This window comes from Tamandua tetradactyla, chromosome 13 (assembly GCF_023851605.1).
Source record: "Tamandua tetradactyla isolate mTamTet1 chromosome 13, mTamTet1.pri, whole genome shotgun sequence".
NCBI lineage: Eukaryota > Metazoa > Chordata > Mammalia > Pilosa > Myrmecophagidae > Tamandua > Tamandua tetradactyla.
Window position 1 is genome coordinate 46,908,039 of NC_135339.1, and position 1,076,708 is coordinate 47,984,746.

The 1,076,708-nt window shown below is 37.9% G+C and overlaps 4 protein-coding genes, 1 long non-coding RNA gene, 2 other non-coding genes and 10 pseudogenes across 31 annotated transcripts; 13 read left to right on the forward strand and 4 right to left on the reverse strand.

Annotated features, from left to right (window-relative positions):
• Positions 1-10,787: 10,787 nt before the first annotated feature.
• On the reverse strand, positions 10,788-495,864 carry SGMS1 (sphingomyelin synthase 1). Of its 20 annotated transcripts, XM_077125312.1 has the most exons (12): positions 495,619-495,864; positions 427,035-427,130; positions 420,454-420,581; positions 312,486-312,577; positions 259,750-259,792; positions 234,443-234,486; positions 178,142-178,221; positions 82,345-83,197; positions 46,187-46,304; positions 18,097-18,250; positions 13,177-13,343; positions 10,788-12,572 (listed from the first exon to the last, which is right to left on the reverse strand). In XM_077125312.1, the coding sequence occupies exons 8-12, from the start codon at positions 82,983-82,985 to the stop codon at positions 12,393-12,395; spliced, it is 1,260 nt and encodes a 419-aa protein (XP_076981427.1). In that variant the 5' UTR covers positions 82,986-83,197; positions 178,142-178,221; positions 234,443-234,486; positions 259,750-259,792; positions 312,486-312,577; positions 420,454-420,581; positions 427,035-427,130; positions 495,619-495,864; the 3' UTR covers positions 10,788-12,392. The 20 variants fall into 20 exon arrangements, with proteins under 20 accessions (XP_076981427.1, XP_076981426.1, XP_076981424.1 ...); XM_077125311.1 differs by lacking the exon at positions 420,454-420,581 and having other exon boundaries at positions 495,683-495,864; XM_077125309.1 differs by lacking the exon at positions 420,454-420,581.
• Positions 100,824-101,438, forward strand: LOC143653927 (general transcription factor IIF subunit 2 pseudogene; annotated as a pseudogene).
• On the forward strand, positions 337,265-337,953 carry LOC143653386 (translation initiation factor IF-3, mitochondrial pseudogene; annotated as a pseudogene).
• On the forward strand, positions 341,372-342,597 carry LOC143653928 (glycosaminoglycan xylosylkinase pseudogene; annotated as a pseudogene).
• On the forward strand, positions 370,389-372,162 carry LOC143653929 (F-box only protein 28 pseudogene; annotated as a pseudogene).
• Positions 495,865-500,505: 4,641 nt separating the features above from the next.
• LOC143653387 (SWI/SNF-related matrix-associated actin-dependent regulator of chromatin subfamily A member 5 pseudogene) lies at positions 500,506-502,137 on the forward strand (annotated as a pseudogene).
• Positions 502,138-566,075: 63,938 nt separating this feature from the next.
• LOC143653388 (putative E3 ubiquitin-protein ligase TRIML2 pseudogene) lies at positions 566,076-568,076 on the forward strand (annotated as a pseudogene).
• An 813-nt stretch (positions 568,077-568,889) lies between these two features.
• On the forward strand, positions 568,890-570,930 carry LOC143653389 (heterogeneous nuclear ribonucleoprotein A3 pseudogene; annotated as a pseudogene).
• A 22,973-nt stretch (positions 570,931-593,903) lies between these two features.
• Positions 593,904-594,022, forward strand: LOC143654619 (5S ribosomal RNA). The gene has a single exon (XR_013161826.1). It is a non-coding gene; the product is annotated as a 5S ribosomal RNA (ribosomal RNA).
• A 15,809-nt stretch (positions 594,023-609,831) lies between these two features.
• LOC143653125 (uncharacterized) lies at positions 609,832-630,265 on the reverse strand. The gene is made up of 3 exons (XR_013161113.1): positions 630,116-630,265; positions 629,434-629,962; positions 609,832-610,213 (listed from the first exon to the last, which is right to left on the reverse strand). It is a non-coding gene; the product is annotated as an uncharacterized LOC143653125 (long non-coding RNA).
• Positions 630,266-630,317: 52 nt separating this feature from the next.
• On the forward strand, positions 630,318-694,034 carry MINPP1 (multiple inositol-polyphosphate phosphatase 1). The gene is made up of 5 exons (XM_077125331.1): positions 630,318-630,966; positions 633,874-634,071; positions 640,988-641,085; positions 650,403-650,536; positions 692,145-694,034. Exons 1-5 carry the CDS (start codon positions 630,330-630,332, stop codon positions 692,539-692,541), a joined length of 1,464 nt encoding a protein of 487 aa, XP_076981446.1. The 5' UTR covers positions 630,318-630,329; the 3' UTR covers positions 692,542-694,034.
• Positions 694,035-746,668: 52,634 nt separating this feature from the next.
• LOC143653391 (Golgi-resident adenosine 3',5'-bisphosphate 3'-phosphatase pseudogene) lies at positions 746,669-748,308 on the forward strand (annotated as a pseudogene).
• A 7,524-nt stretch (positions 748,309-755,832) lies between these two features.
• LOC143653392 (integral membrane protein 2B pseudogene) lies at positions 755,833-756,695 on the reverse strand (annotated as a pseudogene).
• Positions 756,696-794,659: 37,964 nt separating this feature from the next.
• Positions 794,660-921,525, forward strand: PAPSS2 (3'-phosphoadenosine 5'-phosphosulfate synthase 2). Of its 2 annotated transcripts, XM_077125329.1 has the most exons (13): positions 794,660-794,910; positions 863,670-863,787; positions 866,246-866,481; positions 867,294-867,432; positions 868,003-868,121; positions 868,235-868,348; positions 869,829-869,940; positions 899,764-899,778; positions 902,337-902,542; positions 916,244-916,379; positions 917,546-917,814; positions 918,876-919,105; positions 919,719-921,525. In XM_077125329.1, exons 1-13 carry the CDS (start codon positions 794,884-794,886, stop codon positions 919,858-919,860), a joined length of 1,863 nt encoding a protein of 620 aa, XP_076981444.1. In that variant the 5' UTR covers positions 794,660-794,883; the 3' UTR covers positions 919,861-921,525. The 2 variants fall into 2 exon arrangements, with proteins under 2 accessions (XP_076981444.1, XP_076981445.1); XM_077125330.1 differs by lacking the exon at positions 899,764-899,778.
• Positions 841,032-841,138, forward strand: LOC143654634 (U6 spliceosomal RNA). Its single transcript, XR_013161840.1, has one exon. It is a non-coding gene; the product is annotated as a U6 spliceosomal RNA (small nuclear RNA).
• Positions 869,953-881,450, forward strand: LOC143653938 (RNA-binding motif protein, X chromosome-like; annotated as a pseudogene).
• Positions 921,526-931,180: 9,655 nt separating the features above from the next.
• ATAD1 (ATPase family AAA domain containing 1) lies at positions 931,181-1,020,353 on the reverse strand. Of its 5 annotated transcripts, none has more exons than XM_077125335.1 (11): positions 1,020,228-1,020,298; positions 1,004,398-1,004,438; positions 1,002,056-1,002,230; positions 985,716-985,814; positions 983,801-983,921; positions 963,234-963,434; positions 951,786-951,892; positions 943,517-943,606; positions 941,285-941,335; positions 933,271-933,404; positions 931,181-931,422 (listed from the first exon to the last, which is right to left on the reverse strand). In XM_077125335.1, the coding sequence occupies exons 2-11, from the start codon at positions 1,004,412-1,004,414 to the stop codon at positions 931,302-931,304; spliced, it is 1,116 nt and encodes a 371-aa protein (XP_076981450.1). In that variant the 5' UTR covers positions 1,004,415-1,004,438; positions 1,020,228-1,020,298; the 3' UTR covers positions 931,181-931,301. The 5 variants fall into 5 exon arrangements, with proteins under 5 accessions (XP_076981450.1, XP_076981448.1, XP_076981449.1 ...); XM_077125333.1 differs by lacking the exon at positions 1,004,398-1,004,438 and adding an exon at positions 1,019,087-1,019,198 and having other exon boundaries at positions 1,020,228-1,020,273; XM_077125334.1 differs by lacking the exons at positions 1,004,398-1,004,438; positions 1,020,228-1,020,298 and adding exons at positions 1,019,087-1,019,198; positions 1,019,778-1,019,796.
• Between the last annotated feature and the right edge of the window lie 56,355 nt (positions 1,020,354-1,076,708).

Genomic DNA, 1,076,708 nt, shown 5'->3' on the forward strand with positions numbered 1-1,076,708 from the left:
TTGACACAGAGATAAAGTTAAGTAATTTGCCCAAGTACCTGGGGTGGGGACTTGCCGCAGGCACGCATGTCTGATTCTCCCCTCCTTTGAGGGCATGTGGGAAGGGTATGCTTTCTAGTCCCCTGGAAGTTACTGGTGAATGGGCCATGAGTGGCAGTGACACGTGCAACTTCTGGGTTGAAGTATTTAATGCTAAGGCACTTAGGGGCGGGGGGAGGGGAATGTCAGCATTCCATAGTCTCTCTTCCTCCGTTGTGGTGACCCTGAGAACCACGTGTCCCAATTGACAAGTCGTAAGATCTATGTGTCAGCATTTTGAAGAACCTACCTAGGAGAGTCACCAGATCACGAGTGAGCTTTGTGTAAACAAAAAATAAGCATTTGCATGTTAAGCCAGTGAGACTTGGAAGGTTTACTTGTTGCAGCAGCAGAGCCTCCTCCATTCATTCTAACATAGTCCACAAAGTCAGTTAGAGAACATGACACTTTAACTCTTTAAATGATGTCTTCTTTTAAAATCTCTGTTTAATAAACACCTCAAAGCAACTGGCTCTGTTTTTGCATTTCAAAAGTTTTTAAAACCTTTTCAATTCAAGATCAAAATTATTCAATCTCAACTCAAAGACAATTAAAAATGGGAGGTAGATATAAAAGTCAATAGGTCACAGAAGCTCATACAATAAAGCCTGTTCGTCTTACTTAGGCTCATTTGGATCTTAGTCACTTTTAATTCACACTCAATTCTAACAACTGTACTTTCTTTTTTTTGTACCTTAGAAAATTAGACTAATCCAGTTTCCTAGAAACAGGTACACGTGTAGCAAATGTGACAGTTGAAACAGACTGAAGTGGAAAGAACTCAGCCCAGGACATTAATCAGTGGTCAGAGTGACAAACTGAATCATTTTTAATAAACTCTAAGACAAGAGAAGAATGTACATATTCAAAAACGTTTTCCTCAAATACATTTTTTTTTAAGATTCAGGTTTAAAACAAAGTAATTCATGTTTTTAAAGATACCAATATATAAAGACAGAGCCAGAGAGACAAAGAAATAATAAACTAATCCATTTCAAAATGTTACTGTGTTTCTACAGGGGTGGTGTTCTAGTTTGCTAGCTGCCAGAATGCAGTATACCAGAAACGAAACAGCTTTTAAAAAGGGGAATTTACTAAGTTACTAGTTTACAGTCCCAAGGCCGAGAAAATGTCCCAATTACAACAGTCTATACAAATGTCCAATCAAAGGCATCGAGGGAAAGATACCTTGGTTCAAGAAGGACGATGAAGTTCAGGGTTTCTCTCTCAAGTGGGAATGCACATGGCGAACACAGTCAGAGTTTCTCTCTCATGTGGAAAGGCACGTGGTGAACATGGTCAGGGTTCCTCTCTCATCTGGAAGGGCACATGGAGAACACAGCATCATCTGCTAGCTTCTTTTCCTGGCTTCCTATTTCATGAAGCTCCCCGGGAGACATTTGCCTTCTTCATCACCAAAGGTCACTGGCTGGTGGACTCTGCTTCTCGTGGCTGTGTTGTTCTGCTCTACTCTCTCTGAATCTCTTCCATTCTCCAAAATGTTTCCTCTTTCATAGGACTCCAGAAACTTATCAAGACCCACCCAAATGATGGTCAAGAAAACAGCTTAACAACCACTCTTGATTAAATCTCCAGGGAGATGATCTAATTATAGTTTCAAACATACAGTATTGAGTAGGGATTATTCTACTTTTATGAAATGGGATTTTGATTAAAATATGGCTTTTCTAGGGTCCATACATCCTTTTAAACCAGCACAGGTGGGTTTGAGGGATTGTTTTTTTCTGATTCTTAATTTAACCATATTTAAAATTTTTCTGCAATGATTCTGTATTACTTTTGTGATACAAAGGTAATTTCTTTTAAGCATTAATTCATGTATATGAGGAATTCAGACAGGGTAAATACTTTAATTCCCCAACTAGGCTGAAAAAGGAGGCTTCAATTCTACTAGTCTATCTTTACGCATCAGCAAATGAAGAATAACCACTCCCCCAAACAGTGTTTCTGTTTCTTTTCTTAAATAGATGAAGAGCCCTGAGCTCACCTCAGACACCATCTTGGTTGAGCTCACAAATGAGAGATCTGAAGACTCTTAAAAGTAATGACACATCATCAATTTAGCTGGGACGAATGGAAAAAAAAAAACAGGTTCTATCTGCTCATTCACTTCGTTAATCAGAGAACAGGCTGAACAGCCTTTTCACACCCAGATGGCCTGAACCTTGGCTACACCAAGACCTAAGAGATAAAGATTCTTCTGAATTGGGTAATATACTGGTGTTTGCATAGGGGAATTGATGACTGGTTCCATGGAACTGTGACCAGCTGCTGCCTCAGAAATGAATCCAAAGTTGAGCATATGGGTGAAAACTAGTGTTTTTGTTTTTTTTTCATTTCAATGTATCAGATAGCTCCTGGTTGCTATACACAAAACACTTAACTACTGGTTTGGCCTGAGCGATGATCAACCAGAACAGATGCCAGAGTAAATGGCATAGACCTGTACCGATGCATTCCTGCTCCACATCAATCAGCCTTGATGAGTTCCCTTTTAAAATCTGGAATTAACATTGGCTTTGGACTTTCATTCTCTGAAGACCCAATCACTGAATTATAAACTTATAAACAGAATGAGTAGACATCAAAAAGCATGAGAGAAAAAATCCTCAATTTTACCTTACATTGCTGAAAAATTACCTCAGTCCATCATAAGGGAGACAGGCCCCAAGGAGATACCTGTAAATATTTTAAGCATTTGTAAAAGTGTCTCATGCAGTTGTGGGGATGCATGAGTTCAAATTCTGTAGGCTGACAACTCCAATGCACATTTTTAGTGAATTCTCCAGGATAAGCTGGCTGGCTGAGGAAGAGATGAAAATTCTCTCTTCTGACTGCTGAAGTCATTACTTCTTTCAAAGTGTTCAACTGATTGGATTAAACATCTCACACTGCTGAAGACATTCTACTTAGTTGATTGTAGATGTGATCAGACATACATACAATCAATTTACTGATGATTTAAGTCCTTGAAACATCCACATAGTAAAGGTTAGGCCAGTGTTTGCTTGACCAGACAACTGGGCCCCTTCACTGGCCAAGTTGACACATGAACCTCACCATCACAAGCACCACTGAAGGAAAAAATATCAGAACTCCAGCTGGTTCTGGTGAGGTGACCTCCAGCCAAACCACCATTCTTGCAATAACAAAACTGAACTCTGGGACAAAAGAAAACATCTTTTTCTACTTTACCAGGTTACAAGCCGAATTATCCTGGAGAACCCTTTGGAGGGAGAGGAAACACACCTATCTGTAGAGGAGAAAAATCAGATGTCTAACATCTTGCCCAGGCAAAATGTGGGAGTTCTCTTGTGGGTTCTGTATTATTTTCACAACTGTCTTGTTAGTTTAAAATTATTTCAAAATAAAAAGTTTAAAGTGGTCAAAAGAAAAAAAATTTTCCCAGGAAATGGGAGGCTGCCTTCATCACACACATATTTAAGACAGAGGCAAATAAGTGGGCACATCTAACAGCAGATGCTAAGCGTGGAGTGCTTCTCTGCAGGCAATGATGGGAGTGAAAGGCGCAGGTGTCCGTGAGTAGACAGCACTGTTATGATGTGAATTCCCAATGGGTGCTGAGGGGACAAAGGGGATCAATGCAGACCATCATGAGCCAGAGGCCCTGTGTCCCATCTAATGAGGACAGCCAACATTCATTCGTGCTGTGCAGAAATTTGGCCTAGTGTTGACGATCTTCCCATTTCTAAGGAAAAGTCAGTAAGCCAGGTATTTACTTCAAATTTCCTTATTTCCAAATGTTGCCAAATACTTTTGAAATAAAAAGATTTGGTGTATGTGCGTGTTTACACATTCTTCAGGTCAATTCAGTGCAGGACAAACTTAGTGTGTGGGGGCCATTAGTTGCAACCTCTGATTTAATCCATTCCTTCTTTCACTCAAAAATATTTACTGAGCATCTACAGAGTGCCAGGCAGACACTGTGATATCCCAAAGGGAAAAAAATTCATAAGACAAAATTCCTACTCTCAAAAAGCTTGCTACCTTTCCAGGGATAAATACAGCCCTGGATTTATGGAATCAACAATTCCATCCTGACCAAAGGGGGAAAAGAAGTGTAACTGATAAAGTATCAGTGGCAGAGAGAGTTCAAATAGAGTCGAGAGGTTACTCTGCAGGTTGTTCTTCTGCAAGCTTCAGTCAGACTTTGGTACCTATCATAACCTGCCAAACCCCAACCAGAACCATTCCAGCCAATCCTAAAGAACACCTAGGGCAATTTATAAGATTCCACAAGGGTTTCATGCACTGGAATAACTTTCCAGAAACCTACAACCTCCAAATGGGTCCCTGGTGCAGGTAAGTCCTGAAATCTGGCCCAGGCTCTCCAGAACATCAGATAGTTCCATCTTCCTACCCCATATTACCCTTCCACTATCAAAAATTTAGAATGGTCATAGCCCAAACACCCCTAAAGAGAGAAATGGAAAGACCAAAGGTGATGGTGGAGTTATACAGAGAAGATACGATTTAACAAATGAATATGAATGCTGAATCATCAAATCGATATCCTTTAGTCTCCAGTATTTAGTAGAGCAGCTAGAAGTAAAAACCTAAAATTGTGGAATTGTAACCCATGTCAAACTCTGAAATATGTTCTACAACTAATTGTGGTGCTGTAGTTTGAAATTTAAGGCTTTTTTGTATACATGCTATTTGTCACAAAAAAAGAAGGAAAAAAGTTGATTGTGATGATAGAAAAGTATTTAAGCCTTCTAACTTCCTATATTCTGGAGCAGCTAGAAGGAAAAATCTGAGAGGATCATATGGTAGCCCATGACAAACTCTGCGATCTGTCCTGTAACTACTTGTTAAAGAGTGCTTTGAGAACTATTGCCTTTTTATTTCTTTGCTTTGCATATTTATTATATTATACAATAAAAAAAGTTTAAAAAAAAAAAAGCTTGCCATCTTTGTTCTAAGGACCTATTCTACCCTTGATTTTCAGAAATGTTTCATGATGGTCCTGGCAGGGCTGCATCAGGCTGTGAGCTCCCCAGGGCTGCTGCCAGGTGGGTTCCTCTCCACCTTTGGTACCCAGCACCTGGTGGACCTGGCCCAGAGCTTGTGCCAGGAGGGCAGGGCTTGATGTAAACGGTAAGAGTTTGGACTCTGGAATTGTACAGTTTAAGTTTCACTTTCTAGCTGTGTGAATTTGAGAAAGTAACTCCACCTCTCTGAGGTCACATGTGTACACAGCTGGGCATAAAGTTCTCACCAAATAATTGATATTAATGGTATTATAGTAGCAGTAGAAACATTTTTCAAATGAATGCATTGTAATGGGTGGGCCAATTTCTTCTGTAAAGAACCAGACTGTAAACAGCTTTGCAGGTCATACAGTCACCATTGCAACTACTCAACTCTGTTGTTGTGTAAAATAGCTGTTAAATGATACATAAATACATAAATGAGTGAGTGTGTGGCTGTGTTCCAATAAAACCTTATTTATGGACACTGAAAAAAAAAAGCATGCCATCTAAAATGAGATAGAGACAATGGTCACTTAATTATAATAGCACTACGAGTACCTCTGGCCATAAGGAGGGAACCCTAACCCAGAAGGGGATCAGAAATGGCTTTGCCAAGGAAGTCATGTTCAAGTTAAGATCTGAAAAGACTGCTGAGCTAGTATATTAGTTAGCTTTGGCTATAAACAAAGCACCCCAAATCTCAATAGCTTAAAATAACAAGGTATTAAGACTTAAGATTCTGTTGGTTGGCAATTTTGTCTGTACCTAGTGGATAGTTCTGCTGCTCTGGGATTTGCTAGCGCATCAGTAGAGAACTGCTGGGTAGGATAGGGGTTGGCTGCCAGCTGGTAGTCTAGGATGGTCTCAGCTGGGACAGCTTGTCTCTGATCCACATGGCCTCTCATTCTCAGTAGGATAGCCTGGGCTTGTTCATATGGGCAAGCTTCCAAGAAAAGAAGCCGACACATGCAAACCTTTCTGAGTCCTGGATTGAAAGCTGCAATATTATAATTTCTGCTCCATTCTATTGACCAAAGCAAGTTACTGGGCCAGCGCAGATCAAGGAGAGGGGAAATGGTCTCCACCTCTTGATGGGAAGAGCTGCAAAGTCACATGCAGAAGGTAGGACACAGGGAGGGGTGAAAACTTGTGCCATTTTGGCAGTTTCCTCCACCTGATAAGAAAGTATGGCATGTGCAATGTCCTGAAGGTAAGAGAGAGAAAATGGAGTTTAGTAAACTCTAAGTTTGTTTGGTATGTCAGAAACAGAGCAGGCAAAGAGCGTACTAGGGAAAAGCATGACAAGAGAGGTCAGAAGAGGTCAGATCATGAAGGGCCTGTTATGTATGCAGCTCAGGGAAAGAGTAAGATTTTTTTTTAAAGGTCTCTCCATGCTGATCATCTATATGGAATATAAGGTGAAAAATAAAAACAATGCACGATTGAACCTAAGGATCTTATATAAAAAGCTATAGAGGCTCGGAAAATAGAGATGTCATATCTAGTTTGAAAAACAGGGAAGCTTCATTAAGGAGCTAGAATTCAACCTGAATGTTGAAGGACAGAAGAGACTTTGACAAGCAAGAGATCTGAAAGGACCTAGTCAAGTTACAGGAGTCGGAAAGACCAAAATACATAGACCGGAAGTGTGGTTTGACTGAGGGGGAGCAACAGTTCTCAATTTGAGTCTGTCTTAACCTCCCAGAAGATGAGACTAGACACTCTGCCATATTCACACCATGATCACACTGCAGCTAAGAGAGAACATAGCCTTATGTACACTTGCCAGGTTACCTCTTCTCACCCTGTTGGTCCATTGTGACACTGAGTTCGAGAACCACTAGCACAGGCTTTGGTAGAGGAACAATAAAAGATGCATCTATGAAGATAAATTACAGGACAAGTCTAGAAGTTCCCAAATGCCAAGCTAAGGAATTTAAACTTTGTGACGGTAGCAAAAAGAGTCCCTAAGTGGTTTTGAGTGAGATAATAAAATAGAATTGCATTTTACAAATATTCTTTTGGCAGTCGTGGGATAAAATGGAGAAGGGGGAGGCTAAGAAAAGACGCTTTTTCCATTTCCCCTGTCCATGGCAGGCATCCCAAATTGATCAAGGTATTTTTTCCTGAGAAGTCCACATAGATCCTCCACATTCTTTCCAATACAGTGCGCCAACGGTAGTGAAAGACGCTGAGCTGGAAAACAGATTAAAACCTAATGGCTACCTTGGACTGAACGGAGCAAACTATTTAAGAGGTGAGACACTATTAACATGGGAATCAGAGCCAAGGCAGCATGTGGAGGGACCAGTGGAAATGGAAAGGAGAGAATATATTCAAGTGTTGGTGAAGTGTGTCAGTAGAACTTGAAGTGTGTCAGTGAAGGAGCGGGAGAAATAAAATATCACCCCAATTTCTTGAGGCTGAGAGAGAATCATGGTGTCAGGAACCAAAAAACAAGAACTTGGGAAAACAAACAGATCATGAAGCGAAGAAGAAAATGGATTAAGTAGGGACCTTTTTTGCAGACACCAGGCCTAAAAGCATTAGAATGATGGGTAAAGCTAGCAGTTGTAACCACATGCACAAAAACAAGGATCCTATGACTATAACATTTCTCCTAGGATTCTTAGCAACAGTAAAAGAATGAGTATGGAAGAGAAGCTGATTTCTTACTCCTGCTGTGGCTGATTCCAAGCTACTGAAATGATGCCCCTGAAAGTGGAGTTGAGAAGATCTGGGGGAAATTCATTTTGATAAGTCAACACAAACTGACTGCAATACACCATTTAAAAAAGTCCTCTCCATGCTGATTATCTACATGGGGAACACACCATTGTCACTGCAAAGACCATCTCCAACTTTTCTGCAGAAATCTGAGATGAATTACTCAGGCTGAATGGCAAGATGTCTAAATGTCACAACTTGGTGTCATAGCCAAAAGCATCCCTTGCTTCAGGGAGCCCAGGGGTCAGAGTCCCCTTTCTCTAGAGTGACCCCTGACATTCAAATTCAACATGGGGTGGTTTTTGACCTCTCTCCTGTTTCATAGTCTTGATCCTGGGGATGAATGAATAACTGGCAGCCTCAAAATGTCTATTACCATTTTTTAAGGGAACACACTCACTCTACCCTAATGCAAATAGAACTCCTGCTGGCTGCCCCAATGAATGACCAGGACTGGATGGTCCCCATTAGCTCAGTTCCCTCCTAACCTCTACCCTTGCAGCAATGTATTGTATTTGCAAAAAATAAAAAATAAATAAATAACAATACAAGATTTCTTTTTTCTCACCTACTGATGACTGGAGCTTTTCTTTTAGCAGAAGAACTAGGTACTTCTTTCTCTAAGAGGGAAATGAAGAGACAGACAAAGGTCTCACTGCAGTAAGATTTTGGAAAGGGGCCAATTCCATACAGATTGCCCTTCCTGCTTTAACCAATGAGGCACGTTTTCAAGGTATCACGTCACACCGCATCCATCTCCCTTAGCAGAGGTGATAGGGTTGGAGGTATTTCTCTCATCGTCCTCCTTCTGAGATCTACATCACAAGATAGTGGAGCGATGCAAAGAAGTGTGATGGTGCTGTGTAAACCGCAGAGTGATCAAAGAGCATTAATTATTAGAACAGTGCTCCCTCAGGCAGAATTAACAGCTTAACCCACTTCTTCCTATTAAACATTATATAATCTCCTGTTCTAGTCTATTACGGCACTCACTATTTAATGAACATGTGTCTCTCCACTGGACGATTTGGTGTTAGAATCACATTCATTTCTTCTCTGTATCCTCAGCACCATCCTAGAGCATTCCAATTTTATATAATGAGCCAACTGAGGCAAAAGGAAGATCAAAGAGCTAATATGTTGCAGAGATGGAATTTGAATTCACATCATTTAACTCCAACAGTCACACGCCCTGACACATGATTCTTGGTCAAAAGATGTAAATAAATTAATAAAAAAGCCTCCTCTTCTTTAACCCTTGCCTTGGAAATCCTTGTTCAGCCACTACACACCCTATCTTCAAGTCATGAGACACTACCAAGTATATCAAAGAAATCAGCCAACTGGTTCATATAGAAAGCATCATGGAGGCTGAACAATGGCAATTATAAGACCCTAAAGTTGTAGGGGAAAGTAGGACACAGGAGGGACAAAACAAGGAGACTCTGGGGTCAGCCTAAAGACAGACACATTCCTTTCAGACAAGACTCACCTTCTTCGAGCATCATATACACCTATGGCCTTTTTGCTTAAAACCCCCTAAAAGAATTTTCTTTTTAATATTATATACTCCCTTGTACATTTTTAAAATATCTAAAATTTGTGTGTTTAAATAGTTGCAAAAGAGATGTCATCTAACATTCTATATATTATATACATATTTTAGGTATTTTTTGGTCAAAATTTTGAACTGCAGACTCAGCTTATTACATTTATGGGAAATAGCCACTATTGACTCAAATTAGCCAAACCAACCCCCTCATCAAATCAAAGAGTTGAATCAGGAAATGCCTGGCTTCATTTTTCATTTCTGGTAAACATAAACATTCACACATAAGTCCTGTTCCCACGATAACCTTCTCACTCCTTAATTGTAATTCTGAGACAATCAGACAAGGCACAGACCTTTGCTGTGGGCTTGAAACCTAGACAAAATGAGGTGGGGCCAGATTCTGTTTGCTTTGCTCCTACTGGGCTCTCCTTCAAAAGCAATGCGTTCTGAAATAGTCTGGAATCCTGTGATGCCCAAGAAGCTTTTATACACCTTGGAACAATGTCCAAAGTAAGATTCCAGATGAGTGAGAAATCTGCCTTTATTTTTTAAAGTGGCAGAACTTAGATGAACTTACAATTTTTTGTTTTTGTTTTTAAGAAGTTGAAATGGAAATGTCCATGTGTAACTGGGACGGTTTCAGGCAACTTCAGCCCTTTAGTATGGCCAATTTTTCATTTATTCAACTTACTTTCACTTTTAATAGACAACACCAGGTCAGCACTCAAATTAGTAAAAGATGTAGCAGCTAAATACAAATCTATCCTAGAATTTTTTTTATCGAAAGATGTAATAATTAAATAAAACCTTTCCTAGAACTTTTTATCTATTTGCCTTAAGGAGCAATCGCATTATCTTCCCTGGCACACAAGTTCAAAGTCCTACCCAGGAAAGTCTTACTAGTTTTCTATTTCTAGCCTCTCAAACACATCCTTGAAAAAAGACAGGCCTCCACTGTTAACCCCTTCCTTTCTTTCTCTACCATATCAGAAGTAACCACCACTACTTTTTTCTTTTCAGAGTTATTTTATATTACTGCTCATAATCAAAGTACTATTAATCTATTTCTCCATTCAGACTTACTTTTCCTTTCCATCTAAACTGGAAATGCTACATTGCTTCGCATTATAGAAAAAAATTAAATCAATGACTTGGTTGAAAATATACTCAGAGAATTCAAAGTTATCGGTAAATAGTGGTCTATTCTTTGAATTTAACTTATCTTTAAGTTATTCTTTTTGAATATTAAAAAATTCACTCAATCTGTGGAGATAATTGAAGACTATAATACATTTTAAGGAATCTCTATGAAAAATAAATATGATTATTAAAGGCCCTGTGGCTAACATACAAACTCACAAAGAATTCATTTTCTATTACTACTTTTGTGAATAATGTGAACACATTAAAAATAAGCCAATTTTATTTTAAGTATCAGTTTTTATTAATAAGTGCATTTTGATTAATTTATGATCTAGATAAGCTGTAAGATATCAGTTTACTCTCCAGAATAATAACTTTACAAAGATTTAAAACAAACAAAATTTTAAAAGCCTTTTTATTTCCTTCACCATTATTGTTTTACAATACAAATATCACTTTGTGAATACATACACACACACACAAAAAAACCTATGGAAGATAACTCTGCTGCATGTAAAATACAGAATGGAGATATATAAGTCTTCATCCTTAAAAAACTATTTTGTTCTCCATGTTGGCAATTATAGAATGAATACTTCCCCAAATATATATATATGGTAGGAATAAAACTTGGAATTACATGCAGTTTCTGCACGAATATATTTTAAAGAAATAGATCTCTTTTTTGTTGTTCACCAACAAAATTGTCATGAAAGTAAGGATAACTAAATTCTTATAGCTTTCAAGTTAAGTGATCATTTCAAAACTCTCTTTTAAAAAAAAGGGTATTCATGGCTGTTTTCATTGTATAGTTAAAATCGAACTACCAAATAGATGATAAAATAATTTAAGTGCTACACGTCATTGCCATCTGCTCACAATATGTGAACAAGGTGTGGCCCTCTAATTTGCTTCCCCATTTCCTTAATTTATAGCAATTTAAAAAACCATAAGCAGTCTTCTGATTTAATTATTTAATTTAACTATAAATGCAAATTTTAGTAGTGTATACATACATTTGCATTTTCATGGAATACTTACTTTAGTTTAAATAAAAAAATTTAAGATTGCCTACTGACCATACAATCAAGACAAGAAAGGCACTAGAAACATAGACAAATTTCTCTCCCAAGAAGCATTTTTAATGTTAACTCTCTTCTTTTTTCACATGTAAAAATCTTTAAATTTGGTTTTCATAACATTATTTTGAAAAATAAAGTTAGGAAATACTTAGAAAACCACTGTATAACAGAATCTTTTTTTTTTTTTTTTGCACTTTTTGATACACTGTAGCTGCTGATTTTACAAAACCCCAAGTTACCAAACCTTTCTGTCTCTGTCATTTTAATTTGCATATTGGTGCAACAGGTAAAAAGACTTCAGAATCAAACCTCATTCAGGAACTTAGAAACCTTCATAGAGACATTTGCTATAAAATGGCTTACAGCCCAATCTTTGGGGCAAGAGGTATGAAAGTATGTTTTCCCAAGAAAATAATATGCTTTATTTCCAGATGTTCCTGGAAAGACCAGAACTTATAAAAGCTTACATTTATGCTGTTGCATCACATACAAAGGAACATGGTGGTCATGGGTTATGTAAACCCCAAACCTATGAAGAGGAAATGTGTACAGTGCATGATGGGTTCAATTTTCTTTATTGTCGTCCAACGTAGGTCCTTTGGAGAGAAAAAAAGATCACAGTGCTGACCAGGTAACTCAATAGGTTAAGTCAAGGTAACTGTTAAAAGATAATAGGATTAGGGAGGTGTTTTTGTTTTTGTTTTCTTAAATTATTATTTTTTTTTATGGCATCTTCTCTTATGGAGTTCTTAGCACTTTGGGCAGTTCATTTCCCCCTACTTTTTACAGCTGTTATGTGTCGTTCACCAACCGGCTGTATTTAACTTGTCTACCAAGGTGGACTACTGGCCAGGGGAGGGGCCAATGATAAGATCGAGGTACAATTCCTTGGACATTCTTTTCAAAGTACTGAAATGGCCTGTACCACCATACCCTGGCCAGGAGGTTCATCTGGGAAGCTTCTTTTAGCACCTAGAAAACAAAGAAAGGAAAAACATATCAGGGGGAACAATGAATTCTTCCAGCTGCAAAAGCAGTATACATGCTTTTGTATAATGACCCTAAACCAAACCATTTCCATCCAGTTATTCCACTTTCACTCTCACACCACCAATCCATAATCTTTCCACTTGCGCAAACTAGGTCACACCCTAGGAGAAAAATATTCCCAATTTTGGGAGGACAAGGACAACTTGTGGCTCACTCATCTCCTGCCTATAAATAAACACCCCAATTAGCTTTATAGTTACTTTTCTACACTGAAAATGCAAAGACTTAATTAAATGTTGAGGTGCAGAGGGTAAGGAGAACACAGGAATGCAAAACAGAAAAATTTTTCATGGATGAGTGTCAAAGGAGGCAATTTTCAGTTTTATGATATATTAGCACATTGCTTTTTCGCTTTAATTTTGAAGATGATCAAAGACACAAAAAAACAACATAATCTTAGTTGATTACTCCTTAAGAAAAATAAACCTAAGACATCTGTGGATCCTATATACCTCCATCTCCCACCCAAGCGAGCAATACCAAGTAAGGAACAATACAAGCTAAATCAAATGGGGGGAACACTCACTTGCTGATTGGCCATGGTGTGATACCACCAGAAGAGTCTTGTGGTGATATAATACGCCACCACCACGTCTACAGTGTAGTGTTCATGTGCTAAGAGAATACAGAAGATTCCAACTACGCTGAGAAGCCAGCAAATCCAGTGGTACCACCAGAGCCGCCGAGGGGAATCTGAAAAGAGAAGAAACTTGCAGTAATCCCATCATTCAAGTACGACTAAGGGTACCCAACCATGACTCTAATACTACCGCTGAATCCAATTACTTTGGGTCTTTCCTTCTGAAAACAGATCTCTTGGGTCAGCAAATCTAATGGCTTATGGGCTTTAGCTTATCTGCAGCTAAGGTTAAAATATAAACAGCCATTTATAAAGTGATTGTCCTAGTAGTAGTCATTCATATTTGGCTATTATTTGATACATATAATCATAAACACAGTTTAAAAGATGAGTCTAATCTTATAAGGATAGGCTAATACACTGTGCTCCATTAAAAGAACAGAAAGAACAGCTATCCATGAACATCTGAGTTACCTGTAGATAGTTTGGGTTTAATAGTGTATATAAAAATAGTCAATGCCTATTAGTGTACAGGGCCTTAACATGGACTAAGCAATTATAATTGAGACAGCAGTATTATGTGCTTTCAAGCTCTGCAACCATATACTAATCAAGAGTCTTTTGAAATTTGTATTTTTCAAACATAAATAAAAGGGACTCTAGAAGTTTGGGAATTTTAGTTAAGTACATCCTTAAAGGCAGAGCAGCACCAGAAAAATGCTTGTCTGTACGCCCATTTTGGGAGGTCACCTGAATCTCTACCAGTGCAGGGCTTCCTACCTTACAATCTCAATGGATGGGATTCAGAAGATCGAAAATTGTAGGCAAAACTGTTGTCTCAATATGATTTACCCTTTCCATACTATGAGAGATTCAGACTTTTATCGAATTTTCAAGAGGTCGAAGAATCATTAATAAATTCTGACCCTACTCCAGAAACTAGAATCAATGAAGAAAACATGCAGAGGCTGCCTTTGTGTGGGAGATCTTTTCTGCGTGCGGAAGACAAACAATAAACAATAAATATAATATACAAGAAATACATTATACACTATCTTAGAAGGTGTTATGGTCTATGGAAAAAGAAAAAAGTTGAGCAGGATGGGGGGATCAGAAGTGCAAGAGGGGCTGAGGAGCAGTTTGCAATTTTAAACTGGGATGGTCAGGGTAAGACTTTAGTGCATGTCTAGGGCTCCATATTCATTTCCAGGAATATTTGTATTTGATATCTTAAAAATGCAACATTGAAAAGAGACTTCTGGGTAAGATGGCAGAGAAGAGAGCTCCAGGATTCAGTTCTCCCACCAAAACGACTATTAACAGGCAGGGCCTGTCTGAAACAATCATTCTGATCGTCTGGAGGCCAGAAGAACACTGTACAGCATCCAGGGAAGAGTAAGGAGGAAGATACAGATAAATCACTGTGAAGAGCTATAAACTGTTCTCTCCCTGTGGCTGCAATGGCTACTGGTGCCCATTCACCGTGTCGTGGCAGGCCACAATGGGGTTCAATCCCTGGCTAGTTGCTGGTGAAAGAAAGGGATGTAAAAATCCTCTCCCCCAAGAACAGGGGTAGGCATAGCCCATGGCTGATCACAGCTTTTCAACAGTGAATTTGGATCACTGGGTCCTGGATTTGAGGTCAGCTATTGTACCACCCTACAAAGATGGTAGCAACTATCATTTCAATCTTCCTTGGATAGGGGCAGAGGTGGTCTCATCCCTACAAAGGTGGTAGCAGACATTGTTTCAACCTTTCTTAGATAGGGGCAGAGGTGGTAGAGATTTAAAGACACTGCTTCCTCAATTCTACAATAGGCAGTTACAGGAAGGGCTGCATTTTTGGGGCAGGCCAGGAAAGCTCAGCTCTGGGAGCCACTGGAGAAGCTATTGGCACCCTTCCTAATCTCCTCCCCAGGGTACTCTGAAGCTAGACTATGTTCCCTTTGTGGGTCCACAGCCCTGTTTTGGCTGAGAAAAACTGACTTGAAAGTCTACTCCAGGATGATCCACATCCCATAATTTTTCCTTGAGGCAAAGGTAGCATGAGACAATGAAGGAGAGTAAAAAACTACAGAGGTGGACAGTCTGGGACAAAGGCCTGCCAGTGTCAAATATGTAGGAGAGGGTGGTCTGTTTCCTGGGAAACAGAGGAGACAAAAAGTCTCCTGTAAGCAAGGAAACTCCAAAACAACTGCAGACACAGGCCCTAAAAGACAGGGAAAACCCTGCATACTGCATTTACCTTGGGAAGACCTTGATGGGAGAGCTGAAGCTCAAGAAAATCTCTGTCTTATCACCAGCTGGTTACAAAACCAAGAGACAGACATTCCAGGGAGTAAATCTCAGAGTTAACATCTTTAAACATTAAAATGTACAACATGCAATAAAAGAGTAGAAAATAAACCAAGAAGCAGGATATGATGGCCCAACTAAGATAGAGGATAACAATATAGAAAACACCAATAAAGCTGAGGATGTGGACATACTGAACACAGCCTTTAAAAAAACAAGCATTCTTTAAAATGCTCAAGAAGAAGAAGGAAAGTACGGAGAAAGAATGAAAGAACATTAGAAACAATGAATGAACAATGAGAGTCTAAGTAAAGAGGGAGAAGTTTTAAAAAGGAACTAAACAGAACTCCTGGAGTTGATATCTATAATAAGTGAAATGAAAAATGCCCAGGAGAGTTACAAGAGCAAACTGGAGCTGGCAGAATAATCAGTCAACCTGAAGATAAGACACTTGAAATGAGTCAGGCTGAGGAGCAGTGCAAAAAAAAAAAAAAAAAGTATTAAAAACAAAAATACCCAAGACAGCTATGGGACACCATCAAACACATCAACATACACATTATAGGAGTCTCAGAAAGAGAAGAAAGGGGCAGAAGGAATAGTCAAAGAAATAATGTCAGAAAACTTCCTAAAATTAGCAGAAGGCATGAATATGCATACCAACGAAGCTTAGGGAACACCAAACAAGGTAAACATGAAGAAAAACACATCCTGTCATATACTGAACAAATTGCTGATTGCAAAGGACAAGGAGAGAGTTCTCAAAGCTGCAAGAAAAAAGCAATGTATTATGTACAAGGAAGGCACTTAACAATTAAGTGCCAATTTCCTATTAAAAACCATGGAGGCAAGAAGGTAAAGAGTTACATCTAGTAAAAACAAGGGTTATACCATGTCTCAATGATTCTAAATGGACGGTGCTGGAATTTACCATATTTGGTCACATACTAAGTACAAGCAGAACAGCAGTTATTTTCTCTTCTCTCTCAGTGCCTTCACTTGCATCTTCTCTTCTGCTCTTTTGCAATAATCTTCCTTGTTTCCCTCTACATCTCCCCATTTCCAGTGCCACCCATTGTGTATTTCAGGCCCTTACTCTTTCTTTCTAGATTACCATGGCAGTTGGTCTCCTAACTTCTTTTGTGGTCTCCAGTCTTGCCTCTCTCTACTCTATCCTGCAAGCAGCTGCAAGGGTGATTTTTTTCACTCTAAAGGACAAATAAAATGACATTGCTCACTAGTTACAAACTCTCAAAATGGCACCTCATGTCTGTCAGATGGGAGTTCAGACTCCCTCTCTTGGCTTAGGCATCCTCTATGATCTGGTTTTTACCTACCTACATGTCCAGTCTCATCTCTCATTATTATCCCACTCTGAGCTCCCACCTACTGAAAGTCCTCAAGGTGCCATGTGCTCTCACGACACCTCCAGACTTGCAGTGTGTGTCACTACTTGTGCAGATCAGCCTGGGCTGACTTACTGCTTCTCAGGGAAACTGCCTGTGCCACACTCACTGAAACCACCATATCCAACAATGAAATACTGGGGACAACTGAATCTTATAAGTAGGAAACTGAGTAATTAATCTGTGGTTCATTTATAGTACTGAAATAAATAATGACAGCAATTGAAATGAATGGACTGAAGACCCACTTCAAAATCATAATTTGAGAGAAAAAACTGGCAAAAGAATACATATAGTATGATAGCATTTATCTAAGTTTTCAAAACTATAAAACAATGCTGCATATTATTTATGGATACACAGTATAAAAATTTTAAATGTATGGACATGATACAGGAAAATAGGAGGAGGAGGGATGAAATCTATATTATTAACATTGTATTTCCTTTTCTTTTTTTTACATGAACAGGTACCAGCAATCGAACCCAGGGTCTCTGGCATGGCAGGCGAGAATTCTGCCACTGAGCCACCATTGCACTGCCCTGTATTTCCTTTTTAAAAAGAGTTAACTAAAGTAAATACAGAAATGCTAATATATATTAAAACTGAGCAATGCACAGGGCTATCTGGAATATTTTTGTTTGTTTGTTTATTGTATTTCATAATAAAGTATTTTGAGCAAATTTTTAAAGGAAATTTCCCATTCAATGTCTGCCTTACCCTCGAGGGCAGGCACACCATCTGACCCACCACTGTATCCTTGGCATGTAGCACAGTACTGGACACTTGAAAAAAATGGCTGGAATGAACACATGATCTACCACTGTCCTATCAGCCTAGTCCTAGATTTTAAAATTCTTAATGAGATTTCCTTCTAAGGTCCTTCCAGCAACGTCTAACAGGCACATAATAGAAGGTGCATGCTCAGCTCAAAACTGCCTCCACCCAAAAAGGACAGCTGACATTCCAGGAATCAAGATACCCTCTAAGAGTATTTCCTGGGAACCTGATGCACTGGAGGGGTGAGACTAGGCACTGCCTCCTGAAGCCTCCGATCACTTCAGCAGACTTTCCAGAAAATATGATTTACCAGGAGGATCAGAGTGCAGAAAAATGGCAGGTGAAGAAATTTTAATAGAAGGCTTGCTTTATGTTTTAGACTTACACTCTTTGATAAACAAGTAGGTGAGTGTTAGCATGACCGTGTGGCCACTGTACAGATAGTCCCCACACATGTGGTGAGAGCCGGTAATAGACAGGCCACCTCCAGCAATGAGCTTCATTATTCTCCGCAGCTGGGCTTCCCAGTCTCCAAAAAGCTGGAAGGAAAAGAGAAAATAAGATTCATGACTATGTGTTAGGATTACTACTTATATCCAGAAATAAAATTTGTATTAAGATACATAAAATCTCTGCCATGAAGTTTTCCCACTCAATATTTAGCCTCCCATGGGCAGCCCTTGAAAAGAGCATGCCTTAAAGATGAAGCTTGTAGCTTTAGAACTTTCCTCACACGTTAGCACTTTAATAGCACATTTTAACAGACATTTTGATGTTTACCCAATGTTTTTATTACAATGAAAGAGAAAAAAAGTAGATTGATTTACAATACCTTTATATGGAAGAGAAATTTAAATCTCTTGTCTAGGAAAAATTTTTACCATCATGGGTCTAACATACAACTGTTTACTGGATTTGCTAAGGCAGCTGGACAATGGGGCAGCAAATATGTGATATCTGTGTGTGTGTGATTATATGTGATTCTTTGGGACCAAACTGAAAAAAGGGACTGGGTAGAATATACCTCCAATTATCTGAAATTATATGGGTAGAACTGGATGTTTCTCCTTTTGAATAAGAATGAAAATAAAATCTATAAACAAATCTACCTGTCTCTAACATAAGTCTGGGCTGGACACTGGAGTTATAAAGAACTCGAACAACTCATTTATTGCAACTTCTATTTTCTCTGTCAAATAAAATATGTGAATTGTCTATATTTTATATCTGGCAGCATTCTTTTAAATTCTGGCTGACTAATCCAATCACCATGATTCCTTTTCAACATTTAACTGATAATATTCCAGCTTTGGGAAACATAAATTTCATTGCAATTTCCCTTTAAAAGTTTTATCAAGACTTCTAGTTAAAGATGGCAGAGGAGACACATTTCCAAATTCAAAGTGATTCACTGAATGCCCAGCACAACAGAAGAAAACAGACCTATACAGCAAAACTCAGCAAAATGGAATTTCAGAAACTAAGAAGGGGGATCTAAGAAGAGGCTCTAACATTTCCAGCAATCAAAAGTAAACATCTTCGTACACATATCAAGAATCAAACTTTTCAAAAGTAATACTGGAAGTTAGAAGGCTTTGGAACAATGCCTTCAAAATTCTGAGGTAAAATGGCTTCCAACCTAGAATTCTATACTAAGCCATATTAATAACTAAGTACGAAGGCAAACTAAGGTTATTTCCATACATATATGGCTTAAAATCTTTATCACCTATGTACTCTTTCTCAGGAGATTAAAGAGGATATGTTCTATAAAAAGGGAATAGATGCAGAGAGAAAAGGAAGTAAGACTTGCTCAAACGTCAACGAAGTCTAGAAAGCAACCAGCCCAAATTGGATGGTCAAAGCTCTGGAGAGATGACATCAAGAAAAAGACTAGTAGAACACACTCAATGCATCTGATTGCATTGAAAGAGAACTACAACTTGGGAGTGAATAAATACAGAGAAAACTAATAAAGCAAAAAGCAAGGCAATTATTGACTCTACAAGAAATAAAATATTGTGCTGAAAAGTTAAAGTAATTATAGGAAACTGCAAGACTTAGCTGTGAATAGCATTCACCCAAATTTAATAATGTAAGCACTGAACTATTGAGCTTAACAAAGGCAGGGAAACATACTGAGAAGATGGGGTATAAGAACATGGGTAATGGGACTGATGGGGGCAGGGGGTGGGATGCGGGAGGAAAAGGCAGAGTAGGACACCAGTAAGCTGGCGGAAGCGGTGGTACTGATGGCAATAGGGGGGACACTAAATACTCGCCTTCCACAGTAGGTAGACAATAACAGAGAAAGCCTATATTAAAAGTTATGAAGCAAAAATTTTGTTTTATGATTAAGAACATAAAGGTCAACACATATAAAATATCTATAAGAAGAGTTACAGATAAGGAGGTAAATACCAGGAAATTGAGTTGAAAGGGAGTAAAAAGGGGGGATTAGAGTGGGATTAGGATCAGATAACTACTATTACTCATAATAAATTCTGCAGAACCATTTAATTTTTTAAATTGCATGCATGTATAAACATGATAGAATAAAAAAGTTTAAATTAAAAGCTTGGTCCACTTCTGTCATAACAAAGAACAATGTGGAAAAAAATTATGGCAAAAATGCTTTGGGTATCTCTTCACTTTACATTATTTCAAGCAGTCTTTCCCAGATTTCCTCTGTGCTCTGAAAACTAAAAATCGCATTCTCAAGGCAGCATCACCCCATAATTTGTCTTCCTATTTCATCAGGAAAATATATGTAGAGACATTTACGTGGTGTGGGTGGAGTGGGGTTAAGAAATAAACAGGGCACTTAGGCCAATCACATGTAGTGAGGAAAAACAGCATAAAGTTAATGCTGCGTTTCTTGTAAGTGCTCTTAACCCCCCTAAACTTTCTTTTAAAATATCTTTGCAAGGTTTTCAAACTTCTGCAAGAGAAGGCCTCTTTAAGCTTGGTGGAAACAGAAAAGAGGATGGCAGGTTACAATTAGGTAAAACATTTAAATACATTTAAAAAACAAAAGTAAAAAATGACAAACTGGCAAAAACAAAACAAAACATAAAAAAGCAATCCTGCAGCATAAACAAGTTAACACCTTTAACTTGTTATATATTTGTTTATATCAAATACAAAGCACATATAAACCAAGTAAAATAACCAATTTGGGAAACAAAACTTATAAAGGGTCAAAAAAAATCTGGATTGTGGGAAGATTAGGAAGATTAGGGCAGAGTAGGAAGCTGCAGGAATCAGTCCCTCCACCAGAACAACTATTAAACAGGCAGGAACTGTCTGAACCAACTATTTTAAAACTTCAAAGCCCAGTAGAGCACTATAGAGCATCCAGGGAAGAATGGGAGAAAGGAACTGATAAATTAAGGTAAATAACAGTAAACTGCTCTCTCTAAATAGCAGTTACCATCATCCAGGCCCCACCTTTGTGGCAGGCAGCTGTGAGACCTGGCTGCTGGTACGGCTTAATGGTGCCAGAAAGGGACATGAAGGTCCACATTTCCAAGATCTGGGAGTAGGCATGTGCTGATCAATGATCATGGCTTTTGATTAATTACTTCAGATTGCTGGGAGCCCATCTCCAAAGGTGGCCACTGTTCCACAATTTGCTCTGGAAAAGGTGGTGGAGGAAACTTAAAGATGGTACACTTCCTTAGACCTGCAGAGGACAGTTAAAGGGCTGTATTTGCTCAACAGGTCAAGAAAGCAAACTTTGGAGAGCCATGGAAGATCACGACACCCCTCCTCCCTAATGCCCTCTTCAGCCATTTAGGAACCCACCAGTATTTCCTTTATGGGTCCTTGGCCTTGATCCAGACAGGAAAGAATGACTTTGGAAGCCCCTTTGGAGTATCCCCTCTCCCCATCAGAATGTGTCTTTCACGCAAAAGCAGCTCGAGACAAAGAAAGCAATGTAAGATATAACTGAGGCAGACAGCCTACGGCAAAAGCTTACTTGCTTTAAGTCCACCAGTGGAACACATGGAAGAGGGAGAAGGTCTGTCACCTAGGAAGTAGAGAGGGCACTCAAACTTCTTTATGTGTGTAAAGAGGAACTCTTAAGCCAGTAGCAAGCACAAGTCCAGGACAAGACACAGGTCCAGAAAAGACAGAGAGGATCCTGTACTTTGCATTTGCCTTGAGCAGACCTTGATAGGAGGGCTGATGATCAAGAAAATCACTGTCATATCCACCAGCGGGTTGCAAACTCAAGAAAAAGACATCTCAAGGAGTAAGTCCAAGAACTAACATTTTAAAATATTAAAGTGTACAGTGTGCAACAAAAGATTACAAGACAAATACTCAAATAGGAAATATGGCCAATCCAAAGAAAGAGGATAAAAATTCTGAAAACATCAACAAAGAGGACCAGACTTTGGATATACTAGACAAAAAACTTAAAAAAAAATCTTCAAAATGCTCAAGGAGATGAAGGAAAATGCAGAGAAAAAAATAAAGGATATCAGAAAAGCAATGAAAATAATATGAGAATCTCAATAAAGAGATAGAAAATTTTTAAATGGACCAAACAGACCTCTGGAGTTGGAGACCTTAATAATGGAAATGAAAAATTCCCAGGATGGTTTCACAACAGATTGGAACTGGCAGAAGAAAGAAAGAGTGAACTTAAAGATAAGACACTTGAAATGAGTTAGGCTGAAGACCAGCAAGAAAAAAAATCATAAAAAGCAAAAATAGTCTAAGACAGCCATGGAACACCACCAACCTTAACAATATATGCATTATGATGTACCAAAGGAAAAGAAAGAGAGAAAGGGGCAGAAGGAATATTCAAAGAAATAATGATAGAAACATTCCAAAACTTAACCAAAGACATGAATGTGCACATCCAAGAAGCTCAGAGAATACAAAATAGGATAAACTTGAAGAAAAATATCCTGTGTGATGGTTAGGTTCTTGTGTCAACTTGACCAGGTGATGGTCTTCAATTACCTGGTCAGGCAAGCACTGGCCTGTTACTGCAAGGATATTTAATGGCTGGTTGGATAAGGCTGATTTATTAAATCATCAGTCAGTTGATTGCATCTGTTACTGATTACATCTACAATCAACTAAGGGCATATTTTCCACAATGAGAGAATCCAATCAAATTGGATTTGATCCAATCAGTTGTAGACTTTAAGGAAGAAGAGAATTTTCACTACTTCTTTACTTAGTGAACCTCTCTTGTGGAGTTTTGTCAAGACCCTTCATCGGAGTTGCCAGCCTCACAGCCTGCCCTATGGCATCCTCACGGTTGCATGAGACACTTCTATAAATCTCATATTTACAGATATCTGTTATTGATTGTTTCTCTAGAAAGCTCTGACCAATACACCCTGTAACATACTGATCAAACTGTCAAATCCAAAGGACAAGGAGAGAGTTCTGAAAGATGCGAGCAAAGTCTTATGTATAAGAGTCCCAACTAAGTGACAATTCCTTATCAGAAATCACAGAGGCAAGAAGGCAGTGAGTTAAAATATTATAAGTGCTGAAAGAAAACAATTTCTAACCAAGAATTTTACATCTGGTGAGATTTTCCTTCAAAAATGAGGGAGAGATAAAGACATCCTTAGATAAACAACAGGTAAGGGAGTTCATCACCACTAGCTAGCCCTGCAAGCAATACTAAAGTGAGTTCTTCAGACTGAAAGGAAAGAACAAATAGTAGGTTCAAGTGGTATAAGGAAATAAAGATTTTCAGTAAAGGTAACTATTTGGGGAACTATAAATGCCAGTATTATTGTATTGCATTTTTTGGTATGTAACTCTTCTTATTTCCTAGAGATGCTAAAATGCAAATGCATAAAAAGTAATGATGAAGTTATAGTTTTGGACACTGTACAAAGATATAACTTGTAACAATTACAAAAAAAGTTGGGGGGACAGGGAAGTACAGGAACAGTGTATGTGTATACTATTGAAGTCAAGTTGGTGTCAAACAAAATATTATTGCTATATATTTAGGATATTAAATTTTAACTCTATGGTAACCAGAATGAAAAATATATCCAGATAAAAATGAGAAGGGACTCAATATAATACAATATGCAAAAACCAAACCAATGTGAAAGTAAGCATTAATGGAAAACTGACAGGAAAAAAAAAAGGTATACAACTTACAAAGATTAGCAAAATGGCAGAAGAAAGTTCCGAATTATCAGTAGTGGCTTTAAATGTAAATGGATTAAACTCTGTGGTCAAAAGGCAGAGGTTGTCATGATGGATAAAAAAGCATGACTCAACTGTATGCTGTCTGCAGGAGACTCACCTCTCAAAGATAAAAGAAAGTGAAAGGATGGACAAGAAAATAAGTAGTAGCAAATTAAGAGAAGTACCAGACAATATAGACTTTATTTAAGTTAAAAAAATTTATGAGGGAGAGAGACAGTCATTATATATGTCATTATATATTGATATAGGGGTCAATTCCAGAAGAAGACAAAACAATTACAAATATATACCCCAAAGTAGATAAAGCAAATACTGACAGATTTAAAGGGAGGAATTAAAAGTTCCTATATTAAAGGTAGGAGACTTTAATAAACTACTTTTAATAATGGATAGAACATCTAGAAAGATGATCAAAAGGGAAATTCATGACTTGAATGTTACTCTAAACCAACCAGATATTCTGTGTGTGTGTGTGTGTGTGTGTGTGTGTGTGTGTGTGTGTATAAAACACTTCACTCAACATTCTCCAGAATAGACTGCGTAGGATCACAAAACAAGTCTCATAAATTAAAAATATTGAAATCATACAATGCATATTCTCTGACCAGAATGAAATGAAGCTAGACATCAGTAACAGAGGGAGAAACTGAAAATTCACAAATTTGTGGAAATTAAACAACATACTCTTAAATAATCAATGAGTTAAAGAATACATCAGAAGTGAAATTAAGAAATACCCTGAGGCGAATGAAAAAAAAAATACAACATTCCAAAACTTATGGTATACAGCAAAAGCAGTGCTGAGAGGGAAATTTATAGCTCTAAATGTTTACATTAAAAAAGAAGAAAAACTTTGAATTTTTAAGTTAGAGACTTAACCTAAAAACTGGAAGAATCAGCAAAAGAAGAGCAAACTAAATTCAAAGTGAGCAGAAGAAAAGAAATAACAAAGATCAGAGTGGTGATAAATGACATAGTGAATTAAAAAACAATAGAGTCGACCAAAAAAAAGTTGGTTCTTTGAAAAAATCAAGTAACAAACCTTTAGCTAGATGACAAAGAAAAAAAAAGGACATAACTAAAATCAGAAATGGAAAAAGGGAACTTTACTACCAACCCCAAGGAAATAAAAAGTACTATAAGAGGATATTATGAAAAACTGTATGCCAATCAATTAGATAACCTAGATGAAATGGATAAATTCCTAGGAACACACAAACTATCTATACTGATTTAAGAAGAAATAGAAGACCTTAATAGTTCAGCAATGAATAAAGAGAATTTATCAGTAATCTAAAATCTCCCAACAAAATGTTAGGACTAGATGGCTTCACAGATGAATTTTACCAAACAGTCCAAGAAAAATTAACAGCAATGCTGCTCAAACCATTTTAAAAAATTTAAGACGGAACTAATCTAACTCATTTTATGAGGCCAAAACCACCATGATACAGACAAAGATACTACAAGAAAACTATAGACCAATTTCTCTTATGAACACAGATGCAAAAAATCCTTAACAAAATACTAGCAAACCAAACCCAATGCACATCAAAAGAATTATAGACAGTGATCAAGTGAGATTCATCCCAGGTATGGAAGGGTGGTTCAACATAAGAAAAGCAATGAATGTAATATACTGCATTATCAGAATGAAGGGGGAAAAAAGGAAATTCAATTTACAAAGAAAAGGTGCTTGACAAAATCCTGCACTCTTTTTATTGATAAAACACTTAGAAAACTAGAATAGAAGGAAACACCTTCAGCATGATAAAAGACACATATGAAAAGTATATAGCTAACATATTTAATGGTAAAAGATTGAAAGATTTCCCTCTAAGATTAGGACAAATACAAGGATGCCCACAGTTACTACTGTTATTCAACAGTGTACTGGAAGTTCTTGTCAGAGCAATTAGGAAAGAAAAAGAAATAAAAGGTATCCAAACTGGAAAGGAAGAAGTAAAACGTTCCTTATTTGCAGACGATGTGATCCTATACACAGATAAACGTTAAAAATTCTATAACAAAGCTCCTAGAGCTAATAAATGAATTCAGCAAAGTGACTAGGAATAAGATAACCCCCCCAAAGTCAGTAGTATTTTTATACACTAGTAATGAACAATCTGAAGAAATTCCACTCGTAATAGTAACTAAATGAATCAAATATCCAAGAATAAATGTAACCAAGGATGTAAAGGACTTGCACATAGAACACAGCAAAATATTCCTAAATTAAATCACAGAAGACCTAAATAAATGGAAGGACATTCCACATTGTTGATTGGAAGGCTAAATATTGTTACAATGTCAATTCTTCCCAAGTGATTGACAGATTCAATGCAGACCCAATAAAAATTCTAAAAACCTTCTTTGCAGAATGGAAAAGCCAATCATCAAATTTATATGGAACAGCCCCAAATAATCAAAGCCATCATAAAAAAAGAACGAATTTGAAGTACTCACACATCATGATATTAAAACATATTAAAAAGGTACAGTAAGCAAAACAGTATGGGGTGGTGTGATGGTGGCTTAGCAGAATTCTTGCCTGTCATGCCGGAGACACGGGTTCAATTCCCAGTGCCTGTCCATGCAAAAAAACAAAACAAAAAACAGTTATGATACTGGCACAAGAACAAACATACAGACTGATGGAATTGAATTGAGAGCCCAGAAATTAACCCTCGCATCTATAGCCAATTAATTTTTGGCAAGGGTGCCATACCCATTCAATGGGAAAAGAACAGTCTCTTCATCAAATATGGTGGGAAAACTGGATCTCCATTTGCAAAAGAAGGAAAATGGACTCTTACCTCACACCATGTAAAAAAACAACTCAAAATAGATCAAAGGCCTCAATATAAGAAGCTAGAACTATCAAGTCCTAGAAGAAACCCTAGGAAAGCATTTTCAGGGACTTGTATTAGCAATGGTCTCTTAGATTTTATACTCAAAACACAAACAACAATAATAATAAATGGTAAATGCTGATTCATAAAAATTAAAAACTTCTGTGCATCAAGGACTTTATTCTGAAAGTAAAATAACCTACAAAATGGCAATGATCTCCTCAAAAATGCTCATTTAAAAGGAGAGAATGAGGTGAAGGCAGAGGCACTGCTGAGTAGGGAAGAGGAAGCCTTTGGAACACTTACTGGGTTAAAATCAGGGGTTTTCTACTAATTAGCTGTGAGGCCCTTCCCAGGCAGCTGAACAAGTCTAAGCCTCCATTTCTTCATCCATTCAATTGGAAAAGAATAGTCTCTTCATCAAATATGGTGGGAAAACTGGATCTCCATTTGCAAAAGAATTTGGGGAAGCTATATTTATTACTATTGAAAAAAATTATCTGGGAAAATAATCATCAATATTTAATTAGCAAGTGAACCAGTCATATCTTTTGACTCTGTTATATTGCTTCTAAGAGACTATCTCAAAGAAATTATCTTAAATATGAAGAAAAGCTTTAGGTAGAAATATTCAACCTCACCATTATTTATAAAACCAACAAACTAGAAAACATCGTCCTGGGAACTATAAAGTAACTATTCCCTTGCTATTTAAAGCCTCGTCCATGGACAATATGGGCACACCAGGACTCTGCTGTAAATAAACGCTCAAGTCCTGGGACTAGAATATTGAACCAGAAATTGAGGTGATCAAAAGCACACTAAACGTTGAGAAGAACTGAACTAGGCTAAAACCACATAAAAAAAAAAATAATAATAACTTTACAATGACTATGTAGTAACTTTATATCATAAACATTTTCCTTTATTAAAGAAAACCCCAAGATATTGGTATAATTATAATTTTTAAAAAGACTATGCACAGAAAAAGTCTAGAATATAACACACCAAACGTTAACAGGGTTTGCATGGAAATTGATAGGATAGAGACTCGAAAAATAGAAACTAGGAATTGATAGAGACTAGAAAGTCTCTATCCCATAGGAACTCCCCACTTTCTGATCCCTGGACTAGAGAAGGATTCTCTTGGGAGTTCTTTCTGTGCACACCCAGACTGCAGTTCAGGGATTTGGTTTGCCTTTGAATCTAAGCCAGGAGATAGGGGAAAAAAAGCAAAAGCATAAAAGAACAAAATGAAAACAGGACACTTGCTCTGGATCATTCATACTTTGTGTCTGCATATCTTTCCCTGGGCTGCCCGCTACCAATTACTTTCAGAGACCTTAAATAGCTGTGCCATTCATTCTGTCTGGTGTTTTGAATTGCATTCAGTAAAAAAAAGGATGGAGTGTGTTTACTCCATTGTAACTGGAACCAGGAGCCCCCATCAGTAGGCTCCTGAATGTTCATTTGTGAAAGCAGAGATATTCCTGGGGACAGTCAAATACAAACCTCCTCAGTGCACACTACAAAGCTATGACAAGAAAGTCTCATATCTATACTTTTACATGAATTATGGTTTCCCAAGTCACAGAAAGTCAATTTTCAGTAAAAATAAAGCAATTTTCCTCAACTTCTAATGAATGGCCAAGAAATTAAGTAAACCAGTCAAATGACTTAGACGAAATAATCCATAGAAATAAACTAAAAGCAAAAGGCGGAAAAGGCTTCTGGAATGAGACAGACCACTTCAGTCCATTTAGAACAAGTGAGCCTGAGGTCATTAAGAAAACAGGCTTTACTCAAGCTGAATAACACAAGGCCCTGATGATGGTCTGGCTTCACCATTCAGTCTGCAGATGGCCTAGAGCATTGGTCTCTTCTTCTAACCACATTTTGAAGGGCAGTGAGATTCATTGTGTCGCAGCCTCTTACTAGTAGGTGGAGAAAATGGAACTAAAACCCATTAAATAATCCTGCCTAATTCACTGGCATTAGTACAACTGTGAGGAAGGGCTGAAAGTGAGTGCTAAAAAGAGGTAATTCTACTTAAAATAATCCTTGCCCCTTAGTAGTAATGCTTTATCTACAGCAGTCTTGAAAAGTCAACAAGGCAGGTCCTATCATCAGTTCTGGGTCCCTTGACTGCCCAGTGTTTGAGCTGGGTTTGGAACCCAAATCCTCTAACTCATATACTATGGTACTATTTCCAAAACTATGTGCTAACTGTACTGCCACCCCTCACAAGTCTGGATTAACCAGGAACTGGATATATACAAAGCAGCTTTTCTTTGAGCAGTCAAGGTACCTTACAGAGGTAATATCATACTAACATTCCATTCCAAAAAACAAGGGTCTCTCAAATATTCATTCATTCAAGTAATCTACTGACTACCACCAAGGCAAATACCGTTCGTGTTGCTCCTAAAAAAAGTCTTTCTCTAGTCTAGTTTGCTAGCTGCCGGAATGCAATATACTAGAAACAGAATGGCTTTTAAAAAGGAGAATTTAATAAGTTGCTGGTTTACAGTTCTAAGGCCAAGAAAATGTCTCAATTAAAACGAGTCTATAGAAATGTCCAATCAAAGGCATCCAGAGAAAGATACCTTGGTTCAAGAAGGCTGATGAAATTCAGGGTTTCTCTCTCAAGTGAAAAGGCACGTGGCGAACACAGTCACAGTTTCTCTCTCAGCTGGAAGGGCACATGGCGAACATGGTGTCATCTGCTAGCTTTCTCTCCTGGCTTCTGGTTTCATGAAGCTCCCCGGGAGGCATTTTCCTTTTTCATCTCCAAATCTCTTTCTCTCTCCAAAATGTTTCCTCTTTTGTAGGACTTCAGAAACTTATCAAGACCCACCCAAATGGGTGGAGACATGTCATCACCTAATCCAGCTTAACCACTCTTGATTAAATTACACCATCCAGGGAGATGATCTGATTACTGTTTCAAACATACAGTAATGAATAGGGATTATTTTACCTTTATGAAATGGGATTTTGATTAAAACATGGCTTTTCTATGGGATATACATTCTTTCAAACCAGCGCATCCTCCAAAACAGAAAATTCACTGTTGTCTATGAAATACCAAGTATGTTACTCTTAAATATCCAGACCAAAGATCAGACTTGCTAACTCAATCAAGCAGCTGGGAGTAGAAGGAGGATCAGTGGAATCATCAATCCATGCTTTGAACAACCTGAAACTGAGAAATACATGCCACACATTGCAATCTCCCTCAGCATCAACTATCAACTCCCCAAATGACTAAGGCCCCAAATAGCAAACCTATGCTACTTGCCAAATTTCAACTGGCATTTACTACCTCTCCTAACCAAAGACAGACACTTAAGAATTAATATGGGTTATGAAAGCCCTTTAGCATGACCTTGCAAGCTCCTACAGGATGTCAGTTGTCTGTAAGTAAGATGAATGTTTTAGATTTCATAGCAACAGTGAGCTGCTCATAACTGTCCCTTATAATTTTCATGTACCTTTTTTACTGTTACCAAGTTGGGCAGTAAAAAAAAAAGAGTGGTAGGATGGTTTTGCACACAAAAAGAATAGCTTTTGCTTGTATAGAGATTCTAACCTTTCAACAGAGTTGCTCTAACAGTTACCTCATTGCATCCTCACAATCCTATCAGATGGTTAGACTAGATGAAGACATGAACAGAGAAGCAATTGAGTAGTTCCATGAGGTCACCCACAGTAACTCAGCTGGGATCAGAACCTAAATGTGTTACTCTCCCTGCCAAACAATTTTGCCTTTGGCTCTCTGAAAAGAACTTGCTATTGTTACCACTTCTCCATATGACAAAGGCTGGACAATGTCATTCCCCTACTTTTTGGCCATAACTAAATTTAATCATGTGTGTGTGTGTGCCACTTAAATACATAATTGAATGCCAAGACAATATTTATTAGTTATTCACTAAAGAGCTATTTTTCATAAGTCGATTTTCCATTTAAATCAAACTTCCCTATCTCTATAAAGTCTCTTTTAATGGAAATCTTTCCCAAATTGCGTATTTTCTGCCTTTCTGAACAAGGTTCTATGAATTTGATCTTAACTTTACCTGCTTATTATTGGCTATGTTGGAGTGATGCACCAAAAGTCTCCAAGTTCATTTTTATAGGAGCATTAATAAAACCCTTAAATCCCAGTGATCATATTTAAATATCTAGGTAGTCCTGACCAAGCCATTTCACTCGCCCTAGCCTCAGGTCTCTCATCTGTAAAATGACAACAATCCCTGCCCACTAAAATGAGATTATATTTGTAAGCATGACTGCTAAAACATAAAGTGCCCTATATGTGTTAAAGCAGAAGGCAGAATTACTATTACTGAATTAGGTTGACCTTTTTTTTTTGGTGGTGGTGGTGGTAGTGAGGTTCAGCCAACCACTAGAATTTGGATAATTCCCCTTAAATGCTCAGCCCTTAATGAAGCTCATCTGTGATCACTGACAGTCACTTGAGAGACTTATCTTGAATTCTCAAATGATCTCATGATAGCAAGTAAAGACATTTCACTAAAAGTACCTCTTCTTAGAACTTATATATACAGCTTGTTAAGATTTTCCCCTTACTAAGCTCTGAAGGATTTGGCTGTTTGTACTTCTCCATTCTCAAACGTACTTGTCAAACCTTATACCAGGTGGAATTTCTTTTTTGTGGGGGACGGGGGACAGGGGACAAGGGAGGGTTTCTTATTAACTATCACCTATAAAATTTTAAACCTTAACCAGCTTTCCTCTCCCCTCAGGAAAAATGTTAAAAATTTTTTTCAAGGCCTCCTTTTGTGCAGATTTACAAAAGCTTCACACACACCCCAATTTATATTTTGAAAAATGCTGTATCTAAAGAATAGTACAATGAACACTAGTAGACCCTTCACTTAGGCTTATTCATTGTCAATATTTGGCCACTTTTTTCCTCCTTTTTCACATGTTTTTCCTGAACTATTTGAAGATAGGTTGGATACATTAAGACTCTTCATCCCTAATTACAAAACCAAAGACATTTTCCTCCATGATCACAGTACCATTTTCACACTCATGAAATTTATCATTCACACAATACTATCGCATCTAATATAGAATCCATAGTCAGACTTCCTAATAGTGTATTATTATCCTTCATAGTTTCCCCCCAATCTAGGATACAATAAAAAATACACACACAGCTTAGTTGTCATGCCCTTAATTTTCTTTAGCCTAGACCATTACTCAATCTTTTTTACCCCTTCTCTTTCATGAAAATGACATTTCTGAATAGTCTAAACTAGTTTCTTTCAGACTGTCCCTCAATTTGGTTTTATCTGATTGTTTCCTTATGTTTAAATTCAGGTTAGATATTTTTGGCAGGCATATTACAAAGATGATATGGTGTCCTTTTTTGTTCTTCATATCAAGAAGTATCTGATATCAGTATTACCCATTCTGGTTTGATCATTTGGTTATGGGTGTGTCTACCAGATTTCTCCACTGAATAAATACTTCTGCCCCTTATAATTAATAAGTATATTTTGAAATTCTGGTTCCCAATCTTTCACCCAATAGCTCTGGCATCTGTTGGTGATTTAAGAAAATTACTTGATACAGAACAATGATTCTCTATTTCTAATATTGCTTTTACATGTATTAGTTGGTCTCTTCTCTAAAGAGCTCTCCCTACCCCCACATTTATTTTTAAAAAACCTGTTTTCTTAACAGTGTGGTATAATTGATTACTGTCATTATGTATCATGATTGTCTCAAATGTGGCCAACGGGAGCCCCTCTAGCAGGGAAACATGGCTTTTGAATGGAACCCACCGGCGTGTAGTATTTGGGTAGTCCTAGAACCCTTCCTCTGAATCAAAGTCCCATTGTCCGTCTGCCTGTATTCTAGCACAATGGATATATCTGATAGCAAGTTAAATGCTTCATGTATGCTTATATGGTGTTACTACTGAGGCCATTTGGAATTCCTTAGTGAATGCTCTCTGATTCTGGCGACCTCTTCACACCAGATGGCTGTTGACATTAGAAAATCTTAGTCATCCTCCTGATGTCTCTTAAACATGGCCTTCTTTACCCTGATTTATGGTATCCATAACTCAGATGACCATGCAAAAGCATCCTGATAGAAAAGAGACTTGACCAAACCTCTTGCCTCTGCCACTTACTACCTATAAAATATTAGGCAGGTCACTTACTTCTGAACCAATTACAATTTCCTCCTACTCACTGCTGTGAAGATTAAATTAAAACAACAGATTTAAAATAGCACCTGGCACATAAGTTGGTGCCACTATACATTTACCTCCCTCTCCCCCAAACAGTCTACTTTCTATTTCTCTGGAAAGATATCTAAAAGACAAGTGTGATCATATTATACTCTCTGTTAAAACCTTTCCTGGCTTTCTACGGCTCAAAGAGTTAGGATACTCCTTAGATGGGTGACAAGGCCCTTTAACACCTACCCCAGCCTGCCTTGTGCTGGAATAGTGATAAATTTTGAAGATTCTCTAGAAATGTTTCTAGAAATAGAAACATTTCTATTCTCTAGAAATGTTTATTCAGAAAATAAGCAACCTGCTTGTTTATCAAAAGAAGTCACATCTACAATCTGCTTGCCTCATAATTTGGGAGTGTGGATCTTCCCTTCAGTAAGAAAGTGTTAGAATTATATAATCATGTAAAAATGCATATATCTAATGTTAAATATAAGGAGAAATGATAAGAATTATGTCAGAAAAAAAATCCATAAAGAATGGACTAATAAATATACTAAAACAGTAAGAGTAGATAAGACTATAAATGATTTTTTTTATATGCTATATGGTGGGGTCATATTTCACTGTTTTTTCCATGTGAGTATCCCATTATTGCAACACCATTCGTTGAAATTTTCGTTTGTTTTTCTTTGTTTTTTTGCTTGTTTATTTGTTTTTTGGGGAGTGCATGGACCGGGAATCGAAACCAGGTCTCCTGCATGGCAGGTGAGAATTCTACCACTGAACTACCCTTGCTTATAAATCATTTTTAAAAATTCCGTTTTGTATTTTTTTCAATGTATCTATAACAATATGAAGTTTCTTTAAAATGGAAAAAGTTTTCTTTTAAAGAGAGGGAGGAAAGAATGATTTAATGTGTTGCTACTTTTATTTTTTACATCTCTGAAGAAGAAAGGGAACAACAGTAGAGAGAGAAAAAGGGAAGTGCAAAAGAGAGTTGGGGTGGGAAAGTTTATCGGAAATTATATACAAGAAATAGAAAAAAAGGAAAACAAACAAAAAGGAAAATTAAATTGGCAAGAAACTGGGAAGAGAAAGCAAAAAATTAGGTAAAAATCAAGCACTGAGAATTTTAAAGTTCCACACAATTCAACAGGATGACAATGAAGTTATTTTGGCAATGGAACACAATATATAATCTGAAATACTGAAAAGATTAACAGGCTGATCAGAATAATAAAATTTCTCAGGATGAAAGGCAGCTTGGAACACTCTAGATACTACCTGAGGGTAAGAAAGAACTAAAGAAGGTTATAATCCCTAAAGAGCAATGAATCTCTTGCCATGGAAAATGAGCTCCTCCTTGAAAAAGGGACTCTTACTACATCACAGATCAGCATTGATGGAAAAGAGGTGCTTTGATCTTCCTAATCTGTGCACTGCATTAAAGCTGACAATAGCAGAGAATGAAATGAAGACCTTTTTGTGGTTACATTTGTACCTTAAAATTCCCACTGAGCAATCACCCTCAATGCACCCAAATGTAATTCTTATCCATGGCTATACTCGCTTGTGTTGGGGTTGGTGGGGATGGTTGTAAAAATACATGTTGTATTAGTTAGGGTTCTCTAGAGAAAAAGAATCAACACGAAATATCCGTAAATATAAAATTTATAAAAGCATCTCACGTAACTCTGGGAATGTAGAGTCCAAAACCCGAAGGGCAGGCTGTGAAGCTGATGACTGTGATGGAGGGTCTGGATGAACTCTACAGGAGAGGCTTGCTGGCCGAAGCAGGAAGAGAGCCTGTCTCTTCTGAATCCTTCTTAAAAGGCTTCCAATGATTAGATTAAGCATCACTCATTGCAGAAGACACTCCCCTTGGCTGATTACAAATGGAATCAGCTGTGGATGCAGCCAACGTGATCATGATTTAATTCTATGAATGCCCTAATAGCAACAGAGAGGTCAGTACTCGCCCAACCAGACAAACAGGTATTACCACCTGGCCAAGTTGATACATGAACCTGAACATGACAGTCCACTCCTTGTCAACTTGGCAGCTATACATATCACCTTAAACCACACCTAATTTCTAAATAGAAAACAATAAAAGACACATTTTTTCCCCTCACCTAACAATACTCAACTGTCTTGCATATAACCAGAAATACATTAAATCTCCCCAGAATAGGGTGCAAGTTCTTGGGTAAAATTTATTCTTAAACTTGATATCTTACAACTTAAATAGTATAACATGAACAAAACAGCAGTACAGTCCTCATTTCTATAGCTGATCACGTGGCTGTAGTTCATATTTATCACCACCTTCTTCCACTACTCATTTCATGTTCCCTTTACCCTCAGCAAGCACTTCAGCTGGCCATGCTTCTTTGCCTGATGGGGTGACCCAAATCTTAATTCCTGAAGTTTCAAAGCCATTGGTAGTCCTGCCTGGATTGGGTTGTTGTAGTTTTCCATTGGTAGTCCTGCCTGGATTGGATTGTTGCAGTTTTCCATTGATTTTAATCACAGGGCATGGTAGTACTAAAAGAGGCACTAGGGGATCCCCTATATTCCAGGATAACTCTTCTTTACTTCCACTGTGTAGTTGTAGTCCTATTTCCTCCTGAAAGTCATGGTCGATCACCCCAGCCAGTAATGTAATCCCCTTCTTATCTTGTTGATCCAGGGGCATGAGTTGCCCAAAGTGACCAGGTGGCAGTCTTAGATTCCAGTTCAATGAAATCATTGGTGTTTCTCCTGGTTCCCCCTTTTGGAATTAAAACCTGTATACCAGCAAAGCTCAAGGTTGCAGGGACAGGAAGCAAAAGTTTTCCTAGTAGATCACCAGGTATAATAGTAAGTGGTGCAACTCCCATTTCCACTGCTTGGTTCCTGGACCCATGGATCCTAGCTATGGGAGAAACAACACCATACAGTGGACACTGATACAGAGCATACACAGCTTCCTGGAGAACATTACCCTAGCCCTTCAAGGTATTGCCACCTAGTTGGCACCGTAACTGAGTTTTCAAAAGGCCATTCCACCATTCTATCAATCCAGCTGCTTATAGATGACGGGGAACATGGTAAGACCAGAGAATTCCAAAAGCATGTGCCCATTCCCAATTTCATTTGCTGGGAAGAGTGTCCCTTGATCAGAAGCAATGCTGTATGGAATACCATGACGATGGATAAGGCATTCTGTAAGTCCATGGGTGGTAGTTTTGGCAGAAGCATTATATGCAGGGAAAGCAAGCCCATATCCAGAGTATGTGTCTATTCCAGTTAGAACAAATCGCTGCCCCTTCCATAAAGGGAGTGGTCCATTGTAATCAACCCGCCACCATGTAGCTGGCTGGTCACTTCAAGCAATGGTGCCATATCGGGGGCTGAGTGTGGGCCTCTGCTACTGGCAGATTAGGCACTCAGCAGTGGCTGTAGCCAGGTCAGCCTTGGTGAGTGGGGGTCCATGTTGCTGAGCCCATGCATAATCTCCATCCCTACCACCATGACCACTTTGTTAGTGAGCCCATTGGGCCAGACAGGAGTTGCTGGGGAAAGAGGGTGACTGGTATCCACAGAACGGGTCATCTTATCCACTTGATTATTAAAACCTCCCTCTACTGAAGTCACCCTCTGGTGCGCATTCACATGGGACACAAATATTTTCATGTTTTTTGCCCACTCAGAGAGGTTTATCCACAAATGTCTTCCCCAGATTTCTCTGTCACTGATTTTCTAGTTATGGTCTTTCCAAGTCCATGACCATCCAGCTAAACCATTAACCACAGCCCATGAATCAGTATACAAACACACCTCTGGCCAGTTCTCCTTCCAAGCAAATGAACAACCAAATCCACTATAATAAGTTCTGCCCACTGGGAGGATTTCCCCTCACCACTGTCCTTCAAGGACACCCCAGAAAGGGGTTGTGGTGCTGCAGTTTTCCACATTTGGGTGGTACCTGCATATCATGCGGAGCCATCTGTAAACCAGGCCAGAGTTTTCTCTTCCTCAGTCAATTCACTGTAAGGAACTCCCCTAGCGGCCATGGCTTTAGTCTGGGAAAGAGAAGGGAATGTGGCAGAAGTGGAGAACATGGGCAGTTGGGCCACTTCCTCAAGAAACTTACTTGTGCCTTCAGGACCTGCTCTGGCCCTATCTCGTATATATCATTTCCATTGTATGATGGAGTGCTGCTGTGTACACCCCACTTTATGGCTTGGTGGGTCAGACAAAACCTAGCTCAAGAAAGGTAACTCATGTCTCATGGTAATTTGGTGGCCCATGGTTAATTCTTTAGTAGCAGGCCAGAAGCTGTTCCTCAAAAGGAGAGTAGTTATCTGAGGAGACGGTAAGGCTATGCTCCAAAATCGTAAGGGTCTATGTTGATTCTCCTATAGGGGTTTGCCAAAGGCTCCAAACAGCATCTCTATTTGCCACTGACACTTCCAGCACCACTGGATCTGTAGGATCATATGGTCCAAGTGGCAGAGCAGCTTGTACAGCAGCCTGGACCTGTCGCAGACCCTTCTCTCTTGTTCAGGTCCCCATTCAAAATTAGCAGCTTTTCTGGTCACTCGATAAATCGGCCAGAGTAGCACACCCAAATGAGGACTATGTCGCCAAAATCCAAAACGACCAACTAGGCATTGTGCCTCTCTTCTGGTAATAGGAGAGCCCAGATGCAGCAACTTATCCTTCACCTTAGAAGGGATATCTCGACATGCCCCACACCACTGGACACCTAGAAATTTCACTTAGGTGGAAGGCCCCTGTATTTTTGTTGGATTTATCTCCCATCCTCTGACACACAAATGCCTTACCAATAAGTCTACAGTAGTTGCTACTTCTTGCTCACTAGGTCCAATCAACAGTGTATCATCAATATAATGGACCAGTGTGACGTCTTGTGGGAGGGAGAAATGATCAAGGTCCCTGAAGACAAGATTATGACATAGGGTTGGAGAGTTGCTATACCCCTGAGGTAGAACACTGAAAGTATATTGCTGATCTTGCCAGCTGAAAGCAAACTGTTTCTGGTGGTCCTGACTAATAGCTATTGAGAAAAAAGCATTTACCAGATCAATAGCTGCATACCAGGTACCAGGGGATGTATTGATTTGCTCAAGCAATGACATCACATCCAGAACAGCAGCTGCAATTGGAGTTACCATCTGGTTGAGCTTACAATAATCCACTGTCATTCTCCAAGACCCATATGTTTTCTGCACAGGCCAAATAGGAAAGCTGAATGGGGATGTGGTGGGAATCACCACCCCTGCACACTTCAAGTCCTTAAGAGTGGCAGCAATCTCTGTAATCCCTCCAGGAATCTGGTATTGCTTCTGATTTACTATTTTGCTAGGTAGGGGCAGTTCTAGTGGCTTCCACTTAGCCTTTCCCACCATGACAGCCCTCACTCCCCAAGTTAGCCAATGTGGGCATTCTGCCAGTTGCTCAGTATGTCTATTCCCACTATGCATTCTGGACTGGGGAAATAACAACAGAATGGGTCCAGGGGCCCACTGGACCCACTGTGAGATAGACCTGAGCTAAAACTCCATTGATCAGCTGACCTCCATAAGCCCCTACTCTCAGTGGTGGACCAGAGTGATGTTTTGGGTCCTCTGGAATTAATGTCACTTCTGAACCAGTGTCTAATAATCCCCCAAATATCTGATCATTTCCTTTTCCTCAATGCACAGTTACCCTGGTAAAAGGCTGTCAGTCTCCTTGGGGAAAGCTTTGAGGAAGATTAACAGTATAAATTTGTGGCAGTGTAACAGGGTTCTACCCCAAAGGGACCTGGCTTTCCCTTCATTTAAGGGGCTCTGGGTCTATAGACAGTCAAGTCTGGAAATTGATTGAGGGGCCGTGACTCAGTTTTTGTAATTTAAGTTAGACTTCTGTTTACTTGACTTAGAACTCTTTCATTTATACAGCTCAAACAAGAATTTAGAGGACTACCCATCTATTGTACTTCTAGGTACCCCATGATTTACTAGCCATTGCCACAAATCTCTGCAAGTCAGATTATTTTGACTCCTGCTTTGAGTTTGCTGTCTATTACAATAGTCATGTCCACCCCATCTTTGTGATCAAGCACTGCCACCTGGCTTCTGCCAACTCAGGATCTGGTCATCCCTATTGTGGTTAAAGATTCCAGTTCAGTGAAAGAAGTTTCCACAGATAATATCTGACTTACAGAGCAGTGCAACTACACAGAGCTCTTCAGGGATGATGGTGCTAGTTTCATAAATTCTTTTCTCACTGTTCTGGTAAAAGGTGCATCCTCCAGACATTCCTGGGGTCTAAGAGCAGGCTTTGCATGATAAACCCACTCTAACATTCCAATCTCTCTAAGTCTCTGGATCCCCTCATCTACACTATTATACCAGGGCAGTTCTGGCATTTCAACCTCAGGTAATGACGGCCACCTTTTGATCCATGTTTCAGCCAACCAACCAAACAAACTGTCAATGCCTTTTCTAACCCCTTATAACATAGAATGCAGAATCTCTGCTTAATGGGCCCATATCAATAAATTCAGCCTGATCCAGCCTTATACTCCTCTCACCATCATCCCATATCGTTAAAATCCATTGCCACACATAATCCCCTGATTTCTGCCAATATAAATTGGAAAACCCACACAGTTCTTTTGGAGTATAATGTACCTCCTCATGTGTGATACTCTGTATCTCACCTTTAGGGGCCTGTTGGGACCTTTAGTCTAGAAGAAATGCGGGGTTGGTGGGGGTGTCTCATGAAAAGAATTCGAAGTATCTTCCAAGCCATTTGCTTCAGGGCATTCATTTGCAGTTTCATCTGGTGAAACAGGATTAATCACTCTAGGGCTAATCTCTTCAGGTGGAGGTTGGGTGGCCAACTTCTCAAGGTGGGCTGGAGGTGGGGTGACTATGTTCTCAGGGCAGACTATTACAGGATTATCTAGAGATAATAAGCATAATAAAACCCTAAGCATGACCTAGGGTTTCAACCTCAACACCAACATCATTATTTATCCATATGTCACCATCCCATCTTTCAGGGTTCCACTCCTTTCCAATCAATGTTCTCACTTTAATGGCAGACACCATGCAAGACTGAGATTTCAGTTACATTGTAAAATTGCTACCTTAACAATAAGAGTCTGATTTTCAGAGATCTCAAGCCTATGGTTACACGAAATAAGGCTTTCCTTCAGGACACTCATAGAAGTGTTTGCACTGTCAGATGGCATGTAAGCTTCTCATTTGAAGCCTTAAGGCCATCCCTTTCAGTCATTAATGTATACAGTGTATCTAACAACAACCAGTCAACATCTCTATACCTCCTAGTCCCACAAAACTCCACAAAGGTGTCAAAAACATTATCCCCCAGACCCTGGCTTCATACAAGTGAAGCATTAGAAGAACTGAATGGTGATATTTTGACTATCTCTTTTGCCAACTCACCCCATGAACTGGCAGTATCATTCTGACTACAGGAATCAGAGTCCTTAGTGCCTCTGAGTCCAGTCAGAATAGAAAACCAACCATAAAAATCCATTTTTAAGATTCTGTTTTTTAAGAACCACTCCTGGTACCAAGTTGTATTAGTTAGGGTTCTCTAGAGAAAAAGAACCAACATGAAATATCTGTAAATATAAAATTCATAAAAGCATCTCACATAACTGTGGGAATGTAGAGTCCAAAATCCGTACGGGAGGCTGTGAAGCTGACAACTCTGATGGAGGGTCTGGATAAACTCCACAAGAGAGGCTTGCTGGCTGAAGCAGGAAGACAGCCTGTCTCTTCTGAATCCTTCTTAAAAGGCTTCCAGTAATTAGATTAAGCATCACTCATTGCAGAAGACACCCCCTTGACTGATTACAAATGTAATCAGCTGTGGATGTAGCTGACATGATCATAACTTAATTCTATGAAATGTCTTCATAGCAACAGACAGGCCAGCACTTGCCCAACCAGACAAACAGGTACTACCACCTGGCCAAGTTGACACATGAACCTGACCATGACACATGTTTTCAAATTCAAGAGAACCATTTCACTTAAAATCCCATCAGATTAATGCATTAGCGAGCTGAATTCCCTTGCTATCGCTTAATCTCTTTTCAAAGGTTTTCAAATCCAAGGTAACTATAGGGACCACAAACCAGAACCAAACATGCCTCTCACTTTAATGCTTTAGTCACAATTAGATTAACTCATCTGATTATTAAAATGAGAGCTGAAAACAGTATAAGCTATTTCTGTTCATTAATCCCAGGTGTCTGTATACCTATGATAGGAACAATGTTTTTGACACCTTTATGGAGTTTTGTGGGACTAGGAGGTATAGAGATGTTGACTGGTTGTTGTTAGATATACTGTATACATTAATGACTGAAAGCGATGGCCTTAAGGCTTCGATTTGTTGTTGCTCTTCAGGAGTTTGCTAACTCAGTTAGAAAACTTTCTTATAGGAAACTTAGAGCAACAAAAAACTCTCAGATGTTTTGGCATTTTTCTTTTTTTATCAAATTACAAGCAATTGTAACAAGATACTACAAGGTTGTTGAAACACCTGCTTTGGAGAAAAGCTGTGATGAGATTAACAGGGACTAATCAAGATGCCAAAAATGTGGAAGCCTCCAGTGTAAACCCTGTACACATAAAGACTGGGATATAGGACATATGCTTCCACAGAAATTCCTAATCTAGGATGTGAACACACTTATTCCCCTTTCAACATTTTCCAATGACTCATCACTGTTGAAAAGCAGCATTTGATAGGCCTACTTTTCCTCCTCACCTCATCTTTTCATATATGACCATTTCTCCAAGCTGTTACATACTGTGAAGATGAATGCAACAATGAATCAAATGAAATTCAAATGAATCAACAATAGGACCAATTTTCATAGTTACTTCTGCATATCCTCTGGAATCTTTTTCTTAGAAGTCAAGCATTTTGAGAATTAGCATTAAGGGATGCAGTAAGTATATTAATTATGGAGTTTAAAGTGATGGTAGAACCAAGTTTAAGCTCACATGACTGTGTTAAATGGAAAGTCATATTCTAAAGCTCACCTCTCTTATAGTTTAGCGATGACTGAGTAACTGTAACAGTATCTAGCAAACAACAGGCAATAGCCTTAAATGGAGTATGAAATTAGAGAATATTCAATTCTGGATGTATTGTACTTAAATGTCCTAATTCTGGGCCTTTTGATCCATACCCATGCTTTAACCACAGTCTGGAATTTGATGATGAATAACAAAAACTTATTTTTTAGTTCTGATTTCTTCCAACTTCAGACCTATATTGCTATCTGCCCTGGACACAACCAGTTAGATATCTCACAGGGATCTCAAACCTGTGTGTTTAATCTGAAGTCATTAACTCCCATTTTCCCCTACCTTGTAGGTATCTCAGTAGTAGGACCCAGTTTGTCTTTGAAATCCCCCCTTCTATCCTCATGCTTTATGTTAAGTCTATTACCAAATAAGAACAAATAAAATGAATAAAATAAAATAAAAAATAAATAAATCTATTACCAAGTTGTATTGATTCAGCCTCGTTCATTTTACTCAACTCTGTCTCCACCTTTCTATTCCTAGGGTCACTGGCTTAGCCTGAGGCCCCTGTTGCAGCATTTTACAATTTATTATATTAGGTAGAAGTATAGCCTAGGTGATTTTAAGGTGCTCTTCCACAAAGGCAGGGACTATATCTCCCTTGCTCATCTGTCATGCTCTTAGCACTAACACACAAGAGGTGCTTAATGCATACCTATTGAATAAATGGATGAGTAAATGAACTCACTAGATGAATGCATCTAGGGGTTGAAGCATGATGATGATACCAACTTCTCTTCTTATTTCTGTATGGCACTTTACATTGACAGAACCCAATATATACTGTTCCTTTTCACTCCTAAAATCCCTTAAGGCAGGTACAAAGCTTTATTTTGCCAGTAAAAAAATTAAGGCTCTGAAAAGTTATGTGACCTGCTCAGTGCAACTGCCACACAGCTACTAAGTGTTTGCTGAAAACAGTCTTAATTTGACCTTCATGTCTTTCTACTGTTGGACAGGATTGTATTTTTACATGGGTAAACTGTTCCTTATCTATGTAACAGTTCAAGGAGAGGTTGGCAAAGACATGGTGGTGATGTTGTGTAGATAGCAAAAGAACTTTGGAATGGGTGACTCAATATTGTTCCTTTCAGTTTTAAGCCAAGACTTATGATTAACTCAGGCCTGAATATAACTCTAAAGTAGGCAAAACTAGTATACTTCTCCCTAGTGCCACCCCTTTCTCCCATCTGACAATGTTTCCTAGTGCTGCAGTAGACCCTTAAATGACTGTTGATGTTCTTAAGCTTGATCTGCCATCCAAGGGCAGCACTTAGTTTTCAAGGCCCTTTTCTGACTCTTCTCTCTAGCATCAGGAATTTTTCTGTTCTACAAGTGTAAAAGAGAAAGCTGAAACTAATTTTAATCAAGTCTCCAAAGCCAACTTTCTTTTTAGGAAATCTGGAGGAGAGAGGAAAAAATTGACACCACAAAGAAGCAAACAGACAAATCCAGTAAGTGGGTTATTCTACAGGACTGATCTGATTTTTACAAGAAGTCACTGGCAGGAGAAAAAACAAAGGGAGAAAGGACTGTTCTAGACTTAAAGAGACTTAAGAGAAAGAACAACCTATGTAATGCCAAAATCTTGTCTAGATTCTAATTTAAACAAACCAATTGTCAAAAGACATTTTAAAGAGAATCAGGACATTCCATGGGCTGGTAATTGCTGATATTGAAGAATTACTGCTAATCGTGTTGGACACCTAAGAGCATTATGGTTATGCAATAAAGTATCCATTATTTTTAGAAACACACTAAACTATATTGCAAAATCCAAGACAATTGCTTGGATTCATTTTTTTAATTCAAAATTAGGAAAAAAATAAAGGAAAAGAAAAAAGGGATAAATGAAACAAATGTAGCAAATCTTGATATTTACTGAATATGGATGCTGGATATATAGTTTTTTATGTTACTTTCTCTATTCTGGGACAGGTTGAGGTTTTTCAGAATAAGAAATTATTCTGAATCATTTCCTCCCAGAACCCTGTTTTAAAAAAAGTAATTAGATTTAATGAGTTTTAACTAATCAGTCAAATTCTTAAGGTGTGTAACAGTTCACCATCACCCCCTCTACCTACCTTGTAATAATTTATTTTCTAAAGATTCCAATTTCCAGAAGATCAGGACAGAATGATGGACCCAGTGGGCATTTTTGGCAACATAGTAAATAAGTGATACACTTGAGCTTGATTTTTGTGCAGTGTCTGCAGTTACCAAGAAACACACAAGCTGTTCTTAGCTACAGTGTCTCTGTGCTGATGACTCAAGCTGACTCTAAATAACAATGGCTCACCAAGCTTAAGCTTGCTTGGAACTGGGTGGGGTGGCAGAGGCCCTCAAGAGGCAACACGTTAGAACTAGAGCAGGGAGAAAGGCTATATAGTATAGCTCCTCAATGGCAGATCCATCCGCAACTTGCACTTGACTAGAACCCATATTTAGGTAAATTTAGGTAAAGTGGCATGGCATTTCCCCTAGGTAGAAATGTTTCCCCAATTTACAGACATTTTAAAGAAATTGAACTAAATGTGGGTGAATGTCTTAAATTGTCAGCCTGCTACTGAGAGTATGAAGGAAAGTTCTTCTTCTTAGGAGACAGTAAATTACCACATGGTAGAGCAGCTGCTTGTCAAGCCAGACTTCCAGAAATAGAATCACATCTCACTGGATCCTCAATGATAACAAGATGTTTCCCATAACCCAGGAGCTGCAGGTCAATACAATACTATATTTGAGAGCTGTTTATAGAGGACAAAGAAGACGTGAGCCTGGTCTCTTAGGAAGAGCTAAAGAAAGACAAAATCAAGGTACAGGGAGCTAGGACTGCTGATAGATAAGAGTGGAACACTGGAAACATTTATTCTTAGTGACAGCTTCTCTAGACTTAAGGAAATGGTTTACAACAAAAACAGAAAAAGTAAAGTAAAAAACTAGCTACTTCTGTATGCAGATGTATAAATCTATGAAAGAAGAGGGACTACAGTAAGCAAGCAATCTAAAGGCATCCCAAATCTCAAATGGTAAAGACATATGGGGCACTTCTCTAACACAAGCGCAATGCACAGACTGTAATGAGCATCTACCCAACAGCAAATTAGGTGTTTTCAAAATGGGAGATGTGTGTAAGGGTACCTTATACACATTTATAATTATTTTAATGAAATGATTCCAAACATGTCATATTCCATATTTTCTTCCATCTAAATCAAGGCAAGAAACTGGCCTCTTAGAATTCTTATTGTATTAAAGAGTCTGAACATAGGTAAATATCTTTAAAATTAAACATTCTGATTACATCACAAAGTTCTGATGATCTCCCTAGTTAAATGCTTCCAAGGTAAAGTTAGAGGGTAAGGTGTGTTAGGTGAATCTGATGGGAAACTAGAGATAATAAGAGAAGAATAAAAAGTGTATTTTTAAGAAAGGCTTATTTATTTATTATAAATTATTAATAAATAAATATAAATAAATTATTAATTTACTTTAAAAAAATTAAATAAATAGCTAGCTAGCTAGATAGATAGATAGATAGAAAGGCTTCTATACTACCAGAGAAGATCAATAAGGCAATATGTCTAGAGACTACTAATCTTATTTGGGTGGGTGGGTGATTGCAAGGGACTAGGAATGGTGTCTCGCTCTGCTGTTATGAATTTCTACTACAGGGATTAACAGAAAAAAGGGAAAAAGAAAATAATATATAATTTGAAACTGAGCTTTCCCTCTAAAAGAGGGAAAATGCCTATAAGAGCTTCTGGATCTGTGTCAAGGGAACAAGTGACATTTTAAAAGTCTGGCAGAAAGCCAAAGAACTATATCCACACGGAAAACTTAACTGCTTCTAACACACTAACTAGTGTGTTATTTCCCCATCTGGGAAGCACTGGCAGGGCTTGAAAATTCTGAGAAGGCTGGAACCACCTGGCCATATTGTTTTTGTTAAAGGTGGAAGGACTTGACAACATTCTAAAGAAAATTTCACCTTTGGCCTTAGTCAAAGGACCCCTGGGCATGACAAGAGACAACCAAAAAGGGAAATTATAGTGAGGAATGGTTTACCTTCGGAGAACAGTTGAAATGCATACTGGGTACTGGGAGTGTAGTTACATACATTGTGATACACCGATACAGGTACAGCGTGCCAACTATGCAGAAAAATCTTCTGCTAATAATAGACCTAGAAAAATGGAAAAACAGGGAAGATTCTCAGTCAAGAAATCATGCAGGTTCATTTTACTCAAGTTTTCAGTGATCCAACAAAACAAATCCAAAAAATTTGTTTGCAACAAGAAAAACTATGGCTAACAGCAGATTATGATGATTTCAAAAATAATTTTTTTAAAATATATATTAGCTGTCCCAAAGAGTTTAAAATGCTCTACATTTTTATTAGTTAAGCTTCTTGAGGACTTAAACATGGGCTGACATTCAACTGCAGTACAACTGAGGTACAAGTGAGGCCTTAAACATGGACTGACATTTAACTGGGGTTCAAGTGCTCTGAGTGAGCATTTTGAAGGAAAAAAATAGAAGTTCTAAATATATTTTCTATCCCAAAAGGAAAGTTATTCATGATATCTTCATGAGAACTCAAAAGTTTTCTATCATTTAAGGAGTCAAAAACATTAAACAATTTTATTCAGACATCCAGAAAAAATCTGGAAACTGATTGTCTCAGCTGATCTCTAAAGCAGTATGAGGGGAAGAATCCAGCCTCCTACCTTCCCACTAGCTTCTTTTGCTTACTATGTGGCCTCAGGGAAGGCTATTAACTTGCCTGAGCCTCAGTTTTCTATTTTGTTGAATAGGGTTAAGAAGATTAGAAATATTATATGGAAGATCCCTGCAATATAATAGCCACAAGTGGTAGCTATCAAGTAGATGAATAACAAAATAAAAAAAATTAGCAATACAAACCTTTTTTCATTTCAAGCTTATTAGTGGTTCTAAGGGAATTGATAAATCCTGAGAACATGCATATTAAGTCTAATAACTTCCCCTACTATCAAATTCCATGTCTGTTTGTACATCTTAATTAAAGTAACATTAAGTGTATCTTTGGACAAGAATTTTCCCTCCCTTACCTTTCTACTACTATTCTGCCACAGGCCAGAAGCATAGGCCCTGTGTGGCTCATCTTCAACCTTAGGGAGTTCAAGTCTTCCTTGGCCTGGGGCCATGTGAATTAAATAAACAAGGAGAATTAATTAACAATGGGCAGGCTCTCTCTTAGAATATTTAACATTTAATCACTCCATGAGTATAGCGTATTTCTATTTTTATGCAGGATGGGCATTCTTACTTAAATGAGATAGACAGAGGAGAATTAATTTCATTTGCATTTTCCATTTTAACAAGAAGAAGGTAATGACATGTATAATTAAAAATTAATTTTAAAAACAACCTACACACTTATGATAGCATGTCATTCATTCACAACCGCACAGTCCATGGAAGTTACTGAGGTTGTCCAGGTAAAATCTGGATGTTTGTCTCATCTGTATTTCAGATATTGGTCAGAATTGCTTTCTATAGAGATTGTCTTTGCTTATTTTCTCTTAATGAAACTGTGCGTGCCACCTCCAAAGACAAGAATCTATTTAGCATAAAGTTGATATGAAAAGGTATGTGCCTCTAAGATGCAAGTATAATGAAAAGCAGAATATAGTAAAACATAAGGAGGAACAAACAATCCTAGAGAATATAAATCTATGTCTTTAACAAAATATTCAAAAGAAACATCAAACTCAAATTGGCATTGTAAGATATAATGGTCAAAAAAAAAAAAGATATAATGGTCACTGGCAAATTCACTTGAACTATTTAAGAAATACCTAGGGCAGGAAACTGTCTAATCTAGATCTGTTAAATTCTTTAGAGAGTAAGAAATAGAATGACTATTATCACTCAACTACAGTAACAACTACTAACAAAGTTGCTTGCTTTGCCTAATTGTATAATGGTACCGAAAAGATGTATACATAGGTGTGGTGCATCCACACACACACACCAAAAACTATATTTGCATATGTCAAACTCCAATTCATGTAAGGAACAATGAATGAGTGTTAAATGATCTGAGAATGAGGTGTATGAAGAAATGATAAAGGCTGAGAAAAGATAAATAATTTATTTAAAATATTTTAAAAGCAACAAACATGATTCAGTCCCATTTTATTTGACTTGAAATGAGAAATTCAAATGACTTTCCAATGTGAATTTGTCAAAGTTAACAAGGTGACAAGTTGGAAGGGAATGCTTTTAAGAATTTTCTGATCTTTGGCATTTACTTAATCTTTTTGATATTCAGCTAAGAATTTCTTCAGCGTATAATGCTAAACAAGGATCTCCTACTACAAACTGAAAAAAAACAGGGTATATAATTGTTTCAAAGACTTGTGTATGTATTTCTGGGCATTATGTAACCAAACCATTTACACATTCAGAGTTCTTATTTATTAAAGGCTTAAGAGCTCAAGATGTTTTTCTTTTTTTTACATGGGCAGGCACCGGGAATCGAACCCAGGTCCTCTGGCATGGCAGGCAAGCATCCTTACCTACTGAGCCACCGTGGCCCGCCCAAGATGTTTTTAAAATAAAAGATTTAAAGTAATTTAAAAATGTAGCAAAGCTAGGAAAAAAACAAGAAATATCACTGGTGAATAAATGAATGTTAAGAATAGGATGCATAATACAATTCTTGAAATCACATTGGTTTTCTTCTCACATGGGATACCTCTTTCCCTTCATATTTGAAAGAAACCTATTTCTCATCTGTTCACATTTTCAATCACCATTACCTCACAGAGACTTGTATTTGTCATGGTTATCTACTCTTCTCTCAAGTTTTTGAGTACTAGACTCATTAATTATAAGAAAGAAAGAAAAAAGTACTATAAATTTGATATGGAAATATGAATAAATGTGTTACTATTTTATAGAAAATTATTAAGATCTCCTAGAAAAGCATGGTATGCCTAGTACAGGTATAATAATCTTTACTTATAAAAGAAAAAATGCTCAGAATCTGATTACACACCACCAAAATTAGCCTTAAAACATCAGTGCTAAAATGTTTTTTTGATATTTGGTACAATAGTCTAAAATTCTAAAGGCAAAATGGTGAAAGAAAAAAATTAATATATCTGAAAGTTCTTTTGCTACCCCAAACTAACTAATCTACTTTCTAATCTACAGTTGTACAAACATGCACAACTTTTTTAGTGTTCACAACTGAACTCCTAGCTCTTTAGAATCGCTCTTGGCTTTTACAAATAAACAGGACCTGAAATACAGGAGTTGGATTAAGCAACAAGTCAAAGAATGAAAGGTAATAAACAAGTAGGAGACCACACATGACCGTAACATAGTTAGGGAGGTCCCAAATCTTTGGAATGTAATCATCAAGGTAAACATGTGAGTCAGTTATTTCAGTATGTGAAATATGGACAATACACTGCTGTGCCACATCTTTATTTATATGCTAGTACTTCCTTCAACAATATCACTATGTGATTGTGACCAGCTTACTTAATTTCCTTGTATATTAACTTCCTTGTCCACAAATCAAAGGGTTAGAAATAAATGGAGGGGTGACATCATAAACATAGCAATGTAAGACAGCTACTGAAAACCTCTACCCAGAGATTCAGTGAAAAAAGGACAAATCTCACTTGTTCAGAAGTATGGAGGAAGGTAAAGCCTGGAGAAGGATCCCATAAATACTGAATCAAAGAAAGAGAAAAACATCAGGTAGGAAACATCTGCCCATTTTGGCTGATCCTCTCCCTTCCCCTTCACTCGGTCACATGCAGCTCAGGAAGTGCCCAGAAGCAGTGGCCAGGATCCCATCCACCTTTCACTGAGGACACAGACTATAAAACTTCTCATAGCAGGGAGACAAAACCCCTCCTTTATTCTGACACAGAGACCCAAGCCCACAGGAACCCATGGCAAGACTCAAGCAACAGTGGGGGTGGGTGGGTGGGGATGGAATACAAAAGGACAGCAAGGAAGAACTTCCAAATGGAGAATTAGGGAGGGACTGCAGGATCTTCCCCCAAAACAAGCAAGAAGCCAAGCAGAAGCTGCCTGAATCAGGTGTTTAGGGACGTGGTTGACAGGGGGGTACATTTCAAGACCCAGGTTAGTGAGGGACAAAGAGTCTGAAAAAATGTGGACAGGAAGTTTAACCCTGGTGCCCATCCTCCACCCTTGAGGGAAACAGCAGTGGGTAGCCTAATCGTTGCCTGGGGGATGGCTGGAGATTGGGGTGGCTCGGGGAATTCTTCTTCCCAAATACAGAAGGGGACACAGCCCCATACTGTGTAAGATTTTTAATGGTGAAGTAAGGAAACAGGAACCCCACAGTTTCAGACCTGCCTGGTCAGACACTGCTGGGCTCCAGAATGTAAACAGCTTCTGAGGATGATTAAGTCACCAAACAGTGCTATCTGGTGGGCAGGCTGGACAGTGCACAGAAAACAACAGAGCACTTCAGAGCCTCTCCAGACCCTATCCCAGGCCCCATCAGAGTTGGTCTACACCCCATGCATGGGTACCTAGCCCTGTTTTGATTAAGAAATACTAACAACCCAACTGCTAAAGCAATGCCCTTACAGAAAACCAGACAACAACTAAATACTAGACAAAAGAGAGAAACAGAGCTTCAGAATAGACTTATCAAGATAATGAGATGACCAGATAATAGCAAAGTCATAAGGCACACTAAAACACAGGACATGGCCCAGTCAAAGGAACAAACCAAAAAATCAAAGGAGATACAGAATCAATTAATCAAAGATGTTCAGGTTAATCTCCTGAATCAATTAAAAGAATGAAGGAAAATAGGTCTAAAGAGATAAACAACATTAAGAAGACATCAGAAGAACAAAAAGAAGAACTTGAAAGAATAAACAAAAATAAGAGACATTACAGAAATAAAGACACTGCATTGAAATTAAAAATATACTAGAGACAGACAATAGCAAATTTAAAGAAGTATGAGAAAGGATCAGCAAGTGAGAAGACAAGCAACCAAATGTGAAGAGACAAGAGAACAGATGGAGGAAAAAAACGGTAAAATTTGAGCAGGGTCTCAACATAAAGCACAAGAATATATGTCTCATGGGTGTCCCAGAAGAAGAAAAAAAAGGCGAAAAGGCCAGGAACACTATTTGAAGAAATAATGGCTGAAAATTTCCCAAACCTTATAAAAGACAACTGCAAATCCAAGAAGTCAAACACACTACAAACAGAATAAATTTGAAAGACCCACTCCAAGATACATACTAATCACACTGTTAAATGCCAAAGAGGAGAAAATTCTGAAAGCAGCAAGAAAAAGTGATTTACCATATACAAGGGAAGCCAATTAAGACTCAGTGCTGATTTCTCATCAGACATCAAGAAGGTGAGAAGACAATAGTACAATATACTTAAGAAACTAAAAGGGAAAAATTGCCAACCAAGAATTCTCTATCCAGCAATGCTATGTTTCAAAAATGAGGGAGAGTTGTAAAAATTCACAGATGAACATATGTTGAAAGAGTTCGTTAATAAGAGACCAGTCCTAAGAAAACTGCTAAAGGAAGCTCTTCCTTTTTCTTTTTCTTTTTTTTTCTGACTGAAGAAAAAAGAAGAGAGAGGCCTGAAGGAGGGTACAGAATTGAAGAGTATTAATAAGGGTAACTAAAAGGATAAAGAGAAAAAATTAGATCTGACAAATAAAAACCAGAGGAAAAGATGGTTGAAATAAGTACTGTCTTTTCAGTAATAACTTTGAATGCAAATGATTTAATCTCCCTAACCAAAAGACAGAATGGAAGAAGAAATATGGTCCATATACATGCTCTTCATAAGAGAGTCATTTTATACCCAAAGATACATATAGATTGAAAGGGAAAGGATGCAAAAAGATACTCCATGCAAGCAGTAACAAAACAAAAAGCTGGGGTACCTATACTAATATCTGACCAAAATTGATTTTATATGCAAAAGCTATATGAGATAAAGAAAAACAAAATATGTTGATAAAAGGAGTAATTCACAAAGAAGAAATAACAATCATAAATATTTATGCACCTAATCAAGGTGCCCCAAACTACATGAGGAAAACACTGGCAAAATGAAAGAGAGTAATAGACAACTCTACCATAATAGTGGGAGATGTCAACACACCACTCTCCCCATTAGACAGAACATCTAAACAGGATCAATAAGGAAACAGAGAACTTAAATAATATGATAAATGAACTAGACCTAACAAACATATACAGACTATCCCACCTCAAAACAGCAAGATATACATTCTTCTCAAGTGCTCTATGGAATGTTCTCCAGAATAGATCATATGCTAGGGGACAAACAGATTAACAAATTTAAAAAGACTGAAATTATGAAAAACACTTTCTCTGATAATAACGGAATGAAGCTGAAAATCAATAACAAATGGAGAACAGGGAAATACAGAAATACATGGAGGTTAAACATGCTCTTAAATAATCAGTGGGTCAAAGAAGAGATTGCTAGAGAAATCAGTAAATATCTTGACACTAACGAAAACAAGAGCACAATGTATTGCAACTTACAGGATACAACGAAGGAAGTGCTAAGAGGGAAATTTATAGCCCTGAATGACTACACTAAAAAGAAAGAGTCAAAACCAGCAAACATACTATGCAACTGGAGAAAGATAGCAAGCTAATTCCAAAGCAAGCAGAAAGAAAGAAATAACAGGAGGGGGCCAAGATGGCAGCTTGGTAAAGTACGCACGTTTTAGTTCTAAAACTAAAGAGTAACTACTAAATAACCAGAAACAATACAGAGCAGCTCCCGGAGCCACAACAGAGACCGAACACGCAGCGTGGCCCAGTCTGGACCAGCTGGACCGGCTGCGAGTCTCCGCGGTGGTGAGTTTCCCGAGCCGCGTGCACTTTCCCAAGCCGCGGCGGCCGGCGGCCGGTGCCCCTCCCTCACGGGCGGCTTCCCGGACCAGCTGCGAGGCTCCGGAACAGCGAGTTCCCCAAGCCGCAGCGGCCGGTGCCCCTCCCCAATAGGCGACTTCCTGGACCGGCTGCGAGTCTCCGGACCGGCTGTGAGTTTCGGAACAGCAAGTCCCCCAAGCTGCAGCAGCTGGCGCCCCTCCCCCACAGGCGGCTTCCTGGACCGGCTGCGAGTCTCCGGACCGGCTGCGAGTCTCTGAGCAGTGAGCTCCCCAAGCCGAGGTGGCCGGCGCCCCTCCCTCATGGGCGGCTTCCCGGAGGGAAAGGAGGGACTTTCCAACAGTACAGGGACTGAGTCCGACTGAACACCAATAGTGGCATTAATGAACAAATTCTGACTACTGAAAATAGGCCCCCAGCTCAGGCGAAACTGATCAGGGCGGAAGTTGCCTATTGGGCTGGCTGGAAGGGAGGAAAGGGGATGAAACAGAGCCTTCTGCGGCTGTTTCTACAGAAGCTTGGTTGCCTCTGGACTCAGCGCTGGGATTACACAGGCTGCAACTGCCCCAAACGCAGAAACAGCCTACTTTCAGGGCTGTCTCCCATCTGAACCTTCCCCATGGGAGGGGTGAAATGCAACTCAGGTGGAATCCCTCTCTCAAGGAATTCAGATCCCAGGGTTTCACAATTTGAAGCCATTAAAACCAGCCTACAACCTTTCCTCTGTCTCCACCACGCCCCCAGCAAGGAGAGCCTTCCAAAGTTAAAGGAGCCACAACATATTTTGCTGGTGGGACCCGCAGACAGACAAGAGCCACATACTGGGCAGGATAAGAAAAACAGAGCCCAAAGACTTCACAGGAAAGTCTTTCAACCTACTGGGTCTCACACTCAGGGAAAACTGACGCAGGTGATCCCTTCCCCCCGAAAGGAGGCCAGCTTACTCTGGGAAAACCCGGCTGGAGTCTGTAATACCTATGTAGACCGTCCTAAGGGTAGGGAGGGAAAAGGCACCTTACAAGCAGGATAAGAAACAAGAAAATAAGAACTGAAAATTTACCCTCTGTTAAACAAAACTTAAGCTAGAAGCCCAGAAAAAGCTGAACTGAAGGTCAATGAACAGACAGACAACAAACTCATCTAGCAAGAAAACCCTAGGTAAGATAAGTGATAGCAATCTCCAGAATAAACTAATTAAGGTAATTAAATGTCCAGACGCCAGCAAAAAATAACAAATCACACCAGGAAAATTGAAGATACGGCCCAGTCAAAGGAACAAACCAATAGTTCAAATGAGATACAGGAGCTGAGACAACTAATTCTGAATATACGAACAGAAATGGAAAACCTCTTCAAAAACCAAATCAATACATTGAGGGAGGACATGAAGAAGGCAAGGGATGAACAAAAAGAAGAAATGGAAAGTCTGAAAAAACAAATCACAGAACTTATGGGAATGAAAGATACAGTAGAAGAGATGAAAAAAAAAAACAATGGAAACCTACAATGGTAGATTTCAACAGACAGGTTAAAATTAGTGAACTGGAGGATGGAACATCTGAAATCCAAAAAGAAACAGAAACTATAGGGAAAAGAATGGAAAAATTTGAGCAGGGGCTCAGGGAATTGAATGATAATATGAAGCGCACAAATATACGCATTGTGGGTGTCCCAGAAGGAGAAGCGAAGGGAAAAGGAGGAGAAAAACTAATGGAAGAAATTATCACTGAAAATTTCCCAACTCTTATGAAAGACTAAAATTACAGATCCAAGAAGTGCAGGGCACCGCAAAGAGAATAGATCCAAATAGGCGTTCTCCAAGACACTTACTAGTTAGAATGTCAGAGGTCAAAGAGAAAGAGAGGATCTTGAAAGCAGCAAGAGAAAAACAATCCATCACATACAAGGGAAACCCAATAAGACTATGTGTAGATTTCTCAGCAGAAACCATGGAAGTTAGAAGACAGTGGGATGATATATTTAAATTACTAAAAGAGAAAAACTGCCAACCAAGAATTCTATATCCAGCAAAATTGTCCTTCAAAAATGAGGGAGAAATTAAAACATTTTTAGACAAAAAGTCACTGAGAGAATTTGTGACCAAGAGACCAGCTCTGCAAGAAATACTAAAGGAAGCACTAGAGACAGATACGAAAAGACAGAAGAGAGAGGTGTGGAGAAGAGTGTAGAAAGAAGGAAAATTAGATATGACATACAAAATACAAAAGGCAAAATGGTAGAGGAAAGTATTACCCAAACAGTAATAACACTAAATGTTAATGGACTGAATTCCCCAATCAAAAGACATAGAATGGCAGAATGGATTAAAAAACAGGATCTTTCTATATGCTGTCTACAGGAAACACATCTTAGACCCAAAGATAAACATAGGTTGAAAGCGAAAGGTTGGGAAAAGATATTTCATGCAAATAACAACCAGCAAAGAGCAGGAGTAGCTATACTAATATCCAACAAATTAGACTTTAAATGTAAAACAGTTAAAAGAGACAAAGAAGGATACTATCTACTAATAAAAGGAACAATTCAACAAGAAGACATAACAATCATAAATATTTATGCACTGAACCAGAATGCCCCAAAATACATGAGGAATACACTGCAAACACTGAAAAGGGAAATAGACACATCTACCATAATAGTTGGCGACTTCAGTTCGCCACTCTCATCAATGGACAAACATCTAGACAGAGGATCAATAAAGAAACAGAGAATTTGAATACTACAATAAATGAGCTAGACGTAACAGACATTTATAGGACATTACACCCCACAACAGCAGGATACACCTTTTTCTCAAGTGCTCATGGATCATTCTCAAAGATAGACCATATGCTGGGTCACAAAGCAAGTCTCAACAAATTTAAAAAGATTGAAATCATACACAACACTTTCTCGGATCATAAAGGAATGAAGTTGGAAATCAATAATAGGCGGAGTGCCAGAAAATTCACAAATACGTGGAGGCTCAACAACACACTCTTAAACAACCAGTGGGTCAAGGAAGAAATTACAAGAGAAATTAGTAAATATCTCGAGGTGAATGAAAATGAAAACACAACACATCAAAACCTAAGGAACGCAGCAAAGGCAGTGCTAAGAGGGAAATTTATTGCCCTAAACGCCTATATCAAAAAAAGAAGAGGGCGGGCCGCGGTGGCTCAGCGGGCAAAGTGCTTGCCTGCTATGCCGGAGGACCTCGGTTCGATTCCCGGCCCCAGCCCATGTAACAAAAACGGAGAAACAGAATACAATAAAACAAGAAAATGTTTAAAAATGTTTCCCTTGGGCGGGCCGCGGTGGCTCAGCGGGCAAAGTGCTTGCCTGCTATGCCGGAGGACCTCGGTTCGATTCCCGGCCCCAGCCCATGTAACAAAAACGGAGAAACAGAATACAATAAAACAAGAAAATGTTTAAAAATGTTTCCCTTTCTTCCTTCCTTCCTTCCTTCTATCCTTCCTTCCTTCTCTCTGTCTTTATAAAAAAAAAAAAAAAAAAAAAAAAAAAAAAAAAAAAAAAAAAATGTTTCCCTTTCTTCCTTCCTTCCTTCCTTCTATCCTTCCTTCCTTCAAAACAAAAAAAAAAAACAAAAAAAAAAAACAAAAAAAAAAAAGAAGAAAGGGCAAAAATTCGGGAATTAACTGTCCACTTGGAAGAACTGGAGAAAGAACAGCGAACTAACCCCAAAGCAATCAAAAGGAAAGAAATAACAAAGATTAGAGCAGAAATAAATGAAATTGAGAACATGAAAACAATAGAGAAAATCAATAAGACCAGAAGTTGGTTCTATGAGAAAATCAACAAGATTGAGGGGCCCTAAGCAAGACTGACAAAAAGAAGAAGAGAGAGGATGCAAATAAATAAGATCAGAAATGGAAGAGGAGACATAACCACTGACCTCACAGAAATAAAGGAGGTAATAACAGGATACTATGAACAACTTTACGCTAATAAATACAACAATATAGATGAAATGGACAAGTTCCTAGAAACGCATGAACAACCAACTTTGACTCAAGAAGAAATAGATGACCTCAACAAACCAACCACAAGTAAAGAAATTGAATCAGTCATTCAAAAGCTTCCCAAAAAGAAAAGTCCAGGACCAGACGGCTTCACATGTGAATTCTACCAAACATTCCAGAAAGAATTAGTACCAACTCTGCTCAAACTCTTCAAAAAAATTGAAGTGGAGGGAAAGCTACCTAATTCATTCTATGAAGCCAACTTCACCCTCATACCAAAACCAGGCAAAGATATTACAAAAAAAGAAAACTACAGACCAATCTCTCTAATGAATATAGATGCAAAAATCCTCAACAAAATTCTAGCAAATCAAATCCAGCAACACATTAAAAGAATTATACATCATGACCAAGTAGGATTCATCCCAGGTATGCAAGGATGGTTCAACATAAGAAAATCAATTAATGTAATACACCATATCAACAAATCAAAGCAGAAAAATCACATGATCATCTCAATTGATGCAGAGAAGGCATTTGACAAGATTCAACATCCTTTCCTGTTGAAAACACTTCAAAGGATAGGAATACAAGGGAACTTCCTTAAAATAATAGAGGGAATATATGAAAAACCCACAGCTAATACCATCCTCAATGGGGAAAAATTGAAAACTTTCCCCCTAAGATCAGAAACAAGACAAGGATGTTCACTATCACCACTGTTATTCAACATTGTGTTGGAAGTTCTAGCCAGAGCAATTAGACAAGAAAAAGAAATACAAGGCATCAAAATTGGAAAGGAAGAAGTAAAACTATCACTGTTTGCAGATGATATGATACTATATGTCGAAAACCCTGAAAAATCCACAGCAAAACTACTAGAGCTAATAAATGAGTAAAGCAAAGTAGCAGGTTACAAGATCAACATTCAAAAATCTGTAGTGTTTCTATACACTAGCAATGAACTATATACAAGCTGAGGGGGAAATCAAGAAACGAATTCCATTTACAATTGCAACTAAAAGAATAAAATACTTAGGAATAAATCTAACTAAAGAGACAAAAGACCTATACAAAGAAAACTACAAGAAACTGTTAAAAGAAATCACAGAAGACCTAAATAGATGGAAGGGTATACCGTGTTCATGGATTGGAAGACTAAATATAGTTAAGATGTCAATCCTACCTAAATTGATTTACAGATTCAACGCAATACCAATCAAAATCCCAACATCTTATTTTTCAGAAATAGAAAAACCAATAAGCAAATTTATCTGGAAGGGCAGGGTGCCCCGAACTGCTAAAAGTATCTTGAGGAAAAAAAACGAAGCTGGAGGTCTCACGCTGCCGGACTTTAAGGCATATTATGAAGCCAAAACAGCATGGGACTGGCATAAAGATAGATATATCGACCAATGGAATTGAATAGAGTGCTCAGATATAGACCCTCTTACCTATGGACATTTGATTTTTGATAAGGCAGTCAAGCCAACTCACCTGGGACAGAACAGTCTCTTCAATAAATGGTGCCTAGAGAACTGGATATCCATATGCAAAAGAATGAAAGAGGACCCGTATCTCACACCCTATACAAAAGTTAACTCAAAATGGATCAAAGATCTAAACATTAGGTCTAAGACCATAAAACAGTTAGAGGAAAATGTAGGGAGATATCTTATGAATCTTATAACTGGAGGCGGTTTTATGGACCTTACACCTAAAGCAAGAGCACTGAATAAATAAATAAATAAATGGGAGCTCCTCAAAATTAAACACTTCTGTGCATCAAAGAACTTCATCAAGAAAGTAAAAAGACAGCCTACACAATGGGAGACAATATTTGGAAACGACATATCAGATAAAGGTCTAGTATCCAGAATTTATAAAGAGATTGTTCAGTTCAACAACAAAAAGACAGCCAATCCAATTACAAAATGGGAAAAAGACTTGAACAGACACTTCTCAGAAGAGGAAATACAAATGGCCAAAAGGCACATGAAGAGATGCTCAATGTCCCTGGGCATTAGAGAAATGCAAATCAAAACCACAATGAGATATCATCTCACACCCACCAGAATGGCCATTATCACCAAAACAGAAAATGACAAGTGCTGGAGAGGATGTAGCGAAAGAGGCACACTTATCCACTGTTGGTGGGAATGTCAAATGGTGCAACCACTGGGGAAGGCAGTTTGGCGGTTCCTCCAAAAGCTGAATATAGAATTGCCATATGACCCACCAATACCATTGCTAGGTATCTACTCAGAGGACTTAAGGGCAAAGACACAAATGGACATTTGCACACCAATGTTTATAGCAGCATTATTTACAATTGCAAAGAGATGGAAACAGCCAAAATGTCCATCAACAGACGAGTGGCTAAACAAACTGTGGTATATACATATGATGAAATATTATGCAGCTCTAAGACAGAATAAACTTATGAAGCATGTAATAACATGGATGGACCTAGAGAACATTATGCTGAGTGAGACTAGCCAAAAACTAAAGGAAAAATACTGTATGGTCTCACTGATATGAACCGACATTAGTGAATAAACTTGGAATATGTCATTGGTAACAGAGACCATCAGGAGATAGAAATAGTGTAAGATAATGGGTAATTGGAGCTGAAGGGATACAGACTGTGCAACAGGACTGGGTACAAAAACTCAGAAATGGACAGCACAATACTACCTAATTGTAATGTAATTATGGTAAAACATTGAATGAAGCTGCATGTGAGGTATAGTTTTTTTTTCTCTATTATCAGTTTATTTCTTTTTCTGTTGTCTTTTTATTTCTTTTTCTAAATCGATGCAAATGTACTAAGAAATGAATATGCAACTATGTGATATTAAGAATTACTGATTGTATACGTAGAATGGAATGATTTCTAAATGTTTGTTAGTTAATTTTTTTTAGTTAATTAGAAAAAAAAGAAAGAAATAACAAAGATTAGAGCAGAAGTAATGAAATGGAGAATAAAAGGAATAATAAGAAACCAATAAACCCAAGTGTTGGTTCTTTGAGAAGATCAATAAAATCAACAAACCCTTAGCAAGACTGACAAAGACAAAAAGAAGATGCAAGCAAATAAAATCAGAAACAAGAGGCAGGACATTACCACAGACTCTGAAGAAATAAAAAAAAAGATCACAAGAGATTATTATGAACAAATGTATGCCATCAAGCCAGACAAGTTAGATGAATTGGACAATGTCTTAGAAACAAATGAACAACACACACTAACTTGAGAAGAAATAGAAGACTTCAACGAAACAATCACAAGTAAAGAATTCAATCAGTCACCAAAAACCTACCAACAAAGAAAAGGCCAGAGCCAAACAGATTCACAGGCAAGTTTGTCCAAGCATTCAAAGAAGAATTAATACTATTCCTGCTCAAACTCTTCAAAAAACTTGAAGAAGAAGAAACACTACCTAATTCATTCAATGAAGTCAACATCACTCTAATACCAAAGCTGGATAGAGATACTAGAAAAAGTCACATCAATCTCTCTAATGAATATAGATGCAAAAATTCTCAACAAAATACTTGCAAATAGAATCCAAACACAAATTAAAAGAATTATACAACATGACCAAGTGGATTTTATACCAAGCATGAAAAGGCAGTTCAACATAAGAGACTCAATTAATGGAATACACCACATTAAAAATCAAAAGGAAAAAACTACTTGATCATCTCAATTGACACAGAAAAGGCATGTGACAAAATCCAGCAGTGAAAACACTTCAAAAGGTAGGAATCAAAGGAAATTTCCTCAACATGATAGGATTGTTCTAGTTTGCTAGCTGTCAGAATGTGATATACCAGAAACAGAATGGCTTTTAAAAAGGGGAATTCAATAAGTTGTCAGTTTACAGTCCCAAGGCTGAGAAAATGTCCCAATTAAAACAAGTCTATAGAAATGCCCAATCTAAGGTATCCAGGGAAAGATACCTAGGTTCAAGAAGGCCAATAATGTTCAGGATTTCTCTTTTAGCTGGAATAGCATATGGTGAAGTCTGCTAGCTTTCTCTTAGGCTTCCTGTTTCATGAAGCTCCCTGGGAGGCATTTTCCTTCATTTCCAAAAGTCACTGGCTGGTGGACTCTCTGCTTTGTAGGTCTCCGGTGTTCTCTGCTCTCTCAGAATCTCCTCATTCTTCTGTCGTTCTCAAAAGGAACTCTCTCCATCATGATTCCGCAGCCTTCTAAAGCTTTCTCCAAGATACTTCTTTTATAGGATTCCAGTAAACTAATTAAGATCCACCTGGAATGGGTGGAAACGCGTCTCCACCTACAAGCTTAATACCCATACTTGATTAAGTCACATCTCCATAGAGATAATCTAATTGAAGTTTCCAACATACAGTACAGAATAGGGATTAGAAGAAATAGCTGCCTATACAAAATGGGATCAAGATTAAAGCATGGCTTTTCTAGGGTACATAAATCTTTTTAAACCAGCACATTTCTCCCTTTGGACCTTAAAAAAGACATGTTTTTTCCATATACAAAATGCTTTCATTCCACAACAATATCAGAGAATCTTAAAGCATTTCAGTAACAATACAAATACAATTCAAAGTTAAAGTTAGTACAAAGTCAGTTACAGGCATGGTCTGTCCTAAAGCAAAGTTCTTCTCTGGTTATGGACCTACAAAACTCAGAACAAGTTATTTACTGCCAACATAGAAAGGAAGAACAGTCATAGGATAAATACACCCATTTCCATAGGGAGGAATTGGAAGGAACACAGGAGTCACAAGACCCAAGCAGTTTTGAAAATGTGTAGGGCAAACTCCTTGGATTTCAAAGTCTGAAAGTCATTTATCTTTGGGGCTTCAGAAAGTGACAATCCTACCCTTTCCAAAGGCCTATGCAGAGGTCTGCCTCTCTTTGAATGCAATCTTGGGGGACACTGGGAGACTATCTTTTTCTCAGCTTCATCCTCCCCAAGGATTGGGGTTGCAGACCTGGGGTCTCTGCCATTTCTGGGGCACACGCTCAACCCCTCCAGCCTGTGGCAGCCAGGCTCTCCCCAAAGCCCAAGGAATGTGCCCCATCCTCTCCAAGGCCTGAGGTGGCATGACTCTACCACTGCAGTAAGTCTACAGAAATGTCCAATCTAAGGCATCCAGGCAAAGATATCTAGGTTCAAGAAGGTCAATGATGTTCAGGGTTTCTCTCTTGACTGGAAGGGCACATGGCGAAGTCTGCTAGCTTTCTCTTTCAGCTTCATGTTTCATGAAGCTCCCCAGGAGGTGTTTTCCTTCTTTATTTCCAAAAGTCGCTGGCTGGTGTACTCTCTGCTTCATGGTTCTGTGGCGCTCTCTGCTCTCTCAGAATCTCAAACCTTTTCCAAAAATGCTTCCTCTTTTAAAGAATTTCAGTAATCAAGAGCCACCTGGATTAAGTAGAGACAGTCTCCATCTAATCAAGTTTAATACTCCCACTTGATTGAGTCATTTCCACGGAGATAATCTAAAGTTTCCAATATATAGTACTGAATATGGATTAGAAGACATGGCTGTCTTTGCAAAATGGGATTAGGATCAAAATATGGCTTTTCTAGGGTACATAAATCCTTTCAAACCAGCACAGGAATGTATGAAGAACTCAACAGCTACCATCATATTCAAGGTAAGAAACTGAAGGCTTTCTCTCTAAAATCGGGAGCAAGATAAAGATGCCCACTGTCACCACAGTTATTCAAACCTGTGTTAGATGTTCTAGCTAGAGCAATTAAGTAAGAAAAGAAATTAAAAAATATAAATTGGAAAGGAAGAAGTAAATCTGCCACTATTGGTAGATGACATGATCCTATATTTAGAAAATTCTGAAAAAACGACAAGAAAGATACTTGAGCTAATAAGTTTCAGCAAAGTTGCGGAATACAAGATCAACACACAAAAATCAATGTTGTTTCTACACACTAGTAATGAGCTATCCGAGGAGGTAATCAAGAAAAAACTCCATTTACAGTAGCAACTAAAGAATATTCAGTAATAAATCTAACCAAGGATGTAAAGGACTTGTACACAGAAAACTACAAAACAGTGCCAAAAGAAGTCAAAGGAGACACATAAACGGAAAGACATTCTTTGCACATGGACTAGAAGGCTAAATGCCATTAAGATATCAATTCTACCCAAATTGATCTACAGATTCAATGAAATACCAATAAAAATTCTAAGGGCCTACTTTGCAGAAATGGAAATGCTGATTATTAATTTTATTTGGAAGCATAAGGGGTCTCAAATAGCCAAAAATATCTTGAAAAAGAAGAATGAAATAGGATATATCATGCTTCCTGACTTTAAAGCATACTGTAAAGCCACAGTGGTCAAAACAGCATAGTACTGGCATAAAGACAGACAGACTGATAAACTGAGAGTTCAGAAACAGACCTCAAGATTATGGTCAAATGTTTTTTTTCTCATTTTATTTTTTGTGTGGGCAGACACTGGGAATCAAACCTAGCTCTCTGGCATGGCAGGCGATAGTCAACTGATTTTTGACATAGCTCTCAAGTCCATTCAACTGGGACAGAACAGCCTCTTCAACAAATGGTGTTAGGAGACCTGGATATCCACACCCAAAAGAATGAAAGAGAACCCCTATCAAAAATTAACTCAAAATGGATCAAAGATATAAATATAAGAATCAGAACCATAAAACTCCTAGAAGAAAATGTAGGGAAACGACTACAAGATCTAACAATCAGTGGTTGCTTGCTATACTTTACACCCAAAGCACAAGCAATGAAAGAAAAAAACACACAAATGGGAATGCTTCAAAATTGAATACTTCAGTTCTTCAAAGGATTTCTCAAAAGAGTGAAAAGGCAATCAACTCAAAGGGAGAAAATATTTGGAAATCTATCTGATATCTAAAATATAGAAGAAATCCTAAAACTCAATAATATAAAGATAAACAACCCAATAAGAAAATAGGCAAAGGGCATGAATAGACATTTCTCCAAAGAGGAGATACACGTGGTTAAGAGGTTCCAGGAAAGACGTTCAGTTTCATTAGTTATTAGGGAAATGCAAATTGAAACCACAATGAGGTATCATCTCACACCTACTAGAATGGCTACTATTCAACAAACAGGCAACTACAAGTCTTGGAGAGGACGTAAAGAAATTGCAACACTTGAATTCACTGTGCTGGGAATGTAAAATGGTATAGCTGCTATGGAAGACAATTTGGTGGGTAGTCAGAAAGCTAAGTATAGAGTTATGTTAGGGTCTGGCAATCCCGCTACTCGGGATATACCTGGAAGATCTGAAAGCAGGGATGTGAAAAGAGTTTTGCACACCAATGGTCATAGTGAAATTATTCATAATTGCCAAAAGATGGAAACAAACCAAGTGTCCATCAACAAATGAATGAATAAGCAAAATGTAGTGTATACATATGATGCAATATTATTTAGCAGTAAGGAATGAAGTCCTGAAGCATGAAACATGGATGAATCTTGAGGACATTATATTAAGCGAAATAAATGAGACACAAAACTACAAATATTTTATGATCTCACTGCTATGACCTAATTATAATATGTAAACTCATAAACAAAATATAGAATATAGGTTAGTGGGATATAGCATGAGGCTAAAGAATGGGAAGCGTTTGCTTAGTATGTGCAGAATGTTTAACAAGGGTGAAAACCATTATGAAATGCACAGAGGTGATGGTAACACGTTATTGTGAGAATAATTAACAGAGCTAAGTGGCGTGTGAATGTGGTAGAAGGGGGAAGTTAGAGGCATGTATGTCATCAGAAGGAAAGCTGGAGGTTAAATCATGGTAATGTATATAGCACAGTGAATCTTGTGGTGACATTCATAACATTCCTTTGTTGATATTTTCATTTACTCTAATAACAGCAAAACAAGTGTGTGTCTGTAGGTGCATATACAGTCCTTTTCGCTTTCCTTCCTTTCTGCTTTCCTTCCCTTCATCAAAACTTACCCACCTTGAATCATATGCTCAGGGACTTGTTCAGTCACAACTAGCAGTACTGAACAATTAAAGTTTACTCTTGGGCTACTGCAGTCCCTTAAAAGTAGCAAACTCTAATTTTAACAGGGGTTTCTAAAAACTTACTGTACTCACCTGTACTGGCTAATGTTTACTGAATTCTAACCATAACACCTGGCATTATGCCACACTCAAAATATTTGCTATTGTTATTATTATTACTTGTTCAGTTACATGAGAACACTTGCACTAGGCATTATTCTAGCATTCAGAATATAACAATAAATAAAAGAGAAAAGAAGTCTCCTCATGGTTCATATATTTTAATGGAGGCGGAAGATAATAAACAAAATAAGTAAAACACAGATTTTGTTAATTAGTTCTAAAGGGTAGAATTAACCAAGGAGGAAAGATAAAAAGTATCACTGGGAGAGGGTAGTTGCAACTGGAGATAAAGGGCTCCCAGAGAGGCGTGAGCCATGAGAAGAGGCTGGTGCTGAGGTCCAAGGCACTAGTGTTTATTGAGCAAATGATGAGGCCAGAGAGCTGGAGTGGAGGGAATGAGGATGAGGTCTGGGTTCTGCAAGACCTTCTTGGTTACTGTGAGGACTTTGACTGTAACGTTATATGAAATGGAAAGCTACTAGGAGGTTTGGAGAAGAGTGACTTATGCTGACCTCAGATCACTCTGCCAAATAGAAAAATGGCTGAAGGGAAGCCAAAAAGAGAAATAGAAAGACGAGTAAGGTGGCTCCTACATAACCCAGATAAGATATGACAATGGTTAGACCTGTGACAGCAATGGATATGGTGAGAACTGTTTGGACTTACAGAAAGACCAGACATGAGTGAAAGAATGCCAAGAATGAAATCAAGTCTGGCCTGAGCACTAGAAAGGACAGTGTTGCCATTTACTAACATGGAGGGGGAATGGGGCATGGGGGAAGGATAGTGTGCCAGTTTGAAAAGGTTTATGTAACCTAGAAAAACCATGTTTTAATCCTAATTCTATTTTGTAAAGACAGCTGTTTTTTCTAATCCCTATTTGGTATCGTATGCTTGAAACTTTAATTAGGTCATCTCCCTGGAGATGTGACTCAATCAAGAGTGGTTGTTAACCTAGATTAGGTAGAGACATGTCTCCACCCATTCTAGGTGGATCTTGTATGGTTTACTGGAATCCTATAAAAGAGGAAACAATTTGAAGAAAGCAGGAGATTCTGAGAGAGTAGAATGACATAGCCACAAGAAGTAGAGAGTCCACCAGCCAGCAACCTTTGGAGATGGAGAAGGAAAATGCCTCCCGAGGAGCTTCATGAAACAGGAAGCCAGGAGAGAAAGCTAGCAGATTACACCGTGTTTGCCATGTGCCTTTACAGATGAGAGAGAAACCCTGACCATGTTCACCATGTGCCTTCTCACTTGAGAGAGAAACCCCAAACTTCATCGGCCTTCTTGAATCAAGGTATCATTCCCTGGATGCCTTAGATTGGACATTTCTATAGACTTGCTTTAATTGGGATATTTTCTCAGCCTTAGAACTGTAAACTAGCAACTCATTAAATTCCCCTTTTTAAAAGCCGTTCCGTTTCTGGTACTGCATTCCGGCAGCTAGCAAACTAGAATAGATGGGGTACGGTTGGGAATAAGAAGGATGCCAAGTACTCTGTCAAATGCCTTGTATGTATAATCGCATCTAATCCTCACAACAGCATTGAGACAGGAACTATTATTATTATTTCTGCTTTTTTATGTGAGGACACAACTGCTACTCACTAAATCAAGGATGATTTACAGTGTTAAGACAGACACCATCACTGTGCTCATGACCAACTGTCATGCTATCAACAGGCTGATGGGGGACAGCTGTGGTAACTTCAAATCAGATCGTGACTAACTGGACATTCATGATGGCTTGTTAAGAGAGGAGACAATCCCTGGGCGAGCTATAAAATAGAAGGCAAAGGATACCATTTAACAATACATATACCCACACTTCCATTATAAATAGATTATACATATATGAACATGCACAGAAAAATATCAGAAGGTATATGAACTCAAATATTATCATTATTTATTTCTCAGATAATTTTTTCCTTTTTGTTTATTGTCTCCTAATTTACCTACAAGCAAGATGCATTTCTTAGAAAGTCTTCAGTGTTAAAAATAAGTAAAAATTGATCCATGAAAACTGTAATTTATTATACCTATTTATTTTCATATTCTCTCCCTTTTACCCTAACTCAGTTAAAAAAACCTCTTTTAATGTTCATGACAACTTTAAAGGCAAATAAGAAATGACAGAACTTAAGGAGATAAACAGGGCGTATCCAGTTTCCCAACAATTCCTAGGGCTTAGGTCCATATTTAGGTCTTAAGATCTAAAATGATAAAGATCAGAAAAGATGAAAGCAAATAAGGCCACTCCAGCTAAAGCAAGAAAGAGAAGTACAATGCAGTCTGGGATGGAATCACCTAATCCTTAGAGTGAATCCTTCCCACTCCAAGTACTGTCCTCAGTAAATAGAAGGGAAGAGAGGAGGTGAAGTATAGGCCTGCAGAAAGCTGGGATGTCCAAATTATCGGGGAAGTTAAGAGGACAGAGAAGGTTCCCAGGAAAGGAAAGAAAATAGCTCCAGCCCAGGCTCTGCAAACCATGGACAGCAGTTCAGAATCAAAGGGAAGAGAGAAAACTAGCTAGAAACAGAAAGGAAAAGAACAAGGTTGGGTACTCCTGGCCTGTGGTCTTCTGTGGAGAACCAGGACTGAAGTTGGTAGGAGAGGGGAGATTTCCCAGAGTGGGTATTGCTACAGCTGGTGAGAAGGACCTACACCTAGGAGGTTAGGAGACAGGAGTCAGATAGGGCAGGGTTAAGTACATCTTCTAAAATCTATGGTGGAACAGCAAAATGTGACAGAGATCATGATTCGCAGGTCATCCTGAGCCAATGCCCATGTCTTCAGACAGTATAACATATAAACGTTATTATCAAAAACTGATCTGTTTGTATTCTGTCTGTTTTATGCATATGGAATGTACACTACTATGTCTATCAAGAAAATACATTTTCAGGGGACTGTTGCCTGTTATATGAGGAAATTTCTAGGCTGGATTTTTAATGACAAGCCTTTGATCATGCTACTCTGTTGTGGGATCTTGAATAAATCAATAGCTTTTCTGAGTCTCAGTTGTCTTCACTTAGAGAGGAAACTAAAACCACCTAATTTAAAGGTTGATTGAGAAAATCAAAGAACACGATACATGTTAAAAAAATTCTTGTTACTCAAATATCAGTTGTTTTGGAAACTGCCACTTGACAATAGTGAAAATGATTTTTGACAACATACATGAAAAGGAATGGACTTAAACAGACTTCAAGTATTCATACAACAGACATGTGTAGAAAGAGAAGAGAGGAGGAAGAGACAATCCCTGAGCCTTTAACTCACTTTACTGCTTGAGAGGACTATGACTGCTTATCAGCCCATTAAGTAATAGGAAAGATGTCCCAAAAAACAGCTAAAGGGAATTTTTGTCTTTATGAGTTCCACTTAGATGGAGTCTGGACAATATGCTTTCAAAAACTGAGATTTACTATAAGAACAAACAAAAATTCCCCAGAACATAACCTCTATGCAACTTTGCTTTGCTCATTCTGCATCGCTAGAACAGTCTTTAATAATTCTTGGTAAACTGCTAAATATAAATACTTCTAAAGTTCCATTAGACACTGCCCTTGCAGTCCACAGTACAAGGCCAATTTACAATAAAGTGAAATAACCTTAAGGTTTTTCTAGAACTTAGAAATTAAACTCAATTAATGGAAACCGAGAGACCTGCCTTGTTTTAAATGTTCTCTATATTCAGTGATTTTAAGAACTTTAATCACAACCAAACATAATAAAAACAATGGGAAAAATGGCGACAATGTCTGTAGTCATAAACTACCTTGGAGCTTAAAAGAAGAAATAGATTAAGCACTTTGATCCAATCAACTTAATGTGAAAAGGAGTGCTGATGAAATTAAAACAGGGTGAAATGAAAGATAAGTTAATGGAGAGTCTAGTCTGTTGAGTAAAGCACATCAGAAACAATTGAATTGGCATCTGTAGCAGTGGCCTATCAACACTGGGATTATGTCCTTGGAAATTAGATTCCAGTCACAGAAGAAAGGTAAAAGCTACAGATAAACTTCCCTTATGCTGGCAGATATTCACCCAACAAAGAAGGCCCTGAAGCCATAGCATTTATCCAAGGCTAAATACAAAAGTTTCCAAGCTGATCTCTGAACATAAAATATACAATGTTCCCAAAACAGCTAAAGTCTATCTTGGTACTTTCAGAAGTATAATTCCAGAAAAGCCACATCGGAATATTCTATCTGTTCCTTCCTGTGGGATCAACAAAGCCTCTAGAAATAGTTCTGAATACAGATATCATAACTGGTCTTAAACAGTATCTGACAACACCATTTCCCTTTTCTAGTTCCTTATCTTTTGGCACAGGATCAGTGTTCAAAGAATTCACAGTGGCCATTTTCATTCTGCCAGTCTATGTAACTTTATGTAACCGCTTTGTTAGCATGTCCACTACCACCACCAAAGCAACTGTATCCCTCAGGTCTCTTGGCCCCACTTCACATCCCAACCATCCAATGATTCCCCTAGTTCACCAAATGACCACCCAACTGACTATTACTTCTTTTAAAACTCTGACTTAGAAGAAGCCATGGTTGAAAAAACATGTAAGGATATACACACAACTTAATTTTGTTCAGAAATAAAATACATTCAAGCGAAGGTTCAAGAGCCCCCAAGTCAGTGAATTCTCTCATTAAATTCCATATAAAGATCAAATATTCACAGAAAGAACCCCAAACCTTGAATAAGATAGTACTGCAACAGTGGCCAATCCTGTGGCCACAGAAAACAAACAGCTCTAAGTCTAATAGGAGCCATGGCTTCTTACCACTTCTTACCACCCCAGCACAAAATTTATTCACTGAAAAAATATCAAATGAATCAAAAATCACAATTTCCCCCATATTGACTACTGGAATAACATCCTCACTGGTCCTCCTGCTTTATTCTCCATACTGCAGCCAGGGTGATTCTTTAAAAAGACAAATCTGTTTGTATCATTCTACTCTAATGCTTACTTACCATCACAACTGGCATAAAACTAACTTTATAGTCCGTGATGCGCCACCTGATCCTCTGTCCACCTCTGCCTTCATATGTCATTGCACTAACCCAGCTCCCTCCAGCCACACAGGCCCTTTGCTGTTCCTTAAGAATGTCTCAAGGTTTCTGTACTTGCTGTATCTCCTGTCTGGATTATTGTTTCCCCAAGCTCCTACATAGTGTTCTTCTTGGCTTACGTCTCTCCTCAAATGTCATCTCATTAGAGGCCTTTTCTAATCACTCTTCACACCATCCCAACACTCTCTTTCTTTCTTTTTAGAAGTTTTTATTGGCCACCTATTCCCCAAAGGGCACTGTGCATCTGCTGCCTCAATGCCTCAGAATTTTGGTGTTGCTGATTTCAGATACCACTTTGCAGTCCATGATTGTGTAAGGTTGTGGTCTTGTGGATAGCTTGCATAGTTACTACTGTCCAGGGTGTCACTGAGACCGAAGTCCTCCCAGTCTTCTAGCAGGCAGCAAGCAGTTGGTGGCCATCTCAGCATCTAACTTGACCTTGATGTTCAGCAAAGCCTCGTACTCTTGGGCCTGGGGCTGTGCCAGTTCTGACTCCAGGTGCAGCAGGACCCCGTTGAGCTGTTCCATCTGCAGGGCATGGCAGTCTTCCCCTTCCCACAGGCTGTTCTCTAAACTGGCCTGTGGATTACTCATGGAATCCAGGTTGATTTCCAAAGACTGGACAGTACGTCTCAGCTCTGTGACTATCATCTCAGCAGCCGCTATCTCAGAGGACTGAGAGGTGACCACTGTGGTGTTCCCTTCGATCTGCTGAGACCAGTACTTGTTCAGCTTCTCTCGGTTCTTCAGAGCCAACTCGTCATACTGGGTCTGGATGTCTGCCATGATCTTGCTGAGATCCTGAGACTTGGGGGCATCCATCTCCATGGTCAGTTCAGAGCTGGCAATCTGGGATTGTCGGCACTTTACTCCCTCCTTATGGTTCTTCATAAAGAGCAGCTCCTCCTTAAGAGTCTCAATCTCTATCTCCAGCTGCAGCTGAATGATGCTGGTATCATCAATGACTTTTTGGAGTCGATGGATATCACTCTCCACAGACTAGCACATGGCCAGCTCAGCCTTGTACTCAACTCTGAAGTCATCAGCAGCCAGTCAGGCATTATCAATTCGCAGAAGGATGCAGGCATTGTCCATGGAATTTTCAAAGATCTAAGACCTCAGTTCCTCAATGGTCTTTTGGTAGTAGCCCCAGTCTCTAACCTGGGGTCTCCTCTTCTCTAGATGTCCCTGAATTTTGCCCTCCAGTCTCTGATTCCCAGTCTCTAGGTTCTTCACCCTGTCCAGGTAGGAGGCTAGGTGATCGTTCAGGACCTGCATGGCCTCCTTCTTGCCCTGGATGCCTTCCATTCCCACCAGACCCCCAGCCAACCCATTGGCTAGGCCTCTGGACTCCCAGCCGTCCATGGAACTAGAGAAGCAAGACACAGAGTTTCAGGAGAATGAGCTGCTGGCACCTGCATTGACATCAGCTGGACCAGTTGGCTGGGCAACTGGAAGGAGCTCAGAGATCAGTTGTTGGTGGAGAAGGTGGTGGAGCAGGTGGTGAAGCTCATGTCTGAGGAGGAGGGCAAGAGGCCAGGACTCAGGATATGGCTGCCCTCTCTATCTCATTACACTATTTTCCTTCACTGCCCTTATTTCTACTTACTATCTTTTTAAGTCTTTTTTTTTAATCAGAGAAGCTGTAGGTTTAAAAAAAATAATGTAGAAAATAGAGTTCCTAGACAGCCTCCCTTAAAAACCCAATTTTGCCTATTATTAACATCTTATATTAGTGTGGGAATTTTGTTACAATTAATGAAACAATATTATTATAATTATACTATTAACTGTAGTCCATAATTCATATCAGTGTTCACTATTTGAGTTGTACAGTCCTATGTTGTTGGTTTAAATTTTTTTTTCTTTTTGTTTGGGTGCATGGTCTGGGAATTGAACCCAGGTCTCCTGCATGGAAGGTGGGCATTCTAACCACTTAACTACTCGTGCACCTAGTTTTAAATTTTTATTCCTTCTTTTACTGTAATACACACACAATCTAAAATTTCAAATATATAATTCAGTAGTGTTCATTATATTCACATTGTGCTACCATCACTACCATCCATTACCAAAACTTTCATCACTCAAACAGAACCTCTGTATCAATTAAGCATTAACTCTCCATTCCCTACCCCTACCCTCACCCCTAGTTTCTGACTCAGTGAATTTGCTTCTTCTAATTATGGCATTTCAGTGAGATCACAGTATTTGTTCTTTTGTGTCTGAGCTTATTTCACTTAACCTGATGTTTTCCAGGTTCATCCTTTGTATGGCTGAATGATATTTCACTGTATCTATATATATATATATATATATATATATATATATATATACCACATTTTGTTTATCCATTCATCTGTGGGTGAACACTTGGGTTGCTTCCATCTTTTAGCTATTGTGAATAATGCTGCTATGAACATTGGTGTGTAAATATTTGTTTAAGTCCCTACATTCAACTCTTCAGGGTACATACCAAGAAGTGGCATTGTCAGGTCATAGGAACCATCAAACTGTTTTACACAGTGGCTATACTACTTTACATTCCCACAATGAATGACTGTTCCAATTTTGCCACATCCTAACACTTGTTATTTTCCATTTATAAAATAGTAGACAATCTAGCAGGTGTGAAATAATATCTCACTGTAGTTTTGATTTGCATTTCTCTAATGGCTAATGATTTTGAGTATCTTTTCATGTGCTTTTTGGCCATTTGTATATCTTCTTTGGAGAAATACCTATTCTAGTTAATTTCCCCATTTTAAAATTGGGTTGCTTACTTTCCTGTGGATTGTAGGTTTCTTTTATATTCTGGATATTAAACCCTTATCAGATATGTGGTATCCAAATATTTTATTCCATTCTGTAAGTGGAATCTTTTTACTTTCATGACGAAGTCCATGATGTACGTGTTTAATTTTGATGATGTCCCATTTATCTACTGTTTTCCTTTGTTGCCCATGTTTTTTGTGTAAAGTCCTAGAAACCATTGCTTAACATGAGGTCCTGAAGATGCTTCTGTACATTTTCTTTCAGGAGTTTTAAAGTTTTGGTTCTTATGTTTAGATCTTCGATCCATTTTGAATTGATATTTGTATATAATATGAGGTAGGAGTCCACCTTCATTCTTTTACATAAGGATATCCAGTTTTCTCAGCACCATTGTGAAGAGATTATTGTTTCCCAATTGAGTAGACAAGGTGTCCTTGTCAAAAGTCTACCGGCCAACTCTCTTTCCTGGCTTATATGCTCTGGGAAGAGCCAGCTGCCAAGATGTAATGACACTCAAGCTACCTTAAGGGGAGGTCCATGTGATGAGGAATTGAGCCCCCTTGCCAATAGCCATATGAGGAAACTGAGGCAAATGAAGGTGAAATGGCATGCCAAAGGTCACACAACAGACATGTGAAGGGGATAAAGATGTTTTCTCCCCCATTTAACAGAGGAGGAAACCGAGGTATAGAAAGGCAAACCATATGGTTGACTCTGAGCTCCTGGAGGGTAGGGCTGGCATTTTACTTGTCTCTGAATGCCCAGTGCCCAGCACAAGCCTGGCATATAGTTTATTCAGCACAAAATAATCCCTTGCTACAATTTTACTGAGGTGTCTAACTAGGTCCCTGACCAAATCGGTCTCTAAACTGGACTTCAGTTGCTGACCCAGCCCCAGCCTAGGCTTTCTTGTTGGTACCAGAGGGCACAGTGCTTCATCTGTAGAAGTCTCTGTTAGATTTCCTTTGAGGGAGTCTGTGGCCTGCCATTCTCAGGACAGCTGCAGCACACAGTGGCAGGCACGACTTCAGGGTGCAAGTGTAGATAATTACAGAGATACTGGATACCCTATTGGGAAGCTACCTGTAGAAATGTCTACAGGCATCCTATTCCTTCATGCAGTCTCATAACTTCAGAGACTGCCTGGCCTTCGTGACCTGATGGTGGGCACAGTCTTATCTGACAACTTGGGATGCTTTGGCATGTGGACATTCTCTTGGCCACCATCACCATCATTCATCAATGGCAATCTGATTCTTCTTGGGTTTCAACAACTCCAGCAGTGACTGTGTCCCAGGCTGGGGCTGAAAAGCTTTAAATTTTGACAAAATCCAATTTACCCATTTTTTCTTTTGTTGCTTGTGCTTCTGGTATAAAGAATACAATGCCTAACGCAAGGGCCTGAAGATTTTTCTGTTTTCTTCAAGGAATTTTATAGGTTAAGTTCTTATATTGAGGTCTTTGATCCATTGTGAGTTAATTTTTGTACATGGTATTCTTTTGCAGGTGAATATGTAGTTTTCCCAGCACCATTTGTTGAAGAGACTATTCTTTGCCCAGCGACTGAATTTGACATCCTCATCAAAAATTCAATTAGCCATTTCTCCAAGTGTTCGGCCTTAGTGATATGGGGCTTCAAAATATTAATCTTATGGAGAGTAGCCTTCAAAAAAATGGGTGTGTCTGATGTGGCCTCTCTTTCAAAGCCAACCCTGCAAGTAAACTCACTGCTCTCGCCATTATGTGGATTATAACTCCCAGGGATATAAATCTCCCTGGCTACATGAGACAAGATTCCTGGGGATAAGCCTGGACCCAACATCAGGGGATTGAGAAAGTTTCTTGACCAGAAGAGGGAAGAGAATGAAACAAAATAAACTGGCTGAAAGATTTTAAGTAGAGTCAAGAGGTCATTCTGGAGGTTATTCTTACGCCTTATGTAAATATCCTTTTTTCAGGTTTTAGTATATTAGAATACTTAGAAGGAAATTCCTGAAACTGTTAAGCTGTAATCCAGTAGCCTTGATACTTAAATATTATTGTATAATTATATACCATTTTCAGTGTGCCCATGCATTTGTGAAAACCTTGTGGGTGACACTCCCTTTATCTAGTGTATGGACAGATGAATAAAAATAAGCACAAAAATGAATTATTGAGGGGGGATAAAGGGTATAGGGTGTTTTGGTCTTCCTTTTTATTTTCATTTTTTATTCTTATTTTTATTTTTTTGGAGTAATAAAAATATTCAAAAATTGACTGTGGTGATGAATGTACAACTATATGATGATACTGTGAACCACTGATTGTACACTTTGGATGATTATAGGGTATATGAACATATCTCAATACAATTGCATTAAAAGAGGAATGGATATAAATAAGTACTTTGGATTTAAATCTCAAAAGTAATATGCCACAGTAGTAATGGGTTTGGTTCAAGTCCTGGAGATTAAAAAAGAAAACTCTCTTTAATATATAAATGAATTTCTTAAAGATGTGTTGGCAGTATTGTATTACCAACAGATTATTAGGGACAGTGTGAATGGCTGAGTATAAGCCGTTTTGTTTAAGTATGAAGGTTGCACAGGCATTGATAAGCACCAGTGCAGGGACTCACTGCATAATTCTGTTCACAGATGAGGGACCCACGGAGCAATCACCCAGGAGCCTTTTCTGTTGTAGTTTAAAACAGCCTTGAGAGGTTTATGGCAATATCACAGTTAATGAGCTTTCATTTTAAATTGTGGACATTTTTTAATGGTAAGATTTGTACTGATTCAATAAACTTATCATTCAAAAACTAATACTCAAAATATAGTTATATAATTAATTTAAGAAATCAATTGCCCATAGATGTGGGGGTTGATTTCTGAACTCCTAATTCAATTGATCTATGTCTATCCTTGTGAATACTTCATTTCTCTTAATGGCTGAGTAATACTACATTATGTGGATATAAGATTTTATTAATTTTTAAAATTAAAAAGAAAAAGCCACTGGCTATAGATGCGAGGATTTATTTTTTGAACACTAAATTTCATTCTAACCAGTTTATATGCCCATCTTTGTGCCATTACCACATGTTCTGATTACCAAGGCTTTGTAATAAGTTTTAAGATCAGGAGTCTTCCAACTTCATTCTTTTTTAAGGTGGCTTTGGCTATTTGGGGCCTATAACCTCTCCATGTATATATGATAAGTGGTCTTTGCATTTCTGTGAAGGTTGCTGAAATTTTTACTGGGTTTGTGTTGGATCCGTATATCATTGGGTAGAACTGACATCTTAACAATATTTAGTGTTCTAATCCATGAACATGGAATGTTCTTCCATTTATTTGTCTTCTCTGATTTCTTTTAGCAATGTTTTGTAGTCTTCTGTGTACAAGCCTGTTCTAGTTTACTAGCTGCTGGAATGCAACACACCAGAGGCAGATTGGCTTTCAATAAAAGAGGATTTATTTAGTTAATGTATAGTTCTTCAGAGAAAGTCAGCTAACTTTCAACTGAGGTTCTTTCTTACATGGGAAGGCACAGGGTGATCTCTGCCGGCCTTCTCTCCAGGCCTCTAGGTTCCAACAACTTTCCCCAGGGTGATTCCTTTCTGCATCTTCAAAGGCCTGGGCTGAGCTGCTCTGGCTATGCTACATTGCACTCTCTCATTTAAGCACCAGCAGATTAAATCAAACATCATTCAATGCAGCAGGCATGCCTCGTAGTCAACTGCAGATGTAATCAGCAACAAAGGAGGTTCACATGCCATTGGCTCAGTCCACAGCAATAGAACTAGGAACCTAACTACCACAAAGTCCTTTACATCCTTGGTTAGATTTATTCCCAGATATATGATTCCATTAGTTTCTCTTATAAATGAATTTTTTTCCTTGAACTCTTCTTTAGATTGTTCATTACTACTATATAAAAACACTACTGATTTTTGGGTGTTGATCTTATTCCCAGTCACTTTGCTGAATGCATTTATTAGCTGTAGTGGCTTTGTTGTGGATTTTCTGTATCCACAGGAAAATCATGTCATCTGCAAAGAGGAAGAGTTGTACTTCTTCCTTTCCAATATGGATATCTTTTCTTTCTTTTTTTGCCTAATTGCTCTGCCTAGAACTTCTAGTACAATGTTGAATAACAGCAATGACACAGGACATCCCTGTCTTGTTCCTAACCTTACACGGAAAGCTTTCAGTCTTTCACTATTAAGTATGATGTCAGCTGAGGGTTTTTCATATATGCCCTTTATCATGTTGACGGTGTGCCCTTCCATTCCTAGGGTTCAAAGTGCTTTTATCAAGAAGTGCTGGATTTTTAAAAATGTCTTCTCTGCATCAGTTGAGATGATCATGTAGTTTTCATTCCTATGCTCTGTTAATATAGTGTATTACATTAATTGATTTTCTTATGTTGAACCCCACATGCATACCTAGGATAACTCCCATTTGATAACAGTGAATAAATATTTTGATGTGCTGCTGGATTCAGTTTTATGGTATTTTGTTCTGCATTTATATCCATAAGAGAAATTGTGCTGGACTTTTCTTGTGGTATCTTCATCTGGTTTTGGTATTAGGGTAATACCAAATTATTATTTTGATAATAATAGGAATTAGGAAGGAAGTAGGGGCTATTACCTTTTCAATTTTTTGGAAGAGTTCAAGCAGGACTGATGTCAATTATCTTTGAATATTTGGTAGAATTCACCTGCGAAACCACTGGTCCTGGGCACTCCTTTTCTGGGAGGTTTTGATTCCTGATTCAATGTCTTTACTTTTTAATGATCTGTTAAGATCTTCTATTTCTTCTTGAGTCAGTATAATTAATGTGCTTCTAGGAATTTGTCCATTTGATCTAGGTTATCTAATTTGCTGGTGTACAGTTGTTCATAGTAGGCTCTTATAATCCTCTGTATTTCTGTGGAGTTGGTGGTAATATCTACCCTTTCATTTCTTAATTTAGTTATCTGCACCCCTTCCCCCTTTTGGTCATTCTAGTTAAAGGTTTGTTGGTTTTAATGATCTTTTCAAAGGATCAACTTTTGGTATCATTGATTCTATTATTTTTTTATTCTTGATTTCACTTATTTCCACATTAATTAAAGTCTCCTACTATTAATTTAGAACCATTTATTTCTCCCTTCAAATCCGTCAATATTTGCTTCATATATTTTGGGGCTCTGCTGTTAGGTCTATATTTATTTATAATTGTCACATTTTCCTATAGAATAGACCCATTTATCAGTATGGTGACCTTCTTGGGCCCTTCCAACAGCTTGCCACTTGCAATTATATCTTCCTGTATTTACTTCCTGCCTGATCCATACAAAAACTCAGTAAGAACATCAGGGTCATCAGCTCATTGCAGCATCTTCAAGGTCTAGAAGAGTATTTGCACATAGCTCAATGAATATGAACTGAATGAATTTTAAATGAGCACTTTCTGAATGATAGGCACTGTACCAGGCTCTAGGATAAAATCATGACTAATGAATAGGATCTAGTCTTTTCTCCTGAGAAACTTAAAATCTAGCAGTGAAGAAGACATAAACACAATTAATGGAATGGAATGTATTATGAACTGGATGTGTTTGGGAGAAGCTGTGTGTAGAGTAGCTAGAGATGAAGCAGGACAAACTGGGGCCAGGCTACAAAGGACCTTATACTTCGTTCTAAGGAGTTGGCCCTTCATCTTAGCACCTGCTAGGCAGCACTAAATAGCAACGGAAAGAGCAGACAGATCTGAAATCTGTACTGACAGAATTGACAGAATTTAATGACTATTTGGAGAAAAGGAACTGAAGAGCTCTCCTAGATTTCTAGGAAATGTCACTGGTTGAGTAAGAAGGAAGCTGGGGAAAAAAAGATAATAAATCTGGCTTTAGAAAAGGTGAGCTTGAGATACCTATGATTACCTTACTAAGTTATCATGATTTCTCAGGTGATGAGAAAACCCTTAAAACAGAAATTTTACCATCCTGCTCCCTGGCCTTCTCCTAACGCCCTAACAGAGCTGAGCCACACATATCTCCCACAGGTGCCACCATGTTAGCCATGCATGAAAATTCCATAGAGTCTTCAGGCTTTATCAAATCTTTAAATTTAACATATTCTTTATCATGCTTTCTTAAAACAAGGGATACCTGTTTTGCAGTGAAGTCTGATACAAATGCAGAGATTTCCCAGGATTTTTTCCTAGTCAGTGGCTTGAAACTCCAATTCTAAATGGGGAGATAACATTGTTTACAATTTTAAAAACAAAAAAATTCTCATGGATAGGCATTACTGTTGCTTTCCACTCTCAATGTCATGGAAGTCCCATGTGAATGGTATGTAGGGATGTAAATATAAACATATACACATACAGACACAAGGGGGAAATGTTAAAAATGAAAGGAGATAAAAAAATTTAAATACAAAAAGCAACCTATGTTTAAGAGTTAAGGACAACTGTATACAACATAAGTATAGAACCAAGTGCCACAATGTCACAAACTCAGCAATAAGTCTTCCAGCAGTTCAAACACCTGGCTGAAGTGTATGTTGTTGGGGAGAGTCGGTCAAATTCCAGTAACCTAATTTCTCAGTTAATAAATCATCCTCTATAGTTTCAGCCAAATTCTTTCTAAAAAGTAGAAGATATAGAAGCAAGAAAGAATAGGCTGATTTTTTAAAGGTTCCCAGGACTATTAAAACCAACGTAAAATGCCCTCTTGGGAATTACAGGTCCAATAGGCTTACCTCAAAGGAGTTGTACAAAACGTGCTCTAAGTGGCAAAATTTCTTGTGGAGGTTGGGAAGAAGCGTCAAGACTCAGGAGGGTCAACCCAAATAGAGGAAGAGGTTAACTCTTTATTAATTGGAGTATTTTATAACCAGAAGGATCCATTTATCTACAAATAAAACTTCCATATTACAAAGGCCAACTAATTAGAAATAAGTGGTCTTTCCAGCATTATAAAGCATTTTAATCTTCTCTGTAAGAACCAGAAAAAGGCAGTTCCAACAATACCCACTGCTCAATGTGTCAATTTTTATCTTTCTATCTCTTACAAGTCAAGTCTGCCACAGGCACTGAGGAGAGGTAATGAGGAAGGAGATGGCAAACCCAGGCGTCCCTGGTAGAATACAGGGATGCTTAGGATAACCATGACAATGGTCTTTTTCTAGCTCCCACATCCCTATCTTGCTGAAGTGCAACACAGTTGAATGTATTCTGGTCACAAACACTCTGAAGCTAATAAAATTCAAATTATAATTGGCCTAGTCAATGATGTCAGAATCAAAACATAGTTGCCTACAATAATAAAAATTATCTCGACTCAAAGGCTTTTATTTTATCCATGAAAAAAACAAGGCTCCTGAGATTTAAGAATTTACCCAAATCATCCACCATGTTAGGGCATGGCTAGGGCTGGAACCCAAGCTGCCTGCATCCCAGCACTGGGTTAATTTTGCCTGAGGCACAAATCAATGGGTATATTATTGCTCAACAATGTAAATATATAAATGACTATTGTACTGGCAATAACTACCAATGAAACACGATATTAGAGAGCCTAAGGGGAAACAGAAGAGAAAATTCCCTACTGATAAAAATATAAGAGTAATACACTTCCCAGAAATTAGTCCTATGATTAGGCTATTTTCTTTTATTTATAAGAATAATGTTATCTATAAAGTCACAGTTCTCTGAAAGATTTGGACTCACATATGTACAACTTACAGTTATATTCCAGAGCAGTAAGGATTGCGTGTATAAATTTTGACGAAAACCAGTAAAGAAAGTCACATAAACAAAAAAACAAACATCAGGAAAAACCCAGGAAACATAATTTGAGTTGATCTACACATTGTAAAGGAAAGTACTGGCACCTTTTCCAAGAGAATTTTATGGAAAAAAGTTTGTTTGGGACCATTTAAAAACTCAAAAGCAGCACTGAGATTTGACAGCTGAGAGAATGTTTTTAATAAATTCTCAGCCCAATATTTCTAAAGTCTATTCCTACCTTATTAACTTCTTAAGACTAAAAGAAACAACAAAAGTCTTCCATGAAATCAAATGCAGTTCAGACCATCCTTTCTATTTTAAATTTAGTTTAAACTTGAGGACTGGCAAGCCAGCTCCAAAATAAATCCCAGACACTTAACTTCCTTTTCAAAAGTTAAGATAGTTCTTTCCTGGCAAAGGGTCAGGAAATGGTTTTAATTTCCATTTGCAGATTCATAATATATATATATATATATATATATATATATAAAAGGCCTTGTAAAATACCAGGAAAAGACTCATTTCTCTTAGAGAATGTTTACCATAAACTCAGACTGCATTTTGTTTTGATTTAAGATGATTTACTTAATATTCAATCACACTATGGGTCATGAAACACAGTCCACCAGACAGAAACTTAATTCCTTAAAAAACCAATTTCCAACTCCTATGTGTGAAAGCCATAAAGATGTTCTGCTGATGGGAAAATTAGACATCAAATGACTAGGGCTTAATGTAGGTGCTTAGTTTGCTAAAGGGAACCCAGGCAAAAAGTCTGTCTTAAGGATCTGTGTTGAGTTTAGAGCTTGGGACATTAAGCCACTTTGGGAGCACCTGAAACTAAAAAGAAGTGCCCCATTTAAAGTTTCAAGAAACCTGAATGGAGTAGCCACACATTGCTTTAAAGTACAATGGCAGTTTAGAAAGTGAAAATCCATACAGATTAATACATATTTCACCTACCTGAAGGAAGTCACACCCTGAGGATATCTTTTCTCCAATTCCCAACCTACTAAAGAATATCTGTTCTGAACTCTATACTTGATACATTTTAAATTACATCTTGCTAAGATTTCAGATGTCTGACTCTTGCGGGAAAAATCTATACAGGCATTCGCGGTACTTTAGGACAACTGTTAACTCTATTTGATGGCTAAATAACATGGAGAATTTGGGTGATTCAAAAGCCTGTATTCTGTGAATGTGTCTGAGAGTCTTCTTTCCTGTTCAGTGAAAAGAGAAGAACATCACCTCTTAAGAACCTTATTCATCATTCTGTACTAATCTTGTGCCAAGCAGACAACAAACAGCATTTTCTTAAAGCTGCCAGAGCTTTAGTTAGTCTAACAGGATGTGTTTTTTTTTTAAGGAAATAATATGCTTCAATTCCCACTGCTTGACAAATGTAATTTTCAAATAAAAATCAGATGTCTATAGCACAAATCCCCAATGGTTCAATCTGAAAGTTTTGGCTTTACTTACTTGTATTTTAAGAACAGCCACTGAATTAACCAGAGTCCTACAAGGATCATGCCGTTAATTTCACAAATAGAAAAGGCCCACTGCACCCGGTTAAAATGGTCAAAAAACGTGTCCAGTAGTGGAGGCTGCACCTCCTTAGGAGGTACTCGTTCGTGGATGACTGAGATCATCACTGTGGTGAGAACAAAACAAGAAAGTGCATACAGAAAGGCCAGAAAAGTCTTGCTCCACTCCATGGGGTACTGGGAGCGCTCTGGTTCTGGCATGGGGATCTTTATCATTTCCTTTCTATACCCATTTGGCATCCCGTTGGGTTTGATGTTGGTGTTGAAGCTGTTATTAGTGGCGTGGACATTTGTGCCAATGTTGAGGTGCCCGTTGGCATGGCCGTTCTTGTGTGCTTCCATGTGGTGCTCCATTTTCAGGGTCTCTATCATGTCCAAGAGCCGCTGTCCGTTGTCAGAGGAGACTCGGCACAAAGGGGGCTTTTTGAAATCCTCTTCAGTTAGGCTGATCAAGTCTTGGCCTGTAAAATGCTCCAAAGACTCACAGTATTCTGGCATAGCATTCTCCAACAGCCAGTCTGCCACCTTCTTGGGTGACCAGTACACCACTTCCTTCATTGTATTGGCAGACAACATGCAGACCCCAGCTTGCTCTCAGGAGGTCATCAATCAATATTCCTACAGGGAAGGACACCGTCCTTCCTTGGCTCATTCATCCTGTCAGCCTTGTGAGCAGACACTTATTTGGCAAGATGGTTAGGGTAGTTTTTAAACACTTCATATAGCTGTGCAGGGTTCCTGAGTGCCTGTGCATTAATTCACCTCATTTTTGAAGAAGATTCTTCACTCTGTGGAGACAAGAGAAAATATCAGGATGTTGGGATATCTAAATCAGCAAAATGATTTAGAATGCAAAATCAACGTGCAGACGGAAATGGGAAATCAATTATGAGTAAACTCCATAGATTTCAAACACATTATCTTAAGGGACTCCCTTGTTAGTCTTCCATAGAAGAGCTTAAAATTGGATCTGAAAATTTACAGGGTCAAAGGGGAAATGTTTACAGACTCCCAATGGCTATTTTTTCCAAGAAATAATTCTAAAGCTCTTTGGACACTGCTCAATAACTATCAGTGATTCTCTCTGCACTTATATGCTTCCCAAAATAACCAGAAAAAATATGGCAAATTTGCTTAATTCCATCCAGTAAATAAATGCTTAAAAATGTACATAACAACACATAGCAACTTAATAGACATCACAGAAGAGAACAATAATTTCAAATATGCTATAGTCAATTAAGGAAAAAAATTCCATTCAAAACAGCAACTAAAAAAATCAAGTATCTAAAAATGAACTTAACTAGGGATGTAAAGGATTTGTACACAGAGAACTATATAACATTGCTAGAAGAAATCAAAGATGATCTAAATAGGTGAAAAGACATTCCCTACTCATGGATAGGAGGGTTAAATGTAGTTAAGACGTTAATTCTACCCAAATTGATCTACAGATTCACCCAAATTGATCTACAGATTCAACACAGTACCAATCAAAATTCCAACAACCTACTTTGAAGACTTGCAAAAGCTAGTTACCAAATTCATCTGGAAAGGAAAAAGATCCCGAATAGCTAATAGCTAACAGCATTTTAGCAAATAGCTAAAAGCATCCTAAAAAAGAAGAATGAAATGGAAAGATTAACACTGCCTGATTTTAAAACTTATTATAAAGCAACAGTGGTCAAAACAGCATGGCACTGACACAAAGACAAGAGTACTGACCAGAGGAATCAAATACAGAGTGCAGAAATAGACCACCAAATGGTGGTCAACTGATCTTCAACAAGACCCCTAAGTTCACTGAGCTGGGACAAAACAGTCCTTTCAATAAATAATCATGGGAGAACTGGATATCAGTAGCCACAAGAATGAAAGAGGACCCTTACCTTATACCCTGTACAAAAATTAACTCAAATTAGATCAAACACCTAAATATAATAAATAGTACATAAAGCTTCTAGAAGAAAATGTAGGGAAACATCAAGTCCTAATAATAGGAGATAGCTTCTTAAACTTTATACCTAAAGCACAAGCAACAAAAGAAAAAATAGATAAATGGGAACTCCTCAAAACCAAATGTTTTTGTGCCTCAAAAGGCTTTGCTAAAAAAGTGAAGAGGCAGCCAACTTGAGAGAAAATATTTGGAAATCACACATTGGATAAAGGTTCTGTATATCTGTATACATAAAGAATTCATATAACTCAACAACCAAAGAACAATCCAATTATAAAATGGACTAAAGATACAAATAGAAGTTTTTCTGAAGAGTAAGCACAGATGGTTAAAAAGCATATGAATAGATGCTCATTCTTATTAGCTATAAGGAAAATGCAGGATCAAGACTACAATGAGATATAACCTCACCTATAAGAATGGTTGCTATTAAACAAACAGGAAACTACAAATGTCGGGGAGGATGTAGAGAAACTGGGACACATGCACTGCTGGTGGGAAAGTATAATCGTACAGGGCTATGGAAGACAGTCTGGAGGTTCCTCAGAAAACTAAATTATCAAGTGTCCTATGACCTGACTTGGCAATATCACTACTTGGTATATACCCAGAAGAGTTGAAAGCAGTGACACAAACAGAGATTTGTACACCAATGTTCATAGCAACGTTATTCACAATTCACAATCGCCAAAAGATGGAAACAATCCAAGTGCCTATTAACAGAAGAGTGGATTAACAAAATGTGGTATATACATATGCTGGATTATGCAGCAGTATATTCCAGATGGATGAGCCCTGAGGACATAATGCTGAGTGAAATAAGCCAGACACAAAAGGATAGGTACCATTTTTATGACCATGGTAAAGGTAAAATCAGAGGCTTATAATACAGAATATAGGGGACCTAGAGACACATGGAACCTAGAGATGAGTGAATGCTTATCTAATATTACCTTATTAACTGTAAGGTAACAGTGGTGAAGGCAGTTCACTAGTGGGTCTATAAGTAATATTACCATATTGAAGGTGAATATGATTGAAAGCAGTTATACAGACTCATGTGCCTCACCAATTAGCACTAGAAATATAAAGTTCTTACATGAATGACTGCAAAGGTATGAATCTTATACAAAGATTGTATGATTTGGGGGTATGGAAGAAAATTGCCATTGCATGCTACGGGCTATGTTTAACAGGAAAACATCAACAGTACTGCAGCAATACCGGGTGTATGTAATGGGGGGTAGGACAAGAGTTAGGGGAGGTCTGGATTTTTATTTGGTGAAGGTATATTTATTGGTTATCTTTCTCTGGGGAACAATGAAATTATCTAAAATTGACAGTGTTAATGGATTGTTGACTTTGGACTTTATACATGAGGCCCAGTAGATGAAGGTAGCTGAAAGACACACTGACTGAAAAGTAGATTGGTGAATGAAAGTGTATACATATGATCAAACATGGTGCTGCTACAAAAAGGAAGAAGTTGTGAGGCATGCAACGATGTGAATGAACCTGTGGGACATTTGGTGAGGCAAAATAAGCCAGAAACAAAAGGGCAAATATTATACAATCTCATTTAGAAAATACTTATAAGAAAACCTGGGCCTAGATTGTAAACTCTTATAGCAGTTACATTGAGAGCAGAGCAGTAATTGTTATTTCTGGATTTCTGAGAAGCTGTTTTATATATATGTAATCTGGTATTCAGAGATAAGAATGAAGCCAATTAGGCTGGGATTAAGGTAACTCAGGATACAGGGGTAAGGAAGACATTGTATGTATTTTGGAACTTCACCTACACTTTGAGACCTAAGGAAGAAGGTTTATTTTGTCCAGAACCTAAATTTTCTATAGCACATAGTCTAACTCAACCTGTCTGGACAGATCATTTAAACAATCCAAACACAGGGAGTTCAGAATAAGAATGAGAGCCTTTAATCCTGTAGAGCTTAATGTAATGCCTGGGTACACCCCAGAGAATATTAAGCAGATAACTAAGAAGCATTGGCAAAGTTCCTTGAAGGATAGGAGAAAAAATAGGGAACTATTAAACTTTACCACCAGGGAAACCCAGGATAGTATGTCAAACATTAGGGACACTCAAATCAATAGGCTAAGCCTTTGATCTTGAGGCTAAAACCTATCTTGATCTTGAAGTAAAAACTTTTAATTGTGGAATTATAACCCATACCAAACTCTGAAATCTGTTCTACAACTAATTGTTACAATGTACTTTGAAATTAATTGATTTTTTGTATATATTAATTTTTCACAAAAAAAAAGAGAGAAGGAGGATTATAACAGAGAAGACAGGAAGAAATGAGCATGACTGTTGAATCATTATATTGACATTTCTTTTGGTCTCCAATGTCTTGGAGCAGTTAGAAGAAAAAATGAAAAATCGTCAAACTGTAACCTACACCAAACTTTAAAATCTGTGCTATAACTTCTTATTAAAAATGTACTTGGAAATTTATTGCTTTGTTGTATAAATGTTATATTTCACAATTTAAAAAAAGTTGAAAAAAATCATATGGTACAACAATTTTTACAGTTTCCACAAAAATCAGTGAATACTCCTTCCAAATGTGCTTGGGGCCCCAAATATACAAGAGCTCTAAATGCAGCTGCCTGGGTTGCAGCTCAGGTAGAGTGAAAAGCCAAGGTCCTATCTACTATGTTGGCCTTTCTTTTCCTAGGTGGTTCCATGTAACTCCACGTTAGAAAAACTAATGATCTGATAGAACTAATTTTATGAACAAGGAAACCGAGGTCCAGAAAAATGAAGGAACTTGCCTATGGTTAAAGTGGCAGCTCACATAAACAAGTTAAAGTTAAGTTTCTGAGTATATGGTCTAGTTCAGAGTATTTATTTATTAAAATACTTAACTAGTTGTGTGATAATACCAAAATGCACATCACACTGTATCTGTGTATTTATAAGGGAGATTCAAAAGCTGGATTCAAAATATTATAATTTAAAAATTTATCTATGTAAAAATAAAAATATGCACATTATGATATATATAAATGTCATATCTATTAATCATACCTATGGTTAAGGAATATAACATTGCATAAAATAATTGGAGAGGAATAGATGCAATATTAACTGAAGTCATACTCATTGATGGGCTTTAGAGTACTTTCTACTTTCCCCCCACCTACTTTTTTTCAGTAAACATATATTACTTTTATAATAATCATTTAAAATAAAAAACAAGCAAAGTTAAAAATAAAAGACCTAACACTATAAAAAAGCATCACTTTAATAAAGAATGGCCTTTGGCATAAAACAAACCATGGTTTGACTCTAAGCATCTCCCATGCATAGCCTTTTATACGAGCTTCAGCTTATTCATCTGTAAAATGGGGTTACTTCACAGCATTTATGAAACTTGATGACACATAACCTAGCTCTAAAATTGCATTTTTCAAAGGGTACCCAACCCACCTTTTTTTTTCTTCCTCAAACTTTCATATATCCAACAGCCACTGTCCAACCGATCTCACTATGAGAAAACCTTGTCTACTAGAGGAATAACCTTTTTTCTTCAGTGATGAATGTTGTGTTAACTGAAAAAAAAAATCCTGCAGAGATTTGGAAGTTTGGAGCGCTAGAAATTACTGGTAACAGTCTTCTCTTAAGCATATTTAGTAGATTAATAATCTAATAAATGAACAAAGTTTAAAAAAAAAAGGATTCTGTGGCCAAATAAATCTAGGAACTGCATATTGTAATCTCTCCTAAGACAACTGTACATATTTTCATGCTAACTTCTCCAGTAAGGCAATTATTGTTCCAGTTCTTTAGCAAGAAAATGATTTATAAAGATTTCTCAAATTGATGTGCCCATAACTCCTATTAACTTCGCATGGAACATAAATGGGAACTACTGACTTAAAAGAGCAACAGTCCCACATCTGGTAGCTGGCACAAACAAGACTTAAACTCAGGCTTCTTGTTTCAAAATCTAAACTTGTCTCTACTGGATCCAAAAATCTGACACTGGAATGAGGTTGGGATTTAGGTCCATTCCCAACTTGCAAATTCAAAAATCAACCAATCAAATGGCAGTAAAATTTAAAAGATACTCATATGCCAGACCTTGGGCATTTCCTCTTCTGACTGTCCACAGTGCTGTGCACCTACCACATCCAGTAGTGGTTGTGTCTGTTTAGACTCCCAGAGGAGCCTATGACCTATTTCGGAAGCTATGACGACCCTAGGGATCTATGTATCTCACATTCCTCGTGTTCAGGTGCTCAATATCTGGTCAGTAGCTCAAAAAATGTCCTTTAGACCTAACAAGATGTAGACAGCTTAACGGAAAACAAACCTACTGCAAATACCCTTGATACTGAAAACCACTTTAAAAACAATTTGGATGGTTGAGAAGAATCAAGGTGGGCATTCTCCAGAAAGAAAAATAAAAACCTAGGTAGCCTCTGGCTGCTTAAAAATCACTGGAGAGGAATTTCAATTGCTACTGGCAATGCCCAGAGAAACATGAGAAGATACACCTGCCAAATGTGAGCTCTGTCACAAGGTCCTGCAGTAAAAAGGATTTCCTGGCATCCTACCCCAGGCTTCTTCTCAAATACTCTTTAGCATAGTTAGGATACGAGCCAAGGGAATCCCCAACATGTTAAAGCAGCTGTAAGAACACTAATGAAAAATTCTTGGTGGAATGTCCAGGACCAGAAGAACTGAACAAAGATAGGGGCTTCTCACATAAGTTCTCCATTTTGCTCCTTGTCTAGAGTAGGAGATCAGCTGCAGTGACCCACACTGCTTGCCAGAAGGGGAAATCACCTCAGAACATAGAGACCAGACCCAGGCCAAGGCAGTATTTCACTTCTCCCTGATGGGAAGAACACTCAGATAATATCTTCTTTTGAGAGATACTATTCTTTAAAGTATGAAAAAAATCAATAGGTAGAAGATGATTTAATATAGGGCCTTCAAATATCAATGTGTCTTTCTGAAGGTACCTAACATCTACTCTTCCCATTATTTAGGAGAGAAACATACTTTTTTTTCAAATTTAAAAAAACTATCCCCACTGTGCTGGTCTGAATCTGTGGTGGATCCCAGAAAAGCCACATTCCTTAATCCTCATTCAATACTGCTGGCTAGGAGCTTTTTGATTATTCCCATGGAGATGTGATCCACCCAACTGTGGGTGGTAACTTTTGATTAGATGACATCCATGGAGTTGTAACTCTACCCACTCCAGGTGGGTCTTGATTAGTTTACTGGACTTCTTTAAAAGAGGAAACATTTTGTAGAGAGCCTACAAAAATGAGAGATCTGCAAGGGAGCCATAAGAACCATGAGAGCCCACGCAGCCAGAGACCTTTGGAGATGAAGAAGGAAACCACCCCTAGGGGAGCTTCATGAAACAAAAAACCTGGAGAGAAAGCTAGCAGATGTTGTCATACTCGCCATGTTCCTTTCCAGTTGAGAGAAGTCCTAAACTGCAACAACCTTTCTTGAGTGAAGGTAACCTCTTGTTGGTGCCTTAATTTGGACATTTTTAGAGACTTGCTTTAATTGGGACATTTTCCCAGTCTTAGAACTGTAAACTTGCAATTCAATAAATTCCCCCTTTTTAAAAGCTATTCCATTTCTGGTATATCACATTGTGGCAGCTAGCAAACTAGAACAACCACCCTGCATATTCTCACAGGCATTTTTTTGCAGATATTTAGCATTTATCTGTGCTGTTGCAGAACAAAGAGCAGTAGAGAGCATGATTATGACATGGAACTGTCTGGCTTCAAATTTCTGTTCTGCATTAAGCCTTGGTTTCTTTATCTCTTATAGCGAGATCAAATAACCAAGTCTTTCTTTCTCTACTTCTCTAACTTGCCCTCATTCTTCCCCTCTCACATTCTGCCCAGCCTCCTTTCTATTCCATTGCCTTTATTTCTTCTGTTTGAGAGGCTTTTCAAACAGCCCATTCTTTGTTAGCCTTCAGGCCTCACAGAAAGGCCTTCTCTGATAGCCTACAAGCAAGCCCAACTCAGCAATTTCTACATAGCACTCAATGGTGGGAATCTGCCTGCAAGGCCTGACCAGGACATGAATCTTGAAGCTGCATTTGCAACCTTAAGGACATGCTGTTTGCTGACAATTTGGATGGTGGGAGGGTTGATACAAATCATGGGTGATGGTGCTAACACTCCCATCACCACTCCTTGATGCCCACACTGCCCATCCTACCCAGTTGTTTTCCATCATATTACCCTGCACATTTTGATAGCCTTTATCACTCCTGAAATTATCTCTTATATTAGTTTACTTAATACTATTGTTTGTTCTCTCATATTACATAACTCGAGAGAGCAGGGATCTTGCTTATCTTGTTCTTCACTCACTGTTCACTCAGCAGCTCTCCACTATGGGAGCCACTAGCTAACTGTAGCACACCTACAAGGTGGCTAGTCCAAATTGAGATGTGCTGTAAGTGTAAAATATACACTAGATTTTGAAGACATTATGAAAAAAGTAATGTAAATTTTCTAATCAATAATTTTTATAAAGATTATATGTTGAAAATATTTTGATTATACTGACAAAATATATTCTTAAAATTATTTTCATTTATTTCTTTTCAAACTGTTAAATGGGACTGGACTGTTAGAAAATTTAAAACTATATATATGGCTAACTTCATATTTTTGTTGAACAAGACAAACCTAGATCATTTTCTGGTTCACTGTAAGTACAATAAACACTACTTGTCATCATTGCTGCCACTGCTGTTATCCAAATAGGAGACTGGCTTTTATTCCAAATATTTTCTCATTTAAATAAAAGTTAAGTAGAATCTTTACATTTGAGGGATTTTATTTGGGGGATAAGAGGAGAAAAACAGTAGAATTAAATATATGTTTGTACATGCATTCATTCTGGCATTGCAAGCATCTAAGTATCCAAATGAAGGAATGCTAATCTTGCAAAGGCAAGTCATTAGACAATTTCTGGTAGCTAGATAATCTCTTAGGAGATAGCAAGACAGAATAATGGCTTCCATTAATTAACTAGGATTAATTTTCCTTAAGTTAGTCACTGCATTTCCCCAACCTGGAATTCTCCCCCTTCTCCTCTTCAGCAAATCTACATTCTGCCCTTTAGTCTTTAAGGACCTTCTTGTGAAGTCTCTTCTGGCTGTTTTATAACCCTTTTTTTTTTTTTTTTTTACTTCCCTTGAATTCCCTAACATAAATTTAATGAAATTTAATTTAAATTGCTGTGTGTACAGTGTAATGGAAAGATGGAAAGAACACTGGTTGTGTAGGTCAGGGAGCGCGTTTGAGACCCAACTCAGCTATTTAATTTTTTGACAAAGTCCTTTAGGCTCTCCAAGCCTTGGTTTCCTCTGGAAATTAGGGATAACAAATATGTTACCCACCTGTACATAGGCTGCTACTTCTCTGAAGAAACAATTGCGTAAAAGGAATGAAAGCTTTAAAAATTATCCCCAAATAGTACATCTTGATCTTTTTTTTTTTTTTTTTTGTTATTGTCTTTTTTTATTTTTGCCATCCTACTGAATATTAAGTGGAATCTCATGGTTTTGATTTGCATTCCCTGGGACTATTGATGTCAAAGATCAATCTAGGTGCTTATTGGCCAGGTGTCCTTTTTTTTTGGGGGGGGGGATTCTATTCAAATTGCCCATTTTTTAATTTTCTGTCCTCTTATTACGGAGTTGTAAGAATTCTTACATATTTAAATATGTCTCTTATCAGATATATGATTTGCAAATATTTTCCTCCATTCTCTGAGTTGTCTTCACTTTTTTTTTAATAGTAGTTTCAAAACTACTGTCGTTTTTTTTTTAATTTTTTTATTAATCAAAAAAAAGAAAAGAAATTAACACAGCATTTAGAAATCATTCCATTCTACACATGCACTCAGTAATTCTTAGTATCATCACATAGATGTATGATCATCATTTCTTAGTACATTTGCATCGATTTAGGAAAAGAACTAGCAAAACAGCAGAAAAAGATATAGAATGTTAATATAGAGAAGAGAATTAAAATAATAATACTAATAAAAATATATATATATATAAAGGAAAAAGAAAAAAACAAAAACAAAAGATACAAACACACAAACAAACAAACAAAAAACCATATTTCAGGTGCAGCTTCATTCAGTGTTCCAACCTAGTTACATTACACTTAGGTATTATTGTGCTGTCCATTTTTGAGTTTTTGTATCTAGTCCTGTTGCACAGTCTGTATCCCTTCAGCTCCAATTACCCATTATCTTACCCTGTTTCTAACTCCTGCTGGTCTCTGTTACCAATGATATATTCCAAGCTGATTCTCGAATGTCGGTTCACATCAGTGGGACCATACAGTATTTGTCCTTTAGTTTTGGGCTAGACTCACTAAGCATAATGTTCTCTAGGTCCATCCATGTTATTACGTGCTTCATAAGTTTAGTCTGTCTTAAAGCTGCATAATATTCCATCGTAGGTATATGCCACAGTTTGTTTAGCCATTCTTCTGTTGATGGACATTTTGGCTGTTTCCATCTCTTTGCAGTTGTAGATAATGCTGCTATAAACACTGGTGTGCAAATGTCCGTCTGTGTCTTTGCCCTTAAGTCCTTTGAGTAGATACCTAGCAGTGGTATTGCTGGGTCGTAATCCATTCTGCCATTCTATGTCTTTTGATTGGGAAATTCAGTCCATTAACTTTTAGTGTTATTACTGTTTGGATAATATTTTCCTCTACCATTTTGGCTTTTGTATTATATATATCATATCTGATTTTCCTTCATTCTACGCTTTACTCCATACCTCTCTCTTCTGTCTTTTCGTATCTGACTCTAGTGCTCCCTTTAGTATTTCTTGCAGAGCTGGTCTCTTGGTCACAAATTCTCTCAGTGACTTTTTGTCTATAAATGTTTTAATTTCTCCTTCATTTTTGAAGGACAATTTTGCTGGATATAGGAGTCTTGGTTGGCAGTTTTTCTCTTTTAGTAATTTAAATATATCATCCCACTGTCTTCTAGCTTCCATGGTTTCTGCTGAGAAATCTACACATAGTCTTATTGGGTTTCCCTTGTATGTGACAGATTGTTTTTCTCTTGCTGCTTTCAAGATCCTCTCTTTCTCTTTGACCTCTGACATTCTAACTAGTAAATGTCTTGGAGAACGCCTATTTGGGTCTATTCTCTTTGGGGTGCGCTGCACTTCTTGGATCTGTAAATTTAGGTCTTTCATAAGAGTTGGGAAATTTTCAGTGATAATTTCTTCCATTAGTTTTTCTCCTCCTTTTCCTTTCTCTTCTCCTTCTGGGACACCCACAACACGTATATTTGTGCGCTTCATATTGTCATTCAGTTCCCTGATCCCCTGCTCAAGTTTTTCCATTCTTTTCCCTATAGTTTCTGTTTCTTTTTGGAATTCAGATGTTCCATCCTCCAGTTCACTAATTGTAGCTTCTGTCTCTTTTGATCTACCATTGTAGGTATCCATTGTTTTTTCCATTTTTTCTTCTTTGTCCTTCACTCCCATAAGTTCTGTGATTTGTTTTTTCAGATTTTCTATTTCTTCTTTTTGTTCAGCCCATGTCTTCTTCATGTCCTCCCTCAATTTATTGATTTGGTTTTTGAAGAGTTTTTCCATTTCTGTTCGTATATTCAGCATTAGTTGTCTCAGCTCCTGTATCTCATTTGAACTATTGGCTTGTTCCTTTGACTGGCCATATCTTCAATTTTCCGAGCGTCATCCATTATTTTCTGCTGGTGTCTGGGCATTTGATCAGATTTCCCTGGGTGTGGGACCCAGCTGGTTGAAAGGTTTTTCTGTGAAATCTCTGGGCTCTGTTTTTCTTTTCCTGCCCAGTAGGTGGCGCTCGTGGCGCTCGTCTGTCTGTGGGGCAGTCGGCCCGGGAAACCGCACGTGGAGGCGGGGATCGCTGGCCGCCGCAGCTTGGGGGAGTGCCGGTCCAAATTGCCCAGCTGGCCCCAGACGCCAAGCGTGACGGGAGGGCCCCGCTATCCAACGTTCCCAGTCAGACTGGGGAGCCACGTGTGTGGAGGGGACCCCAGTCGCCAGCTGCCCCAGCCGGGAAAACGCGCGCCCCTCGGGTATCTCACCGCAGTGGATTCTCCCTGCCCGTTCAGCCGTTCCAGAATGGGGTACGCTGTCTTTTTGGTCTCTGTCGTGACTCCGGGAGCTGTTTCGCATTGTTTCTGTTTCTTTAGTTGCTTTTCTGAAGGAGGAACTAAGACCCGCGCGTCTTACTAAGCCGCCATCTTCTCCGGAAGTCCCCTGTCTTCACTTTTTTGATGATATCCTTGGTTCAAGAAGGCCGATGAAGTTCAGGGTCTCTCTCAAGTGAGAAGGCAGATGGAGAACACAGTCAGGCTTCTCTCTCAGCTGGAAGGGCACACAGTGGCCACGGTGTCATCTGCTAGCTTTCTCTCCTGGCTTCCTATTTCATGAAGCTCCCAGGGAGGTGTTTTCCTTCTTCATCTCCAAAGGTCACTGGCTGGTAGACTCTCTGCTTCATGGTGCTGCAACATTCTCTACACTCTCTACATCTTGATCTTTTGATAACATCCTACATCCTTTCAACACCCAACAGTGCCCACAGTCACATTTCATAAATATTTACTGAAACTGTCACAACTGAACGGTATTGTAAAAGCCTAATCATTCCGACACAAATGAGCAAAGACAACCTTCTAAATTTCAAGAGAAAATAAACCATTTTTCAAGTAAGTCTGAAGCTTGAAAAATAAAAGCATACATGCTTTTTTCCTGCAGCTGATATTGAAGTTGTGCAAAAGCAAAAGGAAAAAAGTCCACTTTTATGTAAGTGAAAGCTACTTGTACTTTAAAGGTCACTACTAAATGGTGGAGATTTAGTCAGAGACCCCAGATCCCATGTGTAATGTGTAGAAGGAGAGATGTGAAAATCACTTTCCCCTGGACTCACACTCTTGATTTAGAATCTCTTGTGGCATTTTTTTAAAAGAAAAGGCAAAGTATTTTCAAAGTATTTTCTATACCCAGGAGGCTGTATATACGTTGGTTTGGACTCAGAAAACAATAAAAATCACAACTATCAACTAGAAAGCCACCTCAAATCCATTATGGATCCATTACTGAGAGAATGTTAGGAAATAGTGTGTAGTCCAAATCATTATACTTATTCTTAAAACTAGGGAGAAAACTAAAGGGTAAAATCTCTACATTAACTTTTTATCCCAGAATACCACAGAATTTTGGAGATGGAAGAGTTCAATCCATAATTTTTAGAGATAAGAAAAACTAAAGTCCATTGAGATTGTGGTTTATCTATAATCTCACAAATAGGGAAGAGTTGGCCCTGGGGCTACACTAAAACCCAAGAGGATTTTCAGCGCTCTTCCCTCAATGGCCTCACAGATTCGAACATAAATAAAAAATAGTGTTAGAAGGTCTTAAAAAAAAAAAAGTATGGGTCCTATAGGATAAAGAGCAGGAAAACAACATGTTCACTATAGCTTCTAAACCCAGCAGGATTTTGTATCTGGCCTCAATTAAGTAAAAAACAAATCTGCTAAATTCAATTTGGCTCCAAGTTTTAAAATAGTTATGAGGCTTTATCAAAGCCAGATCTTTAAAAACAGAAAATTAAAGTAATAATTCTGGCAATGGAAAAATACATTAAACAAACAAAAGATTATAAAATCATTGATGAATATCTGTTTATCTTTACTCAAAAAGAATCAGCTGGTATTGTCTAGAAATAAGACAGTGTTGACTTAACAAAACCTACCATATAAATTACACACTGACCACAAGTTTTCAAGAACTAAAATACCATAAAATGCACAATACTAATATCCATGGAGCAACTGCTCAGAATTGCGCGATAGCATTAACTTGTCCTCGAACTCCAATAGTTCCGTTTCCTGTAGTGGAATAACTGATTTCACTTGCTCATTCCATTTGTTAAGGGATTTATATGTATCTGACTGTGCTTTGGAAAGCATAAAGCAATATTCAAAAACATAAAAATTTTTTATAACATGATTTATTCTTTCTTTGAAGATTCTACAGAATTTTTAAATGAGTGCCACAAAATTAAGAAATGAATTTTAAGATATTTTTAAGGCATGATGGGCCCAAGTTGAATAAACACAGCTGGGATGCCACTGAAGAACCCACAGGGAGGTTTCAGATGTTTTTAAATGCTGATAATGATAAATGAAAGGAGGAAGTAGTGCCTGCATAATTAGTTTTACAGACATATACAGAACTGAACTCTCTGCTTCCGGCATCAAAGATCTCTAAAAACAAACTTAAAAGTACAATAGGGTGTACACATGATTTTATTTACTCTTATATAATCAAACAAAATCTGGTGGGTGCACAACATTTAGTTCAGATTTTATAAGAGAAAATATAGGTGATAAGAGAAAATAATTTTTCTTGAGGCATATTCTATGTTTTTAAACATAGAGTCTGCAATGTAAAATCAAATATAGATTACTCCTTATATCAGCTTTCTTTAAAAATATAAATAGGTTTGTAGGCTTCTCTAAATAACTAGGGCCTTTGCCCTATGTATATAGTTAGGTTTCCAAGTTCTTCAAATTCCCAACACACAATGGTCCTGGGATGTGTGTTGATATACACATCACTAACAAAGATAAAGCTGAAATCAGAATGGAAAGGCATAATGAAATTCTGGTCTGAGATACTTTCCATCATTCCAGAAAGAAAATCAAGAAGCCATCAGAATTACAACTGTCTCATCATCCATATTTTCCTCACTATTCATTACCTAGTTGTGCTGGTTTGAAATGATGCATGTACCCTAGAAAAGACATGTTTTAATCCTAATCCCATTTTGTAAAGGTAGCCGTTTCTTCTAATCCCTATTCAGTATCGAACGTTTGAAACTGTAATTAAATCATCTCCCTGGAGATGTGATTTAAGCAAGAGTGGTTGTTAAACTGGATTAGGTGACATGTCTCCACCCATTTGGGTGGGTCTTGATTAGTTTCTGGAGTCCTATAAAAGAGGAAACATTTTGGAGAAAGAGAGATTCAGAGAGAGCAGAACAGAATGACATAGTTAAGAGAAGCAGAGTCCACCAGCCAGTGACCTTTGGAGATGAAGAAGGAAAATGCCTCCTGGGGAGCTTCATGAAACAGGAAGCCAGGAGAAGAAGCTAGTAGATGACGCCGTGTTTGCCATGTGCCCTTCCAGATGAGAGAGGAACTCTGTGTTCACCATGTGCCTTTCCAGGTGAGAGAGAAACTCTGTGTTTGCCATGTGCCCTTCCTCTTGAGAGAGAAACCATGAACTTCATCGGCCTTCTTGAACCAAGGTATGTTTCCCTGGATGGATTAGATTGGACATTTCTATAGACTTGTTGTAATTGGGACATTTTCTCGGCCTCAGAACTGTAAACTAGAAACTTAATAAATTGCCCTTTTTAAAAGCCATTCTGTTTCTGGTATATTGCATTCCAGCAGCTAGCAAACTGGAATACCAATCTACTACAAAACACAAAAAGTCAGATGAAAACTCTTTGCCTTATTTTCTTTACAGTAAGAAAAAATTTGCATTGTTCTAATGACAACTAATCACTATAGCCTTCCAATGGAGGTTCATTCTTAGAACCTAATTACCCAAAACTCTGAAGATAATCTACTCCTTCCCATCTGATTAACTGCCTATGTCTGAAATCTGCAGACCTATTTTAATATTTGCCTAATTAATCTGTAGCACTTATACAGTGATTCACTCTAGTGGCACTCAAGAATGTTAGGAAATCACTGGTGTTTCCAAATTCCAATCATATCAAGCTGATGTAAACTGATGATTTCATCTGCCCCCAAAAGCCTGAGAAAGGCTAACACAGGCTCTCTAGTTATATCTCACACCACTCCATTCCCTTCCTTTCTTATCATTCTTCATCTTTCTTAATGATAGCCGAAACTCTTCCTCATTTATTGCTTGTTTGACTAGAATAAAAAGATTGTATGCACTTCTGTATCTATCATAAAAGTAAATCAGGGCTGTAGGGAAAAAAAAAGTCAAATGTCTCAGGAAAAGGATAAGTCCATACTTGTTTTTAAGAAATTTCAATACTGTATTCTAAGGCATATCGACAGTACCTGGCTTACATTAACTGTCTCAGTTTACTCATCCACGAAGTCAAACTAACTCTGCATTCCTGCAGAGCTGCAGTATTAGAGAGTGAGCACAGAATTTAGTTGGTACATAATAACAGCAGCTTTTTAAAGTATCCATGGGAACAAAGTCCAGGTCCTTCCCCTTTTCCCTTTATTCCACAAAAACCAATAACGGTCACCCAATAAACTGGGGACATGGAAGTGGGTTTGGCAACTGAAGACTGGGGATGGTGTTAAAGCCAGCATCAAGAGATGACAGAGGTTACTGTGCCCCACCATTCCGTAGTCCTTCCTCATACCTGCCTTTCCTTTTCATCCCTCCAGAATAAGAAGACATAAATAAAAAGGCTGCCCAAGAAAGCCATTCTATAGGGGAGGTCTCTTTCTCAGACTTCTTCAGGGCTAGGCATGGAAAACCAAGGAAGGAACAAGCTGGATTACAGAGAATAGGGATTGGTGAGGACTGTGGCAAACATGAGAGGATAAGCTACATGCAACACAATTCAAATTAAAACACTTTTAACAGCAAAAGTAAAAAAGCATGCAAAAAGAATCTGCTTCATGGGATTGCCACTCTGTAGCTTCACTCGCTCTCTCATACACTGTATCCAATTGGTTACCTAGTCCTGGAGACTCTACCTTGAAGACTCTCAACCAGATGACATGTACCACCACTTTATCCCTGCTTTTTTCATACCCATTTATTTTTGCTTTAGTTTCTGCCTCAAGTCTGGATCAATTTTAACCCACCTCTATACTGCTGTCAAACAGCTCTTTCTAGTATATAGTGTGACCTACTCACCTGAGGCTTAAAACTCTGGATGGCTATCCTACAAAACAGCCTATTTCTTTACCTTCTACCCTTCCCCTACTGGGACTAGGCCTGTATTATAACCATGCTCACTTGTTAAGTAGTTTCCCTCACAAATCATTCACTGCACATCTCACAAGTTATTCGTTCTGCCTAGAATACCCGTGCTGGTTTGAAAGATGTATGGATGCTAGGAAAGCATGTTTTAATCAAAATCCCATTTCATAAAGGGAGAATAATTCCCATTCAATACTATATGTTTGAAACCGTAATCAGATCATCTCCCTGGATGATGTGATTTAGTCAAGAGTGGTTGTTATGCTGGATTAGGTGATGATATGTCTTTACCCATTTGGGTGGGTCTTGATAAGTTTCTGAAGTCCTATAAAAGAGGAAACATTTTAGAGAATGAAAGAGATTTGGAGAGAGCAGAGATGCTGTAGCACCATGAAGCAGAGTCTACCAGCCAGCAACCTTTGGAGATGAAGAAGGAAAATGCCTCCCGGGGAGCTTCATGAAACAAGAAGCCAGGAGAAGAAGCTAGCAGATGATGACGTATTTGCCATGTGCCCTTCCAGATGAGAGAGAAACTCTGTGTTCACCATGTGCCCTTCCTCTTGAGAGGAAAACCCTGAACTTCATCAGCCTACTTGAACCAAGGTATCTTCTCCTGAATGCCTTTGATTAGACATTTCTATAGACTTGTTGTAATTGGGACATTTTCTCGGCCTCAGAATTGTAAACTAGAAACTTATTAAATTCTCCTTTTTAAAAGCCATTCCATTTCTGGTGTATTGCATTCCAACAGCTAGCAAACTAGAACAATGCCCTTCCCACTATATGCCTTCTTTCTTTTAGGGTTACTACCTTCAGACAGTTCCATCTCATTTGCCTTAGAATTTCTAGATTCTAACACAACAGTACACAATTAATTGATGTTTGCTGAACATGTAAATTAAAGAGAACATAAAGTAGATGGCTTCTGTTTTCACGACATAATGGGCTGAGTTAATGTGCAATTCCTTGTACATCAAAAACATTAAAAAATGCTACATAAAATATAACTGCTGAGGGGTGCAAGGGTAGTTCAGTGGTAGAATTCTCGTCTGCCATGTGAGAGACCCAGATTCAATTCTCAGCCCATGCACATCCCAAAACAAATGAAGAACAAGCAAACAAACAAACAAAAAACCAAACAAACAAAAATTCAACAAACGATACTGCAAGCAGGGGATACTCACATGGAAAAAGAATGAAATGTGACCCTGGCCATATAGCTTACTGTATATATATATATATATATATATATATGTAACTGCTGAAATTTTAGTGCCATAATCAGTCTCAAAATAAAGAAAGGGCCCAGCAGGTGAGTGACTCTGGCTTCTCACACTCTCCCTCCTGTGGCAGCTTGTCATTTGCTGCAGCCACTTGCCTCTGCAGCTTTCTAGCATTTCCACAGGTGACTGACCTATGGTAGAATACAGTAAATTCGACCTGACTGGTACATCAAATAAAGCATGGAAGTGTGGCTGGTCAAGGTTCCTAACTACTTGTCATAGCAATGGGTTAAAGCCCTCAGAAGAGGGCAAGTTGGAAACTGCAGATTGCCAAAAATCAAGGAAGGACCGAGTTGTCATTTACTCTGAATGAAGAACTTGCAAATACTCATGATATTGGAAGAAAATGAGCTTCAGTCAGTGCTCCTAGAGAACATCCATCATCTTGCAAAGTGCTGGGGGACAGATGTTAATAGTATTTACTGAGAGCCTATCAGATAAGCTTTCATTGGAAGGGATAACACTGCAAAAAGCTGTAACAACAAATTATGAACCTGTTGCTAATCATCAGGACAATGCTGAATATGAAAGAAAAAGAAAGAAGATGGAAAGCAAGCTAATAAATGACATGTTTTAGACATGCTTTTCTCAGTTTTTGAGAAATGCCAATAGTATAATCTTAGGAACTTGATCGACATCACAAAACAACCTGTGATGTACGAGAAGGAAATCTTAAGGGACCCACAAAAACACATGGGAGCTGAAGCCAGAGTATAGACACCATCAAGGAGAAGAAAAGAGTGACTAAGAAGACTCTATGCCAGCACACTAATGAAACAACTAATGGGGGATGTCCTAACACAGTAATAAGCAAACTGCATTGGTACTTGAATACTTGAGCACCATCTGTTAATAGGGGAAAAGTGGTACTTTATTTTCTTATGCTACTTTTTTTAAACCAATAATTCTTATAAAGTTTCTTATGTGATTTTTGAGGAGAAAGAACATATTTATTTATAGACTTACCTTGTATTCAACCAGATTATTCATGAAGGAGGTAGGGATGAGTGATTAAAGAGGGGTTTTCTTTTTAACTTCTAAAATGCAAAATTAGGAAATATTTTCTAAATGAGGACACTCCATCCTTGCTGTATTTCTGAGAAGCTGAGGTAAGACAGATCCAAAGTGAAAAATATAGCAAGAAAATAGCCAACTACAGAAACATTTAAAAGGAATAAACAGCCAAAGTTCCTCATTCTGAACTGTCAAAGAATATGTCTCATTTTTTAAAACAGGTAATCACATATCATGCTCAAACATACATTAATAAAAGGAGAGCAAAAGTTTGTACTATGAGCACTGTTTTCCTTAGCTTATTTTTATCTTAGTGATATTGATATGAGGAATGGAAAAAATTATGGTCAACTAGGGGGGTAATTTTACCTGCTTTTCAAGTAATTAAAAAGTAAATACCTCTCTATAGTTATGCCTAAGAGTTACTTTTGGAGAACCTCTTTTGTTCTTTTGTTGATCAGATGTGGCCTCACTCTCTCTAAGACCAATGCTGCAAGTAAAATAACTGCCCTTCCCCCTACAAGGGACATGATATCCAGGGGGGACAGTCTCCCTGGAGGAATGGGGATGACTCCCAGGGATGAGTCCAGCCCTGATACCATGGGATCAAGAATTCCATCCTGACCAAAAGGGGGAAAGGAAGTATAACTAATAAAGTATCAGTGGTTGAGAGAGTTCAAATAGGGTTGAGAGGCTACTCTGGAGGTCACTCTTATGTAAGCTTCAGTTAGACACTGCTATCTATCAGAACTTGCCAAACCTCAACGAAAACCATTCCTGCCAATCCTAAAGAGCACCTAGGGCAATATTAAGATCCTACAAAGGATCCATGCACTAGGGTAACTTTCTAGAAAACTACAACCTCCAGATGAGTCTCTAGACCAGGTAAATCCTGAAACCTAGAGGGCCTAATCTCTCCAGTACATCAGCTAGTTCCAAATCCCTACCCCATATTACTGACAGCCCCTTTCAACATGAAAAAGTTAGAATGGCCATAGCCCAAATACCCCTAAAGAGCGGGATAGAAAGATCAAAGGTGATGGTGGAGTTATACAGAGAAGGCAGAGTTCAACATATGAATGATTGCTGAATCAAATTGATATTTTCTTTTAGTCTCTAGTATCTTAGAGCAGCTAGAAGTAAAAACCTAAAATTGTAGAACTGTAACCCATACTAAATTCTGAAATCTGTTCTAAAACTAATTGTTGTGCTGTGCTTTGAAATTCATTGCTTTTTTGTATATATATATTTTTCACAAAAAAAGAAAAAAGTTGATTGTGATGATAAAAAAAAATGCTTTTTTTTTTTTTTTTATCATCTTTCAATGTTCTGAAATAGTTAGAAGGAAAAATCTGAGAGGATGGTATGGTCCTGTAACTATTTGTTGAAGAGTGCTCTGAAAATTACGGATTGTTCCTTTCTTTGCTTTGTATATGTTTTATTATGCAGTTTAAAAAGTTAAAAAAAAAAAGAAAAAGAAAATACCTCCCTAGAATTCAAGTGGTATCTCCCCAACCAAATTTATAAACTTCAAAGACTGACTATGCACCCAGAATTCTGCTGCACACTCAGCAGGCATACACTGACCAGGATATGATAAATTAAAGTCGGGATGTACATCTGCAGGAGGAAGTGGGAGTAAGGCCAATATTTCAGACAGAAAATGTTAATGTCTTAAGTCATTTCTGTGGGGGTGAAAATGTTTCTCTTTCTTTTAAATTAATTTAAAAATAAATCAATCCATGCATACAGTTTAAATTTTCTCTAGCACAAATACTATATCAGGCAGTCCAAAATCATACCCACAATCAAGAACACCAAAAAAAAAAAGAGAAGCTTTCACAAACTTAATACAGTGAAAGGTGTTTTTTTTAACATGTTCATTCTGTAAGCTACTTCAAGTTGCTTACAATCAAAAAGTAGTAATGCCAAAGATTTAAGAAATGCTATATAATCAAAACAAAGCAAGGAAATATCTGTGTATTAATATAAGCATTTCTTCTTTACCATTTCATATTAGCAACAGAACACTAGAACTCTGAAGTTGAGTACCATTGCACTAAGAAAAATTTCACCCTTACATTCTCAGTAAAATAAAATTCTGGCTAAAGGGGCTGGTCCCAATCCCTACCCTACTTCAAACTGGTTACTGTATCTCATTTTGGGGCAGGAACCAAACATACCCTCTTTGCTTTTCAATTCTTGCTGACTTGAACAAATGGATAGTGTAAGCTACAGAAATCTATATAGATTAAGAATTCTGGATATCTGTCAAGTGCTTCGATCACATATATCTTCCTCCCCAAACTTGTTTTTTTTTTTTTTGACATATGCTACTACCCTGAAACAGGCCTGTGTCTCCTTTACCCATACCTTTTCTTCCTGTGGTGACAATTTCTGCCAGATTGAATTCAGTGACTGCTCATACTTTCCAGTACAAAGCTGTTCTCATTTGAAATTGTGTTCTGGTATTTCTGAAAATCTGCTTTCTTCAGCTTATTTTAGTTACCATTTACCTCATCATACTTGACTGCACCTGCCTGGGTCTCTTTAAACGTACAACGTCTATTCAGCAGAGCAGTAAAACTAGGCAGTAGTCAAGTGCCATTACTTATGAATTTTTTGAAATTGCCTAAAATATGACGGTTGGTCATGGACAAGATTCCCCTATTTACGTTTCCTTGGTTGCTCAAGCAGATATCATGCAATGGGCTGGCTTAAACAGTGATGAAACATCAAGGGGATGCGTCTTCCCTGAAGACTGTGGCATTCTGGGGCTGGCTGTTAGTGATCCTCGGTCCTTAGCTTGCACATAGCAAGGAACATGGCAGCAACACCTGGTCTCTCCCTCCTCTTCTGGGTTCCACTGATATTCAGCTTCTGGCTGCTCCCTCCATGGCTTTGTCTGAATCTCATTCCTCTTATAAAGGACTCCAGTAATAGAATTAAGACCTGGCCTGATTGAGGCAGGCCACACCTTAACTGAGATTACCTCATCAAAAGGTTCTACTTATAATGGGTTCACACCCACAGGAATGGATCAGCTTGAAGAACATGTTTTTCTGGGGTACATACAGTTCCAATCCACCACACCCTTTTCCCACCCAATTAATTTATCCTTTTGTTCAGGACTCTCCTGCTGGGATAAACAGGATTTTGACAGCCAGAGAGCAGGAAATGGATATCCGAATCCCTTATAACCACTGCGCAACTAAGACAGGAAAGCTGATAGGGGAGCTTCTAATATCTCTAATAAGATGTCACATCATAAGAGAACAGGAAGGTCACATTTAATGGATGAGATGTTTAAATTTGACTTGTATATAGACTTAGGGGATGTTTTAATTGATAAAATATAATAAGATTCTGTTCTTTGGGCCTTTAAAAGATTTGAAATTATAAGTTGCCACAGTAATATATACAGCGATATATCTTTTTTTTTTTCAGCGATATATCTTTTAAAAAGAAATCAAATTCTCCTTATGTGCCATGATCAGTTCTTATGGATTGTAGGAGTTAAAAGGTTGATGTTTAACCTAAAGCTTGCAGACACAAGTCTATGAGGAAATGCAGACTTGAACTTTCAGGATCTGGAACATCAATAGAAGCTGAGATGTGCAGATAAAGCACAATGAGGTGTGGAAGAGACTTGCTTAAGGGAAATTAACATCCTAGCCTTAGAAGTATTTACTTCCTGGAACTTGTTTTTGCATTGTATAGCTTTGGCATGCAAACAACCTTTATCACCTTTCTTTCTAGTATATAATTTTGTACTTGGCTGAAAATAAACTTGTCTGAAGACTGATGTCTCCGGATCCCCTGATTCCTTTCTCTCTCTCGTTTTTACTTCAACATTCCTTGGGGTCATAGCTGCAGCCAACAGATGGCGACCACAAAGGGACTGTAAGAAGGGACTACTTTGCTTTCGTGTTAAAGTATCCAAGGAAAATGAGTGTCTCCGGATGCTGTGGATTCGCAACAAGAACACACCTAGGTCATTGTTGTAAGTCTTTTAAAGTTTAAGGTAATTTTAAATTTCCTTATAGCATCAGGGTAATGGGAAATCATAGCGGGCGAATGGAGGAGTATATTTGTTGTTGAAAACATTGTTAGAAACTACAGGAGTCTCAATGAAGACTTCAGAGTCACTAGAGCTCTTTTCTTTAGTACGGAAGCATTGTTATAGGTTTCAGCATTAAGGCTGTAATGTTTTAAATCTTAAGTAATGGAAATTGGTTATGAAGTCTTTGCAGTGAGCATAACAAATCAGGGAAGATATTTCTGTTTCTATTTGGGCATTGTGTTCAGTCAGGCAATGAAACCACCTAGCACCCACTTTCTCTTAAACTCTGTGTGGTGTTTTTTCTCAATCTCCCACTGCCCCTTCTGACTCTGTTTGGACAGTTGCTTGAGCTGGACTCAGCAATTGGTGCCCAGACAGGGATCGGATAGGGGAACTCTCAAAGCATAAAGTGAGGAGACACTCCAGGGACTCCACTACAAATACTACAAAGAGCTATTAAGAGCTACAAAAGGGTAAGGAGCAAATTGGAGATATTTTCAGCTAGGTGTAAAACATGGGGTATTCAAGTTCAGCAGAAAGGAATCTCTATAAATCTATACTGTCCACTAGAGGCACAAAATTTTCTCAGTCTCAATTAGAAACTTTTCTTTGTCATGTACAGGATTATTGCCCATGGTTTTCAGAAGAAAATACAGTTAATCCTCAAATTTGGGCAAAAGTAGGAGAACAATTAAGAAATAGATATGAGACACTTAATCTTAAACATACTCCAGTATGCGCTTTTTCTCAGCTATCCAAATATATAATTGAGCCCACTGCTGACGTAACACTCCAACCCATACCTTTAACTTGGAAAACAAATGAGCCTTTGTGGGTTGAGCAGTGACCCTTATCTATAGAAAAGTTAGAGGCTCTAACTCAGTTAGTTCAAGAACAGTTTAAAGTGGGTCATATAAAAGAATCTCATAGTCCCTGGAATTCTCCAGTATTTATTATAAAAAAGAAACCAGGAAAATGGAGAATGGTAATTGATTTGATAAAAGTTAATGCTATAATTCAACCCATGGAGTCATTGCAACCTGGTTTGCCTACACCAGTTATAAATTCCTAAACAGAAAATATCCAATAGGAACAATGCAGAACAAAAGTCAATACTCATTAATGGTTCCTATGGAATTATAACAGATTGGTCACTTAAGGGGTTTGCAATTCAGGACTGTAGTTCTGACTTAAAGTGTTCTCTTTGTTAAGTTACCTTGGTTTAATCTAAGTAATTATTCTACTGAAATTTATACCAATGCTACAGATAAAATCTTATGACTCAGAATGGGAATGGCAGCCCCATCTCCTTTTGTTAACTTAGATTCTCGACAAACAGCAATTTGGAAACTGGCCATGAGTTTAGCTCCTATTCATATTTGAAAAAGAAATATATTTTAAGAACTTTAAAACTGAAAATTCTTGTTAAAAACTATATATTGATGCTTTGAATATGCATTAACTGAAGTATTTTAAGTATTTAACATCTAACATTTAATTTTGATGGTAATTATATGTGGTAAAATATTTGTTTAAAATAATGACTTAAGGATAAAAAATATAAAAGACCTATTTTTATTAATAGGAAAAAAAAGAGAATAGTTTTATCCTAAAATGAGATGAATAATTGTTACAAAATGAGGAAAATGTAGAACAAAGCCTAAACTAATGTAATAGTTGCCGAGGGTTTATAAAAATGGAAATTATGGTCAAAATCAAGAAAGATTTAATTAGTCTAAAATGATAACGTTTTCTTGGACTCAGCCTGTTCTAATGAAAAGATATAAGAATTTTTTTCTAAATAATCAGTGTAAAAAGTAAAAAATCTGTGTTTTATCAAAATAACTTATGTTAACTTTTATCATGTTATCTTTATAAAAAATACTGATTTCCTTCTGGGTATCATTATACTGGCAAAAAAACTGTTTTCGTGCCCCAAACCAGGTGGCTTAATCTATTAATCTAAATAATATTGCTGTAATTGAATCTATTACTGGCTAAATAATATTCAAATCATATAAATACCTAAATTCCTTCAAGCTAAAATATTTTAATGCTCTGTCCAGTGTTTATATAAACTACATACGTATAAACTAAATTTATTCCAAAAATAACCATGGCTTATTTTGGGAGCAGATCAGATTTGAGGGCTAAATGCAAAGGAAAAATATACTTGTGGAGTCTGTTCTATTCACCTGTTGTTGCCATTGCATGCAACTGATGTTGCTATCACATAAACTTGGTAAGAAACAGTTCAAATGTGCACTCTAGCTGAGAGGACTGGCTATCCTCCTGGAAGGTGTACTTTAATAAAGAAATCTAAGTCCCAGGAAGCTCCTAGCCAGTTCCCAGAGGACCCAACTGGGCCTGGTCATGTAAGCAAATTAGAATTTGACCACTATTGTAGGAAAATATCATAAAAACTGCATGCAATAAATTTAAAATTAGCAAAAACGCACAATCAATTAAAAAGAATCTTCATCCCTGCATTCCTTTTCAATCAATCCAATGAATTCATTTTACAAAATCTGGTCATTTACTATGGGTACATGTCACTATTGACACTTTATATTACAAAACCTGTTTGATATTTTACAAGGAGACTTCAATTTATTAAGCGAAAGACAATTAACAGCCGTGGCTGAACAAGAGTTACAATTAATTGAACAATGCATTCAGGAAGGACAGCTTGCTCAAATAGATCTAGAAAAGCCTGTTGATTTTATTATTTTCTTTACCTTGCAATCTCCCACAGGCCTATTTTGCCAAAACAATGTTTTAAAATGGATTTTTTTAACCAAACAATCAACAAAAACGTTTAAATACATATTTGCAAAAAATTATTTCTTTTATAGTCAAAGGTCACCAAAGATATTATCAATTAAGAGGTCACAATCCTAATCGCATAGTGTGTGAAATCTATTTATCTTCAATACCTCTTGACAAATAGCGTTAAGTGATTTTAAAGGACAAATTAATAATTATTTGTTATGTCAAAACTTTTTACAATTTTTAAAAAAGAACGCAATGGATTTTGCCTAAAATAGTTCGGGCTTCCCCACTAGCTATTACTGTCTTTACTGATGATAATATTAATGGGCAGGCTGCATATGTCACCCCAGCGGAAAACAAGTTAGAAAACACCTTATACCTCAGCCCAGTGCACTGAATTAGCAGCTGTAATTCAAGTACTGCAAAATTTTCCACAATCTCTTAATATTGTTTCTGATTCGGAATAAGTCTGCCAAACAGTTACTCACATTGAGACAGCTTCTTTGTTTAAAGGAAATGAATTGCCCTGAATGTTTTTACATTTACAAACATTAGTCAGAAGTTGAATTACTCCCCTTTTTATCATGCATATAAGAGCTCATACTAATCTTCTGAGTTCTTAGTCATTACAAAATCAGCAAGCAGATACTCTTGTGGGGGTAATTCAAGATCCCATGACATTTCGCAAATTGACTCATATTAATAGCAAAGGGCAGTGAAAGAAATTTCTGTCTCTATCTAAACAGCAAGCTCAGGGCATTATTAGGACTTGTCCAACAAATGGACGTTTAAATGCACTCCCATTTGCATCAGGGGTTAATCCTCGAGGACAAAAAGCAAATGAATTATGGCAAATGGATGTTACTCATACTTCACATTTTGGTAAAAAACAATATGCACATGTTATCATAGACACCTTTTCTCATTTCATCTGGGCTACCGCACAATCTGGAAAACACTTCTGCCATGTTCGATCACATTTACTTAATGCTTTTGCTGTTATGGGATGCCCTCAATCTATTAAAATGGACAATGGTCCTGCTTATACAGGAAAGTAGTTTCATAAATTTTATTCTACTTTTCATATTACTCATATCACGGAAATTCCACATAATCCCCCTGGGCAAGGAATTACTGAACGAGCAAACCAGACACTAAAGTCTAGGCTAATAAAACAAAAAGGGGGAGATGATGATCAGGAGGATAATGTTATGAAAATAAGTACACCTAAAGATCAATTAGCAAAAGCACTGTTTACTTTAAATTTTTTAAAAACATTGATGATAATTCATCATAGACTACTGCAGAACAACATTTTAGTAATTTGGAAAAGAAAAATGATACAACCCAATCAGAACTACAGCTGCAGCCAATCTACTGGAAAGATGTTAAAGATGAGTTATGGAAATCTGCCATGATAAAGGTGTGGGGTAGGGGATTTGCTCTTGTCATTGCAGATGACGGAACCTCGGTTTGGATTCCCTCGAACAGAATAAAACCCAGACATGTCAACCCGGACGAAAATAACTAAACGGGTAATGTATATTATAGGACATATAACTTTAATTGCTGAAGGACAGGGACATAATTATACTTATTGGGCTTATATTCCTTACCCACCTTTGCTGCAAGCCCTAACATGGGCAGATCCAACTTTACCAAAATAAGAATACAAGTTTAGGATTCCCAGGTCCAGCAGATTCAAGACCTCCAAAACTACTTAAAGAAGAAGAAAAATGGTATCAAATTTAACTGTTCTATTTTTAGGAAGACCCATATGCATAACTCTATGGAAACAAATGATACTTGCCTGTTAGATGGGAAAGAAAGTTGGAATGGATGGCAGTTATGTCATATGGATTGAGCAGTTATCATAATTAATGATTCCTATGGAATTGTAAGAGATGCAGCCCCTGTGGGGTCTCCCATCTCTAACCTGAAGATAACTGAGACTATATGGACAGGCAAGCTAAATCAGAGTTTAATACATGGAGGATGATTTGTGCCAAATTCATGGGATGATAAATATAACATTAGTCAAAGAAATTGACAGAAAATTTTCCTAGGACTGGGACCAATTTATATAGCGAATTCTAGTAACTATAACTTCTCTTTAAATAGCAGCCATAAACACTATATGTAAATATGTACTAAAAATCCATATGTATTTGTTAAATGTCATATGCATATAAGAAATTGTTAGGTCGGGGGAACTGGGAAGGGCACTGCAACTGGAGCCGCAGAGGTTGTGTCACCCCTCCCAATCTGACTCCCGGAACTAATGAACTGCCCCTTCCGGAATTCATCTGACCCCCATCCTTAAAAGCTGCCCAAGCCGAAGCCTGTGCACGCACTCACCTCCCTCCATCTTGGGTTTGGTGAGCTCTGGCTGGGAGCGCAGAAATACCCCCCCAACACACACTTTAAATTTCCTGGTCTACCTTTCTTCTTTCTCATCCTTTTGCCTCCCAAACCTTTCATCTGGTGCCGAAACCCAGGAGTATGGAATACCTCAACTCTCCTAATAGCTTCCCATCATAAACCAGTTCTCATCTGACTAAAAGATCCGTCCTCATTCCCGTCTAGGCCACAATTTCCTATCTCCACAACCCATTGGAAAGGACTCCAACCCATCATTAACCGGCTCAAGGGAAAGGGACTCCTCATACCCACTAACTCGCCTTATAACACCCCCATCTTGCCTGTCAAGAAACCTGACAGTTCTTACCATTTAGTCTAAGACCTCCGACTAACTAATGAGAGTGTCATCCCCATCCACCCAGTAGTTCCCAATCCATATACTCTTCTCTCACATATTCCTCCTCACGCTACTCATTATTCTGTCCTGGACCTTAAAGACGCCTTCTTCACGATCCCTCTAGACCCTGCCTATGCCCTCATTAATACTACTCTTACCCAGGTATCTGTCGACATTTCACGAGCTGAGCAGAATCTCTCCAGTCACCTCGCCCAAACCTCTGCGTCACCAGTCTCTCTTACATGGTTCCAAATCCTCCGACAAACCTTACATTTCCTCAACCAAACACAAATACTCCCTAAAGTAACCCACTGTTTCCTCTGTGCATCATTAAATAGGCCATTATTGGCAGCTGTCCCTATAAATCTAACCCAAATACACAATCATAGCCCTGATTCCTGCCATACCACTCTAAAGAACATCCCCCTGTGGGAACCAGAGCCTGATAACCTTCCCTACCCCCTTAAAACCTGCTACCTCACACACACAACTGCAAATCAGACACAACTTCATAACAGATGCCAAACTAACGTCACTATCTACAACACAACCCATGCCACCAAAGGACAATATTTCTGGTGTAGTGGAATCCTTACTGAGTGCCTTAACTCCATTGCCCAGGGACCATGCTTTCTGGTAACTATTGTTCCTCAATTAACCCTCTATGGGGAGTCCAAACTAACTTGGCTACTACCCTCTCCTCGCTCCAAAAGGGCTGCATTTCTTCCCATCCTGGTAGGCATCAGCCTAACTGCCTCAGTTGCAGCCTCAGCCACAGCAGGAGGGGCACTGGGACACAATATTCTAACCTCTCAGAACTTTGAGATTCAACTACCGGTAGCCCTGGAATCAATATCAGAATCCCTCTCCTTTCTACAACGTCAACTTACCTCACTATCCCAGGTAACTCTTCAAAATCGATGGGCCTTAGACCTGCTAACAGCTGAGAAAGGAGGAACATGCATATTTCTTCAAGAAGAATGCTGCTATTATGTCAACGAGTCAGGTCTGGTGGAACAAAATATTCAAACCTTGAACAAACTAAAAGAGGACCTCTACCACAGAAAACAAGGAACCAACCCTGCCTTAGACTGGTTTTCTTCCCTCCGGCAACATGGCTCCTCCCGCTACTAGGACTAGTTATCCTAATCTGTCTCTTTTTTCTCCTAGCTCCCTGTCTCCTCAACTTCTTTCAGGGACACATGAAGGAACTGTCACGGGTAGCAGTCAGCCAAATGCTCCTGCTTCATTACCATTGCCTACCCTCCTTACCAGATTCCTATAGCTAACCTCCTCCCTCTCCTGACCATGACAACCCCAGCCTATCACCCCATGTCACCCCAGTACAGCAGGAAATAGCCAGAAGAATTTTGATGCCCTATTATCACAAAAAGGCTGGAATGTTAGGTCAGGGGAATGGGGAAGGGCACTGCAACTGGAGGTGCAGAGGCTGTGTCGCCCCTCCCAACATGGCTTCCGGAACTAATGAACCGCCCCTTCTGGACATCACCTGACCTCCATCCTTAAAAGCTGCCCAAGCCAAAGCCCATGTGCGCACTCACCTCCCTCCATCTTGGGTTTGATGAGCTCTGCCCGGGAGTGCAGAAATAACTCCCACACACACTTTAAATTTCCTGGTCTACCTTTCTTCTTTCTCACCCTTTCGCCTCCTGAATCTTTCAGAAATCAAACTTTTAATTGTGAAAATTGTTCTCTATTCACTTGTCTCCAAGTATTTTTATTGCAGGAAAATGAGACAATTGTAGCAGCAAGGACAAGAGGTATGCTGCCGGTGCAGATGTCAAGATCCTGGCAATCCTTTCCAGAAACACAAGTTCTGATCCATTTGGCAAAATAATATCTGAAAAGGACTAAGAAACTAATTGGACTCATTATTGCAGTTGTTACTGAAATCATTGGAATTATCACAGTGGTTGTGGTTGCTGGAACTGCACTGCATCAAACTATACAGATGCAGTATTATGTTAAAGGATGGTATAAAAACACCAGTGAACTGTGGCATAGTCTATCTTATATTGATGAGCAAATTAATATAGACTAAATGATATAGAGACAGCATTGGTTCATATTGGAGATCAAATGTATAATTTAAATTTCTTACGAAGTTTGAAATGTGACTGGAATAAGAGCAATTTTTGTATTACCCCTTTCTGAAATAGAATGGGAAAGATAAAAAAGGCATCCTTTGGGGCTTTCAGATAGTTTAAGTCTTGATATCTTAGAATTACAAAAAAGGGTGTTAGAAATATCTCAGAATAATTTACATATAGCCTACAGAAATGATATTATACAATCACTCAAGAGCTAAAAAATCTTAATCCTATTTATTGGTGGAAATCTTCTCATTTTCTGATAACACTGGGAATAGGAATTTTACTTTTTATACTACTTCTTTTCCTCTTAAGTGTCCTGAAGCACCGTCATGTCATATCTTCTAATCATAAACAAACACAAGCTTTCAACGCAATGTTTGTAAAAGCTTTGAACTCCTCCCCTAAATAAGCTATTGCACTTGGCTGGTAGTCAATGACGGGTAAGAACCTTACTTCAGAGAATAAGGGCAACCTAAGACAGACATAGTCACCACAGCTTTACAAAAAAGGGGGAAATGTAGGAGTTAAAAGGTTGATGTTTAACCTAAAGCTTGCAGACACAAGTCTATGAGGAAGTGCAGACTTGAGCTTTCAGGATTTGGAACATCGATAGAAGCTGAGATTTGCAGATAAAGCACTATGAGGTGTGGAAGAGACTTGCTTAAGGGAAATTAACATCCTAGCCTGTTTTAGTTTGCTAGTTGCCGGAATGCAACACACCAGAGACGGATTGGATTTTAATAAAAGGGGATTTATTTTGTTGGTTCTTCAGAGGAAAGGCAGCTAACTTTCCACTGAGGTTCTTTCTTACATGGAAGGCACAGGATGGTCTCTGCTGGTCTTCTCTCCAGGCCCCTGGGTTCCAACAACTTTCCCCGGGGTGACTTCTTTCTGCATCTCCAAAGGCCTGGGCTGAGCTGCAAGTGCTGAGATGAGGAATGCCGAGCTGCTTAGACTGTGCTACATTGCGTTCTCTCATTTAAGCACCAGCCAGTTAAGTCAAACGTCACTCATTGCAGCAGACACGCCTCCTACCTGACTGCCGATGTAATTAGCAACAGATGAGGTTCACGTACCATTGGCTTATGTCCACAGCAACAAAACTAGGTATGCTCACCTGGCCAAGTTGACAACTGAATCTAACTAACACATAGCCTTAGAAGTATTTGCTTCCTGGAACTTATTTTTGCATTGTATAACTCTGGCATGCAAACAACCTTTATCACCTTTCTTTCTAGTATATAATTTTGTACTTGGCTGAAAATAAACTCGTCTGAAGACTGATGTCTCCGGATCCCCTGATTCCTTTCTCTCTCTCGTTTTACTTTAACATTCCTTAGGGTCATAGCTGTGGCCAACAATGGATTTCAACAGAAAATGTTGCAATTGCTTCTAATGATCTCTAAATACATTTCTTTTGAAGCTTATTTTTATTGTTGTTAGTAGATATCAGTAAAATAATAGTAAATACTTACAGAGCCCTTAGAAAAATTATAAAATAAAGAGAGCTTCCCACGTATCAAAGAGAAACCTCAAAGCCAGCGTGGAGAAGATAAAACTGTAACCCAGCAGGATGCCAGACTTCGACCCTAGTGGCTAGATTTTTAAAATCCAAGTGGGAAGGTCAAAAAAGGAAGAGAAATCAGCAAAGTATATAAAAGTATAAAGGCAGTGTTATGGTTTAGAGGCTTTATGGATCCTAGAAAATTATGTTCTTAAAATTAATCCACTCTATGGGTGTAGACACACTGTAAGTAAGAAACTTTCGGTAAGGAGGATCTTAGGTTAAGATGTGACCCACCTCATGCAGGGTAGGTCTTAATATTCTTACTGGAGTCCTTTATAAGAGGATGAATTCAGGGAAAGCCACAGAAGGTAGAAGGAAACCACAGAGGCCAGAAGCTGGAAGCAAGAAACCCAGAAGAAGGTATTGTCCTGATGATGCCTAGATTTGGACATTTTCACAGCCTCAAAACTGTAAGCTTGTTAACTAATAAATTTACCCACTGTTAAAAGTCAACTCATTTCTGCTATACTGCATTTCAGTATCTTTAGCAAACTAAAACAGGAAGATGAAAGATTTTCTCAAGCCAAGAAAGACTCAAGCAATCCAGTACCCATGTAATCTTTTTTATTTTTATTTTTGGCAGGAGGCAGTTTGAGGATTGGAGTTGGTGGGGAGAGTATGCCCAACATTGGTAACAGATTGATAGCAGGTTGAAAAAAGAAAAGGTAGTATCTCAACACAAAATAAAAATTAAAATATCTGAAATAACATTTTACATTCCATTAAGGATTAGAAATACCCATGATTTTAGTAAACAAAGCTTTCCCATTTTAGTGAGAAAATCTATCAATACTTATAAAACCTACACTTACAAAATTAACTTAACCCACTGAGGTAAGAGAAAATCTTAATTTAAGGAGCATGACTCTGGGGACTAACACCGTGCTTCAAAAATAAGCAGTAATTCACAGGCTAATAGGAGAAATCAAGTTCAAGTCTACCCCTCCAAATTTTTAAAACTTGCTTTGATAGCTAGAAGAGTTCAAACTAAATTCAGACTAGAGAACCAAAGGGTAAATTCTAAATTGATAGCACTGAAATGTGAACTCTTTAGGCAGTGCTTGCCATGGAAGGCACTGTCCATGTTCCTGCCATGCTACTTTTCTTCTCTCATATAATGGCTTCCCTTATCTTCTTCCCTGGTTTGTGCTCCTGGTCTCCTGTGGGTAAAGAGAATCAATGATTTCAAAGAAAGCCAGGGTAGGTTTCTTCTACCTTTATCTCTCCACACCCCCAAAAAACACATTTAACTTTTTTTTTTTTCTGACAGCAACTATGCCAGTTTTGAAAAAGGAGTATCATTTTCTCTCCAGTCACCATGGAATATGACTTCTTGGTTCTTAAATTGGATCTGGCAATTTTCCAGACTTCCTGGATCCACCTCCGCTGAGTTTCTAATTCAATCGACTAGCACCAAAAACTAATAGCACCAAAGATCGGCTGTTTAGAAAGATGATACTTGTCCATTATATGTAGTGGAGTACAGGCTGTAAAGATTACAGCTATAGCTTTCGACAAAAGTAAAGTATCATCAGGGGCAGCATGAAGTCTATAAAATTACATACTCATGCCAGCATAAGATGAGTCCAAGTTAAGTAATGGATGATAAGAACTAGAACTTTGTTTTCTAAACCTTCAACTGATGCTCTTTCCACTCTACCCCTGTGACTCTCATGTGTTTCTAGTGACTCCATAACTAGCAATGTGGCCATTTCCACTGTTTCTCAGGCAAAACATACCGCATAACTGAGCTATCCTGGAATTTCACCTAAAGAAGACTAAGTCAGGATGCAGGACTCCAAAGACAAAAGTCTACAAATTAAAGAACACCATTTACCAGAAGAAAACACGCTGCTACTATTATTGTACATATTTATTCTTACTTTATACACAATTTCATAAGCTTTACTCTCGGGCTTCCAGAACTATAGCTTAATGCAACAAAATTAGAATCCTGCAACTAATCTAAGACAACACTTGAATGATAAATTATAAAAACTTATGTAAGTTGCAAATTTAGTTAACAAAAGGCATAATAAAACAATAAAAATTAGATCCAAGATCTGAACAAGCACAGATAAGGCCATTTTGCATTAGATCAAATAAATTCTTTACCTTTAAAAATCCTTGAACATATTATCACTTATACTGAAATAACTGAAGTTCAAAATGAGTCATATATAAAATATTCTCTCAAATTTATATTTATTTATGAAGTCCCTAACATTAACATATGAAACCAAGGTTATATAAACCACAAACTTAAATAAATATTCATAAAAAGATTACAAAGTACTCCATAAATAAAATTACAGTACAAATGACAACACAGGATAAAATATTTTTTAATCTAGTGCAAATACGAGGAGTCTTTAAAAACCGGTAAGAATAAGACTAAATAAAGATAACAAACAGGCCAATCTCACACTCAAACACACACACACACACACACACACACACACACACACACACCCCAAACAAACCAACAAATGTGGGGTGTTGGTGTGGAGGGAGGGGTTCAATCTCACTAATTTTTAAAAAAGAAGAAAAATGGAAAGTGAAATATTTTTCAGTTATCAAGTAGGCAATAGTTAAAAAGAATTATAATTTAGAAGAACCAGTGTCACCAAGGGTCCAAGTCAGGTCAATTCTACCTTGTATTATGACTTCATCTACTTCTCTTCATTTTTATTGCAACCATCATGTAAATTAAGCCCCCCAACACACCTGATATGAATTAATGCCACAGCCTCCTCAATGACGCTCCTGCTCTTGTCATCTGTGCTGGTTTGAAAGGATGTATGTCCCCTAGAAAAGCCATGTTTTAATCTAAATTCCATTTTGTAAAGGCAGAATAATTCCTATTCTCAATACTGTATGTTTGAAACTGTAACCAGATCATCTCCCTAGATGATGTGATTTAATCAAGAGTGGTGGTTAAACTGGATTAGGTGACGACATGTCTCCACCCATTTGGGTGGGTCTTGAGAAGTTTCTGGAGTCCTATAAAAGAGGAACCATTCAGGAGAATGAAAGAGATTCAGGGAGAGCAGAGAATGCTGCAGCACCACAAAGCCGAGTCCACAAGCCAGCGACCTTTGGAGATGAAGAAGGAAAATGCCTCCCGGGTGTTAGGTTGGGAGAACAGGAAAGGTCACCATGACTCAAGCTGTGTGAAATGTGCCGCCCCTTCCGGATGCAGGCAGATGCAGTTCCCGGAACAAGGAGCTGAACCGTTGAGATAGGACCCTTGCCAAACATCACCTGACCCCCTTGCTTAAAAACCGCCTGTGCCAAGACCCAGGCGCGGACTCACCACCCCATACCGTGGGTTCTGTGAGCTCCGCCCAGGAGCACAGGAATAAAACTCCTTCACTCTAAGGTTTTTTGTCTGCCTTCTCTCTCTTTCGCCTCCAAAACCTTTCACCAGGGAGCTTCATGAAACAGGAAGCCAGGAGAGAAAGCTAGCACATGATGCCTTGCTTGCCTTCTGCCCTTCCAGCTAAGAGAGAAACTCTGACTGCATTCGCCATGCGCCCTTCCACTTGAGAGAGAAACCCTGAACTTCATCGGCCTTCTTGAACCAAGGTATCTTCCCTAGATGCCTTTGATTGGACATTTCTATAGACTCATTTTAATTGAGACATTTTCTTGGCCTCAGAACTGTAAACTAGCAACTTATTAAATTCCCCTTTTTAAAAGCCATTCAGTTTCTGGTATATTGCATTCTGGCAGCTAGCAAATTGGAACACCATCCCATCTAACTCCCCACGCCCCATTCTCCAAAAGCAATAAGACTACTTAAAGTGTATGGCTCCCATCCTTGAAACCTATAATGGCTTACTACTGCTCTTAGAACAAAATTCCATATTTGTTACATGGCATACAAGACCAGTAATGCCTTTCCGCCTTCAAGTATAACCACTCCCCTCTATACTTCAATTACCCTAGTCTACTTTTAGTTTCTAACTACCTTGGTATCTTTGTACATGCTGTTACCTCTATCTGGAAGATTCTCAGTCTGTTCTGTATGACTGGCTTCCACTCAATTTTCAGGCCTTCACTCCTATGTTATCTCTTCAAACGAGCCATCTGATTATCTTTTCATCTTATTTATGTTACTTGTTGAGTGTCTTTCTGCTCCCCTAGAATGGAAACTGGATGAAGGTGGATCCCTTATCTTTTTCATTATTACTATCCCCAGGAACTAACATTGTGCTCAAAACATAGTAGACACTCAACATGGATAAATAAAGCAACAGTAGAGGAAGAAAGTAGTTGACTCTTTGATTCTAAGAACACAGGTCTTAATTTAGCTCCAGATTCTTTACAGTATAAGAGTGACCAGATTATCCTCTTAAAACTCATTTTCCCCATCTATTAAAAAACAAAACAAACTATAGAACTATTTAGAGATTCCATCAAAAGAAAATAATTTAAAAAATATCTTAAAAAGAAATAGACCTGTGATTTTCAGATGAGATAACATACTTCCTTTAATCAATACTATGTCCTCCTTTTAAACTAGCTTTACAAAGAAAGGTAAACAACATAGAGCCCCATTAGCCTCTAGAAGAACCTGATTTCTTAAACATATAAAAGTAATCAGACATCCAATTTTTATACCTAAGGAGAAGGTTCAGAGAAGTACCCCAATTTTTACTCTTAGCTATAAGCAAAGAATAAAATTCAGAGTCACTATGATATAAATACTAAAGTAGTCAAACAAAATTTATAATTTTCTACTCAAACGATGATGAATTAAAAGAAAAATACTGTAATTTTTATCCTTTTTTAAAAAAAGTTGTATATATAGCCACTTTTCGTCTAAAATCAAGCTCTTGGTCTTTTCAAAGTAGACATACTCCTGAGGAGGATTTTTGCAAATCAGATTTTAAAGGGTGTCACAGTGGGAAGTACAACTTAAATGCAGGATCTTACAGATGTTTCCAGAAGCTTCTGAAGGAATGCTGGTCTCTAGATCCTTTAGAGATTAGTCATTCATTAATCTGCTGAAGCAACTGAGTCACTGGTTGGAATAATCAGAGTCTAAAGGTAACCTGAGCAGCACCCTAGTTATTCATTACCTAATAGGCCCCGACTACTAAAATATAACTGCAGGCATCATTGTCTGTGCTGGTTTGAGGCTATTATATACCCCAGAAAAGCCACGTTCTTCTGGTCCAGTCTTTTGGATGCAGACCTGTGATGGGTGGGGCCTTTTGATTGGGTTGTTTCCATGAAGATGTGACCCACCTAATTATGGGCAGGACCTCCTCTTCCATGGAGATGTGACCCTGCCCATTCAAGGTGGGTCTTAGTTTGCTGGATTCCTTTAAAAGGAGAACATTTTGGAGAAAGCTCAGACACAGACACTTGCAGATGCTGAGAGAGCCCTTTGAAACCAGAAACCTGGAGAGGACAGCAGATGTTGCCATATGTCTTACCATGTGACAGAGAAATCCTGGTCTTGATCAGCCTTTTCTAAGTGAAGGTATCCTCTGCTGATACCTTAATTTGGACATTTTCATGGCCTCAGAATTCTAACTTGTAACTTAACAAAAGCCCTTGTAAAAGCCAATCCATTTCTGGTATATTGCATTCCAGCAGCATTAGCAAACTGAGACACTGTTCTATGCTGTCTTTTTACCCAGATCATGCAATACTCACCCTTTCAAAATACTGTATGCATTAGCACCTAAACCATTTGATAAACTGTCAGCCTCACATACACTGTATTATCATAATGAGAAAAGGGGGCATGACTCACTTAAAAGCTTTTCAAAATCTTGTCAAAAGATCTAATGGCGTAAACTGTGAAATCAAACAATTTAATCTACAAATGTCATGGGTTATTTCAGTATAAAAGAAAGAAGGAGACAAGGAAAAATGAATTGAATTTGTAAGAACAAAATATCAGTCATGAAGATCAAATCTGGAAAAATAACTAAAAACAGCAATTATATACTACATCTGGGGTAAAAGAATCTCTCAATAAGGGGTGGGGAGGTGGAGTCACTTGTAAAATTTAGAACCTAAAGATGCCAAATGATGGCTTACAAGTTATTTCTGGAAACTCTACATTCTTACCAAAAAATAACAGTGACTTGATCAAGTCCCATTCCTATGATAGAGAAATTGTACTGTACACATAATAAAAAATTCTCATGACATAAAATAAGTTCTCTTTTTATAGAGCTAACTATATATTATAGCGAGAAACCTACTCATTAAAGGAACTTGACAGCGAGCATTCAGAAGACTATCAAAGCATTCTGGCAAGGCTACAGCCACATCAATTTCACTAGACACAGCTCGAATTTATCTTCTATTTATAATCTAATATGCTTCTTTCTTTGGTATAAACAGAGCCAGCACTAAAGAGCAAAAGACCTAAAATTATACTGTTTACAAAAGCCAGTTCACAGAATTAAAATAAAACCAAACACATTAAGTATCTATCATGCACAGGCATTTTCCTGGGTATTCTGCAGGATCCAGTGAAGCATATACCGTGGCTCCTGCCTAATGAATTAACATATACAAAATGAAAACCCTGTTCTTCTTTTCCAAACCTACTTCTCCTGTATATCTTCTCCAGCTCAGTAAGTCTCAATTCCACCCAGCCACTTACTTTGGCCAGGACTCCCGGCCCTCTTGCATGCATGCTATCTCTCTCTCCTTCCCCCTCTCTCTCTCCATTCAATCCATTTGAGCCATTGCCATCAGCTGTACTTTCTAAATATATCCAGAAACGAATCACCTCAACACTCCTATAGTTTGCTATAGCTGCCAGAATGTAATACAACAGAAATGGACTGGCTTTTATAAAAGGATTTACTTAGTTAAAAATTTACAGTTTCTCACAGTAAAGGCAGCTGGCTTTCTTCTGGCTTTCTCTGTCACATGTGAAGGCACACAGCAACATCAGTTGGCCTTCCCTCCCGGCTTCTTGGTTCAAAGCTTTCCCCAGGGTGATTCCTTTCTGCATCTCCAAACGTCTGCATCTGTGTCAGCTCTGAGCTGAGTTGTTCTGGGTTCTGGTGTGCTCTCTTTTGACTCCTTCTTTTAAGCCTCTAGCTAATAAACTTAAATGTCACTCATTGTGGAAAGCACCCCACCTTAGCCAACCACAGATGTAATCAGCCATAGATGAATTTCACATTCTGATGATTTAAGTCCCCAGCAATACAACATCAGGGCACTATCACCCAGCCAACCTGACACCTGAACCTAACTACTGCAATTCCCCTCCTACCTGCTGTTCCTGCTTCCACCTTTGCCCCTTTATGATAACTCCCATGCTTAAAACCCTCTGCTCCTGATCTCACTCCAAGTGAAAATCAAAACTTTTACTTACTAGGTCCCATGTGGTCTGACCTCCATCACCCTGTGACCTTGTCTTCTTCCCTTCTTCTATTCTCACTTATGCAGCCATGCTCTTTCCTTACTTGCCCATTTCTGCTGTAAGCACACTGGTCCTCTTACTGTTCCTCAAATATGCCATATATGATCCTACCTCAGGGTCTTTGCAAATGAGGTCCCCACTTCTGGAACATTCTTTTCCAGAGATCTACAGAGCCTACTCTCTTGCCTCCTTCAAGTGTTGTTCATATATCCTTTATGTCAACAGAGCCTTCCTTGACCATGCTAAGATCTCAATCCTTTCTCTTTACCATTCCATACACTCTTTTCCTGATTTATTTTTCTCCACAGCTTGTATCCCCCACCATGTTTCATACTATATATTATATTTCTTTTACAAGTTTAATCTTTGTGGTCTGAAATGCATAAAGAAACCTAACCCAGGATCGAGGACTGGAATAACAGAACACGTAACGTAAGGAAAGGGTATAAGATCTAGCTTATGGTCATGAGTATTAAAAAAGCATGACTAAAACCCCATGATGATGATAGAGCCAAGATGCTTCAGGACTCTGTCCCCCACTGAAGCTTTGAACAGCCAGCAAGAACTGTCAGAAACATCTTTCTTAAAGTTTCAGAAATTAGTTAAAGAATTGCAGGAAAAGGGTGAGTACCAGATCAAGACAAAGGCCACTTAAAAGCAGTAGGATCTCCTGGTTCCCTGGCTGGCTCCTCCTCCCAGTGTGGATACCTGGTGTCAATTCCAGAGGGAGCAGAACAACCCTAATGAACACACCGGGAACATGTATGTCTGGCCTGATTTGTCTGGTGGTGCCTAAGGGACCTGCCATCTAGAACTTGCCTTGGTGTAGAAGACAACTCACAGAGCACTCCTATGGAACACTGGGAGAGCAGTTAAATCATGCTGCTGGGGAAGGGGATTGCTGACTATAGGATATAAAATGCAGTGCCTGGAACCATGAGGAATCTGTTTCCTAGGGTAGAAAGGACATTTCTATCCTAAATAGGGGAATTCCTAGGGCTACATGCACATGCCCAAGAGAAAACACATGGACAGAAAGGATCAGGACAGCCCCTATCTTGGCCTGGAGCTATTCTCCAAATTCACCGTATGGATAAGCCCTCAAGTAGATTACCCCCACAAGTCAATATGTAAAGACTTGGAAAGTGTTTCGTTTTATTCTTCCTTCCTTGTTTTTTTCTTTTCTTTTCATTAGCTGTAGGCATTGAAGGAACGCTCTGGCAATAACACTAGCTGGATACAAGCATAAGGAATAGACATCACAGAGTCTAAAATGCTAGTGATACACAAAGAAACAGAAAGTGACAGTCCAAGCAAAGAGGAAAATTAAATTATCAATGAGAAGGACCAGATCTGGCCCATTCCAGACAAAGACTTTTAAAGAATGATCCCAAATATGTTCAAAGAAATAAAGGAAAACATGGACAAAGAAATAAATCAGGAAAATGATAGATCAACACAAAGAATATTAATAAAGAGATGGAAAGTATCAAAAGGAACCAAACAGAGCTGAAGACCATTATAATAGAAATTTAAAACTCTCTAGAGGGGTTCATCATGCAGACTGGAGATGGAAGAAGAAAAAAAATCAGAGAACTTGAAGATAAGACCATTTAAATCATTCAGCCTGAGGAGCAGAAAGAAGAAAGAATGAAGAACAGGGCCTGAAGAACCTGTAGGATACCATCAAGCATACCAATATAAACAATGTGGGAGACCCTGAAGAAGAGAGAAAGGGCAGAGAGAATACTCAAATAAATGGCTGACAACTTCCCAAATTTAATGAGACATGAATTTACATATCTGAGATACTCAATGAACTCCAAACAGGATAAACATAAGTAGACCCAAGTCACAGCATATTATAATCACATGCCAAAGCTAAAGAGAGAATTCTGAAAACTGCAGGAGAGAGGCAACATGTCACATATAAAGGAGTTTCAAAAAAGATTAAGTTGCCAGGGATGGGGGACAGGGGCAAGGGGGAGTTAATGCAAAATGGGTGTAGGGCTTCTGTTTGGGGGAGAGTTTTAGTAATAGAAGGTGGTGAAGGTATTGCAATATCATGAATATGATCAATTCCATTGAATGGCATGCTTAGAAGTGATTCAGATAGAAATGTTTATGTTGTATATAGGTTCCCCCAAACACACACAAAAAAAACCCATAAAGATAATGACAATTAAATTCAATACATGCACCTGGATGGGATCTAAAAAGGGATAAAAGGTTCAAAGAGACATTATTGGAATATATTTAAAAATTGGAATATAGACTATAAACTTCATATCAATATTAAATTTCTTGAACTTAATAATTGCAGTTAAGGTGGTTATATAAGTGAATAACCTTGTTTTTAAGAAATGAACATGGCAGTATTAAGTGTTCAAGGCGTATGATATATACACTTACACTCAAGTGTTCAGAAAACGAACTGATAGAATGACACGACAAATGTGGCAAAATTCAGACCTGGGTATCTGCATATGGGGTATGTTGGACTTTTCTGTATGGGATTTGTATTATCTTTGTAACTGTCCTGTAAGTTTTTATAAGTATTTCAAAATAAAAAGTTAAAAAAGAATGAAAGCTGGGTTAGGAGGCTGAGTGACCAAGCAGGAAGAGGAAGTAAGGAAGTGGGATTGAGCAAGTACCTGGAATTTAAAGGGAGAGCAGATCTGGAGGCTGCCCTGGGAGGATGGTGCAGATGACTATAATTGGAGGACTATAACTGGAGGGTACTGGGAGAAGAGATAGAGAGGAGGACCAAGGTAGAGACTGCTGAACTACAGCACGTTAAGAGATAAAATGATTTAAGGGCATGACAGTGCTTGTCAGACTAGGAAGTTATGAAGCACTGAACACAAAGAGAGGTTGATGGTTGAGGATAGTAGAAGGCATCAAAGATGATATAGAGAAGAAATCTCTAAGAGTTATGTGCTGCCTTATAGCAATCACAGCCCATGATGGATGGTTTATCAGCTAGAGTGGATATCAAATGACAAGAGAAGGTGGGAGGGCTATAATTTGAATGGTTGGCCAAAGCACAAACTTTGAGAAGGAAGCCCCTGCTACGGAGGTGAGGGTAAAGCCACCATGGGAGAAATGAGCTGGGGACAAGCTGTCTTCCAGAGCGGGCTGCATTTTTCTCAAGTCCAAGTAAAGACAGAGATAAATTAGTACAGGATGAAAAAAAAAAGCTTGCCTTGACAGTAGCAGCTGAAGTTGCACACTTAAATGAGACAGGGAAAGAAGATGGCAGAAGGTAGGCACTAGCTTGCCCAGGTCAAATAATTTGATCACAATGAGGAATTACATAAATCTCAAAATAGCAAAGAATATAAGAGTTAAATAAAGACTTATGGTCCATATGACTATAACACAGAGGGGGCCATTCAGAAATTTGGAGGACCTGACCACCCACCAATTCTTTGACATTGATCATTAACATTTTCTTAGTCTTATTTAAGGTATTATGAAAATGGAGTTTCAAGATATGCCCTTCTAGCCAAGAGACACTCCCTTCAAAGAATACTGTCCAGAAGCCCCTCTTATATAGCAATTCTGTAGTTGTATTAAGTAAACTGAAAGAGTTGCAGAACACTTGAAAATTCGACAGTATCAAACATTGGGTTTAGTGTGATTAGTGCCATTTTTTGGCATTAAAAAATATTGAATGAAAAAAGTTATAAAATAGCATGTAGAATACAATAAATATTTTGTTTTTTAAAGACAAATTTATATTGTGGGAAAAATACTGAAAGGATTAAATTAAATCAGACCAGTTATTTCCAGGCACTTGAAATAAGAGTGAACTTCTTTTTTACCTTTCATTTTCTTTTCCTTCTTTTGAAATCGTGGGTGATTTCCACTATCTGGGTGTTTAATATACTTCTCCCTTTGTTCTACAATGAACATGTACTAGGTTTATAAACATTAATTTTAATATATTCCATCATAAGGACTTTAACAAGTAAGGAATATCAAGTGGTATAAAGTATAAGTGTATAAAGCAAATTCAGCACTACTGAAGGGACTCTCGATTAGGAGAATGCCAAGTCACACACACATTTACATGAGGCTTTAGCATGAACAGGGGCTAGATGCAAATTGTAGCCAGTTCCACTCAAAGTGGGCAGAGAACAGAACTGTGAAAGAGTGACCTATGTGCGTATTGCTGCTGCTCAGAAAAATTCAGTATCCCTACACTCCACCTGGAGTGTTTTTCCCAGTCCACCATGTAAACAAAGGTCTCTCACATCTGAGTCTTCTTACTCAGTCTGTGAATGCTCTGCTTTTTCAGTGATGGGAGCCATGCAGGGAATTCTGAGTAGGAAATGCATATCTAAGTATAAGTCAGAGCAGTTGCATATAACTTAGACATAGGAAAACAGAGACTTATATATAAATTTATTTTTAAGGGGGCAAGCTTAGCATATTAGAGCTAATAGAAACTATGCGTCAAAGAACAGATTTGGCTTTTAAAGAGCTGTGACAATTTTAATTTCTCTCCATAATCATCACCATTGGAGCTGTGAATAAAGCCTATATAGGACCTTATACCTAATAAGTCTAAAGTACTCTACAATATTTCTTTGAAAAGACTCTAAAGGTGACTTTGCACTCTTTTAATATCAAACCTAATCTCATTCTTCAAGAGTAGTTCATATAAAAAAAATAGTTCACATGCAAACCACTGTGATAATATAATGCCTTCAAAAATAAAAAGATATCAATAAACTGAATTTTGTGATTATCCTCACATTCTCCCTGTGGCATGCAAAAAAAATGCCCCCTCCCCAAGATATTCACACTTAAGCCCACTCTACCCCAGAACCTGTGACTGCGTTACTCTATATGGCAAAAGGGACTTGCAGATATGATTAAGGTTAAAACATTGAGAGGGGGATATTATTCTGGATTATTTGGGTGGGCCCTATCTAATCACAGAAGTTCTAGAAAGTGGAAGAGAATGGCAGAAAAGTAAGTCAGAGAAATATGACTTGAGAAGGATTAATATGCAGCTGTGGCTTTGAAGAGGGAGGAAGGAGCCACAAGTTAAAGAATACTGGCAACTTCTAGAAGGTGGGGATGACACAACAGCCAGCAAGAAAAGAGAGACCTCACTTCTACAACCACAAGGAACTGAATTTTGCAAACAACTCAAATGAGCAGAAAATAGATTCTCCCACAGTGTCTCTAGAAATAAGCATAGCCTGCCAACACCTTGATTTTTGTTTGGTGGGAACCATACTAAACTTCTGGCTTACAGAACTGTAAGGTAATACATTCGTGATAAGTTGCTACGTTTGTGGTAATTTGTTATGGCAGAAATAGAAAAATAAACTTCCTTTAGTACTGCCCCCCATTTTCTTCCCCTAAACTATGTCACAGTGACAATACCAGAATGAAAATTCCCTGCAGTCAAGGAGATTTCATTTTTAGAAATACACAATCCACTGACAATTCACCTTCTTTATCTAAGCCCCACTGTCATTCTCAAGCCCCTATCTCTTCATGATCTTAGCTAAAATGAAGCAGAGTAAGGTTTTAGGCTGACGAAGACTTTCCTGACTACAAAGTTTAGTTGCATAGTGTAATAGTTAGCTAAGAAAAATTATATATTTCTTTAAATAGGAAATCTTCAAGAAAAATGGAAATCAGCTATTAAATGACAAGTTTTGGTGCCAAAGTAAACAGATGAAACTTATCCTGAAATAAATGTGGATGCAATTAAGGGGCAAAAGCACCATGGAAACTTTCCCAAACAGGGCAGCTTGTCAGCTCTCAAATTATTTTCACACCTGGGCCAGGTACAAGTTCCCTATTGTGGTTGAGGGGCTGGGGCACTGTCATAGGGGAATAAGGCCTAATTTGAATTTCTCTAGACCTTAAAAGTTATTATTCAATGCAACTATGTGATGATATCGTGAATTACTGATCATATATGGAGAGCAGAATGATCAAAAGTTAACAATGTGTGCGTTCATTTGGTGTTTTTTGGTATTAAAAAAATAAAACTGTTTTTGAAATTAAAAAAAAAAAAGTTATTATTCATCCTTCTGGGTAACAAATGTTTCAGTGTTTTGTGCCAAAGCCCCACTGGTTCAGCCTCTGGAATGAATAAGAGAGCGTTCCTTGGAAGATTAGGACACGTTGTGTTTGCTGATGGAAGATGTTCTTGTCACATCTTCTGATCCTTAGATGTATACTTTTGAGACCACAACCCCCTCCTTACTGGCACCCTGTACTTCACTGTATTGCCCTGAAAATATTACTTATCCTTTTACCAAGGTATCCAACTACCAGTTCTTTCAATGATTTCAATTATTTTGCTTCTACATTTTAAAGCCAGTCTATCTTCTTATAGTCTTAAATCTGCATTTATGCATTTCACTTTTTACATTTTACTGTATTTATTCATTATAGTTTTTACACCAACCTCTTTCCTGTAAAAGTCTTTCACATTTGTTAATGAAGACATCTTCCCCTCCTTCTTTTACTGACTTCACATTTCTTTTTTGTTAGGACAAAAAAAGCACCTAACAGTTCTTTTTAAATTAAGGACACACCAGAGACAGATGGGAGAAAGGAAGGAAATAGAAACTGAATAGACTACAATTCACTCAAGCTTTATTTAAATTTTAGGACCTATGCCTAAAATTTTTAAATTTAGCTATTTCTATCAAGTATCTAGCCTGAAAAATGTACATTATTCAGCACAAACACAGATCATAAACACAGAGACTGAGACAAAAGAAGTTCTCTGGAAGTCAGAATAATCTAGTCGTAGAATGAGTTTCTTCATTCACAGCAAACCATGAGGTATGATTTTAAATGTTTTAGGAACCTCAAAGGAGTATTCACACACTAATTAGAAACTTTTAATCAGAAGTACTGTATACTTACATGAAGACATATAGAGAGAAAACTTTCAGTGGACTAATATAGAATAGGCTCTAAATAAATATTTGTTGACTGAATGAATGGTATTAATCATTAATAGCATCTAGCAAATTTGAGCATTTCCCCTTAATACCTTAGCTCCCACTAATAGCTATTATCCATCATTAAGGAAACTGTGTCTAAGAAAATGACAGCATAATGCTTTAAACTTAAACCGGCATTGTTCCAGAACAGTGAGGAAGGATTTTTGTTTCTAAAGCCCATTGTTGTATTGAGTACCTATTACTAAAGCACTATGACAATGAGTAGTTCATAATCTAGATAAGGACAAGAAAGAAAATATGCTAAGGCAGGGCACATGGAATACAATGTGCCCACAGCATGGAAGAATGCTAAGATTCAATAAAGGCAAAAATATTTGACAGTTAAAACTGTCAAAACCTTTATGTAGGGCAACGTGACACTGTTTCTCAAAATCTACAACATATTTTATGTTCCAGAAATTTAAGTCTAGGGATTTCACCTATAGAAATATTAATGAGTCAAGATATGTGCTCAAAAATATTTACTGCAGTCCTGTTTATATAGCAGAATTTCCAAAAGCTGGAATGAGATATATCTATATATAGAATGAGATATATCTATATACACCAACATGTATGGAATTCAGACATGTTTTTCAATATTTTCATTCTAAAGTGTATATATACATATATATACACACACACACACACATTTGTGAATATATACATTTAAATGCATATATGTGCACAGGCATATATCTATAAGCACAGAAAAACCTAGAAGCACATACACAAAAGAGACAATAGGGGACAGGGATACAGAATTGGAAAAGGTAACAGAATTTCATTTGTTCACACATGATTTGTATACAATAATTATGTATCATTCTGTGAGTTTTAAAAAAATAAAGATCAGAAATAGAAGAAGAAGAATAGGAAAAAGAAAAGAAGGGTGAAGAAGAGAAGAATTAACTAAGAATTCTTTCGTCTAAAATGACATACATCCTTTTAAATATTAGTGGCCATTGGGAACAGCTGCCAAAGTCAGGTGGTCATAGGAGTTCACCTTTTCCTACAGATATACCACTCCTATCCCTCTATGGGAATACACATTGCTTGGGACATGCCCCAACTCTGCATCCTCACTCTGACAGGTCCCTATGCCAACCTCATCAATTGCTTCCCACCTCATTACACTGTCAGACTGTCAGGTCTGGCTGATGGCTGATGGTAGTTCCAGCAAGAGCATGGGGAAGAGAAGGAAGAAGGAAAGTAACTCTACAGAGGCGCTTCCTCCTCCCCTCCTTCAACAATCCTCAAACCCAACCCAACAACTCAACAATTCCTGAGGCGTGCTTAAATTACAAAATGCCTAGTAGACTCACTAAGCCTGAGCATTCCTCAGAAAGACCCAAAAACTTTATTTCTTTGTATACAACCATGGCCTACCACGGTCACTAAAATGAACCTTTCTCTTCTATCCAGGATCTGAATCCAAAAGAGACAGGCTTCTCAAATGTACACTTTTTATCCTCTCTTTCTGATGTTGCTAGCAGAAACATCACTAAAAAACTTGCTAAATGTATGTGGTTGTCTGAGAAGGAGCATGTGAAAGAAGCTGAAACTGTCTTCTCATCCATCCAAGGCTAGGGAAAGAAGCATTGCTGGTTACATGCCATGGGTGGAACAACATGCCAGTGGATAGGGACTGGGTTAGCCAGTGTAGGGGTACCTCAGAAGAACATGATCATAGAGTTGGGGCTACTTAGATCTGCAACATGTCTGGGGATCCAAACTCAAAAGAAGCATGAACTTCCTCAATTTCTCTCTTCAAGTTCCTTGGGCCTTTCAGAGTCCCAAGAATCAAAAGAAAATCTGGGCGGGCCGCGGTGGCTCAGCGGGCAAAGTGCTTGCCTGCTATGCCGGAGGACCTCGGTTCGATTCCCAGCCCCAGCCCATGTAACAAAAACGGAGAAACAGAATACAATAAAAACAAGAAAATGTTTAAAAAAAATGTTTCCCTTTCTTCCTTCCTTCCTTCCTTCTCTCTGTCTTTCCTTTAAAAAAAAAAAAAAAAAAAAAAAAAAGAATCAAAAGAAAATCTAAAAGAAATCAAAGAATATCTAAATAGGTGGAAAGATATTCCCTGTTCATGGATAGGAAGGCTAAATATAGTTAAAATGTCAATTCTACCCAAACTGATCTACAGATTCAACACAGTACCAATCAAAATTCCAACAACCGACTTAGAAGACTTGGAAAAGCTAGTTACCAAATTCATCTGGAAGGGAAAGATACCCCAAATAGCTGAAAGCATAAAGTGGGAGGATTAACACTCCCTGACTTAAATAGTAGTCAAAAGAGCATAATACTGATACAATGATAGCAGCACTGACCAAGGGAATAGACTCTAGAGTACAGAAACAGATCACCAAATCTATGGTCAATGGATTTTTGAGAAGGCCCCCAAATCCTCTGAACTGGAACAAAACAGTGTTTTCAATAAATGGGCATGGGAGAACTGGACATCAATAGCCAAAAGAACAAAACAGGATCCCTATCTTACACCCTATAAAAAAATTAACTCAAAGTGAATCAAACACCTAAATATAAGAACGAGCACCATAAACTTTGTAGAAGAAACAATAGGGAAACATCTTCAAGACCTAGTAATAGGAGGTAGCTTCCTAAACTTTACACCCAAAGCACAAGCAACAAAAGAAAAAATAGTTAAATGGGAATGCCTCAAAATCAAATGCTTCTGTACTTCAAAAGACTTTTTCAAAAAGGTGAAGAGGCAGCCAACTCAATGGGAGAAAATATTTGGAAATTACATATTGGACAAAGATTTGATATCCTGTATACACAAAGAAATTAACACAACTCAAAAACAAAAGAACAAACAACCCAATTCAAAATGGGCTAAAGAAATGAATAGGCATCTTTCTGAAAATCAAATACAGATGGCTCAAAAGTACATCAAGAGAGCTGATTTTCATTTGCTACAAGGGAAATATAGATCAAGACTACAATGAGATATCACCCCACAGCTATAAGAATGGCTGCTATTAAACAAATAGGAAACTATAAATGTTGGAGAGGATGTGGAGAAACTGGGACACTTACACACTGCTGGTGGGAATATATAATGGTGCAGCCACTATGGAAGACTGTTTGGCAGTTCCTTAGGAAACTAAATATCAAGTTGCCCTATGACCTAGCAATAGCATTACTTGGTAAAAACCCAGAAGAGCTGAAAGCAATGATACAGACAGACATTTGCACACCGATGGTCACAGTAGCATTATTCACAATCACCAAATGATGGAAACAAACCAAATGCCCATCAACAGACGAGTGGATCAACAAAATGTGGTATATACATAAGATGGAACATTACGCAGCAGTTAAGATGAAATGATGTCCTGAAGCACATGACAAGATGGATGAGCCTTGAGGACATAATGCTGAGTGAAATTAGCCAGACACAAAAGGATAGATACTGTACGATTCCACTTTTATGGCCAGCATAAAGGTATAAGCAGAGGCTTATAATACAGGATATAGGGGACTTAAAGATACATAGAAGTTAGAAATGGCTGAAAGGTTAACTAATGAGGTTGAACTCCTATGTAAGGGAATAGATAGAAATGAAGGTGGTTCTCTAGTGGATCTGTAAGTAATATTAACATATTGTAGATGAACAAGATTGAAAGGGGTTGTATAGACCTACGTGTCTCACTGATTAACACTTGAACTATAAATTAGTTCTTGTAAGAACTACTTCAAAGGTATGACAGGTGTACAAAGAGTGTTTAAGTCCAGGGTACGGGGGGAAACCGTTATTGCATGCTATGGGCTATATTTAAAAGGAAAACATCAGCACTACCCCAGCAACAGCAGAGGTAAATAATGTGAGGAGGGACAAGAGTTAAGAGGAGGTTTAGATTCCCTATTTGGCGAGGGTGTGTTTATTGGTTTTGGGAACCAAATTCTCTTGGGAACAATGAAATAATCTAAAATTGAGAGTGTTGATGGGCTGGACTTTGGGTACTATAGATGATCCCCGATAAATGCAGGTGGCTGAAGGATATATTGACTCAGAAGTAGATTGGTGAACAATGGTGTATACTTATGAAGGAATGCTGTGCTACTATAAAAAAGAATGAAGTCCTGAGGCAAGCAACAATGTGAATTAACATGTGGGACATTTGGTGAGGACAAAATAAGTCAGAAACAAAAGAGCAATTGGTATGTTCTCCTTTAGAAAATGCTTACAAGAAAACAGTGGCCTAGATAGTAAGCTTTTATAGCAGACACATTCAGTCTGGAGTGATAATTATTTCTGGATTTCGAGAGGTTGATACATATATGTAAAACCTGACATTTAGAGATAAGAGATAAGAATGAAGTCAATCAGATTGGGGTTAAAGTAATTCGGAACAGGAGGATAAGGAAGACAATGCCTATATTTTAGAACCACACATACTCTTTGAGACCAAAGGAAGAAAGGTTTATTTGGTTTGAAACAAAATTTTCTGTAGCACATAATCTAACCCAATCTAATGTATAGCTCATTTGAACAACTGAAACACAGGGAGCCCAGAATAAGGAGTCCTTTAATCCTGTATAGATTAATGTAATGCCTGGATACATCCTAGAGTATATTAAGCAGATAATCAAAAAATATTGGCAAAATCCCCTGCAGGATGGGAGAAAAATATGAAACTATTAAATTTTACCATCAGGGAATACCCTGATACTGTGTCAAACTTTAGAAACACCCACATCAATAGGCCATGCCCTTGATCTTGAGGCTTACTCTTGTTAAAGTTTATGTAGCTAGTGGAAAAGCTTAGCCTTCCTACAGGTATCCCTAAGAGTTACTTCTGGAGGACCTCTTTTGTTGCTCGGATATGGCCTCACTCTCTCTAAGCCCAACTCTACAAGTGAAATTATTGCCCTCCCTGCTATGCGGGATATAAGATCCAGGGGTGAAAGTCTCCCTGGCGGCATGGGAGATGACTCCCAGGGATAAATCCAGCCCTGGAACCATGGGTTCAACAATTCCATTCTGACCAAAAGGGGGAAAAGTGTAACTAATAAAGTATCAGTGGCAGAGAGAGGTCAAATAGAGTCGAGAGGCTACTCTGGAGGTTGATCTTACGCGAGCTTCAGTTAGACCTTGCTACCTATCATAACCTGCCAAACTCCAACGAGGACCATTCCAGCCAATCCTAAAGAACACCTAGGGCAATATATAAGATTCCATAAGGGTTCTATATACTAGTGTAACTGTCCAGAAACCTACAACCTCCAGATGGGTCCCTGGACCAGATAAGTCCTGAAACCTAGAGGGCCCAGCCTCTCCAGAACATCAGTTAATTCCATCTCTCTATCCTGTATTAGTGACAGACCCTTCCAACATGAAAAAGTTAGAATGGCCATAGCCCAAATACCCTTAAAGAGAGGGATGGAAAGATCAAAGTTGATGGTAGAGTTTTAAGAGAAGATAAGATTTAACAAATGAGTATGAATGCTGTATAATTAAATTGATATTCCTTTTAGTCTCCAGTATCTTAGAACAGCTAGAAGTAAAAACTTAAAATTGTGGTATATGTGCTATTTTTCACAAAAAAGAAAGTCGATTGTGATGATAAAAAAAAAAATTTATTCCTTCTAGCCTCCTATATTCTGGAGCAACTAGAAGCCCACGACAAACTCTGAGATCTGTCCTGTAACTACTTGTTGAAGAGTGCTCTGAAAACTATTGATTTTTTATTTTTTTGCTTTGTATATATCTTATATTATACAATAAAAAAGTTATTAAAAAAAAAAACACAGCAAATGAACTTTGAGAAGAACTACTGTGTAAAAGTGTGGCCCTACTTAGGACCACAAAATAGCCTTTTTAAATTAAAAAAAAAAAAGTGAGTGAAAGAAGCGATAGGACAGTAGGGGGAAAAACCTTTTGTGAATTTCTGCTATTATCTTTTCAATTTATTTTATATCAAACTCCTTTTTGACCCTAGAGGCCCATTTTTGTTTCTGATCTTAAAGGCTTTTCAAAGCCAGTGGTACCCAGCAAATGAGCTGAGAATGAGAGAAGCCTCAGTGAGTTCAGGCAGGATCGGTCTGTGGCAGTGCAGATTATAGGGGAGCATGTCTGCTTTAGCAGTGCCTCCTCTCCTACCTCCTGCCTTTCAAGGGTTTAAGTACATTGTGGGAGGAAAACTGGATGGTTCAGGAAAGAAACTGTAACCACTCAGCTGGCTAAAACCTGTGTTGTAAGATTTGGAAAAGAAGAAAGTGGTAATTTGAGCAATTCCCACTTTAGCAGCAGGTGTCCTAGCTATAAAACTCAATGTAAAAGGTAGTTTTTTTCCCTTCTCCTTTTTAAAAATTTCTTTTATCACTGAGATTAAAACTATTAAATAAAATTAGGTTAGATTATATGTGGATATCTTTTATATTAAGTAATTTTTATGTTGTGGTAACCTTAGGACTTAAGAACTGAAGTACATTTAATTCACTTCTGACCTATAACTTCCTATGACATCAATCAATATAAAGGTAAAAACATTCACGTGTATAGTAACAGGGAATTAATCAAATGAATCAGTATCCTTATTTGCAATTCCACACAATTATAAATTCTTTTTAGAAAAATGCTGAAGGGTATGGAAAATGGGAAGGATATGGGAAAATGCATATGCTATTCTACATTGCTAATTTAAAGCAAGCTTTGTGCAATATACGCATGACATGATCATGTTTCTAAGTCTACACACCAAGCTGTTAACTCCTGTATTAGTTGTGACTTAATTCTCTATCTTGTTATAGTTCAAATATTATTATAATGAATTTCTTATGTTTTCAATAAAAGGTTATAAAAATATAGAGTTGTTTTAAAGATGGATGCCCTTGTCCAACACACACACTCTTCCATCCCATCCCTACCCCACACCTTATCTTCTGCATTAACACAGAAAAGACCCAGGATGCTGACACTAAATTTAGTAGACAGAACTAAGTTACCATTCTTCTCAAAAACAGTCCCCGGTATATTTCTGGTCTGATGAAACTAAACTTCCTAGGCCTATCACACTGTGCTTCATTTTATAAGCTTCCAGTTTTCTCAAACTGCCACAGGAATGATATAAACAGCAACACAGTATGCTAACTGATGCAATGTCTTGGTAAATATAACTTGTAGGCAAGCACATAAAAGTCAACCCCCAAATCGAGGGAATTCCTTTGATCTTACATGTCCTAGGGACCACTGTGTTCAGTTCATCTTCCTAGGGCAAGGTATTCATTACCCAAATGTTCGTGGACTCCTGACCTTTGCCACTTGCGTCATATAATTCTATCTCTATGTGGGTACAGCAAAAGGAGGGAAACAACTGCCACGTAAGCCAATCCTCTGGGCTGAAAGGGTAACTTAATGACTTATCATTCAGACGTCTGTTCTCACTGACCTTGTAAGGGAAGTCTGTTTTCTTAAAAACTGGTTAGTTCTTCTCTTATGGATAACGTGAATTTTGATTGTTTCCATTTGGTTTTGGCCAACAGAAATCACAGAAGTTTGCCAAATGAGTACGTCAAATATACGACTACACTGAACCAAAAATTCAGTATTGGGACCTAAAATTCTTGCTCATCCTAAAATGAAATGTTCATCAGCAGCCATAAGAATTCCTTCTTCAGGAAAGAACAGTCAGGGCAATGACATAATGATGACTTCCCCTGACATTTCAAATACATTCTATACAGTATTTTATATCACATTACTGGGCAGAATTCACTCAGTCTTCAAGATTCACACCCATTTGGAAATTCTGCTTGCCATTCAGTTATCCTTGTCAGTGTTATGGGTTTTCCAGAGGTACACCAAACGCTGGTGTCAGGTACTGTGAAATAGAGATCAAAATAAATCTGAGATGACATGAAATAAAAGCCAACAGCAAAAGCTTCAAGTTTTATTATAGCTGTCTTTGTCTTTTGCTTTAAGCCATATCCAACAATTTCAGGGGCAGAAAAACAACTCAAGTTTGACTCAACTTTCAGGTTGATTCTAAGTTGAGTTTGCCTGGTTCATTCAACACCAAATTATTAGCAACTAAAAATTGGTAAGAGTCTTTTCTACCTAACCAGAAAGTAAAACCACTGAAGTTAGGGGCTACTTCTCCAGGAAGCCAACAATGAATCAAATTAATAAATTGCCATACTATTTATACACAGAACAATTTTGTTATTGGCACAGACCCCTTTTAGCTTTTATATAATAGAAGGGCTTAGTTCAGAATCTCTCTAGTACTACCAGAGTGAATTGGAAGTTTTGTCTCATATCTTAATAACAAACGTGAAATTCAGACAGGTCTCTTTATTCAGGGATATTAAGCCCTATATCCATTCCCTGCTCTCTCTAGCCATCCAGTTTCTTCTTTGTGATTAGATAAAAACAAAAAACAAACAAACAAAAAAAACACTTTCATAAGTTATTGGCATGATTAGAATATTCAGTGTTTAGAATTATAGATGCAATCATATTAAAAAATCAAGTTAAACAAATTGGTGAGGTCTCCAGACAGTCTATAATAACTACTTCATTTAAACCATTAAGAAGCAGGTATAACAGTTTACCATAATTGAAGTTCTCTCAGTTTCTAGTTAACCCTCAGACTCGACTGATCGATCACTCCCTCACTAAAAGCATACCAAGGCATGTAGTGGCTAAGCAACTACTCATTGCCATTAACATGAGCTGATGAGCCTGGCAACTCTGCACTCCTGCTGACTGATAAACAAAACCACACTCAGTTGCATTTATTTCTAAACTTGCTTATGTACATTTCTGTTATTATATAACTTAATTAAATATGAAGTAATGTATGAAATTTGATTTGGAAAAGAAAGTGAGCTGTAGTTTCCTTACAACTGAATTGAATGCTTTAGAAAGACTTCATAAAGCTAAGTAGCTAAAAATAAAAAGGACTCCTGCAAAATTAGATATGGTTCAGAAAACTGCAATATTCTAAGGGAAAAAAGTACATAAAATCTAGAAAGATTCAGTATCGAACTGCTTTGAAAGCTGTTAATATCCTGGTGGTTACTACTGTAAAGAAATAAAGACTGGGCGTTGTTGATGGTGCATTATGATGAACAAGGAACAGAAATTAAAGGAACCACATTCATATAACATACTGGATACTACATAAAAAACGGACAAATTCTGAACATTTCTATTTCTAAGTTTAATAAAATGTTTATGGTGTGTATAATTTTTTTCTTTTCTTGCGACTGTAATCATCCTACTATGGTTCCCAATTGTACTAGAGTTAAGAGGGCTTCCTCAGAACAAGGTCAAGGTCTGAACTCTCCTACTGTAATTCCTTCCTTTCCTTGATTAGGAACTTAAAAAAAAAATGAAAGGAGGGAAGTTTGCCTTGAGGAAACTCTCACCCTCACCCTCACCTCTTTTCAGTGGCTATCCCCTCAGAAACCTCACAGTAGGGCTTTCAGTTAAGCTCTGCTGCTGGCCCAAAATACTACTACTTCTCTTTTGCTTTACCATTTACAGTGCCACTATCTTAAGTCTAGGGTTTTTTCGGCAGAGTTGAACAAAACAAGGCAATTCACTTTATAAGGTAAACTTTCTCTTTCCTAGGATGTCTGCATTTCAGAAGATCAATGTTCACCCATCTGCAGCGGTAGCAATTCAAAAGCATACAAAAGGAAGGAGAAAAAAAAAATCAGACCTATGGAGGGGGAGATATTTGGAACCAGGGTAGCAAGGAATAGGTTCGTCTTAAGGCAAATGAGTTACAAAGTAAAAAGAACTTGATTTTTAACTTTTGTGACTCTGGGAAAGTAATCACCTTTCCAAGTCAGGTTCCGTGTCTATTAAAATGTGGATATGATCACCTACCTTACAGGATTAAATAAGACAAAGTGTTGAACAGCACCTAGCATACTCCAGGCACACAGAAGGTGCTCAATAAATCATTGCTGCTTTTAGGAGTCTAACTTCTCACATTCAGCCCCACCTCACCCCCAAAATGGCATTATTATTCACAATACTTCCTTTCCCTGATTTCTGACCCAATAGCTGGGTCCCAAAAACAGCAACTTCAGGGGCGCTAGTCTGAAGAAAGGTGTGTGGGTAAAAGGCAGCATTACTTGCTCCACTACTCAGCATACTCTTGGAGGTTTTGAAAGTACTGGATGTTCAAAATGTGAACATCCATTGGTTGATTTGTATTATGAAATGTACTCAAAATAAAAGTTTCTCTTTTGAGTTCAATACTCCCAACCCACTCTCTTCAAATGAATCATCACCTAAGATCACTGAAGGGGTTGCTAGATTTAGAGATACAAGTTGTACACTCTTTGCAAACAGCAGTCCTTGAGATGGCTTTCTCTATACCTAGATGGAGAGTTCACTCTGTAGGCACTGGGCAGGATACATGGTCACAGCCAGAATCTGTTCATAAAATCACTCTCCAGTTCAAGAGAAGTATCTTGAATCATGAATCATGCACATCCACAATAAAATGAGATGAAGATGCCAAACAGCAATGGAACAAGAAGGCTGGTGGGCCTGATCAGATTCTTAAAAAGAAAAACAGCCATGACATTTAAAGAGAACTGAGGGAAACAGCTTTTTCACTATTTACCATATACACATTTGATCACAGCTTACTCACCTTCCAGGAAAGAGAAAACTAAGTTATAAAAGTTCTGAGAACAAAGTACCCTGGTTTATTTAGATGTCAATATTTCTTTGCTTCTGTGCATATGAGGTTTTTTCCCCCCTGGATAAACATCTGTTGTCACATACTGCTTTGATTTCCCCCTTTAGAAGACAAACAACTTGAGGAAGCCACCTCCTTCCCATTTGCCAAAAGGATACAATGCAACAACTGTTACCTAAGCAACCAGTTAGATTTTGAAGGTATTCAGCCTAAATCTGTTCTTTTATCTAACAAAAAGGTTTTTTTCCATCCCCAGGTGCTAATTACCGATTCACAAAGAAGCTACTAACAACAAATGAGTCAGGGGGCCTATGAAGCACCGACAGTGATGGGATCTGCCTCAAGAAGGAGTGGCATCAAGAAGGAGAATTCTGAGGCTAAGCCATCTCACTTATTTTCACCATGTGACTTGCAAATACCTTTGCTTACTAGATGCATTTCTAAGACTAGAAATCTCTCTCTTTGAAGAAATATTTTCATTCCTGAACTGTGTGCTCTGGCCCACTAACAAACATTTTAGGATATAGCTAATATGATTCTGCATATTTTTCCTTTCATTAATAAGAGACAGGCATGGGTTATTTGTCTAATCTGAGCTTTTTAAAAATAGAGGTTTTTGCAAAATAGAAATTATTCACTTGAAATTTCAACTAAAAATAAAAGGGTATCTACTTGAAATGAAAACGCCCAAATGTGTAACATATTAAAACAATCAGACTGTGCGCAGTGCTACAACTGCAGGAAGTATGAGATGATTTCAAAATTTGATTAAACATATTATTAATTACTAAATTATGAAATAATGAAATTTTCCTAAATCTTTAAAATTATCAACTTCAAATTCAAAGTGGTTTATAAGTCTTCTTTAAAAAAACCTTTTTTAAAATCTTATTTTAACACTTAAGAGAGTGGTTTAGTCCAAATGAGTTTCATTGCTTTTCTAAGCAACTCCCTTCACTTATTACCAAAACAAGTTTGAGAAATCATGATTAAAAACTTTTACTTCTCAGGAGGCAAGGTTCTGGTAAGGTTCTGCTATGCTTTGGTAGCATGTCTCCTCCAATGCACATACAGTTCTCAACCAAACGCTCCAATTACTATCAAGCTACCTCACGAAATTAACTACTGCTAAAAATCGTTCAATAGTTCCACTTTTGATAGGGTAGGTATTAATTGCCAAGGAAGCCTCACAGTCACAGGCATAGACTGCCTCTGTGCAATAGAAGGCTAAAGAAAAAACGTATTTTTATTCAGGACAGTACTAAGCCCTAATATAATGAACAATTCTACCCAGGAGTTTTAAATGGGCCCAGTTACTCAAAAGAATAGAAAAGAAATATTAGCCAAGGATATTACATTCTTAAAGCTGAAATGTCCAAGAAAGCAAATTTATAGAGGCAGAAGGTTGATTAGTGGTAGGCTGGGGCTTAGTTGTAAAAGGGCTTGAAGAATCTTACTGGAGTACTGGCTGCAAAACTTGATAAAAGTTATTAAAAATCACTGAGTTATATCTCTTAAAAACATAGGTTTCATGGTACATAAATCATACCTCAATAAAGTGGTGATTTGTTTGTTTGTTTTTTAATACCAAGTGAGAAGGTGAGCATTTGTACTGGGACTGGAATATATACTAAGGAAGTAAGTGAGGGTGTACTCAAATTCTCAGTTTTGAGACTGTTGATCTTAATAACTTCTAATAGTCTGAATTTCAAATGAGGGAATTAGCTAAACTACAGTACTTTCATACATAAAATATATGCAGCTATTGAAAACAATTTAGGGGAAATGAGAAAACAATATAAATGTCTATCAATGAAAGTAGCACAGGGAGAGAAATTATGGTACAGCCATCCTATGAAAGTGGTACAGTACATGCTAAGTATTCAATGTAAATGTATTATATTATATATAATGACATGTACAGAAATATCCAAGATAAAATGAGTGACAACAAGTGCTTAGCAGAGCAAAATAGATTAAGACAGGAAAAATAAGTACGGAGTATCTGTGAATGTACTTATGTACGTGCATGTATCTGGAAAAAAAAAAACAATCTGGTGGAAAAAACACCAAATTGTTGACAATGCTTAGTTCTGGGGTTAGAAATGAGGAAAGAAGGACAGGATTTTCTGCCAAAGTTCAAGGAAGGAATGTGTACATTTATACACCAAGGTCACTAGACAGATGGAATTATACATTTTTTTTTTTTAACTGTCTAAAAATTCTTATGAGAGAGGAAGGTTAGTACAGTGTCCAAGAGATTCTGGAGCCAGACAGCCTATCTTAAAATCCTGGCTCTTTTGTTTACTTGCTATGAGACCATGAGCAAATTATTCAACTGCTCTGTGCTGCGCATTCTGTAATCCTCTATAAGTGACAGATATTAACAGCATCTACACTGCAAATTGTGAGGGTTCATTAAGTATACTATACATACAAAACACAACATAAATACTCTGCATTAGTTCTCATCAGCACATAGACCTATATTTTATTAATAAGAAGAAAAAAAAAGGAAAGAAGCTTCTTTGTATGGGAAAAGTGTAATGAGATTAAAAACAGAAGCACAGAATTATTTGTTCCTTTACCACAAATATGTTCAATATCCATATGTGAAGAGGGTGCGTCAAGCACTAATTAAACTCTTTACAGTTGTAGGATCTTGTCTTGTGATCAGTACTGATGTAATCAACCTCCAAACAGGCCAGCAGCAGGCCAGAGGGTGCCTGAAAACTCCCAAAGGCCATGGCTTAATATGCTGTGATCAACTCATAATCCTGCTGCCCAGGCAACTGTGCTGCCTCATGCTGGTGATAATTAGTGTGTTGTGACCAGACAAATGGAAGAGGGCTCCTAGAACAAAACAAAAACAAAAATGCTGCAATATAAACCTAATAATTGACCTCAAAGGACCTGTGGCCTCATCTTGGGACATACAATATAAACCAGGGTCACTTATGTTGATACTTGAGCCAGCAATGGACAAAATCATTAATCATCACATTCTAATAACAGATAAAATTCTCTGCTCTAAACCGGTGAGCTCTAAACCAATCCCCTTCCAGTCCTTATATTCTAAGAGGTACTTTAAACTTGAGTAGTCCTGAAATGATTCTCCAACAGTTAACCTCTTAATCTGCACAATACTCTTATTAAAACTCTTTCTTAAAGGAAAAACATTTGTTGAGTGTTTATCATGTACCAAATTCATCTATTTTTCTCTAAGTTCTTTCAATTAGGTATTTTAATCTCCATTTTTATAAATTAAGAAAACTGGGGGTTCAGAGAAAGTATAATTCTTACAGAACTGAAAATCAAATGTAGATATATTTGTTTCCAAAGACTGCTATGCCACTGCAAATCCCTCCAACTTCATTCTCAGGCATCACATTCTTATTTTAACTGTAAAACTTTCTTCCAAAAGCTGGAACAAAAATATCTAACCAAAAATATCCTACAAAAGCTCCTAAAATTTTTTAAAAATATATATTTTTTACATTTGCCAGAAAATTGACATTAAAATTTTATTTTTCATGTGTTTGTTTCTCCAAGGCCAACTGGTTTTAACAAAGCACCAAGATCTCACCCACAGATCCATTCTCATTCAGGTTAACAAATCACACAAACTCCTGCTTTCAGAAACTAATTTTTCAAAATATAATCCATTGCCTCATTCATTTATACTCCTGTATAAAGTGCCAAAAGGCAAATTCACAAATGCATTTCTGTCAGCCTTATTTTTATTTATAAGCTAAAGCTAAAGATGCAAGGAGGATCAGAGAGGTACAAAAGAAATCATTTGTAAGCTTTCCTTCAAACAACAGAATTAGATGTTTTTAAACATCTCCATTTTCTTTTCATTTCAATCTAAAGTTTAAGAAAGAAAATCGTCATTACCACATTACAATAAATTTCTTTGGTCAAAAGACTTAATTAATGGCATTATCTATGAATTATTTCATAGTTTGCATGAAAACAGGTGCTGCAATAAGCATCATAATCATTCAAAGCAACAATGGCTGGTTCTCTAATGTTCTGGCTCACAATTATTTTTGCATAAAATGCCACTGAACAGTAACAAATGTCAAAATTTAGCATTACCTTTCTCTAAAATAAGTCTATTTCTGGTGCCTGCCCATACAAAAAAAAAAAAAAATAAGAAAAATAAATAAATAAATCCACTTTCCTATTGTAGACTTTTAGTTTCAGTAAACTCAAATTAATGTAATTAGTGGCAGCCCTAAAACTACAAAGAGTAAAACAAGCCATTAGACTTCTCATCACAGGTCAAATGGCATGACAAAGTGGACACAATTGTACCAGAAATTAAGATTAATTTTCAGGGAGCAACACTATATGTCAGACCAAGAAAATATTATACTACAATATTGCCACTTATCATTAAAACGGTTTCCACATGTATGAATAAAGTATGTAAACATAGACCATTTGAATTGTCAGAACATCCTTAAAGTTTTCTGTGGAGACATTTAATTAAAATACAAGATAAACCAACCATTCTCCTGGGATTCAAGTCTCATCTTAGTTTATATAGTGTATAACAAGCTGCTTACTCAATTTTTGTTAAGAGAATCATTAAATTTTCAAAGGGAGTTTGTTCTCTGAAGAAATCTGGAAATAAGTTCTTGACTTATTCATAATTTTAAAAGCAGATTTTTAAAAATGAGATATACAATTTTAACAATATTCTGCTCACAAGAGAACAGACATGATTATCTCTTACTGGCCAGTCTAGACAAATAATTAGACAAATAATAATTTGAAGACAGAGAGAGGAGGTTCAACCACATAACACTTGGCACCAAAACATTGTTTCCATGTTCAGTGTTCTATAAAACATCATGAGACTTACTTTTTTAACTCAGAAATCACTGCACCTATCTAAAAATTAATTATGTAAGTCTTCTAAAGATAGGAAACATTCTGGATCTAAGAGGTAGATGTCAGGCATGTAAACATCTAGTTGAATAGAACATCTCAAAATGAATCTGTACTTGAGCTATCTATTTCTGCTCATTCTCCCTCCAGCAATTCCTTGCCTCCATTCATTTCATTCATTCAACATACACTGTTCTTTGTGAATGAAGCATTATTGTTCATGCCCAGGATACAGATATGAGTGATACCCACTGACCACTCGCTAGCAGGAATGATCTTATAGGGTGACTAAATCTTAATATTTTTGATTAGGCTAATCATAAGCTCACTTGTTCTTAAGAGGCCCAGTAAACTGGGCAAATAGGGGAAGGAAATCGATGCCTATTATTCTTTAAGAACAGTCTTGGTGTAAATAAGATAGTATGGGGTATATAGGGACATTACAAACACTAGGAATAAAGGGGATAACCTTTGATCCCACTAAAACTACTCAACCTTAAAAGCATCAAAAATTCGGCCAACTCCTCTTTCCACTTTCCTTCATTTTTTTGGTAACTTTTTTTTTTATTGTAGAATATAACATATATACCAAAAAAAAAGCAATAGAATTCAAAGTACATTGTAACAAGTAGTTACAGAACAGATTTCAGAGTTTGGTATGGATTACTTTCACAATTTTAGATTTTTCCTTGTAGGTGCTCCAAGATACTGGAGACTAAAAGAAGTATCATAATGATTCAGCAGTCATACTCATTTTTTAAATCCTATAGTCTCTGTTAAACCTCTTCTCTTCTCCTTTGATCCTTCTCCCAATCTTTAGGGATATTTGGGCTATGCCCATAACTTTTTCATGTTGAAAAGGGGTATCAACAATATAGGATGGAGGATGGAACTAGTTGATGCTCTTGGAGAGGCTAGCCCCTTTGGGTTTCAGAACATATCTGACCTAAGAATCACCTGGAGGTTATAGGTTTCTAGAAAGTAAACTTAGTGTATGAATCTTTTGTACAATCTCAGATAGAGCCTTAGGTATTCTTTAAGGTTAACAGGAATGATATTGGCTGGGGTTTGTCAAACCACAGGAATTAGCAATATCCATGTGAAACTTGCCTCAGAGTAGCCTCCAGAATAGCTTCTCGACTCTATTTGAATTCTCTTAGCCACTGATACCTTATTTGGTTACATTTCTTTCCCCTATTTTGGTCAGGAAGGCATTATCAATTCCACGATGCCACAGCCAAGTTAATCTTTGGGAGTCATGTTTCATGTTGCAGGGAAACTTTCACCCCTGAAAGTCATATCCCAGGTAGGGGGCAGGGTAATGCTTTTCCTTGTAGAGTTGAGCTTAGAGAAGAGAGGCCACATCTGAGCAACAAAAGAAGTTCTCTGGAAGTAACTCAGGCATAATTATAGGAAGACTTAGATTCTCCACTACAGAGATAAATTTTAGAAGAGCAAGTCTCAAGGTCAAGGGCTTATTATAGGTATGCCTAAGTGTTACTTCTAAGGACCTTTTTTGTTGCTCAGATGTGGCCTCACTCCAAGCCCAAGTGTGCAAGTGAAATCATTGCCCTCCCCCCATGTGGACATGACATCAAGGGGTGAAATCCTCCTTATCTCATTCCCAATATTAGGGGGAATGTTTTCATAAAGTATGATGCTGGCTATGGGTTATTCATATATGTCCTTTATGATACTGAGGATTTCCTTTAATGCCTACCGTTTGACGTGTTTTTATCATAAAAAGATGCTCAATTTTGTTGAGGGCTTTTTCAGCATCAATTGAAATGATTATGTAATATTTCCCCTCTGATTCGTTAATGTGCTGTATTATATTAATTGACATTCTCAAGTTGGACCATGCTTGCATTCCTGGTATATGTGTCACTGGTTCAATTTCCTAACATTTTGTTTAGAATTTTTACGTCTATGTTTATTAGGGAAACTGGTCTATAGTTTTCCTTTCTTGTAGCATCTTTATCCAGTTTTAGTTTTAGAGCAATGTCAGCTTCAAAAAATTATTTAGGGAGTGTTCCGTTTCCCTCACAGTTTTTGGAATGGTTTGACAGAATTAGTGTTAGTTCTACTTGGAATGTTTAGTAAAATTTCCTTTGAAGTCATGTGGTCCTGGGCTTTTCTTTGTAAGTAGATTTTTGATGACTGATTGAATCTCTTTACTTGGGACTGGTTTGCTGAGATCTTCTATTTCCTCTTGAGTCAGGGTACGTTGTTCAAATGTTTTCAGGAATTTGTCCATTTTCTCTAAGTTGTTTAGTTTGTAGGCATATAGTTGTTCATGATATTTTCTTTATTTTTAAAAGATTGCTTGTTATTTTTAACAGAGTCCATGGTAATGACCCCCAAATCATTTGTGATTTAGTTTATTTTCATCCTCTCTCTTTCTCTTTGTCAGTGTAACTAGAGGTCCATCAGTTTTGCTGATTTTCTCAAAGAACCAACTTTTAGTTTTTATTGATTCTATTGTTCTTTTGTTTTCCAACTCATTTATTTATGCTTTAATCTTTGTTACTTCTCTTCTTCTATTTGATTTGGGACAAGTCTGCTGTTCTTTTTCAAGTGTCTCTAGGCAAGCAGTTAAGTCCTCAATTTGTGCTCATTCTTCCTTTTTTAATAGAGGCATCTAGGGCAATAAATTTCCTAGACAGCACAGACTTTGCCACATCCCATAAGTTCTTAGATGTTGTAATCTCATTTTGACCCATTCCCAGATATTTGCCAATTTCTCTTGCAATTTCTTCTTTGACCCACTGATTGTTTAACAGTGTATATTTAACTTCTATATATTTGGGAAAGTTCTGGTTGGTGGTATATTGATTTCCAGCTTCATTCTGCTGTGGTCAGAGAAAGTGCTTTGAATAATTTCAATCTTTTTAAACTTATAAAGACCTGTTTTGTGCCCCAGCATGTGATCTAACCTGGACAATGCTCCATGAACACTAGAGAAAAATGTATATCCTGTTGTTTTGGGTGTAACAATCTATATATGTCTGTTAGAACTAATTCATTTATCCCATGGTTTAAGTTCTCTAATTCTTTGTTGATCATCTCTCTGGTTGTTCTATATAGAGAGTGGTGTACTGAAGTCTCCCATTATTATTGTTGAAACATCTATTGTTCCGTTCAGTTTTTCCAATGTTTGCCCCATGTACTCTGGAACTTCTTGACTGGGAGCATAAATATTTATGATTGTTATTTCTTATTGGTGAATTGTTCCTTTTATTAATATTTAGTGTCCTTCTTTGTCTCTTATGGTATCTTTATATCAAAATCTATTTTTCTTACATCAGTATAGCTTTCTATGCTAACAGAAAGCTTTATGTTGGTTAGAATGTGCATGGAACATCTTTTTCCATACTTCAACTTTCAATCTATTGTTTCCTTGTATCTAAGATGAGTCTCTTATAAGCATTATATAGACAGATCATATTTTTTAATCCACTCTGCCAATTCGTAGCTTTTAATTGGTGAGTTTAGTCCATTAACATTCAAAGTTACTGCTGTAAAGGTAGTTTTTTAATGTACCATCTTATCCTTTGTTTTTTATTTGTCAGATCTATATATTCTTTTCTCCCTCTCTCTGTTATCAAGTTATCCTTACTGATATTCTTAAATTCTGGGCCCTCCTCCAGACCTCCCTGTCTTGTGGTTTTGTTTTGTTTTTAAGCCAATTTTTTTTTAGGGCAGGTCTTTTGCAGACAAATTCTCTCAGCCTTTGTTTGTGAAAATTTTAAACTCTAGCTCACTTTTGAAGGACAACTTAGCTGGATAAAGAATTCTTGGCTGGAAGTTTTTCTCTTTCAGGATTTTAAATATATCATCACCGTGTTATTACCTCCATGGTGCCTGTTTAGCAATCTGAACTTAGTCTTATGTAGATTGCTTTGTATGTGGTGAATCACATTTTTCATGGTGATTCCAGGATTTTGTGCTTCAACATTTGACAGTCACATTAGTATTATCTTGTAGTAGGGCTATTTAAGATTTAGTTTAGTTGGAGTTTTCTCAGCATTTTTGATACGCGTATTTTAATGCCTTTTATAATGGTTGGGAAGTTGTCTCCATTAACTCTTTAACTGATATTCCTAGCCCTTAACTCTTCGCTTCTCCTTCTGGGACACCAACAATCCTTATATTTGTATACTTCGTGTCGTCCATCATTTCCCTGGGATTCAACTCCACTTTTTCAATCTTTCTTGTCATTTTTCTTTTGGTGCTTAAATTCAATTGTCCTCCTGTCCTTTACTTTGCTTATTCTTTCTTCTCCCTCTTCAAATCTGCTGTTGTGTGTCTCTGGTATATTTTTCATTTGGTGTACAATCTCTTTCAACTCTGTGCAATCGCTATTATACTATTTATTCTTTCAAATTCTTCTTTATGTTCTTATAGTGTTGTCTCTTTTTTTTTTTTTTTTTAGGTTTTCCATATCTTTATTATTTTATTCTTATTTATATGCATTTTTAAACAACCTAAATTCATTATCTTACATTTCCTAATGTCAGAAGTGTGACCAGGGTATGACAGGGCTAAAATCAAGGAAGACAGGGCTCTGTTCCCCTCTGAAGGTTATAGGGGAGAATCCACTGCTTCCCCTCTTACAGTTTTTTGAGCCCACTTATGTTTCTTCGGTCATGTCTCCTTCCTCCACCTTCAAAATAAGTAACTTAGGATCTCTCTCTCCTTTTCTTCCATAGTCATTTGTCCTCTCATCAACTTGTTTTTTTACTGCCTTCTTCTGTTTTTTTATTATTTTTATTTTATTTTTAAGTAGTTTTATGGAGATATCTTCACATACATACATTTCATCCAAAGAATACAATCAGTGGCTCACAATATAATCACAGTTGTGCACTCATCACCATAATCATTTTTAGAACATTTTACAATACTCCAGAAAAAGAAATATAAAGAAAAAACTCATACATCACATACCCCTTATCCCTTTAACTGACCACTAGTATTGCAATCTATCCAATTTTTTTAACCCTTTAAATCACCTATTATTTATTTAGTAGTTTTCCTTATTTGTTTAACTCATCTGTCCACACCCTGGATAAAGGATGCATGAGCCACAAGGTTTTCACAATCACAGAGTCACACTGTAAACTTCATACAGTTTTAAGAATCAATGCTACTAGAACACAGCTCAACCATTTTAGGTACTTCCCTCCAGCCATTCCAATATGCCATAAATTAAAAAGGGATATCTATATAACACATAAGAATAACCTCCAGGATAATCTTTCTACTCTGTTTGAAATCTCTCAGTCACTGAAACTTTATTTTGTCTCATTTCTCTCTTCTCCCCTTTGGCCAAGAAGGCTTTCTCAAAGCAATGAAGCTGAGTCCCAGCTCATTGTCAGGAGTCCTGTCCCACATTGCCAGGGAGATTTATACCCCTACGAGTCATGTCCCAGTAGAGGGTAGGGCATTGAGTTCACCTGCAGTGTTGGCTTAGAGACAGAGGCCACACCTGAGCAACAAAAGAGGTTCACTGGGGGTGTCACTAAGGCATAATTTTAAGTAGGATTAGCCTCTTCTTTACAAGAATAAGTTTCATAGCAGCAAGCCCCAAGATCAAGGGCTTGGCCTACTGAACTGGTTGTCCACACTGCTTGCTAGAATATCAGAAATTCCTTAGATGAGGAAGTTTAGGGGACTTTGCAAATACTGTTTTGTTCTCAGACAAATTACTATGGGATATATTGGGGTATCACACTTACCTATACAAACCAGTAAGATCTCACACCCTATTTAAGATTCCATGTAATTATGTGCCTTAAATAAACTGACCACACAAGTTAAATTAGATAATGTGCTACCCAAGATAAATATTTTACACCAAATAAACATCACTTTCTTTGGTCTCACACAAAAGTTGAAGTTTTAAAATACAGACCATATAATCTTTATCCTGTACTGATTTACCTTAGTCCTATCCAAATTAGGTTCATTCAAATCTCTAGTTGAAGTCGGATCACTTTTTCAATGTCTTTAACACTTCCTAAATGGGCTAATACTGACATTCATAGCGTTAGAGCACTAACTCTGAGTCTCAGGTGTCACATAAATACCCAAAGTTTCAGAGAACAATCAAGTTAAACACACTATCTCAGAATTCAGAAGGAGCATTGCCATATGATCCAACAGTCCCATTACTAGGTATATATTCAGAGAAACTGAAGTCAAGGACACTAACAGACATTTGCACATCAATATTTATAGCATTTTTTATGATTGCCAAGAGACGAAAATATGGAGGAACCTGAGAAAGAACAGCAAACTAACCCCAAAGCAAACAGAAGAAAAGAAATAAAAAAGATTAAAGTAGAATTAATTGGATGGAAGAACAAAAGAACAATAGAGAGACTCAATAAAGACAAAATGGTTCTTCAAGAAAATCAATAAAATCGAGGGGCTACTAGCAAGTCTGACAAAGAAAAAAAGAGAGGATACAAATAAACAAAATCAGAAATGATAAGGGGTGTCTTACCACAGACCCTGAAGAAATAAAAGAAATCATAAGAGGATCATATAGGAACAGCTATATGCCAACAAACTAGACAACTTAGATGAAATGGACAAATTCCTGAAAACCACAAACAAGCTACACTGACTCAAGAAGAAACAGAAGGTCTAAAAATATCAATCACAAGTAAAGAGATTCAAACAGTCATCAAAAATCCTCCTACAAAAAAAAATCCCAGGGCCAGATGGCTTCACAGGGCAATTTTATCCAACCTTCCAAGAAGAACCAACACCAATCTTGCTCAAACTTTTCCAATAAATTGAGGAAAAAGGAACACTAGCTAACTCATTTCATGAAGCTCACATCACTTTAATGCCAAAAATCAGGTAAGGAATCTATAAGAAAGGAAAACTACAGACCAATCTCCCTAATGAACACAGACGCCAAAATCTTCAACAAAATATCAGCAAACCAAATTCAACAGTACATTAAAAGAATTACACACCACAACCAAGTGGGATTTATACCAGGTATGTCAGTTTGAAAGGATTTATGTACCCTAGAAAAGCCATGTTTTAATTCTAATCCAATTTGGTGGGAGCAACCATTTCTTGCAAACAGTATTCAGTACTGTACGTGGAAACTTTATTAGATTATCTCCATGGAAATGTGACTCACCCAATTGTAAGTGAGTATCTAGGTCAGTATCTAGGAATGAAGTTAACTAGGGATATAAAGGACTTGTACACAGAGAACTACATAACATTGCTAAAATAAATCAAAGAAGATCTAAATAGGTGGAAAGACATTCCCACCTCATGGACAGGAAGGTTAAATGTAGTTAAGATGTCAATTCTACCAAACTGATCTACGAATTCAATGCAGTAGCAGTCGAAATCGCAACAGTCTACTTTGAAGATTCGGAAAAGCTAGTTAACAAATTCATCTGGAAGCGAAAGAGACCCCGAATAGCTAAAAGCATTCTAAAAAAGAAGAAGAACAACAACAAAAGTAGAAGGATTAACCCTCCCCATTTTAAAACTTATCATAAAAGCCACAGTGGTCAAAACAGTGTGGTACGGGAACAAAGACAGAAGTATTGACTAATGTAACTGAATCAACAGCACAGAAACAGACCACTAAATCTATGGTCAACTGATCTTCAACAAGGCCCTTAAATCCACTGACCTTGGACAAAATAGTTTTTTCAATAAATGGGCATGGGAGAACTGTATATCAATAGCCAGAAGAATGAAAAAGGAGCCTTACCCTACATTCTATACAAAAATTAACTCAAATTGGATCAAACACCTAAATACAAGAAATAGTATCATAAAGCTCCTGGAAGAAAATATAGGGAAACATCTTCAAAACCTAGTAATAGGAGGGAGCTTCCTAAATTTTACACTCAAAGCACAAGCAACAAAAGAAAAAAATAGGTAAATGGGAACTCCTCAAAATCAAATGCTTCTGTGCCTCAAAAAACTTTGTAATAAAGGTGAAGAGGCAACCAACTCAATGGGAGAAAATATTTGGAAATCACACATCATATAAAAGTTTGATATCCTATATACATAATGAAATCACACAACTCAACAACAAAAGAATAAGCAATCCAATTATAAAATGGACTAAAGATATGAGTAAACATTTTTTCTGAAGAGCAAACACAGATGGCTAAAAGCACATGAAGAGATGCTCATTCTCATTAGCTAGAAGGGAAATGCAGATCAAGACTACAATGAGATACCACCCCACACCTATAAGAATGGCTATTTTTAAAGTGTTCTGAGAAATCATCATAGTGATGAATATACAACCATGTGATGATGTTGTGAGCCATTGATTGTACACCAAATATGGAATGTTCGTATCTTAAGAATGTTTATGTTCATATGTTGTTTTGTTCTGTCAATAAAAATATATATATTTAAAAAAATGGCTGCTTTTAAACAAACAGGAAACTACAAATGTGGCAAAGAGGTGGAGAAATCGGGACACTTATGCACTGCTGGTGGGAATGTATAATGGTACAGTTGCTATGGAAGACAGTTTGGCAGTTTCCCAGAAAACTAAATATTGACTTGCCTTATGACCTGGCAATACCACTATTCGGAATATAACCAGAAGAGCTGAAAGCAGTGACACAAACAGATTTGCACACCCATGTTTACAGCAGCACTATTCACAAACATGAAAAGACAGACACAATCCAAGTACCTATCAACGAATGAATGGATTAACAAAATGTGGTACATACATACAATGGGATATTATGCAGCAGTAAGACGAAATAATGTCCTGAGCCACATGACAAAATGGATGAGCCTTGAGAACATAATACTGAGTGAAATGAGCCAGACACATAAGGATAGATACTGTATGATTCCACTTTTATGACCATGGTATAGGTAGAATCAGAGGCTTACAATACAGAATATAGGGGACCTAGAGATACACAGAAACTTGAGATGGGTGAACAGCTGCTGATGAGACTGAATTTAATTGTAAGGAGGTAGATAGATGTGAAGGTGGCTCACTAGCGAGTCTATAAGTAATATTACCATATTGAAGGTGAACATGACTGAAAGGGGTTCTATAGACTCCCACCAATTAACACTACAAATAAAAATAAGTTCTTGCATGAACTACCACAAACGTATGACTCTTGTACAAAGAATGTATAATTTTGAAGACTAGGAAGAAAAACATTATTACATGTTATGGGCTATATTTAACAGGAAAACATTAACAGTACCACAGCAATATCAGGTGTACATAATGGGGAAAGGGACAAGAGATGTGGGAGATCTGAACTTTCTATTTGGTGCGGGTATGTTTATTGGCTATATTTCTCTTGGAAACAATGAAATTAACTAAAATTTAGAGTGTTGATAGACTGTTGACTTTGGACATTACACATGAAGCCCAGTAGATGGAGGTGGCTGAAAGATGCCCTGACTGAGGGTGAGCCATGGTGGCTCAGCAGGCAGAGTTCTTGCCTGCCATGCTGGAGACCTGGGTTCGATTCCCAGTCCCTGCCCATGTGAAAAAAAAAAAGATGCACTGATTGAGAAGAAGATTAGCAAACAATGGTGTAAACATATGATCGAACACAGTGCTGCTACAAAAAGGAATGAAGCTGTGAGGCATGCAATGATGTGAATGAACATGTGGGATACTCGGTTGGGCAAAACAAGCCAGAAACAAAAGTGCAAATATTATATGATCCCATTTAGAAAATACTTATAAGAAAACTTGGGCCTAGAATGTAAGCTCTTATAGTAGTCACATTTAGTCTGAAGTGGTAATTGTTATTTCTGGATTTTGAGGGGTTGTTTTATATATATATATAAAAACCTGATATTTAAAGACAAGAATGAAGCAGATCTGGTTGGGATTAAGGTAATTCAGAATATAGGGGTAGGGAAGACATTGTCTGTACTTTAGAACATCACCTACTTTTTGAGACTGAAGGAACAAAGTTTTATTATGTTCAGAACCTAAATGTTCTGTAGCACATAATCTAATTCATCCTGTCTGAACAGATCATTTAAGTAATGCAAACACAGGAAGCCCAGAATAAGAATGACGGCCTTTAATCCTGTATAGGTTAATGTAATGCCTGGATACATACCAGAGCATATTAAGTCGATAATCAAAAATTGGCAAAGTATTATGTGATGATATTGCAAATTACTGATTATATATGTAGAACGGAATGATCAAAAGTTAGAATGTTTGTATTTGTTTGGTATTTTTTTGGGATTAAAAAAAATTTTTTTTTAATTAAAAAATAAAAGTATTGGCAAAGTCCCTTGAGGGATGGGAGAAAAATTACATAACTATTAAACTTTACCACTGGGGAAACCCTGGATATTGTGCCAAACATTAGGGTCATCCAAACTGATTGGCCAAGCCCTTAATCTTGAGGCTCTTGTAAAGTTTATGTAAACAGCAGAGAAGCTTAGTCTACCTATAGATATGCCTAAGAGTCGTGTCTGGAGGACATCTTTTGTTGCTCAGATGTGGCCTCTTTCTCTCTAAGCCCAACTCTGCAAGTGAAACCATTGTCCTCCCTCCTACGTGAGACACGACACTGAGGGATAAAAGTCTCCCTGGCGGCATGGGAAATGACTACCAGAGATCAGCCTAGCCCTGGCACTGTGGCATCGACAATGACATCCTGACAAAAAGGGGGAAAAGAAGTGCAACAAATAAGGTGGCTCAGAGAGTTTAAATAGAGTTGAGAGGCTACACTGGAGGTCACTCTTACACAAGCTTCAATTAGACATTGCTACCTACCATAACTTGCCAAATCCCACCCAAACCATTCGTGCCAATCCTAAAGAATACACCAGGCAGTATATAAGATTCTACAAAGGTTCCCATGCACGAGGGTAACTTTCCAGAAACCTACAACCTCCAGATGGGTCCCTGGACCAGATAAGTCCTGAAATGCAGAGGGACCAGCCTTTCCAGAACATCAAGTAGTCCTATCCCCCTATCCCATATTATCGACAGCCCCTTTTAACATGAAAAAGTTAGAATGGACTTAGCCCAAATATCCCTAAAGAGTGGGAGAAAGATCAAAGGTGATGGTGGAGATACACAGAGAAGATTGGGTTTAACAAATGAGTATTGAGAGCTGAATCATTATGCTTATATTTCTTTTAGCCTTTAGTACCTTAGAGCAGCAAGAAATAAAAATCTGAAGTTGTGGAACTGTAATCCTACCAAATTCTGAAATCTATTCTACAACCAACTGTTGCTATATACTTTGAAATTTATTGCTTTCATGTATATATGTTACTTAAAGAGAAAGAGGAGTACAACAGAAAAGATAGGATTTAACAAATGAGTAAGACTGCTGAACCACTATATTAATATTTCTGTTGGTCTTCAGTGTCTTGGAGCAGCTATAAGTAAGAATAAAAAATCGTGGAATTATAACCCATATCAAACTTTAAAATCTGTCCTGTAACTACTTGCTAAAATGTACATGGTAATTATATATATATATTTTACAATTTAAAAAAGTTAAAAAAAAAAAGAGGAAATATTGAGAGAAAAAAATTAGTGATCTAAGCCTGACAGTATACTAGCTGATTTATCTTCTATTTCAGTTGCCAGTGAATCAAGAGTGACTTTTCTTTCCAATCTTTCACTTTTCCCTCATTCTGGCCAAAGAGGTAAATCCCAGGAATTCCAAGAAGCTAGCACTCTTAAGAACTGGGTTAACTCTACACGTTTATTAGGACCCTACTGAACTCTCCCAAAAGATTCCTACCTGGATTCCCATATTCAGGTCATTTTGTCTCCCATTTACCCCTCTTGCATCTGATATTGCATTCTATCACCTTCCACACCCACTAAGGGAACTAACTGGCTCTCATCTTCATAATTTGATTGCCACAAATCACATGCACAACTGTAATGTTTTTAAAACATGAAAATAGAGCTTTCTATTAAAAAAAAATCTTCTGAACAATGCATTTCAGTGGATTTTGAACCAATTTGTTAAAAACATAGAAATGCATCCAATGTAGCATAGTCCCTGATCCGAGGGAAATTACAGTCATCTCAGGAGAGAAACACATTTACTGCAATTTGCTAAGTGATTTATTATATAATGTGTCAATGAAAACACAAGTCCAGAAACACTCCCACATTCCTTAAGGAAGAGGAAGCATTAGGTAAAGGTTCAAGGAAAAGATGCATTTAAGTTGAGACTTAAACCTTAAAAGATGAGTTAGGAATTCACTTATATACAAGAAGTGCTCAGCTCAAGAGATATCAACTGGGTCAGTCCTGAGCCTGTTTGCTCTCACCTATCCTTTGCCCTTTCCTGTTGCCGTGCTCTGTATTATCACAAGGAATTGACCCTGCTATATTCAACCAACGGAAGTCACTGGCAGAAGACTGGAGAGCACAAGGAATGGAGAAAGCCCCGCATCTCTGCTGACATCCCTGGGTCTCCTTTGTGGTTTCAGCTCCTATCTGCCCCTGAGCTCCGATACCAGTCTCTACCATTTGTTCATCCAGACTGGGATGGTAATGACTTCCTGGTTAATATTTAGATTTTTTCAATGTGCCCTATTTGGCTTCCTGCTATACCATATCACCACAGATCTAACTTCACTAAATTCCCTCAGTTGTAAATACAAGTGGCTTCCTTTTCCCTGCTTAGTCCCTGACTTATCAAATATAATAAAATGGCAGCAGATACATATGCTGAATATTCACTTGGCTCGTCTTGAAAGCTGTCAATGTCCTGCTAGGATCCAAAGTTTAGACTTGAGGAAACACAGTTTTCAATAATATACTTTCTTGTGGTCTAAAAGAGCCAAAGTCAAATGCCAGAAATGCTTTTTTGATTTATATATAAATTCCTTGAAAACAGACTGAATGTCTTAATATCCATTTTCTTTAAATCTGAAAATTTTCCCTCAATTTTACCTATATATGGAAAAATTCACTCAAAAATAAAGAGCTTTCGTATTTAGTTAGTGTCTAGCACAGCACTGTTCAGCAGAACTTTCGATGATGATGGCAGTACTCTGGATCAGCTCTGACCATTCCAAATGTGACTAGTACAATGAAGAAAATGAACTTTTTATTTTAATAAATTTAAATACCCACTAGAGGCTAGTGGCTACGGTATTAGATAGCAAAGATATAGCACATGGTCATCTCTTTTATGTGGCAAGAACTTCTGTTGTTTTTGTGGCGGCTGTGGGTCAAGGGGATGCGTGGGTATAAAGAAAAGCAATGTAGAACTGTTACACCTTTTATTCATTCTGTTCACAATTGTAAAACGTTGTTAACAATCTTCAGTCTACCTCCCCATCCTACTAACCTACTCACATGGACAAATAATTTATGCAATTTATTCCAATAACTTGGTTAATAAAATTCTCAGAGAAAGGGGACTGGAGGAAATTTGGGCAGTTGAGAAGGAGAGATATACAGTGAGGGCCCAGACACAGGAGGAGAAGCTCTGCTTGGAAAGAGGTGATGTTAGATTTCTTACTTTGTGTTTCCTACTCTTCAATAATCCTCTGATTCCCTAATGAACTCTCCCAGCCCATTTTTCATACTGTCTCCAAGAGGATTCCCCTAATGTATTACTGGGACAACATAGTTTTAAGATAATCTACTTCTATCTATCCTAGCACTGAAGAAACTATGCAAGAGAACTTTGTTCTGTACTGGTGACAACTAGTTTCTGGGCTTGTAATATTTAATCTCACATCTATGACCTTTACACAGACATAGCCAAAGTAAACACTAAGTTTCTAGATTCTTCTGGGAATTTTGCTCCAATAGAAGTAAATGCTAAGAATTTAAGGAGATGACTCTTCCAGCCACTACACTGACATTTAGCAAAAATTGTTCAACAGTACAAAACACTTATCATGAGTAGGTAACTTTAGGAAACTGTTTCAGTACATCAGTGGGAATATAGAAATATTAAAAAGATAGTCTTAAATGAGTAGAGTTCAAGTACTACAACTTCTGAAACCCAAACACCCAAAACACTATAGCCTATAATGGTGAGATATTAGTACACTTCATAAGTCTAAACAAAATCTTAGTAACCCAAAACCACACTAAATACTTCTATGAAATTTTGGCTATGAACTAATTTACCTGAGACTTCTGTAGTTGTTTGGTAATTTGTGCAATTGAAACGAGAATTATAAGATAAGCAAAATAGCAATTAGTTTACCTTGTAATTGTACCCACAACAATGTACTCTAGTTTGCTTTACCTGTGTTTATGTAAGTTAGAACAGAAAACATTTCCTGTGTGATTAAGTACTCAGGGACAACTCATTTTTCTTCTCAACATTTTCTAAATGGCCAAAAATATATATACTAGCATTATGATGGACATCAGTTCTTATGCTGCAACTCAAAGAGAAAAGGGCACTTGCAGTGATCATAAGCAATGCTCGGGAAGCCAGCTGGTCCTTGCAATACAACATCATCTTGGTGGATTTGCCACAGCCTAAGGCTGGCCCTTCATCTTGCAAACTCATAAATATTATGATCTGCCACTCAGGAAAGGAATCATGTTAACCAAGATCACAGTGATATAAAAGAAAAAAGGCAAAACTAATACATTATTTTGAGAAATAGAAACCATTGTGTAGACTGGATGCCAGTGCCTGCTGGTCTGTGTGTCTCTCAAAAGCATAACTACTTAAGGAGTCCAAATGTGAATCAGAAGAATGCATAACAGGCAAGGAACAAAAATAGGTTTTACAGCTTCCTGTGTGGCCTGACAGTGTACATTGTGAGAGAGTTAAGGCAGGCTTGGCAGTGTTCAGTGATCAGCACAAGACCATGCTTTAAGCCAGGTTGGAATCCAGACAGTCTGATTTCAAAGGTTGACAGACAGCCCCACCATAGGGATAAGACATATTCAGAGACACGTCAATCCTACACTGGGGTCAGGTTACCTTCTCTCAAAGACAGTACAAAAGACCTAAAGCCTCTCAAATTTGGTCCCCCAGCTTTCTTGAAATTTTGCTTCTCGAAATTCCCTTTCACTCCAAAACGTGAATACTTTTATCAAGCTGCAATTTTATCCTAGAAGCCACTTAGTCTCTTTTGTCCATCTTTGCTCTAATACATTCGTTATAGGCTCGTTTTATAGTTTCTCTTGAAGTTTAACCTTTTAACCAAGTTGGGGAAGGGATCTGCCTGTTGACCCCACATGTATAGCACATATACCACACTTATACTAGGAGCAATTCCACAGTGAAATGAAAGCTTTGGGAATGTTGGGGAAATGAAGGTGGGGGTCTCAAATAAAAACAAAACAAAATAAAAAACATACATCTCCATCAACACCCTATATTTAAATAATTAAAACAATGAATTAAACTCCAAGCTTAAACATTTTTTAAAAATACAAAGTAACGGCCCTATAACAGGGTAATGGGGCATTGTGCTGATTTGAAAGGAAGTATGCCCCCTAAGAAAAGCCATGTTTTGATATAAATCCCATTTCTAAAAGGTAGAATAATCCTTATTCAATACTGTATATTTGAAACTGTAATGAGATCATCTCCCTGGTTGATGTGATTTAGTTAAGAATGGTTGTTAAACTGGATTAGGGGATGACATGTCTCCACCCATTTGAGTGGGTCTTGATTAGTTTCTGAAGTCCTATAAAAGGAGAATGAGAGATTCAGAGAGAGCAGAGAATGCTGCAGCACCACGAAGCAGAGAGTCCACCAGCCAGCGACCTTTGGAGATGAAGAAGGAAAACGCCTCCCGGGGAGCTTCATGAAACAGGAAGCCAGGAGACAAAGCTAGCAGATGACACCGTATTCACCATGTGCCCTTCCAGCCAAGAGAGAAGCCCTGACTGTGTTCGCCATGTGCCATCTCACTTGAGAGAGAGAGCCTGAACTTCATCGGCCTTCTTGAACCAAGGTATCTTTCCCTGGATGCCTTTGATTGGACATTTCTATAGACTTGTTTTAATTGGGACATTTTCTCAGCCTTAGAACTGTAAACTTGCAACTTATTAAATTCCCCTTGTTAAAAGCCATTCCGTTTCTGGTATATTGCATTCCAGCAGCTAGCAAACTAGAACAGTCATATTGTTTCACTGAACCTTGACTTTCAAATGCCTTTGTTCCTTCTATGTATAGAATGTGTTTGGACCTTTGGGTGAGACCCTAGTTTCAAAATGAAGGGAAATCTATCTTTAAGTTTGTTGACTCAGCACAAGTCTAGAATTTTGGATTTTGGTGCCCAATATGCAGAATTTCACCCAAGTTGAGATCCAAGAGCCTTGAAAATATGTAATCAGCCTTAATAAACTTATAGCAGCTCATGGAATTTTCTAGTCTTATCCATATCTAAGATAACAAAGAGATAGAGATAGGGATGTATCTAAAGTAGAGATCGTCTATCAGACAGCAAGAATTGTGGTACTGGCACCATATAAAACTATATTTGCATATTATCTTTTTAATTTGTTATTCATCTGTCTTTTGACTTGGTTTGAATATCAAACTCTTCTCATCTGACCCCATAGAGGTATGAAGTTTTCTGCAACCAGTTCAGGATTCTCCATTAGAATTACTTACTTTCTTGCCAGTACTGCTTACCCAGCCACTAGGGGCAGCCTGAGACTATGAGTGTCTGGAATATTACCTTCTATTCTTGCGCAATCAGGAGAGTTAAGCAAGCTTGAAAGTTAGCTTAATGAAGGCCTCTAAGCACTAACAGGGCTTAGTTTGTGTTATAAATTTCTCAGAAGTGTATTTTAAAAATTTTTTCTTGATAAAACAACATACAAGCACATATATTCTTAACATAGAAACATTCCATACACGGGACAATCAATGGCTCACAATATCATCACATAGTTGTATATTCATCACTATGATCTTTTTTAGAACATTTGTATCATGCCAGAAAAATAAAAAGAAAAAAGAAAAATCTCATACACACCATACCCCTTACCCCTCCCTCTCACTGACCACTAGTATTTCCATCTATCCAATACAAATTTTTTTTTAAATTTTAACATTCGTTCCTCCATTATTTATTTATTTTTAATTCATATGTTCTACTCATCTGTCTATACCGCAGATAAAAGGAGCATCACACACAAGATTTTTGCAATCACACTGTCACACTGTGAAAGCTATATCATTTATACAATCATCTTCAAGAAACATGGCTACTGGAACATAACTCTACATTTTCAGGCAGTTTCCTCCAGCCTCTCTGTTATGCCTTAACTAAAAAGGTGATATCTATTTAATGCGTAAGAATAACCTCTAGGATAACCTCTTGACTCTGTTTGGAATCTCTCAGCCATTGATACTTTATTTTGTCTCATTTCTCTCTTTCCCCTTTTGGTTGAGAAGGTTTTCTCAATTCCTTGGTGCTGAGTCGCAGCTCATTCTAGGATTTCTGTCCCAGGTTGCCAGGAAGGTTCACATTCCTGGAAGTCATGTCCCACACAGAGAGGGGGAGGGGAGTGAGGTTGCTTGTTGTGTTGGCTGAGAGAGAGAGGACACATCTGAACAACAAAAGCGGGGTGGGGTGGGGTGGGGGTGACTCTTAGGCCTAATTTTAAGTAGGCTTAGCCTATTCTTTGCAGGGTTAAGTTTCATATGAACAAACCCCAAGATTGGGGGCTCAGCCTATTGCTTTGGTTGTCCCCACTGCTAGTGAGAATATCTGGAATTCTCCACCTGGGGAAGCTGAATTTTCCCCCTTTCTCACCACTTTCCCAAGGGGACTCTGCAAATACTTTTTTATTCAATGTTCAAATCCTTCTGGGATTTATTAAGGCACCACTGGACAAACCTACAAAATCTCATGCCTTACTCAAGGTTCCATGTACTTACAGTGTTCAATTAAGCTGTTCACATAAGTTATAACCAGAAATGCACTAGTCAAAATATAAATTTTGTACCAAATAAACATTTTTTGCTTTAGTCTCACACATAAATTAAAGCATAAACATACTCTTAATGCTACTTAGTGATATTGCTGAAGCAAAGATTTGTATTCCAATTGCACAAACAGTAACACAAATAGTAAACAGGTAAGCCAAGGTTTCTCAACCTCAGTACTATTGACATTTGGGACAGGATTACTCTTTGTCATGGGGGCTATTATCCTATGCATTTAGGATCTACAGCAGCATCCCTGCCTCTACCTACTAAATGCCAGTTAACACACCCCTCAACCCCAGTTGTGACCATCAAAAATGTGCACAGGCATTGCTAAATGTCTCCTGGGGGGTTAAACAGCACCTACTGTGAACCACTTAATTAAGCTAGTTGCCCGAGAACACACACATATGTGGTTAAAGATTATACTATTACCGGGAAAATGGCCTCCTAAATCCTCGTTAAATGGAGATTCCTCTTATAGTAACTTACAGCTCCTCAAAAGACAGCACTTGTTAGACTGGATGACATAAAGAACACTCAGAAGGTGACCAGTTTCATTTCACCATATTGATAATAATAATGAAGTCCTCTCAGCTTTCATTAAGGTAAACATCCTCAGTGTCTTCAACCACTGTTCCAGTAAGTTTCTAGACACTCTTCCAAACCTGATTACCCCATTCTGGATATGTGCTTTAAACACAAACCCAGTAATATGCCCAACACTGCCTCAAGCAGTGGCAGAGGCAGTGGCAGTTGTCCTAGAACTAAAAGCAATAGCAACAACAAAAAACTAACAGCATAAAACTTACAAAATGTCAGCCTCTGTATTAGGCACTTCACATGGATTAACCAATTTAATCCTTCAACACCTTCAACAGTCCTATGAATTTAGGCATTATTCTTACTTACATTTTAGAACGAAGAAACTGAAGCACAAAGAGCTCAAATAACTTGCCAAAGGTCTGGCTCCAGGGTCTCTGCTCTTAACCTCCATCTGCTGTGCTTCAAAGAACTGTGAGATATCACCTTTTTAATTCTAAATACCCTACAGGACTAATGGGAAAGCCTTATCCCCACCCCCACTCCCACCCCCAAATGTATCAGATGTCCTTGTCAAGGCTCACTGCTGGTACCCCGGCTCAAGTCTGACAACAGTCTACTAATGATCCGTCTTTAGGTACAAGAGGATACAAACCCACTTGTCCATATTGCTGTCCAAGTCGCATTTTTCCATCTTGAGTAGATGAACATACATATGCACTTTGTTAAATGTTTTGCTAAAGAAGACATGTCATACTACGTAAACATCCTCACATACCTGTTCAATAATCCTATCAAAAAAGAAAATGCCAATTGGAGATTAGTGATCTTTGGCAAACAAATGGCAGTTATTTATTATCATCACTTTTTTACTAAGTAATCCCCCCACCTTTTCGATTTACAATTCTGCTAGATGCCAACATAAGTTCTGAATCTTAAGTTTTCAGAATTTACATTTCCCCTTTTATGAAAATCAAATCTTCGGCACTCTTCTGTTTCTCCCAAACCAAGTGGTTTTATGATGACACTGGCATGTTCTTTCAGCATGAAAAGTGTCATCATAAAGTGATACTATTAATAACTTCATAATTCATAATCCTGGTTTTATTCATTTTGCAATTTTCCCATCAATGTCCTTTGCGACACAGTAGAACTCAAGAACTCAAGCCACTTAAAGCAGTTAGAATTTAGAGTGGTTTAAAGTAGACAGGGAGAACATCCTGGTTTTGCCCAGGAAGGTAGGCAAGGTGTTCCATGCCAAATAGTAGGGGTAATGAAATAGTGTGAGCAGTACCCTGTTCTGGAATAAAAGCTGTAATTCATGGTTTCTAACAAGTTGGCATTGTTCTCTTTTATGATAACATCCCAATAGATGATTCAGCCAATGGGATCTCTCAAAACTGGCTGCTCCTGGAGAGACACACAGAATTTCCCACCTCCAGCTAATAAGAAATATTTTAGCATTCACAGAATATGTCTTTCCTGACCTCACCATTCTTACACTAACCAAACTGCTAACATGAATTTTAAGACATTTCACATAGCATAAAATATTGCAGGTGTACACTCACACACAAAGGATTCAATTGTTGGAAATCCATGGATCCAGCTGGTTGGTTTTCCAATTAGAGAAAGTGTGAAGTTCACTTTCTAAGGAACAGGAAGACTATACATGACCTGAATTAAAAGGGCTTCAGAAAAAAGGAACAGAAAGTCACCAAAGTTTGGTGACTAGGAGGCATTTTCATGTATTATCAGGCTCATCCACAGTAGAGTTTGCTCAGTTAATATTTGAAGACCACAAGCTTCAAGAGTAAATACATCATTCCTTAAACTTTTATAGTTTAACACTGGGGCAATAAGAGACTTTTAAATCACTTTCAAGTCTGCTTTGAACCAAGAACTTCCTCTGGATCATTTCACACAGAAAAATCAATACTATTTTAGGAGCAATTGGAGCCACATGGGAAAAATAAAACAAACGCTAACTTCTAGTGTAAACTAAATTAACTAGCTGTGAAATTTTGAGCAAGTAAGGTAGCTCTGCTTATACTATTTCTTCAATTATAAAACAGAGTTGATAATTCTTCCCCCTCTTATCATTATTGTGAAAACTAAATGAAGTAATGCATGTAAAACATCTCAGTGCCTGGTAAAAGAAAGCCCTAAAATGTTAGGCTTTGTTACAACTATTAGATGAAACTCTCATAAAAATCCAAATTTAATTATCCCTTTAGGTTTTAGGCATCTCGAGAGTTTTAAGAGAGTATTTTTCCACTCTCACTACCTGAAGGGGCTATTCTAACCACTTAGGTGACTTAAGGTTATTTTTCCCAGTATCACTGAATGTTTCTCAAAAAAAAAAAAAAAAGGGGATACAAAGGTGTTACCTTTTACACAGAAGCAAATTAAACTCAAAGCAGCTGAGCTTAACAATTTAGTCCAGCTTGAAAACAGAAGCTCAAAAGATAACTAATTAAAATTCCTTCCAAATTAATTTACTTATTCCATTTAGAAGTGAATTCTTTCTAGAGGAAATCCCTTCATACACTCCAAATGCAAAGAAATCTACTCTCTTTTTATTTCTTTATTAACTCTATATGTTCAAAATGGCAGAAATGTAATGATACTATTAATAACTTCATAATTCATAATCCTGGTTTTATTCGTTTTGCAATTTTCCTATCAATGTCCTTTGTGACACAGTAGTAATCACGAGTTTCTGCTTTTCCTGTCCCCTGCCTCCCCACCCTCTTGCTATGTGCACCATACTAACTTCTATGCTGGTGTTGACTAATTTCTTACATAGAAGAGATTTCTCAAGAACTTCACTGAGTTTATTTCTACATAAATTTAGGGTTAAGAGTAGAATAGTAATTATTTGTAGCATTCAGGGAAAAGAACTTAAATCTGATTTCCATTTTGGCACAACTTAATAGCAAACATAAAGCAGAGAAATTGGGGGAGGGGGCAGGGGAGGAAAAGGCAAGTATCATGCATTCTCCCCCCTATATTTATTTCTACAAGTTCCACAACAGCAATTACCTGACCACATTAAATAGAAGGCAGGGCTATGGAGTAAACATATTTACTCCAAAACACGGAAGCACATGCTTTCTTTTGGCATTGAGCAGAGATCTCACTTACCATCTCCAAATCAACCCAAGGAAAGGGTTCTCTGAAGGATGGTTCCCGAAAGCTTGGTAACCAAACTGTAAATATAATCCCACTCCCTCAAAAACTTACACTAGGAAAGTCTGATAATACCAAACTGAAACCACTCCCTGATCCTTGATTCTCAAACCACAGCAGTTAGCGTCACACACTGAAGAGCATTTGTTGATCCAGTCTATTTACAACCAGACCCACCGTTTCAGTAACTGCACTGAGTTTACTCGGTTGTCTTGACTATTGCTGGTCATTAAAGCAGGATCCATTAAAAACGACGATTCTCTTTACTTCGCCGTAGGAAATGGAATTGCTGCTATATTGTGTTTTCTAGAAGGCAACAAGGTATGGTTGTTTCTTTCCTATTTCGATCAGGTCCCACCCTCTGTGAGTGCTACAACTTCTCCCCCAGATACAGTTTTAATCATCCAAGCAAGATCAACACTCACGGCCTCTCCTTCCTGGAGGCAAAAAAGTTCCTGGACACCACGGTCTGTGCGCGGCCCCAGCGCGCTCCGCTCCAGCGGCATGTTGCCTGTCCAAGCGCCCCAAAGGCAAACGCGATAAGCGGCGGTCCCTGGCCAGCCGGGTCGACTTGCTGAAACGGCGGCGCTGGAGAGCCCGGCGAACCGGGCGGCCAGCGGCGCGTGGAATATCTCCCGGGGGACAGCTGGGAGCAGAGACGCTGGAGTCCAACCCCAAAGCCTCCAGCAGAGAGGTCGGCGGGTGTGGCCAGGCAGCAGAGGTTTTTTGGAATGCAGGGTGTGGTCCTCTTCCAGGGCAAAAAAGAAATGAGTCAGCCCGTTCAATCTTAACCAATAAGCATGTGCTCTGTCGTTTAAGGCGGAACTTTCCTTTCTTGATTTATATCAGACTTAGACGCCTTTTACAGTCTTTTTTTTTTTTTAAAGCCTTTTATAACTTCAGTGCAACTTCTGTAAAACGGTAGGTTGCCTTTTTCAAACTTAAGAAATAAAGGTTAATCTTGTTATGATAAATAGGTACTTGTGATTATACGTTAATTTTCATTATAAGCTTAGTAAGATCTTCAGGGAGAGAGGGTTCCTGGCTGTAAAGTATAAGATGTGGCATCAAAGCAGATCCCGATCTGACCTCTGACACTATTATCTTGAGGAAGTTAATTAGCTCCAATAAGGGGAATAAATGCCCACCTAATAGAGTCTGCCAGCCAAATTACATGTAATACATACAAAGCATGTAGCACACTGCTTGACACAGAGTAGGCACTTAAAAAATGCTAAGTCTTGTCTCTCTGTCCTGAATTGGAATCCCCCAAATTGTAGACAAAGTGGTAAATTATTTTTTTATTATTCTTTTCTATGTTAAAGCATTCAAATTATTTTAGAGCTGAAAGAGTTCTTTAGTATTGCCTGGTCTAAGTCTCTTATTTAAGTGGTGAAAAAACTTGGAGGTTTTGGTTTAGGATTCTTGGATTTGACATCTTATTTATACCATAGAAATTTTATTAATATAAAAAAGTTTAAAATTGGAATGATTTAGTGTAAGCTATAATTAAACCAACCTTTAAAAAAAGTGAGAGTGATTTTGGAAAATCTATTATCCATTCTATCTGGATGATCTGCCCTAAACACCATTTTGGAATAAAAATATTTAAAAGGAACTTTTGGGAATTGACAAATTACTGGAGACTATAGAACTGCTAGGTCCTGTGGCTTGCCCTGTTAAAAAGCAAGTTGAGTGTTAGTGAGGGCAGAGAGTTTCTACAGGGGAAGAAGTTTAAAAAAAAAAAAAAGTTATAAATTAACTTTCTTGGCTTCTGAAAAGATCTGTGTTTATCTTCCTCATGTATTTTCAGATCCAGGCATTCATTGCCCAAGATTTCTCTGAAATAGTCAATGATAAAATCTAAAGTGAAATCAACAGCTCTCTGAAAAAAAAAGTTGTCTTTTTCTCCAAAGCAGCATCCAGTACTACACCAGGAATGAAGAGATTCTTATCCTACTAATCCCAGCTCTACCAATAAGTGAACTGGTGTGTGGGTCTAGATTAACTGCTTCATCTCTCTGATTATCTCTTACAGGTCTTCATGTTGGAATACCAATTTATGTCAAAAAGGGCAGGAGTAGGATGGGCCTATAACTCAACATTTATTCTCAGCACCAGGTACTCAAGGCATGAAGTTGGGCCCATCTCCTAGTCAATAAGGCTGATAAAACTCTGTTGACCCTTGTATACTTCATAAAAGAACTTTATTCTCCTAGACATTTGAATTAAGCTAAGTGAGCCCCTTTCCTCTTTCTTGACAATTTACTATCAACAGGTGTGATGCAGGCTTACTAGATTCTTTCACATCCATACCTATTTTCCATTCTTGGTTGAAGCACGTACCCCTCATGCCCAAGATCACTAAGGATGAGTACCTCCTGCCTGCTGTTTCAACTGCCAGGCCCATCCTTCAAGGCCTTTTACATAATAAATGTCAAAGTTCAGCATGCCATCATATTGTAAACTCAATCGATTAAATCACTGTTATAATAGAGATTAAATGGAAAACATTTCACTTTACAGGCAACTTTGAGCAAATATTCATGCAAATTAATACATATTTTTAAGTGCACTGATTTTCCATTTGCAGAACTACTACAACCAATTATACTGGGCAAATGGATAATACCTTGGCTGTCTCACCAAGGTGTGCAACTCTTTTCTATGAGAAGACTACATTAAATCTATATGTATATGGGCAACTCAATAAAGGCTTGCATAGGAGAATCACCAGAAGTAGAATTTTCTTTTATTATCAGCATTCTAATCTAATGTGGTAGACTGAAAAAAAATATATGTTTTTTTAAATTTTTTAATTTTTTTAAAGTACCAATAAACACCGAACAAAGGCAAACATTCTTATTTTGATCATTCCGTTCTACATATATAATCAGTAATTCACAATATCATCACATAGTTGCATATTCATCTTCTATATATATGTTCTTAACCCATTCTTGTGGGTGTGAAGCAATATAAATAAGACTTTTTGAAGACGTTATTTTTAGTTAAGGTGTAGTCAACTGAATCGGGTTAGGCTTTAATCGGATAACTGGATATCTTTATATGCAGAATGAAATAAATAGATAAATATACATACACACACACACACACACATACATATATATATGCACCAGCCATGGAAGAAGCCAGAAGTCAATGGAACCAGAAGGTGAAAAGATAAGACATCACCATGCACAATGCCATGTGACAGAAAAGCCAAAGACCAAGTATTTCCAGCACCCTCACCTCTATTTTGGACCTCTTCTAGGCTCAAAACCATGAACCAATAAATTCCTATTGTTTAAAAGTTACAAATACCCATTGTATGGTGTCTGCTTTAGCAGCTGGGAAATTAAGTTAATTTCAAATTCCAGATCTTGAAATAGTTAAGTTTAAAACATTGAATTGGACCTTATAACACTTTAATCTGATAAATATAGCTGTGTATATATAGCAGACATATATAAATACATTGAGAAACATTGGGGGGGCAGCACACATAAGAGATAGATAATTTAGTTTGTTTCTACTGTCTAGGATCTAGTCAAGCTTAAAGTTCACAGAGCAGGTCCTCTGTTTAGGGAAAAGGAGGGCTTCATTAATATGTTTAGGCATAATCATAACTCAAAGCTCTTAAAAGATGTTTCCAATAATCCTTATGCTTCATTCAAGAGGGAACCTATTACCAATGTGGTCAGGGCATCCTAACAATAGGAAAAGGATAACTGTTTCTAGGATGCCTTTGTGGCCTAAAATTAAAATGCCAAGTACAAGTATACTCATTATACAGTTACCAAAAAAAAAAGTGTAATAGCCCACGAGCTCAATTCTAACGGTGTTAAGAGTCTTTCAAAAGTTGGCCTCCACCTCTCCCAATGAAAAAGTTCTCTGCCAAATAACCAAACTGGCTTCCTCTTACTACCTCCACCTCCAGAACCACACCAGGCCCTCTGTCTGATGACCTTCCCTCAAGCTTTTTAACTACTTACCCCTTCCAAACACCTTTCTCCTATACTCTATTCATTAGCCAAGCCTTAGGGATCATGCCCCTCTTCCAAATGCCCACAGACCTTACTCTTACATTATTTCATAAAACAACTTACAATGCCTTAAGTGTCTTCCTTCTTTTTGAGGTCTATTACCTTGCTCTCTCACTTTATGACAAAAATTCCTCTGAGGCAGAGATTGTGTTTCAGCAGCCCCCCAGAGGCCTAGCAGATCTGAATAAATAGTCATTGTTGTTGATACAATGATGTTTAAATTATATAACCACCACAAAGGAGAAAAGAAAGCTTCCTTTTGACTGCTGACACATCAAGAATAAACAAATATTATAGCTGTTCAAACCAGTTGGCAAGCAGAACCCAAGTGGGAAAAGCATTTCTTTGCTCTTTACATATTTCAACAATACAGAATGCCACCAAGAAAGTATATCTAATACTTACTAAAGGGAAGAGGAGTTTATAAAAGAGTGCCATTACATAAAATCTCAGTTCCCCAAACATTAACCTACTGAAAAGAACAGAAGCAACATGTCATTTTATCCTCCCTTTCAAGGAAGGAATACATATGTACATATATTGAACTATTTTGTCCAAGTACCAATTCTTTCTTAAATATAAACATCTCTCAATGTACATGTTACATCCACAAAGAAAGACTTACCTGGTTTACCTACAAGTGCTCCTAACCATAAATGTAGCAAAGGACAGTTCTTCAAGGCAACTCATAACTACTATAAACACCATAGGTAAACATTTATTTATATGATTTAAAATGAAAAGTTATATGACATTTGCATTAAAGCAAGTTTCTGTCAAGATTCATTACCCTCACCCAGACATACAAACACAATAACCACACACACACAGTCATTAGTATCCTTTGAATAGTGTTATTATGTTTCTGCTTTTGTGAGAGACAAGAATAAACACAACCATTGTTCTCAGAAATCTAATAATAAATCAGCTGTCCCACTATACAGTGAAATATATTATTATAATTGCCCATGACAAAGACACTTACTTCCTAATAAATATTCCCAGTGTAAACAACAAAATGAATTGGTGCTCGGCGGGCCGCGGTGGCTCAGCGGGCAAGAGTGCTTGCCTGCCATGCCGGAGGACCCCGGTTCGATTCCCGGCCCCAGCCCATGTAAAAAACAAACAAACAAACAAAATATAATAAAACAAGAAAATGTTTAAAGATGTTTCCCTTTCTTCCTCCCTTCCTTCCTTCCATCCTTCTCTGTCTTTCCTTCCCTTCCTCCCTCTCTCTTAAAAAAAAAAAAAAAAAAAAAAAAATGAATTGGTGCTTTTTAGCTTGCAGGAAAAGAAATGGTATTTGAAGCAGCATAGGCAAAGCAAGGTGGGAGATACTGCCTCTAACCCAGCAACAACAGAAAGACCAACTCAGAAGGAATTTCATCAGGACAAAATTGCCATTTCTTGTCTTTGGTCTCCCTTCCTCAAGTCTGCTCCTTCTACTTAACTCCCAGCTCTGCCACTAAGAAGGACTACTCCACTTCCCATGGTTGCAATTGTTAAAATTCTCAAGAAAGACTCACACTGGTCCTGCCTGGAATCGTACACCTACCCTAGTGGCCAGGGTACCATGACTGGCCTATACTAGAACCACCTAGTTAGCTTGGTAGAAAGATCAGTAAGTTCTCCAGAAAAAGGGAGCCCTGCTTCCCAGAAGGGGAAAAAGGGTACATTTGTCTGCCCAGAAAACATCACCACCTATTAAAAACTTATATTTTGTTTCTAATGCAACAGCTTATCCAACAGTCCTCAACATGGTAATAAATTACATTCTAAAAATTAACTTCTATAGTCTCAAGTAAATAGCACTTGAAATATATTTCATAGAGACAAAATGTTACCAATACAAGTTGGCTTCTCTGGCTAGCATTGAAAACCTATTTATCACATGATTTATCTGAAGTATAATAATATTTCTAATAACATTATTTATATTTATAACATTATTTCTATAGGAAAATGTATTTGAAATCCCAACTAAAAAAAGAAACTCATGTTCAATTTAATTCAAATATTTACTGAGTATCTTGTAATGATAGTGACTTTCATTTCGCAGACATTATCTTAACACTTCTAATACACCAAAGCAAGTCAGGCGCTGTGTTAGTTAGATTCAGTTGTCAACTTGGCCAGGTGAGCATACCTAATCTTGTTGCTGCGGACATAAGCCAACGGTACGTGAACCTCATCTGTTGCCAATTACATCTGCAGTCGGCTAGGAGGCGTGTCTGCTGCAATGAGTGACGTTTGACTTAATTGGCTGGTGCTTAAATGAGAGATTGCAACGTAGCACAGCCTAGCAGCTTGGCATTCCTCATCTCAGCACTTTTGCAGCTCAGCCCGGGCCCTTGGAGATGGAGAAAGAAATCACCCCGGGGAAAGTTGTTGGAACCCAGGGGCCTGGAGAGAAGACCAACAGAGACCATCCTGTGCCTTCCACGTAAGAAAGAACCTCAGTGGAAAGTTAGCTGCCTTTCCTCTGAAGAACCAACAAAATAAATTCCCTTTTATTAAAAGCCAATCCATCTCTGGTGTGTTGCATTCCGGCAGCTAGCAAACTAGAACAGGCACTAACAACTCCACTGATCCCATGAAGAACGTGGGAGTCAAGATGATGATAGGCCCAGGGTCAACTGTTGAGAAAAGTAAAGTCAGCTTTGAAACCATGCATGTTTAGCCCCAGGGATGGAACTATTATATCTAATACCCAGGTGTATCTACAAATGAGGAGAATGATCACTAATAAATGAGACTGTAGATATCCACATTTCTCTGTAGAGTACAGAAGGGATTAGTGGGCAGTCACAGTCAGCCAGACTTTAACTTGCTAGGTCATCTTTAGAGACGTTACTTCTCTACAGCTGAAAAGAAGAAACTATTTCTCTGAGTAAGCCTTAAATGATATTGATGTTTGTATGACTATGAAGATCATCTGTAAGGGTTTACAAATAGTATCTTCAGAAAAAAAAATTTTTCCCTGTTGAAAAAAGAGGGCACTACCTATATTATTAGTTTAAGGTGTCGGAGAAGAAAAACATAAAAAAATCCAATTGACACTAATGTAACAGTTCAATATAAAGGCAATGGATGAATGTAGCAGTGCTAACAGTTAACAGTGTTTCACACCTTTAAATACTTTTATTGGTTTTGCAATATTTGACACATACAAGAGAATATATTTAACCTATTTAACTAAGGAAACATAATATTAAAATCAACACCCATGAACCCACCATTCAACCTAAAAATAGACCATTACCAATAAGCTTAGTCAGCTCTCTTGAGTGCTACTTCTCCTGTCTCACTGAGAATGATACCCATTTCTTCTCATGCATCTAAAAAAAAAAGCTGAAAAGCCACTGGTCCAGGATGTGATATGAAAAATAAATTAACTTCATGCCTTTTGGAATCAAAGCGGAGAGGCAATCAGAAAAACTGGAGAGAAAATAATTGAATTCAATCATGAAGAAAGGTAACAGCTAAATTGTACATCATTTTAACAAAGAAACTATAAGGAAGACAGACTTATAAGAGCTTTTGGTTTCATTCCATGGTCCAAAGCCAGGACTAGTAATTGGAAATGTGACAGTAAGTTAGATCTCCTTGAGACCTGACAGAACACTAGACATGTGACCTGAAACTATGAGAAGTCAACTCCAAATTATTTCAAATTGAGATAAGCAAATATAAAGTCCGGACAAACTGGTTCTCTCATGCCAGAGGCTTAAGCAAACACTTAAAGACATCTAAAAAGTAAAAGAACCTCCCCAACTACAACAATGAACATACATCACAGAAAAGAGAACCAGTAACTTGAGGGGGGAAAAAAGAATGAAATTAAAGAAAACTAATGTATTAAGGGCTTAATTTTGTTGTAATAGTGTGTTAAGCAATTTATGGTAATTGTGGTAGTATGAAGCTGTTTGTACTCCAGAAAAGCTCATGTTATTTTAATCCATTCCTGTGGGTGGAGATCTACTGTGGGTAGGACCCTTTGATTAGGTTATTTCAGTTGAGATGTGATCACCTCATTTAAGGAGTACTTTATAAGAGGATAAAGAATACACAGAAAACAAACAGAAACAGTTAAAGAAACTAAGAGACCCAGAAAAGCTGAGAGACAAGGACACACACAGAAGCTTAGAAAGGAAGCCGTTAAAGCCAGAAGTGGAAGGCAATGTAATCCAGGAGAGAAGGACCAGCAGACATTGCCATGTGTACACAATGTCCATGTGACAAAGGAACTGAGGATCATTAGTAGCTGGTCTTCGGGGAAAAGATATGTATTGTTAATGCCTTAATTTGGACATTTTTCCCAGCCTTAGAACTGTAAAATTGTAGGCTAATAAATCCCCACTGTAAAAGCCAACCCACTGCTGGTATACTGCATTTCATCAGTTTTAGCAAACCAAAACAGAATAAAAAATTTTTTGAGATATTTATTTGTGAAATTAAAGAGCTTACTTCACAATTCAAGAGTTATGTATGTCTGATTCTGCTACCAGGGAAAGCACATACACGTCAAGCAACTAGCGAGCGAATCAGGACAAGCTACAAATTGAGAATATGGGAATCTAAAATGCAGCACAAATAAAATAAGTCAGTATATATGTGACAAGGAAGAGAGGGAAAAGAGAAGATATGACTAATTAAGGGAAAACAATAACACACAGAGCATTTTAAGGGCAGCATACAAAAAAGTTGGTATACCTCAATGAACACAGTTTACCAATTACCAAAGTGGTATTCTTCTTTACTGACCAATATGATTTGCCTTTTTATTTTTTTTAAACAGCTACTTGGATCCACAGCATCTGGCCAGACTCCACATTCTAGGATTCCTGAAACTGGGTGTAAGGTTTGGATTGTTTACTTTAAATCTTCAGAAATCCTGACCTTTACCCAGTACATGTTATATAGATATCTGAGGAAAGATAAAGGCTCATCTTCAGTCCCCCAAAGATCTTATTTATATGCCGTGTTTGAATTGATTACTTCTGATGATTTCTGCTAATTATTACTTCCATGTTTGCTTCTGAAGTTACCAAAGACAAACTTACTCAACTTAAGTCACTTGTCAATATTTTGTAATCAGAAGAAAGTGTCTAAGATTTCTAATCATGACTTCCGATTGAAATGGACAAGAATTATTTTTGCAATAAACCACATCCATCTCTGACTCAATAAGAACCATATTTTACCTTGTTTTTTCCAGAGGAAATAACAGAAATAACTGTTTTTAAATTATGTAAGCCTGATTCTGCTACCAGGGAACTGACAGAAACAAATGCTTTGAAATATTCAATGCATTTTGTAAGGTTCAATAAAGAAATGCTTTGAGAAGTAGGTCAATGAGATTTTATAATAAAAACAATCACAACAATCTTAGCTATTACTTAGCATTTTAGGCTTCAATTATTCCCTTTAAACGGCAAGTTAGAAAATTGAAGAAGCTGTTTCTAGAAGAAACATTGCGATATCTGATTCAATTTCCTTTCTTTCTTCCATTTTACTCTTTAAAATTTTAATCAAGCCAGTATGGATTTTAAATTGACCAGATTTTTTTCTCCCCTGGAGGCAATTCACTTTCATTAACACTTCATTTTATAAGCAAAAGCAAATCCACGTGAACTGTTCATTTAGAAGAAATCTAAGTAACTTGCCCCTGCAGTGTGACTAGCTGAAGGAACTCAAAGTAGATGGAACACAGGGAGGGGAGAAAAGGAAGTTCCCTAGGGAGTGAACAGCCCCCTATCTCTAAGCATATCACTAAATAAAATCAGAGAAGGCAAACAGTAGGCAAAGAATGGCAGGGATCAGTTACAAAGCTGAGTTAACAAGTCCTAAATTTCTGTCACAATCTTAAATAACTAGGTATAAATTCTATAGTGATCTCAGCACTTAGCTTGAATTCCACAAGTTATATAAGCATTAGAACATGGATTACCAAGTACTGATTCAAAATCAAACCTTCCGTTTATTAAGCAAACCAAATGCTTACCACCAGGGCTGAGGCAGCTAACTGAGAAACTGTGGTTTAGAAAGGTGTCCTCAGCAGGAAACTGGCAATCAGTGGTAGGCTGGAGCCAAACTCATAACTGCTCACTAGAGCTGATTATTAGATTGTTAAATTCTCAGAAGTTTTACAAGTTAGTTGTCAAACACAATTATCATTAAAAATTAAATTATTAAATAAACTTACAATTAAAATAAATTATGTAAAAAACAAAGGTAATAAATACTGAAAACTCATGATTTCCTAATTCTTGTTGCAATTTTCTAGGCTTTTGATATAATTATTTACATCTATTATATTTGTATGGTAAAAAACTATATAATGGGATGCCAGAGACCTGGGTTCAATTCCTGGTGCCTGCCCATATTAAAAAAAAAACAAAAAAACTAGATAATGGGGTATTACTGCATGTCATCCCAACTTTGTGCTCAGTAGCATTTCATTGGTAGCTTGAAATTGGCCATGGTGGGTGTTTTTACACCACAGAAATCTGCAAACTTTACACCCTCTCCTCCTATCAGGGCCACACTGTTAATACTGGATTGCCCCTCACTACCTACAGTGTGAACCTGCCCCCTACTCCCCATTCCCCACTGCTTGACAGAAGCTTAAGGATTTCAAGCTGGCCAATTCCTGAAGTCAAAATAAAGGCTTGTAATTATAAATCATAACACAAACATAAAGAGATTAACTACATTAATTGTGCCCTTACTATGTACCAGTTACAGCACTTATACTATCCACATAGTTTTTCATTTCATGAAAGCTATCATCTCCAATATACAGATGAGTCAACTGAGAAGGTCAGTAATTACTAAAAAGCACAGAACAAAAGTCAGGCCTAGGACTGCCTGACTCAAAAATATGTAATCTTTCCACTCAGCTACCCTATATACTAACATTATCTTTATCATAATGAAACCACAATCAACCACATATAACTGTTGGATGAGGGAACATTAATGGCCTGTAAAGTAATAAAAATGACATATGAAGTAGAATATGGAAAAAGTATAGACAATTCTATTTTGCTAATATTCACCAAGTTTATTCATATTCATCTATAAAATATACTTACCAAAGTATTCCACTGAAAAATGAGGCGTAAAAAACCACTGGGACCAAGAATATCTGTACTTGAGAAGGGCTACTCCAAGTTTAATTTAAAAGTAGGCCTTATGTGAGGGCTCCTCTTTTAATTCCTTAAATACTTCTCCTTTAAAGAACAAACTGATGTCTCCTATTTAAAATGATACACTTGCCCAAGAAAGATGCAAAAACAAAAAAGTCTCAAATGTGAACACCAATTTTCTGAAGTGTTTGGATATTTATTAAAAAAATTTTTTTCTCTCTTTTTGAACTATTTGAATGGTTTCGCTGTGGTTGCTTAAAGAAAATTTACCCAGCAGTAAACAAAAGTCCAAAAGTGTTAACAAAAAAAATACTTACTGTTTATTTTTTAAAATTCTTATCATCTTGACTTCCTATAAGATACCACCTTCTCCCATGTTCCAGTAAATTCCCTTCACCTGTCATGAGGAAAAATAAAACAGTTAGTTATCTTTTCCAGTGTGTTAGATTTTTCCTTTCTTCACATACCAAACACAAAAACAAAAAGGAAGAAGAGAACAATAACACAGATCACCCCAGAAAAATAATTTGTAATCTGAAGTATATCCACCATTGGGGAATGTGGTGGAAAATGCCCTTAAAATGCCCACTCATATTTTCAGGAAGAGATTTTTACTCTATTTCCTAGAAGACCACAGCATTAGTGAAATCTACTTTCCCTCTGTATTGCTCCCCACAACCCCCTTCTTACTTCTCAAAAGTGACTGACTGATTTACCTGGTAGGACTGGAGGAAATACTCTTAGGGCTGGTCACTGCACAGGACTAGGCAACAAGCACCTCCCTCCAGTTATCTTATACCTGGAACCAGATCATTTCCACTCAATATGCAGAACAATGGATGCTGCTTCTGGGAGAGCCACCTTCTCCCCAGATGTTACTGTATGAATAAAAATTAGGGTTGCTAGGGTTGAATCCATGTTTTAATTTCAGATAAAGAGGGAAGTTGACACTTCTGAGTTCTCTGATCCTGCTTTATCAGTAATTAAGCTACTATCTATGCTGATTCCTATTTGATCTTTGCTCTATGTTTCAGTTTGGCTAAAGCTGCCAGAATACAAAATACCAGAAATGCATTGGCTTTTATAAAGGGGACTTATTAAGTTACAAGTTACAACTGTAAGGCCTTGAAAATGTCCAAATTAAAGCATCACAAGAGGAAAACTTCACTCAAGAAAGGCTGATCACATCTGGGGAAGGCACGATAATGCCTGTTGTCCTTCTCTCCTAGCTTCTGGTTCAAAGGGGTCTCTCAGCTCCTGTTTTCAGTAGCAGTCTCTCTAGCTTCTTCTGGGTTTCATATCTTAGTTTAGCATCTCCAAGCATCTGCATCTGATTTCATCTCTCTGCTCTCTATGTTGGCTCAGAGCGCTTTCTCTCTCTGAGAGCTCTTTTAAGGTCTCCAGTAAACTAATTAAGACCCACCTTGAACAGGCGGGGTCTCAGCTCTCTGGAAACAACCTAATCAAAAGGTCCGATGTACAACAGGTAAGCCCCACAAGACTGGATTAAAAGAACATGCTTAGGACCCACCATCAAGAGATCGAGAAAGCCTTCTTGACTAAAAGGGGGGAGAGAGAAATGAGACAAAATAATGTTTCAGTGCTGAGAGATTTCAAACAGAGTCGAGAGTTATCCTTGAGGTTATTCTTATGCATTATATAGATATCCCTTTTTAGTTTATGGTGCACAGGAACGGCTACAGGGAAATACCTAAAACTACTGAGCTGTGTTCCAGTAGCCTAGATTCTTGAAGACGATTGTATAAAGATATAACATTTACAATGTGACCACGTGATTGTGAAAACCTTGTGTCTGTGCACTTTATATCCAAGGTATGGACAAATGAGTAAAAAATATGGATAATAAATAAATAAATAAATAAATAAGGGGACAAAGGGTAAAATAAATTGTGTAGATGGAAACACTAGTAGTCAATGAGAGGAGGGGTATGGTACATGGTATGTATGAGCTTTTCTTTTTTCCTTTTTATTTCTTTTTCTCAAGTGATACAAATGTTCTAAAAAAAATAATCATGGTAATGGATTCACAACAATGTGATGATACTGTGAGCCACTGATTTTATACCATGTATAGAATGCATGTTTGTGAAGATTTCTCAATAAAAAAAGAGCATGGCTTTTCTGGAGTACATAAGAGCTTCAAACCAGCACACTCCATTTCTCAAATTGCCTCAAACACGCTGCTACTACTAAGTAGAATGCAACTACTGCTCATTTTATGTTATTCAAAGAATTACAAGTAACAGAGCAATGGCAGTGTCATGAAAACAAAAGCAATTAACTCAGCTGATACACTTGAAGAAAACAATCCGGATGGAGACATCCTGGCTGTGATTGTTAAAAGTCCAGGGCTTCTAAATCACAAGTCACATTTGATGTTAAGATTTAGCCTGGTTAAAAAGAATACACTCCCACATCGATGTTGATAGCAGTATTATCCACAATTGCCAAAAGATGGAAGCAACCCAAGTGTCCACAACAGATGAACAGATAAAAAGAATGTGATATATATATAATGGACTATTATTCAGCTATAAAAAAGAATGAAGTTCTGATACATAGACAATATGGATGAACCATGAAGACATCATATCGAACGAAATAAGCCAAGCATGAAAGGACAACATTGTATCATCTCACTTACCAGAAATAATATATATAAATTCAGAGTCAGAAACTAGATTATTGGTTACCAGGGGCCTGACGGGGTAGGAATGGGGACTTAATGTTTCAATGCTTCAGAGTATCTATTTGGGCTGATGAAAAAGTTCAGAGTGTATGGTAACACAACATTGTGAATATGATTTACACCACTGAATTGTATATGTGAACTGGGAATTTTAGGTTGTATATATGTTACCAGTATAAATTTTTTTTAAATCATAGAACTGTGAAAAACAAGAAAACACTCCCTTTCAAATGTACACTCTGTTCTCTAGGACCATGCCAAAACTGCTCTCCCAAGATAGTGGCAAGCACAAAAAACCACAGCTATTCAAGAGCTAAGGAGGACAATACTTGCATTAAGGTGGAAAAGCAGATCGTGCACACATTAAGACATGAGTGTTTTGGATTCTTCGCCTCTTTTCTCTCAAGAAGTTGGTACACTGTGAGGGGATTGGGCTTCCCTATTGGAGACAGTCATTAATGTGCTTGTAGTCAGTCACACTGATTTCCCAGATCTGCCAAGTAAGATCTTAGGCATGTTGTTTAATTTCTCTGAGCCTCAGTTTCCTCATTTATAGAATTAGAGTAATATCAGCACCTACACCTAAATCTTAGGTGGGTTCAAAGAGATAATGCCTGAAAAAGTTTATAAAGCTTATGACACTCAGGAAGTGTTTATTAAATGTTGTTCCCATTGGAGGAAGTACATATCCTCATCCTTAGAAGGACAAAGCAAGTGTCAGGGGGGAGTAAAAAAAATTTTTTTTTAAGTAGTAGTAGTAATATCTTGATAAGCTCAAATATGGACCAGACCACTTCACAAGAAGACCAGAAAACAGGTTTAGATAACGTTTCACTTAGCAATAATGGACAAATGACCATACCTGTGCCTGTATCTCTCTTGGGTGCAAAGTAAGGGTGGCAGCAGCCATTTGCTTGTTGGCAGTGGAAAGATCAGAAATGTTAATGTATGTCACATAACAAACATAGAAACAAAACTGAATTTCAAAGTTTGTAGTTCAGGAGGCCAACATGAAAATCTACCAAATCATTCAGTCTAATGCTATAATTTCTGTAGCTATATAATAATCAAGAATATATCATGCATATTAACAGAACTCCTGGGTCACAGACTCCTAACTATTCCTCCAAATCTATTCTTTCTCTCTCTTCCTTTTGGTAACGGAACTCCAGAGTTTTAGCTTGATACATGTCCATCCAGGTACAGACTACATTCTCAGCCTTCTTTACAGCAATATGTGGCCATAAAACAAAGTTTCAATTAATAACATCACATAGCTTGAAAGGAAAGCTAGTTGTGTCCACATTCTTCCTCTAGCTTTCATGAGTTAGAACATGGATATGGTATTGAAAAGCCAGCTTTAACCACAGAGATAAGAGCAACAAAATAGAAGGGCAACAAAACAGAAGGCATCTGGATCCCTGAATGAATTTGAGGAGCAGAGCTACCTACCCATGATGGAAAGCCATCCTACTCCAAAATATTACATGAGAGAGAACTAAACTTTAGTCTTCTATAAGCCTCTGTATTTTGAGTCTCTTTGTTATAGCCACTTAGTCCATGCCATAATTACTTTAACTGCTACTACAATTTGCATAAAAGAAATTGATCACTGCATCATTTTCCATATTTAAACAAATGTTAAAATCTTAGTGATCATCAGAATTACTGCAGTTTGGGGAGATACATTTTTGGGCAGATAGGCCATTTGATCTCCTGCTTCATGACTAGCTCTCTCTCTTTGAAACTCGTGTTTCAGGCATTGGTCAATTGAATGTATTGGGCAGAGAATCTACTGCTCTTTTTCAGTGACAGCTGCAGGTTTTTCTCTCCAGCCCAGACCTCTCTCCTGAGTTCTATATCGGTCTGTAATGGCCTCTTAGAAACCTCTAGGTGTCTGCTCCAAGTCCCCTCAAGCACAATGTTTCCAAAATAAAATGCCATTAAAAAAAAAAGAAAAAAAAAACTTAGCATTTTTTAAAGGCAGTAACTACATGAACATGGCCAGAAGATTTGCCTCTCTAGGCTGTCTAAAATCCACCTTTTGTTAGAATTAGAAAATCACCATTTTGTCAACTCCAATGAATAATCTTTCTAGTTTTATCATCAACAGTGCTAACAAAACAAAAGAAAAATCAGATATCATATGCCTTTTAGTGGAAGAAACTACAACCACCTCTTTGGTGGTCATATCACAGAATGATCATATGTTAAGAATGTTTGTGTTTGTTCGTTGTTATATTTTAAAAAATTTTTTTTTAAAAAAAGTAAAAATGTGTGTGTACATATATACACAATAAAAGAATCAAGAAAAAGAAAAAACTCAAATTTAATCAAACCCCTAGATTAAGCTACCCACTTACTAAGAAATATATAGAAAAATGAACATAAAAAAACCACAGGAATGTGAGGCGCAAACTACTTCTTCAATAAATCATTCACTGCAAGGGGGCAAAATCATGGATGGGTAACCAGTACATTAAAAAAATACCAACGGATATAGTAACCAATCACAATGTTGTGAATCTTGTTTGACTCCCTATCTAAACTGGAAAAGACAGATAAAAAACCAAAACTATGATATTCATGAGACAACTGAAAATTTGAACACTGATTGGATCATAAAGAACATTAAAGAATTAGTGTTATTAGGTATGATAATAGCACAGTGAGGTTTAAAAAAGATCCTAAAGGATCTATAAAAATAGAAATAGGACTTAGCATTTTTAAAAATTCTTGCACCAACAGAAATAGTACTGCTTTATATTCCTTTCCCAAGGTGGGCAGCTTTTCACCTAAACAGCATAAAGCATTTAGCTTACAGAACAGAAAACTGAACTGTATGACACACAAATGTCTCTGGGTGAGCTCTCATTCACTGGAAGAAAACAGGTTTTAAGACCTTCAGCTTCTACAACACCTCCCCCGCAGCAAAAATAAAAGTATCACTCTGAAGATGAACAGTCAGCTTGAGCTAGCTGACAGTATTCACACATAGTCAATGAGTTGGTATATAGTTAAAACTCCTATTTAGAATCATGACAACACAAAAACCTTATTAATGTACTATTTCCCTGTAACTGATCTCTTTTTAATATTGTCCATTTGAAGGAGTTGTGGTTGACAAGGTAGAGCAGAAACACTGCAGAATGATGGTTACCAGACAACTTTATGTAGGCACTACAAGGGCAATATCTCAGACTAGTGGTTCTCTAAAAATATCTGTGTGAAACTCCAGAAACTCTGATTTAATTGCCCTGTGACAAGGGACAGATATGATTTTTTTAATGTAAACTGTTTGATAAATAGCATACAGGAAAAATATAAAAATTACTACAGTTACATGAATTTACACAAAGTGAAAAATTTCACCTTCAAATCAAACAGAACATTACCAGTACTTCAGAAACCTCTCTCAAGTCTCCTACCAGGCTAGCCACATCCTCTCCCCAATAATAAGTTTTGCCTTTTAAAAAACCTTTATGTAACTGAAATCATACAATACGTACTTATGTCTGGCATGTAGCAGTACTACATTAGGTTTTAGATTTGCAGTTTTCTAAACATTTTTTCTGTTGACTAATGAAACACAACAACTTTTCAGAAATGCATTGGATCTCTTATTTTATGCAACAACTTTTCAAGTCTTTTTCCCACTTCTCTATTGAGTTGTCTTTTCTTATTAATTTGTAGGAGTTCTTTCTTTATTCTGATTACATGTCCTTTGCCCATTTATGCATTTTATATACATATTCTCTCACTCTGTGTTTGTCTTTTTATCCCTCTTTATGGTATATTTTGACAACAGAAGTTCTTAATTTTAAAGAGTTCAATTTATTAATCTTTAATGTTATGACTTGGGCCTTAGTTCTATTTAATAAATCTTTGCTTACTCCAAGATAATGGATATATTTTCCAATACCGTCTTCTAGAAGATAACAATCAACACTCTATCTGTCAACAACAAATTTTCAACAATCCATTTGGGATTGGTTTTTTGTATGATTCATTTTTTTTCAAGTGATCTCCAATTTTACTGGAAGAAAAGAAAGAGCATCCTTTCTCCAAAGATCTTCATTATTGCATTTGCCATAAATTGAGTTAGGCATCATTTCGAAAAAAAGAGAAAGAGAAAGGAATATGTAGCTAGGAATTAGACCCACTGTCCCAAACTATCTCTTTAATCATAACTTAACATGATTCTTAGCAATCATCTATCAACAACTGCCTATAAGCAGATTTTTCAGATGCTTCTTTCTTTAGAGTTCTGAAATTGTTACTGTTTCAGTTTGCTAAAGGTTCCAGAATGCAATATAGGTCGGCTTTTACAATGGGGATTTATTAGTTTACAAATTTACAGTTCTAAGGCCATGAAAATGTCCCAAGTAAGGCATCAACAGGATGATACTTTCTCTGAAGAAAGACCATTGGCATCTGGGGTTCCTCTGTCAGATAGCAAGGCACACGGCTGGTATCTGTTGGTCCTCTGGTCCCAGGCTCCATTGCTTTTAGCTCATGGTTTCAGTGGCTCCTTCAGCTTCTGTGGGTTCTTGCTTCTCCAGGGATACCTCTTTCTCAGCTCTCTCAGCTTTTCCTGCCTGTTATACTCCCACATAAAGAACCCCAGTAAAGGATTAGGACCCACCTTGAATGGGCTGGGTCACATCTCAATTGAAACAACCTAATCAAAAGGTCTCACTCACAACAGGTTTGCCCCACAGGGACAAATTAAAACTGCATGACTTTTTCTGGGGTACACAGGCTTCAAACCAGCACAATTACTATTATCAGTAATATCCACAATTTCAAGAGCTAAGACTATGCCAAACTTTTGTGCTATGTTGCTTCATTTTCTATTGAATATTCACAACAACTCTTTAATGTTAGCACCATTATTTTCTACTTTCCGGAGATGAGGATTAAGAATCAGGAAATTCAAGTAACTTGCCTCAGACCATTTTAGTTAACAGGTGTCAGAGCTAAATGTTTTTGAAGTTCAAGACTATGTTTAAACAACTCAAATAGTAGGTGCATTTTCAAAACTAAAAAAGGCATTTGGCACTCAAATAGATACAGTGACGCTCCACATCATGGAGCAGGGCCAGCAATGCTGATGGCTCATCCTTCATGGCTTCTAACATACAGCAGGCAAAGCTGACCATACAGATGAAAGAAACAATTCACATAAGCCATAGAAAATGTATATGTCACTGTAACTACTTCAGAATTCTTGGAGCTATGGCAACCCTTACATAGTACTGTCACGCAGAAGTTTCTAGAATGAATTATTATGACCAATTTGCCCAAAACCACAAAGTCGAGTATATTTCATCATCTACGAAGCAAGGGATTAGCATTTATTGAGCCCTTTCCATGTACCAGACACCACGGAAGACTTTTTCTATACATTATCTACTTAATTCTCATTATAATGCCATGAAGTAGGTATTATAATCTCCTCCTTAAAATAAGAAAATTAAAGTTTAGAGAAGCTAAAGAACTTATTCAAGAATACATGGCTACTGAAGGGCAAAGTCGAGATTCTAACCCAGGTATGTTTCTACTACCAGGCTGCTTTGGACACTTCAAAGTTATTAGGGCCAGTCTCTATTGCTGAGTTCCTCCTCAGAAAGCATATATATATTATGGAGGAAAAAAGTCTCTTCTGAAGCTAGTTAATGGTGATGAAGAAGATGATGATAATACTAACAAATGTTAATTATTTTAACAACATATCACTTAAATGCCAAAAACCACTTTAAGAACTATACACTTCCTCATTTAGTTCTCCCCCAAACCCTTGGTGGGTAGGATCAATATGATATAGTTGAAGAAACTGTGGAAGAGAAAGGTTGAATAATTTGCACAAGATTATTCTGCTAGTAAACGACAAAGCTGGGATTCAAGGCCAGGCAGCCTGGCTTCAGTTCTTGTTCATAAGCACTACATTACACTCTCTCCTCAGAGAACAGTGAGAAGCAACATCCTGAAGACGACTGAAGAAGAAAGGAAAATGCAAAACAGCAGTTAGTGGGGCCAAAGAATAAGAGCACCAAAACCACTAATGATTCTAAACTACAACTTATCAATAGTCACAGCAAGAAATCCTAAAAGGATGGCACAGGGAAGTGAATCAGTTTTGGGATTCAGTGTTTGCTTAAAGAGAATAGTGACCATAAGACATAAGCTCAGAAGACCTCACTTGGGCCAAAATGCCAGCAGTTCAGGCAGAGCTCCTGACAGCACGAAAGTTACTTATTATGGCAGAATTTCCTGTTACTTTTTCACTGCCATTTCTACAACTGAAAAGTGGAGGAAAAGCTAACCAGGGTTACTGAATTCACAGCAAGTCAGAAGAAAGGAAGGAAAGCAGAGGAGGAATAAGAAACATACTTCTAGGTAAGGAGGAGAATGTGCAGATAAGCGGGTAAGAACAGAGAGAAGCCATATTCCTGGTTAGGCGTCAGGTGAGAGTGTCTTTAAAGCGGCTCCTTTGATCCCCATCATTTATTATCTATGCCTTCTGTAGACTCCTTCCCGAGTGGTCAGGGCCTGTGACTTCTCACCAAAAGAATATGGTAAAGATGATGGCATATACATGACTATATAACATAAAATTGTAATGCCATTAGGCTACAAGTTTTTTCCCCCTTGCTGGCTTTGAAAAAGCAAGCTGCCACATTGTGAGCTACCTATACAGAGAGGGCCAGGTAAATGGGCCTCTGGCTGATATCCAGAAACTGAGGGCCTCAGTACAAGAGTCTGCAAGATATTGAATTCTGCCAACAACCTCATGAGCTTGGGAGCAAATCCTTCCCATTCAAGCCTCAGATAAGACAGCAGCTCCAGTCAACACTTTGATTGCTGTCTTGCAAATACCCAACTAAGTCACACCTAAATTCTGACTCATAGAAATTGTAAGAAAATATATGTATATTAGCTATGCTGCTAAGTCTCTGATAACATTATTATGTAACTACAGAAGCCTAATACAGAAGAGAAGAGAGGTATGTGTTCCTGATGCCACCATGTGTCCTTCTGGGAGTGGAGGAGGAAGGAAGAGATAAGCCTAGGGAGAGTGACCCTGCTTTTACGTATTTATCCACCCTGCTAGTCAACTATCTCTAACTCAGACTCTCATTTTTATCCTCTACCATACTGGTCCTCTCATCCTATTGTCACTGTAGGACAGAATGGAACATATTTACCAAGGAAATAACAATCTTATAAATAGTAAGTAAGTCGGTACACAAAGGCTACTTTGCATGCATAAGACCAATTAGACCAATAAAGCAGTAAGAGGCTATTGGCCATAATATGAGCTATACTATGACCCTACCTACTGTAAAATAATTTTAACAAAACTATTTCAAATTTTATATATTAGACTTAGAGTGCTTTATTAAAACACATGTACTGAGAGACAAGTTGGAGATGTTCTGTATTAGTGGTCTAAAAACTGAATAAAAATTAAGGATGTCCAAAGTTTGGTCGAAATTTGCTAATAAATGCTTTTTAAAAATCAAATACACATATATATTTGGTTTCTAAATACATATATATTAGTCTTTGGAGCAAGCATCTATAGCTTCTACAAATTAATTCAAGTAACAAAGATTTTCAACCAGAATATACAGCTAAGACTACCTCACCTAACCAGAGACTTCTTATTACAACAGACTGTCACGCTGGTGAAAAAAATTCTAAAGTCACATATTTTGGAAGTTGGAAAAAAACTCACTAATCTTCTAGTTGTAGCCTCTCAGGTGACAGAGATGACGCACAGACCCAAAAACTTTAACTGACCTGTTCAAGGTCACTCAGTAGCACCTCCTATTTCCCAGGCTTCTTTATACTTAGGTTTATCAAACTTCAGCTACAATGCCAGAACTAGAGGAATCAGTGGTATCAACTAGTCTATGGTGGGAAAAAAATAGGAGCTAACTTTTTACACACTATGAAGTTCCTATTTCTAAAAATAAGCTCTGTGGCAAGAGAAAAAAATAAGACTGAATAAAACATTCATATTAAATTGTTCCAACTATTTTCAAAAGCAATGCACAGTATTTTCTAAGTAAACTGAGAAGCTCCTAAAATAGGCTGTCTTTTCTTTAAATGATCTTTTTGTTTGTTTTTAATGAATATTAAGTAGGGAAAAAGTCAAAAGAGGGCTGGCAGAGACACTTGCACAAGAGTGTCTATTCCATTGTTTTCATTGAATCATTCAATAGATATTTTAGTGGCACCCACTATGGCAAAGGATTGTAGTACACGCTGTAAATAAGGAGTCTGTCTGGATAGAAGCAAATGAAGCTTACTAATGTTATTGGCAGAAACAAGTGACCAATGCAGAGAGAGAAGTTTCCAGGATGTATTTTTCATAGACTATTAAGCATAAAGACCAGGACTCTCTTTGCTCCTAAAATCTCCCATATTTAGAATAAATAGCAACTCATTTGTCTGTGAAATAACAGTGTCCTTAAGGCAGCAGTGGGAGTTATCAAAACAGGAGTTAAAACACCTCCAGGTCTTATCCCTCCAAAAAACCCAGGAAAGGTTAACAATCCCAGCAGCCTAGCAGCAACATAAAAAAAAAAATTTTAAGGAAAAGTGATCTTTCCATTCAACATCCTCCTTCTTAATCTTTTTCTCAGGGCCAAGAATAAAAATATGCTTAAAAACAAACCAAAAGAAATAAAAGCTAATAACTCCACTGCAGCCAGCAGGTTTTTCTTCTCAACATGAACTTAAACCTCTACAAGCATTACAGTCACTAGGTCATTATTTAAAACTTCCATGTTTCAAATGCATCTAATCCCTTAGACATAATATTACTAAATAATAATAATGCTACTAAGAGTAAAAATAGCCCAAACTGTTTACCATATGCAAGTTACGGTTCTAAAAGTTTCACATGTACTAATTCATTTAATCGTGACTATAGCCCTGAGGCATGTTACTATTATTATCCCAGTTTTACAAATGAGAAAGCTGAGGCAGTTATTAATTCATTGCATCCACCATTCAACAAACTGTTACTGGAAATTTCTTTTCTCTCTGGCCTCATTTTTCCATTTGGAGAACCTTCAATAGCTTAACAGTCCAGACTTCTTCTCCACCTTCTCTCTAGCATAAGAGGAGTAAATTAAGGGAATAATGAGTTTGGGAGAAAGGCCCAATGTGGCCTTTCACTCTCAGTTCCACCAGGTATATACCTAGCAGTGGGGTTTCAGGATCATATGGCAACCTAGGCCCTAGCCTCTTGTGGAACCACACACAGCCCTCCAGAGAGTCAGCTTCCCTACCAACAGTCAGTAGATACATTTCTTTCTTTACTTCTCCAGCATTTGTTTCTCTCTCTGTTCATTTTTAAACGTTTTATTCATATATCATACAACCCAACCTAAGTAAAAAATCAATGGTTTCTGGTATAATCACATAGCCATGCCTCACCACTATAATCTATATGAAGATATTTCCTTTTCTTCTGCAAAGAATCCATTACCCATCCCCTATGTGCCCCGTTTGCTGACATTTAGTATTGGCATAAGACCTTTATTACATTCAGTGGAAGCATATTACAATGTTACTGTTGATAATAAACACTAGCTTGCACTGATTGTATTTTTTCCTGTATACCATCCCATTTTCAACACCTTGCAATGTTGATATTCATTTGTTTTCCCTCATGCAAAAACATTCTTATATTTGTACATTTAATCACCATCATTGTCCACTCTAGGCATTCCTAAGTTATAAGCCCTCAGTCTTTATCTTTCCTTTTGGTGTTACATGCGCCCCCAGCCCTTCTCCCTCAATATTTCCATTCCCTTCTTCCTGAATAATCACATTCAGCTTCTATTCAGTGTACATATATTATTTCAGCATGGTCTTTTGATGAGGAGGATAAAAGGGTGCACGTGTTCACCGTTAGTTTATCCAACATTACGTACATTCAAATAACCAATTTGCATGATATTTTGTTGGTTATAATTTGCAAAACTGTTTAGCTCTGTCTTACCACATATTTTACATGAGTGATTATTGGAAAAATCATCCCAATGTTCCAAAAGTAACTAAAATAAAAATAGTTATAAACAGAGGCAACTGAATGACTCTTGGCTTTCATCTCTGATAGTTCCTCTGCCTGTTTTTTTCCATCCCATTTTCCTACCTTCATTTAGGTGTCAACTTTAAACATGTTTCCTTTGGGAAGATATTTTCAAACATCTCAGATAAGGCCAAGACATCCGGCATACACTTCCATGACAATGAACTTCATTACTCTCAGTATATCTACAATTCCCTGTTCAACACCTATTTTCTTGCTTGTGTATTAACTCCCAGAAAGCTGCCTTGTTCAATGAATAGGTACACAGATGGTTGAGAAACTGATGAAACAGAAGGTTTTGGCATTTTGAAATGACACTCTCATTGAGTGACTAAATACACAGCTGGTGAAGATCAGTGAAACATGATTTCTCAGAGCAATTTTGGGGCTTTTCTTCCTACACCACACAGACACCCCAAGAAAGGTGACAAAAGAAAGCTATCTCCAGGTGTCTATAATCAAATTGCCTCTAAATTTAAACAGAATAAAACAGGCCAGCCATTCTGAGCTGTGTTAAAATAGAGGCTACATGGGAGATTCACCCATGCTATAGCTTAAAAAAAGTAAATATGGTTTCAGGTAATGAAAAAATTTTCATTATCTTAGGCCCTCAAGTATTCCAAGATACCCTAACAAATATCTGTACAATTTCTTTTCTTAAGAAACCTGTATTTCTAATTTTACTCTAAGGACATGATAAAAGTATGCAGTATTTAAATAAATTACACATAGTATATATGAACACACATTTACACACATATAGAACTAGTTAAAATAGGGGAAAAAAGGTTATAAAATACATACCCTATAATCCATTTCTATAAATTTAAACAGAAAATGACTAATAGGATATATGCCCCCAAGGTCATTGTACCAGGTAGAGGAATTAGGAGTAATTTAATTTTCTTCCTTTTTCATTTATCAGTAATTTATTTTGAACAGTGATCACATATTATTAGTGCTGACTAGGCAATATTTCAAAGCTGTTTAAAAGAAACATACCTAGGGAAAATGTGAAACAGGATAATGCTGTTATTATTTAATATAGCTTTGCAGACAGATTTTTTTAAGTTTCTGACCTCCTTGATTGCTCACCCATTCCCACCTGCATCTTAGTAATGATCCACCTTACCATGGTGAGCAGCAGCAGACGACAGCAAGATAGTACCAATGCAGTGGGTGTTCATTTCAGTTTCTAATTGCATTCTTACTTTTCCTGGAGCATGATATATTTTAAGTTGCCCTAATTACTCTGTAGTTCTTGGCTCTGAGAAATGTGCTAACTTACCTAGCCAATTTTAGCAATGAAAAAGCATTAAGGGATGATAAGAAATTTCAAAAGTGTAGTTTTCTTTCTTAAAGTTTATTCATAAAGGTCAGAAATTGGCAGACAGATCTTAGGAATGATGAAGTAGTTACTTGAATTTTTTCCCCATTTTTTACAGTGGCATCTTTAAATACATATTCTAAATATGTTTGTGGTAGTTAGATTCAGGTGTCAACTTGGATAGGTGAAGGTGCTTAGTTCTATTGCTGTGGACATGAGCCAATGGCATGTGAACCTCATCTGTTGCTGATTACACCTGCGGTCGGCTAGGAAGTGTGCCTGCTGCAATGAACCAGGTTTGATTTAATTGGCTCTGGTGCTTAAATGACAGACTCAACGTAGCACAGCCCAAGCAGCTCAGCATCCCTCATCTCAGCACTCACAGCTCAGCCCAGGCCTTTGGAGAGGCAGAAAGAAATCACCCCAGGGAGAGTTGTTGGAACCCAGAGGCCTGGAGAGAAGGCCAGCAGAGATCACCCTGTGCCTTCCCATGTAAGAGAGAATCTCAGTTGAAAGTTAGCTGCCTTTCCTCTGAAGAACTAATGAAATAAATCCCCTTTTATTAAAAGCCAGTTCATCTCTGGTGTGTTGCATTCTAGCAGCTAGCAAACTAGAACAATGTTTAATTTCAATTCAAGTGGTTATCTAGCATAAGCCTCTGCCTAAATTAGAGAGATCACCAAATTCCCCATCTTAGACTATACTTTAATATTTTACATTTTTAAAATAAACACTAATTATTTCATAAGTATTGCCCTGCATTTAAAAATTCTCTATTGACCAGTAACAAGTTTCATCTACTATTCACGACTTGAAGATATTATGAAACTCCAAATGGAAATGAGGTTCAAAACCTCTTTACAAATTACTGAAATAAACCACTTAAATTATTTAAGAGATCCAGCTTTGTGATGGAAGAATTGCACTCCATGTCAACAAAATACAAAAGTCAACTTTCTAAAGGCACTGGAAAGCACCCAAAAGGAGGCAGAAAGTAGATAGTCGGCAGCCCTCAAAAGAAGTTACACTCAATAATAATCTACAATTACACAGTTTATCCCATGATGGCATAACTAAGACTGTGCCACAGCAGATAACTCAAGCAGTAAACCAGAGTTTTATAGGTCTGAGGAGAGCAAAGATGGTCCTACGGGGTAGCTGAAAATTGAGGAAGAAAATCCCAAAAAAGAGGATGTCATGAAGTATGAAGCCCGCAAAGATGCATGTAACTTCCTCTACTCTTTTGTTAAATTCAAAACTATCCATTTGTTGGACAAACTTCAAGGATCACAGGGAGAAAATAACAGGTAAATGGTTGAAAAAGCTAACAGATTTGAATAGCTGTTCACCTTCTGGGAACAACGTTTAAAGCTCAAGACCTGTGTGCTGGTTTGAAAGGAAGTATGCCCCCTAAGAAAAGCCATGTTTTGATATAAATCCCATTTCATAAAGGTAGAATAATCCCTATTTGGTACTGTATATTTGAAACTGTAATGAGATCATCTCCCTGGTTGATGTGTTTAGTTAAGAATGGTTGTTAAACTGGATTAGGTGATGACATGTCTCCACCCATTTGGGTGGGTCTTGATTAGTTTCTGAAGTCCTATAAAAGAGGAAACATTTTGGAGAATGAGACTCAGAGAGAGCAGAGAATGCTGCAGCACCACGAAGCAGAGAGTCCACCAGCCAGCAACCTTTGGAGATGAAAAAGGAAAACGCCTCCTGGGGAGCTTCATGAAACCGGAAGCCAGGAGAGAAAGCCAGCAGATGACGCTATATTCGCCATGTGCCCTTCCAGCCGAGAGAGAAGCCCTGACTGTGTTTGCCATATGCCTTCTCACTTGAGAGAGAAACCCTGAACTTCATCGGCCTTCTTGAACCAAGGTATCTTTCCCTGGACATGCCTTTGATTGGACATTTCTATAGACTTGTTGTGATTGGGACATTTCCTTGGCCTTAGAACTGTAAACTAGGGACTCATTAAATTCCCCTTATTAAAAGCCATTCTGTTTCTGGTATATTGCATTCCAGCAGCTAGCAAACTAGAACAACCTGCAATGTCAAAGGAGCTTGGTAAGTAAAGGCCTAAGACTTTTCTTTGAAATCACAGAAGCACCATAGCTTAAGGAATAATAACCACTTACTATCACTCGGGAGTATTTCCTAGGAGTATGAGCAAAATGAAAATAGACATGCCCTAGTAAAGCAGAAAAATGAGCCTGGATAATATTAATATGATTCACCATTAATTCAAACCTTGCTGGAGCAACACTCAAATCTCTTAAGAGGAATGTAACAAAATCCCCAGTTTTTACCACGTAGCATCCATAATAGCCAGTATACAATTAAAATTAATAACTATGTGAGTAAACTGGAAAGCTGAACTCCAAAGTTGAGATAAATGACAGACCTACCAATAAGCCAGAAGATGGAATTTGAAGACAGAGACTTTAAAACAGCAATAGTAAGTATATTGAAGACTCTACAGAGAACAATTAATATAATGGTTAAAGAAGTGAAGAAATTTCAGAAAGGAAATACGAACTGGAAAAAAGAACTAAATGAAAATTTGAGAACTGAAATAATAAACACTGGATTAGACTAATAGTAGATTGGTTTAAGTTTCATCACATAGTTGTGCATTCATCACCACAGGCAATTTTAGAACATTTTCATTAGTCTAAAAACAGAAAGGAAAATAAAAAAGAAAACTCAAATTCCCCCATCCATTATATACCTTCATTTTTATTGACCTCTATTTTTGGTGTGGTGTATTTGTTACTGTCGATGAAAGAATTTTAAGATATTACTATTAACCATAGTCCATAGTTAGGAAGTTACATTTTATCCCATATACTACTCCATTATTAATTCCTTCTACTAGTGCCATACATTTTTCTAGCTCATGAAAGAACTTATCTTTATTTGAACAGTTAATCAGTCATTGTCCACCACAAGAAATCACTATGTTATACACATTCCCATGTTTTAAACTCCAGCATTCCATCTGGACAAATGATATGTGTTTTATGACCCAACTTGTGGTCTATCATGGAGAATGACCCATGTGCACTTAAGAAAAAAGTATATCCTGCTGTTTTGGGGTGCAATATTGAGACATAATAAATCTGAACTTCCCTTTTCCATCACATTCAGTAAAGTGCTACTGTCACCTCTATCCATTTCCAAACACTTAAGCTTGACTGACTTAAAAATTCTGCACATATCAAGAAACTGCTCATCATTCTTTAGCCTCATTCTAGATGGTAAACTACATTCTAGATTTTGTGTCTATGAGTGTACATATTACAGTCAGTTCATATCACTGAGATCATACAGTACATATCCTTTAGTGTCTGACTTATTTCACATAGCATAATGTTTCCAAGGTTATCCATGTTGTTTCTTCTTACTGCTTTATCATATTCCATATGTATATATCACATTTTGTTTACCCATTTATCAGTTATTGGACATTTGAGTTATTTCCATTTTTGGAAATTGTGAATAATGCCGCTAAAAATATCAGTGTGCAAGTGGTTGCTGATGTCCCTGCTTTCAGATCTTCTGGGTATGTACAGAATAGTGGGACTGCGAGATTGTAAGGAAATTCTATACTTAGCTTTCAGAGAAACGGCCAAACCAAGGTCTTCCATAGCGGCTGTACCATTATGCATTCTCACCAGCAGTGAATAAGTGTTTCAATTTCTCCACATCCTCTCCAACACTTGTAGTTTCCTTTTTTGTTTTATAAGGCCATTCTAGTAGGTGTGAGCTGATATCTCATTGTGGATTTGATTTGCATTTCCCTAATAGCTACTGAAGCTGTTTGGGTTTGCTAGCTCCTAGAATGCCATATGTCAGAAATGGGATGGCTTTTAAAAACTGTAATTTATTAAATTGCAAATTTACAGTTCTAAGGCCATGAAAGTGTCCAAACTAAGGCATCCAGGGAAAGATACCCTGAATCAAGAAAGGCTGATGGGTACAGTACACCTCTGTCAGATGGAAAGGCACATGACAGTGTCTGCTAAGTTTCTCTCCTTGCTTCTCATTTCATAAGGATTACCCAGGGGATGTTCTCCTTCTGCATCTCTAAAGATCTCTGGCTCTGTGGGCTCTCTCAGTTCTGTTGGCTCTACAGCTTTTTCTAAAATGGTTCCCTCTTAAAGGGCTCCAGTAAGCAACCCACCTTGAATAAAGGAGACACATCGCCATGGAAACCAACTAATCAAAAGTTACCACCCACAATTGGGTGGGTCATATCTCCATGGAAACAATAAAAAATATCCCACCCAGCAAAATACTGAATGAGCATTAAAGGACGTGGCTTTTCTGGGGTACATAATAGCTTCAAACAGGCATAGAAACTGAACATCTTTTCATGTGCTTTTTAGTCATTTATATTTCTTCTTTGGGGAAATGTCTATTCCTGTCTTTTGCTTGTTTTCTAATTGGGCTATTTGTCTTTTTATTGTTGAGATGTAGGATTTCTTTATAAATTCTGGAAATCAAACCCTTCTAAGATAGATACGTGGTTTCCAAATATTTTCTCCCATTGAGTGGGCTGCCTTTTCTTCTTTTTGACAAAGTCGTTTGAAGCACAGAAGTATTCAATTTTGAGGAAGTTATCTATTTTTTCATTCATTGCTTGTGCTCTGGGTGTAAAGTCTAAGAAACTACTACCTATCACTAGATCTAAAAGATGTTTCCCTACATTTTCTTTTAGGAGTTTCATGGTAATGGTTCTTATAATTGGGTATTTGATCCATTTTGAATTAACTTTTGTAAAGGGTATGAGAGATGGTCCTCTTTCATTCTTTTGAATATGGTTATCCAATTCCTTCAACACCATTCATTGAAGAGACTAACCTGTTCCAGTTGAATGCACCTGGGAGCCTTATCAAAAATCAATTGACCAGAAATCTGAGGGTCTGTTTCTAAATGCTCAATTTGATTTCATTGATCAGCATGTCATTTTTATGCCACTACTGTGCTGTTTTGACCATTGTGGCTTTACAGTATCCTTTAAAGTCAGGAAGTGTGAATCCTCTCACTCCACTCTTCTTTTTCAAGATGTTTAGGCTATTCAAGCTCCTTAACCTTCCAAATAAATACGAAAATTAGCTTTTCAAGTTTGGGAAAGGAGGCTATTGGAATTTTCAATGGTATTGCACTGAATCTGTAGATCAATTTGGGTAAAATTTACATCTTAACAACATTTAGCCTTCCGATTCAGGAATAAGGAAAGTCTTTCATTTATTTAGGTCTTTGATTTCTTTTAGCAATGCTTTGTAGTTTTCTGTGTACAGGTCCTTTATGTCCTTGGGTAAGTTTATTCCTAGATGTTTGATTCTGTTTCTAATGTAAATGGATTTTTTTTTCTTGATTACCTCCTTGGAGAACTCACTAAAAATGCATAGAAATGTGACTGATTCTTGTTTATTGATCTTATATCACATCACTTTGCTGAACTCATTTACCAGCTATAGTAGCTTCGTCATAGTTTTTTTGGACTTTCTACATGTAAGATCATGTCTGCAAATAGTGACAGTTTTACTTCTTTCTTTTCAATTAGGATGCCTTTTTTCCCCCTTATCTAATTGCTCTAGCTAGAACTTTCAGTACAATGTTGAATAACAGTGGTAACAATGGGCATTAGAAGGAAGGCTTTCAGTCTCTCATATCTCATCAGTATGATGTTAGCTGTGGGTTTTTCTTATATGCCCTTCATTATGTTGAGGAAGTTTCCTTCAAATCTTACCTTTGGAAATGTTCTTTTCAAGAAAGGATAATGAAATCTGTCAAATGTTTTTTCTGTATCAATCAAGATGATCATGTGGTGTTTCCCTTTTGATTTGTTCATGTGGTGTATTACATTAATTGATTTTCATGTGTTCAACCACCGTTGCACACTTAGAATAAAATCCACTTGTTCATGGCATATAATTCTTTTAATTTGCTTTTGGATTCGATGTGCATATCTTCCTAAAGATTTTTGCATCTATATTCATTAAAGAGATTGGTCTGTAGTTTTGTTTTCTTGAAGTACCTTTATTAGGCTTAGTTCTTAGGGTGATGTTGGCTTAATAGAATGAGTTGGGCAGGGATCCCTCTTTCTCAATTTTTTGGAAAAGTTTGAGCAGGATTGGTATTGCTTCTTCTTGGAATGCTTGGGTAATACTCACTTGTGAAACTATCTTGTCCATGGCTTTTCTTTGTTGGGAGGTTTTTGATGATTGATTCAATCTCTTTACTTGTGATTGCTTTGTTGAGGAGTTCTATTTCTTTTCATGTCAGTGTAAGTTGTTTGCGTGTTTCTGGGAAATTGTCTATTTCATCTAAGTTGTCTAGCTTGTTGATATAAAGTTGTTCATAATAACCTCATATAATCTTTTTTTATTTCTTTGGGTCCATATTAATGAACCCCCTCTCATTTCTGATTTTATTTATTTGCATCTTCTCTCTTTTGTCTTTGTCAGTCTAGCTAAAACTTTGTTGAGTTTATTGATTTTTCTCAAAGAACCAACTTTTGGTTTTATTGATTTCTCTCTATTGTTTTTATTCTCCAATTCATTAAATTCTTTTTCCATCCTTTCACTTTCAAACTATTTGTATCTTTGTGCCGTAAATGTCTCATAAGCAGCATATAGATGGAGCATATATATTTTTTAATCCATTCTGCCAATCTGTACCTTTTCATTGGGGAGTTTAATTCATTAACATTCAAAGTTATTACTGTATAGGCAATACTTACTTCAACTATATTATCGTTTAGCTTTTATATGTCAGATCTATTTTCTTCTCTTTTTATCTTTTTTGTTACTCTTACTAATACTGTCCATCTCTTTACCCTCACCATAGGCCTTTCTCCTTTTTTCCTTTCAGGCTGCAGAAGTTCCTTTAATATTTTTTCAGGGCAGAACTCTTGAATAAGTCTCTGTTTCTTTTAAAACTCTCCTTCACTTATAAAAGACAGTTTTTCCAGGTAAAGAATTGTTGGCTGGCAGTTTTTCTTCTCAGTACCTGAAATATATCATACCACTGCCTTCTTGCCTATGGTTTCTGATGAGAAATTGGAAATTAGTCTTATTGAAGTTCTCTTGTTTGTGAGAAATTGCTTTTCTCATTCTGCTTTCAGTATAGTCTCTCTCTTTTTTTTTTTATATATATTTTTTAATTTTTATAATATAATTTTTTTTGTTCTCATCTTTTTTATTCTCAGTATTTAGGTTGCTTTTGCTGGGGAGACACAAGCAAATAACTGTGCCAGTGAATGGGTATTTTCAATCTCCAATGCCAATTTCTTACAATTTTCAGCAGTCAATTTTTCCACAGTATCTTTCTCATCAACCTTTAGCACAAACTCATATTCTGCCCCTCCTAATCCAGGTGTGCTTCCAGAAGTTCCTTGGATTTATGCTCCAGGCAACAAGAACTGATTCAGCCAGGACATTGGAAATAGTCTTCTCTCTACTTAGGGTTCTTTTCTAGCAAACATGTCTTTTTAAAAAAAAGGTCTCAAGCAGACAGTTGCAACATTTTTAAAGCTGCTTTTTCTTGATTCAGCACCCACACAGTTACTACAGCCCTTTAACTCTTTTCCAGAGTCTTGAGGATGGTGGATCTGTTATACGGTGGTGACTCTATCTCTAGTAATGCTTTCTGCTCCAAAGCCTTTTTCCCCCTCAGACGTCTCTGGGAGCAAAGTCCTTAGGGAAGTAGCACATGTCCACCCTTAATGCCACAGGTGACAGCTTCAAACTATAGTAGTCCAAACCACTACAGCAAAAATGGAAAGAACTGTCATGCAAGAGACCCGGGTTCGATTCCTGGAGCTTGGCACTATAATAGGGCTTAAGGGTTTTTCTGTCCTTTATCTGCCTTTTGGTAAAATTTCATTGCTCAGGGAAACTTTTCTTCCAATAGTACATCATTTACATCATTTTAATTTAAAGTATTTTCCTCCTCTTCTGTTTCCTGTTTATTTCTCTTCTTTTTAAAAACACAATAGGAGGTCATTTTCTATTTCCCACCCTCCCCCAGAAGAGTCCTGGGGCAGAATGTGGACTGGCAGGGAGAGAGAGAGAGAGAGAGAGATGTGGACGAGGACACTCTGCTAGTGCCACGGGTTACGGGGTTTAAGGAGAAGCCCTTCAAGGCCACAGAGGATGACAGGAAGGGGGAGAGTGGGGGGTGTAGGAGGCTGCCCCTGAAAGCTGGGCACAGGGGTAGCTCGAGTGATTGGGTTTACAGACAGTAGTTCTCATCTGGAACCCTAATCTGGTACTATTTATTTGACAACAGAAAGGGCGAGAAAGAGAAATTAAGGATTAGGGCCAAATGGTTCCAGCTTTTCTGTGAACTCTTTCTTCTCTAAAATCAACACAAAACCTTATTTGAAGTTCAGGGTCAAATGTTTTTGAATCTCCAGCTGTTGAGAAACTGATTGCTGGAATTGAGGCTTGGAAACGGAGTTGGAGGTGTATTGATTTGTTTATTTATGTTTGTCTTTTAAATGCCTTCCAACTGATGTCAGTTCAGAGAAGAGACGCCCCGTACTTGCTCCATCGGTAATAATGCAGATATCTGGAGGGTGGGGGTCTTTATAAATAGTAACTTCCTTCCAGCTCTCCCCGGGGCGGGAAGGGAGGCCGGGCCCTCACGCGGGGTCCGCGACTGTCTCTCCCCAAAGGAGTGGGTCACCAGGGCCCGGAGACCGCGAGGCCAAGGCAGGGCGCACGGCGCGGGTGCCAGCAGGACCCGGGCGGGGAGAGCGCTGAGGGTGCAGGAGGGGGCGCTGCGGGGAAGAGAGGAGGGCCCAGAGAAGAGGAGCACGCAAGAGGGACAAGAGGAAGGAGAGCAGAGGAAGGCGAGGGGAGGGGGAGAGAAAAGGGGACGACGGCTCTGACTCCATCCGCATTCCCTGCAAAAAAGCAGCTGCACTGCTGTTTCCCAGCCAGTGAAAATGATGACAAATTAGATGGATAGGAAGTGGCAGAGGAAAACATTCTCTTGAAAAGGATGTTGGGTGGGGGGTAGCGGATGGGGGGGGGAGAGAGAGGGAGGGAGCAGTATAGTCTCTTTACCTTTGGCATTTGACATTCTGATTAGTAGGCATTTCAGAGAAGGACTATTAGGATTTATTCCATTTTGAGTATGTTGCCCTTCTTGGACATGTATGTCTGTCTTTCATAAGAGCTGGAAAATTTTTGCCCTTTATTTCCTCAAGTATTCTAATGTTTTCCCCTTCTCTTTTCCTCCCAGGACACTCATGCACTCATGATGCATACATTTGTGCTCTTCATGCCATCAATCAAATCCCTGAGACCCTGGCTCAATTTTTTACATTCTTTATCTGTTTTTTTATATGTAAGATTTTTTTTTTTTTTTTTGTCATGGGAAGGCACCAGAAATCAAACCTGGGTCTCTGGCACAGTAGGTGGGAATTCTGCCACTGAGCCACCATCACACCGCCCTGCCTATAAGATTTTGATTGTCCTATCTTCTAGTTCACTGATTCTTCTGTCTGTTCCAGTCTGCTCTTGTACACCTTTAGTGTACTTCTATTGTGCCTTTCATTCCCATGAGTTCTGTTATCTTTCTTTTCATATTTATAAACTGTTCTTAAGGTTCACTCAGTGTCTTAATATACTTAAACCCTTTAGTCATATTTTCCTTCATGTCCTGGAAAACTGACTTAGGAGATTTCTTTGAATATCTCTTAATTAGTTGCTCCAAACTTTTGGTCTCTTCCAAAGTTTTAATTTGTTCTTTTGACTGGGCCATATGTTCTTGTTTCTGAGTATGCTGTGTAATTTTTTCCCCTTGACATGCTTTATTTTATTTAAATGGTATTGTTTTTAGTTACTTTATAAATTTTGAAGGCAATATTAAATGGTATTTTGAAAGAGGAGATTTATGTATCATAAGACCCTACTTCTAAAGTATGCTTATTTCTCCATGTTTGTGTTTATTCTTGCCATGAATATATATATTATAACTAAGGTAATAGTTAAGGAACATAATTTTATGTTCTAAATGTTTGAGTTAAACTTCAAAGTTATTTTCTTATTGATTCAACTCTTTGGGTTTAGAGCTGCATAAAAACAAAACTTGAATGTGGCCAACAAATTAGATTTTAGCAACAATATTTGTTTCTTACATAAACACAAGTGCTGTGCTGTTGAATTAATCTCACTTCATGTTATTTCTTATAAAATTCAGCATTCAGCATACCCATGCTACTTAATACTTCTACATTGTTATACTATGTAATTTCAATAGTAAGTGTTATTCAAATTCTTTACTTTTTTGCTGGATTATGTGCTAAAGGGTTCTTATAAAGTATTTCATTTTCCCCTATGAATTTTCTGATGTGAAATCCAGCTGAAAATTTTCCTAAATTGACTTTAGGAATGTTGTTTTATCAGAATACAAATATTAATGCTAAAGAATGAGTGATCACTGAAGATATGCTCTCATTTCTGACACCAATAAAAGTTTTATACAGTGTGAATTCCCACTTGCCTTACAAGTGTTGCTGTATGAATAAATGATTATGCATGATTTTTCATACAAAATCTAACAGGAATTATCTGAACTCCCTCATGGGCCTTCACTCTCTGGTAAAGAATTTTCTCTCCACCAGATGGAACAGTGGATGAAAACTCTTGTATTTCATTACACATATATGATGACTGAGTTCTCTCATGCTGTATATCATCAGACCATCTTCCTAAAGATGACAGTGACGCAGATTCTCTCCAGTATGAACTGGCTTAGATTGATGAAGTAGTCAGGTTAACTAAAGGCTCTACCAGATTAATTCCAAACTGTTTTCTACAGTGTGTGAGTTCCTAATATGTTTAAAGGTCAACTCAATGGCTGAAATCTCTACTATATTTAAGATAATTATAGTATGAGCTGTCTCATGTAATGTAATGCCTGAACACTGACTGAAGCCTTTCACACATATATATCATTCACAGGTGTTTGTCTCCAGTTTGAGTTCCCTCATGTTGTCTAAGTTTACAAGAATAAACTACAGTGTACCCACATGGACGATATTCTTACAGTATCTCTACATGATGAGTCTGCTTATATTTTCTAAATGGGCAAAGACGTCCACATACATGACCTTCATAATGTTTCTGTTCAGTGAGAATCCTCTCATGTTGTCTCAGCTCAGAAACAGTGAGTGAAGGCTTTCCCACATAGATGACATTCACAAAGTTTCTCTCCAATGTGAGTTCTCTGAAGGCATCTAAGACTAGAATAATGGGTGAATCTTCCCACATAAATGCCATTCATAGGGTTTCGCTTCTTTATGAGTTCTCTCATGTAGATTAAGGTTAGAAATTCTATTGAAGACATTTCCACATAGATGACATTCATACAGTTTATCTCCAGTGTGAGTACCCATGTTGTTTCAGGGCCGAACACTTAGTGAAGGCTTTCCCACACAGATGATATTCAAAAGTTTCTTTCCTGTATGACTTCCAATGTAATGCATAAGGTCAGAGCTTTGAATAAATTACTTACCAATTAGATGACATTCACATGACTTACTCTGAGTACAAATTTGCTTGTGTTGCTTAAAAGATGACTGTTCACTGAGAGTTTACCAAACAGATTGCAGAACTAGGGTTTCTTTCTCTTGTGAGTTAACATATTTTGAGTTACTTTGGAACTGTGAGTGGAATCATCTGGCAGGTCACCACATGTAATGCCATTCTTCTGAGTATGAGAATTCTGCATCAATGACATGACGATATATGGGTACTTACTAGAGATACGCTGCATGCATAACATTTCTTATTTCTTAAAAGCACTTTCCCTACCTGAATTGTGGGATTGGAAAAACCCAATTCCTTCTCTCTCATACTCCTTGTTCCAACTAGGAAACTATATCTGCTTTGCAGATCAGTGGTTGCCCTGTCAGTAACTCAGCTGACAACTGACTTCCTTAACATTTTCACTCAAAACCAGATAGGCACTAGATGAAAAAAGGTGAACATAGCCAGAGTACTCCCAGAGGAATGGGCCTCTCCTCCATGAGTCCAATGGGAATGAAGTGTTTATCCTTCCTGCAGAGGCAGCATCTGGTTAGGGAATGAATCTGCACAATTTTTTTTTTTTGGTACAATTTTTTGCAGACGTTTAAGCATCTGATTATCTTGAAAAGTTTACTCCGAAGGTTAACATCTCTCTTTTGCCTAGGGTTTTATTGTTGATGGGCTTTGTGTTAAGGCTCTTCTTTCACGCTTGTTTCAATTTATTATAGACCTTTCAAATTGTTCTTGTTTAACTGAACAGATTTTGCCAGCTCTTCATCTGATTCTTGCACCAGGTATGCAGTACAATTCTTAAGATTGCACTGGTTGTAAAATTATTTTCCCCTCAGGGTAATTTCCTTTCCTCTGTTCACTCTCTGGGAGTCTTGATCTGTTCTGTTTGTTTCTGTTTCAACTCTATTGTTTTTGTTGCTGTTTTGAAACACTCCTTTGCTTGCCTCTAGCTGCTTTGGCCTGGAGGGCAAATTCTGGGAGGAGATTCACTCTTGAAAGGTTTCCAAGGTCGGTATTTCCCAGCCAAAACAAGGCCAGGGACCCAAGAACAGGGTGCAAACCAAAGCAAAGAACACTAGGGAGAGAGTCAAGAAACATGCCAAAAAGCCCTTTGTGATGGCTCTCCAAAGCTGTGGTATACTTGCCTACACAGCAAAAGACCTTCAACAAATTCTTTCCCACAGCCCTAAGAAGGTATTGTGTCTAAACCTCCACTGGCTCTGCCCTGGAAGTTTGCTAAACTTAGCAAAAGATGTGAATGTGTATCTCCAAGAAGCTCAGAGAACACCAAACAGGATAAACATGAACAAAAAATAACCTGTCATATACTGATCACACTATCAAGTTCAAAGGACAAGAAGAAAGTTCTGAAAGCTGAAATAGAAATGGGAGTCCCAATTAGATTTATATGATTTCTCAACAGAAACCATGAAGGTAAGTTTTCAGGGGGTTGAATTACTTAAAAACGCTGAGAATAAACAACTGCTATATAAGAACTGTATATATCCAGCGAGACTCTCATTCAAAAATGAGGGAGATCAAGAGACTGGGCTCATTGAGATATCTCTCTTCAGTGTGGAGAAAGACAATGCAAAAAAAAAAAAAAGCATTAATGAAAAAAAATTCTAGGGAAAAACAAGACTACAAAATCAGGCAGATTTGCCATTTCTCTTCAGGATAAAACTAGGTGCTCATTGAACTTACTTCAATCACAAAAGCATCATACAGAGTCAACAAATTATTAGTCATTATTTTGACTGTCATTTCTCAGTGGCTCCTAAAACTTCAGCCTCAGTTTTTCCTCTCTATGGAAAATAAAGATACCATTAAAGAGATTCCTGTTGTCATTGCTGGCTTCACTAGAAAGAATGGGGCCCTTTACAAACATTACCTAATCTGAGCCTCAAAATAATCCTGTATGACATTTTTATCCCCATTTTACAGCTGAGGCATAAAGGGATGAAACAGCTTAGCTGAAGCCACACAGCTTCACCATAGGGAAACTAGGATTTAACCCAGCTCTCTCAGGCTCGCCAAGAAAAAGGATTTTAAAAATTATGTACAGACCAGAAGCTGGCAATCAAATCACTCTTTTTTTTTAATTAATTTTTAAATTAAAAAAAATATTATAAGAAGAAACACAAATATTCTTAACATATGATCATTCCATTCTACATATATAATCAGTAATTCACAATATCATCACATAGTTGCATATTCATCATCATGATCATTTCCCAGAACATTTGCATTGGTTCAGAAAAAGAAATAAAAAACCACAGAAAAATAAAATGAAAACAGAAAAAAAAAATTACACATACCATACCCCTTACCCCTCGCATTCATTGATCACTAGCATTTCAAACTAAAGTTATTTTAACATTTGTTCCCCTATTATTTATTTTTATTCCATATGTTTTACTCATCTGCTGACAAGGTAGATAAAAGGAACAACAGACACAAGGTTTACACAATCACACAGTCACATTGTGAAAGCTATGTCATTATACAATCATCTTTAAGAAACATGGCTACTGGAATGCAGCTCTACATTTTCACGCAATTCCCTCCAGCCTCTCCATTATATCTTGGATAACAAGGTGATATCTACTTAATGTGTAAGCATAACCTCTAGGATAACCTCTCGACTCTGTCTGGAATCTCTCAGCCATTGACACTTTGTCTCATTTCATTCTTCCTGCTTTTGGTTGAGAAGGTTTTCTCAATCCCTTGATGTTGGGTCTCAGCTCATTCTAGAGTTTTTCTCAATCCCTTGATGCTGAGTCTCAGCTCATTCTAGGATTTCTGTCCCACGTTGCCAGGAAGGTCCACACCCCTGGGAGTCATGTCCCATGTAGACAGGGGGAGGGTGGTGAGTTTGCTTGCTGTGTTGGCTGGAGAGAGAGGCCACATCTGAGCAACAAAAGAGGTTCTCTTGGGGGTGACTCTTAGGCCTAATTTTAAGTAGGCTTTACCTATTCTTTGTGGGGTTAAGTTTCATATGAACAAACCCCAAGACTGGGGGCTCAGCCTATAGCTTTGGTTGTCCACACTGCTTGTGAGAATATCAAGAATTCGACTTGGGGAGGTTGAATTTTCCCCCGTTCTCACCATTCCCTGAAGGGGACTTTGCAAATACTTTTCCACTCATCAAATCACTCTGGGATTCATCGGGGCATCACTCTGGACAAACCAACAAAATCTCATGTCCTACCCAAGGTTCCATGTACTTATGTTGTCCAACCAATTATCTACATAAGTTATATTAGGAAATGCACTAGTCAAAATACAAATTTTATACAAAATAAACATTTTTTGCTTTAGTCTCACATATAACTTGAAGTTTTAAAATATTAATTACCATCTATTTTCAGCACCCTGCAGTAATGACAATCCTTTGTTCTTCCTCATACAAAAACATTTTTTAAATTTGTACATTTAGTCACTATCATTATATACTCTAGGCAATCCCAGATTATACCATCTCAATCTTTATTGTCTATCTTTCTCTGTGATTTCATTTATGCTCCCAACCTTCCTCCCTCTATCATTCTCACATTCAGCTTCATTCAGTATTTTAACATAACTGTATTACAGTTAGGTAGTATTGTGCTATTTCTGAGTGTTTATATTCAGTCCTGTTACACAATCTGTATCCCTTCAGCTCCAATTACCCAATATCTTACCCTATTTCTATCTCCTGATGGTCTCTGTTACCAACAAAATATTCCAAGTTTATTCACTAAAGTCAGTTCATATCAGTGAGACCATACAGTATTTGTCCTTTTGTTTTTGGCTAATCTCACTCAAAATAATGTCCTTAAGGTCCATCCATGTTGTTACATACTTCATAACTTTATTCTGTCTTACAGTTGCACAATATTCCATCGTATGTATATGTCACAGTTTGTTTAGCCATTCGTCTGTTGATGGACTTTTTGGCTGCTTCCATCTCTTGGTAATTGTAAATAATGCTGCTATAAACATTAGTGTGCAAATATCCATTTGTGTCCTTGCTCTCATGTCCTTTGAGTAGAGACAGCATACAGATGGGTCCTGTTTTTTAATCCATTCTCCCAGTCTATGTCTTTTGATAGGGGAGTTTAATCCATTAACATTTAGTGTTATTACTGCATGGGTAGTACTTTCTTCTACCATTTTGCCCTTTGGATTTTATATGTCATATCTAATTTTCCTTCTTTTTACTTTTACTCACAGTCTTCCTTTCTACACTCTTCTCCACACCTCTCTCTTCTGTCTTTTCCTATCTGTCTCTGGTGCTCCCTTTAGTATTTTTTGCAGAGCTGGTCTCTTGGTCACAAATTCTCTCAGTGATTTTTTTTGTCTGAAAATGTTTTAATTTCGCCCTCATTTTTGAAGTACAATTTTGCTGGATATAGAATTCTTGGTTGGGAGTTTTTCTCTTTTAATAATTTAAATATATCATCCCACTCTCTTCTCACCTCAATGGTTTCTGCTGAGAAATCTACGCATAGACTTATTGGGCTTCCCTTGTATGTGATGGATTGCTTTTCTCTTGCTGCTTTCAAGAGTCTCTCTTTCTCTTTGACCTCTGACATTCTGATTAGTAAATGTCTTGGAGTATGTCTATTTGGATCTATTCTCTTTGGGGTACGCTGCACTTCTTAGATTTGTAATTTTAAGTCTTTCATAAGAATTAGGGAATTTTCAGGGATAATTTCCTCCATTAGTTTTTCTCCTCCTTTTCCCCTTCTCTTCTCCTTCTGGGATACCCACAACACATATATTCGTGTGCTTCATATTGTCCTTCAATTCCCTGAGTCCCCGCTCATATTTTTCCATTTATTTCCCTATATTTTCTTTTTCTTGTCAGATTTCAGATGTTCCATCCACCAGTTCACTAATCCTATGCTTTGCCTCTTGAAATCTACCATTGTAGGTTTCCTTTTTTTTTTCATCTCTTCTACCATGCCTTTCATTCCCATAAGTTCTGCGAATTGTTTTTTCAGACTTTTGATTTCTTTTTGTTTATTCCTTGCCTTCTTTATATCCTCCTTCAATTCACTGATTTGGTTTTTGATGAGGTTTTCCATGTATGTTCATATATTCTGAATTAATTGTTTCAGCTCCTGTATGTCATTTGAATTGTTGGTTTATTCCCTTGACTGGGCCATGTCTTCAATTTTCCTAGTGTGATTTGTTATTTTTTGCTGGGTCTAGGCATTTAATTACTTTAATTAGTTTATTCTGGAAATTGCTTTCACTTCTTTTACCTATCTGTCTATCTGTTCTTTGACATTCAGTTCAGCTTTTTCTGGACCTCTAGCTTTGGTTTTGTTTAACAGAGGAGAATTTCTCAGTTCTTATTTTCTTGTTTCTTGCCCTGCTTGTATGGTGTCTTTTCCCCCCACTCTTAGGAGGGTCTACTTAGGTATTATAGACTCCAACCAGATTTTCCCAGACCAAACTGGCCTCCTATCAGAAGGAAAGAGTCACCTGCCATCGGTTTTCCCTGAGGATGAGACCTAGCAGGTTGAAAGACCTTCCTGTGAAGTCTCTGGGCTCTGTTTTTCTTATCCTGCCCAGTATGTGGTGGCTGTCTGCCTGCAGGTCCCACCAGCATAAGATGATGAAGTACCATTAACTTTGGCAGACTCTCCTTGCTGGGGACATGGTGGAGATAGAGGAGGGGTTGTAGGCTGGTTTTAATGGGTTCAAATTACCAAGCCCTGGTGTCTGAATTCCTTGAGGGAGGGATTCCATCTGAGCTGGGCCTTACCCCTGCCCTGGGGAAGGCATAGGCTCCAGACAAGCCCACAAACGAGATTATTTCTGCTTATGCCTGGGGCAGTTGCAGCCTGAGAAGCCCTGCCACTGTATCCAAAGGCAGTTAAGCCTTTGTAGAAACACAGCCACAAAAACCTGTTTCCTTTTTCCATCAGCCCTGCCCCCTTGGCTCTGGGGCAAAAATGAGTGACCTCCGCTTTGACCAGGTTCACCTGAGCTAAGGGCCTATTTTTAGTAGTCAGAATTTGTTAATTAATTCGACAATTGGCGTTTGGTTCGGCTCAGCCCCTGCTGCTGATAAAATCTCTTTCCCTCCCCCTCTGGGAAGCAGCCTGTGGGGGAAGGGCGCCAGCCACCATGGCTTGGGGAACTCATGGTTCTGGGGAGGCTCACAGCTGGTCCAGCTGGTCCAGACTAGGGTACACTGTGTGTCCAGTCACTGACGTGGTCCCAGGAGCTGCTCTGTACTGGTTTTGGTTATTTAGTAGTTGTTCTGGAGGACGAACTAAACAGACACCTTGCTAAGACGCCATCTTGGCCCGGAAGTCCCAAATCACTCTTGATCGAAAGAGCATAAGACTGGTATCAGACTTCTGATCTGCGATGCTTTATACCAGAAGATAACAGATAGTGAATTTAAAAGACTCAAAGGGAAGAAAATATGAACCAACAATTCCATATTCAGCCAAACTGACCTGCAAGGATAAAATCTACAGACAAATTGTCATGAACATCTAAGAATTCAGGGAATAATTTTCTATGAGCCCTTTCTGAGGAATCTACTAGAAAACAAGTACCAACTCACCAAAATGATGGGTTACACATTGACATAAGGGCCAATGGTGAGCATAAAACTAAATAGAGATACAATAAATGTATTAAATTTAACAGTCCTTTCTCATCCAAGATAGATCAAGTGGAAAAAAAATCAGTAAGGATATGACAGACCTATATAACATAATTAATAAAAAAGATGGTTTAGTGTGTGTGTATGTTTAACTCCAAATCTTGATAATAAAAAAGACACCTTCTATACAAGTGGATATAGAGCACTGAAGATGACTGACCATATCGTCTCAATTCATTCTAATGAAAAGAAATAACACAAAGCATTCTCTGACTTCAATGTTACAAAAGAAAAACTCACAACAATCGAAAGAGATCATGTACCAGTAAACTTTTTTAAAATGTAAATTTGGGGGTGAAAGTGGATATAGAGAGCAAAATTTTAGATATTATAAACACAAATTTTACACAATTAGATATTTACATTAATTAAAAAACTACATTAAGACCAACTAAAAAATCCTGAAAACAAACAACAAAGTAAAACAATAAAGCAGGAGGAAAGGATAAATAAAGATAAAAGCAGAAAGTACCAGCAATTCCATTATTGGTATTTACCGTAGAGTAGTGAAAGACTCTTGTCCTCAAAAAGAGTCGTCTGGAAATAAATAAATAAATAATGGAGGCAGGATAAGGAGTAAAAAAAAAAGTGGGTAAAGTGACATATTAGTGGTCAATGAGAAGGAGGGTAAGGGGTATGGGATGTATGAATTCTTTTTTCTTCTTTTTATTTCTTTTTCTGGAGTGATGCAAATTTTCTAAAATTGATCATGGTGATGAATATACATCTATGTGATGATATTGTGAGCCACTGATTGTATATTTTGGATGAACTGCATATGTGTGAAGATATCTCAATTAAAATATTTTTAAAAGACTTGGTAGCTTATGACAGAAAAAGCACTGGAAGGTCGTGTTATCATTATCAGTTCACACAAGACAGAGCTACAGTTCAAAAGAACAATGGAAGTTTCCTTGAGTCACACACAGATTTGGGATGACGACTCCAAATCTGACCTCTGGACTTTGAAGTATAAGAATACCCCGGGACTTCCGGAGAAGATGATGGCTTAGTAAGACGCGCGGATATTAGTTCCTCGTCCAAAACAGCTACTAGGGGAGTAGAAACGATACAGAACAGCTCCCGGAGCCACGCCAGAGATAAAAAAGACAGCGTACCCCATCCTGGAACGGCTGACTGGCGGGGAGAACCCACTCTGGTGAGATCGCCGAGGCGCGCGGGCTTCCCTGGGTCGGGGTAGCAAGCGGCGGGAGTCCATCCCTACCTGCTTCCCAGGCCAGCTGGGAGAAGTGGACAGGCGGTCCCCTCAAGCCGCAGCGGCTGGCGACCCCCCCACGCGCGGCCCCCCGGACCAACTGGGAGAATTGGATCGGAGATCCCCAGGCCGCGGAGAATGGTGACCGGGGTCCCTTCAAGACACGTGACTTCCCGGTCTGGCTGGGAATGGTGCACTCTCCCGGGCCGTGGCGTCTGGCGCCCTCCGGCCAGGCTTTGCGCCCTGGGACAACTAGGAGATTCGGAGGGCGCTCTCCCGGGCTGCGGTGGCCGGCAACCCTCCCCGCGTTCGAATCCCCGGGCCGGCTGGCACTCTTCCAAGCCACTTCAGCTGGCGGACCTCCCCCACGGCGAGAGTTTTCCAAAGTTAAAGGACCCACAGCACCTTTTACTGGTGGGACCCGCAGACAAACGTGTGCCACGAGTGCCACCTACTGGGCAGGATAAGAAAAACAGAACTAAGAGAGTTCACAGAAAAATCTTTCAACCTGTTGGGTCCAACACCCAGGGAAATCTGACTAAATGCCCAGATGCCAGCAGAAGATAACGGATCACGCTCAGAAAATTGAAAATATGGCCCAGTCAAAGGAGCAAACCAATAGTTCAAATGAGATACAGGAGCTGAGACAACTAATGCTAAATATACAAACAGAAATGGAAAACCTCTTCCAAAATGAAATCGATAAATTGAGGGAGGACATGAAGAAGACATGGACTGAACAAAAAGAAGAAATAGAAAAACTGAAAAACAAATCACAGAACTTATGGAAGTGAAGGATAAAGTAGAAAAGATGGAAAAAACAATGGATACATACAATGACAGATTTAAAGAGACAGAAGATAGAATTAGTGATTTGGAGGATGAAACATCTGAAGTCCAAAAAGAAACAGAAACTATCCAGAAAAGAATGGAAAAATTTGAACATGGGATCAGGGAACTGAAGGACAATATGAACCGCACAAATATACGTGTTGTGGGTGTCCCAGAAGGAGAAGAGAAGGGAAAAGGAGGAGAAAAACTAATGGAAGAAATTATCACTGAAAATTTCCCAACTCTTATGAAAGACCTAAAATTAGAGATCCAAGAAGTGCAGTGCACCCCAAAGAGAATAGACCCAAATAGGCATTCTCCAAGACACTTACTAGTTAGAATGTCAGAGGTCAAAGAGAAAGAGAGGATCTTGAAAGCAGCAAGAGAAAAACAATCCATCACATACAAGGGAAACCCAATAAGACTATGTGTAGATTTCTCAGCAGAAACCATGGAAGCTAGAAGACAGTGGGATGATATATTTAAATTACTAAAAGAGAAAAACTGCCAACCAAAAATTCTATATCCAGCAAAATTGTCCTTCAAAAATGAGGGAGAAATTAAAACATTCTCAGACAAAAAGTCACTGAGAGAATTTGTGACCAAGAGATCAGCTCTGCAAGAAATACTAAAGGGAGCACTAGAGTCAGATACGAAAAGACAGAAGAGAGAGGTATGGAGAAGAGTGTAGAAAGAAGGAAAATCAGAGATGATATATATAATACAAAAGGCAAAATGGTAGAGGAAAATATTATCCAAACAGTAATAACACTAAATGTTAATGGACTGAATTCCCCAATCAAAAGATATAGACTGGCAGAATGGATTAAAAAACAGGATCCTTCGATATGCTGTCTACAGGAAACACATCTTAGACCCAAAGATAAACATAGGTTGAAAGTGAAAGGTTGGGAAAAGATATTTCATGCAAATAACAACCAGAAAAGAGAAGGAGTGGCTATACTAATATCCAACAAATTAGACTTCAAATGTAAAACAGTTAAAAGAGATAAAGAAGGACACTATATACCAATAAAAGGAACAATTAAACAAGAAGACATAACAATCATAAATATTTATGCACCGAACCAGAATGCCCCAAAATACGTGAGGAATACACTGCAAACACTGAAAAAGGAAATAGACACATATACCATAATAGTTGGAGACTTCAGTTCCCCACTCTCATCAATGGACAGAACATCTAGACAGAGGATCAATAAAGAAATAGAGAATCTGAATATTACTATAAATGAGCTAGACTTAACAGACATTTATAGGACATTACATCCCACAACAGCAGAATACACCTTTTTCTCAAGTGCTCATGGATCATTCTCAAAGATAGACCATATGCTGGGTCACAAAGCAAGTCTTAACAAATTTAAAAAGATTGAAATCATACACAACACTTTCTCGGATCATAAAGGAATGAAGTTGGAAATCAATAATAGGCAGAGTGCCAGAAAATTCACAAATACGTGGAGGCTCAACAATGCACTCTTAAACAACGAGAGGGTCAAAGAAGAAATTGCAAGAGAAATTAGTAAATATCTCGAGGCGAATGAAACTGAAAACACAACATATCAAAACTTATGGGATGCAGCAAAGGCAGTGCTAAGAGGGAAATTTATTGCCCTAAATGCCTATATCAGAAAAGAAGAAAAGGCAAAAATGCAGGAATTAACTGTCCACTTGGAAGAACTGGAGAAAGAACAGCAAACTAATCTCAAAGCAAGCAAAAGGAAAGAAATAACAAAGATTAGAGCAGAAATAAATGAAATTGAGAACATGAAAACAATAGAGAAAATCAATAAGACCAGAAGTTGGTTCTATGAGAAAATCAATAAGATTGATTGGCCCTCATCAAGATTGACAAAAACAATAAGAGAGAGGATGCAAATAAATAAGATCAGAAATGGAAGAGGAGACATAACTACTGACCTCACAGAAATAAAGGAGGTAATAACAGGATACTATGAACAACTTTATGCTAATCAATACAACAATTTAGATGAAATGGATGGGTTCCTGGAAAGACATGAACAACCAACTTTGACTCAAGAAGAAATAGATGACCTCAACAAACCAATCACAAGTAAAGAAATTGAATTAATCATTCAAAAACTTCCTAAAAAGAAAAGTCCAGGACCAGAGGGCTTCACATGTGAATTCTATCAAACGTTCCAGAAAGAATTAGTACCAATTCTCCTCAAACTCTTCAAAAAAATCGAAGTGGAGGGAAAACTGCCTAATTCATTCTATGAAGCCAACATCACCCTCATACCAAAACCAGGCAAAGATATTACAAAAAAAGAAAACTACAGACCAATCTCTCTAATGAATATAGATGCAAACATCCTCAATAAAATTCTAGCAAATCGTATCCAACAACACATTAAAAGAATTATACATCATGACCAAGTAGGATTCATCCCAGGTATGCAAGGATGGTTCAACATAAGAAAATCAATTAATGTAATACACCATATCAACAAATCAAAGCAGAAAAATCACATGATCATCTCAATTGATGCAGAGAAGGCATTTGACAAGATTCAACATCCTTTCCTGTTGAAAACACTTCAAAAGATAGGAATACAAGGGAACTTCCTTAAAAGGATAGAGGGAATATATGAAAAACCCACAGCTAATATCATCCTCAATGGGGAAAAATTGAAAACTTTCCCCCTAAGATCAGGAACAAGACAAGGATGTCCACTATCACCACTATTATTCAACATTGTGTTGGAGGTTCCAGCCAGAGCAATTAGACAAGAAAAAGAAATACAAGGCATCAAAATTGGAAAGGAAGAAGTAAAACTATCACTGTTTGCAGACGATATGATACTATACGTCGAAAACCCGGAAAAATCCACAACAAAACTACTAGAGCTAATAAATGAGTACAGCAAAGTAGCAGGTTACAAGATCAACATTCAAAAATCCGTAGCATTTCTATACACTAATAATGAACAAGCTGAGGGGGAAATCAAGAAACGAATCCCATTTACAATTGCAACTAAAAGAATAAAATACCGAGGAATAAATTTAACTAAAGAGACAAAAAACCTATATAAAGAAAACTACAAAAAACTGCTAAAAGAAATCACAGAAGACCTAAATAGATGGAAGGGCATACCGTGTTCATGGATTGGAAGACTAAGTATAGTTAAGATGTCAATCCTACCTAAATTGATTTACAGATTCAATGCAATACCAATCAAAATCCCAACAACTTATTTTTCAGAAATAGAAAAACCAATAAGCAAATTTATCTGGAAGGGCAGGGTGCCCCGAATTGATAAAAACATCTTGAGGAAAAAAAACGAAACTGGAGGTCTCATGCTGCCTGACTTTAAGGCATATTATGAAGCCACAGTGGTCAAAACAGCATGGTATTGGCATAAAGATAGATATATCGACCAATGGAATAGAATAGAGTGCTCAGATATAGACCCTCTCATCTATGGACATTTGATCTTTGATAAGGCAGTCAAGCCAACTCACCTGGGACAGAACAGTCTCTTCAATAAATGGTGCCTAGAGAACTGGATATCCATATGTTAAAGAATGAAAGAAGTCCCGTACCTCACACCCTATACAAAAGTTAACTCAAAATGGATCAAAGATCTAAACATTAGGTCTAAGACCATAAAACAGTTAGAGGAAAATGTAGGGAGATATCTTATGGATCTTACAATTGGAGGCGGTTTTATGGACCTTACACCTAAAGCAAGAGCACTGAAGAAGGAAATAAATAAATGGGAGCTCCTCAAAATTAAACACTTTTGTGCATCAAAGAACTTCATCAAGAAAGTAGAAAGACAGCCTACACAATGGGAATCAATATTTGGAAACGACATATCAGATAAAGGTCTAGTATCCAGAATTTATAATGAGATTGTTCAACTCAACAAGAAAAAGACAGCCAACCCAATTACAAAATGGGAAAAAGACTTGAATAGACACCTCTCAGAGGAGGAAATACAAATGGCCAAAAGGCACATGAAGAGATGCTCAATGTCCCTGGCCATTAGAGAAATGCAAATCAAAACCACAATGAGATATCATCTCACACCCACCAGAATGACCATTATCAACAAAACAGAAAATGACAAGTGCTGGAGAGGATGTGGTGAAAGAGGCACACTTATCCACTGTTGGTGGAATGTCAAATGGTGCAACCACTGTGGAAGGCAGTTTGGCGGTTCCTCAAAAAGCTGAATATAGAATTGCCATACGACCCAGCAATACCATTGCTGGGAATCTACTCAAAGGAATTAAGGGCAAAAACTCAACGGACATTTGCACACCAATGTTTATAGCAGCATTATTTACAATTGCAAAGAGATGGAAACAGCCAAAATGTCCATCAACAGACGAGTGGCTAAACAAACTGTGGTATATACATACGATGGAATATTATGCAGCTTTAAGGCAGGATAAACTTATGAAGCATGTAATAACATGGATGCACCTAGAGAACATTATGCTGAGTGAGTCTAGCCAAAAACTAAAAGACAAATACTGTATGGTCCCAATGATGTGAATCGACACTCGAGAATAAACTTGGAATATGTCATTGGTAACAGAGTACAGCAGGAGTACAGCAGGGAAAAAGACTTGAATAGACACCTCTCAGAAGAGGAAATACCAATGGCCAAAAGGCACATGAAGTGATGCTCAATGTCCCTGGCCATTAGAGAAATGCAAATCAAAACCACAATGAGATATCATCTCACACCCACGAGAATGACCATTATCAACAAAACAGAAAATGACAAGTGCTGGAGAGGATGCGGAGAAAGAGGCACACTTATCCACTGTTGGTGGGAATGTCAAATGGTGCAACCACTGTGGAAGGCAGTTGGCGGTTCCTCAAAAAGCTGAATATAGAGTTGCCATACGACCCAGCAATACCATTGCTGGGTATCTACTCAAAGGATTTAAGGGCAAAGACACAAACGGACATTTGCACACCAATGTTTATAGCAGCGTTATTTACAATTGCAAAGAGATGGAAACAGCCAAAATGTCCATCAACAGACGAGTGGCTAAACAAACTGTGGTATATACATACGACGGAATATTATGCAGCTTTAAGACAGAATAAACTTATGAAGCATGTAATAACATGGATGGACCTAGAGAACATTATGCTGAGTGAGTCTAGCCAAAAACTGAAGGACAAATACTGTATGGTCCCACTGATGTGAACCGACATTCGAGAATAAACTTGGAATATGTCATTGGTAACAGTCCAGCAGGAGTTAGAAACAGGGTAAGATAATGGGTAATTGGAGCTGAAGGGATACAGACTGTGCAACAGGACTAGATACAAAAACTCAAAAATGGACAGCATAATAATACCTAATTGTAAAGTAATCATGTTAAAACACTGAATGAAGCTGCATCTGAAAAACAAAAACAAACAAAAACAAAGAATGTCCCAAATAATTCGTGGGATTAATATTTATATATATTTTTAAAATCTCCCAGGGTGAACGGGTAGTTCAGTGGTTAGAATGCCCATCTTACTGAATAGTACTTTAGGGAAATACTATCCCTTGTTGACGAGAATTCTTGCTAGTGCCCATGAAGGGGATGATAAAATTAGGGAATCAACATTTTGCAACTCAACTGCAGTGATCGCCAATGGATAATAAAATCATTGGGAAGAAGGTTCTTGGGGGTCTGGATAATTCTCAGGTACCAAATTATCGGGCCACAGATCACTTGCTACTCAGAGGGAAGATGCAGCTATTCCACGGAGGGCAAACCCACCTGAAACCACTGATCAATCTTAGCATCTTTAAATGTGAACATCAAACAGCATGCTTCCCAATGTGATGTAATATGAAGTACACATCACCCAAGAAGTACTCTTGCTCAAACTGTTGAAACTAAATGTAATCCAGCATTTGGATCAGTTTCCAAAATGTAAGGCGTACAAGGATGAACAGCAACCAGTGAATTGTCAAGTCGAGGAAGCAATCAGAGAAATCCAAACTGGGTGGCACTCTACCAGAAAACAGTCAGTGTTCTTCAGAAGTTCACAAGAAGGGGCCATTTTTCTAAAATAAAAGCAACTTAAGAAATGTAAAAAAATATATATACATATTTTTTAAAAATGAGGGAGATAGTAAGACATTCCCAGATACACAAAAGCTGAGGAAATTTATTACAACTAGACCTTCCCTACAAGCAATGTTAAAGGAAGTTCTTCACAGTGAAAGGGAAGGATACTAGACAGTTGGTCCAAAACGTCATTAAAAAAAAAAGACCGTAGTAGAAATTCAAAGAATCTAGTACTGGATGACAAGGAGAATGAAATTCAGAAAGAGAGAGAGAGAAAGTTTTGAGAATAAGCCAGAAGTCAATGGAACCTGGAATAGAAAGCAGATAATATCACCATGAGAGAGAAAAGTCAAGGAAAGACTCAAGATCTCCACCAGTAAGCTCCAGAACGCCACAGTTCCCAGGAAGAAAGTATCGCCTTGCTGACACCTTGATTTTGGACTTCTTCTGGCCTCAAAACCATGAGCCAATAAATTAACATTGTCTAAAGCCACCCCCCCAGCAGTATTTTTTTCATAATTAATTGTGGTTTGCTATACTAACACATTGTACAAAATTAAAACCTCCAAACACAGCTACTCAAAGTAATAATAAACATTCCTAAGTCCTCCAAATATTCATTTAAGAATTTCTAATCATGATACAGTCTTATGTAACCATGCAGCTGACAAATTATGCTATTAATCCAATTGGCATGCCTACCGTGTTTCTGGTTCCTTTCATGGCAAACATTTAAAACACACGAGCAATTTTCAGACATAAAATATGTATCTGTATCAGGCAACTATTATATTTACTCTGATCATCATAACTTGAAGACTCCATTCGACCAATTTAAATCAACATCAATTTCATTTTATATTTGCTTAGCACCATAATACATTCTAAGAAAAATTATTCACTAGTTTAAATCACACCAAATGCATTGCTGTTTTCAGGGAATTGTGGCTCTAATGTAGCCATGCAGACAGGGATGAGGCAGGAAGGGCTATGTGCATTAAATCAATAATACATATAGCAGGTCCACTCTGGAAAGTTCATAACATAGAATCTCAAAAAAATAAAATTAAAGTTCACAACAGAGTGATTTGTTTAGTGAGTGGCATATGTACATGTTACATGTCTGTGCTTATTTCTATCACATAGTGATGCTTGTCACTATCTCACTACATCCCGCTACTGAGTGTTCAAAGAACACAGAGCCAGCTGAATCTTCAAATTGTTAAACTGATTTTGCAAATCAGCAGGCTGTACATTTAAATTGCAACAATAAGAGTATCTTCAGGAGACTGGTATTATTTTTGTGTCACTGGCATATTTTAATAAATGAGCTATTTTCACTTACAAATAATTTCTTTTAATTTAGAATCAAATGAAATAATAACATTGGAGAAAAAGACCAAGGTACATCAGAGCATCTCTCAGGACCATCAGATGGGTACACAGCAGACATTACATTATAATTTTAATATCCTCTTAGAATGGGGAATTACTTAAGAATCAAATCCTACTCAGAAAGGTGAACTTATATGACTATATAATACAGTAAAGCATTAGACAGATTATTAATATCATATGATTATATGATATAGTGAAAGAATAGACTGAATTAATCAATCAACAAATCAATGAACAAATATTAATTTCATTTCAATAAATCATGTCTCATGTAGATTATGTTCAAAAGCATCAAAGTCTCAATCACTTAAGAAAGCATTTTACAAGAAATTATTTTCCACATCACTCATGACCTAAACCAACTGTGCACCACAGACCTTCAGATAAAAAGGAGACTGGATAGTAGCCAAGTTTTTAATAATTTTTCCAATTCTGTCCTAAATATCTTCCACCTCATCCACTAGAAACAAAGTAACAAATATAGGTCTTCATTTCTGCAATTAACACACTAAATACCTTAAACTACTCTTGCAATGAAAATAACTAAGGAAGAAGAATAACATATAACATCTTTATCAAAAAACAGCAGTGAGGTGACAATAAAATAAGAAACTAAGAGACCAAAACAAAGTAAAAGTGAGAATCCTGGGAGATAGGAAAGCACAGAAACCAGAACCCTGGTCATCTTGTGATCCATTATAATAATTACATGGAAGGAAAGAGAGGACCGTCCAAGATGGTGAGTTTAACAGATTCTTGAATAAAATTGAAACTTCACAGACCTATACTCTACCTGATGTAGAAATAAACCTGCTGCACCAAAAGAGAAGTTCCTGGAACCCTTCAGAGGGTAGAAAATCTCCCTTGAGAATTCAAACCAATCTAATCAACATGGTCTTGTGGTAAAATTCATACAATGTGGTTCAAAATTTTTTTTAATGAGGCACAAAATTTAATTTAAAGTTTGCACAAATTTGCAACTGGCAAAAGCAAATATAAACACTTTCTGGAGGTAATCTATCATTTATCTAGGTCTAAAGGAATGAGTACGGATAAATATTCCAAAGAACATGAGAACTGGTGAGCCAAAAAAATTCAAAGAAACTTTCAAGAATGCAAAACAGAAAGACAAAGTTATCAAAGATACAAAAGAGAGACGTGGAACAGGAAGAGAACAGTCTAAACTAAGTCTTTGTTGAATTTAAGAAAAAAATTGTAGAAAATTAATGACAGAACTTCCCCAATATCAATCTTTAAGAAGTAGGAAACCCAGAGAATCCAAAGAAAGGAAAGAAAGTCACTTGACAGACAGCTTGAGTTCAAGACTGCATGCACTTTCTCGGTCCCCGACGACAAACTGGGGATGCCTGCTTTGCTGTCCCATAGGATCGAGGATCTGGGTTGTCAGTTTCACTTAATTTTGTCCTGGGTCTGGGGCTTACCCCAGCCTCAGAGTAATGTTCAGGGAATACATTCCGCCTGCTTTAGCACGGCACCTAAGCCAGGCAATCATGGGAAACAATGAATCACTTCAGTGGCTCTAAAACTGCTCTTCCCCCGGAGTCTACTACTCTTGAATGTTTACTACATAATCTAAAAAACACCAAATCAAAAGGGGAAATAAAACCACAGAAACTCATTTTGCTTTGCAGTTCAATTTGGCCACAATATTCTTCAGAACAACAAAAAATGCTAACTGGAAAATGACACTTTTGATTGGCAAATTCTCATAACTTGAAAACTGTATGTGGTCTGATGGTAAATAGTCTGAAATTCCCTATGCCTTAGCCTTCTGGGCCCTTAAATCTCACCCTTCTGTGTGTCACTCTGCTGTGTCAAACCAAATACTCCTTCTCCACAAAAAAGCCTTCTAAGCTTTCTATTAGCACCCCCCCCAAAGGCTATTATCCACCTCAACAAATCTCTTTAATGCTGAGGAGTCTCTCATAAAAAAACTTCTAAGCCTTCGGCCCCTCCAAGCCTTCGGCCCCTCCCCCTATGGAGGCTTCCTAGAATCACTTCTTCTTCAATCCTGCTAGCCATTCTCCCATCAAGCCTAACAAATTATTGGTCAATTGTTAAGCTAATGCAATAAATGTTTTATGTCTGATTGTTAATTAATATATTTGGTGTGTTCTATGCAAGATTTAAAGCCCTGGCCTAAATTTGTCTGTTAACTAGACTCCTAAAAAGTAATAATCCAACAATTAATTAATATTTAATACGGTTAAGTAGACATGTTTTAATGCTAGCTGGTGTGTTACCTGATTATAGTAGAAATTAATGTCTGTTTTAAGCAGTTAATTCCTATTTATTAGCTAGTGTGTTCAGTCTAATTATTAATTGGTATGCTCCTACATTTATATTAATCAAATGTTCATAACTTGTTACTAATTATAAAAATTCTTTTAAAAGAAAAACTTTAGCCTATGTTAAAAATTAGAAAAATTTGGTTATATGTCATAAAAGGTTTTATTTCTGTAACATAATCTGGCCTCATTATAATTAAAAATAAAAATACTATTATTATAGTTAAAATTAAAAATATAACAGTTAAAAGCATTCTGCAAAAAGTAAAAATGGAATAATACATTCAATCCTCTGTTTCTCTTTAAAATATTTATGTGTTCCTGTTTTTCTTTTAAAGTAATAAATTTCCTGTTTATGACTGTATATGTTTTCAATATAGTCTCATACCTCTGGATAATAAAAACAAATTAATAAAAAAACTTTAATATTAAATAATATACTGATACAAGACAAAAATTTAGTTTTCCCTCTGTTAAAGTAACAAAGTTTTCTTGAACTGTTAGCCTGTTTTAATAAAAAGTTATAAAAGTTTTTTCTAAATAATCAATGCAAAAAGAAAAGAGTCTGTGTTTTATCAAAATAACTTCTTTTACTTCATATTAACTTTATCATGTCCTTGGCTGTGTTAAAAAATTAAATCATCTCCCTGTTTAAAAAGGTTAACTTTTATCTCAGCTTTAATTAAAATAAAGAAACAAGTATTATTTCAAACCTAATAACTTTTAACATTTGCTTTCTCAGAGTCTAACTCTAAAAGATATCCTTTTATGCCAAATAATTGCACAATGTTTGTTCTTTAATGTTATAAAAATAAAATGCTAAAAATAAAGTTCATTTAATATGTTTTAAGTTGTATAAAAACATTTTTTTAAATGTTATAAAAATTAAAATATTTTCTAACCTTCTGTCAGTAATCAGTCTCTTTACATAATATTAAACAACAGTATAATAGTTTAACCAAATCTTCTCAGTTTTACTTACAAAAATAAAATAACAAAACAGCATCAAAAACACCATCTGGCCCAGTAAATCAATAATTTCCTCCTCAAAAAACAAAACTTTAAAATAGTCATAATAAAAGAGCAGTAGTCAACTAGCAAAATTAAAGGCAGTGTCAAACCCTAGTGCATAAAAAAGATATAAATGTCATTTACTTACTGATTCATAAGCAGTGGACAATAAATTTACTACTTAAATTTCTGGTTATGTTCCAAACCCAAACATAAAAATTTCTTCGTTCTCCCATTATTATAATATCTCTATCTCTTCTCCCTTTCAGAATATTCATTTTTTTTCATGAGTATTCTTATTGGAAAAAATATGCAGGTTCAAAAACTTCCGAAATTTATTATCAAATTTATTTCTAATTATGTATACTCCAAATAAATAAAAAACTATAAATAAAATAAATATAAAAAGTAATATCCATTAAATCAATTTTATTTGTTATAATCACTGCTAACTACAAATGGGTACCCTAAATGGGTACACAAAATAATAAAAAGTTAGGGAAAGTAAATTTTGTTTGTTATAATCACTGTTAATCAGAAGCTTTAAATAATTATAAAAAGTTGTAAAAAAAGGAATTTATGGAAGTAAATCCTGTCTGCATTAAAATAATTGTAAAAAGTTGTAAAGAAAAAAGAAGGGTTTATAAAAGTGAATTCTGTCTATTAGAGTAAGTGCTAATCAAAATTTAATAAGTCTGTTTATCATATATTTCAAAAACAAGAAAGCTTTTGTGTCAGGCTAAATATTAATATAAAATTAAAGTTAAGTTTTCTCTGTGTTCTATTAACATAAATTGTTAGTATGCTCTTAAATGTAAAATATTTTAAAAAACAATTTTTCTTACTCATCCAAGTACTGTGTCTAAAATGTTTTACATCAGAATAATATCCTTATTAATGTTTACATTGGCATTATCCTTTATTTCAAAAGACATGTCTTCTCATTGTTAGGGGAAAAACTGTTACAAATAATTTGTTGTTTCACCGTGTATAAGTAAGGTGCTAAAATAACCTATTGCATAAAAAATGTTTTAGGAAGTATTACAATGGTTAAAAGTCATTTTCTATCTTGTTAATAATTAAATTTAAATAAATAAAATATTCATAAATTTAAACATTGCATAAATTCCTAAAAATTTAACAATATTTTCACTGTTGATATTATATCCTAATACTAATCTATGTGATAACAAGCAACAATATACTGTTGTTAGTCATAGTTTTAATTATTCTAAAAAGGCTCCAAAAAAAAAAAAGCAGCCAAATTGTCAGTTGCACTGCTCTCCTCTAATACATCTAGTGGAACAGAGCAGGGCCTCTTCTGTAATTTGTTAACATGAAACAGTTGTCTAGTAATTTGTTTCTAAAAATAACTTCATTAAAAAATGTTAACAAAGGTTAAAGCTTATATTATAAACTTTATCTTTAAATTCTAAGGTGCTTTATTCTTTATATAGCCTAACAGCTCCCTGAAACATTAAATGTCTATATAACACTTAAAACTCAAATCTAGTTCTCCAGGTCTAAAAATTAACATGGGTCCACACAGCAATGTTTAAAAAACTAAAAAAAAAAAAAAAAAAACTTAAAAAGAAAATATCAAACTTCAATTAAAAATGCAATAAGACTGATCTGGTTAAAACCAAGGTAAATCAATATACAAGGCAAAAATAATATTGCCTATATTTTAAAGCTTTAACTTTTGTATAAGATTTTTTAAAAATGTTTATTTTATCCCGAATTTACACTATCTAATTTAATCTAATAAATTAAATAACCTAATTCAGCCTTATTTAATATAAAACCTGGAATAAGGAATAAAATATTAATGTTTTATACAAGTTAATACTTTAGACTCTGCATTTCATAATACTTAGGGCAAAAAATAAAAAGTGTCAGCAAAATCCCTTAAAAACTGGGAAAAATAAAATTATTAGGAATGCCCCAGGTAGCCAAGGCCTCAATTTTAAGGCTTGCCCTTACAAAACCTATTTCTATAATAATAAACTAAACCTACTTAAAATTAATGCCAAAGAGTCATCTCCAGAAAATCTCTGTTGTTGTTCAAATATAGTCTCTCTCTAAGCCAAACTCGGTGCTTTCTTCCAACATGGAACATAACTTCTAGGAGTATAAACCTGGCACTAGCAGCAGGAAACATAGTGGGCCCTGGCTTTGCAGAACATAACTGGCCCTAACCCAGTAAAACATAAACTCCAAGGATGAAACTAGCCCTATCACTATGGATAAACTAAACCAAAATAAAGTTTCAATGGCTAAAAAATTTCAAATCAAGTCGAGAGATTATTCTAGAAGTTACTCTTATGCAAGCTTCAGCCAAATATTACAAACTGCCACAATATGGTAAACCCGAACCAACAGTTTTCCTAGGAATCTTTAAAAATATCCTATATTCTATAAAACTTTACTATTAAATTTATTTTTCAGAAACTTAAAACCTCCAAATTGTTCCAATGCCAAAGAAGCTCTAAAGCCTGAAGACGCTAAACTCTCCAAGAATAACAACTAGTTTCATCATTCATCCCTTTACCTTTCTGTCAAATTTTCTTTCATTCTAACCTTGTATCTAATACTCCTTTTATCTACGATGTTGACAAATGAGTAAAAAAATATGGATTAAAAATAAATAAATAATATGGGGAACAAATGTGAAAATAAATTGAGTAGATTAAAATACTAGTGAACAATGAAAAGGAGTGGTAAAAAAAGTATATGGGGAACAAAGGTTAAAACATATTGTATAGATGGAAATACTAGTGGTCAATGAGAGGGACCGGTAAAGGGTACAGTATGTATGAGTCTTTTCTTTTTTTTTTTTTTAATCTCTTTTTCTGGAGTGATGCAAATGTTCTTTTAAAAAATGATCATGGTGATGAATATCAACTATGTGATGATATTGTGAGCCACTGATTGTACAGCATGCACAGAACATGTGTATGTTAAGAATGTTCATGTTTGTATGTTGTTTTGGTTAGATAATAAAAAATAAATTTAAAAAATTTTTTTCATTCTTCTCCACTTCTTTAGGAGCTATACTGCTCCCCCCTCACTAAACCCTTAATTATCCTCCTATTGATTTTCCTCCTAGCCCCCTACCTCTTACAATGTCTGCCTACATTTATTCACAGGTCAATAGCTGATGTGACGAATCAGCAGGATTCTGAAAACCTACTTCTGCTACAGCTCCTGTCGCAGCAAAAACATTGCTATCAACCCATTCCAACAGAGGATGCTCAGAAAACCCAACTACGCCCTGCTTGGCTCAAAGCATTCCCCCCCCCCCGCCCCCAACTAAGCCTTTTTGTCTGCAGGAAGTAATCAACAAAAGAACACAACACCCCTACTCCTTCAAAATTGCTTTGAGCTAAGCTAAGGCACTAACCCAAACCCAATACTAACTTCATTCAATTTTATTAAAAAAGCAAAAAAAAAAAAAGGAATGTTAGGTCTCAGAATAGGTTCCCCTCAACCCCTAGGTTTCTTTGGCAGGTCCAGTAATCCAGATATGAATGAACTATCCATACTGGCTAGTGCTGTACCCTGCAGATGGCTAGTGAAGACCTCCCACACAACTAGAAACACGGTCATAATCTATTTCTGCTGCTAACACCCTTCCCAGACAGTGCTTCACTCTGCCTGATACCTGCACATCAAAGAAGAATAGTGAGCCCATGCCTCAATAATTTATCACTCCCTAAGTCAACAAGCCTCTTTGTTACTTCAGCCTTGTTGGCACAATTTTTCCTTTAAAAGGCAGTCCCCTCTAAGTGAGGGGCTGAGGCCACTTTTCTAAATCCCACAGCCCTCTGGGTCGGTGGCTTCCCTCTGCTTCTACCCCAATAAATCTTTTTCTGTACTTTAACTTGCTGTCTCATGTAAAATCCTTAACGACTCTGTGCCTAACATACCCTATCACATTTTTCACCTGAATGGATTCTGAAATTTCTTTTCATATGCTATGGGCCAGAAATTAATTATCTTTTTAATTCCATTTGACATCTATTTAAGAAACTACATTATCTCAATTTCAGCCACTGAAAGCTGGCTCCTTGAGAAACATCTTATTTTTTTAATTCCTTAGTTCCTATAAAAAAACAGCACAATTTTGACAGGAACTTGGGGGAAGAAGTCTCCACTCAGAATCATTTAATGAGAGATTGTGAATATAAAAACATGCAGTGCAAGAAGTAAATAGCCAACAAGATACATATCATACATTTTAGACTCAATCTAAAATAAAGCCACTTATAACCAAGACACTCTGTCACCACATTTTATTTACATATCATACATTTTAGACTCAATCTAAAATAAAGCCACTTATAACCAAGACACTCTGTCACCACATTTTATTTTTTTATAGCCCTCACCCATGTCTGAAATGTTCTTATTGTCGACCTCTTCACCACTTGCCTTCCTGAACCACCCTGCCCTATTTTCATTAGACTGTAAGTTCCATGAGAGAAGGGAACTTTGCCCACTGTTCTAGTTTGCTAGCTGTTGGAATGCAAAATACCAGAGACAGATTGGTTTTTAATAAAAGGGGATTTATTCCATTCTTCAGAGGAAAGGCAGCTAACTTTCAACTGAGATTCTTTCTTTTGTCGGAAGGCACAGAGTGATCTCTGCTGGCCTTCTCTCCAGGCCTCTGGGTTCCAACAACTTTCCCCAGGGTGATTTCTTTCTGCATCTCCAAAGGCCTGGGCTGAGCTGCGAGTGCTGAGATGAGGTATGCTGAGCTGCTTGGGCTGTGCTACACTGAGCTCTCTCATTTAAGCACTAGCCAATTAAATCAAACACCATTCATTGCAGCAGGCACACCTCCTAGCCGACTGCAGATGTAATGAGCAACAGATGAGGTTCACGTACCATTGGTTCATGTCCACAGCAACAGAACTAGGCACCTTCACCTGGCCAAGATGACAACTGAATCTAACTACCACACTCACTTAGGTTGCAGCATTGCACAATTCCAGGAGCACCATTCATCCATATTGTGCTCAATATGAATGACACACAACAGTCATGCAGCACAGAAAGTGCAGCCTTATATTGTGGCAGGGGACAGACCAGGAGCTGTGACAGCAGCATCCTGGCTCAGGCCCTACTAGATTCCACGGTGTCCTATTATATTTGTGAATTGGGCATAATGTACTCCTTTCGCTGTGGTGAAGGCAAGAATGCTCTCTCCAATTTTCACCTCAAGACTAATTTCTCCATTGTATAACTTACAATGTTATTCACATAAAGGTCTTCATATATTGATGCTCCTGCATCAATAGTTCTTTAAATAAGTTAGTATCTTTAACTGTTTATTAAGGATTTTGAGCTCCTACTGCAAATTAGCCATCACAAATCTTTAGGTTGTTTCTAGGTCTTTGCAAAATACATGACAAGATCTCTGTCAAAAAAAATCATGTCTTACCTCTCCTATATGATCCTCCTTGACTCCACATTGAAGGGAATTGAGTAATGGTATAAATGATGTCACAGACACAACAGGACAATATTAGAAATATAAAAGTCCACTCCTATCTCCCATAATGGCCTCATCAGTAATTAAAAAAAAATAGGATGTAATAATAAAAATACCATAACCTATGTTAGAAAGTGGATTTAATGATGTCTCACATTCCTAATATACTCTCTACGAAAATAACTGTTGCAAATATTTAATTTTAATATGCTAATGATTAAATATTAAGTATAATTAAATTGTAAGTATAATTATAAAAGGGATAGGCTGACCCAAAACAGGGAAAAGGAGCAAGTAAAAAACTAAAACTGGAAAAGAAGGTGTTCTAGTTTGGAAGCTGCCAGAATGTGAAATAACAGAACTGGAACCACATTTATAAAGGGGAATTTAATAAGTTATAGTTTACAGTTCTAAGGAAGTGAAAGTGCCCAAATTAAGGCACCAACAAGAGGTTACCTTCACTCAAGAAAGGCAGATGGGTCAAGAACAGCTCTGTCAGCTGGGCAGTCACGTAGCTGGCATCTGCTGGTCCCCTGCTCCTGGGCTCCACTGCTTTCAGCCTCTGTTCCTGTGGGGGTTCCTCACTTTACTTCTCCAGGGCTGGCTTTCATCTTTTGGTTCCGTAGGCTCTGTCCAGGTTCTGGCTTGCTTAATATCTCATAGATGCTGGGGCTCTAAGCATCTCCAAACATCTATGTCTCTGTTTTCCACATGTCGGCTTCTGTGCCAGCTCTGCTCTGAAGTTTCTATCGGCTCTCTGTCACCTCTGAGGCTTCTGTAGTTTCTGTCAGTTCTGACTCTCTCCAAATGTTTTCTCTTTTAAAGGATTCCAGTAAACTAAACAAAACCCACCTGGAATAGGTGGAGTTATATCTCCATCTTGTCAAAGGTTACATGCACAATGGGGCATGACCCAATTATCTCCATCTCCGTGGAGATAATCTAATCAAAATATTCCAACTGACAGTATTGATTCAGGATTAAAAGAAATGGCTGCCCCCACAAGATTGAAGAAGGATTAAACGTGGCTGTTCTAGGTACATAATACTTTCAAACTGGCACAGGGAGGTTAAAATGACATAAAAATTAGGACTTTTTCAAACCCTGCTTCAGGAGGCAACACTATATGCTTGGAGGGGCAAACGGTTTGAGGTAGACAGAACTGTGGCTCAATCCCATTTCTGCCTCTTACTCTTTTAACAGTGGACGAGGCACTTAATCCCTTGGAACCTGAGTTTTCTCATGCAGAGAATGGAACTTGTTTAATGCTTTCATGAGTGTGTGAAGATAAGAAACATGCAAAGATAAAAAATACTTGGCACAGGGTACATTTGTAGATTTTCCACACTGGAAGAAGGGGGAAAAAACCTAATTTAGCAAGGTGATATATAATATGACAGGATTTATACCATAAAAATTATGAAGGATCAATCTATTAAGTTAGACATCCAGTGAAGGGCAGAAGATATGTAATAATGGGTGACTCTAACCTTGATGATGATGATGTTGTTGAGGAGATAAAAATTAAAGGCTATGAACAAGAAATGAAGTAAGCACTTAACACCATAACTTGGGACACTGGTCATCAAGATATATGACTAACAGGGCAATCTCATGCAGCCATCACCTGATCAGATAGGCTTTGATGACATTCAGGATAAGATAAAGCCAATAAATAAGCTGGCTTGGAGGAGCACATTTGCTGAGCTCTTACACTGACTGCCCCACTCCCAGTAAAGATGGCCATGACGTCTCTGGCTAGATATCTGTTATTGCTTTCATATGAGGAAAGTCTAATGTTGCCTTATCATCTTCATTGTCTTTCAGGCAATAGTAAAGACTTTTGAGAAGTTTAGTCAAAGCTGCTCAAGATAAAGAGAGACAACTTACATAATAGTCAAGTTTAGAGAATAACAGTTCTAACACATTTGTGCATCCCAAAGTACTCAATGATGTGCCTAGAATAAAGCAGCAAGCAATTCATGCTAATCACTTTGAAATGGTATCATAAAATTTTAAAGCTAAAAGAGATCTTATAGATCTAGTTCAGTTTACTCTAAATGAAATCATTTATTAAAACCTTATCTTGGAAACAAAAAACTTACAAAGGCTCTTTCCTACCTCTCACTCTCATCTTTTTTTAATTGAAAACTAAAAGTCTGTAACACTTTGTCACATAGAGATATTTCTCCTTATAGATATTTAGCTGCTATTTTTAATTACCAATTAATAGTGGATTCTCACAAATTAAGTATAGCAATTTCAAAAAGAAAACAAGAGGTAACTACTAAGTTGCCCCCTTTACAAGTTAGTCTTATAAAAAGTGGTAATCTCTCTGAAGCTAAAACATGCCTTCATAAATAATAGCTTTACAGCTACATGTGTAAATGGTGTGTGAGTAACCAAGAAACTAGAGATAATATTTTGTACCTATCAAAGACGGTGGCTCCTCATTCACAGTAATTAGTATTACATGTGAAAGAATGTGGAATGTAATGGAAGCCAGAAAGGAAGAATTTTACTTTGATTGTGTTTAAGATAACCACAACATTCTCTCTTTTTTTCTATATAGTACTCTATAAGAAGCAGATTCTCAACCCTTCTTAGTATTATATAGCCCTACCTCACTGAGTATCTGATGACAGCTAAGCCTATTCCATCTGTCCACCCCTGTAAATTTCAGGAGGACCATGAACTCCTTGAAGCCCATACCTGGAATCCAGAATAAAAACCTTGGGGCATCCAATGTATCAATCTGGGTAGCTGATATCTTGAGTCTGTTAACAGGCTTAATTCTATAAAGAAACAATTCTTGGAACAAAAGAAAGCAACACTTTGAAAGTTTCTGAAGACTTAATAATGCCAGGCAATTTCCCATTTAATCATTCTTTTTCCCTATCTATCCCATCCTATCTATAAGAAAAAATACTATACCTACAAATCAGATACATTCACAAAGAAAGCAGCTGTCACAAACTAAAGAGATCCAGGACTCTCTTGCTACTACATTAGCTTATAAGCATTCAATAAAATCTTCCACAGTAAAAGATACTGACATAAAACAACATCATCTCTAATGATACCAACAAACAGTGTATACACACAAATAAGAAGCTGAGGATTTCCCACTCACTCCCGTACCCCTCAAATTTATACCTCAGGAAATAGGGTGACACCTTATAACCAAGATCTTACCATATCTCATACTATAGATGCACACTCACTTGATTTTGAATAATGAAATGTTTGTGAAAGTACAGCTAGCTTTGAATGTGACAGAAACTGGTTAACAAAAGGAGGCAAAGAAATAGATTACATAATTATTTTTGCAGGTAGGACCTAATGATAGTAAATATGAGATATCATTTTTAAAAAGCTTTTAAAGATCATTTTGTAAAGTAATATGGATTTGTAGTTTATCAATGGCAAAATGAATAGGACTATTTATCTCTGCTTCCCTCCAAATCCCCACTAAAATTACAGTAAAGGCTGGAAATATACAAATCTGCAAGAACCAAAAGGAAAAGATTAGGACAAGAGACAACAATGGTATTTTAGAAGCTGAAACAGAGATGGCTTCTAAGCAGAGCAGCCTGGAACCTCATGGATGAAGAAACAAACAAGAAGCCAACTGACTAATTCAGAAAGGCTCAGGAACTGAAGTGTCTGGTTCCTCCAAAGGAGGAGTTTAGGAGGTATGGCTGAAAAGAGGGGGACTATGTGAAAATCAGTATTAAAAGCAGTTAGAGCCCCAGAACACTTCTCCAATCTTCAGAGTCAAACCATCCCTCCACCAATATCAGGCAGCCATTCACCCTCTAGAGAAAATGATACAGCAAAATATTCAGACAAAGAGACAGCCAGGTAAAGCTGAAACAGAGGCACTGAATTCTATGATTTTATAAGCTTGGATGGTGGGGCCTCTGGCTCTCTTCCTTCATCTGGCTCCCACAAATCCTCAAAGGTTTATGCCCTTCAGAATGGCGAACAAAGGATTCCTTTTTGGCAAAAGTGAAGGGCCCCAGGGTGGGCCACGGTGGCTCAGCAGGCAAGAATGCTTGCCTGCCATGCCAGAGGGCCCAGGTTCAATTCCTGGTGCCTGCCCATGTAAAAAAAAAAAAAAAAAAAGTGAAGGGCCCCAGAATAAAAAGGTCTGTAGACTCTGACCTCTGACCCCTGAAATGGCAAGTTTCTCTCTACCCTAAGACCCTACAGTATAGTGTACCAAGTAAATTCCCAGTCCCCATTTTATTGCCTCACTATTAAATATGAACAGATAGCTAAAGCCTCACTATTCACTCGAGAAATGCCTCAAACATTAAAATCTGGGGGCAAAGCAATCAAACAAGAAACACAACAAATGAACATAGAGGAAAAAGAAAAATGCAAGAAGCAAATATAAAAAGCAAAATAATCCAATTAATATTCTCAAAGGAAAAGAGAAGATATTGTATCCATGAAACTACAGGATCCTATTTTTAAAAAGTAAATATTCAGAAACCCACTAAAAATTTCAAAATTCCAACCATGCTAGCAGAAATTACAAGTTCAATAGATATTTAGAAAACCCGGAAAAAAAGAGGCAAAAAAAGAGAGAAAATGAATAGACATAAGAAACTTAGAGAATCAAAGAAGTAGCTCCAACTAACAGACTTACAGAAAGGAAGGACAGAGAGGAAAGTGCCAAAGAAACAGTACAAGAAATTTCCCAAATTGAAGGGCAAGACTTTCCAAACTGAAAGAACCATAAGCACCATTAAGGCATATGAAAAATGTCCCAATAGGAAAATTCAGAATTCTAGGGATAAAGGAAAGATAGATACAGTTTCCGGAGATAAAAAAATTCACACACAACCGAGAAGTCATCTCAACAGAAGTATTATAGAGAGAGCTCAGTCACCACCAAAATACAACCATAAAAAAGTAAACATTAAATATTTGTTTAATTACAGAATGCTTCATTGTTTAACAATGCTGCATTGAGAAAACAGAGACAGGAAGAGTAGGTGTGTACTGACATTAAAGGATTGTGTGTTAGAGCTAAATTCATAACTTCACAGTAGGAAATCAATATATAAATTTATAATTTTAAAAGAAATCAATAAACAGCACTTAAAGAATATTGCGTATAGATTAAAAATATGTAGAAACATCAACACCAGAAAACACAACTAAAAGAGCTGAGAAGGGCTATCTTTGGGTAAAGGAGCATTAGAATAGCTGTTATAGTACTATCTGAATTATTAAACAGTGTATATGGAATTGCCTTGATATAGATATATATATGATAAAGACAGATACATAGAGAGATACATAAATAGATATGGATGGATGGATGGATGGATGGATATAGACAGATAAAAGTATATTTGACAAAGCAATTCTACAAATTGTTGCACAGTGAAGATTGCCAATGTTCATCTGTAGAAAGAATGAAAATTCCAACTGTGCTAACATTACGCCAATGACTACTTGTGGCTTAGAATAAAATTTTTAGTTATAACATCATACATGAATTCCAACAGTGCTGTATCACAACAACTAAAATGAAAACATGTTCTGGAAAATGGTATTGGGTACTCCAAACTGTGATCTTAATAATGAAGTCACTGATGTCAAATATGTATGTAAATAGTAGGAAGAAAATTGTTCTAGGGATAGAAAAAAAGTGCTAACTATAATATTCTGTCCTATATTAATATATGACTTTAAAATATACATATATAACTACATTACTTAAATTGCATGAATATGTATTGACTATCACATCTATATCTCTAAAATTTTCCTAATATATTCAAGTTAGCCACTATAATTGTTTGTTTAGATCACCTCATTGGGAAAGCATATACAGTACATAAGGAAATTAAAATCCATTTACCTGAATCATGTCGTTATGTTTCCTTTAGCAGTCTTCTTTTCAATCTAGGAGAAAACAAATAATGTGCATTACTCATGTACTCAACTGCTTAAAAAAAAAAAAAAAGCTAAACTAAAATCCAAGTCAACTATTATCTACTTCTTGTTATCTATTCATTGAAAAAAAAGTTCTTTCCCACTTCCCAGAACAATTTCTGGCTGTCGTGGTGTTCAGAATAAGCTTCTCAAAGCCAAGCACAAGCCCACATGTAAAACTAATGCCAATAAAAAAAATCACATACCACAGTGCATCTAATGGTGTAACATTACCATTAGTTTTAAAATCATGTACTTTTAAGAACTGTCTCCTCTCTATTCAGTTAACTATATACAGAAAGAGAAACAAGAATGCACAGTTTTCAAACCTTAAGAATTACAACTCTGGGGCAAAAAGGGGTTGCACTTTCAACAATTTGAAACTCAACAATTTGTTTTAAATTTTCATTTTTACCAAAATGGAAACAATAGCAAGTAAGTGGAACATCTACAGACCATATCATATGTGTACGCTCAAAGAGCCCATAAATAAATCTTAAACCCACAATACAATGAAGACTTAGAAATGCTTTCTCATTTAACTCGATCAAAGATCTACTCAACTAAAAATGAAATATGGCCCTTGAAGATATATATGTGAATAGATATAAAATAGATAAGTGAACTAGGATGCCTGTAGAAAGGGAAAAAAATTACCATTTTTAAAATTAATAAGCTTTTTAATGTCTTACATACACACAGAAAAGCACAAAAATCTTGAGTAGCTTGATAAATTTCAAAAAGTGAACAATGTGTAACCACTCTCCCCAAAGATCACCACAGGACTTCTAATACCCAAAAGTCATGTCCTTACTTCTAATACCCTGTATTAGTTATGCCTGTTGGGGAAGGTATTACACAGGGTTTTGTCTGTGAGTCTAAGAATCCCTGTATTTGGATCAAAATAAAATGCTTTAGGGAAAGAGAAGCAAGTAGATGCTAACTCCAAAGTGATATTATTCCAGAAAGATGTTAACATATCTGAGGAAGCTGTTAGGGTTTTAAACCCAAACAAACTGGTTTTGTGCCAGTTTGAATCTGTGGTAGACCCCAGAAAAGCCATGTCCTTTTATCCTCATTCAATATTGCTGGCTGGGAGCTTTTTGACTGTTCCCACAGAGATGTGACCCACCCAATTGTGGGTGGTAACTTTTGATTAGATGGTTTCCATGGAGATGTGTCTCCACCCATTCAAGGTGGGGTTGTTTGCTGGAGCCGGTAAAGAGGGAACCATTTTGGAAAAAGGAGCAGAATCACGAGAACCACAAGAGCCCACACAGCCAGAGAGCTTTGGAGATGAACAATGAAAATGCCCCTGGGAGACCTTCATGAAACAAGAAGCCTGGAGAAAAAAAAGCTAGCAGATGCCACCATGTTCACCATGTGCCTTTCCAGTTGAGAGTGAAACCCTGAATGTCACTGGCCTTTCTTAAGTGAAGATAACCTCTTGTTGGTGCCTTAATTTTTATGGGCTTGCTTTAATTGAGACATTCTCTCAGCCTTAGAACTGTAAACTAGCAACTTATTAAATTCCCCTTTTTAAAAGCCATTCGGTTTCTGGTATATTGCATTCTGGCAGCTAGCAGACTAGAATAGGATGACTGATTGGTTATTCAAGGTCAACCTGCAAGTTCTCCAAAATCTGTAGGAAAGAAAAGAAGTTTTATGATATAAGTAAAACAGCCTTTCTGTTACCAAGAACGAACAGACTGGTGGGGGTGAGTGAGGAAGCAGCAAAGGGAAGAGGAGAGGGGGCAGTTAGAGTTAGACCTCCTTTGTTTAGCTATAAAAACACCAGTTAAAAAACAAACAAACGAACAAAAAGATAACCAAACTAGTTCGAGCTAGGAGCAAGACTAAGTTACTTCTATATCATCTCATTTGATCTTCTGATTCCTATGAAGTCTGTTTTACTCCCACTAGTCTAGAGATAAGAATACCGAGTCTAAAAGCAGCTAAGTATGGTCCCCAAAGTTAAACAACCAGTAGGTGAAGTAAAGCTGTTCCTCTGTACAATTCCTCCTGTCTTCAGGGCTAGAGACACCATAAACAAAAAGTGTTGTCATAAATAAAACCATGTAAAGTTAACAGAATATGTTGTACTGAACCCACCAATGAATCCTTTAAATGAAAAGAATGGGAACCAAGTTACTCAGAGTCCACAAAGTCTTCTGAATTACTAAAAAGTCGAATTTTTTTTTCCTGTAAGGTAGGCTAACTTACCTTTCTTCTCAGGGAGAAGATCGTATGAAATAGGTGTGAATAACAGAAAGAGAAAAGTAACAGCACAAGATCAATTTAATTATATATTTCTATTAGTTTCATTTTATTAGAATTGAAAAAAAAACACTGAAAATTTTCTTATTCTTATAAATGGAGAAGTTTCCAAAGAAATTCTAATGCTTCAAGTGATTTAATTTTCTGAGATTTTAATTTGGTTTATCACACTGTATACTTTTCCACTTCAATAGGAAAAATCAGAAGAATGCAATGTTCCTAAAGCCACAGATGCAGAGAGGCAAGTTACCACCAGAGAATTATTGAGGAACCCATGTTAATGTCATAGTCAAATAACATGCCATACCTGCATGAACATTTAGATTCTATCATAAGTATTTTCAAAAAGCAGAGACCAAAATGGGAACACAGTTCAAAATAGAAAGTTTCTATTCTGTTACTTGAAAGGGAAAGAAAAGAAATTATCTATTTGCAAAGTACCAAAAGAGATGTAACTCGAAAGGTCTTACTGTATTCTCACAAATGAATACAAAATATCTCATGACAACAACTACATGATTGTCAAGCACTATGACAGGTCTTTACATTTAATCCTTACATTAATCCCACAAGAATCCTGCAAGGGCATAAGGGGTTAGAATCCTCAATTTCTGAGGTGCAGACACTGGGCTCAGAGAGGTTAGGTAACTTGCCCAAGGATGAATATGAGAGATGCACAATAATTCAGGCTTAATGATGAACCCAGTTGAATCTGCTTTTCAATCCCAAATCATTTAGTGATCTTTTTAACTTTCTCTGGTTTCAAATTGCTGTTGTCTTGAGTAAAGGATATTGACACTCCCTCCTTCGGTGAATCGGGGGAAGCATCTTGTTAAAGAGTGGCTAAAACATAGGAAACAAAATAGGATGGATGGACCCTTCTTATAGATTAAATCCCAGCTAAAGTCGCTGAGAGCAACCTGGTGATCATCTTTACATGGGATCTGGCACAGAAACACACAGGAAAAGCCGCAGACCTGATTTTGCAGTGGAACACAAGCTATGAAGATGCAATGCAAGAAAAGTTCTTTCTGGGACTATATGAGAATAAGCAGATTATGCATACAGTACGTGGTAAAGCATATAGGAAAAAAATTACCCAAATTAAACTTTTAAAAGCATGGCTCTAAAGTTTTAATTAGGACCAAATAAAGAGATTCAAGATTCTTTATAGACATCAGCCTAATGACGACCAGAAGAAGGGGGGATAGCTAGGATGAAAGACTAGGGGTTGCAGAATACATTACCCTTCCCCTGTACACAAGAATTCTGATATGCAGTGCCAGCAAAGGTTAAAAGAAATGTTCAGAATTTAGTCTGAAAAAAACAAGGATGAAGGCAGAAAAGATTAAAGTTCACAAAATTATTCAAGTCATGGCAAACTCCCACTTTACAAGTTTGCATTTATAGGGACAATCCTTTTAGAAGCTTAGTACTTCCTCCTAGATGACATGAGGCAGCAATTTCATTTTAGGGGCCAACCTAACTGATCAGTAGGCCGAGCTGCCCAGAGGGCAACATGGGGAGACAGTACTGAAATCAACTACTATTTTCTGCCACAGACACATGACACAGAAATTGCAGTAGGAATGTTTCACATTTGGTATCTCTGTCTCAAACCCAGTTAATTATAATCTAGTTGTGGTTTGCAGGGGAAGATGGTAGACAATAAGACATGAATAACACAAAGGGAACATTAACAGCACAGGATCAATTTAGTTATACTTTTCTATTAGAGTTACATATTACTAGAATAGTAAAAAGAAAAAAAAAACACTGAAAACTTTCTCATTCCTATAAATGGTTTGTTATAAAAATTAGAACTTGGTTCAAAGAGAATATAAACTCCAAAATACAAAGTTGGTTAATTTCTCCTTCTAATGCCTAACTTGATAAACACGGTTTAATTGAAACTTTTCTTTTTTCCCTCTACTTCAGGAAGAACCTTTACTATATCTTACAGTGATACTTTGGTTAAAATGCCCAGGCATCACCTCTAGCTTTTGATAACTCAAAGTTGCAGTCTACTGCTGTCATCACCCAGAGGCTTCTTCCTACCGGCAGCTGGTACCCCTTACCCTCTCTTGACCAGAGGAAATGACTTTTCACTTAACTCACAGAATACTTTAATCTGTCTTTCATGGACTGCCTTCCTCACAGATTAAAAGAATAACACAAAGCGTAAACCGAATGGGTTCTCCTAGCCCTTTACCAACCTTGCTTCAATTTACAGCCAAGCATGATAATTTTGGGAAAGTTACAGAGCTTTTTCCTCTGAGCTGCTTGACTAAGGTACAAAAGAAAACACAAAACACAACAGACTATCTCTATTAACTACGCTGGGAGTTTAACAACTTTCTTACTTGCCTCTCAAAAGACATTTCCTTTTCCCTTCTTGTAATGATTAGGTTCTGGTGTCAACGTAACCAAATGATTATGTCCAGTTGTCTGGTCAGGCAAGCACTGGCCTGACAGCTGCTGCAAGAATATTTTCCGGCTAGTTGATTAAATCATCAGTTGATTCCATCAGTGATTACATATGCAATCAACTAAGGCAAGTCTTCCATGCTGTGTTGATTCAATCAGTCGAAGACTTTTAAGGAATCAGAGAATTTTTTTCACTGCTTCTTCAGTCAGCGAGTCTTTCCTGTGGAGTTTATCCAGCCCGTTCATCAGAGCCACCAACGTAAAAGCCTACTCAACAAATTTTGGACTCTTCCATTCCCACAACTGCACAAGACACCTTTATAAATCTCTTATTTACAGATCTCTCCTGTTGGTTCTTTTTCCCTAGAGAACCCTAAGAAACTTCTCCTCTATAAAATATAATTGAATAGAGTTTAGAAGAAGAGAATCACCTAGGAGAAAGGGACAGACTTACAAATTGCAGTCTATCAAAATGTGAGAGGACTTAATGAGTGGGAGGGAAGCATGAGATGGTTAAAAAAAATTCATAGAACTATACCCCCACACACTTATTCCAATAGATAATGAAGATTGAAAGAATGAAGCCAACTGTGGTCTAGGAAACATTGAGATAAATTCGAAGTAAAACTGCAAAAAGCCTGGAAGTGGATCCCTAAAAACCTGAGTTTTATCTCAAAGCAAACAACCACTTCTATCCTTACAGTGAACAAGTGCCTTTCCTTAAGTTGAAGGAAAAGAAAGAGTACTTCAACCCTTCATTCAGCAAAGATTTATTGAGTGTCTAGAAGATAGGATTGTATAGAGATGAAACAGTGGCTTGACTGAAGGAGCTCACAGTTTATCAAGGAGAAAAATGCATAAGTCGTCATTTATATTTCTGGGTAAGGAGCAATATCACAAAGGTAAATAGCAAATCAACAGAAACAACCACTTCCCTGTTAGGGGCCGGGTACTTAAACATTTTATATATCTGATATTAATCCATGCAAAAAACCTGTAAGACTGGCAAATGTCTTCCTACTTTTACTGGGAGGGAACTGGAGTATATGGCACACAAAAAAAGGTCATTCAAACAATAATATCATTATTTATTAAATTTTCAGATTAAACTCCCCTATAAAAATACAAACATAATCACATGATTTTTACCTTTTGCATGTTTCAATAAGTTTCCAAGATTCCTAGAGCTTCTTACTGAGAAATCCAAAACTTGAAGAAATAATTTTTTAACATGGCAGTTCCTATTATCAGAGGCCACATTAACAGTGTTGTTTCAGTACATTAAATGCAGCCAGAATTCAATATACCAGAAATGGAATGGCTTTCCAAAAGGGAATTTATTACAAGTTTACAGTTCTAAGGTCATAAAAATGTTCAAACCAAGGCATCCAGAGAAAGATACCTTGACTCAAGAAAGGCCTATGTCTGTCGCTTAGGAAGGCATATGGCTGGCTTCTGCTGGTCCCTGTTCCCACTTCCAGTGCTTCCAGCTTCTGATGCCAGTGGTTTCCTCTCTAAGCATCTGTGGGCCTTCATTTAGCTTCTCAGGACACAACTTCAAGTTCTGGCTTGCTTAGCATTCCATGGGAAGGCGCATGCATGGCGATGTCTGCTGGGCATTGCATCTCCAGACATCCCTGTATAGGCATTTGCTCCTCTGTCAGCACTCCAAGCATCTCCCAATGTCTACATCTCTGTCAGCTCTGAAGCAACTGTGTCTTCTCCAAAATGCCTCCTCTTTTAAAGGACTTCAGTAAACTAATAAGACCCACATTGATTGGATAGAGTCACATCTCCATCTAATCAAACTTTGACTGGATTGTTTCCATGGAGATGTAACACATGACAACTGGGTGTGTCATATCTCCATGGAAACAATCCAGTCAAAGTTTCCAACCCACAATATTGAATCAGGATTAAAACAAACACAACTGTCCCCATAAGACTGGATCAAGAAAAAGGACATAGCTGTTCTGGGACACATAAGAGCTTCAAACCAGCACAAATGCAGGTTTATTGGGGATGTTTTATGGCTGTTGCTAAACTTTCCTCATATGTTATTTAAATCACAGCTTCTTATGGGCAAGAGCCATGCTATATCTTATAAACCTCACAGTACTGTTAAATAAAATAAAATGGCAACCTGCATTGGGCATTATCAGGAAAGACCCCTTTCTGAGAAAGGATTTTCCAAAAGGCAAAAATAAGTGATCTGCAAGGGCTTTCCAAGAAAAGAGAATGGTGGGATACACCTTACAGTATTGCAGATAAGCCCACCTAGTGATAAACCACTCTGTCCAGGAGAGATAGCTTGTCAAATCACACAAACCATACCAACCAATGTGTATCTGCTTCCACTCTGTAAGACTTCCCTATGTGTAACAGAAACTTAACAGAACATTTCCTCCAATCAGAACATTTCCTCACGTGCTTCTGTGTTCACCCAATATAAGCAACCCCTTCCACTCACTCACTGGAGCTCCTCTTCTACTTTCGGAACGGGATGCTGCCCAATTCATGAGTTACTCAATAATGTTCTTCTTTTAACAATACTAAGGGCAGACCCTGGAAAATACTCAGTTAAAACCTATCACGTTTCTCTGTTACCAATTTTTCAAACAAGGCTTCTCAGTTTAGAAGTCAAAACCCACCCCTATTCTCCACACTTAATCATTATTTTCAAGACTGAATTTCTACCCACTCTCAAAAGATTTATTCATTGCTGGGTCTCTGATCCTACTATTTCCAATAATGCCCGTTCCCTACCCTGCCCCACCATGCTAATCCATGCCCATTACCCTGCTTAAAAAAATAAACAATGGAAATACATTTGCATTTCCATCAAGAAACCCTAAAGGAAGTTGCCAGTTAGATGCTGAGGTGAAAGGTCAAGAGGGACATTTAGGATCAGGGCAGCCATTCATTGGCCAAGGCTGTCAAACAGAATGAGCCCTTTCTCTTTGACAAGGGACAATTCCTAACCCAAGAGACAGTTTCTAATCCAAGAGACAGTTCCTAACACAAGATTCTTAGAAGATCTATATCCAAATTATGGCTGCTCTCATTCCCTCTATCTTTTCTTGAATGAGACTGACTTGGTGTTTGAAATTTTTTTAATATGTCAAAACATAGAGCCCATGATATCAATTTTAGTTAAATTCAAATGCAAAGACCTACTATCACTGTTGAGTCAGAAAAAAACCATTTTCCTTTAGAAACAGCTCATATGCATTAGTAATAAATCTGAAGTCAAGTTTTTAAAGAAATAGAGTATTAATAGTTTCAATTTCTTCCCTTTGGACTTCAGGTTTCTCACCTGTAAAATGAGGCCATTTTATGGGAGAAAAGCTCTTGAGAGTTCCTCTCTAGTTGTTATAAGCATGCTATCTATCATCAGTGTAGGCATCCCTGAAGGATATGAACATCTCCCTTTCAGACCAAAGAAGACTCTATTTTTTGGAAAACCATTCGGGCAGTGGTAGAAAACAGTTTCTACTACCTGGGCTGCTATACGATAAATCTTCAGCCTATCAAATTAACAATTAGAAGTAAAAGATTTTCCTATAAAAATTCCTAAAGTGAGCTGGTTCCCAGGCTTTCCCATTTTGGTTATATGTACATAGAATATTATAATTTTTCATACTGTTTTCTTTTTATTTACTTTTATTGATATATATTATTTACTAACATACCATGTAATCATCACAAGTGTACAATGGTTCACAATATCCTAATAGAGTTGTGAGTTTATCATCACAATCAATTTTTTTTCTTTTTTTTGTGAATAAAGCAATAAATTTCAAAGCACAGTGCAACAATTAGTTGTAGAACAGATTTCAGAGTTTGGTATGTGTTACAGTTCCACAATTTTAGGTTTTTACTTCTAAGTACTCTACGATACTGGAGACTAAAAGAAATATCAATATAATGATTCAGCACTCATACTCATTTGTTAAACCCTACCTTCACTGTATAACACCAACATCACCTTTGATCTTTCTCATATTGTTTATAATTATTCTACTTTTTATTAAAAATATACTATAATGCGTAATGTCCTGTCACTCAAAAATCAGTGCAATCTTACAATAAATCTGGCTAACAAACTTGAAAGAAGCTAAGAAGCAAAGGATGACTGGATTAGTAACTGGAGGAATACTCTGCTTTAGGCAAGGCCCATGGTAACAAAATAAGACATAAAAAATCCAGGTGCTTGCTTTAAATATTCTAGTAAATCAGGTTTTAGCACAAATTAGAAGAGCATTCATCTCAGTCTAAAACTGTAAGCATTCAAAGAATGAAACTGCTCAAAAAGTATTTTTAAGTGATGTCAGGAAAAATTATCCAAGACTTAGATATGGGGGAAAAAAAGATTGCTAGGTGTCTTTCCTGTGGAGTCCTAGACATTGTCTTACAGGCCCCTCTGGGGATTATCTGAGCCTACAGGGCTGTGCTTTGACTGACGTTTTATTTCACAGCTCTTTAAAATCGACAGTAATTCCAAACAGTTCTCATCCCAGCAATGTAAATAAAATCTGTCCTCTACAGATAAAATTGATTTCTGCTTGGAAGAAAAGATAACTCTAAGTGTTATATTTTATTGTCCTATGGATATTAACCAGTTTTCCATACATTAATGAATTAATTTCATCATTTATGTTTCTGTCAGTTTCTCAAATTCTCCTTTAATTTCTTCATTAATGAGTTGAATAAAAAAAATCACTGACATGTTCACTTTATGTTTGCAGGAGAAATGTTTCAACTTTGTGAAAATTATTCTTTTACAGTGATGACCAATATAAAAGTCATTCCATTATAACACCAGGAAGTGAATTTGTTATGGTTGACAGCAAGTGGTAATTGTGTAGCCCACCACAGAATTCAGAGCAATGCAGATAATTTTTAAATGGAAATGACATCATAGTAATTTCACCACTAAAGCAAATTACATTCTCAGTCTTTTATGTATATCAGTGGGTAATAACTTTATATTAGTTTGTTAAGGTGCTGGAATACAATATATCAGAAATGGAATGGCTTTTATAAAGGTAACTTAATAAGTTATCATTCTAAGGTCAAGAAAATGTCCAAATAAAGGCACCATCAAGAGATTACCTTCACACAAAAAAGGCTGATGTCATCTAGAATACCTCTGTCAGCTGGGAAGGAATGTGGTTGGAATCTACTGGTCCCTTGCTCCTGGGCTCCATTGCTTTCAGCCTCTGTTTCCTGTGGGGGTTCCTTACTTGGCTTCTGGGAGCCTTCACTTAGCTCTTCCAGGACACAACTCAGGTTCTAGCTTGCTTAGCATCTCATGGGAAGGCACATGGTGATGTCTGATGGGCCCTGTATCTCCAAACGTCTGGTCTCATGTTAGCTCTGTCAGCCCTGAAGCAACTGTTCTCCAAGCATCTGCATCTCAGGTGTACCAGTCTGAATCTACTGTGTACCCTAGAAAAGCCATGTCCTTTAATCCTCACTCAATATTGCTGTGTGGACTCCTTTTGATCATTTCCATGGAGTTATGACCCACCCAATTGTGGGTGATAACTTTTGATTAGATGGTTTCCATGAAGATGTGTCACCATCCATTTGAGGTGGGGTAGATTACTGGAGCCCTTTTAAGAGGCTCAGTTTAGAAAAAGCTACAAAGCCATGGGAGCAACCAGAACCAACAGAATCGACACAGACAGAGACCTTTGAAGAATAAGAGGGAAAATGCCCCTGGTGGAGCTTCATGAAACAAGAAGCAAGGAGAGAAAGCCAGCAGAATAAGCCATGTGCCCTCCCAGATGAGAGAGAAACCCCAAACTTCATCGACCTTTATTGAATGAAAGAAACCTCTTGTTAGTGCCTTAATTTGCACATTTTCATGGTGTTCTAGTTTGCTAGCTGCCGGAATGCAATATACCAGAAACAGAATGGCTTTTAAAAAGGGGAATTTAGGGCGGGCCGCGGTGGCTCAGCGGGCAAAGTGCTTGCCTGCTATGCCGGAGGACCTCGGTTCGATTCCCGGCCCCAGCCCATGTAACAAAAAACGGAAAAACAAAATACAATAAAACAAGAAAATGTTTAAAGATGTTTCCCTTTCTTCCATCCTTCCTTCCTTCTATCTGTCTATGTTTCCCTTTCTTCCTTCCTTCCTTCCTTCTCTCTGTCTTTCCTTTAAAAAAAAAAAAAAAAAAAAAAAAAAAGGGGAATTTATTATTTTGCTAGTTTGCAGTTCTAAGGCCGAGAAAATGTCCATAGAAGTCTATAGAAATGTCCAATCAAAGACATCCAGGGAAAGATGCCTTGGTTCAAGAAGGCTGATGAAGTTCAGGGTTTCTCTCTCAAGTGGAAGGGCACATGGCAAACACAGCATCATCTGCTAGCTTCTTCTCCTGGCTTTCTGTTTCATGAAGCTCCCTGGGAGCATTTTCCTTCTTCATCTCCAAAGGTCACTGGCTGGTGGGCTGTGCTTCTTGTGGCTGTGTCATTCTTCTCTGGGTCTCTCCGAATCTCTCATTCTCCAAAACGTTTCCTCTTTTATAGGACTTCAGAAACTAATCAAGACCCACCCAAATGGGTGAAGACATGTTGTCACCTAATCCAGCTTAACAACCACTCTTGATTAAATCACATCTCCAGGGAGATGATCTGATTATAGTTTCAAACATAGTATTGAATAGGGATTATTCTACCTTTACGAAATAGGATTTAGATTAAAATATGGCTTTTCTAGGGGACATACATCCTTTCAAACCAGCACATATGGTCTTAGAACATGTAAACTTGCAACTTATTAATTTCCCTTTTTAAAAGCTGTTCTGTTTCTGGTATACAGCATTTCTCAGCCTGCAAATTAAAACATGAGGTTTCTCAAAAATGTTTCCCCTTTCAATGGACTCTAGTTAACTAATCAAGACCCATCTCGAATGGGCAGGGTAACATCTCCATCTAATCAAAAGGCCATACCCACAACTGGGCATGTCACATCTCTGTGGAGATAATCTAATCAAAAGAGTTTCCACTCCACAGTGCTGAATTCAGGATAAAAGAAACTGTCCCCACAAGACTGGATCAGAATTAAAACAAGGCTTTTCTGGGGTACATAAAGTTTTCAAACCAGCATAAAGTTTTCAAACCAGCACAAACTTGTAACTGACAAGTTAAGATTTAACGGATAATAATGGTTGCTGAATCATTACATACATTTTTTTCTTTCTAAATTATAGGAAAAGTTAATACCTAAAATTGCTGAAAGTGAACTAGTCTCACGCTTATTTATACCTACCACTGTAATGGTTATTCTAGCCTAGTCTTACCCTTGTTTCTATTTACTATTATAATGGTTATTTTACCCTGATCTCACCCTTGTCTATACTCACTACTGTAATGGCTACTCTAGTCTAGTCTTGGCCCTGTGTATGTTTACTATTGTAATAGTAACAACTCCATCTTTCCTTCTTTGAGTCTGTAAAAACCTTGGACTTCCTAATCCAAGGAGACAGATTTTGGGCCGATAGACTGTCTGCTCTCCTGCTTCACACCTAGCAATGCACTTTTTCTCTCTTTGAAACATGAGTGTCTCAGGAATTGGTCATCGGAGAACACTGGGCAAAAGAATCAACTGCCCTTGTCTGGTAACAATTTGGAAACTCTGAAGGAATCAAAAGGTCCTAAGAAGCAAGGATGCCTTCTATCAGAGGTTCTGGGGCCCTGGTAGGACAGGTAAGCGTGGAAACTGAACCTTTTGTGGCTGTTACACGTTCTTTAGGCTAGAGGTTTGGCAACTGGGTTTTCTCTGTTCTGCTGACACTCTATACCCTTTTGGTATGTTAAGAAGTTTAAAAAAGAGAGAAACCATTTCTACTTCCATGTCTGGACATTTGACTGGGTGAAGCAGGTCATCAAGGTAGAAGTGGATAAGAAGTTAGTTAGGAGGTTCAAGACCCTAGACCTGAGCATCTAGGTCTAGCTTCCAGGATGACTCCCCTTTCTCTGACCTCTGCACCTTCTGTTTTCTTGATACCATTCTGTAGAGGGTTTGAGGCCCTGACAAGTAGTTATCCGAACAGGGTTTAAAACCCTGCTGAGTTTATCTACTGAGTATACTCCTAGAATATAAGTAATCCAACCACTAATTGGTATTTAATGAAATTAAGTAGAACTGTTCAGGTGTTAGCCTGTGTGTTATCTACTTATGTGTTTGTTAATTGGGGTGTGGTTTAATGCCTGTTTAATTGTTAGTTGGTGTATTCAGTCTAGTCATTAATTGATATGCTAGTTAAATATAGGTAAGTATAAGTGTCTGCTTAAATTTGTGAGTTGGTATGTTCCTGCAATTGTATTTCTTAAATGTTCCTTATTGGTTACTGATTATGAAAATCCTTTAAAAAGGGAACCTTTGGGCTGTATTGAAAATTGAAAAGATTTTAGTTACAAGTCTATAATAAAAAGCTTATTTCTGTAACATAATCTGGCCTCAGTATGATTTAGAATCAGGAGAGAAATAGAACAGCCTGAGAATGACTCTGTGGAAGGATACTATTACAGTTAAAAAGTTGAAAATATTACAGTTAAAATTTTTCTGCAAAAGGGCAGAAATGGGATGAGATGATGTATATTCAGTTATGTATTTGTCCCTCTCAAAAGTATTTCTGTGTTGCTGTGTAACTAACTTTTTATTTATACCCATCTGCCTGTTCAATGTATATTCTGCTACCTACAGGTGGTAATAACAAATTACCAAAAAAAATTCTTAAAGAGGTCTATTTGAATTGCTTGAAGATAAATAGGTACTTTTATATAAAAATTAGTACCCCTGGAGTCCCAAAAGGAAAAAGGGAAGAAAACCATGTGGGCAATAACATTCAAAAGCCTTAGTTTTGTAATTACTATAAACAAACCTGGACATTAGAAAAAAAAATGTGGAATTTCTCTGTTAGCTGAAAGCTTCTGGATGGGTTACCTCTGGAAAAGGCAAGGACCTTTTCCAATTGTCCAGGTCACAGCTTTATTTGAAATAGATCTAAAAGTGGGAAATAATTAAGAAGGGTATAGGAACTCTGAAACCCTAGGGCCCATCAACTACAACTCTAAAATCTAGACTTCATTCTTTCTGTGCAACCTATCCATGTCCCCAGGGCCTAAGCACCTAAATCAGTCATGAGAGGAGGGCTGGGTGCAGAAAGATGGGGGAGGTGTGGTTTAGAATTCTTTTTATGGGGCCTGGGGATTAGAAGTGGTAGGAATAAAAGAAATGCTACAGAATAGGCCATATTTGTCAAAAATTATTTTTTTCCAGTAATACCTTTGCAGTAGTAACCATAGTAATCAGATTATTATTAAAATATGAATACGGGGCTGCAAGAGTAGTTCAGTGGTAGAATTCTTACCTGCCATGTGAGAGACCTGGGATCAATTCCCAGCCCATGCACTTCCCCCCACCCCCTACAAAAAAAATCAACAAATGGTGCTGCAATAACGGGACAGTCACATGCAAAAAGAATGAAATGTGACCCCTGCCATACAGCATACAAAAAAAATAAATAAGTAAGAATAGCCTTAGGATAGTAATAACAGAATAAAATCCAATAACCAAATTTCAGTAAGTAAACTGAAAGGTCTCTGAGAGATATGGAAAAGTTTTCCCAGATTTAGGCTTGGAACAAATAAAACAAATACAGTACATTTTCATTTCCTAGAACTTGAAGTTAATGTACTTTTAATTTTAGGATATTATGAAAACAAAACAAAAAAATTTTTAAACTTCAATGGAAGGAATTTTATTATAAATTTTTGAATTGAAGAAATGAGATTTCATTCTACTTAGGTATGTTCTCCCTAAATGTATAAAAGCTTACTAATAAAATAAATTAGTATTATAAGAACATTCTCAAAATTCCTCTTAAAAATAGCCTAGACAGTTAGGTTACATGAACTGAGCAATGCACCTGGTAATGATGACATTTATATAAAATACAATAAAATAAGAATATGCTGATGTCCTATTTAAGAAATTAGCTAAGTTTAGAAAGAAATATAAATGAAACTTTTTAGTAACTTTGATTACCTAGATTTCAAAGAAGTATATAAAAGAATCTGAATTTGTAGTAGCTTTTGTTAATGTCAATCAGTATATTTTTGCTAGTAAAATACTGTGATGAATAAGACCTAATTCTTAGCTTAAAAAGTTTACATTCTTGTTAGAATATACTAGTATCAGGGCATAGTATAAGACAGTAATAATAAAGGAATAAAAATGCTGGAAGAATTTAAAAAGCAGACAGATAAAGAATAACCTAAGAAAACCTCACAAAAGAGTTGACACTTGTAAGATCTTTAAATAAGAAAGTAGCATTTGATACCTGGAGAACATGCTTATTCTAGTTAAGTTTAGCAATCTATTGTTTATACTTAGTTCCCAGGATATTAACTAAGACCTTCTCAGTTCTGATTACAGGAATAAAACAACAGAAAAGATTTAAGAACACCCTATGACTCAGTGAATCAGTGAATTCCTCCTCAAAAGACAAATAGTTCCTCCTCAAAAGACAAAGAGTCATAAAGATCCTGCATGCAAGAACTTGCACATCAATATCTAAAACTAATCACTGCCACTAGAACAAGACATGCTTGAGATTGCCTCAATCCATAACAGGATTGAGAAATTACTCATGCCCTCCTCAGGAAGATCCAATACCATCAGTGGTCTGGCAAGAAAGAATCATGTGGACATTACTTAGTTTATTACCCCTTACCACTTCCCTTTACCTATAATACCCTAACTCACATTCCCATCCTTGTACTGGTTTTCAGAAGTGTGCTGGTTTGAAAGGATTATGTGCTCTAGAGAAGCCACATTTTAAATCTGATTCATCTTGTGGAGGCAGCCATTTCTTTTAACCCCTATTCAGCATGGTAGGTCATAAACTTGATTAGATTATCTCTATGGAGATGTGATGCACCCAATTGTGGGTATTAATCTTTGATGAGAGGGAGATGTGACTCTACCCTTCCCAGGTGGGTCTTGATTAGTTTACTGGACTCTTTTAAAAGAGGAAACATTTTGGAAAAAGCTTCAGAGCCACAAGAACCATGAGAGACCATGCAGCTAGAGACCTTTGGAGACAAAGAAGAAAAATGCCCCTGTGGTTCTTCATGGAAACAAGAAGTCTGGAGAGAAAGTTAGCAGACATCACCATGTTCACCACATTCCTTTCCAGTTGAGAAAAACCCTGAATGTCATCAGCCTTCTTGAACCAAGGTATCTTTTCCTGGATGCCTTAGATTGGACACTTCTATAGCCTTGCTTTAATAGGACATTTTCATGGCTATAGAACTGCAAACTTGCAACTTAATAAATTTCTCTTTTTAAAAGCCATTCTGTTTCTGATATATCGCATTCTAGCAGCTTGCAAACTAGAACAGGAAGATACCTCCAGTTCCTTGAAAAGTGCACTTGCAATAAATCACCATAACCTGGGAGACATGTTTCTTCTTTGCAGGACTGGGTCAGGCAGGCCCTTCTGTAGAAGAACCACACTTGCGGTAACACATTTGAATGAATTGAGCTCTGAACTACTTTTTTTTTGAAGCTGTAACCTAATTTTGTAAACTAATATATTCACAGTATTATTTAGCAATTGGGAATAATGTTGAGAAAACTTTGAGGTTTTTTTTCTGGATATATATCCCTTAAATATCTAAGAGCTGATTATATTCAAACTTGGGACTTTCTGATCTTTGAATATTGTACCAGATTGGACTGAGAGATTTTAGGTATATTGTAAAGTACTCATTTGCATGGTGTGAGTATAAAGTATATAGATACCTGACTGTGATCCAAACCCAAGCATAAATTCCTTCTTTCTTCCTTTATTTTGCAGTATCTCTGTCTCTTTTCCCCTTCATAAACACTATTATTGGAAGGAAGTATGCATGTTCAAAAAGCCTTTTAAATTTGTTATCAAATTATTTCTGATTATGTGCAGTCTGGATAAATAAAAACTATAAAAGGTGGATGGACATGGAAAGCTGTAAAAGATTTAGGAAAGTGAATTTTTTTTATTATAGTCATTGTTGACTATAAGCCCTGAATGAATATGGAAAGTTGTATAAAATTTATAAAAGTGAATTCTGTCTGTCATAGTCAATGCTGACCGAAAATTTAATAGGTTTGTTTAGCATATATTAAAAAAAAAAGCTTCTGTGTTCAACTGGGGATTCATATAAACCTAAAGTTTACTTTTCTCCCCATAAAAATAATAATTATTATTTTAACTATTTAACTATAAATAATAATTGTTATTCTGCTCTTAATGCAAAGTTTTAAAAAGTTTTTATTCATCATCTGAGTCGTCCATCTAGAAAACAAAGATTTTACATCAGAATAATATCCTTGTTAATGTTTACGTGGCTTTATCAGCCTTTATTTCAGAAAACAAGTCTTTTCACTTTTAAAGAAAAAACTGTTACAAAGGATTTTACCTTGTAAAAGTAAACTGCTAAAATAGTTAAACATATTGCACAGAAGGTGTTTAGGAAGTATCACAGTGGTAAAAGGGGATTTTTCTAACCTGTGGCTAGCTAAATTTGTATGGGTAAAATGTTATTCATATATTGATTGTATAAAATTCCTAAAGATTTCACAATGTTCTCACTGTCTATGGTATAACCTGATACTACTAATCTGTATGATCTTAAACAATGGTATAATGTTGCTAGATATGGTTTTAGTTATTCTTAGAAAAAAAGCTACAGATCTTGGAAACAGTCATATTTACTTGTCAGTCACCCTGCTTTGCTCTAATGCTTCTCTAAAAGTATATGTGGTTAGCTATAGGTCAGAGCTGCATCTCCAAGAAGGAGAAACTTTAAAAGAGAGGAAGGACAAATATATAAATTATATTTTATCTGCTAACTAGCATAACTGGTAAATGTGTAAAGGTGAAACAGAACAAAAGCTCTACTATGGTTTCTCAATATAAGGCAAATGTCAAATGTTTTTATTTCTGAAAGTAGCTTCATTTAAAAATGCCTATATACAAAATTAGGGCTTAGGTTGGAAGCTCTTACAGCAGTCACATTTACTCTTGAGCTTAAACTGTTATACCTAAATTCTGAAATGCTTTGATCTTTGTATAACCTGGTAGTTTAACTTTACATGTCTCTGTGACACCTGAGACTGGAGCTTGTTAGTTCTCTAGCTCTATAAAAGTCAGCATTACTCCATACAGCCACTGTTAAAAAACTGTACAAGAGATTAGATTCCAACTGGAGATGTGAATGAAACTGATCTGGTTAAAATAAAAGTAAATAAAAATCCAAGACAAAAGATAATATTGTTTGTATTTTAAAACTTTAGCGTGTGAGACCAAAAGATGTTTATTTCGTCCAAAATTTAAATTTTCTGTAGCACTATCTAAGTGAACTTGTTTGATCAGTTTATTTAAACAATCTAATTCAGCTTTGACACAGAATCTAAAATAAGGAATAAAATCTTAATATTCTGTACAACTTAATATTATATACTCTGATGCATTTCAGAGTATTCTGGGCAGAAAGTGAGAAAGTATTTGCAAAGTCCTTTGGGGGACTAGAAAAAAGGTAAAACTATTAAACTTCCCCACCTGGGAAATTTCTGATGTTCTCTTAAGCAATAGGGGCTCCCAATTTAATGGGCCAGGGCCTCAGTCTCCAGGCATATCCTTAATATCTATAATGGCAAAGCTGGGCCTATTTATATCTAAGGCCTAAGAGTCATACCCATAGAACCTCTTTTGTTAGTCATATGTAGTCTGTCTCTTTCTCTCTCTCTAAACCAAACTCTGACTTCCTCCTTATAAGGGCATGACTTCCAAGGGTTTAAGTCTCCCTTGCAACAGGGGACATGACTTTCAGGGATAAGTCTGGCCCTGACAACAGGGGATATGACTCCCAGGGATGAGCCTGACCCTGATATCATGGATTAGTTGACCAAAAGGGGGAAAAGAAATACGATTTCAATGGCTAAGAAATTTCAAATTGAGTCAAGAGGTCATTATGGAGGCTACTCTTATGCACATTTCAGCCAAACACTGCTAACTGCCAGAGTATGGCAAGCCTCAACCAACATTACTCTTAGAAATCCTAAAAGATATCCTGGGGTCTGTAAAAATTTTACTTATTAAGTTTGTTTTTCAGAGACTTAGAGTCTCCAGATTGTTATAAGGCCAAAAAGGCTCTAAGACTCAGAAATACTGGACTCTCCAAGACCAACAACCAGTTTTTTCTCTCTGCCCCATAATGACCATGTCCCTTTTTAGCCATGAAGAAGGTGGAAGAGTTGTCACCAGATATCCTTCAAGAGTGAAAGATAATTATCAAATAAGAGGGAGGAGTTGTAACCAAGAAATTAAAATGTAAAGTATAACTATGGTTGCTGAATCATTATAAGATGTTTTCTCTTGCTATAGTATAGAAAAAGTTAACACTTGAAATTATTGAAACTGAACTAGCCTCACCCATATTTATACTTACTATTGTAATGGCTATTCTAGCCTAGTCTCAGCCATGTATATACTCACTATAGTAATGGTAGCAACTCCATTTCTCCTTGTTCGAATTCAGAAAAACTTTGAATCTCTTAAACTTGAGGAGACAGATTTTGGGCTAAAAGCCCATCTGTTCTGCTGCTTCATACCTAGCAATAAACTTTGCTCTCTTTGAAACCCCGGTGTCTCAGGAATTATCACCGGAGGGCATCATGCAAACGAATCTACCACCTTTGTCCAGTAATAAACTGATGGAAATATTTGAGTTGCATTGATGTATGTATTATGCATCAATTTCTTAATGGCTATGATGTAAATACATTCAAAATAAATGTATATAGAAGATGATGTGTATATAAACATGGCTAACAATACAGTCAAATCCATGCAATGAAGATAGCTGAAACAGATAATCCAAAAGGTGAGGCAACATCATTCATTAAGGAGGAAGAAAAGCTTGATTCAAATACGATGTGTCTGTCCTTCTCTAAACTAAAGAATTACACATCTAAATTAGCAAAGCAAAGCACATATTTGTAGGCAAAAAAGTTTTTTAAGCTTCCAACCCTCTAAATTCCCCAAAACAGGGAGTTAGAATTCTCTACCCATTTCTTCATATGTTTCTTTAAAGGAAAAACTACAAACATGAAGAAAACAGGGTCAAATGATTTCACTTTACATAAACAGAGAGGCTAACTATAACATTCACAGTTCTAAATACTATAGGGAAAACCATCAACTGAAAATCAACAGAAGAGTATCTTGGTATAAGTAAACCTGATGCATGAAAACACATGGGCACAAAAGATTTACACAGCATAAATCACCAAGATTCTTTCAAGTAACAAGTTTCCCACTACAACTTAAAATAGAAATTTATATAATTTACAAAAATGTGATGTAAAACACAACTTCTCAAGTCTACAACAATCTATACAGGAAACTATTTAAAACATTTTACACGTACATGTAAAACTGCCCCTATTGAAACCACATCCTTAGGTTTGAGGAACTCAGGGTTTTAAGTTGCTCCCAATTCTTTCACCAGACCTGTCCTCTTCCTCTTCAATATCCATTCTTTCCTTTTCAGGGTCCATCTACTTTTACCCCCAGTCCCTGGATATCGGTTGCATTCCTTTTAAATCCTTTCTTTGGCTGCAATTTATCTTTGTCCCTTTGCTCCAGAGTTTTTCAGAGGCTTGAATATGCTAATACGCACTGTGGATCTACAAGAAGGGGCTGCAGTCCTGTATCACTTCTTGCTTCTCGGGACTCCAAGGACTACATTGTTCTAGTGAAAATGATTTACACAGCTTGACTCTTGCAGTCCCTTCACTGGGTGTATTCTTCAGCCAAAAAAAAAAAAAAAGATTGTGTGTGTGTGTGTGTGTGTGTGTGTGTATGTGTATCCATCTAGTTCAGCCTTGTGCAGAGACAGAGGGCCTTGATGAGCAAGTGCAATATGAGGATGAAAAAACTGCCCAAGAATTGTTCTTCCACTCATTTACTGCCCTATGTCTTAAAGTTTGCATCATTAAAATAATAACAACAGTGGCATAGAAAAAGAATGGAGATGTGCCCCTTAGGAGGCCTGGGTTAAAATGCAAATCTTCAAATGGCTCAGTAATGGAACAGCACAGTAGGAGACTAACAGTCCAGATAACAGAAAAGTGATTTTTTGTACTGAATATTTTATGTTTAGTAGCAAAAACTTTTCTGAAATTATATTGTACTTTTTTCCCCTGTTGGCAAAAGTAATCAATGTTCTTTCCAGAATATTTAGAAATAAGAATGCACAAAGACAAGACAAATTATCAAAACAAATTATCAATAAACTTAGCCCTCAGTCAGAAACACTTGCCATTTTGAAATATTCCTTTCTAGTCCTTTCTCTGTATAACACAAGGGCAGGGATCCTTTTTACACTCATAGGTGTCTCTTAAGTACCAAGAACAGTGCCCGGTATATAATTGGTGCTAAATGCTTATGTTCTCTGTATACTTTTTCCATGCTTTGTATACTTTAATACATTATATATATAATTATAATGTTTTATGTTATAAATTTAGGATTATACATTATAATATTGTTCATACCACAGTGTATCAGGGACATTTTTCCAGACTAGTAAACTATTAAATATTCTTCTACACATCTGCCTCTGGCCTCTTCCTTACTTCCACTTTTTTTTTGAGAAATTCCTGAGTCACTGTTTTGTGGCGCACTGAGGTTCTCCCATACACATTTTTTTTTTGTTCCTTAATGGCTAATGTTGTTGAACATCCTTTTGTATGCTTTATGGCCATCTGTATATGTTGGATTGTCTATTCAAGTCTTTTGCCCGTTTTTTAATTGGGTTGTTTGTATTTTCATTGTTGAGTTGTAGGATTTCCTTGTATATTCTTTTCATTTATTTATTTATGAAACAACCACATACAAACACAAACATTCTTACTATATGATCATTCCATTCTTGTTATATAATCAACTCAAAATATCATCACATAGTTGTATATTCACTATCATGATCATTTCTTAGAATATTTGCATCAATTCAGGAAAAGAAATAAAAAGAAAACAGAAAAATATTCATACATACCATACCCCTTACCCCTCCCTTTCATTAATCCAGCATTTCAATCTACTAAATTTATTTTAACATTTGTTCCCCCTATTATTTATTTATTTTTAATCCATATGTTTTACTCATCTGTCGATAAGGTAGATAAAAGGAGCATCAGACACAAGGTTTTCACAGTCACACAGTCACTTTGTGAAAGCTATATCATTATACAATCTTCACGAAACATGGCTACTGGAACACAGCTCTACATTTTTCAGGCAGTTCCCTTCACCTCTCAATTACACCTTAACTAAAAAGGTGGTATCTATTTAATGCGTAAGGATAACCTCCAAGATAAGGTCTCGATTCTGTTTGGAATCTCTTAGCCATTGACACTTTATTTCATCTCATTTCATTCTTCCTCCTTTTGGTTGAGAAGGTTTTCTCAATCTCTTGATGCTGAGTCCCTGGTCATTCTAGGATTTCTGTCCCACCTTGCCAAGAAAGGTCCAACCCCTTGGGAGTCATGTCCCCAGGGGGAGGGCAGTGAGCTTACTTGTTGTGTTGGCTGAGACAGAGAGGCTACATCTGGGCAACAGAAGAGGTTCTCTTGGAGGTTACTATTAGGCCTAATTTTAAGTAGGCTTAGCCTATCCTTTGCAGGGTTAAGTTTCATATGAACAAACCCCAAGATTGGAGGCTCAGCCTATTGCTTTGGTTGTCCCCACTGCTTATGAGAATATCAAGAATTCTCACTTGGGGAAGACGAATTTTCCCGCTTTCTCACCATTCTCCCAAGGGGATTTTGCAAATACTTTTTTATTTGTATTTGATTTATTCATTCAAATCACTCTGGGATTTATAGGGGCATCATTCTGGACAAACCTACAAAATCTCATGCCCTACTCAAGGTTCCAAGTACTATGATGTTCAATTAAGCTGTCCATGTAAGTTATATTAGGAAATGCACTAGTCAAAATATAAATTTTGTACCAAATAAACAGTTCTTGCTTTAGTCTCCCATATAAGTTAAAGTTTTAAAATATTAATTACCATTTATTCTCCTGTACACACTTTTAATAATAAATTTTTTACAAGAGTTATCCAGGTTCATCATAAAATGTTGGAACACATACTCACGTTTTACAAAATTGAGGGCATACATACATACTTTTTTTTTTTTTTTCGGCATGGGCAGGCTCCAGGAATTGAACCCGGGTCTCCAGCACAGCAGGTGAGAATTCTGCCACTGAGACACTATTGCACCACCCAACATATATATTATTTTGTAACCTTTTTTCACTTAGCATTATGACCTGAATATTTCCAATCTCCTTAAATACAATTCTGGGGAAATTTCCTGCTTTTATAAATAAGTCTCCAGAATACAACTTCACATGGTCTTCATGAGACAAGGGCATTGTTAAGAACATAAATTTTTATAATACGCATGCTACAGCTATTGGTGTAAATGATAATAGACACAAAGTCAGGATGAAGGACCGACCACAGGAGATGTCCTGAATATGGTCTAAAGTTGTTTTGTTATAAGAAATTCTCCATTATCTGGCTTTTTAATTAGTAGCCACTCCCTCGTGAAAATAAAAGAAACATAAAATAGCTAACAATTAGTCTAAGAGTCTGCAAAGTGAGTTATTAATCCTAACAGAATTTTCCTAAATAATGTTTCTCTCCATATAATAAAAATAAGAAGCAGAAGAAAAAGAATTATTTTCCTGTTATTTTGACCTGGTTGATTTCAAAGCATCTCTCCACTACTTCTGAATCATTACTGAAAGGTCTGTGTCAACATCTTCAATGAACTCTTTCTTACAGTCAATTAGAAATGCCTATCCCTCAACACCTCCAAATTTATATAAGCCTATTCGGTGTCGGTTTACTCCAAACACCTGTACATTTCCTCCCATCATTCATCAGAAATCATTTCTGCATTGGTCATAGTGGCTTACTTATGATGCAAATTCCAGGCCCAAGCAACTCCATGAGATTAAAGATTCTGTTTTAAAAGGTATAATAATCTGGTGACCTTCCCTACATGAGTCAACTTTTTCATTAAACCTATTTTTAAATGACTTTTTCACATTCTGTAGGTATACTATCAAACAAATGAGGTTAACTCTGTCAGGAAAAGAGAGGGTAAGTTTACCAGAGGTATCCTCTAACCCTGTTCTTATAGAGTAAACCCTACAGTTGTCTAGTTAACCAAAGTGAATGTAGGCAAGTCATCTTATAAAATTATCTTCCATTGAAGAATCAGAAAAGGCATATAGAAAGAAACACTGCTTTAAACAACATGTAAAACCTATACCTGATTCATCCCTAGAACCTATAACCATGACTTTCACTTTCGGCATTCAACAAATTTTCTGTACAAGTGGATGCTATTAAACAATAATATTTTTTATTCACCAAAAACTCTTTTCCTCCATGGAAATTTTCAGGCTTAATATCTATGAAATTATTCAACCTCCTTCTTATTCAACTTAAATTCTGGGTATGCCTGATTCACAAATGTTTGCTAGGTTAAAAGTGACAAGTCTCACAATAAACATGCAGTTTTGTCAGCATTACAAAACTGCTTACGGGAAAAGACCACGTTCAGAAATAACTTTCCAAACTAGCCACAAACTTGTTCTGCATTTCCTTGCTGTGCTGTTTCAGCTCAATTACATCAACTCTCCAAACGTCTCCCTTTAGAAGGTCAAAATCACTCATTATAAAATAAATGTGGCTCAAATACAACTCAAAGGCATCTGCCTGTAGCAAACTGGTAATGGGAAAAAATGGCCCCAGCTATTTCTTCCCATTTATCTCACAGTTCAGAGATAAATTTTTGATTTTGAGAAGGTCTTTTCTGCCATCTCTGGGACTTTCAGTTTTGCTTTTTTTTTTGATCTACAAAACAGGGAGTTGGGTAAGATGCTATCTCTCACCTGTGAGTCTGTGTTAAAATGATTTACATTTAGAATTATTCCAAACTATGAACAAGAGTCAAGTTTGATTACTGTTGATGAAAAAACTGTCAATAGGCAATATAGTATAATGGTAAGAGACAAGCTTTGGAATTAAGAAATATAGAAGGCATTAGAAATATGTGGGGGCATTTTTGGTTGGCACTGGCATTTAGTAGGTGAGTCCAGTGATGATAAAAGTCCTAAACTGCAGGGAAAAAGCCAACACAGAAGGAATTGTCATGCTTTAAATGATACCTGTGAGCGTACTGAAGACTCTGGACTTGGGAGTACAGGGTTTCTCATTTATTGTGTGACCTTTGATGGCCCATGGTTAAGCCATTTAATTCTGAGCCTAATTTCCTCAAAGGTAAATAATATTACCATCTGAATGGGTTCTTCTGGGGACTACTGTATAATGTGGAACAGGCTTGGGGCAGACTGCCTGTGTTCAAATCCTGGCTTGACCACTTACCAACGATGGGCTCTTGTGTGCTTAACCTCTTCAGTCTGCTCATCTGAAAAAAATGAAGAATAAAAAGCTGTTGTGGGGATTTGATGAGCAGGGGCTCAATGCACACTAAATATTGCCATGATTAATGCAGAGCCAATTATTAATAGGTGTCAATGGTTGCTGCTACATCATGGCCACTCAAGACCATATTATGCAACCATTCAGACACTTCAACCATTTCAGCTCACCCCTGATAAGAACAATTAGTAAAAGGGAGTACAGACTATGCATTAGTGATATTAATTAACTTAGCAAATTGTTTTCAAAACAAATCTGAAAACGGATGTTTAATTTTAAAAAGCATACCAACAGAACTAACTGATAGAGCACAGTATACATAGAAGTCTTCAGATTCCACAGGATAAGTAATAGTCTAGAAGATCAAATGGCAAAGCCCAAGTTCCAATCTTCAGGTTAAAAGCTGAAACATCTAATCCAATAAATAAATTAAAATATCCAGCCTGACTACCAATATCTTTAAAAACCTTCACACGTTCCTCTAAGATTTAACTGTGGAAAGATAATGAAAAATAATAAACAACATTGGCAGAAATGCATTGAAATTAATAATAAGTTTAATGCACAACACCAGCTACGTTAACACGCACAAAGCTGGGAGAGAAACGCCTTATGAACTACTAACACACGAGCAACACAGTTCTTTGGTTATAACAAATTGTAGATCCTCAGAAGCTAAAGAGTTTCCACTAACAGACACTCAGCATATTCCCATATTCAAATATCTCAAGGTTTCTTGATCAAGGAAAGGAATGGCTTCATGCTCAACATGATTTTGAAGCAGGATAAAATAGGTCAACTGCAGGTCCCTGGTTTCCTATTCAGCTCTCAAGAGAGTTAATGAACAACTAAAAGCCCCTAGTTTCTTATCTAGCTCCAAAGGAATTAATGCAAAACTGCAAACTTCATGAAACAAAAATTTCCCCTAAAGCCACGAAACCTCCCAAACCATTTAAACCTCTTCAAACCATAAGAACTTGTAAAATCATCCGCCCAAAGCAAACTGTTAGTTAATAACAGAAAGCCTGGAGTTGTAAAAATTGTTAAGTATCTGCCCAAAGACAAATTTTGGGTAGGTAATGGGCTGGCCACAAGCATCAAGAGTTACCTCTTCCTGAAACAATGCTAGTGCTATAAGCACCTGGTTAATAAAAACCATGTAAGTCCCTGGTGTTCAGTGGTTACTATGGAAACCTGCTGCCAGTAAAACCTTCCTATAAAACAAGCTAACCCACCCCACTCAGTGCATACTTCTTCCCTAGGCACACCCACATTATTCCTTTAACATAAACTCTCTCTCTCCAATAAAGTTTACTACTTATTGCTACTGGTCCTCTCATCTCTAAATTCCATTAGCATCGAGACTACTGAACCTGGAATAGGGTTCAGTTGGCATTATTGCCAGCCAGGCACTAGCTACAGTTTGCTTGTATTTCTTAAGTCGTAATGGTATGCTGGGAGCTCAGAATCAAGACTGTGCTGTATCTGTCAAGGGGGGTGGGGTTAATAAATAGTTGCTGATCTAATGATTACATTGTACCTACCTGAAATGAAATTTGGTTCAAATACTCTAATTTTAGGAGAAAACATTTAAGTAGAATGCAATATATTTGATCAGTACTTTTTCACAGTTGCAGGCAGGACAGAAACCTGTTGAGCTCAATTCTAAAGATAATTGGTCATTCATGCAATACATATTCAAAAGCTACCTTCAGGAAACCCAAGAGCAAGCTGCCCAAGATTCAAAATTCCAGCTCTTTCATATGCCATCTCACTCAGTGCCTTAAAAAAAAAAAACTCCCACTTTTTTTTTTCAACAGTAGGAACTCAGAATAATTTCTCTGAGTGAACCTCACATTTCAATTTCCTTAGCTAAATTTTTCATTGACTCAGAGCATCAAGCACTGCAGAAAATAGCCAGAATATAAACCTTAAATTCTTTAGAGTAAAAAATTCTATATTTGGCAGTCTTTTGCTTACAATAGTTGTACTTCCTTTAGCCTAACTTCAAGAACACAGTGCACCTATATATGCAATTTAAGTTGCAATGCTATTTCCTGAGTGATTACTTTGCATCTCTGAACTTAATCTAGATATTACTGAACTGGAAGATCTATAAAATAACTTAGATCAATCTGCTTGCATGGGTATAAAAATTTTAGGCAAACTAATATATTCCTTTACTGCCTTCACTCAGGCTTTTTTCCCCCCAGAGGAAATTTTGTTTTTTTTATAATCCTAGAATAAGATAGATTGTTCTAAGAGACAAAATCCAGAAGCTATAAAGGAAACAAAGAAACCGGTAGGTTTAATTTTGCATGAAAAATATATAAACAAGGTCAAAAGACAAATAATAAAGTGAAAAAATATTTGCAAAAATATAATAGTCCAAATACTAATTTCCTTAACATATAGAGATCCCTTACAAATCAAAATAATCAAAATATTAAAATGGGCAAAGGACCTGTAAACAAGTGGTTTACAGGGAAAACGATATATAAAAGGTTTTTAAACATCTGAAAAGATACTCAATTACACTCAAGTTTTTTAAAAGTTATGAATCACAAAGAAACACGCATGTTTCATTATCAGATTGGCAAAGACCTCTGCTAACAGCTGCCCTTGTGTGGGACTGGTTGCTACATTGCTAGTAGGAATTTAACCTTATAACCTTTAAGGGGAGCAATTTTGCAATACTATTTTTTTTTCAGACACTGCCAGTTGAATGTTCTTTTTTCTTTTTAATTGAGAAATATTCACACACATACATTCTATCAATCAGTGGCTCACAATATTATCACATAGGTGTGCATTCATCACGATGATAATTTTTTAGAACATCTGCATCACTCCAGAAAAAAAAAGAAAAAGCCCATACATACCATATATCTAACCCATCCCTCGCATTGCCCACTAATGTTTCCATCTACACAATTTATTTTACCCTTTATCCCCCCATTACTCATTTTTTTAGTTCATATTTTATACTCATCTGTCCATACCCTGGATAAAAGAAACATCAGACACAAGGCTGTCACAATTACACAGCCACACTATAAAGGCTTTATCTTTATACAATTGTCTTCAAGAATCTAGGCTATTGGAACAGCTCAACAATTTCAAGTGCTTCTCACTATCCACTCCAATACATCATAAACTAAAAACATATCTATATAATGCATAAGAATAACCTTCAGCATAATCTCTCAACTCTGAAATCTCTCAGCCACTGGAATGTTATTTTGTCTCATTTTATTCTTCCCCCTTTTGGTCAAGAAAGCTTTCTCAATCTCTTGATGTCAGATCCGGGCTTATCCCAGGCTTTCCGTCCCATGTTGCCAGGGAGATTTACATCCTGGAAGTCACGTTCCAAGTAGAAGGGAAAGCAGTCAGCACATTTTCTGAGTTGGCCACATCTGAGCAACAAAAGAAGTTCTCTATGGGTGACGCTTAGGGGTAATATTTTTAATTTTTTAATTTTTTTTGTTGTAAAATTTAACATATATATGGAAACTAATTTTTAAAAAGTATTTTTATTGATAAAACAACGTACAAACACAAACATTCTTAACATACAAATATTCCCCATACATGGTGTACAATCAATGCCTCACAATGTCATCATAAAGTTGTGTATTCAATACCACAATCATTTTTTAGAACATTTGTATCACTCCAGAAAAAGAAATAAAAAGAAAAAAGAAAAAATTCATGCCCCTTACCCCTCCCTCTCACTGACCACTAGTATTCCTATCTACCTAATTTATTTTAACCTTTGTTCCCCCATTATTTATTCTTTTATTCATATTTTTACTCATCTGTCCATACCCTAGAAAAAGGGAGCATCAGACACAAGGTTTTCACAATCACACAGTCATGCCTTAAAAGCTATATTATTACAGAATCATCTTCAAGAAACAAGGGTACTGGAACACAGCTCTACAGTTCCAGCTGCTTCCCTTTAGTCACTCAAATAAACCAAAAAGGGATATCTGTACAATGTGAAAGAATAACCTACAGGACAATCTCTAAGGCCTAATTTTTTATTTAATTAAAAAAATATATAACAACAAATGCAAACATTCTTAACTTATGATCATTCCATTCTACATCTATAATCAGTAATTCACAATATCATCACATAGTTGCATATTTATCATCATGATCATTTCTTAGAACATTTGCATCAATTCAGAAAAAGAAATAAAAAGACAACAGAAAAAAATTCATACATACCATACCCCTTACCCCTCCCTTTCATTGATCACTAGCATTTCAATATAAATTTATTTTAACATTTGTTCCCCCTATTATTTATTTTTATTCCATATGTTCTACTCATCTGTTGACAAGGTAGATAAAAGGAGCATCAGACACAAGGTTTTCACAATCACACAGTCACATTGTGAAAGCTATATCATTATACAATCATCATTAAGAAACATGGCTACTGGAACACAGCTCTACATTTTCAGGCAGTTCCCTCCAGCCTCTCCATTACATCTTGAATAACAAAGTGATATCTATTTAAATGCGTAAGAATAACCTCCAGGATGTCTCGACTCTGTTTGGAATCTCAGTCACTGACACTTTATTTTGTCTTATTTCACTCTTCCCCCTTTTGGTCGAGAAGGTTTTCTCAATCCCTTGATGCTGAGTCTCAGCTCATTCTAGGATTTCTGTCCCATGTTGCCAAGAAGGTCCACACCCCTGGGAGTCATGTCTCATGTAGACAGAGGGAGGGCAGTGAGTTTGCTTGTTGTGTGGCTGGAGAGAGCAGCCACATCTGAGCAATAAAAGAGGTTCTCTTGGGGGTGACTCTTAGGACTAATTTTTTTTTTAATGCGTAAATTTTTTTTTTATTGGGGTTATGGGATTTATTTATTTATATTAATTTTTTTAATTAAAAAATATATAAAACAAAAACATTCTCAACTTATGACCGTTCCATTCTACATACATAATCAGTAATTCACAGTATCATCACATAGTTGCATATTCATCATCACGATCATTTCTTAAAACCTTTGCATCAATTCAGAAAAAGAAATAAAAAGACAACAGAAAAAACTGCATACATACCATGCCCCTTATCCCTCCCTTTCATTGGTCACTAGCATTTCAATCTAAGTTTATGTTAATATTTGTTCTCCTTATTATTTATTTTTATTCCATATGTTCTAATTGTCTGTTGACAAGGTAGATGAAAGGAGCATCAGACACAAGGTTTTCACAATCACACAATCACATTATGAAAGCTATATCATTATACAATCATCTTCAAGAAACATGGCTACTGGAACACAGCTCCACATTTTCAGGCAGTTCTTAGGACTAATTTTAAGTAGGTTTCACCTGTCCTCTGTGGGGCTAACTTTCATATGAACAAACCCCAAGATTGGGGGCTCAGCTCACTGCTTTGGTTGTCCACACTGCTTGTGAGAATATCAAGAATTCAATTTGGGGAAGTTGAAATTTCCCCCTTTCTCATCATTCCCCAAAGGGGACTTTGCAAATACTTTTTTATTCACTGTTCAAATCACTCTGGGATTTATCGGGGCATCACTCTGGACAAACCAACAAAATCTCATGCCCTACTCAAGGTTCCATGTACTTATGGTGCTCAATTAAGCTGTCTACATAAGTTATATTAGGAAATGCACTAGTCAAAATATAAATTTTGTACCGAATAAACACTTTTTGCTTTAGTAACACACATAAGATAAAATTTCAAAATATTAACTACTATCTATCTTCAACATCCTGCAGTAATGACATTCCTATGTTCTTCCTTATGCAAAACATTTTTTAAATTTGTACATTCAGTCACTATCATTATACACTCTAGGCATTCCTAGACTATACCATCTCAGTCTTTATTGTCTATCTTTCCTTCTGATTTCATTTGTTCCCCCAGGCCTCCTCCCTCTATCATTCTCACATTCAGCTTCACTCAGTGTTTTAACATAATTGTATTACAGTTAGGTAGTATTGTGCTATCCATTTCTGAGTTCTTACAATCAGTCCTGTTGCACAATCCCTTCAGCTCCAATTACCCAATATCTTACCCTATTTCTATCTTCTGATGGTTACTTTCACCAGTGAAATTCTCCAAGTTTACTCACTAATCTCAGTTCATATCAGTGAGACAATACAGTATCTGTCCTTTTGTTTCTGGCTAATCTCACTCAGCATAATGTCCTTAAGGACCATTCATGTTGTTACATACTTCATAACTTTATTCTGTTTTACAGCTGCATACTATCCCATCGTATGTTTATACCACAGTTTGTTTAGCCACTCGTCTGCTGATGGACATTTTGGCTGTTTCTATCTCTTGGCAATTGTAAATAATGCTGCTATAAACATCGGTGTACAAATGTCCACTTGTGTCCTTCCCTCATGTCCTCTGAGTAGATACCTAACAATGGTATTGCCGGGTCATATGGCAATTCTATCTTTAGCTTCCTGAGGAACTGCCATACTGCCTTTCACAGCGGTTGTACCATCTGACATTCCCAACAACAATGGATAAGTGTGCCTCTTTCTCCATATCCTCTCCAGCACTTGTCGTTTTCTGTTTCAGTGATTAATGGCCATTCTGGTGGGTGTGAGATGATATCTCATTGTGGTTTTGATTTGAATTTCCCTAATACCCAGGGACGTTGAGCATCTTTTCATGTGCCTTTTGGCCATTTGTATTTCCTCTTCTGAGAAGTGTCACATCTTTTGCCCATTTTGTAATTGGGTTGTCTTTTTGTTGTTGAGTTGAATAATCTCTTTTATATTCTGTATACTAGACCTTTATCTGATATATTGTTTCCAAATATTGTCTCCCATTGCGTAGGCTGTCTTTTTACTTTCTTGACAAAGTCCTTTGATGCACAAAAGTGTTTAATTTTGAGGAGTTCCCATTTCTTTCTTTCTTTCTTCAAAGCTCGTGTTTTGGGTGTAAGGTCTAGAAAACTGCCTCCTAGTATAAGATTTATAAGATATCTCCCTACATTTTCTTCTAACAGTTTTATGGTCTTAGATCTAATATTTAGGTCTTTGATCCATTTTGAGTTAATTTTTGTATAGGTTGTGAGATATGGATCCTCTTTCATTCTTTTGCATATGGATATCCAGTTCTCTAGACACCATTTATCGAAGAGACTGCTCTGTCCCAGGTGAGTTGGCTTGACTGCCTTATCAAAGATCAATTGTCCTGGGCGGGCCGCGGTGGCTCAGCGGGCAAAGTGCTTGCCTGCTATGCCGGAGGACCTCGGTTCGATTCCCGGCCCCAGCCCATGTAACAAAAATGGAGAAACAGAATACAATAAAACAAGAAAATGTTTAAAAATGTTTCCCTTTCTTCCTTCCTTCTATCCTTCCTTCCTTCTCTCTGTCTAAAAAAAAAAAAAAAAAAAAAAAAAGATCAATTGTCCATAGATGAGAAGGTCTATATCTGAACACTCTTTCAATTCCATCAGTCAGTATATCTATCTTTATGCCAGTACCATGCTGTTTGACCACTGTAGCTTCATAATACGCCTTAAAAGCAGGTAGTGTGAGACCTCCGACTTCATTGTTTTTTGTCAGGATACTTTTAGCTATTCGGGGCACACTGCCCTTCCAGATAAATTTGGTTATTGGTTTTTCTATTTCTGAAGAGTAAGTTTTGGGGATTTTAATTGGTATTGCATTGAATCTGTAAATCAATTTAGGTAGAACTGACATCTTCCAATCCATGAACATGGTAGGCCCTTCCATTTATTTAGGTTTTCCGTGATTTCTTTTAACAAGTTCTTGCGGTTTTCTTTGTATATGTCTTTTGTCTCTTTAGTGAAATTTATTCCTAAATATTTTATTCTTTTGATTGCAATTGTAAATGGAATTTTTCTCTTGATTTCCCCTCATATTGTTCATTACTAGTGTATAGAAACCCTACAGATATTTGAGTAACCTTGTAACCTGCCACTTTGCTGTACTCACTTATTAGCTCTAGTAGTTTTGCTGTGGATTTTTGGGGGTTTTTGACATATTGTATCATATCATCTGCAAATAGTGAGAGCCTTACTTCTTCCTAAGGCCTAATTTTAAGTAGGCTTAATCTATCCATTGAAGGAATAAGTTTCATAGGGGCGAACCCCGAGATTGAGGCCTCACCCTATTGATTTGGTTGTCCCCAATGATTACAAGAATATAAAAAATTTTCCAAATGGGAAAGCTGAATATTTCCTCCTTTCTCCCCAGTCCCCCAAGGGGACTTGGCAAATGAATAGCAAAAAGTTAGATATACTGACCAATGGAATCGAATAGAGTGCTCAGTATAGACCCTCTTATATATAGACAATTGATCTTTCATAAAGTGGTAAAGCCAACCCACCTGGGACAGGCAGCCTCTTCAATATTTTCAAAGGCCTGCAATACTGACAATCAATTGTTCCTCCTCATGCAAAAAATTTTTTTAATTTGTACATTTAATCACCATCATTGCACATTCTAGGCATTCCTAAATTATACTGTCTCAGTCTTTATTCTCTATCTTTCCTTCTGGCTTTATACATGCTCCCAGCCCTTCTCCCTCTATCATACTCACATTCAACTTCATTCAGTGTACTTATATTATTGTGCTACAAACAGGTAGTATTGTGCTATCCATTTCTGAATTTTTACAATCAGTCCTGTTGCACTGTGTTCTTTTTTTTTAAACTTTTTATATTATAAAATATAACATATATACAAAGCAAAGAAAGAAAAAAGCAATAATTTTTCATCACATAGTTGCATATTTATCATCATGATCATTTCTTAGAACATTTGCATCAATTCATAAAAAGAAAACCAAAAAAAATCATACATACCATACCCCTTATCCTTTCCTTTCATTTATCACTAGTATTTCAATCTACTAAATTTATTTTAACATGTGTCCCCCTAGAATTTATTTATTTTTAATCCACATGTTTTACTCATCTGTCCATAAGGTAGATAAAAGAAGCCTCAGACACAAGGTTTTCACAATCATAGTCACATTGTGAAAGCTGTATCATTATACGATCATCTTTAAGAAACATGGCTACTAGAACACAGCTCTACATTTTCAGGTAGTTCTGTCCAGCCTCTCTGTTACACCTTAACTAAAATGGTGATATCTATTTAACGGGCAAGAATGAACTCTAGTAGCTATGGTATGGATTTGGCAGGATTTTTGACATATACTATCATATCATCTGCAAACAGTAAGAGTTTTACTTCTTCCTTTCCAATCTGGATGACTTTTATTTCTTTTTCTTGCCTAATTCTCTGGCTAGAAATTACAGCACAATGTTGAATATTAATGGTGACAGTGGACATTCTTGTCTTGTTCCTGATCTGAGAGGGAAAGCTTTCAGTCTTTCCCCATTGAGGATTGTCCTAGTTTGCTAGCTGCCGGAATGCACTATAGCAGAAACAGAATGGCTTTTAAAAAGGGGAATTTAATAAGTTGGTAGTTTACAGTTCTAAGGCTGAGAAAATTTCCTAATTAAAGCAAGTCTATAGAAATGTCCAATCTAAGGCATCCAGGGAAAGATACCTTGGTTCAAGTAGGCTGATAAAGTTCAGAGTTTCTCTCTGATCTGGAAAGGCACATGGTGAACATGGTCAGGGTTTCTCTCTCATCTGGAAGGGCACACGGCGAACATGGTGTCATCTGCTAGCTTCTTCTCTTGGCTTCCTGTTTCATGAAGCTCCCTGGGAGGCATTTTCCTTCTTTAAATCCAAAGGCCACTGTCTTTTGGGCTCTCAAGGCTATGTCATTCTTCTCTGGCTCTCTCTGAATCACTCTCATTCTCCAAAATGTTTCCTCTTTTATAGGACTCCAGAAATTTATCAAGACCCACCCAACAGGCAGACACGTCGTCACCTAATCCAGCTTAACAACCACACTTAATTAAATCACACTTCCAGGGAGATGATCTGATTATACTTTCAAACATACAGTATTGAATAGGGATTATTCTGCCTTTACAAAATGGGATTTTGATTAAAACACGGCTTTTCTCAGGGACATACATCCTTTCAAACCAGCACAAGGATGTTGTTAGTTGTGGATTTTTCATATATTCCCTTTATCATATTGAGGAAGTCCCCTTCTATTCTTATACTTTGCTGTGTTTTCATCAAGAAAGGATGTTGAATTTTGTTAAATGCCTTTTTTTTTTTTTTGATGATCATGTAATTTTTCTGCTCTGATTTGTTGATATGGTGTATTACCTTAATTGAGTTTCTTATGTTGAACCATCTTTGTATACCTGGAATAAATCCCACTTGGTCATGGTGTGTAATTCTTTTAACGTTCTGCTGGATTCGATTTGCAAGAATTTTGTTGAGAATTTTTGCATCTATATTCATTAGAGAGATTGGTCTGTAATTTTCTTTCCTTATAGCATCTTTGTCTGGCTTTGGTATGAGGGTAATGTTGGCTTCATTGAATGAGTTAGGTAGCTTTCCCTCCTCTTCAATTTTTTGAAGAGTTTGAGCAGGAGTGGTACTAATTCTTTCTTGAATGCTTGGTAGAATTCACATGTGAAGTCCTGGACTTTTTGGGGGGGAGCTTCTTTATGACTGATTGAATCTCTACTTGTGATTGGTTTATTGAGGTTGTCTATTTCTTCTTGAGTCTCTGTTAGTTGTCCATGTCTTTCTAGAAAGTTGTCCATTTAATCTATGTTGTCTAGCTTATTAGCATACAGTTGCTCATGGTATCCTCTCCTTTTCTTCTTTATTTCTGTGGGGTCAGTGGTTACATCTCCTCTTTCATTTCTGATTGTTATTTATTTTCATTCTCTCTCTTTTCTTTTTGTCAACCTAGCCAGGGGTCCATCAATTTTACTGATTTTCTCAAAGAACCAATTTCTGATTTTGTTGATTTTCTCAACTGTTTTTATGTTCTCAATTTCATTTATTTCTGCTCTAATCTTCGTTATTTCTTTCCTTTGGCTTGCGTTAGCATTAGCTTGCCGTTCTTTCTCTAGTTCTACCACGTGAACATTAATTCTTCGATTTTTGCTCTTTTTTCTTTTATAATCTAGGCATTTAAGGCAATAAATTTCCCTCTTACCAGTGCCTTTGCTGCATCCCATCAATTTTGATATGTTGTATTTTCCTTGAAATATTTACTGATTTCCCTTGTAATTTCTTCCTTGACCCATGGTTGTTTAAGAGTGTGTCGTTTAGCCTCCATACATTTGCAAATTTTATGGCCCTCTGCCTGTTATCGATTTCTAATTTCATTCCATTAATATCTGAGCAAGTGCTTTGTATGATTTTATTTCTTTTTAATTTATAGAGACTTGTTTTGGTCTATCCTTGAGAAGGATACATGAGCACTTTAGAAAAAAATGTGGGATGGAATGCTCTGTAAATGTGTTTTAAGTCTAGTTCATTTATTGTATTATTCAAAGTCACCGCTTCTTTATTGATCCTCTGTCTAGATGCTGTCTAGATATTCTATCCATTCCTGAGAGTGGGGAATTGAAGTTTCCAATTATTATGATAGGGGTGTCTATTTCTCCCTTTAGTGTTGTCAGTGTTTGCCTCATGTATTTTGGAGTACTCTGGCTCAGCACATAAAAACTTATGACTATTATGTCTTCTTGTTGAATTGTTCCTTTTATTAATAAATAGTGTCCTTCATTGTCTCTCTGAATTATTTTACATTTGAAGTCTAATTTGTCAGATATTAGTATAGCTACTCCTGCTCTTTTCTGATTGTTGTCTGCATGAAATATCTTTTCCCAACTTTTCACTTTCAACCTATTTTTGTCCTTGGGTCTAAAATGACTCTCCAGTAGACAGCATATAGATGAGTCCTGTTTTTTAATCCATTCTACCAATCTATGTCTTTTGACTGGGGAGTTTAATCCATTAACATTTATTGTTATTATTGTAAAGGCAGTCCTTTCTTCTACCATTTTGCCCTTTGGATTTTCTACGTCATATCTAGTTTTTTTCTCTCTTTCTTCCTTACTTTGTCTTCATTTCTACACTCTTCTCCAGACCTCTCTCTCCTGCCTTTCCCTATCTGCCATAGTGTTCCCTTTAGTATTTCTTGCAGAATCAGTCTCTTGGTCACAAATTCTCACAGTGATTGTCTATCTGAAAATGTTTTAATCTCCCCCTCATTTTTTGAAGGACAATTTTGCTGGATATTCAAGTCTTCACTGGCAGTTTTTCTCTTTTAGAATCTTAAATATATCACACCACTGTCTTCTTGCTCCATGGTTTCTGCTGAGAAATCCACACATAGTCTTATTGAGCTTCCCTTGTATGTGATGGATTGCTTTTTTCTTGGTGCTTTGAAAATTATGTCTTTGTCTTTGACATCTGACAGTCTGATTACTAAGTGTATTGGAGTATGTCTATTTGGATGTATTCTGTTTGGGATATAATGCATTTCTTGGATGTGTAATTTTATGTCTTTCATAAGAGACAGGAAATTTTCAGTGATTCTTTCCTCTATTTCCTTTGTCTTCTCCTTCTGGACACCTACAACATGTATGTTCATGTGCTTCAGGAGGTATTGCCTGAGAGGCAATACTTTTTAAAAACATTTACTTGTTTACTTTGACTTATGAGTTTATCCTACAGATAAACTCAGACATGTTAAATAACTAATATAATGATATATCTGTCTATATTGTTTATTAAAGCTTGAAGGTCTAAACAGGGGAGTGGTTAAATAAATTCTAGTCATTCCATACATTGTAATTGTGCAGGTATTAAAATGAATGGGATTTCTATGTGCTGATATGAAATCAACTCCAAGAAGTACTATAAAATAAAAAGAGCAAAGTATGGAATAGTATGCATAATACACACAGAATATGTTTACATCTGCATAGAACACTTCTGGAAAAATACACAAGAAAATTAAAACTAATTATCTTTGGGGAGGGCTAGGAAAACTGGATAAAAGGGGGACTTTTCATTTTCTATATTAGTCTGTTTCTTTTTTAAAAAAATCATGTTCACATATTTCTATTTTTAATTTAGGAAAAAAACTAAGTCTTTTTTAAGCAAAAGAGCAGATGGTCTCTACCTTTCAGTTTGCCTTTAGTACTAAATCCAAAGTATTAAACAATGAAGCATGCAAGGCAGGCAGATGGTTTTAAAACATAGAAGAAAATTATAATCCTTGCTTCTCTGTAAAACTGCTAACCCCCTTTCTGAAATTTGAGTAGATGAGGCATGCCTACAGGAAATAGGCCTACCAACCATTTAAACATCTGTTTTTGTATTGTGGTATAATTCTTTAATGGTTCTAAATCCCTTGCTCTTTACTGTCAAGCAGGTTGTAGTGCCAAGCACACTGTCTGGCATAAAGTAAACATCACAAAATTCACTGTGCTGGTTGACAGCTGTTCTCTATCCCCCAGTCAAATGCCTAGGGGGCTGGCTGACATCCATATCAAAGTGCAGTTTACTTATGAAACAGAATCTTGTTATATAGTCTGCAACACCTCTATACTATATCCATTACCCCAGCAATACCAACATCGACCCCACCAAATACCATGCAGAAAACCAAATGAAAAGTCTGGGAGCAAACACATTAGCAAATGCCTCCACAAGTCAATCCCTGAATGAAACCCAGACTAACCCACGTGATAATGGACAGCAGCTGTCATTCATACCAAAAAGAAAAAGATCTGGCCAGCACTGTCACAGACACCAGTTTAAAGGTAATCAAGTACCTCAACCTTTCTATTCCCACATTCATGGTGATCACAATGCTTTGGAAGAATAAAAAACATTTCTCTCTACAAGGATCAAGGCCTGACTACCATCCCAGATCTATTCAGCACTAGCTATATGACCTCAGGCAAATGGCAGGCCTCTCTATACCTGAATTTCCTCATCTGCAAAATGGTGCTGTTAATGTCACCCGTTCACAGTTCACAGAGCTGCAGTGAGAACAGGCATGTAAAGCTTTTGGCAGGTAGAAAGCTCTGCAGGCATGTCAGCCATTATCATTACTATCAGGTTTCGCATGAACCTGCAAGGGTCTTCTATTTGGTGTTTCTAATATCTACTCTAGGTTCTCCCTACTCCTCCTACCTCCAGTAGTCAAAGTCATCTTAAAAAGGGAGGGAGGGGAGAAATCATACTTACCTTTACCCTGGCCCACACATAACGTTAACAGCTCCCCACTGTCCTTAAATGAAGTCCAGAATCCTCAGTGCAAAATGAGATACCCAAGTTTCACTTTAATCATAATTAATTAGGGGAACTATGGCTCTGTCCATACCTCTCCCCACAAAACTATGATAAAGCCCTCTGCCAGATGTTCCCAATCCTCTCTTGTTGTACTCTTCATATTTACAAAAAAAGAAATTATTTCATAAGGACTATTCTTCACTTAAGTGTGAGCTCCATTCACCACTACACTGCTAGTACCCTGCACAGTAGAAATTCAAATGGCTGTTTACTAACAAGAAGTATCTGGCCCAGGATCTCTTTTCAAGTTTACAATCCATACAACCCATTGCAGTATTATAGCTGGAAGACTGTACAACCCAGCCTCATTTTCGTATCAGGTTAAGCTCTTCCATCTGGAGTTGAGGGAACTGGTGAGATTATGTAAAATAAACTAGAGTGTGGTGGAGATTAAATTCTACACACTCCATGTGTCAATTTAGACCAATGATTCATCCACCTACCATCTAACATTGTACTTAACTGAAACACACCACTCCTGATTACAGGTTTCACTTTGGAAACATATGTTTACCCATTTGAATGAGACACCTGGATTATTTCTGAATTTTGCTTTTTCTCTCAGGCTGAGAAAGCTGTTGCTAAAATCGTTCAGTTATGCTGATATCATTCTCCAGGGAATTCAATTTCTAAGAAAATCCCCTTCATTCTGAATTGAACATAATGAAGAAAATGCCTACCTTAGCAAGATGACAGTTAGGAAAATAAAATTAAAGGTTTCAATGATTTCTCCTACTACCCTTGCTTTTCCAATGAATGCTACTTGGGTGAATCAGAACAACTTAATTGGCCAAATAGGTGACCAGGAGAAAAAGAAATCCCTTTTAGTCTTCAGAGAAAAGATTTCAATCAATACTTCGATCACTCCCCCCCCACCTTTTTTTTTTAAACTGATTAATGGAATTAACTTCTTGTCCCTTCTATGCAATTGGCTAAGAATGTTTGCACACCTGACTCTCAGGATATTTACTGACTGAGAGGCGATTTTAACTAAGCCTCAAAAAGCTGTGGACATAGATTATACTGTATTCAAATCTTGGAATGACCATTCTTGAGGTTGGTTAAGGAAACTTCTCTAAGTCTCAGTTTCCTCATTTGTGAAATGGAAGTGAATACCCATTTCTTAAAGTTAGGAAAACTAAACTATAAAATTGTATAAGGGACACAGCATCGTGTTTGCACCTAATAAGGACAAAAAGAATGACAGATGAGGAGGAGGAGGAATGTTCCATGATTACAGGAAATACTACTGAAAAATAAGTTACAAAAAAGATCACCTATTTAGCATTTTATATACACCTATCCTTTCTTCAGCTAGTCAGATAATCTTTCTGTACTATGTGATTTATACATATACTCCCAAGCCTCAAGGTTGTCACTGTAGCCAAGGTAGCATTTTCTTATACATAAATTTGTAAAAACAAATATTCTTTTCCATAGTAGGCATGATGTCCGAAGCTAGGTAGTGGTAGTAAAGCAATAAATTATACCTTTTCTCACAGTATGGACAAGTGGTAACAAGAACTTGTCATATATTTTAAATTATATTTAACATACTTGTAGCAAAAAGGTAGAGCCCATTATGAAACAAGACTGTTTTTCTCTCTTCTCTTGGTTAATTCATTGCAGAGTTAGTGCCAAACGGCTATCTTTTAAGTGTATAACTTAGGATAAATTCATATACTGTATTTAAAAATAAACAAGCTTGATCTGTTGAAGGCTGTCTAGGTATCTTTCAGTTTTACTTTGAATCTTAACGTGACTTATTTTTAAATTCACAGACCCTGTAGGAAAAACTTTAAAAATCATTTAATTTCCCACCAAGTAACTACTGTTAATTCTGTTTCTATAGATTCATTAATAAATTACAGTAAAATACAAAATACTTAGGATCTTGGCCCAGGTATGGTCCAAGTAGTTAGCTCCAGCAGTTGTAAAAGAAGATGAATACGTAATTCACATTTAAGCAATTCAAATAAATGGAAATGGATTTTTAAATAAAAGCTAAATCAAAAGGGAACTAATTCATCATCAAAATATTTCAAGACCCTTTACATGTGTGAGTATCAGGCATTTTTCTAACCACTTTACATGTATTAACACTTCTAAACTCTAAGGAGAGATTCTGATTCAGGTTCCGTTAATATTGAAATGCATTTTACATTACTCAAAATTTTGACATTTTATTTTATATATTCCACTGAGAAATATTCATGTAAAATAATACTCCAAAATTTTAATAATGTTACTGTCTTCAGGCTTCTATACAGTCTTCACCTTTCCATTTTTGCTCATATAAGCACATACTTATATCTTTCTCCTACCTACCCAAAGAATCAGCTCAAAACACTGGGATGTCCTGGTGATGGCATTAGTTCAGGTTTAATCAGGAAACCATTCATACTTCAATCATTTACTTTCAAATGCTTTAAAATTATATTCTACCTTGAATAATTAAAGTATGTGGGTATGGTAACTTTAATATCTTCTTCTGATGATTCAAGATTTAATGAAGGATTTCAAATGATTTCTCAAAAAAACCTCTTGAACCAAGCCTAGAAAGGCTCAGGGTCACGTTATAAATGTCTGTCTAATCACTGGGTTTCAGTGATCACTAGGGCCAAGAAGAAGGAACGAGGCAGAAATGACACTGATGATAAAACATACCCTGGTAGTTTTTCTATAGAACTAATTCCTGAAATTAGCTTCACAACTCTGAAAAACAAAAATAAAAAAGCTGTATCTTCATCCCAAAATTGCATGTTTTGATTACTCAGCATTTCTCTAATCCTACCCGCTGGGAGTCTTCACGGTAATTTGACCACCAGAAAAAGACCAACAAGAATATCAACACTAACAAATTGGAAAGCCTGACAGTTACTTTCTTTACTTCTTTCCCCTTTGACCTCTGAATCCCACCCATCAGAGACACCACAGGGATACCCTTGGGGGGCCCTATCACTCTCTCTCAATCTCTTCCTCTCTCTTCAATTGTTTGAATGTCTTTTATAGCCATTTTCTTTACCTGGCACAGGATCACAAACTACATTTAGCTATTTAGCTATCCTGTTTCTTTGGTCTCCTTTGAACTAGAATTCTTCATCAGCTGTTGTCTTTCATGCCATTTATATTATTAGAGAATAGTAGCTAGGGGTTTTAGAGAATGTTCTTCAGTTTGGGATTCTATGGTGTTTCTGCACAATTAAACTTAGACGATGCATTTTGGCTGTGTTACAACAGGAATGTAACATCCCAGATGCATGTGATATTGACTGCTCTTTATTGGTGACAATTTTTATATTTAAGGTGTTATCCAAAGTCCCCACTGTAGTTACTATTTTTCCCTTTTGTAATCATTTATTATATTTATGGGGAAAACAATGGCAAACTTTGACTTCTGAAAGTGATGGATTCATGTGATTCATTAATAACTTCCTCCCCCTTTGACCTCTGAATCCCACCCACCAGAGTCACCAGAGGGATACTCTTGGGCACCTATTACTTGTCGGGTAGTATAGTGGCACTAGAGATCCTGCAGTAAACAAAACAGACTAAATCTCTGCCTTGTGGGAGTTTAAATTCTAATGGAAAAAGGCAGACAATAAACAAGTAAATAAATAACACAAATACTTTGTGCTTCTGGTGACAAATGCTTCCAAGAAAATAAAGCATGGACTAGGGACAGAGAAGGCTGAGGGAGGAGCAATTTGAACAACCACTGTTGTGGGTTTTAGTCCACTATCCAATTTGCTAAAGCATGAAGTATGTCTTGCCACTTCCAAACCCAAAGAGTAATAAGTTTAAATTCTGGTAACATCTAGGATCCCCAGGTAGTGGCACCGGCCTTCCTTCAGATTCATCTCTTGTCTTTCTCTCAGAGATTTATGTTCTGGCAATACCATCTGATATTTTCTCCCAGATGTACCAAGCTATGGCCCTCAAATTCATGTGGCACTCACCCTACCCTTCCTTTGTCCATTCAAAGCACCTCACTGGGATGCTTTTTCAGTGCTGAAGGAGGGGAAAGGGAATAAAGAATCCACAAACTATCATTCTCACAACAAATGAAAAAAGGGTCCCAAATTATCTGCAAATTAAAAAACCAACTATAATCAATATACAAGTTATTCAATATTTCATATTATATACTAAAGTATTTTGTTACATTTTTATTGCCTAGATAGAGCACTTGGTGAAACATGTTTGATTTTTCCCCCTTTGGGAAATTAAGATTAATTAATTAGCCTTTGGGTTAATTAGGGAAATTAACTTGCAGAAATAATTCTATATGATTCACACATCAACTAGGAAAAATTAGCAGGCATTTCTTGAGCTAAAATAGCTTGTAAATAAACATCATGAATCTGGATAAAATGTGAACACCCACAAGCAAGTAGTACAAAATTCTACCTACACAAACCTACTGAGTCATACTTTGATTCAACTAGTAATCTCTGAATCCTTACAAGGTGTTCTGTCCTGTGGCTGGTTACAAAAAAACACCAAAGAGGAGTCCCACACTTTTAAAACAGTTAGGAAATGTGGTGAGATGTTAAAATGCATGGTAATCATTTCTAAAAACCTACAAAAAGTTCTTATGACTACTACTTTTAGATAATTAGACATAATTACATAAACAACTATAATTTTAAGTACGAGTTAAAATTGTGCATCTTCATTGTTACTTTTGGTGTGTGTATCTATGTTTCTTTAGAGGGCAGTACAGTTAGGTTTGTTTGTTTATCTCTTCCTTTGAGGATAGATATTGTGTCTTCATTATATTTACAATTTAGAAGTACCTGATGTAGTCCTCGTCTCCTGCCTGGACTTGTAAAGCACTGCCCTGTCAACAGGCTCTGAGCCCCTGGCTGTTTTTCCACAAACTCTGCTCTCCCAAAACCCTCTCACCTGACAAGGTTTTGTAATCTGCAGCTATGATTGATCAAAACTACTTACCTGGATAATCAATCACCTCTCTGCCTGTAAAAAAGATGACTCATGAATTTCCACCTCTAACTTTTCCTCACACAAAGATGATTTACAGATAAGGAAAAATACATAATAATAAGGCAGAACAGTAAGAGACAAAGCTGCAGGTCTAGGCTCGTCCCACAGAAGGCTCCCAGCACACAATCCCCACTGAAAGCCCATTTCCTTGTATATGTCAAGATGAGAGTAGAGAGCAGATTCATGAGTACATTCACACCACCACTCCCCCCACCCCCCTTTTCTAATCTGGAAAGTTTACAGAAATGTGTCAGCCCACATTTCACAGCATTTTCCTGATGAGTTGTTTTAAAGTCTTGAAAACTTTAGGATCCCACTATTTAAAATTGCACAGATATTAAATTTTGTTACATAAGAAAACTAGAAGGAAAAAAGAAGAAATATCTTCCCTTTTCTGATTCCAATCTCCGATTCCTAACTTTAAATGTATTTACAAGGATGTCCCCAAAGATCCACTGATTTTTTTTTAAAGGCAGTAAAAACATGTAACTTTACAAACATACATTAACTTTCCAATTTTAAAAAAGAGCTCCAAAAAAGTAGATTCATTTGACACTGGTTAGAAAATGAGCTAATCGCTCAAATAAGGTTCTCGGCATAAATCCATTTCTACCATGATAATGCAAACAGAAAGAAAGATATAGTTAAGCCCAATCTGAAAAGTGAAGTAAACATCAATAAGAAATGACCAAAAAGAAAAATGGTACCTGGAGAAAATTCTTAAAATCTCCACAGAATCATGTGAGAGAACAATTGCTACCACCCCTGCCTGGGGTGACAGTAACACTTTATTGAAAAAAAGACATTCATATTCCAAAAAGAGGTATGAACTCCATTTGTAAAGTCTACAGAATACTGTGCCCCCTTAAAAGTTTTACATGTTCTTCCTTCTTTGTCTCTGAAGGGGAAATGATTAGTTACTGACTGGGCCACAAAGGGAAAATAAACTTGCAGGCTGTGTAAAAACAACGAAATGCTATTTTCCCAGAGCAGTTTATTAAGAATGCACTGTCCTGCCTGCACCCGAGTGAGGCATTCCTTCCTGGTTTCCAGCTCTCAGAGAAGGAAAAACAGCGCTGCAGGGTTAGCCTTCAGATGAACAATGTCTGGGGGTCCCTACTTTCACACTCACTGTCACTCTAATGCGAGGGTGTGACTGAGGGTTGTCCGTGCATATATTTAACATAGCAGGTTACCCAGATGGGATAGATTGTGAAAAAAGAAGAAAGCCAAGCCTGTCAAGTAGGTTTATTACACTAACAATAAGCTTGTTTGTGGCCACACATCCCTTTTCTGTTCCTGGGAACCCAGAACCAAATTATACCTGCTTTGATAAGAGAGAAGAGTCTCAATAAAATAGCTTACATCAACAATGACCTGTTTAAAAATTGGGACACAATCTGACGAGTACAAACACACATCTGGAATCTACCAAGCAGAATTTGTGAAACCAGGACCAGCTCACAAAATCTAGGGTGTGTCTACCCATGCGTAAAGATTCCCAGGCCCCTCCCCTGAAGATCTGATTCAGCAAATATGGTGGTGATTGAGAATCTATGTCTTTAACAAGTAGTCTGAGAAATTCCTAAACTCAGGCAAGTGTGAGGAATATTGGGTTGTGGCAATTTATAATCTGTAACATTTAATAATCTTTAAAAAAGTTCCACCTTTAAATCCCATTTAGTAATAGCATCAACTAGTCAGCCTATAAAATAGTGACAATAAGTATTTGTCTTCTCCTGACTCCCCAAATAATAATACAATTTTGAAAATATCCATTAGGAGGTCAAATAATGAACACAAGTTTTCATAGCTAGTAAGAAGGGAACTCAAATTTAAATCAGACTCTAACAGCCAAACTTATAACCATTTTATAGATTGTCACCTGCACAAACATGGATCCTCATCACTTTTTAAAAGTTCATTTATTCCTCAAAGTCAGAAAGATTTAGAAAGATATTTCCGAATTATTCCTTTCTTTCAAATTACTGGCTTTGCAGAGACCCAGGCATTCAGCAATATCCCTAACAAAAAGTTTTTATACAATGCTGCCCTGAAATTTCTCCTTTTGAGGAAGTTCTCACGCTAGCCTCCATACCTTCCCCCAAAAGGAAAAAAGATGCAATAAAAAAGTCAATGGTCTTCCCACACACAAAAAAAGATAATTAGCTTAAAGGAATTACAATATGTTATAATTTAGCCCAAAACTCTGGAAAATACACCAAATGGAAGGCTATATTTCTATACTGATTTGTTAAAAACAAAAAAAGTGGGCAGGCCACGGTGGCTCAGCAGGTAAGAATGCTTGCCTGCCAAGCCCGAGGACCCGGGTTCGATTTCCGGTGCCTGCCCATGTAAAAAAAAAAAAAAAAAAAAGATGTGATATTCAAACATTTTACTAGATGCTGCCTCCTATCTTGACAGTGGAAGAGCGAGAAGGATATTAGTCTTTTCTATTCAGCCTACCTAAAGGAGAAAAAAAAAAGATTTGATATGTGAAATGAAAAGCAGCCTTATGCCCCAGCCCCACCCCTGGTCCAAGGTTAATTAAAAAGTCACTCAAGTTTCAAATGGACACAAAACAATATAATCAAAATCAAACTCATAACTAATTCAACATATATTTACTAAAGACTCATTATGCCAGACTCTGTTCTAGGTGCTTGGACACAGCAGGTAATAAAATACACAAAACCCCTGACCTCAAGGAGCTTATATTCTCCTAAGAGGATATATCACATAAACAAAAAGGAAAATAAGCAAATAATTTCTTAGGTGGTAGCTGGTGCTACAGAGTTTTTAAAAAAAAAAAAAGTGGGAGGGGAGGAGCAGATAAAACTGAAGTGGTCAGGAAGGGTCTCCCTAATAAGGTACCATCTGAGCACAGGCCTGAAGGAAGCAGCACACCGCACATTATCTGTGCAAACAGCTAGGGTCAAGGCTGAACTCAACCCACCCTTACCCAAATGAGAATCATCCAAAATCTTCTATCTCCACAGATGGTGCATCCCCTCTCCCAGTTGCTCAGGACTGAAACTGTGGCTAGGATCTTTCTTTCCCTCACCACATCTCCCTCCTCCATCTAATCACTCAATCAGTCCAGTCGACTGGACCTCCTAAATATTCATTGCCATTACCCACTTGAGAAACTTATCCCAGACTTAGACAACTTGGCTTCAGAAGCCTCCAAAGTGGGATCCCCATACCATATACCTTACCATCTACTTTCCATTAACAAGCAAGAATAATCATTTTAAAACGCATATGTAGGGTGGGTCAAGGTAGCTCAGTGGCAGAGTTCTTGCCTGCCATGCCAGAGACCCAGGTTCAATTCCTGGTGCCTGCCCATGCAAAAAAAAAAAAAGTAAAACACATATGTAATCACATCATGGTTTTTCTCTAAACAGCTCAGTGCTCTCCACTGCTTTTCAGAATAAAATCTAGATCCTCAATCTAGGCCTTGCAGCTACCTTGACCTTCTTTCAGGTTCTCTAAGGAGCCTAGCTCTCCTACCTCAGGGCCTTTGTCCATATATGTTCCTTCTGCCCAGAATGCCTTCCCTATATCCCTTGCCCTGGCCTGCTCTCCCTTTCATTCTTCAGACCCCAAGGGAAAATTCATTTCCCCAGGGGTGACTTCACTGATCTCTCCATTATATTCAGATCCTTTGTTGAAGACTGTATATATCCTAGCATTAATTACAACTATAATTAAGTTGTTATTTTAATTAAATGTTTCCCTTCAATAAACTTATCTCCACCAGAGTAACGACCATTTTGGTTATACTCACTTTTGCATCTCTGGTGCCTTAAAAATAGCTGGTCACTAAATACTTGGGAACAAATTAAGCCTTCCTCCTTCTCACATTTCTCTGTGTTCTCTCTCAAGAAGACTATATAGTTGCTTTTTTCCACTGCATCGTCTTATGCCACATGGATTTTCTTTCTAATAAGCAAATGCTAGGGCGATGAAAAAGCCATACAGAAAGAATTAAATGTTTTACTTCCAGAAGTCCTAAATTGAAGTATTTTGACCATGTTTGTTTTCAGTTTCATTTCATGTTACAGAATTGCATTCTAAAAAGAAATCCAATAAAGCAAAGCTACCTACTTCTAAAATTAGACAAATCAGTCACAGATACCCTCCTAGGAGCAAATGAGTGACATGAGGGAATGGGATGCTCCAGGGGAAAGGGTTTCCTGATTGTTCACAGTTAACAGTATTTAAAAAAACATTAAAAAGAAGCCACTTACTCTGTGACAGGAAATAAAAGGTCAGTAATGCCAGATTCTCATAAACCCCAAGCTTATACGAATAGTAGCCACTTAGCTGTCTCCTTACTGTGTGTCAGGGATTCTGCTAAGTGCTTTACACAATCAACTCATTTAATTGAACTGAACTTTTGACACCACACCATGATCCAGGTGACTTGATTCCCACCTGAGGCTTGGGGAGGAGAAGTTACTTGCTTTGGCTCATAGCGATAGTGACACAACCCAGGCCTCAGAAACAGGTTAGCTGACTCCAGAACCTCTACAAATCATACGGATTAGGACCCAGTGTATGAGTCCCGTGTATACTGGTACTCAAAGTGAGAGTTCCAAGTAAGGACCACTCAGCTGCTCTAGTTCAAGCTCCCCAGATTACAAACTCAGAGAAGGGAAGTAACTGGAACAAGCTCGCACAGCCAGATGGTAGCTAAATCCAGCTAACAGCTCTATTCCTGTCAGGTAATCTTTCTGCTTACTTGCACCACCCCTGTAGAAGTTCCCATGATACACAGCTCTCTGAAAACCCTTTGGAGTAAATGTCTCAAGTCAAGCTTTTCTAAGAAAGCCCTGCAGTGTTATAAAAATCCTAAAGTATCCCTTAGAGTTGAGTGAAAGTGAAACAGACGCACTCTCCTTTCTTGCAGCTGCCACTGGTCCAAATTCAAACAAGTCCCTTGTCTCCATGCTCCCATGCAGCCCTTCTGCAAGACAGAAGCCCAGGAACATGGAATCCCTGGGCTCCAGCAAGAAGGAACCAAGCTAAAAGGGCTAAAAAGCAGGCGGCTCTTACATACGTTTACAAACACCGCTCATTCTGTGCAGCAATTAACACAATTTGAAACATACGATCATGCTTCTATACTAGAGGAAGTAGAAAAAGGCCAAGTTGTGGAATTCACCCTAATACTTTAATTTTTATGATCCCTTTGGCAAATCTTATCACCTTCATTCAAGTCAACTTACTGTGAAATCCAAACAGCTTCCCATCTCCCCAAATTAGCTAGTTAACAGCCAACATCCTTATATAAAAATCCCACTTATTAGCCACCACTTGACCTGCCAGGCCAGAATAAGCCAGCAAATTACGTGTTTGGTACTTCTTTCAAGTAAGAGTGGCAACTCCCACTCTGCTCTGACCCCAGACCAGCAATTACGTTAAGCTCCAGCTCAGCCAGATACAGAATAAGGCCCACTTAATCCCCCCAAAGATCTCATTAGGGATCTCAGAGGGGTCTGCTAAAAGTGGACCCACTCCCAATCTCACTTGCACCAACTACTCAGCCAGAGCTGCCTGCCTCAGACTTTTAGCAGCACATGGGTCTCCAAAGACAGCTATGGTCAGTGTATGTGCAACAGAAATGCCCTAATTAAAAACTATACTCACTCATTCTGTGCGATTAAAAAAACAAAAATCAAATGAGAATGCACATAAGAGCACCTCAAACATTTAAAAAGCCAAAGAAACTAAGGTTAGTATGGTGGTTTGGAGCTATATGTTCTTAAACATAATTCATTCCTGTGGGTGTGATCCTATTGTTAAGTAGGACCTTTTGATGAGGTTACTTCAGCTAAGGTGAGGCCAAGGATGGGCCTTAAGCCTATTACTGGAGTCCTTTATAAACAGAATGAGATTCTGACAGAGAAAACGCCACAGAAACTGAACATCAATAATCCTATTACTGGAGTCCTTTAAAAAAGGAATGAAATTCTGACAGAGAAAAAGCCAGAAGCTGAACATCAATGGAACACAGAAGAGAAGGGAGAGGCCAGGAGATGCTGCCATGTAACAGAGAAACCCAGGACTAAGGATCACTGGCAACCAGCCCCAGAATACCAGTTTTAAGGAAGAAATCATTACACCTTGATGATGCATTGGTTTGGACTTTCTCTTAACCTCAAAAAGTGAGCAAATAAATTTTCATTGTCTAAGCCAACCCACTGCATGGTTTTTGCTTCAGCAGTCAAGGAAACTAAAATAGGTATTAAAAGGTTCACCATTTCGGTATACTTACCACACTTGAGGGTTAAGATGTAGAGAATATAATTTTAAGTGGTTCTTCAATCTCCCTGTGATGTAGTGGAAAACAAGCCTCAGTCTGAATCCTACCTCTGCCACCTGGGGCAAATTATTTAAGCTTCTGAGCACTTTTCTCATCAGTAAAATGGGAATGACAATCACTTTCTCAGTATTACAGTGAAATATCAAATAAGAAAAACAAAGTCATGCCTCCAGCACGGGAGTGGCACAAAATAGGCCATCAATCTATAATTGTTCTCCTCTCTGCCTTCTTTTCTTCAATCATTTTAAAAATTATTCTATAAATTTCAAAAGGTACATTCTTTAGTATCAAGCATTCTTTTTCTCTTCCCTTTAATTAATTTCTCAAATTCTATCAAAATTAAAAATTCACAAATACTCTCATTACAGCAAGTTAGTGTATTTTCCCTCAAGATACGTGTAGAAAAGCTTGTTTAGATGTAAGTCCACTGATAGACATTCCAGCACTGTTTGTGACCTTCTCCCATAAAAAGTAACACCCACTATCTAGAACAGAATACTGTGATGGTTTGAAGCTTTATATACCCTAGAAAAGATCATGTTCTTTTTATCCATTCCTGTGGGTATAGACCTATTTGGGTAGGACCTTTTGATTACGCTATTTCAGTAGAGGCATGCCCCAAGTGGGTCTTAATTCTCCGACCAGAGTCCTTTATAAGAGGATAAAAGACAGACAGAGAGAAGACAGAGAAGCTAAGAGAGAAAGAAGAGCTCACAGAAAAATAAGTCTCAGAGAGGAAGGAGAATTTGCTCAGCAGAAAGAGTTCTCGCCTGCCATATGCTGGAGATCTGGGTTCGATTCCCGGTGCCTGCCCATGCAAAAAAAAAAAGGCAACCATTTCTGGTATTATCAGTTTTAGCTATCTAAAACAAATACTATTACAGCACTTAAAATGAACGAGGTAGTTCACTGGGTGCTGATACAAGGAAAGAGCATTAAGGTACAAAAAACACAGTATGATCAAATCTAGAAAAGCATACACACACACACACACACACACACACACACACACACACACACGCTTCCGAATCTATGTGCTCAGTAGTTACCAGTGGGAAGTAAAGGGGGAATAAAGGTCAGAAGATGTGATAGGCAGACTAATGCCCACCCCCTCGCCCCCACCCCCACCATAATGTCCACATCCTAATATCTGGAACCTGTGACTGTTACCTTAACTGGCAAACAGGGTTTGCAGATGTGATAAATTAAGATAATCCTGGATTATCCAAGTGGGCTCAATCTAATCACACGGCTTCTTAAAATCGGAGAAACTTTCTGAGATGTCACTATGGAAGAATGGGCAAACAGAAGATAGAGGGAGATGGAAGGAGAAGGCCTGAACCAAAAAAAAAAATAGCTGCCTCTAGAAGCTGGAAAAGGTAAGAGAAACAGATGCTCCTCCAGAGCTCCTGCCGTTTTAGTCCAGTGAGACCCATGTCAGACTGTGATCTATAGAACTAGAAGATAATAAATTTGAGTTATTTTGCATAACCAAGTTGGTGGTAATTTGCTACAAAAGCAACAGAAAACTAACACAGAGGAGAAAAAAGGATGAGTTACATATAATTTTAGATCTTTCCAGATAATATGAAACTTTACTATGTATATAGGTTTTTAACTCTTATTTAGTTGGGAAGGAAGATTATTTATACATAAGGACATTTTTTTGTCCAGCCTTAATGTCATGATTCTCTTACTATAAACAAGAGCTTCTGTATAGACTTCAGCTCCCACTGCCTGAAAAACCTGGTTTCTCTCTTCTGCCCCTGACAAAATCCTTCTTACACCTCTGATGCAACGTCCTATGTGATACCTCTTCCCTGTTGCTGAATTTATTTATTTATTTATTTTTAATTTGTTTTATTTATTAATTTAAAAAAATTAACAACAAACAAAACATTAAGATATCATTCCATTCTACATATATAATCAGTAATTCTTAATATCTTCACATAGTTGCATAGCTGAATTTATTTTAAGATGGTTATACACAGCTTGATCCACCCTATTGCAGGATGAACTCCTTAAACACAGGGATTTGAGTCTCATCTGCCTGAGTGAATCCAACACCTCATAACAGGTATGGCGTGTGGTTAGTGATTAATAAATGTTTGCTCAACTGAGATGACTACAGAACAGCATTAGATCCAAGCCAATTTAGTAAATCCTAGTTTTAAAATAATAAGGAGTCTCTCTGTTGGAGAAAGATTGTTGTGATCTCATATGTATTATCCAGATAGCTGTTCTATAAAGGTAGACATTATATCCTTCAACCCCACAGATCACAGCCAAGAGTTCAAATGGAATCCTATATTGTATGCATGATTGTCTATAAATCCAGAACTTCTCAATTAAAAAAAAGAATTCAGAATTAAATTTTCATAATTAAATCTTGACTTTGATTTACAAAGAAACACTGCTTAAGAAATCCAGGAATTGAATTTTTCATTTGTTACTTACTAGAATCCTCCAATTCTTACTGTAAATATTTTTGAATTATCTTTAAACTAGACTACTGGCTATAGTGCTCCTTTTACCAAATCACACATGTTGTTTTTACCCAACAGGACATTTTGTAATCCACTCTAGTAAAAGAAAACACACAGCACAACTGTTAATATCTGAAATAAACAACTCTAAAATTCAAGAATAGCAAAGGAGCCAGGGGAAGAGACGCACAGCAAAATATGATTTAATGTTCACATACTAAAAGCTGCATCCACTAATGCCAGAGCTAACACAGCTTTGCTTCACTCTCTAACATATATCATTAGAGCATATAGTTCTATAGAAATAGATATTTCCATCACACAACTATAGGCCAAAGTACTGAAGGGCCTGTACCCATGTGTTTGATTGAGACATTTTGTATCGCTAATGAATTAAATCTCCATCCAATCACAGACAAGTGATATACACACAGAATTCTTCATGGGGATTTAAGCCTGTCATTTATATATATATATTTTTCTGTTGTTTATATTTTAAAGTCAAGTTTACTGAGGTATAATTTACAAGCAGCAAAATCCATCCTTTTTAGTGTATGGGTCTGACTTTTAGCAAATATATATACAGTCATATATTTACCAACATAATCAAGATACAGAACATTTCATTCCTCCCCAAAAGTTCCTATGCCTTTTGTAGTCAATCTTCTGTCCCCATCCCCAGTCCCTGGCAACCACTGACCTGTTTTCTGACTCTATACTTCTGCCTTTTCCAGAATGCCATCTATATGGAATCATAGTATGCACCCTTCTGAATTTGGCTTTTTTCACTTAGCATAAAGCACTTGGAATTCATCCATGATTATTGTTATTGCTGAGCAGTATTCCATGGAGAGACATACCAAGTTGTTTATCCATTTACTAGTTGAAGGATGTTTTAACTTTTTCCAGATTCTGGCAGTTATGAATAAAGCTGTTAGAAATATCAGGGTTTTGTGTGAACACAGGTTTTCATTTCTCTTAGGTATGTACCTAGAAATTGAATGGCTGGCTTGTATGGTAAGCATCTGTTTAACTCTGCAAGAAATGGCCAAACTATTTTCCATATTGGCAAGTGTCAGCGCTTGGTGTTATCCGTTTTTTATTATTATCTATTTTTTTTTTTAGCTATTCTAATAGGTGAACAGTAGTATCTCACTGTGGTTATCTTTTTTAACTTTTTATTTTTAAATAATTTGACTCACAAAGAAGTTGCAAAAATAATGGGGAAAAAATAAGAAAAATAATGGGGAGTTACTGTGTACCCTTCACCAGCTTCTCCCAATGACAATATCTTATATAACCATAATACAATCATCAAAAAGCAGGAATTTATACTGGTAACTAATTAAACTACAGATCTTATTTAGATTTCACTATTGTTTACACACTTTTTTGGGGGAGTGGGGGAGGATACCACTATACATAATTTTATCAGTGTATATATTCATAGAACCACTACCACAATCAGGATATAGAATAGTTGCATCAGAAGGCCTTTTTGGTATTATAAACATTATCTGTTGGAAGGAATTTAATAAATGATCCTTTTGCCATTTTCCCCAAACCAAATTAAAAGTCAATTATCTATTCTCAGGCTGCTATATGCAAACCACTGTTGACTGAAAAGTTCACTTTTCAGAATGGGTGACCATCCTATTAATTCATTCTTTATTATGTCAGATCCAGTGTAGGCAATACAGATTAAAATGGCTACAAAGAAGTGGTAGTGCTCACCTTTAAACAAACTTAAGAGTAGAAGAGACCACAATCAAGAGGGTAGATTGAGAAGCCTAAGGGCTCTAGCCCCTTAGGTGCCCATCACAAATCCCCTGGCAGAAACACCTTTCTCAAAGCTCCAGAAAACACTTAAACGATTTCAGTAACAGGGAGGGTACCAAATCAATAAAAAGGTTACTTAAAAGTGGTAGGACCTCATGGTATCCTGGCTGTCATTGTACCTTGGCTGGCCCCTACCCCTTCCCTTTCCTGGCTCAGTATTCCCAGTGTAGATAACGGGTCCTGATTCCTAAAGGGGGAGCAGAATAACCCTTGTGCTGGAGCATATATGTCTGCCCCAGTCTGTTTGGTGGTGGCCTAAGAGACTTACTACACTAGAACTTGCCCTGCACGTAGAAGGTGGCACACAGAACTCTCCTACAGAATACCGTGGGAGAACAGTTAAGTGACTGATCAGATAAGAAACTGCTGGCAGTAGAGCATACAGTGAAATGCTCAGTTACTGTGAGGAAACCGTATCCTAGGGAAGGAAGGACATTGGTATCTGTGTAAACGGGGGCATTCCTGGGGCCAAACGTACATGCGCAAGGTAGCCACAGACCAAACTAAGTAGGTCCCTATACTCCAGTCCAGAGCTATTCTTTAAACTCATTGTATGGATAAACTCTGAAGAAGGGTGCTCACACTGGTCAACCTACAAAGACTGGGTCAGGTGCCTGCTTTTCTTTTTCCCTTTCTTTGTAGCTCTGGAATTCTAGCAAAGGTCTGTCATAACACTAGCTGGAACAGATGCCACAGAGTCTAAATGCTAGCAACAACACATTAAAATATCAAAATGCACAGGTTTTTAAAAACAGGTTATAAAACATAGGAAGAAATAGGAAGTGATGACCCAAACAAAGGAGAAGATTAAGGCATTAGAAACCATTAGTGAGGAAGATCAGTCCTGGGACATTTCAGATGAAGACTTTAAAAAATGATCCCAAATATGCTCAAAGAGATAGAGGAAAACATGGATAAAGAACTAAAGGAAAACAACAGAAGAATACAAAGAAATCAACAGAAAGAAAGAAATTATGAAAAGGAACTAAGCAGAACTGAAGATCACAGAAACAAAAATTTAAAACTCCCTAGAGGAAATCAACAGCAAACTGGAGCTAGCAGAAGAAACTATCAGTGAAGCTGAAGATAAAACAATTGAAATAGTCCAGGCTAAGGAGCAGAAGGAAAAAAGAATGAAAAAAATAAAAATGAACAGAACATGAAGAATCTGTGAGCAGTGCAGGAGTCTCAGGAGGAGAGGAGAGAAAGGGGAAGAGAGAATATTCAAAGAAATAATGGCTGAAAACTTCCCAAAATTAACAAAAGATACAAATATACAAGATGCTCAATGAACTCAAAACAGGACACCTAAATAGACTTGCACAACAGCATATTATAGTAAAACTGTCAAATACTAAAGATAAAGAAAGAATTCTGAAAACCCCAAGAAGCAACATACAAGAGAATCTCAATAAGATTAAATGCTGATTTCTCATTGGAAACCATGGAAGAAAAAGGCTGTGGGATGACATTTAAAGTGCTGAAAGCAGCCAAGAATTCTCTATCTGCCTTTTTAAAATGAGGGGAGGGATTAATAATTTGGGAATTATTTCAACTTTGATGTGTTGCATTCTGGCAGCTTTGGCAAACTAAAACAATTGGTGTCAGGGGATCTTGAATGTTAAACAACTGGAGTTCATTTTTAAGGGTGCTAAGCTTGATGAACATGTTTCCTCTTACCTGTTATACAGGACTCAGCTAAGCGCTTGGGCTCTCCTCTGTCAGGGAGGCTGTGGGGGCTGGCACAGCCACTGGATCCGCCCCCCCCCCCACACACACACACATACCCTCTAGAGTCTCCTGGTATACTTCTCTGCTATGGCCAAGGCCCTATAGTTGTGCTCCAAAACCTCATTTGTGTTCCCTACTTTTTATTAACTTCTGTTGAAATTACATTTAATTTATAAAGCTAATTTAAAAATAAAATTAAAAAAAAAAAGCTGAGAGACGAACACCATTAAACCAGCCCTACAAGAGTTGCTAAAGAATGTTTTGCAGGTAAAAGGAAAGAACAGTAGACAATAAATCTAAACCACATTAAGAAATAAAGAACTCTAGTAAAGATAATGATATGGGTGTATATAAGAACCAGTACTATTATATTTTTTATTTGTAACAACACTTTTTAATTCCTACAGGATCTAAAAGGCAAATGCATAAAATGTTATGATAAATCAATGGTCTGGAATTCATAACGTATATACTACAAAAAGGTGCTGGGATGAAGGAGTATAGGAACATAGCGTGTGTATACTATTGAATTTATATTGGTATCAAAGCAAGTAAGATTGTTATAGAATTAGAATGTTAAATTTAAGCCCCATGATAAGCACAAAGAAAGTATCAGACAATATGTAAATTCACAAAGACAAAGTCGAGCACAGGTTACCAGGGTGGGGGGGCAGGGACAATGGGTAGTTAATGTAAAGTAAGTAAAAGTGTCTCTGTATGGCGTGAAAGAAGTTCTAGAAATGAATGGTGGTGAGGGCACTGTAACATTGTGAATGTGAACAATCCCAGTGAATTTGAGAAGGACTTGGATGGGAAGATTTATGTTTTATATATATGTTTCCACAATTAAAAAAAAAAAAGAAACTAAACAGATAATGACACATGCAATACATGATACCAGATGGGATCTAAGAACAGAGAAGAAAAGGCACAAAAGAATATTATTGGGACATAAGGAAAATTGGAATATAGAATATACGGTGTATATCAATGTTAAATTTATTGAATTTGATAACTGTACTTAAGTGATTACATAAGTGAGCATCCTTATTTGTAGGAAATTTACATGGAAGTCTTATGTATTCAAGGAGTATGATGTAATTTGCTCTCAAACGCTCAGAAAATAGAAAGGAAGAAGGGGATGGAGAACATGGTAAATAAAAGGAAGAGAGGGACGGAGAACATGGTAAAGGTAGCAAAATTTTAAATTGGTGGCTCTGGTTGATCTAGGTATCTGTGGGAAGGTTATGATGGAGTTCTCTACACAGGGTTTGCATTATTTTTGCAGCTGTCCTGTAAGACTGAGATTATTTCAGGACAAAAAGTTAAAAAAAAAAAAAGAGTGGGAGAGAGTTCAATATACACACAATTACAAACTGTGACCAGAATTATCCATGAAAGAAAAGTTAAAAGTGCAAGAAATGATTAAAATAAATCTGGTTTAGACTGGGAGGTTCCTGTAATGGAGTCCCATCCTCAGACTCAGAATCTGAAGCCTTTATCTGGAAAGAAGTTCAAGTATCTGAGCTACTGGGCACTGAATATGTAACTAAGTGACTAAAGCAGAAGAATCCAAGGAAGCTCTCAAGGCTTGGGAACTTCACTAGGGACTGTTACCTTTTCCTTAGCCAAAGCCTGCCCCAAAAGTTATACAGAATTAGCAGTTACTCATGTGATATTATCTTAGGGACACCTATAGGCCTATATCTTTCCCACTCCCTGCCAGAGTTAGCCAAACTCTACTATTAAGAGATCCTTAGTTTCAGAGGTGCCCCTCTGCTTTAGACTAGTTAGAATGAAATCCCCTCAGGAAAGGGGGGACACGATACCCACCACTGGCTTTTGGCTGATGAACTGGCACAGCCCTCTCCTACTGTCTGAATGTTACTTACTTATTAGACTTTCCCTGCAGTTACTCCCTCTTCTCGCCTTGTATCCTTACTCTAGCCTGTACAGTACATGTTGCAATAAATCACCAACTGCTTGCTTCTTAAGGAGGATCTTAACCTTCGACATCCTGTGGCAGTGCAGGGCAAGATGTTAACACTGAAAGTAAAAGAGAAGAGGGAGGGCTCCACAACCCACCATGCTTTCCCTCTACTGAAGACCTAGAGAATTCGGGGTACCGCTAACTGGGAGACCCACCAAGTAATGATCTGAAATTTATTCAAAAACTAAATAGAGGCACCCTCTACTAGTTTTACTTATTAATATTTTTGTTTTATCCCCACATATGGGTAATAAATGCTACTGTTAAGATGCCATTTATTTAAAACACAGAGTTCCTGTGAATCAATGTATTAAGTATCAGTAGGTTCACAGGCAAAAAACTTCAAGTTACACCAATTTGCTCCCACTCTCTGTTGTAATTAAGGTTTCAACCCTAGCAGGACCTATCCCTAGTAGTTCAGTACACCTCAAGGTAGAGCAAAAACTGACAATCATAAGATGGCTTTCAGTGGTTTCTGGGGAAAATGATCAAATGAGTAGAACTGCCTCTCTCAGCTCCAGTTCAGAGGTCACCAAACACTGGCATGGCTCTTTGGCCAGTTGTGGCTCCCAATCAAGTACATCTTCCTTCCAAATGCTCAAAGCTTTGAAATTATCATCTATGCTTCCTCTCCACAAACTACAGCCTATGCCCCCAAGCCCAAAACAAAACCCCCCTTCCCAACAGGATCAGCCAGGAACTGGACAATCAAACGGTACATTTTAGTAAGTCAGGTATGAAAGACACAAAGGATCCTTCTTCCCCAGAGGTTGGAATGATAGGTGAAGACTATAAGTTATTTCCATGGAGATGTGACCCATTCAATTGTAGGTGGAACCTTGTCACTATGTGGTTTCCATGGAGATGTGTCTCCACCCACTCAGGGTAAGTCTTAATCTGCTTACTGGAGTCCTTTAAGAGGGAACCATTTTGGAAAAAGCCTCAGAGCTGACACAGACAGAGATATATGAAGATGCAAGAGAAAACACCCCCAGGAAAGCCGTTTGAAATGAGAAGCCAGGAGAGAAAGCTAACAGACTTTGCCATGTACAATCCCAGCTGACAAAGAAATCCCAGCTCTTTCTTGAGTCAAGGTTTCTTTCTCTAGATATCTTAGTTAGGACATTTTTATGGCCTTAGAACTGTAAACCTGTAACTTAATACATTTATTTTATAAAATGAGATCCATTTCTGGTATATTGCATTTCTGGCAGCATTAACAAATGAAAACAGGACACTACAACCTGAAACCAAGATTCCCAAAGGGCACCAAATGGATTCTAGGTCTGTAGCATCTTCCAAGTTCTTAGCAAAAATAAATATAAATCTCAAGATGTAAGACCTGAAGATTCCAAGAGACAATCATCAAGCAAATAACAGCTCCTAATAAAAATCACCATGCTGAAAGCAACGAGGCAAACAGACATTTGCACATCAATGTTCAGAGCAGCATTATTCACAATCTCCAAAAGATGGAAACAAATCAGATGCCCACCAACAGAAGAGTGGATCAATAAAATGTTGTACATACATATGATGGAATATTATGCAGCAGTAAGTCGAAATGATGTCCTGAAGCACATGAAAAGATGGATGAGCCTTGAGGACATAATGCTGAGCCAGACGCAAAGGGATAGATACTTTATGGTTCCATTTTTATGACCATGGTAAAGATAAAATCAGAGGCTTATAATACAGGATATAAAGGACTTTGAGATACACAGAAGCTAGAGATGGGTGAACCATTAGCTAATGAGGATGAACTCCAATGTAAGGGAATAGATAGAAGTGAAGGAGGTTCTCTAGTAAGTCTATATGTAATATTACCATATTGAAGATGAACAAGATTGAAAGGGGTTGTATAGACCTATGTGTCCCACTGATTAACACTAGAAATATAAATTAGTTCTTGCAAGAACTATTTCGAAGGTATGATTCATGTACAGAGTGTTTAAGTCCAGGGTATGGTAGAAAACTGCTATTGCATGCTATGGGCTATGTTTAAAAGAAAAATATCAGCACTACCCCAGCAACAGCAGAGGTAAATAATGGGAGGGGGGACAAGAGTTAAGAGGAGGTTTAGATTTTCTATTTGGTGAGGGTGTGTTTATTGGTTATCTTTTTCTTGGGAACAATGAAATTATCTAAAATTGAGAATGTAGATGAACTGTGGACTTTGGGCATTATTCATGATTCCTGATGAATGCAGGTGACTGAAGGATGCACTTGCTGAGAAGTAGATTGGCAAACGATGGTGTATACAGATGATTGAATGTTGTGCTGCTACAAAAAGGAACAAAGTCATGAGGCATACAACAATGTGAATGAATGTGTGAGACATTTGGTGAGGCAAAATAAGCCCAGAAACGAAAGAACAATGATTGTATGGTTCCTTTAGAAAATGCTTATAAGAAAACAGGGGCTGAGATTGAAAGCTCTTATAGCAGACACATTTATTCTGGAGTGGTAATTATTATTTCTGGATCTTGAGAGATTTGTTATATAGATATAAAACCTGGCATTTAGAGATAAGAATGGAGCCAGTTAGGTTGGGGTTAAAGTAATTCAGAACACAGGGATAAGGATGACATTGTCTATATTTTAGAACCACACATACTCTTTGAGACCAAAGGAAGAAAGGTTTATTTGGTCTGGAACTGAAATTTTCTGTAGCACATAATCTAACTCGACAATCTGTATAGCTCATTTGAACAACTGAAACACAGGGAGTCCAGAATAAGAAAGAAGTCCGTTAATCCTGTACAGCTTAATGTAATGCCTGGATATATCCTAGAGTACATTAAACAGATAAACAAAAAGTACTGGCAAAGTCCCTTGAAGGATGGGAGAAAAAATATGGAACTATTAAACTTTACCATCAGGGAATCCCCTGATACTGTATCAAACTATAGGGAGCCTAAATCAATAGACCAAGCCCTTGTGAAACTTATGTAGGTTGTGGAGAAGCTTAGACTACCTATAGGTACGCCTAAGAGTTATTTCTGGAGGACCTGTTTTGTTGCTCAGATGTGGCTGCACTCTTTCTAACCCCAACTATGTAAGTGAAATCATTGCCCCACCACCACCACCACCTATCGTGGGACATGACATCCAGGGGTAGAAGTCTCCCTGGCGGCACGGGAGATGACTCCCAGGGATGAGTCTGGCCCTGGCCTGATCAACAATTCCATCCTGATCAAAAAGGGGAAAAGAAGTATAACTAATTAAGTATCAGTGGCAGAGAGAGTTCAAATAGAGTCAAGAGGCTACTCTGAAGGCTGCTCTTATGCAAGTTTCAGTTAGACATTCCTGCCTATCATAACTTGCCAAACCCCAACCAGGACCATTCCAGCCAATTTTAAAGAACACCTAGGGCAATATATAAGATTTCACAAGGGTTCCATGCACTAGAGCAATTTTCCAGAAACCTATAACCTCCAGATGGGTCCCTGGTCCAGATAAGCCCTGAAATGCAGAGGGCCCAGCCTCTCTAGAACATCAGATAGTTCCATCTCCCTACCCATTAGTGACAGACCTCTTCCAACATGAAAAAGTTAGAATGGCCATAACTTTTTCTATCCTCCTTCCCTAAAGAGAGGGATAGAAAGATCAAAGGTGATGGTGACGTTATACAGAGAAGACAGGATTTAACAAATGAATATGATTCCTGAATCATTAAATTGATATCTCTTCAGTCTCTAGTATCTCAGAGCAGCTAGAAGTAAAAACCTAAAACTGTGGAACTGTAACTGAAATGAGTTCTACAATTAACTGTGGTGATGTGCTTTGAAATTTATTGCTTTTTTGTATATACGTTATTTTTCACAAAAAGAAAAAAAAAGTTGCTTGTGATGATAAAAAAAATATTTATTTCTTCTAGCCTCCTATATTCTGGACAGCTAGAAGAAAAACCCTGAGAGGATCAAATGAGAGCCCTTGACAAACTCTAGGATCTGTCCTGTAACTATTTGTTAAAGAGTACTTCGAAAACTACTGCTTTTTTCTTTCTTTGCTTTGTATACATGCTATATAATTTTAAAAAAAGGTTAAATATATGTATATTTATAGGTTAAGTATAAATAACACTTTTTCCTAGCTGGTTTGAAACTGTTAATTACCCCAGAAAAGCCATGTTCTGGGGACAGACCTGGTGTTGAGTGGGACCTTTTGCTTAGGTTGTTTCCATGGAGCTGTAACCCAGCCCATTCAGGTGCCACCCAGATGCTTGAGGAGGGTGGGACCAAGAACAAAGTGATCTCCTCAATGCTTGGATGTGTTAAATCCCTCACCACAGTGTTTGGAGAGATCAGAGCCACTGTGTAAATCCTTGGAGAGGGTGGGACTGCCACTTTCTCAAGCCCTAAGGATAAATCATCTTTCCATAAATGAGTCTCAGACCTTAAAATCTAATGAAGTATGCCCTGTAGGTTTTAAGAACTGTTTGGGACCTATTTTGAACCTTTTTTTCCTTCTAATTGGAAATGGGACTGTTTATCCTATGACTGTCCCCCACCTGTGTATACTGGAAGTAGATAACTTGTTCTGAGCTCCACAAGTCCACAAGCCCCACAAGCCAGAGGGGAATTTTACCTTAGGACAGACCATGCCTGTAGCTGATTTTGATCAGACTTTGTACTGTTTTTGACTTTGTATTGTTACTGAAATTGTTTATGGCTTTTGTGAGATTGTAATGGAACAAATGTATTTTGTATATGGAAAGAACATGTGTTTGGGGGATCCAGAGGGTGAAATATACTGGTTTGAAACTGTTATGTACCCCAGAAAAGCCATGTTCTTCTAATCCATTCTTGCGGGGATGACCCAGTGTTGGGTGGGACCTTTTGCTTGGGTTGTTTCCATGGAGTTCTAATGTAGCCCACTCAAGGCGGGTCTTAATCCTTAACTGGAGTCCTTTAAGATAGCTCACAGAGAGAGTGAGAAGTCAGAAAGAAAACAACTCAGGAGAAGCAAGAAGAACCCACAGGAGCTGAGAGAACTATTTTAAAACCAACCCAGGATAGTGGGGCCAGCAGATATCACCATGTGCTTTCCCATGTGACAGAGGAATCCTGCATGTCATCAGTCTTTCTTCAGTGAAGGTATCCTCTTGTTAATGTCTCAGTTTCAACATTTTTATGGCCTCAGAACTGTAATTTTGTAATGTAATAAATCACATTTGAAAAAAAAAAATCACCATGTACACTAACAAGCCACAAACATAGATTTAGATCACCAGATATTTCAGATACTGACATTACCAAATATAGAATATGAAATATTTCTCTTTGGTGTGATTCAAAGATTTACAAGACGGAGTAAAAAAAAAATAGAGCAAGCAAAATGTGAACCCACCATACAGCATACAAAAAAAAAATATATATATATATATAGAGAGAGAGAGAAACATTGAAATATTTTTTTTCTTTTTTAGGGGGCATGGTCAAGGAACTGAACCTGGGTTTCCCGCACAAAACTGAGCATTCTATCACTGAACCACCTGTGTACCAAACATGGACATTTAAAACAGAATTGATGCATTAAATAGAAGTTTCACCCCAGGTAATGAGAGAAAATTTTAAGAAGAAATTAAATTTTCAGTTGTTCAGAATGAAGCAGAAAAAAGGTAAGGAGGAAAACATCAAATAAAAATGACTGATATAAAGAAAAATAGAAGTTCCAACATCTATTTAATCAAAACCACAATAGAAAGAATGAAGTAGAGAAATATGCAAAACAATAATAGTTGAAGAATTTTCAGGACTGATGAATAGCATGAATCCACAGATACATGAGATACAACAAATAAACAACATAACAATAAACAATATAATCTTTTTAAAAACAAAAAACTACACATAGACACAGTGTAGTGTGCAGAACAACAATGACAAAGAAATTATCTTAAGCTAAATCATCTATTAAATGAAAGACTAACAGTAGATTTCTTTTTTTTTTTTTCACATGGGCAAGCACCGGAAATCAAACCCGGGTCTCCAGCATGGCAGGCGAGAACTTTGTCTGCTGAGCCACCATGGCCTGCGCCTAAGTAGATTTCTTAAAAGCAAAAGTGAAAGACTTAACAGAGTAGAACAGTATGTTCACAATGCTGGGAGAAAATAACTGTCAACTAAGAATTGTGAGAGTGAAATAGAGACATTTTCTGATAAACTAAAACTGAGAGTTACCATGAAGGGTTTCTCAGGAAAGAAAATTCTGAAGCAGGCAAATCTCACTAGAGAAAAGGTACAGGATGGAAGAAATGGTAAGCAGGTCAAGTTAAATATCATTAGAACAAAATAACAATTAACTGTCTAATATGTATGGTGAAACAAAGGTTAGAACTAAAACACTAAAAAAGCACTAAGTACAGAAGGAGGTAAGTCCTCATTTGGGGTTCTATAAGGTTTCTATTATTCTGTAAAGGAGTAAGAATACTTTGAATACTGATTGATTTTAGAACTCTTAAGCGTGCACAGTGTACTTTCAAGAATAGTTATTAGAAAAACAGAAATAGAACACAGTTTCTAAACAAGCATGGAGATAACTGAATGTAAATACAAACCAACAAAAAATTTAATTCAAACAAGGGAATGAAAATTAACAATGAAAAGGATCAAACACATGCAGTTAAAAGAGAGATCATTAGACTGCCTTTCAAAAAGAAAAAAAAAATTTAAAGCAGCAAATAAACAACTTAAAGGTGATAGACCCCAAACATTAGGGCATGGACATGTTGAAAATAAATCAATAAAACCAGATTCACCTGACAAACGATAACCATAAGAGGACTAACGTAGTCATGTAACTGGCAAAATAAATGTAAGGGCAAAAAGGAGTATGATAGATAAAGAGGGACAGAGGGACACTACAGAATGACAACAAGGTCAAGTCAGGAGGAAGATATAAAAATTCTAAACTTGTTTTATAGTTAATAAAACAGTTTAAAAATATATGAAGCAAAAATTGATATAACTACTTGGAGCAACCAACAAATCTTCCATAATAATGGGAGATTCCAACATACCACTCAATTAGTGATAAATCGGGCAGAAAAAAAGGAATAATACTATCGGAGATTTGGACAACACAATTAACACTTGATTTAATGACATACTTAAAACCATACACTCAACAAATGGAGAAGAAACTTGAAAACCTGCTCCTACACTAAGCCATAAAACGTATCTCAAAAAAATCTCAAAGACTCAGAATCACAGAAACCAATACAACTGCCTCCAGCCACATAGGGGAAACTGAGCACATGTGGCTAGCATGAATGAGATGTGTTGTAAGTGTAAAATACACATGAAAATTTCTGAAACTTTGAACAAAAGAAAAAATGTGGCTTCTGGAAAGATGGCAGAATAGGCTGACTTCACTACTGCTCCAAGGAACAAAAACAACCAGGACAGAAGTTCCAGGATGCAAATAACCTGAGAGGGTCCTGGATGGAAAAGCTGAGGAACTGAGGAATTGAGATACAGAGTAGTGAGTGGGCTCTGTCAGGACTCCAATGGGGATAAGACGCCATGCTCAAAAAGTATCTGCCCCCACAGCTAGCTCGGGATATCAGCCCCCTCAGCTCTGTAGCATGGGGAATGCAGAAGCCAATAAACTTCCTTTGCCTGCTCATACAGACCATTTAGCTAATGTGCAGAGCCTAATGCACCCCTTTCCATATAGAGGCCCAGAGCCCTCAGGAGTGCACGGACAGGGAGGCAGCAACAAGGAGAAAAGCCACGTCATGCTTTCAGCCCCTATACCCTGTGCCCACAGGCATGACAACCGATGCCCATGGGCACCACACTCCCATGCCCCAATCCACATTGCCCCTATGCCACAAACTGTACCCCATGATCACCCTGCAAGCACATATCCTGCCCACTGCACCTAGCCCCACCATGCACCATGCACCTGCCCCCTACAACCCATGAACCTCATACCCCACCCCGCCTCCCATGCACTTGCACACCTGATAGTCCACAAACCCACTGCACCCCATGCACTCACACACCCAGACATCTTCACACCCCACCCCCACACACCCCACACACACCACACACCAACTCACTCACACCCCAACCCCCATTGCACCTACACATACCATGCACCTCACACACCCACCCTACATCCACCCCTCTTGCAGGATGCATGCCCACCATTAGTGTCCCACTCCCTTGTGCCCAGATCCACGACCCTGCACTCTGCCCTAAACCCCCAGCTCCAGTCACGCCTGCCCCACGTTCCTTGCCACTGTCCCCACACCCTGTATCCTGTAAAAGACACGCTACCATGCCCCCACTCACCACACACCATGCCACACCTAACCGACAGACATTTCCACATAGTCTGTAGACCAGGGAAGCTGACATACCCAGTCCCACAACCCTAGGTCAATACAAGTGGGAGTCTGGGGTCTAAGAGTCCCATCAGGTCCACAAGCGGAATCTCTACTACCCACCTCCCAGCTCTGGGGTTGGTGGCTTTCAGCATGCACCAGGACCAGTGGACCTGGCTAGAATTGCACAGGCTCTCCATCCAGCTCACCTGGCTGCTACAGTCAGGGAAAGATGGGCTGGAGGGGCAAGAAGGTACAAGAGCACCAACTGCTGGGAAGAAACGGAAACCACAGTCTGGCAAATTGCCCATTTGTCTAGTTTTAAACATATCCTCAAGTAGAGATGGATAACCTGCATGAGGCCCGGGCCTTGGTTTGGTGGGGAATTATTGACAAGCCAAGTGCAAAAGGAGACCCTCAACACAAATCCAAGCAAATACAAAATCTTAGACAACTGTGGGAAATCAACTTACAAAATAACCCTTTTAGGATAATGAAATGCCTCAAAGTCAACAAAAAGTCACAAAGCACATGAACATGCAGGCAGATATAGCCCAGCCAAATGAACAAATTAAATCACCGCAGAATGCACAGACTCTGAAACTAATCAAAGATGTTCAAACAATTCTCCTAAATAATATTCAATGGCTTAGCTAAAGAAATAAAAGAGATCAAGAAGACTCTAGAAGAGCATAATGAAGAATCTGAAAGAATAAGTATAAAAATAACATCACACAATGAAAGACACTGTAGACCAACTTAAAATTACGCTAGAATCCCATGTCAAACTCTGAAATCCATTCTATGACTAACTGTTGCAATATGCTTTTAAATGTGTTGCTTTTTTGTATATATGTTGTTTTTCACAAAAAAAGAAAGTCGATTGTGATGAATGCACAGCTATATGCTGATTTTGTAACCACTGATTATACACTTTGGATGATTATATGATATGTGAATGAATAATATATATCAATAAAAATAAATTTAATTAATGAAAACTATTACAACAGACACACAACAGTAGACTCGAAGAGGCAGAAGAAAGAGTAAGCAAACTACAGAATATGACAATTGAATGTGAAAGCACACAAAAAAAAAATGGCAAAAAAGACGGAAAATTTTTAATTGGATCTCAGGAAATGATGGACAACACAAAGCAAACAAATAGAAGAATCATCAGTGTCCCAGAAAAAGAGAGGAGTAAAGGGTTAGGAAGATTAGTTACAGAGATAGCGGGGGAACGTTTCCCAATGCTTATAAAAGACATAAAGACACAAATCAAAGAATCCCAACAAACCCCAACTAAAATAAATTCAAATAGCCTACTCCAAGACACCTGCTAATCAGTCTGTCAAATGTTGAAGAGAAGCAGAAAGTTCTGAAAGTAGCAAAAGAAAAGCAAATCACCACAATCAAGGGCAACCACATTAAGAATGTGTTCAGGTATTCAACAGGCACCATGCAGGTGTGAAGGCCATGGAATGATATATATAATTCCTGAAAGAGACAGACTTCTAACCAAGAATTCTTTATCCAGCCAATTGTTGTTCAAAAGTGAGACAGATTAAAAGTTTCACAGACAGACAAACACTTAGACAATTTCCCAACGAGAAACAGATCCTATAAGAAATACTACAGGGAGTTCTATCGGCCGAAAAAAAAAGACACGAGAAGGAGGGTACAGAATTGAAGGGTACCAGAAAGGGAAATTTGAAGGATAAAAAGAGGAAGAAGGAAAAGAATATATAGAAGATTTCAGCAAACCAATCACAAGTAAAGAGATTGAATCGGTCATCAAAAATCTTCCTACAAAGAAAAGCCCAGGGACAGTTGGGGAATACTATTAAACATTCCAAAAATAATTAACACCAATCCTGCTCAAACTCTTCCCAAAAAATTAAGAAAAAGGAACACTACATAAGTCATTTTATGGAGCTAACGTTACTCTAATACTAAAACCATGTAAAGATGTTACAAGAAAGGAAAACTACAGGCCAATCTCCCTAATAAATCTAGATGAAAAATTTTCAAGAAAATACTAGCAAATCGAAATTCAACTACACATTAAAAGAATTATACACCATGACAAAGTGGGGTTTATACCACGAATGCAATGGTGGTTCAACACAGGACAAATCAACCAATGTAATATATGGGACATTAACATATCAAAAGGGAAAAATCACAAGATCATGTCGATTGAAGCTGAAAAAGGATTCAACAAAATTCTGCATACTTTCCTGATAAAAACACTTCAAAACATAGGAGTCAAAAGAAATTTCATTAATATCATAAAGGACATTCATGAATAATCCATAGCCAGCATCATACTCAATAGAGAGAGACTGAAAGCTACCCCTAAGATCAGGAATGAGACAAGGATACCCTCTGTCACTACTATTATTCAACACTGTATTAGAAGTTTTGGCTAGAGCAATCAGGCAGAACAAAGAAATAAAAGGCATCCAAACTAGAAAGGAAAAAGTAAAACTTATATTTTCAGATGCCATGATACTATACTTAGAAAATCCTGAGAAATCTATGACGCAGCCACTTGAGTAATAAACAAATTCAGCAGTGGAGGGATATAAGATTAACGTGCAAAAATCAGTAATATTCCTATACACAAGCAAAGACTTCACTGAGAAGACAATTGAAAGAAAAATTCCCTCCAAAATAGCACCTAAAAGAATCAAGTATCTAGGAATAAACTTAACCAGGGATGTAAAGGACCTCTAAAAAAGAAACTACATAACGTTGCTAAAGGAAATCAAAGATTAAAATAGGTGGAAAGACATTCCCTGCTCATGGATAAGAAGGTTAAATGTAGTTAAGATGTCAATTCTAACCAAATTGATCTACAGATTCAATGCAATACCAATCAAAATTCCAACAACCTACTCTGAAGACTTGGAAAACCTACTTATCAAAATTATTTGCAAAGGAAAGAGACCTCAAATAGCTAAAAATATCCTGTAAAAGAACAAAATAGGAGGATTAACACTCCCTGATGAAAAGGTTATTATTAAGCCACAGTGGTTAAAATAGCATGATACAATTTTCGGGGGAAGATGGCAGCATAGTGAGGTGTGGAATTCAGTTTGTCCTCCAGAGCACCTAGTAAATAGCCAGGAACAGTATAGAACAACTGCTGGGGGAACATTAGTATACTGGCCTGGACCAAGTAGAATGGCTGAGATCCCATTCAGAACTGTTTAAATCCCCTAAGCCCCAGAGGCCAGCACCCCTCCCCCCCAAGGGCACGGCAGGCTGGTTCCCTGAGGGGAAAAAGAACAGACTTTAATAGCAGCAAAGGCTTAGCTTAACCAAGCTCAAACTGCGTAATTAACCATTTTTGACTACTGAAAACAGGCCCTCAGCACAGATAAATCTGAAATAAGGACTAAATGAACTAGGAGTTGTTGCCTAGCAGAGATGTGGTGGGTCTGATGGAAAAAACAACAACAACAACAACCAGAGGCTTACTGAGTTGGACAGCACAAAATACTGGAAAAGGGCTAGACCCCAAGAAAAAGAGGCACATAGAGCCTGGAGATAAACAGAGCCACATACCAACTTAAGCTCTTGATTGACAAACCGGAGAGGCAGTGGTCCAGCTCTGAAAAGGCTTTTTTTCCTTTGCTTTTTTACTCCTTAACAACTCATTAGATAGAACTAGAAGCACTCTCAGACTCCAGTACTGCTACAGGCAAGGGCAGAATTAAGATTGTCTAAGAGACAAAGTAACTAGTCAGGTGAAAGGAGTTAATTTCCTAAAGGGTGTATCTTCCCCAAGAAAAGGGGGTGGGGCCAGCTCAAGTGGAATTCCTCCTCCAAGGAATTCAGGCCCCAGGAACAGGGAAACTGAAGCAATTAAGCCCAGCTACCATCTCACCTCTATCTCAACCATGCCCCTGGCAGGGAGAGTCTGCTGAAATTAAAGGATCCACATCACTTTAAGCTGGTGGGAAGCCATGGGCAGATAAGCACAACATGCTGGGCAGGATAGGAAAAGCAGAGTACAGAGGCTTGGTAGGAAAGTCTGACAACCTGCTGGGTCTCACCCTCAGGGGAAACTGATGCTGGCTACTCTTTCCTCTGGAGATGTGTGCCTGTCTGATCTAAGAAAACCTGATTAGGGTCTATAATATATGAAGAGGCCCTCTTCAAAAACAAAAATTTGAAAGGCTCCATACAGGAAGGACCAGAAACTGAAAAAACAAGAGCTGAAAAATTATTATCAGTTAAACAGATCTGATGCAAGAGGTCTAGAATAAGTTGAACTAATGTCAAACAACAGATAGAGAACATCCAGCAAGAAAATCTTAGGGAAAAGTGTGAAAAAAAAAAAAAACCCTTCAGAATAAACTAATTAAAGAAATCAAATGCCTAGACAGCAAAAAATAACAAGTCATATTAGGAAAATCAAAGATATAGTCTAGTCAAAGGAACAGAACAACACTGCAAATGAGATACAGGATTTGCGACAACTAATTCAGGATGTTCAAACAAACATGGAAAATCTCATCAAAAAGCAAATCAACAAATTGAGGGAAGATATAAAGAAGGCATTGGGTAAACAAAAATAAGAAATAGAAAGTTTGAAAAAACCAATCACAATATGAGAATGAAAGGCACAATAGAAGAGATTAAAAAAAAAAAAACCAATGGGAATAAACAATAGATTTGAAGAGGCAGAAGAAAGGATTAGTGAACTAGAAGACTGTATGGCTGAAATCTGACACAAATAAAAATGTGGGGAAAGATTGGAAAAATATGAGTAGGGTCTCAGGGAACTGTATGACAACATTAAGTGCATGAATATACATGTTGTGGGTGTCCCAGAAGGAGAAGAGAAAGGAAAAGGAGAAATAATAATGGAGGAAAGGATCACTGAAGATTTCCCATCTCTCATGAAAGATATAATCGTGCAGATTTAAGGAGTGTATCGTACCCCAAACAGAATAGATCAAAATAGACATACTCTAACATACTTATTAATCAGATTGTCAAATGTCAAAGAGAAAGAGAGAATTTTGAAAGCAGCAAGAAAGAGAAAGGCAATTCATCACATACAAGGGAACCTCAATAAGACTATGTGTGGATTTCTCAGCAGATACCATGGAGGTAAGAAGGCAGTGGTATTATATATTAAAGATTCTAAAAGAGAAAAACTGCCAACCAAGAATTCTATATACAGCAAAGCTGTTCTACAAAAATGAGAGGGAGATGAAAATATTTTCAGACAAACAATCCGTGAGACAATTTGTTACTAATAGACCAGCTCTGAAAGAAATACCAAAGGGAGCAGTACAGGAAGATAAGAAAAGGTAGAAGAGGTCTGGAGAAGAGTGTAGAAATTAAGACTATCAATAAAGGTGAAAAGACCAAAAAAAAATTAGATGTGACATATAAAATCCAAACGAGAAAATGGTAGAACAAAGTACTGCTCTAACAGTAATAACATTTAATGTTAGTGGATTAAACTCCCCAATCAAAAGAAATAGATAGGCAGAATTAAAAAACAGGACCCACCTATATGCTGTCTACAAAAGAACAATTTCAAACCCAAGGGCAAAAATAGGTTGAAAGTGAAAGGTTGGGAAAAGATAGTTCATGCAAACAATGAGAAAAGAGCAGGAGTAGCTATACTAATATCCAAGAAATTAGACTTCAAATGTAAAACAATTGAAAGACACTATGTATTAATAAAAGGAACAATTCAACAAGAAGACATAACAATCATAAATATTTATACACCAAGCAAGAGTGCTCCAAAAATAAATGAAGCAAACACTGAAGGGAAAAATAGTCACCTCTACCATAATAGTTAGAAACTTCAATTTCCTGCTCTGATCATTGGATAGAACATACAGACAGAGGATCAATAAAGAAACACACAATGAATGAATAATACAATAAATGAATTAGACTTAACAGACATTTACAGAACACTACACCCCACCACAGGAGCATAAACATTTTTCTCAAGTGCTCATGGATCATTCTCAAGGATACAACATATTCTGGGTCACAATGCAACTCTCAATAAATTTTAAAAGACTGAAATTATGCAAAATACTTTTTCAGGTCATAATGGAAGATAGAAATCAATAACAGGGAGAGGATCAGAAAATTCACAAATATATGGAGGCTAAACAACACATATTTAAACAACCAGTGGATCAAGGAAGAAATTACAAGAGAAATCAGTAAATACCTTGAGGCAAATGAAAATGAAAACACAACATATCAAAATCAAAAGGATGCAGCAAAAACAGTGCTAAGAAGGAAATTTATTACCATAAATGCCTATATCATAAAAGAAGAAAGAGCAAAAATCAAGGAATTAACTGTTCACTTGGAAGAACTAGAGAAAGAACAGCAATCTAACCCCAAAGCAAACGAAAGGAAAGAAATAACAACACTAGAGCAGAAAAAAATTAAACTGAGAATGTGAAAACAATTGAGAAAATCAACAAAAACAGAAATTGGTTCTTTGAGAATCAATAAAATCAATGCACCCTTAGCTAGGTCAACAAAAAGAAAGAGAGGATGCAGATGAACACTATCAAAAATGGAAGAGGAGACATAACCACTGACCCTGCAGAAATAAAGGAGGGAATGAAAGGATATTATGAGCAAATATGCTAATAAACTAGACAACATAGGTGAAATGGACAACTTCCTAGAAAGACATGAACAACGAACATAGACTCAAGAAGAAATAGATGACCTCAACAAACCAATCACAAGTAAAGAGACTGAATCAGTCATCAAGAAGCTCCCAAAAAAGAAAAGTCCAGGACCAGATGGCTTCACATGTGAATTCTACCAAACATTCAAGAAAGAATTAGTATCAATCCTGCTCAAACTCTTCAAAAAAACTGAAGAGGAGGGAAAGCTACCTAACTCATTCTATGAAGCCACATCACCTAATTATGTTGAGTGTATAATTTAAAAGTACTGGCAAAATCCCTTGAGGGATGTGAGAAAAACTATGGAAATATTAACTTTCACCATTAGGGAAAGCCCTGATATTATCTCAAACATTAGGGTTTCCCAAGTCAATAGGCCAAGCCCTTTCTCTTGAGGCTTGCTCCTATGAAGCCTGTTTCTGTAGCAGAGAAGCTGAAGTCCACTTATAATTATGCCTAAGAGTTGCTTCCAAAAAATCTTTTTTGTTGCTCAGATGTGGCCTCTCTGCCTCAAAGCCCTACTCTGCAAGTAAAATCACTACCCTCCCCCATATGTGAAACATGACATCCAGGGGTGAAAGTCTCGCTGGCAATGTGGGAGATAACTCCCAGGGATGAGCCTAAGGCTATCCTGAACAAAAGGGGGAAAATATATATAACAAAATAAGTATCAGTGACTAAGACAGTTCAAATAGCATTGAAAGCCTATTCTGGAGGCTACGCTTACACTAACTTCAGCTAGATATGGTTAATTATGAGGGTTTGCCAGCATCAACCAAACCATTCCTGTCAACCCTAAAGAACACCTAGGGCTTTATCTGAGATTCTACAAAAATTTCAGGCACTAAGATTACTTTCTAGAAACGTACAACGTCCAAATGTATTCCTAGGCCAGATAAGTCCAGAAATTGAGAGAGGCCAACCTCTCCAAGAACATCAACTAGTTCTATCCCCCTATTCCATATTACCAACAGCCCTTTCCAACATGAAAAAGTTAGAATAGGCATGGCCCAAACACCCCTAAAGATTGGGAGAAGGATTAAAGGAGAAGGAGGAGTTAAAACAGAGAAGATAAGGTTTAACAAATGAATATGACTGCTACACCATTCTATTGATATTTCTCCCGCATCTTGGAACAGCTAGAAGGAAAAACTGAAAATTGTAGATCTGTAACACATACAAAACTCTGAAATCTGTTCTATAGCTGCTTGTTACAATGTACTTTGAAACTGATTGCTTTTTTGTATATGTTATACCTCACAACAAAAAATGTTTAAAAAAATGAAAGTGTAAAATACCTCATTTATTTTTCTTGAATACATGTTTGTCAGATAACATTTCAGATAAATTGGGCTAAAGAAAATTTATTATTAAAATTAACTGCAACACATGGGACAGAAATCCTAGAATGAGCTGGGACTCAGTATCAAGAGACTGAGAAAACCTTCTCGACCAAAAGGGGGAAGAGCAAAACGAGACGAAATAAAGTTCAGATTCCAAACAGGGTCGAGAGGTTATCCTGGATATCCTGGAGGTTATTCTTATGCATTAAATAGATATTACCTTTTTAGGTAAAGGTGTAACAGAGAGGTTGGAGGGAACTGCCTGAAAATGCAAAGCTGTGTTCCAGTAGCCATGTTTCTTGAAGATGACTGTATAATGACATAACTTTCGCAATGTGACTACGTGATTGTGAAAAAAAAAAGAGTACTCATGGATTTTCTGATTCATCAAATCACAGGAAACTGTGTATTTGCACAATGTATATGGGCAACATAGCAGCAACTGGTAAATTTTTCTTGGAGATGGCAGAGTTATACAAATGAACAGAGTAGCTCCAGGTAGTGCCATAATAACTGTAAATTTTTTCTGAAGAATTGGAGTGTCCTTAATGGAGGATCTAACCCCTACCCCCTCCCATGAACTAGGGGAAGTACTAAAGATAAACTGATCAGAACATCTTCCAATTAGAGGAAAATAGATATTCATCGTGTGATGTATGTAGTTAGAGTTATAATCATTTTCCTTCAAAGCTGTTATTATTTGAAGGGGAAAATTCAACTTCCCCATTTGGAGAATTCCTGATATCCTCATAAGCAGTGGGGACAACCAAATCAATAGGCTAAGCCTTCAATCTTGGGGTTTGCTCCTATGAAACTTATCCCCGCAAAGGATAGGCTAAACCTACTTAAAATCAGGCCTAAGAGTCACCCCCAGAGAACCTCTTTTGTTGCTCAGATGTGGCCTATCTCTCTCTCAGCCAAAACAGCTAGCAAACTCACTGCCCTCCCCCTGTCTACATGGGACATGACTCCCAGGGATGTGGACCTCCCTGGCAACGTGGGACAGAAATCCTAGAATGAGCTGGGACTCAGCCTCAAGGGACTGAGAAAACCTTCTCAACTGAAAGGGCGAAGGGAGAAATGAGACAAAATAAACTGTCAGTGGCTGAGAGATTTCAAACAAAGTCGAGAGGTTATCATGGAGGTTATTCTTATGCATTATATAGAAATATCTTTTTAGCTTATGGTGTATTAGAGTGGCTAGAGGGAAGTACCTGAAACCGTAGAGCTCTATTCCAATGGCCATGTTTCTTAAAGATGATTGTATAATGATATAGCTTATAGCTTTTACAATGTTGACAGTGTCTGATGCTCCTTTCATCCAGGGTATGGACAGATGAGTGAAAAATATGGATAAAAAATTAGTAAGGGGTCAAATAAATTGGGTAGATGGAAATATTACTGGTCAGTGAGAGGGAGGGATATGGGATGTATGGGATGTACGAGTTTTCTTCTTTTTTCTTTTTCTGGAATGATGCAAATGTAAAAAATCATTATGGTGACGAATACACAACTCTGTGATGATACTGTGAGCCACTGATTATACACCTTATACACCATGTATGGAATGTATGTGTGTGAAGATTTGTCAATAAAAATATTTTTAAAAAAGAAAAAGACCACACGATAAACTATTTTCACCCACTAGACTGGCAACAAAACAACCAAGTCCCTACAATACTAAGTGTTAGAGAGATATGCAGCAGCAGACAAAATAAACTGTGATATATTCTCAAATAGAATTTTATTTAACAATAGAAATTAAGTTGCTATGCTACATTACTTGAAACAAATGAATTTTCACAATATAACTAAGTGAAAAATTACAGAATACCACATTCCATTTCTTATCAAACACTAAAACAAGTAAAACTAATCTATTGTTCAGATATACAACAAAGTTATTATTTTTTAAAATCAAGAGAATGGTTAACATAAAATTTGAAATAATGGTTACCTTTTTATACATTACCTATTGTTTATTACTGGTTAGTGAAAAATAAGGAGCTTGTGCCAAAATGTATATCAAGTACAGCACTAAGAACACTGTTTACTGTTTAGTTTAGCTGACTTTTATTTTTGGTAGTAAAACTTTCCCAAAAAAGGAAGTGGCTTGTTGGTTTATACTCTCGTACAATCTTCTTAGCTCATCTCAAATTGGCAGTCTGAGCGGTACTGATTTTGACAGTTAACTCTGGAGAAGAGCACAGGCCAGGTAACTGTAAACCTTCAGAATAAAGAGCCTCAATTAAGTCAATTCCAGATTACAGGGAAAGATCTAGTTCCAAATTATTCTTCAGGGTCTCCCTAGAATTTTTCCTACCTGGTTTACCTGACATGAGATCCAACCACACCCTTTTCTGCCATCTCCAGTGACTCAGGCTGACACTATTTCCTGTGCCCTTGGTTTTGTGTATTTCTATCCCTTTGGCCGGTGGTGCTGGCCTCCACCAATCGGGGAGCTGGCCTCTGCAATCCTACTTTCTGCCCCAAACCAGACCAGCCCTTCCTTGGTTGATTTTACTTCCAAGGCACTGCAAAGACCTGAAATTCCCTCCATTCCATCACAGCCTCAGACACAATCTCAAAACAAAACTACAGAGATTATGAGGAACTTCAGACCCAAAAGATCTTTGAGAATGGATAAAATGCTGATTTTGACTTACACATTGTCTCTTACACATACTCTGCTGTGCTCCAAACTCACTGTTCTTGAAATTCAGAAAATCAACAACTCCTTCAGTCACTGAAGTTTTGCCTGGAATAATAAGGACAGGAAATGAAAACAGCAGCAAACAGAAGGAAACAAAGGGTCCACTAGAGAAAGAAACTCTTGTATAATCAATCTTTTAGACATTTAAGAGGAAAAATGGTCATCAGAATTAAGGAAAATCTCTAACTTAGTCTAATCCATTTTTCATCATTAACCCAACTATTAATAGTAACTCAATGTATGCAGAAGAAATCACTATCATTTACAAAGAGTTTTCACATATGCTTTCTCATTTAAGCCTTAGGATCTTGAGAATTAGCAAGTATTATTTTTAAATGTGGTAGCTTAAGTTCCCAAAGGTTAAGGAACTTCCCAATATGACTCAGCCAGCAAGTATCAAAGCAAGAAATAGAAAGTAAGATCTGGTATAATAGTTTTTCGTTAGTTTTGGCTTAAACAACAGAATTTATTGTCTTAGTTTTAGAGGCTAAAAGTCCAAAATCAAGGAGACAACAGAATCATGTTTTCTTCAAAATCTATAGCTTTCTAGTGGTGGCTTGCAGGCAATCCATACTCAATCTCTGCCTCCATCACATAGCCATCTCTCTCCTCCCCCCAACTGTCTTCTACCACCTGGTATAATTCTTCCCCCCCTTTTTTTTTTGCATGGAGACTAGAATCGAACCCGGGTCTCTAGCCTGGCAGGCAAGAACTCTGCCTGCTAAGCCGCTGTGACCCACCCTAGGTATAATTCTTTTAAAGTCACTCTCACTATCAATTTCTACTAATTGCTTTTTTCTTTGAATATAGGTCACATTTTCTGGCTTCTTTTCTATTATATGGTAGGCAATTAAAAGGTATCCAGTTTGATTCTGGTGGGAGCTAAATTAACTGGCAGATCCTCCTGATCCTTTCAGGCATGGCTTTATTCTTGGTTAAAATGGGGTCTATTTCAGTGTGTCCTTAAGTCCTAGTGAATGGCCTTTAACATAAGAGATGGCCCTTCCTCCTAAGACAGCTTTTCTAGTGTTCAACCAGAACTCCAATTTCTCTCAGCATTGCAAGACCTCTGATATCTCCTTTCTCTTCTAAGCCTGGTAGTGGGTGCTCTCTGTTAGATCTCACCCTGCATATGCACATTCTGACTTCTGAGTCCCCCTTCTGCATTGCTTTCCTTCCTGGCACCCTGCCCTGCAAATTTCAGCCTCTTCAGCAGCCTTGAACTCTGATTTCTGTCTTTTCAATTCTGTGGGACCAGCATGCTCTGCCGCACCTCCTGTACCATCCAACTGTATGGCATTAGGGAAAATATGGGTCTCAAGATTCTCTTCTCTCAAGGATAATAATCCTGGCTGCCTGCTATCCAATGTCTGAAAATAACTGCCTTCATTTTGTCCAGTTTTCTAGTTGTTTACAGAAGGACAGTTCAGCACCAGTTTCATTCATTAAATAATGCTTGAGGAACATTGGGCTGTTTTATCGGGAAGGGTTAAGAATCAAACACTTTTAGCATATGATAAATACTTTCATTTAAACATTTCAAAGAACTCTCTAACAATCGTTTTGTAAAAATGTACGTTTACTTCTACTGCAGCACTGTGGGAAGAGAAATACTCTCTAACTTTGCCAAACAAATCCTATTCAAATGAAATCACAAAGAAATGTCTCTTCCAGAAAGCTGATACCCCCCTTCAGAAAACAAGCTAGCTATCAACCTGACATACATTTACATTTATCTCTTTAACTCTTCCACCAAAAGGCAAAGAAAACACTACCATATATCCAAAGAAGGGAAAGTTAGCTACTACTTTTCATTTTCCTTGTTTATGGGTACATGTACTTAAGGATGGGGAGAAATATTTTTTTCATGAATATCATTTTCTGGTTTATTTCCAATTCTACTTGAAACCATTGGCGAGATACTATCAGAAAAAAAAAGCATCAAGAGAAAACTTGCAAGCAAGAATGGTGTTATCATCATACACTGTGAGAAAAGAGGATTTGTAATCACTAGAAAATGGAGGACAGGGTTTTGTTTGTTTGTTTGTTTGTTGTGCAAGTCAGGAGATTTGTATATTCACATACTCAAAGTATTTCAAGCAGTGTGCCAGGCAGAAATGTGGTGCAAACCTCTTTCTATTTCTTAACCAAATTTCTTCCATATTAGAAATCCACACTGCAGCCCACTAATTCATTTTCTCAAAATAAGTACATAGCAAATTGTATTTTTCTTCAGTTTTATTTTAGCTGCCCTAGAACTTAAATCACAAGAGTGAGCCTCTGATGTAAATATAGTGCTTTTGCCCACCCCAATATCCAGGTACTACCCATCCCATTTGGAATCTTAGGACAGGCTTCTCACAAGTCTCGGCGTCTCCCTATGGACCCTGTTGAATTCATTTCCCACAAGTCAGCCCGTGTACAAAGTACAAAGTAAATACAAATTTTTCTGTGACTCCCTGTTTTCTAGGGATACAGTAAAAGCCCCTGGGCCTGCTAAAACAATGATACCATGATTTTCTCCCTGCTCACCTTCCTATATCATTTACAATACTCTATGCCCCATCACTAATAAATGATTTAAAGCCATTCCCCCTTTGTGAAACACCCCTTTCTCCTTTTTATCTCTTACAAATTCATGGAGGTTTGACAACAGTTGGGAAAGAAAGTTTTCATGATCGCCATTCCAAGATGGGTTATAGATGCCCCATATTAGTAATTTTACGGCACCTGTATTCAACTTTACACTACTGAGCACTTAAAATGGGCTAAGCAATGATGGACGCTTAACATGCAATTTTCGCACTAACTCTGTAAAGCAGGTGCTACCATAATCCCATTTTACAGATGAGCAAACAGGCAGAGTGATTCAGCAGCTTCTCCAATGTCACATTGCTAGTGAGTGGCAGAGCCAAAGAGCTTATATTCTCATCTATTATATACAGCACTTAACATATTTCATTGAAAAATAAGTAAACAGCATAATTTGTATCTGCCACTCTGAAGAGCCATCTTCTCACAAATTAACACAAACTGATGGGAAATAGGAGGGTTAAGCACAAGGGCTTACAGGTCAGATGTGCGCGAGTTTCACTGGTACGTCCTCCAATGACTAGCTCTGTGGCCTTGAACGAATTACTTGACCTCTCTCTGTGATTTAGTGACCTCATTGTGAGGATCAAATATGATAATTTACATAAATATCTTAATTCAAGTGCCTAGCAATGAGTATGAAATAAAATATGAATAAATAATAATAATAATTGTTATTGCTATTTTCCTTCAAGGCTCAGCTGTAAGCTATATGGAAAACACCAACAAGCAGACAATTTAAGTCTATGAAACAAAACCAATGCAATCTATAGTATCTGAAATGCATCGTGGATACATTAAAATATCAGTAAGTCTGAATTCAAAAAGTATTACATATCCATTTCAAAATGTAAGGGAATAGAGGCATTGTAGGAAGATGGCATAGTAAGAAGCTCTAGGAATCAATCGCTCCACCAAAACAACTATTAAAACAGGTAGGAACTATCCGAATCAACTAATTTAAAACTCCAGAGTCTAGAAGAACACCGTTCAGCAACCAGGAAAGAGAGGAGGAAGAAGCTGGTAAATTACAGTAAATAACAGTAAATTGCTCTTTCTGCACACAGGTTACCAGCACCCATCCTGTACTCTCCCAGCAGGAAGCACATTGGGTCTATCCCTGATCAATGCTTTCGATTAACTACTGCAGATCTCTGAGGAACCAGCTCTGACAACTACAACTGTTTCAACCCACCCCAGACAAAGATAGCAAAGGAAAATAAAAGACTATATGCTTTCTCAGAGCTATAGAGGGCAATTAAAAAGCAGCACTAGCAAGGCAGAGGCCAATCAAGAAAGCACAGCTTTGGGGAGCCCTGGAAGAAGCTTCTGCAACCCTTCCTAGCTCCTTCCTCCCTTATACTCTCCCCAGGGCAGCCCAGGGCTGGTCAGCACTCTTTTGTAGGTCCCTGGTGTAACCAAGAAGTTAAGATTTAAGAAATGTTTAAGATTACTTTGGATGGTCCATCACTTCTTGTTTCTTTGTCTTGTAATCTTCTGTTGCACACTGTATATTTTAATATTTCAAAATGCTCACTGAGGGATTTATTCCCTAGATGTCTGTTTCTAGATACAAATATTTCTATAGATACAGATATTTCTTTTTACTTTGTAGTATATTAGAATAGACATGGAAATACCTGATATTACTGAACTGTATGTAATCCAGCTGCCTTAATCTTTAATAATGACTGTATAACTATATAGCCTTTATCTTGTGATTGTAAAAACCTTGTGACTGACCCTCACTTATACCCCCTTATCATAAAAACAATTTCTAATGCTTATTAATGAAGGGCCTTGAGTCAGCCCAGAACTAACCCACCCAACTCCAAAGCTATCTTGATTGAAGGACCTGGATTTAACCAAAATTGGTCTGCCTAACATGCACACTCACTTAAACTTTAAGTGACCTATATCTCATTATAATACTAAAATTCATATCCATCTTCATAATACAGCTGCCATTTTCATACATATATTCTGTGATTAAACATGTAATCAATCTGCAGGTGGTCAATAATTAGATCATCTCTAAGCTCTTCATCTTGAGCCACTGTGCTCATTATCTTAAAACCTGGCCATATTTTTGGTACTATAAAACTATCAGAATTATTGCAGTTTGGGAGGTACTGATTTTTAGGCTGATGGGCCATCTGATCTCCTGCTTTTTGCCTAACAATAAATTCTTTCTCCCTTTGAAGCCCCAGGATCTCAAGAATTGGTCATTTGAGGGCATCTGGCAGAGAATCTACCACTTTTGATTGGTATCACTGACCTTGTTCCTTCTGGGAAAGACTAATTTGGAAACTTCTCTCCGGTATGTCCTCCTCCCAGAATTTGATATCAAGGCAAAAGCAGCCTGAGAAAATGAAAGCAGTACAAGAAACAACAGAGGCAAATGACCTCAGGCCAATGCTTAAATGCTTTAAATCCTATAATAGAAGACCCAAGAGAGGAGAGGATCTGTTTTCTGGAAGTAGTGAGGACATTCAAACTCCTGTAAACAGAGGAATTCCTAAGCCACTCTCAAGCACAAGTCAAGACAGGACACAGGCCCAGAAAAGACAGGAGGGAATCTGTACTTTGTATGTGCCCTGGGCTGACGTTCCTGATAGGACAACAGAATTCTAGCAGAGAGCATCAGTCAAATGTAAAGTTAATTTGTAAACATGGTGAAATGTGTCTTTTGCTTAGATTTACTTGGTTTTGTTTGCTCCTGATACTCTGGAAAATTTCTGTCATAACACCAGCTAGTGACAAATCCAAGAAACTGACATCTAGGGAATAAATCCCTCAGTTAACATTTAAAAATATTAAAATGTGCAGTGTGCAACAAAAGATTACAAGACCAAAAAAAAGAGAAAATGATGGACCTTCCAAAGGAAGAGGAAAAATGTCTAGAAAACATCAATGAAGAGGACTGAATATGGACATAACAGACAAAGACTTTTTAAAAAATAGCCTTCAATATCCTCATGGAAATGAAGGAAAACACAGAGAAAGAAATAAAGGATATCAGGAAAAAAATGAATGAACAACATGAGCATCTCAAAAAGAGACAGAAATTTTAAAATGGAATGAAACAGAACTATTGGAGTTGAGGATCACAATAACTGAAGTGAAAAATTCCCAGGGGAGAGAACCTGAAGACAAGACAATTGAAATGAGTCAGACTGAAGAGCAGAAAGGAAAAAGAATTATAAAAAAATGAAAATAGACTGAGAATGGTCTGCAACAATATCAAGCATGCCAGTCATGCATTATGGGAGCCCCAGAAAGAGAAGAAAGGGGCTAAAGGAATATTGAAAGAAATAATAACAGAAACTTCCGAAATTTAGGAAAACATTAAATATGCACATCCAAGAAGCCAAGAAATATGAACACGATAAACTTGAAGAAAAATATGGCCTGTCACAACTGACCAAACTATCAAACGCAAAGGACAAGGAGATATTTCTGGAAGCAACATGTACCAGGGAGTCCCAATAAGATTAAGTGCCACTTTCTCATCAGAAACTATGGAAGCAAGAAGGCAGTAGGCTGAAATACATCAAGTGCTGAAAGAAAACAATTGCCAGCCAAGAATTTTATATCTGGCAAAACATTTTATCAAAAATTAGGGAGAGAGAAAGACATTCTTAGATAAACAAGAACTGAGGGAGTTCAACACCACTATTTCAGCCCCATAAGCAATGCTAAAGGGAGTTCTTCAAACTGAAATAAAAGGACACTAGGCAGTGGTTCAAAACAGCATAAAGAAATAAAGATCTGTGGTAAAGGTAACCATTTGGGTAATTATAAATGCCAATATTATGTATGGTATTTTTGGTATGTAACTCTACTTTTACCTCCTACAGGTGTTAAAATGCATGTGCATAAAAAGTAATGACAAATCTATGGGTTTGGACATTTAGTGTACAATGATATAATTTGTAACAACAACAGCAAAAAGTTGGGGGGAGCACAGAGGGGTATAGGAACAGGGTATATGTATGCTATTGAAGTCAAATTGGTATCAAATCAAGCATGACCATTATATTTAGAATCTTAAATTTTAACCCCATGGTAACCACAAGGAAAAAAATACAAAAAATATATTGATAGAAATGAGGAGGGACTCAATGTGGTTCAATACCAAAAAAATCAAATATATATGAAAGCAAGCATTAATGGAAGAATTAAAGGGCAAAAAAAAAGTAAGATTTGAGGTGAACAGAAACAGTGCAGAACAGCTCCCGGGGCCACGGTAGGGAATGGACACACAGCGTACCCCAGTCTGGACTGGCTAGTCTGACTGTGAGACTCGGCTGCAGTGAGATCCCCGAGTGGCGCACGACCCCCCAAGCAGCGGCAGCTGTGGCGGCCGGAGCTCCTCCCTCCCTCCTTCCCAGGCCGGCTGAGAGTCTCGGAGAGGCAAGTTTCCCAAGCTGCGGCGGCCGGCGCCCCTCTTTTGCGGGCGGCTTCCTGGTCTGGCTACGAGTCTCGGATCAGAGGGCTACCCAAGCCGCGGTGGCCCTCCCCCGCGGGCGGCTTTCTGCTCTGGTAACGAATTCCCCAGGCCGCGGCGGCGTGCGACCGACGCCCCTCCCCCGCGGGCGGCTTCCTGGTCCGGTAGTGAATTCCCCGGGCCCGCTGCGGCCGGCACCAATAGGGAAATTAATAAAGGAGCCACAGGGTCCCCTCAAGCCGCGGCGGCTGACGCCCCCACCACGCGCGGCCCCCTGAACCAACTGAGAGAATTGGATCGGAAATCCCCAGGCCGCGGAGAACGGTGACCGGGGGGATCCCTTCCAAACACGTGAGACAAACGTGTGCCACGAGCGCCACTTACTGGGCAGGATAAGAAAAACAGAACCCAGAGATTTCACAGAAAAATCTTACAACCTTGTTGGGTCTGACACCCAGGGAAATCTGACTAAATGCTCAGACGCCAGCAGCAGAAGATAACGGTCCACGCTCAGAAGATTGAGAATATGGCCCAGTCAAAGGAACAAACCAATAGTTCAAATGAGATACAAGAGCTGAGACAACTAATGCTGAATATACGAACAGAAATGGAAAACCTCTTCAAAAAGGAAATCGAGAAATTGAGGGAGGACATGAAGAAAACATGGGCTGAACAAAAAGAAGAAATAGAAAAACTGAAAAAAAAAATCACAGAACTTACGGAAGTGAAAGATAAAGTAGAAAAGATGGAGAAAACAATGGATACCTACAATGATAGATTTAAAGAGACAGAAGATAGATTTAGTGATTTGGAGGATGGAACATCTGAATTCCAAAAAGAAACAGAAACTATCGGGAAAAGAATGGAAAAATTTGAACAGGGTATCAGGGAACTCAAGGACAATATGAACCGCACAAATGTATTCTCCCAGAAGGAGAAGAGAAGGGAAAAGGAGGAGAAAAACTAATGGAAGAAATTATCACTGAAAATTTTCCAACTCTTATGAAAGACCTAAAATTACAGATCCAAGAAGTGCAGCGCACCCCAAAGAGATTAGACCCGAATAGGCGCTCTCCAAGACACTTACTAGTTAGAATGTCAGAGGTCAAAGAGAAAGAGAGGATCTTGAAAGCAGCAAGAGAAAAACAATCCATCACATACAAGGGAAACCCAATAAGACTATGTGTAGATTTCTCAGCAGAAACCATGAAAGCTAGAAGACAGTGGGATGATATATTTAAATTACTAAAAGAGAAAAACTGCCAACCAAGACTCCTATATCCAGCAAAATTATCCTTCAAAAATGAGGGAGAAATTAAAACATTTTCAGACAAAAAGTCACTGAGAGAATTTGTGACCAAGAGACCAGCTCTGCAAGAAATACTAAAGGGAGCACTAGAGTCAGATATGAAAACACAGAAGAGAGAGGTATGGAGAAGAGTGTAGAAAGAAGGAAAATCAGATATGATATATATAATACAAAAGGCAAAATGGTAGAAGAAAATATTACCCAAACAGTAATAACACTAAATGTTAATGGACTGAATTCCCCAATAAAAAGACATAGATTGGCAGAATGGATTAAAAAACAGGATCCTTCTATATGCTGTCTACAGGAAACACATCTTAGACCCAAAGATAAACATAGGTTGAAAGTGAAAGGTGGGGAAAAGATATTTCATGCAAATAACAACCAGAAAAGAGCAGGAGTGGCTATACTAATATCCAACAAATTAGACTTCAAATGTAAAACAGTTAAAAGAGACAAAGAAGGACACTATCTACTAATAAAAGGAACAATTAAACAAGAAGACATAACAATCATAAATATTTACGCACCGAACCAGAATGCCCCAAAATATGTGAGGAATACACTACAAACACTGAAACGGGAAATAGACTCATATACCATAATAGTTGGAGACTTCAATTGACCACTCTCATCAACGGACAGAACATCTAGACAGAGGATCAATAAAGAAATAGAGAATCTGAATATTACTGTAAATGAGCTAGACTTAACAGACATTTATAGGACACTACATCCCACAACAGCAGGATACACCTTTTTCTCAAGTGCTCATGGATCATTCTCAAAGATAGACCATATGCTGGGTCACAAAGCAAGTCTCAACAAATTTAAAAAGACTGAAATCATACACAACACTTTCTCAGATCATAGAGGAATGAAGTTGGAAATCAATAATTTTCCGGAGTGCCAGAAAATTCACAAATACATGGAGGCTCAACAACACACTCTTAAACAACGAATGGGTCAAAGAAGAAATTGCAAGAGAAATTAGGAAATACCTCGAGGCGAATGAAACTGAAAACACAACATTTCAAAACTTATGGGACGCAGCAAAGGCAGTGCTAAGAGGGAAATTTATTGCCCTAAAATGCCTATATCAGAAAAGAAGAAAAGGCAAAAATGCAGGAATTAACTGTCCACTTGGAAGAACTGGAGAAAGAACAGCAAACTAATCCCAAAGCAAGCAAAAGGAAAGAAATAACAAAGATTAGAGCAGAAATAAATGAAATTGAAAACATGAAAACAATAGAGAAAATCAATAAGACCAGAAGTTGGTTCTATGAGAAAATCAACAAGATTGATGGGCCCTTAGCAAGATTGACAAAAAGAAGAAGAGAGAGGACGCAAATAAATAAGATCAGAAATGGAAGAGGAGACATAACTACTGACCTCACAGAAATAAAGGAGGTAATAACAGGATACTATGAACAACTTTACGCTAATAAATACAACAATTTAGATGAAATGGACGCGTTCCTGGAAAGACATGAACAACCAACTTTGACTCAAGAAGACATAGATGACCTCAACAAACCAATCACAAGTAAAGAAATTGAATTAGTCATTCAAAAGCTTCCTAAAAAGAAAAGTCCAGGACCAGACGGCTTCACATGTGAATTCTATCAAACATTCCAGAAAGAATTAGTACCAACTCTCCTCAAACTCTTCAAAAAAATCAAAGTGGAGAGAAAACTACCTAATTCATTCTATGAAGCCAACATCACCCTCATACCAAAACCAGGCAAAGATATTACAAAAAAAGAAAACTACAGACCAATCTCTCTAATGAATACAGATGCAAAAATCCTCAATAAAATTCTAGTAAATCGTATCCAACAACACATTAAAAGAATTATACATCATGACCAAGTAGGATTCATCCCAGGTATGCAAGGATGGTTCAACATAAGAAAATCAATTAATGTAATACACCATATCAACAAATCAAAGCAGAAAAATCACATGATCATCTCAATTGATGCAGAGAAGGCATTTGACAAGATTCAACATCCTTTCCTGTTGAAAACACTTCAAAAGATAGGAATACAAAGGAACTTCCTTAAAATAATAGAGGGAATATATGAAAAACCCACAGCTAATATCATCCTCAATGGGGAAAAATTGAAAACTTTCCCCCTAAGATCAGGAGCAAGACAAGGATGTCCACTATCACCACTATTATTCAACATCGTGTTGGAGGTTCTAGCCAGAGCAATTAGACAAGAAAAAGAAATACAAGGCATCAAAATTGGAAAGGAAGAAGTAAAACTATCACTGTTTGCAGACGATATGATACTATACGTCGAAAACCCGGAAAAATCCACAACAAAACTACTAGAGGTAATAAATGAGTACAGCAAAGTAGCAGGTTACAAGATCAACATTCAAAAATCTGTAGCATTTCTATACACTAGCAATGAAAAAGCTGAGGGGGAAATCAAGAAACGAAGCCCATTTACAATTGCAACTAAAAGAATAAAATACCTAGGAATAAATTTAACTAAAGAGACAAAAAACCTATATAAAGAAAACTACAAAAAACTGTTAAAAGAAATCACAGAAGACCTAAATAGATGGAAGGGCATACCGTGTTCATGGATTGGAAGACTAAATATAGTTAAGATGTCAGTCCTACCTAAATTGATTTACAGATTCAATGCAATACCAATCAAAATCCCAACAACTTATTTTTCAGAAATAGAAAAACCAATAAGCAAATTTATCTGGAAGGGCAGGGTGCCCCGAATTGCTAAAAACATCTTGAGGAAAAAAAACGAAGCTGGAGGTCTTGCACTGCCTGACTTTAAGGTATATTATGAAGCCGCAGTGGTCAAAACAGCATGGTATTGGCATAAAGATAGATATATCGACCAATGGAATCGAATAGAGTGCTCAGATATAGACCCTCTCATCTATGGACATTTGATCTTTGATAAGGTAGTCAAGGCAACTCACCTGGGACAGAACAGTCTCTTCAATAAATGGTGCCTAGAGAACTGGATATCCATATGCAAAAGAATGAAAGAAGACCCATATCTCACACCCTACACAAAAGTTAACTCAAAATGGATCAAAGATCTAAACATTAGGTCTAAGACCATAAAACAGTTAGAGGAAAATGTAGGGAGATATCTTATGAATCTTACAATTGGAGGCGGTTTTATGGACCTTAAACCTAAAGCAAGAGCACTGAAGAAGGAAATAAATAAATGGGAACTCCTCAAAATTAAACACTTTTGTGCATCAAAGAACTTCATCAAGAAAGTAGAAAGATAGCCTACAAATATTGGGAGACAATATTTGGAAATGACATATCAGATAAAGGTCTAATATCCAGAATTTATAAAGAGATTGTTCATCTCAACAACAAAAAGACAGCCAACCCAATTACAAAATGGGAAAAAGACTTGAATAGACACCTCTCAGAAGAGGAAATACAAATGGCCAAAAGGCACATGAAGAGATGCTCAATGTCCCTGGCCATTAGAGAAATGCAAATCAAAACCACAATGAGATATCATCTCACACCCACCAGAATGGCCATTATCAACAAAACAGAAAATGACAAGTGCTGGAGAGGATGTGGAGAAAGAGGCACACTTATCCACTGTTGGTGGGAATGTCAAATGGTGCAACCACTGTGGAAGGCAGTTTGGCGGTTCCTCAAAAAGCTGAATATAGAATTGCCATACGACCCAGCAATACCATTGCTGGGAATCTACTCAAAGGAATTAAGGGCAAAAACTCAAACAGACATTTGCACACCAATGTTTATAGCAGCGTTATTTACAATTGCAAAGAGATGGAAACAGCCAAAATGTCCATCAACAGACAAGTGGCTAAACAAACTGTGGTATATACATATGATGGAATATTATGCAGCTTTAAGACAGGATAAACTTATGAAGCATGTAATAACATGGATGGACCTAGAGAACATTATGCTGAGTGAGTCTAGCGAAAAACTAAAAGACAAATACTGTATGGTCCCAATGATGTGAATCGACATTCGAGAATAAACTTGGAATATGTCATTGGTAACAGAGTCCAGCAGGAGTTAGAAACAGGGTAAGATAATGGGTCATTGGAGCTGTTGGGATACAGACTGTGCAACAGGACTAGATACAAAAACTCAAAAATGGACAGCACAATAATACCTAATTGTAAAGTAATCATGTTAAAACACTGAATGAAGCTGCATCCGAGCTATAGGTTTTTGTTTTGTTTTGTTTTGTGTTGGGTTAATTTCTTTTTTTCCGTTAGTTAATAAAAAAAAAAGTAAAAAAAAAAAAAAAGTAAGACTTACAAAAACAAAATAGTAAAATGGCAGAAGAAAGTCCTGTTTTAGCAGCAGTGACTTTAAATGTAAACAGCTTAAACTCTTCAGTCAAAGGCAGGGACTGGCAGAATGGACAAAAAGCATAACCTAACTAAATGCTGTCTAAAAGAGATGTGCTTTAAATTCACAGGCATAAGTAGGCTGAAAGTGAAAGGATGGGAAAAAACATACCATGCAAGTAGTAAACAAAAGAGAGAAGGGGTAGCTATACTAATATCATATAAAACAGATATGATGGTTTGAAACTGTATGTCCCTTAGAAAAGCATGTTCTTAAAGTTAATCCATTCTTGTGGGTATTAATCCATTGTAAGTAGGACTTTTTGTAGAGGTTACTTCAATTAAGATATGACCCATCTCCATCAGGATGGATCTTAATCCTATTACTGAAGTCCTTTATAAGCAATGTAAATTTCAGACAACTAAAATGCCACAGGAAATAAGAAGTTAAAATCAACAAAACCAGAAGAGAACAGAGAGGTCAGAAGAGGCAGTCATATGCACTGCCATGATAATCTAAGGACCAAGAATCATGGGTAGTCAGCCCCAGAATGCCAGTCTTCGACAAGAAACCACTGCCTTGATAATGCCTTGATTTGGACTTTCTTTTTGCCTCAAAACCAAGAGCAAATAAATTCCCATTCTTCTATCCAACCCACTCCATGGTATTTGCTTGAGCATCCTGTTTAGTTCAGGAAACTAAAACAACAGACCTTAAGTCAAAACCTATTACAAAGGACAAAGATGGCAATTATATACTGATAAAGGGGTCAATTCAACATAACAATTACAAATATATATGTACCTAACAATAGAGCCCCAAAATACATGATGTAAATACTGACAGATTCAAAGTGAGAAATTGATAGTTCTACATTAACAGTAGGAGACTTCAGTACACCACTCTCAATAATGGACAGAACATAGTCAGAAAATAAATAAAGAAATACAAGACTTGAATGATATTCTAAACCAACTAGACCTAATAGACATATATAGAATATGTCTGTTATACATAATTTTCTTGAGTGCACATGGACCATTCTTGAGGCTAGACCATATCTTATGTCACATAACAAGTTCTCAATAAATTAAAAAACATTCACTCATATAAGTATATCATCTCCAATCACAATGGAATAAAGCTAGAAACCAGTAACACAGGGAAATATGGAAAATTCACAAATATGTGAAAAAAAAACAATTCTAAGCAACCAAAGGATTAAAGGGGAACTTGTAAAGGAAATTAGGAATAACTTGAGGTGAATAAAAATGAAAATACCATATAACAAAACTTATAGGATGCAGTAAAGGCAATGCTGAGAGGGAAATTTATAGCTCTAAATGCTTACATTAAAAAAGAAGAAGAAAAAAACGAAAAAGAAGAAAGACTTAAAACCAGAGACTTAACCTCAAAACTGGAAAAACTAGAAAAAGAACAAACAAAACTCAAAGTGAGCAGAAGGAAGAAAATAACAAAGATTAGAGTGGAGATAAATAAAATAGAGAATGACAACAACAAGCATAGTATTAACAAAACCAAAACTTGGTTCTGTGACAACATTAATAAAATTGACAAACGTTTAGATAGAGTGATGAAGAAAAAATGATAGAGGACACAAATACCAAAATCAAAAATGAAAAGGGTCACATTAGAACCAACCCCACAGAAACAAAAAGGACTATAAGAGAATACTTTGAACAACCATACACCAAGAAATTAGATAACTTAGATGAAATGGACAAATTCCAAGAAACACACAAACTACCTACACTGAATCCAGAAGAGAGAAAATCTCAGCAAAGCAATGAGTCAACAGATCAAATCAGTAGTCAAAAAAAAACCAAACAGCACAAGATGGCTTCACAGGGGAATTATACCAAACATTCCAAGAAGAATTAACACCAACCTTTCTCAAGCTTTTCAAAAAAACTGAAGAGAAGGGAACATGTCCTAATTCATTCTACAAGGCCAATGTCACCCTCATACCAAAGCCAGATAAAGATAACACAAGAAAAGAAAATTACAGGTCAATATCTCTTATAAATATAGATTTTTAAAATCCTCAACAAAATGCTAGCAAAACGAATCCAACAGCACATTAAAAGAATTATTCAGCATGATCAAGTGGGATTTATACCAGGTGTGCAAGTGTTGTGACATAAGAAAATCAATTATTGTAATACACCACATTAACAAAATGATGTAAAACAACATAGACACACACACACATTCAATTGATGCAGAAAAGGCATTTTAAAAAAATCCAGCACCTCTTTTTGATAAAAAACACTTAGAAAACTAGAAATAGACAGAAACTTCATCAACATGATAAAGGGTATATATGAAAAATCCACAACTAACATCATCCTTTATGGTGAAAGACTGAAAGCTTTCCTTTAAGATCAGGGACAAGACAAGGATGCCCACTATCAATACCATTTTACTGGAAGTTCTAGCTAGAGCAATTAGGAAAGAAAAGGAAATAAAAGGCATCCAGATTTGAAAGGAAGAAGGAAAACTTTCTTTATTTGCAGATATCTTATATTTAGATAATCCTGAAAAACCCATAATAAAGCTCCTAGACCAAAAAATGACTCTAATAAAGTGGCTGAGTACAAGATTAATACACCAAAATAAGAAGTATTTATATATTCTATATTTCTATTCCTATATTCTAACAATGAACAACCAGAGGAAGAAATTTTTTTTAATTCCATTTACAATATCAACTAAAGAAACAAATATCTGGGAATAATCTGACCAAGGATATAAGGAGTTTGTACATAGAAAACTACAAAACATTGGTCAAAGAAAAAAAGGAGGCCCACGACACAATAAGCAAACTCATTGCCCTCCCCCTCTATGTGGGACATGACTCCTAGGGGTGTAAACCTTCCTGGTAACATGAGACAGAAATCCTGTATGTGCTGGGACTCAGCATCAAGGGATTGAGAAAATGTTCTCGACCAAAAAAGGGAAGAGAGAAATAAGACACAGTGTCAGTGGCGTATTCGAGCGGCTAGAGGGAAGTACCTGAAACTGCAGAGCTGTGTTCTAGCAGCCATGTTTCTTGAAGATAATTGTATAATGATAGAGCTTTTGCAGTGTGACTGTGTGATAGTGAAAGAGTGAGAGTGATGCTCCTTTTATCTACGATATGGACAGATGAGTAAAATATATGGATAAAAAATAAACAAATAATAGAGGAAACAGTTTAAAACAAATTGAGTAGACTGAAATACTAGTGATCAATGAGAGGGAGGGGCCAGGGGTATGGTATATATGAGTTTTTTTCTTTTTTATTTCTTTTGCTGGAGAGAAGCAAATGTTCAAAACAGTGACCATGGTGATGAATACACAACTATGTGATGATATTGTTAGCCAGTGACTGTATACCATGTGTAGAATGTTTGTATGTTTAAGTTTTATAACAAAAATATTTTAAAAAGAGAGAGAAAAATAAAAAGGAATCCTAAATAAAGGGAAGAATATTCCAAGTTCATGAATTAGAAGCCTAAATATTGTTAAGATGCCAATTTTAACCAATATGACTTAGAGATTCAATACAATTCCAATAAAAATAAAAATCTTCTCTGCAGAAATTAAAAACCAATCATCAAATTTATTTGAAGTTCTGCTACAGGAGAGAACACAGATGTACCTTGAGGACATCATGTTGAGTAAAATAAGCCAGATACAAAAGGACAAATATTTTATTATCTCACTGATATGAAATAATAAGAATAAACAAATTCATAGAGTCAGAATCTAGAATATGTATCCTCAGTTATTATAGACCTTCAGTCACATTATAGGCCTTCAATAAATGTGGATGGATAATAATATATCCAGAATTCAGTATACAGAAATTTCCAGAAACAGAAATGTAGAGGAAAAAAGGGGTGAATGGCTGCCTAAGTAAGGCTCACTCATTCTATTCTCATAGGCCTCAACATCAAACTGCTCTTTGGAACATAATAGCTAAAGAAATACATGATTATAGGCAATTAGATTTTCTAAAAATTTTTTAGAATGAGCTCGTATTATATTTTGGGGGCAAAAAAATGCCTTCTTACATCCTTTGATTCAAAATATTTGCCATTATTTTGAAATAAGCCATCTAATCTGCTATTTTAGAAATATGAATTATATATGTGAAAATTTTACTGCTAGCATTGTGCTAGAGTACAGAAAGCACAAAGAAGAACAAGGCTGGGCCAACTACGGTCTAAGGGAAACAGACTGTAAACAATTACACCACCATACAATTAGTGCTTTTGGCAAAGTAGAACCAAGTGCAGGGGGACAGAGAGATGCAGATGACTAACACTGCTGCATATTTCAATCCCACATTGTGTCTTACAGACTACTTTGCAATTTCTCTAATTCTCACGTTCCTTACAATGAGAAAAAGAGCACAGTCCATCTATATATTAAATATTTCTACATAGACACTATGCTCCCCAATCATTATCCCTAGCCCCATGAAAAACTGCATACTGCCTTAAACTACACTAGTTAAGAAATGTTTAAATTAATGGTCAACCTCACTGTTATACTGGCTGCTAAGACACAAACAACTTGAATATTTAACTGAATACTATCAGAATTTTTTAGCCCAGGTGTTTTCTTCCAAAATCCACTGGTGTTCTCATCGCCAATTAAGACTGTAGGTAATTTTCAGTCTATAAGCCTTAAAAACACAAACCAAACGGATGGTTTATCCAAAATTATGACACTACCATAACAGTTCATTTCATTAATTTAAATGCTACTCATCTACAAAAAAGATTTAAGGCAACAAACAATAAAAGACACAGACGTACTTGAAAGGAAATGAAACACTCACAGATATAAATCATGAAAGGAAGAAAAAAATAATTTTCTAACCACAAGATAATGCTGTTGGTGTGGTCAAACATTAAAATGGTTTCTAAATTTCTCACAGCCAGAACAAACAGGGAAAACAGGCAGGGCACGTAATTCTGATCAAAGGAAGAATATAAAAGGGCTTCCACCCCCCTAATGTTAGAAAACATAATCATCTTTTTAAACAATAGTTTGTAAAATACATTTAGAAATAGTGGTTTCTTATGTCTTCATGAAATAACTATTAGCATAACAAAGTGAACCTCAGGGAAGGGGCACAGGTAAAGCAGAAGTGAACAAGTATAACTTATTTAAGTTTAAAAAGTGCTAAATAAGAAGGCTGAAAACAAATTGGGGAGGGGTGGTCACAGAGAGGATGGTCCCCAAAAAAGACCCTTCCAGAAAAAAACATTTGGATGTGGTTACCCAGAAATAACTTGAATAAAAGGTTTTCAGAAATTTCAACAACTATTTACTATTCAGAAAGCTATCATTTCATTTGGCTAGGGAAGTACTTATATCGGTACATCACTTGCAGATAGATCTCAAACTTGCTATCAGTAAATTTCCCGTTATCATCCACCTGGACAGAAGGTTAGAGCAATCCTAAAGTGTGCTCATGGTCTACTTCATATTTTTAAAGGTACATGCATACAAACTGCCTGTTTGTGACTTTATTCTCTTTTCCCAACTTTTTTTTCTAATAGTAGCAAGCTATTCTATTTGGGGCCAAGTGCCAGGCTTTGTATATCTGTTTTCATTATAAATTCTCACCCTCGTATTCCAAGAGCATCCTATTCATTTTCAAGTGACTTAAAACTACACTGCTCAAAAGTAGGAACTACTGTTTTGTTGTCCCTAAGCACTTAGTATTGGAAGCTCAAAAAATGGTACAAGTATTTGGTAGGCAAACATCCCAAGTTAGTGCCCCATACTTCTATTTTAAAGCATGAATAATACTGAACCAGGGGTAATACCCAGCCATTGCACAATACACGTGAGAAGAATCATCTCAAATCCCTACAGAGTCATTCAAATTAGAGGTATGTGGACACTGCTGAATGAATAACTACCTCCATTTTTAAAAACAACAAAAATCATTCTAAAAAGTGATTAGCCTTTTTTATTCTATTCTGACTATTAAAAAAAAAACAGGTCAAATACTTGTAAGAAGGGGTACCTGCTTGAACCACAATGGAAAGTGTTACTTGTGGGGAGGGAGAAGTTTTGTTCCAACAGCTGGGAAAAGATCACTTGGCAGAAATGATATCTTGCTCATTTTCATCTTTTTCCTATTGTGAGTGTGGGCCTGACAGAACAGTTAGCTTCTTAGGAACTGAAGAGTGTTCTTGTTATCTGTAATCTTCACTCTGATGTTCAGCAAAGCATTTAGAGTCCTACATTCTACCTATTATAACTAAGCGTATGAGCTCAAAGGGTCTTTTGCCCTTTCTAGGTCTTGATTTCTGTATCTGCAGAATGAGATGGTTAGACAACTTAATTTCTAAGGGTTATTCCAGCTAGAAAAATAAATGAGGTAATGGAGAGGCTGGAGGGAACTGCCTGAAAATGTGGAGCTGTGCTCCAGTGGCCATGTTTCTTGAAGATAATTGTATGATGATATGGCTGTCGTAGTGTTACTGTGTGGTTGTGAGAGTTTTATGTCTGATACTCCTTTTGTCTACCTTATCGATGGACAAGTAAAACATATGGATTAAGAATAAATAAATAATAGGGAGAACAAATGTTAAAATAAATTTAGTAGATTGAAATGCTGGTGATCGGGGAAGGGGAGGGGTAAGGGATATGGTATGTATGAATTTTTTTCTGTTTTCTTTTTATTGCTTTTTCTGAATTGATGCAGATGTTCTAAGAAATGATCATGATATGAATACACAACTATGTGATGATAGTGTGAGTTATTGATTATATAACAAGAATGGAATGATCATATAAGAATGTGTTTGTATGTGGTTATGTACCATAAATAAAAAATAAATAAATTATAAAAAAATAAAAAATAAATTAAATGAGTCTACAATTTAAGTATTCTCACCAAACACAAAATAGAAAGGCTACTAATCATGCCTATATTATATTTTATTTACCCATATTTGTGACTATAGCCAAGAACAGCATTAACAGAAAGAATAAAAAGGCATTCTAATGTTTAATTTCTTATCTAGAATTACTTTGTAGTTAATGTGTTTTGTTTCATTTTACCTGGATCTTTGAAAAAAAAAGGTTTAATTTACTAAATTTTTCAAGGATTTTTCCTTTCAATTCCTTTCGCAGATGGGTCTTATTTGACAAAATCAGGACAACCTCTTTGCTACTGCTGAACTCATTAAAGTTTAATTTTTTATCCCTTGGGTAAACCGATTCCTTGTCCACTTTTTTTTTACCAGGTTCCCAAGGAGGACTTAACCCAGCTAAATTTTAGGAATGGGGATGAAGGCGGAAGAAGTGCAGAGTAGGAAGAAGGGAACACACAATTACATGATGAACCTCAGAGATGACAGGGCCCACAGCAACCTCCCAGAGGTCCAGTTTTGCTTAAGTTACATCACCAATTACACCAGAAAAGACAGGCTTTCCTCAGAGTTATCAGCATGCCACACTTCTACGGATTTTCCACATTTATCACTGACTGGTCACATCTTTACAAGATTAGCAATCTCATACTAAAGAGTTTTTTTTTATCAGAAGCTTAAACAATTTTTATGGAAAACATCTCTTTTCTACATTATATTTTCTAACATTATCTTTCTACACAATTTCTGCTCTCCTGTTTGAGGCTTACAAAGAGCTTAAGAAATCAAAAGTCTTAACTCACCACCCCAGACTTAAGAGTGGCTTCTGTGTCATAGCCACAACAGAATCAGGGTGTCCAGAGAAGTCGGCAATGGCCTAGAGACATCAACTCCACATCTGAACCCACCTTGCTTTAACTTTTCCCACAGGCCCAGGTACACTGATAACTCAGTACCTCCAGGTCCAGTGGAGATGGCAGTGAATTATCCCTGGCTCACAAGCCATACTGCTCCCCCAAATCCTCCCACCAACAGTGCATGAGGGCTGATAGCAACCTGCTAAGGTTGATGGCACAGAGCCTGCTAGCAGGCTGCCTCACCCTCTTCTTTCCAAGAGGAAATGGGTTGGAAATCCTATATACACATTGTTTTACTAATAAGATTTAGGGTAAAGGAGATGTAGTAGTTTGCTAAAGCTGCTGGAATGCAATATATCAGAAATAGAACAGCTTTGTAAAGGGAATTTATTACAAGTTTATAGTTCTAAGGCCATGAAAATGTCCAATTAAGGCACCAACAAGAGATTACCTTCACTCAAGAAAGGCTGATGCCATCTGGAACACCTCTATCAGCTGGGAAGGCACGTGGCTGGTGTCTGCGGGTCCCTGTTCCTGATTCTGTTGCTTCCAGCTTCTGATGCCAGTGATGACCTCTCAAGCATCTGTGGGCCTTCACTTAGCTCCTTCAGGACACAATTCTGGATTTTGGCTTGCTTAGCATCTCATGGAAAGGCACATGGTGATATCTGCTGGACTCCACCTATGTCTAGGCATCTGTTCTGTTGGCACTCCAAGCATCCCCAAAATCCATGTCTCTGTCAGCTCTGAAGCAACTGTTCTCCAAGCATCTGCATCTGAGGTTTCTCAAAAACACTTTCCCTTTTAAAGGACTCTAGTAAACTAATCAAGACCCACTTTGAATGGGTGGGGTCACATCTCCATCTAATCAAAAGGACACACCAACAATTGGGTGTGCCACATCTTCTTGGAGATAATCTAACTAAAAGCTTCCACCGTGCAACGTTGAATCAAGACTATTTATTACATTAAACTGTTTTGGTTACAAAAATAATTATACATGCTGACAGAAAACCTATAGTCCATTGGATCCTTATTTCACAAATTTGCCTGGCTTAAGATACCCTCTTAGTCCTTTAAAGTAAGAGTTGTTAGTCCTTTCTTGATACTAAATCTTTATCAATCTATCATTTCTCTGATGGCCTGACTGAAAGACTGTTATGCATCAGCAAATATTCCAAGACTCTACACTGACCTTGTTTGATCCTTGGTTCAAATCTTATTTTCTTACCAGAGTAGCTTTCTGGTCCATGGTCAAATGAACTTCAGGAGGTTTAGAAGTTTAGAACATGTGCTTCAAAACTCATAACCTTCTACTGCTAAGAGTGCTCACCTGGGATAGTGTCAGTGCTAAAATGCTGGATTTCTCTGCAACTAACCCTGCTCCTTTCTTGATGCTCTTTGCTTGGCATCACCATGTTTATTTTGTGGTGCCAAGGAGTCAAAGGAACAATATGCAGCAGTTTTTTTCAAAATAGGAGCATTTCAGGATTATTTTTGTGGGTCACAACCCTCATCTACAATGTACCGTCAGGAAGGGTGACACTGTAAGGGAAGAATCCAGAAAGAGTGACAATTCAATATGAGAGCACAAGCCACCCAAGAAGATGCCTTAAATCATTTGTTTATCCCCACTGCACTTAGACTGGGTCCCTTCCAAATATAATTAAGCTCATAACACATATACTAAGTCACACAATTCATTACATACTAAATGTCTGGTCTATTCTCAAGGAGGGCTTGGACAAAAGTAGACAAATCCAAAGAGTTCACCAGGAATGCCCTTAGCATTCTGGACAGGACAATTCTTCATAATGTGGGGCTATCCCAAGAAATGAGGGGCATTTAGTATCTGTATTAGTTAGAGTTCTCTAGAGAAACAGAATCAACAGGGAACACTTGCAAATATAAAATTTATAAAAGTGTCTCACATGACCGCAGGAACGCAGAGTCCAAATCCACAGGGTAGGCTGTGAAGCCGACAACTCAGATGGAGGGTCTGAATGAACTTCGCAGGAGAGGTTCACCAGCCGAAGCAGGAATGGAACCTGTCTCCTCTGAGTCCTCCTTTTTTAAAAGGCTTCCCATGATTAGATTTAGCATCACTAATTGCAGAAGACACTCTCCTTTGGCTGATTACAAATGGAATCAGCTGTGGATGCAGCTGACGTGATCATGACCTAATCCTATGAAATGTCCTCATTGCAACAGACAGGCCAGCGCTTGCCCAATCAGATTAACAGCTACCACAACTTGGCCAAGTTGACACGTGTCCCTAACCATGACAGTATCCCACACACTCAGCTCAGGATGCTAAATGCCAATATGCACACCCTTCCTAATCACTGTGGGGGCAACCACAAGTGCTCCCCCACCCATGTTTCCAAACAGCAGAGGAAGGGGAGACTCCACCTTCATGAAGAATATCTCTTTCTACTCCATGAGACAGAATTCATATTCAGGAAATGAAAGGAAACAAATCCGGATATGGAATTAGGTGGTTCAAGTACCACAAGGGGTCAGAGGAGACAAAGGAAGGCCAAAGGAGCTGTACAGGCTTGGATATGAACAGGAGATGGACACTATGTAACCTCCCTTAGGAGTCCAGACCAAGGTTAAAGTTTTCTGGGAAATGCTTTCTCATCTACTTCCTGGATTTCGCCTGCTTCAAATTCATTAAATGAACTAATACAAGTAAAGTACTGAACTCAGAGACTGTCACATCTCACACATTGGTAAAGTCAACTCAAAACATTATAATTGTTCCTGCCCTCCTGCTCTGGTCAAGTTTTCTCTTTGCATCTCAGGAATCCACAGAGGACAGGAGAACAGTGAGATTCCCTGGTAAAAGTCAAGGGCAATGCCAGCTTGCCCCTGATGGGCTCTTCCAGAGAACTAAACAACAGGCACTGTCCAATCATTGCCAGACAGACTATCCCTCAGCAGTGATGAAACCAGAACCTCTACTGGTTCCTTTCTACACACATCAGCTGCCCACATCAAAGAGCCATTGTTCCCAGATGTCCCATGCATTTAAAGTCCTCTGGAAACAATGTCCCTCATTGATCTTCTGTGCTCGAGTTGAGTAAAGTCATTGCCTGCTTTCTGTCTTAGTCGAGTCTTAGTCATAATTAATCTTAGTTATAATAAATATTGTCACCTTTTATTTTACAACATTGGCAATGGTAAGTTTCCTGATGTCATCTTTAAAGTTCAGGTGAAATTCATTAGGGTCAGTGAATGAGCGTTTTGTTATAGATCCTGTTCAAAATTTATTAACAGGCCACCATAAAATAGGGGCAGAATTTCTATATATATTGTGTATATACACCATGGGGCAGTGATTCTCAAACTTCTGGAGCTAATTAAGATGCCAACAAATTATCTAATTTCCAGGGCCTCAGAAAGTCTGATTCAGTAAGTTGTGGAAGCAGGAATCAGTAATTTAACCAGGTCCAGTGTTTCTTAATAGGTGATCCATGCGCCGATTTTGTGAAACACTGCCAAAGAATGCTAGTAAATACAAAACTATTACTCTCTTCTTAACATTTTATATTCTAATTCCTTGAAATGTATTCCTCACTAGCAATATATGTCTGCTAAATGTAAAATTGGAACAAGGTCACCTTAAATCTGAAAGAAAACTATAGTCCTTGCTATATGAGCTATAAGGCTCAGATGTACATATGGTAAGCCAATGCAATTAATATTCATATGTACATGTATATAAAATGTATATTTTGGTCTCCATAGAAAACATACTAAGTATAAGTAAACACCTAATCATACAACCTTGTATTTGGATAAGCATTACTAATTTTTCAATATTTCTTACCATATCCTCATGACAAAATATCTTATCTTACATCTGATTACCTGCATTAGGCTGGCATAAAGAGCTTATACAACATATATAAAGGTCAAGACAAGAACTTAAACACCCAGAACACTATTCTGTTCTTGGCTAGATGAGAAATGACAACAATATTACATGTCACGTGCAAATTCAGAGAGGCCAGAGACCAGAAACAGTTGCTTAAAGCAACAATAAAAAAAGCCAGCCCAGACAGTAAAGCTAAAGGTGAGGAGTAAGGAACAAATGAGGGGACCTGCAAGGGAAAGATGTGGTCTTAGAGGTCCTGCCTGCAGAGGAAGCGGCACTGCATCAGTTGCAGGACCGACCGCACTGGTCAGGTCACTGGAAGCTGCCATTCCCCCCTAAAGAAGAGCCTATCCTCATCAACTGGGGATAGATTACAGTTCTACCTAAAAAAAGCATGGCTGCACTTCTTCTAAAGAGGGTAATCCTCAAAACCATAAAGACTGACAATAACTGCTTTGGAAGGTGCTTTGGTAAACACATCATGCAAAAGACAGCACTAGTACGGTTGTTTGTTATTGCTTCCACCCCCAGACTCTCCTACTTAATCCATGCAAAAGCTTTTAGTGCTGTTGAAGACAGCCTACAGAAAGGCTGCCCACAGAAAGAAAAAATAAAAGAAATATAGAAACAACTTTCAGTAATGTTGGAAGAAATGAGCAGATATGATTAAACTTCTGGACAGGTGAGACCCAAGACTTGTTAAAAGGAAAAGCAACTCTGAGCCTCCAGAGTGCCAACTTATGACAGGAGTCCAGGTTCACAAAATGGCTCAGGTACAGAGAATGGGAAAAAGCTAAACCCAAAACTGGACCAACCCAGATAAAGGACTAACTTTTTCTTCAATTATTGGACAACATGATTTGGACACAAAGAGTAAACAGGTTCAGAAATGGATTGAGAAAAATTATCGAGTTCAAATTACTGTAAAAACAGGGTGAGAAAGTAGAAGAGTCAGAAAATAAAATGGAAGAGATATTTAATCAGATCCTCTAGACTATGCCTGGAATGACTACCTTCTCATCCAGGCCACATGCTATTAAAGGTAGAAAAGCTACAATGTGTGTTTGTGCTGGTTTGAAATGATGTGTGTACTCTAGAAAAGCCATGTTTGAACCCTAATCCCATTTTGTAAGGGCAGCTGTTTCTTCTAATCCCTATTCAGTATTGTATGTTTGAAACAGTAATTAGATCATCTCCCTGGAGGTGTGATTTAATTAAGTGTGGTTGTTAAACTGGATTAGGTAGAGGTATGTCCCCACCCATTTGGGTGAGTCTTGATTAGTTTCTGAAGTGCTATAAAAGGGATTCAGAGAGAGCAGAGCAGAATGACACAGCCACGAGAAGCAGAGTCCACCAGCCAGTGACCTTTGGAGATGAAGAAGGAAAATGCCTCCCAGGGAGCTTCATGAAACAGAAAGCCAGAAGAAGTTAGCAGATGATGCTGTGTTCGCCATGTGTCCTTCCAGATGAGAGAGGAACCCTAACCGTGTTCACCATGTGCATTTCCAGATGAGAGAGAAACTCTGACTGAGTTCACTATGTGCCCTTCCACTTGAGAGAAAAACCCTGAACTTCATCGGCCTTCTTGAACCAAGGTATCTTTCCCTGGATGCCTCAAATTGGACATTTCTATAGACCTGTTTTAATTGGGACATTTTCTCAGCCTTAGAACTATAAACTAGAAATTTATTTAATTCCCCTTTTTAAAGGCCACTCTGCTTCTCGTATATTGCATTCCGGCAGCTAGCAAACTAGAACAGTGTTCTTTATCCTTTGAGCAAAAAGGAAGAAGATGAATATAGACAAACTCAGGAGACCCAGAAAGGAGACATTTGGACCAAAGAAAACAGAAATGATAGAGAATCAGTCATTCTACACCCATATTTTTAATAAAAAGAAATGAGTTTCTGAAAGAAAAATAAAAAATAAAGAAAGCCATCCCAAAAGTCCCCTTGGGGAATTGGGGAAAAAGGAAGAAATACTCAACTTCACCATTTGGAGAATTTCTGATATTCTTGCAAGCAGTGGGAACAAATAAGTCAATAGGCCGAGGCCTTGATCTTGGGGTTCACCCCTATAAAACTTATTCCTGCAAAGGATAGGCTAAGCCTACTTAAAATTAGGTCTAAGAGTCACCCCCAGAGACCTCTTTTGTTGCTCACATGTAACCTCTCTCTCTAAGCCAACTCGGCACTGCCCTCCCCACTATGTGGGACATGACTCCCAGGGGTATAAATCTGCCTAGTAACATGGGACAGAACTCTCAGGATGAGCCAGAAACTTACATCAAGGGATTGAGAAAACCCTCTTGACTAAAAAGGGGAAGAGAGACATGAGACAAAATAAAGTCACAGTGGCTGAGAGATTTCAAATAGAATTAAGAGGTTATCCTGGAAGTTATTCTTATGCATTGTATAGATATCCCTTTATAGTTTATGATGTATTGCAATGGCTAGAGGGAAGTACCTGAAACTGCTGAACTGTGTTCCAGTAGCCTTGATTTTTGAAGATGACTGTATAAAGACATAACTTTTGCATGTGACTATGTGATTGTGAAAACCTCGTGTCTGATGCTCCTTTTATCCAGGGTATGGACAGATGAGTAAAAAAATATGGATAAAAAATCAATAATGGGGGGGTAAGGGGTAAAATAAATTGGGTAGATGGAAACACTAGTACTCAAGGAAAGGGAGGGGTCAGGGGTATGCAATGTATGAGTTTTTTTTCTTTTTTCTTCTTATTTCTTTTTCTGGAATGATACAAATGTTCTAAAAAATGATCATGGTGATGTATACACAACTCCCTGATGATATTGTGAGATACTGATTATATACTATGTATGGACTGTATGTGTGTGAAGATGCGTCAATAAAAACATTTAATAAAAAAAGAAAACCAGCCCAGGGGGAGATTGTGGTGATAGATTAGCAATGTTTGCCATGAGAAGAGGTGAGAAAAGTAGTGGCATCTATGTTGTACATACACTGGATATGTCACCTCTTAGAGTACTTAGAAGCACTTAAAATTGTCATAAATATCATGACTTTCCTTCACTCAACAAATATTATTTAGTGTCTTTCTATATACATTACTATACTAGGTATTAGGGATTGCACTAGTTGGAAAAGATGTATGTACCCTAGAAAAGCCATGTTTTAATCCTAATCCTTTATTTTGTAAAGGCAGCCATTTCTTCTAATCCCTATTCAATAATATATATTTGAAACTTTAATTAGACCATCTCCCTGGAGATGTGACTCAATCAAGAGTGGGTATTAAACTTGATTAGAGATATGACTTCACCCATTTGGGTGGGTCTTGATTAGTTTACTGGAATCCTATAAAAGAGGAAATATTTTAGAGAATGTGAGAGATTCTAAGAGAGCAGAGAATGACATAGCCACAGGAAGCAGAGAGTTTACCAGCCAGCGAGCTTTGGAGATGAAGAAGAAAAATGCTTCTGGGGAGTTTCATGAAACAGGAAGCCAGGAGAGAAAGCTAGCAGATGATGCTGTGTTTACCACGTGCCTTTCCAGACGAGAGAAAAACCCTAGCCATGTTTGTACTGTGCCTTTCCACTTGAGAGATAAACCCCAAACTTCATCAGCCTTCTTGAATCAAGGTATCCTGGATGCCTTAGATTGGACATTTCTTTAGACTTGCTTTAATTGGAACATTTTCACAGCCTAAAAACTGTTAACTTGCAACTTATTAAATTCCCCTTTTTAAAAGTCATTGAGTTTCTGGTATATTGCATTCCAGCAGCTAGCAAACTAGAACAGAAATGCAATTAATTACAAGTGATAAGTACTAACGAAAGGATGGACATGATGCAGTAACAGTCTCTAACCTAAGGTAGTACCTGAAAAACAATATTTGAGGGGAGAGGATAACTAAAGAAAGAATAGGAGTTATCGAGGTCAACAAATCTGAAAAAGGAGGAAGGAATGTGAGAGTGAATGTTATCAGCTGAAGAAACAAAACAGCCACTATGGCTGGATCAGAGAGAAGACCAGGAGATGGGCCAAGACCCTTGAAACCAGAATAATGATACTGGCCCTTGGCTGAGCCACCCAGTCTAGGAGATGTTTAGAGAAAGAAAAGGAGTTCTCTCAAATTCAATCAAAAGAACCAGAGTGGAACCTCATGAAGTAACGATCAGAACCTAATCTTAGGGCTCCCATCCACCTAAAAAAAAGACTTCTATTCCTGTAGCCGAAGACTTCTTTTCTGATAAAATATAAATCTCCTAAGAAGAAAGCATTAAACCTCCTGGCAGTTATTTCCACTTTAATGAGAGTGAGTTTCTGATTCTTTCCTGCCAGCAGGCAAAAGAGATTTGATGTGTCTTTCACTTTTGCCTAAAATCATCTTGACAAGAAACCTTATATTTTCTTAGAATTCACCCATTAACACCACCACTACTAATATCAGATTCTGAAGGATTAGCTCTCCTTGATAAGTGAGAGATTGGGTCAGGGGAAAAGGAAAAGAGATCAACATGAAGCTAAAGCAGCAGGTCTTGCTATTAGCAATTCTCCTTGTCATCTCTATCTTCACCAAAGTTTTCCTGATTGATAATTTAGATACATCAGCTGCCAATTGGGAGGACCAGAGGGCTTTTCACTGAATGATAGCCAGTTTGCTGGTGGAACTGAAGTCCTAGCTGGACCACGCCTTGCAGTCTCCCTGGGAGATGGCAGCCCAGTGAGTGGTTCCCCAAGAAGTATATCCTGTAGAGACACCAGAACTGGGTGAAATCACGTATGCTATGGCCACCAAGAAAATCATTAAAAACATGTGGGTTATAAAGGGACATACCTGAAAGCCTTGCTGAAACTTGAAGGAGGTCAGAAAGTTGTCTTCAAACCTAAGTGATATAGCTAAGACTACACAGTAGAAGGGGCCAAATGTCAGTTAAGATAGACACAACATAAAGGTAGCAGCCTTTTATTTGGACAGGATTCTAGGTTTCCACTGAGACTCTCTGGTGGTTGGCAGATAATCTGCAGACAGAGATCAAGCCTGTTGCCACAGAGCAGCTGTTGAGCACCTTCTTAACTCTAGGAAACAATACTTGCTTCCATGAAAAGTGTTCTCACTGCTGAGAAACAGAGCCAGCCTATGTCAATGGAGATATGATGGAAGGATCTGTCACATTTTGGCTCTCAGATGTGTGGCCTCTGTAGAAACACCAATACCTACAGGGCAGAATTTTCTGAGAGGGCAAACTGGCCAGGTGGGAGTATGATGAGAGCTACTGTGACACTGTGAAGAAAACATCCCCTTAAGACTCTGACCAATGCCTCCTGCACATCATGGAATCAGCTGTGTTTGATAACCTAATAGGCAATGCTGACCGCCATCATTATGAGACCTTTCAAGATGATGAAGGCACAAGTAGGCTCATCTTTCTCAATAATGTCAAAAACTTTGGGAACCCCATCGCTGGATGAGAGAAGCATTCTTGTTCCTCTCTATCAGTATTGTACCATTCAGGTTTCTATCTGGAATAAACTAAACTACCTAAAGAACAGTGTGCTGAACTCAGCTTTAAAACCTGCCATGGCCCTTGACCCCATCTCCCCAGGATTCTCCAGCTTTACCTGGATGTGATGGACCCATAGCTCCTGAGCATCCTGGCCACCGTGAAGCAATGCACTGACTGACCAGTTCAGGGCACACTCTGTGCGGGTGGAAAACAAGATGCCTCTTTCCCACTTGTAATTCTCAATAAAGAATATGTGAAATTTGTTTTTACAAAGATAGAAAAACAGTAATCAATTCTAAATGGTATCAGATGGATTAGAAATGGCCAGCATCAAGTTCTGGCGAAGGGGACAGAATGTCTTAGGTGTTTTCTGTGGCAGAAATTAAAACAAAGACTACAAGTTTCAGAACACAGAGCTGTTCCTGCTGACCTCCTTTTGACCTCCTTGGCATCATGTATCTTTCCTAGCAATGCGTGCATTGATTAGTCTTAATTTCTCATCCAAAGGACAAGCAGAGAAGCGGCATTGGCTAGATTAATACTGGCATTGTTTCTGGTGTGTGTGTGTTTTGAGTTAAACCTTACAGTCCTTCCTCCATACATATGGATTTTCTGAAAACACTTTACAATCTCTTATGTCTTTTTTCACTAGGGCTGCCTCCTGAGTAGAGGCAGCAAATACAACCTTGCATTCTATTGAAGAAAAAAAGAAAAAGGTCAAGAGACTGAGCATTTATGAATATAATAAGTCTAAGTAAAAAGGTTTTAAAAAAAGCAAGGAACCATAAAGAAAAGTCTGGAAAAACAGAGATGTTATAGGGACAGTATTCAGAAAGTCCCAAATTTGCTTGCGGGTTTGCTTTTATTTTTCAGCAACCATTCATGCAGCCTTTTGTGGTTATTCTAACATACTGCCAAGTACAAAGAAAAAAGGAAGAAGGAAAGAAAAGGGAAAGTTTTCTCTAATCTCCAAACCTATTTTGTTTATAACATGCAAAAATATACTGCCTCTCACAACAACATCATGCCATCCCTGTTTATAGTTAGACCTCCTTCCCTCACACACAGTATCTATAAATCACTGTTAGGTCAATTGTAACAAGTGACATTAGGCATCCACCTCTGGTCTTCCACAGTCCAAACAGTACAGGGGAATAAAGGTAACACAAAAGTTATCCTGGAGACCAAGTGTTGGCTTTCTGCACACCAGTGGATGTTTTAAGACAAACTTAGATTTTCCATTACAATATGTTCAGTTAGAAAAATGAGTCTGCAGCAAGGGGCAACTTGACTTTGGTGTAAAAACAGAGCAGTGTGGCTGATTTTCACATTATTTGTAATTATGGGAAGAGAGGAAGTGCTTCCACATGTTCACACAGCAGCAAAATAAAAAAACAGACAAATGGGAATGCCTTTAGATCAAGAGCTTCTGTGCCTCAAAGGACTTTGTTTAAAAGCTGAAGAGGTAGCCAACTCAATGGGAGAAAATATTTGGAGACCACCTATCTGACAAAGGCTTGATATCCTGTGTACATAAAGAAGTATACAGCTCAACAACAAAAGAACAAACAATCCAATTATAAAATGGGCAGAGGATATGAATAGACACTTCTCTGAAGAGCAAATACAGATGGCTAAAGAGCACATGAAGGAAAAAAAAGCACATGAAACGTTCATTTTCATTAGCTATAAGGGAAATGCAAATTAAAATGACAATCAAACACATCATCTCACACCTACAAGAATGGCTGCTATTAAACAGACAACTACAAATGTTGGAGAAGAGAAATAGGAATGCTTACTCACTGTTGGTCAGAATGAATAGTGGTGCAGCCACTGTGGAAGACAGTTTTGCAATGCCTCAGAAAACTAAATATTGAGTTACCCACCCAGTAATACCACTACTCGGTACACACCCAGAAAAGCTGGGGGCAGTGACATAAACAGACATCTGCACACCAATGTTCACAGGAGCACTATTCACAAATACCAAGAGATAGAAACAATCCAAGCATCCATCAACAGACGAGTAGGTAAACAAAATGTGGTATATACATACGATGAGGTATTTATGCAGCAGTAAGACAAAATGATGTCCAGAATCATATCACAATGTGGATGAACCTTGAGGACACAATGCTGAGTGAAATTAGTCACTCACAAAAGGACAGATACTGTACGATTTCATTATTATAATTTTGGCAAAGGTAATCTCAGAGGTTAGACAGTAGAATATAGCAGACCTACAGGTACAAAAAAGCTAGAACCAGAAGAAAGGCTAGCCAAGGAGGATGAATCTAAATGCAAGGGAGCAGAGAGACAGGATAAGTAATTAGTGGGTTTATAAGTTACATTGCCATAATGAAGGTGAGTTCGACTGAAAGAGGATGTATAGTGGCATATATTCCAATTATTAAATCTACAATTTAAAAGAAAAATCCCTTCCACCAATAAATGAAAACTACAAAATAATAAAACATTTGTTCTTTAAATTTATAGATGGTAGGTGCAAATTGAGCTTTTTCTCCAAAAAATTGGGGGGGAGGGCAAAATTAAAGAAAAATTCCAAAGGGAAATAAAGCTATGAAAACCTTTGTGAAATATTCTCTGTTTCTAATAATCAAGGAAATTCAAATGAAGTGACATTTTGATGACTTTCCTAATTAAGTTAGCAAATTTCCAAAGCTTGAGAGGTTGTTGGGAAATAAGCACTAATGAGGGGGTGATGATCTATCCAGTTGTTAAGTTATATGTCAATATATATTAGAACTCATTTCTTTCCTTTATTTTACTATTCTGCCTTATATGCACATTTCTTATAAAGAAAAAGCTCCACAGCATCTGGTTTGACATATCATCATAAATAATAGCAACATATATAGCAACAAAAGTGTAACCAGTGGAGCCGAGAGGCTATTCTGGAGACTACTCTTACATAAACTGAAACAAAGTACTGAAACCCAGAGGGCCAGCCTTTCCAAGAATATCAGTAAATTCCATCCCCTTATCCTATATTGTCGATATCCCTTTTCAACATGAAAAAGTTAGGATAGGCATACCAAAGATCCCTATAGACTGGGAATAGGATCAAAGGAGAAGGAGGACTTTAGCAGAGAAGACAGGATGTAACAGACGAGTATGACTGCTTTACCATTATGTTGATGTTTCTTTTGGCCTCTGGTGTTTTGGAACAGTAAGTGATAAAACATGAGGTTGTGGAATGGTAACTCATGCCAAACTTTGAAATCAGTTCTGTAACTACGTGTAACAGTGAGCTAAAAGACAGATCAACCAAATTTGAACAGGGTCTCAGGGAAATGAGACAACACAAAGCACACAAATATACAAATCATGGGTATCCCAGAAGGAGAAGAGAGGGAAAAGGGCCAGGAAGAATATTCAAGGAAATAATGGCTGAAAGTTTCCCAACTCTTATTATAAAAGACATAAATATGCAAATCCAAGAAGCCAAATGTATTCCAAACAAAATAAATCTGAACAGACCCACTCCAAGACACATACTAGTAACACTGTCAAACACTGAAGAAAAGGAGAAAATTCTGAAAGCCACAAGAGAAAAGCTCTTCACCACATACAAGGGAAGCCAAAGAGGACTAAGTGCTGATTTCTCATCAGACACCATGGAAGCAAAAAGGCAGAGGTACAATATATTTAAGATATTGAAACAGAAAAATTGCTAGCCAGTTCTCTACCCAACAAAGCTGTCCTTCAAAACTGAGGGAGAGTTTTAAATAGTCACAGATTAACAGAAGCTGGAAGCGTTCATTAGTAAGAGACCAGCCCTACAAGAACTACTAAAGGGAGTTGTGTCTGCTAAAAAGACAAGACTTGAGAGGCCGGAAAGGGGTACAGAATTGAAGAGGATTAGTAAGGTCAACTTAAATGGTAAAAAGAGAGGAAAATAAATAGATCTAACAAATTAAAATGGAAGGATAAGATGGTTGAAGTAAAAACTGCCTTTACAGTATTAACTTTGAATATTAATGATTAAACTCCCTAATGCACGAACACAGATTGGCAGAATGGACTAATAAATATGATCTATCTATATGCTGTATACAAGAGAGTCATCTTAGACCCAAAGATACAAATAGGTTGAAAGTAAAAGAATGGAAAAAGATATTCCAAGCAAATAGTAATCAATAAGAAAGCTGGACTAGCTTTACTAACACAGACAAAATAGACTTTAAAAGCAAAAATTTTATAAGAGATAAAGAAGGTCACAAAATAAGGAGCAATTTAACAAGAAGAAATAACAATCATAAATATTTATGCTGCTAATCAAGGTGACCCATAGCAAATGAAGCAAACACTGGCAAAACTGAAGGGAATAAACAGTAAATAGTAATAGACAACTCTACACTAATAGTGGGAGATTTCAACACACCACTCTCTTCAATAGAAAGAACATCTAAACAGAGAATCAATAAAGAAACAGAGAACCTAAATAATATGATAAACGTACTAGACCTAACAGACATATAGACCATTGCACCCAAAAACAACAGGATATATGTTCTTCTCAAGTTTTCATGGAACATTCTCCAGGAGAGACCATATGCTGAGATACAAAACAGATCTTAATAAACTTAAAAAGACTGAAATTATTTGGTTTGTTAAATTTTTTTTAATTAATAAATAAATTTTAAAAAAAGACTGAAATTACACACAGCACTTTCTCTGATCATAATGGAATGGAGCTGGAAATAACAAATGGAGAACCAGAATATATACAAATATATGGAGATTAAATGTGATGGTTGGGTTCATGTGCCAACTGGGCCAGGTGAGGTGCCCAGTTGTCTGGTCAAGCAAGTACTGGCCTGACTGTTGGTATGAAGACATTTCGTGGAGTTGAATCATCAGTGAGCTGATTACATGGATGGCTGATTGCACCTACAATCAACTTAGGGTATTGTGTCCTGTAATAAGAGACAGTTAATCCAATCAGTTGAAGGCTTTTAAGGGAGAGGTGATGACTTCAGCAGTCAAAAGAGAGAACTTTTGTCCTTACTTCAACCAGCTTGCCTCTACTGGAGAACTCATTAAAAACCTTCATCAGAGTTGCCAGCTTGCAGCCTGCCCTATGGAATCTGGACTGATGCATCCCCACAGTTGTGTGAAACACTTTTATAAAATCTCATACTATTTACAGATACCTCCTGTTGGTTCTGTTCCTCTAGAGAACCTAACTAACATATTATACAACATGCTCTTAAATAATCAGTGGCTCTAAGAAGAAACAAAAAGAAGAAAAATGAAACTCCTATCTGACACCCTATATAAAAATTAACTCAAAATGGATCAAAGACCTAAATATAAGAAGCAGTAGCATAAAACTCCTAGAAGAAAATGTAGGGATGCATCTTAATAGTTTCCCATTATCTACAATAGGGTGAATTAATTTAATCTGTAAAAGCCCAGATAGTAAATATCTGTAGGTCTACCCAACTCTGCTATAACATATAAAATATATAACTTGGGACTTGGGAAAAAAGAGGAAATATTCAACTTTCCCATTTGGAGAATTTCTGATATTCTTGCAAGCAGTGAGGACAACCAAATCAATAGGCTGAGCCCTCGATCTCGGGGTTCATCCCTATGAAACTTATTCCTGCAAAGGATAGGCTAAGCCTACTTCTAATTAGGCCTAAAGGTCACCTCCAGAGAACCTCTTTTGTTGCTCAGATGTGACCTCTCTCTCTAAGCCAACTCAGCAGGTGAATTCACTGCCTTCCCCCTTATGTGGGACATGGCTCTCAGCACTGTAAATCTCCCTAGAAACTTGGGACAGAAAGCTCAGGATAAGCTGGGACTCAGCATCAAGAGATTCAAAAGGCCTTTTTGACCAAAAGGGGGAGGAGAGACATGAGACAAAATAAAGAGTAGCTGAGAGAGTTCAACAGAGTTGAGAGGTTATCCTAAAGGTTATTCTTACGCATTTTATTGAACTCCCTTTTCAGTTTATGGTGTACTGGAATGGCTGGAGGGAAGTACCTGAAAGTGCTGAGCTGTGTACCAGTAGCCTAGATTCTTGAAGATGAATGTATAAAGATACAACATTTACAATGTGACTGTGTGATTGTGAAAACCTCATGTCTAGTGCTCCTTATTTCCAGGGTATGGACAGATAAGTAAAAAATATGGATAAAAAATAAATAAACAAATAATAGGGGGTCAAAGGGTAAAATAAATTGAGTAGATGGAAATACTAGTGGTCAATGAAAGGAAGGGATGAGGTATTTGGCATGTATGAGTTTTTCCTTTTTATTTCTTTTTCTGGAGTGATGCAAATATTCTAAAAAACAATTATCATAATGAATACACAATTATGTGATGACATTATGAGCCATCGATTGTACACCATGTATAGAATGAATGTGTGTAAAGATTTCTCAATAAAAAAAAATATACTGACCAAAAAAAAGACACATTCCCTGCCTTCATAAGACTAAAGGTAACTCAATTAATCCTTCTAAAGAGTGAGTGTGCCATGAGATATTAACAGGTGTAACCTTTAAAGAGAATCGTTTTGTAATCAAGTAATTCTGAGAAATTCCATGTTAAACAAAGTTAAGCAAATTTTCATTACCACAGGAATTCTCAAAGCCTTCAATGTGCATTGTGAATCTCACTAAAGAGGGCTATATTACACAATAATCTCAAGTCTGTTTGACCATGGAATTTTTCACATTTTTACATTTGTGTCCTGCAGAATAGACAGGGAAATGTTGAAAGTAAGAATACTCCTGGAAGGTAACCTCTAGAAGGTGGACTAAAGTTCTAATTCTTTCTATTTGCCACTATGGGTGGCTGAATAACATCTACCTCCCCCACTTGCCCAAATATATCCTTATTCTAATCTCTGGAGCCCACAAATGCTACCTAATGTGGCAAAAAAGGACTTTATAGGTGCGATTAAATTAAGGCTCTCAAGCTGGGAAGATTATCCAGGCAAGCCCTAAATGTAATTACATGTATGCTAATAAGGAGGAGGGAGAAAGAGGTTTGACACTGGACAGAAGAGGAGAAGGCAATGTGACCACAAATTAGAGTAATGTGGCCACAAGCCAAGGAATGCTAGCTGCCACCAGAATCTGAAAGAGGCAAAGGCAGTATTAGGGAATGAATCATGTATTCCACAAAAGACATGTCCATGTCTTAACTCAAGTTCCTGTGGGTGGGTTACCACCCTTTTGTAAATAGTATCTTTCACTATGTTGAGATGTGTCCAGATATAGACTCATTTGTTGCGTCACAGTGTGGACTCACTTGTGAATAGGACCTTCAAAGATCCTATTTAGATGTAGCCAACTGAATCAAGGTGGACTTAATCCATATCACTGGAGGCCTTATAAAGAGAAGGCAGAAGTCAGAGAAAGCCACAGGAGGAGACAAAGTACATCAGCATATGATGGACTGCCATCACCAAAATGACACCAACTCTGAAAGAAAACATGGCCTTCTTGAACTTGATTTTGGACTTGTAGCCTTCATAACTGTGAGACAATAAAAGCTTGGTGTTTAAGCCCATTGTGGGATATTTATCACATTGTCTGGCAAACTAAGACAAACGGATCTTCCCCTTAGAGCCTCTGGAGGGAGCCCAGCCCTGCTGTCTTGATTTGGGCCCAACGAAGCTGAATTACAGCCTCCAGAGCTATAAGAGAACAAATTTTTGTGGTATAAGTCATCAAGTTCCTGGTAATTTGTTACAACAGCCCTAGGAAACTAATACAGCCACAACAACAATCACATGCTATGGTCTTTGCTGACATTAAATATTCTGAAATGAAGTCAAATTAGTCTTGTCCACAATTAGCCCTGGTTAGTGAGGTTTCATCATCCACTTAAGGGAAACAGCATAACTCAATTGTTAGGACCCTGGCATCCCTCTGCCTATATCCAAATCCCAGCTTTAATATTTACTAATTAATTATATGATTTGGGTCAAAGTGTTTAGTCCCCTTTCTGACTCAGTTCTTATATGTAAAATAGGACAATATTCATGGAGTCACTTTATTAATTAGATGAGATCATGTATAAAAAGCATGTAGTAACAGTTTCTGTTATAAAATAAGCACTCAATAAATGAAAACTACTACTATTACATTATAAAATTGCTATTATTTAGGCAAAATGACAATTTTCACCCCAAGCTAAATCTCATATTCTTTTACTCTCAGTTCAACAAGCTGCAAATCATTACCCAATACTTAGGACTTTTAAAATTATCTCAGTAAGGTAAAGTAGGTGGAAATATGCACTTTTGATGCATATTTCTCTGAACCACTGCTTTTGGGTATCTGATCTGATAAATTATGACAGTTAATAGTTTCAAGATATATGCTTAAAATCATGCATGAAATTCATTTCATTCATTAAAATAAAACTAAAGATACTCTACTTTTATGAAACATCTATATTAGTTAGGTTCAAAGTGTCAACAAAGATTTATTTTCTTAATCTTTAAACTGTTGATGCTTTACCAAGTAGTCTTTATCTTAATGTTTAATTAGATTCAGAACAACAGATAAATTATTCTGATAAGTCCCAAAGTAGGAATGGTACAAAGCATCTGAAAACAGCAAGGGAGATGAAGGGTCTTGGTATACTGCACAAGTCTTTACAGTATATCTTTTATCTCTTGGTCTCTCTACCCAGCTATCACTATTTTCCACAGGCAATCTAAGTCCCACCTGCTGCCTCATGCTACAGAATCCCCAGACACAATGGGTGACTTGGAAGCTATCATATAGCCTAATAAAAAATGTCAGGTTACCAATGGTCAAGTGGTGCTTAGACTCAGAACTTCAATTCACAAAGCTTTTAAGAGTCTCCTCTTAAAATGGAAGTATCCCTAGGTAAGTTAGTATTTTAATTCTTCCTTAAATTCTTCAGAACTCATTAATTTAAAGGATTAAAAAGTAAGCTTGACCTAAGAATGACAAAGATTCTGAAAAAGGATATGGGAAAAATCATACCAGTTTCACAGTTTCTTTCAGTACCCCAATTAAGAATTCTTAAGAAAATGGTGGAAGGCTCCCTTGGTCAAGGGACCCAATCTATTTATTCTCCTTTACAATCCTGATGAAGCAGGATGGGCAAGAAGACTTGCATCTCTATGAGATACCAACAGATAACATGAGAAAAATGGTCAAGACCTACCTAGAACCTGGAACTGAAAACCTCCAACAAAGGTGAACATAGGCTGCCCACTTTCTAGGGACTGTCCCAGGTAGGCAGGTCACACACTAATTTAGTGTAAGAGACAGGTGACAGGTAGATAGCAAGCTCCCTCACTTCCTCCCTCACTTCAACAAGATTGGTAACCATAGCCACAAAAGTTACTAGATCACTAGGTAAGAATGAAACAGGAGTGATAGCAACACAACCAACAAATTTCCCACTCCCAAACCACCCCAAGATGCCAGTGGGAGTCAGTGTGTGCTATCAGAAGTGGCAAAGAAGCAGCAGCTAAGAGGTGGCTGGGCAGAGACCAGCTCTAAGGACTGAACTTAAAAAGAACTCGAAAGGTCTTCAGACATCCCTGGATCATGCAGGTAAGTAGGAACTTGGCCAAAAGCATAGAAGTGAGGTCTCAGAGGGCAAGTTCATTGGGGATTCAATTCTCTATGCTGATTATCACATAATAATCACCTGGGCTGTCCTCCAGAAGGCACTAAGTAGCTGCGATGGCACAAGGCACATAAATGTTGGTTTGGTTTGTAGTAGAAACAAACATAAATAAATGGGTGTGGAAGAAAAGGAAAATAAGTCACACCTCTGGCCACATTCAAGAAACAGAGATAACATTCATTCACCCCACAGTGACAAATACATGCACAACTATAACCATACAGTGTAGTTAACTTTCAGTAAAATGTAACAATAAAATAAAATTGTCCTGGTGTGTCAAACAGAAAAAGACGACACAGGACACAAAAAAAGTCCCGCTAAGGTCTGCAAATTCAGAAAAAAGCAAACCTAATCTAGTGAAAAGTTTAAACGTCAGCAATTTTTAAGAAGCAGCTCCTTTATTTTTTATGTAAGACAGTGGTGGTAAACTCAAATGCCAAAGGGCCTAGGCATATGTAGGTTAAAAGGTTGCAGGCAGTGTGTGTGGTACATTGAATTATACACCTCAGAAAAAAAAATGTTTTTTTTTCTTATCCGTTTCCATTTACAATTTACTTGTGAATAGGACCTTCTGAAGATGACATTTTTAGTTAAGGTGTGGCCCCACTGAGTGAGATTGGACTATAATCCTATTACTAAAAGCCACAAAGAAGACCAGAAGCTGGAAGTTAAGAGGATCAGGAAGAGAAAGGAGAGGACATCACCATATGCACTGCCATACAACAAAAAAACAAGGATCAAGAATCACTAGCCAGCAGCTAGCCCATCTCAGAATGCACGGTCTTTGGGAAGAAAAGCATCACTTTTTCTTATGTTGGACTTACTGTTGGACTCTTCTAGGCCTCAAAACTGCGAGCCAATAAATTCCTGTTGTTTAGCCAACCCATTATATGCCATTTTCTTAGCAGCCAGGAAACTAACACAGTAGGTTTGGAAACTTGGAAGGTGCACACCTGATCCAGGAGGAGCACTGGACGCAGTAGCAGAACGTAAATAGCCCTAGGTAGGGACCTGAGATGGTTGAAGGGTTACCCCAGTACAGCCCATTTAGAGGCTCACAGAACCACTGACTATCTGATTGCTTCCTTTTAAAATTATAAAAGACCTGAGTGAAAAAATTTAGTTCTGAGCGGGCCACGGTGGCTCAGCAGGCAGAGTTCTCGCCTGCCATGCTGGAGACCCGGGTTCGATTCCCAGTGCCTGCCCATGCAAAAAAAAAAAAAAAAAAAAAAAAAGATTAATTCCAAGGGAGATAAATTAAGAAGTAAAAAGTCTTTCCCTTCTACTCCCCCAATTACTATCAGATTAGATCACTATGCATCCTTCAGACATACATAAAGTTCTACAAGTTTCTTTTTTCACTCAACAATACATCATGGACATCCTTCTATATCAGTACATTCAGATCTAGAGCATTCATTTTGCCAAACACAGAATGCGAATACAGTATATTAATGCTAGGGGCCCAGAAAGCCTCAATGCCAATCCATTCCACCTAACAGAAGGGGTCCCCAGAGGTCCTGGATGGCTCTAATCGCGCAGGAAAGGAGTCAGACTCCCGACATGGGGTTGCACCAGCAAATATCACCATCATCATGTCATCATCTTTGCTTTCCAAAGGGCCTAAGAAAGAAAACAGGCAAAGGCTTCCCACGTGGCAGGTAAGGAGCAAGAAGGGAAATAAAATTATCTTAGAGCAAAATAACAAATTGTAACCAGTGAAGAAAATCTCCTATACATCAACTTTGTTTTTTTTTAGCTAGCAAATACTTAAAATCATTCTAAATTCATAGAAGTTACTAAATTAGATTTCATTCATCCAGCAACCATATTGTACATATTTCCAAAACACATTTAAAGTGGTGTCAACTTAGATTTTCATGAAGTTCACAATCTTCCAGCTCCAAGCTTTAAAGAAACAGGGCAAGATCTGGCTAACAAATAAGCTGCCTATCCCAGCCAACCAGAAGACGTTAATCACTAGGCCTTGTCTGTAGATCAGAGCTGCACTGGTGGAATAAATGATGAGGTTGAGGCCCTCAGGTTCAAAAATCATCCTTATAAGGAAACATTTATTAAAAGAAAGAAATTTTGTATTTAAAATATCAATTCTGTCAGTGACTTAAGGCACTGAAAAGCTAATTAAGTTTTCAGACTTTTAGAAACTTCCAGATATAGAAAAAAACTCTCTGAAGATAAAGCTTTATCTATATTTTAAAGATATGGTATAGCTCCCAGATATAGAAAAAATCTCTCTAAAGATATAAACTCTCTGGGGGTTGTTCATATGAAACTTAACCCCACAGGGGATAGGTCAAGCCTACTTAAAATTAAGCCTAAGAGTCACCCCCAAGAGAACCTCTTTTGTTGCTCAGATGTGGCCTCTCTCTCCAGCCAACACAGCAAGGAGACTCACCACCCTCCCCCTGTCTACGTGGGACATGACTACCAGGGGTGTGGATCTTCCTGGCAGCGTGGGACAGAAATCCCAGAATGAGCTGAGATTCAGCATCAAGGGATTGAGAAAAACTCTAGAATGAGCTGAGACCCAGCATCAAGGGATTGAGAAAACCTCCACCAAAAGGGGGAAGAGTGAAATGAGACAAAGTGTCAATGGCTGAGAGATTCCAAACAGAGTCGAGAGGTTATCCTGGAGGTTATTCTTATGCATTAAGTAGGTATCACCTTGTCCTTCAAGATGTAGTGGAGAGGCTGGAGGGAACTGCCTGAAAATGTAGAGCTGTGTTCCAGTAGCCATGTTTCTTGATGATGACTGAACAATGATAAAGCTTTCACAATGTGACTGTGTGATTGTGAAAACCTTGTGTCTGATGCTCCTTTTATCTACCTTGTCAACAGATGAGTAGAACATATGGAATAAAAATTAAATAATAGGGGGAACAAATGTTAAAATAGATTTAGTTTGAAATGCTAGTGATCAATGAAAGGGATCAGTAAGGGGTATGGCATGTAAAATTTTTTTTTTCTTCTGTTTGTTATATTTTTCTGTTATCTTTTTATTTCTTTTTCTGAATTGATGCTAATGTTCTGGGAAATGATCATGATGATGAATATGCAACTATGTGATGATATTGTGAATTGCTGAGTGTATGTGTTGGGAATGTTTGTGTTTCTGGTAATTTTTTTTAATTAATAAAAAATTAAAAAAAAAAAAAAGATATAAACTCTCTGGAGGCCAAAGCCTACCTGCAAGGCTAGCTTTTCATGCATTTTAGGAAAACTGACCTCAAACTAAAATCAGCATTTCTTAGAGCCTCTAAGAAACTCTATTTCAGATAAACACAAATTTCAGAAATAAGTTGTTCTTTTATTCTATTAGCATATTAGCACTCTTTGCTAGATAAAGAAAATACTTAATCTTCTGGATTTTTTTTTTTTTAATCTTGGCTAGCTGAAAGGAAAAGCCTTCTATCCAAGTGCCAAGGTAGAAACAGGGAATAATCCAGATGGACCCCCTTTCTCTTCTCTTCCATTCCCAAATGAGATCCACTACTACAACATCCTAACCACCCTGTTTCTTGATTTTCTCACCTCTCCGACTCCCTGGTTCTCAACAAATCTCAGGTGGGATGTAGCAATAGCTTCATAGTTCATCCAATTCACCTGTCACCAATCTTCCATTCTCCCTTCTATTCCTTAAAAAAACTAACGGAGGGGGTGGAAGGGTAGTTCCGGTAGAATTCTCGCCTGCCACATAGGAGACCCAGGTTCAATTCCCAGTCCATGAACTTCCCAAAAAAACAGCGAACAAGAAAAACAAACAACAACAACAAAAATACCTACAAACAAAAAATTCAACAAACTGCAATAGTGGGATATTCACATGGAAAAGTAATGAAATGTGACCCCGCCACAAAGCATATGAAAAAAAAAACTTAACAGAGTAATCTGATTCATTCACTTATTCATTCAACAAATATTCAAAGAGCACCCACTAGGCTTCAGGCACTGTTTCAGGCATCAATGATAAATCAGGGTACCTAGTCAAGTCCTTACTTGTGCTCAGGACCACCCTACAATAGTGTCAGGTAAGTGATAACTGCCAGGAGAAAAATAAAGCAGACAGAGAGACAGGGAGTATTTGTGGGCTGTATTATTTTATCTAGAACCGTAAGCAAAGCACTCATTCTGAAGGGGACATTTGGGTAGCAACCTGAAGAAAGCGGTGGGGAGAAACATATCAGGTGGTGGAGGGTGTTCCAGGTAAAGAAGGCAGTAAGTACACCACATGGACCAGGCCTGCTGTGTTTGAGGCTAGAGTAGCAAGAACACAGTCAACAAGGGGGACAGTCAACAGAGGTCAGATCAGAGATCCCAGACCACATAGGTACTTTACAGTACACAGTAACAGTGAGGGAGTTTGGAGTGAAATGAGATTAGTATTTCCATGTAGTAGCTCCTCAAAATTTCTTGGGAAATTTATAGGTTTTGCAAACTCCCAAGAAAAAGAAGCAGGAAAATAGGGAAAAGGTGTTGAGTTCTCCATCCTGCTTAGTAATCAACACAGAAACTGACATCAAGTCCAAAGCAAGAACCGGAAATGATGACAAGCAGAGGTGAAGGTTAAGGCCAACATTTCCAGGAACTGGGACGAAGCACACAGAAAAAAAGGAGCCCCAATCCAGTCTTACCTGTATCTGTTTCTGCATTTTAAGTGTATGTTCACGGCCCGGTCTGGTGCCAGCAGTGAGTCATTTCTCCAGATAAAATTAATATTAATAAGCTATTCACAGTATATGTGCTGGTTGGAAGATGTTAAGTACTTCAGAAAAGGCCATGTCCTTTTAATCCATTCCTATGGAAACAGACTTACTGGGAGTGGGACCTTTTGCTTAGGTTGTTTCAATTGAGATGTGACCCACCCAACTCAAGGTGGGTCTTAATCTTTTACTGGAGTCCTTTATGAGAGGATAAGACAGAGAAACACCCAGAAAGAGTGTTTAGAGAGAACAGGAGCTGAAAGCAATGAAACCTGGAAGCGAAGGACCAATAGATGCCGGCCATAAGCCTTGCTATCTGACAGAGGAACACCAGATTTCAGTGGCCTTTCTTCAGAGACTGTATCATCCTTTTGATGCCTTAACTAGGATATTTTCAAGGTCTCAGAACGGTAAACTTGTAAATTAATAAATCCCCATTGTAAAAGTCAACTCATTTCTGATATATTGCATTCTGGCAGCTTTAGCAAACTGAAACACTATGCTTTACACAAACCATGATTTTATGTAGGGTTGTTAACCTTGCTAGAAGACTGGAATAGCACATTAGTCGAACATTACCCAATAATATTAACAGGCATTTTCCAGTGTGTGAATATTGTCTAGGACACAGTTCTTTGTAAATACCACTAAACTTAGTATTTCTCATTTATTAAACAACTTTTATATATCTGTAATAATAAGAACAGTGAGAAGAATGTCGGAAGAATTTTAAGGAAGATAAAGAAAGTCAGTCAGCTTATTGCTATATATGTTTAAATCATTGAAATACTAGTTATCTGGGAAAAAAGAATTTTCCTTTGAGCAGTATGCTTTTAAAAGAAATCAGAAATAAATTACTTAAATACAGGAATAAAGATCTAGTACCCTTCACTAAATATTTAAGCAAATTAGTTGGGAACTTTTTTGCTTTGGTAAACAAGAATAGCTCTGTCAGTAAGGTCTTCAATGAAAATATTATTTAAAGGAAAATTTGCTTCAACAGAAGAAATGCAAAAAGATGATATAACTGTTGAAATCAGAACCTGATCTAAAAACCTGAATTTTTATATACACCCACACACCAAATCCAACTGCAAAACTAAAATCAGGGTAAGCAGACACAATATTTTTATTGTTAAAAAGGGAAATTAGTTTCTATGAGCTTAGGGAATCTAACTCTATCATAACAGGCAGTAAGCATGCCTGCCCTTTGCTCCAGAGGTAGACACTATCTCTTTACCTTCTAAGGCGCCCACTATACATAAAAGAGAGGTCCGCACCTCTGTATACAACAGAAATGCAGGGAGAATAGTTTCCCAATTGCAGGCAGGTTAACAAGAGGTAAAGAAAATCAGAGGAAGAGTGAGAAACAGGATAGATTTTCAGGTTACAGAAATAACTTACTAATCAGGCACTATTCCAGCCAGTTAACATATGTATTTAATCCTCACAGCCATAAGAAGCAGGTACTATTATTACCTCTACACATTTTAAAAATAAAGAAACTGAGGTACAGAGAGGATATTTGTCACACAGGTACATAATGGTAGAGTGGCATTCAAACCTAGACACAAGCTCCAGATCCAGGCTAGTAACCAATATGCTTTCCTGCCTCTGTGTTTCTTCAAAGTATGATTAGTGTTATGTGCTAATGTTCAATAAAATTTCATTTCTTCTTAAAATTGTAAGGACTTTTCATTTAAAGGAACTGCATAAGCTTTCACATCCATGTGCTAATATAATTTTCAGAGTGGAAGTTTCCCCATCCCTGAGGTAAAAAGTGAACTAGTTACTCTTGGCTACTTAAATTTCATGCCTGAAATAACCCAGATAAGCAGCTTGGAATGATCAAACATTACAGTGAAAATGGAATCTAGCATCTCCCTTATTAGCAGAGAGCTGGATTCTATCAGTGTTCAACATGAAATGTCAAGGCTTTGGACCTAATATTCACTGCCTGAGTATAAATACATATTGGTCTGGAAGCTATGTAAGACTGGCCCAGAGCAATCCATTCAGATAACACTTGGAAAAGAGAATCCTGACCTGAAACAGGCCATGATACCAAGGGAAATTGATAAGACATGCCACAGGATACACATTACATAACAAAAGTAAAACTGTAAGAGTTGGAAAAGGAACATTCAAAAATTCTATTTCACTTGCCATAGTTATTTTTTTCAACTTTCTTTTGCTTTTTAAAACAACATCAGTATCCAAACCACTGACCATATAACCACATAGTCACCCCATACACCTGAACTGTCATTCCAAGTCATTTGCAATCACAGGTCTGTGTATGTGCTTCCACATCTGTAATCCTAGGCAAAAACGTATTCACATGCAATGATATCCAGGCTGCTTTGGGAATGAAGAAGTAAATAAGAAAGGATTAAATATAGCTACCGCGGCCTAATCCCTGCCTATAGAAGAGCTAGCAAACACATACTAGAATTAAGCTTATTTTACCAGTAAGGAAACTGAATCCTAAAGAAATTGAATAATTTGTATAAGGTCAGACAGGTTGGTCTGGTTGCCAACTGCTGACCCTGTACTTACTGTCTATTATCAATAAGGTTTTAGCAGACTTTCTCACAGAGCACAGAAAATAAATTCTCATCAGCAGAGAGGAATTAAGAATCTAACATAGTGAGCTTTGGGTTAATACACATAGCTAAAATGGGTGTTTACTAGGCATGTAGATAGAGGGCAGGAATTCATACAGTGTCTGCCTACCACTTAGAAGTTTCTAAAAACAAACTCTATTCTCTCTCATGTTAAACGCGAAGGAATTTCAATTTAACTATGTGAACAGGAAGATCTGACACCTCTTCGCTAAACACAGGAAAAGAAAGTTTAATACAGAAGAAAAGAAAAAAAAGCAAGTATAAATAACTCAGTGAGAATATGGTTTGTTAGTGGGAACTTACACTATTTTTCCTTCCATTTGTTACATACATTTACATATTCATATGCACACGTATGTACAAATGTGCGTTATGCATGTGTATCATTTAATGTCAGCCAGGTCTTAATGCAAGGCACTGAGTAAAGCAAATACTATCAGTGACAAGTGCAAGACACATCACCGGAGCCTAAGAGGCCCTCTCCATACAATACTGCTGGCATTATAAATTGGCTTAATACTTTCGATATGAAATCTGATAGCAACAATCATAAAAATATTATATAGTTTGATCTAGTAATCCCATTCCCCTAACATGCAGAGATCACTTTCATGAATTTCTTTCTACTTTCCTCGTGTTCTCATGCAGCTGTGATCAGGGCCCACACAGTTTCTGTATCCTGCAATGGTTTTCCTAACAGTCATTTTTAAAGGCCATAGAAGGGATGCCAATCACTGGGATAGAGGTGTCCTGCTGTGTCTGTTGATCTTTGTACATTACAATCACACCTTGTTATTCAAGAATAGTCTGAGCATATGCAAGAGCTTTATAAATCTTTGTGCTTCTATTAGGCAGGTATAAGAAACAGTTAACTGGTAACACTGACAGAAACTAAATAAGACTAGGAATTAAAAGGCCTGGCTTCTGAGTCTTGAATAGTTAAATGATCTCCAGCAAATCAAAATTTCTCTGGGTCTGTTTCTTACCTGTCATTTGGCACGTGAGTATTTACTATGTATTTACTAGTCTAAGCACTTCCGTATCGCCTCGTTACAACCCCATAACAACACTAAGAGGGAGGTCTTATCAATTTCATTTGAAGTTGAGAAAACTAAGGCACAAAGTTATCCAGCTAATATTATCTGGCAGTTAGGGACACAGGCTGACTGGGCCTAGAGCACACTGTTAACCAATACACTGCTGGATTAGAGGATTTGGGAATTTCTCCCTGTCTATGAGTTTGAAATTCTAGGAATGAGCATAAATCATTACATTTATGCCAAATTTTTGTGGTTGCTCAATGCCCTTCACAAGGTACAAACCTTTAATCTTCAACCACTGAAAGCTTTAAAGCTGCTACCAAAGACACTGACTTTAAACACTGACTTTAATGAAAGGTGAACCTCAAACAAACTACAAATCCACACAGTACTTTAAATTCTCCTTAATTATGCAACTCTCAGCTGATGGAAGAACTAAGTCAATGGAATTGAAAGGAGGAAAGAAGCAAAAACAAGCAACATTTTACTTTTTGCCTGAAATTGGAAATATAACCACTTCCAGAGTTTCAAGGCTCTCTAGCCGGTTGCTACCCACTGATACTTCTGGTGGATCCTCTCCACCAGGAGGACTGCAGAGGTTTACCCACCCACCGCAGTCCAGTCCAGCCCAGCCTGCCCCCAACTACCAACTCCAGAAAAGGCAGACGAAGAAGTTGCAATGACATCTCCAAGCCACCAGAGGGCAGATCTTCATCTGGGTTCAGAATATCTCACCAAAAAGGAAAGTTAAAATTATATTCTTCCAAAGAGAATGAAAAAAAATTACATTCTAATTCATGTGCATCTCTTTTCTTCAAATCAACAAAAAAGGTTGAGAGCCATCCTTTCTTTTCTTTCTTCTTTCAAAGTCCCAGTCTTTCCCTAATCTAACTCAATCCTTACCCAAACGATGAATGAAATCACTACTCTCCAGATCAAAGATTCTAGGACTCTGCTGTGCACAAAAATTTAGTTGTCTGAAAAAAATGCAAATTCCAGAACTCCATACCCATAACTTACACATTGATGTATTTGACATAGGGCTCGGTATTTGCATTTCTGACTTTCAATTACTGACATAGATGGCTGATAGACCATGCTTTGAGAAACAGTGTTTCAGAAGCTGCAAGAGCAAAGCTACATCTCTTTTAAATCACAGCCTAAATATCGTCTCCACCCTCTTGAGGAATGGGAAGCTTTTCTCTTGCCCCTCTTTCCCTATGTATCTGTCCAAGTCTCCCCACGCATCACCTTCTAAACAGACTCCCTTGCTCCGTTAAGTTCACTGATTAGGCGCCTACCAGGTGAGCTCTAGCTCTTCCTGTAAGAAGACAACCTCAACGGCAAAGTTCCTGATAACTTCAGGAACTCATTTCTGACATTGAATATCTACATTGAGAGCATCAGAGCTACAACTTCATTCCATGAACTAGTAAACTGCTGGCTTTCCCTGAGTCATAACAAGCACTCTGGGTACAGAAAGAGTGTGGCAGTACAAGATGGGCACCTTGGCTTATGGCTCACCCCTTATTATTGCTGCTTTCTAACCCATTAACACACTTGGGAGAGCACAACACAGGAAGGGCATCCTGTACACACAGAGCAAGCAGTCTTGTGGCTACTGAAATAAAACACTGCCAATGGGCTGCTAACAATTAAAATTTCACCATTGTTAAATGAACTTTTCTAAAACACTACACCAAAAAACTGTGTTAACTCCTCTTAAATAAGACACTCTTTTTATGGAACTCTTTCCTATGCAATTAGTCCCATGGTGACCTGGGTTTCAGTTATAAGCATCCACAGGCACAGTTTTTTCTTACACTAATTTATACTCTGAAACGAAGGAATTGACAACCTACCTCTAACTGCTGAGGCAGAATGGATAATGATTCACAGGGCTCATGAGCCAGCCCTTACACAGACCTGTAAATGCTACAGTAAGTTCAAGGCCCTCAGCTTGCTTGAGAGAAGCAGGCAACTAACTACCCAGGGCCTAGTGAGACACCAAGCCTCAGGCCAAATACAATAACATTCACTCAACCTGATGTGAAGATGCAGAATGTGGGACCTTTGCACCTAAACATGTTCTGGTTCCAGTTGCACAAGCATGAACTCTAAGCATTACAACAGCTTGAAAGATCGGGTGTTAGAGGTCTCCCGATGTCTCCTGAATCCAGTGAACAGGACACAGTCAGTTAAATATCTGTAGAGGTAGAAAGTACTCATGAAGTACAAAACATATGTTATAAGGAAGGACTAGTGTAAGTCAGGATAGTGGTTACTTTTGGGGGAAGCGAGAGGGTCATAATTGAGAAGGGCTTAGTGGAGCTTCTACAGAGCCTGGAAAAGTCTGTTTCTTATCCTGGGTAGATGTCACACGTATTTACGTTGCAATCATAAACTTTGTTTTATGTGCCTTAATAATGGTACACAATGCTTTTAAAGGGCACCTGGCAATACAACTTTAATGCAAGATCAGTGTTCTAGCCTTTACTCTTGGGATCACAAGAGTGCCCTGAGGGTACCTGGGTCAGTCAGACCACAAGCACACCGGACAGTCAGAGCTCAGCAATATTCCCAAGGAGTGGTCATATCCAGTAGCAAAGTCATTTGTTTATAGAGCTCTCAAAATTCTACAACTCAAATGTAGTGGTAGTCAACGTGGCACTTTATGAGCAAGAGAGAACACATAAGAATGAGAATTATCCACAGTAATGGATTACAATAAAATAATGTTTTATCCATTGCAAAAAATATCAAGCGGCAGCAAAGTGACCAGATAATCAGATTATTTTAAAAGGCTAGCTTCATGAGGAACTTGCCAGTAGTGACCATTCTAAGTAAGGACACTTGGTCTCTGATAGTCTTTGGCTATTTTACTGGGATCCACATCTGTATTATAACTAATGAGGATGGGGGAAGGGTTAGTACAAGTCTTAGATGGACTTCAAAACATTTTTTTTTAAACTCCCAAAGTTTTCTCTTTGCCAATTTTTTAAAAAATAAGCTAGGTATTTGTGTTAGTTAGAATCAGTTGTCAACTTGGCCAGGTGAGCATACCTAGTTTTGTTGCTGCGGACATAAGCAAATGGTACGTGAAACTCATCTGTTGCTAATTACATCTGCAGTCAGCTAGGAGGCGTGTCTGCTGCAATGAGTGACGTTTGCCTTAATTGGCTGGTGCTTAAATGAGAGAACACAATGTAGCACAGCCTAAGCAGCTGGCCATTCCTCATCTCAGCACTCACAGCTCAGCCCAGGCCTTTGGAGATAAAGAAAGAAGTTACCCCGGGTAAAGTTGTTGGAACCCAGGGGCCTGGAGAGAAGACCAGCAGAGACCATCCTGTGCTTTCCATGTAAGAAACAACGTCAGTGGAAAGTTAGCTGCCTTTCCTCTGAAGAACCAACAAAATAAATCCCCTTTTATTAAAAGCCAATCCGTCTTTGGTGTGTTGCATTCCGGCAGCTAGCAAACTAGAACAGTATTATATAACATTGCCTGCCCATTTCTTCTCTCTAAAATAAGCATTGCAAGGGACAGAAACTGTCTTACTCAACATGTATTCCTGGGTTTAATACATAGTGTCTGTCACACAGCATATACACAAAAGGTATTTGAGTGATATTCACAAAAAGTTTTCTAAAAACTCTAAGATGCTTATACAAACCATTTTATACTGACACTGAGGAATTTCCTGCTTGCTACAAAGCACATTAAAATGTAATCCAAGATAGTGCAGAACTGGCTTCTATTACATCTGCTTGGAATAGAAAGCAGGCAGTACCCTTACACATGGAGTTTGGGAATCTTAAATGCTACCATTTACGCTACATGAAAGATACATCTAGATAAGAAGTGGTCCACAGCCTGGTGTTACGAGTCAGAAATAAATGGGTTAAAAATCTCAATGCTACCATTACATCTTCCAAGAAAGTTACTTAACACCTCTGAACCCTCCAATCCTGAGTCCTAGGAATGCTAAGGCAGCCGACTCCTTTGTGTCCAGTCTGCTTCAAATGCCTCCATCTTTTTCTCTGGTGTGATTTAAAAGTCAACACATAATGGTGTCCAGCATCTGAGTCTCCCATGTTGGGTTATCCTCCTCAGCAGATGTGTACTGGTGGAGGGGAGCCTGCCCCATTACAGAAGCTGAGAAAATCATTTTCTCCACCCCTGGCACCTCATCTGTGCACATGTCACCAGGGGTTGGACAAGCAACACAAAGAAACAGAGGCAGAGGAGAATGCAGTTAAGAAATGTCAAGATAACTGTACATTCAGTGTCCAGATAGTGTCAGCAAGGTCATTTTCACAGGAGTCCCCTGTGCCCAGGTGGTGCCTCATGGTGTCATTCTGGCAACCTAGCCTACTCTGGCAACTGCTGGATAGGCTTTTATAAGTGCCTTTTCTGCTTAAGTTCTTATGTACAATCAAGAACACATGGACAGGAGATTCCAGAGAAGATGGCGGCTTAGTAAGGTGCGCGCATCTTAGTTCCTCCTCCAGAACAACTACTAAATAACTAGAAACAGTACAGAACAGCTCCCAGAGCCACGACAGAGACCGAAAACACAGTGTACCCCAATCTGGAATGGCTGGACCGGCTACGAGACTCCGCTGCGGTGAGGTCCCCGAGCGGCGCGGGCTTTCCCAGGCCGCGGCGGCTGGTGGCCGGTGCCCCTCCCTCCCTCCTTCCCGGTCCGGCTGAGAGACTCGGAGAGGCAAGTTCCCCAAGCCGTGGCGGCTGGCGGCCGGTGCCCCTCCCTCACGGGCGGCTTCCTAGGCTGGCGGGGAGCTTCGGATAAGCAGTTCCCCAACCCACGGAGGCCAGCGCCCCTCCCCCACCCGTGGCTTCCTGGGCCGGCTGGGAGCCTCGGATTGGCGGTTCCCCAAGCCGCGGCGGCACGACCGGTGCCACTCCCACACATTCGGCTTCCCGGGCCAGCTGGGAGCCTCGGATCGGCGGTTACCCAAGCCGCGGCGGCCGGCGACCGGCGCCCCTCCCGCACACGCAGCTTCCTGGGCCGGCTGGGAGCTGCGGATCAGTGGTTCCCCAAGCCGCAGCGGTCGGCAACCGGCGCCCCTCCCAAACACGCGGCTTCCCGGGCCGGCTGGGAGCCTCGGATCAGTCGTTCCCCAAGCTGCGGCAGCCAGCGACCGACGCCCCTCCCACACATGCGGCTTCCCGGGCGGCTGGGAGCCTTGGATCAGCAGTTTCCCAAGCCGCGGCGGCCGGCACCCCTCCCCCACAGGCGACTTCCTGGAGGGAAAGGAAAGAGTCTCCAACAGTAGTAGAGGCTGAGTCCAACCTAACACCAATAGTGGCATTAAGGAACAACTTCTGACTACTAAAAACAGGCCCTCAGCTCAGGTGAAACGGATCAAGGCTGAAGTCGCCTATTGGGCTAACTGAAAAAGAGGAAAGGGGGCGAAACAGAGCCTTCTGCGGCTGTTTCTACGGAGGCTTCATTGCCTCTGGGCTCAGCGCTGGGATTACACAGGTTGCAACTGCCCCGAATGCAGAAACAGGCTGCTTTCAGGGCTCTCTACCACCTGAATCTTCCCCGCGGGAGGGGTGAAACGCAACTCGGGTGGAATCCCTCTCTCAAGGAATTCAGATCCCAGGACTTACTTCACAATTTGAAGCCATTAAAACCAACCTACAAGCTTTCCTCTGTCTCCACCACACACTCAGCAGTGAGAGTCTTCCAAAGTTAAAGGAGCCACAACATCTTTTGTTGGTGGGACCCGAAGACAGAAAAGCACCACATACTGGGCAGGATAAGAAAAACACAGCCCAGAGACTTCACAGGAAAGTCTTTCAACCTGCTGGGTCCCACACTCAGGGAAATCTGATTAAATGCCCAGACGCCAGCAAAAAATAACAAATCACACCAGGAAAATTGAAGATATGGCCCAGTCAAAGGAACAAACCAATAGTTAAAATGAGATGCAGGAACTGAGACAACTAATTCTGAATATACGAACAGAAATGGAAAACCTCTTCAAAAACCAAATCAATAAATTGAGGGAGGACATGAAGAAGGCAAGGGATGAACAAAAAGAAGAAATGGAAAGTCTGAAAAAACAAATCACAGAACTTATGGGAATGAAAGATACAGTAGAAGAGAAGAAAAAACAATGGAAATCTACAATGGTAGATTTCAAGAGACAGAATTAGTGAACTGGAGGATGGAACATCTGAAATCCAAAAAGAAACAGAAACCATAGGGAAAAGAATGGAAAAATTTGAGCAGGGGCTCAGGGAATTGAATGATAATATGAAGCGCACAAATATACGTGTTGTGGGTGTCCCAGAAGGAGAAGAGGAGGGAAAAGGAGGAGAAAAACTAATGGAAGAAATTAGCACTGAAAATATCCCAACTCTTATGAAAGACCTAAAATTACAGATCCAAGAAGTGCAGTGCACCCCAAAGAGAACAGATCCAAATAGGCGTTTCTCTAAGACACTTACTAGTTAGAATGTCAGAGGTCAAAGAGAAAGAGAAGATCTTGAAAGCAACAAGAGAAAAACAATCCATCACATACAAGGGAAACCCAATAAGACTATGTGTAGATTTCTCAGCAGAAACCATGAAAGCTAGAAGACAGTGGGATGATATATTTAAATTACTAAAAGAGAAAACCTGCCAACCAAGACTTCTATATCCAGCAAAATTATCCTTCAAAAATAAGGGAGAAATTAAAACATTTTCAGACAAAAAGTCACTGAGAGAATTTGTGACCAAGAGATCAGCTCTGCAAGAAATACTAAAGGGAGCACTAGAGTCAGATATGAAAAGACAGAAGAGAGAGGTATGGAGAAGAGTGTAGAAAGAAGGAAAATCAGATATGATATATATAATACAAAAGGCAAAATGGTAGAGGAAAGTATTATCCAAACATTAATAACACTAAATGTTAATGGACTGAATTCCCCAATCAAAAGACATAGACTGGCAGAATGGATTAAAAAACAGGATCCTTCTATATGCTGTCTAAAGGAAACACATCTAAGACCCAAAGATGAACATAGGTTGAAAGTGAAAAGTTGGGAAAAGATATTTCATGCAAATAACAACCAGAAAAGAGCAGGAGTGGCTATACTAATATCCAACAAATTAGACTTCAAATGTAAAACAGTTAAAAAGAGACAAAGAAGGATACTATCTACTAATAAAAGGAACAATTCAACAAGAAGACATAACAATCATAAATATTTATGCACCAAATCAGAATGCCCTAAAATACGTGATGAATACACTGCAATTACTAAAAGGGAAATAGACACATCTACCATAATAGTTGGAGACTTCAATTCCCCACTCTCATCAATGGACAGAACATCTAGACAGAGGATCAATAAAGAAATAGAGAATTTGAATATTACAATAAATGAGCTAGACTTAACAGACATTTATAGGACATTACATCCCACAACAGCAGGATACACCTTTTTCTCAAGTGCTCATGGATCATTCTCAAAGATAGACCATATGCTGGGTCACAAAGCAAGTCTCAACAAATTTAAAAAGATTGAAATCATACACAACACTTTCTTGGATCATAAAGGAATGAAGATGGAAATCAATAATAGGCAGAGTGCCAGAAAATTCACAAATACGTGGAGGCTCAACAAAACACTCTTAAACAACCAGTGGGTCAAGGAAGAAATTACAAGAGAAATTAGTAAATATCTCGAGGTGAATGAAAATGAAAACACAACATATCAAAACCTAAGGGACGCAGCAAAGGCAGTGCTAAGAGGGAAATTTATTGCCCTAAATGCCTATATCAAAAAAGAAGAAAGGGCAAAAATTCGGGAATTAACTGTCCACTTGGAAGAACTGGAGAAAGAACAGCAAACTAACCACAAAGCAAGCAAAAGGAAAGAAATAACAAAGATTAGAGCAGAAATAAATGAAATTGAGAACATGAAAACAATAGAGAAAATCAATAAGACCAGAAGTTGGTTCTATGAGAAAATCAACAAGATTGATGGGCCCTTAGCAAGTTTGACAAAAAGAAGAAGAGAGAGGATGCAAATAAATAAGATCAGAAATGGAAGAGGAGACATAACCACTGACCTCACAGAAATAATGGAGGTAATAACAGGATACTATGAACAAATTTATGCTAATAAATACAACAATGTAGATGAAATGGACAAGTTCCTAGAAAGGCATGAACAACCAACTTTGACTCAAGAAGACATAGATGACCTCAACAAACCAATCACAAGTAAAGAAATTGAATCAGTCATTCAAAAGCTTCCCAAACAGAAAAGTCCAGGACCAGACGGCTTCATATGTGAATTCTACCAAACATTCCAGAAAGAATTAGTACCAACTCTGCTCAAACTCTTCAAAACAATTGAAGTGGAGGGAAAGCTACCTAATTCATTCTATGAAGCCAACATCACCCTCATACCAAAACCAGGCAAAGATATTACAAAAAAAGAAAACTACAGACCAATCTCTCTAATGAATATAGATGCAAAAATCCTCAACAAAATTCTAGCAAATCGAATCCAGCAGCACATTAAAAGAATTATACATCATGACCAAGTAGGATTCATCCCAGGTATGCAAGGATGGTTCAACATAAGAAAGTCAATTAATGTAATACACCATATCAACAAATCAAAGCAGAAAAATCACACGATCATCTCAATTGATGCAGAGAATCCATTGACAAGATTCAACATCCTTTCCTGTTGAAAACACTTCAAAGGATAGGAATACAAGGGAACTTCCTTAAAATGATAGAGGGAATATATGAAAAACCCACAGCTAATATCATCCTCAATGGGGAAAAATTGAAAACTTTCCCCTGAGATCAGGAACAAGACAAGGATGTCCATTATCACCACTGTTATTCAACATCGTGTTGGAAGTTCTAGCCAGAGCAATTAGACAAGAAAAAGAAATACAAGGCATCAAAATTGGAAAGGAAGAAGTAAAACTATCACTGTTTGCAGATGATATGATACTATACGTCGAAAACCCTGAAAAATCCACAGCAAAACTACTAGAGCTAATAAACGAGTACAGCAAAGTAGTAAGTTACAAGATCAACATTCAAACATCTGTAGTGTTTCTATACACTAGCAATGAACAAGCTGAGGGGGAAATCAAGAAACGAATTCCATTTACAATTGCAATTAAAAGAATAAAATACTTAGGAATAAATTTAACTAAAGAGACAAAAGACCTATACAAAGAAAACTACAAAAAACTGTTAAAAGAAATCACAGAAGACCTAAACAGATGGAAGGGCATACCATGTTCATGGATTGGAAGACTAAATAACAATTCTACCTAAATTGATTTACAGATTCAACGCAATATCAATCAAAATCCCAACAACTTATTTTTCAGAAATAGAAAAACCAATAAGCAAATTTATCTGGAAGGGTAGTGTGCCCCGAATTGCTAAAAGTATCTTGAGGAAAAAAAACGAAGCTGGAGGTCTCACGCTGCCGGACTTTAAGGCATATTATGAAGCCACAGTGGTCAAAACATCATGGTACTGGCATAAAGATAGATATATCAACCAATGGAATCAAATAGAGTGCTCAGATATAGACCCTCTCATCTATGGACATTTGATCTTTGATAAAGCAGTCAAGCCAACTCACCTGGGACAGAACAGTCTCTTCAATAAATGGTGCCTAGAGAACTGGATATCCATATGCAAAAGAATGAAAGAGGACCCATATCTCACACCCTATACAAAAGTTAACTCAAAATGGATCAAAGATCTAAACATTAGGTCTAAGACCATAATACAGTTAGAAGAAAATGTAGGGAGATATCTTATGAATCTTACAATTGGAGGCGGTTTTATGGACCTTAAACCTAAAGCAAGAGCACTGAAGAAAGAAAGAAAGAAATGGGAGCTCCTCAAAATTAAACACTTTTGTGCATCAAAGAACTTCATCAAGAAAGTAGAAAGGAGGAATCAAACCCCCAAGATGGTGGCGGCGTCGGAGGAGCGAATGGCCGAGGACGGAGGCAGCGGCCACGGCGACGGCTGCTCCTCTTCGGCCGCCGGCTCTGCTCAGCGACAGCCCCCCCCACCACCCCCCACAGCCCCCGCAGCCGGTGTCCCAGGTGCCCCAAGCCCCGGCCCTGGCTCCGGACCAGCTGCCTCAAAACAACACGCTGGTAGCGCTGCCCATCGTAGCCATCGAGAACATCCTCAGCTTTATGTCCTACGATGAAATTAGCCAGCTCCGCCTGGTTTGTAAAAGAATGGACTTGGTCTGCCAGAGAATGTTGAATCAGGGATTTCTGAAGTTGAGAGATACCATAATCTATGTCAGAAACAGGTGAAAGCACAACTCCCAAGGAGAGAGTCAGAAAGGAGAAACCATTCATTAGCTTGTCATGCAGATATCCTTGCTGCTGTTGAAACAAGACTATCATTGTTAAATATGACTTTCCTGAAGTATGTGGATTCCAACCTCTGTTGCTTCATCCCAGGAAAGGTGATTGATGAAATTTATCGAGTGTTGAGATATGTCAATTCTACCAGATCCCCTCAACGAGCTCATGAAGTACTTCAAGAGTTAAGGGATATTTCCTCCATGGCAATGGAATACTTTGACGAGAAAATTGTTCCAATTCTAAAGAGGAAATTACCAGGATCAGATGTATCTGGAAGACTCATGGGCTCTCCTCCAGTCCCAGGACCTTCTGCAGCTCTTACAACAATGCAGCTGTTCTTCAAGCAGAACCCTTCAAGACAAGAGGTTACCAAACTCCAGCAGCAGGTTAAAACAAATGGTGCTGGTGTGACTGTTCTCAGGTGTGAAATTTCTGAGCTTCGCACCAAAGTGCAAGAACAGCAGAAACAGCTTCAAGACCAGGACCAGAAACTGCTAGAGCAGACCCAGATCATAGGTGAAAAGAATGCACGGTTGGCAGAGCTGGAACGCAAACTGAGAGAAGTAATGGAAAGCGCAGTAGGAAACTCCTCAGGATCTGGGCAGAATGAGGAATCTCCTCGGAAACGAAAAAAGGCAGTGGAAGCTATAGACACTCTTAGGAAATCTAAACGTCTTCAGAATAGAAAGTAAATTGGAATGTGGTTCTAAAACCAGAGGAAGAGGTGGCGTAGTTGCTTAAGCAGTTATGCATATCAGGGCACTGAGCAACGCAGTGTCCCCTTAGGCGTCTAGGCTTTTGGAACACAATTTAACTTGAACTCTCACAATTGGGACATTCTTTTCCCGCTTCTCCTGGTTGTACTGATGCACAGCATCTTTTTATTTTGCAATAGATTTGTACTAACCAGACCTGTTCCATCATGTTTTGAGGAGTAACTTTTTTCCTGTGCAGATAATGTTTAAAGTAAATTTATTTGTTTCTGCATATATGCACATTACATAAGGATCTTAAACCCAGTCTTGACAGACTAGAAGTTAAGTTTAAATACAGAAAATGTCCTGTTCACTTGAAAGGAAGACCTACTTTTTAAATGGACACTATCCTGTTTTAAAAAAAAAAGTTGACTTTTTGTTATAAGTGACCTTTGTCTGGAATGTCTGAAAAGTAGTTAATGCTTTTTGGTATTGAAGTAATGGGTAACTAAAATGGACTTTCATAGTATTGACTGTAGAAGGGGCCTCTACAGTATTGACTATATATTTTTATAAACTACTGGTAAGGGACTTACCCAGTTGTAATATACATGTTTTCATATGTCTTTTGGGGCCATGTCCTACATTTGCATGGATGGATGCATGCATTGCCTAGTCAGCTCACTTAAGCTCTTGCGCTGGTATGGATATGAACTTCTACTTCTCTACTTTATAGAGCAGCTTCTTAGATTATTTAAGCGCTTAGCATCTTTCACCACAACAGGGTGCCCCTAGAGAGGAAATTGTTGGTCCATTTGCCCTCCAGTTTTACAGGGCAAGAGAATATTGAATCCCATCACTTTATTCTCTGTAGGGTTCAAGTACACTGGCTAAGGCAGAACCCCAAATTCCAAGGCTGTTTATATCACTATCAGACTTCTGGGAACTAGTACTGTTTTTTATTCACTTTGTTGCTTATTGGTCAGATGTGGTGATTGAGTAGGCAACAGGACTTGAGGGATGCAGCTTTGCAATTGAAGCAAACTTCATTGAAGGAAATTGTACTATGAAAATGATTTTGATCATTTTGGGGGGCAAGGTGACCTGAGAAAAGCTTTTTTTTTTTAATTTAAATTTCAAGTTTTCCTTAACTTACAATTTTAAACAAAAGCTTTAATTTTTTTTTGCACTCCTCTTTTGAGCTTGTAACTGGAAAAGCATGTCTTGCACTGTTCAACCTTATGAGTGATTGATCACTTTTACAACCTCCAAATTGTGTACAGTGGTTATTTTCCCATTTGTATATTTTTCAGACATTATTCAACTATCACTGTCCTAGTTTTTTGGGTTTTTTTTTTTAGTTTTTTATTTGGAAATAATTTCAAACTTATAAGACAGCTATACAAATAATATAAACCCCATAGAGAAAATTCCCACATGCCCTACACCCCCAGATAACCAGATCCACCACTAGTTTTATTTTTTATATACTAAATGGTATTGCTGTTATTCGACTGTTAAATTCTTTTAAATAACTGTTGCCTTGCACTTCAGTTATTTAAAGTAAAGTTAGATGTAAAATAGAAAACTATCCCTTCCAGGTGGGAGTTTGACAGCTATATAAAACCTAAGGGTTTGGTATGTACCTTAGTTGAATCAAAAAAAGCACAACAAGGTTACCACCTTTTACAACATCCAACATAACATGATTTTGCATCCTTTAGATTGACCTCACCAAATGAAACTTTCCTATCCATTTTTATGTTGTCCTTAAATAATATTGACCTTAGATTTTGATCAAGTCTATGTCTAATTTTGAAGTTCCATTTATAATGCAGTATGTTTTCAATGAAAATCCATAAAGTAACATCTGAGTGTTTCATGGTTTGTTGGGACAGTAATTTTAAAATAAACAATTTCAAAAAAAAAAAAAAAGAAAGTAGAAAGACAGCCTACACAATGGGAGACAATATTTGGAAATGATATATCAGATAAAGGTCTAGCATCCAGAATTTATAGAGATTGTTCAACTCAACAACAAAAAGACAGCCAACCCAATTACAAAATGGGAAAAAGACTTTAACAGACACCTCTCAGAAGAGGAAATACAAATGGCCAAAAGACACATGAAGAGATGCTCAATGTCCCTGGCCATTAGAGAAATGCAAATCAAAACCACAATGAGATATCATCTCACACCCACCAAAATGGCCATGATCAACAAAACAAAAAATGACAAGTGCTGGAGAGGATGCGGAGAAAGAGGCACACTTATCCACTGTTGGTGGGAATGTCAAATGGTGCAACCACTGTGGAAGGCAGTTTGGCGGTTCCTCAAAAAGCTGAATATAGAATTGCCATACAACCCAGCAATACCATAGCTAGGTATCTACTCAAAGGACTTAACGGCAAAGACAGAAACAGACATTTGCACACCAATGTTTATAGCAGCATTATTTACAATTGCAAAGAGATGGAAACAGCCAAAATGTCCATCAACAGACAAGTGGCTAAACAAATGGTGGTATATACATACGATGGAATATTATGCAGCTTTAAGACAGAATAAACTTATGAAGCATGTAATAACATGGATAGACCTAGAGAACATTATGCTGAGTGAGACTAGCCAAAAACTAAAGGACAAATACTGTATGGTCCCACTGATGTGAACTAATATTAGAGAATAAACTTGGAATATGTCATTGGTAACAGAGACCATCAGGAGTCAGAAATAGGGTAAGATAATGGGTAATTGGAGCTGAAGGGATGCAGACTGTGCAACAGGACTGGATACAAAAACTCAAAAATGGACAGCACAATACTACCTAATTGTAATGTAATTACGTTAAAACATTGAATGAAGCTGCATCTGAGCTATAGTTTTTTTTTGTTTTTTTGTTTTTTTATATATATTTTTTATTTTTATTTTTTTCTATTATCATTTTATTTCTTTTTCTGTTGTCTTGCTATTTCTTTTTCTAAATCGATGCAAATGTACTAAGAAATGATGATCATACATCTATGTGATGATATTAAGAATTACTGATTGTATATGTAGAATGGAATAATTTCTAAATGTTGTGTTAGTTAATTTTTTTTAATTATTTAAAAAAAAAAGAACACATGGACAGAGGTGGGAAATTTTTGACAACCTCTGGCTTTCAGAAGTTCAATAATATGATAAAAATAAAACACTAAAAGTCAAACCACAGAAGCAACAGCTTTAAAAATTAGACTCAGCAAAGATTCACAGTACAAAAGTGCTACTCATTGAGTTTGCTCCCTGTCTTCTTACTGTAACCTTTACTTAGCTCCTTTGTTTTCTCTATTTGCTGGACACAGTGGAGGACAGTATGACCAAAAAACGTATTGATTTTCTTTGTCTTATTCTGTTGACAGCTTCTCCTGTTTTCAAATTTCTCTCTGATTCTTGTAAACTGGAAGGCTATTGTTAGGTCAGGGGAACGGGGAAGGGCACTGCAACTTGAGCTGCAGAGGCTGTGTCACCCCTTCGAACATGCCTTCCGGAACTAATGAACCGCCCCTTCTGGACGTCACCTGACCTCCATCCTTAAAAGCTGCCCACGCGCAGACTCACCTCTCTCCATCTTGGGTTCGGTGAGCTCTGCCCGGGAGCGCACCAAATAAACCCGCCCACTTTAAATTTCCTGGTCTACCTTCCTTCTTTCTCACTCTTTCACCTCCTAAACCTTTCATCTTGGTGCCAAAACCCGGAGAGGGGCGCGGGTGCTACCTGCCTGGCCAGGGGCACCCTGGCTTCCTCTCCCCTCCTTCCTTCACATAGCCAGTGACAAGGGATCCTTTGGCCCGCCGCTACATCCACCACAGATTGGGTATGTCCCTTTCCTCCTAGCTCTGCTGTCAGGTCTCACCATTCCAAGACAGCCTGTCCGTTAATTACTCTCCAAAAATCGTGAATTCACGTCAGGTTCTCTTCTGAGGGCTGAGGTGAACGGGGATGCCCACAAGCCTCACTCCCTTCCTGGGACTCAAAAAGTTGTGGGGATGCCCCACTTCTTGTTTCCCTCCCAAATTCAGGTCCAGGACCTGAAAGGGGCTCAAACCATGGTAAGACGTCCCCTGGGGAGACGAGCCCCCACTTGTAAGAGCTTCGAAGACTCTCTCAAGGCGTTGGGACGCCGACACCCCCTGGGCCAGTCCTTTATCCTCAGAGACCCATCAGTATGCGCAATAAATCCTCAAAAACCAAGCCTTATACTCCTCTGGGTTGTCTTCTGCTAAACATATCCACACTGGATTTACTTCCAGACATCCGGCCAAAACGCCTCACTTACTTTTGTAAAAAGGCTTGGCCCCAATATCAGTTGGATAATGATTCTAATTGGCCTGAGGATGGGACTTTCGATTTTAATATCCTTACAAACCTCCGCAACTTCTGCCAGAGGAATGACAAATGGGCCGAAATTCCTTATGTCCAGGTTTTTTTTCTTCTGTGCTCCCTTTGTACTTCCTGCTCTACGGCTCAGGTTCTTCTAGCCAGAGAAACTCCCAAATCCCCACTTCTACACAAACAATCCGATGAAACTTCCTCCCTTTCCAACCCCCTCGATTCATCTTCCTTTAAATGACCAGGGCCTCCACCGCATTTAGGGAAACTATCCTCTCCTCCCTGGCTCTACCCTCCTCTCCCACCGGCAGCTCTCCCACCGCCATCTTGCCCTCCTCTTTCCCCTTCTCTGCCAGCAGTTCTCCCACTGCCATCTTGCCCTCTTCTTCTTCCTTCTCCACCGGCAGCCCTCCCACCGCTATCTTGTCCTTCACCTCCTCCTTCTACTCCAGCAGCACCTCAGCCGCCATCTTGTCCTTCACTTCCTCCTTCCGCCCCAGTGGCATTCCAGCCGCCATCTTGTCCTTCTCTCTCTCTCCTTCACCAGTAGCACTCCAACCGCCATCTTGTCCTCTTCTTTCCCCTTCTGCTCTAGCGGTTCCCCAACCGCCATCTTATCCTTCCCTACCTCCTTCTATTCCAGCGACTCTCCAACCACCACTGTGCCCTCTTCTCTCTTCACCAGCTCCTCTGTCACCGCCTACTCCTTCACTGTCCCCAGTGGCCCTGCCATTCTCACCAGTAAGCTCCTGTACCCGCTCAAAAAGTACTTTACTCTGTCCCCTCCAGGAAGTTGCAGGACCTGAAGGGCTAATTCGAGTACACACTCCCTTCTCCCTGGCCAATCTCTCACACATCAAAAAACGGTTGGGCTCCTTCTCCAACGACCCAACTACCTATACTAAAGAATTCCAGTATCTGGCTAATGCCTACGACCTTACCTGGCATGACATTCATGTAATCTGCTCTTCTTCCCTCACTACCGATGAAATAGACCGCATTTTCAATGCATATAACCGACCACACCATGCCGGTGGGGGCCAAGGCAGCACCAGATCAAGAGCCAGGGTGTGACTATCAGATTGACACCCCAGCGGGGAGAAACGGACAGATCAGGAAAGACAAGATGCTTACATGCCTCATAGCTGGCATGCAGAAAGCTTCCCACAAAGTGATAAAGTTTCATAAGCTAACGGAAATTATTCAAGGTCCTGAAGAAAACCCTGCCGCTTTTCTAAACCGGCTCACAGAAACCCTCTCCCCATATACCCGCCTAGACCCTGGCTCGGAAGCTGGTAAAACCATCTTATCCACACATTTTCAATCCCAGTTGGCTCCAGATATAAGGCGCAAACTTAGAAAAATTGAGGACAGCCCTCAGGCCCCTATTCATGACCTCGTAAACATGGCCTTTAAAATTTTTAATACTCTTGATGAATTGGAGAGGGCGGAGAAGGAATCCTGGGACAGCCGAAGGGCAAACTTACAAACCCAATTCCTGATTGCAGCTCTGCAACCCACTTCAATGGAGAAGAAGCCGGCTACGACTAATCCACCGCCAGGAAAGTGCTTCAAATGTGGCCTTGATGGACACTGATCCTGCCATTTCCCGAATCCTTGACCGCCCAAGAGACCATGCCCCCTCTGTGGGAAAAAGGGACACTGGAAAAGTGACTGCCCCACGGCACCTGGCCGTGGAGGGGCCGTCCTTCCAACCCCTGACCCACCGCTAGCGGTCCTGGGCCTGGCCACCAACGACTGATGATGCCCAGCCTCAGCAACCCCAATCACCCTCATCAAGCCGAGGGTAACAATCAAGGTAGCAGGTAAGTCCACCTCCTTTTTAGTGGACACAGGGGCTACCTTCTCCGTCCTCCCCTCCTACTCAGGTCAACTCCTTCCTTCCCAGGTCATGGTTATGGGCATAGATGGCCATCCTTCACGCCCCTTAACCACTGGACCACTTACATGTTTAATAGAAGGCCACCCCATTATACACTCTTTCTTAATCACACCTTCTTGCTCCACCACACTAATGGGGCGAGACCTTCTTGCCAAATTAGGGGCCTCACTACACTGGATACAAAAACCTCAAACAAATTTACTATTACCCTTATGTGTGGCCTCCACTTCCACTCGGGATTCCACCCTTCCCGCTCGTCCCCTACCACCTCACCTAGTAAACCCGGAAGTATGAAATACCTCAACTCCCCTAATAGCTTCCCATCATAAACCAGTTCTCATCTGACTAAAAGATCCATCCTCATTCCCATCTCGGCCACAATTTCCCATCTCCATAACCCACTGGAAAGGACTCCAACCCATCATTAACTGGCTCAAGGGGAAGGGACTCCCCATACCCACTAACTTGCCATATAACACCCCTATCTTGCCTGTCAAAAAAACCTGACGGTTCTTACCATTTAGTCCAAGACCTCAGACTAATTAATAAGGCTGTCATCCCCATCCACCCAGTAGTTCCCAATCCATATACTCTTCTCTCACACATACCTCCTCACACTACTCATTATTCTGTCCTGGACCTTAAAGATGCCTTCTTCACAATCCCTCTAGACCCTGCCTGTTACAATTTATTTGCCTTTACCTGGGAAGACCTGGACTCTTCAGCAGCCCAACAACTTACATGGATGGTATTACCTCATGGGTTTCATGACAGCCCCCATATCTTTGGCCAAACCCTAGCCAGGGACCTAATAGAGTGGAATCTAACTCCCAGTATTGTTCTCCAGTAAGTACATGACCTGTTAGTTTGGTGCCCTTCTGAAAAAACTTTCACAAACGCTACAGCCACCCTACTGAATTTTTTAACTGCCAAAGGATATTGACTCTCACCCGCCAAATTTCAACTTTCTTCCTCCACTGTCACCTACCTGGGGCTTGGCCTCACTCCTACATCCCGACACCTAACAGTAGACAGACAGCAAGCCCTCCAAGAACTCCAACCTCCAGAAAATGCTGAACAAATTTTGTCCTTTCTAGGTTTCATAGGGTTCTTCCGACACTGGGTTCCCAGCTTTTCCCTCCTAGCGAAGCGGTGGGATGCCCGCGGGACCCGAGACGACCCCTCTACTATAGCCAAAACTTTCTCAGTTCTCCGTGATGCCTTAATTCAATCACCTCCACTCACTCTCCCAAATTCTAACAAACCCTTTTTCCTTTTCACCAATGAAAAGCAAGGAATAGCAGTGGGAGTCTTAATCCAACCTCTGGAACCAATTTATAATCCAAGAGCCTATCTCTCTAAGCAGATGGACCCCACTGCCCGTGGATGGCTTCCCTGTCTCCCAGCACTGGCTGCAGCTGCTACCCTAACGTGTGAAGCTCTTAAACTTACTCTGGGTAGGCCTCTCCAAGTCCTGTTGACACATTGTCTACAAGACCTTTTATCCCATAAATCTCTCTCTCTGCTCACCCCTTCCCGTCTCCAGGAATTTTATTTGCTCTTCCTGGAAAACTCAGATATCACACTCTGTCTCGCCGAGCCTCAACCCTGCTACTCTCCTCCCTCACGGTCCCCTATCAAGCCCCTCTCCACAGCCACTCACCTTTGCACCAAATTCATGGAAGAGCTTGCCTCCCCATGCCAGGGTCTCTCAGACACGCCACTGTCACAAGCAGATCTCACCCTTTTTATAGACGGCAGCTCAATTATAGACCAACAGGGATGGCGCAGGGCTTCACAGGCTATAGTTTCTCCCACAGAAATACTTGAAGCTGTACGGGTCCCAGAGGGAACCACATTCCAAAAAGCTGAACTAACTGCTCTCACTAGAGCCTTACAACCTAGCCAAAAACAAATCCGCCAATATCTACATGGACTCCAAATATGCTTTCCTAATCGCACACTGCCACTCAGCCATTTGGAAGGAGTGAGGGTTCCTTACCACCAAAGGCTCACCTGTAATTAATGCTAAGCTTATCCAATGCTTGCTTCAAGCACTTCTATCGCCCTCACAGGTGGCCATCATCCATTGCAAAGGGCACAAAGAGATAACTCCGATATCACCCACGGAAATAACTGGGCCGATGCTGTTGCGCAAGGACTGACCAAAGAGACCTCACCTTTAAACCCTCCAGCACCGATTCTTTTCTTTACTCTTCCTTCCCTCCAACCTGCCTACTCTTCCAGGGAACATGAAAATCTCCTTGCACAGGGAGGCTCTATTACACCAGAGGGCTGGATCTTCCTCGACAACAAGGTGGCTCTTCCAACCAAAGAGGCCCCCGATATTCTTTCTTAAGTACATTCGTCACTTCATATTGGACTCAGGGCCCTCACGTGGTTCCTCCAGCCCTTATTCCATCACCCATCCCTAACTCACCTCATAATGTTGGTCTGCTCCTCCTGTCCCACTTGTTAAATAACAAACCCGCAAGGAGGGTTGTGCCCCACTTTCCCAACCCATCAACTGGGGGCCACCTTCCAGGGCAGGACTGGCAAATTGATTTCACACACATGCCCACTCACAAAAAATTACGAAACCTACTAACTATAATTGACACCTTAACAGGCTGGATAGAAGCTTTCCCTACTACACAGAAGACTGCTGATGTGGTGGCTAACATCTTCCTGAAACAAATCATTCCCCACTTTGGACTACCCACCTCCATCCAATCCAGTAATGGCCCAGCCCTTATTTCTCAGGTGATCCAGCAGACCTTGTCAGCCTTGGGAATAGAATGGAAACTACATGTTCCTTACTGACCCCAATCCTCTGGTAAAGTAGAATGAGCTAACGGTCTTATCAAGACACAACTAACCAAGTTAGCCATTGAACTACAACAATCCTGGGTCGACCTCCTTTCTCTAGCCCTTGCCTGACTATGTGCTACTCCACGGGCACCTACTTTCTTTTTCTTTTTTTTTTTTTATGCTATATATTTTTTATTGAGGTAAAACTCAATACAGTAAAATGCACAAATCTTAAATGTGCAATTCAGTGAATTTTAACAAATGTATACAAATATAGAGCCAGTACCCCTATTGAGATATACTGTAGAAAATTGTCCTCCTTCCAGGCAAACCCTATAGGGTTTTTTTCCTACCATGGGTTAGTTTTGCCTGTTCATAAACTTCATATAAATAAGCTCATACATTATGTACTCTTTCGTGTCTGGCTTCTTTCACTCAACATAAGGTTTTTGAGTTTCATGCATGTTATTGTATGTATCCATAGTGCATTCTTTTTTATTGTGAGTAGTATTCCATTCTATGAATATATTACAATTCTCATGTTTATGTTGTTTGGCATTTTCTAGTTTGGGGCTTTTATGAATAATACTGTTATAAAGTTTTGTAAAAATACATTTTCATTTCTCTTGGATAGTTAGGTAATTTTATCAAAGAGTAGAATTGCTAAGTCACGGGGTAGTTACATATTTAACTTGATAAGTAATTGCCAAAAACAGATTTTCAACAATTCTACCAGAAGTGTATGAGTGTTCAAGTTGTTCTACATCCTTGCCAACATGAAGTATTGCCACACTTTTAAATTTTAGCTTTATAGTGGGTATGAAATGGTTATCTTACTATGGTTTTAACTTCCATTTTCCTGATGGAAGTTATATATGTCCATGATATTGAACATCTTTCCATGTGCTTGTTGACCATTCACATATCTTATTTTGAGAAGTATCCATTCAAGTCTTTTGCCCATTTAAAAAATTGGTTTGTCTTTTTATTATTATTTGTAGGTGTTTTTATATATTCTGAATGAAGCTCTTTGTCAGATATATGTGTTGCAAGTATTTTCTCATGGACTGTGGCTTATCTGGTTATTTTAGTAAATGAACAGAAGATTTTAATGTTGATGAAGTCTAATTTATCTTTTTTTTTTCTTTTATGGTTGCTGCCATTTATGTCATGTCTAAGACTTTTTTGCCTACCTCAAGATCACAAGATGTTTTCCTATGTTGTCTCTAGAAGCTTTATAGTTTCAGCTTTTACAATTAGGTATATACTTCATTTCACATCATTGTTTTAGCGTCCAGTTGTACCAGCAACATTTATTTAAAACACTTTCTTTCTCCCACTGACTTGCCTTAGCACCTTTGTTCAAAATTAATTGACCATAAATATGCATGGGTCTATTTCTAGACTCTCTAATCTCTTCCATTAATCTATCTATCCCTCCCCAATCCCACACTGTCTTTTTTTTTTTTTTTAACATGGGCAGGCACCGGGAATCGAACCTGGGTCCTCGGGCATGCCAGGCAAGCACTCTTACCTGCTGAGCCACTGTGGCCCGCCCCCCACACTGTCTTGATTACTGTTTCTTTGTAGTAAGCCTTGAAACCAGGAAGAGTGAGCTTCAACATTGCTCTTTTTTTTTCTTTCATTTACTAAGGTTTTCTTTAATTTCTCTCAGGAATGATTTGTAGTATTTGGTGTATAAATAGACTTTCATGTTTTTTGCTAATTTACTCCTATGTATCATATATATTATAAATTATATATCTATATATCAGTGCTACCATAAGTGATATTTTTAGGACACCATTTGCTAAACACTTTTTGCCAAAATATAGAAATAAATTGATTTTTTGTATTTTGACCTGTTTCTTATGATCTTGCTAAATTTACTTATTGGGATTACTAGTTGTTTTGTAGATTCTTTACAAATTTTTATGTATATAATTTTGTTGACCGTGAATAAAGACAGTTTTATTTCTTCCTCCCAAAATGTATGCCTTTTAATTCTTTTTCTTGCTTTAATGTATGGGTAGGACACTAAGGCAATGTTGAGTAGAAGTGGTAAGAGAAGAGACATGCCTTGCTCCCAATCTTAGGCTGATAGTGTTCAGTATTTTACTATTAAGGAAAACAGCTGTAGGATTTTTGTTGATGACTTTTATCATATCGAAGTTGCTCCTTTCTATTCTTCGTTTGGGATGAAAGTTTTTAACATGTATGGACATTGAACTTTGTCAAATTCCCTTTCTGTACCTATTGAAATAATCCTGATCTTTCTCCTTTATTCTGTTAATGTAGTGAGTTACACTGATTGCATTTTGAATGATAAATCTTCCTTACATTTCAGGAATAAAGCTCTTGGTTATGTTGCACTATCCTTTTAATATGTTATTAAATTTGATTTGATGATAATTTGTTGAAGATTTTTGCATTTATATACCTGAAGGATATATTGACTGATGTAATCAATATTGATCGATTCTTCTTTACACACATCAGCACTTAAAACTAGAAATTTCCCTCTAAAGTCTGCCTTTAGCTACATGTTATACATTTTTGCATGTTGTGTTCTCATTATCATTTAGTTCAAAATATTTTCTAATTTTCCATATGATTTCTTCTATGACTTATGAGAGATTCAGAAATTTGTTTTAAAAATATTTGAAGCTGGACTTCTGGAGAAGATGGCGGCTTAGTAAGACGCGCGGGTCTTAGTTCCTCCTCCAGAAAAGCAACTAAAGAAACAGAAACAATACAAAACAGCTCCCGGAGTCACGACAGAGACCAAAAAAGACAGCGTACCCCATTCTGGAACGGCTGAACGGGTAGGGAGAATCCACTGCTGTGAGATACCCGAGGGGTGCACGTTTTCCCGGCTGGGGTGGCTGGGGTCTGGGGTCCCCTCCACGCACGTGGCTCCCCGGTCTGACTGGGAACATTGGATAGCGGGGCCCTCCCGTCACGCTTGGCGTCTCGGGCCAGCTGGGCAATTTGGACCGGCACTCCCCCAAGCCACGGCCAGCGACCCCCGCCTCCACGCGCGGTTTCCCGGGCCGACTGCCCCGCAGACAAACGACCGCCACGAGCGCCACCTACTGGGCAGGAAAAGAAAAACAGAGCCCAGAGATTCCACAGAAAAACCTTTCAACCAGCTGGGTCCCACACCCAGGGAGATCTGATCAAATGCCCAGACACCAGCAGAAAATAATGGATGACGCTCGGAAAATTGAAGATATGGCCCAGTCAAAGGAACAAACCAATAGTTCAAATGAGATACAGGAGCTGAGACAACTAATGCTGAATATACGAACAGAAATGGAAAAACTCTTCAAAAACCAAATCAATAAATTGAGGGAGGACATGAAGAAGATATGGGCTGAACAAAAAGAAGAAATAGAAAATCTGAAAAAACAAATCACAGAACTTGTGGGAGTGAAGGACAAAGAAGAAAAAATGGAAAAAACAATGGATACCTACAATGGTAGATCTAAAGAGACAGAAGCTACAATTAGTGAACTGGAGGATGGAACAACTGAATTCCAAAAAGAAACAGAAACTATAGGGAAAAGAATGGAAAAACTTGAGCAGGGAATCAGGGAACTGAATGACAATATGAAGCGCACAAATATACGTGTTGTGGGTGTCCCAGAAGGAGAAGAGAAGGGAAAAGGAGGAGAAAAACTAATGGAAGAAATTATCACTGAAAATTTCCCAACTCTTATGAAAGACCTAAATATACAGATCCAAGAAGTGCAGCGCACCCCAAAGAGAATAGACCCAAATAGGCGTTCTCCAAGACATTTACTAGTTAGAATGTCAGAGGTCAAAGAGAAAGAGAGGATCTTGAAAGCAGCAAGAGAAAAACAATCTGTCACATACAAGGGAAACCCAATAAGACTATGTGTAGATTTCTCAGCAGAAACCATGGAAGCTAGAAGACAGTGGGATGATATATTTAAATCACTAAAAGAGAAAAACTGCCAACCAAGACTCCTATATCCAGCAAAATTGTCCTTCAAAAATGAAGGAGAAATTAAAACATTTATAGACAAAAAGTCACTGAGAGAATTTGTGACCAAGAGACCAGCTCTGCAAGAAATACTAAAGGGAGCACTAGAGTCAGATACGAAAAGACAGAAGAGAGAGGTATGGAGTAAAGTGTAGAAAGAAGGAAAATCAGATATGATATATATAATACAAAAGCCAAAATGGTAGAGGAAAATATTATCCAAACAGTAATAACACTAAAAGTTAATGGACTGAATTTCCCAATCAAAAGACATAGAATGGCAGAATGGATTACGACCCAGCAATACCACTGCTAGGTATCTACTCAAAGGACTTAAGGGCAAAGACACAGACGGACATTTGCACACCAGTGTTTATAGCAGCATTATCTACAACTTCAAAGAGATGGAAACAGCCAAAATGCCCATCAACAGACGAGTGGCTAAACAAACTGTGGCGTATACCTACGATGGAATATTATGCAGCTTTAAGACAGACTAAACTTATGAAGCATGTAATAACATAGATGGACCTAGAGAACATTATGCTGAGTGAGTCTAGCCCAAAACTAAAGGACAAATACTGTATGGTCCCACTGATGTGAACCGACATTCGAGAATCAGCTTGGACTATATCATTGGTAACAGAGACCAGCAGGAGTTAGAAACAGGGTAAGATAATGGGTAATTGGAGCTGAAGGGATACAGACTGTGCAACAGGACTAGATACAAAAACTCAAAAATGGACAGCACAATAATACCTAAGTGTAATGTAACTAGGTTGGAACACTGAATGAAGCTGCACCTGAAATATGGTTTTTTGTTTGTTTGTTTGTGTGTTTGTATCTTTTGTTTTTGTTTTTTTCTTTTTCCTTTTTATATATATATTATTAGTATTATTATTTTAATTCTCTTCTCTATATTAACATTCTATATCTTTTTCTGCTGTTTTGCTAGTTCTTTTCCTAAATCGATGCAAATGTACTAAGAAATGATGATCATACATCTATGTGATGATACTAAGAATTACTGAGTGCATGTGTAGAATGGAATGATTTCTAAATGTTGTGTTAATTTCTTTTCTTTTTTTTGATTAATAAAAAAATTAAAAAAAAAAAATATTTGAAGCTTTTCCAAATATCTTACTCTACTGATTTCTAATAATTCCATCTTGATCAGATATATTCTCTGCAAGTTTTCAATCTTTTGAAATTTATTAAGACTTATTCTAAGGCGGCATCTACTTTCTTAAGCCTTTTTGAGCTCATGTATGGCCGCCTGTTCATACTCAATTACCACCTACCAGTGCAGCATTCCCCTTCGGGCTCTTACTTACCATATCTCTCCTTAATCAGGCATTTGCTGCGGGAACAGCCGATCAATACCTGCCACAGCCTGGGGAAACTAATCCTGCTGATCCTCCCCACGGTCTCCAGTCAGGAGACGAAATACTCCTTAAACAGCTTCAGCCTGGACCACTCCAACTGCGGTGGAGTGGACCACACACAGTGATTCTCACCACTCCTATGGTGGTAAAACTACTGGGCAACAACAGGATGAGACCCCCTACACTTGTCACCCCTGGGGTCCACTCATGTCTGCATCACTCACACTATTCATTCTTCTAACCCCCACTGAGGGCACATCCTACATATGGAACAAAATATTCAGACCTTGAAGATCTTTTCCACAAAAAACAAGGAACCAATTCTGCCTTAGACTGGTTTTCTTCTCCCCTGGCGACATGGCTCCTCCTGCTACTAGGACCAGTTATCCTAATATGTCTCTTTTTTCTCCTAGCTCCCTGTCTCCTCAACTTCCTTCAGGGACGCATGAAGGAACTATCACAGGTAGCAGTCAACCAAATGCTCCTGCATCATTACCACCGCCTACCCTCCTCACCAGACTCCTATAACTAACCTCCTCCCTCTCCTGACCATGACAACCCCAGCCTATCACCCCATGTCGCCCCAGTACAGCAGGAAGCAGCCAGAAGAATCTCAATGCCCTATTATCACAAAAAGGATGGAATGTTAGGTCAGGGGAATGGGGAAGGGCACTGCAACTTGAGCTGCAGAGGCTGTGTTGCCCCTCCCAACATGACTTCCAGAACTAATGAACCGCCCCTTCTGGACATCACCTGACCTCCATCCTTAAAAGCTGCCCAAGCCAAAGCCCACGCGCGCACTCACCTCCCTCCATCTTGGGTTTGATGAGCTCTGCCCGGGAGTGCAGAAATAACCCCCACACACACTTAAGTTTCCTGGTCTACCTTTCTTCTTTCTCACCCTTTCACCTCCTAAAACTTTCAGCTATGAATTATTAAATTCTCTAGCATTCCATTCAATTTAACAAATATTTATTAAATGCCTATGTGTCCAAGGCACTATGCTATGCCTATATAGCTCAACTCATAATAAATGGAGACATTTCAAATAAAATTCAACCGGGAATTTCATAATTAATACCTGAACAACAATGCTGTATGGTGGGGTCATATTTCATTCTTTTTTCCATGTGATATCTAGCACCATTTGTTAAATTTTTGTTGTTGTTTGGTTGGTTTTTGTTTTGTTTTGTTTTGCTTGTTCGTTTTTTGGGGGAGAAGTGCATGGGCCAGGAATCGAACCCGGGTATCCCGCATGGTAGGCGAGAATTCTACCACTGAACTACCATGATACCCCAAAGAACATTAACTTTTAAATGTAAAACAACAGAGTAATCATTCTGTGAGTATTTGGGGTCCTATATACTATATTCTAGTGATGCAAAATCAGAAGGTTTCAAAGTCATTACCCATGAGCCAAAATGCAAACCATAAACAGGTTTTGTTTAACTCACGTGGATTGTTGTTGTTTAAGGTTTCCAATCAGTTATCTAACAATCCGGATTTCCATCAACATTGAAAGATCTGCCCACCCACTTGGCCTGCCACCTGGTTAACTAGGAGCAGGCACCAAGCAGCAGCTGCTCCTATTACAAGGGGCGTGCAGTTCTCTGGTCTGTCCCGGTGCCCAGCTCCTACTATTATCTAATACCTGGTCCATTTCACCAATTCATGTTACCTACCTAACCCCAAGAGGCATTCAAATTTCGAATTCTTGTTTTAGATACATCATACAGCATATTTCAAATGCTTTGAAAGAAAACAAAAACATACTTTACCACTTCAATCATACATACATTCCCTAGATTTTAGACTTTCCAGAAACACTGAAAATTTAAACCAGTGTATATCTTATTCATCACTCTATTTTGTATTTAAATGTTTATTTTCAGGAAATGACCAAATGTTTTTATGCCTCCCCATTTTATTTACATTGTCACTTTTCAGGTGTGGGGAGGGGTTTGGGGATGTTTGTACAGTTCGCTTGAAAAAAAGCGGGTAGGTAAGAATCTTACACTTTTAAACACTTTGGCCTTGACCATCACATTTCTAAACTATACCGAACATCCTAATTTCATGAGCAAGAAGCACCTGGTACTGTAAGAGCAATATTTTTTAACAGCTATATATATATATATTTATTTATTTATTTCTTCTAAATTTCCTTTACTTCCCATTAAAAGGAAGCAGATAAAATTTCTCAAATTTTTTAGTTCTGACACAACACCAAACAGGGCTTGAAAATTGTAACCACTCAATAACACCTGCTGAATGCAAGGCGGGAGGCACCAAAAAAATAGAATAACATTACTTTTGAGCCAGAGGGAGCCATTAGGACCCTTTGTTTTCTACCCTGTTATTCCAACTATCTAAATTTCCTTATTTTTCTATATCTAAGTTATACCATCAGAACTACCATAACTTCCACCCAATTCATAATTACTAGCTTTACCTTCCTATCACAAAAAGTAAAAGTAGGTTTAAGAAAAATAGCACTCAAAAACTTATGTTTACATTCCTGTTATCATTTCCCCCTACATAAATAAGGGAAAACAATCTACAATGCACTGAGATGGTATTTCTTTGTGCAGAAAAAACTGAGGGCTGTTTAAGTGCTGCCTGTGAACCTAAAAAAATGTAAATGATGTGGGTTGGAAATTGGATTTTTGGAAAGGAGTTATAGTAAGGGTCCCACAGAAAGAGCACAGATTTTTGAGTCAGCAGAAGGTTTTTTCGTATGTGGGAAGGTAAGGAATGTGGTGATTAAAAGCAGAGTTTGGAGCCAAACAGGCCTTGGGTCAGGGATGATTTCAGCCCTATTACAGAGCCAGGATGGGAGGCCTCACCTCTCAGAGTCTTCATGTTCTCTCCTAAGAAGCTGGGACGCTGCCCACCACAGGAGGCTGGTGAGAGAGGCTGTGACAAACCGCTAAGATGGCATCTGGCACCCAGCATGTCATCAGGGTGGCCATGGTAGTTAATCTCCCTGGCTCTTTTTAAAGTCTTGCACCGACCTTCTAGGAATTTATGGTTACATTTCTTAAAATGATTTCTTGATACTGACAAAGCACTGCTAACTGTGGACCCTGTAGTGGAAAGATGCCATGAAAACTAATGGAAAAATTCTCTAGGCGTCTTAGCTTATTTCCAGAAGGAAGTGCTAGGAAAATGATAGATATTATTTTCATACACTTTAATATTTGAACAGCCTTCCTCACTTGCAGAAAAAGTCACACAGCAAACATTTCTCCTCTTGGTCCCTGATTACCAAAAGTAGCAAAGGATTACAGCTCAATTAGATAAAATCACTGACTATAACAGAAACTTACTTCCATTAAATTCATTATTAAATCTCAGATCAAACCTCACAATGATAATGATTCAAAGGAAATGGGATTCCTTGAGTACTCCAACTATTCTGGTCATATTTTAAAAATTAATCCCAAAGAAACCAGCACAATTTGGGCCTTTCTCAGTATAGCAAGTGCCTCTAAATTACATATTAAATTATTTTAAAAAGTGAGAAGAGAAGCCCAATAAGTGAAATGAAAGATATGTTCCAGGTCTATGTGCTACTGTTCTGTTTCCATGGTTCCCAATTAGGATTCCAATAATGCATTATTGGAGGCCCTTCGAGTTGTATTTGCTATTTCAAAACAGTGTTTAAAAAAAAAAGAAAAAGGAAAATCTGCATTTACTCATGCTCCTTCTAATCAAACTAATCTCTGGCAAAAATTTTACCAAATTCAGCTGCAAACACCAATTAGCTCTTGCTGATCAAGGCTCTAATCAAATCACTGACCGAAAAAAAAAAAAGAAACAAACAAACAAAGAAAAACTAATGACTATCAGAAAAAAGTCAGATTGTTTTATAAACAAATCCTTTTACCATTAGTAAAACAAACCTAAAAAGGGTATTAAAAAAAAATAGACTTCCAGGAAGATGGCCAAATGGATTAGTCCTGCTCCATGGAAAAGTTAGAGAATGGACAGGACGGTGACTGAGGCAGCAAGTTGGGAGGATGACTGACCTGTGAGAGCCTTCTGCACCACATGGGGCAGCCCTAGTTGCAGAGGCCGAGGAACTGAGAGGCAGAAAGCTGGAGCCTGGCACAGAGCCATAGAGCCTGCAGGAGTGCATGGACAGGAAATGGGGACTAGGAAGTAAGCCAGGCTGCATTCCTTGGGCGTGCTACTCCTCCAGCGCAGCCCCATGACCCATGACTCACCTCACACCCCACACACCTGAACCCCGTCACCTGCTCCCATTCCCTGCACTCCAGGCACCCCCACCCCACCAGCTCCCAGTGCACATATCTGCCCCACACCTCCACCCCAAGTACAGCCCAACCCACCTCTCCTGCACCCCTCCTGAGCACCAACCCCCCTTCCTGTTCCCTGTAAGCTACAGGCACTAACCTCCATGCCCAGGCTACCCCATCCCCTACCCATAGTGTCACACAGCCTCACCTCACCCCACTGAGTTCTGCGCATCAGTTTACAGAACTCCTAGAACCAGGTATATGAATGGGCCCCCAATCATGTCATTCAGCTCTGGGAACCTCAGTTTACAGCTGTCCTAGCACACTTCCCAGCTCTGAGAAAGTGCTGACCTATGCAGCCGGGCCACATCTGCCCCCAATCCATAAAGACACAAGGCCAACCTACTGCCACAGCTCTACACATGTGGAAAAAAGGAATCCATGATTTACACCAGCACACACCAGGATTACACCCCCCAGATCAGTACACCCACACAGCTACATACTCCCTGGCCATTGGACGCCCATGTTCACAAGCATCAGCGTAACATCCCCAACCTGTGCCTCTACCTGCCCTGAAACAAACCACCACATTGAGTTTCCCACCCCATACCTTGCTCCCTGATGTACAACCATCCCGCAAACACAAGACCTTAGACTACTGAAAGAAATCAACTTCCAAAGTAAATCAATCAAGATTTTACATGCCACAAAGACAGCAGACGATCAGTAAGCATATCTCAATGCAGACAGATATATAGCCCTGCCTAATAACCAAATTAAAACAGCAGAAGAGACACAACAACTAATCAAAGATGCTCCTATAACTCTACTTAATAAAATAAGTGGGACAGAAAATGGCATAAAGGAGATCAAGAAGACAGTAGAAGAACATGAGGAATTTGAAAGAATAAATAGAAAAATAGCAGATATCACAGAGATTAAAGATTCTGTTGACAAATAAAAAAAATAAAAATATTAGAAGCACACAACAGGGTGGGCCACGGTGGCTCAGCAGGCAGGAATGTTTGCCTGCAATGCCAGAGGACCCGGGTTCGATTCCTGGTGTCTGCCCATGAAAAAAAAAAAAAAAAAAAGAATCACACAACAAGAGATTTGAAGAGGCAGAAGAAAGAAAAAGTGATACAGAGGACAGGATAAATGACTTCAACAATTCAAAACAACAAATGGTAAAAAAGATGGAAAAAATTGAATTGGATCTCAGGGAAATGATAGACAAAACAAAGTACACAAATATTAGAATCATTAGTGTCCCAAAAGGAGAAGAGAGGAATAAAAGGGCTAGAAAGTGTAGTTGAGGATATAATGGGGGAAAACTTCCCAACACTTATTAAGGACATAAATATGCAAGTCAAATACACAATGAACTCCAAAAAGAATTAATACAAATAGGTCTTCCCCAAGACACATACTAATCAGTCTGTCAAATGTTGAAGATAAGGAGAAAATCCTGAAAGCAGCAAGAGAAAAACAATCTAATACATACAAAGGAGACCAAATAAGACTGAGTTAAGACTACTCAAATAGCACCCTGTAGGTGAGAAGGCAGTGGTATGATATATTCAAGATCCTGAAAGAAAAAGACTTTCAGCCAAGAATTCTGTACTCAGCCAAATTGTCCTTCAAAACTGAGGGAGAGATCAAAGTTTTCACAGACAAAGAAGTCCTGAAAAAAATTGTCAACAAGAGACAGGCCCCATAAGAAATACTAAAAGGAGTTCTGCCAGTTGAAAAAAAAACAGGAGAGGGAGGTCTGCAGGAGGGCACAGAATTAAGAGTACCACTAAGGGTAATTTTAAAGAACACAAAGAGAAAGAGGGAAAAGAAATACAGATCTGACAAATAAAAAAGATAAGATGATAGATTCAAGAAATGCCTTTTCAGTATTAACTTTGAATGTTAACAAACTAAACTTACCAATCAGAAGATACAGATTGGCAGAACGGATTAAGAAACATAATCCAGGTATATGCTGCTTACAAGAGACTCATCTTAGACACAAGGATACAAACACATTCAAAGTGAAAGGATGAAAAACAGATTTTCCATGCAAGTTGTAACCAAAAGAAAGGAGGAACTGCTATACTAAAATCTGACAAAATAGACTTTAAATGTAAAGACATCATAAGAGACAAAGAAGGACACTGTATACAAATTAAAGGGTCAATTCACCAAGAATATATAACAATCATAAATGTTTATCCTTCCAATCAAGGAGCTCCAAAGTACATGAGACAGACATTGGCAAAACTGAAGGGAATGATAGATGTTTCAACAATAATAGTAGAAGACTTCAATACACTACTCTTCTCTACAGATAAAACAAGCAGACAGAAGATCAACTAGTAAATAGAGAAGTTAAATAACTTAAATGAATTAGAACTAATAGATCATTGCACCCCAAAGCACAAGGATATACATTCTTCTCTAGAGCTCATGGAACATTCTCCAGAACAAATCATATGCTGGGGCACAAAACAGGTCTTCATAAATTTAAAAACACTGAAATTATTCAAAGCACTTTCTCTGATCAAAATGGGATGAAGCTGGATCTCAGTAACCACCAAAGAACAATAACATTCCCAAATATACGGAGATTAAATAACACACTCTTAAACAAGTGGGTCAAAGAAAAAATTGCAAGAGAAATCAGTAGCTATCTGGAGATGAATGAAAATGAGAATACAACTTATCAGAACTTATGGGATGCAGCAAAGGCTGTGCTGAGAGGGAAATTTATTGCCCTAAATGCCTATATTAAAAAACAAGAAGGAGCAAAAAATCAAGAACTGACTTCCGGGCCAAGATGGTGGCTTGTATGTGCACATTTTAGTTCGTCCTCCAGAACAAGTACTAAATAACCAGAAACAGTACAGACCAGACATACAGCGTACCCCAGTCTGGACCAGCTGGACTGCCTGTGAGCTCCCCCAGAACCGTGAGTTCCCCAAGCCGCGGCGGCCAGCACCGCCCCCCCCCACACACACACACACAGGCTGCTTCCCAGAGGGGAAGGGAAAGAGATTTTACCAGCAGCAGGGGCAGAACCAAACCAAACACCAATTGTGAAATTAATTAACAAATTCTGACTACTAAAAATAGGCCCCCCTTCCCGGTGCCTGCCCATGTAAAAAAAAATAAAATAAAAAAATAAAAATAGGCCCCCAGCTCAGGTGAACCTGGTCAAAACAGAGGTCGCTCATTTTTGCCCCAGAGCCAAGGGGGCAGGGCTGATGGAAAAAGATTTAAAAAAAGAAGGAAACAGAGGTTTTTGTGGCTGTGTTTCTAAAAAGGCTTGACTGCCTTTGGATACAGCTGAGGGCTTCCCAGGCTGCAAGTGCCCCAGGCATAGGCAGAAACAAGCTCGTTTGAGGGCTTTTCTGGAGCCTGTGCCTTCCCCAGGGGACGGGTGAGGCCCAACTCAGGTGGAAACCCTTCCCCAAGGAATTCAGACACCTGGGCTTGGTAATTTGAAGCCATTAAAACCAGCCTACAACCTCTCCTCTATCTCCAACACGCCCCCAGCAGTGAGAGTCTGCCAACGTTAAAGGGTACCACATCATCTTATGCTCTTGGGACCTGCAGGTAGACAAGCACTACATACTGGGGAGGATAAGAAAAACAGAGCCCAGAGACATCACAGCAAAGTCTTTCAACCTGCTGGGTCTCACCCTCAGGGAAAACCGATGCAGGTGACTCCTTCCTCCTGATAGGAGGCCAGTTTGGTCTGGGAAAATCCAGGTGGGGTCTATAATACCTAAGTAGACCCTCCTAAGTGTGGGGGGAAAAGGCACCATACAAGGAGGGGAAGAAACAAGAACCGAAAAATTCTTCTTTGTTAAACAAAACTTAAGCTAGAGGTTCAGATAAAACTGAACTGAATGTCAAAGAACAGATAGACAACAAATTCATCCAGCAAGAAAACCCTAGGTAAAAGAAGTGCAAGTACTTTCCAGAATAAACTAATTAAGGTAATTAAATGTCTAGACGCCAGCAAAAAATAACAAATCACACCAGGAAAATTGAAGATATGGCCCAGTCAAAGGAACAAACCAACAATTCAAATGAGATACAGGAGCTGAAACAATCAATTCAGAATAAATGAACAGACATGGAAAATCTCATCAAAAACCAAATCAGTGAATTGAGGGAGGATATAAAGAAGGCAAGGAAGGAATGAACAAAAAGAAGAAATCAAAAGTCTGAAAAAACAAATCACAGAACTTATGGGAATGAAAGGCAAGGTAGAAGAGATGAAAGAAGCAATGGAAACCTACAATGACAGATTTCGAGAGACAGAAAATAGGATTAGTGAACTGAAGAACGGAACATCTGAAATCTGGCAAGAAAAAGAAAATATAAGGAAAAAAATGGAAAAATATGAACAGGTACTCAGGGAATTGAAAAACAATATGAAGCGTACAAATATACATGTTGTGGGTGTCCCAGAAGGAGAAGAGAAGGGAAAAGGAGGAGAAAAACTAATGGAGGAAATTATCACTGAAAATTTCCCAACTCTTACGAAAGACCTAAAATTATAGATCCAAGAAGTGCAGCATACCCCAAAGAGAATAGATCCCAACAGACATACTCCAAGACATTTACTAATCAGAATGTCAGAGTTCAAAGACAGCAAGAGAAAAGCAATACCTCACGTACAAGGGAAACCCAGTAAGACTATGTGTAGATCTCTCAGCAGAAACCATGGAGGCGAGAAGACAGTGGGATGATATATTTAAATTATTAAAAGAGAAAAACTGCCAACCAAGAATTCTATATCCAGCAAAATTGTCCTTAAAAAATGAGGGAGAAATTAAAATATTTTCAGACAAAAAAATCACTGAGAGAATTTGTGACCAAGAGACCAGCTCTACAAGAAATACTAAAGGAAGCACTAGAGACAGATACGAAAAAACAGAAGAGAGAGGTGTGGAGAAGAGTGTAGAAAGGAAGACTATGAGTAAAGGTAAAAAGAAGGAAAATCAGATATGACATATAAAATCCAGAAGGGAAAATAGTAGAAGAAAGTACTATCCATGCAGTAATAACACTAACTTTTAATGGATTAAACTCCCCAATCAAAAGTCATAGACTGGCAGAATGGATTAAAAAACAGGACCCATCTATATGTTGTCTCAACCCAAAGGACATGAGGGCAAGGACATAAACAGACATTTGCACACCACTGTTTATAGCAGCATTATTTACAATTACCAAGAGATGGAGACAGTCAAAATGTCCATCAACAGATGGGCTAAACAAACTGTGGCATATACATACGATGGAATACTATGCAGCTGTAAGACAAAATAAAGTTATGAAGTACGTAACAACATGGATGGACCTTAAGGACATTATGCTGAGTGTGATTAGCCAAAAACAAAAGGACAAATATTATAAGGTCTCACTGATATGAACTGACTTTAGTGAATAAACTTGGAATATTTCGCTGGTAACAGAGACCATCAGGAGATAGAAATAGGGTAAGATATTGGGTAATTGGAGCTGAAGGGATACAGATTGTGCAACAGGACTGAATATAAAAATTCAGAAATGGACAGCACAATACTACCTAACTGTAATACAATAATGTTAAAACACTGAATGAAGCTGAGTGTGAGAATGATAGAGGGAGGAGGGCTGGGAGCATAAATACAATCACAAAGAAAGATAGACAATAAAAATTGAGATGATATAATCTAGGCATGCCTAGAATATATAATGATAGTGACTAAATGTGCAAATTTAAAAAATGTTTTTGCATGAGGAAGAACAAAGGAATGTCATTACTGCAGGGTGCTGAGAACTGATGGTAATTATTATTTTAAAATTTCAACCTATGTGTGAGACTAAAGCAAAAAATGTTTATTTGGTACAAAATTTATATTTTGACTAGTGCATCTCCTAATATAACTTATGCAGATAGTTGATTGAACAACATAAGTACATGGAACCTTGGGTAGGGCATGAAATTTTGTTGGTTCGTCCAGAGTGATGTCCTGATGAATCCCAGAGTGATTTGATGAGTGGAAAAATATTTGCAAAGTCCCCTTTGGGGAATGGTGAGAATGGGGGAAAATTCAACCTCCCCAAGTTGAATTCTTGATATTCTCATAAGCAGTGTGGACAATCAAAGCTATAGGCTGAGCCCCCAGTCTTGGGGTTTGTTCATATGAAACTTAACCCCACAAAGGATAGGTCAAGCCTACTTAAAATTAGGCTTAAGAGTCACCCCCAAGAGAACCTCTTTTGTTGCTCAGATGTGGCCTCTCTCTCCAGCCAACACAACAAGCAAACTCACCACCCTCCCCCTGTCTATGTGGGACATAACTCCAAGGGGTGTGGACCTTCCTGGCAACATGGGACAGAAATCCCAGAATGAGCTGAGATTCAGCATAAAGGGACTGAGGAAAACTCTAGAATGAGCTGAGACCCAGCATCAAGGGATTGAGAAAACCTTCTCGATCAAAAGGGGGAAGAGTGAAATGAGACAAATTGTCAGTGGCTGAGAGATTCCAAACAGAGTCAAGAGGTTATCCTGGAGGTTATTCTTATGCATTAAGAAGATATCATCTTGTTATCCGAGATGTAATGGAGAGGCTGAAGGGAACTGCCTGAAAAGGTAGAGCTGTGTTCCAGTAGCCATGTTTCTTGATGATGATTGTATAATGATAGAACTTTTCCAATGTGACCGTGTGATTGTGAAAACCTTGTGTCTGATGTTCCTTTTATCTACCTTGCCAACAGACGAGTAGAACATATGGAATTAAAATAAATAATAGGGGGAACAAATGTTAAAATAAATTTAGTTTGAAATGCTAGTGATCAATCACAGGGAGGGGTAAGGGGTATGGTATGTAAAAAATTTTTTTTGTCTGTTTTCCTTTTATTTTTCTGTTGTCCTTTTATTTCTTTTTCTGAATTGATGCAAATGTTCTAAGAAATTATCATGATGATGAATATGCAACTATGTGATGATATTGTGAATTACTGATTATATATGTAGAACAGAATGAGCATATACCAAGAATGTTTGTGTTTCTTTCCTGTAATTTTTTTAATCAATAAAAAAACAAAATCGAGGACTTAGCACACCTGAAGGAAATTGAGAAAGAACAGCAAACTAACCCCAAAGCAAACAGAAGAAAAGAAATAACAAATATTATAGCAGAGATAAATGAATGAAAGAACAAAAGGATAACAGAAAGAATCAATAAAACAAAAAGTTGGTTCTTTGAGAAAATTAATAAAATTGATGGGCCACTAGCAAGACTGATGAAGAAAAAAAGAAAAAGGATGCAAACAAACAAAATTAGAAATGAGTAGGGGTGGATTACAATAGACCCTGAAGAAATCAAAGAAATCATAAGAGGATACTATGAACAACTATACACCAACAAACTAGACAACTTAGATGAATAGGACAGATTCCTGGAGACACACAAACAAGTCACACTGACTCAGAAGGAAACAGAAGATCTCAACAAACCGATCGCAAGTAAAGAGATTCAATCAGTCATCAAAAATCTTCCTACAAAGAAAAGCCCAAGGCCAGATGGCTTCACAGAGGAATTTTATCATAAACATTCCAAAAGAACTAACACCAATCCTACTCAAACTATTATAAAAAACTGTAGAAAAAGGAACTCTACGTAATTTATTTTATGAAGCTGACATCATTTTAACACCAAAACCGGGTAAAGATGCCATAAGAAAGGAAAACTGCAGGCCAATCTTCTTAATGAACATGGATGCAAAAATTCTGAATAAAATATTATCAAATTGAATCCAACAACACATTAAAAGAATTATACACCATGACCAAGTGAGGTTTATACCAGGAATGCAAGGATGGTTCAACACAAGAAAATCAATTAATGTAATACAGCACATTAGCAAACTGAAAGGGAAAAATCACAGGATCATCTCAATTGATGCTGAAAAGCATATGACAAAATTCAGCATCCTTTTCTGATAAAAACACTCCAAAAGATAACTACCTCAACATGATAAAGTGAATATATGAAAAACTGATAGAAAATAGTAGTCAAAGGAGAGAGACTGAAAGCTTTTGCCCTAACATAAGGAACAAGACAAGGATGCCCACTGTCACCACAATTATTCAAAGTACTGCTAAAAGTTCTACCTACAACAATCAGGCAGGACAAAGAAATAAAAGGCATCCTAATTGGAAAGGAAGAAGTAAAACTCTCATTATTTGCAGATGATATGATACTATACTTGGAAAATCTTGAGAAATCTATGGCAAACTTACTTGAGCTAATAAACAAATTCAGCAAGGTGGCAGTATATAAAATTAATGTGCAAAAATCAGTAACATTTCTGTAAACAAGTAATGACCTAGCTGAGGAGTCAGTTAAGGAAAAAATTTTCATTCAAAATAGCAACTAAAAGAATCAAGTACTTAGAAATGAACTTAACTAGGGACATAAAGGACTTCTACACAGAAAATTACATAACATTGCTAAAAGAAATCAAAGATCTAAATAGGCAGAAGGACGGATAGGAAGGCTAAATATAGTTAAGATGTCAATTCTCCCCAAATTGATTTCCAGATTCAACACAGTACCAGTCAAAATTCCAACCACCTTCTTGAAGACTTGGAAAAGCTACTTACAAAATTCATCTGGAAGGGAAAGAGACCCCAAATAGCTAAAAGCATCCTAAAAAAGAAGTATGAAGTGGGCGGATTAATACTCCCTCACTTTAAAACCTATTATAAAGCCACAGTGGTCAAAACAGCATGGTACTGGCACAAAGTCAGAAGCATCAACCAGTGGAATCGAATCAAGAGTGCAGAAATACACCACCAAATTTTTGGTCAACTGATTTTGAGAAGGCCCCCAAATCCTCTGAACTGGGAAAAAATAGTCTTTTCAATAACTGGGCATGGGAGAACTGGATATCAATAGCCAAAAGAATAAAAGAGGACCCCTATCTTATACCCTACAAAAAAGTTAATTCAAACTGGATCAAATGCCTAAATATAAGAACTAGCACCATAAATCTTCTAGAAGAAAATGTAGGGAAACATTTTCAATACCTAGTGTACGAGGTAGCTTCCTAAACTTTACACCCAGAGCACAAGCAACAAAAGAAAAAATAGATAAAAGGGAACTCCTCAAAAGCAAATGCTTCTGCACCTCAAAAGACTTTGTCAAAAAGGTGAAGAGGCAGCCAACTTTATGGGAGAAAATATTTGGAAACCACATATCAGACAAAGGTTTGATTTCCTGTATATACAAAGAAATCATACAACTCAAACAACAAAAGAACAAACAACCCAATTATAAAATGGGTTGAAGATACGAATAGGCATTTTTCTGAACAGCAAATATAGATGGCTCAAAAGCACATGAAGAGATGCTCATTTTCACTGGCTATAAGGGAAATGCAGATCAAGACTCCAATGAAATACCACCTCACACCTATAAGAATGGCTGCTATTAAACAAGCAGGAAACTATAAATGTTGGAGAGGATGTGGAGAAACCAGGGCACTTATGCACTGCTGGTGAGAACGTATAATGGTGCAGCCACTATGGAAGACTATTTGGCAGTTCTCCTTAGGAAACTAAACATCAAGTTGCCCTATGACCCAGCAATAGCACTACTTGGTATATACCCAGAAGAGCTGAAAGCAATGACACAAACAGACATTTGTACTCAGATGTTCACAGCAGCATTATTCACAATGGCAAAAAAACGGAAACAAACCAAATGCCCATCAACAGACGAGTGGATCAACAAAATGTGGTATATATATACAATGGAATATTATGCAGCAGTAAGACAAAATGACATCCTGAAGCACACAACAAGGTGGATGAGCTTCGAGAACATGATGCTGAGTGAAATTAGCCAGACACAAAAGGACAGGTACTGTATGATTCCACTTTTATGACCAGCATAAAGGTATAATCAGAGGCTTGTAATACAGAATGCAGGGGACTCAGAGATACATAAAAGCTAGAGATGGGTGAGCTGTTAGCTAATGAGGTTGAACTCCAATATAAGCAGGTAGGAGTGAAAGTGGTTCTCTAGTGGATTTATATGTAATATTACCAGATTGAAGATGACAAAATTGAAAGGGGTTGCATAGACCTATGTGTTCCACTGATTAACACTAGAAATATGAATGAGTTTTCGCAAGAATTACTTCAAAGATATGATTCTTGCACAAAGAGTTAAACACTAGGGTACAGGGTCTAGGGTACAGGGGAAAACTGCTATTGCATGCTATGAGCTATGTTCAAAAGGAAACCATCAGCACTAACACAGCAACAGCAGAGGTAAATAATGGGGACAGGGACAAGAGTTAAGAGTAGGTTTAAATTTCCTATTTGGTAAGGGTGTGTTTATTGGTTTTCTTTGTCGTGGGAACAATGAAATTATCTAAAATAGAGAATGTTGATGGACTGTGCACTTTGGGCCCTCTACAGGATGTCTGATTAATGCAGATGGCTGAAGGATGCACTGACTGAGAAGTACATTGGCGAAAGTTGGTGTATACTTATGAATGAAGGTTGTGCTGCTACAAAAAGGAACAAAGTCATGAGGCTTGCAACGAAGTGAATGAAGATGAGGGACATTTGGTGAGACAAATTAAGCCAGAAAAAAAAGAACAAGAATGGTATGGTCACTTTTAGAAAATGTTTATACAAAAACAGGGGCCTAGATTGTAAGCCTTTAGAGTAGACACATTAAATCCGCAGTGGTGATTATTATTTCTAGATTTTGAGAGGCTGTTTTTTATATATAACCTGATATTTAAAGATAAGAATGAAGCCAAACAGGTTGGGGTTAAAGTAATTCAGAACATAGAAGACAGTGTCTGTATTTTAGAATCACACATACTCTTTGAGACCAATGGAAGAAAGGTTTATTTGGTCTGGAACTAAAATTTTCTGTAGTGCATAACTAATTCAATCTCATTTGAATATAACTCATTTGAACAACTGAAACACAGAGAGCCCAGAATAAGAAGGAGGTCCTTTAATCTTATGTAGATTATTGTAATGCCTAGATACATCCTAGACTATATTAAGCAGATAATAAAAAAGTATTGGCAAAAAGAAAAAAGTATTGGCAAAGTCTCTTGAGGGATGGGAGAAAGAATATGGAACTATTAAACTTTATCATCAGGGACTCCCCTGAAACTGTGTCAAACTTTGGGGACACCCAAATCAATAGGCCATGCCCTCAATCATGAGGCTTAGTCTTGTGAAGCTTACATAGAAAGTAGCAGAGAAGCTTATACTACTTATTGGCATACCTAAGAGCTACTTCTGGAGGACCTCTTCTGTTGCTCAGATGTGGCCTCACTCTCTCTAAGCCCAACTTTGCAGGTGAAATCATTGCCCTCCCCCCTACATAGGACATGACATCTGCAAAAGTCTCCCTGGAGATGTAGGAGATGACTCCCAGGAATGAATCCAGACCTGGCACTGTGGGATCACCAATTCCATCCTGACCAAAAAGGGGAAAAGAAGTGTAACTAATAAAATATCATTGGCAGAGAGTTCAAATAGAGTCAAGAGGCTATTCTGAAGGCTGTTTTTACGCAAGCTTCATTTAGACCTTGCTACCTATCATAACCTGCCAACCCCCAATCCTAAAGAACACCTAGGGCAATATATAAGATTCCACAAGGGTTCCATGCACTAGAGTAACTTTCCAGAAACCTACAACCTCCAGATGAGTCCCTGGTCCAGATAAGCCCTGAAACCTACCCCAGCCTCTCCAGACATCAGATAGTTTCATCTCCCTACCCCACATTAGTGACAGACCCCTCCAATATGAAAAATTTAGAACTGTTATAGCCCAAACACCCCTAAGAGAGGTATAGAAAGATCAAAGGTGATGGTGGAGTTATACAGAGAAGATAGGATTTAATAAATGAATATAAATGCTGAATCAATAAATTGATATCTCTTTTAATCTCCAGTATTTTAGAGCAGCTAGAAGTTAAAATTGAAAATTGTGGAATTGTAACCCATGTCAAACTCTGAAATATGTTCTACAACTAATTGTGGTGCTGTGCTTTGAAATGTATAGCTTTCTTTGTATATATGCTATTTTTCATTTAAAAAAAGGGGGAAAAAACGTGTATTGTGATGATAAAAAAATATTTAAGCCCTCTAGCCTTCTATATTCTGGAGCAGCTAGAAGGAAAAATCTGGGAGAATCGTGTGGTGGTCTGTGACAAACTCTGGGATCTGTCCTGTGATTACTTGTTAAGTAATGCTTTGAAAACGATTTGTTTTTTTTTATTTTTTTGCTTTGTATATATGTTATACCATACAATAAAAAAAGTTAAAAATCAAAGGAAAAAACAAAGTTGAGTCATGAAGAACTGATATTACTAGTAGGAAAGTAGGGGAGGAGAGGTGAGTAAGGAGAGTGTTCCAGGCAGAAAGAAGCAAGTATATGGTCTCGTGTGTTCACTTTTCTTCTCTCCAACTTATATATTCATCAATTAATGGGAAAAAAATTCTTTTTAATTCAATTATTAGGTTGGCTTAAAGAGACATGTGTAAAGATCTTTGAATTCCTCATTAAGGAAAAAACAGTATATTAATATAAAGTTGCATACATTTTTTAAAACTTGTATTTTTCTCCTTGAATTAAAATAAAGTATGTTGAACCCTGAAAAAAAAAATTAAAATAAATAAAGGTTAAGAAATGCTTTTTTATAAAGCCACTTTTTAAGGCCCAGGCAGCTCACAATCCCTGCTCCAGAAAAGGTCATAAGCAGGCAAATTTCAATTTTAATAATGAAGACATTAAGAGAAAATGACATTAGTACACAGAATGAAGCAGAATGTGAGAAAGATACAGGGAGAAGGGCTAGGGGCACAAATGAAATCAGAAGGAAAGATAAACAAAAAAGACTGAGATGGTATAATCTGGGAATGCCTAGAGTGTACAATGATACTGACTAAATGTACAAATTAAAAAACGTTTTTGCACGAAAAAAAAGAAAGAGAGAATGGTGGACAATTAATAAAACACAAAGGCTTACGAGTCAGAGGGCCAGGAACTATGAAGCGATTTGGAATCTGGACATAATTCATATGCATTTCTTCACAGACAGTTCCTTTGTATCTGGAAGGGTAGCACATGGAGAGAGGCACCACATAGTGCCCAGGAGATCACAACAACTGATATATAATAATAGCATAATAATATATATAATAATAGCATAATAACAAATATTGTGCATTTAGCAGTTAGTATGTGCCAGATACTGTAGTAAGCACTATATATAGAGTGCCTATATATAATTTAATCCTTAAAAAGACCCTGAGGTAAATGATATCATCATTTTACAGAAAGACAACTAAGGTTTAGAAGGTGATTACAGCCAAGAAGCTAGGATTTGCACTCAGATCTGTCTTGTCTGATTCAAAACTTGGGTTCTTAACTGCATCACCAAAGACGGTTCTAATAAGTAAACAGCCACTCAGGAAAATGAAAGAGACTCTATCAGCAGGCATCGTGTAGAAGCTAAGACCACAGGGCAAGCCACCATCTCTTTAACTGGAAAGAGAGTTGCTGTCAAGCATCTCCTGGCCAGATAACCACTCTTTGTTCTGTGAAAACAGACTCATGGGTAAAGAAAACCAATTCCTCCAAGATCCACATCTCTTCTGAGCAAAATGGACCAACTTCTGAAACCATCATCATGGGAATGGATTTATAACCAAGGATCCTAGAGCACTGTAGCATACAGGGTAATCCACACACTACATTTCCCAAATAACTGAAGAATCAGAGTCTGTGCAGCCCTCCTTTTATGAGGAGTGTGTGGATTACCATGTGGGGGGCCCTACATGCACCTTGCCTCCCATCACTCACCTGCTACCACAACAAAAGAAAAAATCCAAGATTAGTGACACATAAAATGATAGAATTCACTCTGATTCAAGTATGCACTGTAAAGCTTTAAATTCAGGCACAGGTCAGGAAGGGATTAGGAGATGGACTGAAGATGGGATAGAATGGGGGTGACTGGAGAGACACTTCTACCAGAGCAGCTCCATATACATCTATTGCAAATACTTAGTTTTTACACAAAAAGGTATTTGAAGAATGGATTCTGTGCTAGTTTGGAAGTATTATGTACCCCAGAAAAGCCATGTTTGAATCCAGATTCAATCTTGTGGAGACAGCCATTTCTTTTAATCCTAATTCAATATTGTAGGGCAGAAACTTTTATTAGATTATCTCCACAGAAATGTGATTCCACCGATTCCAGGTGTGGGTCTTGATTAGTTTACCAGAATCCTTTAAAAGAGGAAGTATTTCGCAAAGAGCTTAAAGCTGACAGGATAGAAACAACAGAAGCCTCAGAGCTGACAAAGCCCAGAGCTGACAGATGCCCAATATTTGGAGATGCCTGCAGCCCAGGAGAAGTTGCCATGAGATGTTAAGTGAGCCAGAACTTGGAGAGAGCCAAGGGAAGCCAAGAGACGAAAGCCAGCTCTGAAGAAAAATAAGGAACCCCCACAGGAATAGAAGCAGAGGAAGCCAGGGGCAAGGGATCAGCAGATGCCAGCCATGTGATTGCCCAACGGACAGAGGTGTTACTGATCTATTGGCCTTCTTTGAATTAACGTATCTTTCCCTGGATGCCTAGTTTGGACAATTTTATGGGCTTAGAACTGTAAACTTGTAACTTATTAAATTCCCTCTTTAAAAGCTATTCCATTTCCGGTATATCATATTCTGGCAGCTTACAAATTAGAACAGGTCCATCACTAAAACTATGACTCTATGACATCGCAAAAATTAATAGGAAACAATACTACAAAGATGCCTAGCTGGTGATTTTTAAAAATCTAAATCTAAATAAATCATGAATGTCTGCCAATTAGAAAGAGATACCCTTTTTGTTTTCCTCTTAATGCTTCTCTTCCCTCAGTATTCTCTTCTTTTATCTTATACCCTCCTCGCTCTTTTTTCTCTCTATAGTAATAAAATAAATTATAGGACCTGACTCCATTATTTAAAATGGAACACAGACTAAGGCTTTTACCACTGAGAGAAAACCTTTGCAGAAACCCACAGCCAGACTAGGTTTCCTCTGACAGCTACACCCCATTACCACCTCTGCTGTCAGCACCACACTGGGCACCCCAGGGCACTTATTCCACCTTGAAAGCTATGGCCCAAGATAAGAGGCAAAAACACTTATAATACCTTCTGAAAGACTTTTTTCATTTCTACAGGAAAATAAAGAAGCACAACTATTTATCTCAAAACCCATGTCTCTGATAATAGAAGGAGCCAAGACGGCGGCTTAGTGAGGTGTGAGATTTAGTTTGTCCTCCAGAGCAGCTAGTAAATAGCCAGGAACAGTACTGAACCACTGCTGGGGCCACATCAGTGACTTGACACACAGCGTACACTAGTTTGGACAAGCTGGACTAGCTGCAAGCCCACCCAGAACCGTGGGTCCTCCAAGTCATGGTGGCCAGCACCCCTCCCCACAGGCTGGTTCCCAGAGGGGAAAAGGAAAGAGACTTTACTAGCAGCAAGTGGCTGACCAAATAAGCTCAAATTTGTGGAATTAATTAACAAATTCTGACTACTAAAAACAGGCCCCCAGCTCAGCTGAACCTTGAGTAAAAGCTGAGGTTGCTGGGTTTTGCCCCAGAGCAGAGGGGGCAGGGATGACGTAAAAAGAAAACAGTTTTTTTTTTATCGGACAGCACAAAATACTTGAAAAGGTCTGGGTCCTGAAGGAAAGGAGAGGGCAAATACAACCTGGAGATATGCAGAGGAGCATAGCAACTGAAGCTCTTGACTGGCAAACGTGAGGAACGGTGGTCCTGCTCTGAAAAGGAGGAGCTTTTATTCTTTCCTTTTTTGTGGTTGTGTTTCAACAGTTTGCTCTTTGCATACAACCTAAAGGCTCTCTCAGGCTCCAACTGCCCCAGGCAACAGCAGAATTAAGCTTATCTGAGAGATTGTCCAGAGGCTGAGCCTTCCCCGGGAGAGGGGTGGGGCCCAGCTCAGGTGGATACCCTCCCTCAAGAAATTCAGACCCTAGAGTCTGGAAAACTGAAGTGATTAAAGCCAGCCAACAACTTCTTCTCCGTCTCAACCAAACCCACAGCAGGGAGAGTCTGCTGAAGTTAAAGGTACCACATCACCTTATGCTGGTGGGACCTACAGGCAGACAAGCGCCACATACTGGAGGATAGGAAAAACACAGAGTCTAGAGGCTTCATAGGAAAGTCTTTCAATCTCACCCTCAGGGAAAACTGATGCAGGTGACTCTTTCCTCCTAAGAGGAGGCTGGTTTGGTCTGGGAAAATCTGACTGAGGTCTACAATACATAAGCAGACCCTCCTAAGAGGGAAAAAAAAAAAGCAACATATAAGCAGGGCAAGAAACAAGAAAACAAGAACTGAAAAATTCTGCTCTGTTAAACAAAACCTAAGCTAGAGGTCTAGAATAAGCTGAACTGAATGTCAAAAAGCAGATAGACAATAACGTCATCCAGAAAGAAAATCCTAGGTAAAAAAAAGTGAAAACAATCTCCAGAATAAATTAATTAAGAAAATTAGTTGTCTAGATGCCAGCAAAAAATAACGAATCATACTAAGAAAACTGAAGATATGGCCCAGTCAAAGGAACAAACCAACAATTCAAATGAGATACAGGAGTTGAAACAATTAATTTAGGATGTTAGAACAGACATGGAAAAACTCATCAAAAATCAAATCAATGAATTGAAAGAGGATATAAAGAAAGCAACAGATGAACAAAAAGAAGAAATCCCAAATCTGGAAAAACAAATCACAGAACTCATGGAAATGAAAGGCACAGCAGAAGAGATGAAAAAAAAAACCAATGGAAACCTACAATGTTAGATTTCAAGAGGCAGAAGACAGAATTAGTGAACTAGAGGATAGGACATCTGAAATCTGAAAAGCATAAGAAAATATAGGGAAAAGAATGGAAAAATATGAGCAGGGACTTACAGAATTGAATGGCAATATATGTGTTGTAGGTGTCCCAGAAGGAGAAGAGAAGGGAAAAGGAAGAGAAAAACTAATGGAGGAAATTATCATTGAAAATTTCCAAACTCTTATGAAAGACTTAAAATTACAGATCCAAGAAGTGCAGTGTAACCCAAAGAGAACAGATTCAAATAGATGTACTCCAAGGCACTTACTAATCAGATGTCAGATGTCAAAGACAAACAGAGAATTTTCAAAGCAGCAAGAGAAAAGCAATCCATCACATACAAGGGAAGCTCAATAAGTCTATAAGTAGATTTCTCAGCACAAACCATGGAAGCAAGAAGACAGTGGAATGATATATTTAAGATACTAAAAGAGAAAAACTGCCAACCAAGAATTCCATATACAGCAAAATTGTCCTTCAAAAATGAGGGGGAAATTAAAACATTTTCAGACAAAAAATCACTAAGAGAATTTGTGACCAAGAGACCAGCTCTGCAAAAAATACTAAATGGAGTACTAGAGACAGATAGAAAAAGACAGGCGAGAGAGGTGTGGAGAAGAGTATAGAAATGAAGACTATCAGGAAAGGTAAAAAGAAGAAAAATTAGATATAACATAAAAAAATCCAAAAGGCAAAATGGTGGAAGAAGGTACTGCCTTTATAGTAAAAACACTAAATGTTAATGGATTAAACTCCCCAATCAAAAGACATAGACTGGCAGAATGAAATAAAAACACAGGACCCATTTATATGCTGTCTACAGGAGATACATTTTAGATGCAAGGATAAACACAGGTTGAAAGTCAAAGACTGGGAAAAGATATTTCATGCAAACAACAATCATAAAAGAGTAGGAGTAGCTATATTAATATCCAACAAATTAGACTTCAAATGTAAAGCAATTAAAAGAGACAAAGAAGGACACTTATGTATTAATAAAAGGAACAATTCAACAAGAAGACATAACAATCAGATATTTATGCACCAAGCCAGAGTGCTCCAAAATACATGAGGCAAACACTGAAAAGAGAAACAGACACATCTACCACAATAGTTGGAGACTTCAATTCCCTGCTCGCATCAACGGACAGAACATCTAGACAGAGGATCAATAAAGAAACAGAGAATTTGAATAACACAATAAACGACCAGCAAAGGAAAGAAATAATGAAGATTAGAGCAGACATAAATGAAACTGAGAATGTGAAAACAATCAAGAAAATCAACAAAACCAAAAATTGGTTCTCTGAGAAAATCAATAAGATTGATGGACCCTTAGCAAGGTTGACAAAAAGAAGAAGAGTGAGGATGCAAATAAATAAAATCAGAAATGGAAGAGGAGACATAACCACTGACTCCACAGAAATAAAGGAGGTAGTGAGAGGATACCCTGAACAACTTTATGCTAATAAACTAAACAATGTAGATGAAATGGACAAATTCTTAGAAAGGCATGAACAAACAACATTGACTCAAAAAGAAACAGACAACCTCAACAAACCAATCACAAATAAAGGAACTCAATTAGTCATTAAGAAGTTCCAAAAATAGGAAAGTCTAGGACCAGATGGCTTCACATGTGAATTCTACCAAATATTCAAGAAAGAATTAGTACCAATCCTGCTCAAACTCTTCAAAAAAAAATTGAAGAGGAAGAAAGGCTACCTAACTCATTCTATGCAGTCAACATTACCCTCATACCAAAGCCAGGCAAAGATACTATAAGAAAGGAAAATTGCAGACCAATCTCTCTAATGAATATAGATGCAAAAATCCTCAACAAAATTCTTGCAAATCAAATCCAGCAGCACATTAAAAGAACTATACATCATGACCAAGTAGAATTCATCCCATTCTAGAATTCTAGAATTCATGCAAGGATGGTTCAACATATGAAAATCAATTAATGTAATAAACCATATTAACAAATCAAAGCATAAAAACCACATGATCATCTCGATTGATGCAGAAAAGGCATTTGACAAAATTCAACATCCTTTCTTGTTGAAAACACTTCAAAGGATAAGAATAGAAGGGAACTTTCTCAACATGATAAAGGGAATATATGAAAAGCCCACAGCTAACATCATCCTCAATGGGGAAAAACTGAAAACTTTCCCCCTAAGATCAGGTATAAGACAAGGATGTCCACTGTCACCACAGTTATTCAACATTGTGTTGGAAGTTCTAGCCAGAGTAATTAGACAAGAAAAAGAAATAAAAGGCATCAAAATTAGAAAGGAAGAACTAACACTCTCACTGTTTGCAGATGATGTGATACTACATGTTGAAAACCCAAAAAAATCTACAGCAAAACTACTAGAGCTAATAGATGAGTACAGCAAAGTGGCAGGTTACAAGATCAGTGCTCAAAAATCTGTAGACTTGTACACTAGTACTGAACAATCTGAGGAGGAAATCAAGAAAAAAATTCCATTTACAGTTGCAACCAAAAGAATATTTAGGAATAAATTTAACTAAAGGTACAAAAAACCTATATAAAGAAAACTACAAAAAATGGCTAAAAGAAATCACCGAAGACCTAAATAAACAGAAGCGCATACTGTGTTCATGAATTGGAAGACTAAACAGAGTTAAGATGTCAATTCTACCTAAATTGATTTTCAGATTCAATGGAATACCAATTAAAATTCCAAAAACTTACTTTTCAGAAATAGAAACACCAATAACCAAATTTATCTGGAATGGCAAGGAGCCCTAAATAGCTAAAAATATCCTAAGAAAGAAAAATGAAGTTAGGGTCTCACATTACCTGATTTTACAGTGTATTACGAAGCTATAGTGGCCAAAATAGCATGGTACTGGAATAAAGATAGATATACTGACCAATGGAATAGAATAGAGTGTTCAGATATAGACCCTCTCATCTATGGATGACTGATCTTTGATAAGGCAGTCAAGCCAACTCACTTGGGCAGAACAGTCTCTTCAAATAAATGGTGCCTAGAGAACTGGATAACCACATGCAAAAGAATGAAAGAGGATCCATACCTCACACCCTATACAAAAATTAACTCAAAGTGGATCAAAAACCTAAACATTAGAGCTAAGACCATAAAACTTTTAGAAGAAAATGTAGGGAAATATGTTATAAATAAATCTTATAATAGGAGGTAGTTTCCTAGATCTTACACCCAAAGCACAAGCATTGAAGAAAGAAAGAGATAAATGGGAACTCCTCAAAATTAAACACTTTTGTACAACAAAGAACTTTGTCAACAAAGTAAAAAGACAGCCTACACAATGGGAGACAATATTTAGAAATGATATATCAGATAAAGGTCTGGTATCCAGAATATATAAAGAGATTGCTCAACTCAACGACAAAAAAGCAAATAACCCTATTACAAAATGGGCAAAAGACATGAACAGACACTTCTCAGAAGAGGAAATACAAATGACTAAAAGGCACATTTGAAAAGATGCTCAACTTCCCTGGCTATTAGGGAAATGCAAATCAAAACCACAATGTGATATCATCTCACATCCACCAGAATGACCATTGTCAATGAAATAGAAAACAGCAAGTGCTGGAGAGGATGTGGAGATAGAGCCACACTCATCCACAGTTGGTGGGAATGCAAAATGATAACAACTACTGTGGAAGGCAGTTTGGCAGTTCCTCAGGAAGCTAAGTATAGAATTACCATATGATCCAGCAATACCATTGCTAGGTATCTATTCAGAGGCATGAGGGCAAGGACACAAACGGACATTTGCACACCAGTATTTATAACAACATTATTTATAATTGCCAAGAGATGGGAACAGACCAAATGTCCATCAACAGAAAAGTGGCCAAACAAGCTATGGTATATACATACAATGGAATATTATGCAGCAGTAAAACAGCATAAAGTTAGGAAATATATAACAACATGGATGGACCTTGAGGACATTATGCTGGGTGAGATTAGCCAGAAACAAAAGACAAATACTGTAAGGTCTCACTGATACGAACTAACATTAATGAATGAACTTGGAGAATGTTAGTTAAGAACAGAAGTCATCAGGAGATAGAAACAGGGTAGATACTGGGTAACTGGAGAGGAAAGGATACAGACTGTACAACAGGACTGTTTATATAGATAACCCCTTTTTAGTTTAAGGTGTATTAGAGAGGCTAGAGGGAAGTGCCTGAAACTGTACAGCCATGTTCCAGTAGCCCTGTTTCTTGAAGATGACTGTATAATTGTATAGCTTTCGCAAAGTGACAGTGTGATTGTGAAAACTTGATTCGAATCTCCTATTATCTATGGTATAGACAGATGAGTAAAAAATGTGGATTAAAAATAAATAAATAATAGGAGGAACAACTGTTAAAATAAATTGGGTAGAGGGAAATACTAGTGGCCAATGAGAGGGAGGGGTAAGAGGTATGGTACGTATGAGTTTTTTCCTTTTTCTATTTATTTCTTTTTCTGGAGTGATGTAAATGTTCTGAGAAATGATCATGGTGATGAATATACAACTGTGTGATGATACTGTGAGCCACTGATTGCACACCAAGTATGGAAAGTTCATACGTTAAGAATGTTTGTGTTGTATGTTGATTGGTTTTATTAATAAAAATTAAAAAACAAAAAAGAAAAAACCATGTCTCTGATCTTCCCAGAACCCTAGCCCCACTGTATATCCTCAGCTGTCTCTACTAGAGGAATGCCTTCAAAGGCACTAGGCCTGGTCTCTTCCTTCTCATCCCATTAGACACAGCATCATACTTTCCATATTAAAAGGGTGGGATCCCAGACTTTTTCCCAACTTTTTTAGTTTGCTAATGCTGCCAAATGCAATATAGCAGAAATGGATTGGCTTTTATAAAGAGAATTTATTAACTTAAAAGTTTACAGTTCTAAGACCATAAAAATGTCCAAACTAAGACATCCAGAGAAAGAAACCTTGACTCAAGAAAGACTGATGGCATCCAGAACATCTCTGTCACGAGGGAAAGCATGTGGCTAGTCTGCTGAGGCTTCTAAGGTCAAACAGCTTTCTCAGGGGCATTTTCTTTCTGCATATCCAAATATCTCTTGCCAATGTCAGCTCTGAGCTTTTTCCAAAATAATGCCCTCTTAAAGGACTCCAGTCAGCAGATTAAGTCCCATTTTGAATGGACAGAGATACATCTCCATGAAAAACCACCTACTCAAAAGGCCCCATCCACAACTGGGTGTGTTGCATATCCATGGGAACAATCCAAACAAAGTTTCCACCCTAAACAATACGTTTACCCCCACAAGATTAAATTAGGAAAAGAATATGGCTTTTGTGGTGTATATAACACCTTCAAACTAGCCTACCAACTAAAGTCAAGTGAGAGACAGTAATCAGACCAATCATTTAACACTCTCTCCTCAGCCCTAGCTTCCAATTTGAGAGACACCCACCAAATGGGGGTGATGGGCATGCTGCAGGTGATTCCGAACCTTTTTAAACACAAAACACCCAGTTCATTCTCATTTTGTACTCAGTGGTAAATCTCTAAAACAATGTTGTAACTGTGGCCTCCACCTCAGGCTTCGCATATTGAAAAGCTAGCAAAGTCTGAAAACCCTCACCAAGTACACTGATCTCAGAGCCTCACAGAAGTCTATCTTGTCCCCACAATCCTCCCAGCAGCCATCACCACTGTAGCTGGAAAAGCACATCCCTCTCATTGAGGCCAAGTGACATAAATGCCACCCTTTCTTCTCTTCCTCCTCCAAGAGCAGGGACAGCCCCACAAAAGATAGAATATTTCATTCACACTTTGTTTGAAAAGCAATTTTTCCCATGGAGAAACTGGGTAGCTAAATTCTCAACAACAGGAAAATTCATAACAATCTCAAATTGGCAAATAGCCGAGCTATTGTCTGTCCACAATAGTTCACATGTTTTGAGTCACAAAACCATTTATATCATAAATCTAACCCCTAATTTTTGATAGTGCTTTGATGTCAACACCCATTACACTACAATATATGTATATTAATATTGCAGATGATAAGCTTCTGCCAATAGAAGCTTGCTAAAGAATACAAATTATTATTATCACATACTATGTGCCAACACAATATTCCAAAAGAATGGAATTTTGATCCTTGCCCTATAGACATGTAATCTAAATCACTTGGAAACTATAAGTGTTTGGTTCTTCTTGGCTCTTTTATCCAGTAATCTCTAAATCCTGCATAGACATAGGACTTTAAGTCCTGGGAGTGAATTAAGTCTAAGAAGATCAGAAACTGGTAGTTTCTGCAAAAAAAAAAAAAACAACAGTTGTTGTTCTCTGACTTGTTTCCCTTTGCTGTCTCAGAATTCAAAAAATTCTTCTTTTGGAAGACACAGGCTGCTTCAGTTAAGCTGAGGGTAACCAAGGAGATACTTTGCTTATGCTTGAGCCAGCACTTTAAGTGTGGCAGACAAGTAACTGCGATAATTAACAGGGTTAATGGAACTCAGGAAACCCAAGCTGGGAATTGGCCAGTTAACCTATCATCACCTTTAGGGTTCCTTCTTAGCAGTAAAAACTCTGGTCTATGTCTGCTAAGTAATGGACACAGCTCCTACAATTCATTTCACTTCCATTTAGATTAAGAGAAAAAGAGAAAGATTTGGAGGGCATGGGAAAGAGATAGGAGAAGCACAAAACGAAGAGAAAAGTTGCAAATTAAACAAAAAGGGTCCCTACCTAACAGGCAAGAATTCATTATTTATGTTATTTTTTAAAAATTCGACGACTAACCAGGCATCTCTGCAGTATTATGCTTTCTATTAATATTAACTCATACCAGGCAATAATTAAAATTATCCCTAGATTGCTGGTGGATTTATGAGTAAGTGACTTTCTAAACTTAGGAATCCTCTGAATCTTTGATTTCCTCAAGGATTCACAGAGTAATAACAAACCAGTGCTTTTAAATAATTTCACTGTTTTGCAACCAGCACTGTACATAAAAGGGGAAGCATCTTGAACAAACTTTCATAGCAATCAGCATGGAAACTATTTTTCTTGCCTTTCACAATACTGAAGTTATTACCTTTGAAGAGTTGCTATTGCACAGAGCTGCAAGTCTTCTGAAGAGGACTTCTGCTATCTAATCAAGGCCAAGGCCAGAAACGATCACCTCAATTGCAACACAAGAACAAAGATACTCCTCAGAGGAGCTGTGTCCCAGGCAGCAGGAGGGAAACATGGCTGCATTTCAGAGGACACATTCAGAACTCAGAGAGGACATGAAGCAATTGAGTTTCACCACAAGGAGCACATGATGAAATAATTCAAGGTGAGCCAGTCAATATAAAAAGAACCACACAGCTCTCCTAAAACGGCTTAATTTTTATAGAGACCTGCTCTCAAATTTAAGGCTAACAATAGTATCTTATCTTCTCTCTTGACAGTCTGAACTTGCACACTTTGCTGAAGCATTTACTATGGATCAAAATCACAAACACAGTCTTGCTCTCTATGCTGGGTTTTTATCCAATCTCTTTGGCCTGTGGGGTGCCCTCTGTGGGTGGTCAAGGACAAATGGCATTAAAGCCTGTTATTCATCTTTTCATGTAAGAAGGCTTAATGTGTCAGCTGCATTTTAATCTAAGGATTATATGCTTACTCTCAGAAAATTCCTTTTAGAACCATCAGTAAGGAGTTTTATCTTTTAGGATTCCTATATTGTATCACAGAGCCAGCCCACTTATCATTTATAAATGTATTGGTATTTTAGTACCGGAAATAAAGGGCCTTTGAGAAAAAGAGGCACCTACTGCAGAGTTAACAACCTAGTGAAGAATTTTGCTGAGATAATCTAAATATACAGCATGCCTTAAAAATAAAAGAACATCAGCTTACACTCACCACTGCAAGTATGTGTCTGACCAAATGCCAACACTACAAATCCTGCCCTGGATTTTTTTAGACATATACTGACTTCCAGTTAATGACAGTGAATCAAAACATACTTTTAGCTTTTCTCACTCCAAAAACCCCAGCAAAACAATTATAGTTTTGTTCCAGAATGTTTACTGGGGTGAAATTCATATAACATAAAACAAATCATTTTGAACAATTCAGTGGCATTTAGTAAATTCACAGTGTTGTATAATCACCACCTCTATTTAGTTCCAAAACATTTTCATCACCTCAAAATAAAATCTATACCCAATAAGCAGCTAATTCCCATTTTTTAACTCCCCTCTATTTTCTGTTTCTATGGATTTACCTATTCTGGATTTTTCATATAAATGGAATCAGACAATATGTGACCTTTTTTGCATATGGTTTCTTTCACTTAACATAATGTTTTCGAGATTCGTTCACTTTTTCATGTACCAGTATTTCATTCTTTTTTATGACTAATATTCCATTGTATGACCATAACATATTTTATTTATTCATTCATCCACTGATAGATATTTGGGTTGTTTTCATTTTTAATTTTAAGGGTACAAATTCACAAGAACAAAGATAAAAGAGGAGATAAAAATGTTTAATTTTTAAAGACAGCAATCAGATAGAAGATGGCAACTGACTCAGAAGACCCAAAGAAGTCAAATATTCTACTGCAATTTGTGAAGCCCAATATTTAAACATGAATAGACATTCAAGGATCATCAGACATGTAAAGAAAATATTTAATGTAAAAGAACAATGCAGAAAAAAAGCAATTTGAAAAATACAAAAATTATGTAAAAAAAGAAAACTTCAGAAAGAAAAAATTATCACTCTCCTCAGAGGGCTAAAGGAAACCACTCCTCATAGAATAACAGGATTCTCTAAAATAGAGTAATTAAAGAACAAAAATGAGCTGTCAGAGAACAAAAACATGATAACAAACATGAAAACTTTAAGATGAGTTAGAAAGTAATTTTGAGGAAATATCTGATGAAAATAGAGGTAGAAAATAGTAGAGGAAAGACAAGACAATCTTAGAACAATTAAATCAACATCTAACAGGAATTCCCAAAGGAAAGAGCAGAGAAAACAAAGGAAGAAAAAATCAATAATGATACACACTTCAAAAAATTTTCTAAAAACAAAGGATATGAATTTTCAGACCTAAAGTACCCATTTGGATCTCAGCACAAATGAATAAAAACAGACCCCCTACTACTGTCAAGGAATATCAACATAAACATACTGAAGAAAAAAAAGAAATAAGAACCTGGATTAAAAGTAGGAAAAATAAGTTACCTACAAAGAAATGGGAATCACCCTCACCATCAACAGTAGAAGCTAAATGACAAAGAGTAATACCTTTACTTTCCTGAAGTTAAGTGATTTCCAAGCTGGAACTATACAGCCATACTATAAATCCAATGGGAACATGACATTCTCAGATATATAACAACTCAAAAATCTTATCTCCCCCATGTACAATTTCTTAGAATGTTTCCAGAAGATGTGCGCTCCAAAAATGAAGAAGTAAACCAAAAACGAACACGTGGGATGAGGGAAACATGGGTGTCAATACAGGAGTAAGAGAAAGGAAATCCTCAGAATAATGTTGAAGGATGTTCCAAGATATAGTTAACAACCACATAGGCTCCAGGAGAGATTTCCTCAAGAAAATGAAATTGACAGAACACTCAACATCTTAAGGTATTGAGAGAAGATTCACATAGAAAGGCTCTTTGTGGTTAAATTAGTAGTAAAGTATACAGAAAACTACACAAATTTTTAAAAACAAGACAATTATTAGTCCAGGGGAAACAAAATTTGTATGCAGGAAAGTTAAAGTAATTTTGGCTCATCTTTGAATTGTGTTTAAATAATATAAATACCGCAAGTAGTCTAACTAAAATTATGATACACATATATTAAATGAGGAAGGTGTGCTGGTTTGAAAGAAAGTATGACCCCTAGAAAAGCCATGTTTTAATCAAAATCCCATTTCATAAAAGTAGAATAATCCCTACCCAATATTGTAAGTTTGAAACTGTAATCAGATCATCTCCCTGGATGATGTGATTTAGTCAAGAGTGCTTGTTAAATTGGATTAGGTGACGACATGTCTCCACCCATTTGGGTGGGTCTTGATTTGTTTATTGGAGTCCTATAAAAGAGGAAACATTTTGGAGAATGGGAGATTCAGAGAGAGCAGCACCACAAAGTAGAGAGTCCACGAGCCATTGACCTTTGGAGATGAAGAAGGAAAACACCTCCTGGGGAACTTCATGAAATTAGAAGCCAGGAGAGAAAGCTAGCAGATGATGCTGTGTTCGCCATGTGCCCTTCCAGCTGAGAGAGAAACTCTGACTGTGTTCACCATGTGCCTTTCCATTTGAGAAAGAAACCGTGAACTTCATTGGTCTTCTTGAACCAAAGTATCTTTCCCTGGATGCCTTTGATTGAACATTTCTATGGACTTGTTTTAATCGGGACATTCTCTCGGCCTTAGAACTGTAAACTAGCAATTTATTAAATTCCCCTTTTTAAAAGCCATTCTGTCTCTGGTATATTGCATTCCAGCAGCTAGAAAACTAGAACAGAAGGAAATCACATGTTTGCAGTGAAGGAAGGGGAAGAGAGGCTAAGAGAGAGTCTTCTCTTCACCTTCAGAAACAAGAGTACACTACACAATGCCTAAAGCAGAAAACTAGAAAGTAATAACATAAGAATATCTAGAGATGGAAAGTCTAGTTGATCCTTCATCTCTCTCTGCATTCAAGCCCTTGCTATGGCCTTTTTGTGGACAGAGTGTCCTTTCTTAACCCTTAACTTTGGGTTTGCCTATGACTTTCTAAAGCCAATGGCAAGTGAGCAGAATTGGCAATGTATAAATTCTATGTCTGGTACTTAACAGGCTTCACATGTTTCCACTCAACCTCTTATGTTTCTACAACCTCCATGAGAATAACATACCCTGGCTACCCCTTGATCCAAGAAAGGTGAGAGACATGTGGGGCAAAGATGCCCAGTCAAATCACAGACCTTCAGAGACAGGCAGAGCAGTCCCAGTGAAGCACCCAGCCAAGCCCCACCTAGATCAGTCAAACTCCAGCCAACTCACAGATATGTGAGCAATAAAAAGTGATTGTTATGAAAGCAGGGACACAAAACAGATATTTGTACACCAATGTTCCAGTAGGACTATGCACAACAGCCAAAATATGGAAGCAACCCAAGTGTTCATCAACAGATGTATAGAAAAACAAAATGCAGTATATACACACATGGAATATTATTCAGTTGTAAAAAGAAATTAAGTTCTCATATATGCTACAATATGGATGACCCTAGAAGATACAATGCTGAGTGAAATAAGCCAGACACAAAGGCCCATATTGTAGTCCTCGCTTACATGAAAACAACTAAAACATGCAAATTCAGAGACAGACAATAGATTACAGGATACCAGAGAGCAGGGGGTTAGTAAGGGGAAGGAGATGCTATTGCTTAACATGTGCACAGTTAACGTCTGAGGTGATGAAAAACTGGGGTAAGGGGTGTTGGTGATAGTAGCACAATATTATGAATGTAATTAATACCACTGAATTATATACCTGAAGGTCATTAAAATGGGTGATTCTCCACTATTGGTGAAAATGTAAAATGGTACAACCACTCTGGAAGGCAGCTGGGCAGTTTCTCAGGAAGCTAATTTAAGAATTGTCATATGATACAGCAATCCCATCACTAGGTGTATATTCAAAGGAATTGAAGGCAAGGACACAAATGGACATTTGCACACTAACATTTATAGCAGCATTATTTATGACTGCCAAGAGATGGAAACAGCCCAAATGTCCATCAACAAATGAGTGGCCAAACAATCTGTGGTAAACAGATACGATAGAATATTATGCAGCCGTAAAACAGACTAAACTCATGAAGTGTGTATCAGCGTGGATGAACCTTTAAGACATTATGCTGAGTGAAATTAGCTAGAAACAAAAGGACAAGTACTATATGGTCTCACTAATATGAACTAACATTAATGAGGGAACTTTGCGAGCTGAAGTTAAGAACACGGATTATCAGAAGATAGAAACAGGGTAGACATTGGGCATTTGGTGCTGAAGGAATACAGATTGTGCAACAGAATTTACTGTAAAAATTCAAAAACGGATAGCACAATACTACCTGACTATAGCACAATAAGCACACTGAATGAAGTTGAATGTGAGTATGATTGAGGGAGAAGAGCTGGGGGCACATATGAAACCAGAAGGAAAGATAGAGGGTAAAGACTGAGATGGTATAGGTTAGGAATGCCTGGAGTGGACAATGATAGTGATTAAATGTACAAATTAAAAAAAACATTTTGCATGAAGGAGAACAAATAAATGTCAACATTACAAGGTGCTGAAAATGGATGGTATACAGGAAAAAGTACAATCAATGTATGTTGAAAGTAATGTCAGAAACAAAAAGACAAATATCATGTTTCACTCACATGAACTAATTATAATATAAAAACTCAGTGAACTGAAGTCAAGAGCATGGGTTATCAGGTTGGGGCCTACTGTAAAATGTCCTAGACTGTAAGCTCTTATAGCAGTCATATATATTCAGGTGTTGTAATTATTATTTCTAAATTCTAAGATACTAAACTGTTTGTATATAACTTGGTTATTCCAGAAACTTCAGGTATTTCATGTGACACCTGGGACTCAGAATTATGAGAGACTTAGATTTCAGAAAGCAGCCTAGCATTAATGGTCACCCAGATCACTGCCTCGAAAGTAGCAAATAGCATTCCATTTGATGTCTGACAGTTCCTAAGGTGATGTTATATCACTAAGGCTTCATAAATTTTAACATCTTCAAATTATTACATTCGTCTAAATAACTGCAACAACAATATCCAAACATATGTCAAATCATGCTTCCTAAAAAACTGAAAGAAGGCAATGCAGTCATCTCAGCTTATGATGGCATATTGATATGATTCAATTGTTTTTCTTTTGATTTATCTGAGTGCAACCTGGAGGTGGTAAAGAGGTACACACTCACAGTTTCCGTGTCCACGTATGAAACACAAATGGGCAGGTAAGTTAAAAAGATTTTAAAAACAAGTTTAATATTCCTAAAGAAACATGAATAGGATTTCTATATTTCCTATGTTCATTATGACACATTCAATAGTCTCCTATTAAAAAGAAAAAAACTTTTACAATTTTGAGTAAGCAAACATGTAAGCAAATGAACAGAGATTAATTTATTACACTACACTTTAAATTTTATTACCTTGGTTTACTACTCTTTCTGCTGAAGTTTCCTATTCATTATTGAAGTGATATATAATTAGAGGTTTTCTTGGCTTGCTTGGTGAGCATTTTCTCTAGACAAGGCTGCCTTCAAACAGTCTGGTATTTCTGCATTTAAACAATTAGGACCTTTAAAACTGTAATTTGTGTGTATGTCATCCTACATTTTCCTTAAAACTGAATTAACCATTAGATTAGGTAGACTATTTATCAATTCTTCCTGCCTAATGATAACATTCCTTGAAAGCTCTTCTTATATCTAGTGATATTTCTATAATGTCAAGATAGAGAAACTCCTAAGTCAAGTGCTTAGGAGTTATAGATTGGTGCCAAAGATAACAAAGGGCCCTAAACCAACTACAAAAACTGGCCTCCAGACAAGAATATTATTTCATAACTTTGAGAGGAACATATATGGGGCAGGGAGGTAGCTGGTACCATCTCTACATTCAACTACCACCACTCACAGGGCTGTGGTTGACTACATTAGAGAACTCTTATATCACCTCCAGACCAGTTAGCTAAGAGGGAAAATGTCTCTCTTGGACACACACTGTGTCCCTCACCTGAGAGAGCCCTTCTGGAAAAGCAGGTATGACTCACAAACAGGTCCACCTGTTAGCCTGCCAATTTGTATTCTAAGTAGAGGCAAATTACTCATTCCAAGCCCATTCCTGTTCCCTCACCTTTGGCAGAGCCTCTTCTGACACCACAAATCCTCAGAATTCTTTTTTCATTCCACATGTTCTAACCATTCACAGCCTACACTGTTGTTTTTACTACCTCGTGACATCTAGAGTTGTTACTTTCGTATGTCACTTTTACCTTTTCAGACAAGGCAGTCCCCATCTTTTGTTGTACATTCTCCCACATCCCTCATTCCAGTTGTCTAATTAATAACCTACCTAATTAACACTCATACCTCCTCTTAAAAAGAGGACTGATTATATAAAATAATAAATCTCTGTTCATTGGAGGCCCATTGTACCGGGAATTTTACATCCAATTTCTAATACATTCCCCCTGAGCATGATTATCACGTTTATTTTACAGATGAGAAAACTAAGGACTCAAGAAATTAAAGAACCTGTACTCACATAATTGGTAGCATGAAAATTCAAAACCTCAGCTCTGTCTGATTCAAAGCCTGATGGATGAACTGTGATGTCACTCACTAAGCTCCCCTATTGCATGGCTGGGCTCTCATTGTCAGTGTCAGCTAACGAAGGGGCTCAGCCAATAACACCTAGTCTGGGAGCAATGCTCTCAAGCCTCTCCTAAGAATCAGGCCCTTGATGTGCTCACAAAAACCTGTGGGGAAGGCTGGAAGTAACAGACCAATCTAAATTCACACAGAAACATCCCATCCTTTTCCAGGTCTGATACTGAACAGCTATATTTGTAGATTCAGAAAAAGTGAAAGGTCTGTTTTTTTTACTTTAGTTTTTAAATTCTTTTCACTAGGAAAAAAACAAAAACAATAAAGCATTATCACTAAATGCAATGTTGGCTCCTGATTTCATTCTGGAACAGAAAAAGGACATTAGTGGGAAAACTGATGAAATCTGAATAAAGTCTGTAGTTTAGTTAGTAGTAGAATACCAATGCTGATTTCTTAGTTTTGACAATAGTACTATGGTTTGTAAGATGAAAACAATAGGGAAAACTGGGTGAAGGAATATGGGGATTTTCTGTATTACCTTGTAACTTCTCTGAAAATATAAAAGTATCCAAAAATACATATTTTTTTAAAAAAGGAAAAAAAGAGAAAATAACCCATTATCACCGACATCAACCATGTACTGATGCCTCTCAGAGTAGAGTTCTGTGGTCCACAGCATGATTCTGAGTGACTCTGTTACTTTCAGGAAAATGTACTGAGAAAAGGAAAAGGAGAAAGCTCAAATTTCCAGAATCAGCTTTTTAAGAGAAGTGGGTCTCAAAAAAGAAATAACAGCCCCCAAACCCTTCCGATGGCAAAAGCCACCACAGAAAGACTGCTCTAGGACTAATTACTAAATATAGCTGGCATATTAGTTTTAAATTGAAGATCTGGTAATTCCATTTTTTAAAAACCCATATTACATTTTTGGGTTACTGATGGAAAATACAATCACAGAACACAAGTTCAACTTCACAGGAGTCTCTCATAAATTCCACAAAGCTAAGAACCATATATGATTATCATCATATGCTATTCCTAACATATAGTACTCTGTAAGTAACTGTTAGATGAATGGATGAATGAAGGAAAAGCAAGCACACTAAATGTAACGGGACCAGATTATTACATGATCTTCAGAGGTTATTAATACTGTGTCCTTGTGCTTTTTTATAAAGTAAAGCAGGGGGTGGAAAACTTTTTCTCTAAAAGGTCAGGCAGTAAATACTTTAGGATTTGAGGGCCACACATTCTTTGTCTCAATTACTCCACTGTGATCTCTTTCACAACTACTCAATGCACTATTATAGTGCAAAAGCACTATAGACAACATGTAAAAATAAAATAAAAAACAATGAGCATGACTCTGTTTCAATAAAACTTTATTTACAAAAACAGGATTTGTCCTGTGGGCCATAGTTGCTGACTTCTGAAATAAAAGAACAAAAACATCCAACTGCTTTCTTAAAATGAACACTATTCCCTAAAGGTTGTAAAATTGATAGACTTGGTAAATTCAGCCAGAAATGTTTTGTTGGGCCAGAATTTGGGCAGGGCATATTACATTCCTTCTACACAGTGGCCCATCACTCTTTATTGCCAGCTCTTGCTAACTTCACTCACATTCCATGCCTGGTCCCTGCAAGCTTTAGAATTTACACTCCTGAATTCTATAGTACAGCTGGTTTCCAGAAATGTGGCCCATATCTGTACCTGTGAATGCACAAACACAACACAGGGTCCTCAAGGGCATGCCTATGACTTTCAATTCTTTGCCCCTCATCCAACACTTAATGCCTTTTGAAATTTAAATACTCATGGACTAAATGTTGTTTGATATATTCTGCAGTCTCCCCTGAGGAGCAATAGAAGGGGTAATAAAGATACAGAAGAAGATGAAGAAAACATGTGCCAGCAATGAGCAAAGTGATATGGGTCATAGTGAATCCCAGAAGTACCAGGAATATGTTCAGGTCTGCGATTAAAAACACGCACAGTGATTGTGAAAACCTTGTGTCTCGGGCAGGTCACGGTGGCTCAGCAGGCAAGAATGCTTGCCTGCCATGCCAGAGGACCTGGGTTCAGTTCCCGGTGCCTGCCCATGTGAAAAAAAAAAAAAAACTTGTGTCTGATGCTTCTTTTATCTACCTTATGGACAGATGAGTAAAACATATGGATTAAAAATAAATAATAGGGAGAACAAATGAATAAACAAATTTATTCCTTAAAATAAATTTAGGAAAAAAACAACACACACACACAAACACATCTCCGAAGTATGTATGAATCTTCTAACTGCCCTATGGATTTCTCCTTCCTATCACAGCAGAGGCTGGACAGAGGTTGAGTAACCTGGGACTACCTCCACTGTAACCATGGTGAGGGAAGAAGGTCATCAGGTCCTCTTTTAATTCTCATTTCTGCTGGAGGATGAATCCCTAAAACATTACCTGCATTTAGTAGAATGAATAAACTGTGATATACTCACACAACAGAATGCACTATAGCAATGAAAATGAACAATTTATAGCCATACGCAACAATACGGGGGAATCTCACAAATACATTGTTGAATAAGAAAAGTCAGCACAAAAGAATATAATCTCCATTATGTGTACACACACACATACACATATAGTATGTAAAGAATCAGAAAACAGGGAAAAATAATTTATGCTTTTTGCTGGTTTGAAACTGTTGCGCACCCCAGAAAAGCCATGTTCTTTTAATCCAAATCCAATTTTACGGGAACAACCGTGTTCTTTTGATCCTAATCCAATATTGTAGGGTGGGAACTCTTGATTAGATTGTTTCCAGGGAGAGTGACCCGCCCAACTATAGGTGTGACCTTTGGTTACATGGAGAAGTGACCCTGCCCATTTAAGGTGGATCTTAATCAGTTTACTGGGGTCCCTAGAAGAGCTGACATAGAGAGCAGAGTTAGATGCTTGGAGAGTTGAAACCAAGACACAGACATTTGGAGATGCTAAACTAAGGGATGAAATCCAGAGTTTGCCCTGGAGAAGGTAAGTGAGGGCTTAGAGTGAAAGCCACTGGAATCAGATGCTGAAAGCAAAGAAACCCAGGAGCAAAGGGCAAGCATGTGTCTTCCCGCGTGACAGAAACCCGAGACAGGATCAGCCTTTCTTGAGTCAAAGAATACTCTTGCTGAGCCTTAATTTGGACATTCTATGGCCTTAGAATTGTAAATTTGTAACTTAATAAATCCCCTTTGTAAAATCCAATCCATTTCTGCTATATTGTATTCCAGTAGCTTGAACAAACCAAAACATACTTTTTTTCTTAAATAAGAGAAAAACCTATGGAGCAGGGTTAATGTCTAGAAAGAGGCCCTGAGGGTGTGCTGGTAACATTCTTTTCCTTGATTGGTGCTGGTTACATGGATAAGTTGTGAAATTACTTCAAGTTATATATATATATATATATAATGTGTATTTTCTACTATAACAGAAAATTTTTAAAAATCCATATCCTACTGGTTCAGGGCCAGAGAGCAAACTGAGGTCCCCATACAGAACCCCATAGGTCCTCCCTAGAAGTCTTTATCTCTGCCCACTCTTTAAAGCCCCTTTTGGCCCCTGTGGATCCCCACTCATTCCTTCTCATCTTGTCAAAGCATACCTAGACAAAAGCCAAAGAGTAAAACAGCAAACTAGATCATTCTAATGAGCTACCATTGATTCTAGTCACAACCCCCTCTGAATGCCAGTATCTTTCCAGGAAATTTTACTGCCGTCACTAACCTTTTGGTCTGAATTAGAAAAGTGAATGTAAGAAGGAAGTGCTGCCCTAAATGGCTCACTTAAATAGAATTCTTTGAAAGTATATTCTAAATGGGCAACTCTATTTCATAAAGACCTTCTATAAGGAAATGCTTCACTATACAGGGACACTTAGAGAAGATACTGTAAACAAAATTTGACTGAGATGAGAATGCAGAACAGTCAACAGACACCCTGTAAGAACTGCAGAGTTGTAAAAACTGGTTGTATAATTGGCTATGTGTAATAATCTACAACTGTAATCACAGCTGAATATATCCTTTAGATTTTATGTAATGTTTCAATTCAGGTAGTCAAGTTATACAGCTGAGAATCATTGTGAATCTCACTAATGTTGATTTTAACATGTTAAACTCCACTTGACATTACCACATCATATTCTTTTCAGGTTCCTCTTCAAGTGCAGTTAAATGAACATTGGATTACAGAAACTGGTCTACATGTGAATGGTGATCAGAGGCAAAGCAAGAGTGCTAATTAATTTACGACTTGACCATAAAACATCAGACATAGAAGGGCATGAAGACAGATTACCAAGGAATAAAGAAAGTGCACAAATTCCTCTTATAGAGGCATGTGAATAGTGCAAATTCTACTTCTTTATATTCAGGTGTTTCTCATATCTTATATTTAATAGGAAAGCCGAACTGTATTTAACTAAACAATTCAGTGTCATTTGGATCGTAAATATACTAAAATGCCTCACAATGGAGAATGCCCTTATTTTCTGCTACATCCCCAAAAATTGAGGATAAAATATCATGATGTCTGCAACTTACTTTCACATTTCAACAGAAAAATATACAAACTGCACACACACACACACACACACACACACACACACACACAGAAAATGTGGCAAGGGAAAATGCTAACAACTGTTAAATCTAGGTAGTGGGTACACAGGAATTCCTTGTACATTCTTTTCACTCTTCAGTATTATTTTAGTTTGCTGATGCTGCTGGAATGCAATATACCAGAAATGGATCGGCTTTCACAAAGGGAAATTATTATGTTACAAGTTTACAGTTTAAAGCCATAAAAAGGTCTAAATTAAGGCATCCAGAAAAAGATACTTTCACTCAAGAAAGGCATCCAGAATACCTCTGTCATCTAGGAAGGAACGTGCCTGGTATCTGAAGATCCTTTGGCTTCTAGGTTCAAACAGTTCCCTGGGGACATTTTCTTTCTGCATCTCCAAACTTCTCTGTCTGTGTTGGCTTTGAAGCAACTGTTCTCCAAGCATCTGAGCTTCCTTCAAAATATTTTCCCTTTTAAAGGACTCCAGGAAACTAATCCAGACCCACCTTGAATGGGCAGACTCACATCTCCATCTAATCAAAGGTCACATCCACAATTGGGTGTGTCATATCTCCACAGCAACAATACAATCAAAAGATCACATCCACAACTATGTGTGTTCCATGTTCATGGAAACAATCCAGTCAAAATTTCTACCCTAAACAGTAGGTCCACTTCTACAAGATTGGATTAGAAAAGAAAACATGGCTTTTCTGGGATATATAACAATTTCAAACTAGGACAAGTCTGTTTGAAAATTTTATAATAAAAAGCTTCATAGAAATCCTAACTCACCTTTCAAGTAGATAGCCGTCTTCTTTCTCCTAATCAAAGACCAATGGCTACATATGTGCAAAGGCACATTCAGGGATCATTCACGCTACCCTCACCCTGCAAGAATAAGCAAAACAACATATCATCAAGGATTTTTATTAATTAATTCTATTTCAGTTGTGAAAAATGTTCTTAATATATGGCAACTCTTTTTATATATTAAAAACTTTTTTTTAAAAAGCAGAGGAAAAAGAGAAAAGAAGGGAAAAAAGATCTGACCACATATTGAATGTGGGAACAACAGCCCCACCTATACTAGGACCTTCTGGAATAAAGAAATCTCTTAGTGAGATTCTTTAAAATTCACGTGGACTTCAGGGCAGTGATACATCTTCCACTCAAACAAAAGGGACCTGGGGCTCAGGATGACTACAGATTTCTGAGACCACACTTAGAAGGCATCCATGTGCACTACAATTGCTCATCTTCCTGGAGTCCTTTCAAGCAAAGGTATTCAAATCCTTCCTAGCACACCATCTCCAAAAAACACATGCAATGGAGCAAGCTGGCATCTTGCCTTGAATATCATATTCATAGGTGAGAGGATGTGACTCAATTCAATGCCCTACAATCTCACCAAGACATTATGACAAGATCAACAGAAAAATCACAGGAAGAAAACACCATGTACCTTTCAGAAACATCAATTTTATTAAAAGATTTTGGTGGGGGTAAGTTAAGTAAATGAATTAGTAATTCATAATTATTGATTCAAAAATGAAGAAAATCAGTAACTTAAAAGCTGTTGATATTAAAACAAATATGTATTATGGAGTAGAATGCAGTGGGTACATGAAATTTTAAGCTAAAACTCCTAATTTTGCTCTAGATCATTTCCAGCTGTACCCTTAGGTGTGGGGGATGGGGAGTGAGGGGGAGATTCTCTTTTTTAATAAAAGATGTTCTTGAAAGAAAGTATGAAGTTGGCAGGGATTTTAAAATCATCATAAGCCTAGGAAGCTATTGATAGCCCTTCTCTGAATAATTCTCTTCAATATCACAGGATATCCAGATTTTGGCTAGATCTATGTAAAGGTGGAAAAAGCACATATAATCCCATCTCTATACCATATACTGGTACAAGTATTCCTGTAGCTCATTTCCTCACTGCCCATCCTATCCATCTCCTCATGAATATTTCACATCACTGACATTTCTTCAGGCATATACTAATTAGCAACACAATCAGCATACACATTAATTTCATTTAAATGGTGTCTGCATACAACCTAACCAAAATGAGCTTACCATTGTTTCATCTTTAAAAATGTTTATTATAAAATGCATCATATAAAAAAGTGTATGACTGTGATATTCAGCCTCTAAGACTACCCCCATGAATTCCACCTCCAGGTATATATGCTCTTGTGTAACCAATACAATACTGCATAAATGATAATGTGTGACTTCCAAGACTGGGTCATAAAAAACTTTGCATCCTCCATCTTGGTCTTTCAGTGGATCACTCTCATGGACAGGCTACCATGTCATGAGGACACTCAACGCAGCTCAATAAAGTGGTACATATGGTGAAGAACTAAGGCCAACAAAGAACCAAGGTCTTCCTGATCTTGGAAGCAGGTCCTTCAGCCCCAGCCAAGCATTCAGGTGACTGCAATTTCATAAGGAACCCAAAACCAGAACCACCCAGCTAAGCTGCTCTCAAATTCCTGACTCGCACAGAAAATGTAAGATAATAAATGCTTACTATTGCTTCTAAGTTCTGAGGCTATGTCTTAGACAGCAATAAGTAATATAGTAACATGTCAGCTTAAAAACTAATAAATCCTATAATATCTAATACTTAGTTGATGTTTTTTTTTAAGCCCTTTGTGTCCCTGCTTCCTGACTGCATCTTCCCCCCTTACCACTCCAAGGTAGCCACAATCTGAACTTTGACTTAATCATTCCTTTGCTCCTCTTTATAGTTTTACCGTTTATGGATCCTCAAAGTATGTTGTTTCATTTTGGTCGTTTTAAAAAATACATAAATGAAATCACACTGTGTGTATATTAACACTTACCTGTTCTCTCAAGATTTTGATTTTGAGATTATTTCCTGGTGACTCATGTGGCTGTAGTTCATTTATTTCTCATCACCATTTAGTTCTTATTATGGAACATAAGCATAAATGATTGGTCTCTTCTACTGTTGAGGATTATTTGGGGATTATTCCATTTTTTGCTATTATGAATAATGCTGCTATGTACATTTTTAGTGCTCATCCCCTGGTGCACTTATGCAAGAGTCTCTTCATGGTTACATACCTAGGAGAGGAGTACTGTGGCTTGGGATTGCACATATTCAACCCTTCTAAGTAATGCCAAATTGTTTTCCAAAGTGGTCGTATACAATTTACTCTTTAGCCGCCTGTACAGTCTCTCTGCAAGTAAGAGTCCTGCTTGTTTTGCTAATTACCAGGAAAGCTTTCAACTAACAAAAGGGAAAGCTTTTCCTATTTATATCATCACTACTGCAAATAAACAGCACTCCAAAGTAGTGACCCAGACAGCTGGGACATATTAGTCATGAGACATCAGTACAGATTTCAGAATAATGGTGCAGACCCAGCCAGCCTCACACACTGCCCATGGGCATCCAGTCAAATTTGATTTCTAGACCCACCTTAAATTCAAAGTCTGTTTACCTCTTAGTGGATTCACATACTATGGCTTCATCTTATTGCTGTTATCCGAAAGGGGAAAAATTTCTAACTCACATGCAACCCAGGCAAATTCAAGCTAAAAAAGCAGGAGAGTCAATTTCTATGAAATAGTGGGTTTTGGTTTTCTTTCATTATTTTTTTAAAAGAGTGATGGTTATATTTTATGTTTTCACCTATAAGATTGTTTTTTACTATAATTGACTTTATTTGAAATAATTCTGCAAAAAAAATTTAAATATTTTCTATACAAAAAGATGTCCTTTATAAATTTGGTTAATCCAATTTCTTAGGTGGCAATAGTAATTTTATTTTAATTTAATCTAAATTGAATTAAGATTTAATTTAGTTCTGAAATATAAGTATCAAAATCTTTCTGTTGGCATAAATACTAAAAATGAGAAATATTTTCAGTTTGGGCAGGGAGGAAAAGAAGCATTGTTACTGTAAATCTCAAGGAAGCTCATGTCATGTTACTGAAATAAACAATGGTCCTGGATGACCAAAAGGAGGTCATTTAAATTCAGCCTCTTGAAAGTTGTCTGTTTACAATCATTTATCCCTGTGAAATAGGAATTATTATTATAGCCATTTTATACAAACTGAAACACAGAAACCAATTAAGTTGTGCCAGTCACACAGCTGGTAAGTAGCAGAACCAGTACTTGAAACAGGCAGTTTACTCCAGAGCTCATATTCTTTACCCAGAGCAGGGCAGCTTCTTCAGTTCCCCCAAGATTAGTCAGAAAAGCCTGGTGACAGTAACAGCAGCTACTAAGCACTTGGTGAGTGTTCTACTGCTTTGTTCTAATCCTCTCCCCCTTCCCTATCCCTTCCAGACATGGATCATTTCCAGTTACAGTTTAAGAAATGAAGGTCAGGAGAGTTAAGTAATTTGGCCACGATCATACAAGAAGTAAAATAAAACAGTGGAGACATTACTTGAACCCCTTATTTCTGATTTCAAAGTTCATCCTCTTAAAACAAAGGGCCTCTAGGGCTTGTAGTGGACAAGTATTGCCCTTAAGTACTGGAAATAGTTCCCATGAAGGAAGCAGATACCATACTGGGGTAAGGACACTGGCTTTCTTGGAGAGTAGTGGGCAGTGGCTGCTAGGACTGCCTCCCTCACTAGCAGACCAAGCAGAGTAGGCACTGCTGAGAGCAGACAGAGGACCAGAGCTCAAAACCACTACCCTATAATAGGATCACCCTGGGCAGGTCAGATGGCCTGACAAGAAGTCACAGAGTTTTCATCTGTAAAACGGGGATACCTTTCATAGGGTTGCTGTAAGGATTAAAGAGCTGAACACATAAAAGACCTGGTACACAATAGGCATCAGATATATGCTTAACAATTGGAGGGTAAAGTGAAAACATGCTCTAGCTACTGATAGGAAAAAGCAGGAGGCTGATTTTAAACACACTCTTGAGTCCACACATACAGCTTTACGTAACCCATTCCATATAGATGACTTGATCTTTGTTAAAGGATCATTTTAGTGGCATGATATGTTTACGAATATTATGACATCCTCATTTGTCCTACCCTAACAAAAACAACCTTTCCAAATAGATTAACCCTTATTGATATTAATTTAAGTTAAACACTCTTTATGTAAACATTGGAACTGGAGTGGACTCAAAGTAAAACATCAGGCTCATTTAATTTTTCAGTTGCTGGCTTTAGAAAATCTTAAGTATGCACTTCAAATAGCAGCATCTCTTCAAAGTATTACCAGTTTCTTGGAAAACATTCCAAATTATCTGGATGATAAATAAACTTCAGCAAATGACTAGTAAATGGCAATAAATAAATAAATAAAGTAGGAGCAACATTACTGTTTAGTATGTGAGATAAGGTTCCTCAACAGAACTCCCTTTGCCATACCTGAGAGTATTTTAAAGAATGAAATGCAAATTTAGGAACAAAGCCCCCAGGGCAGTTATCAGTAATTCCGGTGGTAAATGGTAATGATTACCTTTACGGGAAAGATGAGGGAGCAGTAGGAACTGCAGCACTGCAAGTCTGCTTTGCAAAATTCTTCCAATCCCATCATTTTCAATCAACTGGTACAACCCATTACCGGGCTATACAGAAGATACAGCACACTGTGTTTCTTAAAAGAGACAGGCATTTGGAAAAAACAGAAATAGCCACTGCTAATGTTTTCTTGGTATATGCCAAGGGCCAAACATTCTGCTGAGTATATTGCCTATACTGTTCCACAAAACTTCTCACTCAACAACTTGAAAGAGAAAATATTCCACAGAGGTCCCTATTTTAACAGATAAGAAAATTTGACTCAAAGAGGTTAAATAACTTCTCCAAAATCAGAGAACTAAAATAACTGGTTCATAGCATAGGTAGGTACTCAATAAATATGTTGAAGATGGAGTATTTATTTTTCCACCATAAAAATGGAATACTTTACTTATCTCATGAGGATTTTATAGGCATAAAATGAGATTATATACTTTAAGTGCCTAGCCTAGCACCCTGATTTTAGAAATAGGTTATAGTAGATGGTCAACAATGTTGATATAAAAATCTAGGCACATCTGAATTCCACCCAGGGTCACAAAAAAAAAAAGCTAGGCACAATAACCACCTAGAACAGAGTTAAGAATAATGAGATATCTTGCATGTAAGAAACATCATAGTGGGCAGAAGATAGACAAATGACAAATAAGTGCACAAAAAGATATTCACAATCATTAGTGATTAGGGAAATGCAAATGAAAACCACAATGAGAAGTTGGAACACAACTAAGAGAATGGCTTGATTTAAAAAAAAAAACTGACAGTATCAAATGCTGGCAAGGATGCTGTGAAACTGGAGAAATCTCACACACTGCTGGCTGGAATTCAGTGGGTGAGTGGGTAAACATACTGTGGTACAGCCATACAACGGAATGCTAGTTAGTAATAAAAAAGAGCAAATTATTAACATATGCAACAAGGAAGAATCTCAAAAGCATTATGCTAAGTGAAAGAAGCTAGTCCCAAAAGGTTACATTTATATGGCATTCTGGAAAAGGCAAAGCTACAAAGACAGAAGACAGATTGTATTGTCAGGAGTTAGAGACAGAACAGGGTTTAATAAAACAAGGCAGCACAAGGGAATAGGAGGCGTGTTAGAATTGTTCTGAAGTTGTTTAAGTTGTTGAATGAACAAATCAATTCATGAGTTAAAAATCACAGAACTATATATACTTCTAAAAAGTGAATTCTACTGATTTTTTCTATTAAAGTAGTTGTAGATTTACAGAAAAAGCATACAGAAAGTACAGAGTTACCATATACCCCCTATTTTAGTTTGCTAAAGCTGCTAGAATACAATATACTACAAATGGACTCGCTTTTTTTTTTTTTTTTTTTTTTAGAACTAAATCTCATACACCATGGGGTAATTCTATGGTTTTGATCTTTTTTTTTTTTTTTTTTATAATTTTTTTATTTTTTTTATAAACGGAAAGAAAAAAAAAAAAGAAATTAACACAACATTTAGAAATCATACCATTCTACATATGCACTCAGTAATTCTTAACATCATCACATAGATGCATGATCATTGTTTCTTAGTACATTTGCATCGGTTTAGAGGAACTAGCAACACAACAGAAAAAGATATAAAATGTTAATATAAAGAAAAGAAATAAAAGTAGTAGTAATAGTAAAAAACAACAACAACAAACAAACCAACAAGCAAACAAAAACAAAAAAAAACCCTATAGCTCAGATGCAGCTTCATTCAGTATTTTAACATGATTACTTTACAATTAGGTATTATTGTGCTGTCCATTTTTGAGTTTTTGTATCTAGTCCTGTTGCACAGTCTGTATCCCTTCAGCTTCAATTACCCATTGTCTTACCCTGTTTCTAACTCCTGCTGAACTCTGTTACCAATGACATATTTCAAGTTTATTCTCGAATGTCCGTTCACATCAGTGGGACCATACAGTATTTGTCCTTTAGTTTTTGGCTAGATTCACTCAGCATAATATTCTCTAGGTCCATCCATGTTATTACATGGTTCATAAGTTTATCTTGTCTTAAAGCTGCATAATATTCCATCGTATGTATATACCACAGTTTGTTTAGCCACTCTTCTGTTGATGGAGATTTTGGCTGTTTCCATCTCTTTGCAATTGTAAATAACGCTGCTATAAACATTGGTGTGCAAATGTCCGTTTGTGTCTTTGCCCTTAAGTCCTTTGAGTAGATACCCAGCAATGGTATTGCTGGGTCGTATGGCAATTCTATATTCAGCTTTTTGAGGAACCGCCAAACTGCCTTCCACAGTGGTTGCACCCTTTGACATTCCCACCAACAGTGGATAAGTGTGCCTCTTTCTCCGCATCCTCTCCAGCACTTGTCATTTTCTGTTTTGTTGATAATGGCCATTCTGGTGGGTGTGAGATGATATCTCATTGTGGTTTTGATTTGCATTTCTCTAATGGCCAGGGACATTGAGCATCTCTTCATGTGCCTCTTGGCCATCCGTATTTCTTCTTCTGGTAGGTGTCTGTTTAAGTTTTTTTCCCATTTTGTAATTGGGTTGGCTGTCTTTTTGTTGTTGAGTTGAATAATCTCTTTATAAATTCTGGATACTAGACCTTTATCTGATATGTCGTTTCCAAATATTGTCTCCCATTGTGTAGGCTGTCTTTCTACTTTCTTGATGAAGTTCTCTGATGCACAAAAGTGTTTAATTTTGAGGAGCTCCCATTTATTTATTTCCTTCTTCAGTGCTCTTGCTTTAGGTTTAAGGTCCATAAAACCACCTCCAGTTGTAAGATCCATAAGATATCTCCCAACATTTTCCTCTATCTGTTTTATGGTCTTAGACCTAATGTTTAGAACTTGATCCATTTTGAGTTAACTTTTGTATAGGGTGTGAGAGATGGGTCTTTTTTCATTCTTTTGCATATGGATATCCAGTTCTCTAGGCACCATTTATTGAAGAGACTGCTCTGTCCCAGGTGAGTTGGCTTGACTGCCTTATCAAAGATCAAATGTCCATAGATGAGAGGGTCTATATCTGAGCACTCTATTCGATTCCATTGGTCGATGTATCTATCTTTATGCCAATACCATGCTGTTTTGACCACTGTGGCTTCATAATATGCCTTAAAGTCAGGCAGCGCGAGACCTCCAGCTTCGTTTTTTTTCCTCAAGATGTTTTTAGCAATTCGGGGCACCCTGCCCTTCCAGATAAATTTGCTTATTGGTTTTTCTATTTCTGAAAAATAAGTTGTTGGGATTTTGATTGGTATTGCATTGAATCTGTAAATCAATTTAGGTAGGATTGACATCTTAACTATATTTAGTCTTCCAATCCATGAACACGGTATGCCCTTCCATCTATTTAGGTCTTCTGTGATTTCTTTTAACAGTTTTTTGTAGTTTTCTTTATATAGGTTTTTTGTCTCTTTGGTTAAATTTATTCCTAGGTATTTTATTCTTTTAGTTGCGATTGTAAATGGGATTCGTTTCTTGATTTCCGCCTCAGCTTGTTCATTACTAGTGTATAGAAAAGCTACAGATTTTTGAATGTTGATCTTGTAGCCTGCTACTTTGCTGTACTCATTTATTAGCTCTAGTAATTTTGTTGTGGATTTTTCTGGGTTTTCTACATATATTATCATATCGTCTGCAAACAGTGATAGTTTTACTTCTTCCTTTCCAATTTTGATGCCTTGTATTTCTTTTTCTTGCCTAATTGCTCTGGCTAGAACTTCCAACACAGTGTTGAATAATAGTGGTGATAGTGGACATCCTTGTCTTGTTCCTGATCTTAGGGGGAAAGTTTTCAATTTTTCCCCATTGAGGATGATATTAGCTGTGGGTTTTTCATATATTCCCTCTATCATTTTAAGGAAGTTCCCTTGTATCCCTATCTTTTGAAGTGTTTTCAGCAGGAAAGGATGTTGAATCTTGTCAAATGCCTTCTCTGCATCAATTGAGATGATCATGTGATTTTTCTGCTTTGATTTGTTGATATGGTGTATTACATTAATTGATTTTCTTATGTTGAACCATCCTTGCATACCTGGGATGAATCCTACTTGGTCATGATGTATAATTCTTTTAATGTGCTGTTGGATACGATTTGCTAGAATTTTATTGAGGATTTTTGCATCTGTATTCATTAGAGAGATTGGTCTGTAGTTTTCTTTTTTTGTAATATCTTTGCCTGGTTTTGGTATGAGGGTGATGTTGGCTTCATAGAATGAATTAGGTAGTTTTCCCTCCACTTCGATTATGTTGAAGAGTTTGAGGAGAGTAGGTACTAATTCTTTCTGGAATGTTTGATAGAATTCACATGTGAAGCCGTCTGGTCCTGGACTTTTCTTTTTAGGGAGCTTTTGAATAACTAATTCAATCTCTTTACTTGTGATTGGTTTGTTGAGGTCGTCTATTTCTTCTTGAGTCAAAGTTGGTTGTTCATGTCTTTCCAGGAACCTGTCCATTTCTTCTAAATTGTTGTATTTATTAGCGTAAAGTTGTTCATAGTATCCTGTTATTACCTCCTTTATTTCTGTGAGGTCAGTAGTTATGTCTCCTCTTTCATTTCTAATCTTATTTATTTGCATCCTCTCTCTTCTTCTTTTTGTCAATCTTGCTAAGGGCCCATCAATCTTGTTGATTTTCTCATAGAACCAACTTCTGGTCTTATTGATTTTCTCTGTTGTTTTCATGTTTTCAATTTCATTTATTTCTGCTCTAATCTTTGTTATTTCTTTCCTTTTGCTTGCTTTGGGATTAGTTTGCTGTTCTTTCTCCAGTTCTTCCAAGTGGACAGTTAATTCCTGCATTTTTGCCTTTTCTTCTTTTCTGATAAAGGCATTTAGGGCAATAAATTTCCCTCTTAGCACTGCCTTTGCTGCGTCCCATAAGTTTTGATATGTTGTGTCTTCATTTTCATTTGCCTCTAGGTATTTACTAATTTCTCTTGCAATTTCTTCTTTGACCCACTTGTTGTTTAAGAGTGTGTTGTTGAGCCTCCATGTATTTATGAATTTTCTGGCCCTCCGCCTATTATTGATTTCCAACTTCATTGCTTTATGATCCGAGAAAGTGTTGTGTATGATTTCAATATTTTTAAATTTGTTAAGACTTGCTTTGTGACCCAGCATATGGTCTATCTTTGAGAATGATCCATGAGCACTTGAAAAAAAGGTGTATCCTGCTGTAGTGGGATGTAATGTCCTATAAATGTCTGTTAAGTCAAGTTCATTTATAGTAATATTCAGGTTCTCTATTTCTTTATTGATCCTCTGTGTAGATGTTCTGTCCATTGATGAGAGTGGTGAATTGAAGTCTCCAACTATTATGGTATATGTGTCTATTTCCCTCTTCAGTGTTTGCAGTGTATTCCTCACGTATTTTGGGGCATTCTGGTTCGGTGCGTAAATATTTATGATTGTTATGTCTTCTTGTTTAATTGTTCCTTTTAATAGTATATAGTGTCCTTCTTTGTCTCTTTTTAACTGTTTTACATTTGAAGTCTAATTTGTTGGATATTAGTATAGCCACTCCTGCTCTTTCTGGTTTTTGTTTGCATGAAATATCTTTTCCCAACCTTTCACTTTCAACCTATATTTATCTTTGGGTCTAAGATGTGTTTCCTGTAGACAGCATATAGAAGGATCCTGTTTTTTAATCCATTCTGCCAGTCTATGTCTTTTAATTGGGGAATTCAGTCCATTGACATTTAGAGTTATTACTGTTTGGATAATATTTTCCTCTACCATTTTGCCTTTTGTATTATATATATCATATCTGACTTTCCTTCTTTCTACACTTTTCTCCATGTCTCTCTCTTCTGTCTTTTTGTATCTGACTCTAGTGCTTCCTTTAGTATTTCTTGCAGAGCTGGTCTCTTGGTCACAAATTCTTTCAGTGACTTTTTGTCTGAGAATGTTTTAATTTCTCCCTCATTTTTGAAGGACAATTTTGCTGGGTATAGGAGTCTTGGCTGGCAGTTTTTCTCTTTTAGTAACTTAAATATATCATCCCACTGTCTTCTAGCTTCCATGGTTTCTGCTGAGAAATCTACACATAGTCTTATTGGGTTTCCCTTGTATGTGACGGATTGTTTTTCTCTCGCTGCCTTCAAGATCCTCTCTTTCTCTTTGACCTCTGACATTCTAACTAGTAAGTGTCTTGGAGAACGCCTATTTGTGTCTAATCTCTTTGGGGTGCGCTGCACTTCTTGGATCTGTAATTTTAGGTCTTTCATAAGAGTTGGGAAATTTTCAGTGATAATTTCTTCCATTAGTTTTTCTCCTCCTTTTCCCTTCTCTTCTCCTTCTGGGATACCCACTACACATATATTTGTACGGTTCACATTGTCCTTGAGTTCCCTGATACCTTGTTCAAATTTTTCCATTCTTTTCCGGATAGTTTCTGTTTCTTTTTGGAATTCAGATGTTTCATCCTCCAAATCACTAATTCTATCTTCTGTTTCTTTAAATCTGTCATTGTAGGTATCCATTGTTTTTTCCATCTTTTCTACTTTATCTTTCACTTCCATAAGTTCTGTGATTTGTTTTTTCAGTTTTTCTATTTCTTCTTTATGTTCAGCCCATGTCTTCTTCATGTCCTCCCTCAATTTATCGATTTCGTTTTTGAAGAGGTTTTCCATTTCTGTTCGTATATTCAGCATTAGTTGTTTCAGCTCCTGTATCTCATTTGAACTATTGGTTTCTTCGTTTGACTGGGCCATGTGTTCAATTTTCTGAGCGTGATCCGTTATCTTCTGCTGGCGTCTGGGCATTTAGTCAGATTTCCCCGGGTGTTCGACCCCACAGGTTGAAAGATTTTTCTGTGCAATCTCTGGGTTCTGTTCTTCCTATCCTGCCCTGTAGGTGGCGCTCGTGGCACACGCCTGTCTGTGGGTTCCACCAGCGAAAGTTGCTGTGGGTCCCTCAACTCTGGAAACCTCTCGCCGTAGGGGAGGTTCGGTAATCGAAGCGTCTTGGAAGAATGCCAGCCGGCCCGGGGTTCCAAACGCGGGGAGGGTCGCCGGCCGTCGCAGCACAGGAGAGCGTCCGGCCAAATTAGCCAGTCGGCCCGGGGCACCAAGCGTGGCGGGAGGGCGCCAGCTGTCACAGCCCGGGAGAGTATACTGTTCCCAGCCGACGGGGGAGTCACGTGTTTGGAAGGGATCCCCCGGTCACTGTTCTCCGCAGTCTGGGGATTTCCGGCCCAACTATCTCAGTTGTTCCGGGGGGCCTCGTGTGGTGGGGGCACCAGCCGCTGCGGCCTAAGGGGACCGCCTGTCCAATTCTACCAGCTGGCCCAGGAAGGTGGAAGGGAGGGACTCCGGTCGCTTGCCGTCCCACCCAGGAAAGCCCATGCCCCTTGGTGATCTCACCGGAGCTGGTTCTCCCAGATAGTCAGCCGTTCCAGGATGGGGTACGCTGTCCCTTTGATCTCCCTCGTGGTTCCGGGAGCTGCTCTGTATTATCTCCACTCCCCCAGTAGCTGTTCTGGAGGAGGAAAGGTGAGGGCGGCAAGGCTGTCGAGGCTGGTGGCGGAGGAGCACGGTGAAGGCAGGGGAAGAAGGCACCGTGGTGGTTGGAGAGCAGCCAGAGCAGGAGGGGGAGGAGAGGGGAGGAGGAGGGCGGGCGGCTCGGCTCGGCTCGGCGGGCCGGCGGAGAGAGAGAGGGGAGGAGGAGGGCGGGCGGCTCGGCTCGGCTCGGCGGGCCGGCGGAGAGAGAGAGGGGAGGAGGAGGGCGGGCGGCTCGGCTCGGCTCGGCGGGCCGGCGGAGAGAGAGAGGGGAGGAGGAGGGCGGGCGGCTCGGCTCGGCTCGGCGGGCCGGCGGAGAGAGAGAGGGGAGGAGGAGGGCGGGCGGCTCGGCTCGGCTCGGCGGGCCGGCGGAGAAAGAGAGGGGAGGAGGAGGGCGGGCGGCTCGGCTCGGCTCGGCGGGCCGGCGGAGAAAGAGCGGGGAGGAGGAGGGCGGGCGGCTCGGCTCGGCTCGGCGGGCCGGCGGAGAAAGAGAGGGGAGGAGGAGGGCGGGCGGCTCGGCTCGGCTCGGCGGGCCGGCGGAGAAAGAGAGGGGAGGAGGAGGGCGGGCGGCTCGGCTCGGCTCGGCGGGCCGGCGGAGAAAGAGAGGGTTGGACTCGCTTTTATGAATGGGATTTGTTAAGTTACAAATTTACAGTTCTAAGTCCATAAAAATGTCCGAGTAAGGCATCCAAAGAAAGATACCTTGACTCCAAAGAAAGGGCCAGATGGCATATGGGATTTCTCTGTTGCTGGGAAGGCACAAGGCTGGCATCTGAGGTACCTGCTCCTGGTTTGTTGCTTTGTGCTTCTGATTTCACTGATGTCTATAGACCCTCACTTAGCTTCTCTGGAGCAACACTCTGGGTTCTGGCTTGCTTAGCATCTCATGGGAAGTCACATGGCGACATCTGCTGGGTTCCTCTCCTGCCTTCTGGTTTCAAATGACTCTTGCAGATCCTGTGGATCCTTCTCACATTTTCCTCTGCTTCTCTGAATGCCTGTGTCTTAGCTCTGTGTTGGCTCTTAAGACTCCAGTAAACTAATCAATACCCACCTTGAGTGAACATTTCCATGGAAACACCTAATCAAAAGGTCACATCCACAATTGGGTGTGTCACATCTCCACGGAGACAACTTAATCAAGAGGTCCCACCCTACAACACTGGATCAGAATTAAAAGAACATGGCTGTCCTCACAAGACTGGATTTAGGATTAAAAGAACATGGCTTTTCTGGGGTACATAACAGTTTCAAACTAGCACAGCCCCTATACCAGTCTTTCCTATTATTAACGTTATGGATTAATGTAGTACCTTTGCTGTAATTGATGAACCAATGTTTTTTATAATTATTAACTACAGTCCACAGTTTATATTGTCTGTAAATTTATAAAACTATTTAAAAATAACATTTAAAAATCACGGAAAAAAATTTATGTCTTGGTAAATGACATTCAGTTTTCAGGGGAGGAGTTGACAGGGAGAGTCAAATCACTCTCAAGTTTCTTACTGAGGGAATAACAATGGTACAGGAGACCACCAGAAGTCCTTGCATGAGAAGAAATCAAGGAGGAACTGAGAAGTTGGGCTGAGGGTCATGAACTTGGTTTCTAGCTTGTTTTCTCCAAATGAGTGACTCTGAAATTATGTAAACCACATTGCCATCTTGAGTCTTAGTTTACATAACTCTAAAATAAGGACAAGAAAGTAAATGATATTTAAGGTCCTTTCCCCCTAAACACATTGTCAGATCAATTTGTTTTAAGCAATTGAGTCTAAGAAGACAGCAGGACAAATACATAGAAACGCCCAGACAGAAAAATAATTCTATCCACACAAACGTCATCAAGGACCAAAACAGAGTGAAAAGCACTGATGTGTGGGGATGGTAGAGTGATGGTAGAAGAAGAAGGCATTAGGAGAGAAAACATAGGAAGAGACCCAGAAAACCACCCTATTGTGTAATGGAAGCCAAGAGAGATATTTCACAGGACAGGGGGACTGGAATAACTCAAGGATTAAAGAGCAGAAAACAGTCAAGAACAATGAGGACTGAAAAAGCAAAAAAAAACTATATAGATTTTAAAGAGATCAACAGAGTGAACTACAGCCAAAAAAAATAACAAAAATGCTGCCATGCAAAAACTTCATGCTGTCTGAATTTCTTGTTTGTGTCCTAATTGTTTTTGACCTTACATTTTCAATTGCCCTCTACTCTTACCTTTGCTGTTAGGAGGACAGAATTTAATAAAATATGCAAGAACAGTTTCCTTGCAACAGTCTACTTCAGAGGCTGCAATTTTCAGAATTTAGAAATTCTATAAATTAAGATTAGGAAAGCTGAACACTCATGAGCTATTTTCTTGTCCTATATAAAATTATGCAATGACTACAGAACTCTAGAATAAAAGAAACCATTTCATTTTTGAAGGATTTCACAGAATACAAAGAATATGCTTGCAGAAGATATTGCTGGCACTGTATGAGCTTGTGGCACAAGAAATAACTTGAAGTCAATAATACTGCCAAACTGACAAATTGACAACTCCTTCATCTCTGTCCACAGTGGGCTCAGAATGTTACTCAGTACAAGAAGAACTGAAAGGAGATTAGGGAAATCAACAATTAAAAAGCATACCCGTGACCAAAAACCCACATCTGCTGGAGACCTGGGGCTGCAGGAGCCACAGGTGCCCAAGTACCACCTGGTCCACTTCCATGCCTTCACGCCACACACACGCACTGTGCATTGGGGGCACCTGCTCAACCCAGCAATCAGGGCTCTGGGACATCATCAACATGGCAATACAAATAGCCACTGAAAAATTCACCCATGGATACAATGGAAAAAAAAAAAAAGACAATTCTCACTTGTTCAGTACTCTGGAGGAACATAAAAAATAGAAAAGGATCCACAAATGCTGAACCAAAGAGAAAAATATCAGGTAGTGTGCTGGTTTGGAAGGAAGTATGCCCCCTAAGAAAAGCCATGTTTTAATATAAATCCCATTTCATAAAGGTAGAATAATCTCTATTCAATACTGTATGTTTGAAACTGTAATGAGATCATCTCCCTGGTTGATGTGATTTAGTTAAGAATGGTTGTTAGGCGGGCCGCGGTGGCTCAGCGGGCAAGAGTGCTTGCCTGCCGTGCCGGAGGACCCCGGTTCGATTCCCGGCCCCAGCCCATGTAAAAAAAAACAAACAAACAAACAAAATATAATAAAACAAGAAAATGTTTAAAAATGTTTCCCTTTCTTCCTCCCTTCCTTCCTTCCATCCTTCCTTCCTTCTCTGTCTTTCCTTCCCTTCCTCCCTCTCTCTTTAAAAAAAAAAAAAAAAAAAGAATGGTTGTTAAACTGGATTAGGGGATGACATGTCTCTACCCATTTGAGTGGGTCTTGATTAGTTTCTGAAGTCCTATAAAAGAGGAAACATTTTGGAGATTTAGAGAGATTCAGAGAGAGCAGAGAAGAATGACATAGCTGAGAGAAGCAGAGAGCCCACAAGCCAGTGACCTTTGGAGATGAAGAAGGAAAGTGCCTCCCGGGGAGCTTCATGAAACAGGAAGCCAGGAGAGAAAGTTAGCAGATGACGCCTTGCTTGCCATGTGCCCTTCCAGCCGAGAGAGAAACTGTGACTGTGTTCGCCATGTGCCTTCTGACTTGACAGAGAAACCCTGAACTTCATCGGCCTTCTTGAACCAAGGTATCTTTCCCTGGATGCCTTTGATTGGATATTTCTATAGACTTGTTATAATTGGGACATTTTCTCGGCCTTAGAACTGTAAACTAGCAACTCATTAAATTCCCCCTTTTAAAAGCCATCCCGTTTCTGGTATATTGCATTCCAGCAGCTAGCAAACCAGAACAGGTAGGAAACTTTTGTCCTGGACCTGCCAGTTCTCTTCCCTTCCCCACACTCAGTCCCATGCAGCGTGGGAAGTGCTCAGGGGCAGCGGCCAGGATGCCCCCCACCATCCACTAGGGACACAGACTATAAAATCTCTCACAGCAATAAGAAAGATTCCCACCTATATCCAGTCACAGAGACCAAAGCCCATAAGGACCCACAGCAGCACTTTAGCCACTGATGTGAGCAGAATATAAAAGGGCAACAAGGAGGAATTTCCAAAATGGAGGAGTAGGGAGACTCTTTCCCAAACTGTAGAATCTTTCCAAAAAGCAGCAAGTTAGCCAGGCAGAAACTGCCCAAATCAAGTATTTGGGTGTTAGGTAGCTAATGGCTGGGGGTAAGCGGCCGTACTGAGTCAGTCACACAGACACAGAGCACACAGCATACGACTCAGGAGACAACCCTCAGGGGTGAGTGGAAGGCGTCCGCTTTATTGAGAAAGTACACAGGCTTATATATGCTGGGAGCATGCAGGGCCACGTGTCGGGCTGGGATTGGTCACTGTTGTTGCTAGGGCGGAGGGCAGATTTAAGGTCAGCCATTTTGTGTTGCCTTGCATCAGCCACAGCAGCCATGTTGGCAATATGTTATGATTTCTCCATCATTTGGGGATGGAAAGGACATCTCAAGGCCCAGGCCAGTAAGGGACAAAGAGTTTGAGAAAACAAGGACAGAGAGTATAATCCCAATTGTGGGTCCTGCTACCCATCTCTAACGCTTGAAGAAAACAGCAAGCGGCAGCAGTCCTTGCCTGGGGACGACTGCAGACTGGAGTAGCTGAGGGAACCCTCTGTCACAAGTCAAATGGGGAACATAGCCCCCTGCCCAGAGCCAGAATTTGGCCAGCAAAGTAAGGGCACAGGAAACCTGCAGTTTCAGCCCTGCTGGATCTGATGCTTCCTGGCTCCAGGAAGAAAACAGATTCTGAGGACACGCCACCAAAGAGCGCCATCTGCTAGGCAGGCTGCATGTGTAGGGGAACTGCCTGGCTTTTCAGAGGCTCTACAGACTCCTAGGCCCATCAGAGCTGGTCTACACCCCCTGCACAGGTAACTGTCAAAGTCAGCCAAATTAGGGTACTGCTTTGATAAAGACCCAACTGTCAAAGCAGTACCCTAATATAAAACCAGGCAACAACTAAATCCTAGACAAGAGAGAGAAACTGACGTTCAGAATAGACCCATCAAAATAATCAGATGAGTAAGTATCAGCAAAAAACACAATGTATACTAAAACTCAAGAAGAAATGGTCAAACGAAAGAACAGATCGAAAAGTCGGAGGAAGTACAGAATCTGGAACAACTAATTAAAGATGTTCAAACATATCCCCTGAATCAATCCAAAGAAATGAAGGAAAATGTGTATAAAGAGATAAAGGATATTAAGAAGACACCAGAAGAACATAGAGAAGAATTTAAAAGAATACACAGAAAAATAACAGATGTTATGGAAATAAAAAACACTGCAGATGAAATTTAAAATATTCTACAGCAGATCTAGAGAAGCAGAAGAAAGAATCAGCAAGCTAGAAGTCACAGCAACTGAACTCAGACAAAAGAACAAAAGGAGAAAAAATGGAAAAATTTAAGCAAGGTCTCAAGGAAATGAATAACAGTACAAAGCACATAAATATACAAATCATGGGTGTCCCAGAACAAGAAGAGAAGGGAAAAGGGCCAGAAAGAATAATCAAAGAAATAAGTGCTGAAAATTTCCCAACCCTTATAAAAGACAAACATGCAAATCCAAGAAGCCAAACGTATTCCAAACAGAAGAAATCCAAATAGACCCAATCCAAGACACATACTAAAAAAACTGTCAAATGCAGAAGAAAAGGGGAAAATTCTGAAACCAGCAAGAGAAAAGTGATTCACCACATACAAGGCAAGCCTTGGAGACCTTGGAGGCACCACGGAGGCAAGAAAGCAGAGGTACATATATTTAAGATACTGAAAGGGAAAAATTGCCAGCCAAGAATTCTCTATCCAGCAAAGCTATACTTCAAAAATGAAGGAAAGTTTAAAATATTCACAGATAAATAGAAACTGAGAGAGTTTGTTAATGAGAGACAGGCCCTATGAGACCTACTAAAGGGAGTCCTGCCTGATGAAAAGAAGGAGAAGGAGGTCTGGAGGAGTGTGCAGAATTGAAAAGTATTAGTAAGAGTAACTTAAGGGATAAAAAGAGAGAAAAAAAGCAAGATCTGACAAATAAAAATGAAAGGATAAGATGACTGAGGTAAGAACTGCCTTTACAGTAATAACTTAATATTAATGATTAAACTACCTGATCCCAAGACACATATTGGCAGAATGGATTAGAAAATATGAGCCATCTATATGCTGTTATAAGAGACTCATCTTAGACCCAAAGATACAATTGGTTGAAAGTAAAAGGATGGAAAAAGATATTCCAAGTGAGTAGTAACCAAAAGAAAGCTGGAGTAGCAATACTAATATCAGACAAAATAGACTTTAAAAGCAAAAATGTTATGAGATAAAGAAGGTCACAAGATAGAAATAAAAGAGGCAATTTAACAAGAAGAAATAACAATCATAAATATTTATGCTAATCAAGGTGCCCCAATGTACATAAGGGAAACACTGATAAAACCGAAGGGAGTAATAGACAACTCTACAATAATAGTGGGAGACTTCACACCACTCTCTCCAATAGAAAGAACATCTAAACAGAGGAACATCTAAACAGAGGCTCAATAAAGCAACAGAGAACCTAAATAATTTTATAAATGACTAGACCTAATAGGCATATAGAACACTGCAACCCAAAACAACAAGATATACAATCTTCTCAGTGCTCATGAAGCATCCTCCAAGATAGACCATATTCTGGGCATAAAACAGATTAATAACTTTTAAAAGACTGAAATTATACAAAGCACATTCTCTCTCTGATAATAACAGAATGAAGCTGGGAATAAATAACAAATGGAGAACAGGAAAATACATAAATACATGGAGGTTAAACAACACACTCTTAAACAATCATTGGATCACAGAAGAAATTTCAAGGGAAATTAGTAAATATATCGAGATAATTGAAAATGAGAACACAGTGTATCAAAACTTATGGGATGCAGCGAAGGCAGTGCTGAAAGGGAAATTTATAGCCCTAATCACCTACATTAAAAAAGAAGAAAGCTGGGGTCAATCAAATCAATAAGCTGAGCCCTCGATCTTGGGGTTTGCCCCTATGAAACTTATCCCTGCAAAGGATCTAAGCCTAATTAAAATTATGCCTAAGAGTCACCCCCACCTAGAGAACTTCCTTTGTTGCTAAGATGTGGTATCTCTCTAAACCAACATGGCAAGCAAACTCACTGCCCTCCCCCATTTATATAGGACATGACTTCCAGGGGTGTAAACCTCCTTGGCAACATGGGACAGAAATCCTAGTATGAGCTGGAACTTGGCATCAAGGGATTGAGAAAGCCTTCTCGACCAAAAGAGGGAAGCGAGAAATGAGACAAAATCAAGTGTCAGTGGCTGAGAGATTTCAAACAGAGTCAAGAGGTTATCTGAAGGTTATTCTTACACATAATATAGATATCCCTTTTTAGTTTATGGTGTATCAAAGTGGCTAGAGGGAAGTACCTGAAACTGCAGAGTTGTGCTACAGTAGCCATGTTTCCTGAAGATGACTGTATCATAACTTTTGCAGTGTGACTGTGATTGTGAAAACCTTCTGTCTGGTGCCCCTTTTATGGACAGATGAGTAAAAAATATAGATAAGAAATAAACAAATAATAGGGGAAACAAAGGTTAAAATAAATGGAGTAGACTGAAATACTACTGGCCAATGAGAGGGAGGGGTAAGGAGTATGGCATGTATGAGTTTTTTGTTTGGTTTTTTTTTTTATTTCTTTTGCTGAAGAGATCCAAATGTTCAAAAAAATTATCATGGTGATGCATACACAACTATGTGATGATATTGTGAGCCACTTATTGTACACCATACATAGAATGTTTGTATGTCAAGAATGTTTGCATGGTAAGACCAAATGAAAAAAGAAAAAATATAAAAAGAATGTTTGTATGTTTGTTTGTTGTTTACAATAAAAATATTTTTAAAAAAGGAATAAAGAGCTAAAATTAACTACTTAACTGAACAACTGGAGAAACTGGCAAAAGAACAGTAAACTAATCCCAAAGAAAGCAAAAAGAAAGAAATCAAAATTAGAGCTGAAATTAATGGAGAATAAAAAAAAAACAATAAAGAGAATCAATAAAACCAAAAGGTGGTTCTTTGAGAAGAACAATAAAATCAACAAACCCTTAGGCTGACAAAGACAAAAAAGAGGGAAGATACAAATAAAATCAGAAACAAAGAAGGAGGGCATTACCACGAACCCCAGAGAAAGTGGCTACTATGAACAACTGTATACCAACAAGCCAGACAACTGAAATAAAACAGACAACTTCCTACAAACACACAAACAACCTATAGTGACTTGAGAAGAAATAGAAGACCTCAATAAACCAATCACAAGAGATACAAATCAGCTATAAAAAACCTACCAACAAAGAAAAGCCCAAGATTAGATAACTTCACAGGTATGCTGGTTTGAAAGGATGTACGTCCCGTAGAACAGCCATGTTTTAATCAAAATCCCATTTTGTAATGGCAAAATAATCCCTATTCAATACTGTATGTTTGAATCTGCAATTAGATCATCTCCCCAAATGTGTGATTTAATCAAGAGTGATTGTTAAACTGGATTAGGTGACGACATATCTCCACCCGTTTGGGTGGGTCTTGATAAGTTTCTGGAGTCCTGTAAAAGAGGAAACATTTTGGAGAATGAAAGAGATTCTGAGAGAGCAGAATGTCATAGCCACAAAAAGCAGAGAGTCTATCAGCCAGTGACCTTTGGAGATGAAGAAGGAAAATGCCTCCCAGGGAGCTTCACAAAACAGGAAACCAGGAGAGAAGCTAGCAGATGACACGGTGCAATGTGCCCTTCCAGTTGAAAGAGAAGCCCTGATTACTTTCACCATGTGCCCTTCCAACCGAGAGAGAAGCCTGACTGTGTTCACCATGTGACTTCTCACTTGAGAGAGAAACCCTGAACTTCATCGGCCTTCTTGAACCAAGGTATCTTTCCCTGGATGCCTTTGATTGAACATATCTACAGACTTGTTTTAATTGGTACATTTTCTTGGCCTTAGAACTGTAAATTAGAAACTTATTAAATTCCCCTTCTTAAAAGCCATTCTGCTTCTGGTATATTGCATTCCGGCAGCTAGCAAACTAGAACAGGCAAGTTTTAGCAAGCATTCCAAGAAGAATTAATACCATTCCTGCTCTAACTCTTTCAAACAATTGAAGAAAAGGGAACACTATGTAACTCCTTCTATGAAGCCAATATCACCTTAATGCCCAAACCAGAGAAAGATACTAAAAGAAAACTTCAGACCAATCTCTCTAATGAATATATCTCAACAAAATACTTGCATATAGAATCCACCAGTATATTAAAAGAATTCTACATCATGACCAAGCGGGTTCTTTATTCCAGGTATGCAAGGGTGATTCAATACAAGAAAATCAATTAATGTAACACACCACATTAACAAATTAAAAAGGAAAAACCAAATGATCATCTCGATTGACACAGAAAAGGTATCTGACAAAATTCAGAGTCCTTTCATGAACAAACTATTTCAAAAGGTAGGAATCAAAGGAAACTTCCTCAACAAGTTAAAGAACATATACGAAAAACCCACAACTAACATCACATTCAATGATGAGAAACTAAAAGTTTTACCTCTAAAATCAGGAACAAGACAAGGATGTCCACTGTCACAACTGCCATTCAATATTGTGCTAGAAGTTCTAGGTAGAGCAATTAGGCAAGAAAAAGAAAAGGTATCCAAATTGGAAAGGAAGAAGCAAATCTGTCACTATTTGTAGATTATATGATCCTATAATTAGAAAATCCAGAAAAAATTATAGCAAAGCTACTTGAGCTAATAAGCAAGTTCAGCAAAGTCACAGGTTATAAGATCAACATTCAGGGTGGGCCACGGTGGCTCAGCAGGCAAGAATGCTTGCCTGCCATGCCAGAGGACCCAGGTTCGATTCCTGGTACCTGCCAATGTGAAAAAAAAAAAAAAAAAGATCAATGTGCAAAAACCAATGATGGGAGCGGGCAACAGTGGCTCAGTGGCAGAGTTCTCGCCTGCCATGCTGGAGACCTGGCTTTGATTCCTGGTGCCTGCCCATGAGAAAAAAAAAAAGGAACAAAACCAATGATGGGAGCAGGCCAGCGCTGCAGCCACTTCTCACTGAGCTGCTGTCGCCCCTCAGGTGGACTGGTAGATGCCCAGAGCTGGGGGCGGGGCAGCATGGCAGGCATTGCAGGGCGCGGCAGGGCTAACTGGCCCCGATGAGGCAGAAGGAGAAGAGCCTTCTGCAGGTAGTGGGGCTGGTGCTGGCAGCCGTGGTCCTCCTGCCCAACTTGGATCTCTGGGCACTAAACCATGAGTGGCAGCCCAAAGGCACCCTGGGAGGATCTGGGCAGTGGTGGCCCCGGAGGCCCAGCAGTAACAATTTGAGTCGGAAAGGGATCTCAGAGATCATCCAGTACCATGTCTCATCCAGAGGAGGAATCCTCTCTGCAGTAGTCTTCACAGGATTCACCCAGTCATCAAAAGAAGACAGTTCTCTTGGGAAATGGGCAGAAGCTGAAAGACTGGCATGACAAGAAGGCCATCAAGAGGGACGCTCATCGTGAAATAGAGAACAAGGGAGATCTTAACCCTTGACTGATGCTAAGAGAGTGGATCAGGCATTCCGAGAAAATGGATTTAACATATATGTCAGTGATAAAATCTCCCTGAACCACTCTCTCCCTGATATCTGGCACCCAAAGTGAGCTTAACATCTGTCATCTTCTGGGATCTAAGGGTTTCACCCCTGGCTCTTAAGAATTAATTAAGGCACAGGCACATGAAGCACTGCTGGAGAAGAGAGAGTCCCTCCTGTTGCACAGGGATTTTATACCAACACCCATGTGATTAGGTTCTCCTAGAATTTAGAGATGGTATGGGGTTTTGGGGCGTGGGAGGGTAATGTGGTCTCCCCGGAGAAGCCAGTCTCCTTCTTTTCAGGCTGTGGGAACATATAACCTCTACACATCCCCTTCTACTTTGACCCACAAGGAACTTCCAACCTAACTTTAGAGGACAATTGTAGTTATGGTGCGGCATTAAAAACTTGCTATTGTAGTTATCCTGTATATTTCGATATTAATGCCTTTGTTATAAGCTGTCTCAAATCATTTTGAGGGATGACACAGAATGATTATAAAGAGGACAACTATGGCTAAAAAAACAAAAAAAAACAATGGTGTTTCTAAACACTAATAGTGAGCTATCTGAGGAGAAAATCAAGAAAAAAATCCATTTACAATAGTACCTACAAGAATCAAATATCTATGAATAAACCCAACCAAAAACATAAAGGTCTTATACACAAAAAACTACAAAGTATTGTTAAAAGAAACCAAAGAAGTCCTGAATAAATAGAAAGCCATCCATGTTCGTGGATTGGAAGGCTAAATGTTGTTAAGATGTCAATTCTATCCAAATTGATTTATAGATTCAATGAAATACAAACAAAAATTCTACCAGACTACTTTGCAGAAATGGAAAAGCTACTTATCAATTTTATTTAGAAGGATAAGGGGCCTCAAATAGCCAAAACCATCTTGAAAAAGAAGAATGAAGTGGGTGTTATCATGCTTCCCAACTTTAAAACATATTATAAAGCCACAGTGTTCAAAACAGCATGGTACTGGCATAAAGACTGACATATTGATCAATGGAATCAATATGTCAGAGCTTAGAAATATACCCTCAGCTCTACGGCCAACTGATTTTTGTTAAAGCTCCCATGTCCACTCAACTGGGACAGAACATCTCTTCAATAAATGGTATAGGGAGAACCAGATATCCATATCCTAAAGAATGAAAGATGGCCCCTATTATACACCCTATATAAGAATTAACTCAAAATGGATCAAATACCTAAATATAAGAACGAGTATAATAAAACTCCTAGAAGAAAATGTAGGGAAACATCTTTAAGATCTCGTGACAGATGTCAGTTTCTTTGACTTTATACCCAAAGCACAAGAAACGAAAGAAAAGATACATAAATGAAAACTCCTCAAAATCAAATTCTTCAGTGCTTCAAAGGACTTTGTCAAAAGAGTGAAAAGGCAACAGACTCAATGGGAGAAAATATTTGAAACCACATATCTGATAAGGGTTTGATATCCAGTATATATAAAGCAATCCAACAACTCAACAATAAAAAGATAAACAGCCCAATAAAAAAATGGGCAAAAGACATGAATAGACATTTTTCCAAAAAGGAAATACAAATGGTTAAAAAGATGCTCAGCTTCACTAGCTTTTAAGGAAATGCAACTCAAAAACACAATGAGATATCATCTCACACCTACTAGAATGGCCACTATTAAACAAGCAAACAACTACAAGTGTTGGAGAGGATGTGGAGAAATTGGAACACTTATTCAGTGCTGGTGAGAATGTAAAATGGTATAGCCATTGTTGACAATGGTTTTGATGGTTCTTCAAGAAGCTAAGTATAGTGTTGCCTTATGACCCGGCAATCCTGCTGCTCAGGATATATCCAGATCTAAAAGCAGGGACACTAACAGACATTTGCACACCAATGTTCATAAAGTCACTAAACAATTGTCCAAAGTTGGAAACAACCCAGTGTCCATCAACAGATGAAAAGATAAATACAGTTTGGCATATACAGACAATGGAATATTATTCAGCAGTAAGAAGAAAAGTCCTGAAGCACACAACAACATGGAAGAACCTTGAAGATACTACACTAAGTGTATTAAGTCAGAGACAAAAGGACAAATATTGCATGATCTCACTGACATGAACTAATTATGTAAACTCATAGATATAAAATATAGATTACAGGTTACCAGGATATAGAATGAGGGTAAAGAATGGGAATCAGTTGCTTAATATGTGCAGAATGTTTAATTAGGTTGAACGCAACACTTGGAAATAGAGGCAACAGCAGCGCGTTATTGTGAAAATAATTAATAGTGTTGAATGGTGTGTGAGTGCAGTGGAAAGGAGAACTTTAAAGTCAGGTATGTCACCAGAAGGAACGTTAGATAATAAAACATGGATATGTATAACACAGTGAATCTTGAAGTGGACAATGTCTGTGATTAACTGTACAAATACAAAAAAGTACTTCCATGAACTAGAACAAATGTATGAAACTATTAGAAGGAGTTAATAATAGAGGGGTATATGAAGAAAATGTAGCTATTGTAAGCTATGGACTATAGTTAACAGTAACATTTTAATACTCTTTCATCAACAATAACAAATATACCACACCAATAGCCTGGGTCAATAATGGAGGGTGATAAGGAATATGGGAGGATCAGGGTTTTCTTTTTTTTATTTTTATTTCTTTTTTGGAGTAATAAAACATTCTAAATTTGACCACGGGAATGTATGTACAACCATGTGATGACACTGTGAGCCAGTGATTGTACATGTCATGTGGTTTCTATGATGTAAGAATACATCTCAAAATTACATTTTAAAAAACAAGCATACCTATGAGCACTGTTAGGGCATAGAAAAGTTTTCCAGCATAACAACTTTTGTCAATTTCCATTTTTGATGACTAAATGTAAAAACACCAATGTGATATAGTTTTACAAGCTATGAAAGATGAAGGGAAAGAGTGGCAGGCTTCCATTTAAGAGTCTGATGTAGTCTCTTCCATAACTAACAACTCATTAAATTTTGGAAAACTTTCCTAACTTCTTTTTATCTTCCTTCCTGTGTCTACAAAATAAGATAATCAGGTCCTTTCCATATAGCACACAGGCTACTAGTGACACACGCCAAATGAGATAATGTCTGTGAGAGCACTCAAGAATACAAATAAAAAGACAAACACAAGATGCTATTCCTGTTATTCTGTATGGGGTGACAGGGAAAGTTAATACGTTTCCACATATCCCAATCACATCCCAACTGCCTTTTTCAAGTCAGCCATATGCTTTCCTTGTAACACAGCTGGGCTGTTGAGCAGGTGCCGGAATTGACAGAGAAAGAAAGTTGCTGAGAGAGAATGCTTCTGTTACTGAGCTCCAGTTCTCATGGCCACATGCAGATAAAAAAGTAATTTCTTATCCATGAACATTCTACAAATCCTTTTTGAGAGCCTAACACATGCCAGTCACCATGCTAGGCACTAAAAAGAAAGTTTTTTTTTTTTTAAACAAAAAAGGACTGCCTTCAATCATCTGCAATCTGGAAACAGCTAAGTAACCAACCAATGGCAATCCAGTATAACTAACTGGTGGGATGATAGAGAAATGCAATATGAAATTTTCTAATCCAGACTACTGAGTACATTAAAGAAGCCTTCTCAGAGGAGTGGGTGCTTTAGCTGAGTCTGCAAAGATGAGAATAAGTTAGATGAGTGAAGAAGGTAAAAGGCATTCTAAGTGGACAGAAGGCATGGAAGCAAGGAACCACTAAAGAAGGGGGCTCCACAAAGCTAAAGGGGAGGGTAGATGAGAGGGTATAATAAGAACAATGGATGGAGACAAGTGTTAAACTGAAAAACCTCAGCCTTTCTCCTCCAAGCAACAGGAATCATTGGCTCATGTTAAACAGGGACTAACATGATCACCTTGCAGTTCAGAAAGACACTGGAAGCAGAATGCAGAAAGGGCAGAAAGTGGATAGCTATAGTAGAAATCTAGTTACAAAGTGATAAGGGCTTGAAAACATGGAGAGAAAGGAATGAACACAAGAGATAAGAAGTAAAATGATCTTGCTTCAGTGCTGCAAGGATACAAGGGTAAAGGAAAAAAGGATGGTGGATGATTCCTGATTCTGCCTGGATGATTAAGAGGATGGCCTTTTTCACAAGCCCCTGGAAGATGCACAGATTTGGCAGGGAAGATGAGTTTACTTTGTATACACAGGGCATTGTGGCCAACCAAAAACTCCAAGTTTCTGATCATTTAGCTGCCCATTAGAATTTCAACAGGCAAAACAGCAAGAGAACCACTTAAAATGGAATGGGGAAGCCCTAGGCAAGAACTCAATTCCATGCTCTTATCTTCTCTTCTTCATAGCCAAAGTGAGAACACACCTCACCTCAGAACTGAAGAACAGAGAGGTTAAGCAGCTTATCCCAGCCACACAGCCCAGAAATGAGGGAAATGAACTTCAATCCAGGATGATCTTCTTCTGGAACGTCAGCTTTTCATCTGCTCCATTAAGGGCCTGGTCCTATTCACCGTCTATAGGAGGGACTCAATAAATTAAACAGGCTGTTGTTCAAAGTCTGTTTTTGCTACTTTATTCTTCTCTTCCTATTTCCCCTGATAAGAGACTCCAGGCAACCCTGAACTACCTACTTCCAATCCTTAGAAACACTGTTCTGGCAGCTGAGTTCTGGTCCAACTGCCCCCTTAACATAAAAATCCACCTTATCTCTGCTTTTCAAAGTTCATTTCAATGGCTACTCCTGATAACCAGATTTGACCCATGTGCCACACTCCATGGCTCTGCAAATTAAAGGAAAACGGTCTGGGAAGCTATTTCTGAATTCATTATATAATGACATTAAAAGTTCCCTGAGGGCAGTACTTGTTCAACTCACATTTGTACACTGATTGGACACAGCATGCTCATTGTCTTTATATCTGTGACAGTGTTACCTCTGGGGAACAAGGGGTGGGGAGGAAGATGCTGGGAAAGGCTAAACATTGTTTATTTAGAGCCTGCCACTCACCAGGCACTGTTCTATGCATGAGACTATGAAGCAAGGTCCCTGAAATTATAGTTCACTGAAGATGTGATAATTATTTTACTTTGGAAAAAAAAATCTGAAAAAAAGCACATCAAAATGTTAATATTAAATACAACTGCATGCTGGGTCTTTATGTATTTATGTTAATATTTAATACAACTGTATGCTGGGTATTTATGTATTGCTATATTTTCCTGAGCACTTAAAGTATTCTCAAAATAAAAAAGAAATGAAATAAAATAAATGTAAAGCCTCTTTTCCATGGGGAAAGAAGTGACTAGTCAGACTGACTTATTTTTAAAGTGTTCTGGGTAAGAAAGTTTTTTGTAATCTATTTTGCTTTTAACATTGATTGTTCTTTACAACTGAAAAAAAACGATCAGGAGAAAAGATGGAAATGAAGATGTTTTGACAATATGATCTAATCAAACAATAAAATGAGGTTGTCAATCAGTCTAGGCCTTTCTCATTTCTACCTCCATATCCTCTGGAATGGTAGATGATAAAAGAAAATAACAGAAAAACATAACCACTTTCTAATACATTTTGCCTCGAAAGACAATCCCAATAATAACCACTAACATTTATTCTTCACTTAGAGTATGCTAAGGATTTACAGACATTATCCTCAATCCCATAACAAATCTTTAAAATCAAGATAAGTAACCCATTTTATAAATGAGGAAATTAAAACAGCTCAAGTAGTTCATCCAACATTCCTGTGGACCCGTTGCTAGTACTTGGTAGAGCTAGAATTCAAACCTGTCTCTGTCTGAAATCAAAAGCCTTGGTTTTATTTTCATTATGGCATAATACATTCCTCCTAACATCTGGTATTTTCTCTCTCATCTCTCGTAACTTTTCGGCTCCACAAATGAATGAATTTTATACAGAAAGAAATCTCTACCAGGTCTGTTTAGCTTTAAAATTCAAGAAATTAACTTTGAGATATATATTATCCAGAAATAGTACCTCCAAATGTTAATTAACACAACATAGAAAGTTGAGAGAGAAACAATAAATTGTACAATCCTCTTCAGTCATAAAAGAAACACTAGTACAGTAACTTTTTAAAATTGAACAATAGTATTTGAAGGGACCTTAAAGTTTCAACCAGCAACAGCCTGAGAGAGGGAAAAAAATGGTCTATGTAAATGGAACTCCTCAAAATCAAATGCTTCTACACCTCAAAAGACTTTGTCAAAAAGGTGAAGAGGCAAACAACTCAATGGGAGAAAATATTTGGAAATCACATATTAGACAAAGGTTTGATTTCCTGTGAATACAAAGAAATCATACAACACAACAAGAGAACAAACAACCCAATTATAAAATGGGCTAAAGATATGAATAGGCATTTTTCTCAAGAGCAAATACAGATGGCTCAAAAGCACATGAAGAGATCCTCATTTTCACTGGTGTCATGGTCAGGTTCATGTGTCAACTTGGCCAAGTGGTGGTACCTGTTTGTCTGGTTGGGCAAGTGTTGGCCTGTCAGTTGCGATGAGGACATTTCATAGAATTAAATCATGATCATGTCAGCTGCATCCACAGCTGATTCCATTTGTAATCAGCCAAAAGGGAGTGTCTTCTGCAGTGAGTGATGCTTAATCTAATCACTGGGAGCCTTTTAAGGAGGATTCAGAAGAGACAGGCTCTCCTCCTGCTTGGACTGGCGAGCCTCTCCTGTGGAGTTCCTCCAGACCCTCCATTGGAATTGTCGGCTTCACAGCCTGTCCTGCGGATTTTGGACTCTGTGTTCCCGCAGTCACGTGAGACATTTTTATAAATTTTATATTTGCAAGTGTTCCCTGTTAATATTGTTTCTCTAGCGAACCCTAACTAATACAATTGGCTGTAAGGGAAATGCAGATCAAGACTCCAATGAGATACCACCTCACACCTATAAGAATGGTTGCTATTAAACAAACAGGAAACTATATATGCTGGAGAGGATGTGGAGAAACTGGGGCACTTATGCACTGCTGGTGGGAATGTATAATGGTGCAGACACTATGGAAGACTGTTTGGTGGTTGCTTAGGAAACTAAATATTGAGTTGCCCTATGACCCAGCAATAGCACTACTTGGTATATACCCAGAAGAGCTGAAAGCAATGACACAAACAGACATTTGCACACCAATGTTCACAGCAGCATTATTCACAATCACCATAAGATGGAAATAAACCAAATGCCCATCAACAGATAAGTGGATCAACAAAATGTGGTATATACATATGACGGAATATTATGCAGCAGTAAGACAAATGATATCCTGAAGCACATGACAAGATGGATGAGTCTTGGGGACATAATGCTGAGCAATATTAGCCAGACTCAAAAGGACAGATACTATATAATTCCACCTTTATGACTAGTATAAAGGTATAATCAGAGGCTATAATACAAAATATAGAGGACTTAGAGATACACAGATGCTAGAGATGGGTGAACTGTTAGCTAATGAGGTTGAACTCCAATATAAGGGAACAGATAGGAATGAAGGTGGTTCTCTAGTGGGTCTATAAGTATTATTACCATATTGATGATGAACAAGATTGAAAGGAATTGTATGGACCTAAGTGTCCCACTGATTAACGCTAGAAATATGAATTAGTTCTTGCAAGAATTACTTCAAAGATCTGATTTGTATACAAAGAGTGTTTAAGTCCAGAGTACACGGGGAAAACTGTTATTGTATGCTATGAGCTATGTTTAAAAGGAAACATAAGCACTACCACGACAATAGCAGAGGTAAATAATGGGGGGGGGGGGACAAGAGTTAAGAGGAGATTTAGATTTCTTATTTGGCGATGGTGTGTTTATTAGTTTTCTTTCTCTAGGGAACAATGAAATTATCTAAAACTGAGATTGTTGATAGATTGTGGACTTTGGGCCCTCTACAGGACGGCCGATGAATACAGGTGGCTGAAGGATGCACTGATGGAGTAGAATGGCGAACGATGGTGTATACTTACAAACAAAGGTTGCGCTGCTACAAAAAGGAACAAAGTTGTGAAGCTTGCAACTATATGAATGAACATGTGGGATATTTGGTGAGACAAAATAAGCCAGAAACAAAAGAACAACAATGGTATGGTCACCTTTAGAAAATGCTTACAAGAAAACAGGGGCCTAGACCTCCTGGAAGATGGTGGCTTAGTAAGACGCGCGGATCTTAGTTTCTTCTCCAGGACACCTACTAGGGGAGTAGAAACGATACAGAAAGCGCCCAAAGCCACAACAGAGATAAAAAAGACAGCGTACCCCATCCTGGAACGGCTGGCTGGCTGAGAGAAGCAGCTCGGGTGAGATCGCCGAGGCGCGCGGGCCTTACCGGGCGGGGTGGCAAGCGGCCGGAGTTACTCCCTTCCCCCTTCCCAGGCCGGCTGGGAGAATTGGAGAGGCGGTCCCCTGAAACAAAGACGGCTGGCGCCCCCACCACGCGCAGCCCCCGGACCAACTGAGAGAATTGGATCGGAAATCCCCAGGCCGCGGAGAACGGTGACGGGTGGGGGAGGCCCCTTCCAAACCCGTGACTCCCGGGGAACGTGCACTCTCTCGGGCGGGCCGCTGCCGCTGGCGCCCTCCCGCCACGCTTGTTGCCCAGGGCCGACTAGGAAATTCGGACGGGCTCTTTCCCTGGCTGCGGCGACCAGCAACCCTCCCTGCGTTCGGACCCCGGGCCGGCTCAAGCCGTTTCGGCTAGCGAACCCCCAGGACGGCGAGAGTTTTCCAAAGTTTAAGGTCCCACAGCACCTTTTACTGGTGGGACCCGCAGACAAACGGGTGCCACGAGCGCCACCTACTGGGCAGGATAAGAAAAACAGAACCCAGAGATTTCACAGAAAAATATTACAACCTTGCTGGGTCCAACACCAAGAGAAATCTGAATAAATGCCCAGACGCCAGCAGCAGAACATAACTGTCCACGCTCAAAAGATTGAGAATATGGCTCAGTCAAAGGAACAAACCAATAGCTCAAATGAGACACAAGAGCTGAGACAACTAATGCTGAATATACGAACAGAAATGGAAAACCTCTTCAAAAATGAAATCGATAAATTGAGGGAGGACATGAAGAGGACATGGGCTGAACAAAAAGAAGAAATAGAAAAACTGAAAAAACAAATCGCAGAACTTATGGAAGTGAAGGATAAAGTAGCAAACATAGAAAAAATAATGGATAGCTACAATGATAGATTTAAAGAGACAGAAGATAGAATTAGTGATTTGGAGGATGGAACATCTGAATTCCAAAAAGAAACAGAAACTATAGGGAAAAGAATGGAAAAATTTGAACAGGGTATCAGGGAACTCAAGGACAATATGAACCGCACAAATATACGTGTTGTGGGTGTCCCAGAAGGAGAAGAGAAGGGAAAAGGAGGAGAAAAACTAATGGAAGAAATTATCACTGAAAATTTCCCAACTCTTATGAAAGACCTAAAATTACAGATCCAAGAAGTGCAGCGCACCCCAAAGAGATTAGACCCAAATAGGCGTTCTCCAAGACACTTACTAGTTAGAATGTCAGAGGTCAAAGAGAAAGAGAAGATCTTGAAAGCAGCAAGAGAAAAACAATCCATTACATACAAGGGAAACCCAATAAGACTTTGTGTAGATTTCTCAGCAGAAACCATGGAAGCTAGAAGACAGTGGGATGATATATTTAAAATACTAAAAGAGAAAAACTGCCAACCAAGACTCCTATATCCAGCAAAATTATCCTTCAAAAATGAGGGAGAAATTAAAACATTCTCAGACAAAAAGTCACTGAAAGAATTTGTGACCAAGAGACCAGCTCTGCAAGAAATACTAAAGGGAGCACTAGAGTCAGATACAAAAAGACAGAAGAGAGAGATATGGAAAAGAGTGTAGAAAGAAGGAAAATCAGATATGATATATATAATACAAAAGGCAAAATGTTAGAGGAAAATATTATCCAAACAGTAATAACACTAAATGTCAATGGACTGAATTCCCCAATCAAAAGACATAGATTGGCAGAATGGATTAAAAAACAGGATCCTTCGATATGCTGTCTACAGGAAACACATCTTAGACCCAAAGATAAACATAGGTTGAAAGTGAAAGGTTGGGAAAAGATATTTCATGCAAATAACAACCAGAAAAGAGCAGGAGTGGCTATACTAATATCCAACAAATTAGACTTCAAATGTAAAACAGTTAAAAGAGACAAAGAAGGACACTATATACTAATAAAAGGAACAATTAAACAAGAAGACATAACAATCATAAATATTTACGCACCGAATCAGAATGCCCCAAAATACGTGAGGAATATACTGCAAACACTGAAAAGGGAAATAGACTCATATACCATAATAGTTGGAGACTTCAACTCACCACTCTCATCAAGGGACAGAACATCTAGACAGAGGATCAACAAAGAAATAGAGAATCTGAATATTACTATAAATGAACTAGACTTAATAGACATTTATAGGACATTACATCCCACAACAGCAGGATACACCTTTTTCTCAAGTGCTCATGGATCACTCTCAAAGATAGACCATATGCTGGGTCACAAAGCAAGTCTCAACAAATTTAAAAAGATTGAAATCTTACACAACACTTTCTCGGACCATAAAGGAATGATGTTGGAAATCAATAATAGGCAGAGTGCCAGAAAATTCACAAATACGTGGAGGCTCAACAACACACTCCTAAACAACGACTGGGTCAAAGAAGAAATTGCAAGAGAAATTAGCAAATACCTCGAGGCGAATGAAAATGAAAACACAACATATCAAAACTTATGGGACGCAGCAAAGGCAGTGCTAAGAGGGAAATTTATTGCTCTAAATGCCTATATCAGAAAAGAAGAAAAGGCAAAAATGCAGGAATTAACTATCCATTTGGAAGAACTGGAGAAAGAACAGCAAGCTAACCCCAAAGCAAGCAAAAGGAAAGAAATAACAAAGATTAGAGCACAAATAAATGAAATTGAAAACATGAAAACAATAGAGAAAATCAATAAGGCCAGAAGTTGGTTCTATGAGAAAATCAATAAGATTGATGGGCCCTTAGCAAGATTGACAAAAAGAAGAAGAGAGAGGATGCAAATAAATAAGATCAGAAATGGAAGAGGAGACATAACTACTGACCTCACAGAAATAAAGGAGGTAATAACAGGATACTATGAACAACTTTACGCTAATAAATACAACAATTTAGAGGAAATGGACGGGTTCCTGGAAAGACATGAACAACCAACTTTGACTCAAGAAGACATAGATGACCTCAACAAACCAATCACAAGTAAAGAAATTGAATTAGTCATTCAAAAGCTTCCTAAAAAGAAAAGTCCAGGACCAGATGGCTTCACATGTGAATTCTACCAAACGTTCCAGAAAGAATTAGTACCAATTCTCTTCAAACTCTTCAAAAAATTCGAAGTGGAGGGAAAACTACCTAATTCATTCTATGAAGCCAACATCACCCTCATACCAAAACCAGGCAAAGATATTACAAAAAAAGAAAACTACAGACCAATCTCTCTAATGAATACAGATGCAAAAATCCTCAATAAAATTCTAGCAAATCGTATCCAACAGCACATTAAAAGAATTATACATCATGACCAAGTAGGATTCATCCCAGGTATGCAAGGATGGTTCAACATAAGAAAATCAATTAATGTAATACACCATATCAACAAATCAAAGCAGAAAAATCACATGATCATCTCAATTGATGCAGAGAAGGCATTCGACAAGATTCAACATCCTTTCCTGTTGAAAACACTTCAAAAGATAGGAATACAAGGGAACTTCCTTAAAATGATAGAGGGAATATATGAAAAACCCACAGCTAATATCATCCTCAATGGGGAAAAATTGAAAACTTTCCCCCTAAGATCAGGAACAAGACAAGGATGTCCACTATCACCACTATTATTCAACATTGTGTTGGAGGTTCTAGCCAGAGCAATTAGACAAGAAAAAGAAATACAAGGCATCAAAATTGGAAAGGAAGAAGTAAAACTATCACTGTTTGCAGACGATATGATACTATACGTCGAAAACCCGGAAAAATCCACAACAAAACTACTAGAGCTAATAAATGAGTACAGCAAAGTAGCAGGTTACAAGATCAACATTCAAAAATCTGTAGCATTTCTATACACTAGTAATGAACAAGCTGAGGGGGAAATCAAGAAACGAATCCCATTTACAATTGCAACTAAAAGAATAAAATACCTAGGAATAAATTTAACTAAACAGACAAAAAACCTATATAAAGAAAACTACAAAAAACTGCTAAAAGAAATCACAGAAGACCTAAATAGATGGAAGGGCATACCGTGTTCATGGATTGGAAGACTAAATATAGTTAAGATGTCAATCCTACCTAAATTGATTTACAGATTCAATGCAATACCAATCAAAATCCCAACAACTTATTTTTCAGAAATAGAAAAACCAATAAGCAAATTTATCTGGAAGGGCAGGGTGCCCCGAATTGCTAAAAACATCTTGAGGAAAAAAAAACGAAGCTGGAGGTCTCGCGCTGCCTGACTTTAAGGCATATTATGAAGCCACAGTGGTCAAAACAGCATGGTATTGGCATAAAGATAGATATATCGACCAATGGAATCGAATAGAGTGCTCAGATATAGACCCTCTCATCTATGGACATTTGATCTTTGATAAGGCAGTCAAGCCAACTCACCTGGGACAGAGCAGTCTCTTCAATAAATGGTGCCTAGAGAACTGGATATCCATATGCAAAAGAATGAAAGAAGACCCATCTCTCACACCCTATACAAAAGTTAACTCAAAATGGATCAAAGATCTAAACATTAGGTCTAAGACCATAAAACAGTTAGAGGAAAATGTTGGGAGATATCTTATGGATCTTACAACTGGAGGCGGTTTTATGGACCTTAAACCTAAAGCAAGAGCACTGAAGAAGGAAATAAATAAATGGGAACTCCTCAAAATTAAACACTTTTGTGCATCAAAGAACTTCATCAAGAAAGTAGAAAGACAGCCTTCACAATGGGAGACAATATTTGGAAATGATATATCAGATAAAGGTCTAGTATCCAGAATTTATAAAGAGATTGTTCATCTCAACAACAAAAAGACAGCCAACCCAATTACAAAATGGGAAAAAGACTTGAACAGACACCTCTCAGAAGAGGAAATACGGATGGCCAAGAGGCACATGAAGAGATGCTCAATGTCCCTGGCCATTAGAGAAATGCAAATCAAAACCACAATGAGATATCATCTCACACCCACCAGAATGGCCATTATCAACAAAACAGAAAATGACAAGTGCTGGAGAGGATGCGGAGAAAGAGGCACACTTATCCACTGTTGGTGGGAATGTCAAAGGGTGCAACCACTGTGGAAGGCAGTTTGGCGGTTCCTCAAAAAGCTGAATATAGAACTGCCATACGACCCAGCAATACCATTGCTAGGTATCTACTCAAAGGACTTAAGGGCAAAGACACAAACGGACATTTGCACACCAATGTTTATAGCAGCATTATTTACAATTGCAAAGAGATGGAAACAGCCAAAATCTCCATCAACAGAAGAGTGGCTAAACAAACTGTGGTATATACATACGATGGAATATTATGCAGCTTTAAGACAAGATAAACTTATGAACCATGTTATTACATGGTTGGACCTAGAGAATATTATGCTGAGTGAATCCAGCCAAAAACTAAAGGACAAATACTGTATGGTCCCACTGATGTGAACGGACATTCGAGAATAAACTTGAAATATGTCATTGGTAACAGAGTTCAGCAGGAGTTAGAAACAGGGTAAGACAATGGGTAATTGAAGCTGAAGGGATACAGACTGTGCAACAGGACTAGATACAAAAACTCAAAAATGGACAGCACAATAATACCTAATTGTAAAGTAATCATGTTAAAACACTGAATGAAGCTGCATCTGAGCTATAGGTTTTTGTTTTGTTTTGTTTTGTTTTGTTTTGATTTTACTATTATTACTTTTATTTTTTTCTCTATATTAACATTCTATATCTTTTTCGGTTATGTTGCTAGTTCTTCTAAACCAATGCAAATGTACTAAGAAATGATGATCATGCATCTATGTGATGATGTTAAGAATTAATGATTGCATGTGTAGAATGGTATGATCTCTAAATGTTGGGTTAATTTCTTTTTTTCCGTTAATTAAAAAAAAAAAAAAAAAAGAGAAGGGATAATTGGAGATGAAGGGATACAGACTGTACAACGGGACTGGATATAAAAACTCAGAAATGGACAGCACAATACTACCCAATTGTAATGCAATTATGTTAAAACACTGAATGAAGCTGCATGTGAGGTATAGGTTTTTTGTTTTTGTTTTTTTTGTTTTTTTTCTTTCTATTATTGTTTTAATTCTTATACTGTTGTCTTTTTATTTCTTTTTCTAAATCGATGCAAATGTACTAAGAAATGATGAATATGCAACTATGTGATGTTATTAAGAATTACTGATTGTACATGTAGATTGGAATGATTTTTAATTGTTTTGTTAATTCTTTTTTTAATTAATAAAAAAAAAAGTGTAAAAAAAAAAAAAAAAAGAAAAAGAAAACAGGGGCCTAGATTATAAGCTTTTAGAGCAGGCACATTAAATCCAGAGTGGTGATTATTATTTTGAGAGGCTGTTTTATATATAGAGAGAGAGAGATAAGAATGAAGCCATCAGGTTGGGGTTAAAGTAATTCAGAACACAGGGATAAGGAAGACAGTGTCTATGTTTTAGAACCATACATACTCTTTGAGACCAAAGGAAGAAAAGTTTATATGGTCTGGAACTGAAATTTTCTGTAGCACAAAATCTAACTCAACCTATCTACATAGTTCATTTGAACAACTGAAACATAGGGAGCACAGAGGTCCTTCAATTCTGTATAGATTATTGTAATGCCTAGATATATCCTAGAGTATATTAACCAAATAATTAAAAAGTATTGGCAAAGTCCCTTGAGGGATGGGAAAAAGAATATGGAGCTTTTAAACCTTACCTTCAGAGAATCCCCTGATACTGTGTCAAACTTTAGCAACACCCAAATCGATAGGCCAAGTCTTCAGTCATGAGGCTTACTCTTGTGAAGCTTATGTAGGTAGCAGAGAAGCTTAGACTACCTATAGGCATGTCTAAGAGTGACTTCTGGAGGACCCCTTTCGTTCTTTTGTTGTTCAAATCTGGCCTCACTCTCTCGAAGCCCAACTCTGCAAGTGAAATCATTGCCCTCCCCTCTACATGGGACAGGGGTAAAAGTCTCCCTGGTGACAAGGGAGATGACTCCCAGGGATGAATCTGGCCCTGGCATCATGGGATGAACAATTCCACCCTGACGAAAAGGGGGGAAAGAAGTGTAATTAATAAAGTATCAGTGGCTGAGAGAGTTCAGATAGAGTCAAGAGGCTACTCTCGAGGTTGCTCTTACACAAGCTTCATTTAGACCTTGCTACCTATCATAACCTGCCAAACCCCAACCAGAACCATTCCAGCCAATCCTCAAGAACACCTAGGGCAATATATATGATTCCACAAGGTTCCATGCACTAGAATAACTTTCCAGAAACCTACAACCTCCAGATAGGTCCTTGGTCCAGATAAGTCCTGAAACCTAGAGGGCCCAGCCTCTCCATAACGTCAGATAGTTTCATCTCCCTACCCCATATTAGTGACAGACCCTTCCAACAAGAAAAATTTAGAATGGCCATAGCCCAAACACCCCTAAAGAGAGAGGGATGAAGAGATCAAAGGTGATGGTGGAGTTATACAGTGAAGATAGGATTTAACAAATGAATATGAATGCTGAATCATTAGATTGATATCTCTTTTAGTGTCCTGTATTTTAGAAGAGCTAGAAGTAAAAACTTAAAATTGTGGAATTGTAACCCATGTCAAATTCTGAAATATTTTCTACAACTAATTGTGGTGCTGTGCTTTGAAATTTATTGCTTTTTTGTATATATGTCATTTTTCACAAAAAAAGAAGGAAAAAAAGTCAAGTGTGATAAAAAATATTTAAGCCTTCTAGCCTCCTATATTCTGGAGCAGCTAGAAGGAAAAATCTGAGAAGATCGTATGATAGCCCATGACAAACTCTGGGATGTGTCTTCTTGTTGAAGAGTGCTTTGAAAACTATTGTGTTTCTATTTCTTTGTTTTGTATATATGTTATACTATATAATAAAAAAGTTTAAAAAATTAAAATTAAAAAAATTTTTTTAAAAGATTATACAACAAAACCAAGGTGGGTTTATTCTGGGAATGAAAGTTTAGTTTAATATTTTGAAAATCAGTCAGTGTTATTCACATTAACAGACTCAAGAGGGAAAACCTTCTAAAATGTTGAGAAAATATTTTATATAATTCATGTTTATAAAAGGATATTTGGGCCTTACCTTGTTCTGACACTGGTGTAGAGAGTTGACATCCAGGGTGTAGAAAGTGATATTACACTGATATCTCATATCAGAAATACATAAAATAAGGGAATTAGCAATTTTAGATTTGCTGTAGAAGAAAATAATTTCAAATAAATAAAAATGCAAAGTTGAAAAAAATGGCTTTTGAAAGTCAATTTGTAATACTATTTATCCTCAAATGTTTGTTACTATGATGAGTATACAAAATTTGTTTTCTACAATAAAAGGGGCAGCTCAAACTAGAACATACATGAACAAGTTGAGATTTTATTATTTACTAAATTTTTTAAAATGAGAAATAAAAGAGTGGGCCATGGTAGCTCAGCGGCGAGTTCTCACCTGCCATACGGGAGACCCAGGTTCGGTTTCCGGTACCCGCCCGTGCAAAAAAAAAAGAGAGAGGGAGACAGGAATAACATAAAACTTGAAATACATGCCATTGTTTATTTCAGGAGGAAGCACATTAAATTTTCTAGAAATAAAATAAAGATCAGAAAATGGGAAAGTTCAGATTTAATCTACACATCAATATTCCTGAACCCTAAAGTTTATTCCTAAAAATAAGGGGCTCAGTGCAAAAAAAAAAGTCTCCACACTCTCCATCACTTCCTTCCACAAGTCTAAATTGTAGGGGCTTAAACTGCTCTGGCCGTACTTTCCAGACAATAAAAATCTTTATGAGTGAGTTAGAACTAAACAATCAACACTTTCTACCAGCTAAGCAATTCCCCCTCTACAGTACACCTAAAGCAAAGGGACTAGTCTCTGAGCTAGCCTAGTACAAGTCTGCACACACCAGGGAGGGTATCCACCAGAAATATTTAGATGTAAACATCAGGCAGAGGAACCAGGGAAGGAGTTTGTGAGGAGACAAGAGGATCAGAAGTGTACAGAGCCTCAAAGATCAAAAGGTAGAAAAGGAATGGAAGGGTGGTCCACAACATCAAGTAGATGATGACAAAGACTCATTCAATGCTGCAGGGTCAGAAGTAATGTCAAAAATAGCAATCTCTGCAGAGTAGTCAAGGAAGATTCAGATTAAAAGGGGCTCAGGAGAGGCTGAATGAATAAATATTCTTGACATTTTCTAGCATTCTTTTTCAATCACAATCTCCTCAAGAGTAGGGCTTACTTTCCCCTACAGTAATACAATTCAAATGCATATCCGGCACCAGTAAAGACAGATTACTTAGTATCAGAACATCAAAGCACATAGGCAGGAACCACACATCTTTGCCCACGTTCTCTCCACAACCCCCATCACAGCCAAGTAGAACCACAATTTTTACTTCCCAGAGTCCCACAATGCAACAGATTCTTCAGCTCAGAAATCACATTCCTAAATGCATAACATAAAACATACTCTGCCTGTAAACTGGCAATCATTTGCCTAGGTATGTGACACAATGCCAGGTTAATTAGCTACACTTTAAAATTCTGATAGTACAGGGCGGGCCGCGGTGGCTCAGCGGGCAAGAGTGCTTGCCTGCCATGCCGGAGGACCCCGGTTCGATTCCCGGCCCCAGCCCATGTAAAAAACAAACAAACAAACAAAATATAATAAAACAAGAAAATGTTTAAAAAAAAAAAAAAAAAAAAAAATTCTGATAGTACAAAATGACCCAAATTATCTTTTTTCCCAGAGACGCCTTTCTCTGATTACAATTTGTATGTTGAACCAAAAAATATATTCAGACAGTATTATGGTTATTCTTTGAAGTAGAGTAATAGACTGATTACCAAATGTGACTAACTAAATATATAAATTATATGGTTGAATAGTAAACATCTATGTTAATTTGTTCCAGAAGTCACCTGTTTAAATAAGGGGCTTTTTAAAATCCACTTCACAAAAAAGAAAAAAGATCACTCAGCTCTTCAAATCAGTACACACACCTTCAGTAAAAAAGCAAAGTAAGATCTCCAAAAATGATTAAACAAAAGGAAAAAACATACAAGAAAACAGACTTTTAATATAAAAATACAGTTCAAATACCATCAGATATGACATATGCCCTTAAAAAATGTGGGCAGCATATACAAATAGATTTGACTGGCATTGTTTAAACCACAATTAGCCACATTAGATTTTTTTTCAAACTTATAAAAGTATAAAAACATTTTATTTCTGTTACAAAAGAAGAGGGAACTATCCTCAATTCCCTACATCTCCAAATACAGAAGTGCTTAAGAACCCGTTACTAAAGGATGACCGGGATTCACAAAGCAGAGTAGGGGAAGAATTTGCTACTCAATATTCTCCATCAGACCTTCACTATCCCACACAGTTTAGGGAAAATATATAAGTTAAAATCAAAAGTGCCTATAATGTGCATACAACTTGCAGTTCAGAACCAACTCAGCTGCCCCTGAACAGATTATCATTTCTAAACAGAAATTCCAGAGCTGCCACAGTGAGACAGGATCACAGGCAAGTAAACAGCTTACCAGATATGACTGGTAAGTTCTATCTCCATAACCAGAAAGAACTCTTATGAGAATCTTACCAGCAAGAATGAGTTTAGGAACCAAATTCTATTTCCAGGAATGACAAGCAAGAGCTATGAGAGTAAAAGATATGAAAACACCGTACTGTTTTCTAAGAACCCTGACAGGACTCACTCAAGGTTGCTGCCAAGTTCACTGGTGAGACTGCACTGAAGTATTGCGGAACTGCTCTACCTCAGGCAAATACTACTGTCTTCAGCTGATTACTATAGAAAGTGTTAAGATGTTTTTATATCTGTGAGGTAGGCATCTTCTTAACCAAACCTAGACAAGGCAGCCCTCTAGTAAACTGGTCACAAGAAGGCACATATTTTTCCTTATTTAAAAAAAAAAAAAAGCCTACTAAAAAATGTCTGTACTTCATAAAAGCAAATTACAGACTCGGAATATACTCAATCACATCTTAGAAATACTATAAACCTATATAAAAAATACATATTCCTATATATATTTAAGGATCCACCAAAATTCTGTTCAGTTTCCATACCTGAACAAAATCTAAACTTTGGTTTCAATCTGGAAGGCCAAAGGACAGAATGTTTTCTTCAGATGTCACTTCTGGCATTCCTGAACTGCCACAACATATGCTCAATGACTGCATTACCATGAAGGCTATCACCACATCAGTGTGACAACATCGGGGATAGGAAAAAGGCACATTGTTTGAAAATCTACTGATAACATCTGAAGATTTATTTTCGTGACCATTTGGTGAGCATTCCAGATGTATCCTAGAATAAAAAAACCCTTCAGCCAAAGGCAAACTACCTGACATCCAGGGATTTGGTCATGTGCTTGTATGAGATGTTCAAAGAAAATGGAATGGCTGGTTTTACATATTTTAAAAGGCTTTTTAAAGAAAAGAAAGCTCTAACAAAACTTTGCAGATAATAGTATCAATATAGCAGACTTGCTAACAGTATCAGAGAACATATTTAGGAATGGCTGCTTGCAGAGAAAGTAGTTCAGTTGGTGGAAACTAAGGTGCCCTGAAAGACAGCAAACATTTCTCATATATTACTTCTGAAAAGATTCTTCTGTCATTCTCCAGAGAAGTTGCTGAAATTGGTGTACAGGCAATAAACCAAAATGCAAAAGGAGATAGCAGAGAAAAAATTTTGTTATCTCAAAAGCCAATTAGATGGCTCCACTCCATGCTTCTGAAGCCAAGGCTTAAGAACATATTTTTCTCTCAACAGCTTGTGTTAAGCAATGAGGGCATGCCAAAACATCAGAGAAAAATTCATATAACGTCAACAATCTTACTTCTGCATCTGAGATTATCCAGATACATTTTCCTTTAAGCAGTGTCCAAAACTGGGGTGAGGCGTTATTCAATGAAGTTGCATCATTGTCACAAATGATATCTTAAGGTCCAGGAGGCAAAAAGGAGAGAAGTCAGTTATTTGACAAAAGTTTAATAAGTTGGAGGCAAATGACCACTCTTACTGACAGGAGCTAACCAAATAATAATAATAAATAAATAATACAAAAACAAAAAATAAAAGCCTGGCTCCTCCACCTCAGCTGGAAGTCAACAACTACCCAGCATCACAAACGTTCAGCACATTGATCATATCTGCTGAAAAACAGAGTTGCTGTACTCACTGCCAAACTCTGACTAGTACAATTTTAATAATAAAACTAATAATTTTTTAATTAAATCTTGTATTTATACCTGTGTCCCAGAAATTCATTCTAGAACAGTGATATTTACTTTTGGCAATACCACTCCTTTTAACATTCTATCATTCAACATTTGGTCAAAATGTACATTCAATACATATCTAATATTTACAGAAAAAAGAGTGCCAAGATACATACCAAAATGATGACAGCAATTATCTTTAGTTGATAAGATGATGAATGCTATTATTCTTGCCTATATTTTCTAATGGAGGAAGAGTGGGAAGGGGTGACAGGGGAGGAAGAAAAAAAAAAGTTCTCCTAAAAGGAAAAAAGGAAAACCCAAATTTTAGGTTAAAAGGCAATTACAGAGCAAACTTGAACAGTCAGCACAGGCTATATACTACAAAACTCCAGCAGACACCATTCACAAAGATTGATGTCAGTGGCAGTGGTGCCCCTGGAGTTTTCTGACACATGACACTCCCATCCCTTGCCAATATCCAGCTCAAACCTGCCTTTCTCTATGAATGTCTTCCTCAACATTTTCAGCCAAAATTCACCGAGTCCCAGTCACTAGCAGAGACAGCATACACTGCACTGTTGTTAGGTCTCTCTGTCAGCTCTACTCTCTATAGTATGAACTCTTGAGAGAAGAGCCTGAATTCTCCTTTGTGGACCCTGAGAACCCACCACACTGGCACATATAGCAGAAGGTCACTATGTTTCGGCTAAGAACACAGCACTATCCAGGTACTTGCCAAACACCAATCACACTAATTCTACTTTATCTCAAGTCTATACAAAAGACTGTGGTTAATTTTTATCTCCTCAAGGAATCTGCTGCCCTTGTGCCTTTGAAGGAACTGACTTTATTGCAGCTTTTAGGATCACCAATTTGAAATGAGTACTAATTTTTAATGCAAATCATCTTGAAAGTGCCATCTCTATAGTGGCTGGGCAGAGCTGTGACTGTTGTTTAGTGGAAAAGACGCCCATCTGGGAGTCAGGACACCTGGATGACAATTCAGGCCTTGCCAGGCTCCAGCAAATAATTTAAACCAGATGATTTTAATTTCACACAGCTACAAATACCACAAACTACAGTACATCCGAGACTCGACTCAGAGTCACCAATAGAGGTGATAGTGAATGAACAAGAGACAATTCTAGAGTAGCTCCGACAACAAGGCTCATGACAACTTTTTCTAGATCTTATCTTTAAGGGTTGCCTAGTATTCCATTGAATGGATATATATAATTCATTTTACCAATGCCCTATTATTGGATATTTAGATGGTTTCCAATTTCTTACTATGATAAACGCTCTGAGGTGAGTAATGATTTTAACTACTCCCTAAGATAAACTCCTAAAAACATAATTGCTAGGTTAAAAAGCAAGTAAGTATTTATGCCATCACTCTTAAAAGCAACCCTCCACAGCCTTTTCCAGGAGGGCAACTGTCATGACCTTTACTATTTAGATAAAATAAACTTTCCTCTTATTAATCCAGAGACAACTTTAAAAGACTGTGGACTCCTCAAGCAAAGGCATACAGGTGACTTTGACATCAAAAGTCAAGTCCTCCAATCCTAAAGAATACCAAGGGCATTATATAAAATTTTACAAAGGTTCCATGCACTAGGGTAACTTTCGAGAAACCTACAACCTCCAGGTGATTGCCTGGACTAGATAACGTCCTGAAATTCAGAGCAGCCAGCCTCTCCAGAACATCAACTAGTTCCATTCCCCTATCCAATATTATTGACAGCCCCTTCCAATATGAAAAAGTTAGAATGGGAATCACCTAAATAGCCCTTAAAGAGTGGGAGAAAGATCAAAGGCAATGGTGGAGTTATACAGAGAAGGTAGGGTTTAACAAATGAGTATGAGTGCTGAATCATTATACTGATATTTCTTTTAGCCTCCAGTACCAGAAATAAAAACCTAAAATTGTGGTTTTTATTTCCATAGCAAACTCTGAAATCTGTTCTACAACTAATTGTTGCAATGTACTTTGAAAATTATTACTTTTATATATACATGTTATTTAAAGAGAAGGAAGAGTATAACAGAGAAGATAGGATTTAACAAATGAGTATGACTGCTAAATCAAATATTGACACTTCTGTTGGTCTCCAGTGTCCTGGAGCATGTAGAAAAACACAAAACATCATGGACCTATAATCCATGCCAAACTTTAAAATCTGTTCTATAACTACTTGTTGAAATGCACTTGGAAATTTATTGCTTTTTTGTATATACATTTCACACACAAAAAAATTGTTTTTAAAAAGTCAAGTCCTAAATTGTCCTCTCCAAATGTATTTTCAGCACTGGTCAAAGGGAGTATCTGCTCCAAGTGGCCTTCTACTTTTCTCCAAATGGTTCAACCTTCTTCTCTTACTCAGTGGAGAACAAAACCACATTGTCCAGTATCACACACTCCTTCCCACTTTCTCTCTAAGTAAGTTGATTTTCCTGTAATGCCAGCTACATCATTTTGCTTCTCTGATTTCCTCAAAGAAATAACTGAACCTGCCCTACTGGGGAGGTTCTTGGTATAAGTCATTTCCCATATTTTAGGCAGTCAACTCTCACTAGCCTAAGAAAAAGAGGAAAGGGTGCCTTTGGGCAATTTTAACTTTTCAACTTTCATAAAAAGGGACCTTCTAGAAACCTTCCTGGTGAATTTAATGAAAGCTATGGACACTCTCCACAGATAAGTACACTTAAATGCACAAATCCAAGATGACAAACTTGAGTTCAGTAGCTACATGAAGCCCATCCACAGACCTCAATAAGAAATACTACACCATTGACAGAATATTCAAACAAATGGCCAAAAGGAGGCTTGAGAAACTCCTAAGAGCCTTCTCACTATCCTGCCTCTGTTTCTAACACCAAAGGGAAGACAAAAGCTGACCACATTCAGGGCCCCATGGAAACTTGGATCACTGCCCGGCACAACTGCTGGTAACTTAGATCTTTCAGAGTAACTCAGGTGTCACTACACGGACAGTACCAGTAAAGCAAATGTCAAATTACAGACTTTGTAAATGGGTGGCAGAGCCATTAGGAGGCAAAGTAGGGCTCTGCTCATGACCACCTACCTAACGCACTCCCTGTTTGATTACTGTCAATCAGCTCCATTGCCAAGAAAATTTCACAAGGTCTGAGACATTGCTTTGCATACTCCTATATCCTTAGCCTTATCTAAAGTAAAAGCTGTCAGTCCCAATGATTCTAAGCGCTTAGGCTAGAGACTGCGGCCAACTACAAATCTTACCCAGAGAGGAGTGACATGCATGGAAGAGTATGTGCACTTGGGAACAAATGATGAGGAGAGTGGACTAACAGCCTGAAGGAACAAAAAGAACAGGCTCTGGGGGTAATATCAGGAAGAAACACAAGGGAAAAGACTACAATGTCCATACAGTGAAAACTCTCAACACATGGCCAGAGATTAGGTACAGACAGGCAGTTCCTGTGCAATAGCTCCACGTCCGTCTAGTCAAGTAAATGGTCAACAGGAAATCCTGTGAGAGGAAAGAGGGCCAGCAGTCCCTCCCTCTCAGACAAGGGAATCTCTGGGTCACCTTCAGCTGCCCTTTCCAAAGGCCACCTCAACAACTGCAGAAGCTGCCCTGTACTAGCGAGGACATACGGCAAAGGTTCTCACACTGTGACATGGTAATCATTATCCCATTTCACATGAGAGAAAACCCAAAGGGGTTTTAATTAGAAACCATAGCTCTGTGCACCACTCCCCAATACTTTCAAAAGCAGGGCCCCGGGGACGGCGCTCCCGCTGCCATCCAGCCCTCCTCTCCCTCTTTCTCCGCCGGCGGCGCTCCCGCCGCCATCCAGCCCTCCTCTTCCCCTTCTCTGCCGGCGGCGCTCCCGCCACCATCCTGCCCTCCTCTTCCCCCTTCTGCTCCGGCGGCGCTCCAACCACCACCGTGCCCTCTTCCGCCTTCACCGGCTCCTCCGCCACCGGCCTCGACAGCCTTGCCACCCTCACGTTTCCTCCTCCAGAACAGCTACTGGGGGAGTGGGGATGATACAGAGCAGCTCCCGGAGCCACGATGGAGATCAAAGGGATGGCGTACCCCATCCTGGAACGGCTAACTGTCTGGGAGAACCAGCTCCGGTGAGATCGCCGAGGGGCGCGGGCTTTCCCGGGCGGGATGGCAAGCGGCCGGAGTCCCTCCCTTCCTCCTTCCCAGGCCAGCTGGCAGAATTGGGCAGGTGGTCCCCTCGGGCCGTGGCGGCTGGAGCCCCGACCACGTGAGGCCCCCCCGGACCAACCGAGAGAGTTGAGTCGGAAATCCCCAGACCGCGGAGAATGGTGACCGGGGGGGTCCCTTCCAAACACGTGACTCCCCGGTCCGGCTGGGAACGGTGTACTCTCCCGAGCTGCGGCGGCTGGTGCCCTCCCGCCACGCTTGGCGCCCCAGGCCGACTAGGAAATTCGGTCGGGCGCTCTCCCGGGCTGCAGCGGTCGGCAACCCTCCCCGCGTTCGGACCCCCAGGCCGACTGGCACTCTTCCAAGCCGCTTCGGCTGGCGAACCTCCCCGATGGCGAGAGTTTTCCAAAGTTAAAGGACCCACAGCACCTTTTACTGGTGGAACCCACAGACAAACGTGTGCCACGAGCGCCACCTACTGGGCAGGATAAGAAAAACAGAACCCAGAGATTTCACAGAAAAATCTTTCAACCTGTGGGGTCCAACACCCAGGGAAATCTGACTAATGCCCAGACGCCAGCAGAAGATAATGGATCACGCTCAGATAATTGAAAATATGGCCCAGTCAAAGGAACAAACCAATAGTTCAAATGAGATACAGGAGCTGAAACAACTAATGCTGAATATACGAACAGAAATGGAAAACCTCTTCAAAAATGAAATTGATAAATTGAGGGAGGACATGAAGAAGACATGGGCTGAACAAAAAGAAGAAATAGAAAAACTGAAAAAACAAATCACAGAACTTATGGAAGTGAAGGACAAAGTAGAAAAGATGGAAAAAACAATGGATACCTACAATGATAGATTCAAAGAGACAGAAGATAGAATTAGTGATTTGGAGGATGGAACATCTGAATTCCAAATAGAAACAGAAACTATTGGGAAAAGAATGGAAAAATTTGAACAGGGTATCAGGGAACTCAAGGACAATATGAACCGCACAAATATACATGTTGTGGGTGTCCCAGAGGGAGATGAGAAGGGAAAAGGAGGAGAAAAACTAATGGAAGAAATTATCACTGAAAATTTCCCAACTCTTATGAAAGACCTAAAATTACAGATCCAAGAAGTGCAGCGCACCCCAAAGAGATTAGACCCAAATAGGCGTTCTCCAAGACACTTACTAGTTAGAATGTCAGAGGTCAAAGAGAAAGAGAGAATCTTGAAAGCAGCAAGAGAAAAACAAGCCATCACATACAAGGGAAACCCAATAAGACTATGTGTAGATTTCTCAGCAGAAACCATGAAAGCTAGAAGACAGTGGGATGATATATTTAAATTACTAAAAGAGAAAAACTGCCAACCAAGACTCCTATATCCAGCAAAATTGCCCTTCAAAAATGAGGGAGAAATTAAAACATTCTCAGACAAAAAGTCACTGAGAGAATTTGTGACCAAGAGACCAGCTCTACAAGAAATACTAAAGGGAGCACTAGAGTCAGATACGAAAACACAGAAGAGAGAGACATGGAGAAGAGTGTAGAAAGAAGGAAAGTCAGATATGATATATATAATACAAAAGGCAAAATGGTAGAGGAAAATATTATCCAAACAGTAATAACACTAAATGTTAATGGACTGAATTCCCCAATCAAAAGACATAGAATGGCAGAATGGATTAAAAAACAGGATCCTTCCATATGCTGTCTACAGGAAACACATCTTAGACCCAAAGATAAACATAGGTTGAAAGTGAAAGATTGGGAAAAGATATTTCATGCAAATAACAACCAGAAAAGAGCAGGAGTGGCTACACAAATATCCAACAAATTAGACTTCAAATGTAAAACAGTTAAAAGAGACAAAGAAGGACACCATATACTAATAAAAGGAACAATTAAACAAGAAGACATAACAATCATAAATATTTATGCACCGAACCAGAATGCCCCAAAATACGTGAGGAATACACTGCAAACACTGAAAAGGGAAATAGACACATATACCATAATAGTTGGAGACTTCAGTTCCCCACTCTCATCAATGGACAGAACATCTAGACAGAGGATCAATAAAGAAATAGAGAATCTGAATATTACTATAAATGAACTAGACTTAATAGACATTTATAGGACATTACATCCCACAACAGCAGGATACACCTTTTTCTCAAGTGCTCATGGATCACTCTCAAAGATAGACCATATGCTGGATCACAAAGCAAGTCTTAACAAATTTAAAAAGACTGAAATCATACACAACACTTTCTCGGATCATAAAGGAATGAAGTTGGAAATCAATAATAGGCGGAGTGCCAGAAAATTCACAAATACGTGGAGGCTCAACAACACACTCTTAAACAACAAGTGGGTCAAAGAAGAAATTGCAAGAGAAATTAGTAAATACCATGAGGCGAATGAAAATGAAAACACAACATATCAAAACTTATGGGACGCAGCAAAGGCAGTGCTAAGAGGGAAATTTATTGCCCTAAATGCCTATATCAAAAAAGAAGAAAAGGTAAAAATGCAGGAATTAACTATCCACTTGGAAGAACTGGAGAAAGAACAGCAAACTAATCCCAAAGCAAGCAAAAGGAAAGAAATAACAAAGATTAGAGCAGAAATAAATGAAATTGAAAACATGAAAACAACAGAGAAAATCAATAAGACCAGAAGTTGGTTCTATGAGAAAATCAATAAGATTGATGGACCCTTAGCAAGATTGACAAAAAGAAGAAGAGAGAGGACGCAAATAAATAAGATCAGAAATGGAAGAGGAGACATAACCACTGACCTCACAGAAATAAAGGAGTTAATAACAGGATACTATGAATAACTTTACGCTAATAAATACAACAATTTAGATGAAATGGACGGGTTCCTGGAAAGACATGAACAACCAACTTTGACTCAAGAAGAAATAGATGACCTCAACAAACCAATCACAAGTAAAGAAACTGAATTATTCATTCAAAAGCTTCCTAAAAAGAAAAGTCCAGGACCAGACAGCTTCACATGTGAATTCTATCAAACATTCCAGAAAGAATTAGTACCAACTCTCCTCAAACTCTTCAAAAAAATCAAAGTGGAGGGAAAGCTACCTAATTCATTCTATGAAGCCAACATCACCCTCATACCAAAACCAGGCAAAGATATTACAAAAAAAGAAAACTACAGACCAATCTCTCTAATGAATACAGATGCAAAAATCCTCAATAAAATTCTAGCAAATCGTATCCAACAGCACATTAAAAGAATTATACATCATGACCAAGTAGGATTCATCCCAGGTATGCAAGGATGGTTCAACACAAGAAAATCAATTAATGTAATACACCACCTCAACAAACCAAAGCAGAAAAATCACATGATCATCTCAATTGATGCAGAGAAGGCATTTGACAAGATTCAACATCCTTTCCTGTTGAAAACACTTCAAAGGATAGGAATACAAGGGAACTTCCTTAAAATGATAGAGGGAATATATGAAAAACCCACAGCTAATATCATCCTCAATGGGGAAAAATTGAAAACTTTCCCCCTGAGATCAGGAACAAGACAAGGATGTCCACTATCACCACTATTATTCAACACTGTGTTGGAGGTTCTAGCCAGAACAATTAGACAAGAAAAAGAAATACAAGGCATCAAAATTGGAAAGGAAGAAGTAAAACTATCACTGTTTGCAGACGATATGATACTATACGTCGAAAACCCGGAAAAATCCACAACAAAACTACTAGAGCTAATAAATGAGTACAGCAAAGTAGCAGGTTACAAGATCAACATTCAAAAATCTGTAGCATTTCTATACACTAATAATGAACAAGCTGAGGGGGAAATCAAGAAACGAATCCCATTTACAATTGCAACTAAAAGAATAAAATACCTAGGAATAAATTTAACTAAAGAGACAAAAAACCTATATAAAGAAAACTACAAAAAACTGCTAAAAGAAATCACAGAAGACCTAAATAGATGGAAGGGCATACCGTGTTCATGGATTGGAAGACTAAATATAGTTAAGATGTCAATCCTACCTAAATTGATCTACAGATTCAATGCAATACCAATCAAAATCCCAACAACTTATTTTTCAGAAATAGAAAAACCAATAAGCAAATTTATCTGGAAGGGCAGGGTGTCCCTAATTGCCAAAAACATCTTGAGGAAAAAAAACAAAGCTGGAGGTCTCGCGCTGCCGGACTTTAAGGCATACTATGAAGCCACAGTGGTCAAAACAGCATGGTATTGGCATAAAGATAGATATATCGACCAATGGAATCGAATAGAGTGCTCAGATATAGACCCTCTCATCTACGGACATTTGATCTTTGATAAGGCAGTCAAGCAACTCACCTGGGACAGAACAGTCTCTTCAATAAATGGTGCCTTGAGAACTGGATATCCATATGCAAAAGAATGAAAGAAGACCCATATCTCACACCTTATACAAAAGTTAACTCAAAATGGATCAAAGATCTAAACATTAGGTCTAAGACCATAAAACAGTTAGAGGAAAATGTAGGGAGATATCTTATGAAACTTACAATTGGAGGTGGTTTTATGGACCTTAAACCTAAAGCAAGAGCACTGAAGAAGGAAATAAATAAATGGGAACTCCTCAAAATTAAACACTTTTGTGCATCAAAGAACTTCATCAAGAAAGTAGAAAGACAGCCTATACAATGGGAGACAATATTTGGAAATGACATATCAGATAAAGGTCTAGTATCCAGAATTTATAAAGAGATTGTTCAACTCAACATCAAAAAGACAGCCAACCCAATTACAAAATGGGAAAAAGACTTGAATAGACACCTACCAGAAGAGGAAATACAAATGGCCAAAAGGCACATGAAGAGATGCTCAGTGTCCCTGGCCATTAGAGAAATGCAAATCAAAACCACAATGAGATATCATCTCACACCCACCAGAATGGCCATTATCAACAAAACAGAAAATGACAAGTGCTGGAGAGGATGTGGAGAAAGAGGCACACTTATCCACTGTTGGTGGGAATGTCAAATAGTGCAACCACTGTGGAAGGCAGTTTGGCAGTTCCTCAAAAAGCTGAATAAGGAATTGCCATACGACCCAGCAATACCATTGCTGGGTATCTACTCAAAGGACTTAAGGGCAAAGACACAAGCGGACATTTGCACACCAATGTTTATAGCAGCGTTATTTACAATTGCAAAGAGATGGAAACTGCCAAAATGTCCATCAACAGAAGAATGGCTAAACAAACTGTGGTATATACATACGATGGAATATTATGCAGCTTTAAGACAGGATAAACTTATGAAGCATGTAATAACATGGATGGACCTAGAGAACATTATGCTGAGTGAATCCAGCCAAAAACTAAAGGACAAATACTGTATGGTCCCACTGATGTGAACGGACATTCGAGAATAAACTTGGAATATGTCATTGGTAACAGAGTCCAGCAGGAGTTAGAAACAGGGTAAGATAATGGGTAATTGGAGCTGAAAGGATACAGACTGTGCAACAGGACTAGATACAAAAACTCAAAAATGGACAGGACAGTAATACCTAATTGCAAAGTAATCATGTTAAAACACTGAATGAAGCTGTATCTGAGCTATAAAAAAAAAGCAGGGCCCCGGATTCTTGCCTTTACCAGTTCCTGTTATCCAAAAGGACCCTTTTTCTCCTGCTTGCACACAAATGGCTCAAGAAGGTCATTACAACCTCACAGATGTGTCCAGGCAGCCAGTCAGCCGGTCTCCACCTGCCCTCCCTCTGTCTCACATAACTAGGGCAGACTGGCTCAGGCTTAATTCCCTAGATACTCCTACCCAAGCCTTTTCTCCAGCATGCCATTTGTCCGCTCTCCTCGTCCACCTGGCTGTGCACCTTCACACTAGTCACTGCCCCACCTGTCCTCACTCGTTTCCCTCTCCCCTTCTAGTTTCTTCAGGAGTAATAAACTCCTCTTCTTTTTTGGCCTCAGGTACATCTACACCCCTGTCACACACCCCACCTCCTTTTCAAACTTCGGCTCAAACTGCTTCAGCCTGCATTTGATTAGGAATTGGGGGTGAGGGAAGTTGCCAACAAATCACCACAGTTTCCATCAGCTGCTATTTTCCTCCCCCTTCTCATTTCTCTGGCCTCTGCTACTGTCCCTCCTACCAGATGGGGCGGGGGTGCTAGAGGATCTCACCTAACCCTCCCATGTCCCCACGGGAGAATATTCTTGAGATGTGTTCTTCACCACCCTGCCCAGGACTTTTTCTTTAATCTCCAACCTTCACTTAGCCTGTGCCCCCACCACCCCACCACCCTGCCCCAAGCATTATCTGCCCACCTGGCTTAGCTGACCGGCCCCCACCCTGCCCTACTCCACCCACCTGAGGTTATTGTAACATCCCTGTTCTTCATGGATTCATAGTATACTTGCATGAAACCTTTTAAAGAACGAACATTCCACATTTTGCACCATTAGCAGATAGCCCTCCTAGAGGGGCATCAATCACAACCTTGAAAATAACAAGGGCTGAAGAATCAACTAACTTGTTGCTGTTTCTATAAAGTGGTTTGGACACACAACTAAACAGGATTGAGGAAGACAGTATACCACCCTTTTCAAGTGTCCCATATCATCAGATTCATTGAATTTGGGAACTGGAAGACTAGGGAGGGGTCAGTTGATCTAAACTGTCCATTTTCACAGAAGGAAGAAGAGGCCCCAAGTTTTCCAAGGTTACATTGTTGGCAGATATGCCTTACCTTGAACATTATTTGTAAGAGCATTAAGGTAGGTAGGGAGGGAGGGAGAAAATGAAAAATGAAAAACAGTAAGAACAAAAATGAAGGTGGAACTGAGCCCCTGGCAAAAATTGAGGGAAAATAAAGGCTTATTCTTAAAAGAGCTTTTCTTTTAAAAACTGATCTGCATTAATATTTTCCAAGCTTTACATTCTTAAGAGACAGCTAAACTTTACTATGTTTTTTAAAGAAAGGAAACCATAAAATACTCATATGGCTTCCCAAATAGTTTTGGAATGAGCCTCAGTTCCACATTCTCCTTTAAGAGATAATCACTTAGAGCCACACACCTTCCCACTTCCCTCTGCTGTCAGAGTTGTCTCACTAAAAAAGCAAACCTCATGTTACTTTTGAACCAAAAACAAAAGAAAACAAAAGCCAAAAGATATCACTTCTGATCCCATCTATGCTAACCTATGATATCATTTACCTTTTCCACATGTCCTGCCTACCTCAGGGAGTCTCCTGCGAGTGGCCTCTGTCCAGCCCTCCCCCACTGCCGCCGGCAGAGCTTGGGGTTCAGCTGCACTCACTACTTGGTGTAGACATTTGCTATAGACGTGTCTGTCTACCCCACTAATGCATCAAGGACCCTATCACATCTCACTCATTTTTGTATCTCAGGGCTTAACAAGGGTCTGGCCCATAGTATACCCTCAGAAGTGTTTACTGCCACTGTAAACCCTGAGTAAAAGACCTGACTTGAAAGAATCACTCATATAGGAAAGGGCCTCTCAAAAAAAAAAAAACCTCCCTGGTCTTTCCCTGTCAATTTCCCTATCTCCTCTGCCCTGCCACATCACCTCACCAAGCATACAAGCTGTTTCCAGCTGCCGGGATGACAGGAGAGCCTTAACAACTAAAACGGGAAAATCTTGACCAATGCTTCTTTCCAAATACAAGTCAGAGGAAACTCCTGACTCCTTTCAGCAATAAAATCTGAGTTAATTTCAAGTCCTGAGTTACTGCAAAAAATTTTAATTCTAAAAACTTTTCATTCTACAGTTATGTCTGTGACACTGTTTGAACAGGAAAAATGGAGCCTAGATTGCAAAACAGCAAACTTTTGCTGTAATGACAGCAGCTCACGCTTCCAGGGTGTTTACCCTGTGTAGGCACTATACTGAGCTACACATGGTACCTACTTTACTTCACAACAGCCAAAGCAGAGAGGTCTTCCCACCTTTTTATTATTATAATTCAGTACCTTCCTACAAACATGGACAGTTTTCTGCTATATAAATAACCCAAGCAAATAAGATTATCTTCTGCCTCCCCACTGTCACACTATGTATCTTAATACATTTTAATTTCTCTAGGCCTAAATTTTCCCACGGGAACAAATGACATACATTAAGACTATAGACCTTTGGCAGGTAAGGGGAAAAGCAATAAGAAAAACCAAAACAAATTCAGGACATCTTCCTAAGAAGGGATGCATTACAGTCCAAAATTTAAATTTTCTGCAGCATACTATCTAATTTGGCTGTCTGGTCAGTTTATTTAAACAACCTAATTACATAGGGCCTAGAATAGGAAATGAAATCTTATTATTCTGTATAGATTAACATAACACTTGGATATATTCCAGAGTATTTTGGGCAGAAAATAAAAACATAATTGCAAAATCACCTTGAGGGACTGAGGAAAAAGGTGGAAATATTAAACTTACCCACTGGGGAATTTCTGATATTCTCTCAGGTATCAGGGACTACCAATTTAATAAACCAAGCCTTCAATCAGAGGCTTGCCCTTATGAAACTTATTTCTGCAATGGGAAAGCAAGGCCTGCATACAATTATGCCTAAGAGTCACCCCTAGAGAGCCTCTTTCATTGCTCAGATGTGGCCTCTTTCTTTAAGCCAACTCTGCAAATAAACTCACTATCCAACTTCCTATGTGGGACATGACCTCAGGGATGAGCCTGGTCCTGGCATCGTAGGATTGAGAATGACCAAAAACGGTAAGAAATGGAACAAAATAAAGTTTCAGTGGCTAAGAGATTTCAAATAGAGTCAAGAGGTCATTCTGGAGGTTACTCTTATAAAAGCTTTAATCAAATATTTCAAATTACCACAGTATGCCATGCCCCAACCAACAGTATTCCTGAAAACCCTAGGGAGTGTCTTGGGCTCTATCTAAGTCTCTATAAAAGTTTTTCTCAATAAGTTATTTTTTTTCAGAAACTTAAGGTCTCCAGATTGATTGTAGACAAGATAAATCCTGAAATCCAGAGGTACCAGTCTCTTCAAGAACAACAAGCAGGTTTATTCCTCTACTCTAGAAAGTCAACACCTCTTTCCAGCAGGAAGAAATTAAAGTGGTCATTATCCAGTTATACTTGAAGATTGAGAGAAAGATCAAGTGAGAGGAGGGAGGTATAAATGAGAAATTAGGTTCTTCCAAATGACTGTGACTACTGACTCATTACACAGACATTTCTTTTTATCTAGTATTTTAGAACAGCCAGAAGGAAATACCTGAAGTTGTTAAACTGTAATCCAGTAGCCCTGATCTTTGATAATGATGGAATAACTATACTGTAAAAAAAAAAGTTAAATGTATACATAAAGTGGATGAATTTTAAACATGTAAATTACACCTCAATAAACTATTCTTTTAAAAAAGTCAAAAAGAAAGAAGGGATGCATTAGATCACTTCATGCATAAGTCTTGACATTAACATGCATTTCCAAGTTTTCTCTCCATCCTGGGTGAGAAATACTGGCAAACAGAGAAACAAAATTTCTGCTCTGTACAGGTCAAACACCCCTCTGCTGTTCTAGGTAAACAGGACCATGTGAGCTTGGTTTTTATTCCCTGAGGTGGAAGGTACTTAACTAAATCTGTCTTGCCTAATAATAACCAGAGGTAGGAACAGCTAGTGCCTCACTGATGTTTGGACTGCTGATGGTAGTGTCCTCCAAGAGTGGATCCCAGACCAACAGCATCATCAGCATCTGGGAACATGTTAGACATGCAAACTACCAAACCGTGCTCAGAAACTCTGGTGGGGATGGGGGTGAGGGGTGGGGCCCAGGACCAGGTATTTTAACAAGCCCTCCAGGTGATTCTGATGCATGCTGAAATTTGAGAACCAATGGTTTAGGCTAATAAATCTCCCAGGTCATGGGAATGTCCTGCTGGGTTAATCTGTGTTTAACAACTCTTGGGTAATTAGGCTGACTCCCCACCAACAGCACCTTGTGTTGTTGCCTTTGCCAACTGGGAGAAGGCCCCAAACACTGAACTCCTTCATAGCACTCTCCTTCCACTCTCTTGTGCAAATTACCAGCACCCCACTTTTCCATTATTAAAAATAATGACAGCATTTGTCTACTTCCGGGTCAAGATGGCAGCTTAACAACGTGCACATTTTAGTTCGTCCTCCAGAACAACTACTAAATAACCAGAAACAGTACAGAACAGCTCCTGGGGCCACGTCAGTGACCAGACACTCAGCATATCCCAGTCTGGACCAGCTGGACAAGCTGCGAGCACCCCCCAGAACCATGAGTTCCCAAAGCTGCGGCAGCCAGCGCCCCGCCCCCACAGGCCGCTTCCCGAGGGGAAAGGAAAGGACTTTACCAGCAGCAGGGACTGGGTACAATCAAACGCCAGTTGTGGAACTAACAAATTCTGACTACTAAAAATAGGCCCCCAGCTTAGGTGAACCTGATCAAAGCGGAGGTTGCTCATTTTTGCCCCGGCGCCAAGGGGGCAGGACTGACAGAAAAAGGGGGAAAAATAAGAAGAAAACAGAGGTTTTTGTGGCTGTGTATCTACAAAGGCTTGACTGCCGCTGGATACAGCGGCAGGACTTTTCAGGCTGCAACTGTCCCAGGCATAGGCAGAAGTGAGCTCTTTTGGGGGCTTATCTGGAGCTTGTGCCTTCCCCAGGGGAGGGGTGAAGCCCCACCCAGGTGGAATCCCTCCATCAAGGAATTCAGACACCAGGGCTTGGTAATTTGAAGCCATTAAAACCAGCCTACAACCTCTCCTCTGTCTCCACCACGCCCCCAGCAGGGAGAGTCTGCTAAAGTTAAACGTACTGCATCATCTTAAGCTGGTGGGGCCTGCAGTCAGACAAGTGCCACATACTGGGCAGGATAAGAAAAACAGAGTCCAGAGACTTCACAGGAAAGTCTTTCAACCTGCTGGGTCTCACCCTCGGGGAAAACCAACGCAGGTGACTCTTTCCTCCTGATAGGAGGCCAGTTTGGTCTGGGAAAATCTGGCTGGGGTCTATAACATCTAAGTAGACCCTCCTAAGTGTGTGTGTGGGGGGAAGACACCACACAAGCAGGGCAAGAAACAAGAAAACAAGAACTGAAAAATTCTCCTCTGTTAAACAAAACTTAAGCTAAAGGTCCAGATAAAGTTGAACGGAATGTCAAAGAACAGATAGACAACAAATTCATCCAGCAAGAAAACCCTAGATAAAAGAAGTGAAAGCAATCTCCAGAATAAACTAATCAAGGTAATTAAATGCCTAGACGCCAGCAAAAAATAACAAATCACACTAAGAAAATTGAATATATGGCCCAGTCAAAGGAACTAACCAACAATTCAAATGAGATACAGGAGCTGAAACAATTAATTCAGAATATACGAACAGACATGGAAAACCTCATCAAAAACAAGTTAATGAATTGAGGGAGGATATAAAGAAGGCAAGGAAAGAACAAAAAGAAGAAACTGAAAGTCTGAAAAAACAAATCACAGAACTTATGGGAATGAAAGACACAGTAGAAGAGATGAAAAAAACAATGGAAACCTACAATGGTAGATTTTGAGAGACAGAACATAGGATTTCTAAACTGGAGGACAGAACATCTGAAATCTGACAAGAAATAGAAACTATAGGGAAAAAAATGGAAAATATGAGCAGGGACTCAGGGAATTGAAAAACAATATGAAGCACATGAATATACGTGTTGTGGGTGTCCCAGAAGGAGAAGAGAAGGGAAAAGGAGGAGAAAAACTAATGGAGGAAATTATCACTGAAAATTTCCCAACTCTTATGAAAGACTTAAAATTACAGATCCAAGAAGTGCAGCACACCCCAAAGAGAATAGATCCAAACAGATATACTCCAAGACATTTAATAATCAGAATGTCAGAGGTCAAAGAGAAAGAGAGGATCTTGAAAGCAGTAAGAGAAAAGCAATCCATCACATACAAGGGAAGCCCAATAAGACTATGCACAGATCTCTCAGCAGAAACCATGGAGGCGAGAAGAGAAGTGGGATAATATATTTAAGTTATTAAAAGAGAAAAACTACCAACCAAGAATTCTATATCCAGCAAAATTGTTCTTCAAAAATGAGGGGGAAATTAAAACATTTTCAGACAAAAAATCACTGAGAGAATTTGTGACCAAGAGACCAGCTCTGCAAGAAATACTAAAGGGAACACTAGAGACAGATATGAAGACAGAAGAGAGAGGTGTGGAGAAGAGTGTATAAAGGAAGACTATGAGTAAAGGTAAAAAGAAGGAAAATTAGATATGACATATAAAATCCAGAAGGCAAAATAGTAGAAGAAAGTACTACCCATGCAGTAATAACACTGAATGTTAATGGATTAAACTCTGCAATCAAAAGACATAGTCTGGCAGAATGGATTAAAAAACAGGACCCATCTATATGCTATCTCTACTCAAAAGACATGAGGCCAAGGACACAAATGGACATTTACACACCAATGTTTATAGCAGCATTATTAACAATTACCAAGAGACGGAAACAGCCAAAATGTCCATCAACAGACAGTTGGCTAAACAAACTGTGACATTTACATAAGATGGAATATTATGCAGCTGTAAGACAGAATAAAGTTATGAAGAATGTAACAACATGAATGGACCTTAAGGACATTATGCTGACTGTGATTAGCCAGAAACAAAAGGACAAAAACTGTATGGTCTCACTGATATGAACTGGCATTAGTGAATAAACTTGGAATATTTCCTTGGTAACAGAGACTATCAGGAGATAGAACTAGGGTAAGATATTGGGTAATTGGAGCTGAAGAGATACAGATTGTGCAACAGGACTGAATATAAAAACTCAGAAATGGACAGCACAATATTACCTAACTGTAATACAATTATGTTAAAACACTGAATGAAGCTGCATATGAGAATGATAGAGGGAGGAGGGCTGGGGCATAAATGAAATCACAAAGAAAGATAGATGATAAAGATTGAGATGGTGTAATATAGGAATGCCTACAGTGTATAATGATAGTGACTAAATGTACAAATTTTAAAAATGTTTTTGCATGAGGAAGAACAAAAGAATGTCATTACTGCAGTGTGCTGAAAATAGATGGTACTTAGTTTAAAATTTCAACTAATGTGTGAGACTAAAGCAAAAAATGTTTATTTGGTACAAATCTATACTTTGACTAGTGCATCTCCTAATATAACTTATGTAGATAGTTGATTGAACACCTTAAGTACATGGAACTTTGTATAGGACATGAGATTTTGTTGGTTTGTCCAGGTGATGCCATGATGAATCCCAGAGCGATTTGATCAGTGAGTGGAAAAGTATTTGCAAAGTCCCCTTTGGGGAATGGTGAGAACGGGAGAAAACTCAACTTCCCCAAGTTGAATTCTTGATATTCTCACAAGCAGTGTGGACAACCAAAGCTATAGGCTGAGCCCCCAGTCTTGGGGTTTGTTCATATGAAATTTAACCCCACAGGGGATAGGTCAAGCCTACTTAAAATTAAGCCTAAGAGTCACCCCCAAGAGAACCTCTTTTGTTGCTCAGATGTGCCCTCTCTCTCCAGCCAACTCAGCAAGCAGACTCACCACCCTCCCCCTGTTTACGTGGGACATGACTACCAGGGGTGTGGATCTTCCTGGCAGTTTGGGACAGAAATTCCAGAATGAGCTGAGATTCAGCATCAAGGGATTGAGAAAAACTCTAGAATGAGCTAAGACCCAGCATCAAGGGATTGAGAAAACCTTCTGGACCAAAAGGGGGAAGAGTGAAATGAGACAAAGTGTCAATGGCTGAGAGATTTCAAACAGAGTCGAGAGGTTATCCTGGAGGTTATTCTTATGCATTAAGTAGATATCACTTTGTTATCCAAGATGTAATGGAGAGGCTGGAGGGAACTGCCTGAAAATGTAGAGCTGTGTTCTAGTAGCCATGTTTCTTGATGATGATTGTATAATGATACAGCTTTCGCCGTGTGACTGTGTGATTGTGAAAACCTTGTGTATGATGCTCCTTTTATCTACCTTGTCAACAGATGAGAGGAACATATGGAATAAAAATAAATAATAGGGGGAACAAATGTTAAAATAGATTTAGTTTGAAATGTTAGTGATCAATGAAAGGGTTCAGTAAGGGGTATGGCCTGTAAAATTTTTTTTTTGTTTGTTATATTTTTCTGCTGTCTTTTTATTTCTTTTTCTGAATTGATGCTAATGTTCTGGGAAATTATCATGACGATGAATATACAACTATGTGATGATATTGTGAATTGCTGAGTGTATGTGTTGGGAATGTTTGTGTTTCTTGTAATTTTTTTTAATTAATAAAAAATTTTAAAAAATAAATAAATAATGACCGCATTCGTCTAACAGAACTGCCAGGGGGATCACTGGCTAGTAAAACCTCAGTAAATGTGAATCCCTGTAATTCTTGAATCTCTGCCAACAGGTAACTCAGAACTAGGGACCTGGCAAAATTAAACTTGCTTCCTGCGTGTTAGCCACCTGACTTGTTCTATTCACTCCACTTCCAGGCCATGAAATAGACCATCCCTGACCGCATGCACATAGCCCTCCATTTTCCAGGCATTTACTCACTCGATCTACAACCTCAGTCTACAGTCAAGTCATGCCCAGCAGCATGCAGACTTCTTTAGTCCTGCAGACATCCAGGAGAAACTCTACGAAGATTAACAAAAAAAGCAACAATAACAGCGTACATTTCTATTTTGCTTACCTTGTACCAAGCAGTGAGTGCCTCTCAAATGTTAACTTATACACTCCTTGCAACAGCCCAGCAAGGTTAACTGCTGTTACCACCCACCAAGACTGGGGAAACTGAGGCATGTAGGGTTTAAATAACCTGCCTAAGGTTCCACAGCTCCTAACAAGACAGACAGCTACTAGCTATTAATTACCTACTAGCCACCTGTTATCACAGACCCTGAACAAAGTAATGATTCTAAGGTACTGTCAAGGGGTTCAACACTCAGTCCTCAAGGTCCAGCACAAAAATGTTAATTACATTTTATTTTTCTCCCCTCTACTCTCCCCCCACGACCAATCTAATTCTACCAAAATTAAGACAAAATTCTTCTAGGGCAGAATTTTTCCCTTCTCATAATTCCTCTGGCACCACACCACTTAGCCCCTAAGCATATACCATTTATCACATTGAGTTTTCTAATTGTTTCTTGTATATTAGTCTTTTCTTTCCCAGTAGACAATAAAATTCTTTGGAAGTATCCATACTTTCTGTGAAACCACACAAAACTAGGCAGAAGCATAGGTTTGTACATGTAGTTATACAAACTGAGAATGTTCCATGGTTAATTGGTTGGCTTATGCACTTTATTTCTGATGCTTCCTTATTGTCAATCTTTAAGAAGCAGAATAAAAGTAAGAAGGATGCCATTAAAGCCAACACCAAAGGAGGTATCACACCAACATTCAGTGAGCAGCACTATTACAAGATCTGTACTCCATGCCTTTCCTCCTTATTTCATTTCAACCCCTCTGCAGCCTTATAGAGGAGGGTGTCATAATCCCAGTGTACCGGTTTAAATCTGTGGGTGGATGGCAGGAAAGCCCTGTCCTTCAACCCTCATTCAGTATTGCTGGGCACAATTTTTATTGTTCCCATGGAGATATGTCTCCACCCATTCAAGGTGGGGTTGCTTGCTGGTACCTTTTAAGAGGGAACCACTTTGGAAAAAGGGAGAGAACCACGATAGCCCATGCAGCCAGAAACCTTCAGAGATGAAGAAGGAAAACACCCCCAGGGGAGCTTCATGAAGTAAGAAGCCTGGAGAGAAAGTCCGCAGAAGTTGCCATATTCACCATGTGCCTTTACAATTGAGAGAGAAACCCTGAACGTCATTGGCCTTCATGGACCAAGGTATCGTTCCCTGGATGCCTTAGATTGGACATTTCTATATCCTTGCTTTAATTGAGACATTTTCCTAGTCTTAGAAGTATAAACTTGCAACTTAATAAATTCCCCCTTTTAAAAGCCATTCTGTTTCTGGTGTATCACATTCTGGCAGCCAGCAAACTAGAACACCCAGTTTGAGGAAGGAGGAACCTGCGGCTCTGAGGAGTACCTTGCCCAATGTTACTCAAGGCTAGTGAGTAAAGGACAGAGATGTATGAGACCTGTACCCAAAGAACCTACTCTGCCTACAACTAAGGTAGAGATTACGGTGTCCAGACTAAATTCTTCTCAAAGACATACCATTACCCTTGTAAAAAGTTTTACTATGCCAGAGAGAATTTTTAACTCTATTTAAAAACTTTCTTTCAATTCTTTTTAAACGATGAGATGATAACCACTTTTGTAGGTAAAATTACAATCTTGAAATAGAAAATGCATCAATTCTCCCCATATTTTATTAAACTATACATTCAATGCAATGCAAATCACATTTCCAACATTTTCTTGAGAACTTCACAAGGATTCAAAAACATAAATGAAAGAACAAAGGTCCACAAATAAGCAACCAAGTTTGGAAAAAGAGGAGTAAAGGCAGGGCTCACCCAGTCATATAGGACACATTGAAAAATCATCATAATAAAAGTGATTTGGCATAGAAACAGACAGATGACTGGAACAGAATGGAAAACTTGAAAATAGTCCCCATAAAGAATCTAAAAATCAATACGTTAAGTGAAAAGGCCAGATATAAAAGAGTACAATACTGAATGGTTCCATTTAGATAAAATTCTTTAAAATACAAACCAATCTATACTGACAGAAGCAGATCATTGATTGCCTGCATCTAGAGACAAAGGGAGATGGACTACAAAGAGGCATGTGGGAAGTCGTGGGGTGATAAAATGCCTGTCATGATTGTGGTAGTGTTTCACAGGTATGTTCATCTCTACATCTGTCAAAACGCATCACATTATAAACTTTACATTTACTATATGTAAATTATACTTCAAGTTGAAAAATGATTCATTTTTTTATGGGAAAACCTGAAGGTTGTTCCACATGAAATACTGAGGAAAGAATACACTGTTTAATAGGCGATTTGGAACAAACTGGCCCTCAAAATGAAAATGAAAAAATAAAGGTGAATTTCTTCTTATGTCATATATAAAGATGAACCTCAAATAGATTAAAGACCTAAATGTGAATGGCAAAACTAGCAAGTTGATAGAAGAAAATATAGACTATATCTGTAACTTGTGGTGAGACAGAATATCTTAAACAAGACTGGTAAACTTCAACATTAGGCAAAACTTGATAAATTTGAGCTGTATCAAAAACAAAACTTCCTCATCAACAAAAATTACCATTGAAAAAGTTAATAAGCAGATGGCAGAATGGGATTAATACCTAGAAGATGCAAGAAATTGCAAAGCTACACATTAAAAAACACACTGAAGCTAGTCAAAGAAATTGCAAAAGCTAACAAATATATTAAAAGATGCCCAAATTCAGTTAAGAAATCACATAATTTCCCACTAATACAATGAGATACCAGTTTATAGTATCCGTTGATTAGAAAGGTGGTAATACTAAACATTGGCTACAATGTGGGGAATCAAAAACCTTCAAGCACTGGTATGGGAGAGTAACCCCCTTCAGTAAACTAAGAGTAGTTTGGCAGAATTTCTAAAATTCAGATGTGCTCCTACCCTATAAACCCAGCCACCCTACTGCCGGGTATACTCTTAGAGAAGTTCTCAAATTTTCCCAGCCTGCTTGTTAAAACTCAGACTGTCAGACTATGCCCCTAGACCCAAAGATATTTAAGTCTAGGTATGCCATAAGTTCTTCCAGAAAAGAATGCTGTGGCTATAGCTACCATCCAAAAAAAAAGGCAAAGAAAGGAACATTCTGTAATCCGATGTGCCCCTACAAAGGCAGGCTACCCAGTTTTTCCAAGAGATATGGAACTGTTTGCCATACAAAACACTGGGAAAGTGGATATGGGACAATCAGAAAACAAAAATCACCAGTGATTGAAATATGGGAGAAAACACAACAGATCCTTCTAAACAGCTTTAAATAAGCAAGCCCCCATTAGGAAAGCATATCTTTAGGGCAGAAACAGCAGCTACAACACTGGAAGACGGAGCAGAATAGTGAAGGTCTACTGCAGACAGACAAGGAAGCTGGCAGCATACTCACACCTTCCCCCAAAGACCGGTCAATTTATCTCCATGTGTAAACAACCCAGAATTTTTATTTCTAAAACAGCATTTTGTATTTTCTATAGCAGCATTTTTATTGGATGATAAGGACTGGGAATTCTACAGTTTTCTTGAAACGTATTGTGTGAAATGCAGGTCTGTAAATTAAATCATATTTGATACAAAGCAAGAGCACCTTTTAGTTAAAAAAAAAATCCTTTCGATTTTCCTGAGATATGTTAGCAAAGCACATCCATGTCTTCCAACTGAAGTGGAGGATCTACCACAAGTTGAAAATTTAGGGATTTACCAGAAAAAAATAAATAAATAAAAGGGTTGCGTTTTCAAGCTAAAACTGAATGTCTATAGGCAACATAAGCAATAATGACTTGCGAAAATACACAAAGTTTTTAAGTGTTAAAACATACAATGGCATTGATGTTTATATTTTATTCTAATCACATTGAGGGAGAACCCCATTTACAGACTTAAAAAATGCTTTTCTTTTATCAAGAATTTTTTTTATATTTTAGATGCAAAAGTATGTAGAATATCTACTACAAGTTAAGCACTGAACAATATGCTAGGAATCCTCAGATAAATAATACACTCTTAATTACTGTGCCCTTTAATTCCCTTGAATTAATTTCTTTAAAAAAATGCTTAGGGTATTTGAAATAGCTCATTATCAGCACTAAAGAGTTGCAGAAATACATCTTAGTATTTTATTAAAAATGTAAACTGTCTAGCTGCTCAACAGGAAATGTAGAGAAGAAAAAGACCATTTCACTGCTTTACATATTCACCCACCACTTTCTGCAGAATACCTCTTAAACTGTACGGTAGCAGCTGCCACCTCCTGCTACAAAGCAGGTCACAGAGCTGGAGACCCAGAGACAATCTACATAGTTTGACAGAAACAGGGAAGAAACTCACAGGAGTGCCCGGGAGAGACCTTAATAGGAACCAAGATAAGGAAAATGTGCTGCTAAAGGCAGAAAGCAGCTCCTGGAGGTTCCCCCAAGGCTAGTGCCTCCAAAAGCAGGCCATGGTTGCTGCTGCTTGCTTGCTTGGCCAAGGCATGGCTTCAGACCTGGAAGGCTGCCACCTGCTGAATCACCAAACATCCCAGGGCTTCCCTAGCAGCACTGACCAGGGAGGCACCCATCCCCCGCCCGACTTCTCCCGTGGACATCTTACACCACAACCAATGAAACACTCAGCCCTCTCCCCTTCAGCACGGCCCTAAAGAACGTTCTGGACAGCCCATGGTGTGTCTACGTCACCAGTCCCACTCCTCTCTGCCCACTCAGTGGCCCCCTGAATATTCAAAGTGCGGGGAAGCGTGGGGACAGCGTAGCACACCACGCCAGGTATTCACACTTCTACATCTAGGCAGCCAACCAGAAACACCCCCAAATCCGAAAGCAATTACCTGTCTAAACAGCTGGAAAGGTCCAGGAAGGTAAATGTCAAGGGAGCTAAAAGAATAGGCAGGCGCCAATAATAGACAATAAACTTCCCTTTCAGGAAGGAACCTTCTCTCTTGCTTTCATAAGCGTGTGTGGCTAAAGTCTTCACGGTTCGGAGGTGTAAAGAAACATCCGAGAACGATTTGCCTGGATTCTCTTCATTCCATCCATCCATGGCAACCCTTATCCCGTTTTTCACTCGTGACTCCCAGAGAGAAACAAGCATTAACCAGAACGGGCTAGGCCGAACCCGTTAGCCGGCTAGGACACCCTAACCAAACGCCAGAAGAAGCCCGAGCTTTGGGGAAAGACCGGGCTGCCGCTGCTCTGCCCTTCTGGCGCCTCGGGATCGCGGAAATTCCTCACTCCCCAGGAGAAGCGCCTACTGGAGAGGCTGCTGGGTCCAGAGCTGCGCGGATGGCCGCTCCAGGCTTGGCCCCTAAACACCCTCACCCACCCCGGCCAGCGCCGCGGGGTCTCAGGGCCACCCCCTGAGCCTGAGGGGTGTTAAGCGACGTGGGGAGGAGGAGCTCGCTTCTCCTGGGACTGAGGAGAATCCCACCTGTTACGTGGTCGGGGGGCACCGAGGGGGCGCAGCAGGGATAGCCCCAAATCCTGGGCGCCTGGCCGGCCATCTGGCTCCGGGGTACTGACACGCCGCCGCCCCGGCCGTGGGGGTGGGGTCGGGCTTTGGGATCCGCCTCGGCTGGTCTCCGGACTCCTCCGGGCAACTGCCCGAAGGCTCCTCGCCTCAGGGTTCCCCCGCCCGGCCACCGTCCGCCTGACGCCCGCCCCAATCCGACATCAGGCAGCCTTCCGGCCCGCAAGCATCACCTCTGAAAAGGTACCCACTGACGCCCCCGCCTTTCTCCCAGCCCTTACTTGGAAACGGAGCCTCGCGGGCGACCCGCCCACTCCGAGCCCAGATTCCGGCTATCCGGCCGCCCCCCATGCCCAACCCCCGGGAATCGCGACGCTGGAGGAGCGCCCGCCAGGTACGCACGCAGCTAGATGCGGGCTCCGCTCACGCCCCCTCGCCCCTGGCTGCCAGCACGCCGCACCCTGCTTCAGGCCCGGCTGGCGAGGCGGATACCCGCGCTGCCCCCTGCAAACGCGGGACCCGCTCTCTCCCTCCCGCCGGGTGACTCACTTGCACCCGAGGAGCGGCCGCAGCGGAATGAAATCCAGGGCGGTGCAGTGTCAAGACTCCGCACCTTGATCGCGCTCCCCCGCGGGGTCGCAGGGCGCGGAGAGAGAGCAACCTTCCCTTGCCGGCCCTTCTCGCTCCCTTCCTGCCCTCCTTCGCCGCCGCCACGGTCGCCTAGCTGGTGCTTACGCTTCCGACTTGCCACCGCGAACCTCGCTGGCTGCGGAGCATGCCCAGTCCGCGGCCCGAGCTAGCCCGGTTTCCCGCGCGGTGAATCCGCTCCTCCGGGTGTTCGCAGCGGCCGGGGCGGGGGAAGAGTACTGCCGGGTCTAGTGGGGTCCGCGGAGGGCTGCTCCCGGAACCTCGAACTGACTGGCACCCAAGGAGTGGCCTTTAATTTTACTTTCAAGTAATAGGAAGATTAGGAGGCGGGCACTTTCCCCCACTAGCTCGACTTTAGGGTGTCGCTTAGTGAAGCCGGACGGGAGGCGGGTGATGGAGTGTTGAGGGGCTAGTACTGGTCCGAAGAAGGAACATAACTTGGGCTTCCGTGGGGGGAGGGGAGTGTCAGGGCTCGGGGACACGAGTTTGCGAGGTATCCTAGGAGGCTCTGTTCCCCACCGATCCTAAGAGCTGCGATATTTGTGATTAACTCCTGATTGATCGTCCATTAAAAAGGCGGGACTAGGACTCCTTGGCCCATTTTCAAACTAACATCCACATAGTCTATCTTCAAACCTCCGTCTCCCCCGACGTAATAACGCCGCGGGACCCGCGAACCACGCAAAGCAAGCCAGCGAACCCAGCAGAAGGCGAGGAGCTCTAAACTGGCAGGTGAGAGTCAGGTCTCAGCGGGGACGCCCTGCCCCGCCCCGGCCTGGCCCCACCTCCGTCCCGCCCATCTAAGCTGTAGCGAAAACCCGGAGGGTGTAGAGCGCTACTGGAACCACTGCGCATGCCCAGTTAGCCCCGCCTGGTGCAGGTTGCCCGAAGGCTTTGCTCGGCGTCCGGGTGAGGGGTGGACGGCGGGAATAGCAGGCCTTCCGCCTCTGCGCTTTCGGTCCCTGGCCCGGTCACGCGGCTCCCGCGTAGCGGGGAGGCAGCCCGGGGCTGTGTCTCCCGCGGGGTGGGAAATTTGGCTAGCAAGAGAGGGGAGCGCGGTGGTGGTGGCGTGGCACGTGACTGTCCGCGGCGCTGCGGGCAGCCATCTTCCACCAGGCCACCGGGCTGCTGGCGATCCGGGCGGACCCGGGAGCCCACGGGGTGGAAGCCGAGAGTCCTACACACCCGCCACGCCCTCCCGCCGGGCTCCAACCTCGGCTTGGCACCTGCGTCTGCACAGCCCTAGGGCGCCGGAATCGCTGCATTGACCCTCGGCTGGTTCAGCGAACGGGTTTCAACCAGGGCAAGGGGTAGAACGCCTGCGAAACTGAAAGGGCAGGTGTCCTGCATGGGGTTGGTGGCGGATGGCGTCTGCTTTTCCCCAGAGGCGGAAGTTGGAGAGAAGGGTCCCCTTCCAAAAGGCAGCGACACCCCAGCTGCTTTCCTCTTATGACCCATTCCCTGCAGAAGAGGTGTGATTTGTTGGCAGGGACATTGCTCTTCCGTGCGGTGCTATACCCCGCGACCCCTGCTGATCGGCAGCTTGGGTGGCAAGGATGTCGATAGTGAACATTGATGAGCGCCTACCACGAGCCACTTGGGATCCCTGTATTGCCTGGGCCAGCTGTATCACCATCACCTAAGAACTTGTTAGAGACGCAAATTGTCTCGGCCCCTGCTGTCCACCACCCCCCCACCCCCGTCCTCGACCTACGGAATCACACGGGTGAGGTCCTGCAATCTGTGATTAACAAGCTCCAGGTGGTTCTCACGTTGGTTTATTTCAACTAATCCTTACAGCAACCTCATTTTATAAGTGAGGGATTGAGAATTGACCTAGCAAAACACAGTAAGGGATCGGTGTTCAGACGCAAGCAGCCTATGCCAGTGCGGGCCTTTTATGATGCCCTCCTCTCTGGGTTCCCCTCCTTTCCTCCTACAACACCATACTGCGCTTAGAGGGATTGAGGCATTTGCCAACTAAGGCTTTAAATTAACAGAAATTCAGTTCAACTATGTATTTAAATATCTACTGAGGGCAAGACTGTGACTCATAGTAGCCCTTCTGGGTAGTTTCCGTTTGCACCTAGGAGGTGAAAGATAAGGTCGCTTTCTTGTGATGTAATATTTTTTCAAACCAGGGAGTGTCTGATTAGAGTGCTATATGTGCAGAATGTCCCCTAAGCTTTTGACTTCCTGAAATAAGATCCAAGTAAGCACCTGGGGCAGATTTATGTCAAGGAGTGTTTACTTTAAAATGACCCCTCTTCTCAAAATGTAAGGATGAACTAAATTTTGCAAAATTATACCATTTCTTGAATCTAAGTGGTGTGTCTACATTGCTCATTGTAATATTTTTCAAATTTTCTGTATGTTTAAAAATTTTCATAAGAAGCTTTTAAAATTCTGTTTTCAAGAGTTACCAATATTATCAAAGCTACAGGATTACTGAAAGGGAAATTGCTGGAGGAAGAAGATCTCATACCTGGGGAGTAAGGTCTTAAAATGATCAGGGGATCACAGTGGCATATGGGGGCAATTAGGGGATCTTCAGGTGGAAAATTACAATGATTGACATACAATGGTTAATTTTTTTTCCGCTAAATAGGCGGTTCTTACAAAGCAGAGAACAAATATACATTGGTTAGTAGAGTATACTCCATTTTTTTTTTTTTTTTTTTTTTTTTTTTTTAAAGGAAAGACAGAGAGAAGGAAGGAAGGAAGGAAGAAAGGGAAACATCTTTTAAACATTTTCTTGTTTTATTGTATTTTGTTTTTCCGTTTTTTGTTACATGGGCTAGGGCCGGGAATCGAACCGAGGTCCTCCGGCATAGCAGGCAAGCACTTTGCCCGCTGAGCCACCGCGGCCCGCCCGTATACTCCATTTTTAATAGGCTATTCCTACCGGTCTGACACCAGCTTATTAAATACTGCTCAAGTTGCAACTTGTCAGAAATGCGCCCCTCTCTGGTCTGTTTACTGTCATTGGCCAATTTTTATCTTCTAAAAAGACCTTGACCAAAAGGGGGGAAGAGACAAATGAGACAAAGTTGTTGCGGTGGCTGAGAGGTTTCAGAGTTTGAGAGGTTATCCTGAAGGTTATTCTTATACATTATATAGATACCCCTTTTTAGTTTATGGTGTATTGGAGTGGCTAGATGGAAGTACCTGAAACTGTTGAGCTGTGTTCCAGTAGCTTTGATTCTTGGAGACAATTGTATAACTAACTATATAGCATTTACAATGTGACCATGTGACTGTGAAAGCTTTATATCTGATGCTCCCTTTATCCAAGGTGGACAGATGAGTAAAAAAATTAGGGTTTAAAAATAATAGAGGGGATACGGGGTTAAAAAAAAAGGGGGGGTGGATTGAATTACTAGTGGTCAATGAGAGGGAGGGGGAAAGGGTATGGGATATATGAGTTTTTTCTTTTTATTTCTTTTTCTGGAGTGATGCAAATGTTCTAAAAATGATCATAATGATGAATAAACAACTATGTGATGACACTGTGAGTCATTGGTTGTATACTATGGATGGACTGAAGATTTCGTAATAAAAATATGTAAGACAAAAATCAAAATAGAGCAGAAAAAACTTAAGCACAGTGGAAATACCACTTTTAATGAGTGTCAACATTGCCCAAGAGTTGTAGCATTTCTTTTTAGCCAGACTGTCTGGAACCATTAAAGAGATTCTGGCAACTGCCCAGTCTCTGGCCTGCAGTGTTGATGGCTATCACCATCATGACATCATAGATGATAACAGCAGTGGTGCAGTGCAATGCCCAGCTAGTAAGAATTACAAAGGAAAGTATTTCAATAAAGGATCATGTGACAACCAAAAAGAAACCTCTACAGAGCAAATTCTGGGGGGGGGGGGGGGGGGGGGGGGGGGAGTTCACTTTCCCAAATGCTGTTCTCAAGTAGTTTCATTCCAGATGAATGACTTTTCTACCTTTATGCCAAATAATTAGTGATTTAAAACGCTGTGGTTTTATGCAGCTGACCTGTAAGCAGCAGCCACCAAACCATAGTCAAAGCTCATGTAGTACTCAGGGGAGCACGGAGGCTATTGGTGGGGTCAGAAGTCCATCTGGATAAATGGGAACATATATCTTACTGGTTTGACCAAAAGAAACACATGCTCCAAACTTTCAAATCCAAAATGAATACATAAATGTATCATTTGATATCATTATCAAATACATAAATACATCAGGCTTTCAAGCTTATTAAGTGGCTTTGCCTAAGGTTTGTCTCTGGAAAAATCTGGAACCACAAGAGCCTAGCAACACGATAAAAGACCACTTGGTCCCCTTTAGTCTTTTAAACTCTAATGGCCAACCTACAATCACAACCACATCCACATCCAGTCTGGGCTCCAAACCAAGGCTGATCAGAAAAGCCAGCTGCAAATAATAAGGCTCTGTTCCAGGTATTTTGGCCCGGGAGTTAGCTCTGGTAGCCCAGCACTGCCCTCCCCTAGCTAGGATTCTTGACTTCAGTAACAGCTTTGTACCTCCTACTAGGCAGCAAACAATTGGAATTTACCTGAAGATTTTGTGGTAGGTCAGATATGCAGTTGAGGCTGAGGAAGAAATCAAAACCAGAAATTGGGATGTTGAGAGGAACTCAGGAAGTCTTTCCCTGTTTCCTCTGCACTTCATTTAGTCTCTCCCTTTGCAGTCTGGCCTTTTCTACTTTCAGTTCACATAGCAGGAAATGAGCCCTTGAGAGCTTCCAAGTTTATATCTATTCCAGAGAGCAGCAAAAACGACAGCACCCATTTTCATTAACCCTTTGTTTTGTTGACTCCTATTTCCCTAGATTACCACTGTCCCCTTTAACCAATCTTACTTATATTTCAAGGCCTATTTCTGATTGCACATTTTCCATAAAAGCTTCTCTGCCTTTCAGAACAGAAGTCTCCATTACACCCATTTTCTCACTTTGTTTATATTACATTTTATTTTGTATGGTTCTTTGTATGCTTCCTGTAGGTAACCTACTTTCCAGTTACATTAAATAACATCACGGATATTAATTTATATTTATATATGTAAGTAGCAGAAGGTTCAGTACCAAGTGAGCTCATATTAAATATTTATTGAGCTACATAATTTTATTTTCTACTTTTTACTTTTCTATTGCTGAGATTATGTTTTAAAACTTTAAGTCAAGCCGCTGAGGAGGAGGCCGAGAAGAAGGCTGCTGGGCCTGACTCAGGCACCATGCGGAGCCAGGGGGCAGCAAATCGGGTGATTCTCTTGCTCTTCCATCAGCTCATCGCTGCAGAAATGAATGAAAAGCTCTCCAAGATGGGTGGAAGCTCACTTAGAAACTTTACAGCGGATACAAGGTCGAGCGTTTTTAACTTTGAAGGAGAAAACCATAGAGAAAAACAAAAGATTGCATTCGCATAGTGGATTGAACCACCTAAACGAAAAAGAAAAGCCAACTATGCTGTTGATGCGTATTTCAGGGAAGCTCTTCATGTCAGTGAACCAAAAGCACCTAGGACTCCTCGACCCCCGAAACAACCCAATGTTCAGGATTTCCAGGTCTTTCTTCCACGTTTATTTGAATTACTAGAAAAAGAAATTCTGCATTACAGAAAAACTATTGGATATAAGGTACCTCAAAATCCTGACCTACCAAATGCAGCACAGGCACAGAAAGAAGAGCAGCTTAAAAGTGATGAAGCTGGACCCTTTAATGATGTAGAATTAGAGGAAAAAGAGCTATTACCACAGGGATTTACCAATTGGAATAAAAGAGATTTTAACCAGTTTAGCAAAGCTAATGAGAAGTAGGGTCGTGATGATACAGAAAGTATTGCAAGAGAAGTGGAAGGAAAAACTGCAGAGGAAGTCATTGAATATTCAACTGTTTTCTGGGAAAGATGCAGTGAACTCCAGGACATAGAAGAAGACTGTAGCTCAGATTGAAAGGGGAGAGGCAAGAATTCAGAGAGGAATTAGTATCAAAAAAGCACTTGACACAAAGATTGGACGGTACAAAGCACCTTTTCATTAACTGAGACTATCGTATGGTAGTACAAAGGAAAAAACTATACTGAAGAAGAGTATCATTTTCTCATTTGTATATTTCATAAGCGTGGATTGAACAAGTAAAATGTTTATGATGAATTGTGACAGTGTATTCGCAACTCTCCTCAGTTTATATTTGACTGGTTTCTTAAGTCCAGAACTGCAGTGGAGCTCCAGAGGAGTTGTATACCTTAATTACCTTAATTGAAAGAGAAAAGATAGAACTGGAAGAAAAGGAGAAGGAAGAGAAATAGAAACAGGGACGAAAGACTTCTACACAGAAACGTAAAATGGATGGAGCACGTGACGGCTAAGGAAGAAAAAAAAAAGCTGAAACTATGAAAACATATTTGTTTCGTAATCACTAAATTTAAACCAGTAGTTCTTTAATTTACAGGTCTTCATAAGATGTACTGTATAGTGCTCAACTATTATGTCATTAAAAGACATCAGGTTCATCTGTTTACTAAAATAGAAATATAGTGTGCAGTTTCACTTTTTAAAATTCAACAGCTGTGCCGAAATTTTTTTTGCATTAACACTTGAAATAATAAAATAGGCATTCACTTATTAATAAATGCCTCCTTTGATTTATTTTTCTATTATAGTTTGATTTGTGAAGATCGTGACTTTTTCTTTATCAGCTATGTTTTTACACTCATAAGACTTAAAAACAAGTAAAAAAGAAAATTGCAAATAACATTTGTCCCTTCAGTCTCTACTTAATGGTGTAATTCTTTCAATCCATCTTGCCTTTGCAAAAATTTGATTATCTTCTTTGTCGTACCTTTGAGTCTCATCTGGGAAGATTATGTAAATTACATTCTTCTTGCTTATTTTGTGGGGAATGTAGAATGGGAAAAAAGGCAAGACCAATTACAAAATTAAATTCTATGCATATTTGTTATACTCTTTCTCTGGTTGGTTTTTCTTTTTTTTAATTTTTTTTTTAACATAACAACATAACACAAACATTCTTACCATATGATCATTCCATTCTTAGTACATAAACAGTAACTCACAATATCATCACATAGTTATATATTCATCATCATGATCACTTCTCAGAACACTTGCATCAATCCAGAAAAAGAAATAAAAAGAAAACAGAAAAAAATTCGTACATACCATCCCCCCTCTCCAATCAGCAGCGTTTCAGTCTACTAAATTTATTTTAACATTTGTGCCCCCTATTATTTATTTATTTTTAATCCATATGTTTTACTCATCTGTCCATAGGTAGATAAAAGGAGCATCATACACAAGGTTTTCACAATCACACAGTCACACGGCGAAAGCTGTATCATTATACAATCATCTTCAAGAAACATGGCTACTGGAACACAGCTGTACATTTTCAGGCAGTTCCCTCTAGCCTCTCTTATTACACCTTAACTAAAAAGGTGATATCAATATAATGCATAAGAATAACCTCCAGGATAACCTCTCCACTCTGTTTGGAATCTTTCAGCCATTGACACTTTATTTTGTCTCATTTCATTCTTCCCCCTTTTGGTCAAGAAGGTTTCCTCAATCCCTTGATGCTGAGTCCCAGCTCATTCTAGGATTTCTGTCCCACGTTGCCAGGAAGGTCCACACCCCTGGGAGTCATGTCCTACGTAGAGAGGGAGAGGGCAGTGAGTTTGCTTGTCATGTTGGCTGAGAGAGAGAGGCCACATCTGAGCAACAAAAGAGGTTCTCTTGGGGTGACTCTTAGGCCTAATTTTAAGTAGGCCTAGCCTGTCCTTTGCAGGGTTAAGTTTCATATGAACAAACCCCAAGAGTGAGGGCTCGGCCTATTGTTTTGGTTGTCTCCAATGCTTGTGAGAATATCAGGAATTCTCCACATGGGGAAGTTGAGAATTTTCTCAACTTTTTTTCTCACCACTCCCCCAAGGGGACTTTCCAAATACTTTTTTATTCGCTGTTCAAATTACTCTGGGATTTATTGGGGCATCACTCCAGACAAACCTACAAAATCTCATGCCCTACTCAAAGTTCCTCTATGGTTGATTTTGAGGTGAATATTGGAAAGATGGCCTTTTAATTGTATAGCCAAAGACTTTTAGTATTTTCTGGTTCCTTATGGTGCTATTGTACCATTTTGTAAAGAAATGTTATTGTTTTTTAACTGTTGGATAAATATTTTGACAAATGACCTTCTGAAGCAGCCACAATTTTGAAAGATAATGTCAAAACAAGTGGATTTTTTTTATGACCCAGTTAAAATAAGGTGTGAATTTGTCATACTATTAAATTTAATTGGTAGCAAAATGTATGTCCTCCTAGTTTGTGTTTGTGTTTTAGAGTAATTGAAAATCTCATTATATTTTAGAATGATTTCTGAAACTAAATGTGAGCAGCAAGACTGATTATAATTGTAGTTAATGTTTTCTATGGATAGACTTGATAGACTGGAGACCCTGAAGCAGGAATACCCAAATTATAGTGTCAGGATTTTAGCTGTATCAGAGGCCTTTGTGTGCTATAATTTGTATAAAATCTTATTTGTGCAAATTGGGAACATAAGCAGTTCTCCATTTTTCTAAGGTAATGCAATAAATGTAGCATCATGAATAAATTTAACTTTTATAATCCTTAAACAAATAAGTTTAAATTGCTCAGAAAGAAAATGGCCTTGCTATGTGGTCCTCTAATTAGCTGCCACCCTTCACCATCTGCCTTGTATACCTTAAAAGGATTTTCAAATTTATGACATTTATGTCTACACACAAACCAGGCTGATGAATCAATCCTATCAGGAGGAATGCCATACTGGCTGGCAGACAGGGCACCATTACCAAGCCTTGGGGTTTACTCTTGGCTCTTCAAATAGTGTGTAACTCCAGGCAAGACTTAATTTTCACCTCTTAAAATGGGAATATTACCCACCCCCTCTTTGCTTCCATACATACTATGGAAATTCATTAGGAATTTTAAATGAATTATGTGTATAAAAATATTTTATAGATAATTAGAAGTAAAAATAATAAAACATGAAGTATCGTCAAAGTATGATGAATGTTTATTGTATTTAGCATCAGCTCTCTTCAAAGTACAAGTATTAAAGCAACAGCTGTCCACAAAACAATGAACGTATGTTGGATCAGAGTCTTCTCCAGCTACCATTTAAAGCAAGTCCTGAATGGCCAAGACTAACTGTAGGGTCAGGATGTTACTGGACAAAGGTGGTGGGTTATTTTACCCAGTCCACTCAACTGACCAATTCCTAAGACAGTGGAGTTTCAAAGAGAGAAAGAGTTTATCACTAGGTACATAGCAGGAGATCAGATGACCTAACGGTCCAAAATTTGTCTCCCCGAACTGTAGTAATTCGGATAGTTTTATCAGAGAAAGATGCACAGGGTTTAGGATAATGAGCACATTGGCCCCAGATGTAATTAGAGTGATCTAATTACTGAGCATACACAAATTTATTGCATGCTTAGTCACAGAACGTATATAAGAAAATGGCAGCCTTAATATGATGATAGATAGGATTTTTAGCATTATAATGAGGTATAGGTGACTTGTAGGTTAAGCTCTAAGCTACTACACATGTCAGGTGGGCTCATTTTGGTTAGATCCTGTCTCAGTTATCAAGATAACTTTGGAATTGGGGCGGGTTAGTTCTGGGCTGACCCAAGAACCTTCATTAATAAACATTAGGGTCTGTCTTTAGTGATTACAAGACTCTAAAGTTGAAAAACTGGATACATGGGTACAAATGAGGTAAATCCCAAGGTTTTTACAGTCACAGGGGAGAAGATAAAGGCTATACAATCATTATTGGAGATCAAGGCAGCTGGATTACAATTTAGAGATTTCAGGCATTTCCCTCTGTCAATTTCCCAATACACCAGAAAGCAAAAAGAAGTATCTATATAATGATTCAGTAATCAAAATCATACCTTAAATCTTAATTTCTCAGTTACAAGGATAAAAATTAGGTCTCCCATACCAAAAGATTTACACTGTATGATTACCTGGATTTCAATTTCTGCCTAAACTCGTCAAAGGTTTCAAATCTAGGCCATGCTAAAGGGAGATGAGCAGCAATTGAAGACCAACATTTTTTTCCGGAGCATCCACAGCACCTCATGTTTTGTAAGCTTTTGAAGCAGTATATCAAAATTGTGCCACTAGCTTTACAGTACCAGCAAATAGGAAACATTTGTTCCCCCTTTATTAAACCCAGAAGAATGTGATACTAACACATTTCAGGACATGACTGGAATAATTTGAAAAAAAGATTTGTTAAATCCTGTGCACTATAATCCAGACCAGGGTTTCTCAGTCTTAGCACTGTGGACATGTGGGGCCACATTTTGGGGAGCTGCCCTGTATACTGTAGGTTGAACAGTATCTCTGGCCTCAACCAACTAGATGCCAGTAACACTGCCCTGGTTGTGACAACTGATGTCACCAGACTTTGTTAAATGACTGAGGGGAGAAGGGAGGGGCGTCACCCTCTTATGAGAATAATTCATCTAGACAATGACCAAAGTAGAGTAATACTGAATCAAAAGAAACTGGGATCTTGAGTTAGCCAATACTTTTTCTTTGCAGTCACTTGGTACTTTTATATATTAATATCTTAGGTATCCATAAATTTAGACAATATATTTTGAGCCCTCAATGGACAAGGCACAAAAAGGGATACTTCTATGTCACTCTGAAGCAGGATAAAATAGGACAACTAGAAGTCCCTGGTTTCCTCTTAAGCTCTGAGAGTTAACAAACAACAAACAAGTTCCTTGTTTCTTATCTAGCTCCAAAGTAACTAATACAGAGCTGCAAACTTCCTAGGACAAAAATTTCCCTAAAGCCCCCAAACTCTCAAAACCATTGAAACCTCCTGAAACCATAAAAGCTTGTAAAATTCTAGGCCCAAAGCAAACTCTTAATTAATGATAGGAAACATAGGGTCATAAAGATTGTTAACCATTTGCCCAAAAACAAATTTTAGATATGTGACACCAAACCATGAATTCTGCTGGCTATCTCCTTCTAGAACGAAGGAAACACCTAGTATTCAAAGGTTACTATGGAAAACTGCTACCAGCAAAACTTTCCTATAAAACAAGTTGGCTACTCCACTCTGTGTGTATCCTTCCCTTGGGCATGTCTGTGTTGACCCTTCTAACATGTATTCTCTCTCCTTCTCTTGAATAAACTTTACTACTTATTCCTACTGGCCCTCTCATCTCTAAATTCCTTTAGTTTCGAGACTAATGAACCTGAATTGGAGCTAGCTTCTTTCACTCAGCATAATGCTTTTGAAATTCACCCTTGTTGTTGCATGTATTAATAATTTGTTCCTCTTTATTACTAACCAGCACTCAGTTTTATGGCTGTACCACAGTATGTTTACCCACTCACCCACTGAATTCCAGCCAGCAATGTGTGAGAGTTTTCTATTCCACAGCATCCTTGCCAGCATTTGATAGTTAGGTTTTTTTTTTAAATCAAGCCATTCTTTTAGGTGTGTTCCAGCTTCTCATTGTGGTTTTCCTTTGCATTTCCCTAATAACTAATGATTTTGAATACCTTTTTGTGCACTTATTTGTCACTCATCTATCTTCTGCCCACTATGATGTTTCTTACATGTGTGATATCTCGTTATCTTAACTCCTTTCTAGGTAGTTATTGTGCCTACCTTTGTGTGTGTGTGTGTGTGTGAGAGAGAGAGAGAGAGAGAGAGAGACAGACTCTACTGGGATTCGAATGTGCCTAGTTTTTTATATCAACATTTTTGACCATCTACCATAGCCTATTTCTAAAGTCAGGGTGCTGGGCTACGCACTTAATGTACATAATCTCATTTTATTCCTACAGAATCCTCATGAGATAAATAATGTGTTCCATTTTTATGGTGGAAAAATAAATACTCCATCTTCAACAGATATTTATTGAATGTCTACCATATGCTATGAACCAGTTATTTTAGTCCTCTGACTTTGGATAAGTTTTTAACCTCTTTGAGTTAAATTTCCATATCTGTTAAATAGGGATCTCTGTGGAATATTTCTCTTTCAAGTTGTTGAGTGAGGAGTTCAATGGAACGGTATAGGCCACAAATTCAGCAGAATGTTTGGCCCTTGGTATATACTGAGAAAACATTAGCAGTGGCTATTTCTGTTTTAAGAAACACAGTGTGCTGTGTCAAATAGGGTCAAGGGGCCATTCTGGAGGCTTACTCTTATACAAGCTTAAGTTAGACAGTGCTAATTGCCATGGTTTGCTAAACCTCAAACCACATCATTCCTGTTGACTCTCAAGAATACCTAGGGCTCTATCCTGGAGGTTATTCTTATACATTATATAAATATCCCTTTTTAGTTTATGGTTTATTGGAGTGGATAGAGGGAAGTATCTGAAACTGCTAAACTGTTCCAGGAGCCTTGATTCTTGAGGAAGACTATATAACTGTATAGTTTCTATAATATGTCTGTGTGATTGTGAAAACCTTGTGTCTGATGCTCCTTTTATCCAAGGTATGGAAGATGAGTAAAACAAACAAACAAAAGGATAAAAATAAATAAATAATAGAGGGAGATAAAGGGTAAAAATTGGGCAGATTGAAATACTGTGGGTCAGTGAGAGGGAGGCGTAAGGGGTATAGGATGTATGAGTTTTTTCTTTTTTCTTTCTTCTTGTTATTTCTTTTGTCTGGAGTGATGCAAATGTTCTAAAAATGATTATGGTGAAGAAAATACAACTATTTGATGATATTGTGAGGCATTGATTGCATAATATGGTTGGACTATATGTGTGTAGATATCTCTCAATAAAAATAAAATTAAAAAAAAAGGACACCTAGGGCTCGAACTGAGACTTTCTAAAGGTTTCATACAGCAGGTTTGCCTTCTTGGAACACATAATTCCTGGACAGTTCCTAGCTCAGATAAGTCCTGAAACTCAGAGGGACCAGCCTCTGCAAGATTATGAATTAATTTCACACCCCATCCTTTAGTGTGTACACCACTTCTCAACATGAAAAAGTCAGAATTGCCCAAAGATCCCTATAAAATGGCATTTAACAAATGAGTATAGCTGCTGAATCACTATAGTAATATTCCGTCTAGCCTCCAGTGTCGTCTAGCAGCTAAAAGAAAAAATCTGAGAGGATGGAATGGTAGCCCATGACAAACTCTGGGATCTGTTCTATGACTACTTACTGAGGTGTGCTTTGAAAATTATTGCTTTTTTTTCTTTCTTTGCTTTCTACAGATGTTATATTTTACATAAAAAAAATTTTTAATGAAAGAACCCATACAGACAATAGACCTAACTAAGGTCTGCTGGGTTGGCCCTTAAGAACAACTACAAGATTGGAGCAGAAATTCATTCAGTGAAATATATGTTGAACTAAAAGCCAAAAAGTGGAGCAGGATCAGCAAAATACAAAGAATGGTCAAGAGGCAGACCACAGGATTAAGGGTACAGGGAGCACCACACTCAGAAAACCAGAGACACAAACAGAGCTGGAACTAGCTGAAGGAGAAACCCCCAAAGCTGGAGGACAAAGTGGTCAGACCAGAAAATCTCCTGGAGTCCTGGTTCAATGAATGTTTTTATTGACTGAAAGCACTGGTTAAGTCACACATTTTCCTTATTTCAATCCACATGGTTAAAAAAAAAATTAGGGCCGCAGTGGCTCAGTAGGAAGAGTTCTCTCCTGCCATGCCAGAGACCCAGGTTCATTTCCTGGTGCCTGCCTATGTAAAAAAATTTTTTTTAATTTAAAAATAAAAAATTGTAAAATGGATTGATATACTTCCCTATCAATATAAGACATCCTAAGCATAATTTTCATTTCCCATAGTGGTTTTGGGCTTTGAAAACAGAAGCTGACTTCAAGTTCTAACTCTGCTACTTACTGGCTGTGTGGCATTGGAAGAACTAAAGCTCCTGGAATCTCAGTTTCCTCACTTGTTAAATATGAATATTAGCTGTAACTTCTTTCTGGGCTGTGAGAATTATTTATAAAGCACTTAGGAAGCACCTGGCACACAATGCTTACATATAATAAATGCCAGCTATTGCTTCAAGATAATATTTTGAGATAATCTATGATTTTTCATCTATATATCCCCCCTTCCTTCTTTTTCCTCTCCCTCAACCTCATCACCCTTCAAGCAGATGGTTTGTCCTGCATTCACAGTCCCTGGGAAGGGCAGAAAGAGGTTGCTAGCCTTCCTGACTTTTGTTCCCAAAAGTTTGAGCCTCAATAGACGGAGAAAGGAGTCTCAGCCAGAAATAGGGAAGGGAGTGGGGTTTTCTTCATGACAATTAGAAAGAGATTGTTAGGATGGAAGGAGAAGGGAAGGGAAAGAAAAGGGTGCTGCACCTGCTTCCCCGTACAGCTGTTAGAGAGAAAGCAAGTACAGAAAAGGAAGGGCTGCTAAGGACACCCAAGCAGATGTGAATATAAGAGGTCAAATAAAGATTCCCAAGTCTCAAGCATGGGTTAAAACAGCAGGAGCTGCTAGGCACAAAGGGCCTTGCTGACCTTCTACTGTGTGCATCCCACCCCCACCCCCCTATCCTGCCCCCCCACACACACACAGTGCTTTACCTTTTGAAACCTTGACAATTCCAGAGAGAAATGAAAACGCACTCTCCCTCTGCCATGAAAAATAAAAGTAAAAATTGGTTTCCCACCAGCTAGGTAGAAAGTGGTAACTGTAGACAGGAAGAATAAGTGGAGTTACTGAAAAAAAAGTTATATTTCCCACTCGGTGGTGTCTGTAGATTTGTGGCCTGAAATCCATATATTTACACTGTTGTTATACAATTCTAGAACTTACAATATCTCAAGGTGTTTTGGTTTCCGGTCTGCTAAAGAAAATACCATACAATGGGTTGGTTGAAATGGTGTTAATTTATCAGCTCACAGTATTGAGGCAAGGAAGATTGCAAAATTGAGGCATCAACAAGGTGATGCTTTCTCCCCAGCATTCTGAGGGTGGCTCCCAGCAATCCTTGGGCCTTGGCTTTTCTGTCACGTAACAATGCACATGGAAGCATCTTCTCTTTTGTCTTCTAGGGCCCGCTGACTTCCAGCTTCTGGCTGTTCCTGGTGTCTTCTCTTTCTGTGCCCAGTTTTCATTGTTTATAAGGACTTCATCTTTGTCAGATTAAGGCCCACTCACATTTGATTTGAGCACACTTAACTAATAATATTTTCAAAGGTCCTGTTTACAAATGGGTTCACACCCACAGGGCTAGCAGTTGGGTCCTGAACATGCCTTTTGTTGGTGACGTGATTCAATCCCCAACACGAAATATTGTTTAAAACATTAATTATCATGCCCATACTGTAAATGTTGAGATAGATGCAGGCGTTAAGTGGGGTGGGCAATAGGGCAGAAACAGTATAAGCCCCCAAAATACTTTGGAATTTGTTGAATTCAATGTTTCTTGGCATCATTTTACTCATTCATTAACATCAAGTGAGCCACTTTGGCTTGCTGAGCACCACAAAAGACTTTTAGCAATTTTGATTACTAGGTCAAAGACTGGAAGCCTTCTTTCCCCCAGCTTTTCTCCCTCTCTAAAATCTTTTATCATTTCTTTGTCAGTGGTTTTAAATTTTTTTAGCTGCGTTAAAACGTTTTTTATTATTTCTGTATGAGTAAGATTATCTGTCATTTCAGCCTCTTTGTCAGCTTCTATTTCACTCTCATTAAATTTGTTGATTGAATATGAAGAGGGAGGCACTGTCATCATTTCCAGATTTTATTCTTATGGGTTAGATCTCACTTGGAGCAATGCTGTGATCCCCACCAACTCTTTTTTCCCCCCATGGGCAGGCACCAGGAATCGAACCTGGGTCTCCGGCATGGCAGTTGAGAACTCTGCCTGCTGAGCCACCATGGCCTGCCCCCACCAACTCTTTTTTAACGGAGCCCTGGAGAGATGAAGGTAAGTCAAGGGAAGACATCTTATTCCTTTATTCTCTCACCTCATGGGTTCAGGGAGGCAGCAAGAGAGGGGAATATGAATCCTTCATTCATTCATTTCATAAAAACTTATTAAGCACTTTCTGGGTGGCAGGTACTGATTTCGGTGCTGGAGGTATAATGGAAAGCAAAAGTAGGCAAGTTTCCTGCCATTGTGGAGTTTACAGCCTGGTGGTGAGATAGACTTTAATCAAATAAACACACTAATGAACGTATATAAATGCCCTCAGAGATGCTGATTGAATTGATTAAGAGTGGGGCCAGGCCTCTTTTTTTTAATTGCGGTTCATAAGTAATTCTAACAGGTTGCTAGGGCTGGGAGGCACTGAGCTATACCACACAAGGTCTAATTAAGCCCTGTTAAGTATTTTGGTTTTATCTTACAAGCGATGGTGAAGTTACTGAAGAGAAGTGATATAGTAAGATTTTCAGGTTTTTTTTTTTAAACTTATACTTTGTTATTTTGAAATAATTGTAGATGCATATGCAATTATAATAAATAAGACAGATCCAGGTACCCTTTACCCAATTTTCCCCAATGATGACATCTTTTTTTAAAGAATAGTTTTATTGAGAAATCTTCACATGCACACAGACCCTCCATAGTGTACAATCAATGGCTCACAATATCATCACATAGCTGTATACCTGTCACTATTCTAGTTTGCAAGCTGTCAGAATGTGATATATCAGAAACCGAACAGTTTTTAAAAAGGGGAATTTATTAAGTTGCAAGTTTACATGTTCTAAGGCTGTGAAAATGTCCAAATTAAAGTAAGGCTATAGAAATGTCCAATCTAAGGCTACAGGGAAAGATACCTTGATTCAAGAAGGCCAATGACGTTCAGAGTTTCTCTCAACTGGAAAGGCACATGGCAAACATAGCAACATCTGCTAGCTTTCTCTCCAGGCTTCTTGTTTCATGAAGCTGCCCCAGGAGCATTTTCCTTCTTCATCTCCAAAGGTCTCTGGCTGCGTGGACTTTAAAACTTTTTCCAGAATGGTTCCCTCTTAAAGGGCTCCAGTAAGCAACCACACCTTGAATGGGTGGAGGCACATCTTAATGCAAACCATCTAATCAAAAGTTACCACCCATAATTGGGTGGTGGATTCTCATTCAAAAGTCGCTGGCTGGTGGGCATCTTGGATCTGTAGTGTTCTCTGTTGGGTCTTTCTTGTGGCTCTGTTGTTCTTCTCTGTTCTCTCTGACTTTACAAAATGGGATTAGGATTGAAACATGACTTTTCTAAGGTACATACATCCTTTCAAACTGGCACACACCCCTTCCTTAACTTGTGGCAATTATTGATCTGTCCTCTATTTCCATAAAATGTCATTTCAATGTTATATAACTGGAAATATGCAGTAATAACCTTTTAAGATTAGATTTTTAATTCAACATAATTCTCTAGAGATTCATCTAGGTTCTTGTATATATTAATAGTTTGTTCTTTTTTATTGCTAAGAAGTATTTCATGGTATGGATGTACCAGTTTGTTTTACTATTCCCCCACTGAAGGACATAGGGCTGTTTTTAGTGTTTGGCGATTATGAATAGAGCTTCTATAAACATTCATTTGCAGGTTTACAGGGAAACGTTTAGGTCTTCACTTCTCTGGGATAAATGTTCAGCAGTGCAGTTGCTGGGTTGTAGGATAGTTACATGTGTTTTTAAAAAAGTGTACCATTTTACATTCCCAACAACACTATATGATGATCCAGTATCTACTCATCCTTATCAGCCATTGATGTTGTCACTTTTTTATTTTAGTCATTCTCATAGTTATGTAGAAATATTTCATTGTGGTTTTAATTTGCATTTCCCTAATGACTAATAATGTTGACCATCCTTTCATGTGCTCATTTGTCATCTGTATAATCTCTTCAGTGAAATGTCTGTTACTGGCAGTAGCCTATTTTCCAATTGGATTGTTAGGTTTTTTTATTGTTGAGTTTTGAGAGCTCATTTTATATTCTAGACACTAGTTGTCTGTTGGTCATGTGGTTTGCAATTTTTTTTCTCGTCTGTATCTTATTTTTTCATCATCTTAATAGAACTTTCCCAGAGCAACAGTTTTAAATTTTGATCAAGTCCAACATATCCATTTTTCCTTTTATGGATTATACTTTTGTTAAGTCTAGGAACTCTTCACCTACTCCTAGATCCTGAAGATTTTCTTGTATGTGTTTTTAAAAAATTTTAGAGCTTTATGTTTTACATTTAAATCCATGAATCATTTTGGGTTAATTTTGTATAAGGTATGAATCTTAGATAAAGGCTCAATTTTTGCTATGGATGTCTAATTGCTCAGCACCATTTGTTGAAAAGGCTATCTTCCCTCCATTGAATTGGTTTTATATCTTTGTCAAACATCAGTTGGGCATATTTGTGTGGGTCTCCTTTTGGGTTCCCTGTTCTATTCTATTGATCTGTGTGCCTTTCCCTCTGCCAATACCATACAATCTTGATACAGCAGCTATACTGAAATTGGGTAGATGGATTCCTCTTACTTTATTCTTTTTCAAAATTGTTTTAGCTTTCTAGAGCCTTGGCCTTTGCATATAAATTCTAGAATAATCTTGTTTATATCTAAAAAACTTGGAGCACTTTTGATAGGAATTACATTAAACCTCCTTATCAATATGGGGAGTGTGGTAGTTAGATTCAGTTGTCAACTTGGCCAGGTGAAAGTACCTAATTCTGTCACTGTGGACGTGAGCCAATGGCATGTGAACTTCATCTGTTGCTGATTACATCTGCAGTTGGCTAGGAGGTGTGCCTGCTGCAATGAATGATGTTTGATTTAATTGGCTAGTGCTTAAATGAGAGACTCAACATAGCACAGCCCAAGCAGCTCAGCATACCTCATCTCAGCACTCGTAGCTCAGCCCAGGCCTTTGAAGATGCAGGAAGGAATCACCCCGGGGAAAGTTGTTGGAACCCAGAGGCCTGGAGAGAAGGCCAGCAGAGACCATCCTGTGCCTTCCCACATAAGAAAGAACCTCAGTTGAAAGTTAGCTGCCTTTCCTCTGAAGAACTATACGTTCTTAGCTAAATAAATCCCCTTTTATTAAAAGCCAATCTGCCTCTGGTGTGTTTCATTCCGGCAGCTAGCAAACTAGAACAGGGAGAATTGACATCTCTATTGTGTTGATTGTTGAAATTCTTGGACACAGTATGTTTCTTCATGTATTTAGCATACATGTCCTATAAATATTTTGTTTGATTTATATCTATTTTCTTTTATTTAGTGATTATAAGTGGCATTGCTTTTTAATTTCAGTGTCTAGATATTTATTGCTAGTAAATAGAAACATAGTAGATTTTTCTATGTTTATCTTGTATGCTGAAAACTTTTTCAAGTCATTTATTAGTTCTAAGAGTTTTTTTGTTGTTGTTGTTGCTTTACAGGTCCCCTGAGATTACGTATGTAAAAAAACATGTTCTCTGCAAACTAGAACTGTTTTATTTCTTCTTTTCTGATTTGTATGTTCATTTCTTTTTCTTATTGCAATGGCTGGAACTTCCAATAATATGTTAAATAAGAGTGATGACAGGGGACACCCTTGTGAAGATCCTGATCTTAGGGAGAAAGCATTCAGTCTTTCACATTAAGTATAACATCAGCTGTAATTTTGGGGGGGTTTTGGTGGATATTCATTATCAAATTAAGGAAGTTCCTTTCTATTTATATTTTTTGAAAGTTTTATCATATATGGGTATTGAATTTTGTCAAATATTTTTTCTGTATCTATCAATTGATATGATCATGTGACTATTCTTCAGCATGTTAATATGGTAGATTATATTGCTTGATTTTCAAATACTGAACCATCTTGCATCCCATTTTATCATGGTGTATAATTCTTTTTTTAAATTGTTGAATTCTATTTGCTAACTGTTAAAGATTTTCATGTCAATATTCATGAGGGATTTTGATCTCTGTAGTTTTCTTTTTCTGCATGGTCTTTGTCTGGACTTGGTATCAGAGTATGGGGCCTCTTTACTGTCAAATGGGGGTGAAATTCCCAGCTCCTTATTCAGTCCTCTCTTATGACACCCTAACACTTGAAGGTTAGGGTGCTGGGCATCTCATTACATCCTGATAAGAGTGGAAAACTTATGTCTACTCAACCTTTATGTTGGAGATGGGCCACAGTTTTTTCTGTGGTGATTGGCTGGAGAAGAGCAGTTATCATCTAAAAGTTTTCTGTTTTAGTAGACTGCTCATGTTCTAGATTTTTGACTACTGAGAGAAGGCTTTTGTTGGAACTTCTTTTGGGCAGTGGGGGAGGAGGAGGTGTGTTGCTGGTATTTCTGGATTGACAGCTTCTGTGGTTATAAATCTAGTATATGTGAGGCAAAAAGATAAGCCAGGAACACACACCAGTTTGTCATTCCTTAGGTTCTGGGGTCCCTAGCCAGCTGCCTTCTTCTGTCCACATTTCAGAGTCTTCTTAGATTTATTTTATATGCTATCTAGGGCTTTTAGTTGTATTTAGTGGAAAGAATAGGGAAAAGTGCATCTACTCCATCTTTCTGAAAGTGGAATTTTCTGATCTATGTGTTTAAAAGGCATTGAGACAGACAAAAGGAAGCAGAAACCAGGTTAAAGTTTATTGCAGTGGTCCAGTGAGGAGACTGTCTCCTCCCCCATATTTCCCCTACATTCTGTCCCCATACTTGCATGGGACCAGGGGTCCACCATCCCAGAGGCAGCAAGAAAGAGTAGCAGGCAGTCTCCTCAAGCATGACACTGTGTTTGCAAAAAGAACTTCACAAAATTATCTAGCAACCTTGTGTTCTTTTATTGAACATGAGTATCTTTCTAATGGATATACTTCTAACTTCAAGACTGCCTTTTTCTTTTTTTCAGAGAACAGCTGTAATTTACATAATTGTATTATACTTGTTTCTAAAGATTGCATTGAGCTTTAGAATGAATAGTGACTACAGATGGGCCCTTTGCTCACGTCTTTGAAAACATTTCTTCTGAAAGCAGATGCTCCAATGTAAATGTCTATAATATGTCATTGTGAAGGTGCTACTTAGAACCAGTGCAAGAGGGTATCATGGGGTCTTTCTGAACCTTGACATCAACCATTCTGGAGATGGCAATTTTTCCTCATTTCATCTCCTTTCATCTCCTTGACTTTTGTTATCTACTCATTCAAAAATATCCACTGATCATCTACTCAGTATACATAATTCAAGACATGATCATTTGCAGACAAGTTAGATTGTGTCTTTTTCATGTGTGTACCCCTATATCTAGATCAGCTGCACATTATAGAAAGCACCAACAAAATTATAATGGCAAATAAAAAGGGAAAAATAAAGAATATTGAGCTAGGTATATAAAACAGATATATAGATGTTTGATAATCTTGGGAAACATTATTATCCTTAAAATTTTGTGATTTATCCACCACACCCTCATCTGTACATATTTTGCACAATGTCCTTTACCACAAATGGTTGGCAATGCCAGAAAAAGATCCTTAACCTTAGCAATGATGAAAATCTCTTGGAGAAATTAGTGCCTTCAAAGTGTGGTGTGCTCCCCAAGAGAGCTTCTTTTGTTGCTCAGATGTGGCCTCTCTCTCCAGCCAACACAACGAGCAATCTCACCACCCTACCCCTCTCTATGTGGGACATTACTCCTAGGGGTGTGGACCTTCCTGGCAACATGGACAGAGATCTTGGAATGAGCTGAGACTCAGCGTCAAGGGATTGAGAAAAACTCTAGAATGAGCTGAGATTTAGCATCAAGGGATTGAGAAAACCTTCTCGACCAAAAGGGGGAAGAGGGAAATGAGACAAAGTGTCAATGGCTGAGAGATTCCAAACAGAGTCGAGAGGTTGTCCTGGAGTTTATTCTTATGCATCAAGTAGATATCATCTTGTTATTCAAGATGTAATGGAGAGGCTAGAGGGAACTGCCTGAAAATGTAGAGCTGTGTTCCAGTAGCCATGTTTCTTGAGGATGACTGAATAATGATACAGCTGTCACAATGTGACTGTGTGATTGTGAAAACCTTGTGTCTGATGCTCCTTTTATCTACCTTGTCAACAAAGGAGTAGAACATATGGAATAAAAATAAATAATAGGGGGAACAAATGTTAAAATAAGTTTAGTTTGAAATGCTGGTGATCAATGAAAGCAAGGGGTAAGGGATATGGCAGGTATAATCTTTTTTTTTTTCTTTTTCTTTCCTGTGTTCATTTTATTTCTTTTTCTATTGTCTTTTTGTTTCTTTTTCTGAATTAATGCAAATGTTCTAAGAAATGATGAATATGCAACTAAGTGATGATATTGTGAATTACTGATTATGTATGTTGATGTTTTATTTTGTTTCTTAATTTTTTAACTAATAAATAAATTTTTTAAAAAGTGTGGTATGCTAATCTTCTGTATTAGAAGCATCTGGAGAATGAGGAATAAGGAATTTTAGCCCTAAATCTTTAAAAAGAAAGAAATTGTTTTGTAAGTAGACTATAGTTAATAGTACAATTATAAAAATGTTCCTTCATGAACTGTAACAAATGTACTACATTAATGCAAGGTGTTAATGGGGCATATGGGAACTCTGTATTTTACACATAATTTTTCTATAAACCTACAACTTCTCTAATAAAAATATTAATGAAAACGTTTTAAAAGAATAAATTATTTTAACTAGGGTCAGACTGTCAATGAAATTGAGCTACAAATCAAAAGGGTGTTTGTTAACTGAAGGGTGTGAGGAATGGTGGACTCCTCCCATTCAAATGAGGAAGTATGGAAGCCCCTTTTAAGTCTCAACCTCCTAACCTGACCCACATTCCCCCAAAATCACATCAGTATGTGAAGGATTAAGTTTACAAGAATATGATAGGTGCTGGGCATAAAAGCTTATTCAGTTGATTTGCATAAGGGCAATCAGATATGCAAATTAAGGATTCAATCTACCCTAATCTGTGAGTGGTTTAAAACTAAATGAATAATTATGATAATAAGGTGTAGAAAACTCACCTATTACTTTGCTAGTTTCTGAGACTAGATTGAAACTCCTAAGTAGACAGCCAATGGTGAATGAAGATAGAGGGATGGGGGTGGGGGGACGTGAGGGGGGACTCCTTTGCATTAGGGACTAAGATAAAAGCAGCCTGCATCCTCCCATTCTCAGCACTCACTTGCCACTTGTTCCTGTGAGTTCCCTTTCTCATGAGAAAGAAATAAAAGAGCTTCTACCATACTGGGTGAGTGTCGAAAATTCATTGGAGCTTGTAACAGTGAGCTGGTAACACTGCTCCAAACAAGGAGAAGTCCTGAGGCAGATGACCGGGAGAATGAAAGCTGTTAGGAGGGTCTGCTTTAAACAGAAAGAATATGCAGGGCCAAAGACACAGAAAATCAGATGAGTCATGGCCTTACCTGTGATAAAATAAAAAGTTTTTCTTTAGGAGAGAGTCCAAACAGTAACTCCTCAGTGTTAACAAAAGGTGGGTTTTCACAAGGGAAATAACATTTTCCTCAGAAAAGAAACCTGGAATAAAGAGAAGACACATGGAAAAAAATCTATTGTTGTCAAGTGGATGACAGATTTCCAATGTTTAGATATGAAAATTGTTATAATAAAATACATTCACAATGCCCTTCACCTACTTACAATTTGCCCAGTTACTAGGATTTACTTATCCAGTTACTGTAAGTTAGTTCAGAAGCCTATTCTAACCTTAACTTATTAGATGTGTAATATGGACAGTGATAAAATTGTTATTTAACAAAATTGTCTTTTAAAATAAAATGTTTTAAAGAATGATATTTAACTTCTTCAGTTATCAACATGGAAAAAGTATCACACAGGGTCTATGTATTTATAAAGCAGGGGTTTGCAACCCTGGCTGTACGTTATAACCACTTGGGGAGAAATAAAAAGTACTCATACCAGGGCCTCTCTCTCAGAATTCTCATTCAATTAGTCTGTGGTAAAGCCCAGGTTTGGATATTTATTTTCTAAAGAGATGTCACAAGTCACTGGCCACCTGAAGTGGAAGCCTAAGGTTTAAGAGGAAATTATCAGCTGCTATGGGGTTGCCGCCAATCCTGTGAAGCTTTTAAACCTTTAAAGATCACAACTTTTCTCCTTCTTTCAATCATTTTGAAAATCCTGAGCAGCTTGTAAAAATCCTGAGGTCCAGGACTTTTTTTTAATGAAAAGTTCTGTGGAAGGGATTTAGGCATCAGCTTAGAAATATTTGTAGCCAAAGTTGAGAACCTTGGCTTTCAAAGGGTAGGGTTTCTATTAGAAGTATTAGGGGTATCCTATAAGAATTAGAGTAGCAGACATTTAGATCTTGTAAAAATTGATCAATGTAAACCTTTCTTTAAACTTTTACTTAGCCTTATTGCTTCAGTTCTGTTAGCTGACACTCTTCACTTTGGGTTTATGGAAAACACTGGCTGCTTTGAGCTTATTGGTCATTTCAATCCCTATCGTGGGAGATAGTATCCTACATATAAGGGATCTCTATTACAAATTCATTAGTATTCTGGGGTTTTTTGGCTGAGTTGTGGAGCATAATCATAAAATAGACATAAATTAGACCTGTGTTTGGGAATTTCAAGACTGCAATTTACTACATGCTTGTGCAATTAAAGGACTATCTATCTCATGAAACAGGAGTAATAAATAAAGGTCTCATTTTAAACAAACAGACATTGCTATACACATGACCCCGATTAATGAATTTCTAACAGTCCACTATTTTTAGGTATAAGTAGTAGCTGTGCATAGCACTAAATCTTTAATAGTCTCCATTTTTTTTAAAGAAACATTTCTTTGTAAACTAGTGGTTTAATGGTATAAAGCAGTTTTCCATGGGTCTTTTTCTGAATTGCTTTTGTTCGTTTCAAAGCAGTCAACATTTTTTATACTATCACTGAGAATTATTTTAAACTCAATTTATTCCAATTCACTATAGGTTCTGTTCAGCAGACCATAAATATAGTATTGTGTACAATAATAAAAACAAAAAAGTGAAGATATCCAATGAGAAACTGGAATTCAAACTTAGAGGAAGGAAAAAGAGAGAGAGAAAAATGCACTAGGTTTTAATATATACATTTAACTTGAATGGCCCTAAGCAAAACTGGGACATGAGTCTAGATTAGTCAGGGGTCTCCAAACCCCTCCTGGGTGCTTTAAGCCTCTCTTCCAGTTCCTCTGCTCCTTCCCAAAGCTGGTATCCTCCTGTCTCAAGTCTTGCCTTTGAAAAGGGATTGGTTAGATAGTATAAATTTGTTCCTTATTAATATCATTATTTTTAAAGGAACAGTTGTGCCTGAAGGAAATAAATTAGCATAATCTTGAATCAGTAGGTTTATCTGTATTCCCAACCATATTTTCCTGGAGGAAAAAATACTCATTACATGTATTAGAGGAAAATAAAGTACTATTATTAAAATGCCTTGAATGTGCCAAAAAGAAGAAAAATTTAGACTATTAAAAAAAGGCTGGTCTGCAAATGTAAAAAAAAAAAAACAGAAGAAAAAAGCACAAAGAAAGAGATACTACCCAGGCTACCTTCTAAATGAACAATTCAGAAATAAGCAATCTGGGAGTTCTGAAAGGCAGAAATTATTACAAATTTACAAGTGGGTGATTCTCTGGAGATAGGACACAAATTAGACATTGATGTGATGGAAATTTTCATTTAATAATTCAGTCCATCTGCACATTTTGTTTCGCACAGACTGAAAGTTCAGATGATTGACTTATTAAATCTATGACAAAACAGATTTGAGGTTTTTGCTCTAAAAAGATGCAATTTTGGAAAGAATTGAGAAAATATTTTCTCAGAGACATAGACTTTTGAAATAGGTAGGTATAAAGGAAATGAATTTTGAGTCACTTCAATCTATTTAGACAAGACTATCCTTTCTATCTGAATTTTAAATTCTCACTGCCTTTTCCCTACATTTGTACATTAACTACCTCTTCAAAGCACTGGATAATTTCGGTCCCTCCAGACTACTCTTTCTCACTGTTAGGCAGAGAGTTATTAAGGAATCCATGCAGGACAACAAGTCAAAGCTTAACAGGTTTATTGAGGTGAGGAGGCAGGGAGAAGGTAAGTGGGAGAGCAAAAGGGAGAAAGCAGGTGGGAGCCTGAAAATTGCTCCTGCCTGGGGAGCCAGCAAAAGGAAAGAGAAAATGGCTCCCGTTCTTTGTTTTGGGAGCTGTGTTTTAATGGTACAGTGATGCCAGGAGGAGAGGGTGCCTACCAGGAGGTGTGTCATCCCTTGATCGGATGAGGACTTGTTAACTTATGATTTGATTGGTTGCTGGGATTCTGAACTCAGTAACACTGCTCTGTTACTGAGACACTGTTCTGACTCTCAAACATCAGGTTTTGCAAAAGAAGCTGAGGGAAAGAAGCTGAGAGACCCCTAGTTCACAGAGTCCATTTTAAAAGTTCTTTTTCTGAGAACTGACACTCAGTAGACTGCAGACCACAGAAGTTAAATGCTGTCTTAGTTGCCTCAGCTGCTACAACAAATACCATACAATAAGTTGGCTTAAGCAATGGGAATTTATTGGCTTACAGTTTTGAGGCTAGGAGAAGTTCAAAATCGAGTCATCAACAAGAGGGAACTTTATCTCCAATTTCATACATTCTGGTGCTGGCTGCCAGCAATCCTTGAGTCCTTGGTTTTTCTGTCACCAGGCAATTCACGTGGTAGCATTCTCTTCTTTCCCTTAGGGTTCCATTAGACTTCCAATTTCTGTTCCTTCATATGCCATTCTCTTCATAAGGCCTCCAGTGATAAGATTAAGGCCCAACCTCATTCATTTGGGCCACACCTTAATTATAATAATATCTTCAAAGGTCCTATTTACAATGTGTTCCCCATACCCACAGGAATGAATTAAGATTAAGAACATATGCCTCTCCTCCCTCACTGGGGTACATAATTCAACCTACTTTTTTCTCTTCCCCCTTTACTGACAAACAGTATTACGTCTCCTGAAAACATTGTTCTCTGGAGGAGAGTACTGAGGGCCACCTCTCCAGAAATGCTAGCTCAAACCAAAGGAGTAAACACAACTCTGGTGAAGTGCTTGAGTTATAAAAGTTTCCTAGCAGGAGTAACCAGCAAAACACACTTGTGGAAACTGTCATGATGCAGGAGATGACAGAATTATCATACTGTTCTAGCAGTCTATGAAACAGCAAATATAAAGAATTTCTTCTCTTTTTCTTCCCACATAAACTCAGAGCCTTACTGGTTTTCCTACTCTCAGAATCCCCCAGTGCCACTGGGAGTTTGCCCTAAGCACTGCTCCTGGGGTCCTAATATTCATCCTGTTATACAATTCAATTCTGTTATACTCTTCCAGCTTTTTCTCTCTCTTTCTTTCCTCCTTCAGAAATTCTGGTTGAAGAAAACAACTTTCCATGCTCCAAAATATGCACCATATTTTCCATCTTTATGTCTTTGCTCACTAATGACTCCACCTACATTTTAGTGTCCTGGCTGCTAAAACAAATACCATGCAATGAGTTGGCTTACACAATGAGAACTTATTGGCTCATGTTTTTGAGGCTAGAAGTTCAATATCAAGCCATCATCAAGGCAATGCTTTGTCCCCAAAGACTGGCATTCTGGGGCTGACTGCCAGCAATTCTTGGTCCTTGGCTTTTCGGTCACATGGCAGTGCATATGATGGTCTCTCCTCGCTTCTCTGGGTTCTGTTGACTTCTGGCTTCTTCCGGTGGCTATCTCTCTATCTGTCTGAATTTCATTCTGCTTACAAAGGACTCCAATAATAAGATTAAGATCCATCCTGATTCGGTTGGACCACACCTTAACTGAAGTAACCTCACTGAAAAAGTCCTACTTATAATGGGTTCACACCCACAGGAATGAATTAAGAACACGTTTTTCTTGTACATGGCTCCAAGTCACCACAACCTAAAATGACCTGCCCTATCATTTCCACCTACAAAAATCCTATCCATTTTTTTGAGCCCCAGAGCAACTCTTTGATGGGTAAATGAACAATTGAATAAAGGCCCCAATACAATCTTGATCACAATGTCATAGCATGGATTCTCAGTACAGCCAGAAATCTGGCTACAGTATTGACACTTTGAACAGATCAGCATTGCATATTTTTAGTTAGTATCCACAGAAAGGGATGATGAAAGAGTTTTGGTGAAAGATGATGGTGATGGTAGCCCAACATTGTGAATATAATTAATGCAATGAAATCATTGTACACTTAAAAATGGCTAAAATTGGAAAGTGTATGTTGTTTACATGTTATCACAATAAAAATTAAAAACTAAAAGTGCCCAAGACTTTCCTCCCGAGTTACAAAATCACAGTGTCCTCCTATTTCCTCCTACCTTTAGTTCAATTACCTCTCTCTCTCTCCTTCCTTTCTCTCTTGTATTTATTTATTTATTTTTACCATCTGTCCTGTTGCTGGCTTATATGACATAATCCTGTAGGGAATCTAGTAGATGCTTCCAATTAGATTCATTACAAGTTCCCTTAAGTAGCGATTAGGAAGGCAAAGTCCCAAGTGGCTGGTTCCCTCAGTAATCCCAGCAGCATTTTCCAGGTACTTGCCAACACCAGATCAGGTTTTAAATGCCACACTTACTACTCTATCATCAAGGAACCCTTGGGAGCTTGCAAAACCATTGGAACAAATGAGCATACGGTTGTATTTTACAGAATGCCTTCCTGTAGTAATAACAAGGAAACAAGAAATATTGAAGCCTCATTGAAAGGCAGCATAGAGTGGTAGTTATTGGAGCATGGACTCTCTAGTCAGATAGAGCTTATTTTAAATTCCATAGCCACCACTTCTCAGCTGTAGAACTTTGGGTAAATTACTTACCTTCTCTGAGTCTCAGTTTCCTCATCTATAAAATGGGGTAAAAATAGGGCATTTGGAAGAATTAAGTGAACTGAGCACAATACTTGACACAGTATTCAATTAAATGACAGCCTCTGTTATTATCATGGAAATTGACATTTCAGTGAGTCATGAATATTTTTTTCTAAAATCATGATTTTGCAGCTGCCAAGATATTTGTGAGCTCTTCGGGCTGTAAGAAACATCGAAAGAGGGGAAATGAAGATGGGAGAGGAAGAGGTTTTCCTGTTCTCAGTGGGCTCCAAGCTTTCACTGTTGCCAATATCTTTATATAAGTATAACGGAAATGTTATTTTGAAAATATTCTTCTTCCCCCTCCTTTATATATCTATTTCCATGCATCCCTTAAGATAGCCTGAGAAAATCGTTATTCAAGTGACAGGAAATTATGAGGTAGATGAAGTCCTTCCTTCTGGCATGGTGGATTAAGGGAAAAATAAAGGCAAAATGATAGAACAAACAAATGAGCAGACACCTGTGTCCTATCCTACCTCTCCAGGTCACATTCGGAGACAGCGGAAGGAAGATGGGAGAAAAACTAAGAAAGAGCCAGAAGAAACAGAGAAGGCTTGTGCCCAGTCCTTGTTCTGAACTCTGAGGGTAGACTGTCATTTAGAATGGCCTACACCAACTTAGTACTCCACAGCTCAGAGATGGCAGGAAGGCACAGATCAGCAGAGATAGGGCCTACATGCCCCTCCCAAGCCTGCTTTGATTCTAAAATAGCATGGAAGAGATCCAAAATTTCCTACTGTCTTCTGTAGGTACGTAGGTAGGTAACAGAATGGCAGGATTGGGACCTCCTCTAGAAAGGTCTATGTGGTTAGGGCTGAGGTCACCCTAACACAAAGGCTTGAGGACAGGTGCCTACACCAGGGGCCAGAGAAAAGACCTTCCTGAGACTCAGAGGGGTCTATAGTCCTGGAAAACATAAGTTAGGGCAGGTCTGACTGAGCTAAGAGAACAGGGCTGCACTCGGTGAAGCCTCATAGCAAGGCTTCAGGAATCTGACTAGACCAGCTACCTCATAGCAGAGGCAGGAGACAGGATAGAACCTTCACTGTAATCAAGGTCTATCTTTGCTGCCCTGATGAGGTCCACACACACAAACATTTGGCAGAGAATTGGGGAATGGACAGGGAGGAGACTGGAAAGATGGCACAACTACTCTGTGCAGAAAAGAATCAACCTAGTCCAAAGATCTTTGCCCTTGGCTCCTGGGAGGTAATTCCTAAGCCTTAGTGATGTCCTACTTGGTAAGAATTTCTTTGTTTATTTGGGGGTTTGGGACCACAGCAGATAGTCTATGCTAACAGTGATTTATGGTGGGGGATTTGAGCCACACAGCATCAGCTTGACCTCCAGAGAGGCATGAGGCTAAGGTCTGCCACACAGGTGGTCAACCGTGTCTATATGACCAAATCCCAATAAAAACTCTGGACGCCAAAGCTTGAATAAGCATCCTTGGTTGGAAATGCACTGTGTAGATCATCACACATTGTTGCTGGACTGTGCTGGGCTGAGCACTGTCTATGACTCTACTGCGAGAGGACAACTGAAATCTCTGTGCTTGGAACTCTTCTGGATTCTGCCCCATTCAACCTGTTCCCTCAGCTGGTCTTAATATGAATCCTTTCACTGTAGTAACTATAATCATAAGTCTAACAACTTTCAATGCATCCTGTGAATCCTTTCAGGAAATTATCAAGTCTGCGGGAGTGTAGAGGATCCATGAATTTGCAGGTGGTATCAGCATTTAGGTGGTCTTGGGGACACCTGAACTCTGCATAGCCCAGAGAGACTGAGTCACCTGTAGTATTCAGCAGAGAAGAGAGCTTCTAATAGAGTAAATAAAGAAACTTTATTGTCTTACCACATTTGAGTGGTCCTTCAACTTTTTAGTAAGTTTGAAATTTTAAAAAATTTAGAAAACAAAGAGGAAAAAGACATCATATCTGGAAACTACTTGGTGGCTGAAAATCATCAGTCACTGTAGAAATACAGATTTTTTTTTCACATTAGGATTAGACTCAAGGATAATGAGTATTCTGCTGATGCAAATGCATGATCTTGGGCATTTTAACATTACCAGCACATCCAGGTATTTATTCCTTTTATATTTAGTGGTTTGCTGACTTATTTCTTGCCTAACATTACTTATACAACTCTAAAGGTATATATCTAGTGGCAGGCGAAGTATAAACAGTGTCATTGCTGGAAATGGTTTTCAGGTATGCTGTTTTGACAACACGCAGGACAGAGTAGGTGGTGGTAATCACATTTATTACAGGAATGACTCTAAAGCCTCTCGTCCTAGAAGGAAATAGTGGAGACAATTGAGGGCCTTGCAGATAACAACCCACCTGAAATAAGGATGATCTGTGGAGGTGACCATTGATAAAACCAAGATTAGGATATGCATTAAACACTCATTTCTATGTGTATTAATATCTGAAGACATAGGATTGGAATTTTGCTACATAAAAATTCTATCAGTTCAGAATACCAAAAAGGATAGATTACATCTGAGGAAACCAAATGATTTTCCTACTGTCTATTGGAAAAGTAACTACTGTTGGTCTCTCTCAAAATGCAAACTTTTCAACCCTGAAGGAACTGAATAAAGTCACCAGAATCTCAAGCTGGGCCTCCTTTGGGCCCTAACATCCCTTTTCTTGTTTCTTGATATTGGCTGACACTTCCTTCCTGTGCTCATAAATATAGATGTCCTATTTATATTTCTTGTTTCCATTATGTTTCCTGGAGATTTGTTCCCCATATATAATGAGTTGATAGAGAATGAATACAAGGAATCTGTCAGAGCATTTTTAATAAGAAAGTTGGCCTTTAATTTTGAAGAGTACTGCCTTGGAAACAGAAGCTGATTCAAGTGTGTATTACTTCTTAAATGCAGTTCTTTCCCCTAAGCAGTGTGTGTGTGTGAGACTAGTTTCCTGTCTTCATATCTAAGCCAATGAACAGACCTCTACCCTCCATATCCTCCTTCCTCCACCTTCCTTACCTTTATACCCCTTTATCTTCCTAGACACCAAGATTAATCCAGTACTGAGCCAGAGAATATCTAACAGTCTCCAATACTGTATCTATCAATACTATATCTATAGCTATCTCAGGTGTCACCTTTACTCCAGTTTTAGCAGATAGACTTCTGCCATATTCCTGAGACCACATCCCATAACTCAATCTCCAGTTCCCATATTGGACCTTTGTCATTTTCCCTTATGCATTCATCCCTTTCTTGATAATCTTCCCAGTTCTTCCATTTCCTGGTGCTCCCAAAGGGGAAATTGTCAAAAGAAAGATCTGAATGAAACACACTAAGAAAGAATAAGGCAAGCTCCCCGAGAGATGGTTGGAGAGTAAAACCAGGGTGGATATATAATAGCGTAACACAACATTGAGTTCCCAGGGAAGACACGTCTGAGATGGAGATCAGCACAGAAGAGATTCATTAGGGAGTTCATTTGCATTCAACACCTTTGCAAGGCAAGGGAAGAGAAGGAAGCAAGGTGGGACTAAGAAAGAGATTGAGCTGTGATGCTTTCAAATAAAGGTTCTGCTGACCCTTTGAAAGCACTGTGGGGAGTGCTGAAGATGAGATGACCTTCAGAGCTGACCTGACCGGAAGTGAGAGGACCAGGCCTTCCTACCCCTTGTCCATCAGCTACTGGATGCGCCTCCAACAGAGTCATAACCTCAGCAAAGAATTTCTTCAGCTGAGGCAATGCCCCAAGGGGGCTAACTTTAGAGGGCCATCTTCCAGGTGTACTCCCAGCAGCTGTGAAATTAAATCCTCGTTCCTGAGGAGAGATCTGAGCTGTGCATTATATATGTCTCCTCTCTTCCCTCTCCCCAGGAAGCACCATGATCTCCTTGGTCTAACACAGAACATATTTTTATCACACTCCCAATCTGAAAATCATTAGCAACCCTTATCCCAAGCAAGAAGGATCAACCCCTTTCAAGACAAGCAGCCCGAGGAGAAACAGGATAGATGGTATTGAGTGGCAGAGAGAGTACATGAATTGAACAAAGTGAAAGGGAAGCAAAGCCTGTTCCACGTTAATAAAGAACCAGCAGCAGGTATTTTGCAGCACATGCTTAAGAAACATCACAGATAGAGTGAACTTTGAATGGACAGAGATGGACAATTTCCTACAAATAGGAAATGAATGTCCCAGCAGACAGCAGCTAGCATATGGCTATAATCAAAAACAAGACAGAATAACAACAGAAGAGAAAAACAGATCAGAAAACATGTAAACAGAAACTATCCCCCTAGCTAAGGCTTCCTCTAGCTCCTTTAAAAAAGATAATTTCATAACATGCCTTGATCCTCAAATGGTTTTCTGTGATAGCTCCTTAATGAGGAAGAAGAAAACATAGAACATATTGTCTTATTTGTTTTATATAATTCCTCATAAATTGGACATAATTCTTTCCCTATGACATTGACATATAGTCCTTTGTACAGTCCTGAGTTAGAGCCCCTTCCACTATTTATACATAGTGGATCCCCAACATTCTCTGATGTCTAGAGAAGACCTACCTGATAAGCAGCCCCATTACAAAAGAGCACCTTAACTGATATCACTCCTCCTAGAGAAGGTAACACAATATCTAAGCAGAAGAAGGGCCTGGGAATGAAGTTACCAGAAAGGATACCTTTTTTTAATTAACAAAAAAATCAGAAAGCCCTGCTTCAGACAGCACATGTGGCTGCAAACAAGCTCACATTACAAATAGGGGTGATAAAACAATTCAAATATGTAGCCCTTTGGAGACTAGTCTACATAAAGGAAAAGTTTAAAATATAATAAGTTATTTAACTCCTTAAAAAATTATGTTATATGTGCTAGGTACTATATATTAGGTGCTAGAGAGAGATCAAGGAGTAAAACAGATCAAAATTTCTGTACTCATTGTCATGGTCAGGTTCATGTGTCAACTTGGCCAAGTGGTGGTACCTGCTTGTCTGGTTGGGCAAGTGCTGGCCTGTCTGTTGCAATGAGGACATTTCATAGAATTAAATTATGATCACATCAGCTGCATCCACAGCTGATTCCATTTGTAATCAACCAAGGGGAGTGTCTTCTGCAATGAGTGATGCTCAGTCTAATCACTGGAAGCCTTTTAAGGAGGATTCAGAAGAGACAGGTTCTCTTCCTGCTTCAGCTGGTAAGCCTCTCCTGTGGAGTTCATCCACACCCTCCATCGGAATTGTCGGCTTCACAGCATGCCCTGCAGATTTTGGACTTTGCATTCCCATGTTCACGTAAGACATGTCTATAAATTTTATATTTGTGAGTATTCCCTGTTGATTCTGTTTCTCTAGAGAATCCTAACTAATACACTCATGGACCTTACCATCCAATGGACAAAAAAGGCAATAAAAAATTAAAAAGAGGAATACACGGTACAAGGGATGATTACAAAACAAAAAATAAAACAGGAAAGAAGAAGTGCTGGAGGAGGAGTAGAATCAGTGTTAAATATGATGGTCAGGAAAAGCCACACCAAGAAGGTGATATATAAGCAAAGACCTACAGGAGGTTAAGATAGTGAGCTACTCAGAACATTAAAGGGCTGTTCAAGACAGACCATGCCTGTGCCTTGAGAAATTCAAGGAGACAAGAGCGGCAAGTGTGCAATAAGTATATGAAAAGTAATCTTAGATGAGGCCTGTGCTGCTTTGAATCTATTGTGTACCCCAGAAAAGCCAAGTTCTTTAATCCTCACTCAGTATTGCTGGGTGGGAGCTTTTTGATTGTTTCCATGGAGATGTGACCCACCCAATTGTGGGTGGTAACTTTTGATTAGATGGTTTCCATGGAAATGTTTCTCTTCCCATTCAAGGCAGGGTTGCTTACTGGAGCCCTTTAAGAGGGACCATTTTGGAAAAAGCTTTACAGTTACCATAACTGACAGAGCCAACAGAATGGACAGAGCCCTGGGGAAGCTGTTGGAAGGTTCCAGGAGAGAAAGCTAGCAGACTTTGCCATGTGCCTTTCCAGCTGAGAGAGAAACCCTAAACATCATCAGCCTTCTAGAACCAAGGTATCTTTCCGTGGATGCCTTAACTAAGACATTTTTATAGCCTTGCCTTAATTTGGACATTTTCATGGCCTTAGGACTGTAAACTTGCAACGTAACAAATGCCCTTTTTTTTAAAAGCTTTTCCATTTCTGGCATATTGTGTTCTGGCAGCTTTCAAACTAATGCAAGTCCTGAAGGGTAGATGAGATCAGGTAGCATGGTGAGTTCTCCAGGTAATTCTCATGTGCAGCCAGGATTAGAAGATGCTGATCTACAGCCTTGTTATAAGAGTAGTCCGTGAATGAATAGCACTGGTATCACCTGTGAGCTTGTTAGGAATGTAGACTCTTGGACCCCATTCCTAAATCAGTTCGGATTTTTACAAGATCCCCAGATGATTCTTATACATAAAGTTTGAGAAGCACTGTATAGAAACTTGTAGACAAAACAGGACTTTGGCTGTCTTTGAAAGAGATGGGAAACCACTGGAGGATTTTGAGCAGAGAAACAGCAATGAGAGTATAACAAAAGCAGATAAAATATCAACCAAGAGATGAAGAGAAAAAATATGCTTAAAAATTCAGGAAAAGGAAACTCTATAAATCACAGTGCCTGATGGATTAGTTTCTCTTGAGGACCAGAGACAAGAGCATAAATAACTTGGTTTTCAAAACTTCTCCAGGTGGTAGAGTTTTAAAGGACATCAGATGTTGAGTCAACCTTCCCTCATATTACAGATAATGATATTGAGGCCCAGTGTGAACTAAAAGACTCAAGACTAGGTGGAGGCCCACCTAGATCCCAGACCAAGATTCTAGCAAGTCATAGCATAGTGGCTTTCAAACCTTTTTGGCTGCAACCCATGGTAAGAAATGTGTCCATGACCACAATGACACACGCAATGAAACTAAAGCTGTTACCAGACAAAGGCAGTGGATTCTTTTTCCCAATGTGCTCAAATGACCAATTCCTGAGACACCAAGTTTTCAAATAGAAAAAAAGTTTATTACTAGGTGTGTAGTAGGAAAGTAGATGGCCTAGCGGCCCAAAATCTGTCTCCCAGAACTGCAGTAATTCTGATAGTTTTATTAGCGAAAAAGATGGGCAGGGTTTAGAATAATGAGCACAGTGAACTCTGGATGATGTAATTAGAGATGATCTAATTATTGAACATGCACAGAATGATTACATGCTTAATCACAGAACATATATAAAAGAAATGGCAGCCTTAATATGATAGGTGTGATTTTTAGTATTATAATGAGATATAGGTGACTTGTAGATTAAGTCTAAGCAACTGTGCATGTCAGGCAGGTCCACCTTATTAGATCCAATCTTGATTATCAAGATAACTTTGGACTTGGGGTGAATTAGTTCAGGGCTGGACCCAAGAGGCTGTCTTTAGTGATTACAAGACTCTAAAGTTGAAGAACTGAATAAATGGACATAAATAAAGGTTAGTCCCAAGGTTTTTACAATCAGAGGGGAGTAGATAAAGGCTATACAATCATTATCAGAGATAAAGGCAGCTGGATTGCAATTTATACTCCTATATACCAGAAAGCAAAAAGAAATATCTATATAATGATTCAGTAATCAAAATCATCCTTAAATCCTAATTTCTCAGTTACAAAGTTGCACAAAGCAACTTACTATTACAATATGTGATGCACTCTTTCTTCTCTTTTATTTTTCTAAATGCTGATTTAGATCCTCTAAATTGATTTCATAATTTACTTTAGAAGATTCCTTCAACTGAACAAAGTGAAAAAGAATTTTAACGTTAGTGTGATTAGTGCCTTGGTAATAATGATAAGACCCGCTCTGTGGACCATAGGTTTATGGTTCTGGAAATACAGTTTCTTACGGTCTATAAGAGTTGATGCAAATAACACACAGGCTCACCCAGATTTAGGCTAATGTGAATATTCTAGCACACATTAATTTTGGTTGCTATAAGCTAAAATGAACATCTGTGAAGCATAACAATAATAATAATTTAACACAAATTGCCCTTACCATGTGCTGGGAGTTGCCATGAGGTTCAATAGGTTTATATAAAGCTCTTACTATTCTAAGATATTCACTTTATTATTCTGAGAGCTTTACATTAACTTATTGAACCTCATGGCAACTCTATAAGGCAGACACTATTATTATCCCCATTTCACAGATGAAGAAATCAGTAACAATAGAGTATATGATCAATGTAAAATTTCAAGAATTTTATAATCAGTTTGTTTCCAGCAGAACAGAGAGAAAGAATCTGTTGGATTCCCCATTCTTCCAGGTGTCTGACTAAAGCCCTGACAGAATTAAATGACCTTAGAATCTCTGGTCTCCTAACTCCCTGAAGGACTTTAGCGGTATCTGCCTCTAGGGTAAGCAACATTTTAATAGGCCTCCAAGGAGTAATGGGTTGGTTCTGCCCACAGGAGAGATTAGAATCAAGGGAAGTGGAAAATCCATCTGTGTCCCACTTACTGCTTCCTTTTTTTTCACCGATAAGTGGTTTCTGCTTATCATTTCCATGATTCCTCTGGCCAAAGTTGGTTGCCCTGTGCCCTGTGCGCCCATAGTGTTCTGTTCTCATGTCCACTAAAGGATTTAACCTTTTATTTCCCTAATCATATGTTTTCACATTTGCAGAAGCTGTTTCTTATTATTTATTGTCTTCTGCCTAGAACAGAAACTGAGAGAGAAATGTTTGAAAGGAAGTGGAAGTCTGTCTGCTGGGGATGCCAAAAGCAGGCCACAGAGAATACTCCTCCCAGATCCCAGTCAGAGGTGTTGGTTTGCAAAAGTCTCTTTTCAAAGTTATGGGGGAGCTGGCATTGCAGTTTTCTTACGAATCTGTTCCAAGACGTTAAATTATAAAATCAAACCCAAATCGTCATATGTTCATTTGCTCTAATTGTTCTTCACTTCTTACTGGTTGGCAGAAGTGGGGGTGGGGTGATACAGGACAGAAGCTTTTGTTTCCCCTCTATAACAATAGTATAATTTCAAATTTTATAGGCCAACAGATAATTCTGTTGGTTGATTATATTACATCAATTCTACCCTGCCAAGGAGACAGACTAAATAACTTTTTGAAACTTCATTCTTCAGTCCCTGCAGTTTTAACAAACAAAATGACATGTGTCAAGACTAATTATATGCCTTAAAATCTGTCACTGGCATCAGTTTCGCATAAAAAACCTATTACAGTGGCATTTCTTTTATTGGTGGTGGAAATAATATGTGAATAGCTATGCTAATTTAGAGAAAATTTTTGCATTTCAAGACTATGTAAAAATGCTAATAGTTCAAAAGGGAAAGTTTGGGGAAAATTGTTGGTAGACTTTTTGTTAACTTACTATGTCTTGATAGGCTAGTCTGATTAAAGTGAATTAAATATTAGGCAGCTTAATATTTTACATGCTATATGTCATCATAATAGCAAAGTACATGATTCACATTATTGACTGCCTTTGGATTTGAAAAATAGTGTGCTTTTCATACAAAAGCCATTTCATTATTGCCTATCCTGCCCTGTCAAATTAGAAAGTATAATAGCTATCTTTATTCCGATTTTAAAACATGATAGTCATCATAATGTTGAAGTCTATCACTGTACACTAAAAATAAGTCATTTTTTAGATGACTTATACTATAAAGGCCTCCAATGAGAAAACCAATACTTTCTTACAGAGCACAGAACTTTATTTTTCTCACTTTGGTAACTAGGCCTTAGCCATTCTTGCAGCCCCATATTCACTGTCAGATGTTCCTTACTCCAAAATCCTATGATTTCACACACTTGGGGTGTGTGTGGGGGTGGGGGTGGGGAATTGTAAAAAGTATCTCTGTCTTAGGCAACGTCTTTAGCTTATAAGCAGTGTAAGCTACTTAAAATAGCTTATATGAGAAAAAGAAATTTATTATAAAGATATAGGGATATTTCTTGGACACTGTATTGGTGCCATAACAAAGTACCGCAAACTGGGCGGCTTAAACTAACTGAAATGTATTCGCTCACACTCCTGGAGACTAGAAATCCAAAATTAAGGTGTCAGTAAGGTTGGTTCCTCCTAGAGGCTGTGAGGAAGAAACTGCTCCATGCCTCTCCCCTAGCTTCTGGTGGTTGCTGATCATCCTTGGCTTTCCTTGGCTTGTAGATGCATCATTCCACTCTCTGTTTCCTTCTTCACATATCATTCTCCTCCCTGTATGTGTGTCTCTATATCTAAATTTCTGTATTCTTCTGAGAACACCGGTCATATTGGATTTACCCAAACCCAGTATGACCTCATCTGAATTTGACTACTACGGCCAAAACTCTATTTCCAAATAACGTCACATTCATGTCAGGTAAACATGAAGTTTTGGCATATACTATTCAACACGGTACAGACCTTAAGAACTGGAGATGTGAGTGTGAGGGTAGTTCAGTGGTAGAATTCTCGCTTGCCATGCGGGAGACCCAGGTTCGATTCCCAGCCCATGCACTCCCCAAACAAAGAAACCAATAAAAACAAACAAAAAATTTCAACAAATCGTGCTGCAATAACGGGATACTCACATGGAAAAAGAACAAAATGTGACCCCACCATACAGCATACAAAAACAAAAAAAGAACTGGAGGTGTAGTTTAGTTTCATGAGGGATTAAAATCTAAAAACATTGCAAACTCAGGCAACTGCTTTCTCAGTCTCTGTCTTTCTCTTTGGGACTGCAGAGTCTTTCAAATCTGTTTTCATCTGTGCATAGGCATCATACATTCTCACGGAAAAGAGGCTTTCTCTGTCCTTTTTCACTGACACCAGGAGATTAACTTCCCCAGCAACAAGTTTACTGTCTCTGCTCGAGAGAGCAACAAAGCTTGACCAGGATCTCTGATATGGACCCCTCTTCTCATTTGCTGGGGTTCTTAACCTGGAGCCCATTTGGGTTACGTGAATTTGGATTAAAAAATTACATGTTTATTTCCATTAAAATCTCTAACTGAAATTCAGAATTTTCTCAATATGAATGTAGGCCACAAATCACAGTAGAACTTGCAGGATGTTGTGATGTGGCACTCAGATCCTCTTTTAGGGATGAGCACTTCTCCCCCAGCTGCTAGCAGAATGACCTCAGTTGTTAGCCCCTTTGACAATGACAGTTGCAGAGACCTGCCTCGCTCTGAGTCTTTCTATATCCAAAGACTATCACCATTGGGATATAAAGGACTGACCTTCTCCTCAGACTGGTGGCAGCTCTGAAAGGTCATGTAATCTTCAGATCTCCTGTTCAATTTCACCCTGTGCCCAATTCGACCCCTTCCCTTTCCGTCTCTTCCCTGCCCTTCCTGGCCCTGTCCTGCCCTGCCCTTCCTCACCCACACCATCCTTTTCTTTCTACAGGCATAGACCCCAGGAGCTCTCCCTAGTAAACTTCCTGAATGCCAATCTCCAGCTCTGATTCTGCTTTCTGTGGAAACTGACTTGCAACAGTCACCAATAGAAAACATGGATATTTTCATATCACATCAGTGTTATTGCAGATATGTTGAAATATCATATATGCTCATCCTCATTTCAACGATGAAGTAGTGATTAGACTGCCAGATCTTGTCACCTAGTATATTAATAAAAAATTTTACTATATCAAAATTTGGTTTTTTATTTTAATAACCATATTTCAATATAGTTGGTTTTGTCATTTCATGTGTTTTATTTTATGCATTTTAAAACATTCTGAGAAGGAGTTCATGGGTTTCACCAGATTGCCAAAGGGGTTCATGAGAAGAAAAGGGAGATCAAGAACCCCTGAGAACTCTCTATTGAGAGATCCTGTTTTCTCACAGGACTCCAGGCACCATCAATATGCCAATGAGTCCCTAATTTTCATCTGTAGCCCAGATTTTGCCTTCTCCATTCTTCATTGCCACTCAGCTGAACCCCAAAATAGTCTCTCAACACATGTTTTCACATAACCATTCCTCACTTCAGTCCATTTTCCACACAGACATCAGAATGATTTTTTTAGAACAATGTAACAAATATTTCTGGAGTAAATACTACAATAATAGTTAATATTTCCCAAGTTTTCATGATCAGTCAAACTCTGCTATTATAGCATTTAATTTTTTTATAAGCCTGTGAGGTAGGTAGTATTGTTGTCACTATTCTACACATGTGGAAACTAAGGATTATTTTAAAATATAACTTTTCCAAGGTTTGTAGTGAAGAATTAATCTTACCTGAGAGAAGTTTGGCCTTTGCCCTTATCTGCTGGGAAGTGATCACTAAGCCCTTGCAATGGTGTGCCTGATGAGGGTTTCTTTCTTTGCCTAAGACCTTCGCCACTGGACAGTCTAGCAATCTGATTTTGGGCCACAAAATATCAGTTCTGTCTCCAGATACATGGGATCAAGCTCTAATAAAAACTCTGGACACCAAAGGCTTGGGTTGGCGTCTCTGGTCAGAAATACTCCATGCGTGCTGTCACATACAGTAGCTGGAGGAGGAACGTTATCAGTGGTTCCAAGGAAAGAATGAATGGAAGTTCCACCTCTAAACCCTGCTTGTACTCTCCCCTAATGTTTCTCTTTCCTCAGCTGATTTTAATTCATATCCTTTCCTTATAATAAACCATAACCATGAGTCTAACAGCATTGATTAAGTTCTGTGAGTTCTAGCAAACTGTCGAACTTGGGGGTGTTTTGTTATGACACAAACTTGCAGTTGGTGTCAGAAATGAAGGTGGTCTCTTGTGGAGACTGTGCCCTCTAACTGCGCAATTTGCTAAACATTTTCATATAAGATCAGACAGCTAATAATATGTAGCTGGATTGGGATTATGATTTTTGAGTCAAAGCTCACTCTTTTTTTAAAATAATTTATAAATCTTTCAAACATACCCCAAAATACAGAGAAATAGATAATGAACCCCCATGTTCCACCATCCAGATTCAACAATTTTCAAAATTTTGCCAGTTTTATGTCATCTATCACCACTTCCCCGCCCATACATTTTTTGAAGGGAGTTTTTGGTTTTTGTTTTTTGGAAGGGAGTATTTTAAAGCAGACCCCAGACATTATAGAATTTCACCCTTAAATACTTAAATAGGATAATTCCCTATTTAAAAGACCTTAATAGATTCACAGCCCACTTAGGATTAATCCTTAATGTGACTAACCTAGGACTACCTGCCAGCCCCATTTCATGACTTTCTCTGCCTTGCTCAAGAAAATCCTACCCATACTGACTTTCTTTAAGTACCTCAAGCTCTTTTTGCATTGGGTCAGGACCTTCCTACAATTCATATACTTTTCCTATAACTGGGAAGCTTTTTCTCTCACCCATCCTTCTATGTTTAAAGGTGCCTTCCTCAGAGAGACCTTTCCAAGTTAACGCAGTTTCCCAGATCTCCCCTCAGCCTAATTATTTTCTACAGTATCCTATTCTGTACTTTCATCTCACGTGTCACAATGGATAATTATGCATGTATTTGCATGTTTGTCTATCTCTATCACTGGACTATAAGACATTTGTTAGTTTTGCTCACTCATCTATACCTAGTCTCCTGCAGTGTTGTCACATAGTAAGCACTCACTAAAGTGTATATATATTAAGTGAACTACTTGCAGAGTTAAAAATAAGGGTAAAAAGAGCAATACATTACATTTTGAATATTTAATCTTCCGTTGCTCCCAGTTATATTAACAAATGTGATCATTTATCAACACTGCCTGCAGAAGGTGTGATAAGTCATTTCAAATCATCTGTCAAAAAAAAAAAACATTTTATAGCATATAAAAATTCCCCCCATTGCTCTCAGGAGCTAGGATTTACAATATACTTTTCATTTTGGTTCTAAAAATATAATTCATTTTCAAAAATGTTTTGGGGGATTGGAGAGCATCAAGAAATGCATGCAGGATGTTATATTGTATGTATGTTAAATCAATAAAATTGTTTTTTAATGTTTCATGATACATTATAAAATTTAAAAAGAAAAGAAATGCATGCAGCTTACTCTGGAGTGTGAAGATAAGGTCCTAGAACCTTATCTCAGAGTCAGTCAGTGTAAAACAGTCATTTCCCATTACCCAAGCCCTGAAGTCTGGCATCTATCTGAACCAACTCCCTGCTTCAGACTGTTTCTTGAAATATTGTTCTAGCCTGATATCTATTGTGGTATGTATAAAATGGAATTTTAGTCCATTTCCACATTTACTACAGTTACTGGCATGATGGATTACGTGTACTCAATAAGAATATATTTAACATTGTGATTTAGTGAAGTGGCTGAAAGGGGAATATTTGTTCTTTTTTTTTTCTTTTACAGTAATTTTTTTATTATAAAAGTAATGTGTGTGTAATGTTGAAAATAGAAAAATACAGAAAAGTAAAAAGAAGAGATGAAAATTGCTGATGATCTCATCACCAAGAAATAGTCATTGTTAACCTTTTTGCTTATTTCCTTTCAGATGTTTTTCTACTATGAGATCACTGATATTTGATCCCTTTAATCTATAAAAATGTTAATTTCATGTGGATGACACTAATGTAGTTTATAATATAGTATGCATATTAGTTTATGTACTTAAAAGCACACTAAACAAATCATTTTGTAGCTTGCTATTCTCATTTAACGTTACATTTTAAGTATTCCTAATAGTCTAGACTATTTGAAAAGGTTATTATGAATGACTCTTATATTCCAGTGTATGGATGTACTATAATTTACCTGATCTCTCTACTGTTGGACATATCAGTTGTTTCCAAGTTGTCACCATTTAGGATAGTGCTCTAATAAACATCTCAATGCATAATTATTTTTCTCTAGTTCAGATTACTTTCATTTCTACAAATGGTTTTCTTGGCTACAGGTTATAAATACTTTCAAGTTTATTGATACATTTTTCCATAAATTTGATTTCAAGAGTTGTATGTTCTATCATGCAAGAGCCATGTTTGCTTTTACTCACCTCTGCTTCCCCATGGCTGGCATGTTAACCAGCCCCGCAGGGACCAAGAGGGTAGAGCCCACTGAAAGAGAGGAGAAAAGGAAAGTGGGGAGAGCCAGAGGTTCTGCTGCAATGTGGCCTGGAGAAAGAGTGCAGGAAGTGGCCTAAATGGTGGAAGAACTCATGACTTAGAGAGTTTCAGGCCTGGCCAAGCTCTCTGACATGTGTGGCTGGGTCAGGTCATGGCCACAGCAGTAGGGTGTAGATGCCGAGTGAGGATTGATCAGGTGCTGGGGTCAAGACCAGGAAATGTAGTCCTGAGCACTGACTATGAGCAGGTCAGCAGTGATGGGAGAGGACTGGCCCTGGGGGTGTGCTGGTGTTGGGAGCAAGGACCAAATCATTTTTTTTCTGCTGTGCCATATTGAGTCATTTAGTCTACAACTATTATTGAGCAACTACTAACTTTTTCACAGCTTTGGTTTCTCACCTGTAATTCTTAACTCATTAAAAAAATGTCTATATAGACAATAAACATGTAAGTACATAATATTAGGAGGTGATAAGTGCTTAGAAAAAAAAGAGCTGGATAATAGGATGGGATGTGTGAAGGATATAGAAGATGTTCACAATATTAAATAGTACAGAAAGGGTAGGCCTTGTTCAAAAGGTGACATCAAGCCAAAACTGAAAGAAGGTAAGGGAGCCAGCTTTGGGAGCGAGCTTTCCAAATGTAAGAAAAGAGTGTTCTAGGCAGAGGACCAGCAAATGCAAAGGGTCCAAGGTGGAGGTGTGTCTGTTTTTGCGGAACAGCAAGAAGGCCAGCATGGCTGGAACAGAGTGAGCAAAGGAGAGAGTGGCAGGGTGGCATTTAAGTAGGGAGGACAGAGATTAATGTAGGGTTTGTTAGTGTACAGTCCAGGGGACCACTATAATGTTGGGTAGTGCTGGGCCAGAGTTTTTCAGGTTATGTTTTATAAATGATGAGTATCCTGACCAAGGATTTTCCTCAGTCAATGCCCAGATTGCTGGATTGGAATGTGGGGACAAAAAATATACTCCTAAATTCTGCCATTTAGTCATTCTCCAAACTCCTTGTTCCCTGTGATGGGTAGAAGGAACTTATGCAACAACCCTGGGGGAAGAAGTAGAAGACTGTGGTAGGTTGAATTATGTACCCCAATGGAAGACATGTTCTTCATCTTAATCTGTTTTCCTGTGGGTTTGAAACCATTGTAAATAGGACTCTTTTGCAGATGTATTTTTAGTTAAGATGTGTCCAACTGAATCAGGTGGGTCTTAATCCATATTACTAAAGAGACCTTAAAAATAGAGGAACCCCAAAGCAAAAGTCAGAGAAAGCCATAGCAGAAAGGTAGAAGCCAGAAGTCAGCCAAAACTAGTATAGCAGAAAGGAGAAACTTCCATGTGACAGGAAGTAGAGAGGCAAGCCAAAGAACCTCAAGGATTACAGCAAGCCAATGCCAGAACACTACAGACTTTGGAGAGAAAGCATTGCCTTACCAATGTCTGTGAAACCATGTGCCAATAAATGCTGTGGTTTTAGTCAGTCAATTGGCCAATAGTTGTCTTATCAGCCTGGCAAACTAACACAAAATGAAGGTGATGTCCAGCTAGGTTATCCCTGGGTATTTGCTTTGGGGGGGACTCGGAATATGCCGAAAGAGGTTCTGGATCCTGGTTCCAGCCCTCATGCTCCTGCTGCAGCTTCCACCCTTCCAAAGGCATAACTGAGGCTCTCTCAATTCTAACATGGAGAGACCTTGCTGATAATCTTTCCCAAAGGGAAACCAAAGCTGTGGCAGCCTTTCTACTAGAAGGATATACTTAATGATTAACAAAAGCACTCACAAGAATAAAGAGGAGGCAGGTGTGATTAAGGACCATAATTATTCAAGATCTCTGTATGAGTAAATGTAATACTTCAAAATTTTCCAGCTTAGAGTAAAAGCTAAAGCATTTATTTATATTTTAAGATTTGGGGGGATGGAAAATATTTGCTTTTAAGAGCTGTTTATAGCTTTACCATTTTTTAACCTTCATCTCAGACTTCTTACTTTTAAATATATGTGCTCTCTGTATGGAAATCCAAAGCTTCATTTATTTAAATTTTAGGAATGTTGAAGCATTAAAATAGATTACCCAGAATCATGCTATATACCTGTTTTCAATTCATGTGAAAATATATAAAATATAATTCTAAATATTTAAGGAAAACATCAGAAAGTTCTGTCAAGAGGTGAGGTTCAAATAAATAATAGCTACCTAGATGGAATTAAGTCACTTTGAGGGTCTACTTTTTCTAGATACTTTGTAGCAATCACCTTAACAGATATTTCATTGTTGGTCAACAGGTTGCTGATCTTAGATCCTTAACCCAATCCCGGTATTCCCCTTCCAGATAAAACTCCAGATCAGATCAGATTGCTCAAATCAGTGCTTGTGCAGCCTGACCAAACCCTTTTCTAACCTGCAGCTATAAAGTGACAAACTCAAAGCCTCCCAAATGCTGGTCTAAGGGGCTAATCTTCCCCTTACCCTACCAAGACAAGCTCCCCTCAGTCTCCTCATGTCAGTAAACGGAGCCACCAATAGCACCAGTTGCTCAAATTAAAAAGCTAGAAGTTTTCTTTGATTCACCCCTGCCACCACTATGAAGTAAATCTAATAAATCAGCAAATACGAACAACTCTCTCTCCAAAAGATGTTGTACCTCTCCTTCCTTCCATCTCTACTACTACAAACATAGCCCAAGCCTTCATCATCCTGATCTAGATGATTTTAATATCTGCTGCTTTAGTTTGCTAAAGCTGCCAGAATGCAATATACCAGAAATGCAGAGGCTTTTATAAAGAAAATTTATTACCTTATGAGTTTACAGTTCTAAAACCAGAAAAATGTCCAAACTAAGGCATCCAGGAAAAGATATATTGATTCAAGAAAGGCTGATGTCTGTCACATGGTGTCATGGTCAGGTTCATTTGTCAACTTGGCCAGGTGGTGGTTCCCGGTCATCTGGTCGGGCAAGCACTGACCTGTCTGTTGCTATGAGGACATGTCATGGACATAAATCATGATTATGTCAGTTGTATCCACAGCTGATTGCATTTGTATTCAGCTAAGGAGAATGTCTTCTGCAATAAGTGATGCTTAGTCTAATCAGTAGAAGGCTTTTAAGGAGGATTCGGAAGATAGTCACCCTTCCTGGTTCAGCCGATGAGCCTCTTCTGTTGGAGTTCATCCAGACCCTTTGTTGGAGTCACTAGCTTCACAGCCTATCCTCCAGATTTGGACTGTTCCAACCCCAATGTTATCCAGTCAATATCCCCTGAGAGTTCGTTGTGGACTTCATCAGAGTTACCAGCTTGCAGCCTGCCCTACAGACCTTGGACTCTACATTCCCATGGTTACATGAGATACATTTATAAATTTTATATCTATGGATATCTCCTGCTGATTCTGTTTCTCTAGAGAACTCTAGCTGATATACATGAGAAGTCACGTGGCTGGCATCTGCTGGTCCTTGAGCCTGGTTCCATTGCTTCCAGCTTCTGATACCACTGGTTTTCCTCTCTGAACATCTGTGAGCCTTCACTTACTCCTCCAGGACACAACTCGGGTTCTGGTTTGCCTAGCATCTCATGGGAAGACACAGGGTGATGTCTTCTAGGTTCTGCCTGTGCCTAGGCATCTGCTCTCTGTCTGCACTCCAAGCATCTCCAAAATCTGCATCTCTGTCAGCTCTGAAGAAACTTCTCCAAGCATCTGTATTTGAGGATTCTCCAAAATATTTCCCCTTTCAAAGTATTCTAGTAAACTAATCAGGATCCACCTTGAATGGGAGGAGTCACATCTCCAGCTAAGCAAAAGGCCACATCCAAAATTGGGTGTGTCACATCTCCATGGAAGTAATCTAACCAAAAGGTCGCACCCACAGCTGGGTGTGTCACATCCCCTTGGAAACAATCCAATCAGAGGTTGCCACCCTAAACAATAGATCTGGCCCCACAAGATTGGACCAGGATTAAAATATGGCTTTTCTGGGGGTATATAATAGTTTCAGACCAACACAGCTGTCTAAGTGGTCTCCATGCTCCCAAGCTTGGCCTCCTAATGGCACTCAGTGTAATTGTTTAAAAACCTGTATCAGATCATTTCACTCCTCTGTTTTAAATCCTCCTCATCTCTCACTGCACTGAAATAAAACTCAAATTCCTCACCTTGGACAACAGGACCCTCACTTGACCAAGCTTTTGCCAACCTTTCTGATTTCATCTTCTACTGTACTGTCCTTTCCCTAGTGGTTATACTACAACCACAGACGCTTTTTTGTTTACTGAACCCATTAAATTTGTTCCAGTCTTTGTTTTAGGTATCGCCCTCCCCTGGACACCCCCTCCCCCCACCTAATCTTTCAAAAATGGCTCTGTATCATTCATATATCAGCTTAAATATCACCTCTTCAAAGGGCATCTCTGACACTCCCATCCCTCCCCCAGTCACTCTCATTCCTATTCTAATTCTCAAGAGTGTTCTCTTCTTATTTATTTATTTCCTTTAGTAGCTGTCTCCCACCAATTCCCCGAATGTGAACTCCATGAGAAGAGGAATTTGTCTCTGCCATTTTCTACTATATGCCTAACACCTGGAACAGTACCTAACATGTAGAAAGCACTCTAAATATTTGGTGAATAGATCAGATCTTTTCTTGGTGGGGCTGGTGACTGTTCTAGTTTGTTAGCTGCTGGAATGCAATATACCAGAAGTGGAATGGCTTTTAAAAAGGGAAATTTAATAAGTTGCTAGTTTGTAGCTCTAAGGCTGAGAAAATGTCCCAATTAAAGCAAATCTATAGAAATCTCCAATTTAAGACATCTAGGGAAAATTACCTTGGTCCAAGAAGGCTGATGATGTTCAGGGTTCCTCTCTCGGCTAGAAGGGCGCATGGTGAAGTCTACTAGCTTTTTCTCCCAGCTTCTTGTTTCATGGAGCTCCCCCCAGGGACGTTTTCCTTTTTCATCTCCAACTGTCTCTGGTGGCATGGGCTCTTGGCCTCATGGCTCTGCTCTGCTTTGTGTAGCTTTTTGTGGCTTTCTTGTGGCTCTAAAAAGGGACTCTCTCCAAAATGTTTCCTCTTTTGAAGTATTAATGGGTGGAGTCACAATTCCGTGGAAGCTATCTGATCAAAAGTTACCACCCACAATTGGGTGGGCCACATCTCCATGGGAACAGTCAAAATGTTCCCAGTCAGCAATACTGAATGAGGATTAAAGGACATGGTTTTTCTGGGGTCCATCACAGATTCAAACTGGCACAGTGTCCATCTAAGAATCTGGCATGGGTCACTTATCTTTATATCCAATCCGCAGCTCTGGACCTCCTGTTTCACGCTGGTCACACATCTGAGAGATCTACATGCTCCCTTCATTACCAAGGAGTCAGTAACAAGGAGGGTGTGGGTGATCCAGCACAAGTCCAAAAACCCAACTGAAAACCCATCAAAACTCTTATGCCCTAATTTTTATAAATCAATAGCATTATCTTCTCACTTATTACAATAATTTACATTTATTTGTAGATTTTATTCTGAGGAGACCATCTCTCCAATTCTTTGCTATCTCTGTACCATAAAGAAAGGGAAGAAGCACTACTCTCAGTTTTCATTGAGAAACTTAGAGAATACTGCTGAAATGATTTTAGAAGCTTTACAAGGTTACCATGGGCAAGGATGGGGAATGAGGAGTAATTGTAAATTTGTACAATTTCTGTTTGGTGTGATGGAAAAGTGTTGGTAATGGATAGTGGTGATGGTAGCACAACTTTGGGAATGCCATTAATATTACTAAATTGTAAACTTTAAACTGGTTAAAATTGGAAAGTTTAGATTATATATATGTTACCACTATAAAAAAATTTAAAAAACAAACCAGAAAACAGACCTGTACAACACAGTGTCAATTCTAACGTAAACTAGGGACCACCGTTAAATATATAGTTATAACTGGTTCTTCTACTATTGGTTATTCAACTGTAACAAACTTACCACACTACTGCAAATATAGTTAAAAACAGAGAAACTGAGGGGTAGAGGAGAGGGACAGGAGGTATGTGGGTACTCTATTTTTTACATGATTTTTCTGTAAACCTACAACTGCTTTAAAACATCTAATTTAGGATGGTGGCTTAGCGAGATGTGGGATTTAGTTAGTCCTCCAGAGCAGCTAGTAAATAGCCAGGAACAGTACAGAACAACTGTTGGGGCCACATCAGTGACCAGACTCACAGCATACCCCAGTCTGGACCAGCTGGACTGGGTATGAGCCCCCTCCTCCCAGAACCCTGCAAGGCTTCTCAGGCTCCACTGCCCCGGGCATAGGCAGAATTGAGCTTGTTTGAGAGCTTCGCTGGGGGCTATGCCTTCCCCAGGAGAGGGGTGGGGCCCAGCTCAGGTGGAATCCCTCCCTCAAAGAATTCAGGCCCCAGGGACTGGAAAACTGAAGCAATTAAGGCCAGCCTACAACCTCTCCTCTCTCTCAATCATGCGCCTAGCTGGGAGAGTCTGCTGAAGTTAAAGGTACCACATCACCTTATGCTGGTGGGACCTGCAGGCAGAAAAGCACCACATACTGGGCAGGATAGGAAAAATGCAAAGTCCAGAGACTTCATAGGAAAACCTTTTAATCTGCTGGGTCTCACCCTCAGGAAAAACTGATGCAGGTGACTCTTTCCTCCTGCGAGGAGACCAGTTTGGTCTGGGAAAATCTGACTTGGGTCTATAATACCTAAGTAGACCCTCCTAAGGGGTGGGGGAAGGGCACCATACAACAGAGCAAGAAACAAAAAAAAAAAAACAAGAACTGAAAAATTCTCCTCTGTTAAACAAAACCTAAGCTAGATGACTACAATAAGCTGAACTGAATGTCAAAGAACAGATAGACAACAAAGTCTTCCAGCAAGAAAATCCTAGGGGAAAAAAAAGTGAAAACAATCTCCAGATAAGCTAATTAAGGTAATTAAATGCCCAGATGCCAGCAAAAAATAACAACTTATACTAGGAAAATTGAAGAAATGGCCCAGTCAAAGGAACAAACCAACAATTCAAATGAGATACAGGAGTTGAAACAATTAATTCAGAATGTCCGAACAGACATGGAAAACCTCATCGAAAATCAAATCAGTGAATTGAGGGAGGATATAAAGAAGGCAAGGAATGAACAAAAAGAAGAAATTGAAAGTCTGAAGAAACAAATCACAGAACTTATGGGAATGAAAGACACAGTATAAGAGATAAAAAACAATAGAAACCTACAATGTCAGATTTCAAGAGGCAGAAGATAGGATTAACTGGAGGATGGGACATCTGAAATCTGACAAGCAAAAGAAAATATAGGGAAAAAATGGAAAAATATGAGCAGGGACTCAGGGAATTGAATGACAACATGAAGCACATGAATATACATGTTGTGGGTGTTCCAGAAGGAGAACAGAAGGGAAAAGGAGGAGAAAAACTAATGGAGGAAATTATCACTGAAAATTTCCTAACTCCTATGAAACACTTAAAATTATAGATCCAAGAAGTGCAGCGTACCCCAAATAGAATAGATCCAAATAGACGTACTCCAAGACACTTACTAACCAGAAAATTATAGATCCAAGAAGTGCAGCGTACCCCAAATAGAATAGATCCAAATAGACGTACTCCAAGACACTTACTAACCAGAATGTCATATGTCAAAGAGAAAGAGAATCTTGAAATCAGCAAGAGAAAAGCAATCCATCACATACAAGGGAAGCCCAATAAGACTATGTGTAGATTTCTCAGCAGAAACCATGGAGGCAAGCAGACAGTGGGATGATATATTTAAGAATCTAAAAGAGAAAAACTGTCAACCAAGAATTCTATATCCAGAAAAACTGTCCTTCGAAAATGAGGGGAAATTAAAACATTTGCAGACAAAAATTCACTGAAAAAATTTGTGACCAAGAGACTGGTTCTGCAAGAAATAATAAAAGGAGCACTAGAGACAGTTCAGAAAAGACAGGAGAGAGAGGTGTGGAGAAGAGTATAGAAATGAAGATTATCAGTAAAAGTAAAAAAAAAAAAGGAAAGAAAAAGAAAAATTACATATGACATATAAAATCCAAAAGGCAAAATGGTAGAAGAAAGTACTGCCCGTACAGTAATAATACTAAATGTTAATGAATTAAACGCCTCAATCAAAAGACATAAACTGGCAGAATGGATTAAATAAAAGGGCCCATCTATATGCTGTCTACAGGAAACATCTCAGACCCAAGGATAAACATAGGTTGAAAGTGAAAGGTTGGGAAAAGACATTCCATGCAAATAACAATCAGGAAAGAGCACAAGTAGCTATACTAATATCCAACAAATTAGACTTCAAATGTAAAACAGTTAAAAGGGACAAAGAAGGACACTATGTATTAATAAGAGGAACAATTCAAAAGAAGACATAACAATCATAAATATTTATGCCCTGAGCCAGAATGCTGCAAAATACATGAGGCAAACACTGAAAAGAGAAATAGATACATCTACCATATTACTTGGAGACTTCAATTCACCACTCTTATCAATGGGCAGAAGATCTAGACAGATGATCAATAAAGAAACAGATAATTTGAATGATACAATAAATGAGCTAGACTTAACAGACATATATAGAACATTACACCCCACAACAGCAGGATACACCTTTTTCTCAAGTGCTCATGGATCATTCTCAAGAATAGACCATGCTGGGTCACAAAGCAAGTCTTAATAAATTTAAAAAAATTGAAATCATACAAAACACTTTCTCAGATCATAAAGGAATGAAGTTGGAAATCAATAATAGGCAGAATGCCAGAAAATTCACAAATATATGGAGGTTCAACAACACACTCTTAAACAACCAGTGGGTCAAGGAAGAAATTACAAGAGAAATCAGTAAATATCTCAAGGCAAATGAAAATGAAAACACAACGTATCAAAATTTATGGGATGCAGCAAAGGCAGTGCTAACAGGGAAATTTATTGCCCTAAATGCCTATATCAAAAAAGAAGAAAGAGCAAAAATCAAGGAATGAACTGTCCACTTGGAAGAACTAGAAAAAGAACAGCAAACTAACCCCAAAACAAGCAAAAGGAAAGAAATAATGAAGATTAGAGCAGAAATAAATGAAATTGAGAACATGAAAACAATCGAGAAAATCAAGAAAACCAAAAGGTGGTTCTATGAGAAAATCAACAGACTGATGGACCTTTAGTGAGGTTGACAAAAAGAAGAGAGAGGATGCAAATAAATAAAAGCAGAAATGGAAGAGGAGGCATAACCACTTACCCCACAGCAATAAAGGACGTAATGAGAGGATACATGTACAACTTTATGCTAATAAACTAGACAACGTAGGTGAAATGGAAAACTTCCTAGAAAGGCATGAACAACCAACATTGACTCGAGAAGAAATAGACGACCTCAACAAACCAATCCCAAGTAAAGAAATTGAATCAGTCATTAAGAAGCTCCCCAGGACCAGATGGCTCCACATGTGTATTCTACCAAACATTCCAGAAAGAATTAGTGCCAATCCTGCTCAAATTCTTCAAAAAAAATTGAACAGGAGGGAAAACTACCTAACTCGTTCTATGAAGCCAACATCACCATCATACCAAAGCCAGACAAAGATATTGCAAGAAAAGAAAACTACAGACCAATCTTTCTAATGATTACAGATGCAAAAATCCTCAACAAAATTCTAGCAAATCGTATCCAGCAGCATGTTAAAAAAATTATACACCACGACCAAGTAGGATTCATCCCAGGTATGCAAGGATGGTTCAATATAAGAAAATCAATTAATGTAATACACCATATCAACAAATTAAAGCAGAAAAAACACATGATCATCTCGATTGATGCAGAAAAGTCATTTGAAAAAATTCAAATCTTTTCTTGTTGAAAATACTTCAAAGGTTAGGAATAGAAGGGAACTTCCTCAAAATGATAAAGGGAATATATGGAAAACCCACAGCTAACATCATCCTCAATGGGGAAAAACTGAAAACTTTCCCCTAAGTTCAGGAACAAGACAAGGATGTCCACTATCACTATTGTTATTCGACACTGTGTTGGAAGTTCTAGCCAGAACAATTAGACAAGAAAAAGAAATACAAGGCATCAAAATTGGAAAGGAAGAAGTAAAACTCTCACTGTTTGCAGATAATGTGATACTATATGCCAAAAACCTTGAAAAATCCACAACAAAACTACTAGAGCTAATAAATGAGTACAGCAAAGTGGCAGGTTATAAGATCAACACTCAAAAATCTGTAGTGTTTTGATACACTAGTAGTGAACAATCTGAGGAGGAAATCAAGAAAAAAAATCCATTTACAATTGCAACCAAAAGAATAAAATATTTAGGAATAAATTTAACTAAAGATACAAAAGACCTATACAAAGAAAACTACAAGAAATTGTCAAAGGAAATCACAGAGAACCTAAATAAATGCTTTAGGTTGTCTCTCTGTCAGTCCTGCCCAACCTCACCTTGCCTATGAAGGATGGAAGGAAAGAGGTATCACTAGGAATCACCAGAGAAGCAGCCTGAACTCCCCTGGAAACCAAGGTGAAAGAGGACATCATAGGTGCAGGCCTGTGCTTCTGAGGAGGCTTCCAGAGCATAGACAGTAACTTGGACGGCACAATGGAGAACACTGAGGCAGAAAGTGGAACCCTCAAATATCAGGGTAGAGATGCTTCAGAGATATGAGAAGATACTCTGATTTTCATGGCCCTACAGAAAAAGACTAGTGCAGGAGGTACTCCAGAAAAGAATAGATATTTCCCATTAATTGAGGGAGTGGGGCCTCTGACTATTAGGATTTGTATTATTACTGCACATTTTATATGTTTTTACTCATTGCCTGGTAATATTAGGAGACAGTTTACACAGAAAAGTAGAAAAAAGAAAAGCAAGATAATCACTTTTTATAATTTTGACATCTTTCTTTCCAATCTTTTTCCTATGCATATTTTATACTGCATATACAATTTTATACCCTACTTTTAAATTTATAATATAAGCACTCTTCCTCGTTATTAAAAATGTCCTTCAAGTCTGGAAAAGTTTGACAATTTACTATAAAGTTAAGCATACACTTACTATATGACCAAGCAGTCTGCTGTTAAACATTTACATTGGAGAAATAAAAGCTTATGCTTACTCAAAATCTTGTACAAAAATGTTTATAGCAGCTCTATTCATAATCACGAAACACTGGAAACAACCCAGAAGTCCTTCAATGGATGAATAGAAAAATATGCTGTTCTAGTTTGCTAGCTGCCAGAATGCAACACACCAGAGACAGATTGGCTTTTAATAAAAGGGGATTTATTTTGTTAGTTCTTCAAACTAACTTTCCACTGAGGTTCTTTCTTACATGGGAAGGCACAGGATGGTCTCTGCTGGCCTTCTCTCCAGGCCCCTGGGTTCCAACAACTTTCCCTGGGGTGACTTCTTTCTGCACCTCCAAAGGCCTGGGTTGAGCTGCAAGTGCTGAGATGAGGAATGCCTAGCTGCTTAGGCTGTGCTACGTTGCGGTCTCTCATTTAAGCACCAGCCAATTAAGTCAAACGTCCTTCATTGCAGCAGGCACCGCTCCTAGCCGACTGCAGATGTGAATTAGCAACAGTTGAGGTTCATGTACCATTGGCTCATGTCCGCAGCAACAAAACTAGGTACGCTCACCTGACCAAGTTGACAACTGAATTTAACTACCACATATGCTGTGTATGTTTCACCGTACAGTGAAATGCTATTCAAAAAAAAAAAAAAGGAATGAACTATTGATACACACAGTGACCTGGATGACTCTCAAGGCATAAGGCTGAGTGAAAGAAGCAAGTTTCAAAAGATATATACTGATAATTTCGTGTACGTGACATTCTTAAAAAGATAAACCTAGAGGTACAGAAAACAAAGCAGTGATTGCTAGGATTTAGGGGTGGGTGAAAGATGTATGACTACAAAGGAATAGCATGAGGGAGTTTTGGGGATAATATAGCTCTTTTTTTTTAATCTTGATTTTCATAGTGTTTACACAACTCTATACAGATTCTAAAATTCATAGAAGTGTACAATACAAAAAAGTCAGTTTTATTGTTACTTTAAAAATAAAATAGGCTGAAAAAAATACCTTTAAAACAGAATTTAAAATAACTTTTTAATAAATGTTTCCAGCAAAGGACTGTACCATTATCTATTCACCTCTTCTCCTGCTGATGGACTGTTGGATTGTTCCTATCTCTGTATAAATAAAGCTGCATGGAGAATTCTGGAAGCATAAATCTTGGTTCACATTTAGGATTTTCCATTAGGATAGAGTTCCAGGAGCAGAACTACCAAGGCGATGGGTAAGAATATTTTTAGAACTCCTGATATCTGCTGCCACGCTGCATTCAAATCAAGGTTATGTCAATTGAACCTCCCACTGGCAGAGTCTGAGGTTAAGAGATTTTGATATTATTAAGTATTTGGAAGATTTATTCAGGGCTGGTTGGGGATTCACAGGAAGAAAGAGAAGGAAGAGAGGCAGAGTTAGGCAAGCATCTAGACCAGGAGAGGAACTAGACTTTAAAACCTGGGATTATCTGCTTCAAACCTTTGTGCTTTCCCCTAACTCCGACTTCACTCCTTACCACTTTCTTTGCCCCATTAGCTTTCAGGATTGATTTGTATTTTCTTATTTCTTCTTTCCCCTCCCTTTTAGCCCATTATAATGCAAGAATGAAGTTGGTCCACCAAATCACCAATGCTATTCCATGTAATCAACTGAACAATCTTTTTTTAAGCACCAACCATCCAAAAAGCACTGTCCTAGCCACTACAAACAGTGGCAAAGGGTCATAAGCAAGGTCTCTGCCATCAGGGAACTTATGTGCAACATGGAGAGATGAAGATAATATTACTTCTCTGCCCAGTATCACCTTTCTCCTTCCCATGTTGCTAATGGTGGTGATGAAAATGATAACACCAACAGATAATATTGAGGTATTTGAAGAAAGAGATACCACTCTAAATTGTATTAATCAAGGAATGTTTCAGAGGGTATGAAATTAAGCCATGCCTTTCAAGATGGGTACATTCAATTGAAGGTATTCCAGGTAGGGTAAAGACAAGTGCAGAGTAGGGGCAGTGTGGAACTGTGACTATTTCCTCTGATGTCCTTATATGAAAATAAACAAACAGCATTGGGAAACCTACTCTCCTAAGGTGAACAGAATCTGACTCAATGGTCCATTTCCATACATCAGCCTGCTGGGAAAAATGGAAAGCCTATTCCCCAAAGCAGCATTGTTCTCACACAGATAGAGATATCAGAATCATAAATTGGGATAACCTGATAAATGAAACATCTGTTCTGCATGCTTAAGCACGGGCATTCTCAAGATATTAATTTCCATTCCATATTCTAGGTGCTGCAATGATGAGCTGAGAATGAGTTTAGAAGGTTCATCTCTTTCCTTTAAAAAGGTTCATCATCTCTCTCCAACTTTTATAATAATTATTTTGGAACATTTTCAATTGAAAGAGATAATGGGAAAAGAATAATGACAGAACTGAAGAAGAATTGATAAAAAGAGTCAATAAAGCTAGGAAACTGATAAATGATTTTTAATGATGGAGACAAAAATTACTTCACATAATTTAACCAAATCAATAAAGCTATTATATTGTTTATATGGAGTTTATTTTACTACAAATCTGTGTAGAATGCAAGGTACATTATGAAATGCAAAACTTTTTACATTTAGGATCTCAGCAACTACATGGATGTTTGAGAAAATAAAATGTGAAGATACTCTTTTATTGAATGTTTTTAGAACAAAATGCTTTTTTTTCTGCAACAGACATTTTATTCTTGCTAGATGTTCTGTTCCTGTCCCACCCCTCTCAGGTAGCAGCTGTATATCATTTTCTAATATACTATCAGTTTTCATTCTGAACTTGTGTTCAAGTTTACTGATGACTGTAATATACAGTATCAACTCATGAGTTCCACTAGGTGGCAAGATGTGAATTTTTTTGTACTGGTTTGGGGCACAGACTATCTTTTTTTTCTTACCGTCATGCTGCATGTTATTGGTGTGAATGCTCCATCTTACACATTTCAAAGCCACTTTCCAAATATTATCTCATTTGAACTTTGGCAGAACTTACAGATAAGCTATTCAATATTTTTATCCACCAGTCTATAAAAGGGGAGGCTGACAGTGTGAGAGTGACTTTCTCAAGGTCATACAAGGGGCCACGATGAGCATCTGAGCTCTGAAGTAGAGGGAACAAGGGAGCATACAATACACTTTACCCAGTGGAATCCACCATTGTGCATGAGGATGCAGTGGTTTCTTCTAACTCTGGATCACTGTTTCCTCCTTGACCCCTGTCAGGATTCTCAAGTAACAGAGGAGGCATATGTAAGAGACAGAAAGGAGCAGAAAGAACAAGGAATAAGTATAGATAACATTAAAGGTATATTTAATGAGAGATTAAATATATTACATACTTTTACATTATCAGAATAATCGGCCATTCCCTATCTAATCCTGGACACATCAAGCAAGAGAGGACCCCTTCCCTAAACTCAAACAGGCAGAACCTCATAGAACATCCTTTGATCCCACAGATCACATGGAAGAGATTCCAATCCAGGCAGCCCCTGACCAAATATCAGGGAGCTTGTTTGAGGATAAAAGCAGAGTGTCAGGGAAGATGGCAAATTAGGAAGTTTCAGGAACCAGACCCTCCACTGGAACAACTATTAAACAGCAGAAACTGTCTGAATCAACTATTTTGAAATGCCAGAGTCTAGCAGAACACTGCAGCATCCAGAGAAGAGTAAAAGGGAGAGATTGGTATAGTATGGTAAATACCAGTAAATTGCTTTCTCTACACAATGGTTACCAGTGCTCATTCCCCACACTCACATCAGGCATCTGAACCCTGGCGTAACTTGCTGATGCCAGAAAGGGACATAAAAATCTATTTCCCCAATATCCAGGATAGGCTCAGGCCAATTGTTGATCATGGCTTTTGATTAACTACTTCAGATTGATGGGAGCTTGACTCTGATAGTAGCCATTGTTCCAACCTGCCCTGGACAAAAGCAGTGGAAGAGACTTAAAGTCAATATACTTCCTCAGAACTAAGGAGGATAGTTGAAGGTCTGCATTTGCTGGGCAGTTCAAGAAAGTTCAGATTTGGGGAGCTGTGGAAGAAGCTCCTAGCATCCTTCCTGGTCCCTCCCTCATCCCCTTTTTGTGGCAGTTTGGAGCTGGATGGTGCCTTCTATGGGCCTCTGGCCTAGTTCTGGCTGGGAAAGACTGAGTTTGGAAACTCCTATCCTGTGTGTCCCCCATCCTCCAAGAACTTGACCTCAAGGCAAAATCAGCTTGAGTATATGAAGGCAATATCAGAAACAATTGAGGCGGACAGCCTAGGGCAAAGACTTACTTCATTAATGTTCAGCCCTGGAATACCAGGAGAGGGAAAAGGCCCATATCCTAGGAAGTAGAGGGTGAATTCAAACTCTTGTAAACAGGGGAATTCTTAAGCCACTAGCAAGCAGAAGTCCAGGACAAGACACAGGCTCAGAAAATAGAGGGAAGACCCTGCACTTTGCATTTGCCAGGGGTGCATCCTCCTGATAGAAAGGCTAATGATCAAGAAAATCTCTCTCATAGCACCAGCTGCTTACAAGATCAAGAAACAGACATCTTAGGGAATAAATTCCAGAGTTAACATTTTAAAATATTAAAATTTATAGTATGCAAAAAAAAATTATGAAACAAAGACATAAGAAATGATGGACAATCCAAAGGAAGAGGATAAAAATCTAGAAAATACCAACAAAAACGATCAGGCTGAACAAATTTGATGTGGACTGTAAAAGAATGATATTCAAAATGTTCAAAAGGAGGAAAGAAAATATAGAGAAAAATCTAAAGTATCAGGAAGACAATGAATGAACAATATGAGAATCTTAATAAGGAGAAAGAAATTTTAAAAAGGAATGAAGCAGAACTATTGGAGTTGAAGACTACAATAAATGAAATGAAAAATCCCCAGGAGGGTTTCAACAGCAGATTGGAGCTGACAGAAGAAAGAATCAGTGAATTTGAAGACAAGACAATGGAAATGAGTCAGGTTGAGGAGCAAAAGAAAAAAGAATTATAAAAAGTGAAAATAGCCCAGACACCTCTGGGACACCATCAAGCATACCAATGTAAGAATTATGGGAGTCCCCGGAGAAGAAAGAGAGAAAGGGACAGAAGGAATATTCAAAGAAAAAATGGCAGAGGACTTCTCAAATTTAGCAAAAGATGTGAATATACACATACAAGATGTCCAGAAAACATCAAACAGGATAAACATGAAGAAAAATACAAACTGTTATATATCAGTCACACTAACAAACACAAAAGTCAAGAAGAGAATTCTGAAAGCTGCAAGAGAAAAGCAATGTGTTATGTACAAGTCCCAGTTAGACTGAGTTCCGGTTTCTGATCAGAAACCATGGAGGCAAAAAGGCAGTGTGTTGACATACTTAGAGTGCTGAAAGAAAACAACTGCCAACCAAGAATTTTATATCCAATGAGACTTTCAAAAGTGAGGGAAAATTTATGTTTTACAATTTTACCTTTATGTTAGGACTAACTGGAAGCTTTTTTAATTTTCTTTTTTTTATTTATTAATTAAAAAAAATTTACCAACAAACGAACAAAAACATTCTTAACATATGATCATTCCGTTCTACATATATAATCAGTAATTCACAAAATCATCACATAGTTGCATATTCATCATCATGATCATTTCTTAGAACATTTGCATCAATTCAGAAAAAGAAATAAAAAGACAATAGAAAGAGAAATAAAACAAAAACAGAAAAAGAAAAAAATTATACATACCATACCCCTTACCCCTCCCTTTCATTGATCTTAGCATTTCAAACTAAATTTATTTTAACATTTGTTCCCCCTATTATTTATTTTTATTCCATATGTTCTACTTGCCTGTTGACAAGGTAGATAAAAAGAGCATCAGACACAAGGATTTCACAATCACACAGTCACATTGTGAAAGCTATATCATTATTCAATCATCATCGAGAAACATAGCGTGGGACATTTGGTGAGACAAAATAAGCCAGAAACAAAAGAAGAAGAAGAAGAAAAAAAAGAAACATGGCTACTGGAACACAGCTCTACATTTTCAGGCAGTTCCCTCCAGCCTCTCCATTACATATTGAATAACAAAGTGATATCTACTTAAAGCATAAAAATAACCTCCAGGATAACCTCTCAACTCTGTCTGGAATCTCTCAGTCATTGACACTTTGTCTGATTTCACTCTTCCCCCTTTTGGTCGAGAAGATTTTCTCAATCCCTTGATGCTGAGTCTCAGCTCATTCTTGGATTTCTGTCGCACGTTGCCAGGAAGGTCCACACCCCTGGGAGTCATGTCCCATGTAGACAGGGGGAGGGTGGTGAGTTTGCTTGTTGTGTTGACTGGAAGAGAGAGGCCACATCTGAGCAACAAAAGAGGTTCTCTTGGGGGTGACCCTTAGGCCTAAATTTTCAGTAGGCTTGACCTATCCTTTGTGGGGTTAATTTCATATGAACAAACCCCAAGGGAGAAGATGGCGGCTTAGTAAGACGCGCGGGTCTTAGTTCCTCCTCCAGAAAAGCAACTAAAGAAACAGAAACAATACAAAACAGCTCCCGGAGTCACGACAGAGACCAAAAAAGACAGCGTACCCCATTCTGGAACGGCTGAACGGGTAGGGAGAATCCACTGCTGTGAGATACCCGAGGGGTGCACGTTTTCCCGGCTGGGGTGGCTGGCGTCTGGGGTCCCCTCCACGCACGTGGCTCCCCGGTCTGACTGGGAACATTGGATAGCGGGGCCCTCCCGTCACGCTTGGCGTCTCGGGCCAGCTGGGCAATTTGGACCGGCACTCCCCCAAGCCATGGCCAGCGACCCCCGCCTCCACACGCGGTTTCCCGGGCCGACTGCCCCGCAGACAAACGACCGCCACGAGCGCCACCTACTGGGCAGGAAAAGAAAAACAGAGCCCAGAGATTCCACAGAAAAACCTTTCAACCAGCTGGGTCCCACACCCAGGGAGATCTGATCAAATGCCCAGACACCAGCAGAAAATAATGGATGACGCTCGGAAAATTGAAGATATGGCCCAATCAAAGGAACAAACCAATAGTTCAAATGAGATACAGGAGCTGAGACAACTAATGCTGAATATACGAACAGAAATGGAAAAACTCTTCAAAAACCAAATCAATAAATTGAGGGAGGACATGAAGAAGATATGGGCTGAACAAAAAGAAGAAATAGAAAATCTGAAAAAACAAATCACAGAACTTGTGGGAGTGAAGGACAAAGAAGAAAAAATGGAAAAAACAATGGATACCTACAATGGTAGATCTAAAGAGACAGAAGCTACAATTAGTGAACTGGAGGATGGAACAACTGAATTCCAAAAAGAAACAGAAACTATAGGGAAAAGAATGGAAAAACTTGAGCAGGGAATCAGGGAACTGAATGACAATATGAAGCGCACAAATATACGTGTTGTGGGTGTCCCAGAAGGAGAAGAGAAGGGAAAAGGAGGAGAAAAACTAATGGAAGAAATTATCACTGAAAATTTCCCAACTCTTATGAAAGACCTAAATATACAGATCCAAGAAGTGCAGCGCACCCCAAAGAGAATAGACCCAAATAGGCGTTCTCCAAGACATTTACTAGTTAGAATGTCAGAGGTCAAAGAGAAAGAGAGGATCTTGAAAGCAGCAAGAGAAAAACAATCTGTCACATACAAGGGAAACCCAATAAGACTATGTGTAGATTTCTCAGCAGAAACCATGGAAGCTAGAAGACAGTGGGATGATATATTTAAATCACTAAAAGAGAAAAACTGCCAACCAAGACTCCTATATCCAGCAAAATTGTCCTTCAAAAATGAAGGAGAAATTAAAACATTTATAGACAAAAAGTCACTGAGAGAATTTGTGACCAAGAGACCAGCTCTGCAAGAAATACTAAAGGGAGCACTAGAGTCAGATACGAAAAGACAGAAGAGAGAGGTATGGAGTAAAGTGTAGAAAGAAGGAAAATCAGATATGATATATATAATACAAAAGCCAAAATGGTAGAGGAAAATATTATCCAAACAGTAATAACACTAAAAGTTAATGGACTGAATTTCCCAATCAAAAGACATAGAATGGCAGAATGGATTCAGCTTTAAGACAAGATAAACTTATGAACCATATAATAACATGGATGGACCTAGAGAATATTATGCTGAGTGAATCCAGCCAAAAACTAAAGGACAAATACTGTATGGTCCCACTGATGTGAACGGACATTCAAGAATAAACTTGAAATATGTCATTGGTAACAGAGTTCAGCAGGAGTTAGAAACAGGGTAAGACAATGGGTAATTGAAGCTGAAGGGATACAGACTGTGCAACAGGACTAGATACAAAAACTCAAAAATGGACAGCACAATAATACCTAATTGTAAAGTAATCATGTTAAAACACTGAATGAAGCTGCATCTGAGCTATAGGTTTTTGTTTTGTTTTGTTTTGTTTTGTTTTGATTTTACTATTATTACTTTTATTTTTTTCTCTATATTAACATTCTATATCTTTTTCGGTTATGTTGCTAGTTCTTCTAAACCAATGCAAATGTACTAAGAAATGATGATCATGCATCTATGTGATGATGTTAAGAATTAATGATTGCATGTGTAGAATGGTATGATCTCTAAATGTTGGGTTAATTTCTTTTTTTCCGTTAATTAAAAAAAAAAAAAAAAGAGAAGGGATAATTGGAGATGAAGGGATACAGACTGTACAACGGGACTGGATATAAAAACTCAGAAATGGACAGCACAATACTACCCAATTGTAATGCAATTATATTAAAACACTGAATGAAGCTGCATGTGAGGTATAGGTTTTTTGTTTTTGTTTTTTTTGTTTTTTTTTCTTTCTATTATTGTTTTAATTCTTATTCTGTTGTCTTTTTATTTCTTTTTCTAAATTGATGCAAATGTACTAAGAAATGATGAATATGCAACTATGTGATGTTATTAAGAATTACTGATTGTACATGTAGATTGGAATGATTTCTAATTGTTTTGTTAATTCTTTTTTTAATTAATAAAAAAAAAAACAACAACAACAACAAAAAAACCCCAAGACTAGAGGCTCAGCCAATAGCTTTGGTTGTCCACTGCTTGTGAGAATATCAAGAATTCAACTTGGGGAAGTTGAATTTTCCCCCATTCTCACCATTCCCCAAAGGGGACTTTGCAAATATTTTTCCACTCACTGATCAAATCACTCTGGGATTCATCAGGGCATCACTCTGGACAAACCAATAAAATCTCATGTCCTACCCAAGGTTCCATGTACTTATGGTATTCAACCAAGCTACCTACATAAGTTATATTAGGAAATGCACCAGTCAAAATATAAATTTTGTACCAAATAAACATTTTTTGCTTTAGTCTCACACATAAGTTGAAATTTAAAAATATTGATTACCATCTATTTTCAGCACCCTGCAGTAATGACATTCCTTTGTTCTTCCTCATACAAAAACATTTTTAAAATTTGTACATTTAGGACTAACTGGAATTTGACTTGGCTTTTAACTACTGACAAGGTTAGTTTTTGCAATGTTTTCTATAAAGTATATATCGTTTTGTTGAATGTGCTTATTTTTTTATTCACAAAATTATTACATATCATATCACACCATTTTTAAATTATATAAGGGAAAATTGTTTCATACAATGTGGATTTTTCATCTTGTTTTGATATTAAGGAAGAATAATTTTTCCACCAATGTTCATGAAGCCACTTGCAGGAGGTGGTGGCTGAAATGTTATCTTGTCTTTTAATTTGGTGTGAATATCACTAAAGGACACTTGCCCTCAATAATAATAATAATAGTAATAATAATAAAGTGAGTGAGAGATTAAGACAATCCTAGATAAACACAAGTTGAGGGAGTTCATACCACTAGACCTGTCCTATAATAACACTAAAGGGAGTTCACCAGACTGACAGGAAAAGACACTAGACGGTGGTTCAAAAGGGCATAAATACATAAAGATCTCCAGTAAAGGTAACCATTTGGGTAATTATAAATGCAAATTCTATTTTATTATATATTTTTTGGTATAAAACTCCACTTCTTACATGTGCTAAAAATGCAAATTTTATGCATTTTACGCAAATGCATAAAAAGTAATGATAAATCTATGGTTTGGGACAAATAATGTACAAAGATATAATTTGTAACAAATACAAAAAAGGAGGGGGGACAGAGGGATATAGGAACAGTGTTTATGTATGCTATTGAAGTCAAATTAGTATCAAATAAAATATGATTGTTATATTTAGAATCTTGAATTTTAACACCATAACTGCAAGGAATATGGATGAAAAATATGTCCACAAGAAAAAAGAGAAGGTACTCAATGTAGTACAATACAAAAAATCAAATATGAAAGTAGGCATTAATGAAATAATTGAGGGTCAAAAAGGTATAAAACTGTAAAACACTAAATAGAAAAATGGCAAAAGAAAGTCCTATAAATGTAAATGGATTAAACTCTCCAATCAAAAGGCAGAGATTGGCAGAATGGATAAAAGAGTAGGACTCAAGTCCAGAGGACCTCTTTTGCTGCTCCAATGTGAACTCTACTGACATCTACTGATGAAAGTCTCCCTGGTGGTGTGGGAGATGACTCCCAGGGATGAGTCTGGCCTTGGCATCATGACATCAACAATGCCATCCTGATCAAAAAGGGAAAAAGCACTGTAACAAATAAGGTATCAGATGCTGAGATAGTTCAAACAGAGTCAACGGGCTACTCTGAAGGGCACTCTTATACAAGCTTCAGTTAGACATTGTTAACTATCATAACTTGTCAACCCCCTACCAAAAGCGTTCCTGTCAATCCTAAAGCATACCTAGGGCAGTATATAAGATTCTACAAAGGTTCCATGTACTAGAGTAACTTTGCAGAAACCTACAACTTCCAGATGGGTCCCTGGACCAGATAAGTCTTGAAATGCAGAGGGGCCAGCCTCTCCAGAACATTAGCTAGTTCCATCCCCCATCCCATATTATTAACAGCTCCTTCTAACATTAAAAGAATTAGAATGGGCATAGCCCAAATATCCCTAAAGGTGATGGTGGGGTTATACAGAGAAGGTAGGGTTTAACAAATGAGTGTGATTGCTGAATTATATTGATATTTCTTTTAGTCTCTAGTACCTTAGAGCAGCAGGAAGTAAAAACCTAAAATGATGGAATTATAACCCATACCAAACTTTAAAATCTGTTCTACAAGTGATTGTTATGATATACTTTGAAATTTTTTGCTTTTTTTGTATATATGTTATTTTTCACAAAAAATAATAAAAAAGAGAGAAGGAGGTGTATAACAGAGAAGATAGGATTTAATAGATGAATATGACTGCTGAATCATTATACTGACATTTCTTTTGGTCTCCAATGTCTTGGAGCAGCTAGAAGAAAAAATGAAAAATTGTGGAACTGTAATCCATACCAAACTTTAAAATCTGTTCTATAACTACTTCTTAAAAGGTACTTGCAAATTTATTCCTTGTTTGTATATATGTTATATTTCACAATTTAAAAAATGTGAGTGAAATTAACCAGAAGAAAAAGGACAAATACTGTTAGGTCTCACTAATATGAAGTAACATCAATCAGTGAACTTGGAGAATTGAAGTTAAGAACACAGGTTATCAGGAGATAGAAACAGGGTAGAGATTGTGCAGTTGGTGCTGAAGGAATACAGATTGTACAACAGGACTGACTGTAAAAATTCAGAAATGGATAGCACCATACTACGTGATTGTAGCACAATAATATAAGTATACTGAATGAAGCTGAATGTGAGGATGATAGAGGGAGAAGGGTTGGGGACACGTATGAAACCAGAAGGAAAGATAGAGGATAAAGACTGAGATGGTATAATTTAGGAATGCCTAGAATGTACAACGATGTGATTAAATATGCAAATTAAAAATGTTTTTACATGAGGAAGAACAAAGGAATGTCAGTGTGGTAATTAGGTTTAGATGTCAACTTGGCCAGGTGAGGGTGCCTAGTTCTGTTGCTGTGAACCTGAGCCAATGTCATATGAAACTCATCCATCGCTGATTACAATTGCAGTCAGCTAGCAGGCGTGCCTGCTGCAATGAACGATGTTTGATTCTATTGGCTGGTGCTTAAATGAGGAAGCCTAGCGTAGCACAGCCCAAGCAGCTCAGCATACCTCATCTCAGCACTTGAAGCTCAGCCCAGGCCTTTAGAGATGCAGAAAGGAATCACCCCAGGAAGTTGTTGGAACCCAGAGGACTGAAGACCAGCAGAGAATTGCCCTGTGCCTTCCTGCATAAGAAAGAACCTCAGTTGAAAGTTAGCTGCCTTTCCTCTGAAGAACTATACATTTTTAACTAAATAAATCCCCTTTTATTAAAAGCCAATATATCTCTGGTGTGTTGCATTCTAGCATCTTTGGCAGACTAGGACAGCCAGTATTGTAGGGTGTTTAAAATAGATGGTATATGGGGAAAAGTACAATCAGTGTAAGCCATGGTCTGTAGTCAACAACAACATTGTAATATGCTTCCACTGAATGTAACAAAGACATTATGCCAAAACTAAATGTCAGCAGTCAGGGGGATTGGGAAAGGGGTATGGATTATTTGTGGATGAAAAGGAAATGTCTTCAGAAAGAGTATGGTGGCAAGGGCATATCTATACTTAGGCAGGATTGTATGATGTGTGAATAAAACTTTAAAAAATGAACTGAGAGAAACAAGTGCTAGAGAAAATGCGAAGAAAGAGACGTACCTGTTCACTGACAGTAGGAAAATGAGCAATGCAGCCCTTGGAGGGGAGTATGGTGGTTCCACAAGAGGCTAGGGATAGGTTTGCTATATGACCCTGAAACTCAGTTGCTCAGTATATCCCTGGGGGAACAGAGTGTGGGGACACGTATGGACATTTTCATACTGGTGTTTCTGGCAGCAGTGTTCGTGATCCACAATGAATAGAGGTGGCCTAAGGGTACAATGATAGAGGAATTGAAGGGTAAACTATGGGGTATACATATAATGAACTACTGAGAGGCCACAAGAAGGAATGAAGTTGTGAGGCATGCAACTAGATGAATGAATCTTAAAAGCTGTATATTGAATGAAATGTCAGAAATAAAAAGACAAATGTCATCATGCCTCAATCATATGGACTAAATATATATAAAAATTTGGTGAATTAAAGTCAAGAGCATGGTTTATGAGGTTGGGGCTTATTGTAAAGGGCCCTAGATTGTAAGCTTTTACAGCCGTCACATATATTCAGGAGGTGTAACTGTTAATTCTAAATTTTGAGATGCAGAGCTACTTGTATATAACATGGTCTTTAACATGGTCTTTCCCAGAAACTTTGGGTATTTATGTGACACCTGAGACTCAGAGTTAGAGCTCTAAAGCTATGAAAGTCAGCAGTACCCTATAGAGGAACTGTTAAAAAGAAGTTGAAAAAAATGATCAGACATAGAGTAGAGATATGAATGAAGCTGACCTGGATAGGATTAAGGTATAGCAGAAGACTGGGTAAAGGATGATATCTTTCATATATTAAAACTTCAACTTCTGTGTGAGACTAAAGGGAGAGATGTTTATTTGGTGCAAAATTTATAATTTGGGTAGTGCATTTCCTAGTTTAACTTGTATGGTCAGTTTAGTTGGACACCATAAGTACATGGAATCTTGAAAAGGGTGTGAGATTTTGTTGGTTTGTCCAGACTAGTGTATGCCAGATAAATCCCAGAGTGATTTGGACAATGAAGAAGTATTTGCAAAGTCCCCTTGGGGGAATGGAGAGATAGGGGGAAATATTCAACTTCCCCATTTGGAGAATTTCTGATATTCTTGCAAGCAGTGGGGACAACCAAATCAATAGACCAGGCCCTCGATCTTGGGGTTTACCCCTATGAACTTATTCCTGTAAAGGATAGGCTAAGCCTACTTAAAATTATGTCTAAGAGTTACCCCCAGAGAACTTCATTTGTTGCTCAGATGTGGCCTCTCTCTAAGCCGACATGCAAGTGAATTCACTGCCTTCCCCCTCTATGTGTGACATGACTTCCAGGGGTGTAAATCTCCCTGGCAGTGTGGGACAGAAATCCCAGGATGAGCCAGGGCCTGGTATCAAGGGATTGAGAAAACCTTGACCAAAAGGAGGAGGAGAGAAATGAGATGTAATAAAATGTCAGTGGATGGGAGATTTCAATCAGAGTTGAGAAGTTATCCTGGAGGTTATTCTTACATATCATATAGTTATCCCTTTTTATTTTATGGTGTATTGAAGTGGCTAAAGGGAAGTACCTAAAACTATTGAGCTTGTTCCAGCAGCCTTGTTTCTTGACATTGATTGTATAATGATATAGCTTTTGCAATGTGACTGTGTGAATGTGAAAACCTTTTGTCTGATGCTCCTTTTCTGTAGGGCATGGACAGATGAGTAAAAAATATGGATATAAAATAAACAAATAATATGGGGGCAAAGGTTAAAATAATTTGGGTAGATAGAAAGACTAGTGTTCAATGAGAGGGAGGGGTGAGGGATATGGGGTATGGGATGTATGAGTTTTTTTCTTTTTTTTTCTGGAGTGATGCAAATGTTCTAAAAACTGATCATGATGATGAATACACAACTATGTGATGATATTGTGAACCATTGATTGTACACAATGTATGGAATGTTCGTATGTTAAGAAAGTTTATATATTTGTATGTTAAGTTTTATTGATAAAAATATCAAAATGAAAAAAAAAGCAGAATGGTACTGAGTTGCCTACCTGATGTGGGTAAAGAGAGAGAGGCTGAGGAAACAACTGAACAGATAAAAGCCCTCTAGTCTCCTAGTTTAAGCTGTTTTCCCTAAAGGAAATATTCAGGATTACAAAGACAGAAGGTCTCCCAAAAGTTTATTTGATTCGAGGAGTTTAGAAAGAGCCAAGCCACTATGCCTGTGTGCTTGTATGAACTATTTGCTTGGGACATTGGAGTGTGACTGTGAGCATAGCAGTTGCCAACTGTGTTTGCTCATGGAAGAAACCTGCAAATCTTTTTCCTGGCCACATCAAAAACAAATAGTCCTATCTTCAGTTAGCAACATATGCCAGGATTCCAAAAGCCTCAGCCCCCATTTACAGCAAAAGTCCCAGAAGATTACTACTGTATGAAACACCTGGAACCACCACAGCTATTCTGTGATGACCAAATCGCACTTTGCATCAAGTGTTTCCTGTTCAAGAGCACAAGAATCACATGGTATATGGAATAGAAGAGGTTGCAGTGAATTACAGAAGTTATTCCAGGAGATATTGAACACATTGAAGGAGAAACTGGAAGTAGCTAAAAGTATACCAGCTGATGTGCAAGAAAGAATGATGATATTCAGGGGGAGGAGCAAAATTTCAAAGAGATAACTAAGTCTGAATATAGGATAAAGTTCTGGTTGTTGAAAATAATGAGATGAACCTCTTCTCAGGATGAACCTCTTGAGACTACAAGGATGTGTATTTAACCTAAATATGAGAGAAGCCAGTCTGCATCACCTGATTGGGTTTGCCAGAGAGCTAGAGAAGTACCAGAGATGCTACAGAGACTAAACAGCTGGGAAGACGGAACATGAATACACTGAAGGAGAGTGAAGTCAGAGTCTCTGAACAGATCAACAATCCCCAAAGGATTGAGAGAATCCCCAACAATCCCCAAAGAGAGAGAGAAGTGTTGGGAATCTGCCTTAGCACTGCTTCAGAATGCAAGATATTCTTTGGAAAGGAGTGACTCACTACTGCTTCAATGTCTAGAGCCTGCCCATATCACAAACCTGAATTTTGGCCAAATAAGAGGAATGAGTGAAATGCTAAGAGTATTCCAAAGAAATATAACTTTGGATCCTGAAACAGCTCATCCCTTTTTAGCTTTATCTGAGGATCTGAGAAATGTATGATCTGAAAATGTCCTCCAGGGTGTATGTGATAACCCAAAGAGATTTGACTTCAGTGCCACTGTGCTGGGTGTGGAGAGCTTCCCCTCAGGGAGGCATTACGGGGAGGTAGATGGAGAAAAGTCTGCAAAGTGGCAGTTGGGCATATACAAGGACTCTGCAAACCAAAAGGGTAATAGACCCAAAGCTTCCAGAGATAAACTTTTATTCACAGAATTGTAACCAAGAAATCAGGATTTAAGGAATCATTTTGATTACCGAATCACTATATAAATATTCCTTTTTGCTTTCTAGCATATTGGAGTCGACAGGTAAATACCTGAAATTTCTGAATTGTAATCAGGCTGCCTTGATCTCTAATAATAGCTGTACAACCCTATCTTATGACCCTGTAATTGTAAAAACCTTGTGACTAACCTTCATCTGTAACTACTTATCCTGTTTTTCAACTTTAGAGTCTTGTAATCACTAAAGATAGCCCCTAATGTTTGTTAACCCACCCCAAGTCCAAAACTATCCCGATGACCGAGACTGGATCTAAACAAAGTGGGTCTACCTGAAATGCACAGTAGCTTAGACTTTAACCTACAAGTCACCTAAACCTCATTCCACCATTTTCTTTCATAAATTCTGTGACTAAGCATGTAATCAATTTGTGCCTACTCAATAATTAGATCACCTCTAATTACATCATCTGAGGCCCCTGTACTCATTATCCTAAACCCTGTCTAACTTTTCTGTAGTGAAACTATCTGAATTACTGCAGTGTGGGGAGACAAATTTTGGGCTGCTAGGCCATCTTCTTCTCTCCTACTATGCGCCCAGTAATAAACTCTTTCTTTCTTTGAAATCCCAGTGTTTCAGGAATTGGTTATTGAGACCAGAATCCATGGCTTTTGTCTAGTAACAGAATCCATTATGGGGAATGATTTTACCTTCTGGATCTTTCCTCCTTTAAAAAGGGCTTCCCTGAGAGAGAAAATGCACAAAGTTGGAGTTTTCCTAGACTGTGAATATGGGCAAATATCATTCTATAATGTGACAGAGAGATCTCATTTACCATTTCTCTTATCCTACCTCCAGGGAGCTCTTAGGCCTATATTTTCTCTTTATATCCCAAATGAAAGCATGAATTCAGACCATTTCACCATCCCTACCATTCATACTCTTTCTTGTGGTGTTACTTTAACCCTCAATCTTCTTTACTGTGAAATCTAAGGCCAAGAGAGGCCAGAAAGTTAGGAGCATGATTTTGTGAAAGCATTCTATCAAAGACATTTTACATTTGGGTTGGAACCCAGTTCAATACCCGAAAGCCTTTGCATTCCTGTGGCTTTCAATCCCCATTTAGCGGAAGAGGTTGCATTTAAATTTAGTTGCATTTAAATTTTGAATAACAAAAGGGCTGTACACTGATTAGAATAACAAATGCATATGCAACATGGGATCATGAAATTAGAACAGAAATGTGATCTGGCCTCAGATAAACTGGAGTCCTTAGATCTAGGTTAAGGACTTCAGACATGGTTCTTACAACATTGGCTGAGTTCACTTATTAGCTGTAGGAGCTTTATTATGGATTTTCCATGACATTCCTGTATAAAGGAACATGTAATCTGCAAATAGGGAGAGTTTTCTTCCTTTCCAATTTGGATGCCTTTTGTTTCTTTTTCTTTTCCTAACTGCTCTGGCAACAAATTCCAGTACAATGTTAAAAAATGGTGGTGACAACCTGCATCCTTGTTTTCTGTCTTGGAGGAAACTTTCAGTCTTCCACCATTGAGTAGGATGTTAGCTGTGAATTTTTTCATGTATGCCCTTTGTCACGTTGGGAAGGCTTCCTTCTATTCCTAGTGTTCTTATCAAATGTTTTTATCAAGAAGGGGTGCGGGATTTTGTTGGGTTTCTTTTTTTGCATTAGTTAGGAATATCATGTGGTTTTGTCCTTCATTCTGTTGATGTGGTGTATTTGCATTCATTGATTTTCTTGTTCGAACTACCTTGCATGCCAGGGATGGATCCCACTTAATCATGGTGTATGATTCTTTTGATGCGCTGTTGCATTCAGTTTGCTGGTGTTTTGTTGGGGGGTTTTAGATCTATATTCATAGGAGATATGTTCTGTGGTTTTCTTTTCTTGTGGTGTCTCTGTCTGACCTTCATATAGCACAACATAGTGAGCATAACTAATAGCACTGAAATATATATCTGGATATAATTAAAAGGAAAAATGTTCAATTGTATATATGGTAACAGAATAAAATTTTCTAAAAAATACATGGAACTACACAACACAAACAGTGAACCCTAAATTAAACCCCAGAATATAGCTGATAGCACATTTTTATAATTATACTATTATCAATTGTAACAAATGTTTCACACCAATGCAGGGTATCAGTGGGGTGGTATATGGTAATCCTATATTTTATCCATGATTTCTTTAAATCCATTTGCTGGTTTAAAAGTATGTGTATCCCAGAACAGCCACGTCCTTTAATCCTCATTCAGTATTGTTTAGGGTGGGAACTTTGATTGGATTGTTTCCATGGATTTGTGACACACCCAGTTGTGGGTGTGACCTTTTGATTGGATTGTTTCCATAGAGAAATGACAGATCCAATTTTGGGTGTGACCTTTTGATTAGATGGAAATGTGACTCTGTCCACTCAAGGTGGGTCTTGATTAGTTTACTGGGGTCTTTTAAAAGAGGAAACATTTTGTAGGAAGCTCAGATACTTGGAGAACAGTTGCTTCAGAGCCAACATGAGATCCAGATGTTTGGACATGTAGAAAAATGCCCTCAGGGAAGCTGCTTGCAACCAGAAGCCAAAGACCCCAGCAGATGCCAGCCACATGCCTTCCCAGCTGACAGAAGTCTTCTGGACTCTTTCTTTAGTCAAGGTGTCCTTTTCTGGATGCCTAAGTTTGGACCTTTTTATGGCTTTAGAACTACAAACTTGCAACTTAATAAATTACCTTTAAAACAACCACAACATCAAAACCCCAGCATGGCACTGAGCCTGACTCTGGCCATCACCACTGCCACCAGCGGGAGGAAGGCCATGATCCAAAGGAACCAGAGCAGTTGAAAAAACTGTTTATTGGTGGCTTGAGTTTTGAAACTACAGATGATAGTTTAAGAGAACATTTTGAGAAAGGGGACACACTCACAGACTGTGTGGTGATGAGGGACCCCCAAACAAAACATTCCAGAGGCTTTGGTTTTGTGACTTACTTTTGTTTGAAGAGGTAGATGCAGCAAAATGTGCTCTACTACATGAGGTTGATGGGGAGGTGGTGGAACCAAAGAGAGCTGTTTCTAGAGAGGATTCTGTAAAGCCTGGTGCCCATCTAACAATGAAGAAAATTTTTGTTGGTGGTATTAAAGAAGATACAGAAGAATATAATTTGAAAGACTATTTTGAAAAATATGGCAAGATTGAAATCACAGAAGTTATGGAAGACAGGCAAGAGTGGAAAAAAAGAGAGAATTTGCTTTTGTAACTTTCTTTTTTTTTTTACATGGGCAGGCACTGGGAATCAAACCTAGGTCCTCTGGCATGGCAGGCAAGCACTCTGCCTGCTGAACCACCATGGCCTGCCCACTTTTGTAACTTTCAATGATCATGATACAGTTGATAAAATTGTTGCTCAGAAATACCACACTATAAATGGGCAGAATTGGGGAGTGAAAAAGGCCCTTTCTAAACAAGAGATACAGTCTGCTGGATCACAAAGAGGTCATAGAGCTGGATCTGGCAACTTTACAGGCTATGGAGGGAACTTTGGAGGTGGTAGAGGGAACTCTGGCCATGGTGGAAATTTTGGTGGAAGAGGAGGCTATGGTGGTGGAGGTGGTGGCAGCACAGGTAGTTACGGAGGAGGTGATGGTGGATAAAATGGGTTTGGAGGTGATAGTGGCAACTCTAGCAGCGGTCCTGGTTATAGCAGTAGAAGGGACTATGGTGGTGATAGACCAGGATATGGAAACCAAGGTGGTGGATATGGTGGTGGTGGTGGAGGACATGATGTTTACAATGAAGGAGGAAATTTTGTTGGTGGGAACTAAGGTGGTGGTGGGAACTATAATGATTTTGGAAATTATAGTGGACAATAGTAAGCAAATATGGACCCATGAAAGGGCCCAGCAGGAGAGAGAGAGAGAGAGAGAAGTTGTCAGGAAGGCTGCAGGTTACTTTGAGATAGTCATCCCTAATGCATTAGAGGAACTGTAAAAATCTTCCACAGAAGAAATGATGATCCATAGAAAAATGCTGCAGCTTAAACAGGAAACTCTTCTTGTTCAGGATTGTCATAGCTATAGTTTGCAAACAGTGCAGCTATTGATTAATGCCATGTGATGTCAATTAGATGTACCTTCCTGAGGTCTTCTATTTGTTGCAGCTTTGCCTTTTTCTTTTTCTTTTCAATGCATCAGGTATATTACCCTGCAAATTGTGGTAGTAGTACCAGGAATAAAAAATTAAGGAATTTTAAACTTTTCAATATTTGTATAGTTCAGTTTTTCTAAATTTTAGTACAGAAACTTAACAAAATGCAGTTTTGAAGGTGTTTTCTTACAAAATCACTAATTATATTTTGCTTGTATTTTGCTAAAGTTAACTGTAAAGAAACTCCTGCTGACTTGCAGTTTAAGGGTAATCTATTCTCCCCATTTCCAAGCCATGATATGAATGGGCATTGACATGTGAAGAGAATAGACATTTGTATGTTTGCGATATGTGCTTTAGACAACAACTAGGATTAGGTATTTAAATTAGCCTATTTGTGAATTTAATAGCACTAAGACTTGCCTACATGTGAAAAATCTCAAAATTCCTATTTGGTTTGTGTGCATTTTTTTAAATAATCATTTTAGTGTGTTTTTTGCTAAAAGTCCTAACTGTATTTAGAAACTCTCCTTTCTACATTTACTTTGGTGACAGTTGAACTGCTGCCAGTTTGGTGTAAAGAAGTTTGGGTGTAAAGAAGGCCTACTGCCCTCTGCTTACACTCTAGGATGGGGTAGTAGGTTTTTTCCTTTTCTACTACTTTATAAATCATTCTAAAAACTTATCAAAATACAGGATCACTAAGCCTGCTATATCCAAACAAATTAGTGGCTACCTTTGTTTTCCCTTCTAAAACACTAGAGGCCTGTAAATCTTCAGGTATTTTCCTTGGTTTAATATTTTTTAAATTGATACAAGCTTTCAGAGCAAATGAATGCAATTAATGCATTGTTGAATTCTTACCTGGCTGGCATGCTTTCCCATTGGCACCCTCTGCATTTTACTGGACAAAATCAAGGATAATTTAGGTATAATCATCCCAAATAATTTAATGCAGCAGAAATGTAGCTCAATTGCTTAGTGCAAGATTCTCACTGCCCAAATGCCTGAAGTGAATTTTGGATAGACTGAAATCTTATCCTCACTTTAATTCCCAAAGAATACACTATTATTCCATGATTATGTTTCAACCTAGATCATGTTGGTAAGGATTATCAATTTGTTTGCAAGATCCTGGTTGAGAAGACTTTTAAATAGTAAGAATCATATATATGAAAACCAACACCTACTGTTTTTGCACCAGCTAGTACTTATAATTTGATTTGAGCCCTGAATATCTGCCCTGCTGTTATTTTTTCCTTTGGCAGTTGAACATTGAATTCAAAGATTCTATTTAAGAAATACAAAACAAGCAATAAAAAGGGGAATGGGGTATGCTAGTTGTATTAGTGAGTGTTCTCTAGAGAAACAGAATCAACAGGAAACACTCACAAATATAAAATTTATAAAAGTGTCTCACATAACCGTGGGAATGCATCCACAGCAGGGCAGGCTGTGAAGCTGATTCCGATGGAGGGTCTGGAAGAACTCCATAGGAGGGGCTCGCCAGCCGAAGCAGGAAGAGAGCTTGTCTCTTCTGAATTCTCCTTAAAAGGCTTCCAGTGATTAGATTAAGCATCACTCACTGCAGAAGATACTCAAATGGAATCATCTGTGGATGCAACTGACGTGATCATGATTTAATTCTATGAAATGTCCTCATTGCAACAGACAGGCCAGCACTTGCCCAACCAGACAAACAGGTACCACCACTTGGCCAAGTTGGCACATGAACCTGACCATGACACTAGTGTTGGAATATGCTCTATCTCTTTGCTCTAATTCTGGGCTCTGTACATTATTAATATTTGGATGCATGCAATGCCAGCATGTAAATCAGTCTTCATAGATATTGCAGTTTTTCAGAAAACACACACAAAATCAATAAATGTAACAGAACATTCCATTTGTTATTTGGCATATGTGAATAAGCAGCACAGAAAATAGGCTAATATTAGAAAATGGTTAACTCAACTTCAAGTGTGGTTGTCTAAATGGACACTGTCAATGTTCATAGCTTAAACCTGGGCACTTGATCAAAATAATGCTTGGGAAGCATTTTATTAAAATTGAGCTAAATTGTCTCAAGTTCTCTTAAAGCTTTTTCAACCTTTGAAAAGAAAGGTTGAAAGAATGGGGGAAAGAGAGAAAAATAGCATGGTACTGGCACAAGGACAAGACATATAAACCAATGAGTCAAATTGAGAGTGCAGAAATCAACTCTCACCTTTATGGTCAACTGATTTTTGACAAGGGGCAAAGACCACTGCTGCAGGAAAGGCAATGTGATATTTGTGCCCCCTTAATTTATAGGCTCAGATTTGCAGACAACACAGATTTCAGTGACCTAAAAACAGAATTTACTAGGAAAGTAATTAAAAGATTATCAGAAATGAGACATAGTTACATCATCAGATGAGACAGCATTCAGGGTTTGACTGATAAAAATCCACAGCAGAGCATCTTCTTCCCAGATAAGATTTTCTCTCTCATGTGATTCTCTAGTCTAACTGCTTGCATGCAGCTGATATGATATCTTTACACAATAGTGGCCAGATTCCAATTAGCATACATAACCGGGCCCAGGTGGTCCTCTGGGAACTGGCTAGGGACGGAGAGGAGTTTCCTGGGACCTAGATAACTCTTTTTATCAAAATACATCTCTTTCTGGGAAGTAGCCAGTCCTCCCAGCTAGAGTGCACATTTCAACAATTTATTACCTAAGTCGTGTAATGGCCACCTCAGTTTAGCATAACAAACTCTCCAACAATTTATTACCAAAGTCATGTAATGGCAACTAGTTGAGTATAATAAATTCTACAAATTTATTACCAAAGTCACATAATGGCCACATCAGTTGAGCAGAACAGACTCTACAAATTTAGCTTTCCCTTTCAACCACTTATATGGAAAAGAATAGTCTCTTTAACAAATGATGCTGAAAAAATTGGATATCCATTTGCAAAAAATGAAGGTGGCCCCCTATTTCATACCATAAACAAAATTCAACAAAATGGATCAGAAACCTAAGTATAAAAGCCTAAATTTAAAGGAATGAAGTCCTGATACATGTGATAACATGGATGAACCTAGAAGACATCACATTGAGTGAAATAAGCCAGACACAGAAAGACAAATATTGTCTGCTCTCATTGATATGAAATAATTAGGATAAGCAAACTCATAGAATTAGAGTTTAGAATATAGACTACCAGGGGATGAGGTAGGGGTAGGGAGTAGGGAGCTAAGGCTTAAAGGCCTTAAAATGTAGGAACTATTTGGGATGATAGCAAAGTTTTGTAATGAATGGTGGTGATGGTAGCAAAGCATTATGAATGTAATAATGCACTGGTTTATATATTTGAATGTGGTTAAAAGGGAATGTTTAGATTGTATATATGGTACTAGAATATAGTATTTAAAAAAATAATCCATGGAACTGCAAAACAAATAATGAACCCTAAGTTAACCCATGGACTGTAGTTAATAGTACAGTTATAAAAATATACTTTCATTTTGTAATAAATATACAACACCAATGCAAACTGTTAATAATGGTGTCATATACAGGAATCTTGTATTTTATGCATGATTATTCTGCAAACTCATAACTTCTTTATTAGGAAAAAAAGCAAATAAACAAACAAATCTTACATAGCAAATAGAAATATATTGAAATTACTACCTCCAGGAATTTGTACAGCTTCAAAAAATATATATTTTTAAAATCACAATTATCATGGACTATTTTTCCACTTGGGGCTAAAAGTTGAAGGGGCATCTCCACCTACTGATAGCCCCTTGGAAACAATGGATGCATTTTGGGATGTGTGTTTGGAAGGGGGCTGTAGTCTTACATTAGGACTAAGGTGGGTGTTAATGAGCTAACTAGTAAACTTGTGGTTCCAATTGTTATGGTGACCTGATACTGTCCCCCAAAGCTGATAAGACCTGGGTGTATCTTCTCAGATTTCAATGTGCATAAGAATCACCTGAGGACTCTCAGTCAGTGGGTCTGGGGTAAAGCCTAGGATTCTGTGTATCTAACAAGCTCTCTAGGTGATGCCTCTGAGGCTACCCTATAGAGTATTCAAGTAGCAAGGAACTAAGAAACATTCACATGACATTGTAAATGTAGTTTTGCATTCTGATTTTTTCTCTTAATCACTAGAAACATTTTTACTTAACATGTTACCTGAGCTTATTCCCTAAGAAAGTAATTTTTTCAGACACATGATTTTGTTGTTTTAAACGTATTATTGTAGTAATATATATACAGCTCTAAATTTCCCTTTTTAACTACTTCCAAGTGTACAATCCAGTAGTATTAATTTCATTCACAATATTTTGCTACCATCACCAATACCCATTACTGCGATTTTTTTAACTCAAAAAGAAACTCTGTGCTCATTAGGCAATAACTCCCTCTCCCCCACCCCCAACCCACGATGTACCATCCAAACACATGGTTTTTAATATCTGTGTAATATTTAGTTACTTAAATATGTAGGGATTTACTTGAACATTCATCTTTTGTTTGGAATCTAAAATGTTCTCAGTTTTTGCTGTCATAAACTATGCTGTTGAAAATATCTCTGTTCATAAATCTTTGCTCGCATCTCTGCACCAAAACTTGTAACCATGAGACAGTATTTCATTAGGGCTCCAGACAGTAAGAAACAAAATATGCATAAAAGAAATAGAAGATATAAACCAAATATTGATTGAGCCTCTACTGTCCATATCCAAGTCACTATGTGATAAGAATTACGGTATATTCAGAGAAGGACAGTTTTTCTTTCACTTTTGCTCCATTGTATACTTGCAAAGTATGCCATAAAGTACATAGTTCTAAAGGGGTGGGAATTTCCCCAATAAAAACCACTGTAACTATGGATTGTGTTTCAGGATTCCTAAGATACTTTATGAAGGAACAAAATACAAGTTGCATAATAATATTGAATAGTAAGCTCATGGACCTGGTGTATGCAAGAGGAATAAAAATTAAAAATTAACATATTGTAACTGTACAATAACTAATAAAATTGTATTAAATGGGAAATGCATATTTAGTTAATAATTAGGCTGCTGAGAGCTTGTTATTTATATTTGATTTTGTTAGAGCAAGACGGTGCTTGATTGGAAGTTTGAGAACACAATCTCAGATGTGGCATGAGTATAGGTGACAAAGGGGGATGAGCAACTCCTTTGGAATTGTGTTTGTTAGGGAGTTAAGAGGCCTCCTTGAATGTTCTTGTTTATGCCATTGGCCAGTTTATAGTTTGCAACTCAAAGCAATCAACATGTGCGATGGTTAGGTTCATGTGTCAACTTGACCAGGTGATGGTGCCCAGTTGTCTGGTCAAGCAAGCACTGGCCTAACCATTACTTGCAAAGACATTTCATGGCTGGCTAATCAACAATAAAGCTGGTTTATTAAACCATCAATCAGTTGATTGCATCTGTGGCTGAATCAATGGCAGAATCCAATCAACTTTGAATTAATCCAATCAATTGAAGACTTTTAAGAAGAGAGAACTTTCACCTTATTTTATTTTTTTTTTTTGCATGGACAGGCAGTTCCTGCAGCTTCTGTCTTGAATCCGTCTCCCTTTTCTGTTCTCACTGTTACCATCCTCATGATGGCTTATATGTACCAAATGCCTCTTCCCAGGAATGATACCAAGTGCAGCACTCTGTGAGCAAATTAGTGTTACTCCTTTGTACAAACGGTCCATTTTAATTGTACAGTTCTTTCCCTTTCTAAAATGCCCTCCCCCCACATTCTTATAAAATCTTACCCTTTCTTCAAAACATTCAGAGAGAGCTACACTGCTTTTTTCTCTTTAAAAATTTTATTCTGATATACATATTCCACAAATTTTACACACACAAACACACACATATATATACAGTGCCACAGTACATCACAAAATTTTCCATTTTGATCATTTTTAAGTGTGCAATTCGGTGGCATTAATTACACCCAAAATATTGTGCTGCCATCACCACTATTACCAAAACTTTTTCATCACTCTAAACAGAAACTCTACTCATTAAATAACACCCATTCTCCCTCCTTCCAGAATCTGGTAACCACAAATTATTTTCTGTCTATATAAATTTGCTTATTCTAGATATTTCATGTAAGTGGAATCATACAATATTTGTCCTTTTGTGTTTGGCTTATTTCACTTAGTATAATGTTTTCAAGGCTCATCCATGTTGTAGCATGTATCAGAACACATTCTTCTATGTGGCTGAATAATATTTCAAAATAAAATAGTTTGCTTAGTCATTTATTTGTTGATGGACACTTGGGTTGTTTCTACCTTTTGGCTATTGTGAATAACCTGCATTGCTACTTGAAACCTTCCTCAGCCTCACTATCTCATACTGCTCTCTCTTTTCACTAGACATTCATTACACTGAGTATCAGTTCCCAAAGTTAACACAGAATTGTTCTTTGGCTGTCATATATATTAAAAATCTTTAACAATTATTTTTCCCTCCCTCACACTATGGCAAAAATACATGCATATAATAGTGAATTTAGAAGGTATAAAAATTATAACTATTTAGATTACTTTCCATTTAGTCTCTATGAATAGCTTTTTGTCTGCCTGCTTTTTTTCCTTTTTGATGCAATTTTATTGAAATATATTCACACACCATGCAATCCATTCAAAATATACAATCAGTGGCTTAAAGTATCATCACATAGTTATGCATTCATCACCATGATCAATTTTATAATGTTTTCATTACTCCAGAAAAAAGGGAGGAAAAAGAGAAAAAAACAAACAAAACATCTCATATCACTTATTCCCCCCATCATTGATCCCTAGCATTGGTGTGGTACATTTGTTACTGTTGATGAAAGACTTTAAGATATTACTATTAACTACAGCCCATAGTTTTCAATAGGTGTGTTTTCCCCCTATATACCGCTCTATTATTTATTCCTTATAATAGTTTATACATTTGTTCTAGTTCATAGAGGAAAATTTTTTATACTTGTTCTCTTAATCACAGTCATCATCCTCCACAAGATTTACTGAGTTACACACTCCATTGTTTTAACTTCTGGCTTTCCTTCTGGTGGCATATACCTCTAAATATCCCCTATCAACCACATTCACACACAATTCAGCACTATTAATTATACTCACAATGATGTATTACCAACACCTCTATCCATTTCCACTCATTTAAATTCAACTCGTGAGAAATTCTGCACATCTGAAGCAACCACTCCCCATTCTCTAGTGTCATTCTACCTCTTAGTAATCTGTGTTCTAGATTCTGCGTCCATGAGTTTACATAGCATAATTAGTTCATTTTTAGTGAGATCATACAAAATTTGTCCTTTTGTTTCTGACTTATTTCGCTTAATATAATATCCTCAAGGTTCATGCTTCAGGACTTCATTCCTTCTTACTGCTGAATAATATTCCACCATATATATATATATATACACCACCTTTTTTTTTTTTTTTTTTTTTGCATAGGCAGGCACCAGGAATCGAGCTGGCATGGCAGGCAAAAACTCTATCACTGTGCCATCATCACCCACCCTATATAACAATTTTTGTTTGTTTGTTTGTTTTTGGTGCATGGTCCAGAATTCGAGCCCTGGTCTGCCTTATGAAATGCATTCTACCACTGAACCACCCCTGCACCATTATACCACATTTTGTTTATCCATTTACTGTTTTATGGACGGTTGAATTATTTCTTTCTTCTGGCAATTGTGAATAATACCACTATGAACATTGGTGTGCAAATATCTGTTCATGTCCCTGCTTTCAGTTTTTCTGGGTATATACCAAATAGTGGGATTGCCAGAATCTAGGGGAACTCTACAATTAGGTTTCCAAGGAACCGCCAAAGAGGCTGTACCATTTTACATTCCCACCAGAAGTGAATAAGTGCTCCTATTTTTCCACACCCTCTCCAACACTTGCAGTTTCCTGTTTGGTAGTTGTCCGCCCGTTTTTATCTTGTGTTTGTAACTTACTATTATAAAATAAGCATCTCCGAACGGGGGAAAATTCAAGTTCCCCAAGTTGAATTCTTGATATTCTCACAAGCAGTTGACAACCAAAGCTATAGGCTGAGCCCCCAGTCTTGGGGTTTGTTCATTTGAAACTTAACCCCACAAAGGATAGGTCAAGCCTACTTAAAATTAGGCCTAAGAGTCACCCCAAGAGAGCCTCTTTTGTTGCTTAGATGTAGCCTCTCTCTCTCCAGCCAACACAACAAGCAAGCTCACCACCCTCCCCCTGTCTACATGGGACATGACTCCCAGGGGTGTGGACCTTCCTGGCAACATGGGACAGAAATCCTAGAATGAGCTGAGACTCAGCATCAAGGGATCAAGAAAACCCTCTCAACCAAAAGGGGGAAGAGTGAAATAAGACAAAGTGTCAGTGGCTGAGAGATTCCAGACAGAGTTGAGAGGTTATCCTGGAGGTTATTCTTACGCATTAAGTAGATATCACCTTGTTATCCAAGATGTAATGGGGAGGCTGAAGGGAACTGCCTGAAAATGTAGAGCTGTGTTCCAGTAGCCATGCTTCTTGATGATGATTGAATAATGATATAGCTTTCACAATGTGACTGTGTGATTGTGAAAACCTTGTGTCTGATGCTCCTTTTATCTACCTTGTCAACAGACGAGTAGAACATATGGAATAAAAATAAATAATAGGGGGTACAAATGTTAAAATAAATTTAGATTGAAATGCTAGTGATCAATGAAAGGGAGGGGTAAGGGGTATGGTATGTATGAAAATTTTTTTCTGTTTTCGTTTTATTTCTTTTTCTGAATATATGCAAATGTTCCAAGAAATGATCATGATGATGAATATGCAACTATGTGATGATATTGTGAATTACTGATTATATATGTAGAACAGAATGATCAAAATAGGAATGTTTGCATTTGTTACGTGTTTTTTTGGTATTTTAAAAAAAATATGCATCTCCATGTTGAACATCGATATCATTTAAAATTACTGAATACCATCAAGTGAATGTACCCCAATTTTTAAAACGTATTTCTCTATCATTGGTCATTTATATACTTGGCAAGTTGTTATCCTAAATAATGCTGTGGTGAATTTATATATTAACATAATTATATATTTAATTTTCTGGATGTTTGGATTAAAGAGATGGGATGTATAAGACAAAATGAGACACTATCTGACACACAACAGGCAAGTTAGATTGGTAAAGATTTTCCATACTGTGTGCAGCTGAGAGCTAAAAAAAGAGTTAATGAATGCAGAGGAAAACAGGTAAATTCAGTCTTTACGCACAACACCAACTACATTGAATGACATTCCTGTCTGTTTTTTGTTAATTGACATTGTTAATAGTAACTGATATTGCCTTTTATTTCATATATTATTACTCTTTTCATATAGATTTTGAAAAAGCCAAAAAATAGTCATTTTGCAATATTTAACAATAAGTAGTTGGAGAAACCAAATTTCATCTCATATTTTGACTTGTTCCATCTCATAATTTCCTAAAATAGATAAATTATCTGAATGGAGAGTTCATAGGCAAATGTCAGACTTTTCTTGGTTCAGCTAATTATATTTCTGCTTTTGGTTAAAATAAGATTAATTTTCCTATTCTGCTAATATACCGTGTGATAGCAAAATGCTTTCAGTATTTTTATGAAAGGAAAGATGCCTTTGGCATTTTAAAGAATTCAGAAGCTATTTCAGATAAGCTATCATGTGCATTAAGATTAATTTACTCATATGAAATGTTTAATAACCAGAAAAGGATGATTTAAATAAAAATGTTTCACAGTTGTTATTTTTTGGTTATGGACAGATTTCTTCTAAGAAATAAAATGCCTATCTACATGAAGAATAACTGAAATAACAGTAAAACAAAATTGATTGAGTCCAGTCAAGTATGCAGCAGCTTTGGTTTTATAGATATCATTAACTTTCAACTATATTTAAGTATTTATAATGAAGCATTGTAATTGGAATAATAGCTTTGTTCCTGAGTCTCATAAATGTTTTTCAGCTTCTTCCTCCTGAATTCTCTGTCTGGTAATCAATCACCTTTTTCAAGGATCAGATATAATCATAACAAGTGATTAATCTATATTGCAAATTTTCATTAATTTAAAAAATTCACATACCATCTACTTTGAGTAAACATGGGCACTATAGAGAAAGTTGGAGGCATTAAAATGATTTATTAATAAATAAGGAAATTGATGGCAACATATTTAGGAGGGTGTTAAATTGTATAAAGATTTTGTTTGATATCACCATGTCCTTTTTTTTTTTTTCTGATTTCCTACAACTGTGCTTAATTATTTGTGGGATTATTCCATTTCTAACTTCCTGTCTAGACCATGAGCCTCATTCGGGCAGGACTATATTCTCAGCAGAGACACACAGTCTGCCTGAAGTAATCTCCAGTCTGCACAGTACTTGGAGTAAGTACTAAATTAAATTTATGACTATCATTTTATTTACTCAAAAGATTTTTTTTCAATCTCATAAGCTATCTCTTTCATGTCAGGAGCTAATGGGCAGAATTTATTTCCCTGTCTCTACCTTCCACATTTGAGTCCCAATGTGCAGGCTGTCCCCCAAAGCAGGTTCCTGCTTTCGTCATCAGTTTCACTGGTTGAGGGAAAGTGGCCACTGTGTCCTTCTCGGTATGTTTCAAAAATATAATGAAACAGAGATGTTGATGATAGCTCACTAAATATAGTTGTTCAGGCTGCTACCACCCTTTAAATAGTTTTCTATCCACTGGAATGGAGGGTGGTATATGCTCCAAACCTCCAGTGCATGCTTTTTCTTTTTCACTTCTCTTTAGAGTTTGCTTCCACAAATAATCTCCTTGAAAGAACACTATTTTGAGTATGAAAATTATTGTCCCAGGGAGAGCTAAGGGTGGAAATCCTCACTGAGCTCTTATTGTGGGCATCCACCTCGTTCTCAGTGCTCGTGATTCCCGGAAGCTCCATGCTTTTAACTCCAGTGCTCTTTACTTAATACCCTGGAATACCCCTTTCCTGGCAAATCCCTGCAAGTGGCCAAAAGCCCCTAAGACTGTAAGACCTCCCATATTCCCCTTTTCTCCAGGCTTCCTTTCCTCCCAATGTTGGCACAACAATAGCCTCAATGGCCCATCCCAAAACCCACAACACACCATATCCCATATGAGCATTATGTAATTAACACATAATTACAAACATTCTATCATTATTCACTTTAGCTTGGTGAAACTTAATATGTATTTAGGCATTTATTGTTAATGACACTTTTCAATTTGTCTATCTGTCTGGTCCATCCTTACTTCTACCCTCAGTCTAACTCCAGAGCTATTTCTCCCAGATCCTTTCAAATAAATGACACCAGATCCCAGCTCTTCTACTCAGTTCTCTTGGTAACTTCCCTATTTCAGATTGAGTAGCTTTCTTGTCCTGTATGGAGACATGTTCTGTCTTAGACATTTGTCATATTGAAAGTAAGGTGTTTCATTCATGCTTGACCCCAGCTTCTGTTTGCTATCTTCCCCATATTGATATTTCTAAAACAGATTTATTTTCATCATTCAATTTCTTTTTCCGATTTTCCTCTGCAGCCTCAAATCATCGTTTCTGGTGTCTTTAGATGGCTCTACATTGAAAGTCACATCTAATTGGAATCTTTAAGCTCATAAAGTTTGTAGATGCTAAATCTTATTTATTGGGGTGCTGATCTTGCTGGATGGTTTAGCTGGGGAGTCTTTGATGTTACTATTCTTAGTTTTTTCTTCCTGGGCTGGTCAGATAAGATTTTTCAATTTTCTATCTGAAGAGTGAAGGTTTAGCTTCTAGTATCCCAGAGCTAGGTTGAACAAAATGGTTGAATTAGAGAGGACTTGGCAACAAATACACATACATTCTTTTAATCTTATGTTTTCAATGAGGTACTCTCAACTTTGATTTTGCTTGGGTTTCCCTGAGCCAGAGAAATATGCTTTTAGTGAAAGAGGAGTTGTAGTACAGCTTCTCATGGTTGGGAAGAATCTGGCAATCTGACTGTTTCTTAAAATTGAATGAATCCTCCTTATTTCAGGCTCTCTTTTTCTCCCTACTATCAGAAAAATCTGATACTGCCAAATCCTGAAACTGTGGGGATTTCTGTTGCAAAACAAATTGCTTCCTAGCTTTTTTAGTCTAGTAAGACTTAGTAATTTAATTCTGGAGGACATGCTAAGTCCTTTACCACTCATCCATCATCTTCGAAGTTTCCAAAACTTTGTTGCTGTATATTCTCCAATTCCCCCTGCTTTGGGGCCTTAAAAAAATTTTTACTGTAATTTTAATTGGATTTGGGGAGGACAAAATATGATGCATTTCTTTAAGCTACCCTCCATATCTGGAAGCTCCAGAAAATATTTAACAGGCACACTCAATAAATAAATTGAACCAATATCTTTATTCTTCATGTCAAAAATACTGATTATTGCCATATTCCTTATTAATGTTGTTTAGTGTTTTAATTCTATCTTCTGATTATCGACTTTACTCAACTTATCCATCATCATTCCTATTATTGTTGTTTATATGAGCAAATGCTGGTGTTTACGGCAGTCACGTTGGCTATTTGCAATGGATGGACATGGCCTAAAGGTACATCAACTGAGGAATGGAAGGGGAAACTGTGTTGTATACATACTATGGACTATTGTGCGGCTGCAAGAAGAAATGAAGTCAGGAGGCATGCAATTAGATGAATGAAATATCAGGAAAAAAAAGACTTTTTTTATATATGTCAAAAAGACATATATAATGCCTCACTCATATAGCCTAACTATAAAAATCAAACTTGAATAATTGAAGTCAAGAGCATGGCTTATCAGGTTGGGGCCTACTGTAAAGGTTCCCAAATTGTAAGATCTTATAGCAGTCATATCTATTCCGGAGGTGAAACTGTTATTTCTAAATTCTGAGATGCTGAGTATTGTGAATAACCTGGTAGATCCCTGGAACTTTGGGGTGTTTGTGTAGCACCTGAGACTCAGAGTTGGAGCTCTAAAGCTATGAAAGTCAGCATTACCCCATACAGTAACTGTTAAAAAAAAGTTTAAAAAATGATCAGACTTTGACTAGAGAGATGAATAAGGCTGATCTGAATAGGGCTAAGTTGAATCAGAATTCAGGGTAAAGGATGATATGGTCTACATTTTAAAACTTCAACTTCTGTGTGAGACCAAGGAAGAGATGTTTATTTGCTGCAAAATTTATATTTTGTTATCTAATTTAACTTGTATGGTCTGTTTATTTGAACACCATAATTACATGGAATCTTAAATAGGAAATGAGACCTTGTTGGTTTGTACAGGTTAGTGTGATGCCCCGATACATCCCAGAGTAATTTGGTCAGAGAATAAGAAAGTATTTGTAATGTCTCCTTGGGGTATGGGGGAGAAAGGAGGAAATATTAAACTTCCCCAATTCCTGATATTCTCATAACCAGTTCAATAAGCTGAGCCCTTGAACTTGGGACTTATCCCCACGAAACTTATTCCTGTAAAGGAAAAGCTAAGCCTTCTTATAATTATGCCTAAGAGTCACCACGAGAGAACTTTTTTTGTTGCTCAGATGTGAGCTCTCTCTCTAAGTTAACTTGGCAGGTGAACTCACTACCCTTTCCGCTACATGGGACCTAACTCCAAGGGATTTAAATCTCCCTGGAAAAGTGAGACATGACTCCTGGGGGTGAGCCAAGACCTGGCATAATGAGATTGAGAAAACCTTCTTGACCAAGATGGGGGTGAGAGAAATGAGACAAAATAAATTTTCAGTGGCTGAGAGATTTTAATCAGAGTTGAGAGGTTATCCTGGAGGTTATTCTTATGCATTACATAGATATCCCTTTTTAGTTTATGGTGTACTGGAGTGGCTAAAGGGAAGTACCTGAAACCGTTGAACTGTGTTCCACTAGCCTTGAATTTTGAAGAGGAATGCATAACTATATAGCTTTTACAGTGTGACTGTGTGGTTTTGTAAACCTTGTGTCTGATGCTCCTTTTATCCAGTGTATGGACACATGAGTAAAAAAAATAAGGATAGTAAATAAATAATTAACAGTGGGAGATAAAGGGAAAAAATTGGGTGGATAGAAATACTGTTGGTCAATGAGAGGGAGGGGTAGGGGTATAGTAGATATGAGGCTTTTTTTTTAATTTCTTTTTCTGGAGAGATGCAAATGTTCTAAAAATGATCATTGTGAAGAATACACAACTATGTGATGATACTGTGAGCCACTGATTGTATAATTTGGTTGGACTGTATGCATGTAGAAATTTCTCAGTAAAAATATTAAAAGCAAAGCAAAACAAAACTCCAGTGTGTTATTCATGCTCCAGAAAGCCCTGTGGGATCAAGCTGAGGCTAGACTTCAGGAAGTCACATTCCTGCCAGCTTTTTTTCTAGTCCTATTCTGCTTCTTTTAAATTCCCTCAGGTTTCTCCTGAGAATGAACTCTCAGTAAACCACTTGGACAGTATCTAGGTCTCACAGTCAGTTTCAAGGGACAACCTAGGACAGTTGATACCAGGAATATTTCCATATATAAATATAAATATATATATATATATCTGAGTCTAAGATGAGATTGTACAGTTAGTTCATACACCGGTGTTTGGCAATAAAGACCTCTTCACTGGAGATAGTCTCTGCATGCCACTGCAGTGCAATTGCTTAACACTTTCACTTGTGGCAAACTGAGACAGTACATAAAGAGAAGGGGATGCATTTTCTTGTACAGTGTCTTTGGTGTTTGGGAGTACAGGAGAAGAAAGACTAAAGTTCAGAGGCTGTTGTTAAGCCCCACTGATTCACTGAGGAGAGTAAATGGCAAGATCAGATCAATTAAGTACCATTAGTTGAAGAACAGATTTCAGAGTTTGGTATGGGTTAAAATTTCACAATTTAAAATTTTTACTTCTAACTGCTCTAAGATACTGGAAACTAAAAGAGATATCAATATAATGATTCAGCAATCATACTCATTTATTAAACCCTACCTTCTCTGTATAACTCCACCATCACCTTTGATCTTTCTCCCACTCTTCAGGTATATTTGGGCTATACCCATTCTAACTTTTTCATGTTGGAAGGGGCTGTCAATAACGTGGGATAGGAGGACGGAACTAGCTGATACTCGGAGAGGCTGGCCCCTCTGCATTTCAGGACTTCTCTGGTCCAGAGACCCATCTGGAGGTTGCAGGTTTCTGGAAAGTTACCCTAGTGCATGAAAGCTTTTAGAATCTTATATAACACCCTAGGTGTTCTTTAGGATTGGCAGGAATGGTTCTGGTTGGGGTTTGGCAAGCTGTAATAGATGGCAATGTCTAACTGAGGCTTGCATTAGAGTGATCTTCAGAGTACCCTCTTAACTCTATTTGAACTGTCAGCCAGTGATACCTTATTTTTACATTTCTTTTCCCCTTTTGGTCAGGATGGCATTGTTGAATCCATAGTACCAGGGCCAGGCTTATCCATGGGAGCATCTCCCATGTCACCGGGGAGACATTTACCCCTGTACATCATGCACCACATAGCGGGGAAGGCAATGATTTCACTTGCAGAGTTGAGCTTAGAGAGAGAGGCCACATCTGAGCAATGAAAGAAGTCCTCTGGAAGTAACTCTTGGGTGTACTTATGGGTAGGCTAAGCTTATCCACTACATATATAAGCTTCACAAGAGCAAGCCTCAAGATCAAGGGCTTGGCCTATTGAATCAGGATGGATCTTAATCCTCATACTGGAGGTTTCATAAAAGAGAAAGTCCAAGAGAGAAGCAAGAAGCTGGAAGCCAACAGAACCTGGAGGAGAAAGGAGAGGACATCATCATGTGACAGGAAAGCCAAGGAATCCAAGGATGACTGGCCAGCCAGAAGGTTACCAACCCTGGGAGGAAGCAGACCTTCTAGCTCTGAAACCATGAGCCAATAAATTCCTGAAATTAAGCCAACTCATTGCATAGTATTTGTCATAACAGCCTGGAAACTAATAGCAGCCTGGCCCCAAATAACCAAAACCATCTTGAAAAGAACAAAGTTGGAGGTCTCACACACTTCCCAATTTCAAAATTTATTACAAATTTATGGAAATCCAAACAGTATGGTGTGGGTATAGGGAAAGTTTTATAGACCAATGGAGTAGACTTGAGAGTGCAGAGATAAAACCTTACATCTATAGCCAGTTGATTTTTACAAGGGTGCCAAGTTCACTCAATGGGGGAAAGAATAGTCTCTTCAACAAAAGGTATTGAGAAAACTGGATATCTATATGCAAAGAATGAAAGTGGAACCCTACCTCACACCATCTATAAAAATTAACTCAAAGTGGATCAATAACCTAAATATAAGAACTGAAACCATAAACTCTCAGAAGAAAATACAGAAGAAAATCTTCAGAACCTTGTATTGGCAAAATATTCTTCAGTATGTTACGACAAACATAAGCAACAAAAGAAAAAACAAATAAGTGGGGCTTCATCAGAATTTTAAAATTTATGCTTTAAGAACTTCATCATGTATTTTAGTTTGTAAGCTGCCAGAATGCAATATACCAGAAACGGAATGTTTTTTAAAAAAGGAATTTATTAAGTTGCAAGTTTGCAATTCTAAGGTCATGAAAATGTCCAAATTAAGGCACCAACAAGAGGTTACCTTCACTCAAGAAAAGCTGATAGAATTCAAAACACCTCTGTCAGCTGGAAAGTCACCTTGCTGGCAGTCTTTGGTTTCTGGACTCCTCTCTCAGCTGAGAGGGCACATAGGGACATCTGCTAGCTTTCTGTCCTCATTTCATAAAGGTTCCCCAAGGTGTTTTTTCTGCCTCTCCAAAGATCTCTGGCTGTGTGGGCTCTATTGGCTCTGTTGTTTTCAGCCTCTGTTCCCATGGGGGTTCCTCACTTTTTTTTCTCCAGGGCTGGCTTCTTGGCTTCCCTTGGCTCTCTCAGGTTCTGGCTTGCATAACATCTCATTGAAACATCTGCTGGGCTCCAAGTATCTCCAAATATTCATGTCTCTGTTCTCCAAGTGTCAACGTCTGTGTTAGCTCTTCTCTGAAGTTTTTCTCAGCTCTGCCTCCCCTGCAGATGTTTCTTCTTTTAAAGGATTCCAGTAAATTAATCGAGACCCATCTGAAATGGGTGGAGTCACATCTCCATCTAATAAATGGTCACGCCCACAATTGGGTGTGTCACATCTTGGTGGAAATCATCTAAATAAAAAATTTCCACCTACAATATTGAATCAGGATTAAAAGAAAAGCTGCCTCCACAAAATTGGGTCGGGATTAAATCATGGCTTTTCTGGGGTACAGAATACCTTTAAACTGACACATCATGTGAAAGTAAAAAGTACAACTTATAGAAAATAAAAAAGACAATCTATGGAATGGAAGAAAATATTTGGAAACCAATATCTGAGAAGGGCTTAATATTCAGAAAATATAAAGAGCTCCTACAACTCAACACAAAAAGACAACAATCTTTTAAATTGATAAAAGACTTAAATTGACATTTCTCCAAAGAAGATATTCAAATGTTCAATAAGCATATGAAAAGTTGTTCAACATCGTTAGTCATTATGGAACTGCAAATCAGAGCCACCAGAAGATACCATTTCACATCTAGTAAGATGGCTATTATTAAAAGAAAAAAAATAGAAAAGTGTTGGTAAGGATGTGGAAAAATAGGAATCCTTGTGCATTGCTGCTGGGAAAGTCAATAGTGTAATCCTATGGAAAACAGTTTGGTAGTTTCTCAGAAGGTGAAGCATAGAATTACCATATGATTCCACTTACACATATGAACCTTGAAGAACTGAAAACAGGGACTCAGACAGATACTTGTACATCTATGTTCATAGCAGCATTATTCAAAATTGCTAAGCAGTGAAAACAACCCAAATGTCCATTAACAGATGAATGGATAAATAAAATATGATATATGCAGACAATGGAATATTATTTGGCCATAAAAAAGAATGGTGTTCTGATACATGCTACAGCATGGATGAACCTTGAAAACATTATGCAAAATGAAAAAATCCAGATATAAGAAGTCATAAATTGCATGATTCCACCAATATGAAATATCTAGAATAAGCAAATTCATGCAGACAAAAAATAGATTAGAAGTTATCAGGTGCTGGAGAAGGGAATGGGGGGTTAATGCTTAATTGGTGCAGAGTTTCCTTTTGGGGTGATGAAAAAGTTTTAGCAACATGGTATTGATAGTAGTGCAACATTGTAAATATAATTACAATGCTACTAAGTTGTACACCTAAAAATGGTTAAAATTGTAAATTTTATGTTTTATATGTTACCATAAGTTTTTAAAAATCAGGCATGTATAAACAGGTAAATTTCTTATTGTTGCTGAGCTTTGATTTCTTAATTATGAAATAGGAAACCAATGTTAATGTCTCAACATTAACAAAGGACTAAATGAAGGCAAATTGTACTTGGCTCAAAAATATACTTTTCAAATTCAAAGTACCAACATGTACTGAGGCAAGTGTCATGAAAAAGTACATTTGGTCAAGAAAGTCAAGGTGGTAAAAGAGAAGAAATCTTAAGAGTGGCTCAGTCTAGTTGGAATGAGAAACCTGATGATTTTGAAACTACTCTACCTAAAGTTTCCAGAATGACCTGTAGCCCATAAAAAGTACAGCTCAATGGAATGTGAGTGAGTGGCAAGTTTAGCTGGAAGGCAAGGGGACAAAGATGTGGAACCCTTGTTGAGAAGAGCAAGGTAGGGCAGTGCCCAGGCTGGACAACTCACTCTGGGGTAATTTTAAGAAAAAAAAAGAAAAAAGGCCTCTCTACAGACCAAATGAATCAGACTCTCAGTCTTTCTGGCAGATGAGGGGTCAGGGGCAAGCATTAGTACATTTGAAATGCTTCCTGGAAGATTCTAATGCATAGTGTGGAATGTGGATCATGGAGTTAAAGGAACTCAGAGTCTGTTAAGCAGAGTGGAGAGAAGAGGAAGGGTACAAAGGGAATGGATGGCCTTGAGAGATTAGATTGAGTAGTCACATGTCTTGAGTAACTAGGAGACAGGTTGAAGAAAATGAAGGAGCCTTTATCAAACTCCGCACTCCTCTGTGAACTTTGTGATTCGTAATTATGACTCAAATTTTAAGGAATGATAGCTTCTTCTGGACTCTCTATGTGTGGCTAGCTAAAGCTAACATAGTTTAGAATTGAACTACAAATTCTCAAAATAATGATCATGGTGATGAATACACAACTATGTGATGAAATAATGAGCCATTGATTGTAACCATGTCAAGAATGTTTGTATGTCAAGAATGTTTGTTCGTCTGTTCATGGTTTATTATAGAAGTATTTTTAAAAAAAGATTATTAGAATTAAAAAAAAATTGAACTACACTTCTCTTTCATTTTTAAACACATAGCATTGAGGTTTCAATGTTTTCCAAGGTTCTTTTTAAAATGAAATAGTAAAGTTCAGACACAGATTCACTTTTTCTGCCATTGGATATGCATTATATTTGCCAACTACAAATTATTTCTATTTGAACTGATATCTAAAGATTGACTGAGTTTTAGTTGCTAATGCTCTGAGGTTACCAGGCTCCTCACAGGCTTGTTTTGTAGTGTTTACAGTGGAAAGTTTTCATATGGGCTACTTATGTACGGATCATGAGAAAAGATTATAGGGTGTGGCAGAGCAAAATGGTGACATGGGGAAGGATGGAATTTAGTTCATCTCCTAAAGTAGCTAGTAAATAGCCAGGAACTGTCTGGAACACCTGCTTGGGGGATGTAACTTTCTTTAGTATTTCTTATAGGGCCAGTCTCCTGTTGACAAATTCTCTCAGCCTTTATCTGTCTGTAAAATTTTTAATCTCTCACTTTTGAAGGATAACTTGGCTAGATAAAGATTCTTAGCTGGAAGTCTTTCTCTTTCAGGATCTTAAACATTTCATACCATTGCCATCTCACCTCCATGTGCCTGTTGAGTAGTCTGAGCTCAGTCTTCCATAGTTTTCTTTGTATATGGTCAGTCACTTTTCTTTTGTTGCTTTTAGGACTTTCTGCCTCTCTTTAACATTTCACAGAGTGATTAGTATTTATCTTGGAGTAGGCTTATTCCAATTCATTCTTTTTGGAGTTTGTTGGGTTTCTTTGATTTACATATTTATGTCTTTTATAAGGATTGGGAAGATTTCCCCCATTATCTCCTTGACTAATTTTCCTAGCCCTTTACTCTTCTCTTCTCCTTCTAGGACATCAGTGATTCTCATATTTGTGTGCTTGATGTTGTCCATCATTTCCCTGCAATACAATTCAAATTTTCCCATCTTTTTTTGCCATGTGTTCTTTTGTGCATACAAATTCAATTGTCCTATACTCTAGTTCACTTATTCTTTCTTCTGCCTCTTTACATCTGCTGTCTGTCTCTAGTACATTTTTAATTTGGTCTACAGTATCTTTCATCTCTGAGATATCTGTTATTTTTCTACTTATTCTTTCAAGTTCTTCTTTATGTTTTCTAGTGTCTTCTTGATATCCTTTATGTCATTAGCCAATCCATTGAATTTATTTAAGAGAATTGTATGATCATTTTTGATTAGTTGTTTCGTCTGTGTTTCCTCCAGTGTTTTAATTTTGTCATTTGGCTGTGCCATATCTGCCTGCATCTTCGTATGCTTTGTGATTTTCTTTTCACTTTGAGGCATTTGATTATCTTAGTTATTTTGAAAGTTGGCTTTCCTTAGTCCTCTAAAGTTTTGTATCTACTTGGGTTTGCATTGAAGTTCTCCTTCTGTACTTGGTTTATCAGTAATGTTCCACCAGACCAAGGCCCAGAGCTCATGCATGGGATGCAACTCTACTTGGGGGTCTGTTTGAAGCTAAACAGATGGGCAGCTTGGCAGACTGCACTTTACCTTTCTTCCCAGCACCTGGTGCTCTTCGGCCTCCTCTTCCCCTTAGGCCCACCTCTCCCTGACTGTGGCAGCTGGGTGAGCTGGATGGAGACCTGGTGCAATTCCAGCCAGATCCACTGGTCTCAGTGTGCACTCAAAGCTGCCAACCTAGGGCTAGAGGGGTAGGCAGTGTGCACCTCAGTGGAGATTGTGCTTGTGGGCCCGACGGGACTGGTGGCCCCCGGTCTCCCACTTGGAATGACCTTGGGCTATAGGACTGCATATATCAGCTGCCCTGTACACAATCAACCTGGAAATGCCTGCTGGCTAGGCATGGCACAGGGCACGGAGCACTGTGCAGGGGCATGGGGTATGAGGTGAGGGGGTGCTTGGGCATGGGGTGTGATGTAGGGAGGGCATGGGACAGGAGGTGGCATGGGGACATGGGGTGAGAGTGGCATGCCTGGGCATGTGGGTGCAGGCACAGCATGCATGGGTCCCTGGGCCAGTGCAGGGTGTGGGGTGTGGCATGGCTTATTTCCTCATCCGTCCCTACCTGTCCGTGTTCTCCTAGGGTTCCAGGCCTCTATGTGGAAAAGGGAGATTTAAGCTCTGTGCTCTAGTTGCATGGTCTCTATAAGCAGAGAAATAAAGTTTACTGGCTTCCAGGTTTCCCAAGGGAGTGCCATTCTGTGAATCTGAAAGGACTGATATTCCAAGCTAGCTGTGGGGGCAGGCACTTTCCTGGGCATGGCCTCTTGACCCTGGTGGAGTCCTGATGGAGCACACTCACCCCATTCTCTGCATCCCAATTCCTCAGCTTTTTCATCCTAGCCCTCCCTATATAATATAGAAGACCTTTCAGATCACTCACACACTGGAACTACTGTCCTGGTCATTTTTTGGTCATTTTTCTAGTTCCTTGGAGCAGGGGTAAAGTCAGCCTATCCTACTCTGTCATCTTCCCAGAAGTCCACTCTTTCTTATTTATACATATTAAAACAGAGCCTACCTCTCCCTAATGAGTGGATACACTTTAGAGAAAAAAATATATAAACATTTTCCTACTGAGTAAAATTAACAAAAACAAAACAATTTATTCCATTCACTCTCTCATATTACAGCTGTAATTTCTTTCTTTCTTTTTTTTTTTTTTTTTTTTGCATGGGCAGGCACCAGGAATTGAACCCAGGTCTCTGGCATAGCAGGCGAGAACTCTGCCTGCTGAGCCACTGTGGCCTGCCCCAACTGTAATTTCTTGTATTTTAATTTTCCTTTTTGGACATCATTATAAACTCATGGTCTTTTGAAAATTCAATGAGTTTAAATTTACATAATTAAATGTATTTTTATAATACATATATTATATGTATTTATAAATAATATGTATTTTTATAATCAGGTTGTCTCAACTTGGTTGTAGGGAACCCTTTTAAGTTGGTTTCTTTGACTATATAGAATTGCTCTGAATTTTCCTGAGAACATCTTTGCTTCCTAGAAAAAAATAGAAATTTCTAAAGGCATCTGTGTTTTCCCTTCCCAAAGCATAAAAATTAGCTATCCTCAGGAGTCATGGTTTCTTCTAATAGAGAATGACATTAGAGATCAAAATATGGACTCAGGGGTGTATATAAGAGGTGGTGGTGAGCAAAAGTACTGTTTCTATGACTTCTCTTTTTTTTTTTTCCTCGTATGTCTACGGCCATACCACCCTGAACGCACCTGATCTCGTCTGATCTTGGAAGCTAAGCAGGGTCGGGCCTGGTTAGTACTTGGATGGGAAACCGCCTGGGAATACCGGGTGCTGTAGGCTTAGCCTACGGCCATACCACCCTGAACGCACCCGATCTCGTCTATGACTTCTCTTGACAGCCACAGTAAAGATTTAATTTTAAGATTCACATTGATAGCTCTGATTTAACACATCTGCTTGTACTGTACTTATAGGTCTATGATTTCATCAATCACTAACACTTCTTTCACGTTGATACTTGTAAACAAAACAAAATAAAACTCAGTGGTGGTATGTCATTTTTCATTTCAAACATTGGCAATGCTGAAAGATTGAAAATGCTCCGTGTGAGCCCGAGGGAAGGGAAACAAGATGTTCTCATAAACTGTTGGTGAAAGTGTTAATTGAAACAACCTTTTTAGGGAAAATTTGGTTACATCTATTGACATTTAAAATACCCTTTGGCATAGATATTCTGCTTTTAGGAATTTATCTCACACATAAATTCATATACAAACATGTACGTTCATTGCAGCATTGGCTGAGGTGGTGTGTAACAGGAAATCCTCTAAATGACCTATGAGGGGACTGGTTAAATTATTATGGTACAACCACATCATGAAATGCTATGCAACCATAAAAAAAGAATGAGGTATAGCCCTATGGACTCCCATAGAAAAATATGATACAGTTGGGGGTGTAAAAAGCAACCTGAGGAAAAATTGGTTTAGTTTAAGTCTACTGTTGGGTATGTGTATGTGTGTATATAGATATACATATTTGCATAATAATAGCAAATGTTTGGATTGTAATTATTATCAATATTATCCCAGGAAAAGTAGATTTATTGCTCTGCTTATTAGTTAATTTGGATTAAACATTGATCAAGTTTCACTTTTATGTCCATTTTTCTCTGTTGCTGACTGAGAAGTCTTTCTCTCTCTGGTTGTTCTGTTTTCAATCATATTATTCTCTACTTTGAGTCATTGTTTTCAATCATATTATTCTCTACTTTGAGTCATTGTTTGGCTCCACCTCCCCTATTTATAGTGTGGGCAGCTGGTTAGAAGATAAATTCCTTTATCAATGAATTTAGAAGCAATTAAGAATTGAAGATTGCTGGGCACACCTTTCTCATCAGGTTGGGCATTTCAGTTGCTATATCTAACCACAGTCGAGTAGAGAGTACACTGCCTACTAATGATGATCTCTTGAGGGGTAAAAAATATTTTATTAAACAATAGAAATCTCAAGCTGAGTTCATTTTGCTGTTCTGATGGTCGGATTTATCCAGCAGAAGTAGTTGAATGGACTAATTACATTCCTGAGAGAATTAAATTCTTAGTGGTTTTCAGACAATAATACTATCTACCTCAAAACTATGCATTTATTGGGTATTAACTTTTAAAACTCAGAGAAGTTTGAGGAAATCTGATGTCAGAGAAATCAAAGACTGATTTAGATTTTATTTCTTTTGGTATCTGCTCTTTGGGGTTTCTCATTTACTCACTTCATGCATCCATTCATTTATGTATCATATACAATATTTACTGGATATTCATCTACCATGAACAGGACTGGGTTAATAAACTGGGGACAGAGCTGTTAAATAACTAATGTTTACACTTTGAAATGGATGAAACAAAAAGCAACTATTTAGGGTGGATCTGTAGATAAAAGGAGGCTTAAAAGATCATCAGATATCTCAATGTGTGGACGTTTATATACTGATTCAAGAAAAGAAAAATAAGGCATCAATGAGAAAATTAGAATTTTGATTTCTACCTGAACACCTGACATTAAAGATACATTATTCAAACTAGGTAAATGAACCTTGAAGATAATATGTTGAATGAAATGTCAGAAAAAAACCCACAAATATCATGCCTCACTAATATGGACTAACTATAATGTACAAACTCGGATAACTGAAGTTGAGTTTGGGGTTGGGGCCTATTGTAATGGGTCCTAAACTGTAAACTCTTACAGCAGTCACATCTATTCCAGAGTTGTAACTGTTATTTCTAAATTCTGAGATACTGAGTTATTTATGTATAACATGGTCATTCCCTGAAATTTCAGATGTTTATGTGACACCTGAGACTCAGAGGTAGTGCTCTGAAGCTCTGAAAGTCAGTATTATCCCATACAGCAACTGCTAAAAAAGTGGAAAAAGTCATCAGACTTCAACTAGAGATATGAATGAAGCTGATCTGGATAGGACTAATGTAAATCAGAATACAGGATGCAGGATCATATTTTAAAATATCAACTTCTGGGTGAGACTAAAGAGAGAGAGGTTTATTTATTGCAAAATGTGTATTTTGGGTAGCACATTATCTAACTCAACTTCTATAGTCAGTTTATTTGAACACCATAATAACATGGAATCCTGAATAAGAGATGAGATCTTGTTGGTTTGTACCAAAATCCCAGAAAAAAAGTTTCCGCGAAGTCCCCTTGGGAGATTTGGGAAAAGGAGGAAATATTAAACTTCCCCACCTGGGTAATTCCTGATATTCTTGCAAGCAGTGGGAACAACCAGTTCAGTAGGATGACCCTTTGGTCTTGGGGTTTGCTGCTGTGAAACTTCCTGCAAAGGAACAGCTAAGCCTACTTATAAGTATGCCTAAGGGTCACCCTAGAGAACCTCTTTTGTTGCTCAGATGTGGTCTCTCTTTCTCTCTCTAAGCCAACTTAGAAAACCAGAACCTAGAAATTTTTCCGATTCCTCCTCTTCCTCACCCTTCACATTCAGACTCTCACTAAAACCTTCTGGTTCAACCCAAAATCTTATCTCAAATCCCTCCATTTCTGTCTTTCTTTACTGCTTCCACCCTAATGTAAACTAGCATCTTCTCTTGCAACAGCTTTCACCCAACTTCTGCTTGCCTTCTCAGGATCTGCTTTGAAGGGCTTCCTTCAACTATGCCTTTCAACTGCTTTTCCTGCTTAGCTTTCACACTTCCTCTTGCCTACTCACCTGTTCTGACTCAGACATCTCAACCCACCCACCTACCTTCTATTCTTCCCAGTGATTCCCATGCTTCATAAGCTTTACTTATCCTGTGTGAGAGATCTAAGATCAGATCTAAGGAGAAGGGATCAGAAAATCACCATCTGTAATTTTCTATTATTCTTAATACATGACTTCAACAAAATTGAGAAAAGCATGAAACGGATCAGATAATGGTGGGGGTTGGTGGGGTGGTGGGTTAATAGGTACTTAAACCAATTCAAAGTTCTCCTATGACAAATAATGAAACACTGGTTTAGGCAGTAAAGATACTTTTTATTTTACATGAAACCCATAATAGGTAAGCTCCAGGTTTAATTCAGCAGCTCAATAGCATCATCAAAGATTCAGTCTCTTTACCATTTTCTGCTGTGCCATTCCATTGTGTTGGCTTTGTTTTCAAGCTAGGTTACTTCTTGGTTGCAAGATGACTGCAGCAAGTCTAGTCATCATATTTACAACTGCTGATGTCCAGGGCAGCTGCCTCTTCCTTGTGTACATGTCGCCCTAGTTTTAAGAATGAAGTTTTTAAAGATTATATTTAAAATTTATTGACATCTCTGTGCTATCAATTTCTTTTATCTTTTTAGACCATGAATAATATCTGCTCAAAACAAATATCTGTGTAGAATAATTTATTTTAATAAAATTCATGGAAAAGTTGCTGACTGATCTGTTTTGTTTCGTTTTGTTTTGGAGGTGGGGGGCAGTGAGTGCACAGCTTAGTAAAAGGATAGAAACTACTGAGGCTTAAGTCCAGCAGGAGCAGAAAACTGGAACCAGAAGCAGAATTTTGGAAGCCAGGACTTACCGGACTCTTATTTTTACCCCTTCTTATTACTAAATGACTGTTTCCATAATTTGTCTTAGTGAAACTTTCTTAAACTCATATTCCAAAATGTTTCATTTAATCCACAACTGTACCACCTTCAATTTTAGTTAATTCATTCAGTGAATACCATTTCCTTTTCTTCTAAGACAATTTTACTGTGCCAATTCCAACACTCCTTTGACTAAGTGAGACCTCTAATCCACTGAACCTACCAATTATTGATTGCTTATCACTCCATTATTTCTCATTTTTAGAACAACAAAAAAAAATTCACAGAAGCTTACAGTAGGCCACTTTCATATCTCATTGGCAAGAATTGAGTCACATGCTCCTTCGTAAATCAAAACAGGCAAGAATATAGAACTACCAACATTCTTTTAGACCAGTTAGGATTTTCTTCTGAGTTGGGGATAGCGTGAAGTTCACTGAGTGGTGAATATCTACACATTGATTCCAAATAGAAAGGGAGAATAAATATTGGGTGGCTAGCCAATAGCAAGTGCTATTGTACAATATATAAAAATTGTCCTTTTAACCCCAGGTACAAGTGCTACCTTTTGAAGTAAGTCATTGTTCATTTGTCAGGAATAGGTAGGTATCAGGAAAAGAGACATAGGGCTAGCTCTGTTTACGTCTATCAAATTCTATAACTGGTTCTACTAAATATTTGTTGAATGATTTTAAGTAAGGCATTTAACCTCTTTGTCTTGATTTCCTCATTGACAACATGATGCAAATATTGTTCTACCTATGGGATTGCTGGGAAGATAAAATGAGATAATTATACTGCATAATTGCAAAACAATATTATTTCTCCATTTTAGCCTCCCATATTGCATATCCATTCTATTTTCATTTATTTATTTATTCATTTATACACCCCTTTAGCAAATAGTTTCTACTAAATGGAAAATCTGGAGTGAATATTTGGCAATCAAAAACATTTCAGCATAGAAAGGGGGAGGATTCAACTTCTCTAAGTGGAGAATTCTTGATATTCTCACAAGCAGTAGGATCAACCAAAGCAATAGATTGAGACCCCAATTTTGGGGTTTATTCAAATGGAACTTAACCCCACAAAGGATAAGCTAAGCCTACTTAAAATTGGGCCTAGGAGTCACCCCCAAGAGAACCTCTTTTGTGTTCAGATGTGGCTTCTCTCTCTCTCAGCCAACAGGACAAACAAACTCACTGCCCTCCCCCTTTCTACGTGGGACATGACTCTCAGGGGTAAGGACCTTCCTGGCAATGTGGGACAGGAATCCTAGAATGAGCTGGGACTCAGCATCAAGGGATTGAGCAAACCTTCTTGACCAAAGGGAAAAGAGTGAAATGAGACAAAATAAAATGTCAACGGCTGAGAGATTCCAAACAGAGGTGAGAGGTTATCCTGGAGGTTATTCTTATGCATTATATAGATAACACTTTTTTAGTTAAGGTGTAATGGAGAGGCTCGAGGGAACTGCCTGAAAATGTAGAGCTGTGTTCCAGTGGCCATGTTTCTTGAAGATGATTGTATAGTGATATAGCTTTCACAATGTGACTATGTGATTGTGAAAACTTTGTGCTTGATGCTCTATTTATCTATCTTATTGGAAGATGAGTAAAACATATGGATCAGATAAATAATAGGTGGAACAAATGTTAAAATTAACTTAGTAGATTGAAATGCTAGCGATCAATGACAGGGAAGGGTAAGGAGTATGGTATGTATGAATTTTTTTCTGTTTTCTTTTTATTTCTATTTCTGAATTGGTGCAAATGTTCTAAGAAATGATCATGATAATGAATATACAACTATGTGATGATATTGTGAGTTATTGATTATATATCAAGAATGGAATGATCATATGGTGAGAATGTTTGTGTTTGTATATTTGGTATGTTTAATAAAAAGAAAAAGATAAAAAACATTTCACCAATAACCCCCGCACCTAAAGTATTTAACCAATGAATGATTTAGCAACATCTGCCTTTTCTCTTACAGCATAGAATTAAAGTACTGTAGGATGTAAGACAGGAAGGGTGAGGTGGAGTAATATATTATTTGTGGAATGGTGGCTTCAATTGGAGTGTGAATTGTCCTGTTTTCTATAGTGGCTGCAACCAACTATGTGAGCCTATACTGCTTTTCTGGGTTATGTATTGTTGGGTTTTAATACTTACTGATTAAAGAGAAAGCAACCCAACTCAAGAAAGATCTTATGATACAACAAAACAGCAAACAAAATCTAAAAGAAGACTGGTTAATGCATGGGCTATTGAGACATCAGTAAATTGACATTAATGGACAAAGAAAAAACAACCCTCCTGATAAATAACTAAGAAAGAGCTTTTCTCCCCAAAGTTCTTCATTGTTTGAAAGAAATAAATATTAATGGCTTTAAAGTCAGCCAACTTGTTGTTTAAAAAATCCAATGACTCAACTTGGCAGATTGAACTCTCTGCCCTACCCCCTACATGGGACATAACTCCTGGGTGTGTAAACCTCCCAGAAAACATGGGATAGAACTCCCAGGATGAGCCAGGACCCAGCGTCAAGGAATTGAGAAAGACTTCTTGACCAAAAGGGGAAGAAAGACATGAGACCAAATAAAGTTTCAGTGGCTGAGAGATTTCAAACAGAGTTAAGAGGTTATCCTGGAGATTATCCTTATGTGTTATATAGATATCCCTTTTTAGTTTATGGTGTATTGGAGTGGCTAGAGGGAAGTACCTGAAACTGTTGAACTGTATTCCAGTAGCTTTGATTCTTTTAAAAATTTTTTTATTTAAAGAAACAAACAATACACTTAGATCCACCAACAATGGATATCTTAGTTGGCTTAATCATAGGCACATTTAAATAAAGTATCCATATAATTATTGTTAAGCCTGTTTCATAAACACATTTAAAACTAAGGCAACAAGGAAAAAAATCTACATATTCAGATAGCAAAGTTCTTAAATTCTAAGTATTAAACACCAATTTAGATACCATTTGACCAGCTGTCAAAGCTGTGAATGCTCTCAAAATATCAAGTAAAAAGTTATTTACAAATATCTGCATTGCTATGGTAATGATGTATATTACTAAACATTTTCCTGATTTCAGGAAAATATGAATATACACATATTTTTACAATTAACATATGGAAATCTTAACCACTAAAATGGATACCTTAGTTAGCTTATCCATAGGCATAAAAAAATCTAAGTAATCATTATAAAGCCTGTTTGTACAATATGTTTCATAAACTAATTTAAAATTAGAGCAAGGAAGGAAAAAATTATAAATACAGATATCAGAGTTACTTGAACTCTAAATTTTAAATAGTATCTTAAATACCATTTGATTAACTATCAAAACTGTGTGTGTTCTCAAAATATCAAGTAAAATGTTACTTCAAATATCAACTTTGCTATGGTAGTGAGCTATGTTACTAAATATTTTCAAATTTTTAATTTCAGGAATTTATTTTATCTAATATTACTATAGCTGCCTATAGTTTTTTTAAACCATATTTTAGCTGTAAAATATAACATATATATGTACACACACACAAAGAAAAGAAAGAAAAAAAAGCAATAATTATCAAAGCACACTTCAACAAGCACCTGCAGAACAGTTTCAGAGTTTGTCATGGGCCACCATGCCCTCAGCTCAGATTTTTCCTTCTAGTTGCTCCAAAACACTGGCGGCTTTATCAGAATCATAATAATGGGATCATACAGTATCTGTCCTTTGTGTCTAATTTATTTCACTCAGCATTATGGCCTCAAGGTTCATCCATGTTGTCATATGTTTTGGAACATCATTTTGTATAAATACTGCATAATATTTCATTGCATGTACATACCACATTTTGTTTATCCACTCATCTGTTTATGGGCACCTGGATTGTTTCCATCTCTTGGCAATTGTGAATAGTGCTGCTATGAACATCAGTGTGCAAATATCTGTTTGTGTCACTGCCCTCAACTATTCTGGGTATATACCAAGTATTTGTATTGCCGGTCATAGGGCAACTCAATATTTAGTTTTCTGAGGAATCACCAAACTGATTTCCACAGTGGCTGAACCATTTTACATTCCCACCAAGAATGAATAAGTGTTCCAATTTCTCTGCATCCTCTCGAACAGTTATAGTTTTCTGTTTGTTTATAGTAGCCATTCTTACAGGTGTGAGGTGATATCTCACTTTCATCTTAATTTGCATTTCCCTTATAGCCAATGATGTGCTTTTTAGCCATCTGTATTTGCTTTTCAGAAAAGTGCCTATTCGTTTCCTCTGCCCATTTTACAGATAGGTTGTTTCTTCTTTTGTTGCTGAGCTGTATAATTTCTTTATGTACACAGGATATCAAGCCTTTATCTGATATGTAGTTTCCAAATATTTTCTCCCATTGAGATGATTGTCTCTTCACCTTTTTAACAAAGTCCTTTGAGGCACAGCAGCTCTTGATCTTAAGGAGTTCCCATTTGTCTAGTTTTTCTTTCACAGCTTGTGCTTTAGGTGTAAAGTTTAAGAAGCTACCTCTTATTACTAAATCTAGAAGATGGTTCCCTACTTTTTTTTCAAGAAGTTTTATGGTAATGGCTCTTAAATTTAGGTCTTTGATCCATTTTGAATTAATTTTTGCACAGGGTATAAAGTAGGGGTCCTCTTTCATTCTTTTGGCTATTGAAATCCAGTTCTACCATGACTATTTATTGAAAAGACTATTCTGTCTCAATTCAGTGGATTTGGGGGCCTTATCAGAGAACAAATGTCTATAAATTTGGTGGTCAATCTCTGCACTCTCGATTCTATTTTACCAGTCAGTCCTTCTGTCTTTGTGCCAGTACCATGCTGTTTTGACCACTGTGGCTTTATAGTAAGCTTTAAAGTCAGGAAGTGATAGACTTCCTGGTTTGCTCTTCCTTTTTAGGATACCTTTAGCTATTTGAGGTCTCTTTCCTTTCCATATAAATTTGATAACCACTTTTTCCAAGTCTTCAAAGTAGGTTGTTGGGATTTTTATTGGTACTGCATTGAATCCGTAGATCAGTTTGGGTAGGATTGACATCTTGATGATATTCAACCTTCCTGTCCATGAGCATGGAATATCTTTCCATCTATTTAGGTCATTTTTTATTTCTTTTAGCAATTTTGGTAATTTTCTGTTTATAAGTCCTTGACATCCCTGGTTAGGCTTATTCCTAGATTTCTAATTCTTCTGGTTGCTATTCTGAATGTAATTTTTTCCTTAGTTGTCACCACCTCAGATGGGCCTTGCTTGTGTATAGAAACATTACTGATTTTTGTACATTAAGCTTGTATCCTGCCACTTTGCTGAATTTGTTTATGAGGTCAAGTAGTTTACTGTAGATTTCTCAGGATTTTCTAAATATACAATCATATCATCTGCAAATAATCAAAGTTTTACTTCTTCCCTTCCTATTTGGATGCCTTTTATTTCTTTCTCCTGTCTAATTGCTCTAGTTAGTACTTCAAATACAATGTTTAATAATCGTGGTAACAATGGTCTCGTCCCTGATCTCATTATCATTCTTCTCCAGATATTTACTGATTTCTCTAGCAATTTCTTCCTTGGCCCACTGATTATTTGAGTGTGTTGTTTAATCTCCATATATTTATGAAAGTTCTGGTTCTTTGGTGATTTCAATTTCCATCTTTATTCCATTGTGATCAGAGAAAGTGCTTTGGATAATTTCACTCTTGTTAAATTTATAGAGACACAGTTTATGTCCTAGTATATGATCTATCCTGGAGAACGTTCCATGTCCACTAGAGAAGAATGTGTATCCTAGTGTTTGGGATGTAATGATCTATATATGTTGTTCTAATTTGCTAGCTGCTGGAATACAATATACCATAAATGGAATGACTTTTAAAAAGGGGAATTTAATAAGTTGCCAGTTTACAGTTCTAAGGCCAGCAAAATGTCCCAATTAAAGCAAGTCCATAGAAATGTCCAATCTAAGGCATCCAAGGAATGATTCCTTGATTTAAGAAAGCCAATGAAGTTCAGGGTTTCTCTCTCAAGTGAAAAGGCACATGGTGTACACAGTCAGGGTTTCTTTCTTAGCTGGAAGGGTACATGGTGAACATGGCGTCAACTGTTAGCTTCCTCCCCAGCTGCCCGGGAGGCGTTTTCCTTCTTCATCTTCAAAAGTCGCTGGCTGGTGGACCCTCTGCTTCTTGATTCTGCAGTGTTCTCTCTTGTTGTTTTCTCATGGCTCTGCCATTCTTCTCTGCTCTGTCTGAATCTCCCACTTTCTCCAAATTGTTTCCTTTTTTATAGGATTCCAGTAAACTAATCAAGACCCACCTGGAATGGGTGGAGACACGTCTCCACCTAATCCAGTTTAACAACCACGTTTGACTGAGTCACATCTCCAGGGAGATAACCTAATTAAAGCTTCCAACATACAGTACTGAATAGGGATTAGAAGAAATGGCTGCCATTACAAAATGGGATTAGGATTAAAACCTGGCTTTTCTAGGGTACATATATCCTTTTAAACTGGCACATATCTAATCTTGATGATCCTCTGTGTGGTTGTTCTATCTATAGTGGAGAGTGGTATGTTGAAGTCTCCCACTATTACTGTTAATATGTTTATTGCTCCCTTCAGTTTTTCCAATATGTGCCTCATGTACTTTGGAGCTCCTTGATTGGGAGCATACACATTCATGATTGTTATTTCTTCCAGCGTAATTTTCCATTTATTAATATGTAGTGTCTGTCTTTGTCTCTTATGACATCTTTCGATTTAAAGTCTATTTTATCTGCTATTAATACAGCAACTCCTTTCTTTTGGTTACAGCTTGCGTAGAAGATCTTTTTCCATCCTTTCACTTTCAATCTAACTGTGTCCTTGAGTCTAAGATGCATCTCCTTTAAACAACATACAGATGGATTATGTTTTTGATCCATTCTGCCAATAGTTATCTTTTAATTGGTGAGCTTAGTCTGTTAACATTCAAAGTAATTACTACAAAAGCAGTTCTTGATTCTACCATCTTGTCCTTTATTTTTTATTTGTCAGGTCTGTGTATTATTTTCCTTCTCTCTCTATTTTCTCCTTTAAATTACCTTTACTCATATTCTTCAATTCTGTGCCCTCCTCCAGACCTCCCTCTCCTGTCTTTTTTTTAATCAGTTGACATAGTTCCCTTTAGCATTTCTTGTAGGGCTGGTCTCTTGTTGAGTAGTTCTCTCAATCTTTCTTTATCTTTTATGATTTTAATCTCTCCTCAATTTTTTTAAATAGAGAATTTTTGTTCATCTCTCTCTCTCTTTTTTTTCATGGTCAGGCACTGGGAATGGAACCCGGGTCTCTGGCATGGCAGGCAAGGATTCTGTCACCTGATGGAGCCACCATCACACCACCTTTTCTTCCTCAGTTTTGAAGGATAGATAAAGAATTCTTGGTTGAAAGCCTTTCTCATTCAGGATCTTAAAAATATCATATGAATACCTTCTTGCTCCCAAGGTGCCTGTTGAGTAGTCTGAAGTCATTCTTATGTGTTTTCCCTTGTATGAAGTAGATTGCTTTTCTTGTGCTGCTTTCAGAACTTTGTTTCTTTTCAACACTGACAATCTGATTAGAATGTGTCTTGGAGTGGGTTTGTTTGGGTTTTTTCTATTTGGAGTTCACTAGGCCTCTTTGATGTTCATATTCATGTCTTTTATAAGGGTTGAAAAGTTTTACTCGATTATATCATCAACTAACTTTCCCAACCCTTTACTCTTTTCTTCTTCTGGGACACCAGAATATAAGAATATATAGTTCTTATATTTTTTGTGCCTCTTGTTGTCCATTATTTTCATAATATCCAGTTGCAGACCTTCCATCTTTCTTGCCATTTGTTCGTTCATGCTTTCTGGTTTTATTGTTCTATCTTCTAGCTCACCTATTCTTCCTTCTGCTTCTTTGAATATGCTATCGAATGTCTTCAGTATATTTTTTATTTGTGATCTGTGTGATCTGCCATTTTTCTATTTAACCTCCCTAATTTTTCTTTATGCTCTTCTAGTGTCTTCCTGATATCCTCTATTTCTTTATAAATATCCTTGAGTAGTTGTGCCATATTCTGTGGCCTCTCTGGAATTTTATTTGTTCATTTGGCTGGGCCATTTCTGCTTGGATCTTCATGTGTTTTGTGGTTTTCTGTTGTGTTTGGCACATTTGATTTTGTTGATATGGTTATTATACAATAGATTTCTTTCAGTCTTCTAAAGTTTTGTATCTACTTAGTTTTTGCTGAATGTTTCTTTTGCACTTTGTCAGTTATTCTCTTCCAAATCAAGGTCCAGATCTCATGTAGGGGATACAATTCAACCTAAAGGTCTATTATAAGGTAGGCTGGGGTGCACAGGTACTCCAGTGGCAGAATGGTTGACTACTATGCAGGAGACCCAAGGTGAATTCCTAGACCCTTCTTCCCAGCAGGTGGTGACCATGAAGCTCCTCCTTCCTCAAGCTCTTCCCTCCCTGTTTGGTGCAGCTGACCTGCACTTACCACGTCTGGCCAGCAGATGGCAGGCCCAAGCGTTCTTCTCCCTCAGCCCTGCCCCTCCTGGCTGGGGAAGCTCTAGGTCTGCGAGCTCAGCAGGGGTGCTGCTTCAGCAGGGTAGCTGCTCTGCCAGGGGCAGCCTGACGTTGGGTCTCTGCCAAGGGACTGGGGAGTCAACCAGCATGTAGGAGATCAGCTGATGCACAGTGATAGTGGGCCTGCCAGATACCCTGAGTCCAGGCGGCTTTTCCATACCCAATGGGTTGATCAGGCCCCCACCCTGATGCCTGCCCTGCAGTGGACAGTTATTTTGGCCTCTGGGTTCCCTGTAGGTGCTGTCCACTACAACCACATAGGGAGGTTTCCCCAGCTGACAGCTGTGCAGGCTGGAGCTGAGGAAGGTCAGTTCCCTCCAATCGCACCTCCCCAGTGCACCACAGCCCACCAGATGGGAATCCCTGTCACCCGTCCCACTCCTTCTCCCCTGGTTCTCCTCCCCCTCAAAATTGCCTAAAGACCCTCCTAAACTATCCACCCCCAGGACTTGCAGTCCTGGACATTTTCACCCCATCTTCTATCTTGTTTCATGGAACAGGAGTGAACTCACTCCACTCCAGTACGCCATCTTCCCAGAAGCCCAGGAGTCTTGATTCTTAAAGATGATTGTGTAACCATTTAGGTTTTACAATGTGACCATGTGATTGTGAAAACCTTGTTTTCACAACAGTGAAAAAGTAACTAATGCTCCCTTTACCACCCTATGGACAAATGAGTAAAAAGTAAGTACAAAAATAAATAATATCAGGGCAGGGATAAGACAGAGGCACATTTATCCACTGTTGGTGGGAATGTCAATGGTACAACCGCTGTGGAAGGCAGTGTGGCAGGTCCTCAGGAAGCTGAGTACAGAATTGCCATATGATCTGGCATTACCATTGTTAGGTATCTTTTCAAAGGACATGAGGGCAAGGACACAAACAGACATTTGCACACCAATGTTTATAGCAGCATTATTTACAATTGCCAAGAGATAGAAACAATCTATCATTGTCCATCAACCAACGAGTGACTAAACAAGCTGTGGTATATACATAAGAGGGAATATTAGGCAGCTGTAAGAGAGAATAAAGTCATGAAACATGTAACAACATGGATAGAGCTTGAGGACATTATGCTGAGTGAGATTAGCCAGAAACAAAAGGACAAATACTGTATGGTCCCACTGATATGAATTAACATTAATGGAGAACTTCAGTTAAGAACAGAGGCCATCAGGAGATAGAAATAAGATAGATATTGGGTAACTAGAACTGAAGGGATACAGATTGTGCAACAGGACTGATTGAAACAATTCAGAGATGGATAGCACAATACTACCTAATTGCAGCACAGGAATGTTAGTACACTGAATGAAGCCAAATGTGAGAATGGTAGAGGGAGGATGGCTGGGGGAACAAATGAAGCCAGAAGGAAAGATAGACGATAAAGACTGAGATGGCATCATCTAGGAATGCCTAGAGTGAACAATGGTAGTAACTAAATGTACAAATTTAAAAAATGTTTTTGCATGTGGAAGAACAAAGGAATGTCAATATTGCAGGGTATCAAAAATAGATGGTAATTCATATTTTAAAACTTTAACTTATGTGTGAGACTAAAGTGAAAAATGTTTATTTGGTAAAAAATTTATATTTTGACTAGTGCATTTCTTAATATAACTAATATGGACAGTTTAATTGAACACCATAAGTGATGGAACCTTGAATAGGGCATGAGATTTTGTAGGTTTGCCCAGAGGGATGCCCTGATAAATCCCTGATTTGAACAGTAAATAAAAAAGTATTTGCAAAGTCCCCTTGGGGGAACAGCAAGAAAGGGGGAAAATTCAGCCTCACCGTTTGGAGAATTCCTGATATTCTTGCAAGCAGTGGGGGCAACCAAATCAATAGGCTGAGCCCTCAGTCTTGGGGTTTGTTCATATGAAACTTATCCCCACAAAGGATAGACTAAGCCTACTTACAATAAGCTCTAAGAATCACTCCCAGAGAACCTCTTTTGTGGCTTAGACTTGGCCTAGCTCTCTCTCAGCCAACACGGCAAGCAAACTCACTGCCCTCCCCGTCTCTATGTGGAACATGACTCCCAGGTGTGTAAAACTCCCTGGCAACGTAGGATGGAAATCCTAGAATAAGAAGGGATTTGGCATCAAGGGATTGAGAAAACCTTCTCCACCAAAAGGGTGAAGAGTGAAATGAGACAAAATAAAGTGTCAGTGGCTGAGAGATTTCAAACAGAATTGAGAGGTTATCCTGGACGTTATTCTTAGGCATTGCATAGATATCTCCTTTTCAGTTTAAAGTCTATTAGGCTAGAGGGAAGTGCCTGAAACTGTAGAGCTGTGTTCCAGTAGCCATATTTCTTAAAGATGGTTGTATAATGATATAACTTTCATAATGTGACTGTGTGATTGTGAAAACCTTGTGTCTGATGCTCCTTTTATCTACTGTATGGACAGATGAGTAAAACATATGGATTAAAATAAATAAATAATAAGGAGAACAAATCTGAATTTTAAAATTTAAAAATATATATATATATTGGGTAGATGGAAATACTAGTGGTCAGTGAGAGGGAGGGGTAAAGGGTATGGTGTATGTGAATTTTTTCTTTTTTATTTTTATTTCTTTTTCTGGGGTGATGCAAATGTTCTAAAAAATGATCATGGTGATGAATATATTACTATGTGATTATATTGTGAGCCATTGATTGTACACCATGTATGGAATGTTGGTATGTTAAGAAAGTATGTGCTTGTACATTGTTTTATCATTAAAAATTAAAAAAAAAGTAGAAAGGTGAGGCTGATAGAGTGCACCTGAAAAACTATCATACAAGGATGCAATATAAATATAAATATGTAAAATATGATGAGAAATACAGAAAACCCTAATGATAGTTGTGTAAAGATGGCAGGTAGGATGGTGGGTGAGATTTTCTTCTTGTTCTCCATTTTTTAAAAAAGCTTTTTGTTCTGTGGCTGTAAAGTTTCTTCAATAGATATTTTAAAATGAAAAAAATCCAATGGCTCAATGAGATTTTCTAATTTTGGAGAAGTAACATTTCAGAAAAATATAGGAGGCCTAAACACAATTGCTATTGCCTATGACTGTTCTTGAATAAAAACCAGGGAGAGGAGAGTTTTCATAGGAATTTGGAGCCCATTTACTTTTAAGATTGGATAATAATGTGTTTTGGATGGAGGGGAATTCAGGAGGAAATGATGCTCCTGTGCAATAATGTTGGCTTGTGCAGTAAAATCACTATAGCACAGGACTGGAAAGTGAATATAGTTTCCCCCTACTAAATGTGAATATCAAAGCATATCGGGAATATTGATACATTTAGACCTATCATAAATTTGCTTCTGGTTTTTCAAGCAGTTCTGTGGATTTATAACCAACACTCAAAGGGAAGAAAACATTTCTACCATCAAAGTCCTAGGATTTGTCATGTTAATAGAAGAGAAGTTTTGTCATTGCAAAATAACTTATTTAGCCTGGCCTTGGCACCCGGGGCTCAACAATGCATTTCTAACCAATGGGTGAAAAGAAGTGTAGCAAATAGGGTATAAGTGGCTGAGAGAGTTAAAATAGGTATAACAGGGACTGTAAAACAGGAGGTCACCTCTGTAGTTGTGTGTGGTTTAATTTTATACATCATTTGAAGCAAAATTTTAAGGAATTCAGCTTAGTTTTCAGATTCTGGGGAAGAGCCTAAAAGATCGCTATCAGTGATGGTGTGGTTCCTTTTGATCTATGCAGCCTCTTTAGTCAAAGTTGAAGAGACTGCTTTTGTTGCATGCATCAATCCAGCCTTATCCATTTTCCCCAGACGCGTCTTCTTTTTGGCTACTTCTACTGCAACAAAAAAGTATATAAGTACTAAATCAACCTTTGCCAAAAGTTTAAAAAGTTAAAGTACAACATAGGGCAATAAGATATAGAGTTAAAACCTTCTTTTCATAAACACACAGTTAGTTCTTTAATGTAATTATAAAATAATAGGTATTTACAAAAAACTAGCCTTCTGTCAGTTTACTTGATTAGGGGTGAAGGGATAATATGAAACACTTTAACTCTACTTTTAAAAAAGTAACTGATATTTATTTTGTGCCAAGAACTGTAAAAGATATGAATGTAGACTGTCTCATTTAATTCTTTCAACAATGCCATGAAGTAGATATTATCTTCACTTTATAGATGAAAAAATTTGAGGCAAAAGAGATTAACTTGCTCAAGACTTCAGACATCAAGTGAAGCTGGGATTCAAAAACCAGAAAATTTAGCCTGGCCTTGGCATTGTGGGATCAACAATGCCATCCTGACCAAAAGGAGGAAAAGTGTAACAAATAAGGTATAGTGGCTGAGAGAGTTCAAATAGAGTTGAGAGGCTACTCTGGACATCACTCTTATGCAAGTTTCAGTTAGACATTGCTACCTATCATAACTTGCCAATTCCCAACCAAAACCACTCCTGTTAATCCTAAAGAACCCCTAGGGCAATATATGAGATCTTACAAAGGTTCCATGCACTAGGGTAACTTTCCAGAAACCTACAATCTCCAGATGGGTCTCTGAACCAGATAAGTCCTGATATGCAGAGGGGCCAACTGCTCTAGAACATCAACTAGTTCTATCCCCCTATCCCATATTACCGACAGCCCCTTCCAACATGACAATGTTAGAATGGGTATAGCCCAAATATCCTTAAAGAGTGGGAGAAAGATCAAAGGTAATGGTGGAGTTATACAGAGAAGTTAGGGTTTAACAAACAAGTATGACTGCTGAATCATTATATTGATATTTCTTTCAGTCTCTGGTATCTTAGAGCAGCTAGAAGTAAAAATCTAAAATTGTGAAATTGTAGCCCATACCAAACTCTGAAATCTGTGCTACAACTAATTGTTGAGCCATATTTTGAAATTTATTGCTTTTTTGTATACATGGTTCTTATCACAAAAAAAGAAAAGAAGGACCATAACAGAGAAGATAGGATTTAACAAATGAAGATGACTGCTGAATCATTATATTGATGTTTCTTTTGGCCTCCAGTTGTCTTGGAGCAGCTAGAAGAAAAAATTTAAGATCCTGAAACTGTAACCATACCAAACTTTAAAATCTGTTCTATAACTACTTGTTAAAATGTACTTAGAAATTTATTGCTTTTTTGTATATATGCTATATTAAACAATAAAAAATGTTAAAACAAAACAAAACCCAGAAAATCTCATTTCCATCTTAGGGAAATGATGGACAACACGAAATGCACAAATATAAAAATCATTGGTGCCCCAGAAGAAAAGACTAACGGGCTGGGAAAGATAGTTGAAGATATAATCAAGGAAAACTTCCCAACCCTTATAAAAGAAATAAACACACAAAGAGGCCCACCAAACTCCAAATAGAATCAATCTGGATAGGCCTACTCCAAGACACATACTAATCAAACTGTCAAATGTTGAAGAGAAACAGAAAGTCCTGAAAGCAGTATGAGGAAAGCAATCTACTACACAGGAGAGAAAAGGTGTAAGACTGACTTTGGACTACTCAACAGGCACCATGGAAGCAAGAAGGCAGTAGTATGATATATTTAAGATCCTGAAAGAGGAAGGCTTTCAGCCAAGAATTCTTTATCCAGCCAAGTTACCATTCAAAATTGAGGGAGAGATTAAAATTGTCAAAGATAAAGAAAGATTGAGAGAACTAGTCAACAAGAGACCAGCCCTATAAGAAATATCAATGGGAGTCCTATCAGCTGAAGAAAAAAAAAAGACAGGAGAGGAGATCTGGAGGATGGCACAGAATTGAAGAATACGAGTAATGATAATTTAAAGGCTAAAAATAGAGAGAAGGAAAAGAATATATAGATCTGAAAAAACTAAAGGATAACATGATAGAGTCAAGAACTGTTTTTACAATAATTACTTTGAACATTAAAAGACTACACTCACCAATTAAAAGATACATACTGGCAGAATGGATTAAAAACATAATCCATTTATATGCTGTTAACAAGAGATGCATCTTAGACTCAAGTATGCAAATAGATTGAAAATGAAAGGATGGAAAAAGATCTTCCATGCAAGCTGTAACCAAAAGAAAGCAGGAGTAGCTATATTAATATCAGATAAAATAGGCTTTAAATATAAAGATGCCATCAGAGACAAAGACAGACACTACATATTAATAAAAGGGATAATTCACCGAAAGAAATAGCAATCATAAATGTCTATGCTCCCAATCAGGTAGCTCCAAAGTACATGAGGCAAACACAGGCAAAACTAAAGAGAGCTAAAAATATTTCAACAGTAATAGTAGGAAACTTCAGTGCACTACTCTTCACTATAGATAGTAGACAGAGAATCAACAAGGAAATAGAGAACCTAAACAATGGGATAAATAAATTAGACCTAATAGACATGTGTAGATCATTACACCCCAAAACACCATGAGATACATTCTTCTCTAGCACACATGGAACGTTCTCCAGGATAGATCATATGCTGGAACACAAACTTATAAATTTAATAAGATTGAAATTATCCAAAGCACTTTCTCTGATCATACCAGAGTAAAGCTGGAAATTAATAATCACCAAAGAATCAGAGCTTTTACAAATATATGGAGATTAAACAACACTCTCAAATAATCAGTGGGCCAAGGAAGAAATTGCTAGAGAAATCAGTACAAATCTGGAGACGAATGATAATACAACACATCAAAACTTATGGAATGGGTGGGCAATGGTGGCTCAGTGGCAGAGTTCTCACCTGCCATGCTGGAGACCCGGGTTCAGTTCCAGGTACCTGCCCATGTGAAAAAAAAAACTTATGGAATGTAGAAAAGGTAGTGCTGAGACGGAAACTTATTGCACTAAATGCCTATATTAAAAAACAAGAATGAGCAAAACTTGAGGATTTAACTGCTCACCTGGAGAATTTAGAGAAAGAACAGCAAACTAACCCCAAAGAAAATAAAAGAAGTGAAATAATAAAAATTAAAGCAGAAATAGACAAACTGGAGAACAATAAAACAACAGAAAATCCACAAAACCAAACAATAGTTCTTTGAAAAAAACTGATGAACCCTTGGTTAGACTGAAAAATAAAAAAGAGAGAGGACACAAATAAACAAAATCAGAAATGAGAGGGGGGTCATTACCACAGATCATGAAGAAATTTTTAAAAACCACAAGAGAATATTATAAACAAGTATATGCCAACCAATTAGACAACTTAGATGAAATGGACAAATTCTAGAAAATTATGAATTACTGATACTGACTCGAGAAGAAATAGAAGATCTCAATAAACGAATTACAATAAAAGAGATTCAATTAGTCATCAAAAATCTTCCCAAAAAGAAAAGCCCAGGGCTAGATGGCTTCACAGGTGACTTATCAAACATTCTAAAAAGAACTAACACTAATCCCACTCAAATTCTTCCAGAAAACTGAGGAAAAAAGAATGCTACTTAGCTCATTTTATGAAGCTAACATCACTCTAATACCAAAATCTGATAAAGACGCTACAAGAAAGAAAAAGTACAGACCAATCTACTTAGTGAACATAGATGCAAAAATTCTTAACAAAATACTACCAAATAGAATCCAATGTATAATTAAAGAATTATACATCATGATCAAGTGGGATTTATACCAAGAATGCAAGGGTGGTGTGCTGGTTTGAAAGGAAGTATGCCCCCTAAGAAAAGCCATGTTTTAATATAAATCCCATTTCATAAAGGTAGAATAATCTCTATTCAATACTGTGTGTTTGAAACTGTGATGAGATCATCTCCCTGGATGATGTGATTTAGTTAAGAATGGTTGTTAAACTGCATTAGGGGATGACATGTCTCCACCCATTTGAGTGGGTCTTGATTAGTTTCTGAAGTCCTATAAAAGAGGAAACATTTTGGAGAGAGATTCAGAGAGAGTAGAGAATGCTGCAGCACCACGAAGCAGAGTCCACCAGCGAGTGACCTTTGGAGATGAAGAAGGAAAATGCCTCCCGGGGAGCTTCATGGAACAGGAAGCCAGGAGAAGACGCTAGCAGATGACGTGCTCGCCATGTGCCCTTCCAGCTGAGAGAGAAGCCCTGACTGTGTTTGCCATGTGCCTTCTCACTTGAGAGAGAAATCCTAAACTTCATCAGCCTTCTTGAACCAAGGTAGCTTTCCCTGGATGCCTTTGATTGGACATTTCTATAAACTTGTTTTAATTGGGACATTTTCTTGGCCTTAGAACTGTAAACTTGCAACTTATTAAATTTCCCTTTAAAAAAGCCATTCCATTTCTGGTATATTGCATTCCGACAGCTAGCAAACTAGAACAGGTGGTTCAACATAAGAAAGTCAATCAACATAAAATAGCACATTAACAAATTGAAAGGGAAAAAAAATCACAGGATCATATCGATTGATGTTGAAAAAGCATTTGACAAAATTCAGCATCCTTTCCTGATGAAAACAGTTCAAAAGTTAGGAGTTGAAGGAAGATTTCTCAATATCATAAAGATATATATTGAATATCATCAATCTCAATATATGAAAAACCCATAGCCAGTATATTTAATGATGATAAACTGAAAGCATTCCCCCTAAGATCAAGAGCAGACAAGGATGCCCACTGTCACCATTATTCAACATTGTATCAAAAGTTCTAGTTGGAGCAATTAGACATGAGGAAGAAATAAAACACATCCAAATAGGAAAGGAAGAAGTAAAACTTTTATTATTTGCAGATGATGTGATTCTATACTTATGAAACCCTGAGAAATCAACAGCAAAGCTACTTGACAAGATTAATGTTCAAAAATCAGTAATGTTTCTATACACAAGCAATGACCTATCTGAGCAGACAATTAAGGGGGAAAAAACATTCAAAATAGCAACCAGAAGAATCAGGTATCTAGGAATAAGCCTAACCAGCGATTGATCAAGGACTTATATGGAGAAAATTATGAAAAATTGCCAAAAGAAATGTAAAGATTTACCTGACCATCTGGTCATGTATAAGAATAGATGGGTAAGAAAGCTTAATGTACTTAAGATGTCAGTTCTACCCAAACTGATTACAATCCAATGCAATACCAATCAAAATCCCAACAACCTACTTTGAAGACATGGAAAAGCTGATTATCAAATTAATATGGAAGGGAAAGAGACCCCAAGTAGCTGGATATCCTTAAAAAAAAAGAGCAAAGTGGGAGGACTATCATTTCCTGACTTTAAAGCTTACTATAAAGCCAGAGTGGTCAAAACAGCATGGTACTGGCACAAAGTACCAATGGAATAGAATCATGAGTGCAAAGATAGACCAACAAATTTATGGACATTTGATCTTTGTTAAGGCTCCCAAATCCACTGAACTGGGACAGAATAGACTTTTCAATTAAATGTGCATGGGAGAATTGGATATCAACAGCCAAGAGAATGAAAGAGGACCCCTACTTTACACCCTATACAAAAATTAAAGACCTAAATGAAAGAACCAGTACCATAAGACTTCTAGAAGAAAATGCAGGGAAACATCTTCAGGATCTAATAATAGGAGCTAGAGTCTTAAATTGTACACCTAAAGCACAAGAAGCAAAAGAATAAATTAGACAAATGGTAACTCCTTAAGATCAAGAGCTTCTGAGTCTCAAATAATTTTGTTAAAAATGTGACGAGGCAGCCAACTCAATGGGAAAAAAATATTTGGAAACCACGTATTAGTAAAGGCTTGATATCCTGTGTACATAAAGAAGTATACAGATGAACAACAAAAGAACAAACAACCTGTATTAGTTAGGGTTCTCTAGAGAAACAGAACCAACAGGGAACATTTGCAAATATAAAATTTATGAAAGTGTCTCACGTGACCGTAGGAACGCACAGTCCAAAATCCACAGGGCAGGCTGCGAAGCCGATGACTCCAATGGATGGCCACAGGAGAGGCCACAGCCAAAGCAGGAATGCAACCTGTCTCCTCTGAGTCCTCCTTAAAAGGCTTCCCATGATTGGATTTAGCATCACTAATTGCAGAAGACACTCCCCTTTGGCTGATTACAAATGGAATCAACTGTGGATGTAGCTGACGTGATCATAACCTAATCCTATGAAATGTCCTCATTGCAACAGACAGGCCAGCGCTTGCCCAATCAGATGAACAGGTACCACAACTTGGCCAAGTTGACACCTGTCCCTAACCATGACAGTGCACCCCTTGTCAACTTGGCACACATATATATATATCACCTTAGACCATACTTAATTTCCAAATGAAAACAAATAAACGCACATTTTTTTTTTCCTGACAATACTCAACTGTCCTGCATATAACTGGAAACACATTAAATCTCTCCAGAATAGCGTGCAAATCCTTGGGCAACATTCATTCTTAAACTTGATATCTTACAACTTAAATAGTATAACACAAACAAAACAGCATTACAGTCCTCGTTTCTGTAACTGATCACGTGGTCGAAGTTCATATTTATCACTACCTTCTTCCACTACCCATTCCATGTTCCCTTTCCCCTCAGCAAGCACTTCAGCTGGCCGTGGTTCTTTGCCTGGTGGGGTGACCCAAACCTTCATTCCTGAAGTCTCAGAGCCATTAGTGGTCCTGCCTGGATTGTGTTGTTGCAGTTTTCCATTGATTTTAATCACAGGGCATGGTAGTACTAATAGACGCCCCAGGGGATCTCCTATATTCCAAGAAAACTCTTCTTTACCTCCATTATGTAGTTGCAGTCCTACTTCCTTCTGATAGTCAGGGTCAATTACCCCAGACAATAATGTAATCCCCTTCTTGGTGTGTTGATCCAGAGGCATAAGTAGCCCAAAGTGGCCAGGTGGCAATCCTAACTTCCAGTTCAGTGGTATCACTGTTGTTTCTCCTGGAGAAAGCACACCCCGTTTTGGAACTAAAACCTGTAGACCAGCAGAACTCAGGGTAGCAGGGACAGGAAGCAAAAATTTTCCTAGTGGATCACTAGGAGTAATAGTGAGTGGCACCACACCCATTTCCACCCCTTGGTTCCTGGACCCATGGATCCTGGCTATGGGAGAAACAGCACCATACAGTGGACGCTGATTCAGAGCATACACAGCTTCCTGGAGAACATTACCCCAGCCTTTCAAGTTTTTGCCACCTAGTTGGCACCGTAATTGAGTTTTCAAAAGGCCATTCCACCGTTCTATCAATCCAGCAGCTTCTGGATGATGGGGAACATGGTAAGACCAGAGAATTCCATGAGCATGTGCCCATTCTCGCACTTCATTTGCTGTGAAGTGTGTTCCTTGATCCGAAGCAATGCTATGTGGAATACCATGACGATGGATAAGGCATTCTGTAAGCCCACAGATAGTAGTTTTGGCAGAAGCATTGCGTGCAGGGAAAGCAAACCCATATCCAGAGTATGTGTCTATTCCAGTTAGAACAAATCGCTGCCCCTTCCATGAAGGGAGTGGTCCAATGTAATCAACCTGCCACCATGTAGCTGGCTGGTCACCTCGGGGAATGGTGCCATATCGGGGGCTGAGTGTGGGTCTCTGCTGCTGGCAGATTGGGCACTCAGCAGTGGCTGTAGCCAGGTCAGCCTTGGTGAGTGGAAGTCCATGTTGCTGAGCCCATGCATAACCTCCATCCCTACCACCATGACCACTTTGTTCATGAGCCCATTGGGCAATAACAGGAGTTGCTGGGGAAAGAGGCTGACTGGTATCCATAGAACGGGTCATCTTATCCACTCGATTATTAAAATCTTCCTCTGCTGAAGTCACCCTCTGGTGTGCATTCACATGGGACACAAATATCTTCATGTTTTTAGCCCACTCAGAAAGGTCTATCCACATACTTCTTCCCCAGACCTCTTTGTCACCAATTTTCCAATTATGGTCTTTCCAAGTCCCTGACCATCCAGCCAAACCATTAGCAACAGCCCATGAGTCAGTATACAAACGCACCTCTGGCCAGTTTTCCTTCCAAGCAAAATGAACAACCAGGTGCACTGCTCGAAGTTCTGCCCACTGGGAGGATTTCCCCTCACCACTGTCCTTCAAGGACACCCCAGAAAGGGGTTGTAATGCTGCAGCTGTCCACTTTCGGGTGGTACCTGCATATTGTGCTGAACCATCTGTAAACCAGGCCCGAGTTTTCTCTTCCTCAGTCAATTCACTGTAAGGAACTCCCCAAGAGGCCATAGCTCTGGTCTGGGAAAGAGAAGGTAATGTGGCAGCAGGAGTGGAAACCATGGGCATTTGTGCCACTTCTTCATGTAACTTACTTGTGCCTTCAGGACCTGCTCTGGCTCTATCTCGTATATACCATTTCCACTTTACAATAGAGTGCTGCTGTGCACGCCCAACTTTATGACTTGGTGGGTCAGACAACACCCAACTCATGATAGGCAACTCAGGTCTCATGGTAACTTGGTGGCCCATGGTTAACCGTTCAGTCTCTACTAAGGCCCAGTAGCAGGCCAAAAGCTGTTTCTCAAAAGGAGAGTAGTTATCTGCAGCAGATGGTAAGGCTTTGCTCCAAAATCCTAAGGGTCTGCGTTGTGATTCTCCTATAGGGGCCTGCCAGAGGCTCCAGACAGCATCTCTATTTGCCACTGACACTTCCAGCACCGTTGGATCTGCTGGATCATATGGCCCAAGTGGCAGAGCAGCTTGCACAGCAGCCTGGACCTGTCGCAGAGCCTCCTCTTGTTCAGGTCCCCACTCAAAATTAGCAGCTTTTCTGGTCACTCGATAAATGGGCCGGAATAGCACACCCAAATGAGGAATATGTTGTCGCCAAAATCCAAAAAGACCCACTAGGCGTTGTGCCTCTTTTTTGGTTGTGGGAGGGGCCAGATGCAGCAATTTATCCTTCACCTTAGAAGGGATATCTCGACATGCCCCACACCACTGGACACCTAGAAATTTTACTGAGGTGGAAGGCCCCTGTATTTTTGTTGGATTTATCTCCCATCCTCTGACACGCAAATGCCTTACCAGTAAATCTAGAGTAGTTGCTACTTCTTGCTCACTAGGTCCAATCAACATGATATCATCAATATAATGGACCAGTGTGATGTCTTGTGGGAGGGAGAAACGATCAAGGTCTCTGCGAACAAGATTATGACATAGGGCTGGAGAGTTGATATACCCCTGAGGTAGGACAGTGAAAGTATATTGCTGACCTTGCCAGCTGAAAGCAAACTGTTTCTGGTGGTCCTTACTAATAGCTATTGAGAAAAAAGCATTTGCCAGATCAATAGCTGCATACCAGGTACCAGGGGATGTATTGATTTGCTCAAGCAATGATACTACATCTGGAACAGCAGCTGCAATTGGAGTTACCACCTGGTTGAGTTTACAATAATCCACTGTCATTCTCCAAGACCCATCTGTTTTCTGCACAGGCCAAATAGGAGAGTTGAATGGGGATGTGGTGGGAATCACCACCCCTGCATCTTTCAAGTCCTTAAGAGTGGCAGTAATCTCTGCAATCCCTCCAGGAATACGGTATTGCTTTTGATTTACTATTTTGCTTGGTAGGGGCAGTTCTAGTGGCTTCCACTTGGCCTTTCCCACCATAATAGCCCTCACTGCACGAGTTAGAGAACCAACGTGGGGATTCTGCCAGTTGCTCAGTATGTCTATGCCAATTATACATTCCGGAACTGGGGAAATAACTACAGGATGGGTCCGGGGGCCCACTGGACCCACTGTGAGACGGACCTGAGCTAAAACTCCATTGATCACCTGGCCTCCATAAGCCCCCACTCTGACTGGTGGTCCAGAGTGACGTTTTGGGTCCCCTGGAATTAATGTCACTTCTGAACCAGTGTCTAATAATCCCCGAAATATCTGATCATTTCCTTTTCCCCAATGCACAGTTACCCTGGTAAAAGGCCGTCGGTCTCCTTGGGGAAGACTTAGAGGAAGGTTAACAGTATAAATTTGTGGCAGTGTAACAGGTTTCTTCCCCATAGGGACCTGGCCTCCCCTTCATTCAAGGGGCTCAGGGTCTGTAAACTGTTTCAAGTCTGGAAGTTGGTTAAGGGGCCGTGACTCTGTGTTTTTGTAATTCAGGTTAGACTTCTGTTCCCTTGACCTAGAACTCTTTTGTTTATACAGCTCCAACAAGAATTTAGTAGGCTGCCCTTCTATTGTATTTCTAGGCACCCCATGATTTACTAGCCAATGCCACAAATCTCTGCGTGTCATATAATTTTGATGCCTCCTTTGAGTTTGTTGTCTATTATAATACCCACGTCTACCCTGTCTTTGGTGATTAAGTGCTGCCACCTGGCTTCTGCCAACTCGGGATCCTGTCATCCCCATTGTGTTTAAGGATTCCAGCTCAGTGACAGCAGTTCCTACAGTAATATCTGACCTACAGAGAAGTGCAACCACAGAGCTCTTGAGGGATGATGGTGCTAGTCTCACAAATTTATTTCTCACTGTTCTGGTAAAAGGTGCATCCTCTGGACATTCCTGGGGTGTAAGAGCAGGCTTTGCATGATAAATCCACTCTAACATCCCAATCTCTCTAAGCCTCTGGATCCCCTCATCTACATTATACCAGGGCAGTTCTGGCATTTCAACCTCAGGTAATGTTGGCCACCTTTTGATCCATGTTTCAACCAACCACCCAAACAAGCTGTTAACACCTTTTCTAACTGCTCTAGCTATAACATTGAATGCAGAATCTCTGCTTAGTGGGCCCATATCAATAAATTCAGCCTGATCCAGCCTTATATTCCTCCCACCATTATCCCACACTCTTAAGATCCATTGCCACACATATTCCCCTGATTTCTGTCTATATAAATTGGAAAACTCACACAGTTCTTTTGGAGTATAACGTACCTCCTCATGTGTGATACTTTGTACCTCACCTTTAGGGGCCTGTTGGGACTTTAGTCTAGTTATAGGTCTAGAAGAAATGAGGGGTGGTGGGGGTGGGTCATGAAAAGAATTAGAAATATCTTCCAAGCCATTTGCTTCAGGGCTTTCATTTGCAGTTTCATCTGGTGAAACAGGATTAATAACTCTAGGGCTAATCCCTTCAGGAGGAGGTTGGGTGGCCAATTCCTCAAGGCAAGCTGGAGGTGGGGCAGCTATGTCCTCAGGGCAGACTATTACAGGGTTATCTAAAGAAGGCTCAGCATGGTCTAGGGTTTCAACCTCACCCCCAACATCATTATCAATCCATATGTCACCATCCCATTTTTCAGGGTCCCACTCCTTTCCAATCAATGCCCTCACTTTAACGGCAGACACCATGCAAGACTGAGATTTCAGTTTACGTTGTAAAGTTGCTACTCTAACAATAAGATTCTGAGTCTGATTTTCAGAGATCTCAAGTCTACGGCTACAGGAAATAAAATTTTCCTTCAGGATACTCATAGAAACCTCTACATCTTTCAGACGGCACTTAAGCTTCTTGTTTGAAGCCTTAAGCCCATCCCTTTCACCCTTTAATGTAGACAGTGTATCTAACAACAACCATCCAACATCTCTATAACTCTTATTCCTACAAAACTCTGTAAAGGTGTCAAAAACATTATCCCCCAGAGTCTGGCTTCGTACAAGCAAAGCATTAGGAGAATTGAATGATGATATTTTGACTATCTCCTTTGCCAACTCAGTCCATGGATTGGGAGTGTCATTCTGATTACGGGAATCAGAGTCCTTAGTGTCTCTGAGCCCAGTCAGAGTAGAAAACCATTCATAAAAACCCATTTTTAAGATTCTGTTCCTTAAGAACCACTCCCGGTACCAAGATGTATTAGTTAGGGTTCTCTAGAGAAACAGAACCAACAGGGAACACTTGCAAATATAAAATTTATGAAAGTGTCTCACGTGACCGTAGGAACGCAGAGTCCAAAATCCACAGGGCAGGCTGCGAAGCCGATGACTCCAATGGATGGCCTGGATGAACTCCACAGGAGAGGCTCACCAGCCAAAGCAGGAATGCAACCTGTCTCCTCTGAGTCCTCCTTAAAAGGCTTCCCATGATTGGATTTAGCATCACTAATTGCAGAAGACACTCCCCTTTGGCTGATTACAAATGGAATCAGCTGTGGATGTAGCTGACATGATCATGACCTAATCCTATGAAATGTCCTCATTGCAACAGACAGGCCAGCGCTTGCCCAATCAGATGAACAGGTACCACAACTTGGCCAAGTTGACACCTGTCCCTAACCATGACACAACCCAATTATAAAATGGACAGAGGATATGATAGACTCTTTTGTGAAGAACAAATACAAATAGCTAAAAAGCACATGAAGAGATGTTCATTTTCATTAGCTATAAGGGAAATGCAAATTAAGATGACAATGAGATATCACCTCACATCTATAAGAATGGCTGCTATTAAACAAAGAGACAACTACAAATATTGGAGAGAATATGGAGAAATAGAAACACTTATTCATTATTGGTGGGAATGTATAATGGTACAGCTGCTGTGGAAGACAGTTTGGTGACTCCTCAGAAAATGAAATACTGAGTTGCCCTATGACTTGGCAATACTAATACTCAGTATATACTCAGAAGAACTGAGGGCAGTGACATGAACGAAATTTTCACACTAAAATTCATAGCAGCACTATTCACCATTGCCAAGAGATGGAAACAATCCAAGTGTCCACCAACAGATGAGTGGATAAACAAAATGTGGTATATAACATATAATGGAATATTATGCAGTACCAAGATGAAATGATATGTCAAAATATATGACAACAAGGATGAACCTTAAGGACATAGTACTGAATGAAATGTCAGTCACAACAGGACAGATACAGTATGATTTCATTATTATGACTCTGGTAAAAGCAATCTCAGAGGTTACACTGCAGAATATAGCAGTTGTAGAGGTACACAAATGTTAAAGATAGAGGAAAGGCAACGCAAAGAGGTTAAATCTAAATGCAAAGGAATTGATAGAAGTGATGATAATTAATTGGCAGGTTTGTAAGTAACATTGCCATATTGAAGGTGAATGTAATTGAAAGGTGATGTATAGTGCCATGTATTCCAATGATTAAATTTATGATTATAAATAAGTTCTCATATGAACTATTTCAGTTGTCCGATAGTGGACAAAGAGTCAACAGTAGAGAGATAAAGGGGGAAAACTAAAAATGCATGCTATGGCCAATAGATAACAGGAAGACATCAACAATACCAGAGTACTACCAGAGGCAACTAACATGGGGTGGTGGAGAGACAAGTGATAAGGGGTAGTTTTGATTCAACAGTCAGTGACATCATCTTTACCAGTTCTTTGTAATTATGGACCAATGAAAATGGTCTAAAATTGAGAGTGCTGCTGATTGTACAACCAAACAAAGATACTGTAAGACATGGTTTATTTATTTTGAACATTATCCATGATAGATGGAAGGAGCTGAAGGATACAATGACTGAGAAGTACAACGGTGAATGGTAATACACTTATATGATGGCATTTGGTACAGCTACAAAAAAGGGATGTTGAGGGGTGCATGACAAACTGAAAAATCCTTGGGGACAATGGGCTGTGCAGAGTGGGCCAGAAAGAAAAGAACAAATATGCTAAGGTGTCTCTCAGAAAATACTTATACAAAAACGAGAGCCTAAATTGTGGGCCCTTATAGCAGCCACGTTTGGTCTGAAATTGTGGATGTACTTTTGGATTCTCAGACACTGAGCTATATGTGTATCAGCTGGTACTTCCCTGGAACTTTGAGTAGCTCTGTGACACATGGGTCCCAGAAATGGAGTGCGGCAGACCTGAAAATTAGCATAATTATACATAGTAATAGTTGAAGTAACTGAGAAAGAGATCAGGCCTCAATTAGAATTTAAAATGAAGCCAATCTTGCTGGATCTAAGGTAAATTAGAATGCAGGGTAAAAGATGATAGTGTATGTACTCTAGACCTTCAGCTGCTGTATGAGATCAAAGGCAGACAGGTTTATTATGTCTAGAACCTAAATGTTCTGTAACACATAGTCTGAGTCAGTCTCTTTGGATAGCTCATTTACACAGCCTGGCCTCTTGGAGTTCAGAACGGAACAAGGCCTTGTAACTCTCTATGGCTTGGTGTAGTGCCAGGATACATCTCAGTCTATAGTGGAATGATAATTAAAAAGTATTGGTAGAGTCCCTGGAGGATCTAAAGAGGAATATATATATATTCTTTCCCTGGATTTTGAGGCTTGCTCTTATGAAACTTATTTCCGTAGGGAAGAAGCTAAGACTACTCATAAAGAGGACTAAGAGTTGCTTTCAGGAAGCCAATCCAAAACAGGAAGCCTCTTTGTTGCCCAGATGTGGCCTCTCTCTCTTTTAGCCCAACTCTGCAAGGAAAATCATTGCCCTCCCCACTACATGGTACAAGCCATTCAGGGGTGAAAATCTCTCTGACAAAGTGGGGCATGACTCCCGGGGATGAATCTGGCCCTGGCACCATGGTATCGACAGTACCTTCCTGACCAAAAGGGGGAAAAGATGTGCAATAAAATAGGACATCAGTGGCCAAGTGAGATCAAATGGAGTCAAGAGGCTGTTCAGGAACCTGGTCTTAAGCAAGCATCAGATAGATAGTGCTAATTGCCATGGTTCATTAAACCCCTATCAACATTCTTCCTGCTGACTTTTAAGAACACCTAGAGCTTGAACGGAGACTATATAAAGATTTCATGCACTCGGTTTGCCTTCCTGGAGCATATAATTCCCAGAGGGTTCCTAGGTCAGTTAAATCCTGAAACCCAGCAGGACCAGCCTGTCCTGGATGATCAATTAATTACATCACCCTATCCTTTTAGTGTGGACACCCTTTCTCAACATGAAAAAGGCAGAATAGGCATTCCCCAAAGATCCTTATAGATCAGGAGATGGATTACAGGAGAAGGAGATAATGGGATTTAACAAACAAGTATGGCTGCCGAATCACTATATTAATATTTCTGCTAACCTCCAGTGTTTTGGAGCAGCATGCTTTGCTTTTTTATTTATATTATACAATTAAAAAAGTGAAAAAACAAAAACAAAAACTGCACAGCCAGTCCCAATTCAAGTCTTCCATACTCAGTTAGCTGCCCAGAGCTGACCGTCTAAACTTTTACTTGTTTTCCCTTTCCTCTCAGGTAGAAATCCTTTCTTTTTCCTTTCCCATTCCTTTCAGTTGGAAATCCAAACCATTTCCACTTTCCATTTGACTTATCTTCCATTCCTATGATCTCTTCAGAAAATCTATCCAGTTGAGTCATGAGGAAAGAGGTAACTGAGGCCATCAGGCTTGCTCTCCATGAAGTCACTCCTGCTAGATCCACACATTCACCAGTTGTGCAGCTGTCCTTCAATCTTCCCTCAAAAGATGAGAGCTTTCCTGCTCAAAATCAGATTCTCCATCTGTGCTCCTGGTTCTGTCCTCTCACATCTCTTCAAGGAACCTGAGACTTTAATTTTCCTCTATTTCCTGGGTCATGGTAGATTTACTAAATACATTGCTGACAGGCTCACAAGCTCTTATAAGTGTTCGTCCCATGGTCCCTGCAAAGGCACAGCCATGTTTTGTACCAAGCAAACTCCTCTGTACCCAGCTAAATGGGATCAGAGTAGGCATCTCTCTCTGCATAGAGAATTAAGACATGGTCAGGCATGAAAAGAACAGCTAGGCCTGTCACTTTTTTAAACTTTCCAGTGACTGCTCACTGCTCTATGAATGACAGATCCATTTCAACTGAGATGAATGGATTTTTATTATTAGAATAAATAAATGCATTTCTTGCCTTTGAAAGTTATTCCCTTTAATGTTTAGTGGAAGTGAGCATATACAATATAATTTTTAGAAAAGTAAGCATCATAGTGCAAAGAAAGTAACATTGAACATTATTAATGATAAAAATACCATTTATATTAGCCTAGTTTGTGTGTTTTATTAATATCATCCGTTCTTCAGAAAAATCATGAAATATAGGTTCATATACTCCTAATTTTCAGATAAGGAAATTAAGACTCAGAGAATTAAGTAACTCTCCAGGGTCACTCTGTTAATGAATGGCAGAACTTAGAGTCTGGATCCAAAGCCTCTGCTCTTTGAACTACATCTTGCTTTTTCTCTGGCAAAAGAAAAAAAAAAAAGCAAAACAAAAAAACTATAAACTTTGCATTAGGGTGCTACCTTTGTTACAACTAATGAATGAAAGAATATTAAAATAGTACTATTAACTATTGTCCATAGTCTACCTTAGGTGTATTTTTCCCGTATATCACTCTATCATTAACACCTACAATTATTGTTATACATGCGTATTAATTTATGAAAGAATATTCTTACCTTGTATTATATAATGGGGGGTATATGGGAATGAGGTATTTTTATATGACTTTTCTTTAAACCTACAACTTCTCTAATTAAAAAAAAAAAAGTTATGCTAAGTGAAAGAAACCAGACCTGAAGTACTACATATTATATGTTCCCACTTATATAAAATGTGAATATAAATAAAGCTATAGAGACAGAAATAGATTAGTGGTTATGTAGGGCTGGGAAAGGATAGAGGAATTGAAAGTTGGCTGCTAAGGGGCATGGGATTTTTCTTTTGGGAGTAATGAAAATGTTTGAAAATTGATTGTGGTGATGAATGTACTACTGTGAATATACTAAAAGGCAAGGCTTGCACAGTTTGGATGGATTGCATGGTATGTGAATATATCTCAGTAAAACTGCTTTTTAAAATAAGAGAGAAAAAAACAACATGGAGGAGATTAAAGTGTATATTACTAAGGGAAAGAAGTCAGTCTAAAAAGGCTATATACTGTATGGTTCCAACCATGTGACATACTGGAAAAGGCAAAACTACAGAGACAGTAAAAAGATCAGTGGTTGCTAGGGTACAGGGAGTGGGAGGAGGGATGAATAGGTGGAACACGGCATTTCTCAGGCAGTGAAACTATTCTGTACATGACATTATGGATTTACTAAAACCCATGGAACAGTACAATACAAAGAGCAAACCTTAATGGAAACTAAAGACTTAAGTTACTAATAGTGTATAAATATCGGTTTACCAATTTTAACAAATTTACCACAGTAAGGCAAGATGTTAATAATAGGGGAAACTGTGTGTGTGTTGTACATAGTATACTCTGTGTATGTAGTAACTTTCCATACAACTTTTCTTAAACCTAAAACTGCTCTAAAAGTAAAGTTTAGTTAAAGAAAAAAAAAAGTGAAATAGCTGGGGAAAAAAACATCGAAACCATGAAGGTGTCACCTAATTTTATTTTTAATCATTTACTTAACGCTTGCATGGTGTCAAAAGAATTGGAGTTGGTTTACATCATATATAAAGTGGCATAAGGTAAGGAATTAGAAGGAAAATAAAAGCAAGCCAGGTACAAATTTAGTACATAAGAACATATGCCATAAGGTTTTGTTAAATAGAACAGGACCTCTAAATATTGCTTCAGTAGGAAGAAGTGAGTGATGCCTTCAGGGAAACTTTGTGGTACCTTCTGAAGACTCAAAGATTGGGCCTGAGAGGTGGCAATTATTAAACAGAAAGTTCTAAAATATGCTGAGATGCACCTGGCACAAACACTTGCTGAATGAACTTTGAAATCATATCAGGCCCCCAGTGTTTAAAGTGTAAGGGTTAGGATTTTATAAAGAGGTGGATGGATATTCACTAAATATTAACTTGAGGGGGGCAAGAAGTGTAACTAATAAAGTATCAGCGGCAGAGAGAGTTCAAATAGAGTCGAGAGGCTACTCTGGAGGTTGCTCTTACAGAACCTTCAGTTACACATTGCTACCTATCATAACCTGCCAACCCTCAACCAGAACCATTCCAGCCAATCCTAAAGAACACCTAGGGCAACAGATAAGATTTCACAAGGATTCCATGCACTACAGCAACTTCCAGAAACCTACAACCTCCAGATGGGTCCCTGGTCCAGATAAGTCCTGAAACCGAGGGCCCAGCCTCTCCAGTACATCAGATAGTTCCATCTCCCTACCCCATATTAGTGGCAGACTCTTCCAATATGAAAAATTTAGAATTGCCATAGCCCAAACACCCCTAAAGAGAGGGATGGAAAGATCAATGGTGATGGTGGAGTTAAAAAGAGAAAATAGGATTTAACAAATGAATATGAATGCTGAATCATTAAATTGGTATCTCTTTTAGTCTCCAGTATTTTAGAACAGCTAGAAGTAAAAACTTAAGATTGTGGAATTGTAACCTATATCAAACTCTGAAACATGTTCTACAGAAGTGGTGCTGTGCTTTGAAATTTACAGCTTTTTTGTACATGTTATTTTTCACAAAAAAGAAGGAAAAAAGTCCATTGTGATGATAAGAAAAGCATTTAAGCCCTCTAGCCTCCTATATTCTGGAGCAGCTAAAAGGAAAAATATGAGAGGATCCTACAGGAGCCCATGACAGACTCTGGGATCTGTTCTGTAACTACTCGAAGTGTGCTTTGAAAACTATTGCTTTTTTTTTTATTTCTTTGTTTTGTATATATGTTATACTATACAACAAAAAGTTAAAAAATAAAAAAAAATTAACTGTTGCAAAGTTATGTGAACCCCTGATCATGAGTATTCAGATATAAACTGTACAAAACAACATATCCAACAGAACATTTGTTGTCCTAAAGATGGCTTCCTGCCACAGACTGTGCTAAAATTTGCAGCCTTAAAGTTGAAATCTGTTCTTAATTTTACACCGTCTTCATCGGTTAACATTTGGAGGTATACCTCTCTGGCCCAGAGAGAAGTTAACAAGGAGAAAAGGAGTTAAGAAGGAGACGGCTTAAACAACGGCAATTAACTAGTGTCTGTGAAGGTAAAGCCACATTTAAGATGAACATGGTCCAAACTTCTCCTCCTTATATTTGGATCACCACACGGCTTCTTTAATACTTATCCTTTTCCCAACTGGCATATAAACTAGGGTTCAAGCGGAGACACCAACGTACTGTTCGGATTTATGTTTGGTGGGTCAGATTCTGCGCAACAGCCTATGAAAAACCCAGGTGCCCATTTGAGTATGCAATTATATGGGCGGAGAGGATGGACGTACCTGGCCTTGTGGTAAACAGAGCATGTTAGCTGCACACAACAGATTAGCTCATACTTTATAATAATAGAGTAAAGCTGCTGGGCATGACTCAGTGCACCCAAAGGATGAGGGCTGCTAGGTCTTCCCTCTGTAAGCCTTCGGTATCTGAAAGCACAGAAATTTTAGAGTGCAGTCTCGCTGATGCTTGGAGGGGCTCTGCTAGTCCAGGTTAATATACTACCAAAGGTTCAAGACTTAAATTCCTGGAGAACTGAGCCCTTTCCCAAGTTCTTCTCTGCCTTTTTGCATGCTGTTTATTTTCAAACTCGAATGTGTGTTAAAATCTCGGGCTTCAGAAGAATTCCTGGAGCACAGCCCCGGAATCTGCACTTCCAACAGGCGCTTTAGGAGCATCTGATGCAGGTTAGCTCAGGGACAACATTCTGAAAAACATAATTCCACGCAGCAGCGATACATGAGTCACCGGTTAAAAGGAATTCTGTTTTGGTAGCCTTGGCGGCTGACACTTTGTCCGGACTTCACTCACACCCTAGAAAATTTAAAAAACCGGGTAAGTCGCTGAGCGAGTCCCTGGGGCGCCGGTTAGTAGGACGCTCGCCCACGCTCGGGAGGCCGTCCCACAACCGCTCAACGTAAGCCACAGGTCTGAGGGACTCCTCGGAGTCAGCCAAACGGGCTCCACCTAGGCCGCAGGTCCGGGCGACTCCTCCGGGTTTTCCGCCAGCCCTCACGACCCTCCAGCAGCCGCCCCGACCTCCTCAGAGCCCTACTCCGGACGCCAAGCGGCGCAGGCCGGTGGGCCCAGGCCGGAAACGCCTCCCCGGCCCGCCCCCTGCCCGCCGGAGCCGGAAGTAGAGCCGCAGCCCGCCCGGCGCTCTCCGCGGTCCCAGCGCATCATGCCCCGCGGCCCCTGCCGCTTCCTCGGGGCTTCGGGAGCGCCCGCCGCGGCCCTGGCTGCGGCGCTGCTGTCGTCGTTGGCGCGCTGCTCGCTCCCGGAGCCGGGAGACGCGGTGGTTTCCGCGCTCAGCCCCTACTTTGGCACCAAGACCCGCTACGAGGATGCCAACCCCGGGCTGATGCTGGACCCGGAGGCACCGCGGCGGGACCCGGAGCTGCTAGAGGGGACCTGCACCCCGGTGCAGCTGGTCGCTCTCATCCGCCACGGCACCCGCCTCCCCACGGCCAAACAGATCCGCAAGCTGCGGCAGCTGCACGGGCTTCTGCAGGCCCGCGGTGCCAGTTGTGGCAAAGTGGGCGCTGCCGGCGGACGCAACCTGGGTGCCGCGCTGGCCGAGTGGCCGCTGTGGTACGCGGACTGGATGGACGGACAACTGGTGGAGAAGGGGCGGCAGGACATGCGACAGCTGGCGCTGCGTCTGGCCTCGCTCTTCCCTTCTCTCTTCAGCCGCGAAAACTACGGTCGCCTGCGGCTCGTCACCAGCTCCAAGCACCGCTGCGTGGACAGTGGAGCCGCTTTCCTGGAGGGGCTATGGCAGCACTACTACCCGGGACTGCCGCCACCGGACGTCGCAGGTGACCGCCGGGGCCCCTGGCCCGCGCTCTGTAGCATACCTCCGCTCCCTGATTGTCCCGCCTCTCCACCCCCACCTCCGACCCAGGGAGGCTCTGGGCTCTGCGGAGGCCCTAACCTCACCTACGCTCAACCTCCCTCTGTCCCCAGTCCAGCATCCCGCGAGCATTGCCCTCCCGGGGCACAGGATGTTCAGGCCTTGGTTATATGCCTTCTCATACATACATTCCTTTTTCTCGTGTATGAGGTTTTAATTTAGCACCCTTTATGTGCGGGACGCTGTAGGACACTGGGATCCCACAGGAAAGGAGACAGACGAGGTCTCTCTCGCAATTTTTTATCTCCCGTTTTAAAATAGAATTGCCCCCTCTGAGCACCACCAGCCTGTCCCTTTTTCCCCTAACCTGGCATAGCAGCTGGTTGGGCGCGCTGCTGCTGTTGTTGTTGTTGTTTATCTACAACTTTCTTCATCAGGTTTTTCTTCTGATACTAGTTGGGCTTTACTTATCAACTTTTACAGATGTTGTTTCTAGACCTACACCCTGTTTTAGGAAGCTCTCAAACGTTTTTATTGCTGACCTACTTTTTTCTTCTGTTTTATTCTTGTACATACAATGAGTTCTCCTCGTTGTAACTGTGGTCCATGGTCACAGGCATTACCTTACTGAAATCGTTTCGGTGTTTTACTAATGACTCAAGTTCCATTAAATATAATTTTGCAAAATTGAGAGATCATCTACTAGGGTTCTTTTATTTCACTCGTGAAGAAGCTAAACCCAAGTATACCTTACTAATTTTCCTTTGCTAGTTTAAATACTAGAGTCAGGTCTTCTGTTTTCCCTAGATTGCCTTAGAGGATGTTTTCATAGTCATAGGTGTAGTAGTAGTAGTAGTGGTAGTAGTGGTAGTAGTAGTAGTAGTAGTAGTAGTATGGTTGCAGCAGCAAATACTTAATACCAGCAGTGTGCTGGGTATTTATTTCATCAAATCTTCACAACAGCTCTCTGAGATAGACAGTATTTCCCCCCATCTGATAGATGATGAAATTTGAGACAGAATCATTAAATAATTTGCCCAGTCGTACAGTTAACTATAGACCCAAGAAATCTGATTTAGAGTTTGGTCTTCTAACCTCCGGCTCTACAGCTTTCATTTATCCTGTGACATACCTGGTAACAGCGTATAACACTTTTTGTGCCAGAGAGATAACAAGTAGTAATGGTTTCTTGAAAATTAGTTTTAAGGTCAGAATTGAGATAAGGAACATAACTTCAAAGCTCATGTGAAAACAAATAAATTGGAGGTAGACTGGTTTGTCTTTCTGTAGTCTCTTCCCCTCAATCATCTCCAAGCTGTTTTTCCATTGATTGTGTCATATATTACTGCCTTGGGGTAATTCACCTGGCTGATTTGTGTTGTGCTTGTTGAGTTGTGCTTTTTAAATTAAAACTTGAGTATTTCCATTGACATTGGTGAAAATTCCCCCCTCCAAAATCTGTAAAGTTAACTGAGTTTTGAAAGCGCAACTTTAACACCTAAAGCAGACTTTAATACAGCACCATGTATATAGCATATACCAAAAAGAGGCTAGTGGATCTGCTGGGGTGAGTGAATTTTTACCCTCATTTGGCATGGTGAAGATTGGCATGTGCCTTGGAATATAAAGCCAAGGATCCGAATAGTTCAGGTTGAGCCCATCCCTCATTATTTTCAGTCTTTCTGAAATTAAGCCCTTTGCCTAGCCACCTCATTATTTTCTGTAGACATTTGTTTTGCCTGTTGTTGAGGGAGGCCACTGAATTAGATTTTTGTATTCTTCAAGAAACAGAACAATCCCTTTGTTTCAGTTTTAAAAGCAGCAAGGATGAAATATCCTGATCCATTTGCGAAATCATATTTTGGGGCCATAGAAAAAAGATGAAAATTTTCATTTATTTTCCTATGGAGATATTTTAAAACTGTAATCTGTTTAGCAATTAAAGTGGGCTATCCATTTCAGGGGACTTATAAATGTGTGTATCCATTTTAGGGGCTGATAAATACATACACAACTCCAAAGCAAAATGTTAACTACATTCAATTTTCTCATAGTTTGTATACAGAAATATATTTATCTTCTATTCATGGTAAATTTTTAGGGAAATAATGACTGAGATGTGTGTATTTTGAAAATGACTGAAAACACTTAAAAGGCACTCCAGTAGTTGAAACATGATTATTGAATGCCTTTAGTACGAACCCATACATATCTGTGGCAAAATTAGGGAAGTAGCATACCATATTAAATTCTAAATGGGAAATGATCAGGGAACTTCAGTTAGAAGATAAATCAGGAGCACCCAGTACAGTGATACGCAGTAGGCCTAAAACGTAAATCTGTCTTATGCTTTTGTCAGTTTTTGTCCAAAGCAGATTATTTTACTCAAGGATAGGAAAATTAGTTGAAAAAATAAAAATTTTGGATTTTGGCTTAAAATAGAAAAGCAAATGTAATCTGTTGCATTATCTCTCACCTTTTAATTAGAAACTTTGCTAAATTTTAGTTTGCTTTCCCTAGTTTTCTGTGCCTGATAGAAACAATCTCATATAACACAGTTTTACACTTTTTATGACTTTCCCATTTAACTATTAAGACACAGTCATTTCTGTTACCTTTATTTCATTGTGTAGTATTGCTATAAGACATTTTATTCTCAATAATCTCTCTCTCTCTCTAGTCTTTTCTAGCATATTTTCTTATGCATCACAATAATAGGTTTGTTCTGTGTCTTTCTTGATCAAAATGTGCTTATTTCAGACATTCAGATGAATAGTCAGCATTCCTTTTTTACACTTGAAACAAAATTTTCAATAATCCTGGATTGCCATTTATGTTAGAGCTTTACACACACATATTCTTTTTCTTTCAGACATGGAATGTGGACTTCCAAGGATTAATGATAAACTAATGAGGTTCTTTGATCATTGTGAGAAGTTTCTAACTGAAGTAGAAAGGAATACTACAGCTCTTTACCATGTAGAAGCCTTCAAAACTGGACCAGAAATGCAAAACATTTTAAAAAAAGTTGCAGCTACTTTGCAAGTGCCAGTAAGCGATTTAAATGCAGGTAATATTCCTATTATCTTTCATTTGAATTTCCAGTTTATATAAATTTTTGAACTCTGAAAATGAAAAAATAAGGAAACAAAGTTTGTATTTCTGTATTTCTTTTAGGGTAGGGGTATATATAAAGCCTCAACTCCCACATTATTTATAAAACTGAATTTTTTCTTTATAAAGTTATATAAATGGAAAATCATAAATTTTCTAGCTTTTAAGGAAGTTCAAAAGTTAATGTTTTGAGAGGGGTAAGTTTTAGAAAGGGAAAAGCAAAGTGGTATAGTTTTTTTAGGCTTTTATACCTAGAGATGTTGAGAAAATGAGAAGTTATGTAAGTCATAAGGTATTGCAGTAGATGGGCTAACTGTGCCATTTATCATCCAAACTGTGGCACTTTTGAGGGTAAAAGGAGACACTACTAATAATGCTGAGAAAATAAGTGTGAAACTGAGGCATGTGGTCACCTAACAACGGGAATTAAGAAAAAGTAAGATTTTCTTCTGCCTTCAAAGAATTTGTAATCCATAGAGCATATGTGGACATAAATACAGACTAAGATTGTGGATTATATTATATTGGAAATAAATTACTAAAAGCCTAGAAGCAGAAGATGTTGGGAAAAGAAACTAGATTGGAATCTGTCAACCATGGTGCCTGGATGCTTTATAAGGATTTTTTTAAAATGAAGATGCCTAGATTAACATTTGAAATTAAATTTTTTCTCTTTCCCCAAACTGGCTATACTTTGGAGTCATCTGTGGAGCTTTAAAAATTACTTTGTTGGGAAATCATTCAGTCATGTAGACAAAGAATACAAGCCAATCTAAAGAACATCATATACCATCAACGTAGTTATAGCAAATTTTAGCATCATGCTTCAGTTATTTGCTTTATATCAGTTGTGGTCCCTTGGTCCATCTCCTGGATCTATTTATGTTTCTGTACAAAAAATGGAATTTAATTTTGTAAATTTTTAAACTTTTAAGAATGGTATCAAACTGTATGATATGTTTGAAATTTAGTTTTTATTCAATTTCATGTTTTTCATTTATCCAGATTAATGCATCTAATTCTAGTTCCTTGTTTTAAACTTATGTACAGAATGCCAGTGTATAATTATACTACCATCTATCCATTCTCTTGTTATTAGGCAATTAGATTTATTGAAGTTAATTTTTTTTAACTATTTTTAGTTAAATTGAATAAGCAGCGATCATTTTATGGATGGTGTAACCCAGAGCAGTTTCTTTTTGGAGGCAATATAAGCATAGTGGTAAAAGCATGGGTTCTGGGATGGGACAGTTTAGATTTGAATTTTGACTTTACTATGCTGTTTGTTAACTCCATGATCTTAGGCAATTTCCTTAATACTTCTGTGTCACAATTTTCCTTCTCTGTAAAATGGGTACAAGAATTGTACCTACTTCGTAGGATCGTTATGAGGATTATATGATATTAATTAATGCATAGCATTTAGCATTGTATCTGGCAAACTGCTTCATAAATACTTTAGATATTTAAATACTTAAAACATTTTTTTTAAATAGAGGATGTATATAGTTACCCCCAAAATAATTTTTGCTTAACAGTGAATCTGTCAGTGCATATAGCTATCTCATTCTTTTACATTCTGTGCTATTTCACAGGATATGTGATTCAGTTTCAGGGTCAACCCCAGTTAAAAAGTTATTCAAACTATATAGAATTTTTCTTCTGGATGGACCTGGAGCTAATATAATTCAAATTTTTTTAAATAAGAAAGTGTTTTCTTACTGAGGTTATTTTTTTCTTAATTTTTGACTCTTCAAAATGATGCTACAGGGAACATTCTTGTATTCTGTCTTTTGTACTTGTGAGCTTATCTATAAGATGGTAGGATTTCTAGTCAATGAACATATATATATTTACATTTTGAAGTAGACTTTCAAATTGTTCTTTGAAGGTATAGTAAAAATTTATACCAACAATGTATGAGAATGTTCATTTTCCTGTATCTCTTCCACACTGGATATTATTATTAATTTTAATTGTTGCCAATTGATTAATGAAAAATGGAGTCTAGCTCTAATCTGTGTTTTTTAATTACTTGTGCAGATGAGTGTTTTTCACATGTTAACTAGCTATTTATATTTCTTTTGAGAATTGTCTCTTTATAACTTACCCATTTTCTATTGGGCTACTTTTACGTTTTTCTTATCTTTATATGTTTGGATATATTCATTATGCATCTTTTATAATAATCTTGCCTGAAAGAGGATTAATTTTTTGCATATTATATGTTGCTAGCATTTTTTTCTTACTCTATTGCTTATCTTTTAAGTTTGTTTATAATGCCTTTGTACAGATTTAACATTTTTTATAGACTCATGTCTGTCTTCACTATGGCTTCTGAATGTTGTACTTTACCTAGAAATCTCTCTTTCTCTTTCTCTTTTTGTTTTTTGGAAAGGACAGACTAAAATGGTCTTTATTTGTAGTTGACATGATTGTCCATATAGAAAATTGTAAAGAATCTACGAAACAACTCCTGAGACTAATGAATGAGTATAGCAAGGTTGCAGGATACAATGCCAGTAAAAATAGTCAATTTCTTTCTTATTAACCAGCAATGAACAATTGGAATTTGAAATGAAAAATAATACCATTTATGAAATTACTAACAAATAAAATATTACGGTATAAATGTAACAAGATATGTATATGATTTGCATGCAGAAAATTATAAAACACTGATGAAAGAAATTAAAGATCTAAATAAATAGATATTCTGTGTTCACGGGTTGGAAGACTCAGTCTTATTAAGATATTAATTTTTGTATAGATTCAATACAAGCTACTTTATATATACTGGCAAACTGATTCTACATTTTATATGGAAAGGCAAGATATACAGGATAGTCAAACACAATATTAAAGAAAAAGAACAAAGACATAGGACTTACTGTACCTGATTTTAGTTTACTATAAGCTACAGTAATCAAAATAGTGTGCTGTTGGCAAAATAATAGACACCTAGACCAGTGGAACAAAATAGAGAGCCTGTAAAAAGACCCACATTGACTTAGCTCTCTGATTTTTGACAAAGGCTCAAAGGCATTTCAAGGAGAAAAGGTTGGTCTTTTCAACAAATGGTGCTGAAATAATTGGACAGCTATATGCAAACAAATGACTTAGAACTTCACTTTAAATAAAAGTGAATTTAAATGGATAATAGACCAAAATGTAAAATACAAATTTGTTAAAACTTTCTGAATAAAACATATGAGAAAATCTGTGTGGCTTTGAGTCTCCAATGAATTTTTAGGTACATGAAAAGAACAATCCATGAAAGAAAAAAATTGGTGTTGGACTATACTAAAATTCAATTTAAAATTTCTGCTCTGTGAAACGCATTTGAGAATGCAAAGATAAGCCACAAACTAGGAGAAAATATTTGCAAAACACATATTTGATAAAGGACTTTTAGCTAATATAAAGAACTCAAAGCTTATCAATAAGAAAACAAGCAAGCTAATTTAAAAAATGTGCAAAAGATCTGAGCACCTCACCAAAGAAGGTATGCAGATGGCAAGCAAGCATAGAAAAAGATGCGCAACATAATTTGTCACTACAGAAATGAAAATAAAGTGGCTAAAATCCAAAGTACTGAGAGTAACAATTGGTGGCAAGGATATAGCACAACAGGAACTCTCATTTATTGCTAGTGGAAATGCAGAATTGTATAGCTACTTTGGGAGACAGTTTGGCGGTTCTTACAGAGCTAAACATATTCTTACCAAACAATCCAACAACTGTGCTCCTAGGTATTTATCAAACTGATCAGAAAACTCATGTACATCCAAAAACCAGAATGTAAATGATTATAGCTACTGTATCCATAACAGATAGTTAAAAATTGGAAGCAACCAAGATGTCTTTCAGTAGATAAATGGGTAAAAAACTTTGAAACATCCATACAATGAAATACTACTCAGCAATAAAAAAGCATGAGCCAAGAAGCCACACCAAGGCATGGATGAATCTTTATGCATTTTTCTAAATGAAAGAATCCAGCCTGAAAATACTAAACACTGTATGAGTCTGTTCATACAATATTCTAGAAAAACCAAACCTGTTGAAGTGGTTAGCAGATTAGTCATTGCCTAGAGTTAGGAGGGGATTACTTAGGGTGATGAAAATATTCTGTATGATACTGTAATTAATTGTAGATGTGTGACTGCATTTGTTAAAACCCAGAGAACTTTGTAGCACAAAGAGTAAACCTCAGTGTAGGCAAATTTTAAACAATCATTTATGACGTCAGAAGATCTCAGGATGGAATACAGACTGTGACAAAAGAATCTACCTGTATTACAAGTGTAGGAAACATCATAACTAAAGGAGGTGGGGAGAGTAGATACTGACCTGTGTAACTTTAGGAATGAATGGAGACTTTAAGACAAATGAGCTATAAATGAGCAATCTGTTCTAGTTAATAAAGTTGTTTACCATTAGGGCTTAGGTTAACAGTTCTGAAACCATTATACATGTATACAAGATTCAATGGTTAAGTAAATGTATGACACGTGGTTGGAGTCAGGTTTCTCACTGTTAGACTTAGATGTTACAAATAAGCAATGACAGGAGGCTAGAATGATCCATGTGGTGATGGATTAGAATAGAAGACATAAGTATGAATTCATGTGTTGCTTTACTGTAGATATGGTTGTTTACATATAGAAATAAGTATAGCTTATTCCTAAGCTGTAGTGGTTAGTATACAATGGTTAGTAGGCACACACATGTCCTCTTTCTGACAGCTAGAGGCAGTGACACCCCAGTAGCAGTGAGCACACCTTGCACTCAGATCTTGGTTTTCAGTTCTTTTCTCATACGGGCAGGCGTTATAAATAAAATGCCTGACCAGCAGTCCTCGAAACTGTCAAGGTTATTAAAAACAACGAACAAGCTGAGAAACTGTCACAGCCAAGAAGAGTCTAAGGAGACATGGCAACTAAATGTGATATGGCATCCTGGGTGGAATCCTCACTTTCAGAGTTATCTTGTATCTCTCCCCTAAAGGATACTGCTCTCCCGATATGCTTAACTTTTTATCATTTTAGAGACTGCAAGACTTCTTTCATGTCTGTCTTGACTTGGCATTGTCTTGGCTTCCATTTCCATCTGGCAAGTTTCTGTCAGCTTCAAGACCTTCTCTGAAAAAAGGTTACTGGTCTCCAGGACACATCTGTCACATGGGAAGACACATGACTGGTGTCTACTTGTCATTCTTTCAAGGGCTTCATTGCCAGAAATACCAAGATTGTTATAATTCCCCTGTTTTGTGTTATTAAATCTCTAATCCATCTGAAATATTTTTAAGGTCCCAGAAACTGTTGAAGAAGTTAGAGAGAACATCATAATAGATGGATCAGAGTCATAACTTGTCAAGAAAGATTTTTTGGTTTAACCTTATTTTGCACGTGGGAGAACTGAGAGAGTCTAGGGTGCCTAGGAGAAAGTTGAGAGAATGCCTAGAGAAATAGTGACAGCCAACTCACATGGCCTCAGTCTTCATATCTTGCTTTTTTTCCCTTGCACTATTTCAGCGAGTTATTTGGTGAATTTTTGTTTGTTTTAGTCAGTCCCCTTCCAGTTAAAGAAAAGAATAAAGATCATTTGGGCAGATTCTCATAGTTTCGTAACTAGAACTTGAGTATGAATGAGCCAGGTTCCTCATCAAATATTATGCTCTTTACAAGCCACTATATTAAGTTAGGTATTGAGATTATAAAACGTTACTTTTATATATGCAAAATTTTCAAAGGGCTTTTATTTATATTCCTAATGAAATATTTTTTTTACTACATACTGTTTCAGAGGAATTATTTAAACTCAGGACTAGTGCTTAAAGGATGTAAGATCTGTTATGTTTTGGTTCCAGTTTCCCTGGGGATGGTGGAAAGGCAGTGAATTATAGAAAAATAAAAGTAAAAGAGACAGCCCCTATAGTTTACTTCTTTTCTCTATAACATTAAATATAAACCCGCTTCCCATTAACCAGAAAGTATTGTTTTCATTTATTACTGACAAAGACTACTTTTACAGCCCTGGTAACCATTCCCTTATCTCTGTTCCTCTAAGCCTGTATTTACCTAAAAGTAAGGTAGTCAGCTTATTAGTGGCATAAGAATCCAGATAGATTATTCTGAAACCCAGTGCCCAGATGATCAGCTAAATTTGAAAACCTGATGTGGTTACCCACCTTTCTCTCCTTTTTTAGTATGCATTTTTTCTTTGTTGCTCTCTTTCTTGACCCTCAATTTCGTCTTCCTCTTTACCCTCATTTACTTAGCCCTTTCTTTCTTCACTATCTCCTGCAGTCATGTTTTCCCTTATACAGCCCTCTTTCTGTATTCTCTTCTCCTTAGTATTATAGAATGAATTATTGTATAGAAAAAACAGTTTAATAATGTAATTTGTTATTCCTAATTTTCAAGTTGGGAACTAAAACCTTTTATAGTTTTATTTCCCCTCCCCCATTCCTCTAAAACTAACAAAGCCCAGTTATATTTTGCATATATAGAAATCCTTGCAATAGTTTTTGTAGGCTTTGGTAGGCAAATGGTGTTTTTAACAAATACATACTTTTAAAAGCAGGAAAAAAGTTACTCTTAAAATAGAGAGAAAGTTACTTTGTTTTAACTGAAGTCTGTATCTCCTGATATGTTCTTCCTAAAAGTTCTGGTGTCACTCCTTTGGATTGTACAGAACAAATCTTAATTCTTTCATAGTCAGTCAGAAACAAATTAGTCTCTTCTCCATAGTAAATGCATTCTGTGTCTAAAGCTATGCTGCACATGGCATTCTAAAAAAGATATTTTGCCTTTGGAAAATTGCAGAAAATAATAACCCACAAATATTTACCCTTTTTTTCCCCCCAGATTTAATTCAGGTAGCTTTTTTCACCTGTTCATTTGACCTGGCAGTTAAAGGTGTTAAATCTCCTTGGTGCGATGTTTTTGACATAGATGATGCAAAGGTAGGTATTTTGCAGTTTATTTGCTTTTTTTTGCATGGTTTTTTTCCTTTAATTTGAAGCATCTTTTCAGAAAACAAGTAGAGTGGGGAATATTAACTGTCTGTGGCAAACCCATAGTTTTCCTTAAATAAAGAGCAATTACTTGTTTAGATAGGTTTCATCTTACTTGTAATTGGGTTCATGAAACTGTGGAAAACATTTTTCCGTGGTAATTCAATTTCTTGGTCTGTCCCTAACTAAAACCTATGTAATCCATCATTAAATTTTTCTGCTGGCAGAGGCTGTGGAACTAATATAATCCAAATTCTTCTTTCTATAGAAAACCAAAGCTGAAAGGGGACAAATGATATTCCAAAGATCTTTTTCCTTTATAACAGTTTCCTTGAGAAATTGAGTTCTGTCTTCCACCTTCTGATGTCGTGTAATTCATCTACAACTTTTATCTCCTCACTTCATAGTCCTTTTTTTTTTTCTTTACTCATTTAGCTGTCTCACAGACTTTAACACTTCAGAAAGAGAAAGGCAAACGGGGTCTTTAGTAACTTTAAGGGAGGTAAATTCTGGTCAATTCTAGGATGTTGGGGACCAAAGAGATAAGGGAGGAGCATGTTAACTGTTTTCTTAAGTATTGTGGGTAGCACTGTTGGACAGAATTCTGGTAGATGAGAGTATAATGTATTTGTATGTATGGGTCATTCAGGATCTTAGTCATCGTTTGCATATATTTAAAACCTTCAATATTCTGTGTAAAAATAAATTATTAATTTCAATTTCAATCTCAGGTTTTGAAAAGAAGTATACTATTAGTGCTGTGGTATCTTCCATTAAAAAATGCTTTTAAGCTGAGAGCTAAAGTACACTTTTAGGTAAACAAGTGATTTATTTTCTTATGCAAGGACTTTGGTGACCAGGAACCAAACCAAGGGTGATTTGTGATTTTCAGTAGTATTGTGCTGAGGTTGGGATAGGGGTTAAGTGGAAGAAGGGAAAAGGGCTCTCAGTGAATTGTTGCTGTAAGATGCTGAGCACTAACTCTAAGGAGGTATATTGTAGTGTCCCTTTCCATACTCCTGACCTACTTTTTCTTTGTCCAGGGTACCAGTACCCTACTCACCTCTTCTAATTGCCATAATTCATTAGTTCAGAAACTTCCTGGACTCCTTTTCCTGAAGTTCCCTGTGTTTAGGATGACCATATAATTTATCTTCCATATTGGGACACTTTTGAAAGGGGTTCTGTTAATAAATATTCCAGAACAAGACTTATTTATGGTCATCATACACATGTATCAAAATTATCTGACCTCTTTTTTCTCCCTATCCAGATTGTTTTCCTAGGGAAAAAAAAAAAGCTGATAAGCATAATGAAGTGATTTTAACTATTATATAAATGACTCATGAGTGTTAACAAAAGGAAAATCTGCATTTTAACCAAGAAACTTCTTTGCCTGAAGTACTTTAGTTGGTGAAATATGGTAGGAGGTGGTTCACCTGACTGACTACCTTGTTTGCTTTCCTATTCTGAGTAACTATATCCACATGTCTCTTACTTATTAAGGCTGACAAATCCTGGTTTAAGTGCAGGATAAATTTCCCTTTGGTGCAAATACAGATCTCAGGTCATAATGAGTGTTCTAGTTTGCTAGCTGCCAGAATGCAATATACCCTAAATGGAATGGCTTTTGTGCTGGTTTGAAAGGATGTATGTACCCTAGAAAAGCTGTGTTTTAATCCTAATCCCATTTTGCGAAGACAGCCATTTTTTCTAATCCCTATTCAGTGCTATATGTTTGAGGCTGTAATTAAATCATCTCCTTGGAGATGTGACTCAATCAAGAGTGGTTATTAAACTGGATTAGGTAGAGACGTGTCTCCACCCATTCGGGTAGGTCTTGATTAGTTTACTGTACTCCTATAAAAGAGAATGACAAGAGAGAAAGCCAGGAGATTCCGAGAGAGCAGACAATGACACAGCCACGAGAAGCAGAGAGTCCACCAGCCAGCGACCTTTGGAAATGAAGAAGGAAAACGCCTCCTGGGGAGCTTCATGACAGATAACCAGGAGAGAAAGCTAGTAGATCACACAGTGCTCGCCGTCTGCCTTTCCAGATGAGAAAGAAACCCTGATGTGTTCACCATGTGCCTTACTTGAGAGAGAAACCCTGAACTTCATCGGCCTTCTTGAACCAAGGTATCCTTCCCTGGATGCCTTAGATTGGGCATTTCTGTAGACTTGTTCTAATTGGGACATTTTCTTGGCCTTAGAACTGTAAACTTGCAACTTATTAAATGCCCCTTTTTAAAAGCCATTCTGTTTCTGGTTTATTGCATTCTGGCAGCTAGCAAACCAAAACAGATTTTGGCACCAGGAGTGGGTGCTGCTGCAGTTTGCAAATACCGAACATGTTGGAACGGCTTTTTGAATGGATAAGGGGAAGATTCTGGAAGAGTTGTGAGACACTTGATAGAGAAGGCCTGGAATGCTTTGGAGAGACTCTTGGTAGAAATGTGGATTCTAAAGATACTTCTGACCAGGCTCTAGACAGAAATGAGGCATGTGTTATTGCAAACTGAAAGGAAGGTGATCCTTATTTTAAAATGGCAGATAATCTGGCAAAGTTAACTAGTGGCTTTGGCAGGAAGGCAAATTTTAAAAGCCATGAACTTGAATATTTAGCAGAAGAACATTCCAAATTAAATGTGAAAGGTGCAGTCTGGTATCTCCTCACATCTTTTAGTAAAATGTGACAGGAAAGAAATAAGGTGAGAACTGAACTCTTGGGTACAAAGAAACCAGAAATTGATGTTCTGGAAGGGAGACCTCAGAGAATAGTGCCCCATGTGAGGATTTGGACAGATGTGGAACCATTCAGCCATTTCAGAGAAAGCCAGGATTGGACATGGAGTTATCCAGAAAGGATTTGTGGAAACTTTGTATGTCTGATGGGCATGATCTGAGGGGCATGATCTGAGGCTACTGCATAGAAGGCCAATGAGAATGTTGCAGGATCTGTATAAAGAGAACCACTACCGATTAAGACAGAAGAACAGAAAAGGACACATTGGAGGAAAATCAGCTTCAGAGGCAAAACCATAGAGGCTGGGGTCTGAAGTCAAGAAGTCTCGGGCCAGGAGAACAGACCCACCCAAGAACGTGGACAGGGTGAGTTTGTCCCACAAGCAGAGTGGGCCTTCCGCCTTGTTGCGGTGGTAGAGGCATGCCACCTCAGGCCTTGGAGAGGGTAAAGCACATTCCTTGGGATTTAGGGAGAGCCTGGCTGCCACCACATGGAGGGGTTCAGTGTGTGTCCCAGAGATAGCAGAGAGCCTGGGTGCAGCCCTGATGCTTGGAAAGGTTGGAGCCGAGAAAAAAGTGGTATATTGCATTCTGGCAGCTGGCAAACCAAACAGCTTCTAAAAAGGGGAATTCAATAAGTTGCTCGTTTACAGTTCTAAAGCCAAGAAAATGTTCCAATTAAAACAAGCCTATAGAAATGTCCACTCAAAGGCATCCAGAGAAATGTACCTTGGTTCTAGAAGGCCAGTGGCATTCAGCATTTCTCTCTCAGCGGGGAGGGCACATGGCAGACATGGAGGTGTCTGCTGGGCTTTCTCTCCTGGCCTCTTGCTTGTGAAGCTCCCCAGGAGACGTTTTCCTTCTTCATCTCCAAAAGTTGCTGGCTGGTGGACTCTGCTTCGTAGTTCTGCAGCATTCTCTAGCTTTTTCCAAAATACTTCTTTTATAGGATTCCAGTAAACTAATCAAGATCCACATAGAATGGGTGGAGACATGTCTCCATCTAATTAAGTTTAATACTTACAATTGATTGAGTCACATCTCTGTGGAGATAACCTAAGCAAGTTTCCAGCCTATAGTGCTGAATAGGAATTAGAAGAAACCATCGATCCCACAAGATTGATTAGGATTAAAACATGGCTTTTTTACGGTACATAAATCTCTCAAACCAGCACAACCAGCCTCTGCTTATTCATTCTTTCATTATCTACTTGTATTTCCCACCTTTCCCCTTATTTGAGTCCCTCTTCTTTTGAACATTTTACTCTTGCTTTTTGTTCGTCATCTCTTTCTCTGCTGGGAAGTAGTTTGATATTCTGCAAAAATCCCTGAAAGTAAAAATCTGGATTCAAGTTAATCTTTCTATGCGTTGATTTCCACATCTGTTAATTAATTAGATGGGGAAATTAGGTTACTTAGGACACCCCTAGAACTCTAAGATTCTTTATGACTTGCCTTTTTCTTTTCCTTTTATTTCTTTTCCATTGCTGCTGGAACAAATTATCACAAATTTAGTGGCTTAAAAAACACAAATTTACCATGTTACAGTTCTGGAGGGCTGAAATCCAAAATGAATCTTACAGTATTAAAATCAAGATCTTGGGCAGAGCTGTGTTCTTTCTGGAGGCTTGAGGGAAAAACCATTACTTACCTTTTCTAGCTTCTAGAAGCTGCCTGCATCCTTCGCTCATGCGTCCCTCACATCACTCCACCCTCCACTTTCCATCGTCCTCCCTCCAACTCTGGCTTTGACCTTCTTGATGCCTACTTATAAGGATCCTTACGATTCCATTGGACATAGCCAAATAATCTAGGAAAATCTTCCCATCTCAAGATCCTTAATTTAATCATATCTCAAAGCCTCTTTTGTCATATCAGATATTCATAGGTTCCAAATACTAGGATGTTTCTGGGAGGGATGTATTATTCTGTTTACCACATATATAAACTTCTTTTTTTGTAGACATTGTGACACTTCACCCTTAAATACAAGGGCATGCATTTAAATAAGAACTTTCTCCTAATAATCACAATATAATTTATTTTTGCACAGTATTATTTAATATACAATCAATATCTAAATTTTCAAAGTTCCAATAAATTCCTTTGTAGTCATTTTTTAAAATTTTAAACCAAAGATCTTTTAGTCTCCTTTAATCTAAAACTGTGCTATAGCCTTTCTTTTGTTCTTGGTTCTTATAAGCAGTGCTACTATGAGACATTTTTTTACATTCTCCCTTGTGTTCTCTTGTGAATATTACTTTAGAGAAATGGAATAAAATGGACCATGGAGTATGTGTGTTTTTATGGATTTTGCCGTTTTGCCTTCTGGAATGTCTGTACCAATGCACATTCCATCTAGTGGTACCCATTTTCCCATATCCTTGGTGCACTTTTAATTATTATTATTTTTTTTATTAGAGAAGAAGTATGTTTATAGGAAAGTCTTGTAAAAAATACAACATTCCCATATATCCTCCTATTGTTGACACCTTGCATTAGTGTTGTACCTTTGTTACAATTAATGAAAGAATATTAAAATATTACTGTTAACTGTAGTCCATAGATTACATTACATATTTTTTCTAATATGTCACCCTATTAAAAATAGTGCTGTATATTTGTTATAATTCTTGAAAGAACATTCTTATATTTGTACCATTAACCACAGTACATTGTCCACAGCAGGTTTCACTGTGTTATGTACAGTTCCAATCTTCTTTCCTTTTGGTAAGATACATGATCCAAAACTTTCCCTTTCAACCACATACACAAATCGAGTGCTGTTAATTAAACTCACAATAATGTGCTACCATTACCACTGTTCCTTTCCAAACATTTATAATCAAACCAAATAGAAATTTTGCACAAATTAAGCATCAGCTCCCCATTTTCTACCCCTGTTCTATCCCCTTGTAACCTGGATTCTAGATTCTAATTCTATGGGTTTTCATCTTATAATTAGTTCATATCAGTGAGATCACACAATATTTGTTCTTTTGGGTCTGGCTTATTTCACTCATAATGTTCTCAAGATTCATCCATTTTGTCACATGTATCAAGACTTCATTCCTTTTTACAACTGAATAATATTCCATTGTATGGAATATTATGTATTTACCACATTTTATTTATGCATACATCAGTTGATGGGCTTGTGGGTTGTTTCCATTTTTTTGGCGGTTGTGAATAATTCCACTATGAACATTGGTATGTATGTGTATGTTTCACTCCCTGCTTTCAGTTCTTCTGGGTATATACCTAGTAGCAGGATTCCTGGATCATATGGCAGTTATATTCTTCGCTCTCCGAGAAACTACCAAACTCTCTTTCATAGTGGCTGCATCATTTTACCTTCCCAACAGCAGTGAATGAGTATTCCTATATTTCCATATTTTCTCAAACACTTATACTTTTCTGTTTTTTAATAGTGGCACTTCTAGGAGGTTTAAAGTGATATTTCATTTTGGTTTTGATTTGCATTTCCCAATTTTTTTCTTGATTTCCTCCTCATATTGTTCATTATTAGTGTATGTAAAGTGATATTAAGCATCTTTTCATGTGCTCTTTAACTATTTGTAATTTTTCTTTGAAAAATGTCTACTCAAGTATTTTGCCCATTTTTAAATTGGATTGTTTGTCTTTTTATTGTTGAGTTCTTATCAGATATTACGTGGTTTCCAAATATTTTTCCCATTGAGTAGATGGAGACAAAGCCTTTTCACTTTTTTGGCAAAGTCTTTTAAAGCACAAAAGTTTTTAATTTGAGGAGGTCCCATTTATCTATTTTTTTCTTCCCTGGCTTGTGCTTTGGGTGTAAGGTCTAAGAAACTATTGCCTACTACAAGATCTTGAGACTGCTTCCCTTCATTTTCTCCTAGGAGTTTTATGATCCTGGTTCTTATAATAGGCCTTTGATCCATTTTGAGTTAATTCTTTTATAAGGTGTGAAGTAGGGGTCTTCTTTCATTATTTTGCCTATGGATATTCAGTTCTTCAGCATCATTTGTTGAATAGGCTAGTCCATCCCACTTGAATGGGCATGTGAGTCTTTTTCTGAACTCTTAGTTCCATTCCCTATCTTTTTGCCAGTACCATCCTGTGGTTCTGTAGCCTCCTAATAAGCTTTAAAGTCAGGAAATGGAGTCCTCCAACATTGTTCTTTTTCAAGATGCTTTTGGCTCTTCAGGGCCTCTTACATTTCCAAATAAATTTGATAATTGGCTTTTCCATTTCTGCAATGTAGGCTGTTGGAAATTTGATTGGGATTGTGTTGAATCTGTAAATCAGTTTGGGTAGAATTGATATCTTAACAACATTTGGTCTTCTAATCTACGAATACAGATTCCATTTATCTAGATCTTCTTTGATTTCTTTTAGCAATGATTTATAGTTTTTTGAGTACAAGTCCTTTATATCCATAGTTAAATTTATTCCTAGGTATTTGATTCTTTTAGTTGCTAATACAAATGGAATTTTTTTTCTTGACTTCCTCCTCAGATTGTTCATTATTAGTGTATAGAAACACTGCTTATTTTTGCATGTTGATCTTGTATTCTGCCGTTTTGCTGAACTCGTTTATTAGCTGTAGTGGCTTTGATGTAGATTTTTTTTTATCTTTCTATTTATTTAGCAAATAGTGAAAGTTTTTCTTTTCTGATTTGGATGCCTTTTATTTCCTTTTCTTGCCTAATTGCTTTTGCTAAAACTTCTAACAATATAGTAGTGGTGAAAAGTGGGCATCCTGTCTTGTCTTGTTCACAACCCAAGAGAGAAAGATTTCAGTCTTTCACCATTGAGTATGAAGTTAGCAGTGGGTTTTTCATACATGTTGTTTATTGTATCTAGGAAGTTTCCTTCTATTCCTATCTTTCAAAGTGCTGTTATCAAGAAAGGGTCATGGATTTTGTCAAATACCTTTTCTGCATCAATTGAGATAATCATGTCATTTTCCCTATTGACTATTAATATGGTGTATTTCATTAATTGGTTTTCTTATGTTCAACCACCCTTGCCTACCTAGGATAAAACCCACTTGATCTTGGTGCACAATTTTTTTAATGTGCTAATGGATTCGATTTGCAGATATTTTGTTGCAGATTTTTGCATCTATATTCATTAGATAAATTGGTCTATAATTTTCTAGTAGTATCTTTATCTGACTTTGGTATTAGGATGATGTTGGCTTCATAGAATGAGTTAGGTTGTGTTCCTTCCTCTTCATTTTTTCAGTTTGAGCAGGATTGGTATTCATTCTTGAAATGATTGGTAGAATTCACCTGTGAAGCCATATGTTCAGGGCTTTTCTTTGTTGGGAGGTTTTTGGTGACTGATTCAATCTCTTTACTTGTAATTGGTTTGTTGAGGTCCTGTATTTTTTCTAGAGTCAGTTTAGGTTGTTACTGTGTTTCTAGGAATTTGTCCATTTCATCTGCATTGTCTAACTCTTTCACATACAGTTTTCATACTACTCTCGTAATTATGATCCTTTTTATTTCTGTGGGGTCATTAGTGATGTCCCCCCCCCCCATTTCTGATTTTGTTCACTTGCATTTTCTCTCTTTTTTTCTTTGTCAGTCTAGCTAAGGGTTTATCCATTTTATTGATCTTCTCAAAGAACCAACTTTTGGTTTTGTTAATTCTCTATGTTTTTATGTTCTCAATTTAATTTGTTTTTGCTCTAATCTTTGTTATATCTTTCTGTTTGCTGTTATTTTTGTAATTCCTCCAGGTGTGCAATTAGGTCTTTCCCCATCCATGGGGAGGAGGACTTCCATGTTCCTCTTTGTCCACAGAGCTAGCCTGGGACTGGACCCCAAGGCGGCCTGCCTTGAGAATGGGGGTTAGGCACCAGTAATCACTACAGAGTGAGTTACTCACAGTTCTTTACCTCAGCTTTTTGGCCTCTTCCTCCTATTCTTCCCTGGATACTGCACACTGCATCCTTGGCCTTCAAGCCCCAGAGCTATTGTTTCTGACTATTTTGGAGGAAGAGTGAGTCCTGGAGCTACTCCATGGTCTTGCCCAGAAATTCCCCCCTTGATGCTCTTTTATTACTTTTTCCAAACTGAGACCTAAACCAAAGTCAGTTTGTTTTCTATTGTTTTCCGTTGTTGGCATCTTTCTTGTACTATAGTGGGTATTCTTTTTCCTTTCTTCTATATAAATATGTATCTTTGTTCTCATATTAATGTAATTTTACAAGAAAGGGGAGGTTAGTACAGATCCTTAATCCACTATCCTAAACTGTTACAGATGCTGAGTTATTAGCTATAAGTACACCAACCTCTTGCTGGCCAGCCTTTGTGTAGACATGTTTCAACATAAATCTCTACATGTCACAGACATATGGGCCAACTTTTAAAAAAGTACTTGAAAGGCAAATGTTTAAGTGTAAATGTTAAGATTGTACTATACTTTATACAGAGTGATAATTAAACAGTGTAAACTTTTCGAGTGAATCATTAAATCAGGGAATTTGTTACATTAATGAAAATGATTTTTGAAATTTTTGTTTTTAGGTATTAGAATATTTAAATGATCTGAAACAGTACTGGAAAAGAGGATATGGCTATACTATTAATAGTCGATCGAGCTGCGTTCTGTTTCAGGATATCTTTCAGCACTTGGACAAAGCAGTTGAACAGAAGCAAAGGTAAAAACTTAAAAATTTTGAAGTATATTTTGAGTGCTCAATTAAGCTTCTAGAAAATGGTTATAATGAGTGATTTTTTAAATAGCTCCTTGTTTTTTAAATATATATATTTTAATATAATATTTGATACCTAAAAAAGAATTATTTAACATTTATTTAAATTATAAAGCGTATGAACCTGCCACTCAGCCTAAGAACTAGAATAGTACTAATAACTTGCGTTTCCTTATGTGTTCCTTACCTGTTCCATTTCCTGCCTTCTCCTGCCACCTCCACGTCCGGTCTCCTGTAACTTCTATTCAGATTTTTGTTTTTATCATTCCTTTTCCTCTTTAAAAGTAGTTTTTACTATGAATGTGTGTGTGTGCCCAAATAATACATTTAATTTCGCCTGGAATTATATTGCTTGTTGTTTTCTGGGACTTGCTCTTTTTACCCTCAACAACATGTTCATAATATTCAACATAATATAATATTCATAATATTCAGCCGTTGTTACATACGGCTATAGCTCATTCATTTTCACTATGGTACAATATTCAGTAATATCAGTATACCACAATTTATGCCATCTGCTCTTGTTAATGGGCATTTGGATAGTTTCTATTTTTTGCTATTATAAATAATATAATTATGAACTCTCTTATACATGGTTCCTGGTATGAATGTGCAATATTTTTTAAATGAGTATTTTTAAAAGTCTTTGTTCTTTTTTTTTTTTAATATTTTTGTTGAGAAATTTTCACACACATACAGTCCATCTGCAGTGTACAACTGCTGGCTCACAGTATCATCACAGTATTCATCACTGTGATCATTTTTAGAATATTTGCATCACTCCAGAAAAAGAAATAAAAAGAAAAAAACTCATACATCCCATACCCCTTAATCCTCCCTCTCATTAACCACTAGTGTTTCAATCTACCCAATTTTTTAAATCTCTTAATCCCCCATTATTTATTTATTTATCCTTATTTTTTGCTCATCTGTCTATACCCTGGAAAAAGGAGCATCAGACACAAGGTTAGAATCTGTTAACATTCATACTTTTAACCTTTTGATACATCATCAAGCTCCACTTTGTTTTACAGATATGCTTCTTTGAAGGCTTATACATTTACAGCTGTAGACAAAAATCATGCTATAAAGACTGAGACAGAAAATCTGAAAGTGGTACATTTTATTGTGTTTTCAGTGCCAAGTTTTACATATGTAGAAATCTTTTTTGTTTTTTTGATTTATCACTAGTTTATGGAATTTTCTTGAGTGTACTAGAGGCTAGATAAAAAAAAATAAGATTGAGTATTTAATTTCTCCTGCCAAAAACTTTCTTTTTTTTTTCCAAAAACTTCTGTGGAAATTTCAGTCAAGCCAAATAACATCTTTGAGATAGGAGTTCATTTTTTCCTGGTTAGTTTTATAAATGGCTTATAATTGTTAGACTTTGTGAGATAATGGATCTTAAGCCAATTGTTCATTGAGATTGTTCATTATGTATCCCCTGGTTGAACAACAAGTATAGTAAACTTAAAGTTGTAGCAGAAAGATTCTGAAATAACTTTTGCAAGATTTGCTATTATAATTTAATCCCAGATTTAAAGTTTAATAAGAAGTTTGTCATTGATATTTTAAAGTATTTTTATACACTGAAAACTATAAAAACTATAAAATATTACAGAGAGAAATTTAAAATAACCAAAATAAATGGAGAAATATACCATCTTTATGGCTTGAAAGATCCAAATTGATGTATAGATTGAACGCATTCCCTATCAAATTCCCAGTAAATTTCCTTGTAGAAATTGACAAGTTAATTCTAAAGTTAATGGGGAAATGTAAAGGCCCTAAAAGAGTGAAAACAATTTTGAAAAAAAATAACTAAAGGTCTATCTGATTTCAAAACTGACTATAAAACTACAGGCAAATAAATCAGTGGAATAGAATAGAGTCATGAAATATACTTATATATGTATTATCAGTCGAATTTTGGAAAAGATGTCGAGATAATACATTGGTGAAAAGGGTAGCCTTTTTCAGCAAATGCTGCTGGAACAATTAGATATCCATATGTAAAAAAGTGACATCTAAGGAGTTAATACATATGGGTTTGTAAGGTTTTTTTTTTTTTTTTTTTTTTTTTTTACATGGGCAGGCACTGGGAATCGAACCCGGGTCCTCTGGCATGGCAGGCAAGCATTGCCGTCTGCTGAGCCACCGTGGCCCGTTTGTAAGGTTTTTGTTTGGGGAGATAGGAGAGTTTTCATAATGAAAGATGATGAGGGTACTACAATGTTGTGAATGTGATTAATCCCACTGAATGATATACTTGGGAGTGATTGAGATGGAAAAGTTTATGTTATATATACATGTTCCCACAATTTTATTTTAAAAAAAAAGAGACCAACCAAAGAGATAATCACCATTGAATACTATATATGATCCTGGATGGAATCTGGCAAAGAAGAAGAAAAGGTTATTGAGACATATGAAAAAATCGAAGTATAGACTTGTAAGCTTTATAGTGTAAAATTTCCTGAACTTGATAGCTGCACTTAAGGCAGTGATGTAAGTTAATATTCTTGTTGTTAGGAAATATACATGGTATTAAGTGTTCAAGGAGCATAATAAATATAGTCTATACTCAAGAGTTCAGAAAATGGATTGATGAGTGGGTAGAATGATATGGCAGTGTGGCAAAATGTTAAAGTTTATGGATCCGGCTATCAGCAGGGGGACTGGTGTGTTAGAGTTCTTGTTTTGGGTTTGTATTATTTTAGTAACTGTCATGTAAGTTTGAAAGTATTTCAAGATACAAAATTTAAAAAATGATATCTAAACCCTTATTTCCCGCTATGCACAAAAATGGATTATCTAAATGTAAAATATGAGACTATAAAACTTCTAGAAGGAAATACAGGATCAATGATTTAAATGGAAGAGCTAAAACTATAAAACTCTTAGAAGAAGACATAGGGGTAAATATTTATGACCTTGGGTTAGGCAAAAATTTCTTAGATGTGGTGTAACCAAGAGCATGATATATTTTAAGAAATGGTTAAAATAGCCTTCATCACAATTAAGTACTTTTGCTTCAAAGAAGACAAACCATAGACTTGGAAGAAAATGTTTACAAAACATATATATGATTAAGAATTTGAATCCAGAATATATGAAGAACTTACAAATAACTAGTAAGGAGGCAACCCAATTTTTAAAAAGGGCAAAAAAACCCTTCACCAAAGAAGATATATGGATGGCAAGTTAAGTACATGAGAAGATGCTCACCATCGTTAAACATTAGGGTAGTATACCCTAATGAAATGGTGAAATACCATTAATATATCCTTTAAATTGACTAAAATAAAATAAGACTCACTATCCTAAGTGTTAGCAAGACATGGAGAAGCTGGAAACTTCATGCATTGCTGGTATATAAGATGGTACAGACACTTTGGAAAACAATTTGATGGTTTTTTAGAAAGTTATAATATACATGTATATGACTTAGCAAATCCACTCCTAAGTATGTACCCAATAGAAATGAAAACATATGTCTACACAAAGACTTAAGTGAATGTTTACAGCTGTATTATTCATAATAGCTAAAAATTTAAAAATTCAAATGTCCATCAATTGGTAAATGGGTGAACACAATATAATACATCCATATGAAGGAAACCTATTCAACAATGAAAAAGAATAACTACTGGAAGATGCAACAACATGGATGATTTAAAAACATTCTAATTTAAGACTATGTGGTATGAGTCCGTTTGTGTGAAATTTCTAGAGAAGACAAAACTTTGGAGACAGACAGCAAGCAGATCAGTGATTACCTGGGTCTGGAGATCGGAGCAGGGATTGACTATATTGGCATGAGGAAACTAGGGTGATAGAAGTATTCCAAAACTGGATTGTCATGAAGGTTGCACACATAGCTGTGTAAGTTTACAAAAACTCATCAAGCTATACACTTAAAATGGGTGCATTTTATGGTAGGTAAATTATACTTCAGTAAAATATTAAAACAATGTGGGTATTTAATAAAAGGACAAGGGAGGAAACTAATAGAACTTTTTGGCAAAAGTAGAAAAATTTTTAAGTATTTAATAATTCAGAAAAATCATTTCTTAGACTTTTTATAAGAAGAGCCCAAAATTCTTACTACATATAATTGTTGAAATGTTTTACAATTATTTATTCAATTCCTTGTCTTAATTGAAAGTACTGGAGAAGAATTGTTTAAAAAAATTAAGGCTTTTACAGTGCCATAGGGTCATATTTAAATAGGTTTACTGAGAAATAGAATCAAATACCATAAGGTTTACTCATTCAAAGTGCACATTTCAGTGGTTTTTACTATATTCACAGAGTTGTAAAACAACTACCGCAGTCTAGTTTTTTAATATTTTTGTCATGTCATAAAAGAACATTGGCAATGCATGGTGGGGGTCTCCTGTGCCTGGGGAGGATGGTTTATGGGCTACTCTAGAGTCGCCCCCAGTTCTCCTGGGGTACTCCTTGCCTGCAAACTATGCTGAGGTGGAAGGTTACATTGAGAAAGACGAAGTCTATTGCCAGAGCCCGGTGGGAAGAGACGAGGGAAGATGGTGTGAAATGGAAACAGTTGGAACACAGAGGTCTGTACTTGACTCCTTTGTACGAGCCATTTCCTGATGAAGTGCACTTCTAGAGATGGAAATGACAGCAGAAGAGAGAGAAGTGATCACGCACGCAGATGAATGTGACTTTATAGAGATCCACAGATTCTTTGTGGACAGAGGTCAGCTTGGAAAGCCCTGCCCAGGCAAAAGCAGATGGTCAGTGAGAAAAGGTAGGCAGTTCCAAGACCAAGCGCTTAGGGTTGTTCAAGGGTCGGGAATATTGAAGAGAAGGATCATGCCAGAAGATGTTATCATCATTTAGCAAGGTCTCAAAATCCCTTGGTCTGTTTTGGGTCACACTGACAATATAGGGACATGATTGGCATAGTAAACAGAGGACGTCCAGAACACCATTAAATACATCGTATTTGAATCTGAGCTTGAAGCTGAAGAGGAAAAAGGGATTTGTAAAGTATCAAGTAGTGCTGTGCCTGAGAGATTATCAGTGAGGTCTATGTTCAGCACGGGGCTGGGTGGAAGTGACCATTAATAATCAAAAGACAGCAATGACCCTGTGCTTCATGGATAAGATGACACTGTGAGCCAGAAATGAGATGGCTGACACAGTGAGCTGCTGCTCATTGTGAGTGGAGTACATCTGGCTGCTGGAGGCTGATGGCCAGGAGCACATGGAGGTCGACTTTCTGGGAAAGGAGTCTATCCGTTACTATAAATAAATTTCCATAGAAAAGTATGCATGTAAGAGTTTATAACTCTTATAAAGAGAAAAAAATGCTTGGGACAAACCTCTTTGACAAGCTCCTTGTATGTGTGTGTGTGTGTGTGCACGCACGTGTGCACGCTGTATGGCAGGATCACATTTCATTATTTTCCCATGTGAGTATCCCATTATTGCAGCACTATTTGTTGAATTTTTGTTTGTTTGGTTTTGCTTGCTTGTTTGTTTTTTGAGAAGTATATGGATGGAATTGAACCTAGGTCTCCCACATGGCAGGTGAGAATTCTACTACTGAACTTTCATTGCACCCCCTACAAGCTGACTATTTTAAGCTTGAACAGGTATTTTTAAGGACCTGATATACAGCCTGGCCATCAGGGTCTTCTGACCCTAGACCTACAATGGACTTTCCCACCCTGCAGGAGCAGCTGTGGGCCATGATACATGCTGAAGATAGCTTAGCAACTAAGATTCTGTCCTACAACCCAGCAGACCAAGCCATGGCCATTATCTACCAATACCAGTATGCAACTCTGAAGACCTTCACCAAGTCCAAGAAGAATCTTCATATAAAGATCGAGGTGAAGGAGTTGGTGGCCGATGCAAAAGTGGAGCACAAAGCCATGAGGGTGACCAAGTCTCGAAGCTTCCTGGAGAAGTGGGGTCTGCTGGTGAAGTTAGAACAGCTCATACAGCTGACCACACAAACCCTAGACAGGGAGGAAAACAAGGAACTCACCCTGGGCACATCCAAACTCAGCTACCTGCAGCTCAGAGTCGGTACCGTCTAGTGCAGGAAGCTCACTGCTGAGAGAGAAGATTTACAACAGAAGAACTGTAACATAACACAAAGTGAGAAGTTTGCTTCGGTTATCGATATAACCAGTGCTCTAGTTTGCTAGCTGCTGGAATGCAACACACCAGAGATGAATTGGCTTTTAATAAAAGGGGATTTATTTAGTTAAAAATGTGTAGTTCTTCAGAGGAAAGGCAGCTAACTTTCAACTGAGGTTCTTTCTTGTGCAGGAAGGCACAGGGTAATGTCTGCTGGCCTTCTCTCCAGGCCTCTGGATTCCAACAGCTTTCTCCGGGGTAATTCTTTTCTGCATCTCCAAAGGCCTGTGCTGAGCTGGGAGTGCTGAGATGAAGTATGCTGAGCTGCTTGGGCTGTCCTACATTGACCTCTCTCATTTAAGCTTCCAGACAATTAAATCAAACATCATTCATTGCAGCAGGCACGCCTCCTAGCTGACTGCAGATGTAATGAGCAACAGATGAAGTTCACGTACCATTGGCTCATGTCCACAGCAATAGAACTAAGCATCTTCACCTGGCCAAGTTGACGCCTGATCCTAACTACCGCAGCCAGGAAGAACTTTGAATTCTGAATCATGATCTCTGTGTCTATTTTGAAACTCCTTTTGTGTTATTTTCACTATTAAAGCAGTATTGGGGTCATTTTGTACTATGAAAAAATAAAAGAGAAAGAAAAACAAACCTGTATCCATCAACTGTCACTTCTCCTTTCCTCTATTCCCCCAGCAGTAGGTAATCACTAATATACTCTCTATTTCTGGATTCGCCTGTTCTGCATTTCATAAAAGTGGAATCATACAAAGCTATAGTTTTATTGTGACTGGCTTTTCCCCCTTAATTAGAGCAGTTGAAGACTTACAAGAAGAAAAAATCATGCAGAAAATAGAGTCCCCATATAACTCACTCTCATACATACAGTTTTCCCTATTACTAACATTTTGTATTAGTAGTTTCCATTGTTACAATTGATGAAACCAGTAGTATTATGCTATTAACTATAGTCTGTAGTTTATGGTTTGCTGATGGAGTGGTGGTGTGGCGTAGTCGTCTTTTTTTTTTTATTTTAATGTTTATTCTTGTCACATATATACAACATAAAGTTTCCCTTTTTATCCACTTTAAAAATACACAGTTCAGTGGTATTAATTTTATTCACAAAGTTGTGCCTCCATCACTATCATCCATTGCCAAAACTTTGCTGTTACCCAAAATAGAAAATTCTGCACCAATGAAACTTTAATTCCCATTTCCCACTCTTACTTGGGCCCTGGTAACCTGTATTCTAGTTTCTGACTTTCTGAATTTGCATATTCTGCTTATTTCATATGAGTTGAGATCATACAATATTTGTTTCTTTTGTTCCCCTAGTATTTTTAAGCAATTTTATTGAGGTACAGTCACATATCGTACAGTCCATCTAAAGTGTATAATCAGTAGTTCACAGTATCCTAGTACATATTTGTGTGTTTATCACCACAGTCATTTTTAGAACATTTTCACTGTTAAAGAACAAGCAAAACCTCCAAACCATCCCATTCTCCTTATTCCCTACTATTATTGACCTTGGTATGGTACATTTGTTACTGTTGATGAAAGTATATCAAAATATTACTGTTAACTATAGTTCATAGTTCCCTTAATTTCTAGGAGTTCTTTAATATTAGTGATTTTAACCATCTGTAATGTACATAGATATTTTCTTACCAATTTGTCAATTGTCTTAGCTTTTTTTTAGGGTGTTTTTTTCTTTGCAAAAGATTTTAATTTTTGTGTAGTCAAATGTATCAATCTTTTTTTTGTTTGCATCTAGATTTTTAATAATAGTTAGAAAAACTTTTCCCATGCTCAGATGACAAAAGAATTCAGCTATATTTTCTTCTACTAAAAAGGTTTTATGTTTTATATTTAGGTTCTTGATACCTTTGGTATTTATCTTGTGTATTGTTGATATATGTCTAATTTTATCTTTTCCAAATGGCTTTCCAGTTGTTCCAGCATCATCTTAGTCTATTTTTAATGCGATTTTATTGAGCTATGTTATTTATTCACCTGCCATATAATCATCCAGATTTTACAGTCAGTGGCCCACAGTATCATCATTTAGCTGTGCATTCATCATCATCGCCATCAATTTTTGAACATTTTCATTATTACAAAAAAAATGAAAGTAAAAAAGAACACCCAAAAAATCCCATACTTCCCTCTTCCCCTATTGTTTGTTTACTTTTTTGCATTTTCTTTTCTTACTCATCTGTTCATACACTGGTTAAAGGGAGTATCAGTCAGAAGGTTTCCGAATCACATGGTTATACCTTAAAAGCTCTATAATTCAGTCATCTTCAAGAATCAAGGTTATTGGATTACAGTTCAACAGTTTCAGGTATTTCATTCTAGCTACTCTAATATTTTAGCTATTTGCTTCAGCTTTCCCAGTATTTGTTCTTTTCTGTCTGGTTTTTTTCACTCAACATGGTGTCAAGTTTTATCCATTGTTGCATGCATCAGACCTTCAGTCTTTTTTATGGCTGAGCAATATTCCATTGTATGTATGTACCACATTTTGTTTATCCATTATTTTGTTGATGGAGACTTGGATTGCTTCCCCTTTGGGCAGTTATTAATAATGTTGCTGTGGAAGGTGTAGGGAGGTGTGGAATTTAGTTCATCCTCTAGAGGAACTGCCTGGAACATGAGCTTGGGCAACATCCATGACCAGATACACATCATACACCAGTGTGAAATAGGTGGAGGGGCTGAGATCACAGCACAGAGCTGTGGGTAAAGCCCCAAAATCCAGGGGCTGGTGCTCCTCCTCCACTGGTATGGCATGCTCAGTTGAAAATACCTCCCCATTGGAAAAATAAATGGTCACTGCTGGGAGCAATGGAGAGCAGCTCAGTCAAGTTGCTAGTGTAGTTTTAATTAATAAATTTGGACCACTGAATTATAAGCTCCAAGCAGAGATAAACAAGTAGGAAAGGAATCCTGATTTTCTGCAAACAAACGGGAGGTGGGGCTGATGAAAAAACAAAAAAACAGACTTTTGGAGTGGTCCCAACTCAAAAATTCTGGAAAAGGGCTGGGACCCAAGGCACACAGAGACAGGTACCAATTCCAGCTCCCTACAGGTAAACCTTGGAAGCTGGGGACTGGCTCTGAAAAGGGATTTTTTTTTCTTTTTTCTTTTTTTGTTTAACTATTTTAAGGAGCTCATTAGAAAAAGCTTCAGGCATTTTCGATTTTCAGCCCTGATCCGTGCATGGACAGAGTTAAGATAGGTCTGGGAGACAAATGTCGGAGATAATTCCCTAAAGGACATTTTCCCCCAAGAAAAGTGGGGGCAAGGCCCAGCTCAAGTGGTAGCCCTCAGTCAGAGAATTCAGACCCCAGAGGCTAAACCCAAAACCCACCTTCTACCTTAGCCTCTGTCTCAACCACACCCCTGGCAGCTACAGGGTCACCTTAGAATGAAAGGTACCGTATCACTTTATACTGGTGGAGAGCTACAGATGGATAAACACCACCTACGGGGAAGGATGGGAAAAGGACAGAGTCTAGAGGCTTCACAGGAATCTCTAACAACTGCTGGGTCTCATCACCAGAGAAACTTTATACTATTTGAGACCTGGGCCTTTCTTGTCTGGGAATATCTGATTGGAGTCGATGATATCTGGGAGAACATACTAAAAAAAGAAAAAAGATTCCATTTAGGCAGGGCAAGAACCAGAAGAACTAGAGCTGAAAAAAGTTAAATTGAAGCAATGCTGGAGGTCTGGAATAAGTTGAACTGAATGCCAGGAAACAGAGAACAAAGCCAACCAACAAGAAAACCCGAGGTAAAAGACTGAAAATGACCTCTAGAATAAACTAATCAAAGAAATCAGATGCTGATACACCCACAGAAAATTACGAGTCATAGTAGGAAAAACAAAGGTATGGCTCAGTCAAAGGAATACACTAACTCTTCAAATGAGATGCAGTAGTTGAAACAGCTAATTAACATTCAAACATGCTAAATCAAGCCAAAAATAAATCCACGAGTTGAGGCAAGATGTGGCAAAAGAGATGAAGATTATAAAGAAGGCATTGGTTGACCATAAAGAACTTGAAAGCTTTAAAAAACAAATGGCAGAACTTATGGGAATGAGAGGCACAATAGAAGAGATGAAAAACAAAAAAGGAGACTAAAAACAGCAGATTTGAAGAGGCAGAAGAATGAATTCGTGAACTAGAGCACAGGACATCTGTAATCCTACACATAAAAGAACAGATGGGGAAACAAATGGAAAAATATGAGCAGGTCTCAGAAAATTAAATGACAACATGAAGTACATGAATATACATGTTGTGGGTGTCCCAGAAGAATAGATGGGAGAAGGGGCAGAAAGGAAAAGAGAAGGGAAAAAGGGTAGAAATAATCATGGAAAAGTTCCCTTCTGCTTTGAAAGACATAAAATTACAGATCCAAGAAGCACAGAATACCCCAAACAGAACAGATCCATACAGACCTACTCCAAGGCAGTTACTAATGAGATTGTCAAATGTCAAAGACAAAGAATTCTGAAAGCAGCAAGAAAAAAGTGATCCGTCACATCCAAGGGAAGCCTATAAGGCAATGACTGGAATTCTCAGCAGAAACCTCAATCCCGAGGCTACTCTTGTGTCCCGACGATCAACTGAGGCTCTGCACCTGTAAGGGAGGAATGGTATGGGACAAGAGACACGAAGAATGGCAGCAAGACAAATGTTCTGATTAAGCTGCAAAAGTTTATTGAAAAGGCTGGGTATATATATACTCTAGGAGAGAGGGTAGCAGTAGGGATAGGTGGCGATCTCTAATTGGGTGAATAAGGACAAAGGGATGATTTGGGATTGGTGACTGCTGTTGTTAGGGTGGAGGGCAGATGTACAGTTAGTTTTTTTGGTGTAAACTATTACTACTTCCGTGAAGAAAGCTAATTATAGCTTAGGCTGTTCTTTGTCTCAGCCCTGGCAGCCATGTTACATGTTTCCAGCATTGCTGAGGGTGGAATTTATACATGTTACTTTAATTGTCCCCAACACTCTTGGGAAGCTTATGTAGGTAGCAGAGAAGCTTAGACTACCTACCCATAGGCATGCCTAAGAGTTACTTCTGGAGGACCTCTGTTTTTGTTCAGATGTGGCCTTACTCTCTAAGCCAAAGTCTGCAAGTGAAATCATTGCCCTCTCCCCTACATGGGACATGACATCCAAGGGTGAAAGTCTCCCTGGCGATGTTGGAGATGATGACTCCCAGAAATTAATCCGACTCTGGCACCATGTAATTAACAGTTCCATCTTGACCAAAACGGGGAAAAGAAGTATAACTAATTAAGTATCTGTGGCAAAGAGAGTTCAAATAGAGTCGAGAGGCTATTGTGGAGTGTGCTGGTTTGAAAGGAAGTATGCCCCCTAAGAAAAGCCATGTTTTAATATAAATCCCATTTCATAAAGGTAGAATAATCTCTATTCAATACTGTATGTTTGAAACTGTAATGAGATTATCTCCCTGGATGATGTGATTTAGTCAAGAGTGGTTGTTAAACTGGATTAGGGGATGACATCTCTCCACCCATTTGAGTGGGTCTTGATTAGTTTCTGAAGTCCTATAAAAAGAGAATGAGAGATTCAGAGAGAGCAACACTACAAAGCAGAGAGTCCACCAGCCAGCGACCTTTGGAGATAAAGAAGGAAGACACCTCCCGGGGAGCTTCATGAAACTGGAAGCCAGGAGAGAAAGCTAGCAGATGATGCTGTGTTCACCATGTGCCCTTCCAGCTGAGAGAGAAACCTTGAACTTCATCAGCCTTCTTGAACCAAGGTATCTTTCCCTGGATGCCTTTGGACATTTCTATAGACTTGTTTTAATTGGGACATTTTCTCGGCCTTAGAACTGTAAACTGGCAACTCATTAAATTCCCCTTGTTAAAAGCCATTCCATTTCTGGTATATTGCATTCCAGCAGCTAGCAAACTAGAACATGGAGGTTGCTCTCACATAAACTTCAGTTAGACCTTGCTACCTGTTATAACCTGCCAAACCCCATCCAGGACCATTCCAGCCAATCCTAAAGAACACCTAGGGCAATATATAAGATTCCACGAGGGTTCCATGCACTAGAGTAACTTTCCAGATACCTACAACCTCCAGATGGGTCCCTGGACCAGATAAGTCATGAAACCTCAAGGGCCCAGCCTCTCCAGATAGTTCCATCTCCCTATTGCGTATTAGTGACAGACTCTTCCAGTATCAAAAATTTAGAACAGCCATAGCCCAAACATCCCAAAAGAGAGGGATGGAAAGATCAAAGGTGATGGTGAAGTTATACAGTGAAGGTAAACAAATGAATATGAATGGTGAATCATTAAACTGATATTTCTTTTAGTCTCCAGTATCTTAGAACAGCTAGAAGTAAAAACCTAAAACTGTGGAACTGTCACCCATGTCAAACTCTGAAATATGTTCTACAACTAATTGTATTACAGTGCTTTGAAATTTATTGCTTTCTTGTATATGTGTGATTTTTCACAAAAAATAAAAAAGAAGGAAAGAAGTCAAAAGTGATGATAAAATATTTAAGCCTTCTAGCATCCTGTATTTTGGAGCAGCTGGAAAGGAAAAAATTCTGAGAGAATTGCCTGGTAGCCCATGATAAACTCTGGGATATGTCCTCTAACTTCTTGTTGAAAAGTACTTTGAAACTATTGCTTTTTTATTTCTTTGCTCTGTATATATGTTATGCTATACAATAGAAAAGTTAAAACACATACACACCAAACTCCTCCCCCCCCCAAAAAAAAAACCAGGACCCGCCTATATCCTGTCTACAAGAAACTCATTTAGACTCAGGGACAAAAACATATTGAAAGTGAAAGTTTGGAGAAATATTTCAAGAAATAACAACCAAAAAAGAGAAGGGGTAGCTATACTAATAACTGACAAATTAGACTTAACATATAAAACAAAAAGTGGCAAAGAAAGGCATTCTTCAGGTTAGACCACAAGTTGGGTCATAGAGCAAGTCTAAATAAATTTTAAAAGATTGAAATTGTACAAAACACTTTCTCTGATCATGGTGGAATGAAATTGAAAATCAATAGTAGGTGGAAGGCCGGGAAATTCACAAATATATGGAGGGTAAATAGCACAATCTTAAACAAGCAATGGGTTAGGGAAGAAATTACTAGAGAAATCAGTAAGTATCTTGAGGCAAAATAAAATGAAAACACAACATACCAAAACTTTAATGCAGCAAAGGTTGTGCTGAGAGGGAAATTTATTGCCCTGAATGCCAATGTTAAAAAAGAAGAGCAGAAATTGAGGAATTTCTGTGAGATTTTTGCAGAATCCTATTCTACTTATTTTGCACAACTCCCCCTTAGGAAATGGTTTACCGAGTCTGGTATAATACCATGAAAACAGGCTAGTTTAAAAAACCAGCTGTGTTGGGCGGGCCACAAGTGGCTCAGCAGGCAGAGTTCTGGCCTGCCATGCTGGAGACCCGGGTATGGTTCCTGGTGCCTGCCCATGAAAAAAAGAAAAAGCAAACAGGAAAAAAAAACCCCAGCCATGTTAATTGGAAATTAGCTGTCATTTGCCTTGAAGTAAAGCATTTTAAAAGTGTATGGGGGGTGGGCCATAGTGGCTCAGCAGGCAGAGTTCTTGCCTGTCATACCGGAGACCTGAGTTTGATTTGGGTGCCTGCCTATGCAAAACAAAACAAAACAAAAAAAGTATAAGTGCATTCTTTTAAGACCAGACTGAGCATACTTTTTTTTTTTTTTTTTTTGTATGCTGTATAGGGGGGGTTCACTTCATTCTTTTTCCTTGTAAATATCCCATTATTTCAGCACCATTTGTTGAATTTTTGTTTGTTTTTTCTTTCTTTTGTTTGCGTGTTTCTTTGTTTTGAGGAAGCGCATGGGCTGGGAATTGAACCAACTGGGTCTCCCACGTGGCAGGCAAGAATTCAGCCACTGAACTACCCTTGCACCCCCTGAGCATACTATTTTATTTCAGAGATTTAGGTCATGTTTTGTGGTTCTGAAATCTAGCCCCTTTGCATAGTTGAAAATAATGGGACATCTTTACAGTCATTGAATTTTGGAAAATTATTCCCTTGGGATTCAAACCTTATTACCAAATGAGTAAAAGCTTGGTTAAGAATTCTCGTTATATATTACCCTCCTTTAAAAAGAGTTGGCAGATGGTGATGAGAAAGACAGAAGGGGCCATTTTAAAGATGAACAGAAAGAGAAAGATGAATTATCCATTTCAACCTAATTCTAGTTAGAACAAAGTTAAATCCCCACACTCTTAAAAAACAAAATCCTAAGAGGCTTTGATTGAAAATTTTGCAATTTAAACTCTTCTAATGGTGCTTTAAGTGTCACTGTAGCATATGAATGACTACTAGCAGGTAAAGTTTCCATTTCTGAGTGTTGAAATGTGAAAACAGATCCTTTTCATCTTTAACTTAAAATCATAACTATCAGATTTTATTTTTTAATAATTTAAAGAAGCTGTAATTAGGGGAAAAGATTTCTAACAGATTCAGTGATTTAAATGTAACCAGTTGGAGTTTTATAGCTAAAATTATATTTGTGTATAAAACTGTTAAACCAGTCTGTAAATGGTGATAAATATATTTGCAATTATTGAAAAAAATTTGAGGAATTAATTGTTCACTTGGAAAAACTAGAGAAGGAACAGCAAACTAACCCAAAGCAAACAGAAGGAAAGAAATAAGGACGATTGGAGCAAAAATAAATTAAGTTGATAACATGAAAACAATGTTTTCATTGTTCAGGCTGATAGAAAAAAAGAGAAAGGATGCAATGAAATAAAATATGAAATGGGAGTGTGGGCATAACTACTGACCCCACAGAAATAGAGAAGATAATGAGAGGATACTGTGAGCAACTATATAGTAATAAACTAGATAACATAGATGAAATAGACTTAGAAGAGCATTAACAGCCAACATTGATTTGAGAAGAAATAGATGACTTCAACAAACCAATCATAAATAAAAAGATTAAATCTGTCACCAAGAAAGTCCCCAAAAGGAAATGTCCATGACAAGATAGCATCTCATGAATTCTACCAAGCATTCAAGAAAAAATTAGTACCAATCCTGCTCGAACTATTAAAAAAAATCATTGAAGAGGAGGGAAAGCTACCTTACTCCTTCAGTGAAGCCAACATCACCCAGCTACCATAGCCATACAAAGATACTACAGGTGCGCAGGTGGTTCAGTGGTAGAATGCTTGCCTGCTGTGCAGAAGACCTGGGTTTGATTCCTGGCCCATGCACTCAAAAAAAAAAGAAAGAAAGAAAGAAAAAGGTACTACAAAAAAAGGAAATTACAGACCAATCTCTTTAATGAATAGAGATACAAAAATCCTGAAGAAAACACGCATCTAACCCAGTAGCACATTAAAAGAATTATACACCATGACCAAGTGGGTTTCATTCTAGGTATGCTAGGCTAGTTCAACACAAGAAAATCCATTAATATAATACAGCACATCAATAAATCAAAGTGGAAAAACCACATGATCATCTCGATTGATGCAGATAAAGCATTTGACAAAATTGAACATCCTTTCTTGATGAAAACACTTCAAAAGATAAGAATAAAAGAGAACTTCCTAATGTGATAAAGGGAATATACATGAAACACCCACAGCTAACATACTCAATGCAGAAAGACTGAAAGCTTTCCTTCTGAGATCAGGGACAAGACAAGGATTCCCACTGTCACCTTTGTTATTCAGCATTCTGCTGAAAGTTCTAGCTAGAGCAATTAGACAAGAAGAAAAAAAGATCCAAATTAGAAAGGAAGAAGTAAGACTTTCACTGTTTGCAGATGACGTGTTACTGGAGCTAATAAATGAGTACAGCAAAGTGGTGTGGTGCAAGATGAACACCCCAAAATCAACAGTATTTTTATATGGTACAATACTACGTAGTACTGCTCTATAGTAATGAGTAATCTGAGCAGGAAATCAAGAACTTTCCATTTACAGTAGCAAACAAAAAAATAAAGAATAAATTTAACCAGCTGATCTGGGTAGGACTAAGGTAATCAGACTAAAGGGTAAAGGACAATATTGACTGTTTTAAAACTTCAACTTCTCTGAGAGCAAAAGAAGAGATGTTTACTTGGTGCAAAATTTATATTTTCAGTAGCATACTGTCTAATTTAACTTGAATGGTCAGCTTATTTGAACACTTTAACTACATAGAACCTTGAATAGGGAGTGAGATCTTGTTGGTTTGTACAGGTTAGTGTGATGCCCCGATAGATCCCAGAGTAATCTGGGCAGAAGATTATGAAGTATTTGCAAAGTTCTCTTGAGGGACTGGGGGAAAAGGTGGAAATATTAAACTTCCCCACCTAGGGAAGGCCTGTTGTTCTTGCAGTCATTGGGGACTGTGAATTTGATGCATCAGACCCTTGATCTTAGAACTTGTCCTTATGAAACTTATTTGTGCAAAGAAGAAGCTAAGCCTCCTTATGATTATGCCTAAGTAGCACCTGCAGAGAACCTCTTTTGTTGCTCAGATGTGGTCTTTCTCTCTAAGCCACCTCAGCAAGTGAGCTCACTGCCCTCCTCCCTACGTGGGTCATGACTCCCAGCAGTGTAAATCTCCCTGGCAATGTGGGATGGGACTCCCAGGATTAGCTGGGATCCAGCATCACAAGATTGAGAAAGCCTTCTTGACCAACAGGGGGAAGAAAGAAATAAGACAATATAAAGTTATAGTGGCTAAGAGATTTCAAAGAGAGTGGAGAGGTTATCCTGGAAGTTATTCTTATGCATTATATAGATATTCTCTTTAGTTTGTGGTGTATTGGAGAGGCTAGAGGGAGGCACCTGGAACTGTTGAACTGTGTTCTAGTAGCCTTGATTCTTGAAGACGACTGTATAACTATATAGCTTTTACAGTGTGACTGTGTGATGGTGAAAACCTTGTGTCTGATATTCCTTTTATCCAGGGTACGGATAGATGTGCAAAAAAATGAGGATAAAAATTAAATAAATAGCAGGAGGGATAAAGGGTAACAAATTGGGTAGATTGAAATACTGGTGGTCAATGAGAGGGAAGAATAAGGGATATGGGATATATAAGTTTTTCTTTTTATTTCTTTTTCTGGAGTGATGCAAATGTTCTAAAAATAATCATGGTGAAGAAACACATCTATTGTGAACCACTGATTGTATAATATGATTGAACTGTATGTATGTGAAGATTTTTTTTTAAAAAGAGTAAAAAAAAAGAAAAACCAGAGGATCTCAAAAGATAGACTGAATCAGACATCAAAAACATCCCAACAAAGAAAAGCTCAGGATGAGATGGTTTCACAGGTGAATTTTACCAAAATTCCAAAAATTAACATCAGGCCTATTCAAACTCTTCCAAAGAACTGAAGAGGAAAGAGCATTTCCCTACTCATTCTCTAAGGCCAACATCATCCTCATCCCAAAGCTAGGTGAAGATACCACAAGAAAAGAACATTACAGACCTTTATCCATCATGAATATAGGTGAAACAATCCTCAATATAATACTAGCAAACTGAATTCAGCTTTGAAAGAATTACATACCACTTTAAAAGAATTCTACACCACAATCAAATGGGATTTATCCCAGGTATGCGAGGTCAGTTCAACATAAGAAAATCAATTAATGTAATACACCATATTAATAGCACAAAAGAAAAAAAAACACATCATCATTTCAACTGTTGCACAAAAGGCATCTGACAAAATTTAGCACCCTTCTTTTTCTTTTTTAAATGCAGTTTTATTGAGATACATATTCACATACCATGTAATCATCCAAATTGTATAGTCAATAGTTACAGTATCATCATAGCTGTGCATTTGTCATCACAATAGACTGTTGAACATGTTCAGTACTCCGAAAAAAAATAATAAAAGTTGAAAAAAACACCCAAAACATTCCATCCCCCTTCCTCCCTGTTATTTATTTTTGACATTTTTTTTCCTTACATACACTAAATAAAGGGAGTGTCGGTCACAAGGTATTCACAGTCACATGGTCAGACCTTCAAAGCTGTATAGTTATTCAATTACCTTCAAGAACCAAGGCTATTGGATTACGGTTCAACAGTTTCAGATATGTGCTGGTTTGAAAGGATTTATGTACCCTAGAATAGCCATGTTTTAATGCTAAGCCATCTTGTGGAAGCAGCTGTTTCTTCTAATCCCTATTCGGTACTACAGGTTGGAAACTTAATTAGAGTATCTCCACTGGAGATGTGACACCCAATTGTGGGTATTAACCTTTCAATAGAGGGAGATGTGACCCCACCCATTCCACGTGGGTCTTAATTTTTTTACTGGAATCCTTTAAAAGAGGAAACGATTTGGAGAACGTTTGAGAGCAGCCGGAGAGCAGTGAGAACCATGAAAGCCCACATAGAGATCTTTGGAAATGCCCCTGGGGGAGCTTCATGAAACAAGAAGCCTGGAGAGAAAGTTAGCAGACATTGCCATGTTTGCTATGTGCCTTTCTAGTTGAGAGAGAAACCCTGAACTTCATTGGCCTTTCTTGATTGAAGATGACTTCTTGTTGGTGCCTTAATTTGGACATTTTTATAGACTTGTTTTAATTGGCACATTTTCTCAACTTTAGAACTGTAGACTAGCAACTTAATAAACTCCCCCTTTTAAAAGCTGTTGCATTTCTGGTATATCCCATTTGGGCAGCTAGCAAACTAGAACAAGGTATTTCCCTCTACCTACTCCAGTATCCCCAAAACTGAGAAAGGATGTCTATGTACTGTATGTGAATAACCTCCAGAATGCCCTCAACTCTATTTGAAATCTCTTAGCCACTGAACTTTTATTTTCTTTCATTTCTCTTCCCCCTTTTGGTCAAGAAGTCTTTCTCAATTTCACTATGCCAGAGCCAGGCTCATGTCCTATGTTGCCAGGAGACTTACACCCCTGGGGATCAGGTCCCATGTAGGGGGAAGGCAGTGAGTTCAGGGTTGCAATTAATGTTAATAGATGAGCATCAATGTTTCAATTAAATATAACCAGCCCTTCAAACAGGATCCTGACTTTGTTATAATTTTTACTTTTATTTTCCTTCTGGAACCCTCACAGCAGTGATGGAATTAAAGTTGCTTAAATTTAAGTAATTGATTAAAAGCAGCTGTGATTAGAAAAAGAGATTTAATTTACTAAAGAAATGAGATAGCCCTGGATTTTTTTCACTTCTTCCCCAATTATCTGTTAATATATTTTAACCTTTTTTAATTGGGGGAATTCAACAAGTGATTTCCTCCTTTCTCAAAGTAAAGCTTATGTGCTGGACTGTAGTTACCTACCTCATGAGATCTTTCATTTTATCAGAGATACTTTCTCACACCAAAATTAATTACTATAATAACAAATATTTGTTGTTGTCATTTAATAACTCATCCTTGATATCAGTCTTTTTTCTACCTTTTCTCTATCTTTTCATTGGTTTGCCAATCTGATATATTCAGATTTTATAGTTGAAAGGGTATGGCTTTTGGTTGTGTAGTTCCATATTGTAACATAAGATGGCAGTAGTGAAACATATTTAGTGGCACCAAATGATTTTAATGAACTATTTTGGTCAATAATATTGTAGCAGGAGGAAATTTTAACTTTTAAAGGCCTTAGAAATGTATGTGGATTCTTGACCCTGAGAATCTGTTCATGCTTGGCTTTTGTTAGCTATCTGAAGTAAGTGTTCCATGGAGTTTAACCAGGTGTAACAGGAATATCTTTTAGTGCTAGGTATTGAAGATAGTGGCTAAATTAAATTTTTTTAGAATAGCCTGGCTATCCTCTGAATTCAGATTCAGATATCTAGCTGCCTTGTGAATAGACAGTTTTGACTTTCTCACTAGACTGTAGGTATATATAGTATAGAATTTTGTTTAAATCTCTGCGTAGAACAATACCTGGGTACCAGTGATGTGCAGTAGTGGTACTTTTTCTTCTGTATTCCTTATTTTACTCAGTGCCACTGACATCCTGCTGGCCATCCCTGCTACAAACCTAGGCATTATTATTGCCTTCATCTTCCTTATTTTCTATATCCAGTTGCCACAATTTTTCAAGTTTATGTCAGTTCCTTCAACTTTTCTCCATTCCCCTTGCTGTGTCTCATTTAGTTTAATATCTCTTCCTAGATCCTCCTAAATTTTACTCTGGTTTCCATGTTACTCCCACTTCAGTTCAATATAGTCGTCTTTCTGAAATGCAAATATGATCATGTCTGGCTTCTGCGTAAATTATTCAGTAACTCCCTATTGACTCCAGGGGCAAAGTTCTCTCAAAGGTTTTAGAGACTCTTCTGTTTTCTTGAGGATAGTATTTCACGGAATGAATTCTGTGTGTAAGAGTAGTTGGGAAAGACTCCTTTGTGGATGATAAAATGTGAGTTGGACCTTAATCATAGGCAGTGTAGTGTGTTGAAATTTGCATTGGTTTTAGATTCATATCCAAATTCTGATCCTTGCTCAACTTGTTCAGCCTTTCTAAATCACAATTTCATGACCTCTAGGATACAGGTAATACTCATCTTACAAAATGTGAGCGTGAGTGCAACAATATCCCTATATGTTTGTGTGCCATACAAATGCACATATATGCATACGCATTTATCATTTTAGCACTGTACTGTACCTATAAGTGCTTAATAAATGTGACTTTTTAATTATTATTTTCAACATTATCAGAACAATCATCCCAGACTGAATTTGGCTGGGGGGAGTGATGAGGACATTTTAACAGGAGAAAAGAGTATTGAGCAAAGGCCTATTTGGAATGAAAATGGAGTGTTTGTGATACAATAAGGAAATAAACCTGATGGTTTGAGTTGGACAATGTTGAAAAATAAACTATGCCATGTAAGGTGTTTCTTATGCCAAAGGAAAAGCGATACACTTGACCTGTTTTCCAGAGGCCAATTAAAAATTTTTTTCACTTCTATTTTGTTTCACTTTTGAATAAATTCCATGCATTCTGAGATTATCACTTAGGCACCTTTATTCTTTTTAAAAACACTTGGACAAATCCATTGAAATATAAAGAGCATTTCCCATGTTATTTTTGAGTACCTGCTTGTATTCAGGTTATTATACAAGTAAAAGGGGCTATACAGAGATGGACACATTTAAATTATGTCTCAAGGAATTCATGTCCTAGTTTGGAGGGTATTTATGTAACAGTACTGAAAGAGAGGCAAATTAAAAAGTACTGAGGGAGAATTAATTTGAACTGTGGGGATTGGTAAAAGTTTTATGAAAGGAGGGCTATATGAATTAGGACACTGAAAACACTTCTTTCACTAACCCCTGAATATCTGCCCTTCATTCTTGCTTTGATTTTATTCTTTTAATAGATTTCTTGACGTATAATTGATTTTACTAAACTGCACATATTTAAAGTGTGCAATTTGATGAATTTTAACATATGTACCCCTGAAACTATCACCACAATGAAGATAGTGAAATATTTATCATATCCAAAAGTTTCTGTATGCCCCTTCCTAATCTCCCCTCACCCTCCACCTTCTTGCCAGGCAACTAATGATCACCTTTCTGTTACTATAGAAAATTTTCATTTTCTAGAATTTTACGTAATGGAGCAATATAGTATGTGCATTTTTTTGCCTGGCTTCTTTTATTAGCATTATGATTTTGAAATTCATTGTGTTGTGTGTATCAATAGTCCATTCCTTTTTATGATTAAATAATCTATTATATGGATATACCATAATTTGTTTATCTGCTCACCTTTTGTTGGACTTTTGAGTAGTTTCCAGTTTGGGACTATTACAGATAAAGCTACTCTGAGCATTTGTGCTCTTTATATGGACATCTGTTCTCCTAGCTCTTGGGTAAATACCAAGGAATGTAATGGCTTTGTCATATGTTAGGTATATGTTTAACTTTTTAAAAAACTGCCAGACTGTTTCCCCACCAGCAGTGTATGAAAATTTCATTTGTTCTATATCCTAACCAACCCTTGGTATTGCAGACCTTTTTAATTTTAGCCATTCTAATGGGTGTGTATTAATACCTCTTTGTGGTTTTAGCTGGTGCTTCCCTTAACACTAATGATGTTGACCATTTTTTCATGTGTTTATTTGCCATCTATGTATCTATTTCAAAGAAGTATCTTCAAATCTTTTGCCTGTTTCTTAATTGAGTTTTTGTCTTAAGTTATATGAATTCCTTATATATATTCTAGGTACAAGTCTTTTGTTATATTTTTGCTTTACAAATATATTCTCCTGGTACGTGGTTTGCCTTTTTGTTTTTATAATAGTGCCTTTTGAAGGGTTGATTTTGCCCCACTACTGAAGCTCTCTCCAATACCCTGTTATGAGGTTTTTTTTATGAGGTTTTGCCAGTCTAGCTATGAGTATACACACAATTCCAGCCCTGTGTTAGCTTTTGGAATAGTTTCATCTGTTCTTTCCCCTAGTTCTTTCTCTGGATTTGGATCATTTTCTCACATGCATGCACTGATCATTAGCAGAGGGGATCCCCCTGCAGAACTCTCTAGAGCTCTCCCTCCTGCAGCGCTCTCCTCTCTTGTACTTTATCCCTTAAATCCTAGTCAGTGTCTACTCCCCAAATTCTCAACCCCCTTCTCTTTTGCTCAGGAAGATTGCCATGCTGTATGTGTTATCCCTCCTTGTGCTGCAGCCTGGAAATTGTAGGCAGTAGACTGGGGCCATTACTGAGTTCATCTTATTTGCCTTTTTTTTTTCCTGGTTTAAAATCCCCCCCCCCCCCCCCCCCCCCAGTCTGCAGAAACATTTTAAAACGATATAGTTACACAGTCATCTTCAAGAATCGAGGCTGTTGGAACACAGTTCAGCAGTTTCAGGTACTTCCCTCTGGCCACTCCAATACACCGTAAGTGTATTAGTTAGGGTTCTCTAGAGAAACAGAATCAACAGGGAACACTTGCAAATATAAAATTTATGAAAGTGTCTCACGTGACCGTAGGAATGCAGAGTCCAAAATCCACAGGGCAGGCTGCGAAGCCGACGACTCCAATGGATGGCCTGGATGAACTCCACAGGAGAGGCTCACCAGCCAAAGCAGGAATGCAACCTGTCTCCTCTGAGTCCTCCTTAAAAGGCTTCCCATGATTGGATTTAGCATCACTAATTGCAGAAGACACTCCCCTTTGGCTGATTACAAATGGAATCAGCTGTGGATGTAGCTGACGTGATCATGACCTAATCCTATGAAATGTCCTTATTGCAACAGACAGGCCAGTGCTTGCCCAATCAGATGAACAGGTACCACAACTTGGCCAAGTTGACACCTGTCCCTAACCATGACAGTAAGCTAAAAAAGGGAATATTCCTATAACGCGTAAAAATAACCTCCAAGATAACGTCTCAACTCTGTTTGAAATCTTTCAGCCACTGAAACTTTATTTTGTCTCATTTCTTTCTTCTCCCTTTTGGTCAAGAAGCCTTTCTCAATCCCATAATGCCAGATCCCGAATCACTCCAAGAGTCCTATCCCACTTTGCCAGGGGGATTTACATCTCTGCAAGTCCCACATAGGGAGGAAGGCAGTGAGTTCAGCTGCTGAGTTGGCTTAGAGAGAGGGCACATCTAAGGCAAAAGAGATCCTCTGGGGGTGCCTCATAAGCCTAATTATAAGTAGGCTTAGCTTCTCCTTTGCAGGAATAAGTTTCATAGGGGCAAACCACAAGAGTGAGGGCTCAGCCTGTTGAATTGGTTGTCCCCAATGCTTTTGAGGATATCAGGAATTCCCCAGATGGGGAAATTTAATATTTACTTTTTTCTCCCTGGTCCCCCAAGGGACTTTGCAAATACTATTTTGATCTCTGCTCAAATTACTCTGGGATATATCAGGGCATAAAATAACACTAGTCTGTACAATCTTAACAAGATTTCTTGCCCATTCAAGATTCCATGTAAATTGGAACCTTGGGTAGACCATGAGATTTTGTTGGTTTGTCCAGAGTGATGCCCTGATAAATCCCAGAGTGATTTGATCAGTGAGTGGAAAAATATTTGCAAAGTCCCCTTCGGGGAATGTTGAGAACGGGGGAAAATTCAACCTCCCCAGGTTGAACTCTTGATCTTCTCACAAGCAGTGTGGACAATCAAAGCTATAGGCTGAGCCCCCAGTCTTGGGGTTTGTTCATATGAAACTTAACCCCACAAAGGATAGGTCAATCCTACTTAAAATTAAGCCCAAGAGTCACCCCCAAGAGAACATCTTTTGTTGCTTATATGTGGCCTCTCTCTCCAGCCAACACAACAAGTAAACTCACCACCCTGCCCCTGTCTACGTGGGACATGACTCCCAGGGATGTGAACCTTCCTGGCAACGTGGGACAGAAATCCTAGAATGAGATGAGACTCAGCATCAAGGGATTGAGAAAAACCCTAGAATGAGCTGAGACCCAGCATCAAGGGATTGAGAAAATCTTCTCCACCAAAAGGGGGAAGAGTGAAATGAGACAAAGTGTCAATAGCTGAGAGATTCCAAACAGAGTCGAGAGGTTATCCTGGAGGTTATTCCTACACATTAAATAGATATCACCTTGTTAGCCAAGATATAGTGGAGAGGCTGGAGGGAACTGCCTGAAAATGTAGAGCTGTGTTCCAGTAGCCATGTTTCTTGATGATGATTGTATAATGATATAGCTTTAACAATGTGACGGCGTGCTTGTGAAAGCCTTGTGTCTGATGCGCCTTTTATCTACCTTGTCAACAGACGAGTAGAACATATGGAGTAAAAATAAATAATAGGGGGAACAAATGTTAAAATAAATTTAGTTTGAAATGCTAGTGATCAATGAAAGGGAGGGGTAGGGGTATGGAATGTATAATTTTTTTTTTCTGTTTTCGTTTTATTTTTCTGTTGTCTTTTTATTTCTTTTTCTGAATTGATGCAAATGTTTTAAGAAATGATCATGATGATGAATATGCAACTATATGATGATATTGTGAATTACTGATTATGTATGTAGAACGGAATGATATGTTAAGAATGTTTCCTGTAATATTTTTTTAGTTTAAAAATTAATAAAAAAAGAAAAAAAAGATTCCATGTAATTATGATGTTCAAATAAACTGATCATACAAGTTGAATTAGAGAATACGCTACCCATAATATGAATTTTGCACCAAATAAACATCTCTTCCTTTGATCTCACAGAGAAGTTGGAGCTTTAAAATTTGGGCTATGTCATCGTTTACCCTGTATTTGATTTACTTTATTCCTATCCAAATCAGCTTCATTCATATCTCTAGTCGAAGTTTGATCACTTTTTCAACTTTTTAACAATTGCTGTATGGGGTAATGCTAACTTTCATAGCTTCATTTCTCTAACTCAGAGTCTCAGCTGTCACATGCATATCCTGCCTTCCCTCTTACTCTGCCTTTTGTCTAAAAATTGCAGCTTTGTATATATTGATCAGCTTTGTTTTAATCTTGGCTGAAAGTGGAAGTTTCTTTGATGTTGTTTTTGCTTGAGGAAAAACTTTATGCTTGAGTCATTTCAGTTTTATATTTGTGTTAAAATGTTGAATTGATGCTTCTGTAAACACCTCACTGGAGCTGACATTTAAGTGCACTTCTCTTCTTTCAGTCAGACGTATAAAAAGATTTTAAAAACTTGTTTTCTTGGTATTTTTCTTCCCAAAGCATATCATATCTCTCTGGCTGTTAACATTACTTATTTGTGTACTTACGTAAGTATGGCAATGTATGAGTTGCTTAAAGCTCTAGTTGATATTCCTGGATCATGTTTTTAAAAACACCTTGTATAACAACGTTAGTTGGCTTTGAAATGTGAATTTAGAAAGATCTAGCTGAGTACAGTTTTTCTGGTTGAGCCTTTTGAATGAGTTTAAGTTCTGACTTTAGGTGTTTTAACTACTTTGAATATACACGTGGTCATGTACCCTCATTTAACAACATAATTTTAGACTTCAAATTAAATTTCTTTCTTGATTGAAGATGTTAGAAGAAGAGGGCTATAATTTGAACAACTGCATTCTTATCTTGGAACCATTTTGGGCCTCTTTTTGTTATTTCTAAAATGAAAGGGCTTGTCCAGATTGCTACCCTGAAACATTATTCTAACAAATTTTATTTCCATATATAAATTCATATTGATTATTTATTTGCTTCCCTATTTTTCTATTCATGTTTTACATTTTCCACGTTCTTTTCTTCTCTTAAGCTAAACTTTATATCTTTTAGTGGTTTTGTCATCTCTAAAAATGTAGCATCCCAAGTTAAATTCATTTTATCATAGGGAAAGAGGAGACTAAATAGAGATTCTATTCCAAATCTTAGTATCTCCTGTTCTTTGGGAAACTATTTTGCTAAGAGTCCCTAAGAAAAAAAAATAGGTGGAGGGTATATGTTATTTTGAGAAATGTGACTAATAGAACTCTGTATTTGTTGATGAATCAAAACTGTTCTGCAGAGAATTTGTGCTTTCTCTTTCCTTAGGAAATGGCATTTTGGGTCAAAGCACAGAGAAAGTTCTCCTACCACTTGGTTAGGAGAACCTTTGTGAACATGGTTATAGCAAATGTGGTGTCTAGCAGATAGTGCAAGGGGGAAGAGTTAAAAAAAGAACAAAAGAAAGATGAGTATTTTATTTAAAAAAATAGGAAAATTTAAGCAAATTGCAGAAATTCTCAGTTATTCTTTATTGGATGTTAGGTATGTAAAATTAATTCATTCTATTTAGACATTTTAAATATAAAATTTATTAGGATAGAATTGTCAGGCTTCTTTGGAATACATAGGATGCAGGAGACATAACCAATGTGGGAAAGAACTATAGATGTTTTATTCCTCAGTACAACAGGTTGTAATATAATATATAGCACAGGAGTTTGGGGATCCTGTGGACTCTCAAAACTGCGTATTCAGGTTTTTTATGGGTATGTGTCTTTCCCTGGGAATGAAGTCTCCTTCCCTTGGTTAGGTTCTCAAATATACTCATATCCCCAAAAGGTTAGGAACAACAGATGCAGTGGTGTTGAACGTGCCACATTGCTGATTTCACTGGCAGCCCCTCCTTTAAAAAACATTCACATCTCTCTTCCAAAATCCTACATTATTTTGTTAAAGATTAAAACTTGATCCTTTTCTGTCAAAGTATCCTGAATCTCACAGCTCTGTTTATTGAAAGTTACTGACATAGCTACACAAGACATAGATAGAGTGAATGTAGCAATCTTTATGCTCTCAGCACTCTTCTGACTAAGTGATATGCAGAGGCCTAATGTATTAAACTGAGAAGTAATTCTTTTCTTGTTCCCCTTTTGTCCTTCCATCCCCACGTGCATTCTACTCTCTCTCTCTCTCTTTCACTCACACACACACACTTATATGAAGCAGTCACATTCACACATTTCCATTAATCCCTCATTCAGACATGTACACACATTCTTACTCATTTGCTGTTTGACCTGATTCATTGGCAGTATTTTGGGCTTAGTCATAGACCAGATTTGGTTGGAGAAGCTTGGGAAAGAAACTGAGAAAAGTTCTCATGCCATCCTTAGAAATTGGATATATTCAAAGACAAGCTGGGGATTTGATTCTTCCAAACAGCAATTTGGCCTGTACTAAGTGGACTAAATCAGTTCCTGGAAGATGGTTTAGAACTAGATTGAACTCTTCTGAGATTTATTCTGAACTATGAGACAGAACAGAGAGCAGTATTTCTTAAAATGGAACCCAGTCACTTTTTCACAGAAATTTCTTACTTCCCAATTCCTCATGGAAACTTGACATATGCCTTTAAATCCTCTGGTGAAAATTGGACCATACATTCTCTTGAATTTTTGCTTTGAGGTGTTTAAAACTACAAAAACAAACAAAAAACCTGTTTGCACACATGCAAACTCCCAACTCTTCTGTCTCCACTAACTGAAGGTATCCGAAGTCTCCGTTTTTTGGTGTTCAGATATAATGTATAATAGAAACATGATATGTTTTTCCATTTGATACTTATGCTTTTTTATTTTTTTTATTTTTTTTTTTTTTTAAAGACAGAGAGAAGGAAGGAAGGATAGAAGGAAGGAAGGAAGGAAGAAAGGGAAACATCTTTAAACATTTTCTTGTTTTTTATTGTATTCTGTTTCTCCGTTTTTGTTACATGGGCTGGGGCCGGGAATCGAACCGAGGTCCTCCGGCATAGCAGGCAAGCACTTTGCCCGCTGAGCCACCGCGGCCCGCCCAATACTTATGCTTTTTAACTTTATCAAAGAAAATAGAAATATGAGTAAGTCTTATAAAAGGTCAAACAGATATAAGTATGAGCAGCTGTTTAAGAGTGATTATATTAACCCTTTGGAAAGAAAGTATGCTCCTTTTGGTCACATATAATTCCATGAAAGTAGTTGGCTTTTTATGTACCTGAGTTTGGTATTTTGCGAGTTGAGTTTCAAAAATGAAGTAAAAATCAGTATACACATTGGTAATCACTTCTTGTTTAAAAGTAAAGAGAGCATTCTGATATTCATAGCTGTAAGGGAAACTTTGATTTAACTACATAGCTTAAAATAACTGAAAAATTATTGTCGATTTTCTTGAATGTATACCTTGTAATTATGGATTATATTTTTTTTCTTGTGCTTTCTTAGGGAAGTAGATTACTTTATTATCTTTATTCTAGTTTAACAATTAAACCGTTAATAATTATCAAGTTGAATTCGGACTAAGAAAAACAAAATAGTAAAGAAAAGCATTTATGTTTGAGACTTTGGTGATTTATATTGTTATTTAATATAATAATAGAATTTACTGAAAATAGTTTTGAGTTAAAATAAAAAATAGCTGACATTCTTTTAGCTGTTGAAACTTATTTTAGAGTGCGCAAGATTCTCCTTCTTACTCTTAAAACTCAATCTAGACATTTGGTAAGCACTAATTTTTTCTTAATTAGAAAATCAAGAATTAAGAAAGTTTTTAAATTGTACAAAAACGTAGGTGCTGAAAAATAATTTTTAGTCCGCTTTAGGGTTTCAGTTTTAAGTTTATGTTGATAGCATATTTTATAAAATATCATAAGGTCCTCTTTTCTATTTTATAGGCCATTTCCCCTGAGCTAGGATTTCTCTAAGCCAGATTTATAGTAGTCTGCTTTCTTTATATTTTTATATTTTAAAAAGACATAAATTAATCCAGTTAGGTTGTCTTCTTTCTCTGTGCCCAGTAAATATCTATGCACATATATTTAGGCATGATTTATTCCTTAAAGTGGTCATTTGTGTTAGGTAATTATATGTTATATGTATATATGTATTGTTTTATTATACACATGATCGGGAGAATGGCATCATCTAAAAGCAAAAGAACATGCGCCATCATGATACAAACTCACAACATATTCTATTGCTATACCTTGTAATCCAGTGTCTCGGAAATGAGCAAGGTGATTTTAGTTTTATCTGGGAAATAAGAGATTAAAATAAAGAAATTGGTTGGAAAAATGGAGGAGAGTTTTATATGTAGAAAATATAAAAGTAGATCACACTGAATCTGGATACAATCTCAGAATCCTTTTCAGTGTAGTGGAGATAGCATTATTAGTTGGAATTAAACCCATTTGGCCTAGATATTTGGTTCTGTGAAACTAAAAATTGTCATTTGTTAATACATTCCCTTTATTCCTAGCTAAAATTAAAATTTAGTTGCAGCACACCCTTTATTGCTCAACTAACTGAATTCAAGTTGGAAAGTATAATGTAAATGAGTCCCTTAGAGCTATTGAGTGAGAGAAGTTGATCTGGATAACCTAATAGAGACATAGTGTCTCTAATCTTAGGAAACAGTTACTTATGTAGTATGTTCCTGAGGCAAGATATTGTCTCTGACTCTGTTCATTCTCTTAGAGGCTTACACCATTAGTGACCAGCCTTTTGTAGAACTGTATTTTTATATATATATAATTTTTTATTTTATTTTTTTAAATACCATAAAACACCAAAACAAATGCAAACATTCCTATTTTGATCATTCCATTCTATATATATAATCAGTAATTCACAATATCATCACATAGTTGCATATTCATCATCATGATCATTTCTTAAAACATTTGCATCAATTCAGAAAAAGAAATAAAATGAAAACAGAAAAAAAATTTATACATACCATACCCCTATCGCTCCCTTTCATTGATCACTAGCATTTCAAACTAAATTTATTATAACATTTGTTCCCCCTATTATTTATTTTTACTCCATATGTTCTACTCATCTGTTGACAAGGTAGATAAAAGGAGCATCAGACACAAGGTTTTCACAGTCACGCAATCACATTGTGAAAGCTACATCATTATACAGTCGTCTTCAAGAAACATGGCTACTGGAATACAGCTCTACATTTTCAGGCAGTTCCCTCCAGCCTCTCCATTACATCTTGGATAACAAGCTGATATCTACTTAATGTGTAAGAATAACCTCCAGGATAACCTCTCGACTCTGTTTGGAATCGCTCAGCTATTGACACTTTCATTTCACTCTTCTCCCTTTTGGTCGAGAAGGTTTTCTCAATCCCTTGATGCTGGGTCTCAGCTCATTCTAGGGTTTTTCTCAATCCCTTGATGCTGAGTCTCATCTCATTCTAGGATTTCTGTCCCACGTTGCCAGGAAGGCCCACACCCCTGGGAATCATGTCCCACATAGACAGGGGGAGGGTGGTAAGTTTGCTTGTTGTGTTGGCTGGAGAGAGAGGCCACATCTGAGCAACAAAAGATGTTCTCTTGGGGGTGACTCTTGGGCTTAATTTTAAGTAGGATTGACCTATCCTTTGTGGGATTAAGTTTCATATGAATAAACCCCAAGACTGGGGGCTCAGCCTATAGCTTTGATTGTCCACACTGCTTGTGAGAATATCAAGAATACAACTTGGGGAAGTTGAATTTACCCCCGTTCTCACCATTCCCTGAAGGGGACTTTGTAAATACTTTTCCACTCACTGATCAGATCACTCTGGGATTTATCAGGGTATCACTCTAGACAGACCAACAAAATCTCGTGTCCTACTCAAGGTTCCATGAACTTATGGTAGAACTGTATCTTTTATTGAATTTTGTTCTTATTGCATATTGATTTCAGATTAAAAACCTGTGAAATGTGGTCTTTGCTTTTTATACACTCTTGGAGAATTGATATCTTATTTATAGAGATAATCTGTAGGTTTTCCATGTGCTTTCACCAAGTTAACTGTTGCTAAAGAGTGTTTTTTAAATTGTCCAATTCAGATTATTATGCCAGTAACCTTGCTATCAAACTCTAGCAGTGTAGTTTTCCAGTTAGTATGTAAAATACCATGTTTCTTCCACTAAGAAAAACTGATTTCATTTGAAATGATTTTAAATCAATAATTATATGAAAATATCCTTAGGTGATTAAATTCGTAAATTATTTGCCCCAGTTCTGATATACAGTTATTGTTTTCCAATACAGGAGGTCATTAATCACAGATGGGATGACTTAATATTCTTAAGATGTCAGTACTATCCAAAGCGATCTACAGATTTAAGGCAGCCCCTGTCAAAATCCAAGCAGAAATGAAAAGGCCAACCCTCAAGGGATTCCAGCCAGTCAAATCATTATTGAAAAAGTAGTACAAAGTTGGAGGTCTCACACTTCTCAATTTCAAAACATACTACAAAGCCACAGTAATCAAAACAGTGTGGTATTAGTATAAAGCTAGACATAAAGACCAATGGAATAAAATAGAGAATTCAGAAATAAACTCAGCTGATTTTCAAAGTGGTACCAAGTACATTAACTAAAGAGAGAATGGTCTCTTCAACAAATAGTACTGAGAAAACTGAATAAGCCACATGTAAAAGAATTATGTTGAAACTCTATTTTATATCATTTACAAAAATAAACTCCAGATTGATCAAGGACCTAAACACAAGAGCTAAAACCATAAAACTCTTAGAAAAAAACATAGAGGGAACCTTCAGAACCTTGGATTTGGTAGTAATTTCTTAAATATGATGTCAAAAGCATGAGCAACTGGAGAATAAAATAGATAGAATGGACTTCATCAAAATTAGGAACTTGCGCATCAAAAGACATTATCAACACAATAAAAAGACACAGAATGTGAGAAAATAATTGCTAGCCATATATCTGATAAGGGTTTAATATCCAAAGCATATATAGAACTGTTACAACTCAACAACAAAAAGACAACCCAATTAAAAACCACTGAATTATATACTTCAAAGTGGTTAAAATGGGAAACGTTGAGTTGTATATGTATTGCTACAATAAAAGGTTTTTTTTTTTTCCAAATGGGCAAAGGACTGAATAGGCTTTTCTCCAAAGAAGATATACAAATGTCCAAAGGGCACATGAAAAGATGCTCAACTCATTGGTCATCAGGTAAATGCAAATCAAAACTGTATTAGTATACTACTTTGCACTCAGTAGGATGGCTGTTATTTAAAATAACAAAGCAAAGCAAGAGAAAATGTGTTGGCAAGGATACAGATATACTGGAACCCTTATACATTGTTGGTGGGATTGTAAAGTAGTACACGCACCATGGAAATTGGTTTTATGGTTCCTCAGAAAGTTGAACATAAAATTACCTACCATATGACCTGGCATTCCCTTTCTTGGCATATAACCCAAAGAGTTGAAAGCAGGGACTTGAAAAGATATTTGTATACCAGTGTTCATAGCAGCATTATTCACAATAGCCAAAAGGTGGAAGCAACCTAAGTGTCCTTCAACAGATGAATGGATAAGCAAAATATGGTATTTATACACAATGGAATATTATTTGACCGTAAAAAGAAATGTTCTGATGGATACTACAACATGAATGAACCTTGAAGATGGCATGTTGAGTGAATAAACCAGGCACTAGAAAACAAGTATTATGTGGTCTTGTTTATATAAAAATTCAAAGAGACAGTTAGTAGAGTACAGGTTATCAGGATAGAGTGGGTAAGGGGAATGGGGAGTTACTGCTAAGGGGTGCAGAATCTGTTTGAGGGGAGGAAAAAGTTTAGGTAACGGATGTTGGTGATGGGAGCACAACTTTGTGGATGTAATTAATACCACTGAATTGTACACTTGAAAATGGTTAAAATAGGAAGTTTTGAGTAGTTTATATATCACTGTAATGAAAAATTGTTTTGTTGTTTTGTCTTTTAAAAAGGGCATTAACCCAGCTAACGGGTATTCCTGAAAATCCCGTGGTGTGCTCTGGGCTTTATCTAAGTCTCCGTAAAAGGTTTTCTTCGTAAGTTTTTTTTTCCCTGAAGATTGAGAGGAAAATCAAATGAAAGGGAAGAGGTGTAACTGAGAAATTAAGAGGTAACAAATGATTGTGACTGACTCATGATATAGATACTTCTTTTTAGTGTCTAGTGTTTTAGAATAGCCAGAAGGAACTATCTGAAGTTGTTTAACTGTATTTCAGTAGCACTGGTCTTTAATGATGATTAAACTAAATAGCAAAAAAAAAAAGTCATCTGTGTTTGTGTGGCTCTACTTCTGAGAGTTTTGTTCTTTTCAGTTATATATATATACTTATCTCTTTTTCTGGCATAATGCGAATGTTCTAAAAGTGATCATGGTGATGAATGCACAACTGTGATACTGTGATGACATCGCGAACCATTGATTGTATGCTTTGGATGGACTATATACTGTGTGAATATATCTCAGTAAAATTACGTTAAAAAAATAAAGGGCATTAAGACTTTCTCAAGAGAAGGTTTTTTTGTGTAAATTGTATTCATGACACTTGATTTATGGTATGCCTGTATTTTTTTCTGCATTTGGATCTTTAATGCATTGAGATATCTGATGAGTTTCAAAATATGCTATTCAATCAAATGAAGTTGCCACCAGATATCATGTTTACCTTTAGTGTAAAGTGATTTTTACTGATATTTTAGAAAGAAAATTAGATCTGATTTATGACTTAACTCTTGAGTGCTACTTTAGCATACCACCACTCTGAGTGATGTAGGTCACTGCACTGCCGTGACTGCTGTGGCTCTTGCTGCCATTTCTGCTATTTATTGCCACGTATTGATCATCTCCTCTAAACTAGGCTGTGATTTAATGCTGCAGCTCTAATCCAACGAAAGCAGGTCTACAGAAGAAGGGCTTATCCTCATTTTGCAGGATCCAGGGCTGGGAGAAATTCAGCAATTTGCCCTAAATAGATTATGTCTTCTATTTCTAAGTTGCAGGGCCTGTGCCTCTTTCTCCTACTGTTCTATTAGATGCTCACTTTTTTGAAGATTTGGACTAATAATAAGGTTGCATCCAGAGTTGAAAGTTAGAACTAAAAACTTAATGCTGAGTAATTTTAGATGTGCCCTGTGTTAAACAAACTCATCTTTGAAAAACTGAAACTTATAAATCAGAGAGCGGTTAATATTTTTTCAAAAGGATTTATATTGTTCTTTTACATTAAGCTACTCTTGTGAATTTAATGGGTGGTATTCTTCTAGTGAGTTTAATTGGTAATTATTAAATTAGTAATTGGAAAATTATTAATTTTTAAATTTAGCCCCAGGTTTTATCATATGTAAGAAGGGACTGATAATACCTATGTCATAGGATTTAGGTGTGGATTAAATGAGAATCATTGGAGAAGTACCTTGTTTTGGTTTGCTAAATGCTGCTGGAATGTAATACCAGAAGTGGAACATACTTTTTTTTTTTTTACATGGGTAGGCACCGGGAATCAAACCCGGGTCCTCGGGCTTGGCAGGCAAGTGTTCTTACCTGCTGAGCCACTGCGGCCCGCCCGGAACATACTTTTAAAAAGGGAATTTAAGTTATAAGTTTACAGTTCTAAGGCCATAAAAATGTCCAAGTTAAGGCATCCAGAGAAAGATATCTTGAATCAAGGAAAGCGGATGTCTGTCACGTGGGAAGGCACGTGGCTGGCATCTACTGGTCCTTCTTCCTGGTTCCATTGCTTCCCACTTCTGATGCCAGTGGTTTCCTCTCTAGCATCTGTGGGTCTTCACTTAGCTCCTCTGGGACACAACTCTGGGTTCTAGCTTGCTTAGCATCTCTTGGGAAGGCACATGTCTTGGGAATGGCGATGTCTGCTGAGCTCTCTATCTCCAAACATCCATGTCTAGATGTCTGCTCTCTCTGTTGGCTCTGAAGCAACTGTGTTTCCTCCAAAATGTCTCCCCTTTTAGTAGACTCCAGTAAACTAATCAAGACCCACCTTAAATGGGCGGAGTCACATCTCCATCTAATCAAAAGGCCACACCCACAGTTGGATGTGTCACATCTCCCTGGGAACAATCCAGTCAAAAGGTCCCATCCCACAGGATTGGATCAGGAAAAAAGAAATGGCTTTTCTGGGGTAGTAACAGCTTCAAACCGGCATATGCCTCCTGGAGAAAATGTTTGTTCCTATTAACTGTGTAAGAGGATGAGGTAAAGGATTAGGAGATATTGGTAATTGGAGACAATCTGAAATATGAGTCTAAATAAAGGAGATTATTTATAAAATTCATTTGCACCACTTTTTTGCAACGTACTATAATTGCAAGTGAAGTATCTATCTTTAGTATCATTTCCATTATGCCCTTTGTATGTAATATAATCATTCAATTCATTTCTTTCTCCCTTTTCTAACTGTGGTCTCTCAATAAAAAAAATAGGAGACAGTCCTCCATTGAATGAATTTATTAGGCTTTTCAAGGGAAGAGTTAAAGTTCTCAAATTTAGCTTACTATGACAGTCTTGCTTCCTATTATAAGTTAGCCCCATCATGAGTTAGCATTTGTAATCATACTATTTTTGGAAATATAGTTGAATTTTCTAATTACTAAAAACAAACAAAATCTTACTAAGGCTTGTAAGACTTACTAGGAATTTATTTATGACCCAGCTCAAACACCACCTTCTAAGTAAAGCTCATCCAATATTACTCCAGACAGAAAGAACTACTCTCTGGGTTATCTTCACACTTAGATAAATGCTAATATTTTCTCTCCCACATGCTCCCACTAAGAAAAGAAACCAGCGTGATACCTAGCACTTGGTGTGGAATGATAGAACCTGCCACATCTAAACATAAATTAGACAAATGAATCTTTGAAAAATTTCTTCTTTATTACCTTTTGGAAAATTGAGCATGGCAATTTCGTCCAGAACCATTTTGTGTGGATATGAGCATCTATCAGCCAGCTCCTTTTGCTGAAGTTATAAGAGCATTTACTACGTGTAAGACACCTTAAGGCACAAAGGGGGAAAAAAAATTCATAAAGTCGTGCTAGTTCTTCTTTATATTCAGTATTATCTCATAATCTTAAAATATTTATACTTGGTTATTATAGAAATATATAATCTACAAAGATAGAAGTTTGTCATTATTCCTTACAGATGCTCTTGGACTTCTAAGCAAGATAGGTTTCTTTATCAAGTTCATTCGTTGGCTCTACAATTTTTAGTTTTTTAGACCATTTTCAACCCTATAATCTGTAGTTATCCCCTTACTATTATTGTATTGGCCCATCTAACCAGACCTTTAAAATACTGTTTTTTATATGTTGCAGGCTTCTGAGGTAAAGATTGATCTGTATTAAAAAAAAATTCTCATGGCATTTAAAAAAATTGTGCTTTCCCTTCCCAATGAGAACTGTCTAGAATTCTAAAATAGGATTTACATATATATATATATTTGTATAAAATATATATGTATTTTTTAGATGCATCAAATGGCAAAAGGAGACATGGCTTCATATGTGAATCTAATATATAGATTTACGTGATTTCCTGTAAAACTGCTAATAAGCACTTTCAAAGTATAATTTTCCTCAACCTCCTATTCAAAAATAGCTTATTTTATCATATGACTGACCATAAGGCATTGGGAAAAAAAATTATGGGGTTTATTACTTTATTTATGCACCTAAGGATTCTTCAGGTTTAAAATTTAAATTTGGGTCTGAACCTAGATTTAATTTCTTCTACAGTTTGGGTGTAATTCATTGGACTTTGAACTCTCATAATTTCTATATAACTTTGTCGGTCTTCCCTCCTCCCCCCAACCCCCCACATTTTTTTTATCATATGTGTGCTTTTCACATATCTTTTTTCCCTATTTTCTTTATTTGATTGCTATCTGAACCCAAACCTGTAAGGCTGTCCATACCACTGTTCCTTACACTGTTCAACACAGCACTCATCAACCACGTGTGGGTTTTAGCACTTGAATTGTGGTTAGTCTGAACTGAAATGTGCTGTGTCATAAACACAGAGTTTCAAAGACTAGGAAAAAAGAATGTAGAATAGTTCATGAATAATTTGTGTATTAACTGCATGTTGAAACTGTAATATTTTGGATATATTGTCTTATATCTTGCCCCCTGTTTATTGGAGTTCCTCAGTGGAGGAAAGAGGCGAGAGTCTGAGAGTACCTTCTTTTTGTCTTCCTATGTCTCCCTACATATGTATGTTTCTGTATCTGTATATACACACACAGAAGTAGATATGTGATATGTGTATCATAGGGGATTTTGTTCACAACGTTTGTCTGTTTGTTTTTGTTTTCGGGGTGCGTGCGTGGTGTGGCGTAGGTTGGGAACTGAATCTGGGCTCCCGCATGGCAGGCAGAAATTCTTCCCTGAAGAGTTTATTCTTTCGCTGTGACGGTGGGTATTGCTACTGCCCTTCCCCTGACCTCCTGCTGTCCTAATAGAGCCCAAGGATGGGGAGCAGTAATGCATATCAAGCCTAGCGTTTTTCTTGGCTCTGTGGTTACTGCCTATTGGTTAGAGGACTTAAAATATAAAGCAGTATGTTTTTATGTTACTTGTTTTTCTTTAATTGTATCACTATTAAATTCCATTATATTTAAACTATGATAGTGGTATTAGCTTTGTATTGCTTCCAGGATTATATACTGAAATGCATAACAGGGCTAGACAAGTAACACATGAATCCATCCTATGTTAGATGATGTAGGGTGATAGATGTTTCAGGTATATGGTCTCTCTGAGGTTACTCATTCTTGTTCAGGTGGTAGTTGCTTTATGGAATATACGGTCTCGCATAGTCAGATCTTTCAGGTTTTCAAGAGAAGTCAAACAGCTGGATTTTTAAGAATCTTTAATCTTTCAATTTGAAAATACTGGTAAATAATGCAAACTTAAAATATATATGTAGGTCAAACTAAATGTAGCTGTGGTCTCAGAGCTTCTGCTTTAAAACTTTGGACTTGAGGTACTGCTTTTGGAATTAAATATAGGTGTAGGTACTTGAACTGATCTAATTAAAACATGCCAGTTATGAAGAAAGGCTTAAAATTGCCTGTTGATAAGTGATTTTTAAAATTAACATTAGAGAATGGTAATCTCAAAATGTTAGAAAACTTTCTTTTAGTTTGTTTTTAAATTGTATGTTTCTGTGTATTTGTTAAGCATCTATTTCCGGCGTATTTTTTTTCTCTCAGGATATTCTCTTTTCTTATTGATCATGTTTATGTGAATGAAATTTTCCTGAACTCTTGGAAGAAGGCTTGTGTCGGATAGCTTTTCTAACCTCACAGAGCTCCCTTTTCTGTTCTGTGTGTGTGTGTGTGTGTGGGTATACTTTTAGAAATTTGGTGGGTTGCTTTCTGAGATTTTCCGGCTTTGTTCCCCCCCACACACACACTTTTATCTGGACCTGTCTTCCCGTTGTCTTTGCTCCCTCTCCTGCTCTTGATTCCACTCCTAGCCACTACTCCTTAATATGGGCCCTGTCCTGGAATAGAGCCTTGGAGTTCCTGTTTGTAGATCTTCCTAGCATTCAGATTCTGGAACAGTTTTAGCCCCTGTCTGAAACTGGGCCATAGCATTTTTCAGTGACCACCTCTTGGCTGTTTGAGATTTTTCTGTTCTTGGTAATATGCTGGTCTTGAGGCTTATTGGTGGTTCCTGCGGAATACTTTTTCACATAATTATGTTGTCAGTGTTTCCCTTGGGTTTTTGGACTTGCTGTCTAGTTGCTCCATCTGATTTTTGTGTGGAAAATCAGAAAGATCCGAAATATCAAATGCAAATGCTCCTGCTGTCCTTTCAAAAATCCAGATTCAATTGATTTATAAGCTGATATGTGGGGTGGCAGTAAGAAGACAGATGGTAGTCATGTGTGACTAGGTTTACAAGCTATATTTAAGAGCTGTAGTCATATTTCTTTCATTAAAACTTAGGGAAAAGCTAAAAAGTTATTCATTGCAACTTATAAATACCAGAACAAAATCATAAGAACTTTTTTTAAAAAAAAGAGAAAGAGAGACAACTTAGTCCATAGTATTGCACGCAGTTCTGTTTCTGGCAGTATATAAATTCCCACTCCCAACCACAGATGTGTTATTTCTGCTAGAATATGTTGCGTCTCTACCCTTTTGTGCCTCTATTCTGAATTTGGTGCTCAAGTCAGACCTGGTAAACCTCTGAAGAATTACATGAATTTTGCCACTCTGTTCAGGCTTGGCCTCAACAAAGAAATTTACCGAGTACTGCTTGTCCTTATTCCCTAGACATAGATAAAAGAACAGTAAACACTTTAAGTTCTCCCAGAAGAACTCCATGGAATAACCAGTATTTACTGTGGGCTTTGGGCTCATAGAAAGCCAACACAAGTTCCTTAATCTGCAGTTAAAGACACCCCCTTTGAGAAAATTCAACTTCCCCATTTGGAGAATTCCTGATATTCTTACAAGCTGTGGGGACAACCAGATCAATAGGCCGAATCCTCAGTCTTGAGGTTTGTTCATATGAAACTTATCCCCACAAAAGACAGGCTAAACCTACTTAAAATTAGGCCTAAGAGTCACCCCCCCCCCCAGAGAACCTCTTCTGTTGCTCCGATGTGGCCTCTCTCTCTCAGCCAACATGGCAAGCAAACTCACTGCCCTCCCCCTCTCTATGTGGGACATGACTCCCAGGGGTGTGGGCCTCCCTGGCAGTGGAACAGAAATCTTAGAATGAGCTGGGATTCAGCACCAAGGGTTTGAGAAAATCTTCTCGACTGAAAGGGGGACGAGAAAAATGAGACAAAATAAAGTGTCAGTGGCTGAGAGATTTCAAACACAGTCAAAAGGTTATCTAGAGGTTACTCTTACATATTATATAGATATCCCCTTTTTAGTTTAAGATATGTTAGAGAGCCCAGAGGGAAGTGCCTGAAACTGAAGAGGTATGTTTCAGTAGCCATATTTCTTTTTTTTTTTTTTTTACATGGGCAGGCACCGGGAATCGAACCCGGGTCCTCAGGCATGGCAAGCAAGCACTCTTACCTGCTGAGCCACTGTAGCCCGCCCAGGGCTGCCATATTTCTTGAAGGTGAATGTATAATGATACAGATTTTGCAATGTGACTGTGATTATGAAAACCTTGTATCTTATGCCCTTTTATCTACGGTATGGACAGATGAGTGAAAAATATGGATTAAAAATAAGTAAATAATAGGGGGAACAAATGTTAAAATAGAGTAGATTGAAATGCTAGTGATCAATGAAAGGTAGTGGTAAGGGGTATAGAAAAAAATAGGGGGAACAAAGGTTAAAATACATTGTGTAGATGAAAATAACTGCTGATCAATGAGAGGGAGAGTAAGGGGTATGGTATGTATGAGGGTTTTTTTTCTTTTTGTTTCTTATTCTGGAGTGATGCAAATGTTCTAAAAAATGATCATGTGATGAATATACTACTATGTGATGATGTTGTGAGCCATTGATTGTACACCATGTATGGAAAGTTTGTATGTTAAGAATGTTCATGTTTGTATTTTGTTTTGGTATGTCAAAGAGAAAAAGACTCCCCCTTTAAAAAGAGTAACATGTATGCATGCTGTTTTAGATGTATTTGCAGTGATACTATAATGATCCTGAACTTTGAAACTTAAATTCCAGTATAAAAAGTTCAGTTTTGTGAATTTTTTCAGAATTTTAGCTATATGGCTGAGTTATGTATTAAGAGATTTAAAATATGGGAAAGTTATGGGGAAAAATATACTTATTGCACACTATAGACTGTAGTTAACAGTAATATTTTAATATTCTTTTATCCAACAGTAACAAATGTATCCCATCAAATGTATCAGTAATAGGAGAGGAAAAGGGGTATGGGATGATTTAGGGGTTTTTTTTAGCAATGAAAATATTTAAAAATTGATTGTCGTGGTGAATACATAATTATGTGATGATTCTGTGAATCATTGTACACTTTGGATGGATTGTGTGGTTTGTGAATATATCTCAATAAAAGTGCATAAAAATATGTGAACACTGTATACTTTTACATGTAGATACTATATTTTATGACATGAATGTATGCACATTTTTTTCCTTTCTCTCAATTTCTCTTTTAAGGTCTCAGCCTATTTCTTCTCCAGTCATCCTCCAGTTTGGTCATGCAGAAACCCTTCTTCCACTGCTTTCTCTCATGGGTTACTTCAAAGATAAGGAGCCCCTCACAGCTTACAATTACAAGGAACAAATGCATCGGATGTTCCGTAGTGGTCACATTGTACCCTATGCGTCAAACTTGGTATTTGTGCTTTACCATTGTGAAAATGCCAAGAGTCCTAAAGAAGAATTCCAAGTGCAGATGTTATTGAATGAAAAGGTATTACCCTTTGCTCATTCCCTAGAAACTATTTCTTTGTATGAGGATCTGAAAGACCATTATAAGGACATCCTTCAGAGTTGTCATACCAGTAAAGAGTGTGAATTACCAAAAGTGAATTGCACGTCTGATGAGCTATGAGTAACTAGTGAACATTTTTAATTCAACAGGATTTATAAAGAGTGATTACCTGCTTGAAATAGGTGGACAGTGTTTTGATTACAGAAGGCTTTCATACTTGGGTACTTCTGTCTTTTCACAGAAAAAGTGTTTTCTTTTTGAGTCTGGACATGGATATGAAAGAAATGATTGCTCACTGGAACAGCACTCTTCAGGGGAACAGTACAGAGCAAAAATCTATTTAAGAAACAGCTGGCACTGCAAATGTTTACAGAAACAAAATTCCTTCTATTTCTATGATACAAAATATGATTTCAAAGTGATACTTTAAAGTGTTGGAGCAACAAAGTATAGTATCAGCTAGACCATCCATAAGTTCATTGAACTAAGTCTAGGAACTTTACCAATTGTGTTGCAGTTCTCTCATTTTCTCTCAGGTAGGACCATTCTAAAATGTATTGTCTTTCTTCATCAGAAATAGTTGATAAACCGTGATTATCACTTTGGAAGAAAGCTAACGTCTCTCTAGTTGAGAGTTGCTGAAACAATAAGAAACATTTAGAGTCTTATTTCAAAGGACACCTTCACTGAAGCAAGACGAAACATTAAATAAGTAAAAATTTTCATTAATAGTATTTATAAAGTATTTGAATACTTTTCAGTAATTCTTTTTAATCTCCCAGTAAGTATTATAAGACTACTATTAAATTATTTATCATACCGGTTTTACATATGTAACAATGGAAGGACAAAGAAACCATTAACAATGTCAGATGGATAGAATCAAAGTTTATTAAATCATTACTTAGCTCTCTTTTTCAATCTGTCACTTGTATTTTTATATTTTGCTATTATATGAAATGTATATTTTGTTGGTTTCTTTTCATTTGTTTGGTTTTGTGTGTGGTGCTTTTTTTTTTTTTTTTTTTAATAAATCTTCATCTGACTAGCTTAGCGTCACAGATTTGACCCTTTTCAAGGAAATAGTTATGGGTTATGTCAAATGCCAAGAAAAGTATTTGCTATAATAATAAAAAGAATTTTGTGACTTTGCTATCAGGTGTTTTTCTATGTCTATATACAATTAATAGTTGATTATAAAAGGTTGTAATTTTGTGGAGTTTTGAATGAAGGACTATAAGGCAATTTTCTGCTAATGGAAATTTCCTCAAATAAATGGAATGTTTTTAATGCATTTTATTTCAAAGGGAAATTGAGGATTTTGTTGCAAATGTGTGGTTATTCTTATCAGACAATGTGCAGTAAAATCTCAACTGGGATCTACTGTGTTAATTTTTCAGTAGCTTTTTTTGAGGGGACAGACCATAAGAAAACAAGCACGTATTAGGAATATGTATATGTTCTAGTTTGCTAGCTGCTGGAATCCAATATACCAGAAACAGAATGGCTCTTAAATAGGGGAATTTAATCAGATGCTAGTTTATAGTTCTAAGGCCAAGGAAATGTCCCAATTAAAACAAGTCTATAGAAATGTCCAATCTAAGGCATCCAGGGAAAGAAGGCCAGTGAAGTTCACGGTTTCTTTCTCAAGTGGAAGGGCACATGGCGAACACAGTCAGAGTTTCTCTCTCGTGTGGAAGGGCACATGACGAATACAGCATCATCTGCTAGCTTTCTTCCTGGCTTCTGGTTTCATGAAGCTCCCTGGTAGGCGTTTTCTTTCTTCATCTCCAAAGGTCACTGCCTTGTGGACTCTCTGCTTTGTGGTGCTGCTCTCTCTGAATTTCCCATTCTCCAAAATGTTTCCTCTTTTATAGGACTCCAGTTAACCAATCAAGACCCACCCAAATGGGTGGAGACATGTCGTCACCTAACCCAGTTTAACAACCGCTCTTGACTAAATCACATCATCCAGGAAGATGATCTGATTACAGTTTCAAACATATAGTATTGAATAGGGATTATTCTACCTTTATGAAGTGGGATTTTGATTAAAACATGGCTTTTTCTAGGGGGCATACATCCTTTTAAATCAGCACAGTATGTGTCTGTGTACCAATTGTCGTATATGCTTGAATTAGGACATTTTCAGTCTCAGTTGTTAAAAATAGAAAACAATCCATTTTAGGCTTTAGCAAAATAAAAATTGAAACAGTCTTTTCAGTTCCAGGAGCCAAAAAGCATTTTCTAGGTAGTGCTTAATCAATTGAACTTTTTAGTCAGAGGAAGTTATAAACTAATTTACGAGAAAATAAAAATTTTTAAATACTTTCTCTGTCAGTAAGGAAACCTCTTATTGCTTTTACTTCTATGAAATATTTCAAGGGCACCTTTAAAATTATGTCACTAACTGTTGGGTTATGTGACTTTGCCACTACTTTTTGGAATAGATTTACTGTATCTTCTAAGATTTAAAAAAATAGCACTGATGGATATGTAAAAGAGACAAACCTATATTTGTAGTCTATAAATATAGTATAACTTGAAAAGATAAAGAAGAACTGCAGTTGAATCTGGTTATGCATGGTGATTATGTTCTGTTAAGTCACTGAAAACACTGATCCATTGTCTCTAGGGGAAATACAGAGTTAGGTTCCTGCAAGCTTCTGGTCATAACATTTCTTCAACCAATCAATATATAACCTTTTTTTTAATGGTGTTTCTGTTTAAAGCGCCTTATAGTTTTTGCTTCCTCAAATTTATATACAGTGATTCCTTAGAAATTTCTTTGTTTCACCAGCTTTTGAGAAATGGCCCCCATTTTTACCCCATCTAGAGACAGTTTCATTCCCTTCAGAACATTTTATTAATGTTATTTAAAGCCCCTAAAAATAAAATTAACGAACTTTAATCATAAATCATATTAGGGGATGGTAATTGGAGTTCATTAAATAAGTATTGATTCATTAACACTGAAGGGCCAATAGTTCTATAACTCATGTTTGAATGAAACTTTTCTAATATACATATTTTCTCCTTAAGCCACATCACACATTTCTTGTGCTTAGAAACACTAGGCTACATTTGAGCACTACATTTGGGAGCCAATTTAAACAGCAAAATCATCAACAAAAAGCATAAAAATGTGACAAATGTAACATTAGATATATCCATGTAAAGGACACTTGTTTACAGTATAAGAGCTACAAAAAGAAAGAGCATTTTCTTGTTCAACTTCAGCTGGGATTCTGCATCAGGGTGACTCAGAATTTCTTTTGCTTTGTGCATGTCCACAAATCAAAAGCACCATGAGTATTGATTTTGGGGTTACAATTAAATTTCAGCAAGGAGGCAAATTCACAAATACAAAATATGCAGATGAAGATCAAGTGTATATCAGTGTGACATTTTCAGAAACTGATTTGTTCTAGGTCAATGAATATTCAGAGATGTACATGTCATGGATTAATTCAAGTATTCTCAGAACATAAATTCTAGATGGAAAATAATGTAGATGATCCTCTGATCAAATGACATCGGAAAATTTGAGGCTATCATTTATTACTGGTGTGTCTCAAGTCATTAACATGGTCGTTCCAAAATCTGTTCTAGTTTGCAAGCTGCTGTAATGCAATATACCAGAAATGGAATGGCTTTTTGAAAAGGGGAATTTAGGGTGGGCCACAGTGGCTCAGTGGCAGAGTTCCCACCTGCCATGCTGGAGAACCAGGTTCAATTCCAATTTTTTGCCCATGCAAAAAAAAAAAAAAAAAAAAAATTGGAGGGGTGGAATTTAATAAGCTGCAAGTTTACACTTCTAAGCCTATAAAATTGTCCAAACTAAGGCATCCAGGGAAAGATACCTTAATTCAAGGAAGGCTGATGGGTCAGGAATACCTGTATCAGCTAGGTAGTCATATGGCTGGCATCTGTTGGTCCCTTGCTCTGGGTTCCATTGCTTTCAGCCTCTGTTCCTGTGGGGGTTCCTCACTTTGCTTCTCCAGGGCTGGCTTTCATCTCTTGGCTTTCCTTGGCTCTCTCCAGGGCTGGCTTGCTTAATATCTCATGGTGACATCTGCTGAGCTCCACGCATCTCCAAACATCTGTGTCTCTATTCTCTAATTGTTGGCATCTGTGTCAGCTCTGTGCTGAACTTTCTGTAGGCTCTGAGGCTTCTATCATTTGATGTTTCTCAAAAATGTTTCCTCTTTTAAAGAATTCCAGTAAACTAATCAAGACCCACCTTGAATGGGTGGAGTCACATCTCCAGTCAAAAGGCCACACCCACGATTGGGCTCGTCTCATCTCCATGGAGATAATTTAATCAAAGTTTCTGCCCTATAGTGTTGAATCAGGATTAAAAAAAACTCTGCTCCCACAAAATTGGGATTAATTTTGTGGATTAAAACATGGCTTTTCTGGGGTACATAATACTTTCAAACTGCCACATTCCATCTTCTGGACACTAAAAAAGATATGTTTCATCCATATACAAAATACATTCACTCATCATAATATCACAAAGCCTTAAAACATTTCAATAACAATACAAATACCATACCATACAAAGTCAAAAACAATACAAAATCTCATGAATGTTAATTACAGGCATGATCTGTTCTAAGAAAAAAAAATACGGCTCTGGACCTGTAAAACCTGGAACAAGTTATTTGCTGCCAATATACAAAGGAGAGGCAGTCATAGGATATGTATTTCCATTTTCATAGGGAGAAATTGAAAGGAAAAGGGGTCACAGGACCCAAACAATTCCAAAAACCTTCAGAGTAAACTCCATTAGCTTTCAAAATCCAAAAGTCATTTATCCCTGGGGCTTTAGAAAGCGGCAGTCTACCGTTTCTCAGGGCCTATGCATTGGCTTTGCTCTCTCCAAACACTGGGGTGATTGCATTTTGGGGGGACAGTGGGGAGACCACCTATGTCTTGTCTCTACGCTCTCAAAGCTTCAGTGCAGCATCTGGGATCTCTGCCATGTTCAACCCCTCCAGAACAATGCAGTGGCAGCCAGGCTCTCCCCAATCCCCAAGGAATGTGCTCCACTCTCTCCCAGGCCTGGGGCACAACTGTTCCAGAACAGTCAGGTGGAATGCCCACTTTCTGCTTTCAGGGCAAACCCACCCTCTCCAAGTGCTTTGGTAGGTCCACTCTCCTAGCCTGAGGTTTCTTGGCTTCAGACCTTAGTTTCCAAGGTTCTGCCTCCAAAATTACTTTTTCTCCAATTTGTCCCTTTTCTGCACCTTTTTGTCCAGACTGGCAGTGTTCCATTTATACAGATCCCACAATACTTGTTGGTTTTCTATGCAGTACACTGAGATCATGCCCAAGAGAAAAAGACTTTCCACAACTCCTTTCTGGATAACTCCATCTCAAATCCTCACTTGTCCTATAATGGCTGACTACTTCCTTCCTCATTTGGTTAAATTCTCACGTAGAGTCTGATTCACTGGAGTCTCACCTTCTGAAAGCCCAGAATTTTCCAGAACACCAATTTCTGTTTTCCTTGTAAACAAGGGCTCAGTTTTCAACTTATCTCTTTCCTCTTGCATTTTACTATAAGTTCAAGGAGCAGCCAAACTGCATTTTCCACATTTAGTTTGGCTTCAACTAAATATCCAAGTTCATCACTCTCAAATTCTTCCTGATATCCACAAAGATTGTCTTCCTTCCAGTTTGCAAAGACACATTCATCATTTCTGTCTAAAGTCTTATCAGAAGTATCTTTAGAGTCCACATTTCTGCCATCAGTCTTTCCGAAGCATTCTAGGCCTTCTCTATCATATATATCACAATTCTTCCAGAATCTTCCTCTTACCCATTTAAAAAGCTGCTCCAATATTTTGATAATTGCACACCACAGAGGCACCCCACTTCTTTGATACCAAAATCTATGTTAGTCAGGATTCTCTAGAGAAACAGAACTAATAGGAGAGATATATAAATGTGATATTTATAAAGTTGTCTCACACAACAGTGGAAATGGACGAGTCCAAAATCTGTAGGGCAGGCTGTGAAGCTGGTGGCTCTGACAAAGGGTATGGATGAACTCCACAGGAGATGATCACTGACTGGAGAAGCAGTGAAAGTCTCCGTTTCCACTTAAAAGCCTTCAACTGATTGGATTATCTTGTTGTGGGAGACACACCTTAGTTGATCTCAGATGCAATCAACCAGCTGATGGTTTAATACAGGAAATATCCTTGCAGCAGTGGGCAGGACCCTGCTTGCCTGACCAAACAACTGGGCATCATTTGGCCAAATTGACACCCCAGAACCTAACCATCACAGTCCACCACTTGTCAATGTGACAGCTATACACATCACCTTGAAACATGCTGAATTTCCAAATAGAACACAATTTGTTTTGCCTAACAATATTCATCTGTCCCGCATACAACCGGAAGTGCACTGTATCTCTCCAGAATAGGGTGCAAAGTCTTAGGTAACATTCACTCTTATACTGCACATCCTGTAGCTTAAATACTAACATGAACAATACACCTTACATCTAATGATAAGAGGAAAACAAGATATTTACTTATGTACAAATGCAAATATAACAAAATAATGAAAATATTCATACAATCACTGTCCTCATTTCTGTGGTCATGTGGTCGTAGTTCATATTTATCACTACCTTTTTCTATTACCCATTCCATATTCCCTTTATGCTCAGCAAGCACTTTAGCTGGTTGTGATTCTTTGCCAGGTGGGGTGACCCAGACCTTCATTCCTGAAGTTTCTGAGCCATTGGTAAAATCCTGCCTAGGTTGGGTTGTTGCAGTTTTCCATTCACTTTAATCACAGGGCATGGTAGCACTTAAGAGACACCTAGGGAATCTCCTGTATTCCAGGAAAACTCTTCTTTACCTCCATTTTGTAGTTCCAGTACTATTTCCCCTTGATAGTCAGGATCAATCAGCCCAGACAGAACAGTAATTCCCTTCCATGCCTCTTGATTCAGGGGCATGAGAAGCCCAAAGTGGCCAGGTGGCAGCCTTAATTTCCAGTTCAATGGAATCATTATCGTGTTTCCTGGAAGGATTGCTCCTCCTTTCGGATTCCTAGACCTGTGAATCCTGGCTATGGGAGAAACAGCACCATAGAGTGGATGCTGATTCAGAGCATACACAGCCTCCTGGATTACATTGCCCCAGCCCTGCAAGGTATTGCCACCTAGTTGGCACTGTAATTGGGTCTTCAAAAGGCCATTCCACCATTCTACCAATGATGGGGAATCTCTGGATGATGGGGAATGTGGTAAGATCAGAGGATTCCATGAGCATGTGCCCATTCCCACATGTCATTTGCTGTGAAGTGGGTTCCTTGATCAGACACAGTGCTGGGTGGAACACCGAAACAGTGGATAAGGTGTTCTGTAAGTCCACAGATGGTAGTTTTTGCAGAAGATTGCATACTCCATATTTGGAGTATGTGTCTGTTCCAGTTAGAACAAATCACTGCCCCTTCCATGACAGAAGTGGTCCAGTGTAATCAACCTGCCACCAGGTAGCAGGCTGATCACTTCGGGGAATGAGTGCGGGTCTCTGCTGTTGGCAGACTGGGCTTTCAGCAGTGGCCGTAGCCAGGTCAACCTTGGTGAGTGGGAGTTCATTTTGCTGAGCCCATGCATAACCTCCATCCCTACCACCATGCCCATTTTCTTCATGAGCCCATTGGGAAGTGGCAGGAGTGGCTAAGGAAAGAGGATGACTTATATCCACAGGATGGGTCATTCTATCCACTTGACTATTAAAACTTTCCTCTGCTGAAACACTAACATAAAATTCAGTATTCACTATTCTAATGGATGCTTGAATCTGGAAATTTGTAGTATTGTGTGTATTTTTAAATTGTTATATAAAAACATTTATACTATGCATACCTTTCTTGAATGAGTGGTCCATTTGAACTACTTTGATTGTTTTTAAAGAATTTATAATTTTTTGGTAAAATAATACCTTCAATTCATCCATAGCTATGAGTATTTTTTATGTACAAACACTAGACTTAATCTATGGACATATAAACATATATGAACCTAGTTATTTTATTCAAGGGGGTTATCTTAAAAGACACAACTTTGATTGTAAATAATTTACTTATGATCATAAATAATTAAACTTATATCTGTCACATTAACTGAATAATTTTTGATTCTTTGAACACCATAAAATAAGAGACTGGAAGCTTTATAAGGACTGTATAATTTTAATGTTATGTAGGATTATATAGTCATCCTTGTAGTCATTGAAATGTAAAATATTTGAGGAGTGAAGATAATTGTGGTCCATTTTTGTTAGGGTTATGGAGGTTTGTGATATTGTGCTGCTATTAATCTCTTTTAAGAAATGTCTGAAGCAGTCACATCTTTTCTGGAGTTGTAACTGTTACTTCTAAAATTCTGAAATGCTGAGCTCTTTAATCTGGTATTTGTGTGACACCTGAGATACAGAGTTAGAGTTCCGCAACTCTGAAAGTCAGCATTACTCCATACAGCAACTGTTAAAGAGGCTGAAAAAGAGATCAGAGTTTAGAGATACGAGTGAGACAGACTTAGTAAGGGCTAAGGTAAATCACAGTACAGAGTAATGGATGATATTGACCATAGTTTAAAACTTCAACTTCTGTGTGAGACCAAAGGAAGAGATGTTTAAAATTTTTATTTTCTATAGCACACTATCTAATTTAATCTGTATGGTCAGCTTATTTAAACCACATGATTACATAGAAGCTAGAATAGGAAGTGATATCTTGTTATTCTGTATAAGTTAATGTAATACCCTGCTACATCACAGAGTACTTTGGGCAGAAAATAAAAAAGTATTTGCAAAGTCCCCTTGAGGGACTAGGGAGAAATGTGGAAATATTAAACTTCCCCACCTGAGAAATTCCTGATATTCTCGCAGGCATTAGGGACTCCCAATTTAATAAGTCAAGCCGTTGATCTTGGAGCCTGCCGTATGAAACTTATTCCTGCAAAGGAGAAGCTAAGCCTACTTATTATTATACATAAGAGTCACCTCCAGAGAACCTCTTTTGTTGTTCAAATGTGGCCTACTTCTCTGCCAACTCTGCAAATAAACTCGCTTCCTTCCCCTCCCTATATGGGACATGATTCTGAGAAGTGTAAGCCACCTTGGCGAGTGGGACATGATTCCTGGGTTGAGCCTGGCCCTTGCATCATGTGATTACGAGTGATTTCTTGACCAAAAGGTGGAAAAGAAATGAAACAAAACAAAGGTTCAATGGCTATGAGATTTCATATAGAGTCGAGAGCCCATTCTGGATGTTATTCTTTTGCATTATATAGATATTCCTTTTTTTCTAGTCTATTAGAATAACTAGGAGGAAATAACTGGAACTGTTAAACTGTAATCCAGTAGACTGGATTTTGATGATAATTGTATAACTATAAAGGTTTTATCATGTGTGATTGTGAAAACCTTGTGACTAACACTCCCTTTATCCAGTGTATGGGCAGATGAATAATATAGACCAAAAAAAATAATAAATAATAGGGGGAATAAGGGATATGGGATGTTTTGGAGTGTTCCTTTTTATTTTTACTTTATTTTTTTACTCAGAGTAATGAAAATGTTCTAAAATTGATTGTGGTGATGAATGCACAACTATATGATACTACAGTGAGCCACTGATTGTATACTTTGGATGGATTATTTGTTGTGTGGCTATGTCTCAATGAAATTGCATTTAAGAAATTACTTTTCCCCGCCAGACACACACAAAAAAAGAAAGTCATGAATGCAGAAATACCCAGTAATCATCCCTGGCTCTGAATAGTAGAGAAAGGGGAAAAAAAGTCTTATTTAAAAGTACATTAATTATTCAGGAGGGCATGGCAGAGAGAAGGAAGTAAGCCAAGCTGCATCCCTCAAACATGCAACCTTCATGCATGCAGCCCCTGCCTTGTGACCCATTATTCCCCTCCCACATTCCCCCAATCCATCAAAACACCCCTGCCCTGACCTCCTCCCTGTGTGTCCCTGTCCCAAATCCCCACCCTACACATGAAAATATAATAATATAATAATAAAAAAGTACATTAATTAGTAGCTCAATTAGGAGATGATTCTTGTGGAGAATAAATGTATTTTAAACCAAATTAATTTATAATTTATGCCATTACAATGAGTGCAAAATGAATTAATAATGATTGGCCACTCATTTTAAAGTGTAATCCAGTGAATGAAGCTCTTTCCTACTTGCTATGTGCGTTAAAGAACAAGGATGGCAGAGTGTCATCTAGAATTCTGTTCCTTTGCTTTATTCAGGTACTTAATTTAAATAAAAATAATTCTAATGTACTGTGCACTATACATAGATATAATGAGAAATTAACAAACATTTCTATAACTGGATACTTTGTATTAATGCAATTATCAAAAACTGCTTTTAAACTTTTTACATCCTGAACTACATGAAAAATAATTTCTTTTAATAAAAAGCAAAAAATAAAATAAAAAAGAAATGCCTGAAACTGAAGAATTTTCATGATGAAAACTAAAGATCTTATCTAGGATAGGATATATGAAAAGTTGAGCATCAAAAAATAATCTTTTAAGCCAAAATGTAATCATTATTAATCTGGGCATTTTGATCAGTTAATTAATAGTTTATGGACATTGGCCATTTTTCTGTCTAATCTGCAATTTAATTTGTGCAGGGCATTTTACTTCCTGTATCTTATGGTCATGTCACTATGAAGTTTCTGCTGTTTCTCACTCACTCATTCACTTGATACTGCTTTTGCATCAAATCTTGATCATAACTTTAACACTAAAAGGAAACTCAACTTGTAAAGAAAAAAGGGTTTTGTTTTTTCCAGGTATAATCAACTTTTGTGGTATATGTATTTAAGTATGTCCTTTTGTAAACTGTAGAACTGATGCATGTCCTTAAATATGTAGAATTAATGTACAACCAAACCAGAATAGAAAATGCAAATTTTGGAACTTTTTAAAAAATTATTCTAGGAATTTGGACTGCTTTTGGATAAATATAAGCTGAAAATAAAATTTGTGTTATATTATTTGCATATCTAGCTCTTACCCTGAATTTACTTCACAGTTCACTCAATTTTTCCCCATCACTCTTTCTCTCAGTCACTTAAGTTTTTCCCTTCATCCTCCTTGCTGGCTGCTCGCTCCACTGTTAAGTTATCAAGTCGCAGTGCATCCTCACATCAATCTATTCAGCTATTTTTTTATTGGCTGCGTGTATGTGTGAAAAATAGTATTATTGAGAAAATTCCAAGCAAAAAATAAGATGTCATGGTCTTCCAGGTAAAAAAATTGTAGTTTGAGCTTCATGCTTGGCAACTTGGAAAGGTTAACTTCTAAAATTTAACCTTTTTTTTTGTATACTGTATGATGGGAGCCACATTTCATTCTTTTTCCATGTGCCTATCCCATTACTGCAGCACCATTTGTTGATTTTTTTTTTTTTTTTTTTTTTTTTTTTAGGGAGTGCATGGGGCGGGACTCGAACGGGTCTCACACTGTTTAACTTTTATTATTACTAAAATAATACATATTAAGATTCTTAAATGTATCATTTCTAAAGCTAGTGTCAATTCAACATCTTCCATGTATGATTCCCAGCCTTTGAACCATTCTTTAGGCTCAACCAATTCGTGTTCACTCTTTTGCTTGCTGTACCGGGAAAACACATTTTCTTCATTAAAATGATAGCTTTCAGAGCGATGGAGCAGGCGCGTGGGCCCCAGGCTACAGAAAATGAACAGGCTTTAGAGTTAAGTGAATCTGGGTACAAAGGTCAGTGTTGTTATTCATAAGTTCTATAATGCTAATTAATTCGGTTATTAAGTAATTCTGTCTCTTCATTGTAAAATCGGGATAATAATATCTACTTCATAGGATTGTTGTGAAAATTAAAATAGCTTATTTAAAGACCGTAGTAGAGCTGCTTAAATGTTAATTTCCTTCTTACTTCCCCCAGCACTGTCCTCCCATTAAAGACCAACACTCAACTGAATTTCAGATGTGCAGATCATTCTTCATTCTATTTTAAAAAACAGACTTTATCTCATAGGTTGTCAAACTTGAATTTGCAGGAGAATCACCTGGAGCACTTTTAAAATGCAGATTCTCCAGGTATCACCTCAAACCTACTAAGTCAAAATCTTTGTAAGAGTTGCTGGAAATCTGCAGTTTAATGTGCACTCCAGATGATTGTGATGTAAGTAATTAACCAGCCACAATTTGAGAACCATTGCCATGTCTATTCACAAATACTCTTTCCTGTGGCCATTAATCATAAGATTTAGGTGCCTCTGTTCTGTGCCTCCCATAGTGGCCCCCTTTTGCATACTCAAGTTACATTGTGTTTATTTATTAATGTGTCTCTCTTCCACTAGACTGTGAACTCTTTCAGGGCCAGGATTTATCTTCAATTCCAGCACCAAAGAGTTGGCCTGAACAGAAAAGATGCTCAATTGTGTGTTCAATGAAAAGTGACATGGGAATAAAAAATGATAGCCTTCAGAATTGGAAAATATTCCTGGTATGATGAAAACATTTCATTTGAGTATTTATTTTACATTATTAAAAAAATAGCTGATATGGAAAATTAAATTGACATGAAAATCTATAGATTTTCTCTGCTTTTTTCACTACAGTTTATTCTACCATCTTTGGTTCTGGTTGTCTTTTGAATGAACATTAATAATAACGGTTTGGGTCCTTTTAAAAACCTTTTCAACAAATGTTCTTATTCTGGGAAAAAAAAAGTCCAATTTTGATGTGAAGTATGTAAATTAATATATACTGGTGAAAAGTATATTTGGCTACATACAGATAAGAAAGTTCTATTTAAAAAGAAACACTTTTTTAAAAATTTATCTTATTTTATTTTTTTAAATACCAAAAAATGCAAACATTCCTATTTTGATCATTCCATTCTACATATATAATCAGTAATTCACAATATCATCACATAGTTGCATATTCATCATCATGATCATTTCTTAAAACATTTGCATCTATTTAGAAAAAGAAATAAAATGAAAACAGAAAAAAAATTTATACATACCATAATACCTCTTACCCCTATTGATCACTAGCATTTCAAACTAAATTTATTTTAACATTTGTTCCCTCTATTATTTATTTTTATTCCATATGTTCTACTCATCTCTTGACAAGGTAGATAAAAGGAGCATCAGACACAAGGTTTTCACAATCACACAGTCATATTGTGAAAGCTATATCATTATTCAGTCATCATCAAGAAACATGGCTACTGGAACACAGCTCTACTCTTTCAGGCAGTTCCCTCCAGCCTCTCCATTACATCTTGAATAACAAGGTGATATCTACTTAATGTGTAAGAATAACCTCCAGGATAACCTCTTGACTCTGTTTGGAATCTCTCAGCCATTGACACTTTGTCTCATTTCACTCTTCCCCATTTTGGTCTAGAAGGTTTTCTCAATCCCTTGATGCTGAGTCTCAGCTCATTCTAGATTTCTGTCCCACGTTGCCAGGAAGGTCCACACCCCTGGGAGTCATGTCCCATGTAGACAGGGAAAGGGTAGTGAGTTTGCTTGCTGTGTTGGCTGGAGAGAGAGGCCACATCTGAACAACAAAAGATGTTCTCTTAGGGGTGACTCTTAGGCCTAATTTTAAGTAGGCTTGACCTATCATTTGTGGGGTTAAGTTTCATATGAACAAACCCTAAGACTGTGGTGCTCAGCCTATAGCTTTGGTTGTCTACACTGCTTGTGAGAATATCAGAAGTTGAATTTTCCCCCGTTCTCACCATTCCCTGAGGAGGACTTTGCAAATACTTTTTTTTTTTGCAAATACTTTTTTATTCACTGTTCAAATCACTCTGGACAAACCCACAAAATCTCATGTCCTACCATGTACTTATGGTGTTCAATTAAGCTGTCTATATAAGTTATATTAGGAAATGCACTAGTCAAAATACAAATTTTGTACCAAATAAACATTTTTTGCTTTAGTCTCACACATGAGTTGAAATTTTAAAATATTAATTACCATCTGTTTTCAGCACCCTGCATAATGACATTCCTTTGTTCTTCCTCATGCAAAATCATTTTTAAAATTTGTACATTTATTCACTGTCATTATACACTCTAGGCATTCCTAGATTATACCATCTCAATCTTTATCATCTATCTTTCTTTCTGATTTCATTTGTGCCCCCAGCCCTCCTCCATCATTCTCACATGCAGCTTCATTCAGTGTTTTAACATAATTGTATTACAATTAGGTAGTATTGTGCTGTCCATTTCTGAGTTTTTACAGTCAGTCCTGTTGCACAATCTGTATTCCTTGAGCTCCAATTACCCAATAAAAAAGAAACACTCTTAATTGGAGGTGGGGAGAACACTGATTTTAGATTAGCTATAGTTACTCTTCCTTTGAAATACCATTGGTTTCTTCCACTACGGTTTTTTTTTTCTTTTCTTTCCTTTGTCTTCCTGAAAAAGTGAGAACACTAGTCTTGGTGAAACAGAATAGTGCTGTTTTCCTCCTCTCTGCTGCATTGCTTCCTGAAGCTTTGTGTCACTATTTGCGTTATGGAGATTAGCATGAGAATCCGGTCTTCTAATTTGACTATTCTAGATAGTCATCATTTTGCAATCTCCTTAATCCACCCATGTGCAATTATTCATGGTTGGAAACAAGCAATTCTGTTTCATAGCTTTTCTTGCTTACTTCAGTAGTAGGTGAGTATAAAGAATCTAAGAAAGGAAATTTAGATCTTTGTGGCAGGGGGACTGAAAAAATGAGAGAAACCACATTCTTCTGTCTTTTCCTTGCTGAGGGATGATCAATACAAGAAACTCCCGGATTTCAATTTAAATTCCATAAGTACTTGGGATTCTACATTCACTTTTGTCTGGATGCAAGATTTCTTGTTTTTCTAGTAGGGGAGATGGGATAGAGTGGCCAACTGTATGGCTGTTTTTCAAAAAGATACTGCTGGTTTTTGTCTCTGTCACCTGCTAGAAGTAGGAGACACAGTTATACTTGCTTGTCTAGTTGCTATTAGCCTAGCTTTTGAAAAAGTAGCTAGAAGCATAACTGGAAGACTTTCTTCCAACCCTTTGACCTACATGGTGCTTCAGAAAACTTTTTTTCTTTGGATATTTACGTGGAACCTGAGACTCAGAATTAGAGCTCTGATGTTTAAAAGTCAGCATTACCCTATAAAGCAACTGTTTAAAAAAGTTGAAAAAGTGATCAGAGCTTGTCTGCAGATATGAATGAAGCTAATCTGGATAGGACTAAGGTGAATCAGAATACCGGGTAAAGGATTATATGGTCTAAATTTTAACACTTCAACTTCTGTGTGCGACCATAGAGAGGAATGTTTATTTGGTACAAAATTTATATTTTGGGTAGTGTATTATCTAAATTTAACTTGTGTGGTCAGCTTATTTGAATACCATAATTACATGGAATCTTGAATAGGGAGGGAGTGAGGTCTTGTTGGTTTGTACAGGTTAGTGTGATGCCCTGACATATCCCAGAGTAATTTGGGCAGAGAATAAAAAAGTATTTGCAAAGTCCCATAGGGGACTGGAGAGAAAGGAGGAAATATTCAGTTTCCTCATCTGGGAAATTCCTGATATTCTCCCAAGCAGTGGGGACCATCAGTTCAATAGCCTGAGCCTTCAATATTGGGGCTCACCCCTATGAAATTTATTCCTGCAAAGGAGAAGCTAAATTTACTTATAATTATGCCTAAGAGTCACCCCCCAGAGAATGTCTTTTATTGCTCAGATGTGGCCTCTCTCTCTAAATCAACTCAGCAGGTGAACTCACTGCCCACCCCTCTGTGTAGGACATGATTCCCAGGGATGAGCTGGGACTTGGCATCATGAGATTGAGAAAGCCTTCTTGATCAAAAAGGGAAAGAAAGAAATGGGACAAAATAAAGTTTCAGTAGCTGAGAGGTTTCAGAGTTGAGAGGTTATCCTGGAGGTTATTCTTATACATTATATAAATATACCTTTTTATGGTGTACTGGAGTGGCCAGAGCACTGAAACTGTTGAACTGTATGCCAGTAGCCTTGATTCTTGAAGATGATTGTATAACTATACAGCTTTTACAATGTGACTGTGTGATGGTGAACACCTTGTTTATGATGTTCCTTTTATCCAGGATGTGGACAGATGAGTAAAAAAAAAAAAAGGTAATAAATAAATAATGGGGGTGGCGATCAGGGGTAAAAAAAATGGGTCATTGAAATACTAGTGGTCAATAAAAGGGAGGGATAAGGGGTATGGAACATATGAGTTTTTTCTTTTTCTCTTTTTATTTGTTTTCCTGGAGTGATGCAAATGTTCTAAAAATGATCATGGTGAATACAACTGTGTGAAGATACTGTGAGCCATTGATTGTATACTTTGGATGTATGATACGTGCATGATAATATTGCAGTAAAAGTATTTTTAAAAAATCATTAAAAACTTAGACAAGCCTAAAAGTTCTTATCACTAAGTATTTTATAAGCATTTTTATAGATGTGGGTACATGTACTTGTTTTAGTATTTGCCTAAACCAGCTGTGCCTAGTCTCATCTTAGCAGGAAAGTATCTAATGTTATAGCAACATAATGTAAGAAAGTACTTTTTAATTCTTAATACTCAGCATTGTAGCTTATATTAATTAGGTAATCTCTAAAATGGATCTATATGTATGAAATAATTCTTGCCAATGCCTAAAATGAATATTTACACCTACCAGACTCTATAGGTGGTACTTTACCTGTTATTTCACTTAATCCTCATTATAGCACTATGAAGTTGGTGGCATAAAACCCAATTTCCAGTTGAGGACACTGTTCAGAATGAAAGTGCTTTTTTTTTTTAATTTAATTTTTATCTTTTAAACTTTTTTCTAAGCTTTTTTTTATTGTGAGATACAATATATATTCAAAAAGCAATAAATTTCCAAGTATATTTTAACAAGTGGTTATAGAACAGATTTTAATGTTTGGTATTGATTACAGTTCCATGATTTTTCATTTTTTCTTCTAGCTGCTCTAAGGTACTGGATACTAAAAGAAATATCAATATAATGATTCAGCAGTCATACTTATTTGTTAAACCCTACTTTCTCTGTGCAACTCCATCATTACCTTTGATCTTTCTCCCACTCTTTAGTGGTATTTGGGCTATTCCGATTCTAACTTTTTCATTTTGGAAGTGGCTGTCAATTATTGGGATGGGGGATGGAACTAGTTGATGTTCTAGAAGGGCTGGCCCCTCTGCTTTTCAGCACTTATCAGGTCCAGGGACCCATCTGGAAGTTGTAGGTTCTAGAGAATTACCCTAGTGCATGGAACCTTTGTAGAATCTTATATAATGCCGTAGGTTTTCTTTAGGATTGGCAGGAATGGTTTTGGTTGGGGTTTGGCAAGTTATGATAGGTAGCAATGTCTAATTGAAACATGCATAAGAGTGACCTCCAGTGTAGCTTCTCAACTCGATTTGAACTCTCTCAGCCACTGGTATCGTATTTATTATACTTCTTTTCCCCCTTTTGGTCAGGATGGCATTGTTGATCCGACAGTTCCAAGGCCAGGCTCATCCCTGGGGGTCAGCTCCCATGCCACCAGGGAGACTTTCATCCCTGGATGTCCTGTCCCACATAGGGGAGAGGGCAATGGTTTCACTTTCAGAGTTGTGCTTAGACAGAGAAAGGCCTCATCTGAGCGACAGAGGACCTCCAGAGGTGACTCAGGCATACCTACAGGTAGGCTAAGCTTCTCAACTACGTACAGCAGCTTCACAAGAGCAAGCTTCAAGGTCAAGGGCTTGGCCTAGGGTGTCCCTAATGTTTGGCACAGTATCAGGAGTTTCCCCAAAAGTACTTTTTTTAAAAGCACTATTCAAATTGTTATAGTTGCAATAGTGGATTAAGTGAAATTTCTACCTGGTTCATTTGAGACATTTTGGTGTACAGATTATTTCAGCAATGGAGACTGTTAACTACTTAAACTACTTAAATCTTGATTCTGCTCACTACTGCAATAAAAATATTTTTGGAGATGCCACCATCCTTTTTCCTTCTCTATGGCTGTTGGTTATAATTTATGAGACCTAGAAGCTGCATACTTAGCAGGAAGTACAAGGGACACAAGTGTGATCAGAGGTCTTAAGTGACCTTTTCTAAGACAAATATGTGAGTTCTTTCCTTTCCCAAAGCTCAGCTGATTGCACCATGCATCTGGCCTAGAAGCTTCTCTGAGTTAACCAGGAGGGTGGTGTGGGTAAATTGATTCTTGTATTTTAAACCATCCCTTAGAATTGTATTTGTAGTATTTTTCAAAGCAAAGCACTATTCAGAACTTTCTGTTGAAAATTCTAAGCTATTTGAATTCCAGAATAATGAGAACTATAGTTTACGTTGAGTATTTATTTTCCCTTCTTATTAGAGTTTCATAGAATTTTTTTTTTGAGCAGTCGTCATGTCAGGCAAGGTGTTAGGCACTGGAGATAAAATACTATGTGCTCTCGAATATTTTATATACACACTGTGTGTGGGTTAATTAGGTGTTGTTCCTGTTTTAGAAACAATGTCATTTAGAATGTCCTTGGTCTTAGGAGGATTCTCAAAATAATTATTTCTGCATTTGAATTAGACTTCTCTGCCTGTGAACGATTCCCTCTTCTATATTCATTCAGTGAGGCAACTGATCATCTACTTATGGCTAGCCCTCAGAGCCTGTCTCCTGTAACTCACTGTGAAGTCCGTAAAGCCAGGTCCTTAGAACACAAAAGAATGGTAGCCAGCAGATATTTTATCTCCTGTCCATGAGACAGAATTTTAACGGGGGTGAAAAAGGCAAAAATTTGCTGCCAACTGTGTCAGAGGCAAGTTTCTTAATCCCTACCCTATGGGAAGATTCCATCATATAAACTGACATGCTACTTTGACCCTCATTGCAACAATAATGTGTGCTATGACAAACACCACTTGACCACACAATCGTTTTACAACAGTGGAGTCTTGTTACATAAAAACATTGCTAGGAAATACTTCCCAAACTAAAGATGTAGAGATAAAACTTGATCACCCAGTGATAACCACGTACTTAACCACTTGAAATGTGGCCTGCAGAACAGCTGCTCTGGCCTCATCTGGGGTCCTGTGCACTGAGATGTAGGTTTTTTTTTTTGTTGTTTTTTTTTTTAATTTTTTAAAAATTTTTTTTATTAATCAAAAAAAGAAAAGAAATTAACACAACATTTAGAAATCATTCCATTCTACAAATGCACTCAGTAATTCTTAGTATCATCACATAGATGTATGATCATCATTTCTTAGTACATTTGCATCGATTTAGGAAAAGAACTAGCAAAACAGCAGAAAAAGATATAGAATGTTAATATAGAGAAGAGAATTAAAATAATAATACTAATAATATATATATATATATAAAAAGGAAAAAGAAAAAAACAAAAACAAAAGATACAAACACACAAACAAACAAACAAAAAACCATATTTCAGGTGCAGCTTCATTCAGTGTTCCAACCTAGTTACATTACACTTAGGTATTATTGTGCTGTCCATTTTTGAGTTTTTGTATCTAGTCCTGTTGCACAGTCTGTATCCCTTCAGCTCCAATTACCCATTATCTTACCCTGTTTCTAACTCCTGCTGGTCTCTGTTACCAATGATATATTCCAAGCTGATTCTCGAATGTCGGTTCACATCAGTGGGACCATACAGTATTTGTCCTTTAGTTTTGGGCTAGACTCACTCAGCATAATGTTCTCTAGGTCCATCCATGTTATTACATGCTTCATAAGTTTAGTCTGTCTTAAAGCTGCATAATATTCCATCGTAGGTATACGCCACAGTTTGTTTAGCCACTCGTCTGTTGATGAACATTTTGGCTGTTTCCATCTCTTTGCAATTGTAGATAATGCTGCTATAAACACTGGTGTGCAAATGTCCGTCTGTGTCTTTGCCCTTAAGTCCTTTGAGTAGATACCTAGCAGTGGTATTGCTGGGTCGTAATCCATTCTGCCATTCTATGTCTTTTGATTGGGAAATTCAGTCCATTAACTTTTAGTATTATTACTGTTTGGATAATATTTTCCTCTACCATTTTGGCTTTTGTATTATATATATCATATCTGATTTTCCTTCTTTCTACACTTTACTCCATACCTCTCTCTTCTGTCTTTTCATATCTGACTCTAGTGCTCCCTTTAATATTTCTTGCAGAGCTGGTCTCTTGGTCACAAATTCTCTCAGTGACTTTTTGTCTATAAATGTTTTAATTTCTCCTTCATTTTTGAAGGACAATTTTGCTGGATATAGGAGTCTTGGTTGGCAGTTTTTCTCTTTTAGTAATTTAAATATATCATCCCACTGTCTTCTAGCTTCCATGGTTTCTGCTGAGAAATCTACACATAGTCTTATTGGGTTTCCCTTGTATGTGACAGATTGTTTTTCTCTTGCTGCTTTCAAGATCCTCTCTTTCTCTTTGAACTCTGACATTCTAACTAGTAAGTGTCTTGGAGAATGCCTATTTGGGTCTATTCTCTTTGGGGTGCGCTGCACTTCTTGGATCTGCAAATTTAGGTCTTTCATAAGAGTTGGGAAATTTTCAGTGATAATTTCTTCCATTAGTTTTTCTCCTCCTTTTCCCTTCTCTTCTCCTTCTGGGACACCCACAACACGTATATTTGTGCGCTTCATATTGTCATTCAGTTCCCTGATCCCCTGCTCAAGTTTTTCCATTCTTTTCCCTATAGTTTCTGTTTCTTTTTGGAATTCAGATGTTCCATCCTCCAGTTCACTAATTGTAGCTTCTGTCTCTTTAGATCTACCATTGTAGGTATCCATTGTTTTTTCCATTTTTTCTTCTTTGTCCTTCACTCCCATAAGTTCTGTGATTTGTTTTTTCAGATTTTCTATTTCTTCTTTTTGTTCAGCCCATATCTTCTTCATGTCCTCCCTCAATTTATTGATTTGGTTTTTGAAGAGTTTTTCCATTTCTGTTCGTATATTCAGCATTAGTTGTCTCAGCTCCTGTATCTCATTTGAACTATTGGTTTGGCCCTTTGACTGGGCCATATCTTCAATTTTCCGAGCGTCATCCATTATTTTCTGCTGGTGTCTGGGCATTTGATCAGATTTTCCTGGGTGTGTCGAGATGTAGGTTTTTGCTGTGTATCTACTGATAAATATATATCACTCATTTTTCCTGAGCCTTGGGGGCTGGATTGCCTGGAGGGCCATTCCTTATCCTTTCTGAGAGCTCCTGACTCAGTCCCTGCCCCTATGGTCATCTGGACTTTCTCCTTTCTTTACTTTTATCATTCCTGTCCTTATTAATAACGACTTTTATTCCCAGGAGTTTCTCCTCAAAGTGTCCTGGAAGGGAACGTCAGCTAGTGAGTTTTGAGAATTCATAGGCCCACCTCTCAAGTCCCTTCAGAGCTAAGGTGGACTCTGCACAAGAGCAGTTTGGCTGCTGTTGTCTGTTGGCCCTCTGTACTTTCAGTGAGTGTACCTCTGGCTGACTTGGGGGGGGATCCCCCATTCTTAGGCATTAGCTACCCCATTGCTTCCCTCTGGTTGACACAAAAGTTGATTCTAACACAAAAAAGCAAAGGGCAGAAACTGAGAAACATTTTAGCATGGGTTTTATAATCTCAGAAAGCTGGAAGCAAAAATCAGTGTAAGCAACATATCTGATGCAGAAGTAGAAGAGGGATGATCTGGGATGGTTCCCAGATCATAAGCACATACACCGTCACCACATCATTAAGGAAGTAGGGCCTGGGAAAAACGCAACTGTTGGTTTTTACTTACTAACCAAACCATCTAAAGAGATGATTTTCAAAAGGCTGCAAAATCTGAAGGCTTTCAGGAGGATGAACACAAACATTTTTCAGCCAGTTAAAGAAATTCAATGGAGTTGTTTGAAACATCAGACCAAGGACAACAGGAAAACTGTGTTATGTTTAAGAATACAACAAAATAAAAGCACCAGACTGAAGTCCAGCCCTAAGGTCTACTGTGAATAATTAGCAATGCACTAGCTTGTGATTTGAGGAGGGTTGCTTAGCTTCCTTCCAGTTTACCTTTTTATTCCCATCTGGAAAGTAAGAGTTCCAGAGGGGCAATGTTAGTGATAGAGCAAGCAACAAAATACTTTTATCCTGAGGTTTGGGGTGTTTTATATCTCCCTTTGAATTCTGTCCTCTGTGTTTGTACACAAAAGGTCCTACTTGAGTGACTTAAATTTCAAAACCCTCAAAGTAAAAATATAAGCATGTTAATACAAACTAATTTAATATAAACCTGAAAATAAACAGTTAATATAAACTGATTATTGAAGATGGGTGAGTGGAAATTTAAAGGAACAGATAAAAAAATCAAGCTCTGTGAATTAGAAAGTCCTGTGCCGAGCTCTTCACTGTGCCCCCAGCACCTTTTGGGAACCTGCACTGATCAGTGGGGAAAAGAAACATCTGGTGGGGCATCTTTTTGCCAGACTCTCGCTCTTGGCCTTCACCTTGCCCAGGGCACTGAGTGGATTATTATTGCTCTGAGCTAACACTATGCTAAAATCTTCCTGCTTGTGAGGTAATACAGGGAAATCGGTCCCCAGAGCCAATATAGGCTGACTACCTAGATCTCTTCCACCTTGTGGAAGCCACTTTTTCCCCATTCCAGATCAACTGCTTATTTTCTACTTTGGCCAAATGACAGCCTGGTGACGGAAGTATGGGATTCACAGTGATTCAGAACTGAGAGGGAGGGGCTGAAGGTTTTTGTGCTTGTTAACAAAATCTAAAGGAGATTTGGTTTCTCCTAGGCTCTGCAGGACCACTGCTTTTTTTTTTTGGCAGACTATTGATTGTTTTATTTGCTTGAAGGACCACTGCTTTTTTTTTTTTTTAACTTTTTTTATTAATTAAAAAAATTAACCAACAAAACATTAAGAGATCATTCCATTCTACATATACAATCGGTAATTCTTAATATCATCACATAGTTGCATATTCATCATTTCTTAAAACATTTGCATCAATTTAGAAAAAGAAATAAAAAGACAACAGAAAAAGAAATAAAATGATAACAGAGAAAAGAAAAGATTATACATACCATACCCCTTACCCCTCGCTTTCATTTACCACTAGCATTTCAAACTAAATTTATTTTAACATTTGTTCTCCCTATTATTTATTTTTATTCCATATTTCTACTCTTCTGCTGATATAGTAGCTAAAAGGAGCATCAGACACAAGGTTTTCACATTCACAGAGTCTCATTGTGAAAGCTATATCATCGTTCAGTCATCATCAAGAAACATGGCTACTGGAACACAGCTCTACATTTTCAGGCAGTTCCCTCCAGCCTCTCCACTACATCTTGAACAACAAGGTGATATCTACTTAATGCATAAAAATAACCTCCAGGATAACCTCTCAACTCTGTTTGGAATCTCTCAGCCATTGACACTTAGTCTCATTTCACTCTTCCCCCTTTGGTTGAGAAGGTTCTCTCAATCCCTTGATGTTAATTCTCAGCTCATTCTAGGGTTTTTTCTCAGTCCCTTGATGCTGAGTCTCAGCTCATTCCAGGATCTCTGTCCCACGTTGCCAGGAAGGTCCACACCCCTGGGAGTCATGTCCCACACAGAGAGGGGAAGGGTGGTGAGACTGCTCGTTGTGTTGGCTGGAGAGAGAGGCCACATCTGAGCAACAAAAGAGGCTCTCGTGGGGTTAACTCTTAGGCCTAAATTTTAAGTAGACTTGACCTATCCTTTGTGGGGTTAATTTTCATGTGAACAAACCCCAAGACTGGGGGCTCAGCCTATACCTTTGGTTGTCCACACTGCTTGTGAGAATATCAAGAATTCAACTTGGGGAAGTTGAATTTCTCCCCACTCTCACCATTCCCCAAAGGGGGCTTGCAAATATTTTTCCAGTCACTGATCAAATCACTCTGGGATTCATCGGGGCATCACTCTGGACAAACCAACAAAATCTCATATGCTACCTGAGATTCCAAGTACTTATGACATTCACTCAAACTATCTACATGAGTTATATTAGGAAATGCTCTAGTCAAAATATAAATTTTGTAACAAATAAACATTTTTTGCTTTAGTCTCACACATAAGGTGACATTTTAAAGTATTAATTATCATCTACTTTCAACACCCTGCAATAATGACATTCCTTTGTTTTTCCTCAGGCAAAAATATTTCTTAAATTTGTACATTGTACATTTCACTACTATTATACACTCTAGGCATTCCTAGATTATACCATCTCGATCTTTACCATCTATCTTTCTTTCTGATTTCATTTATGTCCCCAGTCCTCCTCCCTCTATCATTCTCACTTGCAGGTTCATTCAGTGTTTTAACATAATTACATTACTGTTAGGTAGTATTGTGCTGTCCATATCTGAGATTTTATATTCAGTCCTGTTGCACAATCTGTATCACTTCAGCTCCAATCACCCAATATCTCACCCTATTTCTATCTCCTGATGGTCTCTGTTACCAAGGAAATATTCTAAGTTTATTCTCGAACGTCAGTTCATGTCAGTGAGACCATACAGTATTTGTCCTTTTGTTTCTGGCTAATCACACTTAGCATAATGTCCTTAAGGTCCATTCATGTTGTTACATACTTCATAACTTTATTCTGTCTTACAGCTGCATAATATTCCATCTTATGCAAATGTCACAATTTGTTTAGTCAACTGTCTGTTGATGGACATTTTGGCTGTTTCCATCACTTGGTAATTGTTAATAATGCTGCTATAAACATGTAAATGTCCATTTGTGTCCTTGGCCTCGTGACCTTTGAGTAGAGACAGCATATACATGGGTCCTGTTTTTTAAACCATTCTGCCAGACTACGTCTTTTGATTGAAGAGTTTAATCCATTAACATTCAGTGTTATTACTGTATGGGTAGTACTTTCTTCTACTATTTTGCCTTCTGGATTTTATATGTCATATCTAATTTTCCTTCCTTTTGCCTTTACTCATAGTCTTCCTTTCTACACTCTTCTCCACACCTCTCTCTTCTGTCTTCGAATCTGTCTCTAGTGTTCCCTTTAGTATTTCTTTCAGAGCTGGTCTCTTGGTCACAAATTCTCTCAGTGATTTTTTGTCTGAAAATGTTTTCATTTCTCCCTCATTTTTTTTTTTTTTTTTTTTTTTTTTTTTTTTTTTAAAGACAGAGAGAAGGAAGGAAGGATAGAAGGAAGGAAGGAAGGAAGAAAGGGAAACATCTTTAAACATTTTCTTGTTTTATTGTATTTTGTTTTTCCGTTTTTTGTTACATGGGCTGGGGCCGGGAATCGAACCGAGGTCCTCCGGCATAGCAGGCAAGCACTTTGCCCGCTGAGCCACCGCGGCCCGCCCTCTCCCTCATTTTTGAAGGACAGTTTTGCTGGATATAGAATTCTTGGTTGCCAGTTTTTCTCTTTTAATAATTTAAATATATTATCCCACTGTCTTCTCGCCTCCATGGTTTCTGCTAAGAGATCTGCGCATAGTCTTATTGGGCTTCCCTTGTATGTGATGAATTGCTTTTCTCTTGCTGCTTTCAAGATCCTCTCTTTCTCTTTGACCTTGGACATTCTGATTATTAAATGTCTTGGAGTATGTCTTTTTGGATCTGTTCTCTTTGGGGTACGCTGCACTTCTTGGATCTGTAATTTTAAGTCTTTCATAAGAGTTGGGAAATTTTCAGTGATAATTTCCTCCATTAGTTTTTCTCCTTTTCCATTCTCTTCTCCTTCTGGGACACCCACAACACGTATATTCATGTGCTTCATATTGTCTTTCAATTCCCTGAGTCCCTGCTCATATTTTTCCATTTTTTTCCCTATAGTTTCAGTTTCTTGTTGGATTTCAGATGTTCTGTCCTCCGGTTCATTAATCCTATGTTCTGCCTCTCGAAATCTACCATTGTAGGTTTCCATTGTTTTTTTCATCTCTTCTACTGTGTCTTTCATTCCCATAAGTTCTGTGATTTGTTTTTTCAGACTTTCAGTTTCTTCTTTTTGTTCCTTCCTTGCCTTTTTTATAGCCTCCCTCAATTCATTGATTTGGTTTTTGATGAGATTTTCCATGTCTGTTCGTATATTCTGAATTAGTTGTTTCAGCTCCTGTATGTCATTGAATTGTTGGTTTGTTCCTTTGATTGGGCCATATCTTCAATTTCCTTAGTGTGATTTGTTATTTTTTGCTGGCGTCTAGGCATTTAATTACCTTAATTAGTTTATTCTGGAGATTGCTTTCACTTCTTTTATCTAGGGTTTTCTTGCTGGATGAATTTGTTGTCTATCTGTTCTTTGACATTCTGTTCAGCTTTATCTGAACCTTTAGCTTAGGTTTTGTTTAACAGAGGAGAATTTTTCAGTTTTTGTTTTCTTGTTTCTTGCCCTGCTTGTGTGGTACCTTTCCCCCACACACACTTAGGAGGGTCTGCTTAGATATTATACACCCAAGCCAGATTTTCCCAGACCAAACTGGCCTCCTATCAGGAGGAAAGAGTCACCTGCGTTGGTTTTCCCTGAGCATGAGACCCAGCAGGTTGAAAGACTTTCCTGAAGTCTCTGGACTCTTTTTTTCTTATCCTGCACACAAGTATGTGGCGCTTGTCTGACTGCAGGTCCCACCAGCATAAGATGATGTGGTACCTTTAACTTTGGCTGGGGGGTTGTTGGAGACAGAGGAGAGGTTGTAGGCTGGTTTTAATGCCTTCAAATTGCCAAGCACTGGTGTCTGAATTCCTTGATGGAGGGATTCCACCTGGGTGGGCCTTCACCCCTCCCCTAGGGAAGGCATAGGCTCCAGATAAGCCCCCAAAAGAGCTCACTTCTGCCTATGCCTGGGGCAGTTGCAGCCTGAAAAGTCCTGCCGCTGTATCCAGAGGCAGTCAGGCCTTTGTAGATACACAGCCACAAAAACCTGTTTCCTTCTCTTTTTTCCCCCTTTTTCTGTCAGTCTTGCCCCCTTGGTGCCGGGGCTTTGATCAGGTTCACCTAAGCTGGGGGCCTATTTTTAGTAGTCCGAATTTGTTAATTAGTTCCACAATTGGCGTTTGATTGTGCCCAGTCCCTGCTGCTGGTAAAGTCCTTTCCTTTCCCCTCTGGGAAGCGGCCTGTGGGGGAGGGGCACTGGCTCCCGCAGCTTTGGGAACTCACGGTTTTGGGGGGTGCTCACAGCCGGTCCAGCTGGTCCAGACACTGTGTGTCTGGTCACTGACGTGGCCCCAGGAGCTGTTCTGTACTGTTTCTGGTTATTTAGCAGTTGTTCTTGAGGACGAACTAAAACGCACACGTTGTTAAGCCGCCATCTTGACCCGGCAGGACCACTGCTTTTTGATCCCAGTTGAGGCAAATGTGAAACTAGGGAAAATGACTGAGAACATCTCTGCCTCTTGAAGCTCTGGTAGCTTAAACCTCTCTTCTGCTTCCTCTCCTCCCAACTTTCACACCCTGCCCCCAAGATGGGTCAGGTTAAGGGAACAGAAGGAGTTAAGCTCTGAGAGTGTAAAGGCCAGGTTTGAGATGAGGGGAGGGAGCAAAGGTTCTAATCCTCCTTGTGTTGTCACTAATTAACTTCTAACCTGGGATGGGGTGTGGTTTCTGCCTCTAGAACAAAGGCTAGTACATTGATAGGGACTCAATAAAATATTTGTTGGGTACATTGAATGGTTTAAAGTTCCAGGCAGGGTAGGGTGGCCTGCCTTGGCTCTGCCTTCTGACTTGTTCCCTTCCTTTAATGGATAAGGTCAGAAGACCTTGGGCCTGCACTCCACCCTGAGAAAGCCTAGCTCAGCTGTGTTCTAGGAGAGGGACACATGCTGTTTTGAATTGTTGTTTTTTCACAGGCTGACTAGGTCTTCCTGGACTGCCTTTTCCAGAGAAATGTGGATACAGGGCTTGGGAGAAGAGGCTAGGGGAGATGATTTGCTTTTAGGCCCTTCAGGCAAAGTGAAAGGGATCATCTACATAGGCCAGGGCCAGCCCACCATGATCTGCACAGGGGTTTAGGCCAAATTTTTGTAGCATGCCTTGTCCTGGCCTCAACCTTTGTGATTTTGTTCTGTTTACCTCAAGAACCTAAGATTCGGGGAGAGGGTAGAGGAAGGTAAGGTAAGGGAGAGGCGTTTGGAATCCTGAGCCCCTGCCAGCTCTCCATTTAAATCTCCACTCCTTTTTAATAAAACTGAAGGAAATCGGTCTGAAGGAAGGCTGAAGCATTGTCCACCGACTTGCCAACTTACTGTTCCATTCATCTCACGAACACACCGGGGAGAAAGAAGAGCCAGAAAAACTAACAAATTGCATGCTTACTGTGTGCTGGGTCCTAGACTAAGTGATTTACCCACAGTCTCTTTGATCCTCACAACAACCCGTGAGGTATATCCTGTTATTATCTCCATTTTACAGATGAGAACAATGAGTATCAGAAAGTGGTTGGTCTGGTCTGGAAATCCTAGCACTCTGACTCTGGAGCCAGTGTTCTTGTTATACTTGTCTCGCTAATTCCCAGATGCTTACTGAGGAACAGCCAACAAACATTGTGCTTATTTTGGCTCAGACTGGCTGGTTCACAAAAATAGTTTGCTTCTGATAGTGGAAGAAAGGTTCCTTGGCCTCCCAGAACACTGTCCACCTGCAAGAGTAATGTTTGGTATTTCCCCATTAGAAAATTTTTTCCCTTTTTGACTCAAAGCCCAATCCAATATACCAAGAGCTAGTAATACACCAAACCACGTCAATCATTTCCGCAACACGAAAGAATAAATGAGGTGTTTTCCTGAGTAGAGTGTTTATACTTCTGTATTTCCTCCTAAGGAGAGTTTCCATTTGAGTCTAATCATTATTTGATTTAATAGAAATTATCAAAATCTGAGTTTCACAGTTTGATTGACAAATTAGTCAATAAATCATTTATTGATTAGTATAAAATAGCTATTCTTTGTAGCATTTATATGTCATTTTGGAAAAGGCACTGACCCATAATTGTTTTATCTGTAATGTTTCAGTGAAAGAGCTGGATATGGTAGGACTGATTTGAAACCAGAGGGAGTGGGTGTATTTCTGTTCTGAGTGAAATGATGGTTTGCTGGCATTAAAAATGAATTACAGTCCAGATGACAAGCAGGTCAGCCAAGGGACAAGGAGAACTTTTCTTTTCAATAAACAAATTGCCCTTGGAAATCTTTTATCTATCCATGACAGAAGAAAAACAGAGAAGCCCTATGTTCACTAGAATTGTAATTAACTTTTGGATAATAATCTGAAAAAGTATCTGGAATATGTTCAAGGAAACACTGTAAGAAATAACATCCTCATGTGCCAAGAACATGTATCTTTAGCATATAAAATGACTTCATTTTCACGCAAAATTGGCTTTTTGAAATGACTGGTCTGAACTTTGCTGAGCTAGAAAGATGAGGCTCAGGTTTTCTTCATCTCTCCTTCCTTCTCCTTAAAGACACTTATGAACATTAAGGTAAAGCTGATTCATTCTCAGATGCTCCATTCAAGATAATTGTGTAAAGACACATGTTACTACTATGCCAAAGGTTACAGCAAAATAAGGTAATTAAAAAAAAATGTAATTGGTAGATGTTCTTGTTTCCTGGCTGCTAAAACGAATACCATACAGTGGGTTCGTTGAACAACAGGAATTTATTAGCCCAGGGTTTCAGTGACCAGAAGACTTGCTTACTTTAGGGGTTGGTATCTTGTGGCTGGCTGGCATTATTCTGGTTCCTTGGCTTTTCTGTCACATGGCAAGTGTACATGGTGGTATCTGCTTCTTGCTCTTCTGGATTCTGTGGCCTCCCAGCTTCTGGCTGTCCCTGTTGCTTCCTCTCCGTGGTCTTCTCTATAAAGCTTCCAGTAGGAGGATGCAGACCCATCTGATTCAGTTGGCTTTACCTTAACTAAAAATAACCTCATCAAAAGGTGTTACTTACAATAATTTCACTTCACAGAATTGGATTAAGGTTAAGAACATGTTTTTCTGGGGTACATAGTTCAATCCCCCAACAAATTGTTCCAAATTAAATAGTATAGGATTGTGCTTTTCCTGGCAATAACTTGGACTTTATACTAAATATATATATTTATTTTTTGTGGTTTATATGAAATTCAGATTTAATTAAGCATTCTATAGTATTTTATTGGGCAACACTACTAACAAGTGAACTGGAACGCAATTACATTATTGGTATGATAGGTATTTTTTATGCTGGGGAAGCACTAGCATGGAAGAAACAGGAGTTTTGAAACAAAAGAGTAGACTTTATACAGGATGTGGATATGGATGTTCATATATATGGGGGAGATAGTGAGAAAGGTGAAGGATATAACTTAATATTAGCAATCCAGAAGCCCTTTCAGAATTGTTGAACATCTTTTAAAAATAATTTTCTTTAATTTGAATGACAAAAACATATTTAAAAACAAAAATCAACAAGCTTATAAGAATTTGTGTAAAGGCCATGTCAACAATATCTGAGTTGTGTTAGTTTACAACTTAGAACTTTCAGACCAGGAATCATATTGTTGTTGCCTTTTTTTTGAGGCATAAGAAAAACCTTGGGGTCCTTAATGTGTAAGACTCTACATTTATTCTCTTCTCTCCCCAAATAGCACTGTCAAGTCTCAGATTCTTTTGCTAGTGGGTGGATGGTGCATACTGAACCAACTGAGAGTGCATCTAGCACCCTACAGATAACTTAGGCTGTTCCAGGAACTGTGGGGAGGGATTAAAAAAACCAATAAGATAAGGTTCCTACCTACAAAAATTCACAATCCTATTGAGTCTGGAAAGAAGAGAGGATAGATAATTGTTATATGGAGTCACGTCCTGGAACATATGTTCTGGAAAGGCTGGGTCTGCCTTACCTTCGTATTCCAGTTCCTACAACCTGGCATACAATAGGGGTCCAATAAATGTTTGGTGAGTGAATGAATCAGTATGGACTGATTCACCAAGGAAATTTTAATGGAGTAGTTTACCCTGAAATGGGCGTTAAAGGAAGAAGATTTGGCTGACCAGAAAATTATCATCATCATCATCATCATCATCACTGTAGCTACGTTTATATCAGTATCTGCTATGAATCTGTCACTGGGCAAAGTACTTTATATAAATTCTGCTGAAATGCTTCCAATGGCCCTAAAAAATTAGTCTATATGACCTAAAAAATTTAGGTCTATGGGAACAAAAGTCCAATTTTCTTCCATAAAATCAATTTTTCTCAGAGAGACCTTCCTGACCATCCTATCAAAATGCATTGCTTCTGTTACTCCCTCCCTCATTACAACTCAGTGTGAATTTTTAAAATATTTTTGTTCTATCATCCCATGGCCTGTGAGGGCCAGAACTCTTTTTTTTTTTTTTTTTTTTTCAAATTAAGAAGAATTTATTCATTAGTTTACCATATATTTACGGAGAGTGTGCTTTATTCCGGGCTTGGCAATATACCAGTGAATAGGACATGATTCCTGCCTGCAAAGAGCACATAAGGCTAGTTACAGACATACAACATCACTTTATTTATTTATTTTTTTATTTTTCACTTTGTAGTGCATAATCCACAGTGAGAAAATGCAGATTTTATTAGTATCACTAAATGCTGCAAACTACTCAACATTGATACAATACAAGAGAAGCAGGGTGATAAAGATTTCCTGATTAAAAATCGCACTGAAAGAAAGATGGCTTCAAAATCAACAACTGTATATATCTAATACTGAAGTAGCTTAATTTTGACATCCTTCCATCCTAGGGAACAAGTGATGAAACACAGAATAGCTGAAAGTTAACAACACACTGCCTTCCACAGAAAAAGATAACGCTCAAGAAATAAATCAAACATCCAAGTTTGCTGGTGATTTTATTCTACCACAAGCTCCCATTCTTCATTTCAGTGATTTTCAAATAGTGAGTGGGTGAGATGAATTGAATTATGTGCCCCAGTTTGGAAGTGTTCTGGGTCTTGATCCACATTCTGCTGGGTGTGGACCTTGTAAACAAGATCTCTTCAAGGTGTTACATCAGTTAAGGTGTAGCCCAACTGAAACAGATTGGGCTTTAATCGGGATTACTGGGGTCCTTTGTAAGTAAATGAAAATCAGATGGAGAAAGAAGTCACAGGGAGCACCCAAAAGTTTGAAGGCAATGGAACCAGAAAGAAAAAGAAGACACTGCCGAGTGTACTGCCATGTGACAGAAAAGTCAAAGACCAAAAATCACCTGCTGCTAGCCCAGAATGGGGATGCAGTGGGATGGGATGGGATGGGATAGGATGGGATGGGATCAGCTGGGATGGGATCAACTGGGCTGGGCTAGGCTAGGCTAGGGAAAGGGGAGTACAAGAACTCTGTCTTATTGCTGTGTTCCTAGCACCCACCAGTCAACTTATTCTCTGATACTTAGTAGCCACCTAATAAATAGTTATTGGCATATGCATTTGGTTTTCAGGCCTTTTGGCATAGAATCATCTCTTGAGCTGTCTAGACCTCACCCCAGCATCCTCAGGTCCAAATATCCAGTGGTGGACCCAGGCAGGTTTTTAAGTTCTGTCTGTGATTCTGAGGCACAGTTGTGGTTGAGCTGTCAGTGAGGGCAAGCCACAGTAAGGGAACTATATGGATCTATGTTAAAAATCTGATGGGTACAATTTTCCTATATTCAATCTTTCAAAAAAAAGTTTCAGAGGACTTTCTCTACTCTAAGAAACACATTAACCATGATTTTGGCTCAATATGAACTGTTCCATATCTAGTCACACCTATCTAGAATATCAGCATCAGCAAAAAATATATTCAAACTAAAATTGTTCATGATCCTTAAACATATGAAGAGATGTTCAACCTCACTCAAAATGAAATGTGCATATTATATCTATACTAAGATATCACTTCTCGTCTATCAGATGGCAAAAATACAAAATTTTGACAATATACTTTATTAACTTTATTAATAAACTTTATTTTTAATTAATAAACTTTATTTATTAACTTTATTATTATGTAACAATATACTTTGTTACAGGGAGACAGCCACCCTGATACATATGTGAATGCAAAATAATCCAGTAGAGAGGAATTTGTCAGTATCTGGCAATGTTACATATGCAGATATCCTTTGTTCCAACAATTTGACTTCTAGGTCTCTATCCCAAATGTACACTGTCAAAAATATAATGATATACATTCAGGATTTTCATTGAAGCATTGTTTATAATAGTGAAAAGGGAGAAGAAACCCAAATGTCTCTCACTGGGGGGTTGGTTGAATAAACTATGGTACATTCATATGATGATGCATGTAGTCTTAAAAAAACAATGGGGAAGACTTCTATGTATTGATATGGAGGGTATACTTTTTTTTTTTAACTTTTTTATTGTATAGTATAACATATATACAAAGCAAAAAAATAAAAACGCAATAGTTTTCAAAGTATTCCTCAACAAGTAGTGTCAGGACAGATCCCAGAGTTTGTCATGGGCTACCATACTATCCTCTCATATTTTTCCTCCTAGGTGCTCCAGAATATAGGAGGCTAGAGAACTTAATTTTTTTTATCATCACAATAGATTTTTTTCCTTCTTTTTTTGTCAAAAATAACATAATACAAGAAAGCTATACATTTCAAAGCACAGCACCACAGTCAATTGTAGAACATATTTCAAAGTTTGACATGGGTTACAATTTCACAATTTTAAGTTTTTACTTCTACCTGCTCTAAAATACTGGAGATTAAAAGAGATATCAATTTAATGATTCAGCATTCATATTCATTTGTTAAATCCTGTGTTCTCTGTATAACTCCACCATCACCTTTGATCTTTCCATCCCTCTCTTTAGGGGTATTTGGGCTATGGCAATTCTAAATTTTTCATATTGGAAGGGTTCATCACTAATATGGGGAAGAAAGATAGAACTATGTGATGTTCTGGAGAGGCTGGGCTAGGTTTCAGGACTTATCTAAAGGTTGTAGGTTTCTGGAAAGTTACTCTAGTGTATGGAACCCTTGAGGAATCTTATAAATTGCCCTAGGTGTTCTTTAGGATTGGCTGGAATGGTCCTGGTTGAGGCTTGGCAGGTTATGCTAGGTAGCAAGGTCTAATTGAAGCTTGCATAATGGAGGGTATACTTGAAAGTGGAAAAAATGGGTGCAGAACTAGGTTTATATTATACTACTTTTTGTGTAAAGAAGGGATAGATATATGAATATCTATGGTCATTTGTTTATATTTTTTAAATAATGAAAGAGTAAACCAAAAATGAACAAAAATAGTTTTCTATGAGGGAGGGAAAGGAAAGGAAGCTAGAATTATCTAAATACATCTGATTTTTAATTTTTATTTTTTGACCAGGTAAAAGTTTGTGTAATTAAAAATCTAAATTAAATAAAAAAGAAAAAGTAAAAATCCCTAAAATTAAAAAAATAAACAGAAACACATGAACCTGTGTATCATATTGGTAATATCACTACACTGAGAATAATTATTTCATATTGATTTAAAACACAGTATTTCAGGATATATCTTAAAGACAAAAATTGCTTTAAAAAAACTTAAATTATATTCAGTAGTCTTATTATTGGTGGTTATATTATTTTTTTAATTCAATACTTTTATTTATTTAATTATGTAAATTATCATGACAAGGCAAACTAAAACAACAAATTTACAATATCACAATGGTCATGACTCTTGGCACTCACAGGGTTACAATCTGAAGCTTAAACAGTGATACAAAAACAGTGACAAGTGAGAATAAACTCAGTCTCTAATTTTTGAGATGCCAGATCAGTAATCAAGTAGAACTGTAATTTGAATTTGGAAGAGATTTAATTAGCTTTTCTCTCCTTAATAATTCTAGTTTGTATCCTGACCTTCACTGTGAGAGCTGTATAACTTGAGTTTCTCAAGGCTGCACTGAGAAGCCTGAAAAAGTTTTGCCTGATTGTTACTTGATATGAGCAAAACAAAACATGAAATAACTGGTTCTGATTAGGTGGAGTGAACATTTAGATTTGCTAATCCGGGAGTATCCTGTTATAGGTTGATTTCATGAAAATAAAATCTGTTGTTGCTTTGATAATGTCTTCATTGCTAATTGTATTTCCTGTTTCTCCTTATGTCCCTGTCTTAGTTTCCCAGCTCCTAAAATAAATACCATGGGAATGGCTTAACAATAGGAATTTATTGGCTCAGACTTTCAGAGGCAAGAAGGTTTTTTCCTTCCAGGGTTGGTATCTTCTGACTGGCTAGCAATCTTTGGGTTCCTTGACTTTTCCATCACTTGGCAATGCAATGGCAGCATCTTCTATTTTTTCTGGGTTCCTTTGACTTCCAGCTTCTGGCTCTTCCCCGTGGCTTCCTCTCTCTGTCCAAGTTCCTTTGTGTATAAGAACTTCAGCCATATTGAATTAAGGTCCTCCCTCATTCAATTTGGGCACATCCTAACTAATAGCATCTTCAAAGGTCCTATTTACAAATGAGTTCATACCCACAGGACCATGGTTGTGAGCTGAATGTGCCTCTTCCTGAGAGCATGAGTCAATTGCCAACTCCCATACCCCTGCACAACCCCCCACCCCAAATGCTATTACTCAGTAAACTTTGATTTTCTTATGATTTGATTTGTCCCTTCTTTCAGAAATAGAACATTTTGAAATAATCAGTGGTAAATTAAAATTTTGTCAGACAGCTTTGAAATGCTATGGAACAGAATGAAAAACCACTGAATTGTTTAGTTTGCCAGAAGTTTCCTATCATGTGAACTGTTTGGGTAGCTTGCCTCCTGCATTGTGTTATGAAGAATAATGAGCTTAACTATAACTAACAAGACATCACCAGTGTTGAGTGACAGTCTTCAGTAATTTTTTATTTTTCTGGCATGGGCAGGCTCCGGGAATTGAACCCGGGTCTCTGGCATGGTAGGAGTGAACTCTGCCACTGAGCTACCGTTGCACTGCCCTAAGTAATTTTTTGTTTTTTTCTATATGTCTTTTGGAAGAATTGTTCTGTCAATATGTTTTCACAGATAAAAATAAGTGTGCCAAGTAGCAAGGAACTTGTTTTGCATTATAACCATGGCCACTATCAGAATGTTTGTTTACTGAAAAACCTGCTTTACAAGTGGATTTTATTGTGTTTTGGGGAGACTTTTATGTCAAATGAATCAGCAAAAATGTTTTCTAAATCCTTGTTGGAAACACAAGTTAAAGTTACACATAATATTTCAAAGTTACTTTTTGTTAGAAAAGTTCTTGTACAATATAAAAGATGGATGTGTATTGAATGTATCTATATTTTTCATATATTTAAGTGAAACACTGTATCATATGAGCCATTGACTTTATATACCAGCATAGAATGTGGCTTTTCAAAAATGTCTTTAAGAGACTAGGAAAATCAAACATACCCACTACCAACTTTCTCCTTCTGGTCTGTGAAGTGAATTGCTTTATTGAAACTTAACAGATCCTCTTATTACATTGGCTCTAAATGGTTACTCAGTCTTAGAATTTTCCAAAGTGATCATGGAACTGACCCAAGTTTTCTGAGTACTTTGGACTAGGGATATTTTATTATTTGGCCTACAAACCTGGTCTTAAATAAACCACCAGCCTTGCCCTGGCAGATTTAAATATTCTTTTCAATATATCAAATATGTACCAGGAAGAGAGACAGTAGGCATAGTCCCTGCCCAAACACCACAGTACCCTCTCACTTCACCTTGCTTAACATGGCAACAGATGGACTGGGCTAATGTCAGGTAAAATAAGACATTCTTAGATGAGATAGATTTCCCAATACTCTTAGACAGTATAGTCATATATAGCTTTGTCTCTCTAAAATATGCAGGTAAGAAAAAGCCACCTTATTTTAAAAACAAAATGAGGAAACTTTAAAAAAATCCCAACCTTTCTCCTTTCTTCTCTTTTACTTTCTCTCTTTATCTGCCCCTCTTTCTTCCCTTTCTTTCTGTAAAAATAAAATTAAATTAAAATTAAAATTCCCAACTTTTTATAATTACAACCTTATAATATAAGGCTTTCTGTGCATACTCATTAAGGTAAAGTGCAAGGCATATAATAAATACATAATAATAACTGGTTGGATACCAGTCCAGTGGCTTATACTTTATAGGCTCTATCAGTTAGCTATTGCTGTATTAAAAACTATCCCAAACTCGGTGACTTCCGGAGAAGATAGCGGCTTAGTAAGATGCGCGGGTCAAAGAAAGAGAAATGGTACAGAACAGCTCCCGGAGCCATGACAGAGACCAAAAAGACAGCGTACTCCATTCTGGAACGGCTGAACTGGCTGGAAGAATCCACTGCGGTGAGATCCCCGAGGGGCGCGTGCTTCCCTGGGCCGTGGCAGCTGGCGGCTGGAGCCCCTCCCTCCCTCCTTCCCAGGCCGGCTGGGAGATTTGGACAGGCGGTCCCCTCAAGCTGCGGTGGCTGGCACCCCCCCCCCCCACGCACGGTCTCCCGGGCCGGCTGGGAGATTTGGATCGGCACTCCCCCAAGTCGCTTTGGCTGGCGACCCTCCCCCACAGCAAGAGTCTTCCAAAGTTAAAGGAGCCACAGCATCTTTTACTGGTGGGACCCACAGACAGACTAGCGCCACATACTGGGCAGGATAAGAAAAACAGAGCCCAGAGATTTCACAGGAAAATCTTTCAACCTGCTGGGTCCCACACCCAGGGAAATCTGATTAAATGCCCAGACGCCAGCAAAAAATAACAGATCATGCCAGGAAAATTGAAGATATGTCCCAGTCAAAGGAACAAATCAATAGTTCAAATGAGATACAGGAGCTGAGACAACTAATTCTGAATATACGAACAGAAATGGAAAACCTCTTCAAAAACCAAATCAATAAATTGAGGGAGGACATGAAGAAGACATGGGCTGAAAAAAAAGAAGAAATACAAAGTCTGAAGAAACAAATCACAGAACTTATGGGATTGAAGGACAAAGTAGAAAAGATGGAAAAAACAATGGATACCAACAATGGTAGATTTAAAGAGACAGAGGCCAGAATTAGTGAACTGGAGGATGGAACATCTGAATTCCAAAAAGAAACAGAAACTATAGGGAAAAGAATGGAAAAAATTGAGCAGGGGATCAGGGAACTGAATGATAATATGAAGCGCACAAATATACGTGTTGTGGGTGTCCCAGAAGGAGAAGAGAAGGGAAAAGGAGGAGAAAAACTAATGGAAGAAATTATCACTGAAAATTTCCCAACTCTTATGAAAGACCTAAATTTACAGATCCAAGAAGTGCAGCGCACCCCAAAGAGAATAGACCTAAATAGGCGTTCTCCAAGACACTTACTAGTTAGAATGTCAGAGGTCAAAGAGAAAGAGAGGATCTTGAAAGCAGCAAGAGAAAAACAATCCATCACATACAAGGGAAACCCAATAAGACTATGTGTAGATTTCTCAGCAGAAACCATGGAAGCTAGAAGACAGTGGGATAATATATTTAAATTACTAAAAGAGAAAACCTGCCAACAAGACTTCTATATCCAGCAAAATTGTCCTTAAAAAATGAGGGAGAAATTAAAACATTTTCAGACAAAAAGTCACTGAGAGAATTTGTGACCAAGAGACCAGCTCTGCAAGAAATACTAAAGGGAGCACTAGAGTCAGATACGAAAAGACAGAAGAGAGAGGTATGGAGAAGAGTGTAGAAAGAAGGAAAATCAGATATGATATATATAATACAAAAGGCAAAATGGTAGAGGAAAGTATTACCCAAACAGTAATAACACTAAATGTTAATGGACTGAATTCCCCAATCAAAAGACATAGACTGGCAGAATGGATTAAAAAACAGGATCCTTCTATATGCTGTCTACAGGAAACACATCTTAGACCCAAAGATAAACATAGGTTGAAAGTGAAAGGTTGGGAAAAGATATTTCATGCAAATAATAACCAGAAAAGAGCAGGAGTGGCTATACTAATATCCAACAAATTAGACTTCAAATGTAAAACAGTTAAAAGAGATAAAGAAGGACACTATATACCAATAAAAGGAACAATTAAACAAGAAGACATAACAATCATAAACATTTATGCACCGAACCAGAATGCCCCAAAATATGTGAGGAATACACCGCAATCACTGAAAAGGGAAGTAGACACATATACCATAATAGTTGGAGACTTCAATTCCCCACTCTCATCAATGGACAGAACATCTAGACAGAGGATCAATAAAGAAATAGAGAATTTGAATATTACAATAAATGAGCTAGACTTAACAGACATTTATAGGACATTACATCCCACAACAGCAGGATACACCTTTTTCTCAAGTGCTCATGGATCATTCTCAAAGATAGACCATATGCTGGGTCACAAAGCAAGTCTTAACAAATTTAAAAAGATTGAAATCATAAACAACACTTTCTCAGATCATAAAGGAATGAAGTTGGAAATCAATAATAGGCGGAGTGCCAGAAAATTCACAAATACGTGGAGGCTCAACAACACACTCCTAAACAACGAGTGGGCCAAGGAAGAAATTGCAAGAGAAATTAGTAAATATCTCGAGGTGAATGAAAATGAAAACACAATATATCAAAACCTATGGGACACAGCAAAGGCAGTGCTAAGAGGGAAATTTATTGCCCTAAATGCCTATATCAGAAAAGAAGAAAAGGCAAAAATTCAGGAATTAACTGTCCACTTGGAAGAACTGGAGAAAGAACAGCAAACTAACCCCAAAGCAAGCAAAAGGAAAGAAATAACAAAGATTAGAGCAGAAATAAATGAAATTGAAAACATGAAAACAATAGAGAAAATCAATAAGACCAGAAGTTGGTTCTATGAGAAAATCAGTAAGATTGATGGGCCCTTAGCAAGATTGACAAAAAGAAGAAGAGAGAGGATGCAAATAAATAAGATCAGAAATGGAAGAGGAGACATAACCACTGACCTCACAGAAATAAAGGAGGTAATAACAGGATACTATGAACAACTTTACGCTAATAAATACAACAATTTAGATGAAATGGACGGGTTCCTGGAAAGGCATGAACAACCAACTTTGACTCAAGAAGAAATAGATGACCTCAACAAACCAATCACAAGTAAAGAAATTGAATTAGTCATTCAAAAGCTTCCCAAAAAGAAAAGTCAAGGACCAGACGGCTTCACATGTGAATTCTACCAAACATTCCAGAAAGAATTAGTACCAACTCTCCTCAAACTCTTCAAAAAAATCGAAGTGGAGGGAAAACTACCTAATTCATTCTATGAAGCCAACATCACCCTCATACCAAAACCAGGCAAAGATATTACAGAAAAAGAAAACTACAGACCAATCTCTCTAATGAATATAGATGCAAAAATCCTCAACAAAATTCTAGCAAATCGAATCCAACAACACATTAAAAGAATTATACATCATGACCAAGTACGATTCGTCCCAGGTATGCAAGGATGGTTCAACATAAGAAAATCAATTAATGTAATGCACCATATCAACAAATCAAAGCAGAAAAATCACATGATCATCTCAATTGATGCAGAGAAGGCATTTGACAAGATTCAACATCCTTTCCTGTTGAAAACACTTCAAAAGATAGGAATACAAGGGAACTTCCTTAAAATGATAGAGGGAATATATGAAAAACCCACAGCTAATATCATCCTCAATGGGGAAAAATTGAAAACTTTCCCCCTAAGATCAGGAATAAGACAAGGATGTCCATTATCACCACTATTATTCAACATCATGTTGGAGGTTCTAGCCAGAGCAATTAGACAAGAAAAAGAAATACAAGGCATCAAAATTGGAAAGGAAGAAGTAAAACTATCACTGTTTGCAGACGATATGATACTATATATCGAAAACCCGGAAAAATCCACAACAAAACTACTAGAGCTAATAAATGAGTACAGCAAAGTAGCAGGTTACAAGGTCATCATTCAAAAATCTGTAGTGTTTCTATACACTAGCAATGAACAAGCTGAGGGGGAAATCAAGAAACGAATTTCATTTACAATTGCAACTAAAAGAATAAAATACCTAGGAATAAATTTAACTAAAGAGACAAAAAACCTATACAAAGAAAACTACAAAAAAATGTTAAAAGAAATCACAGAAGACCTAAATAGATGGAAGGGCATACCGTGTTCATGGATTGGAAGACTAAATATAGTTAAGATGTCAATCCTACCTAAATTGATTTACAGATTCAATGCAATACCAATCAAAATCCCAACAACTTATTTTTCAGAAATAGAAAAACCAATAAGCAAATTTATCTGGAAGGGCAGGGTGCCCCAAATTGCTAAAAGTATCTTGATGAAAAAAAACGAAGCTGGAGGTCTCATGCTGCCAGACTTTAAGGCATATTATGAAGCCACAGTGGTCAAAACAGCATGGTATTGGCATAAAGATAGATATATCGACCAATGGAATCGAATAGAGTGCTCAGATATAGACCCTCTCATCTATGGACATTTGATCTTTGATAAGGCAGTCAAGCCAACTCACCTGGGACAGAACAGTTTCTTCAATAAATGGTGCCTAGAGAACTGGATATCCATATGCAAAAGAATGAAAGAGGGCCCGTATCTCACACCCTATACAAAAGTTAACTCAAAATGGATCAAAGATCTAAACATTAGGTCTAAGACCATAAAACAGTTAGAGGAAAATGTAGGGAGATATCTTATGAAACTTACAATTGGAGGCGGTTTTATGGACCTTAAACCTAAAGCAAGAGCACTGAAGAAAGAAAGAAAGAAATGGGAGCTCCTCAAAATTAAACACTTTTGTGCATCAAAGAACTTCATCAAGAAAGTAGAAAGACAGCCTACACAATGGGAGACAATATTTGGAAATGACATATCAGATAAAGGTCTAGTATCCAGAATTTATAAAGAGATTGTTCAACTCAACAACAAAAAGACAACCAATCCAATTACAAAATGGGAAAAAGACTTGAACAGACACCTCTCAGAAGAGGAAATACAAATGGCCAAAAGGCACATGAAGAGATGCTCAATGTCCCTGTCCATTAGAGAAATGCAAATCAAAACCACAATGAGATATCATCTCACACCCACCAGAATGGCCATTATCAACAAAACAGAAAATGACAAGTGCTGGAGAGGATGTGGAGAAAGAGGCACATTTATCCACTGTTTGTGGGAATGTCAAATGGTGCAACCACTGTGGAAGGCAGTTTGGCGGTTCCTCAAAAAACTGAATATAGAATTGCCATATGACCCAGCAATACCATTGCTAGGTATCTACTCAAAGGACTTAAGGGCAAAGACACAAACGGACATTTGCACACCAATGTTTATAGCAGCATTATTTACAATTGCAAAGAGATGGAAACAGCCAAAATGTCCATCAACAGAGGAGTGGCTAAACAAACTGTGGTATATACATACAATGGAATATTATGCAGCTTTAAGACAGAATAAACTTATGAAGCATGTAATAACATGGATGGACCTAGAGAACATTATGCTGAGTGAGTCTAGCCAAAGACTAAAAGACAAATAGTGTATGGTCCCACTGATGTGAACCGACATTCGAGAATAAACTTGGAATATGTCATTGGTAACAGAGAGCAGCAGGAGTTAGAAACAGGGTAAGATAATGGGTAATTGGAGCTGAAGGGATACAGACTGTGCAACAGGACTAGATACAAAAACTCAAAAATGGACAGCACAATATTACCTAATTGTAATGTAATTATGTTAAAACACTGAATGAAGCTGCATCTGAGCTATAGTTTTTTTGTTTGTTTGTTTGTTTGTTTGTTAGCTTGTGTTTTTTGTTTTTTGTTTTTCTTTTTCCTTCTTTTTTCTTTTTTATATATATTTTTTATTTTTTATTTTTATTGTTATTTTTATTTTTTCTCTATATTATCATTCTATATCTTTTTCTGTTGTTTTGCTAGTTCTTTTCCTAAGTCGATGCAATGTACTAAGAAATGATGATCATACATCTATGTGATGATATTAAGAATTACTGATTGCATATGTAGAATGGAATGATTTCTAAATGTTGTGTTAGTTAATTTTTTTTTAATTAATAAAAAAAAAAAAACTATCCCAAACTCAGTAGACAAAAACAATACCACTTATCATTGCTCAAGAGTTTACTGGCCATTTGGGTGATTCTTTTAATCGTGGCTGAACTCAGTCATGCATTTTCAGTGGTGCATTTGTAGGCAGCTCTTCCAACTTTTGGATGGGCTTGGTCACATATAGTTAGAAATATCCCAGAGAGAGACCGGAACCAGGCAAAGTCTCTTGAGGCCTAGCCTTAGTCCAGATGCATTATCACTTCTACCACATTCTGTTGTCCACAGCAAGTCACAAGGCCTGCCCACTATTCAAGGGGGTTGAGAAATAGACTTCATCTCTTCTTAGGAGTGCAAAGTCCTTAGTGTGCAGAGTCACACTACACAGTGCATGGAAACAGGGAACGGTGAATAATTGGGGCCAGTTTTGCAATCTACTACCTAGGCCCTCAATTAATATGAGAGAATATGTGAAAGTAAGGGAGTTGATTCATAAGCAGCTTAACGGTGATGTTTGTATTTGGGGTTTCTATTTCCTTCAAATTTTATGTTTAAAACTGGGGTTCTTTGATTTTTCGGTGGCAAGTATTGTAGGCAAAAAATATATATATTAAAAAATTATGTTCTCTTAGGAGAGCATGTTGTGCAGAGAGGAGAGAGGAAGAATCAAAAAGACCTGTTTTGCTTCCCTCCCTCAACCCCATGCCTTCCTTTGGATTTCCTCTTACAGTGTATTGCTCAGAACATTACTATCCTTAAACCAGTCACTGTGGAAGGGGAATGAGATTGCCATAATTGGCCTGGGCCAATTTTAGTTTAGTCTCTTAGGATGGGCATTTTGCCACATATGTTTGATGTCCATGGTGCCTCCATTCACATTTTCTTGGCATTACCTCTAATTAGCCTCAGCTGGGGTCAGGGCCAGCTTCATGGGGCATGTGACATGTGATCTGTGTACTTAGTGCACAAGGTTCACTGCTTAGAAATTAATGCATTAAGTTTAATGCTCTGGTGTCACCATCTTGAAGTTCTTAATTTCTGAACGAGGAGCCCTGCATTTTCTATTTGCATTGGGGTCTGCACATCATCTAGCCAGTCCTGGCCGGGGTGGCCAGCTTCACATGGGCTTTGATCACTCCTCACTGAAAGCCTTTCACGTCAGGCACATGTCCTTGCTTTCAGTCCTGGGATTCTCTAAAGCTGCAGGCGTTGTGCCCAGTTTGGAAGGGTGAGGTGCATGTACGTCAGCCTTGTGAAGGAAGGAATCAATGAAGAAATGCTTCTGCATCCTTCTTTCAGAGGCGTTCTGTACACTTCTGAGAAGGTCCTGGTAGAATTCAGCTCCTTTGCCCACAGTGGTGACACTGATGTGCTCTTCCTCCTTTTCTGCCCCACACTTCTCAGTCCCTCAGTTTTGCTGTAGCTTCTAAATAAACTACCACGAGACACTAGTCTTGTGTCAGGCTCTACCTTCAGAGGAAATGTTGTAGTTTTCTTGACTGCTCAAGCAAATGCAATGCAATGGGTCAGCTTAAACGATGGGAATTTATTAGCTCACGGAGTTGTTGTTTTTTGTTTTGTTTCTTTTTTTGCATTCCTAAGACTTTTGTTTTGTTTTTTTAATTTTTTAAATATATTTTTATTGAGAACTATCCACTCACATACAGTCCAATCATATTATATGATCAATGGCTCACAATATCATCACATAGTTGTGTGTTCTTCACCATGATCATTTTTAGAACATTGCATCATTCCAAAAAAGCCGAAAAAATAAAAACTCATATATCCCATACCCCTTACCCCTCGCTCTCATTAACCACAGTGTTTCAATCTGCCCAATTTTCACCCTTTATCTTCCCCTATTATTTATTTAGTTTTTATGCTTTTTTTTTTAAGTCATCTCTCCATACCCTGGATAAAAAGAGCAGCAAGCACAAGATTTTCAAAATCACACAGTCACATGGTAAAAGCTATATAGTTATACAGTCCTGTTCAAGAATCAAGGCTACTGGAACACAGTTCAAGCACACAGTTTCAGGTACTTCTCTCTAGCCACTCCAGTCCACCCTAAACTGAAAAGGGATATCTAGATACTGCATAAGAATAACCTCCAAGATAACCTCTCCACTCTGTTTGAAATCTCTCAGCTACTGAAACTTTATTTTATCTCATTTCTCTCTTCTTTCTTTTGGTCATGAAGGCTTTCTCATTCCCATAATGCCAGGTTCCGACTCATCCCTGGGAGTCAGGTCTCACATTGCCAGAGAAATTCATACCCCTGGGAGTCATGTCCCATGTATGGGGAGGGCAGTGAGTTCACCTGCCAAGTTGGCTTAGAGACAGAAGCCACATCTGCGCAACAAAAAAGGTTCTCTGGGGGTGACTATTATGCAAAATTATATGTAGGCTTAGCTTATTCTTTGCAGGAATAAGCTTCATAGGGATGAGTCCCAAAATCAAAGGCTTGGGCTATTGACGTGGTTGTCCCACTGCTTGCGAGAATATCAGGAATTCCCCATATAGGGAAGTTTAATATTTCCTCCTTTCTCTCCAGTCCCCCAAAGGGACTTTTTTATTCTCTGCCCAAATTGCTCTGGGGTATATCAGGGCATCACACTAACCTGTACAAATGAACAAGATGCCATGCCCTATTCAGGATTCCACCTAATTATGGTGTTCAAGTAAACTGACCATACAAGTTAAATTAGATAATGTGCTATCCAAAATACAAATTTTGCACCAAATAAACATTTCTCCCTTTGGTCTTGCACAGAGGTTGAATTTTGAAAATACGGGCCATATCATCTTTACCCTGTATTCTAATTTACCTTAGTCCTGTCCAGATCAGCTTCATTCATATTTCTAGATGAAGTCTGGTCACTTTTTCTAGCTCATAGTTTTGAGGTCAAAAGAAAGTCCACAGCAGGGCATCATCAAGGCAATGCTTTCTTCCTAAAGACTGGTGTTTCACGACTGCTTCTGGTGATCCTTGGTCCTTAGCTTGTCACATGGTAAGGATGTGGCATCCTCTTCTGGCCTCTCCCTTATCTTCTGAGTTCCATTGAATTTCAGCTCTGGCTACTCCCTCTGTGACTTTCTCTCTCTCTGTCTGAATTTCATTCTGCTTATAAAGGACTCCAGTGACAGGATTACAACCCATCCTGATAGGGCACACCTTAATTGAAGTAACCTCATTAAAACATCATACTTACAATGGGTTTCACACCCACAGGAATGGATTAATTTAATAAACATATCTTTCTTGAGTACGTACATCTTCAAACCACTATAGGAATCTAAGCTGAAACACCATCCAACTTAAATCAAGGTTTATTACCAAGAAGAAGGGTGAATAACTGTTTGTCTGCTAAATGAGCAACACCAACACTTTAGCCATAGTGGTTTGGGGGATAGTAAAGAGGAGCCACTCTAAAAAGAGAAATCTAACATTTCTTGACTGCCTACTGTATTCCAGGCATGGTGCTGTTTTGAAATGTTTTCTTAATTAAGCTGCACAATATCCATATGCAGTAGTTACATGCAATAGTAGCATTAGTATATGTGGTAATCATTATCTCCCTTCTATAGCTGAGAAACCAAGGATCAGAGTTGAGTGAATTCCCCAAGGCCACACCCAGTAAACAGAAGACCTGGAATTCATACACAGGTATCTGGGTTTGCTTCCACAATATCATGCTGCTAAAAGGAAGATCACTTGACCTTCAGGCCCACCAGCTGGCATTGCAGGGAGGTACGTGCAGGCTGGCTCTCAGAGCTGTGACCACTTATAAAGTAGAAAGCACACCCTGAAGAACAGCTGGTGTGGAGGTATTGCCAGCGGCAGGCTTTCCTCTCAGCTTTTGATTCCTATATAAAAGTATTCTCAGCAGGGTTTCAGGAACAGAAAGCTGTAGCCAGCAATTGCTCATGCGTTCTCTTTAAACCAGCAGCAAACTGGCAACTCTGTTTTCCAAGCCTGGCTAGACAGATCTTTCTGTTTTGCTTTGTCACTTTCAAGGGAGTATCCTGCCCCTTTACAGACTCGGTATTATGTAGTAGACTTCATTTATAGTGTTCTGGATAATGAGGTCAGGCAAACATTTGAAGAGACAGTTCATAGACTACAGGGACCCCACTGTCTTTTTCCAGGGCAAACTGGGAAAAGATATTGGATGCTGGTCTAGACGATGTCTGCGGTACCAGCTGAATTAGTAGAGTGTGCCAGTGCCTGCCTGGTTAGCAGTGAGGGACATGACTGAAGAAAGAACTATAACCTTATTATTCTCACAGGATGCTTTTTTAGTACATAAGGTGTGACCTCTTCTACAGAGCAATACAAAATGGAAATTTGCTTAGTAGCAAGATGTAATACATGATCAAGAATGAAAGTGAGTTAAAATTCATAAATTGTGTATAACTTAAGAGAATTTTCTTCGGTGTGGGGAGGGACACTCAGCTTTTTAAAAATTTTAGCCATGGACACATATTACTTCAGTATTCTTAAGATAAACTAAAATGTGATGTGTCAGTACTTCTTGCTGATTTTCTTATGTCAATTTCCGTGAGGGTTTTCTTTCCTCTGACTGCTCTCTAACAAGTCATTGAAGCAGTGGTCTGTAATGTTTGCTGACTACATCCCCAATCAGTAAAAACATGCATAAATTTCCAAAATATGCATGTTTATTTATTTAGAACTTATATCCTGACACTACTGCCTTAATATTTTATGTATATTATTAAAAGGCCAGAATTAAATTTTAAATTATAAAATAAAGATTAACTATCTTTTATTTTCTTACTAACAGTACAAAGCCCACTGCTTTTTCTAAAGATCTGATTAAATATACTTATTTCTTTTAAAAAAATCATGGTTTGTCACTCTGTGATGCTACAATTCATACTTTTAGACTAGTTAAGTTTATTATGCTTTAAAAATTATTTTCATTGAGATAAAATTCACGCTTTTCAAGTCTATACACTTAGGTTGGATTGTATGATGTATGAATAAACAGAGATAAATAATTCCTAGAGAAAATGCAGGGAAAGAGATGTACCTATTCACTGTTGGTAGGGAAACTGAGAGGGGAGCCCCTTAGAGGGCAGAGTGATGGTTCCACAGGAGGCTAGGGGTGGGTTTGCCATAAGATCCTGAAATCCCGTTGCTGAGTATATACCTGGAGGAACTAAGTGTGGGGACATAAACGGACATTTGCACACTGGTGTTTATGACAGCAGTGTTCACAACCCACATTGGATGGAAGTGACCAAAGGGTACAACGACTGAGGAATGGAAGGGGGAACTATAGTGTGTGCGTACAATGGACTACTGACCGGCCGCAAGAAGGAATGAAGTTGTGAGGCATGCAACTAGATGAATGAAACTTGGGACTGTATGTTGAGTGAAATGTCAGAAACAAAAAGACAAATATTATCATGCCTATAGGCTACATTTCCTAGATTGTCAGCTCTTACAGCAGTCACATATATTCACAAGTTGTAACTATTATTTCTAAATTCTGAGATACTGAACTGTTTGTTTGTAACCTGGTCATTCCCAGAAACTTCGGGTATTTCTGTGATACCTGAGACTCTGAATTAGACCTCTGAGGCTATGGAAGTCAGCAGTACCCCATACATAACCACCATATAACTTTAGACATTTCCATCACTCCAAAGATAAATGCTTTCACTAGCAGTCACTCTATATTCCTCATGTCTCCTCAACCCCTGGCAACCACTAATGTATGATTTGCCTCTTCTACACATTGCCCATAAAGCAAATCATATGCTATATGGCTTCTGGTGTCTAGCTTCTTCCACTTGGCATAAAGTTTTCAAGGTCCATCCATGTTGTAGTATGTATCAGTACGTTCCTTTTTATGGCTGAATAATATTCCATTGTCTGGATATACCTTATTTTGTTTATCTAGTTATCATTCATTGAGCATGTGGGTTGTTTCCACATTTTTGGCTATTATGAATGATGTTGTTAGGAACATTTGTGTACAAATTCTTGTTTGAACACCTGTTTTCAGTTCTTTTTGGTAGGTACCTAGGAGTGAAATTGCTATATTACATGGTAACTCTATATTTAACTTTTTAAGGAACTGCCAGCTGTTTTGCAAAGTGGCTGTACCATTTTCCAATCTCACCAGCAATGTATGAAAGTTCTAATTTTTCTACATCTTTATCTCCATGCTATTGTCCATTTTTTAAAATAATAGCCATTCTAGTGGTAGTGAAGTAGTATGCATTGTGGTTTGGTTTAGCATTTCCCTAATGACAAATGATATTGAACATCTTTTCATTTGCTTTTTAGTGTCTTGCATATTTTCTTAAGAGAAAAGTCTATTCAAATCCTTTGCCCTTTCTAATTGAATTATTTGTTTTTTTTAATATATTTTGAATACTAGACCCTTATCAGAATTTGATTTATAAATATTTTATCCCATTCTGTGGGTTGTCTTTTAACTTTCTTAATGGTGTCTTTAAAGGACAAAGGTTTTAATTTTGATGAAGTATTATTTATCTGTTTTTGTTGTTGTAGCTTGTATTTTTGGTGTCATACCTTAAAGCCCATTGCCTAATCCAAGGTCATAAAGATTTACACCTATGTTTCCTTCTACGAGTTTTCTAATTTTAGCCCTTTCATTTACAGCTTTTGTACATTTTAAGTAAATTTTTATATATAGATATATGATATGTGGTAGGGGCTCAACTTTATCTTTTGCATGTAGATAGCTGGTTTCCCAGCATATTTGTTGAAAGGACTATTCTTTTCCCTTAAAGTGCCATGGTACTCTTGTTGAAAATCAACTGACTATAAATTTATGGATTTATTTTTGGTGTCTCAATTCTATTCCATTTATCTCTATTTCACAATACTTGGTTTTTAATGTATGTCACAACTGAAAAGACAACTCACAGGCATTTGTAGATCTAATGGAAAAAAAATGCATCATAGGCTACATTTCCTAATCATTTTCTATTATATTCACCAGTTATGAAGCTGTTTGGCGAAGATCCGGCTATTGAGTTTCTGTCTTTTCTGTTGCCTGTGAGATGTTCTTGCAAGCTAAAAGTATTGCATTTTTTTCTTTAACAATCAGATACCAAGCTGACTGAAACTCTTCAGTCAGAAGCTTTTTATTTATTTTTGTGTCAGAAGGTTTTTTTTTTTTTTGGCATGGCAGGCTAATCAATTACTTTTTTTTTTTTTAACATGGACAGGCACCAGGAATCAAACCCAGGTCTCTGGTATGGCAGGCGAGAATTCTGCCACTGAGCCACCATTGTACCACCCAGAAGCTTTGTTACCTTATTTGTTACAATTCTTCACCCCTTTTGGTCAGGAAAGCATTGTTGACCCCATAATTCCAGGGCCAGGCTCATCTCTGGAAATCATGCCCCACATTGCCAAGGAGACTTGCATTCCTGAATATCATGTCCCATGTAGCAGAGAGGGTAGTGATTTTACTTGCAGAGTTGGGCTTAGACAGAGAGAGGCCGCATCTGAGCAACAAAAGAGGTCTTAACCTCTAACTAACTCTTAGACATACCTATAGGTAGGAGTTCTAAGTTTTTTGTTTTTTTTTTCTCGCATGGGCAGGCACCAGGAATCAAACACAGGTCTCCGGCATGGCAGGTGAGAATTCTGCCACTGAGCCACTGTTGCACCACCCGAGTCAGAAGCTTTTAAAGACATGTTAGCAAATTTGTTTTCTAAGTTTTGAAAATAATAGACTTTTGTGATTTTAGCAACAAAAACTATGTAAAGAAGACATCTTCAAAGATTCATTTGCAAAATTATCTTTTCATACTCAAATTCATTTGTTTGCTTGCTTGTTTTAAAAAAATTAGTTTCTCAAGTGCTTATAGTAGGAAGTGGAAGATATATCATCTCTTCAATTTTATTGTAAATACAAGTATTTACGCTATGTATTATTTTCACTGTATGGTTTCTTTGCGGTAAATCTTTCTAAACCATGTGCCCATTTTGTGAGAATATATTAGAACTACATAATATAATGTATTTGGATTTTGCTTTTGATTTCATTAGCTTCTGGGTTTATCTTTATTACTTCCTTCTTTCTAAAATTTTTAGGTGTAATTCTGATATTCTTTTTTGAATCTCCTAAATAGAATAGTGTTGATTTTTAGCCTTTCTTATTTTCTAATGATTTAAGCCCATGCATTTTCTTCCAAGAGCTACTTCAGTTGCATCCCACAAGGTTTGATGATATTTTTATCATTCAGTTCCAAGTATTTTCCAATTTCCATTATGATTTCTTCTATCCATAACTGTAGTATGATTTTTTAAGTCCCAATATATCTGGTCTTTATTTTTTGTTGTAATTGATTTTAAGTCAGATGCATTATCAGAAAAAGTGACCTGCATGATACTGATTCTTGAAATGTGTTGAGATATGTTTTATTGTTTAATATATAGTGGATTTTTGTAAATGTTCCTTGTGTTCATGAAAATCATCTATTTCATTCAGTTCTTGGGTGAAGAGTTCTATATATGACCATTAGATAAAGCTTATTAATTTTGTTGTACAAATCTTTCATATCCTTATTAATTTTCATCTGATCCATCAATTATTGATAAAGGTATATTAAAATCTCCTACACTAATGGTGGATACAGCTATTTCTTCTTTTAATTTTGCCAACTTTTGCCTAATGTATTTTGAAGCTATATGTTATTAAGTACATAAATACTTAGGATTATTATATTTTCCTGGTAAAAGGGACTTTTATTATTAAGTGATGACTTACCAGCAATATTTCTCAATATTATCCTAATTTTTCTACTATTTGTATAGCTATACCAACTTTCGCTTTATTGGTATTTACCTGGTTGATGCTGTTTTTTGATTAAGCTTTTATTTTTTTACTTTCTGCCTTTCTCTTGCCTCTTGGTTTAGGTATGCCTTTTAAATATAGCACATATCTGGATTTCAGTTTTTATACTGTCTGATAATACATGGCTTTTAACTGGAGCATTCGCCCCATTGAACTTTTTTGTGGTTACAGATTTATTTGGATTTATTTTTGCCCTTTTATTATATGCTATTTGTCTTGCTTTTACCATGTTTTACTTGTCTTTCTAGCATTCTTTTGGATTGATTAAAGTTTTTTCTCACTCCATTCTTTTCCTCATAAGTTTCGAGTATATACAGTTAATTTCTGTTATTTTAGTGGTTACCCTTGGAATTTTAACATTCATACTTAAGGTATAAAATTAATCAATATATTTATCTTCAGAACTATAATGAGCAAACTCTGGGAGTTAAATTAGAGAGCATAGCTTATCAGGACATAGGAAGAGGGCAGAGGTTGGACAATTAATGCTTAAGGAGTACAGGATGTTTAATGAAGTTGAATGTAAATATTTGGAATGGATAGCACAATACTGTGTGACGGTAGCACAATACTGTAAATCTCAGTAACAAAGCTGAGTGCTAGTATGGATGAAAGAGGAAGGCTAGGGTGGTGTGTTAAATCAGTGCTCTCTAGAGAAACAGAACCAACAGGAGAGATCTGTAAATATGAGATTTGTAAAGGTGTCTCATACACCAAAATCTGTAGGGCAAGTTGTTAAACTGACTGCTCCGATGACCTGGATGAACTCCACAGGAGAGGCTTGCTGGCTGACGAAGCAGTGAAAGAGTCTCTCTTCTTCCTTAAAAATCCTTCAACTGATTGGATTATCCCATCATTGGAGACAGGCCTTAGTTGATCGCAGATGTAATTAGCCACAAGATATCCTTGCAGCAATGGTCAAGCCAGTGATTGCCTGACCAGGCAACTGGGCATAATCATTTGGCCAAGTTGACACCAGAACCTAACCATCACGGGTGGTTTATATTACCAGAAAGAAAGCTAGAGGCTTAAAACTGGGACTGTATAATTTTGCAAAATCTAGATTGGATGATATTCTAGTTTGCTAGCTGCCAGAATGCAGTATACCAGAAACAGAATAGCTTCTTAATAGGGGGAATTTAATAAATTGCAAGTTTACAATTCTCAGGCCATGAAAATCTCCAAATTAAAGCAAGTCTACAAAAATGTCCAAATTAAGGCACTATCAAGATGCTACCTTCACTCAAGAAAAGCCAATGAAGTTCAGGATTTCTCTCTCAGCTGGGAAGGCATCTGGTGAACATGGTGACATCTGCTAGCTTCCTCTCCAGGCCTCTTGCTTTATGACTCTCCCCAGGAGCATTCTTCATCTCCAAAGGTCACTGGCTGTTGGACTCTGCCTATAGTTCTCGTTTCTCTGCTGTTCTCATCATTTTTCTGACTCTGTTCTGTTGATCTCCTGTCGTTCTCGTCACTCTGTCTCAGAATCTCGTCATTTTGAAGCTTTCTCCAGAATGCTCCCTTTTTAAAAGGATTCCAGCAAAGTAATCAAGACTCACCTGGCCTGGTGGAACCACATCTCCCTCTATTCAAAAGTTAATACCCACAATTGGGTGGAGATAATCTAATCAAGTTTCCAACCTATATTATTGAATAGGGATTAAAAGAAACGGTTGCTCCCACAAAACTGATTAGGATTAAAACATGGCTTTTCTAGGGTACATAAATCCTTTCAAACCAGCACAGATGATGACGGTGGTTAATTATACAAATATAAGAAAGTTCTTACATGAACTAGAACAAATGTACATCACTATTACTAGGTGTTAATAATAGGGTGGTACATGGAGAAAACAATTAATGCAAACTAAGGTCTATGGTTAACAGTAACATTGTAATATTCTTTCTTAATTATAATAAAGGCACCATACCAAAGCTAAATGTCAGTAATAGGGGGATTTTTGGGTTATGAATTTGTTTTTGTTTTTGTTTTATGGGTTATGTGTTTGTTTTTCAGGAGAAACGAAAAGGTTCTCATATTGACTGTGGTGGTGAATGCAAATACTATATGATTAAACCAAGAGCCACTGATTAGACACTTAGGATGGATTGTATAGTGTGTGAATAAAACTTAAAAAATAGATATCTAGGCTGGGGGAAGTACAACTTGCCCACTCCCATCCCTGCTCTAGGGGGAGGGGAAGTGACTTCTGGTTGGCAGAATGCCAGCAGGGAGGTCTCCTGCCACTGTGGCCTCCGTGGGTATCCATCAGTTTCCTCTGGGTGGCGTGTCTGCCTGCTGGGGCCCTGTGTGCTCTGTCTACTCTGACTTCCTGGCCGGCCTCTTCAGCCTCTTCACCTTCCTGTGCCTGGGCGATGAAGCAGCCAGCCCATGGTGGACCAGAGTGAGCAGCTGGCCCTGTGGATGCTGGCTGCCATGCGCAGTGGCCATGAGGTGCAGCACATCTGCAACAGTCAAGTCCAAGGTGAAGGGTGGAGTGCAGTGACCACAAGATGACCAGCAGTGACATGCTGTCCAACTACAAGATGATCTGCAGGTAGAGGAACATACAGATGCAACTGATCAGGAAGTTACCTTAAGAGAGCATCATATTCCCAAGGCTATCCTGAAGGACATAACTACCCCTAAAGAGGTGCCAGCAGAAGGCGTTACTGTCTGGATGGCCCACTTGAAGCAACTCAGGAATATATAGAGGACCTTAGCCAATATGTCCCTGCAACTGTGTGTATGTGGCTGTGAACAGCAAACTCGTACTAGGAGGAATACATAAGCCGTTTTCTGAGTGTATAGCATGGGTGATGGTAAACAGTGGATGGAAAGTGAAAGCCTGCACTTCTTACAACCAGAAAACCTAGAGGATTGTGTTTTGCTCCCATTCCAGGAAGGTCATGCAGTTTGCTCTTCAGACATTTGGATACCAGAGTGCAACTCTACTGACTGGTGGTGCTGGTTATGAAGTTTTAGTGCTCTTGGATGTGCCTAATGGGAGTCAAGAAAAGGCTAATCTGTATATCCATGTGTCATACATCAAAAAGTAGGGTATTTGTGCTGGCAGCACCATCTTCAAGGCCCTTGGAGGCCATACGACGCACCCTGAGTGGTGGAGAAGTCAGTTACACTGGCTCTGAAGGTGTCGAAGAGGGGATCCTTGCTAACATCAGAATGAATTACCAGGCTCTGGTCAGAAAACTCCCCGACCTAGAGAAGATGCAACGTAAGTAAGCATTACTGATAACAGGGCCCAACTTCTAGAGCTGAAAATGGCCAACCTGAAATGCTGGAAGCTTTAAAGAGTCCATAGAGAGGAATCATTGTTAAGACCTTCCTGAACTGTTTTGAGTATTTATGAAGCATCAGAAATGTATTTTCCCTGTAATGGGATGCAAGATCAGGGAAAATGGGTTGCTTCATGTCTCTAATATTATCTTTATTTTTGAGACTGTTTTTGTATAGTTGTTATACACAAGGCACAAATATGTATTTTTGTGAATTAAAATCCATAGCTGAGTATGCATTGTTGTGAGTTACCATTTTCACTCAACATCATGAGTCTTCACTACTTGTTAATACTTTCAGATAGAATTAAGCTGAAGAAAGGATTGATTTTGTGTAGATATTTATTGTAAGTTTACAATTAATTCTCATTGAAAATAAAGTAATTGGGGATTTTTATCCGTAATTTGGATGAAAAGCACAAGAAGCCACCCATCCACTAATATGCAACAAATGCCATATTTATCTGTTACTGAATATTTCTTATGAATTAAAACAGAAAAAACTTGAATTGATTTTTCCTTTGAAATATTAATAGCAGGTTCACCAGCTAGTTGAAAATATAAACATAAAAATACAATGTTATGAATTGTAAATAAATGAATAGATAAAGTATCTTAGAATACCTGACTCAAAACAGCCCTCTCTATATATTATATACTATATAATGTATAGTATATTGTGTATACTATACAATATAGTATTACATACTATATTGTCCAATCTTTTAGTTCTCACTTACTATTTTAGCCTCTAAAATGATACACTAATTTATAATAGATGCGATGGTTAGGTTCTCATGTGTACTTGGCCAAGTGATTATGCCCAGTTGTCTGGTCAGGCAAGCACTGGCCTAACCATTGCTGCAAGGAAATTTTGTGTCTGGCTGACAAACTGGAAGGCTGGTGTATTAAACCAGGAGTCAGTTGATTGCATCTGTGGCTGATTACATCTGTGATCATCTAAGGCCTGTCTCCCAAGGTGAGATAATCCAATCAGTTGAAGGATTTTAAGGAAAAAGAGAAACTCTTTTACTGCTTCTCAGCCAGTGAACCTCTCCTGTAGAGTTCATCCAGACCTTCATCGGAGTGGCCAGCTTCACAGCCTGCCCTATGGATTTTGGACTCTTGCATTCCCATGGTTGTGTGAGACATCTTTATAAATTGTATTTACAAATCTCTCCTGTTGGTTCTGTTTCTCTAGAGAATCCTTACTAATACAATAGGCGGTGATTATTTACATTTATACATATTTATTTATTCTGCTTGAGATTCCCACGGTTGTGTGAGACACCTTTATAAATCTCATATTTCCAGATCTCTCCTGTTGGTTCTGTTTCTCTAGAGAACCCTGACTGATAGAATGGACTGATTATTTATATTTATACGTATTTATTTCCTCCACTTGAGATTCGTTGGGCTTTCTAAATCTTAGTCATTCATTAGTCCTGACATTATTTCAGCCTTTATTTCTTTGACTATTTCCTCTCTCCCATGTTTTTCTTTATCTCATTCTAGAAATTCAGCATAACATATATCGGCTCTTCCCATGTTACCTTACATAAATCAAGCTTTCTTTTCTGTATATTATTTCTTTGTCTCTCTGAACTGCATTCAGAGTACTTTTTTTTTCAGATCAAATATCTAGTTCACCAGTTCTCACCAGCAAGAGAAAGAATAGACAACTGGACATTGGCCAGTCCATGTATCTGCTCCACATAAGAAACCCAGGAAATCAAACCACAACCTCTGCAATAATTGAACCAGGGGGGCCAGAATTTGGTCACCAACATTCCTATTTTTTTGTTCTGGCTTCCAACCTAGAACCAACCAGAGAAAACCAAATAACTTCTAATTAGCCTGCCTAGGTTTCCATGCCAACAGCCTCCAATCAGAGCATGCCTGAAGCTTCTCTTTTTATAATGATAAAGCTTTTCCACTTCCCTGACTGTCTTGGAGTCTCTGTCAAACTCAAGTGATAGAGGTTGACTTCTTTGCTGTGCAGCAGACGAATGAATAGCCTCAGTTTTCATTCAGGTGGTCTTTGTTTATTTTACCACCAGTTGGGATTATTCTACTCCTTCATGGATCTGCTCAGTTTTTTATTTCAACTTATATGTCCTTCATTTTTAGAAGCTCTATTTGATGCTTTTTCAAAACTGTCAGGTCATGTTTTTAAAAACCTCTTGTTCTTTTGTAATCTATGCTATTTCTTTAAACATTTCAAACATTTTATCCAATGTTTCTAATATCTGAAGTCATTGTTGGGCTGGTTTTATCATGCATTGTTTCTCTTGTTCATGGTGCCTTATTTTCCTGAGTATTCCGGGATTTCTTAATTTTTAAAATCACAAGCCCAATTTGTTATCCCTCTCCTTGGGAGTTGCCTGAGTCCTGACCTGAGGGCACATTTTCTAGGAGACATTTTTATGTGCCTTTTCTGGGGTCCTAGGGGAATCCAGAGTTACTTAAAATGAGGTGCACTTTGAGGTTTTTTTCCTGATCCTCTGTGGCCTGTGCACCTCCCTTTGAGAGCACTGTATAGGAGAAAAACCTTAAATCATTGTCTGTGGAAATTTAAGAATCAAATGTAATTAGTAACAGTGATACTTTCAAACTGAGTACGTAGATGAATATTACCTATTTGTATATTCTCTTCTAAATCCCTAAATAAAAACTTTTTTAAAATTGTCTTTTTTATAAAAGAAGTGATTATAATACAAGGAATCTATGTTTTAACAACATAATAGGAATTTCTGTCCTCCTGTAGAATGGAAAGCAAGTGTAAATGAATCTATATTTTTTAAGATTTTTTTTTTGGGGGGGCATGGGCAGGCTCTGGGAAGAATCTATCTGTCTATATATGTATTTTTAAATTTTTTTTGAGAATCTATGTATTTTTAATAACTATAAAATTATTTTTTATATAGAAAAGACATAGATTACAGCAATCATGAGTTGAGCCCCAAGAATTTGGAATATCTGTTCACTGCCTCTTCCAAAACATTTCCTCAAATTTGTCACATATTTAAAGATAATTTCCCTGTATTGTCTTAGAATCCAAAATTCTTATAGGAATACAGTGACATGGTCTAAATAAAATTTGTACTAATTGTGTCCTTTTCCTGTACCTGCCAGTCTTCTGCCTCTTTCAAAGTGCCAGTTCATTCAGTCCAGTAGTTACTGAATGTCATTAGGCTGTACAAGGAATAAAAAGAAGAAGATGGCAGGAGCTCACACTCTAGTAAAGAGTAAATAAATAACCATGACGGAGAATAGACTTTCAGCAACAAAGCTTTATGAAGCGTAAAGGAAGGAGGGCCAGGGAAGTGGTCACAGGAGAAAATACCATTTTAACTCTGCTTGACAGGTAGGAAGAATTTAACAGGAATTGGCTTTCCTGAAAAACAATCCTATTTTCTCATTAATCAGGCCTACAAAAGACAGTTCTGCTCATGAACTGGGAGGTAGTTAAGAATTCAAGAGACTTTTCATCCACAAAGGAGAGTGGGACCCGGGCCAGAAAAACTTGGGCTGAATTCCATTGGCTAAACAGAAGTTTCCATAACTGAGAAATTCCAAGACTTGACCCCTAAGCTTAACGTTTATTATTTTAAGGAATACCTAGAGTTATATAGCTGTCTACGTTTTGTACACTGATAACTATTCCTTCCTGTAGAATAGTATCACTTAAGAAAATGGATCTTAGATTGTATTGCCACCAGGTCTCCTGCTAAAGAGAGGTACAGGTAGACAAAACAAAGGGCAAAGAAAAACACGCAAACACACACATGCAAAATCACAAAGAAACCCACACTCACACAAACAAAATCACAAAAAAGGCGGGCCATGGTGGTTCAGCAGGCAGAGTTCTCGCCTGCCATGCCAGAGACCTGGGTTTGATTCCTGGTGCCTGCCCATGCAGTAAAAAAAAGCACACCCACACAAAAAGCAAAGGGTGAAGGCATTGTTATATCTTTCTGCCTTTTCCCTCTCCACTCCGCTCAAGTCTTTGGCTTGTAGAAACAGGGAGAAAGTAGAAGCAGAAACGTGAGTATGGCATTTGGCCATACACAGTGAAATTACTGTGCTTTTGAAGAGAAAACAGTAGAAAAGTATCTGTATTTGAATTTTTGCACAAGAGTTGAAAGTCTGAAAAGGGCTTATTTGGGAGGGGGATAGCTGGACCTAGGACAAACACACCCCAGAAGACATTTTGTGCTACATACTAGGAGGAAGCTAGGCTCAAGTGAAATCAGAAAATGGTAAATGGGGCCGTGAGCAAAACATGAGTTCCTAAGGTATTGAGGATGTAAAGCAGGAACTACTTTCAGTCCAAAAGAGCTGATATACCAGGTGGGGACCTAAAGCAGGAACTGAGGTATGGGGTGAGGACACAGGCAGGAAAGGTGGGAGAAGGACATAGGCAAGCAGCCTTCCCTGGAAGTGGGGACAAGGTGATGGCAAAATCATAGGAAATGAACCAGAATCCCAATTACCAAGGCACATAAGGCAGAAATGAACGAACTGGATTAGGGCTCCTAAAATTCCTGTCATCATGATCTTACATAAGGCTTACATATGTTCACTATAGATGGTGAACCTGTCTTCACAGACAGAGGAGTCCAAAGTCAAGCAGATCCCAGGATTGTCTTCTGAACAAGAGCAAGGGCTTGGGAATCAGACTTGCCTTTGAATCCTTGGCCACTTGATGCATTTGCAATCTTGGGCATGCTAACTATTCTTTGACTCAGTTTTATCGTCTGTAAAATAAGGATAATAATAATTACCGCAGAGAGTTCTTTTAAGAATTAAATGAAACAATGAATTTAAAGCATTAAGTGCAGTGCCTCCACATAGTAGACACTCACACTAGAATTATTATTATTATTATTAATATTATAAGGAAAGGCCGACAAATTATCTAGGTGTGCTAAGTATGTCTTCTTGGTTAGAGACAACAGGAAGGTTGTAGCCAAAATGTGAAGACAAGTGTGAAAGGAAAGCTGTCAATCTGTCTTTACCATGTCATGTCATGAGACCTCCTTGTTTTAAGACAGCCCTCTTCTAAATGAGAAAAATGGCATGCCTATTGTTTCATTTACTGATCCTTCTCTTCTGGATTCTGATTTCAAAATGGCTCTCAGCTCCTGTGGGTCCTTCTGGCTTTTCCTGGGGCATCCTCTTTCTGTGAGCTCTCTCCAAAAGGTCTCTGTCTTTTATACTTTCAGAAAAGATCAAACAAGGGGATTGAGTTTGACCGCCTTGAATGGGCTAGGTCACATCTCCATGGAAGCAACCTAAGCAAGATATCCTACCCACCCTAGGTCTGCACCCAAAGGGATGGATTAAAAGAACATGGACTTTTCTGGGGTACATAAAAGAATCAAAACAGCACATCTGTATTCTGGGATATTTGTTGCAATCCACAGCCCCAAAGCCTCAATTCTCCACATAATGCTTTTCTGATCTAGACTGAGTTCTTGGGAAATCATACTACTAAAAGGTCTTTCACCAAATAGCAAACCCATGACACTGATATAATTATCTTGTGCCTTTCCTAAGGATAAACTTACCTATTAGCTAGCATATACTGATTTTCTTTTGCTTGAAAGTCTTCTCTTTAATCTATTTCCCTAAATAAGGAAAAATTCATGCTTCAGTGAAAAACTATATATTGACTAGATTCTAGGGAATACCCCTTCTTTGGGTTACCTGATACTGAAGCTATGGGAGCAATTTTTAATGCAATTTTATTGAGATATATTCACACACCCTACAATACATCCAAAGTATAAAATCAGGGGCTCACAGGATCATCACATAGTTGTACATTCATCACCACAATCAATTTTACAATTTTTTTATTACTCGAGGGAGTGAAAAAAAAAAAGAAAAAGAAAAAGAGAAATTCTTACACGTCCTGTACACCTTAACATCCCCCTACCCTGACCATCATTGATCACTAGCATTGGTGTGGTACATTTGTACTGTTGTGAAAGAATATTAAGATATTACTGTTAACTATAGTCCATAGTTTGCAGTAGGTGCATTTTTTTCCATATACTACTCTATTATTAACTCCTTGTAATGGTTTCATACATTTGTTCTAGTTCATGGAGAGTTTTTTTTGTATTTGTACTATTGATCACAATCATCATCTACCACAAGATTTATTGAGTTATACATTCCCACGTGTGCCAGTTTGAAAGGATGTATGTACCCTAGAAAAGCCATGTTTTAATCCTGATCCCACTTTGTAAAGGCAGCCGTTTCTTCTAATCCCTATTCAGTACTGTATGTTTGAAACTATAATTAGATCATCTCCCTGGAGATGTGACTCAGTCAAGAGTGGTTGTTAAACTGGATTAGAAGAGACGTGTCTCCACCCATTCAGGTGGGTCTTAATTAGTTTACTGGAATCCTATGAAAGAGGGGCCTTTTTAGAGAATGTAATGCAGAGAAAGCAGGGAATTCTGAAGCACTATGAAGCAGAGTCCGCCATCCAGTGACCATTGGAGATTGAAGAAGGAAAATGCCTCCCGGGGAGCTTCCTGAAACAGGAAGCCAGGAGAGAAAGCTAGCAGATGATGCCGTGTTCACCATGTGCCCTTCCAGCTGAGAAAGAAGCCCTGACTGTGTTGGCCATGTGCCTTCTAACTTGAGAGAGAAACCCTGAACTTCATCGGCCTTCTTGAACCAAGATATCTTTCTCTGGATGCCTTTGATTGGACATTTCTATAGACTTGTTTTAATCGGGACATTTTCTCAGCCTTAGAACTGTAAACTAGCAATTTATTAAATTCCTCTTTTTGAAAACCATTCTGTTTCCCAGGTGTAGGGGCAGGTACCACTACTAAGAAAGTATTTCTTTAAAAAATGCTTACCTTCAGCATTAGTTGAGCTCTAATAATATCATTCCTCCTCCTTTGAATTTCTTTGTATGCACGGTCATTACATTGGAAAACTGAGTGCAGCAGAAGTAGATTTTAGAAATCTGGACTATAATATCCTTATTTGTCTGAACCTTTGATTTATTAACCTCTAAACAGCTTTTAAACTTTCAATTGTATGCTCAAGGGCCTTTAACATCTGTAGATGCTCATCCTAAATTTTTTTTTTATGTGCTAAACAGATCAAATTTCCCTATAAGATATTCTTTCATTGCCTGAATTATTTCCATTTCTGGAAAGTTTTTTGCATCTGCATTGCAAAATAGCAGTCACACTTCCTTTCACCTGTTAGCCCTGTGTGATCATTTTTTTCCTGCCAAGCAGCTTGAATGACTTTCAACCCTCAACACTCTGCACCAAGTCTCCATGGGAATCCTTTCCCTTTCCTGACGTTTATCTTCTCCAGTATAAAATGGATTTTGAACTCTTTTGCCCTAATTCAAACTGTTTTCCCTTACTTCTCCCTAGGGGTCCAATTCCTCCCAGTAAGGAGGTTGAGTAAACCACTTCTGACCTACTGCACTAATTGCCCTTCCCACACTCATGGTGGATTAATATTTCTCATTTCCCTGCTTCGACAACTTTAATCATGTTGTTCCCTGCACCTGGAATGTCCTCCCCTTTCCTCCCCTTCCCATCAGCTCAAAAGATGAGGGAGAGCTGGCTTGATCTCAAGCCTGAGTGAAAGCACCACCTTTTACAAGAAATGTACTTGGGCATTTCCCTGCAGTTAGGCCTATCAGGACTACACATACTGAATGTCATTGGCTGGCCCCTCTGGATTTTAGAATTTATCTGGCCTAGGAACCCATCTGGAGCCTTTGGTCTTTAAGCTGACCTGGAACTAGAAAGTGAGTTCCTTTAAGGTAGACAGGTGCCCTCACTTTCACCTTACCACGTGGAGCATCAATCTTGTTTATAGTCTCCTTGATACTGTTCTGAGTTTATCAGTTGTTGGAATTTATCCTTAATTGGGCAGCACATCTTTCAGGTTTCTGTCGTATATATACATATGTCCCCTCATCAAAATCTGCCTATATTGACCCATTTTTAAAGGTAATGGTTTTAATTGAATTAAAAGGTGAAAATATAGTTAAGCCCTGTTTACTACTTATATGAAATAAGATTTTAAAAAATAATCATTGCACAAAATTCGAAGGGTGGGTGAGGTTCTTCCTCCATATTGTTTTCCTTAAATATTCAAGAAAAATTAAAGTTTCCATGGCAAATTTGTTTTCAAAATGCCAGATAACACCATCACTGACTTCATGCTTCTTAATACCTTTAATAGTTTATCCGTGTTGCAGTTTGTACAGTTAATAAAGAAAAAAACTCAGGTGATCAAGATTTATATTGCAATCAGCTATAGCCATGCATTTAAGAATCAGATACAATTGAGGCAAATAGGCTCCAGCCTTGATGTTAATAAAGGAATTCCAATAGGTTTCTGAGTGACATAACAATTGAAATGTTCAGAGGGCTCGCATAGCACTTTTCCAGGTTAAGATCTAAATAGGCTGAGTTTCTTGTAAAAGTCATGTAGAGGTTGAGAAGATAACTATCTGCAAACTCTGGGACAGTCACACTGATGAATCCAACCTCATCTTCCTCAAAAGATCTTAATATTTTCCTCAAATGACTGGAACTGAACACCTGGTGCATCTGCCTAAGGCTGGTGTAGGATGACATCGTCTCCGGTATACTTTATTCCACAGCAGTACACATCATCTAATTGAAGTGCAAAATGTTTGCACAGTTATGTTCCTATTAGAATGATACCCACAAGCATAAATGTAGCCACAAAGCACATGCACCACCACCAGCCTCATCTTTGGCCAACAGGTGTCACTTCATTTGCGTCCTCACAGTCCTCCACAGGTGTGTGTGGTGGAGACCATGGGGTGTGGGGTGGAAGGTGGGAGTGAAAAGCACTTCCTCACCACTCTTGGTCTTTCTTGGTCTCCTTCTGGGTCAGAGAGGAGTTGAAAGTTACCTTCACCATGGCAAGGCCTTGGGCACCCTCAGAGAGCAGTGGCAGGCTCAAGACATGAGCTGCAGGCCCAGGGCTGCCACCACAGAGTTCTCAGCCGGGCTCCAAACATGGCCCAGAGGTGGCTGCCGTGGCTACTCCAGTACAGCCCTTGTAGCCCCACTAGCCACAGTTTTTCGTTTATAACTGTCAAGAATATTACTTTTATTCTTATTAACTTACTTGCAGTTTTAGAAAGATGGTTTTTTCATTGTTAGAATTTTCCACATAGATTCAGATCTTCCTATTCCATGAATTTTTAGTTTTTCTCAGTTGGAGATGTGTTTTTTCATTCGTGCAATTAACATTTTTTGACCATCTGCTGTATAATAGGTACATAGAGTGGTGAACCTAAAATTTGTATCTGGCTGGGCCAGCATGTTCTTTGTTTTTTTAAGGTTACAAACTTGAAGATAACACAGAGTAATTGACAGGTTTCGTACAGGAGAGAGATAAAATACTGAAATGGGATAATCAGAGAGAGTCTAATGTAGGTACTATTTATAAAGTTTTGAGCAGGGTTGAGGAAAAAGCTAAAAGGAATGGAGAAGCACTAGAGGATTAGCAACAGGAAGTTGTTACCACTCCTGTGCCTGAAGGTCAAGGAGAGGGAGCAGTTACCAGAACCAGGAGAGCTGTAGCAGAAGGACAGGCCACACAATATGGCCTTAGATGGAGGATCTCAGCCAGTACCAACTTGCAACCTAGCAGGGAGGGAGCTAGGGCAATGCGCTCCTCATCTCTCTCCTGCTCTTGGGTTTCCTACAGGTGCCTGCCACCAGCCAGATCTAACCAAGCTTGGGGATAGGGAGCCCGTTGATACGTCTGTAGAGCTTACCCTCCTGGGGCACAAAGAGCCAGGCAGAGAGGGTGAACAGTGAATCTGGAGGGACAAATCTACGCTATGGAGGATTCATGGTTTCTTTCCCACAGAGAGGCATTTCCAAAGCACAAATCTGGTCATGTTACTCCTGGCTTGCTTAAGACCTTCCACCAGATTCCCATTGCCAGTGAAGCATAGCTTCAGCTTCCTGGCCCACAAGGTCTTGTCTTTTGTGGTCTCAGCTGTTCCTTTCTTACCAGCCTTACCTCCCACCTCTCCCTCACCTTCTACTTTGTGTTTCCATGGTAAATGCCTGAAGCACTTATAATTCCCTACACCAAGCAGCCTTTTTCATGCTATTGTGCCTTTGTATACACCGTGCCATCTGCCTGTGCTGTCCTTTGCCCCCCTGCCCATTTGCAAAGTCTTATTTATCTTTCCAAACCTAGCTCACCTGTCACATGCTCTGTGAGAGCTCTTCTATTTGGCCTGCCCAAGAGTTCTTCCAGCTTTCCTCTTTGGTACCTCTGTGCAACTCTATTATTGCACTGATCACACAATGTGATTCTTAATATAGATGTCCATCTTCCACACTGCACTGTTAATGCTATGAGGACAGAAAGGGTGTTTACTTCACCTGATTCATCTCCATCTCCCAGCATCCAGCTCAATGCCCAAACAAGTAGTGGGTGAGCACCAGTGACCTGTGAAAGAGGTTCTATTTGTAATATGTTTATGCCACTCTGTATGCAACAAAGTCAAATAACAATTCTAGCTTTTTAAAACCCACATATTCTGTGCCTAGAGTGTATAATGATAGTGAGTAAATGTTCAAATTTAAAAATATTTTTGCATGAGGAAGAACAAAGGAATGTCAATACTGCAGCATGTTGAAAATACGTGGTAATTCATATTTTAAAACTTTAACTTATGTGTAAGACTAAAGCAAAAAATGTTTCTTTGGTACAAAATTCATATTTTATCTAGTGCATTTCCTAATATAACTTATATGGACAGTTTAATTGAACACCATTAAGTACATGGAACCTTGAGTAGGGCATGAGATCTTGTAGGTTTGTCCAGAGTGATGTCTTGATAAATCCCAGTGATTTAAACAGTGAATAAAAAAGTATTTGCAAAGTCCCCTTGGAGAAGTGGTGAGGAAGGGGGAAAATTCAACTTTCCCATGTGGAGAATTCCTGATATTCTCACAAGCAGTGGGGACAACCAAAGCAAAAGGCAGAACACTCAATCTTGGGGTTTGCTCATATGAAACTTATCCCCGCAAAGGATAGGCTAAGCCTACTTAAAATCAGGCCTAAGAGTCATCCCCATAGAACCTCTTTTGTTGCTCACATGTGGCCTATCTCTCTCTCAGCCAACACAACAAGCAAAATCGTTGCCCTCCCCCTCTCTATGTGGGACATGACTCCCAGAGGTGTAAACCTTCCTGGGAACGTGGGACAGAAATCCTAGAATGAGCTGGGACTCAGCATCAAGGGATTGAGAAGACCTTCTTGACCAAAAGAGGGAATAGAGAAATGAGACAAAATAAGGTGTCAACAGCTGAGAGATTTCAAACAGAGTCTAAAGGTTATCCTGGAGGTTATTCTTACACATTATATAGATACCACCTTTTTAGTTAAGGTGTAATGGAGAGGCTGGAAGGAAGTGCCTGAAAATGTAGAGCTGTGTTCCAGTAGCCATGTTTCTTGAAGATGATTGTATAATGATATAGCTTTCACAATTTGACTGTGTAATTGTGAAAACCTTGTGTCTGATGCTTCCTTTATCTACTTAATGGACAGATGAGTAAAACATATGGATTAAAAAATAAATAAATAATAGGGGGAACAAATGTTAAAATAAATTTAGTAGATTGACATGCTAGTGATCCATGAAACTGAGGGGTGAGGGGTATGATATGTGTCATGGTCAGGTTCATGTGTCAGCTTGGCCAAGTGGTGGTAACTGTTTGTCTGGTTGGGCAAGTGTGGCCTGTCTTTTGCTATGAGGACATTTCATAAATTAAGTCATGATCATGTCGGGTACATCCACAGCTGATTCCATTTGTAATCACCCAACGGGAGTGTCTTCTACAATGAGTGATGCTTAATCTAATCACTGGAAGCCTTTTAAGGAGGATTCAGAAGAGACAGGCACTCTTCCTGCTTCAGTGAGCTAACCTCTCCTGTGGAGTTCGTCCAGACCCTCCATCGTAATCGTCAGCTTCACAGCCTGCCCTACAGATTTTGGACTGTATGTTCCCACGGTTACATGAGACGCTTTTATAAATTTTATATTTACGAATATTTCCTGTTGACTCTGTTTCTCTAGAGAACCCTAACTAATACAGTATTATGATTTTTCTTTGTTTTCTTTTTATTTCTTTTTCTGAGTAGATGCAAATATTCTAAGAAATGATCATGATGATAAATATACAACTATGTGCTGATATTGTGAGTTATTGGTTATATATCAAGAATAGAATGATCATATGGTAAGAATGTTCGTGTTTGTATGTAGTCATGCTTAAAAATTAAATTAATTTATTTAAAAAAAAAGCCCACACATTCTGAATGTATTTGCATTTCTGCACATCATATATTTTGAGACAGCCATGGAAAAGTACCAGAGATTTATTTATTGACAAGTTTCTAACGTTAACCTCACTCATACCCACTGCTGTAAAGAAATATCCTGAGCAACATTCGTTAGCTGTTTCTGGCCGAGTGAAGGGCATAAAAAGCAATTCAACAGTTGGACAAGGCTTCTTTGGTTCAGCTCATTCTGAGGTCTTAGCACCAAGTCAAGCTGTTCTAAAGCCCTTTTCAAAATTGTATCGTCAGTTGTACACTGGACATTTATTTTATGGACTTCTATTAATGGAAGGATTGTATTTGCTTTACAGATTTGTGCGCATGTTGGGAGAGGGTGAGGGAAAGGTATAAACACACTTATTTAGACCAATTTTATTTTACTACAACCCTTATTCATGTTTCCTTGAAATAAACTATTATGTCCAATTTCAAGTCAGTTTCCAGAGTCTCTCTGATCATAACACAGAATTCCACACTGCCAGTAAATGCTAAAAGGCTGTATTTCAAGGTGAAGTTAAATGCAAACAACATCCCACCCACCAAGAATGAGCCCTTCTTTGATTGCTTAGGAAGGCTGGGGTCAAGAGCAGCATGGTCAATATAGTAGCATAATGAAGGAGAATAATTCAACTAGGTTCAGTCTTGCTTGATCCGTAAACTGTGCCATTTCACATGAGATGAATGTCTGAAAATATTCCACATTTACGTGGTAACTTACATGTGTAAGGCATAGAGTTGGTTGATAAGGAGAGGAAGCTCAGTGACACATGGCCCTATCTTCAAGGAGCTCACCATGGATGGGGGCTAGCCAGCATCTCAAGGTCAATTATAAAAGAAACCAGGGGTAGAGATATGCTGTAACAGTCTCAGAAAGGTTTACAGGAGTAGCATTTGATTCTTGAAGTATGGCAGGATTTCAATAGTTATAAATGTGGGAGAATGTCATTCCAGAGACTGGGAACAATGTGGCCAAAGTGTAGACTAGCTTGTATAGGGGGCCGCCTCAGTGAACAGAGACCATGTCTAGCTTTAGATTCATTAGAAAATAAGAGAAAAATCAAATAATAAAATAAAGATCATTCATAATATACATTAACCAAATATATTGGGGGATTAAGGGAAAATAAGCTCAAAATATGGCATACAATTCATGTCTTAAGGGACTTGAATGCTACAGTAAAGAATTTTAGTCAGAAGGCAATAGAGAACCATGAAAAGTTTTGGGCAAGGATGTGACATTATGCTTGGGGCCAGTGACTCTGAGGGCAATGTAAGGGGTGCATTTGAAGATAGAATGATGAGTGAAGGCAGAGAGCCCTCTTGGTATTCCTAACTTTCTTCTTAATACCCTAACTTTGCGGCATGTTACACACTAAGCGGTAGAAGTTGTGTATCCACATCCTTCTCTCAGGAGACAGGCTTCCCAGCTCAGTGACTTACTACTTTCCCCTCTGCATTAGGACGATAACCCCTACAAGTATAATACATCTATCTTCTTGTATGCAGATGACTCGAGATTTTTTTCCCTTTCTTATAAAGGTTAAGTGTGTGCTAAAAAAACATTTATTTGTTTGTCCTAAAGTAGAATGAAATGTGAGCTTTTATCTTAAAATATGTCAACTCTTTGTTTAGTGAGTCCATGGGTAAGAATTTGTCTTATGGAAATTCAGTGGTTACAAAGAATTATCTATAAGGCTGTTTGTGCTGGTTTGAAAGGATGTATGTACCCTAGAAAAGCCATGTTTTAATTCTAATCTCATTTTTTAAAGGCAGCCATTTCTTCTAATCCCTATTCAGTATTATATATTTGAAATTGTAATTATATCATCTCCCTGGAGGTGTGATTTAATCAAGAATGGTTGTTAAACTGGATTAGGTGGAAACGTGTCTCCACCCATTTGGGTGATTCTTAATTAGTTTACTGGAATCCTATAAATGAGGAAACATTTTGGAGAATGCAAGAGATTCAGAAAGAGCAGAGGAGAATGACATAGCCACATGAAGCAGAGTCCACTAGCCAGTGACCTTTGGAGATGAAGAAGGAAAATGCCTCCCAGAGAGCTTCATGAAACAGGAAGCCAGGAGAAGAACCTAGCAGATGATGCCATGTTCACCATGTGCCCTTCCAGATGAGAGAGAAACTGGCAGTGTTTGCCATGTGCCTTTCCACTTGAGAGAGAAACCTTGAACTTTATTGGTCTTCTTGAACCAAGGTATCTTTCCCTGGATGCCTTTGATTGGACATTTCTATAGACTTGTTTTAATTGGGACATTTTCTCAGCCTTAGAACTGTAAACTAGCAACTCATTAAATTCCCCTTTTTAAAAGCCATTCCATTTCTGGTATATTGCATTCTGACAGCTAGCAAACTAGAACAGATTTTGGTACCAGAGAGTGGGGTGCTGCTATGGCTTGTAAATACCAAACATGTTGGAATGGCTTTTTAAATGGATGAGGGGAAGATTCTGGAGGAGTTGTGAGAAGCTTGATAGAGAAGGCCTGGAATGCTTTGAAGAGACTGTTGGTAGAAATGTGGACTCTAAAGACACTTCTGATAAGTGGTTAGACAGAAATGAGATCTGTGTTGTTATAGACTGGAAGGAAGACGAGCCTTGTTTTAAAATGGCAGATAATCTGGCAAAATAGATGAGTGGCTTTGACTGGAAGGCTAATTTTAAAAGTCATGAATGGATATTTAGCAGAAGAACTTTCCAAATTAAATGTGGAAAGTGCAGCCTGGTTTCTCCTCACAGCTTGTAGTGAAATGTGACAGGAAAGAGATAAGCTGAGAACTGAACTCTTGGATCAAAGAAAGCAGAAATTGATGTTCTGGAAAATTCTGGGCTTCCAGGAGAGGAGACCCCAGAGAATAGTGCCCTGTGTGAGGATTTAACCAAATGTGGAACCAGCCAGCCATTTCAGAGAAAGCCAGGAGTGGACATGGAGTAATCCAGGAAGGATTTGTGGAAACTCCTTATGTCTGATGGGCACGATCCAAGGGTACTGCATAGAAAGCCAATGACAGTGCTGTGGGACCTGTATAAACAGAGCCACTGCCAGTCTGGACTGGGGGGTTCAGAGAAGAGACCCCTTGGAGGAAAAATAACTTCAGAGGCAAGGCCATGGAGACTGAGGTCAGAAGTCAAGACGCCTCGGGTCAGGAGAGGAGACCCACCCCAAGCACGTGGAGAGGTTGAGTTTGCCCCAAAGGCAGAGAATGGGCTGTTCCACCTGGTTGCAGCAGAAGAGTCATGCCACCTCAGGCCTTGGAGAGGATGAAGCACATTCCTTGGGATTTGAGGAGAGCCTGGCTCCCACCACATGGTGGGGTTGAGTGTGTGCCCTGGAGATGGCAGAGAGCATGGGTGTGGCCCCAATGCTTGGAAAGGGTGGAGCTGAGAAAAAGGTGGTCTCCCCAGTGTCCTCCAAGGTTGCATTTGGAGAGAGGCAGATCTCTGCATAGGCCCTTGGAAAGGGCCACTGATATTTCCAACTATCCAATATATATATGTTTTAATTTTAACATTTGTTCACCCGTTATTTATTTTTAATCCAAATGTTTTACTCATCTGTCCATACTGTAGATAAAAGGAGCATCAGACACAAGGTTTTCACAATCACATAGTCACTTTGTGAAAGCTATATCATTATACAATCATCTTCAAGAAACATGGCTACTGAACACAGCTCTACATTTTCAGGCACTTCCCTCTAGCCTACCTTCATCTAAAAGGGGATATCTATATAATGGGTAAGAATAACCTCCAGGATAACTTATTGATTCTGTTTGGAATCTCTCAACCAGATACTTTATTTTGTCTCATTTCTGTCTTCCCCCTATAGGTCAAGAAGGTTTTCTCAATCCCTTGATGCTGAGTCCCAGCTCATTCCAGGATTTCTGTCCCACATTGCCTGGAACGTTTATACCCCCAGGAATCATGTCCCACATAGAGAGGGGGAGGGCAATGAGTTTGCTTGCTGTGTTGGCTGCGAGGGAGAAAGGCCACATCTGAACAACAAAAGAGGTTCTCTGGGGATGACTCGTAGGCCTAATTTTAAACAGGCTTAGTCTGTCCTTTGTGAGGATAAGTTTTATATTAACAAACCCCAAGATTGAGGGTTCGGCCTATTGATTTGGTTGTCCCCACTGCTTGTGAGAATATCAGGAATTCTCCAAATGGGGAAGTTGAATTTTCCCCCTTTCTCGCCATTCCCACAAGGGGACTTTGCAAATACTTTTTTATTCACTGTTCAAATCACTCTGGGATTTATCAGGGCATCACTCTGAAATATCGGGGCATCCCTCTGGATAAACCTACAAAATCTCATGCCCTATTCAAGGTTCCATGTACTTATGGTGTTCAATTAAACTGTCCATAGAAGTTATATTAGGAAATACACTAGTCAAAATATAAATTTTGTACCAAATAAACATTTTTTGCTTTAGTCTCACACTGAAGTTAAAGTTTTAAAATGTGAATTACCAATAAACTTATGAAGCATGTAATAACATGGATGGACCTAGAGAACATTATGCTGAGTGAGACTAGCCAAAAACTAAAGGACAAATACTGTATGGTCCCACTGATGTGAACCGACATTAGAGAATAAACTTGGAATATGTCATTGGTAACAGAGACCATCAGGAGTTAGAAATAGGGTAAGATAATGGGTAATTGGAGCTGAAGGGATACAGACTGTGCAACAGGACTAGATACAAAAACTCAAAAATGGACAGCACAATAATACCTAATTGTAAAGTAATCATGTTAAAACACTGAATGAAGCTGCATCTGAGCTATAGTTTTTGTTTGTTTGTTTGTTCTGTTTTTTATATATATTTTTTGTATTTTTTATTTTTATTTTTTTCTCTATATTATCATTTAATTTCTTTTTCTGTTGTCTTGCTATTTCTTTTTCTAAATCGATGCAAATGTACTAAGAAATGATGATCATACATCTATGTGATGATATTAAGAATTACTGATCGCATATGTAGAATGGAATGATTTCTAAATGTTGTGTTAGTTAATTTTTTTTAATTAATAAAAAAAAGTTTTGATGTGGTTAAAAAAAATGTGAATTACTATTTTCAACATCCTGCAATATTGACATTCCTTTGTTTTTCCTCTTGCAAAAACATTTTTTAATTAGCACATTTAGTCACTATCATTGTATGCTCTTTGATAAACTCTAAGATCCTTTACAGTTCTGAGATGTCCTACCATATTATCCATGCCTCATGCATGTTCCCACAGCATCAGGCATGTACCTTGTCCTAGCACCGCTCGCAAGGTACGTAATCCTCAGTTACACATACGCCTCTCCAGTGGGGCACCTTGAGGGCAGACACAATCTCATCTATCTCTTCTATTTGTCAGAAACCTTCTGCTTTCAAGTAACAAATTCGTTACTCAAATTGACTTAAGCAAAAAAGGAAATGTATTAATTCCTAGAACTTTGAAGTCTGGGTGCATCTTCAGACACTGTTGGATCCACAGATTTAAATGATGGTACCCAGAATCCGCTCTCTCTGGTCTGCTTTTGTCTCTGTTGGCCTTTCTGTCAGGCTAATGCAGCCTCAAGTTCATGTTCTCACTGCTTCTACCTCTTTTGGAGGGAGATCTTCAGCTTCTGCGTAGTTCCACAGAAACTCCAGGATTCTTTTCTTTGAGTCCATGTACAGCGCTGTGGCCAGGGGCTTAGAGTACCCCATGCACCCTGCCTATACCTGTGGTTGGTGGTGGTCATGGTGCGGTGGGTGCTAGACTAGCCTCTCAACCTAAACTTTCTATAGCACCTGATCTAACTCAACCTGTCTGCATAGCTCACTTAAACACCCCCAACACGGAAAGCCCAGAATGCGAATGAGGGCAAATTCTGTATAGTTTAATGTAATGCCTGGATATATCCCAGAATATATTGAACAGATAATTAAAAAGTATTTGCAAAGTCCCTTGGGGGAATGGGAGAAAAAAAATATGGAAATATTAAGCTTTATTAGTGGAGAAACCCGTAGTACTGTCTCAAACACTAGGGACTCCCAAGTTAACAGGCCAAGCCCTTGATCTTGAAGCTTGCTCTTCTGAAACTTATTTCTATAGCACGGATGCTAAACCTACCTATAGTTATGCCTAAAAGTTATTTCAGAAGACCCCTTTCGTTGCTTGGTATGGCCTCTCTCTCTCTCTAAGCCCAACCATGCAAGTAAAATCATTACCCTCTCCCCTATACGGGATATGACATCCAGAGGTGAAAGTCCCCCTTACAATGTGGGACATGAATCCCAGGGGTAAGCCTGGTCCTGGCATCATGGGATCAACAATGCCTTCCTCAGAGAAGTTAGGATTTAACAAAGTATGACTGCTGAATCATTAGTCTCCAGTGTCTTGGAGTAACCAGAAGGAGAAACCTAAAATTGTGAAATAGTAACCCATGCCAAACTCTGAAATCTGTTCTATAACTGCTGGTTACAGTGTACTTTGAAATTTATTGCTTTTTGTATAATATTTTATTTCACAATAAAAATTTTTTTCAAAAATTTAAAAACAAAAAGCAAGGCCTTCCTGATCAAAAGGGGAAATATAAATATAACAAAATAAGGTATCAGTGGCTGAGAGAGTTCAAATAGAGTCAAAAGACTATTCTGGAGGCTAATCTTAAGCTCTGGAGGCAAGCTTCAGCTAGATATTGCTATTTATCATGGTTTGCCAAACACCAACCAAAACCATTCCTGCCAACCTTAAGGAACACCTATGGCTCTATCTGAGAGTCTACAAAAGTTTAATCCACAAATATTACTATCCAGAAATCTACAACATCCAGATTGGCTCCTAGGCCAGATACCTGAAACCCAGAGACACCAGCCTCTCCAAGAACATCAAACAGTTCCATTCCCTTCCACCAGATATTGACAGCCCTTTCCAACATGAAAAAGTTAGAATGGGCATAACCCAAATACCTCTAAAATTTGAGAGAAGGATCAAAAGAGAAGGAGGAGTTATAACAGAGAAGAAAGGATTTAAGAAATGAGTATGACTGCTGAATCATTATATTGTTATTTCTTTTAGTCTCCAGTGTCTTTGGAGCACCTACAAGGAAAAACCTAAAATTGTGGAACTGTAACCCATACCAAACTCAGATCTGTTCTATAATTACTTGTTACAATATACTTTGAAATCTGTTGCTTTTTTTGTATATATGTTATAGTTCACAATAAAAAAAGTTAAAAAAAAAAAAAGACCAGCCTATCTTGAAGAAACTACATGAACCAAAAAGAGGAACTGGGTATTTTTCCAAAGGAAAACCAAGGTGCTGTTATCAGGAAAAGGGAAAATGGATTCTGGATAAGGAAAAAATGATAACTGTACCTCCATTCATACACCAAGCACCTTATACTGTGCCTGACGTCAACTGGATAGGGACTCAAAGTTTGTAGAATGGATGAATGGTCAGTGCACAAAGAAACTTAAATCTCTGCCCAGTCTGACCATCCAGGTACTTCTGACTCAGATTTTCTGCAATTGTAGATTTTGGCTCCCAGAGTTGTTTTCAAATAATTGGCTTAATCTCAACTGTTAATAGAAATTAGAAGCTATTTTCATAAAGTCATTTTCCTCTTCAACACTTGTTAACACATTCATTTTCTTAGAGTTAAGTGAGAATTTCTATTGGTCTAATATAAAATGCACATGGCTATTGTAACTCAAAATTCCAGGTGCTATCATTAACTGATTTACACTATCTTTGAAAAAACTATTGGAATATACCTTTTGATAGTGCATGGCACACAGTCCAACTCAAGTATGGACAACTTTACTTAATGATTATGAAGGTCCTTGCCACAAAGGAAAACAAAAAGCAGTAGGAATTCTGATACTCACGACTCTAAAACAGGTGAGGTGCATAAGTTTTAGTTCCCTAATGATAGGAATTCCATATTATTATTATTTTTAGTGTAGTATAAACACATGTTAAAGAGAATAGGCAATGAAAACAAGTCTTTCTCCATCCCTGATCCCCCTTCACAGAGGAAACCACAGCTAATAGTTTCTTATGTATCTTTTTAGACATATGCAATACAAATGCAAGCATATACATATATGTACTTAGCATCATAGCTTCCCTTTTCCTTTTTACACAATGGTAAGATCAATGTATCTGTCGTGCATCTGCTTTTTCCACCTAACAACACGTGTCAGAAAGAGTTCCATATTACAACAGATAGGTATATCTCCTTCTATTACATGATACGTATTATTCCAATATAAGGATGCACCATATTTTTCTTGACCACACCTCTACTGGTGGACGTTTAAATTTCCACGTCTTTTGCTACTTCACCAGTTAGGACTTTCTGCTTTGGCTGACTCTAAGTATCTGCCTGTTACTAAAAGGCATCACTGAGGAAGATCTCATAAAAGAAATAAAAATAATAGAAAATCAATGGGAATATAAAATGCTGTAGTCACGGTAGAAAGCAGTATGGTAGTTCTTAAAAAAGTTAAATATAGAATTACCATTTAACCTGGAAATTTCACTTCTGGGTATATACCCAAAGATTGAAAACAAGGACTTGAATAGTTATTTTCACATCAATGTTCTTAGCAGCAGTATTCACAAAAGCCAAACGGTATAAATTATCCATCAACAGATAAGTGGATAAACAAAATGGGGTACATACACGATGGGGTATTACTCAGCCATGAGAAAGAATGTAGTTCTGATACATGCTAAGATATGGATAAACTTGAAACATTATGCTGAGTGAAATAAGCAAGGCATATAAGGACAAATACTGGATGAATTCACATGTATGAAACAAGTAGCAAATTCATAAAGGCAGAGTAGAGGTTTATCAAGGGATGAGAAGAAGGAGAGGGGAAGTTGGTACTTGGCGTGTATAAGAGTGTTTGTAAAATTTGAATATATAAAGAAAAAAATTAAAGCCGTAGCATTGGCGAATAACAACTTTGTGGTGCCAGTTAAAGTTCTGGGTGACCTGATTTACTGGTAGATGGCACCTATGTCCTCACACTTGCTCCTGCCTACTCCTGCTAGATGACAAGGGGGTCTATTATATTCTTGCCTGAGGACATTATCATTCCAAGTTCCGGAAACTGAACCTGCCCCATAGCTGACCCTAAAGCTCTAGATCCAACCAAATGAAACAGAACTGCTCCCCCGGGCACCGAGCTGGCCCCTGCTGCACCAGTCATGATTTGTGTGTCAAGTGATAGGATAGGTGGGGTGGATCTGGGCAAAGTTCCAGCACAATGGCTGTGGGAGAGGCACCAAAATGGGACTGCTTCCAGAGTCATAAACCAGACTTTCAACTCATGGCACACTGTTCTCCTCCCAGGAAAAGAAACTTGGCAGCAGCAACCTCAATCACAAAAGGAGCTTAGTGAGGGTGGGGGGACCACTTTGACCTCTTCTTGGACATATCCTCAGGGTCTTTCTCCTGAGTGCTATTCAACCATCTCCTAAGTGATTTGTATACTTCACGGTGGAGTCACATGATGCACACACTTACTTGCAAGAATTCTGCTGTGTCCTTAGCAAAAACACAGAGAATAAAATAATACCGGAGAAGGCCCTGCTGGTCCACCTAATGAGGAGCCACACAGACAGTGGGCATGGTCATGCCTGCAACAAGCAACACTTATCAGCTGAAACCTTTGCTGGTTGTTCACAAAAAAATAGTGCAACTGCTGTTTCTGGGGACAACTATGAGAGTGGTGATAAAAGAAAGTGAGGAATTCATTGAGAGTTATGAATGAAGAGTTAGAGCACCTGATAAAGTTATTGTTTTAGTTTCTTTGGCTCTCAAGCAAATACCATGCAATATGCTGCTTCAACAGTGGAAATTTAATGGCTCACACTTTTGAGATTAGGAAAAAAGTCCAAATCAAGTCATCATGAAAACATCATCAACACGATCCTTTCCCCAAAGACTGGTGCACTGGAGCTGGCTGCTGGCAATTCTTGGTCCTTAGCTTATCACGTGGCAGGACACATGGCGGCGTCTCCTGGTCTATCCCTTCTCTTCCAGGTGCCATTGACATTGAACTCCTGGCTTCTCCCACTGTGGCTTTCTCTGTCTGAATTTCATTGAGCTTATAAAAAACTTTAGTAATAGGATTAAGACCCATCCTAACTGAGGTGGGCTATACCATAACTGAAGTAACCTCACCAAAAGGTCCTACTTACAGCAGGTTCACACTCACAGGAATGGATTAAGTTTAAGAACATGTTTCTCTAGGGTACATACAGCTCCAAACCACCATAGTTATCTTTTGCACTGACCATACCAAACCATGTATTTGGAACTGTACTTGATTTTGTTTTGAAGAATTCTCAAGTTTGCTGTTGACTGTAAATGAATTTCAGCTTTAGGAGCGGACATTTGGACTTCATCCACTTTATATGACCCCACAATGTCATCTGAACCTCACTGAAGCTGACAAGGGTAAAGGAATTTTCTAAAATTCACAAGCCAATTAAGAAGCAGGACCGGAATTCAAACCTATGCTATCTGCAAGTCCTAAATATGAAGCCGCTGCCCCTTCCTGCATTCCTCTATAATCTGTGTAACTGGGAGAATGAGCATGCCTCTGGGCTGAATAACTATCTTGGCTTGCTTGGGATGGAGGGGTGTCTTGGGATATGAAGCTTTCAGTTTTAAAACTGGACAGTCTTGCACCAGCCATGGTGACTCAGCAGGCAGAGTTCTCGCCTGCCATGCCAGAGACCCGGGTTCAACTCCTGGTGCCTGCCTATGCAAAACGACAACGAAAACTGGACAGTTTTGGGAAAGCCAAGGTCTCTTTATTTTGAATGCTTCCTCTGTCCTGAGTAACAGGCCTGGGATTAATAACTTGACCATTAAATGGGGCCTTTTGATAAGGTAGGTCTATTAGACTTAAGTTCATTTGAAATGGACTTTGAGCTCTCTTTTTGAAGGACTGTAAAGTCAATACTTTGATAATGCAAATAAATCATTGGCTGATTAATGTGCTTAATAAATCCGTTTTCATGTTTTTGCTGAAGGTTGTATATTATAACAAAGTGAATGAAGCTAATGATGAAGAGTTCTGTCACAGTATCTTTCCTCGTGATAGGAGAAATGGAAGTAGATTAGAAAAAGTGCTGCATAGGCAACTCTCCGAAGAAGACATACAAATGGCCAATAAGGCTGTTCAGCATCATTAGACATCAGGGAAATGAAAATCAAATTCACAAAACAAGATAGCACTTCACATCCAATAGGATGGCTACAATAGAAAAGATGGACAATAACAGGTGTTGACAAAAATGTGGAGAAATTGAACCCTGATACACTGTTAGTGGGAATGCAAAATGCTGCTGGCCACTTCGGAAAACAGTCTGGAATTTCTTCAGATGGTTAAAAATCGAGTTACCTATGCAATTCTATTCCTAAATATATAGCCTAGAGAATTGGAAACATATGTCTACATAAAAATTTGTACATGAATGTTCATAGCAGGGTTATTCATAATAGCCACAAAGTGCTAGCAACCCAAATATCCATCAACTGATGAATAGATAAATATAGTGTGTTATATGCCATACAATTGACTATTATTGGCCATAAAAAGAAATGAAGTGCTAATACCGTTTATGACGGATGAACTTTGAAAACAAAACATTATGCTGAGTCAAAGAAGCCAGACACAAAAGGCCACATATTGAATGATTCCATTTATATGAAATGCCCAGAACAGGCAAGTCTATATAAAAAAAAAAGTAAATTAGTAGTTTTCTATGTTAAATGGGGCAGGGAGGGGGGACAGCTAAGGAGTGTGGTGTTTCTTTTTGAGTTTAATAAAAATATTCTAAAATCAATTTTGGTGATGGATGTACAACTCTGTGAATATACTAAAAGCTATTTAATTGTACACTTTAAAAAGATGAATTTTATGGTGTGGAAATTTTATCTCAATATAGATATTTAATAAAAGAAATGGATTGTTTTGAGCCTTGCTTCTCTCTTATGGCACAGCCAAAGCCACACTGCAGATCTCCTCACTTAAAGACATTACATCAAACGAGCTCAGAAACTTCCCATCTCATAGCCCCCTCCCACTACGTGAGCTTGAAAAATGCCAAGGATTTTCAGTCCATTTTATTACAGAAAATAGTGAAGTGACCGGATCACCCACCCTCCCACTACAAGGCAATGGCAAGGCTGAAAAGGATTCATGGCTTTGCTGAGCTTTTACAATTTTCCAGAGTTTTGCTTAAACCCATAGGAATCTATTTAAAGAATTCAAATTATCCTAGCCAATAAAAGAGAACGTTTATTTATTATTTTAAAATAATGCTGAATCTATTCCCTATGCCCTTGAAACTAGGAAAATAGCTTGGTCAATGAAATGCTCTGGTGCTTGTTTTTGTTTGTTTGTTTGTTTGTTTTTTATAGAAGTAAAGCTTATTCCTTTGGACTTAACTGATAGAAAATTTCTGATTATTTAACCTTGGCTGGACTCGAGCTGTTACTGCAAAAGCACTATCTCCAATAAAGGGCTTGCTAAGCAGATTGGATCATGAACACACTCTCAAGGACTAATTAAACCTACTTAAGAGAACAAGCTGTTTTTAAAATTCAACAGATGAACTTACATGAATGGAACTCGTACATACAAATGCCCCTTCCTTATCAGGCTCTCTATCTAGAAATATAGTCCACGAGCTGGGAGTTCATGTCCTGTTCTTGGAGGTATTTCAAAGAAATCATAAAATAATTTCTTTTAAAGCCTTAAAATAAAAGAAACTGATATAGTCTCTAAAACCACTTTAAGGTCCTCTTTTCACTTATGACTTTTGCATTAATAGGTCCAAATTAATGAACATTTTATTATTCTGCTTAGTAAGTTGTAAAAAATATTTGCACGCACAGGCCTGGGAGGGGTAGATGCACAGTGCTTAGAAGCATGGCCTTTGGAGCCATGGGATCCTGGGTTTGGATCCTGGCTCTACCATTTAGTTAACCTCTTGGTGCCTCTTTTGCTCCTCTATAGTATGTAAATAGTAATATCACCTATTAATAGATTGTTGTGAAGGTTAAATGAGTTAAGATATGTAAAGCACTAAAAAATAGTGTTAAGTGTTATGTTCATTGTCATGAATTTGCCAACTAGGTAGGCATTGGGTCTAGATTAACAAATTAATATCAACACGTTCAATAATTCAATCTTGTGACACCATCCTGGGAATTTTTATTTGTGAAAGAACCCAAGCACTAGACCATGAATGGGGTAAGCTGGTGCTTTCTCAGAATTCTAACCAGAAGAAAGGTACATATGGCCCAGTGGATCAAGGAATGGAATGAATAATAAGGCTAAGTTTGAGAAATAATTTTTAGGAAGGGAAAAGTTTACTGAATCCCACAGATGGCTTTTTCCAAATTTATTTGAAAAGAGCAATTTGTATTAGTTTGAGAGACTTTTATAGCTCCATGCTTTCTGGAAGCTTTGTATTTTGTGTAAATCTATTACCTAAATTAGCATTACCTGGCTTGGACTGTGACAAATAAGTTAAAATAATGGCTTCACTCCCCCCCACAAAAATTTGCTTTCCATTAGAATAGCCTTTTAAGGTTTAGTTATAACAATGTAATGACTCCTATCAGACAATAGTAGGAGACAGAAAAAGAAACAGAAAAAAAGTCAATGTTCTAATTTCTACATTTGAAAAAAAACTGGTAGTGCTTCTGAAAGGACCATGCAAATAAAATTGGAGGAATGCAGGTATATATAAGAGAAATAACCATATTTTCAGGAGGCAAAGAGGAGTAACTTGTGGAGCAATGGACTGGACAATGCTTTTTTTAAAAATTTATTTATTAATTAAAAATATTAACAAACCAAATAGCACATTAACATATATAATCAGTAATTCACTTAGTTGCATATTCATCATTTCTTAGAACATTTGCATTAATTCAGAAAAAGAAATAAAAAGACAATAGAAAAAGAAATAAAATGAAAACAGAAAAGAAAAAAAAAGATTATACCTACCATACCACTTACCCCTTGCTTTCATTGTGGACAATGCTTTTACCTGAATTACCTGATCTGATGACTTGTCAAAGTTACTAGAATGCCCTAAGGGATGTAGAGAAAGCCTTATCAAGGCCCCAGACTAGAAAAGAAATACGTTATTGTCCCAGGCCACTAAGGATGGCCTTTAAACTGTGATGGTGACAGGTGGAATGGAGGTGAGAGATCAGACCTGGGCTGGAATAGCCACTTAGGCCCTCTGCATAAGGGGCTTGACAAACCGGGAAAGTATGTCAAACACTCAGAGCTATTTGCTTCATCTCTAAAATGGAAGAAATGACACTCCATCTTACTTGCAATAATCTGTATTGTATCTGTTATCTGTTGTTGCATTATAAAAACTTAGTGGCTTAAAATAGCATACGTCTCCCTCCTACATGGGACATGAATCCTAGGAGTACAAATCTCCCTGGCAATGTGTGACATGATTCCTGGAGATGAGCCAGGACCAGGCATCATGGGATGGCGAAAGCCTTCTTGACCAAAAGGGGGAAGAGAGAAATGAGACAAACTGAAGTTTCAGTGGCTGAGAGATTTCAAACAGAGTTGAGAGGATATCCTGGAGGTTATTTTTATGCATTATTTAGATATCCCTTTTAGGTTTATGGTGTACTGGAGTGGCTAGAGAAAAGTACCTGAAACTGTTGAACTGTATTCCAATAGCTTTGATGCTTGAAGATGATTGTATAACCATATAGCTTTTACAGCATCGCTGTGTGTGCTGGTTTGAAACTGCTGTATTCCCCAGAAAAGCCATAATTTTAAATCCTGGTCAGTATTGTTTGGTGGTGTCTTTTTGATTAAGTTGTTTCCATGGAGATGTTACCCATCCAGTTGTGGGTGGTAACTTTTGATTAGGTGGTTTTCATGGAGATATGTCTCCACCCATTCAAATGGGGTTGCTTACTGGAGCCCTTTAAGAGGGAACCATTTTGCAAAAACCTTCAGAATCAACAAGCCAACGCAGCTAGACACCTTTGGAGATGCAGAAGAAAAACACCCCCAGGGAAGCCTTATGAAGTGTGAAGCCAGGAAAGAAAGCTAGCAGACGTTGCTATGTGCCTTCCCAGCTGACAAAGTGTCCAGAATCCAAAGACCCCAACAGACTCCAGTCATGTGACATCTCAGCTGACAGGGGTGTACCAGATGGCATCAGCCTTTCTTAGATGAAGGTCACCTCCTGTTGGTACTATAATTTGAACATTTTCATGGCCTTAGAAATGTAATCTTGTAATGAAATAAATTCCTTTTTTAAAAGCCATTCCATTTCTGGTATATTGCATTCCGGCAGCTATAGCAAACTAGAACACCATGTGATAGTGAAAACTTGTGGCTGATGCTTCTTTTATCCAGGGTATGAGCAGATGAGTAAAAAAATAAGGGCAAGAATAAATAATTAGAATGGAAAAAAGACAACCACAGAAGAAAAGAAATAAAAATAAAATAAATAAAAATAAATAATTAATTGGGTGGGTTAGGGGTAAAAAAAAATTGGATATATTGCAATACTACAGGTCAATGAGAGGGAGGGGTATGGGATATATGAGTTTTTTCTTTTTGTTTCTTTTTCTGGAGTGATGCAGATGTTCTAAAATGATTGTTCTAGTTTGCAAGATGCTGGAAAGCTATATACCAGAAACAGAATGGCTTTTAAAAAGGGGAATTTAATAAGTTGCAAGCTTACAGTTCTAAGGCTGTAAAAATTCCAAATTAAAGCAAGGCTGTAGGAATGTCCTTTCGAAGGCATCCAGGGAAAGATACCTTGGTTTCGGAAGGCCGATGCTGTTCAGGGTTTCTCTCTCAACTAGACAGGCACATGGTGAACACTGCGATGTCTGCTAGCTTTCTCTTCAAGCTTTTCGTTTCATGAAGCTCCCCCAGGGGTGTATTCCTGTGTTTGTTCTTCATCTCCAAAGGTCTCTGGCTGCGTGGGCTCTTGTGTTCTCATGGCTCTGTCGCTCTGAAAAGGGAACTCTATCCAAAATGCTTCCTCTTCTGAAGGATTCCAGTAAACTAATCAAGACCCACCTGGAATGGTGGAGTTACATCTCCCTCTAATCCAAGGTTAATACCCACAATTGGGCATGTCACATCTCCCTGGAGATAATTTAATCAAAAGACTCCAACCTACAGTACTGAACAGGGATTTAAAGAAACAGATGCTCCCACAAGATTGGACCAGGATTAAAATATGGCTTTTCTAGTATACATAATCCTCTCAAACCAGCATAGTGATCATGGTGATAAATACACAACTATGTGATGATAGTGAGCCATTAATTGTGTACTTTAGATGGACTGTATGGTGCATGAAGATATCTCAATATAAATATTTTTTAAAAAATAACAAACATGTTATCTCACAGTTCCTGTAAGTCAGGTATCTATTCTGCCTCAAGGTTTCTCTCAAGGTTGCCATCAAGGCCACAGCCAGGGCCGTGGTCTGTCCTGGAGATTTCGTTGAGGGAGGATCCACTTGGATGTTGACTCTTATGACTGTTTGCAGTCCTCAGGTCCTTGCTGACTATTGTCCAGAGACTCAGCTCTTTTGCCGTATGGGCCTCTCCATAGGGCAGCCGACAGTGTGGCATCTGGCTATTCTCAGAGCTAGTAAGGGAGAGAGTGAGAGTGAGTGAGGAAATGGAAGTCAGACTTTTGTAAGATAACCTTGGACGTGACATCCCATCATTTTGTCATATTGCATACCTTAGAAGCCAGTCACTAGTGCAGCCCACACACAAGTGCGGGTGGTTACACAAAGGTACAAGTGGCAGGAGTAGGGAATGACTGAGGACCATCTCAGAGCTGCCTATCACCTACATAAAAGACATGCATTTCCTTACTGTAATTTCTGGGATTTGGCACCCAGAAAGTAATTGCTCTGAATTCTTCCTGTACAAGGCAGATTAAGTCAACTAATTGACTCATCCCTAGAGTTTTTGCCATATCAGAAGGATAGGCCCTGCAGTCTGTCCTTTCAGACTGCCCTATAAATAGAAAGAGGTCCCACTTAAACTCCAGAGTTTTTCTAACCCTGACGGGATGACTTGCTGGCAGCTATCTCAGGGTGCCCTAAATAGGACCATCAGTAAGAAGGAAGCTCAATAAGGTATATTAAGGTAAGAAATTGTAGTAAAAAAAATTTACAAATTCTGGCAACTGCTTATTTCCTCCTTATATAGGCACTCCAACTTTTAATACCTAACCTGTCTCTGTAAGAACACATAGTTTCATGCTTCTTCCTCTGATTTTTAAAAACTTATTAGTCTTTATTTTCCTTGAAACAGAATGTGACTATTGTGGGAAGGGGAGAAATTTTTAAAGAATATGAGACAGGGTGAGGATTGTTAGAAGAGTGGAAGCTAGTCTTATAGTACTCAGAGCCTAACCTTATTTCCAGGTATCTCTGAAAGAGTATCTATAGCTCATTGTGAATGCGAGTGCCTGGTTGGTCAGTGGGAACAAGCCTGATTCCCAGTCTTGGGAGGGAGAATGGCAGAAACTGTCCTGGAAGTTGTCCAAGAAATTCTTTGAAATCCACTTGCAGATTGGGATTTACAAGTTTGAGGAGCTCTGGTTTATTGGTTTTCTGGTGAACAGAAAATAATTAAGTATATATGAGGATGGAGCAGTTGATTGCTAATTGGCATTGAGAGCACATGTGGAGGGAAGAAAGGAGAAAAACTGAAGGGGTCTCAGTCAGCGTATGGAGCCACACACCCAATGATGAGGAAGAGCAAGCCCGAACTGCCATGTGAGAGCTGATTTTAAAATTTTCAGGAATTTTATGAGCTGGTTATTAAACACAGTCATTGTTTAAAAATAAATTATTTTAAAAATGTATAATTAAGTAAATTTTATTAGAAACAAAGATAGTAAACACTCACAACTCATCACTTTCGGATTAATTTACTACTTTTATTCTTATCTGTGTTCTTGGGGTTATTCACATCTACTGCATCTGTGTGGCGGAAATACTGTGTAACGGTGCGCGATGTCTTCCCAATTCTGTTTGTGAATGACACATCAGTAACTTAAAATCAGCAGTAGTTATTGCACTGTAGAAACAGGCAAATGCAACAAAACAGGCCTTGATTTATTGTTTTCTTGATTATCCAGCTCGGAAGTCAGCAACTGTTTTCTGTTAGGTATTAGATACCAATATTTTAGGTTTTGTGAGCTGTACTGTCTCTGCCTAACTACCTAACTCTACCATGTGATGCAAAGTAGCCATAGACTAAATAAACAACTGTGTGGTTGTGTTGTAATAAAACTATTTATACATACTGAAATTTGAATTTGAAGGATTCAAATTTGAATGATTTTTACATCAGTTAATATTCGTCTTCTTTTGATTTTTTTTCAGCTATTTAAAAATGTTAAAAAAAAAAAAAAAAAAGCTTTCCTAGCTCATGAGCCATACAAAAGCATATGATAGGCTGGATTTGTCCTGCACGCTGTAGTTTGCCAACGTCTGGTCTAAGGTTAAGCTAGTAATGGAGAAAAGGTTAATGATACAAATTAAACAGAAAAAACTAGCTACATGTCTGTATAGTTGTTATGTTTGAGTGCAAAAAATTGAGGAACTATCCTTCCATTATTTGAAAGCTATTATCAGGTAAGGCCTCTTGTGTCATTGATGAACAAGTGAAGTTCTGTTCTACAAAATATTGAAGCTGAAAGAGATTTTGCATTGATGGATATAATTTGTATGAGGGTGAAAAATTGTTGAACAGTAGCTCACATATCAGATTTAATGACAGTACATTTATTGGGGAAATTGTTAGCAGATTAAGATACAATTCTATTTATCAAATCATTGTTGAATTATAGCAAAAGATGGGCTGCAAATTCAAGAATTTGGCAAAAATCAAGGAAGGCATTCTATGAAAATAATTGACTAAATAGATCTACAGTACAAGGTATGCTTATATAATATTATTTGTGAATTGTGACTTCTTAATTAAAGGTTTAGGCCTCAGTTTACCCCCATACATGCCCATGTTTGTACTGGACATAGCAGGAAGCTGAAGGCAACGATAAATGGTAAAATAAAACCTGAACACTGGTGAGGAATGATCTAAATATTATAGCGTGCTAACAGATGTGGCCAGGCAGGTTCCAGAACTCTCACTTCATCAACAAGCAACAGTCATCATGGAGACAAGCCATTATACAAACGCCCTTGTAGATCTTTTAGTTCCATAGTCAAGAGCATATCTCAGATACTGCCTAGCCTAGAGCCTTAAGAAGGCCTGAGCCAGGTCAAAACACCTATGCAATGTTGCCGATGATGATGATGACCCAGTTAGACAGGTTCCCAAGGTACGCGGGCTCCACAGTTTGGAAGAAACAGATCTGTGTCTTGTGGGTCTGATCTGAAAGGACATCCTGCTGACATGTGGAGCTTCTGAGCCAAGGAGTCTTCTGAGTGGTGGGAAAGTCTATTCAGATTCTTTTCAAAGTAATTCTGGTTTTTTGTTGTTTGTTTTTAATGTATTTTTTATTGAAATATCTTCACACACCATACAATCCATCCAAAGTATACAATCAGTGGTTCACAATATCATCACATAGCTGTGAATTCATCACCATAATCACATTGCATTACTCCAGACAATGAAATTAAAAGAAAAAAGAAGACCCCAAACATCCCATTCATCTTACCCTTCCCTCTTATTGACCCTTAGTATTGCAATCTACCCAATTTTAAGACTTACAATAGAGGTAGTTTAATTAAGACAGTGTAGTAGAGACAGATAGAGATAGAGGTAGATAGAGATAGATGATAGATATAGATATAGATATAGATATAGATATAGATATAGATATAGATATAGATATAGATATAAATGATCAGTGGAACCAAGCAAAACATCCTGCAGTAGATCCTAACAAACATGGTAACTGACTATATTTTTTTCTTTTTGCAGTATAGTTATACAATCATTATCAAAGATCAGGAATACTAGATTACATTTCAACAACTTTGGGTATTTCCTTCTGGCTATTCTAAAACACTAGACTCTAAAAAGAGATATCTATATAATGAGTCAGTAGTCGCAGTCTTTTGTTAAATCCTAATTTCTCAGTTACACTTCCTTCCTCTCATTTCATCTTTCTCTCAATCTTCAGGGTTTTCCGGGTAATGGCCATTTTAATGTCTTCACTGGAAAGAGGTATTGACCTCCTGGGATTGAGGAATGAACCCAGTTGTTGTTCCTGGAGAGACAAGTACCTCTGGGTTTCAGGACTCATCTGGCCTAGGATCAATCTGGAGACCTTAATTTTCTGAGAATATAAACTTACTAAGAAAAACCTTTATAGAAACCAAGATAGAGCCCAGGGCACTCCCTGGGATTTTCAGGAATACTACTGGTTGGGGAATGGCATACTATAGAAGTTTGAAATATCTGGCTAAAGCTTGCATAAGAGTAACCTCCAGAATGTCCTCTCGACTCTAACTGAAATCTCTTAGCCACTGAAACTCTATTTTATTCCATTTCTTTCCCTCCTTTTGGTCAAGAAGGCACACAATACCAGGGCCAGGCTCATCCCAGAATCATGTCCCACATTGCCAGAGAGACTTACAGCCCTGGGAGCATTGTTACACATGGGGATGGGGGAAAGAATAACGAGTTTATTTGTAGTGTTGGCCTAAAGAGAGAAGCCACACCTGAGCAACAAAAGAGACTCCCTGGAGGATGACTCAGGCATACTTATCGGCAGGCCTAGATTTGCTGTTGCAGAAATAAGTTTCATAAGGGCAGGTCCCAAGATCAGGGGAGCTTGACTTATTAAATTGGAAGTGCTTAATGCCTGAGAGAGTATCAGGATTTCAGCTGGGGAAGTTTAATCGTTTCACATTTTTCCCCAGTCCCTCAAGGGGGCTTTGCAGATATTTTTTATTTTCTGCCCAAAATACTCTGGAATGTATCTGGATATTATGTAAATCAGTGCCGAGTAATAAGATCTCATCCCTTATTCTAGGTTCCATGTAATTAGATTGTTTAAAGTAAGCTGGCCAGACAGGTTATATTCTGGCTGAGTTTGGGTTTTTAAGATACCGACAGCTGTAGTAGTCCAACACCAAGTATCTTTTGCTCCCTGCTCCAGAGAATCCAACATTCCTGTGAAACAAATTTTCTAGGTCTCTGCTTCTATAGGGTCGGTGCTTTTCCTCAAGGCTCTATCACTGATGGGTTTCATTGCCTCATGACATCTGGTTAAAAGTTTTCTTGGTTTGCTTTTCACCTTCTGTTGCCAATACTGAATTCCTCTCTGTCTCACGTTCAAATTCCTGCCTCCTCCAAATTTGAGGCAGTTGCCTGGCACTCTTTATTGGCAATCAGTCTGGTCTAGGTTGGTAGAAAGATCTGGCTCTGGGTGTGCAGAAATGTCTGACCTAAAATGTCCCCACGACCATGTCTTCCTTTCTTCTGCTTTCTTCTGTTCACCTATGAACAGGTCATAGGTGAGTATAGACAAAGCTACGGGCAGTCCTTATACTCTTTCACCACTCATCACACAATTCTAACTCACAGCATCTCTTTCTCATTAAAAAGTGGAATGTGCTTTTTAATCATTCCCTGTTCCTCCCTCCTTTTGTCCCTTCTTCTTTTCTTTTTGGACCCCAATGACAAAATAAAATATGACTGCTACCAAGACAGTAATAGCAAGGAACAGTACCAATGTCAAATTTCTATTAACTTTTTAAAATTTTGAAATGAACTTAGACTTAGAAAAAAGCAAAAGTATTACATGTAGTTCTTATACACCTCTCACCCAGCTTCCCCTGATGTTAATATCTTACATAACCATAAACAATTATCAAAACTAGAAATTTAGCATTGGTATAAAACTACTGACTTTGTTAGGATTTTATTAACTTTTCTACTAATGTCCTTTTCGTGTTCCAGGATCCAATCCAGAATACCACATTTCATTTAGCTCTCATAGCTTATACTTTAGTTTTTTATGCTACACAGCAAATTACTATACATTTAGCATTTTAAAACAACAGACATTTATTATCTAACAGTTTATATGGATCTGGAATCATGACTTAGCTGGATCTTTAAATAGGGCGCCACAAGGCTGCAATCAAAGTGTTGGAGGACAGGTTTGTCATCTGAAAGTTGACCTGGGAAAGGATCCTCTTCCAAGCTGCCTCAGGCTATTGGGAGAATTCATTTCCTTGAGGTTGTAGTATTCATGGCAGCTTGCTTCTTCAAAGCCAACTAAGGAGAGGGAGACTCTAGAACTAGATGGATGATACATTCTTTATAATCCCATACATGTAATCACAATCACCTACATCCCATCAACTCGACCACAGTCCACCAATTAGGAACAGGTCATGGGTCTTGCCCACACTTAAGGAGAATGGATTATACAAAGGTATGAATGTTGGTTGGCGGGGGGGGGGGGGGGGGGGGGGGGAAATCATGGGGACTGCCTGATGATCTGTCTACCCTTTTTCTTAGTCTCCTCCAATTTGTGACAGTTCCTGTTTGTCCTTGTCTTTCATGACCTTGACACTTTTGAAGAGAACTGCTCGGTTATTTTGTGGAATGCACCCAATTGAAGTTTGTCTGATATTTTCTCATGATTGGATTGAGGTTCTGTACTTTTGACAAGAATACTACAGAAGTGAAGTGTCCTTCCTCAGTACATCATATCAATAGGTACATACTGTTGATGTGTTTGTTATGTTAACCCAAATTGCATGGTTAAGTTGGTGTCTACAAGTTTTCTTCATTGTAGAATTATACTTTTTTTGCCTTTTGTAATTAATATCCTGAGGGAGATACTTTGAGACTACAAAGATATCCCATTTTTCCTTTAATTCTGCCCTCTAATTTTAGCATTTCTTGATGGATCTTGCCTGCAATAACTATTAGTGTGGTTTTCTTATAGTGATTTATAATAGATCCCCTAAAAGAGAATCTCCCCCCCACCATTTTCTGTTTTTTCTAAGTACACATTCAGTAAAAATTACTCTTTGTAGTGTATAGCATTTATAGGTTTACATAAATCATGCATCCATCTCCACAAACATGATACAAAACAGCCAGAAAAGTTTCATTACCCGCCAAATTTCTCTCATTGTTCCTTGGAAATCAGACTTTCTCCTTTGCCACCACTAACCTGTTTTCTACTCCTGTAGTTTTGCCTTTTCCAGAATAACGTATAGATGGAATCATGCGTTATATGTTGCCTTTTGAGTCTTTGTTTTTTCACTTACTGAAATGTTTTTGAGATTCATCTGCGTTGTTCTATGAATAGTTTGTTCCTTTTTATTCCAGAGTACTATTCTATTCTATGGATGTACAACAGATTGTTTATCTCTTCACCAGCTGGAGGACATCTAGGTGGTTTCCACTTTGGGACAATTACAAATAAAGCTGCTGTAAACATTCACATACAAGTTTTTGTATGAAAATACATTTTCATTTTTCTAGGGATGGAATCCGTGAGTCATATGGTAAGTATAGTGACAGTTTTTTTAAAAAAAAAAATAACAGCTTTATTGAGATATTATTTATGTATCATAATATATAGAATTCAGTGGTTTTTAGTATACCTACAGAATTGTGAAACCATCATCACTATGTAATTTTAGAACATTTTCATCACCCCCTAAAAGAAACTTCATATCCGTGGCTCCCATCCCCCATTTCCCTCTTCCACCAGCCCCTGGCAATCACTAACCTCCTTTCTGTCTCTAGAGATTTGCCTGTTCTAGAAATTCCATATAAATGGAATCATATAATTTGTGGTCTTTTGTGTCTGGCTTCTTTCACTTTGCATAGTTTCCAAGGTTCATTTATGCTATGGCATGTATCAGCCTTTCATTTCTGTATTTATTTTCATTTCTTTTTATGGCCAAATAAAAATCCATACAGATTCCTTTGTATGGATATACCTACCACATTTTGTTTATTTACTCATTGGTTAAAACTGGACTGTGTTGGTTCTACTTTCTGGCTATTACGAATAATGCTGCTATGAATATTTGAGTACAAAGTTTTTGCATGGGCATATATTTTCATTTCTTTTGGGTACACACCTGAGAGTGGAATTGCTGGATCATATGATGTGCTGGTTTGAAAATGTATTGCACCCCAGAAAAGCCGTATTCTTTTAATCCATTCTTGTGGGGCAAACCTATTGTTGAATGGAACCTTTTGATTAGGTTATTTCCATGAAGATGTGACCCACCCAATTCAAGGTGGGCCTTAATCCTTTTACTGGAGTCCCCTATGAAGAGAATAAAAGACAGAAAACACAGAGAACTCAGAGCCAATACAGACAGTCCAGAGATGACAGATGCTTAGATATATGCTAAGCAAGGACCCACAGAACTGAAAGAGCCAGAACCTAGAAAGAGCTGAGAGGGTATCTAGGAGATGAAATCCAGAAAAAAGCCTCTGGAGGAGAGAGAGAGAGCCATTTAAACCAGAGTCCCAGAGAGAGGAACCAGCAAATGTCACCATGTGCCTTCCCATGTGACAGAGAAACCCTTTTCTCCAAGAAACCCTTTTCTGCATCTTAATTTGGACATTTTCATGGCTTTAGAACTGTAAATTTGTAACCTAATAAATTGCCTTTGTAAAAGCCAATCCATATCTGGTTTATCTATTCCAGCAGCTTTAGCAGACTGAAACACGATAGCACTGTTTAACCATTTGAGGAACCACCAGACTGTTTTCCAAAGTGAGTGCACTATTTTACAAGCCCACCATCAAGTTATGAGAATTTAAATTTCCCCACAGCCTTGCTAACACTTGTTATTGTCTATCTTTTTTTAATTTTAACCACCTTACTGGGTATAAAGTGGTACCTCATTGTGGTTTGTTGATACACTTTTGATAAAAAAGAAAGGAAAGTCAGGATATTAGAATAGAAAGCCCTTTAAAATGCACAAGAAAGTCCTTTGAACTGGTTGAAGCTCACCAGCTACTTCTTCACTTCCTCTAACTAAATATCTTTCCCTCAAATCCCAGCCTTAAAATAAGAAAAAAAATTTTTTTTGAGTTGAATTTTAAAATTCTCATTCTTATTCATTGAATAAAAAGTATTTTCTTCAGTTTTAAAGTGGCATGTTTACCAAATTTCAGGTATATTATTGACAAAATGGTTTTCTCTTGGCATGGTGATAGGGTGACAGGAGGCCTAACCCCCAAACCTGACACAATACATAACATTATATTCATGGAAAACTAAAGTTCCAAATATCTAAATAATAAGTAAAATTTGGAATAGAATCCATTGGTAAGTAGGAAACTTTCTGAAGTGAGTTCCATGAGTAAGAAAATTACCCTAAAAGGGTATTCCTGAAAGTGCCAAAGCAGGCCCCATGCTTTGCCTATGAAAACCAGGAATTTGTTAGTTGAAATCATGCTCTGAGTTCCTCTTTGCTGTCATTCTGATGGCAGTCCTTGGCGTTCCTTTAGGCTTCCAACTTGTGTCATTAGCAGTTAACATGGACCCTTTGCTGCCAAAGGAACAAATTTTGGATATTACACAGAACCAAGAGCTCTGTGTCCAAAGTTTCTGCAGATAAAGGAAACATGTTCCTCTTTAAAGCTACAAAGCAAAATTATCTCTGACATATCTTCGTTACTTTTGCAGAATAGGACAACTTTATAGAAGTCATATTGTTGAATGTAAATTTTTGTGATATTAGATGGAGCATGAACAGAAAAAAGAGATGCCATCTGTAATAAAAATAATAAAATAAAATGAGCAGAATTGAAGCAAACTTAGAAGAAGCAGAAACTTTTGTATACAACAGATCATTCAAACAATTCCTCAAAGGAAGCATAGATTTAACAATATGTTCTACAGAAAGCTATTATTTAATATAAATTACAATAGATATTATAAGCTACAGTAATGACAGCTTTGAAGCTAGCTGGAAGCTATTTGCATAATACCCTGAAAATGACACCAATTTTCCACATTTTGCAATATCTTCAACATTTTTTCAGGACTCAAGTCAGTTCTGTTTTATGCCTTTTAAAATGTAAAATAAACCTACAGATTATAATAAAGTTTTCCATCATCTTTGGAATCCTGAATCTTTATACATGTAAAGGCAGTTCTGGAGCATCTCACTTGCTTCAGGTCATGTTCAGTAGATTTATTGAGTACACACTCGGAACCTTGCTGCATGTTTCACACGTATCCCTTCATTCGGTTTGCACAGTGGTCCCTACATTTTGGCTATTATATAAGTCTGGTCTATTTTGATCCCAAAGGGGGCCACCCCTCTCATATGATCTTAGTCAAAATAAAGGGATTAGGGAGTGTTTATTGGAAGACTCATATTGGGGCAAATCACAGAATCACAAGAGCCTTAGGAACCAGGGTGGTTCTAGGAAACTTGAGGCAGAGACTAGGAATCTGACTAATTCTCTCTCTTCTCTTCTTGACATTCTCTAAGATACCTTGTTGATGCTTCTGTGGCAGGAGATGTGGCCATTAGCAACTCCAGATTTATTTGACCAAGCAACCTTACGCTTGCTGACTGAGAAGGGGAAGAGCTCCTTTCACAGCTGTAGCAGAAAAATTCTGGGAAAGCACTTGTTTTGGTTCTGTGTAGGTCATATGCCCATCCTGGGGCTGCCTCATGTGCTCAGCCTGGGTTCCCTGCCCACCATTATGGTACAGAAGTGGGGACACACATACTAGACAAACAACAAAATATGAATCTAGGTATTCTGGCTCCAAGCCTAGGATTCTTTCCATGTGCCCTGTACCCAGCTCTGTAATGGAGCTGGCCCACCCTTGTATCCTTCCTCAGGGAGCTGGTGAAAGACCATCCATAAGCAAGAAAGATCCCTGTTCTGCTGACCCCTTTTGGAAGCAATTCACCAGGAGTAGCCCTTCAGGAAAAAAAATATTCAATTTGCCATTCTCCAGGTCACTTGTTCTCAAAGTGTGGTCTGAATTATTTTTGTGAGACAAAAAGGATGGTAGTCTTATTATTTTAAATAAGTACTTTATAAAGTTTAACAAAGTAACTGTATATAAGATAAATATCCCCAAATTCATAGTATTCCTCCAAACTAGGAATGATAGAAATGGGATAGGGAGGAGAATCACATTTATAATTGCATAGAAACTCCTTTAACAAGAAGTATATGAGATCCAAGAAACTAAAAAATCTGAATACAGCTGCTATCAAAAACAGTTTGGCTGTTCCTCAACAAGTCAAACATAGAATTACCATATGACTTTGCAATTCCATAGCTAGATATATACCCCAAACAACTGAAAACAGGGACTCAAACAGATGCTTGTATACCAATCTTCCTCGCAGTTCTATTCACAATAGCCAAAAAGTTGAAATAACCCCAGTCTCTATCAAGAGATGAATAGCTAAACAAAATGTGATGTATAAGCACAATGAAATGTTATTCAGGTATGAAAGGACGAAGTTCTGATACATGCTGCAACATGGATGATCTATGAAGATATGTGGAATAAAATAAGCCAGACATAAAAGGACAAACATTGTATGATTCCACTTATATGAAATATCTAGAATGGACATTAGAGATTACCAGGAGCTGGGGAGACGTGGGAGTGGGGAGTTATTGTTTAATGATACAGAGCTTCCGTTTGGAATATTGAAAAGGTTTGAGTAATGGATGGTGGTAATAGTAGCACAGCATTGGAAAAGTAATGCCACCGAACTGTACACTTAAAAATAGTTAAAAAGACAAATTTTATATGTATGTTACCACAATAAATTTTTTTAAAAGATTGAAAAAAAAAACCCATTTGAATAAAGAGAGATAACATACCGGAAAGGAATCTTGATAATTATATCAATTCTTCCCAAATTAATGTATAGTGTATTTATTTACCAACTTAACCATTACAATCAGAAGTTCTATACAGTTTTAGGGGACTTCATAAAATGATTCATTAATTAGTCTGAAAGGTAAACGGGCAAAAAAGACTTCTGAATTGTGATTTGGAATTGAGCTGCTTCTCGCATGGACTCCTGGTGGGTTACCAGAATTTATTTCTCAATAATGGCTGGAGTCTCATATTGCCAGCTACTAGAATGCAATATAAGAGGAAGTACCACAACACAATAGAAGACATTAATTATTCAATAAATAGTGTTAAAAAAAGTGGCATGGTGGGACAATATTTTGAACTATCAACTGATTTTCATGGTTAACATTACCTCCTCTCTACCATTCATGCAAGACCTTTCTGGGCTCAGGGTGGAAAATAAAAAACATTGCTACAGAATCTTCTGCTTTTGGTGTCCTAAAGCCTAAAGCTCCTAGAGAAATAGAACTCAGACTAAAAACATCTGGGAGAAAAATATCAAGGATTAATGAAAATCTCTCCGCTAGTATTAGAGTTAAGTGATCTGGCAAAGGAATTCCAGGGTAAGATTCAGGAATGTGCATTTCTACTAGTCTGTAGAGGATTTTTATGCTCTCTGAGGTTGGAGAATCAGGAGAGCTAAATTATTGGTCCACCAGGTGGGCTGGATACTAGAATCACCGAGGGTTTAACACATCCCACTGCTGGTGGCATGCCGTTGATCAGGTGCTTGGGAAATTTGGGAGAAGCCTAGGGAGCAGATTTTTTTTTAATGTTGTCTGGGTAATAGTAATGATTAGTCAGAACTGGGAACTGCTGTTAAAGCTTATTTCCTTCCCTGATAACCCTGTAAGGTAGAAATTTTACCCCTGTAGTAGGATGATTTTTAAGAATATTATCCAAGATTGCTTCCCCAACACACATACGTATTTATTCTGTTTCTACTTTTCTAAATTTCCTATACAAATATTAAACAAAACATGTAGGTGAGATGGAAGACTTATATCTACGTCAGCGGTCTGCAAACTGTAGTCCCTGGACCAGCAATGTCAGCATCACTAGGGACCTTGCAAGAAAAGCAGATTCTGAGCCTGACCTTATACCTACTGGGATGGGGATGGGGCAAGAACCTGTGTTTAAACAAGACTCCAGGGGATTCTGATGTACTCTGACTGTTGAAAAGCAATGTTTTAGAGTGTTCCCAAACTTCTCTGCACATTGGGCTCACCAGAGAAATTTTTAAAACAATGCCTGGGGCCTACCCCCAGAGACTTTGATTTAATTAGTCAGGTATATGGTTTCCCAGTTGATTATAATATACAACCAAGTTTGAGACTCTGGTTCTTTGAAAAACTCCCCTCTATCCAAAGCAGAATTCTTTCTAGACTAGAAGTAAAGAAAAGGAAAACAAATATATTTTTTTAATGAAGAAAAGTCAGGATTTTAAGAATTGGAGGATTTCAAGGTTCAAGTATAAGTTTGTTTAAGCAAATTGTTTAAGCAAAATTGTTTAACAATTTTGGGCAATATTTATGTTTTTATTTATAAAAGTCAGTTGTTCCCAATCTCTCAGAGACAAAGAATACCTCATGATTATAGTTATATTTATTAATATTGGATGCTTGAAAATATTATATAAGGTTCAATAAATGAATTTGATAACATTTTAAGTAAATATGCATTTCATTCTTCACTGCAGTACCTACATACATTTGAAAAATTGTAGTATATATATATATATATATATATATGTAGAACTATCATTTTTTCAGACAATGTTTAGTATTCATATAAACTGTCTTGTAATACTTTCAGGAGGCCAGAAGATTTGGAATCTACTAATAAAATAAATTATGCTCAACATATTATATTTGAATACTTTGCAAATTAGTCATTTATGGTATCTATTATATTCTCTAATAATTATAACATTAAATGTATTATACCACCGTACTTCTTGATTATGCTGGAAAATAGGTCACTTTTTGTTAAACTCCATATAAGTTAAATGGAGTATTCCCATCCTCCCATAATTAAGTACAAAGTCTTTTAATAATAATTCTAATTTCTTTGTATCTGCCTTGTTTTGTGAGTACATTTACTTAGTTTTAGGTCAAATATCATGCTTTTTTCTCCTTTCTTTCTTTAAAATATGTTTTAACTAAATCTAGCTATGCTTAGTTGAATATTTTTCTGAATCATTTAAAACCTCTAGGTGAAAATCATGTTGCTTCCTGGTAGTACATGGCATGTCTTCTATTGCAGCCTTCCCCCCTCTGCTTTTATACCTCCTGAAATCAGCAATACAGATACTTATATTTTTCTGAGCATATTGTGCTATTTCGGTGTCTCTCTGCCTTTCCTTAAATGTTCTGATTTACACACACACACACTTCAGGGAGGAGTGGGCTGGCAATAAGACTTTCTTTAAAATTTCACTTCAGGTATCATCTTCACAAAGAAAATCTGACATCCCTCTCTCCATTCTCCTCATTCTCAAAGCTGTGCTGGACATCCCTACTCTTCTCCCATAGTATCTTCTCTCTTAACAGACTGACCAGTTTAATCCATGCTCTCCATTTCTCCTGGAAGAGATGATGATTGATTCTCATCCGCAGCAAACTCAGTGCTCATAGATAGTAGGGAGCTCTGGAATGTCCACACACTTTAGCACCTCCATTCTGTAAACTGTATGCTTAGTGAGACCCACTGTGTTTGTCCCCAAACCTACCTATGCCAGTTGTACTTGTGACTGTAATTAAGTAATTTAGTTAGATGTGACTTAAATGGATAGCATAGGAGTGGAAAAAGAGACTTGTGTTTTCCATGAAAACCAGTGCTTTGGAATGATAAGTTGCTCAAAACTGTACTGTTGTTGAATTAGGTGTAGGCAAGATAACAGATAAAGACAGGAAAAAACAAACTCAGTTTGCCAAGTCTGCTTTGGTTGGCTTAAACAACAGAGATTTATTGTCTCACAGTTAGGGGTTAGAACTCCCAATTCAGGGTGTCACCCGGATCTTGCTTTCTCTGAGTCTGCAGCATTCTTGGCCTTCTGCCAATCCATAACTCAAACTTGGCCTCAGTCCCATGGCCGTCTCTTTGACTCCTACTGTGCCCAAATTTCCTCTGCTTGTAAAGACTCTAGTCATACTGGATTAGGGTCCACCCTAATCCAGTTCAGCCTAATCTTAACTACTAACATCTTCAAAAATCTACCTACAAATGAGTTCACATTCATCGGACCAGCAGTTAGGACTTGAACATGTATGTCTTCATGGGAGACGTGATTTAACCCGTAACAGGGAGAGAATGTAAAAATCCTGAAAGAGTTTCCACTCAGATTGTTCTTAAGTGCCTTTAATTTCTAACTCCATTTTATGGAGTCCCAAATTAGAAATTGTTGAAGATGCATCATAACAGTGGTTTATGGAACTCCCATCAGCAAACCCAAAATAGAAGCCCTTTGCCCTACATCAAAAGATTAGTGAATTGTGCATGTGTGCATGTGTTTTGAGTCCAGATAAAATGTCTAAGGTGTATATGTCATTTTTACATGACCCAATCATATATTGTACTAAAATGATGTGGCAGGGGGCAGGGGTGGAATGGAGGGGTAGAGGAGTGTGTAAAACTAGATAGTAAGTTTCTTGAAGACGGATGCCACGTCTTGTTCCTCTTGGTAGTACCTGTGCCCAGGAAGAATGTACCCTAGAGGACCATCACTAAGTGTTTCTTAACCTCAAGAAACTGCTGTCATTGTTTTTGTACAGAAAGGTTCTGTATGCACTACAGCCACTAGGGGGGCAATGCACTTGCATTCCCTATGGAACGAACAAGAGGTGCCTCCAAAGTTCTCTAATAAAAAAACTAGATCCCCTGAAAGATGATGAGACCCCCTAAAATGTGTTGGAGAACCTTTTGGAGGTTGGAGATGGCATAAACATCTCCCCAACACTAGAATCTTGGTATATGTGTCCCCCTTTTATTTGGGGGAACTGACTGATTCTATCTTTTCTAAACATATAAGGACTAATTAGAAATCACCACCACATTTCATCCAGCCCCCCAGTTCCTGGCAGGAAGGAAAGAAAAACAAAAACAAAAACCCTCATGTAAATGCTGTGAAGGGTGTCAAAGGGTATACACTGATACAGCGTAGGCAGCAGTAGCTGATAGAAGAGTCTGGGAAGAAACATTACTAAGGAAGCTGTGGACAATGTGTCATATAATCAGATAAACCTCAACCCTTCCTCTCTTCCTCTGAGTGAGTCTTCTCCCAGTTCTGACGTGCCAGAATCATAGAGTTGAAAAATTAGACTTCTAGCTGCTTATCCTTTCAGAAGAAATGTTCTTTCCTAGGAGCAAGAGGGGAGTGAGATGACAATTCAAGGCACTGCCTTTAAAAGAAAGACCCTGGGAAAATAAAAAAGAATGATTATTTTACTTTTTTGAAAATTGTCATACTGAATTACAACTAAACTGATGATCTTTGAGGTTAAAAGATCATAAACAACCCAGGGTCCAAGGAGCAGAGGCCTCCTGTTTCACAAGTCTTTGGAAATATTAAAGGGATATCTGTTCCAAAGTACTATTTGAGAATCAATTAAACCTAAAGCCAGATAAACAGTGCGGTTTGCAATTATCACAGAGTCTTGAAATAGTTCACCTCACTGAATGACTCCGTGGATGGGACAACTGGGGAGGTGGCTGATGTAGGTTGAGTGTCAATGCAACTCTGCCTGTAACTAGTTGGGCTACTATGGTCAGACTGCCTCCTGTCCCTGTGCACCAAGGCTCACCTGTAAAACACAGGATAGGAAAATAGGACAAATGATCTGCAAATCTCTTCCAGGTCTAAACAATCACACAGTTCTTGTCCAGGAAGTAGCTCTTCGGGATTTGCCGTTAACTACCTTCTATTTTCAAGAAAACAGCTTTTTAGAGGCAATATGAAAAGCCACGTTTGTGTAAATTGCTCTTTCTCCACCCATATGTATTTTGCCTTTTCCTACAGGCAGAATCTGGTAGAGTCTAAGATATGATTGGAGCTGATTGAAAATGATTTTTCCAATGAAATAAGAATGGGGTGTTGCTATTTACACTCCACGTAAATTCAATATGTGTTATTTGTGTGCAGAACAGAAACTCAAACCCAGAATTCACCCTCTAGCTGTGCGCATTTGAAGGGAGCGGTGGCAGCTTATATATTCAAAGTGAGTAAGAAAATAAATATACTGACATGTCAAGACTGTGCAAGCATGCAGGCTGCCTTTCAAGTATGTGACTTCTGATTTATTTTTCTTTCCCACCTTCCCATGGAGAAAGTCAATCAATGAATACTCAGCTCTGCAGGGGTCTGCCGGGAAAACTGGGAGTCTTCCAAAAGTACATTTAGATATGGAAAAAAAGTCCTCTTCCTCACCTCCTTAGAATAAAACTCCTTCAGCCTTTCACAGAAGGAAGGCCTGGGTTGGAACAAGAAGTGTGGCCCCTGCATGCATTGGCATTTTGGAGACTGCCATCTTAGCTATCCGTTTGTGCAAGGAGTTAAGGTGAGTCTTCAAGGTGTTTGTCACTAAGCATAATTTCTCTCATTTTTGTCCAGAATCGCTGTCTCTGACATTTAGAATCTTCTAGAGAGCTACTTCATGCTGCCCTCTGTTAATACCTTAGAACCCTAGGGCTCAGGCCATAAGCCTCCTCAACTTGTACTTCCTTTTTCTACTTCCCCACAGAGGCTATCCCAGTGGCTGAACACAAGAATTGCTATAGTGATGCTCTCAGAGGCAAACTGAAGCAACTTGCTGGGCTACCACTGGCCGTGACCCGGAGCTGGCCTTGCCTACTTGATTTTGTGAGGAGGGGCAGTGCTTCAGCGGACTCATCTGTAACATGAGGATATTGTTGTGAGCTCCAAAGGAATGAATTCGTGTTGCCCCCTTAGCACGGTGCCTGGCGCACAGTGAGCAGGCAAGCAAACTGCCCCGTGATTTTATTGCCACCATATATGATGACGCTGGTACAGCAAGGAAGACCGAGTTTGAATCCCCTCACTAAGAATATAACTCTATGAACGTCTGAAAACATCAGTGCCTCAATTACATCATCTGTAAAACTTGGAGAAAATTGGGGGTGGAGGGTGGGGTAGGGTGGCAATGAGGATTAATGCAAGGGCTCAGTTTGTGCAGAGTAAAGTTCAATAACTCGTTATTACTGCTCACGAAGACGGGTTTGGCGTGCCTGCCCTCGTCTAACGCCACGCCGAAAAGCCTGGCAGTTTCACACTCCTTGCTCTTAATCAAAGCCTCCCGCCCTAACTCTTGAGTCCAGAGGTGTAGGCTTCCTGTAAGAGGCGCGGCCGTGGGGACTGGGGGACGCTCAGGGACTCGCTGGGGGTGGGGAGGTAGGGGGCGAGAACGAACTTGACCCCGGCTTCGCTCCGGCGTGCGGGTCTGCACCTCCTGTTGCAGGGTCCTGCCTCCCACCCAGGGTGGAGGATCGCCCCCCCGCGAGGCGGGCCGCCGGGCACCGGGCCGAGGACCCCGCCCAGACGGCTGCTGGGCTCCCGCGGCTGGGCGCTGCTGGCTGAGCCGACCGGGCGGAGAGGAGTGAGGCGGAAGGAGGAGTGGAAGGAGGGGGCTGGTCTAGGGAAGTGCGACGTGTCTGCGGAGCCTTTTTTATACCTCCTTCCTCCGACTCCAAGGCAGCCACTGCCGCCGCCGCCGCCGCCGTCCGTGCGTCCTTCGGTCCCTGCTCCGAGTCCCAGCACGCGGGCACCGCCGCTGCTAGCCAGCATGTCGGGGATCAAGAAGCAGAAGACGGTAGGCTTCCAGTCGCCTGCCTTCCCCCCTCCCCTCCATCTATGCGGCGCTGACACCCTGCCCTTCCTCCCCAGGGCACTTGGGTCCCACCGCCCCCGGGAAGGCGAGCAGCCGCGCGGAGAGGAGGGGAGTGCCGGAGGCTCGGCTCAGTCGGGGTTCCCCGCGGCAGCCCTCCCCCGGGGTCCCTCCTCCCCGCCTTCGCTCCTGGGGTCGTCGTGCCCGGGAGAGACAGACCTCCCGAGCTGGCAGAGTGGGTCCCAATCGAGAGGAAGGGCCAGAGATAGGAAATTTCCTTTCCTCCCCAGAGCCTGCCCACCCGCCTTTTCCTTGGTAGGATCTCAGCGCGAGCCGAGCGGGTGGTGGGCTGGGCTGTCTCGGCTTCTGCCAGGTCTGGTCGCTGAGGGCGCGTCAGCAGCCAGTCATTGGGGTTTTGTCCACGAAACCTTCTCGCAGTGGACTTCAACGACAGGCTTTTATAGAGGAAACTGCAATTATCTAGGCTTACTGGAGGAAACTGCATTTTTACTCTGGCAGGATTTAACCCTCCAGCTTGATTCAGCCAGCTAGCATTGGGCTCCTCGGCGCGGAAAGGCAAAGTGAGGAGACTGCTGATGGAGGCTCGCCCCGAATTAATCCGAGCCATCCCCGTATGGGAACTCTAAGGGCATGTCAGAAAGAAGTTCCTTTCCCATTTAGCTACACGAGCTTTCTATAAATTTTGCATCCTTAAAGAATGGCGGCAGTGATCATAGAGCCTTATAGACGGCTTTGGGCCACCCCGGGTCCGGTCATCAAATTTTGGTAAGATCCCAGCAAGCCACGTTGGCTGCTGAACGCTCATCTTTAACCACAGCTGCAAGCCTCAGATGGCCGTGGGGTTATTGAATGGACTGACCTCTCTCAAATAGTTAGAATTGTATTTGGCACATAATTATGCTCAAAAAAAAAAGTTTGTTACTGGGATTATTTAATACTTATTGCCGAAATATCTTTGAGGTGTATTTGTGGTGGGACAGGGAAGCGGTGAAGAAACCAAGAAACAGAGTGGGAGAGTGGAGGGCCCTGCAGGGTCGGGAGCCTTGGCTTGAGCCTCAAGGGAAAGGGGTGGGGGCTTGGTGGCCCCAGGGAAGCGCGCTGGACCAGCGGGAGGGTCAGGAGGAAGGTGGCATCAATTTGGGAAGGGAGAATGGTCCAGGTCCACATGACTTCTATAAGGGTGACATTAAAGTGGGGAGACTCTCAGTTTTATCATCTCTTTTTAAGTGAAAGCCACTTATGTTTTATTCCTATGTCATTTGATTAGTTTGTGTAAAATCCAAAATGGTGTCTTTTAAATGACGCCAAGTGGCTGTGACATTTAGCAGCTTTTTATATCAGTGGGGTTTTAATTCTCACCTCCCTGTTCTGAATCAAAAATTCCTTCCCTAGTTCTGATGGGGGCTTTGTCAAGATTTAATAAGGAAGGGATGTTTGTCTTTTTCAGGCCTCTGGTTAACAAGAGCCTGCAAAGTGGAAGGTTTGAGAATAGGTGCTTTACAAACTGATCACAGGGACTCTGCTCAGTTAGAGACTGAGAAATATGAAGGCCAGAGGGTTTGGTCTCTGGACTCACACATCTTCAACCTTCTGTTTTTTGTTTTGAGTGTGTGTGTGTATGAGTGAATGTATTATGAAGCAGATATGTTAGCCGAGACTATAGAATGAAAGGTTCTGTGTAGTTTAAATTAACACCTGAAAAAGCTAACAGGACTTCTGAATTTTTATTTAGTCAACAGAATTATACCTGAGCACCAGCTCAAGTTCCCAGAAGGTCCAGGTAGGTATTATAGGGTAAAGCAAACCAGCTACAGATGTATACAGAATCTCCTAAGTTTAGATGTTGGCTCAAAATGTCTCTTTGGAAACTTTCTGGCTGAAACAAAACACGTATGACCCCTAAACAAATCATTTATCTGAGAAAGAAGTCTTGCTGGCCTAGGAAGCTAACCACAGAGGGAAGCTGAGCCGATGTTTTTAGAGACTGACAGAAATCATTACATTATCTTCTGCATTGTCAACAGAGAACAGCCAATTCACAGGAGCCACTGCAATAACTTCAAATATTTATCGAAGCCCTACTGTGTGCTGGATCGTATATTGTGTTGGATGCATCTTTCCCAGACATTTTCCCACAACTTCTGGATGAATATAGCCTTTTCAGTTCAGACCACTCTAGGAAGAATAAATAGTTTGGATAGTGAAGGATGATTTTCTCACAAGCCTTAGAGAAAAACGAAATGTTCTTTTATAAAAGAAGGTAGCATGTTAGCGTGTTTTCTGTGGTACACATTCTTACTGTGGAAAGCAAAGAAACAGCTACCTGTCATATCCCTCCCTCCCACCCTTAGCCCTGCCTCTTCATCACACAGACAGCTGGACACACACACACACACACACACACACACACACGCACACACACGCACGCACGCACGCACACAGAAACCCAGGAGAAGGAAAGAGGTAGACTGCCTCCAGCGGACAAGGAAGAAAAGAAGGCACAGGCCTGCTTATTTTCCTCTTGCATCATTTCCTGGGTTAACATTTTTCAGAGCCCACAGACAATGTTATTATGTCCTGGAAACATCCCGTCTAAAAAAGTCAGTTGAGATATTAAAACACTTCCCAAAGAATTAAGTAAGCCAATGGTCGCAGAGGAGTCAAGTGGTGTTGAAAACTTTAAATTATTCTCCATAAATGTAAGGAATTACCTACCTTTTTATTGTTTTCAAAATTCATGCAAATTTGCATTATTTTCCTGGAAATATCTACTTTTAAAACTATTTAAAGACACTACCTAAGGCAAGACATGAATTTGTAGGTGAGTAACCATTAGAGGAAAGAATAACAAGCACGTAATATTGGCGAGGCACTGGATCAAGCTATAATTCATGTCCACAACAGCCCTCCTCTCAGGAAACCGAACCTCATCTCCAGAGGATGAGAAATGCTAGGAGAAAGGCTGGATTTACAGCCAACACCAAAGCTCATGCTTTTGCTCCTCTAGGGGTAACCTCTTCGGCCTGTAGTTTCCTCCTCTGTAAAATGGGGGTAATAATTACTTACCTCTTACAATTGTTGTGAGGAATAAATAAAATAACAACTGAAAAGTGTCCTTCCTGCCCAGTGCCAGAGTGAGTACCCATATACAATTGCTATTATTATTGCTATTATTAATGTTAATTTACCACACTGTAGTGGTTTGGGAAGTTAGAAGAAGAAAGCAGAAGCCAGGTAGTTCTGAAGACTTAGTAAACCACCACCACTGGAATATTTAATAAAGGCAAACAGATGTCTAGGCATAAGGGTGACAATTTGTATACTTATTGGGAAAAGCTGGATAGAAATCCAAGGTTGATCATTGGTGTAGACACACCAGAAGTTTTGCTAGCTACTTTGATGACCAAGAAAAGCAATCTTTGTCTAAATAAATGATGCAGTAACATCTCTCCTGTACCTTCAGCTGTTTCCAGATCTACCTTACAATGAATGTTGTCCGATTCATGCTATTATTTCATAGTCACCATTTATCAGATCGTTTTTAGAACTTTAGTACAGTTAAAGATTAATGCAGGGCAGTGCAACAGTGGCTCAGTGGCAGAATTCTCGCCTGCCATGCTGGAGACCTGGGTTCGATTCCCAGTGCCTGCCCACACTAAAAAAAAGATAAATGTAGTTAACTGTGGGTTTTGTGTCTCTAAGATAGTTATCCTTATGTTTCATCACTTTTATGTTAATGAACATGGCTCTATGACTTGCTCAGGGGATAATTAGGCTTAGCTTGAACATAGAACCTTCAGGGAATGAGAGCCTAGGAAAGGAATTAATGATGTCAATTTCAGTCCTAGGAGATCATTGTTTATTTAAAAATCCATCACTGAATAGTAATGAGTACTTGTTAGTTATTATGTTTGGAGGTTTTAGAAAAGGGTAAATAAACATAACTATAATGATAGCTCAATTGACTTTTCACCCCCTCATGTGATTTGTGCATATGACAGCTGAAATGGCTTTACGCCCAGCACCTGACACAAAGTCTGGCACGGAGTAGGTGCTCAGTAAATGTTTGTTGAATAAATGAATGAATAAATGGCCTCAGAATTCATTGGGGGTAAATTTGCTTTTAAGATATTTATTTGTATTCGATCCCCCCTCTCCCCTCTTAACTATTTATTCTTACGTGCTTCGACTGGATATTTGTCATTACTGCTGACATAGGGATACTTGGAGGTCTAGGATGAATGGCCTTTTTTCAGAGAGGATTTGCTTTTGTTTTAACCGGATGCCTGTGGCACTACCAGTCTGGAAGCACTTTAACCAAAATTCATGGCTAAAGGCGTTTTGAATGTGAATTTTGATTGCACTTTTCCACACAAGGTCAGACTTGTGAATACAACTTTTCAGGGACCGTCTTCCCCGCTTACCAACACTTTCCATGCTGAGGGAACTGTCCTGGCTGTAGGTTTATTCTGGTTTACCTTTAATGTTAGAATCTAGCCCTTTGGAACTTTATTTTGTCCCATTTCTCTCTTCCCCCTTTTGGTCAAGAAGGTTTTCTCAATCCCATGATGCCGGTCCCAGCTCATTCCCTGAGTCATGTCCCACATTGCCAGGGAGATAACATTCCCTGAAGGTTCTGTGTTCAAACAAGGCCCAATTATCCCCTAAGCAAACCATAAGCACCTCATCGTGGGGGAGTCCAATGAGTTCATCTGTGAACTGTGGCTTAAAGAGGCCACATTTGAGAAACAAAAGAGGTTCTCTGGGGAGTGACTCTTAGGCAAAATTATAAATAGGCTTTTCTTTTCTTTTGCAGGAATAAGTTTCTTAGGGGGGAGCTCCAAGATCAAAGGCTCAGTCTATTGAATTGGTTCTCCCCACTGCTTATGAGAATATCAGGAATTCCCCAGACAGGGAAGTGTAATGTTTCCTCCTTTCTGCCCAGTTCCCCAAGAGGACATTGCAAATACCTTTTTATTCTCTGACCAAATTACTCTGGGATGTATCAGGGCATCACACTAACCTGTACAAACCAACAAGACCTCATTTCCTATTCAAGATTCCATGTAATTATGGTGTTCAGATAAACTGCCCATACAAGTTAAATTAGGTAATGTGTAACCCAAAATATAAATTTTGTGTCAAATAAACATCTCTTCCTTTGTTCTCACACAGAAGTTGAAGTTTTAATATATAGACCATGTCATCTTTTATCTTTTATTCTGATTTACCTTAGTCCTATTCAGATCAGCTTCATTTATATTTCTAGTCAAAATCTGTTCACTTTTTCAACTTTTTTAACAGTTGCTGTATGAGATGGTGTTGGCCTGTCTGATCCTTAGTGTTGGTACAGTTCTAGTGTGCTCTGAGAGTCCCCTTCCATTTCAGTAACTCTCTTTGCTTCTCCCATTTTCTCCTGGGTACCCTGAGAACATTGTACTGCTCCAGCGCAACTCCAGCTGTGGGGACAGCTGTGAGGCTGGTTTAGCTCTTTGGCACTTCCCTGTTACTCACGGGAGGGTGAGAACTAGACTCTTGCTCCACTGTGGCCATACCAGGACTTTGAGGAGCTCTGGAGGCTGCTAAAGTCCACCCATGCCTCCTCCCCAGTAGAGGCTGTATCTGAGACCTGAAGCACACCTCTGCTTTTAGATCCCACCACTAGGGTGGGACCCATTCCCTTTTTGCAGACTCATACAAGTCTATGCTCTTTTTTGCTTTTCTTCTAATAAAGATTAAATAAAGCTTTTCAGTAAGGTTTGTCAGTTGACCCATAAACATTGGCTTTGATATAAATTTGGTTCCCTTGTTTCTCTTTTCCTGCCTTTTTGATCCCCAAATATATTTTTGATCAATTTAGAATAAATTGGTGCACACATGAAAATGTTTTTTCTCTCTGCAAAAGAGCCACTGCATTAAAACGTGAAGTATAACTTGCCTCTGAGTGTAAAATGGCTTTCCGTCAGTTTGTTGCTGTTACTTCCTTTAAAATCTTATCAGCAACTCTTTCTGCATTGCAAATTTATTCATGAAGTTGATTTTTCTGTAAGTGGTGTTATGGGAACATCATTGCATCATATCCAAGGCAAGCTCAATCTTTCTCTTACCAAATAATAACTTTTGATAGTACAAGTATATAACCTGTGACCTTTTGTAAAGCGTTTCTATCCAGTTACATAAATATATTATATCAAAAGTGCATCGTGAAAGATTATCATTTCTATGCTAGGTTGATTTCTGTTTTAAATATCTGGTTAAACTTTGCTCTAACATATTTCATTATGAAAAATATTGATTTTTATCCAATCATTCTAATAATTCTATTAGACACATTAGAATTATTACATCCAATGTTGCATCCATTCTAATAATACTGTTCATCCATTCATTTATCCATTTATTTATGTATGCCTGGTATGGGCTTGTAAAATCATTTGCAGACTTATCAACTTAAACCACCTACAATAAAGTCTAAAATTTTATTCCCATGTGCCTCATTCATCTACATCCTTCCCCAATCATTGTTTATATATGGATAATTCATTTCTTTACAATTTCCTGCAGAATCACAATTCAAGACATTAGTGATTGTTTATCTCATTTTTTTTCTAGTGTTAAAAACCCAAATTAACTTTTGGTCTTTCGTTGGTGCTTCCATTGTATATTATTTTGTTTTTCTTAAAGTCCCTAAAATATTTTTTCTTTTTAGTTCATGTCAAAATCCTTAATTAGGTATTTGTTCATTTCATTCAATCAACCAATATTTATTGAATGGCCAAACCAGCAACTGTGCTTATTATAATTACAAGAGCTACCAAAGCCTTCTGTTCTTTAATTATGATTTTAGTTCATTCTAACTCTGCATTTGAGTCTATTTTAAATGTAACATTTGCTTCTTTTTTTTTAATGTGTGTAATTCAGTGGTTTTATTACATTTACAAGGTTGTGCAACCGTCACCACAAACACTTTTAGAACATTTTTATCGCCATTTTCCCAAAAAGAAACCCTCTTCCCTCTCCCCAGCCCCAGACCACCACAAATCTACTTCTGTCCTTGTGGATTGGCCTCCTCTGGACATTTCATGTCCGTGGACTCATCCACTCTGTGGCCACTTGTACAACATTTACTTTTTCCACTTGAAACACCTTAATCACCACCTGTTTATTCTATCAGCCTTTTGCCCTGTAGGTTTTGTGGTGGCTTTGGGCCAAAAGCAGTAAAATTCCCAACTGATTTTTCTTACATTTTTTAACAATTCTTTTACTTACTAAATTGAATTTTTAAATTATTTACTTTTTACCCTGGCTGCTCCTACATAGAAAATATAAAAGAATCCTAACATTTTACTACTGGGAGGAAAATTAAGAGCTTGTCTTGTTCAAGTCCTGATACTATAGTTGGTGTGCCTAAGGCCATGCGCCGTCTTTCTGACCTGGTTGATGATAGTGAACCAAGGTGGAGCCTGGTCTCCTAACTGCGCGTGCAGCACTTTTCTCTTATCACAGACCTTTGAAAGCAGCCTTACCCATTTTCTACTAGTTTGTTTCTTCTTTTATTTACCAGAAATATTACCCACAAATACGCACTCCAGGGGTTCAAGGGTAGTTCCCAGTGGTGGAATTCTTGCCTGCCATGTGGGAGACCCGGGTTCAATTCCCTGTCCATGCGCTTCCCAAGCAAGCAAAACAAACAAAGACCAAACAAACAAAGCAAAAATTCAGCAAATGGTGCTGCAATAACTGGATACCCACATGGAAAAATAATGAAATGTGACCCTGCCATACAACACACAAAAAACAAAAACAAAGACCCTCCCTTCAGTTGTCATCAGTGAGATAGGATCATACCTTGGCTTAGCTTTAGCTCTTGGGTCCCACGTTCTGGAGACCAAATACAAACCAAAGAGAAGTCTTTGAAACATGTAACTTTACCATTTTAAATATTTTTGATTGGCTGGCCTATTCCTCTTTAGAAAATTAAATCCACTCCCCCAACCTTGCTCAGTCTCCCTTAAACCTTCTCAAATAGCTTAATCATTTTATCAAAAAGTGGGATGCCACTGATGACGTAGTGTGGTACAGATAAAACTGCATTAGGTCAAAATTGGACTAAGTTCAGTTGCATGCTAAAGCCTCAGTTCATGTAGGTCTCGGAATTTCCAGTGCTATCTCTAAATCCGTCCTAATCCAGCCCTTCATACGTTTATGAAGTACCTACCATGAGGTCGGTTTCAGTAGTTGAGTGGTTCTGCCCAGTAAATCTACCTAAATTGCTAAGTCCAAAAAGAGAATCTTTTCCTCAATTATATGAGTAATTACAGCACTTGGGCCTGTGGGTCACTGATATGACAATGTTTTCAGTTGTCATTAAGAAATAAAATATATATATTTTTGCATCTACTGTTTAAACTAACCATACGAATAATAAGGAATCGAATGAAACTTGGGCTTTTAAATTCTCACTGTGAAATTTGTGTTTATTAGGAGTTTCACTTTTCTGAGCATGTTTTGATAGAAAATTCCTACTCGATTGTGATCTGTTTATCATCAGCACTCACTGGGCACTTATTATGCAACAGGCCCCGTGTTCTGTGTTTCCTGTACATTAACTCATTAGTCCACACCATCCCCTGTAGCACGTTTGTGGACAAATAGTCAGAGGGAACTCATTTAGCTGAAGCAAGTCTTAGGAGAGTTACCCACAGGAGAAGCGAAAATCTTGTTATGTTGTTTATTTCATAGAAGAAATAATACTTAATGCCAAGTAAGTAGTAAACACAGCTAGATTAGATAACTAGTAACGTATAACCACTCCATTTGTAAAATATTTTGGCAGCTTTCTGCTGCTAATATCTCAGGATAATAATAATGAATTGTACTTAGTGACATTCCCCAGTGTGCTCTTTTTTTTTTTTTTTTTTTAATTAGAGAAGTGGTAGACTTACAGAAAAATCATGCAGAAAATACACTTCCCATATACCCAACCCCCATTACTAACACCTTGTATTAGTGTGGTACATTTGCTTGTTTTGTACGGTCCTATGTTTTTATTTTTATTTTTATTTTTTTCATGGCACCAGGAATCGAACTCTGCCTGCTGAGCCACTGTGGTCTGCCCTACTTTTAATTTTTATTTTGACGTATACAACCTGAAATTTCCCCTTTTTAACCAGTTAACTGCATTCAACTATATAATTCTGTGCTGTTAATTATATTCACAATGTTGCCCAGCATTCTTTTTTAAAAGAATAAATGTCATGAATCAGCAATTGCATGTTACCCTCACTGTCACACACATTTTCCCCCTTATGGTGACAATAATGAAAGTTAACAAATTAATTTTTTTCATTCTCAGATTCAACAAGTATGAGTAATGGTTTTTATTGCTTAGCCTTACTGCTATGTCAGTATTCCACAAACATGAACAGAATAATTTGTTTCCACTGAAGCTACTAATACTCCAGCCAAGTTGTAACTATGATTCGTAGATGATAAAAGGAATCTAGGCCACCAATGCATTTTTCACACAATAAAAATTCCACCCAACTGGAGGTTTAGATTTAGGTATGGTGGCAGCCAAGCAGTGCTTCTCTTTCTTTGGGAATAAATGAGGTGTGCCTAGAAATTGTGAGCTGTAGAAGAAAGCACCTCTCATAATGTTTAGAAGAGAGATAAAGGAGTTGTCTTATTCTGTCATGGTCAGGGATCCCTAGCCTTTTCAGCAATCTTGGGCCAAAGTGTTTGTAATTAGGTACTAGGACGGTCTGGATTCTGAAAAGGCCATTGTATATGAGGGCAGATGCCACTGGTTGCTATAATTGCTGGGGTGAAACTGAAGTCCTTTACTGGACTTATGATGAGAATAGTGGTGACTACACAGAATTTCAGTCATAGACCTCGTGTCTTCAAAGTACGAGGCACCTTGGATTCAAAATTCTGTCAAGAGGATATGTTGTCTCTGCACAGTTAGCTACATTTGGTGAATGGAAAAATCTGGGTTATCATAAATGCTAGGTTTCTTCCATTTTCTTTTCACTGTTGAGCTGTGATTTGAAACACCTTTTAAACATTGCCCTATGTTGACATTATAACCTCCCTCTGGGTCTAGGAAAGCAACTTGTGAATACAACTGTTCCCAAATAAGGGAAGGAAGCAGACATTATCAAACGCCTAGTAGAGGTCAGGCTATATCAAGGATTCATCATACACTATTCTCATCACAAGAACCTATAAAGTAGTTGGTGTTGTTACCCCATTTTCTAGTTAATTCCAAGTCACGTTTAAGTAAATGCTGTAGGATACACAACCAACAGTGGCAGAGCTGGAATTGGCTACACCTCCACAGTATGTATGCCATGTTTTCAATTTTTCTTTTTTCCCTAGGTTAAGTAATGGGTGGGAAGACTGTGAGGATAAAGACGACTATTCTGATTATTTAAGCACACATTTTGATTTTGTTTTTGTGCATGCAGCGAAAAAACTAAAAAGTGAGATGGTTACTTTGAAAATAATTTTCTCCAGTGGCTTTTCAGAATGTTCTATCATCTTTACAAAATGCAGATTTTAGCAAATGGCATTAAAAGGCAGTAAATATTAGTTTTGATGGGGCTCTGCAGCCAGTTTTAGGAACAGGAGTCTTTGGAATTGAATCCAGCATTTCACCTTAATAATACAAAGCTTCAGTGTTCTAGCCGGTGAATGCATACACTCAAGAATGAGTGTCCTTAGAAATAATTGCAGTGACTAACATGTAACTCTAGACCTTGCCTTGTTCATTATGCGAGTACTGCACAGTCAAGCATTCATAAGTTACAAGTTCCCAAAGCCGCACAAGCCATGGGCCTGTTCTCTGGATGTGCTAGAGGTTTCATTGGCATTTCCACAGCTCAGCACAGAATTTTAATCTTTCATGGTTCAAGGAGCCTGTGTCATATACACAACCTCATTACCAGAGCCAGTTGCAAAAGGGTATTAAGAAAATATGCAGGGGTAACAAACCCAGCCTACAGTGGGAAACTTACAGGGCTAGGAATAGAAAGGGGGCTGAGACATGCGCTGAAAGCTTGATTGTGTGGTTTTGAGCATCTTCTGAATGTGATTACATATTTCAGGAGACTTTATTTGATGTACATTGTATTTCCATGAGAGTAGTCACCACCTCCCTGCATTTTAGTGGGCTCCTCTGGAAAACCATAGTGCTTTTCTTTCATCATGTTCACCAAAGCTTATTCATAAATTCTTATTGATCATCCTAACTGCTCTCCAGAATGGGTAGTTATGAGTCTTATAAATTATAAATGAGGACACTGAAATAAAGAAATGTGGTAAATTGGCTGGGGTTTTCTTGAGAATCAATATAATAGTAGACAACCCAAGTTTGCCAAGGTCAATAGTCTAATACTTTATTTTATCTCTGAGAACAAATGCTCAGGTACATCTGAGTGATATTTGGACAGACGGGTTTCTTATTGGAACTGTACCAAGTCACTTGTGTGCTCTGAAACATGATATGGCCTCATTTTCAGTGGGAGATCTGTTGCTGTAAGTGCTACAACATGTCAAATAAGAAATTCAGCTAACAATACATGTTTTTTGCTATGCTTCTAAAAACCTAAAACATGATCCCTGAAATAGAGAAAGTTGTACATTCAAGTTTTTCTACCCCACCTTTGTGTGTGTGTGTGTGTGTGTGTGTGTGTCTATGTTTATTTTAATGGAGACTGAGGACTAAATCATTTCTTTGCTGCTTATTTTTCCTGCATTACCCTCTTATTTCCATGGAAAATAAAAATTCTGAGGCCATGTCTATCTGATACCATCCTGATTGATTTTGTTTACAGTTGAGTGAAAAATTAAGAAATAGTTATTTCTAAGAAAGCCCAAATAGACAGAGGCTTGAGGAAAAAGGATACAAGAATCAAGGGTGAAACTTGATCCTGTAGATAAGGGATTGACAAGTATAGCTGATCGGTCAAATCCAGCCCACTACCTGTTTGGGTACTGCCTGTAAACTGAGAATGATTTTTATATTTTTTAATGGAGGGGGAAAACTCAAAGGAAAATCATATTTCATGATGTGAAAATTATATGAAATTCAAATCAGAATGTCTATAAATAAAGTTTACATATTGCCAATGGCTACTTTGACGGCAGAGACAAGAATTTACACTGGTGATGTATGGCCTGCAAGGGTTAAAATATTTACCATGTGACACCTTAAGAAAATTTGCACCCCTGCTGTTGGCAGTGGGGTGGGGGAGCGGGGGCACCGTCCAATTCTGACTTTCCTGGGCCACTATTCTGTTGGTATGCCCCTTGATGCATCTGAACTCAGAGCTGAGTATCTGGTTCTACCTCTTAAGCCCCCATTGAATTGTATTCGGTGTCATGCCTTGGCTATGCTTTTTTAAAACATTTTTTTTTTTTGTAAGTTCTATGGAACTTGTGTCTTCTGTAAGCATTGCCCATTACAACATTCTTTTACAAAAATCCATGAAAGAAATTTTGGTCTGGTCTTAGTACCAGGAAGTGTTCTATTTTTATTTTTCTTTGGAAATTGTGAATTTTGACTGTTCAGGTTTTCCCCTTGAAGTTGCCTTCCAGAAAGCGCAGAAGTGAATTTGTGGCTCACTTTCATTTTTTGCAGCAGCTTCATGATTGGTGCCCTTACATATTTTTTTCTTTTTGCCACCATGTTGCTTTTATTTTCTTATCCCGCTTCTGAATCATGAGCTTTTGCTTTATCTTATTCATCTTGTAAATAACCATACATTTTCAGGAATTATGTAGAACATTAATAAAAATATAAAATTAAGATCAGATGCATTTGAATTTCTGCCCCAGCTCAGAAAGCCCTTTGCCTTCCCCCTGTTTATTAATTCTGGTCTGTCCAGGGCTTTACCTAAACTGGCCCATGAAATACTCACTGAGGGCTTTGGGGTCTGTTGTTCTACCCTTTCTAGTGATTTGTAAATGAAGCCCTTCAAGGCTGATAAAGCCACACATCAGAGCTTCTTCATCTGGAGTCCAGAGAATTGAGGACTACTATGAACCCTTGATGGGGAAGGTATTTTTTATAACCCATAACAAAAGTTTAGCACTTTCTTCAATTATGAATATAGGCAATTTGTATGAGCAGTCCCTCTGTCTATGTCACTAATAGAAATGGCAGATATTTTCATATCACATTACATAGTTGTAGATATCTCAAAATATCTGCACCCTGTTACAACAAAATTACAGTAGTCATTATACCCACAGCTAGATCTCATCATTTAATGTGTTAATTGTAAAGTATATTTATTAATATACCATACTTTAAAAAAAATCTGATAACTGTAATCCTTTTGTTCCTTTGGAATTTTTTGCTTTATTTCATGCATTGAAAGATGTTTTCCTGAGAACAGTGTGCTCAGGCAGCCAAAGGAGTTCTTGGCTCAAAAAATATAAATGCCTGCTATAGATCCTTTCCCAGAAAAATGTCTTCAGGTTTGCACCATGCACACACATGCACACACACACAATCTTTACATACAGTTCCAGGGGATTCACAGACAATGAATCTGTGGCAATATCTAAGGTCCTCAGTTTGAGAACGCCTGCCTTCTTGTCTAAATTTCAAGATAGCAAGTCACTTGAGGGAGGGGTTGTATTTTGTTTTGTTTTTCAGGGCTCCATACAAATGAACCCCCTTTAGGAATCAATCTCAGATGTCCTCTCAGCCACAGCATGGGTGCCACGTGTCATTATTTAGTGTTGTCTCTTTCAAGAAACAAGAAGACTGTCTTTCCTAATAAATTTTCTTCCCTTATACCATATGAACTCTTGATATCTTTCAGTGAGGAATTAAGCCTACTGCTTCACATTTTTTGAAATGTGGTTCTTATTAAAAAGAAATCTGAGTATTTTAGTTTTTGAAACTTGATGTGTATGAATTTCTTGAATGAATTAGACAATAACTATGAATGTCACCATAGGTTAATATGGAATAATTTTCATGTTGCTCTGTACCTTGAACCTTTTTTTTTTAACTGAATCAAACATATTTATTGTTCATGTATAAGGAAGCCAAGGTTCATTTAGGAATCTAATTCTCTGCTAATAATCTTGTGTTTTAAGTTCCTGGTTATCTGCCTGGATTTTATGCTGCTTAGATTCCATTCGTCATTCCTTGAGCCACTGGTCCTCTGACTGTTTCTCATAATTTATTGAGATGTGGAGGGGGAACCTTAGAAATGATCTATTCCGGTGGTTCTCAGCCCTTCAGAGTTTTACAGAACGCTGGAGCATACACCCCCATCCCCAGAGAATCTGATCGAATCGGTCTGTTTGGGGCTCATGGTGCTCTTTGAAAGCTATGAGGAAGGCAGTCTGCCTGAGAACCGCAGCCTAGCCTCAAGCCTTCACCATACAAATGAGCACTGCGACATGCCCACGGGCCACCAGCTAGTAACAGACGGATTGTCTCTACTTCAGAATGCTACTTGCCCTTGACAAATTTTTTTCAAACACATTAAACCATTTACTATTGGATGCAGACTTCTTGATCATATTGCTTCATTCCTCCTTTGGTTACTGCTGGAATATTTTAAAAGTTGCCATCCTTGTCTTGCTTTACTATTACCTAATGAGCAGACAGCTTTCTGGAAAAAATGTGGAGACCATTTTTAATCAGCTGTTCTTGGCTGTGGTAACTATTTATCCCTGGAAATTTGTCCCATTTCCATAATATAATTAAGAGAGTGGCTCATTTTTATAAATGACTTGTGATTCTTGATTCTTGAAGTCTCCAGACCTCACTGTTGAACTTAGTGTGTTCCAAAGGAAATAAATCTAAAATGATTTCCTTGTCACACGTGATGAACTTGAGCATGAAGGATCCACATTGGAAGAACCCCAAAACAAGTGGGCCTGCCTTTCCTTTGTAAGTTGTCAGTATAATTCTAGCATTGCTGGTGGAAGTAGATAAATACCTCATGGATAGAAATGCTGTCCAACTTATCATCCAAAATTACTCTAATTAATCCAATTAATTATAATCTTTCTACCTTTTCTACCCAAGTCGGTAGATTTCTTGCTGCTTTTATCGCCTCATGGATTTTGATCAACTTTATTTATCTTACTAAGTTTAAAAATTAACAGTATTTTATTTATATAGCACTTATCTTCACAGAGATTGTTTATTCTTAATACAGTAAATAATACAAAAAGGCAGATATTTAATGCAAATATTTAGGCTTAAAAAGATTAGATGACTCAAATAGTAAGATAATAGCAACTCTTAAATTAACAGTAGGTTTTCTTATTTACAGTTGGTTTCTATAGGAAGGCAGCTCTCTTTTATTGTCTTTCTCCCTTTACCTTACTTAAAAGTGAATTTGGTTACAACTATCTTGAAAACAGTATCCTGTAATTATTAAATCTAAAAGAAATTAAAGTTTTCCTTTCCCTGTAATCCTTCTGTACAACTATCAGGATGCAAAATAAATTTCACTTGCAGCAGGTCAGGATTTCTTGGAACTGAGAGTGACAGAGAGCAAATGGCTTGGCATCTCTTAAGCAGAGTGAATACAAACCAAGAGGGAATTCTACTTACAACCCTCCTGCCACAACTGCGCTGCAGCAGCATGAAAACTGCTGGGTGAATGCCTCGCTGAGAAAGCGCTCTGTGCCTCCTGGACCATCCTCATTTTTCTAGGCAATGACATTTCAACATTTTGTAAAGTAGAATTCTTTTTTCAAGCCGGAGCTGGAATGCTATCCCCTATCTCCTTATAGGATAACAATATTATATAAGGTTTATATTCTGTGGATGCCTATAGAATATACTTTGAACCACTCTATATCTAAGACCATAGGTCTGAATCTGCAAATGGGTGGAGATAAAAAAATATGATCACAAAGTTTGAGAAAATGATCTTTTTTTTTTTAGCTATGCTTATCCTTGTAAATAAAGGTAGGCAATTTTAATGTATATTTTAAGAATTATTTTGAAAGGAAGCAGTTTGATGGAGCAAAGATTTAAAGCATAAAAAATAAAATCAGAACTTTTGGAAGAAAATATGGATAATCTCTTGAAAATTTTTTTTTTAGTTTGAAAGACTTTCAGACTTACAGGACATTAACAAAAATAATACAAACCCCATACAGAGAACTTTGACATACCTCCTCCTCACCCCAGGCACACAGATCCACCAGTGTTAACATTTTGTCACATTTGCTGTTTGTCTTTTTCTTCCTTCCTTTTTTTTCTTTCTATTTCCTTTCTTTCTCTCTTTCTTTATCTTTCTTATCTTTCTGTCTATATAACAATCATGTTTGCTTTGATACCAACTTAACTTCAGTAATATATGCAAACTATGTTCCTGTACTCCTCTCTCCCTCTACCTTTCTGTTCTGCAGGTCACAGATTGCATGTTTACGGTGTAGGTTGTATACATCTGTTCTGGTTTGCTAACTGTTGAAATGCAATATAAAAGAAATGGTATGGCTTTTAAAAGGGGGAATTTAATAAGTTACTAGTTTACAGTTCTAAGACTGAAAATATCCAAATTAAAGCACGGCTATAGAAAAGTCCAATCTAAGGCATCCAGGGAAAGATACTTGGTTCCAGAAGGCTGATGATATTCAGGATTTCTCTCTCAACTGCAATCTGCTAACTTTCTCACCGGGCTTCTTGTTTCATGAAGCTCCCCAGGGGCGTATTCCTTCTTCATCTCCAAAAGTCTCTGACTGCATGGGCTCTCGTGGTTCTTATGGCTCTGTTGCTCTTAAAAAGGAACTCTCTCCAAAATGCTTCTTCTTTTAAAGGATTCTAGTAAACTAATCAAGACCAACCTGGAATGGGTGGAGTCACATCTCCCTCTAAGCCAAGGCAAATACCCACAATTGGATGTGCCTCATCTCCATGGAGATAATCTAATCAAAAGACTCCCTTGTATGTGACGTGCTGTTTCTCTTGTGGCTTTCAGAATTCTCTCTTTATCTTTGGCATTCTACAGTTTGATTGTAACGTGGCCTGGTATGAGTCTATTGGGTTTATCCTATTTGGAGTTTGTTGAGTATCTTGGAGGTATATTTTCTTGACTTTCATTAAATCTCAGCCATTATTTCTTTGAATAGTCTTGCTCCCCCTTTCTTTCTTTTCATTCTGGTAGTTGTTTTTTTTTTTTCATATCTAATGTTTTATTCAATATTCCAGTGAGTTTCAGTTGCTCCCAATTATAATTCAACAGTTTTTCTATTAAAAAAAGTATTGCCCTTTGCAGTGAGGTTTTTTTTTTAACTTTTTTATTGTATTATATAACATATACACAAAACAAAGAAAGAAAAAACAATAGTTTTCAAAGCCCTTTGGGAGTTTTACAATGCATATATTGGTGCACTTGATAGTGTCCCACAAGTTCCTCTGTGTTCACTTTTCTTCATTCTTCCTTCTTTCTGCTTCTCAGGTGAATGATCCAATTATCTTATCTTCAAGCCCTCTGTTTCATTCTTCTGCCAGCTTCAATCTGCTGTCAAACCCTTCTAGAAAATTTTTAGTTTCTGTCACTGTGATCTATAGCTCTGTTTGGTTTCTTTCATAATTTCCACCTCTCTATTCATACTCTTTTATGTTCATCTGTCATTTTCCTGATTTCCTTTAGTTTTTTGTCCATGTTTTCCTTTAGCTCTTTGAGCATGTTTAGAACAATTTTTTTAAAATCTTGGCCTAGAAAGTCCCAGGTTTGGTTCTCCTCATTGATGGTTTCTGATGCTTTAATCTTATCCTTTGCTGAAACCTGGACACGTTGATATTCTAATGTGTTATTGCTGGAATTTAGACTCTGAGACATTTGTTCTTCAAGCTTGTATCCAGTTAATGTTATAACAGTGCTTTTCTTGAGTGCTAAGAGCTCAATGGGGAAGACCTTTCTAAGTGTGATACAGACTCAGATGCTATAAAAGAAAAAAATGCATTTGAATATAAAAGCATTTTTACAGTTATATGCAGAAAATATTTTTACTGTGAAACAAAGTCAAAAGATAACTACATGGAGGAAGATTTTAATTCATAGATCTAGAGCTGTTTTCCAAAATATGTGGAGCTCTTGTAAATCAATATTTTTAAAAAATCAGCAATCAAATGTGGAGAAATAATATGGAAGTTCAGAGAAAAGAAAATACAAATGGATTTTCAACATTTGAAAGATGCAGAATTCATTCATTGTAAAAAATGTAAGTTAAAAGTATGAGATTTAATTTTCTCACCTATCAGATTGGTATAGGTAAAATTTATCCAGGATGTTACAATGCAAGAATATAAGGGAGCAGGTGCTCTCATATATTCAAATGGAAATATATATTAGTACAACTTCTGTAGGGAATGTTTGGAAATAACTACCACAATTAAAATTAACATGAACTTATTCTTGGAGCTAGCAATTCAAATTCTAGGAATTTCTCCTATAGAGATCTTGCAAATGGGTAAAATGATGTATATGCAAGTATATGCTTGGCAGCATTTAATAACAAAAGGTTGGAAACAACCTAAATATCAATCAATAGGATTGTTTAAGTAATACTATGTACTATTTTGTTATTCTAGTATATTCATATTATGGGCTATTTTTAAGTGCAATTTTATTGAGACATTATATGTTCACATACCATATAATCATTCAAAGTGTACAATCAAGTGGTTCACAGTATCATCATATAGCTGTGCATTCATCGTCATGATAGATTTTTGAACATTTTCATTACTCAAAAAATAAAAATAAAAATAAGAATAAAAGTGAAAATAAAAGTAGAAAAGAACACCCAAAACATCCCACCCCCGCCATCCCCCCTATTATTTATTAATTTTTTGTCTTTTTTTTTTCTTACTCATCTGTCCATATACTGGATAAATGGAGTGTCAGTCACAAGATTTTAGCAATCACACAGCCACACCTTAAATACACTATAGTTATTCAACCATCTTCAGGAATCAAGGCTATTAGAATACAATACAACACTTTCAGGTATTTCTCTCTAGCTACTCCAATACACTAAAAACTGAAAAGGGATGTCTATATATCACATAAGAATAGCCTCCAGAATGACCTCTCAATTCTATTTGAAATCTCTCAGCCGCTGGAACTTTATTTTTAAAAATATCTATTTATTCTTAAATTTTTATTAAAGGAGTTTTATTGTGAGGCTATGTGCAGGTGGGCTGTTGTTTAAGATGGTGACAGCACCAAGCAGGGGAAGGGGTATAGCTTATGTAGGATGGTTGGTGGGAAGTAGGGAAACAAGGCAGTGGATTTTCTTTGTTTAGTTTGGGAGCGGAAACTTGGCAGGTATCCATTGGTTAGTTTTGGAAGCAGGGGGCTAAGTTGGGAGTTGGCAGATTTTCATTGGCAAGGTCATGCAGAGTTGCAACTGCTGGAGGGCGGATTTTGGGTAAGGGGAGCTTATCGCAAGACCACACTGCCAGACGGCAGGAGGTTGTGGACTGGGGTGGGCTGGTGGGTTTTCTGGAAATCATGGGTGAGGGAAGCTTCTTGGAATATTTGATAGGGGTTGATCACATAATGCAGGAAGGGGCTCTGTGTAACATTCCAGCCTTTTCCTTTTAGTTTTTAGGGGAGGCAGAAGGGTGAAGGTCTGTTTCTGTATCTTCTTCCAGCTGGTAGGGGGTGTAAGCTGTCCCTGTATTTTCTCATAGGGCAGTGGCTACTACTGATGTTTTTGGTGGGGGAGTAACATGTTGCGGAAAGACTGATTCATCATTGTTTGGACAGTTCTGCAAATAAAGCTGGTAAAGTGTTAGATAGGGCCCAAAATGAGGAGGGATATCTGAGCAATGACTCTGTCTGCTTCAAAGCTGAAAAGGGGCATTGTCATCAAGGGGCAAAGGGCTGATACGGTGAAACTGTTGTTTCCTTGGAGAGCCTGGCATCTCTGGGTTTCAGAGCTTCTCTGGCATTGAAACAATTTGGAAATTTTAAGTCTCTGAAAAATAAACCTAATAAGTAAAATTTTATAGAGCACAGGGTATCTTCAGGGTTCCCAGGACCACTGTTGTTTGGGGTTTGCCGTATTGTGGAACTTTGTTTTGTTTCATTCCTCTTCCCCCTTTTGGTCCAGAAGACTTTTCCATTCCCACGTTGCCAGGGCCAGGCTCATCCCTGGGAGTCATGTCCGATGTTGTCAGGTGGATTTACACATTTATGGGCTATTTCACAACCCTTAAATAAGAGTGAGATATCTTTTATGTGTACCAATACGGAAAGCTCTCCAAGAGATTTTGTTAAGTAAAAAAGGCATAGCACAAAACGATAGCTGTAGTAACACTTGAGAGAGAAAAGAAAAAGGAAACGTATGTATTTATAAAGGCATAGACTATCTCTGGAAGGATACAAAATAAACTAATAGTAGTATTGCCTCCAGCAAAGAGAACTGAGTGGCTGAGTAGAAGATTTACTTTTAAAAAGCATAAAATTACACACACACACATATATAGTGAAGAACTGTGAAGAGTCTGAGATTTTACCCTACTTGCAGACTAATAAGTTAACCGATGGCAGTTTCATGGATGCTGGCAGAAAACATGAGCCTCTTGGTTCAGAGACAAAGGACTTGATCACTCGTGGCACATCAGGCAGTATGAGCATCAGCATGTGTGTCAGCTTACCTTGCTCCCGCTGTCACAGTGGCTCCATACATACTTGTGAATGGATGCTTGCATAAGTACTGGTCTGTATTTCAGGAAAGCATGGACAGTAAGCATGCCAGCCACTTGCTTTGGAGAGAGTCTGTCTTCCAAAACTGTTCACTATATAAACATCCTTGAAAAGATAGCCTGGAATTAAATGGCAGTTAGTACCTCACTCACAAGCCATGCAGAGATATGAGCAATCAATCCATGGAGAATTGTCTGCCTGTTTCTCTCCCTCTTATTTAGACACTTACCTTATTTGGATAATATATATATAAATATACACACATATGCGCACATGTAAATATGCACACACATGTGCACACACACATATATACACATAGACAGATGAGGTTTAAAGGCTAATAGTAATTCTTGGTGCTTTGAGTTGCATGGAGCAAAGAGAGAATGACTAAGTTGTGTGCAAAGTGAATTACTTGGTTATTGGTTAAGCTATTAGGCCTGGGCCTTGTGTTAACCTAACACTGCCTACATGAAGGTAACTATGGCCACAAACTCTACTACACCTGGTCTACCACCTGCAAAGACAAATTACTGGTTAGGAGGGATCCCAGCTGAGAATAAGCATGTAATAAGTCAGCACAATTCATTCTCCACTACTGTAATACACATCTCAAGTTCCCACCGGTATCACTTTGGCATTCTAAAGGATCCCTTGTATTACTCTCAGCTTTGGGAACTAGACCCACTTGCAAATATGAATTAAAAATGGGTTGGGAGAGGGATTTTTTGGCTTTGCCAGCTGGGTAACAATGTACTCCAGAAACAAGCTTACATCCATCAACTGAGCACACTGGGCTGCTGTCTGTGCACTTCAGGGTGGGCCAGAAGGAGTCCTGGCGGCTCTCTGGAGGGATGAATTCATGTCCTGTTAGACAGGTGCTGTGCACCTCCAAAGTTGCTTCACCTCGAATGCTCTCTGATGTTGCAGCAGTAATGACCCATAGTAAAAAAAAATTAAGTATAATAACCTGCAGAAAAAATAAATAAATCTTAAGTTTATGCACAGTGAATTTTCATTAAGTGAACATACCCTTGTAACATATCAGCATCCACTTTAAGAAACAGAGTCCTACCTGAATCTCCGAGTCCCCTTCAAGTCACCGCTTCTCTCCCCTAGGGTAACCACCCTCATATCTAATGTCATAGGTTAGTTTTCCTGATTTTGAACTTTTTAAAGGAATCTTGCATTATATATACTTTTTTTATCTGGCTTCTTTGGTCCTGTGTCATGGTTGTGAGAGTCATCCATATTGTTTGTGTGTGGATGGCAGTAGATCTCCACAGGGGTTATTTGCCTCCACCCCCACCCCAAGGGGACATTTGGCAATGCCTGAATATTTTCAGTTTTCATGACCTGGGAGGAGAGAGCGCTACTAGCATTAGTGGGCAGAGGCCAGGCACGCTGCCAACCATCCTATAATATACAGGCCAGCCCCCACAGTAAATAATTATCTGCATGGATGAGAAATAAACAAATAATAGGGGGGAACAAAGGTTAAAATAAATTGAGTAGATTGAAATACTAGTGGTCAATCAGAGGGAGGAGTAACGGGTATGGTTTGTATGAGTTTTTCATTTTTCTTTTGCTGAAGAGATGCAAATGTTCAAAAAAAATAATCAATTGTGATGAATACACAACTATGTGTATGATATTGTGAGCCATTAATTGTACACCATGTACAGAATGTTTGTAGAGTTTTGACAATAAAACGTGTATATGTATGTGTGTGTATATATATATATATATATATATATATATATATATAAAAGAATTATCTGCTCCAAAATTTCAGTAGTGCTTTGGCTGAGAAACCCTGCTATATAGTAATTGTTTGTGCTAAGAGAAGTCATAAGCTTCTGAAAAAAATAAATCATAACTCAAAGGGCACCCTGCTGCAAGGGACCACTCTACTGTACACTCTACTGTACTCTACTACTACTTTACACTCTACTGTAAGGGACCAGCCTCACCGCTGTTAAAGGGTGGTGTAAAGGAGGGCGCACTCAGCCAGAAGTTAGGGCTGTGCTGCATGGGACTGTGAGGATCACAGACAAGAGTGCCATGAAAGTACTGAAGTCTCCTAAATCAACCTAAATTCTCTGCAGAGATGAGGGCATGCCTGGTAAAAAAAGGTCTCTGAGTCTGCTCATGGAGATTGGAAAATTGAGAGGGAAGCATCTGCTCAGAGGCAGAATTGCTTCCCTAGGTGGTGAGCTTATGTTACTCACCAGTGGAATGGGGTGTCCCCAGGTAGTGAGCCCTCCCCTGCTCACCCTTCATGGAGGTGCTCAAACAGTGGGGACCTTTTCTTTAGGCTCGTAGGTCCTATGACTTCATGGACTGAAAACTGTTCATTTTATAGATGGGATAATTATGCTGTGGATGTGGGTGTGAGGAGATTGGGGGAGGGGTGGAAAGAGTAAATAAAAAACAGAACTTTATTCTGACAGGCACTTTCCTCTTTCCCTCTGCCTCTACCCACTTTTGTACAACAAATAAAGTTCTTGACATAGTAACTAAACCTCTTATTTGCAAAAGAATTAATGAGATAAGAGGTTTTTCACATTAGTAAAGCATTATCAGTGCCTTTAAGTTGTGACTTCTCAAGGATTCATTTGTACAACATCTTATATACAGTATTGCATATTCAACAAGGCAAAACTGTAACTGAAGCTGTTTTAAAAATTAAGATAAAGCCAGTATTCTATTATAATGATTTCCCCCCTCATTTCATTAAATAAAAAGAGAAACTGTACCAGAAGGTCAAGTTCATATTGATGGCAACCCTTTTAGTGTTTGCAAAGCTTATTTGACCTTCACCTGCATTTTCTTTTTCATGGAAAACATGGTAATATCTCAAAGGACAATCTGAAAGACAGGTTTTGAAATGTTCATCTGGCCTAACTTTGTCAATGTTAGTTCTTTATTCACGTTATAGGTTGAACTCTCACATAAATCATATTGATTATTTCAGATGACTGGCACTTCATTCCCATTCATAAAAGATTTTTGTAGTGCTCCCAATGAAGTGGGTTGGCTCTCCTATTACTGTTCATAAATAATATGACATTTTGCATGACCCATCAAGCCAACTGTACTGCTACAGCTGAATGAATGATTTTTCATGGAATTTTATCCTCATCATTTTAGTTGTATAAATATTTATTGTCTTCAATGTGTATATATTCAGAAAAACATGAAATATGTAAATCAGAGAGAACACAAAATGAAAGTTTAACATTGAAAAAATCTGAATGTTGTCCTATATCCTTTTAAAATGATATCTTATCATGTTCATCCAAAACAAATAAAGTTTACATTTTTATCCAAGCTCATTTAAGGAAGGGAAGAAGAAGAGAAGGGAGAAAGGAAGAGAGAGATGAAGGGAAAAAAAAGAAAACCCAGGGAGGAAAGCACAAAAACTAAAACTTTGGTTCACCTGAAGACCTTCGTCCCCCCAGTCTTTTTTTTTTTTCATCACATAGTTGTATATTCATCATCATGATCATTTCTTAGAACATTTGCATCAATTCAGAAAAAGAAATAAGAAGAAAACAGAAAAAAATTCATACATATCATACCCCTTACCCCTCCCTTCATTGATCACTAGCATTTCAATCTACTAAATTTATTTTAACATTTGTTCCCCCATTATTTATTTTTATTCCATATGTTCTACTCATCTGTTGACAAGGTAAATAAAAGGAGCATCAGACACAAGGTTTTCACAATCACACAGTCACATTGTGAAAGCTATATCATTATTCAATCATCTTCAAGAAACATGGCTACTGGAACACAGCTCTACATTTTCAGGCAGTTCCTTCCAGCCTCTCCATTATGTCTTGAATAACAAGGTGATATCTACTTAAAGCGTAAGAATAACCTCCAGGATAACCTCTCGACTCTGGAATCTCTCAGCCATTGACACTTTATTCCTCTCCCCAGTCTTGTTGGCACGAATCAACAGAGTGACAGCTTGTGAAGTAGATACCCAAGAATTTGGTCAGCACAGCCTTGAGGCTGAGTTTTCCAGTTGAATCAAGAAGACCCCTGCTTTTTGGCAGATTTAATAACACACATTCAAAGTATCTTTAGAAATGTTTACAAGTGAGGATTTTCACATTAACTCAATGAAAATTCTCCTTTCTTGAGTTGTAACTTTTAGACCAACTCCTTCAAATGGAAAGCCTGTGTGTGACAAGCACACAGAATATTTGTATTAGAAAAAAATTATAAAGCTTGGCATAAAAAAGCATACATTTGGAAGAGAAAGAAAATATCACTAAATATTGGCTGCAAAGCTTCCCTGTTTTCATCCTCTCCATAGATGATTGGAGGGCACTAGGCGTAGTAAGAGAAAGAAAGAGCATGCAGGAAAACTGCCAGGTCCAGGTGAGGCATCTGTAAGCCTCTCTTCTCCACGGATGCTGGGGAAGAAGGATGGAGGGCAAGGGTTTGAAGCCAGGAGATACAGTTTGTGCTCTCAATATAGATTCTGAGGATAGTTTTCAGTATTCAAATTACATGGCGTCTCACATGCTAACGAGGCCCAGAATCATGTAAATCCACAAGTCTTTCTCGAGCATTTGTTCATCTGTGTGGGCCTTGTGTATGCCTGAGGGAATGTGTCTTATGTTCACCCAGTTTCCATCATCTGCCAGAACCAAACAGAGCTCTCTGATGTGGATTTGCATTGGTGTGCATGATGACCCTGCGTGATTGTCATCAGAGATCTTTAGACTTCTGTGTGGATCCATGAGTTCTCTGACATGGTTAGAAAATCAGGCTCACTCTATTTCAAGCCTCTTCCCCTTATTCAGATAGAGATATGGCGCATATACTAAATACTAAAAAAGAAGTAGAGAATGGGTAGGTAGCTTGCCCGACCTTTTCCTTCCTTCCTTCCTTCCTTCCTTCCTTCCTTCCTTCCTTCCTTCCTTCCTTCCTCCCTCCCTCCCTCCCTCCCTTCCTCCCTCCCTCCCTCCTTCCCTCCCTCCCTCCTTCCCTCCCTCCCTCCCTCCCTCCCTCCCTTCCTTCCTTCCTTCCTTCCTTCTTTCCCCCCTCCCTCCCTTCTTTCTTTCTTTCTTTCTTTTCTTTCTTTCCAGTATCTGTTTATTTGTTGCTCATATAACAGTCCAAAGTTGGTATTTTGGATCAGCAGGTGGCTCTCTTCTTCGTGGTGATTCAGGGACTCCCAGTCCTTCTATCTCTTGTTTTGCTGTTCCTTATAGGCTCAGGGTATCATGCTTGCATATGGGAAGAGAGAAAGGAGAAGCCTTCCTCTCCTCTTTAAAGTCCTAGCCTGTAAGAAACATACCTAATTCCCATTCACATTCTTTTGGCAAGATTGTCACATGGACACAGCTGAAATCAAGACTGGTGGTGGTTGAGGGGACGCTAGGAAATATGGTCTCGGGCTGGGCCGTTGCCTCTAAGTAAAAATTACAAGACAGCAGGGAGAGCATGACAGTAATTACTAAGTCGAGGAACACTGGAGAGAAAAAATATTTTAATAAAGAAACAAGATGTGATTAACTGAGTTTGAATATGTTATATTCAAAGAAGCCTATGAGGACTATTAAATAGGTATGTCAAGTAGGACTATGTGGAATCACGGAAGTGGGAATAGCTGTATTCCAAGAAGGAAAGAATAATTTATTATAGTGGCTACATTTTTATTACAAAACTTTTTTTAAAATATTTTTATTGAGAAATATTCACACACATATAGTCCATACATAGTATATAATCAGTAGCTCACAATATCATCACATAGTTGTATATTCACCACCATGATGATTTTTAGAACATTTGCATCACTCCAGAAACTATAAAAAGAAAAAAGAAAAAACTCATACACACTGTATCCTCACCCCTCCCTTTCATTGACCACTAGTATTTCAATCTACCTAATTTTTTACCCTTTATCCCCTCATTATTTATTTATTATCATTATTTTACTCATCTGTCCATACCCTGGATAAAAGGAGCATCAGACACAAGGTTTTTATAATCACACAGTCATATTTTAAAAGCTATATAGATATACAATCATCTTAAAAAATTGAGGCTACTGGAACACAGTTCAACAGTTTCAGGTACTTCCCTCTAGCCACTCTAAATACACATAAACTAAAAAGGAATATCTGTATAATGCATAAGAATAACCTCCAGGATGATCTCTGGATTCTGTTTGGAATCTCTCAGCCATTGAAACTTGTTTTTGTCTCATATCTCTCTTTCCCCTTTTGGTCAATTCCCTGATGCTGGGTCCCGGCTCATCCTGGAAATCAGGTCCCACATTGCCAGGACATTTACACCCCTGGGAGTCATGTTCCACATAGCGGGGAGGGCAGTGAGTTCACCTGCTGAGTTGGCTTAGAGAGAGAGAGAGGCCACATCTGAGCAATGAAAGAGGTTTTCTGGGGATGACTCTCAGGCATAATTATAAGTAGGCTTAGCTCCTCCTTTGCAGGAATAAGTTTCATAGGGGCGAGTCCCAAGATCAAGGGCTTGGCCTATTGAACTGGTGTCCCCACTGTATGTGAGAATATCAGGTATTCCCCAGATGGGGAAATTTAATATATTCTCCTTTCTCCCCAGTTCTCCCAGGGGACTTTGCAAATACTTTTTTATTCTCTGCTCAGATTACTCTGGGATATACTGGGGCATCACACTAATCTGTACAAACCAAAAAGATCTCACTCCCTATTCAAGATTCCATGTAATAAGGGTGTTCAAATAAACTTACCATACAAGTTAAATTAGATAATGTGCCACCCAAAATATAAATTTTGCACCAAATAAACATATCTGCCTTTGGTCTCACGGAAGTTGAAGTTTTAAAATGTGGACAATATCATCCTTTACCCTATATTCTGGTTTACCTTAGTCCTATTCAGATCAGTTCATTCATATTCCTAGTCAAAATCTGATCACTTTTTCAACTTTTTTTTAACAATTACTGTATGGGGTAATTCGGACTTTAATAGCTTCAGCGCTCTAACTCTGAATCTCAAGTGTCACATTCACACCCGAAGTTTCAGGGAATGATACAAATAACTCAGTATCTCAGAATTTAGAAATGACAGTTACAACTCCTGAATAACTGATGTAAGAGCTTACAATCTAGGACCCTTTGCAATAGGCCCCAACCTAATAACCCAAGCTCTTGACTTCAGTTCTCCAAGTTCAGATATTATAGTTAGTCTATATGAGTGAGGCATGTTAATATTTGTCTTTTTGTTTCTGACATTCATTCAACATACTGTCCTTAAGATTTATTCATCTAGTTGCATGCCTCACAACTTCATTCCTTCCTGCAGCTGCTCAGTAGTCCATTGAGCATACGCAATGGTTCCCCCTTCCTTCCCTCAGTTGTTGTGCTGAGACTTTTTCAATCAATTTGCAGCCAAACTGTATCAGTACATGCTGTCTACAAAATGCAGCAAAGTAAGAGTTGCACAATGATTTTAATGCATGATCAAAGAAGAATGACGTCAGCTGATTGGGTTAATTCTGTTTGGTTTTTCTTTTAAAAAAAAGAAATAGCCTTTCCCCTCAGCAGCTCAAGTTTTAGTTTGCCTAGCTGAATAGTTGTTACAGGATCTCTGCCTGTGTGAATGCAGCTTCGGGTACTTGATTAAACATAAACCATGTTGTCATTCCAGTTGTAATTGCCAAGGCAAGCCATGTGGCTCAGGTGCTTGCCCCAGCCTACAAAACCTTTGCGCAGGTCCTTGGGAAATGGCTCACATGCTGTCTGGCAGGTCTGTTCCATTTTGTGCTCAGATATACCATCAGAAATCTCAGGATGTCTGTCTTGTCTTTCAACACTGTGCATTATTTACTTTGCCTGTTTTTGAACTTTTGATAAAGGGAAGCATGCAGTATATACTCTTTTGTGTCTGGCTTCTTTCAACATTGTGTTTATAATATCCACCTTTATTATTCCATGTCATTATGGCTTGTTGATGCTCATTGTTGTATAGTATTCCATTGTGTAAATACACCACATTTTCCTTACCTAGTCTTTATAACAAGGCTGTGAGGTAGGTGCCACTATGGTGCCCATGTTACATATGGGGAGACAGGTTACTGTGATTCGCTTAGCTCAGGTCACACAGGTGGGATGTGGTCAAGCCAGGCCTTGAGCCCAGGTAGCCTGATGCACGAACCCATGCTCCTCCCTCACTCTGTTAGGCCCAGGTGCCTCATTGAGCTCTTTAGTGAAGCAGTTCTTTGATCTGTTTCTAATTGTTTTTCTGTCCCTCAAATGCAAGGCAGTGGATGCAGGATCAGGAAACAAACCCCAGGGTGCAGGATCAGGAGACAAACCCCAGTCCCTAGGCTACACTCAGATATACACACACACCCCAGGACTGAAGCTTTTCTCCTAAGTCAAGCTTCCTGTGCTTAGGGCAAGAGCCCTTCTGGTTGGCCCCATGAGTTCACCTGACATGTCTGAAAACCCCAGGCAAATACTGGGTAAACTCAAGCTGCGTCCCCAGTTCAACAGAAGGTTTAAAAGCTGCACTCACTGTTATGAGAATTTATCAAGTCTTTTTGTTAGTGTATGTTTGGCTTTAACTGGTTAGGCTCTACTTTTGTCACTGTAGTATAAGGAAATCTGAGGACTATATTTTTTTGGGTTTTTTTTTGTCGCTGTTGCTGTTTTTGCCCGTGTTGATGTACCAGCCTTCTCTGACTTTCTGTAGGAAAAGAAATGCCAACTCACATTTTAGGTTTTTTTAGAAAAATTTCACAAATGCATTTTTCTTCCTTTTGCTTTCTGGGAGATATTCAGGTAGCAGCTACAGATTTACATTAAAAAAGAAAGATCAATTTTCCAGCCATGTGCCAGGAACTGCATGCCAGGAACTGCAAACAAGGAAATTTATGGGAGATCAGTTCTTAGCCTCTCCCTGAATGGGAATGGAGGCATGTAAATAGGGTTACCCATTCCCAAATTCCATTCTCAGTAGGGTATGAAATATTCTGTTCCTGCACCTTCCCCCGACCATCTTAGAAGAGGGTAGAAATTTGTTAGAACCGCCAGTGTATTGGCCTCTGGTGTAATGACAGGAGAGAGTGCAGAGGAGGCTCTATACCTCATTCTTCCAGAGCCCAGATGTCCTTTAGCCCAGTAAAGTGAATCATGCACCTCCTTTCCTGTTCTGGAAAATAAGAAATAATTTTGGAAGCCTGGAAATCGGGATGGAAAACTTTTTTTTTAATTACAAAGTTAGCTGTATTAGGATTAAAAAAAATATATATATATGTATGATTGACCTGAAAATGTACACATAAGATAAATTTTTTTTCTCAAAGCATTTCAGAAAAGTTGCTAATGCAGGCTGCTGTCTATAGAACTTCATCCTTTTTTCCACATTGGAATATGTGAGTTGTGCCAGCCAGGAGGAGAATGGCAGTTTTTCCATAAAGGCCATTTCACTCATTGGTTGATGGAAGAAGGAGGCCGCGCTGTTTAGGAATGTCTGAATCTGATCTTTCTCGATTCTGAAATCACCTTCTCTTCTTCCCAGTATCCTTATATAGTCCTCATGCTCCACCCACCCACCAAAGATTCTGTATCACATCTCTGCCACTTCCTAGCCAATGGAACTGTTCACCACTAATTTCAAGGTAATGTGTGAAAGTTGTATGTTCTTAATATAGAGTATTTGTCCTTGAAGGAAAAAAACACCTAAACTTTGAAAAATTTATGTTTGCGATTTCAGAACTGCTTCTGAAACTGCGAACTCTTGAAATGGCTTTTTATTGCTCTCCCATAATGTTATTGCTATTAGCAGCTAACAGTTGGCGCCAAGACTTTCAAAACATCCTTTCCTCTCTGACACCAAAGAAGAGGGACACTCGTTTGAAAAGCAATTCCTGAAGACAGAATTTTATAAATGGAGAATAAAAAATACTGGGGCCCAGAAATAAACTTTTCAGTGTTTAAATGGCCTTTGCATGTAGTTATTGCAAGGTTAGGAATTCTTTTCTGAGATACAAACCCCCAGGGGAATTCCAGATAAAATACAGGATGTCCACTTAAATTTGAATTTCAAATAAAGAACAAATCTGCTTCTACTATAAGTCTGTTCCAAATATTGCATAGAACATACTGTATTTTTACTTACTAGATCTGGCAACCTTAACTAGGTTTTCAATATATTTTCAGCATAATTCCAATCAATTAATATTTATGAACACTTTTTGCCTGATGCTTAGGCTCAGAGATGGAGACACTCCTCAGGGGCAGGTCTTGCGTCCCTTCTACCATTGTATCCATAACCCCTAGTGCAGGCTGCACATATAGTTAATGCTCCATAAATATTTTCTGAAAAAAATTCATCAAAGAAATAAAAAGAGTATGGATTAGGATGAGCTTTAAAACTTGTAACCCTGGTGAGAACAAACACTCACATACATAAAAGATGTCAGTGATACTTATTTTGAATACTGACTAGTTAGTTTACTTCGTAGGCCAGTCCACTAAGGCCAAGGTTTTGTATTCTAAATATAGGAAAGGTTGCTCCCACTTTAAAAGTGATGCATGAGCAAGAAATTCAACATAGTCTTATCTGAATTTGATGTAACCTTTTAAATTATCTCATTTAAAACTGCTCTACTGGACATAACATCTCCTACCTTCTTTCATATGCACTTTCGTTCTAACGTTCTAATCAACAAAATCATGTATCTCTAGTATACTTACTGCTGACAGGATTGAATTTTTTTATAAAACAAAAAATATATATATTTTATTTAATATATAATGATAAAAACATTGTACTTTTATATAGTAAACCACATATACACACTCAGGCATAAAAAAGGTACATTCTAAGATTACATATTTAGAATAACAGGTATTAGCAGCAACTTCCTGTCTAGATTACTAATTTCACTGCTGAAATTTTCTTTATCTTTTATTGGCCTTCTGTAAATGAATTGGACCAAGAAAATAAAAAGACCAAATGTACTAGAATCAATTAAACCCATTGCAAACAGTTTACATGCCATAATTTGAACACTATGTTTTAATAATGTTTTCAAGAAAACTACTGAAGATATTACTTCCTTCTACCCCATTTTCTTAACCTCATTTTATAGCAAAACTTCTTTTAAAAGTTTGCCAAATCCATTGTTTCTACTTTGTCTCATCCCAATTTATTTATATATTTTTTAAATTATTTTTATTGAGATATCCTCATGCACCATACAGTGCATCCAAAGTATTCATTTAATGGCTCACAATATCATCACATAGTTGTGTATTCATCACTTTTAGAACATTTGCATTGCTCCAGAAAAAGAAAAAGACAAAAGGAAAAACCCATACATTCTACCCTTTACCTCTCCTTCTCATTGACCACTAGAATTACAATCTACGCAGTTTTTTTTTTAGCCTCTCTCCCCTATTATTTATTTATTTCCTGTCCTTAGTTTTTTTTTTTACATTTTTTTATTAATTGAAAAAAATTAACTAACACAACATTTAGAAATCATTCCATTCTACATATGCAATCAGTAATTCTTAATATCATTACATAGATGTATGATCATCATTTCTTAGTACATATGCATCGATTTAGAAAAAGAAATAGCAAGACAACAGAAAAAGAAATAAAATGATAATATAGAGAAAAAATAAAAATAAAAAATACAAAAATATGTGAGAAAAAAACAAAAAAAAACTATAGCTCAGATGCAGCTTCATTCAGTGTTTTAACATAATTACATTAAAATTAGGTAGTATTGTGCTGTCCATTTTTTTTTTTTTTTAGAAATCATACCATTCTACATATGCACTCAGTAATTCTTAACATCATCACATAGATGCATGATCATCGTTTCTTAGTACATTTGCATTGGTTTAGAAGAACTAGCAATACAACCGAAAAAGATATAGAATGTTAATATAGAGAAAAAAAATAAAAGTAATAACAGTAAGAACAAAACAAAACAAAACAAAACAAAAACCTATAGCTCGGATGCAGCTTCATTCAGTGTTTTAACATGATTACTTTACAATTAGGTATTATTGTGCTGTCCATTTTTGAGTTTTTGTATCTAGTCCTATTGCACAGTCTGTATCCCATCAGCTCCAGTTACCCATTATCTTACCCTGTTTCTAACCCCTGCTAAACTCTGTTACCAATGACATATTCCAAGTTTATTCTCGAGTGTCGATTCACATCATTGGGACCATACAGTATTTGTCTTTTAGTTTTTGGCTAGACTCACTCAGCATAATGTTCTCTAGGTCCATCCATGTTATTACATGCTTCATAAGTTTATCCTGCCTTAAAGCTGCATAATATTCCATCGTATGTATATACCACAGTTTGTTTAGCCACTCGTCTGTTGATGGACATTTTTGCTGTTTCCATCTCTTTGCAATTGTAAATAATGCTGCTATAAACATTGGTGTGCAAATGTCCGTTTGAGTTTTTGCCCTTAATTCCTTTGAGTAGATTCCCAGCAATGGTATTGCTGGGTCGTATGGCAATTCTATATTCAGCTTTTTGAGGAACCGCCAAACTGCCTTCCACAGTGGTTGCACCATTTGACATTCCCACCAACAGTGGATAAGTGTGCCTCTTTCTCCGCATCCTCTCCAGCACTTGTCATTTTCTGTTTTGTTGATAATGGCCATTCTGGTGGGTGTGAATGATATCTCATTGTGGTTTTGATTTGCATTTCTCTAATGGCCAGGGACATTGAGCATCTCTTCATGTGCCTTTTGGCCATTTGTATTTCCTCCTCTGAGAGGTGTCTATTCAAGTCTTTTTCCCATTTTGTAATTGGGTTGGCTGTCTTTTTGTTGTTGAGTTGAACAATCTCATTATAAATTCTGGATACTAGACCTTTATCTGATATGTCGTTTCCAAATATTGATTCCCATTGTGTAGGCTGTCTTTCTACTTTCTTGATGAAGTTCTTTGATGCACAAAAGTGTTTAATTTTGAGGAGTTCCCATTTATTTATTTCCTTCTTCAGTGCTCTTGCTTTAGGTTTAAGGTCCATAAAACTGCCTCCAATTGTAAGATTCATAAGATATCTCCCTACATTTTCCTCTAACTGTTTTATGGTCTTAGACCTAATGTTTAGATCTTTGATCCATTTTGAGTTAACTTTTGTGTAGGGTGTGAGATGCGGGTCTTCTTTCATTCTTTTGCATATGGATATCCAGTTCTCTGGGCACCATTTATTGAAGAGACTGTTCTGTCCCAGGTGAGTTGACTTGACTGCCTTATCAAAGATCAAATGTCCATTGATGAGAGGGTCTATATCTGAGCACTCTATTCGATTCCATTGGTCGATATACCTATCTTTATGCCAATACCATGCTGTTTTGACCACTGTGGCTTCATAATATGCCTTAAAGTCAGGCAGTGCAAGACCTCCAGCTTCGTTTTTTTTTCTCAAGATGTTTTTAGTAAATCGGGGCACCCTGCCCTTCCAGATAAATTTGCTTATTGGTTTTTCTATTTCTGAAAAGTAAGTTGTTGGGATTTTGATTGGTATTGCATTGAATCTGTAAATCAATTTAGGTAGGATTGACATCTTAACTATATTTAGTCTTCCAATCCATGAGCACAGTATGCCCTTCCATCTATTTAGGTCTTCTGTGATTTCTTTTAGCAGTTTTTTTGTAGTTTTCTTTATATAGGTTTTTTGTCTCTTTAGTTAAATTTATTCCTAGGTATTTTATTCTTTTAGCTGCAATTGTAAATGGGATTCGTTTCTTGATTTCCCCCTCCGCTTGTTCATTGCTAGCATATAGAAATGCTACAGATTTTTTTTTTGATTTTTTTTTTATTGACGGAAAGAAATAAAAAAAAAAGGAATTAACACAACATTTAGAAATCATACGGTTCTACATATGCACTCAGTAATTCTTAACATCATCACATAGATGCATGATCATCGTTTCTTAGTACATTTGCATCGGTTTAGAGGAACTAGCAACACAACAGAAAAAGATATAAAATGTTAATATAGAGAAAAGAAATAAAAGTAGTAATAATAGTAAAAAACAAACAAACAAAAAAAACCCTATAGCTCAGATGCAGCTTCATTCAGTGTTTTTACATGATTACTTTACAATTAGGTATTATTGTGCTGTCCATTTTTGAGTTTTTGTATCTAGTCCTGTTGCACAGTCTGTATCCCTTCCGCTCCAATTACCCATTATCTTACCCTGTTTCTAACTCCTGCTGGATTCTGTTACCAATGACATATTTCAAGTTTATTCTCGAATGTCCGTTCGCATCAGTGGGACCATACAGTATTTGTCCTTTAGTTTTTGGCTGGACTCACTCAACATAATATTCTCTAGGTCCATCCATGTTATTACATGCTTCATAAGTTTATCTTGTCTTAAAGCTGCATAATATTCCATCGTATATATATACCACAGTTTATTCAGCCATTCTTCTGTTGATGGACATTTTGGCTTTTTCCATCTCTTTGCAACTGCAAATAATGCCGCTATAAACATTGGTGTGCAAATGTCCGTTTGTGTCTTTGCCCTTAAGTCCTTTGAGTAGATACCTAGCAATGGTATTGCTGGGTCGTATGGCAATTCTATATTCAGCTTTTTGAGGAACCACCAAACTGCCTTCCACAGTGGTTGCACCATTTGACATTCCCACAAACAGTGGATAAGTGTGCCTCTTTCTCCGCATCCTCTCCAGCACTTGTCATTTTCTGTTTTGTTGATAATGGCCATTCTGGTGGGTGTGAGATGATATCTCATTGTGGTTTTGATTTGCATTTCTCTAATGGCCAGGGACATTGAGCATCTCTTCATGTGCCTCTTGGCCATCCGTATTTCCTCTTCTGGTAGGTGTCTGTTCAAGTCTTTTTCCCATTTTGTAATTGGGTTGGCTGTCTTTTTGTTGTTGAGTTGAACAATCTCATTATATATTCTGGATACTAGACCTTTATCTGATATGTCATTTCCAAATATTATCTCCCATTGTGTAGGCTGTCTTTCTACTTTCTTGATGAAGTTCTTTGATGCACAAAAGTGTTTAATTTTGAGGAGCTCCCATTTATTTATTTCTTTCTTCAGTGCTCTTGCTTTAGGTTTAAGTTCCATAAAACCACCTCCAGTTGTAAGATTCATAAGATATTTCCCTACATTTTCCTCTAACTGTTTTATGGTCTTAGACCTAATGTTTAGATCTTTGATCCATTTTGAGTTAACTTTTGTGTAAGGTGTGAGATGCGGGTCTTCTTTCATTCTTTTGCATATGGATATCCAGTTCTCTAGGCACCATTTATTGAAGAGACTGTTCTGTCCCAGGTGAGTTGGCTTGACTGCCTTATCAAAGATCAAATGTCCATTGATGAGAGGGTCTATATCTGAGCACTCTATTCGATTCCATTGGTCAATATATCTATCTTTATGCCAATACCATGCTGTTTTGACCACTGTGGCTTCATAATATACCTTAAAGTCCGACATCACGAGACCTCCAGCTTCGTTTTTTTTCCTCAAGATGTTTTTAGCAATTTGGGGCAATCTGCCCTTCCCAGATAAATTTGCTTATTGGTTTTTCTATTTCTGAAAAATAAGTTGTTGGGATTTTGATTGGTATTGCATTGAATCTGTAGATCAGTTTAGGTAGGATTGACATCTTAATTATATTTAGTCTTCCAATCCATGAACACGGTATGCCCTTCCATCTATTTAGGTCTTCTGTGATTTCTTTTAGCAGTTTTTTGTAGTTTTCTTTATATAGGTTTTTTGTCTCTTTAGTTAAATTTATTCCTAGGTATTTTATTCTTTTAGTTGCGATTGTAAATGGGATTCGTTTCTTGATTTCCCCCTCAGCTTGTTCATTACTAGTGTATAGAAAAGCTACAGATTTTTGAATGTTGATCTTGTAACCTGCTACTTTGCTGTACTCATTTATTAGCTCTAGTAGTTTTGTTGTGGATTTTTCTGGGTTTTCGACATATAGTATCGTATCGTCTGCAAACAGTGAGAGTTTTACTTCTTCCTTTCCAATTTTGATGCCTTGTATTTCTTTTTCTTGTCTAATTGCTCTGGCTAGAACCTCCAACACAATGTTGAATAATAGTGGTGATAGTGGACATCCTTGTCTTGTTCCTGATCTTAGGGGGAAAGTTTTCAATTTTTCCCCATTGAGGATGATAGTAGCTGTGGGTTTTTCATATATTCCCTCTATCATTTTAAGGAAGTTCCCTTGTATTCCTATCCTTTGAAGTGTTTTCAACAGGAAAGGATGTTGAATCTTGTCAAATGCCTTCTCTGCATCAATTGAGATGATCATGTGATTTTTCTGCTTTGATTTGTTGGTATGGTGTATTACATTAATTGATTTTCTTATGTTGAACCATCCTTGCATACCTGGGATGAATCCTACTTGGTCATGATGTATAATTCTTTTAATGTGTTGTTGGATAACGATTTGCTAGAATTTTATTGAGGATTTTTGCATCTATATTCATTAGAGAGATTGGTCTGTAGTTTTCTTTTTTTGTAATATCTTTGCCTGGTTTTGGTATGAGGGTGATGTTGGCTTCATAGAATGCATTAGGTAGTTTTCCCTCCGCTTCGATTTTTTTGAAGAGTTTGAGGAGAGTTGGTGCTAATTCTTTCTGGAATGTTTGATAGAATTCAGATGTGAAGCCGTCTGGTCCTGGACTTTTCTTTTTAGGAAGCTTTTGAATGACTGATTCAATTTCTTTACTTGTGATTGGTTTGTTGAGGTCATCTGTGTCTTCTTGAGTCAAAGTTGGTTGTTCATGTCTTTCCAGGAACCCATCCATTTCCTCTAAATTGTTGTATTTATTAGCGTAAAGTTGTTCATAGTATCCTGTTATTACCTCTTTTATTTCTGTGAGGTCAGTAGTTATGTCTCCTCTTCCATTTCTGATCTTATTTATTTGCATCCTCTCTCTTCTTCTTTTTGTCAGTCTTGCTAAGGGCCCATCAATCTTATTGATTTTCTCATAGAACCAACTTCTGGCCTTATTGATTTTCTCTATTGTTTTCATGTTTTCAATTTCATTTATTTCGACTCTAATCTTTGTTATTTCTTTCCTTTTGCTTGCTTTGGGATTAGTTTGCTGTTCTTTCTCCAGTTCTTCCAAATGGATAGTTAATTCCTGCATTTTTGCCTTTTCTTCTTTTCTGATATAGGCATTTAGGGCAATAAATTTCCCTCTTAGCACTGCCTTTGCTGCGTCCCATAAGTTTTGATATGTTGTGTTTTCATTTTCATTCGCCTCGAGGTATTTCCTAATTTCTCTCGCAATTTCTTCTTTGACCCACTCGTTGTTTAGGAGTGTGTTGTTGAGCCTCCACGTATTTGTGAATTTTCTGGCACTCCGCCTAGTATTGATTTCCAACTTCATTCCTTTATGATCCGAGAAAGTGTTGTGTATGATTTCAATCTTTTTAAATTTGTTAAGTCTTGCTTTGTGACCCAGCATATGGTCTATCTTTGAGAATGATCCATGAGCACTTGAGAAAAAGGTGTATCCTGCTGTTGTGGGATGTAATGTCCTATAAATGTCTGTTAAGTCTAGCTCATTTATAGTAATATTCAGATTCTCTATTTCTTTATTGATCCTCTGTCTAGATGTTCTGTCCATTGCTGACAGTGGTGAATTGAAGTCTCCAACTATTATGGTATATGAGTCTATTTCCCTTTTCAGTGCTTGCAGTATATTCCTCACGTATTTTGGAACATTCTGGTTCGGTGCGTAAATATTTATGATTGTTATGTCTTCTTGTTTAATTGTTCCTTTTATTAGTATATAGTGTCCTTCTTTGTCTCTTTTAACTGTTTTACCTTTGAAGTCTAATTTGTTGGATATTAGTATAGCCACTCCTGCTCTTTTCTGGTTGTTATTTGCATGAAATATCTTTTCCCAACCTTTCACTTTCAACCTATGTTTATCTTTGGGTCTAAGATGTGTTTCCTGTAGACAGCATATAGGAGGATCCTGTTTTTTAATCCATTCTGCCAATCTATGTCTTTTGATTGGGGAATTCAGTCCATTGACATTTAGTGTTATTACTGTTTGGATAATATTTTCCTCTAACATTTTGCCTTTTGTATTATATATATCATATCTGTTTTTCCTTCTTTCTACACTCTTCTCCATACCTCTCTCTTCTGTCTTTTTGTATCTGACTCTAGTGCTCCCTTTAGTATTTCTTGCAGAGCTGGTCTCTTGGTCACAAATTCTCTCAGTGACTTTTTGTCTGAGAATATTTTAATTTCTCCCTCATTTTTGAAGGATAATCTTGCTGGATATAGGAATCTTGGTTGGCAGTTTTTCTCTTTTAGTAATTTAAATATATCATCCCACTATCTTCTAGCTTCCATGGTTTCTGCTGAGAAATCTACACATAGTCTTATTGGGTTTCCCTTGTATGTGATGGATTGTTTTTCTCTTGCTGCTTTCAAGATCCTCTCTTTCTCTTTGACCTCTGACATTCTAACTAGTAAGTGTCTTGGAGAACGCCTATTTGGGTCTATTCTCTTTGGGGTGCGCTGCACTTCTTGGATGTGTAATTTTAGGTCTTTCATAAGAGTTGGGAAATTTTCAGTGATAATTTCTTCCATTAGTTTTTCTCCTTCTTTTCCCTTCTCTTCTCCTTCTGGGACACCCACAACACGTATATTTGTGCAGTTCATATTGTCCTTGAGTTCCCTGATACCCTGTTCAAATTTTTCCATTCTTTTCTGGATAGTTTCTGTTTCTTTTTGGAATTCAGATGTTCCATCCTCCAAATCACTAATTCTATCTTCTGTCTCTTTAAATCTATCATTGTAGGTATCTATTGTTTTTTCCATCTTTTCTACTTTATTCTTCACTTCCATAAGTTCTGTGATTTGTTTTTTCAGATTTTCTATTTCTTCTTTTTGTTCAGCCCATGTCCTCTTCATGTCCTCCCTCAATTTATCGATTTCATTTTTGAAGAGGTTTTCCATTTCTGTTCGTATATTCAGCATTACTTGTCTCAGCTCTTGTATCTCATTTGAACTATTGGTTTGTTCCTTTGACTGGGCCATATTCTCAATCTTCTGAGCGTGGACCGTTATCTTCTGCTGCTGGCGTCTGGGCATTTAGTCAGATTTCCCTGGGTGTCGGACCCAACAAGGTTGTAAGATTTTTCTGTGAAATCTCTGGGTTCTGTTTTTCTTCTCCTGCCCAGTAGGTGGCGCTTGTGGCACACGTTTGTCTGACGTGTTTGGAATGGATCCCCCCGGTCACCGATCTCCGCAGCCTGGGGATTTCTGATCCAATTCTCTCCGTTGGTTCAGGGGCCGCATGTGGTGGGGGAGTCAGCCGCCATGACTTGTGGGGACCCTGTGGCTGGTCGCCGGCTGCAGCGGGCCCGGGGAATTCCCCACTGGACCAGGAAGCCGCCCGCGGTGGGGGGGCCACTGCGGCTTGGATAGCCCTCTGATCCGAGACTCGTCGCCGCGGACTCGAAGCCGAGACTCGAAGCCGCCCGCAAAAGAGGGGCGCCGGCCACCTCGGCTTGGGAAACTTGCCTCTCCAAGACTCTCAGCTGGCCCAGGAAGGAGGGAGGGAGTAGCTACGGCCGCCGCAGCTGCCACTGCTCGGGAAATCGCGCGCCGCTCGGGGATCTCACCGTAGCCGAGTCTCGCAGTCAGACTAGCCAGTCCAGACTGGGGTACGCTGTGTGTCCATTCCCTGTCGTAGCCCCGGGAGCTTTTCTGCACTGTTTCAGTTCACCTAGTAGTTGCTTTGGAGGAGGAGGAACTAAGACGCACGTACCTTACTAAGCCGCCATCTTGGCCCCCAGACCTGTCCTTAGTTTTTGACTCCTCTGTTCATACCTGGATAAAGAGAGTGTCAGCCACAAGGCTTTCACCATCACACAGTCATACTGTAAAAGTTATATAGTTATGCAATCATCTTCAAGAATCAAGGCTACTAGAATGCAGTTCAACAGTTTCAGATACTTCCCTCTAGCCACTCCAATACACCATAAGCTACAAAGAGATATCTGCCTTATGCGTAAGAATCACCTCCAGGGTAATCTCTTGATTCTGTTCAAAATCTCTCAGCCACTGAAATTTGTTTTTGTCTCATTTCTCTCTTCCTCCTTTTGGTCAAGAAGGCTTTCTCAGTCCCGTGATGTTGGGTCTTGGTTCATCCATGGGAGTTGTGTACCATGTTGCCAAGGAGATTTACAGTTGGAGTCATGATCCACATAATGGGGAGGGCAGTGAGTTCACCCGCCAAGTTGGCTTAGAGAGAGAGGCCACATCTGAGCAATAAAAGAGGTTCTCTGGGGGTGACTCTTAGGCATAATTATAAGTAAGCTTAACTTCTCTTTTGTAGGAATAGGTTTCATAGGGGTGAATCCTAGGATTGAGGGCCCAGCCTATTGAATTGGGGTCCCCACTGCTTGCGAGGATATCAGGAATTCCCCAGATGGGGAAGTTTAGTATTTCCTCCTTTCTCCCCAGTTCCCCAAGGGGACTTTGCAAATACTTTTTATTCTCTGCTCAAATTACTCTGGGATATATTGGGGCATCACAGTAACTGTACAAACTAAAAAGATCTCACTCCGTATTCAAGATTCCATGTAATAAGGGTGTTCAAATAAACTTACCATACAAGTTAAATTAGATAATGTCCTACCAAAAATATAAATGTTGCAGCAAATAAATATCTCTTCCTTTGGTCCAACACAGAAATTGAAGTTTTAAAATATAGACCATGTCATCCTTTACCCTGTATTCTGGTTTACCTGAAGTCTTTCCAGATCACCTTCATTCATATCTCTAGTCGAAGTCTATTCACTTTTTCAACCTTTTTAATGGTTGCTGTATGGGGTACTGCTGACTTTCATAGCTTCAGTGCTCTAACTCTGAGTCTCAGGTGTCACACAAACACCTGAAGTTCCAGGGAATGACCAGGTTATATACCAAGAGCTCAGAATCTCGGAATTTAAAAATGAGTTACAACTCCTGAATAGATGGGGCTTCTGTGAGAGTTTACAACCTAAGAACCTTTACAGTAGGCCCCAACTTGGTAACCCATGCTCTCGACTTCAGTTCTCTGAGTTTGTGTATTATAGTTAATCCATTTGAGTGAGGCAAGATGATATTTGTCTTTTTGTTTCTGACACTTCATTCAGCATACTGTCTTTCGGGTTCATTCACCTAGTTCCATTGCCTCACAACTTCATTCCTTCTGCATCCATTTAGTAGTTGGTTGTATGTATATACCAAAGCTTCCCCTTCCATTCCTTAGTCAGTGTACCCTTATGCCACCACCATCCATTGTGCATCATGAACCATGCTACCATAAACACCAGTGTGCAAATGTCCGTTCCTGTCCCTGCTCTCAGTTCTTCCAAATATATACCTAACTATGGGGTTTCAGAATCATATGGTGTGCTGGTTTGAAAAGATTTATGTATTTTAGAAAAGCCATGTTTTAATCCTAATCCCATTATGTAAAAACAGCCATTTCTTCTAATCCCTATTCAGTAGTGTATGTTGGAAACTTTAATTAGCTTATTTCCATGGAGACATGACTCAATCAGTGTGGGTATTAAACCTGATTGGATGGAGATGTGTCTCCACCCATTCCAGGTGGATCTTGATTGGTTTTATTGGACTCCTTTAAAAGGAGAAGCACTTGGGGAAAAGCTAGAGAACAACAAGAGAGAAAGCCATGAGATTCAGAGAGAGCAGAGAAGGACGACAGAATGCCTCAGAACCACAAAGCAGAGAGTCCACCAGCCAGTGACTTTTGGAGATGAAGAAGGAAAATGCCTTCTATGGAGCTGGAGCGGAATTAGAAGATGATGCCATGTTTGCCATGTGCCCTTCCAGCTGAGAGAGAAACCCTGACCGTGTTCCCCATGTGCCTTTCTGCTTGAAGGAGAAACCCTAAACTTCACTGACCTTCTTGAATCAAGGTATCTGTCCCTGGATGCCTTAGATAGGACATTTCTATAGGCTTGCTTTAATTGGTACATTTCTAAAAACTGTTAACTTGCAACTTATTAAATTTTCCTTTTTAAAAGCTGTTGAACTTCTGGTACATTGCATTCTGGCAGCTAGCAAACTAGAACACGTGGCAAACCCACCCCTAGCCTCCTGTGGAGCCACCACACTGCCCTGCAGGGGAGCTGCACCTCCCAGCTTCCCTACCAATAGGGAATAGGTACATCTCTCTCTCTCCACATTTTCTCCACCACTCATATCACTCTGAACTTTCATTTTTTTTGAAAGTTCAGCTTTAATGACAGAATTCATTAGATCAAAATTAGATGTGAATAAACTGTAAGATGTCAGTTCTTCTTTCTGATAGATTTTACTGTAAAACTTCAGTAACAAAGTCAGAACTGGAAGGAGAAGGCCCATCTGCTGATGCAATGTATAAACTGCCTTGATGAGAGTCTCTGCAGCCTCTCTGTCGGGTTATATCTGCATTTTTAAACAGTTTTAGCTGCACATCGTATAATCCAACCTAAGTTAAAAATCAGTTCCCAGTCTAATCACATAGCCATGCCTTCACTACCATAATTTATATGAGGTTTTCTTCCACAAAGTATCCCATACCCCTCCTTCATATTCCCGGCTTATTGACATTTAGCTTTGGCATATTCCATTTGTTACATTCAGTGAAGCATTTTACAATGATGCTGTTAACTATAGACCCTAGCCTTCATTGATAGTATTCCCCCCATACCATTCCATTTTTAACACCTTGCAATATTAACATTCATTTGTTCTCCCTCATGCAAAAGCATTCTTATATTCGTATATTTAATCACCACCATTGACCACTCTAGGAATTCCTAAGTTATACCATCTCAGTCTTTATCCTCTCTTTCTTTCTGGTGTCATACATGCCCCCAGCCCACTTCCCTCAGCTATACTCACACTCAGTTTCATTCAGTGGACTTATATTATTGTGCTATGGTACTATTGTGCTATCCATTTCTGAATCTTTATAATCAGCCCTGTTGCACATTCTGTCCTCCTTCTGCATCAGATGCCCAGTCTCTACCTTCTTCCTATCTCCTGATAACCTGTGTTCTCAACTTTAAACTCTCAAAATTTGCTCATTAAAGTTTGTTCATATTAGTGAGACCATACAGTATTTGTCCTTTTCTTTCTGGCTAATCTCACTCAGCATAATGTCCTCAAGGTTCATCCACGTTGTTACATGCTTCATGACTTTATTCTGTCTCACAGCTGCATGATACTCCATCGTATGTATATACCACAGCTTTTTAAGCCACACATCCATTGAGGTACATTTGGGCTGTTTCCATCTCTTGGCATTCATGAGTAAAGCCATTATAAACATCGGTATACAAATGTTCATTTGTGTCCTTGCCTTCAGTTTCTCTGAAGATATAACTAGTAATGGGATTGCAGGATCATATGGCAATTCTATACTTAGCTTCCTGAGGAACTGCCAAACTGACTTCCAGAGTGTTTGGACCATTCTACATTCCCACCAACAGTGAATAAGTGTGCCTCTTTCTCTACATCCTCTCCTGCACTTGTCATTTTCTGTTGTTTTTTGTTTTTTGCTTTTTTATAATACCCATTCTAGTGGGCATAAGATGATATCTCATTGTGGTTTTGAATCGCATTTCCCTAATGGCTTGGATCCATTCTTACTGATTGGAGGTAGAGTCTGTACCTTCTGATCTGGTTTTCTTTTCCTGAATTCTTATCATTGAATCATCAAAATATGCATAATGTGAGGACTTTGTACTGGGCAGGAATGGCTACATTAAAGTTCTGTGATTCTGAGCATGATGAGTTCAGTGACCTTTCTTATCCTTAGGAATTTGCCTCACAGTGCATGGCTAGTAAGCACTTAAACATGGATTTTTAGTTGAATTGTGTCTGAACAGACACAATTCACTCAGAAAGTGAGCCACGTTGGCAGAAGTACCAGCTTTTGTAAATGTAAACCATTCAGAATAGTGATTTCAGGCCATTTCAAGAGATGTTTATAATGGCTTTACTCATGAATGCCAAGAGATGGAAACAGCCCAAATGTGCCTCAATGGATGTGTGGCTTAAAAAGCTGTGGTATATACATACGATGGAGTATCATGCAGCTGTGAGACAGAATAAAGTTCTTCCTTGACGTAGATCTCAAAGGATATTTTACAAAAGCATTTTTGAATGAAGTTCTGTACTTTGTAATGTTTGGACTGTTTCTTTGTGTCCTCTAAGTGAGGGCTGTGAGAAGACTTAGGTCACAGGAGGCCTTACTTTAAGAAGACTTGAGAACATAACACAGAAGCGACTGTAACCGAATCTTGGAACATGTTATGTTGTTGTGTACTGAGCAGCTGTTTGCTGAAGGATGTCCACCTCAGTCAACCAAACAACAAAATATTTATCAATCCTCTATTATTCATTTGACAGATATTTACTTAGCAACTAATCAAGTTCAAGTAATTCACATTTGCTTGCTCTCATAAAAATGAACAAGAATTTTAATCCCACCCTTTTGTGAGACTTATAGAGTTTAGGCTTAACTTGCTCAAGGTTTTACTGGGACCAGAATTTGAACTGTCGCTGAGCTGTCCAACAAAATCCATATTGTTTCCTCTACACTTTGTTGCTACCAGCTGGAAAATCAGAGCTATATAAGCTATGGCTCCTGCAATGCAGGGTTGACCTTGAGGCCTAAAATACTGCTCTTTGTGCTCAACATAGAGTCACAGCTTTAATAACTACAGGTATCAAAGGTAGAAGCATCAAGGCAGGCTGCATGAGCCTGTGAGATTTGAGCTGGCCTGAAGAACTGCTAGTATGTCAGGAGCATTCCAGATACTATTCCAGGCAGGAAAACCCGAATGAGGAAAAGTTCCAAGTCAGAATGAGCAAATTGTGTTCTGGAAACCATAAATAGGCCTGCTAACTGGAACAGAAGTTCTGCAGCTGAGAGGAGCAGAAAATGAGGTTGGAAAGGTAACTGGAATCAGCTAGTGGAGGGCTTTACTTTCCAGGCTGAGAAATTAGGACTTTGTCTTGTAGTTTAATAGGAATCCATTGAAGATTTAGAATATAAAAGTAATATGACTTAAAGATGTTTTAGAAAAATTAATCTGATTGTCAATTGGAAGAGAAAATGATTGGGCTGGAGTTCTGTAGACAGGCTCTTGGCCAAGATAACTGGTGATGGGTTCCCGACAACCTTGAGACCCAGAAAGAGCAGGGTTCATGAAGGGAGGTGCCCAGGAATGAGATAAATATCAGACCAAGTCAGATATTTGTTCACAGCAGCGAGGACAGTGCAGCCAGAAGGAAATTCCAAGTCATGGTCAAGATGACAAGTAAAGTGCTCCTTTTGGCAGCATATTTATTAAAATTGGAATGCTACAGAGAAGATTAGCATGGCCTTTGCACAAGGATGACACACAGATTCATAAAGCATTCCTATTTTTGAGTCAGAAACAGGTTACCAGAGGCTGGAGTGGGGGTAGGGGATGGGGAGTTAATGCTGAATTGATGCAGAATTTCTGTCTGAGGTGATGGAAAGGTTTTGGTTGTGGATGATGGTGATGGTAGCACAACACTGTATGATTGACACCATGAAACTGTACATTTGAATGTACTTAAGAGGGGTAATTTTAGGTTTCATATGCTACTAGAATAAAATTAAAACGAACAAACAAACGTAGCACTGTACAACACAGTAATGTAAACTATGGACTGAAATTAATAGTACAATTATAATAATGTTCTTTCATCAAATGTAACAAAGGCACCACACTAATGCAAGGTGCTAATCATAGAGGGGCATATGGGAACTCTCTATTTTCTGCATAATTTTTTTGTAAAACTGTAACTTCTCTAAAAAAAAAAGTATTTAAAAAGAGAAAGACAAGCAAAGGTCAGAAGTAGTTCATAGCATCAGGTGGGTCTGAGGACTCAAAAGTGGTTGTCAGTGGAGAATAGCCTTGGAAAGCAGAAGGAAGAAGGAGCTGGAACAAGCTCTGTTGCAGAGCATGACATAGATTGAGGTGCCTCGTTCAGGATCAGGAAAAATCGTTCTGGAGGCCTCCTAACCACATAATGTGGAGATCGATCAGAGCACCAAAGTAGAAGTCCTAGAAACCAGGACTCAATCAGGGCTCTGACAGGGGAAACTGGAAAAGCATTTCTTATATGAGAGCTATTATGAAGGAAAACTCGATATATAATGAGAGGAAGGAAAATAGTGTGTTCTGTAAACCCTTAAAGTCATTTTAAGAGCCAGTATTCTTGCAAATGTTAATCTGGGAATTGGTTATTTGGGCCTTGGAAAAGCTTCATCATCTAGAACCTTTTCCCATAAAGATGTATTTTTAAATATTAGTCTAATGTATCAGGAAAATTGCTGCTGTCAGTATAACTGTGGAGTCTAAATTTCCCCTTTTCTCACAATCTTTTTTTTTTTCATTTCAACAGTAAATACTTATTAATTTTTCTCTAAATATTAAGGACTCCTTTTTAAAAAATGGAAGTCTAAATTACACAGTGAAATGCCCAGATATTAAATGCACTGTTTGATGAGTTTTGACAGGTGACTATGTTCACATTTCCCACATCTCTATCAAGATAAAAGATAATATTATGCCCTAGAACAATTCGTCTTACTAATTTTCCTATCACTCCCCAACGCCCTCCCAAAGCATCCAGTATTCTGATTTCGATCAGCATATATTGGTCTTGCTTATTCTTCACGCAAATGGATTCTTATCATATGCATCCTCTTGTGTCTTGTTCTTTCATGTAGCATAATGTTTTTGAGACTTGTGGTAGACAGAATAATGGCCCCCAGAGAGCCCATGTTCTAACCTCTGGAACATCTGAATACATTATGTTCCGTGATGAAGAGGAGTTAGGTAACAGATGGAACTGGGTTGCTAATCCACTGTCTTTAAAATAGGGAGATTATCTTGGATATACTGGGGTCCTATGTAGTCCTCATAAGCGAAGATGGAGGCAGAACTTCAGGCTCAGAGAGAAATTTGAAGATGCTATGTTGCTGGCTGTGTAGATGGAGGAAGGGGCCATAAGTCAACGAATATGCATCAACCTCTGGAAACTAAAAAAGGCAAGGAAATGGATTTCCCCTAGGGCCTCCAGAAGGAATGAAGTTCTGCTGACCCCTTGATTTTAGCCCATGAGACCCATTTTGGACTTCTAACCTGCAGACCTGTAAAATAATAAATTTGTAAGCCACTACGTTTGTGGTAATTTGTTACAGCTACAATTAGAAACTAATACACAGTTTATCCATGTTGTTGCATATGTCAAGAGTTTGCTCTGTCTGCATTGCTGAGCAAAATTTCATTGTATGACTATACCACCATTTTTAAAAATCCATTTTCCTGTTGAGGGACACGTGTTGTTTTCAATTTTCAGCTATTATAAGCAAAGCTGCTATGAAGATTCTTATACAAGTCTTTTTGTGAACATATACTTTCATTTCTCTTGAGCAAATACCTAGGAATGGAATTTTTGGATCATAGGGAAGATGTATATTTAACTTCATAAGAAATTTCTAGTTTGTTGCACCATTTTACACTTCAGTAATGTTCCACATACTTGCTGATATTTAGTGTGTTTTTTTTGTATTTTAGCTATTCTAGTGGGTGTGTAAACCATGCTGGATTTAATGTATATTTCCCTGATAACTAAAGATGTTGAACTTTTTTCATGTATTTATTAGCCACTGATATACTTACTTTGTGAAATGTCTCTAAAATCTCTTGCCTATTAAAAAAATTGGATTGTTCATGTTTTTATTACTGTCTTGTAGGAGTCTTATTTATTTATTTTTTAGTGCAATAACAGAACTCCCTCCATTCCTTTTTATTTTTATTAAAAAATTGGCTTAAATCATAAACCAATTTAAAATTCAGGCAACAAGTTTACGAAACTTCTTGTGCAAACACAGCCTTTACAATGGTTATATGGATACTTTATTTAAATATGCCTATGGTTAAGCTAACAAAGAGATCCATTTCTGGTGGTTCTAAGTGTATTGTTTGTTTTCTTAAATAAAAAATTAAGAAAAAAATAAAACTAAATGAAATTGAGGCAATAAGGAAAAAATCTACAAATCCAGATAGCAAAGCTCTTAAATTCTAAATATTGAATGCTAACTTAGATACCATTTGATCGGCTGTCAAAATTGATTCTCACAATCTTTTTACTTGCTTGTCAGTGTGAGTGTGAGCTGTCCCCATCCAAATCATTGATAGTGGCTTTGGATCCAGGTGTGAAGATTTCAGAGTGTGTTGGTGTGCAAACCCTTCTCCTGAAAGTGCTGGAAAGTAACTCTACACACATGCTCCCCCAACTTCTGGCCATGCAATTCTCCATCCTGGAGCCGCTGTAGGACACCGTACAATTTCAATATTGTTTGATTCAAAAAAATTTACTTTTTTTTTTACCCTGCAAGAAACTCCATCTCATAGCTTCTTTTCCACTTCCTGTTTCTGAAGCAAAAACAGGAAGCCCCTTTGAGTCCCTCCCTGCATCCCCCACCTTCAAAAAAAAAAAAAAAGAATTTCAGAACTCTCTTTCTCCTTATTTGCATAGATCCCCTATACAGAAAATTAAAGACTACATAAATCACAATAGGAGGTTTGGGGACATAGCAAGAGCTGAAAGAGGATTCATCTCACCTCCATTTAGGAGACTGGGACACAGGAGAAGGCATTGTTGGGTCTCTGCCTTCCACTCCATGGCTATGAACTCAAGCCAAAATCTTACTTGTAGTATTTTAAAATGTCTGTAAACAATGTAGATTGGTTCACACTTGTTATCTGAGTGCCACCTGTAATCAAAGCCTTGTCCATTTGTTTTTCTGATCCTTCTGCTTTCTCCCATAGTGTGGTTATGAAAGGATTTCTCATATAACCCCAAGTAATTCTAATCCTTAAATTAGATGTAAAATAATGGAGTTAGCTATTTTAAGACATATGATCAAGAAGGATAAAGAATCCAGCAGTGCAAAGGATAAAGTGATTATGAAATGTTTAGGTTTTCACAGTTTGGTTTATTGCTTAATCATAGTAAAATGCACTTTTAAAATATTTTTTTAGAAGTCTTAAATCTACAGAAAATTAAGAAGATAGTATGGAGAGTTCTCATATACTCTGTAGTTTCCCTTTTATTATTAGCATCTTACATTAGGATGGTACATTTGTTACATTAATGAATCCATTATCACTAACTAAAAAATGCATACTTAATTTGAATTTCCTTAGGTTTTGCCTAATGTCCTTATTTTGTTCCAGGATGCCACATAACATTTAGTTATAATTTCTCCTTAGGCTCCTCGTTTGTGGCAATTTCACAGATTTTCCTTGGTTCTGATGACTCTTGACAGATTGAAGGAGTACTGGCCAGATATTTTGTAAAATGCCCCTATTTGTTTGGTGTTTTTCTCACGGTTAGACCGGGGTAAGGTGCAAGTTTGCTGTGTCAGATATGAATGCCAGGCCCAAGCTGGGTTCTTGTCCAGTGGCCTTGTTCGCTCCGGCCAGAGTCCCCAGCACGTGCCCGGCATCCTGCTGGCCTTCCCCAGCCCAGGCAGCCAGGGGGCGCCACCCATCGCCTGGGTTCGCGCTGTCCTTTGCTGCACCGCGGCAGACCCCTCCCAACCCTGGCCCTTTCCCACACGGCGGCGGTGACGTTCCAGCCCAGCCGGGTTCGCAACCGTGCTGTAGGGCGCCCTGGAGCGCAGGCCAGTACGGTGTTCTGCTGCGTATCCGGAGCGAGCAGGGGACGGAGTGTCGCGATCGGTCCAGTGGATTGTAGACCAGATGGAGGCTCAGGCCGCGGGGAGAGCTTGGTGGTGCTTTGAGCGAGTTCACCAAGAAGCTGGAGTAGAAGGAAAATTAGGCAGTCTCCTGGGCATATTTGAACAGAACCAAGAGTGAACGTACTGAACATACGATTATGTTCTTAGAGTTACTGAAGAGTTAGAAGCTTCTGTAAATACCGCAAGGAAGTGACTGTGCTTCAAAATAGAAGATGCAATCGAAGTTCTCTAGTGTCATAAACTTGTTCCTGCAGAGTATCTGGTAAAGCCAAAGCTGGCTTGTTCCCCAAACAGTCGAAACTCCAAGGTCCTTTCTCTTCCAGGTGATGCCTTATTTGTAACTACTGCACAGATCCTCCAAGTTGCAATCTAGTATAAGAAGGATTTCTACCACCATGTGCAGTCTCATGGGGAGAAAGGCAAGCATCCAAAGGAAGTTTGCAAACTGTCTAAATATGCCATACAGGGTTTTCTAATGATTTGTATTTTTTTTTCAGATGCTTTAAAAAATTCTTTTTAATAGTGTAAAATATTTTAATAAGCAAAACCATGTGGAATTTTGTTTTTTGCCTTAACTGTGCCATCATCTGTGGTTTCTTGGTTGTCATTTTTTTTCACAGCATTCAAATGTTTGTCCATTTAACATCAGTCGGTGGTTTATTTTGTAGTTCTGGCTTCTGAAAGTCAGATCAACTTTAGTTGTGAGTGTATTTTGCCCCTAAATGGTTTTCCCTTTCACAGCAATAACTATTCAAAGTCCTGTAGTAGGAATAGTGAAAATGATCATTCTTGGTCTTAGCTTTTACATCTGTCCTAAGACTTGTTGCTGGGGATCAAAATTTGAATTTATAAACCCAGATTATTTTTATCCAATAATTGTTTTGAAACATTATTTTATTTATTCTTTACAGGAATTTGTCAACTCAGTTGTCTCAATTTCACAGCTAGTATTTTGTCATTGGCTGCCTGAGTTATTTCCCCTATAACTCAAGAGTATAGTAGAACCCGCAGTCTGATTCTATAGAACAGGTGATTTTAGGGAGGTTTTGTAAGCATGGTAAGAAGTAAATGCATCTTATCATGACAACTTATTCATGGGATTTGATTTAGCGGGCTCAATTGTCAAATCCCATGACCTCTCTTTACACAGTGCTTTAAAATCATATTTCCCTCAAGTAAATTACTTTTAAAAACATATCAGTTTAGTGACACACCTCAGATAAACTTCTTTATGTACCAATCCCACGTGGCTGGGGTAGAATCTCGTATGTCCAGTGATGAGTGTGTCACCGTTAAGTAAGATGGCTTTCTAGGTGCTCTGCTGTCTCAGACTTCTCTTGTTCAGGCACCTGAGAAGGTCCCCTCTTTTAGAGATAGTTGATAGGCACAATTTCTCATAGTACATAACTTTGGGGGTACTGTTACAATACCCCGAGCTAAAAAATGTTCTTTTCTTATACCTTCCTTTATACTTACTTCACATCAAGAATCACATCCAACATACATAGGGACCTTTTCTGAAACTCTTTCACTTCCCCTAACAAGGTCGGAAATGAGGTAGAAGGGAAAAATCTTTGAATAAGATGTGAGATTAGGGAAAGTGAAACGTCATTCTCTCCCTGTAGACTTAAGCATTTTGTAAATAATGTAACTGGTAAATACCGTGTAGAAAGTAGAACATAAATATTGGTATTGGTAAAGCACTTTGTTCTGCAATGTGTTAAACTTTTGAAAATTTAATTGTTGCTAAATTGAGTGTGGTTCCATTAAGAAAAACTGCTGCCACTGTTTTCAAAATATATGCCATAAATGGAGCTGAACTATAAGTTTTCATTCATAAATTAATGCTGTCAGAGGAATGAGTGAAATAGGGAATAACTTTTAACTAAAAACATAGATTTATTCTCAGCTTCCCTACAGGCACTGTGATATATGGTCATCTGGAATTTTTCTAGTTTTTTGGTATGAAAGGTTATGTATTCTTGATGCTTTTAAAAAGCAAATGTTTTAAATCTCACAAATTGACCTTTTCTATCAATCTCCAATGGACTAAGCGTTTTCTCAGTAATCTCTTACATTTCCTTAAAGTATATACTTACATTGCAGAGGAACCAGATTGCTTTTATATATAATAAGACAGCTTCTACCTAAAATGCTGTCACAAGTACTTGGGGCAGATGGGTTTATTTTGTATATGATATTCTTAGAGGTAATTTGTATGATCTTATTCTATAAACTGTTCAACTATGTTTTTGATGTATAAAATGTTTACAGTATGGATATTAATATCTCTTTGAAATTAACCTATAAATATTGTTGTATAATATTCTTTAGTCTGAAACATTTGTTCTAAATAGTGTCACTTGGGTCAGAATTTCCTCTAATGCTCTGAGCAAACAAACCATCTTTAGTAGTCTATACAAGTTGAAAAGTTCCCAACAAAATGCTTTACTGTTACCCCACTTTGAATTTCACTTGGGTGGTTCTTCTTGACTATACTTCTGGCTAGTATAGAAAAAGTGGAGGCAAAATCCTAAAGAATACCTAGGGGAATATATAAGATTCCACAAGGGTTCCAGGCACTAGAGTAACTTTCCAGAAACCTATAACCTCCACATGGGTCCCTGGTCCAGATAAATCCTGAAACCTAGCCCAGCCTCTCCAGAACATCAGAAAGTTCCACTTCCTACCCCATATTAGTGATAGACCCTTCCAATATCAAAAATTTAGAATTGCCATAGCCCAAACACCCCTAAAGAGAGGTAAGGAAGGATTAAAGGTGATGTGGAATTATACACAGAAGATAGGACTTAACAAATGAATATGAATGCTGAATCATTAAATTGATATCTCTTTTAGTTTCCAGTATTTTAGAGCAGCTAGAAATAAAAACCTAAAATTGTAACCCATGTCAAACTCTGAAATATGTTCTACAGCTAATTGTAGAGCTGTGCTTTGAAATTTATAGCTTTTTAAAACATTTTTTATTAATTAAAAAAAATTAACAAAACATTTAGATATTATTCCATTCTACATATACAATCAGTAATTCTTAATATCATCACATAGTTGCATATTCATCATTTCTCAGTACATTTGCATCAATTTAGAAAAAGAAATAAAAAGACAACGGAAAAAGAAATAAAATCATAATAGAGAAAAAAAAACAAACTATACGTACCATACCCCTTACCCCTCACTTTCATTTACCACTATTTCAAACTGAATTTATTTTAACATTTGTTCCCCCTATTATTTATTTTTATTCCGTATGTTCTACTCTTCTGTTGATATAGTAGCTAAAAGGAGCATCAGACATAAGGTTTTCACATTCAGAGTCTCATTGTGAAAGCTATATCATTGTTCAATCATCATCAAGAAATATGGCTACTGAAACACAGCACTACATTTTCAGGCAGTTCCCTCCAGCCTCTCCACTACATCTTGAACAACAAGGTGATATCTACTTAATGCGTAAGAATAACCTCCAGGATAACCTCTCGACTCTGTTTGGAATCTCTCAGCCATTGACACTTTGCCTCATTTTACTCTTCCCCCTTTTGGTCGAGAAGGTTCTCTCAGTCTCTTGATGTTAATTCTCAGCTCATTCTAGGGTTTTTCTCAGTCCTTTGATGCTGAGTCTCGGCTCATTCCAGGATCTTTGTCCCTCGTTGCCAGGAAGGTCCACACCCCTGGGAGTCATGTCCCACGCAGAGAGGGGGAGGGTGGTGAGACTGCTCATCATATTGGCTGGAGAGAGAGGCCACATCTGAGCAAGAAAAGAGGCTCTCTTGGGGGTGACTCTTAGGCCTAAATTTTAAGTAGACTTGACCTATCTTTTGTGGGTCAAGTCTACCCACATCCTCTCCAGCACTTGTCATTTTCTGTTTTGTTGATAATGGCCATTCTGGTGGGTGTGAGATGATATCTCATTGTGGTTTTGATTTGCATTTCTCTAATGGCCAGGAACATTGAGCATCTCTTCATGTGCCTTTTGGCCATTTGTATTTCCTCTTCTGAGAGGTGCCTGTTCAAGTCTTTTTCCCATTTTGTAATTGGATTGGCTGTCTTTCTGTTGTTGAGTTGAACAATCTCTTTATAAATTCTGGACACTAGACCTTTATCTGATATGTCATTTCCAAATATTGTCTCCCATTGTGTAGGCTGTCTTTTTACTTTCTTGATGAAGTTCTTTGATGCACAAAAGTGTTTAATTTTGAGGAGTTCCCATTTATTTCTTTCTTTCTTCAGTGCTCTTGCTTTAGGTGTAAGGTCCATAAACCCGCCTCCAATTATAAGATTCATAAGATATCTCCTTACATTTTCCTCTAACTGTTTTATGGTCTTAGACCTAATGTTTAGATCTTTGATCCATTTTGAGTTAACTTTTGTATAGGGTGTGAGATACGGGTTCTCTTTCATTCTTTTGCATATGGATATCCAGTTCTCTAGGCACCATTTATTGAAGAGACTGTTCTGTCCCAGGTGAGTTGGCTTGACTGCCTTATCAAAGATCAAATGTCCACAGATGAGAGGGTCTATATCTGAGCATTCTATTTGATTCCATTGGTCGATATATCTATCTTTATGCCAGTACCATGCTGTTTTGACCACTCTGGCTTCATAATATGCCTTAAAGTCAGGCAGTGTGAGACCTCCAGCTTCGTTTTTTTTCCTCAAGATGTTTTTAGCAATTTGGGGCACCCTGCCCTTCCAGATAAATTTGCTTATTGGTTTTTCTATTTCTGAAAAGTAAGTTGTTGTGATTTTGATTGGTATTGCGTTGAATCTGTAAATCAATTTAGGTAGAATTGACATCTTAACTATATTTAGTCTTCCAATCCATGAATATGGTATGCCCTTCCATCTATTTAGGTCTTCTGTGATTTCTTTTAACAGTTTCTTGTAGTTTTCTTTGTATAGGTCTTTTGTCTCTTTAGTTAAATTTATTCCTAAGTACTTTATTCTTGTAGTTGCAATTGTAAATGGAATTCGTTTCTTGATTTCCCCCTCAGCTTGTTCATTGCTAGTGTATAGAAACACTACAGATTTTGAATGTTGATCTTGTACCCTGCCACTTTGCTGTACTCGTTTATTAGCTCTAGTAGTTTTGCTGTGGATTTTTCCAGGTTTTTGATGTATAGTATCATATCGTCTGCAAACAGTGAGAGTTTTACTTCTTCCTTTCCAATTTTAATGCCTTGTATTTCTTTTTCTTGTCTAATTGCTCTGGCTAGAACTTCCAACACGATGTTGAATAACAGTGGTGATAGTGGACATCCTTGTCTTGTTCCTGATCTTAGGGGGAAAGTTTTCAATTTTTCCCCATTGAGGATGATATTAGCTGTGGGTTTTTCATATATTCCCTCTATCATTTTAAGGAAGTTCCCTTGTATTCCTATCCTTTGAAGTGTTTTCAACAGGAAAGGATGTTGAATCTTGTCAAATGCCTTCTCTGCATCAATTGAGATGACCATGTGATTTTTCTGCTTTGATTTGTTGATATGGTGTATTACATTAATTGACTTTCTTATGTTGAACCATCCTTGCATACCTGGGATGAATCCTACTTGGTCATGATGTATAATTCTTTTAATGTGTTGCTGGATTCGATTTGCTAGAATTTTGTTGAGGATTTTTGCATCTATATTCATTAGAGAGATTGGTCTGTAGTTTTCTTTTTTTGTAATATCTTTGCCTGGTTTTGGTATGAGGGTGATGTTGGCTTCATAGAATGAATTAGGTAGCTTTCCCTCCACTTCAATTTTTTTGAAGAGTTTGAGCAGGGTTGGTACTAATTCTTTCTGGAATGTTTGGTAGAATTCACATGTGAAGCTGTCTGGTCCTGGACTTTTCTTTTTGGGGAGCTTTTGAATGACTGATTCAATTTCTTTACTTGTGATTGGTTTGTTGAGATCATCTATTTCTCCTTGAGTCAAAGTTGGTTGTTCATGCCTTTCTAGGAACTTGTCCATTTCATCTACATTGTTGTATTTATTAGCATAAAGTTGTTCATAGTATCCTATTATTACCTCCTTTATTTCTGTGAGGTCAGTGGTTATGTCTCCTCTTCCATTTCTGATCTTATTTATTTGCGTCCTCTATCTTCTTCTTTTTGTCAACCTTGCTAAGAGTCCATCAATCTTATTGATTTTCTCATAGAACCAACTTCTGTTCTTATTGATTTTCTCTATTGTTTTCATGTTCTCAATTTCATTTATTTCTGCTCTAATCTTTGTTATTTCTTTCCTTTTGCTTGCTTTGGGATTAGTTTGCTGTTCTTTCTCCAGTTCTTCCAAGTGGACAGTTAATTCCAGAATTTTTGCCCTTTCTTCTTTTTTGATATAGGCATTTAGGGCAATAAATTTCCCTCTTAGCACTGCCTTTGCTGTATCCCATAGGTTTTGATATGTTGTGTTTTCATTTTCATTTGCCTCGAGATATTTACTAATTTCTCTTGTAATTTCTTCCTTGACCCACTGGTTGTTTAAGAGTGTGTTGTTGAGCCTCCACGTGTTTGTGAATTTTCTGGCACTCGGCCTATTATTGATTTCCAACTTCATTCCTTTATGATCTGAGAAAGTGTTGTGTATGATTTCAATCTTTTTAAAGTTGTTGAGACTTGCTTTGTGACCCAGCATATGGTCTATCTTTGAGAATGATCCATGAGCACTTGAGAAAAAGGTGTATCCTGCTGTTGTGGGGTGTAATGTCCTATAAATGTCTGTTAAGTCTAGCTCATTTATTGTAATATTCAAATTTTCTGTTTCTTTATTGATCCTCTGTCTAGATGTTCTGTCCATTGATGAGAGTGGGGAATTGACGTCTCCAACTATCATGGTAGATGTGTCTATTTCCCTTTTCAGTATTTGCAGTGTTTGCCTCACGTATTTTGGGGCATTCTGGTTCGGTGCGTAAATATTTATGATTGTTATGTCTTCTTGTTTAATTGTTCCTTTTATTAGTATATAGTGTCCTTCTTTGTCTCTTTTAACTGTTTTACATTTGAAGTCTAATTTGTTGGATATTAGTATAGCCACTCCTGCTCTTTTCTGGTTGTTATTTGCATGAAATATCTTTTCCCAACCTTTCACTTTCAACCTATGTTTATCTTTGTGTCTAAGATGTGTTTCCTATAAAACAGCGTATAGAAGGATCCTGTTTTTTAATCCATTCTGCCAGTCTATGTCTTTTGATTGGGGAGTTCAGTCCATTAACATTTAGTGTTATTACTGTTTGGGTAGTACTTTACTCTACCATTTTGCCTTTTGTATTTTATATGTCATATCTAATTTTCCTTCTTTCTACACTCTTCTCCACACCTCTCTCTTCTGTCTTTTCATATCTATCTCTAGTGCTCCCTTTAATATTTCTTGCAGAGCTGGTCTCTTGGTCACAAATTCTCTCAGTGACTTTTTGTCTGAAAATGTTTTAATTTCCCCCTCATTTTTGAAGGACAGTTTTGCTGAATATAGAATTCCTGGTTGGCAGTTTTTCTCTTTTAGTAATTTAAATATATCATCCCACTGTTTTCTCGCCTCCATGGTTTCTGCTGAGAAATCTACACATAGTTTTATTGGGTTTCTCTTGCTGCTTTCAAGATCCTCTCTTTCTCTTTGACCTCTGACTAGTAAGTGTCTTGGAGAATGTCTATTTGGATCTATTCTCTTTGGGGTGCGCTGCACTTCTTGGATCTGTAATTTTTGGTCTTTCATAAGACTTGGGAAATTTTCAGCGATAATTTCTTCCATTAGTTTTTCTCCTCCTTTTCCCTTCTCTTCTCCTTCCAGGACACCCACCACACGTATATTTGTGCGCTTCATATTATCATTCAATTCCCTGAGTCCCTGCTCATTTTTTCCATTCTTTTCCCTATAGTTTCTGTTTCTTTTTGGATTTCAGATGTTCCATCCTCCAGTTCACTAATCCTAACCTCTGTCTCTAGAAATCTACCATTATAGGTTTTCATTGTTTTTTTCATCTCTTCTACTGTATCTTTCATTCCCATAAGTTCTGTAATTTGTTTCTTCAGACTTTCCATTTCTTCTTTTTGTTCATTCCTTGCCTTCTTCATGTCCTCCCTCAATTCATTGATTTGGTTTTTGATGAGGTTTTCCATTTCTGTTCGTATATTCTGAATTAGTTGTCTCAGCTCCTGTATCTCATTTGAGCTATTGGTTTGTTCCTTTGACTGGGCCATATCTTCAATTTTCCTGGTGTGATTTGTTATTTTTTGCTGGCGTCTAGACATTTAATTACCTTAATTAGTTTATTCTGGAGATTGCTTTCACTTATCTTACCTAGGGTTTTCTTGCTAGATGAGTTTGTTGTCTATCTGTTCTTTGACCTTCAGTTCAGCTTTTTCTGGGCCTCTAGCTTAAGTTTTGTTTAACAGAGGGTAATTTTTCAGTTCTTGTTTTCTTGTTTCTTGTCCTGCTCATAAGGTGCCTTTTCCCTCCCCACCCATAGGAGGGTCTACATAGGTATTACAGACTCCAGTTGGGTTTTCCCGAACTAAACTGGCCTCCTATCAGGGGGAAGGAGTCACCTGTGTCAGTTTTCCCTGAGGGTGAGACCCAGCAGGTTGAGAGACTTTCCTGTGAAATCTCTGGGCTCTGTTTTCTTATCCTGCCCAGTATGTGGCGCTTATCTGTCTGCGGGTCCCACCAGCAAAAGATGTTGTGGCTCCTTTAATTTTGGAAGGTTCCCCCTGCTGGGGGCGTGGTGGAGACAGAGGAGAGGTTGTAGGCTGGTTTTAATGGCTTCAAATTGCCAAGCCCTGGTGTCTGAATTCCTTGAGAGAGGGATTCCACCTGAGTTGGGCTTCACCCCTCCCTTGGGGAAGGCACATGTGGGAGATAGCCCTGAAAGCAGTCTGTTTCTGCCTATTCCTGGGGCAGTTGCAGCCCGAGTAGTCCCACTGCTGAATCCAGAGGCAGCCAAGCCTCCATAGAAACAGCCACAAAAACCTGTTTCATCCCCTTTCCTCTTCTTCAGTTAGCCTAATAAGCAACCTCCGCCTTGACCAATTTTGCCTGAGCTGGGGGCCTATTTTTAGTAGTCAGAATTTGTTTATTAATGCCACAATTGGTGTTTGGTTGGACTCAGTCCCTGCTACTGTTAGAGTCTCTTTCCTTTCCCTCCGGGAAGCCGCCTGTGGGAGAAGGGTGCTGGGCACTGGCCACCGCGGCTTGAGGAACTCATGGTTCTGGAGACTCGCAGCTGGTTCAGCTGGTCCAGACTGGGGTACGCTGTGTGTCTGGTCACTATCGTGGCTCCGGGAGCTGTTCTGTATTGTTTCTGGTTATTTAGTAGTTGTTCTGGAGGAACTAAAACACGCACATTGCTAAGCCACCATCTTGGCCCCTCTCTGAAATTTATAGCTTTCTGTACTTATGCTATTGTTCACAAAAAAAGAAAAAAAAGCCAATTATGATGATAAAAAAAAATATTTAAGCCTTCTAGCTTCCTATATTCTGGAGCCGCTAAAAGGAAAAATATGAGAGGATCATATGGTAGCCCATGACAAACTCTGGGATCTGTCCTGTAACCACTTTTTTTTTTATTTTAGAGAATACTTTATTAGTTTCTGTAATCAAACCCATGTAGATAAGACCTTACATATTTAATACAATATGTTACCCCTGTACAAATGGAAAAAAAAATTAAGTTTAACATTTCTAGGCCAAAATTGCTGTTAATTTCTGTAACCACTTTTTGAAGAGTGCTTTGAAAGCTATTGCTTTTATATTTCTTTGCTTTGTATATATGTTATACTATACAATACAAAAAGTTAAAACAAAAACAAAACCATGATCTATGTTTAATAGGACAATTATTTTAAAATGTGCTTTTGTCAGTTATAGCAAATGTACTACATCAATGCAAGGTATTAATAATAGGGTAGTATATGGGAATCCTATATTTTATGCATGATTGTTCTAGAAACCCACAATTTCTATAATAATTGTTTTTAAATCTTTGTCAAGTTAAAAAATAAGCTGCCCTATAATGTAAAAAATATATATCTAGTAGAGACAATACTTCTTTGCTACCATTCTTCAGAAAATTTCTGGCTACATGATTGCAGTTAATATTCTATGACCTGAACTTTAAAATCATTCTGTATATCTCAAAACAAATAAAATCACATCAAAAATTTATTTGGGATTGTATTAAATCTGAAGATGTATATAGGGAAAAACGACATCTTTACATCTTTTTTTTACTAAAAAGCCTTTAAGTTTAGTTATTTTGTAACTGATCACTTTAAACCTGTATTGTCTCTAACAACTTTCAATTAACTCAGTTTTCCAATTAATTTTGTCTCTAAATATGATTTTGTTTTTATCCCATTTTATCAACTGCATTGACCAGCATTGGCAGAATGATGTTGAATAGACACTCTAACTTTGCTAATGTTTCACCATTCAACTATCTCTTGCTGATGCTTTGCTGTTTTAATCATATTAAGGAAATATCCTATTTCCTTTTTATGTTTTTAGGAAGAGCTTTAATCAATAACACATGCTAAACTTTATTAAATGTCATTTTAAATTTTTGTAGCATCCCTTTTTTCCTTGATATATCTAGCAGTAGTTTCTGGTCTACTGTTTTGGTTTTCCCTCTAAAAGAACCAGCTCTTAAAATCTGACCTCTTTTTCTGACTTAACTTTATGTCCTTCTTTCTGTTTTCCTTAGGTTTATATGTTAGTTTCCTTTTTAATAATTGTAAAAGAGTTATTTGACTTATTTTTATTCAGGATGTTAATTTTCTTGTTAAGTTCAGTTTTGGCTATATTCCATATGTATGGATATATACTGATCTCATTATGTTATTTTCTAGATGTAATGTAACTGTATTTTCAGTTTCCTTTTGGATACAATAAAGTAACCAAATTGGTTTTGAAGTTTAAAAAAAAATTAAAGGCAGCACTCTGAGGAAATTTATTTCTCTTAAGAGAATTAAGCCAAAGTTTTCAGGTAAACAGTTGCGTCTACTACAGAAAACAAAATACTCTTTCAACCCTCCACAGTTTGCAGTGTTGAGACTGTCATCTGTGCTTTTGTGTTTGGTTAGTGAATAAAATTGAGCAGCTAAATTTTTCAACCCCATGTGACCCCCAAATGAAAACACAGAAAAGAATTAGTTATTGTAAATAATATTTGTAGACATGAAGTAGAAACTGTTCTGGATGTTCTGTAAAAAGGTGACATTTTCCAGCCAGGTACATACCATTCAATAATCTGTTGATCGCACCACCATATAAAGAAGTAAAAGTGAAGGGGATGGGAGGGGTGAATTGCTTTGCATAGTCTCATTTGACATAGTTGCTGTAGGAATCTTGGCTTTTTTATATTTATAGAGAGAAAACAGAGGAATTTTTTTTATTTTAAGAAAGAATGCCATGCTCCAAAATTTATGAAAAAATATTTAATCTCCTTTTGGTTGGACTCTCTATGACTCTGCTTATCATACCAGGATATTTATAATTAAAATCTACTGGGAAAAAAGAGGTCTTGTGTTATTCTGAAGTGATCACTTCTTTTGATTGACAGAGATACGTCTCTATAAAATGCTCTATAAATTTTATTTGATTCCAGAAATAGGATATTAGCTAGATATAAAATGTCTGTCCTGACATTACTGGGCTGGGAGGAGGTAGGAGCAGATTAGAAGAATGTCATACTTTTTTGGGGGTGTGGAAACCATTTCACTCATTTTTCTCCCTGAAGCGCTCCTCTCAGAGGTTCTCTCTGGCATGACACATTTGACTCAGACTCTGGAGGTCAAAAGGACTGAATGTCTTGCTACCTAGAGTATGGGAGAGAGAACAAAAGTTTAATTTGTGTTATCATTTTCCAAAATGTACAATATCTTTTCCATGGGCATATTTTTTTCTTAATGAAGCAATCAAATGCCAAAAACGACTGCCATGATCAAGTGAAATGAATTGTCTATGTAGAGCTCACTGCACTTTAGTATGTATTTTAGAGGGACTAGTCTCAAAGTTTTGTTCTCAAGATATAAGCATTGATGTTTATTTGGTGCCTGTGTACGTTTGATTACTGTTCTCCTCTTTGTAAATTACCTGGGGACTCACTTGTACCCACACAACTGTGATCCCTGTGCAGCATCAAGCATCTGACCATTATGGCCTCACAATTTTCTGTATATTTATAAATATAAATATGTATACTTGAAAAATATTGATTTCCAAGTTTAATACAGAAAAAAATCAGAATAAAGAGACAAAAAGTAAAATAGTTACCTGAAGTCGCCTAACCTAACCCTCAGATCATTCGCATGATCATTTTGCTTTATATTGTCCAAACTTTTTTTCTATGTAGCTGTATACATACAAATATATATATATATTTTCAAATGTGGCTTACCTTAATTTACTATGTAACCTGCTTTCCAATTTGGGCATATATCATGATTTATTCTCATGTCAATAAACATAGATGCACATATTAATCACCCAGATGTACCACAGTCTATTTAGTTGATGGACATGTTGCTTGTTTCTGATTATACTGTTTTCAATTTTGTTACATCTTTGGGTAATAGTTCCTTTTTCTTTATGTAATATTGAGTTTCTCTGAGAATTAGAGAGGATCTTAGAGAAAAGCATAGCAAGTTATTACACGTTCTCAACAAACTTTGAACAATTTTATTACCATGGAAGAATATGTTAAAATTTCTTAAAACATTAAAAATTATGAGCTTTTTATCTTCCAAATATTAGAAAATATTACAAAAAATCTATCAGAATCATAGGAATCTGCATTAAAAGCAGAAAACATTCATTAGAAATACATAAGAATTCCAGAAATAGACTCAAACTATTAAAAGACATGCAAAGCAATAGGGAAATGAATTTAACATTTTGAGATCATTGAGTATAATAATTATAGAGAAATAAAATCAATGTGTATAACACAGGACAAATTATAAAGCATTCAAATAGATTAAAAATTCAATAAATCTTAATTCATTGAGTATAATAATTACAGAGAAATAAAATCAATGCATATAACACAGGACAAATTATAAGCATTCAGATAGATTAAAAAATTCAATAAATGTTAATCATCAAAATGGCTAGAAGTCTGAAGAGTATATTTGACTAAGCTGTGATTCATGATAAAATGGAAGATATCAAAGACAGAAATATTTTCATGTATTTTTAAAATAAAATACCCTTTAATATGATGAAATATTAGTTATACATTAGAAGGATAGCAAGTAAACAGACAATATATATTATAATTAATAAAAATTACTATACAAAATATAGAAAAAAGAGGCAGCAAAATACATAAAAAAGTGATGAGGTCATTGACCAGATTACAGTTAATCAAAAGAAGCAAATGCATGAATATCATAAGTAAATTATTACATGGAAAAATGTACATTCCATCAAGGTACTAAATAAGTACAAATTAATGTAGGAACAAGAAACAATAAAAATGTGAACACATGGAAGTAGTTGGAATATTTAGAAATTGGCATATTGTGGTAGCTTGGTAACTTGGTTTTGTCTTTCTGACAAATGAGCAGGCAATAGTTAATGAGACCTTCAAAATGGTTCATAAGTTTTGATTCTCAGCCATTTCGCTTTGTGTTATATACACCCTGGTAGGCAAAATAATGCCTTCCCTCCCCCTAAAGATGTCTACACCCTAATCCTCTGAACCAGTGATGTAAGTGATGTGACAAAGAGAAATTAAGGTTGCTAATACACTGAATGGGCCCAGTGTATTCACAGGAATGCTTTAAGAGGGGAAGAGGGAGGCAGAAGAGGTCAGAGAGATGGGATGTAAGGACTCAACCCATCGTTGCTGTCTTTGAAGATGGAGGAAGAATCTGCCAGCCAAAGAATGCAGAAAGTCTCTAAAAGCTGGAAAAGACAAGGAAATGTATATTTTGTTTTTTAGCCCAGGAAATCCAATTTTGCTTTTCTGACCTACATAACTGTAAGATAGTACAATTTGTGTTGTTTTAAGCCACTATCTTTGTTACAGCAGTGATTGGACACAAATACCTATCCCAAGGAAATAATTTGAATTGAAAAAAATACAAACACATATTTATAACTGTGAAACATTTGAAGCTACTCATTTCAAGTGATGAAAATGAAGTGAGAATGACTTTTTTCTTGTTTACATTTTTATGTAGTATCACAGACTTTGGTATCGATTACCGCATTATCTGCCAAGTATGTGCCCTCAGCCACATCCCTGACGCTTCTGGGCAGTTTCAGATCTATAACTGGAGCGTGATGCCCTCCTCCTAAGCTGCCAGGTTTTGAGCAATAAATGAGGTGATGCATGTGAAAGTGAAGCATCTAGCATGGGCTTGGCAGGGTGACAACTGAGGTTGCTGTTTTCTGAAAACGGATCTTTAAATGAATTTTTGAACTGCAACCTGGGATTGAGAGACCAACGGAAATGGAGTTTGGGATAGTTTCAATCAGTGATCAGTAAGAGAACGAGGAAATCATAGCCCGATAGCAATGAGGGTGGGCTGAAACATGATAGAGAGGAGTTGTAATTACAGGTAAAGTGTGATTTGTGCTTCCAGAGGCAAGAGGGTATAGAAGGAACTAAAATGCACTTGCTTGGTTTTTATTGAGAGCATTATGTACACCTCAAGAGACCTTTGAGTATTAGGAAATCTAGAAACTGATGCCTGGCTCCTGGCGTCCTCATTTTCTGGTGTAACGCTCCTCACTGTGACACCGGCCTTGGATTTGGCTCCAGCGATGCCAACCATGCAGCCATCTGAAGTCCTTTCCCCATACCACTTCTCTTCTAGTCACCCAGGATCGAGGCTGAGGTTCTCTGCCAGGACCTAGCCTACCCCACTCTGATTTCCGTGAGCCACTTCAGCACTCTCCTGCTGCTCCACCAATAGGAGTGGGGGGTGTGCCTGGAAGAGAACTTTGAGACACACAGTGTGCAACCCTTGGCTGTTTGGCAAGAGCCAGTCTCTTGACCTTATGAAGCTGACCCAGGACAAAGTCCATCCTGGGTCCTGGTAGCGAAGAGTCATGACGTGGGCAGCTAGGATGACAGCAGTTAAGTTTGGGGTAGAATAAGGAGGCTTCAAACTGTTGTACCTCAGAGTGGGATACCTCCTTACTGGACTTATGGTCAGAGATAATAATCACAAGGACGAATATTGCATGCAGGTGTGTATATGGTGCTCTTCATCCTGTGTGAAGTGCTGTGCCATCCATCATCTGATCTCATCTTGAGCCCCAGACTTGCCAGAGTGGATCCACAGCCTTGGAACACATCTAAATCTGGGTGATTTGGACCCCAAATCACCCATCATTTCTCCAGACTAGCTTAAATGCTACCTGGGCCTCATCAGATACAACAAACTACTATGTGTGCAGGTGATAGGTTTATCATGTTTATCATGATATTTGTTTATATGGATAATTATCTAATTTTCTCAGTAACACTTGAGGGCAGTATTCTTTACCCCCATTTTACAGAGGAGGATATGGAGGTGTTGAAGTTAAATAATTGGCCCCAGTTCCCAGGACAAGTAGGCAATGAAGCAGGCTTCAAACCCAAGGTTGTTTGTCTCCAAAGCCCATATTCATGCCACTTCTGGATATGCCAGGGAGAGTTTTTCTGAGGCAGTGACCTGGAAGAAGGTAGGAAGTTTTGCAAAAGTTTTCTTAGTGGCCAAGAAGAGACATATGCCACCTTCTTTGTGGTTTCTGGGTACTTGTTGCTAAGTGACAGTGCTGGACAATGTGCTGAGAATGTCTCTGTGCTCTGTTTATATACATAGGGTGGCAAGGCTACAGAAAGGATATTTAAAAAATTTTTTTAACATGTGTTTTGTTTTCTATAGGGAGTATCTCTTTTGGACAACCACTTTCTTTCCAAAGCTTAGAATACCATATGCTCTTTAGAAGAGTGTAAATGTTTCAACATGGAAAAGAGAAGTTTTTGACTGTACTGCCCCTTTGCAGTTCCAATATTCTTCAAAATAGCTCCTTCTGTGTTATTTGTTTGCCTGTTGCTGAAAATCAAGGGTGAATTTGAGATAAATAAGAAGCAAAATATCTTCTGGAACCAAAGAAGCTGAAACCTGGCCACATGAAAAGATTTTGATGCTTTGTTTATTTGTTTAAACATTTCTGGAGCAAGAGAAAATCTGTACAGAAATCCATGCTTAAGATGCAGATAATAAATATCTCTTGGACTAGCCTAATCTGTCCACCATTTGTGAACCCTCCAGTGCAAATCATCACTGCAGATTACCCTGCCACAGTCTGGGGTCATGTCCCTGTCTGTTCCAAGTCTAGGGTTCTGACCGGGTTTGCTTGCTGGATGAGCAGAGCATCTAGCTTTCGAGGGTTTTTCCACCCGCGACCACCTTTCTGCTAGCCCCTTCCCACAAGATGCCTGCGCCCCCCTATTCCCCCACACCACCTGGCCCCTTTGCAGAATTCTACAGTTGCCGCCAGCAAAGATCCTCAGTTTCGATCCCACCAGCTCTGGGCCTCACTAGCAGCCCCTGCTGGTGTGCACTGTCTTTCTGAGCCCCCAGGAGCCATCAGGGTGGACCTTCTCCTTTGGTCCTGCAGCCACTTTCCTGGTACTGACCCTGCTGCTCCAAACTCTCCTGTTGGGTCCATAGTCATCAGCATCTACATTTGTAGAGCTTTTCATTTACAGAGCACATTCCTGTCCCTTATCGCATTCAAACTTCCAAACAGTCCTAGTTATGTCCCCTTTGTTTTTTCTCCCCCAAAGGGAAGTGGCACAAAGAGGCGATTTGATTTTCTCAAGAAGATAAACGTTGCCCCTGTGCAGCCCAGATTTTCCAAGATCCTTTTGGTCTTGCTCTAATAATATTGGTACTTTCTTAGTGCCTTTTCCCTCAAGAGGCTCTGTAGATTTTCCCGGTCCAGAAACCTGGATTATAGCTATCATTAGGAATTACTACACTCAAGGCATTTATGGGTAGTTTCCAACCTTTTTATTTAACCACTGTTATGTACCCCACCCTGGAATCATGTTATTAAAAAAAAACGCACACCAAAAACTATTTATTGACTCCTTTTCCCATTTATATTCATGAGATATGTCCCTTCAAGTCAGAATTTAGGATCAGATAATCTGTGTGACCTCCTCCTAGGCTGATTTTATTACAGCCCAGGAGGCTGTAATAAAGATATTCAATATCTGAATTAGCCTTGAAAGATTAAAAAGTTCCCATACTGGTTCTTGGAAAAGTAGGAGCAGGGTTTAGTCTTGTGAAGAAGTAGCTCTTGCATCATATCTCTCCTTGTTAACTTGTTGCCATGTCTGGATGGGAGAGAAAGGGGTACAATTGAGTTTAACCCTTTACCACTGAGACCTGGGCCATTCCCTGACTCTATAGACAGTGGGGTTCATTCAACCAGTCCCACTCTAGTATTTCCTCAGCTGCTGGAGTATTGGGCTGTTCTCATCCAAGCTCATAAGACCTTGGGACAGAACATGTATTTATAGAAATTAGACATTCCTCCTAACCACTGTGGATTACCCAAAGTACAAATTTTTAAATGGCATGGAACCAAAAGTATTATAGAGGTTTAAAAAATAGTGTAATGGGAATTACACTTTCAAAGGATCATGACTGGCATTCTAAAGGCAGTGTCCGTTGTGAAATTACCAGAATTAATAAATGTTTTACTTTGTATGAGAATTATAGAGGAAGAGTGACAGGGAAGACTATTAATGTAATCAGTTATTAGATTATAATTTTATTAATTACTTAGTAAATTGTGTTATATGAACCAATGAAATGTTTGCAGTATTTAAAAATGTTATGTGGAAACAAAAATTATGAATAACATCTAGTGAAAGAAGCAGAATGAGTGAAGCATGTACAGGCACTCAACTATGAAAAATATATACAAGTAGATAATGGCATTAAGGTAATTTTCAGAAATGAAAAAAGAAATTGTATTAGGAGGGGTAAGTGTGAGCCTTCCTTTCACAAAATGTCTTTCGTGTGAGTTGTCACATACTTCAGCTTTGTAATTAAAAAGCTAAAAATGAGTTTCTATTGCACCAGTGAAGAATGTGATGTATTTTGTTAATTAAATACTGTGCTTGGTCTTGTCTCATTTGTAGGGGAACCAGCAGAAATCCACCAATGTGGTCTACCAGGCCCACCACGTGAGCAGGAACAAGAGAGGGCAGGTGGTCGGAACAAGGGGCGGGTTCCGAGGATGTACTGTGTGGATGACAGGTATGCCGTGTTTATCTGTCTATGTTTTTGCCTGGAAAATCAATTTGTAGAATAGGTCACACAACTTTGAGGAAAGGAGTGAAATATATTTCACGTTGCCAGTTTATTTTAACACCGGAAGGAGGCAGACATCTGTAGTAGAAAGCTTGGGTTTCAGTCCTACCTCTATCAGAGTGAGAACGAGAACTCTGATCAAGTTACGGAATGTCTCCAGGCCTCAATTTTCTCCTCTCTGGCATGAGAGGATGGGACAAGTTGATTGTGACATTCTCTGCCAACTTTAAGGGATTCTATAATTTTCACATTCATGCCTAAATATGTGGTTCCCTAGAGGTTTGGCTTCTGGTTGCTTCTTCTGGCTTTTCTGTCTCTGTGACATTCCCAATATGGCCTTCCTTTGTAGGATTAGGACTCATTTTGATTTAGCTGGATCATACCTTAACTGAAGTAACCTCATCAAAAAGATCCTATTTATAAGAGTTTATACCCACAGGAATGTATTCAAGAACATGTTTTTCTGGGGTACATAGCTCCAAGCTATGGCAAACAATTCTCCCTTTTCTAGTGTTTATGTAGACACAGAATGCCATAGCAAAGGATTAGTGACAGAACTATAATTAGAAATTGACTCTCAATACTGAATAAGGTGGAGGAAATTGTTCCCTGGGAATAAACCTGACATAGCCTGGACTTAAACCAAGATCATTTCGTAGATAGGAAATTTCAAATGGAGATGAGCCCAGATACAAAGATACGTTTATTCAGGTTAATGTAATCAATTTATGTGCTAAGGTCCACTTATAAATGCTGTTTTATTCTAACATGAAGACAATTCTAAGACCGTGATGAGCCTTGAATCTTTTTTTGCTTTTCTGAGTCTTCCCCTTTCATGCCTAAGTCAGGCTCATTCCTCCTATCATTTTCAAGTTTTTTCTATTGTTACCCTCTTTAGACTTAGAGTGTGCTTTTCTGTTTTCACCCAACCTTGGACCTCTGCATCAAAACAACTTTCTCCAGCCAGGGAGAGAACAAACTGGGGGCAAGGAGCTGGCTTTATTCACATAGGCAGTTCCAGCCCTCATTGTTCCTAAAATGTTCACCTCAGCTTTGTCTGAGAGACATGATATCTAGCAGTAGGCAAAACACAGCTATATTCCTGAAGTTTTATTTGTTGGCCTTCATAAGCTGTTTACTGGTGAAATGACTTTTGTATTGATGTGAGAGAATATACCGGAACTTCAGGAGCCCCAATTCCCCTCCCTTTCCAACCCAACATAAATTCTAAAAGAACTTTATTGCCTAAGTCTTTATCAAAATAAAATTGAATAACATAACATAATAGACATCTCTAACAAGGATTTAGCAAAGATTGTGGACATATTCTTCATGTAGCCATTTCTTTTAATAATCCCTTGTCAAGGCCTAGGGCATAGCTTAAAAACATAACTAAAATATGGAGCTATTAGTTTACCTTTCATATATGACTCTTTTTTTCCAAGTCTCTTTTCCTCCCTGTTCTTTATACCTACCTTTCTCTTAATTTTTCCATCTTTTCCTCTTATTTCTCTTATTACTCTTTTATCTTTTTCTTCACTTTCTTGCCACCTCTTCACTTTCAAGCCACCTGCTGACAGTGGCTTGGCATGATGGAATATGAAGAATATTTTGAAGAAAATTCAGAGATCTTTAGGACAATGGAATTTTTTAAGTGTGTTTTCCAGGGCAGTCCAAATTCTTTGCTCTTAGATAAGTTTGACAGGGTGCATTTCTTTCCCTTTCTCCTTATCTTCTCCCTCATACAGAAATTATAAAGTATGTTCTCAATTATTTTGTTTTGAAACTGTGGAGAGAGGCACAAGGCCACTCAATTCACATGTAAATTCTCAAAATACCTAAGCAGGAATGGCACCTCTGAATACCTCTGCAGTCTAGTTCAGAATGGCTCTCAGTCTTCAACTTTTACGAGCCATTTTGGAGAAATCTTGAAGCCAAGAGGACGGTATGTAAGTCGTGTTGTCAGATGGTTGTTCAGTGGTATTCAAAAGGGAGTTGAGCCTGCCAGTCTTCAAGGTTTGCCTCTTCCCCTCCATTCCAGCTGACGGCTGCACGAGGACAGATGAGAACCACTGTCACCAGATCTCATTTTTCAAGTACAGCCAGAATCTGGATTCTTATGTACAACTTGTTAATTTTTAAAACACTCTGTAAGCAAAACAGAACGCACCAAGGACTATATCTAGCCCCCAGGTCCCCTTATTTATGATCCCCAGTTGCTTTGAAAGGCTATAATCCTAACAGAGGACAGATAGTTATTTCAAAATATGAAAGAGATGTTTTTTCTAGATTTTAATGGTTGTGATTTGGCTGATGAGAGCTTAATTATACTTTATCATTTTAAACAGTGTATCATCTTAAACAATCAAGGACAATGTCAGTCTGTCTTGCCTGTTCTGAACAGGTCTTTCTGGTGCTGGGAAAACAACAGTAAGTTTTGCTCTAGAAGAATACCTTGTCTCCCATGCCATCCCTTGCTATTCCCTGGATGGGGACAACATCCGTCACGGCCTGAACAAAAACCTTGGATTCTCTCCTGGAGACAGAGAAGAAAATATCCGCCGTATTGCTGAAGTGGCCAGGCTGTTTGCTGACGCTGGTCTGGTCTGCATTACCAGCTTCATTTCTCCCTTCGCCAAGGTAAAATGATTTGTCCCCACACACAGGGTGAGCACTCTCAAATTGCCAGGAAAAGAAGGCAGGCAGAGGGAAGGGCAAAACGGAGTGTTAGAATTTTGTTTCCCCGACCGTTTTCTCCTCTCCTCTGTCGTGCCCTCATTCCTCTATTTAACATTGCTTATATAAAGGCTTGATTCATTTCCAGATGCCAGGACACCAATTGACATAAACCCTTTCACGTTCACAGTTAAAAGAAGCACTTGGCCAGAGATGAAAGGAAGAAACCACTAAACAAACAAAAAACCATCTAACTCTCTGTCATTCAGTTCTCTGAAAATTCAGAATGTTCAGTTCTCTAAAAAAAACAGAGCAGTTTACTACCAAATAATGCTATGCTTGTGCTTTAATGCCAAGTCACTGAGGAGGTGCCACTCTTCCTGTATCTCCTTTGAGTGGCGGGATCTCATGTTGAATGGGAAGAGTACCTCTTACCTATTTCAAGTTTTTTCTGTTGTTACCCTCCTTAGATGTGGTGCTTGTGGCACTTGCCTTTGGTTTCCCAGTATCTTGCTATAAGAGACTGCTCTCCGTGGCTCTCTCTGAAAGTCCTTCAGAGAATTGTGTTTACCAAAACTATTTTTCTGGACTTTCTCTAAAGGACCGGATCCCCGTGGCCTCTGCAGAGCACAAAGCCCAGTGCTACCTTTTTATTTGTTTGTTTGTTTTTCCCAGTGCTATCTTAAGAGCACCAAATAACAGAGCACACAGCAGTATGTGTTTAAGAATTTCATTGTAAAACATCTTATTACATTAATTAACGTATTTTCTCCCAGGATCGTGAGAATGCTCGCAAAATCCATGAATCCGCAGGACTGCCGTTCTTCGAAATATTCATAGATGCACCTTTAAACATTTGTGAAAGCAGAGATGTAAAAGGCCTCTACAAACGGGCCCGGGCTGGGGAGATTAAAGGTATGAGAATCAGCTGGCAGTGCCTTTACCAGTCACCCAGGCTATTGATCCTCACTCTGTTTCCAGAATTCTGTCTGAACCTTAAATCACTTTTCCACATAGGCACATGACTTTTCCAAACTCAGGCAATATGCATACATTTTTATCAAATTGTAATATTTTCAATACGTCCATGGGCTTATTAAAATGTGGGGTTTTATTTAAAGGAAAAAAAAACTGTCCACCTTCTCAGTCATAACCCATGAAGTTCAGGGAAGTGCAATGTTAGATGTATATGGGAAAGTGTGTGTGTGAAGGCGAGGGGTGGTTCAGAGTTTTCCCTTCTTGTCTGTCTTTTCATTTCTAATCAGCTGCAGAGGACTTCAACTAATCAGATTTTATTACTAATTTGGGGCTTTTCATATGGAAAATACAGTTGTATGTTTTCTTACCTCTGGCTAGTGGCCAAAGAAGGTTGCTTGACCTTTGCTGCTATAATTTGAATTCTCACTTTACACTTTATTCACGTTAGCCCTTTTTGATTTAAAAAAAAAAATCACAGATGTGATTTTCACTTATTATTCCTTGTAGGATTTACGGGTATTGATTCTGATTATGAGAAACCAGAAGCTCCTGAGTGTGTGCTTAAAACCAGTTTGTACTCAGTGAGTGACTGTGTCCAGCAGCTGGTGGAACTTCTGCAAGAGCAGGTGGGTGGAGTTGTCGTTTAAAAAAAATTTAATAAAGTCATGAAAAATAATCTATTGAAGCATTCTTTTTACAGTTTTAACTTCAGATTATTACCATTTCTGCTTCGTTTCAGAACATTGTACCCCATACAGTAGCCAAAGGCATCCATGAACTCTTTGTGCCAGAGAACAAACTTGACCAAGTTCGAGCTGAGGCTGAAACTCTCCCTTCATTATCAATTACCAAGGTAGGAGGGTATAGACTAGCCAAAGGAGAATTAGGATAAATATCGGTCACTATAATCCACTTACAATTTCTCTTAATAACAAGGAAGGGATGGATAAGGGAAATACAGTGTCTTGAGGAAAAACATTTAATTTTGTCCAATTTTAAAAAATCTCTTCTCCATAAAAATCTCTCACCAAGAGTTTCCACCAGGCCATGTACAGAGGCAGACTGGAAAAGAAACTTCTGTGTTTGTAATTTTACATAGCTGTCATTATATAGACATCAGGCAGTAATTATTTGCTGGCAGCAGCTAAGAATACAGTTTGTCCAGATACAAGTGCTTCTTGGGCAATTGAGATGGAGTGTGAAGAGAATGCAAAGCAATCCTGATCTAAAGTGATAGTGAATGCCTCAATTTTTTTCTACTCCACTAATACCCAACTCTCCACTCACGAAGGAGAGTCCAGTCTGAGGAGAGAGGGAGACAGCCTTGGTTGGACTGATTTTATTCCTTGGAGGACATGGGACATAACCACAGCAAACTGCTATGCACATGCCTTAGCCTTTTTATGGGCCATTTTACTTGGTTCATATGAGGTGATCAAGTCTTCAATGGTATGTTTTTTATTATCCATAAAAACCTTGGAGATTTTTATAAGAGGCAAAATAAAGACCCCATACTCTCTTAAGCCATGAAAAATTTACAAACAGAACCCCTGACTCTGTAAAATAAATCCTAAGTGCCCCAGTACTCCAGGTAGATGGGTAAATTCATAATTATAATTATAGTATAGTGCAATAGTTCCAATAACAGGCTGGTCTTCATGGTATAGAAAAACTATAAGGAATCTAATGATTAATTCTATTGGCTGTAGGAATGACAGGAAAGGTTTCAGAGCAGTAACCAACGAATCAGATTTTAAAGGATGAATAGGAGTTTGCAGGTGGGAGGAAGACGGAGACAAACAAGTTGTCTGGCACTGTTGGCATATGGGCTCCAAGTGGGGAGTAGGAGGAGATGAGTTCCCCACATAGACCCCAGGGGCCAGAGTTTGGAGAACTTTCAGTATCATACTAAGACTTTTGGACTTTTATTTTAGGAGCCATGGTTGGACCAATTCAGTCAAATAACCAGTACATTTGGTAAAAAGAGCTAAACCAGAATTTTTTTTGGGGGGTCGGGGGGAGAAGAAAATAAAGGAAAGCATGCACAGTGAATTTTCAACTAGTTATACATCATAAGGATAGATAAAACCTAATGTGCTCAAATAAAATATCTCAACTTGAAATTTTTTCATTACTCTCCCACTGAAAAGTTCTAGACTCAAACCCATTTGGCCCTTAGATCACAGCTGGCATAACATATGGGAACACTTAACACATAAAATGTTCTGTCCTCATACTCTTGCCAACTGAATAAGAAAGGGCTGCCCCAGGCTAGATGGCTAAAAAAATAACAGAACTTATGGAAATGTTCACCTGCTTTTCGTGTTTTGTAGCTTGATCTCCAGTGGGTCCAAGTTTTGAGTGAAGGCTGGGCCACTCCTCTCAAAGGTTTCATGCGGGAAAAGGAGTACTTACAGGCTATACACTTTGGCACCCTGCTGGATGGTATGATTTTTTGTTTTCTTTCTTACTCTTATTTAAAAAAAAATCTTTGCCAGAATTCTGCATCTGGACAGGACAAGATATGTCAATATTTTGTTGTAAATATTATTGTGACAATGTTTAGATCATCCATGGTGTGTCCAATTCTATTATATATAAGCTTATACTTTTAGGATATTTTTGGTTATCCTCAAAGGATTATTGATTACTTAAAATCTAAGGAACTGAGAAATGAGGATTTTTCTTGCATACAGAGTAGAGGAGAGTTTAAGTTTGTTTCACTCCCACCACCTTCTGCTGGCCCTGATATTCAGAAGGCAGCAAACAGTCAGAAGCACTGCTGGCTGCTAGAGATCACCCTGGAGACAGCCAGGACTGCTTTCATTCATTCAGCACACGTGGCTAGCTTGCATGGTGCCTCCCATCCTCCAGGTTGCTCTCTCAAGGATTATTGTTTTCTTTTGGTGGGTGCTCATCTGTTGCTGTTCATGCCCATACATGATCCCTCCTAAACTCTACTGGGGTGTTAAGGGAGTTTTCTGAGCACAGAGAACTGAACTAGTCAAGGTCAGAAGCATGTGTTGTTCAAAAAATTTCCAACCCCTTCTATGACCAGTTATTTCCAGAAGTGCTTGGGTCAAATGGAACTTGTGTTTTTCAAGACCTTGGGGAGTAGCTACTAAGTGGGGGTGGGGAGGTGGGGGGTGGCAGAGTCACACAATTTGTAATACTGAACAGAGCTCCAGATCTCTTAGGAAGAAAAAATCAGTTGTTCTTTCTTGGAAAAGATGCTTGTGTTTTGGCCATGTAACATTGCCTGGGATGTGGAGCATATAGTTAGAATAAGAACTCAAAGACAGTGATAAAAATGGGCCCTCAGATCAGAGAATTCCTCTACAGTAACTGAAGAGAAGGCAGTGTAAGGACACAAACGGTGGTAGGTAAGAAGATATAGTGATAGAAACTTGTAGAAGTTCTCTTCAAATTACTTTAATTTTCTTAGTGAGAAAAGAAACCAGGATATCATCTGAGATTGAGGAATGGGGGAGTGGGAGCAGGGTGAGGTACAGCGGATTCACTAGCAAATTCTCAAATTTATACTGTTCCTCAGCAGAACAAAGAACAATCTAATGTCTTTATTTTCTATACCCCATCTAATATTCTTATCAATACTTTGCTCCATTTAGGGGGAAGTGAGGGAGCAGGGGCTTACCTCAAATATTTGCAGCTTGAACAGTCACTGTAATACAAAATATTCCATCAGCTCAAACTTCAGCTCTCTATCAGAGCTGTTCTTCTCACACTGTCCTTCCCAAGCTGTCGTCTGCGTACAGGGGAAGACTTACAGGATTCAAAGTATTATTCTTTCCACATAGCCTGCGATCCTTGTGTTGGTTTCCACTGTGTGGTGGCTGATGTGATCCTTAGGTATGCTGAATTGTATGACTGAGGAATACAAAGTCTGTTATTTTTGCTCAGTCATGGCCTGGCAAGACCCATCCCCACTCCCCACACCCAATGACTCCATCCCAAGTCAGCTCTTGCTCATGTGCTAATATCCTCATGGAGTCCTGGAGGTGACACCCCTTGAGGGTCTGACCTCACCCACCACTGGAGCAGCCATTCTGGGCAATTTCCAGCAACATCCCATCCAAACACAATTGGATTATGGCAGCTAGGAATGCTGCCTCAGGCTCTTTTATCTAGCCATCACCATCCACCACTGCCATACAGTTGCCTCCCAGCTTGACAAAGAATCACCATAAGTGGCAGCCTTATAACAAGATCAAAAAGGAGAATGGAACAAAAGCTACCAATTTTTGGCTTTCTTGCAAATGCCCCTCTCATTACCTCTTTCCCACATATTCTGAGACCAGAATAAACATGCCTTCTACTTTTCTTCTGACAGGGTCTTCCAGAGCATTACAATTTCCTTTTTTTCCTTTGGGTACTAAACCTAACTGCTCAGCCTGAATGGTAGGAGAGATATCTTCTCTGTATTGTAGAAGACACGTGATCAGGGTCCATTGGCCATGATTCTTAATAACAGAAGCCTTGGAACAATTTGGAACTAGAGATTAGTAAAGGTGAAAATACAGTAGGACCTAAGGTTTATCCCTACAATACCAACAACTATAAACCTAATCAGTGTTTTCTACTTGCTCTGTGTAATGTGGAGATGAGTTGAAAATCCATGACTTCCCACAAATGTATGACGTTAAAAGAGTGACTTTTGCAAACCAGTTTAAAAAAAGAGAAAAAGGGCCCACTCTCCTTATTCTTCTTCCATAGCTGATAATGCCTCTCAATCTGAAATCCTCACTTCTCAGATTAAACATTCCAAAGACACTTGGTCTACTTATAGCTTGCCTTAACAACAGTAATCATGTATATGTTAGTACTTCACTGTTTTTCTTTTAAATTAATAAGCTTTATTTTTTTATTTTAAAATTTTTTTTTATTGTTATATATAACATATATACAAAGGAAAGAAAGAAAAGGCAATGATTTTCAAAGTATACATCAACAAGTAAATTTACCCTTCTAGCTGCTCCAGAAACACTGGAGACTAGAATTTTTGTGTGTGTGTGAAAAATAACACATATACAAAAAAGCAATAAATTTCAAAGCACACCACAACAATTAGCGGAACAGATTTCAGAGTTTGGTAAGGGTTACAATTCCACAATTTTAGGTTCTTACTTCTAGCTGTTCTAAGGTACTGGATACTAAAAGAAATATCAATATAATGATTCAGCAGTCATACTTGTTTGTTAAAACCTACCTTCTCTGTATAACTTCACCATCACCCTTGGTCTTTCTCCCAGTCTTTAGGGGTATTTGGGCTATGCCTATTCTAACTTTTTCATGTTGGAAGGAGCTGTCAATAATAAGGGATAGGTGGATGGAACTATCTGATGTTCTGGAGAGGCTGGGCCCTCTGCATTTCTGGAATTATCTGGTCCAGGGACCTATCTGGAGGTTGTAGGTTTCTGGAAAGTTACTGTACTGGTTTGAAATGATGTATGTACCCTAGAAAAGCCATGTTTTAATCCTAATTCCATTTTGTAAAGGCAGTCACCTCTTCTAGTCCCTATTCTGTATTGTATTTTTGAAACTGTAATTAGATAATCTCCCTGGAGATGTGATTTAATCAAGAGAGGTTGTTAAACTGGATTAGGTAGAGGCATGTCTCCACCCATTTGGGTGGGTCTTGATAAGTTTCTGAAGTCCTATAAAAGAGGAAACATTTTGGAGAATGAGAGATTCAGAGAGCGCAGAGAATGCTGCAGCACCACGAAGCAGAGAGCCCATCAACCAGTGACTTTTGGAGATGAAGAAGGAAAATGCCTCCTGGGGAGTTTCATGAGGCAGGAAGCCAGGAGAGAAAGCTAGAAGATGATGCCTTGCTCGCCATGTGCCCTTACAGCTGAGAGAGAAACTGTGACTTTGTTTGCCACGTGCCTTCTCACTTGAGAGAGAAACCCTCAACTTCATCAGTCTTCTTGAACCAAGGTATCTTTCCCTGGATGCCTTTGATTGGACATTTCTGTAGACTTGCTGTAACTGGGACATTTTCTCAGCCTTAGAACTGTAAACTAGCAACTTATTAAATTCCCCTTTTTAAAAGCCATTCCATTTCTAGTATATGCATTCTGGCAGCTAGCAAACTAGAAGTTACCCTAGTGCATGGAACCTTTGTAGAATCTTATATAATGCCCTAGGTGTTCTTTTGGCTAGAATGGTTTTGGTTGGAGTTTGGCAGTTATGACAGGTAACGATGTCTAACTGAAGCTTGCATAAGAACAACCTCCAGAATAGCCTCTCGACTCTATTTGAACTCTCTCTGCCGCTGATACTTTATTAGTTACACTTCTTTTCACCCTTTTGGTCAGGATGGAACTGCTGATCCCACGGTGTCAGGACCAGACTCATCCCAGGGAGTCATTTCCCGTGAATAGGGTTTATTTTTAAAGTGGTTTTAAGATTACAGAAAAATTAGGCAGAAAGTACAACTTTCCCATATTTTCCCTTTTCCCTCTCCCCACATAGATCCCCCTATTATTAACATCTTGCATTAATTAATTAGTGTATTGACTTTTCCCAAAATTTGAAACTATATTGACATATTAACTATGTCATGGTCAGGTTCATGTGTCAACTTGGCAAGGTGTTGGTACCTGTTTGTCTTAAGCAAGCACTGGCCAGTCTGTTGCTATGTGGACATTTCATAGAATTAAATCACGATCACATCGGCTGCATCCACAGCTGATTCCATTTGTAATCAGCCATGGGAGTGTCTTCTGCAACGAGTGATGCTTAATCTAATTAGTGGAAGCTTTTTAAGAAGTATTCAGAAGAAAGAGGCTCTCTCCCTGCCTTGGCCGGCAAGCCTCTCCTGTGGCCTCTCTTGTTCCAGACCCTCCATCAGAGTCGTCAGCTTCTCAACCTGCCCTATAGATTTTGAACTCTACATTCCCACGGTTACATGAGGCACTTTTATTAATTTTATATTTATAGATATTTCCTTGTTGATTCTGTTTCTCTAGAGAATCCTAACTAATACAAACTATAGTCCAGAGTTTACATTATGGTCCAAACTTTCCAATGAACATTTCCATGGAATTTGACAAAAGAATAAAGTCAAGTATTTATAACTATTATAATATCCTACAGAGTTGTTTCACAGCACTAAAGACCCTTGTGCTCCACCTTGTGGGATACATGTACCATCTCCTACCTGTCTGAGGATTGACCTCAACCTTACCTTCCTCCTCAGACATCCCCTCCCATAAAATCTTGGAAGCATGCTGAGCTTTGGCTGCTATAAACATGAGTGCAGCCCACCCTGAGCACTGTTTATTCTGAGGAGAAAGCCCATACCTAAATGTTTTCCCAATACTTGAACACAAGCCCCTGTTACTTAGCTACCTTTATTCCTCAACCAATATAACGTTTGGAGCATTTGCAATAGGCATAGACATGCTCAGGTGAATGTCTTGCCATCTCCCCATCATGATCTAGCTGCAACTTTCTGTACATAAATTCCCCTAATAAATATTTTAGACTGATTACCCTGACATTACTGCCTTTCTCTTCAAAATCTCATCTGACTATTATAAGGCAGTCCAGCTAGGTGATCCCCTATTTCTTCTTTTGAGGTAATTCCTTGCTGCTGGTTCTGCAGGATATAGACATATATACAAGCTTCAAAATATTCCTTTAAATATCCATAATATTGTTGACATTCTTTCATTTCAAATATTTGTAATTTGTGACTTTTTTTTCTATTTATCTTGATTAGATTGCTTGAAGGTTTATCAACTTTCTTGATCTTTTCAAGGAACTGCCTTTTGGTTTGACTGATTTTCTCTATTAATTTCCTGTGCTCAGTTTGATTGGTTCCTGTGTAAATTTTCATTATTTCTTTTCTTCTGATTACTTTTGATTTTATTTGCTTTGCTTTTTTTGTTTCCAAAGATAGGACTTAATATTACTGATTTTCAGTCTTTCCTCTTTTCTAAAATATGCATCAGATGCTACAATTTTTCTCCGAACTCTAATTCCATCACATCCTACAAAATTTGAAAAGTTGTATTTTCATTTTCAATTAGTTCAAAATATTCTTGCAGTGTATCTTGAGTCTTTTTCTTTGATACATATATTATTTAGGTGGGTGTTTTTTAATGTCCAAATATTTTTGTATTTTCCCACTATTCGTCTGTTGTTTCAGTTGAATTCCATTTTTTATTGAGAGCAATCTTCGTATCATTTGTTTTCTTTTAAATTTGTTATGCTATATCATAAAATGACTGTGGTCCATCCTGGTGAATGTTCCATGTGAGCTAGAGAAAAAAGGGCAGTTTGCTGTTAGATGGAGTTATCTATACAATGCCAATTAGATCCAAATGACGGATGGTGATGTAATAAAAATTATTTTGCAATAGTGCTTGTAGCTTTCCATTCTCAGTGGGTTCTGAATCAGGTGAATCAGATACTTCTGCCTTGTATCAGTCCTTTGGATAATACCAATGTTCTCTCTGATTTTCGAACAAATGGAAATTTTCCCATCAGTATCGGCATAAGAAACTGTGGTATCAATAGGACATATCTTGCTATTATTTGCAAGATTCTGTGATGTGTCAGAATTGGCAGGAAGATTATCATCTTCATCATCCACATCACTTTCCTTAATGACCACTTGGGCCAGTCCTGGTCCACCCCAACGTCTTGGCTGCAGAGGCCAAGGCGGCTGCATCCCTAGCAACCACATGTGAAGTAGCAGAGCCACCACTGGGCCAGACCAGCACGACTGCTGTGCCTCGTGCCAGAAATCATACTCAACTCCACTGTATTTAAAGCATGTTTTCTAGGCATTATTTTATTTGATCCTCACAAAAAACCCTGGGTTACAGGCAGCTCAATTATTATCTTACTTTAAAATGAGAAACTACCACTTGCTGTGCAGTAGTGCTAGCAGCTTCCCCCCTCATCCAACTCTGCAGCCCTCACACGCGCTGAGACATTAGGAAGTGCTTGTCGGTGAACCTGTAGAAGCTTGAAACTCCGTTCACCTTGTCAACTCCTAGAAAAAAATGGCTGAAGCAGATTGTCCAGGAAAGCTCTTTATTGGTGGGCTCAATATAGAAACAAATGAGAAAGTCCTTAAAGGAATATTTGGCAAAAATGGATGAATAGTGGAAGTACCTGTGATGAAAGACCATGAGACCAACAATTCAAGAGGTTTTGCTTTTGTCACCTTTGAAAGCTTGGCCAATGCCAAGGATGCAATCAGAAACATGAATGGAAAGTGCTTATATGGAAAAGTCATCACAGTGAGACAAGCCACTCAACCATCATTTGGAAGTTATGATAGACGTGGACCAGCTCCACCTCCAAGAAGCAGAGGCCCTTCTAGAGATCTTAGAGGTGGAGGAGGAGGAAGTGGAGGAACCAGGGGCCCTCCCTCACATGGAGGGCACATAGATGATGGTGACTATTCCATGAATTTTAACATGAGTTCTTCCAGGGGACCACTTCCAGTAAAAAGAGGACCACCACCACAACGTGGGGGTCCTCCTAAAAGAGCTTCCCTCAGGAGCAGTTCACAGCAGCAGGGAAATGGGAGGAAGAGCTCTTATATCATGTGGAAGGGACAGTTGTGAAGGCCCATCACAAAGGGAACCCGTGCCCTCCCATGGAGATGTTTATTACTTGTTACCAAGAGATGATGGATATTCTACTCAAGACAGCTATTCAAGCAGAGCTGTAGAGGAAGCTGATTGATAGAGGGGGAGACAGAAACAGATACTAAATCAAAACAAAACTGTGGACCAAATCCCTGTCCAAAGAAACAAACAATAAGTGGAAACTGTTGTCATAACTACCCAAGGACTATTAAGGGGAAAAACTGTGTTCCTTTAAAATATTTCCTTAAGTTTCCTCCATAATTTTTATGTTCATGTGAGGAAAAAGTAAAACATTTTTCATTTCATTTGATTATAATATTGCTGTCAACAAGTAAATGTTAAATGTGTTAAACTTGACTAGTATAATAGTGTCGTAATTTTCCAAGCAAAAGTGTTCCTTTCTATCTGATTTTCCCCAGTAAATTCAGCAAGCACTCCTAAGGGTTTCCACAAACATCCAGCCATCTAAGATGGAGAGACGAATCATTCTGCTTATATCCTGTAGGGTGGTTAGAAGAATGCTACTCTTAGGATTTCAGATGTCTTCAAACTGAAATTTCAGTGTTCACAGTATGAAAAACCTGAAATCAGATGCTTGTGTAAAGAAAGTGCTATTCACCTAGTAAACCCCAAAAAGCAAATAGACAATGCTGACCATATTTTGCTTTTCTGATATTTTCTTAGGCATCTGCAAAAGCCTCTCCTTTCCCTCTCCTCCAAAAAGACCATTTAAGTGCATGTTAAACAACTACAGAATACTAAATAAAAAGTTTGGCCAAAACCAACCACTGGAAAAAAAAATTGAGGAAGCTAACCTCAGGTTTGGGGATTTGCTCAGGTTCACACCATTGGTAGGTTGAGGGGCTCAAGAACAGCAGCCAAAATCTCCTTACCTCCAGCCCAGTGCTCTTTCCACACCAGACTGCTCTCCTCATGTCCTTCCTGACAGAATCTATGAGGCCAGGAGGTCTATACTAAGAAGGCTGACAGTGACTTTATTGACCTTGATATCTTGAATTTGACACATGCTGAACACAGGCTGCATCAAGTAAATGTTGCTGGACTCAGCAGCTAACCATGAACAAGAGGTTTGCCATGAATTCTAAACCAGAGCTGTGGCCAAAAGACAAAGCGAACTAGATTGAAAGAAGGGACCTTATTACAAACACAGTGCTGTCTATCAGCTTCTGGCAATTATTTGTTCCGTAAAGAAAATACCAGGCCTGTGCCTGTAGTTGCAGAGGTAAATATTAATGGAAATGAGGAGTCCTTAACTTGGGACCTAGGATGACAGGATGGGGGACAAAAACACCCTAAAATGGTAGGCAAAAATACGGTTTTTATTTTGAGAAAGGAGGAGGGAGCAGGTTACTGGGTTAAGAGTTCACAGCAGTTTTTTGTTTGTTTGTTTTTAACTTTTTTATTGTGTAGTATAACATATATATACAAAGCAAAGGAAAAAAAAAGCAATAGTTTTCGAAGAATTCTTCAACAGGTATTTACAGGACAGATCCTAGAGTTTGTCATGGGCTACCATACGATTCTCTCAGATTTTTTTCCTTCTAGCTGCTCCAGAATATAGGAGGCTAGAAGGCTTAAATATTTTTTTATCATCACAATCGTTGTTTTCTTTTTTGTTAAAAAGCATATATATACAAAAAAGCAATAAATTTCAAAGCACAGCACCACAATTAGTTGTAGAACATATTTCAGAGTTTGACATGGGTTATAAAGATACTGGAGACTTATATAGGTATCAATTTAATGATTCAGCATTCATATTCATTTGTCAAATCCCATCTTCATTGTATAACTCCAACATCACCTTTGATCTTTCTATCCCTCTCTTTAGGGTTGTTTGGGCTATGGCCATTCTAAATTTTTCATATTGAAAGGGTCTGTCACTAATATGGGGTAGGGAGATGGAACTGTCTGATGTTCTGGAGAGGCTGGGCCCTCTAGTTTTCAGGACTTATCTGGACAAGGGACCCATCTGGAGGTTGTAGGTTTCTGGAAAGTTACGCTAGTGCCTGGAACCCTTGTGGAATCTTATGTATTGTCCTAGGTGTTCTTACTAGTTGGGGGGTGTATTAGTTAGGGTTCTCTAGAGAAACAGAATCAACAGGGAACACTTGCAAATATAAAATTTATGAAAGTGTCTCACGTGACCGTAGGAGCGCAGAGTCCAAAATCCACAGGGCAGGCTGCAAAGCCGATGACTCCAATGGATGGCCTGGACGAACTCCACAGGAGAGGCTCACCAGCCAAAGCAGGAATGCCACCTGTCTCCTCTGAGTCCTCCTTAAAAGGCTTCCCATGATTGGATTTAGCATCAGTAATTGCAGAAGACACTCCCCTTTGACTGATTACAAATGGAATCAGCTGTGGATGTAGCTGATGTGATCATGACCTAATCCTATGAAATGTCCTCATTGCAACAGACAGGCCAGCGCTTGCCCAATCAGATGAACAGGTACCACAACTTGGCCAAGTTGACACCTGTCCCTAACCATGACAGTCCACCCCTTGTCAACTTGACACACATACACACACACACACACACACACACACACACACATATATATATATCACCTTAGACCATACTTAATTTCCAAATGAAAACAAATAAGCACACATTTTTTCTTTTACCTGACAATACTCAACTGTCCAGCATATAACTGGAAACACATTAAATCTCTCCAGAATAGGGTGCAAATCCTTGGGCAATATTCATTCTTAAACTTGATATCTTACAACTTAAATAGTATAACACAAACAAAACAGCATTACAGTCCTTGTTTCTGTAACTGATCACGTGGTCGAAGTTCATATTTATCACTACCTTCTTCCACTACCCATTCCATGTTCCCTTTCCCCTCAGCAAGCACTTCAGCTGGCCGTGGTTCTTTGCCCGGTGGGGTGACCCAAACCTTCATTCCTGAAGTCTCAGAGCCATTAGTGGTCCTGCCTGGATTGTGTTGTTGCAGTTTTCCATTGATTTTAATCACAGGGCATGGTAGTACTAATAGACGCCCCAGGGGATCTCCTATATTCCAAGAAAACTCTTCTTTACCTTCATTATGTAGTTGCAGTCCTACTTCCTTCTGATAGTCAGGGTCAATTACCCCAGACAATAATGTAATCCCCTTCTTGGTGTGTTGATCCAGAGGCATAAGTAGCCCAAAGTGGCCAGGTGGCAATCTTAACTTCCAGTTCAGTGGTATCACTGCTGTTTCTCCTGGAGAAAGCACACCCTGTTTTGGAACTAAAACCTGTAGACCAGCAGAACTCAGGGTAGCAGGGACAGGAAGCAAAAATTTTCCTAGTGGATCATTAGGAGTAATAGTGAGTGGTACCACACCCATTTCCACCCCTTGGTTCCTGGACCCATGGATCCTGGCTATGGGAGAAACAGCACCATACAGCGGATGCTGATTCAGAGCATACACAGCTTCCTGGAGAACATTACCCCAGCCTTTCAAGTTTTTGCCACCTAGTTGGCACCGTAATTGAGTTTTCAAAAGGCCATTCCACCGTTCTATCAATCCAGCTGCTTCTGGATGATGGGGAACATGGTAAGACCAGAGAATTCCATGAGCATGTGCCCATTCCCGCACTTCATTTGCTGTGAAGTGTGTTCCTTGATCCGAAGCAATGCTATGTGGAATACCATGACGATGGATAAGGCATTCTGTAAGCCCACGGATAGTAGTTTTGGCAGAAGCATTGCGTGCAGGGAAAGCAAACCCATATCCAGAGTATGTGTCTATTCCAGTTAGAACAAATCGCTGCCCCTTCCATGAAGGGAGTGGTCCAATGTAATCAACCTGCCACCATGTAGCTGGCTGGTCACCTCGGGGAATGGTGCCATATCGGGGGCTGAGTGTGGGTCTCTGCTGCTGGCAGATTGGGCACTCAGCAGTGGCTGTAGCCAGGTCAGCCTTGGTGAGTGGAAGCCCATGTTGCTAAGCCCATGCATAACCTCCATCCCTACCACCATGACCACTTTGTTCATGAGCCCATTGGGCAATAACAGGAGTTGCTGCGGAAAGAGGCTGACTAGTATCCATAGAACGGGTCATCTTATCCACTTGATTATTAAAATCTTCCTCTGCTGAAGTCACCCTCTGGTGTGCATTCACATGGGACACAAATATCTTCATGTTTTTAGCCCACTCAGAAAGGTCTATCCACATACTTCTTCCCCAGACCTCTTTGTCACCAATTTTCCAATTATGGTCTTTCCAAGTCCCTGACCATCCAGCCAAACCATTAGCAACAGCCCATGAGTCAGTATACAAACGCACCTCTGGCCAGTTTTCCTTCCAAGCAAAATGAACAACCAGGTGCACTGCTCGAAGTTCTGCCCACTGGGAGGATTTCCCCTCACCACTGTCCTTCAAGGACACCCCAGAAAGGGGTTGTAATGCTGCAGCTGTCCACTTTCGGGTGGTACCTGCATATCGTGCTGAACCATCTGTAAACCAGGCCCGAGTTTTCTCTTCCTCAGTCAATTCACTGTAAGGAACTCCCCAAGAGGCCATAGCTCTGGTCTGGGAAAGAGAAGGTAATGTGGCAGCAGGAGTGGAAACCATGGGCATCTGTGCCACTTCTTCATGTAACTTACTTGCGCCTTCAGGACCTGCTCTGGCTCTATCTCGTATATACCATTTCAACTTTACAATAGAGTGCTGTTGTGCACGCCCAACTTTATGGCTTGGTGGGTCAGACAACACCCAACTCATGATAGGCAACTCAGGTCTCATGGTAACTTGGTGGCCCATGGTTAAGCATTCAGTCTCTACTAAGGCCCAGTAGCAGGCCAAAAGCTGTTTCTCAAAAGGAGAGTAGTTATCTGCAGCAGATGGTAAGGCTTTGCTCCAAAATCCTAAGGGTCTGCATTGTGATTCTCCTATAGGGGCCTGCCAAAGGCTCCAGACAGCATCTCTATTTGCCACTGACACTTCCAGCACCATTGGATCTGCTGGATCATACGGCCCAAGTGGCAGAGCAGCTTGCACAGCAGCCTGGACCTGTCGCAGAGCCTCCTCTTGTTCAGGTCCCCACTCAAAATTAGCAGCTTTTCTGGTCACTCGATAAATGGGCCGGAGTAGCACACCCAAATGAGGAATATGTTGTCGCCAAAATCCAAAAAGACCCACTAGGCGTTGTGCCTCTTTTTTGGTTGTGGGAGGGGCCAGATGCAGCAATTTATCCTTCACCTTAGAAGGGATATCTCGACATGCCCCACACCACTGGACACCTAGAAATTTTACTGAGGTGGAAGGCCCCTGTATTTTTGTTGGATTTATCTCTCATCCTCTGACACGCAAATGCCTTACCAGTAAATCTAGAGTAGTTGCTACTTCTTGCTCACTAGGTCCAATCAACATGATATCATCAATATAATGGACCAGTGTGATGTCTTGTGGGAGGGAGAAATGATCAAGGTCTCTGCGAACAAGATTATTACATAGGGCTGGAGAGTTGATATACCCCTGAGGTAGGACAGTGAAAGTATATTGCTGACCTTGCCAGCTGAAAGCAAACTGTTTCTGGTGGTCCTTACTAATAGCTATTGAGAAAAAAGCATTTGCCAGATCAATAGCTGCATACCAGGTACCAGGGGATGTATTGATTTGCTCAAGCAATGATACTACATCTGGAACAGCAGCTGCAATTGGAGTTACCACCTGGTTGAGTTTACGATAATCCACTGTCATTCTCCAAGACCCATCTGTTTTCTGCACAGGCCAAATAGGAGAGTTGAATGGGGATGTGGTGGGAATCACCACCTCTGCATCTTTCAAGTCCTTAAGAGTGGCAGTAATCTCTGCAATCCCTCCAGGAATACGGTATTGCTTTTGATTTACTATTTTGCTTGGTAAGGGCAGTTCTAGTGGCTTCCACTTGGCCTTTCCCACCATAATAGCCCTCACTGCACGAGTTAGAGAACCAACGTGGGGATTCTGCCAGTTGCTCAGTATGTCTATGCCAATTATACATTCCGGAACTGGGGAAATAACTACAGGGTGGGTCCGGGGGCCCACTGGACCCACTGTGAGACGGACCTGAGCTAAAACTCCATTGATCACCTGGCCTCCATAAGCCCCCACTCTGACTGGTGGTCCAGAGTGACGTTTTGGGTCCCCTGGAATTAATGTCACTTCTGAACCAGTGTCTAATAATCCCCGACATATCTGATCATTTCCTTTTCCCCAATGCACAGTTACCCTGGTAAAAGGCCGTCGGTCTCCTTGGGGAAGACTTACAGGAAGGTTAACAGTATAAATTTGTGGCAGTGTAACAGGTTTCTTCCCCATAGGGACCTGGCCTCCCCTTCATTCAAGGGGCTCAGGGTCTGTAAACTGTTTCAAGTCTGGAAATTGGTTAAGGGGCCATGACTCTGTGTTTTTGTAATTCAGGGTAGACTTCTGTTCCCTTGACCTAGAACTCTTTTGTTTATACAGCTCCAACAAGAATTTAGTAGGCTGCCCTTCTATTGTATTTCTAGGCACCCCATGATTTACTAGCCAATGCCACAAATCTCTGCGTGTCATATAATTTTGATGCCTCCTTTGAGTTTGTTGTCTATTATAATACCCACGTCTACCCTGTCTTTGGTGATTAAGTGCTGCCACCTGGCTTCTGCCAACTTGGGATCCTGTCATCCCCATTGTGTTTAAGGATTCCAGCTCAGTGACAGCAGTTCCTACAGTAATATCTGACCTACAGAGAAGTGCAACCACAGAGCTCTTGAGGGATGATGGTGCTAGTCTCACAAATTTATTTCTCACTGTTCTGGTAAAAGGTGCATCCTCTGGACATTCCTGGGGTGTAAGAGCAGGCTTTGCATGATAAATCCACTCTAATCCCAATCTCTCTAAGCCTCTGGATCCCCTCATCTACATTATACCAGGGCAGTTCTGGCATTTCAACCTCAGGTAATGTTGGCCACCTTTTGATCCATGTTTCAACCAACCACCCAAACAAGCTGTTAACACCTTTTCTAACTGCTTTAGCTATAACATTGAATGCAGAATCTCTGCTTAGTGGGCCCATATCAATAAATTCAGCCTGATCCAGCCTTATATTCCTCCCACCATTATCCCACACTCTTAAAATCCATTGCCACACATATTCCCCTGATTTCTGTCTATATAAATTGGAAAACTCACACAGTTCTTTTGGAGTATAACGTACCTCCTCATGTGTGATACTTTGTACCTCACCTTTAGGGGCCTGTTGGGACTTTAGTCTAGTTATAGGTCTAGAAGAAATGAGGGGTGGTGGGGGTGGGTCATGAAAGGAATTAGAAATATCTCCCAAGCCATTTGCTTCAGGGCTTTCATTTGCAGTTTCATCTGGTGAAACAGGATTAATAACTCTAGGGCTAATCCCTTCAGGAGGAGGTTGGGTGGCCAATTCCTCAAGGCAGGCTGGAGGTGGGGCGGCTATGTCCTCAGGGCAGACTATTACAGGGTTATCTAAAGAAGGCTCAGCATGGTCTAGGGTTTCAACCTCACCCCCAACATCATTATCAATCCATATGTCACCATCCCATTTTTCAGGGTCCCACTCCTTTCCAATCAATGCCCTCACTTTAACGGCAGACACCATGCAAGACTGAGATTTCAGTTTACGTTGTAAAGTTGCTACTCTAACAATAAGATTCTGAGTCTGATTTTCAGAGATCTCAAGTCTACGGCTACAGGAAATAAAATTTTCCTTCAGGATACTCATAGAAACCTCTACATCTTTCAGACGGCACTTAACTTCTTGTTTGAAGCCTTAAGCCCATCCCTTTCACCCTTTAATGTAGACAGTGTATCTAACAACAACCAACCAACATCTCTATAACTCTTATTCCTACAAAACTCTGTGAAGGTGTCAAAAACATTATCCCCCAGAGTCTGGCTTCGTACAAGCGAAGCATTAGGAGAATCGAATGATGATATTTTGACTATCTCCTTTGCCAACTCAGTCCATGGATTGGGAGTGTCATTCTGATTACAGGAATCAGAGTCCTTAGTGTCTCTGAGCCCAGTCAGAGTAGAAAACCATTCATAAAAACCCATTTTTAAGATTCTGTTCCTTAAGAACCACTCCCGGTACCAAGATGTATTAGTTAGGGTTCTCTAGAGAAACAGAATCAACAGGGAACACTTGCAAATATAAAATTTATGAAAGTGTCTCACGTGACCGTAGGAGCGCAGAGTCCAAAATCCACAGGGCAGGCTGCGAAGCCGATGACTCCAATGGATGGCCTGGACGAACTCCACAGGAGAGGCTCACCAGCCAAAGCAGGAATGCAACCTGTCTCCTCTGAGTCCTCCTTAAAAGGCTTCCCATGATTGGATTTAGCATCACTAATTGCAGAAGACACTCCCCTTTGACTGATTACAAATGGAATCAGCTGTGGATGTAGCTGATGTGATCATGACCTAATCCTATGAAATGTCCTCATTGCAACAGACAGGCCAGCGCTTGCCCAATCAGATGAACAGGTACCACAACTTGGCCAAGTTGACACCTGTCCCTAACCATGACAGGGGGTTTGGCAGGTTATGATGGGTAGGCAATGTCTAACTGAAGCTTGCGTAAGAACAACCTCCAGAGTAGCCTTTCTATTCTATTTGAACTCTCTCTGCCACTGATACTTTATTAGTTACACTTCTTTTCCCCCTTTTGGTCAGGATGGAATTGTTGATCCCATGGTGCCAGGGCCAGATTCATCCCTGGGAGTCATCACCAGGGAGACTTTCACCCCTGGATGTCATGTCCCATGTAGGGGGAAGGGCAATGATTTCACTTGCAGAATTGGGCTTAGAGAGAGTGAGGCCACATCAAAGTAACAAAGGACGTCCACCAGAAGTAAGAGTTCATAGCTTTTGATGGATACTTAAAGGAGTTTATGATCCCAACAGAAAAGCTAATGCAGATAATCTACCTAGATGATTTAGGGAAAATCTCTCTCCCTCCTCTCATTCAATTTATATGATAGTATTCAATTTTCACAGTATGTTGATTCTCTTTTTGGCCCAAGTAAAGAAAGATTATCATAGTGGATAAGATGGTAAGCTCTAGCGTCAAACTGGGTTGATATGCCTGTGATTAGCTATGAACCTGGGGCAAATTACATCTGGGCCTCAGTTCCCTCGTCTCTAAAATGAGTTTGTCAATAGTAGTAGCTGCCTTATGAGGCTGTTGAAACCTTAAAAGAATACTTGGTCCAGTAACAAAGAATGCTCAATACATGTTAGCCATTAAAATTAGTAAACCCCCAGTGTATCCAGTTAAAAGAACTTAAGGCTTAAAGAGACCAAGTGGCTTATCCATAGTCACATTAGTTTGGAAGTAGTACAGATACAATGTTCATTCAGCTAGTATTTTAGTTTCCTGCTGTTAAAACAAATACCATACATTGTTTTTATCCTCATTTTTGTTTATTAGAGAAGTTGTCAGTTTACAGAAAAATAATGCAGAATGTACAGTTTCCCATATACTGCCTACCGTACTCCCTCCTATTTCCCTATGACTTCATTTTGCATTAGTGTGGAAACTTTGTTATAACTGATAATTATAATAATATTTTTATATATTATTATAATATTATAATTATTAGTATAATTATACTATTAACTAAAGTACATAGTTTCATTAGGATTTATTGTCTGGGTGGTACAGTCCTATGGTGTAATTTTGAAATTTTAATTCTAGTCACAAATATACAACTTAAAACTTCCCTTTTAACCAGGTTCAAATATACAATTCAGTGGTTTTAATCGCTGATGTTATGCTTCCATCACCACTATCCATTATCAAAACTTACCTATCACAAAAAAACAGAAATTCTGTACCAATGAAGCATTAACTCTCATTCCCTACCTCCATCTTGGCCTCTGGTAACCTGTACTCTCTGAATTTGCTTAGTTATTTCATATTGGTGATATAATAGAGTATTTGTCCTTTTGTTTCTGGCTTATTTCACTCAACAGGATATCTTCAAGGTACATGCACCCACATTGTCTCATGTCTCAGAATTCTATTCTTTCTAGAGATGAATAATATTCCATTTATATATGTACCACATTTTGTTTATCGATTCATCTATTAATGGACAGTTTGGTTGCTTCCATCTCTTGACAATTGTGAGTAATGCTGCTATAAACATTGGTGTGCAAATATCTGTTTGAGTCCCTTCGTTCAGTTCCTTTAGGTGTATATCTAGAAGGGGGATTGCAGGGTTATATGGTAATTCTATACTTAACTTTCTAAGGAACCACCAAACTATTTTCCTTAGTAGCTGAATCATTTTACATTTCCACCAGCAACCTATGAGTGTTCCTATGTCTTCACATTCTTTGCAACACTTTTGTGTTTTCTGGTTTGTTTGTTTTTAATGGTAGCCATTCTGGTGAGTTTGAAATGGTAACTCATTGCTTTTTTAAAAAATATTTTTATTGTAAACGACAAACATAACATACAAACATCCTTGACATACAAACATTCTTGCATGGTTATAATCAATGGCTCAGAATATCATCACAAAGTTGTGCACTCATCACAATGATCATTTTTTTGAACATCTGCATCTCTCTAGCAAAAGAAAGAAAAAAGAAGAAACTCATACATGCTACATACTCCTTACCCCTCCCTCTCATTGACCACTAGTATTTCAATCTCAATTTATTTTAACCTTTGTTCCCCCTATTATTTATTTCTTATCCATATTTTTTACTCATCTGTCCATATCATAGATAAAAGGAGCATCAGACACAAGGTTTTCACAATCACACTGCAAAAGCTGGGGACTGACTCCGAAAAAGGATTTCTTTTTTAATTCTTCAGTTTTTTTTTTACTTTTTTTATTTTTTAAAAGTATTCTAGGTAGCTTATTAGAGAATGTCTCAGGCATTTTCAATTTTGAGCCCTGACGCAGGCAAGGGCAGAGTTAAGATAGGTCTAAGAGTCAAAATAACCAGTCAAGTGAAGGAGATAATTCCCTAAATGATTTATCTTCTCCAAGAAAAGGGGGGGGGGGGGCAGGACCCAGCTCAAGTGGCAGCCCTCAATCAGAGAATTCAGACACCAGGGGCTAAGCCCTAATCCCAGCTTCTACCTTAGCCTCTGTCTCAACCATGCCACTGGCAGGCACAGGGTCTGCTTACAATTAAAGGCACCACACTACTTAACACCAGTGGAGAGTTATGGGCTGACAAGCACCAAGTGCTGGAAAGATAGGAAAAGCAAGAGTCTAGATGCTTCACAGGAATCTCCGGTGACCTGCTAGGTCTCATCCTCAGGGTAACTTGATACTGATTATACCCTCTTCTTGAGATCTGGGCCTGATATCTGTGAAAACCTATTGCAATCAATCATATCTGGAGAAATTGTTCTCAATAAACAAACAAACAAACAAACAAACAAAAACAGGTTCTATTTAGGCAGGGCAAGAACCAGAAAAACAAGAGCTGAAAAATTCTGATCAGTTAAATAGAAGCTGTAGTAAGGTCTAGAATGAGTTGAACTGAACGCCAAAGAACAGACAGAGAACAAAGCCAACCTAAAACAAAACCCTAGGTAAAGGAGTGAAAATGACCTCCAGAACAAGCAATCAAGAAAACCAGATGCCGAGACGCCAACAAAGAAATTATGAGTCACACCAGGAAAAACAAAGACATGGTCCAATTAGAGGAACAAACTAACATTTTAAGTGAGATAAAGGAGTAGAAACAACTAATTAATGTTTAAACAAGCATGCTAAATCAAAATTCAAAAAACAAATCAATGAATTGAGGGAAGATATGGCAAAAGATATGAAGGATATAAAGAAGCCACTGGGTGACCATAAAGAACTTGAAAGCCCAACAACTTATTTTTCAGAATTAGAAAAGCCAATAAGCAAATTTATCTGGAAGGGCAGGGTGCCCCGAATTGCTAAAAACATCTTGAGGAAAAAAAACGAAGCTGGAGGTCTCGCGCTGCCGGACTTTAAGGCATATTATGAAGCCACAGTGGTCAAAACAGCATGGTATTGGCATAAAGATAGATATATCGACCAATGGAATCGAATAGAGTGCTCAGATATAGACCCTCTCATCTATGGACATTTGATCTTTGATAAGGCAGTCAAGCCAACTCACCTGGGACAGAACAGTCTCTTCAATAAATGGTGCCTAGAGAACTGGATATCCATATGCAAAAGAATGAAAGAGAACCCGTATCTCACACCCTATACAAAAGTTAACTCAAAATGGATCAAAGATCTAAACATTAGGTCTAAGACCATAAAACAGTTAGAGGAAAATGTAAGGAGATATCTTATGAATCTTACAATTGGAGGCGGTTTTAACCTAAAGCAAGAGCACTGAAGAAAGAAATAAATAAATGGGAGCTCCTCAAAATTAAACACTTTTGTGCATCAAAGAACTTCATCAAGAGAGTAGAAAGACAGCCTACACAATGGGAGATAATATTTGGAAATGACATATCAGATAAAGGTCTAGTATCCAGAATTTATAAAGAGATTGTTCAACTCAACAACAAAAAGACAGCCAACCCAATTACAAAATGGGAAAAAGACTTGAACAGACACCTACCAGAAGAGGAAATACGGATGGCCAAGAGGCACATGAAGAGATGCTCAATGTCCCTGGCCATTAGAGAAATGCAAATCAAAACCACAATGAGATATCATCTCATACCCACCAGAATGGCCATTATCAACAAAACAAAATGACAAGTGCTGGAGAGGATGCGGTGAAAGAGGCACACTTATCCACTGTTGGTGGGAATGTCAAATGGTGCAACCACTGTGGAAGGCAGTTTGGCGGTTCCTCAAAAAGCTGAATATAGAATTGCCATATGACCCAGCAATACCATTGCTAGGTATCTACTCAAAGGACTTGAGGGCAAAGACACAAACGGACATTTGCACACCAATGTTTATAGCAGCATTATTTACAATTGCAAAGAGATGGAAACAGTCAAAATGTCCATCAACAGAAGAATGGCTAAACAAACTGTGGTATATACATACGATGGAATATTATGCAGCTTTAAGACAAGATAAACTTATGAAGCATGTAATAACATGGATGGACCTAGAGAACATTATGCTGAGTGAGTCCAGCCAAAAACTAAAGGACAAATACTGTATGGTCCCACTGATGTGAACGGACATTCGAGAATAAACTTGGAATATGTCATTGGTAACAGAGTCCAGTAGGAGTTAGAAACAGGGTAAGATAATGGGTAACTGGAGCTGAAGGGATACAGACTGTGCCACAGGATTAGATACAAAAACTCAAAAATAGACAGCACAATAATACCTAAGTGTAAAGTAATCATGTTAAAACACTGAATGAGGCTGCATCTGAGCTATAGGGTTTTTTTTTTTTTTTACTATTATTATTACTTGTATTTCTTTTCTCTATATTAACATTCTATATCTTTTTCTGTTGTGTTGCTAGTTCCTCTAAACCGATGCAAATGTACTGAGAAATGATGATCATGCATCTATGTGATGATGTTAAGAATTACTGATTGCATATGTAGAATGGTATGATTTCTAAAAAAAAGAACTTGAAAGCCTGAAAAAACAAATGCCAAAACTTATACAAATGAAAGGCACAATAAAAGAGATGAAAAACACAATGGAGACATACAACAGCAGATCTGAAGAGGTAGAAAAGACAGAATTAATGAACCAGAAAACAGGACATCTGAAATCCTACACAGAGAAAAAAATGGAAAAATATGAACAGAGTTTCAGGGAATTAAATGACAAGATGAAGTTACCCATTCATAACACATGAATATATGTGTTAAAGGTGTACCAGAAGGAGAAGAGAAGGGAAAATGGGTAGAAAGAATAATGGAGGAAATTATCACTGAAAATGTCCCATCTCTTATGAATGACATAAAATCACAGATCCACGGAGTGCAGTATATTCCAAGCAAAATAGATCCATGTAGACCTCCTCCAAGACACTTACTTATTAGATTGTCAGATGTCAAAGACAAAGAATTCTGAAAGCAGAAAGAGAAAAGTGATCCATCACATTCAAGGGAAGCTCTGTAAGACTATATACAGATTTCTCAGCAGAAACCATGGAGTCCAGAAGGCAGTGGTATGATATATTTAAGATACTGAAAAAGAAAAACTCCCAACCGAGAACTCTATATCTGGAAAAAATGTCCATCAAAAATGAGGGAGAGTTTAAAATATTTTCAGACAAGTAGTCACTGAGAGAGCTTGTGACTAGGGGACAAGCTCTCTAAAAAACACTACGGGGAACACTACAAGCAGAAAGGGAAAAGACAGAAGAAAGAAGTCTGGAGAAGAGTGTTGAAATGAAAACTATCAGTAAGGGCAAAAAAAAAAAAGAAAAAAAGAAAAGAAAATCTGACATATAAAATCCAAAAGATAAAATGGTGGAAGAAAGTACTGCCTTTACAGTAATAACATTAAATATTAATGGATTAAACTCCCCAATCAAAAGACTGGCAGAATGGATTTAAAAACAAGACCCTTCTATAGTGTATCTACAAGAGACTCATTTCAGACACAAGAACAAAAATAGTTTGAAAGAGAAAGGTTGGGAAAAGATATTTCATGCAAACTACAACTAGAAAAGAGCAGAAATAGATATATTAATATCTGACAAATTAGACTTTAAATGTGAAACAATTAAAGGAGAGAAAGAAGGACACTATGTATTAACAAAAGGAACAATTCATCAAGAAGACATAACAATCATAAATATTTATGCATTGGGCCAGATTGTCCCAAAATACATGAGGCACACAATGATAAAAGTGAAGGCCAAGGTAGATATTTCCATAATAATAGTTTGAGACTTAAAATATACCACTTTTATCAATGGATAGAGTATCTATACAGAGGATCAATAAGGAAATAGATTTCAAATGTAATGATAAATGAAATAGACTTAACAGACATTTACAGAATATTATGCCCCACAACAACAGGATACACGTTTTTCTCAAGTGCACATGGATCATTCTCCAGGATAGACTATAGGTTGGGTCACAAAACAAGTCTCAATAAATTTAAAAAGATTGAAACTGTAGAAAACACTTTTTTGGATCATAATGGAATGAAGTTGGAAATCAATAACAGGCAGAAGGCCAGAAAATTCAGAAATAAATGGAGGCTAAACCACAGACTCTTAAACAACTAGATGGTCAAGGAAGAAAATACAAAGAGAAATCAGTAAATATCTCAAGGCAAATGAAAATGAAAATACAACATATCAAAACATATGGAATGCATCAAAGGGGGTGCTGAGAGGAAAATTTATTGCCTTAAATGCCTATACTAAAAAAGAATAAAGAGCAAAAATTGAGGAATTAACTTTTCACTGGGATTAAACTATTAAAAGAACAGCAAATTAACCTCAAAGCAAACAGAAGGAAGGAAATAAAGGTAAGAGAAGAAATAAATGAAATTGAGAACCTGAAAATATAATCAACAAAACCAGAAGATAGTTCTTTGAAAAAGTCAATAAAATCGATGGACACTTAGTTCGCTGATAGAAAAGAAAAAAAGAGAAAGGATGCATATAAGTAAAATAAATCAGAAATGGGAGAGGGGACATGACTGCTGACCCCACCGACATAAAGGAGAAAGTGAGAGGATACTATGAGCAATTATATGCTAATAAACTAGACAACACAGATAAAATGGACAACTTCCTAGAAAAGCATGAACAACCAACACTGACTCAAGAAGAAATAGAAACTAAAAAGGGGTATTCTTGATCAATAGAGGGAAGAGAGAAATGAGACAAAATAAAGTTTCAGTGGCTGAGAGATTTCAATCAGACTCAAGAGGTAACCCTGAAGGTTATTCGTATGCATTATATAGACATCCCTTTTTCGTTTATGGTGTATTGGAGTGGCTAGAGGAAGTACCTAAAACTGCTGAGCTGTGTTCTGGTAGCCTAGATTCTTGAAGACAATTATATAAAGGTATAACGTTACGATATGACTGTGTGATTGTGAAAACCTTGTGTCTGATGCTTCTTATATCCAGGGTATGGACAGATGAGTAAAAACTATGGATAAAATAAGTAATGGGGGGACAAAGGGTAAAATAAATTGGGTAGATGGAAATACTAGTGGTCACTGAGAGTGACAGGTAAGGTGTATGGTATATATGAGTTTTTTTTCTTTTTATTTCTTTTTTTTGGAGTGATGCAACTGTTCTAAAAAATGATCATGGTAATGAATACACAACTATATGATGATGTTGTGAGCCACTGATTGTACACTATGTACAGAATGTATGTGCATGAAGATTTATCAGTTAAAGAAAAGAAGAAATAGAAGACTTCAACAAACCAATCATAAGTAAAGAGATTAAATCAGTCATCAAGAAACTCCCCTAAAAGAAAAGCCCAGGACCAGATGGCTTCACATGTGAATTCTACCAAGTATTAAAGAAAGAATTAATACCCAAACTGCTCAAACTTTAAAAAAAATTGAAGAGGAGGGATAGCTATCTATCTCATTCTATGAAGCCAACATCACCCTAACACAAAAGTCAGACAAAAATAGTACAAGGAAACAAAATTACAGACTAATCTCTCTAGTGAATATAGATGGAAAAACCCTCAACAAAATACTTGCAAATCAATTTTGGCAGCACATGGTATAGAGGAATTATATACCATGACCATGTGGGATGTATTCCAGGTATGCAAGGTTGGTTTGATACAAGAAAATCAATTAGTGTAATATACTACATCAATAAATCAAAGCAGAAAAACCACATGATCATCTCAATCAATACAGAAAAGGCATTTGACAAAAATTCAACACCCTTGCTTGACGAAGCACTTCCAAGGATAGGAATAGAAGGGAACTTCCTCAATATGATAAAGGGAATATATGAAAAATGCACGGCTAACATCTTACACAATGGGGAAAGTCTGAAAGCTTTCCCTCTCAGATCAGGAACAAGACAAGGACAAGGATGCCAAGTCACCATGTTATGCAATATTGTGCAAGAAGTTGTAGCTTGAACAGTTAGGCAAGAAAAAGAAATAAAAGGCATCCAAATTGGAAAGGAAGAAGTAAAACTTTCACTGTCTGCAGAAGACATGATACTGTATGCAAAAATCCCCCAAAGAAGTGAAGTGAAGCTACTGGAGCTAATAAATGAGTACAGCTAAGTGACAGGGTACAAGATCAACACCCAAAAATCAGTAGTGTCTCTATACACTAGTAATGAGCAGTCAGGAGGAAATCAAGAAAACAAAATTCCATCTACAATAGCAACCAAAAGAATCAAATATTTAGGATAAATTTATTGAAGGCTGCAAAAGACCTATACACAGAAATGGATAGCACAAGAAATTGCTATAAGAAATAAAATACCTAATAAATGGAAGGACCTACCATGTTCATGGATTCGAAGACTAAATATAGTTAAGATATCAATTTTACCCAAAGTGATGTATAGATTCAGTGCAATGCCAATTAAAATCCCAACACCTTACTTTGCAGAAATAGAAAAACCAACAATCATATTTATTTGGAAAGGAGGGCCCTGAATAGCTAAAAATATCATGAGAAAATGGAATGAAGTCTCACACTACCTGACTTTAAAGCATTTTACAAAGCTACAATGGTCAAAACAGCATGGTACTGGCATAAAGATAGATATTCTGATCAATGCAGTCGAATTGAGTGTTCAGAAACACACCCTCTCATCTACAGACAATTGATATTTGATAAGGTGGTCAAGTCAACTCAACTGGGACACAGCATACTCTTCAACAAATGGTGCTTGGAGAATTAGATATTCATAGTAAAAAAAATGTCAAACCTTACACACAAATTAACTTAAAATGGATCAAAGTACTAAACATTAAAGCTAAGATCAATAAACTTATAGAAAATGCAGGAAAATTTCTTACAGATCTTGTTGATAGGAGCTGGTTTCCTAGACCTTACACCCACAGGATGAGCAATGGAAAAATAAATAGATAAATGGATTCTCCTCAAAATTAAACACTCTTATGCACCAAATGACTTTGACAGGATAGTAAAAAGGTTAACATACACAATGGGAGACAATACATGGAAACCACATATTAGAAAAGGATTTAGTATACAGAACACATTAAGAGATTCTACAACTCAAGAACAAAAAGACAACCCAATTAAAAAATAGGCAAAAGACATGGACAGACACTTTGAAGAGGAAATACAAATGGCTCAAAAACTTATGAAAAGATGTACAACCTCACTGGCTATTAGGGAAATACAAACCAAAACCACAATGATATCTCACACCTATTAGAATGGCCATTATTAAAAACAAAAAAGAACAGAAAACTCCAAGTGCTGGAGAGGAGATGGAGAAATAGGCATACTTATTCACTGTTGGTGTTAATGTAGAATGGTACACTTCTCTGGAAGGCAGTTTGGCAGTTCCTTAGGAAGTTAACTATAAAATTGCCATATGATCCAGCAATCCCATTACTAGGTATATATTTGGAGGAACCGAAGGCAAGGTCACAAACGGACATTTTCACACCAATGTTTATAGCAGTATTATTCATGATTGCCAAGAGATGGAAACAGTCCAAATGTCCATCAACGATGAGTGGTTAAAAAACTGCAAATACTTATGAAGGAACACTACACAGGGGTAAGACAGAATAAAGTCATGATGCATGCAACAACAGGGATGAACCTTGAGGACATTATGCTGAGTGAAATTAGCCAGAAACAAAAGGACAAACACTGTATGGTCTCACTAATATGAACATTAATGAGAAAACTTTGAGAACTAAAGTTGAGAACAAGGGGTTATCAGGAGATAGAAAGGGGTAGAGATTGGGGATTTGTTGCTGAAGGAGTACAGAATGTCCAACAGGATTGATTATAAAGATCCAGAAATGTATAGCGCAATACTATCTGATGGTAGCACAGCTGTATAATGATACTGGGAACTATTATTGTACACCTTGGATGATTATATGGTATGGGAATATATATCTCAATAAAATTGTATTTTAAAAGGTGAAAAAAAGTAATTTGGCCATAGGTGTGAGAGTTTATTTCTGATATCTATGATTCCATTGGTCAGTATAACTGTTCTTCTGCCAGTACCATGCTGTTTTTTATTATTGTAGCTTTATAATATGTTTTAAAATCGGAAGCATGATTCCTCCAACTTCAGTCTTTTTCAATATGGTTTTAGCCATTCAGGGCCCTTTACTCTTTAATATAAATTTGATGATTAGCTTTTCTGTTTTTGCCCAGAGGGCTACTGGAATTTTGATTGGGATTGTGTTGAATCTGTAATTGCTTTGGGTAGAACAGAGAACATTTTGTAGTTTTCTGTGTACAAGTCCTTTACATCCTAGGTTAAATTTATTCCTAGATATTTGACTCTTCGAGTTGTTACTGCAAATGGATTTTTTTTCTTGATTTCCTCTTCTGATTTTTCATTACTAGTATATAGAAATACTATTGATTTTTGCATGTGGATCTTGTATCCTGTCACTTTGCTGAATTTGTTTATTAGCTCTTGTAGCTTTTTGGGGAATTTTTAGGATTCTCATGCATAGGATCATGTCATATGCAAACAGGGAAAGCTTTATTTCTTTTCCAATTTGGGTATTTTTCCTTTCTTTTTCTTGTGTAATTGCTCTAGGTTAGAACTTCCACTATAATGTTGAGTAACAGTGATGACAATGGGCATCCTTGTTTTGTTCCTGATCTTAGAGAGAAAGCTTTCAGTTTTTCACTATTGCATATGATGTTAACTGTGAGTTTTTCACATATTCCCTTTATCATGTTGAGGAAGTTTCCTTCTATTCATAGTTTTCTAAGTGTTTTTATCAAGAAGGGGTGCTGGATTTTGTCAGATGCCTCTTCTGCATCAATTGATAGGATCATGCATTTTCCCCCCTTCATTCTGTTAACGTGGTATATTGATTTTTAAACTGATTTTCTTATGTTGAACCACCCTTGCATACCTGGGCTAAATCCCACTTGATCGTGGTTTATAATTATTTTAGTGTGCTTGATTCTTTAAGGCTTTGTTCACGTTTTTCATTATTTTATCTATCTGTTCCTCAGTCTGAATAATTTCAATGGTCTTGTCTTCAAGTTTATTGATCCTCTCTTCTGCCAGCTCCAATCTACTGCATCTGTTGAAACCCTCTAGGGAAATTTTCATTTCAGTTATTGTGGTCTTCAATTCCAGTACTACTTTTTGGTATCTTTTTAAAACCTCTGTCTCTTTATTGCGATACTCATCTTGTCTGTTCATCATTTTCCTGATATTCTTTAGTTCTTTCTCCTTGTTTTCTTTTATCTTCCTGAGCATATTGAGGATCATTTTTAAAACGCCTTTGTCCAGCATATCCAATGACTGGCCTTCTTCACTGATGGTTTCTGGATTTTTATCTCATGCTTTTGATGAGCTACCATTTCCTGTCTCTTTGTTTGTCTTGCAACATTTTGTTGCACATTGTATATTTTAATATTTTTAAGTGTTAACTCTGGAATTTATTCCCTAGCCTGTCTGTTCCTTAAGTATGTATCCAGATAGCGATATGGCAGAGATTTCCTTGAGTTCCAGGAGTGCAAGGAAAAAAACAAACAGGGTGCATGGGTGGTTCAGTGATAGAATGCACTCCCCTGCCACACAGGAGGCCCGGGTTCAATTTCTTGCCAATACACCAAAACAAACAAATGATGAACAAAATAAACTTTATTTCAAGTCTTCAAAAATTGGCTCTGTGTTGGTTGGTGCTCTCCTTCAGCATTTAACCCTCCTATCAAGATCAGCCTGAGGTGAATGTGAAGTGCAGGATCCCTCTGTCTTTTCTGAGCCTGAGTCTTGTCCTGGGCTTGTGCTTGCTCATGGCCTTAGGAAATCTCAATTTCATAGGAATTTGAATCTGAACTTCCTTATGAAATAGACTTTCTCTCCCTCCTGGGTGCTTAATTGTATGACTTAAAGCAGGTAATCCATTATTCCAGTTCACTTTGACTTAATTATTTCTTACACTACTTTACCTGTCTGTAAGCACCTTCTGCCTCAGGGCAAGTACTGGGAGGGGGAGCCAGAGATGAGTTTCCTGGTTCAGTCATTCAGACTGTCATCTGTTAGATCATCACTAACATACAGGTACTGAGTATCCACATAGTGGTTACTCTGGTCAGGAACAGGGCCACTGCATTAGCAAGGGGCCAGCAAGGATACCACAAACTTCTCTTATCATTTTTTAAAGATGCATTTTCTTGATTCAGCAGTCATTCTGTTACTGCAGTCCTTTAACTGTTTTCCAGTATTCTGAGAAAAATGGCTCTTCTAGTTTTTGCTAGTTGTTCAGAGATTCTGTGAAGAATAGCACCCTGAAGCATTTTACACTGCCATCTTGGCCAACCTCAAGTCTTGGCTTACAGTTTTGAGGCTGGAGGAAATCCAAATTCAAGGCATCAGCAAGGTGAGACTTTCTTCCTAAAGACTGTAGCATTCTGGGGCTGGCTGTGTGCCCTCCTTGGTCCTTGGCTTTTCTGACACCTGGTAATGCGTATGGCAATATTGTCTCCTTTCTTTTCCAGGTTCCATTGATTTCCAGTTTCTTGCTCTTTTCTGTGCCTAGTTTCCTTTGCTTATAAGGACTTCAGCCATATTGTATTAAGGCCCACCACCTTCATTCAGTTTGGGTATACCTTAACTAATAACACCTTCCAAGGTCCTGTTTAGAAATATCTTCATACCCACAGAATCAGGGGTTGGGATCTGAATAAGTCTTTCATGGGGGACATAATCCAATCCCCAACAGGTAGTCAACAAATATTTATTGAGTGTTCTCATGAGCCAGAGTCCATTCTAGCCGTTGCAAATTTGAAATAATCAAGAGAGACATGAGATTGCAGCAAGAGATATCAGAGCTCATCTTCTGAGTCCACCCCTGGTCCAATTCTTCTCATTACATTGGTGGCTTACAAATTTTTTTTTAACCAGAAGATTCTTTGCTTCAGTGAAGCCTAAGGTACTATATAAAACAAAATTATATAACAGATTGAAGTAGAATTGCTCCTGTAGGTAGGTGTGAAGGGGGCAAAGGTTGGCCTCCCTCCCACCCCACCAATAGCCCTGATGGGGTCAGTAGGAAGTAGGTTGAGAACCAGTTCACTCACACCATTGTGGAGTTTTATGGCAGAGTTTGTTTGATGGCTCTGGGACTGAGTTAAAAAAAGTTAAATTTTTAAAATAATTTACTTATGTATTAGAAGCTTGGGCAAGTTAACATTCATTTAGATATAACTTAGCTTTAAGCAATTAATGAAGATTTGAGTCACCACCTTGAAATTTTGAAATAATTTCTGTAGGCCCATACTTGTGGCCTTTGTGAAGAGAAGCAAATTTCTTGATCTTCTTTTACAATCTGCAGACCATTATTCTGACCATTTCTCTGAAAAAAAATCTTAAAAATATAGTAGCAAAGAGCTCAGTATGTTTATATGTGTGTGAAGTCTCATAATAAGAATTTGTTCCTTGACTTTGTTGCCTTAAGATTATTTTAGTGGAGAGCCAAAAACATGTCTCCTAATTTTGTTTATATTTCTCTAGGCATGGTCCTTCCTGGTATGTATTTTAACAACTTTCCAACTACATAAATTATTATAATTAAATTTTACATTAATTGGAAATGGTTAAAAAACATAACTAAAAATATCCAAATTAACTAGATGGAATTGAAACCAGTTCACAATCCAACCAGTTATAATAGAATAATACTACATTCTTCCCTTGATTGGATTCCAAGTAACAGGAAATTTCTGGAACAGATGCAGCTGTGTTTAATATGTTGTATTTGGCAAACAAAAGTAAACTTGTGTCTAAAATATTGTTGCACATTTTGTTCCTGAGATTTTTAAAATTTATGATCCTTTTCACTAACTACTTCCACTGAGTGTTGGTCCTTGTTTAGTTTCATAAATTTTTCCTATTATGTTTATAAAACATTATTAATTGCTTAAGGATAAATCGATTTAGATGCAATTTAAATTGGATGCACCTGGTTGGATTGTGCATGAATGTACTTCATTTGTTTGTGATGTGTGATTATGCATGAATTTAATTTCAAGCCATCATGATTGATAGTTATATAAATGGGAATAAATACATACTTGCTGTGTCTGTAAAATCCACATTGTACCAGAAAGAAAAAAGAAACTACGGAAGATACCACTGATCTTAGGTATTGTTTCATTGTTGTTTCTCCTTAAAAAGTCTAGTTAAACAATAGAATATACATATATTTTACATAGAAACAGCCCAGAAAATCAATCTACAAGATTGATCTACAAGGCTAAAACCAAAGACTTGAAAATTATAAGCAAAACTATTCAATTCAGCAGGAAGTAATCTATTGGATGAACCACGGCTAAAAAAGTATAGTACTCTTTTCTAAAGTGGCATAAATAAAATATCACAATATTAAATAGTAATTAAATAAAAGTAAAATGAAAAAAAAAAACAATAAAAGAAACAAGGTGATTTCTCACTAAGGAACAAGACTGGAAGCCTAAGTGAATGTTTAAAGTCACAGAGGATATTTCAGGGCAGAATTAATTTGTTAGATAAGTTTATGTATTAGAAAAGTTGATAAGAATGATAGGAAACCACACTAAATCTGTTTATCCCTACAGGCATGTGAGATCAGCTGGCATTATTACTGGGTAGAATTTTCCATAACATTCTGTGGATTAGCAACCTTACCTAACAGTCGTCAAGCAGGGAGTGCTATTTCCTCATTTTGGATTTTCACTTAAGGCCAAGATGAAGGCGGGTCATTGCTTACATCGGGCAGGAACCTAGTAGACTGGACGAGGCTATCATAGCAAGAGAGTGAAGTATTCCTTGAATTTCAGCTCAGAATAATTGATGGAGGACAGCATTGCAGGCATGTTGCAGGGAGGGCTAGGCTTCCTTCAGCAACCCACCCACATTTAGCTTTGCATTTGGTATTACTTATTTTGGTCGAGGCACTCTTCAGAAGCAGAGTGAACATTTTTCAAAACAAACAAAAAACTTCTCAAGAAAGTATTATACATAAGGCAACTTCTTTAAGTAATTGGCTTGTTGTTAGAAATAGTAGTTATTAAATTGGGCTCTAATATAATGGTGCCCTGAGAACTGGGAGACCCATGGGATCTCTAAAGGAACCCCCTCCCATGTTCTTATTTTAGCTTCTATGTTTGTTTTTTAATAGTTTCCTCTCTCTTCCTTTGTAGTCAAGCTGTCATTTGCCATTTCTTGCTGCGTAGATGTAATTATTTGGAACACCAATTCCACACCTTCAAATTCATTTTGTTGTACATTAAGAAACTGTAAAACCCAGTTAGTTTAAATTCCCTCTAAAGTAAGAGACTCAGCATAAAGGTGAGAGGTGCTCATTCTCCAAGAAAGTATACGAGCTTTAGAAAGTGAACTTTATATTTTTACCCCATCCATGGTTTTTGACTGATGGTTCTCAACTGTAATTGACCTAACAAGATATGTGATTCCCACACAACTGAGATTAGCAGTCAATTCAAAGATATTTAAATGTCACAGTGTAGCTGGACCTCAGTAAACAAAGAACTTCAGGAGGACTGCTTGTTTTATGATTTAATGGTTAATATTACCTATCTTTTTTCTTTTCTTTTCAGTGCAGTATATTAATAAGTATAAATATAGCCTAAACATAGAATAAAATAAGAGAATTGCCCAACTTTTTAAAAGGTTAATTTCCAAGAAAGGCTAGAAGTTATTGCTTTGGTTTGTTTTGCCATGCTTTATTCATTATTTTATAAGGACTTTTAGCTGCCATAGTGTATTGAGGTCAGGATCAACCTTTAAAAAGGGAACCCAGAAAGGAGATGCCTCTCCTGGTCTCTACAGTTACATTAGGAGACCACTGGTAATTTGAAACTCAACCCACTTTTCACAACTGCCAAGTCTCCTACGTTGAGAAGCTCCTCGAGGATTTCTCATCACAAATTCAAGAAACTGAGGAAGCCTATGCAACCACGTTGGATTTAGGTCTTATACCTTTTTCAGCAAATGACTGGAAGGGGCATATTGTTCACATTTGAACCAGCCTTAAAGGACAGCACATCTGTATCCCACATTCATGCATCGCATGGGTCTTTCCACAGATGGAGTTATCAACCTGAGCATTCCCATTGTACTGCCTGTGTCCACGGACGATAAGCAGAAGCTGGAAGGGTGCAGTGAGTTTGCCCTGGAACACTGCGGACAGAGGGTGGCTATCTTACAAAACCCTGAATTCTACGAACACAGAAAAGAGGAGCGTTGTTCCCGTGTGTGGGGGACAACATGTGCAAAACACCCCTATATCAAAGTAAGTTGCAAAACCTTTTGGAAGGTTTTTTAATCTTTTTCAGCTTATGACAAAAATAATTATTTTTAATTCTTTCACCAAGGACTTGAGAAACTGGGGTTAGAAAAAAAGGTTTGCAGGCTTCACCGCAGGAGATCTTTTTAGAAAGGGGCAAAGAAATATCCTTCTGTTTGAGGGCTCATCTTAACGATCTCAAGCCCTTGATTCTGTGATAGCTGGCCCCTTCAGTTAAATGGGATGCAGGTAGAAAATTTAGTCCAATATCATGTGTATAAGGCCCAAGTCATAATTTTGCCTTAGCCACAGTGTAAGTAGCTATGCACAGAGCTGTAAGCCAGAGCTTGCAGCCCTGTCTATCTTGAAAATGCACCAGGAAAATCAGTTTCTTCTTACTGCAAAGAGAACTCAAAATTCATGTGGAGTCAATGACATTCTTTCTCTAAATAAAAATCACCACTAATAATGGCAGAATTTCCAGAGGGAATATACTGTATCTTTCTCAGCTGATACTTAGAAGATTGGAAAAGTATTCATCTGATTTGGATCATTTAGGGCCTGTCCTACCTAAAGGCTAAATTAAAATGCCCACTGTTCTAGTTTGCTAGTTGCGGAAATGCAATATACCGGAAACTCAATGGCATTTAAAAAGGGGAATTTAATAAGTTGCAAGTTAACAGTTTTCAGGCTGTGAAAACATCCCAATTAAAACCAGTCTATAGAAATATCCAATCAAAGGCACGCAGGGAAAGATACCTTGATCCAAGAAGGCCGATGAAGTTCAGGGTTTCTCTCAAGTGGAAACCACTTGGCTGGAAGGGCACATGGCAAACACGGCATCATCTGTTAGCTTCCTCTCCAGCTCCCCAGGAGGTGTTTTCCTTCTTCATCTCTAAAAGTCGCTGGCTGGTGGACTCTGCTTCGTGGCTCTGTGGCATTCTGTTGTCCTTCTCTGCTCTCTGAATCTCCCTTTTATAGGATTCCAATAAAGTAATCAAGACCCACCTAGAATAGGTAGAGAAATGTCTCCATCTAATCCAGCTTTACCACTCTTGATGGAGTCACATCTCCTGGGAGATGATCTAATTAAAGTTTCAAACATATAGTACAAATAGGGTTTTGAAGAAATGGCTACCTTTACAAAATGGGATTAGGATTAAAACATGGCTTTTCTAGGGTACATACATCCTTTCAAACTGGCACACTCACATTCCTTCACAATTTCTAATTGTTATTGGTGATTGGGAGATGGGGGCAGAGGGGAGGATATGATGAAATTGCTGGGTGTGGTTCATTTCCCATAAAGAAAGTTATGTTAAATTGAATGCAAAAATCATCCCTCATCCAAAATTCGATTGATAAGATTGGGAGGGTGAGGCATGGGGGAAAAAAAAAAGATATATACTAATTTTACTTGTCAAATTCCCCAACTGGATTAACTAACTTTTACAAAGTTCATGGGAATAGTTTGTGGCCCAGAAAACCAAAATGTTGCATGATCAGAGAAGCCATGTCCTTCCTCTCTCTGGGCCTCAGTTTCTTCATTTGTAAAAAGAGGATGCCAGATTCAAAATAACTCTTCCAGGCCCATGACCCTGCAAAATGGTTGTCTGAATAAGCCCACTACAATCTGTAGGGCAAAGTTACATTTTGTTTTTTTCCAGTTGTGAAATGTTTCAAGATAGGGCCTTTACAAGGCCCTTGCTGGAGGCCTCAGAGGCCCTCATTATCAGAACGCTAGAGGTCAATGGGCAAACAAAGGTGCATTTTTCATTTATGGGATATCACCCTGTAGATAATCATCTTTAATTCTCCTGCACATCCAGATCAAAGTATTTGAACAGTTTTTCCCAAAGAGGTTCTTAGACATTCCTTGAAATTGCTGGACACTGACCATAAGCTGTCTGAGGACTGACTACTGGACCAAAAGTATGCCTCTGTTTTAGTCCTTTCTTCATAGCAGTTATATTTGGGAGTTTATCTTCACCCAGGGGACCAAAGAAAAGTGATCTGTCATTATGTCACCTCAAATCTCAAATACTTCCACTCTCCGGGTTTCACATCCACAAACACATGAATAGCACACACAAAATCTGAGGAAGCTTTCAAGAGATTATTGCTTTTCATCTTATTCTGTAATGTGTGTTGGCAGCTGGAGATCAGTATTTCTTAGAGGCCACCGAGACCAGTGGTGTGATCTGTGGCACTGACAATATTGTTAGTTACTCTGTACCACTAGGTCATTAGAGGAAATCTGTAAACATTTCCAGTGAGCTAATGGTGAGAAATGGGCCCTGGAACTGGAAAGAGAAGGCCACTCCCTGTGCATATACTATACTTGCATTGTTGGAGGTATGTTTACCAGATGCACAACACATAAGTTTTATTGGGAATGGGTACTTTTCATTGCACTTCTAATTTTAGCAACCTGGAAACTCACAATAATCTTTAAAAGTGGTTTTTTAGAACCCCAAACCTTCCAAAATGAACTTGAGCCTTCTCGTATTTCCATGTGGCAATGGAAGTTATAATTACATGGAAAACGGTCAGAGAAATGAAGGAAATGGTCTACCTCTCCTATATAGGTCCTCACTGACGTCACTTCTGACATTCCATTCAAAACATCCCAGCTCTCTCGATCACTAAAGTGGAATCAGTGACATGGTCTCAGAGGAAATCATGGGGAGGAGCAGGTGAAACCAGTAAAAAATATGGTCAGGTAGGCATTGTCGATCCCATGGTGCCAGGGCCAGGCTCAGCCCTAAGAGTCATGTCCCACATTGCCAGGGATACTTTCACCCCTGACTGGGCATTTCTTTTGTTTTAAAATTGGGAATAAGAGAAGGATGCTTCATTTGAGTTTCCTTAGAAATTGTGCTCAACAAGAAGCTGGTAGAAAACAACCTGATTTTTTTCCAGGCTATTTTGAGTCTTACTGAAAATAAGATACACCTGTGCTAGGAAACATTTCACAGCAGTTCTCAAATTGTGGCTTACAAATCCTGGGGGTCCAGAGACCTTTCCAGGGAATCCACAACCTTAAAACTATGTTTATAATGCTAAGACTTTGTCTTTCTCACTGTGGTGACATTTCACTGGTGGCACAAAAGCAATGGTAGAGTAAAACTATTGTCACTTTATCACCACTAGAGACAATAGTAACTAACCATACTAGTAATCATTGTATTCTTCATCACCATGCACTGGCAGTAAAAACAATGCTAACTTCAAATATTCCCCAAGAATATTTCTGATGAAGCAGTAAAAATGATATTAAATATTATTAAATTTTGGGGGTACAAGGATAGTTCAGTAGAATTCTCGCCTGCCATGCGAAAGACCTGGGTTCAATTCCTGTTCCATGTACTTCCCCAAAAAACAAACAAAACAGTAGAGGTAAATAATGGGGGGAGGGACAAGAGTTAGGAGGGTTAGATTTCCTATTTGGCGAGGGTATGTTTATTGTCTTTCTCTTGGGAACAATGTAATTATCTAAAATTGAGACTGTTGACAGACTGTGGACTTTGGGCCCTCTACATGATGCCTAATGAATGCAGGTGGCTGAAGGATGCACTGACTGAGAAGTAGATTGGCGAAGGATAGTCTATACTTATGAACTAATGTTGTGCGGCTACAAAAAGGAACCAAGTCGTGAGGGATGCAACAATGTGACTGAATGTGTGGGACATCTGGTGGGGCAAAATAAGCCAGAAACAAAGAACAATGGTATGGTCTCCTTTGGAAAATGCTTATAAGAAAACAGGGACCTAGACTGTAAGCTTTTATAGCAGATTTAATCTGGAGTGGTAATTACTATTTAAAGTTTTTGAGAGGCTGATATATATATATCCTGATATTTAGAGAGAAGAACGAAACGAATCAGCTTGGGGTTAAAGTAATTCAGAACACAGGGGTAAGGAAGATATTGTCTATATTTTAGAATCACACATACTCCTTGAAACCAAAGAAAGAAAGGTTTTTTTGGTCTGAAACCAAAATTTTCTGTAGCACATAATCTAACTCAACCTATCTGTACAGCTTATTGAACAACTGAAACACAGGGAGCCCAGAGTAAGAAAGGGGTCCTTAATCTTGTATCGTTTAATGTAATGCCTGGATAAATCCTAGAGTATATTAAACAGATAACCAAAAAGTATTGGCAAAGTTCCTTGAGAGATGGGAGAAAAAATATGGAACTTTAAACTTTACCATCAGGGAATCCCCTGGTATTGTGTCAAACTTTATGGACACTCAAATCAATAGTCCATGCCCTTGATCTTGAGGCTTACTCTTATGAAGCTTATGTAGGTAGCAGAGAAGTTTAGCCTACCTATAGGTATGCCTAAGACTTACTTCTGGACGACCTCTTTTGTTGCTCAGATGTGGCCTCACTCTCTCTAAACCCAACTCTGCAAGTGAAATCATTGCCCTCCCCACTACGTGAGACATAACTCCCAGGGATAAACCTGGCCCTGGCACTGTAGGATCAACAATTCCATCCTGACCAAAAGGGGGAAAAATGTAACTAATAAAGTATCAGTGGCAGAGAGAGTTCAAACAGAGTTGAGAGGCTACTCTTGAGGGTGCTCCTATGCAAGCTTCCTACGTATCCATAACCTGCCAACCCCCAGCTAGGGCCATTCCAGCCAATCTTAAAGAACATTTAGGGTTCCATGCACTCATGTAACTTTCCAGAAACCTACAACCTCCAGATGGGTCCCTGGACCAGATATGTCCTGAAATCCTAGAGGGCCCAGCCTCTCCAGAACATCAGACAGTTCCATCTTCCTAACCCATATTAGTGACAGACCCTTCCAAGATGAAAAATTTGGAATGGCCATCGCCCAAACACCACTAAAGAAAGGGATAAAAAGATCAAAGGTGATGGTGGAGTTATACAGAGAAGATAGGATTTAACAAATGAATGTGACTGCTGGATCATTAAATTGATATTTCTTTTAGTCTCTAGTATCTTAGAATAGCTAAAAGTAAAAAACTAAAATTGTGGAATTGTAACCCATGCCAAAGTCTGAAATCTGTTCTACAACTACTTGTTGTGCTGTGCTTTGAAATTTAAGGCTTTTTTGTATATATGTTATTTTTCACACACACACACAAAATCAATTGTGGTGATAAAAAAATATTTATTCCTTTTAGCCAGCTATATTCTGGTATAGCTAGAAGGAAAAATCTGAGAGGATAGTATGGTAGCCCATGACAAACTCTGGGATCTGTCCTATAACTACTTGTTGAAAAGTGCTTTGAAAACTATTGCTTTTTTATTTCTTTGCTTTGCATATATATTATACAATTAAAAAGCTAAAGAATAATTCCACAAATGGTGCTGCAATAATGGGATACTCACATGGAAAAATAATGACCCCACCATACAACATACAAAAAACAATTATTACATTTTGATCCTTGAGTTCATGCCTATTTAATACTCTGTGTACAAAATGGGAGGTACACATTAAAGGACTTCTACACACCAATGTACAACAGATGTTCCAAGGAAAAGCACTTGTGCAATTGTTTGAGCTAGGAGTGGAACTAGCCTTTGTTTTTTTGCATGGAGCACCATTTTTACTTGAAAGAATTAAATAAACTAGGATTATTACAGTTGGGTATTTGGCAGATATTTTTCAAAATGAACAAAGTGAACCTGTCACTTCAAGGAAAAGAACTGAGAGTACTGATTGCCAATAACATTTGAGCTTTCAAGCTAAAAATCTATACAGAATTGAAAACAGACTTTAAAAAATCATTTTCACTGATTTGCAAAATTGCATAAAGAAACAATTTGCAAACTGAGCTCAGCATTCTACAACTATGGCCACACACGCAAGATATTAACTTATTCTTGTCTTAAATAAAGGTTCAGGTTGTGTCACACACTTCAAATTAAATTACAGGAAATGTTGCTTTGGAATGTGAGTGATTTGATTGTATCACAATTTTATTTTTTTAAAAGACTAAATACAGTCACTGAAACACTTTTCTGCAAAAACAATTCCCTATGTAGCAAAAACAAAACATAGGAAAAAAATAGGACAAAACATAAAGTTGAAGGCTGCTATTTTATGACATCATTTCCCCTGCCTTTCCTTAGCTAATGTTCCTTTTTTGTCCCTTAATAAGAGAGGAAGGTAAATGGAAAATGACCTATTATTATCATAATTCTTGAGCTTCCAGAACTCCTGCTTCAATCAAATGAATGTTAATTTGGAATCTTGACACCACTATTAAAACTGTTTAGTTGAGTCATTCTAAAAAAATTAACACCCAGATAAAAGCACCAGGAATCAAGTCTATCCTAGTTCCTGTCCCACTGAAATAATTAAAGAGGCTCAGTTTCTTAAAAAGGTGTAGGAATAATCTAATTCCTAAAGATATCTTTACTTTGGATTAGGAAAAAAACAATACAAAAGTGATAAATAGGGATGAAGTTATTATTATTTTTTTAATTTTCATTTTATTTTGGATATAAAAGGGAATGCAAAATGGGCTAACTGCATCCTTACCCCATAAACAAACTTTTCATCATGGAATTAACAGTCCTTCATACTGAAGATTTAAAGATAAGCACTGGACCTACAATAAGTTTTCTGATTAGGGCTCTTCATTTAGTTTTTTAGCAGGCTTCAAAACTTGCCTTCTTTTCTAAGTATATGAGCTTTTGGAGAAGCATATGAATAATGCAAACATGTACTTCTAAAGAAAATCTACACGAATACCTAACTGTCAAGATGGGAACTGACAACATTCTTACAAAGAATTTTTTTTTTTTAAATATTAGAAATGGCAGATACTGCTTATAAGGCAGAACAGAGAAAATATTGCCAATGATAGGAACAGTTCTCATCTGTAAAAACACAGATGCATACAGATAAACACAGAAATAATTAATTTGAACAGTAGCAGGCACCGTTAGAACATATTTCCATCCTAACCTGTAACATCCTGCAGTACCTGTGAAGCCCTGGTCCCACCAGGCCAAACTTTGGCCAAGAGGATACAAAGGTACAGAGCATCAAACTCACTTGCTAATTAAGTATTCAACACTATGTCAACCAAGAAAATTTTGAAAAATATTTTGAGCTTTCCATTTTCCAATACTTAAAAAAATTTCCAATGAGACCAATAGTGATATTAACAGATGTGATATTTTTGACAACCTAAAATGAAATGTGTAAACATTTGGGAAATTTATAAACCAAATCAATATTGAGTCAGTTTTTTCTAAATGACTGAAATGTAATGTTATACATTCATTCATGGATAAAGGATCCATTCAAAGTGTAATGAATTTTGATTAGCGCTGACAAAGATGGTGGTGTTAAGGCAACAGGGCACATTTCTCCTACCAAAAACAGCTAGACCTGGCAGAAAACTGTCTCTGGGTTCGGAGGCCAGAGAGCACCATACAGCACTCAGGAAAGAACAGAATAAAGAGACTCAGAAGCTGGAGCAGAAACTGAGTTAACTGCTATCACAGTAGTAAATGGCGCCCATCTCCCACCCTTGAGGCTTGCCTGTTACAGCTGTGGATGGCTCTGTGGACAGAGAAGGTACTTTAGGTCTGCCTTTCTAGAAAAGGGGTGGGGACACAGTCAAGTGCTGAGTGAAGCTTGTGATTGGCAAGTTTGGACTTCTAGGCTCTAGCCCTGAATCATGGTTCTAGCCTGCTAGGAAAAGGGATTCCAGTGGCTATTCTTTTGATACTGCATGAAGAAGGTTGAAAAAATATACCCCTTTGTCGCAGAGAAAGGTTTGCAGACCAGCAAGCTAAGAAAGTGCACCTTTCGGGAACTGAAGATGGGGGAAAAAATACTCTTTCTGTGTCTTCCCTGTCCTCCCTAGGGACCTCTGGAACTAGTCTGCATCCCATCCCTGAGTACTTAGCTTGGTTTTAACCAAACATGGGCACTTCTAAAGATTGAGAGTAAAATGAACCAAAAGTCAAAAAAGAGCTGTAACACAAAGCCAATCAATAATAAAACCCTCGGCAAGAAAGAGAAACTGAAAAACAAACACTTACCAAGATAATCAGATACCTGGACATCAGCAAAAAAAGAACAAGCCATACTAAGGAAGAAGAAGCTATGGCCTAGTTAAAGGAACAAATTAAAACATCAGATGAGGCACAGCATATGAAACAACTAATCAGTGATGTTCAAACAAATTTCCTAAATCAATCCAAGGAAATGAAGAAAAATATATTAAAGAGATAAAGGATATTAAGAACAAACTGGGTGAGCATAAAGAAGAATTTTAAAGCATGGGAAGAAAAATAGAGAACTTATGGGAATGAAAGAGTAGATGAGATTACAAATACATTAGAGGTATACAATAGCAGATTTGAAGAGAAAGAAGAAAGGCTCAGCAAATTAGAAGACAAGGCATCCAAAATAGAACAGACAAAAACAAACAAAAAATAGCAGTAAAAATTGAGCAGGGTCTTAGGGAACTGAATGACAGCACAAAGTACACATAGCACACACATGCATCATGGGTGCCAAAAATAAAGAGAATTCTGGAAGCAAACAGAGAAAAGCAACTCATCATTACAACGGACACTCAATAAGACAAAGTGCTAATTTTTCATCAGAAACCATGGTGGTGAGAAGGCAGGATATGATATATTTAAGAACTGAAAGAGAAAAACTGCCAAACAAGAATTCTTTATCTGGCTAAACTGTCCTTCAAAAATGAGGGTGAGTTTAAAATATTCACAGTTAAAAGCTGAGAGAGTTCATTAACAAGTCACTTGCCTTATAAGCAATACTAAAGGGAGTTCTGCAGACTGAAAGGAAAAGATGAGAGAGGGAGGCTTGAAGGAGAACAAAATTATTAGTAAGGGTAACTAAAAGCGTAAACAGAAAGACAAAAATAAGATATGATATATGAAAGCCAAAGGATAAAGTGGTTGAAGTACTGACTTTACAGTAATAACACTGAATCTTAGTAGATTAAACTAAACTCCCCAATCAAAAGACACAGACTGGCAGAATGCATAAAAATACATGAGACACTTACATATATATACACACACACACACACACACACACACACACACAAGAGACTGGCATTAGACTGAAGGATATAAATAGGTTGAAAACACATGGTTGGAAAAGATATCCCATGTAAATAGTAACCAAAAAAAGAGCTGCGGTAGGTAGACTAATACTGGACAAAATAGACTTTACAAGCAAAATCGTTATAGAAGACAAAGAAGGAATTACATATCAACAAAAGGGGCAATCCACCAAGAAGACATAACAACCATAAATATTTATGCACCTAACCAGGGTGTCCCAAGATGCATGAGGCAAACACTGGCAAAACTGAAAGGAGAAAAAGATGTATCTACAATAATAGTGGGAGACTTCAACATGCCACTCTCATCAATATGTGGAACATCTAGACAGAGGATCAATAAGGAAACAGGGAACCTGAATAAAATAATAAATGAACTAACAGACAATATACAGAACATTGTACCCCAAAACAGCAGGATATACTGTTCTAGTTTGCTAGCTGCCAGAATGCAACATACCAGAAACAGAATGGCTTTTAAAAAGGGGAATTTAATAAGTTGCTAGTTTACAGTTCTAAGACTGAGAAAATGTCCCAATTAAAACAAGTCTATAGAAATGTCCAATCAAAGGCATCCATCCAGGGAAAGATACCTTGGTTCGAGAAGGCTGATGAAGTTCAGGGTTTCTCTCTCAAGTGAGAAGGCACATGGCGAACAGTCAGGGCTTCTCTCGGCTGGAAAGGCACATGGCGAACATGGCGTCATCTGCTAGCTTTCTCTCCTGGCTTCTGGTTTTCATGAAGCTTCTCGGGAGGTGTTTTCCTTCTTCATCTTCAAAGGTCGCTGGCTCGTGGATTCTCTGCTTCGTGGTGCTGCAGCATTCTCTGCTCTCTCCGCATCTCTTTCATTCTCCAAAAATGTTTCCTCTTTTATAGGACTCCAGAAATTTATCAAGACCCACCCAAATGGGTGGAGACATATCATCACCTAATCCAGTTTAACAACTACTCTTGATTAAATCACATCTTTAGGGAGATGATCTGATTACAGTTTCAAACATACAGTATTGAATAGGGATTATTCTGCCTTTATGAAATGGGATTTAGATTAAAACATGGCTTTTCTAGGGGACATACAATCCTTTCAAACCAGCACATATATATACCTCAAATGCTCATGGATCATTCTCCAGGATAGATTATGTGATAGGTTCAGAAGCAGGAAGAAAAGCCCAGCAGACATCACCATGTGCCTTCCCATGTGACAGAGGAACTCAGATGAAAGCTACCTGCCTTTCCTCTGAACTGTAAATTTGTTAGTAAATAAATTCCCTTTATAAAAGCCAGTCCATCTCTGGCTCCATTCTGCCAGCATTAGCAAACTAAAACAGACCACATGCACAAAAGAGGTCTTAATAAGGGTTGGAAAAGTTGAAATTATAAAAAAGTTTTTTCTGATCATAATGGAATGAAGCTGGAAATCAATAATAGCTATAGAAATGAAAAATTCAACACATAACAGTCAGTGGGTCAAAGAAGAAAGTGCAAGAGAAGTCAGTAAGTATCTTGAGACAAATGAAAATGAGAACACAACATATCAAAGCTCACGGGACACAGTGAAGGCCGTGCTGAGAAAGAAATTTACAGCCCTAAATGCCTATATTGAAAGGGAGGAAAGAGCTAAAATGAAAGACCCAACTGAACACTTGGAGAAACTAGAGAAAGAACAGCAAATTAATCCCAAAGCAAGCAGAAGGAAAGAAACAATAATCAGAGTGAAAATAAATGAAGTGGAGAACAAAAAAATAATGGAATCAACAAAACCAAAATTTGGTTCTTTGAGAAGAGCAACAGAACTGACAAACCCTTAATTAGATTAAGAGAGAAAGGAAAAAGAGAGAGAAGATGCAAATAAAATAAAAAATGAGAGGGGGCACATTACTACTGACTCCAGTTAAACAAAAAAAAAGGTCATAAGAGGCTAGTGAAAACTATATGCCAACAATTTATATGAAATGGACAATTTCCTATAAACACAGGAACAACCTATACTAACTTGAGAAGAAATAGAAGACCTCAACAAACCAATCACAAGTAAAGAGATTCCATCAGTCATCAAAGACCTCCCAACAAAGAAGAGCACAGGACCATTGGCTTCATGGGTGAATTTTACCAACCACTCCTAGAAGAATTAATACCAATCCTAATCAAACTCTTTATCTATGAAGCCAACATCACCCTAATACCAAAGCCTGATAAAGATACTACAAGAAAACAAATTACAGACCAATCTCTCTTATGAATATAGATGGAAAAAAACCTCAACAAAATACTTGCAAATTGTGTCCAACTGCATATTAAAAGAATTATACAGCATGAACAAGTGGGTTTTATACCAGATATGCAAGGCTGGTTCAACACAAGAAAATTATACATCATATTAACAAATCAAAGGGGAAAACCCATATGATCATCATGATTGATGCAGAAAAGGCATGTGGCAAAATCCAGCACCCTTTCTTGATAAGAACACTTCAAAAGACAGGAATAGAATCTTCCTCAATGTGATAAAAGGTTATGAAAAACTCACAGCTAACATGATACTCAATGCTGAGACTGAAAGTCTTTCCTCCAATATCTAGAACAAGGCAAGGATGCCCACACACATTACTGACAATTGTGCTGCAAGTTCTAACTAGAGCAAATAGGCAAGAAAAAGAAATGAAAGGTATCCATTTTGGAAAAGAAGTGAAACTTCCCCTAATTGCAGATGACATGACCATATATTTACAAAGTTCTGAAAAATCTACAGCAAAGCCACTAGAGCTAATAAATGAGTTCAGCAAAGTGACAGGCTATAAGAGCAACATGCAAAAATCAGTGGTATTTCTATATACTCATAATGAGCAATCTGAGGAGGAAATCAGAAAAAAAATCATTTACAACTGCAACAGAAACAAATATCTAGGAATAAATGTAGCCAAAGATGGAAAGGAACTGTACTCAGAAAATTACAAAACACTGTTAGAAGAAATCAAAGAAGACCTAAATAAACAGAAGGACATTCCCCATGTTCATGGATAGGAAAACTAAATATTATTAAGGTGTCAATGCTACCCAAATCTATTTGCAGATTAAATGCAATCCCAATCAAAATCCCCATAGCCTACTTTGCAGAAACGGAAAAGCCGATTATCAAATTTATTTGGAAGGGTAAGGGGGCCCTGAATAACTAAAAACATCTTGAAAAAGAAGAATGAAGTTGGAGGTCTCAGCGTAAGAAGAAATGAAGTTCTGATAAATGTGACACTAGGATGAATTTTGAGGACATTATGTTGAGTGAAATAAGTCAGATACAAAAGGACAAATATCGTATGATCTCACTAATATGAACTTTTAAGTATAAGGAATAAATTCCTGGTCTAGAATATAGATGTCCAGGAGATAGAATGATGGTAGAGAATGAGGAACGGATGCTTAATTTGTGCAAAATTTTTAATAAGGTTGATTGTAAAACATTTAGAAATGGATAGAGGTGATGTTAGCACATTATCATGAGGGTAATTAACACTGAATTGTGCGTTTGATTGTGGTTGAAAGTGGACGTTTGGGGTAGTTTATGTCACTAAAAGGAAAGCTAGAGGATGAAACATGGGTCTGTCTAAACAGAGAATCCTGTTGTGGAAGATAAATGTGATTAACAATCTTACATGAACTACAACAAATGTACATCACAACTACAAGGTCTGAATAATAGGGTGGTAAAGGGAAAAATATATACCTAAAGCAAGATATGATTTATAGTTAACAGAAATATTTTAATATTCTTGCATCAATAGAATGAAAAGTGCTACACCAATATTAAGTGTAAACAATAGTTGTGTTTTTATTCTTAGAAAAATGTTACACATCACAAAACCACCAAATTTACTTATCAGTTACACAGTTTTACTTTGATGCTTCTCTGAAAGTGACATGTGGTCAGCTGTAGGTCAAAGTTTCATCTTCAGCAAAAGAAAAAGAAAAAAACTTTACACGAGAACCAAGACAAGTATATAAAATATGCTGTACCTATCAATTAACAAAGTATAATGGGTTTTAATTTAAGAGTATGAAAGTACATTGATCTAAATTCAGATTTCACACTGCAACCTACCTTTAAGAAATGAGCACTTCAGTTTTGGTGTAATATCAAAGAGTATCCACAATTATATAAAAAGACTATTCAAATACTCTTCCCTTTTCTGACCACCTGCCTTTAGTTGGATTTTCTTTATATACGCCCACCAAAACATACTGAAACAGATGAAGTGTAGAAGTAGACATAAAAATCCCACTGCTTTAGAAAATAGTTTTTCATTAAAAATAAATGTTATTTATATTAATATATAATAGGTTTATTCTTATTAGTGTTAAATGAATCAATAAATCCTTTTTCAGTTTTAATTCCCCATATGTTTATATCCCAAAGCTCCTTGGAGATCAATAATTTTTAAGGGTAAAAAGGGGTCAAGAAATGAAAAACTTTGAGAAACACTATATTAGACAGGCACCAAATGGTAGGTTCTTCAACTACAACCAAAGATTGATCCAAAAGGAGAAAATCTTTCATATAAAAAAGAAATCAATGTTAATCATTAACAACTTTGATAATATTCTTTATAGATGGTGATGGAAAGTGGGGACTGGCTGGTGGGTGGAGACTTGAAGGTGCTGGAGAGAATAAAATGGAAGGATGGGCTAGACCAGTACCGTCTGACACCTCTGGAGATCAAACAGAAATGTAAAGAAATGAATGCAGGTATGTAGGCAGACTCTGGTGCATTTGGTAATATTCCTTACTACCCTCAGACACTTCTAAATCATACTTTCTGAATAAAGTATTAAAGATATCAGAAATTAGCATTTTATACTTTAGAATAAAACTGGAAACATCTACTGATATGGTTATTGGTAACAATTTTAAAATGTTGTACAACATCCATATATTAGAATTCTATGCAGTAGTTAAAATCATGTACCGGCAGAGAAAGATGCCCAAAGAGTATTTATTAAGTGAAAAAGCAAGTTGCAGAGTAATATGTATAGCATATATTTATTTTGGAATACAAAATGAAATATAAACAAGTTTTTAAAACCCCAGTCATACTGATTGTATATGTAGAATGGAATGATTTCTAAATGTTGTGTTAGTTAATTTTTTTTTAATTAATAAAAAAATAAAAAATAAAAACCAGTCAACTTCAGTGTGTAGAAGCAGGAAAATCTGGTGGCATGCACACCAAACTGCAGATGACAGTAGCTACCTCTTGGAGATAAGAGTTGGACTCAAGGGGAGGAGAGGATTTTCACTTCTTACATTTTGAAGAAAAAGAGTTATGGCTGGAAGTATGTGTGATTTCTATATTCTATTTTGGTATTATCTGCATTTTCCAAGTTTCCATAATGAATACATATTTACTGCATGTCATGATCAGAAAAAAGAATTTAATGCTCTCAGGAGTCCATCACTCAGTGGAATACTTTTGAATATTTTTTAAAGTGAAAAATAATGTGCTTCTTACCTCTGTAGATTGTTAAAGTCTTGTACAGACCCAGGAAACTTTCTTCATCATTATTTTCCTACCTGGGAAGTGAGATTTGTCCAGGTATAAGAGGACTGATTAATGCAGATCCATGCCCAAGTCTTGGTTAGCCTGAAAGGTCCTGACAACAAATGTTTCCACTTCTGAGTGAGGCTCTTACTTCCTCTGAGACCTATCCTTATCTGAGCATTTTGGCATTTGCTGGTGCCTTTGGATTAGCAGGCCCAATGACCCAGGTGAATAATCACCTCCATTATTCAATAAAAAACATGTGGATTCAACAAGCCCAATGAATAAAAGACATGGTTGCATCATTCCTTCTTGTAGACAAATGACAACTATGTGTTCCTTTGACATTGGCTTTTCTACTTTCCTTTCCCAGATGTGGTGTTTGCATTCCAGTTGCGTAATCCTGTCCACAATGGCCATGCTCTGTTGATGCAGGACACCCACCGCCAACTCCTGGAGAGGGGCTACAAGCACCCAGTCCTCCTGCTACACCCTCTAGGTGGCTGGACCAAGGATGATGATGTGCCCCTAGACTGGCGCATGAAGCAGCATGCAGCTGTGCTTGAGGAAGGAGTCCTGGATCCCAAGTCAACAATTGTTGCCATATTTCCATCTCCCATGTTATATGCTGGCCCTACAGAGGTGAGCAGTTCCCTGAGCTGGGCAATGGGACTCAGGAGTAGAGGCTCAAATTTTACTTAGAAGAGCGAACATTTATGGAATCCTTTCTTCTCTCTTGTTTACAGATTCTAGAAACTTACAGAATTTCTTCTTTCTCCATCTTAATTATATTTCCATTTAGTACTTACAAAAAATGCTAGATACATCAAATTAAATCAGTCACTCCTTTGAGAATGGGAGGAGTGTGAATGAGCTGGATAATGCAGCTTATCTAGATTAGAAAAAGGTGAATCTAATCTAATATTGTTTCAGAAGTCCCAGTTACTCTAAGTGATTCACCATTCCCTGTGAGTTACATTAGAAGGGAAAGAATGACTTTAAAAGAATAACACTCCTCTTTCAATCATAACACAATGAGCCTATCAAGTAGCGATTTTCTTTGTCACACAGAACCACGAGGTTAGTAGATTTGTGGGTGGTCAAATGAATCGAAAGGGTCCCAACCCTTTGGAATGTCTCACACTGAGATTAATGAATTCTTCTCTCTTCAATCAGATCAAAGCTTTAGGCCCTTGGCACTCATCTCCATCCTTTGTATTTCTGTTTGAGCTATAAGAGGAGATTTCAATTAGAAATGCAGTGTTGTTTTGAACTAGAATCAATGTCTGCATAAGAAAGTTAGTTACCTCATTATTGGCAGTCAGATATGAGATGGTGGAGTTGTAGCTATCTTTATTGTGTGATTTAATCTGAATAGGGAGGGACTGGAAAGTATAATTCACCTAGTCCTATAGTATAGTAAAATCTAAACGTTCCAATTCGGCTAGCCTGTATGCAGACACTAGGAAATAAAACCTCAGGATCCAAAAGGGAAGATTCTGATCTTTAAAGTTCTACAATATAGCAAGCAAGAGCTTGAAGAAAAGAGCATGGAGTCTTAGACATCTCACTGTCATTCTTGCAATTTTCAGTTGGCCCACACATTGAAATACATAGAAAGTAGAATAACGGTGATTCTGTGTACAGAGATGCAAAGAGTTGGCCAGTTATGAGCAGCTTATCCCTTATGTGATGTTTCCTAGGTTCAGTGGCACTGCAGGTCTCGGATGATTGCAGGGGCCAATTTCTACATTGTGGGCCGGGACCCTGCAGGAATGCCCCACCCCGAGAACAAGAAAGACCTCTATGAACCCACCCATGGGGGCAAGGTCTTGAGCATGGCCCCTGGTCTCACCTCTGTGGAAATCATTCCTTTCCGAGTGGCTGCCTATAACAAAACGAAAAAAGCCATGGACTTCTATGATCCAGCAAGGTAGGTGCTCAAATCAAAATTCTTAAATCGACATCTGTACAAGTGGAATGATGAAGCACATTTTTTGGCCACATGGAAACCTTAGGCTCTCCAGTCCATTTCCATGTTTCTAACTGGAGCGAGAGCCCCTTGAGAGTCAAGACCTAGTCTTTACATATTTGATGTCCCCCTAAAGTTGTGGTATTGTCTTTTGCATATATAGTAAATGCTCAGTAAATATCTCTCACCATAAATTGCATAAGCATGCCCTGAGTGCCCAGCACATTTCAGTGAAATGAAGTCAACATAGAAAAAAGGATTTCAATGAGTACTGATGGTGTACTTACCATGCTCAGAACTCACAGAAGGCACAACTAGAAGATAGTTTCTGGCTTCAAAACACCCCCTATGAACAGTATAGCTGCACAGTAAATATCGAATTGATAGCTGCCATTAGTTCCCTTGTGTTCTGCATGTTTCCTCACTACAAATTTAGCAAAATACTCATTTTGGAAGATGCAGCATTTTACAGAAAGAAGAAATGTGAGTCTAAGAACTAAGTACCTTAATCTAGGAATCCTTAAAGTATATGTTATTTACCTGTGCTGAGTTCTTTGTTGGTACCTTGTAACAGGCACGATGAGTTTGACTTCATCTCGGGAACTCGTATGAGGAAGCTCGCCCGGGAAGGAGAAAATCCCCCAGATGGCTTCATGGCCCCTAAAGCATGGAAAGTCCTGACTGATTACTACAAATGCCTGGAAAAGAACAACTAAAATGCCCTTCGGCTCTACTCCAGATTTTCTTCCTGAAGTGCTCTTTAATTCTCTTTTCTATATTTTTGTGATTTGATGTCTGGTATTCAGTTGCTTTTCAATGACTGATTTTTAAATTAATGTTTTATAACTAGGTCAAAATTGTGTCTGTAGCTCAAAGTCAACTTCATTATTTGTTCAGAAAAATAAGTTAAACTGAAGACCAAATCTTACTGGATGAAAATGATAATGTTAAACTTTTCAGAATGAAATTGGCTATTTCCTTCCTGCATTTGAACAGGTAGGGCCCAGATTTCTTAAAGCTTTTACTACCTCTAGTTTATTTGCCAGCTTAATTCTTGCTAACTTGTGTTCCTACCGCAGGAGCATAAGCCAGTAGTAAAAAAACATCAGATGGGTAAGCTTTTTCTGTAAACTGATAAAAGAAAAAACAAGATTTGTTATCCTAATTAAGGCATGGCTCATGTCAAGATTCTTGCTATTTACCTCATGCCTATTACTGCCCAATCTCTTGTGCATTGTGGTAAGGAACTGACTAGAGAAACCAAATGTGAACTCAGACATCTATATAATGTAGCTCTACCACAAAAGTTATACTGTCCAATGACATAAAAGATCTTAGTGGCCTTCTGTGAACAATATAACTTTAACTTTTAATTTAATCATATGCAGCACTGTGATGGAAGGATTTGCCTTCAGGGCTCAAACTGGCAATGCTGTGGAAAGTTCGTTTTCCCCCTTTACTATGATCAGTGTGTCCTACAGAGAGGCTGGGCCTATGTGGCAGCAGTATTGGCTGTAATCAAAACAATTCACACCCTCAGAGATTCACAGGGTGCTAGAGCCAAAAAGATCCCCAGACAACACTGAATCCAACCTTTTCATTTTACAAGTGATCAACTAAGATGATGCACATGATCTGTGCTGTCTAGTACTGTTACAAAAAAAGAATTAGCACTATTAGAAAATAATGATGGTGCTAGACAAACACCTAGGCCATTTGACTGCCAGCCTGGTGCTGGCTAAAACCTATAAGCACAGGACCTGGATCCGATTCCCCTCAGCTGCTTAACACAACATTGAACAGTGGGCACTTACAAAAACAGCCTTCTTGGACACCAAAGGTCCAGAGTTTTCTAAACCCAGCTGATTTTATTGCAGCTAAAAAAATATTTTTCCAAAGCTGCTGAAACATCCCACCTCTGATGGCTTTATTTCTTGAGAGGCAATCTTTTATACCTTATACATATTTCATTATTGCCATGGAATATATGAAGATACAGCACCTTTCATACATAGGTTACTCTGGAAGAGACCTAAACAGGAAAAAGAAAACCGAATTTTTTCATATTTTCAGTTTAAAAAAATGCTAATCTTAGATCATGAAAATTCTCGAGAATAAATTACATACAGTGACCACAGGGAACTGTTTGTCTTTAATAGCGTGGTGCCATTTAACCAGAGGTACTCAATACCGCCTTTTTACAAAACAGCATATTTATTAAAAACACAAGAGAGGATTTAGCAGTGCCTTAACCAATATATTTTGTGATTTGAAAAAAATATTTAAAATTGCTCTTCTGCTCTAGTACAACTTAGTGCAAATGATTATTTCTATGTACAACTGATACTTGTTCTAATTTTAATAAATTTCACAGAATGAAAGCTGAGCCTTTTCTACTAACACAGGGTTTGTACTGTCCACATGACCACTGAGGGGTTTGACTTTGGGTAATTGGAGAGGGACAGCAGCAGCAACTCTCTACAAGACGCTTATTAAGAGCCTATTTGCCATTATTTGTGGCATTTTCCTGTCATTTTTAAAACTGAATGACACATGGTCTCAGCCAAGCATTACAGTGTAATTTTCAGAGATGACTGGGAGACTGGGTATGTGTCTGCGTGCAGAGTAAAGGGGGTGGGTCAGTCCAGGATTTTACTGCACAAGGATCTGATTTTATTCCCCTCATTTAAGAAGATGAAGGTGCCTAACTTGCTCTCTTGTTCTCAAAGTAGCATATCCTGTTTCCAAAGTGCCCCCCCCCCAAGAATTTCATTCACAGGTTTGAAACAATTTTTTTCCCCACCTACCTGGCACCTCCTCAACCTCAGCAGTTGCTACTTTTGCATACAAAAGATAGGATACCTATTTCTGCCTGTACTTTTAGTGACCTAGTTTTTTTAGTTTACTTTTTTCTTCTTAATACACTGTCTCCATACTATCCTGAAGCCTTCCTGCAAATTTCTGCTACTGGCCTTCAACCCAAATAAAACTAGTATAACAGACAATTCAACACGACCACTTATAGCCCCTCCCTTTTTCTCCCAAAAGCTTACTTGCTGGCTCCTAATGCCAGTAAGATGAACAAAGTGAGGCAGGAAATGTCTAAGTCCATGAAGATAAGTAGTGCTAAGATAAGTGGCACCATGAAGATAAGTGGTGCCACAGTGTATAGAGTAGTAGGAAAAATCCTGGGAAGGCATACACAAATCATTTGAGAAGATAATGGCAGGCCTGATAAATATATCAATACTTTTATCAGGCCACAGTTTCTTTCCAACCCATCTTCACGGCAAGAAAAAACTAATCTTGGTTATTCATGAACAGCAAGGTTGGTTTTGGCTTTTTCCTCCTCTTTCTCCTTTCTTTTACTTGACGTTTTAGGTCTTGAATAGATTGTCAACATGCCTTCCTTATAGGTAATCAGGAAATTAGATGGGCAGCAGACCAATCAGTTATTATGTCTAAAGCTTTGATGTAACAATGGTACAAATTTTGGCTGTGAGATTTGAATAATAAAGGTTTTCCATTACTTAGGCATTCCCCATCACTAATATGCATAAATCATTCATAATTAATTATACTGAGATGGATGAAAATGATATGCAAGCAAATCACACATTCCAAAGGAATACCTCTTTTTTTGATGGGGGGATGTTATACCATGATTTAATTGAAATTATTACTAAAAAGAAATAGGTCACTGGCTAGATCTTGGACATAAAATAAAAGTAACACTTTTCTATGGGCTAGCAAATATGGTGGATGCAAGGAAGTCTTGATGAACCATGACCTGAGAAACAAGAATTTCAAAGATAAGCAGAGGGCCTTGGTAGTTTCTCAAAGGTGTTATCTTTCGTAATTAAGGTTTCCCCAATCCCACTCCATTACCCTTTGTATAAACTTCCTAATCCAAACTATAGGAAGACCAGTCTCAATTAGTAAGAAATCTGAATTATAGAACGCTGTAAAAGTTTTATTACCTTCACTTATATAAGTAACAAACTGATGGACACAGCTCTTTTAACGTCCTAATATGTGTCTGTAATTACTAACATCAATAATACACTTTATTTGCTAAAGTTCTTAAATATTGTTGGTTTACTTTAGAAGTTTAAACTTGCCCTTCTCTTTTACTAAAACAATATAAGTAAAAGTTCTTTATAAACTGTAATACAAATTAAAAAAGAAATTTTGATTTATATTTACTCTACATATATATTTTCTTCAAAGAGTTCAAAGATAAAAGTTCAGTGCAGGAGAGGCTGAAATAATGTACAGTACTTTTATGTAAACAATTCCAATACTGATCAGACATTTGAAACAAGTTAAAAGATTGGCCTCTACAGGTGTATCCACCAAGAACCTACATTTATGGACTAAATTAATTCTGATAACTGCTAAAAAGGTTGCATTCCCCCATTCTATCCCCAAATCATAAAAGGAATTATATAAAGTTCCAAATCTTTGTGTATTCAAGATAAAGAACCAAAGAAAAAGCTTTCAGCTATAACAGAGCCATAAGAGAGGTTAGATAAACAGGTTAGATAAACAAGGTTAATAAACAGAAGCACCAGGTACATGGGAGTGCCTGTATGATCATATCTACTTAATGGCATGCTTCATAATTTATGCCTTATCAAAAATATTTATATATATATATTTTTTATATATTTATAAAAAAATTATAAAATATATATTTTAAATATTTTATATATTTATGCCTTATCAAAAATATTTATATATATATATTTTATATATTTATATTCAAACTATAGGTCAGTATTGCTAAGGGCCCTATATCTGTATCAAAATGTTACTGTTAACATAGTGGGTAATGAGAATTGGGATGGGAACTTGGGAGCTTATCTATTTCAACACTGCCAATATTTTACAGATAAGGAAATGGTGACCCAGAAATGTAAGGTGACTTTCCTAATTATAAGACAACCTAGAACCATATTCACTTTATAGCTTCCAAAACACTTTCATATAATTCTTATAACAATCCAAGAAGGTACACATTATGATTACTATTTTTGAACAAAGAAAAAGAATTTCCACCTGGGGAATTCCTGATATTCTTACAAGCACTGGGGAAAACCAATTTAATAAGCCAAGCCCTTGATCTTGGGGCTCACCCCTTATGAAGCTTATTCCTACAAAGGAGAAGCTAAGTCTACTTACTACTAGGCCTAAGAGTCACCCCCAGAGAACCTCTTTTGTTGTTCAGATGTGGCCTTTCTAAGCCAACTTGGCAGGTGAACTTACTGCCCTCTCCCCCTACGTACGACATGACTCCCAGGGGTATAAATCTCCCTGGCAATGTGGAACAGGACTCCTGAGATGAGCCAGAACCTGGTATCATGGGAATGAGAAAGCCTTCGTGATCAAAAGGGGAAGAGCGAAATGAGACAAAATAAAGTTTCAGTGGCCAAGAGATTTCAAACAGAGTCAAGAGGTTATCCTGGGGGTTATTCTTATGCATTACAGATATTCCCCTTTAGGTTATGGTGTATTGGAGTGGCTAGAGGGAAGTACCTGAAACTGTTGAACTATGTTCCAGTAGCTTTGTTTCTTGAAGATGATTGTTTTACAACGTGTCCGTGTGATTGTGAAAATCTTGTATGTGATGTTCCTTTTATCCAGGGCATGGACAGATGAGTAAAAAAAAAATAAGAGAAAATAAATAATGGGGGGGCATGGAGGAGTAAAAAAAATTGGGTAGACTGAAATACATAGTGGTCAACAGAGGGAAAGATAAGGTATATGGGATGCATCACTTTCTCCTTTTTTCTTTTTCTGGAGTGATACAAACGTTCTAAAAATGATCATGGTGATGAATACAAAACTAAGTGATAACACTGAAGTCACTGATTGTATACTGTGGATGGACTGTATGTGTGTGAAGATTTCTCAATAAAAATATTTTAAAAAATTAAAAAAAGCAAAATGGTATACACAGAAACTCCACAGCTGGGAATGAAACCTATGAAGTTAAAAATTAACTTTACATGACTTATGATACATAAGTGCATGATTTCTTAATAGCTGAATAAGAAGACTTATGATTCTCTAAGAATGCAGAAGGATGTGAAGTCCTTCATTCCCCTAGTAACAAGAAAAACCTGAACAAAATAAAAATACTTTTCTATGAGGTTAGCAAATAATAGCAGATGCAAGGAATACTTGATAAAGTAACTTCCAAAGAGAAAAAAGATTTTCAGGGATGAGTAGTGAGCCTTTGTTAACTTCTGCGTCTGGATATAATGTATGGAGGAGCAAGCCTGTCCTAGATGGAGATGAGAATTTAGCCAAGCCTCAGATAGTAGGCAACTGGTGGGATAGATAGGAATCTGGAAATATACCACCTAGAAAAGCAAACTGCCAGGCTAGGCTTAATCCCCCCTTCCAGGAAGAGGGGACAGAAGTGTATATTCTCATGGTGACTATCCCAGGACCCCCTCAGAACTGAACACAAAGGAGAACCATAAATATTTGAATCTACAACCCAAACCCCACCCAGCTCAAATACTAGCAGGATCAAAAGGCTGTTTCAGGAAGGGTCAGGGTTGGGCTTATCCTGAGTGAACTCGGTCCAATCAAAGCTGTGGCCCAGACTCTGCACAACTAGACTCTAGGTGGAATTGGAATGATCGGCCCTTCACTCTGTCAGAGGAAAGGGCTTGCACTCCCTGGAAGTAAAACAAAAACAAATGTTATACTTTAGTCACCAATGTTCTTTTTTCCTTTTTTCGGGGTGCATGGTCTGCAAATTGAACCCGGGCCTCCCACATGGAAGGCAAGTACACTGAACCAACTGTGCAATCTCCAATGTTCTTTTATACCCAGTATCAGGAAAAAAAATTACAAGTCAAACATTGCAAGGTGGTCTAGCCAGAATTAGGCATGCCAAGTTAGTACGCCATCAAGTGGAAACAGAAGATGTCTATAGACAGGACCAAGAAGTCCCTGAAGGCCCCTCCATACTGATTGATAAGCATGTTGCTCATGTTCTACCATATCCACTTAAGTTATACTACTGCTCTTCATTCCGCATATACCTATAGCTTCATGTGACTAGCTGGGGAAGGTGTACACACACCTTTTGTCAGCAATAGCCAAAAGTAAGCTGCTACTGTATTTCAGTCATACTTACGGGTGATCCTAAAAGTCAATTAAGGAAAATCTCAGGCGGGCCACGGTGGCTCAGCAGGCAGGAATACCTGCCTACAATGCCAGAGGACCTGGGTTTGATTCCCGGTGCCTGCCCATGTAAAATAAATAAATAAATAAAACATGAAAAAAAAAAAAAAAGAAGGAAAATCTCCCTGCACAAGAATTCCAAGTGATAAATATCATCTACTTTGCCTGGAAGAAGTGGCCCTTTATTGGAGGAATAGTGATGCACACTGAAAAATATCAGTTGCTTCTACCTCAATTTTCTTTTGATGTGCCATATATTTATATATTTAAAATTTTCTTTACTTCCTTCTTCCTTTACTATTATTGAACAGAATATGCTGGCAGTGACTAAATTTATCATCTAGTTCATAGGTAACAGAACCTACAATGGGATAGGAATCATAAGGAGCAATGGACACCACTCCCAGATCCTAGACTAGGGGCTGAAAAGCAGTTGGAAGACTTTGGGTTATTCCCCTTTGAGGAGGAGGTGAGTGAGTATGCGTACAGATGCACAAAGAACAGCTGTATTATGTCAGAAGGAGCCTTTTAGAGAGCTTTTATTGGAAAGGGATGTTTGGATATTGTACAGACCATAAATGGCCAATTTCTTTAGGATGAATTACCTCTCTTAGTTTGTATTTCGTATTGATGAGGGGTAATTACAGATACTTGACCTCAAACCATTTAAACCAAAGAAATTTGTGGACAGTCCATCTCTCAAAGCTATGCCAAGGGTGGTTTCTTATCTGGGTTTGCACACTCATTTCCAGGATTTTTAATCTTGAATGGAGTGGAATAAAGATAAACAGCTGAAGTTCATTTCTTCCAGTGGATGAATAAAAGGCAATTCCTGGAGCTTTCAGCTTTCTAAGTTTCTATTCAAAGTCCTGTTCTTGAGCTTTCCTTTGATATTGTGAGCTCCCCCATATTCTTCAAATAAATTCTTTTTGTTTAGCCTGTATCAGTTCCTTGCAACAGAATCTAACTGAGATTGTTCAGAAGTCTATGACAATGGCTCAGTAGATGACACTCTGGCATGTTTGTTTAACTGGGTTGTAACAGCCATGCCCTATTTGAGTATCTTTGTCATTCTTAGAATTTCTGGAAGCTGTTGATCTTTAAAAATGTGGCATGCACCACTGTATTCTATTCTCAATTCTAAGTTTGGTATGTCAAGTTTTGGCTTTAGTTTTAAAACTGAATTGCCATGAGTCACAAACCTGTGCCTTTGAGGCATTCTACATTCACCATTCACTGGAACTACATTTTAAAGTACAAAACTAGTATCTAAAAGTGACCTTAGGCAAATTTATAACTATTTGTTAGACAAGTACAAAAATATACTCCCAGTTCAGTGCTTCTGTAATGAGACCTATATAGGTTGTTAGTATTAATACAATAAAATTTACACCAGTGTTACTGTGGATGTTTTCTGCTTTTAATCACATTGCTAAATGGTTTCTTTTAGGCCTGACGCCTCATTTATATCTGGCATCAGTGCTATACATGCCCATCATATTTTAGTCAATTCTGTTAGGGGATTTAATAAGGTTTATGGTCTCCTCAATACAATTGATTTCATGAACAAGATGACATGGACAAAAGTTTTTCCTATACATGTGAAGAGATTTTACTTTTTAAAAGGTTAGGCAACTGGCTTTAATGACAGAACTAACAAGAAATTTAATGATGAAGGCCCTCTAAGGATTTCTAGCAGGGGAGCGCAGCTACTCGTATACCCTTGACCGAAGAACAGTCTTCCTCTAGCAGGGAAGGTCGTCCTCTTTGATCGAGCATGTAGCTTCGGGAGGGATGCACATGGAGCGATGAGGGAGGAAGGGGACACCCACCCAGCCAGCCAGATCAGCCAAATCAACCCTGGCGATCAATGGGGTAACAGATGTCACACCCAGATCGCCCTCACATCCCCTCTAAGGATTTCTATAAGGTCTAAATGGAATTCTATAGCTTTAGCAGAGCCATCTAGTTGGTGATAGAGTTTTTGTCATGCAGGAAATATGCTAGCATATCAAAACTATATTCAATATTCAATTTAATTGAATTCAGTTTAAGAGAAGTTAAAAAGAGTATTATAAAATATACATTTTCCAATTTATTTTCTTTATGCAGAAGAAAGCTGTAACATTTCTCCACAAATAGCATAATTGTAGTAAAAAAATAAATCCTACCAGTGAGATGCTACTGCTATTTTTATACAGGTACACACAAGGCATGAAACATCTTCATCCAGCACCAAATCTATAAGTCATAATTACTTAACAATGTCAGATTATTATAGAATACTTAGATTACCCCAGGTATTGACAACGTGGTAAGATATGGGACTACCTGCAGATGGAGGGATTGGAAATAAGATAGAAAGAAGAAAGATAGTAAAGGAGAAACTGAGTTGATTCAAAAACTGAGTATTAAAAACTCTATAAAAAAGGATGAGAATAATTTGAAACATACCCAATTTATCAGAAGTCTTTCCAACAATGAAGCTTCTGGAATAACTTCACAAGTGATCTTTTCAGTACTAGAAATTATGGGAATGATTTTAGAACAGAATGCTCAAAAACTGAATCTAGTCAACAAAACATGTACACTCACATTAGTGGAATAAAAGTAATAATACTAATAATGATACGATAGCTAACAGAGGAGGAGCTATGTGCTAGGCATTATGCTGAGGGCCTTCCATGCATTAACTCATTACACAAACCTATAATGTGGGTACCACTGCTGGCCCATTTTATAGTTTATAGATGAAAAACTGAGGGCTCAAAGAAGTTAGCCAACTAGTCCAATGACATTGGTTAATAAATGGGGATCTTGGATTTAAACTTAGGCAGTGCGATTCTCAATCCAGTACTCTTAACTGCTACCCCAAATGAAATTCCTTAGGGCACAGACTCCAACTACATATGTGAAATAGATGTCTACAGGAATACAGACACACAACACTAAAAGTTCTTTAGAATTATAAGATCACAATGTATCCTCAATTACTTAAGGGCTTATAAGATATCCAGATAAGTCATGCTTGCTGCTGTAAGCACATTGTTTTAAGTCATTTGATGATTAAAACCATGGCAAATTTAACTACTGCTACTATCAGATATTCTGAATTTGAGACAAAAAAAAAAAAAAAGAAATGACTTGAGGAGAAGGAATTCATCACCACTTATTTTGAATCAGTATGCCAACAGATTAAAAAAATAAATGATTCAAGTTAAGCAGAATAATGATTAGATTCTGAAATTTATACTACAAATGTGTGAATAATAGTTTGTGGGCAAGCTTTAACAACCAAAAACATCCTAAAAATCTTAACTAACTGAAAAAGACAAAGGAATAAGTGGAGGAAAATCAATAAAGAGGGACCTCTTTATTACATATTTATAAAATAACAGCATAATAAATATTTAAAATGTAGAAAAAATTGTGTATTATTGGTGTTCTGTGCTCACTTTTTTCATCATCTTCACAATTTTTCATAACTTACTCTATGCTATCCAATGTGTTCTCAAACAACCTCTATTCCACCATTGACAGTACAAATGAACAATAAACTATCCAACAGACTCTAGTGAGTGCCATATTATCAGAGAAACTAATGAATAAAAACTGGGAATTTTCAAAAAATATAATAAAAATTATAAATTATATGAGGCATAATTTAATCTTTCTAATAATTCATAAGGCACCTCAAAGATTATGCTGTGCCATTTTCTTCATACTGTATATTTAAATTAGTATCTACAATAGAATTCTAGTTAGTGGGATTTTCAACCAAAAAATTTTCTTATATAGTACACAAAGATTCAAATGACTACAGATACAATATGGAAATTTTAATTTATGTATTTGTATTTAACTTGGGTGCATGGTGCAATTTATAATATGGTGAGAAAATCTTAAAAATTAAAGTTATAAAATGACTATTTTTAGCACATTAAGTAGCAGCTTCTTGTTTTAAACTATCATCTCATTTGTGATGACCAAATTACATTCGACCATAATTAAGAATAACTTTAAAATACATTTAAAAAAAACACGGTTACAACAGAACTGTTAAATTAAATGAAGAAAGGCAGGATAGTCATATACATATCTTCAATAGCACTAAAGTTTTCAAACCCATTCTTTAGAAAAAGTTTTCAATCCACCTTCACTAAGTCAGTTTTACAATTTAAAAAATGTCTTTACTCAATGTGTTTGCAGATAATCAGCATCGATAACTTGATTGGCTAACAACCATTCAATGCTGATCACTGAACAAGTATTTTTATTTGATTATTTTGAAAACCATAATTGAGCCACAACTAAATATTGAGATGTGGCTCACTCCAACTAACCAAAATCAAAAGAGAGAAAAAAGTCATCTTTTAAAAGGCTGAAACAAATGACAAAAATGACTGAATCACTGTACCTTTTAGATACAACCTTGAATCTTAGTTATTCTATATAATACCTGGTACTTCTGGATTCAGTAGTTGGGGTTAAAAAAAGTTTCGGTATTTAAACATATCTACAGAATGTCATTAAAAAATATGTGAATATATACATTTAATACACACATACACACACATACACATACGCACATCTAGAAACCAGCACTTACTTAACCACATCCCCATTCCTCACTGATGATCCAAAGAATCATTTACTACTTTAAAAGATCAGCTTAGATACTATAGGGCTGAAACAACATATGGCTAAAGAGGTCAAACACAAGTACCCTACTCAGGCTGGATTAAATTGTTCCTCCTCATGATTTTTGACAAGTAGTAATACCGTTATGTAACAACTATGTCTCAATAACTTAGAATTCAGAGAATAAAACCATTGTCATTAACATTTACTCCCTTTACTGCTTAAAGCGTTCTCCTTCCATTCTATTTCCACCAACTGGTAAGAGGACACACTGAAATAGGTTACATTTGAACTATACAAATGATCTTTACTCTTAATCTAGACAAACATGTGTTAAAACATTCTGAAATGCTGCATCCTTTGATTTCTTCATCTTTTCAATTGCCCGATGCAGGTCCTGCTGTTGCACAGGTCGAATTTCATCCTCATCATGGCTAAAATGCAAAAACCACCAAATATTCAAATAACTTTAGAATATACCCCCATAAAAATTTTACCAAAAATTTTTTAAATGCATGTTAAAAAATTTTAAAAAAGGTATAACAACAAAATCTCTTTCTAATCCAAAGGTTCCAGAAATAATCACAATTAACAGCTTCATGCATCTTCCAAGAATAAGCTATGCATCTACAAATTGTAAGAAATCTTTAAAAAGAATCAACTGCCAGCAGGTAAAAAGCTAAATGGCTGGCAATAAATCTCATAGCTGCAGTAACTAAAATCAAGTATTTCACACCAAGAATAAAGTACACAATATTAATATAAGGTGAAAATGTATATAAAGGTGCATCATGTATTCAAATGGGAATATAATTTCAATCAAAAAATCAAGTTATTCTCATGAAAACTGGAGTTAAAAAGTAACATTCTTACGTATTTATTCATTATTTAGTGTTTGATAAATTGGAAAAAAATTCTTAGCTATTAATAAAAAACAATTAATCCAAGTGTTCCACTTCCCCAATTCAATAATGACAAAAACAAAATCCAGTATATTTTGACCCCCTTCAATATAATTTATATACGTTTAAGAAAAATATTCAGGCAAAATGTTATCAAAACCCAAGTATCAGTCAGGTTTTCATACTGAAATACAAAACATCTAGGCCTTTGAAGACAGCAGAAAAACATAATTTTTCAGTATTAATAAATTTATTCTGGCAACACATTTATAGGTTGGTTATTTCTCCTTTTATGCTCATTTATAAGAATAAAGTCTTTAGAATGCAACTTCCCTGCTACTGGTATCAAAAGTATTCTCAATTTGATAGAACTGGTGGATTAATCTGGTAAAAAATAAATGGAGTACGCTTTTCTGCAACAGGACCTGAAGGAGCACATATAATGGGTCCAGAACCAGGGCACACACAGCTACTGGCTGACAGAAAGGATAGCTCTGTTCAAACTTTTCTATACTGATAAAAAAACTTTTAGTGAAGCTTGCTATGGCAACACACTCTAATTAAAGACATGAATACTGACTGGCAAATTAGAGTCATTTGCAGTAAAAGCCTCAGGGGGCCAAGGAGGGAAGACTGAAAAACAAAGAGCGAAACATCATTGGATAACTTATTGAACACAACACCAAAATGTACATTGATTTGCTTAGTCAAAGAAGTTCTTCCTTGGAAGGCTAATATGAAAAGTAGTAGAGAAATACAGGGTAATACTGCTTCAGGGAAAGGGGCCTTTAGGAAACTTCCTTAAAAGATACAGTTCATCAAGACTCGGTTATTCAAGTTCACTGGTATCTTTGCGGGAATAAGGTTGGTATAAAATTGGTTTCTCAAGCTCATCTTAAATTGAAAATGTTACACATGGCTTCTTTGTTTACTAAGTTCAGTGTTGTTAACATGTTGAAGTCAGGTACCCAGCAAACCCCCTTCCAAATTTACATGTGACATTTCTGGAATACAAGGCACACATTTCCATAGGAAATAAGCAATCCAGGGTACTAGAGAATACTTTCCTATAGCAGAATGGGCAACTCTAGGTTTCTGTGATCCACTCCACTGTTGTCAGTACAGTTCAGCTTTTATTTCTTCCTCTTCATCACAGGCCATCCCCACCCCTACTTCCAATTTATTTTCAAAACTCCCTTTTAGAAAAATGGCAACAAACAATAAACAAATTAAGTTGAAGGGATCACTAATTCAAATTTAAACTAAGGAGGGTTGCCTTAAAAAGCAAAAAAAAAAAACCAAAAAACAAACAAAAAAAACTAACCTAAAAGATGTAAAAGATTCTGAAAAATACTAGAAAGCAACTCTAAATACCCATACCTTTCTTCTGTTGCAGAATTAACATATTCCCTGACACAGAGGAGGGCGGCATCTCGACACATCTCTTTGAGGTCACTTCCTGAAAACCCATCAGTTTCCTGGGCAACTTCTAGCAGGTCCACATGCCTATCCACCTTAAAGAAATACAAAACACACATATAAAACATACTGTAGACTTCCAGGAAGATGGTGGAGTAGGATGGACTGAATTTACTCCTGTTCCACAGGACAAGACAGGGGACAGAGAGAGAATTACTAGGATTGCAGACCTGGGAGAGTGAGTGGTTGAAGAGGGTCTTCAGTGTTTCTTGGGGAACAGAGAGCGAGGGGACATCGGGACAGAGAAAACAGGGTGGGCTTGACTGGCTGTGGCCCCGATGGATGGCGGCACACAGGTAAGTGCAGATTCAAGGGAACTGACTGTCCCTCCACTCCAGCCTGCCACAGGTGCTGGCTGGGAAAACCTCCTGTGCAGAGGAGTGCCTAGCTGTCCACCATGAAGAGCTGTGCCCCTCTGAGAGCAGGGGCATGGCCAGGACATGTTCCGTCAGGCATTGAGCACTGCAGATTGGCACCTCCATGGTTGCTGCAGTTGGCTCCCCTGTCCTGCATGCTGGGGCAACTGTCCCACTGCCATGAGATGGTGGCAGCCTGCTACCACTCCTACCCAGCCCTGCCATGCATGTCATCTTTCCATCTTCCCAGCTGGCCACTTCGGTCAGGGAGGGGAAGTAAAAAAAACAAGTAAATATGAAACTTTAGATGAGTGAAGGAAACCAACTTGCAAAATGACTTTGTTAAGATAAGCAAATGCCTCAAACACAACAAAAAAATCACAAGGCACGGGAAGATCCAAACAGAAATGGCCCAGCCAGACAACCAAATAAAAACATAGGAAAGGACACAGAATATGGAACTACTCAAACATATTTATAAACACAGGAGAATATCAGTAAGACATTAGAAGAGAATAAAGAAGAATTCAAAAAACTAAACAGAAAAACGTCAGATCTCACAGAATTTTTAGAAAGATACAATAGACCAAATTAGAAATATACTAGAGATACAGGACAGTAGATTCAAAGAAGAGGAAGGAAGAATAACTGAGCTAGAAGACAGAACAATTGAACTAGGGCACACAAAAGATTGAATAGCAAGAAAGATGTAAAAAATGAAACTGGATCTTACAGAAATGATGGCTAACAAGCAGTACACAAATGTAAGATCACTGGGGCCCCAGAAAGAGAAGAGAATAGTAAAGCAGGTTAGTTGAAGATACAATCTGGGAAAACTTCCCAAACCTTAAAAAAGACATAAATATGAAAATCAAAGAGTCCCAACGAACCCCAAATACAATAAATCGGAATAGCCTACGCCAAGACACATACTAATCAAACTGTAAAATGTTGAAGAGAATCATAAAGTCTTGAAAGCAGCAAGAGAAAAGTGATTACTACATATAAGGGGAAAAACATAAGGCAGAGTTCAGACTACTTGATAGGCACCATAGAGGCAAGAAGGAAGTGATATGATGTAATTAAGATCCTAAACGAGAAAGGCTTCCAGACAAGAATTCTTTATCCAGTCAATGGTACTTCACAATTGAGGGAGAAGGGTGCATGGGGTGGTTCAGTGGTAGAATGCTCGCCTTCCATGTGTGAGACCTGGGTTCAATTCCTGAAGCATGCACCCCACCCCCACCCTGAAAAACAGGAAAAAAATTTAGGGAGAAATTAAAGTCTTTAAAAAACAAAGAAAGATTGAGAACTAGTCAAGAAGAGATCTGCTGTACCAAATAAAAAAAAAAAAAGAAAGAAAGAAAACACTGCTAAAGTGAATCCTTTTAGCTGAAAACAAAAGACAGGAGAGGGAAGTCTGGAGGAGAGCACAGTATTGAAGAGTACCATTAATAGTAATGTAAAGGGTAAAGAGAGAGAACGGGAAAAGAATATACAGATCTGACAAAAACTGGAGGATAAGATGGTAGATTCAAGAACTGCTTTTACAATAATAAAATGTTAATGGACTAAACTCACCAAATAAAAGATACAGATTGGCAAAATGGATTAAAAAATATAACCCATCTATATCCTGTTTATAAGAGAGGTAACTTAGACCCATGGACACAAACAGATTGAAAAAGAAAGGATGGAAAAAGAAGTTCTATTGGAAAAAGATGTTCTATTCAAGCTGTAACCAAAAGAAAGCAGAAGGAGCTATACTAATATCAGATCAAATAGATATTAAATATAAAGACATCATAAGAGACAAAGAAGGACACTACATATTAATAAAAAGGGCAACTCACCAAGATGAATAACAATCATAAATGTTTATACTCCCAATCAAGGAACTCCAAAGTCCATGAGGTAAACACTGGAAAAATTCAAGGGAGCTACAGACGTTTCAACAACAGCAGTGGGACACTTCAACATACCACTGTCCACTACAGACAGAACAACCAGACAGAATATTAACAAGCAAATAGAGAGCCTAAACAATGGGATAAACTATTTAGACACATATAGATCATTATATCCCAAAACACCAGGAGATATATTCTTCTCTAGTGTACATGGAACATTCTCCAGGATAGATTATATGTGGGAACACAAAATAAGTCTTTATAAATTTAATAAGACTGAAATTATTCAAAGCACTTATTCTGACTACAACGGAATGAAACTGGAAATTAAAAATCATGAAAAAACCAGAGATTTCACAAAAAAATGGAGATTAAACAACACACTCTTACTAAATAATCAATGGATCAGAGAAGAAATTGCTAGAGAAATGAGTAAATATCTGGAGATGAATGAAAATGAGAATATAACATAACAGAAATTATGGGATGTGGCAAAATGCAGTGCTGAGAAGAAGACCTACTGCCTTAACTGTCTATATTAAAAAAGAATGAGCAAAAAACAAGGACTTAACTGCTCACCTACAGAAATTAGAGAAGGAACAGCAAACTAACCACAAAGCAAAGAGAAATAACAAAAATTAAAGCAGAAATATATGATCTGCAGAAAAAACAATAGAAACAGTAAACAAAACCAAAAGTTGGTCCTTTGAGGTAATCAATAAAAATGATTGACCCCTAGCTAGACTAACAAAAAAAAAGAGAGAAAGGACTCAAATAAAAATTAGATTGGGGGGGGGGTAGTCATTTCCATGGATCCTGAAGAAATTAAAAACATTGTAAGAGGATACTCTGAATAACTATACACCAACAAACAACTTAGATGAAATGGACAACTCCTAGAAACACAGGAAGTACCTATACTGATTCAAGAAGAAATAGAAGATGTCAACAAACCAACACAAGAGATTGAATCAATCATCAAAAATCTTCCCACAAAGAAAAGCCCAGGACCAGGCGACTTTGCAGGGTAACTTTATCAAACATCCCAAAAAGAACTAACACAAATCCTGCTAAAATTCATCCAAAAAAACTGAGGAAAAAGGAATGCTACTTAACTCATTTTATGAAACTAATATTACTCTAATACCAAAACCAGATAAAGACTATACTATAAAGGGAAATAACAGAACAATCTTCCTAATGAACACAGATGCAAAAATTTTCAACAAAATACTAGCATATCGAATCCAAGGACTTTAAAAAATACAACATGAGAAACTGGGATTTATACCAGGAATGCAAGGACAGTTCAATTGATGCGAAAATCAAAGTAATACAGCCTATTAATAAACTGAAAGAGAAAAATCACACAATCATATTGACTGATGCTGTAAAAGCACTCAACAAAATTTAGCGCCTTTCCTGACAAAAACACTCCAAAAGGTAAGAATCGAAGGAAACTTCCTCAATATCATAAAGAGCATATATGAAAAACCCACAGCCAGCATTATACTTAATGAGAGAATGAAAGCAATTCTCCCTAGATCAGGAATAAGACAAGGATGCCCATTGTTAACACCTTTATTCAACATTGTACTACAAGTGTTACTTGGAGCTATTAGACAAGAGAAACAAATAAAAGGCATCCAAACAGGAAAGGAAGAAGTAAAACCTTCATTATTTTCAGATGACATGATCTACACTTAGAAAACCCTGAGAAATCTATGACAAAGCTACCAGAGCTAATAAGCAAACTCAACAAAGCAGTGCCATATGAGATTAATGTATAAAAATCAGTGATGTTTCTATACACAAGTAATGACCTATCTGAGGAGACAATTAAGGAAGAACTGGGGATCATCTCCCATGCTGCTAGGGAGACTTTCATCCCTGGCTGTCATGTCCCATGTAGTAGGGAGGGCAATGATTTCACTTGCAGAGTTAGGCTTAGACAAAGGCCACACCTGAGCAACAAAAGAGGTCTTCTGGAGGTTACTCTTAGGCATACCTATACGTAGGCTAAGCTTCTCTGCTACCTACATAAGCTTCACAAGAGCAAGCCTCAAGATTCAAGGGCTTAGTCTGTTGATTTGGGTGTCCCTAATGTCTGGTACAGTATACAGGGTTTCCATGGTGGTAAAGTTTAATAGTTATGTAATTTTTCTCCCCTCCCTCAAAGGACTTTGTTAATATTTTTGGATTTTCTGCTTAATATACTCTGGGACATATTCAGGCATTATACCATACTTGAAAATGAGAATTTCCTATGTTCAGCAATTACTCTGAAAACATTCATATTTTGTTCAAAAACTGATTAGACTAATCCTTTGTGTTTCCATGAATAAGAAACAGAATGCTAAAGATTCCCTTCACTCATGACAGATGTAATTCTCAAAGAATTGCCAAAGACATTATTGAATACTAAATTAAAATGGCAACTAATGCAGTAGTAATCTCAAAAGTTTAAGGGTGAAAACACAATAGATTGTAAAGTATGGCTCTCTAAAGGGTTTCTAGAAAGCTTAAATTTAATAATTTCTATCTGTTACCTAAATGTTTATGATCTATCTCACCTGTATCTATACTGGACCACATATATGTGGTTCAAATTGTTATAAACTTCCAGCCAGCAATATTTCCTTCATTTAAAACTTGCACAAGAAAATTTCTTCTCTGAACTATTCATCCATGTCTATCCCTGTTAAACATTTATTCCTAAAGTATTTTCTCTAAATAATATTGAAACTATATAATGTCTTTCTGAAAGCAGAAACCAAAAATTTAATTAAAAGGAAAATGTAACTTGTTAATTTCTTATCTGAGACAAGTTTTCTTAATCTAGAATCGATGGAGGGTTTCAGGAATTTCCCTTAAATTGTATAAAAACTTTCAAATACATATGTTCTTTTCTTACATGCCTTTTATCACTTTCAAAGGGCTCTATGAGCCCAAAATGGTTAACAATCACTGACCTAATCTCTGTAATTTTCTATGTTCTTTAAACTTTCGCAAATACAATATATACTATTTTGATGAATTTTAAAGAAACAAATCATTAGCACACTGCTGAAAGACACAAAAGACATGAACAACCAGAAAGATATTAACATGTTCTGGAACAGAAAAGAGTAAACATCAAAAAGATTTTAATTCTCTTGAAGTTAATTTGTAAACAGACTATGATTCACCCAAAATACTAATACGTGTTTTTTTCCTGAATAAGGTAAAACTGGTTCTAAAATTAATCCATACACACACAAAAAAATAAACAGGAAAATTTTTTAGGGACAGAAGGGATAACAAAGAATGTCTAGCTCTACTAGACACAAAAATTTATAAAGCCTCAATCATTCAAAACAGTGTGATACTGATGTATAGATACTAAAGACCAGTGATCTTAATAGAAAGTTCAGAATTATCTATTAGAATTTAGTATATGATAAAGGCAATATCTTTAATTAGTGAAGAAAAGATAGCCTATTTAATAAATGGTTTGGGACAAGCGGGTATCCACCTGGAAAAACAAAATCAAAAGCTTTTTTATTACATATATTTGGATAAGTTCCAAATATATCAAAGACTTTAATGTTAAATATGAAACCAAAAAGGATATCCAGTTATTATGAATCTTCTGATATATAATTCTACCGAAGAAGTAGTCCTGTCTCTCTTCGCCGTCAAGTTGAAACCAAGTATTATCCCGCCTCTTGTTCTAGCTAACTATTTTAGAAGAACAAATGCTCTCAGTACTATCAGTGTAATTCATACTGGAAAAAATCAGTACAAAACCCAATCTGGGTTCTTCAGCAGATAAATGGAAAGGGAAAAAAAAAGTTAGAGAAAAATGAGCTGAAAGAAATACCCAAAGAGACTCAGAAGATGTCAATGTGTGAACTTCACAGAGGTCCTAAGTCAAAGAAATTAAAAATCGACATTGAGGGGACAATTAGAAATTTGAACATTGTCTAGATATTCAATGATAATAGTGGATTATTATTAAAAAATTTTTTAGGTATAATGGAAATGAGGTTATGTTTTGAAAAAAAAAAGAGTCCTTTCAGAGCTATGACTAAACCATTTACAGATGACATATGATGGGAAGCAGGTAAGGAGATAGGGTATGGATGAAGCAGAAATAGCCATAAGGTTGATGGTGGCTCAAGGTAAAAAGAAAACTATGGAAATACTAGTATCCATTGCATGAAAACCCATTTGGTTTCTTAGTTTGGACGGCCAAGTACAAATAGTGAATTTAGGCATCAAGTCTGCAATACTAAGGAATGCCATGTTATTCAAATATATTTAGTTACTGAGTTTTGGAACCAAGTAGCAAGAACTTGGAAAACAGAAAATTCCCTTATAACCTTGAAGCAGATCAAAAAAGGCTTTTTATATTTGAACTCAAAATCCAGAAGCTATAAAAAGAAAAAGAAAAGGAAAAACTGGGAAAAATAATTTCAAATCATATCACAGACAGGGGGCAAATCTCTCAAATACACAGAGTTCCTGCAAATCTGTAAGAAAAAATAATGCTTCAATAGAAAAATGGGCAAAGAATATATATAGGCATTTCACAGAAGAAAATTCAAATAGCTCTTAAAAATACAGTACTATTTCATCCCTAAAGATTACAGATTAAGATTATGAGATACTATTTCCTACTTATCAAGTTGGCAAGGCTACAGGGAAAGAGGCACTCTAACATTGGTGATAGACAGCATATTGGTATGTACAATTGGTGAATAGCTACCAAAATGATCAATACTCCATTTTTGATCTAGCAATTACTCTTCTGGAAAATTCACCCTACTAATATTTCTTCACTCAGGTGAAATGACACATGTATATGGCTATTCAATGCAGATTTTCTAAGAGTGAAGAATTAGAATCAACTCAAATGTTCTTCAAAATGGTGCAGACTAAATAAATTACAGTATATCCATAAGATGGAATTCTACAGTGTAAAATATTTTAAGAAGAATAGAATAAAGAACCACAGACTAATATGGAAAGATCTCAGAGATAAGTGAAAAAAGAAAGGCATTCAAAAGTGTGCATGGTTTATTAATATGGTTTATATAAAAATCATATGGGGAAAAGGGACTAACAGTATATTCTAATTTCCTTGCACAGGCATAACACCAATATGAAGGGATACAGAAGAAATATAAGGGAAGTAGGAAGACTTTTCCCTGTAAATCATTTAACGAATAGTCACTATTGAACCATGTTGACTGTATTACCTATTTAAAATACCTTAAAAACAAAAGCCATTGAAGATTTTGATTATCATACCTTCTTAAATCTAAATTCAAACTTCAGAAGATATTACAATTAGGTAAAACAAAAAACAAACCCAAAGAAGATAATATACTTCTATATATAATATATACATATATTATTATATAACCTGAGAACAGTTTGAATTATGTTGAAGACTTTAATCTGTAGATACAAAAAAATAATCTTAAAAAACCTAAGGAGATTATCTTTAATTAGTTCAAGTATACCATAGTTATCGAATTACATGAGCAGTTAAGAGTTTTACAGTAACTTAGGTCAAGTTAAAAGATACATTATTTTCAGGACTTTATGAACATAGATATCATATTTATAGGATGGGAGAATAATACATAATTTTCTACTTACATTTTCATTTTTCAAGATCAGTTTCAGGATTGCTTCTCTCTGTTTCAGAGCCTAAAACCAGGATGGTTTCAATTTAGCACTTTTTTTTTAAAAGAACAAGGATCAACTAGTTTTCCAAATATTTCTTCTTTCCTTTATAAACTACCTGACAATATCTACAGGAAATGACAAAAATTCTATAGAGGTCATGGAAATTACAGGCTAAGACAAGATCTAGATTCTAGACTTTAGAGTAATCATCTGTGGTTCTCCTACTGAACTACATCTTATTCTATATCCCCATTGGATAGCACAATATCTGGGAAATAACATGCTCTTTAAGGTTTATTGAGTGAGTAAATGAATATCCATAATTGAAATGTCTTTCCTCTACATCTCAGCGAAATCTCCTTTCTTTCATTTAGGAAACTTCTAAACACTACATTTTTACCACTAATTCGAAGATGGGAAAAATATCCTTTCAGTTTTATCCATTTCAATATACATTCATACATATGTGAATATTTATATATCCACATAATATATAAATATATTAGTATATTTTTATTAAGTGTTAACTGATGTATTTGTTTATGTCTGTTATGCTTTTTCCCCCAGTGATGCCTCATATTATTATACCAGAGAATAGACATTACCTTTATTAACTCCTTTCACAGAATACCTTACATACACAGTTAGTAAATATAAATGCTTTTTAAAATTATCATGGCTTGACTCATCCCTATTCCCATAATCATTATCAAAGCAGAGTGGTTAAAATGAGTATCAAATCAAATTCCCAGACAAACAAAACAAAACCCAGCTGTTTGTAATTCACTGTTAAACATCTTCATCTATTTCCCTTGGTACCCTAATTGAACTATGCCTAGAATTCATCATTAAATACTTCCACATCTTCTAGCCTTTCATATTAGTAGGAAAGCTGAAGCTTCCCTGATTTGCCTATCAAATTCCTAACATCCTTCAAGGTCAGGCTGAATTCTATAAATCTCACTAACTCCTTAGACAAAATTATCAGTTTTCATCATCATCCCAGGCTCTCACAGTTCTTTAAAATTTGTAAAGCGTATTTTACATTATTTATTTATGTGCCTCTTCTGCTACACATAGATTTTTAAGTCCAAGGGGCCATGTCTCATTCACTAAAGCCTAGCAGATAACTGGCACATATTAACATTTAAGAAATATTAGTTATATTAAAAAAATTTTATAGTCTCTTACATTTAGTTAAAAAATCTTTTCATTGATATATCAGGCAACTTTTCTAACAGAGTGCTTAAATACATATATGCATTTCTCCAGAGGAACAAGGGGTTATAGCTATAACAATTAGTTGATGAGAGTAATCAGACCAAGGTCACAACCATCAGTCTTTAGGAAACCATGTCTACTGCCACAAACTGATTTAAGTTACAAAATAAAATGGGAAAAAAAAAATTTTAGCTAAAGATTATAAATGGAATAACAATATTTTTATTTCAAAAATCTGCAAGGGAATGACAAATGAAAAGCTCAGCTACACGACTACATTAACATGCTGATTGTATGGAGTGTACTTTCTAGTAAAACTAAAACTGTCAATCTAAAGACACAAAATGCAGGATTTGAGGATTCTGTGTAAAAATTATAGAGTATCAACAGGTTATAATCATGTATTTGAGGAAACATCTTAAGTAACTTAAAAAAAATACCAGAAAGAAGGAAATACTAGTTCAACACCATCACATATTCACATTCTTAGATTAAAGTGTAATGATATCCCAAGCTACTGGCTGATAATTAATCCTGTCAGAGGGAAGCATAGTTTATAACTGCTAATTAATCAAATAATCCCAGCTGTTCTTCCTGTCAGACCTTCAGAAGAGAACAAGTCTTTAAATCTACTTTCCCAATTTTATTCTATGCTAAACCATAGATTTTCCTTTGTGACTTACACTGATAATTGCCATGTCCTAAAGTAAATCACTAAAGGTAAACTTAAGGTAATTATAGACTTTGAAGAATTACAGAGACCCATGTAACATTAATTTTAGGAAACTAATTAAGAAAAAAAAACGAGGAGAATTGAAAGGACAAAGAAACAATTATAAAGATTCTTGCCCTATTCCTTCCCTGTATATTATAAATAGTAAGCCCTAGAAAGAAAAAAATATTCTTTTCTTGAAATCATAGGTACAAACTGGTAAAAAGGTGAGTATTTAATTGTTTATAACATCAATCAGGACTACCTACAGGTTGGTTGATATGGAATCTTGTTGGCATTCTTCTCATTATAGCTGAGTCAAGATCCTGAGGTCGATTAGTGGCTCCCATCACTATGACCTAAATATATACAGAAAACATAAGGTATTAAAATCTACCAATAGTGCCCCTTTTATTATTAGGACTTAGAAGATGATTAAGTGGCATTTAAACTAAATCAGGCTATAAGAGATATCATATAAATTCAGCATTCCTCAAATCTTTGCAGACACAAATTGAAGTAATCCCACATATATGATATGATCGCTGAAAAGTCTGATGCATTTCACCAACTTATAGTGACTAAAAAAAAAAAAAAAAGATCACTGCTCAGTTGCAGGTACCTTTATTACAGAACTACAAAGAATTTCAAAAATTCTGTATTTAGCAAAATATGGTTGCTGATGAATACATGTCGAATAATTGAAAGCAACTCATGTTACATTTAGTAGACACATTTTGGGAATATATATAGAGGTTACTTCATGTTCTTCAATAGCAACAATGAAAATAATACAATATTAAGAATATTTACTCCCTAAGTCTGAGGATGCATGGAATTGGCACAAGGACAGACACAAAGACAAATGAAATCAAAATGAGAGTTCAGAAATCAACCCTCTAATTTATGGTCAATTGATTTCTGACAAGGGGGAAAGGACCACTCAATCGGGAAAGAACAGTCCCTTAAACAAATGGTGCTGGGGAAACTGCTATTTTTTGTTGGATCTCCATTAGCAAAAAAAAAAAAAAAAAAAAAAAAAAAAGACCCCTACCTCACACCATGCAAAAAATCAACACAAAATAGATCAAAAACCTTAATATAATAGCTAATAGCTAGAACTATCAAACTCTTAGAAGCATAGTGAAGAATCTTCAGGAGCTTCTGTTGGGCAATAATTTCTAAAGATTTTACAATCAAAGCGCAAGCAACGAAAGAAAAAAATTGATAAATAAGACTTCATTAAAATTAAAAACTTTTACTCCTCAAAGGACTTTATCATCAAAGTAAAATGACAACCTACACAATGGGAGAAAATATTTGGAAGCCACATAGCCAATAAAAGATTAATATGCAGAATATATAAAGAAACTCTTCAATATAAAATAAAAATACAAAGAACCCAATTAAAAAGTGGGCCAAAGACTTCTCCAAAGATGTCTTCAAAGAGACCTCTTCCAAGAAGATATATGACTTTCCAGAAAGCACATGAAAAGATGCTCAACATCACTAACCACCAGGGAAATGAAAATTAAAACCACAACAATGAGATGTCATTTCCCACCCATTAAATGCTATTTAAAAAAAAAAAGGAAAATATCAAGAGTTGGAGGGAGAGGATGCGTAGAAACAGCGACACTCTTCCATTGCTGGTGGCAATGTTAAACAGTGCAGCTGCTATGGAAGACAGTTTTCCCCAGAAAGCTAAGTATAGAACTTTTGGGGTATATACTCCAAAGAATTGAAAGCAGGAACTGGGAAGAGATATGTGCACACCAATGTTCATAGCAGCACTATTCACAATTGCCAAAAGGCAGAAGCAACTCAAGCGTCCATCAAACGATGAATGGATAAATACGTGTTATATACATACAATGGAATATTATTCTACTGCAAAAAGGAATGAAGTCCTGGTACATGTGACAACATGAATGAACTTGAAAATATCATGTTGAGTGAACTAAGCCAGACACAAAAGGACAAATATTGTTAAGATCTCACTAATTTGAAATAATTAGAATAAGTAAACTCCAGAGTCAGAAACTAGAATATAGGTTACCTGGGGATGGAGTGGGGACAGGGAATGGGAAGTTAAGACTTCAAATATACAGGGTTCTTACTGGGAGGGATGGATATGTTTTGAAATTGGATGGTGGCGAAAAACAGCACAACATTGTTAATGTAATCAACAGCACTGATATATATATCTGAATCTGATTTAAAGGGGAAATGTTAGATGGTATGTATGGAGACAGAATAAAAATTTTTTTTTAAATCCATGGAACTCCTCAAACAGTAAACCCTAAGTTATACTATGACAATAGTGAGTACAATTATAAAAATGTGCTATCATCAATTGTAACAAATGTTTCACACCAAGGCAAGGTGTTAACAATATGGTGCATGCGAGAATTCTGTATTTTATGCATGATCATCAAGTAAGCCCACAACTTCTCTAGTTAAGAAAAAAAATAAATAACTGAAGAGCCTCAGAGCCAAGTTATTTTCACTTAACTATGAGAGGCTGCCACCTAGAGGGAAAAAATAGAAATACAATTATAAATTTGAGAAATGCAACATAACACAATTTTTTATTTGGGTCAGTTAAGCGGTCCTAAAATCAAAATACTAATACGCTTTCTTATTTTCTTTATTGACTTTCTACACTCTATTTAATTAATAATAAAGGACTAATTTTTTATTAATGATTAATAAAATGAAATATAAGCCCTAAATGTGAACAAAAGAATTACACAAAACAAAGTATGAGGTCAAAGAAATACATTTTGAAATAGAGCATATTGTTTAAAAGAAACAGGCAATGTGATATGGAAGCTTGTTAAACAATGACCATATCCAGTTGTTTAGAATCACTAATGGCACTGTGGCTGTATCTGAAAAGAAAAAAACTGAAAAATGGCTGTATTCTGAGAAATATTTTAGGTAAACAAATGGCTTAAAATAGAAAAAAATTAAGTAACAGTATGGAAGATGGAATACTAGAAAGAGGATCAAGGAATCCAAATATATCTAGTCTAACATAGTATAGTGAATATGCATAGGATAACAAATAGTTATGCTTAAAAAGCACAGGTGAGGATAGGGCAAGGGTAGCTCAGTGGAACTGCCACCTCCTATGCAGGAGACCCAGGTTCGATTTCTGAAGTCTGCACATGCCAAAAAAAAAAAAAAAAAAAAGAAAGCATGAATGACTGAAACCACCTGTGGTTTTACATAAAGAAGCAAATTTTGAGAAACCCTGAGATTTCATGGTTTATGGCCGGTCAACATGAATCTCAGGCCTAAATTTACTTTTCTGTATTGGGGAAAAAAAAATCTGGCAGAAAGCAAATGCAAAATCTCCCTAGAGCAAACAACCTTCAACTTAGGCTCCAAAGAATTCACACACCAAGTTCTACCAAAGAGTTTTCTTTCTAAATCACAAAACACACAAGGTAACAGCCATCATAAACTTAAAGAGCAAATTACAGAATCAGATGTACAAATATTCTTATACTGGAATTACTGAATATAGACTATAATGTTGGTATTTTAAACATATTTAAATAAACAAGGAATCACAATACTACATAGTAAATACTTATAAGGTAATTAAGATATGCCAAGCACTGTCAAAACTACTTTATTCATATTAGCTCCTTAAGTCTACAACAATTCTGAGGTAGATACCATCCATTCCTTTTTAGAGATTCCATTTTTCTGTATATAAAGTGTGACTATAATTTTGCCAGACTCACAGATAACTGATACTAAGGCTCTGGTTAACTAATACAAACTGGAAACATGAGTATCAAGCAAAAGCCAATCATAAACTTCCTAGTAGACTTGAAAATGAATCTAACAGAACTTAAAGAATTGAAAGACTGAAAAATAAGCTTAATCAAAGAGCTAAATAGCAGAAAAGATCCAACTGAACCTAGAATTATCAAACTGGAAGAAGAGGTAAAGAAATTACTCGGAATATAGCACAAAGAGACAGAAACTACAAGAGTTAAAACAGGGCGGTGCAATGGTGACTCAGGGGCAGAATTCTTGCCTGCCATGTTAGAGATCTGTGTTCGATTCGAGACTCTCCAGGCCAAAAAACCAAACAAACAAAAAAAAACATGACATGAAATATAAAGAAAGTCCAATATGCATCCAATTTTCAGAAGGATATAATGGGAATGGAGAACAAGCAATATTTGAAGAAATGGTTGAAGGAAAAATGGGTCTAGAACTTATATTTCCAGCAATACAGCAGAAAAAAACAAACATGGATGAAATTTTTAAAATCATCTTTTAAAATAATATCATTAAGCTGGCAAAAAGAGTGGAATATTAAAAGGCCAAGAGTTAAGTATAGGTAGAAACCCAAAAACATTAACTGAACAAAGCTGACTTTTTCTTTGGGGACATATGCCAAAACAAGAAAACTTAGCTTTGATTTTCATAGCCTTACAGGAGAAAAGACACAAAACAGGACAGAAAGAAGACTGTCTTCATAAAACTGGGATCCTAAAGGTAGGGTACTACCTGAACCTAAGGGAGAACTTATGTTGGCATGTCATCTCTTGTCATCACCAAAGGACTGCAAAAAAATTACCTGTCTTGAACTTTGTTGTTTGGAAGGAAAGTATCTCCTCTGAAAATGTATTAACATTCATCAGCTCTCTGAGTGTTTAGCCCAACTCCACGTAACTTCAAGTCAAAAATTTAACTAAAATAGGTACTGGCTTGGTGGTGCACTCAGCACCCAACAGAAACAAACACAAATCACCAGAGGAATCTCTCTTTAACCCAGGCCTCAAAGAGTTTCCTCTCTCAGAAACTGACAGGTAAAAAGAGGAAAGAATAACAGCAACAATATACAGAAATAGAAAATTTGAAAAATCTAACAGGCTTGATCAAGTGAAATATATACAAAAATGCACACATCTATAGAATATCTATTATTAAGTACACATGGATCACTTATAAAACAATCAATACTAAAACCACTGTACTTTAAAATAAATAACCTATGTTACAAAAAACAAAACAAACAGACACCTATATATTACAAAAGAAAAAAGGTAGTAAAAAGAGGTGGCTTTGTTTTATGTTTTTGCAAATCTCTAATATTTGGCTATATCCATAATTCTTTCTGCTTTTAATCTGTTACAATATATTGTTTTGTTTGAAGCATATGAAGATAATCCATCCCTACACAGATAGCTGGAAAAGGAAAGATATTTTAATAACTTTTTCATATAATTGTAGATATTTTGCTTTGACACAAAACTCAAATAGTAGTTTCTTAAACAATAGATGGGAATGTGGATCTTGAAACCATTATCAATAAATTTTTCAAATGTTAACATAGGTCTTGCACCTTGAATAGATCTTTTACCCATGCATGATTTTATAACATTATGCATTGGTCATTTGGAAAATTCTGCTTCACTGAGTTCTACAGATCTTCCAAATGCTGATATGTTTCCTTAAACAATTTTTTTTATCACTTTTTAAAAAATATCAACAGTGGTCTCATCAGAAAAGTTCTAAAGGACTAGAATGCTGTCAAACTCATGGAAGCAGGTACAAGTTTTCCAAAGTTTTACTTTCCACTTTAAAGTTCATAGTAAGAGTTTAGCAATTTTATCCACCATTGCTTTTACACAATTTGTGCAAATGTCAACACAGTGAAAAAGGCAAATAATATCTCAGTATTATTAGGAAAAGTGTTTTAAGACCTCATGGAACCCCAGAGTTTTGCAAATAACATTTTGATAATTCCTGATACAGAATAAGTCCTCTCATCCTAGTGCAATTGGATTATAAATTAAAACAACAGAAGTGACTAGAAAAGGCCCCATTACATTTTGAAATTAAGAAATACACTTTTCAATAACCTATGGATCCAAAGGAAAAAAACTTAAGAAAATTTAGAAAATATTTAGAATAAAACAAAACAGTCATCTCAAATCTTACATGATACACCTAGAGCAATACCTAACAGGGTATCAATGGCTTTAAATTCTTGTATTAGAAGAAAGGATAAAAATTAATGCACTAAACATTCAACACAAGTTATAAAATCAACAAGAGAATAGACTCCAAGGAAAGAAAAAGGAAGGCAATAATAAAGAAAAACCTAATAATGTAGGAGAGGAAAGCTAGAGAGCAAGGATCAAAGCCAAGAATTGATTCTCTACAAAAACTAATAAAAATTGGCAAACCTCTGGCGAAATTGATAATGAAAAAATATGAAGGATGAAGGTTTGCAATACTAAGAATGAAAGGGAGGCCAAAGTAACTCAGACATCACAAATAAGAGAAAATACAATTTTATACTAAAATTTTTAACACTCAAAGGAACTTAATAAGGAAGGATATCTGTAAATACAGTGTAAATATCCTATGAGGAATAAGGTACATTACCTGGAACACATTTTAGGAAATGCCAGTATAAAATATAGAAACAATCCTGAAATTGTACATGTGTAAAATTAAGAAGGGTTACCACTTGGTGGTAGGATATCTGGAATGGGTATTTTCCTCTACATCTTTCTGAATCTCAATTTTTTAAAACAAATCTGTACTTAATTTAGGAAATTTATTAATATTTGTTAAAAATAAAGCTAAAAGGAGGGCAGTGTGGTGGTTCTACAGAAGGCTAGGGGTGGGGTTGCCACATGATCTTGTAACCCCACTGCTAGGTATATACCTGAAAGACTTGAGAGTGGAGACACAAATGAATATTTGCACACTGGTGTTTATGGTGATAGTGCCTCTGATTCTCAATGAATGGAGGTAGCCTATGGATAGAACGACTGAGGAATGAAGGGGGAACCGCGGCGTTTGCATTCAATGGACTACTGAGCGGCTGGCAAGAAGAAATGAAGTTGTGAGGCCATGGAACTAGGTGAATGAACTTTAAGAACAGTACACTGAATAAAATGTCAGAAACAAAAAGGCAAATATTATCATGCCTCACTCACTTGAATTAACTATAACATACAAACTCAGAGAATTGAAATCGAAAGCATGGGTTTCGATTTATATATAGTAAAGGCTGTAAACTCTCACAGCATTCACATATATTTAGGAGTTGAAACGGATATTTCTAACTTCTGAGATATTGAGCTATTTGTATATAACCTAGTGGTTCCCTGAAACTTTGGGTATTTATGTGACACCCAAGACTCAAGAGTTAGAGCACTGAAACTATGAAAGTCAGCAATACCCCATTCAGCAACTGCTGAAAAAGTGATCAGACTATGTATGGAGATACGAATGTAACTGATCTGGATAGGACTAAGGTGAATCAGAATACAAGGCAAAGGATAACATGGCCCATATTTTCAAACTTCGACCTCTGTGTGAGGACAAAGGGAGAGATGTTTATTTGGTGCCAAATTTATATCTGGTTAGCCCACTATCTAATTTAACTGTTATGGTCAGTTTAGTTGAACACCATAATCACATAGAATCTTGAATAGGGTGTGAGATTTGGTTGGTCTGTCTAGGTTAGTGTGACATCCCGATATATCCCAGAGTAATGTGGGCTCTGAATAAAGAAGTATTTGTAAGGTCCCCCTGGGGAACTGGGGAGAAAGGAGGAAATATTCAACTTCTCCATTTGGAGAATTTCTGATAATTTTGCAAACAGTAGGGACAACCAAATCAATAGGCTGAGCCCTCAATCTTGGTGTCCACACATGAAACTTATTCCTGCAAAGGACAGGCCAACCCTACTTAAAATTAGGCCTAAGAGTCACCCCCAGAGAACTTCTTTTGTTGCTCAGATGTGGCCTCTTTCTTTAAGTCAACTTGGCAGGTGAACTCATTGCCCTGCCCCCTACGCAGGACATGACTATCAGGGGTGTAAATCTCCCTGGCAATGTGGGACAGACTCCTGGAATGAGCTGGGACCCAGCATCAAGAGATTAAGAAAGCCTTCTTGATGAAAACGGGGAAGAGAGAAATGAGACAAAATAAAGTTTCAGTGGCTGAGAGATCTCAAATTGAGTCAAGAGGTTATCCTGGAGGACATTCCTATGCATTATATAGATACTCCTTTCTAGTTTATGGTGTATTGGACTGGCTAGAGGCAAGTAACTGAAACTGCTGATTTTGTGTTCCAGTAGCCTCGATTCTTGAAGACAATTGTATAAAGATGTAACTGTTACAATGCGACTGTGAGATTGTGAAAACCTCGCGTCTGATGCTCCTTTTATCCAGGGTATGGACAGATGAGTAAAAAATAAATAAATAATAGATGGCATAAAGGGTAAAATAAATTGGGTAGACAGAAATATTACTGGTCAATGAGAGGGAGTGGTAAGGGGTATGGTACATATGAGTTTTTAATTTTTATTTTTATTTCTTTTTCTGGAGTGATGCAAATGTTCTAAAAAATGATCACGGTGATGAATACACAACTTTGTGCTGATATTGTGAGCCACTGTACACCATGTAAGGAATGTATGTGTGTGAAACTATAACAATAAAAAAAAAAAAAAAAAAAGATTAAGAAAGATTCTATTCAAATACCTGGCAGCTGTGATCTGTATCCAGTCCATCCCAGAGACTCATGAACTGAGCTTTCATCATGGCTGTAGCTTCATGATCAGAACTTGAACGGTTTCGTAGAAAGGAGTCTAAAAAGAAAAAAATTCTTAACTTTAGAATAATCTCTTTATAAAATTTCAAATCATTTAATCAAACACACATACTTTTATGAAATACAAGGAAGAGGATTTTAACTAATTATGCTTTCTTAGATACTATTCTAGTAACCTACAATAATTTTTGTAAATTACTGGGCAAATTAAAACATAATCAATTTGCAAACTTCATTTTCTTCCTTAAAAAAAAAATACCCACTCATACCAACATATATAAGAAATAAAGGATCTGTTATAAGAGATTGGAAATGCATAAAGTAGAGTCTTGGGGTAAAAGCCTGTGGGCTCTGGCTCCACAACTTTCCTTATTACCTGAGTCCTATGTGCTCTTAATTCTGGAGTCACGTCCTTTATTCTCACACACTTTCTGGTTAATTAAAACAAATGACATGGAAAAATGCCTAAAGTATTACTAAGTGGAAAAATGTAAGACAAAAAATGGTTTATGTAGAATAGTCTCAAAAACGGTAAAAACACATATGCTAGAACACGCACGTGCATATATCTTTTGCAAGATACAAATACCTTTAAGGAAATACATTAAAATGCTCCATCCTCTTATTCCATATCGTCAATACCCTTTCTAACATGCAAAAGTTAGAATGGGCATAGCCCAAATATTTCTAGAGATTGGGGGACAGAGCAACGAAGAAGGAGGAGTTATAACAGAAAAGATAAAATTTAACAAATGAAAATGACTGCTGAATCATAATGATATTTCTTTTAGTCTCCAGTGTCTTGGAGTAGCTAGAAGGAAAAATCCTGAAATTATGGAACTGTAACCCATAACCAAACTTTGAAATCTGTTCTATAACTACTTGTTACAATTGTACTTCAAAATTTATTACTTTTTTGTACATGTTATATTTCACAATAAAAAATATCTTTTAAAAAAGAAAAGGAGAGATTCAGAGAGAGCAGAAAATGGTGCAGCACCATGAAGCAGAGAGTCCACAAGCCAGTGAACTTTGGAGATGAAGAAGGAAAACACCACCCGGGGAGTTTCATGAAACCGGAAGCCAGGAGAGAAAGCTAGCAGATGATGCTGTGTTCACCATGTGCCCTTCCAGCTGAGAGAGAAACCCTGAACTTCATCAGCCTTCTTGAACCAAGGTATCTTTCCCTGGATGCCTTTGATTGGACATTTCTATAGACTTGTTTCAATTGGAACATTTTCTCAGCCTTAGAACTGTAAACTAGCAACTCATTAAATTCCCCTTGTTAAAAGCCATTCTGTTTCTGGTATATTGCATTCCAGCAGCTAGCAAACCAGAACAGATTTTGGTGCCAGAGAGTGGGGTGCTACTGCTGTAGTTCGCAAATACTAAACATGTTGGAATGTTTTTTTAAATGGATAAGGGGAAGAATCTGGAGAAGTTGTGAGAAGCTTGATAGAGAAGGCCTAGAATGCTTTGAAGAGACTGTTGGTAGAAATGTGGACTCTAAAGATACCTCTGATGAGGACTTAGAAAGAAATGAGGCACGTGTTATTACAAACTGGAAGGTAGGCGATCCTTGTTTTAAAATGACAGACAATCTGGCAAAGTTGACCAGTGGCTTTGGCTGGAAGGCAGATTTTAAAAGCCATGAATTTGGATATTTAGCAGAAGAGATATCCAAATTAAATGTCAAAAGTGCAGCCTGGTTTCTCCTCGCGGCTTATAGTGAAATGCAACAGGAGAGAGATAAGCTGAAAACTGAACTCTTGAGTAAAAAGAAACCAGAAATTGAGGTCCTGGAAAATTCTGGGCCTCCAGAAAGGGAGATCCCAGAGAATAGAGCCCTGTGTGAGGATTTAACCAAATGTGAAACCAGTCAGCCATTTCAGAGAAAGTCAGGATCGGACATGGAGTTATCCAGGAAGGATTTTTGAAACTCCTTATGTCTGATGGACATGATCCAAGGCTACTGCATAGAAAGTCAATGAGAGTGCTTAACAGAGCCACTACCAGTCTGGGCTGAGGGGTTCAGAGAAGGGACACATTGGAGGAAAAATAACTTCAGAGGCAAAACCATGGAGACTAAGGTATGACATTAAGAAGCCTCAGGCCAGGAGAGTGGACCCACCCAAGCACGTGGAAAGGGTGAGTTTGCCCCAAAGGCAGAGAATGGGCCTTCCACCTGGTTGCAGTGGAAGAGTCATGCCGCCTCAGGCCTTGGAGAGGGTGAAGCACGTTCCTTGGGGTTTGAGGAGAGCCTGGCTGCCATCACATGGAGGAGCTGAGTGTGTGCCCCAGAGATGGCAGAGAGCCCGGGTGTGGCCCCAATGCTTGGAGAGGGTGGAGTCAAGAAAAAGGTGGTCTCCCCAATGTCCTCCAAGGTTGTATTTGGAGAGAGGCAGACCTCTGTGTAGGCATTTGGAAAAGGTGGGACTGTCGCTTTCTAAAGCCGTGAGGATAAATGACTTTCAGACTTTGAAATCTAATGGACTTTTCCCTGCAGGTTTTCGAAACTGTACGGGTCCGGTGACCCCTGTGTTCCTTCCTCCCTATGGAAATGTGTATATGTATCCTATGAATGTTCCTTCTTTATATGTTGGCAGCAAATAATTTGTTAGGAGTTTTCAAAGGTCCAGAGCAAATGGAGAGAATTTTGCCTTAGGATGGACCATGCCTGTAACTGACTTGATGAGATTTTATACTGTCTTTAATTTTGTACTTCATTTGTATTGCTATTGAAAGGTTTAAGGTTTCTGATATTGTTATGAAATTAATGTATTTTGTATATGGGAAAAACATTTCTTTTTTAGGGGCCAGAGGGTGGAATGTGCTGGCTTGAAAGGAAGTATGCCCCCTAAGAAAAGCCATGTTTTAATATAAATCCCATTTCTTTAAGGTAGAATAGTCTCTGTTCAATACTGTATGTTTGAAACTGTAATGAGCTCATCTCCCTGGTTGATGTGATTCGGTTAAGAATAGTTGTTAAACTGGATTAGGGTATGACATGTCTCCACCCATTTGAGTGGGTCTTGATTAGTTTCTGAAGTCTTATAAAAGAGGAAACATTTTGGAGAATGAGAGATTCAGAGAGAGCAGAGAATGGTGCAGCACCATGAAGCAGAGAGTCCACAAGCCAGTGAACTTTGGAGATGAAGAAGGAAAACACCACCCGGGGAGTTTCATGAAACCGGAAGCCAGGAGAGAAAGCTAGCAGATGATGCTGTGTTCACCATGTGCCCTTCCAGCTGAGAGAGAAACCCTGAACTTCATCAGCCTTCTTGAACCAAGGTATCTTTTCCTGGATGCCTTTGATTGGACATTTCTATAGACATGTTTTAATTGGGACATTTTCTCAGCCTTAGAACTGTAAACTAGCAACTCATTAAATTCCCCTTGTTAAAAGCCAAAAAAAAAAAAAAAGAAAAAAAAAAGAAAAGGATGGAAAAAACAAGCAGACACTAAACAAAAAAGGTGGATAAAATATCTTTTTAAAAAGTTAATACATACATATCTGACAAATGGTACTAAAAAATACACATGTCCAGTGTATCTTTTTTAATGAATTCAAACACAGACCTTACACCTTCACAAAAATTAACTAAAAATGGATCATAAGTCTGTAAAATGCAAAACTACAAAACTTCTAGAAGATAACCTAAGAGTAAATCTGTGACAAGGGGTTGGCAATGAGTAGTATTTAGATACAACAACAAAAGTACGATCCATGAAAAAAAAAAAAGCTAGACTTAATTAAAATTAAAAATTGTGCCCCAAAATGGAAGCAGAAAATAAGTTACTGCTGTAGTGGCTCACTGAGCTGTCTGAAATCAACAGGCAGCTTCTGATGAAGCAGAAGTAGCAACTGAACCCACTTGGTTCCTATATAGTACAGGAAAAGGTATTCAAGGGACTGGACCTCCTTGAGAAGGCTGCTGAAATAGTACAGCTCGGGTTATTCAGGTAAAATGAAGATTTGAAAGAGATTACTTCCACCAACCTGAAATACCTAATGGTACCAGCATCACAAGGAGCCCTCACCATGGAAACAAGTCAATCCCACCAAGCATCTAGATCATTTCAGTGAGTTCAAGAACACTTTGTAAATTCACTAACACAGTATCATTTGTATCATGCGGCAGAACTTGAGCTACCCAAACCCAAGGATAACTCAGCTTAAAAATAACACTGATAGGGTGGGCAATGGTGGCTCAGTGGCAGAGTTCTCACCTGCCATGCTGGAGACCACTTCGATTCCCGGTGTCTGCCCACGTAAAAATAAAATAACACTTATAGCTCCACCATGCCCTATCCTAGCTTGTTGCTATGGCATCTCAAAGACAGGCTAAAATAAAAAGATAGAAGCAAATCCTGTATTTTATAAATGATTTCTTTAAACCAACAACTTCTCTAAAACGAAAAAAAAATCTTAATCAGATGAGAAAAAAAACAATCGCAGAAATGGGTATAATCATGAATGAAAGCAGGGCTTTAAATGTGAGGGTTTCCTCCTAGTGCCATGTGGAATGCAACATCCTATTGCTGATCCTGTTACTGATGTTGAGTATAAAGGTTTCTAAACATTTATCATCCCAAGTAGAAAAACAATTTCCCTGGATCTCTGATCTGGGTGGAGAAGAGGTACTGGGGAAAAAAGTGAATATTTAAAAATGCATTTTTCAAGTATCTTTTTCTACTTCTCTGGCATGGTAAACTACATTTCTTAAAATAAACCTGATAGTCCAATGCTTCAAAACGAAATGAAACAAACAAAAATACAAGCAGATGAAACAGGTTACATAGGTTGTCTCCAATGAAATTTGCTGTGAGAAGTGGTCAAGCAAATGATTAAGTGTGCTCGTGAATATTATCTCCTTCACTTTCAGAGGTGGATTCGTACCAATTTGGAAGAGATTGAGAGTGCTGATCAGGAAATAAAGATTCTGAGGAAAATGACTCCTTAAAAGAGGCATAAAATTCTCACTTATCTCATCAAGACAGACACACACAACCTTTCATTTTCACTCTTGATGCGCCCAAGGCAAGGTGTTAGGGATTGTGCCTGTTTGAAAGTATTATGTACCCTAGAAAAGTCATGTTTTAATCCTGATTAAATGTTTTAATCTTGTGGGAGCAACTAATAATGTAGGCTGGAATCTTTTTAGATTATCTCCATGGAGAAGTGATGCGCCCAATGGTGGGTGTTAACTTTTGATTAGTTGGAGATGTCACTCCACCCATTCCATGTGGGTCTTGATTAGTTTACTGGAATCCTTTAAGAGGAAACATTTTGGAGAAATGCCAGAAAAGACAGAAGCCTCGGAGCCCACAGAAACTTCACAGCAGAGTTGACACAGCTGCAAACACATGTAGAACAGAGACATGGATGTACGAAGATGCTTAGAGCCCAGCAGACACTGCCACGAGAAGTTAAGCAAGCCAGAACCTGGAGAGACCCAAGGGAAGCCAAGAGTTGAAAGCTAGCCCCAAAAAAGCAAAGTGAGGAACCCGACAACAGACAGGGACTGAAAACAACGGAGGCCAGAGCAAGGGACAAGCAGATACCTGTCACATAACTTTCCAGTTGACAGAGGTATTCCAGACCAATCTGCCTTTCTTGAGTGAAGGTAACCTCTTGTTGGTACCTTAGTTTGTACACTTTCATTTCCTTAGAACTGTAAACTTGTAACTTATTAAATTCCCCTTTATAAAAGCCATACAAGTTCTGATATACTGCATTCTGCCAAACTAACACGGGACCGGTTATCTAAGTCTGGAAACTACAACCATTAATGACTGGTATGAACTGTGAATGAATGGTATGATCAGCATCAGAAATAAGGAGCATTATTAGATCAAGGAATAGCTAAATATAACAGAATTCACAAAAGCAGCTCAACACAGGAATATGAGGGGCAAAATGAGGAAGAGGATGATAAGAAAACACTATAGAAGCCCAAGAGTGGAGCAACCAACAATCAAACATGTGATAATCTTCCTACAAAAAAACAGGATTAAAAGTAGCTCACATCTTCCCCTCACTGGACTATACTGCTTCAGAAGTGTACAATGAAGGCAAAGACATCACATCTTGCTTTGCATTCAATAAAGTATCAAACAATTTATAATGTATTTATAACCTAGATGATGAGCTAACAATCTTGTTTCACCATTATCATCCTCATTACGGTGTCTCCCAAAACTTAAGTGGAAAGAAAAAAGCATTGAAATATAATCAATTGCCAAATGAATTCTCTTAAAAAATTAATGAAATCCTATGTGGAGGTCCCACCCCAATCAAAATGGCAGTGAGATAAGCTTCAGGACTTTATCAACCACAGAAACTTTGAACAAACTGCAAGACTAGCAGGAACATTTTTCTCAAAGTTCCAGAAAACTCTTTAAGGATTGCAGTAACTTGGTGAGTGCTAAATGAAGAAAAAGGCCAACTAAAAGTTGTAGGATCTCCCCCAGGCTGGCCCCTGCCTCATCCGTCAATGGCTCACTGCAGTCAGTTGGCACTCCCAGTAACATTCTCTGTTCCTAGTTCTAGAGGAAGCAAGTAATCCTTGTTCAAGTATTAGAAGCAAGTATGGCCCATTTGTCTGGTGATAGCCTGAGGGACTTACGATTCAAAAACATGCTTTCTACATGCCTTTTCATGTAGAAGGCAGCTAACAGAGCTCTTCTACAGAATGCTATGGGAGAGTGGTCAAGTACCTGTCTGTGGCAAGGAATTGCTGGCTGTAAGACATACAGTGCAGCGCGTGGGATGGTAAGGAAACTTTTTGAAAGGGTACATTTGTATCCATCTAAACCAGGAAATTCCTAAAAGCACACACAAATGCCCAAGACAAGACTCATGCAGAAAGGACCAAGGAGGCCCAATTTACTTTGGCCTGGAGTTATTCTCTAAACTCACTGTATGGACAAGCTTTGAAGTAGAGCACTCTCACAAGTCAATGTACAAAAACTGGGAAAGGTGATTTCTTTTTTCCTATTTTTTAAGCTCCTTGTATTTTAGGAAAGTGCTGTCATAACACCACCTGGATTTACCTTTAAGGAATAGACACTTGAGAGTCTAAAGTTCAGCAGTAACATATTAAAATATCAGAATGTCCAAGTTTAAGAAAAGATTACAAAACTCAAAAACAAAAAACAAACAAAAAAAGCAGCAGCAGCAGCAACAATGGTCCAGGCAAAGAATAAGAAAAGAAGATTAAGGTATTAGAAATCATCAATGAGGATGATCAGAACTGGGATATTTCAGACTAAGAACGTTTAAAACACGGTCCTAATATGCTCAAAGAGCTAAAGAAAAACATGGAAAAGAAATTCAGAAAATAACAGATAAATACAAAGACAACCTCAACAGAGAGGTGGAAATCATGAAAAGGAACCAAAAGAGCTGAAGACCCAGTAAGAGAAATTAAAAATTCCCTAAAGGAGTTCAACAGCAGATTGGAGCTGACAAAAGAATTAGTGAACCTGAAGACAGGAAGAGTAGAAAGAAGAAACAATGAAGAAAAGTGAACAGAGCATGAGGAACCTGTGGGACACCATCAAGAGATTACATTGTAGGAGTCCCAGAAGGATAAAGAAAGAAAGGGGCAGATAAGAAATAATAAATCTTTAGGAAAAAATAATTTCCAAAATTTCATGAAAGACATGAATATACACACCTAAGAAATAAAGATCTATGACAAATATGACACAGATAAATATAAACACCACCACTACTGTATTTTTGATTTGTAATGCCACTTTTTTACTTCCTACAGGATCTAAAAGGCAAGTGCATAAGATGTAATGATAAACCAATGGTTTTGGACTCATAATATATAAATATATAATTTGTCACAAAACTACATAAAGTTGGGAGGATGGGGAGTATAGGAATGTAGTTTACAAATGCTACTGAAGTTATCATATCAAGAAAGATTGTCATAGATTTAGGTTGTCTAATTTAAGCCCCATGGTAACCAGAAATGAAATATCAGAGAATACGCAAGCTCACAGAGGTGTAGAGTACAGGTTACCAGGGGTGGAAAGTAAGGAGAATGGGGAATTAATGCAAACTGAATACAGGGATTCTGTCTGAGGTAAAGGGAAAGTTCTGGTAATGGATGGTGGTGAGGGCACTGTAATACTGCAAATGTGATTAATCCCAATGAATGGAATATCTAGGAGGGATTGGATGGGAAGATTTATGTTACATATTTTCCATAATTTAAAAAAAGAAAGAAAGAAAAACTAAGGCGATAATGACTGTTAAATACAATACTTGACACTGGATGAGATATAAGAACGGAGGAGAAAAGGTTCAAAAGGACATTACTGGGAGCGGGCCATGGTGGCTCAACAGGCAGAGTTCTCACCTGCCATGCTGGAGACCCTGATTCAATTCCTGGTGCCTGCCCATACAAAATAAATAAATAAATAAAAGGACATTATTGGGACATAAAAAACTTGAATATAGATTGTAAGTTTTATATCAAACTACATTTCTTAAACTTGATAACTAAACTTCAGCGATTACATAAATATCATGGTTTGTAACAAATGTATATGAAAGCATTATGTTAAGGAGTGTGATGTATATAACCTGTTTTCAAATATTCAGAAAACAGATAAATATATTGAAAGACAGACTGACACTGCAAAAGTGGCAAAATGTTAAAATTGGTGGATCTTGGTATCTGGGAAGTGGGGTATTTTGGACTTCTGCTTATGGGTTTTGTATTTGTTTTACATCTGTCTTGTAAGTTTGAAATTATTTCAAAATAAAAAGATAAAAAAACAAAACGTCTATGCTCTTCCCACAAGTGTCTGCAAATAAAGAAAAAAACAAGCAAGCAAGTGAAAACTGTACTCTGTAAAAGACACTGTAAGCACAAAGAATGCCACAGACTGGGAGAAAATATTTGCAAAACATTTATCTGAAAAAGGACCTACACAGAAAATATAAAAAGAACTTTTAAAATTCAGCAATAAGAAACAACCCAATTTAAAAATGGGTAAAAGATTTGAACACAACTCACCAAAGATACACAGTTGCAAATAAGCATATGAAAAAAATGTTCAACCATCATGTGTCATTAAAGAACTGCAAATTAAATAACAAAATAAAACTGCACACCTATATAATGGCTAAAATCCAAAAAACTGACAGCAACAAACACTAAAACAACAGGAATGCTTATGTAAGGCTGGTAGGAATGCAAAATGGTACAGCCACTTTGGAAAGACAGTTTGACAGGTTAACATAGTCTTATCATATGATCCAGCATCACTCTCTTAGGTATTTACCCGATAGAATGGAAAACTTACGTAGACATAAAAACCTACACATAAATGTTTCATAATAATCCAAAACTGGAAGCAACCAAGATGTGATTTAATAGCTGCATGCATAAACAAACTGTGGTACATGCATACAATGGAATGTAATAAAGAAATGAGCTACCAAACCACAGAAAGATATGGAAGAACTGTAAATGCAAACTGCTAAGTGAAAGAAGCCAGTATGAAAAGGCTACACATTGTACACTATCAATTCTATGGAGTTCTAGAACAGGAAAAACTATAGAGACAATAAAAAGATCAGTGGTTGCCAAGGGTGGATTGGGTAAAGGGAGAAGAATAAATGGATGACACACAGGGGATTTTAGGACAATGAAACTATTCTCCATGATATCGTAATAGTGGATACATGGCATTATGCATTTGTCAAAATCTATACAATTGTATAACACAAAGAGTGAACTTTAATGTAAACTACAGACTTAAGTTAATAATAACATCAATATTTAGTTCTTTAATTGTAACAAATGTACCATAGTAACAAAAGATGTCACTAATAGGAGAAACTGAGTATAGGGGATGTGGTTATATGGGCACTCTGCACCATGGATTCAATTTTCCCATGTTCTAAAAAGTTAATGCATACCTGAGATTGCAAGAAAGAAAATCGTCTTAGTTCAGAAAAAGAGGAAGCTAAAAAGAAGAATGGCAAGAACCTGAGGCAGTTATGCCACTGTCTGTGTGTGTATACATAATAGATGCACATGTGTATTATCAAAAAGTCCTCCTTTAGTGCCAATACCCATGTAATGAAGCAAAGACTGACAAGATGCCAAGAGGCTCAAAAGGATGTACCTTCAAGAAACTGTAGACAAGAAAAAAAATCAATATATTCACCACTATATGAAGATAACAAGGAAGCTTATGGGTCTATACCTGGGCTGGGAGTGGAAGGACTGTCCTCTAAAAAACCAGGACCAAGGGGGCATTCTTTTAGGTTTGAAGTCTAAATATTTACTACCATGCAGTCTTAGGAAAACTCAAGTTAAGAAACAATCATAAAAATGGGTTCTGCCATGCCAGAGGACCTGGGTTTGATTCCCGGTGCCTGCCCACGTTAAAAAAAAAAAAGGGTTCTGAATGATTAAACCTCTGAGGCTCCATGCAGTGATAGGTAAATTAGACTGGCAACCCAGAATTCCCAAAGAAACCAAAGCCTAAAGCCATCTAGTATTAGAAAAGACAAAAGGAAACAACCCCTTCTGAGTCAACAACATAAAGGAGAATTAGAATTTCAGATATCAGAACAATGTAAAAAATATATATATTTAAATAGTATATCTAAAATTTAGAAAATATAAAAGGAAGTAAAATTCTAAAAGAGCATCTACTGTGAAAAAAGCCAATTCTGAAAAACTTCAGTAGGAAACTATTATAAACTAGGTGAAGACAAGCCATTCTAGAAAATATATGCAATCATAAAAAAAAAAAATCAACAAAAAATTACCACGAAAATTATAAATAACCAAAGAGAAATAGGCAAATCAAAAGCAAGGAAACCTAAATGTCTAATCAACATGTCAAAAGATACCCAAAATTCACTAATAAGCAGGGAATCAGAAAACTATGACCTAATTCATGCTCTTGGAAATTGGCAAAAATTAATGCAGTGTCTGAAAATAACACATCTTTAGGAGTATATAGGGAATTAGAAATTTTATACATTAGTGGGAGGAAAAACAGGTATAATTATTTTCAAGGACTGGTAATGCTAGAGAAGTTGAAGATTAACATATTACACATCCAGGAATCTACTCTGAATAAGCATATGTGAAGAAAAAAACATGTACATGGATGCCCATTGAATACAGGGAAAAGATAGATACACCCATCTATCAAGTAAGGGAATGAATAAACAACTGTTTACTCTACAACACAGAAATAATACATAGTATATTATGATGTTATCGCTCATTTTATTAATATTATGTAATAAATATTAAAATTATCTGGTTATCTAAATACCATCTTTAAAAATGATTGTTTAAAATGCTCACATAGAAAACATAACATACCTATTTCATCTATAAAGATGATGGAAGGTTGTAACTTTATGGCAAGGGAGAAAACAGCAGCAGCCAATTTCTGAGATTCTCCATACCACTTATCAGTCAGTGTTGAAGGCTGAAGGTTAATAAATCGACAGCCTGCTTCTTTGGCTGTAGCCTTGGCAATCAATGTTTTCCCACAGCCTGGAGGCCCATAGAGAAGAACACCTGGAAATTAATATAAAGTGTTATTATTTTATTATTTCCCTTAGGAGAATGAGATATTCGCTTTAGTTGATAAAACACTTAGTTCTGCTTACACTAAAAATTTTCCTAATATTTGATTATGCTTTTATTAATCTTTAATAGTATATTAAAGAATGATCAGAAAAATACATACTTTCAAGTCTCAAAAGTTTCTTAGAAACAAAATCCACATGGAAAAAATCTGTAATATGAATATGCTAGCAATCTAGTTAATGGAGTAACAGAAAAGAAGGTATCATGTTCTAATCTCAGAGTGAGTGATATATATTTGGGGATAACAGCATCCTTGTGCCTCCTCCTTTCCTTAAACAGTTCAGTTCAGAATACTGAAGACTATCATTTCCACATCCAAACTTAGACCACTCTATCAATGCACTGACATTTAAAATTATCTTATGCCCACCATTTTCACAAATTAACAGAGCATTATGGCATGGCATCTTGATAAACTAAAAAAGACAAACAAATTCTAAAAGCACTTTTGTACTATTGCTTGGAGACATACGCTTTGACCAAAAGGATATGTGCCTTTTTCCAAACAGACAATAATCTTTTCTGTACAGGAAGAGAAACTACCAGTCACGGCTACTTTAATTTTCAAGGAGTAAGCTATAGTCTCCGTGAACAGTTTGCTTCTAAATACAACTTTAGGGGCCACGGTGGCTCAGTAGGTAAGAATGCTTGCCTGCCATGCCCGAGGACCCAGGTTCGATTCCCGGTGCCTGCCCATGTAAAAAATAAAATAAAATAAATACAACTTTAGGTAACATTTTTAATATATAAGAGATCTAAACAGGTTGGGGTCTTGAACATTTGGGAATCACTAACTACTTCTCAATTACAATACTAAAATCATGGCTCTGTCTATAAATACATCATTTACAGAAGGAACTGACAAACTATAATCTGTAAAGCTCTTAAAATATTAGTTTAATAAGAGCTTCCCAATTTCCTTATATAACAGCACTTAATGAATGACAATATTTATAGATGACACGCTGGGACAAACTAGAAGGAATATGGAATAACCACATTAAAAAAATTACGCCGACATTCGAGAATAAACTTGGAATATGTCATTGGTAACAGAGACCAGCAGGAGTTAGAAACAGGGTAAGATAATGGGTAATTGGAGCTGAAGGGATACAGACTGCAACAGGACTAGATACAAAAACTCAAAAATGGACAGCACAATAATACCTAATTGTAATGTAATTATGTTAAAACACTGAATGAAGCTGCATCTGAGCTATAGTTTTTTTTTGTTTGTTTGTCTTTTGTTTTTTTTCTTTTTCCTTTTTATATATATATATTTTCATTTTTTATTATTATTATTATTTTTATTTTTTTCTCTATATTAACATTCTATATCTTTTTCTGTTGTTTTGCTAGTTCTTTTCCTAAATCGATGCAAATGTACTAAGAAATGATGATCATACATCTATGTGATGATATTAAGAATTACTGATTGCATATGTAGAATGGAACAATTTCTAAATGTTGTGTTCTAAATGTTAATTTCTAAATGTGATTCTAAATGTTAAACCAAGGCTTAACTACAAAAAAAAAAATTATGTATTTAAAATAAAATATAAAGTTGATTTCCATGGCAGAAGACTACAGCAAATGACATTATTTTGCCTAGAACAAAACTGAAGGTGGATCAAGCAGAAAGATAAGTGAACATTTATTCATTCATTCAAAAACATATTAGCAACTTCCAGGAAGCTGATGGACTAAGGAGAGGCAAATGCACTTCTCCAACAAAAACACCTACAGAACAGGCTAAAACTGTCCAAAGAAGCAGTTCTGGGGCTCAGAAGACCGAAAAAGGATTACCAGAACCTACAAAGAAGAGCTGAATGAAAAAAATAGAGAAAATACGACTGAGAACGTATAATGAGTGAACTGAACCATGACTCCCAGCGCCTATCCTTTAGCCCTGAGGCTGGTAGCTTTGTGTTGGCCTGGTTCTCATCCAACTCGCAAGATGTGGCATGGTCCTGATCCAATTATTATTTGGCCAAGTTAACCATCTAGGTTCTACACCCTTGAGCCTTTCTATGCAGGAGACCAGGGCACCTGCAGCTCAATTATTTCCACAAACAAGAGAGACTGTGGTGAGTGACTGAACTCCAGATACCCATGCTCCAGCCCAGCGACCAAGATTTGGGTCAGCTTTGTTCTTGCCTGGCTGGTTGTTATGCACAAGGAGAGACAGGGAGGTCCTCTCCGTGAGAAAAGGGGGAGACATGGCACAGTTCTGATCCAACTTTTGGAAGGTGAAGTTGACCCTCTGGATCCTGCAGCCTTGATCCCTTGCAGGCTGAACCCCAGGATATAGGAGGCGCCACTGTTTCCAAATACAGAGTAACTGTGGTGAGGAAACCAACTTCAATGAGGTTCCTGGTGACCAACACCACACTCAAGGCCAGCAGCTGCATGGACCCTACCCGTTTGGTTTCTGCAGACTGGGAGAGCTGGGGCTTTGAGGAACTGGTTGCCAAAGAGCACTGTCTGCTGGGAAGGCTGGCAACCAGCCGTCTTGTGAAGTTGATTTTCTGATCCTCTTTCCAGGGCCCTTTGGAACTGCTTTGCATTCCCTGTATGTGATCCTGCCCACTGGGGCTGAAAGATACTGATGAAATGCCAAATAAGAACTTTAACAAGAAGCCAAACAATGACAAAATCTTAGACAAGAGAGGAAAACCAACTTTAAAACACAACCTTATTGGGAGATGAGCCAAGATGTAGGCTTAGTGAACTGTGGAATTTAGTATGTTTTCCAGAGCTGCTAGTAAATAGCCAGGAACAGTAAGAACAACTGCTGGGGCCACATCAGTAACGGGACATAAACAATAAGCCAGTCTGGACAAGTTGGACCAGCTGCGATCCTACCCACAACCATGAGTTCCCCAAGTCACAGAGGCAGGCGCCCCTCCCCCACAGGCTGGTTCCCAGAGGGGAAACTGACTTTATTAACAACAAGGGGCTCAACCGAGTTCCAACTGTGGATTTAATTAACAAATTCGGACTACTAAAAATAGCCCCCAGATCAGCTGAATCTTGAACAAAAGCTGAGGCTGCTGGTTTCTGCCCCAGCGCAGAAAGGGCAGGGCTGATGGAAAAAGAGATTAAAATAAACAAACAAACAAAAAACAGAGGTGTTTTTTTGTATCAGACAGCACAAAATATTTGAAAAGTTCTGGGACCTGAAGGAAAAGAGGGGGCACCAAGTACCTGGAGATATAAAGAGCAATGTAACTTAAGCTCTTGATTGGCAAACCCGAAGGGCAGAAGTTTTGCTCTGAAAAGGATTTTTTTTTTCCTTTTCCTTTTTTGTGATTCTGTTTCTGAGGCTTGACTGCTCTTTGGATACAACTGCAAGGCTTCTCAGGCTCCAACCGCCCCAGGCAAGGGTTGGATTAAGCTTAAGGGAAAGACAAAGTGATTCTCTGGAGGCTGTGCATTTCCCAGGAGAGGTGTGGGGCTCAGCTCAAGTGGAATCCCTCCCTCAAGGAATTCAGACCCCAGGATCTAGAAACTGAAGTGATTAAATAAAGCCAGCCTACAATCTCTTCTCTTTGTCAACCAGATGCCCAGCAGGGAGAGTCTGCTGAAGTTCAAGGTACCGCATCACTTTATGCCGGCAGGGCCCACAGGCAGAGAAGCACAACATACTGGGCAGGATAGGAAAAATATAGAGTCTAGAGACTTCATAGGAAAGTCTGTCAACCTGCTGGGTCTCACCCTCAAGAAAACAGATGCAGGTGACTCTTTCCTCCTGACAGGAAGGAGGCTAGTCTGGTCTGGGAAAATATGACTGGGATCTATAATACCTAAGTAGGCCCTCATAAGGAAAAAAAAAGTGTCATACAGGCAGGGCTAGAAAAAGAAAACAAGAACTGAAAAATTCTGATCGGTTAAACAAAACCTAAGCTAGAGGTCTAGAATAAGCTGAACTGAATATCAAAGAACAGACAGACAACAAATTCATCCACCAAGAAAATCCTAGGAAAAAGTGAAAACAATTCCCAGAAAAAACTAATTAAGGAAAATAAATGTCTAGATGCCAGCAAAAAATACCAAATCATACTAGGAAAATTGAAGACATGGCCCAGTCAAAGGTCAAACCAACAACTCAAATGAGATACAGGAATTGAAACATGGATGTTCGAACAGACATGGAAAATCTCATCAAAAATCAAATCAATGAATTGAGGGAGGATATAAAAATGGCAAAGAATGAGTAAAAAGAAGAAATCAAAAGTCTGAAAAAAATCACAAAACTTATGGGAATGAAAGGCACAGCAGAAGAGATGAAAAAAACAATGGAAATCTACAATGTCAGGTTTCCAGAGTCAGAAGATAGAATTAATGAACTGCAGGACAGGACATCTGAAATCCAACAAGCAAACAAAATAAAGGGAAAGGAATGGAAAAATATGAGCAGGGACTCAGTGAATTGAATGACAACATGAGCACACAAATGTATGTGCTCTGGGTGTCCTAGAAGGAGAAGAGAAGAGAAAAGGAGGAGAAAAACCAATGGAGGAAATAATCACTGAAAATTTCCAAACACTTAGGAAAGACTTAAAATTACAAATCCAGGAAGGGCAGTGTACCCCCCAAAAATCAGATCCTAATAGACGTACCCCAAGATACTAATCAGAATGACAGATGTCAAAAAGAAAAAGAGACTTTTCAAAGCAGCAAGAGAAAAGCAATCTATCATATACAAGGGAAGCCGAATAGAACTATGTAGATTTCTCAGCAGAAACCACGGAAGTGACAAGACAGTGGTAGTGATGTATTTAAGACACTAAAAGAGAAAAACTGCCAACCAACCAAGAATCCCATATTCAGCAAAACTATCCTTCAAAAGTGAAGGGGAAATTAAAATATTTTCAGATAAAAAATCATGGAGAGAATTTTTGACAGAGATCGGCTCTGCAAGAAATACTAAAGGGAGCACTAGAAGCAGATAGGAAAAGACAGGAGAGAGAGGTGTGGAGAAGAGTGTAGAAATGAAGGTAAAGAAAAGGTAAAAAGAAGAAAAATTAAATATGACATATAAAATCCAAAAGACAAAATGGTAGAAGAAAGTACTGCACTTACACTAATACACTAAGTGTTAACAGATTAAACTCCCCAACCAAAAGACATAGACTGGCAGAACAGATTAAAAAACAGGACCCATCTATACGCTGCCCACAGGAGAATCATTGTAGACTCAAGGATGAAAGTAGGTTGAAAGTGAGAGTTTAAGAAAGGATATTTCATGCAAACAACAATCAGAAAAGAACAGAAATAGCTATATGAATATCCAACAAATTAGACTTCAAATGTAAAACAATTAAAAGAGACAAAGAAGGATACTATGTATTAACAATTCAAAAGAAGACACAGCAATCATAAATATTTATGCACTGAGCCAGAATGCTCCAAAATACATGAAGTAAATACTGAAAAGGGAAGCAGATACTCTACCATAATAGTTAGAGACTACAATTCCCTAATCTCATCAATGGACAGAATAAATATGACAGAATATTTAGACAGAGGATCAATAAAGAAACAGAGAATTTGAATAATACAATAAATGAAGCAGACTTAACAGACATTTATAGAGCATTACACCCCACAACAGCAGGATACACCTTCTTCAAGTGTTCATGGATCATTCTCAAGGATAGACCATATGCTGGGTCTAAAAGCAAGTCTCAATAAATTTAAAAAGATTGAAATCATATAAAACACTTTCTCAGATCATGAAGGAATGAGTTGGAAATCATTAATAAGTAGAGTGCCAGAAAATTCACAAATATATGGAGGCTCAACAACACACTCTTAAACAACCAAAGGTCAAGGAAGAAGCTACAAGAGAAATCAGTAAATATCTTGAGGCAAATGAAAATGAAAACACAATGTATTAAAATTTATGGGATGCAGCAAACGAAGTGCTAAGAGGGAAATTTATTGCCCTAAATGTCTATCAAAAAAGAAGAAAGAGCAAAAATCTAGGAATTAACTGTAAACTTGGAAGAACTACAGAAAGAACAGCAAACTAACCAGAAAGCAAGCAAAAGGGAAAGAAATAACGAAGAATAGAGAAGAATTAAATGAAACTGAGAACAAGAAAATCAACAAAACCAGAAGTTGGTTCCATGAGAAAATCAGTAAGATTGATGGACCCTTAGAAAGGCTGAGAAAAAAGAGAGGATGCAAATAAATAAAATCAGAAATGGAAGAGGAGACATAACCACTGACCCCACAGAAAGAAAGGAGGTAATGAGAGGATACTATGAACAACTTTATGCTAATAAACAAGACAATGTAGAAGAAATGGACAACTTCTCAGAAAGGCATGAACAACCAACATTAACTCGAGGAGAAATAGATGACCTCAACAAACTAATCACAAGTAAAGAAACTGAATAAGTCATTATGAAGCTTCCAAAAAACAAAAGTCCAGGACCAGATAGTTTCACATGTGAATTCTACCAAATATTCAGCAAAGAATTAGCAGCAATCCTGCTCAAACGCTTCAAAAAAATTGAAGAGGAGGAAGGCTACCTAACTCATTCTAAGAAGCCAACAACACCCTCATACCAAAGCCGGATGAAGATACTACAAGAAAAGAAAATTACAAACCAATCTCTCTAATGAACACAGATGCAAAAATCCTCAACAAAATTCTTGCAAATTGAATCCAGCAGCACATTAAAAGAATTATACACCATGACCAAGTAGGATTCATCCTAGGTATGCAACGATGAATTAACATAAGAAAATCAATTAATGTAATACATCATTTCAACAAATCAAAGCAGAAAAACCACATGATCATCTCGTTTGATGCAGAAAAGGCATTTGACAAAATTCAACAGCCTTTCTTGATGAAAACACTTCAAAGGATAGGAATAGAAGGGAACTTCCTCAACATGATAAAGGGAATATATGAAAACCCCACAGCTAACATCATCCTCAATGGGGAAAAACTGAAAACTATCCCACTAAGATCAGGAACAAGACAAGGATGTCCACTGTCACCACTGTTATTCAACACTGTGTTGGAAGTTCTAGCCAGAGCAATTAGACAAGAAAAAGAAATACAAGGGATCAAAATTGGAAAGGAAGAAGTAAAATTCTCACTGTTTGCAGATGATATGATACCATATGTTGAAAACCCCGAAAAATCCACAGCAAACTACTAGAGCTAATAAATGAGTGCAGCAAAGTGACAAGTTACAAGATCAACACTCAAAAATCTGGAGTTTCTATACACTAGTAATGAGCATTCTGAGGGGGAAATCAAGAAAAAAGTTTCATTTACAATAACAATCAAAAGAATAAAGTATTTAGGGATAAACTTAACTAAGGATGCAAAAGACCTATACAGAGAAAACTACAAGTAATTGCTAAAAGAAATTACAGAGACTTAAATATATGGAAGGGCATACCGTGTTCATGGATTGAAAGACTGAATATAGTTAAGATGTCAATTTTACCTAAATTAATTGATAGATTTAATGCAACACCAATTTAAATCCCAAAAACATACCTTGCAAAAATAGAAAAATCAAAATAACCAAATTTATCTGGAAGGGCAAGGTGCCCCAAATAGCTAAACATATGCTGAGAAAGAAAAATGAAGTCAGAGGACTCATACTACCTGACTTCAAGGTATATTACGAAGCTACAATGGCCAAAACAGCATGGTACTGGCATGAAGATAGATATAATGACCAGTGGAATCAAATAGAGTGTTCAGATCTAGACCTTCTCATCTATGGACAACTGATCTTTGATAAGGCAGTCAAGCCAACTTATCTGGGACTGAACAGTCTCTTCAATAAATGGTGCTTGGAGAACTGGATATTCACACACAAAAGAATAAAAGAGAATCCATACCTCATACCCTATCCAAAAATAACTCAAATGGAGCAAAGACCTAAACATTAGATCTAAGACCACAGAACTTTTAGAAGACAATGTAAGGAAATGTCTTATAAATCTTACAATAGGAGATAACCTACACAACGGGAGACAATATTTGGAAACAATGTATCAGATAAGGGTCTAGTATCCAGAATATATAAAGCAACTGTTCAACTCAACAACAAAAAGACAAACAACCTAATTAAAAAATGGGCAAAAGACATGAACAGACATTTCTCAGAAGAGGAAATACAAATGGCTAAAAGGCACATGAAAAAAATGATCAACTTCCCTGGCTATTAGGGAAATGCAAATCAAAACCATAATGAGATATCATTTCAGACCCACCAGAATAGCCACTATCAATAAAACAGAAAACAACGAGTGCTGGAGAGGATGTGGAGAATGAGGCACACTTATCCACTGTTGGTGGGAATGTAAAATGATATAACCACTGTGGAAGGCTGTCGGCGATTTCTCAGGAAGCTAAGTATAGAACTGTCATATAATCGGGCAATACTATTACTAGGTATCCACTCAGAGGATATGAGGGCAAGAACAGGAAATGGACATCTGCACACCAATATTTATAGCACCATTATTTACAATAGCCAAGAGATGGAAACAGCCCAAATGTCCATCAATAGACAAGTGGCTAAACAAAGCTGTGCTATATACATACAATGGAATACTACACAGCTGTAAGACAATAAGGTCATGAAGCACATAACAACATGGATGGACCTTGAGGAAGTTATGCTGAGTGCGATTAGCCAGAAACAAAAGGACAAATATTGTATAGTCTCACTGATATGAACTAACATCAATGAATGAACCTTGAGAATTTCAGTTAAGACAGAGGCCATCAGGAGAGAGAAACAGGGTAGATTTTTGGGTGATTGGAGCTGAAGGGATACAGACTGTGGAACAGAATTGATTGTAAAAACTCAGAAATGGATAGCACAATACTACCTAATTGTAGCACAACGTTAGTACACTCAGTAAAGCCAAAGGTGAGAATGACAGAGGAAAGAGGGCTGGGGGCAGAAATGAAACCAGAAGGAAAGACAGACGATTGTGTTGAACAGTGAATAAAAATGTATTTGCAAAAATGTTTACTTGGTACAGAATTTGTATTTTGACTAGTGCATTTCCTAATATAACTTATGTGGACAGCTTAATTGAACACCTTAAGTACATGGAATCTTGAGTAGGGCATGAGATTTTGTAGGTTTGTCCAGAGTGATGCTCCAATAAATCCCAGAGTAATTTGAATAGTGAATAAAAAAGTATTTGTAAAGTCCCCTAGGGGGAATGGTGAGAAAGGGGGGAAATTCAACTTCCTGAAATTCCCACAAGCAGTGGGGACAACCAAAGCAATAGGCTGAGCACTCAATCTTGGGGTTTGTTCATATGAAATTTAACCCCACAAAGGATAGGCTAAGCCTACTTAAAAGCAGGCCTTAGAGTCACCCCCCAGAGAACCTCTTCTGTTGCTCAGATATGGCCTCTCAGACAACACGATAAGCAAACTCACTGCCCTCCCTCTCTCTACATGGAACATGACTCCCAGGGGTGTAGACCTTCCTGGCAATGAGGGACAGAAATCCTAGAATGAGCTGGGACTCAACATCAAGGGATTGAGAAAATCTTCTTGACTGAAAGGGGGAAGGGCAAAATGAGACAAAATAAAGTGTTAATGGCTAAAAGATTCCAAACGGAGTCGAGAAGTCATCCTGGAGGTTATTCTTATACATTATATAGATATCACCATTTTAGTTAAGGTGTAATGGATAGGCTGGAGGGAACTGTCTGAAAATGTACAGCTGTGTTCCAGTAGCCATGCTTCTTAAATATGACTGGATAAGGACATAGTTTTCACAATGTGACTGCATAATTATAAAAACCTTGTGTCTGATGCTCCTTTCAAAAGATGAGTAAAACATATGGATTAAAAATAAAGAAATATTAGGGGGAACAAATGTTAAAATAAATTTAGTAGACTGAAATGCTGGTGATCAGTGAAGGGGAGGGGGGATATAGTATGTACGAATTTTTTTCTTTTTATTTCTTTTTCTGGATTGATGCAAATGTTCTGAGAGGTGATTGTGGTGATGAATATACAACTATGTGATGATAATGTGAGTTATTGTTTATATACCAAGAATGGATGATCATATGGTAAGAATGTTTGTGTTTGTATGTTATATTTAAAAAAAAAAATTTTTGTTTTCCGTTCTACATATATAATCAGTAATTCACAATATCATCACATAGTTGCATATTGCATTTCTTGGAATATTTGCATCTATTCAGAAAAAGAAATAAAAAGAAAGCAGAAAAAAATTCATACATATCATATCCCCATCCCTCCCCCTCACTGATCACCAGCATTTCACTCTAAATTTATTTTAACATTTGTTTCCCCTATTATTCATCTTTATTTCATATGTTTTACTCATCTGTTGATAAGACAGATAAAAGGAGCATCAGACACAAGTTTTCACAATCACACGGTCACATTGTGAAAGTTGTATCATTATACAATCATCTTCAAGAAATATGGCTACTGGAACACAGCTCCACATTTTCAGGCAGTTCCCTCCAGCCTCTCCACTACATCTTGACTAACAAGGTGTTATCTGTTTAATGTGTAAGAATAACCTCCAGGATAGCCTCTCAACTCTGTTTGGAATCTCTCAATCATTGACACTTTATTTTGTCTCATTTCACTCTTACCCCTTTTGGTTTCTCAACTAAAACTCCTCTGACGCTGAGTCTCAGCTCATTCTAGGGGTTTTCTCAATCCCTTAATGCTGAGTCTCAGCTCTTTCTAGGATTTCTGTCCCACATTGCCAGGAAGGTCCACACCCCTGGGAGTCATGTCCCACATAGACAGAGGGAGGTTGGTGAGTTTGCTTGTTGTGTTGGCTGGAGAGAGAGGCCATATCTGAGCAACAAAAGAGGCTCTCTTGGGGGTGACTCTGAGGCCTAATTTTAAGTAGGCTTGACCTATCCTTTGTGGGGTTAAGTTTCATATGAACAAACCCCAAGATTGGGGGCTCAGCCTATAGCTTTGATTGTCCGCACTGCTTGTGAGAAGATCAAGAATTCAACTTGGGGAAGTTGAATTTTCCCCCTTCCTCATCAAAGACCCGAAGGGGACTTTGCAAATACTTTTTTATTCACTGTTCAAATCACTCTGGAATTTATCAGGGTATCATTCTGGACAAACCAACAAAATCTCATGTCCTATACAAGGTTCCGCATACTTATGGTGTTCAATTAAGCTGTCTACATAAGTTATATTAGGAAATGCACTAGTCAAAATACAAATTTTGTACCAAATAAACATTTTTTGCTTAGTCTCACACATAAGGTACAATTTTAAAATATTACCATCTATTTTCAGCACTCTGCAGTAATGACATTCCTTTCTTCTTCCTCGTGCAAAAACATTTTTTAAATTTGTACATTTACTCACCATCATTATACACTCTAGGCATTCCTAGATTATACCATCTCAATCTTTATCATCTATCTTTCTTTGTGATTTCATTTATGCCTCCAGCCCTCCTCCCTCTATCATTCTCACATTCAGCTTCATTCATTGTTTTAACATAATTGTACTAGAGTTAGGTAGTATTGTGTTGTCAATTTCTGAGTTTTTACATTCAGTCCTGTTGCACAATCTGTATCTCTTCAGCTCCAATTACCCAATATCTTACCCTATTTCTATCTCCTGATGGTCTCTGGTACCAATGAAATTCTCCAAGTTTATTCACTAATGTCAGTTCATGTCAGTGACACCATACAGTATTTGTTCTTTTGTTTCTGGCTAATCTCACTCAGCATAATGTCCTTAAGGTCCATCCATGTTGTTACATACTTCATAAATCTACTCTGCCTTACAGCTGCATAATATTCCATCATATGTATATACCACAGTTTGTTTAGCCACTCGTTTGTTGATGGACATTTTGGCTGTTTCCATCTCTTCGCAATTGTAAACAATGCTGCTAATAAACATTGGTGTGCAAATGTCTGTTTGTGTAAAAATTAAAAAAAAATTTAATTAAAAAAATGCATTTGCAAAGTCCCCTTGGGGGATGGCGAAAAAGGGAAAATCCAACTTTCCCATTTGGAGAATTCCTCATATTCTCACAAGCAGTGGGGACAACCAAATCAACAGACCAAGCACTCAATTTTGGGGTTCATTCATATGAAACTTATCCTGGCAAAGGATAGGCTACACCTACTTAAAATTAGGCCTAAGAGTCACCCCCAGGGAACCTCTTTCGTTGCTCAAATGTGACCTAACTCTTTCTCAGCCAACACAGCAAGCAAACTCATTGCCCTCTCCCTCTCTACGTGGGACATGACTCCCAGGCATGTAAATCTCCCTGGCAATGAGGGACAGAGATCCTAGAATGAGATGGGACTCAGCATCAAGGGATTGAGAAAACATTATCAACCAAAAGGGGGATGAGAGAAATCAGACAAAGTAAAGTGTGAGTGGCTGAGAGATCTCAAACAGAGTCGAGAGGTTATTCTTATGCATTTTATAGATATCCCCTTTTTAGTTTAAGGCTACAGGGAAGTGCCTGAAACTGTAGAGCTGTTTTCCAGTAGCTATGTTTCTTGAAGATGAATGTATAATGATATACCTTTGGCAGTGTGACTATGTGATTTTGAAAACCTTGTGTATGATGCTCCTTTTATCTACGATATTGACAGATGAGTAAAAAATATGGATTAAAAATAAATTAATAATAGGGGGAACAAATGTTAAAATAAATGGAGTAGATTGAAATATTAGTGATCAATGAAAAGGAGTGGTAAGGGTACAGAAAAAGAATAGGGGGAACAAATACATTGAGTAGATGGAAATACTGGTGGTCAATGAGAGGGAGGGGTAAAAGGTATGGATGGCATATATGAGTTTTTTATTTCTTTTTCTGGAGTGATGCAAATGTTCTAAATGTTCTAAAAAGTGATCATGGTGATGAATATACTACTATGTGATGACACTGGTAGCCATTGATTGCATACCACACACGGAATGTCTGTATGTTAAGAATGTTCATGTTAAGAATGTTCATGTTATATGTTGTTTTGGTTTGATAAAAAAATAGATTTTAAAAATATATAAATAACTTTATTGAAATAATCAGATGCCCAGACACCAACAAAAAATTACAAGACACTAAGAAATAGGTAAGCCAAATTATTAAAATAAAAAGTTAAGAGGAGATACAGAATTTGGAACTAATAAAAAACTGTTCAAACAAATTTACTAAATAATTTCAACAAGATGAGTAAAGAAATAAAAGACATTAAGAAGACACTTAAAATAAAATAAAAGACATTAAGAAGGAAGGCTCCATGGAAGAGCTAGAGAAGTGACAGAAAAATGATTGGGACAGCAGTTTCTGAAAGGATCTTCTACACTATATAGGGAGGTCCTGGATGAAAAAGCTGAGGAAGTAAGACAGAGAACCAGAGACCATCAAGATAGTGCAAAGAGCCTAAAGTGCCCATTTCAAATGGAGCCTGGAGCCTTCAGGAGTGCAGTGACAGGGAGCCTGGGATGAGGAAGTCAGCCAACCCTTCTTCCTTAAATGTGCCACACCATGCGCGTACCCACACCCCATCCCCAGAGGCCCCAAAGACCGCCACACTGACCCCCGCAAGCCAACATCCTTTGCACCATACAGCCAAGCCCTGCTCCAAGCACCCCTGCACTGCCCCACACCTCACAACCCAGGCACCTGCAACCAGCCCTCACCACACACACTGATGTGTGCATCTGTGCCCCAACTTGTGCACACATGACCCAAGGCCCAATACCCTGCACACCTGTGCCTTGTCTTGCCGCTCACACGAACCCACATACCAGAGCCCCAACAATGTGCAACCACTGCAGCACATACCACTGTCAATCCACCCTACTACCTGTTTCCCCTGCCCAACATGTTGTGCACCTGCCTGCTCACCCATGTATCTGCAACCTGCCCCTCACTCAGTATCTACCTGTGCCCCCACACCCGTGTTCTGGCCTGCCGCTCCCCACCTCTCCACACACACACACACACCCGGTACATCCCCTGTGATCCTTCTCCAGCCTCTCACTCTGAGGCCTCTCTGAGTCACACCCTGCCCCTATGGCCCCACACAGCACCCCTAAAATCCTGGGCACGGGACCCCATACACCCAAACAACAATACAGCATCCTGCCTGACATTCCGCGCTTCACCCCAAACCTGTCCCGCAAATACAAAACCTTACTGAGGGAAATCAACTTCCAAAGTAACCCTATCAAGATAATTAAACATCCTCAAGGCAACAGAAAATCACAAAGCATATGAACAGACGGAGAGATATATCCCAGCCTAATGACCAAATTAAAACACTGGAGGACATACAGACTTTGGTACAAGTAATCAAAGATGTTCATACAATTCTACTAAATAAATTCTATGGGTTGGCAAATGACATAGAAGAGATCAAACGACACTAGAAGAGCACAAAGAAGAATTTGTCAGAATGGAAAAACAGCAGATATTACAGAAATGAAAGATACTGTAGACCCAAAAAACAAACTAGAGACACATAACAGAAGATTTGAAAAGGTAGCAATTGATTTCAGTGCACAAAAGTCCTAATGGCTAAAAAAGATGGAAAAAACTGAATTGGATCTCAAGAAAATGATGGACAACACAAAGTACACAAATATTAAGAATCATCAGTACCCCAGGAGGAGAAGGGAAGAGTAAAGGGCCAGGAATATTTGTTGAGGAGCTAATGGGGGAAGTTACGGGATGCAACAAAGGTATTGCTGAGAGGGAAATTTACTGCCCTAAAATGCCTATATTTAAAAAGAAGAGCAAAAATCAAGGATTTAACTGCTCCTCTGGAGGAACTAGAGAAAGAATAGCAAACTAATCCCAAAGCATATAGAAGAAGAGAAATAACAAAGATTAAAACAGAATTAATGAATCGGAGAACAAAAGAACAGAAATAATCAATAAAACCAAAAGTTGGTTCTTTGAGGAAATCAATAAGATCAATGGACTGCTACATAGGCTGGAAAAAGAAGACACAAATAAACAAAATCAGAAAAGAGAGGAGGGGTCATTACAATGCCCTGAAGAAATAAAAAACAATCATAAGAGGATACTATGAACTATATGCTAACAAATTAGACAAGTTAGATGAAATGACAAATTCCTAGAAACACATGAACAAGCTACGGTGACTCAAGAAGAAATAGAAGATCTCAACAAACCAATCAAAAATAAAGAAATTCAATCAGTCATCCAAAAATCTGCATAAAAAGAAAAGCCTAGGGCCAGAGGGCTTTACAGAGGAATTGTATCAAACATTAGAAAAAGAACTAACACCAATTCTGTTCAAACTTTTCCAAAATACTGAGGAACAAAGAATACTACCTAACTCATTTTATAAAGCTAACATCACTCTAAAACCAAAACTGGGTAAAGGGGCTATAAAAAAGGAAAACTACAGGTCAATATCCCTAATGAATACAGATGCAAAAATTCTCAATAAAATACTAGCAAATTGAATCCAACGAGACATTAAAAGAATTATATACCATGACCAAGTGGGATGTGTATGAGGAATGCAAGGGTGGTTCAACAAAAGAAAATCAATCAATGTAGTAAAGCAAATTAACCAATTGAAAGGGAAAAATCAGCATCATCTCCATTGATGCTGAAAAGCAAATGACAAAATTCAAAATCTTTTTCTGATAAAAACATTTCAAAAGGTAGGAATCAAAGGTAAGTTCCTCAATATGATAAAAAGGGCATATATGAAAAACTCACAGCCAGCAACGTACTCATTGATGAGAAAGTAAGTCTTCCCCCCAAGATCAGGAAAGAGACAAGGATGCCCTCTGTCACCACTATTATTCAACATTGTACCAGAAGTTTTAGCTGGAGCAGTTAGGGAGGAAAAGGAAATAAAAGCATCCATATTTGAAAGAAGAGCTAAAACTTTCATTATTTGCAGATGACATGATATTGTACTTGGAATATCCTGAAAAATTTATGAAAAAGCTTCTTGAGGTATTTAACAAATCCAGCAAGGTGGCAGGATGTATTAATTAATGCACAAAACTGAGTAATGTTTCCATACATAAGCAATGACCTGAGGAATCAATTAAGGAAAACATTCCATTCAAAACAGCAACCAAAAGAATCGAGTGTCTAGGAATAAATTTAACTAGAGATGCAAAGGACCTATACATAGAAAACTACATAACATTGCAAAAAGAAATAAAAGCTCTAAATAGATAGAAAGACATACTCTGCACATGGATAAAAGGTTAAATGTAGTTAAGATGTCAATTCTAGCTAAATTGATCAATAGATCCAATGCAACTTAAAGAATCAAATATTTAGGAATAAACTTAACCACGGATGTTGTATTAGTTTACAAGAATATAACAGAACTGGAATGGCTTTTAAAAAGGAGAACTTAATAAGTTATAAGTTTACAGTTCTAAGGAAGTGAAAGTGTCCAAATTAGGCATCCAAGAAGATACCTTAATTCAAGGAAGGCCAATGGGCCTTCAAAACTCTGTCTGCTGGGAAGTCATGTGGCTGGCATCTGCTGGTCCGTAGCTCTTAGGCTCCATTGTCTTTAGCCTCTGTTCCTGTGGGGATTCCTCACTTTGTTTCTCTGGGGCTGGCTTTCATTTCTTGACTTTCCTTGGCTCTCTCCAGGTTCTGGCTTGCTTAACATCTTTCATGGCAACGTCTGCTTGGCTCCAAGCATCTCCAAAGATCCATGTCTCTATTCTCCAAGTGTTGGCATCTCTGTGCCAGCTCTGTTCTTAAGTTTCTGTAAGCTCTGTCATTTCTGAGACTTCTGCCATTTACAGCTCTCTCCAAAATGTTTCCTCTTTTAAAGGATTCCAGTAAATTAACCAAGACCACCTGGAATGGGTGGAGTCACATCTCCACCTAATCAAAAGGTCACACTCACATCTGGGCACACCAAATCTCTCTGGAGATAATCTAATCAAAAGTTTCACACTACAATGTTGAATCAGGATTAAGAGAAAGGACTACCCCCACAAGACTGGATTAGGCTCAACAAATGGTTTTTCTGGGGTATGTGATATTTTCAAACCAGTACAGACGTAAAGGCCTGGAACACAGAAAACTACAAAACATTCCTAAAAGAAATGAAAGACCTAAATAAATGTAAACACATTCTGTGTTCACTGACTGGATGATTAAATATCATTATGATGTCAATTCTGCCCAAATTCATCTACAGAGTCCATGTAAAAACAATCAAAATTCCAACAGCTTACTTTACTGAAATGGAAAACCTAATTATCAAATTCATTTGCAAGGGAAAAGGACCTTGAATAGTCAAAAGCATCTTGAAAAAGAAGAATGTACAGGTAGATTTATGTTTACTAACTTCACAGCAAATTACAAAGCCACAATGGTCAAAACAGCACGGTAGGAAGGCTAAAAGAAAGTACCTAAAACTGAGTTCAACAACTGTATAACGATATCGCTTTTACAATGTGTCTGTGATAGTGAAAACCCTGTGTCTGAGGCTCCTTTTATCCAGGGTATGGACAGGTGAGTAAAAAAAAAAGAAAGGATAAAATACACAAGGGGGATAAAGAGTAAAAAGTGGGTAGATTGAAATACTGTGGGTCAATGAGAGGGAGGGATAAGGGGTAAATTCTTTTTTTTCTTTTCATTTCTTTTTCTGACGTGATACAAATGTTCTAAAAATGATCATGGCAAAGAACACACAACTATGTGATCAAATTGTGAGCCAAAGATTGGACATACAAAAATGAATTCAAAATAGATCAAACACCTAAATATAAGAGACTGTACCATAAATCTCCTAGAAGAAAATTAGGGAAACATCTTTAAGCTCTAGCAATAGGTAGTAGTTACCTAGACCTTAGATCTTACACTCAAAGCAAAAGCAATGAAAGAAAAAATAAGTAAATGGGACATCCTCAAAATTGAATACATCTATACTCTATGGCTGATTAAATCTACAATCAACTGAGGAGATCACCTTCAACAATGAGAGAGGTTTCATCCAATCAACAGAGAGACTTAAGGGGAAAACTAATGATTTCAGCAGTCAGAAGAGAGAATTTCTACCTCAATTTCAGCCAGCCAGATTCTCTTGGGGAATTTATCAGAAACCTATGTTGGGTGTGCATGCATGGTTTGGTGGTAGGATGGTTGCCTAGTTCTGTGGGTGTGCTCCTGTGGGTCCTGTTTATAAACAGAATCATTAAAGACGTTATTAGTTAAGATGTGTCAAAACTGAATGAAGGTGGGTCTTAAACCAGTTTGGCTGAAGTCCTTATAAGGAAAAGAAATGGGACACGAACAGACATTTGCCTACCGATGTTCACAGTGGCATTATTCACAATTGCCAAACAATAGAAACAACTGAAATTCCATCAACAGATGACTGGATAAACAAAATGTGGTACGTACATACAATGGAATATTATTTGGCAGTTAGAAGGAATGAAGTCCTGAAGCATATGACAACATGGATGAACCTTTAGAACATTATGTTGAGTGAAATAAGTCAGACACAAAAGGACAAAGATTTTACGATCTTACTGATATGAACTAATTATAGTGTGTAAACTCAGACATAAAATATAGAATACAGGTTACCAGGATATAGAATGAGGCTAAAGAATAGGCAGTGATTGCTTAATTCGGGTAGAATGTTTAACTAGGGTAAACTTAAATGTCTGGAAACGGGCAGAGGTGATGGTAGCACACTATTGTGAGAATAATTAACAATGCTGAATGGTGTGTGAGTGCAATGGACAGGGGAAGTTTAGAGTCATGTAGGTCATCAGAAGGAAAGTTAGAGGTTAAAACATGGAAATGTGTAACACAGTGAACTGTGTGGTGGACAACGTCTGTCATTAACTGTACAAATATAAAAAAGTTATTAACTGGATTAAAGCAGATGTATGACACCATTATAAGGAGTTAATAACAGAGGGGTATATGGAGAAAAAAAATGTACCTGTTGCAAATTATGGATTATAATTAACAGTAATATTTTAAAACCCTTTTATCAACCATAACAAATGTACCACATCAACACTATGGCTTAATAATTTGGGGGATAAGGTGTATGGGAGGATCAGGGTTTTCCTTTTTCTTTCTTTTCCGGAGTAATGAAAATGTTCTAAATTTGATCATGGGGCTGTAAACAAGATGTGATGATACCGTGAACCAGAGACTATTTACTTCAGATGGTTTCTATGCTGTGTGACTATATCTCAATAAAATCGCAAAAAAAGAAACGGGAACCGAAGCCATGAGGAGAAGTCAGAAGCTGGAAGTCAATGGAAGCTGGAAAAAAAAAGATGTGGCCATGTGCATTTCCAGGTGACAGAAAAAGCCAAGGACTAAGTAAGGATCACTGCCAGTCAGCCACAGAATGCCACAGTCTTCAGAAAGAAATCGTCCCATTACTGATGCCTGGCTACTGATGCCTCTATACTATGAGCCAACAAATTCCCACTGTTTAAACCAAACCATTGATACGGTATTTGTTTTACCAGCTAGGAAACTAAAATACATCGTAAACTTATCTATTTACCTCACTGTTACATACCACAAACTCTCGATCTGAATCATCTTTAACAAGTCTTAAACATGATTAATATTAAGGACGCAATTATAAGCACTCTCAATTCTTGAGTACCTAGGCTTTTAAAGTTCCTAAGGCATACGACCTACAAAAAAGGAGATTTCCCCCAAAATAAGAACTAATGGTGAAGAATACACAACTGTGTGATGTATTGTGAGCCACCGATTGTATGTTTGGACTGTATGTGTATGGCTATTTCTCAATAATAATACCTATTTTTTTAAACTACTATTTAATTTCTAGTCTATCTGCAGGAATGTATTTCCTGTAAAGAAATGTTACAAGTTAAAACAATTAAGATCAATGGGGATAGGCGGTGGGTAGGACACTAGAACTACGAAACCACAAAAAGAAGTCTTGACTTGAGGGAAAAAAAGAAAAAAACAGCTCATGATTGGACTTTTTTCAACCTTAATCTTCCAAATCCTAATTTACTTGGAAGTCATAAAAAAAAACAGAATTGAAATAAAGGGGATTATTTTAACACAAACCTATAGGTACAAAATTCATCTAAAGTTAGGAGGCTAAAAAATGAGCAATTACTTTAAAACTATCATTTAAACAAATCACTGAATCTTAGTGTTCTCTTAAGAATGTGACTTCACAAAAATTAGTTTTAACCTGCTAGCAGTTTCAATGTTTTCTAGATTTTAATGCTTTAGCACCATAAACTTTAACCATACCTTTTGGAGGCTGCAGAAGCCTGGAATTTTCAAATAAATGCTTCTTTTTGATAGGTAAGATAACTGTGTCTTTCAGATCCGTAATGACATCATCTAAACCTGCTATATCACTCCAAGTAACCTGGTAAAAGGTAAGGTCAACATGTATTTTACAACTAATACATATTCACTGAAGTAAAAAAAAAATTCCCAACGAATGGCAAATCTTAACCTAATAATTATACATAAAAAATAAAACATTAAAATTATATATGAATGTTGAGTACAAACATTTTACAGCAACGATGAAATTAATAAACTGCTATAAAATTAGAAAAACAAATTTAATGGTCAACTACCTACTATTAAAAAAGCACTATATAAATGGCACTTAAAAAATCTGTAAGGATCTATTAGGGAATCCATTCCCTTTATAAGGAAGAAATACTGTCACAAGAAGACTGAACCAGTTCAGAAAAATAATTCACCTCTGGGGAATAGTTCACCAGGAGCGTACCTATTTTATATACAAGGTTGTCAACTATAAAAGGAATGAATTTTAGATATAAGGTCAATACCTATCAAACTCGACTTCTGAATTTTAATAACCAAAATTAAAACTGCATCAAAACTTCTAAAATGTCTTTATAAATAGCAAATAAGAGAAACACTTTTAAAATAAGCACAGCTTAAATTATTTTTTAATTTTTAAGTAACAAATGCCTTTTGGCTCAACTCATACATGGAGGAACGGAGACTCAAAAGGGAAATCATTTGCCAAGTCATGAATGGAAAAACTGGGTTTCAGAATCCTGTGTTCATCATACCATATCATGGAAAACTGTATTTAAACTCCATAAATTAAATATCCACAACTTAAAGCATAAAGCAGTACATTTTACATGCCATAAACACAAATATATAAAAATACAAGTTGTACTACACAATGTATATAGAAAAGATTTAACATAGCAGTTCTCAGCTTGCTATCTTAAGAAAGCCCTGCTTACAAAGCAGATCACTAGGAACTTCAGATACTAGGAGGGTTCCCACCATTCCACTAGAAGAATGGCTCATTGTGCCTAAACTGTGCAAAAATATATGGTTTATGTTTGTATGTTAAGTTCCATCAAAAAAATTAAAAATAAAAAAAAAATTTTTTTAATTGGGTAGATGGAAATGCTAGCGGTTAATGAGAGCAAGGGGTAAGGGATATAGTATGTATGAGGTGTTTTTTTTTTTTTCCTTTTTTTCTGGAGCAATGCAAATATTTTAAAAAAATGATCATGGTGATGAACATAAAACTATATGATATTGTGAGTCATTGATTGTACACCATGTATGGAATGTCTGTATGTTAAGAATGTTTATACGTTTGTATGTTAAGTTTTATCAATAAAAAATAAAAATAAAAAATTATGGTTTAATGCTTAGCACCTGTTTTCCTTCTAGCAGTCTAGAATTTTGGCACATGCTAAGCAGAGGTTGCACGTGAGATCATCCCACCACCACCAATGAAAACCCTGGGCAATGAGCTTCTAATGAGCCTCTCTGGTATACAACATTTCACACGTTATCACAACTCATTGCTGGAGTAATTAAATGTGCCCTGACTGACTCAATGGGAGGACTCTTTGACGCTTGCAACTTGTTTTCTCCAGACTTAACCCGATGAACCTTATCCCTTTGCTGAGTTTCCTTTGCATTCATTTGCTGGAATAAATCACATTTCTAAGTATGACTAAATGCTGAATCCTGTGATTCTTCCTAGTCAATCACCAAACCCAGATGTGGTCTTGGGGACCTTTGACATAAAACACTAGATAAATGCCATGCTGGAGACCCAGGTTCGATTCCCGGTGCCTGCCCATGCAAAAAAAAAAAAAAAAAAACTAGATAAAAAACAAAAAACTTTTTTAATATTAAAAATACATACATGCATGTTAAGAGGGTCTACTAGATGAGCAGCAATACTCATTTCATATTCTGAAAGCTTCACATTTTTCACACCAATCTGCTTCATTAGTTTTTCTGCCTAGGGAAAAAAACACAAAAAACAAGCAATCTCCTTTAATTTGATATTTAGTTGCTGGCACTTCAAAACAGGTATCTGTTGAGTCTGAAGAGCAATGAGCAGACACACAAAAATCTTCCAGACTGTCCTATGTTTCTTGACCTAACCCTGCTCCATCATGAGCCCTTAGAGTAAAGAAAAGATTTGAAGCTACAGGCCACAGGTTTCTCATTTCCCAAGACCAGCCCTTGGGAAATGAGAAAACAGAGTATATGATTGAAGAGATATGTGAAGGGCTTCCCCACTACTTCAATGTGACCATAGGTATAGGTAAAACCTCAAGATGATAGACTGAAGAATTAAGGATACTTTCCTCAAATTACTTGGGTATCTACAATAATGTCCATACGTATTAAAATTCAAATTCTCCCTCTTTTAGTTTAAGTAAGTTCCTGAGAGGAAGCAACCAGAGATAATAAAAATTCTGAATTACAAGTATACTTGCATCTATTCTCAGAACAGGGCAAAAACTAACTTTAACTCTCTATAGGTTTTAGTAATAAAACAGAGCTTTCATTTAAAATTAAGAAAATAATAATATGATAAACACTGACTGAGTGTGCCAAACATATGTGCCAAATATTACACTCAAATATTTTAAGTGGACTAACTCACTGAATCTTCAGAACGATCCTATGAGGTAGGTACAATTTTCTTCCCTAGCATAGAAAAAAAAAAAACTGAAGCTTAACATGACTAAGTAACTTTGACTAAGGTTAAAAGTTAGCAAATGGAAGATGCAAGATATGAATTCAGGCAGTCCAACACTAGAGTCCATACTCTAACCATTACACATATTGCCTTGATTTTTCCAATTATAAGGTAAGGGTGGAGGAAGAGTGTGACCACTAAAATCTTTAAAAATATATATATAGCTCATTATCTAATTTAACTTGTATGGTCAGCGTACCAGTTTAAAGCTATTATGTACCCGAGAAGTCATGTTGTAATCCTGATTCAATATTGTAGGTCAAAACTTTTTATTAAATTATCTCCAGATGTGGTTCACCCAATTATGGGGGTGACCTTTTGATTAGTGGAGATTAACTCCACCCATTCCAGGTGGGTCCTGATCAGTTTACTGGGATCCTTTAAAAGAGGAAACATTTTGGAGAAGGCTCACAGAGAGCAGGACTGACACAGATGCTAATACTTGGAGAACAGAAACAGGATGTTTGGAGATGCTTGGAGCCCAGCAGATCTTGCCATGTGGCTTCCCATGAGATGTTAAGCAAGCCACAACGTGGAGAGCCAAGGGAAGCCAAGAGATGAAAGTCAGTCCCAGAGAAGCAAAGTGAGGAACCCCTGCAACAGAGACTGAAAGCAACAGAGCCCAGGAGTAAGGGACCAGTAGTGCCAGCCATGTGTCTTCCCAGCTGACAGAGGTGGTGAGAAAAGCCATCACCCTTTCTTGAGTGAAGGTAACTTCTTCTTGGTGCCATAATTTGGACACTTTCAATTCCTTAGAACTGTAAACTTGTAACTTATTAAATCCCCTTCTTAAAAGCCATTCCATTTTTGGAATATTGCATTTCAGCAGTTTAACAAACTAATATACTCAGTTCATTTGAACACCATAACTACATGGAATCTTGACTAGGCAGTGAGATCTTGTTGGCTTGTACAGGGTAGTGTGATACTCTGCTATATCCCAGAGTAATTTGAGCAGAGAATAATAAATTATTTGCAAAGTCCCCTTTGGGGAATAGGAAGAAAAGAGGAAATATTCAACTTCCTCATCTGAGGAATTCCTGTTATTCTTGCAAGCAGTGGGGACAACCAATTCAACAGGCTGAGCCCTCAGTCTTGGGGCTCGCCCCAATGAAGCTTATTCCTGCAAAGGACATGCTAAGCCTACTTATAATTATGCCTAAGAGTCACTCTCTAGAGAACCTCTTTTGTTGCTCAGATGTGGCCTATCTCTCTGAGCCAACATGGCAAGTGAACTCACTATCTCCCGTTAAAAAGGACATGACTTTCAGAGGTGTAAATTTTCCTGGCAACATGGGATTGAGAAAACCTTCTTTACCAAAAGGGGAAGAGAGAAGTGAAACAAAAGTTTCAGTGGCTGGGAATTTCAAACAGAGTCAAGAGGTGATCCTGGGAGTTATTCTTTGCATTATATAGACATCCCTTTTAAGTTGACGGTATGTTGAAGTGGCCAGAGGAAAGTACCTGAAACTGCTGAACTGTGTTCCAGTAGCCTTGATTCTTGATTCAATATCCCTTTTTAGTTTATGATGTATTGGAGTGGCTAGAGGAAGTACCTGCAACTGGTGAACTGTATCTCAGTAACCTTGATTCCTGAAGACAATTGTAGCCTTTGCAGTGTGAACTATATAGCTTTTACAGTGTGACCACGTAACTGTGAAAACCCTGTATCTGATGCTCCTTTTATTCAAGGTATGGGCAGATGAGTTAAAAAAACAAAAAAAGAAAAGAAAAAATAAACAACAGAGGGGGATAAGGGACAAAAATAAAATGGATATATTAAAATACTAGTGGTCAAGGAGAGGGAGGGGGTAAGGGATATAGGATGTATGAGTTTTTCCTTTTCATTTCTTTTTCTGGAGTCATGCAAATGTTCTAAAAAAACATGGTGATGAACACACAACTATGTGATGATGTCATGAGCCAATGATTGTATACTATAAATGGACTGTGTGTGTGTGAAGATTTCTCATAAAAATATTTTTTAAAACATATGAAAGACGATCAGGATAGCAAAGGGTTAATTCTTCCTCAGGCTGGTGGGAGATGTGCCTTTAGTGAGGAGGCTGGCATTAGTGATGTCCCCTGGTGCCACGAAAAATAAGCTACTTCTAATGAAGTAAATCATCCATCATAACAGTGGGAAAGTAAAGATTGTTCATTATGTCTGCGGTCACTTCAGTTCATAAAGAACTCTACCTCAGTTCTTCACTAAAAGACCTCAATAAGAAGACAAAAATCAAACCAGAGAAAATAAGCACTAAGAACTATGTACAGATGCCCTTAAGATCTTCAAGACAATAGAAGAATGCAGATTGGATTGTGGATGAGGAAAAAGCTTATGTTCCATATATGAAATATATAACTGTTTATGATCTTATCAAAAACAGACTTGATTTCAAGCAACAGCAGGGCTACTTTCTTGCAATGCTTGGACCTGCAAATTCAGAAAAGCTATTGAAGAACCTGAAAGACTTTCTGAAAGCCTTGAACTCAGATATGAAAAAACTGAAATTCAGAAAAAACTTGAAGAAAAGGACAGGCAGGAGGAAGAACAGCTGCAACAACAGAAAAAGCAGGAAGAGAGGATGGTGGCAGCCAAAAGTTCTTTGGAGAATGTTTTGGGTGCCAACAGTAAAACCGAAAAGGTATTTGAAGTTTATTGTGCCAGATAAAAGTCTGGTTCCGTTTGTCTTCCAATTTTTTTAAGAAGAGTTGGGCTACCACTATAAAGCTCTTTCAAGCAATTAAAAATTAGAAACTAGAAACTGATTTAAATATTCTAGCTCCAGTTGATTCCAGGTTTCTCTATGAGTAACCACAGAAATCTGTTCTATGCATTAATTACTTATTTTTTTTTCAAACTTGATTTGAGCAGCAAAAAGAGAACTGAGCTAGAAGTCAATATATCTGCATTTTGGTCCTATGTCTAGTCTTGCTTAACCTTTCTGGGACTCAGTTTCCTCATTTGCCATGAATGTCCTAAAATAGATGATCTTTAATGTTTCTTCTTTTCTAATAAGTATAATTTACAATAAAAGAAAGATTTGATTTACTACTTTGATGCCTGACCTCAGATTTCATTCTCTTCCTTTCACTTTTTCCTTCTTTTTCTGTTACCATTTTCCCTTGAAATATGGGAATGTATAATAGTGAATCTTTTGTGGAAAATGTTCCTGATTAACTGCAAAAATATAAAAAAGTTCTTTTATGAACTAGAAGAAATGTACAAAACTATTACAAGGAGTTAATAATGGAGGGGTATATGAAAAAAAATGTACCTACTGCAAACTACAGACTATAGTTACCAATAATATTTAATATTCTTTCATCAAAATGTACCACACCAATACCATGGATCAATAAAAGGGGCCTTACCATGGTAAAGGTAAAATCTGAGGCTTACAATGCAGAACATAGGGGACCTAGAGATACACAGAAGCCTGAGATAGGTGAACAGTTTGCTAATGAGGTTGAATTTAATTCCAAGGGAATAGACAGAAGTAAAGGCAGTCCACTAGAAGGGTCTATACATAATATTACTATATTGAGGGTGAACATAATTGAAAGGAGTTGTATAGACTCCTATATCCAACCAATTAACACAACAAATATAAATAAGTTCTTGCATGAGCTACTGCAAAGGTAAAAAAGATAAAAATAAAAAAATAACGGGGGCATACGGAGTATGGGATGATTTCGGTTTTCTTTTTAATTTCTATTTATGAGAATGTTGTAAAATTGATCAGGGACTTGTAGATAAAACTATGTGATGATACTGTGAGCCAGTGATTGTATACTTTGGATGGTTTGTATGGTATGTGAATACATTGCAGTAAAACTGCACTAAAAACAAAAAAAATACACATATGAAAGAGAGATCGGTGCGACAGTGGCTCAGTGGCAAAATTCTCATATGCCATGCTGGAGACCTGGGTTCAATTCCCAGTGCCTGCCCATGCAAAAAAGAAAAAAAACATATGAAAGAGAAACAAAGAAAACTTTTTCTCATAAACAAATGCTGAAAGAATTAATGGACCTGTACTACAAAGAGATGTGAAAGGAAATTATTCAAGCAGATGAAAATTCATACCAGTTAGACACTCAGATATATATAAAGAAAGGATAATATAAGTATGTGGGTAATTATAATAATTTTTAAAACTTTTTAAAAAAGACAATTGACTATTTAAAGCAAAAATAATAACAATGTACTATGGAGCTTATGACATATGGAGAAGTAAAATGTATGAAAAATTGTTTAGAGGATGGAAGGTGACAATGGAAGTAAACTGTTGTCATTTCATGACATTATACATGAAATGCTGTAATATTATGTGAAGGTGTACTGTGATAAATTATAGATACATTTTGTAAACCCTAGAGCAACCATTAATTTTATAGAACAAGGAGTATAACTAATAAGTCAATAATGTAGATCAAATGGAATACTGTAAAACACTTGCATAATCCCAAAGAAGAAAGAGTAGGTGAATAAAAAGGGAAGAAAACAGGTAAGGCAAATAAGAAATAGTAAGATGGCACTTAAACCCAAGGATACTGATAATTACATTAAATGTAAATTAACTATACCAGGGGTTCACAAATCACAGCCCATGGGCCAAATATGGCCCACCAACTGCTTTTGTTAATCAAGTTTTACTGAAATACAAAAAAAAATCTATATGTAACACATTCAAATTTCAACCAAGTGAACATTTAAGAAGTGAAAGTACTCCAGAATAAATCATGTTTACTTAAATTTCCTTTTCATTTTTGTAAGATGCTTTTGATTATATAAGATCTTGCTGTGAGTCAGAGGTATTACTGCTCAAAAAAAGAAATCCGTATCACATAGCATAAGTCATTGATTATGCTATGAACAGGATAAATGTGTACTGTTCATAAGAACATATTCTTGCAATAGCTTTAAAATAAAAAAAGTACTATGAACCAAATTATTTTCCTATTTACCCAAGCTCCCTGCTAAATTACTGAATCGAAGGATAAAGTAGCCTCTTCTCTCATAAACACCTTTTCTTTCACTATCGTTAAATCTTTTATTTTTCAGTTATGCAAGATCCCATTTTAGCACCTATAATAACATTAATTTACTCTTCTTTTTCATTGCGTAGCTATAAATGTGAAACTATCCTATTTGTTCTATTTAGGCTATGCTCTAAATCAATGGTTCTCAAACAGGGGTGATTTTGCTCCCCAGGGGATATATGACAATGTTTGGAAATATTTTTGGGGGTCACTACTTGAACTGAGGGTGCTACTGGCATCTAGTCAGTAGAGGCAAGGATGCTGCTAAACATCCCAGAAGACACAGGACAGCCCCACCACAACAAAGAACTATTTGGTCCCAAAATGTCACTAGTGTCGAGATGAGGAATCCTGCTGTTTCTTATTTAAAATTTTATTCTAGGCAATAATTGCCTCTTGCTTTAAGTAACAGCCTTTATTTATATTTGGAATTTCCTAAATAAAAATTACCGATTACGGTGTTTAGTTTTATAGAGATAGAAAATGTCATATGGTCAATTTTACCTAGGATCTCTTTTCTGTAACAGCAGTCATTTTAACAACGTCTTTAGGTTATATTAATAATATATCCTAAACATAAACACTCTGTTCATTAACATAAAACGGAAAAGGAATTACTATTTATTGAGTACCTACACATGCCTGAAAGTGTGCTGGGAAATTTACATTCAACTTTTAAAATCATCCTGAAGTGATGTATATGTTCTAAAAAATGATCATGCTGATGAATATACTATGTGATGATATTGTGAGTCACTGATTGTACACCACACACAGAATGGCTATATGTTAAGAATGTTCATGTTTGTATGCTGTTTCAGTTTGATAATGCAAATAAATTAAATTTAAAAAAATAAAATAAGTAAATAAAACCATCCTGTAAGGTAGCTATTATTAGCCTCATATTTCAGATAAGAAAGCCAAAAGTCAGAGAAATTCAAAGAATTACCAGGAGTATAGAGTTGGTAAATGGCATTTAGGCAACTCAAACCTTAATTTGTCCTAATTTCAAAGCTGATGTTCTGCTAAAGATTCTGTCACTTGGGAGGGAAGAACATGGTCAACAAGAAATAAATGAAAAGCACCAAAAACTCAACCAAACTACCACCAAACAGCTTAACTACATCCCAGGGAAAAGGTATTCAATTGTCTACCTTTGACAAAGCAACAGAGACATTTACTTGGGTCTTAAAATTGAGTACAGGTTCAGCAAATATTTTTCAAACATATCAACCTCTATATTTCAATTATATCAACAGAAAAACAAAATTGAAATTGGATCACTCTAAAAATGTTCATGCATCACTTTATCACTTGCAACTTCATTAAATTCTATTGTTTGTTTGGTTTTTGAAGTGGGTCTCTCCAAGTGGTTAGGAGTAGAAGGGAAACTTTTAATTGTCTATTCATCTTTCTGTTTCATACTATTTTTTTTTTTTTACCATTTCATGTTATTTTATTTTTTCTCCATGTGAAGTATTATTATTTTTTTTAAATGAAGAAGTCCCCCCAACCTGCTATGTGGGACATGACTCCCAGGGATGAACCTCCCTGGTATCAAGGAATTAATATTGAAATGTTGATTAGCAACAATTTTAGTGAATGATCTCAATCAAAAGGGGGAAATGTCAAAACAAAATTCAGTTTCAATGGGTAAGAGATTTAAAGTGGAGAGGGCATTCTGCAGGTTACTCTTAGGCAGGTCCCAACCAAATATCACAAACTGTCAAAGTATGCAAAGTCTTAGGCAATGATGTTCCTCAAAATTTCAAGGGCATACAGACCATAAAACAAACCATAAGATAAAGAAGTCAGTTAACTATCTAACCTAAAGGTCAATTAGTATACCCTAAATATCCACCAACCACACAAACACCTTGTCTAATCTTCCTCTAAAAACCCTTGCCTGGAAATGCCAAGACGGAACATGATTTGGGTTTCTACCTGAACCTGTACTCAATTTTAAGACCCAAATAAATGTCTCTGTTGCTTTGTCCAAAAAAAAAGAGAAGTGAGCCTAGAAATACAGAAAAGAGTGAACTCTTCTTTTGCCTGGAATGAGGAAGGAGGAAATGGGGAAAAAGAGCAGCAGAAAAGAAAATGGTGTGAGACAATACTTATATCATTCAAGTTCTAAAAAATTAATAAAACTGCTTGTCTTTTTAGAAGAATAATTTTAGAAAGTTAGACATGGCATTAATAAGTCAGAGAAAAAAACAGATGAACTTCAGTCAGAAACTAGGACAACCTTCGATCTGTTTTACTGAGGTCCACAGACGAATTGCTCCAATTTAGAGGATTATCACTGATACAAAACTTAAAAAAAAAATGCATTTAAATAGAAAGTAGCAAAGGATTTGAGTAATCATATAGTATGTACATAAGCCCTCATCACAAATTTACATTAAAACTCTAGAAAACACACTTTTCTAGACATGTAAAGAGACCAAACTTTTTTCAGTGTTAATGCATTTTTATTTTTTCCCTCAATTTTACCATATGTATTCTGAAAATTATTCGCTAAATGGCTTTGTATTATGATGCTCTTCTACTATGCTTTTGTATAAAACACAATACTGAGGTTTGTCTCAGTGCAGTTTTCCTCCTCAAATTTCTTCCTCTTTTTCTTCACCACTTCTATCTATGCAACTTTAGACCTCCCAGGCAACACTGCATGCTGGGTCCTTACTGATTTCTTATATCAATTTCCCTATTTACTTTACTTCAGTTTTTAAAAAATATTGCTGTAATATATCTTAGCTTTTAGAACCACCTGGTTGGTAGTGTCATTCACAATGGCTTCCTGGTGTTAACAAATGCTAACTCTTCCAAATGACATCTTTGATGACTGCTTTTAAAAATAATTGGCAGTTCAGTGAATGGGCGGGCCACAGTGGCTCAGCAGGTGGAGTTCCTGCCTGCCATGCCAGAGACCTAGGTTTAATTCCCGGTGCTTTCCCATGCAAAAGTAAAAAATAAAGAAAAAATAGCTGTCTGCTATCATAACTCTCTCAAAATAACTTAAATGAAATGTTGAAGACTATAGTGTGACAACTAAAAACAGGAAGACATTAAATAAAATACAGTCACAGTAAGTAACCTTCATAAGCATGAAGGATTCTGAGTACTGAGCCATCCCTAGCCTTTGATTACTAAATCAGTTGCAGGAAAATTATATTGTAATTAATATTTAAAACAAAGTATTGCATTTATAAATGCCGTGAATAAATCAAGTGCAACTTATTCATCCAATGCTTTAAAGCTTTTAAGTAGAATACACTAGAAATTCCGTTTTTCCACACACCGTTTTAAACCCACTCTTCATCAGTCATACCTATTGTGCTGGTTTGAAACTGCTGTGTACTCCAGAAAAGCCAACTTCTTTAATCCTCATTTAATATTGTTGGGTGGGATCTTTTTTATTGTTTCCAGGGAGATGTGATCCACCAAACTGGCAGTAACTTTTGATTACATGGTTTCCATGGCAGTGTATCTACCCATTCAAGGCTGAGGTTGCTTACTAGAGTCCTACAAGGACTTTATCCTTCCTAGAAAGAGTTGCATATTTTTTCATAATTTTTCTTCATCAGTTAAACAAAGCATCAATTTCATTAGTCTTTTCAAAAAAAAAGAGGGAACCACTTTTGTTGCTTCCTACGAAATGGAGCTCGAAGGATATTAAGGAATGATGAAAGAAAGAAAGAAAGAAAAAGAGGAAGGGAGGGAGGGAGGGAGGGAGGGAGGGAGGGAGGGAGGAAGGAAGGAAGGAAGGAAGGAAGGAAGGAAGGAAGGAAGGAAGGAAGGAAGGAAGGAAGGAAGGAAGAGACAGACGGGTTCAGGGGGTCTGAAGCTTAACTTTAACAAACAACAGACAACTTTATTCTTATCCAGATCCTGCTTATATACTGCAGGGTGACAAAAGGCATGCATGCATTTCTTGAAAGAACAGAGAGCTTGTTTTCCAGTGCTCTCTTCCTTCATACTTAACATAACCATTTGGGGTAAACATTCTCTTCCTCCCAGGCTGCTCTATAAAACAATCTCCACAGTTTACTGCTACCATCCTGAGGCCAGCTGCTTCCAACAAATCCTGCAGGTCTTGTTTTAATTAACCCTTGGTTCCTACACACTTTGGAAAAAGCTTTAGAGCTAACAGAACCCACATAGCCAGAGACCTCTGGAAATCAAAGACAACACCCCCAGGGAAGATGTCTGAAAAAAGAAGCCAAAGACCTCAACAGATGCCAGCCATGTGCCTTCCCACTTAACAAGGTGTGTAAGACCCAATGGCCTTTCTTGAGTCAAGGTATCTTTTCTGGATGCCTTAGTTTGGACATTCTCATAACCTCACAACCATAAAATTGTAACTTAACATATTCCCTTTTTAAAAAGCCATTTCATTTCTGGTATACTGCCTTACGGCAGCTTTAAAAACTAAAACACCTATGAAAATTCTTTTCAGTCCTAGTCTTCTACTACATCAAAATATGACCCAAGCAGTGGCATGTATCCAGGAAATCCCTGTTCTTATATAATACTGCTAAAATCCTCTTTTCTCTCCATATACTGCTAACTAAATACCCCACCTCTTACAAGGCTGGAAGCTTTCCTGGCTTCATCTAGATATTTATTATTTAATCCAACATTAAGAATACTTCCTGGTTACTTTTCCTGATTTGAAGGCAGCTTCATCTTGTACCTGTCACCTCAAAACCGTACTGGCTTTAAACTCACAAGAGGCCCAATCTAGCAATCTCAAAATGTCCTATATCTAAGGATTTAAATTCATGGCTCTTCCTTTCTGACCAAAGAAATCATACCTTTCTCTTTTCCCACATTCAGTTTGTGCCAGCTTGAAAGGATTATATACCCTAAAAAAGTCATGTGTTAATTCTGATCCATCTTGTGGAGGTAACTTTCTTTTAATCCCTATTCAGCACTGTAGGTGTTGAATAACTTGATTAGATTATCTCCCTGGAGGTGCGGTGTGCCCAATTGTGGGTATTAATCTTTGATTAGAGGGAAATGGCGCCTCTACCCACTCCAGGTGGGTCCTGATTAGTTTACTGAAATCCTTTAAAAGAGGAAACATTTTGGAAGAAGCTTGAGCCAGAAGAAAGACAGAGCCCACACAGCCAGAGACCTTTGTAGATGAAAATTCTAAGTACTGAGCCTTTCCTAGTCTTGGATTACTACTAAATCACAGTTGTAGGAAAATTACAGTGTAATTAATATTTTAAGCTAACGATTGCATTTTTATCTGTGGCTGGTATATAGAAATTATTAGAATTTTTAATAGTGAATTTGTATTCAGCCCTGTTAAACTCAAAAATCCTATTAATTTACTTGTAGATTTTCTTCGGTTTTCTATGAAATTATCATATCTGTGGATAAAGACATTGTTTCTTTTACAATCCTTCTACCTCTTCTTTTTCCTGACTTCTGTATCCACTTATAACCTAGTAAATGCTAAACAGAAGGAGAAACACAGCTTCCCCTGATTTCCTCCTAATCATAAAGGAAATACTTTTAAATTTGTCCCCATGATGTTTCTTGTAGTAAACTCATTTTATCAGGTCAAACATTATCTTCTATTCCTAATTTATTAAGTGCTTTACACAAAACCATGAATGAACACTTAATTTTAACAACAGCTTTTTCTGCATTTATTGAGATAATAAAGTTTTTCTCCTTTAATCTGTTTTTGTAGCAGAACACACAGATTTTGTTTCTAAAGTAAAGCTAGCCTTGAATTCCTGTGATAAATCCAACTGGTCATAACTTATTATCTTTTATACATTGCTGAATTCAACCTGCTAATATTTTGTTTAAGTTGCTTACACCTCTTTGTGAGTAAGCTAGAGAAACTACAGGTTTTAGGAATTTTTAGGAATTTAGCCTCAAAAAAAAAAAAAAGGTATGGTGAGTGTTCTAGTTTGTTAGCTGCTGGAATGCAATATACCAGAAAACAGAACGGCTTTTAAAAAGAGGAATTTAATAAGTTGCTAGTTTATAGTTCTAAAGCTGAGAAACTGTCCCAATTAAAGCAAGTCTATAAAAATGTTCAAATTAAAGCACCAACAAGATGTTACCTTCATTCAAGAAAGGCTGATGAAGTTGAGGGTTTCTCTCTCAACTGGAAAGGGACATGGTAAACATGGTGACATCTTCTAGCTTCCTCTCCAGGCCTCTTGCTTCATGAAGCTACCCCAGGAGCGTTCTTCTTCTTCATTTCCAAAGGTCACTGTAGTTTCCATGTCTCTGCTGCTCTTGTCATTCTCAAGCTTTCTCCAAAATGCTTCCTCTTTTAAAGGGATTTCAGTAAACAAATCAAGACCCATCTGGAATGGGTAGAGACACATCTCTGTGGAGATGAACTAATCAAGTTTCCAACCTACATTACTGAGTAGGGATTAAAAGAAACGGCTGCTACCACAAAACTGATGAGGATTAAAACACGGCTTCTCTAGGGTACATAATCCTTTCAAACCAGCACAGTGAATGAGTGTTCCTCCCCCCCCTTTTCTATATTCTTCTATAGAAGAGTTTGTATAAAATTGTTATTATTAATTTGTTTCTTAAATGTTGGTAAAATTTGCCAGTAAAACTGTATGAACCTGGAGTTTCTTTATGGAAAGATATTTTCATTATCAATTTATGTCATAGTTTTGAAACTAAATATTCATGTATTCTATTTCTTCTGAAGTCAGTTTAGTTAATTCACATTTCTCTAACAGTTTGTCCATATCATCTAAGTTTTCAAATTTATCAAGTATTTATTTTTAATGTCTTTAGCATCTGTCACTAAGTCCCCTTTATCCTTCCTAGAAAGTTACATATTTTTTCTTAATTTTTCTTCATCAGTTAACCAAAGCATCAATTTCATTAATCTCTTCAAAAAAAACCTTTGATTTTATTGATTTTCTCTATTATATATTCATTTCATTTATTTTATTTTTGTTTTATGCATTTTGAGATCAACCTTAGTATGTACATACAAATAAAGAAATGTGCTATTTCCTGATAAATCAAATCTTTCACCATTATGTAGTGAACTCTTTTTTCTCTAATATTTTTGCCTAAAAATTTATTTTTATCGGATCAGTTTTCTTCTTGGATAGTATTTGTCTGGTATATGCATTTTCCCTTCTTTTACCTTCAAACTTTCTGTATATATATTTTCAGTATGATTCTTCAACTAGCATAGGGCTTAAAAATTTTTTTTAAACCACTTATATCTTTGTCTTCAGTTGGCATACTTACGGCATTTTATCTCACCCTCACACAGATGGTATAGTCTTTTGACATCCTAGATTTACAGGGGTATCTTCTATGAGACTCCTTATCTTGGATGAGCCCTGTGCTTATGTTTCCTTAGGGTCATGAAAACAAAAACTCAAATTCAGTAGGTTCAAGAAATTACAAGGTAAAAGCTGGCTATCAAGCTCAGCTTACCTTTCTAAATTCCTGCCTCAAGTTTCTGGCCTGAATTCCTGTACTTTCTTGTTAGCTCATGAACACCCTTAAGAAAATTTTTAAAAATACTTTAGCTTGCTTAGTTCTTTATGGCAAATGAGTCAATCCAGGCATAAAAGTATAGTTACCTATACTAACCCATTCATTCTCTACTAGCTTCACGTCATCGCCCCTCTCCCCTAAACCCCTAAATGTAAGGAATATATCAAGGCTCACTCTTAGCCTACTACATTTCTTGCTTTATAACATCTCCTGTAGACAGCTTATCACTCTCAATACAGTCATCACCATGTATCACAGTGACAATTATATAAGAAGCTCTCAAATATCTCAATGTATAAATCTTGCTGATGGTAGGGACAAGTTGTGGCAGTAGTTCTGGAAAGCCCTATAAAGGATAAGAATATACACTGGCATATTCCTGCGATCTACCCCATCCCAGCTGAGACTCACTGCTCTAATGACGCACTTACTTAAGAATGTTTGACAAGGAAATATACCTCTTAAACTGACATTTTTTTTCTGAAAGTTAGACCTACAAACTAATGGATTGACATTTTCCCCTGGATTCCTACCACCAATACAAATTCAACATATCCAAATCAAAAGACATTATCTCATAAACTTGTCCTACTTACTTGTGTATACTTCTATAAACGATACTATGAGTCTCTGAGAAATACAGACAAATCGTTGATTTATTTCTACGATGTCCTTTTACTTCTCTTTCCACATCATCACAAAATCCTTCTTGTATTTATTCTTTTGAGTCTGTTTCACTTATTCTATTTCTTTTGTCAATCCTTTATTTTAGGTTATATGAAGTCTATAATCAACTGATCTTGCTTCTACTCTCTCCTGACTCCAGTTCCTCCATATACCATTGTTAAGGTGAATTATCCTTAAAATGTTAATTTGCATATCACCCACCTACTCAAAAATCTTAAATGGTTTATCACTGTCTCAATGGCATATATCATTAACTGGCCAGGAAGGTAGTAAGGAAAAGATGGACAACAGAAACTAGCAAATTCTAGGACAATTTTTCATCCTGAACGTTTTAATCACTGGTAAGATACTGTGGAATGGAAGGATACCAGACTCAAAAAGCATGCCTCCTTCTCAGTTTATGGTGGACAGATTCAAAAAATATACCTACTTCTCAGTTGATGTTGGACAGTTCTGAAATGCTACAGCATTTCTTATCAGCCTCTGCTGCACATCAATAAATTAAAAGGATTAAAGAAGGAAAAAGTAGAGCTCTTCATACTCAGGGACCTTTATCATTTAATTCCTTACCTCTCTCTCCAGATCCTATTGGTTAGTTACATAAACCCCCGATTTTAACGTGACTGGTTTATTTAATGTTCTTTCAACAGGTCTTATTATTTCCATCTCTACCATGCATCTGTCAGTTCATGATTTTCTTTCCATCCAAAATTGTTCTTTCCTGTCCCAGAAGCTAGCCTTTTTAATAAAGCCACCCTCAATTACCTCAATCACTAGCGGCTACTTCTTTCTTTAAATGCTATGGTATCTATATACACTACTCATTACGTAATTAGCATAAGCTACTCGGTATTATAATTTGTATTATCATGGACAATTCTTTTCTTCTGCCATGGGCACTATGAAGGCAGACACAGTATTTAATATTTCATATGCCTTATATTTAGAACAATACTATACATATAGTTTTTAATAAAGGCTTAGTGATGACAATCCAGTCTTATATTTATACTTAATATTTATATGGTTTTCTACATCTGTGTGTTGCAGTAGCTCCTAGAAGCTAAGAAAACACAATGCTAACATTCTTTTTGTTTAAGTCACACCTCTGCTCTTTAAAATGCTGAAAACGATAAGATACCAACATTATGGTCTTAGGCTTTCACTGACTTTCATGATTCTGGTGAGAAAAAAACAAAACTATTTATTAGGTAGCTTTGTTTAACCAATGTAAAACAATAGGTGGACAAACTGATATAATTAAATTAGTTTAGCAAAAAAATGTATAATGGTCAGACTTCCTAGAGAGCTATGAATTGACCGATATGATGACTTTGCATCAACTATTTTATAATCAAATTCAGAGAAACTCCTACAGTCCAAATCACTTTATATACATACTGCAGAATCTATTAAACCGTGGCTTTCACTTGTTACTGACTTAAAAGCTATGCATTACATTGTAAAGCAGCCATTGATTTACACATTTACTTCCTATACTAGTCTACAATATTTTGAAAAAACAAGATTTATTCAGCTTTTTTCCTTAGCACGAGACATTTGCTAGGAGGCGCAATATATGCTTACTGAATGACTAAGGGTCACGACACTAAGGAGAAATCTAAAACTCATGAATAAATACCTTGCCCTCAAATAGCACGAAATATCTAATACAATCACTTTAAGGCTTTCATCTTTTGAGGAAAAGCAAAACAAATACATCAGCATAATAAGGAAATGATCACAAGACAGTTGCTAAAAAACAATAAAAATTAATAAAATTTTTTAGCAATTCCCTAACATTAGATTTTAGTTTGCTTATTAGTATTATTTACATCTCAAATGTTTTACAGATTAAAATGTATTCCATTACTAAGGATGATTGTTTTTTTGCTTAGTCTGTTGGTCACTTCTACCTCAACTCCCTTATTTATAAACTGACAACCAATCTTATGAGGATGCTCACACCAAAATACGGTATATATTTTTTTAATACTGTATTTTTATACTTACTTTTTCTTCTGACCAGTTGTTTATATAGTTAGAAATGACTTGATAACCTAATCCATTTTTTTTGAGGGGGGGGAATAATGAAATTAAATGTGATTTACAAACAGAAATTTTCATGTGGGTCTTACAGAACTTTCGATTAATTTATAATTCTACCATATATTTAGTTTTGTAGACCAATATTTGCTAGCCACAAGAAAAATGATGCTGAAACATTTCAATCATACCTGTTTCTGAGCTTCTACTTTTTGTTTTCTGGTTGGATCAATTGCATCTACCATCCATTTGATTGTAAAGTATGTTACTGCACCAAATATAGTCAATCGGAAAATTAAACCAACAACTTCATTCCGACTCAAGGGACGAGAAAAGGCTTCAGCATGTACCATCTTGACTGTTAACCTTAAAAAACAAACAGAAATATCACTAGGTAACAGCTTACATTAAAATTGGGAAACTGATAAGTAGGTTAAACTAAGCAAGAAAAACTACCATCTATCCAAATTCAACATTATATACTTTAAAAAAAGTGTTTCATTTTAATTACAAATAAATTTTTCAATGTAAGTAAAAAATATATTTAAAGCTCTCCTTGGAACTGAATAGGGAGATGAGCAACTGAAGTTTATCTATCACTTGAATTTTTAATGAACTTTCCTAAGCACTATATAATTTAAGAAGAGAACAATTCAACCTGAAAAATACAATAAATATTTTAAGATACTCCTTAAAACAGCTTTTAAATAACTGTTTTACTTATGTCTGAGACTAAACCAAAAATGTTTACTTGGTACAAAATTTATAATTTGACTAGTACATTTCCTAATATAATTTATATGGACAGTTTAATTGAGCAACGTAAGTACATGGAACCTTGAATAGAGCATGAGATTTTGTAGGTTTGTCCAGAGTGATGCCCTGATAAATTCCAGAGTGATTTGAACAGTGAACAAAAAAGTATTTGCACAAATAAAATCAGAAATGGCAGAGGAGACATAACCACTGACCTCACAGAAAGAAAATAAGTAATGAGAGGATACTATGAACAACTTTATGCTAATAAACTAGACAATGTAGATGAAATGGACAATTTACTAGAAAGGCATGAACAACCAACACTGACTCAAAAAGAAATAGATGACTTCAACAAACCAATCACAAAAAAAGAAATTGAATTACTCATTAAGAAGCTTCCAAAAAAGAAAAGTCCAGGACCAGATGGCTTCACGTATGAATACTACAAAACATTCAAGAAAGAATTAGTACCGATTCTGCTCAAACTCTTTAAAAAAATTGAAGAGGAGGGAAGGTTACCTAACTCATTCTATAAAGTCAACATCACTCTCATACCAAAGCTGGACAAAGATACTACAAGAAAAGAAAATTACAGACCAATTTCTCTAATGAACACAGATGCAAAAATCCTCAACAAAATTCTTGCAAATCGAATCCAGCAGCACATTAAAAGAATCATACACCATGACCAAGTAAGATTCATCCCAGATATGCAAGGATAGTTCAACTTAATAAAATCAATTAATCTAATACACCATATCAACAAATCACAGCAGAAAAAACATATGATCATCTCGATTGATGCAGAAAAGGCATTTGACAAAATTCAACAGCCTTTCTTGATGAAAATACTTCAAAGGATAGGAACAGAACGGAACTTTCTCAACATGATAAAAGGAATACATGAAAAACCCACAGCTAACATCATCCTCAATGGGGAAAAACTGAAAACTATCCCCCTAAGATCAGGAACAAGACAAGGATGTCCACTGTCACCACTGTTATTCAACATTGTGTTGGAAGGTCTAGCCAGAGCAATTAGCCAAGAAAAAGAAATGTAAGGCATCAAAATTGGAAAGGAAGAAGTAAAACTCTCACTGTTTGCAGATGATATGTTACTATATGTCAAAAATCCCAAAAAGTCCACAGCAAAACTACCAGAGCTAATAAATGAGTACAGCAAACTGGCAGGTTACAAAATCAACACTCAAAAGTAGTGTTTCTATACACTAGTAATAAGCAATCTGAGGGGGAGATCAAGAAAAAAGTTCCATTTACAATCACAACCAAAAGAATAAAATATTTAGGAATAAATTTAAATAAGGATGCAAAAGACCTATACAAAGAAAACTCCAAGAAAATGCTAAAGAAATCACAGAAGATCCAAATAAATGGAAGGGCATATCATGTTCATGGATTGGAATATAGTTAAGATGTCACTTCTACCTAAATTGATTTACAGATTCAATGCAATACCAATTAAAATTCCAAAAACTTACTTTTCAGAAACAGAAAAACCAATAATCAAATTTATCTGGAAGGGCAGGGTGCCCTGAAAAGCTAAAAATATACTGAGAAAGAAAATGAAATCAGAGGTTTCACACAACCTGATTTTAAGGCATATCACAAAGCTACAGTGATCAAAACAGTATAGTGCTAGTATAAAGACAGATATACTGTCTTTACTGAATAGAACTGAATTGAACAGTGTTCAGATATAGACTCTCTCATCTATGGACAACTGATCTTTGATAAGGCAGTCAAGCCAACTCACCTGGGACAGAACAGCATCTTCAATAAATGGTATCTGGAGAACTGGATAGCCACATGCAAAAGAATGAAAGAGGATCCATATGTCACACCTATACAAAAATTAACTCAAAATGGAGCAAAGACCTAACATTAGATCTCAGACCATAAATTTGTTAGAAGACAATGTAGGGAAATATCTTATAAATCTTACAATAGGAAGCAATTTCCTAGATCTTACACCCAAAGCACAAGCGTTGCAGAAAAGAAATAAATGAGAACTCCTCAAAATTAAACACTTTTGTGCATCAAAATACTTTGTCAAGAAAATAAAAAGAGAGCCTACGCAATGGGAGATAATGTTTGGAAATGATATATCAGATAAGTGTCTAGCACCCAGAATAGATAGAGCGATCATTCAACTCAACAACAAAAAGACAAATAACCCAATTAAAAAATGGGCAAAAGAAATGAACAGACACTTCTCAGAAGAGGAAATACAAACAGCCAAAGGCACATGAAAAGATGCTCAATTCCCCTGGCTATTAGGGAAATGCGAATCAAACCCACAATGAGATATCATCTCACACCCACCAGAATGGCAATTATCAATAAAACAGAAAACAACAAGTGCTGGAGAGGATGTGGAGACAGAGGCACACTTATCCACTGTGGGTGGGAATGTAAAATGGTACAACCGCTGTGGAAGGCAGTTTGGTGGTTCCTCAGGAAGCTAAGTATAGAATTGCCATATGATTTGGCAATACCATTGCTAGGTATCTATTCGGAGGACATGAGGGTAAGGACACAAACGGATATTTGCACATCAATGTTTATAGCAGCATTATTAACAACTGCCAAGAGATGGAAACAGCCTAAATGTCCATCAACAGATGAGTGGCTAAACAAGCTGTGGCATATACATGCAATGGAATATTATGCAACTAAGACAGAATAAAGTCATGAAGCATGTAACAACATGGATGTACCCTGAAGACATTATGCTGAGTGAGATTAGTCAGAAACAAAAGGACAAATACTATATGGACTCACTGATATGAAATAACACTCATGAATGAACCTGGAGAATTTCAGTTAAGAACAGAAGCTATTCGGAGATAGAAATAAGGTAGATTTTGAGTAACTGGAGCTGAAGGGATACAGATTGTGCAACAGGACTGATTGTAAAAATTCAGAAATGGATAGCACAATACTACCTAACTGTAATACAATTATGCTAAAACACTGAATTAAGCTGAATGTGAGACTGATAGAGGGAGGAGGGCTGGGGGCACAAATGAAATCAGAAAGAAAGATAGACGAAAAGGACTGAGATGGTATAATCTAGGAATGCCTACAGTATATAATGATAGTGAGTAAATGTACAAATTTAAAAAATGTTTTTGCATGAGGAAAAACATAGGAATGTTATTACTGCAGGGTGTTAAAATTTTATAGTACTTAATATTATAAAATTTTACCTTATGTGTGAGACTAAAGCAAAAAATGTTTATTTGGTACAAAATTTATATTTTGACTAGTGCATTTCCTAATATAACTTATGTAGACGGCTTAATTGAACACCATAAGGACATGGAACCTTGAGTAGGGCATGATTTTCTGTTGGTTTGTCCAGAGTGATGCCCTGATAAATCCCAGGGTGATTTGAACAGTGAATAAAACAGTATTTGCAAAGTCCCATTGGGGGAATGGTGAGAATGGGGGAAAATTCAACTTTTCCAAGGTGAATTCTTGATATTCTCACAAGCAGTGTGCACAACCAAAGCTATAGGCTGAGCCCTCAATCTTGGGGTTTATTCACATGAAACTTAACCCCACAAAGGATAGGTCAAGCCTACTTAAAATTAGGCCTCAGAGTCACCCCCAAGAGAATCTCTTTTATTGCTCAGATGTGGCCTCTCTCTCCAGCCAATAAAACAATCAAATTCACTGCCCTCCCACTGTCTACGTGGGACATGACTCCTAGGGGTGTGGACCTTCCTGGCAATGTGGGACAGAAATCCTAGAATGAGCTGAGACTCAGCATCAAGGGATTGAGAAAACCCTCTTGACTGAAAGGGGGAAGAGCTAAATGAGACAAAATAAAGTGTCAATGGCTGAGAGATTTCAGAGTCGAGAGGTTATCCTGGAGGTTATTCTTACGCATTAAACAGGTATCACCTTGTTAGTCAAGACCTAACGGAGAGGCTGGAGGGAACTGCCTGAAAATGTACAGCTGTGTTACAGTAGCCATGTTTCTTGAAGATGATTATATAACAATATAGATTTTACAATGTGACTGTGTGATTGTGAAAACCTTGTCTCTGATCCTTCTTTCATTTACCTCATCAACAGATGAATAAAACATATGGAATTAAAATAAATAATAAGGGGAACAAATGCTAAAACAAACTCAGATTGAAATGCTAGTGATCAATGAAAGGGAGAGGTAAGGGGTATGATATATATGAATTTTTTTCTGTTGTCTTTTTATTTCTTTTTCTGAATTGATGCAAAAGTTCTAAGAATGATCATGATGATGAATATGCAACTATGTGATGATATTGTGAATTACTGATTATATATGTAGAACGGAATGATCATATGTTAAGAATGTTTGCATTTCTTTGTCATATTTTTTTTTTTAATTTTTTAAAAAATTCAGAAATGGATAGCACAACACTACCTAATTATAGCACAATAATGTTAGTACACTCAATGAAGTTGAATGTGAGAATGACAGAGGGAGGAGGGCTGGGGGCACAAACGAAACAAGAAGGAAAGACGATTTAGTTGAACAGTGAATAAAAATGTATTTGCAAAGTCCCCTTGGGGAACGGTGAAAAAGGGGGAAAAATTCAACTTCCCCATTTGGAGATTTACTGATATTCTTGCAAGCAGTGGGGACAACCAAAGCAATAGGCCGAGCCCTCAATCTTGGGGTTTGTTCACATGAAACTTATCTCCAGGAAGGAACGGCTAAGCCTACTTAAAATTAGGCCTAAGAATTACCCCCAGAGAACCTCTTTTATTGCTCAGAAGTGGCCATCTCTCTCTGTCTCAACCAACAGGCAAGTAAACTCATTGCCCTTCCCCTCTCTACGTGGGACATGACTCCCAGTGGTGTAAACTTCCAGGCAACGTGAGACAGAAATCCTAGAATGAGCTGGGACTCAGCATCAAGGGATTGAGAAAACCTTCTCGAACGAAAGGGTGAAGACAGAAATGAGACAAAATAAAGTATCAGTGCCTGAGAGATCTCAAACAGAGTTGAGAGGTTATTCTGCAGGTTATTATTACGCATTTTCTGGATATCCCTTTTTAATTTAAGGTGTATTAGAGAGGCTAGAGGGAAGTGCCTGAAACTGTAGAGCTGTGTTCCAGTAGCCATGTTTCTTGAAGATGAATGTATAATGATGATGAATGTATAATTGCAATGTAACTATGTGAGTGTGAAAACTTGTATCTGATGCTCCTTTATCTACGAAATTGACAGATGAGTAAAAAAATGTGGATTAAAAATAAATAAATAAATTGGGGAACAAATGTTAAAATAAATTGAGTAGAGTGAAATACTAGTGAACAATGAAAGGGAATTTCAAGGGGTATAGAAAAAAACAGGAAACAAAGGTTAAAATCTATTGAGTAGATGGAAATACTAGTGGTCAATGAAAGGGAGGAGTAAGGGGTATAGTATGTGAGAGTTTTTTCTTTTTATTTTTTTATGGAGTGATGCAAATGTTCTAAATAAATGATCATGGTGATGAATATACTATTATGTGATGATATTGTGAGCCATTGACTGTACACCATAATGGAATGTTTTTATGTTAAGAATGTTCATGTTTGTATGTTGTTTTGGTTTGATAATATAAAATAAGCTTAAATATATATACATATAATAACTGTTTTAATGAGTGTAGAAAAATAATAACTATTAACACAAATCCAATTAAAGAAAGCTAGTTCAACAGTGAAATACTTCACTAATGGTATGGGGCAAGGGTTTTTTCTACTAATCTAACTGTCATGCATACCAGGTAATTTTTTTTCTTTTTGCATCGGCAGTGTGGTAGTTAGATTGAGTTGTCAGCTTGGTCAGGTGAGCGTACCTAGTTTTGTTGCTGCGGACATGAGCCAATGGTACATGAACCTCAACTGTTGCTAATTCACATCTGCAGTCTGCTAGGAGGGGTGCCTGCTGCAATGAAGGACGTTTGACTTAATTGGCTGGTGCTTAAATGAGAGACCGCAACGTAGCACAGCCTAAGCAGCTAGGCATTCCTCATCTCAGCACTTGCAGCTCAACCCAGGCCTTTGGAGGGGCAGAAAGAAGTCACCCCGGGGAAAGTTGTTGGAACCCAGGGGCCTGGAGAGAAGGCCAGCAGAGACCATCCTGTGCCTTCCCACGTAAGAAAGAACCTCAGTGGAAAGCTGCAGAACTAACAAAATTAATCCCCTTTTATTAAAAGCCAATCTGTCTCTGGTGTGTTGCATTCCGGCAGCTAGCAAACTAGAACAGGCAGGCACCGGGAATTGAACATGGCGCTCTGGCATGGCAGGCGAGAACTCTGCCTGCTAAGCCACCATGGCCTGCCCATACCAGGTAATTTTTGACAATGAAATTCAAACTGTGAGCTAAACTTGCATTTTCCTCAGGCTTCATTTTAAAGGCTTTCAAGGCTGCTTAAATCCAAAATGTCATTTTCTCAATTAATAAGTGATATTAAATTTTTGAGCCATCCTACTGGTTCCCTGTGACCCAGCTAAATGTGAAACAAGAAATCAACCATAAGAATACAGCAGAGAGGAGGTAAGGGAGATGGGATGTATGAGTTTTTTCTTTTTATTTCATTTTCTGGAATGATGCAAATGTTCTAAAAACATTTTAGTTGTGAGTGCACAACTATGCAATGATATTGTAAGTCACTGATTGTATACTTTGGATAGACTGTATATGTGTGAAGATATCTCAATAAAAATAAAAAAAAAGAATACAACTGTTAGTCAAGATAGAGACGATAAAAGGAGAGCAGCTTCATCAATCAGTTAGGCTTTGAGAAGAGATGTACTCCTGTCTATGGTAATAACTACCCAGAAGAATAAGTTTGTTAGAGATGATGTGACCATCACATTTTGGGAGATAAGATCTCAGCCTCAAATAATGTCATTAAACACACACAGCAGAAGTTCATGCCGAGTTATGAATACATAAGAAAAAGAGAATATCTATTTTGCATTCATGCAAAAAGGAAAAAACTAGAATTTGTACAGATGGCTCAGAATAGATAAAAATTAGAACACAGATTAATATTCCATAGTCCTTCCAGCTCTACAATTATTGTTTCTTGTCTCTCTACTAATACTCAATTACAGATTCTCTTTACCTTCTTCCTTCCCTTCTTCCAGAATAGTTTCAACAGTTTTTAAATTTCTCATATATCTCCCCTCCATTCAAGACTATATATATATACTTCTCCCTTAACAAAAGACTCCAAAGATTTCCATTTAAGGAATACATTTCCAAGCATCAAGACTATCCTAATTTAGCCCCACAGAGCCACTTTTAAATGTTTTACATCTCATCACTTCACAGTAGGATATAATTGCTATAGTCACTGGCCTCTGAAAATGCCATGCTATTTCTTCTCCAGCACATTTGCCTGGAACCATGGGTAGGTCATGTCCCTCCATTTAAGAACAACTGATCTTAAATGATATCCAAACTTCAAAAATCAACTTCAACTGTTCCACAAAGCTTTACAAATTACATTAATTCTTTACTATTATTTATTTGGCCCTATTATACAATCTTAAGAAATGCCTTTTTAAAAAAATCATCAGTGATGATATATCTATCCTACCCAACTAGAGTTTAAATTCTTACAAAAACGAGACACTGGAAAACTGAGGGCCAAGATGGAGGCTTAGTGAGGTGTGGGATTTAGTTCGTCCTCCAGAGCAGCTAATAAACAGCCAGGAACAGGACAGAACAACTATTGGGGCCATATCAGTGATCGGACACACAGGATACCCCAGTCTGGACAAGCTGGACCGGCTGCGAGCCCACCCAGAACCATGATTTCCCCAAGCAGCGGCATCTGGTACCCATCCCCCATAGGCTGCCTCCCAGAGGGGAAAGGAAAGAGAGTTCACCAGCAGCAGGGGCTGAGCCCAATAAAATTCCAATTGTGGAATCAAATTCTGACTACTAATAATAGCCCCCCAGCTCAGCTGGACGTCGAGTAAAAGCCGAGGTTGTTGGGTTTTGCCCTGGTGCAGAGGGGGCAAGGCTGATGGAAAAAGAAAACAAAAAAACAGATTTTTTTTGGATTTGAAAAGGTCTGGGCCCTGAAGGGAAAGGAGGGGGCACACAGGACCTGGAAATACCCTGAGCAACATACCAACTTAAGCTCTTGATTGGCAAACCTGAGGAATGGGGGTCCGGCTCTGAAAAGGATTTTTCTCTTTCATTCTGGTAGCTGTGTTTCTAGGGCTTGACTGCTCTTTGGATACAACTGCAAGGCTTCCTGGGCTCCACTGCCCCAGGCACAGGCAGAATTAAGCTTGTTTGAGTGTTTGTCTGAAGCCTGTGCCTTCCCCAGGAGAGGGGTGGGGCCCAGCTCAAGAGGAATCCCTCCCTCAGGGAGGTCAGCCCTCAAGGTCTGGAAAAGTGGAGTGATTAAAACCAGACTACAACCTCTCCTCTGTCTCCACCACGCCCCTAGCAGGGAGAGTCTGCTGAAGTTAAAGGTACCGCATTGTTATGCTGGTGGGACCTGCAGACAGACAAGCGCCACATACTGGGCAGGATAAGAAAAACAGAGTCAGAGACTTCACAGTAAAGTCTTTCAACCTGCTGGGTCTCACCCTCAGGGAAAACTGATGCAGGAGACTCTTTCCTCCTGACAGGAGGCCAGTTTGGTCTGGGAAAATCTGGCTGGGGTCTATAATACCTAAGCAGACACTCTAAAGAGGGGGGAAAAAGGCACCATACAAGCAGGGCAAGAAACAAGAAAAAAAGAACCGAAAAATTCTGATCTGCTAAACAAAACCTAAGCTAGAGGTCTATAATAAGCTGAACTGAATGTCAAAGAACAGATAGAAAACAAAGTCATCTAGCAAGAAAATTCTAGGTGAAAACAATCTCCAGAATAAACTAATTAAGGTAACCAAATGTCTAGACGCCAGCAAAAAATAACAAATCATACTAGGAAAATTGAAGATATGGCCCAGTCAAAGGAACAAACCAACAATTCAAATGAGATACAGGAGTTGAAACAATTAATTCAGAATGTTCGAACAGACATGGAAAACCTCATCTAAAATCGAATCAGTAAATTGAGAGAGGATATAAAGAAGGCAAGGAATGAACAAAAGAAGAAAATGAAAGTGTGAAAAAACAAATCACAGAACTTATGGGAAAGAAAGGCACAGTTAGAAGAGACAAAAAAGCAATGGAAACCTACAATGTCAGATTTCAAGAGGCAGAAAATAGGATTAGTGAACTGGAGGTGCGACATCTGAAATCTGACAAAAAGAAAATATAGGGAAAAGAATGGAAAAATATGAGCAGGGACTCAGGGAATTGAATGACAATTCAATTCGCTGAGAAGCACACGAATATATGTGCTGTAGGTGTCCCAAAAGGAGAGGAAAAGGGAAAAGAGAAAAACTAATGGAGGAAATTACCACTGAAAATTTCCCAATTCTTATGACTTAAAATTACAGATCCAAGAAGTGCAGCATATCCCAAACAAAACTGATCCAAATAGACATACTCCAAGACACTTGCTAATCAGAATGTCTGATGTCAAAGAAAAAGAGAGAATCTTGAAAACAGCAAGAGAAAAGCAATCCATCACATACAAGGGAAGCCCAATAAGACTATGTGGCGATTTCTCAGAAGAAATCATGGAGGCAAGAAGACAGTGGGATGACATATTTAAATTACTAAAAGAGGAAAACTGCCAACCAAGAATTCTATACCCAGCAAAACTGTCCTTCAAAAATGTGGGTGGGCCGCGGTGGCTCAGCGGGCAAAGTGCTTGCCTGCTATGCCGGAGGACCTCGGTTCGATTCCCGGCCCCAGCCCATGTAACAAAAACGGAAAAACAAAATACAATAAAGCAAGAAAATGTTTCCCTTTCTTCCTTCCTTCCTTCCTTCTATCCTTCCTTCCTTCTCTCTGTCTTTCCTTTAAAAAAAAAAAAAAAAAAAAAAAAATGAGGGGGAAATTAAAACATTTTCAGACAAAAATCACTGAGAGAATTTGTGACCAAGAGACCAGCTCTGCAAGAAATACTAAAGGAAGCACTAGAGACAGATACGAAAAGACAGGAGAGAGAGGTGGAGAAGAGTGTAAAAATGAAGACAAGCAGTAAAGGTAAAAAGAAGAAAAATTAGAAATGACATGTAAAATCCAAAAGGTAAAATGGTAGAAGAAAGTACTGCCCGTATGGTAATAACACTAAATGTTAATGGATTAAACTCCCCAATCAAAAGACATAGACTGGCAGACTGAATTAAAAAACAGGACCCATCTACATGGTGTCTACAGGAAACACATCGTAGACCCAAGGATAAACACAGGTTGAAAGTGAAAGGTTGGGAAAAGATATTTCATTCAAATAACAATCAAAAAAGAACAGGAGTAGCTATACTAATATCCAACAAATTAGACTTCAAATTAAAACAGTTAAAACAAAGAAGGACACTATGTATTAATAAAAGGAACAATTCAACAAGAAAACATAACAATTATAAATATTTATGCACCAAGCCAGAATGCTCCAAAATACATGAGGCAAACACTGAAAAGAGAAATAGATACATCTGCCATACTAGAGACTTCAATTCACCACTCTCATCAATGGACAGAACATTTAGACAGAGAATCAATAAAGAAACAGAGAATTTGAATAATACAATAAATTAGCTAGACTTAACAAATACTTACAGAACATTTACACCCCACAACAGCAGGATACACCTTTTTCTCAAGTGCTCATTCTCAAGGATAGACCATATGCTAGGTCGCAAAGCAAGTCTCAATAAATTTAAAAAGACTGAAATCATACAAAACACTTTCTCAGATCATAAAGGAATGAAGTTGGAAATCAATAACAGACAGAGTGCCAGAAAATTCACAAATATATGCAGGCTCAACAACACACTCTTAAACAACCAGTGGGTCAAGGAGGAAATTACAAGAGAAATCAGTAAATATCTTGAGGCAAATGAAAATGAAAACATGACATATCAAAATTCATGGGATGCAGCAAAGGCGGTGCTAAGAAGGAAATTTATTGCCCTAAATGCCTATATCAAAAAAGATAAAAAAATTGAGGAATTAACTGTCCATTTGGAAGAACTAGAGAAACGGCAGCAAACTAACCCCAAAGCAAGCAAAAGGAAAGAAATAATGAAGATTACAGCATAAATAAATAAAATTGAGAGCCTGAAAACAATGGAGAAAAATCAACAAAACCAGAAGTTGGTTCTATGAGAAAATCAGTAAGATTGATGGACCCTTAGTGAGGTTGAGAAAAAGAAGAGGATGCAAATAAATAAAATCAGAAATGGAAGAGGAGACATAACCACTGACCCCACAGAAAGAAAGGAAGGATACTATGAACAACTTTATGCTAATAAACTCGACAATGTAGATGAAATGCACAACTTCCTAGAAAGGCATGAACAACCAACGTTGATCGAGAATAGACGACTTTGACAACACAATCACAAGTAAAGAAACTGAATCAGTCATTAAGAAGTTCTCCAAAAGGAAAAGTCCAGGACCAGATGGCTTCACATATGAATTATATCAAACATTCAGCAAAGAATCAGTATCAATCCTGCTTAAACTCTTCAAAAAAATTGAAGAGGAGGGAAAGCTACCTAACTCATTTTACAAAGCCACCATCACCCTCATACCAAAGCCAGACAAAGATATTACCAAAAAAGAAAACTACAGACCAATCTCTCTTATGAATATAGATACAAAAATCCTCAACAAAATTCTTGCAAATCAAATCCAGCAGCATATTAAAAGAATTATACACCATGACCAAGCAGGACTCATCCCAGGTATGCAAGGATGGTTCAACATAAGAAAATCAATGAATGTAATACACCATTTCAACAAATCAAAGCAGAAAAACCACATGATCATCTCAATTGATGCAGAGAAGGCATCTGACAAAATTTAACATCCTTTCCTGTTGAAAACACTTCAAAGTATAGAAATAGAAGGGAACTTCCTTAACATGAAGGGAATATATGAAAAACCCACAGCTAACATCATTCTCAGTGTAGAAAAACTGAAAACTTTTCCCCTAAGCTCAGGAACAAGACAAGGATTTCCACTGTCACCACTGTTATTCAACATTGTGTTGGAAGGTCTAGCAAGAGCAATTAGGCAAGAAAAAGAAATACAAGGCATCAAAATTGGAAAGGAAGAAGTAAAACTCTCACTGTTTGCAGATGATATGATACTATATGTCAAAAACCCTGAAAAATCCACAGCAAAACTCCTAGAGCTAATGAGTAAAGCAAAGTGGCAGGTTACAAGATCAACACTCAAAAAATCTGTAGTGTTTCTATACTTTCTATACACTCGTAATGAACAATCTGAGGGGGAAACATGAAAAAAAATCCATTTACAATTGCAACCAAAAGAATAAAATATTTAGGAATAAATTTAACTAAAGAGACAAAAGACTTTTACAGAGAAAACTGTAAGAAATTATTAAAAGAAATCACAGAAGACATAAATTAATGGAAGGGCATACCGTGTTCAGGGAATGGAAGAATAAATATAGTTAAGATGTCAATTCTACCTCAATTGATTTACAGATTCAATGCAATACCAATTAAAATCCCAAAAACTTACTTTTCAGAAATAGAAAAACCAATAACCAAATTTATCTGGAAGGGCAGGGTGCCCCAAAAAGCTAAAAGTATCCTGAGAAAGAAAAAGTCGGAGGTCTCACGCTACCTGACTTTAATGCATATTACGAAGCTACAGTGGTCAAAACAACATGGTACTGGCATAAAGTTAGATATACTGACCAATGGAATTGAACAGAGTGTTCAGATATAGACTCTCTCATCTATGGACAACTGAAATTTGATTAGGCAGTCAAGCTAACTCATCTGGAACTGAACAGTCTCTTCAATAAATGGTATATGGAGAACTGGATATTCACATGCAAAAGAATGAAAGAGGATCCATATCTCATACCTATACAAAAATTAACTCAAAATGGAGCAAAGACCTAAACATTAGATCTAAGACCATAAAACTGTTAGAACAAAATGTAGGGAAATATCTTATAAATCTTATAATAGGAGGTGGCTCCCTAGACCGAAAGCACAAGCATTGAAGAAAGAAAATGGGAGCTCCTCAAAATTAAACACTTTTGTGCATCAAAGAACTTCGTAAAGAAAATAAAAGGACTGCCTGCACAATGGGAGACAATATTTGGAAATGATACATCAGATAAAGGTATAGTATCCAGAATACATAAAGAGAGTGTTCAACTCAACAACAAAAAGACAGATAACCCAATTACAAAATGGGCAAAAGACTTCAACAGACACTTCTCAGAAGAGGAAATACAAACGGCCAAAAGGCACATGAAAAGATGCTCAACTTCCCTGGCTATTAGGGAAATGCAAATCAAACCCACAATGAGATATCATCTCACACCCACCAGAACGGCAATTATCAATAAAACAGAAAACCACAAGTGCTGGAGAGCATGTGGAGAAAGAGGCACATTTATCCACTGTGGGTGGGAATATAAAATGGTACAAACGCTGTGGAAGGCAGTTTGGTGGTTCCTCAGGAAGCTAAGTATAGAACTGCCATATGATCCAGTAATACCATTGCTAGGTATCTATTCAGAGGACACAAGGGCAAGGACACAAACGGACATCTGCACACAAATGTTTATAGCAGCATTATTTACAATTGCCAAGAGATGGAAACAGCCCAAATGTCCATCCACAGATGAGTGGCTAAATAAGCTGTGGTATATACATACGATGGAATATTATGCAGTTGTGACAGCATAAAATTATGCAGCATGAATGAAGTATGTAACAACATGGATGGACCTTAAGGACATTATGCTGAGTGAGATTAGCCAGAAACAAAAGGACAAATACTGTATGGTCTCACTGATATGAACAAACATTAATGAATGAACTTGGAGAATTTCAATTAAGAACTGAAGTCATCAGGAGATAAAAATAGGGTATATACTGGGTAACTGGAACTGAAGGGATACAGATTGTGCAATGGGACTGATTGTAAAAATTCAGAAATGGATAGCACAATACCACCTAATTGTAATACAATAATGTTAGAACACTGCATGAAGCTAAATGATAGAGGGAAGAGGCCTGGGGGCACAAATAAAATCAGAAGGAAAGATATACGATAAAGACTTAGATGGCAAATCTAGGAATGCCTGTGTTAGTTAGATTCAGTTGTCAACTTGGCCAGGTGAGCATACCTAGTCTTGTTGCTGCGGACATAAGCCAACGGTACGTGAGCCTCATCTGTTTGCCAATTACATCTGCAGTCAGCTAGGAGGCGTGTCTGCTGCAATGAGTGACGTTTGACTTAATTGGCTGGTGCTTAAATGAGAGATTGCAACGTAGCACTGCTAAGCAGATCAGCATTCCTCATCTCAGCACTAGCAGCTCAGCCCAGGCCTTTGGAGATGCAGAAAGAAGTCACCCCGGGGAAAGTTGTTGGAACCCAGGGGCCTGGAGAGAAGACCAGCAGAGACCATCTTGTGCCTTCCACGTAAGAAAGAACCTCAGTGGAAAGTTAGCTGCCTTTCTTCTGAAGAACTAACAAAATAAATCCCCTTTTATTAAAAGCCAGTCCGTCTCTGGTGTGTTGCATTCCGGCAGCTAGCAAACTAGAACAATGCCTACAGTGTATAATGGTATGACAAAATGTACAGATTTAAAAATGTTTTGCATGAGGAAGAACAAAGGAATGTCAATAATGCAGGATGCTGAAAACAGACGGTAATTAGTATTTTAAAACGTTAACTCATGTCTGAGACTAATATTTGGTACAAAATTTATATTTTGACTAGTGTGTTTCCTAATATACCTTATGTGCACAGCTTAATTGAACACCATTAAGGACATGGAACCTTAAGTATGGCATGAAATTTTGTAGGTTTGTCCAGACTGATGCCTCGATAAAACCCTTGGGGTTTGTACATATGACACAACCCCACAAAGGATAGGCTAAGCCTACTTAAAATTAGGCCTAAGAATCACCCCCAAGAGAACCTCTTCTGTTGCTTAGATGTGGCCTCTCTCTCTCGGGAAACACAACAAGCAAACTCACTGCCCTCCCCATCTCCACGTGGGATACGACACCCAGGGGCATGGACCTTCCTGGCAACATGAGACAGAAATCCTAGAATGAGTTGGGACTTAGCACCAGGGGATTGAGAAAACCTTCTTGACCAAATAAAATAAATTCAGTAAATTGAAATGCTAGTGATCAACGAAAGGGAGAAGTAAGGGTTATGGTATGTATGAATGTTTTTTTCTGTTTTATTTCTTTTTCTAAATTGATGCAAATGTTCTAAGAAATGATCATGATGATGAATATATAACTATCTGATGAGAAAAAAAGAATGTTCACAATGTATGTTGACTGGTTTCATTAATAAAATTTAAAAAATAAAAATTCTTACAAAAATGATATATCTTATTCATCAAACAGAACTATTTAATAATTATCTTTTTTAACAGATAAAATGCAACTGCAGAAAAAACTCCTATTCAATCATTCCAACAAGTAGGTGCCAAACTTTTGATGGATTTCCAAAAGAAAAGACAAGCATCCCGAACTTCTCCATTACTAGGAACCATTCACTTCAAAATCATAAATTGTTTAAACTTAGTTAATTTAATAATTGAAAGTTTTCATTTCAGATGGAGACATTTTGGCCTAGCATTGTTAAGCAATTTGATCCATTCATTAAAGCACTTATTGAATATGTATAGATATATCACCTACTGTATAGTGAGTATATAAAAATGGCTAAGGTACAATTCATGTAGTCAAGGAAAGCATTATTATTATTGTATTAATTATAAAAATCGGAGATTGAATCAAGAAAACACCTAAACAAAATCTCTCCTACTGTAACAAATCAAAATGTGCTTTCTTTCATCAGCATAGCTTTTAAAAATAGGTCATACAATACTCTGATTTTCTTAGGAAGTGAAAAGTTGAATTCTCTTGCCTTTATTCCAATAGAGCAAATTTGAAAAATGTAGGTGAAATGTGTGGTATCAGTCTCTACATGAAAAAACTCAAAAGGCAAAATAAGAGTTTAATTAATTTAGCAATCTGTGAAAACAAATGATATTCCATTGAGGTTCATTTAGTTCCAGTTTGAGTTAGTAGTGATAAGACTGCCACCTACTGGATGTTCACTGAACTACATGTACAATTAGGGCCTTTACCAGTACATTCCACTAAATAGGAGCAATTTTTTAATCTTACAAAAAATGTCAATACACAAAACCCCTGTTAAACTATATATTTTCTTATTCTGAAATCACATATGTATACAGCACTCTAGACCTAAGGTCACTTCTTAAACAGTGGTCTATCTTTTTAAACGACTTCAAAATCTTGAAATGAAACTGAAACTTCTACTTACGTTGCAGGCTGTAACCATCTATACTTTATTGTACAACTCATCTATCATTCCTATGGCATTGCTATTTCTGCATAGTAGCGCTCTTCTATTACAGTAAAATGCACAAAAAAAGCTGCATATGGATATAACAAAAGGGAACGTATATCAATCTTTTATAAACATTAGAATCAACAAAAAGAACACACAGAAATACCATAAAGCACTGTAGTTAAAAGATTTTCTTCTAATTTCTTCCATAAAAAGAGAAATAGCACGCTACTGGGGAGAACTGCACACCGAAGACAATAATTTTGCCTTCACTAGAAACTACACATTTCGGGCATTTTTCACTTTTACAATTTTGAATTAAGCGTTAAAAACATTTACCCTTTAGTATCAGTTCAGTTATTTGTTAACGAGTACAGAATAACAGTTTCATTTTAAGGAACTCTAATTCAGGGTGGAAAACTTTGAAGTCATACTACCAAGTCAATGAGCAATTTATTGACAAGTTAAGGACCGAGAGTATAGTGCTAATTCTTTGTAGTATTTAACAAAAGATTTCTCAAGCCAAAGTCCCAGTTTTACAGACATCGAGGCCCTACCAAATATAGCCTATACCAATAAGGCATACCTTGTCATATTTAACACAATAACCTTCACATTGGGAACAGGTAAATTATTAACAACACCGTTCAATGGGAAAACGTACCCAAGCAAAAACCACCTCCATTTTTTCACAAGGAGGTAGCTGCGCCCGTACGACAGTCAGGCCCGGCTCATTCCCGCCGCCTTCGCCTGGGAACCCCCCACCCCCTGGTTCTGAGGTCGCCCGGGGCGACCCCAAGGTCTCACAGCTACCCCGCAGCCTACTGAAATTCCCCAGGGAATGGCATAAGTCGGGGGGGGGGGGGGGCAGCGCCGCCGGAGACCTAAAGATCCAGGCCTGGCCGGAAGCCAAGGTGAGGTCCGGGATGCCCTTGGAGGTTAATCGGCTCCATACCACAGTGTGTGCGGCACTAGGGAGCGGCACTGAGGTGGGACATGGGAAGAGGGCGACGTGACCTTCCCAACTCAACTTTCCGATCCAAGCCCGTCTTTGAGAGAGATAAGCAGGTTCCTACACTCGCCCCACGAGGCCCCGCGAGAACCCGCTACTCACCCTGGTGCAGAAAACAGAAGCAGGAACCTTCTGTTCACCTCACACAGGAAGGATATGTTGCTTGGGAGAGAACGCTTCCGGGGGAGGCTGTGTCCAGTCCACCGCTCTGAGCATGCGCGACCCGCGGCCGCACGGCGGCGCATTTCCGGGTTTCAGAAGTAGTCAAGGGGCGGGGTTGAACCACGTTAAGGCCCGTAATGCTTCACCTGCTACCTTGCTGGGGTGATGCGCTAGGGGAAATTGGCGAATTCGCTAGCAGGGTTTGTTAGGCTTTGAGTTTCGCTCCGGAATCTCACAGATAGCGTTGGCGAAGGAGTTTACCATATAATGTTCCTTCTCTGCTCGCGGCTTTGGGTGCTGTCCTAATAAATAGGGGACCTTCTTGAGAGTGCAATGTAATGCTCTGCGCGGACCGTTGTCCCTGCAAAAAAAAAGCTGTCCTCAGACTGGGGAGCTTGAGCCTTACCTCCCCACCCCCAGTGCAAACCCACACCCTGCCAGTCTACTTTAGCCACGGGCAGACGCTCGTGGCCAGCTCTCACTCCTCTTCATTGCCCTCAATTTGTAGATGAGCTCAGCCTCCTCCCCCATCTGTATGTTTGCAAACACCGGGGGGGAGGGGGGGCACCTGAAAATTCTCGCGCGGAATCACTCAGCAACCAAAGCAGGAAGGTGGAACAGTCGGGGCATGGAAAGGCATCTACTCACAGGTTTTAGATTTCGTTGACTTCCCTTTTTCTCCTACCCCTTCCCCTTTCCGTAAAGAGCGAAATGACGCAAGAGGTCCCTAGGGAGCAAACCTGAAAGCGAAGCCTGCTGAATACACGAAGACTGTCAAGGAGCGAGATGGCATTAGACACGGTCCTAGATACAGGAGCTTCATTCCTTCACCTAGAGGCGGTGAAGCAACCTCCTCCCCGCCAACGAAGATTGTTCTCTGCTTTTAGGCATTTGGGGTGGCTAAAGAATTCTGCAGCCCAATTGTTGAATTTAGAAATTGCTACCGCTGTTAAGAAGCTTGTACTACTGCATTGGGGATAATAGCAACAATTTATTGAATGTCTGCTAGGTGTCAAGCAAAATGGTGGTTTGGGCTTTACATCTATAAAGTCCTCAAAAAAAATCACAATTCTCCAAAGTATCCATTGTTTTCTACATTTTTAATAGATGAGCAAATTTTAAAGCTTATACTTTCCTAACTTCATGCACCTAACAAATAGCAAAACTTCGCTGGACCCTACATCGGTCTAATTCAGACTCTGAGTTTTACATTTCTTCTATGAGATAGTATTTTTAATACCTGTTTAAATTTTAAACATCTTGTTGAAAGAGGTAAGACTATGAAATGTCATAAGACTATAAATGGTGTGCTGGTTTGAAGATTTAGATACCAGGAAAAGCCATATTATTTTATCCAGTCTTCTGGGGACAGACCCGTTGTTGGTCCTGATTAGATTAACCTCTTGATTAGATTACATCCATGGAGACATGGCCCCACCCATTCAAGCTGGGTCTTAATTAGTTTAGTGGAGTCCTTAAAAGATCTCAGGGAGAAAGAGAGCTCAAAACTGACACAAAGAGCAGGGAGATGAAACCAAAACACAGACGACTGGAGATACAGAAGGAACTGAGAGAGCTGTTTAAACCCAGAAGCCAGGAGGGAAGGACGGCAGATGTGCCATGTGCCTTCCCATGTGAGAGAAATTACAGACAAGATCAGCCTTTCAGAAGGAAGGTATCCTCTTTTTGGTGACTTAATTTGGGCATTTTCACGGCCTTAGAATTCTAACTTGTAACTTAATAAATTCCCCTTATAAAAGCTAGTCCATTTCTGGTATATTGCATTTCTGAAGCATTAGCAAACTGAAACAAAGGGGTAAGGATGAGGTGAAATGGGTGCAGGTTCCCATTAAGCATTCTGCTTTAAATTTTCTAAATATAAAACATTTGACAAGTGTGTCAGTTGAAAATATTATGCACCCTAGAAAACCCATGTCCTGATCCTGATCCAATCTTGTGGGAGCAACCATTTCTTTTAATCCTGATTCAATACTGTAGGTTGGAAATCTGTGATTAAATTATCTCCATAGAGATGAGACATGTCCAATTGTGGGTGTGACCTTTAGATTAGATGAAGGTGTGACTCCACCCATTCCAAGTGGGTCTTAGTTTGCTGGGATCCTTTAAAAGAGGAAACGTTTTGGAGAGAAAGCCAGAAACAACTGAGCTGGCAGAAACTTCACAGCAGAGCTGGCACAGATGCCAACACTTGCAGAACAGTGACAAGGATGTTTGGAGATGCCTGGAGCCCAGCAGACATTGCCATGAGATGTTAAGCAAGCCAGAACCTGGAAAGAGCCAAGGGAAGCTAAGGATGAAAGCCAGCAGTGGAGAAGCAAAGTGAGGAACCCCTACAGAAACAGAGGCTGAAGGCAACAGGACGCAGTAACAAGGGACCAACCAATGCCGGCCACATGACTTTCCAGTGAACAGAGGTCGTCCTGACCCATCAGCCTTCCTTAAATTAAGTATCTTTCCCTGGATACCTTAATTGGACATTTCTATAGGATTAGAACTGTAAACTTGGAACTTATTAAATTTCCCTTTTTTAAAAAACCATTCCAGTTCTGGTACATCGCAGTCCGGCAGCTTAGTAAACTAGAACAACAGGAAAGATTGCTTAACTGCTATTGATGAAAATTGATGTTTAAGTTTTTAAACTAAAATTAGGTTCATATACCAGACTCAGAAGGGAATTTAATACTGTCCATGGTTCATATTTTACATCCATGTCTTTTTGTCTGTAAGACTTCATGTGTGAGTGTGTGTATGTCTACATTCATAAGATAATTTTTTGATGTGAGTCTAGATTTGGGAGTACTAGACTGATAATTCAGAAATGGAGATGGACCTTTGAGAAGAATAGAATAATTGGGAGACCAGGACAAAAGCCACCAAAAAAAAGAAAAAAAGCTACCAGTGTTCAGCAACCTTGGAAGAGATTTCTATACAAGGACCTTGGGGTGGTCTTCAAACTGAATCATTACTTGGGAGACACATATGTACATGGTTTGACAGAGCTAATTGAAGGCATCACTGAAGGAAAGAACTGTTCAATTTTGTGGCTGTGTTGTTTTGGAGCTGTGTGTACCCCAGAAAAACATGTTCCTAAACTTAATCCATTCCTGTGAGTGTGAACCTGCTGTAATAGGACCTTTTGATGAGGTTACTTCAGTTAAGGTGTGACCCAACCTAATTTAGGATGTTTTTTTAAAAATATTTTTATTGATAAAACAATACACAAACATGCAAACATTCTTAGCATACAAACGTTCTTGACATGGTTATAATCAATGGCTCACAAATGAACATTTACATCACTCCAGAAAAAGAAATAAACTAGAAAAAAGAAAAAACTTCTACATACCATACCCCTTGCCCCTCCCTCTCATTGACCACTAGTATTTTCACCTACCCGATTTATTTTAACCTGTTCCTCCTATCATTTGTTTATTTTTTTATCCATTTTTTTACTCATCTGTCCACACTCTAGATAAAAGGAGCATCAGACACAATCACATAGTCACATTATAAAAGCTATATCATTAGACAATCATCTTCAAGAAACAAGGCTACTAGAACACAGCTTTACAGTTTCAGGTACGTCCCTGTAGCCACTCCAATTTGCCGTTAATATGCTATAAAGTAAAAAGGGGTTACCTATATAATGTGTAAAAATAACCTCCAAGATAACTTCTTTATTTTTTCTCATTTTTCTTTTCCCCTTTTTGGTCAAGAAGTTTTTTTCAAACCCTTGATGCCAGCTCTCGTCTCTAGGATGGGTTTTAATTCTTCTACTGGAGTGCTGTATGAGCAGAGTGAAGTTTATCTGAAGGTCAACAGAACCTGTAAGAGAAGGGAGAGGACAGGAGAGGCCATCATGTGCATTGTCACGTGACAGAGGATCCCAGGACCAAGGATTACCAGCCTCCAGCCCAAGAACACCAGTCTGGGAAGAAAATATTGCCTTGGGAAGAAAACATTGCCTTCATGATGCCTTGATTTAGACTTTTTCCTAGCCTCAAAACCATAAGCTAATGAATTCCCACTGCTTAAGCCAGCCTATTGCATAGCATTTGCTTGAGTGGTCAGAGAAACTAAAATGGTGGCTCACTGGTATAAGCATAACCACTAGTAAAGAAATAAAGATCAGATGGTGGTGGGTTTCCATCATTCACTGGGTGAAACTGGGTCAACTAAGAACCTTACCTGCTTCACACTAAAGGACAGGTGATCAACTATGCTGGTTTGAAAATATTATGTAGCCCAGAATTAAATTCAATTAAAAATTTAATCATGTTTTAATCCTGATTCAATCTTGTGGAGGCAACCATTTCTTTTAATCCTGATTCAATACTGTAGGTTGGAGAGTTTTGATTAGATTATCTCCACAGAGAGGTGGCATGCCCAATAATGGGTGTGACTTTTTGATTAGGTGAAGATGTGACTTCACCCATTCCAGGTGGGTCTTGATTAGTTTACTGGAATCCTTTCAAAAGGAAAACATTTTAGAGAGAGAAATGACAAAAGCCACAGAGCCCAGCGCTGACACAGATCCTGACACTTGGAGAACAGAGACACAGATGTTGCCCAGCAGACGTTGCCATGAGATGTTCAGCAAGCCAGAACCTGGAGAGAACCAAGAGATGAAAGCCAGCCCTGGGAAGCAAAGTGAGGAACCCCCACAGGAACAGAGGCTGAAGGCATCAAAGCCCAGGAGCAAGGAACCAGCATATGTCAGCCACGTGACTTAACAGCTGACAGAGGTGTTCCTGACCCAACAGCCTTTCTTGAATGAAGGTGACTTCTTGTTGGTGCCTTAATTTGGACACTTTCACTTCCTTAGAACTATAAACTTATAACTTATTAAATTCCCCTTTCTAAAAGCCATTCCAGTTCTGGTATATCACATTCCAGCAGCTTTCAAACTAAGACACAAACTAACCCAGTTTGCCTGAGACTAGGAGCTTTCTAGGACATGGGACTTTCAATGCTAACGGGAAAATCCCAGGCAAAATGATGAGTTGGTCACCCTACTAAGGGCTTTCTAAATAAACCTTAAAATGAAATGAGGGTGCATGGGTGATTCAGTGGTAGAATGCTCGCCTTCCATGTGAGAGACCCGTGTCTGATTTCCAGACCATGCATCCCCCCCCACCCCCCAAAAAAGAAGTGGAATTCCCGATGTATTTATGTCTAGTTTCAGTTGATCTGCCTGCTACCTGGAGTATGATTGCCCGGGAAAGACAACTGTTGGATTAAGTAATGAAGGCAGACTATGGAAACTCTACATGCTCCAAAATAAATGCTGCTGTTAATGGTTTGACTATACACGAAACATCTATTCTAATACCTTTTGGGGCTGATTTCATTTAGCAAAATTTTAGGAAGCTGTTCTAGTTTGCTAGCTGCCAGAATGCAATATACCAGGAATGGAATGGCTTTTTAAAAGGGGAATTTAATAAGTTGCACATTTACAGTTCTAGGGCCAAGATTAAAACAAGTCTATAGAAATGTCCAATCAAAGGCATCCAGGGAGAAAGATACCTTGGTTCAAGAAGGCCAACGACGTTCAGCGTTTCTCTCTCAGCTGGAAGGGCACATGACAAACATGGTGGCATCTGCTGGCTTTCACGTGGCTCTACCAAAAAGGGACTCTCTCCAAAATGTTTCCTCTTTTAAAGGATTCCAGTAAGCAACCCCACCTTGAAAGGGTGGAGACACACCTCTATGGAAATCATCTAATCAAAAGTTACCACCCACAATTGGGTGATCACATCTTCATGGAAATGATCAAAATGCTCCCACCCAACAATATTGAATGAGGATCAAAGGGCATGGCTTCTCTGGGGTCCACCACAGATTCAGACCAGCACAGAAGCCTCCAATGTCAGAGCCCTAAGCCCATCAAAATTATCACTTTCCCACATACCATGCACACTCATTTCTAGCTATCACTAACTGAACAAGGTTATCCCAGTATATAGCAGAGTAAACATGCTCTTTTCATCCCAGAATGGCTTTGTATAACCCCTGGTGACATAAAACACCACATTTGGCCCATGGTAGGAGCTCAATAAATAATTCATCATGCATAATATTAATCATGGAATTATAACAACCAATTTTTTTTGTAGTCTTCTTGGGCCCTTCTCTTTGGTTATTATAATCAAGATCTTAAAAATAATCATTACATTTATTATAGAAAGGTTTTTACCAATACCTCTTAAAAGTTTATGGTAGTTCTCCTCACATGGAACTGAATTTTCCGTTGTTCTTTCACTTGGATAGGGGTGTGGTTAGTTTCTACTGTAGCCACAGACTGTTCACTGGACCCAGGGGTCTTCCTTAGATTACAAGTTCTCAAATTCCATTGTGGACAGATTCATGCAGGCAACTTGGTGAAATGCAGCTTTCTGGGTCCCAGCCTTAGAGTTCCAATTCAGCTGCTCTAGGATTGAGCCCAATAATCTGCATTTTGAATAATCATCTGAAATGATTCTGGTATAGGTACATATGGACAACACTTAAGAAACTGCCCTAGTGAGTGATGGCTTTAGATACATTTTCACAAAAATCTCTACTGTCCCAGTCTAAAGGACATATCTGGTCATCTGAACGTTTAAGCCGGCCAAGGTATATTAAACAATCAAGAAAAGGAAGACTGATGACAAAATTCAGAATAAAACCCCTTTGGAAGGAAAAAATATATATGAACTCTTTGGAGAATTAAACATGGTAAACCTGACCCTATTAATTCATTCACTTGATGGTGATTTAGAAAGAGCAGAACTTTATCAAATAGATAAAATCACATAACATAATTACCTTAGTTCTTTTAAAAATATTTCATCTGAAAAGAATAATCTTAAATATTATGTTGAGAAGTTAAATTAAATAGAATGACTGTAGAAAGAAGAGTAAAGCAAGAATATGAAGTTGTACCTGAAGCCATGAGAGCATAGAGAAAGACCAAGATTAAGTGCTTGAAGATTCAATAGAGAGAATAAGATAGACTCAAGGCAAAATTAAAATTTCAACCATTTGGAAGGAGTAGAAAGATGAATTGATAGTTCCACTCTATAAAAAACACAGAAAGCTAACAGAAAGACACAACAACAAAGTTCAAAGAACACATTGTTATAAACTACTTTCCGTGCTTTTATGTTTTTAAACATTATATATATTTTTAAGTGGTTGCATGAAAAACTAAGCGTACGCAATTTTCTCAAGTTATCAGAATAACACTAATCCACATTCCTAGATTTCTGCATAACCCTTTTTCAAAAGCAGTACTGCCAATTGTATGTTTTTTTATAGTTTGCTACTAATATACATTTTTATAAAACATTTGTTTAAAACCTACAATTTTTTTTCTTTTAGCTTTAACGCAGTGCTGAAAGTTCAAGTGCTGCTATCTGTGGAAAGTCAGGATTGGTCAAAAACAGGGATTGCTTGGGAAGTTTTCTAAAAACAGGGATTTCTTGGGAAGTTTTATAACACCAACTATAGCCTCATTAGCAGAAATTTTAAGGTATAGATGGAAGTGTGATCTCCTTAGGAGTCATCGGAGGCCTTCATAAATGCCCATCCATATGGGTTTTTTAATGGGGGAGAAATTGGTTAAGAATAATAGAATGAGTTCATCAGCAAAAATAGAACAAACAGTAGTTGAAATGTTAATTCTCAATTCCTGTAACAGCAGATTGATAAATGAGGCATGAAGCAAGACCAGATGCTGTGGTTTCCAGGATGCACTTGGCTTCCCATCCTTTATAACCAGGAGCAATTTTTGTTGTAAGTAGGTCACTTGCTTGCTCTCACTTACCTGATTCTAGGAAAATGCCCTTGAAAGTATTTGGAAAATACTATGTGCTGGTGCTTAACATTTTAAAAATAAAGATTGCATAAAACCTTTCTCCTCAATTTTCTCTATTAGCCAGAATAACTTGTTACCTTGAAGCATATGTGACCATAAACAAGAGGAATTTGAGATCTTTTGTTTTTTACATACAGGAGCCTGAAACTCTGTGTCCTTCAGTTACAAGCTCCCATATTTCTCTGGAATCATACTCACCTCACAGAATTATAAATGGAGTTTAGGCATCTGTATTCTTCTATGAGAGATGAACTTCTTGAGAGAAGAGGATGCCTAGGATATAAAGGGGCTCAACAAATGTTCTAGTCGATTTTCCCCCCAAATCTGACATATCTAATGGATCTTTTCAGACCCCATTTCTATAGGTTTAACCTGAGTTGTATGTGGGGAAGATCAAGGAAAGACAAATAACCCAAAGATAGGATATATTAGAGCAAAAAAATTTGCTTACCATAATTATATTACTGCCCTGCTCATGACAGGTCTGTTCCAGATTGTCAGTCAGAGACTAATCCTATCAGGGCAAATCTTGATGAAGTCTAACAGTACCCAGAGGGTTTAAGCATGTGGATTTTGCAGCTTGCCAGACTTGAGTTTGAATTTAAGATCTACTATTTACTTGCTGGTATAACTTTGGCAAATTAATTAATCTCTCAAGCCCCAATTTCCTCATCTTTGAAATGGAGATAAATAGCAGTACACATGCCATGGAGTTGATTGAGAGTTAAATTAGGCATTGCATATAAAGTGCTGAGCTCAGTGCCTAGCACTTACTAAGTGCTCAATAAACATGCTCCCATAATACCTCAGATGATATTTTCATTCTACTATGAAGTGAATGAAGTAATGCTCTCTCTTTCTCAAAAATCTATTGTAAGTACTAACATTCCTTCATACCTCTTCTGGTATGAAGGAGGTATGCTTGTATGAGGGGTTCACCGCTCAAGTTTTCAAACTTATGACATGTTGTCTAGGAATGTTTTTCTTCTCTGACTTGTGATAGGCTGTGTCTATGGGTCCCTTTGACCTCTTAATTCTCTCATTCCCAATCTTAATACACCCTTTTGGCTGATTCTTACTGTTCAGTAATCCATTAGCCTTTTATGATAGACCCCTATGAGATTCTGTCCTTATGACTCTAAGACAATAATGCTTAAAATACCGATGAATGCATGAAAATAACTATATGGATATTTCTCAGTTCACTGGAGACTGTCATTAATGTTTGCTGTTATTCCTATCTGTCAAACCACATCATTTATTGAGTTTACAATTCTTGCTCTCGTGCAGTTGTAGACTAAAACACCTTATAAAAATGCAGGTTGTCATAGAGCTGTTGATCTTGTTTTTTTAAAAAATGAGATTTGTGGCATATTTCATCCCCATTCATTGTTTGTTTAGGGAAAACTTCCTTATTTAGGTTGCTGAGTGGGTTTTGTACATGAAAACGAAATTAGTTCAATAGATGAAAGTGGGATGCTGATCTGAATTTGAGATTTTAGAAGTTGGTATTTTGCGTGTGTTTTCTCTGCTAACCACAACCTTTTTATTACCCTCAGGGATTATCATAACATCAAAGCTGCTATTCTTCATATAAAATTTAATTCATTTGAGCACAACACATGTTGGTTTTATTTTGTTTTGTTTTGTTTTTAAATATTTACTTACTATGTGCAACTCATGGAAACTCTTCTGGAAAGGAATGGGCTTTACTGAGCAAAATAAATGATATATCCTGACCAGAGATTGAATGCGTAACTTCTAAGGACAAAAGGCAAGAGTAAAACTTGCCAGTTTCAGGTGTTTAAAAATGAAATATCTGGGCGGGCCGCGGTGGCTCAGCGGGCAAAGTGCTTGCCTGCTATGCCGGAGGACCTCGGTTCGATTCCCGGCCCCAGCCCATGTAACAAAAACGGAGAAACAAAATACAATAAAAACAAGAAAATGTTTAAAAGATGTTTCCCTTCCTTCCTTCTATCCTTCCTTCCTTCTCTCTGTCTTTCCTTTATAAAAAAAAAAAAAAAAAAAAAAATGAAATATCTACTAGGCCCTCTCCTTGCACTGAGAGGGGCCCAGTAGTAATGTACTGGCCATCCAACATTAAAATTGCCTTCCCTTCTTTTTTATTGTCATAGATTCTGGAACCAGAAACAAGAGGTATAAGAGAAAAAAAAGACAGAAAGAAAAGTCTGTAACTTGAGTTACACAAGTTCAGGAAACAATACAATTAAATTAGCGGTGCTCAAAGACCATTCAACTTCAAGATAATATAGCTGATAAAGTTTCAGAAATCTTTCTACTTTCTACCTTGCTGACTATTAAGTTTAAATACCAGAAACTTTCTGAGAACTTTGAATGCCCCGTGCCAGAGGCATGCCCCGCACTCATTTCTTTAGGTCTTCTGAGTTCTCAGATAAGTAAGGGATCAGAAAAAGGGATATTAAAGGAAAGGAAACAAAGAGACTGTCTCCCTAACAGTGTTTTTTTTCCCCATAGTGTCTTGCGAAAAACTATAGAAATGCTGATGATTCTTAACTGGCTAAAAGTAACATTAGAACTCTTTGTAGATATTCTTTAGCCTCCAACTGAACTGTGTCCCACCTTCCACATTCCAATCCATCTATCACTTAATCCTACTTATGCTAGATAAACCGGCTTCCCATAGTCTATTCAAGGAAATTTTACTTCAGAGACTCTTGTAAGTAAGCAGATGAATAGTGTCTAAAGTCATAAAATAGAATGATTTTTTGAATAATCATATTCTTCAGTTGATTGAATCATAAGAAGATCCAGCACATGAACTCACAGTCATAGGCCAAAAACAGAAGACAACTAAAAATCTCTGCAGGGGGAACACCATTTTCTCATCATCCCATAGGAAGTTAAGGTCCAAGCACTCCAATTTAAAGATCATCACAAATTTCATTTCTGTACACAGCACAGAAAAGTGCTGCCAAGCAGAGTGTCAGGTAGGGTAAAGAAGAAATAAAGGCTCTGCAAAAATATTTTGAAGCATGCAGGCTGCTGACTATTGAGTACAGTAATTATGACAATATTAAATGAGAGGGGCCAGCTCTGTGGGGTGTCACATGTCAGGTAGACTTTCTGGGTTTGCTTCTCTAAAATTTACTGGATTCTACCAATTTTGTAATTCCATGAGTCTATGATCCATTCTGACCTGAGAGTGAGAGTGAGATAACATTTGTTTGGATTTTCCCCCTTTGAAACACAAGAAACAAATGTTAAATTTGAGCACTAGGCTTGGGAGTATATTTTAAAATATTAAGAAATTATGAAGATTTCTAGGAAGAAAGTTGCGTATTAGTTGCTTACCAACACTTGTTTGCCAACCATGGATTTGTTACAAAGTGTTTCATATCTGTATGCTTAAATTTTAAAATCTGTGTTCTCTTATGTATGATTGAATTTAGTTCCTTTAAATTAAACATTATTGCAGTTAATCCCTACACTCATCCCTACCTCTGCCCCAACCTTATGGTCAGATTGATGGAGTGGTGCAGAGAGGAGGTCCTTTATCCATCTTCTCCATATATGATGAGGCAAGAATAACAGTAGGAGACTGGGCTAGAACAATTTGTGGGCAAGAATATTGCCAATGCTTGCAAAAATGATACCAGTGAGAAAGCAAATGTAAGAAGCATTAAATATCAATATAGTAAGAGTTGTATCAAAAACTTTAAAAAGAACTATGGTTACTATAATGTCAACCCCATCTTCCTCAGCACATCATCACTTTGAGAATATGAGCTCCTAAATAGCTAAGGGTAAAGATTCTTCTCTTTGTTATAACCATTTTAACATTTTATTCTCTTGCAAATTCCCTATTTTTCTGTGACAATTTGAAATTTCCAAACATGATTTTGTCTAATGTGACACTTTTTTCAGAAATGTAACCATTCCCAACCATAGTTAGTGACAGAAAACTGTAACAAATTCTGAGGGGGAAAAAAACCTCACATGCATTCTGACAAATTATGTTTTAACTGAGAATTAGCCAAAGAGGAAAACAGAGAGGTAAGGACTAATGCATCCATTTGCACATTTATTGAGAAGAGACATTCTCCTCTTACAAAAAAATCATTCTTTAGGAGTAAACAAGAGGAAGAAACTCCCGACTTATTTTTCATATTCCAATTTCTTGTTAATTGCAGTGGCTGTTGATATACTGAACAATGAATGTGGTATATGGGCTTGGAATGCATCTCTCTCACGGACATAACAAACAAATATCAAGAAAGTTAAGACACATGCCTTCTCTTCCCTTGGTAAAGGCAGCACCTCCAGTGTCAAAGAAATGGTTAAGGAAGATATAGATATATTCTAAGAAGATATAAATTCAAGGCAGACTTTCGGGACTGAAAGGAATTTTAAAGGTCCTTGAGTCTCCAGTCAAAGGTGGTATAGAATCATGGAAACAAAGAGTGCTATGAAATGACATGGACCAGTTCAAGTCACTAGCAAAGCTACTTAATAGCTGAGCACTTTGGGAAATGTATTTAACCTTTCTGAACCCCAGTTTCCTCATCTTTAAAATGGGAGTGAGTGTCTACATTATAGATTAGGTATGGGGAATAAAGATAATGCATGTAAAGGGCCTGGAACAGACATAATAACATCTGATAAACAACTGTGGTTGTTGTAATGATAATTGACCCATGAAGTTGTCACTAACTGTTCAGGTAGCACATACCATCCTTAGGGAACTCTTCACTGTTAATTCTTCCTTTTATTTTATCTTTCCATCTAGAATGTATATCCACGGTTATTCTCCCCAGTGGTGCTGCTGGATAGCTGGATTAAGCATGTTATCCAGAATAGAATGCAGCTCCAAGAGTGGTGTGACCAGTGTAGATACTATAGATTTATCAACACAATTTAGGATCAAATTATGTTCCTTTTGCTGCCACACACTCTGTGAAACCTATTGAATATGTTGTTAATAAAAGCTTTTTTGTGTTGCTACTATCATAACTTGCCAAACCCCAACCAAAACCATTCCAGCCAATCCTAAAGAACACCTAGGGCATTTTATAAGATTCTACAAAAGTTCCATGCACTAGGGTAACTTTCCAGAAAACCACATCTCCAGATGGGTCCCTGGACCAGACAAGTCCTGAAATGCAGAGGGGCCAGCCTTTCCAGAACATCAACTAGTTCCATCCCCCTATCCCATATTATAGACAGCCATTTCCAACATGAAAAAGTTAGAATGGCCATAGCCCAAATACCCCTAAAAAGTGGGAGAAGTATCAGAGGTGATAGTAGAGTTATACAGAGAAGGTTGGATTTAACAAACGAGTATGATTGCTGAATCAGTATATTGATATTTCTTTTAGTCTCCAGTACCAGACAGCAGCTAGAAGTAAAAACTTAAAATTGTGAAATTGTAACCTGTACCAAACTCTGAAATCTGTTCTATAAATAATTGCTGCAATGTACTTTGAAATTTATTGCTTTTTTGTATATATGTTATTTTTCATGAAAAAGAAAAAAGAAGGAAGGAAAAGTATAGTACAGGACATAGGATTTAACAAATGAATATGAGTGCTAAGTTAATATATTGATATTTCTTTTGGTCTCCAGTGAGAGCAGCAAGAAGAAAAAATGAAAGTCATGGAACTGTAACCATACCAAACTTTAAAATCTGTTATATACCTACTTGTTAAAATGTACTTGGAAATTTATTGCCTTTTTGTATATATGCTATTTTTCACAGTAAAAAAACTTTAAAAAAGAAAAAAAGCTTGTTACTCATTGTCATGGTCAGGTTCAGGTATTAACTTGACCAGTTGCTGGTGCCTGGTTGTCTGGTTGGGCAAGTACTGGCCTGTGTGTTGCTATGAGGACATTTCATGGACTTAAATCATGATCACATTGGCTGGGAGTGTCTTCTGCAATGAGTGGTGCTTAATCTAATCACTGGAAGGCTTTTAAGGAGGACTCAAAAGAGACAACCACTCTTCCTGCTTCAGCTAGCCTCACCTGAGAGTTTGTTGACAACCTTCTTTGGAGCTGCCAGTTCATGGCCTGCTCTATAGACATAGGACTCCACATCCCCAATGTTATGTGGGACATTTTTATAAATTGCATATTTACAGATATCTCCTGCTGATTCTGTTTCTCTTTAGAACCCTACCTAATATAGCTTGGTACCAGGAATGGTTCTTAAGAAACAGAATATTAAAAATTGATTTTTGTGATTGATTTTCTACTCTGACTAGACTCAGAGGCACTAATGACCCTGTTTCCCATAATCAGAAGGACACTGGGGAGCTAGCAAAAGAGATATTTAAAATATCACCATTGGATTCTGCTAATTCTTTGCTTATGTGTACTCAGGATATGGGTGATAATGTTTTTTGCACCTTTATAGAGTTTTTTGGAATTAAGAGGTATAGAGATGTTGGCTGGTTGTTGTTAAATATGCTGCATACACTGATGAGGGAAAGGGATGAGCTGAAGGCTTCAATTGAGAAGCTTACATGCCATATTATAGATGTAAAAGTTTCTATGAGTGTCCTGAATTCCTTCTTATTTCCTGTACCTGCAGATTTGAGATTTCTGAAAATCAGGCTCAGAGTCTTATTGTGAGAGCAACAACTTTACAAACTAAGCAAAAATCTCAAGCTTTCATGGTGTCTGCCTTTACAGTTAGGACGTTGATTGGAAAAGGGTTGGATGACCCTGAAAAATGGGATGGTAACATATGGATTGATAATGATGGCTGTGGAGAGGTTGAAACCCTAGATTGTGTTGAGCCTTTCCTGGATAGCCCTGTAATAGCCACCCCACCTCCAGCCTGCCCTGAGGAGGTGGCCACCCAATCTCCACTTGAAGGGATTAAACCTGTGCTGAGTAATCCTATTTCACCAGAAGAAATTGCAAACAAATGCCCTGAAGCAATTGGCTTGGAAGACACTTCTAATTCTTTTCATGACCCACCTACCACCCCTCATTTCTTCTAGAACTATGACTAGACTAAAGTCCCAACAGCTCCAAAATGTGAGGTAAAAGTGTCACCAATGAGAAGGTACACTATACTCAAAAAGAACTGCATGAGTTTTCCAATTAAATATCAGAAATCAGGGGAATATGCATGGCAATGGATTTTAAGGGTGTGGTATAATAATGGGGGGAATATAAAGCCAGATCAGGCTGAATTTATTGATATGGGCCCACTAAGCAGAGATTCTGCATTCAATGTTGTAGCTCAAGGGGTTAGAAAAGGCATTAACAGTTTGGATGGTTGGCTAAAGTACGGATCAAAAGGTGGCTAACATTACCTGAGGTTGAAATGCAAGAACTTCCCTGGTATAATGTAGATGAAGGGCTCCAATGGCTTAGAGAGATTGGAATGTTAGAGTGGATTTAAAATGGAAAACTTTCTCAAACACCCCAGAAACGTCCCAAAGATGCACCTTTTACCAGAACTGTGAGAAATAAATTTGTGAGACTAGTGCCATCATCCCTGAAGAGCTCTGTAGTTGCACTTCTCTGTAGGTCAGATATTACTGTAGGAACTGCTGTCACTGAGCTGGAATCCTTAAACACAATGGGGATGATCAGATCCTGAGTTGGCAGGACTGGACCTGAAGCCAGGTGGCAGCACTTAATTGCCGAAGACAAGGTGGACGTGGCTATCATAAAGAACAGCAGACTCAAAGTAAGAGTCAAAATAATCTGACTCATAGAGACTTGTGGCATTGACTAATAGATAGATCATGGATACCTAGAGTACAATAGATGGACAGTCTACTAAATTCTTGTTTGAGTTGTATAAACAAAAGAGTTCTAGGCCAAGTGAACAGAAGTCTAACATGAATTACAAAAACAGAGAGCCACGGTCCCTTAATCAATTTCCAGACTGAAACAGTTTACAGACCCAGAGCCTACCCCTTTGGGGGGAGACACTGTTAAAGTGCCACAAATTTATACTGTTAATCTTCCTCCAAGCCACCCCCAAGGAGACCTATGGCCTTTTACCAGGGTAAGTGTGCATTGGGGAAAAGGAAATGATCAGATATTTGGGGCATTATTAGACACTGATTCAGAAGTGCATTAATTCCAGGGGACCCAAAACATCACTCTGGTCCACCAGAGTGGGGGCTTCTGGAGGTCAGGTAATTGATGGAGCTTTAGCTCAGATCCACCTCACAGTGGGTCCAGTGGGTTCCCAGACTCATTCTGTAGTTATTTCCCCAGTTCCAGAATGCATAATTGGAATAGATATACAAAGCAACTGGTAGAATCCCTGTATTGGCTCTCTGACTCATGGAGTGAGGAGCATTATGGTAGGAAAGACCATAATAGCTTCTAGAACTGCCCCTACCTAGCAAAATAGTAAATCAGAAGCAATACAGGATTCCTGGAGGGATTGCAGAGATTACTGCCCTCTTAAGGACTTGAAGGATACAGGGGTGGTGATTCTGATCACATCCCCATTCAATTCTCCTGTTTGGCCTGTGCACAAAAACAGATGAGTCTTGGAGGATGATGATGGATTATTGTCAACTCAACCAGGAGGTGACTCCAATTGCAGCTGCTGTTCTGGATGTGGTATCATTGCTTGAGCAAATCAACACATCCCCTGGTACCTGGTATGTAGCTATTGACCTGGCATTTAATTTTTTTCTGAAAAGCTGTAAGTAACAACCACCAGTAACAGTGTGCTTTCAGCTGGCAAGATCAGCAATATACTTTCACCGTCTTATCTCAGGGGTATATCAACTCTCCAACCCTATGTCATAATCTTGTCTGCAGGGACCTTGATCATTTCTCCCTCCCACAAGACATCTCACTGGTCCATTATATTGATGATATTATGTTGATTGGACCTAGTGAGCAAGAAGTAGCAACTACTCTAGACTTATTAGTAAGGCATTTTACATGGCAGAGGATGGGAGATAAATCCAACAAAAATACAGTGGTTTCATCTTAGTGAAATTTCTGGATGTCAGTGGTTTGGGGCATGTCAAGATATCCCTTCTAAGGTGAATAATAAGTTGCTGAATCTGACCCCTCTTATGACCAAAAAAAAAGAGGCACAACACCTAGTTGGTCTCTTTGGATTTTCGCAACAACATGTTCCTCATTTGGGTGTGCTACTCCAGTCCATTTATTGAGTGACCAGAAAAACAGCTAATTTTGAGTGGAGACCTGAATATTTAAGAGGAGGCTCTGCAACAGGTCCAGGCTGCTGTACAAGCTGCTTTGCCGCTTAGACCTATGATCCAGCAGTTCCAATGGTGCTGGAAGTGTCAGTGACAAATAGAGATGCTGTCTGGAGCCTTTGGCAGACCCCTATAGAAGAGTCATGATGCAGACCCTTAGGATTTTGGAGCAAAGCCTTACCATCTGCCACATATAACTACTCCTTTTGAGAAACAGCTTTTGGCCTACTCCTGGACTTTAGTAGAGACCAAACGTTTAACCATGGGTCATGAAGTTACCATGAAACCTGAGTTGCCTATCATGAACTGGATGTCGTCTGACCCATCCAGCCATAAAGTTGGGCATACACAGCAGCACTCCATCATAAAATGGAAATGGCATATATGAGATGGGGCAAGAGCAGATCCTGAAGGTACAAGTAAGTTACCTGAGGAAGTGGCCCAAATGCCCTTGGTCTCCACTCCTGCCACATTATCTTCTCTTTCCCAAACCAGAGCTATGGCCTCTTGGAGAGTTCCTTACAGTGAACTGACTGAGGAAGAGAAAACTCAGGCCTGTTTTGCAGATGGTTCTGCACAATATGTAGGTACGACCAAAAGTGGACAGCTGCAGCACTACAACCCTTATCCAGGATGTCCCTGAAGGACAAGGATGAGGAGAAAGCCTCCCAGTTGGCAGAACTTCAAGCAGTGCAGCTGGTTGTTCATTTTGCTTGAAAGAGAACTGGCCAGAGGTGCATTTGTGTACTGACTCATGGGCTGTTGCTAATGGTTTGGCTGGATGGTCAGGGACTTGAAAAAAGCATGATTGGAAAATTGGTGACAAAGAGGTCTGGGAAAGAAGTATATGGATAGACTTTTCTGAGTGGGCTAAAAGCATGAATATATTTGTGTCCCACGTGAATGCGCACCACAGGGTTACTTCAGCGGAGGAATATTTTAATAATCAAGTGGATAAGATGACCCATTTTGTAGATACCAGTCAGCCTCTTTCCTCAGCAACTCCTGTCATTGCCCAATGGGCTCATGAACAAAGTGGTCATGGTGGCAGGGATGGAGATTACTCATGGGTTTAGCAACATGGACTTCCACTTACCCAGGCTGATCTGGCTACAGCCAATGCTAAGTGCCCAATCTGCTATAGCTGAGACCCACACTCAGCCCCTGATATAATTCCATGAACAGCCACCTATGTGGTGCCATGTTGATAGCATTGAACCACTTCAGTCATGGAAGGGGCAGTGATTTGTTCTAACTGGAATAGACACATACCCTGGGTATATGTTTGTTTTCCGCTGCCTGCAGTGCTTCTGCCAAAACTACCATCTGCAGTGTTCTAGTTTGCTGGCTGCTGGAATGCAACACACCAGAGATGGATTGGCTTTTAATAAAAGAGGATTTATTTTGTTGGTTCTTCAGAGGAAAGGCAGCTAACTTTCCACGGAGATTCTTTCTTACGTGGAAGGCATAGGATGGTCTCTGCTGGTCTTCTCTCCAGGCCCCTGGGTTCCAACAACTTTCCCCGGGGTGACTTCTTTCTGCATCTCCAAAGGCCTGGGCTGAGCTGCAAGTGCTGAGATGAGGAATGCCGAACTGCTTGGCTGTGCTACATTGCGTTCTCTCATTTAAGCACCAGCCAATTAAGTCAAACGTCACTCATTGCAGCAGACATGCCTCCTAGCCGACTGCAGATGAAATTGGCAACAGATGAGGTCCACGTACCATTGGCTTATGTCCACAGCAAAAAGATTAGGTATGCTCACCTGGCCAAGTTGACAACTGAATCTAACTAACACACGTAGACTTACAGAATGCCTTATCCACTATCATGGTATTCCACACAGCATTGCTTCTGATCAAGGAACCCACTTCATAGCAAATGAAGTGTGGGAATGGACACATACTTCTGGAATTCACTGTTCTTACCATGCTCCACATCATCCAGAGGCAGCTGGATTGATAGAATGGCGGAATGGCATTTTGAAAACTCAGTTATCGTGCCAACTAGTTGGCAATACCTTGCAGGGCTGCGGTGTTGTTTTCCAGGAGGCTGTGTATGTTCTGAATTAGCATTCAGTGTATGATACTGTTTCTCCCATAGCCAGGATTTATGGGTACAGGATGCAAGGGGTGGAAATGTCAGTGGCACCACTCACTATTACCCCTAGTGATGCTTCCTGTCCCTGCAACCTTAAGCTCAGCTCATCTACAGACTTTAGTTCTAGAAGGTGGAGTGCTTCCAACAGCAGAAACAACAATGACTCCATTGCTCTGGAATTTAAGATTGCCACCTGGTCACTTTGGGATACTCATGCCCCTGGATCAACAAGCCAAGAAGGGGATTACATTACTGGCTGGGGTGATTGACCCTGACTATCATGGGGAACTAGGACTGCAATTACACAGTGGAGGTAAAGAAAAGTTTTCCCTGGAATATAACAGATCCCCTAATACTGATTATTAGATTAAGATTAAGATCTCTTAATACTGCCATGCCCTGTGATTAAAATCAATGGAAAACTGCAACAACCCAATTTACCAATGACTGTGAAACTTCAGGAATGAAGGTTTGGGTCACCCCACCAGGCAAAGAACCATGGCCAGCTGAAGTGCTTGCTGAGGGTAAAAAGAACATGGAATGGTTAGTGAAAGAAGGTAGTGATAATATGACCTACAATTATGCAATCAGTTATGGAAATAAGGTCTGTAATGGTATGAATATTTCTTCCTTGCTTTGTAATTAGTGTCTATGTATTTATACATAAATCAAATATCTTTGTTTTCCTCTTTATTTTATCCCCTTTATCATATGACATAAGCTGTTTTGTTCGTATTATAGTATTTAAGTTGTAAGATATCAAGTTTAAGAGTGAATATTACCCAAGAACTTGTACCCTCTTCTGGAGAATTTAATGCATTTCAGGTTATACACAGAACAGTTAAGTGTTGTTAGGTAAGGAAAAAAAGTGTCTTTTATTGTTTTCTATTTAGAGATGATGTATGGTCTAAGGTGATGTGTATAACTGCCAAGTTGACAAGGGATGGACTGTCATGGTCAGGTTCATGTGTCAATTTGGTCAGGTGGTGGTGCCCAGTTATCTGGTCAGGCAAGTCCTGGCCTGTCTGTTGGTATGAAGACATTTTATGGACTTGAATCATGACCACATTGACTGCATCCACAGCTGACTGCATTTGCAATTAGCTAAGTAGAGTGTCTTCTGCAATGAGTGATGCTTAAACTAATCATCAGAAAATTTTAAGGAGGATTCAGAAGAGACAATTACTCTTCCTGCTTCAGCAGTCACCCTCTCCTAAGAGTTCATTGAGGACCTTCATTGGAGCTTCCAGCTTGTGGTCTGCCCTACAGACCTTGGATTCTATATCCCCACAATTACATGAGACACTTTTTGTAAATTTTATATTTACAGATATCTCCTGCTGATTTTGTTTCTCTACAGAACCCTAGCTTATACAGCCATCTTCACTAAAACTGCAGCCAAAGGTTGGGTGCTGCACCTATTACAGGTTTGAGGGAGAGACCCAAGTGCAAAAACTTACAATTAAATCTTTATAATATAAATTAAGAAATTGGAAAAATTCCATCTGAGTCATATAACATAATTTGGTTATTTAATCAGTTATAATGCCCTATGGCATAGTTATAAGGTCATATGACTGACATATAGACAAGAACCCACTTCATTTTATTTAACAAATACTTCTATAGCATTTAATATGTGACAGGCACTGTTCTGAGTGCTTTACATTTATTAACTCATTTAATTCTAATTAGAGCCCTTTCTTTATAGTAAATAGTATTATTATTCTCAGATAAGGAAACTGAGGTACAGAGAGGTTAAGTAATTGTCTAAAGTCAAATAGTTAGTCAATAGAAGCGCCAGGCTATTTAGTTGTAGAGATTGTATTAATAATCATTATGCTGTATTTCAAAATTTGTGAAAATTTTTAAAAACTCAGTTACCTGGGCTATCAAAACTCCTTTAAAATAAAGAAGAGCATGATGAATTAGTGCTCTTGGACCTACAACCTCTAAACTTTATGAGAGCACTGTTAAGGAATATCTGTTGAGTTGCTGTGGATTTGATTTATGAGAATATAAAATATTTCTGGAAAGAAATATGTAGCTCTAATCTAAGCAAAACTGGCTTCTAATGTACTTTGCATTTCAACTACACAATTGGAATTAATGAATGCATCTGAATTTTGAACTTCTGATATGTACTTATTCTGATAAAAATTGTTCTTGAATTAAAATAGTAATACATCATATTTGTATTTTAAAATTAACATACAATAAAACTGGCTTTGCTTGTGTGTATATACAGTTCTAGGATTTTTTCCCTTTATTAAATTTGCAGTTTTAATGAGATACATTCACATACTATATAATCATCCAAAGTGTACAATCAGTGATTCACAGTGTAATCATATTCATCACCACAAACAATTTTTGAACATTTTCATTACTCCAAAAAATACATATAAGAATCTATTAGTTAGGGTTCTCTAGAGAAACAGAATCACAGGGAACACTTGCAAATATAAAATTTATAAAAGTGCCTCATGTGACTGCGGGAATGCAGAGTCCAAAATCTGCAGGGCGGGCTGTGAAGCCAATGACTCCGATGGAGGGTCTGGACGAATTCCACAAGAGAGGCTCACCAGCGGAAGCAGGAATAGAACCTGTCTCTTCTGAATCCTCCTTAAAAGGCTTCCGGTGTTTAGATTAAGCATCACTCATTGCAGAAGACACTCCCCTTTGGCTGATTACAAATGGAATCAGCTGTGGATGCAGCTGATGTGATCATGATCTAATTCTATGAAATGTCCTCATTGCAACAAACAGGCCAGCACTTGCCCAACCAGATAAACAGGTACCACAACTTGGCCAAGTTGACACCTGTCCCTGACCATGACAAAAATAAAAATAAAAATGAAAAAGAGCACCGAAAGCATTCCATACTCCTTATTCCCTCTATTATTTATTTATTTTTGTCCTTATTTTTTCATGCATCTGTTCATACACTGGTTATAGGGAATGTCAGCAGCAGGTTTTCACAATCACATGGTTACACTGTAAAAGCTATATAGTTGTACAATCATCTTCAAGAATCAAGACTACTGGAAGACAGTTCAACAGTTTTAGGTATTTCCTTCTAGCTATTCTAACTCACAAAATACTAAAAAGGTGTAACTACATATTTTATAAGAAGAACTTCCAGAATAACCTCTCAAGTCTGTTTGAACTCTCTGACACTGAAACTTTATTTTGTTTCATTTTCTTCCCCCTTCTGGTCAAGAAGTCTTTCTCAATCCCACAATGCCTGGTCCAGGCTCATCCTCAGGGGTCTTGTTCAATCTTGTCAAGGAGATTTACACCCCAGGGTGTCATGTCCCATATAGAGGGGAAGGCAGTGGGTTTACCTGCCAATTTTGGCTTTGAGAGAGAGCCCACAACTGAGCAACAAAAAAGGTTCTCTGGGGGTGAATCTTAGACATAATTATCAGTAGGTTTAGCTTCTTTACAGGAATAAATTTCCTAAGTGCAAGCCCCAAGATGGAGGGCTCGGCCTATTAAATTGGTAGTCTCCAATGCTTGCAAGAATATCTGCAATTCCCCAGGTGGGGGAGTTCAGTATTTCCATAGTTTTCCCCAGTCCCTCATGGGGGCTTTGCAATTGTATTTTTATTCTTTGCCCAAAATACTCTGGAATGTATTGGGGGCATCACAACAACCTATACAAACCAAGAAGATCTCACTCCTTTTTCAAGGTTCCATGTAATTCAGGTGTTTGAATAAACTGACCATACAAGTTGAATTAGATAGTGTGCTACAGAAAATATAAATTTTATACCAAATAAACATCTCTTCTTTTGGTCTCATATTAAGTTGAAGTTTTAAAATACAGTCAATGTTATCCTTTACACTTTAATCTGATTTACCTTAGTCCTAACCAGATCTGCTTCATTCATATCTCTAATTGAAATCTAATCTATTTTTCAGCTTTTTAAATAGCAGTTTGTATGGGGTAATACTGACTTTTAGAGCTGCAGAACTCTAGCTCTGAGTCTCAGGTGTCACACAGATTACCCAAAGTTCCAGGGACCAACCAGGTTATACGCAGAGAGCTCTAGCATCTCAGAATTTAGGAATAACCATTACAATTTAGGAATAGATGTGCCTGCTGTAAGAGCTTACAATCTGGGAAATTTTACAATAAACCCCTTCCCCTGACAGCCTATGCTTTTGGATTCAATTCTTAGAGTTGGCATATTATAGTTAGTTCATATTAGTGAGGCATTATAATGCGTCTTACATTTTTGCCTTATTTCACTCAACATACTGTCTTCAAGTTTTGTTCACCTAGTTACATACTACTTAATTTCTTCTTTGGCCTCTCAGTATTCCATTGTATGTATTAATCACAATTTGCCCCTCTATTTTTCTGTCGATGTACCCTTGGGCCCCCTCCATCCATTGCAAATTGTGAATATTGCCACCATAAAGACCAATGTGCAAATGTCCGTTCATATCCCTGCTTTTAGTTCTTCCAAGTATATACCTAACAAAAATGTTCCTGGATCATATAGTAATCTTATATTTAGCCTCCATTAGAACCACCACTCTGCCCAGTAGATGGGCTACTCCAGTCTCCATTTCTACCAACCATGAACAAGAAACAGTATATCCCTCTCTCCACATTTTTCCAGCACGTTTATCTTTCTGTTTATTTTTTTAAACAGTTATTCACACACCATATAATCCATCCTAAGTAAACAACCAATGGTTCCCGGCATAATCACTTAGTTATACACTTACCACTTCAAATCTTTATGAGGACATTTCCATTTCTTCTGCAAAGAAAGAGGAAGAAGGAGAAAAAGAAAAATGAAGAATAAAAATTCCAGAAAGATAAAATAAAATAAAAAGGAGAAATACCAACACCAAGAATCCTATACCCCTCCCTTATGTTCCCTTCTTACTGACATTTAACTTTGGTATATTGCCTCTGTTACATTTATTGGAAGCACATTACTATGCGGCTGTTAACTATAGTTTCAGTTTGCATTGATTGTATTTTTTCTATATACCATCCCACTTTCAACACCTTGAAATGTTGGCATTCATTTGTTCCCCCCTATGTAAGAGCATTCTTATATTTGTACATTTAATCATCATCATTGAACACTCTAGGTTTCACTAAGTTATACGGTCCCAGTCTTTATCTTCTATCTTTTCTTCTGCAGTCATACATGTCCCTAGTCTTCAATATTCACACTCATTTTTATTTGGTAAACTTACAAACTTGTGTTATCATCAGATAGTATTGTGCTATCCATTTTTAGTTTTATGCGGTCAATCCTATTGAACATTCTGTACTTTTTCAGCATCAACTGTCCAAACTCTAACTTCTTCTTCTTTTTTTTTTTTTGTTACTCAGCAATTCCACTTGTGGGAATTTCATTCAACAGCAAATCCACATGTAAAAATTTCATTGTACAAATGCACACACACACAATATCATGGAACAAGGCTAACTGTCAATATAACAATGAGAAATATTTCACACTATATCCCGAAATACTTTTTTAATATTGTGAATATATTATGCACACACATAAATTTTTAAAGTAGCAAAAACATATTGTACAGCTATACACAATATTTACTGATACTTTTTCTGTAATAGAACTCTCCTCTAGCAGTAATTTATATGGAACCAATACATGGAGGAATATTTAAATTGGAATGGATGAAAAAACCTCTTCCTAAACCCAATTCATAAAAAGCAGCAGAAGCAGTCACATTTTGGCAAACCCAAAGTCCAGAATCCAGAAATTCACATTTTTACTTAAGAAAGCAAGCAGCATATAGGATATGTAGGACACAGCACATCAATCATTGGGATGCAAGTCAATTTAGCTATGGACTCTCAGTCATTTCTTGTTTAGTAAAACATTGCCTATCTGGGGACTGTGAGGGTAGTTCAGTGACAGAATACTCGTATACCATATGGGAGAACCGGGTTCGACTCCTGGCCTATGCACTTCCTAAACAAGCAAAGAAACCAACAAAAACAAAGAAACAACAACACAAAAATTCAACGAATGGTGCTGCAATAACAGGATACTCACATGGAAAAAGAATGAAATGTGACCCACCATACAGCATAAAAAAAAAGTTGACCATCCAAAGAAAGAAATGATGGTATGTTCAAAGCAGATTACTTCTCCTTCCCAATTAGAATTAGTCTTTTCATTAACTTCTTGTTCCTCTTTATACATTCAGGGTACAACATATTGTCTTCTATGTCAGCGGATGTGAAAGTGCAGGCTGGTAACCTAAAAATAGAGATGATCCTTTTGGGAGTGTCAGGTACCTAGGTCTGCCCTGTATGGAACTATAGGGGAACCCAACCCTTTGTGTCTGCAGGAAGAAATCTGCCACGCACCACACACAATCTGACACCAGAGGCTTGTAGCAAAAAAGTCTCAAGAGAAGTAGGCATGGGACATGAATTCACAGTTTTAGGTTGAACGACCCTTACAGCTATTCTTGTCCATGATGCCAATTTTGCCTCCTGAGCTAAAGTTATCACTTCAATTCTTTCAGTTATTTCTCCTTTCTCCCTTTTCTGACCTTTTGCTGTCTTGGTCATTGTCTTGCAACTCTTCAAATGTGACTGCAACTTTGCCTTCTGTGGTGTCTCAGGAATATCCTGTTTTTGCTCAGGGTAAGCAGGTTGCTGGAGTCTCAAATAAACCTCTATTTTTGAGCCATTGGTACATAAATTAAAATGTTGGTGCCACTTCCACAAAATGTCTGATGTACTTTATTATTTGGAGGCAAAATGGTGGGCAAGGGAAGCACTGGAACTTTAGGTTTTGAGCAAGCTTTGAATTGCACATTAGTTTGAGGAAGAGGAACTCGATTACTTTTTCTAGACTTCTTTGGTTTAACTTCTGCAGTAGACGTACTTGGTTCCATTTGATGTGCCTCTTGAGGTTCCTCTTTTATTGGAACTAAAGTGATTATCACACATTCCTCATCTAATTCCTCCTCCAAGACATTCTTTTTCTCTCAAACACAAGGGCAAAAAAACTCCATTATTGTAATAGGGCCAAATACAATACAATACAAAGCTGCTCTTCTAAAAACCTGTGTTCTCAACTTTAACTCTCAAAGTTTGCTCATTAATGTTAGTTCATATTCATGAGACCATACAGTATTTATTCTTTCATTTCTGGCTAATTTCACTCAACATAATGTCCTCAACATTCATCCACGTTGATGCATGCTTCATGACTTTATTTTGTCTTACCACTGGTTATATCCCATCACATGCATATACCACAGTTTGCCTATGCACTCATCCATTAATGGACATTTGGGCTGTTTCCATCTCTGGGCAATTGTGAATAATGCCACTATAAACATCACGTGCAAATGTCAGTTCATGTCCGTGCCTTCAGTTCCTCTGAATATATACCTAGCAATGGGATTGCTGGATCATATGGCAATTCTGTACTTAGCTGCCTGAGGAACCGCCACAGTGCCATTCAGAGTGATTGCACCATTCTACATTCCCACCAATAGTAAATAACTGTGCCTCTTTCCCCACATCCTCTCTAGGACTTGTAGTTTTCTGTTTTAGTGAGTTTTTTAAATAATGGCCATTCTAGTAATTGTGAAATGATATCTCATGTGGTTTTGATTTGCATTTCCATAATAGTCAAGGAAGTTGAGCATCTTTTCATATGAGCCATTTGTATTTCCTCTTTGGAAAACTGTCCATGCTTTTGCCCATTTTTTAATTGGATTGTTAGACATTTTATTGTTGAGTTGTAGTATCTCTTTATATATTCTGGCTATTGAAATCTTATCTGATATGTACTTTCCAAATATCATCTCCCATTGTATAGGCTGCCTTTTAGTTTCCTGACAAAGTCCTTTGATGCCAAAGGGATCCCATTTGCTATTCCTTCTTTCATTATTCATGCTTTGGATGTAAGGTCTAGGAAACCACCTCCTATCATAAGATATTTAAGATATTCCCCTATATTTTCTTCTAAAAGTTTTATATTCTTAGCTTTAATGTTTAGGTGTTTGATTCATTTTGAGTTAATTTTTGCATAAGGTGTGAAATAGGGGTCCTTTTTCATTCTTTTGGATATGGATTTCCAATTCTCCAAACACCACTTATTGAAGAGGCTGCTCTGTCCTGGTTGAGTTGACATGACTGCCTTTATGAAAGATCAATTATCCCCCCACCTCAAACACTTTTCTGGTCCATCTAATCAGACAGAAAAAACAAAGGAAAGAGGGAAAAAGATGAAATACAAATTACAGGCTGCTGCTGTGGGAGGAAATAAGAGCTCAAGGGTCAATTCAGTGGGACTCTTCTGGGAGCACAAAGCCCTAATAGAAAACAAAAACAAAAACTGACATTTCTCATGTTGAAGCCAGTTGTTCTCCAAGTAATATTGAATACAACTTTCAAATTCCTTTGGGTTGTAGTTGGAAACCAAAATGGGAATAAAGGGATCCAGAGTACCAAATCCTTCCTGGAGAAGGAAAAGTATAAAAATATACAGTATTAGTTAAATGACACGTCAGCAGAGAGACAAATTGTATTTAAATGCTTTTGAGAGTCAAATGTGTATCTGTATGTAAAAACCTTTTTTTCTTCTATTCTCCTGTTTCCCATTCTCTGGCTAGCCACTTTTCTGTGTAAATTTTTTCTTTTTGACAGCTACAACTTTTGGAAACAAGTTAATGTTTTGTATACTCAAAAACAGAAAATAAAATCAACATAAGATGGGTTAAAAAATAACCTACATGGAACGGAACAGAAAAAAAAAAAAGATCAATTATCCATAGATGAGGGAGTCTATTTCTGAACTCTCAATTTAATTACATTGGTCAGTATATCAGTCTTCAGGCCAGTATCATGCTGTTTTGACTATTGTAGCTTTGTAATATGCTTTAAAGTCAGGAAGTGTGAGACCTCCCACTTCATTTTTCTTACTCAAGATATTTTTAGCTATTCAGGGCACAGTGCCCTTCTAAATAAATTTGGTTTCTGGTTTTTCTATTTCTACAAAGTGAGTTTTTGGAATTTAAATTGGTATTACCTTGAAACTTTAAATCATTTTGGGTAGAATTGACATCTTAGCTATGTTTAGTCTTCCAATCCATGAACATGGAGTGTCCTTCCATTTATTTAGGCCTTTGATTTTTTTTTTTTTTTTTTTTTTTTTTAGCAATTTCCTGTTGTTTTCTGTGTATAGGTCTTTTGTGGCCTTGGTTAAATTTGTTCTTAAATATTTGAATATTTTGGGTGCTATCAAAAATGGAATTTTCTTCTTCATTTCCTCCTCAGATTCTCATTACTAGTGTATAGAAATTTTGGGGTGTTGATCTTGTACTCTGCCACGTTGCTGTACTCATTTATTAGCTCTAGCAGCTTTGCTAGAGGAGTTTTTACATAAGTATTATGTCACCTGCAAATAGGGAAAATTTCACTTCTTCCTTTCCAATTTGGGTGCCTATTATTTCTTTTTCTTACCTCATTGCTCTAGCTAGAACTTTCAGCACAATGTTGAATAACAATGGTGTCAGTGGGCATCCTTGTCTTGTTCCTGATCTTATGGGAAAGTTTTCAGTCTTTCCCCATTGAGTATGATGATAGATGTGTTCCCTTTATCATGTGAGGAACTTTCCTTCTATTACTATCCTATGAAGTGTTTTCATCAAGAAAGGATGTTGAATGCTGTCAAATGCCTTTTCTGCATTAGTTGAGGTGATCATGTGGTTTTTCTGCTTTGATTTGTTGATATGGTGTGTTACATTCATTGATTTTCTTGTGTTGAACCATCCTTGCATACCTGGAATAAATCCCACTTGGTCATGGTGTATAATTCTTTTAATGTGCTTTTAATTTGATTTGCAAGTATTTTGTTGAGGATTTTATTTTATTTTATTTTTCCCCCTATTTCTTTTCTATTCACCTTACCACTCTGCACTGGTTTGAAAGAATGTATGTACCTTGAAAAGCCATGTTTTAATCAAAGTCCCATTTAGTAAAGGCGAAATAATCCCTATTCACTACTGTATGTAATTAGATCATCTCCCTGGATATATAACCAAATCAAGAATGGTTGTTAAGCTGGATTAGGGGAGATGTGTCTCCATTCATTTGGGTGTGCCTCGATTGGTTTACTGGAGTCCTATAAAAGAGGATACATTTTGGAGAATGGGAGATTCTGAGAGAGCAGAGAATGACATCGCCACAAGGAGCAGAGTCTGTCAGGTAGCGACCTTTGGAAATGAAGAAGGAAAATGCATCCTGGGGAGCTTCGTGTAGGGAAGTCAGGAGAGAAAGCTAGCAGATAATGCCATGCTCACCACATGCCTTTCCAGATGAGAGAGAAACCTTGACTCTGTTTGCCATATGCCTTCTCACTTGAGAGACCCTGAATTTCATTGGCCTGCTTGAACCAAGGTATCTTTCCCTGGATACCTTTGATTGGACATTTCTATAGACTTGTTTAATTGAGACACTTTCTTGGCCTTAGAACTGTAAACTAGCAACTCATTAAATTCCCCTTTTAAGAGCCATTCTGGTTTTGGTATATTGCATTCTGGCAGCTAGCAAACTAGAACACACTCCCTTTCATTGATCACTAGTATTTCAATCTACTCAATTTATTTTTTGTTGAGGATTTTTGCATCTATATTCATTAAAGAGATTGGTCTGTAATTTTGTTTTCTTGTATTTTTGTCTGACTTTGTTATTAGGGTGATGTTGGCTTCATAGAATAAATAAGGTAGCTTTCCATCCTCTTCAATCTTTTTGAAGAGTTTGAGCATGATTCATTCTAATTCTTTCTTGAATGCTTGGTAGATTTCACATGTGAAGCTATCTGATCCTGGACTTTACTTTTTTGGGAGCTTCTTTATGACTGATTTAATCTTTTTACTTGTGATTGGTTTGTTGCAGTCATCTATTTCTTCTCAAGTCAATGGTTGTGCCTGCCTTTCTAGGAAGTTGTCCATTTCATCTACATTGTCTAGTTCATTAGCATATAGTTGCTTATAGTATCCTGTCATTCCCTCCTTCATTTCTGCAGGGTCAGTGGATATGTTGCCTCTTCGATTTCTGATTTTATTTATTTGCATCCTCTCTCTCTCTTTTTTTGGTAACCTAACTAAGGGTTCATCAATTTCCAACTTTTTTTGTAACCTAACTAAGGGTCCATCAATTTTATTAATTTTCTCAAAGACTCAACTTCTGGTTTTGTTGATTTTCTCGATTGTTTTCATGTTCTCAATTTCATTTATTTCTACTCTCATCTTCACTATTTCTTTCCTTTTGTTTGCTTTGGAGTTATTTGCTATTCTTTCTCTAGCTTTTCCAAGAGAAAAGTTAATTCCCCATTTTTTCTTTCTTTCTTCTTTTTAAATATAGGCATTCAAGGCAATAAATTTCACTCTTAAGACTGCCTTTCCTGCATCCTATAAATTTTGATATGTTATGTTGTCTTTTCATTTTCATTTGCCTTAAGATATTTACTGACTTCTCTTTTAATTTCTTCCTTGACCTACTAGTTGTTTACAAGTGTGTTGTTTAGCCTCCGTATATTTGTGAATTTTCTGGTCCTCTGCCTGTTATTGATTTCCAACTTCATTCCATTATGATCTGAGAAAGCATTTTTATGATTTCAATCTTTTTAAATTTATTGAGACTTGTTTTGTGTCCTAGCATATGGTCTGTCCTTGAGAATGACCCATGAGCACTTGAGAAAAATGTATATCCTGATGTTGTGCAGTGTATTATTCTGTAAATATCTGTTAAGTCTAGTTCATTTATCATATCATTCAAATTCTCTGTTTCTTTATTGATCCTCTGTCTAGATGTTCTTTTCATTGATGAGAGCATGGAATTGAAGTCTCCAACTATTATGGTAGAGGTGTCTATTTCTCCTTTCAGTGTTGTGAGTGTTTGTCTCATATAATTTGGAGCACTCTGGCTCAGTGCATAAATATTTATTATTGTTATTATATTCTTGTTTAATTGTTCCTTTTATTAATACACAGTGTCTTTCTTTGTCTCTTTTAATTGTTTTTCACTTGAAGTCTATTTTGTCAGAAATTAGTATAGATATTCCTGCTCTTTTCTGATTATTGTTTACATGAAATATCTTTCCCAACCTTTCACTTTCAACCTATTTTTGTCCTTGGGTCTAAAATGAGTCTCCTGTAGACAGCAAAGAGATGAGTCCAGTTTTTTAATCCATTCTGATGTCTATGTGTTTTGATTGAGGAGTTTGTTCCATTAACCTTTAATGTTATTACTGTAAAGGCAATACTTTCTTCTCCTTTTTGTCTTTTGGATTTTATATGTCATATCTATTTTTTTTCTTTTTTCACCTTTACTGATAGTCTTCATTTTTACACTCTTCTCCAGACCTTTCTTTCCTGCCTTTTCCTATCTGCCTGTACTGTTTCCTTTAGTGTTTCTTTCAAAGCTGGTCTCTTAGGCACAAATTCTGTCAGTTATTGTTTGTCTGAAAATATTTTAATCTCTCCCTCATTTTTGGAGGACAATTTTGATGGATATAGAGTTCCTTGTTGACAGTTTTTCTCTTTTAGAATCTTAAATATATCATACCACTGCCTTCTCACCTCCATGGTTTCTGCTGAGAAATCTACACATAGTCTTATTGGGCTTCCCTTGTATGTGATGGATTGCTTTTCTCTCGCTGCTTTCAGAATTCTCTCTTCATCTTTGACATTTGACAATCTGATTACTAAGTGTCTTGGAGTAGGTCTATTTGGATAAATTCTCTTTGAAGTGCATTGCCCTTCTTGGATCTGTAGTTTTATGTCTTTCTTAAGAGATGAGAAAATTTCAGTGATTTCCTACATTGGTCTTTCTCCTCCTTTTCCCTTCTCTTCTTCTAGGACACCCGCAACATGTATATTCATGCACTTCCTGTTGTCATTCAGTTTCCTGAGCCCCTGCTCATATTTTTCCATTCTTTTCCCTATATTTTATTTTGCATGTTGGATTCAGATATCATGTCCTGTAGTTCACTAATCCTTTCTCTTGCGTCTTCAAACTTATTGTAGGTTTCCATTGGTTTTTTTTCCATCTTTTCTATTGCGCCTTTCATTCCTGTAAATTCTGTGATTTTTTTCAAACTTTCGAGTTCTTTTTGGTCACCCAATATCTTATTTATATTCCCCTTCAACTCAATGATTTGATTTTTGATGAGACTTTGCACATCTGTTCAAAGATCCTGAATTAGTTGTTCCAATTCCTGTATCTCATTTGAAGTGTTGATTTGTTCTTTTGACTGGGCCATATCTTTGATCTTCCTACTGTGAGCCATTATTTTTTGCTGGCATCTAAGTATTTGGTTTCATGAATTAGTTTATTCTGGAGGTTGTTTTCACTTATTTACCTAAGGTTTTCTTGCTGCACGGTTTTGTTCTCTAACTGGTCTTTGACATTCAGTTCAACTTATTCTAGGCCTCTAGCACAGGTTCTGTTTAACTGTTTAACTGATCAGAATTTTTCAGTTATTGTTTTTGCTTCTTGCTCTGCCTATATGGAGCCTTTTTTGAGAAAAGTCACCTCAGACATTATTGACTTCAGTCAGATTTTCCCAGACCAGTCAAATCGACTTCTCAAGAATAAGAGTATCTAGCATCAGTTTTCCCTGAGGGTGAGACCCAGCAGGTTGTCAGACTGTCCTATGGAGCCTTTAGACCCTATGCTTTTCCTCTCCTGCTCAGCATGTGGCACCTGTCTTCCCATGGCTTCCCACCAGCTTAAAGTGATGTGGTGCCTTTAATTTCAGCAGACTCTGCCTGACTGTGGCATGGTTGAGACTGAGGTGAGGCAGTATGATGGCTTTAATTGCTTCAATTTTCCAGCCCTCATGCCTGAATTCCTTGAAGGAGGGTGTGGTAGTTAGGTTTAGGTGTCACCTTGGCCGGGTGATGCTGCCCCATTGTTCTGTGGACTTAAATAATCAAAATGCGAAATTCATCTATGGCTGATTACATTTGTGGTTGGCTAAGGGGATAGCCATACCCAGTGAGTGAGGTTTAATTTAAATAGATAAACGCTTAAAAGTGAGAGGTCAAAAGAGAGCTCAGCATAGCCCTAGCAGCTCAGCATACTTCATCTCAGCACTTGTAGCTCAGCTCAGACCTTTGGAGATGCAGAAGGGAATCACCCTGGGGAAAGCCAATGGAACCCAGAAGTCAGGAGAGAAGGCCGGTAGACATTGCAATGTGCCTTTCCATGTGACAGAGAACCTCAGTGAAAGGTAGCTATCCTTCCTCTGAAGAATTATAAATTTTTAAATAAATCCCCTTATTAAAAGCAGATCCATCTCTTGTGCTTTGCATTCCGGCAACTTTAGCAAACCAAAACAGAGGGATTTCACTTGAGTTAAGCCTTCCCTTTCTCTTGGGGAAGATACACCCTCTAGGGAATTAACTTCTTTCACCTGGCTAGTTACTTTGTCTCTCAGATAAGCTTAATTCCGCCCTTGCTTGGGCAGTGCTAGAGCCTGGTATGCTTTGGGTTGTATCTAATGAGGGTTTTGTGTGGGATCTCAGCTGTTCTATCTGATCTAGACTGGTGTACACTGTGTCTGGTCACTAATGTTCCCCCAGCAATTGTTCTGTACCATTCCTGCCTATTTACTAGTAGGAGAAAGAACTAAATCCCACAGCTCACTATGCCGCCGTTGTACCCCTCCCTTGAATTGTGATTGTAAGTTCACTTCTGCTTTCAAAGACTTTGCAGTCCTTATTTGGATCTGTCCCCCATGCCTGCCAGTACTCAATGGTCAATTTCCCAACTGGTGGTCTAGTTAAGTTCTCAAAGTCTTTGGTATGTTGTCTAGGATTAGATCCATCCCTTGTGTAGCTTGAGGGTGAACCTAGGAATTTATAATCAACTTTATGGATTGCTTTCCTGAGTTCCTCCCTCTCCATGATCTCAGGTATTTTCTGGTTCTCTGGATTTCCTTTTTCAGTCCTACAGCCAGAAAGCTGATGCTTTCGTTACCCTGCTCTGCCACACACTTTCTGGGCCTGTGTCTGTGTTTACATTCAAGCAGTGGGAAGACAGAGAAAGGCAAATAGGGCAAAAGAGGTTTGGCTCAATTTTCTGATGCTACATCTCTGCTTCTCCAGAGAGGAATGTTCCCTTCTTCAGAGATTTTAGTGCCTGTGGGTCCCTGCTGCCATTGCAGTCATCATCCCCATTCATTTGGGAGGATTTCCTGGGGCCTGCAGCACTAGAGAATGGAGAAAAGAACAACAACAACAAACAGCAGTGGATATCCCCCATACTCTCTGAATATTAGGAGTCAACTGTTCCTCCTCCTTGAACCAGAAATAGAGGGTTTCTTTCAGAGCTCCTTGTCTGTGCTCTGGTGCCTCTTCTGAATTTGAGGCTGCCTTAACTCTGGTCCAGGGGATTCTTGTGGGGGAAAATAAAAAATAGAGAACTCACTGCCGGTTCAGTGGTACTTTGAATTCTGCTCTTCTTCTCCAGTCTGCCCTCTACAATTTACCCTCCAAAATCTTTGAATAGCTGTTCCATGAATTCCATCCATGTTTTATAGATACATTCAGGGAAGTGTGCCTATTCCATGTTACCCAGGACCAGAAAATTGTATTCCTTTTTACATTGCCAAAATATTCATGAAAAAAACTCTTGGCACCACATATTGTGCCACTTTTCCCAATTCAGTCACTGCTGTTCTCCATAGTTATACATGAACAAATTCTGTGCAAGATTAACAGATTATACTTAGCTGAATTTCCAGACGGAAATTTCTTTAGAGATCCAAATAATTTTATTTTACTTAGTTATACCACCTCAAACTTATATTTTGATAAGTCTGTGTTTTAATTCAATTTTGATTGTTTGCTCCCTGGCCACCTTGACTAAACTTAATTGATGTTTCACTAAAACTAATCAGAAAGCTAAGCAACCTGAAGCCTATATGGGCCAATTCTTTTTATTTTATTTTTTTGTGTGTTTCAGGAGCTAGCTTCAAAGACAACACATGGTTAGGAATCTATGGTCCTTTTCTTTCATATCCAGCCTGGTGAAATTTAGGAAATGAGGGTATGCCAAATACATATAGTTGAGTAGGAGAAAATAAAAGGAGTATGCTACTCTTCTACAGATAAAACTTAAATAAATTTGTACCTACAAATAAACATAGCACTAGTAATTCCTAACCATCAAGAAAGTCCTCATAATTGGAATGGAACTGGACTAGAACTAGGCTATTATCTCAAGTGGGACAGAGATTCTAGAATAGATCAGTGAACTTTGGTACCCAATGCCATTTCACGTTATGCTCTATTGTTCTTCACCAGGTAGATCTCTTTTCACTCCTGTAATCTTTTCTGTATCATCTTATTCCATTTCTTTTCCCTTCTTCACAGTTCTTTTTTATGTCTATGAACTTGGCTTAATCAATAGAATGGAATTTTTAAGAGGCTGCTGATCCTTGCAAATAGTGCCTTTTGTTTATCTATTATTTCTGTATGTTCTTTCTCCTCAGTGTCTGTGCTTTAGTTCTACCACTGTTTGCTAAAAGATATGACTTACCTATGCTTGGCTCAGCTGAGAAGAAAAAGGTTTTACTGATCCCCATTTTAGAATAAAAATGCTATAATTCCTCTCTCCCATACTAGAATTTTACTAGAGTATTACATTGTTCCAGAGTTGATTAGGATAATTTGTGAAGTTAAACCTCAGTTGTGATTTGGTCATTTTTATCTTCAATGAAAGACATAAGAATATTTTTAAAGTACTTCTTCATTGGGACATCTTAAAGGGCTGGGGATCCCTCATTTTCTTATCATCTCCCATCTTGTACTTGTTGGTAGTTATTCATCATTCACTCATTTACTGAAAGCTCAGCATGTCATAAAATATGCAAAAAACCCCAAACACTTGCCAATGATTCCACAACTGGTAAGTGACAGAGGTAGATTCGAGAGCAGACAATCTGGCTCTATAAGCCTTCTTTTTCGTCTGTATGCTAAATTTCTTTTCAAGGAATAAATGATCTGAGCACACATATTGAAAATTCTCCCCTTTCAGGGTCAGGCAGTGAGGAATGGTGGGGAGGGAAGTGAAAAGTCATTCAAATTTTCTATAAACCAATACCAAGAGTAGCTAACTCAAGAAATGTTTTAGTCTGTGCCCCAAAGAGAAGAATGGAGTCATGAAAAATGCAGCAGGGAGTTGGAAATATTTACCAACAAATGGCAATCTAGTTTATGTTCAGGGCTACAAATCCTACTCTACCGCCTCTTCTTTTCACATATACACTATGAAGTTTAATGAAGGCAATCTATACAAGATTTTTTTTCTTTGTTTCTCCCTACTCTGGTTGAGGTACTTCACTATTGAGGCTTGGGCATGTCTGGTGAACTGATGGAATGGATCTGCTAGGAGAATACTTGCAAGGTACTGGGAATCTTAAGGAGAAGATGCCTCCTGAAGATGGAAAATTTTAAAAATCATAAGCTAGCTGTTACAGGAGAGGGATGATTCCAGTACTTGTAGTAGAGAAGCAGTTTGGAGTCAAGTTGTAAGAAATACATGAGATTATACCTATAGATCATTTAGCAGTAGTATGCAGTTAATATGTGTTATTATTTATATCATAGTGCTGTTCTAGGCTGTCTTTCTAGAATCACGTTTGCAGAGACCAAGGAGATAAAATGTAAGTATACACAGGGGTTTTCATAAAACCTCAGTACTCCTTTTTTATGGTTTGCATTTATTTTAATATTCATTTTTGATGAAGATAAATTCAAATTGTATATGCTTTGAATAGGACTATATTTTATTCTCAAACATTTAAATTATTGCCTGCATATAACCTGACATCATGATTGTATTTTAAAAATATAAAATTGTATCACAGAAAAGGTAAAAATAATAAAGGAAATTGAAATTTTTTCTCAAGGAGGTATATTTTTCAAGGTAGGATTTAGAGCATATATATTCTAACAATCCCTTAGTTTGACATACAACAACATTTACAAAGATAGCATGTGAGCTTCCATTTGTGCTCATGCCCTGAGCTCTGCAAATGTGAGGGGTGGGCCTCCTTAAATTCTTTGTCTGCAACCCAACTTATTAATGTCTGCTGAATTGACTCTGCTTTGTAAATTTCCTAACTTGATATAGGGCATACCACCTACCCAATTATTTAAGCTAAGAAATGTAAGTGTCACTCAAATTCTTCTTTTTAACCCAACATCTAAGCTCCCAGAGATTTTTCATTTTTTTCTTTAATTTTTTTTTTACTTTTTTATTGTATAACATAACATATATACAAAGCAAAGAAAGAAAAAAAGCACAATAGTTTTCAAAGCACTCTTCAACAACTAGTTATAGGACAGATCGCAGAGTTTATCATGGGCTACCATACCATCCTCTAAGATTTTTCCTTCTAGCTACTCCAGAAGATTGGAGGCTAGAAGGAATAAATGTTTTTTTTATCATTACAATTGACTTTTTTTTCTTTTTTTGTAAAAAATAACATATTTACAAAAAAAAGCAATACATTTCAAAGCACAGTGCAATAATTAATTGTAGAACAGCTTTCAGAGTTTGACATGGGTTACAATTCCACCATTTTAGGTTTTTATTTCTAACTGCTCTAAGGTGATACTTCTAAAAGAAGTATCAATATAATGCTTAAGCAATCATACTCATTTGTTAAGCCCTACCTTCTCTGTATAATTTCACTATCACCTTTGTTTGATCTTTCTATTCCACTCTTTAGGGGTATTTGGGCTTTGCCTGTTTTAAGTTTTTCTTATTGGAAGGGGCTGTCAATAATACAGGGTAGGGAGATGGAACTAGGTGATGTTCTGGAGAGGCTGGCCCCTCTAGGTTTCAGGCCCTATCTGGTTCAGGGACCCATCTGGAGGGTGTAGGTTTCTGGAAAGTTACACTACTGCATGAAACCTTTGTAGAATCTTGTATATCGCCTTAGGTGTTCTTTTGGCTCGAATGGTTTTGGTTGGGATTTGGCAAGTTATGATAGGAGGCAATGTCTAACTGAAGCTTGCGTAAGAGCAACCTCCAGAGTAGCCTCTTGACTCTATCTGAACTCTCCCAGCTACTGATACTTTGTTAGTTACTCTTCTTTTCTCCCTTTTGGTCAGGATAGAATTGTTGATCCCACAGTGCCAGGGCCAGACTCATCCCTGGGAGTCATCTCCCACACTGCCAGGGAGACTTTTACCCCTGGATATCATGCTCTACATAGAGGGGAGGGCAATGATTTCATTTGCAGAGTTGGGCTTAGAGAGAGTGAGGCCACATCTGAGCAACAAAAGAGGTCCTCCCTATAGGTAGGCTAAGCTTCTCGGCTACTTACATAAACTTCACGAGAGTAAGCCTCAATGTCAAGGGCTTGGCCTATTGATTTGAATGTTCCTAATGTTCAACACAGTATCAGGGGATTTCCTGGTGGTAAAGTTTAATAGTTACATATTTTTTTCTCTCCTTCCTCAAAGGACTTTGCCAGTATTTCTTGATTATCTGCTTAATATATTCTAGGATGTATGCAGGCATTGCAGTAAGCTATACAGGTTTAAAGGTCCTCATTCTTATTCTGGGCTCCCTGTGTTTCGCTTGTTCAAATGAGCTATCCAGACAGGTTGAGTTAGATTACATGCTACAGAAAATTTAGGTTCTGGACAAAATAAACCTTTCTTCCTTAGTCAATACTCCTTTTAATAACCTCATACTTCTAAATGTTATCAATAAATGTTAGTTATGGTAAATATTAGTAGTTATTATCATTATTATATAATGATAATATTATTATCATTATATCATTATATTATTATATAATGATAATATGTATCATTGGTATGATATATACCATCATATATATATGGTATATGTATCAACCCATCATATATATATATGATGGGTTGATGAGAAAATAGGATTTAATTTTCAAAATGTTCAAATGTGTAAGTAGATTTCACTAAAAAAGAAAGGAATAAAATTCATTTTCATAGGAAAGGAATTTAATAGTCATTCTGGGCATTATAGATTTTGTTTTCCTATAGAAATTAACTCCTGAACCATGATTTTATTATCATAGAATTAATTTCATGCTAAGGGCCATTTTTTTCTGTTTGTTTATTTCACCATTGGATGTTTGCTAGATTACTAATATTTCTTCTATTCATTCGTCCCATATAAGTAAATTACTTTTCATGCTCTTTTCTTGTATAGATTCTAAGAGAGAGGATGAGGATAGCGTTTTCCTTCTAATTGATTCTTTTGCCTTTTTAATCTCTTCATGCTCCAGCAGGGGGTACTCATTAAGATATCTCAGATTGGACTGGAGAAAAAATATGGAACTGTTAAACTTTCCCACCAGGGAAACCACTGATACTGTTTCAAACAGTAGGGAATCCCAAGTCAATAGGCTAAGCCCTTGACTTGAAGCTTGCTCCTATAAAACTTGTTTCTTGCTCCTATAAAACTTGAAACTAAGCCTACCTATAGTTAAGCCTAGGAGTTACTTCCAGAAAACCTCTTTTGTTGCTCAGATGTAGCCTTTCTACTCTCTCTAAGCTTAACTCTGCAAGAAAGATTATCACCCTCCTGGATAAGTGGGGCATGACATCGAGGGGTGAAAATCTCCCTGGCAATGTGGGACATGGCTCCCAGGGATGAACTTGGCCCTGACATCATGTGACAATGCCTTCCAGACCAAAAAGGGGAAAATAAATGTGACAAAATAAGGTATCAGTGGCTGAGAGCATTCAAATAGAGTCGAGAGGCTCTTCTGGAGGTTACATTTATGCAAGTTTCATCTAGATACTGCTAATTACCATGATTTGCCAACCCCCAACCGATACCGATCCTATTAACTCTGAAGAACGCCTAGGGCTCTATCTTCATGCACTAAGATTACTTTCCAGAAACCTACAATCTCTAGATGGTTCCTTAGCCATGTAAGTCCTGAAACCCAGAGGGGCCAGCCTCTACAGAACATATCTAGTTCCATCCCCCTATCTCATATTGTCAACATCCCTTTCCAATATGAAAAAATCTAGAATGGGCATAGCTCATATACCCCTGAAGATTGGGAGGGGTATAAAAAGATAAGGAGGAATTATAACAGAGAAGATAGGATTTAACAAATGAAAATGACTGCTGAATTATTATATTGATATTTCTTTTAGACTCCAGTGTCTTAGGGCAGCTAGAAGAAAAAACCTGAAATTGCGGAAATGTAACCCACACCAAACTCTGAAATCTATTCTATTACCACTTGTTACAATGTACTTTGAAATTTGTTGCTTTTTCATATATGTATGATATATTTCACAATAAATAATGTTTAAAAAGTGCCTGAGACTACCATGGAGCTTCATGATCATTACTATGATCTCATTATGCACACACTAAAGTTCTCTTCATGGCCAAAGTTTGGGCATTGTCACTCATCCTGTAGACTTCCTGCTTCCTGGACTGATTTTTCTGTGTGAGAAGGATGGGCAATGGGAGGAGGAGCCCCACTGTAATGCTGAGGATCAGATTTAACTAATCAGATTTAACAAATGAGCACTAGTTAAATGTTCATATATTGATCAGGTTTGTTTCTTTTAACCTGCTGTATAATAGTCTATCATATGAAAACATCACATTTTATTTATCCGTATTGATGAGCATTTAGGTTTTTGTTTCTAATGTTTTTTGCTATCTCAAATAATCCTGCCACAAACATCCCTATTTATTTATTTTCTTGTGCATGTCTGGAAGTTTCTCTAAAGTAGGGGTCTTTCAACTTTTTGGTAGATTACCCTGCATACAATTTTGGAAAACTTCCTCTTTATGTATTTTAGAGTTGTAATGTAATTAACTTTTTTCATCAAAGTTAACATAGTTGCAAAGGAAGTAAATTCCTCCTAATATAAATATTGACATTTAAAAATAGAATTCTTAAAATGTATCCAATGCTAATGGAATATAAATAACATACTGATTTGATACTCACTATTATCCATCAAAACATTATAACAACAAACATGAATAGTCTCTTCTCTTATAGTGGGACATTTTACATCATTCCTTTTTTTCTTTGAACTTGAATATTCTTTCCAGTTAAGTCTCAGATTTTTATCTACATGTAATATATAGTATGTGTGAATATCTTTTATTGATGATTCTATCATACTTTCTCTGCAACAAATTATGTACATATACATTTAAATTAAATTATTTAAATTCCTTTGACCATAATGCTCCTAAGGGTTAAATTTTTTTTTTTGCGTGGGAAGACACTGGGAATCAAATCCGGATCTTGTCAAGGCAAGCAAGAACTCTGCCTCTGAGCCACATAGCCCACCTTAGAAATTCTTTTGAATTGAGTTACCATTAATTATTTTTAGTTCGCAATTGATCAATTTAATATTTTAAATATTGACAATTTCTAAAAATAAAAAGAGAATTCAATAGGGTTTTACAAAAATTGGTTTATATATCACAGATGTATTTTACTGCTTTCTAGAAAGAGACAGGTTCCACATCAGTTTAGCCTAGTTTTTGCTTTTATATTGTAAACACTGAGTATTATTGTTCACATAAATAAGTGGATGAGATGGAAAAGAATTATTTTAGTGATGTTACTGATTTATTTGTAAACTTCCAAATTATAAGGCGTATATCACTTAGTGATCTTATTTTTAATGATTGATCAATGGATAATTTGAATAGGTCCCACTTTAATTTGGTAGAAAACAAAGTATATCAATCTTATTTTCAAACTGGTTTGTTACTTAGTCAGTAGTATCATTTGCTTCTCAACACCAATATCATCTCAGATAGTCTCTTCAGCTCCTTGAAGATTTTTACACATTGGGGCAGTTTTAGCATTCGGAGGGAGAGTGGTATGCCTTCTCCTTGAGGGAGGAAGGGACACTGGGTACAGGGAGCCACCGGGTTCACTTGACTATACTGGCTCTCAGGCAGATCAGATTTAGGAAGGAGTATATACAGAAGTTAAAGATCTGGAATTGATTTCCTTAGAACTGTCTAAGGGCCCCAGTGCCTCAGTTTGAGGACCACTGCTCTGAGGCTTGTATCAGAGGTAGAATTGCTGATGTTAGGCATTGCCTAAGCCACGTGACTGTTTCATTAGAGCCATATCACTGAGAGCACTGCCTGTCTTTCAAAAACTTGGGAACAGTCCCTCTGAAGTTCCATAAATGTGAGTCATAGAAGTCATCTAACTTGGGGAAAACCTCATGGTCATTTTATTTAACTGGTGCCAGTGAATGAGTAATAACCCACCAGAGTTCTAGGAGACTCTTAATTTCTGTCTATAATTTGCATTGTGGCAACTTCTAGAAGTGTCTTTGTATTCACAACTTCCACATTTCTTTATTTTAAGGGTACCCTTAGCCTACATCAACCAAGATGGTACAAAGACAGCACTGTACTTAGTTTATATTCTATGCCCTGAAGCAGAAATACCTTTAAGTCCCCCATTACCCTCTGTAAATTGCAAAATAAACAGATGTCTAGTGGAGAAATTTATTAGAAATACCTTCTTCAGTTTGGGAGAACTAGGGGTCTGATTACTTGACCTTGCTTCTGGTTAGAAACTGAAGCCAAATAGGCTACCTAGGCAGCTTACTTTTAAGGCAAAAATTTTCAGCTTGCGGGCGGGCCGCGGTGGCTCAGCGGGCAAAGTGCTTGCCTGCTATGCCGGAGGACCTCGGTTCGATTCCCGGCCCCAGCCCATGTAACAAAAAACGGAAAAACAAAATACAATAAAACAAGAAAATGTTTAAAGATGTTTCCCTTTCTTCCTTCCTTCCTTCCTTCTCTCTGTCTTTCCTTAAAAAAAAAAAAAAATTTTCAGCTTGCAAATTTCAGGATGTAGTTGAAAAGGATGGTACAAAAACAGAATAATGGCCAAACTCAGGACTCAGTTTAATTCTACTTTAGTGACTGCAAAAATGTAATGTGCTATATCCAAATGATGAGGAAAAGTCAACTAGATTAAAGGGCAACTGTCTCAATATTGTAAAATAAACAGGATTTGAAAGGCAGGCAATCCTATTTTACAGTTAGCAGGTCCACAAGAACACAAAAATAAATTAAGGCCTATCTTAATTAAGGCTCCATCCTACTTTCTTCAGTGGGTGATAAAAGAAGAGGCTGGTCTCATGCGACCAGCACCCAATGGACTGGGGCTTCACTGCAGGGGGCAGCCTAAACAAAGGCGCTGTGTCCAGAAAATAAACTTCTGATAAGATGCTCAACTTAGAGATACATGAATGAGATTTTGTTTTCTTTTTTTCCTCCTCAGAAAATGGACCGTTTCTATCCATTAGCTTTCTCCCAATATCCTGGCTTCATAAAATTTCTGTTAACGATTGAGATATTTTCCAAATTGTTTTCAAGTACCATGGCCTTTGCTTACAGACTTCCTTTTTGTCTAGGTTTTCCTATGATGCAAAAAACATTCAGGTAAAACCTGTATATTTTTGAAGAAACGCAGCACACTTAAATACATTTACGTAACGAAAATCCACAAGAGAGAAATGTATTGCTTTTCCCTTGTATTTAGAAAAGATAAAATTTCTCTTCGAAGTCAGGTCTGACAACATTAGGTTTTTCCATGATAATCTTTAACAAAGTTCCTACAAGACAGAAAAGCCCAAATCACAATAGGGGTATCTTCTGAACTCTTTCTAAGACACTTGTTTAATCCAAAGATACTTATTTAATAAGAAACATAACTGGGAATTCCAGAACTACTTTATTTTATCATTAAGTGTCACCAGGGAAGTAAACAGTGGCCTACCTTTGGGTACCAAGACCAGGTTTTGAAAAAACTTAAATCTAAATTGCATTCATGTGGTTGAAAAATCAAAAGGCACAAAACCACAGCAGCACATACAATGTAAATTGTGTAACTTGGCAGTGCTAAAAATATCATCTTCCCACCTGGTCTGCCAGCCATATCAGTTTCTTGTGTTTTCAAATGGGAAGTCTTGAGACACAGAGGATAAGAGGAGGAAAACAGAAATAGGAAGAAAAAGAATGGCAAGGAAGAGAGCAGGAGAGAGGAGGAGAAGGATGAAAGGGAGAAGGAAAAGACTGAGGTTTTATATAAAGGATCAGAACTTTCTTCCAGACCCATCTTGGAATTGTCATGTTTGTATGTGTGTGTGTGTGTGTGTGTGTGTGTGTGTGTGTGCACGCACATGTATTTTCATCTGAATAGAAGAGGAAGAAAAGGGAAGAAGAAAAGGAGAAAAAAGAAGGGGAAAAAGGCACTTATCTGGGGAAAGATGATAAACCTATGGGAATTTTTAACTGTGTACATGTATTGCTTGAACAAAAACTTATTTGTATGCTTTTTCTTATATCACTTTTACTTAGTCCTAACAAAGTATATTTTGTTACTCTGAGATCAATATTTTAGAAAGAACATCAAAGTTAATAGGTATTCTTGAAGAAAGAGAGGCACGGATGCAGGCCTCTACCACCCTCCTATCAGAGATAAACTAACTTTTCTCCAGTACACAGTAGCCTAATGAAATCCAGAATTGAAAATTCTCTATGCACCAACCTGCCCCGGACTGCACACAGGTCCACTGAGTGGATTTGAGCCATGCTGAAGTCCCTACCATTAACTACACCTGGCACCATTTTCATTGACTCCGATGCTTCAGCAGGTGGCAGTGTTTCCACTTGGTTCTGGTGTTTCCTTCCTTTCAAAAGAACATGGTCCTCCTATAGGTGCCTTTTTTGTTTTTCTGTCCACCTATGAGGACTGCCTCCTATCTATCTTTGTTCGAGAGATACTGTCCCAGTGATTTTAGAAACCAAGGAGGAGAAGCAAATTTGCATCCTGTGGCAATTCATGTTTGATCTTTAAATCCTTAATCCTTCTTGCCTAATTTCAGGACACTTAGTGAGCATCAGTAAATCATGTTGCGTACCAATCCTTCTCTTTCCGTCTTCCAAATTCTATTTAATGTCTCTACTTAGGCAGTGTCCTTGTTCCCTTAATCATTCCTATCCAAGACTTGAAAACATCATTAAAATTCACCACCAACCAAATTTCTTTCTAATTTATTTATTGGGGTTTCTGTAAAAGCTAGATTTTCTTCCCATCTTCATTCACTGACAGGGTATCAGGAAATTTTCCAGGTTCTAATAAGGATCCTGCACTGAATAGTCATGTAATCTGGGTATGCAAACTTTTTGCCCCTTAGTTTCTTCATCTGTGAAACTGAATTGAGGAACTAGGTGATTTTTGAGGCCCCTTCTAGCTTTCACACTCTCGAATCATGAAATAAGTAGTCGGCTACTACTTGGAATGGAAGAAGGTGGTAATACAGTGCTGCGATGTGATTATTTCTTCAAGCAGCCAGAGTCATTAAATAATAAAGAGAGTGAAGAGTAGATCTAGTTGAGAAATTGACTTAGGGAGAGAGAGCTTCCGGGATAAGGTACAGCTGGTAGTACAGACAGCATTTAGGGCAGATATTCCCATGTATTTCTAAGGGTACAGTGGATACCAAACAGACCTTTAGGCTTAAATGCTGGAAATTCCTTAGTGTACCTATTGATTTAAAATGAAATTAAAGTTGAGCTTCCTCGTGTATTTGATATTCTTTTCCTAATGGATATTTGCTTATTTTTAGCCTTAATTTATTGGATGAAATCACTTTTTTTACCTTATAAAAATACTAAAAGGTCATTATAAAGAAATTTAATACCATACCAAAAGAAATAAAAAAAGAATAGGAGAATTCCTATCCTCCTGAAACACTCTGTCCTCACCCTGCCCCAGAGATAACTAGTGTTTTCTTATTTCTTGTTTATTCTTCCACATATTTTCCATATTATGCAAACCCATGTATGCATATTTGTATTATCACTTTTGTTTTATTTCACTGTTTTTTTAAACACTTTTTATTATGAAATATGTATACAAAAGGTCAAAAAAATTTTAAAAAGCAATAATTTTCAGAGTACATTTTAACAGGTAGTTACAGAACACATTTCAAAGTTTGGTATGGGTTACCATTCCACAACTTCAGATTTTACTGTCTAGCTGCTCCAAAACACCAGAGGCCAAAAGAAACATCCATATAGTGATTCAGCAGCCATACTTGTCGTTAAATGCTATCTTTTCTGTTACAATCCCTCTTTCTCTTTTGATGCTACTACTAATCTATAGGGGTCTTTGGGCTGTTTTCATTTTAGTTTTTTTCATGTTGAAAAGGACTATCAACAATATAGGATAGGGGGATGGAATTAGTTGTTATTCTTGGAGAGGCTGGCCCCTCTGGGTTTCAGGACTTGTCAGGTCTAGGAACCCTCCAAAGGTTATAAGTTTCAGGAAGGTAGAGTTATTGCTTGAAACTTTTGTAGAGTCTCAGTTAGAGCCCTAGGTGTTCTTTAGGGTTAACGAGAATGACGTTGGTTGGGATTTAGCAATATCTAGCTATATCTAGCTGCAACTTGCATAACAGTAGCTCCCAGAATAGCATCTCAATTCCATTTGGACTATCTTAGCCACAGTACCTTATTCTGTTACATTTATTTCCCCATTTTAGTCCTGAAGGCATTGTCGATCCCACAGTGCCATGGCCAAGCTCATTTCTGAGAGTCATGTCTCAGGTTGTCAGGGAGACCTTCACCCTGAATGTCATGTCTCATGTAGTGGGGAGGATAACAATTTTCATACAGAGTTGGGCTTAGAGAGAGAGAGAGAGCACATCTGAGCAACAAAACAGGTTTCCTAGAAGCAATTCTTAGGCATAATTACAGGTAGTCTTAGCTTCTCTGTTAGAGAAATGTTTCACTAAGGGCAAGTCTCAAAATCAAGGGCTTGCCCTATTATCCTGGGAGTTTCTAATGTTTGAGCAAGTACCAGGGGTTTCCCAGATGAGAAAATTTAACAGTTCCATATTTTTTCTACAGTCACACAAGGGACTCTACCAATACATTTTTTCTTTATTTTTTAATTGTGAAATATAACATATATACAAAAAAAGCAATACATTTCCAAATACACTTTAATAAGTAGTTATAGAACAAATATTAGAGTTTGGTATGGGTTATAGCTCCATGATTTTCCATTTTTTCTTCTAGCTACTCCAAGACACTGGAGACCAACAGAAATATCAAAGTAATGATTTAGCAGTCATACTCATTTGCTAAATCCTATCTTCTCTGTTATACTTTTCCTTCTGCTTAAATGACATATATATATATAAGCAATAAATTTCATAGTACATCACAACAATTAGTTGTAGAACAGATTTTAGAGTTTGGCAGAGGTTACAATTCCACCATTTTAGGTTTTTATTTCTAGCTGTTCTAAGGTACTGGAGGCTAAAAGAAATATCAGTATAATGATTCAGCACTCATACTCATTTGTTAAACCTGACCTTTTCTGTATAACTCCACTGTCACCTTTGATCTTTCTCCCACTCTTTAAGGGTATTTGGACAATTTCCATTCTAACTTTTTCATGTTGGAAGGGGCTGTCAATAATATGGGATGGGGGATGGAACTAGTTGATGTTCTGGAAAGGCTGTCCCCTCTGCATTTCAGGACTTAGATGGTCCAGAGACCCATCTGGAGGTTGTAGATTTTGGAAAGTTACTCTGGTACATGGAACATTTGTAGACTCTTATATATTGCCCTAGGCATTCTTTAGGATTGGCAGGAATGGTTTTGGTTGGGATTTGGCAAGTTATAATAGGTAAGTAATGTCCAACTGAAGCTGGAGTAAGAGTGACCTCCAGTATAGCCTCTTGACTCTATTTGAACTCTCTCAGGCCCTGTAATTTGTTACACTTCTTTTCCCTTTTTTTGTCAGGATGGCATTGTTGACCCCAGAGTGCCAGGGCCAGGCTCATCCCTGGGAGTCATCTTCCATGCCACCAGCGAGACTTTCATCCCTGGATGTCATGTCCCACAGAGTGGGGAGGGCAAGGTTTCACTTGTAGAGTTGGGCTTAGAGAGAGAGTGGCCATATCTGAGCAACAAAAGGGGTCCTCCTGAGTCTACCAATATTTTTAAACTATCAGCCTAGCATAGTATGGAATGTATCTGGGTATTACATTAGACCATACAGAATTACAAGGCCTCATTTCCATCTGGGTTCCATGTGGTTAGGTTGTTTAAATGAGCTATCCAGGCAGGTTCATTTAAACTGTGTGTTACAGTAAATCAGGTTCTCAACACAATAAACCTCTCTGTCTTTTGTCTCATGCAATAGGTGAAGCTCTAGAATACATACACTATTGTCCTTTGCCCTGTATTCTGATTTACCTTAGTCCTAACCAGATTGGCTTTGCTTTTATCTATAATTGAAGCCTAATCTCTTTTTTGGTAACTTTAATAGTTGTATGTAGCAATGCTGACTTTCCCAGCTGCAGAACTCCAGCTTTGGGTATTAGGTGTCACAGAGGTACCCAATGTTCCAAGGAAATACCAGCTTATATACATATAGCACAGCATCTCAGAATTTAGAAATACACTTACAATTCAGGACTGTATGTGACTACTTATAAGAGCTTATAATATAGGTTCCAGTTTTCTTGTAAATATTTTCCAAAAGATACCATACCATATTTTTTTCTTTTATTTCTGGCTTATTTTGCACAACACAATGCCCCCAAGGTTCATTCACTTCACTGTATGCTTCACAACTTCATTTCTTTTTTGCAGTTGCACAATATTCCATCATATGTATACATCACAGTTTGCCATTCTGCTTTTCAGTCACTGTGCCCTTCGGCCCCCTCCGTCTACTTACTGGGCATCAGGGATAATGTCCAAAACAGTCCATATTTTACCAGCAGACAAACTCGTTTAGTTGTAAGGATACAACTCACTTAGTTATACAATAAATTCTCATCATAGGATGAAATATTATGCAGCAGTAAGACAAAGCAGACTAAATTTCATAAAGACTGGGCCCTATCTGTCCTCTTTATTGCCCTATCCACTGAACTTAGCACAATTCTAGCATACAATAGACTCTCAAATATTTGTAGATTGAATCATTACATAAATGAATGAGATAAGATCCCCTACCATCAAGAGGGCAGACAAAACAGATAGTTTAAACTGAGTTTTCCCCATGCATTTTTCTCTTTCAAAAAGGGGTTCTTTGTTTTTAGAAAAAACGATGCCTTGGATGCTGGAAGGAGGTTCTGAAGTGACAGAATCATAGGAGCAAGAGTGGGGTTCAACCTGATTCTTTCTCAATGCCCCTCCTATACCTAGACAAATGCAGGCTGCTCTGTGAGGCACCTGGTAGATGCCCTAATACTTTCTGTTATATCAGAATTATTTCTTTCTGTTACTGGAAGATATAAAAAGCAAAACATATGCTCCATATGTTTAGAGTTTAGAATTAGGATTAGTGTTAGGGGAACTGTCACGGTCAGGTTCATATGTCAACTTGGCTAGGTGGTGGTTCCTGTTTGTCTGGTTAGGCAAGTGCTGGCCTGTCTTTTGCTATGAGGACATTTCATAGAATTAAATCATGATCACGTTGGCTACATCCACAGCTGATTCCATTTGTAATCAGCCAAGGGGAGTGTCTTCTTTAATGCCTCACACTTAATCTAATCACCAGAAGGCTTTTAAGGAGGATTCAGAAGAGACAATCACTTTTCCTGCTTCAGCCAGCCAGCCTCTCCTGAGAGTTTGTTAAGGACCTTTATTGAGTTGCCAGTTTGTGACCTGCCCTACAGATCTTGGATTCTTATATTCCCATGGTTGCCCAGCTAGCCTCTCCTGACAGTTTGTGGAGGACCTTCATCGGAGCTACCAGGTCACGGGCTGCTCAACAGACCTTGGACTCTATATCCCCACAGTTACGTGAGACACTTTTTGTGAATTTTATGTTTACAGTTATGTCCTGCTGATTCTGTTTCTCTAGCTAATACAACTCTCAAAGAAACGGAGAAGCCCGGAGCAAATGAGGCATTCACTGTGCACATAGCATTCAGAAATTATGACTTGGGCCAGGAAATAATAGGCAAGACCTGCCATGACAAGACAGATTTGACAGTTTTAGTCTGCAAGTTAACATTGTCTATGAGAGATTCTATTTTGGTTCCTCTATTAGTTAGGGTTCTCTAGAGAAAGAAAATCAACAAGAAATATTTGTAAATATAAAATGTATAAAAGTGTCTCATGTAACTGTGGGAATGTGGAGTCCAAAATCTGTAGGGCAGGCTGTGAAGCTGATGATTCCAATGGAGGGTCTGGGTGCAGCAAACATGATTATGATTTAAATCCATGAAATGTCCTCATAGCAACAGGCCAGCGCTTGCATGACCAGACAACCAGGCACCACCACTTGGCCAAGTTGACATATGAACCTGACCATGACAGTCCACCTCTTGTCAACTTGGCAGCTATACACATCATCTTAAGCCATACTTAATCTCTAAATAGAAAACAATAACAGACACACTTTTTCCTCACTAAGGATACTGAACTGTCCCACATACAACCAGAAATGCATTAAACTCTCCAGAATAGGGTGCAAGTCCTTGGGTAATATTCACTTTTACACTTGATATCTTACAACTTAAATACTATAACATGAACAAAACAGCTTATGTCATATGATAAAGGGGATAAAGCAAAGAGGAAACAAAGTATTTGATCCATAGTATACACAGATGGATACTAATTATAAAGCAAGGAAGAAATAGTCATACCATTACAGACTTCGTTTCTGTAACTGACCACGTGGTCATAGTTCATATTTATCACTACCTTCTTCCACTAACCATTCCATGTTCCCTTTACCCTCAGCAAGCACTTCAGCTGGCTGTGGTTCTTTGCCTGGTGGGGTGACCCAAACCTTCATTCCTGAAGTTCCAGAGCCATTGGTAGTCCTGCCTGGATTGGGTTGTTGCAATTTTCCATTGATTTTAATCAATAGGCATGGCAGTTCTAAGAGACACCCTAGGGGCTTTCTTATATTCTAGGAAAACTCTCCTTTACCTCCATTGTGTAGTTGCAGCCCTATTTCCCCTTGATAGTTAGGGTTAATCACCCCAGCCGTAAAGTTATCTCCTTCTTGGCTTGTTGATCCAGGGGCTTGAGTAGTCAAAGTGACTAGATGGCAGTCTTAGATTCCAGTTCAATGGAGCCATTGTTGTTTCTCCTGGTAGAAGCACTCCCCCTTCTGGAACAAAAACCTGTAGAACAGCAGAGCTCAAGGTCGCAGGGACAGAAAGCAAAAATTTTCTGGTGGATCTCTAGGGGTAATAGTTAGTGGTGCCACTCACATTTCCACCCCTTGGATCCTGTATGCATGGATCCAGGCTATGGGAGAAACAGCACCATACAGTGGATGCTGACTCAGAGTATGCACAGCCTCCTGGGGAACATCACTCCAGGTTTGCAAGGTATTGCCACCTAGTTGACACCATAATTGAGTTTTCAAAATGCCATTCCACCATTCTATCAATCCAGCTGCCTCTAGATGATGGGGAACATGGTAAGACCAGAGAATTCCATGAGCATGTGCCCATTCCCACACTTCATTTGCTGTAATGTGGGTTCCTTGATCAGAAGCAATGCTGTGTAGAATACCATGATAGTGGATATGGCATTCTGTAAGTCCACAGGATGGTAGTTTTGGCAGAAGCATTGTATGCAGGGGAAGAAAACCCATATCCAGAGTATGTATATATTTCAGTTAGAACAAATCACTGCCCCTTCCATGAATGAAGTGGTCCAGTGCAATCAACATGGCACCATGTAGCTGGCTGTTCACTTTGGGGAATGGAATTATATCAGGGGCTGAGTATAGGTCTCTGCTGCTTGCAGATTGGGCACTCAGTAATGGCTGTAGCCACATCAGCCTTGTTGAGCAGAAGTCCATTTTGCTGAGCCGATGCATATCCTCCATCCTTGCCACCATGACTACTTTGTTCATGAGCCCATTGGGCAGTGACAAGAGTTGCTGGGGAAAGAGGCTGACTGGTATCTACAGAACGGGTCATCTTATCCACTTGATTATTAAAATATTCCTCTGCTGAAGTCACCCTCTGGTGCACATTCTTATGGGACACAAATATCTTCATGCTTTTAGCCCACTCAGAAAAGTCTATCCACATACTTCTTCCCTAGACCTCTTTGTCACCAATTTTCCAATCATGCTCTTTTCAAGTCCTTGACCATCCAGCCAAACCATTAGCAACAGCCCATGAGTCAATATACAAACACACCTCTGGCCAGTTCTCTTTACAAGCAAAATGAACAACCAGGTACACTGCTCAAAGTTCTGCCAACTAGGAGGCTTTCCTCTCACCCCTGTCCTTCAGGGACATCCTGGAAAAGTGTTGTAGTGCTGCAGCTGTCTACTTTCAGGTGGTGCCTGCATATCGTCCAGAACCATCTGCAAAACAGGCCCAAGTTTTCTCTTCCTCAGTCAGTGCACTGTAAGGAACTCCCCAAGAGGCCATAGCTCTGGCCTGGGAAAGAGAAGGTAATGTGGCAGAAGTGCAGAGCACGGGCATTTGGGCCACTTCCTCAGGTAACTTACGCCTTCAGGACCTGCTCTCACCCTATGTCGTGTATACCATTTCCTGTTTATGATGCAGTGCTGTGCATGCCCAACTTTATGGCTTTGTTGGTCAGACACTCAGCTCATGATAGGCAGTTCAGGTCTCATGATAACTTGGTGGCCCACGGTTAAGCATTCAGTCTTTACTAAGGCCCAGTAGCAGGCTGAAAGCTGTTTCTCAGAAGGAGAGTAGTTATCTGCAGCAGATGGTAAGGCTTTGCTCCAAAATTCTAAGGTTATGCATTGTGATTCTCCTACAGGGGCCTGCAAAGGCTCAAGGTAGCATCTCTACTTGCAACTGACACTTCCAGCACCATTAGATCTGCTTGATCACATGGTCCAAGTGGCAGAGTGGCTTGTAAAGCAGCCTGGACCTGTCGCAGAGCCTCCTCTTGTTCAGGTACCCACACAAAATTAGCTGCTTTTCTGGTCACTAAATAAATGGGCCAGAGTAGCACACCCAAATGAAGAATATGCTGTTGCCAAAATCCAAAGAGTCCAACTAGATGTTGTGTTTCTTTTTTGGTCGTAGGAGGGGCCAGATGCAGCAAGTTATCCTTCACCTTTGAAGGGATATCTTGACATGCCCCACTCTACTGGGCACCTAGAAATTTCACTGAAGCGAATTTTTGTTGTATCTCCCATCCTCTGCCACATAAATACCTTACCAGTAAGTCTAGAATAGTTGCTACTTCTTGCTCACTAGGTCCAATCAACATGATATCATTAATATAATGGATCAGTGTGATGTCTTGTGGGAGAGAGAAATGATCAAGGTCCCTGTGGACAAGATTATGACATAGGGCTGGAGAGTTGATATAGCCCTGAGATAGAACAGTGAAAGTATATTGTTGATCTTGCCAGCTGAAAGCAAACTGTTTTTGGTGGTTCTTACTGACATCTACTGAGAAAAAAGCATTTGCCAGATTAATGGCTGCATTCCAGGTTCCAGGGGATGTGTTGATTTACTCAAGCAATGATACCACATATAGAACAGCAGCTTCAATTGGAGTCACCTCCTGGTTGAGTTTATGATAATCTACTGTCATCCTCCAAGACCCATCTGTTTCGTGCACAGGCCAAATAGGAGAGTTTCATGGAGATGTGGTGGGAATCAGCATCCCTGTATCCTTCAAGTCCTTAGGAGTGGCAGCAATCTTTGCAATTCCTCCAGGCATCCTGTATTGCTTCTGATTTGCTATTTTGCTAGGTTGGGGCACTTCTAGAGGCTATTATGGCCTTTCCTACCATAATGTTCCTCATTCCATGAGTCAGAGAGCCAAAGTGGGGATTCTGCCAGTTGCTCAGTATGTCTATTCCAATTATGCATTTTGGAACAGGGGAAATAACTACAGAATGGGCCCTGGTGCCCATTGGATCTACTGTGAGATGGACTTGAGCTAAAACTCCATTGATTACCTGACCTCCATAAGCCCCCACTCTGACTGATGGACCAGAGTGACATTTTGGGTCCCCTGGAATTAATGTCACTTCTGAACCAGTATCTAACAATGCCCAAAATATCTGATCATTTCCTTTTCCCCAGTGCACAGTTACCCTGGTAAAAGGCCATAGGTCTCCTTGGGGGTGGCTTGGAGGAAGATTAACAGTATAAATCTGAGACAGTGCAACAGGGTCCATCCCCAAAGGGACCTGGCCTCCCCTTATTCAAGGGAATCTGGGTCTGTAAACTGTCTCAAGTCTGGAAATTGATTAACGGGCCGCGATTCTCTGTTTTTGTAATTCATGTTAGATTTCTGTTCACTTCACCTAACCCTTCTGCTTATACAGCTCAAATAAGAATTTAGGAAACTGCTCATCTATTGTACTTCTAGGTACCTCATGATCTACTAGCCAACACACAAATCTCTACGGGTCAGATTATTTTGATTCCTGCTTTGAGTATGCTGTCCATTATGATGGCCACGTCCACCTTTTCTTTGGCAATTAAGTGCTGCCACCTAGCTTCTGCCAAATCAGGATCTGATCATCCTCATTGTGTTTAAGGATTCCAGATCAGTGACAGCAGTTCCCACAGTAATATCTGACCTACAGAGAAGTATAACTACAGAGCTCTTCAGGGATCATAGCACTAGTCTCACAAATTTATTTTTCACAGTTCTGGTAAAAGATGCATCTTCGGGACATTCTTGGGGTGTATGAGCAGGCTTTCCATGATAAATCTTCTCTAACATTCCAATCTTTCTAAGCTGTTGGATCCCCTCAATCACATTATAGCAGGGCAGTTCTGGCATTTCAACCTTAGGCCATCTTTTGATCCATGTTTCGGCCAACCATCCAAACAACTGCTAATGCCTTTTCTATCCCCTCAGCTACAACACTGAATGCAGAATCTCTGCTTAGTGGGCCCATATCAATAAATTCTGCCTGATCCTGCTTTATATTTCTCCCATCATTATCCTACACCCTTAAAATCCATTGTTCACATATTCCTGTGATTTCTGTCTCATCAAATTGGAAAACTCATGCAGTTCTTTTGGAGTATAGCATACCCTCCTCATGGGTGACACTTTGCATCTCACCTTTTGGGGCCTGTAGGGACTTTAGTCTAGTTATAGGTCCAGGTAGAAAAGAAGGGTGGTGGGGTGGGTCATGAAAAGAATTAGAAGTGTCTTCCAAGCCAACTGCTTCAGGGTAATTGTTTGCAGTTTCACCTGGTAAAACAGGACTAAACTCTAGGTGGAAGAACAAAGTCTGTTTCCCCATGGGGGATAATTATGTGCTTCATAGGCACTGAAAGGTTAATCCCTTCAGGTGAAGGTTGGGTGACCAACTCCTGAGGGGAGGATGAAGTTGGGGCAGCTAGATCCTCAGGGCAGACTATTACAGGGTTATCTAGAAAAAGACTCAGAATACTCTAGGGTTTCTACCTCTCCACAGCTATCATTATCAGTCCATATGTTGCCATCCCATTTTTCAGGGTCTCACTCCTTTCCAATCGATGCCCTTACTTTAATGGCAGACACCATGCAAAATTGAGATTTCAGTTTATGTTTTAAAATTGCTACTCTAACAATGAGACTCTGATTCTGATTCTCAGGGATCTCAAGTCTGCAGTTACAGGAAATAAGATTTTTCTTCAGAGCACTCATAGAAACGTTTACATCTAACATGTGGTGCGTAAGCTTCTCAATTGAAGCCTTCAGCTCATCCCTTTTTCTCATCAATGTATACAGCATGTCCAACAAAAGCCAGCCCACAACTCTATATCTCTCAATTCCACAAAACTCCATAACGGTGTCAAAAACATTATCACCCAGAGCCTGGTTTCATACAAGCAAACAATTAGAATCAAATGGCGATATTTTAACTATCACTTTTTCCAGTTCACCCCTTGGATTGGCAGTGTCATTCTGATTACAGGAAACAGAGTCACTAATGCCTCTGAGACCAGTCAGAGTAGAAAACCAATCATAAAAACCCATTTTTAAGATTCTGTTTTTTAAGAACTATGACTGGTACCAAGTTCTATTAGCTAGGGTTCTCTGGAGAAACAGAATCATCAGGAGATATATGTAATTAAAATTCTTAAAAGTGTCTCAAGTAACTGTGGGGATGCAGAGTCCAACGTCTGTAGGGCAGGCCATGAGCTGGCAGCGCCAATGAAGTTCCTCAATGAACAGTCAG

Bases quoted from the DNA above. Each gene is read 5' to 3' on its own strand.
- SGMS1 (XM_077125326.1), bottom strand. From the start codon at position 82,985: ATGTTGTCTGCCAATACAATGAAGGAAGTGGTGTACTGGTCACCCAAG. The intron at 18,251-46,186 runs GTAAACCATTCC...TTTTCCTTCCAG, and splicing joins ATTTCAACTGTTCTCCGAAG to CTTTTTGGAGACTGGGAAGC. The intron at 12,573-13,176 runs GTGAGTGTTCCC...TTTGTTTTCTAG, and splicing joins ACACCATGGCCAATCAGCAA to GTGCTAAAAGAAGCTTCCCA.
- MINPP1 (XM_077125331.1), top strand. From the start codon at position 630,330: ATGCCCCGCGGCCCCTGCCGCTTCCTCGGGGCTTCGGGAGCGCCCGCC. The intron at 630,967-633,873 runs GTGACCGCCGGG...TTTTTCTTTCAG, and splicing joins GCCGCCACCGGACGTCGCAG to ACATGGAATGTGGACTTCCA. The intron at 650,537-692,144 runs GTAAAAACTTAA...TTCTCTTTTAAG, and splicing joins GCAGTTGAACAGAAGCAAAG to GTCTCAGCCTATTTCTTCTC.
- PAPSS2 (XM_077125329.1), top strand. From the start codon at position 794,884: ATGTCGGGGATCAAGAAGCAGAAGACG. The intron at 866,482-867,293 runs GTAAAATGATTT...ATTTTCTCCCAG, and splicing joins TCATTTCTCCCTTCGCCAAG to GATCGTGAGAATGCTCGCAA. The intron at 902,543-916,243 runs GTAAGTTGCAAA...TATTCTTTATAG, and splicing joins CAAAACACCCCTATATCAAA to ATGGTGATGGAAAGTGGGGA.
- ATAD1 (XM_077125333.1), bottom strand. From the start codon at position 1,019,127: ATGAGTTGTACAATAAAGTATAGATGGTTACAGCCTGCAAC. The intron at 951,893-963,233 runs GTATGTTATGTT...TTTTCTTTTTAG, and splicing joins CATCTTTATAGATGAAATAG to ACTCCTTTCTACGAAACCGT. The intron at 941,336-943,516 runs GTAGGTAGTCCT...TCCTGGTTTTAG, and splicing joins GATTCCATATCAACCAACCT to GCTCTGAAACAGAGAGAAGC.